Source organism: Ranitomeya imitator, chromosome 3 (assembly GCF_032444005.1).
Source record: "Ranitomeya imitator isolate aRanImi1 chromosome 3, aRanImi1.pri, whole genome shotgun sequence".
NCBI lineage: Eukaryota > Metazoa > Chordata > Amphibia > Anura > Dendrobatidae > Ranitomeya > Ranitomeya imitator.
In genome coordinates, this window is record NC_091284.1 from 759,546,614 (window position 1) to 760,680,686 (window position 1,134,073).

The window sequence follows — 1,134,073 nt, forward strand, 5'->3', positions numbered from 1 at the left end:
TCAAAATCACATTCAAGAAGTTTATTAACCCTTCAGGTGCTTCACAGGAATTTTTGGAATGTGGAAGGAAAAAATAAACATTAACTTTTCTTTCACAAAATTTTTCCTTTAGAACTATTTTTTTTTACTTTCGCAAGGGTAACAGGAGAAAATAGACCATACATTTTGTTATGCAATTTCTCCTGAGCATGCTGATATGCCATATGTTGTGGAAATATACTTTTTGGGCACACGTATACACAAAAAGATGGAGTAAACAAAATGTCCCACCAATCATTATAAAAATATAAATTTTTATTCAATATAAATAATATGTACAAATACATCAATATACATATTCCAATATAGACCCAAATACACAGGACATGAGGCAAAAGGAAAAAACTAGTGATAGACTAGAGAGGGAGTGAGAGACAAAATGTATTCCCTCATGGTATCAGCATAGTTGCAATTAAATCAAGCAGAGTTCAAGGACTCAGCCCATCACAATTCTAGGATACAATCCATAAACCATAGGTCCAGAACTGCTGCAATTAAGTCAACGCTTACCCATGAGTAGGAATGTCTCCCACGACCTCCCTAGGTGCCCCTGACGCGCGTTTTGCGGTCCTGCTTTCTCAAAGGGGATATGTATCAGCTAGTCTCACAAGTTTAAATAGTACTATACTGGAAAGGCCGATGATCGCGGCGCACGTGTCCCGGACTACGTTTGCATATATGTTATGATATGCACGTTGCACTTTAAATTTGATCTCCTTTGACTCTATGATATGACATATTTATCATGTTTTCACTAAGTATTCCAGCACTTTATTTATTCATTATTGATGTTAGGGATTGTTGTAGCATGAACTAACTTTCTGTCAGTTTCACTCTTAAATATACTTTACTTGGGTATAGAGAGACTTCTGTTTCCGATGGAGTAAAAGATTACCTTTAGTTCTCGGCCGTCCGTTTTTGGCTTCAGTAAAATGGCTGCCGATGGTGCGCGTGTGCGCCCTGTCTGCATTTGTCTCCACCTCATTAGTGGTTATCAACTTCTGACGATGCGCATGTCTCATGACATCACCAGACGGGATTCTGCCTACATGCGCACTCTGTCTTTAACGGCCATGGGGGAGATGGGAAATGTAGTCCGGGACACGTGCGCCGCGATCATCGGCATTTCCGGTATAGTACTACTTAAACTTGTGAGACTAGCTGATAAATATCCCCTTTAAGAAAGCTGGACCGTGAAACGCGTGTCAGGGGCACCTAGGGAGGTCGTGCGAGACATTCCTACTCATGGGTAAGCGTTGACTTAATTGCAAGAGTTCTGGACCTATGGTTTATGGATTGTATCATGGAATTGTGATGGGCTGAGTCCTTGAACTCTGCTTGATTTGATTGCAACTATGCTGATACCATGAGGGAATACATTTTGTCTCTCACTCCCTCTCTAGTTTATCACTAGTTTTTTCCTTTTGCCTCCTGTGTATTTGGGTCTATATTGGAACATGTATATTGATGTATTTGTACACATCATTTATATTCAATAAAAAATTATATTTTTATAATGATTGGTGGGACATTTTGCTTACTCCATCTTTTTGTGTATACCGTTTTCGGGAGTAGTCTCTTTCAGTTACCTTTCTTTGGTGACTATGATGGGAGAATGATACTTGTTCACCCTCGGCCACAGTGTTATAGTGTGCTTAATGACTTTTCGATTGAATGTTTGGGCACACATCAGGGCTTGGAACTGAAGGAGCGCTATTTGACTTTTTAAACTTAAAATATGCTGGAATAATTAGCGGTTGCCATGTCGCGTATGGAGAGCCCCTGATGTGCCTAAACAGTGGAAACCCCCAACAAGTGACACCATTTTGGAACCTAGACCCCTTTGGGACCTTATCTAGATGTGTATTGAGCACCTTAAACCCCAAGGTGCTTCACAGAAGTTTATAATGTAGAACCGTGAAAATGAACAAAAGATATTTTTCCCAAATAAATCTTTTTATCTCCATAGTTTGCATTTTCATAAGGGTAACGGGAGAAATTGCTCCATGTAATTTGTTGTGCAATATTTCCTGAGTTTGCCGATACCCCATATGTGGGGGAATACTACTGTTTCAGCGCACAGCAGAGCTTGGAAGAGAAGGTGCGTCATTTGACTTTTTGAAAGCAAAATTTGATGGAATAATTAGCGGACGCCATGTCGCATTTAAAGAGCTCCTGATGTGCCTAAACCGTGGCAACCCCTCACAGGTGACACCATTGTGGAAACTATACTCCTTATGGAACTTATCTAAAAGTAAATTGAGCACCTTGAAAACACAGGAGCTTCTCATACATTTTTTATATCGTAGAGACATGGAAATAAAAAAGTCACATTTTTCCCACAAAAATCTATTTTAGCTACAAATTTTGTATTTTCACAAGGGCAAAAGGATAAAACAGACCCCAAAGTTTGTTGTGCAATTTCTCCTGAGTTCACAGATACCCCATATGTGGTCTAAAACTACTTTTGAGGCACAGTGCAAAGCTCAGAAGGGAAGTAGCGCCATATTGCAGTTCAGATTTTGCTGCACTTGTTTAAGTGTGCCATGTTACATTGGCAGAGCCCATGAGGTGCCAGAACAGCAGAAGCCCCCATAAGTGACCCCATTTTACCAAATAATCCTCTCAATGAATTCATCTAGGGGTGCAATGATTATATTGACACGACAGGTGTGTCACAAACTTTCATACCATTGGGCAATGAAGAAAAAATAATTGACATTTTTACCACCAAGATTGTGTGTTAGCCCCAAATTTTACATTTTCACACTGGGAAATGTTTCAAAATGGCACCAGAATTTGTCCCACAATTTCTGCTGAATGTAGAAATACTCCATATATGGCTGTACAGTACTACTTTGCCATGCTGAGTGATTCGAAAGGGACAGAGCGTTATTTGCCTCCTGGAACGCAGATTTTCCTAGTCTAGTTTGTGGATTCCATATAAAGAGCCTGTAAGTGTTAGAAAAGCAGAATCCCCCCTCTCCCCCCTCAAGTGACTACATTTTGGAAATTATAACCCTTTGGGAATTTATCTACAGATGTAGTGACGATTTTGACTCCATGGGTGTTTTCCAGAAACAGGCAGCAGTGGATGTTGCTGAGTAAAAATTGCAAACTGCTGTTGTATTGACCAGTACATTGTAGTGACCAGTACGTTGTAGTGACCAGTACGTTGCAGTCACCTATACATTATGCCCAGCTCATGCTTCAGGAAAAACGCGTCTGTAAGTTAGGCGGGCTCTCATCACTACAGAAATGCCAAACATGTGGGCGCTAAATGTTGTTTAGGTACACTAGGGCTCAGAAGGCATTTGGATTTTAGAGCAGAGAATTTGCTGAATTTCTTTTGGCGGGTGAGAAACCATTTCGCTTTTCCAGAGCCTTTGTGCTACAAGTAACGTGGAAGCCCCCTATATTTTCGTTAACAGATAACAAATCTGAGTGGGGCTTTTTTTTGTGGATTGAGTTGAAGATTTTATTGGTAACATTTTATATAATGCTTGGGATCACATTTATCCGGCGCTCTATGCTGACCACTTACTTTGGGGTTTCCATCTAAATCTCTGAGTGACGTGATGCAGATGAAACTCCCGGTGGATAAATTCACTATAGTGAGGCAGCAGAGTTACTGTGGACTCCGTCTGACCTCTGTTCTGTGGTGTCCTTTACAGAAGTGCACAAAACTGTGGCCGAAGGTACTTTTATGCAATCCTCACAAGACGGACACTGTCTGATCACAGGTCACACGTCGTCCACAGTGCCTCCAACTGCCTCATTGTAGGGAATTTTCCACTGTGGGTTTTTTCTGAATCACGTATTTCAGAGATTTACATATGAACCGGTGTAAGCGCTCAGCGCAGAGCACAGTATAAATATGCGCTAAGCCTTACTGAGATCTTTGGGAGGCAGAATGGAAAAAGTCAGCAGCATGTGAAAAATTGGTTTTATTTATTTTTTATGCTGTTCCTCGTGCAGTATAAGTGATTAGGCGACTTTATTCTTCGGGTCGGTGCGATTGCAGCGATACAAGATTTATATCGGGCTTTTGTAATGTTTGGCTGATGTCACACACTAAAAGACGTAATTTATTGGGAAAACTAGTTTTTGTGTCACAATATCTTGAGAGACAGAGTCATGTGAGGGATTGATCAAAAGTGATCAAAAACCAGCAATTCAGGAATTGATTTTTTTTTTTAATATCGTTTCGTGTGTGGTAAAATTGGTAAGGCAGCTTTATTCTTCAGGTCAGTGCGATTATAGCGATACCTAATTTATATTTTTTTATGTTTTGGTGCTTTTACACAAAAACTTTTATAGAAAAAGAAATATATTTTCGCATCGCTTTATTCTGAGAGCTATAATTTTTTTATTTTTCTGCTGATGGAGCTGTATCAGGGCAAAATGATGTTTTCAGCTATGCTATTTTTATTTACATCTGTCTTTTTTATCGCGTTTTATTGCACTTTTTGTTCAACGGTATGACGATAAAGCATTGCTTTTTGCCTCATTTTTTATTTATTTTTTACAGTGTTCACTGAAGGGGTTAACTAGTTTGACAGTTTTATAGAGGGTGTCATTACGGATGTGGCGATGCCAAATATTTGTATTTTTATTGTTTTTTTATTTACAGAAAAGTAATGGAAAAATAAGCATTTTTTTTCTTTATTTAGGGATTTTTTAAAAAAATATTTTTACACTTTGTAATATTTTTTTTACCGTATATACTCGAGTATAAGCTGACCCGAGTATAAGCTGAGACCCCTAATTTTGCAACAAAAAACGGAGAACTTAATGATTCGAGTATGAGCCTAGGGTGGAAAATGCAGCAGCTACTGGTAAATTTCAAAAATAAAAATAGATACCAATAAAAGTAAAATGAATTGAGACATCAGTGGGTTAAATGTTTTTGAATATCCATATTGAATCAGGACCCCCATATAATGCTCCATACAGTTTATGATTGGCCCCATAAGGTGCTCCATACAAAATACGCCACATGTAATGCTACATAAAATTTATGATGGGCCCCATATGATGCTCTCTTCCTCTAAATCTTCACTCAGTGTGGGGTCTCACTCATCATCACTTAACAGAAGAATTTTCATTTTTTCAATATCAATGGGGGTTAGATAAGTCATACATTTTACTGGCCATTTCGGCAGTGAATCTGAAGAGAGAGAGTACATGTTAAGGTACAATGTGCCTTAGAGGCCACCCTCTTTTTTTTATAACAAAACCATACTTAGTTTCACAAACTTTGCATTATTGATTCATCAAACAAGCTAAATAAACAATTGTGATGAATAAAAAGAGAAAATACTAACCGTCAAATGTAAGAAGAGTTCAGGCGCAGTGAGCCAGAAAAGCAACAAATTTCAGCTATGCTCTCCAGAAGGTCTGCTGTAACACCATGAGATCAAGTTTCAAAGTGCATATAAAGACAGGAAGTAATTGGAAGGGGGGAGATTTTCTGATAACTTGCAGAGGAGCGAGAAATGACGCCTGACAGAGTTTTAATAGCTCACTGATTTCCTTGCCTGACAACTGCTGTCACACAGAGAGCCATCAATCAATTTATAATATCTAGTGCTGGGTGCAGAAACAATATGGGGAGGTAGAGGCTTGAGAAGATAAAAGAACGGAAAAATAAACTAATCAGCTTTGCAGACCATCTAAAGCTAGGCGGGATAGGTAACACTAGAAAAGACAGAGAAAGGATTCAGAATGGTCTAGATAAGCTTGAACAATGGGTAACGAGTCTAATAGAATAGTATTTAACAGGGAGAAATGCAAGATACTACATATGGGCAAGAAAAACAAAACTTACATCTATAAAATAGGAGGCATTGAACTAAGCAACAGCACGTGTGAAAAATACTTGGGTATACTAATATATCACAGACTGCACATGAGTCAATAGTGTGATGCAGCATAAAAAAGGCAAACAGTTCTAGGATGTGTCAAGAGAAGCAGAGAGTCTAGATCACAAGAAGTAATCATTGGAATACTGTGTCCAGTTCTGGGCACCACATTTAAAAAAAAAGACATTGAAAAACTGGAACAAACTAAGAGAAGCGCTACCAGGATGGTGAGCGGACTGCAAAAATATGTCCTACGAGGAATGGTTAAAGAATCTGGGGATGTTTAGCTTGCAAAAAAGAAGGCTATGAGGAGACTTAATAGCTGTCTACAAATATCTGAAGGGCTGTCACATTGTAGAGGGATCATCCTCATTCTCATTTGCACATGGCAACACTAGAAGCAAAGGAATGAAATTGTAAGGGAGAGTATACAGATTAGATATTAGAAAACACTTTTTGACAGTGAGGGTGATCAACGAGTGGAACAGGCTGCCACGAAAGGTGGTGAGCTCTCCAATGAAAGTCTTCAAACGGAGGCTGGACAGACATCTGTCTGGGATGGTTTAGTGAATCCTGCATTAAGCAGGGGAATGGACACGGTACCAATTTTATTTACATCTTTCTTTATCACGTTCTATTGCACTTTTTTCCAGCGATATGACGATAAAGCATTGTTTTTTGCCTTGTTTTTTATTTACCATAGTTTTTTATGGTGTTCACTGTAGGGGTTAACTAGTGGGACAGTTTTATAGAGCGCCGCATGGATAAGACACACTGTATATTATAAACTATATAATTACATTGATCTCATTGTGCTTGACTTGATGAAAGACAATTGTAATATATGCTTAAAAAAATAGAAAAAGTAGCTGACTTGATGAAAGACAGTTGTAAAAGATGATTAAAAAATAGAAAGCGTCACTCACCAGCCATAAAAATGTACTTTAATTAAACATCATTAATATATGTTAGGGAGGAAGCGTGATGAGCTGTGGATGACGGCCGTTTCCCTTATAACAGCGACCTGGGATGTTGGTCCCGTAGAAGTGTTATACGCGAAACGGACGTCATCCACAGCACATCCCAGTTCCTCTCTAACATGTTTTTAATTATGACTAGTTTAAGTGAATTTTTATGGAAGGTGAGTGCCACTTTTTCTATTTCTTTGAGGCATCTATTACAGATGAAAATCGGATGGAACAAACTGATGAAAATTTGTCCTTTTATGTAAACAAGAAAAAAAACCTGACTTGTATTTGTTCTAATGTGTATAGATAGAGCCCCATTACATCTTCGGGTGACTTCAGTACCGATCACTGCTATAAACAAAATTCCATGGAAATATGTGTTCATTATAAGGATTGTACAACATTTTATTTAACCCCTGCCCGACCCATGACGCCACGTAGGCGTCATGAAAGTCGGTGCCAATCCGACCCATGACGCCTATGTGGCGTCATGGAAAGATTGCGTCCCTGCAGATCCGGTGAAAGGGTTAACTCCCATTTCACCCGATCTGCAGGGACAGGGGGAGTGGTAGTTTAGCCCAGGGGGGGTGGCTTCACCCCCTCGTGACTACGATCGCTCTGATTGGCTGTTGAAAGTGAAACTGCCAATCAGAGCGATTTGTAATATTTCACCTATTATAACGGGTGAAATATTACAATCCAGCCATGGCCGATGCTGCAATATCATCGGCCATGGCTGGAAATACTAATGTGCCCCCACCCCACCGATCGACCCCCCCCAGCCCCTGATCTGGCCGGTACACTGCTCCGGCTCCCCTCCATCCAGTGCTCCGCTCCCCCCCGTGCTCTTGTCCGCTCCCACCGTGCTCCAATCACTCCCCCGTGCTCCAATCACCCCCCTGCATTCCGATCCACCCCCCCGTGCTCCGTTCCAGCCCCCCGTGCTCCGTTCCAGCCCCCCGTGCTCCGTTCCACGCCCCCGTGCTCCGTTCCACGCCTGCCGCGCTCCGATTCCCCCTCCCGTGCTCCGATCCCCCCCCCGTGGTCCCCCCCACCCCATCATACTTACTGATCCTGCCGGGGTCCCGTCCGTCTTCTCCCTGGGCGCCGCCATCTTCCAAAATGCCCGGCCGGCAGATTCGTTCCAAAGTGCATTTTGATCACTGAGATAGATTATATCTCAGTGATCAAAATAAAAAAAATAATAAATGACCCCCCCCCCCTTTGTCACCCCCATAGGTAGGGACAATAAAAAAAATAAAGAAATTTTTTTTTCCCACTAATGTTAGAATAGGGTTAGGGTTAGGGGTAGGGCTAGGGGTAGGGCTAGGGTTAAGGCCCCTTCACATTTAGCGACGCTGCAGCGATACCGACAACGATCCGGATCGCTGCAGCGTCGCTGTTTGGTCGCTGGAGAGCTGTCACACAGACCGCTCTCCAGCGACCAACGATGCCGGTAACCAGGGTAAACATCGGGTAACTAAGCGCAGGGCCGCGCTTAGTAACCCGATGTTTACCCTGGTTACCATGCTAAAAGTAAAAAAAAACAAACACTAGATACTTACCTACAGCCGTCTGTCCTCCAGCGCTGCGCTCTGCTTCTCTGCTCTCCTCCTGTACTGTCTGGGAGCCGGAAAGCAGAGCGGTGACGTCACCGCTCTGCTTTCCGGCTTACAGCCAGTACAGGAGGAGTGCAGAGCGCAGCGCTGGAGGACAGACAGCGGTAGGTAAGTATCTAGTGTTTGTTTTTTTTTACTTTTAGCATGGTAACCAGGGTAAACATCGGGTTACTAAGCGCGGCCCTGCGCTTAGTTACCCGATGTTTACCCTGGTTACCAGTGAAGACATCGCTGGATCGGTGTCACACACGCCGATCCAGCGATGTCTCCAGGGAGTCCAGCGACGAAATAAAGTTCTGGACTTTATTCAGCGACCAACGATCCCCCAGCAGGGGCCTGATCGTTGGTCGCTGTCACACATAACGATTTCATTAACGATATCGTTGCTACGTCACAAATAGCAACGATATCGTTAACAATATCGTTATGTGTGAAGGTACCTTTAGGGTTAGGGGTAGGGCTAGGGTTAGGGCTAGGGTTAGGGCTAGGGGTAGGGTTAGGGGTAGGGTTAGGGCTAGGGTTAGGGTTTCGGTATGTGCACACGTATTCTGGTCCTCTGCGGATTTTTCCGCTGCGGATTTGATAAATCCGCAGTGCTAAACCGCTGCGGATTTATGGCGGATTTACCGCGTTTTTTTCTGCGCATTTCACTGCGGTTTTACAACTGCGATTTTCTATTTGAGCAGTTGTAAAACCGCTGCGGAATCCGCACAAAGAAGTGACATGCTGCGGAATGTAAACCGCTGCGTTTCCGTGCAGTTTTTCTGCAGCATGTGTACAGCGATTTTTGTTTCCCATAGGTTTACATTGAACTGTAAACTCATGGGAAACTGCTGCGGATCTGCAGCGTTTTCCGCAGTGTGCACATACCTTTAGAATTAGGCTATGTGCACACGGTGCGGATTTAGCTGCGGATTGGCCGCTGCGGATTCGCAGCAGTATTCCATCAGGTTTACAGTACCATGTAAACATATGAAAAACCAAATCCGCTGTGCCCATGGTGCAGAAAATACCGCGCGGAAACGCTGCGTTGTATTTTCCGCAGCAAGTCAATTCTTTGTGCGGATTCCGCGGCGTTTTACACCTGTTCCTCAATAGGAATCCGCAGGTGAAATCCGCACAAAAAACACTGGAAATCCGCGGAAAATCCGCAGGTAAAACGCAGTGCCTTTTACCCGTGGATTTTTCAAAAATGGTGCGGAAATATTTCACACGAATCCGCAACGTGGGCACATAGCCTTAGGGTTAGGGTTGGAATTAGGGTTGTGGTTAGGGTTGTGATTAGGGTTATGGCTACAGTTGGGATTAGGGTTAGGGGTGTGTTGGGGTTAGTGTTGGAGGTAGAATTGAGGGGTTACCACTGTTTAGGCACATCAGGGGTCTCCAAACGCAACATGGCGCCACCATTGATTCCAGCCAATCTCGTATTCAAAAAGTCAAATGGTGCTCCCTCACTTCCGAGCCCTGACGTGTGCCCAAACAGTGGTTTACCCCCACATATGGGGTATCAGTGTACTCAGGATAAACTGCGCAACAATTACTGGGGTCCAATTTCTCCTGTTACCCTTGTGAATCTAAAAAAATGCTTGCTAAAACATCATTTTTGAGGAAAGAAAAATGATTTTTTATTTTCACGGCTCTGCGTTGTAAACGTCTGTGAAGCACTTGGGGGTTCAAAAAGCTCACCACATATCTAGATAAGTTCCTTGGGGGGTCTAGTTTCTAAAATGTGGTCACTTGTGGGGGGTTTCTACTGTTTGGGCACACCAGGGGCTCTGCAAACGCAATGTGACGCCCGCAGACCATTCCATCAAAGTCTGCATTTCAAAAGTCACTACTTCCCTTCTGAGCCCCGACGTGTGCCCAAACAGTGGTTTACCCCCACATACGGGGTATCACCGTACTCAGGAGAAACTGGACAACAAATATTCGGGTCAAATTTCTCCTGTTACCCTTGGGAAAATAAAAAATTGCAGGCTAAAAGATCATTTTTGAGAAAATAATTTTTTTTTTTATTTTCATTGCTCTGCGTTATAAACTTCTGTGAAGCACTTGGGGGTTCAAAGTCCTCACCACACATCTAGATTAGTTCCTTTGGGGGTCTAGTTTCCAAAATGGGGTCATTTCTGGGGGATCTCCAATGTTTAGGCACACAGGGGCTTTCCAAACGTGACATGGTGTCCGCTAATGATTGGAGCTAATTTTCCATTTAAAAAGAAAAATGGCATGCCATCCATTCCGAGCCCTGCCGTGCGCCCAAACAGTGGTTTACCCCCACATATGGGGTATCAGCGTACTCAGGACAAACTGGACAACAATATTTGGGGTCCAATTTCTCCTATTATCCTTGGCAAAATAGGAAATTCCAGGCCAAAATATCATTTTTGAGGAAAGAAAAATTATTTTTTATTTTCATGGCTCTGCGTTATAAACTTCTGTGAAGCACCTGGGGGTTTAAAGTGCTCAATATGCATCTAGATAAGTTCCTTGGGGGGTCTAGTTTCCAAAATGGGGTCACTTGTGGGGGAGCTCCAATGTTTAGGCACACAGGGGCTCTCCAAACGCGACATGGTGTCCGCTAACAATTGGAGCTAATTTTCCATTCAAAAAGTCAAATGGCGCGCCTTCCCTTCCGAGCCCTGCCGAGTGCCCAAACAGTGGTTTACTCCCACATGTGAGGTATTGATGTACTCAGGAGAAATTGCCCAACACATTTTAGGATCCTACTGCCCATGTGAAAATGAAAAAATTGAGGCGAAAAGAATTTTTTTGTGAAAAAAAAGTACTTTTTCATTTTTACAGATCAATTTGTGAAGCACCTGAGGGTTTAAAGTGCTCACTAGGCATCTAAATAAGTTCCTTGGGGGGTCTAGTTTCCAAAATGGGGTCACTTGTGGGGGAGCGCCAATGTTTAGGCACACAGGAGCTATCCAAACGCGACATGGTGTCCGCTAACGATGGAAATAATTTTTCATTCAAAAAGTCAAATGGCGCTCCTTCCCTTCCGAGCCTTACCATGTGCCCAAACAGTGGTTTACTCCCACATGTGAGGTATTGATGTACTCAGGAGAAATTGCCCAACACATTTTAGGATCCATTTTATCCTGTTGCCCATGTGAAAATGAAAAAATTGAGGCTAAAAGAATTTTTTTGTGAAAAAAAGCACTTTTTCATTTTTACGGATCAATTTGTGAAGCACCTGGGGGTTCAAAGTGCTCACTATGCATCTAGATAAGTTCCTTGGGGTGTCTAGTTTCCAAAATGGGGTCACTTGTGGGGGAGCTCCAATTTTTAGGCACACGGGGGCTCTCCAAACGTGACATGGTGTCCGCTAAAGAGTGGAGCCAATTTTTGATTCAAAAAGTCAAATGGCGCTCCTTCCCTTCCAAGCCCTGCCGTGCGCCCAAACAGTGGTTTACCCCCACATATGAGGTATCAGCGTACTCAGGACAAATTGGACAACAACTTTCGTGGTTCAGTTTCTCCTTTTACCATTGGGAAAATAAAAAAATTGTTGCTAAAAGATAATTTTTGTGACTAAAAAGTTAAATGTTCATTTTTTCCTTCCATGTTGCTTCTGCTGCTGTGAAGCACCTGAAGGGTTAATAAACTTCTTGAATGTGGTTTTGAGTACCTTGAGGGGTGCAGTTTTTAGAATGGTGTCACTTTTGGGTATTTTCAGCCATATAGACCCCTCAAACTGACTTCAAATGTGAGGTGGTCCCTAAAAAAAATGGTTTTGTAAATTTCGTTGTAAAAATGACAAATCGCTGGTCAAATTTTAACCCTTATAACTTCCTAACAAAAAAAAATTTTGTTTCCAAAATTGTGCTGATGTAAAGTAAACATGTGGGAAATGTTATTTATTAACTATTTTGTGTCACATATCTCTCTGGTTTAACAGAATAAAAATTCAAAATGTGAAAATTGCAAAATTTTCAAAATTTTCGCCAAATTTCCGTTTTTATCACAAATAAACGCAGAATTTATTGACCTAAATTTACCACTAACATGAAGCCCAATATGTCACGAAAAAACAATCTCAGAACCGCTAGGATCCATTGAAGCGTTCCTGAGTTATTACCTCATAAAGGGACACTGGTCAGAATTGCAAAAAACGGCAAGGTCTTTAAGGTCAAAATAGGCTGGGTCATGAAGGGGTTAAAAAAAAACCCCAGCCCATTCTAAAACTATTTCTGCAATTGCAGAATGGAATCTTCCAGTAAAACTACCACTCCGTCATCAAGTTCGTGACTGTTCTGGCGTGAAAACAGAAGATGACTAAGGCAGCAGTGCAGTAAAGTAACGTATAAATTAACATCGACCCAGATGTAATGGGTCAATAATCTGATGTAGTGGCATCTTCCTCAGTTGAGTTCTCCAGTCAGCGTGCTGATAGATGCTGGAACTAGACAGCGGTGATCCTTCTTGAAGGACATGTGCTTGTAATATAGAAATAATCTCATGATAAAGTGATAACAGATAATGTGACTTGCCGCTCATTAACATGACATGAGACTTATCCAAAGAGATAAAAATGTAATTCTGTTTTTAAGGATTAATATAATATAGAGGATGTGCTAAGATTTATTTACCTTGCAAAAAAGTGCAGAGATTTATCTACCATATATTATAAAGTTGTATAAAGGTTGCGAATAGTGATGAGTTAATCTGCTGAAATCCCCAGATCCCAGAACATAATAAAAATAGATAAAATAAACTACAAAAATTATATTCACTCGGCCATCACCTGCTCTGCAGTGATACGCTCAGTCTGGTCTGGTCTTTTTATCTGGTCATCAGAACAGTCTTCGCTGGGCCATTTTTGTCATCTTCTGGTTCTTGGCACCTTTAAAGGGATTGTCCAAACTTTGGGTTTGTTGAGTCCTCTTCCGTCCCTGGCTTCCTGGATTGAGGAATCCAAGTAAATGACACGCAGCACAAAGGTTGTGTGTTCATAAACAGGGGTAGCCCCGGAGCACGCCTGCCTCACTGGGCGCTCCCCCTTCTTTATATAGTAAGAAGTTAGGCATTTACAGACATGCGCACAAGCGCTCATATTTCATAATCACTTACAAAGCAAATCTATACTAGTGAAAAGTTACAATATCTGGTATGTGGGTGAAAGGCTACAATGTCAAGGAGAAATGCGTGCGTGATTACTTCTATAAAAGGAAATGTCAAGTTTGCTGTGCAGAAGCAGATTTCATCTGGGAGACAAAATGGATCCTTTGGTTCAGTCTGGTCTCCACAATTCCCCCCTTTGACATATTCTTTTATAATTTGTCATAAATTTTTGCATGAAGCTTGTGCATTTTCTTCTTTATGCGGCAGTATGCTAAAATATAAAAGAAAATTAGTACGGCAATAATAAACTTTATACTCTTGCATCTATTACACAAAATTTATTTGTGCATACTGAGATACCCTTGAGTACAATCTTGAATAACACATATATGATTACAATAATCATAACTATATGTATTATGCTCTGCATAATCCCGGCAACCCACCCACCGATCCCTCTGAACCAGTTGGCTGGGTTAAGAAAAGAAAAGGTATCTGACCACCAGCTATCCTTATTCTGGTCATTGTCTTTGTCATACTGATCTCTGAGTCGTTGTACGTCCTTTAATTTGAATGTCATACTCATAGTACTATTCGGGTCTATATAATGACAGCAGGTGGGTCCAATGATTTGACACATACCCCCTTGTGAGGCAGTTAGGTAATCCAATACCAGGATATGTTGGTTGACGACTATTATAAGCTGATTCTGTACAGCTACACTAGTGTTTAGTATATCTAATATATCCCAGATCTGATCATCTAGATAATCCGTGGCTCTAACTAATTTATCCCACATTTGTGTTAACATAGGATAAATAAAAATGGTACTAGCAATTTTGTTGGGAATTCCCATTTGTACTATATGTGGCCTCCCCGAGGGACGTGGTGAGTTATCTGCAGCTCTTTTATATAGTGTGTGCTTGGGTACGGCTTGCATATTCACTTGTTTATTTGAAATTATGAAAGTAGCTGGGGTTAGGCGTCCTAATGTACAAGTACCCTTTATACCTACGGGAAGCCATTTATATGCGCCTTCTCCGCATATCCAAAATGTACCTTCAGGCAGATCCCATAGAGCTGAGTGCTGCAATACCAATCTGTGAGCCAAATCCACAAAACTAGATACATTTTGAAGCATACACCAAGAGGGTTTTTGTCCCAAGGGGCTACAGTACCCGGCTGCGGGATTCCCACACACATGCATTCCGTTGACATACTCATCAGATTCATTACAAACCAGGTTCCCCGGCTTACTTGTACAACTGTTATCATCACCTTGGGGGAACAACTCAGAATGTTCCCATTTTCTATTATGTATGTATCTTTCCAATACTACAGGTTTGAAAGCATCAGAGGGAGGGGCGGTTGTACTGAAACTGAGCTGTAGATTTTCTGTGGGGACCTGTCCTAAATTAGTTAATCCAGTCTTATTCCTAGGGACCCAGGCTCCACCCTTATAGGCCAAATATTGTAGATGTGTACTACTCCCTGAGAGATTACCCTGCCACCAAGGAAATTCTACCCATCCCACAATCGGTATGGCGATTGTAGTATTCCATAGCCTAGTATTACCAGTTTGGTTGTTGGCCAGGTTGTCTGAACAATTAGGCCAAGCGAATATTTCTTCTGCTGATACGGGAACTGCTAGAAAAGGTATACTTGTGGCTGATACCGGCGAATGGGTACAGATCCAACAATCTGTCAGGGTTTGTGTATTGTTTAACAAGTCGTGCACTAATTTTCTATGATGTTGTACGAATCTATTGTTCAAAGGGGCTAAAGAATTTAGTCTTTCCCATGCCTTCGTTGTGGTTAACATTATTAACATCAATATCATGAGTTTTATACTGCTTTTTTGCAATGGCTTGCATGTATCCATGATGCCTTTCCTTCAAGCTTGACTGATGTAGGTGTTGTCAACAGGACTTGGAAGGGTCCGTCAAATCTTGGTTCAAGAGCCTTTCTGGTGTGTCTTTTTACATAGACTTGATCACCTGGTTCCAACTTGTGACTTCCTTCAGTGTTGTCAGGATCTGGAAGGGAAGCAAAAACTTGTGCATGCACCTTAGTTAATTGTTTCTGAAGATTTTGCACATAGGAAGTCAGTGATTCAATATTTAACACAAGTTGCTGTGGAAAATAACATCCTAAATTGGCAGTCCTGCCAAACAAAATTTCATATGGAGACAGTTTAGTCTTACCCCTTGGGGTATTGCGTATTGAGTAAAGGGCCAGTGGAAGGCATTCTGTCCAAGGCTTTCCTGTTTCAGCCATGGCTTTCTGTATTATTAATTTTAAAGTTCCATTCATGCATTCCACCTTACCAGAACTTTGAGGATGATACGGAGTGTGTAACTGACTTTCAACACCCAACATTTTCAGTACATTTTGAAATATTTCTCCAGTGAAATGAGTACCCCTATCTGACTCGATCACTTCAGGGAGACCATAACGGGGCACCAGTTCGGTAACTAGCTTTACAGCAGTGTTTTTAGCTGAAGCCTTCCGAACTGGATAGGCCTCTGGCCACCCCGAGAACATGTCCACACACACCAACACATACTCATACCCATTACTCTTTGGCAGCTGGATAAAGTCTATCTGCAACCGTTGAAACGGGTAGAGAGGTCGGACGTGGTGCTTCATAGGGGTCTTTGCTGTCTGTCCAGGATTATGTGTCAGGCATATAGCGCATGCAGCACAATAGTCTCTTGCGTAGTTGCCAAAACCTGGAGCCAACCAGACTTGCTTTGCCAGTAGTGTCATTGCATTTGCAGACACATGCGTAGGGTGATGTAATCCACCAACTACTATCGGGTACCAGGCTCTAGGTAGACATATTAGTCCATTTTTCTTCCAAATTCCCTCTTGTTCTTCTGCCCCTTCCTTTTTCCACCTGTCCCTCTCCTCTTCTCCTGCATCTTCCTGTGCTTGTCTCAGTCTATCTTCAGTATTTTCTGTGAGGTTTACAGTATGGACCTGTTGTAAGGGTTTGACTGCTGCTGCTTTGGCTGCTTTATCAGCCCTATCATTTCCCCTAGATTCCCTAGTGTCGAGTCTCACATGTGCAGCTACCTTGATTACTGCTACTTCTTTTGTTTCTTGTGCAGCCTCTAAGATCTGTTTGATCAGAGAAGCATGTTTTACAGGTTGTCCTGACGCTGTCATGTAACCTCTAGCTCTCCAGATTACTCCAAAATCAAACACAATACCATGTGCATACCTAGAATCAGTGTATATATTAGCTGTCTGATTCTCAGCTATTTTTAGAGCTTCAATCAATGCTGTTAGTTCTGCTTCTTGTGCAGACTGTTTCGGTGGAAGTGGTTCTGCTTTGAGAGTTTCAGATTCTGACACAACTGCATACCCTGTATGGAAGTTACCTGTGTCATCTGCAAACCTACTACCATCTATAAACAGCTCTAAATCTGGATTTTGAAGTGGTGTTTCGGATACACTGGGTAAGCCTACCGTTTCTTGTAAAATGAGCTCTGTACAATCATGTGTGTCTGTAGGGAAAAAATTTGTGTGTGTATCAGTGTCCTTATTCCCCCCTTCAGACTCGAGAGGTAGCAGTGTAGCTAAATTGAGAGTCTGAAGCCTTGCAAATGTGATAGTAGAGGGGAGCAGCAAAGAACACTGCAGCCGCAAATGTCTGGCCATGGAGATGTGTTTTGGTTGTACCTGGTTTAATATCCCATAAACATCATGTGTAGTTTGAACTGTGAGTGGATGCTCTAGGACAATTTCTGATGCTTTGTCCAACAATAGTGAGACAGCAACAACTACACGTACACAGGTTGGCGCTGCTCTAGCTACGGGATCTAACCTTGCTGAAAGATATGCAATTGGTCTTTGTTTCCCTGCATGCTTCTGGGTAAGAACTCCTGTAGCATGGGAATCAACTTCTGCAGCCATAAGCTGAAATGGTTTGGTGTAGTCTGGTAGCCCTAACGCTGGAGCTGAAACAAGGGCATCTTTTAATTGTTGGAACGAAATCTGACCTTCTTTTGTCAAGAAATAAGGTTCACTTTTTACACAGTCATACAGTGGTTGCATTAGTTGACTGGCATGTATAATCCATTGTCTACAATGAGACACTATTCCTAAAAATGCTCGTAGCTGTTTATGATTTCTAGGCTCATTCATCTGTCTTATTGCTTCAGTTCTTTGAGGTGTAAGATGCTTTTTACCTTGAGAAATGCAATGACCTAGAAAGACCACTTTGGTCTGACAAACTTGTAGCTTTTGTCTATTCACTTTACACCCTTCTTTTTCTAGGAAACATAGTAAACTCACAGTGGACCTTTCTGCAGTTTCTAGATCTGGGCAGCAAAGTAGTAGGTCATCCACATACTGCAAAATTACTACCTGTGGTTCGGGTTCAAACCTCTGGAGGACTGTTTGTAGGGCATTTGAATAAAGAGTAGGGGAGTGTATCATTCCCTGTGGAAGGCGTGTCCACGCCAACTGTTTGCCCTTAAATGTAAATGCAAACAAATGCCAACTGTCTTGGTGTAAAGGAACCGAGAAAAATGCATTTGAAAGATCTATTACAGTAAACACTTGAGAACTGGCTGGTATCTGTGATAGTAACGTATGAGGATTGGGTACAACTGGGGTGATTGGATCTAGAACTTTGTTTATTTCTCTTAGATCATGTACCATACGATATTTGGGCATAGAACCCTTATCAAGAGTTCTCTTCTTGACTGGATACAGAGGAGTGTTAGCAGGTGATTGTATCTCTACCAAAACTCCTTTCTCTCTATATCCCTCTATCTGTTTTGTAATCGCTAGTTCCTGCTGGGCACTCACAGGGTATTGTCTGAGCTGTGGGAGAACAGTTCCTGGTTGCACAGATAGTTTTACAGGAGAGATATGCAATAATCCCACATCAGTGTCACCCTGTGCCCACAGTGTTTCTGGGACTGTTGAGAGGTCTAGATCTGTGGTGTACTCTTTTTCTTCAGTATAATCCTCAAAAGCCTGAATTCTGACATATTGTTCTAATGTTTCTGCATCATCAGGGATAGTCAGCATGACTGTGCCATCTTCCCTAAAATTGATGTTAGCTTCTAATTTCTTCAAGACATCAGTTCCCAACAAACATGTTGGGGCACCTCTGGCATACAAAAATCTGGATGCAAAACATTTAGGTCCTAATGAGACCTCTAGGGGCACAGTATATGGTAGTGTTCGAATTACCCCATCATAACCCTCAGCAAAAGTTGTTTGTTGTGAAATATCTTCCGGGTTTGGAAGAAAATCTTGATTCAAAATTGAGGAAGTTGCACCTGTATCTATCAAAAATGGAATCTCTCTCCCCCCTACATTCACCTGTATTATAGGTCTTCTAGCTGGTAGGGAAGTTTGTAACACATTGAGTCAATCTGAGTCTGGTATGGGACCATCCACTATGGATGTCTGTTGGGTGTCTGAGGGCTTATTCTTTGGTACAAATTTTCCTGATTTTATGTCTGCCTGCTTCTTTCTACATTCTCTCTGGAAATGTCCTGGTTTCTTGCAGTAATGACAGGGAAAATTATGTCTTGCCCTTCCACCTGTTGTGTTTGCTTGCGCTATTCTGACAGGCTTATGATTTTCTCTTAAATCCAACTCTATCCCTACGGCTTTTTGCCTGGCCAAGTGTGGGTCTTCCAAGGTTCTCCAATCAGGAGTTGCAGCCTTAAGTTTTTCCTTTACTTTTGGAGACAATCCATCTATAAAGGTTTTTGTAATTAACCTCATCATTCCTGGAGCGGTTAGATCTATTCCTTCATCTCTAAAATTATTCTCTACCCCTAGATAATATTCATCTACCGATTGTCCAGGTCTCTGAGCCACCACTCCCGTTGTTCCTCTCTGCCTCTGTTTCTGCCTCATGAAAACTATTAAATGGTCTACAAATTGTGTTCCTGATTCTATCGTTTGTAAGGCACCTTGTCCCGCTTGTCCCTCTTGTAGCTCCTGTCCCACCTGTGGCCTGTGTCCCTGTAGATGTGTTAGCAGTTCCTGGAAGAGACCAGGAGTCATTTTCATTCTACATAATTCCTCTCCATCTGCCCAGACTCCTGCATGAGTCTGCATAATTTGCTGTATATACTGTGCGAATCTAACTGGGTACTGGGTAGGATCTGGTGCATTATGTAGAAGAGACATTCCTTCAGCGGGGGACCAAGGGAAGTATTGTCGGGTTTGGTGATATCTAGTTGCCATTGCTCCATCTACACCAGTTTCTCTGAAGGGTTTCGGTACTATCCTAACAGGAGCTAACAATTGATGACCTCTGGGGGCCCCACAGGCAGAACATTCAGTTCTCCAGTCTGGATTCTGCTGGCCACAATTTTTGCACACCCATCCTTCCACCCCATTTAACCCAGGATATAAATTTGGTTTGGTTTGTCCTCCTTCAGAAGGTACAAATGGTTGAACATTCGGATCTAGGTAAGGAGGAGGAACTGAATGAGTCGTGGCACAACATTTTCCCGTACCCATACTCCATTTGGAAGTGTCTGGATCATACTTCCAATTCTCCTCTTTAGCTGTTTTTGAGACCTTTATCATACAGTGTATGATTTCTTCCCACCCATTGTCTTTGATAATTCCACCTCGTTCTTTACTCAGTCTTTCCCATTCAGTGCTAAACATAAGTGCTTCTGAAATTCCCAATTTTTCTCTTACCCTTCTGATCTGCCTTCTGACTGTCTTTCCACATCTTTCCTGTATGATATCTTTTGCTTCTACTTGTCCTAAGACGGATTTTGTCTGTTTATTTCCCATTTTTCTTTTCAATAATAGCTACACTTATCCTAGGTGACGTTTGGACAATCACCTCTCTGGAGTGATGTCTCGTTGCCTTCTCTCCTAGGGAGCTAAGATATTGAAGGGCTGATTTGCTCCGTTCTTTCTAATGTGCAGAATAAACTTGATTCCTACAATGCACGCAAACAGGATCAGCAACACCAAACAGATCACCAAACTCTCCGTCTCTGTTATCATACTTGTCCCAGGCTCATGGACTCGTGTCCTGGGCTCATTCTATCAAACTCTTATCCAAAAATGAAGGAACAAGTTTCTCAAAGAGAGTCAAGCATGGGCGGAGGTCTCCCCGAAAGGACGCAACCACATGACCCAGTTAGGCTGACTTCACTAATAAGACTTGTCCTAACAATTTCGGCTTATTGTTCTACGTACTTTTATCCTTCTTTCATAACATGCCACAACCTTCACACTTGTTCACACACTGCCAGGGACAGGACTCATAAATCTATACAATATGGTAACCCGAGTTTTATAGGTATCTACTCACTACTAGACTAACCCAGCGTGACACGGCTCGTGGAGATCTTTCGGATAATACAGGGCAGATAAAAGAGAACTAATAATGTCTCTTACCTGGCCAGGTTTTTCAGTTCATTTGCCGTCCATTATCCCAGATCTCCGTTGTCCGTATCCGTAGGTGAATCTCGAGTAGACACTCTCGCCTCGGGTCCCTGTTTCGGGCGCCAAGAAATGTTGAGTCCTCTTCCGTCCCTGGCTTCCTGGATTGAGGAATCCAAGTAAATGACACGCAGCACAAAGGTTGTGTGTTCATAAACAGGGGTAGCCCCGGAGCACGCCTGCCTCACTGGGCGCTCCCCCTTCTTTATATAGTAAGAAGTTAGGCATTTACAGACATGCGCACAAGCGCTCATATTTCATAATCACTTACAAAGCAAATCTATACTAGTGAAAAGTTACAATATCTGGTATGTGGGTGAAAGGCTACAATATCAAGGAGAAATGCGCGCGTGATTACTTCTATAAAAGGAAATGTCAAGTTTGCTGTGCAGAAGCAGATTTCATCTGGGAGACAAAATGGATCCTTTGGTTCAGTCTGGTCTCCACAGGTTCAACTCTATGCGACTTCGGACTTGTGACTCCTCAAATTGGAATAAACTAGGCAGGAACAAAGAGTGATTGTTCACCAAGACAGAAAACAATATTTCATGTCAGGTTTACAACCCTTTATAGTCTCTGTGGCTTTTGGAGCAGAAACTCCAAATAAAATTTATCAGGAAGTTTCATGTTATAAGTAGTAAGTAACTGTTTTTATTTCATCTCCCAAACAGGGAATAATGTTTCTAGAATCACTGTCAGTCACAGGTATAAGAGTATAAGAAACTTTTACAACAGTAATAATTCATTGGAAGGGCTGCTGAAGAAGAGGAAGAGGACAGATTTAAGCTAAACAAAGCTAAACAAATGCAACATGTTGCGTTAGCTGCAGTTCGGCACAGCGTCATAACGACGCATGCGGAGGCATCCGTATACATTCACATGGCCTGCATACCCAATGTTAAAGATAGGTACAGCACAGCCGCAGCACTTCTAGTTGAGAAAAGTTCTGCAATTTTTGACTCTTTTACTCTAGTCGTGGTTAGCTCCACCTGGTTTTGAAAAAAAGTAGCTAGGATGAGCCAAGATTAGGGAAATCAAACTCATTATAATGCACAAACATGCTCTTTTTCCTCTCTAATAAAATGGGTGTCCTTTTGTGTTTTAAAAATGTATTTCAAATGCATAGAATATCACAGGTATTACTGTGAACAAATTTATGTTGGATTTATGAGTGGTGTAATATGAATAATTTTATAGAATGTTTTAAATACTAATGTTGTGGAACTCATAATGTGTTAATGTACTAAGAATAGGGAAAGTATTAGGGTAAGAAATTAGCACATGTGTATAGGAATAGAATAAAGCAATAGATATACAGTGCCTACAAGTAGTATTCAACCCCCTGCAGATTTAGCAGGTTTACACATTTGGAATTAACTTGGCATTGTGACATTTGGACTGTAGATCAGCCTGGAAGTGTGAAATGCACTGCAGCAAAAAAGAATGTTATTTTTTTTTTTTTTTTTTTAAATTGTGAAAAGTCTTTTTAGAGGGTCATTTATTATTCAACCCCTCAACCCACCAGAATTCTGTTTGGTTCCCCTAAAGTATTAAGAAGTAGTTCAGGCACAAAGAACAATGAGCGTCACATATTTGGATTAATTATCTCTTTTTCCAGCCTTTTCTGACTATTTAAGACCCTCCCCAAACTTGTGAACAGTACTCATACATGGTCAACATGGGAAAGACAAAGGAGCATTCCAAGGCCATCAGAGACAAGATCGTGGAGGGTCACAAGGCTGGTAAGGGGTACAAAACCCTTTCCAAGGAGTTGGGCCTACCTGTCTCCAATGTTGGGAGCATCATCCGGAAGTGGAAGGCTTATGGAACTACTGTTAGCCTTCCACGGCCTGGACAGCCTTTGAAAGTTTCCTCCCGTGCCGAGGCCAGGCTTGTCCAAAGAGTCAAGGCTAACCCAAGGACAACAAGGAAGGAGCTCGGAGAAGATCTCATGGCAGTGGGGACATTGGTTTCAGTCAATACCATAAGTAACGTACTCCACCGCAATGGTCTCTGTTCCAGACGAGCCCGTAAGGTACCTTTACTTTCAAAGCGTCATGTCAAGGCTCGTCTACAGTTTGCTCATGATCACTTGGAGGACTCAGACTGACTGGTTCAAGGTTCTCTGGTCTGATGAGACCAAGATAGAGATCTTTGGTGCCAACCACACATGTGACGTTTGGAGACTGGATGGCACTGCATACGACCCCAAGAATACCATCCCTACAGTCAAGCATGGTGGTGGCAGCATCATGCTGTGGGGCTGTTTCTCAGCCAAGGGGCCTGGCAATCTGGCCCGCATCCATGGGAAGATGGATAGCATGGCCTACCTGGAGATTTTGGCCAAGAACCTCCGCTCCTCCATCAAGGATCTTAAGATGGGTCGTCATTTCATCTTCCAACAAGACAACGACCCAAAGCACACAGCCAAGAAAATCAAGGCCTGGTTCAAGAGGCAAAAAATCAAGGTGTTGCAGTGGCTTAGTCAGTCTCCTGACCTTAACCCAATTGAAAACTTGTGGAAGGAGCTCAAGATTAAAGTCCACATGAGACACCCAAAGAACCTAAATAACTTGGAGAAGATCTGCATGGAGGAGTGGGCCAAGATAACTCCAGAGACCTGTGCCGGCCTGATCAGGTCTTATAAAAGACGGTTATTAGCTGTAATTGCAAACAAAGGTTATTCCACAAAATATTAAACCTAGGGGTTGAATAATAAGTGACCCACACTTTTATGTTTAAAATTTATAAAAATTTAACTGAGCAACAAAACTTTTTGGTTTGTAAGATTTATGCATCTGTTAATAAATCCTGCTCTTGTTTGAAGTTTGAAGGCTCTAACTTATTTGCATCTTATTAAACCTGCTAAATCTGCATGGGGTTGAATACTACTTGTAGGCACTGTAGATAAGGATTGGGAAACTAAACTACTTGCTTGTTATCTTCCTACTCCTACTGACTTCAGGGGACATCTCCCCCAACCCCGGTCCACCATTCACCAACCTCAACCCATACCCTACCTCACATAGAAACCTTAATAATCTTACTAATATTACTTGCACTCGTTCATCTCCTTCTTTTAATTGTGCCCTTTGGAATCCACGGTCTGTATGCAACAAGCTTCCTTTCCTACACAATTACTTTCTAAAAAACTCTCTGAATCTGCTGGCCCACACGGAAACCTGGATTCAGGATTCTGACATGGTCTCTCCTGCTGCCATTTCCCATGGTGGCTTACAATTCTCACATTCCCCGAGACCCACAAACAGACATGGTGGTAAAGTCGGCATACTTCTCTCCCCACAATGCACCTTCCAGGTCATTCCCCCAGCTCCATCACTCTCATTCCCTTCCTTTGAGGTCCACACCATCAGGCTCTTTCATCCCCTCTCCCTCAGAGTAGTGGTCATATACCAGCCCCCAGGCTCACCCACCCACTTCCTGGAACATTTCTCTGCCTGGCTGCCGCACTTCATGTCCTCAGAACTACCAACCCTTATCCTGGTAGACTTCAACATCCCCATAAACAGCCCCACTTCCACATCCGCATCCCAGCTTCTATCACTAACCACTTCTCTAGGCCTCTCACAGATCTCAACCTCTGAGACACCAAGGACGGTAACACCCTTGACCTGCTTTTCGCCCGGCTCTGCTCAATCTCCTACCTAGATAACTCACCGCTTCCCCTCTCTGACCACAACATTCTCTCCTTCACACTCACAAATCCTCGCCCACCCCAGCACACTCCCACCTACCGCACATTCAGAAATCTACATGCCATTAACCCTCATACACTTTCAGACTCCCTACACATCATTGTCCCCAATCTCTTCTTTTTCCTGTCCTGATCTGGCTGTACATCACTTCAATGACACTCTTAGAAGCACCCTTAACCAAGTAGCGCCCCTCACCCTCAGAACCTCCAAACACAGAGTGAAACATCCCTGGCTCACATCAGAAACCCGATTTCTCCAGCGATGCTCTAGGTGTGCTGAACGCTTTTGGAGGAAAACACGCACACCAGAAGACTTCATACACTTCAAATTTATGTTAAGGGCCTATAACTCTGCCGTTCACCTCACCAAACGGACTTACTTCACCACCCTGATCTCCTCAATAGCCAACAACCCCAAGAAACTTTTTGACACCTTTCACTCCCTCCTCAGGCCAAAAGCACAAGCCCCTATCACAGACATCTGTGCTGATGACCTGGCCTCTCACTTTATAGAGAAAATAGACAATATCCATCAGGAAATCTGCTCCCAATCACCAAGTTCAGCGACTCCCATCCCTCCCTGCATTTCCCCTGGCTCACTCTCCACATTCGATCCCATCACAGAAGAAGAAGTCTTCAGGCTCCTCTCTTCTTCTCATCCGACTACATGCACCACCGACCCCATTCCCTCACACCTCCTCCAGTCTCTCTCCAGCCATCACAACTCACCTAACTACAGTCTTTATTCTCTCCCTCTCCTCTGGCATTTTCCCCTCCTCCTTCAAACTCTCTATTGTTACTCCATTACTAAAGAAACCCGCTCTCGACCCATCCTGCCCAAATAACTACAGACCAGTCTCCAATCTCCCCTTCATCTCTAAACTCTTGGAGCGCCTGATATACTCCCGCCTTACCTGTTACCTCTCCACTCACTCCCTCCTAGACCCTTCACAGTCCGCTTTCCGCCCCATACATTCAACTGAAACTGCACTCATCAAAGTGACCAATGACCTTCTGACAGCAAAACGTAACGGTGACCACTCTTTGCTCATTCTTCTCAACCTTTCTGCAGCTTTCGACACTGTTGACCACCCTCCCCTACTCTCTAGGCTCCAGTCACTAGGCATTAGGGACTCTGCTCTCTCCTTGTTCTCTTCCTACCTTTCTGACCGCTCCTTCAGTGTTCTGTTCTCTGGCTCCACTTCCTCTCCTCTTCCTCTCACTGTCGGGGTACCTCAGGGCTCAGTCCTTGGCCCCTTTCTCTTCTCCCTCTATACAGCCCCAATTGGACAGACCATCAGCAGATTTGGCTTTCAGTATCATCTTTATGCTGATGACACACAACTATACACGTCATCCCCTGACCTTACCCCAGCTGTACTACAGAACGCCACTGACTGTCTGCAGTCTCCAACATCATGTCCGCTCTCTATCTGAAACTCAGCCTCTCCAAAACTGAACTTCTTCTGCTCCCAACATCTACTAACCTCCCTAAATCAGACATTTCCCTCTCCGTGGGTGGCACCATAATAACACCCCGGCAGCAGGCGCGCTGTCCGGGTGTTATGTTTGACTCCGATCTCTCCTTCACATCCCATATACAATCTCTTGCCCGCTCGTGCGGCTTACACCTAAAGAACATCTTTAGAATCCGCCCTTTTCTCACCATGGAAACAACAAAAACCCTCACTGTCGCCCTGATCCACTGGACTACTGTAATGCTCTTTTAATTGGCCTCCCCCTTACGCGACTTTCCCCTCTTGAGTCCATCCTTAATGCAGCAGCCAGGGTTGTCCATCTGGCTAATCATTACTCGGACGTTTCCGCTCTTCGCCAGTCATTACACTGGCTGCCCATTCATTACAGGATACAATTCAAAGTACTTGTTCTCACCCACAAAGCTCTCCACAGTGCGGCACCCCCTTATATCTCCTCCCTCATTTCTGTCTATCGGCCTAAGCGACCGCTGCGCTCTGCAAATGACTTTCGACTAACCTCTGCGCTAATCCATACCTCCCACTCCCGATTCCAAGACTTCTCCTGTTCTGCACCAATCCTCTGGAATGCTCTACCCCAAGATATTAGGACCATCCACAATTTGCATAGTTTTAGGCGCTCACTCAAAACACATTTGTTCAGAGCGGCCTACCATGGTCACTAATCAAACTTATTTTATGTTTGTGTGTGTGTGTAGCCCATTCACTATCCCCATCTATCCCTCAGTCTTTGAAGATGGCTGGACCATCATTGTAAATACATCATTGTAAATTCACACCTGTGCGTTGTATCTCTCCCACCTCATTGTAGATTGTAAGCTCTCACGAGCAGGGTCGTTTTATTTCGCTTTAATTATTGTATTGTTAACGTTGTTACTTATGTCTGTTGTGTTTGATACTGTTAAACTGTAAAGCGCTGCGGAATATGTTGGCGCTATATAAATAAAGATTATTATTATTATTATTATTATTATGGGGTTACAATAGAATCAAGAAGTGTAGAGTTACAGTGTAGGAACAGTTAATATGCTCGGGAACAGCCCCAATATGGGAGGGGCAGGGTTAGTTAAAATGGGGAACACTTCCTACTTTAGATTAGATGAGAAGATTAGATAGATAAATGTAGACCAAGGCCAGAGGGCTGAAAAGCACAAGAGTACAAAATTTGTGCAGCAAGCGGATGGCCGCCACTAACTTTTCAGACCTTACTAGGATGTCTGGGGCCTGCAGCCCAAATTAGGTACAGATGAGCAAGCCTTCATTACTTTCTGGAAGGGAAAGCCAGATGGAGAACCATATCAGAAAGGAGGGTCGGAATCCATGAGAGCTGCAGAGTCGGACAAAGTATCTCAGGGACCAGCGATACAAGATATGAAAGGGATAACTCAGAAAGAAACGCAGATATAACATCATACTGTGCTGTTACTAAAAAGGAGATTGGGCTGTTAAGTAATGGGTTTGGAAACACAGCAGCCACTAACCCTTAACTACCGCCCTCCGTACCTTACATGTACATCAGTCTATTATTGAAGTACACTTTTGTTGTGGCACATGGCAGTTGAAAGATGCATGGCTTTTAACAAATTTGTTGTATCTTACTCCAATGCACTGTTCACCAATATTGGCCTGCAATGATGAATAGAGGCCTATATTCAGGGCCTTTGGTAAGGTCCTAAAAGACTAGTGATGAGCGAGTATTCTCATTACTCTGGTTTCTCCGAGCATGCTCGGGTGGTATGCGAGTATTTTGGCGTGCCCAGAGATTTAGTTTATGTTGACGTAGCTACATGATTTGCAGGTGCTAGACAGCTTGAATACATGTGGGGATTGCCTGTTTGTTAATCAGCCCCCACATGTATTCAAGCTGTCTAGCAGCCGCAAATCATGCAGCTGCGTCGACATGAACTAAATCTCCGGGCACGTTGAAAAACTCAGAGACCACCCGAGCATGCTCGGAGAAACCTGAGTAATGAGCATACTCGCTCATCACTATCAAGGACCCAAGCACAAAAATACATGTCTGCCCATACTACCTCACCTCCACTTATCCCCTTCCTGATGGGACTATCATGCTTTTTTTTTTTTTCTTTTTTTTCCTTCCCTTCTTCCAAAAACTATAACTTTTTATTTTTCTGTTCATATAGCTGCATGAGGGCTTATTGTTTGTAGCACAAGTTGTACTTTTGACACTATTCATTTTATCATGTGATGTACTTGAAAGTGGGAAAAAAATTCAAAATCTGTTGAACATTTTAAAAAAATGCAAATTCACAAAATGTTTTTGTTTTATTTATTTACCATCTTCACTATACGGTAAAACTCAGTAGGCAGGATGATTCTCCAGGTCACTAAGTGTCACGACTCATTTTTGGAGTCATGACAACTCTGGTTCTGCTTTGATTTAAACATGGTTTTCACTTTTGGGCCAGCGAGGGTTAATGTCAGTTTCCTTGTTGGCAGCTGCTGTGTTGCTGGTCAGCTGATGTGGGTGGTGACCACTCCCACCATCCTTTAAATAACTACATGATGCATCAGCTGGTTTTTGGTAATAGAGATTTTCTCTGGATACCAGCTAGGAGTTGGGAATGCTCTGGTGCCATCTGTGTATCATCTGCTTGAAGGCCTGGTTTTGTATCCTCTGCTGTGTGGAGCTTGTAGCAGAAGCTTAAGCTAAGTTTGTCATTGTTCCTTTCCTTTTCTGTCTCGTACTTGTCACTACCATCTGTGTGTATACCATCCGCAGTGGTGATATTAGCGTCCTTGCTGGCCAGTACACTACCCAGGGTATAGTGAGGTGACAGTTAGGGACGGGGCACTTGAAGGCAGCGGGGGGGATGACCAGCATAGGGCATTAGGGGAGTTTAGGAATAGTCACGGGTTCCTCCCCCTTTTTTCATCCCATTGTATGTGTGTTGTGCCATCCGCTGGTCCAACCGATGTTGGGTCATGACATTATTACCAACCACACCATTCTTCCGGTGAACCTATGGTGCAAGCGGAGGCTTTTGCTCACCTGATCCACATCCTCACAAATGAAGTTACCGAGTTGTGGACTCAGGTGGTGAAGCAGTTTCAGCAGGTGTCAGGTACTTGGTCTCGGATCATGTCCAGGCTCAACCGGAACCCAAAATTTCTCTCCCTGGCATGTTCTCTGGATGGAGAGGTACATTTATCGCTTTCAAAGAAGCCTGTAAATGATATTTCAGGCTTCGCCTGCGTTCTTCAGAGTGAGGAATAGCATGTGGAGATTATAGTCTACGTTCTCAAGGGTGATCCAGGGCCTTCTCCCTGCCGACCGATTCACCATCTTTGCGGTTGGTGGATGAGTTTTTTGTGGCATTTGCGCTAGTGTATGGGGATCCTGATGGCATTTTCCTGGCTGAGTCTCGACTCCGTAAGGTCAAGCAGGGGGGGTCGGCTGGCTGAGAAGTACTGCTCAGAGTTCCGGAGATGGGCCACTGACACTCCGTGGAATAACCTTGCTCTTAGGAGCCATTTTTGTCAGGGTCTGTCAGCTAGGCTTCAGGATACTCTGGTGCAGTATGCTACTCCTGGGTCATTGGAGGCTGCCATGGCCCTTGTGATCCAGGTGGATAGATGCCTCAGGGAGAAACATACACCAAATCTACCCCCTGTTCTTTGTAGGGAGCAGGACACACTGGTGCAGACGAATAAACCTACGCAGGTGGCAGCATTTTCCTCTCAAATTGAGTTGCCTGTGGTTTGCCGTGGGACAGGGGTATGTTTATACTGTGGTATTACAGATCATTTCATCAATGTCTGCCCAGCTTGCACCAAAGTACGTTCTCCATCACAAAAGCCACATCCCCCTGGTCATATGGAGGGAGATGACAAGGGTGTGTACATTTCCTCCTTCTTCACATCTCAGTTTTCCATCTCTGCAGAAGTGGTGGTTGGTGGGGAGACTGAGACGGTACCGCTTCTTGTTGATAGTGGAGCTGGGGGCAATCTGGTGGATTCTCGCTTTGTTGAGACTCATGGTCTGATTGGTAGGAAGCTGAGTAGACCCATTTCCATTCATGTGATTGACTCTGTCCCTCTCAGCCAGAGGAGTCTGACCCAAATCGTAGACAACATTAACCTGCGTATAGGAACGCTTCATGAAGAGTCCCTGTCGTGCTACGTCTTGGAGGGTATGTGAACTACCATCATCTTTGGCTTTCCCTGGTTGAAGAGACACAATCCGGTCACAGAATTGGAGTCTGGGGAAGTAGTGAATTGGGACCAGTCTTGTAAAGACTGTTGCCTGGGAGCTACGGTCTCTGCCATCCTTCTGAAACCTACCCCTTCTTCTCCGGTGGAGGCAGATAAGGTGCCACTGAGGAATAGGGGCAAATTCAACCCTCACCAAAGGCAAACCCAGAGTCTCTATGTCCTCTCAGGAGGAGGGATCAGGGGAGAGTGGTGGTTCCCCCTGAATATCTTGAAGGTATGAGTTTGGTGACACAGGAGGATGCCTCTGTTATCTGTTCTTCAAGAAGATTACTGTCTGTTGACAAACGCATGCATTGAAATAAACGATCAGGTCTGGACCTGTGTATCAATGAGTACATATGGGTGTCCACTAAAAACATCAAATGGAAATACTCATCTGGGACCTGAAGTTCTATGGTGATTGGACTGTATTTTGTGTCAGCCGTTATCAGCCCTAGGACCTTCCAATTGGAGTTACCGCCAGTGATGCATGTACATAACGTATTCCACAGGTACCGGGAAAGGTCAGAGAGACCCATTCCCACTAAAATTAACAGAATTCAAATGATGATAAATTATATTTAGAACTAGCTGAAGAGCCCGGAGTTGCCTGGGCATATTAAATATCTGTGGTTAGTTATAGCACCTCACTTCTCTTATTTTCCCATCACGCCTCTCATTTTCCCAATCACATCTCTCATTTTCTCCCTCACACCTCTCATTTTCTCCCTCACTCCTCTCATTCCCCTCTAACACTTGTCATTTCGACCTCACGTCTGTCATTTTCCGATCACTTCACTATTTTCCCTCATTCCTCTCATTTTGCACTCACACCTTTTCATTTTCACCTCAGTATATACATGTTTGTCATCTCCCTTATATGTAGTATACACCTGTATGCCATCTCCTGTATATACTATATACCTGTATGTCATCTCCCCTGTATATAGTATATACCTGTATGTCATCTCCTCCTATATACAGAATATACCTGTATGTCATCTCCTATATATAGTTTATACCTGTATGTCATCTCCTCCTGTATATAGTATATACCTGTGTGTTATCTCACCTGTATATAGTATATATCTGTGTGTCATCTCCTCCTGTATATAGTATATACCTGTATGTCATCTATATATAGCATATACCTGTATGTCATCTCCTCCTGTATATAGTATATACCTGTAAGTCATCTGCTCTTGTATATAGTATATACCTGTGCCATCTTTTCCTGTATATAGTATATACCTGTATGTCATCTCCTCCTCTATATAGTATATACCTGTGTGTCATCTCTCCTGTATATAGTATATATCTGTGTCATCTCCCCTGCATATAGTATATATCTGTGTCATCTCCTCCTGTACATAGTATATACGTGTCATCTCCCCTGTATATAGTATATACCTGTGTGTCATCTCCTCCTGTATATAGTATATACCTGTATGTCATCTCCTCCTGTATATAGTATATACCTGTGTGACATCTGCTCCTGTATATAGTATATACCTGCTGTGTGTCATCTCCTCCTGTATATAGTATGTACCTGTATGTCATCTCCTCCTCTATATAGTATATACCTGTGTGTCATCTCTCCTGTATATAGTATATACCTGTGTGTCATCTCCCCGTATACCTTGTTCACACGTTATTTGCTCAGTATTTTTACCTCAGTATTTGTAAGCTAAATTGGCATTGGCAGCCTGATAAATCCCCAGCCAACAGGAAGCCCTCCCCCTGGCAGTATATATTAGCTCACACATACACATAATAGACAGGTCATGTGACTGACAGCTGCCGTATTTCCTATATGGTACATTTGTTGCTCTTGTAGTTTGTCTGCTTATTAATGAGATTTTTATTTTTGAAGGATAATACCAGACTTGTGTGTGTTTTAGGGCGAGTTTCGTTTGTCACGTTGTGTGTGTTAAGTTGCGTGTGGTGACATGCATGTGGCGACTTTTGTGAGATGAGTTGTGTGGCAACATGCGTGTAGCAACTTTTTGTGTGTCGAGTTGCATGTGACAGGTTAGTGTAGCAAGTTGTGTGCAGCAAGTTTCGCGCATGGCGAGTTTTGCCCGTGGTGAGTTTTATGTGTGGTGCCTTTTGAGTATGTGCAAATTTTGTGTGAGGCAACTTTTGCATGTGTTGCAACTTTTGTGCATGTGGCAATTTTTCCGCGTGTGCAAGTTTTGCGTGTGGCAAGTTTTCCATGAGGTGAGTTTTGCACTTGTGGCGAGTTTTGCGTGAGCCTAGTTTTTGCAAGTGGTGAGTTTTGCGCGTGGCGAGTTTTGAGCGGCGACTTTTGTGTTTTGACTTTTATGTGGCGAGGTTGGTGTATGTGTGATGTAATGTGTGCTGAGGGTAATATGTGTTCAAGCACATGGTAGTGTGTGGCGCATTTTGTGTGTGTGTTCATATCCCCGTATGTGGTGAGTATCCCATGTTGGGGCCCCACCTTAGCAACTGTACGGTATATACTCTTTGGCGCCATCGCTCTCACTCTTTAAGTCCCGCTTGTTCACATCTGGCAGCTGTCAATTTGCCTCCAACACTTTTCCTTTCACTTTTCCCCATTATGTAGATAGGGGCAAAATTGTTTGGTGAATTGGAAAGCGCGGGGTTAAAATTTCACCTCACAACATAGCCTATGACGCTCTCGGAGTCCAGACGTGTGACTGTGAAAAATTTTGTGGCTGTAGCTGCGACGCCTCCAACACTTTTCCTTTCACTTTTTTCCCCATTATGTAGATAGGGGCAAAATTGTTTGGTGAATTGGAACGCGCGTGGTTAAAATTTCACCTCACAACATAGCCTATGACGCTCTCGGGGTCCAGACGTGTGACTGTGCAAAATTTTGTGGCTGTAGCTGCGACGGTGCAGATGCCAATCACGGACATACACACATACACACACACACATTCAGCTTTATATATTAGATATGGTAAATGTTAGTTTTGGAATGCAGAAATTAACCCCTTCATGACCCAGCCTATTTTGACCTTAAAGACCTTGCCGTTTTTTGCAATTCTGACCAGTGTCCCTTTATGAGGTAATAACTCAGGAACGCTTCAACGGATCCTAGCGGTTCTGAGATTGTTTTTTCGGGACATATTGGGCTTCATGGTAGTGGTAAATTTAGGTTAATAAATTCTGCGTTTATTTGTGATAAAAACGGAAATTTGGCGAAAATTTTGAAAATTTTGCAATTTTCACATTTTGAATTTTTATTCTGTTAAACCAGAGAGTTATGTGACACAAAATAGTTAATAAATAACATTTCCCACATGTATACTTTACATCAGCACAATTTTGGAAACAAAATGTTTTTTTCCTAGGAAGTTATAAGGGTTAAAATTTGACCAGCGATTTGTCATTTTTACAACGAAATTTACAAAACCATTTTTTTTAGGGACCACCTCACATTTGAAGTCAGTTTGAGGGGTCTATATGGCTGAAAATACCCAAAAGTGACACCATTCTAAAAACTGCACCCCTCAAGGTGCTCAAAACCACATTCAAGAAGTTTATTAACCCTTCAGGTGCTTCACAGCAGCAGAAGCAACATGGAAGGAAAAAATGAACATTTAACTTTTTAGTCACAAAAATTATCTTTTAGCAACAATTTATTTATTTTCCCAATGGTAAAAGGAGAAACTGAACCACGAAAGTTGTTGTCCAATTTATTCTGAGTACACTTATACCTCATATGTTGGGGTAAACCACTGTTTGGGCGCACGGCAGGGCTTGGAAGGGAAGGAGCGCCATTTGACTTTTTGAATGAAAAATTATCTTCATCGTTAGCGGACACCATGTCGCGTTTGGAGAGCCCCTGTGTGCCTAAACATTGGAGCTCCCCCACAAGTGACCCCATTTTGGAAACTAGACCCCCCAAGGAACTTATCTAGATGCCGAGTGAGCACTTTAAACCCTCAGGTGCTTCAGAAATTGATCTGTAAAAATGAAAAAGTACTTTTTTTTCACAAAAAAATTGTTTTCGCCTCAATTTTTTCATTTTCACATGGGCAATAGGATAAAATGGATCATAAAATTTGTTGGGCAATTTCTCCCGAGTACGCTGATACCTCATATGTGGGGGTAAACCACTGTTTGGGCACACGGCAGGGCTCGGAAGAGAAGGCGCGCCATTTGACTTTTTGAATGGAAAATTAGCTCCAATTGTTAGCGGACACCATGTCGCGTTTGGAGAGCCCCTGTGTGCCTAAACATTGGAGCTCCCCCACAAGTGACCCCATTTTGGAAACTAGACCCCCCAAGGAACTTATCTAGATGCATATTGAGCACTTTAAACCCCCAGGTGCTTCACAGAAGTTTATAACGCAGAGCCATGAAAATAAAAAATAATTTTTCTTTCCTCAAAAATGATTTTTTAGCCTGGAATTTCCTATTTTGCCAAGGGTAATAGGAGAAATTGGACCCCAAATGTTCTTGTCCAGTTTGTCCTAAGTACGCTGATACCCCATATGTGGGGGTAAACCACTGTTTGGGCGCACGGCAGAGCTCGGAAGGGAAGGCACGCCATTTGGCTTTTTAAATGGAAAATTAGCTCCAATCATTAGCGGACACCATGTCACGTTTGGAGAGCCCCTGTATGCCTAAACATTAGAGATCCCCCACAAATGACCCCATTTTGGAAACTAGACCCCCAAAGGAACTAATCTAGATGTGTGGTGAGGACTTTGAACCCCCAAGTGCTTCACAAAAGTTTATAACGTAGAGCCATGGAAAAAAAAATTATTTTCTCAAAAATGATCTTTTAGCCTGCAATTTTTTATTTTCCCAAGGGTAACAGGAGAAATTTCACCCCAAAAGTTGTTGTCCAGTTTCTCCTGAGTACGCTGATACCCCATATGTGGGGGTAAACCACTGTTTGGGCACATGCCGGGGCTCGGAAGTGAAGTAGTAATGTTTTGAAATGCAGACTTTGATGGAATGCTCTGTGGGCGTCACGTTGCGTTTGCAGAGCCCCTGATGTGGCTAAACAGTAGAAACCCCCCACAAGTGACCCCATTTTGGAAACTAGACCCCGAAAGGAACTTATCTAGATGTGTGGTGAGGACTTTGAACCCCCAAGTGCTTCACAGAAGTTTATAATGCAGAGCCGTGAAAATAATAAATACGTTTTCTTTCCTCAAAAATAATTATTTAGCCCAGAATTTTTTATTTTCCCAAGGGTTACAGGAGAAATTGGACCCCAAAAGTTGTTGTCCAGTTTCTCCTGAGTACGCTAATACCCCATGTGTGGGGGTAAACCACTATTTGGGCACACGTCGGGGCTCAGAAGGGAAGTAGTGACTTTTGAAATGCAGACTTTGATGGAATGGTCTGCGGGCGTCACGTTGCGTTTGCAGAGCCCCTGGTGTGCCTAAACAGTAGAAACCCCCCACAAGTGACCACATTTTAGAAACTAGACCCCCCAAGGAACTTATCTAGATATGTGGTGAGCACTTTGAACCCCCAAGTGCTTCACAGACGTTTACAACGCAGAGCCGTGAAAATAAAAAATCATTTTTCTTTCCTCAAAAATGATGTTTTAACAAGCATTTTTTAATTTTCCCAAGGGTAACAGGGGAAATTGGACCCGAATAATTGTTGCGCAGTTTATCCTGAGTATGCTGGTACCCCATATGTGGGGGTAAACCACTGTTTGGGCACACGTCGGGGCTCGGAAGTGAGGGAGCACCATTTGACTTTTTGAATACAAGATTGGCTGGAATCAATGGTGGCGCCATGTTGCGTTTGGAGACCCCTGATGTGCCTAAACAGTGGAAACCCCTCAATTCTACCTCCAACACTAACCCCAACACACCCCTAACCCTAATCCCAACTGTAGCCATAACCCTAATCACAACCCTAACCCCAACACACCCCTAACCACAACCCTAACCCCAACACACCCCTAACCCTAACCACAACCCTAATTCCAACCCTAACCCTAAGGCTATGTGCCCACGTTGCGGATTCGTGTGAGATTTTTCAGCATCATTTTTGAAAAATCCGCGGGTAAAAGGCACTGCGTTTTACCTGCAGATTTACCGAGGATTTCCAGTGTTTTTTGTGCGGATTTCACCTGCGGATTCCTATTGAGGAACAGGTGTAAAACGCTGCGGAATCCGCACAAGGAATTGATATGCTGCGGAAAATACAACGCAGCATTTCCGCGCGGTATTTTCCGCACCATGGGCACAGCGAATTTGGTTTTCCATAGGTTTACATGGTACTGTAAACCTGATGGGACACTGCTGCGAATCCGCAGTGGCCAATCCGCACCGTGTGCACATACCTTTAGAATTAGGCTATGTGCACACACTGCGGAAAACACTGCGGATCCGCAGCAGTTTCCCATGAGTTTACAGTTCAATGTAAACCTATGGAAAACAAAAATCGCTGTACACATGCTGCAGAAAAACTGCACGGAAACGCAGCGGTTTACATTCCGCAGCATGTCGCTTCTTTCTGCGGATTCCGCAGCGGTTTTACAGCTGCTCCAATAGAAAATCGCAGTTGTAAAACCGCAGTGAAAGGCGCAGAAAAAACGCGGTAAATCCGCGATAAATCTGCAGCGGTTTAGCACTGCGGATTTATCAAATCTGCAGCGGAAAAATCCGCAGAGGACCAGAATACGTGTGCACATACCGAAACCCTAACCCTACCCCTAACCCTAACCCTAACCCTAGCCCTAACCCTACCCCTAACCCTAACCCTACCCCTAACCCTAACCCTAGCCCTATTCTAACATTAGTGGAAAAAAAAAATTCTTTATTTTTTTATTGTCCCTACCTATGGGGGTGACAAAGGGGGGGGAGGGGTCATTTATTATTTTTTTTATTTTGATCATTGGGATAGATTATATCTCAGTGATCAAAATGCACTTTGAACGAATCTGCCGGCCGGCAGATTCGGCGGGCGCACTGCGTATGCGCCCGCCATTTTGGAAGATGGCGGCGCCCAGGGAGAAGACGGACGGACCCCGGCAGGATCGGTAAGTATGATGGGGTGGGGGGGAGCACGGGGGGGTGGATCGGAATGCGGGAGGGGTGGAACGGAGCACGGGGGAGGTGGAATGGAGCACGGGGGGGCTGGAACGGAGCACGGGGGGGTGGAACGGAGCACGGGGGTGAGCGGACAAGAGCACGGGGGGGAGAGGAGCACAGGATGGAGGGGAGCGGGGCAGTGTACCGGGCAGATCGGTGGCTTGGGGGGGCGATCGGTGGGGTGGGGGCACATTAGTATTTCCAGCCATGGCCGATGATATTGCAGCATCGGCCATGGCTGGATTGTAATATTTCACCCGTTATAATAGGTGAAATATTACAAATCGCTCTGATTGGCAGTTTCACTTTCAACAGCCAATCAGAGCGATCGTAGCCACGGGGGGGTGAAGCCACACCCCCCTGGGCTGAACTACCACTCCCCCTGTCCCTGCAGATCGGGTGAAATGGGAGTTAACCCTTTCACCCGATCTGCAGGGACGCGATCTTTCCATGACGCCACATAGGCATCATGGGTCGGATTGGCACCGACTTTCATGACGCCTACGTGGCGTCATGGGTCGGGAAGGGGTTAAAATCACAATTTTGTAGTCATAAAGGTCAAAAAGAGTTTGTCCTTAAGGGTTTAATCAAGAGAAAATGTCTAAAACTTTGGAATTAATAAGGATCACTGTGTAATAACAATGTGTGATATTACACTTGGATGTGTTGGTGCATGCTGACATATTGATGAGTCGACACCTTGTTTACCCCAAAGAGTCCATGAGGCCAACTGTGTTATAAATAACATTACTAAATGTAAGTTGACAGTAACCTAGGACAGATTTCTACAGATGTTTTTCTTGTGCTCTAAGAAATATGTTGTCCGCATATTCTAATTTTACTCCCTTAGGCTATGTTCTCATGATCAGCTTTTGGTGATATTTTGATGTTGCAGAATTTCTGCCCCATTTCTGTATCTATTATGTAAACTAGTGTAGGGTGTATGGTAAAATGTATTTGTGTCATTGCCCTTTTTCCCTCATCCCGGTGCTGTATGTTATTAGTGTATGTGCATAAGTTAACATGTATTGATATTGCTACATGATTTAAGTGTACTATCACCTCGTATATAATGGTACTGCTACACAATCGGGTGTACAGGTCCTTCTCAAAAAATTAGCATATAGTGTTAAATTTCATTATTTACCATAATGTAATGATTACAATTAAACTTTCATATATTATAGATTCATTATCCACCAACTGAAATTTGTCAGGTCTTTTATTGTTTTAATACTGATGATTTTGGCATACAACTCCTGATAACCCAAAAAACCTGTCTCAATAAATTAGCATATTTCACCCATCCAATCAAATAAAAGTGTTTTTTAATAACAAACAAAAAAACCATCAAATAATAATGTTCAGTTATGCACTCAATACTTGGTCGGGAATCCTTTGGCAGAAATGACTGCTTCAATGCGGCGTGGCATGGAGGCAATCAGCCTGTGACACTGCTGAGATGTTATGGAGGCTCAGGATGCTTCAATAGCGGCCTTAAGCTCATCCAGAGTGTTGGGTCTTGCGTCTCTCAACTTTCTCTTCACAATATCCCACAGATTCTCTATGGGGTTCAGGTCAGGAGAGTTGGCAGGCCAATTGAGCACAGTAATACCATGGTCAGTAAACCATTTACCAGTGGTTTTGGCACTGTGAGCAGGTGCCAGGTCGTGCTGAAAAATGAAATCTTCATCTCCATAAAGCATTTCAGCCGATGGAAGCATGAAGTGCTCCAAAATCTCCTGATAGCTAGCTGCATTGACCCTGCCCTTGATGAAACACAGTGGACCAACACCAGCAGCTGACATGGCACCCCACACCATCACTGACTGTGGGTACTTGACACTGGACTTCAGGCATTTTGGCATTTCCTTCTCCCCAGTCTTCCTCCAGACTCTGGCACCTTGATTTCCGAATGACATGCAAAATTTGCTTTCATCAGAAAAAAGTACTTGGGACCACTTAGCAACAGTCCAGTGCTGCTTCTCTGTAGCCCAGGTCAGGCGCCTCTGCCGCTGTTTATGGTTCAAAAGTGGCTTTACCTGGGGAATGCGGCACCTGTAGCCCATTTCCTGCACACGCCTGTGCACGGTGGCTCTGGATGTTTCCACACCAGACTCAGTCCACTGCTTCCTCAGGTTCCCCAAGGTCTGGAATCGGTCCTTCTCCACAATCTTCCTCAGGGTCCGGTCTCCTCTTCTCGTTGTACAGCGTTTTCTGCCACATTATTTCCTTCCAACAGACTTACCATTGAGGTGCCTTGATACAGCACTCTGGGAACAGCCTATTTGTTGAGAAATTTCTTTCTGGGTCTTACCCTCTTGCTTGAGGGTGTCAATGATGGCCTTCTTGACATCTGTCAGGTCGCTAGTCTTACCCATGATGGGGGTTTTGAGTAATGAACCAGGCAGGGAGTTTATACAAGCCTCAGGTATCTTTTGCATGTGTTTAGAGTTAATTAGTTGATTCAGAAGATTAGGGTAATAGGTCGTTTAGAGAACCTTTTCTTGATATGCTAATTTATTGAGACAGGTTTTTTGGGTTATCAGGAGTTGTATGCCAAAATCATCAGTATTAAAACAATAAAAGACCTGACAAATTTCAGTTGGTGGATAATGAATCTATAATATATGAAAGTTTAATTGTAATCATTACATTATGGTAAATAATGAAATTTAACACTATATGCTAATTTTTTGAGAAGGACCTGTATTACCATGTCTTGTTCTGCTAAACACAATCAAAAAAGAAACCAATTGTATATACAATTAAGCTTGTCATGCACCAATTAACAATAAAATCCTCCTAAAAAAATTGTGCAGTAAAAGACAATATTTTACTAAAATTTTATAACTTTACTGAAAAATAATATTATGTATTAAAGGAATTTTTTGTACAACTAATAATAGGAGCACATGGAATCAAAATACAGAGCGAGCCCAACATTTAATAATAAATATACCAAAATACCATGCTAAAAAATGTATATAAAAAATGTATAAAAAATATATAAAAAAATGTATAAAAAATATATAAAAAAAGTGTAAATAATATTCAGAAAAACAATGTGAGATAAACCAATATCAAACACAATAAATATATCAATGTCTAGTGTAAAATTAAATCATACTACATGAAAGTGATAATGATTAATGAATGCTATCAAATGTGCAACAATGCAGAAAAAGTGCAAACAGTGCTTGATACCACAATTTATAATGGGTATAACCCGAATGACAAAAAACAACAATAGTGCTAATGCTGAAGAAAACACTGAGTATGAACCCTAAAGAAAATGCCTATGTACAACAGTGCACATTTGGTCTTATTTTGAAGCAAACAACAAATAGGACTTCAGTGTGCATAACTATTCACCCCCCAAAGTCACTACTTTGTAGAGCCTTTTTTTGAGGCAATTACAACTGCTGGTCATTTTTTATAAGTCTCTATGAGCTTTCCACATCTTGCCACTGTGATTGTTGCCTATTCCTCAAGGAGAAACCACAACACCCCCTTCAAATTCGATGGTTTTCCTCTGATGAACAGCAATCTTCAAGTCTGACCACAGATTCTCAATTGGATTGCTGTCTGGGCTTTGACCAGGCCACTCCAAAACATTTACACATTTCCCTTTAAACCATTCGAGTGTTGCTTTAGCAGTGTGCTTTGGGTCATTGTCTTGTTAGGAAGTGATCCTGTGTCCGAGTCTCAAATCACTGACAGACTGAAAAAGGTTTTGCTCAAGAATATCCCTGTCTTTCACAGTATGCATCTTCCCAGTAACTCGGACCATTTTTCTTGTCCCTACTGCTGAAAAACATCCCATCAGCATGATGTTGCCTCCACCATGTTTCACTGTGGAGATGGTGTTCTTGGGGTGATAAACGGTGTTGGTTTGGTGCCAGACATAGCATTTGCCTTGGTAGGCAAAAAGTTAAATTTTTCGTGTCATCTTACCACAGGACCTTCCTCCATACATTTGGGGGTTCTCCTACATGTCTATTGGCAAACTCAAAATGAACCTTAACATTTTTGTGTGTAAGTAAAGGCTTTTTTCTACCCACTCTCAAATAAAGGTCACCTCTATGGAGTGTATAGCTTATTGTGGCCATATGGACAGATATTCCAGTCTCTGCTTGGGAACTCTGCATAGCCTTCAGGGGTTCCATTTGGTTTCTCTGATGCCGCTCTGATAAATAGGTATAAGTCCAGCTCACTGTAAAAGGCATCATTTGGTGTTCATAGCACAGGAAACTGCGTTAGAGCATAGGGCAATCACATAAACAGGAGAAAATCTATCTCAACAGACTTGTGAACAAACTTTTTCTTTGCAAAAGTGCTCAGTAGAGGATAAAACAGAATCATAGACGCAAGTCACATGATATGCGACATCAATAATGTTTCATAACATGTAATATGCATCACTGATTCTGTTTATCCTCTACTGAGTGCTTTGGTGAATAAAGAAAATGTTTGTTCATAAGTCTGTTGAGCTGGACTTGGAATATGGAAATCTCTGATTAATGCCCTCCTTGCCCAGAGTGAAAGTTTTGGAGGATGGTTCTCATTTGGCAGGTTTGTTGCCCTGTTCTATCCATTTAATGATAATGGATTTGATGGTGCTTTGGGGAATCATCAGAGATTGGGATATATTTTTTTCATAACCCAACCCAGACCTGCTTTCCTCAACAACTTTGTCCCTGCTTTGTTTGAAGATCTCCATTCATTCACTATGACACCTGTCTCGATCAAGCTTAGAATCTAAAGTCAACACGCCAAAGTCGACACAGATCAAAGGACTAATTTTTCATGAGAAGCAGCCTGGAACACTTATTAAAATTCAGTGTAATTAAATAAAACCAATTAATAAATATGGAGATCTTATCAGTCTAACAGCCAAAATCTAAGCCCAATTACTTTACGTTGAATCTTGTTGAACCTACACTGTACATATCTGAATTGTCTATACATGTTTATTCTTAAGGTTCTGGAAAAGACACCCTAATTTCTCAGTAGAAGTATAAAAATTATAATTGCCCGTGTGTGATATTTATTACAATTAGTGTAATTTACATTACAGTAGTATCTCTTAGTGAAGTGATGTGAATTAGAATCTCATGCAGTTATTACAACTTTGGACTTGTAATAATAACACATTTCCAAAATGGCCAAATGCCAAATAAAATATATGCTTTGTACTTTTATTCAGTAGATTGATGATAAACTGTGCTATTTCTGCTTGTTTAGAGTCACTTCATCATGTTCCTCCAATTCTTATTTCCTGTAATTAATGGATTACAATCTAAATTCTCTGATAGGCACAATAATTAAGGAATGCTTTGTTATGCGTAAAGGTAGAGTAATGGCCAGTTGCAGAACAAAAGTGCAAAAATGTTGACTTTTAGGAGAGAGTCACTCTGTCACATAACTCGGATGAGGAACGCAACCCAATGCTTGGACTGACAAGAGTTTGACAGCTGCATAGAAATACATGCTGTCACCCTCCTGTCGGGAGAGCCAGTCCGAGCATTGCAATCTTCTTCCGAGTTATATGGTAGTGTGACTTTTCTTTTAATGGCATTATTTCCTTGCCAATTGCATACTATATAGAATGGAGACAATGTACAACCCCTCAGATCTCTTGTTTAATTCACAGATTCTGTTAATCTCTAAGAATTTTCCATAAAGTCTTGTTATCACATTTTCACGCCTCACTATTGCCTAACAAACAGGCAATCCCCGCATGTGTTCAGGCTGCCTAACAGCAGTAAAACATGCAACCATAAGAATTCGAACATAATATCCGAGCATACCCAAGATACTTGGATAAAACACCCAAGCACGCCCGGTTAACACTTTATCCGAGCTCGCTCGCTCATGACTAGTTATCAGCACACAGTCCAAAACCTGCACCTCTGATGGTATGACGTTGCATTAGTGCCTATGTATCGGCAGCTTACATATGTTGAAAGCCACTATCAATGTTGAGCATTATGTAGAGATTTTATGATATATGGTTCCAATCAGACAATGTCTGTTTCAGTGAACTTCTTGCATATTTCAATAAGACAAGGATAAACTAGTTACCAGATCCAACATAATGCCTTCACAATAGCTGTGAATCTCAAAACTGGAGCCACCACAATGTGAGGCAAATATGATAAATCCACTGTATGTCACAAATAACCCAGATAAGGATACCTCTTTCAATTTGCACACTTTGTATCCTCAGATCAGAAAAAAAAAGTTTGTGTAGCCATGCTTCACAGCACAAATGTCAAACTCTGGCCCGCCGACTAAATCTGGTCCGCAGGAGGAGTATATTTGGCCCGCGATGCATGGCTGGGCCCCCGAGTATATTTGGACCACGTCAGCCATCATTCTTCTTCTGCCGTCTCACTCCAGCAGGCACAATTAAGTCATTACAACACTCCCGCTGCACTGAGATATGCAGAGGATCTCAATACACCATGAAAAGACTGCAGTAGCGGGGGAACGGGTAGAGGTGAGTATATCTTTTATTTTTTTAATGTGGGGCCTATTATACTTTATGGAGCACTATGTGGGCCTACTACACTGTAAGTGGGGCCCTTTATACTGTATGGAGCACTATGATGCAATTATACTGTTTGGAGCTCTATATGGGGCCCATTATATTGTATGGAGTACCGTGTTGGGCCATTATACTGTATAGAGCACTATATGGGTCCCATTATACTATATGGAGCACTATGTGGGGCTATTATACTGTATGGAGCACTGTGTGGTGCCATTATACTGTATGGAGCACTATATGGGGCCCATTATACTATATGGAGCACTATGTGGACCTATTATACCGTATGGAGCACTATGTGGAGCCATTATACTGTATGGAGCACTATGTGGGGCCATTATACTGTATGGAGAACTATATGGGGCCCATTATACTATATGGAGCACTATGTGGGGCCATTATACTGTATAGAGCTCTATGTGGGTCCACTATACTACATGGAGCACTATATGCGGCACATTATACTACATGGAGCACTATGTGGGGCCATTATACTGTATGGAGCACTATGTGGTGCCCATTATACTATATGGAGCACTACATGGGGCTATTATACTGTATGGAGAACTATATGGGGCCATTATACTGTATGAAAGGCACTGCAGGGCCCTGTTTTACTGTATGCAGGACTAAGTGATTGAGGGCTGGGAGGTACCATATGGTCTCCATACCATGCATACAGAGGGTGCTATGAATCAATTTACTGTGGGGTGTCTTACTGTGTTTGGGGGGCACTCTTGTTTGCATCATACTTTATTTTCTGTATTATTTAAGGTTTTTTTAGCCTTTGTCATTACATAATTAAATTAGGCCATTGGGCCATATGCTTTTTACTGCTCTTACAAAACATATTATATTATTCAGACTTCAGTCTTAGAGAGGTATTCACACAAGACATGTTAGGACCCAGTAGTTTTGAGACCACCTTGTCGTTGGTTGCTGGGCATCCATTAACTGGCCAAATTGTGTGCCAAGCGTCTCATTTTTTCCTAGTATCCAAAACCAGTATTGCTATTCAGATTTCATCTGTCATATTGACATGCTTTAGCACTACAGAGTGCAACTTTTTTGGCTTATTTAATATATTATAGTATTCCAGTATTTTATTCTACTTTGTTCATGAGACATTCCCTTGGTTTCTATATGAAAAAGTTAATCGTTATACTTGATGATCAGGAAATATTTTCCTCAACTGTAGACATTTTTTTACAAATATCAAATTGGCCCGCAACTTTGTCCAGGCTTTTAACTTTGGCACTCTGTGTATGCCTGCTATAGAGAAATGCCTCGAATACAAGATTTCAGTTGTTTGCTGTCAAAAACTACTGTACCACCTGGATCAGGACATGCGGTAGGAATTCCCCTAAATCTCAAATCTCCACATGTCTTGACTCATGGCACATAGTGGGACTTGGTGGGGACCTTGTTACAGATCTTTCAGAGCAGACAATTACAGTTAACCCCTAATATTTACTGTAAAAAGGTGATACTGTAAAAATGACACTTACTAAGTACTCAATAAAAGGACACTACATCAAGAAATGTTCTGTTCTAGGTCACACTTGAAATTTGCTCCCATTTCCTAAAGGGATATCCTTATGCATTGCTATTTCCACATGATGGGAAGCTATTCTTGCTCTTCACATAATATTCTTTTTATATGTGAATAATAGGATCACACCAATATGTGACAGACAAGGTGTCTGTCTACTCCTTATCATATCAACAGGGATTAGCACATCCATAGTGAATCTCATTAATTCCATAGTTTTAGACATTTTCTCTGGATTAAGCGCTTGGAGAGTATTTTTTTTTTTCATAAATCAATAGTTCACATGAAAATTAGAAGCTTAATAGTATTTCTTATCAGAGAAATTAGCTTATTTCTCCTCCTGCACTGATCATTCATTCCCAAAATTCTCAATTATCGAGTTCAATCTGTCTTCAGCAAACACAGATTTTCTTATTATGGAGATGACAGTTGGTGCTCATAAAGTTATATGAAAAACTGTAACTGACGTTTCAGCAGAACTCGCAGTAGAATATCAGTGTTTGCATCAAGCTCCTCCTTCTCCATAGAATTTTAGAAGCACCAACTGCCCTTCCCTATCTCAGTTATGGGAAAATCCCTAGTCATTAAATACAAAGTTGACAAGTTTTACCGATGAATTGAAACATAGGTCCAGTTGATGTAACAAACACTTTTTTTCTGATAAGAAATATGACAAAGTTTCTTATTGTCACACGTACTATTGATTTATTAAGTAAGAATTATAACGACACTTATTCTTTAAGGACCAAGTAATTTTTGGCCTTTAGTCATTTTTGGCATTCCAGAGCTAATAATATATTTGCGTTTACCATAAGTTGAATATGATTTTTCAGCACTTAAATAGGTGTAACAATGGTAGTCACTTGGGAGCGGTCTGAGGTATTACAGGAACCGTTTCTATTTAAAGTCCGGCTGGTTTATTGCAGTCCTCATAAACCACATTACAGGAAACTCAAATACAGCTCTTGTCCTTCTCAAAAGTACAACATAAAGCATGAAGTCCATACAATAGTGCTGGTTAGCCCGATTGGCTTAGAGAGCAGCTTTTTAGTTCTTTAGCAAAGGCACTCAATCCACGAGATCTGCACACCTCCATACACCCAGGCATGTGTGAGACAAATAGCCCTCAATTTACAAAGTGAACCACACCCAGAGGTGGAGATATGGGGAGCAGCCATTTCTCCCAACTCATCAGCTGCTCACAATCAATTGGTCATGGCCAATTAACCACTTTTAGTCCTATATGTACTAAAGCATCACTTCAAGTCTAACTCCCAACCACTCTCTGTCCAACAGCCAACTTACAGGGGTCATCCGGGACGTTAGTTTAATTTCCTATGAGGCTAAACACTTACGTTCAGGTAGTTGCTAAGTACTTGCCTGTCCTGTCCAGTGCCAATGTCTTCTGGCTGACAATATTCATGGACCATTCCTTCTGGCGATTCCCCTGTTTCCTATGATAGAGACACAGAAAAGCTCCTTCTCAACTGCTACTTAATGGTGGGGATGTAGCTGTCAGTCAGCATGATGTTGGTAGTAATGTCCTGTTAACAGATCAACGCTGAAGAGAAAGAACAGCTCTGTTGAAATGAGGTCAAAGAAAATCGTTGCAGGGCAGAATAGGAAGGTAGTTAGGAATTACCAGCTGGTAAGTTCTTAGTTGTATACACAGCAACAGCAGATTTTCTACAAAGACGGACCGAATCCTTCATCAGGTTCATCAAGGTCATGCAGCAGCCCCAATGTAGATATATCTTGTTTTTTTCCTAGTGTGCCTGCTCAACAGAACTACAGTAGATGAGCGGCCCTTACACCTTGATGTGCTTGGTAATATTAATATGAAGCGTTTTTCCTTTCTTTGTTTGCATTTTTCATGATGAGGGAGACACAAATTTATGGATGGAGAAGGGAAAAGATGAAAGAATGAGGAATGTTTTCTTGTTTGTTTTAAGAAAGAAGTCTAGCCTGTGCCCATGTAATGAGATGAGAAAGAACAAGCGGAAATTGAAAAGAGAAGACGAGGGCAACCGCCTGAAAGTTGGATATAGATGTATCTGAATGTACTTGTTTACTTGAAATCTTTTGAATATCCAGCTCTGTAGGCCATTGCAAAATTTCCCATATATTGAATTACTTTTGTGTCAAAGGATTTATCTCAGGTTTTTACATAGAATTTCATTCATGGATGGAGCCAAGTGATTTCTACAGCATAAATGTTCTTGTAATAAATACAAAGTTTATAATAAACAGTAGTATCTTTAAATACTGAACACCCCAGTCGTCTCGTTAGTATGTGCATGTTTCTCCTACAGTTAAAGGACAAATAATAACTTGGCAAAACACTGTGTGATGTGATGTACAAGATCATTTTTTGCACATATTCTACATGACTAAACCATTGACTGGACATTATCTATTACATCTACTAGTAGTAGTGACCTTTCCTGGCGACTGTGCACTGTAGTACTTTGCTCTGCCCTCAACAGGGCAGATAAAGTACGCCTTCGCAGGAGCCACGACAGGAAGCAAAGAAGAGGACGTCATCGCATGAAGATGGGAGGCGCCGAACCCAGACCGCGACGTCCATCGGATCGGACCACACTAGGACCGCCCCTGGGTGAGTATAATCTAACTTGTTTTTCTTATCTTTCAGGCTACATCGGGGGCTTATTTACAGCATTACAGAATGCTGTAGATAAGCCCCTGATGGAGGTGGCCACAGCTTATAGGCGAAAAATGGGGTGACAGATTCCCTTTAAACACATGCTAAAAAGGAAGAAAGAAATGTTTATCAAATGGAAAGAGGGAGGCATATCTAAAGAAGAATATAATGCTGTCTGCAGAACCTGCAGGGCACGAATCAGATTATCTAAAGGTGACAATGAATTAAGGCTTGCAAGAGATGTCAAAAGCAATAAAAAAGATTTTGGGGATATGTCAAAAGTAAAATAAAGTCAAAGATGCTATAGGATTTTTACAGGATGAAAATGATGAAATGGTAGGAAAGGATGTTGAGAAGGCCAACCTTTTAAATTCCTATTTTCCATCTGTTTTCTCTCAGAAAGGAAATGTAACATCTACTGATCTTCACTGTCCTACTAATAGAATAGAAGAATCCAGGATTTATATAAACAGAAAGATAGTGAGGAAACACTTAGCTAACATAAATGAATTCAAGTCTCCAGATCCAGATGAATTATACCCTAGAGTACTGAAGAAGATAGCAGAAGAAATTTTTGATCCACTCTCCATAATCTTTGAAAATTCTTGGAGAACAGGAGAAGTCCCAGAAGACTGGAGAAGAGCAAATGTTGTTCCTATCTTCAAAAAGGGGAAGAAGGTGGACCCAGGAAACTATAGGCCGGTGAGTCTGACTTCTATACCAGGAAAGATCTTTGAACAAATTATTAAACAACATGTATGTAAGTACCTGGATAAGAATGAAGTGATTAACCAGAGTCAACATGGGTTTGTAACTAATAAGTCATGTCAGACTAACTTAATTTACTTCTATGACAGAATCTGTTATGGCTGGCAATCAGGCAACACAGCGTGCAGTAATCAGCGCACATACAGAGATCTGGCAATAACCAAAAACAATAGGACGAGCTCTGAGACGTGGAATCTCTGTAGACTGCAGTACCTGATCTATCCTCACACAACTATAAGCAGCAGTGGATTGCGCCTAACAACTACCTATGCAACTCGGCACTGCCTGAGGAGCTGACTAGCCTGAAGATAGAAATACAAGCCTGACTTACCTCAGAGAAATACCCCAAAGGAATAGGCAGCCCCCCACATATAATGACTGTTAGCAAGATGAAAAGACAAACGTAGGAATGAAATAGATTCAGCAAAGTGAGGCCCGATATTCTAGACAGAGCGAGGATAGCAAAGAGAACTATGCAGTCTACAAAAAACCCTAAAACGAAAACCACGCAAAGGGGCAAATAGACCCACCGTGCCGAACTAACAGCACGGCGGTGCACCCCTCTGCTTCTCAGAGCTTCCAGCAAAAGACAATAGCAAGCTGGACAGAAAAAAACAGAAAACAAACTAGAAGCACTTATCTAGCAGAGCAGCAGGCCCAAGGAAAGATGCAGTAGCTCAGATCCAACACTGGAACATTGACAAGGAGCAAGGAAGACAGACTCAGGTGGAGCTAAATAGCAAGGCAGCCAACGAGCTCACCAAAACACCTGAGGGAGGAAGCCCAGAGACTGCAATACCACTTGTGACCACAGAAGTGAACTCAGCCACAGAATTCACAACAGTACCCCCCCCTTGAGGAGGGGTCACCGAACCCTCACCAGAACCCCCAGGCCGACCAGGATGAGCCACATGAAAGGCACGAACAAGATCTGGGGCATGGACATCAGAGGCAAAAACCCAGGAATTATCTTCCTGAGCATAACCCTTCCATTTGACCAGATACTGGAGTTTCCGTCTAGAGACACGAGAATCCAAAATCTTCTCCACAATATACTCCAATTCCCCCTCCACCAAAACAGGGGCAGGAGGCTCCACAGATGGAACCATAGGTGCCACGTATCTCCTCAACAACGACCTATGGAATACATTATGTATGGAAAAGGAGTCTGGGAGGGTCAGACGAAAAGACACCGGATTGAGAATCTCAGAAATCCTATACGGACCAATAAAACGAGGTTTAAATTTAGGAGAGGAAACCTTCATAGGAATATGACGAGAAGATAACCAAACCAAATCCCCAACACGAAGTCGGGGTCCCACACGGCGTCTGCGATTAGCGAAAAGCTGAGCCTTCTCCTGGGACAAGGTCAAATTGTCCACTACCTGAGTCCAGATCTGCTGCAACCTGTCCACCACAGAATCCACACCAGGACAGTCCGAAGACTCAACCTGTCCTGAAGAGAAACGAGGATGGAACCCAGAATTGCAGAAAAATGGAGAGACCAAGGTAGCCGAGCTGGCCCGATTATTAAGGGCGAACTCAGCCAACGGCAAAAATGACACCCAATCATCCTGGTCAGCGGAAACAAAACATCTCAGATATGTTTCCAAGGTCTGATTGGTTCGTTCGGTCTGGCCATTAGTCTGAGGATGGAAGGCCGAGGAGAAAGATAGGTCAATGCCCATCCTACCACAAAAGGCTCGCCAGAACCTCGAGACAAACTGGGAACCTCTGTCAGAAACAATATTCTCAGGAATGCCATGTAAACGAACCACATGCTGGAAGAACAAAGGCACCAAATCAGAGGAGGAAGGCAATTTAACCAAGGGCACCAGATGGACCATTTTAGAAAAGCGATCACAGACCACCCAAATGACCGACATTTTTTGAGAAACGGGAAGGTCAGAAATGAAATCCATCGAAATATGTGTCCAAGGCCTCTTCGGGACCGGCAAGGGCAAAAGCAACCCACTGGCACGTGAACAGCAGGGCTTAGCCCTAGCACAAATTCCACAGGACTGCACAAAAGCACGCACATCCCGTGACAGAGATGGCCACCAGAAGGATCTAGCAACCAACTCCCTGGTACCAAAGATTCCTGGATGACCGGCCAGCACCGAACAATGAAGTTCAGAGATAACTTTACTAGTCCACCTATCAGGGACGAACAGTTTCTCGGCCGGACAACGATCAGGTTTATTAGCCTGAAATTTCTGCAACACTCTCCGCAAATCAGGGGAGATGGCAGACACAATGACTCCTTCCTTGAGGATACTCGCCGGCTCAGATAACCCCGGAGAGTCGGGCAAAAAACTCCTAGACAGAGCATCCGCCTTCACATTTTTAGAGCCCGGAAGGTATGAAATCACAAAATCAAAACGAGCAAAAAATAATGACCAACGGGCCTGTCTAGGATTCAAGCGCTTGGCAGACTCGAGATAAGTCAAGTTCTTATGATCAGTCAATACCACCACGCGATGCTTAGCACCCTCAAGCCAATGACGCCACTCCTCGAATGCCCGCTTCATGGCCAGCAACTCTCGGTTGCCCACATCATAATTACGCTCAGCAGCAGAAAATTTCCTGGAAAAGAAAGCACATGGTTTGAACACTGAGCAACCAGAACCTCTCTGTGACAAAACCGCCCCTGCACCAATCTCAGAAGCATCAACCTCGACCTGGAACGGAAGAGAAACATCAGGTTGACACAACACAGGGGCACAGCAAAAACGACGCTTCAACTCCTGAAAAGCTTCTATGGCAGCAGAAGACCAATTAACCAAATCAGCACCCTTCTTGGTCAAATCGGTCAATGGTCTGGCAATGCTAGAAAAATTACAGATGAAGCGACGATAAAAATTAGCAAAGCCCAGGAATTTCTGCAGACTTTTTAGAGATGTCGGCTGAGTCCAATCCTGGATGGCCTGAACCTTAACCGGATCCATCTCGATAGTAGAAGGGGAAAAGATGAACCCCAAAAATGAAACTTTCTGCACACCGAAGAGACACTTTGATCCCTTCACGAACAAGGAATTAGCACGCAGTACCTGGAAAACCATTCTGACTTGCTTCACATGAGACTCCCAATCATCTGAGAAGATCAAAATGTCATCCAAGTAAACAATCAAGAATTTATCCAGATACTCACGGAAAATGTCATGCATAAAAGACTGAAAAACAGATGGAGCATTGGCAAGTCCGAACGGCATCACCAGATACTCAAAATGACCCTCGGGCGTATTAAATGCCGTTTTCCATTCATCTCCCTGCCTGATTCTCACCAGATTATACGCACCACGAAGATCAATCTTAGTAAACCAACTAGCCCCCTTAATCCGAGCAAACAAGTCAGAAATCAATGGCAAGGGATACTGAAACTTAACAGTGATCTTATTAAGAAGGCGGTAATCAATACACGGTCTTAGCGAACCATCCTTCTTGGCTACAAAAAAGAACCCTGCTCCCAATGGTGACGACGATGGGCGAATATGTCCCTTCTCCAGGGACTCCTTCACATAACTGCGCATAGCGGTGTGTTCAGGTACGGACAAATTAAATAAACGACCCTTAGGGAATTTACTACCAGGAATCAAATCGATAGCACAATCACAATTCCTATGCGGAGGTAGGGCATCAGACTTGGACTCTTCAAATACATCCTGAAAGTCCGACAAGAACTCTGGGATGTCAGAAGGAATGGATGACGAAATAGACAAAAATGGAACATCACCATGTACTCCCTGACAACCCCAGCTGGTTACCGACATAGAGTTCCAATCCAATACTGGATTATGGGTTTGTAGCCATGGCAACCCCAACACGACCACATCATGCAAATTATGCAGTACCAGAAAGCGAATAACTTCCTGATGTGCAGGAGCCATGCACATGGTCAGCTGGGCCCAGTACTGAGGCTTATTTTTGGCCAAAGGTGTAGCATCAATTCCTCTCAACGGAATAGGACACCGCAAAGGCTCCAAGAAAAATCCACAACGTTTAGCATAATCCAAATCCATCAGATTCAGGGCAGCGCCTGAATCCACAAACGCCATGACAGAATACGATGACAAAGAGCACATTAAGGTAATGGACAAAAGGAATTTGGACTGTACAGTACCAATAACGGCAGAGCTATCGAACCGCCTAGTGCGTTTAGGACAATTAGAAATAGCATGAGTAGAATCACCACAATAGAAACACAGTCTGTTCAGACGTCTGTGTTCTTGCCGTTCTACTTTAGTCATAGTCCTGTCGCACTGCATAGGCTCAGGTTTACTCTCAGGCAGTACCGCCAGATGGTGCACAGATTTACGCTCGCGCAAGCGACGACCGATCTGAATGGCCAAGGACATAGACTCATTCAAACCAGCAGGCATAGGAAATCCCACCATTACATCCTTAAGAGCTTCAGAGAGACCCTTTCTGAACAAAGCCGCTAGTGCAGATTCATTCCACAGAGTGAGTACTGACCATTTCCTAAATTTCTGACAATATACTTCTACATCATCCTGACCCTGGCATAAAGCCAGCAGATTTTTCTCAGCCTGATCCACTGAATTAGGCTCATCGTAAAGCAATCCGAGCGCCAGGAAAAATGCATCAACATTACTCAATGCAGAATCTCCTGGTGCAAGAGAAAACGCCCAGTCCTGTGGGTCGCCGCGCAAAAAAGAAATGATAATCAAAACCTGTTGAATAGGATTACCAGAAGAATGAGGTTTCAAGGCCAAAAATAGCTTACAATTATTTCTGAAGCTCAGGAACTTAGTTCTGTCACCAAAAAACAAATCAGGAATCGGAATTCTTGGTTCTAGCATCGATTTCTGATCAATAGTATCTTGAATCTTTTGTACATTTACAACGAGATTATCCATTGAGGAGCACAGAGCCTGAATATCCATGTCCACAGCTGTGTCCTGAAGCACTCTAATGTCTAGGGGAAAAAAAAGACTGAAGACAGAGCTAAGAAAAAAAAATGATGTCAGGATTTCTTTTTTCCCTCTATTGGGAATCATTGGTGTGGCTCCTTGTACTGTTATGGCTGGCAATCAGGCAACACAGCGTGCAGTAATCAGCGCACATACAGAGATCTGGCAATAACCAAAAACAATAGGACGAGCTCTGAGACGTGGAATCTCTGTAGACTGCAGTACCTGATCTATCCTCACACAACTATAAGCAGCAGTGGATTGCGCCTAACAACTACCTATGCAACTCGGCACTGCCTGAGGAGCTGACTAGCCTGAAGATAGAAATACAAGCCTGACTTACCTCAGAGAAATACCCCAAAGGAATAGGCAGCCCCCCACATATAATGACTGTTAGCAAGATGAAAAGACAAACGTAGGAATGAAATAGATTCAGCAAAGTGAGGCCCGATATTCTAGACAGAGCGAGGATAGCAAAGAGAACTATGCAGTCTACAAAAAACCCTAAAACGAAAACCACGCAAAGGGGCAAAAAGACCCACCGTGCCGAACTAACAGCACGGCGGTGCACCCCTCTGCTTCTCAGAGCTTCCAGCAAAAGACAATAGCAAGCTGGACAGAAAAAAACAGAAAACAAACTAGAAGCACTTATCTAGCAGAGCAGCAGGCCCAAGGAAAGATGCAGTAGCTCAGATCCAACACTGGAACATTGACAAGGAGCAAGGAAGACAGACTCAGGTGGAGCTAAATAGCAAGGCAGCCAACGAGCTCACCAAAACACCTGAGGGAGGAAGCCCAGAGACTGCAATACCACTTGTGACCACAGAAGTGAACTCAGCCACAGAATTCACAACAAGAATCACTGACTGGGTGGATCAGAGAAATGCTGTAGATATAGTAGATCTTGACTTCAGCAAAGCATTTGACAAAGTATCTCACATCATCCTTATTGAAAAAATGACTAAGTATTGAATGGACAAGGCAACGGTTAGGTGGATTCATATCTGGCTTAGTGATCGGACCCAAAGAATAGTCGTAAATGGCTGCACATCCAGTTGGAAGAATGTCTCAAGTGGGGTACCACAGGGATCTGTCCTGGTCCCTGTATTGTTCAACATCTTTATCAATGATTTATGAAGGAATTGAGGGTACACTGATTAAATTTGCTGATGACACAAAGCTAGGAAGGATAGCTAATACTAGAAAAGAGAGAGAGGATTCAAAAAGATAAAAATAAACTGGAGCGGTGGGCAGCAACTAACAGAATGGTTTTTGACAAGTAAAAATGCAAAGTACTACATCTGGACAATAAAAATGAAAAAAGCATATACAGAATAGGAGAAATAGGGCTAAGCAACAGCACATGTGAAAAAGACTTGGATATACTAATAGATCATAAACTAAACATGAGTAGGGTTGAGCGAAACGGGTTGTTCATTTTCAAAAGTCGCCGACTTTTGGCAAAGTCGGGTTTCATGAAACCCGATCCGACCCCTGTGCGGGGTCGGCCATGCGGTACGCGACTTTCGCGCCAAAGCGCCATTTCTCAGCCAATGAAGGTGACTAAGGGTGCCTTGTCACCTGAAACACGTAGATAGTGTGTTTTTTATCTTCATTGTGCTGATGTTTTATCCTCTGCTTCCTATATGAAGTGAATAAAGTACCAAGTTTTTACTTTTCACTGCCTCGTTGAGCTGGAATTCCTTTTCCTTTTCACGCGACCAATGACAAGCCGCTACGTCTTTGAAAGTCATTAACGCGCTCATTTTTAAAAATGAGCGCGTTAATAGCTTGCGGTGACGTCGCGGCTTGTGATTGGTCGCGTGGCGGTCACATGGGCGGCCCGCGACCAATCAGAAGCCGGGACGTGATTCTCAGGTCCTAAAAGCGCTGATTTTGAACAAAGAAGCCTGCCGGTTACCCGCGCTGAGTTCAGGGACCGCCGGAGAGGTAAATATATCAATATTTTTTATTTTAATTCTTTATTTTACACATCCCTATGGATCCCAGGGCCTGAAGGAGAGTTTCCTCTCCTTCAGACCCTGGGAACCATGAGAATACCTTCCGATACTTGATTTCCCATTGACTTGTATTGGTATCGGATATCGGTATCGGCGATATCCGATATTTTTCGGGTATCGGTCGATACTATCCGATACCGATACTTTCAAGTATCGGACGGTATCGCTCAACACTATTAGCAACCAAACAATCAACTCTTGCTGACCGTTTGCTTCAGGCATTCCCAGCACACAGCGCCCGTGATCGTTCTCACACGAGCTCCAGGGGGCAGCAGACCAGGAGTGTTAGGGGTGCACACATCAGAAGTGGCGTTGGACAGAGGGGTTTTCTGACCAGGTTGTGGAGTGATTTTGCTATGACCGCAGACAGGACAGGTACTGCTGCATCAATTCAAAGTGACAGGAGACAACATTTGTCCAGTATGGTTACAAACTATTTTTCATCCCTTATCGATGTTCTCCCTCAACCGTCATTCCCATTTGATTACTGGGCATCAAAATTAGACACCTGGCCAGAATTGGCAGAATATGCATTGCAGGAGCTTGCTTGCCCGGTAGCTAGTGTCCTATCAGAAAGAGTATTCAGTGCTGCAGGTTCAATATTAACCAAAAAAAGGACTCATCTAGCTACCCAAAATGTTGATGATCTAACATTCATTAAAATGAACCACGACTGGATTTCGAATTCTTTTGCCCCACCTTGCCCGGCCGACACCTAGCTTTCCTATGAAAAGCTCTTGCCTGTGGACTACTGTGAATTACTTTTCTAATGTCTAATTTGCTGCAGCTGATTGTCCAGCATACGACATGTTTACACCTCCCTAAATGGCCAAACTCCCCACACGGGGCCGTGGTGTCGCGACTTGGCGCAAGCACCCGTGAGAGTGCTGTTTGTCTGAAGAGGTGGGTGTGCCCGCTTTTGGTCGACAGCACTGCCACTGGGTCCCTCATAGTACAATAAAGTGTCTCTGGCGGTGGTGGTGCGCACCCAACGTCAGACACACTGTTGTAACATGAGGGGCCCTGGGCCTGTACCGCCGGCCACAAGAGAGTTCACCCACCCCCAGGTCAAACATTGCTCTACCACTTCCACAGTTATCTCTCACACTTCCACCAATGTTTAGTCTATGCGCTGACATCCTTCCATTCCTGCCACTGACAATACCATTGTGTTGACATGTATGATGGTATTTAACATAGTCAGGGGCAGTGTCCTCTATTTACCACAGTAAATACTTTGCGCTAAATTAGTAGGTCTGAAACTACGCAGAGGATCCCACCCCTGTACCTAATGATTGCACCCTTTAGTGTTTTCGTTTTGTTTTAATGCGAGACATTCACATTTATTTATTGTTTTGGACTACTAACTGGCAGACACTCATTACAATCAGCCTCCGCTGACCAGACCACTGCTGCCCGTGTACCCCTGGAACCAATTTTAAATTGCCTACAGCCAGCCCAATTTATTATGTTAGGCCTTCGAAGCCTGTCTGTGGTCCCTCCTTCCACTAGGCCTCCACTGACCTGTCTACTGCTGCCCGTGTACTCCTGGAACCAATTATAAAATGCCTAAAGCCTGTCCAATTTTATTATGTTAGGCCTTCGAAGCCTGTCTGCGGTCCCTCCTTCCACTAGGCCTCCACTGACCTGTGTACTGCTGCCCATGTACCCCTGGAACCAATTTTAAATTGCCTACAGCCAGCCCAATTTATTATGTTAGGCCTTCGAAGCCTGTCTGCGGTCCCTTCTTCCACTAGGCCTCCACTGACCTGTCTACTGCTGCCCGTGTACTCCTGGAACCAATTATAAAGTGCCTACAGCCTGTCCAATTTTATTATGTTAGGCCTTCGAAGCCTGTCTGCGGTCCCTCCTTCCACTAGGCCTCCACTGACCTGTCTACTGCTGCCCGTGTACTCCTGGAACCAATTATAAAGTGCCTACAGCCTGTCCAATTTTATTATGTTAGGCTTTCGAAGCCTGTCTGCGGTCCCTCCTTCCACTAGGCCTCCACTGACCTGTGTACTGCTGCCCGTGTACCCCTGGAACCAATGTTAAAGTGCCTACAGCCCAATATTTTTTTATGTTAGGCCTTCGAAGCCTGTCTGCGGGCCGTTTTTTCTACTACTCCTACACTGACCAGACCACTGCTGCCTGTGTACCCCTGGAACCTATTTAAAAGTGCCTACAGCCAGGGCCGTATTTGCCACTAGGCACTCGAGGGCACGTGCCTAGGGCGGCGACATTGCGGGGGGGCGGCACCTGGGCAAGGATTTTTTTTTTTAAGTCACAGACGCGACCGACGCAAAACCCCGCCCCCCCGCCTGCCTCCCTGCGCCCCCCCCCGCCTCCGCATCCCACCCACCCTCCATGAAGAGAGACGATACTCACCTCCTGCTCCAGCCTCCAGCGATGCCTGTTCTCACCATCTGTAGCGCGTCCTGAGTGAGCGGTCACATGGTACCGGTCATTAAGGTCATGAATATGCGCATATTCATGACCTTATTGAGCAGTATCACATGACCGCTCACTCAGTCAGGAAGAAGGCGCTGCGGCGGGACAGAGCGCCAGAGGGATGTCGGCGGCTGCGGCGCGCGCAGTGTGTGGGACAGGCAGCTGAGCTGAGTGACAGGTGAGTATGAGGACGGACGGGGGGCGATGAAGCTCTGCAGGGAGGGAGGGGGGGCGATGAAGCTCTGCAGGGAGGGAGGGGGGGCGATGAAGCTCTGCAGGGAGGGAGGGGGGGCGATGAAGCTCTGCAGGGAGGGAGGGGGGGCGATGAAGCTCTGCAGGGAGGGAGGGGGGGCGATGAAGCTCTGCAGGGAGGGAGGGGGGCGATGAAGCTCTGCAGGGAGGGAGGGAGGGGGGCGATGAAGCTCTGCAGGGAGGGAGGGGGGCGATGAAGCTCTGCAGGGAGGGAGGGGGGGCGATGAAGCTCTGCAGGGAGGGAGGGGGGGCGATGAAGCTCTGCAGGGAGGGAGGGGGGGCGATGAAGCTCTGCAGGGAGGGAGGGGGGGCGATGAAGCTCTGCAGGGAGGGGGGCGATGAAGCTCTGCAGGGAGGGGGGCGATGAAGCTCTGCAGGGAGGGAGGGGGGCGATGAAGCTCTGCAGGGAGGGAGGGGGGGCGATGAAGCTCTGCAGGGAGGGAGGGGGGGCGATGAAGCTCTGCAGGGAGGGAGGGGGGGCGATGAAGCTCTGCAGGGAGGGAGGGGGGGCGATGAAGCTCTGCAGGGAGGGAGGGAGGGGGGCGATGAAGCTCTGCAGGGAGGGAGGGGGGGCGATGAAGCTCTGCAGGGAGGGAGGGGGGGGCGATGAAGCTCTGCAGGGAGGGAGGGGGGGGCGATGAAGCTCTGCAGGGAGGGAGGGGGGGCGATGAAGCTCTGCAGGGAGGGAGGGGGGGCGATGAAGCTCTGCAGGGAGGGAGGGGGGGCGATGAAGCTCTGCAGGGAGGGAGGGGGGGCGATGAAGCTCTGCAGGGAGGGAGGGGGGCGATGAAGCTCTGCAGGGAGGGAGGGAGGGGGGCGATGAAGCTCTGGAGGGAGGGAGGGGGGCGATGAAGCTCTGCAGGGAGGGGGGGCGATGAAGCACTGCAGGGAGGGAGGGGGGGCGATGAAGTTCTGCAGGGAGGGAGGATGATCTTCAGGGAGGGGGGGCGATGATGTTCTGCAGGGAGGGGGGGCATGATGTTCTGCAGGGAGGGAAGGGGGGCGATGATGTTCTGCAGGGAGGGAGGGGGGGCGATGATGTTCTGCAGGGTGGGAGGGGGGGGCGATGATGTTCTGCAGGGAGGGAGGGGGGCATGATGTTCTGAAAGGAGGGAGGGGGGGCGATGATGTACTGCAGGGAGGGAGGGGGGGCGATGATGTTCTGCAGGGAGGGGCGATGTTCTGCAGCTGTCACGGTCCTGTAGAGTTTTCGGACATGTTTGTCTTCTCTGTTGGGCGCAGATGGAGCAGATAACGGCAGACGACCCCCATCCTCCTCGGAGTCCCGTCCACACTGGGAGATCCCGCGTCCGCAGTCGCTTGTGCCGGTGTCACCAGCGCGGATCAGCGCCGTCCTCCCGCGGAAATATCCGGTGATCAGACAGCGAGGCTTCTACTCTGATATTCTGACCTATAGCGCCGCTCCTCTGGTGAAAGTGAGTGCAGGCGTCACATGACCGGCAGCCGCGTGCTATACTGCACGTGTCCACGGCTACAGAGCGCTCTGTCCCCGCCGTTCTCCGGTGTCTCCTTGTGCTGCAGCTTCAGCCGCCATTTCCATTATATTGCAGGATGTCAGCGCCGGACCGAGCGTTCAACCGAATCTCCTGAGACAAGTGGACGAGGAGCGCAACACCCCGAAAGGTGAGCGGAGGATACTTGTAACAACCACAGGAAGGTAGACCCCGGCAACCAGATCCAACAGTCACAATAGGAGATGTCACAGCTCACCTCCTCCTCCTCCTTAAAGGGAACCTGTCACCCCCAAAATCGCGGGTGAGGTAGGCACATCGGCATCAGGGGCTTATCTACAGCATTCTGGAATGCTGTAGATAAGCCCCTGATGTATCCTAAAACATGAGAAAAAGACGTTATATTATACTCACCCAGGGGCGTTCCCGCTGTTGGTCCGGGTCTGGCGCCTCCCATCTTCATCAGATGACGTCCTCTTCTGGTCTTCACGCCGCAGCTCCGGCGCAGGCGTACTTTGCCTGCCCTGTTGAGGGCAGAGTAAAGTACTGCATTGCGCAGGTGCCGGGAAAGGTCAGAGAGGCCCGGCGCCTGCACAATGCTGTACTTTGCTCTGCCCTCAACAGGGCAGGCAAAGTACGCCTGCGCCGGAGCTGCGGTGTGAAGACCAGAAGAGGACATCTTTTTCTCATCTTTTAGGTTACATCGGGGGCTTATCTACAGCATTCCAGAATGCTGTAGATAAGCCCCTGATGCCGGTGGGCTTAGCTCACCCGCGATTTTGGGGGTGACAGGTTCCCTTTAACACCCTCCCATAGAAGTGAATGGTCCCCACAATACAGTCTGATGTTAATTACATATTACAGTGTCACCCGGGCTCAGTACATGGGGTGTCTCGCCCGTCACTCGGGCTCAGTACATGTGGTGTCTCGCCCGTCACTTGGGCTCAGTACATGTGGTGTCTCGCCCGTCACTCGGGCTCAGTACAGTCATGGTCAAAAGTATTGACACCCCTGCAATTCTGTCAGATAATACTCAGTTTCTTCCTGAAAATGATTGCAAACACAAATTCTTTGGTATTATTATCTTCATTTAATTTGTCTTAAATGAAGAAACACAAAAGAGAATGAAGCAAAAAGCAAAACATTGATCATTTCACACAAAACTCCAAAAATGGGCCAGACAAAAGTATTGGCACCCTCAGCCTAATACTTGGTTGCACAACCTTTAGCCAAAATAACTGCGACCAACCGCTTCCGGTAACCATCAATGAGTTGCTTCCAATGCTCTGCTGGAATTTTAGACCATTCTTCTTTGGCAAACTGCTCCAGGTCCCTGATATTTGAAGGGTGCCTTCTCCAAACTGCCATTTTTAGATCTCTCCGCAGGTGTCCTATGGGATTCAGGTCTGGACTCATTGCTGGCCACCTTAGAAGTCTCCAGTGCTTCCTCTCAAACCATTTTCTAGTGCTTTTTGAAGTGTGTTTTGGGTCATTGTCCTGCTGGAAGACCCATGACCTTTGAGGGAGACCCAGCTTTCTCACACTGGGCCCTACATTATGCTGCAAAATTTGTTGGTAGTCTTCAGACTTCATAATGCCATGCACACGGTCAAGCAGTCCAGTGCCAGAGGCAGCAAAGCACCCCCAAAACATCAGGGAACTTCCGCCATGTTTGACTGTAGGGACCGTGTTCTTCTCTTTGAATGCCTCTTTTTTTTCTCCTGTAAACTCTATGTTGATGCCTTTGCCCAAAAAGCTCTACTTTTGTCTCATCTGACCAGAGAACATTCTTCCAAAACGTTTTAGGCTTTTTTAGGTAAGTTTTGGCAAACTCCAGCCTGGCTTTTTTATGTCTTGGGGTAAGAAGTGGGGTCTTCCTGGGTCTCCTACCATACAGTCCCTTTTCATTCAGACGCCGACGGATAGTACGGGTTGACACTGTTGTACCCTCGGACTGCAGGGCAGCTTAAACTTGTTTGGATGTTAGTAGAGGTTCTTTATCCAACATCCACACAATCTTGCGTTGAAATCTCTTGTCAATTTTTCTTTTCCATCCACATCTAGGGAGGTTAGCCACAGTGCCATGGGCTTTACACTTCTTGGTGACACTGCGCACGGTAGACACAGGAACATTCAGGTCTCTGGAGATGGACTTGTAGCCTTGAGATTGCTCATGCTTCCTCACAATTTGGTTTCTCAAGTCCTCAGACAGTTCTTTGGTCTTCTTTCTTTTCTCCATTCTCAATGTGGTACACACAAGGACACAGGACAGACGTGGCCATTATACAGTATGGAGCACTGTGTGGCCATTATACAGTATGTGGAGCACTGCATAGCCATTGTACAGTATGAAGCACTGCGTGGCCATATTTTTTTTTTTGTTTTAATGTATATGAAACAGTGTGATCAGCAGTGCTAAATGGGTGTGGTTGGGACTTGGATATGGGTGTGATTAGTTGTGAAATGGGTGTGGTCAGAGGCGTGGCCAAAAATTTGCCGCTGCGCACTACGTGCGCCGCAACCTTTAGATCTCTTTCCCTTCAAAAGTTGGGAGGTATGGCACCGCATTTCCCAGATCACATCAAGTACCGCAAATCCCATAGGGAATGAATGAAACCAAACGCAGTGTTGCCGTAAGTGATCCGTTACGTGGCAGATGCAGAAAAACTGCCTGATCTGCTGCAAACGGCAACTTTCACATCAGTGATTCTTCCCAAAGTCACTGCCGATAGTGTCATACTCACCAGAGGGGGAGGCAGCGCTAAAAGTGCCTAGGGCAGCAGAAACTCTAAATACGGCCCTGCCTACAGCCCAATATTTTTTTATGTTAGGCCTTCGAAGCCTGTCTGCGGCCCGTTCTTTCTACTACTACTACACTGACCAGACCACTGCTGCCTGTGTACCCCTGGAACCTATTTAAAAGTGCCTACAGCCCAATATTTTTTTATTGTAGGCCTTCGAAGCCTGTCTGCGGCCCGTTCTTTCAACTACTACTACACTGACCAGTCTACTGCTGCCCGTGTACCCCTGGAAGCACTGTTAAAGTGCCTACAGCCCAATATTTTTTTATGTTAGGTCTTCGAAGCCTGTCTGCGGCCCGTTCTTTCTACTACTCCTCCACTGACCAGACCACTGCTGCCCGTGTACCCCTGGAACCTATTTTTAATTGCATAGAGCATCCTTTTTTTAATAGTAGGCGTACAAAGTCTGTCTGCGGTCCACTATTGAAATTGTCCTCCACTGCCCAGAGCAATGCTGCCTGTGTACCCCTGTAACCTTTTTTAAGCTGCAATGAGCCACATTTTTGGTTTAAGGCCTACTACCTGTGTCTGTCTGCGCCACTCAATACAGCTGTGTTCCTTTGAAAAAAGCTGAGCGTCAATAGTCTTGTTTTCAGCCTCTAGGAATTTTAAAACTGCATTGGGGCTACAACTTTGGTAGGGCCTACTAACGGTGTCTGCCGCCCCAAGGTGTGCCCCAGGTTTCATCCACATTGCTTCGATCAGACTACTCTCGTTTAGTAGTTGTTGCAAACTACACTGCATTAGGCCTACAAATTGGGTATGGGGTGTAGAGAGACGGTGTGTTCCACTCCAAGGTGTTCCCCAGGTTTCCTCTCCATTGCTTCAATCTTAATGCTCTCGTTTAGTAGTTGTTGGAAACTACACTGCATTAGGCCTACAAATTGGGTATGGGGTGTAGAGAGACGGTGTGTTCCACTCCAAGGTGTTCCCCAGGTTTCCTCTCCATTGCTTCAATTTTAATGCTCTCGTTTAGTAGTTGTTGGAAACTACACTGCATTAGGCCTACAAATTTGGTATGGGGTGTAGAGAGACGGTGTGTTACACTCCAAGGTGTTCCCCAGGTTTCGTCCACATTGCTTCGATCTTCCTACTCTCGTTTAGTAGTTGGTGAAAACTACACTGCATTAGGCCTACAAATTGGGTATGGGGTGTAGAGAGACGGTGTGTTACACTCCAAGGTGTTCCCCAGGTTTCGTCCACATTGCTTCGATATTCCTACTCTCGTTTAGTAGTTGGTGAAAACTACACTGCATAAGGCCTACAAATTGGGTATGGGGTGTAGAGACGGTGTGTTCCACTCCAAGGTGTTCCCCAGGTTTCCTCTCCATTGCTTCAATCTTAATGCTCTCGTTTAGTAGTTGTTGGAAACTACACTGCATTAGGCCTACAAATTGGGTATGGGGTGTAGAGACGGTGTGTTCCACTCCAAGGTGTTCCCCAGATTTCCTCTCCATTGCTTCAATCTTAATGCTCTCGTTTAGTAGTTGTTGGAAACTACACTGCATTAGGCCTACAAATTGGGTATGGGGTGTGGAGACGGTGTCTTCCACTCCAAGGTGTTCTCCAGGTTGCCTTTCCTGAGCTTCTATCTTCAGGCTCTTGTTAAATAGTGGTTAAATGGAACAACTGCATTTGGCGTACTAGTTGGTTTGGGGCCTACTAACAGTGTCTGCCGCTCCTTGCTGTTCTCCTGGTTTCCTGTCCTGAAATTCCATTTTCAGGCTCTCGTTAAGTAGTTGTTAATGTTAGACTGCATTTGGCCTTCTAGTTGGGTTGGGGCCTACTATCGGTGTCTGCCACTCCTTGCTGTTCTCCTCCACTGAACAAAGCTGTGCCGCCTGTTTACTACGGTTGCCAATTTTGAACTGCATTTCGACTACTTACTGATTTGGGCCTACTCTCTGTGTCAGCCTCTCATTCCAGTTGTCCTCCACTGCAATGCCCCCTGGTTAGTCCTGTGTTACCAATTTTGAACTGCATTTAGCCAACTTTATTCTTTGGGCCTATATCTGTGTTTCCTCCTCATCCTGCCCATTGCCCAGCCAGTGATAGATGAGTCTGCTGGTACATTGACCCATAACGCAACATTCCCCGTGCACGCTACACAGCAAGATTGTGACCCTGCTGAAAGTCAGGTTCCTCTTCCCGCATACCATACCACCTTACACGGGGACAAAGAGGAAGGTGCAGATGAAAGTGCAGGTTCCTTCATCAGGTGGGGGGAGGAATACTAGTTGGCGACGTCACTGGCACAGGGCCTCTCATAGTACGCAAAAGTGTTGCTGCCGGTGGGAGGCGCCCCCGCCGTGCAAACACACCGCTGTACTTTGAGGGGCCCTGTGCCAGTGCCAATGCCAACGAGTGGGCCCCCCCTGCTTGCTCAGGATCACAGCACTTGCAAAGTTGAAATACTTACCTCTCCCTGCTCCACTGCCGTGACGTGGTCCAGATTTACTGGGCCCACTAATTACTTGAACCAGCCCTACCCCCCACAACTTTAGCCAAATGACCCCCAATTTCAAATGCCTTCCAATTATTATAAGGTAAATTACGATTGACAAGCTTCTGTAACAAGAATGGATGTTTTTGCCATTAAAATGGGCAGTGTAGGTGTTTTCCTGGCCTCCACTCACTGCCGACTATGCTCCCCCATTGACTTGCATTGGGTTTCGTGTTTCGGTCGATACCCGACTTTTCGCGATAATCGGCCGATTCCACTCGACTCGACTTCTAAGATAGTCGGGTTTCACGAAACATGGCTCGACTCTAAAAAGGTCAAGGTTGCTCAACCCTAAACATGAGTCAACAGTGTGATGCAGCAGCAAAAAAGGCAAAAATTCTGGGATGTATTAACAGAAGCATACAGCCTAGATCATACGAAGTCATTATTGCCCTCTGCTCCTCTTTGGTCAGACCTCATCTGGAATAATGTGTCCAGTTTTGGGCACCACATTTTAAAAAAGAAATCAACAAACTGGAGCAAGTTCAGAGAAGAGAGACCAAAATGGTGACCGGTCTGCAAACCATGTCCTATGAGGAACGTTACAGAATTTGGGAATGTTTAGCTTGCAAAAAAGAAAACTGAGAGGAGATTTAACAGCTGTCTACAAATATCTCAAGGGCTGTCACATTGTAGAAGGATCATCTTTATTCTCATTAGCACAAGGAAAGACTAGAAGCAATGGGATGAAGCTGAATGGGAGGAGACACAGGTTAGATATTAGAAAAAAAACATTTGACAGTGAGGGTGATCAATGAGTGGAACAGGCTGCCTCGAGAGGTGGTGAGTTCTCCTTCCAAGGAAGTTTTCGAACAGAGGCTGGACAGACATCTGTCTGGGATGATATAGTGAATCCTGCTTGGAGCAGGGGGTTGGACCAGATGACCCAGGAGGTCCCTTCCAACTCTTATCATTCTATGATTCAATAATTGGTATTTCAGTGATAGGTGTTTGTGATTTATGGCAGGACTCACCCCATTACGCCATAAGCATGTATGCCAAAAGTCAGCTTCTAATTAACCAAACTGCGCATGTCATAATAATGAAAGAGAAAATTCCTCCTGTGTGCAGAGATTCAGCACATAATGCTGCGAGATTAAAACTGCAAAACTTGCCAGGATATAAATGCAGATATGGACTTTATTATACACTATACGCTGACCATAAAAGCTTACACTCTACAGGAGACAGAGGACCCCACTGACCATAAGAGCTTACACTCTACAGGAGAGAGGATCCCGCCGACCATAAGAGCTTACACTCTACAGGAGAGAGAGGACCCCACTGACCATAAGAGCTTACACTCTACAGGAGAGAGGATCCCGCCGACCATAAGAGCTTACACTCTACAGGAGAGGGAGGACCCCGCTGACCATAAAAGCTTACACTCTACAGGAGACAGAGGACCCCACTGACCATAAGAGCTTACACTCTACAGGAGAGAGGATCCCGCCGACCATAAGAGCTTACACTCTACAGGAGAGAGAGGACCCCACTGACCATAAGAGCTTACACTCTACAGGAGAGAGAGGACCCCGCTGACCATAAGAGCTTACACTCTACAGGAGAGAGAGGACCCCACTGACCATAAGAGCTTACACTCTACAGGAGAGAGAGGACCCCGCTGACCATAAGAGCTTACACTCTACAGGAGAGAGAGGACCCCGCTGACCATAAGAGCTTACACTCTACAGGAGAGAGGATCCCGCCGACCATAAGCGCTTACACACTACAGGAGAGAGAGGACCCCACTGACCATAAGAGCTTACACTGTACAGGAGAGAGAGGACACCACTGACCATAAGAGCTTACACTCTACAGGAGAGAGAGGACCCCGCTGACCATAAGAGCTTACACTCTACAGGAGAGAGGATCCCGCCGACCATAAGCGCTTACACACTACAGGAGAGAGAGGACTCCACTGACCATAAGAGCTTACACTCTACAGGAGAGAGAGAGAGAGGACCCCACTGACCATAAGACCTTACACTCTACAGGAGAGAGAGGACCCCGCTGACCATAAAAGCTTACACTCTACAGGAGAGAGAGAGGACCCTGCTGACCATAAGAGCTTACACTCTACAGGAGAAGAGAGGACCCTGCTGACCATATCTTACATTATACTGGAGCGAGGGGAAGAGGGACAGAGAAAGGAAGGGCAGAGACCATAAGTTGACCATAAGAGCTTACACTCTACAGGAGACAGAGGCTAAATGCTCGCTCACACAGCCGTTGTTTCTCTCTTGCGGGAGAAGTGGGCCGATTATGCTAATGACACCTGGCACAAACTTTGTCAGAGTTTGGGCCGAGTTTTATCGTATGGCAGAATTGTATCACAGGTGTGGTGAAGATGAAGAACTTAATTTCTCCATGTTCTCCATTGTCTCCGTGCATGTACATCAGGCTGCACTCGGACGACATTTGAGTGCAGCCCGATGTTTTACACACTTCCATAAACTTGTACAAGTGCGTAAAGTCCGATTATTATTGCATGCACTCACATCATGCTTCAATTTTATTTCTTATGCCGAATCAGCATGAGAAAAAAATCACAGACCTGCACTCCCCCATAGGATAAAATTGGTCCAAGTGCTATGGTCCTTGTGCTTAATTGTAATCATATGCTTCACGTAAAATGTACCTAAAATTGCTTCAAACGGACAACACAGATGGCGATAGTATTTAAATGTAATGTAAAACCTGATTTAAAGAGGTTGTCCACTACTTTTACATTGATGACCTATAATTCGGATAGGTCATCATTGTCAGATCGGTCGGGGTCTGAAACCCGGCACGCCGATCAGCTGTTATCGATGATTTGAATAGGAGGCGGATGTGTCATACCCTGCAGAGACCATTACAAGTAGACGCAACAGCTCGGCAAATGAGTACTCCAAGCTGGCAGCTGCCACTGCCACCAACGATCCGGCTGATCAGACACTTTTATTCTAAGGTCATCAATGTAAAAGTAGTGGACAACCTTTTTAAACAATAATTCATTTTCTGATGACACAGAAAAGAAAATTTATCCAAATGTTTTTGCTATTTATTCTGAGAGCAGCATACTACAGAGGAATGGAGCCCAATTCCAGTGATGTGTCACTTATTAGGTGGTGTGTTGTAGTTCAATACAATCAGTGATTTATCAGCAGGAGATTACTACTAGAGGACTAGGTCGCACATGCAAGCTAGTCCTGCTAATCTGTGTAATCTACCCCCACCACTGACTGGCAGCTTGCTGACAATGCAGTGTACACAGAAATCTGCCAATCAGGGGTGTGGGCGGGGTTATGTACAGCTCAGCATTTTGAGCACTGCTAGATCTACAGGAGAGAAAGCAGGTATTCTATCAAAACTACAGCAAACAAGGGACACCTCTGGAATAAGGCTCTCTGTTGCTTCATCATGCTGCTCTCAGAATACATATTGAAAAGCTGCTGACAGATTCCATTCCATTTATTACAATCGCATACAGTATAATTAAAATACACGTTGGCACCAATTGTTTAAACCTGGTGTTTAGTATGCCAGTCTTATTGACGGGCTCCCTGTAGTATGATGTGCCCAATTCATTAAGAGGCGCCCTTCTGCACATTTCATCACTGGCATGCACCTCTGTGTGCTTCATCAGAAATGTTGATCTAGTGATGAAAGGGGAATTACCCGTGTGAGACATGTAATGACTGACAGTCTGCTCTCCGGATCTACATGTCTCACACTGATAACTTCCTCTTTCTTTTATATAAACCTCTAGAGGCAGATTCTCAGGGAGATCTATGACCGGCCTATAGATCTTAACAGATCATTTACATATTAAGAAAAACGTAGGTTTATCTGGAATAAAGTATCGGATCGCAGATATCATGGTGTTATTTTATTCACCTCCCTATTGCTAAAACGCCCATAAAGTCGGCTTTTAGAGGTTGATCCTACTGACAGATTCCCTTTAAATATGGAGTTTTAGTTGCAGAATGCCTTGTAAATCTATGACTATAAGTGTGGTTTTGTGTGTTTTAAAAGGTGATTTTAATTAACTTCATCACATCATACTTTGCTAACTTGCTGCCTAGATCAATAATATTAGTATGTCTTAATAGTTACAATATCCCATCAAATGAATGCCCAGTAATCATTTAACACTATATATGGACAGCCCATTGTGATGTTGCTCATGAATTTATTTATCCATTTTATATTTCCAAAGGGTGAAAAAAATGACATTTATCCAAATCTCTTTCCTGAATAAAAGCAGTGGATCTGTAGGCTAAATATGTATTATTAAAGAGGAATGAAATATTCTTCTATCTAATAAGATCAGGAAATGAAGCTGATTCTTCCAGGAATCTCATCAGCTTGGAGCAATCAGTTGATGGAACTTTTCCCTATAAAGCATTTTAGATAAGAATAAAAATTCAGATCAGATTTTTGCAGCTGTGCAAACAAACTGAATTTGGTCCATTAACTTAAAGGATACGTCTCCCGGGGGTGCACCTACAAACTTAACTTGGAGGAGGACCCAACATCATGGAGATTATAACAAGTAGTATAATGTATCAAACTAATTTGATGTGCAAATATAAGTGATGCTAGCAATTTAAAAAAACAAACATTAACTATTATTAAAGAATTTTTCAAAATTAAACTTTATTGAGTTCATAATTGAATGTAAATCAGTAATGGTAAGGACGCAGTAAGCAGCCATATAAATCGGACTGAGATCGGAACACGGTGCATGGACTGGCCAGCGGCCCTCCCACCCTGCGCGAGGCTGGTTAATGTATTTACATGCAGCTGTCACTCTCAGGTCAGGATAGCCGCCAGCCAGTCCGAACCCTGCGTTCCAAAATCATTCTCTTGACCAGGCCAGATCAATAAATGTGGTCATACTGTGGGCTATGTAATCTGAGGACAGAATGATGTAGGGGTTAAAACACTGAATTCAACAATGTGCCATTTATTAAGCTGTGTGCTGTTTACTTACACTGAAGGTTTTATCACTAGGAGATTATCGTTGCCAGGTCTGATGTGCATGTGACTGCTAGTCTGGCTCCACCCCCTCCTCAGAGAAGCAGCTCACTGTCTATAGACATTGTGCATACAGAGCCTGATGTGGGCGGGGGAAGCTGTCCAACAAATGGGCGACATGAATCAAAGCCTGGCTGTCAGGTATTAATTTCCGATGAAACGCAAGAGCGTATAGTTAGAATATCGATTCAGGGACCAGAGACGAGAATAGTCTGATGCCACTCCAGGTGATTAACTGGCTTCTCCCATAGCGAAAGACGTGTCAATCATCTGCAGTGGCTGTGGGAAACAGCTGTCTGGGGGCTGATCTGGTCTAGGCTCCTGTCTCGCAATGGTCCCCGGCCAGATCACCTAACTAGATTTTCGCTGAGTGTTTCAGGGAAAAATATACCTCTCTACAATTGTGCAGCCAGACTCTGGTTTATGCTGCCTATGGTTTGGGCTCATTGCATGCTCCCTATAATAAAAAAAAAACACACAAAAATACATAAGTATTTAAAAACAATTAAAAACTGTATACAGCTACACCAATAAATGTAAAAAAAAACTATGGGTCTTGAAATGCACTGAGGCAAAAAATTTGCAGAATCACTGAATCCTGTTATTGCAAAGTAAAACAAAGTTCTCCTTTAAATGTCCCCGCATGAATAATCTGTATGTGCGCTGTGGATTTCAGGAAGAGATTCTTCTTAGATGGAAAGTTTTGGTGGCACGCAGTGTTATTTGTCATCATGGTGTCACAAAGGTTTGGAAATGATAGAAATGTTGACTTATGAGATGCAATTTCTGGCCCCTGGTTTATTGTATTTGCAATCTTTGAAATATAAAAAAATGGTTCAGATGTTGAACAGCGCAGGTCAAAGGATGAATACTGAGCGCTCTGGAGCAAGATATATCACAGCTGAGATGCAAGTGTGGGCGGCCAGACAAATTGAAAAAAAAAAGATCATGGCTTTCCAATGTTTGGAATCTTTGCTTTAGCATCTGATTCAGGTCCTTCTGTCAAATGATTTGACTTTATGTAATGGCTTATAATTCTTTACAGTATTTGATGCATAACTGATGTAATGGATAGTGCACTATAAACGAATACATTTGGCATTATTCGTTACTTGCATGAATAGTACGGTATTCGGGCTATTCGTTACTCGGCGAGTAATTAGGTATTCGAGTGACCCACCCACCATGTTTGGTGCTTTATTTGCAGCCAATGAACATGCTGGGCTGGCTTGCCAAACACAGTATTGTCGGTGCCATATTTGGTGTGGCATTACTGTGATTGGCTGACCTTCCTGCATCCTAGGGACTATTTAAATGCTGCCAGCGCCATCTTGCGCAAAATGCAGCCGGAAACAGCGTAGGGAGAGCACAGTATGAGAGTAGGGAGAGTGATAGGAGCGTAAAGACAGTGATAGAAAGTAATAGTGAGAGTTATTTATTCCAAAAAGCTCTTTTAAAAGCTGAAGACTGTCAAGATTATGTGCTTTATTTGTTAGGTCGGGATTTAGTAGTGAGAAATTTAATAGGAGGGAGGGTGGATGAAAGGCAGGCACCTGGGTGTTCTGATCATTGCAATTACATGCTGCAGCTCTCTGCTATTTTGCACTTAAAATAACTCATATTTGTCTAGCAGTTGTGCTACTGGCGCAGTCTGGGTAGAGATAAGCGTATGTGACAATTTAGCAGGGGCAATAATCTTCATTACATAGCAGAGGTACATGACACATGGCGGCCAAGCACCCCAGTAAGTGGGCAGAATGCCTGGGTACCAAATCTGTGTCTGAGGGTGAAACCACTGCCCCTTCTCCTGTGTTACGGCCTTCTCAATCTGCTGACTATGAAGCAGGTGCTGAAGCCTCCTGTCCACAACCAGCGGTTGCCCACACACAACAGTCAGCAGCTATGTCTGTTCAGCTGTCCTTGCCCCAGACATTTACTAGAAAGCAGAAATATCCAGCCACCCTCCCACAGGAAATGTTGCTGTTACGACTTGTCGGGAACTGAGTCTTTCTGCGACCTCTTGGCGGTGGCAGCACCACGGTACTAGATTCCCAGCTGACACTTTTTTTCCCTTTTTAATAATGCAAATTGTGAGGGTACCACACAGGACATACACATGGGATCCAACCTTGGCCTATACTAGAAATGATACCCAAAAATCCAAGAAAAAGATATAGGCCATAAAGAGGGGTCACCACAGAAGCATGGAAATTAAGTAGAAATTTTTACAAAAAGAAACACAAGAACCATTAAAAACATTAAAATAGCCACACATGTGACATGACAAAACATTACATACAGTTAGGTCCATATATATTTGGACAAAGACAACATTTTTCTAATTTTGGTAATAGACATTACCACAATGAATTTTAAACAAAACAATTCAGATGCCGTTGAAGTTCAGACTTTCAGCTTTCATTTGAGGGTATCCACATTAAAATTGGATGAAGGGTTTAGGAGTTTCAGCTCCTTAACATGTGCCACCCTGTTTTTAAAGGGGCCAAAAGTGATTGGACAAATTAAATAATTTTAAATAAAATGTTCATTTCTAGTACTTGGTTGAAAACCCTTTTTTGGCAATGACTGCCTGAAGTTTTGAACTCATGGACATCACCAGATGCTGTGTTTCCTCCTTTTTGATGCTCTGCCAGGCCTTCACTGCGATGATTTTCAGTTGCTGTTTGTTCGTGAGCCTTTCTGTCTGAAGTTTAGTCTTTAACAAGTGAAATGCATGCTCAATTGGGTTGAGATCAGGTGACTGACTTGGCCATTCAAGAATATTCCACTTCTTTGCTTTAATAAACTCCTGGGTTGCTTTGGCTTTATGTTTTGGGTCATTGTCCTTCTGTAGTATGAAACAATGACCAATCAGTTTGGCGGCATTTGGCTGGATCTGAGCACACAGTATGGCTCTGAATACTTCAGAATTCATTCGGCTGCTTCTGTCTTCTGTCACATCATCAATAAACACTAGTGACCCAGTGCCACTGGCAGCCACGCATGCCCAAGCCATCACACTGAGTCTGCCGTGTTTTACAGATGATGTGGTATGCTTTGGATCATGAGCTGTACCACGCCTTCGCCATACTTTTCTCTTTCCATCATTCTGGTAAAGGTTGTTCTTGGTTTCATCTGTCCAAAGAATGTTCTTCCAGAACTGTGCTGGATTTTTTAGATCTTTTTTAGCAAAGTCCAGTCTAGCCTTTTTCTTCTTGATGCTTATGAGTGGCTTGCGCCGTGCAGTGAACCCTCTGTATTTACTTTCATGCAGTTTTCTCTTTATGGTAGATTTGGATATTGATACGCCGACCTCCTGGAGAGTGTTGGTCACTTGGTTGGCTGTTGTGAAGGGGTTTCTCTTCACCATGGAGATTATTCTGCGATCATCCACCACTGTTGTCTTCCGTGAGCACCAAGGTCTTTTTGCATTGATGAGTTCACCAGTGCTTTCTTTCTTTCTCAGGTTGTACCAAACTGTAGATTTTGCCACTCCTAATATTGTAGCAATTTCTTGGATGGGTTTTTTTCTGTTTTTGCAGCTTAAGGATGGCTTGTTTCACCTGCATGGAGAGCTCCTTTGACCGCATGTTTACTTCACAGCAAAACCTTCCAAATGCAAGCACCACACCTCAAATCAACTCCAGGCCTTTTATCTGCTTAATTGAGAATGACATAACGAAGGGATTGCCCACACCTGTCCATGAAATAGCCTTGGAGTTAATTGTCCAATTACTTTTGATCCCTTTGAAAACAGGGTGCCACATGTTAAGGAGCTGAAACTCCTAAACCCTTTATCCAATTTTAATGTGGATACCCTCAAATGAAAGCTGAAAGTCTGAACTTCAACTGCATCTGAAATATTTTGCTTAAAATTCATTGTAGTAATGTCTATAAGCAAAATTAGAAAAATGTTGTCTTTGTCCAAATATATATGGACCTAACTGTAGGCTCATAATAAAGCTTGAAACCTTAAACCTGACTCAGATGTGTGCAAATGTGTGCAGCGTCCATATAAACAGCTTACTATCACCAAAGGATGACTAATATCCCACACACTTGAAAATGCCAAAGACACCCATATAATAACCTTGAGTACAATGGACCTGCCACATCCAAATGAGAAAAATAGATAGCTTACCAAATGCTAGCACTGGGCAGTAGATCCTTAATAGCCCAAGAATAGGTCCTGATAACAAAAGGAACTGAATGGGAAGTCAAAGACAGCGTAAAAAGGGTCTCCTCGTATTCCAGTTCCTGTCTCTCCTCTTCCTCCTCATCCTCGGTGGAACTAGCCGCCCCATCAATCCCCAGCTGGGAAATCTAAGTCTGAATCCCTAAATATGCTTTAACGGGGACTTGCTAAGGCTACTTTCACACTTGCATTTTCACACTTGCAAAAAAATTTGCAGGATCCTACATTTTCCCATAGACTTGTATTAGCGACGGATTGTGACAGATGGCCATCCATCGCGTCCGTCGTGCACTGGATGCATCGTGTTTTGACGAACCGTCAGCACGAAAAAACGTTCAATGTAATGTTTTTTCGTACGCTGGATCCGCCATTTCCTACCGTGCATGCGCGGCCGGAACTCCGCCCCCTCCTCCCCGGGACTTTACAATGGGCAGCGGATGCGTTAAAAAACTGCATCCGCTGCCCACATTGTGCCAAATTTTCACAACGTGCATCGGTACGTTGCGCTGACGCTTAGCGACGGACCCATACTGACGCAAGTGTGAAAGTAGCCTAAGCGGACTGGTTTGAGCTAAGGTAGCCTTTTTGAGTTGATGCAGCAGGCAGATTCTTACACATGGAGGATCTGCTGACATTTCTAGTAAAAATTACTCAAAAAAATGGGCCAATATGAAACACATAATAAAATAATGATCTGCTTTCATTGTACAATGTTGATAAAATCAGAAGTTCCTCTGTTCTTCACAGACTACATGGTATTGTAACAATATATATTCCTTAATGTCCCAATAAACCAGCAATTCCTCACTGCTGCTCCAGACTGGTTATTTCCTCCAAGCTGGACAATTTACAAGATACACCGTAAGTCAGAAAATGACCAATTAGTTTTGTGTGATTTACTGGCCACATCTCATAGTCTTTGTACGGTATGTACTGCAAGTCGGGGAATATGATCCTTATCTTCAATTACTATAATCAGCAATCCCATTTCTACCACTATTCAGATCAGCACCAATGCTGTATGCAGTCCTCAGTAATTCAGGACAATAAACTCGGACAGTAATAAATCAGTTTAAGTTATGAATGTACATTGAAAGAGAGCATAATCTTTACCTAAGAACATCCCAATTTCCTGGAATGATAGTAAGACTGGTATTTTGTGCGATGTACATTCTTGAATATCCATTATCATTTAGTAATGTTATATACCTTTCTTGTATCTAGCTGCTTTGTTAGCAACAACGGGTTCTTTACAACAGTCTGCGGATATATGCAACTCAAAGATGTGCTATCTTTTATATTACAGAACGAGTCCATCACAGTCTGCTCCATTGTTTGTCCTTTTCCCCAGGAATTTTAAATCCTTCAGTGAACAGGAATCATATACAGAGAGAAGATAGCTACTTATACAAGTTTAAATATGACTTTAAGTCTATATCTATAGTTTTCTACTTTTCCTACGATCTAAGGAATGTAGGGCCCAAGTCATCAAAGCTTTTACAATAGTTTTCTAGCTTTGAAGAGTGGCAACATTTTGGAACAACTCAAAGCTGGGCTAACATTTTGAAACTTTTGCTCTTCCAACACGATTTTCTCCCAGCTCCGACAAAATGGGCGAAGATGGAGTGGGACAGAGGCATGGTGACCGCCGCCAAATTCATGACAAGTGGCAGTGCTCATACAGCCCAAATCTACTCCAGTATGATTTATGGTGGGTGCACACAGAGGTTTAACATTCATGAAGGGCTAGTCTTGATGAATTGGGGTCTTAATTGTTCTTAAGAGAAGAATTTGTGAACAGGATTTATATTCCAGGTACGTTTTTATAACTTTTTAAAGCATATTAAGGCAACCCTCCAGTCTGAAATAAAAATGTCACTAAAACATGTCAAAATGTATAGTCAACATACCTGGTGCCCTCTGTTGTCACAGGTCTCGACCTACTCTCTGAGTACACCGTAGAGATGACGTCACGGCACCGGAGAGATAAGACACAATACACCAGGGCTGTATCTGAAGTATCTCCAGTTTTATTAAGCTTACACACACTTTTTATGCATTCTTGTGTCGGAGGCGGATTCTCCATATATGGGCTAAGCGTCGGAGTGTATTACTCCCTTCTCCCTATGGTTTCGAAAACATATTTTTATACAGTACATTATTCGTTATTTTCCCTGCTACAATTAGTTCTTAGAAATCAGCAAATAACAGCACAATGAAGAATAGTGAATAACAACTAGTTTTTCTGACCTTTGGTAACACACAAAATGGAGGCAAGCAAGATAAAATGGATCCTGCTATAACACCTCCTAACAAAATATAGCGTTACCATTGCAGTTTTACACTGTTTGCTTTTTCGAAAAATTGCCAAAGCATTCTCATGGAGTATGAGACACGATCCCTCTCCTTCCACTGTCTTCTGATTAAATCAGTGTCAATGACGTAGACACTGAGCATTTTATATAAAAACTAATGGGGACCTGAGCTCTGCAACAGTGGCACCACCATTCTTGGCTCTGCTTAACTGCCAGGCCCCCACTTCTGCAGCTGCGTGATCGTGTGCAGCAGTTTTACAATGCAGTGACGCTTTACAATTGACAGGGTGTCCGGAAGGAGGTAAACAAAATAGGTCCAAATAAACAAATCTTACCACAAATCCACTTCCAGATTTTTCATGTTTTCCTTAAAAAAAAAAAATGTCCAAAAATAATCCCTCTTATGCATTTGAGATTAAGCCTACTGTTCTGTGCAGAACACTCAGACTGATAGCGTTGATGTTACAGGTAACATGTATTTTATAAAGACCTTCCCCATTACGCTTTCCAGGGGCAAAGGAAGTCAATTGTGGCCCATGATTGTTATTACTATTGGCCAGATGGCTGGTGCTACTGGTGATTGAGGTGCTTCTGTTGCTGCCAGCTGCTTCCACATTCTTAGCCATGGTGCTTTGCTCAAAAAATATGCACCTGTTGTGAATTCTGTGGCAGAGTTCACTCCTGTGGTCACAAGTGGTACTTCGGCTGATTCTCTCTGGGAGCTTCCGTTTGTGGAGGAAAGTGGTACTGCAGCTTCTGAGTTTCCTCCCTAAGGTGATCTGGTGAGGTCGTTAGCTGCTTCTCTACTTAACTCCACCTGATGCTTTGATCCAGGCTTCCTGTCAATGTTCCAGTGTTGGACTTGTGTTTCTCTGGATCATTCCTGTGGCCTGCTGCTCTGCATAGCTAAGTGCTTCTTTGCTATTTGTTGCTATTTTTTCTGTCCAGCTTGTCTATTTGTTTTGCTGGAAGCTCTGGGACGCAAAGGGTGTACCTCCGTGCCGTTAGTTCGGTACGGAGGGTCTTTTTGCCCCCTTTGCGTGGTTTTCTTTAGGGTTTTGTGTAGACCGCAAAGTTATCTTTCCTATCCTCGTTCTGTCTAGAATATCGGGCCTCACTTTGCTGAATCTATTTCATCCCTACGTTTGTCTTTTCATCTTACTCAGTCATTATATGTGGGGGGCTGCCTTTTCCTTTGGGGTATTTCTCTGAGGCAAGGTAGGCTTATTTTTCTATCTTCAGGCTAGTTAGTTTCTCAGGCTGTGCCGAGTTGCATAGGGAGCGTTAGGCGCAATCCACAGCTGCCTCTAGTTGTGTTTGGAGAGGATCAGGAATTGCGGTCTACAGAGTTTCCACGTCTCAGAGCTCGTTCTATTATTTTGGGTTATTGTCAGATCACTGTATGTGCTCTGATCGCTATGTACATTGTGTTATTGAATTGCCTATCATAACAGTACAGGAAGCCAAAAGTACTAATGATTCTCAATAGACGGAAAAAAGAAGTTCTGAGACCATTTTTTTTCCTTTGCACTGTGATTTGTCTTTTTTTTTCCCCTAGACATTTGGGTGGTTCAGGACACAGGTGTTACAATGGACATTAAAGGTCTGTCTTCATGTGTAGATCAGCTCATGGCAAGAGTTCAAGATATTCAAAATTTTGTGGTTCAGAATTCTTTGTTAGAACCGAGAATTCCTATTCCAGATTTCTGAGTTTCAAGAATAATTGTAAACTGTTTCTGGCTTTGAAACCTCGCTCCTCTGGTGACCCAGCGCAACAGGTTAGGATCGTCATTTCTTTTTTGCGTGGCGACCCTCAGGACTGGGCATTTTCTCTTGCATCAGGAGATCCTGCATTGAGTGATATCGATGCGTTTTTCCTGGCGCTTGGATTGCTGTACGATGAGCCTAATTCAGTAGATCAGGCAGAAAAAAATTTGCTGGCTCTTTGTCAGGCTCAGGATGAGATAGAGCTATATTGCCAGAAATTTAGGAAATGGTCCGTGCTCACTCAATGGAATGAATCTGCGCTTGCAGCCATTTTCAGAAAGGGTCTCTCTGAAGCCATTAAGGATGTCATGGTGGGATTTCCTATGCCCGCTGGTTTGAATGAGTCTATGTCTTTGGCCATTCAGATCGGTCGACGCTTGCGTGAGCGTAAATCTGTGTACCATTTGGCGGTATTACCTGAGATTAAACCTGAGCCTATGCAGTGCGATAGGACTATGACCAGAGTTGAACGGCAAGAACACAGACGTCTGAATGGGCTGTGTTTCTACTGTGGTGATTCCACTCATGCTATCTCTGATTGTCCTAAGCGCACTAAGCGGTTCGCTAGGTCTGCCGCCATTGGTACTGGCAGTACAAGAGATGTGGTGCACTCCGCATGGAAAAAAGGTGCAGGCTGAACACAAAGTCACAGTGTCTATAGAAAAAACAGCCGCTCGAAATCCTATCGCGCACATGCTGAGTCGTTTCGCCTACATATATGAGGCCACAAGGGCATTTTATCAAGTAGACTACAAAATTGGAGTTGCATGTATGAAACCCCTTGATGTCAAACCTCTTGCCAGTGTGTGGGTGTATGATCTCACTTGACTTGATTACATTCGCACAGCTGGCACATCCTAGACAAGGGAACGTGCCTGTTCTTACGGAGCCTAAAAACTGTTGTTTCGGTTGTCTGGTGAGGCTACCCACATCAGCCCTAACAAGATAATCCCTGATGTTTCTTGGTCTACGCTTGCACATCAGGGTAGGAGATTGAAAGGGGGTTATTTGAGGATAAGCCTCGGACAGGAGGGGTCAATGTTTGTTAATTACCTTTTATACCAAGGGCATAATAGGGTGATGTGTATGTATGAAAGGGACCCTATCTTTTTTGGGGGTTTGGATGGCCGGAGGAGGATGATTTTGGAGAATATTGATGGGATATTCTCTCTCCATGAATTTCTGGGACATGTCGTTTAGCCGTGTCTCTGTCAAGTTGGGGTCTGAAACTATATTAGTGACCCTGTGGAATTGTGATCGCGGTAAGCTGTTCCTAGTGGATTTGGGGTGACAACTTGTGTAGAGGAGTAGATTATTTGAATCTGTAGGTTTCACAAAGATGTCCGTGTCCAAACCACCATGCCCGTTTTTGATCACCAGGGTGTCTAGAAATGGAATTTTCTGTGTATCACTATTAGGTACAAATTGTAGCTCAGGTCTTACCTCATTGATCTGAGAGACAAATAGGGAGAACCTGTATATATGTCTGCATGTGTACATGTGTGTGTATATATGTATATATGTATATATATATATGGATAGATATGTGTTAATAATGCATGCAGGGCATACCTAGGCAGCCCTTCTCATACTCCTCTTGCTTCTCCTGTTTCTACAATATTTATGTTCATATGGATTCCCTACATTACCCCTGTACTTAGGGGTTCTAGTTAATATTGTTTTGTATATATTAGGTTGTAAATATAAATATATTATATGTACTAGATCCTTGTTTTAGGTGAATGTTATTGTGTTAATATATTGTTTACTGTATATTCATGTCACAGATACATGTACAGCACATCTATATCATGTACTTACACTGTATGTTTGTTTTTCAGTGTGGTTTTGACAAAGACCAGCCTTGGTCGAAACGTTAACCGTAACTTAAAGTATCCGTCATTTTCTCTGAACACTAATAAGCATTTGGTGATGCCTGTACTAATAATAAAAAATACAACTTTCACGTAAAAACCTGCAAGTCTTGAGTGCGCGGCTGTTTTTTCTATAGATATTGGTACTGTACAGTCAAAATTTCTTCTGTCCGTTACCTTGATATGCTCCTTGTCGTCGTATTCTGTCATGGCATTTGTGGATTCAGGCGCTGCCCTGAGTTTGATGGACTTGGATTATGCTAAACGTTGTGGGTTTTTATTGGAGCCCTTGCAGTGTCCTATTCCATTGAGAGGAATTGATGCTACACCTTTGGCCAAGAATAAGCCTCAATACTGGACCCAGCTGACCATGTGCATGGCTCCTGCACATCAGGAGGTTATTCGCTTTCTGGTGTTGCATAATCTGCATGATGTGGTCGTGTTGGGGTTGCCATGGCTACAAGCCCATAATCCAGTATTGGATTGGAATTCCATGTTGGTGTCCAGCTGGGGTTGTCAGGGGGTACATGGTGATGTTCCATTTCTGTCAATTTCGTCATCCACCCCTTCTGAGGTTCCAGAGTTCTTGTCTGATTACCGGGATGTATTTGATGAGCCCAAGTCCGATGCCCTGCCTCCGCATAGGGATTGTGATTGTGCTATCAATTTGATTCCTGGTAGTAAATTCCCAAAAGGTCGACTGTTTAATTTATCCGTGCCTGAGCACACAGCTATGCGCAGTTATGTGAAGGAATCCCTGGAGAAGGGGCATATTCGCCAGTCGTCGTCGCCATTGGGAGCAGGGTTCTTTTTTGTGGCCAAGAAGGATGGTTCGCTGAGACCGTGTATAGATGACCGCCTTCTTAATAAGATCACTGTTAAATTTCAGTACCCCTTGCCATTATTATCTGATTTGTTTGCTCGGATTAAGGGGGCTAGTTGGTTCACTAAGATAGATCTTCGTGGTGCGTATAATCTGGTGAGAATCAGGCAAGGCGATGAATGGAAAACTGCATTTAATACGCCCGAGGGTCATTTTGAGTATCTAGTGATGCCGTTCGGACTTGCCAATGCTCCATCAGTGTTTCAATCCTTTGTGCATGACATCTTCCGTGAGTACCTGGATAAATTCCTGATTGTGTACTTGGATGACATTTTGATCTTCTCGGATGATTGAGAGTCTCATGTGAAGCAGGTCAGAACGGTTTTTCAGGTCCTGCGTGCTAATTCTTTGTTTGTGAAGGGATCAAAGTGTCTCTTTGGTGTGCAGAAGGTTTCATTTTTGGGGTTCATCTTTTCCCCTTCTACTATCGAGATGGATCCGGTTAAGGTCCAAGCCATCCATGATTGGACTCAGCCGACATCTCTGAAAAGTCTGCAAAAGTTCCTGGGCTTTGCTAATTTTTATCGTCGCTTCATCTGCAATTTTTCTAGTGTTGCCAAACCATTGACCGATTTGACCAAGAAGGGTGCTGATTTGGTCAATTGGTCTTCTGCTGCTGTGGAAGCTTTTCAAGAGTTGAAGCGTCGTTTTTCTTCTGCCCCTGTGTTGTGTCAACCAGATGTTTCTCTTCCGTTCCAGGTCGAGGTTGATGCTTCTGAGATTGGAGCAGGGGCTGTTTTGTCACAGAAAGGTTCTGGTTGCTCAGTGATGAAAACGTGTGCTTTCTTTTCCAGGAAGTTTTCGCCTGCTGAGCGAAATTATGATGTGGGCAACCGAGAGTTGCTGGCCATGAAGTGGGCATTCGAGGAGTGGCGTCATTGGCTTGAAGGAGCTAAGCATCGCGTGGTGGTATTGACTGATCATAAGAACTTGACTTATCTCGAGTCTGCCAAGCGCTTGAATCCTAGACAAGCTCGTTGGTCGTTGTTTTTTGCCCGTTTTGACTTTGTGATTTCGTACCTTCCGGGCTCTAAAAATGTGAAGGCGGATGCTCTGTCTAGGAGTTTTGTGCCCGACTCTCCGGGTTTATCTGAGCCGGCGGGTATCCTCAAGGAAGGAGTAATTGTGTCTGCCATCTCCCCTGATTTGCGGCGGGTGCTGCAAAAATTTCAGGCTAATAAACCTGATCGTTGCCCAGCGGAGAAACTGTTTGTCCCTGATAGGTGGACGAATAAAGTTATCTCTGAGGTTCATTGTTCGGTGTTGGCTGGTCATCCTGGAATCTTTGGTACCAGAGAGTTAGTGGCTAGATCCTTTTGGTGGCCCTCTCTGTAGCGGGATGTGCGTACTTTTGTGCAGTCCTGTGGGATTTGTGCTCGGGCTAAGCCCTGCTGTTCTCGTGCCAGTGGGTTGCTTTTGCCCTTGCCGGTCCCGAAGAGGCCTTGGACACATATCTCTATGGATTTTATTTCTGACCTTCCCGTTTCTCAAAAGATGTCAGTCATTTGGGTGGTCTGTGATCGCTTTTCTAAGATGGTCCATCTGGTACCCTTGTCTAAATTGCCTTCCTCTTCTGATTTGGTGCCTTTGTTCTTCCAGCATGTGGTTCGTTTGCATGGCATTCCAGAGAATATTGTTTCTGACAGAGGTTCCCAGTTTGTTTCGAGGTTTTGGCGAGCCTTTTGTGGTAGGATGGGCATTGACTTGTCTTTTTCCTCGGCTTTCCATCCTCAGACTAATGGCCAGACCGAACGAACCAATCAGACCTTGGAAACATATCTGAGATGCTTTGTTTCTGCTGATCAGGATGACTGGGTGTCCTTTTTGCCTTTGGCTGAGTTCGCCCTTAATAATCGGGCCAGCTCGGCTACCTTGGTTTCGCCGTTTTTCTGCAATTCTGGGTTCCATCCTCGTTTCTCTTCAGGACAGGTTGAGTCTTCGGACTGTCCTGGTGTGGATACTGTGGTGGACAGGTTGCAGCAGATTTGGACTCAGGTAGTGGACAATTTGACCTTGTCCCAGGAGAAGGCTCAACTTTTCGCTAATCGCAGATGCCATGTGGGTCCCCGACTTCGTGTTGGGGATCTGGTTTGGTTATCTTGTCGTCATATTCCTATGAAGGTTTCCTCTCCTAAGTTTAAACCTCGTTTTATTGGTCCGTATAGGATTTCTGAGGTTCTTAATCCTGTGTCTTTTCGTCTGACCCTTCCAGATTCTTTTTCCATACATAACGTATTCCATAGGTCATTGTTGCGGAGATACGTGGCACCTATGGTCCCATCTGTTGAGCCTCCTGCCCCAGTTTTGGTGGAGGGGGAATTGGAGTATATTGTGGAGAAGATTTTGGATTCTCGTGTTTCAAGACGGAAACTCCAGTATCTGGTTAAATGGAAGGGTTATGCTCAGGAAGATAATTCCTGGGTTTTTGCCTCTGATGTCCATGCTCCCGATCTTGTTCGTGCCTTTCATGTGGCTCATCCTGGTCGGCCTGGGGGCTCTGGTGAGGGTTCGGTGACTTCTCCTCAAGGGGGGGGTACTGTTGTGAATTCTGTGGCAGAGTTCACTCCTGTGGTCACAAGTGGTACTTCGGCTGATTCTCTCTGGGAGCTTCCGTTTGTGGAGGAAAGTGGTACTGCAGCTTCTGAGTTTCCTCCCTCAGGTGATCTGGTGAGGTCGTTAGCTGCTTCTCTACTTAACTCCACCTGATGCTTTGATCCAGGCTTCCTGTCAATGTTCCAGTGTTGGACTTGTGTTTCTCTGGATCATTCCTGTGGCCTGCTGCTCTGCATAGCTAAGTGCTTCTTTGCTATTTGTTGCTATTTTTTCTGTCCAGCTTGTCTATTTGTTTTGCTGGAAGCTCTGGGACGCAAAGGGTGTACCTCCGTGCCGTTAGTTCGGTACGGAGGGTCTTTTTGCCCCCTTTGCGTGGTTTTCTTTAGGGTTTTGTGTAGACCGCAAAGTTATCTTTCCTATCCTCGTTCTGTCTAGAATATCGGGCCTCACTTTGCTGAATCTATTTCATCCCTACGTTTGTCTTTTCATCTTACTCACAGTCATTATATGTGGGGGGCTGCCTTTTCCTTTGGGGTATTTCTCTGAGGCAAGGTAGGCTTATTTTTCTATCTTCAGGCTAGTTAGTTTCTCAGGCTGTGCCGAGTTGCATAGGGAGCGTTAGGCGCAATCCACAGCTGCCTCTAGTTGTGTTTGGAGAGGATCAGGAATTGCGGTCTACAGAGTTTCCACATCTCAGAGCTCGTTCTATTATTTTGGGTTATTGTCAGATCACTGTATGTGCTCTGATCGCTATGTACATTGTGTTATTGAATTGCCTATCATAACATGTACCGTAATATGAAATGCTAGGTAGGTACAGTTAGGGCCAGAAATATTTGGACAGTGACACAAGTTTTGTTATTTTAGCTGTTTACAAAAACATGTTCAGAAATACAATTATATATATAATATGTGCTGAAAGTGCACACTCCCAGCTGCAATATGATAGTTTCCACATCCAATTTGGAGAAAGGGTTTAGGAATCATAGCTCTGTAATGCATAGCGTCCTCTTTTTCAAGGGACCAAAAGTAATTGGACAATGGACTCTAAGGGCTGCAATTAACTCTGAAGGCGTCTCCCTCGTTAACCTGTAATCAATGAAGTAGTTAAAAGGTCAGGGGTGGATTCCAGGTGTGTGGTTTTGCATTTGGAAGCTGTTGCTGTGAGCAGACAACATGCGGTCAAAGGAACTCTCAATTGAGGTGAAGCAGAACATCCTGAGGCTGAAAAAAAAAAGAAAAAATCCATCAGAGAGATAGCAGACATGCTTGGAGTAGCAAAATCAACAGTTGGGTACCTTCTGAGAAAAAAGGAATTGACTGGTGAGCTTGGGAACTCAAAAAGGCCTGGGCGTCCACGGATGACAACAGTGGTGGATGATCGCCGCATACTTAATTTGGTGAAGAAGAACCCGTTCACAACATCAACTGAAGTCCAGAACACTCTCAGTGAAGTAGGTGTATCTGTCTCTAAGTCAACAGTAAAGAGAAAACTCCATGACAGTAAATACAAAGGGTTCACATCTAGATGCAAACCATTCATCAATACCAAAAATAGACAGGCCAGAGTTAAATTTGCAGAAAAACACCTCAAGAAGCCAGCTCAGTTCTGGAAAAGTATTCTATGGACAGATGAGACAAAGATCAACCTGTACCAGAATGATGGGAAGAAAAAAGTTTGGAGAAGAAAGGGAACGGCACATGATCCAAGGCACACCACATCCTCTGTAAAACATGGTGGAGGCAACGTGATGGCATGGGCATGCATGGCTTTCAATGGCACTGGGTCACTTGTGTTTATTGATGATATAAGAGCAGACAAGAGTAGCCGGATGAATTCTGAAGTGTACCGGGATATACTTTCAGCCCAGATTCAGCAAAATGCTGCAAAGTTGATTGGACGGCGCTTCATAGTACAGATGGACAATGACCCCAAGCATACATCCAAAGCTACCCAGGAGTTCATGAGTGCCAAAAAGTGGAACATTCTGCAATGGCCAAGTCAATCTCCAGATCTAAACCCAATTGAGCATGCATTTCACTTGCTCAAATCCAGACTTAAGACGGAAAGACCCACAAACAAGCAAGACCTGAAGGCTGCGGCTGTAAAGGCCTGGCAAAGCATTAAGAAGGAGGAAACCCAGCGTTTGGTGATGTCCATGGGTTCCAGACTTAAGGCAGTGATTGCCTCCAAAGGATTTGCAACAAAATATTGAAAATAAAAATATTTTGTTTGGGTTATGTTTATTTGTCCAATTACTTTTGACCTCCTACATTTTCTATCAGATATTTTTGTTCAGCCCTTCAAATTAAACGTTACAATCTGCACTTGAATTGTTGTAGAGGTTTCATTTCAAATCCAATGTGGTGGCATGCAGAGCCCAACTCGCGAAAATTGTGTCACTGTCCAAATATTTCTGGCCCTAACTGTACATGTACAGAAAGAATAAATGTGTCAGCAATATAGATGCTGATGCATGTCAAAAGGGGCAGCAACATATTGTATACAAGGATCTGAAACAGATGTCACTGCTTATGTCTGAGGTTCCCATATTACAGATAGTATGGGTAAGAAGTGACATATCTGTTTCAGATACGTGTATGTTGTGCCCTTTTTTACATGCGTCATTATTACTCTGTACACATATATGGCAGCCAATTGCAATTGTTACATATGCACTGTGGATGATGCCCTGTGTGGGGCCCTTCCTCTTTATTGCTTGATCCTTAATTTGAAATCTCATTTTTACACTATATGTATTTTAACAGTGTATAAATAATTTGTATTTTATCTATGTGAGTGGCTTGGCAAATACTTTTTGTATTCATATGATAGAACTAATGCACAGTGTAAAGGGAACCTGTCACATGAAAAAAGTTAATAGTGTTCTGAGTCTGTCCAGTGCGTGCACTAGGAAAGTTATTTGGGAGGAAATTCACTTTCTTCTCTATCAGCATTCCAGTTTCAGTCATGGTGGCGGCACCAGTGCTGGTTCAGTCACGGCTCAATGTATAGAAAGCAGCGGCTGTAACTGCACCTCTGGCACTGACTGACAGCACGATCAGCATTAGGGCTCAGCTGTCAGTCAGTGCTTGGGGCTCGTTTACAGCCGTCGCGCTCTATACACAGAGCGTTGACTGAAACCATGCCAATGTCATCTCTATGAGTGAAATCGGAACACTACCGGGAGGAATAAAAAATGACTAAACATAAACATGATAGTAATTCTTAAAAATGTGATTAACTTACCTATTATAAATATATGTAGTGAAACAACACCGAACAAAGTCCAGCTCACCATGGTCGACATCCTTGGAGACTCGGAGCACGGAACCGCTGTGTCAGGGCATAGGAAATCAAAGAAGAAATGAGGAATCCAGCTCAACGAGGTAGTGAAAAAAAGTTCTTTCTTTATTCACTTGGAAATATATTCAGTGGAGGATAAAAACATCAGCATTTACAAAAGATAAAAAGCGATATCAACGTGTTTCTGGTGACCAAGCACCCTTAAAGGGACACTGTCACCTGAATTTGGAGGGAACAATCTTCAGCCATAGGGGCGGGGTTTTCGGGTGTTTGATTCACCCTTTCCTTACCCGCTGGCTGCATGCTGGCTGCAATATTGGATTGAAGTTCATTCTCTGTCCTCCGTAGTACATGGCAATCTTGCCTTGCGCAGGCGTGTACTATGGAGGACAGAGAAGGAACTTCAATCCAATATTGCAGCCAGCATGCAGCCAGCGGGTAAGGAAAGGGTGAATCAAAAACCCCAAAACCCCGCCTCCATGGCTGAAGATTGTTCCCTCCAAATTCAGGTGACAGTGTCCCTTTAATCATGATATCTAGTGTGTGGCTTGTCACACCAGTACACTGATTAATTAACATAATTACTAAACAAAGTGAAAACACAAGAGAGTAAACATACATACACATTAAAACAAATGCTTTGACTGGATGAAAAGACAATATGGACAATGTATAATTATTTCACAATATAGAATACATAGCAGCAAAAAATATCCCGTATATATGGAATTGCATTTGATGTCATAATTTTGTAAAGATGGAAAAATACACCATAATTGTTAGCGCATGCAATGTAATACACCGTGATTTTTAACACATATAATATGAAAGGCAATTCCAATGCCATCAATCAATTTATGAATAACGTTCTATAAAGAAATTCTATCAATGGTTGTGTTACATGTAGTTGTTTTGCACTGCGGGTACTAGAGGGTTAATATAATTAGTGCCAGGCTTGGTGTAGCATGCTAACCTTTGTATCCATTTGAAAGGAAAGAAAAAAAAGGAAAAAGGAAAAAGGGAGGGGGAAAAAATGCCCTGTGTGTATTATGTGCCGGCAAAAAGCCGCATGGACTAGAGAATGTTTTTCAAAAAATATATTTTAAACAAATTTAGGTTTTTGGTTTTTGTTCTAAAATATACAGTTCATTATATGTAATATAGGAGCATTTAGAATTAATAATGCAGGATTTCCTATCGAAAAAATGTACTCCTAAAATGTAGATGAACTGACAGTCGGCAACTCGTAAAGAGAAATAGCAGGGCTCCATAAATTTATTACCGTTATGTCTGGTTACCCAGTTAATATAATTAATGGCAGGTTTGATGTAACATGCTGACCTTTATATCCATTTAAAAGGAGAGGAAAAAAGAAAAAAATATATATAAAAAAATAAAAAAAATAAACACATTTAAAGTTTATGTACTAGAATTAGTCATGAAGGAGATGAATTTTAGGGTCTGAAAGAGCTATAAATAAAATCCTTCCAGAGAAGAGACAAGAACGGAAAGACTACACAACTATTGCCGGTAAATGTTAATCCATTGTTACTGTATATAATCATCAAATAGATACATGTTTGTGATAAGACAAAATTGCTGGATGATGAAAGGGCCCAAAATTAAACAAATAACAATGAAAGTTAGTAAAAAAGCAAAATGTCCCTTCTCTTGTTTAGACCATGCGGTATTCTGGTGCCCAGTTTAAATATCCACCAGGTTTCTCTATTTCTCAGTGTTACCTCAGTGTCCCCTCCTCTAAATGGTTTATGCGGTTTTTCTATTGCATAGACTTAAGGATTCAAGATTGCCTTGATGTTGATGAATAAAATGTTTTGAGATTTGTGATGTAGAAAATGTAAATATCAATAGAAATACATCATAGATGTGTTCTCGAATTCTAGCTTTGAATTGGCGTATGGTACTGCCAACATATTTGAGATGACAGGCTGTACATTCCATAATATAGACCACATTGTTTGTATTGCAATGAAGGAGGGTTTTTATAGTATATGTGTTCTGATTGCTAGCATCCGTGAAATTGTGACATTTATGTGAATATTTACAAGTTTTACAGACATTTATAGAAACCCTTCGTGCTGAGCCAATTGGATGGATGGGCTGGAGGGGCACTCAAAGAACTAGGTGAAAGACTACAGCCTAAGGCTTCTTTCACACTAGCGTCGGGCTCGGCCCGTCGCAGTGCGTTGGGCCGAGGTTACCGACGCTAGCGTTGCCTCCGCCGCACAACGGGTGCAGCGGATGCTGCTTTTCAGCGCATCCGCTGCCCCATTGTGAGGTGCGGGGAGGTGGGGGAGGAGTTCCGGCCGCGCATGCGCGGTCGGAAAAGACGGTCCGTCGGCTGCAAAAAATGTTACATGGAACGTTTTTTGCGGCCGACGGTCGGCCGAAACACGGCGCAACCGTCGCGCGACGGTTGCGACGTGTGGCAATCCGTCGCAATGCGTCGCGTAATGTTAGTCAATGGAGAAAAAACGCATCCTGCAAACACTTTTGCAGGATGCGTTTTTTCTGCAAAACGACGCATTGTGACGGATTGCAGTTAACGCTAGTGTGAAAGTAGCCTAAGGAGGGTGCTTTTCTGGACACAATTCCGTTTTTTAGAATTTTTATGACATGGTCTAAACAAGAGAAGGGACATTTTGCTTTTTTACTAACTTTCTTTGTTATTTGTTTAATTTTGGGCCCTTTCATCATCCAGCAATTTTGTCTTATCACAAACATGTATCTATTTGATGATTATATACAGTAGCAACGGACTAACATTTACCGGCAATAGTTGTGTAGTCTTTCCGTTCTTGTCTCTTCTCTGGAAGGATTTTATTTATAGCTCTTTCAGACCCTAAAATTCATCTCCTTCATGACTAATTCTAGTACATAAACTTTAAATGTGTTTATTTTTTTTATTTTTTTATATATATTTTTTTCTTTTTTCCTTTCCTTTTAAATGGATATAAAGGTCAGCATGTTGCATCAAACCTGCCATTAATTATATTAACTGGGTAACCAGACATAACGGTAATAAATTTATGGAGCCCTGCTATTTCTCTTTACGAGTTGCCGACTGTCAGTTCATCTACATTTTAGGAGTACATTTTTTCGATAGGAAATCCTGCATTATTAATTCTAAATGCTCCTATATTACATATAATGAACTGTATATTTTAGAACAAAAACCAAAAACCTAAATTTGTTTAAAATATATTTTTTCAAAAACATTCTCTAGTCCATGTGGCTTTTTGCCGGCACATAATACACACAGGGCATTTCGTCCCCCTCCCTTTTTCCTTTTTCCTTTTTTTTTCTTTCCTTTCAAATGGATACAAAGGTTAGCATGCTACACCAAGCCTGGCACTAATTATATTAACCCTCTAGTACCCGCAGTGCAAAACAACTACATGTAACACAACCATTGATAGAATCTTTATAGAACGTTATTCATAAATTGATTGATGGCATTGGAATTGCCTTTCATATTATATGTGTTAAAAATCACGGTGTATTACATTGCATGCGCTAACAATTATGGTGTATTTTTCCATCTTTACAAAATTATGACATCAAATGCAATTCCATATATATGGGATATTTTTTGCTGCTATGTATTCTGTATTGTGAAATAATTATACATTGTCCATATTGTCTTTTCATCCAGTCAAAGCATTTGTTTTAATGTGTATGTATGTTTACTCTCTTGTGTTTTCACTTTGTTTAGCAATTATGTTAATTAATCAGTGTACTGGTGTGACAAGCCACACACTAGATATCATGATTAAAGGTACCGTCACATTAAGCGACGCTGCAGCGATATAGGCAACGCTGCAGCGTCGCTGTTTCGTCGCTGTGTGGTCGCTGGAGAGCTGTCACACAGACAGCTCTCCAGTGACCAACGATGCCGAAGTCCCCGGGTAACCAGGGTAACCATCGGGTTACTAAGCGCAGGGCCGCACTTAGTAACTCGATGTTTACCCTGGTTACCATTGTAAATGTAAAAAAAAAAAAAAACACTACATACTCACATTCCGGTGTCTGTCCCCCGGCCTCAGCTTCCCTGCACTGTATCAGCACCGGCCGGCCATAAAGCAGAGCGGTGACATCACCGCTGTGCTTTACGGCCAGCCGGCGCTCACAGTCAGTGCGGGAAGCTGATGGCGAGGGGACAGACACCGGAAGGCAAGTATGAAGTGTTTTTTTTTTTTACATTTACAATGGTAACCAGGGTAAACATCGGGTTACTAAGTGCGGCCCTGCGCTTAGTAACCCGATGTTTACCCTGGTTACCATTGAAGACATCGCTGAGTCGGCGTCACACACGCCGATTCAGCGATGTCTGCGGGAGATCCAGCGACAAAATAAAGTTCTGGACTTTCTGCTCCGACCAACGATGTCACAGCATGATCCATATCGCTGCTGCGTGTCAAACACAACGATATCGCTAGCCAGGACGCTGCAACGTCATGGATCGCTAGCGATATCCTTGTTAAGTCGCTCAGTGTGAAGGTAACTTAAGGGTGCTTGGTCACCAGAAGCGTTGATATCGCTTTTTATCTTTTGTAACTGCTGATGTTTTTATCCTCCACTGAATATATTTCCAAGTGAATAAAGAAAGAACTTTTTTTCACTACCTCGTTGAGCTGGATTCCTCATTTCTTCAGTGAAACAACACACAGAGAATAACTATAAGAGGTTAAAATATGAACCACAGACCATGTTCCTATAATAGGAATGACAGGATGCGTTTTCACTTGTGCAACAGTAAAAAAACATGTACCTTTCCGATACAATAAAGCACAACTATATCTAAGACACTAGTACAGTATACCGTACTGTACATGTCGGGGACAATTATCTCAAAATTCAGTTACGTGTCAAGGCAGGAAAGTATTTCGTGCTCAGGACACAGGACATTACGGAGATTATAGAATCATAAAATCATAGAATGTTAGAGTTTGAAAGGACCTCCAGGCTCATTGTGTCCAACCTCCTGCTGAATGCAGGATTCACTAAACCATCTCAGACAGATGTCTGTCCAGCCTCTGTTTGAAGACCTCCATTAAAGGAGAACTCACCACCTCTCGTGGCAGCCTGTTCCACTCATTGATCAATCTGCTATCTTCTACCTTTTCAGTTTTATCCCATTGCTTCTCATGTTTCTATGTGCAAATAAGAATAAGGATGATCCCTTTACACTGTGACACCCTTCAGGAATTTGTAGACAGCTATTTAGTCTCCTCTTACCGTTCTTTTTGGAAAGCAAAACATTCCCAGAACCTCGTAGGATATACGTTGTCTTCCGCTCACCATCATGGTAGCTCTTCTCTGAACTTGCTCCAGTTTTTAATGTCTTTTTAAAAATGTGGTGCCCAGAACCTGACACAGTATTATAGATGAGGCCTGACCAAGGAGGAGTAGAGAGGGATAATTATGTCCCATGATCAAGACTCTATGCTTCTCTTAATACATCCTAAAACTGTGTTTGCGGTTTTTGCTGCTGCATCACACTGTTGACTCATATGCAGTCTGTGATTTATTAGTATACCCAAGTCTTTTTCACACGTCCTGTTCCTCAGTTCTATTCCTCCCATTCTGTAGATGTCATTTTCGTTTTCCTCGCCCAGATGTAGAATTCTTGCATTTCTCCCTGTTAAATACCATTCTATTAATCGCTGCCCATTGTTCAAGCTTATCTAGATCCTTCTGAATCCTTTCTTGGGAATTTTATCCTTTACTTTGTCCTTCAAAATCCCATAATATTTGTGTGCACGGTATACTCATTCAACTTGTAAAAGCTTTGACAACCACAGATCCTCCCTCCCTTGGTGTTTGTGATTGAATGAAATAACGTTCTTCATTGTTCATTTACTTTTGATGTGTGCAATAAAAGTGTAATACCATTCTAACTGCGCTGCCAACATTGCCCCGAAGATGGAAATGCTTTACACATAAATCAGATTATTACAATAATTCTAATCTTCTCAAGAAGCTTTCAAGAACGTCTGCCAGTTTTTTGTTTGTAACTGTAATTACTATCAAGGGATTAGAGGTAACACTTTATTTTACAGCCACTTTACACAAAGTAACTTAACCGATGTGGCAGTCAGCTGCTCACAGGATGTCCATTTTTTTTCTCCTCTCAGGTGATCAGTTGACAGTCCCGGGAAGAGTCACTGGCAGGAACAGAATTCCACTCATGGAGAGGCCACTGTGGAGACAATGTGGCACTTCATGCTAGTCAAACAAAAGAATGGCCTTCTATGTAATTCACATGTAAGCACAGTTCCCCAGTAAACAGTACATGCATTGTACATTTTTATTTATTAATAAATGGTCAACCAAACATATTTTTATTTCTCTTCAAACTACAGTTTCGGTCCAAATCCTTAGTAATTGGATATTATTTTTTTTTGGGGGGGACTGTTTAGCAATAGCTGCAGTTGAAATATAACCGTACATTTCAATAAGGTGATTTTAATGTACCCCTTAGGATTCTGTTTGTTTTCTTTCTTATTGGCCATTCAGTTTAAAAAAATATAGACCTCTGGGGCGTGTCTTAGGATGCTCTGCAATATTATCCTATGAGCAACACCCTTTTGCTAAAGACCATAAAAATTAGTACTACATAAAAAAAGCACCTATCTCTGGATTCATATGGCGGATTAAAAAACAAGCAAAACGTGAGAATAAGATAAAAGCAAAAAAAAAAAATGGACACTTTTGATCCAGTGAAAAGACCTCTTTAAAGGGAACATGGCACCTCAAATTGGCGGGTTATTTAAATGACTTTTTACCTGTTGTCCGCAATATGTTAGTGAATTAGAGTTCGTGTGCGCCATAGTTGGCGCGTACGCAATGTGAGCTCAGACTCACAGTACACAGGCAATCTATGGAACAGTCCTTTTCTCACTAGACAAGGTTGAAGAGTGGAAGCTGTTTTAGCTTTAAAGATGGGAACAACTCTAATGCCAAAAGGTATGAACTGGGATATAAACTGGTGTACATGCAGCATGTAGGCACATGTTCACACTAGCCAATAAACAGAATAAAACAAAGACAGAATCATAATGGTAAAATATCCTACAATAAATAGCATAGTGCATGAAAATAAGACCGGGGTCACACTAGCATATGATACGGAAAAGTGCTATGCGAGAAAACCTCGCATTGCACTCGGATCACTGTTAATCTATGAGGCAGCTCACATCACCATTTTTTTTCTTGGGCGTATTCCGCATGTGTGTAAAATCACAGCATGCTGCAATTTTACGTGTATATCGGCCGAGTATCACCAATGCAAGTCTATAGGTGCGAGAAAAAAAAAATCAGACACCACACGGGCCGTCAGTGTAGCTTGCAACAAATACGCACACATTTTCCTCATTTCAGCCAATTGAGCCAATAAATTCAATGGGGAAAAGCAGTGAGAAAGGTAAAGCCATACGGATGTCATACGGATACATAGGTGCGAGAAAATCCCATCATCGCATTGCAAACGCATTACACACGAATGACCATATAGAGAACACTTGAGTGACTCTCAGCAGGGAGACTCGGACCGATATTCCATATGGCAAGTGTGACCCCGGCATAATATATGGTATTTAGTTAACATGTTTTTTGATTTAAAAAAATGCGAAAGCCATCCCGCCTCATCACTGCAACTTTAATTTGGACAGTCCTAACTCTAATATTGAAAACCTTACCATTTCTCAAGTGACATGCCTGTGCATAAGGGCTGAGAGGGACTGAGCCCAACTAGTGGATGCACGGCCCAGGGAGACCACATTAAAAATGCCACGCTCAATACAAAGGCAGGCCACACCTTTTATATGCACATGATGCAATCAGACTGAAAAAAAAACAAAAAAGTATGAACTGGGATATAAACTGGTGTGCATGCAGCATGTAAGCACATGTTCACACAGGCCACTAAACAGAAAAAAAACAAAGACAGAAGCATAATGATGTTTAGTGGCCTGTGTGAACATGAACTTACATGTTGCATGCACACCAGTTTATATCCCAGTTCATACCTCTTGTTTTTTTTCTTTGTGATTGCATCATGTGCATATTAAAGGTGTGGGCTGTCTTTGTATTGAGCTGGGCATTTTTCATGTGGTCTCCCTCGGCCGTGCCTCCACTAGTTGGTCGCAGTCTGTCGGATCGTCTCAATTACGGTTGCCATGACAAAGAGGGATGGCTTTCGCATTTTTTTTTTTAATAAAAAACATGTTAACGAAATACTGTACATTATTTTCGTGCACTATGCCATTTATTTATTTACTGTAGGGTATTATCATTATGTTTCTGTATTTGCTTTTTTTTCTTTATTAATGTCTATTGATTTGAAATTGTATAAAGCATATGTGTTTCTGTTAAAGATGATTGAATCTTGTGAAATTTGAATTTGCCAAATTTGATGAATTTTTCCCAAACTTTCGACTTGCCAAAAATCAATTTACCCAAATTGCAATCTTGCATTGCCTCCAATTGTCTTTAAAAAGTGTGTGTATTATTCTGTGTTCTACTAGGACTGAATCCAGCTCCTTTAAAGCTCTTTAACACAAACATATCCTTAGTAATGATATAGTGACTTCACCATAGAAGTACATGGTAATTTGCTTGTATCCAACAGTATATTTAATTAACACAGCACACTGACAGGCTTTTCATTTTTTCACATAGAAAAAAGACAGTCCAAAAATTATCCCTCTAAGGCATTTTTCACACATCCGTGTCTCAGGTATGTGTTGTGAGAGTTTCCACACGTACCGGAGAAACTGACACAAGTAGACCCATTGTAATCTATGGGTCTGTGTCCATGTACATGTGATCATACAGACCATGTGTCTGTGTGCAAAGCATGTAAGCATGCCTGTTTTTTCCAGCAGCATGGTCTGCAATTTGTACATCACACAGCTTAGTCCTCTTTCACACTTCCATCTTTTTCCTCCCGTCGAAATCCGTCGAGCTTTGAAAAAACAGGATCCTGCAAATTTTTATGCAGGATCCTGTTCTTTCCCATAGACTTGTATTAGCGACGGATTGTGACCCGTTTCATCCTCCGTGCACTGGATCCGTCGGAAAATAGCGGTCCGTCAGGCGGAGAAAACGTTCAGAGGAAAGTTTTTTTCGCATGTCGGAAAATCGCTCAGCAACGGGTCCTGCACTGTCCGTTGTTGGCTATAATGGAAGCCTGTGGACGCAGGATCCGTCGCTGACCGTCAAACACAGGAATCCAGCGACGTGTCCCGTTTTTCCATTCTGAGCATGCCTGGAATGATTTTCTACTCTGGGAAAATCTCTCTCTCTTTCTCGAATTTTAGCCATTAAAATTCAGGTACTACCGAACTCGACACATCCGTCAGTTTACTGGATGCGTTACATCCGTTTGCCAATCTTTTTACATCGTCCATCGATACGTCGTGCCGACGCATTATGACGGCCGTCACAAGACGAAAGTGTGAAAGAAGCCTTACTTTATTTGTCCCATCCGTGTGCATTTTTTCAAACATTGTTTCTTTATTATAGGCAATTGTCCTGAATTTGATACGAAAATCCAATATTTAAACTCTGTTTGGTCTTTTCATTGCTGAGGTGAAGTGGTTGTTTGTGGATGCATTCTCCTGTTTTGACATTATATCATGGCACCTTGGGCTGATACTAAGCGCCTAATATCTCTTGTGGAACAACACCCAGAACTTTGGGACACTCGTGTGGAGAGATAACATGAACGGCTGATAATAAAGCGTGGATAGCTCACAGTAGCAGAAGGATTGTTTCCACGAAGTGGTTGGTCTACATAATCCCCATCCAAGCGAACAAAATGTTGTGAGTGCACCCATGGATGTTCCATTGGTGCAGCTAACTGTACTTACTTCACTCATAATTAAAAGAGTGCTAATAGTGCTGTCTGATGTGTTTCTGAATGTGTAAGTAGTACGGCAAACTGGCATGTGAATTTGAGCCCTTATGACTAACTTTGTGTCTAGACTTGTGAATGTGCTTGATGAATGTCAAACATAAGCGCCAGGATTTAAAGTGAGATTGTTTGTATTAAATTAGAATAATAATCGTGTTAAATTTGTAGATTCATAATGTTTTTACACATTAGTACAGCATGTTGAACCTGGTCTGGACAACCATGCTGCTGCAAGCCACCAAAGCATAGTCCGCCCTGTTCAGTGTTGATCAGACAAAAGTAGTAGTGGAGTCGGCACTGTTTCCCCTCTTCACTTGTTTATTTCAGCAGCCGGTACTTAATTATCAAGAACCCAGGAATTATCTTCCCCGACACTGCCCTTACACATGTCTGGCAGTCATTGTCAAGGATGTGTATAGTTAAATGGAAAGTTTCTGGTAACAACCATTGTGATACAGGAAAGATAAATATCTTGGTACCGTGTTAGCCAGTAGATAGAAAAATATTTAGAATTGAGAGTCCTCAATGGTTGATACCTTTTAATGGCTAACTGAAAAGATGGTAACAAATTGCAATCTTTCGAGACTACACAGGTCTCTTCATCAGGCACCTGAGACCTGAGTAGTCTCGAAAGCTTGCAATTTGCTACCATCTTTTCAATTAGCCATTAAAAGGTATCAACCACTGAGGACTCTCAATTCCAAATATTTTGGTAACAACCATAGCACTGCGTACATTATGGTGCTGGGTACAATTGTAAACTTGATGCATAACTGGAGGTATCTAAAGGTACCATCACACTCAGCAACTTTGCAAAGAGAACGACAACAATCCGTGACGTTGCAGCGTCCTGGATAACGATCTCATTGTGTTTGACACGCAGCAGCGATCTGGATCCCGCTGTGCCATCGCTGGTCGGAGCTAGAAGTCCAGAACTTTATTTCGTCGCCAGGTCAGCGTGTATCGTCATGTTTGACATCAAAAGCAACGACGTCAGCAACGAGCATAGGGCCCCTAGATGTGTGTCGGATTGGTACACTCCGGCTGTTTGACATGGAGCTAACAACCAGCGAGAACAAGAAGTGAGTCGCCATTGCGTCACTGGATCGCTCCTGCATCGTTCTGGAGTTGCTGTGTTTGACGTCTCTACAGCGACCTAAACAGCGACGTTCCAGTGATCTAGTTTAGGTCGGCTCGTTGTCTATATCAGCGTCGCTGAGTGTGACGGTACCTTAAGTTGAAAGACAATCAGTAGTAATCACACCACTTATATGGCTAGTAAAGCCATATCTGCTGGTTACTTGTGTTAACATAAAGAAAAAGTTACCTTAAAAGGCATATTATCTCTTGACATACAGTACAGACCAAAAGTTTGGGGACACCTTCTCATTTAAAGACTTTTCTGTATTTTCATGACTATGAAAATTGTACATTCACACTGAAGGCATCAAAACTATGAATTATCACATGTGGAATTATATACTTAACAAAAAAGTGTGAAACAACTGAAATTATGTCTTACATTCTAGGTTCTTCAAAGTAGCCATCTTTTGCTTTGATGACTGCTTTACACACTCTTGGCTTCAAGAGGTAGTTACCGGGAATTGTTTTCATCTCACAGGTGTGCCCTGTCAGGTTTAATAAGTGGGATTACTTGCCTTATAAATGGTGTTGGGACCATCAGTTGTGTTGTGCAGAAGTCTGGTGGATACACAGCTGATAGTCCTACTGAATAGACTGTTAGAATTTGTATTATGGCAAGAAAAAAGCAGCTAAGTAAAGAAAAATGAGTAGCCATCATTACTTTAAGAAATGAAGGTCAGTCAGTCTGAAAAATTGGGCAAACTTTGAACGTGTCCCAAGTGCAGTGGCAAAAACCATCAAGCGCTATAAAGAAACTGGCTCACTTCAGGACCGCCCCAGGAAAGGAAGAACAAGAGTCACTTCTGCTTCTGATGATAAGTTTATCTGAGACACCAGCCTCAGAAATCACAGGTTAACGGCAGCTCAGATTAGAGACCAGGTCAATGCCACACAGAGTTCTAGCAGCAGACACATCTCTACAACAACTCTTAAGAGGAGACTTTGTGCAGCAGGCCTTCATGGTAAAATAGCTGCTAAGAAACCACTGCTAATGACAGGCAACAAGTAGAAGAGACTTGTTTGGGCTAAAGAACACAAGAAATGAACATTAGACCAGTGGAAATCTGTGCTTTGGTCTGATGAGTCCAAATTTGAGATCTTTGGTTCCAACCACCATCTCTTTGTGCGACACAGAAAAGGTGAACGGATGGACTCTACATGCCTAGTTCCTACCGTGAAGCATGGAGGAGGAAGTGTGATGGTGTGGGGGTGCTTTGCTGGTGACACTGTTTATTCAAAATTGAAGGCATACTGAACTAGCATGTGTGGCACCCCTAGGGGTATTTGCCACAAAAATAGTTACTGACAGTAAATACAAATACTAAAATAGCAAGACTGCACTACCACCTCCGGCCAGAAGGGGGAGCTCCAGAGACTCCCCTTGATCCATTCTGGTCTGAGAGAAGAAATGGCAGTTGGGCTAAGGAGTTGAAAGTGAGAGGTCATACAGCTGAATTTCTAACAGCCCTATGACAGTTTCCAGGCCCAAATCACCGGCCTGAGGAGAAGAGGGACAGAGAAAAAGGACATTGTGAGAACCGGGTAGCATTAATCACTACCCAGAACAGGCGCAAAGACGGATACCGGATCCGCGGCTGTATTCATTATATATAATACAGCAACCGGAAAAACGTGAGGTGATATCAGCTTCACTAGGGCCGGACGCAGCAACAGACACAGAGTTCAGCGGTACTCCCGGAGGGGGTAAGCCGATAAAAGGACTCGGGTTGCCCGTCGAACCAGGGCCCGGAGGGGACAGATTGGGCCGGCAGCCAGTTCACATACAGCAGCAGGGCCACACAGAAACTGCGTACAATAAGAGGCGAAGACCCCGGCAGGGTCAAAGTAACTCAGAGTTCCCATACAGACTCCGGTGTCAGGACTGGTTGTAAATCCCTTTATGTTGAAGTAAACTGGTTAAATGTTTCAGTGCCTCAGTCTTTCATTTGGACAATAGCCATCTATCCAGGATCGGGATCATCACCGCTGGGAGAACATGCTGCTGATCGAGTAAGTGCGCTGCTGATCGAGTAAGTGCCTGTTCCCTCACGATACCCTTACACTGTGCATTGCCTGAGGCCACAGCACCGGGTCAAGCCACCCGTGACATCCCCCTCAAGAGACAGACCCCATTGGTCCGGTGCTGGGTACCCCGGTCTCCTGGGCGTCACAATTGGCGTCACGAACAGGATCGAGCCAGCCCGTATACCGGGTATTGTGTGCCGTGATTGGAGCCCAAAACTGTGAAAACTTTGATGAAAAATATTGAAAATTGACTTTATTAAAGAAAATTCCGTTCCCCATTGAAAACTATTGAAAGTGACTTTTCCCCATTGGTTATAATGGAGTAAAGATGGCCGCCATCCCCTGAGGTAATCACCTCGTAACCGTTAGGCACGAGACTGTTAATTGGGCTACGCCATTACTTGAGCCCCAATCTGACTGAAAAACTTCAGAATCCGCCATTACGGAGCGCGCGGCGGGAGAAGCAGGGGGCGTGTCATTGTGGGCGGCATTAAGCTGAGCGCTCTGACGTCAGAGCAAGGGGAAAACCAATCCTGCTGCACAGCGGAACGAATCTACACTATCCCGACGGAAGCGGAGGACCGGAAGGGTCCGGATTAACTAAGGGGGCACAGTATGTCGCAGCACGGAGACGTCGCAGCACCCGGCGACGCTAATGCAGCTGAAAGACAGAGTGTCAATAGAGAGTCCAGCAGCGCAGCGGTGCAAGGAGTGGCGCCCATCATGCCGGTGCTGATGCCATATACCCCGGGTGGCCCGTGGCTTCCAATGTATGAAGGTGAGCCTAATACCCTTGACAATTTCAGAGAAAAGATGCTGGCCCATTTTGACATGTTCCCCGTGGGTGAAGTTCAGCGTGTTAGTCTCCTGATGATGCAGTTAAGTGGCCATGCTAAGCGAGAAGTCACAGCATGGGCAGCTGATCTAAAAGGCACTGTTGAACGCATATTTGCTGGATTAAAAGCTACATTTGAAACCACGGCCAGCAGCAAAGCTAAAATACGATTCTTTAATTGCAAACAAAAAGCTAATGAGGGCGTGAGAGACTTTGCCTTAAACCTGCAGGAAGCCCTTAAATCACTTACACTGGCTGAACCCATTTTTAACACCGGAGCGGATAAACTGCTAAGAGATCAATTTATTGAGGGACTCTACACCCCTTCTCACCGGGGGCATGTGAGCATGCTTGTTTTTAAGAACCCTGAATTGACATTTGCCCAATTAAAGGAGAGCGCTATACGTCTCCAGCTGGCAGAGGCACCTTGGGATCAGGATCCTGCGCAACCCATGGCAGAGGCACCTCAACAACAGGGAGTGCCAGTGACATCAGCTATGTCTGGGGCCATTGCTAAGCCCCTGGGGCCCAGTACTAATGAGGCTCTTCAACAAAAGCTTGACTCTTTAGCTGATGTTGTTGCTTCAATGGCTAAAACCATGCAGGAGATGAGAGGACACAAGATGGAGTTGGCAAACTGTAGAGAGGATGTTCCATGGATGAGACCCCGGAGATACCCGACATGGAGAGGACGACTCCGCGACCGCTACCAACCGGATGGACAGCCCATTTGCCGCCATTGCCAGCAGCCAGGCCACTTTGCACGAGATTGTGATTTAAACGGGAATCCCCTGGGAATGCGGACCGCTTCGCAGGAATGAACTTTCAAGGCCCAACACCCTGGCACGACAGGTACATCGGAGGACGACCCATTATCCCTATCGTGCTGGACGGAATTCCCCTCAACGCTTTGCTGGACACAGGTTCCCAGATTTCATCTATACCGTATATCCTTTATAAGAGGTACTGGGCTGATGCAGATATTGATAAAGGGCCCTCTGATGTTGAACTAGATATATGGGCCAGTAATGGTAAGTTGGTACCGAAACTAGGATTCAGGGAGATGACCATAAAGATTGGTAAAGTAGAATTGAAGAAACAGGGTATAATTGTTGTTGATGTTGACCGGCGGAACTGTGAACCCACTGTATTGATAGGAATGAATGTGTTAGAGAACTGCTTTTCCGAAGTTATTTCTGTCTTACAGCAAATTGCTGAAACTGCCCAATCCTGCCAGTAGAGAGTTCTCCGAAGGGAAATAAAAGTATTGATGTTAAGGCAACAGGTAGAAGTTGCAGGTGGAGAAATCGGCAGTGTGAGGGTAAGTGATCCGACATCTATTGTAATCCCACCAAAAACAGAAATGCTGGTATGGTGTAGAGCAGCCATTGGTACTAAGGGACGAGATTATCAAGCCTTAATAGAACCAGTGTACACCGACAGCAGGCCCACTATACTCACAGCACGAGGGGTAGTCGAGGTACACCGGGGACGAGTGCCGGTACGACTTTTGAACTGTGGAGAGGAAGAGGTCACTTTGCCAAGGTATGCTACAGTGGCAAAGCTATATACTGTTGACAACAATGCCATCACAACCATTGAGCCCTTAGAACCAACCTGTCAGGTGGAAGGCAACGGCTCAGACGGAGAATTGGAGGATTGGTGCCAACAGCTACACGTGGGCATAAATTCAACACCTACCCATCAAAAACAAGGGGTGTATAGGCTAGTGACGGAATATGAACAAGTCTTCAGTAAACACCCATTGGACTTCGGACGGATAGAAGGGGTAGAACACACAATCCCCACCGGTGACCATCCCCCAATAAAAGAAAGATATAGACCCATACCGCCCGCTCACTATCAGTGTGCAAAAGATATGCTGAGGGAGATTAAACAGGCCGGGGTAATAAGAGACAGCTGTAGCCCCTGGGCGGCCCCTCTAGTGATTGTCAAAAAAAAGGACGGAACCATGAGAATGTGCGTAGACTACCGGAAGATTAATAACATCACCCATAAAGATGCCTACCCCTTGCCTAGGATAGAAGAGTCCTTAACTGCTTTGAAATCTGCTAATTGTTTTTCCACCTTAGACTTAACAAGCGGGTATTGGCAAGTCCCTGTGGCTGAGAGAGATAAGGAAAAGACGGCATTCACCACACCAATGGGTCTATGTGAATTTAATCGCATGCCGTTCGGACTCTGCAACGCATCCGGTACCTTCCAGCGGCTGATGGAATGCTGCCTCGGACACAAGAACTTCGAGACCGTCCTCCTGTACCTAGATGATGTGATCGTCTACTCAAAGACTTACGAACAACACTTAATAGACCTGGCAGAAGTGTTCGAAGCCTTATCCAGGTATGGCATGAAAGTCAAGCCATCCAAATGTCACCTTCTCAAGCCAAAGGTACAGTACCTGGGACACATCGTGAGTTCGGAGGGAGTAGCACCAGATCCCGAGAAAATAAGCGCCATAAGGGATTGGCCAAGACCTACCAGCGCAAAAGAAGTGAGACAATTCCTGGGATTGGTGGGTTACTATCGCAGATTTATAAAAGGATTTACCAAGTTGGCAGCACCCTTGCAAGACACCTTGGTAGGGCAGACGAAGAAACCTTCAAACCGAAACCCTCCTTTTCAGTGGAACCACGAAAGGGAAGACTCCTTTGAACAACTAAAGAAGGCACTAACCGGAGAAGAGGTTCTGGCATACCCAGATTACCATCAACCTTTCATCCTCTACACCGATGCCAGTAATGTGGGACTAGGAGCGGTGCGGTCACAAAAGCAAGAAGGTCGGGAGAAAGTCATCGCCTTTGCAAGTAGAAAGCTCCGGCCTACTGAAAGAAATCCAGAAAATTATAGCTCCTTCAAATTGGAACTACTGGCAGTAGTTTGGGCTGTGACGGAACGTTTCAAACACTATCTGGCTGCTGCAGAATTTATTGTCTATACTGACAACAATCCGTTGACCCACCTGGACACAGCCAAATTAGGTGCATTAGAACAGCGATGGATAGCCCGGTTATCTAATTACAACTTCAAGATCAAGTATCGAGCAGGTCGCAAGAATGGAAATGCCGATGCCCTATCCCGGATGCCACACTTGAGAGATGTAGAAGAAGAAACGGGGGAGCTTGAAGAAATTGAACTACCAGCCTTCCATCATCCCAAGGCAAAACATCATCAGTCAAGTACCTATCAGAAACAACAAGAGGTGAATTTTAATCCGTTAGCACACCATAGATGGGCTGACACCCAAGACAGCAATCCGGCTGTGAAGTTGGTGAAGGAACTGTTAACTGAGCAAAGTGCATATCCCGATGAGGATGCCCCAGAAGAGACGCATCAACTCTGGAAAGAGAGAGGCAAAATGTTCCTGTATCAAGGGAAGCTCTGTAGAAGGTACACCAATCCGAAAACACATGAATTGGTTTGGCAGATTATCGTGCCTAAACAAGATGTCAAGATGGTCCTCGAAGCTTACCATAATGGTGCTGGTCACTTTGGTTGGAAAAAGTTAGAAGTACTTCTAAGAGAAAGATTTTATTGGGTCGGGATGAGAAAATCAATCGAACAGTGGTGCAGAAATTGTGGCCCGTGCAACCTCAGAAGAAACGATCAAAAGAACCAAAGAGCACCACTGCAGCCCATAATCACCAAACAACCACTTGAACTTGTAGCCATAGACCACGTGAAGTTGATACCAAGCCGGTCCGGCTATGTCTATGCCTTGACCATCGTGGACCATTATTCACGCTTCTTGGTAGTAGTACCCGTAAAAGATCTGACAGCAAAAACAGCAGCCAAAGCGTTCCAAACGTACTTTTGTAGACCCCATGGATATCCGGAACAGGTTCTCACCGACCAAGGTACAGCCTTTGAATCAGAGATCTTCAGAGAATTCTGTAATATGTATGGTTGCAAAAAGATCCGGACGACGGCCTATCATCCACAAACAAACGGCTTATGCGAGAAGATGAACCATATTGTAATAGACCTACTAAAGACTTTACCTGAGACAGAAAGGAATCAATGGCCAGAGAAATTGCCTGACTTGGTGGATCTGTATAATCATGTCCCGGTGAGCTCCACCAACTGCACCCCAGCTTACCTTATGCGTGCAAGACCCGGCCAATTACCAATCGATCTAGAAATGGGAATTCTGAAACCAGACGCAGAAATTCAAGACTCCAATTGGGATATCATACGGCAAAAGCAGTATCGCCAAGTGCAAGAGAGTGTGGAAAGAAGCCTTCAGCAAACTAGAGAAAGACAAGAGCGAACTTTCAACCAGAATGCTCTAGCGACCCCATTAAGACCGGGTGACCAAGTGCTCAAGAGAAATCGTCGAACCAATAAACTAGACAATCAGTGGGAAGCCGTACCCTACACAGTTTTACCAACAAGAATGGATAATCCTAAAATGTGTCTCATTAGCAAAAACGGAGGCTTAACATCTGTACTAGTGTCAAGAGACAATCTTAAATTATGTCCGGAAGCATTGAAAGAGCCAGAAGTTGTTCAGCCAGAACCAGAAGTTATTCAACCCATGCAGGTTCAACCAGTAAAGGAAAAAGAAGAGGAAATGTATCACACCTGTATAGGAGACTTTCCCAAAACTCTACTAACATACCATGGTGCAGTAGTGGTTCCCATGGTGGCCGTTTACCCATCACCGAACCCAGTACCAGAAGTCCCAAGACAGGAAGAGGCTGACCCCGTACTACGGGAGGTTCCAGGCCAGGAAGAACAGATTCCTGATCAGAGTAATCCCATTCACGGTGGACTTGCCAACTCCATAGTCGTGGAATTATCTTTAGCAGAGCGGGCAGATACTACATCCGCAGTAGACAGTAGTACACCACATGAAGAGACACCGCTATTACGTAGATCACAGCGTAGTACCCAGGGTCAATTACCGGCCAGGTATGCAGATTACCAATTATAAAACTATAGTCATTGTTATCATTCTGCAACGTTTAAGCCCAGTACCTACAGAGACTTGTCTGTATGAACTTCTTGCATATTCTTGAACTTGTTATCAGCCCGGAGGCACTAAATCAAAGCTCCGGAAAGACTGCTTTTTGAACTTTGCTTTTTGCTCTTTTTGAACTTTCTTTAGACTTTATATTGACAACTTCGTTGGAAAAATGGAACTAAATTCCTGGACACAAAGTGCAGTGCCTTTCCTAGTACCTTCAAGGATAGGACTGTATTAATGGACGCTATTTGAAGTGACTTTTTACAGAACTCTATTTTTGTTTCCTTGAGTGGTTTTTGTAACTTTTCATTTTTAAAACTCTGTACATATTAATTGTTATTTCAAAATGTTATCGTCCCACAGTCCCAGAGTACTGTTCTTAACTAAGGGGGAATGTGGCACCCCTAGGGGTATTTGCCACAAAAATAGTTACTGACAGTAAATGCAAATACTAAAATAGCAAGACTGCACTACCACCTCCGGCCAGAAGGGGGAGCTCCAGAGACTCCCCTTGATCCATTCTGGTCTGAGAGAAGAAATGGCAGTTGGGCTAAGGAGTTGAAAGTGAGAGGTCATACAGCTGAATTTCTAACAGCCCTATGACAGTTTCCAGGCCCAAATCACCGGCCTGAGGAGAAGAGGGACAGAGAAAAAGGACATTGTGAGAACCGGGTAGCATTAATCACTACCCAGAACAGGCGCAAAGACGGATACCGGATCCGCGGCTGTATTCATTATATATAATACAGCAACCGGAAAAACGTGAGGTGATATCAGCTTCACTAGGGCCGGACGCAGCAACAGACACAGAGTTCAGCGGTACTCCCGGAGGGGGTAAGCCGATAAAAGGACTCGGGTTGCCCGTCGAACCAGGGCCCGGAGGGGACAGATTGGGCCGGCAGCCAGTTCACATACAGCAGCAGGGCCACACAGAAACTGCGTACAATAAGAGGCGAAGACCCCGGCAGGGTCAAAGTAACTCAGAGTTCCCATACAGACTCCGGTGTCAGGACTGGTTGTAAATCCCTTTATGTTGAAGTAAACTGGTTAAATGTTTCAGTGCCTCAGTCTTTCATTTGGACAATAGCCATCTATCCAGGATCGGGATCATCACCGCTGGGAGAACATGCTGCTGATCGAGTAAGTGCCTGTTCCCTCACGATACCCTTACACTGTGCATTGCCTGAGGCCACAGCACCGGGTCAAGCCACCCGTGACATCCCCCTCAAGAGACAGACCCCATTGGTCCGGTGCTGGGTACCCCGGTCTCCTGGGCGTCACACATGGCTACCACAGCATCTTGCAGCGGCATGCTATTCCATCCGGTTTGCGTTTAGTTGGACAATCATTTATTTTTCAACAGTAGAATGACCCCAAACACACCTCCAGGCTGTATAAGGGCTATTTGACCAAGAAGGAGAGTGAACCCAAGACCTGAACCCAATCGAGATGGTTTGGGGTGAGCTGGACCGCAGAGTGAAGGCAAAAGGGCCAACAAGTGCTAAGCATCTCTGGGAACTTCTTCAAGATTGTTGGAAGACCATTCACGGTGACTACCTCTTGAAATTCAGCAAGAGAATGCCAAGAGTGTGCAAAGCAGTCATCAAAGGAAAAGGTGGCTACTTTGAAGAACCTAGAATACTACATACACATGGAGTAGACACAGGTGTTGTGTATGGATGTCAAACTGGACTAGTATAAAAAAAAAGTGTAAAAACAGACATGCAGAGTTAACTGTCGACATTTAAAAATAAATGTATTCCATTTAAAAAAATTTAACTCACTTCACAAAAATGACATAATATGACGTGCTAGTGTTGTAGCTGTTTTTGTTCTGACCCAAAGTCAGATATGCCGGATCACCAGTGAGGCTGAATTAAGAGATTAGGTCCTCAAATAATGAGCATTTGGAGAAAATCATGCACACCTGTGCCCTTACATTGTCTCTATATTAGAGTCTATAAGAAATATCGTGTTATATCTCTGGTGCCATGACTTGGCCATCACATCTTCTTTCCACACCATTCCCAAGTTATTTATCAGAATGTGAGAACCTTTGACTCATTCCTTAAATCTTTCATTGGGAACCATTTAACACTGTGAAAATTTCAATTTACAGTAATATATACAATCTCTAAAATTTAGAACATTCTAAAATGATATTGCATAGAGATCAAGAGTGCTTTAAATATTTATGCACATCACATATTCCTGCCTACATAATGCCAATAAAACCTGGGAGAACCCGCCTGTTAGGAGTCGAGTTCCCACCTCTGCACAGGGGGAATCTCGAGCCATCTCCGCTGCGGTCTCCCATTCCTCTCCTGCTGCAGTGGAGCCTAACCAGCGCAGGCATCGGTCCCAGCGTCTCACTCAGTCTGACACTGTGCAAAGGGTTACTGCTGCCTTTCCAGCTTCTGCCATTGTAGCCAGTACTGGTCAGCAGCGAGCAGACGTCTTTGGGACTAAGTCCTACCTTTCCCCTTCTGAGCATGCCCAGGGTAAGATCTCTCATTGGAGATCAAAGGTCACATGCTCAGGTACTGCAGCAACTCCCATTGGTCCTCTAGGAGGGTCCTGAAGTTGCTCAAGTTCTGTGGCAGCCTCCCATTGGTCCTTCTGGGAAGGTCCTGTAGTTGCTGCAGCTATAAAAGGTTCGCATGACCGCACGGCCATGCGCCAGTATCAATATATGTTGTATGCTTTGCGCCAGTGTGGTCTTGTGTGTATGTATTTAGGGCCCGGGCTGAAATAAGCCCCTGGAATACCATCACCTCCGGTGAGGAGTTTTGTGTGTATGTATTCAGGGTCTCGGCTGAAATAAGCCCTAGAATATCGGCACCTCCGGTGAGAAGTTTGTGTGTGTGCAAGACCACTGACTGCTATCAGCTCACCATTTAGCTGTGTATTCCTGTGAGTCTAACAGAGTACAGTGCTTTCTTTTGTCGGCGACTCTGTGAAGTAACAGAGTTCGCTTATACCGTCATATAGTGCCATTTGCTAGCAGCAGGTTCCTCCTGCACGGTAAACCCCAGGCTGCAAATGGACCAATAACTTCATCTATTTACTCAGCGCGTTCCGCTAGCCCTAACAGAATACTAGCGCCAGGGTCTGGCTAGTAAATTGCAGACGATCAGCATCTACAGCGGTACATCCAGCAGCTGGAGGGTAGGTTGATGGCTCTAGAACGCACAACCTCAGCTGTGAATGTTACCGCAGTCGCTGTTCAGGCTGCTAGTGTGGCTGCAGACAGTTTTTCCTTTGCCACCCCTGCTCCGACTTTATCCCATCTCCCGCTTCCAGACAAGTTTGCTGGTGACAGTAAGGAATGTCGGGGATTCGTGAGTCAGTGCTCCATACATCTAGAGCTTTTGGCTGCACGCTTTCCTACGGAACGGGTGATAGTAGGTTTTATCTTATCCCTTTTGTCGGGCAGGGCGTTGGAGTGGGCAACACCGCTGTGGGAGTGCAATGATCATGTGGTGCAGAGTGCTCCTCTCTTCCTGGACTCCCTGAAACAGGTCTTTCTAGGACCTCGTGTCACCCACGATACGGCGCTCCAACTGTTGGCAATAACAAATGGTTCGTCCATGGTCAGCCAATTCGCCATCCAGTTCCGGACTCTGGTTTCAGAGCTGGAGTGGCTGGATAAAGTCCTTATTCCGGTGTTCTGGAAAGGACTGGCAGACCATGTGAAGGACGCCTTGGCCACCAGGGAAATTCGCGCCACACTGGAGGAGCTCATTACAATATCTACCTGCATTGACCTCTGTTTTAACGAGTGGAGGTTAGAGCGGACTCAGTGTAGGCAGAGGTTATGGCTGGCTCCCACCTTCGTCAAACCTCTAGCATCTTCCTTTCAGGCGTCCGACTCCAATGAGGCTATGGAGGTTTCTCGAGCGGGACCCAAGTCCCGGGCCGCTCGAGTACCCGTGGTTTGTAATATTTGCCAACAGTTAGGACATTATGCTAATAAATGTCCACAGCGGTCGGGAAAACGATCGCGTCTAGTAACCGTTGGAGGAAGTTCACTAGACACAGCTGTATTTTCCTCCAAGCTGTCCTTTAAAGGGACAATCACTTTTAGGCTCATCCACTCTAACAGTCGAGCTTTGTGTGGACTCAGTAGCAGAGGGGAATTTCATGTCCGCACGCAAAACCTCTGGTGATGCTCGCCTAACCTGTGACTGTTCGAGTAGTGAATGGGTCTACACTGCCCTCACAAATCACACATCAGACTATCCCTTTCACATTATCCATGTCCCCTTCCCATCAGGAGATTATTTCCCTTCTTGTCATTCCCGAGGGAATGGACGGGATTCTGCTGGGAATACCCTGGCTCCTTTTCCACTCCCCACATACTGAGTGGACCTCTGGGAGGATATTAGGTTGGAGTGAATCGTGTAAGGGCAGATGTGTGAGAGAGTGCATTCAGGTTACCTCTACAGAGATACCCGCAGATCTTACTTCCCTTCACAAGTGCTATTGGTCCTATGTAGATGTGTTCTCCAAAAAGGCTGCGGAGACCCTTCCGCCTCACCGCCCCTATGACTGTCCTATTGATCTCATGCCTGGGGCAGAACCTCCTCGGGGACGGGTCTATCCCCTCTCTCTCCCAGAAACGGAGGCTATGTCCCAATACATCCTGGAGAATTTGGCAAGAGGGTTCATTAGGAAGTCAGTGTCACCTGCAGGGGCGGGGTTCTTCTTTGTACAGAAGAAGAACGGAGAATTATGTCCATTCATAGATTACAGGGGTCTTATCGCCATCACCATTAAGAATAAGTACCCATTGCCCCTGATTTCTGAGCTCTTTGATAGGCTACGGGGAGCAAGGGTATTTACCAAATTAGATCTGCGGGGTGCTTATAACCTGATTCGCATCCGTGAGGCGGACGAATGGAAGACAGCTTTTAATACCAGGGATGGGCACTGTGAATATCTGATGATGCACTTCGGGCTCTGTAATGCCCCAGCCGTTTTCCAAGACTTTGTTAACGATATTTTCCGGGATATACTCTCCGCCTCGGTCGTAGTCTATCTGGATGATATTCTCATCTTCTCTCCAGATATTGAGTCCCACCAGAGAGATGTTTGCAGAGTCTTCGACCTCTTCAAGGCAAATTCCCTTTATGCAAAGTTGGAGAAATGTATGTTTGAGCAGGAGTCTTTACCTTTCCTTGGCTATATCATCTCCACCCTGGGATTGGCTATGGATCCTGCCAAACAACAGGCTGTGATGAACTGGCAAGAACCCCATTCTCTTAAAGCGGTGCAGCGCTTTATGGGGTTCATTAATTACTATTGCCAGATCATTACCCACTTCTCAACTTTGGTAGCTCCCTTGGTAGCCCTCACCAAGAAGGGAGCAAATCCCAAATTGTGGTCTGAAAATGTCTCCAAGGCTTTCACTTCTATTATGTCTTATTTTGCTAGCACTCCCATCCTACATCGTCCTGATGTTGATAAGCCATTTATATTGGAGCTGGATACCTCATCCGTTGATGCTGGAGCAGTCCTCTTCCAAAAGGATGCTCGAGGTCGGAAGCATCCTTGCTTCTTCTTCTCCAAGACCTTCACACCAGCGGAGAGGAATTATTCCATCGGGGAAAGGGAGTTGCTAGCAATGAAGTTGGAGATTTAAATTGGCACTAAGTGGATCTACGTCACAGTTCTGTTACTTTGTCGTACATCTTCCAGCCACGTTCTGACACTTACATTGTGTAGTGTAATACACTGGGCCTGAGTTTTGTTGCAGTCTCCCCCCCAAAAAGGGAGATTTAAATTGGCACTAAGTGGATCTACATCTCAGTTCTGTTAGTTTGTCGTAAATCTTCCAGCCACGTTCTGCCACTTACATTGTGTAGTGTAATACACTGGGCCTGAGTTTTGTTGCAGTCTCCCCCCCAAAAAAGGGAGATTTAAATTGGCACTAAGTGGATCTACGTCACAGTTCTGTTGGTTTGTCGTACATCTTCCAGCCACGTTCTGCCACTTACATTGTATAGTGAAATACACTACGCCTGAATTTTGTTGCAGTCTCTCCCGCCCAAAAAAGGGAGATTTAAATTCTCCACAAGTTTATATACACCTTCTACCTTGTTTCACAGTACCATATACCGGTTGTTATTTTGGTTAGATTTTTCCAAAAATGAGGAAGTCTGGTGGAAGAGGCCGTGGGCGGTCGTTGCCAGCTGGTACTGATGGTGGTGGTGGTTGAGCATCTGGTAGTAGTGGGAAAAGCAAAATAGCACCAAAGGCTCGAGGTGTTGAGCCAGCATCATCATCTGGCTACACAAGGCCTCGAAGGCTCCCTTATCTGGGAGTAGGAAAACAGCTTTTAAAGCCGGAGAAGCAGGAAAAAGTTTTGGCTTTCCTTGCTGACTCAGCCTCTAGCTCTTTCGCCTCCTCTTCAGAAGGTTCAAAATCTAAAAGCAGTGAGCTGTCAGTGGATGCTCCCGGTCAGGAACAAGTCACTTCCTTGTGTCCTTCACCCAAACCAAAAGTGAAGGATGCGGCAGGCAAAACTACAGTTTACTCCATGGAGCTATTTACACATACCGTGCCTGGGTTAGAGAGGGAAATTGTTAAAAGCACATTACAAGATGAATCGGACATGGAGTGCACAGATGCACAGCCACAGCTAGATTATTATGCTGTTCCATTGACTCAGATCACTACATTGCCCTCGCAGTGTACTGAGCCAGAATCTGACCCTGATGAGACTATGGTGCCCCGTCACGAACGCTATAGCACCTTACACGGTGACATAGAGGAAGGTGCACATGACATTGAAGAGGAGGTGATAGATGATCCAGTTGTTGACCCAGATTGGCAGCCATTGGGGAAGAGGGTCCCACTGCCAGTAGCTCAGAAGTAGAGGAGGATGATCCGCAGCAGCCATCTACATTGCAACAGCTTTCATCTGGCAGGCCCGTATCTGGCCAAAAATGTTTGTCAAAACCAAAAACAGTTTTAGGACAGCGTGACCATCCGGTGAAAGTAGCACAGCGTGCAATGCCTGAAAAGGTAATCCATAGTAGGAATAGTGCAGTGTGGGAATTTTTTAACCAAGATCCGAATGATCAGTGCAAAGTTATCTGTAAGAAATGCTCAAAGACCTTTAGCAGAGGGAAGAATCTCCTAAATTTAAATACAACGTGCATGCGTAGACATTTAACCAGCATGCACTTGCAAGCCTGGACTAACTACCAAACATTCAGTACCGTTGGTGCACCTGCTCATAATGAATGTAGTCAGCAGCGCTACATTGCTTCCCTCACAGTAAGCCCACCAGTTAGGACACCACCAGCAGCAAATGTGGAGGTATCGTCGCAAGGCCAAAGCAGTCAGGGAATCACAAGGATCTTGGTAGGAAACACTGTAGGTAGGCCAACATCAAGAATACCATCACCAACACTCTCTCAATCTGCCATGTCCACCACAACCCCCGCTAGTTCCACCATATGCAGCTCCCAGTCCAGCTAACCCTACAAGAGACTCTCGTTAGGAAAAGAAAGTACTCATCCTGTCATCCGTGTACACAGAGTTTGAACGCCCACATTGCTAGACTAATCTCGTTAGAGATGATGCCCTACCGGTTGGTTGAAAAAAAAGCTTTCAAAACCCTGATGGCCTACACAGTACCACGCTATGACCTACCCAGTCGACACTTCTTTGCGAGAAAGCCATCCCAGCCCTCCACCAGCATGTCAAAGACCGCATTGTCCATGCACTGAGGCAATCTGTCAGTAGAAAGGTGCACCTCACAACAGATGCATGGACCAGTAGGCATGGCCAGGGATGTTACATGTCCATCACGGCGCACTGGGTTAATGTGGTGGATGCAGGGTCCACAAGGGACAGCCATAGTGGGACAGTTCTGCCTAGCCCACCGTCTAGGAAACAGTTTGCTGTAGGCATTTGCCACCCCTCCTCTTCCTCCTCCAGAAGCGAAAGCTCGTCCAGAGCGCAGTCGCACGACCACTCCATCCACAGCTGCCAGTGTTGCACACGAGGTGTCCCATTATGGAACAGCTAGTGGTAAGCGTCAGCAGGCTGTGCTACAAATGAAGTGTTTGGGCGACAACAGACACACCTCGGAAGTACTGGCCGAGTACTTGCAGCAAGAAACTCAGTCATGGCTGGGCAGTGTACATCTTGAGGCTGGCAAGGTAGTCAGTGATAATGGATGGAATTTTATGGCTGCCATAGCCCTTTCAGAACTGAAACACATTCCTTGCCTGGCTCACACCTTGAACCTGGTGGTGCAGTGCTTCCTGAAAAATTATCCGGAGTTACCAGCCCTGCTCATGAATGTTCGAAGACTTTGCTCGCACATCCGCTGGTCGCCCGTACACTCCAGCCTTCGCTGAATCGTCCCCAGCACTGCCTAGTAATCGATGTTGCAACAAGGGGGAACTCCACACTGCACATGCTTCGGAGGCTGTGTGAACAGAGGCGTGCTGTCATTTATTTGTGGGAAGATACACAAACACGGGCAGGCAGTTGGATGGCAGACAAGGAGTTGTCTGGTGTGCAGTGGTCGAAGCTCCAAGACCTCTGTCAAGTCCTTTAGTGTTTTGAGGAATGCACACGGCTGGTAAATGCACACGATGCCATCATAAGCATGAGCATCCCACTAATGCATCTGCTGATGGAAAGTTTGACGCGCATCAAGGAGCAGGTGTCTGCAGCCGAAGAGGAGGGAAGCCTTGATGACAGTCAGCCATTGTCTGGACAGGGAACTCTCCAGGACGAGGTAGCGGATGAAGAGGAGGAGGAGGAGGATGATGGGGTTGAACATTTATGGGAGGAGGATGCTTCTCAGGGGGTAATAGAAAGTGGTGGCGTTGCCAGGTCAGGTACAGGGTTTTTGCGGGCCACAAGTGATGTTGATTTGCAAGAAAGTGCTCCTCTACCCAGCACAAGCAGTGAATTGACACCTGGAACATTGGCCCACATGGCAGAGTATGCCTAGCGTATCCTAAAAAGAGACCCCCGCATTATCAAAATGATGACCGATGACGATTACTGGTTGGCCTGCCTCCTGGATCCACGATACAAAGGAAAATTACAAAATATCATGCCACATGAGAACCTTGAGCAAATATTGGCTACCAAACAAGCAACTCTTGTAGACCGTTTGGTTCAGGCATTCCCAGCACACAGCGGCAGTGATGGTTCTCACACGAGCTGTAGGGGGCAACATGGCAGAGGTGATAGAGGTGCACAACTCTGAAGTGGCGTTGGACAGATGGGTTTTATGACCAGGTTGTGGAGTGATTTCGCAATGACCGCAAACACGATAGGTACTGCTGTATCAATTCAAAGTGACAGGAGACAGCATTTGTCCAGTATGGTTACCAACTATTTTTCCTTCCTTATCGATGTTCTCCCTCATAGGTCATTCCCCTTTGATTAATGGGCATCTAAAATAGACACCTGGCCTGAATTGGCAGAATATGCATTACAGGAGCTCGCTTGCCCAGCTGCTAGTGTGCTATCAGAAAGAGTCTTCTGTGCTGCTGATTCAATACTGACCGAAAAAAGGACACTTCTGGCTACCCGAAATGTTGATGATCTAACCTTCATTAAAATGAACCAATCATGGATTTCAAATTATTTTGCCCCACCTTCCCCTGCTGACACATAGCTTGCCTTAAAAATGTCTTGCTTTTGGCCTCCTCTTCCTGACTGCTCCAATTCCTCCATTTGCAGCTGCTGAATGTCCCCCATAGGCCATTTTTATACCTCCCTAAATGGGCTGACTCCCCCCATAGGGCCGTGGTCACCACTTGGCGCAAGCACCCGTGCGAGTGCCATTTGCCTGGACAGGTGGGTGTGCCCACTCTTGGGTGACGGCACTGGCACAGCGTCCCTCATAGTACAATGAAGTGTCTCTAATGGTGGTGGTGCACAACCAACGTCAGACACACCGTCGTAATATGAGGGGCCCTGTGCCAGTATCGCCGCCCACGAGAGAGTGTTCCCCCCAACTCGAACAGTGCTCTACCACTTGCAAAACTTACCTCTCCCTGCTTCACCACTGTATAGTATGTGCTGTTAAATCCTTCAATGGCACTGCCAATACAAATTTGTTGAAATGATAGATGATAGTAAAAATATACAGGGGCCCTGGCCTCCATTTAGACCAGTTAATACTTTGCGCCAACTACCACTGTCTACTACTCAGGAGAGGAGCCCACCCCTGTACCTAGCTATGCCACCAGTTTATTTATGAACATTTTTTTGGCTGACATTTAGCCCACTTTATTATTTTGGCCTACTAAATGTGTCGGCCACTTATTACAGTTGTCCTCCACTGAACAAAGCAATGCCGCCTGTGTACTCCTCTTACCTATTTTGAACTGCATTTAGCCTAGTTTTTTATTTTAGGCCTACTAAGTCTGTGTGAGCCTCTCATAACAGTTGTCCTCCTCCGCTGAAAAAAGCTATGCCACCTGTGTACTCCTCTTACCTATTTTGAACTGCATTTAGCCTACTTTTTTATTTTAGACCTACTAAGTCTGTGTGAACCGCTCATAACAGTTGTCCTCCTCCGCTGAACAAAGCTATGCCGCCTGTGTACTCCTCTTACCAATTTTGAACTGCATTTAGCCTACTTTTTTATTTTGGGCATACTAACTGTGTCTGCGCCACTCATTACAGTTGTCCTCCACTGAACAAAGCTATGCCGCCTGTTTAGTCCTGTTACCAATTTTGAACTGCTTTTAGCCTACTTTTTTATTTTGGGCCTATATCTGTGTTTCCTCCTCATCCTGCCCATTGCCCAGCCACTGCTAGATGAGTCTGCTGGTACATTGACTCAGACCACTACATTCCCCTTGCACTCTACACAGCCAGAATCTGACCCTGCTGAAAGTCAGGTTCCCCTTCCTGCATACTATACCACCTTACACGGGGACAAAGAGGAAGGTGCAGATGAAAGTGCAGGTTCCTTCTTCAGGTGGGGGGGCATACTCGTTGGCACTGGCACAGGGCCCCTCATAGTACGCAAAAGTGTCTCTGGCAGTGGGAGGCGCCGCCTGCCGTCAAACACACCGCCGTACTATGAGGGGCCCTGTGCCAGTGCCAACTTGTGGGCCCCCCTGCTTGCTCAGGATCAGAGCACTTGCAAAGTTGAAATACTTACCTCTCCCTGCTCCACCGCCGTGACGTATTCCGCGTTTCCTGGGCCCACGAAAATCTTGAGCCAGCCCTACCCCCCCACAACTCTAGCCAAATGAGCCCCTGTTTTCAATGCCTAACTATTATTATAAAGTAAATTTAAGATTGACAAGCTTAAGAAATAAGAATTGATGTTTTTGGCATTAAAATGGACACTGTAGGTGTTTTCCTGTCTTCACCCACTGCCGACTTTGATTCCCCATTGACTTGCATTGGGTTTCGTGTTTCGATCGGCCCCCGACTTTTCGCAATAATCGGCCGATTTTACCCGACCCAACATTTGAGAAAGTCGGGTTTCGCGAAACCCGACTCGATCCTAAAAATGAAATAGTTGCTCAACTCTAGTTATCACCGATCATTTTTCTAAAATGGTGCACTTGGTGCCGCTTCCATGGCTACCTTCTGCACGGGCCTTGGCAGCGTTGTTTATAAAACACATCTTCCGCCTACACGGTATGCCGGACAAAATTGTCAGTGACCGGGGTCCCGTTTGCGTCTCGGTTCTGGAGAGAGCTTTGTCTTCTTCTCAGCATTGAGTTGAACCTCTCTTCTGCATATATTATCCCAAGACGAATGGGTTGGTAGAGAGGGCCAACCAGACCTTGGTCACATATCTGTGGCATTTTGTCTCAGCAAGGCAGGATGACTGGGCATCCTTGCTATCATGGGTGGAGTTTACGCTGAACAACGCTGTAGCTGACTCCCCTGGACAGACCCCATTCCTCCTTAACTATGGTCAGCATCCGCGGCTTTCTGTGTCTATGCCCGTGTCTTCCGCCGATTCCAGGGTGGCAGACTGAGCTGTGGAGGCACGGGACATTTGGGACCGCACTCAGGATGCCATTCAGGCCTCCAAGGAGAGAATGAGGTCCTCCGCCGATGCACATCGTGCGCCCTGCTCCGACCTTTGCACCTGGCGACTTAGTGTGGCTCTCCGCCCGTAATATCGGGCTGCGAGTTGAGTCCACTAAGTTTGCACCTCGCTACTTGGGCCCCTTCAAGGTCCTCGAACAGGTTAACCCTGTGGTCTACTGCTTGGGTATCACCGACACCTTTCATGTGTCCCTCTTGAAGCCCGTATATATGTCCCGATTTTCCGAGTCATCTGCCGGGACATCAGGTTCATCTACGGACGATTACGAGGTGAACACTATTTTGGGGTGCAAGGTGGTACGTGGCAAAAAATTTTATTTGGTGGACTGGAATGGTTATAGTCCTGAAGACAGGTCCTGGGAGCCTGCTGAGCACATTCAGGCTCCACCACACCTCATTGCTGCCTTCGAGCGTAGCGAGATCCAAGGAGGGGGGGGGCCATAGGAGGAGGGTAATGTTAGGGGTCGAGTTCCCGCCTCTGCACAGGGGGAATCTCGGGCCATCTCCACTGCAGTCTCCCATTCTTCTCCTGCCACAGTGGAGCCTGCTCAGCGGAGGCGACTGTCCCATCGTTTCGCTCATTCTGACACTGGTTACTGCTTTTATTTTTTTACATTTCAACCAAATACAGAAAAAAATTTTTACTCTACTTCTTGTCCTTTAATTCTTCTGAAAAGTCAAGAGGGTGATGAGATGTTGGGTGTTGATCACATTGTTCTCCTGTCTCCACCACCACGCACAATCTAATCCCATTTAATAGATTTTTATTTTTTTGTAACTGCATGCATTAAAGTGTTTGTCCGAATTTCCCCTCCTCCCAACTCTTCTTATGAATGAAGTCTTCTGCCCTCCCCTCTATTTCCCCGGTCACGGATTGCCCATGTGAAACTGGAAGGCTGAGCGTGTTCAAGAGGTCACTGTAAGTCACGGTCTTCCAGGTAGCGGTATTCGAACGTGAACCCTTCCTTCTTCCTTTGGCCCCATTTTTCATAGTCAAAGTAAATATATGTCCCCTGCTCGAATTCATCAGTTATTGTCTTGGGCTCCTCGTGTCTTTGGAACCACATCATGTATTTGGTGTGAAACCTCCACGACTGCTTTTTCAAAGCTTTAGCAGCTAAATACTGTGCTTTAGTGCCCTCCAAATAGTAAAAGATAAAGAAGAGTGACTCTGTGGAAAGTCACTGGTAGAATTCTACTTTGTCCGAATAAGGCGGGGGCATCTGGTGGTGATACTGCGGCGTTGGGCGTGGATTCCGGGGGAGGTATTGCCGTATCCTTTCTAAATCCGAGGGGTGAGGCATATGATGCCATGCTGCATCTTCCTTTGCTTGATGGTAAAGGTGATCTGTTGTAAGGGGAACAGGACCCAACGGGCACACACCCAGTGAAAGAGGGATGTTTACTTCTGAAACCTGGGTTGAAGGCTGAGTTGCGGGAGGCTGCGTTATGGTTGTAGTGAGAAGAATTTCTTTAGCTCGATCACCCATAAGAATAGTAGGCACTAGATCTTCCAAGTTCGTTCCAATAGCTGCACATTCTGCCATGGATTTAAGTATACTTAAAGGCTTGGGTGCCTTGATTTCTGGTGTGGAGCTGAACTGAGGAGGCCCGTTTAGTAGTGGCTGGCTGGGTTTGGGGTCACTGAAGCTCAGTGTTGGCGAACTAGGAGGGTTTACATTTAAGGGTAATAGTAAGCTGGGCCCAGTGCTGGTACTACTGTTGCTGGCTGGGAGCGATACACTGTTTGTATCCGCTGAATTTTCTGCTACAACCGAGCTATAACTTGTTGCTCCATTTTGCTTGCTTGTGTTTTGCTGGGTGCTGGGGGGCCTCGGCTGGGAGGTATTTGTACTATATGGAGGAGGAGCCACCGCCTGCGCATACGGTGTGGGTGTACCAGCCGTGTGTCCGCTGGACGGGCTGTTTTTGCTGTTGGTGCTGCTGTTGCTGCTCGTACTGCTGCTGTTTGTCATCTTCAGAGTTGGCAGGCTTTCGTCCTGTAGAAACACATGGGTCATCCCTATGCCGAATTCTCATGTGACTTGTTTTTCTATACTTCCAGCACAGGCGCTGGCAGCTACTTCCCCACCAACCCACATTCATATGGAGGATGAGATCTTCAACCAGTCTAGCAGCAGTCCCACCTCCACCACATCAAGTTCTCCGATTCCACCCAGTCCTGCTAATTGCACCACAGAAAACTCTGAAGATGACAAGAAAATCTGAGGCCGGTCTACAGACAGCAAGGTCAGCCAGTCACCAGCGAAGAACGGTTCTAAAAGTCTCCATAACAACCATCATCCGCAGTCCCACGCAGTGACGCCAAGTTACCAAATAGGAAGCAGTTCTAGCACATCATCTCTGGGAAACAGTCCGGGTACAAACAGCAACGGAGCGGTATAAACAAGAGGCGGTACGAGCAGCAACAGCAGCACCAACAGCAAAAACAACCCGTCCAGCGGACACACGGCTGGTACACCCACACCATACGCACAGGCGGTGGCTCCTCCTCCATCTAGTACAAATACCTTCCAGCCGAGGCCCCTCAGCACCCAGCAAAACACAAGCAAGCAAAATGGAGCAACAAGTTATAGCTCGGTTGTAGCAGAAAATTCAGCGGATACTGCACTAAGTAATAGCAGTCAGTCACAATCCAGCCAGTCTGTGATTCACAACCCACCGACCAACACTGTAAAAGAGACAAACAGTGTATCGCTCCCAGCCAGCAGCAGTAGTACCAGCACTGGGCCCAGCTTACTATTACCCTTAAATGTAAACCCTCCTAGTTCGCCAACACCGAGCTTCAGTGACCCCAAACCCAGCCAGCCACTACTATACAAGCCTCCTCAGTTCAGCTCCACACCAGAAATCAAGGCACCCGAGTCGTTAAGTACACTTAAATCCATGGCAGAACGTGCAGCTATTGGAACGAACATGGAAGATCCAGTGCCTACTATCCTTATGGGTGATCGAGCTAAAGAAATTCTTCTCACTACAACCATAACGCAGCCTCCTGCAACTCAGCCTTCAACCCAGGTTTCAGAAGCAAACATCCCTCTTTCACTGGGTGTGTGCCCGTTAGGTCCTGTTCCCCTTTCAACAGATCAGTTTTACCAGCAAGCAATGGAAGATGCAGCGTGGCATCATATGCCTCACCCCTCAGATTCAGAAAGGATACGGCAATACCTCCCCCGGAATCCATGCCTGACGCTGCAGTATCACCATCAGATTCCCCCTCCTCATTCGGACACAGTAGAATTCTACCAATGACTTTCCACAGAGACACTCTTCTTTATCTTTTACTATTTGGAGGGCACTAAAGCACAGTATTTAGCTGCTAAAGCTTTGAAAAAGCAGTCGTGGAGGTTTCACACCAAATACATGATGTGGTTCCAAAGACCCGAGGAGCCAAGACAATTATTATTTTTTATTATTAATAACAATATAATAATAACAATAACAGATGAATTTGAGCAGGGGACATATATTTACTTTGACTATGAAAAATGGGGCCAGAGGAAGAAGGAAGGGTTCACATTCAAATACCGCTACCTGGAAGACCGTGACTTACAGTGACCTCTTGAACACGCTCAGCCTTCCAGTTGCACATGGGCAATCCGTGATCAGGGAAATAGAGGGGAGGGCAGAAGACTTCAAGTCTCATCCCCAAGAAGAGATGGGAGGAGGGGAAATTCGGACAAACACTTCAATGCATGCAGTTACAAAAAAAAATCTATTAAATGGGATTAGATTGTGCGTGGTGGTGGAGACAGGAGAACGTGATCAACACCCAACATCTCAACACCCTCTTGACTTTTCAGAAGAATTAAAGGACAAGAAGTAGAGTAAAAAAGGGTTACTGCTGCCTTTCCAGCTTCTGCCATTGTAGCCAGTGTTGGTCAGCAGCGAGCAGACGTCTTTGGGACTAAGTTCTATTTTTCCCCTTCTGAGCATGCCCAGGGTAAGATCTCTCATTTGAGATCAAGGGTCACATGCTCAGGTACTGCAACAACTCCCATTGGTCCTCTAGGAAGGTCCTGAAGTTGCTCAAGTTCTGTGACAGCCTCCCATTGGTCCTTCTGGGAAGGTCCTGTAGTTGCCGCAGCTATAAAAGGTTTGCATTACCGCATGGCCATGCGCTAGTATCAATCTATGTTATGTGCTTTGCGCCAGTGTGGTCTTGTGTGTATGTATTCAGGGTCCCAGCTGAAATAAGCCCTAGAATACCGGCACATCCGGTGAGGAGTTTGTGTGTATGCAAGACCAGCTGCGAACGGACCAATAACTTCATCTATTTACTCAGTGTGTTCCGCTAGCCCTAACACCGCCCATACAAAATTACCTTTTTCTTCAAATCTCAGACATTTATTATTCAGATTGGAAAATCATTTGTTTTCCTTAAAAAAGCATTTTTAACTTCACTTTAACTATTTTACTTATTTTATTAAAATTATGCCTTGTTTTCAATGGTTAATTTTGTTTCCTGATATATGAACCTCCTGCATTAAGCATTCCTTTCATTTTAAGAGTTAATTTGTGCTAGATCTACCCTAGACTTCCATTTTTTTAAATTCTTTATCTGATAAAGACCAGACCTAATTTGACCTAATGCCCTTTTTTGTAAACAAAGATATATGAGGGCTTATTTTTTGTAGAACCAGTTGTATTTGTCAGTGTCACCATGTCCAAGTGCACACAATCTAACACCAAACTTTTATTAACTCTGTATGAGAAAAAAATGCAAAAGAAACAATAATTCTTCAATAGTTTTTTAACATTTTCTATTTCTTACTTTTTGCTGCACAATAAAGTATTTACTTTATTCTGCGGGTGAACACTAATATGGCGATATCAAATTTATATTTTGTTTTTGTATTCTTATTTTTTTACAATTAATATTCTGTTGTAAAAGATACGGCAGTTTGTTTTTCTATCACCATTTTATGACAGTCAGAATTGTAATACTTTTTCAGGAACAGAACTATGTGAGTTTTTTTTATGTGATAAGATTTATTTTTGATTGGTCCCATTTTCAGTTACATATGACTTTTTAATAATTTTTTATTACACTTTTTGTGAGGTGGAATTTTAAAAAAGTGCTGCATTTTTTTGTGTTTATATTTTTTAATATGACTTACCATTCAGTATAATTAATGTACCACTTTTTTCTGTCTGTCAATATGATCATTAGAATGACAAATTAATTTAGATGCTGTTTGTTTTCCACATTTGCTACACAAAAAAATATTTTTTTTGATCATCTTTATTTTTCTGCAGACAGTGTTGTGTGAGGGGTTTTTTTTTGCAGGGCAAGCTATAGTTTTCAGAGGTGCCAATTTAGGGTATAGGTTACTTTTTGATCATTTTTTATTTAATTTTTTGTGAAGGGAGATAAACCAAAAAATGCAATTCTGGCATTGTTTTCTGTATTTTATTTTTTGTATTCTCCATGCAGGATAAATATAGATGTAGCTTTATAGTATGGGTTTACATAGATACAGAGATGCCTAAGTAATACAATTTCTTCTCATATTTACTACTTTTGCACAATAAAATAATAATAATATAATAATAATAATTTTATTTATATAGCGCCAACATATTCCGCAGCGCTTTACAAATTATAGAGGGGACTTGTACAGACAATAGACATTACAGCATAACAGAAATACAGTTCAAAACAGATACCAGGAGGAGTGAGGGCCCTGCTCGCAAGCTTACAAACTATGAGGAAAAGGGGAGACACGAGAGGTGGATGGTAACAATTGCTTTAGTTATTCGGACCAGCTATAGTGTAAGGCTCAGGTGTTCATGTAAAGCTGCATGAACCAGTTACCTGCCTAAGTATGTAGCAGTACAGACACAGAGGGCTAATACTGCATAAAGTGTATGAGAACATGATGCGAGGAACCTTTTTTTTTTTTTTTTTTTTTTATTATAAATAGGCCACACAGGGATCGTTAGGTTAATGCATTGAGGCGGTAGGCCAGTCTGAACAAATGAGTTTTTAGGGCACGCTTAAAACTGTGGGGATTGGGGATTAATCGTATTAACCTAGGTAGTGCATTCCAAAGAATCGGCTCAGCACGTGTAAAGTCTTGGAGACGGGAGTGGGAGGTTCTGATTATTGAGGATGCTAACCTGAGGTCATTAGAAGAGCGGAGGGCACGGGTAGGGTGGTAGACTGATACCAGGGAGGAGATGTAGGGTGGTGCTGAGCCATGGAGTGCTTTGTGGATGAGGGTAGTAGTTTTGTACTGGATTCTGGAGTGGATGGGTAGCCAGTGTAATGACTGGCACAGGGTAGAGGCATCGGTGTAACGGTTGGTGAGGAATATGATCCTGGCTGCAGCATTCAGGACAGATTGGAGCGGGGAGAGTTTTGCAAGAGGGAGACCGATTAGTAGAGAGTTACAATAGTCCAGACGAGAATGAATAAGTGAAACAGTCAGAGTTTTTGCAGAGTCGAAAGTAAGAAAAGGGCGAATTCTAGAAATGTTTTTGAGATGCAGGTAAGAAGAGCGAGCCAGTGATCGGATGTAGGGGGTGAATGAAAGGTCAGAATCAAGGATGACCCCAAAGCAGCGGGCATGTTGCTTTGGAGTAATGGTGGAACCGCACACGGAGATGGCAATGTCAGGCAAAGGTAGGTTAGTAGAGGGAGAGAACACGAGGAGTTCAGTTTTTGACAGGTTTAGTTTCAGATAGAGGGAGGACATGATGTTAGAGACAGCGGTAAGACAATCACTGGTGTTTTCTAAAAAGGTCGGTGTGATATCGGGAGCAGAAGTGTATAATTGGGTGTCGTCAGCATAGAGATGGTACTGGAAACCAAATCTACTGATTGTTTGTCCAATAGGGGCAGTATACAACGAGAAGAGTAGGGGGCCTAGGACTGATCCTTGAGGAACCCCAACAGTAAGGGGAAGGTGAGAGGAGGAGGAACCAGCAAAACATACAGTGAAGGATCGGTCAGAGAGATAGGAGGAGAACCAGGAGAGAACGGTGTCCTTGAGGCCGATGGAGCGGAGCATAGTGAGGAGGAGCTGATGATCCACAGTGTCGAATGCTGCAGAGAGATCCAAGAGAATTAGCATGGAGTAGTGACCATTAGATTTAGCTGTTAGTAGGTCATTAGAGACTTTAATGAGGGCAGTTTCAGTAGAGTGTAAAGAGCGGAAGCCAGATTGAAGAGGGTCAAGAAGAGTTATCTGAGAGATAGCGGGTAAGACGGGAGTGGACCAGGCGTTCGAGGAGTTTAGAGATGAAGGGAAGATTAGAGACAGGTCTATAATTAGCGGCACAGTTTTGATCGAGGGATGGTTTTTTAAGTAATGGATGTATGATGGCATGCTTAAATGAGGAGGGAAAAATACCGGAAGTGAGGGAAAGGTTGAATATTTTTGTTAGGTGAGAGGTGATAGCCGGGGAAAGGGACTGGAGGAGATATGATGGAATGGGGTCACTGGTGCAAGTGGTCGGGCGAGAAGATGCAAGGAGCCTGCTTACTTCTTCTTCTGTAACTGCTTCAAAGTCAGAGAGTGAACTAGATGCAGTGGGGGAGGGAGGACAGTGCATGGTATGAAGAGATTGGGAGATGATTTCCTGTCGAATGTGGTCAATTTTTTCTTTGAAGTAATTGGCCAGATCGTCAGCACGGAGATCCGTGGTTGGGGCCTGCTCTCTTGGGTTGAGTAGGGACTGGAACGTGTCAAAGAGACGTTTAGGGTTATTGGACAGGGAGGTGATGAGGGTGTTGAAGTAGGTTTGTTTGGAGAGGTGAAGGGCAGAATTGTATGTCTTTAGCATGAACTTATAATGGATGAAATCTTCGGGTAGATTAGATTTTCTCCACAGACGTTCTGCGCACCTGGAGCACCGCTGCAGGAAACGTGTTTGCAGCGTGTGCCACGGTTGTTGCCGTCTGTGCCGAGTTGTTTTATGTATAGGAGGAGCAGCTTCATCCAGAGCACTTTGCAGGGTTTCATTGTAATGCTTCAATGCAGAATCAGGACATGAGATGGAGGAAATAGGGGCCAATGAGGACTGCAAGTTCTTCATAAGTTTCTGGGTGTTAATGGCCTGTATGTTTCTATAGGTGTGGAAAGTGGGGGTGACCTGAGCGGGATGGCAGTTCTTGATAGAGAATGAAAGAAGGTTGTGGTCAGAGAGCGGGAGAGGGGAGTTTGTGAAGTCATCCACTGAGCAAAGTCGGGAGAAGACCAAGTCAAGGGAGTTTCCATCTTCATGTGTTGGAGAGTTAGTATGCTGCGAGAGGCCAAAAGAGGAGGATAGAGATAAAAGGTGAGAAGCAGATGGGGAGAGGGGAGAGGCAATGGGGATGTTGAAATCACCCATGATAAGGGTGGGGGTGTCACAGGAGAGAAAGTGTGGAAGCCAGGTGGCAAAGTGATCCAGGAACTGATGAGAGGGGCCGGGAGGACGATACACCACCGCCACTCGCATGGAGAAGGGGACGTAGAGTCTGACCACATGGACCTCAAAGGAAGGGAAGACAAGTGAGGGTACTTGGGGGATAACTTGGAAAGTACATTTGGGTGAAAGGAGCAGACCAACGCCTCCACCTGCTCTGTTGTCTGATCTTGGGGTATGAGAAAAGTGTAGTCCACCATATGAAAGAGCAGCAGCAGCGGTGGTGTCTGACTGCTGGATCCAGGTTTCAGTAAGAGCCAGGAGATTAAGAGAATTAGAAAGGAAGAAGTCATGAATGAAGGAGAGTTTATTACACACAGAGCGAGAATTCCAAAGGGCACAATTGAAAGAGACAGCAGGCATGCAGGGAATATTAATAAGGTTAGAGGGGTTTCTGGGTGTAGCAATTGGGAGGTTTGACTGGCTCTAACATGGGGGGCCGGGGTTTGGAGATATGTCTCCAGCGACTAGGAGAAGGAGGATCGAAAGAGTGAGCAGATGGTTAAGTGATTTGTGAGAGCGTCTCTTGTGTTGGATGTTGGGACTGAATGGATCTGTGCTGTTAAGCAATGTGAATAGAGCATGAGTGCTATACATAGGAGAGGCAAGGACAGAGGGGCCGATATGGATGGAGTGTAGAGAGTTAATGCGAGGGCGGTGAATGTGAGTGAATGCAGCAGCCAGAATATAGATTATAGAAATAAATATGGTGAGTATTTGTGCTGTTTCAAGTGAATATGGATTAGATTTAGTTTTTCTTACCTGTCTCCTGCCCTGTCTAACTGCCATGTTATAACTGCCGAGTACTTAGAAAAAAAAAGTACTTTGAATAAAAAATACACGAATAACAGTGCACAAATGCACCCCTGCACGAATGCATCCCCAAGCTACATCTACATTTATAGAAGGCTAGCCCTTAGATCTCTTCTTTTTTTTTTTTTTTTTGTGTTAAAGCTCGTTAGCAATCAATCTAACTCAGTTGAGACAACAGGACACAATAAATGTAGTGATCAGATAAACAAATGTCCAGGTCTACATGGATCATAAAGCACTTTGAAACAGTTATGTGATCTCTCTGAGTAAGGACATGCAAAAGTGAGTTAAATATCTATAAACACAAACAAAGGCATAATAGGATGACTAACATATATAGATACATGCAGGATTCAATGCTGAAGATAGAATGACTCAGATACCATCCAAGCTGCTTGCTGTCAGGGACTGGAGCAATAGACATGCAGGATATTTCAGCTCAGAGAATGAATGATATGTTTACCTGTATGAAGAGAGAAGAGATGCTTGATTATATTCTGCCATGTTATAACTGCCGAGTACTTAGAAAAAAAAAGTACTTTGAATAAAAAATACACGAATAACAGTGCACGAATGCACCCCTGCACGAATGCATCCCCAAGCTACATCTACATTTATAGAAGGCTAGCCCTTAGATCTCTTCTTTTTTTTTTTTTTTTTTGTGTTAAAGCTCGTTAGCAATCAATCTAACTCAGTTGAGACAACAGGACACAATAAATGTAGTGATCAGATAAACAAATGTCCAGGTCTACATGGATCATAAAGCACTTTGAAACAGTTATGTGATCTCTCTGAGTAAGGACATGCAAAAGTGAGTTAAATATCTATAAACACAAACAAAGGCATAATAGGATGACTAACATATATAGATACATGCAGGATTCAATGCTGAAGATAGAATGACTCAGATACCATCCAAGCTGCTTGCTGTCAGGGACTGGAGCAATAGACATGCAGGATATTTCAGCTCAGAGAATGAATGATATGTTTACCTGTATGAAGAGAGAAGAGATGCTTGATTATATTCTGCCATGTTATAACTGCCGAGTACTTAGAAAAAAAAAGTACTTTGAATAAAAAATACACGAATAACAGTGCACGAATGCACCCCTGCACGAATGCATCCCCAAGCTACATCTACATTTATAGAAGGCTAGCCCTTAGATCTCTTTTTTTTTTTTTTTTTTTTGTGTTAAAGCTCGTTAGCAATCAATCTAACTCAGTTGAGACAACAGGACACAATAAATGTAGTGATCAGATAAACAAATGTCCAGGTCTACATGGATCATAAAGCACTTTGAAACACTTATGTGATCTCTCTGAGTAAGGACATGCAAAAGTGAGTTAAATATCTATAAACACAAACAAAGGCATAATAGGATGACTAACATATATAGATACATGCAGGATTCAATGCTGAAGATAGAATGACTCAGATACCATCCAAGCTGCTTGCTGTCAGGGACTGGAGCAATAGACATGCAGGATATTTCAGCTCAGAGAATGAATGATATGTTTACCATCCAAGCTGCTTGCTGTCAGGGACTGGAGCAATAGACATGCAGGATATTTCAGCTCAGAGAATGAATGATATGTTTACCATCCAAGCTGCTTGCTGTCAGGGACTGGAGCAATAGACATGCAGGATATTTCAGCTCAGAGAATGAATGATATGTTTACCATCCAAGCTGCTTGCTGTCAGGGACTGGAGCAATAGACATGCAGGATATTTCAGCTCAGAGAATGAATGATATGTTTACCTGTATGAAGAGAGAAGAGATGCTTGATTATATTCTGCCATGTTATAACTGCCGAGTACTTAGAAAAAAAAAAGTACTTTGAATAAAAAATACACGAATAACAGTGCACGAATGCACCCCTGCATAAAATCACTTTAAAAAAATAATCTTTTCTTTCTGTATCATATTCAGAAAGCCATATTTTTTTTTATTTTACTTTTCAGAGTACAGATTTCAATAGGTACTTGTTTTTTTGTGTAATAACTTGTATTTTGTTATTGGTACCGTTTTGGGGTACATAGGTCTTTACAATCATTTTTTATTTCTTTTTCTGTCTGACGGAATGCCCAAAAATAGCAATTCTGCCATAGATTTTAATTTTTTTTGTGCTGTTCACTGTGCAGGAAAAAAATAATGATATCTTTTTAATGTGCAGGTTGTTAAGGATGCAGAAATGTGTCTTTTTTAGGTGTATTTTTTATTAAAATAAATGACTTTCTGAAAAAATGTGTTTTCTGTCATATGTTGTGAAGGGGTTAAAAACACTTAATTTTTTTTATATTGGTAATAGTCTGTACTACTTGTGTAGTACAGAGCATTACGTAGCCTCTCCATGTTACAATACTTGGGCACCGTCTACTGGGCTTTAACCTTTGATGGACCTGTATGTCAACCTTTCATCTCCATTAGCCATAGCAATTATCGGCTTTCTGGGATTGCACTGCAGAAAGCCGATGGAGAAATAAGAGGTAACAACCTATTAACCACTAGATATGGTGTTAATCTGCAGGTTAAATGCATTACTAAACTGTCCGGAGCCTGCAGATAACCGAACGCTGCTGGGAGAAAATTAACTTTATTCTCCACGGCAGCATTTGGTGTTAGTCACGGGGACGGCACCAGTATTGGTTCAGTCATTGCTCTGAGTATCCAGAGCCGAAGCTGTAACCACGCCCCTTGCCATGATTGACATCCTTCGCCAATGCTGAGGGATTGTCAGTCAGAGCCGGGGGGTGAGGTTACCGCCGTCAAGATAAAAAAAGAGTGCTCACAGTCCTGGCCAATCTGTCTATATAATCTAATACTGGAATTACCAGGAGTTCTGAGGTAAGAAGGGGCTGCTCATACTGCTGGAATGCTGAGATAAGAAGAGGCTGCTCACAGTTCTGGCCAACCTGTCATTTAATTTTTTTAATTAACTTAATGTGTAGAGACTCCGGCAGGCAATCTTTCAGGGTGCAGAAACCATCCTCAACGTCCAGACAGAAGGGCTTCTGTCATTGGCTGCTGAATTCACATGTCTCTCTCCATATAAAAAGCAGACATGTTGTTTTGGTGGTGCCATTTTATCAGTGTAACAGCGTGGAGAGAGAGGCTGATCCTCCTGCTCCAGCAAGTGGTCAAATAGATAGGCGGTTTATTGTCAGCTACTTTAGCTACATATGATCCTGTCAGAAATTGAATTTCCAGCATCTAACTAGCTTGTGCTAATATTGAATAAACAAGATCACGAAATCAATCAGCATAGCTACCGGCTGTATAAATCAATTGGTAGAGGTAAAGATAAATATCCGCAGATATCAATATAGGATAAAGCTTAAAGACTAGTCGCTGATTAACAAGGAAAAAGAAGGGTAGGGTTAAGAAACCCACAAAAGCGACCATAATGTCCACATATATTGGTAAAATACAATTAATCTTTATTAAATATAATATAAAGGACAGGTGGGGACACAGTGCAACACTAAGCACAAATCACTGCACAAATGCACGGCTGCACTAGGAGCGCACAAAGCCATGAGGACCATAACCACTTAAACTTCAGTCATAATTATCAAAACCTTTCCCTCCCCATAGAGGGGTCTAATCAAGGTAAGTAACATCTATATATATAATTGCCTAAGGGTTTTTCCGTCTGTCTGTCCTGGAAATCCCGCGTCTCTGATTGGTCGAGGCTGCAAGGCCTCGACCAATCAGCGACGGGCACAGCATGGCGACGATGATGTCATAAAGGTTGCCTCGACCAATCAGCGACGGGCACAGTCTGCCGCGAATTCACCTCGACCAATCAGCGACGGGCACAGTATCGACGTAGATGTCATAATGGTTGCCATGGCGACGATGGTGTCATAAAGGTTGCCTCGACCAATCAGCGACGGGCACAGTCTGCTGCGAATTCTGGAATCATCATTGTCCATATACTACGGGGACATGCATATTCTAGAATACCCGATGCATTAGAATCGGGCCACAATCTAGTGTTATAATAAGTGGCTATGTCTGCAAAAATATTTACTGCAGTATAAAGGGACTCATGCCACAGAAGGCAAAATGTTTGCTACAAAGAAGTTGAAAACTATTACCTCTAGTGATATGCAGATGTGAAGGTTCCCAGGGTCCATGCGCTCACCCCGACGCACGTTTCGGAAGCACTCCTTCTTCAGGGAGTGCCCAAAATAAAAAAGTAGGTTAAATGCAGTTCAAAATTGGTAACAGGACTAAACAGGCGACCTAGCTTTGTTCAGTGGAGGACAACTGTAATGAGTGGCGCAGACACAGTTAGTAGGCCCAAATAATAAAGTAGGCTAAATGCAGTTCAAAATTGGTAACAGGACTAAACAGGCGGCATAGCTAGGTACTAGGGTGGGATCCTCTGCTGAGTAGCAGACAGTGGTAGTAGGCGCAAAGTATTAACTGGTCTAAATGGAGGCCAGGGCCCCTGTATATTTTAAGTATCATCTATAATTTCAACAAATTTGTATTGGCAGTGCCATTGAAGGATTTAACAGCACAGACTACAGTGGTGAAGCAGGAAGAGGTAAGTATTGCAAGTGGTAGAGCACTGTTCGAGCTGGGGGGGAACTGTTGTGAATTCTGCTCTTGGGCTCCCTCCGGTGGTTATGAGTGGTAGTGCTGCTGTCTTTGGATCGCAGCATTTATCAGGTGTGTCCACTTATTGCAATTTGGACTGGGCTATTTAGTCTTGCTTGATCCTTTAGTCTGTGCCAGTTGTCCATTGTTTTTGGAGGATTCACATCCCTACCTGGTCTCTCCTGTTTTGCTGTTCTTTTCAACAAAGATAAGTTCTGGCTTTGTTTTTGCTGTCCACATGTTGTGGGCCTTATAGTTCAGTGCATTTTCATGTTTTGTCTTGTCCAGCTTTGTCTGTGTAAGGATTTTTTGCAGCCAAGCTGTATCTCTGGAGATGCAGATATACCCTCCATGTCTTTAGTCAGATGTGGAGATTTGTATTTTCTGCGGTTGGATATTTTCTAGTGTTTTAATACTGACCGCATAGTACTCTGTCCTATTCTTTCTTTTTAGCTAGAAAAGCCTCCTTTGCTAAATCCTGATTTCAGTCTGCGTATGTCATTTCCCTCTCCTCTCACAGTCAATATTTGTGGGGGGCTGTCTATCCTTTGGGGATTTTCTCTGAGGCAAGATAGTTTTCCCGTTTCTATCTTTAGGGGAAGTTAGTCCTTAGGCTGTGTCGAGGTGTTTAGGGAGTGTTAGGTACATCCCACGGCTACTTCTAGGTGCGGTGCTAAGTTCAGGGTCTGCGGTCAGTACAGGTACCACCTGCTCCAGAGTACGTCTCATGCTGCTCCTAGGCCACCAGATCATAACACTACAACTGGCCAACAATGAGTTAAACGCATCTCAGAAGAAGGGAAGAAAAGTGCTGAGCCATTTTTTTTTCTGTAGTCTGTTTTGTCTTTTCTTCCCTCTTTTCTTCTGTGTGGCTCAGGAGTCTGGCGCTGGCATGGAGGTTCAGGAATTGGTTTCTCGTGTGGACCAACTTGCTGCTAGAGTACAGGGTATTTCCGATTATATCGTTCAGACTCCGGTTTTAGAGCCTAGAATTCCAACTCCTGATTTGTTTTTTGGGGACAGGTCCAAATTTTTGAGCTTTAAAAATAACTGTAAACTGTTTTTTGCTCTGAAACCCCGTTATTCTGGTGATTCCATTCAGCAGGTTAAAATTGTTATTTCCCTGCTGCGTGGTGATCCTCAGGATTGGGCATTTTCCCTGGAATCTGGGAATCCTGCTTTGCTTAATGTAGACACCTTTTTTCAGGCGCTAGGGTTATTGTATGATGAACCTAATTCAGTGGATCATGCAGAGAAGACCTTGTTGGCCCTGTGTCAGGGTCAAGAAGCGGCAGAATCGTATTGCCAGAAATTTAGAAAATGGTCTGTATTGACTAAATGGAATGAGGATGCCTTGGCGGCAATTTTCAGAAAGGGTCTTTCTGAATCTGTTAAAGATGTTATGGTGGGGTTCCCCACGCCTGCTGGTCTGAGTGATTCTATGTCTCTGGCCATTCAAATTGATCGGCGCTTGCGAGAGCGCAGAGTTGTGCACACTGTGGCGTTGTCCTCCGAGCGGAGCCCTGAGCCTATGCAGTGTGATAGGATTTTGTCTAGAGCTGAACGACAAAGATTCAAGCGTCAGAATAGGTTGTGTTTTTAATGCGGCGATTCTGCTCATGTTATTTCTGATTGCCCTAAGCGTACAAAGGGAATCGCTAGTTCTGTTACCATCAGTACTGTACAACCTAAATTTCTGTTATCTGTGACCTTGATCTGCTTATTATCGTCATTTTCTGTCATGGCGTTTGTGGATTCAGGCGCCGCTCTGAACTTAATGGACTTAGAATTTGCCAGACGTTGTGGTTTCCCCTTGCAGCCTTTGCAGAACCCTATTCCATTAAGGGGCATTGATGCTACACCGTTGGCTAAAAATGAACCTCAGTTTTGGACACAACTGACCATGTGCATGGCGCCAGCCCATCAGGAAGATTGTCGTTTTCTGGTGTTGCATAATTTGCATGATGCTATTGTGCTGGGTTTTCCATGGTTACAGGTACATAATCCGGTGATAGATTGGAAATCTATGTCTGTGACTAGTTGGGGTTGTCAGGGGGTTCATGGTCACGTTCCTTTGATGTTAATTTCCTCTTCCCCCTCTTCTGAAATTCCTGAGTTTTTGTCAGATTTCCAGGATGTATTCGATGAGCCCAAATCCAGTTCCCTTCCACCGCATAGGGACTGTGATTGTGCTATTGACTTGATTCCAGGTTGTAAGTTCCCTAAGGGCCGACTTTTCAACCTGTCTGTGCCAGAACATGCCGCCATGCGGAGCTATATTAAGGAGTCTTTGGAGAAGGGGCATATTCGGCCATCTTCTTCACCATTGGGAGCAGGTTTTTTTTCTGTTGCCAAGAAGGATGGCTCCTTGAGACCCTGTATTGATTATCGCCTCTTGAATAAGATCACGGTCAAATTTCAATACCCTTTGCCTTTGCTTACTGATTTGTTTGCTAGGATTAAGGGGGCTAGTTGGTTTACTAAGATTGACCTTCGAGGGGCATATAATCTTGTTCGTATTAAGCAGGGTGACGAATGGAAAACTGCATTTAATACGCCCGAAGGCCATTTTGAATACCTTGTGATGCCATTCGGACTCTCTAATGCCCCATCTGTGTTCCAGTCCTTCATGCATGATATCTTTCGGAGTTATCTTGATAAATTCATGATTGTATATTTGGATGATATTTTGATTTTTTCCGATGATTGGGAGTCTCATGTGAAACAGGTCAGGATGGTATTTCAAATCCTCCGTGATAATGCTTTATTTGTGAAGGGGTCTAAGTGCCTCTTTGGAGTGCAGAAGGTTTCTTTTTTGGGCTTCATTTTTTCTCCCTCATCTATAGAGATGGATCCGGTTAAGGTTCAGGCCATTCATGATTGGATTCAGCCCACATCTGTGAAGAGCCTTCAGAAATTCTTGGGCTTTGCTAATTTTTATCGTCGTTTCATTGCCAACTTCTCCAGTGTGGTTAAACCTCTGACCGATTTGACGAAGAAAGGCACTGATGTGACGAATTGGTCCTCCGTGGCTGTTTCTGCCTTTCAAGAGCTTAAACGCCGATTTACTTCTGCCCCTGTGTTGCATCAGCCGGATGTTTCTCTTCCATTTCAGGTTGAGGTTGATGCGTCTGAGATTGGGGCAGGGGTCGTTTTGTCTCAGAGGAATTCTGATGGTTCCTTGATGAAGCCGTGTGCCTTCTTTTCTCGGAAGTTTTCGCCTGCGGAACGCAATTATGATGTCGGCAATCGGGAGTTGTTGGCTATGAAGTGGGCATTTGAGGAGTGGCGACATTGTCATTGAGGGGGCCAAGCACCATATTGTAGTCCTGACCGATCATAAGAATCTGATTTACCTCGAGTCTGCCAAACGACTGAACCCTAGACAGGCTCGATGGTCCCTGTTTTTCTCCCATTTTGATTTTGTGGTCTCGTATCTTCCGGGTTCTAAGAATGTTAAGGCTGATGCCCTCTCTAGGAGTTTTTTGCCTGATTCTCCTGGGGTCCTTGAGCCGGTCGGCATTCTGAAGGAAGGGGTGATTCTTTCTGCCATCTCCCCTGATTTATGACGGGTTCTTCAGGAATTTCAGGCTGATAAACCTGACCGCTGTCCAGTGGGGAAACTGTTTGTTCCTGATAGATGGACTAGTAAAGTGATTTCTGAGGTTCATTGTTCTGTGTTGGCTGGCCATCCTGGGATTTTTGGCACCAGAGATTTGGTTGGTAGGTCCTTTTGGTGGCCTTCTTTGTCGCGGGATGTGCGTTCTTTTGTGCAGTCCTGTGGGACTTGTGCGTGGGCCAAGCCTTGTTGTTCCCGTGCTAGTGGGTTGCTTCTGCCTTTGCCGGTCCCTGAGAGGCCTTGGATGCATATTTCTATGGATTTTATTTCAGATCTTCCGGTTTCCCAGAGGATGTCTGTTATCTGGGTGGTTTGTGATCGGTTTTCTAAGATGGTTCATTTGGTACCTTTGCCTAAATTGCCTTCCTTTTCTGATTTGGTTCCATTGTTTTTTCAGCATGTGGTTCATTTGCATGGCATTCCGGAGAATATTGTGTCCGATAGAGGTTCCCAGTTTGTTTCTAGGTTTAGGCGGGCCTTTTGTGCTAGGCTGGGCATTGATTTCTATTTTTCTTCCGCATTTCATCCTCAGACAAATGGCCAAACCGAGCGAACTAATCAGACTTTGGAAACTTATTTGAAAAGATTTTGGATTCTCGTTTTTCGAGGCGGAAGCTTCAGTATCTTGTCAAATGGAAGGGTTATGGCCAGGAGGATAATTCTTGGGTTGTTGCCTCCGATGTTCATGCTGACAATTTGGTTCGTGCCTTTCATTTGGCTCGTCCTGATCGGCCTGGGGGCTCTGGTAAGGGTTCGGTGACCCCTCCTCAAGGGGGGGTACTGTTGTGAATTCTGCTCTTGGGCTCCCTCCGGTGGCTATGAAAGGTAGTGCTGCTGTCTTTGGATCGCAGCATTTATCAGGTGTGTCCACTTATTGCAATTTGGACTGGACTATTTAGTCTTGCTTGATCCTTTAGTCTGTGCCAGTTGTCCATTGTTTTTGGAGGATTCACATCCCTACCTGGTCTCTCTGTTTTGCTGTTCTTTTCAACAAAGATAAGTTCTGGCTTTGTTTTTGCTGTCCACATGTTGTGGGCCTTATAGTTCAGTGCATTTTCATGTTTTGTCTTGTCCAGCTTTGTCTGTGTAAGGATTTTTTGCAGCCAAGCTGTATCTCTGGAGATACAGATATACCCTCCATGTCTTTAGTCAGATGTGGAGATTTGTATTTTCTGCGGTGGATATTTTCTAGTGTTTTAATACTGACCGCATAGTACTCTGTCCTATTCTTTCTTTTTAGCTAGAAAAGCCTCCTTTGCTAAATCCTGATTTCAGTCTGCGTATGTCATTTCCCTCTCCTCTCACAGTCAATATTTGTGGGGGGCTGTCTATCCTTTGGGGATTTTCTCTGAGGCAAGATAGTTTTCCCGTTTCTATCTTTAGGGGAAGTTAGTCCTTAGGCTGTGTCGAGGTGTTTAGGGAGTGTTAGGTACATCCCACGGCTACTTCTAGGTGCGGTGCTAAGTTCAGGGTCTGCGGTCAGTACAGGTACCACCTGCTCCAGAGTACGTCTCATGCTGCTCCTAGGCCACCAGATCATAACAGGGAACACTCTCTCGTGGGCATCGGTACTGGCACAGGGCCCCTCATATTACGACGGTGTGTCTGACGTTGGTTGTGCACCACCACCGTCAGAGACACTTTATTGTACTATGAGGGACCCTGTACTAGTGCCGTCGCCCAAGAGTGGGCGCAACCACCTGTCCAGGCAAACGGCACTCGCACAGGTGCTTGCACCAGGTGGTGATCACGGCCCTGTGAGGGGAGTCAGCCCATTTAGGGAGGTATAAAATTGGCCTATGGTGGACATTCAGCGGCTGCAAATGGAGGAATTGGAGAAGTTAGTAGGAGGAGGCCAAAAGCAAGACATTTTTCAGGCAAGCTACGTGTCAGCATGAGAAGGTGGGGCAAAATAATTTGAAATCCATGATTGGTTCATTTTAATGAAGGTTAGATCATCAACATTTCGGGTAGCCAGACGTGTCCTTTTTTCAGTCAGTATTGAACCAGCAGCACTGAAGACTCTTTCTGATAGCACACTAGAAGCAGGGCAAGCGAGTTCCTGTAATGCATATTCTGCCAATTCAGGCCTGGTGTCTATTTTAGATGCCCAGTAATCAAAGGGGAATGACCTATGAGGGAGAACATCGATAAGGGAGTAGTTTGTAACCATACTGGACAAATGCTGTCTCCTGTCACTTTGAATCGATGCAGCAGTACCTGTCGTGTCAGCGTTCATTGCGAAATCACTCCACAACCTGGTCATAAAACCCCTCTGTCCAACGCCACTTCGGATTTGTGCACCTTTAACACCTCTGGCATGTTGCCCCCTACGGCTTGTGTGAGAACCATCACCGCCGCTGTGTGCTGGGAATGCCTGAACCAAACGGTCTACAAGAGTTGCTTGTTTGGTAGCCAATATTTGCTCAAGGTTCTCATGTGACATGATATTTTGTAATTTTCCTTTATATCGTGGATCCAGGAGGCAGGCCAACCAGTAATCGTCATTGGTCATCATTTTGATAATTCATGGGTCTTTTTTTAGGATACGCTAGGCATACTCAGCCATGTGGGCCAATGTTCCAGGTGTCAATTCACTGCTTGTGCTGGGCTGAGGAGCACTTTCTTGCAAATCAACATCACTTGTGTCCCACAAAAACCCTGCACCTGACCTTGCAATGCCACCAGTTTCTATTGCCCCCTGAGAAGCATCTTCCTCGCATAAATATTCATCCCCATCATCCTCCTCCTCCTCTTCGTCCGCCACCTCATCCAGGAGAGTTCCCTGAGCAGACAATGGCTCACTGTCAACAAGACTTCCCTCCTCCTCTGCTGCCAGTTCCTTAATGTGCGTCAAACTTTGCATCAGCAGACGCATTATTGGGATGCTCATGCTTATGATGCCGTCGTCTGCACTTACCAGCCATAAGCATTCCTCAAAACACTGAAGGACTTGACAGAGGTCTTGGAGCTTCGACCACTGCACACCAGACAACTCCATGTCTGAAATCCAACTGCCTGCCCGTGTATGTGTATCCTCCCACAAATTAATTACAGCACGCCTCTGTTCGCACAGCCTCTGAACCATGTGCAGTGTGGAGTTCCACCTTGTTGCAACGTCAATTATTAGGTGGTGCTGGGAAAGATTCAGCGATCGCTGATGGTTCAGCATACGGCTAGAGTGTACGGGCGACCGGCGGATGTGCGAGCAAAGTCTTCACACGTTCATGAGCAGGGCTGGTAACTCCGGATAATTTTTTAGGAAGCACTGCACCACCAGGTTCAAGGTGTGAGCCAGGCAAGGTGCGTGTTTACGTTCTGAAAGGGCTATGGCAGCCATAAAATTCCTTCCATTATCACTGACTACCTTGCCTGCCTCAAGATGTACACTGCCCAGCCATGACTGAGTTTGTTGCTGCAAGTACTCGGCCAGTACTTCCGCGGTGTGTCTGTTGTCGCCCAAACACTTCATTTGTAGCACAGCCTGCTGACACTTACCACTAGCTGTTCGATAATGGGACACCTCGTGTGCAACACTGGCAGCTGCGGATGGAGTGGTCGTGTGACTGTGCTCTGTGGACGAGCTTTCGTTTCTGGAGGAGGAGGAGCTGTAACTCAGGCAGCAGAAGGTCCACAGTAAAAGAAAAAAGAGCTAGGCCGTGAGCCGGCCGCAGTTACCGAAAACCAACAGTCCTACAGGGGGAGCTTGTCCTATTGGCACTACTGAACCAGCCTTGATTGCCACTTCCCTCAGCCCACATAGGAAGCACCTAAACTGCAGGCACCAAGGAGTCGGCTACCCCGACTGCAACATGACAGGACAACGTTTTCTAGGCTAAGTGACCTTGACACTACCCGGAAACAGCTGGCGTTCTGGAACCAGGCTGGGCAGGAGGGAGTACCCGTGCCAAAGACACTGCCGAGAACCAGCTGACGGTACTGGATCCCGGATGCGTTGCCCAAGGTGCAAGAGCCAATGGCACGACCGAGGACCAACTGATGGTACTGGAACCCGGTTACTAAGCAGGAGGTACCCGTGCCAGAAAGCACTACCAAGGACCGCCTGACATTCGTGGAACTCGGATACCCAGAAGGAGGCACCTAAGCCAACGGATGTGCCCGGAACCAGCTGACGGTGCTGGAACCAGGGGGACCTAGTCAAGATTGTGTTCCCAAGAACCAGCTAATGGTGCTGGAACTCAGGCAGCAGAAGGTCCACAGTAAAAGAAAAAATAGCTAGGCCGCGAGCCGGCCGCAGTTACCGAAAACCAACAATCCTACAGGGGGAGCTTGTCCTATTGGCACTACTGAACCAGCCTTGATTGCCACTTCCCGCAGCCCACAATAGAAGCACCTAAACTGCAGGCACCATGGAGTCAGCTAACCCGACCGCAACACGAGAGGACAACGTTTTCTAGGCTAAGTGACCTTGACACTACCCGGAAATAGCTGGTGTGCTGGAGCCAGGCTGGGAGTACCCGTGCCAAAGACACTTCTGAGCAGCAACTGGCGGTGTTGGAGTCCAAGGATTACATGACAGAGTGTAGGCTGAGGCCTAATTGGAGCAAGTTGAAAGGGAACCTTTAACCCCCCCAGACGTTAGCAACTTAAAATGCCACTAACACTGCACAAGGAAAAGGTGGCTCTTTTAGTTATGCTCCTTGCACACGCAGAACTAAACACTTATAAAATGTGTCCCCTGATACCAAGAAACCATCCCGGATGTTGGACTTTCCTTCGTAATGAGACGCAGCACAGCCGGCATTCAGGCCCCCTTGGCGTCAGGCACCGCCTCCTCAGCGTTGTTTGAATCTGTCACGGAGCCCGCACTGTTATGTTAAACCTTGGCCATGTGCTGTTAGCGCTGCCCATGAAGATATGCACTGCGCATGCCCATGAATCCCAGGCCCGCAGTGTGACTAAATCAGAAGACACTGCGGGGCGGGATCGCGGGCAGCGCGTACGCACAGGCGCAGTCAGCCTGACATCAAATGATGTCAGAAGAAGGACAGTGCTAACAGCACATGTCCAAGGTTAAACATAACAGCGCAGGCTCTGGGACAGATTCAAACAACGCTGAGGAGGCGCCATGGGGGCATGAATGCCGGCTGTGCTGCGTCTCATTCTGAAGGAAAGTCCCACCTCCGGGACGGTTTCATGGTATGAGGGGACACATATTTTATAAGTGTTAAGTGCAGCGTCTGCAAGGAGCATAACTAAAAGAGCCACCTGTTCCTTGTGCAGCATTAGTGGCTCTTTCAGTTACAAACGCCTGGGGGGGACCGGATCCCTTTAATTGCTGTTGTAGTGCCAGTGTGGTGGTCGCTGGACACGTTGCCGGATACACAGCAGGGGATCAGCTGACGTTACTGAAACCCAATATCACTGTTTCATTTGTGTAGACTGTGCAGCTGGCACTTCTGGGCAGCAACTGGCAGTATTGGAACCTAGGGAATCCAGGAGGAGCAGAGTGTAGGCCGAGGCCTGCACTGGAGGCAGTTTATTGTCTGTTATTGTGCCAGCATGGCTTTTGCTGGACACGTTGCCGGCTACACAGCAGGGGAACAGCTGGCGTTAATGAACCCCACTGACACATGAGCGAGTGTTTTTCTCTGTGCAGCCAGCACTTCCGAGCACTAACTGGCGGTATTGGAGACCAGGGACAGCAGGAGGAGCAGTGTGTAGGCCGAAGCCTGCACTGGATACATTTCAATGTCTGTTATTGTGCCAGCGTGGCTTTTGCTGGACACGTTGCCGGCTACACCGCAGGGGAACAGCTGACGTTGCTGAACCCCACTGACACATGAGGGAGTGTTTTTCTCTGTGCAGCCAGCACTTCCAAGCACCAACTGGCGGTATTGGATCCCAGGGACAGCAGGAGGAGCAGTGTGTAGGCCGAAGCCTGCACTGGAGGCAGTTTAATGTCTGTTATTGTGCCAGCGTGGCTTTTGCTGGACACGTTGCCGACTACACAGCAGAAGAAAAGCTGGCATTACTGAACCCCACTGACACATGAGCGAGTGCTTTTCTCTGTGCAGCCAGCACTTCCAAGCACCAACTGGCGGTATTGGATCCCAGGGACAGTAGGAGGAGCGGTGTGTAGGCCGAAGCCTGCACTGGAGGCAGTTTAATGTCTGTTATTGTGCCAGCGTGGCTTTTGCTGGACACGTTGCCGGCTACACAGCAGGGGAACAGCTGGCGTTACTGAACCCCACTGACACATGATCGAGTGTTTTTCTCTGTGCAGCCAGCACTTCCGAGCACCAACTGGCGGTATTGGAGCCCAGAGACAGCAGGAGGAGCAGTGTGTAGGCCGAAGCCTGCACTGGAGACATTTTAATGTCTGTTATTGTGCCAGCGTGGCTTTTGCTGGACACGTTGCCGGCTACACCGCAGGGGAACAGCTGACGTTACTGAACCCCACTGACACAAGAGCGAGTGTTTTTCTCTGTGCAGCCAGCACTTCCGAGCACCAACTGGCGGTATTGGAGCCCAGGGACAGCAGGAGGAGCAGTGTGTAGGCCGAAGCCTGCACTGGAGGCAGTTTAATGTCTGTTATTGTGCCAGCGTGGCTTTTGCTGGACACGTTGCCGACTACACAGCAGGGGAACAGCTGGCATTACTGAACCCCACTGACACATGAGCGAGTGTTTTTCTCTGTGCAGCCAGCACTTCCAAGCACCAACTGGCGGTATTGGATCCCAGGGACAGCAGGAGCAGTGTGTAGGCCGAAGCCTGCACTGGAGGCAGTTTAATGTCTGTTATTGTGCCAGCGTGGCTTTTGCTGGACACGTTGCCGACTACACAGCAGAAGAACAGCTGGCATTACTGAACCCCACTGACACATGAGCGAGTGTTTTTCTCTGTGCAGCCAGCACTTCCAAGCACCAACTGGCGGTATTGGATCCCAGGGACAGCAGGAGGAGACGTGTGTAGGCCGAAGCCTGCACTGGAGGGAGTTTAATGTCTGTTATTGTGCCAGCGTGGCTTTTGCTGGACACATTGCCGACTACACAGCAGGGGAACAGCTGACATTACTAAACCCCACTGACACATGAGCGAGTGTTTTTCTCTGTTCAGCCAGCACTTCCGAGCACCAACTGGCGGTATTGGAGCCCAGGGACAGCAGGAGGAGCAGTGTGTAGGCCGAAGCCTGCACTGGAGGCAGTTTAATGTCTGTTATTGTGCCAGCGTGGCTTTTGCTGGACACGTTGCCGGCTACACAGCAGAGGAACAGCTGGCGTTACTAAACCCCACTGACACATGAGCGAGTGTTTTTCTCTGTGCAGCCAGCACTTCCGGGCACCAAATGGCGGTGTTAGAGCCAAGGGACAGCAGGAGCAGCAGAGTGTAGGCCGAAGCCTGCACTCGAGACAGTTTAATATCTGTTGTTGTGTCAGCGTGATGGTCGCTGGACACATTGCCGGACACACAGCTAGGAATCAGCTGACGTTACTGAAACCCAATAACACGGCAGCAAGTGTTGACTGTGCAGCCAGCACTTCCGGGCAACAACTAGCGGTGTTAGAGCCCAGGGACAGCAGGAGGAGCAGATTTGAGGTATTGCCGCACACACAGCAGGGGATCAGCTGACGTTACTGAACCCCAATAACAGAGGAGCGACTGTTGACTGTGCGGACAGCACTTCCAGGCACCAACTGGCGGTGTTAGAGCCCAGGGACAGCAGGAGGAGCAGATTTGAGGTATTGCCGCACACAGCAGGGGAACAGCTGACGTTACTGAACCTCAATAACAGAGGAGCGACTGTTGACTGTGCGGACAGCACTTCCAGGCACCAACTTGCGGTGTTACAGCCAAGGGACAGCAGGAGGAGCAGATTTGAGGTATTGCCACACACAGCAGGGGAACAGGCGGCGTTACTGAACCCCAATAACAGAGGAGCGACTATTGACTGTGCGGACAGCACTTCTGGGCACCAACTCGCGGTGCTAGAGCCCAGGGACAGCAGGAGCAGATTTGAGGTATTGCCGCACACAGCAGGGGAACAGCTGACGTTACTGAACCCCAATAACAGAGGAGCGACTGTTGACTGTGCGGACAGCACTTCCGGGCACCAACTGGCGGTGTTAGAGCCCAGGGAATAAAGGAGAAGCAGAGTGTAACATACATAGTAACAAAGTTAGTAAGGCCGAAAAAAGACATTTGTCCATCCAGTTCAGCCTATATTCCATCATAATAAATTCCCAGATCTACGTCCTTCTACAGAACCTAATAATTGTATGATACAAAATTGTTCTGCTCCAGGAAGACATCCAGGCCTCTCTTGAACCCCTCGACTGAGTTCGCCATCACCACCTCCTCAGGCAAGCAATTCCAGATTCTCACTGCCATAACAGTAAAGAATCCTCTTCTATTTTGGTGGAAAAAGCTTCTCTCCTCCAGATGCAAAGAATGCCCCCTTGTGCCCGTCACCTTCCTTGGTATAAACAGATCCTCAGCGAGATATTTGTATTGTCCCCTTATATACTTATACATGGTTATTAGATCGCCACTCAGTCGTCTTTTTTCTAGACTAAATAATCCTAATTTCGCTAATCTATCTGGGTATTGTAGTTCTCCCATCCCCTTTATTAATTTTGTTGCCCTCCTTTGTACTCTCTCTCAGGCCGGCGTCACACTAGTGAGTTTTACGGACGTATGAGCGCATAAAATACGTCCGTAAAACTCGCCTAACAAACGTCCCAATTATTCTCTATGCCCCTGCTCCTATCTGCCGTATTTTACTGATCAGTATTCTATGGCTTTCTACAGCCGTAGAAAATCGCAGCATGCTGCGTTTGTCACTGTATTGCGCAAAAAAACGCCAATGAAAGTCTATGGAAGCCCCAAAAATACGGATTACACACGGACCAGCAGTGTGACTTGCGAGAAATACGCAGCGGTGTTAGAGAGAAAAGCCGGCAATTCAGTGCGGTGTACAGTAAAATCACACTGACAGCTTACAATAGAATAGGTAGAATAAATGTGTACACATAGAATAGGTATATATATATATATATATATATATATATATATGTCAGTGAGACACATATATGTATAAATATTATTATTTCATACAGCGCTAGATAGCTTTAAAGCCGGTAATTCAATTGCCGGCTTTTGCTATCTCCTTCCTAAACCCGACATGATATGAGACATGGTTTACATACAGTAAACCATCTCATATCCCCATTTTTTTGCATATTCCACACTACTAATGTTAGTAGTGTGTATATGCAAAATTTGGCCGTTCTAGCTATTAAATTAAAGGGTTAAGTGGCAGAAAAAAATTGGCGTGGGCTCCCGCGCAATTTTCTCCGCCAGAGTAGTAAAGCCAGTGACTGAGGGCAGATATTAATAGCCTGGAGAGGGTCCACGGTTATTGGCCCCCCCTGGGTAAAAATATCTGCCCCCAGCGACCCCAGAAAAGGCACATCTGGAAGATGCGCCTATTCTGGCACTTGGCCACTCTCTTCCCATTCCCGTGTAGCAGTGGGATATGGGGTAATGAAGGGTTAATGCCACCTTGCTATTGTAAGGTGACATTAAGCCAAATTACTAATGGAGAGGCGTCAATTATGACACCTATCCATTATTAATCCAATACTAGTAAAGGGTTAAAAAAACACACACACATTATTAAAAATTATTTTAATGAAATAAAAACAAAGGTTGTTGTAAAAATTTATTCTACGCTCAATCCTTCTGAAGACCCTCGCTCTGTAACAAAGTAAAAATAATAAACCAACAATATACATACCTTCCGAAGATCTGTAACGTCCCACGATGTAAATCCATCTGAAGGGGTTAAAAAAATTTGCAGCCAGGAGCTCTGCTAATGCAGCGCTGCTCCTTGCTGCAAAACCCCAGAGAATGAAGGTAAAGTAAGTCAATGACCTATATTTACCTTCATTTGCGGTGAGGGCGCCCTCTGCTGGCTGTTCCTGGAGCGTGGGAACTTTCCTAGAAAGCTCCCAGGCTCGAGTTCATATGAGGACAATGAGCAGAGGGCGCCCTCATATGAACTCGAGCCTACTAACATTAGTAGTGTGGAATATGCCAAAAAAATGGTGATATGAGATGGTTTACTGTATGTAAACCATGTCTCATATCATGTCGGGTTTAGGAAGGAGATAGCAAAAGCCGGCAATTGAATTACCGGCTTTAAAGCTATCTAGCGCTGTATGAAGTAATAATATATATACATACATGTCTAATGCTGCACAAGGAAAAGATGGTTCTTTTAATTATGCTCCTTGCACATGCTGAACTAAACACTTATAAAATGTTTCCCCTGATACCGTGATACCGACCCAGAGATGGGACTTTACGTCGTCATGCGACGCAGCACAGCCGGCATTCATACCCCCTTGGCACCGGGCGCCGCCTCCTCAGCGCTGTTTGAATCTGTCACGGAGCCCATGCTGTCATTTGGTGTCATGCTGACTGTACCTGTGCGGCCGCGCTGCCCGAGAACCCGCCTCGCAGTGTCTTCTGATTTAGTCCCACTGCGGGGCTAGGATTCCTGGGCATGCGCAGTGCATATCTTCGCCTCTCACTCCTCTCTATCCGCCTTCTTCAGAGTGTGCGGGTCACGGCTGTGGCATGTGATTTGGGATCAGCTGATGCCACACAGTCTGTAGAAGGCGGAGGGAGAAGAGTGAGAGGCGAAGATATGCACTGCGCATGCCCATGAATCCCAGCCCCACAGTGTGACTAAATCAGAAGACACTGCGGGGCGTGATCTCTGGCAGCGCGCCTGCACAGGCACAGTCAGCATGACATCAAATGATGTCAGAAGATGGGCAGCGCTAACTGCGCATGCCCAAGGTTAAACATAACAGCGCAGGCTCCAGGACACATGCAAACAACGCTTAAGAGGCGGCGCTCGGCGCCATGGGGGTATGAATGCTGGCTGTGCTGCGTCTCATTGCGAAGAAAAGTCCCACCTCCGGGACGGTTTCACAGTATGAGGGGACACATATTTTATAAGTGTTAAGTGCAGCGTGTGCAAGAAGCATAACTAAAAGAGCCACCTGTTCCTTGTGCAGCACTAGTGCTACACAAGGTGGCTCTTTCAGTTACAAACGCCTGGGGGGGACAGGTTCCCTTCAATTGCTGTTGTAGTGCCAGCGTGGCGGTCGCTGGACACGTTGCCGGATACACAGCAGGGGATCAGCTGACGTTACTGAAACCCAATAACACTGGGTCATGTGTTGACTGTGCAGCCGGCACTTCTGGGCAGCAACTGGTGGTGTTGGAGCCCAGGGATTAAAGTTCAAGTGGTTGAAACATGAACACAACAGGAGACCTGGATACTGTTGGCAACCAATTATTTAATCGGTAAGAGGAGTGGCAAATTCCTGTGAGATCCAGGCCTTGTTCATTTTCAAGAAAGTAAGCCAATCAACATTATCGGAGGATAGTCGCATGCGACGGTCTGTTAGTACACCACCTGCGGCACTAAAGACGCGTTCTGATAATACACTGGCAGCAGGGCAAGCCAGCACCTCCAATGCATACTGGCTAAGCTCTGGCCATGTATTCAGCTTAGAGACCCAAAACTTGAAGGGAGTACGCTGAGAGAGCAAGACATGTAGTCTGTCGCCATCTGATGGAAACGTGGCCTCCTGTTGACTGGATCCGTCTGTGATGGTGTAGACATTTGTGGCGAGCACACAAAACTTTGCCACTGTTGGGCCAGACTGGTCTTGCCTTGTGCAGTGGCACTGCTTCTGCTCCCTCTTTGTGCAGAGATTTCTCCACTGCCTCGACGCATAGAGCTGCTTTGTAAAGCACTAGCAGTAGCAGGCGCAGCACTTCTCTCGATTGGACTGGAGAAGATGATGGACTGCACCAGTGTGTCTTGGTACAGCCGCATTTTACGCTCCCGCTGCAACGGTGGTATGAGGGCTTGTAACTTCTCCCTGTAGCGTGGATCGAGGAGGGTGTACACCCAATAATCAGCCGTGGTAAGAATGTGGGCGATGCGGCGGTCGTTTCTCAGGCACTGCAGCATGAAATCAACAATGTGCTGCAGACTGCCAACTGGCCAAGAAACGCTGCCCCCTGCTTGAGGCGTGATGTCTGCCTGCTCTGCATCACCCCACCCTCGCTCTACATACTGACTACTGGAGATTTGTGTAACTCCCTCCTCTGGAAAGATGTCTTCCTCCTCCATTGACTCCTCCTCATCCTCCTCACAAAATGTCCCCTGCCTAGGCCTTTGTGAGGAACCACGTTGCGCAGACTGTCCAGAAGCAGATGGCATTTCTGACTCCTCATCCTCAACCTCATCCACCACCTCATCCCTTAGCGCTTGCAGTGTTCTTTCAAGCAGGCAGATAAGGGGGACAGTCATGCTGACTAGTGCATCATCTGCACTTGCCATCCACGTGGAATCATTGAAGGCACACAAAACCTGGCAGATGTCCTTCATAGTGGCCCACTCAGTGGTTGTGAAGTCTGAATGGTGCGCAGTGGGACTTTTTTGCGCCTGATGCAGCTGGTACTCTATTACTGCTGGTTGCTGCTCACACAACCGCTCCAACATATGTAACGTTGAATTCCAGCTGGTGGGGAGGTCACATATGATGCAATGTTCCAGAAGGCAGAATCGGCGCTGCAGAGTTACAATGCGCGATCTTGCCATGCTGGAACGCTGCAAGTGAGCACACTCTAGGCGGACCTTGTGCAGCAGTGCATCAAGATCTGGATAGTCCCTCAGAAAACTCTGCACAGCCAAGTTGAGCACATGTGCCAGACATGGGATGTGAGTGAGGTTGCCAAGGCCCAGAGCTGCCACCAAATTTAGGCCATTGTCACACACTACCATACCTGGCTGGAGATTCGCTGGCACAAACCACATGTCGCTCTCCTGATTGATGGCATTCCAGAGCACCTGTGCTGTGTGGCTTCGATTCCCCAAAGAAATTAATTTAAGTACGGCCTGTTGACGTTTGGCCACAGCTGTGCTCATATTGGTCGTAACAGGTAAGCGTTCATGGGTCAAGGCGGAGGTAGACCGTGACGGCTCCTGCAGCGATGATTCTGAGGAACTGGAGTATGAGGAGTCAATGTGGACAGACTGGATTCCTGCAATCCTTGGAGTTGGCAGAACATGTACAGCACCACTCGCCAGATCTGTACCCGGCTCCACAACATTGACCCAATGGGCAGTGAGGGAAAAGTATTGTCCCTGGCCATGGTGAATGGTCCATGCATCGGTGGTGAGGTGGACCTTGCTACTAACGGCGTTTAGTAGCACATGTTTAATGTTTCCCTCCACATGCTTTTGCAGGGCAGGGACAGCTTGCCTGCTGAAATAAAAGCGGCTGGGCACATTGTATTGTGAGACTGCCAATGCCATCATGTTACGGAAGCTGTCAGTCTCCACCAGCCTGAATGAGAGCATTTCAAGGGACAGAAGTTTTGCAATGCCTGCATTCAGAGCCTGTGCTCGTGGGTGGTTTGCCGAGAATGGCCGCCTTTTCTCCCATACCTGTGCTACTGATGGCTGTAGACTGAGCTGGGAGTGTGAGGATGACTGGGAACGTGGTGCTGTGGGTGGAATTACACTGGGTCTCTGGACAACAGTGCCAGTGGTTCTTCCATGGCGATCCTGTGAGGAAGCCGAACCAACAGTGTGTGAGCTGGAGGAAGAGGCTCCAACACGAGCTGAAGAGGTGGTAGGTGCCGCTGTAGGTTGGCCTAGGTCTTCAGTGTGTTTTTGTAACTCCACCGTGTGCTTGATCTGCACGTTTCCACATATTTGAGGTTGCTGACATTTCTCCCTCGTTTGATTTTCTGACGACACAGCTTGCATTTGACAAAGCAAATGTCATCTGCGGCTGTGGCAGCAGAACAGACTACAGAGCGAGCTGCACTCACACACACAGACCTTGCAGACAGCTGTGAACAGCGCGGCAAGACAAAAGCAAGGTTGCTAAATTAGCCTCGGTAAAGCACAATGAAGCAAATCGTTATCTCAAAACTGGCCCTCAGTCAGAACACAGCATCCTGTCCCTAACTGAATTCACAGCAGAGTGAGCCCAAGATGGCGGCGGCGACTTTTATAGGGCGTCAGGACAACATTTCAGCAGCCAATCACAGCCATGCCAGTAGTTACATGGTACCATGCAGAACAGGATGTGCCCACACTTCTAATCATTCCTCATTGGCTGATTTAAATAAAACCGGGAGTTTGCATGATGGGAATTTCCGATTCTGGTTTCCGATATACTGAGAGTATCGGAACTTGGTATCGGAATTCCGATACCGCAAATATCGGCCGATACCCGATACTTGCGGTATCGGAATGCTCAACACTAGCCAGTATGCATAACTTTTAAAGAACAATAGAGTCCCATGCAGTTTGGGAATGGCTGTATCAGTTTTAGCTAGTATTAGCCGGGAGAGGGATGAGGGGTTTAGGGAGAGACAGGCTTTCGCAGCACAGAGCCATAAAAATTCCTCTTGTTGGCACACTGGTCTCCCATTACCACTATATAGCAGAGGGGAAGGAGTTGCCTGCAGGCTAACAGAGCAGAAGAGCTTTTTAGGCAAAGTGAAGGGGGGGGGGGCAGAAAAATCAACAGTGTGTCTGAAAAGCCATGGACCTTTTAGGTATATACTCAAAACATGGCATATTCATATTATCGTGACACTGGCGATCAAACGATCATATCTGCACTAAATTGGTATAATTAAAAACGTCAGCTCGGCATGCAAGAAATAAGCCCTCACCCTACCCGAGATCACGAAAAATTACGCTAGCTACGGGTATCGGAAAATGGCACAATTTTTATTTATTTTTTTAACAAAGTTTGAAATTTTTTTTTACCTCTTAGATAAAAATGAACCTAGACATGTTTGGTGTCTATGAACTCGAAATGACCTGGAGAATCATAATGGCAGATCAGTTTTAGCATGTAGTGAACATAGTAAAAATGGAAAACAAAAAACTCTGGGATTGCACATTTTTTGCAATTTCACTGCACTTGGATTACTTTTCCTGTTTTCCAGTTCAAGATGTGTTAAAACCAATGGTGTCATTCAAAAGTACCACTCGTCCCACAAAAAACAAGCCCTCACATGACCAAAAAATAAAAAAGTTATGGCTCTGGGAAGAAGGAGAGCAAAAAATGAAAATGCAAAACTAAAACTACATCTGGTCGTTAAGGGGTTAAAGTTACCAATGTTAATCCCCTCCAAATAAAATGGAACCTAAGTGTTCCTATCAAAACTAATAATGTCCTAATTTATAATAAATAATGTCCTCTGAGTGCCCACACAGCTCTGTATATACAGATTGGTCCTACAGCCCCCAAAACACAATATGATGGTCCCCAAAGCCCTTTATTATACACTAAGGACACCAGAGCTCCCTATATACAGTAAAATGGCTACATAACCCCTATATACAATATGATGTACCCACTGCCCCTATATACAGTATGATGGCTACACAGCCCGGTCATATAAACCAGGGCTGGTGAAACTTTTTCCAGCCCGGGGGGCCATTTGGAAATTTCTACCATCATTCGGGGGCCACACAAAAATGATCACCTTGAAAATTACCCCAGTATATTTAGTCAAACAATTAATTACGGTAACTCACCCTTAATGTGACGGATGGAGCTGCTTCTCTTTGGTCCAGCTGTGATGTTAGCTGATACTGATCATGTTGCTTCTCACAGCTGCTTTTCCAGGTTTGTTTCGGCCAGGAGAACAGTCAACTTTTTATCATAAGTATTGTAAATCATATACATCACCATAGGAGACGCTGGGACTAATGTATATACATCACATAGGAGACCCCGAGACTGCTGTATATTCACCACATAGGAGACGATGGGACTGCTGTATAAGCATCATATAGGAGACACTGTGACTCCTGCCTATACATCACATAGGAGACACTGAGACTGCTGTATTTATATCACATAGAGGACACGGAGATAGCTGTATATACATCACACAGGAGATGCTGGGACTGCTGAATATACATAACATAGGAGACGCAGGGACTGCTGTATATACATCACATAGACACAGGGACTGCTGTATATACATCACACAGGAGATGCTGGGACTACTGAATATACATCACATGGAGAGGCTGGGACTGCTGTAAATACATCACATAGGAGATGCTGGGACTGCTGTATACACATCAGATGAGACACTGGGACTGCTGTACATACATAACATAGGAAATATTGACACTGCTGTATATACATCACATAGTAGACGCTGGGACTGCTGTATCTATATCACATAAAGGACACGGAGACAGCTGTATATACATCACACAGCATATGCTGGGACTGCTGAATATACATTACATAGGAGACACAGGGACTGCTGTATATACATCACATAGACAGGGACTGCTGTATATACATCACATAGACACAGGGACTGCTGTATATACATCACACAGGAGATGCTGGAACTACTGAATATACATCACATGGAGAAATCAATATCTGAGGTTGGATCACAACAGAAGAAATCCCGTTGCTGACACACGGAGAGAGCTTTTTTTTCTCTATTAATGAAGTAATATATGAAGTCTAATCTGTAGGGAGTGTAAAATACTGCAGGATAAAAAAAAAAGATTTACGAAATTATTGTAAATTTGGTGAAATTGTTTTTGAACAGAACTAAACAGAAACAAAATCAGTTACAAGAGGAAAAGAGCATTATCCTTCAAGCTGTATGATCATGTAAGAGAGAATATGATACAATGTTATGTCCTAAATTATTACTAGAGGCATCTCGTAAAAGCCTTTCTGAAAATCCAATGTTTCTTTCTATTACCTCAAAGTCTTATACTGTCACAAAACAGCAAATATAATTCTGAAGGCAGCCTAAAAATAAAAAAAATCTCCCAAAATACTTCTTACTTCCCCTCTTATGTACCATATATTACTTGTATATTTCACACGATTTAACATGCTTTCTTGAATAAGAGTTAAAAAAGTGACACTTTCTTCTAATCTTGGAAAACTCCTTGAAATTATACCTTAAATTATACTTGAAATTAGTGAGCGGGAATATAAACTTATACACAATGTATCACAAAAGTGAGTACACCCCTCACAGTTTTGTAAATGTTTATTACCGTATTTTTCTGACTATAAGACACACCGGACCATAAGACACACCCCAAATTTTGGGGTGGAAAATAGCAGAAAAAAGATTTTCCTAAGATAGGGGTCGATCTTATTATCTGAATTTAAGGTATCTTACCTGAGGGCCGGCAGTAGTAGAGTGGGGTCACAGGAGGCATGGTCCCTTCCTCAGGAAGTGGGGCAGTGCTGCAGTCCCGGGGTGCAATGCTGTGGGACCGGTGTCGGCGGTGAGGCAGAGCATGGAGCAGGGTCCCTTCCTCAGGATGCCGGGGGCAGAAATGTGGCGACGCCACGGCTCGGTGTCCACAGCGAGCAGAGCTGAGTGCAGGACCGGTTTCTCGGTGGCTATCTTCCTGAGGCCGCGCATGCGCAGATTGGATGGCCGCAGGGAAACCAATGATGCACTCTGCACCGCCCACCACCCACATCGAGCCTCAGTATCGCCACACCTCTGCCACCGCTGGTTCCACTGCTACACTACTGCCACAACCCCCCCAGTAAGCCTGTGTTCGGACTATAAGACACCTCCCCATTTTCCCCCCAAATGTCTTTTGGGAAAAAGTGCGTCTTAGGTCCCTTTCACACATCAGTTTTTTGCTATCAGTCGCAATCAGTCGAATTTTGAAAAAACGGATCTGGCGACTGATGCTGCCGGATCCCTTTTTTTCTCATAGACTTATATTAGTGACGGATTGCGACGGATGGCCTCACGTTTCGTCCATCGTTCGCCGGATCCGTTAGAAAACACGAGCAACGAGTACACTCGCTCATCACTAGCCCTCTCACTTTAATACATTTACTAATGACCTTGTGGAGCAGAGGAGGGAAACCTCTGGTCCATTGGCCCTTTGCTGCCTGCGGAATCCTTGTCTGCGGACCCCCGAGATTCCCGGGAACCACAGTGCTCGGGCCAGCAGCCATGTTTTGCCGGCCGTGGGCCCTTTAATTGCTCTTGAGACTGCAAGTATGCACACGCAGAGTTAAGAATGCTGAGACGCATGCACTGAATACGCTGATGTACCTTGGAGTCAGCACACTTCGTGTTCCAGTTGCCCCAACGACAGTAGCTGGAGCCCCAGTCCATTCTGTGATCTCTATAAGCCCCCAGCCAGTCCTGTGATGCAGGGACGGACTGGGAACAAAATTTAGCCATGGCATTTGAAAGCACACAGGCCCATGCTGTCTCTGTCGTTCCACTCAACTTTCCATTAATATGCTTGCATACCACACTCTGAACAGCCAGCTTCTTTAGCAATGATCTTTTGTGGCTTACCCTCCATGTGGAGTGTGTCAATGACTGCCTTCTGGATATCTGTCAAGTCAGCAGTCTTCCCCATGATTGTTGAGCCTACTGAAACAGACTAAGGGAACTTTTTAAATGCTTAGGAAGCCTTTGCAGGTGTTTTCTGTTAATTATTCTAATTTACTGAGATAATGACTTTTAGGTTTTCATTGGCTGTGAGCCATAATCATTAACATTAACAGAAATAAACACTTGAAATAGATCACCTTGTTTGTAATGACTATATATAGGAGTTTCACTTTTTGTATTGAACTGAAATAAATTAACTTTTTGATTATATTCTAATTTTGTCAGAAGCACCTGTATATGCTCCAAGGGTATTTTTTTTACAGCTCGCGAATGATGGTATAAATATCCACATGGCCCCCCCAGCAGAAAAAAGGTTCCCCAACCCTGCTGTAGAGGATATAGAGAGTAGAATCTCAATTTTTTCAAGTGACACTGAGCTCTGCAAGCTAATCAATACTGAGGATTATTTAATATTACAGATGGATTTATGTAAGCTGGAGGCTTGGGTGGAGACACAGCAAATTACGTTTAATATACATGAGGGTATGTTCACACCAGTGTACAGCATCCGATGATTCTCTCATGTGAAAAACTGTGCTGCGAGCGTGAGCAGAGTGTGCTACTGTGATCTTATTCTCTCACATGCAAAAATAGGGTCACAGGTGATGAGAAGATGAATAACTTTATTTCTCCATCTTCTCCATTGTGTGAGTTGGTTCTATTGAACTGCACTCGGATGACATTCCAGTGCAGTCCGATGTGTTGCATGCACCCACAAACTTGCATGGGTGCCCGTGATCTGATATACGCTGTCAATCGCAGCATGCAGCGATTTCTTTTCCTTATGCCGACTCACTAGTCGGCACTGCTCCATTGTACGCCACTCACCAGGGTGACCGTACCCTAAATGTAAGGTCATGCATTTAGGCCAAAAGATACAAAGGCCTAACGAATGGATTCATCATTGCCTTTGCGCATTTTTTGCCTAATTGTGTTTTGAGCCTTTTTTTTATTTGCTCCAAATTGATTATTCTATTTGTGCCTCTGTTTATGTCTATCTTACGAGGGGCGATCCAAAAGTAATGATAATCGGTTATTTCTATTGCACACAGAAATTAAAATAAAATGTTTTCTTCTCTCTTAGGTACCCACTATTCCAGGAAAAAAAAATTACTTAAATAGACCACGATTCCCGGGAGCTACATCCATTTGAATATGAACTGCCGAGGAGTGAACATCAAAATGGAAAAAAACGAGCTCAGAGCTGTCATCAAATACCTCTGCTTGAAAAAAATGACTACCAAAGACATACACAGCGACTTGGTGGAAACATTGGGGGAATCTTCTCCTCCATATTCCACAGTTGCACGCTGGGCCAAGGAATTTAAACTGGGAAGAACATCGACGGAAAATGAACATCGTGAAGGACGCCCATCCACGTCCCTCAATGAAGAAAACGTGAAAAAAGATGAAGTTGTATTGGCAGATCGAAGAGTGACTATCAGGCATGTAGCTGAGGTCACAGGGATCTCATATGGCAGTATTCAAAGAATCCTTGCAAAAGAATTGCATATGAGAAAGGTCTCCGCGCGTTGGGTGCCAAAAATGTTAACCGACGAACAAAAGAAGAAACGAGTTGACATTTCAATAGCAAATCTCGAAAAGTTCCAAGCAGACAAGGAAAATTTTTTGTCACGTTTTATGACCATGGACGAGACCTGGATCCACCACTTTGATCCCAAAACTAAACAACAATCGATGACATGGAAACGAGCCGACACCGAAGAAATTCAGTGTCAAGCTCAGCAGGGAAGGTTATGGCGTCCGTTTTTTTGGGACGCTGAAGAATTATTATGGTGGACTATTTGGAGAAGGGAGCCACTATTATGGGCTCCTACTACGCCGAACAAATAAGAAGATTGCGGGAGGCTATCAAGGAGAAAAGGCGCGGCAAACTGCGGGCTGGAGTGTTGTTTCACCAAGATAACGCGCCGGCTCACAAAGCTGCTGTTGCCATGGCTACCATTCAAGAAGCGGGCTTTGAACTGGTGGAACACCCCCCCTATTTACCAGATCTAGCCCCCAGTGACTTCTTTCTCTTTCCTCGGCTCAAGGAACACCCCCGGGGCAAGAAATTTGACGACAATAGCGACGTGATAACCGCTGTTGGGGATTTTTTTGAGGGTCAAGATCAAGAATTTTTTTCGAAGGGAATTCTAAGTTTAGAAAAGAGATGGACTAAATGTATAGACTTGTTAGGAGACTATGTAGAAAAAAAATTATTTTTTGACTATATTCATTGTGTTTAGTATTGATTATCATTACTTTTGGATCGCCCCTCGTATGTGTGTTCGCCAGTTTGTTTTTCATTTTGCGGGTGGAGTTTAGAGATTCAATTAGTTTTAGCTGGATTCATCAATTGCTACTTTTTTAAAAGTTGCAAAATTTGGTGCAGTTTTCCTGCGTGTTGTATTATCGAGTATGCCAAAAATTTAAAACAATTTTTACGACTTGACAATAACAGTTTTGCCTTTATCAGTAGTTCGGTGACTATGAGGCTGGCTACTTAGCCATTAAATGTTTTATACTGTATATGCTTTATAAATTTTGCATGCACTGTTTATTTGTCAGTGTCCAAACCTCTACCTTCATATTTGGAAGGGTTTTTCTACTATAATTGATGCACTTACTTGATCTACCCGTTTATTTATTTATTTGACTCATTAATATGTATACATAGTTTTACCTTATTATCTACCAAACTAGATGTTCATTATTTTGTACTTTGTTTTGGCGATATCTCCAATTTTTTTATGTGTCTTTCATTCTTATATGTGGTGTTTTCTTATTGTATTTTAGTTTATTAATGATTGAATTAATTTTATTGACTTGCATTATTCTATATTGGTGGTTTAAGTCACTAGTCGACCACACTTAGAATACAGTGTACAATTTTGTTCTCTGGTGTATAAAAAGGACATAGAGGAACTAGAGCGGGTGCGGAGAAGAGAGAACAAGGTTCTGATAGGAATGGGTGAATTACGGAAGACAGATGACCAAACTTGGTGTCATTCAATTTGGAAAAAAGGTTGGAACACGACGCGAGTTCAGCTAGAGTTGGACTATTTTCAAATTATACACATTTTAATAGCAGGTACTAAAAATTTGCAATGTCTTCTCTAGTCAGAACACCTACGATCGGCTGAATGCTGAAGACTTGTCCTTTTTGGCAAACTGATAGAAACAAAGCTTCCCCTGCTTATTGTCATCTTCAGAAGTTTTGTTGTGATGGTCATTGTTTTTATAGAAGTAAATACATTAAATTAAAGTAATTAAATTTTTCCGGAGATGAAAAAGTTCCCTTGCAGCCAAGAAAATAACATTTTACAACATGTTTTGTGTAAGGATTGCACATTTTGGGCGGCAATATCATGTCATGTGCTCCTTCCTGCTCTCTGTGCTATGTTGTACTTCCTCTTAAAACACAGAAATCTTTTGACACCTCACAACGATACTAAATGTTGGGCCATGGTCCTGTAGTGTGAATATAAAAATGGATATTTCTTGGCAACAATGGTCCTTTGCTTGTACAAGTTGCCCAGAATGTTCTAATCATAAAACATCTTACTTACACATGTGGTAAAAGAACTTGGCAAGAGTCCGCTATACTTGGCCAGCATTTGGTCATTCAACAGAAGAATACATTTTGGAGAAAGATGTGCTTTATTTTTAAAAGGTTTCCATTTTCAGAGAGATGAATCTTTGGATTTTAGAGATTTTGGACTGGTATATCTAGAAATCCATGTGTCCATCATGTACCCACATATGCTGAACTATTCTATGCTTCTAGGGTGGGAATATGGTGGAGAACAGAAGCACTAGATGGCATTACACAGAACTGCAGGGACGTGATGAACTAATGTTCAGTATTCAGTTTTGTCATGTACATTAAAAGGAATCTGTCACCAGGTTGTTGCCTCCTAATCTGAAACCAGAATAATGTAGCAACAGAGATCCTGATTCCAGTGGTGTATCATTTACAGGACTGCTTGCTGTCGTTTTGATAAAATCACTGTTTTACCAGCAGGAGATTATCACTAGTAAACCTGCTGCCATGTAGTCCTCCATATTCATGAGCTCTGTATAATCAGGCCCCCCATCAAAGATTGGCAGATTTCAGCCTACACAGATGATGCCTTTTATCTTCATCATCCTGGTAGATGGAAGCAGATTTTTATCAAGAATGTCTTGGTACATTTGTCCACTCATACTATCTTTTATAACACGAAGGTTGCCAGTACGGTATGGTGAAAAATGGTCCCACACCATGATGTTCCCACCTCCAAACTTGTTTGGTATTGTGTTTTTGGGATGATATGCAGTCCCTTTTGGCCTCCAAATATGGTATAATGGCATCCAAAGAGTTCAATTTTGGTCTCATCTGACCAGACTATATTCTCCCAGTATTTCAAAGGTTTGCCTAAATGTTGCTGAGCAAACTTTAGAAGTCCTTGAACATGCTTTTTGTTCAGCAATGGAGTTTTGCATGATGAGCGTGCCTACAGGCCATGGAATTTGAGTGCATTATAGCTTTCTATGAAACAATTGTAACAGCTAATTCCATGTCTTTCTGTGGCTCTCCATAGGTGGTCCTTGGCACTTGGACAACTCTTCTGATAATTCTTTGCACTCTTCTGTCGAAATCTTGCAGGAAGCACCTAGTTGTGGTCGGTTTTTGGTGAATCAGTATGTTTTACAACAATAAGGTTGTAAGGGTCATGAGATAGCTCACTTGCTTTACCCATCACGAGATGTTTCTTGTGTGACACCTTGGTAATTAGACATCTTTTTGTAGGTCATCAGTTGAGCCAGATATTATTTTTCACTGATTTCAGCTGGTGTCATGACTTTCAATGGTTTTTTACACCTCTCTTACTTCATGTATTCAATACTTTTCCCTGTTTAATTTGTCATTATTACACATAATTTATGGTTTGATTTCTTTGCCTGTGTGGATTGGATGGGTTGTTACCAACATCTGGTGAGAATTTAATGTTAATTGCACCTTAATATAGAACTATATTTGCTTACAAAATTGGTGATGTGTTCAATACTTATTTACCCTGCTATATATCTTCCTCTTATTCACGCTCATGATTTAGCCTTTCTTGAAATTCCAAAAATATCACAATGCATAAAAGTTTAATTTGACACCTAACTATACAAATTCCATTTCTTTATGTGTTAATTATTTTGCATTGTGATATCTTTCTTGTGTGTTATGATAAGAAGGTCTGCATATGATGCAAAAATAAAGTTATGGGTCTTGGAAAAATGGTACAAATAAATAGGAAAAAAATTGGCAGCGGAAGGAAAAAGTTGACATAAAAAGCAGATTTAAACAATAAGTCATTTTCTGATGACAAATTCCCGTAAAAACTAGGTGCCCCCATAGCTAAATGGAGCAATTCTGATAACAGCATTGTTAGTGAACTGCAATTTTTACAGTTCTGCAGTTATATTCTCTAAGGCGGCTTCCAAGGTTTTTGGCAGAGAACAATGTCTAACTCTCAGGTCTGGGCTTTAAGTTTCCCTGTTGCTTTCCTTCCAATTACATTGACTGGATCAATTTAATCATGAATGAAATTATTGGCAGGGCAAAGAACATTTAAGCCTTTTTATTTAGTAAAGTTAATTAAGAAATTACAGATTTAGCCACATGTATTAATTCAGGATTTTAGATATGGCCAGGGTTTAATGGGATTTTGATTAGGTTTAAAATATGATCTGTGTGCTTTGTGCCCAAAATAATTAGTAAATAGCCACAAGCCCACAGACAGCACAATGGATCCCAAATGGTCAGAATTTCCATTATCACAAATTTTATGTGGGGAGCAATGACCCAGCCATCAGTGTGGGCTTATAAAATGTAGTGAATGTCAATTATTTGAGAGTTAGGAGAAACTGGATACAGAGGGCAAGATATATATATTATTGGCTGCAAAATACAGGCTTTTGATCCCCCTCAGGTTTCATCTTCGGGCAAGACTGGTTCATAGTGATGAGCGAACGTGCTTGGAAAAGCCGTTATCTGAGCATGCTCGTGTGCTAACCAAGTGTCTACAGGGTGCTCGAAAAATATGTTCGAGTCCTTGCATCTGCATGTCTGTTAGACAGCAGTAACACATGCAGGGATTTCCTAACAAACAGGCAATTCCTGCATGTGGTGCATCTGTTGAACAACTGCGGGGACTCAAACATATTTTTCTCTCCGCAGCATTCGACACTGTGGATCATCAGCTCCTCCTCACTATGCTCCGCTCCATCGGCCTCAAGGACACCGTTCTCTCCTGGTTCTCCTCCTTTCTCTCTGACCGCTCCTTCACTGTATCTTTTGCTGGTTCCTCCTCTCACCTTTCCCTTACTGTTGGGGTTCCTCAAGGTTCAGTCCTAGGCCCCCTCCTCTTCTCTTTGTATACTGCCCCTATTGGACAAACAATCAGTAGATTTGGTTTCCAGTACCATCTCTATGCTGACGACACCCAATTATACACTTCTTCTCCTGATATCACACCGACCTTTTTAGAAAACACCAGTGATTGTCTTACCGCTGTCTCTAACATCATGTCCTCCCTCTATCTGAAACTGAACCTGTCTAAAACTGAACTCCTCGTGTTCTCTCCCTCTACTAACCTACCTTTGCCTGACATTGCCATCTCCGTGTGTGGTTCCACCATTACTCCAAAGCAACATGCCCGCTGCCTTGGGGTCATACTTGATTCTGAGCTTTCATTCACCCCCCACATCCGATCACTGGCTCGCTCTTCTTATCTGCATCTCAAAAACATTTCTAGAATTCGCCCTTTTCTTACTTTCGACTCTGCAAAAACTCTTACTGTTTCACTTATTCATTCTCGTCTGGACTATTTTAACTCTACTAATCGGCCTCCCTCTTACCAAACTCTCCCTGCTCCAATCTGTCCTGAATGCTGCAGCCAGGATCATATTCCTCACCAACCGTTACACCGATGCCTCTACCTTGTGCCAGTCATTACACTGGTTACCCATCCACTCAAGAATCCAGTACAAAACTACTACCCTCATTCACAAAGCACTCCATGGCTCAGCACCACCCTACATCTCCTCTCTGGTCTTAGTCTACCACCCTACCCGTGCCCTCCGCTCTGCTAATGACCTCAGGTTAGCATCCCCAATAATCAGAACCTCCCACTCCCGTCTCCAAGACTTTACACGTGCTGCGACGATTCTTTGGAATGCACTACCTAGGTTAATACGATTAATCCCCAATCCCCACAGTTTTAAGCGTGCCCTAAAAACTCATTTGCTCAGATTGGCCTACCGCCTCAACGCATTAACCTAACTATCCCTGTGTGGCCCATTCAAAAATCCGACTAACTAAAGCAATTGTTACCATCCACCTCTCGTGTCTCCCCTCTTCCTCATAGTTTGTAAGCATGCGAGCAAGGCCCTCATTCTTCATGGTATCTGTTTTGAACTGTGTTTTTTGTTTTGCTGTAACGTCTATTGTTTGTACAAGTCCTCTCTATAATTTGTAAAGCGCTGCGGAATATGTTGGCCCTATATAAATAAAATTATTATGTTAGGGCTAGCGGAACGCACCGAGTAAATAGAGATGTTTTTAATTATATTGATGCGTTCGCAGCCCGGGGTCCACCGTGCAGGAGTACCTGCTGCTAGCCAACGGTGGAACTATATGGCGGTATGGACTAACTCAGTTAATTCACCGAGTAGCCGTGAAAGAAAAGCACTGTGCCCTCTTAGATTCCACAGAGGCACAGGCTAACTGCCCAAACAGAGAGCAGTCAGTGGTCACGCATGTACACAAAACTCCTCGCCGGAAGTGCCAGCATTCTAGGGGCTTATTTCAGCCAGGTCCCTGAATACATTCAAACACAAACTCCTCGCCAGAGGTGCCAGCATTCTAGGGGCTTATTTCAGCCGGGTCCCTGAACACACTCTAACGTGACCACACTGGCACAAAGCACATAACAAAAGACAATACTAGCGCATGGCCGTGCGGCCATGCGAGCCTTAAATAGCTGCAGCAAGTAAAAGACCTTCCTACAAGGACCAATGAGAGACTGCCATACCTGAGCATGTGACCCTAGATCTCCACTGATAGATCTTGCCCTGGGCATGCTCAGTGTGTGCAAAGCAGGACTTAGTCCTAGCACCTACAGGACCTTCCTGAAAGGACCAATGGACTTAGCTGCAGTATCTGACCATGTGACCCTCGATCTCCACTGAGAGATCTTACTCTAGGCATGCTCAGAACGTGAAAAGCAGGACTTAGTCCCAGAAGCGTCTGCTCGCTGCTGTCCAGCACTGACTTCAATAGCAGAAGCAGGAAATGAAGCAGTAACTCTTTGCACAGAGTCAGACTGAGCGAGACGCTGGGACCGACGTGTCTGCTGAGCAGGCTCCACTGCGGCAGGAGAATGGGAGACCGCAGCGGAGATGGCCCGAGATTCCCCCTGTGCAGAAGCAGGAACTCGACCCCTAACATATTATTATTATTATTTTTGAGCACGTCGCCCAAAGACAATCAGCACACGAGTATGCTCGATAACACCTTATCAGAGCATGTTCGCTCATCACTACCAGTGGCTCATGTTCGAGCAAAAGGGGTTTTCATCACCTAAGACCTCCTCCTCCCTTCAGTGCTTCTCACAAAATAATAGACGTTTTATCGTAATGTGAATATATTGCTTCTCTAGTGTATAAGGTTAAACACACCATTCTCCTAGTTCTAAGCTCTGATTTCCAATATTCCTGCATTAACTACCAAAAATTGGTGGACCAATGTGCATGTCTCTTTGACAGGTGGTGACTGTCTGCTGTAGCTGGGTACCGTACATATGATGTGAACTCATTGGATATATTAAAGTGTCCCTTGTGAAAGCTGCGGCAAAACGTGCGTTGGGCACAGCGGTCTGAGCTGTAAGCAGTCCTCTTTATCATCAGGCACTTTATATTGTTCCTATTTTGGAACTAAGCACTTTATTTTCAAACACCATCAATTTTGTGTGTCCTGTATATGAATTTTGCCAATTGCCACCTTTTTCATCTTTGCACTTTAATATATCCAATGTGGATTTATATTTACATTTAAGGGCATAGGTGCCATAATATCTTATGTGGTACTACTTTATTCATTATTTCTTGTTATCCTGTTTTTTACTTATATTTACTTCAGTACCCGGTACTATGCATTAATTCCCTTTTGTGCAATACTCATTCTGCTGGCTGCTAATGTAACCGTGTATTTTACGCTGATTTTTAAATTCTTTCCGCTGACCGCATTTACTTTCTGTTGAGAGATTTTATGTTATTGTATATTATTTCTATTACATTAATAAATATGTATGAAATTTACCACAGTCGTGTCTAATTCTATATAGGTTTTTCAGTCCTTCTATAGGTTTCACGACATTTGTTTGATATTTTTGCATATATATACTGATTAAAAGGAATCTAACAGCTAATATACTGTACAGTATGCGAGCAAAAATGAGAAGAATAGTATATACAGTATATTATATCATACAAGTGTATAAGGAAATACTGATAGGAAATAGTGAGGGTGGAATCTAGTAACGGGTGCAAACTCAGAACAATTATATTAACCTAATAAGAATTAAATTCAAAAGCACTTGCATAAAAAAAAATTATTAGATAACAGATACGTTGATGTAATAAAATATATATTTTTATTTAAATGCTTTTGAAGCAATTCTTAATAGGTTAATATACGGTTTACGAGCAACATGTATAGACACTGGCTGCATACATTCCGCCAGATATATTTCTCTCCATCCGCTACCAGTGACTGACTGGTCTCTCCCTATTCACACATGCAGGAGACCTGTCAGTCACTGGCAGCGGGTAGGGAGAAGCCGCCAGGGACCGCGATGCACAGGAGATGCAGAGTTTCAGAGTTAAACATATATGGCTGAATTCATCCATTCAGTGCCTGATAATGCCCGGTTCCCTTTAAAGAGGATTTCCCAAAATATCAAGTTATCCCATACAGTGCACATAGATTGCATCTTTGAGCAAGGTTGAAATAGGCATAGCAATATGGGCCCAGGGTCTTTCACCACCTAAGATGTCCTCCATCGTATGATTACCATACTGAATATAAAGTTTTATTAGGAGGTGAACATAGTGTTTAAAAGAAGGAATGTAAAAAAGGACAATCACACAAAAGTGATCGGTCGTTGAGTGAGACAGATAAAAGTCCCTTAGGAGCTGCTTCTTATAAGAAAAAAGGACTGCAAAAAAAGTCTGGATCGTAGATGAATATATTCCGTAACAAGACATCAAAATAGGGACACATATCCCTCTTTGAATATGGCTGTGAGGTCGTTGAGTGCCTCTGTATGCGTGTGCCTGGCTCGCTTCTTGATTTTGCTTCATGAACTGACTCACTTTGCACATTAGTGATGTGCGCCCGGTCGCTGACATAGAGGCTGTGCCAAGCACACTCCAGTGCCCGGCAATGTGACGACCCTGATTATTACAGCTGTTGGTGCCCGATTTATACCAGACACTTCACTCCCCGATGAACCCTGAAGCGAAACGCGCATTGGAATGGTGTGAGGGAGTTCTGGTGTCTTTCTCTGGTCAGTATCACTCTTTAAAGGCTTCATTGAAACTTCTCGGTTCCCCTTTAAATAGGTTGTCCACTACATTCTATAATTCCCCCACCAATGTAAACCTTGTATAGAGGTACTTTTGTAAATACTTCATGTTGTCCTCTCCACCTGTGAGCGGTGCTATCATAAACGCTCACTCGGCATCATGTGACCCAGACTGCATGTCATGTCAAGTTCCAGAGTTCCTAGCTTCACCCGGGCGTGACCCTTCCTGATTGATGGGGCTGTGGGCGGAATTCCACAGCACATCACAGCCCAGTATCCAGCGTGCGCTTTCCCTTTCTCCTCTGCTTTTATTAGCTGCAAGCTCGTCGGATACTGGTCTGTGACATGCGGTAGAACTCTGCCCATAGCCCAATCAAGATGGATGCCCGGTGATGCAAGGCGTTCTGGAATTCTACATGACATCAGCGGCGGCTACAGCCGGGATCACATGATGCCAAGTGAGCGGTCAGTGATAGCGACGCTCACAGGCACAGATGGCAACAAGAGGTATTTACAAAAATACTTCTATACAATGTATAAATCGGTGGGGACATTATACAATGTAGTGGACAACCCCTTTAATATTGTTTCGGCAATGTACATTATATGTACGTATATTTTCCTTGTCACTGGACACTGTACTTTATATTTATAATATTTTATATATATGAATTTTCATGCACTTTACGTACCTGAACTGATGATGTATTATACTATCTTTTTTCATCATGGTACACCTTCCCCCCTCTTATTAAACCTCATTTTTATTTTGTCTCTTGTGTTCTATGTTTTTTTAATATGTCATTCTTTTTTTTAATCAATAAAGTGACTTATTTGACATTATTGTGTGGTTTTGAACCCATTTTGTTAGTTCACCTCTTATTGGTATTTGTAGGCTGTCGTAATTATATATTTTTGTATTTCCTTCTGATGTAGGTTTTGAATTCTCATTTATGTTGGAGGAAAGCTTTAACCTATAGATACACCTACCGTATGACAGAGGCATTCTGCCCCCCTTTATTGCAGATTATCTAGATTTCATACGAACAGCTGAAGATACTGTCCCTCTGTTGCTGTCTCTCATGTGCCTACCTGGGGACCGTGTTGCAGAATAGTCTAAAAAAGTAGACACGGATTCTAGGAGTTTTTGGTTTTTTATTGTTTTCAGGATTACATAAAAGCAAATATTTTAACACATAACACATAGAAACAACAAGAAACGTGATAACATAGTACATACAACACATTGAATATCAGTAGATATGCCTACTGCTTAAGGCACTCTGTTCCGTAATGGGAGTAAGGGTGCTTTCACTTTGTGTTTAGGCACCCGTTCAGTGGTCCCTTCAGGGCTTACTTATGAACCTTTTGCAAAACTGAATTTGAACGTGTGCGCCGAAAGAGCAATAGAATATACTGGTACTGAAGGAGCAAACGTGAGCTCTGCTGTGCATCATTTTCAGGCATATCCTGTTTGCCAAGGCAAACAGGATCATGGGGTGCATTAAAAGAAGTCTGGCTACACATGATGAGAACATTATACTGCCTCTGCACAAATCCTGGTTAGACCGCACATGGAGTACTGTGTACAGTTTTGGGCACCGGTGATCAGGAAGGATATATTGGAACTAGAGCGAGTACAAAGGAGGGCAACAAAATTAATAAAGGAGAATGGGGGAACTACAATACCCAGAGAGATTAGCAAAATTAGAATTAGTCTCGAAAAAGACGACTGTGGGGTGATCTAATAACCATGTATAAGTATATAAGGGGACAATACAAATATCTCTCCGAGGATCTGTTTACACCAAGGAAGGCGACGTCACAATGGGGCATTCTCTGCGTCTGAAGGAGAGAAGGTTTTTCCACCAACATAGAAGAGGATTCTTTACTGATATGGTAGTGAGAATCTGGAATTCCTTGCCTGAGGAGGTGGTGATGGAGAACTCAGTCGTAGGGTTCAAGAGAAGCCTGGATGTCTTACTGGAGCGTAACAATATTGTATCTTACATTTATTAGGTTCTTTAGAAGGACGTAGATCTGGGGATTTATTCTGATGAAATACAGGCTGAACTGGATGGACAAATGCCTTTTTTCGGCCTTGCTAACTATGTTAATATGCTATGCATATGCCTACTGGAGGAGGACACCCAGATGCAGTCTACTATGTGAGTGTCCGCCTCCAGTAGGCGTACATGCCCAAAAATGATGTACGGCAGAGGACACGTTCGCTCTGTTGGCACCATTATGGTCTATGGCCCGGCTGGCTCATATTTTCGTAGGGATTCTGACGTAAGCCCCGATGGGGCCACTGAACGAGTGCCTAAATGCAATGTGAAAGTACTCTAACAGATTTGTAAATGGTCTTTGACAGTCGTGAAGTAGTGGTCAGGAATTCACAGCGAGAAATATCGTCCATTCATGTACTAATATAAATGGATGACCCATTGTATTCTTTACACCATCTTCCCTGAGTGTGGTCTGTAGCAATGTTTATCTGTAAACATATATTGCCTTCCTCGGTTTCAGAATGAAGAACAAATTATGCAATACTGTACAGTATATGGAAACATAGAAACATAATAAAAATAGATGTGATTAAAAAAAATTAAACCAAAACATAAAATTTTCCATACAAGTAAAATTCATAATCGTAATAAGTATATAATATGAATGGTTTCCAGGTACATAATGAATCAAAAAATTCTAATATAACTGTATTTAAAGGGATATTCCCATCTTGAAAATTGATTTAATTTATGCCATCAATTTATCTTAGATGTAGATTCCATCAATGGGACCTTGAGACGGTGCTCCGCCGCCGCTGCTGTCAGTAACATAGTAACATAGTAACATAGTTAGTAAGGCCGAAAAAAGACATTTGTCCATCCAGTTCAGCCTATATTCCATCATAATAAATCCCCAGATCTACGTCCTTCTACAGAACCTAATAATTGTATGATACAATATTGTTCTGCTCCAGGAAGACATCCAGGCCTCTCTTGAACCCCTCGACTGAGTTCGCCATCACCACCTCCTCAGGCAAGCAATTCCAGATTCTCACTGCCCTAACAGTAAAGAATCCTCTTCTATGTTGGTGGAAAAACCTCCAGTGTGGAGGTAGTTGGAATTCTCATTCATGTGTAAGGGAATTATGACCACCTTTCCATTGACAGCAGAGCGAGATCATGTCCAGTTCTCCAGATAGATGCGAATCTCATTAGTAGGACTTGTATCTACTATATATTTGTCATATTCTATAGATATGCCATAAATGTACAAGATAGGAATGTACCCCTTTAACACCAATATTTCAATTCTCTGTTCACCACGTCAAAATTTGAGAAAACCAATATACAAGGAGTCATTTTCATTAGTCCTCATAATGCAGAGCCAGCAATTCTACTGACTAGAGGAAATTACATGTAGCAGCACATGGCAGCTGAAAGATGCACCTAATTCCTTAAGAGTCATATAAACTAACTCCAATATATTGTCCATCAATGAATAGGAGCTTTAATGTTCAAATGAATACAAGTCCATTGAAAAGTTTATTTTATTCCTAGACAAACCCTTCAAATGGAGATTTTGTGGCAGCTGCTTTAAGATATCCAATAGATGCAAAAGTAATTCTAAGTCATATATGCCAGTAGTCCTACCCCAAAAGTGCTTGAGTGAAAAACTCTGCATATTCTAGTAGGTTTCACTATCAGCAATCAACCACTAAGAATCCAAGGCAGGGAATTAGCTAAATGTTGTGGCCGGTTTATGGTGAAATGATGTTCCTTCCACTTCTGGATTATGTTCCCAACACTGCTCATTGGAACTATCAGTAGTTTAGAAAATCTTCTGTAACCAGTGCCATCAGTATGTTTTTCAACAATAAGGGTGCAAAGGTCTTGAGACAGTGTACTGGTTTTACCCATCATGAGATGTTTGTAATGACACACTTTTTTATAGCTCATCAGTTGAATCAGCTGATATCATTTTTCCCTAAGTGTCAGGATTGTTTTCTAATTACTGATAGATTTCAGTTTGTGTCATGACTTTCCATGGCTTTTTGAATCTCTCCTTCTTCATGTGTTCAATACGGTTTATCTGTAATTTCTCATTATTACAAATAATTATTTTATTAACAATTATTACTATGAATTAATGAATATCTATAGTTTGATTTCTTTGCCTGTGTGGGCTGGATGGGTTGTTACCGATATCTGGTGAGAATTTTATGTCAGTAGCAGCTTTAGAAATATATTTACACAGAAAATTGGTGACGTGTTCAAAACTTATTTCACCCCTTGTATAACACACAGTAATTTTATGTTATCATTCTAGTCCTGATAATCCACTCCTCAATATTGATACTGCAAAACCAAGAAGTAAAAGTTGTGGAATTTTGGAAATCACAGGATGAATAGACATGTTAGGTAAGCTGCAAAAGATGACAAAATGGAAACAAAATTTTCGAAACATCTCAATTTAGGCTATGTTCATAAGTTGTGCTTTTAATGCATTTTTATTCAAGTTAAAAGCTGTTTTTGACAGTACCAGCAAAAGCTGAGATTTCAGAAATTTCATGCACATACATTGTTTTTTTTTCCTGACTGAAGTGGAAAACTACTGCTTTTTTTTAAAACTGCAACATGTCAATTCTTTCAGCGTTTTTGCAGATTTTGTCACCAATAGAAAGCAATGAGTAAGTGCAAAAAAGCAGCAAAAATGTTGCCATCAGTTTGTGCAGCTTTTGTAGTGAAAATAAGCAGGTATAGCAGGATATGAAACCCATTTACTTTTGTGATTTTTTCCCAAGTTTAAACCATAATGTCTTGGTCTCCTCCCAGGAGCATGGATCTTCTTAAGGTACCGTCACACTAAGCGACGCTGCAGCGATACTGACAACGATGTCGATCGCTGCAGCGTCGCTGTTTGGTCGCTGGAGAGCTGTCACACAGACAGCTCTCCAGCGACCAACGATCCCAAAGTCCCCGGGTAACCAGGGTAAACATCGGGTTACTAAGCGCAGGGCCGCGCTTAGTAACCCGATGTTTATCCTGGTTACCGTTGTAAATGTAAAAAAACAAACACTACATACTTACATTCCCAGTGTCTGGAAATGTCCCTCGCCTTCAGCTTCCCGCACTGACTGAGCGCCGACCATAAAGTACAGCGGTGACATCACCGCTGTGCTGTGCTTTACGGCCGGCCGGCGCTCACCAGTCAGTGCGGGAAGCTGACGGCGAGGGACATGACCAGACACCGGGAATGTAAGTATGTAGTGTTTGTTTTTTTACATTTACAACGGTAACCAGGGTAAACATCGGGTTACTAAGCGCGGCCCTGCGCTTAGTAACCCGATATTTACCCTGGTTACCAGTGAAGACATCGCTGAATCGGCGTCACACACGCCGATTCAGCGATGTCAGCGGGAGATCCAGCGACAAAATAAAGTGCTGGACTTTCCCCAGCGACCAACGATCTCCCAGCAGGGGCCTGATCATTGGTCGCTGTCACACAACGATTTCGTTAACGATATCGTTGCTACATCACAAAAAGCAACGATATCGTTAACAATATCGTTATGTGTGACGATACCTTTAGTATTAGAAGAGTTTAATTAAATTAGTGTTGTGTGAGAAAATCAACATTGCCTGACCATCTCAGTGCCCTTATCAATGTGTGAAAGTATACAGTGTCACATATGTCTTGCATTGGTGGCCTAACACCTTGCATTGTTCATGCTTGTATAGTGGAAGCAAAGCTGAACTATGGGATCTTGAAAAACACATCAAGATAACCAGCAAAAAAGCCAACAAAACTTGCTTTTTGTTGGCAGATTTTTTTTCTTACTGCCAAGAGATCAGGTTTTGGCTGCAGAAAAAAGTACAAAAAAAAACTATGTGAACATAGGCTTGTTCAGTATTTAGTATGAGTGCCAAGTGCAGGAGTCCCGGCGCTTACAACCTTGGCTGCTATCAATTAAGCTATTAATAGTTGTCTGAGGAATGTTCTGCCATGCTGATTGTACTTGGGCAAATCATCAAGATCCGCTGCTGGCAGCTCCTTTGCTGACCAATGACAACCCAGATGTGCTTGATGGTAGACAAGTCCAGAGACGCTACAGATCATATTGGCACATTTAGGCCATGCAAGCTGCTTAAAGTTGCATGAGCGACATACCGGCTTGGCGTTGTCGTGGTGAAAAAACAGCTTCTGGGCAACTCTGGTGAAATGGCTGTACCGAAGACATCATGCAAGGTGTGTAAAGGTACCGTCACACATAACGATATCGTTGCTTTTTGTGACGTAGCAACGATATCATTACCGAAATCGTTATGCGTGACAGCGACCAACGATCAGGCCCCTGCTGGGAGATCGTTGGTCGCTGGGGAATGATCAGAACTTTATTTTGGTCGCTGATCTCCCGCTGACATCGCTGAATCGGCGTGTGTGACACCGATTCAGCGATGTCTTCACTGGTAACCAGGGTAAATATCGGGTTACTAAGCGCAGGGCCGCGCTTAGTAACCCGATGTTTACCCTGGTTACCGTTGTAAATGTAAAAAAAAAAAAACACTACATACAGTGGGGCAAAAAAGTATTTAGTCAGTCAGCAATAGTGCAAGTTCCACCACTTAAAAAGATGAGAGGCGTCTGTAATTTACATCATAGGTAGACCTCAACTATGGGAGACAAACTGAGAAAAGAAAATCCGGAAAATCACATTGTCAGTTTTTTTATCATTTTATTTGCATATTATGGTGGAAAATAAGTATTTGGTCAGAAACAAACAATCAAGCTTTCTGGCTCTCACAGACCTGTAACTTCTTCTTTAAGAGTCTCCTCTTTCCTCCACTCATTACCTGTAGTAATGGCACCTGTTTAAACTTGTTATCAGTATAAAAAGACACCTGTGCACACCCTCAAACAGTCTGACTCCAAACTCCACTATGGTGAAGACCAAAGAGCTGTCAAAGGACACCAGAAACAAAATTGTAGCCCTGCACCAGGCTGGGAAGACTGAATCTGCAATAGCCAACCAGCTTGGAGTGAAGAAATCAACAGTGGGAGCAATAATTAGAAAATGGAAGACATACAAGACCACTGATAATCTCCCTTGATCTGGGGCTCCACGCAAAATCCCACCCCGTGGGGTCAGAATGATCACAAGAACGGTGAGCAAAAATCCCAGAACCACGCGGGGGGACCTAGTGAATGAACTGCAGAGAGCTGGGACCAAGGTAACAAGGCCTACCATAAGTAACACACTATGCCACCATGGACTCAGATCCTGCAGTGCCAGACGTGTTCCACTGCTTAAGCCAGTACATGTCCGGGCCCGTCTGAAGTTTGCTAGAGAGCATTTGGATGATCCAGAGGAGTTTTGGGAGAATGTCCTATGGTCTGATGAAACCAAACTGGAACTGTTTGGTAGAAACACAACTTGTCGTGTTTGGAGGAAAAAGAATACTGAGTTGCATCCATCAAACACCATACCTACTGTAAAGCATGGTGGTGGAAACATCATGCTTTGGGGCTGTTTCTCTGCAAAGGGGCCAGGACGACTGATCCGGGTACATGAAAGAATGAATGGGGCCATGCATCGTGAGATTTTGAGTGCAAACCTCCTTCCATCAGCAAGGGCATTGAAGATGAAACGTGGCTGGGTCTTTCAACATGACAATAATTCAAAGCACACCGCCAGGGCAACGAAAGAGTGGCTTCGTAAGAAGCATTTCAAGGTCCTGGAGTGGCCTAGCCAGTCTCCAGATCTCAACCCTATAGAAAACCTTTGGAGGGAGTTGAAAGTCCGTGTTGCCAAGCGAAAAGCCAAAAACATCACTGCTCTAGAGGAGATCTGCATGGAGGAATGGGCCAACATACCAACAACAGTGTGTGGCAACCTTGTGAAGACTTACAGAAAACGTTTGACCTCTGTCATTGCCAACAAAGGATATATTACAAAGTATTGAGATGAAATTTTGTTTCTGACCAAATACTTATTTTCCACCATAATATGCAAATAAAATGTTAAAAAAACAGACAATGTGATTTTCTGGATTTTTTTTTCTCAGTTTGTCTCCCATAGTTGAGGTCTACCTATGATGTAAATTACAGACGCCTCTCATCTTTTTAAGTGGTGGAACTTGCACTATTGCTGACTGACTAAATACTTTTTTGCCCCACTGTACTTACATTCCGGTGTCAGGTCACGTCCCTCGCCTTCAGCTTCCCGCATTGACTGTGAGCGCCGGCCGGCCGTAAAGCAGAGCACAGTGGTGACGTCACCGCTCTGCTTTACGGCCGGCCGGCACGCCGTTCACAGTCAGTGCGGGAAGCTGAAGGCGAGGGACGTGACCAGACACCGGAATGTAAGTATGTAGTGTTTTTTTTTTTTACATTTACAATGGTAACCAGGGTAAACATTGGGTTACTAAGCGCGGCCCTGCGCTTAGTAACCCGATGTTTACCCTGGTTTACCCGGGGACTTCGGCATCGTTGGTCGCTGGAGAGCTGTCTGTGTGACAGCTCTCCAGTGACCAAACAGCGACGCTGCAGCGATCGGCATCGTTGTCTATATCGCTGCAGCGTCGCTTAATGTGACGGTACCTTTAGTGTCTGTATTCCTGCATGAGGTGCTGGTAGCAAATACATTGAGACGTTTTGAAAATTTTGTTACCAGTTGAATTTCATTAACATGTCTACACATCCTGGGATTTCATTAAACCATGTCTTTTTCTTAGTGTTGCGATTTTAATGTTGAGGAATGTACTGTAGATTATCTTTAATATTCGCCTAACACTATAATTAAAAAAGTAAATAAAGTTTTTCGTAAACTATGTTTTATGCTGTTTAGAGGATAAGTGATTTGGTCACTGGAGCCTTGATGCTGAGAACAGGACAGAGAAAGAGCTGTGCAGCGACGTCCAATTGACGTATCCCAAGTCAAACAGATTAACAGATTAAGGAAACTCATGGTCATTGCCCATTATAATAATCCAACAAATGAAACATAAAATACACATGGGGTAAGATCATGCATATTAACAATTAAATTACAGCTTGGTTCCATTATTCGGTATTAGGCTGGTACTGATTGCAAACATTGGGCCAATTGTTAGGTCTCTGGCTGCCAGAATAACCTGTGGTAGATAGCAATCCAAAGCCCGTTATTCTGCCAAACATCTGTAGCTGCAGGGGGAAAGGCTGGATGTGTATTACACCACAACTGCATGAGTACAGTGGACAATACTCATAATATAATTATGTCAGATACATCCATCATGTTGCGAGAATAGATATATCCATCATTCAGCATTAAAGGGAACCAGACATCGGGCAGCATGAATCAGAGCCTGGCTGCACGTTTCCAGAAAGGGAAGTCTTTCTCTGAAAATGCCCAAACCAGGGAAAACTCTGGCTACGGTTCCCTGAAAGATCCTTAAAGTATATTTTCTCTCAGATGTTGGGGCATTCCAGAGAAGGTTACACATGGCTGATTTCATCCAGGCTCTTATTTATGCTGCTCACGGTTTGATCAGAATGAATCAAGGGACAGGTTACCTTTAAAGGGTTGAAATGAAAAAGCCATTAGACAAAATTTGTGTGGTTTCCAAAAACGAGAAGATCCTTGTTTTGTAATCTCACACAACCTCTGTAACGCTGCCTAGAACTACGTAGTCTTGATTGGTAACAGACATCTGTCTATGGAAAAGGTTCTTAGAAATTACTAAATATAATGGAAAAAATGACAAATAACTTGTGAAGCACAGAAAAGGATAAATATTGAGTCATCTGCTCATTACTGGAGGTTTCAAACCTTTCTCTATGGTTGGACCCTAAAGAACATCCTTTGAGCCTTTGTACTCATCTGTGAGGATGACCCTTCGGTTTGGACCCACAAGAACATGCTATGTGTTCGCCACCTCTTTTGTAAAGACATTACGTCCTCTCATGACTCAGTATGAAAATCACTAATGGCTGACGGGAAGCAGAGTCTTAAAACATGCCAGTCATTGGAAAAACCACGAGGAGAATCTCCAGAACTGCCATTTACCTAAGGCTAGTTTCACACTAGCGTTCAGCAGGGCTGCGGATGAAAGCCTTCTTCCTCCGTGAAGCCCTGCCTACTGCCACGCCTCTTCCTTCAGCTCCACCTACGTCTGCATGCGTCCTGCGTACCCTATCTTTAACATTGGGTACGCAGGTCATGCAGATGCCTCCGCATGCGTCGTTTTGAAGCTGCGCCGACCGCAACAAAAAGCAACATGTTGTGTTTGACGCAGGTCAGCGTACCGTCAAGGCGACACATGCGGAGGCATCCGCATGGCCTGCGTACCCAATGTTAAAGAAAGGTACGCAGGACGCATGCAGACGTAGGCGGAGCTGAAGGAAGAGGTGCGACAATAGGCAGGGCTTCACAGAGGAAGAAGGCTTCATCCGCAGTCCTGCCGAACGCTAGTGTGAAACTAGCCTTAAACACGTCATTAATATTAACTGGTTCTTCACCATTGCCAATTCTAAACATCTAGATGTAAACGATCAGTTCTTTGGATACTTTTATGGCTTTGTTTTTATGCTGTGGCTCCTTCAGACAGCATAAGCTTGAAAGGATTGCTGCAATTTTTTTCCTCACATCGAATACAGATGAGAAAAAAATACTCCGATCTGCACCGCCTCACTAAATAACATCGGTGCGAATGCAGTCCCTTCTTTAATCGGATTGCACTGGTCTGAGTTATACGCTCGTGTGAGCGAGACCTAATAGAAAATAACACCATGAGACCATCACTTGAAGAAATACTAAAAGAACGACCTTGACTCTCTTGAAAAATATTACAAGTGCCTATTAGATTTCTGATGGGACATCGATCCAGGAATGTATTCAGATATTTGGAATCTGGAATTTATTTAATCAAAACTACAGAACCAACTAAAGTAAGTGATACATTAATGGAATGGGGGTCCCTACCCCAACTTCATGCTGCTCTCGGATCGGGTAGGAAAAACCTGGTTACAGAGTTCCTTTAAAATTGAAATTTCGGTTTTAGTTATAGAGTTGTTGCAGTCATTTTTTGCCAAAATTTGACAAAATTCTTAGGGAAAAAAAAACAATAGACCTTTCATTGTTAAGATGCACTCTTGGTAAATTCTGCCCCACAATGCGATGCTCAACGATCTGATGGCTACACGTTTGTAGTCCATTTAAAGAAGGTGGATCTAAGACTTCACGACTATGTTCTTTGTCACAAACTGTTGCTCACTATGATCGACCAGACGAGAGCTAGAAAGGGCAGGACCCTCTGCAAATTTTCACAGATGTTAACTCCAAGATGACACTACTTTGGTTGAATATTTTCTAAAAGGTTCAACAAGAAAATTTGTAGTTTTTGTAGGTCTCTTAAAGGGACTAGAATAAAGATCTTATCCATTGGTTGTGCCTAATAGATAAGTTCTATTTGCTTAAATGACAATGAATTGCAATATCAGACCCTGCCAATGGACAACAGCGGCGCTGTTTCCTAATCCAAGTTAACCCCTTTATTAAAATGTATGTTATTAGCATCATCCATCTTACCAATTTGTACACAACAATTACGCAGGATGACTATGGCCATGTCAAGTCCAGAACCCCTATTTCATAGATTACCATTAAGATTACTGAAGCACGGACGTCCATTAATAGTTCCATAGGAACGATGGGGAGGCTCAATCTCACAAATACGGCTTCTTCCCGCAGCTTGGTCAACTCTGAAAGTGGTGTACCTAAAAAACCATTCGTATTTCTTGTGCAGTTTATGGCATGTTGTGATCTCACAGTTCTTCTTTTACACGTTTTCTCTTTTTTGGTTCTTCACTTTTATCTTGTGCCAGCCAGGAGTTGTACACTTTGACGGGATCAATATTCCAGTGCTTGTGAAATGATACGGGAACTTGGTGGGAAAGGTAATCTTTAGAATAGTCGTTTGGTCTTGCCTAAAAATAAAAAACTAATAAGTAAGGCAATCTTTTTGAAGTCAACTATAAAACTAGAACAGATTTACTTAGAACATTTTTTTTCATGCCACCATACAAGAAATATTTATCCACTGGGCAACTAAGCCAGGTCGTTATTGTCTCCTTTCAGATACAAACAATTTAAGGCCCCCTTTACATGTCCGTTAGAGAATTCCATCTTCAACTTGCTTAACTGTTCACAATAACAGTCATTTTGACCAGGGGTGCCCAAACTTTTACCTGTCACTGTGTATGCCCTTTTTTCTTCTCTTTTTTTTTTCCTCTTGCTTTTCTCCTTACATCGCTATTTAATTTTTTTTGCGCCCACTTGATTTTATGAAAGCTCAAATACAAATGTATAGTAATAGGGCTGATTTTCTGCATTGTGAATTACTGCAATCTTTGAACAACTGCTCTCAGATGAGTAACTTGAAGCATATGGGCCTCGATACAAAATCTGTAGCAGAGTCCAGTTACCTTTCATGTGCCATTTAATATACTGGCTTCCTCATTTGGGACATATTGGTCTTCTTAGCTTCAGGGCCTGGGTGCAACTGCTATAGCTACTTTATTGACACTTTTATAGAAGTAAGGTCCCAAACCAACTATCTGGTCACGAAGGGTGTGGGATTCCAAATATGAAATATACATGTGTATATATAGACATCTATATATGAATATATACTGTATATATGTATACATATTACACATAGACAGACATAGCTATAGATATACACATCTCTATATATACACTGCTAAAAAAATAAAGGGAATACTTAAACAATACAATGTACAGATGCATCTCACAAAATTAGAATATCATCAAAAGGTTCATTTATTTCAGCTCTTCAATACAAAAAGTGAAACTCGTTATATAGAGTAATTACAGAGTGATCTATTTCAAATTATTATTACTTTTAATGTTGATTATTATGGCTTACAGCCAATGAAAACCCAAATGTCATTATTTCAGTAAATTAGAATACTTTATAACACCAGCTTGAAAAATGATTTTAAAATCCGAAATGTTGGCCTACTGAAATGTATGTTCAGTAAATGCACTCAGTACTTGGTCGGGGCTCCTTTTGCATCAATTACTGCATCAATGCGGCGTGGCATGGAGGCGATCAGCCTGTGGCACTGCTGAGGTGCTATGGAAGCCCAGGTTACTGTGATAGCAGCCTTCAGCTCATTTGCATTGTGGGGTCTGGTGTTTCTCATCTTCCTCTTGGCAATTCACCATAGATTCTCTATGAGGTTAAGGTCAGGCAAGTTTGCTGGCCAATCAAGCACAGTGATACTGTTGTTTTTAAACCAGGTATTGGTACTTTTGACAGTGTGGACAAGTGCCAAGTCCTGCTGGAGAATGGAATTTACTGTACATCTCAAAAAAGCTTGAGGAAAGTATGAAATGCTCTAAAATTTCCTGGTAGACGGCTGTACCGTCTTTTGTCTTGATAAAACACAGTGGACCTTCATCAGCACATGACTTGGCTCACACTATACCTCAAGCAACTTGGATTGTGCGCCTCTCCACTCTTCCTCCAGACTCTGGGACCTTGGTTTCCAAATGAAATGCAAAATTTACTTTCATCTGAAAACAACACCTTGGACCACTGAGCAACAGTCCAGTTCTTTTTCTCCTTGGCCCAGGTAAGACGCTTTTTGTGTTGTCCATTGGTCATGAGTCGCTTGACACAATTAATGCGACACTTGTAGCCCATGTCCTGGATACATCTGTGTGTGGTGGCTCTTGAAGCAATGACTCCAGCAGCAGTCCACTCCTTGTGAATCTCCAACAAATTTTTGAAGGGCCTTTTCTTAACCATCCTTTCAAGGCTGCGGTTATCCTTGTAGCTTGTGCACCTTTTTCTATCACACTTTTTCCTTCCACTCAACTTTCCATTAATATGCTTGGATACTGCATTCTGTGAACAGCCAGCTTCTTTAGCAATGACCTTTTGTGGCTTACCCTCCTTGTGAAGTGTGCCAATGACTGCCTTCTGGGCATCTGTCAAGTCAGCAGTCTTCCCCATGATTGTGGAGCCTACTGAAACAGACTAAGAGACCTTTTTAAACACTTAGGAAGCCTTTGCAGGTGTTTTATGTTAATAATTCTAATTTACTGATATAATGACTTTTGGGTTTTCATTGGCTATAAGCCATAATCATCAACATTAACAGAAATAAATACTTGAAATAGATCACTCTGTTTGAATTGACTATATATGAGTTTCACTTTTTGTATTGAAGAACTGAAATAAATTAACTTTATGATGATTTTCTAATTTTGTGAGAAGCACCTGTGTGTGTGTGTGTGTGTGTATATATATATATATACATATATATATATATATATAAACACGCAGTGACCGAGCAAATGCTCGTACTCCCCTTTCTCTGACTTTTCTTCATATTATTTATTCTGTCACATCCATTCTTCATTTACTTGGTTTCAGCAATTGTAATGGAGAAAACAGCCTGAATCTCTGCTACCAACAATGGCTAAATAAAGCCAAACTCAATTGTGATCTTAGTGTCCAACACTAGATTTATTATGATGTGTATTACGGTCAGTACAACATGTTCTCAGCTGTAGATAACAGCGTCTCTAACAGAACAACCATTATTGTGTATTAAATGATGAGAACGCCTCAAAAATACATAAATAAATGTGATTATTGCATTTACACGCACCGGAAATTGAATGTAATTAGATTAAAGAGAAGCCAATTTTTTCACTGTGATCAGAGCATTCATGTAATGTTTAGAAAACCGCCCAGCGTCCTCTGCACTTTTTCTCATCTCCAAATTTTTGGTATCAGATGACCAACTTTTAATTAAAAAAAACAACTAAACACAACAAACTGATATTGCGATACATTGTCAGGAGTTGTTCATGCTCCATGTACCCATATGTGTATATCCATCCACAGTGGTTGTGATGTTTGTTGCAGCCTACTGAGGTTTTGCTACTGTCATGATCGTATTACATTAGTATGAGAAATGAAAAATATTTAGAATTGAGAGTCCTCAGTGGTTGATACCTTTTACTGGCTAACTGAAAAGATGGTAAAAAATTGCAAGCTTTTGAGACTACTCAGGTCTCTTCATCAGGCAAAGACAAAGAAATTCTGAAGAATCACATATTTATGCACAGCATAGAGAAAAAAAAACCATCGATAAGACAGGTGACATGAAGCAGAATCACCATGAGTGATAAACAGTTATGTCCATGAATATTGGACCAGTTCTTAGATAAGGAATGTTATATTGTCGTCTGATTGAGGTCTGGTTCTGTTGTGATGACCCCACATAGTCTGAGGGGCAAGTTCCTTAGTTGATGTAAAAAGACATAAATCCATGCGACACATTCATTTCTGCACTTAGACTGTCAAAGGTCGTCATCAGATTATATTCCCATACTCTTCTGTCTCTCTTAGATTTGAAGCTACCTTTTAATACAAGTAATTTCATGTCCATAATGTTATGATTTGGGAGACAAAAATGTATTGCCACAGGTAGATCCATTCTTTTTTCTCTCATTGTGTGGCGGTGAGAATTCATTCATGTTCTAAGCTTTTGCCCTGTCTCCCCCACATACAGACCCCCAGTTGGACATTTAGTACAAATAATTAGGTACACCACATTAGAAGTGTTGCAGCTAAAAGTACCTGGTATCTTGTAGTCCTGATATGAATTGGGGATCTTTATCTTGTCTGTGTTCATTATAAATGGACAGGTTTTACATTTTTTCTGATTGCAAGGAAAGGTACCTGCAGCTGTTGGAGAGGACAGGGAGCTCTTGACAATGATGCTTCTTAGATTTGGGGGCTGGGAGCTCCCCATGCACGGAAAGTACAACCTTACTACTGCATTCAATATCAGGAGCTCTGCGCTTGTTTTCTATTCAATCTGGGATTGAGAGTCCAGTGGTCTGTCCTAATTAGTGATTAAAAATTATCTCTACAAACATGCTCAATGAAAAGGTTGTCAATCGAAATAGGACTGGCCAGTAGACTCATAAAACCACCATGGAAAAGGAATTAAAAAAATGCACAAACAGGTTATACTGCATATTTCCCTATAAAAGTATACATCAATCTGCTCATCTCCTCCTGATTTATAACATACGGTCTGCAGCAGTTCAACGTGACAGGTTGAACTGCTGCATAGTTTTGTGGAAAAAGATTCAGTATCACTTGTAAACGTTCTTGTTTCCTTTGTGGTACTAAGTCCCTGCTCATTCTGTGCTTAGGAGTCATGTGGGCTGACACACTTTTCCCTGTATGAGTGTGCATACATATAGAACTGTCAATCAATAAGTAGGACAACCCACATGACTCCAAAGTGTAAAAAGGACAAGGATACAACAAAGAATTAGGATAATGCAGGCTCCATCACAGACATACATGACTGATTTTCTAGCAATTTTTCAGACCTTCCTGTTCAAGTACATACTGTGGCTTGAAAAAGAATTCACCCCTTGACATTTTTGTGTTCTGCTACCTCACAAATTTCACTGTCTTTATTTTGAGGGTTTGCATCAGTTCATGTAAAAACATGCCTACAACTGTGAACATTTGGTTTTCTTTTTTTTTTGTGAAACCATTAACAAATAGGACAAAATAGCTGAAAACTTCAATGTGCATAACTATTCAACCCCTAAAGCCAGTACTCTGTAGAGCGTCCTTTTGCAGCAATTACAGCTGCAAGTCACTATGGATAAGTATCTATGATCTTTCCACGTCAAGTTAGATAATTTCCTCTGGTGAACAGCAATCTTAAAGTCTGACCACAGATTCTCAATTAGTTTAAGGACTGGGCTTTGATTAGGCCACTCCAAAGCATTTACACATTTCTCCTTTAACCACTCGAGTACTGCTTTAGCAGTATGCTTTGGGTCATTGTCTTGATTGTAGGCGAACCTTCGTCCCAGTCTCAAATCACTGACAGACAAACAGATTTTGGTCAACAATATTTCCCCCGGGATCAATAAAGAGTATAGTATCGTATATCCCTGTATTTCGCGACATCCATCTTTCCCTTGACACGGACCATTTTCCCTGTCCCTGCTGCCGAAAAACATCCCCAAAGCATGATTCTTTCACCACCATGTTTCACTGTGAGGATGGAGTTATAGGGGTGATGTACTATGTTGGTTTGTTGCCAGACATAACATTTGTCTTGGTGGCCAAAAAGTGACATTTTAGTCTCATCTGACCACAGAACCTTCCCTCCATGCAATTAGGAAGCCTTACAATTTTTGTGTGTAAACAAAGACTTTTTTCTGCCACTGTTCCTTAAAGGCCACCTCTACGGAGTGTACGGTTTATTGTGGTTGTATTGACAGATACTCCAGTCTCGGCTTGGACACTACCCAGGTCCTTCAGAGTTACCTTTGGTCCCTAGGTTGCGAGTTTGGTAGAGTGGTCCTCTCTTGGCAGGTTTGTTGTGGTATCATGTTCTTTCCATTTGTTGATAATGGATTTGGCGGTGTTCTGGGGATCATCAGAAATTGAGATTTTTTTTAAATTTTTTTTTATAACCCAACCCTGACTTGTACTTTTCAGCAAAATTGTCCCTGACTTGTTTGGAGATCTACTTGGTCTTCATGGTGTTTGGTTAGTATTACCTCTTGCTTAATGGTGTTTCATCCCATAAATTTAATTTATACCTATGTTTTTCTCATTTCACTTCACTAACTGAGAATATTTAGTGCTGGTGCATTACACACAAATCGGATTACAAAAATTTTTAAACACGGGTTGTAATGTAATAAAATAAATGAAAACCAAAGGGGGTGAAAACTTTCGCTAGGCACTCTATAATAATAATAATCTTTATTTTTATATAGCGCTAACATATTCCGCAGCGCTTTACATTTTGCACACATTATCACTCTATGGTTTGGTGTGGCCATGGCATAACACAGGATCCTCTGTATGGCCATCACAGATAAACAATTCAGTGAAGGCGGAACTAGACAACAAAACTGTTAGGCCATATGCAAGCGTTCAGTATTTGGTCAGTATTTTACCTCAGTATTTATAAGCCAAAACCAGGCGTGGAACAATCAGAGAAGTATAATAGAAACACGTCACCACTACTGCATGTTTCATCAACTAAGTTTTGGCTTACAAATACTGATGTAAAATGCTAGCCAAATACTGAACGCGTGAACAAGGCCTTAGAGGATGTGTCATGCTCACAGAAGGGCCCCACGCATTGTGTTACCGCCACCTCATTGGCATTTGAACCTAAAGAAGGTTTTCCACAAATCGAACTCACGGATTTTTAAACTAAAAAGATGTCTCTTCCCGATGCAAGGCCCTCTACTAGGACCTGTGTTGAAATTGAAATAGAATTTAACAGACTCCTTTTAAAAACATTCCCCTCTTACCTGATGGAATAGGGGGCTGTGGGTGACTGAGATCCCCAGGCCACTGGCGCACATCCCGAGAACCATATCATCGGGGGCATCATTGCTGTAACACCGACATTTACTGCCAACGAAGTCCTTGACAGCCGGTCTGCTGAAAACCATACTAGGGAAAACCGCAGAAAGATTCTCAGATTACATTCTGTGCTGGAAACAACCAAAGGATTACTGTATAATATACCTTTTTTATTTTACTGATTAAACCTTTATTGTACTGATGTGTATTTTTATGTACATGATAAAGGGGGCTGCCATTTTGCTTAAGCTGCTACTCCTATTTGCATTTACAGCAGCCACATGGAAATGTTAGAAAATGCTCTCTTGGTCTCCATATAAGAGTGTTATGTGCATGTGCTGTGTCTTGTGCAAAGGTGACCATGCAATAACGGAAAAAAGGAGCTATTCTCATGATCTATTGCTGATGGCGGATTCGGCATTGTCTGCCTCTAGTTTTATGATAGAGGTGTTCACTTTCATGATAATTCCCTTGATGAACATGCTTGCTTAACTCACATAAGTGGTTGTAGACACACCAATGCTTGGCTACTTTTTTGTTCGTGCTGAGCCGGCGTGTGCTGACAGAGGCCACCAACCTGAGATGATGTGGGTGTCAGGAAATCACCATTTTGGGGATGGCTGCTGACCCCAGAAATGGAACCCATCTCTATTAGACATTCATTGAAAAACATGTAGATTATTCCATGAACGTCTAAAATCGGAATTCCCATTTTAGGCTAAGTGCACATGAAGTTTGTGGCCAATGTCAGGTGTCTACACTCAAAGATATGAGCCCGACAGTAAATACGGACTGGAAGGACGCCATGGCATATGTCCACCATAGGGATCCACTGCAAAATTATGTATACTATGTGGTTTACATTTTAGGCAGTGTATCTCTACATAAGGAAGTGTAAGTCTGTAGCATTTTTCTATACAGGTGTCACACACAGTGTGGGAAGACTAAATGCAATACGAGGGGAAAAGTGGTAGGAAACCCAAATGCTAGGGAAAGGGGAAGTGGAGACCCCTAGGCAGATCTAATAGCACCCTGCCTCCTCTACTGTCCATATATTGGTTCCACACCAATCGCAGAGCATGAACCTAATTCCTGTATATCCCTACAGCTAGGCCCTGAATAGGGAAGGGGGGGTGTCATCGGCACTGGTCAGTCCCACTGTACACTAAAGAGAAGAAGGGAGACAAACTGGGGGAAGAAACTTAGCTTGAGCAGACTCAGAGATGTAACACAAAATGTCCTAGAACACCATCAGAGAGGAAGTTAGCCGATTGCTATAGCTCCAAGCCTTCACAAGGGAAAATATGAATATCACTGGCGACTCCCTGAAGCAGACTGGGAGTCTATAAACACCCAGGTCTAGGTGTCTCGATTAAAGACGGCGGGAGGTTGCCATTGGATCCAAAAGTCAGAAGGATTAAGAAGGCATCTGCAATGCCAAACGCAGAGACCTTCTGCAGCCAGATTCAGAGCGACTGTCTGTAGCATCTGACGCACCCGTGACAACAGGGAATGAAATTATATGCAAACTCCTACCAGGCAAAAAGTGGCCAAAATAACACACTTTTAGCCTCTGCTTGGTAAATTAGAGTTTACCATAATGCTTTTTTCGGCATATAATTTTGGCTACGTGCATAAATATAGCACACCTAGTGTAAAAGTCACATATACTTATATGTACGTGTTTTTATTTTATCATTTCAGCGTTGGAGTTGTGCCTCTAATGTAAGTTCCCTGAGCCTAGTAATATATTTACCAGTCTGTTTTTCCTAGCGTCACTCCGGTCCCTCATCGCCATCTTGCATCCTCAAGTTCTGAGTGATCAGAAATCAGAGGTAACGATCACAAGCTCTCAATGTAATTCTGCGATAACCTTGTTCTGGCACTTATAGATTTGTATTGAGTTGTGATTTACAGAGCCGATACAACATGTCACAAACTGCTGAAGACCAACTGGAGCGGCGCCGATAAAAGTTAGAGTAAGTATAAGACTTGGTGCAGGGAAATTAGATTAGTAGCATCACTCCAGCACTGCAATAAAATAAAAAACAATGCAGTAGAGGTGCTTTAACCCCTTTACCCCCAAGGGTGGTTTGCACGTTAATGACCGGGCCAATTTTTACAATTCTGACCACTGTCCCTTTATGAGGTTATAACTCTGGAACGCTTCAACGGATCCCAGTGAATCTGACATTGTTTTCTCGTGACATATTGTACTTCATGAGAATGGTAAAAATTCTTTGATAGTACCTGCGTTTATTTGTGAAAAAAAACGGAAATTTGGCGAAAATTATGAAAATTTCGCAATTTTCCAACTTTGAATTTTTATGCAATTAAATCACAGAGATATGTCACACAAACTACTTAATAAGTAACATTTCCCATATGTCTACTTTACATCAGCACAATTTTGGAACCAACATTTTTTTTTGTTAGGGAGTTATAAGGGTTAAAAGTTGACCAGCAATTTCTCATTTCTACAACACCATTTTTTTTTAAGGAACCACATCTCATTTGAAGTCATTTTGAGGGGTCTATATGATAGAAAATACCCAAGTGTGACACCATTCTAAAAACTACACCCCTCAAGGTGCTCAAAACCATATTCAAGAAGTTTATTAACCCTTCTGGTGCTTCACAGGAATTTTTTGAATGTTTAAATAAAAATGAACATTTAACTTTTTTTCACAAAAAATTTAATTCAGCTCCAATTTGTTTTATTTTACCAAGGGTAACAGGAGAAAATGGACCCCAAACATTGTTGTACAATTTGTCCTGAGTACACCAATACCCCACATGTGGGGGTAAACCACTGTTTGGGGGCATGGCAGAGCTCGGAAGCGAAGGAGCGCCATTTGACTTTTCAATGCAAAATTGACTGGAATTGAGATGGGACGCCATGTTTCGTTTGGAGAGCCCCTGATGTGCCTAAACATTGAAACCCCCCACAAGTGACACCATTTTGGAAAGTAGACCCCCTAAGGAACTTATCTAGAGGTGTGATGAGCACTTTGACCCACCAAGTGCTTCACAGAAGTTTATAATGTAGAACCGTAAAAATAAAAAATCATATTTTTTCACAAAAATTATCTTTTCACCCCCAATTTTTTATTTTCCCAAGGGTAAGAGAAGAAATTGGACCCCAAAAGTTGTTGTACAATTTGTCCTGAGTACGCTGATAACCCATATGTGGGGGTAAACCACTGTTTGGGCAGATGGGAGAGCTCGGAAGGGAAGAAGTGCCGTTTGTAGAGTTGAGCGACCTTGACCTTTTTAGAGTCGAGCCGGGTTTTGCGAAACCCGACTATGTCCAAAGTCGGGTCGAGTGAAATCGGCCGATTATGACGTAAAGTCGGGATCGACCGAAACACGAAACCCAATGCAAGTCAATGGGGCAGCATAGTCGGCAGTGAGTGGGGGCCAGGAAAACACCTAGAGTGCCCATTTTAATGTCAAAACCATCCATTCTTCTTAATGAAGCTTGTCAAGCGTAATTTACCTTATAATAATTGGAAGGCATTTGAAATTGGGGGTCATTTGGCTAAAGTTGTGGGGGGTAGGGCTGGTTCAAGTAATTAGTGGGCCCAGGAAATCTGGACCACGTCACGGCAGTGGAGCAGGGAGAGGTAAGTATTTCAACTTTGCAAGTGCTGTGAACCTGAGCAAGCAGGGGGGGCCCACTCGTTGGCATTGGCACTGGCACAGGGCCCCTCAAAGTACAGCGGTGTGTTTGCACGGCGGGGGCGCCTCCCACCGGCAGCAACACTTTTGCGTACTATGAGAGGCCCTGTGCCAGTGACGTCGCCAACTAGTATTCCTCCCCCCACCTGATGAAGGAACCTGCACTTTCATCTGCACCTTCCTCTTTGTCCCCGTGTAAGGTGGTATGGTATGCGGGAAGAGCAACCTGACTTTCAGCAGGGTCACAATGTTGTTGTGTAGCGTGCACGGGGAATGTTGCGTTATGGGTCAATGTACCAGCAGACTCATCTATCACTGGCTGGGCAATGGGCACGATGAAGTGGAAACACAGATATAGGCCCAAAGAAGAAAGTGGGCTAAATGCAGTTCAAAATTGGTAACACAGGAATAACCAGGGGGCATTGCAGTGGAGGACAACTGGAATGAGAGGCTGACACAGAGAGTAGGGCCAAATCAGTAAGTAGTCGAAATGCAGTTCAAAATTGGCAACCGTAGTAAACAGGCGGCACAGCTTTGTTCAGTGGAGGAGAACAGCAAGGAGTGGCAGACACCGATAGTAGGCCCCAAACCAACTAGTACGCCAAATGCAGTTGTTCCATTTAACCACAATTTAATGAGAGCCTGAAGATAGAAGCTCAGGAAAGGCAACCTGGGGAACACCTTGGAGTGTAACACACCATCTCTCTCCACCCCATACCCATTTTGTATGGCCTAATGCAGTGTACTTTTCTACAACTACTAAACGAGAGTCGGAAGACCGAAGCAATGGCAAGGAAACCTGGGGAACACCTTAGAGTGTAACACACCCTCTCTCTACACCCCATACCCAATTTGAAGGTCTAATGCAGTGTAGTTTCCAAGAACTACTAAACGAGAGCCGGAAGATCGAAGCTCAGGAAAGGCAACCTGGGGAACACCTTGGAGTGTAACACACCCTCTCGCTACACCCCATACCCAATTTGAAGGCCTAATGCAGCGTAGTTTCCAACAACTACTAAACGAGAGCCGGAAGATCGAAGCTCAGGAAAGGCAACCTGGGGAACACCTTGGAGTGTAACAAACCCTCTCTCTACACCCCATACCCAATTTGTAGGCCTAATGCAGCGTAGTTTCCGACAACTACTAAACGAGAGCATGAAGATCGAAGCTCAGGAAAGGCAACCTGGGGAACACCTTGGAGTGTAACACACCCTCTCTCTACACCCCATACCCAATTTGTAGGCCTAATGCAGCGTAGTTTCCGACAACTACTAAACGAGAGCCGGAATATCGAAGCTCAGGAAAGGCAACCTGGGGAACACCTTGGAGTGTAACACACCCTCTCTCTACACCCCATACCCAATTTGAAGGCCTAATGCAGTGTAGTTTCCAAGAACTACTAAACGAGAGCCGGAAGATCGAAGCTCAGGAAAGGCAACCTGGGGAACACCTTGGAGTGGAACACACCATCTCTCTACACCCCATACCCAATTTGAAGGCCTAATGCAGCGTAGTTTCCAACAACTACTAAACGAGAGCCGGTAGATCGAAGCTCAGGAAAGGCAACCTGGGGAACACCTTGGAGTGTAACACAACGTCTCTCTACACCACGGAAGGGATGATTCTTAGGAAGGAAGGCTGTTGGAAATAAGCATTGCGCGTCCGAGGGTGATTAGATTCTTATTAGGTATATACTCACCCTCGGACGCGCCCTGCTTCTTTATTTGGAATGAATGTTTATTTGCAATGTGGTGTTGACTTTCTCTATTATTTTGGTAATTAATGATTTTATTATTTTCATTATTTTGCATCTTCTCGGCAATAATATAAAGAAGACGCGACAGGACAACACTCGGTGGATGCCATATGTGTGTTTTCAATTTAAAAAAACTTTCAGTTAACTACTTGCAGGAGAAAGTAATTGTAGCTGGTGGCCATTTTTAGTACTGTACCAGATTTTAGTTGTGTGTTTGTTTTTAATGTTAAAATGTCTGCATTTGATATCTCACCAGTATTTTCTTTTTTATAAGCAAAATACTTATTTTTATATTTTCTGATGTTGGTTCCAGGGGTACACGGCCAGCAGTGCCCTGGTCAGTGTAGTAGTAGTTGAAAGAATGGACCGCAGACAGGCATCGAAGGCCTAAAATAAAAACACATGGCTGTAGGCAATTTTAAATTGGTTCCAGGGGTACACGGACAGCAGTGGTGTGGTCAGTGGAGGCCTAGTGGAAGGAGTGACCGCAGACAGGCATCGAAGGCCTAAAATAATAACACATGGCTGTAGGCAATTTTAAATTGGTTCCAGGGGTACACGGGCAGCAGTGACCTGGTCAGTGTAGTAGTAGTTGAAAGAATGGACCGCAGACAGGCATCGAAGGCCTAAAATAAAAAAATTGGGCTGGCTGTAGGCAATTTTAAATTGGTTCCAGGGGTACACGGACAGCAGTGGTGTGGTCAGTGGAGGCCTAGTGGAAGGAGTGACCGCAGACAGGCATCGAAGGCCTAAAATAATAACACATGGCTGTAGGCAATTTTAAATTGGTTCCAGGGGTACACGGACAGCAGTGGTGTGGTCAGTGGAGGCCTAGTGGAAGGAGTGACCGCAGACAGGCATCGAAGGCCTAAAATAATAACACATGGCTGTAGGCAATTTTAAATTGGTTCCAGGGGTAGACGGGCAGCAGTGACCTGGTCAGTGTAGTAGTAGTTGAAAGAATGGACCGCAGACAGGCATCGAAGGCCTAAAATAAAAAAATTGGGCTGGCTGTAGGCAATTTTAAATTGGTTCCAGGGGTACACGGGCAGCAGTGACCTGGTCAGTGTAGTAGTAGTTGAAAGAATGGACCGCAGACAGGCATCGAAGGCCTAAAATAAAAAAATTGGGCTGGCTGTAGGCAATTTTAAATTGGTTCCAGGGGTACACGGGCAGCAGTGGTCTGGTCAGTGGAAGTCTAGTGGAAGGAGTGACCGCAGACAGGCTTCCAAGGCCTAACATAACAAACTTGGGCTGGCTGTAGGCACTTTTAAATTGGTTCCAGGGGTACACGGGCAGCAGTGACCTGGTCAGTGTAGTTGTAGTTGAAAGAATGGACCGCAGACAGGCATCGAAGGCCTAAAATAAAAAAATTGGGCTGGCTGTAGGCAATTTTAAATTGGTTCCAGGGGTACACGGGCAGCAGTGGTGTGGTCAGTGGAGGCCTAGTGGAAGGAGTGACCGCAGACAGGCATCGAAGGCCTAAAATAATAACACATGGCTGTAGGCAATTTTAAATTGGTTCCAGGGGTACACGGGCAGCAGTGACCTGGTCAGTGTAGTAGTAGTTGAAAGAATGGACCGCAGACAGGCATCGAAGGCCTAAAATAAAAAAATTGGGCTGGCTGTAGGCAATTTTAAATTGGTTCCAGGGGTACACGGGCAGCAGTGACCTGGTCAGTGTAGTAGTAGTTGAAAGAATGGACCGCAGACAGGCATCGAAGGCCTAAAATAAAAAAATTGGGCTGGCTGTAGGCAATTTTAAATTGGTTCCAGGGGTACACGGGCAGCAGTGGTGTGGTCAGTGGAGGCCTAGTGGAAGGAGTGACCGCAGACAGGCATCGAAGGCCTAAAATAATAACACATGGCTGTAGGCAATTTTAAATTGGTTCCAGGGGTACACGGACAGCAGTGGTGTGGTCAGTGGAGGCCTAGTGGAAGGAGTGACCGCAGACAGGCATCGAAGGCCTAAAATAATAACACATGGCTGTAGGCAATTTTAAATTGGTTCCAGGGGTACACGGGCAGCAGTGACCTGGTCAGTGTAGTAGTAGTTGAAAGAATGGACCGCAGACAGGCATCGAAGGCCTAAAATAAAAAAATTGGGCTGGCTGTAGGCAATTTTAAATTGGTTCCAGGGGTACACGGACAGCAGTGGTGTGGTCAGTGGAGGCCTAGTGGAAGGAGTGACCGCAGACAGGCATCGAAGGCCTAAAATAATAACACATGGCTGTAGGCAATTTTAAATTGGTTCCAGGGGTACACGGACAGCAGTGGTGTGGTCAGTGGAGGCCTAGTGGAAGGAGTGACCGCAGACAGGCTTCCAAGGCCTAACATAACAAACTTGGGCTGGCTGTAGGCACTTTTAAATTGGTTCCAGGGGTACACGGGCAGCAGTGGTCTGGTCAGTGGAAGTCTAGTGGAAGGAGTGACCGCAGACAGGCTTCCAAGGCCTAACATAACAAACTTGGGCTGGCTGTAGGCACTTTTAAATTGGTTCCAGGGGTACACGGGCAGCAGTGACCTGGTCAGTGTAGTAGTAGTTGAAAGAATGGACCGCAGACAGGCTTCGAAGGCCTAACATAACAAACTTGGGCTGGCTGTAGGCACTTTTAAATTGGTTCCAGGGGTACACGGGCAGCAGTGGTCTGGTCAGTGGAAGTCTAGTGGAAGGAGTGACCGCAGACAGGCTTCCAAGGCCTAACATAACAAACTTGGGCTGGCTGTAGGCACTTTTAAATTGGTTCCAGGGGTACACGGGCAGCAGTGATCTGGTCAGTGGAAGTCTAGTGGAAGGAGTGACCGCAGACAGGCTTCGAAGGCCTAACATAACAAAATTGGGCTGGCTGTAGGCACTTTAAATTGGTTCCAGGGGTACATGGGCAGCAGTGTATGGTCAGTGGAAGTCTAGTGGAAGGAGTGACGGCAGACAGTCTTCGAAGGCCTAACATAACAAAATTGGGCTGACTGTAGGCACTTTTAAATTGGTTCCAGGGTAACACGGCCAGCAGTGGCCTGGTCAGTGTAGTAGTTGTAGAAAGAAGGGACCGCAGACAGGCTTCGAAGGCCTAACATAACTAAAATGTCAAAACAATGGTATTGTCAGTGCCAGGCATTGAAGGATGTCAGCGCCTAGACTACACATTGGTGAAGCTGTGAGAGATAATTTTGCTAGTGGTAGAGCACTGTTTGAGCTGGGGGGGGAACTGTCTTGTGGCCGGCGTTACAGGCACAGGGCCCCTCATATTACAACGGTGTGTCTGACGTTGGGTGCGCACCACCACCGCCAGAGACACTTTATTGTACTATGAGGGACCCAGTGGCAGTGCCGTCGACCAAAAGCGGCCACACCCACCTCTTCAGACAAACAGCACTCTCAAGGGTCCAAGCGCAAAGTGGCGATAGCACGGCCCTGTGTGGGGAGTTTGGCCATTTCGTGAGGTGGAAACATGTCGTATGCTGGACAATCAGGTGAAGAAAATTACGAGATTGGAAAAGTCATTCAGAATAGTCCACAGGCAAGACCTTTTCATAGGAAAGCTAGGTGTCAGCCGGGCAGGGTGGGGCAAAAGATTTTGAAATCCAGTTGTGGTTCATTTTAATGAAGGTTAGATCATCTACATTTTGGGTAGCCAGACGAGTCCTTTTTTCTGTTAGTATTGAACCTGCAGCACTGAATACTCTTTCTGATAGGACACTAGCTGCCGGGCAAGCAAGCTCCTGCAATGCATATTCTGCCAATTCTGGCCAGGTGTCTAATTTGGATGCCCAGTAATCAAATGGGAATGACGGTTGAGGGAGAACGTCGATAAGGGATGAAAAATAGTTTGTAACCATACTGGACAAATGTTGTCTCCTGTCACTTTGAATTGATGCTGCAGTACCTGTCCTGTCTGCGGTCATAGAAAAATCACTCCACAACCTGGTCAGAAAACCCCTCTGGCCAACGCCACTTCTGATTTCTGCCCCTCTAACACCTCTGGTCTGCTGGCCCCTGGAGCTCGTGTGAGAACGATCACGGGCGCTGTGTGCAGGGAATGCCAGAAGCAAACGGTCAACAAGAGTTGATTGTTTTGTTGCTAATATTAGTTCCAAGTTCTCATGTGGCATAATATTTTGCAATTTGCCTTTATAGCGAGGATCAAGGAGGCAGGCCAACCAGTAATCGTCATCGTTCATCATTTTTGTAATGCGTGTGTCCCTTTTGAGGATACGCAAGGCATAATCCGCCATGTGGGCCAAAGTTCCCGTTGTCAAATCTGCGGTTGTGCTTGGTTGAGGGGCAGTTGCAGGCAAATCTACGTCACTTGTGTCCCTCAAAAAACCAGAACCCGGCCTTGCCACGCCACCAATTTCCCGTGCCCCCGGGAAAGCTTCCTCATTAAAAATATACTCATCCCCATCATCCTCCTCATCCTCCACCTCCTCTTCGCCCGGTACCTCGTCATGTACACTGCCCTGACCAGACAATCGCTGACTGTCATCAAGGCTTTCCTCTTCCTCTGGTGCAGACGCCTGATCCTTTATGTGCGTCAAACTTTGCATCAGCAGACGCATTAGGGGGATGCTCATGCTTATTATGGCGTTGTCTGCACTAACCAGCCGTGTGCATTCCTCAAAACACTGAAGGACTTGACACATGTCTTGAATCTTCGACCACTGCACACCTGACAACTCCATGTCTGCCATCCTACTGCCTGCCCGTGTATGTGTATCCTCCCACAAAAACATAACAGCCCGCCTCTGTTCGCACAGTCTCTGAAGCATGTGCAGTGTTGAGTTCCACCTTGTTGCAACGTCTATGATTAGGCGATGCTGGGGAAGGTTCAAAGAACGCTGATAGGTCTGCATACGGCTGGAGTGTACAGGCGAACGGCGGATATGTGCGCAAAGTCCACGCACTTTGAGGAGCAGGTCGGATAACCCCGGATAACTTTTCAGGAAGCACTGCACCACCAGGTTTAAGGTGTGAGCCAGGCAAGGAATGTGTTTCAGTTGGGAAAGGGAGATGGCAGCCATGAAATTCCTTCCGTTATCACTCACTACCTTGCCTGCCTCAAGATCTACAGTGCCCAGCCACGACTGCGTTTCTTGCTGCAAGAACTCGGACAGAACTTCCGCGGTGTGTCTATTGTCGCCCAAACACTTCATAGCCAATACAGCCTGCTGACGTATGCCAGTAGCTGCCCCATAATGGGAGACCTGGTGTGCAACAGTGGCAGGTGCGGATGGAGTGTTTGTGCGACTGCGGTCTGTGGACGAGCTCTTGCTTCTGCAGGAGGACGAGGAGGAGGAGGAGGAGGAGGAGGGGGTGCGAACGGCTACAGACAACTGTTTACTAGACCGTGGGCTAGGCAGAACTGTCCCAAACTTGCTGTCCCCTGTGGACCCTGAATCCACCACATTTACCCAGTGTGCCGTGATGGACACGTAACGTCCCTGGCCATGCCTACTGGTCCATGCATCTGTTGTCAGGTGCACCTTTGTGCTCACAGATTGCCTGAGTGCATGGACGATGCGCTCTTTAACATGCTGGTGGAGGGCTGGGATGGCTTTTCTGGAAAAAAAGTGTCGACTGGGTAGCTCGTAGCGTGGTACAGCGTAGTCCATCAGGTCTTTGAAAGCTTCGCTTTCAACTAACCGGTAGGGCATCATCTCTAACGAGATTAGTCTAGCTATGTGGGCGTTCAAACCCTGTGTACGCGGATGCGAGGCTAAGTATTTCCTTTTTCTAACCATAGTCTCATGTAGGGTGAGCTGGACTGGAGAGCTGGAGATCGTGGAACTAGCGGGGGTGCCGGTGGACATGGCAGACTGAGAGACGGTGGGAGATGGTATTGTTGCCGCCGGTGCCCTAGATGCAGTGTTTCCTACTACGAAACTGGTGATTCCCTGACCCTGACTGCTTTGGCCTGGCAAAGATACCTGCACAGATACAGCAGGTGGTGCGCTAAATGGTGGTCCTACACTGCCGGAAGGGATGTTGCGTTGATGACTAGCTTCATTGGCCGAGGGTGCAACAACCTTAAGGGACGTTTGGTAGTTAGTCCAAGCTTTCAAATGCATGGTGGTTAAATGTCTATGCATGCAACTAGTATTGAGACTTTTCAGATTCTGACCTCTGCTTAAGGAAGTAGAACATTTTTGACAGATGACTTTGCGCTGATCAATTGGATGTTGTTTAAAAAAATGCCAGACTGCACTCTTTCTAGCATCGGATACCTTTTCAGGCATTGCAGACTGAGCTTTAACCGGATGGCCACGCTGTCCTCCACCAGGTTTTGGCTTTGCCACGCGTTTTGGGCAAGATACGGGCCCGGCAGATGGAACCTGTGGCGATGTTGATGCCTGCTGCGGCCCCTCCTCCTCCTCTGCTTCAGAACTGCTGCCGCCTGCACCCTGTTCCCCCAATGGCTGCCAATCGGGGTCAAGAACTGGGTCATCTAATAACTCTTCTTGTACCTCCTGCGCAACTTCGTCTGTGTCACCGTGTCGTTCGGTGGTATAGCGTTCGTGATGGGGCAACATAGTCTCATCAGGGTCTGATTCTTGATCAGCACCCTGCGAGGGCAATGTTGTGGTCTGAGTCAAAGGACCAGCATAGTAGTCTGGCTGTGGCTGTGCGTCAGTGCACTCCATGTCAGATTCAATTTGTAATGGGCATGGACTGTTAACTGCTTCACTTTCTAAGCCAGGGACGGTATGTGTAAAGAGCTCCATGGAGTAACCCGTTGTGTCGCCTGCTGCATTCTTCTCTGTTGTTGTTTTTGCTGAAGAGGACAAGGAAGTGACTTGTCCCTGACCGTGAACATCCACTAACGACGCGCTGCTTTTACTTTTACCAGTTTCACGAGATGAGGCAAAAGAGCTAGAGGCTGAGTCAGCAAGATAAGCCAAAACTTGCTCTTGCTGCTCCGGCTTTAAAAGCGGTTTTCCTAATCCCAGAAAAGGGAGCGTTCGAGGCCTTGTGTAGCCGGACGACGAACCTGGCTCCACAGCTCCAGACTTAGGTGCAATATTTTTTCCCCCACGACCACCTGATGCTCCACCACTACCACTACCCTCATTACCAGCTGACAATGAACGCCCCCGGCCACGACCTCTTCCACTAGACTTCCTCATTGTTTTAAAAACGTAACCAAACTAACGTTATTTGTTGCAGTCACACAACTTACACGGTGAGCTATAACTTCAGTATGATTTAGCTACCCCTTTACAGGTTGGTGAGACCACAGCGAAAATCAGGCCCAATGTTACACACTCTTTTTTTGGTGGCTGCAAATTAGAGAGATGCCCCACACGCAGGACTGTCACTGAAGCACAAATGTTAATATTAATGTCACACTATTATTTTTTTTTTATTTTTATTTTTTTCAGGAACACTTTAGAAACCCCCCAAAAAAAAAAAAAAAGATTTTTGCAGGGAGAATTTAGAAAACAAATGTAACAAACTATATGCTTTCTATGGGCCACTGAGTGAGAGATGACGCACACAGGAATCAGGAGTGGCACACAAGCCCAGAGGCCAATATTTTTCTACCAATGATTGATGGAGTTATTTTCTCTGGTAGATTTTGGAACCCAAATCAAGGAAAAAAAATGTAGGCTTTCTATGGACCACAATTGGAGAGAGAGAGAGAGAGAGAGATGGCACACCCAGGAGTCAAGACTGGCACACAAGCAGAAAGGCCAATATTAATCTCCCACTGTTTTTTTTTTTTTTTTTTTTTTTTTTTTTTTTTCAGGGAGACTTTAGAAAAAAAAATAATAAAAAAAATATGATTTTATCAGGAAGAATTTAGAAACCAAATAAAATAAAATGATTTTTTCAGGGAGAATTTATAAAACAAATAAAAACAAAAATAGGCGTTCTATGGCCCACTGACTGAGAGATGACGCACACAGGAGTCAGGAGTGGCACACAAACCCAGAGGCCAATATTTTTCTACCAATGATTGATGTAGTTATTTTCTCTGGTAGATTTTAGAACCCAAATCAAGGAAAAAAAATATAGGCTTTCTATGGACCACAATTGGAGAGAGAGAGAGAGAGAGAGAGAGAGAGAGAGAGAGATGGCACACCCAGGAGTCAAGACTGGCACACAAGCAGAAAGGCCAATATTAATCTCCCACTGTTTTTTTTTTTTTTTTTTTTTTTTTTTTTTTTTCAGGGAGACTTTAGAAAAAAAAATAATAAAAAAAATATGATTTTATCAGGAAGAATTTAGAAACCAAATAAAATAAAATGATATTTTCAGGGAGAATTTATAAAACAAATAAAACCAAAAATAGGCGTTCTATGGCCCACTGACTGAGAGATGACGCACCCAGGAGTCAAGACTGGCACACAAGCAGAAAGGCCAATATTAATCTCCCACTGTTTTTTTTTTTTTTTTTCAGGGAAACTTTAGAAAAAAAAATAATAAAAAAAATGTGATTTTATCAGGAAGAATTTAGAAACCAAATAAAATAAAATGATTTTTTCAGGGAGAATTTAGAAAACAAATAAAACCAAAAATAGGCGTTCTATGGCCCACTGACTGAGAGATGACGCACCCAGGAGTCAAGACTGGCACACAAGCAGAAAGGCCAATATTAATCTCCCACTGTTTTTTTTTTTTTTTTTCAGGGAGACTTTAGAAAAAAAAATAATAAAAAAAATGTGATTTTATCAGGAAGAATTTAGAAACCAAATAAAATAAAATGATTTTTTCAGGGAGAATTTAGAAAACAAATAAAACCAAAAATAGGCGTTCTATGGCCCACTGACTGAGAGATGACGCACCCAGGAGTCAAGACTGGCACACAAGCAGAAAGGCCAATATTAATCTCCCACTGTTTTTTTTTTTTTTTTTTCAGGGAGACTTTAGAAAAAAAAATAATAAAAAAAATGTGATTTTATCAGGAAGAATTTAGAAACCAAATAAAATAAAATGATTTTTTCAGGGAGAATTTAGAAAACAAATAAAACCAAAAATAGGCGTTCTATGGCCCACTGACTGAGAGATGACGCACCCAGGAGTCAAGACTGGCACACAAGCAGAAAGGCCAATATTAATCTCCCACTGTTTTTTTTTTTTTTTTTCAGGGAGACTTTAGAAAAAAAAATAATAAAAAAAATGTGATTTTATCAGGAAGAATTTAGAAACCAAATAAAATAAAATGATTTTTTCAGGGAGAATTTAGAAAACAAATAAAACCAAAAATAGGCGTTCTATGGCCCACTGACTGAGAGATGACGCACCCAGGAGTCAAGACTGGCACACAAGCAGAAAGGCCAATATTAATCTCCCACTGTTTTTTTTTTTTTTTTTCAGGGAGACTTTAGAAAAAAAAATAATAAAAAAAATATGATTTTATCAGGAAGAATTTAGAAACCAAATAAAATAAAATGATTTTTTCAGGGAGAATTTATAAAACAAATAAAAACAAAAATAGGCGTTCTATGGCCCACTGACTGAGAGATGACGCACACAGGAGTCAGGAGTGGCACACAAACCCAGAGGCCAATATTTTTCTACCAATGATTGATGTAGTTATTTTCTCTGGTAGATTTTAGAACCCAAATCAAGGAAAAAAAATATAGGCTTTCTATGGACCACAATTGGAGAGAGAGAGAGAGAGAGAGAGAGAGAGAGAGAGATGGCACACCCAGGAGTCAAGACTGGCACACAAGCAGAAAGGCCAATATTAATCTCCCACTGTTTTTTTTTTTTTTTTTCAGGGAGACTTTAGAAAAAAAAATAATAAAAAAAAAAAGATTTTATCAGGAAGAATTTAGAAACCAAATAAAATAAAATGATTTTTTCAGGGAGAATTTATAAAACAAATAAAACCAAAAATAGGCGTTCTATGGCCCACTGACTGAGAGAGAGAGAGAGAGAGATGGAACGCTTAGTACTGGCACACAAGCCCAAAGGGCAATATTAATCTCCCTTTTTTTTTCCAGGGAGAATTTCTAAAACCCAAAAAAAAAATAAAATAGGCTTTCTATGGCCCACTATTTGTGAGAGAGATGGGACGCTCAGGACTGGCACAGATGGCACGCTCAGGACTGGCACAGAAGCCCAGAGGCCAATATTAATCTCCCTTTTTTTCTGGGAGAATTTATAAAACCAAAAAAATATTTAAATAGGCTTTCTATGGCCCACTATTTGTGAGAGAGATGGCACGCTCAGGACTGGCACAGATGGCACGCTCACAACTGGCACACAAGCCCAGAGGCCAATATTAATCTCCCTTTTTTCAGGGAAAATTTATAAAACAAAAAAAAAAAATAAATAGGCTTTCTATGGCCCACTATTTGTGAGAGAGATGGCACGCTCAGGGCTGGCACAGATGGCACGCTCAGGACTGGCACACAAGCCCAGAGGCCAATATTAATCTCCCTTTTTTTCAGGGAGAAATTATAAAACCCCCAAAAAAAATAAAATAGGCTTTCTATGGCCCACTATTTGTGAGAGAGATGGGACGCTCAGGACTGGCACAGATGGCACGCTCAGGACTGGCACAGAAGCCCAGAGGCCAATATTAATCTCCCTTTTTTTCTGGGAGAATTTATAAAACCAAAAAAAAATTTAAATAGGCTTTCTATGGCCCACTATTTGTGAGAGAGATGGCACGCTCAGGACTGGCACAGATGGCACGCTCACAACTGGCACACAAGCCCAGAGGCCAATATTAATCTCCCTTTTTTCAGGGAAAATTTATAAAACAAAAAAAAAAATTAAATAGGCTTTCTATGGCCCACTATTTGTGAGAGAGATGGCACGCTCAGGGCTGGCACAGATGGCACGCTCAGGACTGGCACACAAGCCCAGAGGCCAATATTAATCTCCCTTTTTTTCAGGGAGAATTTATAAAACCAAAAAAAAAAATAAATAGGCTTTCTATGGCCCACTATTTGTGAGAGAGATGGCACGCTCAGGGCTGGCACAGATGGCACGCTCAGGACTGGCACACAAGCCCAGAGGCCAATATTAATCTCCCTTTTTTTCAGGGAGAATTTATAAAACCCCAAAAAAAAAAAAATAGGCTTTCTATGGCCCACTATTTGTGAGAGAGATGGCACACTCAGGACTGGCACACAAGCCCAAAGGCCAATATTAATCTCCCACTGTATTTTTATCAGGGAGAATTTATACACCCCACAAAAAAAATACAGAAAAATGAAAAGGCTTTCTATGGCCCACTATGTGAGAGAGATGGCACACACAGGGATGGCACTCTAGCAGAAATGCCAAATTGCCAATCTTAATCTCCCACCAAAAAAAAACAAAAAAAAAAAACAGGGAATGTCCTACAATTACTATCTCCCTGCCTGCAGTAATCTCAGCCAGGTATGGCAGGCAGCTACTATCTCCCTGCCTGCAGTAATCTCAGCCAGGTATGGCAGGCAGCAATAAGGAGTGGACTGATGCACAAATGAAATAAAAAGTGTGGACAAACAAAAAAGATAGCTGTGCAGAAAGGAAGGAACAAGAGGATTTGTGCTTTGAAAAAAGCAGTTGGTTTGCACAGCGGCGTACACACAGCAATGCAGCTATCAGGGAGCCTTCTAGGGCAGCCCAATGAGCTACAGCGCTGAGGGGAAAAAAAAAAAAAAAAAAACTTCCACTGTCCCTGCACACCGAGGGTGGTGTTGGACAGTGCAAATCGCTGCAGCACAAGCGGTTTTGTGGTTAATGGACCCTGCCTAACGCTATCCCTGCTTCTGACAAAGCGGCAGCAACCTCTCCCTAAGCTCAGATCAGCAGCAGTAAGATGGCGGTCGGCGGGAACGCCTCTTTATAGCCCCTGTGACGTCGCAGACAGCAAGCCAATCACTGCAATGCCCTTCTCTAAGATGGTGGGGACCAGGACCTATGTCATCACGCTGCCCACACTCTGCGTTTACCTTCATTGGCTGAGAAATGGCGCTTTTCGCGTCATTGAAACGCGACTTTGGCGCGAAAGTCGCGTACCGCATGGCCGACCCCGCACAGGGGTCGGATCGGGTTTCATGAAACCCCGACTTAGCCAAAAGTCGGCGACTTTTGAAAATGTTCGACCCGTTTCGCTCAACCCTAGCCGTTTGACTTTTCAATGCAAAATTGACAGGAATTGAGATGGGATGCCATGTTGCGTTTGAAGAGCCACTGATGTGCCTAAACATTGAAACCACCCACAAGTGACACCATTTTGGAAAGTAGACCCCCTAAGGAACTTATCTAGAGGTGTGTTGAGCGCTTTGACCCACCAAGGGCTTCACAGAAGTTTATAATGCAGAGCCGTAAAAATAAAACAAAATTTTTTTCCCACAAAAATTATTTTTTAGCCCCCAGTTTTGTATTTTCCCGAGGGTAACATGAGAAATTGGGCCCAACAATTTGTTGTCCAATTTGTCCTGAGTGCGCTGATACCCCATATGTGGGGGGAACCACTGTTTGGGCGCATGGGAGGGCTCGGAAGGGAAGAAGCTTTATTTGGAATGAGGACTTAGATGGAATGGTCTGCAGGTGTCACCTTGCATTTGCAGAGCCCCTAATGTACCTAAACAGTAGAAACCCCCCACAAGTGACACCATTTTGGAAACTAGACACCCTAAGGAACTCATCTAGATGTGTTGTGATAGCTTTGAACCCCCAAGTGTTTCACTACAGTTTACGTGAAAAAAAAAAAAAAAATCTTTCCCCCCAAAATTATTTTTTAGCCCCCAGTTTTGTATTTTCCCAAGTGTAACAGGAGAAATTGGACTCCAAAAGTTGTTGTCCTATTTGTCCTGAGTACGCTGATACCCCATATGTTGGGGTAAACCCCTGTTTGGGCACACGGGAGAGCTCGGAAGGGAAGAAGCACTGTTTTACTTTTTCAACGCAGAATTGGCTGGAATTGAGATCGGACGCCATGTCGCGTTTGGAGAGTCCCTGATGTGCCTAAACAGTGGAAACCCCACAATTATAACTGAAACCCTAATCCAACACACCCCTAACCCTAATCCCAACAGTAACCCTAACCACACTTCTAACCCTGACACACCCCTAACCCTAATCCCAACCCTATTCCCAACTGTAAATGTAATCTAAACCCTAACTGTAACTTTAGCCCCAACCCGAACCCTAACTTTAGCCCCAACCCAAACTGTAGCCCTAACCCTAACCCTAGCCCTAACCCTAGCTCTAGCCCTAACCCTAGCTCTAACCCTAGCCCTAATGGGAAAATGGAAATAAATACATTTTTTTAATTTTTCCCTAACTAAGGGGGTGATGAAGGGGGGTTTGATTTACTTTTATAGCGGGTTATTTAGCGGATTTTTCAGCCGTCACACACTGAAAGACGCTTTTTATTGCAAAAAATATTTTTTGCGTTACCACATTTTGAGAGCTATAATTTTTCCATATTTTGGTCCACAGAGTCATGTGAGGTCTTGTTTTTTGCGGGACAAGTTGACGTTTTTATTGGTAACATTTTCGGGCACGTGACATTTTTTTATCGCTTTTTATTCCGATTTTTGTGAGGCAGAATGACCAAAAACCAGCTTTTCATGAATTTCTTTTGGGGGAGGCGTTTATACCGTTCCGCGTTTGGTAAAATTGATAAAGCAGTTTTATTCTTCGGGTCAGTACGATTACAGCGACACCTCATTTATATCATTTTTTTTGTGTTTTGGCGCTTTTATACGATAAAAACTATTTTATAGAAAAAATAATTATTTTTGCATCGCTTTATTCTCAGGACTATAACTTTTTTATTTTTTTGCTGATGATGCTGTATCACGGCTCGTTTTTTGCGCGACAAGATGACGTTTTCAGCGGTACCATGGTTATTTATATCTGTCTTTTTGATCGCGTGTTATTCCACTTTTTGTTCGGCGGTATGATAATAAAGCGTTGTTTTTTGCCTCTTTTTTTTTCTTACGGTGTTTACTGAAGGGGTTAACTAGTGGGCCAGTTTTATAGGTCGGGCCGTTACGGACGCAGCGATACTAAATATATGTACTTTTATTGTTTTTTTTTTATTTAGATAAAGAAATGTATTTATGGGAATAATATTTTTTATTTTTTTCATTATTTTGGAATATTTTTTTTTATTTTTTTTTTTACACATTTGAAAATTTTTTTTTAAACTTTTTTACTTTGTCCCAGGGGGGGACATCACAGATCGGTGATCTGACAGTTTGCACAGCACTCTGTCAGATCACCGATCTGAGAGCAGTGCAGACTGCTTCACAGTGCCTGCTCTGAGCAGGCTCTGTGAAGCCACCTCCCTCCCTGCAGGACCCGGATCCGCGGCCATCTTGGTTCCGGGGCTCGAGCAGGCAGTGAGGGAGGTAAGACCCTCGCAGCAACGCGATCACATAGCGTTGCTGCGGTGGGCTCAGGGAAGCCCGCAGGGAGCCCCCTCCCTGCGCGATGCTTCCCTGCCCCGCCGGCACATCGCGATCATCTTTGATCGCGGTGTGCCAGGGGTTAATGTGCGGGGGGCGGTCCGTGACCGCTCCTGGCACATCGTGCCGGATGTCAGCTGCGATAGGCAGCTGACACCCGGCCGCGATCGGCGGCGCTCCCCCCGTGAGCGCCGCCGATCGCGCTGGACGTACTATCCCGTCTATGGTCATGGGGGCCCACCCCACCTCGACGGGATAGTACGTCCGATGTCAGAAAGGGGTTAATGAGTTGCTGTTGTAGAAGCTAACGAAAAATTAATTCTCTACTGTGCTTTGTCCTCCTCCTCATCTCAGAGACAGCTGATGTTATGTCTTGTGATGGAGAATAATTGGACACTTGCCTTTTTTTTATTGTTCTCCATTCACTAGACATGACAGAAGGTTGAAAAGTTGTTGCTTAAAAACTTCAACAACACGAAACTAAAGTATTGTTCCCAGTCGTATTCCTCCCACTGATCCATTTGATTAATGCACAAAATGATAAGGATTAATCCGTACAATTGTTCTCTTTTCAACATGTGCCACGGTATGAAGCCAAATGCTACAACACGGAGGAAAATGCATTACAGACAGCATGCTGAAAAAGAGGCTTTTTATTTGCTTCTCTACAATTGAGGCAGCCGCGGCAGTGGTCAACATAATCATGGTAGTTAGTACTCTATGCACCCACATACTATATGTACGTGTTCTAAGTGGGAATGCTACATTTTTAAGAACAAACTATTTATTCCAAAGTCTTTATTATTTCCAGAACTAATGTTGTTGACCATGTTTGGTTAAACTTTTGGCCAATTACAATGACTAATAATAACATAATATTCCCCAGCACATTACATATATAAAAGTGGGAACCTGAGAAAAAGAAAATGAGTCCCTTTAAATACATGGGTAAAGCTGGAGAATGTGAAAATCCAACAGAAACATTTGGTTAAAGCCTAGGTGTGCCGCAGGAATGTTTCCTGCATTGGATATGGAGAAGCGGGACAGTAGTCACACAGTGGTCTTCTACTTGTCATTCATTAGCTACAGCACATATGTACAATACATACAGTTGCAATCAAAATTATTAACCCTTCATTGCAAATTAGGTTTATTAGCAAAATGTACAAACTTTCAAACAAGAAAATGATAAATATATTAACACAACTTATATAACAAGAGGCATCTCCAAACTGACTCAGAATTATTCACTACCTTCATACAAACTCGTAACAAACTTTTTTGTACTTATTAGAACACCATTTGACTATTATGACCTGCTGCATACTTAATGCATACGCGGATACTAGCTTCTGACAGCGTTCCTGAGAAATTTCTTATGGCTTTCAGTTCACGAAATACTCTTGTTTTAGCATGCTGCAATGAAGTCTTCAATGCACCCAAACATTTTCTATGGTGTTCAAGTCTGTGACAACCATTTCAGAATCTTTTAGGGCTTCTTCTGAAATCAAATCTTGGTGGACTTTTGGTTATGCTTGGAGTCATTGTAATGTTCTAAGATACAATGATGTCCGAGCTTGGGATTCCTCACCAAAAAGAGGCAATTTGCATATTACATTTCCCAGAGGAGCATGGCAAATAAGCCTCCTTACCTTGACAAGCCAAAGCTGGTATGTCACTCTCCCCAAGGATAAACATTACCCCTTAGACCTCAGTCCAGAGCCTCTCACCTAGCCAAATCAGTTCTCATGCTTCGCACTGACGATGGCCAACAGCCCGAAACACCGTGTCTGAGAATTGAGATACTGATTTGGCTTTAATCCTAAGTCGGATTGCAAGACTCGTTAAAGGGTTGATTGTGACTTGTAGGATCGCTACTTCCAACAGGTGGCGCTATAGATTTCAAGTCCACTTTTTCTCTGAAGAGACAATTTGTGCATTACCAAAGACATGATTTTCCTGACACTTGATTGAATCCATCTTGCCCTCCACATGCTGCAGATTTTTAGTGCCAGATGAAATGAAAAGCTACCGCCATGCTCCAAAGTAGTCACCAGGAAGCCCCCACCATGCTTCACTGTAGGCATCAGCGAGCCTCACCATGCTCCACTGTAGACAAGGTGATCTTTTTCTCGCGTGCTTCTTTTTTTTTACTCTAAATATACCTCTGATCTATTGGACCGAAAAGTTTTAGTTTTGTTTCATGGCTCTAAAGAACAGAATCACAACACTTCTGTGGATGATTTATATGGTTTTGAGCATACTTAAGACAACGTTCCTTGAACTTTTGGGTCAGTAAAGGTAAATGTCTTCTTGGACTTAGGGAATAGGAACCTTCAGGATTTTCTATGCTCTTTTCTGTACAAATAGAAACCTTAGTGTCTGCTGTCACCAAGTCTTGCTGTAGGTCTTCTGCAGATACTTAATGGTTTTTGATGACCTGCCTGCTCAAGTATCTGGTTTCAGATGGTGACCACTTCATCTTTCTGCCACATTCGGGTAGTGTTGCCAGTGTTCCTATAACTATGAACCACCTATATCTTTAGAAATATTAAATGCCTTTATCGTCTTTTTAGTTTCCTTTTCCTTGTTTGTACAAGGCAATCATCTCATCTCTTCATTTTTTTGACAAATCAAAAATATTACCGTAGTTAACTAAAGGTCATTGCTCATGAGGAAATGGGCTAAGCTTCCTCAGTAACTCTGCCAGAAGTTGCTGTCTGACTATACATAATTTTTGCAGTAAGGATTATCTTCCAATATGTATTGAACACCCATTGTACATTGTGGCTTTTTGTAGGCTCCTAGCCACATAAACAACACCTCACTGTTCACCATATTGTCTGCAATTATCACACAGATTCAATTACTGTATTAATTACTACAACTTCCAAATGTCCAAGTGCTTTTCTATACTGTGCTCCTAGAACAAATGTTTCATATAATGTGTAGAATATATTGGAAACTAAAAATGTTCCTACAACATAACAAAACTTGGGAAAAAAGCAGAAATCTTTTCATGAAGGACACAAGGAGGACAAGCGCCAACAAAACTCTAATAAACTTTTTAGCAATATTGTTATCTGGATAACTGATGTATCGAGATGGGACAGGAAAGAGACAATTGGGGACCAGCAATTAATTTTATTTTTTATACTAATTTAAGCCATTTGGAAAATATATATTTTCATCCAACCTGTGGCTCCGGAGCCATATGTGGCTCGCGGGTCCATGATCTGTGGCTCGTGGCTGTCTGCCAGCTTGTTGCATTAGTACCAGGTGTAACAGACAGCTATGAAGGGAAGGTCACCAGATGGTGACTTTTGAGAGCAGTCCTGCACAGAAGAGCAAATCTAGATGCACATTTGAATAAGGTGGGGACCTCTGAATGTAAGTAAAATGCCTATAAAGGAGGGAGCACAAGGTTTCTGTGTTTTATAGGGAATTTGTGGCCGTCATTATACCAGTAAGGGGGGCTTTGGGTGTCACTAATGTATGGGGGTGAGGGGGGGGGCGGTCCTGGATGTGGCTCGTGCCCATCCCTTCAGAGCTGAATGTGACTCTCAAGGTAAGGAAGGTTGGGGTCCACTGCCTTAGACAACGTCATTAATGGCAATTTATATAACAGCTGCAGCCATCGACTGAGCTAGGCCAGCAGAGTTGCCAAGCTCAATGATTGGATTCAGCAAAACTAGGAACACAGCTATAGTAGGAATTAAAACATAACCTTTATTAGGTACGAAGTAAAATACTCAAAAACAACAAATAATGTCACCCCAAAACAAACGAAAATATAATGGTATTAAATGATGTAACCTGTCAGGTAAGACATCACTTATGGGTGATACCAATATAGACTAATAGTGAGGACAGTCATAATAAATTGTAAAATATACTGCCCCACATTCTCAAGATACCTCTAGTGAATGACAAAAGCACGTAAATGCAAAAAATGTTCAGCCAGGTAACCTTGTGTGTATAGGTATTGGCAGGTATCAGAAAAATAAATGCGCGGGAGGGGGGTAAGACAAATACGGTAGAAATCATATACAGTACCAATATTTAAAACAGGAATGATCTCACCAATTGCCGTGACTCAGGTCAGTGTAGCCCATGGTTCGCTGAGAAGGAAAAATCCATGAAGCAGCGATGTAAGGAGACAATACCCTGTCGATCCCTAAGAGGGCTAACCAAAAGCCTATATCCCCAAACTCCCGCCCTTACAAGGGCAGTCCACAGCTACCCCTGAGCAAAAATCATGCCCTGCACTCTCCCTGTAAGAATGTCCCATGTTAATTTTTGCTCAGGGGTAGCTGTGGACTGCCCTTGTAAGGGCGGGAGTTTGGGGATATAGGCTTTTGGTTAGCCCTCTTAGGGATCGACAGGGTATTGTCTCCTTACATCGCTGCTTCATGGATTTTTCCTTCTCAGCGAACCATGGGCTACACTGACCTGAGTCACGGCAATTGGTGAGATCATTCCTGTTTTAAATATTGGTACTGTATATGATTTCTACCGTATTTGTCTTACCCCCCTCCCGCGCATTTATTTTTCTGATACCTGCCAATACCTATACACACAAGGTTACCTGGCTGAACATTTTTTGCATTTACGTGCTTTTGTCATTCACTAGAGGTATCTTGAGAATGTGGGGCAGTATATTTTACAATTTATTATGACTGTCCTCACTATTAGTCTATATTGGTATCACCCATAAGTGATGTCTTACCTGACAGGTTACATCATTTAATACCATTATATTTTCGTTTGTTTTGGGGTGACATTATTTGTTGTTTTTGAGTATTTTACTTCGTACCTAATAAAGGTTATGTTTTAATTCCTACTATAGCTGTGTTCCTATTACATTGGTGGGATTCTGTCGGATTTTTCCAAATAGACTGATTTAGTTTTGCTTTTTTCACATTCAGCAAAACTAGAAAAATAGAGCAGCAGTGGAGAGCCAATACTGATTGAGAACTATATGAGTTTGTTTATTTACAAATCTGCAAACCACTTGGGGATTACTTTTCTTAAAGAAGCACTCCCATTCAAATTTTTATCCTCTTAATATATTGCAATCGTATTATATGGCACGGTGTACTTACAATTGCTCATTTTGCCTTTCTACCCAGTTAATTTCTCGCTTTTCCATTGGGTCTATGACATCACGTGATTAAAAACTGACCGGAAGAATCCTTCTGAGCTCTATGTAGAAACAGGAGGTCAATTTTCCCTATATGAGTCATGAGTCACTGCAAAAGTCCCTGGCAAAGGGGATGAGCAGAGCAGCTGGGTCAGGAGTTGAAGAGGGGATTAATTTATTGCAGGGAAAAGAGACTTCCTGTCTCTAGAAATAACAGAGAAAAGAGAAGGATTTGGGTTTGTGGAGAACTTGGCCGACTTCTCTGTCGGATATAGGCTCTACAGTAGGGACAAGCTGTACCTCAATGGGTAGGGTGATGCTGTTCTTGGGGGAAAATGGTCAGATGGATGGAGGAGCTTTTTAACTAGGATCTGGGGAGGGAGGGTAGTTGTGCTAATAAGGGGATAGAGTACATCGAGAGAATGAGACAGTAGGGGTTAATGAGGATTTAAGGGGGCAGAGATGCAAGTAAAGTAGGGAGCTGAGTAGGAAGTAAAGTAGGGAGATGAGTAAGAGTAACAAATGTGCTAATAGTATTAAATGTCTGCTGGCAAATGCAAGAAGTCTAGCAATCAAAATGAAATGGAGTACTGTGTCCAGTTTTGGGCACCGGTGCTCAGGAAGGATATAATGGAACTAGAGAGAGTACAAAGGAGGGCAACAAAATTAATAAAGGGGATGGGAGAACTACAATACCCAGATAGATTAGCGAAATTAGGATTATTTAGTCTAGAAAAAAGACGACTGAGGGGCGATCTAATAACCATGTATAAGTATATAAGGGGACAATACAAATATCTCGCTGAGGATCTGTTTATACCAAGGAAGGTGACGGGCACAAGGGGGCATTCTTTGCGTCTGGAGGAGAGAAGGTTTTTCCACCAACATAGAAGAGGATTCTTTACTGTTAGGGCAGTGAGAATCTGGAATTGCTTGCCTGAGGAGGTGGTGATGGCGAACTCAGTCGAGGGGTTCAAGAGAGGCCTGGATGTCTTCCTGGAGCAGAACAATATTGTATCATACAATTATTAGGTTCTGTAGAAGGACGTAGATCTGGGTATTTATTATGATGGAATATAGGCTGAACTGGATGGACAAATGTCTTTTTTCGGCCTTACTAACTATGTTACTATGTTACTATGTAATTACCTGGAGACTCTTATGTCAGTCACAGAATATGATATGGTGACCATTACAAAAACGTGGCTGGATGAAAGCCATGACTGGGTAAAAAATGTAGAGGGATACACAAAATTTAGAAAGGACAGGAAAGACAAAAAAAAGCTGAAGGAGTGTATATTTTCGTTAAATCCAACTTAGGACCTGTGTTCAATGAAGACATTGGGGGGAGCTGCGACAATGTAGAGTCACTATGGGTAAATGTACATGGGGATGGCAATAATGGAAAGCTGCTAACTGGAGTTTGCTACAAGCCTCCTAATATAGCTGAACAGGTACAGGAGCAAATTAAAAAGGCAGCAAATAATAAGATCCTTTTTATGGGGGATTTTAACTATCCAGACATTCAATGGGATATAGAATATTCTGGTTGTGCTAACAGCTGCAAGTTCTTATCAATAGTTCAGGACAATTACCTCTCTCAGCTGGTAGATGAACCAACCAGGGGAGGTAATCTGCTGGATCTGGTGTTGTCAAATAGACCAGATACAATTTCAGATCTACAGGTCTGGGAACATTTGGGATGCAGTGACCATAATATGGTAAGTTTCAATGTAATTTTCAATCAAACATTCAAAAGGGTAAACGCAAAAACCTGGAACTTTAAGAAAGCTGATTTCAACAAATTAAGGGAAGAGCTTAATCGAGTAGACTGGGACCATGTCATGGTAACTTGGGATACCAAACATAAATTGGGCATGTTTAAGGATATAGTACAATAATCCCATAGAAAACTTATTCCTTCTGGTAATAAAATGTCCAGGAGTAAAAAAAAAAATATCATGGATAAATAAAGCAGTAAAAAGTTTAATTAGACAAAAACAAATGGTATTCAGGATTCTCGAGGCCGAGAATACAAAAATAGCATTTCAGGAGTATAAAAATCTAAATAAGAAATGTAAAAAAGAAATCAAGCTAGCAAAGTTATCTACAGAGAAACAAATCACCAGAGACATTAAAATATATCCCCAAAAATTGTATAAATACATCAATGCCAAAGAGAAAAAAACAGATGTTATCAGCCCCTTAAAAAACGATAATAACAAGATAATTATAGAGGACAAAGAAAAGCCTGATATCAAACAGGCACTTTTCAACCGTGTTCACGAATGAACCGACTGTTCCAGGGATCTTTCCATTAGGCAAAAATCAAAGTTCACTACTTGATATAACTAGTTTAACACAAGAAGTACACCTACGTCTGAGCAAATTAAACATTGAGAAATCCCTCGGCCCAGATGGCATTCATCTATGGATATTCAGTAAACTGAGCTCAGTAATTGACAAACCGCTGTATCTTATATTCTTAGACTCTCTTGTAACAGGATTGGTGCCACAAAATTGAAGGATGGCTCATGTGATGCCGATATATAAGAAAGGTAAGAAGATGGATCCAGGCAGCTACCCTCCGGTAAGCCTGACATCAGTAGTATACAAAGTTTTTGAGGGCATTATAAGAGATGACCTGCACAGATATAATGCAGATAATAATATATTAACTGACAACGAGCATGGATTCATGAAAGATAGGTCATGTCTAACCAACATGTTGAGTTTCTATGATGAGGTAAGTGCAAATATGGATGTTGGTAAAGTGGCTGATGTGATTTATCTGGACTTTGCAAAGGAATTTGATACTGTACCACATAACAGCCTTATACTGAAGAAACCGAAGCAAGGACTGGGGAAACTATATGCAGATGGGTAAGGAATTGGCTAAAAGACAGGAAACAAAGTCATCATAAATGGTACTTTCTCTAAATGTGATATAGTCAGCAGTGGGGACCACAGGGATCTGTGCTAGCACCGATTCTGTTTAACCTCTTTATTAATGACTCTGTGGATGGGATTAAAAGTGTCAATCTTTGCGGATGACACCAAACTGTGTAGGATATTAAAATCTGACCTTGACATTACAATATTGCAAAATGATCTGAATAAGATGTCTGAATGGGCTAACACTTGTCAAATAAGGTTTATTGTAGGTAAATGTAGAGTAATGCACCTAGGTCAGAGTAATCCTATTGCTGCATATACATTAAATGGGAGTATACTCGGGACTACAGAACAAGAACAGGAGAAGGATTTGGGTGTTCTGGTTACAAGTAAGCTGAGCATCAATGTAAAGCAACAACCGCAAAAGATTTTAGGATGTCTAAAGAGAGAGATAAAATCCTGCGATCTCAACATATTTTTACCTCTTTATAAATCACTGGTGAAGCCACATCTAGAATACGGGATCCAGTTTTGGGCTCCACATTTTAAAAAGAATATTCAGAAGTTAATGTCAGTTCAAAGGTGGGCAACTAGATTATTACAAGGAAGAATAGGTAGGCCTCTCATATGATGAGAGGTTGGAAAAGTTGTGCTTGTTTAGCTTAGAAATGTGGTAAGTACAAAGGAATGGCACATGACTTATTTCTTCCAAAAGGCATACTAAGGGGGTAGTCATCACGGGTGGAAGAAAGGTTATTCCAACAGCTAAATAGGAAAGGGCTCTTTACAGTTAGAGCTGTAGACTGTGGAATTACCGACCACCGTAGGTAGTAATGGCAGACTCTATTATAGCTTTTAAAAAGGGCTGGATAATTTCCTCAGTACACATAACACTGCGGGATATAGTTAAATGAGTGACAAAATGAACAATTGATGGAGAAAGGTTGTGTCATGGGGTTACCGTGACAGTGTGGAGCTAAAAGTGCTCACAGCTGAGCTCGGTTAGCCACTCCTTTCCCCTTTATAATTTGGACTCTATTACAAATCCTTGTCACAGCTAGCATTTGCTCCATGGCTAACGGAACGAAAGGAGTTCATATGAGAAGGAGAGTTGGAGGAGTTATCAGAGACTGTTGCCTGGTATGTATGTGTGGCAATTCCCTATCCTTCTCTATTTTGGGTTATTCCCCTACCTCCATGCTCCGAAGCATTCCTCTGTTATATGTGAGTGAATATTTTCTATACCTAGAATTTCTGTTAACTCTTGTTTGTGTTGCCCTGTTTGTCAGGTTGGTGTATTACGGTGCTCAGTAGTGCTCCAATTCCCTGGTTGGGGGAAGAGAACAGAAAGAGGGCTAACTCAGCAGATAAGGCAAGGGTGGAGGCCCAGGCATCTTCACCTTCAGAAGAGAGTCGGCGAGTAGGGCAAGCTAGGGGGCCCCCTAGTGTTAGGGACAGGGAAGGAGCCCCTGGTCTTGGGTCACCCGACAGCTGTGTCATGACATTAGCTCTGACCGTAACCATTTTTTCTGATCCATTATGGATCCAATGGCTGCTCTGACAGATCAACTGCAGCAGCTCAGTCTGGAGGAGGCAGATTTACACATGGTGGTTTTGCAGTACCTTGCTACATCTGGTGTGGGACTCCCATCTCCCCAGCAAACCATAGTGGAGCCCAAGATCGCTTTACCTGACAGGTTCTCTGGGGGGCGTGACAAGGGGAACCCCAAGCAATGGCATTTTCTCTCTCGTCTGACTCTCAGTTGCTTCAGACGGTGAAGGGATTTTTTCTGGCACTGGGCCTAATATATCATGACCTCGATCGTGTCTCCTGAGCTGAGTCCACAATGCGTCAACTTCAGCAAAGAGACCAGTTGATGGAGGAATATTGCTCTGAGTTCCGGAGGTGGACCACAGACACCAAGTGAAATGACCCCGCACTCCGTAGTCATTTCTGTGAGGGGCTCACAGTAAAGGTGAAGGATGCTTTATCTCTGTATGAGACTGACTTCCTTGAGGCAGCTGTTGTGAATTCTGCTCTTGGGTTCCCTCCAGTGGTTGTAGGTGGGAATGCAGTTGTCTATGAGTCGCAGTTCTGGCCAGGTGTATCTGCTGATTACAATTCTGACTGGGATATTTAGGTGTGCAGGATTCATTAGCCCTTGCCAGTTGCCAATGTTCCTTGTGAAGTGTCGGATCACTTTCTGGCTTCTCCTGCTAGCTGCCAAATTCAGCAAAGATAAGTGCTTGGATTTTTGTGTCTGTGGCACACTGCTGTGTGCTTGTTTTTGTTTGTATTCCTGCTCTGATTGTAGGATTCGCTGGAGTTGCAGATATACGCTCCTACATCTATAGTTAGATGTAGGAAGTTTTTGTATATTCTGCTGTGGATATTTTTGAAGGGTTTTAATACTGACCACACAGAACTCTGTCCTATCCTGTCCTATTTAGCTAGAGTGGCCTCCTGTGCTAAATCCTGTTTTTCTGCCTGTGTATGTTTTTTCCTCTCCGACTCACCGCCAATATTTGTGGGGGGCTGGCTATCCTTTGGGGATCTGCTCTGAGGCAAGATAGTATTCCTATTTCCATCTTTAGGGGTATTTAGTCCTCCGGCTGTGACGAGGTGTCTAGGATTGTTAGGTACACTCCACGGCTACTTCTAGTTGCGGTGTTAAGTTCAGGATTGCGGTCAGTATAGTGACCACCTTCTCCAGTGAAAGTTCTCATGCTGCTCCAAGGTCACCGGATCATAACAGGCAGCCATGTCTCTGGCGATCCGGGTTGATCGCCGTCTTCTCCAGAGACACAGGGAGTCACCTGTGTGCGGGAGGTCCGGGGTCAAGGAAGGTCAGCACTGAGCCTACTGAGGAACCCATGCAGGTGGGTGCGGCACCTCACTCTGGCAAACTACTTCTTGTCCGGCTTAAAGGGAGAGTGTGTTTTCAATTGTGGAAAAAAGGGCCATTTCGTGGGAACATGTCCCTCATGATCACATAGTAGACAACTGCAAGGATAACTTGGTGGCCCGGGTTGTGGGGAGGTTAGCAACCTGGGTGTCTTCATCACCTCCGTGGGTAGGACACCATTTTTCCTACCAGCTGTAGTCCACCTGGGTGGGTTTAAGGTGGACATGTTTGCATTTCTGGACAGTACGGCAGGGTTTAATTTGATCAATGTTAGGTCCATCTAGGTCCAAGGCCTCACCCCACATACTCTGTCCAGACTCATATCCATAATCGCTATCTACTCTGCTCCCTTGAGACAGGGGAATTTTATTCAATTTGTCCGAGACTTACAGCTTCAGGTGGGGGCCTTGCACACTGAGGTGTTAGACTGTTATGTGCTAGAGGGTCTACCCTCGCCTGTGGTACTGGGACTTCCTTGGCTCGCTCTACACAATCCTGTAGTAAACTGACAGACTCAGGAAATAGTAAAATGAAGTGGGTATTGTCAAGGACACTGCTTGGGTAACCGGTTTGCTAGGGTGGATACCCAGTCTGTGCCTAGTTACCTGTCAGATTTTGGGGATGTGTTCTCGGAGCAGGGGTGCCAAAAACTCCCTCCCCATTGTCCTTATGATTGCGCCATTAATCTCGTTCCTGGTGCCAAGCTTCCCAAGAGCAGACTCTATAATATCTCTGGCCCACAGAGACAGGCCATGAAGGACTACATCGCGGAAAGCCTGGCTAAAGGTCATATCAGACCATCCTCATCCCCCATTGCTGCGCGGCTCTTTTTTTGTAAAGAAAAAAGATGGGGGGGTTACGCCCTTGCCTGGATTTCCGCGAACTCAATACGATCACTGTGCGTGATGCTTATCCACTCCCTCTCATTCCAGACCTCTATAATCAAATTGTTCTCTAAGATGGGCCTCAGGGGGCATATAACCGCATCTGCCTTAAAGAAGGGGATGAGTGGAAAACAACATTCAATACGCCTGAGGGACATTATGAGAATCTGGTGATGCCTTTTGAGTTGACGAATGTGCCCACCATCTTTCGACACTTTCTAAATTACATTTTTAGTCACCTGGTAGGCAAATTCGTGGTTATCTATCTGCATGACATATCAGTTTATTCACCTGACCTTGAGTCACACCAGGTACATGTCAGGCAGGTCTTATGTACAGTTGTGCTCAAAAGTTTACATACCCCAGCAGAATTTTTGCTTTCTTGGCCTTTTTTCAAAGAATATGAATGATAACATCAAAACTTTTTCTCCACTAATGGTTAGTGGTTGGGTGAAGCCATTTATTGTCAAACTATTATGTTTTCTCTTTTTAAATCATAATGACAAACCAAAACATCCAAATGACCCTAATCAAAAGTTCATATGCCCCATTTCATAATACCATGTATTGCCCCCTCTAACATCAATAACAGCTTGAAGTCTTTTGTTGTAGTTGTAGATTATGTTCTTTATATTCTCAGATGGTAAAGCTGCCCACTCTTGCCTACAAAAAGCCTCCAGTTCCTGTAAATTCCTGGGCTGTCTAGCATGAACTGCACGCTTGAGATCTCCCCAGAGTGGCTCAATGATATTGAGGTCAGGAGACTGGGATGGCTACTCCAGAACCTTCACTTTGTTCTGCTGTAGCTAATGACAGGTTGACTTAGCCTTGTGTTTTGGATCGTTGTCATGTTGGAATGTCCAAGTACGTCCCATGCGCAGTTTCCGGGCTGATGATTCCAAATTTGCCTCTAGTACTTGCGAATAACGTGCTGCATTCATCTTTCCTTCAACTTTGACCAAGTTTCCTGTGTCTTTGTAGCTCACACAACCCCAAAACATCAGCGAACCTCAATGCTTTACAGTAGAAATGGCGTTCCTTCGATCATAGGCCTTGTTGACCTCTCTCCAAATGTAACATTTATGGTTGTGGCCAAAAAGTTCAATTTTGGTCTCATCACTCCAAAATACCTTATTGTTCCTGAAGTTTTGAAGCTGGTCTCTGTGCTGTTTTGCATATTGTAGGTGTATTGTGGCATTTGTGCAGTAATGGGTTTCTTCTGGCGACTCGACCATGCAGCCCATTTTTCGTCAAGTGCCTCCTTATTGTGCATCTTGAAACAGCCACACCAATAGTTTTCAGAGAGTCCAATATTTCAGCTGATGTTATTTGTGGGTTTTTCTTTGCATCCCGAACAATTTTCCTGTCAGTTGTGGACAACATTTTTGTTCTTCTACCTGACCATGGTCTTTGTTTTTTTACAGAGCCCCTGATTTTACATTTGTTAATCACAGTTTGAACGCTGCCGACTGGCATTATCAATTCCTTGGACATCTTTTTGTATCCCTTTCCTGCTTTATACAGTTCAACTAACTTTTCCCGTAGATCTGTTGACAATTCTTTTGCTTTCCCCATGACTCACAACCCAGAAACGTCAGTGGCTGGATGAAAGATGCAAGAGTCTGTCTGTATCCCAGAAAATCACTCAGCTTTTATGCATACACACTGAATACAAGCAAACAGGTCACAGGTGAGGATGTTACCTTTAGTAGCAATTCTAACCCATTTGTTTCAACTTCTGTGCATGTTATCAGGCCAAATTCTCCAGGGTATGGGAGCTTTTGATCAGGGTCATTTGGATGTTTTGGGTTGTTGTTATGATTTAAAAAGAGAAAACACAGTAGTTTGACAATAAATGGCTTCACACCCAACTACTAAACATGAGTGGAGAAAAAGTTTTGCTGTTCTCGTTCAAATTCTCTGAAAAAAGGCCAAGAAAGCAAAAATTCTGCTGGGGTATGTAAACTTTTGAGCACAACCATATACTCTGAGACAATAAATTATATGTCAAACCCGAGAAGTGTATGTTCTCGGTTGAGGAGATCCCTTTCCTAGGATTTGTGTTGTCTTCTAACGTTTTTTGCATGGATCCGGTGAAAGTCCGAGCAGTATTGGATTGGGATCGTCCTGAGAATATGAAGGCGTCACAAGATTGCCTTGTGCAGGCATGTACTACCGAGGACAGAGAATGAACTTCAATCCAATATTGCAGCCAGCATGCAGCCAGCGGGTAAGGAAAGGGTGAATCAAACACCCGAAAACCCCGCCTCTATGGCTGAAAATTGTTTCCTCCAAATTCAGGTGACAGAGTCCCTTTAAGTGGGCACTTAAGCATTATTTCTATAGGGGCACTCAGAGTATCGTGGCCATCAAAGGGGCAAAATGTGGACACTGTTTTCTAGGGCATTTGTACTGTACATTAATATTTTCTAGAGGGCAATTTTACCATCTATAGGGCACATAGGAGGCATTATAATAATAATAATAATTTTATTTATACAGCGCCAACATATTCCGCAGCACTTTACAAATTATAGAGGGGACTTGTACAGACAATAGACATTACAGCATAACAGAAATACAGTTCAAAACAGATACCAGGAGGAGTGAGGGCCCTGCTCGCAAGATTACAAACTATGAGGAAAAAAGGAGACAAGAGAGGTGGATTCGGACCAGCCATAGTGTAAGGCTCGGGGTGTTCATGTAAAGCTGCATGAACCAGTTAACTGCCTCAGTATGTAATAGTACAGACACAGAGGGCTATTAACTGTATAAAGTGTATGAGACCATGATGCGAGGAACCTGATTATGGTTTAAGTTTTGTTTTTTGAATGGGCCACACAGGGATAGTTAGGTTAATGCGTTGAGGCGGTAGGCCAATCTGAAAAAATGAGTTTTAGGGCACGCTTAACCCCTTTACCCCCAAGGGTGGTTTGCACGTTATGGACCGGGCCAATTTTTACAATTCTGACCACTGTCCCTTTATGAGGTTATAACTCTGGAACGCTTCAACGGATCCCGGTGATTCTGACATTGTTTTCTCGTGACATATTGTACTTCATGATAGTGGTAAAATTTCTTTGATATTACCTGCGTTTATTTGTGAAAAAAACGGAAACATGGCAAAAATTTTGAAAATTTCGCAATTTTCCAACTTTGAATTTTTATGCAATTAAATCACAGAGATATGTCACACAAAATACTTAATAAGTAACATTTCCCACATGTCTACTTTACATCAGCACAATTTTGGAATCAAAATTTTTTTTTGTTAGGGAGTTATAAGGGTTAAAAGTTGACCAGCAAATTCTCATTTTTACAACACCATTTTATTTTAGGGACCACATCTCATTTGAAGTCATTTTGAGGGGTCTATATGATAGAAAATACCCAAGTGTGACACCATTCTAAAAGCTGCACCCCTCAAGGTTCTCAAAACCACATTCAAGAAGTTTATTAACCCTTCAGGTGTTTCACAGGAATTTTTGGAATGTTTAAATAAAAATTAACATTTAACTTTTTTTCACAAAAAATTTACTTCAGCTCCAATTTGTTTTATTATGCCAAGAGTTACAGGAGAAAATGGACCCCAAAACTTGTTGTACAATTTGTCCTGAGTACTCTGATACCTCATATGTGGGGGTAAACCACTGTTTGGGCGCATGGGAGACCTCGGAAGGGAAGGAGGCCCGTTTGACCTTTCAATGCAAAATTGATAGGAATTGAGATGGGACGCCATGTTGCGTTTGAAGAGCCACTGATGTGCCTAAACATTGAAACCCCCCACAAGTGACACCATTTTGGAAAGTAGACCCCCTAAGGAACTTATCTAGAGGTGTGGTGAGCACTTTGACCCACCAAGTGCTTCACAGAGGTTTATAATGCAGAACCGTAAAAATAAAAAATAATTTTTGTGGAAAAAAATGATCTTTTCGCCCCCAATTTTTTATTTTCTCAATGGTAAGAGAAGAAATTGGAACCAAAAAGTTGTTGTACAATTTGCCCTGAGTACGCTGATACCCCATATGTGGGGGTAAACCACTGTTTGGGCGCATGGGAGAGCTCGGAAAGGAAGGAGCGCCGTTTGACTTTTCAATGCAAAATTCACAGGAATTGAGATGAGACACCATGTTGCGTTTGGAGAGCCACTGATGTGCCTAAATATTGAAACCCCCCACAAGTGACACCATTTTGGAAAGTAGACCCCCTAAGGAGCTTATCTAGATGTGTGGTGAGCACTTTGACCCACCAAGAGCTTCACAGAAGTTTATAATGCAGAGCCGTAAAAATAAAACAAAATTTTTTTCCCACAAATATTATTTTTTAGCCCCCACTTTTGTATTTTCCCGAGGGTAACAGGAGAAATTGGACCCCAAAATTTGTTGTGCAATTTGTCCTGAGTGCGCTGATACCCCATATGTGGGGGGGAACCACCGTTTGGGCGCATGGGAGGGCTTGGAAGGGAAGGAGCGCCATTTGAAATACAGACTTAGATGGAATGGTCTGCAGGCGTCACATTGCGTTTGCAGAGCCCCTAATGTACCTAAACAGTAGAAACCCCCCACAAGTGACCCCATATTGGAAACTAGACCCCCCAAGGAACTTATCTAGATGTGTTGTGAGAACTTTGAGCCCCCAAGTGTTTCACTACAGTTTCTAACGCAGAGCCGTGGAAATAAAAAAAAAATTTCCCCCCAAAATTAATTTTTAGGCCCCAGTTTTGTATTTTCTCGAGGGTAACAGGAGAAATTGGACCCCAAAATTTGTTGTCCAATTTGTCCTGAGTGCGCTGATGCCCCATATGTGGGGGGGAACCACCATTTGGGCGCATGGGAGGGCTCGGAAGGGAAGGAGCGCCATTTGAAATACAGACTTAGATGGAATGGTCTGCAGGTGTCACATTGCGTTTGCAGAGCCCCTAATGTACCTAAACAGTAGAAACCCCCCACAAGTGACCCCATATTGGAAACTAGACCCCCCCACGAACTTATCTAGATGTGTTGTGAGAACTTTGAGCCCCCAAGTGTTTCACTACAGTTTATAACGCAGAGCCGTGAAAATTAAAAAATCTTTTTTTTCCCACAAAACTTATTTTTTAGCCCTCAGTTTTGTATTTTCCCAAGGGTAACAGGAGAAATTGGACCCCAAAAGTTGTTGTCCAATTTGTCCTGAGTACACTGATACCCCATATGTTGGGGTAAACTCCTGTTTGGGCACACGGGAGAGCTCGGAAGGGAAGGAGCACTGTTTTACTTTTTCAACGCAGAATTGGCTGGAATTGAGATCGGACGCCATGTCGCGCTTGGAGAGCCCCTGATGTGCCTAAACAGTGGAAACCCCCCAATTATAACTGAAACCCTAATCCAAACACACCCCTAACCCTAATTCCAATGGTAACCCTAACCACACCTCTAACCCAGACACACCCCTAACCCTAATCCCAACCCTATTCCCAACCGCAAATGTAATCCAAACCCTAACCCTAACTTTAGCCCCAACCCTAACTGTAGCCTTAACCCTAACTGTAGCCTTAACCCTAACTGTAGCCTTAACCCTAACTGTAGCCTTTACCCTAACTGTAGCCTTAACCCTAACCCTAGCCCTAACCATAACCCTAGCCCTAACCCTAGCTTTAACCCTAGCCCTAATCCTAGCCCTAACCCTAGTCCTAACCCTAGCCCTAACCCTAGCCCTAACCCTAGCCCTAACCCTAACGGGAAAATGGATATAAATACATTTTTAAATTTTTTTTTATTTTTCCCTAACTAAGGGGGTAATGAAGGGGTGTTTGATTTACTTTTATAGCGGGTTTTTTAGCGGATTTTTATGATTGGCAGTCGTCACTCACTGAAAGACGCTTTTTATTGCAAAAAATATTTTTTGCGTTACCACATTTTGAGAGCTATAATTTTTCCATATTTGAGTCCACAGAGTCATGTGAGGTCTTGTTTTTTGCGGGACGAGTTGACGTTTTTACTGATAACACTTTCGGGCATGTGAAATTTTTTGATCGCTTTTTATTCCGATTTTTGTGAGGCAGAATTAGCAAAAACCAGCTATTCATGAATTTCTTTTGGGGGAGGCGCTTATACCGTTCCGCGTTTGGTAAAATTTATAAAGCAGTTTTATTCTTCGGGTCAGTACGATTAGAGCGACACCTCATTTATATAATTTTTTTATGTTTTGGCACTTTTATACGATAAAAACTATTTTATAGAAAAAATAATTATTTTTGCATCTCTTTATTCTGAGGACTATAACTTTTTTATTTTTTTGCTGATGTTGCTGTATGGCGGCTCGTTTTTTGCGGGACAAGATGACGCTTTCAGCGGTACCATGGTTATTTATATGTCTTTTTGATCGCGTGTTATTCCACTTTTTGTTCGGCGGTATGATAATAAAGCGTTGTTTTTTGCCTCGTTTTTTTTTTTTTTTTTCTTACGGTGTTAATTTAGATAAAGAAATGTATTTATGGGAATAATATATTTTTTTTTTCATTATTTAGGATTTTTTTTTTATTTTTTTTTTTACACACTTGTAAATTTTTTTTTAAACTTTTTTACTTTGTCCCAGGGGGGACAATACAGATCGGTGATCTGCCAGTTTGCACAGCACTCTGACAGATCACCGATCTGTCAAACAGCGCTGCAGCGTTACCAAGTGCTTGCTCTGAGCAGGCACTTGGTAAGCCACCTCCCTCCCTGCAGGACCCAGATCCGCAGCCATCTTAGATCCGGGATTTGCTGCAGGGAGGAAGGTAGGAGACCCCTGGAGCAACGCGATCACATCGCGTTGCTGTGGGGTCTCAGGGAAGCCCGCAGGGAGCCCCCTCACTGCGCGATGCTTCCCTGCACCACCGGCACATCGCGATCATGTTTGATCGCGGTGTGCCGGCGGTTAATGTGCCGGGGGCGGTCCGTGACCGCTCCTGGCACATAGTGCCGGATGTCAGCTGCGATAAGCAGCTGACACCCGGCCGCGATCGCCTATGACGTACTATTCCATCCTTGGGAAGTAAAGCCCACCCCACATGGACGGAATAGTACGTCTAATGGAAGAAAGGGGTTAAAACTGTGGGGATTAATCGTATTAACCTGGGTAGTGCATTCCAAAGAATCGGCGCAGCACGTGTAAAGTCTTGGAGACGGAAGTGGGAGGTTCTGATTATTGAGGATGCTAACCTCAGGTCATTAGCAGAGAGGAGGTCACGGGTAGGGTGGTATACTGAGACCAGAGAGGAGATGTAGGGTGGTGCTGAGCCATGGAGAGCTTTGTGGATAAGAGTAATAGTTTTGTACTGGATTCTGGAGTGGATGGGTAGCAAGTATAATGACTGGCACAACCTATGCTTGGCATAGGTGGTTTTCCTTTATTGGATGCTGCCCTTCCCGTGGTTGTTCCTTCCCGGGGAAAGGCCTGGCTATTCATTGCTTGCGTTGAGAAACACGTGATGGTGTCTCCGCAGCTTACTTTACATGCATTTGCATATTTCCCATAAGGGATGGGGGCAGTGTTCTGGATCACTGCGTTGAGAAACACGTGATGGTGTCTCCGCGGTGTTGGATGTTTTGGTCTCCCCGAGGTCATTCATCTGTACCTTCACAGCCTTTTACTAGGCACTGCTCCTAATAGCCAGTTTCCTACTCCACACTGATGAGGGGCAAAAACCCCGAAACAGCTGTCTGTGGATGGATACCATGCTTGGCATAGGTGGTTTTCCTTTATTGGATGCTGCCCTGCCCGTGGTTGTTCCTTCCCGGGGAAAGGCCTGGCTATTCATTGCTTGCGTTGAGAAACACGTGATGGTGTCTCCGCAGCTTACTTTACATGCATTGGCACACGGTAGAGGCATCTCTGTAATGGTTGGTGAGGAATATGATCCTGGCAGCAGCATTCAGGACTGATTGGAGCGGGGAGAGTTTGGTAAGAGGGAGGCCGATTAGTAGAGAGTTACAATAGTCCAGACGAGAATGAATAAGTGAAACAGTAAGAGTTTTTGCAGAGTCGAAAATAAGAAAAGGGCGAATTGTAGAAATGTTTTTGAGATGCAGATAAGAAGAGCGAGCCAGTGATCGGATGTGGGGGGTGAATGAAAGCTCGGAATCAAGTTTGAACCCCAAGGCAGCGGGCATGTTGCTTTGGAGTAATGGTGGAACCGCACACAGAGATGGCAATGTCAGGCAAAGGTAGGTTAGTAGAGGGAGAGAACACGAGGAGCTCAGTTTTTGACAGGTTCAGTTTCAGATATAGGGAGGACATGATGTTAGAGACAGCGGTAAGACAATCACTGGTGTTTTCTAAAATGGTCGGCGTGATATCAGGAGAAGTGTATAATTCGGTGTCGTCAGCATAGAGATAGTATTGGAAACCAAATCTACTGATTGTTTGTCCAATAGGGGCAGTGTTGTGAATTCTGTGGTCAAGCTCCCTCCTGTGGTCATGAGTGGTACTTCGGCGGGTTCTGTCTATGAGCTTCCTCTGGTGGATGTGAGTGGGGCTGCGGCTTCTGAGTTTCCTTCCTCAGTTGACGAGGTTAAGTCGTTAGGTGCTGCTCTATTTCACGCCACCTAGTTCTTTGTTCCTGGCCTCCAGTCAATGTTCCAGTATTGGTCTTGCTCTCTCCTGGATCGTTCCTGTGGCCGGTCTGCCCTGCATAAGCTAAGTTCTGCTTATGTTACCTTTGTTTGCTATTTTTTCTGTCCAGCTTGCTATATTGGTTTTTCTTGCTTGCTGGAAGCTCTGGGACGCAGAGGGAGCACCTCCGTGCCGTTAGTCGGTACGGAGGGTCTTTTTGCGCCCTCTGCGTGGTTGTTTGTAGGTTTTTGTGCTGACCGCAAAGCTATCTTTCCTATCCTCGGTCTATTCAGTAAGTCGGGCCTCACTTTGCTAAAACCTATTTCATCTCTGTGTTTGTATTTTCATCTTTACTCACAGTCATTATATATGGGGGGCTGCCTTTTCCTTTGGGGAATTTCTCTGAGGCAAGGTAGGCTTATCTTTCTATCTTCAGGGCTAGCTAGTTTCTCAGGCTGTGCCCGAGGCGCCTAGGTCTGGTCAGGAGTGCTCCACGGCTACCTCTAGTGTGGTGTGATAGGATTAGGGATTGCGGTCAGCAGAGTTCCCACGTCTCAGAGCTCGTCCTATGTTATTAGTAACTCTCAGGTCACTTTGTGTGCTCTTAACCACCAGGTCCATTGTGGTTCTGAATCACCAGTTCATAACAGGGCAGTATACAAAGAGAAGAGGAGGGGGCGTAGGACTGATCCTTGAGGAAACCCTACAGTAAGGGGAAGGTGAGAGGAGAAGGAACCAGCAAAAGATACAGTGAAGGAGCGGTCAGAGAGATAGGAGGAGAACCAGGAGAGAACAGTGTCCTTGAGGCCGATGGAGCGGAGCATTACTATGTGGGACAGTAAGAAGAGAACTGTTAGTGTGCCAAACAGCAGGTGCAGTAATAGGGACACATATGGCAGCAGCAACTCAGTATTTGCGTACTGGGAGGATGAGGAGTTTGTGAAGGTTGGGAATAGATGGCGATAGGGCTAGAAATGTGAGAAGTCAGATGTGTCTTTGTTGCAATCTCTGCAGATGAGTCCTGGTTGGAAAAAGTCTTCATGTCGGTCTGGGTCAGATGGAAAAGATGGGAAAAGTGAACGACTAACAGAAGGAACGTTAGCCACCAGCAATACATCAATAATTGTACTGTGATCTGTAGGACTGGTATCTACCACTATATGTCATCATATGGTGGTAATATCAATGTGCCAGTATAGGTGTAATAAGGGTTATCGGCACTCAGATGTTTCGCTTCCCCCCCTACCTAAACTGAACCCCTAGCTACGCCTCAGCCAACCACACTCTATTTTGTTGCTTTCTTAATGGTAGGACTATCACAGTGAGATCCATAAATCACTAAACTGCACATTAGGAGATTTTCACTACTCGCAATCCCTAACAGTTCACGTCTTGCTTTCCCATAACCTCTGCTGTTATTTGCAACTACTGAAAAGTAAATGTAATTAAAATACTATGTGATTTCAATTTGTCGTGTGTCTGGATTATTCAGTAAGTAAAGCATGAGAAAATTAAACCAAAATAGTTTTGCAGATTTATATTGCAAACACATCAAATAGATGTCATTAATCTCTTACCCGCCTCCGCCGGTGATATAACTGTAACCTCTCGCTCCTAATCCATAACCGTATCGTTCTCCCAAAAACACAGGCTCATTACAATCATAGCAACTTAGCAATTTCTGTAATCTTGGGAGGCTAAGCAAGAAAGAGAAGAAAGATTAAAAATGACATATAACAACCATCTCCGACTCCTCCATACACAGAAGCTCAGCCAAGTACTCCTGTGTTCTCTATAAGGGAGCTGTTGTCAGACCTCTTATACTCTAGAAAACAAAAGGATTGGTTGTTGGGAATCCTAAGTGCCGGATGCTTCTCTTCTCCTGCTTCATCTGTTGGGGGAGAGTTGGAAAGCCCCCATACACATGACACTGTCAACTGACCCCGCTGATATTGATTGTTTCATCCAACTTTAAAGGGATTATCCAGGACTATTTTATTTTACTATGGCCCTGAAAATAGACAAGCAGATAGTTGCTACCTACCTGCCTGTTGTGCCCACCGCCATCTTCTACCTGCCTCTCCTGCCAGCGATTCTGCAGTTTCCACTGACATCACATTGACAGAGCAGCAATTTCTCTTCCGATTTGCTCTGTTGCTGGGGTATGACTGTCGACGTCATGCCTAGCTGTGGCAAGCTGTCTGTGAATCTGCATGATGTCGGCAGTCACACCCCATCCACAGAGCAGCCCGGAAGAGGTAGAGCAGTTCTGTTGACAGGCAGCAGCGGAATCACTGGCAGGAACGGTCAATGACTGATCTTTGCCAGCACCGGGAAATTGAAACTACCTGCCTGTTAGTTTTTAGGACCATAGCAAATAAATAAATAAATAGTAAGACACAGATAAACCCTTTAATCTGATGTGAATGGGGGACTTTATTGAAACTATTTTCCCCAAAAACATTGTTGGGAGTTAAGTGCATACCGGCAGCAGTTACAATTAAAGTGCACCGCAAGAATCCAGGGCCAGCCTTGAATTTCTCTGAAAAATGCAGTGTCTATTTTTAAAAAAAATTCTCAGTGTGAAGTCAAATTTTTCCCACATATGAATAAAATGGGTTTGCTTTCCCCTTGAAACAGCACCACTGGCCTAATCATGAGCTTACCTTTTCTGGTATCCAATGTTCTTTATAAGCGAGCATGAGTCTGAGTTGCAATGCCAAAAACATCCAACAGACAAGAGTCACTGTTGCTGTGACGAACAAACCCATTTTCTATTTTTGTATGCGTTTTATGCATGCACTTTTGTACAGCAATGAAGGCTTTTTTGAGCTAAATAAAGATATTTGAAAACAATTTTGTGATGTCATTTCTTGCTTCAACGCCACCTTATTCAGGCTGATGCAGTGGCATCAGTGTAATGGGATTAGGGCTTGGTGTCAGCCCGGCCCGACACCCTCTTTACTAAGCCGATAAGTAAAACACAAACACACACACACAAGCACACACACATTGTCACCAGCTTATGTAGGAGCGTTAACAGAACTAACTTACATAGGCTGTAACCAAACAGCAACTGCTAATTTTAAAGAAAAGATGAAAAAAAAAAAAATTGCGTGGGTTCCTGCGTAATTTTAATAACCAGCAGAAGAAAAGCCAATGGTTGAGGGCTCATGTTAATATTCTGGGAAGGAGCCAATAGCCATAAAGGTTCCCAGGCTATTAATATCAGCTCATAGCTATTTGCTTAGCCTTTACTGGCTAGTTTACAGGGGAACCCCAGAAAAAAATTGACATAAGGTTCCCCTATAAAATCTAATCAGCAAAGGCTAGGCAGACAGCTGTGTGCTGATATAAATAGCCTAGGAAGGAGCCATGGATATTGGCCCACAACTAGACTAAAAACATCAGCTCTCAGCTGCCCCAGAATAGGCGCATCTATAAGATGTGAAAATTCTGGCACGTAGCCTTGCTTTTTCCACTTGTCCTGTAGCGGTGACAAATGGGGTTCATATTTGTGGGGTGGATGTCACCTTTATATTGTCAGGTGACACCAAGCCCACTGGTTAGTAATGGAGAGGTATCTATAAGACTCCTATCTATTACTAACCCCGTAGAGATACTGTATAAAAAACACACACCCAGAATAAAGTCTTTTATTTGAAATGACACAGACTCCTTTAATGAATCTTAATTAAACCATACTTACAGAACGCCTAATCCACTGACACCAACGTCTCCTGCAACTAAAATAAAATAATAAACCATAATATTCCTCACCTGTCCGCAGAGAAGATAATCCATAATATTCCACGATAATCCTGATCACTTTGAGAGCAGTCACTGATGAGAGGTAATCGCTACAGCAATGCACAGCACTGAGCTGCCGTGAGAGAGCTCACCGGAGTTCATCAGCTGATCAACTACGGTGATCTCCCTTACGGCACCACTGCTGCGTGAGAAAATTCTCATGCCACGGTGGTGCCGCAAGTGAGAGCATGTGAGCTGATCAGCTGATGAACTCCGGTGACCTCTCTCACGGCAGCTCAGTGATACACTGCAGGAGCGATTACCTCCTATCAGTGTATCACCGGCGGCTGGGTAGAGCAGTCACATCTCCCGATGTGACTGTTCTACATGTGGGATCGCCGTGGGACATTTGGAATTACGTGGAGTACGGCGGACAGGAGAGTATATGGTGGTTTATTATTTTTCATTTTTTTCTAGAAGAGGGCATCGGAGATTTGGTGTTAGGTGAGTATGTTTTTGTTTTTTTTGTTTGAACATGTATGTAATTTTACTTTTTTTCCCCCTCTTTTAACCCCTTACCGGCATCAGACGTACTATACTGTCCGATGCCGGCTCCCCTGCTTTGATGCAGGGCTCCGCGGTGAGCCCGCATCAAAGCCGGGACATGTCAGCTGTTTTGAACAGCTGACATGTGCCCGTAATAGGCGCGGGCAGAATCGCGATCTGCCCGCACCTATTAACTAGTTAAATGCCGCTGTCAAACGCAGACAGCGGCATTTAACTACCGCTTCCGGCCGGGCGGCCGGAAATGACGTCATCGCCGACCCCCGTCACATGATCGGGGGTCGGCGATGCTTGTATATTGTAACCATAGAGGTCCCAGAGACCTCTATGGTTACTGATCGCCGGTGGCTGTGAGCGCCACCCTGTGGTCGGCGCTCACAGCACACCTCCATTTCTGCTACATAGCAGCGATCAGCAGATCGCTGCTATGTTGCAGAGCCGATCGAGTTGTGCCTGCTTCTAGCCTCCCATGGAGGCTATTGAAGCATGGCAAAAGTTACAAAAAAAAGTTTAAAAAAATGTGAAAAAAATAAAAAAAACATAAAAGTTTAAATCACCCCCCTTTCGCCCCAATCAAAATAAATCAATAAAAAAATATCAAATCTACGCATATTTGGTATCGCCGCGCTCAGAATCGCCCGATCTATCAATTAAAAAAAAGTATTAACCTGATCGCTAAACAGCGTAGCGGGAAAAAAATTCGAAACGCCAGAATTACGTTTTTTTGGTCGCCGCGACATTGCATTAAAATGCAATAACGGGCGATCAAAAGAACGTATCTGCACCGAAATGCTATCATTAAAAACGTCATCTCGGCACGCAAAAAATAAGCCCTCAAACGACCCAAGATCATGAAAAATGGAGACGCTACGAGTATCGGAAAATGGCACAATTTTTTTTTTTTTTAGCAAAGTTTGGAATTTTTTTTTCACCACTTAGATAAAAAATAACCTAGTCATGTTAGGTGTCTATGAACTCGTACTGACCTGGAGAATCATAATGGCAGGTCATTTTTAGCATTTAGTGAACCTAAAAAAGCCAAACAAAAAACAAGTGTGGGATTGCACTTTTTTTGCAATTTCACCGCACTTGGAATTTTTTTCCCGTTTTCTAGTACACGACATGCTAAAACCAATGATGTCGTTCAAAAGTACAACTCGTCCCGCAAAAAATAAGCCCTCACATGGCCAAATTGACGGAAAAATAAAAAAGTTATGGCTCTGGGAAGGAGGGGAGCGAAAAACGAACACGGAAAAACGAAAAATCCCCCGGTCATGAAGGGGTTAATTGTGATCACAAGCGCTGGCTGATGAGACTATATCTCCCATCAGCGGCACCTGCTGTCACTGTTATCAGTGACAGCAGACTTAGCCCCATAGGAGCAGCCCATGCCTGCTGACCTATGGTAAGCTTTTTACTGCTGGTCACCGTTGGGGGTCACAGTCACAGCTGCGGGGAAACGCTGACAACTGACAGCATGATCCCGCAGCGCTCTGACACGTTGTGTTACCGGCGGCAGCGTTACCGCTGATAAGAACCTCCACGCCGGTGTTTCCCAAACTGACACACAGATGATAGCATGGGAAACACCAAAGGAAGTACATGAAAACGCAAACAAAAACTCTGCAAATTTGCAGCAAGTCCGCAAACCATTTTACACCTTCGTTTTTGTTGCGGATTTGAGTGACTCAATTGAAGTCAAAGGGTATAAAACGCTGCAGAAACACACAAAGAATTGACATGCTGCAGAAAAAAACGCACTGCAAGTACTCATAGGAAAATTACTGATCATGTGCACAACACTTCAGGATTGTCATTGCATTAGCTTGCATAGGGATTCCATAGCGTTTTTGGCCCATTTCCATGAGGAAGAAAAAAATTTATCACCACATTTGACCTATCTAAACTATTGATATGAGCATACAGGTTATAGAATGGTGAAAAGAGTCCTCCCTGTGTGCCTCATATCAGATGCCTTATTGTTGCTTAGAAATTATCTTCTAACATTTTATATAAATGACCTCTTCCAGGCTTTGGGTAGGATGGTGTCTGGAAGATAACTCTACCTCCAGAGCTTATTTTACATGAAGGGAGAATTATCAGTATGACGTATAATGGCCGCTCTCTGCTCTCCTGATCTCACTGCAGAGCTGTGGGTGATTATTACTGACACATCGGCTGGTTCCTCTGAGCTTCAGCTTCCATCTATCAGGCAAACAGGGTTAAAGTATTGTTGCAGCAGAGCTCAGAGAGCTGCACAAAATGTGTTTGCAAGCAAAAAACTTCATTTCTTCTGTTTTGTGTAGGACACTTGTCTCACACTGGTATCTTCCCCTTCATTCTAAAACAAGCTCTGGAGGCAGAGTTATCTTCCAGCTAATGAATACTGATGTAGTAGCTGAACCAAGGGTTCGGAAAATCAATTTGCTCATCACTTGTCACCATTTATCAAGTTCTTGGCAGTTAGGTACCTAGTAATCGCAGTATGCTCACCCAGAGATTTCTGACTAGAACTGAATCAGACCTGTTTCAAAATTCACATCTAAAATCGCATCGAAAAATTGTGATATGGATCCACTTCAATTCCACATTAAAATAAAATACAATAGAAAACACAAACAGTTCTCCAACACACCATACAGAAGGCCTATGGATTCTTTGCATAGAGAGACTAAAATTATTAATGGGGCAAATAAAAAAATATATATACCGTATATATTTATATATAGGGATGAGAGAAGACGAACTTAAAAGTTCTAAACGCCGAAAAGGAAGGAAGAGAGAGGAAGAGGGGAAGAAAGAAAGAGAGGGGGAGATGGAGAGAGAGGGGGAGAGAGATATGGATAATAGGGAGGACAACACTTCTAACCACCGAAAAGGAAGGAGGAGAGAGAGAGAGAGAGAGAGAGAGAGAGAGGGGGGGGGGAAAGACAGAGGGGGAGACAGTGCCTGAGAAGGGGAGAGAGAATGAGACAGAGATGGGGAGGGAGAGAGAGAGATGGAGACGGACAGCAGTTCAAAATGCTGAAAAGGAAGGAAGAGGGGGACAGAGAGGGAGAGAGAGTGAGAGATAGAGGGAGCAGAGAGATGGAGAGGGAGAAAGGCAGCAGTTCTGAATGTCAAAAAATAAGGAAAAGAGAGGCAGAAGGGGAGAGGGAGAGAGAGACTGGGAGGTGATGAGAGAGAGGGGGAGGTGAGAGATAGAGGGAAAGGGATAGAGGGGAAGAGTGTGAATGAGGAGGGAGAGAGAAGGCTCAGTCTATACATGCCTTTTCCTCACTTCATACATTATGAAGCTCCGAATACTGATCATTCGATCTGTTTTATGGAATCTGGTTCCCGGTTACAAAATTTATATAACACTAGTTAACAGTCCTCTAGACAAGAGAAAGTAGTATTTCTGTCATTGTTCACAAGTTCTCATACTATTCAATTTATATTAATCAGGTTATCAAAATGCATAAAATTGAGATCTAGGATAGGATCTACAGAGTTATTATAAATATCAGACTGTTCTAATGATAAGCTCTAAAGGACGTTTTCTTCCTAGGATATCTCTATTCATTCAGCTACAGAAACAATGCTTGGAATTGCATCAATATACGGAATGCCCAATTAGTTGCTGAACCTAATTTAGATCATGGAAATAAAAAAACAAAGACACTTTTTACATTGGTTCTTGTGCTTCAAGTTGCAGCCCACAGATGGCACCGCATTAGCACGAAGTGACGTCATCAAACATCACATGACACTTACCAACAATATTGTAATCTCCTAATTGCTAAATTGGTGTCTGCTCTGACTCCAGTCTTTTAAAGGGAATCTGTCAACAGTTTTTTTTACCCCCATCTGAATGATTTAGGACGAGAGATTCCAGTGATGTGTCACTCACAGGGTGTTACCTCGGCTCCTGTTTCTGGAGCTCCGCCTGCTGCCGCCGGGTCCAGGTCGGTAGCTGTCCCCGCTGCATCCTCCTCACTCCGGGGCTCGGTGCTGACATCCCGGCGCGCGTCCTCCCTGCACTCGGTTGCGCGCTCCTGTGGGTTGCACAGGCGCAGTAGGTTCTGACCGCGTGCGCTCCCTTTGCTCTTCTCTTCCTGCGTGACCTGACCCGGCAGAACATCCTGGCCAATCGGTGACGGGCATCAGGTATTTCAGGCCCTCCTCCCTTAGAGGAGGCGCCTGATTATCATGTTTTCCCTGCCATAGTTAGGCCGCATTATTTCCTTGTGCTTTGCAAGTCTAGTTGTTGTTTAATCCCTTGTTTTTCTTCCTCTCTTTCAGTACCTGCTCCCATGTTCCTCAGTTCCAGTGTTCTCCTTTCCTCAGTCCGGTTCTCATCTCATCAGTCTCTACCTTCAGTTTTCTGGCTCTCCTTGTCCTCAGCTCCATTACTTCTATCCCAGGTTTTCCTCTGTCTCTTCCTTCCTGTTTTCCTTGCCTGGCTTCCCTCCGTTCCTTCCATCTTAGTTCTTCTGCCCGGTCCTCCCTGTTGCTTTTTCTATGAGCCAATCCCTGCTCCTGGCCTCCGTGGTACTTGAGAACCCTGTGCTTGCCTCCTAACAGTCCCTGTATAGGGGTTGGTCCCACTCTGGAGTGCTCGCTCGGGGGAAGTTCGGTTCCACGGTCCAGTGGGTCCACTCTTGTACCTGTCGCCTTTGGCGTAACACAGGGCTGTTTGCTGTCAGTCTGATGTAATCACTGTTTTCTCTACCAGCACTTTGAATGTTGAGCTCTGTATATCTCCCACACCACTGATTAGAAGCTTTCTGTATACACTGTGCATTGGCTGCCAATCACTGCTGAGGGTGTGGTAATACACAGCTCATTATTATCAAAGACTACATTGCAGCAAGTTTACTTGTCCTCAAGTGATAATCTCATGCTGATAAAACACTGATTTTGTAAATAATTTCACTTCAAATTCATTCAAAATTTTATCAAAACTACAGTAAGCAGCCCAGTAAGTGACACATCGCTGGAATCTGTCCTTATATTATGCTGCTCTCAGATTAAATGGCAAAAACCTTATGACAATTTCCCTTTAAATTATCGTACAATATTGAAGTATTTATGGTTAGCACATAAGTAGTTATTTTCATTTTATTTATTTTGCATATTATACACAGCTCAACACAACGCAAAAATTAAGTTTTAAAATTAAATGAGTGATATGCTCAGCATGACTTTTTTTTAAAAATACCCTTGTGAATAAATAAAGCCAAACCTGATCAGTGTATCATCATCCACTACCACCAGCCACCGTGTATGTAATAAATCCGATTTTAGAAACCTCTCCAGAATAGCAAAGGTTTTCCCGCAGTGTCCTAAAATTACAAAAAGAAATACTTGTTTAAAAAAGAAGCGCTCTACAACAAAAGTACCGGGAGAGGCCAAGCATTAAAAAAAAAATCAAATAATTAGTATAAAATATTATTACTATTTATTTTTATAGCACCATTAATTCCATGGTGCTGTACATGAGAAGGGGTTGCATAGAAATTTATAGATATCGTTTACAGCAAACAAATTTACGCTGACAGACTGGTACAGAGGGAAGAGGACACTGTCCTTGCGGACTTACATTCTACGGGATAATGGGGAAGAGACAGAAGGTCGGGGGTGCAGCAACTCTGGTGGTGGTGAGGCGGCAGCTCGGGTGGTGGTGAGGCGGCAGCTCGGGTGGTGGTGAGGCGGCAGCTCGGGTGGTGGTGAGGCGGCAGCTCGGATGGTTGGTGAGGCGGCAGAATGGTTATTGCAGGCTGTTGGCTTTCCTGAAGAGATGGGTTTTCAGGTTCCGTCTGAAGGATCTGAGGGTGGTGGATAGTCGGACGTGTTGAGGCATGGATTTCCAGAGGATGAGGGATATTTGGGAGAAATCTTGGAGGCGGTTGTGTGAGGAATGAATAAGTGTGGAGGAGAGTAGGAGGTCTTGGGAGGATCAAAGATTACGTGAGGGAAGATATTGGGAGATTAGTTCTGAGATATAGGGAGGGGACAGGTTGTGGATGGCTTTGTAGATCAGTGTTAGTAGTTTTAACTGGATTTATTGGGGAATTGGGAGGCAGTGAAGGGATTTGCAGAGGGGAGAAACAGGGGAGTAGCGAGGAGAGTGGTGGATTAGTTGGGCAGCAGAGTTGAGGACAGACTGGAGTGGTGCAAGAGAGTTAGCAGTGAGACCACAGAGGAGGGTGTTGCAGTAATCGAGGCGGGAGATGAGGGCATGCACAAGAGCTTTAGTAGATTTAGGGCTGAGGAAGGAACGGATTCTGGAAATATTATTGAGTTGGAGGTGACAGGAGATGGCAAGAGTTTGAACGTGTGGTTTGAAGGACAGGGCAGAGTCTAGAGTTATTCCGAGGCAGCAGATTTCAGGTGCAGGAGAGAGCATGATGTCGTTTACCATAATAGAAAGTTAGGGTAGGGGAGATACACGAGATGGAGGAAAGATGATGAGTTTGGTTTTGTCTACATTGAGTTTTAGGAAGCAAGAGGTGAAGAAGGAGGATAAGGCTGATAGACACTCCAGGATTCTGGACAGCAGAGAGAGAGGTAGATCTGAGTGTAGTCCGCATACAGGTGGTACTAGAAGCTATGGGACTTTATGAGTTGTCCTAGGCCAAGGGTATAGATGGAAAAGCGTAGGGGCCCCAGGACAGAGCCTTGAGGGCCTCCAACAGAGAGAGGGCGGATGAGGAGGTAGTGTGGGAGTGGGAAATGCTAAATGTGTGGTCGGAAAGGTATGAGGCAAACCAGCACACGGCAAGGTTTTTGATGCCAAGGGAAGAATGAATCTGTAGCAGTAGGCAGTGGTCGACTGTGTCGAAGGCAGAGGACAGGTCGAGAAGGAGGAGGATGGAGAACTGTCTGTTAGCTTTGTCTGAGAGTAAGTCATTAGTAATTTTGGTCAGGGAAGTTTCGGTGGAGTGGTGGGGACGGAAGCCAGATTGGAGGTTGTCAAGGAGAGTGTTAGATGAGAGGTGGGAGGAAAGTTGAACATGGGCATGATGCTCAAGGAGTTTGGAAGCAAACGGGAGCAGGGATATGGGGCGATAACTGGATATAGCAGTTGGGTCAAGGTTAGGTTTTTTGAGGATGGGTGTGATGGTGGCATGTTTGAAGGCAGAGGGGAAGGTACCAGAAGATAGCAATAGGTTGAAGAGATGGGTTAGGGCTGGAATGAGCATGTTAGTGAGGTTGGGGAGCAGGTGAGAAGGGATGGGGTCAAGTGCGCAGGTGGTGAGGTATGATTTGGAAAGTAGGTGAGTAAGCTCTCCTTCAGTGATACATATAAATATTTTATACTAATTATTTGTTTTTTTAAACTTGGTCTCTCCCGGTAATCAGACTCAGGAACTCTAGCATGACCATCAGAAACTTTACCGAATCTCCACCCTAATGTCGGACCGGGGTGTCAAAGGCCCACCAGTAACCAACTCCATGGCCCAAATTTTCAACTACATGCAAATGTGGCATTATCCTCAATCACATGTGTATGTGACAATGAGCTGGGCAGCTTGTTTAATGAATAAGATGCCACCTTTACTTGTACATAGTGATTCAAGTATATCGTACCAAGTACTGCTCATATGATAGGGTGGCGGTCCAATGTAGGATTCTCCTGTGGGCCAGTCCAAGCCTGTCCCACCCTCACTCCCAACCCTCCCATGTACTGTAATATACATATATGTTTAGTTACTGTTAAAGTATGATTATGATTGAATGAAGGATGAAATGAATGAAAAAAGTTCTGAACGCACAGTAGTACATTACATTATATGAACATACAATAAACTGCAGAAGAACGCAAACTTAAAAAGAAAGTCTCAGGTTTCATAAACACCACACCAAGAAGTCCACCCTGATGACAAATGGCATTTGGCCCGACAAAAAAGAACACTACCTCCGTTACCTGAAGCCTAGAGATGATGTTTGCAGAATTGGCGGGTTAGTAAGAAATAAGGTAATATATGGACAGTGGACATCACAGTGCAACGCCGTGCATCAGAGTCTTCGTATTCAATCACTCTCTTAGTTATTGACCAAACGCTGACTCCAGAGTCTCCCTTGGGAGGAAAAACTGCCGTTCTAAGTGATTAACACTACACTTTCATGTAAAAGATGTAATCCTTTTCACACAAAGGATTATAGATAGCCTGCTCTACCTGAAATCTTGAGAAATGTTGCAGTTCTAGCTTTTGAAAGATATTGCGTGATTAATGTCTGTTCAAAGCTGGCAAATTAGCTCTCTCGTAAAATGAAAAAAGTATCTTGACAGTACCACCTAGAAAAGACAGCTACACTATAAGTGTGACGTTGGATACTAGAGTAGCCCACTGATGAAGCTTGATGAGTGCTGGGTGCACTTTCTTTGATAGGTAAAATGTACTTAACGCGACTGTGCATTATTGTCATTATGCAAACTTCCATGTGATATCGCTCTCTCACTGTCCACCTGTATGTTCCTTAAAAGTCCATAAAGAGAATCTGTTAGCAGGTGTTTTCTACGTAATCTGTGGACAGCATGAGGTAAGGGTTAAAACACAGCATTCAACAATGTGTTACTAATCAGGCTATGTGCTGTTCTTTCCTTACAGAGAAGGTTTTATCACTAGGACATTATCTTTGCTGTGACTAGCTGAGGTGTAGGCACTCGCCCAACTACATCCCCCCCATGATAAGCAGCTCACTGTCAATAGACAATGTACACAGAAAGCCTGGTGTGGGCGGGGTCAGCAGTGGTGTGGGCGGGGTCAGCAGTGGTGCGGGCAGCTTTCTCAGCTCTGCTTCATACTAAATCTAACAGTTCTGATTGTGTGAGAACAGCAACACACAGTAATCTAAATGATACATCATTGGATTCAGGGTCTCTTTGCCTACAACATGCTACTTTCAGATGAAATAGCAAAAAACTGCTGACAGATTCCCTTTAATTTACACAGCACTTGCTATTTTGCCTTGTACCTTTTGAGTATTCGTCCTGAATATAGTGATTGCACAGAGGGCAACTCCCTGGCATTTATCCGTGTTCTGCTCATTAATGGGTTAGACACTGACATGTGGGGTAGCTACTAGTGATGTGTGAACATGCTTAGAGGCTAACCGAGTGCCTATGGTGCGTTTGAAAAATATGTTTGAGTCCTAGCGGCTGTCTGTTAGACAATCCCTGCATGAGTCGCGGCTGTCAAACAGCAGCGAGACAAGTAGCCGCAGGGACTTGAACATATTCTTTCAGCACGCCGAAGACACTCTGTTAGCACCATGCTCAGATAACACCTTGTTCCAGCATGTTCGCTCATCACTAGTAGCTACCTCTCCTAGGTGGTGTATTGCAATAAACTGCACTTTGTCATTCTGCACAATTACTTATTTGGATACTTTTCTCCTATTGTGCATCGCCTGTAAGACTCCACACTCCGCTGATTTCTTTCCGTGCCAATACTTCCTCTATGTTGTACAAAGCTTATTTTGGTGATTTGCCATGTGTGAAGCATGCTCGTAATCTGATGTAGCGTAAGCTATTTTTTCCAAAATGCAGGACATAAGAAAACATTGCCTTATCGTCTGAAGGATTTCTCAAGGAAACGTGCAGATCTACAATAAAAATGGAAAAATTGGGACTACCACATCATAAAACAAAAATCATTGCTTTGGTTGTTACTCAATTTTTCATAAAACCTCATATGAAATGTACACTGTGATATATAAAATGTGAAATAATTAAGGGTTCACCTATAAATATTTTTTACATTGATTTAATGCCTTTTCACATTCATAACTTACATGACTAGGATTGTATAAAAAAAAAAAAAATTGGAGAAGAAAAAAAAACACAGCTCACTAACAAAAGTAAATCGCTCAGGAATAGGAATTAAACAGAACGTCCACTTGTTATTCACAAAGAGTTGCAGAAATGTAACTTTGCAATCGATGAAAGGTTTATAAGTACAATAAAAGAGTAAAAAGGACAACATAAGTCCTGGTAAGTAACCGTGTCAGCGAATCGCTGGCTCAGATCATTGACCATAATAAACCCAATGAAGGACAAATACCAGGTTCCCAGAAAAACGTGTTACACATAACTAGAATGTCTACAAGAAATGCAATAAAATACTGGAATTATAGGGGTCGGCCATCTTTGGGGACAATTTTAATTTTACTCAGTTGAGTATTTGGGGGTAAATATCACTTTTGCAATTGGACTTCATTAAACATTTTGCACTGTTTTGCTTTTACAGATGTTTTTTTTGTTCCCGGAACATTCAAATTTGATGTAACCTGTAGTCATAAATCAGGTGAGAGGAGCTCAGAAAAAAAACTATAAACTTTCCTTCAGACCTTCACAGAGGACTGACTGATGGATTCGCAGTGAACTAATTTTACAACCAGTGATATACACTGCAGCACAGCGGATATAGAAAGCAAAGGATGCACATTTTTCTATTTCACCCAATTGCAAATATTATTTTTAGCCTCGATTACATGCATTTAAGTGAAGAGAAAAAGAAAACAATGGCCCACAAAGGTGCACAACCCTTTTAATTATTGCACACAGCCACTATGCAGTGACGTTCCATACTTGACCTGTACATGCGATCATGGGACATGAGTTCATTAAACAAGTGCTTGTAAACAGGTTTGGTCTCAAAAATTATATTATTGAAAATTAATTCTAGGGGAAAATAATTTGTACTAATCTGTCAGTTCCGTAGATCTTCTCATCTCCCCACAGTTTTGATTAGGTTCTGTAGAAGGACGTAGATCTGGGGATTTATTATGATGGAATATAGGCTGAACTGGATGGACAAATGTCTTTTTTCGGCCTTACTAACTATGTTACTATGATTACCTCGACTGCACTGTTGGCGAGAGCCTTCACTATGCTCTACTAGGCAGAAGCACAAGAATGTGGAGGACATGACAACCAAGAGGTGCTGGCCAAGACACTCGTCAGGGAGCATAGGAAATGTTATCAAACCATCGAAAACCAAATGCTAAAACATGATGGGGCCTTTTCAGAATACCCTTCAAAGAAGTTTTTTCAAACCACGATTCCTTCTCTTTAGCATCTGTTCCAGCTATTTGCTAACTCCGACAGTCCAGATCTCAAAAGCATTCTGCTGGTGGAGGAGTACGTAACATAGTAACATAGTAACATAGTAACATAGTTAGTAAGGCCGAAAAAAGACATTTGTCCATCCAGTTCAGCCTATATTCCATCATAATAAATCCCCAGATCTACGTCCTTCTACAGAACCTAATAATTCAAATCATATAAGAAAAAAGCACTAATAAATACCAAATATAAAAGCAACAAAGTTTATTAAATATATTTAGAGTAAGAACACAAAATAAACAAAAAAGGGAATGTGACAGGGTGAGCCAGAAGCAGGTGGCACCAAACAGAGACAGGTTCCCTCAGGTATGTACATACACATCAGTAAATTATGCTCAGGACTAGATAAACCGATACAATGTGCAGAGATACATATATGCACAAAGAGAGTGTGGGGGGCTGTATACCACCTGTACACCGAGAGCGAAAAAAGACCCACAAAAGGATCAAGTAATGAAAGTACGTACCTAGGCGAACACTGGAGCTCTGAGGTGCCACCCACACTCTCTTTGTGCATATATGTATCTCTGCACATTGTATCGGTTTATCTAGTCCTGAGCATAATTTACTGATGTGTATGTACATACCTGAGGGAACCTGTCTCTGTTTGGTGCCACCTGCTTCTGGCTCACCCTGTCACATTCCCTTTTTTGTTTATTTTGTGTTCTTACTCTAAATATATTTAATAAACTTTGTTGCTTTTATATTTGGTATTTATTAGTGCTTTTTTCTTATATGATTTGTGTTATTAGTGGCACTTACCTCTATACTTTTGCACCATTCCTGACGTGGTAGTGGGTGCAGACCTTATCTTTTTTGCTCTAGAACCTAATAATTGTATGATACAATATTGTTCTGCTCCAGGAAGACATCCAGGCCTCTCTTGAACCCCTCGACTGAGTTCGCCATCACCACCTCCTCAGGCAAGCAATTCCAGATTCTCACTGTCCTAACAGTAAAGAATCCTCTTCTATGTTGGTGGAAAAACCTTCTCTCCTCCAGACGCAAAGAATGCCCCCTTGTGCCCATCACCTTCCTTGGTATAAACAGATCCTCAGCGAGATATTTGTATTGTCCCCTTATATACTTATACATGGTTATTAGATCGCCCCTCAGTCGTCTTTTTTCTAGACTAAATAATCCTAATTTCGCTAATCTATCTGGGTATTGTAGTTCTCCCATCCCCTTTATTAATTTTGTTGCCCTCCTTTGTACTCTCTCTAGTTCCATTATATCCTTCCTGAGCACCGGTGCCCAAAACTGGACACAGTACTCCATGTGCGGTCTAACTAGGGATTTGTACAGAGGCAGTATAATGCTCTCATCATGTGTATCCAGACCTCTTTTAATGCACCCCATGATCCTGTTTGCCTTGGCAGCTGCTGCCTGGCACTGGCTGCTCCAGGTAAGTTTATCATTAACTAGGATCCCCAAGTCCTTCTCCCTGTCAGATTTACCCAGTGGTTTCCCATTCAGTGTGTAATGGTGATATTGATTCCTTCTTCCCATGTGTATAACCTTACATTTATCATTGTTAAACCTCATCTGCCACCTTTCAGCCCAAGTTTCCAACTTATCCAGATCCATCTGTAGCAGAATATTATCTTCTCTTGTATTAACTGCTTTAGATAGTTTTGTATCATCTGCAAATATCGATATTTTACTGTGTAAACCTTCTACCAGATCATTAATGAATATGTTGAAGAAAACAGGTCCCAATACCGAACCCTGCGGTACCCCACTGGTCATAGCGACCCAGTTAGAGACTATACCATTTATAACCACCCTCTGCTTTCTATCACTAAGCCAGTTACTAACCCATTTACACGCATTTTCCCCCAGACCAAGCATTCTCATTTTGTGTACCAACCTCTTGTGCGGCACGGTATCAAACGCTTTGGAAAAATCGAGATATACCACGTCCAATGACTCACCGTGGTCCAGCCTATAGCTTACCTCTTCATAAAAACTGATTAGATTGGTTTGACAGGAGCGATTTCTCATAAACCCATGCTGATATGGAGTTAAACAGTTATTCTCATTGAGATAATCCAGAATAACATCCCTCAGAAACCCTTCAAATATTTTACCAACAATAGAGGTTAGAATTACTGGCCTATAATTTCCAGGTTCACTTTTAGAGCCCTTTTTCAATATTGGCACCAGATTTGCTATGCGCCAGTCCTGCGGAACAGACCCTGTCGCTATAGAGTCCCTAAAAATAAGAAATAATGGTTTATCTATTACATTACTTAGTTCTCTTAGTACTCGTGGGTGTATGCCATCCGGACCCGGAGATTTATCTATTTTAATCTTATTTAGCCGGTTTCGCACCTCTTCTTGGGTTAGATTGGTGACCCTTAATATAGGGTTTTCATTGTTTCTTGGGATTTCACCTAGCATTTCATTTTCCACCGTGAATACTGTGGAGAAGACGGTGTTTAATATGTTAGCTTTTTCCTCGTCATCTACAACCATTCTTTCCTCACTATTTTTTAAGGGGCCTACATTTTCAGTTTTTATTCTTTTACTATTGATATAGTTGAAGAACAGTTTGGGATTAGTTTTACTCTCCTTAGCAATGTGCTTCTCTGTTTCCTTTTTGGCAGCTTTAATTAGTTTTTTAGATAAAGTATTTTTCTCCCTATAGTTTTTTAGAGCTTCAATGGTGCCATCCTGCTTTAGTAACTGGGACTGTCCATCACTTTCTTTCAATTAAAAAAAAACTTTTCTCATGTGAAGTGTTTCTATATTAAAGGGAACCTGTCACCCCCAAAATAGAAGATGAGCTAAGCCCACGGCATCAGGGGCTTATCTACAGCATTCTGTAATGCTGTAGATAAGCCCCCGATGTATCCTGAAAGATGAGAAAAACAGGTTAGATTATACTCACCTGGGGGGGTCCGATCCGATGGGCATAGCGGTCCAGTCCGGGGACTCCCATCTTCTTACGATGACGTCCTCTTCTTGTCTTCACGCTGTGGCTCCGGTGTACTTTTTCTGCCCTGTTGAGGGCAGAGCAAAGTACTGCAGAGTGCAGGAGCCAGGCCTCTCTGACCTTTCCCAGCGCCTTCGCACTGCAGTACTTTGCTCTGCCCTCAACAGGGAAGACAAAGTACGCCTGCACCGGAGCTGCGGCGTGAAGACAAGAAGAGGACGTGATCGTAAGAAGATGGGAGGCCCCGGACCGGACCACGACACCCACCGCAGCAGGACTGCCCCTGGGTGAGTATAATCTAACCTCTTTTTCTCATCTTTCAGGTTACATCGGGGGCTTATCTACAGCATTACAAAATTCTGTAGATAAGCCCCTGATGTCGGTGGGCTTAGCTCATCTTCCATTTTGGGGGTGACAGGTTCCTTTTAGAGGGAACCTGTCACGTCATTTCAAGCATCTAAACTGTCAGTAGTGTGTTGTTAGTGATGCAATGTGCATCACTAACATGTTTTTTCATTAAAAATGGCGCTGTAATGATGTCCAAAAAGCACTTTATATACTTATATACCGTATATACTCGAGTATAAGCCGACCCGAGTATAAGCCGACCCCCCTAATTTTGCCACAAAAAACTAGGAAAACTTATTGACTCGAGTATAAGCCTAGGGTGGAAAATGCAGCAGCTACCGGTGAATTTCAAAAATAAAAATAGATGCTCCATACTGTTCATTATGGCCCCATAGCTGTGCCATATAGTGCTCTGCACCGTTCTTTCTTGCCCCATAGCTGTGCCATATAGTGCTCTGCACCGTTCATTATTGCCCCATATATGCTCCTTATAAATCTGTGCCATTGCTGCTGCTGCTGCAATAATAATAAAAAAAAAAAAACACATACTCACCTCTCTTGATTGCAAAAGGAGGATCTACTAAATATTAATGTCACTTTTCTGGTGGGGTTCAAAGCTCAATGAGGTTAGAAAACCAAAAAAAAGTGCTTTAGTAAGTCAGTAAAAAGTAGGTAGGAGTATTTAAAACAAGAAAATGATAAGGGTGCCCATACAGTTAGGTCCATATATATTTGGACAGAGACAACATTTTTTCTAATTTTGGTTATAGACATTACCACAATGAATGTTAAACAAAACAATTCAGATGCAGTTGAAGTTCAGACTTTCAGCTTTCATTTGAGGGAATCCACATTAAAATTGGATGAAGGGTTTAATCATGGAGAAATCACCAACCACACAACTGAAGAACCGATATCAAATCTTTGTAGAGGATGAAGATGGCACACCTAAGAATGAAGCAATACCAGCAAGCAAAAAAGAAAAGGGCACACAGCAACAAGTGACAGCAAAAAGTACAGCCAAGAAGCAACGAAGAGTGGTGGTGGTGGGAGACTCACTACTGAGAGGCACAGAAGCAGCCATCTGCAGACCGGACATAACTGCAAGAGAAGTATGCTGCCTTCCAGGTGCGATGATCAAGGATGTGACCGATAGGATACCAAAGCTCTTCAGCTCCAAGGACGTCCACCCATTTCTTCTGATACATGTTGGCACCAATGACACGGCAAGGAAGGACCTACCGACAATCTGCAAGGACTTTGAAGAGTTGGGGAAGAAAGTAAAGGAACTGGATGCACAGGTAGTTTTTTCTTCTATCCTTCCAGTAGACGGGCATGGCACCAGGAGATGGAACAGGATCCTTGATGCAAACAACTGGCTAAGACGATGGTGCAGACAACAAGGATTCGGATTCCTGGACCACGGTGTGAATTACTGGTATGATGGACTCCTCGCCAGAGACGGACTACACCTCAATAAACCTGGGAAACACACATTCGCCAGAAGACTCGCTACACTCATCAGGAGGGCGTTAAACTAGAAGAAGAGGGGACGGGAAGAAAAACATTAGACTCAAACAAAGACGACCCAGGAAAACATACTCTGAAGGGAGGTAAGAACATTTCTAAAACAATCCACAGTGAGGAGATTGGAACAAAACAAAATCCTCTAAACTGCATGCTCGCAAACGCCAGAAGCCTGACAAACAAGATGGAAAAACTAGAAACAGAAATATCTACAGGTAACTTTGACATAGTGGGAATAACCGAGACATGGTTAGATGAAAGCTATGACTGGGCAGTCAACTTACAGGGTTACAGTCTGTTTAGAAAGGATCGTAAAAATCGGAGAGGAGGAGGGGTTTGTCTCTATGTAAAGTCTTGTCTAAAGTCCACTTTAAGGGAGGATATTAGCGAAGGGAATGAGGATGTCGAGTCCATATGGGTTGAAATTCATGGAGGGAAAAATGGTAACAAAATTCTCATTGGGGTCTGTTACAAAGCCCCAAATATAACAGAAAGCATGGAAAGTCTACTTCTAAAGCAGATAGATGAAGCTGCAACCCATAATGAGGTCCTGGTTATGGGGGACTTTAACTACCCGGATATTAACTGGGAAACAGAAACCTGTGAAACCCATAAAGGCAACAGGTTTCTGCTAATAACCAAGAAAAATTATCTTTCACAATTGGTGCAGAATCCAACCAGAGGAGCAGCACTTTTAGACCTAATACTATCTAATAGACCTGACAGAATAACAAATCTGCAGGTGGTCGGGCATTTAGGAAATAGCGACCACAATATTGTGCAGTTTCACCTGTCTTTCACTAGGGGGACTTGTCAGGGAGTCACAAAAACATTGAACTTTAGGAAGGCAAAGTTTGAACAGCTTAGAGATGCCCTTAATCTGGTAGACTGGGACAATATCCTCAGAAATAAGAATACAGATAATAAATGGGAAATGTTTAAGAACATCCTAAATAGGCAGTGTAAGCGGTTTATACCTTGTGGGAATAAAAGGACTAGAAATAGGAAAAACCCAATGTGGCTAAACAAAGAAGTAAGACAGGCAATTAACAGTAAAAAGAAAGCATTTGCACTACTAAAGCAGGATGGCACCATTGAAGCTCTAAAAAACTATAGGGAGAAAAATACTTTATCTAAAAAACTAATTAAAGCTGCCAAAAAGGAAACAGAGAAGCACATTGCTAAGGAGAGTAAAACTAATCCCAAACTGTTCTTCAACTATATCAATAGTAAAAGAATAAAAACTGAAAATGTAGGCCCCTTAAAAAATAGTGAGGAAAGAATGGTTGTAGATGACGAGGAAAAAGCTAACATATTAAACACCTTCTTCTCCACGGTATTCACGGTGGAAAATGAAATGCTAGGTGAAATCCCAAGAAACAATGAAAACCCTATATTAAGGGTCACCAATCTAACCCAAGAAGAGGTGCGAAACCGGCTAAATAAGATTAAAATAGATAAATCTCCGGGTCCGGATGGCATACACCCACGAGTACTAAGAGAACTAAGTAATGTAATAGATAAACCATTATTTCTTATTTTTAGGGACTCTATAGCGACAGGGTCTGTTCCGCAGGACTGGCGCATAGCAAATGTGGTGCCAATATTCAAAAAGGGCTCTAAAAGTGAACCTGGAAATTATAGGCCAGTAAGTCTAACCTCTATTGTTGGTAAAATATTTGAAGGGTTTCTGAGGGATGTTATTCTGGATTATCTCAATGAGAATAACTGTTTAACTCCATATCAGCATGGGTTTATGAGAAATCGCTCCTGTCAAACCAATCTAATCAGTTTTTATGAAGAGGTAAGCTATAGGCTGGACCACGGTGAGTCATTGGACGTGGTATATCTCGATTTTTCCAAAGCGTTTGATACCGTGCCGCACAAGAGGTTGGTACACAAAATAAGAATGCTTGGTCTGGGGGAAAATGTGTGTAAATGGGTTAGTAACTGGCTTAGTGATAGAAAGCAGAGGGTGGTTATAAATGGTATAGTCTCTAACTGGGTCGCTGTGACCAGTGGGGTACCGCAGGGGTCAGTATTGGGACCTGTTCTCTTCAACATATTCATTAATGATCTGGTAAAATGTTTACACAGTAAAATATCGATATTTGCAGATGATACAAAACTATGTAAAGCAGTTAATACAAGAGAAGATAGTATTCTGCTACAGATGGATCTGGATAAGTTGGAAACTTGGGCTGAAAGGTGGCAGATGAGGTTTAACAATGATAAATGTAAGGTTATACACATGGGAAGAGGGAATCAATATCACCATTACACACTGAACGGGAAACCACTGGGTAAATCTGACAGGGAGAAGGACTTGGGGATCCTAGTTAATGATAAACTTACCTGGAGCAGCCAGTGCCAGGCAGCAGCTGCCAAGGCAAACAGGATCATGGGGTGCATTAAAAGAGGTCTGGATACACATGATGAGAGCATTATACTGCCTCTGTACAAATCCCTAGTTAGACCGCACATGGAGTACTGTGTCCAGTTTTGGGCACCGGTGCTCAGGAAGGATATAATGGAACTAGAGAGAGTACAAAGGAGGGCAACAAAATTAATAAAGGGGATGGGAGAACTACAATACTCAGATAGATTAGCGAAATTAGGATTATTTAGTCTAGAAAAAAGACGACTGAGGGGCGATCTAATAACCATGTATAAGTATATAAGGGGACAATACAAATATCTCGCTGAGGATCTGTTTATACCAAGGAAGGTGACGGGCACAAGGGGGCATTCTTTGCGTCTGGAGGAGAGAAGGTTTTTCCACCAACATAGAAGAGGATTCTTTACTGTTAGGGCAGTGAGAATCTGGAATTGCTTGCCTGAGGAGGTGGTGATGGCGAACTCAGTCGAGGGGTTCAAGAGAGGCCTGGATGTCTTCCTGGAGCAGAACAATATTGTATCATACAATTATTAGGTTCTGTGGAAGGACGTAGATCTGGGTATTTATCATGATGGAATATAGGCTGAACTGGATGGACAAATGTCTTTTTTCGGCCTTACTAACTATGTTACTATGTTACTATGTTTAGGAGTTTCAGCTCCTTAACATGTGCCACCCTGTTTTTAAAGGGACCAAAAGTAATTGGACAATTGACTCCAAGGCTATTTTATGGACAGGTGTGGGCAATCCCTTCGTTATGTCATTCTCAATGAAACAGATAAAAGGCTTGGAGTTGATTTGAGGTGTGGTGCTTGCATTTGGAAGGTTTTGCTGTGACGTAAACATGTGGTCAAAGGAGCTCTCCATGCAGGTGAAACAAGCCATCCTTAAGCTGCGAAAACAGAAAAAAACCCATCCGAGAAATTGCTGCAATTTTAGGAGTGGCAAAATCTACAGTTTCGTTCTTCCTGAGAAAGAAAGAAAGCACTGGTGAACTCATCAATGCAAAAAGACCTGGGCGCCCACGGAAGACAACAGTGGTGGATGATCGCAGAATAATCTCCATGGTGAAGAGAAACCCCTTCACAACAGCCAACCAAGTGAACAACACTCTCCAGGAGGTCGGCGTATCAATATCCAAATCTACCATAAAGAGAAGACTGCATGAAAGTAAATACGGAGGGTTCACTGCACGGTGCAAGCCACTCATAAGCATCAAGAATAAAAAGGCTAGACTGGACTTTGCTAAAAAACATCTAAAAAAGCCAGCACAGTTCTGGAAGAACATTCTTTGGACAGATGAAACCAACATCAACCTCTACCAGAATGATGGAAAGAGAAAAGTATGGCGAAGGCGTGGTACAGCTCATGATCCAAAGCATACCACATCATCTGTAAACCACGGCGGAGGCAGTGTGATGCTTGGGCATGCATGGCTGCCAGTGGCACTGGGTCACTTGTGTTTATTGATGATGTGACACAGGACAGAAGCAGCGGAATGAATTCTGAGGTATTCAGAGCCATACTGTGTGCTCAGATCCAGCCAAATGCAGCCAAACTGATTGGTCGTCGTTTCATACTACAGATGGACAATGACCCAAAACATAAAGCCAAAGCAACCCAGGAGTTTATTAAAGCAAAGAAGTGGAATATTCTTGAATGGCCAAGTCAGTCACCTGATCTCAACCCAATTGAGCATGCATTTCACTTGTTAAAGACTAAACTTCAGACAGAAAGGCCCACGAACAAACAGCAACTGAAAACCACTGCAGTGAAGGCGTGGCAGAGCATCAAAAAGGAGGAAACACAGCGTCTGGTGATGTACATGAGTTCAAAACTTCAGGCAGTCATTGCCAACAAAGGGTTTTCAACCCAAGTACTAAAAATGAACATTTTATTTAAAATTATTGAATCTGTCCAACAACTTTTGGTCCCTTTAAAAACAGGGTGGCACATATTAAGGATCTGAAACTCCTAAACCCTTCATCCAATTTTAATGTGGATACCCTCAAATGAAAGCTGAAAGTCTGAACTTCAACTGCATCTGAATTGTTTTGTTTAAAACTCATTGTGGTAATGTCTATAACCAAAATTAGAAAAATGTTGTCTCTGTCCAAATATATATGGACCTAACTGTACTTATGCACCTGTCAAATTTAGTTTGAATGCAGATTGCACATTTTCTGTTAGTACAATAAACCTCATTTCAAGGCAGAAACATTACTGTGTCCAACAGTTATTAGATCTATGAAACTGAAATAGCTGTTGCAAAAAAACTATTTTTTTTTATAAAACATTAAGCTTAAGATTAATAGGGGTGCCCAAACTTTCATACAACTGTATGTGCTCATTTAGTCATAGGGGTGTGCTTCATTTTCTGTTCAGTCACTGGTTGCTCCAAAGTCACTGGAATCCTGCACTTGCGCAGTGTGGTGCTTGGAGACGCGCTTGCGCAGTGTGTAGCTGGTCACGCTTGTGCAGTGTGTAGCTGGCCACGCTTGCGCAGTGTGTAGCTGGCCACGCTTGCGCAGTGTGTAGCTGGCCGTGATTGTGCAGTGTGTAGTTGGCCATGCTTGTGCAGTGTGTAGCTGGCCATGCCTGTGCAGTGTGTAGCTGGCCATGCTTGTGCAGGATGTAGCTGGCCATGCTTGTGCAGTGTGTAGCTGGCCACTCTTGTGCAGTGTGTAGCTGGCCACGCTTGTGCAGTATGTAGCTGGCCACGCTTGTGCAGTGTGTAGCTGGCCACGCTTGTGTAGCTGGCCATGCTTGTGCAGTGTGTAGCTGGCCACGCTTGTGCAGTGTGTAGCTGGCCATGCTTGCGCAGTGTGTAGCTGGCCATGCTTGTGCAGTTTCAAGCAGGGAGCCATGCTTGCGCAGTGTGTAGCTGGCCACAATCACGGCAGCCTCCACACTGCACACTGCGAACGAGCCCCTGCCGGCTCGACACTGTGCAAGAGCGTCTCCAAGCGCCGCACTGCGCAAGCGCAAGATTCCAGTGATGTCTGTGGAACCAGGGAAATGAAATATGATAAAGTAAGAATTAAGTGGACAACCTCTTTAACCTAGAATATAAATTAATCAGCTCTTTATAACATATACGAGTGATTTTACATAAGCGTCGATTAATGAACGTGTAATTTTACCTCTTTCAACATTGGGAATTCCCAGATCGATGGTAGGGATTGTGGGATCGGCATAGTCACTGTAGTATTCGAGGTGTACCGCACTCTTTTCCCATGTCTGTTTGACAACAGGTACTGTAAAAAACAAAGAATGATGAAGTTTTATACAGCTAAAAATTATACAACATGTACAAAAAAGTGACATACTGTAGGTTAACATACAATGTAACTGTAAAGTAGAACACTGTATTCTGGAAGGAATCGGTCAGCTGAATTTTAACCCCAAACTATTTATATGTGCACTTAGTTTTTCTAAAGAAAAGTCCAACAATACCTTTACATGGCCAGTCCATTCCTCCGTTACTGAGAAATCAGCACTTGAATTCATATGCAAAGGAGGCTAAAGAGCTATGATAGATTTGAAGCCTCTGTCACTAAAGCTCTATTCTACTTCCAGCACTACCACCTCCTGCTTCACTATATTGTGTGACTTCAAGCAAAAAAAAAAAAAAATCACTGAAGCAGATGGAAGTGGTGCTGGAATAGAGCTGCAGTGACAGAGGTTTTAGATCTACAAACAGTTGTTCGAACTTACTTTTGTATAAATGCAAACTTTGATTTCTCAGTAACGGAACAACGGACTGGCCAAGTAAAGATATTGCTGGACTTGTCTATGAAAGAGCAAAAATGGACATTTAGTTTGGAGGCTGAAATCCTGCTGATAGATTCCCTTTAAAGTGAACCTTCTTAATTTTACACTATGTAGTTTAGAGGCCTCAAATTCAGTGCAAAATAATTTCAGAATGTATTTACGTAGCAATTGAAGTGCCGTTTGTCTTCTGCAAAGTTCCAAAATCTGTACATAGGTACACAGTAAAAATGGTACAATTCTCACTCCCCCAGAAAGACATCAGCAGCTTATTATATACTATACACAATAAAGCAAATGGAGTCAAAGAGGCTCATTCATGAATACAAAAGTATAACATTTATTAAGTACATCGTCATAAAACAATCTAAGCATAATAATACAAAAGTTAGTTATACAAAAAAAGGATTTCTCACTATTTGTACAAGGATCCAGGTAAAGATGTTCCTACACCCACACAAACATAAAGTGTATCGGCCAGAGGTTCAAGTTCTCAATGCTCATAAGCTTATTATATACTGTACAATTCAATTTAGAAAGCGACCGCATACAGTAAGATACTGAGCCCCAGATAGTGGTGGCTGCAGGAAACCGGAAAAGTAACACAAAGTCTATGCACAAATTATTAAAATATATTAAACTATTAGTCTGCAGCAAAAAAAATGTTTACATAATTTTATATACAAATGAAAACAATTTTATCTAACCCTTTCCCACCCCATGACTTACTATTATGTCATGGAGCAGGCTCAGGATCTGACCCTGATTCAACAAGTTAGGCGCTGGCTGTGTTCTACATCCCCTGTCTTTACAGCTTTCTGCTAGCTCTGATTGCTGCTGTTAACACCTTATCTCCGACAATTGCATTTAGGATGTGTGGGGTCATTCTGTACCCCTAACACTCCTTCCCCCATGCTGGATGATTGCCCTCTTACTTCTCCTGTGAAGCCCAAAGACAGTGAAAAATAAGTGAGTTAAAGCCAGTTATTTCCATTGTATTTCTCAATGGAAAGGTATTTATATTAAGCAATGGGTGTTGGATATGTATATAATTTTGGTCTCATGGGAATCACGAAATAAAGGAAAAAAAAACAAATTCTGGCTTAAAAATATGAAATATAGGGCATTTCTTCCTCTTTCCTCAAATTTAAAATGAAGAAATATTATTTATTTAGTATTATCTGAAACAGTAATAATTTCACCCATAAGGTATATGTCGCAAATGTAAAAACTGTCATTTTGGGGGGTAAACATACTAGTCCACCTCAACATATTTTTTTCTTTTTTTTTTTCCAAAAAACTGAACAAAATGATGTTAAAAAATGTCCTCTCACCACGTAAATAATAACCCTTCACACAGCTCCATTTACAAAAAAAAATGTGTTATGGGTCTTGGAAAATGGTGATACCAAGCAATGGCTTGCGAAAGTATTCACCCCTTTGACTTTGGACCTATTTTGCTACATTATAACCTGGGTTTAAATATTTTTGTAATCCGAGTTGTGTGTGATGGATCAGCACTAAATAGTCTAAGTTGGTGACGTGAAGTGAGAAAAATATAGGCATAAATAAGATTTATGGAATCAAGTAACTAAATAGCGTCATGTGCATATGTATTCACCGCTTTTGCGACGAAGCCCATAAAAATTCTGGTGCAAGCAATTCCCTTCATAAGTCACATGCTTAGTGGCAGGAAGTCCTACTCTGCGCAATCTAAGTGTCAACTGACTGTCAGAATATACTCTTTACCTTCACTGAAAGGCCACAGAGGCTGCAACATCATTAACCCCTTACCGGCATCGGACATACTATACCGTCCGATGCCGGCTCCCCTGCTTTGATGCAGGGCTCCGCGGTGAGCCCGCACCAAAGCCGGGACATGTCAGCTGTTTTGAACAGCTGACATGTGCCCGTAATAGGCGCGGGCAGAATCGCGATCTGCCCGCACCTATTAACTAGTTAAATGCCGCTGTCAAACGCAGACAGCAGCATTTAACTACCGCTTCCGGCCGGGCGGCCGGAAATGACGTCATCGCCGACCCCCGTCACATGATCAGGGGTCGGCGATGCTTGTATATTGTAACCATAGAAGTCCTTGAGACCTCTATGGTTACTGATTGCCCGTCGCTGTGAGCGCCACCCTGTGGTCGGCGCTCACAGCACACCTCCATTTCTGCTACATAGCAGCGATCAGCAGATCGCTGCTATGTAGCAGAGCCGATCGGGTTGTGCCTGCTTCTAGCCTCTCATGGAGGGTATTGAAGCATGGCAAAAGTTACAAAAAAAAGTTTAAAAAAATGTGAAAAAAATAAAAAAAACATAAAAGTTTAAATCACCCCCCTTTCGCCCCAATCAAAATAAATCAATAAAAAAAATATCAAATGTACGCATATTTGGTATCGCCGCGCTCAGAATCGCCCGATCTATCAAATAAAAAAAAGTATTAACCTGATCGCTAAACAGCGTAGCGGGAAAAAAACTCGAAACGCCAGAATTACGTTTTTTTGGTCGCCGCGACATTGCATTAAAATGCAATAACGGGCGATCAAAAGAACGTATCTGCACCGAAATGCTATCATTAAAAACGTCATCTCGGCACGCAAAAAATAAGCCCTCAACCAACCCCAGAGCACGAAAAATTGAGACGCTACGAGTATCGGAAAATGGCGCAAATTTTTTTTTTTTTTTTTTTTTTAGCAAAGTTTGGAATTTTTTTTCACCACTTAGATAAAAAATAACCTAGTCATGTTTGGTGTCTATGAACTCGTACTGACCTGGAGAATCATAATGGCAGGTCAGTTTTAGCATTTATTGAACCTAGCAAAAAAGCCAAACAAAAAACCAATGTGGGATTGCACTTTTTTTGCAATTTCACCGCACTTGGAATTTTTTTCCCGTTTTCTAGTACACGACATGCTAAAACCAATGATGTCGTTCAAAAGTACAACTCGTCCCGCAAAAAATAAGCCCTCACATGGCCAAATTGACGGAAAAATAAAAAAGTTATGGCTCTGGGAAGGAGGGGAGTGAAAAACGAACACGGAAAAATGAAAAATCCCCCGGTCATGAAGGGGTTAAGCAAGAGACACCACTAACCAAATAACATGAGGACCAACAAGATCTCCAAATAAGTCAGGGACAAAGTTATTGAGAAGAACAAGTCAAGGTTGGGTTATATAAAAATATCGCAATCTCTGATGATCTCCCGGAGCACCATCAAATCCATTATCATCAAATAGAAAGAACATTGTACCACAACAAACCAGCCAAGAGAGGGCCGCCGCCAAAACTGTCAGCCCAGGCAAGGAAGGCATTCATTAGAGAGTTTCATATATGGGAAAAAATCCAGCTCGACGGACATTCATATCGCATATTATGTAACTCACATCGCTGATTCTGTTTTACCCTCTACTGAGCACTTTGGTCACGAAAGAAAAAGTTTGTTAAGAAGTCCGTTGAGATGGATTTTCTCCTGTTTATGTGACCGCCCTATGCTCTGAGGCAGAGTTTACTGTGCTCCGAACACTAAAGGATCACTTTTACAGTGAGCTGGACTTATATATATCTATCTATCAGAGACGCAGCACAGAGACCAAAGGTAATCCTTAAGGAGCTGCAGAGTTCCCAAGCAGAGACTGGAGAATCTGTCCATATGGCCACAATAAGCCATATACTCCATAGAGGTGGCCTTTATGGAAGAGTGGGCAGAAAAAAAGCCTTTACTTACAAGGCTCATTTTGTGGTTGCCAAGAAGAATGTGGGAGAACCCAAAAATGAATGGAGGAAGGTGCTGTGGTCAGATGAGACAAAAATTGAACTTTTTGTCCACCATGGTAAATGCTATGTCTGGCGCTAAATCAACACATCTCATCAACCCAAGAAAAAGATCGCCACAGTGAAATAGGGTGGTGGCAGCATCATGCTGTGGGGATGTTTTTCAGCAGCAGGGAAAATGGTCCGAGTCGAGGGGAAGATGGATGGTGCAAAATACAGGGATATTCTTGAGCAAAACCTGCTTCAGTCCATCAGAGATTTGAGACTGGGACGGAGGTTTATCTTCCAACAAGACAATGACCCAAAGCTGAAGCAACATTCAAGTGGTTTAAGAGGAAACATGTAAATGTTTTGGAGTGGCCTAGTCAAAGGCTAGATCTTAATCCAATTGAGAATCTGTGGTCAGACTTGAAGACAGATGGTTTCTTCTGGTGAGCAGTTTTGCCTTGAGGAATAGGATAAAATCCCAGGGGCAAGATGTGGAAAGCTCATAGAGACTTATGCAAAGCAACTTGCAGCTGTAATTTCCGCAAGAGATGGCTCTACAAAGTACTGACTGTAGGGGGGTGAATAGTTATGGACATTGAAGTTTTCAGTAATATTGTCCTATTTGTTTGCTTTACAATAAAAAGAAAGGCAAATGTTCACAGTTGTAAACATGCTCTACAGAACTGATGCAAACCCTTAGGCTATGTGCACACGTTGCGGATTAGGCTTAGGAATTTCTGGTGCGGATTCTGCCTCTCCTGGCAGAAAACGTACCTGCAGATTTGTCTCGTTTTTTGTGCTGTTCCGCAGCGCTTTTTGTGCATTTTTGCTGCGGTTTTCTTGCGGATTTGCTGCGTTTTTTACCCCTGCGGTTTTCTATAATGGAATGGGTACAAAAACGCTGTAGATTCACAAAAAAGAAGTGACATGCTACTTCTTTTAAACGGCAGCGTTTCCGCAGCGGATTTTCCGCAAAGTGTGCACAGCATTTTTTTTTTCTCATTGATTGTACTGTAAATCAATTGCGGATCTGCAGCGTTTCTGCACCTCAAAAATGCTGCGGATCCGCAGAGAATCCGCAACGTGTGCACAGCATTTTTTTTTCTCATTGATTGTACTGTAAATCAATTGCGGATCTGCAGCGTTTCTGCACCTCAAAAATGCTGCGGATCTGCAGAGAATCCGCAACGTGTGCACATACCCTTAAAAAAAAAAAAGAAACCAATGAAGTTCCAGGTGGTGAAAAAACAGAAAAAATGCTAAAGGGAGCAAGCACTTTTACAAGCCACTGTATCTCTGATTCCCGTTGTTACAGGTACATGCTAGCTATGTTACATAGCCGGGTATGCTATCTTCTGAGCCTGTTACATTCACCTGAACCCATCAAGTGCCATACAAGTACGGCAGGTGTTAAGAAGGGGTAAAATAATGCCTTTCAAAACCAGCAAGACAACTAGGGAAAGCATCAAGTACATACGGTATACATATTTGGAGAACTTCCCTATTGTATGATGTGCCCTCAAAATGCATAATGTGGATTCATCTCTGTCCTTCACTCCATGGCATGATAAACTGTAATTCGGATAGATCAAGTTGTAGATCCAGCATACGTCTAAACAGAATAGTTTATCCTAAAGGCCGATTAATTTAAGAATATTGCCGCCATGAGTGATCATCATCTTTTTGGTGGAGTTCAACTATCACATGTGCAAACCGAAAAAAGGACCTGCACCGTGAATATTTTATAGCCAAGGAACTGCCCCTAAGCAAATATGAATCACTTCAGCTTTAGCCAATGAGCTAAAAATCAAGGATATTAGAAATCATATAAGAGTAAGATGCAAATGTGGGAATAATAATATGATCATAAGATTAGAAATTAAATTTGATAACTACAATGTATGTAGATTACAACTACAATGTATTCATAACAAACCATGACTACAATCTGTATTCTTGCGCCCATTTTACTCTATTCATATTGCAGCTTCAAGTCTCCTAAGGGAACTATTGAAGACAGAAATAAGTTTAAAAAGATAAGTTTTTAAAAATATGAAAAAAAAAATAAAAAGAACACAACTGTTCAAATCGACCCCTCCTTTTGCCCCATTAAAAATAAAACAATTTAAAAAATATGCACATATTTGGCAGCGGTGCACTCAGAAATGTCCGATCTATCAAAATCTAAAATACAATAATCAATTTGGTAAACAACATAATGACAAAAAAAATCTAAATGCTAGAATTACTGTATTTTTCGGATTATAAAACATACTTTTTTCCCTCAAATTTGGAGGAAAAAGGGGGTGCAACTTATAATGCGGATATACCTTACCGGCCGCGGTGGAGCAGGGTCCCAGGGTAACTGCTGGAGGAGGCAAGAATGGAGCGTTGCTGCAGGCCACAGGCTGGGATGAGGGGGTGTTCGGATGTGCGATGCTGCGGGTGTTCGCTAGTGCGGGGGCTCTGCTGACTTTTTGTGAAAGCCCGGAGCCCCCGTGGTTACATGGTTTACTATGCGGTGGACTCCGGGAAAATGGCTGCCGAGGGTGGCATATGCGCAGATGGAGATCTTGGTATGAAGAACTCGGGAGATGAGATCTCAGTGGGAAGATCTCCATCTGCGCTGCCCCCGGCAGCCATTTTCCCGGAGTCCACCGCATAGTAAACCATGTAACCACGGGGGCTCCGGGCTTTCACAAAATGTCAGCAGAGCCCCCGCACTAGCGAACACCCCTTTCTCCCAATCTGGGTCCACAGCATCGCCCCACTCCTGCCTCCTCCAGTAGTTACCCTGGGACACCGCTTCACCGCAGCCACAACCCTCGATAAGCAATAAGACGCATGGATTATAAAAAGCACCACCATTTTATTTTAAAAGGATTTTTTTTCCTATTTTTCTCCTCAAAATTTGGGGGTGCGTCTTAAAATCCAGTGTGTCTTATGAACCGCAAAACACGGTATATTTTTTGGGGGGCTGCAGCAACAGTGCAATAAAATGAAATAAGAGGCCGTGTTTTGTCACCACCTAAATAAAAATATATATACACATATACATGTATCTATGTATACATACAGTTAGGGCCAGAAATATTTGGACAGTGACACAAGTTTTGTTATTTTAGCTGTTTACAAAAACATGTTCAGAAATACAATTATATATATAATATGGGCTGAAAGTGCACACTCCCAGCTTCAATATGATAGTTTCCACATCCAAATCGGAGAAAGGGTTTAGGAATCATAGCTCTGTAATGCATAGCGTCCTCTTTTTCAAGGGACCAAAAGTAATTGGACAATGGACTCTAAGGGCTGCAATTAACTCTGAAGGCGTCTCCCTCGTTAACCTGTAATCAATGAAGTAGTTAAAAGGTCAGGGGTGGATTCCAGGTGTGTGGTTTTGCATTTGGAAGCTGTTGCTGTGAGCAGACAACATGCGGTCAAAGGAACTCTCAATTGAGGTGAAGCAGAACATCCTGAGGCTGAAAAAAAAGAAAAAATCCATCAGAGAGATAGCAGACATGCTTGGAGTAGCAAAATCAACAGTTGGGTACATTCTGAGAAAAAAGGAATTGACTGGTGAGCTTGGGAACTCAAAAAGGCCTGGGCGTCCACGGATGACATCAGTGGTGGATGATCGCCGCATACTTAATTTGGTGAAGAAGAACCCGTTCACAACATCAACTGAAGTCCAGAACACTCTCAGTGAAGTAGGTGTATCTGTCTCTAAGTCAACAGTAAAGAGAAGACTCCATGACAGTAAATACAAAGGGTTCACATCTAGATGCAAACCATTCATCAATACCAAAAATAGACAGGCCAGAGTTAAATTTGCAGAAAAACACCTCAAGAAGCCAGCTCAGTTCTGGAAAAGTATTCTATGGACAGATGAGACAAAGATCAACCTGTACCAGAATTTTGGGAAGAAAAAAGTTTGGAGAAGAAAGGGAACGGCACATGATCCAAGGCACACCACATCCTCTGTAAAACATGGTGGAGGCAACGTGATGGCATGGGCATGCATGGCTTTCAATGGCACTGGGTCACTTGTGTTTATTGATGACATAAGAGCAGACAAGAGTAGCCGGATGAATTCTGAAGTGTACCGGGATATACTTTCAGCCCAGATTCAGCCAAATGCTGCAAAGTTGATTGGACGGCGCTTCATAGTACAGATGGACAATGACCCCAAGCATACAGCCAAAGCTACCCAGGAGTTCATGAGTGCCAAAAAGTGGAACATTCTGCAATGGCCAAGTCAATCTCCAGATCTAAACCCAATTGAGCATGCATTTCACTTGCTCAAATCCAGACTTAAGACGGAAAGACCCACAAACAAGCAAGACCTTAAGGCTGCGGCTGTAAAGGCCTGGCAAAGCATTAAGAAGGAGGAAACCCAGCGTTTGGTGATGTCCATGGGTTCCAGACTTAAGGCAGTGATTGCCTCCAAAGGATTTGCAACAAAATATTGAAAATAAAAATATTTTGTTTGGGTTATGTTTATTTGTCCAATTACTTTTGACCTCCTAAAATGTGGAGTGTTTGTAAAGAAATGTGTACAATTCCTACATTTTCTATCAGATATTTTTGTTCAACCCTTCAAATTAAACGTTACAATCTGCACTTGAATTCTGTTGTAGAGGTTTCATTTCAAATCCAATGTGGTGGCATGCAGAGCCCAACTCGCGAAAATTGTGTCACTGTCCAAATATTTCTGGCCCTAACTGTACATACATACATACATATATATACATGGTCAGTACGAGTACGCAGATACTAAAAATATATATACATGTTTAGTATCTGCGTACTCGTACTGACTGGAAATAATAGTACCAGGTAGGTTTTATCATATATTGAACATAGTAAATAAAAATAAAAAACAATTGGGAATTGCACTTTTTTAAAAAATTTCAACACACCAAGAATTTTTTCCCCGTTTTCTTGTACACTGTCTGGTAAAATGAATGTCGTTCAAAAGTTCAAGTCGTCCCGCAAAAAAACAAACCCTCATATGGCTGTAGTGCCAGAAAAATAAAATAGTGATGGCTTTTAATCGTTAAGGGCAAAAAAAACTAAATACAAAACGGAAAATCGCTGGGTAGTGAAGGAATTACTATAAATATAAAGACTGTAGATTGGAAGGGGTTAAAATACAAAAAACGACTTTTGTAGGAATATTTATTGCTGCATTTTTATTTGTTTTGTTGTTTTACAAGATTTCCTGTATTCAGCTATAAACTGTCTATAAGGAATAGTGATACAGTAATTTGACATATGAATGCACAGAATTATCGCTCGTACTGTTCTCTGCTTTCATTATTCTTCTAAAGATAAAACATAAGACCAGAACAAACCACCTTTTTTTCAGCAATAATAAAAATGCATGAGTTCAATTATCCCAAGAATATAGTATATCAGATGAGAATAACATACTTCTATCTTTGTGAAACTTTTTGCATGTTTTCACAGCAACAAATATCTCTTCTGCCTTCACTGGTTTGCCCTAAAAAGAGAAAACAAACAAATACTGTAAAAACAAAGTGCACATTAAGATAAAATTATGTTTCAATGGGTTATCCAACTTTAACATAAAATAAAAGAAAGTAAAAAAGAAAAAGACAAACACTAGCAGGTAGTAAATAAAAATGATACAGCAAACAGTAAACACAAAGCAAAAAAATGAAATGCTACTCTCCAACGCTGATGTCGTGACGGCATTCACTGTTATTTGCTACAATAAACACCTATATACAATAGTGAATGCATGGAGGGCACTCAGCCAAATTTCAATAAAATAATCTATGTAAGGAATGGAAGCAACAAGCCCAATAAAAGGGCAACCTTTATTTATTAATTAATTGACAAACAAAAAATGTAATGCAGAGATCGATACCGCTCGGGACAAACCCAATCCAGAATACAAGTAAACCGTGCACAGAACAATATAGCTGCACAAAGTACAGATGGCCCAATGGCCACACAGCTACTAAACAAGTATAATGAAGGAACATAAACAAAAATTAAGTAGTAGAAAATGGATATGGAAAGAATCCCCTGAAGAAGCTAATGCGAAACACGTGTTGAGGTTGATCTATTCTCATTGTAGCATGGCTAAAGGTCGAATAGTCGACGGGAGATATGTGTCACATAGGTGGCTTGTCGCTGTGATATAACCATGCCTATCTATGTGTGTTTCAGGACCTGTGGTGATGTCATAACCACATGTCTAATCATGTGATGGGTTCCTGGGTGTGGTTATACCTATAAAAGAATGGCTAATATTTAACACAGGAGGTATATGTGTGGAGGTGAAACCCTCCAGAGTGTGTTAAGGCTCCAGGACTGAGCCTGAAGGACTGGACACTTGTTTTTCTTTTCCTGAGCTAAAGGCTATTTGCTTTCTGTTATTTTGCCATGTGGTTTATGGAGCAATAAACCCTGTGAACTTTTAATGGAACGTGCCTCCTGAGTGTCAGCCGTCGCACCTGAGTGAGTGAAACCCCTACAATTGGTGGAGAATGTGGGCAGCGTTCCCAGCTGAGACGTAAGTCTATTATTGGATGTCCTGGGTCAAGTCTGTTGCAAGCCAGCAAGCACTGCCGGGGAAAATGGAGGACCTACTGAAACACTTGGTCCAGTTGCAGTCACATCAGGAGCAACGGCAGCAGATACAGCAAGAGACCAACAGGCTGTTGATGCAGCAGATACAACAGAGCCAGCAGGAGCAACGGCAGCAGATGCAGCTTCTGGCAACCGCCATCCAGGGCAAGATGAGCGCCCCAACCCCAGGTCTGGCTGATGACACCCATGTCCGGAAGACGGTAAGATGCGCATTGCAGAAAATGACCGCCAGGGATGATGTTGAGGCCTTCCTGACGGTGTTTGAGAGGGTCGCTGAGAGGGAAAAACTTCCGCCAGAGCAGTGGGCAGAGGTACTGGCACCATACCTGACGGGAGAACCCCAAAAGGCGTACTATGACTTGACCTTGCAGGATGCCAAGGAGTATCACAAATTGAAAGCCGAGATTCTCGCACGTTTGGGGGTGACACTGACTGTCAGGGCACAGCGAATTCACTGCTGGGCCTATCACTGGGACAAACCGCCTCGCTCCCAAATGTTTGATCTGTTGAACCTGGTCCAGAAATGGCTGCAGCCAGAGTCATCTACACCTGTACAGATGGTAGAACGAGTGATGATGGATCGGTTTGTGCATTCCCTCCCGAGGCCCATACAGACTTGGGTTGCCCAGGGTGATCCCCAGAATGCCGACGAGCTGATCGGACTGGTTGAGAGATACCAATGGTTGGAAGGCTCCTTCGGGAGGCAGCCTATTCCGTACTGGGGGGTCCCAGAAGGGGGCTGAGTCCCAAAAAGGGGTGGGGGGTCCAAGGTCACAAAAGGCGGGGAGGTGGTGCCCAAGGTCCCTACGGGTGATATTATTTGTTGGAGGTGCCACAGGCCAGGTCATATAGCTGCCCGTTGTTCTCAGAACACTGAGCAGATGGACTGCAGCATGGGACGCCATAGTTCATACTATGCATATCCAGCCTGCAGTGTGAACTCTCCGCCCAACGAGGGGCCTCAAGCGTGTCCCGTAAAGGTGAACGGTCGAGCAGTAATGGCACTGTTAGACTCGGGGAGCTTAGTGACCCTGGTGAGGGCCACTTTTCCTCTCCACCTGCTCCCGGGAAAGAAGGTCAGCGTGCGGTGCATACATGGTAATGCAAAGGACTACCCTATGGCCAGGGTGGATATTGAAACGGCGTGTGGCACTGAGTCCCATGAAGTCGGCGTCGTTCGGGACTTGTTGCACCCTATAATTATTGGCCAGGATTTCTGTTTGTTTTGGGATCTGTGGGGAAAGGGTTCTGAGGTCCCTAGCAAGAGTAGGGAACCAATGAACCCTTAAAAGGTATCACCACACCCAGAGACAGACAGGTTTCCTTTTTGTGTTCTGGTTGGGGATGAGGAGGAATTGTCCCCTGCATCTGACATTCTGGAGTTAGAGGTAACTGGTGAAAATTTTGGGACTGCCCAACATAGGGACCCCACTCTGAGGGAAGCCTTTAATAATGTCACAGTTATTAATGGGGTTGTACAGGAGCCGGGGGCAGACACAAGATTTCCCTATTTTCTGATGAGTGGGGAGATGTTGTACTGGGTCAAAAAAATAAGGGAGAAGTTGGTAGAGCAGTTGGTAGTGCCGGGTCCATATAGACGGAAGGTGTTGGACATGGCCTATTCACACACATTTTGGGTGGACACCTAGGGGTGGAAAAAACGCAGGAACGGGTTGTGCAGAGGTTCTATTGGCCTGGGTGTCACCGGGAAATAGTGAACTATTGCAGGTCCTGCCCTACATGTCAGCTAACTGCTCCCACTCCTCATTTCCGGAGCCACTTTGTGCCATTGCCCATTATTGAGGTGCCATTTGGGAGAATTGCCATGGACTTGGTCGGTCCCTTAGTTAAATCAGCTCGGGGCCATCAGTATATATTAGTCATCCTGGACTATGCCACACGCTATCCTGAGGCAATTCCGCTGAGAAATTCTTCCTCGAAGAGTATAGGCCGTGAGTTGGTCCATGTGTTTTCCTGGACAGGTCTGCCGAAGGAGATCCTGACTGACCAGGGGACACCTTTCATGAGCAAGGTGATGAGGGAGTTATGCAAAGTCCTGAAAATCTCCCATTTGAGGACCTCGGTGTACCATCCCCATTCAGATGGCCTTGTTGAGAGATTTAACAAGACACTGAAGAGCATGCTGAGAAAAGCTATAGAGAAAGACGGTAGAGACTGGGACTGTCTCTTACCATATCTGATGTTTTCCATTCGTGAAGTTCCACAGGCCTCCACAGGGTTCTCACCGTTTGAGCTTCTATATGGCCGACATCCGCGAGGACCCCTGGATATAGCCAAGGAAACCTGGGAAGCCGAAGTCACGCCCCACAGAAGCGTCATTGAGCATGTGGGCCTGATGCAGCAGAGGATTGCAAAGGTGATGCCTATCGTGAAAGAACACCTCCTCCAGGCACAAGAAGCTCAGGCCTGGGTCTACAACCGGTCTGCAAGAGTGAGGCAGTTCAATCCGGGAGACCGAGTTCTTGAGTTAGTTCCGACGGTGGAAAGCAAGTTCTTGGCCAAATGGCAAGGGCCATATGAGGTCGTCGAGAAGCTTGGTGAGGTAAACTATAAAATTTATCAACCAGGAAGACGGAAGCCAATCCAAGTCTACCATGTCAACCTCATCAAGCCATGGCAAGATAGAGAGCCGGCAGCAACTCCATCTTTGCTAAGCAACCCAGAAGAGATGAGGTTGGAGGGGTTACTATAGCGGAGACGCTATCGAAGACCCAGAAACAGCAGTGCCGGGAGTTACTGCAGAAGAACAGGGACCTGTTTTCAGAGTTGCCAGGATACACGAAGGTCATAGAGCACGAGGTTCTGACAGAGCCACATGTGCAGGTGAACGTGAAGCCCTACCGAATTCCTGAGGCCCGTCGAGAAGTAATCTCCAAGGAGGTGGAGCGTATGTTGAAGATTGGAGTCATTGAGGAATCCAAGAGCGGTTGGTCGAGCCCAATTGTCCTGGTCCCAAAACCTGATGGGGAGTGGAGATTTTGCAACGACTATCGGAAGTTGAATGAGGTCTCCAAGTTCGACGCATATCCCATGCCCCGCGTTGATGAGCTCATCGAAATACTTGGGCCCGCCAGGTATATAACCACCTTGGATTTGATGAAGGGGTATTGGCAGATTCCCATGGCACAGGAAGCCAAGGAGAAGACGGCATTTTTTACACCAGATGGATGCTTCCAGTATGTCCGGATGCCGTTTGGCCTACTGGGAGCTCCGGCGACCTTCCAGAGGGCTATGGATAGAATCCTTGCACCCCATAAGCCATATGCTGCTGCGTGCCTGGATGATATCGTCATCTTTAGCCCGGACTGGGAGAGTCATCTGAAAAAAGTCCAAGCGGTGTTTGATGCTCTAAGGGAGGCGGGGTTTACAATAAACCCGAAGAAGTGTGCCTTGGGTAAGGAAGAAGCGAAGTACCTAGGATATGTAGTGGGCCGTGGAGAAATAAAACCCCAAATCAGTAAAGTGGAGGCAATTCAAACATGGTGAAAGCCACTTTCCAAAAAGCAAGTTAAAGCCTTTCTGGGGATTGTGGGATATTACAGGAGGTTCATCCCAAACTTCACCACGGTGGCTGTGCCTCTGACTGATCTGCTAAAGGGGACGAAATCAGTAATGGTCAAATGGTCCGAAGAGACAGAGTCAGCCTTCCAAGAAATTAAAGAGGCTCTGTGTAAGCAACCCGTTCTGATGGCCCCAAACTTTAACCCCTTCACGACATGCGCCGTACATCTACTGCGCATGCCGTGAATCCCCCTTTGATGTGGGCTCCGGCGGTGAGCCCACATCAAAGTCGCGACATGTCAGCTGTTTTGTACAGCTGACATGTGCGCGCAATAGCGGCGGGTGAAATCGCTATTCACCCGCCGCTATTAACCTGTTAAATGCCGCTGTCAAACACAGACAGCGGCATTTAACTACCGCATCCGGCCGGGCGGCCGGATATGACGTCATCGCTGACCCCCGTCACATGATCGGGGGTCGGTGATGCATCAGGAAGGTAACCATAGAGGTCCTTGAGACCTCTATGGTTACTGATGCAGGTCTGCTGTGAGCGCCCTCCTGTGGTCGGCGCTCACAGCACACCTGCATTTCTGCTACATAGCAGCGATCTGATGATCGCTGCTATGTAGCAGAGCCGATCAGGCTCTGCCAGCTTCTAGCCTCCCATGGAGGCTATTGAAGCATGGCACAAGTAAAAAAAAAATGTTTTTAAAAATATGAAAAAAATATAAAAAATATAAAAGTTTAAATCACCCCCCTTTCGCCCCATCCTAAATAAAACAATAAAAAAAAAACCAAACCTACACGTATTTGGTATCGCCGTGTTCACAATCGCCCGATCTATCAATTAAAAAAAAGCATTAACCTGATCGCTAAACGGCGTAGCGAGAAAAAAATCCGAAACGCCAGAATTACGTTTTTTTGGTCGCCGCGACATTGCATTAAAATGCAATAACGGGCGATCAAAAGAACGTATCTGCGCAAAAATGGTATCATTAAAAACATCAGCTCGGCACGCAAAAAATAAGCCCTCACCCGACCCCAGATCACGAAAAATGGAGACGCTACGGGTATCGGAAAATGGCCCTTTTTTTATTTTTTTTTTTTTTAGCAAAGTTTGGAATTTTTTTTCACCACTTAGATAAAAAATAACCTAGTCATGTTAGGTGTCTATAAACTCGTAATGACATGGAGAATCATAATGGCAGGTCAGTTTTTGCATTTAGTGAACCTAGCAAAAAAGCCAAACAAAAAACAAGTGTGGGATTGCACTTTTTTTGCAATTTCACCGCACTTGGAATTTTTTTCCCGTTTTCTAGTTAAAGACATGGTAAAACCAATGGTGTCGTTCAAAAGTACAACTTGTCCCGCAAAAAATAAGCCCTCACATGACCATATTGACGGAAAAATAAAAAAGTTATGGCTCTGGGAACGAGGGAAGCGAAAAACGAACACGCAAAAATGAAAAAGGGCCGTGACTTGAAGGGGTTAAGAGAGTTTATTCTTCAAACAGATGCCTCAGATGTTGGTGTAGGAGCAGTCCTTTCCCAAGAGCTACATGGGGAGGAGCATCCTGTTCTCTGAGTAGGAAACTGTCCTCGTCTGAGAAGAATTACTCAGTCGTAGAGAAGGAGTATTTGGCCATAAAGTGGGTGGTGGACACGTTACGGTACTATCTGCTGGGATGTATATTTAGACTGATATCCCACCATGTCCCACTTAGATGGATGAGGGAAACGAAGGGTAGAAGTGCTAGGGTCACCTGTTGGTTCTTAGCCCTGCAGGACTTCAGTCTCCATGTGGAACATAGGGCCGGGAAGTTGCACGGTAATGCTGATGCCCTATCAAGAATCCCTTGTCTAGTGGGGGAAAGAGCCAAGCCTCACGGCTTTAGGCAGGGGGGAGGTATGTAGCGTGGCTAAAGGTCGAATAGGCGACTGGAGATATGTGTCACATAGGTGGCTTGTCGCTGTGACATAACCATGCCTATCTGTGTGTGTTTCAGGACCTGTGGTGATGTCATAACCACATGTCTAATCATGTGATGGGTTCCTGGGTGTGGTTATACCTATAAAAGAATGGCTAATGTTTAACACAGGAGGTATATGTGTGGAGGTGAAACCCTCCAGAGTGTGTTAAGGCTCCAGGACTGAGCCTGAAGGACTGGACACTTGTTTTTCTTTTCCTGAGCTAAAGGCTATTTGCTTTCTGTTATTTTGCCATGTGGTTTATGGAGCAATAATCCCTGTGAACTTTTAATGGAACGTGCCTCCTGAGTGTCAGCCGTCGCACCTGAGTGAGTGAAACCCCTACACCATCCAAATTCTTAATACTGATCCCAACCAGATGAGCTGATGATACAACACACAATAAAATTCATATTTGCACCCACAGACCATGCATGCATTATAAATTTACCTTGATACATAGCAATACATGTGTGTTATTGTATTTTATATCTGGCATTATGTGAATGAACCAGGCATAAAATCTGAATCTCTCTCACAGGCACAAAGAAAGTGGGCTACAAGCTACTTTCAAGTTGGTACAAAGTTCTCTTTAAAAATTTACATTAGTTTAAAAACAAATCACAGTGTGGTCTAATAATAATGTACACTTACATTTATTATTTTGTGCCACTATGACTCAGTTTTATATTTATCCTGATTTGCACATATCACCCTCAAAGGATGCCCCTCCAGGTTCTAATGTAGTGTTCCTGGTCGATCATGAATCTCTTTCGGGTGGCTTCCTGCCAGCATAGATCTGCTTTGGGGCTTGTCTGGAACGGAGCTGCTACTGTGAAAGATGATGTCATGGAAAAGATCTCCAACAGTACAGAACAGAGCTCATACCAGGAAGCATCGGTGTGGTGGTAATTAAGGAGAGCGATGTACTGCAGGATGGAGCTGTATATCGAGATGCTGAGAGGCCTGATGTACTGCAGGTTCAGGATGTGTATAGTGGGACTGACAGGAGTATGTACAGCAGGATAGGCCTGTGTATAGAGGGGGATGAAATGAAAGGAGTGATATAAAGCAGTTTAGTAATGTGGAGAGGGTTTGAAAGGAGAGATTTACTACAGGATAGGGTCAGATAAAGATGTATATATAGAGATGAGATTAGTGATATATTGAAGGATAGAGCCGAGTATAAAGGGGCTGAAAGGAGTGATCTAGTGCAGAATAGGGTTCTGTATATCGGGTTTGACAGGAGAAATATACTGCAGGATAGGGTAGTGTACATAGTAGAGTGATAGGAAAGATATACTACAGTATAGGGCTGTGTATAGAGGGGTTTGAAATGAGTGACATACTGCAAGACGAAGCTGTACATAGAGGGGCTCTGAGGAGAGATATAATGCAAGATTAGGGCTGTGTATGGAAAGGTTAAAAGGAGTGATTTACTTCCAGATGGCATTTTGTTAGGAGGAGCTGAGATGAGAGATATACTGCAGCATACAGCTGTAAATAAAGGGGCAGAAAGGAGTGACATATTAAATGATGGGGCTGTGTATACAGGGGCATAGAGTAAAGTACTGCAAGATGGAGCTGTATAATGATGGACTGAATCGTGAACTATACGGCCGATTTTGGGTTGTAAATAAAGGTGTATAAAAAGGTGCTAAAAAAAGGGTACTAAACTCCCCAGCCTAAAAATAGCAGCCGCCCAGAAAAGGCACATCTATTAGATTCGTCAATTATGGAGCTTTATCAGGCTCTTCCCATTTACCCTGTGACAGTGGCAAGGGGTAATATTTGTGGGGCTGATGTCCCCTTTGTATTGTCTGGTGATATCAAGACCACAGATTAGTAATGAAGAAGTCTACATAGTAAAAAGTTATTGTCAATTAAAGTGACCATGTTAGGTAACTTACTAAAAAAATGGTTCCCTCTGATGCTTTTAAAAACATGCAAAATAAAAAAAGGTTCAACAAAAAACAGAAAAGTTACGTTGAAAAAAAAGTTTGTGAGGGAACACAGTTTGCGAATAATTAAAGTTATTTTTGCATTTTTTGTAAATCTCTTACACATTTACCATGTGAATGTAATAAATGCATGAGGGAGTTTTCAGATTATTTCCATACCAGCCTAGTCTTTACAATTTAACTTTTAAATGAGCAAAAATTATTAAAAATTTAGCGGCTGTCTTATGTCATCATTTATTTTAATAAATCAAAACAGTTACCTAGGGTTTTCTAGGCTATTTTAACAGTCAAAAAAACACAACATAAAAGCAATCGAAAAAGTAATTAAAAAAATAACAAATAGGGATCAGGCTATTTTAACAGTCAAAAAAACACAACATAAAAGCAATCGAAAAAGTAATTAAAAAAATAACAAATAGGGATTGCCTTTGAGCAGCGGAGACAGGAATCATGCTGGAATGACAATGGAAAGCTTACATTTATTTATTTTAATTAAAATCGCCAATTTTAGTTGCCTCACACAAACATAAGATAATTTCCAAGACATAAATGGATACTTTGGGATAACTGGGAGGGCATCAGAATGATGAGAAGAAAGGTTGCGTAACAACTATGCACGCAGAAGTTTCAACAGTCAGAAGAAAGAACTGCTTAAAATAAATATTACAAGACAAAGAAGTATGAAAAAAATAACTGCAAGAGTCAAAAGGAGGTCAAAAGTGGCAGAAAACTTCTGGAATGGATTTAAAATACATAATCGTATGTATGGACACAATTTGCTGTGTTTTGCCCTGTGGTACCAGTCACACGTGTATGATCTTCAACGAGGACCATATTGCCCTTCATTCTAATCATCAGGTGTGGTAACCCTCACCAATCATACAGTGATGGCATGTTCCAAAAATCTTGAAGGTTTCTTCAACCCATTCATGACCAAAGCAGTGGTAGCTAAATGTCTACAGTACATCAAAATGATACCTTTTATATTTTTCAACTTCTATAAGGTATCAAATCAGGATCCATATCTTTTAATTTTAGATTTTATATGGAGAAAAATGGAAATGCAAATAGTAAAAAAAAATCTATTTTTTTTCCATCTGACACTTAATGTAATATATTTAGCAAATACAAATTTATACTAAAACAAATAAATCTTCATGCCTTTGTCTTTAAAATCCTACAAATGAGTGCATTTTGTTTTATCTTCTTCATTTCGGTAATACCTTAAAAACTGTCCTCATTTACTTCTTGAAATTTTGCTAGTTTTGTTGCGCTTAAAATTTTTTGTAATGCAGAGCTAACCAGTTTTACTTCCTGTCACTTTTGCAGCATAAGAATGACAGAAACACCTCTTCTTTGGTAGAGAGAAACACAACGAGATCTGGCAAAAATAATGGTGAACAACAAGTGAAATACAGCGAGTAAAATAAGTATTGAACACATCAACAATTATCTAACATATTTCTAAAGGTGATCTTGACATGAAATTATCACCAGATATCTGTAACAAGCTATGCAATCCACACAAGCCAAGAAATCAATCCATAGATGTCCATAAATTAAGTTGCATGCAATAATGAGAAATGACACATGGAACATGTACTTAACACGCTTACTGAAATGTATTTAATACTTTGTTCAAAAGCCGTTGTTGGTGATGACAGCTTTGAGATGTATGGAGAAACTAGTTGCATGCATTGCTCAGATGTGACTTTGGCCCATGTTTCCATAAAAACGCTCTTTAAATACTGAAGGTTAAATGGGCTCCTTCTATAAAACTCTGAGCTTTAGTTCCTTCCATAACGTTTCTACTAGATTCAGGTCAGGTGATTGGCTGGGCCATTCTAGCAACTTTATTTTCTTTCTTTGAAACCAATGAAGAGTTTCCTTGGCTGTATGTTTGGGATCATTGCCTTGCTGAAATGTCAAACCTCGTTTCATCTTCATCATCTTGGTAGATGGCAGCAGATTTGTATCCAGAACGTCTCGGAACATTTGTCCATTCAGAATGTCTTAGAACATTTGTCCATTCATCTTTCAATTATATGAAGTTTGTGCTAGACTCACCAGGTGAGGTGGATCTTTCAAGCCCAAGGTCCAGGTGGCAAGTGGGCCACGGGCATCGGTGCAGAAGGTTGGTCAGTAGAGGGACTGGAAACTGACATCAAGAAACCACAGGCAGGTAACAGATAACATTCCAAAATAACAGTAAAGTCAGCACCCAAAAAAGACACACACAGCCAGAAAGACGTCCTGAAAACTGCAGGTGGACACAGAAAAGAGGTCCATCAGACCTGGGGACAGGCAGCCGACAGAACTCAGCATTTACTAGATGCTGCAGACAAGTAGGAAGAAGCACTAGATCAGGGGTGGGCAATTAATTTTGCCATGGGGCCGCATGAGAAATTTGGATGGTTTTAGAGGGCCGGACTAATATAATTAACTCATTTTTACCCAATACTGTAGTATACATATATATAATAAGGCCATCTGCATGGGGCATTACAGCTGGCGGGTTCCATGATACATATGATGGGCAATGCCCCATACAGACACTTGCACCATATAGTGCTGCACAAACATTATGGCCCCATATACTGCAGCACAAACATTATGGCCCCATATACTGCAGCACAAACATTATGGGCCCCATATACTGCAGCACAAACAGTATGGGCCCCATATACTACAGCACAAACATTATGGCCCCATATACTGCAGCACAAACAGTATGGGCCCCATATACTGCAGCACAAACAGTATGGCCCCATATAGTGCTGCACAAACAGTATGGGCCCCATATACAGCAGCACAAACAGTATGGCCCCATATACAGCAGCACAAACAGTATGGGCCCCATATAGTGCTGCACAAACAGTATGGGCCCCATATACAGCAGCACAAACAGTATGGGCCCCATATACAGCAGCACAAACAGTATGGGCCCCATATACAGCAGCACAAACAGTATGGCCCCATATAGTGCTGCACAAACAGTATGGGCCCCGTATACAGCAGCACAAACAGTATGGCCCCCATATACAGCAGCACAAACAGTATGGCCCTCATATACAGCAGCACAAACAGTATGGGCCCCATATACAGCAGCACAAACAGTATGGCCCCCATATACAGCAGCACAAACAGTATGGCCCCCATATACAGCAGCACAAACAGTATGGGCCCCATATACAGCAGCACAAACAGTATGGCCCCATATAGTGCTGCACAAACAGTATGGGCCCCATATACAGCAGCACAAACAGTATGGGCCCCATATACAGCAGCACAAACAGTATGGCTCCCATATACAGCAGCACAAACAGTATGGGCCCCATATACAGCAGCACAAACAGTATGGCCCCATATACAGCAGCACAAACAGTATGGGCCCCATATACAGCAGCCCAAACAGTATGGGCCCCATATACATCAGCACAAACAGTATGGGCCCCATATACAGCAGCACAAACAGTATGGCCCCCATATACAGCAGCACAAACAGTATGGGCCCCATATACAGCAGTACAAATGTTATGGCCCCATATACAGCAGCACAAACAGTTTGGCCCCCATATAGTGCTGAACAAATGTTATGGCCCCCATATAGTGCTGCACTGTCGGCTGCGCCCGGGGGCCCCCTGGATACGCCACTGCTGAGACCACCGCTGATACTCACCCGAAGGATGGAGACCATCAGCCAGCAACTTTCTTCACCGCAGCATCCCGCGCGGCCGTGGAGTGACGTACGCACGTGACGTACAGGGCCGATGCGGAGCGCAGCCTCTTGTGACCGGTGGCATAATGCTGCCTCCGGAAACAAGAATGATTGACACAGCCAGGAGCCAATGGCTCCTGATGCTGTGTCAATCACATCCTGACCCTGGAGGACTCCCGTATGGAGGAACTGTATGCGCTGCAATGCGCAGCGTGTGGATGACCTCGGGGCCTTCACTCCAGCCGCCAGCCCTCATAAGCATCTGGCGGCTGGCCGAGCGGTGCCGGCGGCGGCTGTCAGAACTGACAGCTAGCTGGCGGGCCGTTAAAAATCATCAGGCGGGCCGGATGCGGCCCGCGGGCCGCATCTTGCCCAGGTCTGCACTAGATGCTGATGGTCTACAGAAGACGTCCTGCAGGCCACATCCAGGCTGCTGTGCACAAACTGCAAGCAAGGCACAGATTCAATAGCAAGGCCTGTGTGTATGTCTTAAAAGCCCTTAATGTCACAGCTCCCGAGTAATACTGCTGTGGGGAGAGCTGCACGAAGCAACAAGGGAGCTGAGCAAAACACCAGATTACTAACCAGGTACAACCAGGACCTGAACCATGTGACAGAGTTGGAGGTGGTCGAGGGTTGAGCCAGACGCCGGGGTGCAGAGAAGAGATAAACACTAGACAGTAGTTAAACAAGCTAAGATCGGAGCCAGGAGATCACGAGGTACCAAAGGGGTGAGACAGGAGATTGTCAGAAGTGAAGCCAGAGGTCAGAAATCCAGAACAACAAACAAACCGAGTACAGCACGGACAGCAAGCAAAGCAATTGCAAACCGGGCACACATTCCAGGGGTCATGCACACAGACTAGAACAGAAAGTATAGCTGACAGTGAATCCTAGTCTGGAGTGAGTATAAATACCCCTCCCAGATCAAAAGGGAGGCCAGCAAAATTAACCCTAAGAGATCAGGACATTAACCATGTCCTAACCATGACACTTAAATAGGCCCAGGCAGTTCATCACATGGAAGCACGCCAGGACTTGTGGTATGGCGTTTTTTGGTACGGCGTTTTTTTGGATGATATGCAGTGCATTTTGGCCTCCAAACATGCTATGTATTAATGTATCCAAATAGTTACAATTTTACTTAGTAGCATAGTGCATAAAAAGTTGCCAGCGCTCTGCTGACTCCACAACTGCAGAGCTCTGAGCCATCTCTGGTCTAAATATCAGCACTCAAACTGTCAGCTGAGAGTTTCATAGGTTTCGAAAGCCAAGCAGCTGCATGTAAGCCTTATATCACTAAGCACAATATCAAGCATTGAATAGACTGGTCTAACAGATGTTCTCATTGGAATGATAGATCAAGCTTCTCTATTTACCAGTCTTATCCACAAGTCTGGGAATGTGAATGTCAGAAAAATGTCACCCGCCTGACTGCATTGTGCCAACTGTAAAGTTTGATGGAGAGGGTTTATGCTATGGTGTTGTTATTCAGGGGTTATCATAGATCCCTAAGTTCCACTGAAGGTAAAAAAAATGTAAGTAAAATGTTTTTATTAACCGCTTTCTGACATTAGATGTACTATGCTGTCGAGGTGGTATGGGCCCGTATGACCACAGACAGGGTGGTACGTCTAATGCGATCAGCAGCACTCACGGGGGGAGCGTGGCCAGTTGCGGCCGGGTGTCAGCTGACTATCACAGCTGACATCCGGCACTATGTGCCAGGAGCGGTCACGCACCGCTGCTGGCACATTAACCCCCGGAACACTGCAAACAAACATGATTGCAGTGCTCCGGCGGCATAGGGAAGCATCCCCCCTCCCTGCGCGCTTCCCTGAGACCCTCGGAGCAACACGATGTGATCGTGTTGCTTTGAGCGTCTCCTCCGTCCTCCTCCTTGCAGGCCCCGTATCCAAGATGGCTGCGGGGCTCATTCCAGGTCCTGCAGGGAGGTGGCTTGCAGGCGCCTGCTCAGAGCAGGCGCCGGCAAGCCTCTTGCAGTGTCTGTCAGATCACTGATCTGACACAGTGCATTGCAGATCAAAGCAATCAAAGAGGGAATTCCCTCTTTGAGAAAGCCTACGCGAAATGTGCATTAGGGGGTGGACTGGCATCCTAGGCATCAAGTCACTCTGATCATGGGTAAGCAACTTTGCAATTAGTGGCACTTTGTCTCTTTTATATATTTTCCTTGCGGGGATGGCACTTTGCCATTATGGAGACTTAATATGATGAGTGCAGATTTGTGTGGTGTTTCACATTATGGGATTTAATTTAAGGCCGGTTACTAATACATAGGGCTGACACCATAATTAATTACACAAATGAGTAGTGCCTTTGCATTAGTACGATGATGATATTTATGATGAATATATCTGTATATACCTTGGACCTATGTGTAGTTTACTAGGGTCTTTTTTCCTTGTTGCATTCTATTTATATAATTTTGAATTACTTTGTATTTTTTTCATGCACAATAAAGTATTTTTCTATTGATTTTACTATAATGTATGGAACTCCATTTTTTAGCTATTTGTAATTGTATTGCGAGTATACATTTATTGTCCTGCAACATACGTGGGTGAATTTGAATATTTCATAGGATCTAGAATTTTGGCATATGGGACCCATGCGGTCTCTGTGAGTTTGATTAAATCATTATGTATGGTAAGATTACAATGTCCAATCTTCCCTCTCGCCTATCTGAACTCACATTTTAATATTATATTGGGTAAAATATCTAAATAAAAATTTAAACAAGAAAACCATACTGTAAGGTGTTTCATATCTGAAATGTTAGGTCGCTTTTAAAAAAGTTTAATATCACAGCTCTTGCCAGTATTTCTGACACCACTGCTATACTTCTAATCCGTACCCCCCACTGTTTACCAAATTTTGCAATAGCACCCATGCATATCTTTTTTTCCATCGGAATGGTGGTATTTAAGCAGCTCACAACCTGATGGAGCAGTTCTTGCCAGCCAGTGTTTAGCTATGGTCTTTCTGGTTTGATACAGTATATTGGCTATAGCTAGCTGCAGAGGGGTTGAATTTCCAAGGTCTCCCACATAGCCCAATACACACCCTTTAGGGCTAAGAGATAGAGTTAGGTCCATATATATTTGGACAGAGACAACATTTTTCTAATTTTGGTTAAAGACATTACCACAATGAGTTTTAAACAAAACAATTCACATGCAGTTGAAGTTCAGACTTTCAGCTTTCATTTGAGGGTATCCACATTAAAATTGGATGAAGGGTTTAGGAGTTTCAGCTCCTTAACATGTGCCACCCTGTTTTTAAAGGGACCAAAAGTAATTGGACAATTGACTCCAAGGCTATTTCATGGACAGGTGTGGGCAATCCCTTCGTTATGTCATTATCAATTGAGCAGATAAAAGGCCTGGAGTTGATTAGAGGTGTGGTGCTTGCATTTGGAAGGTTTTGCTGTGAAGTAAACATGCGGTCAAAGGAGCTCTCCATGCAGGTGAAACAAGCCATCCTTAACCCCTTCCCGACCTGTGACACAGCGTATGCGTCATGAAAGTCGGTGCCAATCCGACCTGTGACGCATATGCTGTGTCACAGAAAGATCGCGTCCCTGCAGATCGGGTGAAAGGGTTAACTCCCATTTCACCCGATCTGCAGGGACAGGGGGAGTGGTAGTTTAGCCCAGGGGGGGTGGCTTCACCCCCCCGTGGCTACGATCGCTCTGATTGGCTGTTGAAAGTGAAACTGCCAATCAGAGCGATTTGTAATATTTCACCTAAAAAACTGGTGAAATATTACAATCCAGCCATGGCCGATGCTGCAATATCATCGGCCATGGCTGGAAATACTAATGTGCCCCCACCCCACTCCACCGATCGCCCCCCCCAGCCCCCCGATCTGTGCAGCGCTCCCCTCCGTCCTGTGCTCCGCTCCCCCGTCCTCCTGTCCGCTCCCCCCGTGCTCCAGTCAACCCCCCCGCACTCCGATCACCCCCCCGCACAGCGATCCCCCCCGTGCTCCGATCACCCCCCCCTGCACAGCGATCCCCCAACCCGTGCTTCAATCCACCCGGACGCACACCGATCCTCATCCGTGCTCCGACGCCCCCCACCCCGTGCTCCGACGCCTCCCCCCCGTGCTCCGACGCCCCCCCCTGTGCTCCGACGCCCTCCCGTGCCCTGATCTCCCCCCCCCCTTATACTTACCGAGCCTGCCGGTGTCCGTCTTCTTTCCTGGGCGCCGCCATCTTCCAAAATGGCGGGCGCATGTGCAGTGCGCCCGCCGAATCTGCCGGCCGGCAGATTCGTTCCAGAGTGAATTTTAATCACTGAGATATAACCTATCTCAGTGATCAAAATAAAAAAATAGTAAATGACCCCCCCCCCCCCCCCTTTGTCACCCATAGGTAGGGACAATAAAAAAAATAAAGAATTTTTTTTTTTTCACTAAGGTTGGAGTTAGAACTAGGGTTAGGGGTAGGGTTAGGGGTAGGGGTAGGGTTAGGGGTAGGGTTAGGGGTAGGGTTAGAGTTCGGGATGTGCACATGTATTCTGGTCCTCTGCGGATTTTTCCGCAGAGGATTTGATAAATCCGCAGTGCTAAACCGCTGTGGATTTACCGCGGTTTTTCTGCGCATTTCACTGCAGTTTTACAACTGCGATTTTCTATTGGAGCAGTTGTAAAACCGCTGCAGAATCCGCAGAAAGAAGAGACATGCTGCAGAATGTAAACCGCTGCGTTTCCGTGCTGTTTTTCTGCAGCATGTGTACAGCGATTTTTGTTTCCCATAGGTTTACATTGAATTGTAAACTCATGGGAAACTGCTGCGGATCCGCAGCGTTTTCCGCAGCGTGTGCACATACCTTTAGAATTAGACTATGTGCACACGGTGCGGATTTGGCTGAGGATTCACAGCGGATTGGCCGCTGCGGATCCACAGCAGTGTTCCATCAGGTTTACAGTACCATGTAAACATATGGAAAACCAAATCCGCTGTGCCCATGGTGCGGAAAATACCGCGCGGAAACGCTGTGTTGTATTTTCCGCAGCATGTCAATTCTTTGTGCGGATTCCGCAGCGTTTTACACCTGTTCCTCAATAGGAATCCACAGGTGAAATCCACACAAAAAACACTGGCAATCCGCGGTAAATCCGCAGGTAAAACGCAGTGCCTTTTACCCGCGCATTTTTCAAAAATGGTGCTGAAAAATCTCATACGAATCCGCAACGTTGGCACATAGCCTTAGGGTTAGGGTTGGGTTGGAATTAGGGTTGTGGTTAGGGGTGTGTTGGGGTTAGGGTTGTGATTAGGGTTACGGCTACAGTTGGGATAAGGTTTAGGGGTGTGTTGGAGTTAGAATTCAGGGGTTTCCACTGTTTAGGCACATCAGGGGGTCTCCAAACGCAACATGGCGCCACCATTGATTCCAGCCAATCTTGTACTCAAAAAGTCAAATGGTGCTCCCTCACTTCCGAGCCCCGACGTGTGCCCAAACAGTGGTTTACCCCCACATATGGGGTACCAGCATACTCAGGACAAACTGCGCAACAATTACTGGGGTCCAATTTCTCCTGTTACCCTTGAGAAAATAAAAAATTGCTTGCTAAAACATAATTTTTGAGGAAAGAAAAATGATTTTTTATTTTCACGGCTCTGCGTTGTAAACGTCTGTGAAGCACTTGGGGGTTCAAAGTGCTCAGCACATATCTAAATAAGTTCCTTGGGGGGTCTAGTTTCCAAAATGGGGTCACTTGTGGGGGGTTTCTACTGTTTAGGCACACCAGGGGCTCTGCAAACGCAACGTGACGTCCGCAGACAATTCCATCAAAGTCTGCATTTCAAAAGTCACTACTTCCCTTCTGAGCCCCGACGTGCGCCCAAACAGTGGTTTATCCCCACACATGGGGTATCGGCGTACTCAGGAGAAACTGGACAACAACTTTTGTGGTCCAATTTCTCCTGTAACCCTTGGGAAAATAAAAAATTCTGGGCTAAAAAATTATTTTTGAGGAGAGAAAACGTATTTATTATTTTCACGGCTCTGCGTTATAAACTTCTGTGAAGCACTTGGGGGTTGAAAGTGCTCACCACATATCTAGATAATTTCATTTCGGGGTCTAGTTTCCGAAATGGGGTGACTGGTGGGGGGTTTCTACTGTTTAGTCACATCAGGGGCTCTGCAAACGCAACGTGACGCCCGTAGAGCATTCCATCAAAGTCTGTATTTCAAAACGTCACTACTTCACTTCCGAGCCCCGGCAAGTGCCCAAATAGTAGTTTACCCCCACATGTGGGGTATCACCGTACTCAGGAGAAACTGGACAACAAATATTGGGGTCAAATTTCTCCTGTTACCCTTGGGAAAATTAAAAAATTCTGGGCTAAAAAATTATTTTTGAGGAAATAAAACGTATTTATTATTTTCACTGCTCTGTGTTATGAACTTCTGTGAAGCACTTGGGGGTTCAAAGTGCTCACCTCACATCTAGATAAGTTCCTTTCGGGGTCTAGTTTCCAAAATGGGGTCACTTGTGGGGGGTTTCTACTGTTTAGCCACATCAGGGGCTCTGCAAACGCAACGTGACGCCTGCAGAGCATTCCATCAAAGTCTGCATTTCAAAACGTCACTACTTCACTTCCGAGCCCCAGCATGTGCCTAAACAGTGGTTTACCCCCACATATGGGGTATCAGCGTACTCAGGAGAAACTGGACAACAACTTTTGGGGTCAAATTTCTCCTGTTACCCTTGGGAAAATAAAAAATTGCGGGCTAAAAAATCATTTTTGAGAAAAGAAATTTTTTATTTTATTTTCATGGCTCTGCGTTATAAACTTCTGTGAAGCACTTGAGGGTTCAAAGTGCTCACCACATATCTAGATTAGTTCCTTTGGGGGTCTAGTATCCAAAATTTAGGCACATAGGGGCTCTCCAAACGCGACATGGTGTCCGCTAATGATTGGAGCTAATTTTCCATTTAAAAAGCCAAATGGCGTGCCTTCCCTTCTGAGCCCTGCCGTGCGCCCAAACAGTGGTTTACCCCCACATATGGGGTATCTGCGTACTCAGGACAAACTGGACAACAACATTTGTGGTCCAATTTCTTCTATTACCATTGGCAAAATAGGAAATTCCAGGCTAAAAAATCATTTTTGAGAAAAGAAAAATTAATTTTTATTTTCATGGCTCTGCATTATAAACTTCTGTGAAGCACCTGGGGGTTTAAAGTACTCAGTATGCATCTAGATAAGTTCCTTGGGGGGTCTAGTTTCCAAAATGGGGTCACTTGTGGGGGAGCTTCAATGCATAGGCACACAGGGGCTCTCCAAATGCGACATGGTGTCCGCTAACAATTGGAGCTAATTTTCCATTCAAAAAGTCAAAAGGCGCGCCTTCCCTTCCGAGCCCTGCCGTGTGCCCAAACAGTGGTTTACCCCCACATATGAGGTATCGGCGTACTCGGGAGAAATTGCTCAACAAATTTTAGGATCCATTTTATCCTATTGCCCATGTGAAAATAAAAAATTGAGGCGAAAATTTTTGTGAAAAAAAAGTACTTTTTCATTTTTACAGATCAATTTGTGAAGCACCTGGGGGTTTAAAGGGCTCACTATGCATCTAGATAAGTTCCTTGGGGCGTCTAGTTTCCAAAATGGGGTCACTTGTGGGGGAGCTCCAATTTTTAGGCACACGGGGGCTCTCCAAACGTGACATGGTGTCCGCTAACGATGGAGATAATTTTTCATTCAAAAAGTCAAATGGCGCTCCTTCCCTTCCGAGCCTTACCATGTGCCCAAACAGTGGTTTACCCCCACATGTGAGGTATAGGTGCACTCAGGAGAAATTGCCCAACAAATTTTAGGATCCATTTTATCCTGTTGTCCATCTGAAAATGAAAAAATTGAGGCGAAAATAATTTTTTTGTGAAAAAAAAGTACTTTTTCATTTTTACAGATCAATTTGTGAAGCACCTGGGGGTTTAAAGGGCTCACTATGCATCTAGATAAGTTCCTTGGGGCGTCTAGTTTCCAAAATGGGGTCACTTGTGGGGGAGCTCCAATTTTTAGGCACACGGGGGCTCTCCAAACGTGACATGGTGTCCGCTAACGATGGAGATAATTTTTCATTCAAAAAGTCAAATGGCGCTCCTTCCCTTCCGAGCCTTACCATGTGCCCAAACAGTGGTTTACCCCCACATGTGAGGTATAGGTGCACTCAGGAGAAATTGCCCAACAAATTTTAGGATCCATTTTATCCTGTTGTCCATCTGAAAATGAAAAAATTGAGGCGAAAATAATTTTTTTGTGAAAAAAAAGTACTTTTTCATTTTTACAGATCAATTTGTGAAGCACCTGGGGGTTTAAAGGGCTCACTATGCATCTAGATAAGTTCCTTGGGGCGTCTAGTTTCCAAAATGGGGTCACTTGTGGGGGAGCTCCAATTTTTAGGCACACGGGGGCTCTCCAAACGTGACATGGTGTCCGCTAAAGAGTGCAGCCAATTTTTCATTCAAAAAGTCAAATGGCGCTCCTTCCCTTCCAAGCCCTGCCGTGCGCCCAAACAGTGGTTTACCCCCACATATGAGGTATCAGCGTACTCAGGACAAATTGGACAACAACTTTCGTTGTTCAGTTTCTCCTTTTACCATTGGGAAAATAAAAAAATTGTTGCTGAAAAATCATTTTTGTGACTAAAAAGTTAAATGTTCATTTTTTCCTTCCATGTTGCTTCTGCTGCTGTGAAGCACCTGAAGGGTTAATAAACTTCTTGAATGTGGTTTTGTGCACCTTGAGGGGTGCAGTTTTTAGAATGGTGTCACTTTTGGGTATTTTCAGCCATATAGACCCCTCAAACTGACTTCAAATGTGAGGTGGTCCCTAAAAAAAATGGTTTTGTAAATTTCGTTGTAAAAATGAGAAATCGCTGGTCAAATTTTAACCCTTATAACTTCCTAGCAAAAAAAAATTTTGTTTCCAAAATTGTGCTGATGTAAAGTAGACGTGTGGGAAATGTTATTTGTTAACTATTTTGTGTCACATAACTCTCTGGTTTAACAGAATAAAATTTCAAAATGTGAAAATTGCGAAATTTTCAAAATTTTCGCCAAATTTCCGTTTTTATCACAATTAAACACAGAATTTATTGACCTAAATTTACCACTAACATGAAGCCCAATATGTCACGAAAAAACAATCTCAGAACCGCTAGGATCCATTGAAGCGTTCCTGAGTTATTACCTCATAAAGGGACACTGGTCAGAATTGCAAAAAACGGCAAGGTCTTTAAGGTCAAAATAGGCTGGGTCATGAAGGGGTTAAGCTGCGAAAACAGAAAAAACCCATCCGAGAAATTGCTACAATATTAGGAGTGGCAAAATCTACAGTTTGGTACATCCTGAGAAAGAAAGCAAGCACTGGTGAGCTCATCAATGCAAAAAGACCTGGGCATCCACGGAAGACAACAGTGGTGGATGATCGCAGAATAATCTCCATGGTGAAGAGAAACCCTTTCACAGCAGCCAACCAAGTGAACAACACTCTCCAGGAGGCAGGCGTATCAATATCCAAATCTACCATAAAGAGAAGACTGCATGAAAGTAAATACAGAAGGTTCACTGCACGGTGCAGCCACTCATAAGCATCAAGAATAAAAAGGCTAGACTGGACTTTGCTAAAAAACATCTAAAAAAGCCAGCACAGTTCTGGAAGAACATTCTTTGGACAGATGAAACGAAGATCAACCTCTACCAGAATGATGGAAAGAGAAAAGAATGGGCAAGGCGTGGTACAGCTCATGGTCGAAAGCATACCACATCATCTGTAAAACACAGCCGACGCAGTGTGATGGCTTGGGCATGCGTGGCTGCCAGTGGCACTGGGTCACTAGTGTTTATTGATGATGTGACACAGGACAGAAGCAGCGGAATGAAGTCTGAGGTATTCAGAGACATATTTTGTGCTCAGATCCAGCCAAATGCAGCAAAACTGATTGGTCGTCGTTTCATACTATAGATGGACAATGACCCAAAACATAAAGCCAAAGCAACCCAGAAGTTTATTAAAGCAAAGAAGTGGACTATTCTTGAATGGCCAAGTCAGTCACCTGATCTCAACCCAATTGAGCATTCATTTCACTTGTTAAAGACTAAACTTCAGACAGAAAGGCCCACAAACAAACAGCAACTGAAAACCACCGCAGTGAAGGCCTGGCAGAGCATCTAAAAGGAGGAAACACAGCATCTGGTGATGGCCACGAGTTCAAGACTTCAGGCAGTCATTGCCAACAAAGGATTTTCAACCAAGTACTAAAAATGAACATTTTATTTAAAATTATTGAATCTGTCCAATTACTATTGGTCCCTTTAAAAACAGGGTGGCACATGTTAAGGAGCTGAAACTCCTAAACCCTTCATCCAATTTTAATGTGGATACACTCAAATGAAAGCTGAAAGTCTGAACTTCAACTGCATCTGAATTGTTTTGTTTAAAATTCATTGTGGTAATGTCTATAACCAAAATTAGATAAATGTTGTCTCTGTCCAAATATATATGGACCTAACTGTATGTGAATTTTAAAGACCTTGAGAACCAATCTACTGACCTTCCCCGACAGCCCAACCAGGTGGGAGCAGGATGACAACATATGAACCCTGTTGTCTGCATCATCTTCTCTACAATTTGAGCAACGATCACCTGTCCTAGAGCCCGTCCTGTATAGCACTTTTGGAGTTCTATATACTCTGTGTATGAGAAATATTTGGTATCTTTTTGTGCTGTATTTATAGATACTTTCTCTGGAATTATACATGAAGGATATAAAGACTTTAGCTATTTAAGGAGATGGGTAGATCGAAGACAGACTGATGAGCTCTAATTGTATGCCGTAATTGTAGATTCTTGAACTAAATGAAAAGTCTGTTTAAAATGCTCAAATGTGCAAAAATAACCCTTCTTATAAAGTCGATGTAAGCATCTCCATCCTCTCTTTTTCAATTCCCCCAAACCATGCTAATATTGCAATTCCCTTGAACAGGGGTTATTCCAGATAAGAGGGTACTTGGAATATTCTCCCATTCCCAACCATTTCTTAAATATGCACCAGATGTTATGGACAAGATTTTAAGTCGGGAAGCATCCCAGGCTTGGACCTAAGCCTGCATGACTCTAGTAGTTCTACTAAATTACCTCCCTCCCCCAGGAAATGTTAGCACTGGGGTGCCTGCACCGTGCAACCCCCTCCAAAGCCCATCCTATAAAATGATGAAATTCAGAGGCTTGAAAATAAACCCAAGTGGCAAGGTCAAACACTGACATAATTTTGGGCAGCTGTAGCTTCTCCAACTTTATCCTGGGAATACCCTTCTAACAAACCAAGTCCCTAAAAATGTTATGTATCTTCTTAAACCAATATTGGGGAATCCAAATGGAAGAATTATGCAGTACACAAAGAATACTAGGCATAAGGCACATTTTGATCAGATTTGTTCTTCCCAAGGCCGAAATAGGTAATTTCCCCCATGCTTCAACTTTATTTCTCGACAAAATTAACAATTGACTCAGGTTTAGAGGGATATAATCTTTTGTCTCTCTTGTAATATACAGTATATGTTGAGATATTTAAATTTTGAGACTACTGGGAGCATGAAAGAACTTCATAGCCCTGAGATGACTTTATCATCCAAGGAAAGCAGCGCAGACTTTGACCAATTTATGGCTAATCCCGAGAAGGCCCCAAATCTCTCTTATACAGTGGCATATAAAACTTTGGGCACCCTTGGTCAAAATTACAGTTATTGTGAATAGTTAAGCAAGATGAAGATGAAATGATCTCTAAAAGACCTAAAGTTAAAGATGACACATTTCCTTTGTATTTTAGGCAAAAAAAGTCTTTTTTCCATTTTAAAAATTACAAAAAGAGAAATGGGGAACATTTCATGGATAGAGGGAAGAATGGATTCAATATAATGTCAACAAATTCTTGATGCAAACATAACATCTGTAAAAAGTTCCATCATTACTGTGACCCATTGCACAAAGCAAGGTCCATAAAGGCATAGTTTGGCGAGCTGAGTGGGAAAGATCTTGACTTGCCGCACAGTGCCCTGAACTCAAACTCATCAAAAAACTTTGGGATGACCTAGAATGGAGATTGGGAACCAGGCACTCTACTCCAACATCAGTGTCTGACCTCAGAAATGTTCATCAACAAAAAGACACCAAAGACCCTGGCAAAGACTCCCAAAGACACCAAAATCATTTAAAAAGTCTTCCCAGAAGAGTGGAAGCTGCTATAGCTGCAATGGGGGAAATCAACGCCATATTATTTTCTATGGCTTTAGAATTGGATATCATAAAGGCTCCAGTAGGTGTAATATGAAGATGCTTCCATACTTTTGCCCACGAAGTGTATGTTGGCATATTTTTCATATGTACGGCACCCAGGAAGAAGGAGGCATTTTAAAATTACAGGTTGTCCACAATACCATTACAAATCTATGGCCCTTCATGTCCTAATTAAAGGGTTGTTCTGGTTTAAGCAAGTTATTACCTTTTCCACAAATAGTTGATCACTCCCACAGTCAATAAAAGAGGCCTCAAGTGGCAAGGAGATCTTCCCCCGCTGCTACTCCATTCAAAATTCATGGCACTCAGAAAAATAGTCTAGCGTTGTTCTAGGCAGGGATTTCACTTGACTTTTCTTCTGAAAACTATATATTAATCTGTTAATATCCTCCTTCTCTAGATCATGCTGCCTGTAGATCCCAAACTATGTATACCATAACAGGTTCCCCTTAAGAAATACAGATTTTGAGATTCTAAATTGATTAAAAAATGTTGTCCATGTTCCACTTAATGTTATGAATTGGTGTATTTCAATATAAATAAGAGACAAAAAAATCAAATTACAAAACTTTAGAAATCTAAAATGTTCATTCATAATGTGTGCAGAGCGTCAAATTCATCATGCAACGAAAGCAGCGTACTCCAACTATATAGGAAATGATGTTAAAATATTGAACTAATGTTTACTATATAATGAGTGATCTAAGCGGGGAGAGAAAGCATTTATTGTGCAGAGAAGTAGCGCAATAGCGTGTTATATGCTGGTCAACTGGAACTTTAGTTGGAGGATAATTACCGTACTCCTCGGGATGCTATGAGTTTGTTGTGTAGGCTTTGGTAATTGATTGGGAAAGGCAGATGTTAGTTTGTAGAAAACACAATGTAAGGGTGGTTTCACATTTGCGGTTTTTTTTTTGCGTTTTTGCGGTAAAAAAACGCAAAAAAGCATGCGTTTTTTTCCCTATACTTAACATTAAAAACGCACGCTTTTTTTGCATGCGTTTTGACGCGTTTTTGCAACGCATGCATTTTTTATCTGTATGCGTGTTGTTGCAGAAATGCAACATGTAGTAATTTTAGCGGCTTTTTTTGCGGCAAAAAAACGTATTGATGTCTATGTAAACGCATGCATTTTTAAGCACATGCGTTTGCATGCGTTTTTATAGAAAAACACAAGAATACACACTTATAAGCCACCCCCCAACCCTAACCCTATCCCTAAAACACAAACTCTAACACAAACCCTAACACAAACCCTAACCCTAGGGATCCTAACCCTAACCCTAACACAAACCCTAACCCTAAAACACAAACTCTAACCCAAACTCTAACCCAAACTCTAACCCAAACTCTAACCCAAACTCTAACACAAACTCTAACACAAACTCTAACACAAACTGTAACACAAACTCTAACACAAACACAAACCCTAACCCTAGGTATCCTAACCCTAACCCAAACCCTAACCCAAACCCTAACACAAACCCTAACCCTAGGGATCCTTACCCTAACCCTAACACAAACCCTAACCCTAAAACACAAACTCTAACCCAAACTCTAACCCAAACTCTAACCCAAACTCTAACCCAAACTCTAACCCAAACTCTAACACAAACTGTAACACAAACTGTAACACAAACTCTAACACAAACTCTAACACAAACACAAACCCTAACCCTAGGTATCCTAACCCTAACACAAACCCTAACCCAAACCCTAACACAAACCCTAACCCTAGGGATCCTTACCCTAACCCTAACACAAACCCTAACCCTAAAACACAAACTTTAACCCATACCTAACCCTAGGTATCCTAACCCTAACACAAACCCTAACCCAAACCCTAACCCAAACCCTAACACAAACCCTAACCCTAGGGATCCTAACCCTAACACAAACCCTAACACAAACCCTAACACAAACCCTAACCCTAGCCCAAACCCTAGGGATCCTAACCCTAACCCTAGGGTTAGGATCCCTAGGGTTAGGGTTACGGTTAGGATTTGTGTTAGGATTAGGATCCCTAGGGTTAGGGTTCCTAGAGTTAGGGTTTGTGTTAGGGTTCCTAGGGTTAGGGTTAGAGTTTGTGTTAGGGTTCCTAGGGTTAGAGTTTGTGTTAGGGTTAGGATCCCTAGGGTTAGGGTTTGTGTTAGGGTTAGGATCCCTAGGGTTAGGGTTTGTGTTAGGGTTAGGATCCCTAGGGTTAGGGTTTGTGTTAGGGTTAGGATCCCTAGGGTTAGGGTTTGTGTTAGGGTTAGGATCCCTAGGGTTAGGGTTTGTGTTAGGGTTTGTGTTAGGGTTTGTGTTAGGGTTTGTGTTAGGGTTTGTGTTAGGGTTTGTGTTAGGGTTTGTGTTAGGGTTTGTGTTAGGGTTTGTGTTAGGGTTTGTGTTAGGGTTTGGGTTTGTTTTACAGTTTGGGTTAGGGTTAGAGTTTGAGTTTGTGTTTTAGGGTTAGGGTTAGAGTTTGGGTTAGGATCCCTAGGGTTAGGGTTTGTGTTTGGGTTAGGATCCCTAGGGTTAGGGTTTGTGTTAGGGTTAGGATCCCTAGGGTTAGGGTTTGTGTTAGGGTTAGGATCCCTAGGGTTAGGGTTTGTGTTAGGGTTAGGATCCCTAGGGTTTGTGTTAGGGTTTGTGTTAGGGTTTGTGTTAGGGTTAGGATCCCTAGGGTTAGGGTTTGTGTTAGGGTTAGGATCCCTAGGGTTAGGGTTTGTGTTAGGGTTTGTGTTAGGGTTAGGATCCCTAGGGTTAGGGTTTGTGTTAGGGTTTGTGTTAGGGTTTGTGTTAGGGTTTGTGTTAGGGTTTGTGTTAGGGTTTGTTTTACAGTTTGGGTTAGGGTTAGAGTTTGTGTTTTAGGGTTAGGGTTAGAGTTTGGGTTAGGATCCTTAGGGTTAGGGTTTGTGTTAGGGTTAGGATTCCTAGGGTTAGGGTTAGAGTTTGTGTTAGGGTTAGGATCCCTGGGGTTAGGGTTAGAGTTTGTGTTAGAGTTTGTGTTACAGTTTGTGTTTTAGGGTTAGGGTTTGTGTTAGGGTTAGGATCCCTATGGTTAGGGTTTGTGTTAGGGTTAGGATCCCTGGGGTTACTAGGGATCCTAACCCTAACCCTAGGTATTTATGTTTATAGTGGGTTTTCTAGTTGATTTTGATGATTGGCAACTGTCACACACTTCTCATCATGTGTTTCAAAAACGCAAACGCAGGAAAAAACGCGTTTAAACGCGTCAAAACGCGTTTAAACGCAAAAACGCATGCGTCTAAAAGCGTTTAAACGTGTTTTTGCACCAAATGCGTTTGCGTTTAAAACGCTGCGTTTTAAAACGCAAGTGTGAAACCAGCCTAACACCTGAGTCATTTAATCAAAGTGGATGAAAAAAGAAATAGATAAAAGAAATCGGTAACAAGGGAAAATCATCATTAGGCAGAAGTTAGGGGCAATTGAGGAAGCCGCCATGAGCTGTGGAACAATGGGCACCATTTGATTTTTTTATTTTTTCCATATTGTGTATTTATCATCATTTGGGATGGCCTATAACTAACTTGCTTGCTTACTATGCTATATAATAGCATTCTCTACACAAGTGGGCTCACTGAATGCATGTCCTCCGCTGCCATTTAAATATCACTACGAACTTCTGATAGTGGCATTTAAAAAACTGGTTACGAGTGCACTGCCTTATTTCGTTCCTCCCCCCCACACACACACACGTGGTTAAAGCAGCTGGAATCCATCTTGGTCCTCCAATGCTGGACTTCATAGAAGAATATAATTTTCACTATATGGTCATTATACAAAAAGTATTTAGAGGAAGCAATCAAATGATAGCTGATTCACTAATGGAACTAAAAAAAAATAAGTACAATAAAAAAAAATAGTTTTAAAAATATATATAAAAATGTGAATGTAACCCCCCTTTTCCCATTTAAAAAAAATAAATAAATAAAAAAATTAAACCTCTTTGGTATTGGTGCATATGTTAAAGTCCAATATAACAAACTGTAAAATGAATTACGGTATATGGTTAAAATTTGAAAAAAAAATCAAAATGATGAAATTTTTGTTTTAGTATCTCCCTAAAAAATGCAATAAAACATCCTACATATCCCAAAAAAAATGGTTTAAAAAACATTAGCTTGTGCGATGCAATATAACCAGTCCTCAACCAACTTCATTGATGGAAATATAAAGTTACAGGTCTCAGAAAATGGTGAGACAAACCTAATATACAATACAGTAAAATACATTTCTCTTTCAAAGTTCTGAAATACATTTTTATCAATTACTAGAACAAAAATAATTATTCAAGATTAATATCAGGATATTGTATACTGCCGGGTCATTTTATTGGAAAGGAAAAAGAGAAGTTAACAACTACGATCAGTGAGAAAGTCAAGACAAGTATGGTATGCAGGGAATGGCCGTATTATATAAAATATATATATACGGTATATATATATATATATATATTTATATATATATATATATATATATATATATATATATATACATATATATATACACACACATTTTTTTTCTTCTATTTGTATGGATGTGGCAACATCCAGACTTATCTTGCACTTCCCCCATTGACATTGCAGGTGGCGGTAATTAACTCTACCTGCCCATAAATTGTAGGTCTAGCCCAGAGTGACATGTTTGTCCGAAGTTGTAGGCTGGTGGCCCAAGAGTGGCATGTACAGTAGAGTAGGACCCATCAGGGGGAGATCACCTTGCCGTGGTTGATGGGCATACATGAATTGGCCAATTTATGCGCTAAGAATCTCCATTTTAACTGTAAGTTTTATGAAAAAAATATTTTTGAAAAAATTTTTATGGAACAATATTTTTGTGAAATGTATATTTGTCTGTGTTTTCACATGGCCAATTCATGTACATGTGCTGCTGTGGTCTTTTTTATCTCTCTCTCTCTATATATATATACTAGATGGTGGCCCGATTCTAACGCATCGGGTATTCTAGAATATGCATGTCCACGTAGTATATTGCCCAGCCACGTAGTATATCGCACAGCCCACGTAGTATATTGGCCCGTCACGTAGTATATTGCCCAGTGACGTAGTATATTGCCCAGCCACATAGTATATTGCACAGCGACGGAGTATACAGCACAGAGCCACGTAGTATAGAGACTTAAAAAAAAAACCAAACATATACTCACCTTCCGAAGGCCCGTTGAAGTCATGCTATACTCACCACCCGCCGCCTTTCCCGCTCCTCGGGACGCTCCCGGGATCGCTCCATTGCAAGCGTCAGATTCCGGTCTCAGGGCTGGTGTGAGCAGGTCCTTGTCGCACACCAGGCCTGGGACCGGAAGCTGCCGCTTGCAATGGAGCGGTCACCGGAGCTTCCCGAGGAGCGGGAAAGGCGGCGGAGGGTGAGTATAGCAGTTTTTTTTTTTTAATTATTTTTAACATGATATATTTTTACTATTGATGCTGCATAGGCAGCATCAATAGTAAATAGTTGGGGACACACAGGGTTAATAGCAGCGGTAACGGAGTGCGTTACACCGCGGGCCGTTACCGCTGCCATTAACCCTGTGTGAGCGGTGAGTGGAGGGGATTATGGAGCGGGCGCCGGGCAGTGAGTGCAGGGGAGTAGGGAAAGGACTAATCGGACTGTGCCTGTCGCTGATTGGTCGCGGCAGCCATGACAGGCAGCTGCCGAGACCAATCAGCGAATGAATAACCGTGACAGAAGGACAGACAGACAGACAGAAGTGACCCTTAGACAATTATAGATATACTAGATGGCAGCCCGATTCTAAAGAATCGGGAGTCTAGAATCCATATATACTTTATTTATTCAAATGTAAAAATAATACAATTAATAAATAATAGTAAGAAAGAACAAAAAATGGCTGCACTCACCAGCTCTTGACAATTCTTGTTATTTAAGGTACAGTTACACAGGATCCATGAACATGCTTATGAGGGGAGGGATGAAAGACATCAGACGACAACTTTGCGTGTTGTGGCAAATGCCACAACAACGGTTCTTTGCTTAAGAACAATGTCAAGTAGTAGGAAAATAGCCAGTTAATAATAGGCAATAGTTCTTTGCAGGAATGCAGATATTAATAAATAGGCAGTTTATATTGCAGAGAAATTGCTGGGCAATAATGGACAATGTCCTTATGTGGCAAATAATAGAGCAAAATACCCAATGTGGCAAAGAAGAGGTTAATAAACGGCAGTCTCTCAGTATAACAGTCAGTGAATAATATTATATGGAGAAAACACCAAACAAAAGTTCAAAATTGGTGTGAAAATGTCACTGAACCACTTCACAACTAAATATATATAGTTTTGGTAAATGGTATTATCATTTTTTTGACGAAATTCGGCAGGAGCTTGAAGAGCAACGTCACTGGGCCCGCCTCCACGCAGTAGAAACTTGCTGTGAGGTAAAAATTCAAAAATCACACCAAAATGGCGGGCGGAGTGTGTCACAGTACGGCACGTTTCTGATTGGTCGCTCGCAGCAGGCGGCAACCAATCAGACACTGGACACTGTTGACGTCACTTATCTCCGGACATTAGCTCCGGACATTATCTCCGGACATTATCTCCGGACAGGAAGTTGGCACAAATTGCAGGAAGTAGTATTCTAGGCAATTATATATTAGATACACACAAAGTACATACACACAATATTGGTCTTGTGGTAAATTTTGATGTCTTGTAGCATAAGGCAGGATCATCTTTGTAACAGAGACTCCTCATCGTAGGAAGGGGGAAGGTGGGTGAACATGGGCCAGTGTGCATACAAATGCCAGGACTGAATTTAAGTCTTTGTGCACCCATGGTGTCTGGTATTGTTGAAGTGTTTACTTTTCTCTCTTCTCTATAGTTGAGCCAAAACAAAATGCAGGACTCTTGTCCAGCAACCACATTGACAATAATTAACTCTCTGACTAAAGTGCTACGAATGGTAAGCTTGCCTGCTTCACCGGTACCTCTTCTAATTAGTAGGCCTGGTGTGACGTCATGCATGGGTCAAGCTGCAACAATGAAACTATATGGGGCTTACTAATCAGACATTGTCATGTAGGATTGGGGCTGTAGTTCAGCAGCTAAGGACCAGCCATGTGGCGGCTGGACCAAGGTCTTGAAAATCAATTAGCTCAACTCTACTGTTTTCCACTGTAACTTGGGCATGCAAGGAAGTCCCAGTTATAGGGAAAAACCTCTAACTGCAGTGACAGATGTCATTTCCATATAACCTTGCCACGATAAGGTGCTGCTCGCCCTATACACTACATAACAGTAAGGTCCAGGTGAGGTGTAAGTGCATAGTAGCGGTTATAAACATTCACAATTACAATATAGTGGGTTTAAAGAAACCCAGCACTACATGTTGTAAGTTTATGGTCCCAAACATCCAAGTCCAAAAACTACAAATGTGCACTTACACAGACTGGTAGGGTGTTGGAGAAAGTGGTGGCACATTCTGCTGCTTTTGGAGATTTAGGTTCTACTGTGCAGAGCTCCGCCACTGGTGTTAACTCCAAGGCATCAACTTTCTGCCATATGTATAAGGCAATCTATTAAAAAAAGAAAATGAAGAAAAGTTTCAGTAACACATTTAAATGGAAAGACAGATTATTTCAATCCAGTTCTGATTAGTAACATGAATTGATTTTTTTTTAAAAAAAATCTATAAGCCATCCACCTAAAAAAAAAAAGTTAAATAATTGCAGTTTTATCAGTGTCCACTAGAGGAGACACAGGATATTAATATTTCCTATTTTCTGTAGCACACTTGACAGCTTCGTTTATTAAATTGGATCAGCAGGCGCCACATAGAGAATGTAAAGCTGTTCTCCACTCATATATTGATGACCTATGCTTGGGAGAGGTCATCATTATCAGATTGGTGGGGGTCAGACCCCCAGACACACTACTGATCAGCTCTGGTTAGATCTAAACACTTAACGGAGCTGTACTGTGCATTTCCATCCAATATGTACTGGCCGAGGTCAATTAACACACTTCAGATACTAATCAAGAAAACAGCTGATCGATGGGGTGCTAGGAGTAGGACCCCAACCCATTAGATATTAATTACCAATCCTTAGGATAAGTGGTGTGCTATTTTTATTTTCCTTCTGTACCCTGTAACTTGGGCATCCAAAGGACTCCTAGTTACAGGCACAACATCCCTATTCGATAACAGAAGTGACCACTATACAGCCTTGCTATGCTAAGCTGAGGTGTTGGTAGCCGAGAGAAAACAATAATGGCAATTCTGGCATTCTGATTTTTTTGTTCTCTTTTTTTTCTGTTTAATATAGGATATAAATCATTTTATCTTTTGATAGCTTATACAATTTTGGACATGCCAATTCCAAATATGATTATTCTTTTAAATTCTTTGGTTTCTTTACTTTTTAGGAGGAAACTGAGAGACTTAGCCATTTGTGGATATATGCAGTAATACGCAGTCATACATACTCAAAGTTTAAAATAAAAATAAATTATATTTTTGAGCCCCTCCCCCCAAGGGCTATGATTGTTTGATCGCTAATACTATACACACTGAAACACCACTGTCTTGCAGTATATAGCAAAATTGGGGTTTCTCCTATGATGCTCAGCCTGAGGAAAACTAACATGGCAGTTATGAGGACCTTCAGCAGGCCACCAGCTGCTATGTGAACCCATTGGTTCCCTGTGATTTCATTATGGGAGGGCCTGTGAAGATGCAATTTAAAGGGACACTGTCACCTGAATTTGGAGGGAACAATCTTCAGCCATGGAGGCGGGGTTTTTGGGTGTTTGATTCACCCTTTCCTTACCCGCTGGCTGCATGCTGGCTGCAATATTGGATTGAAGTTCATTCTCTGTCCTCCGTAGTACATGCCTGCACAAGGCAATCTTGCCTTGCGCAGGAGTGTCCTATGGAGGACAGAGAATGAACTTCAATCCAATATTGCAGCCAGCATGCAGCCAGCGGGTAAGGAAAGGGTGAATCAAACACCCAAAAACCCCGCCTCCATGGCTGAAGATTGTTCCCTCCAAATTCAGGTGACAGTGTCCTTTTAAATGATGTTGTTCGAGATTGACAGCGGCATTTTACATTTAAGTTGTTAAAGTGCAGCGATTGGAGCAAGTTCTGGTCGCTGCAGTTACAGTTACGAAAATGTATAGATTGTTAAGACATTAAAGAGGTTAATAAACGTATAAATAAATATCAATAATACAATAGAGGAAATGGGAAATGAATGGGAGAAGATGCAGATTAGATATTAGGAAAAAGCAGGAGGAGGGGATTGTTTGCAGCCAAGAATCCAGGACAATGCCCTTATTCAGGAACACCCAGTGGACACATGTCAACTAATGAGCCTATAATGTGTGATAACTTTGGTTTCTCTGTTACTCTTGCAGGTTTTTCGGCAGCATAGGTATGATTACATAAAGGAACTGCATGTTCAACAATATTTGCGTAAATCAATGGGTCAATGGAATGTAAAAATAAAACTTTGCAATACATTTTATCAGATGTTTCTTCTTTCTCTACTTGCTGGGATGGGGCTGGTCTCTGCTTGCTCATTCTCCCCTTACAATGCACACTGACAGCACACGCTCTTGCTGGTTTGTCACTTCTGGTCAGAGCCACCATATTCCATAGTGACAAGATCCCACTGGGCATTAACAACTGACGCATGCTCGGTAGAGGCAAGTCCCTGAAATGGACATCACTGATGATGCATCGCTTCAAGGTGGGGGAAGAGGCTGCGGCAGTGACCACAGCCTCTGCCACCTGATGATGACTGGTTTGAGTTGGGAAGTGTTATCACACAGGAAATGGTAAATAGAAAAAAGCTATCAGGTAGTGAGGAACAATAATGACTTTTGAATTCAAGTATATTAGAAAATAGATTAGATTATGACATTAAATAGACATTTACAATTAAAATAAATTTAGTCTCAGACCACCGATTTAAGGACATACTAGGAGCTGTAATTTTGTGCGATACAAGTATATATGGTGTGGGCTGACTTGACATTGCAATTGAGCGCTGTGCTAAAATTAATTCTGTATTCATATACTGATAGTGGTCCTGGTGTTGTATTTATGTAGTGATTATGGTTCTCGTGATACATTCACGGACTGATGTTTCTGGTGCTATATTCATGTACTGATGATGGTTCTGGTGCTGTATTCATGTACTGATGGTGGGTCTAGGGTTGTATTATACTGACGGTGATTCTTGTGCTGTATTCATGTACTGATGATGGTTCTGGTGAGGCATTCATAGGATAAAGTGTTTGTTCTATTTAGTGCAATAATGTGGTAGAATGTAAGTCCGCAAGGACAAAGTCCTCTCCCCTCTGTACCAGTCTGTCAGGGTAAATTTGTGTACTGTAAATGATACCTATAACCCTGTATGTAACCCCTTTCTCATGTACAGCCCCATTGAATTAATGGTGCTATATAAATAATAATAACTGCTGTATACAGTATAATCTATCAGACAATCACAGGTTCAAGTCCTCTACGGGACTAAATAAAAAAGAATGAATACTGTAAATACAAATGCAAAAAAAACAATAAATGAATTGCCTTGATTCACTGCAAGTCTATACTGAACTGTTGGTAGGGGTGTAATTTCAATTTTCGCTCAGGTAGAAGGAAAATTGGAATCAGCCCTGGCTACAAAATATACTCCATGCTTCTTTGTGCTAACTAAGGAATGAAGACTAGGAACCAATCTCTCTGTATAGAAGACATCATAGCTGCTATTCTCTTCCCACCAGGTCAGACTCCAATGCAAATTAATAAATGGAGGCTGAAGACAGAAACTGAAGAAAAGGCTGGACACAAGTGTGTAATGAAATGTTGTTATTCCTCATATACACATGAAAGGCCAGCATATTCTGAAGAGTTAATTGAAAGTGCAGTTACCCTTTAATTCCTCTGGACCTATTTAGAGCTGTCAAATCTGATGCTAAATTCCCTTTAAAGAATACTACTCTACCCTGTTTAAGGCGAGATAATATGGAGATTGATTCAGTTCTGTTTGGTCAATAGCAGCAATGAAATTACAGTGGACTCATAGTTATGATCGCACTGTATTCACTAAAGGATTAATCTCTCCGCCTCTCCCATCTTCCTCCCAGTCAGCAGCGTTTGATGGATAGCCATATATCTGCATAGAAACAATGCTCCTATTACAAATATTGCAAATACACAAACTGTCTCTTGAGATAAGAAGTGGAATTGAACTCTAGCGCCACCTATTGGAAGTAGAAATCCTAAAAATCAATTATCGACCCTTAACGAGCCTTGTCACATGACAACATAAAAGCTAAATCAGAATCTCAATCTCCAGACACGTGTTTCGGGGTGTTTTCCCTCCTCTGTGCAAAGTTTGAGATTTGATTTGGCTGTATGAGAGGCCTCGGACTGGGGTCTAAGGGAGAACGTTTCTGCCTACGGAGAATGACATGACAGGGTAAGGAGGCTTATATGAAGACTCATACCTATAAATTCATTGTATTCTTTGATAGCTGCTATTAGCCTTGAATGGAGCAGCAAATTATGTTTACAGATTCATATTATTGACTCTACAGAGAAACCTACTTAGAAGCTAAATGATAGGTACACTATTTATTTTATTTCTTCAATGTCAAGTTGTTAGAAAATGCTAACTCCAGTAATTATTTATTATGTTCCTACAGAACAGAGAAGCATTCAACAATTGTCCATTGGTTGACATCAGGCCTTTACGGATCATTCTTTCTGATTTCCAGGAAGATGTTCTATAAGAGAAGTAAGAGTAGTAATGAGCTGGGTTTTCATTTTATTTCATGTACAGAAAAATGTACTGTGAGAAAATAAGTATTTTCAATGGAACATGGACTCTCAGATACAAGGTGGATGGAAACAATTTGTTGTTTGGGAGAACATTACAAATCATCTTAATTACACTTATCGAGGAGTATATAGCGGCACATTCATTAAGACACAGCTAAAAGTACAACAATCCGCAGAATAATGCCGGTCACAATGTCCACAACAACCTGGATAATGACACAAAATTCTCCTTTCTGCAAATCTAGTTCATAACAACATTTAGGCAATAGGATGCTACAAGGATCAACAAAACTCAGGCTACCCATGATGTTATTGGGAGGACACAGAATTGTATTAATACGAATAGTATTATACGAGGGTACCTCCAAATTCAGGCGGGAAATTATTTTCATCTAGATGATTTTACACCCTTTACAAGTGGATTTTGTGGCATTCTTTTCTGGGCCAAGATCCTATGATTTTTCGCCTTTAACCTTTCAACATCAGTCTGTAATAAATACAACCCAAAGTCGGAGACAATACTGTTTTACATCACTTTTTACACAAATGCTTTTTCTTTGTATAAACAAACTAATAGTATGCTAGTTATATTAAAAGTATATTAAAAACACAACGCATCTCGGCTGTACCCAGCCTTTTTCAGGTGCCTTCTTCTTGAGCTACCCAACTTTTTTCCCTAGCCCACAATGGTAATAAGGATATGACACATTTGTCATGCGTCTGGGTTTAAACCCTTGAGCCTGCGCTTTTTTGCCGGCTTCTCTTTCCACCGAGTCACAGAAGATACACCTTTTCTCCAGGTGTTTAGTTTCTGTTATCCTTGCTTCAGTCTTTGTAGGGTAACAGGAGTCTTCATTTAATCAATTTGTCTGACCTATCAACTTTCAGGTGCTGCTTTACATATTTTCCTCCTGCTGGTATTTCATGCTGGTGATAGTCTCATTTGGATGTCCATACTGCTGTAGTTTAAGCCAGTCAGTGAAACATCAGCTAGGGTTTATCTCTTTGCTGTTTATGTTCTTTTCTCTGCACCTATCTTCTGTTTCCTTTTAGGAAGGTGGCATATTCTCTAACAGTACATACTTAATCCTTTATTTTGTATTTCAAGGTTTGATTTACTCACTTTGGTATCTCTTTCTATTTCAGCACACTTTACCTTCTGAGCTTATTTTCAGTCTGCTCTGTACTCTGGTTCTTTAGGAGGAACGTGAAATACTTGATGGCCTTTCAGGTAGCATAGGTCTGAGTTGCCATAGTAACATAGTTAGTAAGGCCGAAAAAAGACATTTGTCCATCCAGTTCAGCCTATATTCCATCATAATAAATCCCCAGATCTACGTCCTTCTACAGAACCTAATAATTGTATGATACAATATTGTTCTGCTCCAGGAAGACATCCAGGCCTCTCTTGAACCCCTCGACTGAGTTCGCCATCACCACCTCCTCAGGCAAGCAATTCCAGATTCTCACTGCCCTAACAGTAAAGAATCCTCTTCTATGTTGGTGGAAAAACCTTCTCTCCTCCAGACGCAAAGAATGCCCCCTTGTGCCCGTCACCTTCCTTGGTATAAACAGATCCTCAGCGAGATATTTGTATTGTCCCCTTATATACTTATACATAGTTATTAGATCGCCCCTCAGTCGTCTTTTTTCTAGACTAAATAATCCTAATTTCGCTAATCTATCTGGGTATTGTAGTTCTCCCATCCCCTTTATTAATTTTGTTGCCCTCCTTTGTACTCTCTCTAGTTCCATTATATCCTTCCTGAGCACCGGTGCCCAAAACTGGACACAGTACTCCATGTGCGGTCTAACTAGGGATTTGTACAGAGGCAGTATAATGCTCTCATCATGTGTATCCAGACCTCTTTTAATGCACCCCATGATCCTGTTTGCCTTGGCAGCTGCTGCCTGGCACTGGCTGCTCCAGGTAAGTTTATCATTAACTAGGATCCCCAAGTCCTTCTCCCTGTCAGATTTACCCAGTGGTTTCCCATTCAGTGTGTAATGGTGATATTGATTCCTTCTTCCCATGTGTATAACCTTACATTTATCATTGTTAAACCTCATCTGCCACCTTTCAGCCCAAGTTTCCAACTTATCCAGATCCATCTGTAGCAGAATATCTGTAGCAGCCATCATCTAGACTGTGGTTAGGGCAATCTCAGCTCACGCAGTAACCACTAGGGACTGCGGGGTCAAGATCTGTAGTCTGTACAGGAACCAACAGGGTCAGTTGCAGTTTTTAGTGTGTTACCTATTTTCCTGAGTGAGTTGCTACAATATCATAACAACATTGTAATGAAAGAGGAAACGGTATAAGTGATACGTTAGCTGCTGAGATAACACTAACAACAACCAAAGACTGTGTAAAGAAGTCGGGTAACTCAAGAAGACGGCACCTGAGAAAGGCTGGGTACAGCTGAAAGGCGTTTTTAATAAAAATTTTGTTTTTGTGAATTATGACGAATTATCTATTTTCTGCCTTTGGGAGTGACAGTTACCTGGATTTTCTCTGTCTGAATATGTTCTGTTGGAACTCTCTCTGGAAGTCGGCTGCACCCTTCTGCAATTGTTCACAAGGTGTATGGAGTTGTGCCCTACCTACGCAACCTCAGCAGGTGAGAGGCTTTTGTTTTAATGGTCACATTAATACTCTCCTACTACACTCAGAAAAGCACTACTCTAGCTTATGTTTTTCCATGTAGTATATGAGTTTAGAGGGCTACATGTAAATAAAAGCTAAAGAAGTTGTTCATAACTTGAGAAACAGCAGGAAAATAAGATATCTTCAACTGTTCAATCCCCCTCAGCTCCAATACCGATGCTCTAGTGGTCCTCACCGGACCACTTCCCTGCATCAATAACCCAGCTGAAGCTTTGTTGCTGCAGTGAAATGAACAAAGACCAGGAAGGTCAATTTTAAATGTTGGCGCTGCAGTGGCAGCAGATTGATCAGGTTTTTATTCATTTTCTTTTAGCGTTTTTCCTTCTGTTAGTTATTTTTTTAACAGCTTCTTGACAGGGCCCTTTTACAATTTTTCAAACTTTTGGTGTTTTTTTTAATCGCTTTCATCCAAGAGCTCTAATTTTATAATGTATAAAAAATCCACCAAACAATAATTAACCCTTTAAAGACTCATATGTAAATTGTTTTTTGTGCTTTCACTTTTTTTCTCTTCTCTTTTTCCAAGAGCCATAACTTTTTTTTTTTTTTTTTAGTCTTCCGTGAACACAGCACTATGAGAAAATTCGTAATGCGGGACTAGTTGTACTGTTAAATTACACCATGCACTTTACCATGTAATGTATCGAAAACGGGGAAAAAAAAATCCAACTGAGGTAAAACTGTAAAAAAAGCAATTACGCAATTGTTTTGGGGGGTTTTGTTTTTATGGTATTTGTTGTGCAGCAATAATGTGCTGGCAGCGTGATTTGGCTTCAGATTCGAACAATTAAAATGCTACCAAATTGTATAGTTATATATTTTAGTGATTAGAGAAAAAATTCTGACAGTCGAGCTGGAATTTTAATTTATATCATTTTATGATACATACTATGTTCTGATTGCTTTTTTGGAGGAAATAAGGCAAACAAAATACAGCAATACTGACTCTATTCATTTTCTTTAACGGTTTTTGTCATACTAGATAAGTTCTATATTTTGATAGAACAGACTTTTGCAGACTGCAATGCATGGTCTGGCGGTAGGTCTAGGGCAGGTTTTAGACTAGGTGGGGCCCTGGGCAATGTTTAAATTGGGGACCCAAATGCTCACATATTGCCCCATCACACAGAAATATGCCGGTTATATTTACATGCACCGAGTTCTGGCTGTTAAACATGTGATGGACAATACAAGTTGTTCGTCGCTTGTTTCCTGGCCTCTTTACACCGGCTAAGGTAGAATGATGGGCACAGAACGATCACTAGTAGATTAATCTGTCCCCATACGGTATCTGTCACAAGGAGGTTTTCTCAAACATCTCCAGCTGTAATGGCGGTGTCAGGGTCTGTGGATTCCACAGGTTCACACAACCCTCATTTTGACTCCATAGATAGCTGTGGTCAGCAGAGAGTGACTCGGGCATCAACTTCCAGAGCTGCAGCTCTTAGTCAGGTTAGGCTAGTTTCACACTAGCCTTCAGCAGGGCTGCGGATGGCAGCCTTCTTCCTCCGTTAAGCCCTGCCCAGTGCCACGCCTCTTCCTTCAGCTCCACCTACGTCTGCATGCGTCCTGCGCATGTATCTTTAACATTGGGTACGCAGGCCATGCGGATGTATGCGGATGCCTCCACATGCGTCGTTTTGACGCTGCGCCAACCGCAAAATATTGCGCTCGACGCAGTTCAGCGCAGCGTCAAAACGACGCATGCGGAGGCATCCGCATGGCCTGCTTACCCAATGTTAAAGATATATGCGCAGGACGCATGCAGACGTAGGTGGAGTTGAAGGAAGAGGTGCGGCAGTGGGAGGTACTTAACGGAAGAAGAAGGCTGTCATCCGCAGCCCTGCTGAACGCTAGTGTAAAACTAGCCTTAGAAGGTTAAATCTTTGCAGAACCTAGCTTGTTTATTGCCTGTGGTCACATGCTGCAGGAGAACCAGCCATGTCTCCTCTTTCCCTATTTATCTGGTTCCACTGGTCAGGGGAGGCCAGCAATAGTTTCATTGTGCTTTATAATGCTTTTTATAAATAGTCTTTTATATCATTTAAAAAATTTGATCAGCTTTCTACATTGGTTATCTATGGATCACAGACAGGTCAGGTATGATTTTTGTCAACTTAAATTCCTTCCTTTGTTGGAGAGAACTCCTCATCTGGTCTTTAGGGGGCGTGTTACGTTAAATGTCTGTAAAACTTTAAGCCACCTGTGAATTTATGTCAGTAGCTTGGCAACCCTGTCTGTCACTACTGTGAATGCGATGTGAGGCAGATGGCATTGCTCGGGCAGATACTAACAGCCAATGAGGTTGCAGTAGGTAGGTAGATGGCAGTGATGAGGCAGACACTAACAGCCAATGAGGTTGCAGTGGGTAGGCAGATGGCGGTGCTGGGGTAGATACTAACAGCCAATGAGGTTGCAGTGGGTAGGCAGATGGCGGTGCTGGGGCAGATACTAACAGCCAATGAGGTTGCACTGGGTAGGCAGATGTTGGTGCTGAGGCAGATTCTAACAGCCAATGAGGTTGCAGTAGGTAGGTAGATGGCGGTGATGAGGCAGACACTAACAGCCAATGAGGTTGCAGTGGGTAGGTAGATGGCGGTGATGAGGCAGATACTAACAGCCAATGAGGTTGCATTGGGTAGGCAGATGGCGGTGCTGGGGCAGATACTAACAGCCAATGAGGTTGCAGTGGGTATGCAGATGGCGGTGCTGGGGCAGATACTAACAGCCAATGAGGTTGCAGTAGGTAGGTAGATGGCAGTGATGAGGCAGACACTAACAGCCAATGAGGTTGCAGTGGGTAGGCAGATGGCGGCGCTGGGGCAGATACTAACAGCCAATGAGGTTGCAGTGGGTATGCAGATGGCGGTGCTGGGGCAGATACTAACAGCCAATGAGGTTGCAGTAGGTAGGTAGATGGCAGTGATGAGGCAGACACTAACAGCCAATGAGGTTGCAGTGGGTAGGCAGATGGCGGCGCTGGGGCAGATACTAACAGCCAATGAGGTTGCAGTGTGTAGGCAGATGGCGGTGCTGGGGCAGATACTAACAGCCAATGAGGTTGCAGTGGGTAGGCAGATGGCGGTGCTGGGGCAGATACTAACAGCCAATGAGGTTGCAGTAGGTAGGCAGATGTTGGTGCTGAGGCAGATACTAACAGCCAATGAGGTTGCAGTAGGTAGGTAGATGGCGGTGATGAGGCAGATACTAACAGCCAATGAGGTTGCAGTGGGTAGGCAGATGGCGGTGCTAGGGCAGATACTAACAGCCAATGAGTGTGTACTGTGCAGGCAGAGGATAGGGCTGGACTCTGAGGAAGGGGCGGTGCTAGCTCTGGCTGTGAGCTTAGAAAAAAAAAGCCCAGGAAGCTGCCTGGAGAGCCAGAGGTAAACAAACTGGATGCAGGGAATGAAGTGAAATTCATGACAAACAAATGGTAGAAACAAAAAACAAAATGTATAGGGATGTTGAATATTACAATACAGCACAGATTAGCTAAAAAAAATTGGATTTCGGGGTTGGACAACGTAAGTCTGGTATTTCCTCTCTACGGTCAATTTTGCTCTATAATAGACCAGTGTTCCCCAACTCCATTCCTCAAGAACCACTAACAGGTTATGTTTTCAGGATGACCTTAGTTTGACCCAGTTGACTGAATCATTGCCTGTGCAGGTACTACAATTATCACCTGAAAATTCTGAAAACATGACCTGTTGGTGGCTCTTGGAGTTGGGGACTACTGCTATAGAGCTATATAAGCTCTGAGCCACCAAAGTGTGCAGCAGAGAGACCACTTCATGTCGCGTACTTCCTATTTGAAGCCTGGCGATGTCCTGCCAGTCACATATAAGAACTCTCAGCTCTGCCTATCTATCCCATACTCCTGTTCTCGCTGATAAATGTTATTTCAGCTTGTTGGCACTTACATTACACTACCATAATCTCAGCATCGCACACGGTTATACAGGAAAACCTCAGCTCTATTTAGGTGCCAGTAATGGCAGAAGCTTTTACCTTAGGAAGATTAAAAAATCAAGTTACCTGCTGGCAAAATGACCCGCCCCTGCTGACAATATGACCCGCCCCTGCTGACAAAATGACTTGTCCCACTGAACCTTTAGGAGAAACTAGTTGAAAACACATTGGTTGTTTCTTTTTGCCACCAACTCATTTGCATATTTTTCGGCGAGCGCTCTGATTGGCTCGCTGTAGATTCCTGCATTTACAAACATGTTATAGACAGAAACGTGATTAGGACAGGACAGGTCAGCTGACTGAGGGACATGGCTTCAATATTAAGAAAATGGGGCCCAACTTTTTTTTTTTTGGAAGTGCATTTGAACAGCAAGGTTGATTGCTGTTGAGGGGAACTAGGAAAAAAAAAAAAAAAAAAATCTCTATAAATCTTCAGCAGAGCGAGTGTGAGCGAGCTGAGTGTGACCAGAGCGTAAGTGTGGACGGCGGTAAGTGTGACTTGTGATTCAGTGAAGAGGTATTTGGAAAGCCTTTAACAAATACCTGTGTGAATTGGTGTGAGTTGCTGAATTGGGGGTAGCTATATTCATAAGGGTTAACTTAGGGTGGGGGCTCATAGTTAAGGGTTTATAAGGGGCAGCTGTTTGGGGCTCAAGTCGTTTTTGGAAGTGCATTTGAACAGCAAGGTTGATTGCTGTTGAGGGGAACTAGGAAAAAAAAAAAAAAAAAATCTCTATAAATCTTCAGCAGAGTGAGTGTGAGCGAGCTGAGTGTGACCAGAGCGTAAGTGTGGACGGCGGTAAGTGTGACTTGTGATTCAGTGACTTTGGAGTCAGGGAGTTTTCAGGGGAGGAATTACTGAATTGCTGTCTGATTTTTATTAATACTTTGTATTTATTTATATTTTTTTTTATTGAACTGTTCTGTCTGGTGCAATCCCCATTAGGAAATGTGCTCCACTCTTGTTAATGCCATCCAGTGCACATCTTGCCACATGTATGCAGTCCTTGAGCAGCCGATCGAGGGTGCATACTGCTGTGCGAGATGTGAGCACGTTGTGCATTTGGAAACCCAGATTCTGACTCTAAATGTGCAGCTGGCAACACTGAGATCCATAGACAACATGGAGAGGAGTCTTCTGCTCACGGAGCAGACGCTCAATGGGACAGATGAGGGGGGGGAATGGTGGGATGGAGCTGCAGGACAATGAAGTAGCAAGCTGGGTGACAGTTAGGAAGCGGGGTAGAGGGAAGAGTGCCAGGGAGGCTAGTCCTGATCTGGAACACCCCAATAAGTTTGCTAAGTTGGCAGATGAGGGGGGTGCCAGTACAGGGGTAGCACTGCTGCAGCCAGGCATGTCCTCTGAAAGCCGGAGGAGTGACTGCTCCAGTAAGGAGGGAAATAGGAGAGCAGGGCAGGCCAGACAGGTGCTGGTAGTGGGCGACTCAATTATTAGGGGAACAGATAGGGCAATCTGTCACAAAGACAGGGATCTTCGAACGGTGTGCTGCCTACCTGGCGCTCGAGTCCGACACATCGCTGATCGGGTGGACAGATTACTGGGAGGGGCTGGTGAGGACACAGCGGTCATGGTGCACATTGGCACTAATGACAAAGTTAGAGGTAGGTGGAAGGTCCTTAAAGATGATTTCAGGGAATTAGGCTGCAAGCTGAAAGCAAGGACCTCCAACGTGGTATTTTCCGAAATACTGCCGGTACCACGTGCCACGCCAGAGAGGCAACGGGAGATTAGGGAAGTTAATAAGTGGCTCAAGAATTGGTGTAGGAAAGAGGGGTTTGGGTTCCTGCAGAACTGGGCCGACTTCTCAGTTGGCTACAGGCTCTACGCTAGGGACGGGCTGCACCTCAATGGGGAGGGTGCAGCTGTGCTGGGGGAGAGAATGGCTAGAAGGTTGGAGGAGTGTTTAAACTAGGAATTGGGGGGGAGGGTATTCATTTTATAGGAGGGGAAGATAGTGCAGACAGAGTCCTGGGCACAAATAAGGAAGTTGGGGGTGGCGGTGGCATGGGGGGTGGGGTCAGAACAGTTAATAATTTAAGAAATAGAAGTACAGAGAGGAACATAAAGTGCATGTATACTAATGCCAGAAGCCTCGCCAACAAAATGGACGAATTAGAACTAATGTTGTTGGAGCATAATTATGACATGGTGGGGATATCTGAAACGTGGCTGGATGAGAGCCATGACTGGGCTGTTAACTTGCAGGGCTATAGCCTGTTCAGAAATGACCGTACAGATAAGCGAGGGGGAGGGGTGTGTCTATATGTAAAATCATCCTTAAAACCCATCCTGCGCGATAATATAGGTGAATTTAATGAAAATGTAGAATCCCTGTGGGTGGAGATAAGGGGAGGGGGAAAAAATAATAAATTACTGATAGGGGTTTGTTATAAATCTCCAAAAATAATGGAAGCAATGGAGAATATCCTCGTAAAGCAAATAGATGAAGCTGCGACTCAAGGAGAAGTCATTATTATGGGGGACTTCAACTACCCTGAAATAGATCGGGGAACAGAAACCTGCAGTTCCAGCAAAGGTAATCGGTTTTTGACAATTATGAGAGACAATTACCTTTCACAACTGGTTCAGGACCCAACAAGAAGGGGGGCACTGCTAGACCTAATATTAACCAACAGGCCAGACCGCATATCAAATATAAGGGTTGGGGGTTACTTGGGAAATAGCGATCACAAAATAATAAGTTTTCATTCATATATCCTTTAAAAAGATGTGTAGTAGAGGGGTTACAAGGACACTAAACTTCAGGAGGGCAAATTTCCAACGGATGAGAGAGGATCTTGGTGCAATTAACTGGGACGATATCCTGAGACACAAAAATACACAGAGAAAATGGGAGACGTTTATTAGCATCCTGGATAGGACCTGTGCACAGTATATACCGTATGGGAATAAACATATTAGAAATAGGAGGAAACCAATATGGCTAAATAGAGCTGTAAGGGGCGCAATAAGGGACAAAAAGAAAGCATTTAGAGAATTAAAGGAAGTAGGTAGTGAGGAGGCATTAAATAAATACAGAAAATTAAATAAATTCTGTAAAAAGCAAATCAAGGCAGCAAAGATTGAGACAGAGAGACTCATTGCCAGAGAGAGTAAAAATAATCCTAAAATATTCTTTAACTACATAAATAGTAAGAAACTAAAAAATGATAGTGTTGGCCCCCTTAAAAATAGTCTGGGTGAGATGGTGGATGAGGATGAGGAAAAAGCCAATATGCTAAATGACTTTTTTTCATCAGTATTTACACAAGAAAATCCCATGGCAGACAAAATGTCTAGTGATAAAAATTCCCAATTAAATGTCACCTGCTTAACCCAGCAGGAAGTGCGGCGGCGTCTAAAAATCACTAAAATTGACAAATCTCCGGGCCCGGATGGGATACACCCTCGAGTACTGCAGGAATTAAGTACAGTCATTGATAGACCATTATTTTTAATCTTTAAAGACTCCATAATAACAGGGTCTGTGCCACAGGACTGGCGTATAGCAAATGTGGTGCCAATATTCAAAAAGGGAACAAAAACTGAACTCGGAAACTATAGGCCAGTAAGCTTAACCTCTACTGTGGGTAAAATCCTGGAGGGCATTCTAAGGGACGCTATACTGGAGTATCTGAAGAGGAATAACCTCATGACCCAGTATCAGCACGGGTTTACTAGGGACCGTTCATGTCAGACTAATTTGATCAGTTTCTATGAAGAGGTAAGTTCCGGATTGGACCAAGGGAACCCAGTGGATGTAGTGTATATGGACTTTTCAAAAGCTTTTGATACGGTGCCACACAAAAGGTTGATACATAAAATGAGAATAATGGGGATAGGGGAAAATATGTGCAAGTGGGTTGAGAGCTGGCTCAGGGATAGGAAACAAAGGGTGGTTATTAATGGAGCACACTCGGACTGGGTAGCAGTTAGCAGTGGGGTACCACAGGGGTCAGTATTGGGCCCTCTTCTTTTTAACATATTTATTAATGACCTTGTAGGGGGCATTCAGAGTAGAATTTCAATATTTGCAGATGACACTAAACTCTGCAGGGTAATCAATACAGAGGAGGACAATTTTATATTACAGGATGATTTATGTAAACTAGAAGCTTGGGCTGATAAATGGCAAATGAGCTTTAATGGGGATAAATGTAAGGTCATGCACTTGGGTAGAAGTAATAAGATGTATAATTATGTGCTTAATTCTAAAACTCTGGGCAAAACCGTCAATGAAAAAGACCTGGGTGTATGGGTGGATGACAAACTTAAATTCAGTGGCCAGTGTCAGGCAGCTGCTACAAAGGCAAATAAAATAATGGGATGCATTAAAAGAGGCATAGATGCTCATGAGGAGAATATAATTTTACCTCTATACAAGTCACTAGTTCGACCACACTTAGAATACTGTGCACAGTTCTGGTCTCCGGTGTATAAGAAAGACATAGCTGAACTGGAGCGGGTGCAGAGAAGAGCGACCAAGGTTATTAGAGGACTGGGGGGTCTGCAATACCAAGATAGGTTATTACACTTGGGGCTATTTAGTTTGGAAAAACGAAGACTAAGGGGTGATCTTATTTTAATGTATAAATATATGAGGGGACAGTACAAAGACCTTTCTGATGATCTTTTTAATCATAGACCTGAAACAGGGACAAGGGGGCATCCTCTGCGGTTGGAGGAAAAAAGGTTTAAGCATAATAACAGACGCGGATTCTTTACTGTAAGAGCAGTGAGACTATGGAACTCTCTGCCGTGTGATGTTGTAATGAGTGATTCATTACTTAAATTTAAGAGGGGACTGGATACCTTTCTGGAAAAGTATAATGTTACAGGGTATATACACTAGATTCCTTGATAGGGCGTTGATCCAGGGAACTAGTCTGATTGCCGTATGTGGAGTCGGGAAGGAATTTTTTTCCCCAATGTGGAGCTTACTCTTTGCACATGGTTTTTTTTTGCCTTCCTCTGGATCAACATGTTAGGGCATGTTAGGTTAGGCTATGGGTTGAACTAGATGGACATATAGTCTTCCTTCAACCTTAATAACTATGTAAGAAGCTTAGTTATCACTAGGCACTGAAGGGCGGGTGCCTAAGACAGCAGCGCCAGCATCAGCATCAGTAAAATAAAAATAAAAATTCCCCCCTACTTCACCGCTGGATCAAGTGTCAGTAAAGCCATTTTCATTTGGTAGAGATATATATGTATATATAAATATATTATCTATCTAGCGATCCATCTATCGATCACATCCTATACATAATATAGAGTGTCATGTTATTTATATATGTGTATGTCATGTTTATATACAGTGGGTACGGAAAGTATTCAGACCCCTTTAAATTTTTCACTCTTCATTTCATTGCAGCCATTTGGAAAATTCAAAAAAGTTCATTTATTTCTCATTAATGTACACTCTGCACCCCATCATGACTGAAAAAAACAGAAATGTAGAAATTTTTGCAAATTTATTAAAAAAGAAAAACTGAAATATCACATGGTCATAATTATTCAGACCCTTTCCTCAGTATTGAGTAGAAGCACCCGTTTGATCTAGTACAGCCACGAGTCTTCTTGGGAATGATGCAACAAGTTTTTCACACCTGGATTTGGGGATCCTCTGACATTCTACCTTGCAAATCCTCTCCAGCTCCTTTGGCCAAATCTGAGGTCCAGAGCACTCTGGAAGAGGTTTAGATCCAGGATATCTCTGTACTTGGCTGCATTCATGTTTCTTTCAATGACAACCAGTCGTCCTGTCCCTGCACCTGAAAAGCAACCTCCGTAGCATGATGCTGCCACCACCATGTTTTACTGTTGGTATTGTATTGAGCAGGTGATGATGAGCAGTGCCTGGTTTTCTCCACACATACCATAGAGAATTACCACTAAAAAGGTCTACATCTCATCAGACCAGAGAATCTTATTTCTCATTGTCTGGGAGACCTTCATGTGTTTTTTAGAAAATTCTGTGCAGGCTTTCATATGACTTGCACTGAGGAGAGGCTTCCATCGGGCCATTCAGCCATAAAGGCCCGACTGGTGGAGGGCTGCAGTGATAGTTGACTTTGTGAAACTTTCTCCCACCTCCCTACTACATCTCTGGAGCTCAGCCACAGTGATCTTGGGGTTCTTCTTTACCTCTCTCACCAAGGCTCTTCTTCCAAGATTGCTCAGTTTGGCTGGATGGTCAGGTCTAGGAAGAATTCTGCTGGTCTCAAACTTCTTCCATTTAAGGATTATGGAGGCCACTGTTCTCTTAGGAACCTTGAGTACTGCAGAAATTCTGTTGTAACCTTGGCCAGATCTGTGCCTTGCCACAATTATGTCTCTGAGCTCCTTCGCCAGTTCCTTTGACCTCATGATTGTCATTTTGGTCTGACATGCACTGTGAGCTGTGAGGTCTTATATAGACAGGTGTGCGCCTTTCCAAATCAAGTCCTATCAGTTTATTTAAACACGGCTGGACTCCAATGAAGGAGTAGAACCATCTCAAGGAGGATCACAAGGAAATGGACAGCATGTGACTTAAATATGAGTGTCTGAGCAAATGGTCTGAATACTTATGACCATGTGATATTTCAGTTTTCCTTTTTTATTAAATTTGCAAAAATTTCTACACTTCTGCTTTTTTCAGTCAAGATGGGGTGCAGAGTGTACATTATTGTAAAAAAAATGAACTTTTTTGAATTTACCAAATGGCTGCAATGAAACGGAGTGAAAATGTTAAAGGGGTCTGAATATTTTCTGTACCCACTGTATATATGTCTTAAATCCTTTACATAATTTTGAATATAGTAAATATATATATATATCTATATATCTATATATATATAGATATATAGATATATATATATATATCATAATGTAATGGTGTCAGACTCAGACTTGACATAAAATGAGGTTCTGCAGTAGCTGAAGTGCATTATGATGTTTTGGAGGTGTGAATTATGAAGTTAGATGTGTATATTATGTGGTTCTGCAGTGACTGAGGTGTGTTATGTGGTTCTGCAGTGACAGGTGTGCATTATGAGGTTCTGCAGCAGCTGAGGTGTGCATTATGAGGTTCTACAGCAGCTGAGGTTTGCATTATGAGGTTTTGCAGTGGCTGAGGTGTGTATTATGAGGTTCTGCAGCGGATGAGGTGTGCATTATGGGGCTCTGCAGTGACTGAGGTGTATTGAGGTGCTGCAGCGTTTGAGGAGTGAATTCTGAGGTTCTGCAGCAGCTGATGTGTGTATTATGTGGTTTTGCAGTGACTGAGGTATGTATTATGTGGCTCTGCAGCAGCTGAGGTGTGTATTATGAGGTTTTGCAGCAGCTGAGGTGTGTATTATGAGCTTCTGCAGCAGCTAAGGTGTGTATTATGAGCTTCTGCAGTGGCTGAGGTGTATTATGAGCTTCTGCAGCAGCTGATGTGTGTATTATGAGGTTCTGCAGCAGCTGATGTGTGTATTATGTGGTTCTGCAGAGGCTGAGGTCTATTATGAATTTCTGCAGCAGTTGATATGTGTATTATGTGGTTAGCAGTGACTGAGGTGTGTATTATGAGGTTCTGCAGCAGCTGATGTGTGTATTATGTGGTTCTGCAGTGACTGAGGTATGTGTTATGTGGTTCTGCAGAAGCTGAGGTGTGTATTATGAGGTTCTGCAGTGGCTGAGATGTGTATTATGAGCTTCTGTAGCAGCTGAGGTGTGTATTATGAGTTTCTGCAGCGGCTGAGGTGTGTATTATGAGCTTCTGCAGCGGCTGAGGTGTGTATTATGAGGTTCTGCAGCAGCTGATGTGTGTATAATGTGGTTCTGCAGAGGCTGAGGTGTATTATGAATTTCTGCAGCAGTTGATGTGTGTATTATGTGGTTAGCAGTGACTGAGGTGTGTATTATGAGGTTCTGCAGTGACTGAGGTGTGTATTATGATCTATTGCAACAGCTAAGCAGTGTATTATGCTGCTCTGCAGTAGCTGAGGTTTTGGTGTGGGCACAGAACAATTACTAGTAGATCAATCAGTCACCATACAATATCATGTTATCAGCAACATATCTGCAGTTTTCAGTGCGGAGAACAATTAATTTTTTTTACGGCATAAACAATCCAATCACTTGATGAATAGGCTGCATTTTGCTTGTTTAGTATAATGCACCACATAGTCCTCCACATAGTATAATGCACTGCCGAGTCCTCTATATAGTGTAATGTGCCCCCTAGTCCTCCACATAGTATAATATGCCCCATAGTCCTCCATATAGTAAAATATACTCCCCATAGTCCTCTATATAGTATAACACACTCCCCATAGTCCTCTATACATTGGAGGACTATGGGGTGCCCTAGGCAGATGCCTAATTTGCCTGCCCCTAACGTTGTATAGTGCTCTGACTGTGGCTCAAAATTTCACTTGAAATCTGGTATGAAGTCCGATTTATAATGTGTGAATCTTGATAAAGGAAACCTCTTCTTAAAGGGGTTGTCTCAAGTTCTAAATGGTTGTAAAAACAAGCAACTTTGCAATTTACCCCTTATTAAAAATCTTCTCTGTCCTCAAGAATTTGGGGGATTTTTAATTCTAATATTATGTGCAGCTTGCTGCCTAGGTTATCAGCCACCCTGCAGTGGCCAGTTATTTAGTCAATGAGTATGCACTACTTAAAGGCTCTATGCAGGTGCACGTTGAAGATGGCTAGATTGCTGGATCCAGCCAGCATGGACTTTTCTCATTCTGCATAGCCAAAGGAAGGAACAGCATTCAATTCGGGCCAACCACTGGTCCAAACTATCAACCTTCAGAACGCACCTCCCTCGACCACCTGAAAACTGGAGGGCAAGGGGAGTGATGAGCTCTGCAGAAAAGATTAGACAAACCCTTTAAGATTTACTGCCTCCCTAGAGAAAACATTCTCTGCTCATTCATCAGATCACCGATGTGTTTTGCTCTAAAAGACATTATGTTTTAGATTGATTAATCCCAGCTGGGCAATGTGCCATAACTGGGCTAATCAGAGAACATAATAAATGTCGGATATATGCGGAAGAACAGTGTATTCATGCCGTTCTCAGAATTAAATGAAAGTGGTTGCAGTTTTGCTGAATTGGTGTCAGCAATTGGCAGAGGAAGTAACAACCTGACACAAAACCACTTCACATCAAAGGGTTCAAAAGATTAATATTAAAGATGGTTTGTACAAACAGCACATTTAGACTTGACGCGTCAAAAAATTTATGAAGGTATACCTTCATATATAAAGTGTCATTAAAACGTAAAATAAAACTATAATGAGTAATGTATCCATTATTTTTTTGCACAGTGACTTTCAGTAGAAGAAAGCAGAGTCTGACTCATTTTCCTATCCAAATTAAAAAAAAAACATTTGAGCTTTTCCTGCTTTATAAGCTGAACATAAGAGCCAAACGGTTCCCAATTAAACATGTAAAGGGGTTGTCCGGCTTTAGGCTACAAGTCTGCAGTCACTATCAAAAAGATCACAAAATCACCATTGTGGGAACATGGCCTAATTGTGAGAAGTTAAGGTACCGTCACACATAATATCGTTAACGATATCGTTGCTTTTTGTGACGTAGCAACGATATCGTTAAGGAAATCGTTATGTGTGACAGCGACCAACGATCAGGCCCCTGCTGGGAGATCGTTGGTCGCTGAGGAAAGTCCAGAACTTTATTTCGTCGCTGGACTTCCCGCTGATACCGATCCAGCGATGTCTTCACTGGTAACCAGGGTAAACATCGGGTTACTAAGTGCAGGGCCTCGCATAGTAACCCGATGTTTACCCTGGTTACCAGCGTAAACGTTAAAAAAACAAACACTACATACTTACCTTCAGCTGTCTGTCCCCGGCGCTCTGCTTCTCTGCACTCCTCCTGCATCCTGTGTCAGCGCCGGCCAGCCGGAAAGCACAGCGGTGACGTCACCGCTCTGCTTTACGGCTGACCGGCGCTGACAGTGCAGAGGAAAGCAGAGCGCCGGAGGACAGACAGCTGAAGGTAAGTATGTAGTGTTAGTTTTTTTAACGTTTACGCTGGTAACCAGGGTAAACATCGGGTTACTAAGCGCGGCCCTGTGCTTAGTAACCCGATGTTTACCCTGGTTACCGGGGACCTCGGGATCGTTGGTCGCTGGAGAGCTGTCTGTGTGACAGCTCTCCAGCGACCAAACAGCGACGCTGCAGCGATCGGCATTGTTGTCGGTATCGCTGCAGCGTCGCTTAGTGTGACGGTACCTTTAGACAGAACTTAGATCTTAGGGGGAAATGAAAATTCAGTAGTGATGAGGTTTGGTTTGCCCCTAAGGCCAGTCTCACACGTCCAGATAATTCTGGTACCGGAAAAATCGGTACCGGAATTATCCATGTCCGTGTGCTCACATATGCCATCCGTGTGGCACAAGTGCGGCACACGTGTGCCACCTGTGTGCCGACTGGGTACCACATGGAGCGTGCAGGAGACAACCCTAGAGATAAGTGCTGTCCCCTGCATCTGGTGCTGACGCCGCGTTCGCTGGATAGAAGATATGAAAAATCCTTTTTTTTTTTTCGTGTTTAAAATAAAGATCCCTGTCCCGTGTTTTACACGGACCCATTGACTTTAATGGGTCCGTGTAATCCATGCGCTCCCACGAACACTGACATGTCTCCGTGTTTTGCACACGGACACACGGTCTGTGAAAACACGCTGACATGTGCAGAGACACATTGATTTCAATGTGTCTACGTGAGTCAGTGTCTCCGGTACGTGAGGAAACGGTCACCTCACGTACCGGAGCCACTGACGTGTGAAACCGGCCTTACAAAGCATTAGTGAAACGTGTGTCGGGTGTTTGGTGGGTGAGTCTCTTTACAATTGAGTATTTCCTAGTGATTATCCATTATTCTTTGTGGACTTGTTACATACTGACATCTTTGTACAGACATGTATATATACAGCTGAAACCAGTGTTTACATACACTATATAAAAAGACACATCTGCATGTTTTTTTAACTATCATTTTAGGTCAGTTAGGATTACCATAATTATTAATATCTGTCAAGTGCCAGAATAATGAGAGAGAGCGAGAGAGAGAGAATGTTTTAAGGCATTTGTATTACTGCAAAGTCAAAAGTTTACATGCAATAAGATTTCTATGCCATGAAACAATGCCCATATAATGATGTCATGTGTTTGGAAGCCTGTGTTTTTTGGCAACATCTGAGTTAATTAGAGACACACCTGTGGATGTATTATAATGCACACCTGAAACACACTGCTTCTTTGTGTAGCGTCATGGGAAAGTCTCAAGAAATCAGCCAAGATATCGGGAAGAGAATTGTGGACTTGCACACGTCTGGCTCATCCATGGGTACAATTTCAAGATTCCTGAAGGTGCCTCGTTCATTGCTGACTAGGGAAGTGAGTGTCCACACTGAGGGTGGATGGGCGAAGCAGGTTGAAAGCCCCCATATGGGTATTAGTAGCTCCTTTGTGGACATCAGCTGACCCTGTGGCAGAGGTTATACCATTTACAAAAGGGGGAAATTGATATAGAAGAGTTAATGTTTTGCCTTTAATTGTCTTTTGCCTTTAATTGCTAGAATGTATTCTTATGACACTGTAGGCTGTTAGTCTCCTCTTCACGGATTTTATACTTCTCATCTTATATGTTTTCAATAGTCAGCAAACAGCATGTTCTGGGTATGTGAGAAATAAAGGTCAGCATGACCTGGGGTAACAGGGGGAGGGCTACATGGATTACATTGAGAGTTACATTTGTTGTAAATGGTATAAAATACTGCCTCTTGCTGCATTACATCAGATAAAAGTGAATTTGCTCACAGAACAACCCATGTCTTTTGTCTCCAAGCGCTTGTAAATGACGGGCGTAACCTCCTGATTTGGCCTCACGGGTGATCTGGAATGTCTGACATTGGGTCAGAATGCAAACAGCTACAACATTACAAACAATTATGTGCAAGTACAAACAAGATGGAAATGTCTAGCAATCAAACTCCTCACGAAGGAGACGGGTTCTGTGTCCCAGGGATGGATGTGCATTGGGTAACACGTGCATATCAGCTCAAGGACAAAAGTAAAAAACCTTGTAAGGATACTTCTTAGGGTACGTGCACACGTTTTTTAAACTCCGGAAAACCCACCAAGTTTTTCGAGCAGAAACAAGAAACTCAAGGTTTTTTTTCTTAAAGTGTGTTTTGCATCCTTTTTTTGGTCATTTCCCCAGTGATTTTCTGTTGCTTTTGTTCATCGGTGATTTTTTTGGAGAGATTTCCCATGATATTTATGAAGTTTTATTGTTATTGTAATTTTACGGTCATTTGTTTCACTCCATTGAAAAATAAAGAAAACACTGGCGTTTTTAAGCAAATACGATGGCAAAACACTGAAAAAAAACCTGGTTTGTCTTTAGGTGAAGCCGTTAAAAGACATTCCAAAGCCTTACCATGAGCACAGCCAGATGTTTTTACATAGAAATGTATATAATCATTCTTTTAAAAGTTTGTAGCTGGTCCAAATTGTCAACCAACTGGAGTGCACTTCCCCAACCCTCTTCCCAGCATGTAGGAAGACAGGAGCCTGGAGAGCAATGTGAACTGTAGCAATGGAGATGGGACAATCTCTTTAAGGAGATGAGATTGGAAGTGTGAGTTTTAACATGTTCTTCACCCGTCAAATGAAAGGCACACAAAGCCTTGGTACTGACAAATCAGTTTTTCTTAAGAAAGACAGTCAAGTGTGAATTATGTTTACAAGGCTTAGAGGCAAAAAAAGTTTCTGAAAATATGACATAACGACAAAAAAAGCTTTGAAAGGCTACCAAAGCATGCCTACAGACTTGTATGTACACCAAGGGAAAAACTAATTGAGAAAATGTAGGACTGTTAACATACTACATGCCCTAGGAGTGAATGTTTTGTTCATCACCTGTGAGTTTTATTTTGTCACTTTTCATTTTTCTCATGCTTCATGAATTTTGTGGAAAAATAGAAAAAAAATGCTCAATTTCGTTCTTTGACCCATTTTGCTATTTTTTAGCACAAAAAAGTTGCAAGCATTGCAAAAATGTGCAATGATTGTGGCAAATTAAGTGATGCACTCCACTCCACTCTGGGGGACGGGAGCTCATTTGGACCTAATTTTGAGATATTTTAGAAAAGTCTCAATTGACGAATCAGTCTAAATCATCTGAAAAAGCCACATTGACATAGAAATCAGAAAAATAACAAAACTACAAAAGTCAAGTTCGAATGAGGCACAAATTATTAGATGACTTTGTCCCAGATGTGCTCTTTGGGAGACCGATCCGGAGACGTTGCAGGCTATGGTAGAAAGTTTAGGCCAGACAGGCTGCTCACAGTAGCATGAGTAATGAGAGTTATGGGGTTTGCATGTTAAAAAACAGGTCCTGTGACATTTTGGTGAAAAGGCCGTTCTACTGGTTCCATGATCAAATAAAACATTCAGCTGTTAGTGTACCTGGAATGAGGACTAGAAGGGTCTGGTTACCCTACAATATCCCACCTTACACCATAATCCTGGAAGTAGGACCAGTAGGACATTTCCACATTAACGCCTCTTCATGGGATTGGCAACATGGTCTCCAGAACAATTTCTGGCTATGGTTGCATCAAAGGCAAAAATGGAACTCAAGAGGATAGGCCCGCATTGCCAACTTACTCTGCACCATGATAGCCTTTGAGAGCTGTGGTGTGAAGTCAAGGAAACTCCAATAGCTGGAGATCTGGCTCATAGCTCAATGTCGTGCAAACACCTTCTGATGGTTTGTGTAGACATTGTTAGGCTGGGTATGCGAAGTCCAATTCCAAAATGCATTTGTATTCATTCCCCCTTAGTCAATACTCTGTAGGACCACTTTTCACTACAACTACTGCTGAAAGTCTTTTGGGGTCTGTCTCTACTAGCTTTGCACATCTGTAAGCAGGTGAAAGATATGCAACAGCGGGGACACAGGTAGAACAACAATCTACTTGTATTTGCTTAAAAGAATTATAAGACTAGAAGATTGTTATTAGAGGCAGGTTATACAGAATCAATGGCAAAACAATTCTATAAACAGGAATATATTGGTTAATGTACAATGGGGAATATCGGGACAAACTTCAGGTCTACAGTCCAACCTAATTCTATTTGGGAGGAGGCAAACACTGTATTAGGCAGGAACAGTCTCTAAGAACTTCCGTTGCTTTCTGGACCCTGGCAAGGGCCGTTGCACTAGCCGCACATTTCCTGACAAAGTATTTCAGTTCTCTCTGGGCCGCTCTAGCGTCAGCCGGACTCTGGCTCGCAGCCCTCCCTCTGCCTGTAAAAGTGATTTCCTGCTCACATGTCTCCTTCGATCAACGTGCCAGGCTCAGGTCTCTGGCTATATAACCTAAGGGCTTCTTCTTCGGTACTTGACCGCCCACAAGTGTCTCCTTGGTCCTTTGTTCAGGCCAGGAAGCCACATGGCATTGCAGTGTTTTATCACCTGTGCTCAGTTCTCCTACACATCTAGAGGGTGCAATTTTGGCCAAATCTTCTTCGCAAACTAACTTTAGCTCAGCGAGATTGGATGGAAGAGTCTGAGCAGCAATTTTCAAGTCTTGTCACAAATTCTTAATGGGATTTGGGTCTGGACTGGGCCATTCACACACATGAATATGCTTTGATGTAAACCATTCCATTGTAGGTTTTCCACAGTCTATCATTTCCTTTACACTTCACAAATACTTGCTACTTTGTGTTGATAGATCACATACAATCACAATAAAATACATTTAAGTCTGTGAGTATAACTGGAAAAAATGTGACAAAGTTAACGGGCATGGATACATACACAGACACACACACACGTATCGGTAGATTGTAATCCAATCTCCGCTTCTATATCTGTATGTCAGTTTGTTTACTTTATTGTTACATGTATGTAAGATATATATAACCCTTCTCACATGTACACCAACCTGCAATTCAAGTGAATCTGTCAGCTGATCATGCGGACCAATCCTCAGCCAGCATGTATCAGGCCCCAGCTGTATAATCTCAGCCAGGTATGCCCGACTAAAGCACTGTGGTGTTTCAGAGAAAAAACATACTGCAATAGCTGCCGAAGAATGAGCCAGCGCTGTTGACTAATTGCACAGGAGGATCTCCGGCGGCTGCTCCCCGCCCACTGCCCTGGATTGACAGGTCTTTACATACACACATATCACATGAAATATATAAATATAGGGTAGCGTGGTGGCTCAGTGGTTACCCTTGTAGCCTTGCAGCGCTGGGGTTCTGGACTCAAATCCCACCAAGGAAAACATTTGCAAGGAATTTTATGTTCTCCCAGTGTTTGTGTGGGTTTCCTCCGGGTTTTCTGGTTTCCTCCCACACTCCAAAGACATACTGATAGGGAATTTAGATTGTGATCCCCAATGAGGGCAGTAATGATGATGTATGTGAAGCGCTACGGAATATGATAGCGCTATATATACACACACATACAGATATTCACACACACATCTAATATATAATTGCCTAGAATACTACTTCCTGCAATTTGTGCCAACTTCCGTGGCTTTGTCCGGAGCTAATGTCCGGAGCTAATGTCCGGAGCTAATGTCCGGAGCTAATGTCCGGAGATAAGTGACGTCAACAGTGTCCAGTGTCTGATTGGTTGCCGCCTGCTGCGAGCGACCAATCAGAAACGTGCCGTACTGTGACACACTTCGCCCGCCATTTTGGTGTGATTTTTGAATTTTTACCTCACAGCAAGTTTCTACTGCGTGGAGGCGGGCCCAGTGACGTTGCTCTTCAAGCTCCTGCCGAATTTCAAGTATATATGGATTCTAGACTCCCGATTCTTTAGAATCGGGCTGCCATCTAGTATATATATAACTCATGTCACACAAATTAAACACTAACAACGTTTTAGACTCTCCAATCACATCTATATTTGGGGGTTGATTGGCCTTTCCAATGTTTATAAAGGCAAGAATGACTCAGTCTGCAGAGTTATTTTGACTGTTAAAGTGGCCAAGAGTCTTGCAGGACCCCATTAGAGTCAGTGGGTTCCATCGGTATGTGCCAGTGCCCATTTATAAGTGGAAGTCATTGCGTTAATGCGATCACAGTCTGGCTTGTGAAGTAGTTTCAAACTTTAATTGCTTTGTTTAGAGACTACTCTCTTCTTGAAAGAAAAAATACACTTCAAAATGTTAATAATGTCATTAATCAATAATCACTAATAGAACAGGATATGTCAAGATAGATTACTATGAATGATTGCTGGGTGCCTCACCCCTGACACCCACACTGATCACAAAAGCATGAGTCTCCCTTTCAGTCTGACAATATGCAGACACTGTGCTCAACTTCCTTTCTCACCAGTATGGAGGAATGGAAGACTCGGGTCCCCTGCTTTAGTGACTATGGGGTTCCAAGTGTTACGTCTCCCAGTGACCACAAATTTATACTGCATACAAGGGATAAATGTCTGTTTAAGTGGTTAAAAAGGACAAGGATATAAGAGAGTCAAGATTTATGTATCAAATTAAGTGAAAGTTTACTTTTTACGATGAATTAAAAATAAATCAAATCTCCGCTTAATGGAAAATTATTTCTAGCCCCCATTTATTGTTACAGACATCGAGCCTAAGTCAATCTGCAGACTGTGGTTTCTGTAATATGCTGCAGAGACCAGGCAAAGCGACAAGCGCAGCATGAAACTATCCCTGTTGTGAATTCTGTGGCTGAGTTCACTTCTGTGGTCACAAGTGGTATTGCAGTCTCTGGGCTTCCTTCCTCAGGTGTTTTGGTGAGCTCGTTGGCTGCCTTGCTATTTAGCTCCACCTGAGTCTGTCTTCCTTGCTCCTTGTCAATGTTCCAGTGTTGGATCTGAGCTACTGCATCTTTCCTTGGGCCTGCTGCTCTGCTAGATAAGTGCTTCTAGTTTGATTTCTGTTTTTTTCTGTCCAGCTTGCTATTGTCTTTTGCTGGAAGCTCTGAGAAGCAGAGGGGTGCACCGCCGTGCTGTTAGTTCGGCACGGTGGGTCTTTTTGCCCCTTTGCGTGGTTTTCGTTTTAGGGTTTTTTGTAGACTGCATAGTTCTCTTTGCTATCCTCGCTCTGTCTAGAATATCGGGCCTCACTTTGCTGAATCTATTTCATTCCTACGTTTGTCTTTTCATCTTGCTAACAGTCATTATATGTGGGGGGCTGCCTATTCCTTTGGGGTATTTCTCTGAGGTAAGTCAGGCTTGTATTTCTATCTGCAGGCTAGTCAGCTCCTCAGGCAGTGCCGAGTTGCATAGGTAGTTGTTAGGCGCAATCCACTGCTGCTTATAGTTGTGTGAGGATAGATCAGGTACTGCAGTCTACAGAGATTCCACGTCTCAGAGCTCGTCCTATTGTTTTTGGTTATTGCCAGATCTCTGTATGTGCGCTGATTACTGCACGCTGTGTTGCCTGATTGCCAGCCATAACAGTACAAGGAGCCACACCAATGATTCCCAATAGAGGGAAAAAAGAAATCCTGACATCATTTTTTTTTCTTAGCTCTGTCTTCAGTCTTTTTTTTCCCCTAGACATTAGAGTGCTTCAGGACACAGCTGTGGACATGGATATTCAGGCTCTGTGCTCCTCAATGGATAATCTCGTTGTAAATGTACAAAAGATTCAAGATACTATTGATCAGAAATCGATGCTAGAACCAAGAATTCCGATTCCTGATTTGTTTTTTGGTGACAGAACTAAGTTCCTGAGCTTCAGAAATAATTGTAAGCTATTTTTGGCCTTGAAACCTCATTCTTCTGGTAATCCTATTCAACAGGTTTTGATTATTATTTCTTTTTTGCGCGGCGACCCACAGGACTGGGCGTTTTCTCTTGCACCAGGAGATTCTGCATTGAGTAATGTTGATGCATTTTTCCTGGCGCTCGGATTACTGTACGATGAGCCTAATTCAGTGGATCAGGCTGAGAAAAATCTGCTGGCTTTATGCCAGGGTCAGGATGATGTAGAAGTATATTGTCAGAAATTTAGGAAATGGTCAGTACTCACTCTGTGGAATGAATCTGCACTAGCGGCTTTGTTCAGAAAGGGTCTCTCTGAAGCTCTTAAGGATGTAATGGTGGGATTTCCTATGCCTGCTGGTTTGAATGAGTCTATGTCCTTGGCCATTCAGATCGGTCGTCGCTTGCGCGAGCGTAAATCTGTGCACCATCTGGCGGTACTGCCTGAGAGTAAACCTGAGCCTATGCAGTGCGACAGGACTATGACTAAAGTAGAACGGCAAGAACACAGACGTCTGAACAGACTGTGTTTCTATTGTGGTGATTCTACTCATGCTATTTCTAATTGTCCTAAACGCACTAGGCGGTTCGATAGCTCTGCCGTTATTGGTACTGTACAGTCCAAATTCCTTTTGTCCATTACCTTAATGTGCTCTTTGTCATCGTATTCTGTCATGGCGTTTGTGGATTCAGGCGCTGCCCTGAATCTGATGGATTTGGATTATGCTAAACGTTGTGGATTTTTCTTGGAGCCTTTGCGGTGTCCTATTCCGTTGAGAGGAATTGATGCTACACCTTTGGCCAAGAATAAGCCTCAGTACTGGGCCCAGCTGACCATGTGCATGGCTCCTGCACATCAGGAAGTTATTCGCTTTCTGGTACTGCATAATTTGCATGATGTGGTCGTGTTGGGGTTGCCATGGCTACAAACCCATAATCCAGTATTGGATTGGAACTCTATGTCGGTAACCAGCTGGGGTTGTCAGGGAGTACATGGTGATGTTCCATTTTTGTCTATTTCGTCATCCATTCCTTCTGACATCCCAGAGTTCTTGTCGGACTTTCAGGATGTATTTGAAGAGTCCAAGTCTGATGCCCTACCTCCGCATAGGAATTGTGATTGTGCTATCGATTTGATTTCTGGTAGTAAATTCCCTAAGGGTCGTTTATTTAATTTGTCCGTACCTGAACACACCGCTATGCGCAGTTATGTGAAGGAGTCCCTGGAGAAGGGACATATTCGCCCATCGTCGTCACCATTGGGAGCAGGGTTCTTTTTTGTAGCCAAGAAGGATGGTTCGCTAAGACCGTGTATTGATTACCGCCTTCTTAATAAGATCACTGTTAAGTTTCAGTATCCCTTGCCATTGATTTCTGACTTGTTTGCTCGGATTAAGGGGGCTAGTTGGTTTACTAAGATTGATCTTCGTGGTGCGTATAATCTGGTGAGAATCAGGCAGGGAGATGAATGGAAAACGGCATTTAATACGCCCGAGGGTCATTTTGAGTATCTGGTGATGCCGTTCGGACTTGCCAATGCTCCATCTGTTTTTCAGTCTTTTATGCATGACATTTTCCGTGAGTATCTGGATAAATTCTTGATTGTGTACTTGGATGACATTTTGATCTTCTCAGATGATTGGGAGTCTCATGTGAAGCAAGTCAGAATGGTTTTCCAGGTACTGCGTGCTAATTCCTTGTTCGTGAAGGGATCAAAGTGTCTCTTCGGTGTGCAGAAAGTTTCATTTTTGGGGTTCATCTTTTCCCCTTCTACTATCGAGATGGATCCGGTTAAGGTTCAGGCCATCCAGGATTGGACTCAGCCGACATCTCTAAAAAGTCTGCAGAAATTCCTGGGCTTTGCTAATTTTTATCGTCGCTTCATCTGTAATTTTTCTAGCATTGCCAGACCATTGACCGATTTGACCAAGAAGGGTGCTGATTTGGTTAATTGGTCTTCTGCTGCCGTGGAAGCTTTTCAGGAGTTGAAGCGTCGTTTTTGCTGTGCCCCTGTGTTGTGTCAACCTGATGTTTCTCTTCCGTTCCAGGTCGAGGTTGATGCTTCTGAGATTGGTGCAGGGGCGGTTTTGTCACAGAGAGGTTCTGGTTGCTCAGTGTTCAAACCATGTGCTTTCTTTTCCAGGAAATTTTCTGCTGCTGAGCGTAATTATGATGTGGGCAACCGAGAGTTGCTGGCCATGAAGTGGGCATTCGAGGAGTGGCGTCATTGGCTTGAGGGTGCTAAGCATCGCGTGGTGGTATTGACTGATCATAAGAACTTGACTTATCTCGAGTCTGCCAAGCGCTTGAATCCTAGACAGGCCCGTTGGTCGTTATTTTTTACTCGTTTTGATTTTGTGATTTCATACCTTCCGGGCTCTAAAAATGTGAAGGCGGATGCTCTGTCTAGGAGTTTTGTGCCCGACTCTCCGGGGTTATCTGAGCCGGCGAGTATCCTCAAAGAAGGAGTCATTGTGTCTGCCATCTCCCCTGATTTGCGGAGAGTGTTGCAGAAATTTCAGGCTAATAAACCTGATCGTTGTCCGGCCGAGAAACTGTTCGTCCCTGATAGGTGGACTAGTAAAGTTATCTCTGAACTTCATTGTTCGGTGCTGGCCGGTCATCCAGGAATCTTTGGTACCAGGGAGTTGGTTGCTAGATCCTTCTGGTGGCCATCTCTGTCACGGGATGTGCGTGCTTTTGTGCAGTCCTGTGGAATTTGTGCTAGGGCTAAGCCCTGCTGTTCACGTGCCAGTGGGTTGCTTTTGCCCTTGCCGGTCCCGAAGAGGCCTTGGACACATATTTCGATGGATTTCATTTCTGACCTTCCCGTTTCTCAAAAAATGTCGGTCATTTGGGTGGTCTGTGATCGCTTTTCTAAAATGGTCCATCTGGTGCCCTTGGTTAAATTGCCTTCCTCCTCTGATTTGGTGCCTTTGTTCTTCCAGCATGTGGTTCGTTTACATGGCATTCCTGAGAATATTGTTTCTGACAGAGGTTCCCAGTTTGTCTCGAGGTTCTGGCGAGCCTTTTGTGGTAGGATGGGCATTGACCTATCTTTCTCCTCGGCCTTCCATCCTCAGACTAATGGCCAGACCGAACGAACCAATCAGACCTTGGAAACATATCTGAGATGTTTTGTTTCCGCTGACCAGGATGATTGGGTGTCATTTTTGCCGTTGGCTGAGTTCGCCCTTAATAATCGGGCCAGCTCGGCTACCTTGGTCTCTCCATTTTTCTGCAATTCTGGGTTCCATCCTCGTTTCTCTTCAGGACAGGTTGAGTCTTCGGACTGTCCTGGTGTGGATTCTGTGGTGGACAGGTTGCAGCAGATCTGGACTCAGGTAGTGGACAATTTGACCTTGTCCCAGGAGAAGGCTCAGCTTTTCGCTAATCGCAGACGCCGTGTGGGACCCCGACTTCGTGTTGGGGATTTGGTTTGGTTATCTTCTCGTCATATTCCTATGAAGGTTTCCTCTCCTAAATTTAAACCTCGTTTTATTGGTCCGTATAGGATTTCTGAGATTCTCAATCCGGTGTCTTTTCGTCTGACCCTCCCAGACTCCTTTTCCATACATAATGTATTCCATAGGTCGTTGTTGAGGAGATACGTGGCACCTATGGTTCCATCTGTGGAGCCTCCTGCCCCTGTTTTGGTGGAGGGGGAATTGGAGTATATTGTGGAGAAGATTTTGGATTCTCGTGTCTCTAGACGGAAACTCCAGTATCTGGTCAAATGGAAGGGTTATGCTCAGGAAGATAATTCCTGGGTTTTTGCCTCTGATGTCCATGCCCCAGATCTTGTTCGTGCCTTTCATGTGGCTCATCCTGGTCGGCCTGGGGGTTCTGGTGAGGGTTCGGTGACCCCTCCTCAAGGGGGGGGTACTGTTGTGAATTCTGTGGCTGAGTTCACTTCTGTGGTCACAAGTGGTATTGCAGTCTCTGGGCTTCCTTCCTCAGGTGTTTTGGTGAGCTCGTTGGCTGCCTTGCTATTTAGCTCCACCTGAGTCTGTCTTCCTTGCTCCTTGTCAATGTTCCAGTGTTGGATCTGAGCTACTGCATCTTTCCTTGGGCCTGCTGCTCTGCTAGATAAGTGCTTCTAGTTTGATTTCTGTTTTTTTCTGTCCAGCTTGCTATTGTCTTTTGCTGGAAGCTCTGAGAAGCAGAGGGGTGCACCGCCGTGCTGTTAGTTCGGCACGGTGGGTCTTTTTGCCCCTTTGCGTGGTTTTCGTTTTAGGGTTTTTTGTAGACTGCATAGTTCTCTTTGCTATCCTCGCTCTGTCTAGAATATCGGGCCTCACTTTGCTGAATCTATTTCATTCCTACGTTTGTCTTTTCATCTTGCTAACAGTCATTATATGTGGGGGGCTGCCTATTCCTTTGGGGTATTTCTCTGAGGTAAGTCAGGCTTGTATTTCTATCTGCAGGCTAGTCAGCTCCTCAGGCAGTGCCGAGTTGCATAGGTAGTTGTTAGGCGCAATCCACTGCTGCTTATAGTTGTGTGAGGATAGATCAGGTACTGCAGTCTACAGAGATTCCACGTCTCAGAGCTCGTCCTATTGTTTTTGGTTATTGCCAGATCTCTGTATGTGCGCTGATTACTGCACGCTGTGTTGCCTGATTGCCAGCCATAACATATCCCCTCCTGCAATATTAAAAGTCCATAACTTTTACGCGTTCAGACCGACGAGAGAAGATCAAAGTAAGTGTGACAATATTAACTATCTGCTCCAAAACCGAGTCTGTAGCTCAGCTTAATATTCTTCAAAGTCTCATACTACTGTATGTGCTGGAGAGCAATAGGATTATGGATCTTCACAAAGACACGTTATATCAGCTCCGGTATATAACCTTCCCAAGAAATTAACATGATATAACACATATGCAATATACAAGACTTTCATTTAATAACTGACCTAAAAGTGAATTTGTGACATGTCATACACTCCGTTACTGAAAGAGTATTTCCCATAAAATAATGGTTCAGGAGCATCTTTTCTTTATGTTTTGCTGTTCCTCTACTATTTCTCCTGGAAATCTGGGAATTTTGTTTGATCTTTCACTAACTCTGCCACTCCTCTAACTCCTAATAAAATGGCATTATCCTACTTCACCCCTTCAGACCAACAGTGATCTAGCCAATGATCATTTTTCTGTCACAGAAAACCATTAATGTCTGTACTAGCCTGAACCACCAAACATGGCATTATTAAATTCTTCTGAGCCTTAGGTAAACAAAGATGCTAAAAAAATCACTCTTCTCTGCTCTAGAGCAACAAGGATCCAACAAGTAACTCCTTTGTTGCTGAAGACTGCTAGGTACACTGTCATACCGGTGAGTGTGGACCCACTGTGCTGGGGAAAATCTGGATGGATGTAACTGAGAAACCACCTGGTTCTTCAATAGAACCCCTGATGGTGTGGTTAGACTTGAGTGGCAGGTGGTCGCCAGGTAACACTCCAGAACAGACCCTAAAACAGCAGCAGTTGACCCCAAAGGAACAGGGACGAAGATTAAGGACGAAGGTATGGACTCGGAGTAAGCTGATAGGGCATTAACAGGATCATGGCATGAACAGATATTGGGGCTGGTTCAGACAGATTGGATTCAGGACAATAGGCAAGGTAGAACAGATTGGCAGGTTCAGACAGGACGGACTCAGGGTACAGGTTCAGACAGGATAGACTTGGGGTACAGGTTCGAACAAAACAGGACAGACTTAGGAAAAGGGATCTGACAACAAAGTAGTAGTATTTGCAAGACTGACGTTGCTCCGGCACTTCTCTAACAGGGAGGATGCCTTAAATCCCTAATATCTCCTAGCTATTGGCTGGGGACATTTCCTGGAGTGTGCTCGCTGCCCCTTCAAGAAACGGGGATCATGTGCACCCTAAGCGCGCTGCCAGGAGATCTGCGTGACGTACACGGATCCTGGAAGTAGGGAGCCACGGCAGGGGAAAGAGACGCTGTTGAGTGGTCTTGGTGGTAAGCAGTTCAGCGTCCCTGCCGGGGAGAGGGGTAAACAGCATGCAGGGACGCTGGCGTTACAAACTTGTAGTGAACCTCTTCTCTGCCTTTGACTACGTGGAAGTTCCATAAATTTATTAAAAAGAGGTTTTATTCAAAGCCTCTCAATCCCAGTGTTTGAGGAGTTACTAACATGGCATCCATCAGCCGCATTTAAATGAATAAGACAGGTGTAAGGAACCTGACAAGTCATCCAAAAAGTCAAGTCACCAAAGCTTTTCATCTCCGGATAGAGACGCGAAAGGCCCTGGTGGATCTTCAACTACCCTAACTAAATCTGGCAAATAATTAATTATAGTGACCAGGTCCTTAAAGGAAACCTGTCAGTAAGTTTTTAGACCCCAAACTAATGTTGTCTATGTAAAGTCCTTGTAATGGTGATTAGGTTCATACCTTTCTTTCACAGTATCTTCTTCCATTTTATAGAAATCCAGAGGAAAAATTTGATGCAGATGAAAAGCAAAAACCAGGGGGCTTGGTTCTGCACCCACAGCTCTCTGGCCTCTCTTTCTATTTCCCTGCCCACCAGCGGCCTCCTGTCCGTCACTGACAGGTTATTTTTCCATGTGACCTGCTCTCTTCTGGAGATCTTGCGCAAGCACCATCATTCTTAAGGGTGGCGCCTGTGCAGTAAGGTCCTGATAACATTTAAGAGCAAGACAATCTGTCCCAAAATTGTCTTATTTTGGGGGAAAATCAGAACATATGGACTTACACTGATTGCGCAACCTGCTAAGAAAAGGTAAAAGAGGTTGTCTGATCATCTCCTGTCCTCCTGTCGTCTCAAACTCAAAAATATTTCCCGGATCCGTGCTTTCCTTGACCGCAACACTGCAAAAACGCTAGTGCATGCCCTTATCATCTCCCGCCTCGACTACTGCAACCTCCTACTCTCTGGACTCCCCTCTAGCACTCTGGCACCACTCCAATCCATCCTACACTCTGCTGCCCGACTAATCCACCTGTCCCCCCGCTATTCCCCAGCCTCTCCCCTGTGTCAAGCCCTTCACTGGCTTCCTATCGCCCAGAGACTCCAGTTCAAAACCCTCACACTGACATACAAAGCCATCCACAACCTGTCTCCTCCATACATCTGTGACATGGTCTCCCGGTACCTACCTACACGCGACCTCCGATCCTCCCAAGACCTCCTTCTCTACTCCTCTCTCATCTCTTCTTCCCATAACCGCATCCAAGACTTCTCCCGTGCTTCCCCCATACTCTGGAACTCTCTACCCCAACACATCAGACTTGCGCCTACCATAGAAACCTTCAAAAAGAACCTGAAGACTCATCTCTTCCGACAAGCCTACAGCCTGCAGTGATCCTCAACCTACTGAACAGCCGCACAGCCAGCTCTTCCCTCTCCTAGTGTATCCTCACCCACCCCCTGCAGACTGTGAGCCCTCGCGGGCAGGGTCCTCCCTCCTTATGTACTCGTGTGCCTTGTTATCTGCTCATGTTTAATGTATTTGTCTATATTTGCCCCGTATTCACATGTAAAGCGCCATGGAATAAATGGCGCTATAAAAATGTATAATAATAATAATAATCATCTGGGGACCAACTACATCAGGCGTTTTGAACATTACAGCCTAAGCCACATTACACCTTCCAGAGATCAGCATCTGAAGCAGATAAGTATTATATTCATGTATTGTGAAGAACAGTAATGTAACAGAGTGCCCATGTGCCAAAGTTAGAATCGTATGTCTGCATAAGTAACCCAAGTCTGTCAATAAATATAATGTACAAGTCAAGCTGCTCTTCAATGACTCAAGAGCCAGAATAGCTCATTCATTACAAACTTTTCTGCTTTTTCCTCGCAAGTATGGATAAGCGATTCCTTGCTTCCAATTATTATGCTCCATCCGCTGGAAAACCAAATGTTACCACCCAGAGAGGGTTAAGCCATCTGTGATCACTAATCATTAATAAAGTACATTATTGCCTTAAGTTCCAATGTCCTGGCACTGTCACCTAATAAAACACTCAAGCACAGGACATTCTCTCAGAAACCTCATCTTTTACAAGCCCAATTAAGCAATATAAACTCCAGGAAGATCTGTCAGCTGTACTCTATGAATAATAATTTTTTTACGTGTTGCTGAGATCTGACAGCCTTGATACTTCAATAAAATAAACGAATAAGAAGCAGAGCTAAAGGCTTATGTGAGGGATTTAGGGATTTCCCTTTAATTGTGCACGCCGTAGACAGGCAGCACTGTGAGTCTGTGTCCGCTTGTTTCCCTAGGCTCTTTCAGCCCTCTTTGCATGTTTTACTAGCTTGAATGTAAAAACACAGTTTGGCAAAGAAGAGGAGAATGGCCGACTATTAAAAACACTAGTAAACGTACTAACATGTTTGTAATTGTCACACCAAAAAAAATTCCTTAGAAGTTGAACATTATTTATATATTTTGCTTCTGTCTTGAAAATAAAAATCAGAAAATATATTCCACATTTTGTCACATTACACCCACAAACTTAAATGTATTTTATTGGGATTTTACTTGATACAGCAACACAAAGTAGGAAGTATTTGTGACGTGTGAAGGAAATACAACATGGTTTTCTATATATTTAAAAAATATATAAATTTGAAATCGTGACGAGGATTTGTATTTCTTGGTTTTGAAAATAAAAATCACAAAATATAATCCACATTTTTTCGTTATACCCACAAAACTGAAATGTATTTTATTGGAATTTTATGTGATACAACACAAACCGGCAGCCTTCCCAAAGTCTGCTAGCCATAAATTAAATCCTAAGTGACCAATTGCCTCCAGAAGTCACATAATTAGCAAATTGAGTCTACATGTGTGTAATTTATTCTCAGTATAACTACAGCTGTTCTGTGAAGGCCTTAAAGGTTGATTTGAGAACATCAAGGATCAAACAGAATCATGAAAACCAAGGAACACACCAGAAAGGTCAGGGATAAACTTGTGGAGAAGAGTAAAGCAGGGTTAGGTTACAAAAAAAAAGTTCAAGTTCTGAACATATCACGAAGCACTGTTCAATCCATCATCCATCATAGAAGGAGTATGTCAAAAATGCAAACCTGCTAAGGCATGACTGTCCACCTAAACTGACATCCAAAGCTAGAAGAGTATTAATTAGAGTAGCAGTGAAGAGACCCATGGTCACTCTGGAGATGCTGCCGAGATGCACAGCTCAGGTGGGAGAATCTGTCCACAGGCGAACTATCGGTTGTATACTCCACAAACCTGGCCTTTATGGAAGAGTGACAAGAAGAAAGCCAGCTTTGAAATCAAGCCATAAAAAGTCCCTTTGCAGTTTGCAAAAAGCCATGAAGAGGACGCAGCCAGTATGTGGAAAAAGGTGTTTTGGTCAGATGAGACCAAAGTAGGACTTTATGGGCCAAATGCAAAATGCTATGTGTAGTTGAAAACTAACACTTCACAGCACCCTGAAAACACCATCTCCACTGTCAAACATGGCAGTGGCAGAGTAATGCTGTGGGGATGATTCTATTTAGCAGGGACAGGAAAGCTGGTCAGAGTTGATGTGAAGATGGATGGAGCTAAATACAACGCAATTGTGGAGGAAAACCTGTTAACGTAAAGGATGCAATAGACTTAAGACCGGGCGTAGGTTCACCCATTAGCAGGACAACCCAACACATCCTGACAAAGCTATAATGGAATGGTTTAGATCAAAGCATATTCATATGCGTGAATAGCCAAGTCACAGTCCAGACCTAAATCCCATTGAGAATCTGTGGCAAGACGCTCTCCATCCAATCTTATGAAATTAAAGCTGATTTGCAAAAGAAGAATGGGCACAAATGTCAGCCTATAGATGTGAAAAGCTGTAGAGACATACCCTAAAAGACTTGCAGTAGAAATTGTGGTGAAAGGTGGTCCTACAAAATACTGACTCAGGGAGATGAATACAAATACAAGTCCCAATTTTCAGATTTATATTTTTAATATATTATGAACACAATGATTCACTTCCTTTATACTTCACAAATACTTGTTACTTTGTGTTGGCATATCACATAAAATCCCAATAAAACACATTTAAGTTTGTGGGTGTAACATGAAAAAAGGGCGAAAACTTACGAGGTATGAAGACTTTTTCAAGGCACTGTATGTCTACACAACGATACTTAAACTCAGGTGAACACACGCTCAGTTTTACAAGCAGAAAAACTTTTTGAAAACCCTGCAGTTTTTTCCTGAAGAGTCTTTTGCGTAGTTTTTTTCAGTCATATCCTCAGCTTATTTTGTTATAACAAAGCGGGTTATGTGTCCCCACTGTATTTTATATTCTAGTATTTAAATGGTCAAAAGACTCAAGGAAAATCAATGCCATAATTCATTTTAAATATTAATACTAATTTAAGTCAATACCTATTGTAGCTGTAAAATCGATCACAGCAGCCCTCTGGTACATATCAAATCCTAATAAATTAATAATAGATTGCTAAAATATCAGGTGCTCCCAATTTTAAAGTTTACTACAATTCTTAATCCATTAACTGCAGCCGATTTATCAGTTGACATAATTTTGGCAAAAACTATTTGAAATAATGCAACATCACTGCCTATTTGTAGTTGCACAAAATTTTGCAAAGTTTTCTCATTTTCACGCCAGTCCCGGCAACGCTATTCTATACAACAGGTGAGGGACATATACCAGGATGGGGGACATATACCAGGATGGGGATCATGATGGAGGGACATATATCTGAATGCAGATATAAATCTGGATGGGGGACATATACCAGTATGGGGGGCATATACCAGGATGGGGGGGCATATACCAGAATGGGGGGGGGGCATATACCAGGATGGGGATCATGATGGATGGACATTTTCTTGGATTGGGACATATACTAGGATGGGGATCATGATGGAAGGACATATACCTGGGTGGGGTCTTTTATCAGGATGGGGATCTTGATGGAGGGACATTTACTTCGATTGGGACATATACCAGGATGGGAATCATGATGGAGGGACATATAACATGATGGAGACATATACCTAAATGGGGAAACTAATTGAGGGACATATACCTGGATGGGGAGCCTCTCTTAAAGAAGAAGATACAGGTCTGTGAGAGCCAGAAATGTTGCATATTTTTAGGTAACCAAATACTTATTTTCCCCCATAATTTGAAAAATAAATCTTGCAGAATCAGACAAGGTGATTTTTTGGATGTTTTCTCATTTTTACTCTCATAGTTGTGGTCTACCTATGACGTCAAGTACATGCCTCTCTCATCTTTTTAACTGGGAGAACTTGCACAATTGGTGGCTGACTAAATACTTTTTTCCCCACTGTTTAACAGGGTGGGGAACATGATGGAGGGACATATACCTGGATGGGAAAATATACCAGGATGGGGGAACATATAACCAGGATGAGGAACATATACTAGGATAGGGGAACATATACCAGGATGGGGACCATGATGGATTGTCATATACCAGGATGGAGGACCAATACCAGGATGGGGAAATGTATACCAGGATGGGGAGACATATACCTGGATGGAGGACCTATACCAGGATGGGGGATATATACCAGGATAGGGGGACATGTACCAGGATTCACTATATGGTGCTATCATACTGTGGAGCACTTTGTGAGGCACATTATAGTGTGGTGCACTACATGGGGCCATTATAGTGTGGAGCACTATATGGGGCCATTTTTCTGTGGGGAACTATATGAGGCCATTATACTGTTGGGTACTATATGGGACACATTATACTGTGGAGAACTATATAGGGCACGATATACTGTATGGAGCACTATGTGGGGCCAATATACAGAGGGCAACGTGACTTGACGACTCTGATGAACTGAGTAGTTACTGACATCACATCCGGGAGCGCAGCGGGACCTAAAGTAGCTGCTGCTACAACCTATGAAGTTTTGATCCTTGAAGGAGGCTCCATAGCCTTTGGACATCTGATACTGCGATCGGCGTGGAAACGCCATGGACAATGTTGGACCTGCATGTGAACTTTTTGTTTTCTAATAAAAGGGTTAATGAAGGACAGTGCCTTTATTTCTCCTTTTATGTTTGTCAAGTTTCCAATTGTGGAATACGGCAGTCCTGCAGGGTTTTTTTTAACCTCTTTCTGATATGGGGCGGAATAGTATGCCGATGACAGACTCCCTCCCTTTGATGTCGGCTCCGGCACTGAGCCCACATCTTTCCCGGCACAGGTCAGCTGTTTTCGATCCACCCGCATCTGTTAACAATTTAAATGCTGTTGTCAATCTCTGACATGCGCGCCAGAAATCCCACCCATTAGTGACCGCCGATGGGTTGGCATGACAAAAAGAGGTCTCCAGCAGACCTCTATGGTTGTCACTGCCAGATTGCTAAGAGCGCTGCCCGGGCAATGACGGGCGATTAAAAGATCGTATCTGCACCAAAATGGCATAATTATAAATGTCAGTTCGGCACTCAAAAAGTAAGCCCTCACTCAACCCGAGATCACGAAAAATGGAGACGCTATCGGAAAACGTCACAATATTTTTATTTTTTTTAACAAACTTTGGAATTTTTTTTCACCACTTAAAAAAGAACCTATAGATGTTTGGTGTCTATAAACTCTTAGCGACCTAGAGAATCGTAATGGCAGGTCAGTTTTAGCATTTAGTGAACATGGTAAAGAAAAACAACTGTGGGATTGCACTTTTTTTGCTATTTCACCGCACTTGGATTTTTTCCCCCATTTTCCAGTACACGATATGCTAAAACCAATGGTGTTGTTCAAAAGTACAACTCGTCCTGCAAAAAACAAGCCCTCATATGGCCATTTTCATGAAAAAAATAAAAAATGTATGGCTCTGGGAAGAAGGGGAGCAAAAAATGAAAATCCAAAACCAAAAATACCACTGGTCATAAAGGGGTTAAATATAAATTGTGAACCAGGGAAAGGTCTTTGGTTTTGACTTTTTTCATTACTGGGTTAGTAAATGGGATGATAGACACCTCTCAATTACTAACCCTAGGGATTGCTGACAGATGTGATTTTTAACAAATACCAGCTTCATCAACCCCAACTACCATAACCCCGATTGCCACTGCACCAGGGTTTTCACAAAGAGCCAGAATTGGAGCATCTAATGTGATGTGCCAATTCTGAGGCACCTGTGAGCTGGTATTGTTAGGCTGGGAAGGGGCCAATAACCAGGAATCCTCCAAGCCTGATAATATGAGACAGCGTGCGACTGTCTGCTTTACCTTGGCTGGTTATTAAAAGTAGCGGGGACCTCATGTCACTTTTTTCATTTATTTGTGTCGCGGCTGTGTGAGAGTCATAACACATGCATGGAGAGCCCAACACACAGGCTCTACATGCATGTGTTGTGACTTTGATACAGCCATGACACATACAGCTGATCAGCCGGCGCGCGCCATGTATCCGGGTTCCCGCTGAAGCTTATTCGGTAAAAGCTATAGCTTGCCGAATAAGCAGGGACCCGATCAAATTCGCTCATCTCTACTGGTGAGTTCTCCTTCAATGGAAGTCTTCAAACCGAGGCTGGATAGACATCTGTGTGAGGTGATTTAGTGAATCCTGTATTGAGCAGGAAGTAAGACTAGATGACCCAGGAGGTTCCAGCCAACTCTACCATTCTATGAATCTATGGCAAGAGATGGTTTTTATTAGGCCATTGAGGCATGTACTAAATCTGTACAGTAGATGTTATACAGAGACAATTTTAGCTGCTTCTTTTTCTAACTCATTAACTTATGGCATATCATTATTCATTTTATAAAAGGGTATGACAACTATTTTTTTGATTTTACTGGCAGAATAATTTTCCATCTGGCAACACTTTAAAAAATTCTGCCATTTGTATAGTCAAGTGAGAACAAGTTGGCATAATGGGCTTACATTAAACCCATAATCTTGCATTGACAACATTAGAACACACATTTTACTCAAAGCTTTGATGCTTTTTGGGTTCTTTTACGTGCATTTGGTTTTTTGATTTTTTTTTTTGCAGTGACCAAATAGATCTACTGTATAATTTATAGAGCAATGAAATACAATATATAGAAATGTTTTTCTGGTTTATAGTGTATAGTGGCATTTAACCACTTATGGACGCAGCCATTTTTCGGATGCCTTTATTTATTACAGTGATTCTGAGATTGTGACGTTAGACATTATGTTAATGGAAATTTTGGTTGACACATTTTGAAAGAAAATATAAATTTTACAGACAAATTTGACAAATTAGGACTTTTCTAAATCGGAATGTATCTGCCTTTAAAGCATGTAGCAAATAACATTTACAACACTTTTTTTTGGGCACAGTTCAGTTTTGATAAGGCTTTGAGGCTTCTATATATTAATGCCTTGATAAATTACCCCATTTAGTGAATGGCTCAGAAGGAAAAGAGCAAAGTGAAAAACTGACCCAAGCTTGAATGGATCACTAGTCATGCAATAACATAACAAAAGTTATGGTCTTTTTTTTAATCCTAAACATTTAGGTTAATGCTGTATGTAATGTATTCTTCATAGTATCTAAGAGCATCTGCAGCACAGAGTGACAACTGCTTTGTGGCCAGCTGGAGTATGTTCAAGTGATGTGTTTGCCGTGTGATTTTTGCAGCAATTTTCTGAAATTTTGGTAAAAATGCAGCAAAAACAGCATTGTGTGAACATATCCTTGTCGTGCTGAAAAGGCAAAGAAAAATCAGCAACAAAATGCCAAGTTTGAACACTGCCGAAAAGTAAAACTAGTGCAAAGAGTAGTATCTGAATTTTCCCACCCACCTGTGACCACACCACTTTTCCATTGTGGCAGTACTACCACTTTATTTATCCATTAGTGCTTATTCAGATGTCATTTTGACACATACAAGTTCTGTGTTTTATTGCATAAATCTCGTCCTTAGTATAGTCTACACGGTTGTTCACGTCAGATATTTTTTTGCGGACTGACTGGTCTGCGCAATATTGCACAGACATGTCCGATACTGATGTGAGTGTCAGATCAAAATCAAAAATGTAAATCTATGCGTCCATATAAAAATCAGACAGCACTTGAATGCCATTCCTCAAACACTTCTCTTCTTCTTGAGCCAGTATAAATGGTCAGGCTGACCAACATTGCTTCGTCATATACATTAAATATTTTACTTATTACTCTTGACATTTTAATAGTCCCTTTACAGCATTAAATGTCTACTCTTAATAGCTTAAAAAGAATCCTTCCATTTTACCTGTGATTTTTAAGGGCGCCACAGGAAATTGTGCAGGGACTAGAATTGCCAACATTAACTATGAGCAATAGATTTTCTCTGGTGATATTTTTATGTATGAAATTTAGTGAACTACTGTACCTCCACTAAATATAAATGATAGAGACTTCCCATCAAGGCAGAGTTGGGAATTATGGTTGAGCGCAGATGTGCTACGCCATTTGCATAACTCCATTTCTCAGTCATTGAAGGCCGAGATGGGAATAACCCTTTAATTGCCATGCAGACTAGTAAATCAGCTTTGTTTGCTCAAACCATCAGCTGCTACATGAGCATGACCCCAGTGGTGTACGGACCCTTATTTAGCCCACACACCTGTGTGTATCCCCCTCAAGCAGAACCGGACATTACTCTTCACTGGTTTGAGTTATCTCAGGAGTCGGCCCCCAAAGATATACTGGGCTTTTAAGAGTTGCAATATATACCGTAGTATAAAAAGTTTGGTAAAAGTTTAGTTACACCTTGAAAAGAATCTATTGGTTCCAAGAAAAACAAAAAATTACAGAAGGTGAAATATAAAGTCTTTTCTCAAATTAGTCCTTAACAAATTATGCAATTTCTCTTAGTATTATGAGAATTCAGTTTTTACTTTAATTTTAACTTTAATTTTTACTTTAATTGTAGTTGTGCCACGCAAAATCTGATGACATTCCCTGCATGTCTGGGAGGTACCAGCTCTAACTGGGAAAAGCTAGATCTATACAGTATCTAAATGTTAAATGGTAAAGGAGAGAAGAGTGTGAAGGTAGAAGTAGGTTCTACTCCGAATCGCATTGAAATAAATTGGAAGATTTTTTATACTTCCCGTTTGGATTAACCTTTGTCAGCACATCTCCCGGGATACACTGCACTCCTCTATCATTTACTTGTTATGTCCTCTCTACATTTGGTGTGAATACAGCTAACGGAGCAGCAGCCACGATTGGACTATTTATCACTCTTTACATACAGCTCTGGCAAAAATTAAGAGACCACTGCAAAATGTTCAGTTGTCTGATTTTTCTCTTTATAGGTATATTTTTGAGTAAAATATAAATTCTTGCACGTTAATGACCGGGCCAATTTTTACAATTCTGACCACTGTCCCTTTATGAGGTTATAACACTGAAACGCTTCAGCGGATCCCGGTGATTCTGACAGTGTTTTCTCGTGACATATTGTACTTCATGACAGTGGTAACATTTCTTTGATATTACCTGCGTTTATTTGTGAAAAAAACGGAAATTTGGCGAAAATTTTGAAAATTTCACAATTTTCCAACTTTGAATCTTTATGCAATTAAATCACAGAGATATGTCACACAAAATACTTAATAAGTAACATTTCCCACATGTCTACTTTACATCAGTACAATTTTGGAACCAACATTTTTTTTGTTAGGGAGTTATAAGGGTTAAAAGTTGACCAGCAATTTCTCATTTTTACAATACCATTTTTTTTTTTTAGGGACCACATCTCATTTGAAGTCATTTTAAGGGGTCTATATGATAGAAAAAATACCCAAGTGTGACACTATTCTAAAAACTGCACCCCTCAAGGTGCTCAAAACCACATTCAAGAAGTTTATTAACCCTTCTGGTGTTTCACAGGAATTTTTGGAATGTTTAAATAAAAATGAACATATAAAGGGACTCTGTCACCCCCTCCAGCCAGCTTGTGCAGCAGTAATGCTGCATTCTGACAAGGTGGCTCTTTTAGTTATTGGTGCAGTCAAAGCAGAAATAAAGTCAAATCAAATCTGGCGCCTGCTGTTTTATTCTACCTGGGGCAGGCGCAGTGAGCGCTGCCCGTCTGACCTCAGATGCAGTCTCGCAGACTGCGCCTGTGCTGCTGCCCTGCTTGTGAATCCCAGCCCCGCAGTGTGTTATGCATTATGCAGTGAGCAGCGCTCACTGCGCCTGCCCCAGGCAGAACAAAACAGCGCAGGTGCCGGATTTGATTTGAAAACAGCGCGGAGGGGGCGGCGCCCAGCGCCGAAGAAGCCTTGAGTGACGGCAGTGTGGCGTGTGCAGCAGGGAGGTTAAGACCTGCCTCCAGGACTAAAGACAGGTATTTTTGGGAAATTATAAAACGCTTTATTTCTGATTTGACTGCACCAATAACTAAAAGAGCCACAACGTGGCTCTTTTAGATTCTAACGGCTGGAGGGGGTGACAGAGTCCCTTTAACTTTTTTTCACAAAAAATTTACTTCAGCTCCAATTTGTTTTATTTTACCAAGGGTAACAGGAGAAAATGGACCTTAAAAGTTGTTGTACAATTTGTCCTGAGTACGCCGATATCCCATATATAGGGGTAAACCACTGTTTGGGCGCATGGCAGAGCTCGGAAGCGAAGGAGCACCGTTTGACTTTTCAATGCAAATTTGACAGGAATTGAGATGGGACGCCATGTTGCGTTTGGAGAGCCATTGATGTGCCTAAACATTGAAACCCCCCACAAATGACACCATTTTGGAAAGTAGACCCCCTAAGGAACTTATCTAGATATGTGGTGAGCACTTTGACCCACCAAGTGCCTTACAGAAGTTTATAATGCAGAGCTGTAAAAATAAAAAATCATATTTTTTCACAAAAATGATCTTTTCACCCCCAATTTTTTATTTTCCCAAGGGTAAGAGAAGAAATTGGACCCGAAAAGTTGTTGTACAATTTGTCCTGAGTATGCTGATACCCCATATGTGGGGGTAAACCACCGTTTGGGCGCATGGGAGGGCTCGGAAGGGATTCCATTTGGAATGCAGACTTAGATGGAATGGTCTGCAGGCGCCACTGTTATGATACGGTGGTCTAGGAGCAACATGGAACGAGCTCTGAAGGAAGTGGTAACTGTACTGTCCGCAGTCCCTAAGCTCAACACAACACTAGAAGTAGCCGTGGAATGCTCCTAACTCTCCCTAGGCATCTCGTCACAGCCTAAGAGCTAACTACCCCTAAAGAGAGAAGCAGGAAAGCTATCTTGCCTCAGAGAAAATCCCCAAAGGATAGATTAGCCCCCCACAAATAATGACTGTGATTGGAGAGGGAAAAGACATACACAGGATGAAACCAGGATGAGCACAGGAGGCCAGTCTAGCTAAATAGATAGGACAGGATGGAATACTGTGCGGTCAGTATAAAACACTACAAAAATCCACGCAGAGTTTACAAAAAATCTCCACACCTGACTAACGGTGTGGAGGGCAAATCTGCCTCCCAGAGCTTCCAGCAAGACAGAATTTATTCATACTGATAACGCTGGACAAACATAGAAAGCACAGAATGGATAAGTCCACAATCTATGGACAGAAAAGAGCAAGCAAAAACTTAGCTTTGCTGAACTGGTCAGGATAACAGGGAACTCCAAAGAGATGTGAATCCAACCAGGAACCATTTACAAGTGGCACTGGCTGAAGGAAAGAGCCAGGCCTAAATAGCAGAGCAGAAGAGACGATAAGTGGAGGCAGCTGATGACAGCTAACTCCAAGGAGCAGCCATACCACTTGAAACCACAAGAGGGAGCCAAAGAGCAGAACTCACAAAAGTGCCACTTACAACCACCGGAGGGAGCCCAAGAGCGGAATTCACAACAGTACCCCCCCCTTGAGGAGGGGTCACCGAACCCTCACCAGAGCCCCCAGGCCGATCAGGACGAGCCAAATGAAAAGCACGAACCAAATCGGTGGCATGGACATCGGAGGCAACAACCCAAGAATTATCCTCCTGGCCATAACCCTTCAACTTGACAAGATACTGAAGCCTCCGCCTTGAAAAAGGAGAATCCAAAATCTTCTCAACCTCATATTCCAACTCTCCCTCAACCAACACCGGGGCAGGAGGGTAAACAGAGGGAACAACGGGCACCACATATCTCCGCAACAAAGATCTATGGAAAACATTATGAATGGCAAAAGAGGCTGGAAGAGCCAAACGAAAAGACACCGGATTAATAATTTCAGAAATTTTATAAGGACCAATAAACCGAGGCTTAAACTTAGGGGAAGAAACCTTCATAGGAACATGACGAGAAGACAACCAAACCAAATCCCCCACATGAAGCCGGGGGCCAACACACCGACGGCGGTTAGCAAAACGTTGAGCCCTTTCCTGAGACAACGTCAAATTGTCCACCACATGAGTCCAAATCTGCTGCAGCCTGTCCACCACAGAATCAACACCAGGACAATCAGAAGGCTCAACCTGCCCAGAAGAAAAACGAGGATGAAAACCAAAATTACAAAAGAAAGGTGAAACCAAAGTAGCCGAACTAGCCCGATTATTAAGGGCAAACTCGGCCAACGGCAAAAAAGACACCCAATCATCCTGATCAGCAGACACAAAGCATCTCAAATAGGTCTCCAAGTTCTGATTAGTTCGCTCAGTTTGGCCATTGGTCTGAGGATGAAACGCCGAAGAAAAAGACAAATCAATGCCCATCCTAGCACAAAAGGCCGGCCAAAATCTAGAGACAAACTGAGAACATCTGTCAGACACAATATTTTCCAGAATGCCATGCAAACGAACCACATGCTGAAAAAATAATGGAACCAGATCTGAGGAGGAAGGCAACTTAGGCAAATGCACCAGATGGACCATTTTAGAGAACCGGTCACAAACAACCCAGATAACAGACATCTTCTGGGAAACAGGAAGATCCGAAATAAAATCCATGGAAATATGCGTCCAGGGCCTCTCAGGGACCGGCAAAGGCAAAAGCAACCCACTAGCGCGGGAACAGCAAGGCTTGGCCCGGGCACAAGTCCCACAGGACTGCACAAAAGCACGCACATCGCGCGACAAGGAAGGCCACCAAAAGAACCTAGCAACCAAATCTCTGGTACCAAAAATCCCAGGATGACCAGCCAACACTGAAAAATGAACCTCAGAAATTACCTTACTTGTCCATCTATCAGGAACAAACAGCTTCCCCACTGGACAGCGGTTAGGCCTATCAGCCTGAAATTCCTGAAGTACCCACCGCAAATAAGGGGAGATAGCAGAAAGAATCACCCCCTCCTTAAGAATGCCAACCGGCTCAAGGACTCCAGGAGAATCAGGCGAAAAACTCCTAGAGAGGGCATCAGCCTTAACATTCTTAGATCCCGGAAGATACGAGACCACAAAATCAAAACGGGAAAAAAACAGGGACCATCGAGCCTGTTTAGGATTCAGCAGCTTGGCCGACTCGAGGTAAATCAGATTCTTATGATCGGTCAGGACCACAACGCGGTGTTTAGCACCCTCAAGCCAATGTCGCCACTCCTCAAACGCCCACTTCATAGCCAACAACTCCCGATTGCCGACATCATAATTGCGTTCCGCAGGCGAAAACTTTCTGGAAAAAAAAGCACACGGTTTCATCAAAGAACCATCGGACTCCCTCTGAGACAAAATGGCCCCTGCCCCAATCTCAGACGCGTCAACCTCAACCTGAAATGGAAGAGAAACATCCGGCTGACGCAACACAGGGGCAGAAGTAAATCGGCGTTTAAGCTCCCGAAAGGCCTCAACAGCCTCAGAGGACCAATTCGTCACATCAGCGCCTTTCTTCGTCAAATCAGTAAGGGGCTTAACCACACTGGAAAAGTTGGCAATGAAACGGTGATAAAAATTAGCAAAGCCCAAAAATTTTTGAAGGCCTTTCACAGATGTGGGTTGGATCCAGTCATGAATAGCTTGGACCTTAACAGGATCCATTTCTATAGACGACGGAGAAAAAATAAAACCCAAAAAAGAGACCTTCTGAACTCCAAATAGGCACTTAGACCACTTCACAAACAAAGCATTATCACGAAGGATCTGGAACACCATCCTGACCTGCTTCACATGAGACTCCCAATCATCGGAAAAAATCAAAATATCATCCAAATATACGACCATGAATTTATCAAGATAATTGCGGAAAATATCATGCATGAAAGACTGGAACACAGATGGAGCATTAGAGAGCCCAAATGACATCACAAGGTATTCAAAATGGCCTTCGGGCGTATTAAATGCAGTTTTCCATTCGTCACCCTGTTTAATACGAACAAGATTATATGCCCCTCGGAGGTCAATCTTAGTAAACCAACTAGCCCCCTTAATCTGAGCAAACAAATCAGTAAGCAAAGGCAAGGGGTATTGGAATTTGACCGTGATCTTATTAAGAAGACGATAATCAATACAGGGTCTCAAGGAGCCATCCTTCTTGGCAACAAAAAAGAAACCCGCTCCCAATGGTGACGAAGAGGGCCGAATATGCCCCTTCTCCAAAGACTCCTTAACATAACTCCGCATGGCGGCATGCTCTGGCACAGACAGATTGAAAAGTCGGCCCTTAGGAAACTTGCAACCAGGAATCAAGTTAATAGCACAATCACAGTCCCTGTGCGGAGGAAGGGAACTGGACTTGGGCTCATCAAATACATCCTGGAAATCCGACAAAAACTCAGGGACCTCAGAAGAGGGGGAAGAGGAAATTGACATCAAAGGAACGTCACTATGTACCCCTTGACAACCCCAACTAGTCACCGACATAGTTTTCCAATCCAGCACCGGATTATGTTCCTGTAACCATGGAAAACCCAGTACAACAACATCATGCAGGTTATGCAACACCAGAAAACGGCAATCTTCCTGATGTGCAGGAGCCATGTACATAGTCATCTGTGTCCAGTACTGAGGTTTATCCTTGGCCAAGGGTGTAGCATCAATACCCCTCAAAGGAATAGGGCTCTGCAAAGGCTGCAAGGAAAAACCACAGCGCCTGGCGAATTCTAAGTCCATTAAGTTCAGGGCAGCGCCTGAATCCACAAATGCCACAACAGAAAAGGACGACAATGAGCAAATCAAGGTCACAGATAAGAGAAATTTAGGCTGTATAGTACTAATGGTAACAGACCTAGCGACTCTCTTAGTACCCTTATGGCATTCAGAGATAACATGAGCAGAATCACCACAGTAAAAACACAGCCTATTCTGACGTCTGAATTCCTGCCGTTCTGTTCTAGTCAAAATCCTATCACATTGCATAGGTTCAGGACTCTGCTCAGAGGATACTGCCATATGGTGCACAGCTTTGCGCTCGCGCAGACGCCGATCAATCTGAATGGCTAGCGACATAGATTCGCTCAAACCGGCAGGCGTAGGAAAGCCCACCATAACATCTTTAAGGGCTTCAGAAAGACCTTTTCTGAAAATAGCTGCCAGAGCCTCTTCATTCCATTTAGTGAGCACAGACCATTTTCTAAATTTCTGGCAGTATAACTCTGCTGCTTCCTGACCTTGACACAAGGCCAACAGGGTTTTTTCTGCATGATCAACAGAATTAGGTTCGTCATACAATAATCCGAGCGCTTGAAAAAATGCATCAACATTCAATAATGCCGGATCCCCTGTTTCAAGAGAAAAAGCCCAGTCTTGAGGGTCACCACGCAGCAAGGATATAATGATTTTTACTTGCTGAATGGGATCACCAGAAGAACGGGGTTTCAAAGCAAAAAACAATTTGCAGTTATTTTTACTTGGATCTGTCCCAAAAAAACAAATCAGGGGTAGGAATTCTAGGCTCTAAAGCCGGAGTCTGGACAACATAGTCCTGGATACTCTGTTGTTGTGAATTCTGTGGTCAAGCTCCCTCCTGTGGTCATGAGTGGTACTTCGGCTGGTTCTGTCCATGAGCTTCCTCTGGTGGATGTGAGTGGGGCTGCGGCTTCTGAGTTTCCTTCCTCAGGTGACGAGGTTAAGTCGTTAGGTGCTGCTCTATTTAACTCCACCTAGTTCTTTGTTCCTTGCCTCCAGTCAATGTTCCAGTATTGGTCTTGCTCTCTCCTGGATCGTTCTTGTGGCCTGTCTGCCCTGCATAAGCTAAGTTATGCTTGTGTTACTTTTGTTTGCTATTTTTTCTGTCCAGCTTGCTATATTGGATTCTCTTTCTTGCTGGAAGCTCTGGGACGCAGAGGGAGCACCTCCGTGCCGTAAGTCGGTGCGGAGGGTCTTTTTGCGCCCTCTGCGTGGTTGTTTGTAGGTTTTTGTGCTGACCGCAAAGCTATCTTTCCTATCCTCGGTCTATTCAGTAAGTCGGGCCTCACTTTGCTAAAACCTATTTCATCTCTGTGTTTGTATTTTCATCTTTACTCACAGTTATTATATGTGGGGGGCTGCCTTTTCCTTTGGGGAATTTCTCTGAGGCAAGGTAGGCTTATTTTTCTATCTTCAGGGCTAGCTAGTTTCTCAGGCTGTGCCCGAGGCGCCTAGGTCTGGTCAGGAGCGCTCCACGGCTACCTCTAGTGTGGTGTGATAGGATTAGGGATTGCGGTCAGCATAGTTCCCACGTCTCAGAGCTCGTCCTATGTTATTAGTAACTACCAGGTCACTTTGTGTGCTCTTAACCACCAGGTCCATTGTGTTTCTGAATCACCAGTTCATAACAGTACTGGAGGCCCAAAGTACTAATGCTTCTCAATAGAGGGAAAAGAGAAGTTCTGAGACCATTTTTTTTCTCTGCACTGTGTATTGTCTTTCTTTTCCCCTAGACATTTGGGTGGTTCAGGACACAGGTGTAGTGATGGACATTAAAGGTCTGTCTTCTTGTGTGGATAATCTCACTGCAAGAGTACAAAATATTCAAGACTTTGTGGTTCAGAATTCTATGTTAGAACCAAGAATTCCTATTCCCGATTTGTTTTCTGGAGATAGAGCTAAGTTTCTGAGTTTTAAAAATAATTGTAAACTGTTTCTGGCTTTGAAACCCCGCTCCTCTGGTGACCCAGTTCAACAAGTTAAGATCATTATTTCTTTATTACGTGGCGACCCTCAAGACTGGGCATTTTCCCTTTCGCCAGGAGATCCTGCATTATGTAATATTGATGCGTTTTTTCTGGCGCTCGGATTGCTTTATGATGAACCTAATTCAGTGGATCAGGCAGAGAAAAATTTGCTGGCTCTGTGTCAGGGTCAGGATGAGGTAGATATATTGTCAGAAGTTTAGGAAGTGGTCTGTGCTCACTCAATGGAATGAATGTGCGCTGGCAGCAATTTTCAGAAAGGGTCTCTCTGAAGCCCTTAAGGATGTCATGGTGGGATTTCCTATGCCTGCTGGTCTGAGTGAGTCTATGTCTTTGGTCATTCAGATCGATCGACGCTTACGTGAGCGTAAAACTGTGCACCATTTGGCGGTATTATCTGAGCATAAACCTGAGCCTATGCAATGTGATAGGACTTTGACCAGAGCTAAACGGCAAGAACACAGACGTCGGAATGGGCTGTGTTTTTACTGTGGTGATTCCACTCATGCTATCTCTGATTGTCCTAAGCGCACTAAGCGGTTCGCTACGTCTGCCACCATTGGTACGGTACAGTCGAAATTTCTTTTGTCCGTTACTTTGATCTGCTCTTTGTCATCCTATTCTGTCATGGCATTTGTGGATTCAGGCAGTGCCCTGAATTTGATGGACTTGGAGTTTGCTAGGCGCTGTGGGTTTTTCTTGGAGCCCTTGCAGCATCCTATTCCATTGAGAGGAATTGATGCTACGCCTTTGGCCAAGAATAAGCCTCAGTACTGGTCCCAATTGACCATGTGCATGGCTCCTGCGCATCAGGAGGATATTCGCTTTTTGGTGTTGCATAATCTGCATGATGTGGTCGTGTTGGGGTTGCCATGGCTACAAGTCCATAACCCAGTATTGGATTGGAAATCGATGTCTGTGTCCAGCTGGGGTTGTCAGGGGGTACATGGTGATGTTCCATTTCTGTCTATTTCGTCATCCACCCCTTCTGAGGTCCCAGAGTTCTTGTCGGATTACCGGGATCTATTTGATGAGCCCAAGTCCAGTGCCCTACCTCCGCATAGGGATTGCGATTGTGCTATCGATTTGACTCCTGGTAGTAAGTTTCCTAAAGGTCGACTGTTTAATTTGTCTGTGCCTGAGCACGCCGCTATGCGGTGTTACGTAAAGGAATCCTTGGAGAAGGGTCATATTCGCCCGTCGTCGTCACCATTGGGAGCAGGGTTCTTTTTTGTGGCCAAGAAGGATGGTTCGTTGAGACCTTGTATTGATTACCGCCTTCTAAATAAAATCACAATCAAATTTCAGTACCCCTTGCCGCTGCTGTCTGATTTGTTTGCTCGGATTAAGGGGGCTAGTTGGTTCACCAAGATAGATCTTCGTGGTGCGTATAATCTTGTGCGTATTAAACAGGGCGATGAATGGAAAACAGCATTTAATACGCCCGAGGACCATTTTGAGTACCTGGTTATGCCATTCGGGCTTTCTAATGCTCCATCAGTATTTCAGTCCTTTATGCATGACATCTTCCGAGAGTACCTGGCTAAATTCCTGATTGTATACTTGGATGATATTTTGGTCTTCTCGGATGATTGGGAGTCTCACGTGAAGCAGGTTAGAATGGTGTTCCAGGTCCTGCGTGCGATTCTTTGTTTGTGAAAGGCTCAAAGTGTCTCTTTGGTGTTCAGAAGGTTTTATTTTTGGGTTTCATTTTTTCCCCTTCTACTATCGAGATGGACCCTGTTAAAGTTCAGGCCATTTATGATTGGACTCAGCCGACATCTCTGAAGAGTCTGCAAAAGTTTCTGGGCTTTGCTAATTTTTATCGTCGCTTCATCAATAATTTTTCTACTATTGCTAAACCGTTGACTGATTTAACCAAGAAGGGTGTTGATGTGGTCAATTGGTCTTCTGCTGCTGTGGAAGCTTTTCAGGAATTGAAGCGTCGTTTTTCTTCTGCCCCTGTGTTGTGCCAACCAGATGTTTCGCTCCCGTTCCAGGTCAAGGTTGATGCTTCTGAGATTGGAGCAGGGGCTTTTTTTGTCACAAAGAAGTTCTGATGGCTCGGTGATGAAACCATGTGCCTTCTTTTCCAGGAAGTTTTCGCCTGCTGAGCGTAATTATGATGTTGGCAATCGAGAGTTGCTGGCCATGAAGTGGGCATTCGAGGAGTGGCGTCATTGGCTTGAAGGAGCTAAGCATTGCGTGGTGGTCTTGACTGATCACAAGAACTTGACTTATCTCGAGTCTGCCAAACGGTTGAATCCAAGACAGGCTGTTATGAACTGGTGATTCAGAAACACAATGGACCTGGTGGTTAAGAGCACGCAAAGTGACCTGATAGTTACTAATAACATAGGACGAGCTCTGAGGCGTGGGAACTCTGCTGACCGCAATCCCTAATCCTATCATACCACACTAGAGGTAGCCGTGGAGCGCTCCTGACCAGACCTAGGCGCCTCGGGCACAGCCTGAGAAACTAGCTAGCCCGAAGATAGAAAAATAAGCCTACCTTGCCTCAGAGAAATTCCCCAAAGGAAAAGGCAGCCCCACACATATAATGACTGTGAGTAAAGATCAAAATACAAACACAGAGATGAAATAGGTTTTAGCAAAGTGAGGCCCGACTTACTGAATAGACCGATGATAGGGAAGATAGCTTTGCGGTCAGCACAAAAACCTACAAACAACCACGCAGAGGGTGCAAAAAGACCCTCCGCACCGACTAACGGTACGGAGGTGCTCCCTCTGCGTCTCAGAGCTTCCAGCAAGCAAGAAAAAACAATATAGCAAGCTGGACAGAAAAAATAGCAAACAAAAGAAACACAAGCAAAACTTAGCTTATGCAGGGCAGACAGGCCACAAGACGATCCAGGAGAAAGAAAGACCAATACTGGAACATTGGCTGGAGGCCAGGAACAAAGAACTAGGTGGAGTTAAATAGAGCAGCACCTAACGACTTAACCTCGTCACCTGAGGAAGGAAACTCAGAAGCCGCAGCCCCACTCACATCCACCAGAGGAAGCTCATGGACAGAACCAGCCGAAGTACCACTCATGACCACAGGAGGGAGCTTGACCACAGAATTCACAACAGTACCCCCCCCCATTGAGGAGGGGTCACCGAACCCTCACCAGAGCCCCCAGGCCGACCAGGATGAGCCAAATGAAAGGCACGAACCAGATCGGCAGCATGAACATCAGAGGCAAAGACCCAGGAATTATCTTCCTGACCATAACCCTTCCACTTAACTTAACCTTCAAGCCAATGACGCCACTCCTCGAATGCCCACTTCATGGCCAGCAACTCTCGATTGCCAACATCATAATTACGCTCAGCAGGCGAAAACTTCCTGGAAAAGAAGGCACATGGTTTCATCACCGAGCCATCAGAACTTCTTTGCGACAAAACAGCCCCTGCTCCAATTTCAGAAGCATCAACGTCGACCTGGAACGGGATCGAAACATCTGGCTGGCACAACACAGGGGCAGAAGAAAAACGACGCTTTAACTCCTGAAAAGCTCCCACAGCAGCAGAAGACCAATTGACCACATCAGCACCCTTCTTGGTTAAATCAGTCAAAGGTTTGGCAATACTAGAAAAATTATTGATGAAGCGACGATAAAAATTAGCAAAGCCCAGGAACTTTTGCAGACTCTTCAGAGATGTCGGCTGAGTCCAATCAAAAATGGCCTGAACTTTAACAGGGTCCATCTCGATAGTAGAAGCGGAAAAAATGAAACCCAAAAATGAAACCTTCTGAACACCAAAGAGGCACTTTGACCCCTTCACAAACAAAGAATTCGCACGCAGGACCTGGAACACCATTCTAACCTGCTTCACGTGAGACTCCCAATCATCCGAGAAGACCAAAACATCATCCAAGTATACAATCAGGAATTTATCCAGGTACTCTCGGAAGATGTCATGCATAAAGGACTGAAATACTGATGGAGCATTGGAAAGCCCGAATGGCATAACCAGGTACTCAAAATGGCCCTCAGGTGTATTAAATGCTGTTTTCCATTCATCGCCCTGTTTAATACGCACAAGATTATACGCACCACGAAGATCTATCTTGGTGAACCAACTAGCCCCCTTAATCCGAGCAAACAAATCAGACAGCAGCGGCAAGGGGTACTGAAATTTGATTGTGATTTTATTTAGAAGGCGGTAATCAATACAAGGTCTCAACGAACCATCCTTCTTGGCCACAAAAAAGAACCCTGCTCCCAATGGTGACGACGACGGGCGAATATGACCCTTCTCCAAGGATTCCTTTACGTAACTCCGCATAGCGGCGTGCTCAGGCACAGACAAATTAAACAGTCGACCTTTAGGAAACTTACTACCAGGAATCAAATCGATAGCACAATCGCAATCCCTATGCGGAGGTAGGGCACTGGACTTGGGCTCATCAAATACATCCCAGTAATCCGACAAGAACTCTGGGACCTCAGAAGGGGTGGATGATGAAATAGACAGAAATGGAATATCACCATGTACCCCCTGACAACCCCAGCTGGACACAGACATAGACTTCCAATCCAATATTGGGTTATGGACTTGTAGCCATGGCAACCCCAACACGACCACATCATGCAGATTCTGCAACACCAAAAAGCGAATATCCTCCTGATGCGCAGGAGCCATGCACATGGTCAGTTGGGTCCAGTACTGAGGCTTATACTTGGCCAAAGGCGTAGCATCAATTCCTCTCAATGGAATAGGATACTGCAAGGGCTCCAAGAAAAACCCACAGCGCCTAGCAAACTCCAAGTCCATCAAATTCAGGGCAGCGCCTGAATCCACAAATGCCATGACAGAATAGGATGACAAAGAGCAGATCAAAGTAACGGACAAAAGAAATTTTGACTGTACCGTACCAATGGTGGCAGACCAAGCGAACCGCTTAGTGCGCTTAGGACAATCGGAAATAGCATGAGTGGAATCACCACAGTAAAAACACAGCCCATTCCGACGTCTGTGTTCTTGCCGTTCAGCTCTGGTCAAAGTCCTATCATATTGCATAGGTTCAGGTTTATACTCAGATAATACCGCCAAATGGTGCACAGTTTTACGCTCACGTAAGCGTCGATCGATCTGAATGGCCAAAGACAGACTCATTCAGACCAGCAGGCATAGGAAATCCCACCATGACATCCTTAAGGGCTTCAGAGAGACCCTTCCTGAAAATTGCTGCCAGCGCACATTCATTCCATTGAGTGAGCACAGACCACTTCCTAAACTTCTGACAATATATCTCTACCTCATCCTGACCCTGACACAGAGCCAGCAAATTTTTCTCTGCCTGATCCACTGAATTAGGTTCATCATAAAGCAATCCGAGCGCCAGAAAAAACGCATCAATATTACATAATGCAGGATCTCCTGGCGCAAGGGAAAATGCCCAGTCTTGAGGGTCGCCACGTAATAAAGAAATAATGATCTTAACTTGTTGAACTGGGTCACCAGAGGAGCGGGGTTTCAAAGCCAGAAACAGTTTGCAATTATTTTTGAAATTCAGAAACTTAGCTCTATCTCCAGAAAATAAATCAGGAATAGGAATTCTAGGTTCTAACATAGATTTCTGAACCATAATATCTTGAATCTTTTGTACTCTTGCAGTGAGATTATCCACACAAGAAGACAGACCTTTAATGTCCATCACTACACCTGTGTCCTGAACCACCCAAATGTCTAGGGGGAAAAGAAAGACAAAACATAGTGCAAAGAAAAAAAAATGGTCTCAGAACTTCTCTTTTCCCTCTATTGAGAAGCATTAGTACTTTAGGCCTCCAGTACTGTTATGAACTGGTGATTCAGAAATACAATGGACCTGGTGGTTAAGAGCACGCAAAGTGACCTGATAGTTACTAATAACATAGGACGAGCTCTGAGACGTGGGAACTCTGCTGACCGCAATCCCTAATCCTATCATACCACACTAGAGGTAGCCGTGGAGCGCTCCTGACCAGACCTAGGCGCCTCGGGCACAGCCTGAGAAACTAGCTAGCCCTGAAGATAGAAAAATAAGCCTACCTTGCCTCAGAGAAATTCCCCAAAGGAAAAGGCAGCCCCACACATATAATGACTGTGAGTAAAGATGAAAATACAAACACAGAGATTAAATAGGTTTTAGCAAAGTGAGGCCCGACTTACTGAATAGACCGAGGATAGGGAAGATAGCTTTACGGTCAGCACAAAAACCTACAAACAACCACGCAGAGGGCGCAAAAAGACCCTCCGCACCGACTAACGGTACGGAGGTGCTCCCTCTGCGTCTCAGAGGTTCCAGCAAGCAAGAAAAACCAATATAGCAAGCTGGACAGAAAAAATAGCAAACAAAAGAAACACAAGCAAAACTTAGCTTATGCAGGGCAGACAGGCCACAAGACGATCCAGGAGAGAGCAAGACCAATACTGGAACATTGACTGGAGGCCAGGAACAAAGAACTAGATGGAGTTAAATAGAGCAGCACCTAACGACTTAACCTCGTCACCTGAGGAAGGAAACTCAGAAGCCGCAGCCCCACTCACATCCACCAGAGGAAGCTCATGGACAGAACCAGCCGAAGTACCACTCATGACCACAGGAGGGAGCTTGACCACAGAATTCACAACAACAGGCTCGTTGGTCGCTGTTTTTCTCCTGTTTTGACTTTGTGGTTTCGTACCTTCCGGGCTCTAAAAATGTGAAAGCGGATGCCCTGTCTAGGAGTTTTGTGCCCGACTCTCCGGGTTTGCCTGAGCCGGCGGGTATTCTCAAAGAGGGGGTAATTTTGTCTGAAATCTCCCCTGATTTGCGGCGGGTGCTTCAAAAATTTCAGGCTAATAGACCTGACCGTTGCCCAGCGGAGAAACTGTTTGTCCCTGATAAATGGACGAGTAGAGTTATCTCTGAGGTTCATTGTTCGGTGTTGGATGGGCATCCTGGAGTCTTTGGTACCAGAGATTTGGTGGCTAGATCCTTTTGGTGGCCGTCTCTGTCGCGGGATGTGCGTTCGTTTGTGCAGTCCTGTGGGATTTGTGCTCGGGCTAAGCCCTGCTGTTCTCGTGCCAGTGGGTTGCTTTTGCCCTTGCCGGTCCCGAAGAGGCCCTGGACACATATCTCTATGGATTTTATTTCGGATCTCCCCGTCTCTCAAAAGATGTCGGTCATTTGGGTGGTTTGTGATCGCTTCTCTAAGATGGTCCATTTGGTACCCTTGTCTAAATTGCCTTCCTCCTCTGATTTGGTGCCATTGTTTTTCCAGCATGTGGTTCGTTTACATGGCATTCCGGAGAACATCGTTTCGGACAGAGGTTCCCAGTTTGTTTCGAGGTTTTGGCGAGCCTTTTATGCTAGGATGGGCATTGATTTGTCTTTTTCCTCGGCTTTCCATCCTCAGACAAATGGCCAAACTGAACGAACCAATCACACATTGGAAACATATCTGAAATGTTTTGTTTCTGCTGATCAGGATGATTGGGTGTCCTTTTTGCCTTTGGCTGAGTTCGCCCTTAATAATCGGGCCAGCTCGGCTACTTTGGTTTCGCCGTTTTTCTGCAATTCTGGTTTCCATCCTCGTTTCTTTTCAGGGCAGGTTGAGTCTTCCGAATGTCCTGGTGTGGACACTGTGGTGGATAGATTGCAGCAAATTTGGACTCATGTAGTGGACAATTTGACATTGTTCCAGGAGAAGGCTCAACGTTTCGCTAACCGCAGGCGCTGTGTGGGTCCCCGACTTCATGTTGGGGATTTGGTTTGGTTGTCGTCTCGTTATATTCCTATGAAAGTTTCCTCTCCTAAGTTTAAGCCTCGTTTCATTGGTCCGTATAGGATTTTTGAGGTTCTTAATCCTGTGTCTTTTCGTTTGGCCCTTCCGGCTTCCTTTTCCATCCATAATGTATTCCATAGGTCATTGTTGCGGAGATACGTGGCACCTGTGGTTCCATCCGTTGATCCTCCTGCCCCGGTTTTGGTTGAGGGGGAGTTGGAGTATATAGTGGAGAAGATTTTGTATTCTCGTATTTCGAGACAGAAACTCCAGTACCTGGTTAAGTGGAAGGGTTATGGTCAGGAAGATAATTCCTGGGTCTTTGCCTCTGATGTTCATGCTGCCGATCTGGTTCGTGCCTTTCATCTGGCTCATCCTGGTCGGCCTGGGGGCTCCGGTGAGAGTTCGGTGACCCCTCCTCAAGGGGGGTACTGTTGTGAATTCTGTGGTCAAGCTCCCTCCTGTGGTCATGAGTGGTACTTCGGCTGGTTCTGTCCATGAGCTTCCTCTGGTGGATGTTAGTGGGGCTGCGGCTTCTGAGTTTCCTTCCTCAGGTGACGAGGTTAAGTAGTTAGGTGCTGCTCTATTTAACTCCACCTAGTTCTTTGTTCCTTGCCTCCAGTCAATGTTCCAGTATTGGTCTTGCTCTCTCCTGGATCATTCTTGTGGCCTGTCTGCCCTGCATAAGCTAAGTTATGCTTGTGTTACTTTTGTTTGCTATTTTTTCTGTCCAGCTTGCTATATTGGTTTTTCTTGCTTGCTGGAAGCTCTGGGACGCAGAGGGAGCACCTCCGTGCCGTTAGTCGGTGCGGAGGGTCTTTTTGCGCCCTCTGCGTGGTTGTTTGTAGGTTTTTGTGCTGACCGCAAAGCTATCTTTCCTATCCTCGGTCTATTCAGTAAGTCGGGCCTCACTTTGCTAAAACCTATTTCATCTCTGTGTTTGTATTTTCATCTTTACTCACAGTCATTATATGTGGGGGGCTGCCTTTTCCTTTGGGAAATTTCTCTGAGGCAAGGTAGGCTTATTTTTCTATCTTCAGGGCTAGCTAGTTTCTCAGGCTGTGCCCGAGGCGCCTAGGTCTGGTCAGGAGCGCTACACGGCTACCTCTAGTGTGGTGTGATAGGATTAGGGATTGCGGTCAGCAGAGTTCCCACGTCTCAGAGCTCGTCCTATGTTATTAGTAACTATCAGGTCACTTTGTGTGCTCTTAACCACCAGGTCCATTGTGTTTCTGAATCACCAGTTCATAACACTCTGTACTCTTGCAGCTAGTTGATCCACACGAGAAAACAAACCCTGGACATCCATGCCAAAGCATATATCCTGAACCACCCAGATATCAAGAGGAAAAAAAAGACAAACCAGAGCACAGAAAAAAAAATGGTTGAGAACTTTCTTTTCCTTCTTTTGAGATGCATTTAATTCATTTTTGGCCACTTGTACTGTTATGATACGGTGGTCTAGGAGCAACATGGAACGAGCTCTGAAGGAAGTGGTAACTGTGCCGACAGCAGTCCCTAAGCTCAACACAACACTAGAAGTAGCCGTGGAATGCTCCTAACTCTCCCTAGGCATCTCGTCACAGCCTAAGAGCTAACTACCCCTAAAGAAAGAAGCAGGAAAGCTATCTTGCCTCAGAGAAAATCCCCAAAGGATAGATTAGCCCCCCACAAATAATGACTGTGAGTGGAGAGGGAAAAGACATACACAGGATGAAACCAGGATGAGCACAGGAGGCCAGTCTAGCTAAATAGATAGGACAGGATGGAATACTGTGCGGTCAGTATAAAACACTACAAAAATCCACGCAGAGTTTACAAAAAATCTCCACACCTGACTAAAGGTGTGGAGGGCAAATCTGCCTCCCAAAGCTTCCAGCAAGACAGAATTAATTCACACTGATAAGCTGGACAAACATAGAAAGCACAGAATGGATAAAGGTACCGTCACACTAGACGATATCGCTAGCGATCCGTGACGTTGCAGCGTCCTGACTAGCGATATCGTCCAGTGTGACAGGCAGCAGCGATCAGGCCCCTGCTGTGATATCGCTGGTCAGGGCAGAAAGGCCAGAACTTTGTTTCGTCGCTGGATCTCCCGCTGACATCGCTGAATCGGCGTGTGTGACGCCGATTCAGCGATGTCTTTGCTGGTAACCAGGGTAAACATCGGGTTACTAAGCGCAGGGCCGCGCTTAGTAACCCAATGTTTACCCTGGTTACCATCGTTAAAGTAAAAAAAACAACCACTACATACTTACCTACCGCTGTCTGTAAGCACAGCGGCCGGAAAGCAGAGCGGTGACGTCACCGCTCTGCTTTCCAGCTGCCCGGCGCTCACAGCCAGAGCAGAGAAGCAGAGCGCCGGGCAGCCGGAAAGCAGAGCGGTGACGTCACCGCTCTGCTTTCCGGCCGCTGTGCTTACACAGGGCAGAGAAGCAGAGCGCCGAGGACAGACACGGAAGGTAAGTATATAGTGGTTGTTTTTTTTACTTTAACGATGGTAACCAGGGTAAACATCGGGTTAATAAGCGCGGCCCTGCGCTTAGTAACCCGATGTTTACCCTGGTTACCGGCATCGTTGGTCGCTGGAGAGCTGTCTGTGTGACAGCTCTCCAGCGACCAAACAGCGGCGCTGCAGCGATCCGGATCGTTGTCGGTATCGCTGCAGCGTCGCTTAGTGTGACGGTACCTTAAGTCCACAATTATGGACAGAAAAGAGCAAGCAAAAACTTAGCTTTGCTGAACTGGTCAGGATAACAGGGAACTCCAAAGAGATGTGAATCCAACCAGGAACCATTTACAAGTGGCACTGGCTGAAGGAAAGAGCCAGGCCTAAATAGCAGAAGAGACGATAAGTGTAGGCAGCTGATGACAGCTAACTCCAAGGAGCAGCCATACCACTTGAAACCACAAGAGGGAGCCCAAGAGCATAACTCACAAACGTGCCACTTACAACCACCGGAGGGAGCCCAAGAGCGGAATTCACAACACGCCACATTGCGTTTGCAGAGCCCCTAATGTACCTAAACAGTAAAAAAAAACCACAAGTGACCCCATATTGGAAACTAGACCCCCAAATGAACTTATCTAGATGTGTTGTGAGAATTTTGAACCCCCAAGTGTTTCACTAGTTTATAACGCAGAGCCGTGAAACTAAAAAATCTTTTTTTTTTCCACAAAAATTATTTTTTAGCCCCCAGTTTCGTATTTTCCCAATGGTAACAGGAGAAATTGGACCGCAAAAGTTGTTGTCCAATGTGTCCTGAGTACGCTGATCCCCAATATGTTGGGGTAAACCCCTGTTTAGGCGCACGGGAGAGCTCAGAAGGGAAGGAGCAGTTTTACTTTTTCAACGCAGAATTGGCTGGAATTGAGATCGGACGCCATGTCGCGTTTGGAGAGCCCCTGATGTGCCTAAACAGTGGAAACCCCCAATTATAACTGAAACCCTAATCCAAACACACCCCTAACCCTAATCTCAACCCTATTCCCAACCGTAAATGTAATCCAAACCCTAACCCTAGCTTTAGCCCCAACCTTAACTGTAGCCTTAACCCTAACCCTAGCCCTAACCCTAATGGGAAAATGGAAATACATTTTTTTATTTTTCCCTAACTAAGGGGGTGATGAAGGGGGGTTTGATTTACTTTTATAGCGGGTTTTTTAGGTGATTTTTATGACTGGCAGCTGTCACACACTAAAAGACGCTTTTTATTGCAAAAAATATTTTCTGCGTTACCACATTTTGAGAGCTATAATTTTTCCATCTTTTGGTCCAGAGTCATGTGAGGTCTTGTTTTTTGCGGGACGAGTTGACATTTTTATTGGTACCATTTTCGGGCATGTGACATTTTTTGATCGCTTTTTATTCCGATTTTTGTGAGGCAGAATGACCAAAAACAAGCTGTTCATGAATTTCTTTTTGGGGGGGGGGGGCGTTTATACCGTTACACGTTTGGTAAAATTGATAATGCAGTTTTATTCTTCGGGTCAGTACGATTGCAGCGATATCTCATTTATATTTTTTTTATGTTTTGGCGCTTTTATACGATAAAAACTATTTTATATGAAAAATAATTATTTTTGCATCACTTTATTCTGAGGACTATAACTTTTTTATTTTTCCACTGATGACACTGTATGGCAGCTCATTTTTTGCGGGACAAGATGATGTTTTCAGAGGTACCATGGTTGTTTATATCCGTATTTTTGATTGCGTGTTATTCTACTTTTTGTTCGACGGTATGATAATAAAGCACTGCTTTTTTGCCTCGTTTTTTTGGTTTTTTTTACGGTGATCACTGAAGGGGTTAACTAGTGGGACAGTTTTATAGGTCGGGTCGTTACGGACGCGGCGATGCTAAATATGTGCATTTTTATTGTTTTTTTTAGATAAAGGAATGTATTTATGGGAACAGTATTTTTTTCTTTATTTAGGAATTTTTTTTTAATTTTTTTTTTTTACATGTGTGAATATTTTTTTTTCTTTATAATATTGCCCCGGGGGGGCATGATGTTATAGGGTCAGATCGCTGATCTGACGTGCACTGCTGGATGCTTACAGACGCCTGCTCTGAGCAGGCGCTTGTAAGCCACCTCCTTGCAGGACCCGGAAGTAGCCCCGTGGCCATTTTGGATCTGGGTCCTGCAGGGAGGAGGAGGTAGGAGACCCTCGGAGCAACACGATCACATCGCGTTGCTCCAGGGGTCTCAGGGAAGTACGCAGGGAGCCTCCTCCCTGCGCGATGCTTCCCTATTCCGACGGAACACTGTGATCATCTTTGATCGCAGTGTGCCGGGGTTAATGTGCCAGGGGCGGTCACAGACCGCTCCTGGCACATAGTGCCGGATGTCAGCTGCGATAGTCGGCTGACACCCAGCCGCGCTCCCCCAGTGAGCGCGGCCGATCTTTATGACGTACTATCCCGTCGAGAGTCAGATAGACCCATGTCACCTCGACGGGATAGTACGTCTAATGTCAGAGAGGGGTTAAACTTCCGACAACATGTCTCCGAATTTCCAAGCAATAAATTTTGTATTTTTTTTCTGACAAACAAAAATGATCATAATTAAAAAAAAAAAAAAAAACAGTGCTACTGTATCAAACCTCAAATAATGCAAATACTACAAGTTCATAATCATTTAGAAACAACAATACTAATGTTTTAACTTAGGAAGAGTTCAGAAATTAATATTTTGTGGAATAACCAGGATTTTTAATCACAGCGTTCATGCATCTTGGCATGCTTTCCACCAGTCTTTCACACTGCTTCTGGAGCAAAAATGTAAGCAGTTCTTTGTTTGATGGCTTGTGACTATCCATCATCCTCTTGATTACATTCCAGAGGTTTTCAATGGGGTTCAGGTCTGGAGATTGGGCTGCTCATGACAGGGTTTTGATGTGGTGGTCTCTTAGTTTTTGTCAGAGCTGTAGTTGTGCCACGCACAAGCAAGAAAGGTGAGGGACCAATCCTCCGACTAAGCTTCACTTTTGTTACAAAAGGTGTTACAAAGGAAACATCTTTTGTTTTCTTATTTCTCCTGAATCATAAATGGAACTTTGTATGTTCAGATCTGGCAGAATGAGGCCAACATGTAAATTTACTCGTTTTGATGATTTGTTAAGTCTGTAGTCAACAGAACATACTAGGTGAATAAAATTAACTATTTTTATCAAACCAATCAAAGCATACAAATGTGGTGATTAACTTCACCAATGCATCCTATTGATAGTGAATCAGCAGATAAACAAAGCAGTCAAAGATTTTCCACACCTCCAGTCAGGGGTTTGGACTTTACTACATAGAGAATGTAATTTATCAACTGTGTAATCAGACGATCCTGTGTATTATGCAGCCTAGCTAATTGAGGACCATAGAGCTGATTCTAAAGAATGAATTTACAAGAAAAGGTGTACAAAAACATAGTAACATAGTAACATAGTAACATAGTTAGTAAGGCCGAAAAAAGACATTTGTCCATCCAGTTCAGCCTATATTCCATCATAATAAATACCCAGATCTACGTCCTTCTACAGAACCTAATAATTGTATGATACAATATTGTTCTGCTCCAGGAAGACATCCAGGCCTCTCTTGAACCCCTCGACTGAGTTCGCCATCACCACCTCCTCAGGCAAGCAATTCCAGATTCTCACTGCCCTAACAGTAAAGAATCCTCTTCTATGTTGGTGGAAAAACCTTCACTCCTCCAGACGCAAAGAATGCCCCCTTGTGCCCGTCACCTTCCTTGGTATAAACAGATCCTCAGCGAGATATTTGTATTGTCCCCTTATATACTTATACATGGTTATTAGATCGCCCCTCAGTCGTCTTTTTTCTAGACTAAATAATCCTAATTTCGCTAATCTATCTGGGTATTGTAGTTCTCCCATCCCCTTTATTAATTTTGTTGCCCTCCTTTGTACTCTCTCTAGATCCATTATATCCTTCCTGAGCACCGGTGCCCAAAACTGGACACAGTACTCCATGTGCGGTCTAACTAGGGATTTGTACAGAGGCAGTATAATGCTCTCATCATGTGTATCCAGACCTCTTTTAATGCACCCCATGATCCTGTTTGCCTTGGCAGCTGCTGCCTGGCACTGGCTGCTCCAGGTAAGTTTATCATTAACTAGGATCCCCAAGTCCTTCTCCCTGTCAGATTTACCCAGTGGTTTCCCGTTCAGTGTGTAATGGTGATATTGATTCCCTCTTCCCATGTGTATAACCTTACATTTATCATTGTTAAACCTCATCTGCCACCTTTCAGCCCAAGTTTCCAACTTATCCAGATCCATCTGTAGCAGAATACTATCTTCTCTTGTATTAACTGCTTTACATAGTTTTGTATCATCTGCAAATATCGATATTTTACTGTGTAAACCTTCTACCAGATCATTAATGAATATGTTGAAGAGAACAGGTCCCAATACTGACCCCTGCGGTACCCCACTGGTCACAGCGACCCAGTTAGAGACTATACCATTTATAACCACCCTCTGCTTTCTATCACTAAGCCAGTTACTAACCCATTTACACACATTTTCCCCCAGACCAAGCATTCTCATTTTGTGTACCAACCTCTTGTGCGGCACGGTATCAAACGCTTTGGAAAAATCGAGATATACCACGTCCAATGACTCACCGTGGTCCAGCCTATAGCTTACCTCTTCATAAAAACTGATTAGATTGGTTTGACAGGAGCGATTTCTCATAAACCCATGCTGATATGGAGTTATACAGTTATTCTCATTGAGATAATCCAGAATAACATCCCTCAGAAACCCTTCAAATATTTTACCAACAATAGAGGTTAGACTTACTGGCCTATAATTTCCAGGTTCACTTTTAGAGCCCTTTTTGAATATTGGCACCACATTTGCTATGCGCCAGTCCTGCGGAACAGACCCTGTCGCTATAGAGTCACTAAAAATAAGAAATAATGGTTTATCTATTACATTACTTAGTTCTCTTAGTACTCGTGGGTGTATGCCATCCGGACCCGGAGATTTATCTATTTTAATCTTATTTAGCCGGTTTCGCACCTCTTCTTGGGTTAGATTGGTGACCCTTAATATAGGGTTTTCATTGTTTCTTGGGATTTCACCTAGCATTTCATTTTCCACCGTGAATACCGTGGAGAAGAAGGTGTTTAATATGTTAGCTTTTTCCTCGTCATCTACAACCATTCTTTCCTCACTATTTTTTAAGGGGCCTACATTTTCAGTTTTTATTCTTTTACTATTGATATAGTTGAAGAACAGTTTGGGATTAGTTTTACTCTCCTTAGCAATGTGCTTCTCTGTTTCCTTTTTGGCAGCTTTAATTAGTTTTTTAGATAAAGTATTTTTCTCCCTATAGTTTTTTAGAGCTTCAATGGTGCCATCCTGCTTTAGTAGTGCAAATGCTTTCTTTTTACTGTTAATTGCCTGTCTTACTTCTTTGTTTAGCCACATTGGGTTTTTCCTATTTCTAGTCCTTTTATTCCCACAAGGTATAAACCGCTTACACTGCCTATTTAGGATGTTCTTAAACATTTCCCATTTATTATCTGTATTCTCATTTCTGAGGATATTGTCCCAGTCTACCAGATTAAGGGCATCTCTAAGCTGTTCAAACTTTGCCTTCCTAAAGTTCAATGTTTTTGTGACTCCCTGACAAGTCCCCCTAGTGAAAGACAGGTGAAACTGCACAATATTGTGGTCGCTATTTCCTAAATGCCCAACCACCTGCAGATTTGTTATTCTGTCAGGTCTATTAGATAGTATTAGGTCTAAAAGTGCTGCTCCTCTGGTTGGATTCTGCACCAATTGTGAAAGATAATTTTTCTTGGTTATTAGCAGAAACCTGTTGCCTTTATGGGTTTCACAGGTTTCTGTTTCCCAGTTAATATCCGGGTAGTTAAAGTCCCCCATAACCAGGACCTCATTATGGGTTGCAGCTTCATCTATCTGCATTAGAAGTAGACTTTCCATGCTTTCTGTTATATTTGGGGGTTTGTAACAGACCCCAATGAGAATTTTGTTACCATTTTTCCCTCCATGAATTTCAACCCATATGGACTCGACATCCTCATTCCCTTCGCTAATATCCTCCCTTAAAGTGGATTTTAGACAAGACTTTACATAGAGACAAACCCCTCCTCCTCTCCGATTTTTACGATCCTTTCTAAACAGACTGTAACCCTGTAAGTTAACTGCCCAGTCATAGCTTTCATCTAACCATGTCTCGGTTATTCCCACTATGTCAAAGTTACCTGTAGATATTTCTGCTTCTTGTTCTTCCATCTTGTTTGTCAGGCTTCTGGCGTTTGCGAGCATGCAGTTTAGAGGATTTTGTTTTGTTCCAATCTCCTCACTGTGGATTGTTTTAGAAATGTTCTTACCTCCCTGCTGAGTATGTTTTCCTGGGTCGTCTTTGTTCGAGTCTAATGTTTTTCTTCCCGTCCCCTCTTCTTCTAGTTTAACGCCCTCCTGATGAGTGTAGCGAGTCTTCTGGCGAATGTGTGTTTCCCAGGTTTGTTGAGGTGTAGTCCGTCTCTGGCGAGGAGTCCATCATACCAGTAATTCACACCGTGGTCCAGGAATCCAAATCCTTGTTGTCTGCACCATCGTCTTAGCCAGTTGTTTGCATCAAGGATCCTGTTCCATCTCCTGGTGCCATGCCCGTCTACTGGAAGGATAGAAGAAAAAACTACCTGTGCATCCAGTTCCTTTACTTTCTTCCCCAACTCTTCAAAGTCCTTGCAGATTGTCGGTAGGTCCTTCCTTGCCGTGTCATTGGTGCCAACATGTATCAGAAGAAATGGGTGGACGTCCTTGGAGCTGAAGAGCTTTGGTATCCTATCGGTCACATCCTTGATCATCGCACCTGGAAGGCAGCATACTTCTCTTGCAGTTATGTCCGGTCTGCAGATGGCTGCTTCGGTGCCTCTCAGTAGTGAGTCTCCCACCACCACCACTCTTCGTTGCTTCTTGGCTGTACTTTTTGCTGTCACTTGTTGCTGTGTGCCCTTTTCTTTTTTGCTTGCTGGTATTGCTTCATTCTTAGGTGTGCCATCTTCATCCTCTACAAAGATTTGATATCGGTTCTTCAGTTGTGTGGTTGGTGATTTCTCCATGGTCTTCTTGCTTCTTTTGGTCACATGCTTCCACTCATCTGCTTTTGGAGGTTCTCTGACACTTTTTGCACCTTCTGTGACCAGTAGAGATGCTTCTGTTCTGTCTAGAAAGTCTTCATTCTCTTTGATGAGTTTCAAAGTTGCTATTCTTTCTTCCAGACCCCGCACCTTTTCTTCTAAAAGGGCCACTAGTCTACACTTCTGACAGGTGAAATTGGATTCTTCTTCTGGTCGATCTGTGAACATGTAGCACATGCTGCAGCTCACCATGTAGGTTGTCACATCTGCCATGTTGCTCCTAGATCCTGCTGACTTGCTGTGTGTTTTCCTTCTTGTGTAATCTACTCAGCCAAGCTCTCTTGCAATAATGTCCTACAGGCAAAAAAAAGCTTGAATCCCTGGTTTGGTGATGCTTTCAAAGCAGCTGGTCCCGGCTGTACCCAACGATCTTCTAGCTTAGGGAGACTTCGCTTCTCCCAGAAGGCACCTGGAATATGCAAATTAGCCTCCTGAAGCTTGAATCCCTGGTTTGGTGATGCTTTCGAAGCAGCTGGTCCCGGCTGTACCCAACGATCTTCTAGCTTAGGGAGACTTCGCTTCTCCCAGAAGGCACCTGGAATATGCAAATTAGCCTCCTGAAGCTTGAATCCCTGGTTTGGTGATGCTTTCGAAGCAGCTGGTCCCGGCTGTACCCAACGATCTTCTAGCTTAGGGAGACTTCGCTTCTCCCAGAAGGCACCTGGAATATGCAAATTAGCCTCCTGAAGCTTGAATCCCTGGTTTGGTGATGCTTTCGAAGCAGCTGGTCCCGGCTGTACCCAACGATCTTCTAGCTTAGGGAGACTTCGCTTCTCCCAGAAGGCACCTGGAATATGCAAATTAGCCTCCTGAAGCTTGAATCCCTGGTTTGGTGATGCTTTCGCAGCAGCTGGTCCCGGCTGTACCCAACGATCTTCTAGCTTAGGGAGACTTCGCTTCTCCCAGAAGGCACCTGGAATATGCAAATTAGCCTCCTGAAGCTTGAATCCCTGGTTTGGTGATGCTTTCAAAGCAGCTGGTCCCGGCTGTACCCAACGATCTTCTAGCTTAGGGAGACTTCGCTTCTCCCAGAAGGCACCTGGAATATGCAAATTAGCCTCCTGAAGCTTGAATCCCTGGTTTGGTGATGCTTTCGAAGCAGCTGGTCCCGGCTGTACCCAACGATCTTCTAGCTTAGGGAGACTTCGCTTCTCCCAGAAGGCACCTGGAATATGCAAATTAGCCTCCTGAAGCTTGAATCCCTGGTTTGGTGATGCTTTCGAAGCAGCTGGTCCCGGCTGTACCCAACGATCTTCTAGCTTAGGGAGACTTCGCTTCTCCCAGAAGGCACCTGGAATATGCAAATTAGCCTCCTGAAGCTTGAATCCCTGGTTTGGTGATGCTTTCGAAGCAGCTGGTCCCGGCTGTACCCAACGATCTTCTAGCTTAGGGAGACTTCGCTTCTCCCAGAAGGCACCTGGAATATGCAAATTAGCCTCCTGAAGCTTGAATCCCTGGTTTGGTGATGCTTTCGCAGCAGCTGGTCCCGGCTGTACCCAACGATCTTCTAGCTTAGGGAGACTTCGCTTCTCCCAGAAGGCACCTGGAATATGCAAATTAGCCTCCTGAAGCTTGAATCCCTGGTTTGGTGATGCTTTCAAAGCAGCTGGTCCCGGCTGTACCCAACGATCTTCTAGCTTAGGGAGACTTCGCTTCTCCCAGAAGGCACCTGGAATATGCAAATTAGCCTCCTGAAGCTTGAATCCCTGGTTTGGTGATGCTTTCGAAGCAGCTGGTCCCGGCTGTACCCAACGATCTTCTAGCTTAGGGAGACTTCGCTTCTCCCAGAAGGCACCTGGAATATGCAAATTAGCCTCCTGAAGCTTGAATCCCTGGTTTGGTGATGCTTTCGAAGCAGCTGGTCCCGGCTGTACCCAACGATCTTCTAGCTTAGGGAGACTTCGCTTCTCCCAGAAGGCACCTGGAATATGCAAATTAGCCTCCTGAAGCTTGAATCCCTGGTTTGGTGATGCTTTCGAAGCAGCTGGTCCCGGCTGTACCCAACGATCTTCTAGCTTAGGGAGACTTCGCTTCTCCCAGAAGGCACCTGGAATATGCAAATTAGCCTCCTGAAGCTTGAATCCCTGGTTTGGTGATGCTTTCGAAGCAGCTGGTCCCGGCTGTACCCAACGATCTTCTAGCTTAGGGAGACTTCGCTTCTCCCAGAAGGCACCTGGAATATGCAAATTAGCCTCCTGAAGCTTGAATCCCTGGTTTGGTGATGCTTTCGAAGCAGCTGGTCCCGGCTGTACCCAACGATCTTCTAGCTTAGGGAGACTTCGCTTCTCCCAGAAGGCACCTGGAATATGCAAATTAGCCTCCTGAAGCTTGAATCCCTGGTTTGGTGATGCTTTCGCAGCAGCTGGTCCCGGCTGTACCCAACGATCTTCTAGCTTAGGGAGACTTCGCTTCTCCCAGAAGGCACCTGGAATATGCAAATTAGCCTCCTGAAGCTTGAATCCCTGGTTTGGTGATGCTTTCGAAGCAGCTGGTCCCGGCTGTACCCAACGATCTTCTAGCTTAGGGAGACTTCGCTTCTCCCAGAAGGCACCTGGAATATGCAAATTAGCCTCCTGAAGCTTGAATCCCTGGTTTGGTGATGCTTTCGAAGCAGCTGGTCCCGGCTGTACCCAACGATCTTCTAGCTTAGGGAGACTTCGCTTCTCCCAGAAGGCACCTGGAATATGCAAATTAGCCTCCTGAAGCTTGAATCCCTGGTTTGGTGATGCTTTCGAAGCAGCTGGTCCCGGCTGTACCCAACGATCTTCTAGCTTAGGGAGACTTCGCTTCTCCCAGAAGGCACCTGGAATATGCAAATTAGCCTCCTGAAGCTTGAATCCCTGGTTTGGTGATGCTTTCGAAGCAGCTGGTCCCGGCTGTACCCAACGATCTTCTAGCTTAGGGAGACTTCGCTTCTCCCAGAAGGCACCTGGAATATGCAAATTAGCCTCCTGAAGCTTGAATCCCTGGTTTGGTGATGCTTTCGAAGCAGCTGGTCCCGGCTGTACCCAACGATCTTCTAGCTTAGGGAGACTTCGCTTCTCCCAGAAGGCACCTGGAATATGCAAATTAGCCTCCTGAAGCTTGAATCCCTGGTTTGGTGATGCTTTCGAAGCAGCTGGTCCCGGCTGTACCCAACGATCTTCTAGCTTAGGGAGACTTCGCTTCTCCCAGAAGGCACCTGGAATATGCAAATTAGCCTCCTGAAGCTTGAATCCCTGGTTTGGTGATGCTTTCGCAGCAGCTGGTCCCGGCTGTACCCAACGATCTTCTAGCTTAGGGAGACTTCGCTTCTCCCAGAAGGCACCTGGAATATGCAAATTAGCCTCCTGAAGCTTGAATCCCTGGTTTGGTGATGCTTTCGAAGCAGCTGGTCCCGGCTGTACCCAACGATCTTCTAGCTTAGGGAGACTTCGCTTCTCCCAGAAGGCACCTGGAATATGCAAATTAGCCTCCTGAAGCTTGAATCCCTGGTTTGGTGATGCTTTCGAAGCAGCTGGTCCCGGCTGTACCCAACGATCTTCTAGCTTAGGGAGACTTCGCTTCTCCCAAAAGGCACCTGGAATATGCAAATTAGCCTCCTGAAGCTTGAATCCCTGGTTTGGTGATGCTTTCGAAGCAGCTGGTCCCGGCTGTACCCAACGATCTTCTAGCTTAGGGAGACTTCGCTTCTCCCAGAAGGCACCTGGAATATGCAAATTAGCCTCCTGAAGCTTGAATCCCTGGTTTGGTGATGCTTTCGAAGCAGCTGGTCCCGGCTGTACCCAACGATCTTCTAGCTTAGGGAGACTTCGCTTCTCCCAGAAGGCACCTGGAATATGCAAATTAGCCTCCTGAAGCTTGAATCCCTGGTTTGGTGATGCTTTCGAAGCAGCTGGTCCCGGCTGTACCCAACGATCTTCTAGCTTAGGGAGACTTCGCTTCTCCCAGAAGGCACCTGGGAGATATGTAAAATGTTAATTTGGACCTCTCACTACAATCCTACAGAACCAGCAGCAACTACACTACACTGAGAGGGCTGTGACTTGGTTTACCTCTGTTGTTGCTGCTGCTTCATCCTCCTCCTCCTGCTGTTCCATAATACACAGCAATATCGCTCACATAGCTTCTTATATAATGACATTCAGCATGCAGTCCATGCAGTGAGATAGAATAAAAGGCCTCTATTGGTTTACAAACTGCTCACTCAGGTCAGGCCTTCAACAAAGCTCTGAAGCAGGGAATCTCACAAACATGTCAAAATGGTGTGAAGGTATAGAACCCAACTTCAGACACTTTTTTGGGTAGTAAGGAAGGAGATCCAGCTCTAGGAACAGATTCTTCTTTAAATCTGTTTATAGAGCTGGATCTCCTTCCTTACTACTTATATATCCAGGCTGTGGCAGAGCCAGTGTCCGAACCCCAAACAGATTGGGTTGATATCAACGGTTAGGTGGAAACAATGTATCTTCTTTTGTTGTCTCCCCTTCTTCTCTGACTTTCCAAGGAGGTGAAAAGTTCTTTTAGTATGTTAGGGCAGCATATTACAGTTACAGGTCCATATATTTGTAGTCAAAATGGCACAAAATAATTTGCCATTTGGCTACTAAGGTTGAGGGGGGAAAAAAAATCAGACACACACTGCTCTGGCAAAAATTAAGGGTATGTGTCCACGTTCAGGATTGCATCAGGATTTGGTCAGGATTTTATGCAGGTAAAATCTGCACCAAATCTGCACCTGAGGTCACTGGCAGGTCACCTGCCTTGTTCATGCGTTGGTTGAGCATTGTACGGACATGCTGCATTCTGAAAAGACATGCCGCATGTCCGTTTCCGTGGGTATGCCACATGCGTCTTTTAACTCATAGTGGAGACGGGATTTCATGAAATCCCCTCCACTATGCTGTAACATCAGGACGCTGCGTGTTTGACACTGCGGCTCAACACAGCGTCAAACACGTTGCGTTTCCTGAACGTGGAAACATACCTTTAGAGACCACAGCAAAATGTTCAGTTTGTCTAATTTTTCCCTTTATAGGTATATTTTTCAGTAAAATGTAAATTGTTCTTTTACTCTATAAACTTCTGACAACATGTCTGCAAAATTTCAAAGCAATAAATTTTGTATTTTTTTCTGACAAAGAAAAATGGTCAAAATAAAAAACAAACAAACAGTGCTTTCAGACCTCAAATAATGCAAAGAAAACTAGTTCAGAATCATTTAGAAACAACAATACTAATGTTTTAACTCAGGAAGAGTTCAGAAATCAATATTTTGTGGAATAACCATGATTTTTAATCACAGCTTTCATGCGCCTTGGCGTGCTTTCCACCAGTCTTTCACACGGCTTCTGGAGCAAAAATGTAATCAGTTCTTCTTTGTTTGATGGCTTGTGATTATCCATCATCCTCCTGATTACATTCCAGAGGTTTTCAATGGGGTTCAGGTCTGGAGGTTGGGCTGCCCATGACAGGGTTTTGATGTGGTGGTCTCTTATTTTTTGCCAGAGCTGTACTTTATGAGTGTATAATTTTGTCATCTTAAAGATAGTATTCTTCCCTTGCCATACATTCAGCAGCACATTAAACCAACACATCAGCTTTAGAAGGCTTTATGTCAACAATCACTCCAGGTTAACAGATTCCAGAATGCCATAGACTTTAAATGTCTCGGCAGTCTCGCTACTACTAATGCAGTGACATTTTAAAATAACATCTCACTATATAGTAGTGCATTTATTTGCAATTAAGTGTTTGGCCGAGCAGTGATCCAGCTGTCAGAGTCTCCATAGAAGAAGAGACAGATGATTTATGTATTCAGTAATATGAAGCGCTGACTGTGCTTCCTCTTCCATAAACAGTGGTCAAGTGATCGCTATAAATATAGAGGGAGCAAGAGATGGAGGCCTTCAGTGTTTAGTATACTCCTTAGCATGCAAACTGAAACCTTCTCAGTGGCTCAGTGGTTAGCAGCATTGTTTCTTCACAGCACTGGGGTCCTCTGTACAAATCCAACCAAGGACAACATCAGCAAGGAGTTTGTATGTTCTCCACGTGTTTGCGTGGGTTTGGTTTCCTCCCACACCCTAAAGACATACTGATAGTTGAGGACAGTGATGATAATGTCTGAAAAGTGCTACAGAATATGATGGTGCCATATCAGCAAATGCATCTATATATATAATTGCCTAAGGGTTTTTCCGTCTGTCTGTCTGTCTGTCTGTCCTGGAAATCCCGGCTCTCTGATTGGTCGAGGCCGCCAGGCCTCGACCAATCAGAGACCGGCACAGCATCGACGTAGAAATCCCACGTCTCTGATTGGTCGAGGCCGCCAGGCCTCGACCAATCAGCAACGGGCACAGCGACGTTGAAGTCATAAAGGACGTAGACATCCTGCGTCTCTGATTGGTCGAGGCCGCCAGGCCTCGACCAATCAGCAACGGGCACAGCGACGATGATGTCATAATGGTTGCCATGGCGACGATAATGTCATAACGGTCGCCTCGATCAATCAGCGACGGACACAGTCTGCCGCGAATTCTGGAATCATCATTGTCCATATATTTCTGTCTGTCTGTCCTGGAAATCCCGGCTCTCTGATTGGTCGAGGCCGCCAGGCCTCGACCAATCAGAGACCGGCACAGCATCGACATAGAAATCCCGCGTCGACATAGAAATCCTGGCGGCCTCGACCAATCAGCAACGGGCAAAGCGACGATGATGTCATAAAGGACGTAGACATCCTGCGTCTCTGATTGGTCGAGGCCGCCAGGCCTCGACCAATCAGCAACGGGCACAGCGACGATGATGTCATAATGGTTGCCATGGCGACGATGATGTCATAAAGGTCGCCTCGATCAATCAGCGACGGACACAGTCTGCCGCGAATTCTGGAATCATCATTGTCCATATATTACAGGGACATGCATATTCTAGAATACCCGATGATGTCATAAAGGACGTAGAAATCCCGCGTCTGATTGGTCGAGGCCGCCAGGCCTCGACCAATCAGCAACGGGCACAGCGACGATGATGTCATAATGGTTGCCATGGCGACGATGATGTCATAAAGGTTGCCTCGACCAATCAGTGACGGGCACAGTCTGCGGCAAATTCTGGAATCATCATTGTCCATAGACTACGGGGACATGCATATTCTAGAATACCTGATGCGTTAGAATCGGGCCACAGTCTAGTAATAAATAAACTTGATTGGTGCCTGCTGCCACCAAATCTTGCTGCAAGTCTTTTGTGGTCACTCGAGTGTCCCTGGTGGTAGCCGGTGATGGCTTCTTTCTGCAACTTCCAAGTGGCATAATCAATGAGTCAGTGGTGGTTTAATTAGAATTTTCGAACTTCAGCTTCCAACTTTATCTATGGGAACATTTACATAACTTTGCTATCTTTTTACTTGTTTGTTCAAAAAAAGATCTGCTTATTTTTTGGACTACTCTCTTGAGACCTAAGATTATTACTGTAGTAGAAGCCATCATACAAGAGGAATGTGCTAAGATTCCCCAAAAATGCTAATGGAAGCCCGGTGGCTGGTTATGTATTATGTTTGCAGCAGGTCATATTAACCAAAATGTTACTCTACTAAGCATTAAAGATGCTTGTACTGACATGGTGGAAAATTTTTGAGAATGCAGTACTCATCAAAACTGCCATTTTGCACTGAATTTGAAGAAACTACTTGTTATATTAGTTGTGTTGCCCTGTTTAAATTGTTTTTATATCATTAGTTTATCTAAAGTAGCTGAAAGTTTGTTAATTATGCTAATAAACCAAAATTGCAATAGGGGGTGAATAATTTCGATTACAGCAGTAACTGTACAAGTTAAAAGTCTTTAATCTAGAACAATTAGGTGATATATGCTGCTTATTAGCTTTATGCAAGTTGCACAGTTTAATAGAGGCAGAGTAGACAGAGACTTCAATTATTGCAGCATTTTACCTCCTCCCTGCTAAGAAAGTATAATAAAATACCCTGAATATTTTTGCTAAAATGGAAATTACAATTACATTTTTTTTTTAAAAATCACTGATTCAACATTTCTCTCTTTCTCTAATGAGAGACGTGTAGAGGCATGGGTATTGTGAGGACAAGAGTGAAGGTTGTTTCAAGCACAAAGGCCCCATCATCAAGAGAACATTGCAGGTCTTAATGAAAGGGTGTTTTGTATTCAACACCTCTGATTCAGAAGAAGAACATTCCTCTTTAAGGGAACTTAAAGGGAACTTGCCAGGTCCCCCATGCCCTCCAATACAGCAGCATTCACTTATGTATTAGCAAATTAGTAAATTCCTTCCCTGTTTAATGTTTTTTTCTGTAAAAATTTGGTTTAAAAAAGCATTCATATTGTCCTCGTTTCCGATGCTAAGTACGGCTTTGATTAGTCAATGGGGTGTTAGTTATAGCATAATTTGCAGGAGCTGGCGTAATCGCGAGCCGCACATTTTGGCAGCATCACTGCAGCTTTGTAGCCAAGTCTCCGCTTCCTGGTTTCAGATGCGCAGTGCGCATGATCGAAAGTTCAGAAGCGTCACTGCCCCTCTGCAGCTGGATGTGCGCTTCCCACCTTTAAAGGGGTGAAAAGCGCATGACCAGAACTTCAGAAGATGGCTCCAGAACTTCCGGTCAGATGCACTGCGCCTCTGAAGCCAGGAAGCATACACCCGGCTATAATAGCACAGTGACGCTACTGAAATGTGTGGCGCCAGCTCCTGCTAAATTATGTTATCATGCCCACAGGGCCGTGAAAACATGGAGAGAGGACTGATTAGTATGGGGAAACTAACACCCCATCGACTAGTCAAAGCCCTAATTAGTATAAGAAACGGGGACAATATAAACATAAAACCTAATTTATACTGAAAAACGTCATACAGGGCTGGTTAGGCTGGAAATTTACTCATACATTAGTAAATGCTGCTGAGTTGGAGGGCATGTGGGACCTGACAGGTTCCCTTTAAAAATTCAGGAAAAATGTGTCAGGTGGGATGCGCCTCAAAGTGAGCCCTATCACAAATTTTACTCTACTTAATGACTGGTGTAAGATTTCTGGGGGTTAGGAATGCCGCAACGTATCATGAATTAGCTGTGGTGTTGTTGGAAGCCAACATGGGTCCATATTAGAATTAATGACACTGAACCTTCAATTTGACAACATTCAGATTAATCCAGAGGTCAATGATCAAAGACACTAGAACATCAACAATATGGTCTACATAGGGTTCATGACATAGTAACATAGTTAGTAAGGCCGAAAAAAGACATTTGTCCATCCAGTTCAGCCTATATTCCATCATAATAAATCCCCAGATCTACGTCCTTCTACAGAACCTAATAATTGTATGATACAATATTGTTCTGCTCCAGGAAGACATCCAGGCCTCTCTTGAACCCCTCGACTGAGTTCGCCATCACCACCTCCTCAGGCAAGCAATTCCAGATTCTCACTGCCCTAACAGTAAAGAATCCTCTTCTATGTTGGTGGAAAAACCTTCTATCCTCCAGACGCAGAGAATGCCCCCTTGTGCCCGTCACCTTCCTTGGTATAAACAGATCCTCAGCGAGATATTTGTATTGTCCCCTTATATACTTATACATGGTTATTAGATCGCCCCTCAGTCGTCTTTTTTCTAGACTAAATAATCCTAATTTCGCTAATACATAGTAACATAGTAACATAGTTAGTAAGGCCGAAAAAAGACATTTGTCCATCCAGTTCAGCCTATATTCCATCATAATAAATCCCCAGATCTACGTCCTTCTACAGAACCTAATAATTGTATGATACAATATTGTTCTGCTCCAGGAAGACATCCAGGCCTCTCTTGAACCCCTCGACTGAGTTCGCCATCACCACCTCCTCAGGCAAGCAATTCCAGATTCTCACTGCCCTAACAGTAAAGAATCCTCTTCTATGTTGGTGGAAAAACCTTCTCTCCTCCAGACGCAAAGAATGCCCCCTTGTGCCCGTCACCTTCCTTGGTATAAACAGATCCTCAGCGAGATATTTGTATTGTCCCCTTATATACTTATACATGGTTATTAGATCGCCCCTCAGTCGTCTTTTTTCTAGACTAAATAATCCTAATTTCGCTAATCTATCTGGGTATTGTAGTTCTCCCATCCCCTTTATTAATTTTGTTGCCCTCCTTTGTACTCTCTCCAGTTCCATTATATCCTTCCTGAGCACTGGTGCCCAAAACTGGACACAGTACTCCATGTGCGGTCTAACTAGGGATTTGTACAGAGGCAGTATAATGCTCTCATCATGTGTATCCAGACCTCTTTTAATGCACCCCATGATCCTGTTTGCCTTGGCAGCTGCTGCCTGGCACTGGCTGCTCCAGGTAAGTTTATCATTAACTAGGATCCCCAAGTCCTTCTCCCTGTCAGATTTACCCAGTGGTTTCCCATTCAGTGTGTAATGGTGATATTGATTCCTTCTTCCCATGTGTATAACCTTACATTTATCATTGTTAAACCTCATCTGCCACCTTTCAGCCCAAGTTTCCAATTTATCCAGATCCATCTGTAGCAGAATACTATCTTCTCTTGTATTAACTGTTTTACATAGTTTTGTATCATCTGCAAATATCGATATTTTACTGTGTAAACCTTCTACCAGATCATTAATGAATATGTTGAAGAGAACAGGTCCCAATACTGACCCCTGCGGTACCCCACTGGTCACAGCGACCCAGTTAGAGACTATACCATTTATAACCACCCTCTGCTTTCTATCACTAAGCCAGTTATTAACCCATTTACACACATTTTCCCCCAGACGAAGCATTCTCATTTTCATTTTATCTATCTGGGTATTGTAGTTCTCCCATCACCTTTATTAATTTTGTTGCCCTCCTTTGTACTCTCTCTAGTTCCATTATATCCTTCCTGAGCACCGGTGCCCAAAACTGGACACAGTACATGAGGACTGCTGATCACCTTGTTGTTCATTGTTAGCCATGTTAACAACTCCTTTGGTGTAAGCATATGCATTCATTGTTCTGGTGGTACTGTTTGCCAATATCAATGGTTTGTACCCTTGTATTTAAAATAGACTTCTGGTCTCAGGCCTTCCTCATGAATACCTTTCCAAAGTGCAAGGACTTTGTTAGCAGTAAGATGACCTCAGATGACAACTTTGACCAGGTTTGTAAAGACCCTTCACCCTTTAATCCATTCTGGACCTTACAGCACCATCTTCAGGAGAGTGTCTATGTCAGCAGCCATGTGTATTTTCCTGGAGAACTCAAAGACTGTGACCTGATAGGATCTTACTATTACATGTAGGTGTTACAGAGATGGGCAACATATGGGCTATGTTTTATTGCCTACTAACTTAATTGCTTAGTTTTTAATGGGGTAAAAGGGGGGTGATTTGAACTTTGAAATTTTTATTCCATATTTTTAAAGATATATTTTTTCCACTTTCAAGTATATTTGTAAATCCCTTAAGGAGACTTGAAGCTGCGCTCATCTGATCACTTGTACTATACATAGCAGTGAATGACACACAACCCTGCCAGTGTGTGTTAAATGCCACTGTCAGAGACTGACAGCAACATTTAACAGGTTAACAGCTGTGGGCTCCACTCCACCCGCTGCTGTTAAGGGCACATGATAGCTGAATCAATCAGCCAACATAAGACAGGAAAGATGCGGGCTTTCACGCCAAGCTTGCTTCAAAGTCAAGAACACAACATATTATGGAGATGGGTGAAACTGATATGAAAGTAGCAAGAGTCACAAAAGTTTAGTGCAACCCACGTTGGAAACCAATTTTCATTCGATTTCTTCAGAGAACGACAAAAGTGGATTCTAAAGGAATGGAAAATATAAAGGAAATACTTGTACGTTTTCCTGCTTTATTCATTCGTTGTCTCTGATATAGAGGTGTCTTTGTGTTAAGCTTTCTCTGTTACAGATGGCATAGAAAGCTGGGTAAAACTAGTTTCAAGGAATTCAGCAGTTTCCAAATTTTACGACCTTGTTATTCCCAACTAAAATACTTTCTTTATTAGGTAATGTATTCAGCCATTCCCCCTGTCCCTATCTTTGTGGTTGTAATAAAGACTTGTGACTGGGCATCTGAGATTCAGACAAGAATTGTACACTGACAAACTCAGAAACTGGCTGTGTGTGTTTTCTTGCATCTTATTTATTTTATTTTATTAATTTAGACCAATTATGGCAGATTGGAGATCATATGTATCTCAACCCAAATTAGCTCTCCATGCAAGGGGCTACCATGGCAATAGCCAAGATATCTTCTGGGATATGCTGTGTTGGAGATCTGTAGAGGACATTTAGCTCCTGCTGATCACACCAGTGGTGCAAGAATAACTTTCAGATGAGTGAGTATGGCATCAGGAGAAACCAACAAGAGAGATTAAACAGCCTCGGAAAGTGTGAACTTAAGATGTATACAGGTGCTACTGCCTCGATGTTACGCGGCTCTTATTATAAAGGGTTGAAGTTGTCATGGAGAAGGAGGAGTTCATCACTTTGGACACTACTTTGATCATCTAGATCAGGGGTCCCCAACTCCAGTCCTCAAGGCCCACCAACAGGTCATGTTTTCAGGATTTCCTTTGCATTGCACAGGTGATGCAATTATTACCTGGGCAAGACTAAGGAAATCCTGAAAACATGACATGTTGGTGGGCCTTGAGGACTGGAGTTGGGGACCCCTGATCTAGTTGACAAGGGGGAATCTTTCTTGACTACCTGAGGTTTCACATAGCTGCCCTATCCTTAAATTCTACAGTTTGTCCCTTTACTCTTCATGAACTGGTATATACTTTTCGATAAAACCAGTTAAAAATAAAATAGATCTAAAAAAAAATCTGTCTTCAGGCCTAAATAATTACTACTGGATTGCTGATATAGATAATTTTTTAATTGCTAGTGAAAAAAGCCTGTGATACTAGAACAATGTCTGTTTATTTAAAGTAATACATCTTTAGCTATGTATCCCCCCAGTAAAATAATAACATTAAGGCTGTGTGCACACGTTGTGGATTTTTTGCGTTTTTTTCACATTTTTTCGCTATAAAAACGCATAAAAAAAGCATACATTATGCATTCCATCATTTAGAATGCATTCCGCAATTGTTGTGCACATGATGCGTTTTTTTCCGCAAAAAAAAATGCAGCATGTTCATTAATTTTGCAAATTTTTCAGTTTTTTCCCGCTATTTAATGCATTGGGAAGCTCCGGGAAAAAAAAAACGCGTCAAAAACGCGAAAAAAAAAACCACGTCAAAAACGCATGTAGATTTCTTGCAGAAAATGTCCAGTTTTGCTCAGGAAATTTCAGCAAGAAATCCTGAACGTGTGCACATAGCCTTACTCCCACCTCTAGTGCCAGCACCATTCCAGCAATGTCAGCTCTGGCAGTCCCAGGGCTCGTGTGACATTGTTATGTCATGTAATCACTGAGGACAATCAGCGTTGGCCTCACTCTCCCCTCTTATATTTAAATAATGTTGATATTTTTTTGTTCAAGAATAAATGTGCATTGCTGCCCATGAGAAAAAAATTAGACATCCCGTTAAAATAAGCCCTAACCCATCTTTCGATGTAAAAAATAATATAAGACCCTGTCTTATTTTCGGAAGAACGTGGTAGAAGAAAGTGTGGGATAAAAAAAAAAACAAGGGGCCAGTTTGTGGAACAATTTCTTTTTAAAATGTTGGCAAACCTTAAAAGTCACAATAATAGCCAACATAACATGTTTTGCTGATTAAAAAAAAAAGGAAAAATGGGCTTACCTCGTGTTTCAGGTCTATAGTAAAATCAGAAGTGGGTGGATCCTTAATCAGAATCTCAGCAAGCCTAGAAATGCCACAATAAAGAAAGCACCTCATTAATACATAATGGAAACCGGGTTCACAAATAAACCTTCAAGAAGAACTCCTCCTCCCATTAAAGTTTTTATTTTCTTAATGTATTGCAGTCATCATATTGTATAGCACCGTGTCCTTACAGTTGCTCATTTTGGCCTTCCCCCCAGCTAATTTTTCTCTGCTCCACATAAAAATAGGAAATCTCTTGTTCCCTGCAGTTATCATTCCCCTCTTCAGCTCCTAACCAAGCTGCTTCTTCCCCCACCACACTTTTGCAGTGACTCATGACTCACACAGGGAAAACGGACTTCCTTTTTCTACATAGAGCATAGAAGGAGTCAGCTAGTCCTGACGTACTGAAGATTTACTAGGTAGAAAGGCAAAATGAGCAATTGTAAGTAACCAGTGCTATATAAAATGATGACTGCATTATATTAACACCTACACAACCTTTGACACATACCCATGTCATGGTCAGATAGGGATTCATCAGGGCGATTGTGCGGGGTACGGGTGCGGTGCCTGCGCGATCACCGCAGGGACCTCATTAAAACCGAGACAAGGCTGTCACTACCAGGAGCAGTGCCCACACCGCTCTGGGTAATTTAACCCTCTAAATTATGTGATCAATATCGATCACAGCATTTAAAAGGCTGGGAGCGGTGCTTCCTGACACACCTCCTAAGTATTTCTGGCCAGATACATATTTCTACAAAATTTTAACCCCTTTACCCCCAAGGGTGGTTTGCACGTTAATGACCAGGCCAATTTTTACAATTCTGACCACTGTCCCTTTATGAGGTTATAACTCCGAAACGCTTCAACGGATCCTGGTGATTCTGACATTGTTTTCTCGTGACATATTGTACTTCATGATAGTGGTAAAATTTCTTTGATAGTACCTGCGTTTATTTGTGAAAAAAACGGAAATTTGGCGAAAATTTTGAAAATTTCGCAATTTTCAAACTTTGAATTTTTATGCAATTAAATCACAGAGATATGTCACACAAAATACTTAATAAGTAACATTTCCCACATGTCTCCTTTACATCAGCATAATTTTGGAACCAATTTTTTTTTTTGTTAGGGAGTTATAAGGGTTAAAAGTTGACCAGCAATTTCTCATTTTTACAACACCATTTTTTTTTAGGGACCACGTCTCATTTGAAGTCATTTTGAGGGGTCTATATGATAGAAAATGCCCAAGTGTGACACCATTCTAAAAACTGCACCCCTCAAGGTGCTCAAAACCACATTCAAGAAGTTTATTAACCCTTCAGGTGTTTAATAGGAATTTTTGGAATGTTTAAATAAAAATGAACATTTAACTTTTTTACACAAAAAATTTACTTCAGCTCCAATTTGTTTTATTTTACCAAGGGTAACAGGAGAAATTGGACCCAAAAAGTTGTTGTCCAATTTGTCCTGAGTACGCTGATACCCCATATGTGGCAGTAAACCACTGTTTGGGCGCATGGGAGAGCTCGGAAGGGAAGGAGCGCTATTTGGCTTTTCATTGCAAAATTGACAGGAATTGAGATGGGACGCCATGTTGCGTTTGGAGAGCCACTGATGTGCCTAAACATTGAAACCCCCCACAAGTGACACCATTTTGGAAAGTAGACCCCCTAAGGAACTTATCTGGATGTGTGGTGAGCACTTTGACCCACCAAGTGCTTCACAGAAGTTTATAATGCAGAACCGTAAAAATAAAAAATCATATTTTTTCACAAAAATTATATTTTTGCCCCCAATTTTTTATTTTTCCAAGGGTAAGAGAAGAAATTGGACCTCAAAAGTTGTTGTCCAATTTGTCCTGAGTACGCTGATACCCCATATGTGGCAGTAAACCACTGTTTGGGCGCATGGGAGAGCTCAGAAGGGAAGGAGCGCCGTTTGACTTTTCAATGCAAAATTGACAGGAATTGAGATGGGACGCCATGTTGCGTTTGGAGAGCCACTGATGTGCCTAAACATTGAAACCCCCCACAAGTGACACCATTTTGGAAAGTAGACCCCCTAAGGAACTTATCTGGATGTGTGGTGAGCACTTTGACCCACCAAGGGCTTCACAGAAGTTTATAATGCAGAGCCATAAAAATAAAACAAAATTTTTTTCCCACAAAAATTATTTTTTAGCCCCCAGTTTTGTATTTTCCCTAGGGTAACAGGAGAAATTGGACCCCAAAAGTTGTTGTCCAATTTGTCCTGAGTACGCTGATACCCCATATGTGGGGGGGAACCACCGTTTGGGCGCATGGGAGGGTTCGGAAGGGAAGGAGCGCCATTTGGAATGCAGACTTAGATGGAATGGTCTGCAGGCGTCACATTGCGTTTGCAGAGCCCCTAATGTACCTAAACAGTAGAAACCCCCCACAAGTGACACCATTTTGGAAAGTAGACCCCCTAAGGAACTCATCTTGATGTGTTGTGAGAGCTTTGAACCCCCAAGTATTTCACTACAGTTTATAACGCAGAGCCATGCAAATAAAAAATATTTTTTTTTCCACAAAAATTATATTTTAGCCCCCAGTTTTGTATTTTTCCAAGGTTAGCAGGAGAAATTGGACCCTAAATGTTGTTGTCCAATTTGTCCTGAGTACGCTGATACCCGATATGTGGGGGGGAACCACCGTTTGGGCGCATGGGAGGGCTCGGAAGGGAAGGAGCATCATTTGGAATGCAGACTTAGATGGATTGGTCTGCAGGCGTCACATTGCGTTTGCAGAGCCCCTAATGTACCTAAACAGTAGAAACCCCCCACAAGTGACCCCATATTGGAAACTAGACCCCTCAATGAACTTATCTAGATGTGTTGTGAGAACTTTGAACCCCCAAGTGTTTCACTACAGTTTATAACGCAGAGCCGTGAAAATAAAAAATCTTTTTGTTTTCCCACAAAAATTATTTTTTAGCCCCCAGTTTTGTATTTTCCCAAGGGTAACAGGAGAAATTGGTCCACAAAAGTTGTTGTCCAATTTGTCCTGAGTACGCTGATACCCCATATGTTGGGGTAAACCCCTGTTTGGGCACACAGGAGAGCTCGGAAGGGAAGGAGCACTGTTTTACTTTTTCAACGCAGAATCGGCTGGAATTGAGATCGGACGCCATGTCGTGTTTGGAGAGCCCCTGATGTGCCGAAACAGTGGAAACCCCCCAATTATAACTGAAACCCTAATCTAAACACACCCCTAACCCTAATTCCAACGGTAACCCTAACCACACCTCTAACCCTGACACACCCCTAACCCTAATCCCAACCCTATTCCCAACTGTAAATGTAATCTAAACCCTAACCCTAACTTTAGCCCCAACCCTAACTGTAGCCCCAACCCTAACCCTAACCCTAGCCCTAACCCTAACCCTAGCCCTAACCCTAGCCCTAACCCTAACCCTAGCCCTAGCCCTAACCCTAGCCCTAACCCTAGCCCTAAATGGGAAAATGGAAATACATTTTTTTTTATTTTTCCCTAACTAAGGGGGTGATGAAGGGGGGTTTGATTTACTTTTATAGCGAGTTTTTTAGCGGATTTTTATGATTGGCAGCCGTCACACACTGAAAGACCCTTTTTATTGCAAAAAATATTTTTTGCAATACCACATTTTGAGAGCTATAATTTTTCCATATTTTGGTCCACAGAGTCATGTGAGGTCTTGTTTTTTGCGGGACGAGTTGACGTTTTTATTGAAAACATTTTTGGGCACGTGACATTTTTTTATCGCTTTTTATTCCGATTTTTGTGAGGAAGAATGACCAAAAGCCAGCTATTCATGAATTTCTATTGGGGGAGGCGTTTATACCGTTCCGCGTTTGGTAAAATTGATAAATCAGTTTTATTCTTCGGGTCAGTACGATTACAGCGATACCTCATTTATATAATTTTTTTATGGTTTGGTGCTTTTATACGATAAAAACTATTTTACAGAAAAAATAATTATTTTTGCATCGCTTTATTCTCAGGACTATAACTTTTTTATTTTTTTGCTGATGATGCTGTATGGCGGCTCTTTTTTTGCGGGACAATATGACGCTTTCAGCGGTACCATGGTTATTTATATCTGTCCTTTTGATCGCGTGTTATTCCACTTTTTGTTCGGCGGTATGATAATAAAGCGTTGTTTTTTGCCTCGTTTTTTTTTTTTTTTTCTTACGGTGTTTACTGAAGGGGTTAACTAGTGGGACAGTTTTATAGGTCGGGTCGTTACGGACGCGGCGATACTAAATATGTGTACTTTTATTGGTTTTTTTTTTTTTATTTAGATGAAGAAATGTATTTATGGGAATAATATATATATTTTTTTTTCATTATTTTGGAATATTTTTTTTAATTTTTTTTACACATTTGGAAAATTTTTTTTTAACTTTTTTACTTTGTCCCAGGGGGGGACATCACAGATCAGTGATCTGACAGTTTGCACAGCACTCTGTCAGATCACTGATCTGACATGCAGCGCTGCAGGCTTCACAGTGCCTGCTCTGAGCAGGCTCTGTGAAGCCACCTCCCTCCCTGCAGGACCCGGATCCGCGGCCATCTTGGATCCGGGGCTGGAGGGAGCAGGGAGGGAGGTGAGACCCTCGCAGCAACGCGATCACATCGCGTTGCTCCGGGGGTCTCAGGGAAGCCCGCAGGGAGCCCCCTCCCTGCGCGGTGCTTCCCTGCACCGCCGGCACATCGCGATCATCTTTGATCGCGGTGTGCCAGGGGTTAATGTGCCGGGGGCGGTCCGTGACCGCTCCTGACACATAGTGCCGGATGTCAGCTGCGATAAGCAGCTGACACCCGGCCGCGATCGGCCGCGCTCCCCCCGTGAGCGCGGCCGATCGGCTATGACGTACTATCCCGTCCAGGGTCAGATAAGCCCAGGGCACCTCGACGGGGTAGTACGTCTAAGGTCACAGAGGGGTTAATGTGTAAAAACCCAATAATTGAAACCTTCAACAAACGACACATCTGCTTCCAATCAGAGCATCATTAGCAACACAAATTGCTAATCCACTCACAACTCATACATTTATTTCATTATTTGCTGGCAGCACATTTTCTTATCGGCTTCATAGAGTTCTAAAAGTGTTTAGTCTCATTTAGACTTAAGTGGTCTAAGGTTCAAGTATTTTGAGCAACACTCAAAATACTTAATAAAATGAAAATCATTGTACTGTATATAATAAAACATAGTTTTATCTATAAACAGAAACTGACAAATCTGATTTTAACATTAAAAAATCAGTAAATGGAGACTGAAAATAATTTCTATTCTGCCCAAAAAAATCACATAAAATTATACCATAGGAAAGACTAAGAGCATCTGCCAACACGATTTTGTAAAGTCATGGCTGTAATGGCCCTGTAATACTTATTACATTGATGCCTTTGGTGAAGAAATTCCCTTTAATTTTCTCTGATCACCATTTGAAGTTCTCTGATGATTAGATTTCGATGCACATGGGCCGGATTGTGCACTGGGTCTTCTCACTGTCTGTGATTTATCACCTCTTCCACTTGCCTTGATTTTTGAATGACAGGTTACTGCTTTTTCAATGACCTACGTCCTCTTCTTGAAATTTTGCACCAGCGCCATGATGACCCATCGGTGATCTGTGATCATGTGATGATCTCACCGACAGGAGGGATTTACAATGAGCTTCTGGTATGCGCGAGTTAAATACCGCTGTCAGAAATTGACAGCGGCATTTAACTAGTTAATAGCCGCGGGTGGATCGTGATTCCACCCGCGGTTGTTGAGGGCACATGTCAGCTGTACAGATCAGCATCAAACAGGAGGAGTACGACATAGGCGTACTATTACGCCTGATGTCAGGAAGGGGTTATCTACCCCGACAATCAATTGTCCAGGGCTCACATACACAAGACTATTGGCAGAACCAGTCTAGAATGGTGGTTTCAGCTGACATGAGATTAATCGATGTGGGATACTTTGCACATGACTTAGATAAACATCTCATCCTTTATGGAATGGCACCAGAAGTGATAAGAGTCTGACAATAGATAGACCCAACACATATAGTACATCTAAGTAATAGTTTGAAAGTCAAATTCCTTGACAACCAAATAATTCTAAAAGTAATGAAATTCTTATGAAAGTACCAAAAGTTCACATAAATTGAGCATTACTTGAAGTGCAAAATAAATTTACAGTCGAAAAAATTGTAGGACAAAATATTTCACTCTTAGCTTAGATCTTTATTTCTGTACCACTATAAAAAAAACTGAACAATTTGTTTTAGCAAATATACAGATAAGTCCAGAAATACTTTGACAAGTTTTGACATTTTATATATTATATATACTAGATGGTGGCCCGATTCTAATGCATCGGGTATTCTAGAGTATGTATGTAGTTTATTTATGAAGTTTTCAGAATAATGCAGTTTATACACAGGATTCGGCTGGCCGGCCGCGAACAAATAGCGAAGCGTGGTTCAAATTCCGTGCCAATTTGCGGGCAGACTGCGCCTGTTGCTGATTGGTCACGCCCGGCCGCGAACAATCAGTGAAGCCAGGGCAGGCTCCAGGTTTTTGAGGGCCCTGGGCAAAAGAGTCTCAGTGGCCCCTCCTTTTTAACACATACCATGATTCAGGATGCACAGATACAGCAGAGAAATATAGCACAGCCAAATCGCGCATAACACAGCCCACGTAGTATAAAACACAGCCCATGTAGTATATAGCACAGCCACGTAGTATATTGCCCAGCCACGTAGTGTATTGCCCAGCCCACGTAGTATATTGCCCAGCCCACATAGTAAGTAGCACAGACACATAGTATATTGCCAAGCCACGTAGTATATAGCACAGGCACGTAGTATATAGCACAGACACGTAGTATATTGCCCAGCCACGCAATATATTGCCCAGCCACGCAGTATATTGCCCAGCCACGTAATATATTGCACAGCCACGTAGTATATAGCACAGAGACATAGTATATAACACTGCCCATGCAGTATATAACACAGGCCACGTAGTATAGAGCACAGCGATGTAGTATATTGCCCAGCCACGTAATATATACCACAGCCACGTAGTATATAGCACAGCTCACATAGTATATAGCACAGAGATGTAGTATATAACACAGCCCACGTAGTATCTAACACAGCCCACGTAGTATATAGCATTGTGGGCACCATATTCCTGTTAAAAAAAAGAATTAAAATAAAAAATAGTTATATACTCACCCTCCGTCGGCCCCCCCGGATCCAGCCCAGGAGTTTACCGATGCTCCTTGCGACGCTTCGGTCCCAAAAGTGCATTGCGGTCTCGCGAGATGATGACGTAGTGGTCTCGCGAAACCGCAATGCATGGACCGGTCACCGGAACGTCGTGAGGAGCGGGAAAGGCTTGGGCTGCATCCGGGGGGCTGACGGAGGGTGAGTATATGATGATTTATTATTATTATTTTTAACATTAGATATTTTTACTATGCAGCATCAATAGTAAAAAGTTGGTTATACAGGGTTAATAGCAGCGTTAACGGAGTGCGTTACACCGCGGCATAACACGGTGTAACGTTGCCATTAACCCTGTGTGAGCGCTGACTGGAGGGGAGTGTGGAGCGGGCACTGACAGCAGGGGAGTAGGGAGCGCCCATTTCGCCGCCGGACTGTGCCGTCGCTGATTGGTCGTGGCCGTTTTGCCGCGACCAATCAGCGACTGGGGATTTCCGTGACAGACAGACAGACGGAAGTGCCCCTTAGATGATTATATATATAGATATATATTTATATTATACATATATTTATTTTTATATAGCGCTAACATATTCTGCAGCGCTTTACAGTTTGTGCAGATGCTGTCCTTGGTGGGATTTGAACCGAGGACTCCAGCATTGCAAGGCTGCAGTGCTAACCACTGAGCCACCTTGCTGCCCACTGTTTACCAAAACATATTCAAGATACAGTAATACACACATAATCAATATGGGCTTAAATGTGTAAAGTGCAGGCTCTCAGCTTTAATTTGAGGGTATTCACATACTAATTGGAGAAAAGGTTTATGTATTACAGAGCTTTAATAAGTAGCTACCTTTTTTCAAAGGACCAAAGGTAATTGGACAATTATCTCGAAAGCTCCCGAATACGATGCATGCATTTTTCCCTTATTAATCCAACATGAATTAAGCAGGTAAAAGGTCTGAGGCTGATTCCAGGTGTGGTATTTGCATTCGGAAGCTGTTGCTGTGAACCCACAACATGCGGTCAAATGAGCTCCCAATGGAAGTAAAACAGACCATTATAAGGCTGAAAAAAATGAAAAAAGAAGAAATCTATTGGAGAGAGCAGAAATGTTAGACATGGCCAAATCAACAGTTTGGTACATTCTGCAAAAAAAAGTTAGCTTGGGAATGTAAAAAGGCCTGGATGTCCATGGAACACAACAGTGGTGGATGATCAAATAATCCTTTGCATGGCGAATAAATACCCCTTCACAACATCCACCCAAATAAATAAAGAACACTCTCTAGAAAGTAGGTGTTTGAGTATCTAAGACTACAATAAAAAGACTTCATTAGAACAAATACAGAGGGTTCATCACAAGCTACAAATCATTAATCAGCCTTAATAATAGAAAGGGCAGATTAGACTTTGACAAAAAAAATCTAATAAATCAGCCCAGTTCTGGAAAAAGCATTATTTGGACTGAGGAAACACCTGTACTAGATTGACAGGAAAAAGAAAATATGGAGAAGGCTCGAAACATCTCTTGATTTTCTGTAAAACATGGTGGAGGCAGTGTGATGGAGCGGGCATGCATGGCTTCCATGGTACTGGGTCACTAGTGTTTATTGATTATCTACCAAAAAAGAAAAAAGAAAAATGCAGCAGCACAGCCTGAAGCGAGGTTCGGTACACACTCAGTCCTTAATAATGGAACACTGACAGTCTCGGGAGGTGCTCGCGTAGAAAAACAGGAATATACCATATAACACTAGTAGAAAGAACGCGGCAACACTCACCAGACCTGTGATCAAGTCTTGTCTTTATTAGAAAGCATGTAGAACCATCTTGTGTCTACAAGACTGGGGAGTTCCACCACTCCTCTTGGGCTATCTGCACAAAAGCTGTTCTACCCTGTATGCACACATGGATTTTTCCTCTCTGAACCCTGTTCACACAGGTTATATACAGATGATCAGGTTTTTAAATACATCAGATAGGGATTGCATACATTAGTTAGGACTGCTCTGATAAGGGTATACTGTGAAGATTGGTAGAGCAGCTTAGTATACATTTTTTGCAAAAAACGTATCAACCAAATACCGTTTTTTACATCTTTTACTAGCACTTGCGGATTACTGCAACATTTTTTCAAACTGAGTGTTTTTGGTTTTACTATTCTCTTTTGTGTCTTCAGATACCATATAACACTAGTAGAAAGAACGCGGCAACACTCACCAGACCTGTGATCAAGTCTTGTCTTTATTAGAAAGCATGTAGAACCATCTTCACGGCACGGGGGAGTGGAGGAGCAAAGGAGGTGAGTGGGGAAAGGACGACAGCCGTTTCACGCCAAACCGGCGCTTCTACGGGTCCACACTAAAGGTACCGTCACACTAGACGATATCGCTAGCGATCCGTGACGTTGCAGCGTCCTCGCTAGCGATATCGTCCAGTGTGACAGGCAGCAGCGATCAGGCCCCTGCTGTGCTGTCGCTGGTCGGGGAAGAAAGTCCAGAACTTTATTTGGTCGCTGGACTCCCCGCAGACATCGCTGAATCGGCGTGTGTGACACCGATTCAGCGATGTCTTCACTGGTAACCAGGGTAAACATCGGGTAACTAAGCGCAGGGCCGCGCTTAGTAACCCGATGTTTACCCTGGTTACCAGTGTAAAAGTAAAAAAAAACAAACATTACATACTTACCTACAGCCGTCTGTCCTCCAGCGCTGTGCTCTGCACTCCTCCTGTACTGTCTGTGAGCACAGCGGCCAGAAAGCAGAGCGGTGACGTCACCGCTCTGCTTTCCGGCTGCCCGGCGCTCACAGCCAGTACAGGAGGAGTGCAGAGCACAGCGCTGGAGGACAGACGGCTGTAGGTAAGTATGTAGTGTTTGTTTTTTTTTTACTTTTAGGATGGTAACCAGGGTAAATATCGGGTTACTAAGCGCGGCCCTGCGCTTAGTTACCCGATGTTTACCCTGGTTACCGGCATCGTTGGTCGCTGGAGAGCGGTCTGTGTGACAGCTCTCCAGCGACCAAACAGCGACGCTGCAGCGATCCGGATCGTTGTCGGTATCGCTGCAGCGTCGCTAAGTGTGACGGTACCTTTAGTCAGAAGCAGCTGGATGAATTCTGAAATGTACACAACGACACTTTCTGCTCAGACTCAATCACAGCAAGCAATCAAAGCAAGGTTGATTGGACGCTGCTTCACAGTATAGACGGACAATGAAATAAAACATACTGTCAAAGCAACACAGGAGTTTTTTAAGGCAGAGAAGTGGAATATTCTTCAATGGCCAAGTTCATCACCAGATCTAAACCCCATAGAGTAGCATTTCACATGCTTAAGATAAAACTTAAGGCAGAAAGTCTAACAAACAAGCAACAATTGAAGTCACTGCACTAAAGTCCTGGCAAACCATCACAAAGGAGGAAACCCAGAATCCATGCCTTACAGACTTCAGGCAGTCATTGTCTGCAAAGGATTCTCTACATAGCAGTAAAAATGAACATTTCATTTATAATACAATTAATTTGTCCAATTACTTTTGAGCCTCTAAAATAAGAAGGCTTTGTAGAAAAATAGTTGCAATTCCTTAACATTTCAAAGGATATATTTTTGTTCAACCCTTTTAATTAAATCTGCAATAGGAAGGGGTCAGCAGAATGGCAAACTTGGAGTAGATAGTGTGTAAAAGCGAAAAACCTTCGTAAATACCAAGTAAAAAAAATCTAATAAAACACATGACTGACTCAAACAAAACTATTCTACACAAAATATTTCCAAACATAACGCGAACATGATGTTAGGGCTAGCGGAACGCACCGAGTAAATAGATGAAGTTATTGGTCCGTTCGCAGCCCGGGGTCCACCGTGCAGGAGGAACCTGCTGCTAGCAAATGGCACTATATGACGGTATAAGCTAACTTACAGAGTTACTTCACAGAGTCACCGACAAAAGAAAGCACTGTGCCCTGTTAGACTCACAGGAGTGTGCAGCTAACTGCTGAGCTGATAGCAGTCAGTGGTCTTGCACACACACAAACTGCTCATCGGAGGTGCCGGTATTCTAGGGCTTATTTCAGCCAGGACCTTGTATACATACATACAAGACCACACTGGCGCAAAGCACATAACATAGATTGATACTAGGGCATGGCCATGCGGTCATGCGAACCTTTTATAGCTGCAGCAACTACAGGACCTTCCCAGAAGGACCAATGGGAGGCTGCCACAAAACTTGAGCAACTTCAGGACCTTCCTAGAGGACCAATGGGACCTGTTGCAGTACCTGAGCATGTGACCCTTGATCTCCAATGAGAGATCTTACCCTGGGCATACTCAGAAGGGGAAAAGTAGGACTTAGTCCCAAAGACGTCTGCTCGCCACTGACCAGTACTGGCTACAATGGCAGAAGCTGGAAAGGCAGCAGTAACCCTTTGCACAGTGTCAGACTGAGCGAGATGATGGGACCGACGCCTCCGCTGAGCAGGCTCCACTGCGGCAGGAGAAGAATGGCAGACTGCAGCGGAGGTGGCTCGAGATTCCTTCTGTGCAGAGGCGGGAACTCGACCCCTAACACATGAGAAATCAAATTAAATTACAAATTACTATACGGCGATACATACTGTAGGACTCAAAGGGTACAAGTAATGGAGATAGATCAGCTTGACAGCTTGATTACATGTGGGGATTCCCTAGCAACCAGGCAACCCCAACATGTACTCAGGCTGGCTAGCAGCTGTAAATCAAGCAGCTACAGAGACAGAAATGAAATCTCCGAGCAGTCACAAATACTCGGAGACCACCCGAGCGTGCTCAGGAAAACCCAAGCAACAAGTACACTCGCTCATCACTAGTTATCACCAATCGCAGGATAGGTATTAACTTACTGATGTAGTAGGAGTCCAATCACTGGAAGCCACACCTATCAGCAGAACAGGAAAGTTTTAACCATGACGTATCATTTATATCGAAGATACAAAATGGAGCAGCAGGTTGAACGCCACTCTATTCATTCTCTATGGCTAGAAAAAAACCAAGAGCAGTACTAAGGAAATGAATGAATAAGTAGCTGAGCATGTGCCCTGTTGCTTTTTTCTATCAGTGTTAAACGTGCCCCATTTTGATGATTGATGCGGATCCCAGTGATCAGAGCCCCCATCAATATATAAGTTATCACCTATACTGTGGATTCCACCAGATAGTCCATTTTAGTTTGTAATAAAATTACCTTACAATCCTTTTTCCTTCCTTTTCTACTTTTATTACAATCAAAATTAAAGTAAATGACTTCCATCCCATACATTAGCCAAGGGATTTACTGAACAGACTACTAATTACACATTGAATAAACAAAGCATGCAATAAGTTATTGTTATCTTTTTTCCCACATCTTAAACAGATCCCTTCAGTCCTATATGCATTCTTCTGAGAATATAATTTCATATGGCAATGACTTGTGATTTTCTTGTAACTCTATCTGTGCCCTTAATAAATGTTCCCACCAACCACAAGACACTGCTCTCTGGAGGCCTAAGTGAAAGCTGATTGCTTCAGTCACGGAAGAAGATTTTGCTAAATTTATATGGAAGGGTCACTCACAAGGAAAGCAGCGACGACAAAGTGCACCTAGCACACCATGGAGACTCCATATCCAGTTATTGGAAATGTATGCCTGATGGTTTCATAAGATTTTATTATATCACTAATTTGTTATACAAATTAATAAGAAAAAAGTAATAGGAGAGGTTTTTTTCCACGTGGTAGTATAAAATATAGAACAAGAAATGTGGAAGGGTAGTAATATAACAGGAAGAGGTAGAATGGGAAAAATCCAGGGTACAAAATGAAGAGATCACTTTAAAAGGTACTGTGCTGTACCAATATCACCCTATGTTGTACACAGGGTAGAACCATGGAGCAATAAGATGAGCACTAAGTCTCATTTGGTGTTTGTCTAAAAGTGCCATAGTCTGGTGGGGCATAGGATGATCAGTGACCACAGTTTGCCATTTGACTGTTACAAGAGTGAGCATAGGGAAAAAGGGACCTCCATCTTCCTGCCATGTGAATTCTAGTAGCTAAAGCAATACATTGGATGACAAGTCTTAATATTAAAAGGGTTGTCCTGGAGTTTTACATTGATGGTTTTACATTGACAGTTCACAAAAGTGCATGGGACTTCAATATAGAAAACTAACCACTCACCAGGGACATATGCATCTTCCCAAGAAGAGAACTATGCTGTCACGCCAGTGGGTGTGGACCCACTGCTCCGTGGAACAGGGAGAGCTTGTATAGGCGTAGCTAAGTGACCACCTAGTTATTCACTAGAGACCCTGATGGTGTAGTTAGACTTGAGTTGCAGGTGATCATTTGGTATCACTCCAAGACAGACCCTGGAACGCCAGTAGTTGACCCCAAGGGGACAGGGACGAAGGTACAGACTCTGAGTAGCTGGTGGGGCAAGAACAGGATCAATGACAGAACGGATTGGAGCTGGTTCAGATGGAGCGGATTCAGGATGGTGAGACAGACTTAGGGTCCAGGCAGGACTGAATGGCAGATTCAGACAGGATGGACTCAGGGTATAAATACTGATTCAAGCAAGAAAGGTTAAGGGATAGGTTTCAGGTACAAACAGGACAGGATTCATGAAAAGAGACCTGACAACTGACTTAGCAGCTTTAAAACTTACTAAACTTTAATGTTGCTCAGGCACCTGCTTATAGGGGAAGGTAATACTTGATGCGTCCTAGCTATTGGCTGGGGACACATCAGTAGTGTGCTGAGGAGAAGGGGAAGAAGCATGCATGGATGCTTTACAATAGATATAATATAATAGATATTAAAAGGTATAAGTTTATTAAGAAAAACATCTAAATATATCTATATATATATATATATAATCATCATAAGGGGCACTTCCGGCTATTTGTCTGTCTGTCTCTCTGTCTGTCACAGAAATCCCAAGTCGCTGATTGGTCGCGGCAAAAAAGCCACAACCAATCAGCGACGGCCACAGTCCAGCGGCGAAATGGCCGCTCCCTACTCCCCTGCCATCAGTGCCAGCTCCATACTCCCCTCCAGTCAGCGCTCACACAGGGTTAATGGCAGCGTTACACCGCGGTGTAACGCACTCCGTTAACACTGCTATTAACCATGTGTGACCAACTTTTTACTATTGATGCAGCATCAATAGTACAAATATCTAATGTTAAAAATAATAAAAAAAAATAAAAAATCATTATATACTCACTCTCCATCGGCCCCCCGGATGCAGCCCTGGCCTTTCCCTCTCCTCGTGACGCTCCGGTGACCGGTCCATGCATTGCGGCCTCGCAAGATAATGACGTAGTGGTCTCGACAGGCGCAGTCTGCCCGCAAATTGGCGCGGAATTTGAACCACGTTTCGCTAATTGGTCGCGGCCGGCCGGCTCCTGTGTGTAAATTGCATTATTCTGAAAACTTCATAAACAAACTACATACATATGCTAGAACACCCGATGCGTTGGAATCGGGCCACCATCTAGTGTATATAGGAGTGGAATAGTTATACTACCCTATAGCAGCCATTGCAAATATAAATAGGCAAAGTTACTTAGGTAATGAAGTCACTGCAAAAGGGTTCCCAGGCACAATGTGCCTCCACCCCAACGTGAATTCCACCTTGCTTCTTCCGGGGGCCCCAGGCCCTTTCAAAGAGGCATCTTTTGTCATATATATAAACTTTTTTATGTTTTTCCTTAATAAACCTATCCTTTTAATATCTATTATAGCACGATTTTCTTCTTTTCCTAGGAAGAAGCACGTGTCCCTGGTGTGTTGCTAATTATTATCTACTAGATTGTGGCCCGATTCTAACGCATCGGGTATTCTAGAATATGCATGTCCCCGTAGTATATGGACAATGATGATTCCAGAATTTGCGGCAGACTGTGCCTGTCGCTGATTGGTCGAGGCAACCTTTATGACATCATTGTCGCCATGGCAACCATTATGACATCTACGTCGATACTGCGCCCGTCATTGAATCAGAAACGTGGGATTTCTACGTCCTTTATGACATCATCGTCGCTGTGCCCGTCGCTGATTGGTCGAGGCCTGGCGGCCTCGACCAATCAGAGAAGCGGGATTTCCAGGACAGACAGACAGACAGACGGAAAAACCCTTAGACAATTATATATATAGATAGGATAGGTTCTAAATTAGTGATTGCTGGCAGTGTGACATTTCCGATGCCGGATGTGGTCAGTTGGGAAGCTGCATAGCGCAGCTGAGTCAATTGTATTGTGGCAGCGGCCGGGTACTGCACATCCGCCCCCTATTGATTTGAAAAGGGATGTGCAGTACTCATTCACAGTCACTATATATTTGACGAAGTTCTGTTGTGCACTTCCGCAACAGAGCACACTTGAATGCCATCGGCATTGGGAACAGGAGATCGATGAGGGTGCACTCCCACCAAATTAATACTGATGACTTATCCTAATAGACCATTAATGTAAAACTCTCGGACAACCCATTTTAATACTTGGAGGTTGAACCTCAACTGATAATCTGCCTGTTGGGTTATACATCCAGACTGACTGACTGTGCTAGAAAGCCATTGACTAGGAATTCTGAGGCTGAGGGTATCCAAGTAGAGTTGAGTGAATTGCACTGATGTGTGCTGTGCGCCGTGCAACAAAATAAGGCCTAGTAAGCGCTGAAAGATCCATATCATAGAAAAATCTCAAGTGAGCGGAAGAAAGGGTGGGGAGATGAATGCAACAGGACTTTAGGCATAGTACACATCTTTTTGAAGCAAATTCGACGGATCTGCAGACCAATTGAGTGAATTTGCCTGAAACAAATTTCAGAATTGTAACAAATGAGAATCACTCATCTCTATATCTGAAATTTATTTGAATGAAGTTCTAATGCTACATTAGGACTAGAATAATGTTTTCTGAAAAAGTGGGCCATTGAAAAAATTTGATGAGCTCTGGGCGCCCTGGCTGAACACTGAGGGTAAGCCCTGGCAATACTTATTTAAGTGACTCCTTCAGACTCTCTCTTTGTTGGTCTGTTTGGGAACTGGGATATAGTTGGTAGACGGTTCTTCTTAGTACATAGGTAATTTCTCTTCATAAAGGACCACTCTGGCATATAATCTCAAAGAATATAGAACTAACAGTAGCAGTATTTGCTGGTGAAGAGCTAATCATGTCATAAACTTGATGATATAACGGGAAACTTTTGCCCAGTGGTAAGATGAGATGAACAGTTCCAGAATCTTAGCAACAGTGAATAGAATATTTTCAGTTATCAAGTTTTGCAACTGCACAATACCAGAAATCAGCGAAAAGCTCTAGTATCCAATCCTGGGTAACAGTGGATTAAGAATAAAAAGTTGAGAGGAGAGAGTTTAGAGTCTAACTTAAAGTGGTTAAACCTCATCATGCACAATCAATTAAGCGAGCACAGACAGTTCTTTAAGGCTACGTTCACATTAGCGTTCCGCTAATGTGCGTCGCTGACGCAGCGGCGACGCAGCGGCGACGCGCCCCTATGTTTAACATAGGGGACGCGCGCGTTTTTTTGGTTGCGTTTTTCGACACGTGCGTCGTTTCCGACGCTAGCGTCGGATGCAAGAAAATGCAACAAGTTGCATTTTTCGTGCGTCCGATTTTCGTCAAAAAACGACGCACGCGTCGCAAAACGCAGCGTTTTTGTGCGCGTTTTTTGTGCGTCGAGCGTTGCGTCGCCGACGCACCGGCGCGCAACGCTAATGTGAACGTAGCCTAATAAATGTTTTGTCAAAGACCAACTAGCTCAGGTCTCAAATCGGGCTCTCCTCCCTGACTGACAACTCTGGAGAGTAACAGAGCTTTTGTACTAGTAGAACAAAGATGCTCCACATGTCAGTCTCCTTGGGTGATCTGCAGGCGTTTGTGGATGCACAGTGGACATGAGATTTCTTGAAACCGCGTCCAGTAAGCTGTCACAGCTGGCCGCTGCGGATTTGATGCTGCATAAATACGCAGCGTCAAACTCGCAGCAGTTCCTGATCGTGGGTACATACCCTAAAATGGCACCTATTTCCTCTCAATGTACTATTTTTCTTGTCTATAGGTGTGCTATCCTCCTCGTTTATAGCATGTTTCCTGATAAAATGAAAAGCAAATTATTTTGAGGAGCAATTCAAAATATCTGATATCAGCCATCATGTATGTCTGGGTGAGCCAGCAAGTATTGCAGACAGCCCGACTACCAACAGAGAAGGCAGGGAGAGTTAATTACCCTATCTGCCTTCCTAATTGCTTTATATATAGTATTGTTCAAGAGCTAGGTAAACAGGTTAGGAAGCACTGTCTTTACTCCCTCCCTCTGACTCAGATATTAAGTGATCAGCTGGTGCAGGAAGGGAGTAGGAGCTGCTGGTTCCTAGGAAACCACTTCAGCTCTCCTGTGCAGACAGGAGACTGAATTTCCTCTGTAACTGGGGCTAATAGAACAGTCCCAGTTACAGGGAAAATTACCAATAAAAATAATGTATTAATATGAGAGGGTATCCGGGACTTTATAAAAAACAAATAAAAGTACCTAAGCATTAACTGGCAGGTATTTGAAATTTACCAGCCTGCTGTGCATGGCGCCGTTCTTCCCTAGCACAGAAAAGTCAAAGAGCTCCTGCTGTGAATTCAGACGTCTCTGCTGAAGTCACATCTACAGAGCTGTGGCTTCGTTTCTGCTCCGCTCTGTCGATGGGGAAGGACTTCATTCTGATTGACAGCCGGATTCCCGCTGACTAACTGGGGAAGTCGATAGTCAATCAGAATTCACACCCTGTCGGATCAGCAGAGGTAGCTGAATCCACAGCAGGAGAGGTCTGTGACTGCTCTGTACCGTGGAAGAACGGAGCCAGGCACAACAAGCAGATAAGTGGAAATTACCTGTCTGTTAGTGCTTAAGCACATTTTTGTTTTTTTTATATAGTTCCGAATATAACCTTTAACCAGTCTGGAATTTCATGCTGGTTTAAACATAGGCAACATGAAACAGACATAGGTTCATCACAGTTAAATGTTATGCTGAGACTTTGATGCATTTCAGAGGTACTTTGAAAAATGAGCAAGGCACTGGGAGCAACTTCTGGGGAGTAGCCCCAGTAAGCAATTACCAGCCTGTGTTGGCTTGACTGACAGATCTTTCTTTTCTTATCAAGTCCCATCAATCAAGCCACGCAATGAGAAACCATAGGAGAGATTGCCCAGATACAGGGGCATTTCAGAATAAAACATACTGTTGCTTTCTGTGATAAGAGAGATTGCCTGGATTTCAAGCTACCCATGGTTCAACCAGCATGAATATGGAGTCAGGTCCCCTGCAAGGTGGTTGCTTCCTAAGAACAACTTTTTTTATGACATAAAGCCATCATACAGTAATTTCCCTAACCCTGGGACCTTCCTTCAATGAGCTAAAGCAGAGACACTCTTTAGACGAGTTGGTCACGTTTAGGGGTACTCAAACTGTCCACCCAAGTGACCACTATCCAAGCCACATTTCAATTGCAACACCCATCACAGAAGAAATTCCTGACTAGCAGCGTTTTCCCAAGGAAAAACTAAGTTGGTTGACAGGGTGAGAAGCAAGAAACAGCAAAAAGGCAGAGATGCTTACCTGCCTAGGCCTCCAAACAAATTAACTATCAGGATGCAGTGGACCCATGTGAGGTATTAGTTTATATTTTGAGCTCTATATTTTCAGCTCTATCCTTACCTACTGTATCCTCACCCATCCCTTGTAGATTGTGAGCCCTCGCGGGCAGGATCCTCTCTCCTCCTGTACCAGTTGTGACTTGTATTGTTCAAGATTATTGCACCTATTTTTATTATGTATACCCCTTCTCACATGTAAAGCGCCATGGAATAAATGGCGCTATAATAATAAATAATAATATTTTGGCCAAAATACGCAAGCTCGTAACCCAAGTCACAGGTCCCCACGCTTACGAGTCCTAATTCTAAACAGCAATAGCACAGAAAGAGGATTCAGAGATCTTCAAAAAATTTCAGAAAACAGCAAAAAGGCAGAGATGCTTACGTGCCTAGGCCTCCAAACAAATGCACTATCAGTATGCAGTGGACCCATGTGGTTAAAATGGTGGCAACACAGGTGCAGAATTACCGATGAGGCAACCATTAACAACCTACCAAACTAATGGAGGGGGTGGCTGCTTGGCATATTACTGCACATAAAAGACTTGTTTGGTAGGTTGTGAGTGGTTGCCTCATCGGTAATTCTGCACCTGTGTTGCCACCATCTTAGGCCTTTCAAACTTCCGTCTTTTCAGATCCGTCGCAATGCGTCGTTTTGGAAAAAAACGGATCCTGCAAATGTGCTCGCAGGATCCGTTTTTTTCCCATAGAATTATATTAGCGACGGATTGCGACGGATGGCCACACATCGCATCCGTCGTGAGACGGATCTGTTGTCTTTTGGCGGACCGTCGTCTGGAAAAAACGTTCAATGTAACGTTTTTTGTCTGCATCGGGAGAACGTGTCGCGACGGATCCTGCGGCATACGTCGTTGACTAGAATGGAAGCCTATGGACGCAGGCTCCGTCGTGACACGTCCTATGACGGAATCCAGCGCTGGAATCCGTTTTTTTACATAGAGCATGCTCAGAATCCGGATTTTGTAGCCAATTGGCCAGACAGCCCCAAATCTATATAAACCTGGCCTGGGGCGTCACCCCCAAATGTGCCAGCAAGACTCATGCCAGAAGACAGCATCCAGCCAGCATCCAGCTATAAAGCCTGCCAGCGTCCAGCCTGCCAGCGTCCAGCCAGCCAGCATCCAGCTCAGAGGCCAGCTATAAAACCTGTATGCAGCCAGAGGCCTGACTGTGCTTCCAGAAGCCAGCGTCCAGCTAGAGACCTGCCAGCCAGTGTGAGTACTGACATTTTTGCGTGCATCTGTGTGTGTGTGCCTGTGCGCTTTTGTGCATGTGCATCTGTGTGTGTGTGCGTGCGTCTGTGTGCTTTCGTGCATGTGCATGCGTTGTGCGTGCGTTTGGGTGCTTTTGTGCATGTGTGCATCTGTGTGTGTTTGCGTGCGCCTGTGTGCTTTCGTGCATGTGCATGCATTGTGCGTGCGTTTGGGTGCTTTTGTGCATGTGTGCATCTGTGTGTGTTTGCGTGTACCTGTGTGCTTTTGTGCATGTGCATGCGTTGTGTGTGCGTTTGGGTGCGTGCGTCTGGGTGAGTGCGCGTGCATGTTTTTTACAGTGATGTATTTAACAAGTAGTGTGGTTTGTGCAGCATGTAGTTTCAGTGTGTGTGTAATGGTGGTGTGAGCGTGTGTCTTGCGTGTGTATGTGTGTTTGTTTTTTTCTTTACTTTTTTTTTTCATTGTATTGTTCAAAACATTTACAGTTAATGTACTTGTAATTAAAATAAAGAGCATTGTAGCTCCTAATTGTGATGGTAAAATAAATGAAAATTAAAAAAGAATTATTAAAATTTTAGGCATTTCAATTTTACTTGAGAGTATTTTTTTTTTTGGGTGGGGGAAATGGTTTTACAGCTTGCACATACTATTGAAGTAGGTAATCCAGCTCAGACTGGTGTGCCTTGGGTCTATTTGTTTTTGGGGTTGTTTCTCAAAAGTTTGGTTGTTGGCCTGCATGAACATTGCTCAGATCACTTGAGCAGGGTGGTTATTAAAGGGAACCTGTCACCCCGTTTTTTCAGTAGGAGATAAAAATACTGTTAAATAGGGCCTGAGCTGTGCTTTACAATAGGGTATTTTTTGTCCCCTGATTCCCTACCTATGCTGCCGAAATACCTTACAAAAGTGTCCTTTTTCGCCTGTCAATCAGGTCGGATGGGCGTGGTCACAGCGCTGTTTCTCCCCCACATCTTGCTTATGTTCCCGTTGGTGGCGTAGTGCTTCTCGCATGCGCAAGTGCCGAATGCACTGCGCAGCTGTAGAAAAAGAGTGCGCTCGCCACTATTCAGTTCGAATCTCGGCTTCAGGAAAATGGCCGCCGCGATGTCCATCTGCGCACACGCGGCATCCCGCGGCCATTTTCCTGAAGCCCCGGGAAGCAGGAGACTCCATCTGCGCACGCGAGGCCTCAGGAAGATGGCCGCGCCCACCGAGAAACCGCTGAATAGTGGCGAGCGCGCTCTTTTTCTACAGCTGCGCAGTGCATTCGGCACTTGCGCATGCGAGAAGCACTACGCCACCAACGGGAACATAAGCAAGATGTGGGGGAGAAACAGCGCTGTGACCACGACCATCTGACCTGACCATCCTGATTGACAGGCGAAAAAGGACACTTTTGTAAGGTATTTCGGCAGCATAGGTAGGGAATCAGGGGACAAAAAATACCCTATTGTAAAGCACAGCTCAGGCCCTATTTAACGGTATTTTTATCTCCTACTGAAAAAACGGGGTGACAGGTTCCCTTTAAATCTTTAACATTAGCTAGTATGGGGGGTGGTTCTAAGTATAAATTCTTTATACTTACAGATCCACCAGGGACCACAGCCACCAGGGACCGAGCCAGCAAGCCACTTTCCTGATGTAAGTATGAAAGACCACAAAGCTTCAAATTCAATTTGTATAGTAGCTTACAACTGTCTTTATGCTTACAGATCCACCAGGGATCACAGCCGGCAGTTACCACAGCCAGCAGGGACCGAGCCAGCAAGCCACTTTCCTGATGTAAGTATGAAAGACCACAAAGCTTCTAATTCAACTTGTACAGTAACTGTCTTTATACTTACAGATACACCAGGGACCACTGAGAAATGTCTTCTTCTGGGAGCCCTCCTCCACAGCGTCAGCGTAGTGAAGTAATATAATTTTTTTTTATTTTTTGGTGTTCTAGTTAACCCCTTAATCCCATATGACGTACTATCCCGTCCAGGTGACCTGGGACTTAATTCCCATGGACGGGATAGTACGTCATATGCGATCGGCCGCGCTCACGGGGGGAGCGCGGCCGATCGCGGCCGGGTGTCAGCTGCCTATCGCAGCTGACATCCGGCACTATGTGCCAGGAGCGGTCACGGACCGCTCCCGGCACATTAACCCCCGGCACACCGCGATCAAAGATGATCGCGGTGTGCCGGCGGTGCAGGGAAGCATCGCGCAGGGAGAGGGCTCCCTGCGGGCTTCCCTGAGACGATCGGTACACGGTGATGTGCTCACCGTGTACCGAGCGTCTTCTCCCTGCAGTCCCCGGATCCAAAATGGCCGCCGGGCTGCATCCGGGTCCTGCAGGGAGCACTTCCGGGTCAGGATCAGGCTGCAGCTGCAGCTCTAACCCTGCCCGGCTGTATGTCAGATCACCGATCTAACAGAGTGCTGTGCACACTGTCAGATCGGTGATCTGTGATGTCCCCCCCTGGGACAAAGTGAAAAAGTAAAAAAAAAAATTTCCACACTTGTAAAAAAAAATAAAAAAAAAATTCCTAAATAAAGCAGAAAAAAAAAAATATTATTCCCATAAATACATTTCTTTACATAAAAAAAAAACAAAAAAAACAATAAAAGTACACATATTTAGTATCGCCGCGTCCGTAACGACCCGACCTATAAAACTGGCCCACTAGTTAACCCCTTCAGTGAACACCGTAAGAAAAAAAAAAAAAAAACGAGCCAAAAAACAACGCTTTATTATCATAACGCTGAACAAAAAGTGGAATAACACGCGATCAAAAAGACGGATATAAATAACCATGGTACCTCTGAAAACGTCATCTTGTCCCGCAAAAAACGAGCCGCCATATAGCATCATAACAAAAAAAATAAAAAAGTTATAGTCCTGAGAATAAAGCGATGCCAAAATAATTATTTTTTCTATAAAATAGCTTTTATCGTATAAAAGCGCCAAAACATAAAAAAAATGATATAAATGAGGTGTCGCTGTAATCGTACTGACCCGAAGAATAAAACTGCTTCATCAATTTTACCAAACGCGGAACGGTATAAACGCCTCCCCCAAAAGAAATTCATGAATAGCTGGTTTTTGGTCATTCTGCCTCACAAAAAATCGGAATAAAAAGCGATCAAAAACTGTCACATGTCCGAAAATGTAACCGATAAAAACGTCAACTCGTCCCGCAAAAAACAAGACCTCACATGACTCTGTGGACCAAAATATGGAAAAATTATAGGTCTCAAAATGTGGAGACGCAAAAACTTTTTTGCTATAAAAAGCGTCTTTCAGTGTGTGACGGCTGCCAATCATAAAAATCCGATATAAAAAACTCGCTATAAAAGTAAATCAAACCCCCCTTCATCACCCCCTTAGTTAGGCTAGGTTCACATTGCGTTAATGGGTTAACGCTAACGGACAGCGTTGCACGGCGAAAATGTCACAATTAACGCCGTGCAACGGGTCCGTTAGCACAACCATTGACAGCAATGTGATTTTCGGGTGTAGCGCATCGCTAGAGCGTGCCATTTTCGGCTCGCGCTAGCAAGGTGCCGTTCTTTTGTGGCGCGCCTCAGACGCTGCTTGCAGCGTCCGCGGTGCGCCCGAGGTCCGAACCCCGATCTTCCAGAGCGGGGACGTTAACGCGACCACTAAACACGACACCTAAAAAGACATTGCGTTAGCGCAATCCGCTAGTGCTAAACGGATTTCCCTAATGCAATGTGAACCTAGCCTTAGGGAAAAATAATAAAATTAAAAAAAATGTATTTATTTCCATTTTCCCATTAGGGTTAGGGTTAGGGCTAGGGTTAGGGCTAGGGTTAGGGTTAGGGTTTGTATTACATTTACGGTTGGGATTAGGGTTGGGATTAGAATTAGGGGTGTGTCAGGGTTAGGTGTGTGGTTAGGGTTACAGTTGGGATTAGGGTTAGGGGTGCGTTTGGATTAGGGTTTCAGTTATAATTGGGGGTTTCCACTGTTTAGACACATCAGGGGCTCTCCAAACGCGACATGGCGTCCGATCTCAATTCCAGCCAATTCTGCATTGAAAAAGTAAAACAGTGCTCCTTCACTTCCGAGCTCTCCCGTGCGCCCAAACAGGGGTTTACCCCAACATATGGGGTATCATCGTACTCGAGACAAATTGGACAACAACTTTTTGGGTCCAAGTTCTCTTGTTATCCTTGGGAAAATAAAAATTTGGGGGGCTAAAAATCATTTTTGTGGGAAAAAAAAGGATTTTTTATTTTCACGGCTCTGCGTTGTAAACTGTAGTGAAACACTTGGGGGTTCAAAGTTTTCACAACACATCTAGATAAGTTCCATGGGAGGTCTAGTTTCAATATGGGGTCACTTGTGGGTGGTTTCTACTGTTTGGGTACATCAGGGGCTCTGCAAATGCAACGTGACGCCTGCAGACCAATCCATCTAAGTCTGCATTCCAAATGGCGCTCCTTCCCTTCCGAGCTCTGCCATGCGCCCAAACAGTGGTTCCCCCCCACATACGGGGTATCAGCGTACTCAGGACAAATTGAACAACAACTTTTGGGGTCCAATTTATTCTGTTACCCTTGTAAAAATACAAAGCTGGGGGCTAAAAAATCATTTTTGTGAAAAAAAAAAAGAATTTTTATTTTCACGGCTCTGCGTTATAAACTGTAGTGAAACACTTAGGGGTTCAAAGTTCTCACAACACATCTAGATAAGTTCCTTGGGAGGTCTAGTTTCTAATATGGGGTCACTTGTGGGGGGTTTGTACTGTTTGGGTACATCAGGGGCTCTGCAAATGCAACGTGACTCCTGCAGACCAATCCATCTAAGTCTGCATTCCAAATGGCGCTCCTTCCCTTCCGAGCTCTGCCATGCGCCCAAACAGTGGTTCCCCCCCACATATGGGGTATCAGCGTACTCAGGACAAATTGGACAACAACTTTTGGGGTCCAATTTATTATGTTACCCTTGTGAAAATACAAAACTGGGGGCTAAAAAATAATTTTTGCGAAAAAAAAAAAAAAATTATTTTAACGGCTCTGCGTTATAAACTGTAGTGAAACATTTGGGGGTTCAAAGCTCTCAAAACACATCTAGATAAGTTCCTTATGGGGTCTAGTTTCCAAAATGGTGTCACTTGTGGGGGGTTTTAATGTTTAGGCACATCAGGGGCTCTCCAAACCAACATGGCGTCCCAACTTAATTCCAGTCAATTTTGCATTGAAAAGTCAAATGGCGCTCCTTCCCTTCCGAGCTCTGCTATGCACCCAAAAAGTGGTTTACCCCCACATATGGGGTATCGTCGCACTCAGGACAAATTGCACAACAACTTTTGTGGTCTAATTTCTTCTCTTACCCTTGGGAAAATAAAAAATTGGGGGCGAAAAGATCATTTTTGTGAAAAAATAAGATTTTTTATTTTTACGGCTCTGCATTATAAACTTCTGTGAAGCACTTGTTGGGTCAAAGTGCTCACCACACATCTAGATAAGTTCCTTAAGGGGTCTACTTTTCAAAATGGTGTCACTTGTGAGGGGTTCCAATGTTTAGGCACATCAGGGGCTCTCCAAACGCAACATGGCGTCCCATCTCAATTCCAGTCAATTTTGCATTGAAAAGTCAAATGGCGCTCCTTCCCTTCCGAGCTCTGCCATACGCCCAAACAATGGTTTACACCCATATATGGGGTATCAGCGTACTCAGGACAAATTGGCCAACAATTTTTGAGGTCCAATTTCTTCTCTTACTCTTGGGAAAATAAAAAATTGGGGGCGAAAAGATCATTTTTGTGAAAAAATATGATTTTTTATTTTTACGGCTCTGCATTATAAACTTCTGTGAAGCAATTGGTGGGTCAAAGTGGTCACCACACATCTAGATAAGTTCCTTAGGGTGTCTACTTTCCAAAATGGTGTCACTTGTGGGGGGTTTCAATGTTTAGGCACATCAGTGGCTCTCCAAACGCAACATGGCGTCCCATCTCAATTCCTGTCAATTTTGCATTTAAAAGTCAAATGGCGCTCCTTCCCTTCCGAGCTCTGCCATGCGCCCAAACAGTGGTTTACTCCCACATATGGGCTATCAGCGTACTCAGTACAGATTGTACAACAATGTTTGGCATCCATTTTATCCTGTTACCCTTGGTAAAATAAAACAAATTGGAGCTGAAATAAATTTTGTGTGAAAAAAAGTTAAATATTCATTCTTATTTAAACATTCCAAAAATTCCTGTGAAACCCCTGAAGGGTTAATAAACTTCTTGAATGTGGTTTTGAGCACCTTGAGGGGTGCAGTTTTTAGAATGGTCTCACACTTGGGTATTTTCTATCATATAGACCCCTCAAAATGACATCAAATGAGATGTGGTCCCTAAAAAAAAATGGTGTTGTAAAAATGAGAAATTGCTGGTCAACTTTTAACCCTTATAACTCCCTAACAAAAAAAAATTTTGGTTCCAAAATTGTGCTGATGTAAAGTAGACATGTGGGAAATGTTACTTATTAAGTATTTTGCGTGAGATATCTCTGTGATTTAAGGGCATAAAAATTTAAAGTTGGAAAATTGCGAAACTTTCTAAATTTTCGCCAAATTTCCGTTTTTTTCACAAATAAACGCAAGTTATATCGAATAAATGTTACAACTAAAATGAAGTACAATATGTCACGAGAAAACAATGTCAGAATCGCCAAGATCCGTTGAAGCGTTCCAGAGTTATAACCTCATAAAGGGACAGTGGTCAGAATTGTAAAAATTGGCCCGGTCATTAACGTGCAAACCACCCTCGGGGCTTAAGGGGTTAAAATTTCATCATCAGGACGACGAAAGCCACAATACAAATATAGCCGTGCCCTGTCCTTCTTCCGGGCAGCGATGTTGAGAAGAAGGTAAATATTCAACAGCCAATTGAATAATTCAACATGTTTACCTGTCTAACGTGTTTTTTTGTTTCAGGCAGGGCTTTTTCCTATGAATATATTAATTCTTTTTTTTCTATTATTTCACAGCACCTTCTGTAGCCATCGGGAGCCTGCATCTACCTTTGACCCCTCTGGAGCGATCTCTCAGGAGTCCACCACCGTGGGCCTCGTCAGTAGACCCCACCCCTCTGACCCCTCATCTGTCCCTTCCAGTACCTCTGCCCCATCCACTTCAACCGCCGCCAGCGCTGGAGCATCATCGCAGCCTTCGTTACTTGAAGCTGCTGGTGACAAGTTAGCGTTCCCTTTACCCCACCCCTCTGATCCTGCCACCTCTAGAACACCATTAGGTTCGGGGCGGCAGCGACTCAGGGGTCAGGAAAGGAGTTATGCTCCCGAGTTTATAACTCTTATCCGCCCTTTTCTTAGCTTTCAGCTGATTTATGACCATATATCAAAGTTATATATGAAACAAAGAGACAGTAATAGTCAAACTCAGCAAAATCATTAATGAAAGAAAAATTGCAATCAATATTTTTTTGCCACAAATACATGAAATCAACTTTTTTAAGCCGTCTATATGGGCATGTAGGTCATAGGAAGCTGAGAAATTATATCTTGATATCTGCGATCTGATCTTTTCTCTTTTTCCAGAGAAATCTATGTTTTTCTTTTATGTAAATGAGCTTGCAGCGCCCCAGAGATCTGGTCGTTGCAGTATGACGCTCTGCCACTAAGGGGAGTGATAGTACGTCCGATGGCACTAAAGGAGTTCTCCTGACCAGGTATCACCAGAACACTTTACACTTCACACTCCGGCCACTAGGGGGAGCAAAAGGCTTTATTTATTGGGCCACTCCTCACACTGGTAAAACTAGGGGTTGGGGAGGAAGTTAGTCAGAAGCTGACTGGGTTGGATTCAGGCAACATCCCGTGGCAGGGGGTGTTGCAGGGTGAAGACACAGGGGGGTCCCAGTCAGGCGTGGGAACCTGGCAGGTGCCTAGCGAACAGAACAGAACGTAACGGAACCGCGCCTGCACACCCCGCGGCGGTATCCAAGAAAGAGACACGAAGGGAAGGATATTGTGGAACAGTGCAAACGAGATCAAGCACAAAGGAGTACCAGTAGGAGTCGTGCCGTGAGACCGAGGCAACATCCTACTGAGGCGTGTAGCCGGTGGCCGGAACACCGTGGGAGTAACTGCCTCTAGGCCTTACTCCGAACTCCGCAGGACAGTTAATTATAGGTTGTCTGTCTCACCTAAACACCTACGAAGACATAGGGGGAAACTGTGGGAGAGGGGCGTCTCTAGGGTCCCGGAAGAACTCGAGGCCTTCCCGTCATACGGGTGCGTCCTAGCCATAACATATCTGGGGGACGTTGAAATAGTAACATCTGGAACTAAAGAAAGAGAAAGCTGTAGAGAACGAACGAACGAGAACAGCAGTTGTGAGGACTATTCCGAATGCTCAGCAGGGTAGGACTACAACACAAACAGGCGCTAGTGGTAGGCAACGATTTCCATCTGCGAAGGAAACTCCGGATGTGCCCATCAGACCGGCCGGTCTCAGATAGCCCTGTTAAGCGTGCTCTGGATTGTGGATCCTGAAGTCTTCAGTAAAGAGGTAAAGAGACTGCAACCCTGTGTCCTCGTTATTGACTGCACCTCACACCATTACCATCTACCTTACTGGGAAGCCCTGGGGATATTCTTCACCTGTGGGAAGGTATACCATTCAGCTGCCATTCCATCACCCCAGCGGACCCCACAGCAGCGTCGGTCACCCTGACCGAACACCACAGGTGGCATCACGAACCCTTGACAGACTGTACCACCTTTCTTGGACGCCCCTTAGCAGGGTCGCCGACCGGGTCTAGCCACCGTGACAGCCTCAGAACCGAACCAGAGAGGCCCAGTACCGAGAACTCGTGGCCCTGTGTCAGGGGGCGCTCCAACTTGGCGTCACGAACAGGATCCTACTTAAGCCTGAGAAGCAGGTCATGTGTGCCTTGGAACTGTGATTGAAATGTGTTGGACTGTGATTTATTGCAAGGACTGTGTATTACTATATGTCGCATGATTCCCGCCAAAACCGCCGCCATTGCTGCGCCACGAGGAGTGCAGGAGAAGGAGGGCGTGTCATGGGAGGAGATCGAGAAAACGGCGCGAACAGCAACATCCGCCCACTCCGACTACAGCTGCAGGACGACGAGCTCAGGAATGGAGGAGCCACACCCCCAGGTAATGGAGGAGCAACGTGTGAGTGCCATTGCAGACCCCGGGGAGGGGATGACGACCAGCGGGTGCCTGAGCGAAGAAGGAGCGATCCAGGCCTGTCCCCGTCCGCCAGAGGTAGACCGGAACTCGAATCTGCCGGGGCCGGAGGGCTCGGATTTCTTGGAGCCATGGGCGGAGGAGCCGAGTCAGCCTATCCCGAGCGTGGAGCCAGCCGATATGAAGCAATGGAGATCGGAGCCGTCACTGAGGGCCGCACCGGGAGAACAGCGGTCCGAGCTGCAGCCGACTCAAGCGTCCCCATCAATGGAACCGATCAGCCTCGGTGGAACGACATCAGACGGAGGTATGGAAAACGCCCCTGCCCTCCTGATCGATCCGGCTCCTGTGACCGCTCCCCGTCCTGACAGAGACTGACTCCCTGCTCCTGAGCTGGAGGTTATAGCCCCTGGCATCATGGAGAAGCTGGTGCCTCTGCTACCGACGACTATGGGGATACCGCTGGATGTAAGCTCAGAGGGGGTGATCTTCCAATGCGACACCCGAAGGATGGGGCCAGACGGAACCAGGCAGGAGGGCCTCAGCATCGCTGCGCTTACTTGGGAACAATATAAACAATGTCTAATTTTACACTGGAAAGACCGAAAAGAGACAGAACAAAGTGACCCACCGAAAGTACAAGGACCAAAGACAGAATGTAGTAAAGGGAGTCCGGTAAAGTGGGGAACTGTGCTAGCCTTTCACCCGAAGCAGGGTTGGGGCTCTATGCAGGAACCGGGGCTACCGACGGAAATCTTTTTTACTAGCTACAATGTGAAGGCCCCGCGCCGCGATAGAGGTGACGGGCAGCTATTACACAGAGGGGACCAGGTGACGTACACCCGCCATCGGAGTGCGCAAGGGTGGTGCGCTCGAAACGTCTACCGATGCGAGCCGGTAATGGCGCCACCTGCTGTCCTGACTACGACTAACCCTGATTTGACGAACTCCACCCCTGTCACCACAGTGTGCATTGTTGCCACTACTGAACTTGCAACCAAAGCTGACATTCGGATCCAGACACCGGGTGACCTGGCCGCACCTGAGAGACGAACCCACGACACTGACACCGCATCAGGCTAGAACACTGAACCAGGGCTTCCACGGCCGGGAAGTGTTCGTTACCGATGGATGCCTTGCAACCTATTATAGAACTAAACCTCGAAAACCCGAATATGTAAATAGTTAACTGTTTCCTGCTTTTTGCTGCTGTTTTAAACCCGACCAGGGTTATTTCTTAAAGCGGTCCCTTTGTTTACCCGGGATCCCTATTGTTTATAGTTCTTTTTCTACTTTTGCACAGAGTTATCATTGTTCCAAAGACTGCCGGATCATGGACGGTGAATGATTCAAAACTGTTTTTCTATATAGTTTGCACCTTCTTAAAGGTGTTCCCTACTGGTTTTACAAGCGAAAGAAGACTTTGCGAAGATAATGCTTCTGGACATGACGCAGAAGGTCTTGCTTTCAGTGGACTTGCAGAGAGAGAATCTGCACTACCTCCTAGAGACTTGGGTCCCTCTTAAAGGGAATGTTTACATGATTGCTTTAACCCCTTAGTGACAGAGCCAATTTGGTACTTAATGACCGAGCCAATTTTTGCAATTCTGACCACTGTCACTTTATGAGGTTATAACTCTGGAACGCTTCAACGGATCCCGCTGATTCTGAGATTTTTTTTCGTGACATATTGTACTTCATGTTAGTGGTAACATTTCTTCGATATTACTTGCGATTATTTATGAAAAAAACGGAAATATGGCGAAAATTTTTAAAATTTTGCAATTTTCAAACTTTGTATTTTTATGCCCTTAAATCAGAGAGATATGTCACGAAAAATAGTTAATAAATAACATTTCCCACATGTCTACTTTACATCAGCACAATTTTGGAAACAAAATTTTTTTTTGTTAGGGAGTTATAAGGGTTAAAAGTTGACCAGCAATTTCTAATTTTTACAACACCATTTTTTTTTAGGGACCACATCACATTTCAAGTCATTTTGAGGGGTCTATATGATAGAAAATAATGAAGTGTGACACCATTCTAAAAACTACACCCCTCAAGGTTCTCAAAACCACATTCAAGAAGTTTATTAACCCTTTACGTGCTTCACAGGAACTGAAACAATGTGGAAGGAAAAAATGAACATTTAACTTTTTTTTTGCAAACATCTTAATTCAGAACCATTTTTTTTATTTTCACAAGTGTAAAAATAGAAATGTAACCATAAATTTTGTTATGCAATTTCTCCTGAATACGCCAATACCCCATATGTGGGGGTAAACCACTTTTTGGGCGCACCGCAGAACTTAGAAATGAAGGAGCGCCGTTTGACTTTTTCAATGTAGAATTGGCTGGAATTGAGATCGGACGCCATGTCACGTTTAGAGAGCCCCTGATGTGCCTAAACAGTGGAAACTCCCCACAAGTGACACCATTTTGGAAACTAGACCCCGCATGGAACTTATCTAGATGTGTGGTGAGAACTTTGAATGCCCAAGTGCTTCACAGAAGTTTATAATGCAGAGTCGTGAAAATAAAAAATATTTTTTTTTCCACAAAAAAGATATTGTAGCCCCCAAGTTTTTATTTTCACAAGGGTAACAGGAGAAATTGGACTGCAATAGTTGTTGTCCAATTTGTCCTGAGTATGCTGGTACCCCTTATGTGGGGGTAAACCACTGTTTGGGCGCACGGCAGAGCTCGGAAGGAAGGAGCGCCGTTTTGGAATGCAGACTTTGATAGAATGGTCTGCGGGCATTATGTTGCGTTTGCAGAGCCCCTGATGTACCTAACCAGTAGAAACCCTCCACAAGTGACCCCATTTTGGAAACTAGACCCCCCAAGGAACTTATCTAGATGTGTGGTGAGAACTTTGAATGCCCAAGTGCTTCACAGAAGTTTAGAATGCAGAGTCGTGAAAATAAAAAATATTTTTTTTTTCCACAAAAAAGATATTGTAGCCCCCAAGTTTTTATTTTCACAAGGGTAACAGGAGAAATTGGACTGCAATAGTTGTTGTCCAATTTATCCCGAGTACGCTGATGCACCATATGTGGGGGTAAACTACTGTTTGGGCGCACGGCAGAGCTCGGAAGGGAAGGAGCGCCTTTTTGGAATGCAGACTTTGATAGAATGGTCTGTGGGCATTATGTTGCGATTGCAGAGCCCCTGATGTACCTAAACTGTAGTAACCCCCCACAAGTGACCCCATTTTGGAAACTAGACCCCCAAGGAACTTATCTAGATGTGTGATGAGAACTTTGAATGCCCAAGTGCTTCACAGAAGTTTATAATGCAGAGTCATAAAAAAATATATATATATATTTTTCCACAAAAAATATTTTGCAGCCCCCAAGTTTTTATTTTCACAAGGGTAACAAGAGAAATTGGACCCCAAAAGTTGTTGTACAATTTATCCAGAGTATGCTGATGCCCCATATGTGGGGGTAACCCACTGTTTGGGCGCACGGCAGAGCTCAGAAGGGAGGGAGCACCATTTGACTTTTTGAGTGCAAAATTGGCTATCGTGTTTGGAGACCCCCTGATGTACCTAAACAGTGGAAACCCCCCAATTCTAGCTCCAACCCTAACCCCAACACAACCCCTAACCCTAATCCCAAACTGATCCATAATCCTAATCACTAACCCTAACCATAATCACAACCCTTACCCCAAAACAACCCTAATGTCAACCCTAACCATAACCCTAATCAAAACCCTAAATCCAACACACCCCTAATCCTAATCTCAACCCTAACTTCAAACCTAACCCTAATCCCAATACACCCCTAATCACAACCCTAACCTTAACCCTAATCCCAAACCTAACCCTAATCCCAAGCGTAACCCTAATGCCAACCCTAACCCTAATACCAACCCTAATCCAAACCCTAACCCTAATCCCAACTCTAACCCTAACTTTAGCCCCAACCCTAACCCTAGCCCTAAGGCTACTTTCACACTTGCGTCGTTTGGCATCCGTCGCAATCCGTCATTTTGGACAAGAAACAGATCCTGCAAATGTGCCCGCAGGATGCGTTTTTTGCCCATAGACTTGTATTGCCGACGGATCGTGACGGATGGCCACACGTCGCGTCTGTCGTGCACTGGATCAGTGTTTTGGCGGACCGTCAGCACAAAAAAACGTTCAATGTAACTTTTTTTGTACGTCGCATCCGCCATTTCTGACCGCGCATGCGTGGCCGTAACTCCGCCCCCTCCTCCCCAGGACATAGATTGGGCAGCGGATGCGTTGAAAAACTACATCCGCTGCCCACGTTGTGCACAATTTTCACAACGTGTGTCGGTATGTCGGGCCGATGCATTGCGACGGCCCCGTACCGTCGTAAGTGTGAAAGTAGCCTAACCCTAAATTTAGCCCCAACCCTAACTCTAAATTTAGCCCCAACCCTAACCCTAAATTTAGCCCTAACCTTAATCCTAGCCCTAACCCTACCCCTAACCCTAATTTTAGCCCCAACTGCTCTTCTCCTGCCGGCCGGCAGATGGAGACAGATGGCGGGTGCACTGCGCATGCGCCCGCCATTTTCTTTTGCCGGCGGCCAGGAGGAGCAGCAGGAGGACCCAGGGACACAGGGGAGTATGGCAGGGTCCCCGAATCCCCCTATTTCTCTGTCCTCTGATGTGCGATCACATCAGAGGACAGGGAATTACACTTTGACAATTTTTTTTTTTTTTGCGGTCGCCGGTAAACAGTTAATTACCAGCGATCGCAAAACAGGGGTCGGTTAAACCGACCCCGATCATGCTCTTTGGGGTCTCGGCTACCCCCGGCAGCCGAGACCCCAAAGACTCTCGTGGGGCCGGCCGGCGGGCGCACTGCGCATGCGCCCGCCATTTTGAAGATGGCGGCACCCACCAGGAGCCACGAGGAGCATCGGGGGAGATAGGTAAGTATTGGGGGGCTACCTGGGACCCCTTTTCTCTGTCCTCCGATGTGCGATCACATCGGAGGACAGAGAAATTAAAAAGAGATCGCGTTTTTTGGTTTTTTTTGCGATCGCCGGTAAACGGTTAATTACCGGCGATCGCAAATGTGGGGTGGGTTAAAAACCCCCCGAATCATGTTCTCTGGGGTCTCGGCTACCCCCGGCAGCAGAGACCCCGGAGAAAATCCTACTCTGGGGGGCGCTATTTACTTTTTCCACAGGGTCGTTAATTAACGGCGCTGTGGTTTAAGTACCCTTAGCGGCCGCCGTTAAAAGGCGTATCGGCGGTCGCTAAGGGGTTAATAAAAGTTGAAACGTTAATAATGTTGAAATTTAGAAAGTTTGATAATGTTGATAGAGACTGAGGACAGGAAAGTTTGAAAGTGAACCCGTAGGGGTTAGAGAGAGAGTCCTCCTGAGAACTGTAGAAAGATGGTCGGTACAATGACAGTAGGCCCAGCCAAGGAGCTAGGCGGTCCTGCATTGGGGAAGTTAGAACGGAAAGAAAAGTTGAGTTATTTATATAGTATTTTATAGTAGGCCTTTAGTGGGTTCAGCTTATACGCCCTTAAAGGAAAAAGTTTAATTATTGTTCAATGTTTGCACTTGGTAGAATACCCGGCTGGGTACTGAGTTATTTATAGTCAACATGTTATTTAAAAATATTTAATTTTGTTTGCAACGTTCAAGTGTCTTCACCTCCCATAAAGGGAAGCATTGTTCTATTTACTTGTTTTAGCATTTCAAAATTTTGTATGTCTTTTGCTGCAATGTATTGTTGTTCTTCTTCCCAGTCCAGGAGTACTGGATCTAACCGGGGGGGGGGGGGGGGAAGGGGGGGAGTGCAGCGCCCCAGAGATCTGGTCGTTGCAGTATGACGCTCTGCCACTAAGGGGAGTGATGATACGCCCGATGGCACTAAAGGAGTTCTCCTGACCAGGTATCACCAGAACACTTTACACTTCACACTCCGGCCACTAGGGGGAGCAAAAGGCTTTATTTATTGGGCCACTCCTCACACTGGTAAAACTAGGGGTCGGGGAGGAAGTCAGTCAGAAGCTGACTGGGTTGGATTCAGGCAACATCCTGTGGCAGGGGGTGTTGCAGGGAGAAGACACAGGCGCCTGCACACCCCGCGGCGGTATCCAAGAGAGAGACACGAAGGGAAGGATATTGTGGAACAGTGTAAACAAGATCAAGCACAAAGGAGTACCAGTAGGAGTCGTGCCGTGAGACTGAGGCAACATCTTACTGAGGCGTGTAGCCGGTGGCCGGAACACCGTGGGAGTAACTGACTCTAGGCCTTACTCCAAACTCCGCAGGACAGTTAATTATAGGTTGGCTGTCTCACCTAAACACCTACAAAGACATAGGGGGCAACTGTGGGAGAGGGGCGTCTCTAGGGTCCCGGAAGAACTCCAGGCCTTCCCGTCATACGGGTGCGTCCTAGCCATAACATATCTGGGGGACGTTGAACTAGTAACATCTGGAACTAAACAAAGAGAGCTGTAGAGAACGAACGAACGAGAACAGCAGTTGTGAGGACTATTCCGAATGCTCAGCAGGGTAGGACTACAACACAAACAGGCGCTAGTGGCAGGCAACGATTTTGATCTGCGAAGGAAACTCCGGATGTGCCCATCGGACCGGCCGGTCTCAGATAGCCCTGTTAAGCGTGCTCTGGATTGTGGATCCTGAAGTCTTCAGTAAAGAGGTAAAGAGACTGCAACCCTGTGTCCTCGTTATTGACTGCACCTCACACCATTACCATCTACCTTACTGGGAAGCCCTGGGGATATACTTCACCTGTGGGAAGGTATACCATCCAGCTGCCATTCCATCACCCCAGCGGACCCCACAGCAGCGTCGGTCACCCTGACCAAACACCACAGGTGGCATCACGAACCCTTGACAGACTGTACCACCTTTCTTGGACGCCCCTTAGCAGGGTCACGGACCGGGTCTAGCCACCGTGACAGCCTCAGAACCGAACCAGAGAGGCCCGGTACCGAGAACTCGTGGCCCTGTGTCAGGGGGAGCTCCAAGCTCTTCAGGACTATGGGCCAGACATAGATCACCCTGAGAGTCCGCCTCCAGAGCTTCTTTTAAATAAAAGGTAATGTTACCAGTGTGAGATGTGTAACTAACATAGGATACAACTGAACTTTGTCTCATAAAAACACATTAGCAGCTGCAGCTTTCACAGCTCTACTGTATTGCAGCCCTGTCTGCCTGTGAGATGGAAGCTGAGGGGAACCTGCAGATGTGTCAGGTATAATCACACACAGCTCTGCAGTGAGATCAGGAGAGCAGAGAGCGGCCATTACACATCACACTAGTAACTACTTTTTTATTTTAAAACAATCTATGTCCGCTCCACGGTCCTGAACAGCTCATTTACATGTAAGAAAACATGGCTTTCTCTGGAATAAAACATCGGATCACAGATATCAAGGTATCATTTTATTCAGCTTCCTATGACCTAAATGCCCATATAGATGGACAACCCCCAGAAGTACCTTGCATGTCTTAATCATGAAAAATCATTAACAGATTTTTCTGACACTCTGCTTTTTTTGTGTGTTCAGCTTTGTGAAGTTTAGCGATTCTAAATGTTTTTCCCTGATTCATCAATTACGACTAAAAAAGCGAAAACAAACTGTCTCACTCCCCTGGTGTAGTTTTTAGTTTGTCAGTGTTTGGGCACAATTTTTGTGTTATTTTTTTTTTTAAACGTGCGACATCGCAAAAAGTCACAAAACCAGTTCAACACAGAAAAAAGGAACATTTTTTTACTCTGTATTAAATTTATAAATTTATGAATCGCATGCGCCATTTCAAGGTATTTTTCACCCAAAACGGCAATTAATACACAAGAGAAAAAAGGAGTTCATTAAACCCTGCAAATGATGAAATAGGGCGTATGTGATTACTAATAACAAACAGAGTTTTACAGCAATATCAGTGGGATAGAATTTGTGGGATCCCCTGTGGATGCTTTGCAAACTATTTAGTCTAATGGATCATTTTTATTGCAGCTCTTACTCACATTGAACAAAGCACTTGACTTACAGCAATAGTGAACAATGTTTTCCTTCAAAGGCTCATAAGACTGTCAAAGTATAATGACCGCCTTAATCATCTCATCTCTCCAATTTACATTCTGAATAAAATCAGGAAAAGATCGTCAGAATGATCAGTTGTGTGTTTTCAGGTTACATTACACCCACTTGTGTTCTGATAAATTGGAATTTCAACTTTTTTAACATTTAAAGAGTAACAACTTTTTTTTATTTTTTAAAGGAATCTGTCAGTAGGATCAATCTTTCTAAGCCGTTTATATGGGCAAGCAGGTCAGGGGAAGCTGAATAAAACGATACCTTGATATTAGCGATCTTTTGTCTTATTACAGAGAAATACGCGTTTTTTAAAATATGTAAATGAACTGTTAAGATCTTTGGGCCGGACTCTAAGAATCTGCCTCCAAAAGTTAATTTAATCCCTTAATAACAGCCAATGTCTTTTAACTGACCTGAGATATAAGAGAATAGCCTCCCCATACAGGTAACAATGCAGTAGCTGTCAGCTGTGCACTATAGCTGACAACTTTCTGCATCAGCCAAAATCAGTGTTTGCACTGTACATATCTGTTTAACCCCTTAGATGCTGCTGTAAATAGTGACTACATCATTATATATGGTTAACAGAGTGTGGGGGCTTCCTCTTTATCTCAATTGGTGCTCTCGGATCATGATTTTGTGGTCCTGATGTTTGCCATGGCAATTCATGACCAAATAGCAGCATTAGCATCTGATAGCTGTTGTAACCTGTTCAGAAGTTAGAGGCATTTAGGTGGTAAAAATACACATTTTCATTTCTGTCATACCATTTTGCATTAATTCCTGTAAAGCACCTGAAGGGTTAATAAACTACCTGACAGCAGTTTTCGATATGTCAGGGGGTGCTGTTTTTAAATGGCATCATGTTTGGGGGTTTCCCAATATATGAGACCCCTAAAGTCACTTCAAACATGGGTAAGTCACTAAAAAAATAAATTGAGTCAATTTCCTTGAAAAAAATGAAAAATTGCTGCTACATTTTTAACCCCTTAGCGACCGCCGATACGCCTTTTAACGGCGGCCGCTAAGGGTACTTAAACCACAGCGCCGTTAACGGCGCTGTGGAAAAAGTCAATAGCGCCCCCCAGAGGCCGATTTTCTCCGGGGTCTCGGCTGCAGGGGGTAGCCGAGACCCCAGAGAACATGATTCGGGGTTTTTTTAACCCACCCCGCATTTGCGATCGCCGGTAATTAACCGTTAACCGGCGATCGCAAAAAAAAAAAAAAAAGCGATCTCTTTTTAATTTCTCTGTCCTCCAATGTGATCGCACATCGGAGGACAGAGAAAAGGGGTCCCAGGTGGCCCCCCAATACTCACCTAGCTCCCCCGATGCTCCTCGTGTCTCCCGGTGGGCGCCGCCATCTTCAAAATGGCGGGCGCATGCGCAGTGCGCCCGCCGGCCGGCACCGGGAGAATCTTTGGGGTCTCGGCTGCTGGGGGTAGCCGAGACCCCAAAGAGCATGATCGGGGTCGGTTTTACCGACCCCTGTTTTGCGATCGCAGGTAATTAACTGTTTACCGGCGACCGCAAAAAAAAAAAAAGTAAAGTGTAATTCTCTGTCCTCTGATGTGATCGCACATCAGAGGACAGAGAAATAGGGGGATTCGGGGACCCTACAATACTCACCTGTGTCCCTGGATCCTCTTGCTGCTCCTCCTGGCCGCCGGCAGAAGAACATGGCGGACGCATGCCCAGTGCGCCCGCCATCTGTCTCCATTTGCCGGCCGGCAGGAGAACAGCATTTGGGGCTAAAATTAGGGGTAGGGTTAGGGGTAGGGTTAGGGGTAGGGTTAGGGGTAGGGTTAGGTTAGGGGTAGGGTTAGGGGTAGGGTTAGGGGTAGGGTTAGGTTAGGGGTAGGGTTAGGGCTAGAGTTAGGGCTAGGGTTGGGGCTAAATTTAGGGTTAGGGTTGGGGCTAAATTTAGGGTTAGGCTTCTTTCACACTTGCGTCGGTACGGGGCCGTCGCAATGCGTCGGCCCGACATACCGACGCACGTTGTGAAAATTGTGCACAACGTGGGCAGCAGCTGTAGTTTTTCAACGCATCCGCTGCCCAATCTATGTCCTGGGGAGGAGGGGGCGGAGTTACGGCCACGCATGCGCGGTCAGAAATGGCGGATGCGACGTACAAAAAAACGTTTCATTGAACTTTTTTTGTGCCGACGGTCCGCCAAAACACAACTGATCCAGTGCACGACGGACGCGACGTGTGGCCATCCGTCACGATCCGTCGGCAATACAAGTCTATGGGCAAAACACGCATCCTGCGGGCACATTTGCAGGATCCGTTTCTTGTCCAAAACGACGGATTGCGACGGAATGCCAAACGACGCAAGTGTGAAAGTAGCCTTAGGGCTAGGGTTAGGGTTGGGGCTAAAGTTAGGGCTAGGGTTGGGGCTAAAGTTAGGGTTAGAGCTGGGATTAGGGTTAGGGTTTGGGTTGGTATTAGGGTTAGGGTTGGCATTAGGGTTACGCTTGGGATTAGGGTTAGGTTTGGGATTAGGGTTAAGGTTAGGGTTGTGATTAGGGGTGTATTGGGATTAGGGTTAGGTTTGAGGTTAGGGTTGAGATTAGGATTAGGGGTGTGTTGGATTTAGGGTTTTGATTAGGGTTATGGTTAGGGTTGACATTAGGGTTGTTTTGGGGTAAGGGTTGTGATTATGGTTAGGGTTAGTGATTAGGATTATGGATCAGGTTGGGATTAGGGTTAGGGGTGTGTTGGGGTTAGGGTTGTAGCTAGAATTGGGGGGTTTCCAATGTTTAGGTACATCAGGGGGTCTCCAAACACGACAGCCAATTTTGCGCTCAAAAAGTCAAATGGTGCTCCCTCCCTTCTGAGCTCTGCCGTGCGTCCAAACAGTGGGTTACCCCCACATATGGGGCATCAGCGTACTCGGGATAAATTGGACAACAACTTATGGGGTCCAATTTCTCTTGTTACCCTTGTGAAAATAAAAACTTGGGGGCTACAATATCTTTTTTGTGAAAAAAAAATATTTTTTATTTTCACGGCTCTGCATTATAAACTTCTGTGAAGCACTTGGGCATTCAAGGTTCTCACCACACATCTAGATAAGTTCCATGGGGGGTCTAGTTTCCAAAATGGGGTCACTTGTGGGGGATTTCTACTGTTTAGGCACATCAGGGGCTCTCCAAACGCGACATGGCGTCCGATCTCAATTCCAGCGAATTCTACATTGAAAAAGTAAAACGGCACTCTTTCTCTTCCAAGCTCTGCGGTGCGCCCAAACAGTGGTTTACCCCCACATATTGGGTATCGACGTACTCAGGAGAAAATGCACAACAACTTTAGTGGTCTAATTTCTCCTGTTACCCTTGTGAAAATAAAAATTTGTGGGCAAAAAGATCATTTTTGTAGAAAAAAATGCAATTTTTTTTTCACAGCTCTACATCATAAACTTCTGTGAAGCACATGGGGGTTCAAAGTGCTCACCACACATCTAGATATGTTCCTTAAGGGGTCTAGTTTCCAAAATGGGTTCATTTGTGGGGGGTTTCCTCTGTTTAGGCACATCAGAGGCTCTCCAAACGCGACATGGCGTCCAATCTCAATTCCAGCCAATTCTACATTGAAAAAGTAAAACGGCGCTCCTTCACTTCCAAGCTCTGCGGTGCGCCCAAACAGTGGTTTACCCTCACATATGGGGTATCGACGTATTCAGGAGAAATCGCACAACAACTTTTGTGGTCTAATTTCTCCTGTTACCCTTGTGAAAATAAGAATTTGTGGGCGAAAAGATCATTTTTGTGTAAACAAAAGCGATTTTTTATTTTCACGGCTCTACGTTATAAACTTCTGTGAAGCACTTGGGGGTTCAAAGTGCTCACCACACATCTAGATAAGTTCCTTAAGGGGTCTAGTTTCCAAAATGGTGTCACTTGAGTGGTTTCCACTGTTTAGGCACATCAGGGGCTCTCTAAACGTGACATGGCGTCCGATCTCAATTCCAGCCAATTCTGCATTGAAAAAGTCAAACGGCGCTCCTTCACTTCTAAGTTCTGCGGTGCGCCCAAAAAGTGGTTTACCCCCACATATGGGGTATTGGCGTATTCAGGAGAAATTGCATAACAAAATTTATGGTTACATTTCTGTTTTTACACTTGTGAAAATAAAAAAAATGGTTCTGAATTAAGATGTTTGCAAAAAAAAAGTTAAATGTTCATTTTTTCCTTCCACATTGTTTCAGTTCCTGTGAAGCACATAAAGGGTTAATAAACTTATTGAATGTGGTTTTGAGAACCTTGAGGGGTGTAGTTTTTAGAATGGTGTCACACTTCATTATTTTCTATCATATAGACCCCTCAAAATGACTTCAAATGTGATGTGGTCCCTAAAAAAAAATGGTGTTGTAAAAATTAGAAATTGCTGGTCAACTTTTAACCCTTATAACTCCCTAACAAAAAAAAATTTTGTTTCCAAAATTGTGCTGATGTAAAGTAGACATGTGGGAAATGTTATTTATTAACTATTTTTCGTGACATATCTCTCTGATTTAAGGGCATAAAAATACAAAGTTTGAAAATTGCAAAATTTTAAAAATTTTCGCCATATTTCCGTTTTTTTCATAAATAATCGCAAGTAATATCGAAGAAATGTTACCACTAACATGAAGTACAATATGTCACGAAAAAAAAAATCTCAGAATCAGCGGGATCCGTTGAAGCGTTCCAGAGTTATAACCTCATAAAGTGACAGTGGGGTCAGAATTGCAAAAATTGGCTCGGTCATTAAGTACCAAATTGGCTCCGTCACTAAGGGGTTAAACCTGCAAAAAGGCTAACAAAATAAAATAACATTTTACAAATGATACTGATTAAAAGCCGACATGTGGGAAATGTTATTTATTAATGGTTTGCTGTGGTATGGCCATCTGGATTAAAGGGATAATCATTCAAATTTTGAAAATTGCTAATTTTTTAACATTGTTCTCAAATTTTTGATATTTTTTATAAACAAACACAAAACATATTGACCTAAATTTACCATTATCATAAAGTATAATGTGTCACGAAAAAACAGTCTCAAAATCACTGGGATTTGTTGAAGCGTTGCAGAGTTATTACCACATAAAGTGACACTGGTCAGATTTCAAAAATTTGGCTCCGTCACTAAGGGGTTAAATGAAAAGGGGCCCTACCAGTGTGAGACATGTAATGACTGACAGTCTGCTCTCCTAGTCTACATGTCTCACACTGGTAATGCCCCTTTCATTTATAATAATCCTAGGAGGCAGATTCTCAGGGTGATCTATGACCGGCCCATAGATCTTAACAAATCATTTACATATTAAGAAAAATAAGGATGTGTCTGGAATAAAACGTTGGGAGACAGATATTAAGATATAATTTTATTCAGATTACCATGACCTGCATGCCTATATAGATGGCTTAAAAGGGTTAATTTTACTTACAGATTTTTTTTTATCATTGTGTCCAGCCTAGAAAGTTATGCAAATATGCAAATCACTTTGAGGTATGTCTCTTCATTCCTATAAAAACACTGCATGTAATTGGCTTGTAAACTCCTGCTTTTCCCCAGACTATTTGCCAACCTTTTAACTATATGTACATCAGAATGGACTCATTTAGAGTAAAGATGATGGCAGTGAAAGGGACAACTCAGCAGCTGTGACTAACTATGGGCTCATTCTGAAGTTAGCTTTGTTCTACAAGTGCTATCCATGTATTTCACATATAGCACTAGTACCTTTAATAGTATATAGGGTAATTCACATGTCTGTTTTTTTTTCCCCAGACCGAGTGGAGCGCACAAATGCATAGAGACGAGTATACTCGTTGCTTGGATTTTCCCGAGCATGCTCGGATGACCTCCGAGTATTTGTTATTGCTCGGAGATATAGTTTTCATCACCTCAGTTGCATGATTTACGGCTTCCAGATACACTGAATACATGTGGGAATTCCCTAACAAACAGGCATTCCTCACATGTATTCAGCGTATCTGGAAACCGTAAATCATGCAACTGAGTCGATGAAAACTATATCTCCGAGCAAAATCAAATACTCTGAGGTCACCAGAGCGTGCTGGGGAAAACCCGAGCAACGAGTACACTCGCTCATCACTAGTAGAGACTTGTCAGATATTGATCAGAGTGTTGGATCAAACTTGCCAATGCAATTCTATGGATCCAGCTACGTGATGTCAATTTTTCATGGCCTGTTCATGGTCTGTTTGATAAGAGAACCTTGAGAAACTTCCAATTTGTTTTTTTACATCTGAGAAGAATTAATGATCTCAGACCACACTTTGGTGATAAAAACTAACACTGACCACACTGAAGTAACACAGACCGATTTTAGCGTACAAGAACAGGCATTGACATCCTTTGGACTTACTCAGTGGTCCTCCGCAGCCACCCACATAGACGGACATACATTAGACCTGGTCTTCACCCGTCTCTGCTCTCTAACTTCACCACCTCCCCTCTTCCCTCTATCCGACCACCATCTGCTCACCTCATCCCTGTCCTCTCCACCAGTCATCTATGTCCAGCAAAATGCGCACCCCCGCAGAAACCTTGCACACCTAGACACCCACACACTCTCTGATTCTATCCTACCACTAGCATCCATATCCTCACTACACAACACAGACAGTGCCACTGCTTTCTACAATGCCACTCTCGCATCAGCTATTGACACAGTTGCCCCTCTCGTCCATGGCAGAGTACGACGTATCAATAGACAACCTTGGCACAATAACACCACTAAAAAGCTCCGGCAAGTGTCCAGGGTTGCGGAGCGGCGTTGGAAGAAAACACACCTGCAAGACGACTTCACTGCATTCAAACAGGCAACACTTGCTTTTAAATCTGCTCTCACCTCTGCTAAACAGGTCTACTTCACAACCCTCGTATCTTCCCTATCCTACAACCCCAGTTATTCAAAACCTTTAACTCCCTCCTCTGCCCCCCAATGCCCTTTCCAACCTCCCTCATCTCTGCTGAGGACTTTGCCACACACTTTAAAAATAAGATCGACCAGACAAGGCAAGTCTTCATTGTTCAACCACCACAACCCCTTTGTATACCAGACCAATGCCCAAACCCCATAACCTCCCTATCCAACATCACTGAAGGGGTGCTTAATTGTCTCCTCTCCAAATCGCACCTCACGACCTGTGTGCTCGACCCCATCCCATCCCACCTCCTCCCCAACCTAAACACTTATCCCATCCCTAACCCACCTCTTCAACCTATCACTATCTTCTGGCACCTTCCCTTCTGCTTTCAAACATGCCACAATCACGCCTATCCTTAAAAAGCCAACCCTCGATCCAACTGCTATGCCTAGCTATCGCCCATTATCACTGCTCCCATTCGCTTCCAAACTCCTGGAGCAGCACGTCCACTCTGAAGCTTCCTCCCAACTCTCATCTAGCTTGCTCTTTGACAATCTATAATCTGGTTTCCGCCCCATCACTCAACTGAGACAGCCCTGACCAAAATCACTAACGACCTACTTACCGCGAAAGCTAATGGACAATACTCTGTACTCCTCCTTCTAGACCTGTCCTCTGCTTTCGACACGGTTGACCATTGCCTTTTACTACAGATCCTCTCCTCCTTTGGCATCAAAGACCTCGCCCTATCCTGGATCTCCTCGTACCTTTCCAACCACACATTCAGCGTCTCCCACTCCCACACTACCTCCTCATCCCACCCTCTCTCTGTTGGAGTCCCCCAAGGATCTGTTCTAGGACCCATATTCTTCTCAATCTATACACTTGGCTTAGGACAACTCAAAGTCCCACGGATTCCAGTACCACCTCTATGCTGATGACACTCAGATCTACCTCTCTGGCCCAGATGTCACCGCTCTGCTGTCCAGAATCCCAGAGTGCCTATCAGCCACATCCTCCTCCTTCTCCTCTCGCTTCCTCAAACTCAATGTGGACAAATCTGAACTCAACATCTTTCCTCCATCCCATAGATCTTCCTTACCTGACCTATCTATCGCAATCAATGACATCATGCTTTCCCTCGTACCGGAAGTCCGCTGCCTTGGAGTAACCTTCGACTCTGCCCTGTCCTTCAAACCGCACATCCAAGCTCTTTCCACCTCCTGTCGCCTCCAGCTCAAAAATATATCCAGAATCCGTCCTTTCCTCAACCGCTAATCTACCAAAATGCTTGTGCATGCCCTCATCATCTCCCGCATTGACTACTGCAACATCCTTTTCTGCGGCCTCCCTGCTAACACCCTTGCACCTCTCCAGTCCATTCTTAACTCTGCTGCCCGACTAATTCATCTCTCTCCTCGCTACTCCTTTGCTTCCCCCCTCTGCAAATCTCTTCACTGGCTCCCATTCCCTCAGCGTATCCAGTTCAAATTACTAATACTGACCTACAAAGCCATCCACAACCTGTCTCCTCCATATATCTCTGAACTAATATACCGATATCTTCCCTCACGTGATCTCCGGTCCTCCCAAGACCTCCTTCTTTCCTCCACACTTATTCGCTCCTCATCCAACCGACTCCAAGACTTCTACCGAATATCCCCCATCCTCTGGAATTCTTTGCCCCAACATGTCCGACTATGAACCACATTCGGATCCTTCAGACGGAACCTGAAAACCCATCTCTTCAGGAAAGCCTACAGCCTGCACTGACCCCACTGCCACCTCATCACTACCGAAGCTACCGCCTCACCAACACCGGAGCTCCTGCAACCCTCAACCTACTGTCTCCTTCCCCATAATCCTGTAGAATGTAGGCCCGCAAGGGCAGGGTCCTCGCCCTTCTGTATCAGTCTGTCATTGTTAGTTTGTTTACTGTAAGTGATATCTGTAACTTGTATGTAACCCCTTCTCATGTAGAGCACCATGGAATCAATGGTGCTATATAAATAAATAATAATAATTGACATCTGAATGATCTTTAACACTGGGGATAAGCTGTTGTTCGAGATTATTCTGATAAGCACAACTGAGAGGAGGATACAGGTGCATCACCAATCACTGCCATCATCTGTACTCCAAATGAGTACATTGTGATATCAATGCAGCTGACAGCAGCAAATAAACTGGTTAAAAAAAAAGTTTAGTCACTCTTTAAATAAAGAATTCCATTCTACTCTTAAGGTAAGATCTTAGAACCAAAATCAGAATAAGCACAGAAAAATGCCAAGGCCGAGGAAGGCAAAAGCCCTGCTCCCTACGTAGATGCATATATGCAACAAAATATATGAGCTAGTGTAATACTCCTGCACTATACCAACACCAAAGAATATAGAGTACAGAAAACACCAAAAAAGGTAAAATAAAAACCAAAATAGTTTATTAACCCCTTAGCGACCGCCGATACGCCTTTTAACGGCGGCCGCTAAGGGTACTTAAACCACAGCGCCGTTAATTAACGGCGCTGTGGAAAAAGTAAATAGCGCCCCCCAGAGTCGGATTTTCTCCGGGGTCTCGGCTGCCGGGGGTAGCCGAGACCCCAGAGAACATGATTCGGGGGTTTTTTAACCCACCCCGCATTTGCGATCGCCGGTAATTAACCGTTTACCGGCGATCGCAAAAAAAAAAAAAACGCGATCTCTTTTTAATTTCTCTATCCTCCGATGTGATCACACATCGGAGGATAGAGAAAAGGGGTCCCAGGTAGCCCCCCAATACTTACCTATCTTCCCCGATGCTCCTCGTGGCTCCCGGTGGGCGCCGCCATCTTGAAAATGGCGGGCGCATGCGCAGTGCGCCCGCCGGCCGGCCCCGCGAGAATCTTTGGGGTCTCGGCTGCCGGGGGTAGCCGAGACCCCAAAGAGCATGATCGGGGGTCGGTTTTAGCGACCCCTGTTTTGCGATCGCCGGTAATTAACTGTTTACCGGCGACCGCAAAAAAAAAAAAAAAAAAAGCAAAGTAATTCTCTGTCCTCTGATGTGATCGCACATCAGAGGACAGAGAAATAGGGGGATTCGGGGACCCTATCATACTCACCTGTGTCACTGGATCCTCCTGCTGCTCCTCCTGGCCGCCGGCATCTTCTGGGCAAAAGAAAATGGCGGGCGCATGTGCAGTGCGCCCGCCATCTGTCTCCATCTGCCGGCCGGCAGGAGAAGAGCAGTTGGGGCTAAAATTAGGGTTAGGGTTAGGACTAGGGTTAGGGGTAGGGTTAGGGCTAGGGGTAGGGTTAGGGCTAGGGTTAGGGCTAGGGTTAGGGGTAGGGTTAGGGGTAGGGTTAGTGGTAGGGCTAGGGTTAGGGGTAGGGTTAGGGCTAGGGTTAGGGCTAGGGTTAGGGCTAGGGTTAGGGCTAGGGTTAGGGCTAGGGGTAGGGTTAGGGCTAGGGGTAGGGTTAGGGCTAGGGTTAGGGCTAAATTTAGGGTTAGGGTTGGGGCTAAATTTAGAGTTAGGGTTGGCGCTAAATTTAGGGTTAGGCTTCTTTCACACTTACGTCGGTACGGGGCCGTCGCAATGCATCGGCCCGACATACCGACGCACGTTGTGAAAATTGTGCACAACGTGGGCAGCGGATGTAGTTTTTCAACGCATCCGCTGCCCAATCTATGCGCGGTCAGAAATGGCGGATGCGACGTTCAAAAAAAGTTACATTGAACGTTTTTTTGTGCTGACGGTCCGCCAAAACACTGATCCAGTGCACGACAGACGCGACGTGTGGCCATCCGTCACGATCCGTCGGCAATACAAGTCTATGGGCAAAAAACGCATCCTGCGGGCACATTTGCAGGATCCGTTTCTTGTCCAAAATGACGGATTGCGACGGATGCCAAACGACGCAAGTGTGAAAGTAGCCTTAGGGCTAGGGTTAGGGTTGGGGCTAAAGTTAGGGTTAGAGTTGGGATTAGGGTTAGGGTTTAGATTAGGGTTGGTATTAGGGTTAGGGTTGGCATTAGGGTTACGCTTGGGATTAGGGTTAGGTTTGGGATTAGGGTTAAGGTTAGGGTTGTGATTAGGGGTGTATTGGGATTAGGGTTAGGTTTGAGGTTAGTGTTGAGATTAGGATTAGGGGTGTGTTGGATTTAGGGTTTTGATTAGGGTTGACATTAGGGTTGTTTTGGGGTAAGGGTTGGGATTATCGTTAGGGTTAGTGATTAGGATTATGGATCGGGTTGGGATTAGGGTTAGGGGTTGTGTTGGGGTTAGGGTTGGAGCTAGAATTGGGGGGTTTCCACTGTTTAGGTACATCAGGGGGTCTCCAAACACAACAGCCAATTTTGCGCTCAAAAAGTCAAATGGTGCTCCCTCCTTTCTGAGCTCTGCCGTGCGCCCAAACAGTGGGTTACCCCCACATATTTGGCATCAGCATACTCGGGATAAATTGGACAACAACTTCTGGGGTCCAATTTCTCTTGTTACCCTTGTGAAAATAAAAACTTGGGGACTACAAAATCCTTTTTGTGGAAAAAAAATATTTTTTATTTTCACGACTCTGCATTCTAAACTTCTGTGAAGCACTTGGGCATTCAAAGTTCTCACCACACATCTAGATAAGTTCCTTGGGGGGTCTAGTTTCCAAAATGGGGTCACTTGTGGGGGGTTACTACAGTTTAGGTACATCAGGGGCTCTGCAATCGCAACATAATGCCCACAGACCATTCTATCAAAGTCTGCATTCCAAAAAGGCGCTCCTTCCCTTCCGAGCTCTGCCGTGCGCCCAAACAGTGGTTTACCCCCACATATGGTGCATCAGCGTACTCGGGATAAATTGTGCAACAACTATTGCAGTCCAATTTCTCCTGTTACCCTTGTGAAAATAAAAACTTGGGGGCTACAGTATCTTTTTTGTGGAAAAAAAAAATATTTTTTATTTTCACGACTCTGCATTCTAAACTTCTGTGAAGCACTTGGGCATTCAAAGTTCTCACCACACATCTAGATAAGTTCCTTGGGGGGTCTAGTTTCCAAAATGGGGTCACTTGTGGAGGGGTTTCTACTGGTTAGGTACATCAGGGGCTCTGCAAACGCAACATAATGCCCGCAGACCATTCTATCAAAGTCTGCATTCCAAAACGGCGCTCCTTCCTTCCGAGCACTGCCGTGCGCCCAAACAGTGGTTTACCCCCACATATGGGGTACCAGCATACTCAGGACAAATTGGACAACAACTTTTGGCGTCCAATTTCTCTTGTTACCCTTGTGAAAATAAAAACTTGGGGGCTAAAAAATCTTTTTTGTGGAAAAAAATTTTTTTTATATTTTCACGACACTGCATTATAAACTTCGGTTAAGCACTTGGGCATTCAAGGTTCTCACCACACATCTAGATAAGTTCCATGGGGGGTCTAGTTTCCAAAATGGGGTCACTTGTGGGGGATTTCTACTGTTTAGGCACATCAGGGGCTCTCCAAACGCGACATGGCGTCCAATCTCAATTCCAGCCAATTCTACATTGAAAAAGTAAAACGGCGCTCCTTCACTTCCAAGCTCTGCGGTGCGCCCAAACAGTGGTTTACCCTCACATATGGGGTATCTACGTATTCAGGAGAAATCGCACAACAACTTTTGGCGTCCAATTTCTCTTGTTACCTTTGTGAAAATAAAAACTTGGGGGCTAAAAAATCTTTTTTGTGGAAAAAAATTTTTTTTATATTTTCACGACACTGCATTATAAACTTCGGTGAAGCACTTGGGCATTCAAGGTTCTCACCACACATCTAGTTAAGTTCCATGGGGGGTCTAGTTTCCAAAATGGGGTCACTTGTGGGGGGTTTCCACTGTTTAGGCACATCAGGGGCTTTCTAAACGTGACATGGTGTCCGATCTCAATTCCAGCCAATTCTGCATTGAAAAAGTCAAACGGCGCTCCTTCACTTCTAAGTTCTGCGGTGCGCCCAAAAAGTGGTTTACCCCCACATATGGGGTATTGGCGTATTCAGGAGAAATTGCATAACAAAATTTATGGTTACATTTCTGTTTTTACACTTGTGAAAATAAAAAAAATGGTTCTGAATTAAGATGTTTGCCAAAAAAAGTTAAATGTTCATTTTTTCCTTCCACATTGTTTCAGTTCCTGTGAAGCACGTAAAGGGTTAATAAACTTCTTGAATGTGGTTTTGAGAACCTTGAGAGGTGTAGTTTTTAGAATGGTGTCACACTTGGGTATTTTCTATCATATAGACCCCTCAAAATGACTTCAAATGTGATGTGGTTCCTAAAAAAAAATGGTGTTGTAAAAATGAGAAATTGCTGGTCAACTTTTAACCCTTATAACTCCCTAACAAAAAAAAATTTTGTTTCCAAAATTGTGCTGATGTAAAGTCGACATGTGGGAAATGTTATTTATTAACTATTTTTCGTGACATATCTCTCTGATTTAAGGGCATAAAAATACAAAGTTTGAAAATTGCAAAATTTTAAAAATTTTCGCCATATTTCCGTTTTTTTCATAAATAATCGCAAGTAATATCGAAGAAATGTTACCACTAACATGAAGTACAATATGTCACGAAAAAAAATCTCAGAATCAGCGGGATCCATTGAAGCGTTCCAGAGTTATAACCTCACAAAGTGACAGTGGTCAGAATTGCAAAAATTGGCCCGGTCATTAAGTACCAAATTGGCTCTGTCACTAAGGGGTTAAATCAAATACACATACAAAGAATGCTAGCCAAATAGTAGGGCTATACACAAAAGAGGGGAGTAAGTATAGGGAACCTGCTGGCACAGCAGGAGGAACGACGAGTATTAAGGGTGAAATAGCCAAGGGTGAGAATGGCAAACCCTAGTCAAATGGGTAAATGTAGGGTCATGAAAGCCTAATAGGTGAAAAATAAAGGTGTTATGAATAAATACCATGAGGTACTGCCTGATAAGGCAAATCCCCAATAAACCTATATATCCCAAAGGTTAGTTACAACTCACCCATAAGAGCCGATAGTATATAGGTCCTCCCACTGCGACCCCTTGACGCACGTTTCGCATAGATGCTTCTTCAAGAAGGGGAAACGCGCGTCAAGGGTTCAGTGGGAGGACCTATATACTATCGGCTATTATGGGTGAGTTGTAACTAACCTTTGGGATATGTAGGGTTATTGGGGATTCGCCTTATCAGGCAGTGCCTCATGGTATCTATTTATAGCACCTTTATTTTTCACCTATTAGGCTTTCATGACCCTACATTTACCCGTTTGTTATGACCTGGTGGTCAGGACAATAATGGACCTGGTGGTTAAGAGCACACGGAATGACCTGATAGTTACTGATAATAAGGACGAGCTCTGGGACGTGGGAACTCTGCTGACCGCAATCCCTAAACCTATCAAACACACTAGAAATAGCCGTGGATTGCGCCTAACGCTCCCTATGCAACTCGGCACAGCCTAAGAAACTAGCTAGCCCTGAAGATAGAAAAATAAAGCCTACCTTGCCTCAGAGAAATTCCCCAAAGGAAAAGGCAGCCCCCCACATATAATGACTGTGAGTAAAGATGAAAATACAAACACAGAGATGAAATAGATTTAGCAAAGTGAGGCCCGACTTACTGAACAGACCGAGGATAGGAAAGGTTACTTTGCGGTCAGCACAAAAACCTACAAAAAGACCACGCAGAGGGCGCAAAAAGACCCTCCGCACCGACTCACGGTGCGGAGGCGCTCCCTCTGCGTCCCAGAGCTTCCAGCAAGCAAGACAACAAATTAAATAGCAAGCTGGACAGAAAAATAGAAAACCAAAGAAATACAAGCTGGAACTTAGCTTCTGATGGGAAGACAGGTCACAAGAACGATCCAGGAGTGAACTAGACCAATACTGGAACATTGACAGGTGGCATGGAGCAAAGATCTAAGTGGAGTTAAATAGAGCAGCAGCTAACGAATTAACCTCGTCACCTGAGGAAGGAAACTCAGAAACACCCACCAGAGGAAGTCCAAGGACAGAACCAGCCGAAGTACCATTCATGACCACAGGAGGGAGCCTGACAACAGAATTCACAACACCCGTTTGACTAGGGTTTGCTATTCTCACACTTGGCTGTTTCACCTTTATTACTCGTCGTCACTCCTGCTGTGCCAGCAGGTTTCCTATACTTACTCCCCTCTTTTGTGTATAGCCCTACTATTTGGCTAGCATTCTTTGTATGTGTATTTGATTTAATAAACTATTTTGGTTTTTATTTTACCTCTTAAGGTAAGATCACACAGTTTTTTTAGCGGATTTATCTAGCGGATTCACATGAAAAACTGATTCAAATCTGCTTGCAACTACTACCGTAATTTTCGGACTATAAGATGCACTTTTTTGGGGGTGCGTCTAATGGTTCAGATGTACCAGCTCTGGCTGTGGTCGGGAGGTGAGGCAGTGGCAGAGCAGCAGGTCACAGTGTCAGCAGCCCGCTGCTACAGCTAACTCCTGTGCCTGCTGCTAAAGAGAAATGAATATTCACTGCATTCCACACCCATGGGCGTGGAGGGCAATGAATATTCATTTTTCTTTAATAGGATGCTGGTATGATTGGCCCCCATCCCTGTCCTGATATGCAAGGCCCCATCCTTATCCCGGTATGATTGACCTCCACCCGCTACATCGATGGGATCCATCAACTATTGCTCTGTTTAAAAAGCGTCTCCACTTTTGTGCAGCTAACCCACCCACTTACTGCTTCAAGTTTACAGCAATGCATGACAATATATCATGCACGGTACATGACCGCACAGACCATTCATTGCCTCGTCAGGTGCCGAGGACAAAACATGCATGCAATAAAAAAGTGGTGATGAGCAGGGCCTTGACAGAGCAGAAATGTGAGAAATGTTTATTCTTGTTATTTTTTTTTTTTTTTTTTAAGTCCCATACATGAGATTTGATGAGAATTGCTGGCAAACTCTTTCATGGCAATGATCTACCTACAATCTAAGGCCGGAGTCACACTAAAATGTAAAAATTCAGTCCGATGTTGATGCAGAAAAGTCGGACAAGTGTCATGCGAATACAATGCAGTTTTTAACACCTATCATCCGAATGACATGCGAATGCGATCTGTATGCAATACGATTTGAACATCAGCTTTTACACAGAGTAACTCTCTATGAAATTTAAAGATAGATTTCAAAGGAAATATTCTTCAATACATAGATTTTCCTACTCTGACGGGTCACGCTGTGAATTTACTGTACTCGGCTGATGAAATGTCGGGTTTCCTATAAGATGGGTGCATAAAAACCAGAAGGCACACGCATGGTCCGAGTGCTCTTCAATTTTTTTCTCGCACTTATTGACTTGTATTGGTGATTGCGGATTTCGCAGTCCAATCGCAATCCAATCCGAGCTGATTAACAAATCGAAGATGAGCACTGAATCACTGCATAACATTGGTCCGAATGAAATCTGATTTTTCACCGGATTGCATTTGTCCAATTTCATCGCAAGTGTGAGAGAGCCCCAACACTTATGCGACAACTTAAAAGGTTATTCCCATCTTCATGAATGGATATTGTTGGATAGTTCTTGCTAATACAAGCAATTTTGCAATTCTCACTGACCTAATATTGATGACTTATCCAGACATATCAGCCTCAACAAGCTCACTGCGTATCAGTTCAAAAAAGCATGCTTTGATGTCACCAGTCTGGGGAGATCGGTCAAATGAAATGAGCGTGTTTTCAAAAGAGGTGTTTGGCGATTCGGCCAAGATAACATACTGTCCCGATGACTTTACACACATGGAGGAAAGTTTTCACTTCTTAGAAATCATGTATAGTTTAGCTTCAAATACCATGGTTATGATCATACAATTGCCTGCAGGCACATGGGGTCAGATTAATAGGCAACTTTTTTTTACGTCTAGTTCTCTTTATGTATAATTTTAACTACCTTGACAAAACCTTTAACTGGAATAAAAAATTGAATTGCAAAAAATTAGTCCCCAATCAATATAAATCTACCTGTCAATGGTAGGTAGTACTCCACTATAACATCATTCCCAACCTATTTACCTTCATTAGCAAATAAAGTGGTAAATAAAGTGAAGCATCAATAGAAATATCATAAAATATACTTTATTAGACACAATTAAAAACTAAGAAAGGGTGCAAAAGGACAATAAAGAGGGATTTTAATAACACATTTTTCGTCCAATTTTAGCCTCTTATACCATATCCTAACCTTATGACTCTTGGTAGTCGTTGGGTTATGGCTAATTTGATAGGATTTTTTTTGAGTGCATTGGAATGAATTAGGTAACTAACAAGTCAACATGGATACATCCTGGCATTCTTGCACTGTTTAGCTGACCATCTGATTTTGAACTCCCAGGCTATTAATCCCTTCAATACCAATGTGAATTTTTATTGTTATTTGGATACTTGATAGTAAATTGAATTGGAGTAGATGTGATTTCAGCTCTGTATACGGTTATCGTTGTCGCACATTTAGGATTAAAATCCCTCTTTTTGTCCTTTTGCACCCTTTCTTAGTTTTTAATTGTGTCTAATAAAGTATATTTTATGATATTTCTATTGGTGCTTCACTTTATTTACCTAAATGATAATGGAGGTAAATAGGTTGGGAATGCTGGAATTAAAAATGTTGCATTGTTTGACCACAGATATAAAGAAGTGCCGGAAGTACCTTGGCATCAACTTATCCCTCGCCCTATGTGAACAAACATCTATACAGAACTGGTCCGAGAGAGAAAGTTTATGGGGCAGTTAGGAGACACAAGAACAATCTTGGTGTACGTGATATGTCAACGCGTTTCGAAGTATGCATACTTCTTCTTCAGGACAGCCATGATAAATATACATTAAGCTGCTGAATGCATTTTTATCGTAGTAGTCCTGAAGAGGTATGTATACTTCAAAACGCGTTGACAAATCACTTACACTCGGATAGCATCCTTCATCTTGCATCATGGGTCTGCAGCAGCCTGAGCGTCATCAGTGGTTGTGTGCACACATCCGGACTAGGTGAGCACCATTAGACACTTCTTTTGGCATTTTACCCAGATAAGATCTTATTTACGCTTTGTGTCTTTTATTTGGACAAGAACAATCTTATAAGATGGAGCCAAAGAAGGGTGCAGATCATGCACTGAGAATTTCCTTTTCGACTACTTTCTCTTTTGCACCTTCTTCAGGAGAAAGGCCTCTTTCACACTTCCGTTTTTTGCCATCAGTCACAATCCGTTGTTTTAAGAAAAAAAACGGATCCAGCAAATGTTTCTGCTGGATTTGATTTTTTCTCATAGACTGTCCGTCAGGCAGAGACAATGCACAGAGGAATGGTTTTTTTGTACATCGAAAAGTCGGACAGCAATGGATCCTGCGGTGTCTGTCGTTGGCTATAATGGAAGCCTATGGGTGCAGGATCCGTCGCTGACTGTCAAAAGCAGGAATCCAGCGACGGATTCAGTCTTTTGAAACTGAGCATGTGCAGAAGAATTTCCAGTCAGGGAAATTCTCTCTCGCGCACGCTCTCTTTTTACTATTGATGCTGCCTATGCAGCATCAATAGTAAAAAGATATAATGTTAAATAAAAAAACGTGATATTCTCACCTTCCGGCGGCCCTTGCAGCCTTCCCGCTCCTCGCGATGCTCCCCGAAGCTCCTGTTCCCAGGGATGCCTTGCGAAATGACCCCAGATAACGTAGCATCACGCGAGACAGCTACGTCATCACAGGTCATTGTTTCGCAAGGCATCACTGGGAACAGGAGCTGCCGGGAGCATCGCAAGGATCAGGAAGGCTGCGGGGGCCTCGGGAATTGAATGGGCTGTGTTGTGTATGTGTTTTCGCATGTGTGCATATAGCCTTAAATTCCGGCAACTGCCTCGACGGATCCGTAAAAAAAAAAAAAAACGGATCCAGTGCATCAGTTTTTTACAATCTGCACAGGATCCATCCTTTCAACATTTTGACGGATTGTGACTGATTGTAAAAAACGGAAGTGTGAAAGAGGCCTAAAACATGCTGGACTCACACAAGTATCATTATCACTAATTAAATATATAAAGCAGCAAGCTGTCATCGAGCCAAGCCTCAGCGCTTCTTTTCATTCTTAGTTCTGTACAGCAATATCTCAAGAAGAAATCAATCTGATGATGAACTATACAAAGAAAGTGTTCAGCTCGTTAAGTGTTGCCGAACTTTATTTTATCGTGCAACAAGGAGGGACACCTTCTTTTTCATGCAATATTAAATCCTCGTAGAGCCCCATAAATCATGTAAAGTGGAGGCATAATGGAATAATAACTCAATGGTTCACCATAAAATTGTTTTCATAACTTTGCATGAGTTTCATTTATGAATACCAAGTAGAAAACGGCGCTCCTTTAGCATTTTATTCTGCACAAAAGAATCTAAAAAAATATTACCTTCTCACAAGTGGCATACTAAGAGCCCAGCCAGCAGAAAAATCAGGATACTTAAAAAATGTAGGGTCTTCGGCAAAGGCATAATGATGAATGATAGTAGACTCTTCATCATATAAGGATTTCCCCAAAAAATAATTCTACAAAGAAAAGAAGGAAATGGACAAGTTTAAGAGACGATAGTTTATCAGCAAAAATGAGAGATAAATAATTGATACAGTAGATTACTTTCTAATGACTATAGATATTGACAGAACAATAATAGCAAAACATCGAAATCTGTCTAATAGCAGCAGCCAATATTAAACACTTTCTAACACAGCCAGTTTTCATTCTTCGGCAAAATAGAAAAAGTAGGCGCGCACTTACCCTGTTGCGGTGAATATCACTAGATTAGGACATATAAACCCGTTGACCCGTTGGACCCCTTGGACCCGTTGAAGTGCCGTAGAGCACGAAACGACCGTTGTCCGTGGCTGACTCTATCCCTCCCTGCTATCCATTTGTTTATATGTGGGTGTGCCCGCTTTTGGTCGACGGCACTGCCACTGGGTCCCTCATAGTACAATAAATTGTCTCTGGCGGTGGTGGTGCGCACCCAACGTCAGACACACCGTTGTAATATGAGGGGCCCTGGGCCTGTACCGCCGGCCACAAGACAGTTCCCCCCCCCCCAGCTCAAACAGTGCTCTACCACTTGCAAAATTATCTCTCACAGCTCCACCAATGTTTAGTCTATGCGCTGACATCCTTCAATGCCTGGCACTGACAATACCATTGTATTGACATTTTTGTTATGTTAGGCCTTCGAAGCCTGTCTGCGGTCCCTCCTTCCACTAGGCCTCCACTGACCATTGTACTGCTGCCCGTGTACCCTTGGAACCAATTTTAAATTGCCAACAGCCCTATTTTTTTATGTTAGGCCTTCGAAGCCTGTCTGCGGTCCCTCCTTCCACTAGGCCTCCACTGACCATTGTACTGCTGCCCTTGTACCACTGGAACCAATTTTAAATTGCCAACAGCCCTATTTTTTAGGACATATAAACCCGTTGACCCGTTGGACCCCTTGGACCCGTTGAAGTGCCGTAGAGCACGAAACGACCGTTGTCCGTGGCTGACTCTATCCCTCCCTGCTATCCATTTGTTTATATGTCCTAATAAAGTGATATTCACCGCAACAGGGTAAGTGCGCGCCTACTTTTTCTATTTTGCCATTGGATTCTGTATATATTTTTTCTGGCAGCAGCACCCCGTTGATTCAGGTGTAAAGGATTCATACAGCCAGTATCACTTTCTGTGGTGCTAGACCGATAATATAATACGGTCATTGAGTTTGACCTTTGAGCAGTGCGGATGTGTGTTTTCTCTACTATTGAGTTTTCATTCTTCACTTTCTTTCAGGTTTTCAAGTCTTAACTGAAAGCTTCTATAGTTCTTTTGTGTCTCCTCTCCATTGTAAAGGTACCGTCACACTAAGCGACGCTGCAGCGATACCGATAAAAACAAACACTTCATACTTACCTACCGCTGTCTGTCCTCCGGCGCTGTGCTTCTCTGCACTCCTCTGCACTGACTGTGAGCACAGCGGCCGGAAAGCAGAGCGGTGACGTCACCGCTCTGCTTTCCGGACGCTGTGCTCACAGCCAGTGCAGGAGGAGTGCAGAGAAGCAGAGCGTCGGGGACAGACAGCGGTAGGTAAGTATGAAGTGTTTTTTTTTTTTACTTTTACGCTGGTAACCAGGGTAAACATCGGGTTACTAAGCGCGGCCCTGTGCTTAGTTACCCGATGTTTACCCTGGTTACCAGTGAAGACATCGCTGGATCGGTGTCACACACGCCGATCCAGCGATGTCAGCGGGAGATCCAGCGACGAAATAAAGTTCTGGACTTTCTTCAGCGACCAACGATCTCCCAGCAGGGGCCTGATCGTTGGTCGCTGTCACACATAACGATTTCCTTAATGATATCGTTGCTACGTCACAAAAAGCAACGATATCGTTAACGATATCGTTAAGTGTGACGGTACCTTTAGAGTCTACAAAAAGCCTTGTGTAGCTTGATCCTGCAGTAACACTCCCCCCTACATCTAGCCATCATTAAGGCAGTAGGTTAGGCCTCTTTCACATTTCCGTCGGGATGACGTATCGACGGACGTTGTGAATTCTTTGCACGACGTTGGCAGCGGATGGACGCATCCACTGCCCATTCTGCAGTCCGGGGAGGAGGGGGCGGACTTTCGGCCGCGCATGCTCAATCGAAAATGCCGGACCCCTCACAAAAAAAAAAAAAAAACGTTACATTGAACGGTTTTTGTGACGAGGGTCCACCAATTACCGATGCATCCAGTGCACAACGTATGGAACGTGTGTCCATACGTCGTCATGCGTCGGTTATACAAGTCTATGTGCAAAAAACGCATCCTGCGGGCAACTTTGCAGGATGCGTTTTTTGCACAGAACGACGCATTGCAACGTGTTCAAAAAGACGGAAGTGTGAAAGAGGCCTTAGCAAGAAGTAGGCAACAGATGAAAAAGTATAACTTCAAGACCCGACTACAGAGGGTTTGTTTGTAGTCTGTTACCGTTGGGATGCATACGTGTTCAGACACAAAACTGTACGAGACTTGAACAAAACTATCCGCAAAGTCACCGTACTTCATTTTAAAAGCATCAAAAGTAAGGAAAAAAGATAAATTGTAATCACAACAGAGGACCCTAATTGGTGTCCAATAATTCTGAGCTTCCCATTAATTTACAACTGGATTTTTTGGGATTCTGGTATTTCTGATGTCAAGAATAAATCTGCAGGCTGCCCAATGTCTTGTCATCAAAAATACTAGAAAAACACAAGTGAACAGACCCTTATGTTAGTCACATTACACATTCGTATACCAAGTGTTTCATGACATTTTCATTAAGGGAATAACATTTAAGTTACAAAATAAATGAAGATTGTAAAAGCCTTTTAAGAGCTAATTTAAGGGAAACAGTGCAGCTACAAGGCTTCTTGGATAATCCAAAAAACTAGATGAATCATTGATAGATCCATATTGAATTCTGCACATGAAGCAAGTCTCTAATCCAATCCTAGGAGAATTAAGAGAAGTCTGTGGATTCAGACAAGCCTACATAGTGCTGTGCCTGTAAATGCTGAACACGACAAGGTTCACCTCTCTCATGAGGGAACAAGATGAACTGCTTACTTTTTTTTTATAACCGAGCATACTACATTTTCAGAAGTCATTTCTTCCACAGATAGTCTCAAATCATTTCAATTAAGAAGACATGCCTAAGAATATTAAACTATTCCCAAATTGCTCACTTACATATCCTATTTTGCGCCATAGGGGCGCATAAGAAAATACTTTTTGTACTTTAACTTGATCAGGCAATCCATGATACTGGAGATTTTCGGAGCACCCAATTCTGCCTGAATGATCGCGGGAGATATCCCGACTACATAGAATGAAGGTATATATCAATACAAATGAAATGTTCTTACAGGTCTGGTGGTCCTACCTTTCATTTATTCATTTGTTTGCTTGAATTACTGTACTCCTCAATTCATACGAGAGGAAAAATAGCCATAGACATCAATGCTACCATGCAGTCCTGCCTTTCACATATATTAACCCACTATAATACATATATCCTGTTTCACCGATTTATGTTTGTGATGTTATTTCATTATAGTATATTCTTGGTTGAGAAGGGTCTACATTGCGGGGACTGGAGGTGGTTTTGGGACTGGATTTGTGATAATAATTTCTACTTTGCTCTACAGGGTGTCTTAAATTTAACTTTGGATTGGTTTCTGCTGATATCTCCTAGATGTATTTTTTCCTTGGTTGCACTGATATTTGATTGAAAATTTGTAATAAACACTGATTTTAGTCATCATACCTGAGAGTTGTCGAATCTCTGCAGTGTTTCTAGAAGATTTCTAAGGCTCACTGATGTGTCTTCTTCACAGAAAAATATCCAGGAAGAATTTTTGCCAAAATTATCTGCAAAACTTTAACAGATGAATATTTATGAGAATGATGGCAACAAAAACAGTTTCAAATGGTGAAGTTAAAAACAGGACACAAAGGATACACCCTGGTGCACTCAAAGTACTAAACAGGGAAACACCACAATAAATTCATAGAGTCTGTATGGCAGCGAAGTCTGGGGTCCTCACACCTACCCAGACTGGTCAAAGTGGGACTCCAGTCCAACAGAAATATTCCACCTGGAATTCTGCAAGCACCTTCTCCAGGTCCATCGGAGCACCTCCAACAGTGCTTGTCGGGCCGAGCTGGGCAGATTCCCTCTACACCTAACAGTTCTAAAGAGGGCGCTGTCATTCCGGGCTCACCTGCATAGGAGCAATCCAAGCTCCCATCACCATAAAGCCCTGATACACGAAGGTGAAACAGAAAAACCAGAACCCCCGGAACAGCCCAGCCAAACCCAACCGGAGCAGAACACCAATCACAACAACCTGACAAAAGCCGGAATTAGGAAGATGGCAGATGAAGGCCAGGAGAGGTATGTCAGTGACTGGAAGAATTATATCATCAGCTCACAGAAACTGACCATGTACCGGAGCCTACAGAGAGACTACAGACTGGCCCCATATCTGGAGAAACTCCCGGACCCCAGAGACCGCCAGATCCTGAGCCGATATAGACTCAGTGCCCACAGTCTGGCCATCGAATGTGGCAGACACAGGCAGAGCTACAAGCCCAGGGAGGAAAGACTGTGCCAACACTGTGATCAGGAGGCCATAGAGGACGAAACCCACTTCCTGCTACACTGCTCCAAATACTCAGCAGTGAGGGACACTCACTTCAGGAGACTCTCACATCTCTTCCCAGACTTCATCACCATGAAGGAGGAAGAGAAAACATATATCCTGCTGGGAGAAGAAGAGAGAGCGGTGGAGATAGCAGCGCGGTATGTGAGCGAATGTCATAGACTGCGAGAAAGAGAACTATGATGCCATGGACTATAGCCCCCAACCTGGACCTGCCCCATCCACCTCCCCTATGCCATGGACTATAGCCCCCACAATGGACCTGCCCCATCCACCTCCCCTATGCCATGGACTATAGCCCCCAACCTGGACCTGCCCCATCCACCTCCCCTATGCCATGGACTATAGCCCCCAACCTGAACCTGCCCTATCCACCTCCCCTATGCCATGGACTATAGCCCCCAACCTGGATCTGCCCCATCCACCTCCCCTATGCCATGGACTATAGCCCCCAACCTGGATCTGCCCCATCCACCTCCCCCACAGCTCCTACCCAACATCCCCACAGTCCCTATCCCTATTGCCTCTATACACTTGCTTTGGCAAAACTGATGTGTATTTAGTCCTGCCAATAAAGCTTCTTTGAATCTTGAATCTTGAGTCCAGGTAGAAGTAGGTTTTTTTTTTTAAATGAACAATAGATAAAAAAGAGGAAAAAAGTCTGGAAACAAACTGAATAAAGACAGTTAGGAAAAAAATTGTGGATAGGTGATCATGGTATTTTATTGCGAAAACTGATTAATATTTCTTCTCCAAGTGTCAAAAGAAAAGATATGGTGCATGTAACAACCATACAATAACACAATAATTAATCCACGTATCACTTCTAATGTATCTTCAGTTGTTATCAAATTCTTTTCAACCTAATTTTTAGAAAATAAATAAATAAATCAGATATTTAACTGCCAATTACTGATCACTAGATATCTGCAGCTGTCGCTCCCTTCGACTGTAATGTTCAGTTACAGCTTTCTGTCCAATATATCTTGACAGGGTATAGTTAAAGGGTTATCCCCATCTTACAAGTAATCATCAATTCACTGGACAGGCATTTGAGATGTTCCGTTGAATGCAGTGATCATGGGTGAGCGCCACCGCTCTTTTTCATTCTTTGTCTGCTAGAGATAGCCGCATGTTTCACTGAATTCTCCTCCCAAAAAAATAGCTTATTTCTTCAAGAAAATGTGTGTATACGTTATTTTACTGATACTGCAGCTCAGCTCTACTGAAGTGGAAACGTTTGATCTGCAAAACCACAGACAACCAGAGGAACGTTGTGGACACAGTTTCGAGAATAAATAGCCATGTTTATCAAATCCTGGCAAACCACTCTATTGATGATATCTATAATAATTCTGTCCATTTATCTACAGTGATTGTCACTAAAACTGTCCAAATGATAGTTAAAACTGTGTCTCCAGGGGTGTTTTTACCATGGGGGAAACACAAGCACCTCGTTACAGGCACAGCTCTTCTGTGACTGTTTGAAGGGGCAAAGGATTGTAAACATTTTGGCAGATTAGCAATAATTTTGTGTATTTTCCCATTTTCAGTTGGGGGCGCAAGTTTACTTTTGTTTCTCAATCTAATATGGAAAGAAAACACACTATATAACATAACAGGGAATATTTAAAGGGATATTCAGTAGGTAGTTGTCATAACCTATTCCCCAGATTGTTGATAGGCTCTAGAACAGTGTGAGTCCAACTACTGGAAATGCCCATCGATTGACTGAACATAGTAATAAAAATAATAATAATAATAATTTTTATTTATATAGCGCCAACATATTCCGCAGCGCTTTACAAATTATAGAGGGGACTTGTACAGACAATAGACATTACAGCATAACAGAAATACAGTTCAAAACAGATACCAGGAGGAATGAGGGCCCTGCTCGCAAGCTTACAAACTATGAGGAAAAGGGGAGACACGAGAGGTGGATGGTAACAATTGCTTTAGTTATTCGGACCAGCCATAGTGTAAGGCTCGGGTGTTCATGTAAAGCTCCATGAACCAGTTAACTGCCTAAGTATGTAGCAGTACAGACACAGTGGGCTATTAACTGCATAAAGTGAATGAGAACATGATGCGAGGAACCTGATTGTTTTTTGTTTTTGTTTTTTTTATAAATAGGCGACACAGGGATAGTTAGGTTAAAGGGACTCTGTCACCTGAATTTGGTGGGACTGGTTTTGGGTCATATGGGCGGAGTTTTCGGGTGTTTGATTCACCCTTTCCTTACCCGCTGGCTGCATGCTGGCTGCAATATTGGATTAAAGTTCATTCTCTGTCCTCCATAGTACACGCCTGCGCAAAGCAATCTTGCCTTGTGCAGGCGTGTACTATGGAGGACAGAGAATGAACTTCAATCCAATATTGCAGCCAGCATGCAGCCAGCGGGTAAGGAAAGGGTGAATCAAAAACCCAAAAACTCCGCCCATATGACCCAAAACCAGTCCCGCCAAATTCAGGTGACAGGTTCCCTTTAATGCATTGAGGCGGTAGGCCAGTCTGAACAAATCAGTTTTTAGCGTTCGCTTAAAACTGTGGGGATTGGGGATTAATCGTATTAACCTAGGTAGTGCATTCCAAAGAATCGGCGCAGCACGTGTAAAGTCTTGGAGACGGGAGTGGGAGGTTCTGATTATTGAGGATGCTAACCTGAGGTCATTAGCGGAGCGGAGGGCACGGGTAGGGTGGTAGACTGATACCAGGGAGGAGATGTAGGGTGGTGCTGAGCCATGGAGTGCTTTGTGGATGAGGGTAGTAGTTTTGTACTGGATTCTGGAGTGGATGGGTAGCCAGTGTAATGACTGGCACAAGGTAGAGGCATCAGTGTAACGGTTGGTGAGGAATATGATCCTGGCAGCAGCATTCAGGACAGATTGGAGCGGGGAAAGTTTGGTAAGAGGGAGGCCGATTAGTAGAGAGTTACAATAGTCCAGACGAGAATGAATAAGTGAAACAGTAAGAGTTTTTGCAGAGTCGAAAGTAAGAAAAGGGCGAATTCTAGAAATGTTTTTGAGATGCAGGTAAGAAGAGCGAGCCAGTGATCGGATGTGGGGGGTGAATGAAAGGTCAGAATCAAGGATGACCCCAAGGCAGCGGGCATGTTGCTTTGCAGTAATGGTTGAACCGCACACGGAGATGGCATAGTACTTTTATCCCTGCCAAAATAGAGCTGAATTTTGCAGGCAAGTCTGCCACTCATTCACTTCTTATGCGACTGCCCAGAATGAGGAGTACAGCATGGCGGCAGTCCCTTAGAGGATGAAGGGAGCGACAGTCGAGCATGCGCACTGCTGTTCCATTCTAACAATAAAAAAGGTGCCCGCTTCTGGTAATCAGTTGGGTTCTTTGGGTCTCAGTTAATAGACCTCTACTCTCCTAAGTAATCCCACCTCTACGGATCCAGAAGTTATCACTCATCCTGTGGATAGGTGATAAATGGGAATTCCAGTCAGAGGTACTGTTATGGAACTCGTAATGCCCTATAATGCTATTAACCTGCAGATATAGGGCTAGTCTGCAGAATAATAACATTATGAAGACTCCCGGCCACTGAACTGAAAATGCAGCACCTGATAGAAAATAAACTTTCTCTCCACCTGGAGATTACAGTCATTCACGTATGTCTGTAGCAATTACAGTCACTGCTCACAGCACTGTAAGCACATCCCGGCACTGACAGCTGGCTCAGGAACACAGCAGTGCAGAGCGAGCTGTCAATCACTGCCGAGATTTGCTTACCGCCGCGGTGCTCAGTGCTGTCAGTGGCAAGTGTAATTGCTCTGGACACACCTGCATGACTGAAAGCTGGCGGCTCCTGGGAGAAAAAATTAATTTCCTCCAAGGTCAAATACTTTCAGTAATGAGGACAGACACCTTCACAATGGCATTAACCTGCAGATTAAGCCTATATCTGCAGGGTAATCACATTAATGGACCTCACAGGTTCCCTTTAAGTAAGTTCATAGGTAAACTCTACTTCATTATTCTTAGTAAATGACTGCACACATTCAGGGATCCCCAACCTTTCTTACCAGTAGCATAGCTACCAGGGGGCAAAGGGCCCTGCACTGTAATAGGTCCATTGGTAGCTACACTACTGTCAACTGAATAGGCATGTGCAACGTGCCCATATAGTTAGTCGCCCTGCTCTGTCGCAGTGTTTATCTCCAAGCACCGCCACCAGGCCACTATGGGGCCCTTGAGCAGGAGTGGGGGCCCAGTGCCAGGATTGTGCTACCCGCCCGCTATTGAAAGTTCAACTGTATCAGCTGGAAACCGATACACTTGAAAGCACTAATCAAACAGGGAGCGTCATGCTCCTTCTCCCATGATTGCATCTGACATCCCTAGCACAGACACTGATAGCGCTAGCGACGGTGTCATTACTTGATGCCCGCTGTCCTGAGATGAGCGGGTGCTTAGAGCAGTAGGGGAACAAGAAGGAGAGGTGAGTATTGTATTTATATTTTATGGAGAGTTCATTATACTGTATATAGCCTGCCTATGGGGAGTGCATTATACTATGTAGGGTCTGCTTATGGGGAGTGCATTATACTATATAGAGTCTGCCTATTGGGACTGCATGATAATATATAGTCTGTGTCAGGATTCCCCTGACCGCTGCCACCAATTTGTCACAATTCACACCGTGACCGTGACCCCTATGTTACGGGTCGGGGTGGCTTTGGGCCAACAGACAGCTATCACATGTGAAGGGGGGCTTATCTTAGTTATCCCCCCACTGCTAACAATGTGATGAGAAAACACACACAAGGCTATTGACCTCTTAGTTTACAGCAGGGGCTTATTCTAGGTATCCCACTGCTTTCAATATACCACAAACTGCAGGGATTTATGTATATCCCGCTTACAGTTCCACTTAACACTTGCAGCTCTCTGTCGCCCCCTTACTCTCAGGTCAGATTAGGTACTGCACCCTGGGTAATTAGTCTCCAGAAAGGCTGCCTGCTATGTACTGGCTATTGGGCACGCTGCAGCGACGCGATAAACTACTCCCACTCAGGCAGGAACAATAATTATCAACCCCGCAGCCGCTTCAGCATCACCCAAAAGTCTGCACACTATCGGTATCACTGCCACCAGCTTCGATTAAACGGGTCCGAAGCTAACCCAACACAACAGTAGCGTATTTCCCTTCAGAAGACTTAGGGTACGGTTTAGAACAGGAGAACGGACTAATATTAAATATTATATTCCATAAAAATTAGGCAGTGCTTTATCAAAAATATTTTATAAAGATGTTACAAATGAGACAATTGCAAATATGTACACGGGTAATTATAACATAAAGGGAATAAAGGAGAAAAGATAACACTCACATGTTCAAAGCATGGCAGGCAACCATACATCCCAGCTCATTTGGACGTGCTGCTGGCTTCAGGAGAAGACAAGAAGTCCAGAAGAAGAAATCAAGCAGAAGACTGAGCTGGGGAGCCTGCCACAAACTTATAACTTTAAGGCTGTGACATCACAGAAAGGCTGGCTTATCCAGACCCTCCTCTCTCTACATTCTGGGTAAACTTTAATCTATTTTCTCTGATTTCTATAACTTCACTACAAAACATGTCAGAGTCATAAAAAACCTAGCATTCATCTCGGATTAACGTGAGCATTCTAATGAGATCAAATATGTCCTATCTGGGATACATATTTACAGAGAAAACCCTACTTCCTTACCAGACGGAGTTAGAAGCTCAGGTTTTACGTGGTGAATAGATCCACCGAGGGGTGTAAAGAATATATATTTTCGTGTTTTTTACGTAAACGGGTTGTGTAATATCTTAACAAAACAAGACAAAGGACTTCCATGCATTTCTGGAAAGTTAGAATCCAGTTCTAGCCTGTCACTTTCCACTGCAAGAATGCCGGTCGTAAATACTTAGGCTCTCTGAGCTAGAGGTAATAAACTCTTCCTCCCCCATCTACATTGGCAAAGCAGCTCTTGGCTGAGTGAAAGGGAAGGAATTTGAAGTTACAAACTGTTGCAGCATCACTCCAAGAAGGGGGGCTTAGCCCACGCAGGCTAGCAAGAGAACTACTTATGATATTTCATACCATATCGTGACACCTCCCTTTTTTTGTGTGCGCTAGGGAGGCAGTACCCCACGGTATGCCTCCATGGGCACCTCAGTAGGTTCACCCTGGCGGGAGAGTCCATCTGCATTCCCATGCTCTTTGCCCGTTTTGTGTTCAATGGTGAAGTCAAACTGCTGAAGGGCAAGGCTCCAGCGTAGCAACCTGCCGTTGGTTCCACACATGGCGTTTAGCCAGCGCAGAGGGTTGTGGTCGGTAACCACAGTGAAGGGGCGACCGTACAAGTAGGGCTGCAAGCGCTGCAGGGCCCAGACTATGGCCAGGCACTCCTTCTCGATGGTGGAGTAGGCCACTTCCCTCGGCAAAAGCTTCCGGCTCAGGTATAACACGGGGTGCTCTTGGTCCTCCGAGTCAACCTGGCTGAGCACAGCACCAAGGCCAAACTCGCTGGCGTCGGTCTGCACCAAGAACGGTCGACTGCTGTCGACTGCTTTCAACACAGGGGCGTTGCACAGTGCGGTTTTCAACGCCTGGAAGGCCCCCTCACAGCCATCTGTCCAGTTGATGATGTGGGGTAGCTTCTTCCTGGTGAGGTCCGTCAAAGGTTTTGCCAGGCTACTATAGTGCTGTACGAAGCGCCTATAGTACCCTGCAGTGCCCAAGAAGGACATCACCTGTTTCTTGGTCACGGGAGTGGGCCAGTTCACGATCACTCCCACTTTGTCAGGCTCTGGCTTCAGGGTGTTCCCGCCTACCCGGTGCCCCAGGTAGTGAACCTCCCTCATGCCCATCTGGCACTTTCCGGGCTTGATAGTCAGTCCTGCTTAGTGAATTCGCCTGAGCACCTCCTCGAGATGCTGCAGGTGTTCCTCCCAGGAGAAACTGAAGATGGCAATGTCATCCAAGTACGCCACTGCGTACTTCTCCAGTCCCTGAAGCAGGAGATTGACCAGCCTCGGGGCTCAGGGGAATCTGCCAGTATCCTCGACTCAGATCCATTATTGTTAGGTAATCTGCGCCAGCTAACTTATCCAGCAGCTCCTCGATGCGCGGCATTGGGTGCGCGTCGGAGGCTGTGATGGCGTTGAGCCCCCTGTAGTCCACGCAGAACCGGGTGGTCCGGTCCTTCTTTGGCACGAGAACTACAGGTGATGCCCACGCGCTCTTTGACCGTCGAATCACCCCCAGTTGTAACATCTCATCGATCTCTTGGCGCATAATCTGCTGCACCTGGTCAGAGATTCGATAGGGTGTTCGCCGTAGTGGGGCGTGATTCCTGGTATCCACCTCGTGGACGGCTAACTCAGTCCTCCCAGGTCGGTTGGAGAACACGGCCCGGAAGGGTTCCAATGTGGTGGGCAACTGCAACCGCTGGGGTTCAGTTAACGAGGCGCTTACCTCCACGTCCTCGATGGACCCATTGGCCTTGGCTTGGGCCAGCATGTCCAGGAGGGTGTCTTCCTCACCGTCTTCGGTCAAGCTGCAGACCGGTAGGACGAAAGGTTCACGTTCGTGATGAGCCTTCATCATGTTGACGTGAAAGGCCTTTCGCCTACCCCGAGCGTGGTCAAGCGTGACCACGTAAGTGACCGGGTTGAGCTGTTGGTGGACGACGTACGGGCCCTCCCAGGCTGCCTGAAGCTTATCCGTTGGTACGGGGACCAGCACCCACACCTTTTGACCCACGTGGTAGGTCCGCTCCCGGGCGTTCTGGTCATACCAGTGCTTCTGATCAGCCTGAGCCTGCGTCATGTTGTCATGCACCAACTGTGTCAAGGTCTGCATCTTGTCACGGAAGCGCATGAAATACTCCACTATGGACACTTCAGAAGGGTTTGGCTCCTCTTCCCAGGATTCTCTTACCAACCCAAGGGGTCCCCGGACTCGCCTGCCGTACAGGAGCTCGAAGGGGGAGAACCCCGTCGAGGCCTGCGGAACCTCTCGGTAAGCGAACAGCAGGTGTGGGAGGTACCGGTCCCAGTCACACCCTTGAGTCTCAACCAGCATGCGTAGCATCTGTTTGAGGGTACCATTGAAGCGTTCACACAAGCCATTGGTCTGTGGGTGATACGCACTCAATACCAGGTGCTTCACCTGCATTCTCTTACAGAGAGCCTCCATTAGGCGAGACATAAATTGGGTCCCTTAATCAGTAAGCATTTCCCTGGGAAACCCTACACGTGAAAAGATGGCCAACAGGGCATCCGCCACCTTATCTGCCCTAGTTCACGACAGAGCTACTGCCTCTGGGTACCGGGTAGCGTAGTCTACCACAGTAAGGATGTATTGCTTTCCAGAGCTGCTGGGGACAGCCAGCGGCCCCACAATGTCCACCGCGATCCTCTGGAAAGGCTCCTCTATCACTGGCAAAGGGATCAGGGGAGCCTTAAGAGCAGGCCCCGCCTTCTCCACTCTTTGACAAGTGATACAGGAGCGGCAGTAGTTCGACACATCTGTCCCCATCTTAGGCCAATAGAAGTGTTGAGACAGCCGGGCCTTAGTTTTGCTGATCCCCAAGTGTCCAGCTAGCGGGATCTCATGGGCAATCTGCAACAACTCACCCCGGAATTGCTGCGGGATGACCAGCTGTCTTTCCCTCAACCACTCCTTTTGTGATTCTCCGGGTACTGTCTCCCGGTACAACCTTCCTTGTTCCCAGAACACCTTCTCCTTATCAGTCTCGGAGAAGCGCGTCCCGGCGAGTTGTCTCAAACTCTCTAGGCTCGCATCTGTGTGCAGAGCGGCCTGAAACTCCTGGCCAGGGGAAGCCAGAAGCGACGTCAGGGTCCCTTCCCCACGGGAACCCTCTTGGACCTGCTCTGGGTCCACCTCTGGTTCAGTCACAGTGATGACTGAGGAGGGTCCGGAAGGCAGACAGTGATCTGCGTTCCGGGCACTCTGACTGCGGGTGAAAGCAGCTACGTAGGCTGTCTCCCCGGGGGTTTCTTCAGACCCATCAGCCGGCGCTGCTATGGGCTCTACCTCCCCATCCACCCCCAACACTCCAGGGGCAGTGCTACTTATGGGCCAGTTACCTTCCTCGGTGGCACTGGTCACTTTCATGGCATCACCTTCCTCACGGATCCCATGCATCTCCCCATTTCCTGTAGCACCGACACTTGCCCCTGTTAGGGGTTCCTCAGCCGTCTCACTCCGCAGAGCGACGTGGCTGGGCACGCCTGTACCTATGGACACATTAACCTTCACAGAAAAATCATTATCAGGGTCAGCTGGCACAGGTACAACATTTTCACCATCAATCCTAGGAAAAAAATGGTTATTAGATGCATCATTACAAGATAAAGCATGGTCAGGTAACACATGCGATTTCCCATCAACATCATCATCATCATCATCAGGGTTAACTTTACCCTCATTAGTAGATTGGGGAGGGGTGTCAGGGACGTAGTATGCAACCATCCTCCCCAAATCAGTCCCCAACAAAACATCAGTGGGCAAATTATCAGACAGCCCCACTTCTTTCACCCCGCTCCCGGCACCCCAATCAATAAAAACCCGGGCCATCGGTAAGGGACAGCTGATGCCCCCAATCCCAGTGACAGTTAGGGTTTTCCCCGGAATGATTTCTTCAGGGGCCGCCAGTTCGGGTCGGATGAGGGTTCGTTCAGCCCCGGTGTCCTTGAGGCCTGTAGCAACATGGCCTCCCACAGTGACGTGCTGTACGTTGTCACACACCCTCCCAACCACACCACCCACCAAAAGAACTGCTGCATTAGGCCCTGGGGCCTTGGCTGGGGTGTTCTTCTGCTTGGTTGGGCAGGAGGGACTGATATGACCAGTCTGATGGCAGGTGAAACACTTGCGAGGGTCGATGGTAGGTCTGGTGCTGTTGGCCACGGGTCCAGGACCTCTGGTGTGTTGGCTGGCAGGGATACTGGTGTTGGTTGCAGGCTTACCCCCTCTCCAGCTGGTGGTGACTGGCTTCCGCACTTCCGATCTACGGTTGGCCTCATAGGCATCGGCAATTTGCGCTGCTTTCGTCACGTCTTTGGGTTCTCTGTCCATCACGAACTGTCGCACCTCAGTTGGGCAAAGATGAAAGAACTGGTCTTTGATCATCAGGTCTCGCAGCTGTGCAAAGGTGGTCACTGACAGTCCTTGGGTCCACTGGTCAAAGTGGGTCCCCAGTCCATGCACCACATCACTTTAACTGTCGTGTGGGCCACGTTGGAGGGTCCGGAACTTTCTACGGTACACCTCAGGTGTAAGCTGGTACTTGGCTATCAGAGCCTGCTTGATGGCCTCATAGTGACCATCTTGATCTTGAGGGAGGGCAGCAAACGCCTCCAGAGCTTTGCCTCTCAGCCCTGGTGTCAGGTATCGTGCCCATTCATCTGTAGGCAGCCGGGACTGTCTGCAGGCTTTCTCAAAGGCCCGCAGAAACGTTTCCAAGTCTCCTTCCTTCTCCATAACAGGGAAGTGATCGGGCCGGGGCTTAGGTATCTGAGCGCTGCTGGGCTCACGTCTCTGGGTGGTGGAGGGCATCCCCCCTGCCGGAGTATCTCCAGTTCATGTTCTCGCTGGGCTTGGCGCTCGGCTCTCCCAGCCTCCCGCTCAGCTCGCTGGGCCTCTCTCTCAGCTCGGGCCTCTCTCTCGGCTTGCTGGGCCTCCTGCCGGTATTGCTGAATCAGCTGCCGACGTCCCTCATGGTCGTCAGTGGGGAATTCTTTCAAGGCCGCCTGCAGGTGGGGGTCCAATTCGCCCGGATTGCTAACAGGGCCAGCATTCAGTGGTTGGACCTCTGCTGCAGCACCATGTTCGCTGGTGCTGGCTTCTGCGGCCTCTGGGCTCTGTGACCTGGCTTGGTCGGCTTCGAATTGCACCAGGTCAGCGACCATTTGAGCCTTGGACTTGTCCTGGGGTTTCAGGCCATGGTACATGCATATCCCAGCAAGAATGTCCTTCTTCTGCTGGTTGTACCAGGCTTCCCCTTTCGCAGCCATGGTTGCCAAATAAAAGATAGGATAGAAAAACGAAGAGAACGCAATTGTCTCACAACTAAAAAACACTGAGTTCGTTCTCCAAACTTATTTGCGCAGAGTCCACACAAGAACTTTCGGCAAGTTTTTAGTGAGAGGAATGATTGCTCAAACCAAATCACTAATGCTCTAATATCCCACCGCCTTGCCACCAAATGTCAGGATTCCCCTGACCGCTGCCACCAATTTGTCACAATTCACACCATGACCGTCACCCCTACGTCACGGGTCGGGATGGCTTTGGGCCAACAGACGGCTATCACATGTGCAGGGGGGCTTATCTTAGTTATCCCTCCACTGCTAACAATGTGATGAGAAAACACACACAAGGCTATTGACCTCTTAGTTTACAGCAGGGGCTTATTCTAGGTATCCCACTGCTTTCAATATACCACAAACTGCAGGGATTTATGTATATCCCGCTTACAGTTCCACTTAACACTTGCAGCTCTCTGGCGCCCCCCTTACTCTAAGGTCAGATTAGGTACTGCACCCTGGGTAATTAGTCTCCAGAAAGGCTGCCTGCTATGTACTGGCTATTGGGCGCGCTGCAGCGACGCGATAAACTACTCCCACTCAGGCAGGAACAATAATTATCAACCCCGCAGCCGCTTCAGCATCACCCAAAAGTCTGCACACTATCGGTATCACTGCCACCAGCTTCGATTAAACGGGTCCGAAACTAACCCAACACAACAGTAGCGTATTTCCCTTCAGAAGACTTAAGGTACCGTCACACTTAGCGACGCTGCAGCGATACCGACAACGATCCGGATCGCTGCAGCGTCGCTGTTTGGTCGCTGGAGAGCTGTCACACAGACCGCTCTCCAGCGACCAACGATGCCGGTAACCAGGGTAAACATCGGGTAACTAAGCGCAGGGCCGCGCTTAGTAACCCGATGTTTACCCTGGTTACCATTCTAAAAGTAAAAAAAACAAACACTACATACTTACCCTACAGCCGTCTGTCCTCCAGCGCTGTGCTCTGCACTCCTCCTGTACTGTCTGTGTGAGCACAGCGGCCGGAAAGCAGAGCGGTGACGTCACCGCTCTGCTTTCCGGCTGACCGACGCTCACAGCCAGTACAGGAGGAGTGCAGAGCACAGCGCTGGAGGACAGACGGCTGTAGATAAGTATGTAGTGTTTGTTTTTTTTTACTTTTAGGATGGTAACCAGGGTAAACATCGGGTTACTAAGCGCGGCCCTGCGCTTAGTTACCCGATGTTTACCCTGGTTACCAGTGAAGACATTGCTGAATCGGTGTCACACACGCCGATTCAGCGATGTCTACGGGGAGTCCAGCGACCAAATAAAGTTCTGGACTTTCTTCCCCGACCAGCGACAGCACAGCAGGGGCCTGATCGCTGCTGCCTGTCACACTGAACGATATCGCTAGCGACGACGCTGCAACGTCCGGATCGCTAGCGATATCGTCTAGTGTGACGGTACCTTTAGGGTACGGTACCTTTAGGGTACGGTTTAGAACAGGAGAACGGACTAATATTAAATATTATATTCCATAAAAATTAGGCAGTGCATTATCAAAAATATTTTATAAAGATGTTACAAATGAGACAATTGCAAATATGTACACGGGTAATTATAACATAAAGGGAATAAAGGAGAAAAGATAACACTCACATGTTCAAAGCATGGCAGGCAACCATACGTCCCAGCTCATTTGGACGTGCTGCTGGCTTCAGGAGAAGACAAGAAGTCCAGAAGAAGAAATCAAGCAGAAGACTGAGCTGGGGAGCCTGCCACAAACTTATAACTTTAAGGCTGTGACATCACAGAAAGGCTGGCTTATCCAGACCCTCCTCTCTCTACATTCTGGGTAAACTTTAATCTATTTTCTCTGATTTCTATAACTTCACTACAAAACATGTCAGAGTCATAACAAACCTAGAATTCATCTCGGATTAACGTGAGCATTCTAATGAGATCAAATATGTCCTATCTGGGATACATATTTACAGAGAAAACCTTACTTCTTTACCAGACGGAGTTGGAAGCTCAGGTTTTACGTGGTGAATAGATCCACAGAGGGGTGTAAAGAATATATATTTTTGTGTTTTTTACGTAAACGGGTTGTGTAATATCTTAACAAAACAAGACAAAGGACTTCCATGCATTTCTGGAAAGTTAGAATCCAGTTCTAGCCTGTCACTTTCCACTGCAAGAATGCCGGTCGTAAATACTTAGGCTCTCTGAGCTAGAGGTAATAAACTCTTCCTCCCCCATCTACATTGGCAAAGCAGCTCTTGGCTGAGTGAAAGGGAAGGAATTTGAAGCTACAAACTGTTGCAGCATCACTCCAAGAAGGGGGGCTTAACCCACGCAGGCTAGCAAGAGAACTACTTATGATATTTCATACCATATCGTGACAGTCTGCCTATAAGGAATGCATTATACTATATGGTGGCATATGGGCGTGCATTACAGTAAATAGAATATGCCGATGGTGGGTGCATTATACTATATAGAGTCGGCCTATGGGGAGAGCATTATACTATATAGAGTCTGCTTATGAAGAGTGCATTTTACTGTATAGAGGCCTATAGGGAGTGCATTTTTTTTTGTTTTGCTCCCCCCAAAGCAAACCCCTAGCTACGCCTCAGTTTCTTGCCTTGGTTGCAAGCCACATCCAGAGCCTTCATTACCAGTAACAGTCAAAACATCCTCATAGATATCACCAGAGGCACTTTATATCCAAGGGTTTCCACCTCATCCACACTTGGTATTCTTGCATCAGGCACTGTGCCATCACACTATTGCATCCACTTCAAGCAGAGCTTTAGCTGGCAGTATAATACTTTCCCAGCTTACTATACTTTATCTCCCCAACCCATAAGCCAGTTTACGAGCATCTAGATCTGCTCTTCTGTCCAGGACTAATCACCTGCTTTTCAAGGCTGTTTGTTACACCTAGTGCTAATGTAACGCCATGAGCCACAGATCATGGACCCGCGAACCACAGATTGGGCATCCCTGGCATACAGTATATTAATTTATTACTGAATATGTTAATTTTCTACTCCAAACAAAAAATATTTTCTTTATGTGTTACATGCTGCAGTAAGTAAAGGGAAAGAAAAAGGAGAACAATAGGAGACCAACTCATGTGTTCCCACCTGTAAAATGAAGGTGGTCACATATGGGATGCATTAGCAGCTGCCATGCCTGCGACCCTGGTAGTTATAGCCATAAATGTGTATCTGAAGTCAAGCTCTGAATATGAAGGCTTTAGAAATGCTTCTAAACAATACAGTTCAAAACAAGGTTACATAAGACGTTTCGGAGCCATTACCCCCTGTAATACAATGTTCTTTTACAAAAATCAGAATACTAAATATTTGATTTCTTTTTCTCCAAGGACGTAATTATCAGAAATTGCATCACTTTAAATTTTACTCAGTTCTAAAACTGCAATTAATGACCTTTATATCAGTGCAACATTTATGATAATGAATCTGCTAGTAAAGTAAGAATCAAATATCACGAAAACATAGCATATAGATGCACAATTTTCCAGAACACAATTGCAAAATTCAAACACCATGAGATGTGAATGCACTACAGGAAAAACTATGTGGTGGGGTCAATCTACACACAATATTCGGGGTTTGGGCCAATGAACAAGGAATGTATTTGTTTCCTCCCATAGGCATTATGCATTCTGTGTGATGAATTGCAGAGAAGAAAATCAGCAAAAACTGACACAAATTACTGAAGAGTGTTGTCAGGGTTTATGGTATTAATCACCTATACTTGGAACAGATATTCAAAATCAGATGGATTGGGGTCTCACACTAGGGCGCCCCTGCTGATCAGCTCTAGCGGGATATAAACCGTGAGCGGAGCTGGAACAGCACAGCTGTGTATATCCGTATACTGTGTACCGGCTATTGCTGAGAACTGCAGCTCAGATCTAATGCCGGGAATGCTCTACAAGAACTGACATTTTGGATATGCTTTGATCCGGTTTTCTAATCACCACAATTTGACGCTTTGTCAAAACCCATCAGATCTTTATGCTCTCCCATTTTTTTCACTTCATATACACCAATTTTAAGAAATGTGTTCACCTGACTTATCCCACCACATCACCTAACCATTTATATGATGTAATCTACATCAATTTAATGTTGGTTTAGGGTGAGTAATGTAAAAGGGGTGAGGGGAAGGATTGTGTGTCATTACAGTCGACCAGCAAAGTGGATGAGGGGCCACTGTGGCCAGCAGAAGTGACAGGGGTCAGGGGCCAGTGTGGCCGGCAAAAGTGATGGAGGATGCCAATATACGTGACAAAAGTGACGAGGGGTCACTGCGGCCAGAAAATGTGAAGGGGGGGCAGAGCGCCGGCAATAGTGAAAGGAGAGCTACTGCAAAAGTGACAAGGTGCTATGGTGCCTGGAAACACCAGAGTGCAATGGCAGAATTGTGCTTCTTCATCATTTATCCCTACTTTTTAGTTTATTTTCCCCATTTTTAGCATATTATATAGTAAATTAAATGGTGCAATTTAAAAGTCGCCCAGCAAAAAAAACCCCGGGGGCTATTTCAATGGGGAAAATTAAAAAGCTATAGCTCGTAGAAGATGGTTAGGAAAAAGCAAAGCTCAAAAACAAAACTAGCCCCATAAAGTGAATTTGTCAGTAGGATCAATCCTTCTAAGCCTCTATACGGACATGTAGATAATAATAATCTTTATTTTTATATAGCGCCAACATATTCCGCAGAGCTTTACAGTTTTGCACACATTATCATCACTGTCCCCGATGGGGCTCACAATCTAAATTCCCTATCAGTATGTCTTTGGAATGTGGGAGGAAACCGGAGTACCCGGAGGAAACCCACGCAAACACGGGGAGAACATACAAGATCAGAGGAAACTGAATAAAATGTACCATGACATCTGCAATTCGATGTCTTAATTCCAGAGAACACCATATTTTTCTTATGTGTAATTGAGTTGTTAAGATCTATGGGCCAGACATACATGTCCATGAGAATCTGCCTCCAGAGATTATTTTAATAAAAGGAGGGTTACCAGTGTGAGACATGTAACTAACACAGGACTGAACATTGTCTCCTGACAAACACACTTGCTGCAACTCTCACAGCTCTACTGCATTATAACAATATGACAACCCGGTCTGCTTGTGAGATAGAAGCTGGAGCTGAGAGAAACCTGCAAATGTGTCAGATTTAATCACACACAGCTCTGCAGTGAGATCAGGAGAGCAGAAAGCGGTTGTTATACAGTGGGGCAAAAAAGTATTTAGTCAGTCAGCAATAGTGCAAGTTCCACCACTTAAAAAGATGAGAGGCGTCTGTAATTTACATCATAGGTAGACCTCAACTATGGGAGACAAACTGAGAAAAAAAATCCAGAAAATCACATTGTCTGTTTTTTTATCATTTTTTTTGCATTTTATGGTGGAAAATAAGTATTTGGTCAGAAACAAACAATCAAGATTTCTGGCTCTCACAGACCTGTAACTTCTTCTTTAAGAGTCTCCTCTTTCCTCCACTCATTACCTGTAGTAATGGCTCCTGTTTAAACTTGTTATCAGTATAAAAAGACACCTGTGCACACCCTCAAACAGTCTGACTCCAAACTCCACTATGGTGAAGACCAAAGAGCTGTCAAAGGACACCAGAAACAAAATTGTAGCCCTGCACCAGGCTGGGAAGACTGAATCTGCAATAGCCAACCAGCTTGGAGTGAAGAAATCAACAGTGGGAGCAATAATTAGAAAATGGAAGACATACAAGACCACTGATAATCTCCCTCCATCTGGGGCTCCACGCAAAATCCCACCCCGTGGGGTCAGAATGATCACAAGAACGGTGAGCAAAAATCCCAGAACCACGCGGGGGGACCTAGTGAATGAACTGCAGAGAGCTGGGACCAATGTAACAAGGCCTACCATAAGTAACACACTACGCCACCATGGACTCAGATCCTGCAGTGCCAGACGTGTCCCACTGCTTAAGCCAGTACATTAGAAACACAAGATAAACCACAGGATCAAAATAATAGAAACTCCAAAACATAACATAACACAACCAGGGAAAACTCAAACATAAGAGACCCAAAGGAGTATATAACAAATATTTATTGATACAATATAACAAAGCAAGATAAACACTACCAAGCAGGTAAAAGACAGATACAGGTGGTCCGCATAAATAACAATAGCCCAAACCCTGACCATGTACTGAAAAAAATAGCACTAATACTAAAGAAATAACAAAATCAAAAAAATATAGTATAATTGTGCAAATACCAAATGTAAATTCTAAAGTGCAAATGCTAGCTAAAGTGCTGTAGTAATACAGGTGCTACACTAATTAAGCCACCCAGGCCCCATTCAAAACCTATGCTGGAAGCACACCAATCCTAAATAGTATGCAAAGTGCATGAAGTGCCAGGATAGGGAGAGATGGGATAAAGTGCACACATATGTATAAGGTCAGGGGATGCCAAGAATAATAAAGTACGTAAAAGGAGAAAATACCTACATGCAGAAAACCATCTGAAGTCCTAGCCTGCCGCCTCAACGCGCGTTTCGCCGGTCTTCGTCACGCCTCCTGACGAAGACCGGCGAAACGCGCGTTGAGGCGGCAGGCTAGGACTTCAGATGGTTTTCTGCATGTAGGTATTTTCTCCTTTTACGTACTTTATTATTCTTGGCATCCCCTGACCTTATACATATGTGTGCACTTTATCCCATCTCTCCCTATCCTGGCACTCCATGCACTTTGCATACTATTTAGGATTGGTGTGCTTCCAGCATAGGTTTTGAATGGGGCCTGGGTGGCTTAATTAGTGTAGCACCTGTATTACTACAGCACTTTATCTAGCATTTGCACTTTAGAATTTACATTTGGTATTTGCACAATTATACTATATTTTTTTGATTTTGTTATTTCTTTAGTATTAGTGCTATTTTTTTCAGTACATGGTCAGGGTTTGGGCTATTGTTATTTATGCGGACCACCTGTATCTGTCTTTTACCTGCTTGGTAGTGTTTATCTTGCTTTGTTATATTGTATCAATAAATATTTGTTATATACTCCTTTGGGTCTCTTATGTTTGAGTTTTCCCTGGTTGTGTTATGTTAAGCCAGTACATGTCCGGGCCCGTCTGAAGTTTGCTAGAGAGCATTTGGATGATCCAGAGGAGTTTTGGGAGAATGTCCTATGGTCTGATGAAACCAAACTGGAACTGTTTGGTAGAAACACAACTTGTCGTGTTTGGAGGAAAAAGAATACTGAGTTGCATCCATCAAACACCATACCTACTGTAAAGCATGGTGGTGGAAACATCATGCTTTGGGGCTGTTTCTCTGCAAAGGGGCCAGGACGACTGATCCGGGTACATGAAAGAATGAATGGAGCCATGTATCGTGAGATTTTGAGTGCAAACCTCCTTCCATCAGCAAGGGCATTGAAGATGAAACGTGGCTGGGTCTTTCAACATGACAATGATCCAAAGCACACCGCCAGGGCAACGAAGGAGTGGCTTCGTAAGAAGCATTTCAAGGTCCTGGAGTGGCCTAGCCAGTCTCCAGATCTCAACCCTATAGAAAACCTTTGGAGGGAGTTGAAAGTCCGTGTTGCCAAGCGAAAAGCCAAAAACATCACTGCTCTAGAGGAGATCTGCATGGAGGAATGGGCCAACATACCAACAACAGTGTGTGGCAACCTTGTGAAGACTTACAGAAAACGTTTGACCTCTGTCATTGCCAACAAAGGATATATTACAAAGTATTGAGATGAAATTTTGTTTCTGACCAAATACTTATTTTCCACCATAATATGCAAATAAAATGTTTAAAAAACAAACAATGTGATTTTCTGGATTTTTTTTTCTCAGTTTGTCTCCCATAGTTGAGGTCTACCTATGATGTAAATTACAGACGCCTCATCTTTTTAAGTGGTGGAACTTGCACTATTGCTGACTGACTAAATACTTTTTTGCCCCACTGTATGTCTCACACTGGTAACACCATTTTTTATTTAAAATAAGCTCTGGAGGCAGTCTCAGGGAGATCTTAGCCCGTCCCATAGCTCTGAACAGCTCATTTACATATAAGAAAAAAGTGGATTTCTCTGGAAGAGCACAGTGGATCACAGATATCAAGGTATCACGTTATTCAGCTTCCTATGATCTTCATGCCCATATAGATGGCTTAGAAGGGTAGATCCGACTGACAGATTCCCTTTTGAAGGGACTCCTTCTCCTTCAGCACAGAATGACTGTACAAGTCAAGTACATGCGCTCGGTGCATCAAGGAGGGGCCAATCAATTAAATACACCTTCCCCCCTGCTCAGTTTTCATCTATCTCCACCCTTCCCTAATTCTATAAGGCCACAGCTGTCAATCAAAGAAGAGGGAGAGGAGATAGAGGAAAAACAAGCAGGGGGAAGGTGTATTTAAATGACCACCAAGCGGCGGGACTTACTGGTAGTTTGAACTGTCATTCAGTGCCGAGAGGGTCCCTATAACTAAGGGATTAAAAATTGCTTACCAGAAGAAATGGTAATGCTGTATACATAACTTGTGCAGAACATCAACTAATACCCATGTTCTCAGTATTAATGTGATTCTGAATTAGGCTGCGATGTCCGTTACCGGCAGCTGCTTATTATTACTGGTGTCTATGCCTCGGCATGCTTTTCTGCATATCTAACTCTATTCTAATTTTATTTTTACAGGATGAGCTAAATTTCTCAATGGCACCCTCATGGGAAACATATAACTTACTGATTCACTTTTATTAACTCTTTTAAATATGATGGATGGAAAACAATCCGTAATTACACTTTTTACCCTTCAAGTTTTGCAACATTCACTGCTCAGTATATAAAAAGTTTACAGAACGATTACGGCAGTATCCGACATAAAATGCTTTACTAATTTTGCATAAGAAAACAAACAAATAAAAAAACTTTTTAAAATAATGCAAAGTTATAATGTAGTCAAGTTGTGAAAGTGTAATTGTTCAGATGTTTCCCTTTTAAAAGAGAATCTGACTAGTGATGAGCGATGAGGTGTTATCCAAGCACGGTCGTATCCTAATCGAGTATTTTCGGCGTGTTTTTCAAGTCACCGTGGCTGCGTGTCTCGCAGCTGTTCGACAGCCGCAACACATAAAAACGCATCAGGAGGGACACAGAGGTTATCTAAATTAGTGTGAGATCAACACTTGGGTACTGCCCTGGTAAGGGTGGGAACTATTACACAGGGTACGTCAGGAGTATAAGGCAGCTTGAGTACCTTTCTAACCCTACTACCAGCACCTGTGACGCTCTCTGAACTGGCTATAAAGGCACAGATGATTGGCCTCGGGGAGACCAAAACATCCAACACCGCGGAGACACCATCACGTGTTTCTCAACGCAGTGATTCCAGAACACTGCCCCCATCCCTTATGGGAAATATGCAGATGCATGTAAAGAAGCTGCGGAGACACCATCACGTGTTTCTCGACGCAAGCAGTGAATAGCCAGGCCTTTCCCCGGGAAGGAACAACCACGGGAAGGGAGGCATCCTATGAAGGAAAGCCACCTATGCCAAGCATGGTATCCATCCACAGACAGCTGTTTCGGGGTTTTTGCCCCTCATCAGTGTGGAGTAGGAATCTGGCTATTAGGAGCAGTGCCTAGTAAAAAGGCTATAAAGGCACAGATGATTGGCCTCAGGGAGACCAAAACATCCAACACCGCGGAGACACCATCACGTGTTTCTCAACGCAGTGATTCCAGAACACTGCCCCCAATAGCTAGGCACTGCTCCTAATAGCCAGATTCCTACTCCACACTGATGAGGGGCAACAACCCCGAAACAGCTGTCTGTGGATGGATACCATGCTTGGCATAGGTGGCTTTCCTTCATAGGATGCTGCCCTTCCCGTGGTTGTTCCTTCCCGGGGAAAGGCCTGGCTATTCACTGCTTGCGTCGAGAAACACGTGATGGTGTCTCCGCAGCTTCTTTACATGCATCTGCATATTTCCCATAAGGGATGGGGGCAGTGTTCTGGAATCACTGCGTTGAGAAACACGTGATGGTGTCTCCGCGGTGTTGGATGTTTTGGTCTCCCTGAGGCCAACCATCTGTGTCTTTATAGCCTTTTTACTAGGCACTGCTCCTAATAGCCAGATTCCTACTCCACACTGATGAGGGGCAAAAAGCCCGAAACAGCTGTCTGTGGATGGATACCATGCTTGGCATAGGTGGCTTTCCTTCATAGGATGCTGCCCTTCCCGTGGTTGTTCCTTCCCGGGGAAAGGCCTGGCTATTCACTGCTTGCGTCGAGAAACACGTGATGGTGTCTCCGCAGCTTCTTTACATGCTCTCTGAACTGGAACACGACTGTGATGTTTGAGTGAGAGCCAAACTTTACTATAAGAGCACGAATACTATTGGCCACTTATACTTTTATTTTGACTTGTTGCCTATGGTTACGGCTTATGTATTTCTTTCTGTTTGTCACCCCATAGACATATGAAGTTTTAATATTATTTGTATGTTGGCTAATCCCCTTTTTATCTAGATAATTAAGGGCTCACTCACATGAGAGTAAAATAAAGCTCCAATGTTGCTCCTGAAAGGTTGGACGAGTAGAATCCTTATGGTTCAACTTGTGTCATGAGAGTTTGCGATTTATTTCCTCACCTAGCATCTGTATGTGATCCGTTTTTTCAACATTTTATCCTAAATTAAACAGCCTATTACTGAATGTGTTTTGTGATTGGTAACCCTACAAAAAAGGCTAGGAATGTTCAATCGCTGAGCACATCCATATTTTTGGGGACATACCTAAAGAAGTTTTTGGCTGCTGCTGTTGGGGACTACCCTACCTTGGGATATGGCGGAAAATATTTTGGCCTTGAACACCACTGAAGGGGTACTGTAATACTTGGTGCTATTCTGACAATTTGGAACAAGGTATCCATCCCAGGTAGTTCCGAGTAGGCAGCGCCACTTCTGGGTACATTAACTTCTGTGCCAACGTCTACAGGAGTCCATTTTGCCCATTTATACAGTAATCTACGGAGCCCCCCCGACACATTTTTTTGCCTACTGTAGGATGTGCCTGTTACCTCGGCTCCTGTTCCTGGCGCTCCTCCTGCTGCCGCTGAGTCCAGGTCAGCTGATGTCCTTGCTGCGTCCTCCTCACTCCGGGGCTCGGTGCTTGCATCCCGGCGCGCGTCCTCCCTGCACTCAGCTGCGCGCTCCTGTGGGTTGCGCAGGCGAAGTAGGCTCTGACCGCGCGCTCCTTCTGCTCTTCTATCCCTCCATGACCTGACCCGGAAGTACTTCCTGCCAATTAAAGTCTGGCCTCAGGTATTTCTGGCCCTCCTCCCTTTGTGGAGGCGCCTGATTATTGTGTTTTCCTGCTTTAATTAGGCCGCATAGTTTTCTGTGCTTTACCAGTCCTGTGCATTCCCAGTCTTGTGCCTTTCCAGCCCTGTGTTGTTTAACCTCTTGTTCTCCTGTTTTCTCTTTCAGTTCCTGCTCCTGTGTTCCGCAGTTCCTGTGTTTTCCCTTTCCTCAGTCCGTTCCTCAGCTCCTTTACTTCTCACCCAGGTTTTCCTCCGTTACCTTCTCCCCTTTCTGTTTTTCCTCGTTTTTCTCCCTGTTTCCTTTTCCTGGAGCCGATCCCTGGTCCTGGCCTCCGTGGTACTAGTTTTCCCTGTGCTTGCCTTCTAACAGTCCCTGTATAGGGGTTGGTTCCACTCTGGAGTGCTCGCTCAGGGGAGGTTCGGTGCCACGGTCCAGTGGGTCCACTCTTTGTTCTCGTCGCCTTCGGCGTAACAGACTGCACTCGGACGACATCTGAGTGCAGCCTGATTCTAACAGTCCACTCTTTGTTCCCGTCGCCTTCGGCGTTACAGACTGCACTCGGACGACATCTGAGTGCAGCCTGATTCTAACAGTGCCTCACGACCTTTGACCACCTACTGGAGGCACTTTGACCAGGGCTCACTTTCCAAAATACCCTTTTGAGATGCTGAATTTCAGACGAAGAGTGCCTGTTGCTGACTCTGAGGTAATGAACCAATACATGTCATTTGCCTTATTTTATTCAGTAGCAAACAATTATGCCACATACATGAACAATATTGTATCATACAATTAGGTTCTGTAGAAGGACGTAGATCTGGGGATTTATTATGATGGAATATAGGCTGAACTGGATGGACAAATGTCTTTTTTCGGCCTTACTAACTATGTTACTATGTTACTATGAGTTTTGGCAGGGCCCTTGCTCGATGTGCTTGTATATTTTTTTCCAATTGAAGGGGCTGCCCACTACGAGACCAGCCTTTCTTAAACTAAATATTCGGTCTCGATAAAATAATAAAGCCTATACTCACCTCCCATCCGATGCCGTTGGCACTCGCTCTCCCCGAGGTTGTGATACCGTGTTCTGACACGTGATTCCGGCGCCCAATCAGCACTGGCGTCACCATTTTCATACAAACTGAACATGAAGAGGAAGTCAGGGCTGCAGCTAATCCCAGACATAATCTTCATGTTCAGTTTGTCCGAAGGCGGAGACAATGACGCCAGCTCTGATTGGGTGTCGAGCATCAATTGTCATTCCACCACATTACAACCCCGGACCGCAAGTGCCAACACTGCTGGAATGGAGCCAGCACAGGAGATGAGTACAGGCTTTATCATCTTATTGGGGCCGAACATTTAGTTTAAGAAGGGGTTTTTCTAATAGTGGTAAACCCATGGATGTTCATCATTACATTGTCCCAGTCGTTGAGTATTATGCACTAGACTAAATATTTCTAGAAAAACAAAACTAGAATTGTGGTTTTGCTAAGCTGCTTTTGGGGCCCAAATACTTTCTGCTTAGCCCCAAACATGTTATTACTAATGTGTCATTACAGATATGTTTTTCTTTTTTTTTGTTTAGCCATGCTTACTAACGCAATAATCTTGTTTATGCCTTTTTTGCTGAAATATATAATAGTGCTTATGGGCCAAATGTCTCCTTAGTCATCTTCAATTTCATCTGGCAGCTTGTTTTGCTATTTTTAATTTTGTCTTTTAATTTAGAGTTAATTTTTGGTACTGATGTCTGTCCATTGGCCTGTCTTATGTGGCCCTGAATCTGGAATATATCCTAGGCAAATAGACTATCTCAGGCATCGTAAGAGATACGGACTCTCCACTCTACTCTCAAGATCGCATCTCACCACCTGTGCACTTGACCCACTCCCATCCCACTTCATCCCAAACCTCACCACAGTCTTCATCCCAACCCTAACCCATCTCTTTAACCTATCACTAACAACTGGCATTTTCCCCTCAAGCTTTAAACATGCCACAATCACACCTATCCTCAAAAAGCCCTCTCTTGACCCATCCTCTGTATCTAGCTATCGCCCTATATCACTTCTCCCCTTTGCCTCAAAACTACTGGAACAACATGTCCATATTGAACTGTCCTCCCATCTATCTTCCTGCTCCTTCTTCGACCGCTTTCAATCAGGCTTCCGGTCACACCACTCCACTGAAACTGCCCTAACTAAGGTCACCAATGACCTATTAACCGCCAAGAGCAAGCGACACTACTCTGTCCTCCTCCTCCTGGACCTGTCCTCTGCCTTTGACACAGTGGACCATTCCCTGCTGCTGCAGACCCTCTCATCCCTTGGCATCACAGAATTGGCCCTATCCTGGATCTCATCATACCTAACTGACCGTACATTCAGCGTCTCCCACTCACACACCACCTCCTCACCTCGCCCTCTATCTGTCGGAGTCCCGCAAGGTTCAGTTCTAGGACCCCTGCTCTTCTCCATCTACACCTTTGGCCTGGGACAGCTCATAGAATCTCACGGCTTTCAGTATCATCTCTATGCTGACGACACACAGATCTACATCTCTGGACCAGATATCACCTCCCTACTAACCAGAATCCCTCAATGTCTATCCGCTATTTCATCCTTCTTCTCCACTAGATTTCTAAAACTTAACATGGACAAAACAGAATTCATCATCTTTCCCCCATCTCACGCGATCTCCCCAACGAACCTATCCATTACAGTAAACGGCTGCCCACTCTCCCCAGTCCCACAAGCCCGCTGTCTTGGGGTAATCCTTGACACTGATCTCTCCTTTAAACCACATATCCAAACCCTTTCCACTTCCTGCCGCCTCCAACTCAAAAATATTTCACGGATCCGCACATTCCTAAACCAAGAATCTGCAAAAACCCTAGTCCATGCCCTCATCATCTCTCGCCTTGACTACTGTAACCTCCTGCTCTGTGGCCTCCCCTCTAACACTCTTGCACCCCTCCAATCTATTCTAAACTCTGCTGCCCGACTAATCCACCTGTCCCCCCGCTATTCCCCGGCCTCTCCCCTCTGTCAATCCCTGCACTGGCTCCCCATCACCCAGAGACTCCAGTACAAAAGCCTAACCATGACATATAAAGCCATCCACAACCTGTCTCCTCCATACATCTGTGACCTCGTCTCCCGGTACTTTCCTGCACGCAACCTCCGATCCTCACAAGATCTCCTTCTCTACTCCCCTATTATCTCCTCTTCCCACAATCGCATACAAGATTTCTCTCGTGCATCCCCCCTACTCTGGAATGCTCTACCACAACACATCAGACTCTCGCCTACCATCGAAACCTTCAAAAAGAACCTGAAGACCCACCTCTTCCGACAAGCCTACAACCTGCAGTAACCACCGATTGACCAAACCGCTGCACGGCCAGCTCTACCCTCACCTACTGTATCCTCACCCATCCCTTGTAGATTGTGAGCCCTCGCGGGCAGGGTCCTCTCTCCTCCTGTACCAGTTGTGACTTGTATTTTTCAAGATTATTGTACTTGTTTTATTATGCATACCCCTCCTCACATGTAAAGCGCCATGGAATAAATGGCGCTATAATAATAAATAATAATAATAATAATAATAAATAATAATACCCGAGACCAAATCTGGGTCCGACTAGTCACAAGTCACGCCAGAGTCAACCACTGTGGACTGGTTCAAAATTTCCATGAGAATGGCTTCCAAATGCAGTTTTCCAAAATGCATAGGAGCAGTTGATGGGAATCACATCCGGGTGAAGAAGCCGCTGAACTCGGGGTCCCAATACTACAACTACAAAGCAATATTTTTCTGCAGTGCTATTAATCTTGGCTGACAGCAGCTACTGCTTTGTAGTTGCAGATATTGGTACATATGAAAGAACGGGAGATTCACGAATCTTCAATTCTATCTTATTAGGTCGGTGGCTTCAAAACAATGTACTGGGTCTGGTCCCCCCCGCAGTTATTACCTGGCTCAAATGCTGGACCAGTCCAATGTATTATGGTTGGGGATGAGGACTTTCAGCTTACCTGCCTTGTAATGAAGCTTTACCCTCAACATGGTCTGGACCAGAAACTGCGCATTTTTAATTACAGGCTAAGTAGGACATGGCGCCTGACCGAATGCACCTTTGGCATTTTGTGTGCTAAATGGAGGGTTCTGTTGAGTGTCTTCCACTTAAGCGAATAAAATGTCATTCACTAAGGCCTGTGTTATTCTTCAGAATTTCACCCGCATGCACGCGTTGCCAGTGGATGCGGTGGGTGAATTGATCCCCAATATTTATCCAGAAATACAGGCTGCTTCCAGTCAGGTGTCATGATCTGCTTAGCTTGTGGGATTAAATAGTTCAGAGGTAATCTGGACGGCCTCACTATATGATTCTGGGAGGCTTCTTATAGCCTCATTGTGAGGTCATTCCTCGTCGCTTATACTCTGACCCTTGGCTGAGTGTGACCCTGTTGTGCCTGTGCTTTGTGCCTGTGCTACTTTATGCTTGTCTGGTTCTGATCTGGTTCTGTCCCCGTTTAGAGTTCTGCCTTGTCCCTCTTGTATTGCGCTGCTGTCTCAGTGTATGACTCCTTGCCTACGTTCTGACTATTCTCTGCTCACCCCTCCTGTACTGCGCCGCCCTCTCCGTGTATGACCCTCGTTTGAATGACTTCAGTTGCCCTCTCTTCTACTTCAGGGTCCCTGTAGCATCCTGCACTCATCTCCAGCAGCAGGACGCTAAGCCCTGCCCCCTGAGGACACATGATCGCAGGTCCTTCTGTTTTCAGCCATCCTCAGCGTCTCCTCTCACCACGCCTCTCAGGTCCCGTCTGGCTGAGCTTTCCCCGTGGCATCTGACCCCGGGCTCTCCCGCAGTGTGGGTGAGTCACCCTGCTCAGCCGTGGCAGTGCGCCGATGCTGACAGGATCCTGATATCGGGACTCATTTGGCCTGAAAGTGCGTGACATTTTCAGTGACTATTTTGTAACGCTGGAGGGGTGTTCTCCTTGGCTGGATAATTCTGTTTCGTGATTTTTGCTGCTTTTTATTACTTTTTGTGTCCTTCTCTAAAAACCGTACATACATATTAGTCCAATAATCAAACATAATAAACAAAAACCATAATGAACGATAAATTGTTTATTTAAACAGAAACCTAAACATCATGAACACAGGGCAACATTTCCAAAACATTAAAACATAAATGATTATTTACGCTAATTCCTCAATACAACTGAAAATTAAAAAAGGCTCATTAATTATAAAAGGATGTAGGAGAAGCGGAGGTGGGTGGGGGGCTGCCGGAAGTATTTGAACGGGTTAGACGATAGGGAGATTGAACATGAGAGCAAAATTTTGGTCGTGGGTTGACCGGAGGGAGGTATGTGGGTGGATGTCGTGCCATGTAGGTCCCATGCCCAGTCAGACCAGATGTTGCTTCATGATGGAACTTCCTGGACCACCCTTGTTAAGTGTACCCCATATAAGAAAGTTGTCGTGGCCTATGGTGCCATTCTTCCCCTGGTCCGCTGATGCACAGTTGTTGGGAAGGGCCAGAATGGTATCCAAGGGTTGATGGTGGATGGGGAGGTGCTGCTTTCTGGGAGGAGACTGTGGTGGATACTGGTGCTGTTTCCGCTCCAGCATGCAGAAAATATCCAGGTCCTCCAGTAGACCGAATCTAGGATGAGCAGCAGGATAGATTGGGTATGCTGCTGTAGCTGTTCAAGCACACATCGGAGATACCGCACCATACTCCTGCAAAATGCCTCGCACCATCATAATGAACCGTGCAAGATAGATAGTCAATTACTCGACTATGTACCTCACAGCTAGTGATGCTGTGGAGGTGCTCCCATCATCACTGGCGGCCTCGGTGGGGTAAGGTGACCGCAATGGGGAGGTGTCTAGTGGCAAGGTGGGGTTGCTGCTTCTTGCTTGCTCCTCCTGGTCTGGCACAACTGCAGGCCCAGCTGATGGGCCAGGCTCTTCATCCTGTGTGTTCACCATCTACGCCTCAGATAGTGTATCGTGATTGTGCAAGTTGGATTCAGATCTGCAAATTAACAGATGCAGGATAAATAACAAGACATTTTTTTTTTTAAATGTTATAGATTAGCAAATGTTACTTCCGGCCCTGAGCTCCATGATGGGCGGCAGAAAATCGAGCCTCTCCATATCTCCATATATACTGTTTATATATGGCATCATCTCAGCTTCTGGCTTGGTGCTGTCGAATTGATCAGGGCAGCTGCGCCAGCATCTTGTCACATCATCCACTGCATTGATGAAATTAGGTAAAAAAAAATAAAATGATCACGGATCAAAAGAAACATGTAGAGGGGTTTGGCCCTTCCACAATTTTTTTAGACAAATGTTGCTGAAATAAAAATTATATTGAGATTTTTTTTAATAAAACAGAAATCAGGGAGTTATGACACTGTCATCTCATGCATGACAACAATATATATTTTGGACATATGTTTTTTAAAAAAATGTTATCCCAATTTAACCCCTTCACCACCTTGGGATTCTTCGTTTTTGCGTTTCTGTTTTTTGCCCCCTTTCTTCCAGAGCTATAAGTTTTTAATTTTTCGGTCAATGTAGCCAAGTGAGGGCTTGTTTTTTTGCGGGAAGAGTTGTGAATTTGAATGACACCATATATTGCACTGGAAAACGGGAAAAAAAAATCAAAGTGTGGTGAAAATGCAAAAAAAAAAGTGCAAATCCACAATAGGTTTTTGGGTTGCTTTTTTACCATCCTCACTAAATGCTAAAACTGACCTGCCATTATGATTTTCAAGGTCATTACAAGTTTGCCGATATCAAACATTTAAGTGGTGGAAAAAAAAATTCTAGCATTTTGATTCTTTTTTTCTTGTTACACCTTTTACCGAACAGATTACCGTATATACTCTAGTATAAGCCGACCCGAGTATATGCCAAGGTACCTTAATTTTACCTCAAAAACCGGGAAAACTTATTGACTCAAGAATACGCCAAGGGGGGAGATGCAGAAGCTACTAGGTCCACGAGTTTCCCCTCTCCCCGTCGGTCCGCGAGTCTCCCACGGGGGAGTTTCTTACTCACTTCTTCACAGCAGCGGCGGAGAAGCGCCATCCTGTCATGCATGGAGTCCAAGAGGTAGCGGCATGCCGGTAGCATATGGAGCAGCAGTAGCAGTCGTGGAGGCAAGCGGTCGTCGTACGGCAGGTTGAGATTGCAGGCGGCCTGTATTTTCGCTGCACACACTTCACTTCCAGTCCCACTCATTATGGCTTATGAACATTCGTGACGTCACCGGAAGTTAAGAGTGCGGCACTGAAAATACAGGCCGCCCGCAACCTCCACCTGCCATACGGCTACCACTTGCCTCCATGACTGCTACTGCTGCTCCATACGTTACCGGCACGCCTCTACCTCTTGGACTCAATACATACCAGGATCGCGCTGCTCCGCCACCACTGCTGCTGTGAAGTAGGGGGTGAGAAACACCCCCAAGAAAGAGAGACGGATCAGGGGAGAAGCTAGACAGAAAAAGTGAAAGGAAAAGTGTTGGAGGCAAATTGACAGCTGCCAGATGTGAACAAGGGGGACTTAAAGAGTGAGAGCGATGGCGCCAAAGAGTATATACCGTACAGTTACTGAGGTGGGGCCCCGACATGGGATACTCACAACACACGGGGATATGAACACACACACAAAATGCGCCACACACTACCACGTGATTGAACACATATCACCCTCAGCACACATTTCACCACACATACCAACCTTGCCACATAAAAGTCGAAACACAAAGGTCACCGCTAAAAACTCACCACGCGCAAAACTCACCACATGCAAAACTAGGCTCACGCAAAACTCACCACACATGCAAAACTCACCTCGCCACACGCAAAACTTGCACACGCGGAAAAATTGCCACATGCACAAAAGTTGCAACACACGCAAAAGTTGCCTCACACAAAACTTGCACATACTCAAAACGCACCACACATAAAACTCGCCATGCGCAAAACTTGCTGCACACAACTTGCTACTCTAACCTGTCACATGCAACTCGACACAAAAAGTTGCTACACGCATGTCGCCACACAAAACTCATCTCACAAAAGTCCCTACATGCATGTTGCCACACGCAACTTAACACACACAACTTGACACATGAAACTCGCCCTAAAACACACACAAGTCTGGTATTATCCTTCAAAAATAAAAATCTGATTAATAAGCAGACAGACTACAAGAGCAACAACTGTACCATATAGGAAATACGGCAGCAGTCAGTCACATGACCTGTCTATTATGTGTATGTGTGAGCTAATATATACTGCCAGGTGGGAGGGCTTCCTGTTGGCTGGGGATTTATCAGGCTGCCAATTAAGCTTACAAATACGGAGATAAAAATCTTGAGCAAATAACGTGTGAATGAGGTCTAATACAGGAGGAGATGACACACAGATATATACTATATACAGGAGGAGATGACACACAGGTATATACTATATACAGGGGAGATGACACACACATATATACTATATACACTGGAGATGACACAGGTATATACTATGTACAGGAGGAGATGACATACAGGTATATACTATATACAGGAGGAGATGACACACACATATATATATATATATATACATATACATATACACTATATACAGGGGAGATGACACACTGGTATATACTATATACAGGAGGAGATGACACAGGTATATACTATATACAGGAGGAGATGACATACAGGTACATACTATATACAGGGGAGATGACACACATAAATACTATATACAGGAGGAGATGACACAGGTATATACTATATACAGGAGGAGATCACACACAGGTATATATTATATACAGGGGAGATGACACACGTATATACTATATACAGGAGGAGATGACACACACATATATACTACATACACTGGAGATGACACAGGTATATACTATGTACAGGAGGAGATGACATACAGGTATATACTATATACAGGAGGAGATGACACATATACGGTATATATATATATATATATATATATATATATATATATATATATATATATATATATATACTATATACAGGGGAGATGACACACAGATACATACTATATACAGGAGGAGATGACACACAGGTATATACTATATACAGGAGGAGATTAAACACAGGTATATACTATATACAGGGGAGATGACACACGTATATACTATATACAGGAGATGACACACAGATATATACTATATACAGGAGAAATTGACAGGTATATACTATATACAGGAGGAGATGACACACAGGTATATACTATATATACGGGAGGAGATGACATACAAGTACATACTATATACAGGAGGAGATGACACAGGTATACACAGGGCCGCCATCAGGGCATTACAGCCGTGACTGGCGTAAGGGGCCCGGTGAGCAGAGGGGGCCCGCATCGGGCCCCCTCTTACCTGCTCACCGGGCCCCTACCGGCAGCCGCAGGCTGAACCGGGCCCTTAGTGGCGGCCGGCGCTGCAGCTGTACGCTATTGACATGCGGGCCCGCGCCCGCACGTCAATAGTTAACAGCCGCCAGCCGCAGCGTGCAGGTCGCCGGCGTCTGACGTCATTGTCAGTCGCCGGCGAGTGCACAGTGCAGCTGCGTGGAGAGATCAGGAGCGCGGCAGGTAAGTAGAACTTTTTTTTTTTCTATTAAGAGCGGAGAGCGGCGATCGGGGGGGGGGGAGGTTTGGGCAGAAGGCTGGACACAGAGGGGGCAGAAGGCAGCTGGACACAGGGGGGCAGAAGGCAGCTGGACACAGAGGGGGCAGAAGGCAGCTGGACACAGGGGGGCAGAAGGCAGCTGGACACAGAGGGGGCAGAAGGCAGCTGGACACAGAGGGGGCAGAAGGCAGCTGGACACAGAGGGGGCAGAAGGCAGCTGGACACAGAGGGGGCAGAAGGCAGCTGGACACAGAGGGGGCAGAAGGCAGCTGGACACAGAGGGGGCAGAAGGCAGCTGGACACAGGGGGGCAGAAGGCAGCTGGACACAGGGGGGCAGAAGGCAGCTGGACACAGGGGGGCAGAAGGCAGCTGGACACAGAGGGGGCAGAAGGCAGCTGGACACGGGGGCAGAAGGCAGCTGGACACAGAGGGGGCAGAAGGCAGCTGGACACAGAGGGGGCAGAAGGCAGCTGGACACAGAGGGGGCAGAAGGCAGCTGGACACAGAGGGGCAGAAGGCAGCTGGACACAGAGGGGCAGAAGGCAGCTGGACACAGGGGGGCAGAAGGCAGCTGGACACAGAGGGGGCAGAAGGCAGCTGGACACAGAGGGGCAGAAGGCAGCTGGACACAGAGGGGGCAGAAGGCAGCTGGACACAGAGGGGCAGAAGGCAGCTGGACACAGGGGGGCAGAAGGCAGCTGGACACAGAGGGGGCAGAAGGCAGCTGGACACAGGGGGGCAGAAGGCAGCTGGACACAGGGGGGCAGAAGGCAGCTGGACACAGAGGGGGCAGAAGGCAGCTGGACACGGGGGGCAGAAGGCTGGACACAGGGGGGCAGAAGGCTGGACACAGAGGGGGCAGTAAAGCTGGACACAGGGGGCAGTAAAGCTGGACACAGGGGGCAGTAAAGCTGGACACGGGGCAGTAAATCTGGACACAGAGGGGGCAGTAAATCTGGACACAGGGGGCAGTAAATCTGGACACAGAGGGGGCAGTAAATCTGGACACAGAGGGGGCAGTAAATCTGGACACAGAGGGGGCAGTAAATCTGGACACAGAGGGGGCAGTAAATCTGGACACAGAGGGGGCAGTAAATCTGGACACAGAGGGGGCAGTAAATCTGGACACAGAGGGGGCAGTAAATCTGGACACAGAGGGGGCAGTAAATCTGGACACAGAGGGGGCAGTAAATCTGGACACAGAGGGGGCAGTAAATCTGGACACAGAGGGGGCAGTAAATCTGGATACAGAGGGGGCAGTAAATCTGGACACAGAGGGGGCAGTAAATCTGGACACAGAGGGGGCAGTAAAGCTGGACACGGGGGGAGGGCAGAAAGCTGGACACGGGGGGGCAGAATGCTGGACACGGGGGGGGCAGAAAGCTGGACAGGGGGGGCGGGGCAGAAAGCTGGACACGGGGGGGGGGGCAGAAAGCTGGACACATGGGGGGCAGAAAGCTGGACACATGGGGGGCAGAAAGCTGGACACGGGGCAGAGTGCTGGACAGAGATGGGGCAGAGTGCTGGACAGAGATGGGGCAGAGTGCTGGACAGAGATGGGGCAGAGTGCTGGACAGAGATGGGGCAGAGTGCTGGGCAGAGTGCTGGACAGAGATGGGGCAGAGTGCTGGACAGAGATGGGGCAGAGTGCTGGACAGAGATGGGGCAGAGTGCTGGGCAGAGTGCTGGACAGAGATGGGGCAGAGTGCTGGACAGAGATGGGGCAGAGTGCTGGACAGAGATGGGGCAGAGTGCTGGACAGAGATGGGGCAGAGTGCTGGACAGAGATGGGGCAGAGTGCTGGACAGAGATGGGGCAGAGTGCTGGACAGAGATGGGGCAGAGTGCTGGACAGAGATGGTGCAGGATTGGAAACAGATGGGGCAGGATGGATACGATGGAGACAGATGGGGCAGGATAGGGAGATCATATGGGGTAGAATGGATACTCATGAGGGCAGGATGAGAGAACATATGGCTGGAGCCTGAAATGAGACACACGGTGGCCAGGATGGCGAATATTACCATAGGGGCTAATTAAGGGATATTATTATTGCAGTGATGTATTTATTTTATTTTTTGAGTATACTGTTTTAAATGGGGGGGCGGTTCTGTTACTGTGTAGAGTGATACTATGTTGCCTTCTTCATGTGGTGTAATGTAGAAGTTGGGAAAATTAAGTAATGTGTTCTACAAGCGGAACTCGAGATAACTGTTTTATTTCCTGCAGAGACGAGTCCTGGCTGGATAAAGTGATGGCGGTCTGTGCTGGATGAAAGATGAAGGACTTCACCTAGAGACGTCACTGGTGAGTCAGTGTTACCTATACACTTACACTATACACTGTATACTATATACAGAGGTCCTGTGTACAATGTCACCAGTGATCACTGTATTATCTATACATTATATACAGAGCTCCTGTGTGTAATGTCACCAGTGATCACTGTATTACCTGTACACAGACACTGCTTACTAATTACAGATCTCCTGTGCATAATGGCACTGATGGTGATAGTATTGTGGGTTTTTTTTGTATTACTGATCAGTATTGTAGTATTCAGTCATTGTTGGTAATCTGTGGTCTGGTCATGATGTGGAGGTAATATGCGGTCTGGTCATGGTGTAGCGGTATTTGTTCCTTGTATTTTATATTATTCGATCACTGTGGTGGTAATATGTCATCTGGTCATAGTGCTGTGGTATTTGTTCCTTGTATGTAGTATTATAGGTCATTTTAAAAATTGAAAAATAAATAAAAATATACCTAAATTGTATTGCATATTTTAACAAATATTTAGTAGGTTACAGTAGAGTAGGGCCCGGCCAAAAGTGTCTACCTTGTTGTGGTGGCGGCTTAAAAAATCTTTTGGCCAAAACAAAAGCTGCCTGCTATATGTGTGATCTGGTGATGGGAACTGTTAATGTGTGATAGGTGAGAAGTGGAGATTTTCCAAGAGAGAGTGGTGGGACTGTGGACAGTTCGTGGGGTGGAGCCTGGAGGCGGGGCTGGGGTGGAGCCTGGGCGGAGTTTCAAGGGGGCCCCGAAAATTTTGCCAGTATGGGGCCCCGAAATTTCTAGTGGCAGCCCTGGGTATACACTATATAAAGGAGCAGATGACACAGGCACACACTATATACAGGAGGAGATGACATACAGGTACATACTATATACAGGAGGAGATGACATACAGGTACATACTATATACAGGAGATGACATACAGGTACATACTATATATAAGGACAAACATGTATATACTGAGGGGAAAATGAGAGATGTGAGGTGAAAATGAGGGGTGTGAGGTGAAAATGAAAAGGTGTGAGTGCAAAATGAGAGGAGTGAGGGAAAAGAGTGGAGTGGTCGGAAAATGATAGATGTGAGGTCGAAATGACAAATGTTTGGGGGGAATGAGAGGAGTGATGGGGAAAATAAGAGCAGTGATGGGGAAAATAAGAGGAGTGAGGGGGAAAATAAGAGGAGTGAGGGGGAAAATAAGAAGAGTGAGGGGGAAAATAAGAGGGGTGAGGGGGAAAATGAGAGGTGTAAGGGAGAAAATGAGAGATGTGAGAGAGAAAATAAGAGGCGTGATGGGAAAATAAGAGAAATGAGGTGCTATAACTAACCACAGATATTTACTATAATGGAACTAGAGAGAGTACAAAGGAGGGCAACAAAATTAATAAAGGGGATGGGAGAACTACAATACCCAGATAGATTAGTGAAATTATGATTATTTAGTCTAGAAAAAAGACGACTGAGGGACGATCTAATAACCATGTATAAGTATATAAGGGGACAATACAAATATCTCGCTGAGGATCTGTTTATACCAAGGAAGGTGATGGGCACAAGGGGGCATTCTTTGCGTCTGGAGGAGAGGTTTTTCCGCCAACATAGAAGAGGATTCTTTACTGTTAGGGCGGTGAGAATCTGGAATTGCTTGCCTGAGGAGGTGGTGATGGCGAACTCAGTCGAGGGGTTCAAGAGAGGCCTGGATGTCTTCCTGGAGCAGAACAATATTGTAACATACAATTATTAGGTTCTGTAGAAGGACGTAGATCTGGGGATTTATTATGATGGAATATAGGCTGAACTGGATGGACAAATGTCTTTTTTCGGCCTAACTATGTTACTATGCCCAGGCAACGCCGGGCTCTTCAGCTAGTATATTGATATTTCTGGCCTTTCTGAATGTGAAAATACTAAATATGTGCATTTATATTTGTCTATGATTTCATTTTGAATGGGGCACAAGGGGAGTGATTTGAACCTTTATATTTTAATTTTTTTTTAAATATTTTTAAAAACCTTTTTTTCTATTTTTCACTTGCTTCAATATTCTCCATAGGACTTGAAGCTTCGATATTCCAGAGCCCGCATGGAATGCAGGAATAGGACCTATGACGTACACATACATACATACAGTACATACAACATAGGTTGTGAAGGGGGTTAAAAAAATGCAACAATCAATAGAGATTTTAATATTTGGTAACATGTGACATTCCATAAATTGATGGTCTGTGAAGGCCACCAACATTATGTACATCTAAATGTATTTGCAAATTTTTTATTCAAAAAAGCTAATACATGGCGGGGTGCATGTTGCGTGATACACGCTACAGGTTTGATGTGGAATAAAGTAAGGTAACACAAAGCATTGACTGTTTTGAAAGAAGATATACAGAGAAGCAAGAGCAAAAAAGATGTGCAACAGATAAGAATGTATGAAAGAATACATTTTGTATTGGCTTTAACAAAAAAAAAATACTAATTCCATTTTTGACTTGATAGGAGCTTTTGTTATTCTATCTAGAAAAAGAAAAAAATCGGCACTGCTGAAACCCAGAGTCTAAACCTCCACCGCTTAATGTCGCTGCTATTGCCACAACTGCCTAAACAATCAAGACCCTCGGGTGCAAAGATCCAGAAATAATGTGAAATCCAATGCAAGAAAAAACAGGAATGCACTCACCGGTCTGTTGAAGCAAAAAAAAATATTTCCTTTATTATGACATGAAGACTTTCTAGACAGAACAGAAGCATCTCTACTGGTCACAGAAGGTGCAAAAAGTGTCAGAGAACCTCCAAAAGCAGATGAGTGGAAGCATGTGACCAAAAGAAGCAAGAAGACCATGGAGAAATCACCAACCACACAACTGAAGAACCGATATCAAATCTTTGTAGAGGATGAAGATGGCACACCTAAGAATGAAGCAATACCAGCAAGCAAAAAAGAAAAGGGCACACAGCAACAAGTGACAGCAAAAAGTACAGCCAAGAAGCAACGAAGAGTGGTGGTGGTGGGAGACTCACTACTGAGAGGCACAGAAGCAGCCATCTGCAGACCGGACATAACTGCAAGAGAAGTATGCTGCCTTCCAGGTGCGATGATCAAGGATGTGACCGATAGGATACCAAAGCTCTTCAGCTCCAAGGACGTCCACCCATTTCTTCTGATACATGTTGGCACCAATGACACGGCAAGGAAGGACCTACCGACAATCTGCAAGGACTTTGAAGAGTTGGGGAAGAAAGTAAAGGAACTGGATGCACAGGTAGTTTTTTCTTCTATCCTTCCAGTAGACGGGCATGGCACCAGGAGATGGAACAGGATCCTTGATGCAAACAACTGGCTAAGACGATGGTGCAGACAACAAGGATTTGGATTCCTGGACCACGGTGTGAATTACTGGTATGATGGACTCCTCGCCAGAGACGGACTACACCTCAACAAACCTGGGAAACACACATTCGCCAGAAGACTCGCTACACTCATCAGGAGGGCGTTAAACTAGAAGAAGAGGGGACGGGAAGAAAAACATTAGACTCGAACAAAGACGACCCAGGAAAACATACTCAGAAGGGAGGTAAGAACATTTCTAAAACAATCCACAGTGAGGAGATTGGAACAAAACAAAATCCTCTAAACTGCATGCTCGCAAACGCCAGAAGCCTGACAAACAAGATGGAAGAACTAGAAGCAGAAATATCTACAGGTAACTTTGACATAGTGGGAATAACCGAGACATGGTTAGATGAAAGCTATGACTAGGCAGTTAACTTACAGGGTTACAGTCTGTTTAGAAAGGATCGTAAAAATCGGAGAGGAGGAGGGGTTTGTCTCTATGTAAAGTCTTGTCTAAAGTCCACTTTAAGGGAGGATATTAGCGAAGGGAATGAGGATGTCGAGTCCATATGGGTTGAAATTCATGGAGGGAAAAATGGTAACAAAATTCTCATTGGGGTCTGTTACAAACCCCCAAATATAACAGAAACCATGGAAAGTCTACTTCTAAAGCAGATAGATGAAGCTGCAACCCATAATGAGGTCCTGGTTATGGGGGACTTTAACTACCCGGATATTAACTGGGAAACAGAAACCTGTGAAACCCATAAAGGCAACAGGTTTCTGCTAATAACCAAGAAAAATTATCTTTCACAATTGGTGCAGAATCCAACCAGAGGAGCAGCACTTTTAGACCTAATACTATCTAATAGACCTGACAGAATAACAAATCTGCAGGTGGTTGGGCATTTAGGAAATAGCGACCACAATATTGTGCAGTTTCACCTGTCTTTCACTAGGGGGACTTGTCAGGGAGTCACAAAAACATTGAACTTTAGGAAGGCAAAGTTTGAACAGCTTAGAGATGCCCTTAATCTGGTAGACTGGGACAATATCCTCAGAAATGAGAATACAGATAATAAATGGGAAATGTTTAAGAACATCCTAAATAGGCAGTGTAAGCGGTTTATACCTTGTGGGAATAAAAGGACTAGAAATAGGAAAAACCCAATGTGGCTAAACAAAGAAGTAAGACAGGCAATTAACAGTAAAAAGAAAGCATTTGCACTACTAAAGCAGGATGGCACCATTGAAGCTCTAAAAAACTACAGGGAGAAAAATACTTTATCTAAAAAACTAATTAAAGCTGCCAAAAAGGAAACAGAGAAGCACATTGCTAAGGAGAGTAAAACTAATCCCAAACTGTTCTTCAACTATATCAATAGTAAAAGAATAAAAACTGAAAATGTAGGCCCCTTAAAAAATAGTGAGGAAAGAATGGTTGTAGATGACGAGGAAAAAGCTAACATATTAAACACCTTCTTCTCCACGGTATTCACGGTGGAAAATGAAATGCTAGGTGAAATCCCAAGAAACAATGAAAACCCTATATTAAGGGTCACCAATCTAACCCAAGAAGAGGTGCGAAACCGGCTAAATAAGATTAAAATAGATAAATCTCCGGGTCCGGATGGCATACACCCACGAGTACTAAGAGAACTAAGTAATGTAATAGATAAACCATTATTTCTTATTTTTAGTGACTCTATAGCGACAGGGTCTGTTCCGCAGGACTGGCGCATAGCAAATGTGGTGCCAATATTCAAAAAGGGCTCTAAAAGTGAACCTGGAAATTATAGGCCAGTAAGTCTAACCTCTATTGTTGGTAAAATATTTGAAGGGTTTCTGAGGGATGTTATTCTGGATTATCTCAATGAGAATAACTGTTTAACTCCATATCAGCATGGGTTTATGAGAAATCGCTCCTGTCAAACCAATCTAATCAGTTTTTATGAAGAGGTAAGCTATAGGCTGGACCACGGTGAGTCATTGGACGTGGTATATCTCGATTTTTCCAAAGCGTTTGATACCGTGCCGCACAAGAGGTTGGTACACAAAATGAGAATGCTTGGTCTGGGGGAAAATGTGTGTAAATGGGTTAGTAACTGGCTTAGTGATAGAAAGCAGAGAGTGGTTATAAATGGTATAGTCTCTAACTGGGTCGCTGTGACCAGTGGGGTACCGCAGGGGTCAGTATTGGGACCTGTTCTCTTCAACATATTCATTAATGATCTGGTAGAAGGTTTACACAGTAAAATATCGATATTTGAAGATGATACAAAACTATGTAAAGCAGTTAATACAAGAGAAGATAGTATTCTGCTACAGATGGATCTGGATAAGTTGGAAACTTGGGCTGAAAGGTGGCAGATGAGGTTTAACAATGATAAATGTAAGGTTATACACATGGGAAGAGGGAATCAATATCACCATTACACACTGAACGGGAAACCACTGGGTAAATCTGACAGGGAGAAGGACTTGGGGATCCTAGTTAATGATAAACTTACCTGGAGCAGCCAGTGCCAGGCAGCAGCTGCCAAGGCAAACAGGATCATGGGGTGCATTAAAAGAGGTCTGGATACACATGATGAGAGCATTATACTGCCTCTGTACAAATCCCTAGTTAGACCGCACATGGAGTACTGTGTCCAGTTTTGGGCACCGGTGCTCAGGAAGGATATAATGGAACTAGAGAGAGTACAAAGGAGGGCAACAAAATTAATAAAGGGGATGGGAGAACTACAATACCCAGATAGATTAGCGAAATTAGGATTATTTAGTCTAGAAAAAAGACGACTGAGGGGCGATCTAATAACCATGTATAAGTATATAAGGGGACAATACAAATATCTCGCTGAGGATCTGTTTATACCAAGGAAGGTGACGGGCACAAGGGGGCATTCTTTGCGTCTGGAGGAGAGAAGGTTTTTCCACCAACATAGAAGAGGATTCTTTACTGTTAGGGCAGTGAGAATCTGGAATTGCTTGCCTGAGGAGGTGGTGATGGCGAACTCAGTCGAGGGGTTCAAGAGAGGCCTGGATGTCTTCCTGGAGCAGAACAATATTGTATCATACAATTATTAGGTTCTGTAGAAGGACGTAGATCTGGGTATTTATTATGATGGAATATAGGCTGAACTGGATGGACAAATGTCTTTTTTCGGCCTTACTAACTATGTTACTATGTTACTATGTTACATGTGCAGGAAACTCTTTTTTCCACGTTCTCCCTGGTGTTTCCTGCACATGTCCCAATAAAGGAAACATTTTTTTTTTGCTTCAACAGACCGGTGAGTGCATTCCTGTTTTTTTTCTTGCTGTTGTTATTCTGTTGGTACAAATGCCTGCAGATGAATGTCCATGATGCTGCCCACTTGACTTTGTATGAGTACCCAGAGTCCCGAGGGTACCACATCTCAAGGCACCCCTCGACAAGGACCAGCAGCATCCCTACATTTTTTGGCCGAGGCATTTTTTCATAATTTGTTCTCTGTAGAGGCGTGTTTTGGCTTTTGTAGAAATGTTTATGGTGATGATGGTCACACTTTCTGGTGTCCTTGCTTCCTGTCATATCTTGATTGATGCATTAAGGACTGAATGCTGCATGGGCCAAAGTGGACTTTATTAGCCTATCTAATGTAGCAACGTTTCGGTTGTAAAACAACCTTTCTCAGGCTTTCAAAAAGGTCTAGATAGAGCGGTGTAACTCTGGATCTGGTTTTGGTGACTCTGGTACGCGTTATTTGACTTTACATGAGCCAACTCTGTGAGGAGAACCAAAGACACAGCATTTTGGGCTAGGGCATGTGAGGCCTTATTTCTAAAGACTTAGAGAAGCACCGCTTTGGAGAGATTGGCATTCTCTAAAAGCTTCAAGTCAGCGTTTCCAATTATTTGGGACTTAGCCCAGCAAAGAACCTTCTACTTCAGTCTCAGGACGTACCGGATACCATCTTACATCATACAGAGTGGTGGTGGTGGGAGACTCACTACTGAGAGGCACCGAAGCAGCCATCTGCAGACCGGACATAACTGCAAGAGAAGTATGCTGCCTTCCAGGTGCGATGATCAAGGATGTGACCGATAGGATACCAAAGCTCTTCAGCTCCAAGGACGTCCACCCATTTCTTCTGATACATGTTGGCACCAATGACACGGCAAGGAAGGACCTACCGACAATCTGCAAGGACTTTGAAGAGTTGGGGAAGAAAGTAAAGGAACTGGATGCACAGGTAGTTTTTTCTTCTATCCTTCCAGTAGACGGGCATGGCACCAGGAGATGGAACAGGATCCTTGATGCAAACAACTGGCTAAGACGATGGTGCAGACAACAAGGATTTGGATTCCTGGACCACGGTGTGAATTACTGGTATGATGGACTCCTCGCCAGAGACGGACTACACCTCAACAAACCTGGGAAACACACATTCGCCAGAAGACTCGCTACACTCATCAGGAGGGCGTTAAACTAGAAGAAGAGGGGACGGGAAGAAAAACATTAGACTCGAACAAAGACGACCCAGGAGAACATACTCAGAAGGGAGGTAAGAACATTTCTAAAACAATCCACAGTGAGGAGATTGGAACAAAACAAAATCCTCTAAACTGCATGCTCGCAAACGCCAGAAGCCTGACAAACAAGATGGAAGAACTAGAAGCAGAAATATCTACAGGTAACTTTGACATAGTGGGAATAACCGAGACATGGTTAGATGAAAGCTATGACTGGGCAGTTAACTTACAGGGTTACAGTCTGTTTAGAAAGGATCGTAAAAATCGGAGAGGAGGAGGGGTTTGTCTCTATGTAAAGTCTTGTCTAAAGTCCACTTTAAGGGAGGATATTAGCGAAGGAAATGAAGATGTCGAGTCCATATGGGTCGAAATTCATGGAGGGAAAAATGGTAACAAAATTCTCATTGGGGTCTGTTACAAACCCCCAAATATAACAGAAAGCATGGAAAGTCTACTTCTAAAGCAGATAGATGAAGCTGCAACCCATAATGAGGTCCTGGTTATGGGGGACTTTAACTACCCGGATATTAACTGGGAAACAGAAACCTGTGAAACCCATAAAGGCAACAGGTTTCTGCTAATAACCAAGAAAAATTATCTTTCACAATTGGTGCAGAATCCAACCAGAGGAGCAGCACTTTTAGACCTAATACTATCTAATAGACCTGACAGAATAACAAATCTGCAGGTGGTTGGGCATTTAGGAAATAGCGACCACAATATTGTGCAGTTTCACCTGTCTTTCACTAGGGGGACTTGTCAGGGAGTCACAAAAACATTGAACTTTAGGAAGGCAAAGTTTGAACAGCTTAGAGATGCCCTTAATCTGGTAGACTGGGACAATATCCTCAGAAATGAGAATACAGATAATAAATGGGAAATGTTTAAGAACATCCTAAATAGGCAGTGTCAGCGGTTTATACCTTGTGGGAATAAAAGGACTAGAAATAGGAAAAACCCAATGTGGCTAAACAAAGAAGTAAGACAGGCAATTAACAGTAAAAAGAAAGCATTTGCACTACTAAAGCAGGATGGCACCATTGAAGCTCTAAAAAACTATAGGGAGAAAAATACTTTATCTAAAAAACTAATTAAAGCTGCCAAAAAGGAAACAGAGAAGCACGTTGCTAAGGAGAGTAAAACTAATCCCAAACTGTTCTTCAACTATATCAATAGTAAAAGAATAAAAACTGAAAATGTAGGCCCCTTAAAAAATAGTGAGGAAAGAATGGTTGTAGATGACGAGGAAAAAGCTAACATATTAAACACCTTCTTCTCCACGGTATTCACGGTGGAAAATGAAATGCTAGGTGAAATCCCAAGAAACAATGAAAACCCTATATTAAGGGTCACCAATCTAACCCAAGAAGAGGTGCGAAACCGGCTAAATAAGATTAAAATAGATAAATCTCCGGGTCCGGATGGCATACACCCACGAGTACTAAGAGAACTAAGTAATGTAATAGATAAACCATTATTTCTTATTTTTAGTGACTCTATAGCGACAGGGTCTGTTCCGCAGGACTGGCGCATAGCAAATGTGGTGCCAATATTCAAAAAGGGCTCTAAAAGTGAACCTGGAAATTATAGGCCAGTAAGTCTAACCTCTATTGTTGGTAAAATATTTGAAGGGTTTCTGAGGGATGTTATTCTGGATTATCTCAATGAGAATAACTGTTTAACTCCATATCAGCATGGGTTTATGAGAAATCGCTCCTGTCAAACCAATCTAATCAGTTTTTATGAAGAGGTAAGCTATAGACTGGACCACGGTGAGTCATTGGACGTGGTATATCTCGATTTTTCCAAAGCGTTTGATACCGTGCCGCACAAGAGGTTGGTACACAAAATGAGAATGCTTGGTCTGGGGGAAAATGTGTGTAAATGGGTTAGTAACTGGCTTAGTGATAGAAAGCAGAGGGTGGTTATAAATGGTATAGTCTCTAACTGGGTCGCTGTGACCAGTGGGGTACCGCAGGGGTCAGTATTGGGACCTGTTCTCTTCAACATATTCATTAATGATCTGGTAGAAGGTTTACACAGTAAAATATCGATATTTGCAGATGATACAAAACTATGTAAAGCAGTTAATACAAGAGAAGATAGTATTCTGCTACAGATGGATCTGGATGAGTTGGAAACTTGGGCTGAAAGGTGGCAGATGAGGTTTAACAATGATAAATGTAAGGTTATACACATGGGAAGAGGGAATCAATATCACCATTACACACTGAACGGGAAACCACTGGGTAAATCTGACAGGGAGAAGGACTTGGGGATCCTAGTTAATGATAAACTTACCTGGAGCAGCCAGTGCCAGGCAGCAGCTGCCAAAGCAAACAGGATCATGGGGTGCATTAAAAGAGGTCTGGATACACATGATGAGAGCATTATACTGCCTCTGTACAAATCCCTAGTTAGACCGCACATGGAGTACTGTGTCCAGTTTTGGGCACCGGTGCTCAGGAAGGATATAATGGAACTAGAGAGAGTACAAAGGAGGGCAACAAAATTAATAAAGGGGATGGGAGAACTACAATACCCAGATAGATTAGCGAAATTAGGATTATTTAGTCTAGAAAAAAGACGACTGAGGGGCGATCTAATAACCATGTATAAGTATATAAGGGGACAATACAAATATCTCGCTGAGGATCTGTTTATACCAAGGAAGGTGACGGGCACAAGGGGGCATTCTTTGCATCTGGAGGAGAGAAGGTTTTTCCACCAACATAGAAGAGGATTCTTTACTGTTAGGGCAGTGAGAATCTGGAATTGCTTGCCTGAGGAGGTGGTGATGGCGAACTCAGTCGAGGGGTTCAAGAGAGGCCTGGATGTCTTCCTGGAGCAGAACAATATTGTATCATACAATTATTAGGTTCTGTAGAAGGACGTAGATCTGGGTATTTATTATGATGGAATATAGGCTGAACTGGATGGACAAATGTCTTTTTTCGGCCTTACTAACTATGTTATGTTACTATGTTATGTTATGTTACTATGTTACATTTGAATACATATGTGCATATATAAATTATTTTATAGAGGTCTAGTCGGAAGAAAAGGCTCCTTCTGTAAGAGACACTCCTAAAACTGCTCCGAGTAGGAGATTACTAAAGTACTGGCACAACACTGTTGTTTTATGGATTTCTGCATAGTAAGGGTTATTTGTGTGTATTTTGCTTGCATATAACTTAATTCTGTTAACTGTACCTGTGTATACACATACACTTGGTCGGTATTATTTAGAGTAGCTGCTGTCACCGTATTTGTTATTTATATATTGTTTACTTAGCATCCTTTCCTTTGTTTTTTATAAACTGGTTAGTAAACATATTATCAAATTTTTATACATGTCTGCTGTACCCTTGTCCTGTGGCGGTCCTTTGTCCATGTTACACTTCCGGGCATGGCCAACCTGGAGGGCATTGTTAGGCTTCTGGTTGTCACAGTTATTCAGCATTACATTGCAAAGGGAGGGGATGGGGTCAGTGGACTGACAGAATGCGCCACCTCTCTGTCAAGTGCCTTGATCATTCTTCTCATTCCATGTTCCCCTGTGATCATGCAGCTGGGGGTCTAAACAGTAGGGCCCATGGTTGTTATCATTATATTCCTATTAGTCCCCGATACGCATGCTGGCAGAACCAATGCACTGCAATAGAAAAGTATAGCAAATGTATCATATGAGCTATCAGACTGATGGAAATTCTGACCCCCTAATGAAACAAAAATGTACCTATTATTTACAAAAATATATCCATACCATATTTTCTTATAACCTGTTGCTCTGCAAAATAATAATAATAATAATAAAAAAATACGCTTAATTGGTATCACCATGCTCATAATGGCCCGGCCTATAAATATGTCACATTATTTTCACCTGTGACCACTGTAAAAATGTATTCCGGAATTGCTTTTTTAATCATTCATGTCTTCTTAAAAGTGTAAGTAAGGGCAATCCAAAAAAAATAATACGCATGCCAAATTAGTAACAATGATAACACCATCATATTAAAAAAAAACACATCCATCACACAGATCTGTCAATGGAAAAAAATAGCAATAAAAAACATGGAAACACGGGGGGTCAACGGGTGCTCTTGTCCGCTGGCCCGAGACCGCATGGACCAGGTCTCATCCCACTGAATGCCCGCACTCTTTTCTCATTGGGCATAATACTATTCAAACAACACAGGCTGAAGGTAAAACAGCTTATCAATACTTTATTAAACTACAACAGTCAATAACATATAAAACAGTCGCAGCAAAATACGCAAGATATTAATTTTGCACTGAGTCTCACACTTCCGTTGACTCAGTAGGATTAGAGCAGCTAAGCCTTTGCAGTTTTCGAGGGTCGACTACTCCCACCTGTGGCACCATGATTTTGGCAGGCACCCACAGAGAGGAGGTAACGACAAGCATAGAAAGCTGACAATCCATTGAAGCAAGTGGCCAGGTGACCGGATGGTCCCAACCTGGCTTCTCCAAACATTTCAGGGATCGAGATGACCAGAGTGTCCCAACCTGGCTTCACCAAACATATCCATGGGGGTCAAGTGACCAGATGGTCCCAACTTGTTTTCCCCAAACGTATCCATTGATTCAGTGATAGTTAATGGAGCAGATCTGTATTCTTCCAGCTAGGGCAGTGGTCCTTAAGCTGGCATCCTGTAGAATGTCAAATCGGTGTCCCTCTTGATGGAGCCAAAGTGTCCTGGCAGATCTCCTGTAGAATGTTCCTGGCTGTGGTTTTGTAAAGTTCCCTTGATGGAGCCATGGTGTCCTGGCAGCTATTCTGTAGAGTGTTCCTGGATTTATGTAAAGTCTCTCTGATTCTTCTTGTGCAACGATAGAAATCCATTTTTATACCCACATCAGTGGTTAAGGTTATCATCCACAGGTCAGAAGTGAGGTGGGATGAGTTTTACGGTCATTGTTTGAGTATTTACATCAATACGCATAGCATGTCCTTCATTGTTTACAGGTCATCAAGACATGGATTTATACAATGGATAAACAACAAATTGGCAAACATCAATTGTTCAATTACTCTATGTCCCTGTGTCTCAAATATAGAATACAATGAGCTGCAGAAAACAGCAGCTCAAAAGTCAACATCCAGGCTCATACCAACAATAGTCTGTGTCTCTTGTCCAACCAAAGAAAAACACAGATTCAATAGTCAACATTCAGATAATAGCCTATTTCTTCTAGCCTACTGAAAATAGATGACTGGATCATTAAGATTAAATGCTGTGTTGTCACCCAAAACAATTGGAAAAAAAGTTATTGTGGAAAAGTAGAAAAACGTTAAAAAAAAAAAAGGCATAAAAACTGATGAAATTGCAGTGAGTTGCAAAATAAAGTTAACATGTCACTCATATTGGACAGTGGATGTCTTAAATAAACCCATAAAACAAAATAATTTATGTTTTCCAACACGTTCAGTATCCCAAAACGGCGACAACAAATAGTTGCATCCTTAATGGGTTAAATGATTTGAAATGTTATTCTGAAAGCTATTCTAGTGAATTATTCAAGAAATGATGAAGAAATTACACGTGGCTCATACACAGCTCCAACAGCCCTCTTGTTCAATCAAACGTGATAATGTGCTGACCTTTCAAATGAAAGGAAAATGACAGCTTTAAACAAATAATTAGAAAATAGCAATATGCAAACTTAAAATACATTTTTATTTGTATGTTGTATTATTTTTTGACTTCACCGAGTCCGTAAAAAAGCGTTTTCTTTATTCACAAACTTTAAACTGAAGTCTGTATCCTCCATGTTTAAAGTTTGTGAATAAAGAAAACGCTTTTTTACGGACTCGGTGAAGCTGGACATTTCTTTCTTTTTTTGGATCTTGCACGCCTGGACACAGCGGGTCCGTGCTCCCGAGGTTTGGTTGCTGAATCACGGGTGAGCTGGTTTATGTTCCTTTGTATTATTTTTTCCCTTGTTAAAGGGGTTATTTCAGTCTTAGCAATTTATCACCTATCCACAGGAAAGGTGACATGCTGATCACTGGAGACTTAATTGCTGGAACTCCCACCGATCCATAGAACTGGGCTCTGAAATGCTTTGTCAGAAAATGCCGTCAGAAATGCATGTCAGAAAATGCCGTATTTTAAATGTCATTGGGGGATGTTGCATAAGTGCTTACCACAAGTATCTGAGTTCTCACGGCCACCATTGTTCTCCTATAAACGGAATCGTACTATAGCTTCAACTCTGGCCAGGTCGGATATTGGATCATTTAAAAAACGTAATCAATTGACATTTACGGGACAGACCAGGAAGGGATGTTTTCCCTGTCTTTCTTGTGCTAACTGTTCTTTGATGCTAAAGGGTCCATCTTTTACTCATCCTGTAGCCAATGAGGAATTTAAAATACGGCATTTTCTGACATGTGACTCGGAATATGTGGTATATTTACTCGAATGCCCTTGTCACTTATGGTATGTGGGTGAGACTAGTTATGATTTTAAAACAAGAATCAATCAACGCCGACATACTATAAGAAAAAAAACGCATGGATTTACCAGTCTCCAAACATTTCTCAGAGAAAAAGCATACTGAAAAGCAATTACGGTTTCGTATAATTGATACCACACCTGTTCAGAGGAGGGGAGGGGACCATATAAGATTATTAAAAAGGAGGGAATTGGAATGGATAACGAGACTGAATACCCTTAAACCCTATTGTCGGAATGTAGATTTTAAATTTAATCAGCTTCTGTAATATACATTGTTGGCTCTTTCTCCTATATGTTGATCCCCTTTTTTTGATCGTTTTCCTTTCTCTTTTTTCTTTTTTCCAGGTGCCCCATTATATGAAGCGACAATGTTAATACATGTTTTTTTCTGTTTGTTCTTTTTATTGTTTTTTTCACATTTTGCTTGTTTTTTTTGATATATGGAATAATATTGGATGTAAACCAGTGAATTAATATGATCATCCAGCTTGGAATATTAGAGGATTCAATAAAACTTCTGTATAGATTTCCAATCAATGTGTTTTGGTCAATGAATTTTCAGAATTATGGACACTTTTTGTTTAATAATCAGTGGTCTTGTGGTGTTACTTGCTGTGGATTTGAGTGACTGGGGGGTTTAATCGCCTCCTTTGTTGCTCGGGTCCATGCTTTGACACAGGAGACCCCTCTGTAATAAGTGGGGTGTTCTTGTGTCTTGTAACACTGTTTGGGGCTTATCCCGTGACCCTGATTTGTTTAGCATGTCTAATATGTGTCCACATTCTGATCCCATTAATTGTCCATAGCTATCTTAAGACATGGAACTCAAGGATTCTTTGAGTGGGATGATAGTAGGTATTCCACATATGCTCTGCGCAACTACGAGCTTTGTTCTAAAATGTTTTGGTAGTGACAGCCGTACATATGTGCAGCAGTGATCGGAGGTTAGTGGAATACCATAACAAAGATGGCGTCCGGTACCTTGGATGTAATCTGCGCAGGCGCGGAGAGAGGCGCTATAGTTCATGGGTATTTTTGTCATGGACATGCGCAGTTGACGTCTAGGAACGCCGTGGACATGGCGTTTACAAGCAAAGACATGTGTGAGTCTCTTTTGATTGCGCTTCATGGAGTGGGACACCTGGTTAATTTAAATGATTGCGATTAGGTACTTAATGTACTTTTTAATAATATGAAAGATCGCATGATGTTTTATGCTTATAAATGAGATTTCTTAAAGGGATCTTTATTACTGCACGTATGCACTTTTTTGTCACTTGGCACTTGCTTATTACTGTATATTATTTGATATTTGATGTAATGATATTGTTAATGAGATCTGTATGTGGTTTGTATAAAAACCTGACACTCCCATGTATACACTGCTTGAGAAAGGATATTACATCCGAAACGTTGCTTCATAGGAAACCGGCAATTTCCTTATATATTGAAATACTAGTACTGCAGTACTTAGAACAAGCAATCACAGGTTCAAGTTCAGTTATATAAAAATATTGTAGCCATTTACATAACAGTCAGAGATAGTAACACTTACTATGGTATGACGGGGAGAACAGTCCATGCACCCTCATTTTCAACAACCTCATGAAGCAGCAGCACTTTGGGTAATGTCTAAAAAAATTAAAAATACATACGAGTAAATGAGATATCACTAGACAAGATGTTAGACATAGAAAGCCAGCAGACAAAGTTATCTTCACCTTCTGCAGCATCACGCTTCGAGATTACACCTTAATCTAAACCCTACAAATGTATAAATTATTTTTTTGCCAAGGTTTAGCATTAGTCTTTTCTACATCTGACAAGGGACAGATTTTTCTAATTTGATTATCCTTTTTTGGTTTTACATCCATAGCTATTCAGTACGCATGGACCTAGATGACTTTTTGTTTCAAAAGGAAAAGAAAAAACAGATTGCCGCACCAACTGCAAGTGGATACACCTGTGCATATGTGTGTCAGATATCCAGCGTAAATGCCAATTGCAGGAATCGGGTGCTGCCACAGAAAATTAGTCCATAAATGAAAAAACTGTAGAAAAGAGTGGGCACTCACCATCCGTAAATATTCAGTCTTTATTGTGACCACATGTCAATTGCAGGAGTAGCAGGGAGAAACGTGATAAAAAGACGACGGCCGTTTCGCGCTGCCGCGCTTCCACGGGTCTTGATGGGTAACGGCCGTCGTCTTTTTATCACGTTTCTCCCTGCTACTCCTGCAATTGACTTTTTGTTTGCTGGCCTAGCAGAACTGGCAGGTAGATAACAACTATCTGCCTGTTAGTTCTTAGGCACATAGCAAAAAAAATACATATATTATTCCCGGAAAATCTTGTTAAGAGGTTCAACACAAGCCTTGCAGGAAATGGACACCCTGACATGGAAAAATAATTTTTACTTATGTTATTTAAGAAAACGTTCAGTCTGCAATCTTTGTTCCTTCAGTCATTCTCAGACCCCGATGATATGCAGTTTGCAGCCTGATCCAAGTTTCAGATTTTTATCTTGTGGGAGTTTCTCTGCCAGTAATATAGGCTGGATGTGAGATCAGTGTGCATCAACGGTGCTGTTGTCTTCATTAGCTCCTATATCAGCACAGCTTCTATCCTGCACTTTTATCTCAATGTTCTTTTTCAATTCATTTATCCCTTTTCTATAGCTTTCTCTCTCCTCCCCGAGACTGTACAAGTTTCCTCTCCTGTCCACATTGTGATGATTTGCGTACAAACCTCTTCTTTTCCCTGAGGATATCTCTAAGGGCTCATTCACATGACCATACTTCAGGCCCAAGTGCTGTACATAAGAAAATGGACCACACAGGTTATTCAATGAGGCAGTTCAGATGAGCACATTCTTTCCCGAACCAAACCTGCTTGTGAAAAAATGCAGTATGCACTATTTGCCTCCATAAACCAGATGAGCATTGCCCATTCAAGGCTATGGATGTGCAAAAAAATAAAAATAAACAGAAAAAAAGGATTCCATCCATACAGCATCTGATTTTCATTTCCATGCTAACAAATGAAGACAATTTAATAACTTGATCATGGCACTTTATGCATTTATGGTGCACAATCAAGACGGCGCAACAATTGCATCTGTATAGCATCGGAATTTTATGGATACATTACAATTCTTTAATGCAGGAAACTGTAGACGGTCCTGTAAATTATTAATAGCTGCTATTGTAAAAAGACAGATTGCACACGAAGGGAGAAAAAAAATTGTCCATTATGTGCATGAAACGGACGATTTTTCAAACGGTCGTGTGAACCTCCCATAACACTAATAAAAAAGGGGAAGGCTAGAAGTGTGAGATGCAAACCAGGAGTTCTGATAGATTTGTAAATTTTTGCAATGCACTGAGCTAGGTGAAGGATTTACAGACAACTGAAGCAGCAAAACTGTAGACTGTTTTAATGAAGGCCCATTTAGAAAGTTGTTCAAATTTGCATTAAAGATGCAAATGAACCATAAAAAAATTACATGGAAAGGTTTATATAGCTTTCAAGAGAGTGGTATGTCCGGCATAATCAAAGTATCCCACACAATAATACTTACACATCAGGTATACTGAAAGCTAATATAAATGGTGTAGTTTGGCAGGTTCCTTACGGACCAATAGCAGGTCTTTAGAACCTAAAAAAAAACTAATAATCCTGCAGAGCCACCATTTCTTTTGATGCCTTAATTTTCTACAACATGCTCCCATTATACTTGGTTTGTATGCATCTGCCATTTCATTTACCCATTAACTTTTCCTTAACAGTATACTTCACAAAGTTGTCTTTAGCATTCTCGTTTAAGAAAAAATCAGCTAGTGTTTCTCAACTCCAGTCCTCAAGAGCCACCAACAGGTCATGTTTTCAGGATTTCCTTAGTATTGCACAGGTGTTAATTTCATCACCTGCTCCATCACCTATGCAAAATTAGGGAAATCATAAGGAAACACTGAAGAAGAAACTTATGATGCTTATATGTAACGTACATACAATACTTTTTTTTCTATAATACGGGGGAAACTAGCCATTTCTGAACTACTGCTTTATGTCAAGTGCATTTAGTTTAGTTCATTTACTTTTTGCTTTTTTGTAGGTGGTAATAACTTCCTCGTAAATGGGCCGAAGCGTTACTCGATTACCTTTCTGCACAAAAACACATTAAGAGTGGTAGGAGCTGGGAGTTTTTCTTCACGGTCACTTTGATCTTAGAAGTCTAGAACAAGGATATCTCAGCAGTAAAAAAAAAGCCTCACTGCTTGTAGTACTGGGTTTGTTCCTAATTAAACACACAATTTGATATCAGAGTTAATACTAAAATAAACACAACTTTTTAAGGATTAATTTTAGTAAATACATGTAAAACAGTAATATCATTAAATTTAGATTATATTTATTTTTTATAAAGCTTGGAAAGCATTAAGCTACTTACTGGTAGCAGCATTTTTCGGAGGCCCATGACAGCACTACGAGAGAGGGGATCCGCCCTTCAGGAACAGGAAACCTACAGATACAAAAGGGCGGCACCTCTCCCCCTGCATCAGTTGTATATTAGAGCCTGAGAGGACTACCGCGGTTAGTAGCACACAAACATACATTATATACAGTTTATGTACAAAAATAATCCATCATATTGAACTATATACCACACGTGAGATCTATCTATCTCATTATATACATTATAGGAAGTGCAACCCCCACGTGAATAGGGAGGGAACTAAGGGTGCTGTCATGGGCCTCCGAAAAATGCTGCTACCAGTAAGTAGCTTAATGCTTTATTCGGACTCCCATGACAGCACTACGAGAGAATTACAGAGATGTAAACTACCTTAGGGAGGGACTATAGCCTGTAGCACCCTTAACCCGAAGGTGAGATCAGAAGAGAACCCCAAGTCCAACCTATAGTGCTTGAAAAAGGTGGAAGGGGATGACCACGTAGCCGCCTTACATATCTGGTCGATGGAAACTCCAGATCTTTCAGCCCAGGATGTAGCCATGGCCCGGGTGGAATGTGCCCTCAGATTCTGCGGAACAGGACCTCCACCTGCAGTATAAGCCAGAGAGATAGCCTCCCTAATCCACTTCGCTAACGTGCACTTTGACACTCTAAGACCTTTCCTGGGACCTTGGAAGGATAGAAACAAAGCCTCCTCTCTCTTCCAAGCATCAGTGACTGAAATATATTGTAAGAGACATCTCCTAACATCTAACGTATGGAGTAACTCTTCTTTGGAATTAGAAGGATTAGGGAGAAATGATGGTAGAACTATCTCCTGAGATCTATGAAAATCTGAGGCCACTTTCGGTAAATAAGCTGGATCTGGTCTGAGGACTACTCTGTCCTGTAGAAACTCTGTATAGGGGGAGAGCCTAGAAAGAGCCTGTATGTCTCCTACCCTACGAGCAGATGTAATTGCCACCAAAAATGCTGTTTTGAGGGATAGTAATTTAAGTGAGGCTGAATGTAAAGGCTCAAACGGTTCTTTAGTCAAAGCAGAGAGGACTAGATTGAGATCCCAAGGCATTGACCTATTCCTGTGTATAGGTCTGGACCTACTAGCTGCTTTGATGAACCTTGATACCCAATAATTACCAGCAATGTTACAAGAAAATAGGGCCCCTAGGGCTGAGACTTGTACTTTTAGCGTACTCGTGGATAGATTTAGCTCTAGCCCTCTCTGCAGGAATTCTAGAATCTGGTTAATTGGTAAACCCTCTTCGATATTAAAATTTGAAGAGGCCAGAAACTTCCTCCAAGTTCTAGAGTAGATCTTAGTTGTTATGAGTTTTCTACTCTTCATAAGGGTATCAATGAGATTTGGAGAAAATCCTCTGTTTTTTAACAGTGACCTCTCAAAGACCATGCCGTCAAATGGAGACCCTTCACTTGTGGATGGTTGATCGGACCTTGATGAAGTAGGTCCGGGATGTCCGGCAGTACCCAGGGGTCTTCCACCGACATGGTCCTGAGCCAGGAGAACCAAGCTCTTCGGGGCCAGAACGGAGCGATCAGTATGATTCTCGCTTGATCCTCCCTTATCTTTCTGACCACCAGAGGCAACAGGTTTAGCGGGGGGAACGCATATGCCAATCGGAAATCCCATCTGATCAGGAAGGCATCCACTGCCAGCGGATATTCCCTGGGATTCAAGGAACAGAATATTTTCGTTTTTCTGTTGTCCTTGCTGGCAAATAAGTCCACCTCTGGATGACCCCACCTGCGGACAATTTGGTTGAAGATTTTTGAGTTCAGAGACCATTCTCCTTGTCTTAAGGTGTTTCGACTTAGAAAGTCCGCCCTTATATTTTCCTTCCCTTTTATATGCACTGCTGTTAAAGATAGAAAATGGTCTTCCGCTATCCGGAGCAGGCGGTCCGCTATTTCCATCAGGAACTCGGAGCGTGTTCCACCTTGGTGATTCACGTAGGCCACTGCCACCTGGTTGTCGGAGAGGATTTTGACATGGTGACCCTGTAGATACACGAGGAGTTCCTTAATTGAGAATTCAATTGCCATCAACTCCTTCTGATTGGAAGAGGCTGACATTTGGGGGTCCCATAGACCCTGGACTACCACGTCACCCATGTGTGCCCCCCACCCCGTGGGGCTGGCGTCTGTTGTGATTACCCGAGTCACCTGAGTCACCCAGGGAACTCCTGCTGACAGATTGTCTTCCTCTAGCCACCATCTAAGAGATGTAAGAACCCCTGGACTCAATGTCATCTGACCCTGCAAGGAACCCTGTAAGACCCTATCATAATGTAGTACGTCAAACTGTAAAGGCCTGGAGTGGAACTGGGCCCAACGGACGGCGGGGATACAGGAAGTTAGGGAACCTAACAAAGACATAGCCTGTCTAAGGGTCATGGATGGTTTATTAATTGCTTTTAACACCTGTTGTTGGATATGAAGCAATTTATCAGGCGGAAGACAGCATTGTTGGGACTCGGAATTTAACAGCAGCCCTAGGAACCTCTGGGTCTTTAGGGGTTGCAATCGGGATTTATCATAATTTATGATCCAGCCCAGATTTTCCAGTTTAAATATAGCGGTTTTAACCTGAGCCAGGCAATGGTCTACTGAGTTCCCCACTATTAGGAAATCATCCAGATAAGGAACAATGAGAATATCGGATTCACGTAAGTGCGCCATAACCTCCGCAACTACTTTAGTAAATACCCGGGGAGACGTTGAGAGGCCGAAGGGAAGGGCTCTAAATTGAAAATGGCGAACAATACCTCCCATAGACACCGCCACACGTAGAAACTTCTGGAAGTTTTCGTGGATAGGAACATGATAGTATGCATCCTTTAAGTCCACAACTACCATGAAGCAGTGTTTAAACAACATCTTTATTGCAGAACTGATTGACTCCATTTTAAACGTGTTATTAACCAGGTATTCATTAAGGGATTTAAGATTGATAATAGTCCTGAACGACTTGTCTGGTTTTTGAATCAAAAAAAGAGGAGAGTAGAATCCTCTTCCTCTCTCTGACTCCGGAACCTCAATCAGTACATTTTTACGGCATAAAGTCATGACCTCTGACTCTAAGGCCGTCTGCTCAATAGTGGAGGAACGCAAGGGGGTTAACATAAACTTATCACGAGGCCAATGAACAAATTCCAATTTTAGGCCTTCCGATACAATACCTCGGACCCAGACACTATTCGTGATGTTAGTCCAAGCGGAAGAGAAGGTTGACAATCTCCCTCCCACAGGGATTGCTAGTCATTGGTCTGGTTTCTTACGTTCTTTTGAGGAACGGCGAAACATGTAACCCGTACCTCTCCTGCGTCTATCCTCCCATCTAAAATTTTCTCTAGAGGGTGAGGATGCGCGCTTCCTTCCACGACCAAATCTCCTTCTGTTAATTGGACGCCGGTAAGAAGCTGATGACAAATTAGGAAATTTCTTCTTATCATCTCCAGCCTTTTCGAGCAGCTCATCCAAGGTTGGCCCAAAGAGATATTCCCCTTTACATGGGATAGCGCATAATTTGGATCTTGACTGGATATCCCCCGACCAACACTTCAACCATAAGGCTCTACGAGCCGCGTTGGAGAGTCCTGCTGCTCTGGCCGCCATTCTGACCGAGTCCACCGACGCGTCCGACAAGAAAGCCGCAGCATCCTGAATCACTGGAAGCGCACCTAGAATAGAATTCCTGGAGGCGCCTTCTTTAAGCTGGGATTCCAACTGTTCCAACCAGACCATTAGGGATCTGGCTGTACAAGTCGCAGCCACTGCTGGCCTCAAGGATCCGGCTGCCATCTCCCACGTACCCTTAAGGAAGATCTCCGCCTTCCTGTCAAGAGGGTCTTTAAGGGACCCCATGTCCTCGAAAGGTAAAGCTGCTTTCTTAGATGCCTTCGCCACCGCCGCATCTAATTTAGGGGCCTTGTCCCAGGTATCCACATCCGTATCTTCAAAGGGATACCTGCGCTTTAAAGCCGGTGGCAAAGAACCTTTCTTCTCCGGTTTTTTCCATTCCCGGAGAATCAGGTCTTGAATCTTATCAATCACCGGGAAGGATCTGCGTTTCTTGTGTTCCAAGCCGCTGAACATTAGCTCCTGACGGGAAAGCTGAGTCTTAGGCTCTTCTAGGCCCATCGTACCTCTGACCGACTTGACTAACTTATCCACCCGGTCCAGAGGCAGACAGAATCGGCCAGATTCCTCTTCTGATGACGAGGAAGAGAGATTTGAGCGATAAGAACCTTCCTCTTTATCTTCCTCTGACGAATCAGAGATCACCGAGGCTCTCTGTTTTGAACTTCCCGCCTGGGACATAGACCGCAGGGATTCCCTTACTTCTGTACGGATCATCTCACGCAGATTAGCCGTAGAAGCAGATTCTTCCGCTACCTAGGGGAGGACAATAAGGGAGATACCATCTATCTAGCCTGATGTCACTCAACCCTTCCACTCCTGTAAACCTCACCGTCTGTTGTATACAGGAGGCACACAATTTTTTAGGGTAGGAATCTGGTAAGGGAACTTCACATAGGGCACACTCCTTATGTTTCGACTTTGCACTTCTCTTCCCCTAGAATGACAAAGTATAAGGGGCCCGCGTCACTGAGTGAACATTCACGTAGATCACTTACCAGTGTACGTGAAAGAGAAAGGTACCGGAACACGAGGGGGCTCCTTGCCAGTCGAAGCTCTAGATCCTTGCCTGGACGAGCTTTTACGGCTGGACTGGTCACTTCTGATATCCTTTCCCACGGCTTCCTGCCGTACTTTATCCAGAAGTTGAGGCTGCTGCTCACCATCATCTGCCATGATGAAGCTGTGGCCAAAAGCAGGGTTCTATCGCCAACACCTGCTTATATCCCCCTGTATTCCGGTCAGCAGGCCATCTGGCGTGTCCCCATTGGTTCCTGATGATCAGGCTGCAGCTGGGAGGTTAGCGGTGGTAGTACAGAAGAACCGGCGACCGGACCATGGGCGCCGCCATCTTGGAAAGACCGCGCATGCGCAGTCAACCCGCAAACCGGAAGCGCCTGCCGGCTCCACCCCCGGCGCCCCAGCGTTCCGGAAACGCTCAGTGAGCGATGCAGGATGCCGGGAATGCCCAGCAGTGCTCCGGACGGCGTCCACTTCCGACGCCGCAACCACACCACCGCACCTCACTGCCGCCGTCTGCTCAGGGGGGGGAAATGAAACTTACCAACGCCGGCTTCCGGAGACAAGGAATCCTCCGGACCCTGCTCCCTGCTGCCAACGCCACTGACGTGCAGTCCAGCCTGGACCACCGTGGCGTCTCCAGGACTTTCCGCACCGGTCGAGGTAGGAGACCCCCCCGCTACCAGATTCGACCGGCCGGCCTGGGCTCCTTACGAGATGAAATCTGTAGGATCCTGTCCCTCCAGGAACAGGAAACCAACTGATGCAGGGGGAGAGGTGCCGCCCTTTTGTATCTGTAGGTTTCCTGTTCCTGAAGGGCGGATCCCCTCTCTCGTAGTGCTGTCATGGGAGTCCGAATAAATTTGCATCACCTGGCCTTTCCTAACTATGAGAGTGAACAAGCCATATCCCTAATAGGCTAATTAAGGTCTGAAACATTGGTCAAAGTTATCTGAGCCCACACATCTCTAAGGGTGCCCAAACTTAAACTTTTGCATCGACCAAGCTTCTTCTTTGTAATTTTTTTCATGTAAAAAATTATATAATTATATATATATATATATATATAGATAGATAGATAGATAGATAGATAGATAGATAGATAGATAGATAGATAGATATTTGCCTCAAATACATAAGGAGTATATCATCTTCAACTTTAGGCTTTTTAGAGATCATTTCGTCTTGAACTTGCTTAACTGTTCACAATCACAGTAATGGCTTGCTGTGAGTTGTGACTAATGTCCAGGGGCGGACAAATCATTGGTGCAACCTGTGCAGCTGCATAGGGGCCCCAGAAGTGGTGGGGCCCATTTAAACCTCCAAAGCAGGTGCAATTTTGCATTTTTAAGAGCTCTTGGACTGCAAAGGGCCGATATATTGTCTGTGTCTGCCAGTGTCACACAAACTTCAAATAACTTCTATTCATCTTCTAGTCATCTTCTATCTGCTGCTGCTGCGTTCCAAAGTAATAGTTTTAATCCATAGGCAAATGAGGAATTATGAGTTCTGGGTGGCACAGAGAATATAAAGAGCCACTGCCTCCCCTGGGTTTTTTTTATCACCCAACACCAGGGTCTTCAGCTTGAATGACAGCTCACAATCAAACTGTGAGCTATCAAGCTAAATTGTCTAGAGCTGGTCTGAGAAGAAAATTCATTAGGCAATGGCTCGGGAATGCTCAGAGTACTTAACAACTCATTTGCACGTGAATGAAAACACTACTCAGAAATGCAGCAGCAGATAGAAGATATAGAGGTGTCAATGGAATTACATTTCAAAGACCTGCATGCCCATATAGGAGGATGGGGATCTTAAGGACAGATTCTTTTTAAAGGGAACCTGAAAGGAGTTTCATGCTGCCTGAACCACAGACAGTATGAAGCAGACGTGGACTCAGTTATTGCAGTCATTCATGTTCTACTCAAACGCTGTAGAGTTTCAAGGAACATATACTTTGAAAACTGTTAGTTATTAGGAATGGGGTAGGGATAAGCTGCAGAGGATCTGCCTGTCATTGCTATGGTGTGGCTGGGTACAGTTTTCCCACAGGGGATAGCACATGATCATCAGGGATTTTTGATGTGGGATCAGCAGGGATCATTGATGATTACTGACGCCTGTGATAATGGAATACAGGCAATTGGATGTATGACTTTATATATGTATTAGCTCCATAGTTGGAATCATTGGAAAGAATCTGCAAATTCTGTAGATAATTAGCCAAAAATTTAGTAAATTTCTTTTTTCACAGCACATAAACTGGGTAATAAAACGTCTTTCACAAGCACTACACATTCAACATTAGCCAATTTGACGAGGTTCAGAAGCAGAGTTCACAAAATCTGTTAAGTGATAATAAATATAGATATTTCATCTCAAAACAAGTCTGAAAACTTTTTTTCCAGACTACTCAGGCCTCTTCATCAGGCAAGACTAATACAATATTAGTCTATGCCTGATGAAGAGACCGGAGTAGTCTCGAAAGCTTGCAATTTGTTACCATATTTTCAGTTAGCCATTAAAAGATATCAGCCACTGAGGACTCTCAATTCCAAATATTATTCTATCTACTGGCTAACACGGTACAAAGAAATATATCTTTCCTGTTTCAATATGACATGCAATCATTTGTGAAAATATAAGAAATTTGGTGAAAATTTTGAAAATTTATGCATACATTTTCTGCACTATATCATATCCTTTTTTGCAGGATGTGGCCAGGCCTCTTTTTGTTGGTTAGGTTTTCTGGGGCGTCTGTCACTGTGTGCTGCATATTATAGTGTTGGGCAGCCCGCCTGTTAATACAAGGGGCGTCATTAATAGGTTGCATACCAGACACTGCACCACACTTATCAGTGTGACTGGCGTTTTATGTGAGTTATATCAATGTGCATTTTTTCTACTAGGCAGCCAACCCCTGCAATGTTTGGTTGGTGTGGGGGTGGCTGTTTTTATCAAGTAGTTTGCACCTGTGCCGCCCCTAGCCTTTATCAGTGGAGGTCTGCTGCATCCTGCTAAGTGTGCATTTGTCATCAGACAGGGTTTTGGGTAGGCCGTATATCATGGTATGTATTTTTTCAGAGTTTTTTCTATGTGAGCTGTTTATTACAAAACACATACCAAACTTTAGGGAACAATGTTAAACTTGGTATCAAGGAAAACAGAAATGTTAATTTTGGCATTATTTTTGCAGGAAATAGCCAAACATACATAACATACACATGTCAAATAATAATAATAATAATAATAATTTTTATTTATATAGCGCCAACATATTCCGCAGCGCTTTACAAATTATAGAGGGGACTTGTACAGACAATAGACATTACAGCATAACAGAAATACAGTTCAAAACAGATACCAGGAGGAGTGAGGGCCCTGCTCGCAAGCTTACAAACTATGAGGAAAAGGGGAGACACGAGAGGTGGATGGTAACAATTGCTTTAGTTATTCGGACCAGCTATAGTGTAAGGCTCAGGTGTTCATGTAAAGCTGCATGAACCAGTTACCTGCCTAAGTATGTAGCAGTACAGACACAGAGGGCTAATACTGCATAAAGTGTATGAGAACATGATGCGAGGAACCTTTTTTTTTTATTATAAATAGGCCACACAGGGATCGTTAGGTTAATGCATTGAGGCGGTAGGCCAGTCTGAACAAATGAGTTTTTAGGGCACGCTTAAAACTGTGGGGATTGGGGATTAATCGTATTAACCTAGGTAGTGCATTCCAAAGAATCGGCGCAGCACGTGTAAAGTCTTGGAGACGGGAGTGGGAGGTTCTGATTATTGAGGATGCTAACCTGAGGTCATTAGCGGAGCGGAGGGCACGGGTAGGGTGGTAGACTGATACCAGGGAGGAGATGTAGGGTGGTGCTGAGCCATGGAGTGCTTTGTGGATGAGGGTAGTAGTTTTGTACTGGATTCTGGAGTGGATGGGTAGCCAGTGTAATGACTGGCACAGGGTAGAGGCATCGGTGTAACGGTTGGTGAGGAATATGATCCTGGCTGCAGCATTCAGGACAGATTGGAGCGGGGAGAGTTTTGCAAGAGGGAGACCGATTAGTAGAGAGTTACAATAGTCCAGACGAGAATGAATAAGTGAAACAGTCAGAGTTTTTGCAGAGTCGAAAGTAAGAAAAGGGCGAATTCTAGAAATGTTTTTGAGATGCAGGTAAGAAGAGCGAGCCAGTGATCGGATGTGGGGGGTGAATGAAAGGTCAGAATCAAGGATGACCCCAAGGCAGCGGGCATGTTGCTTTGGAGTAATGGTGGAACCGCACACGGAGATGGCAATGTCAGGCAAAGGTAGGTTAGTAGAGGGAGAGAACACGAGGAGTTCAGTTTTTGACAGGTTTAGTTTCAGATAGAGGGAGGACATGATGTTAGAGACAGCGGTAAGACAATCACTGGTGTTTTCTAAAAAGGTCGGTGTGATATCGGGAGCAGAAGTGTATAATTGGGTGTCGTCAGCATAGAGATGGTACTGGAAACCAAATCTACTGATTGTTTGTCCAATAGGGGCAGTATACAACGAGAAGAGTAGGGGGCCTAGGACTGATCCTTGAGGAACCCCAACAGTAAGGGGAAGGTGAGAGGAGGAGGAACCAGCAAAACATACAGTGAAGGATCGGTCAGAGAGATAGGAGGAGAACCAGGAGAGAACGGTGTCCTTGAGGCCGATGGAGCGGAGCATAGTGAGGAGGAGCTGATGATCCACAGTGTCGAATGCTGCAGAGAGATAATAATGTCAAATAATGTCATCTTGCCATGGAACTCTTCCTTCAGGCGACATAAAATACTCGGCGTATTTGTCCCTCATTCGTCAAACCGCAACTGCGCTCCGAAAAGAGTTGCTTTGATAGTCCCACAAGGTTGTTTCAGAGTCCTCTTCATCCATGGCAACTGGCTCCTGTGAAATCACGTAATTATGCAGAACCACACAGGCCTTGGCCACCTCATCCACAGTCTCTGTCTGTAGTTTGATGGCGGTTAGCAGCCCTCGCCATTTTGCTGTTAAAATGCCAAACACGCACTCCACCACTTGTATGGCTCTAGTTAAACGATAATTAAATATTCGTTTGGTTCTGGTTAGTCCACTGCTGGAATAAAATTTAAGCAGGTGTGGTGATAGCTGAAATGCCTCATCACCAACACAGATGAATGGCATTGGTGGGCCAGATGTTCCCGGGAGTGGTCTTGGCGGTGGAAAATGATAGGGGTCTCCATATAGACAACGCCCCATAACAGACAATTTAACCCCTTAGCGACCGCCGATACGCCTTTTAACGGCGGCCGCTAAGGGTACTTAAACCACAGCGCCGTTAATTAACGGCGCTGTGGAAAAAGTCCATAGCGCCCCCCAGAGGCCGATTTTCTCCGGGGTCTCGGCTGCCGAGGGTAGCCGAGACCCCAGAGAACATGATTCGGGGGGTTTTTAACCCACCCCGCATTTGCGATCGCCGGTAATTAACCGTTTACCGGCGATCGCAAAAAAAAAAAAAAAAAAAGCGATCTCTTTTTAATTTCTCTGTCCTCCGATGTGATCGCACATCGGAGGACAGAGAAAAGGGGTCCCAGGTGGCCCCCCCATACTCACCTAGCTCCCCCGATGCTCCTCGTGTCTCCCGGTGGGCGCCGCCATCTTCAAAATGGCGGGCGCATGCGCAGTGCGCCCGCCGGCCGGCACTGGGAGAATCTTTGGGGTCTCGGCTGCCGGGGGTAGCCGAGACCCCAAAGAGCACGATCGGGGTCGGTATTACCGACCCCTGTTTTGCGATCGCCGGTAATTAACTGTTTACCGGCGACCGCAAAAAAAAAAAAAAAAGTAAAGTGTAATTCTCTGTCCTCTGATGTGATCGCACATCAGAGGACAGAGAAATAGGGGGATTCGGGGACCCTAGCATACTCACCTAGGTCCCTGGATCCTCTTGCTGCTCCTCCTGGCCGCCGGCAGCAGAACATGGCGGACGCATGCCCAGTGCGCCCGCCATCTGTCTCCATCTGCCGGCCGGCAGGAGAACAGCAGTTGGGGCTAAAATTAGGGTTAGGGGTAGGGTTAGGGTTAGGGGTAGGGTTAGGGGTAGGGTTAGGGGTAGCGGTAGGGTTAGGGGTAGGGTTAGGGTTAGGGTTAGGTTAGAGTTAGGTTAGGGGTAAGGTTAGGGGTAGGGTTAGGGGTAGGGTTAGGTTAGGGTTAGGTTAGGGTTAGGTTAGGGGTAGGGTTAGGGGAAGGGTTAGGTTAGGGTTAGGGGTAGGGTTAGGTTAGGGGTAGGGCTAGGGTTGGGGCTAAATTTAGGGTTAGGGTTGGGGCTAAATTTAGGGTTAGGGTTGGGGCTAAATTTAGGGTTAGGGTTGGGGCTAAACTTAGGGTTAGGCTTCTTTAACACTTACGTCGGTACGGGGCCGTCGCAATGCGTCGGCCCGACATACCGACGCACGTTGTGAAAACTGTGCACAACGTGGGCAGCAGCTGTAGTTTTTCAACACATCCGCTGCCCAATCTATGTCCTGGGGAGGAGGGGGCGGAGTTACGGCCACGCATGCGCGGTCAGAAATGGCGGATGCGACTTACAAAAAAACGTTTCATTGAACGTTTTTTTGTGCCGATGCTCCGCCAAAACACAACTGATCCAGTGCACGACGGACGCGACGTGTGGCCATCCGTCACGATCCGTCGGCAATACAAGTCTATGGGCAAAAAACGCATCCTGCGGGCACATTTGCAGGATCCGTTTCTTGTCCAAAACGACGGATTGCGACGGAATGCCAAACGACGCAAGTGTGAAAGTAGCCCTAGGGCTAGGGTTAGGGTTGGGGCTAAAGTTAGGGCTAGGGTTGGGGCTAAAGTTAGGGTTAGAGCTGGGATTAGGGTTAGGGTTTGGATTAGGGTTCGTATTAGGGTTAGGGTTGGCATTAGGGTTACGCTTGGGATTAGGGTTAGGTTTGGGATTAGGGTTAAGGTTAGGGTTGTGATTAGGGGTGTATTGGGATTAGGGTTAGGTTTGAGGTTAGGGTTGAGATTAGGATTAGGGGTGTGTTGGATTTAGGGTTTTGATTAGGGTTATGGTTAGGGTTGACATTAGGGTTGTTTTGGGGTAAGGGTTGTGATTATGGTTAGGGTTAGTGATTAGGATTATGGATGAGGTTGGGATTAGGGTTAGGGGTGTGTTGGGGTTAGGGTTGGAGCTAGAATTGGGGGGTTTCCACTGTTTAGGTACATCAGGGGGTCTCCAAACACGACAGCCTATTTTGCGCTCAAAAAGTCAAATGGTGCTCCCTCCCTTCTGAGCTCTGCCGTGCGCCCAAACAGTGGGTTACCCCCACATATGGGGCATCAGCGTACTCAGGATAAATTGGACAACAACTTCTGGGGTCCAATTTCTCTTGTTACCCTTGTGAAAATAAAAACTTGGGGGCTACAAAATCTTTTTTGTGAAAAAAAAAATATTTTTTATTTTCACGACTCTGCATTCTAAACTTCTGTGAAGCACTTGGGCATTCAAAGTTCTCACCACACATCTAGATAAGTTCCTTGGGGGGTCTAGTTTCCAAAATGGTGTCACTTGTGGGGAGTTTCCACTGTTTAGGTACATCAGGGGCTCTCTAAATGTGACATGGTGTCCGATCTCAATTCCAGCCAATTCTGCATTGAAAAAGTCAAACGGCGTTCCTTCACTTCTAAGTTCTGCGGTGCGCCCTAACAGTGGTTTACCCCCACATATGGGGTATTGGCGTATTCAGGAGAAATTGCATAACAAAATTTATGGTTACATTTCTGTATTTACACTTGTGAAAATAAAAAAAATGGTTCTGAATTAAGATGTTTGCAAAAAAAAGTTAAATGTTCATTTTTTCCTTCCACATTGTTTCAGTTCCTGTGAAGCACGTAAAGGGTTAATAAACTTCTTGAATGTGGTTTTGAGAACCTTGAGGGGTGTAGTTTTTAGAATGGTGTCACACTTCATTATTTTCTATCATATAGACCCCTCAAAATGACTTCAAATGTGATGTGGTCCCTAAAAAAAAATGGTGTTGTAAAAATGAGAAATTGCTGGTCAACTTTTAACCCTTATAACTCCCTAACAAAAAAAAATTTTGTTTCCAAAATTGTGCTGATGTAAAGTAGACATGTGGGAAATGTTATTTATTAACTATTTTTCATGACATATCTCTCTGATTTAAGGGCATAAAAATACAAAGTTTGAAAATTGCAAAATTTTAAAAATTTTCGCCATATTTCCGTTTTTTTCATAAATAATCGCAAGTAATATCGAAATGTTACCACTAACATGAAGTACAATATGTCACGAAAAAACAATCTCAGAATCAGCGGGATCCGTTGAAGCGTTCCAGAGTTATAACCTCATAAAGTGACAGTGGTCAGAATTGCAAAAATTGGCCTGGTCATTAAGTACCAAATTGGCTCTGTCACTAAGGGGTTAAAGACCTATGAATCATTTGAGCGGCCATAGGCTGCATTATCCACCGCAATATGTTTACAATGGGCATCCGCTATGGCCGTAAGCACTATAGAAAAGTACTTTTTGTAGTTATAGTACTCCGAGCCAGATCCTGCAGGTTTTGAAATCCGTATGTGCTTGCCATCGACGGCACCCAAGCAATTAGGGAAATGGCAAAGTTTTTCAAAATTGTCTGCACTTTCCAGCCAGATGTCCATTGTGGGATTTGGAACCAAGTCTTTGTGCAAACTATCCCATAATGCCCGGCATGTTAGTTTCACAATTCCACATATTGTGGAGATTCCCAGAGGAAACTGATAATGAAGGGACGTAAGTGATTCTCCAGTAGCAAGAAATCTGTGGAAAAAAAAAATTATTATTACAAATTGCAAGCAACAACATTACAGTTTAAGGCAATTTTCACACATAGAAGAATATTATCTTTAATTTTTAAAGATTTTTTTTTTTAATTGTTGTTAAACGGCAGATGTTTTTTTTCCTGTTTTATTGCAAATTTAAACCAGCGTTTTTACAGCTGTGCATTCCTATTATGGAGCAGGTGTTAAATACTGTGGAGTGGGCACAAATAATTGACATGATGCAGAAAATGCAACGCAGTGTTTCCGCGCAGTATTTTCTGAAGCATGTTCACTGCAGATGTGGTTTTCCATAGGTTTACATGGTAGTGTTAAAGGGACACTGTCACCTGAATTTGGAGGGAACAATCTTCAGCCATGGAGGCGGGGTTTTGGGGTTTTTGATTCACCCTTTCCTTACCCGCTGGCTGCATGCTGGCTGCAATATTGGATTGAAGTTCATTCTCTGTCCTCCATAGTACACACCTGCGCAAGGCAAGATTGCCTTGTGCAGGAATGAACTTCAATCCAATATTGCAGCCAGCATGCAGCCAGCGGGTAAGGAAAGGGTGAATCAAAAACCCCAAAACCCCGCCTCCATGGCTGAAGATTGTTCCCTCCAAAATCAGGTGACAGTGTCCCTTTAAAACAAGGAAAAATGCTGCGAATACGCAGCGTCAAATTCGCTGTGCACCCACTGCTAAAATACGCAACATGTGCACATGGCATTAACTATGAACAATGATAAAACAAAATACATTAAAAAAAAAAAGGCTTACCGCAGTGTCACCATCAGATGCTCCGCCGGTGAGATGGAAAACCTCAAATATGTGTCCTTCCTTCTGACTAAATCGCCAAACCGTTCCACCAAAAAGTCAAAGTGTTCCGGTCTCATACGCACATAGTTGAAGAATGTTTTCCAGGTTCTGCCTCAACTCCATATAGAGAGTGTAGAATACACGCCCTGGGTCATTCGCTGTGCGTCGATGGAATGTATCCATAGGTGGCGCCGGCGACGTCGAAGCATGCGCTCTCTTGCTGCCTCCTTTTCCTGAACTAAGATTGCCAGCCTATTGGCCTCAAAAGTAAAATCAGAACATATGGTAGCATTCTTTACTAGCACTCCTTCCATCTCTGCCACTTGCTCTAAACCCTGTCAAAGATGGGGTGTAAAAACAGTCCATATTTAGGTTTCCCTTATTTTCCAGTAGCCAATCACATTTGGGAGACTCCCATTTGTAGGCATGGAAAACGGGTCCATCACAAAAACACATGAAACGGATGGTAAAAACGGACAAAACGGATGCCATGGATCCAGTTTTACTGTATGCGTTGCATCCATTCTTCACTATTTTTCACAAATCCATCGATACGTCGCGTAGACGCATTATGACGGCTGCCTGGAGGCTTCAACCTTTGCAAGCCAAAGGAATTCTTTAGGCCTAAGATTCAGGGTTTGGATTCAGTTGCAGCCCCTGCACCAAATATATGGTTAACCTCTTTCTGACCGCGGACGGGATAGGTCCGAGGTAGGATCCCAGATCCCCTGCTTTGATGTGGGCTTCGGCGGTGAGCCCACATCAAAGTCGCAACATGTCAGCTGTTTTGAACAGCTGACATGTGCCCGCAAAGGCGATGGGTGGAATCGCGATTCACCCGCTGCTATTAAGAATTATCAGAATCGCCTGATCAATAAAAAAAAAGATTAACCTGATCGCTAAATGGCGTAGTGAGAAAAAAATTCGAAATGCCCGAATAAATTTTTTTGGTCGCCGCAACAATGCATTAAAATGCAATAACAGGCGATCAAAAGAATATCTCTGCACCAAAATGGCATCATTAAAAATGTCAGCTTGGCACGCAAAAAATAAGCCCTTACCCGACCCAAGATCAAGAACAATGGAGACGCTACGGGTATCGGAAAATGGCGCAATATTTTGTTTTTTAGCAAAGTTTGGAATTTTTTTCACCACTTAGATAAAAAAAAGGAACCTAGACATGTTTGGTGTCTATAAACTCGTAATGACCTGGAGAATCAAAATGGCAAGCCAATTTTATCATTTAGTGAACCAACCAAAAAAGCCAAACAAAAAACAAGTGTGGGATTGCAATTTTTTTTGCAACTTCACCGCACTTGGAAATTATTTCCCATTTTGTAGTACACGACATGGTAAAATCAATTATGTCGTTCGAAAGTAAAACTGGTCCCGCAAAAAAATAAGCCCTCACATGGCCATATTGACGAAAAAATAAAGTTATGGCTCTGGGAAGAAAGGGAGCGAAAAACGAACACGGAAAAACCCAAGGTCAGGAAGGGGTTAAAATGCATCCCAATTTTCTTATGAGTCCTATCTATAGAATGGTTTACAAAGTATTAGGTAATTGTTATGATCTGGTGGTTTAGGAACAACATGAGACAAGCTCTGAAGGAGGTGGTATCTGTACTGACCGCAAACCCTGAACCTAGCAACGCAACTAAAAATAGCCGTGGGGGGTACCTGACGCTCCCTAGACCCCTCGGCACAGCCTAAGATCTAACTTCCCCTAAAGATGGAAACAGGAAACCTATCTTGCCTCAGAGAAAATCCCCAAAGGAAAGATAGCCCCCCGCAAATATTGACGGTGAGAGGAGGGGAAAATAACATATGCAGAAATGAAATCAGATTTTAGCATAGGAGGCCAGTCTAGCTTGATAGATAGGACAGGAAAGGATACTGTGCGGTCAGTATAAAAACTACAAAACAATCCACACAGAGTTTACAAAATCTCCACACCTGACTAAAGGTGTGGAGGGTAAATCTGCTTCCCAGAGCTTCCAGCTAACAGAAATAATCCATACTGACAAGCTGGACAAATATAGAATGCACAGAACAATAAGTCCACAACATGTGGACTGAAATGAGCAAAGCCAGAACTTATCTTTGCAGAACTGGTCAGGAAACCAGGAGAATCCAAGCAGAGATGTGAATCCAGCCAGGACATTGACAAGTGGCACAGGCTGAAGAAATAGCCAGACTTAAATAGCTGAGCAGAAGAGACGATAAGTGGAGGCAGCTGATGACAGCTAACTCCAAGGAGCAGCCATACCACTAGAAACCACAAGAGGGAGCCCAAGAGCAGAACTCACAAAAGTGCCACTTACAACCACCAGAGGGAGCCCAAGAGCGGAATTCACAACAGGTAATGTGTATTTGGGGAATATTCAAAGAAATATTAAAATATTAAATTTAATGGTTTACAATGCGCACTGATAATTAGGCCACGATAATTTGGGCTAATATACATGTATTCTTTTTTTTGTATGTGGAATATGTAGTTTCAACTTATGTATATGTGTGTCACAGTCCGAGTGACAGATGACAGATGCGTGTATGAGCAGCTGCTAAGTGTGAATATAATGTTTGATGTATGAAAGAGGCCTCATAACTTAAGAGATAATTAAATATTATCTACTCAACATATATTTCTATATTTCTTTAGTAATGATTATTTCTTGATGTAGTTAATAGTGGATAAGTGCAATCACACAACAATATGGTTTATCAAGAAAATCTACATTTAGAATAATTATTCCAAATTATAATTTTATGGTATTGTTTTATTTAATGGTTACATAGATGGTACACATCTTCAGACAGATATATGGTATAAGGCTGATATGACAGTTATAAAATAATTATTTTTAATTTTGGTTTTTACAAATTAATTTTTTTCATAAAATAAGATTTTTTGACATTAGTAACATAGTAACATAGTAACATAGTAACATAGTTAGTAAGGCCGAAAAAAGACATTTGTCCATCCAGTTCAGCCTATATTCCATCATAATAAATCCCCAGATCTACGTCCTTCTACAGAACCTAATTGTATGATACAATATTGTTCTGCTCCAGGAAGACATCCAGGCCTCTCTTGAACCCCTCGACTGAGTTCGCCATCACCACCTCCTCAGGCAAGCAATTCCAGATTCTCACTGCCCTAACAGTAAAGAATCCTCTTCTATGTTGGTGGAAAAACCTTCTCTCCTCCAGACGCAAAGAATGCCCCCTTGTGCCCGTCACCTTCCTTGGTATAAACAGATCCTCAGCGAGATATTTGTATTGTCCCCTTATATACTTATACATGGTTATTAGATCGCCCCTCAGTCGTCTTTTTTCTAGACTAAATAATCCTAATTTCGCTAATCTATCTGGGTATTGTAGTTCTCCCATCCCCTTTATTAATTTTGTTGCCCTCCTTTGTACTCTCTCTAGTTCCATTATATCCTTCCTGAGCACCGGTGCCCAAAACTGGACACAGTACTCCATGTGCGGTCTAACTAGGGATTTGTACAGAGGCAGTATAATGCTCTCATCATGTGTATCCAGACCTCTTTTAATGCACCCCATGATCCTGTTTGCATTAAGGCGGAAATTAAGGCGGACATTAAGGCGGAAATGTGTTTTTGATCCTGATCACATCATCACATTTCATCAATACCTCTTCTTCACACATTTTAATAAAGAAGAAATATTATTAAGGTATTATTGGTTATAATAACATTAGTATTATAAAAGTCATTTTTTACTCTAATGAAGGGTATTATATGCAGAGTTGCATAATTTCAATATTTTGGTACTACAAGGTTCTGACAAATATGAAAACATCTAGATAATGGAAATATTAACGGGAATGTGTTACTGAGACATAACCTCTGCATTTATCATAAACATATAAAGGCCTTATTTGTATTCTAAATTTTATTTTTCATTTTTATTGCTACTTCATTTTTATTCTTAATTTTTATTTTTTATCTTAAAAAGAAAAAAAATCTATATTTAATAAAGTAATGTCTAGTACAAAAATATTGCTTCATTAAATATAGTGATCATATGGTTTCATTATAAGAGAAATGTTTCAATTCCGAGTTAAATACAACAATTCTTTCATTCATTCATATATATTCCTATTTTGGTTCATGGCTATACATTCTTACATATTATTGGTCTAATATATATAGTTTTTTGATAAAGTTTTAGTAATAAAGATGGAAACACTTGTTACATAAAAAACACACTGATATCTAAAGGTAATTACACCTATAACATAATAATGTTCTAACACATGAAAAATGTGGTTAATAATGTATCATTTATTATTATTTTATTTTTCCAAATATAAATTACATATTAATATTCTGATAAAAATTATATGGATATTATTGATTGCTATGGTACGCTGTGATATTATAGGTCAGGAAAATTACCAGATTTGTTATAGAATAGGCAATGAAGACTTCAATCAAGACACTGGAGTTACGTTAATAAAGACTTTTCATATTTCTAAATTCAATTGAATATTAAAAAGTTGCAAGAAGAAAAAGTCTCTATCCAGAAGTTCCACAAGGTAACAATGCTATGATTTCTGAGTAATAATAGACTGTGTCAATTACAATTTATATCACCACTGACAACCACGACTGCAGCATTCATCTGTTAGGGCTGGCGGAACACACCAAATAATTATAAGGATAGTATAAGGTGCGTTCGTAGCCCGGAGTCCACCGCGCAGAGATGGAAGCTGCTGCTGAGTAATGACGGACCATATGGTGGTATAATGTGGATACACACACGGGTTAACTTCACCCGGTATGAAGGAAGCGAACCCTGTTGCATCACAGGGACGCGATACCGCACAAAGAGCGCAAGTAAAGAGTCACAGAACTCTGTCCCAAGACTCCGGGAAAGAGTTCCTGTAGACCTCTTATGCTCGACACCGCTACTGGGGTGTCAGAGATAATTTAAACCAAGAATTAATTGCACAAGAGTGCAGACGCCACTAACCACCCAACCTTCGACCAGGAAAGCGCACTATTAGCGCGCGGCGCCGCACTGGCGGTCACTGCTAAGAGACGCAGTATCGTGTGCTAAATGTGTGGGATAGCACTGTCAGGCGCTAGGTAGCTTCCACCATTCGCGAACAACACTAGGGATGGGAATTATTCGGAGCTTTCATCCATCGACAGGCATACAACCACACACATTTGTAAGTTTACACTAGAACCTTTTATAGTAGTAGCGCTCCGGGACCTTGCTGATGGTCCAACAGGAGCTGCAACAGGACCTGAGCATGTGACCCCCAACCTCCTCCCGTGGGCATGCTCAGTATGAGAAAAGCAGGACTTAGTCCCTAAAAACGCCTGCTCACTGCTGATCAGTGCTGGCTACAAAGGCAGAGCCTGGAAAGGCAGCAGTAACCAAGCGAACAGTATCAGTTTGAGCCAGACGCTGGGACCGACGTCTCCGCTGAGCAGGTTCTACTGCGGCTTGAGGAGAATGGGAGACCGCAGTGGACATGATTCGAGATTCCCCCTGTGCAGCACTGGGAACTCGACACCTAATATCCATCATTGACAACCATGATTGCAGTATCTAAACTGACAACCACAACTGGAGAGAACAATGATCCTATGATGCTAAGATGAACTGTGTTATCACGTTTTTTTATCATGTTTCAGTTGTTTCCTATCACCTATAAAGCTTCGATGAAAGCTAGTGAACAATCAGGTAATTGTCAGGAAGCTACAACCTTGACATGTGTCCTGTGGATTAGGACTAAAAACTGGTTACAGTGCTATGCTATGCAAGGAAGAGTCAATTTAACCCTTGCTGTGCTGACTAAAGACGTCACACTTGTTCCAAGAACAATGTGGATGATATGGAGGATTCCAGAAATATCCAAGGCAAGCCAATGTAAGTCCAGGTCTCTAAAGGTGACACTGCACAGATATTAAAGCTACATTTCATCTATGGACTTTGCTTTCTTATCAACATTTGAAGTTATGGACTTTGAATGACACATGACACACGGTCTCTACAATATCTACATGCTATCATCTATTTCAAAAGAATTATAATGAAGATTGTTTTAAAATAAACAAGAAGAAGACATCAAGATGAAGACCAGATGACACCAGATGATTATGATCGGACCTGAGATGCTTCAATTAGATATAGGGAAGTATAATTATATATTTTATATTAGTATTGGTCACGGCTTACCATAACATGAATTTGCATATCATTATGTTATTGAGTACGTATAATATTATTATTAAGATTACCGGTACATTATTTTGCCAAAGAATAAGAAAAGAAGAAAAAAGCTCTTATTATTAATATATTTACTTTGAGGGTTTCAATCAATGTCTGTCACCCTCAAAAGGGGAATTGTTAAATATTAATTATTTACCTATTCTTATTCTCAATTCTGTACTGAGCACATTGTCTCTCGCTGACATTACAAAAGCTATTTCTGTATATTTAGCTCAAAGTAGGTTAACACCATATAGAGAGAACACATGTTCTATGGAACATATATAATCACGTCTCTTAGGAGGTGGGGGTGGTCACCTTGGGCCTTCTCTCCTTCATTCTCTATGGACTACAGACTTCACACAGATGGGATGAACAGCTGGTAGCGGTGCTTATGAAGACTTCTACCATACTCCATGACCAAGACAGATGCCATTTACTATTCAGAATCTCAGGAAAGATATGGACAATCTCTTTGTAACTACTTCACCTATATTATGTGGTTTTTTTGTGGACAATCCAATAAACCACTATATTTTTAATGAACCAGGAACACATGGGCTACTTGCACAGTGAACAAGTCTGTATGATCATGTTCACACACCACCAAGAAACCTGAAGACACAAAAGAGAATAGTAAAACCAAAAACACTCAGTTTGAAAAAATGTTGCAGTAATCCGCAAGTGCTAGTAAAAGATGTAAAAAACAGGGTATTTGGTTGATACGTTTTTTGCAAAAAATGTATACTAAGCTGCTCTACCAATCTTCACGGTATACCCTTATCAGAGCAGTCCTAACTAATGTATGCAAAATGAAAAAAGAAGAAATCTATTGGAGAGAGCAGAAATGTTAGACATGGCCAAATCAACAGTTTGGTACATTCTGCAAAAAAAAGTTAGCTTGGGAATGTAAAAAGGCCTGGATGTCCATGGAACACAACAGTGGTGGATGATCAAATAATCCTTTGCATGGCGAATAAATACCCCTTCACAACATCCACCCAAATAAATAAAGAACACTCTCTAGAAAGTAGGTGTTTGAGTATCTAAGACTACAATAAAAAGACTTCATTAGAACAAATACAGAGGGTTCATCACAAGCTGCAAATCATTAATCAGCCTTAATAATAGAAAGGGCAGATTAGACTTTGACAAAAAAAATCTAATAAATCAGCCCAGTTCTGGAAAAAGCATTATTTGGACTGAGGAAACACCTGTACTAGATTGACAGGAAAAAGAAAATATGGAGAAGGCTCGAAACATCTCTTGATTTTCTGTAAAACATGGTGGAGGCAGTGTGATGGAGCGGGCATGCATGGCTTCCATGGTACTGGGTCACTAGTGTTTATTGATTATCTACCAAAAAAGAAAAAAGAAAAATGCAGCAGCACAGCCTGAAGCGAGGTTCGGTACACACTCAGTCCTTAATAATGGAACACTGACAGTCTCGGGAGGTGCTCGCGTAGAAAAACAGGAATATACCATATAACACTAGTAGAAAGAACGCGGCAACACTCACCAGACCTGTGATCAAGTCTTGTCTTTATTAGAAAGCATGTAGAACCATCTTGTGTCTACAAGACTGGGGAGTTCCACCACTCCTCTTGGGCTATCTGCACAAAAGCTGTTCTACCCTGTATGCACACATGGATTTTTCCTCTCTGAACCCTGTTCACACAGGTTATATACAGATGATCAGGTTTTTAAATACATCAGATAGGGATTGCATACATTAGTTAGGACTGCTCTGATAAGGGTATACCGTGAAGATTGGTAGAGCAGCTTAGTATACATTTTTTGCAAAAAACGTATCAACCAAATACCCTGTTTTTTACATCTTTTACTAGCACTTGCGGATTACTGCAATATTTTTTCAAACTGAGTGTTTTTGGTTTTACTATTCTCTTTTGTGTCTTCAGGTTTCTTGGTGGTGTGTGAACATGATCATACAGACTTGTTCACTGTGCAGGTAGCCCATGTGTTCCTGTTTCCATAATTGTTCTCTTGTGTCTACAAGACTGGGGAGTTCCACCACTCCTCTTGGGCTATCTGCACAAAAGCTGTTCTACCCTGTATGCACACATGGATTTTTCCTCTCTGAACCCTGTTCACACAGGTTATATACAGATGATCAGGTTTTTAAATACATCAGATAGGGATTGCATACATTAGTTAGGACTGCTCTGATAAGGGTATACCGTGAAGATTGGTAGAGCAGCTTAGTATACATTTTTTGCAAAAAACGTATCAACCAAATACCCTGTTTTTTACATCTTTTACTAGCACTTGCAGATTACTGCAACATTTTTTCAAACTGAGTGTTTTTGGTTTTACTATTCTCTTTTGTGTCTTTATATTTTTAATGAAAATATCATGACATTTTTCTTTAAGAGTATCGCATCTGGTAAAGAGTCCTGATTGAATAAATGTGTGAAATAAGCATATTTAACATTATGTCACACAAAATACTTAATGAATAACATTTCCCACATGTCTACTTTACATCTGCATCAATTTTAGACAACATTTTTCTGTTAGGAAGTCAAGGGTTAAAATTTGATGAGCAATATCTAATTTCTCCAATAAATTACCATATTTTGTAGATTATAAGATGCACTAGACCATAAGATGCACTCTAAACTTTGGCGTGCGAAATAGGGGAACATGTTTTTTTTTTAATTTAAATAAAACGGTTGTGCGTCTTATTGTCCGTTTTAACGCTAGCTTACCTGAAGGGCGGCAGCGGTGGAGTGGGGTCTCAGGTGGCAGGGTCGCTGCTACAGGAGGCTGATGGCTGCAGGAGTGTGGTGATGCTGCGGTACTATCTTGCCTTGCGCAGGCGTGTACTATGGAGGACAGAGAATGAACTTCAATCCAATATTTCAGCCAGCATGCAGCCAGCGGGTAAGGAAAGGGTGAATCAAACACCCGAAAACTCCGCCCATATGGCTGAAGATTGTTCCCTCCAAATTCAGGTGACAGAGTCCCTTTAACTCACCGACATCTTCTGAGAGCCCAGGCAACTCAGCATCACCCCACGCTTGCCGCTGCTGGACTCTTGAAACAGCGACACCCTGCCTCTTGTGACCCTGCTCCACCCCAGCCAACTCCAGTAAGCTCACATCGGATTATAAGAAGAACCCCACTTTCCTCTCAAATTTGGAGGAAAAAAGGTGTGTCTTATAACCCCAAAAAGTACAGTATACAAAACATTTTGTTTTTAGGGAACACATCACATCACGTCTAAGTGACTTTGGGGGGCCCAAATGACAGAAAACACCCAAAAGTGGAACGATTCTAAAAAACTCTCAAAACCACATAAAAGAAGTTTAACCCTTCAGGTGCATCACAGGAATGAATGCAATAAGAAAAAAAATAACATTTTACTTTTTTTACACAAAAATGTTACTTCAGCCCCAAATTTCTTATCTTCACAAGGGTAACAGGAGAAAATTAACCCCAAGTTTTGTTGAACAATTTCTCCTGAGTATGCCGTTAACACATATGTGGGTGAGAACACATCATTGTATTTGAATTAACCAGACATCTATTTTTAGCAAGCCAGGAAGAATAGACTGTCATCTTTATGCTGACTTTTGAATTTAAGTGTTTTATTCTGGTTGGTCAAGAAAACAGACTTTTGCTTGTGTAAGCCTATAATATTGACCTGCAAATTGTCATTTGATGCAACACATTGTGCTCATATCCTTGACAACTAGTGCTGTTTGCTGATATGCTAATTACGCACTGTCTCATTGTCTAGGAGTGGCCAGATAGTTTGCTGAGTTTTAAAACAGAGAAGGAAAATTAATGCAAATAGATTACATAATAAAATAATGCAACTTGATCTGTCATCATTCTTCCCTTTACCTGTAAATACTGAATGAAGGACACTTGTTAAGTATAAAAAGAGGTTTTATGCCTCTAGAGACAGAGACAGCCAAAGATTCAGCCAAGACATCAATCCCTAATCCATGCGATTACGGCTAGCGGATCGGGGTGCCCGCCCCCTGTGTCTCTACATGGGGCAAAACCACTGTTTTGCTGCATGGCAGAGTTCGGAAGGGAAAGAGCACCGCTTCACTTTTTGAATGCAAAATTAGCTGGTGTCGATGTTAGATTCCATGTCGCGTTTTGAGAGCCCCTCATGTGCCTAAACAGTGAAAATCCTCCACATGTGACCCCATTTTGGAATTTATGTAGATGTGTGGTGAGCACCCTGAACTCTAGATGCTTCTCAGAATTTTATAACACTGAGCCGTAAAAAATAACAAAATCACATTTTTCCCACAAAAATAGTGTTTTAGCCCCAAATGTTTTATTTTCACAAAGGTAACAGTAGAAAATTAACCTGAAAATTTGTGGTGCAATTTCTCCTGAACACCCAGAAACTACTGGGAAGGGCTGAGAAGGAAAGCATTGACTTTTAGAGGGCAGACTTTTATGGAATATTCGGCGAGTGGTATATCACCTTTGGAGAGACTCTAATGTGACTAAACCTCCTACAAGTGACCCCATTTTGGAAACTAGACCCCTTCAGTAATTTATCTAGATGTGTGATGAGCACCTTGAACCAACATGTGCTTCACAGAATTTTACAATGTTGAGCAGCTATCTTCACTCTGTCACCCCGTGATGCAGAGTGGTGATCGGAAATTTATGATGAAATATTTTATTAAGAACACAATGGATTTCTCTGAAATATGTTGTCTGTTAAAGTCCATAGGCCTGACATAGATGCTCCGAAATAATTTGAAATAGAAGGTGTTACCAGTGTAATGTGTAATGACTGACAGTCTACTCCCCTGATCTCACTGCAGAGCTGTGTGTGATTATACCTGACACATCTGCAGGTTCCTCTCAGCTTCCATCTCACAGGCAGACAGGGCTGCAATATTGTTACAATATAACAGAGCTCAAGGGCTGCACAAAAAGTCCTTGTAAAGAGACAAAGTTCAGTTCTGCTGTTCTGTGTTATTTACTTGTCTCACACTGGTAACTCCCCCTTTTATTTAAAATAAGCTCTGCAGGCAGATTCTCAGGGGGATCTATGTCCAGCCCACAGATCTTAACAGCTCATTCACATTTTAAGAGAATGTTGTTTTCTCCTGAATAAGACATCAGATCGCAGATATCAAGGTGTCATTTTATTCAGCTTCCTGTGTCCTACATGTCCAAGTAGGTGCCACTTAGTAAGGTTGATGATAATGACAGATTCTCTTTAACAAAGCACAAAGCCAAACAATATATAAGAATTTAAAAAAGATCATAAAGGTTGTGCTGAAAACTTTTCTTTTTTTGCCGTAGACTATAAGAGAATATGTGCACTCAAGAATAGATGTAATTGAGAATGCTGTAAAAGCTTTACAGAGTGAAATAAATTCAATAACACAAGTAGACAAAATACTAAATTGACTTGACAGACTTATTCTGGGATACCAATAATGTGATTTGGCTGGAAAAAGGCCATGTCACATGGGAGATCTATTCATCCTGCTTGTCTATTATGGGGAACCTTATAAATCTTATCAGAACAGTACAATGTGTTTGTACCTCGAGCTTCCAAGGTGAAAGTGACCCCTAGTTATATTGCCAGCCACGCTGGCTGCACCCATGATGCATTTGTCCACTAAAGCGCTTAATGAATTTGACCCTGCCTGCCGGCACTTGTGTGCCCTACACCATGGGGTCCGTTGTTAAGAGTGACAGATACATAAAATAGCCATTGAGTGCATATTAGATATTGAAAAGTTTAATGCCAAGCCAAGAATACTTTCCTAAAAAAAAATTAAAAAAAATTTCCCCCGCAAATAAAAGCACTAAGTATTATTACCAATGGCACGACACAGTGTGTGATAATAAGGTCTGTAAGAGGTTTCTGTAAATCCATAAAGAGAACATTAGCTTATCTGATAACACATCTCATTTCAAGGTGTTTATGTGCGGTCACTCTGACCCATCATTCTGCTCGTGGCTAGTTAATTTTTCACCTGCCATTTCTATTATGGACATGAAAAAACTGGAAATTCTGCCAGCCAAGGCGCAAAAGTTTCAAATGAAAAAAAAAAAAACACATAATCTAACTGTTTCTGCGTTTAAGATGAGCTCTTAAATTATACACAGACTTCTCCATTATCACTAATCATCATTTCCCGTCCTCCACTTCTATTCTGTCACAGTAATAAAGAGCACATTTGATACTTGTGTCACACAATCCTGGTCTGAGCAGAAGGTGGTAATAAATGATTGGCTCATCTATGTCAAAGTCAAGCTAAAAAGATGAATTATTAGCTTAATTTTATTACATTTGTATTTTAGTTTTTTTAGTTAATAAAGGCAGGTATTACAAGCCATTTCTTTGTTTAGTCAAGTGATTAGACATCCACTCTGGACAACAGAAAAACTGGCAAAAAAGGTCCAGCTACACTGCACGATTATTGGGAACGAGTACTGCAAGGAACGCTCTTTCATGACAAACCGGTCTGACGATCACCGGACTGACAAGCAAAATACTTGTTCGATAAAGGAAATGATCTTTAGGACTGAACAAAAGATCAAGGTTCTCAGCAGTGCATTGTCCTGTGTAAGCGAGACTTGTGCTGCTGAGAATAATGGATTGTTCAGCGTGCAGCAGAGGAGCAGTCTGTCTGTGTGAACAGGATATTAAACGACAGCCGATAAGCATACAAGCATTGATCGGCAATTGTTTAGTGCCACATCATAAAATAGCTGCCAACACTCTGCAAAAGGTGCGCCAACTCTACACCAAGGGACAGAATTTTAGTTTCACTCATGCAGCCATTGTCCCTCTGTGGGTGGGCAGAGTTTTGGATGCAAATTTATAGATGCTGGTATTACTGTGAACAGCCTGCGCGGCCTAAACTTGCCATCATGGCTTGAGGGACTCCGGTCTTGTCTCCAATTGTGAACATTTGTGACCTCATTGGTAGACAATTGCAAAAAGGAGTTGCCAGCACCGGATCTTGATGATGGAAGAACATTCCGCAGACAACTATTAATAATCTCAATGATACCATGCTAAGGCAAGCCTTTAGCGCTTACACTGAACAGATCCTGTGATTTTTGTAGCTCCTATTACTTTTTTTCTTTTTGGCAATGCAACTTTAAAGTTCAAATGTGTAATAATACCTGCAGCATGTACATTATTCATCCCCCCCCCCCCCCCCATTGCCTTCTCACAACAAGCCTTATCAAGCTGGAATACAAAGTTAGGTGTAGTAGTTTACTCCTCTCACCTCTGGCAGTGTACCTCCCATTGGGAAGTTAATAAATTTTACTCAAAGCAGTCATCACATTTGAAACATACTTAATTGGATATGCTCATGTAAAAAAATATCTAGGACTAATCAGGATCACTTGCCCCAGAAGAAGTGATGGCGAAACGTACATTGGGTATGACCACTGCCAATGGTTTGTATGCACTTCATACATTTGATTCATACAGTACAGACCAAGAGAATTCCAAGAGTGTGCAAAGTAGTCATCAAAGCAAAAGGTGCCTACTTTGAAGAACCTAGAATATAAGACATAATTTCAGTTGTTTCACACTTTTTTGTTAAGTATATAATTCCACATGTGTTAATTTATAGTTTTGATGCCTTCAGTGTGAATTTACAATTTTCATAGTCATGAAAATACAGAAAAATCTTTAAATGAGAAGGTGTGTCCAAACTTTTGGTCTGTACTGTACATTTTAGCAGTATGTCAGCGTCATGCATTGCACTGATATTTTAATTACGCAAGTTTCAATAAAAAAAAATAAATCAACATTTTGTTCTAGAGGATGGAATTTCTAATTGAAGTACTAAGAAAAAAAAAACATGATTGGTTTTGATATACACTGCTCAAAAAAATAAAGGGAACACTTAAACAACAGAATATAACTCCAAGTAAATCAAACTTCTGTGAAATCAAACTGTTTACTTAGGAAGCAACACTGTTTGACAATCAATTTCACATGGTGTTGTGCAAATGGAATACACAACAGATGGAAATTATTGGCAATTATCAAGACACACTCGATAAAGGAGTGGTTCTGCAGGTTGGGACCACAGACCACATCTCAGTGCCAATGTTTCTGGCTGATGTTTTGGTCACTTTTGAATGCCGGTTGTGCTTTCACACTCGTGGTAGAATGAGACGGACTTTTCAACCCACACAAGTGGCTCAGGTAGTGCAGCTCATCTAGGATGGCACATCAATGCGGCTGTGGCAAGAAGGATTACTGTGTCAATGTAGTGTCCAGAGGCAATTTGCTTTGACAATTTTTAGGTTTTATTGTTCTCAACACATTCCGCTATGTAATGAATAAAGATTTACAACTGGAATATTTAATTCAGGGATATCTAGGATGTGGGATTTTAGTGTTGCCTTTATTTTCTTGAGCAGTGTGTTTTTGGCTACATTCAGATGTGGAAGATCTGTTGCCAACTGTAAATGAGTCTTATTCTTTGTAAATCCACAACAGATTTTAATACAACATATGTGAATTGGGTTTTTCTTACAACTGACCCATATGAAAAAGATAACCTTCACACAACATTCAAGGCACGCTATTGACTTTTAATGGTTGTAAAATTGAAACAGTCAGAGAGATTTGTGAAGAAATCCCAGCAGTAGTTCATTGACACGCACAACAAACCAATGATAAATGCCAATTAAGCTGCAATCAAGAAATTAACTGCTTGGCTACATGCTCATTGCAAATATAGAGCAGAACCTGATCGATACACTGCAGGTGTAGGCTGTATTATCCATTAAAGGGAACCTGCCATCAGTTTTGGCCGATATAAGATACAGCCATCACCTTTCACGGGTTATACACTACATTCTATAATGCTGTATATCTGCCCTCAATCAGACCACCTGGAAGAACAGAAAAATATGTTTTATTATACTCACCTGCGGGGCGGTCTGGTCTGATGGGTGTTGCTAGTCTTGGTCCTGCACTTCCCATCTTCTTATGATCGCCGCCCTCCTGCTTGCTTCTTGTGGATGACGCGACCCTGCATCATCCACACAGGCTCCCCAGTATTGTGCTCCTGCGGAGGCGTACTTCTCTGCCCTGTTGAGGGCAGACCAAAGTACTGCAGTGTGCAGGTGCTGGAAAAGTTCAAAGATCCCAGGAACCTGCACACTGCAGTGCTTTGCTCGGCCCTCAAGAGCATGATGCCAGGGAGCCTGTGTGGTTGATGCAGAGTCGTGTCATCCACAAAAATCAAGCAGGAGGACGAGGATTATAAGAAGATGGGAGGCACGAAACCAAGACCAATGACACCCATCGGACCAGACCGCCCCGCAGGTGAGTATAATAAAACTTATTTTTCAGTTCTTCCAGGTTGGGTTGGGGCTTATGTACTGCATTATAGAATGCAGTACATAAGCCCTGAAAGGTGATGGCCATATTTTATATCGGTCAAAACTGCTGACAGGTTCACTTTACGTCCCTGACTAATGTGATTGGTTCTAGGCCTCATTACAGCAGTTTAAGCTCTTAAATGTCACCCACAATCCTTTCCCACCACAATATGAATGCAGTATGGCGATGGTGGTATCACGGCATCTGGGGATCTACTGAATGCCCACTTTCCTACCAGGTTTGTTCTCAAATTAAAGGTTAATTGTGCTTTCAAGTAATTATTCAGAATAAGATGGCATGTGCGTATATGAGAAATTACATTATATCTGGTTATTATGTGACTAACATCCCACATTTTCATCAGTTTCCCCTCTCTATGCTACATCTGTAATCTACAATTTACTGTTTAATGGGAGGAAAAAGGACAAGCTGCAGTGATTTCTCCAATAAACAGTACACAGATGGATACCTGCTCTTCATTTACTTTTTAGCTCACAGAGACAAGTTGCAGCAACATAGAGGACATACAGTTGTGGCCAAAAGTATTGACACCCCTGCAATTCTGTCAGATAATACGCAGTTTCTTCCTGAAAATGATTGCAAACACAAATTCTTTGTTATTATTATCTTCATTTAATTTGTCTTAAATGAAAAAACACAAAAAGAATTGTCCTAAAGCCAAATTGGATATAATTCCACACCAAACATAAAAAAGGGGGTGGACAAAAGTATTGGCACTGTTCGAAAAATCATGTGATGCTTCTCTAATTTGTGTAATTAACAGCACCTGTAACTTACCTGTGGCACCTAACAGGTGTTGGCAATAACTAAATCACACTTGCAGCCAGTTGACATGGATTAAAGTTGACTCAACCTCTGTCCTGTGTCCTTGTGTGTACCATATTGAGCATGGTGAAAAGAAAGAAGACCAAAGAACTGTCTGAGGACTTGAGAAACCAAATTGTGAGGAAGCATGAGCAATCTCTAGGCTACAAGTCCATCTCCAAAGACCTGAATGTTCCTGTGTCTACCGTGCGCAGTGTCATCAAGAAGTTTAAAGCCCATGGCACTGTGGCTAACCTCCCTAGATGTGGACGGAAAAGAAAAATTCACAAGAGATTTCAATGCAAGATTGTGCGGATGTTAAAGAACCTCGACTAACATCCAAACAAGTTCAAGCTGCCCTGCAGTCCGAGGGTACAACAGTGTCAACCCGTACTATCCGTCGGCGTCTGAATGAAAAGGGACTGTATGGTAGGAGACCCAGGAAGACCCCACTTCTTACCCCGAGACATAAAAAACCAGGCTGGAGTTTGCCAAAACTTACCTGAAAAAGCCTACGTTTTGGAAGAATGTTCTCTGGTCAGATGAGACAAAAGTAGAGCTTTTTGGGCAAAGGCATCAACATAAAGTTTACAGGAGAAAAAAAAAAAGAGGCATTCAAAGAAAAGAACACGGTCCCTACAGTCAAACATGGCGGAGGTGGCGGAGGTTCCCTGATGTTTTGGGGTTGCTTTGCTGCCTCTGGTGTTATGATCAGGTGGCCTTGGGGCAGCATGAAATGACCTTCGCTGGAGCAGTGATAACTATACTGACCGCAAACCCTTATCCTATCATCGCAACTAGAAGTAGCCGTGGGGTGTGCCTAACCAGACCTAGACACCTTGACACAGCCGGAGAACTAAATATCCCTAAAGATGGAAATAGGAAAACTCTCTTGCCTCAGAGTAGACCCCCAAAAGATAGACAGCCCCCCACAAATAATGACTGTGAGTAGGAGAGGAAAAGACACACGCAGACTGAAAACAGGGATAAGCAAAGGAGGCCAATTCTACCTAGAAAGGAAAGGAAAGTACAGGATACTATGCGGTCAGCATAAAACACTACAAAATATCCACAGCAGAAAAATACAAAAACTCCACCACCTAACTAAAGATGTGGAGAGTATATCTGCGACTCCAGCGAATCCAACTAGACTGAGAAAAACATCAGGCACAGTCTAGCAGGAACAAAATAGAAACAAGATAGCACAGAAAATAAACACACAGCAGTGTGTCTAAAACAAAATGAAGCAAACACTTAACTTTGCTGAATTGGCAGCAAGCAGGAGAGGTGAGGCAGGACCAACACTTCCAAAGGAACAATGGACAACTGGCAGAGACTAAAGAGTCCTGCAAAGCTATATACCCCAGTCAGCTTTGCAATTAGCAGATACACCTGTTCAATCCTGCAGTCCAGGCACAACTGCATTACCCTCTACAACCACCGGAGGGAGCCCAAAAGCAGAATTCACAACAGTACCCCCCCCTTGAGGAGGGGTCACCGAACCCTCACCAGAGCCCCCAGGCCGATCAGGATGAGCCCGATGAAAGGTACGAACCAAATCAGCGGCATGTACATCAGAGGTAGAAACCCAAGAATTATCCTCCTGGCCATAACCCTTCCATTTGACAAGGTACTGAAGCTTCCGCCTCGAAAAACTAGAATCCAAAATCTTCTCAAAAACATATTCCAGGATCAACAGAGGGAACAACGGGTTCCACATATTTCCGCAACAAAGATCTATGGAAGACATTATGAATAGCAAAAGAGGCCGGAAGCGCCAGGCGAAAGGACACCGGATTAATAATCTCAGAAATCCTATAAGGACCAATAAATCGAGGTTTAAACTTAGGGGAAGAAACCTTCATAGGAACATGACGGGAACATAATCAAGCCAGATCCCCAACCCGAAGCCGGGAACCAACACACCGACGACGGTTAGCAAAACGTTGAGCCTCCTCCTGAGACAGCACCAAATTGTCCACCACATGAGCCCAAATCTGCTGCAACCTGTCGACCACAGAATCCACACCAGGAAGGTCAGAAGGCTCAACCTGCCCAGAAGAAAAACGAGGATGAAAACCAAAATTACAAAAAAAGGCGAAACCAAAGTAGCCGAACTAGCCCGATTATTAAGGGCAAACTCGGCCAATGGCAAAAAAGCCACCCAATCATCCTGATCAGCAGACACAAAGCATCTCAAATAGGTCTCCAAGGTCTGATTAGTTCGCTCAGTCTGGCCATTTGTCTGAGGATGAAATGCAGAAGAAAAAGACAAATTAATGCCCAGCTTGGCAAAAAAAGGCCCGCCAAAACCTAGAAACAAACTGGGAGCCTCTGTCGGACACAATACTCTCCGGAATACCATGCAAACGGACCACATGCTGACAGGGTGGATTTGATTTAAATCCAACTGATTTAAATCATGATTTAAATCACTAGTCAGTAAGGCTTGATTTAAATCAGTGATTTAAATCAAAGTTTCTACCTAACTGAATTTGACTCCGCAGAGGTCCCAGCCTCTTCTTCACGGCAAAAATGTTACAACATGAACAGAGTTGAGAAAAAGACCTTAATCCTATTGTTCTACAAACCTATGAATACTGAATCAACCCCTTCAGTGCCAAGTCCAAGAAGTTAGACAGTATGTTTCTGATTGTTTGGAGTGGAATAGATCTGCACAACACAAGAAGAATGTGAATCTAAGTGTGAGGAGGAGGATGACTCATCTTCATCACCGCACTTCTCATGATGTTGCCTCATTCGCGCCACCAGGCCCTGCATCTCTTTGTTGCATCATTTGCATATTGCACGCATGCCTGCCTTACCGATAGGCGAAGGAGCTTCATTAAAATATTCCCAAACTGGGTCTCTTTTACGGCCTGCTGCCATTATAAGGAAAGAATGTAATAAACCTCAGATCGTACACACAGATCCAGACTTGTCTGTCTGTGGCTATGCTGCAGTATTGTGCACAAAGTTTCACTTTCATTTTCTTGTCTGCTTGCCCTTCCTCCTCCTTAATCCTAGAACAATAGGATTAAGGTCTTTTTCTCAACTCTGTTCATGTTGTAACATTTTTGCCGTGAAGAAGAGGCTGGGACCTCTGCGGAGTCAAATTCAGTTTTGAGAACTGCGTAAGTAAAGCGAGCGTCTGTGATAATATAGGAGAGAAACTGCCCACTAATCCTACAGAAACCTCTGGAAGAGCATGGCATTGTGAATGTTACACATATACAGCCTTTATTCTACTGAGTTAAACAACTCAGCTTTATCTCATGATGGAAGAACCTTTGGATGGTAAAATATTTTCCTCAAAAAGCAGTTTATTGAAAAAAATCCGATTTAAATAAAAAAAATCTGATTTAAATAAAAAAAATCCGATTTAACCCCTTCATGACCCAGCCTATTTTGAACTTAATTTCAAGTTTAGGACCTGGTATAAGAGAGATGCCGTAAAGGGGCTACCAGGTACACATAAAATTGGCCATTTTTATGCGCTAAAAGCTCTCATTTTTCATATTTCTAGTGCAGTAATGTAGTTCAAATTTCATATTTCAAGTTTACATGTTTTAGCGCTGCAGTGTGCTGCCTTATTTACTTAACTGTATACGAGTTGGCGACTCTAGGTTCAGCACCTGTTCACACTTAGTCTATGTTTGGATGTGCCGGTCAGGTTTTTGAAATGTATTCTTTAGCTTTCTGATCGTGCACTCCGCCTCCTAGCCCACAGGTGTTTTAATTACATCAGGTCCAGTACCCCTCCACAGAGAGAGAGAATTTTAGTCTAGGAAGAGGTTTTCACATAGTAACATAGTAACATAGTTAGTAAGGCCGAAAAAAGACATTTGTCCATCCAGTTCAGCCTATATTCCATCATAATAAATACCCAGATCTACGTCCTTCTACAGAACCTAATAATTGTATGATACAATATTGTTCTGCTCCAGGAAGACATCCAGGCCTCTCTTGAACCCCTCGACTGAGTTCGCCATGTACCCATTCAGATGGAGACGTTGATTCTCAGCGAGGTAAGGCAAGTTTAGGACCTGGTATAAGAGAGATGCCGTAAAGGGGCTACCAGGTACACATAAAATTGGCCATTTTTATGCGCTAAAAGCTCTCATTTTTCATATTTCTAGTGCAGTAATGCAGTTCAAACTTCATATTTCAAGTTTACATGTTTTAGCGCTGCAGTGTGCTGCCTTATTTACTTAAATATTTTGAACTTAATGACCTGACCGTTTTTTGCAATTCTGACCAGTGTCCCTTTATGAGGTAATAACTCAGGAACGCTTCAACTGATCCTAGCGGTTCTGAGATTGTTTTTTCGCAACATATTGGGCTTCATGTTAGTGGTAAATTTAGGTCAATAAATTATGCGTTTATTTGTGATAAAAACGGAAATTTGGCGAAAATTTTGAAAATTTCGCAATTTTCACAATTTGAATTTTTATTCTGTGAAAACAACAGAGAGTTATGTGACAAAATAGTTAATAAATAACATTTCCCACATGTTTACTTTACATCAGCACAATTTTGGAAACAAAATTTTTTTTTGCTAGGAAGTTATAAGGGTTAAAATTTGACCAGCGATTTCTCATTTTTACAACGAAATTTACAAAACCATTTTTTAGGGACCACCTCACATTTGAAGTCAGTTTACGGGGTCTATATGGCTGAAAATACCCAAAAGTGACACCATTCTAAAAAATGCACCCCTCAAGGTGCACAAAACCACATTCAAGAAGTTTATTAACCCTTCAGGTGCTTCACAGCAGCAGAAGCAACATGGAAGGAAAAAATGAACATTTAACTTTTTAGTCACAAAAATTATCTTTTAGCAACAATTTTTTTGATTTCACAATGGTAAAAGGAGAAACTGAACCAAGAAAGTTTTTGTCCAATTTGTCCTGAGTACGCTGATACCTCATATGTAGGGGTAAACCACTGTTTGGGCGCACGGCAGGGCTTGGAAGGGAAGGAGCGCCATTTGACTTTTTGAATGAAAAATTGGCTCCACTCTTTAGCGGACACCATGTCACGTTTGGAGAGCCCCTGTGTGCCTAAAGATTGGAGCTCCCCCACAAGTGACCCCATTTTGGAAACTAAACACCCCAAGGAACTTATCTAGATGCATAGTGAGCACTTTGAACCCCCAGGTGCTTCACAAATTGATCCGTAAAAATGAAAAAGTACTTTTTTTTCACAAAAAATTTCTTTTCGCCTCAATTTTTTCATTTTCACATGGGCAATAGGATAAAATGGATCCTAAAATTTGTTGGGCAATTTCTCCCGAGTACGCCGATACCTCATATATGGGGGTAAACCACTGTTTGGGCACACGGCAGGGCTCGGAAGGGAAGGCGCGCCATTTGGCTTTTTAAATGGAAAATTAGTTCCAATCATTAGCGGACACCATGTCACGTTTGGAGAGCCCCTGTGTGCCTAAACATTGGAGATCCCCCACAAATGACCCCATTTTGGAAACTAGACCCCCAAAGGAACTTATCCAGATGTGTGGTGAGGACTTTGAACCCCCAAGTGCTTCACAGAAGTTTATAACGCAGAGCCATGAAAATAAAATAAAAAATTATTTTCTCAAAAATGATCTTTTAGCCTGCATTTTTTTATTTTCCCAAGGGTAACAGGAGAAATTTGACCCCAAAAGTTGTTGTCCAGTTTCTCCTGAGTACGGTGATACTCCATATGTGGGGGTAAACTACTGTTTGGGCACATGCCGGGGCTCGGAAGTGAAGTAGTGACATTTTGAAATGCAGACTTTGATGGAATTCTTTGCGGGCGTCACGTTGCGTTTGCAGAGCCCCTGATGTGGCTAAACAGTAGAAACCCCCCACAAGTGACCCCATTTTGGAAACTAGACCCCAAAAGGAACTTATCTAGATGTGTGGTGAGCACTTTGAACCCCCAAGTGCTTCACAGAAGTTTATAACGCAGAGCCGTGAAAATAATAAGTACGTTTTCTTTCCTCAAAAATAATTATTTAGCCCAGAATTTTTTATTTTTCCAAGGGTTACAGGAGAAATTGGACCCCAAAAGTTGTTGTCCAGTTTCTCCTGAGTACGCTGATACCCCATGTGTGGGGGTAAACCACTGTTTGGGCACACGTCGGGGCTCAGAAGTGAAGTAGTGACTTTTGAAATGCAGACTTTGATGGAATGGTCTGCGGGTGTCACGTTGCGTTTGCAGAGCCCCTGGTGTGTCTAAACAGTAGAAACCCCCCACAATTGACCCCATTTTAGAAACTAGACCCCCCAAGGAACTTATCTAGATATGTGGTGAGCACTTTGAACCCCCAAGTGCTTCACAGACGTTTACAATGCAGAGCCGTGAAAATAAAAAATCATTTTTCTTTCCTCAAAAATGATGTTTTAGCAAGCATTTTTTTATTTTCACAAGAGTAACAGGAGAAATTGGACCCCAATAATTGTTGCGCAGTTTGTCCTGAGTATGCTGGTACCCCATATGTGGGGGTAAACCACTGTTTGGGCACACGTCGGGGCTCAGAAGTGAGGGAGCACCATTTGACTTTTTGAATACAAGATTGGCTGGAATCAATGGTGGTGCCATGATGCGTTTGGAGACCCCTGATGTGCCTAAACAGTGGAAACCCCTCAATTCTAACTCCAACACTAACCCCCCACACCCCTAACCCTAATCCCAACTGTAGCCATAACCCTAATCACAACCCTATCCGCAACACACCCCTAACCACAACCCTAACCCCAACACACCCCTAACCCTAACCACAACCCTAATTCCAACCCTAACCCTAAGGCTATGTGCCCACGTTGCGGATTCGTGTGAGATTTTTCAGCATCATTTTTGAAAAATCTGCGGGTAAAAGGCACTGCGTTTTACCTGTGGATTTACCGCGGATTTCCAGTGGTTTTTGTGCGGATTTCACCTGCGGATTCCTATTGAGGAACAGGTGTAAAATGCCGCAGAATCCGCACAAAGAATTGACATGCTGCGGAAAATACAACGCAGCGTTTCCGCGCGGTATTTTCCGCACCATGGGCACAGCGGATTTGGTTTTCCATAGGTATACTTGGTACTGTAAACCTGATGGAACACTGCTGCGGATCCGCAGCCAAATCCGCACCGTGTGCACATGGCCTAATTCTAAAGGTATGTGCACACGCTGCGGAAAACGCTGCGGATCCGCAGCAGTTTCCCATGAGTTTACAGTTCAATGTAAACCTATGGAAAACAAAAATCGCTGTACACATGCTGCAGAAAAACTGCACGGAAACACAGCGGTTTACATTCCGCAGCATGTCGCTTCTCTCTGCGGATTCCACAGCGGTTTTACAACTGCTCCAATAGAAAATCGCAGTTGTAAAACTGCAGTGAAATGCGCAGAAAAACCGCGGTAAATCTGCCATGAATCCGCAGTGGTTTAGCACTGCGGATTTATCAAATCCGCAGCGGAAAAATCCGCAGAGGACCAGAATACGTGTGCACATACCGAAACCCTAACCCTACCCCTAACCCTAGCCCTAACCCTAACCCTACCCCTAACCCTACCCCTAGTTCTTACCCCAACCTTAGTGGAAGAAAAAAAAAATCTTTATTTTATTATTGTCCCTACCTATGGGGGTGACAAAGGGAGGGGGGGGTCATTCAGTATTTTTTTTTATTTTGATCACTGGCACTGCGATAGGTTTTATCGCAGTGATCAAAATGCACTTGAAACAAATCTGCCGGCCGGCAGATTCGGCGGGCGCACTGCGCATGCGCCCGCCATTTTGGAAGATGGCGGCGCCCAGGAAAGAAGACGGACGGACCACGGGAGGCTCGGTAAGTATGATGGGGTGGGGGGGAGCACGGGGGGGTGGATCGGAGCATGGCGGGGTAAATCGGAGCACGGGGGGGTGGATCGGAGCACGGGGGGGTGCATTGGAGCATCGAGGGGTGGATCGGACTGCAGGGGGGGTGGATTGGACTGCAGGGGTGGTGGATCGGAGTGCAGGGGGGGTGGTTGGAGCACGGGGGGGTGATTGGAGCACGGGGGTGAGCGGACAAGAGCACGGGGGGAGCGGACAAGAGGACGGAGGGAAGCGGAGCTGTGTAAAGGACAGATCGGTGGCTTGGGGGGGCGATCGGTGGGGTGGGGTGGATGCACATCAGTGTTTCCAGCCATGGCCGATGATATTGCAGCATCGGCCATGGCTGGATTGTAATATTTCACCAGTTATAATAGGTGAAATATTACAAATCGCTCTGATTGGCAGTTTTACTTTCAACAGCCAATCAGAGCGATCGTAGCCACGGGGGGGTGAAGCCAACCCCCCTGGGCTAAACTACCACTCCCCCTGTCCCTGCAGGTCGGGTGAAATGGGAGTTAACCCTTTCACCGGATCTGCAGGGATGCGATCATTCTGTGACACAGCATATGCGTCACAGGTCGGATTGGCACCGACTTTCATGACGCATACGCTGTGTCACAGGTCGGGAAGGGGTTAAAGAAAAAAAATCCGATTTTTTTTTTTTTTTTTTTTTTTTTTAAAAAACATTGATTTTTATCCACCCTGCATGCTGAAAAAACAACGGAACCAAATCAGAAGAAGAAGGCAATTTAGGCAAAGGCACCAAATGAACCATCTTAGAAAATCGGTCACAGACAACCCAGATAACCGACATCCTTTGGGAAACAGGAAGATCGGACATAAAATCCATAGAAATATGTGTCCAGGGCCTCTCGGGGACCGGCAATGGCAAAAGCAACCCACTAGCACGGGAGCAACAAGGCTTGGCCCGCGCACAAGTCCCACAGGACTGCACAAAAGACCGCACATCACGCAACAAAGGAGGCCACCAAAAGGACCTACCAACCAAGTCTCTGGTACCAAAAATACCAGGATGACCAGCCAACACAGAACAATGAACCTCAGAAATCACTCTACTAGTCCATCTGTCAGGAACAAACAGTTTCCCCACAGGACAACGGTCAGGTTTGTCAGCCTGAAATTTCTGAAGAACCTGTCGTAAATCAGGAGAAATGGCAGAAAGGACCACCCCTTCCTTCAAAATACCGACTGGTTCCAAAACCTCAGGAGAATCAGGCAAAAAACTCCTAGAGAGGGCATCAGCCTTAACATTCTTAGAACCAGGAAGGTACGAGACCACAAAATCAAAACGAGAAAAAAACAAGGACCATCGAGCCTGTCTAGGATTCAACCATTTGGCAGACTCGAGGTAAATCAGATTCTTATGATCGGTCAAGACCTCAATACGGTGCTTAGCTCCCTCAAGCCAATGTCGCCACTCCTCAAACGCCCACTTCATAGCCAATAACTCCCGATTTCCGACATCATAATTGCGTTCCGCAGGCGAAAATTTACGGGAAAAGAAGGCACACGGTTTCATCAAGGAACCAACAGGATCCCTCTGAGACAAAATGGCCCCCACCCCAATCTCAGAAGCGTCAACCTCAACCTGAAACGGAAGAGAAACATCCGGCTGGCGCAACACTGGAGCAGAAGAAAAACGACGTTTAAGTTCTTGAAAAGCAGAGACAGCCGCAGAGGGCCAATTCGCCACATCAGCGCCCTTCTTAGTCAAATCAGTCAAGGGTTTAACCACGCTGGAAAAGTTAGCAATGAAACGGCGATAAAAATTAGCGAAACCCAAAAATTTCTGAAGGCTCTTCACGGATGTGGGCTGAATCCAATCATGAATGGCCTGAACCTTAACCGGATCCATCTCAATAGATGAGGGAGAAAAAATAAAGCCCAAAAAGGAAACCTTCTGCACACCAAAAAGACACTTAGACTCTTTCACAAACAAGGCATTGTCACGAAGGATCTGAAATACCATCCTGACCTGCTGCACATGAGACTCCCAATCATCGGAAAAAATCAAAATATCGTCCAAATAAATGATCAAGAATTTATCAAGATAACTCCGGAAGAAATCATGCATGAAGGACTGAAAAACAGATGGAGCATTAGAGAGTCCGAATGGCATCACAAGGTATTCAAAATGGCCTTCGGGCGTGTTAAACGCAGTTTTCCATTCATCACCCTGCTTTATACGAACAAGATTATAAGCCCCTCGAAGGTCAATCTTAGTAAACCAACTAGCTCCCTTAATCCTAGCAAACAAATCAGAAAGCAAAGGCAAGGGGTATTGAAACTTGACCGTGATCTTCTTTAAGAGGCGACAATCAATACAGGGTCTCAAAGAACCATCTTTTTTAGCAACAAAAAAGAACCCTGCTCCCAACGGTAAAGAAGATGGACGAATATGCCCCTTCTCCAAAGACTCCTTAATATAACTCCGCATGGCGGTATGTTCAGGTACAGAAAGGTTGAAAAGTCGACCCTTAGGAAACTTACAGCCTGGAATCAAATCAATAGCACAATCGCAGTCCCTGTGCGGTGGAAGGAAACTGGACTTAGGCTCATCGAATACATCCTGAAAATCAGACAAAAACTCTGGAATTTCAGAAGAGGGAGAAGGGGCGATTGACATCAGAGGAACATCATTATGAACCCCCTGACAACCCCAACTAGTTACAGACATGGACTTCCAATCCAAAACAGGATTATGGACCTGCAACCACGGGAAACCCAGCACGACAGCATCATGCAAATTATGCAATACCAGAAATTGACAATCTTCCTGGTGGGCTGGCGCCATGCGCATGGTCAACTGTATCCAAAACTGAGGCTTATCTTTAGCCAAGGGTGTAGCATCAATTCCCCTTAAAGGAATAGGATTCTGCAAAGGCTGCAAGGGAAAACCACAATGCCTAGCAAAGTCAAAGTCCATCAAATTCAAGGCGGCGCCTGAATCCACAAACGCCATGACAAAAAATGATGACAATGAGCAGATCAAGGACACAGATAACAGAAATTTAGGTTGTACAGTACTGATGGTAAATGAACTGGCAATCCTTTTTGTCCGCTTAGGGCAGACAGGAATGACATGAGAAGCGTTGCCACAATAAAAACATAACCTGTTGAGACGTCTGAAACTTTGTCGTTCCGTTTTAGACAGAATCCTATCACACTGCATAGGCTCAGGAATTTGCTCTGAGGATAACGCCATAGCGCGCACAGTTCTGCGTTCCCGCAAGCGCCGGTCAATCTGAATGGCCAAAGACATAGAATCACTCAGATTGGAGGGTGTGGGAAACCCCACCATAATATCCTTAACGGATTCAGAAAGACCCTTTCTGAAAATTGCTGCCAAAGCATCATCATTCCATTTAGTCAGCATAGACCATTTTCTGAATTTCTGACAATACAATTCAGCCGCCTCTTGCCCCTGAGATAGGGCCAACAAGGTTTTCTCAGCTTGATCCACAGAATTAGGCTCATCATACAATAACCCCAATGCTTGAAAGAAAAATCAACATTAAGCAAAGCAGGATTGCCAGATTCCAGAGAAAATGCCCTATCCTGTGGGTCACCACGCAGCAGGGATATGATGATTTTAACCTGCTGACTGGGATCACCAGAGGACCGGGGTCTCATTGCAAAAAACAGTTTACAGTTATATTTGAAACTCAAAAATTTGGATCTGTCATCAAAAAATAAATCAGGAGTGGGAATCTTAGGTTCTAATGCAGGAGTCTGAACAATATAATCCGAAATACCCTGTACCCTAGCAGCAAGCTGATCCACACGAGAAGCTAACTCCTGAACCTTCATGTTAGTACTAGGCTCCTCAGCCACCCAGAAATTAAGAGGGAGAAGAAGACAGATCAAACTGAAGAAAAAAAAATGGCTCAAGACCTTTCCTCCCTTCTTCTGAGATGCATTTAACTCAATGTTGGCCAGTTGTACTGTTATGATCAGGTGGCCTTGGAGCAGCATGAAATGACCTTCGCTGGAGCAGTGGTAACTATACTGACCGCAAACCCTGATCCTATCATCGCAACTAGAAGTAGCCGTGGGGTGTGCCTAACCAGACCTAGACACCTCGACACAGCCGGAGAACTAAATATCCCTAAAGATGGAAATAGGAAAACTCTCTTGCATCAGAGTAGACCCCCAAAGGATAGACAGCCCCCCACAAATAATGACTGTGAGTAGGAGAGGAAAAGACACACGCAGACTGAAAACAGGGACAAGCAAAGGAGGCCAATTCTACCTAGAAAGGAAAGGAAAGTACAGGATACTATACGGTCAGCATAAAACACTACAAAATATCCACAGCAGAAAAATACAAAAACTCCACCACCTAACTAAAGATGTGGAGAGTATATCTGCGACTCCAGCGAATCCAACTAGACTGAGAAAAACATCAGGCACAGTCTAGCAGGAACAAAATAGAAACAAGGTAGCACAGAAAATAAACACACAGCAGTGTGTCTAAAACAAAATGAAGCAAACACACATGGAGTACTGTGTCCAGTTTTGGTCACCGGTGCTCAGGAAGGATATAATGGAACTGGAGAGAGTACAAAGGAGGGCAACAAAATTAATAAAGGGGATGGGAGAACTACAATACCCAGATAGATTAGCGAAATTAGGATTATTTAGTCTAGAAAAAAGACGACTGAGGGGCGATCTAATAACCATGTATAAGTATATAAGGGGACAATACAAATATCTCGCTGAGGATCTGTTTATACCAAGGAAGGTGACGGGCACAAGGGGGCATTCTTTGCGTCTGGAGGAGAGAAGGTTTTTCCACCAACATAGAAGAGGATTCTTTACTGTTAGGGCAGTGAGAATCTGGAATTGCTTGCCTGAGGAGGTGGTGATGGCGAACTCAGTCGAGGGGTTCAAGAGAGGCCTGGATGTCTTCCTGGAGCAGAACAATATTGTATCATACAATTAGGTTCTGTAGAAGGACGTAGATCTGGGGATTTATTATGATGGAATATAGGCTGAACTGGATGGACAAATGTCTTTTTTCGGCCTTACTAACTATGTTACTATGTTACTAAACACTTAACTTTGCTGAATTGGCAGCAAACAGGAGAGGCCAGGCAGGACCAACACTTCCAAAGGAACAATGGACAACTGGCAGGGACTACAGAGTCCTGCAAAGCTATATACCCCAGTCAGCTTTGCAATTAGTTGATACACCTGTCCAATCCTGCAGTCCAGGCACAACTGCATTACCCTCTACAACCACCGGGGGGAGCCGAAAAGCAGAATTCACAACACTCTGGCACTGGACTGCTTGACCGTGTGCATGGCATTATGAAGTCTGAAGACTACCAACAAATTTTGCAGCATAAAGTAGGACCCAGTGTGAGAAAGCTGGGTCTCCCTCAGAGGTCATGGGTCTTCCAGCAGGACAATGACCCAAAACACACTTCAAAAAGCACTAGAAAATGGTTTGAGAGAAAGCACTGGAGACTTCTCAGGTGGCCAGCAATGAGTCCAGACCTGAATCCCATAGAACACCTGTGGAGAGATCTAAAAATGGCAGTTTGGAGAAGGCACCCTTCAAATATCAGGGACCTGGAGCAGTTTGCCAAAGAAGAATGGTCTAAAATTCCAGGAGAGCATTGTAAGAAACTCACTGATGGTTACCGGAAGCGGGTGGTCGCAGTTATTTTGGCTAAAGGTTGTGCAACCAAGTATTAGGCTGAGGGTGCCAATACTTTTGTCTGGCCCATTTTTGGAGTTTTGTGTGAAATAATTACATAGTTACATAGTTATTAAAGTTGAAGGAAGACTGTAAGGCCAACTAGTTCAACCCATAGCCTAACCTAACATGCCCTAACATGTTGATCCAGAGGAAGGCAAAAAAAAACCCATGTGGCAAAGAGTAAGCTCCACATTGGGGAAAAAAATTCCTTCCCGACTCCACATACGGCAGTCAGACTAGTTCCCTGCATCAACGCCCTATCAAGGAATCTAGTGTATATACCCTGTAACATTATACTTTTCCAGAAAGGTATCCAGTCCCCTCTTAAATTTAAGTAATGAATCACTCATTACAACATCATACGGCAGAGAGTTCCATAGTCTCACTGCTCTTACAGTAAAGAATCCGTGTCTGTTATTATGCTTATACTTTTTTTCCTCCAAACGCAGAGGATGCCCCCTTGTCCCGGTTTCAGGTCTATGATTAAAAAGATCATCAGAAAGGTCTTTGTACTGTCCCCTCATATATTTATACATTAACATAAGATCACCCCTTAGTCTTCGTTTTTCCAAACTAAATAGCCCCAAGTGTAATAACCTATCTTGGTATTGCAGACCCCCCAGTCCTCTAATAACCTTGGTCGCTCTTCTCTGCACCTGCTCTAGTTCAGCTACAGTTAGGTCCATATATATTTGGACAGAGACAACATTTTTCTAATTTTGGTTATAGACATTACCACAATGAATTTTAAACAAAACAATTCAGATGCAGTTGAAGTTCAGACTTTAAGCTTTCATTTGAGGGTATCCACATTAAAATTGGATGAAGGGTTTAGGAGTTTCAGCTCCTTAACATGTGCCACGATGTTTTTAAAGGGACCAAAAGTAATTGGACAATTGACTCCAAGGCTATTTCATGGACTGGTGTGGGCAATCCCTTCGTTATGTCATTCTCAATTAAGCAGATAAAAGGCCTGGAGTTGATTTGAGGTGTGGTGCATGCATTTGGAAGGTTTTGCTGTGAAGTAAACATGTGGCTAAAGGAGCTCTCCATGCAGGTCAAACGAGCCATCCTTAAGCTGCGAAAACAGAAAAAAAAAACATCCGAGAAATTGCTGCAACATTAGGAGTGGCAAAAATCTACAGTTTGGTACATCCTGAGAAAGAAAGAAAGCACTGGTGAACTCATCAAGGCAAAAAGACCTGGGCGCCCACGGAAGAAAACAGTGGTGGATGATCGCAGAATAATCTCCCTGGTGAAGAAAACCCCTTCACAACAGCCGACCAAGTGAACAACACTCTCCAGGAGGTCGGCGTATCAATATCCAAATCTACCATAAAGAGAAGACTGCATGAAAGTAAATACAGAGGGTTCACTGCACGGTGCAGCCACTCATAAGCATCAAGAATAAAAAGGCTAGACTGGACTTTGCTAAAAAACATCTAAAAAAGCCAGCACAGTTCTGGAAGAACATTCTTTGGACAGATGAAACCAAGATCAACCTCTACCAGAATGATGGAAAGAGAAAAGTATGGCGAAGGCGTGGTACAGCTCATGATCCAAAGCATACCACATCATTGGTAGAACACGGTGGAGGCAGCGTGATGGCTTGGGCATGCATGGCTGCCAGTGGTACTGGGTCACTATTGTTTATTGATGATGTGACACAGGACAGAAGCAGCCGAATTAATTCTGAGGTATTCAGAGCCATACTGTGTGCTCAGATCCAGCCAAATGCAGCCAAGCCGATTGGTCGTCGTTTCATACTACAGATGGACAATGACCCAAACCATAAAGCCAAAGCAACCCAGGAGTTTATTAAAGCAAAGAAGTGGAATATTCTTGAATAGCCAAGTCAGTCACCTGATCTCAACCCAATTGAGCATGCATTTCACTTGTTAAAGACTAAACTTCAGACAGAAAGGCCCACAAACAAACAGCAACTGAAAACCACCGCAGTGAAGGCCTGGCAGAGCATCAAAAAGGAGGAAACACAGCGTCTGGTGATGTCCATGAGTTCAAGACTTCAGGCAGTCATTGCCAACAAAGGGTTTTCAACACAAGTACTAAAAATGAACATTTTATTTAAAATTATTGAATTTGTCCAATTACTTTTGGTCCCTTTAAAAACAGGGTGGCACATGTTAAGGAGCTGAAACTCCTAAACCATTCATCCAATTTTAATGTGGATACCCTCAAATGAAAGCTGAAAGTCTGAACTTCAACTGCATCGGAATTGTTTTGTTTAAAATTCATTGTGGTAATGTCTATAACGAAAATTAGAAAAATTTTGTCTCTGTCCAAATATATATGGACCTAACTGTATGTCTTTCTTATACACCGGAGACCAGAACTGTGCACAGTATTCTAAGTGTGGTCGAACCAGTAACTTGTATAGAGGTAAAATTATGTTCTCCTCATGAGCATCTATGCCTCTTTTAATGCATCCCATTATTTTATTTGCGTTTGTAGCAGCTGCCTGACACTGGCCACTGAATATGAGTGTCATCCACCCATACACCCAGGTCTTTTTCATTGACGGTTTTGCCCAGAGTTTTAGAATTAAGCACATAATTATACATCTTATTACTTCTACCCAAGTGCATGACCTTACATTTATCCCCATTAAAGCTCATTTGCCATTTATCAGCCCAAGCTTCTAGTTTACATAAATCATCCTGTAATATAAAATTGTCCTCCTCTGTATTGATTACCCTGCAGAGTTTAGTGTCATCTACAAATATTGAAATTCTACTCTGAATGCCCCCTACAAGGTCATTAATAAATATGTTAAAAAGAAGAGGGCCCAATACTGACCCCTGTGGTACCCCACTGCTAACCGCTACCCAGTCCGAGTGTGCCCCATTAATAACCACCCTTTGTTTCCTATCCCTGAGCCAGCTCTCAACCCACTTGCACATATTTTCCCCGATCCCCATTATTCTCATTTTATGTATCAACCTTTTGTGTGGCACCGTATCAAAAGCTTTTGAAAAGTCCATATACACTACATCCACTGGGTTCCCTTGGTCCAATCCGGAACTTACCTCTTCATAGAAACTGATCAAATTAGTCTGACATGAACGGTCCCTAGTAAACCCGTGCTGATACTGGGTCATGAGGTTATTCCTCTTCAGATACTCCAGTATAGCATCCCTTAGAATGCCCTCCAGGATTTTACCCACAGTAGAGGTTAAGCTTACTGGCCTATAATTTCCGAGTTCAGTTTTTGAGCCCCTTTTTGAATATTGGCACCACATTTGCTATACGCCAGTCCTGTGGTACAGACCCTGTTATTATGGAGTCTTTAAAGATTAAAAATAATGGTCTATCAATGACTGTACATAATTCCTGCAGTACTCGAGGGTGTATCCCATCCGGGCCCGGAGATTTGTCAATTTTAGTGATTTTTAGACGCCGACGCACTTCCTGCTCGGTTAAGCAGGTGATATTTAATGGGGAATTTTTATCACTAGTCATTTTGTCTGCCATGGGATTTTCTTATGTAAATACGGATGAAAAAAAGTCATTTAGCATATTGGCTTTTTCCTCATCCTCATCCACCATTTCACCCAGACTATTTTTAAGGGGGCCAACACGATCATTTTTTAGTTTCTTACTATTAATGTAGTTAAAGAATATTTTAGGATTATTTTTACTCTCTCTGGCAATGAGTCTCTCTGTCTCAATCTTTGCAGCCTTGATTTGCTTTTTACAGAATTTATTTAATTTTTTGTATTTATTTAATGCCTTCTCACTACCTACTTCCTTTAATTCTCTAAATGCTTTCTTTTTGTCACTTATTGCGCCCCTTACAGCTCTATTTAGCCATATTGGTTTCCTCCTATTTCTAGTATGTTTATTCCCATATGGTATATACTGTGCACAGGTCCTATCCAGGATGCTAATAAATGTCTCCCATTTTCTTTGTGTATTTTTGTGTCTCAGGATATCGTCCCAGTTAATTGCACCAAGATCCTCTCTCATCCGTTGGAAATTTGCCCTCCTAAAATTTAGTGTCATTGTAACCCCTCTATTACACATCTTTTTAAAGGATACATGAAAACTTATTATTTTGTGATCGCTATTTCCCAAGTGACTCCCAACCCTTATGTTTGATATGCGGTCTGGCCTGTTGGTTAATATTAGGTCTAGCAGTGCCCCCCTTCTTGTTGGGTCCTGAACCAATTGTGAAAGGTAATTGTCTCTCATAGTTGTCAAAAAACGATTACCTTTGCTGGAACTGCAGGTTTCTGTTCCTCAATCTATTTCAGGGTAGTTGAAGTCCCCCATAATAATGACTTCTCCTTGAGTCGCAGCTTCATCTATGAATGATCAATGTTTTGCTTTTTGCTTCATTCTCTTTTGTGTTTTTTCATTTAAGACAAATTAAATGAAGATAATAATACCAAATAATGTGTTTGCAATCATTTTCAGGAAGAAAATGAGTATTATCTGACAGAATTGCAGGGGTGTCAATACTTTTGGCCATGACTGTGTATATATATACAGGTCCTTCTCAAAAAATTAGCATATAGTTTTAAATTTCATTATTTACCATAATGTAATGATTACAATTAAACTTTCATATATTATAGATTCATTATCCACCAACTGAAATTTGTCAGGTCTTTTATTGTTTTAATACTGATGATTTTGGCATACAACTCCTGATAACCCAAAAAACCTGTCTCAATAAATTAGCATATTTCACCCATCCAATCAAATAAAAGTGTTTTTTTAATAACAAACAAAAAAACCAACAAATAATAATGTTCAGTTATGCACTCAATACTTGGTCGGGAATCCTTTGGCAGAAATGACTGCTTCAATGCGGCGTGGCATGGAGGCAATCAGCCTGTGACACTGCTGAGATGTTATGGAGGCCCAGGATGCTTCAATAGCGGCCTTAAGCTCATCCAGAGTGTTGGGTCTTGCGTCTCTCAACTTTCTCTTCACAATATCCCACAGATTCTCTATGGGGTTCAGGTCAGGAGAGTTGGCAGGCCAATTGAGCACAGTAATACCATGGTCAGTAAACCATTTACCAGTGGTTTTGGCACTGTGAGCAGGTGCCAGGTCATGCTGAAAAATGAAATCTTCATCTCCATAAAGCATTTCAGCCGATGGAAGCATGAAGTGCTCCAAAATCTCCTGATAGCTAGCTGCATTGACCCTGCCCTTGATGAAACACAGTGGACCAACACCAGCAGCTGACATGGCACCCCACACCATCACTGATTGTGGGTACTTGACACTGGACTTCAGGCATTTTGCATTTCCTTCTCCCCAGTCTTCCTCCAGACTCTGGCACCTTGATTTCCGAATGACATGCAAAATTTGCTTTCATCAGAAAAAAGTACTTGGGACCACTTAGCAACAGTCCAGTGCTGCTTCTCTGTAGCCCAGGTCAGGCGCCTCTGCCGCTGTTTATGGTTCAAAAGTGGCTTTACCTGGGGAATGCGGCACCTGTAGCCCATTTCCTGCACACGCCTGTGCACGGTGGCTCTGGATGTTTCCACACCAGACTCAGTCCACTGCTTCCTCAGGTTCCCCAAGGTCTGGAATCGGTCCTTCTCCACAATCTTCCTCAGGGTCCGGTCTCCTCTTCTCATTGTACAGCGTTTTCTGCCACATTGTTTCCTTCCAACAGACTTACCATTGAGGTGCCTTGATACAGCACTCTGGGAACAGCCTATTTGTTGAGAAATTTCTTTCTGGGTCTTACCCTCTTGCTTGAGGGTGTCAATGATGGCCTTCTTGACATCTGTCAGGTCGCTAGTCTTACCCATGATGGGGGTTTTGAGTAATGAACCAGGCAGGGAGTTTATAAAAGCCTCAGGTATCTTTTGCATGTGTTTAGAGTTAATTAGTTGATTCAGAAGATTAGGGTAATAGGTCGTTTAGAGAACCTTTTCTTGATATGCTAATTTATTGAGACAGGTTTTTTGGGTTATTAGGAGTTGTATGCCAAAATCATCAGTATTAAAACAATAAAAGACCTGACAAATTTCAGTTGGTGGATAATGAATCTATAATATATGAAAGTTTAATTGTAATCATTACATTATGGTAAATAATGAAATTTAACACTATATGCTAATTTTTTGAGAAGGACCTGTATATGTGTATATATATATATATATATATATATATATATATATATATATATATATATATATATATATATATCGCCAGTTGAGACTTCTGGCCCCTGTCCCTGAATCCCATAAGGCTCCATGGCAGTGTCAGTTGTGCTAGCATAGTTCATGGCCACAAGCCATCGGGCCTATTTCTAGTAGTAAAATAACCAGCAGTATAAGCCAATTACCAACACAACAATGCAGTGAGTAAAAACAAAAATGTCTTGGGAGACCATTTTGGCTCTTGGTTTCCTTTACAGCAATGTTCCCCAACTCCGGTCCTCAAGAGCCACTAACAGGTCATGTTTTCAGGATTTCCTTAGTATTGCACAGGTGATAATTGCATCACCTGGACAGGCAAGCATTCAATCGCCTGCACAATACTAAGGAAATCCTGAAAACATGACCTGTTGGTGGCTCTTGAGAACCGGAGTTGGGGAACACTGCTTTAGAGCATGGGTGCATAACCTAAGGCCCATGATGCTCTGTGGCTCCGAACCATCTGGTCCTAGACTCGTTTCTCTGCTTCTTTTGGCTTCTGGCTAAAATTTCCGGAGAGATGGCTGTGCTGACTTTGGTCATGATAAAACACAGTGGACCTACACCAGCAGATGACACGGCTGCCCAAACCATCACTGATTGTGGAAACCTCACACTAGACCTTGGAAATCAAGGTCCCAGAGTCTGGAGGAAGAGTGGACAGGCGCACAATCCAAGCTGCCTGAGGTATATTGTGAAGTTTCCACAATCAGTGATGGTTTGGGGAGCCATGTCATCTGCTGGTGTAGGTCCACTGTGTTTTATTAAGACCAAATTCAGCGCAGCCATCTACCAGGAAATTTTAGAGCACTTCATGCTTCCCTCTACCAACAAGCTTTTTGGAGATGGAAATTTCATTCTCCAGCAGGACTTAGCACCCCAAATCATCACTGATTGTGGAAACTTCACACTAGACCTCAAGCAGCTTGGATTGTGTTGATTGAATTGCACTTGGCCATGCAAGTCAGTGAGTTAAATGAAAACTTTGGCTGCACTTGGGTGACATCTGAGTGCAGTAAAACTTTCATGAAATGACAGAATTGCGAATATGGAGAACTGTTTTTGTTTTCCACCCGATCTTCTCTTCCTCCGAGAAAATTCGATCACACTCTGATCAAACTCTACATATCAGTAGGTCCTCATTCATCCAATAGAGGTGAAGAGTGTCCTTCAGGCTTCCATCTGGCTGATTTGTGTAAATATACTTTTTTTTCTGCTATATTCAATAGTGCAGACATCAGGTGGGTCTATTGTGGGTCTTTCGTTACCTTTCTGCACTTTCTTACAATGCAAATTCAACCCAAAATTAGGACATGTTGGAAACGTCCTCGACAACCTGTAATGCACATCACAACCACTGGGTGGCCGCATATAGCATAAACAAGGTAATGTATGCAGAGCCTACCAAAATAGATTACATTTAAAAATAAGGTGTTTATTCTAAAGCTTCCTCTTTAAGTCCTTCTGGATGTCTTCTGCAGTGGATTATTTTTTCCTTTAATTCTAAATATAACAAAATGGCAGAATACGAGCGGAACAAAGAGGAAGAATGGACCAGTGAAAACTGTGAAGCGGTTAGAAGAAGTCAGAAAAGACTGAACATATGCACAGCAAGGCGGTTTGACACTGCACATATTCACACCTTTTGATGCCTGTATACTGCTTCTCCAGGATAGATCCAGGCAGAAACCACCTAAAAAGTTATCTAAGTAATTCCTTAGGCAAATGTTTTTTTTCTTTTTTTAAAGCTAACTCTTATCACACATTTGATATTGGGAGAAGTAATGTGTGATCTTACAACCAAGAATTGGCTGCTGTAAATGTCACATAATTACACTGTGTTCCAAATTATTATGCAAATTGGATTTAAGTGTCATAAAGATTTAATTATTTTGTTTTTCAAATAAACTCGTGAATGGTATTGTGTCTCAGGGCTCAATGGATCACTGAAATCAATCTTAAACACGTGATAATTAGTTTTCCAGGTGAATCTAATTACAGGAAAACTACTAAAAATGATGTTCCACATTATTAAGCAGGCCACAGGTTTCAAGCAATATGGGAAATAAAAAGGATCTCTCTGCTGCTGAAAAGCATTAAACAGTGCAATGCATTCATTAGGCAAGGTATGAAAACATTAGATATTTCATGAAAACTTAAGAGTGATCATCATACTGTGAAGAGATTTGTGACTGAAACAGAGCACAGATAGAGTTCATGCAGATAAAGGCATAATGAGGAAGGTTTCTGCCAGGCAAATTCAATGGTTTAAGAGAGCAGTTGTCAAAATACCATTACAAAGCAGCAGTTATTTGAAACTGCTGGTGCCTCTGGAGTCCCTCGAACCTCAAGGTGTACGATCCTTCAAAGGCTTGCTGTGGTGCAAACACCTACTATTCGGCCACCCCTAAACAGTGTCCACAAGCAGAAACGGTTGCAGTGGGCCCAGACATACATGAAGACTAATTTCCAAGCAGTCTTGTTTACTGATGAGTGTCGAGCAACCCTGGATGGTCCAGATGGATGGAGTAGTGGATGGTTAGTGGATGGCCACCATGTCACAACAAGGCTGCGATGTCAGCAAGGAGGTGGAGGAGTCATGTCTTGGGCCAGAATCATGGGAAAACAGCTGGTAGAGCCCTTTAAGGTTCCTGAAGGTATGAAAATGATCTCTGCAAAGTATATAGAGTTTGACTGACAACTTTTTTTTCCATAGTATAAAAAGCAGAAAAGTGCCTTCAGGAGAAAATCATCTTCATGGATGACAATGCACCATCTCATGCTGCAAAGAATATCTCTGAGTCATTGGCTGCTATGGGCATAAAAGGAGATAAACTCATGGTGTGGCCACCATCTTCCCCTCACCTCAACCCTGTGGAGAACATTTGGAGTATCATCAAGCAAAAGATCTATGAGGGTGGGAGGCAGTTCACATCAAAATAGCAGCTCTGGGAGGCTATTCTGACTTCATGCAAAGAAATACAAGCAGAAACTCTCCAAAAACTCACAAGTTCAATGGATGCAAGAATTGTGAAGGTGATATCAAAGAAGGGGTCCTATGTTAACATGTAACTTGGCCCGCAAGGATGTTTTGGAGTTAAATAGCTTTTTTGTTCAGTGAATGTGACCTCCTAATGCTGCAAATTCAACAAATGAACATTTTCAGTTCTTTAAAACATATCAAATGTTTAGAAATTCTACTGTGCCTAATAATTTGGAACAGTGCATTTTGAGTTGTTATTCATTTTGAAGATCATACTGTTATCATTGTATAATCTAACGGGTGATGACTTTTATTAGACTGACTGTTATTTGCACAGACCATTTAGGAAAATCCGAGAAAAATGTCATTTGCATAATAATTTGGAACATGGTATATAATGTTCAGCCTGGCACATTATACAATATTATCAAACATTTACAGCCAAATGAAGTGCAAAAGCCTTTGATGTTTAAACCACAGGATGTCGTTTAGAAGGACAATGGCTCATCTACAAAATTCTATAATATATTATATTTTACTGTGCATATTTTGATAGAATTCTAACATTTTTTTCTTTGCTGCCGTGTTCCTAGAAAAAGGGGAGAAAAAAATGAAAGCACAAAAATGAAAATTGGCTTGGAGAGGAAGGGGTAAAGGGATGGTCTCACAACAGCCATTTACATAATCTCCACAAGACATGCCAGCAGTTTAGGACTTGTTTGGAAGTGTCCATATCCTTTAATGACAAGCTATTTTTTTTCCCTTCTCCTTCCGTTTTATTATGGAGGACACACATTTTATACAGTTACCAGATGTCTAATATAATGAAGTTACAGGACAAAAACAATCATTTACTTTAGCAAGAATTTCACATTTAAAGAGGAAATGTCACCAGGTCAAAAGTGGGCAGTTTTACCCACTAATAGGGAACGTGAGCTGTGTTTAGACCGTCGTGAGACAGGTTAGTTTTTGCCTACTGATGTGTTGTCGCAATAGCAATCCTGCTCAGTACGAGAGGAACCGCAGGTTTAGACATTTGGTGCGTGTGCTTGGTGAGGAGCCAATGGCACGAAGCTACCATCTGTAGGATTATGACTGAACGCCTCTAAGTCAGAATCCCCCCAAGCGTGACGATACAGCAGTGCCGAGGAGCCCACCCCGGCCAGGGACAGCCAGGGGTCTCCGAGCCCCAGGCGAGTAACGCCGCATACCCTGTTGACCGGAGAGAGGCCAGAATCCCCGCCGCCTCTCTCTAGGACAGTGTTTCACAACTCCAGTCCTCAAGACCCCACAACAGGTCACGTTTTCAGGATTTCCTTAGTATTGCATAGGTGATAATTTCATCACCTGATCAAGCATTAATTCCATCGCCTATGCAAGACTAGGAAATCCTGAAAACATGACCTGTTGTGGGGTCTTGAGGACTGGAGTTGAGAAACACTGTTCTAGGAGCACACCGCAAGTTTAGCTGAGAACCCGGTGCTAAATCATTCATAGACAACCTGCTTCTGTCTCGGTGTTTCGTACATAGCAGAGCAGCTCCCCTCGCTGCGATCTATTGAAAGTCATCCCTCGAGACAAACTTTTGTCCATCCAAAAAAGTGGGGGTTCACCTCCGACGCGTATTCCCCCTCGGCACCCCCACACCAGGCATATGGCGGGTGATGGTGCAGAGGGGAAATGGGAACCCTTCCAAGGTGCGGGACCGGTAGCTGATCAAGCCCCAAGGCTGGTCCAAAAAAAAAAAGTGGGCAGCTTTTTATCTTGTTTATCTTTATCTATGTTTGTCTTCTTTTTAACCGGTAATATTGGCTCCAGTGATATGATCCTTTTTATTTGGTGCTACTTTTTATGGTCTTTACAAGGGGGTGGTGCTAAAAGGGTTCTTTGGGGGCGTACCTGTAGACTGTGTTGCATTATTACTCTGTTGGCATGACCCTTTTGGTAGATACCGTAAAACTAGCGCTAAATAAAAAGTGCTTTATCTCTAACTCTGTGGTGGATTTAAAACCTGAATATTAGGGAGGGGCAGTGGGAATAAAATTAGAGCAAAAATCTGCCCAGTGTTGATCTGGTGACAGGTTCTCTTTGATTTAATACATTAGGCCAACTTCAGATGGCCGTTTTGATATCGGATTAGTGACGACCACAAATGGCTGACATAACTATCTCCATGTGCCTGTCCCCCCTGCAGATAGGTACCAGAGCTGCCTTTCATTGCATGCAATTTTCTGGTCTGCAAAGCATGCAAAGTAGTGAATGCCGCATTTTTTTATACGCATATTAATTGTCTGGCACACTGGTAATAATGGATCCACGTGCTCTCCATGTGGGGTTTGTGGTTCCCACAGAGCAATATTGAACGCCTCTTATTGTGATTCAACTTTTATAACCTCATATAGATCATTAGGATGAAATATCAATTTATATTATATTTTTATTCACCAAGGAGATAACCTCCTGGTCCCATGATGTTTCATTTATCCTTCAATCTCACCTTCTAACAATGACACTTTTGTTAACAATCTTAGAATGTTTTATAACTGTGTTCATCCAGAAAGACTGAATATCCAGCAGACATCAGCAATAGAAAGTGACAATTATTACACAATGTCCTAGTAGCTGAAAGACACAAAAACAAGGCAGCACATAAGTTCACATAACCCATTTTTTGTTCTTCTGTGATAGATGTAGTGCAGATACGCTGCTAACCATTACTGCTCCAGTTCAGACAGATTGTGACGGCTTACATTGTCAGATTGCAATATATAGAAATAGAAAATAATCCTTAAAAAAAAGAGAAATGTATTTCAATATTTTTCAAATTCACTGCAGCTTTTATAGGTGTGTCTATTGGTCTATACAGGTTCTCATCTCCTATTTGATATATTCAAGCCCTTATATCGATGCAAATGATTCAACAATAAGAAAGACATTGGGCAAAAATAGCAGAGTTGCAAGGTGCCAGCAATTGCTCATCAAGAAGAGCACAAAGGCTAGTCTCTCATTTGCCAAACACGATTTGCTTTTGTGATAGTGTTCTGCGGACTGATGAGTCAAAGGTGGAATTGTTTTGGATGACGTATAGTAGTAAATGTAGTAGTAGTGTGATGGTGTGGGGCTGCTTTACTTTTTGCATGACCTGGACAACAAGTCATAATAGATGAAACTATGAGGATATGTGCACATGTTGCAGATTTGCCTGCGGATCTGCAGCGGATTGACCGCTGTGGATTCGCAGCTGTTTTCCATGTGGTTTACAGAACCATGTGAACCCATGGAAAACCAAATCCGCTGTGACCATGCTACGGAAAATACAGTGCGGAAGCGCTGCGCTGTATTTTCCGCAGCATGTCAATTCTTTGTGCGGATTTTGCAGCGTTTTACACCTGCTCCTCAATAGGAATCTGCAGGTGTTAAACCACATGTGAAAACCGCACAAAAAAGCAGGAAATCCGCAGGTAAAACGCAGTGCATTTTACCTGTGGATTTTTCAAAACGATGCGGAAAAATGATAATTACTTACCAGTAATTTGATTTTCCAGAACCATGACAGCACCGTACGTGAGAGAGGTGGCATCCGCCCCCAGGAACAGGAAACCTGCAGCAGAGATAAAAGAAGGGCGGCACCTCTCTCCATAGTTTGTTTCAGAGTATGGAAGATGACCGCCTTGTTAGTACACACACGTATGTCACATTCATTTTGTATAGTCACTTATTTGTTTCTATATATGTATATTCATATATATATATATATATATATATATATATATATATATATACTAGCTATTGAACCCGTTCTACGCCCGGGTGGCGAGCATTTATATTGGTATATGGTCTCCATCCTGGTATGTGCTGCTCCATCCTGCGCCCCATCCTGTCATGTGCTGCTCCCATCCTGCGCCCCCGTTCTGTCATGTGCTGCTCCCATCCTGCGCCCCCGTTCTGTCATGTGCTGCTCCCATCCTGCGCCTCCATTCTGTCATTTGCTGCTCCCATCCTGCCATTTGCTGCTCCCATCCTGCGCCCGTTCTGTCATTTGCTGCTCCCATCCTGCGTCCCCGTTCTGTCATTTGCTGCTGCCATCCTGCGCCCGTTCTGTCATGTGCTGCTGCCATCCTGCGCCCCCACTGTCATGTGCTGCTGCCATCCTGCGCCCGTTCTGTCATGTGCTGCTCCCATCCTGCGCCCGTTCTGTCATGTGCTGCTGCCATCCTGCGCCCGTTCTGTCATGTGCTGCTGCCATCCTTCACCCGTTCTGTCATGTGCTGCTGCCATCCTTCGCCCGTTCTGTCATGTGCTGCTGCCATCCTGCGCCCGTTCTGTCATGTGCTGCTGCCATCCTGCGCCCGTTCTGTCATGTGCTGCTGCCATCCTGCGCCCGTTCTGTCATGTGCTGCTCCCATCCTGCGCCCGTTCTGTCATGTGCTGCTGCCATCCTGCGCCCGTTCTGTCATGTGCTGCGGCCATCCTGCACCCGTTCTGTCATGTGCTGCGGCCATCCTGCGCCCGTTCTGTCATGTGCTGCTGCCATCCTGCGCCCGTTCTGTCATGTGCTGCTGCCATCCTGCGCCCGTTCTGTGATGTGTTGCGGCCATCCTGCGCCCGTTCTGTCATGTGCTGCTGCCATCCTGCGCCCGTTCTGTCATGTGCTGCGGCCATCCTGCGCCCGTTCTGTCATGTGCTGCGGCCATCCTGCGCCCGTTCTGTCATGTGCTGCGGCCATCCTGCGCCCGTTCTGTGATGTGCTGCGGCCATCCTGCGCCCGTTCTGTCATGTGCTGCTGCCATCCTGCGCCCGTTCTGTCATGTGCTGCTGCCATCCTGCGCCCGTTCTGTCATGTGTTGCGGCCATCCTGCGCCCGTTCTGTCATGTGCTGCTGCCATCCTGCGCCCGTTCTGTCATGTGTTGCGGCCATCCTGCGCCCGTTGTGTCATGTGCTGCTCCCATCCTGCGCCCGTTCTGTCATGTGCTGCTGCCATCCTGCGCCCGTTCTGTCATGTGCTGCTGCCATCCTGCGCCCGTTCTGTCATGTGTTGCGGCCATCCTGCGCCCGTTCTGTCATGTGCTGCGGCCATCCTGCGCCCGTTCTGACATGTGCTGCTGCCATCCTGCGCCCGTTCTGTCATGTGCTGCTGCCATCCTGCACCACCATTGTATTATATGCCCCCCGCTCCAGTGTGTATGCCCCCGAATGCTGCTGCCATATAAAAAAAAAAAAAATACCATACTCACCTATCGTCCAGCTCCACTGCAGGTATGTCTTCAAGAAAATGGCGCCGGAAAGCGGGGACTGCGCAGGCGCCGATTCCGGCAGCAGGAATCGGCGCCTGCGCAGTCCGCGCTTTCCGGCGCCATTTTCTTGAAGACACACCTGCAGTGGAGCCGGAGTGTGTCTTCAAGAAAATGGCGCCGGAAAGCGCGGACTGCGCAGGCGCCGATTCCGGCAGCAGGAATCGGCGCCTGCGCAGTCCGCGCCCTCCGGAGCCGGGAGCAGAGGAGCCAGGAGACGGAGCCGCAAGCAGCGCTGGAACCGGGAAAGGTGAGTATACTTACCCTCCCTCCTGGCGGTCCCTGACTCTCCGGTGGAGATCGCGGTATGCGTTCAGTGCTTACGCATACCGCGATCTCCCGGGAGCGTCGCTCTGTGAGGCCCAGACTGCGCCGGCGCTTGCGCAGTCTATAGAGGCTTCGGACAGAGTGACGCTCCCAGCGTTATATTATAGATATTTTTTTTTTTTTTTTTTTTTTGTGAATCACACAACCATCACCAAGATAGGGCGGGAATTAATGTGGTGCTGTCATGGTTCTGGAAAATCAAATTACCGGTAAGTAATTATCATTTTTTCCCTTCACCATGAGAGCACCATACGTGAGAGGAAGAAATAGAAAGATTCCTAGGGTGGGACAACAGCAGATAGTACTTTTCTCCCAAAAGAAGGGTTTGACAGACCTAAGTCTAGCCTATAATGTCGGAAGAAGGTGGAGGGTGAAGACCATACCGCCACTCTACAAATCTGTTCCACGGAAGCATTTGCCCTTTCTGCCCAGGATGTGGCAATAGCACGCGTGGAGTGAGCCGTAACACCCAGTGGGGGAACTTGACCAGAGGAGGAATATGAAAGTGAAATAGCCGTTTGCAACCACCGTGCAATAGTCGACTTTGAGGCCTTTTTTCCCGTTTGTCCCCTGGAAGGAGACAAAAAAGGGCTGATGACTTTCGCCAAGTTTTTGTGGCTTCTATGTATTGAAGCAGGCAGTGTCTGACATCAAGACAATGGAAGGTTTGTTCTCCCTGGGATTTTGGCTGAGGACAAAATGAGGGCAAAATTATTTCCTGATCTCTATGGAATTTTGAGTTGACTTTTGGAAGGAAGGCCGGTCAGTTTTAATAATCACTTTGTCATCCTGAAAGGTAGTGTAAGGGGGATTTACAGAAATAGCTTGCATCTCGTAGGTACGTCGAGCTGAATTTAAGGCAACCAGGAGGACCGTTTTTAGGGTTAAGGCCTTTATTGAAATGGAAGAGAGAGGCTCAAAGGGGGGGAGGTTAGGGCATTTAAAAATAAATTTAGATCCCAGGGAGTCACCTTAGTTAGTAATTTTGAGGGTCTGGCTGCAAAGGAGACTCGGATGAACCTATATACCCAAGGGTGGTCAGCAAGTTTTTGGTCAAATAGCGCACCCAGGGCGGAGACTTGCACTTTTAAGGTGCTAGTAGATAGCCCCCTTTCTAACCCTTTTTGAAGAAATTCTAGAATTTCTTTTACCGGAATTTCTTGGCTCGTTTTGGACAATTGTCGTCCCGAGAATTCCAGGAAATTCTGCCAAATTTTCTGGTATTTGTCTGACGTGACCTTTTTCCTGCTGGCAAGCAACGTGGTCACCAAAGGATTCGAGAATCCCTCTGCTAATAGGAGCCCCCTCTCAAGTTTCAGGCGGTGAGATGTAGCCTGTGTACTTGAGGGTGTTGTACTGGTCCCTGGTGTAGGAGGTTTGGAGTATCTGGAAGGATCCATGGGTCCGAGATAGACATGCGTCTGAGCCACGTGAACCATGCCCTTTTTGGCCAAAAGGGAGCTATAAGGATTACTCGTGCCTTATCTTCCCGAATTTTCTTGAGGACTGTCGGGATTAATGGTATCGGGTGAAACGCATATGCTAGATGAAAGTTACATCGGTACATAAGCGCATCCACTCCCTCCGGGTGTTCTCTTGGGTTCAGACAATAGAACTTCCTCACCTTCCGATTTTCTTTAGTGGCAAACAAGTATATTTCTGGAGTGCCCCAGCTGGCACAGATTTTTCCAAATATTTCCTGGTTCAGGGACCACGCTCATCGATGTAATATGTGACGGCTTAAGAAATCGGCTATCTGATTCTCTGACCCTTTTAAATATGTTCCCGCTAAGGAAAGGTTGTTTTCTGCCCATATGAACAGTTCTTTGGCCTCTGCCATAAGGTATGCTGATCCTGTGCCCCTTTGCCAATTTATGTAGGCTATCATTGTGTTGTTGTCGGACAACACCACCACATGTCTTCCCTGTATTTTTTCCCCTATATGAAGAAGTGCTTGCCTCACCGCCGAAAGATCTTTTAGATTGGAAGATGCTGCTCTTATCGAGGCCCCCCATTGACCCTGTAGGACTTGACCCTCTAGGTGTGCTCCCCACCCCCATGGGCTCGCATTGGTAGTTAGCACTACTGGATTCTGCACTGTCCAAAGCACTGCGTTGTTTAAATTTCCTGTTCTCAGCCACCATTCTAATGAGTCTTGAACTCTTGGAGATAGAAGAATTTTCCGATTCAAGTTGTATGGATTTTTCATTTGCTCAGATAGTATCTGCCATTGTAATTCTCTCGTGTGGGCTTGTGCCCACCGGGTCGCTGGGATTGTTGCTGTTAGAACACCCAAGATTGACATTGCCTTCCGCAGCTAAATGGGCTGTCCTAGTTGGAACAGTTGTATTTTTTGTTGAATGGCTTGAATTTTCCTCTGCGGGAGGACATATTCCTGACACATTCCTGTTTGACTGAATCTAAAAGGATCCCAAGGAATTCTTGAGTCTGAGCTGGGATTAGTTTTGATTTTTTTTAAGTTTACTATCCAGCCTAGCTTGGTCAGTGCCTCCAGTACTCTCGTGACTGTTTTTACACAATTTTCTTTGTTGTCTGCTATTACAAGAAAATCGTCCAAATAGGGTACCAGTATTATGTCTTCCTTTCTGATGAAAGATGCTATTTCGGAAATAATTTTTGTAAATATACGGGGATCTATAGCTACCCTGAAGGGAAGGCACTGATATTGCAGATGGGTGGGAATTTTTGCAATGTTTACCACTAATCTTAGGTATTGTTGGTGTTGGCCAGCAATTGGCACATGGTAGTAAGCATCTGTTAGATCTATTACTGCCATGTAAAAGTTCGGGTCGAGTACTTTTATTGCCGTTCTTAGAGTCCATTTTGAAGCTCTCCACTTGAATATAGCGGTTTAGTGCCTTTAAGTTAAGTTGAATATTGCTCTCAGCGAGCCGTCTGGTTTTGGCATGAGGAACAAGGTGATGTAGAAACCTTTCCCTATCTCCTGGTGAGGTACTTTTATTAGGACCTCTTTTTGTATGAGAAGATGTACCTCTCTCTCTAGCGTGGCCTGATTTTTTTCGGCCACCTGGGTTATCATGCGACTTGGTGGGGACTGGAGAATTTGAACGTAGACCTTCTGATAATAAGCTGGTTACCCATTGAGGAGCTAGTAATGCTGCCCAGTGGTGGACGAACAATCGGAGTCTTCCCCCCACTGGGATTTTGGAGTCATCGATGTTTGGGGTCTGGTTTGGGGGGAGGCTTACTGAAGAGGAATCCCCTCTCTTTTCTCTCTTTCCAGGGTCTGCCCCGCATAGACCTATCGTCCGATCGGCCTCGGCCACCTCTATATCTGGACCCTTGAAAGGACGAGCGAGACATATCACACCGGCGCCTAGGAAAGGGAGAAGGGGGAAAACGTTTTTTCTTATCCGATGCCTTCTCTAGGATTTCAACTAAGGCTTTACCAAAAAGATATTGTCCCTCACAGGGTACTGCACAGAATTTAACTTTTGATTGGAAGTCTGCAGTCCAATTTTTCAGACACAATGCTCTACGTCCTGAGTTGGATAAGGCACATGCATGGGCGGCACATCTGACAAAGTCGACAAAAGCATCTGCTAGGAATCTTGCCGCCCCCTGCAGGGAGGGTAATGCATCAAGTAGTCTCTCCCTTGGGCATTTGTATTTAATCTGATCACTCAGTTCCTCTAACCACTTAACCATAGCACATGCTGTGCAAGTGGCGGCCACCCCAGGTTTAAACGACCATGACGCTGCCTCCCAGGCTGATTTCAGAAAAGCATCTGCTTTCTTGTCAAGAGGATCTCTTAGGGTACCGTCACACAGTGGCACTTTTGTCGCTACGACGGTACGATCCGTGACGTTCCAGCGATATCGTTTTGATATCGCTGTGTCTGACACGCAGCAGCGATCAGGGATCCTGCTGAGAATCGTACGTCGTAGCAAATCGTTTGGAACATTCTTTCGTCGCTGGATCTCCCGCTGTCATCGCTAGATCGGTGTGTGTGACACCGATCTAGCGATGCGTTCGCTTGTAACCAGGGAAAACATCGGGTTACTAAGCGCAGGGCCGCGCTTAGTAACCCGATGTTTACCCTGGTTACCAGCGTAAAAAAAAACAAACACTACATACTTACATTCCGGTGTCCGTCAGGTCCCTTGCCGTCTGCTTCCCGCACTCACTGACTGCCGGCCCTGCGCTTAGTAACCCGATGTTTACCCTGGTTACCCGGGGACTTCGGCATCGTTGGTCGCTGGAGAGCTGTCTGTGTGACAGCTCTCCAGCGACCACACAACGACTTACCAACGATCACGGCCAGGTCGTATCGCTGGTCGTGATCGTTGGTAAATCGTATAGTGTGACGGTACCCTTAAGGCTCCCATGTCCTCAAATAGTAGCACTACTCCTTTAGAGTTACTAGCAATGGCTGCATCTAACCTAGGAGCCTTTTCCTACTTTTCACAGACCTCTTCATCAAAAGGGTATTTGCGCTTTAATGCCTGCGGGATAGATACCTTTTTATTTATTTTTTTCCACTCTCTCTTGATTAAATTTAAGATACTATCATGAAAAGTAAAAAATGTACGCTTTTTCCCTTCCAGATTGCTCAACACAGTGTCCTGAATTGATCGTGGTTCTCTAGGGGTTTCTACCCCCATAGTCGCCCTAACAAGTTTGAGCAATTTTCCAATATCTTAAGATTGGAAAAAAGGGCTGCCATACTCCTCATCTGAGGAGTCCAGGTCTGAGGCATCAGAAGGGGTTAATTCTCCCGACTCTTCTCCTGAATCTACATCAGACCTCTGGAGACTTGTTGGGGGAGGGGGAGTTCCCTTTGTTGCATGGTGTTTTAATTATTCTTTAACAGTTGATTTAACTTCCTCCAGTATGATTGACTTAATATTCTGCAATAGGGAAGACGACTCTTCTGCTACTGTTTTATCAATGCAAGGGTGGCAGATTTTCTTGCTGTACAGTCTAGGGAGTGTTTCTTTGCATAGTGCATAGGCCCTATTCTTCTGTTTTGAGGTAGCTTTCTTTCCCTAAAAAACACATAGTGTAAAGGACATCAGTATGTGTGTTTCGCCTTACAAATGCACTCACCCCTCCAGTACCCTGGGTACCCCGGTAGCTTGTGCCTCTTCATTCATCTTGGGTACAGGTATCGCCGGTAAGTCAGGATCAGCTGCGGGCTCTGCCATGTTTAGAAGGCAGTTGCCGCATTCACTTTTCCCCTCTTACAAGGTAGGAGAGGCGTGCGTGCCTCTAGAGCAACTTCGTCTGGAAGTGTCCAGCACACCGGCTCCCCCGGTGAGTGACGTCACTTCCTGTGCGACCGGAAGTCATCACCTTCACTTCGGCGCCAGTGACGGACACGCCCCTTTTTCCCAGACTCGCTTCCTGAACAAAGCGGACGCTGGGGAGTCCAGCGGGGGATGAGGCGCGGCACGCAGCAGCTCCCTCGGCCTCAGGGTTCCCTGACAGCACTGTACGTGATGCCGCCGAGTACGGCTGCCCCCACCGTGGACCTAAGACTCCAGACTGGCGATCATCAGAGGGAGATCCCTCTGGAGGTAAGCGCTCTGCCACAGGCATCCTCTGCAGGAACAGGAAACCAAACTGAGGAGAGAGGTGCCGCCCCCTTCTTTTATCTCTGCTGCAGGTTTCCTGTTCCTGGGGGCGGATGCCATCTCTCTCACGTACGATGCTGTCATGGTGAAGGGGGAAAAAAACGCACACGAATCCGCAATGTGGGCCCATAGCCTGAATCCTCCTGAAAATTTGAAAGAAGAATGTCCGACTGTCAGTTCGTAACCAAAAGCTCAAGCGCCAATGGGTTATGCATCAGGACAATGGTCCGAAAGACACAAGCAAGTCCAACTCTAAAGGGGCTCAATAGAAACAAAATTAAAAGGAGTCTTTGAACCGTCATTCTGTGCTGACATATTTCCTTTAATTTTGTTTCTCTTGAGTAGAGTTCACCGATCGTTGCAAAATTTTGGTTCCGTATATGATCGCCGACGAATATTGTATTTGCAATATTCGCTGGACACAATCGAACGTCATTGGAGTCTGTGGGACTAGAGTTGAGAGAATATGTTTGAAACCATCATCAAACTTAAATTCGGCATGAATAGGGTACCAAAATGGCATGAATATGGCAAATTCGGATTCGCCGATCACTTGCGAACATAGTTGCTCAACTCTACTCTTGAGCCCAGCAAGAGACAGACTTGTTTTCTGGGCAGACATACCCCCTTTAAGGTATGTCTGCAAAATCCAAGTCCAAGTTCTATTTTAAAGCGCACTGAGATTCTGTGCAAGACCTTAGATGGGAAGATCATACTCAAAAATACTTCCAATTTACCCATACTACAATACTGCAGAAATCCTCCACCAATTTATCTCATGTTATCACGAAAGTTTGACGGCGTTCTTAGAGCCCAGGGCAGAACAAACTTGTTTGAAAGGGGAAGGGGGCAATACTTTTTCACAAAGGTGATAAATGATTTTGAATACATTTTTATCTTCAATAAATTCAAAGATCACATAAATATCCCCCATTGTTTCCATCAGCTTGAAAAGTTACGGTTTCAACTGTAGAGGCTGGATAAAAGGCAAAAAAAAAATATAGATGAGAAAACTTCACATAGTTTTATGAGAATAATAAAACCCTCCAAATCCAGCTCCCTGTAACTAGGGTTAGGTCACCAGTTTCTCTATAAATTCACAATTCTAATCTGAAGTCGTCCTTAGGGCAAAGGCCATGCACCTGCAGTAAGTGTTTTGTCAAGCAGAGAGATAATGGTTGAAAAATAACTCATGGGATGAATCATTACAACTACAGAATGATATTACAAATCAGTCATCTGAAAAATCCTAAAACCAATTAAGAGCGAGTGTACTTCCAACAACTAAAAGGGCAAATGTCCATAATAGACCTTCCTCTAAAAGTACCTTCAAATATAGTTTTTTAAACATCATCTTGAAATATTAATGAGCATCACAGCAACAATGGCATTCACACAGCACCAATGCTAACTGAATTGATGTAAAAAACTGGGAAGGGGAAGGTGACGCTGTGCAGCACTACACCTCACAGGTCAGGGAACTACTAAGAGGTTCACCATGATGTGGGCTTATACATTTTGACCAAATGTTAATGAAGAACCTCATGTTCAGTTTTGAAAAATTTGCTTATCTGCCATGGATTAATAAGTCCATCTAGTTCAACCCATAGCCTAACCTAACATGCCCTAACATGTTGATCCAGAGGAAGGCAAAAAAAAAAACCCATGTGGCAAAGAGTAAGCTCCACATTGGGGAAAAAATTTCCTTCCTGACTCCACATACAGCAATCAGACTAGTTCCCTGGATCAACGCCCTATCAAGGAATCTAGTGAATATACCCTGTAACATTATACTTTTCCAGAAATGTATCCAGTCCCCTCTTAAATTTAAGTAATGAATCACTCATTACAACATCATACGGCAGAGAGTTCCATAGTCAATATCAAATATTTACCGTATTTTTCGGACTATAAGACGCTCATTTTCCCCCCAAAATTTGGGAGGAATATGGGGGGTGCATCATAGTTGGAATGCAGGCTTACCAGGGGTATAGCAGTGTCCCTTCCTCAGATCTCTGAGATCTCGGCAGCCCTCGGCTTCAGGAAAATGGCCATTGAGAAGCCAATAATACACTAGTCTCTGCTCACCATGAACACCGGGCTGCAGGGACCCTGCTCCATTCAACACACTCTGCTTTGCCTCAGCGCCGACACTGGACCCACAGCATCGCACCACTGGGATACCCCAGGATTGCAGCATTGCCACACTTCTGCTGCCGCCAGCTTCTTGAGGAAGGGACCATGCCTCCTGTGACCCCACTCTACCACCGCCAGCCCTCAGGTAAAATACCTTAAATTCGGGCGATAAGATGGTCCCCCATCTTCTGAAAATCTTTTTTTGCTATTTTCCACCTCAAAATTTGGGGTGCGTCTTATGGTCCGGTGTGTCTTATGAAAAATACAGTAACTCTACAGTCCTTGTCTGTTTTCCAGTTCTGTTACATAGCATTTTGTCCCTTTTTTACTTTTCTTTTTCTTGGTAAATGCACTCCATGACTTTGGCCCTTTATAAAGAAGCAGCAGACTGCAAACAGGGTCTAACTTATTTTGTTGTCAGCATTTTGTCTGAAACCATATTTTAACAAATATTTAATAGGTTAGAGTAGAGCACAGCCCAGCCAAAAGAGTCTACATAGCCATGGTGGCGACTTAAAAAAATCATTTAGCTGATACAAAAGCTGATGTATGTGATATGGTGTTAGATGGGAACTGACAATGTGTGACTGGCAAGGACGTGGTGCAGATGTGAAGTTTTTCTATGAGTAAGCAGTGGGACTGTGGAAGGTTGGAGACGGAGCTGGGGAGGAGCATGGGCGGAGTCTCAAGGGGCCCCCCAAATTTTGAAAGTATTGGGTCCCGAAATTCCTGGTGGCAGCCCTGCCGATGTCACCACCCAAACCTGGAGCTTTCTGGGTCCACTTCCACAGACCAGCTTTTTTTTTTTTTTTTTTAAATCACTTAGGCTGGTTTCACACTTGCGTTTTTATCTGCGTTTGTACCGCAAAAAAACGCATGCTTTTTTCCCTATGTTTAACATTAAAAACGCATGCTTTTTTTATACGCGTTTGGTCGTGTTTTTGAACGCATGCGTTTTTTTGCTGCATGCGTTCTTTTGCAGAAATGCAACATGTAGTAATTTTCAGAGGCTTTTTTTTGATGCAAAAAAAGCATGCGTTCGTATGCGGTTTTTTTGCGGCAAAAAATGCATTGGAGTCAATGGAAACGCATGCGTTTTTAAGCACATGCGTTTGGTTACGTTAAAAATGCATGCGATTTTATAGAAAAAAAACAGAAAACACACTGATATGCCACCCCCCACCATAAAGGTGATAAAGAGATCCCAACCCTAAAGGGATCCTAACCCTAACCCTAAAGGGATCCTAACCCTAACCCTACCCCTAACCCTAGGGATCCTAACCCTAACCCTACCCCTAACCCTAGGGATCCTAACCATAACCCTAAGGGTTATGGTTAGGATCCCTAGGGTTAGGGGTAGGGTTAGGGGTAGGGTTAGGATCCCTTTAGGGTTAGGGTTAGGATCCCTACCCCTAACCCTAGCTATTTCTGTTTATAGTGGGATTTTTACTTGATTTTGATGATTGGCAGCTGTCACACACTTCTCATCATGCGTTTAAAAAACGCAAACGCATGAAAAAACGCATGTAAACGCGTCAAAACGCCGCATTATTTTCACCACATCCAAAAACGCATGCGTCTAAAAAACGCAGCGTTTGCACGCATTTACATGCGTTTTTTCACCATGCGTTTTTTTAAAAAACGCATGCGTTTTAAAACGCAAGTGTGAAACCAGCCTTAATTTGGTGTTGATGCAGTGTGGCGGCCATTGCTGTTGTAGTGGTGTCAGCCTAGGGCCATGGTGGCATGAGTGATGTAAGCCGTTGGAGTTGCTTCGCCTACTGCCACATTCAATTTCGATGCGCAGTCCACGTCTTTTTCTACAGTTATGGTACAGCTCACACAGCACTTGTCTAAAAACATGCAACCATAATAACCTATGGGGAGGGGGCATATCAGGAGCTACATGCCGAATGTAATAGTACACAACCTGAAACACCGGATAGAGAATGACTCAGACTAGTGTCCCATAATATGTTTCACCGCTAGGTCAGTGTTAACTTGGAAATGGGAATATCGTTAACTCTATCCATACCTGCTATTTAAAAAAACTCTGCTCGTTACATCATGGGGACAAGAAGTGCAACTGGTCAAGGATCATATGATCGCAGTGATGACCTGTCATCTGGCTACAGCCCTATCCTCACCATAATTCCACAAAATATCCTCAGCATCGCCCACGACACCGTTGGCGCCGGACACCTTTTGGTCATTTAGAATGCAAAGAAACTTGGCTATTGGTCATCTTTGCCCTGCAATGGTAAGGAGTAGAACAATTGACAAATTATGTACATACCATATAAGTCTATCGAAAAGAGTGCTAGAATATTCGGTGGTATGAAACAGAGTTAGTTTAAAATAATAAATAAAATAAATATAACAAGAAAAAAAATGCTAACAATCACTTATTATTATTAAGTATAGGCACAAATATACTCCAAGCAAAAACATGTTCGGCTTTTTTTAAACAATGAAAACAGGTTAGATATGTCATCCCAATACTGAAGTCTTACATGAGCATCTAATTAGATGACTGGGGACAAACATAAAAAAAGACAACAAGAAAAGGTTCAGAAATACGATGTGATAAGCATTCATTATCCAGGTGCCATTCTTTCCGTAAGGTAATTAGCAAAAGTTCCTCGGGTATATGGTAATGTGATGGCAAAGAATGCAGTGTAATGATTGCTCTAATCTCTTGTGTATAGAAGCGAGGGGCTACTTTATTAGATGAAGATTCCTAGCATCAGTCAGGTTACCGTACCTTTCGCACTTAGAACAGCCAGATGTCTTCATGACATGGATCCGAACGCAATTGTAAATTCATTCAACAAAGCTAGAACATCTAACGGCAAGAACTGGAAAAATAAAAGTTTTTCTCCTTTTTCAATCAATAGTCTTTGCTCTGCCAAGCGCTCTCTTGTAGCCAATTTAACTGACGGCTGATTAATAGATCCCACAAGTCGTTCAACAACTTAAGTTTTAGTTTCGGAATGTTTCTTATTATATGTCTAGTCCAGCACAGCAGTGTCACTTTGTGATGTGTGTAACCGCTATAAATTCATGGGCTGAGTCATTCAGCCAGTATCATGAACTTCGTCCTTAAATGACCAACTGAGCACCCACCTATCAACGCCAAAGAAGATCCCAACAGACTTGGAGAAAATTGGTAGAAGATGTTGGTGAATCTAATCTGCATTCATTTCTCCGCGACACACAGTACAAGCAAATCCAGATTTAAGAAATTAAAATGTCACAACTCAGCTGTCGGGTGACCCAAGACCAGGGGCTCCTTCCCTGTCCCTAACAATAGGGGGCACCCTAGCTCACCCTATTCCCCGGGATATTTCTGAAGATGAAAATGCTGGGGCCGCCACCCTTGCCTTATCTCCTGAGTCAGCCCTCCATCTGTTCTCTTCGGCCACCCAATGAAAAGGTGAGCTACTGTGCACCGCAGTACACTGATCTGACAAACAAGGCTACACAAACCAGGGTAAACTGAAAATACCAGGCATACAAAATATTCACTCACATATAACAGAGGAATGTACCGGGGAGTGGAAGATGGGGAAAAAAACAAAGTAGAGGAGGGAAGGGAATTACCACACTTACAAACCATGCAACAGTAACAGATAACTCCTCCAAAATTCCTCATTTGAACACCTCTTCTTTTAAGTCATGCAGCAAATGCTAGCTCTGACATGGATATGAATAAGGACCCAGATTACAAACTTGATGGGAGTGGCTAACTGAGCTCAGCTGAGAGCTCAGAGTTTCCAACATGGCCGATTGACCAGTTCTGCCAAAAGAAATAAACACCATTAAAACGAAGGCGAAGGGCTTCTTCTGATTGCAGGAGTAGGAGCAATCAGACGCTGCAGTCTTCTGGCCCCTCTCTATTATGGTAACCCCGTGACAGGAAGTCTTATTCTCCAGATTTAAAATGATCACTTATCCATGAGAAAGGAGCTCGGAAATGCCCCATCTGAATCAAGTGACGCTCCTGCATAGGACTGCCACAGTCAGCAAAGTACAACACTGCGCTATCTCCAGCAGTCTCATAAAAAAAAAAAAATCGATGGAGCTCGGGGGTCACTGTTCAATTCCAATGGGTCATTTCAAATCCTTATTCTTGTAATTGGTGATTGAACCTCCAGCGATCAGCAAGTTATCACCTGTCATTCAGATGGGTGACAACAACCTGCTGAGCTGCGGCAACCCTATTCTCGTTATCTTACGGGGGTCGCCCCCTTTTAGCCAATGTCCCGCCCCAGCTGAAGTTTGGAAAAAAATAAAAAACACCCTATACTCTTAATCCCCAGGTCCACTGGCAAGTATCCACTATTGCTCTCAGTATATGTCATTGGCTTCGGCGCTGAATTCTTGTCAGTGATGTCAACAGTGAGTCAGCAAATCTGAAAGCAGAACGCTCTGGGTGGAGCGTTTTGACTACAGTGTGGCATTAATTGGCTGCCGCGCTGTTGATGTGATCTCCTAGCTGCTGTCGATCTCGGAGGGCAAAGGGAACAGCGGCGAAGACTCAAAGATGGACCACGGCATGGTCACGATAGGACGATTTGTTACTTTTTATGCTATGTTTTATGTTCCTGCATTCATCCATGGCATGAATGCACCGGCCAGTGTTGGACTGGAGTGCCAAGGGCCCACCAGTATCCAACTCCAGGGCCCTACTTTTCAGCTACATGCAAATGTAACATTATCCTCAATCACAAACTTATATAACAATGAGCTGGGGATTGTTAAATGAATAAGATAATGCCTTTGTCTGTACATAGTGATTCAAGAATATAGTGCCAAGTACTTCTCATATAAGAGAGTGGTGGCCCACAGTAGGATTCTACTGTTCTCCTGTAGTCCAGTCCAAGCTTGGCACCGGATCATGCCGGACCAGAAATGGGGGATTTGTAGTATTAGCATGCACAGGCCAGAGTTCAACATGCATGATTTAGAGCAATAGACAAATGGAATCAAAAATACAAAATAGCATCAATTAATGATGTTGCATTAATGAAAACTAAGACACAGTGATTCCACTCATTATTATGGTGTCTGGGTTCTGTTTTGTGTCAGTTTTTAGAAAGATAAAAACAATTGCCAAGACAGAGATCTTATCCATCCTTCTGATCTAAAAACTGGCATAAAACCAGCAGCATGGAGGACTAGACTCTGACGCCCGGTTACAGCACCCACAGACTTACCTTGATAAAGGCCACATATGGGCCAAAACGTTGGCTTAATTTAAATGTCTGTAACTCAAGTCGACATATAAACTTTCATTTACTTGCAACTTGGAGTGCAAAATTTATATTTCACTTAGGCCTCTATCATACTTCCGTCTTTCTTTTTCCGTCACAATGCGTCATTTTGGGGAAAAAAACGGAGCACTTGTTCGCTCTGCCAGCGCCATTATATAGTCTATGCCCCTGCCCCTATGCCGGGGGTTCAGACGTTCGCCCCAACAGGCCGCTGAACGGGTGCTGTACCGCACTCCTAGGAGGTACAAAATATTTACCTTGCCCAGGGCGCTGGCAACCCACCACACATCACTGGGCTACAGTATGTCTCATCCAAAATGTGTAGGCCTAAGTTCAGAGCACCATGCCCAATTTTGTGTTTCCTTATGTTTCAAAGGGGCCTCTGGTGCACCTCAAGGCTACCTCTGCACTTCCCCCACTTCCCCATATAGCTAATATGTAAGAGGGCTAAAACAGTGAGGGTTTCACAGTTTTAAGATTGAAAGAACCCATTATGTTGATTCAGAGGAAGACAAAAGCCTCATGAGGCAGATACTATTTATCCCATAATAGGGGAACAATTTATTCTCGACTCCACATACGGCAATCAGACTAGTTCCTTGGATCAACGTCTCATCACAGAATCTAGCACCCACAACTAGGGATGAGCGAATAGCTTCGGATAACTCCTTGAAAAAGGTTCACTTCATTGGACCAAAATGTTGCTGTCATGAGCTTTTCATTAAAAACGGTGTGCTGCTCCAATTTTCTTGGATTACTGCATACAAGGTTTGGTCATTGCCTTTGGGAGCTTTTTTGCACTCGGACTTTTCATTTTTGTTTGTTGTGCGGCTCTGTTTTTCTATATATATATATATATATATATATATATATATATATATATATACAAATAGAAGATGCCCCTACAGTCCTAGCTGTAATACGATCCATAGAAAGTTCTCAGGACTGTATTCATATGTTTGTAAGTAGTAACATCAGCCCTAAGCACAGACCCTCTTCTTCCAGTGGGCAGTGGCATTCCTGATGATTGACAGTTTGGACCAGTAGCATGCCTGGGACAATCTCATGAACTGTGCACTCTTCAATGCTGCAAGCTTTGCTTCTGCAGCATCATGTAGAGCAGTGTTCCCCAACTTCGATTCTCAAGAGTCACCAGCAGATCATGTTTCAGGATCTCCTTACCATTGCCCAGGTGATAATTGCCTCACCTGGACAGACAAGGATTTAATCACCTGTGTAATTCTAAGGAATGCCGAAAACATGACCTACTGGCTCTTGAAGACTGGAGTTGGGGAACACTGGTGTAGAGGGACTGAAGTAGGTCTGATCAAAGCGGATTCAGACAAACGCTTGGGAGCTCCGTAGCAAAATGCTTGTAAGCACTGCCTCCTTGACTAGTAGACAGGTCACAGCATAGGTGGTGGGTAACTTTAGCAATGAGTAGTAAACAAAATTGAAAATTTCTACATCCCTGAGAACAGCGGGGGTGGGGGATGGGTTTAGTAGAAGGAAGATTGTTTTACTAATTTAAGAATAGAGACAGCCTCTTTAATAACCTAGGCAGCTCTTCTCTTCTAGTTCAGCTATATGTGGTCGCAATAGTGACTTGTGTAGAGGCAAAACTATGTTCTCGTCATGTACAGTGCAGGAGTTTCCTACAAGTGTTGTGTAGTTGACGCTCTGTTCACATTATACTTTTGGCCTCTGTTTTGTATATAGGCCTGGACATGCTGAATATGTAAACCCCATGTGTCTAACACTTACAGTGGCGGGCAGCACTTACGGTATATGGTCTCACTGATGAAAATCATTAAAAAAAATACAGACACATTTATCATCAATGTCGGAAGCTTTCTCTGCATCAATGAAAAATGTACCATAAATTGCACAAGGAAAGGAGTCTGTCATGTGATGATCCTTAAACACCGCAGGATACCACGTTATCAGTGCCACATTACAGCACAATGCAACTTAATGTAATGTCACATCTTCGATCCCCACCCAGAGGTATATAGCATCGGGATCTCTGCCCTACAGTCAATTATAAGCATAGAAGCACTGAGGGGATCAGCGGCCATAAGAATGAATGCAGCTCAGCTGATGGTAACATATCACACGACTATGAGATGAATTGTAATATTCGGCACACATTTATAGCATTATGGCTGTGTAAATCCACATGTGGCAAGCGCCCCCCTAGTGGGAGAAGTGAAAAGCTAAATCTACCTGAAGGGTCATCATTCTGGAACTGTTACAGTGATGGTGAGCAATTACGGTAGATATAACCACTGCGTGCATACAAATACATGGCTGCCCTTGAGACGTCAGGTAACAATGCTGACCTGGAAAAGGTGATCCTAGATTACGGACACTCGATTGGATGTGCACCATGTGGAAATTTATAAAGACAGAAGTATTGGTACAGTGTAAGCATATGTCCACAACACCCGAGTTTTTCAGCAGTTTCGCCGGACCCCTTGCAAATCCAAATCGACTTTGATATGTGTGACATGTCTGCTGCAGAGCGGGCATGCTAGGTATGAAATCTGCAATAAACCCTGAATTCTACACAGATTATTTCCACCATATGCACTCTTACTGTACTATGACTCCACCACATCTATACGAGGCTCTAGGGGGCAGTAGAGGCTCCCTGAGAGTATGCAGTGTGTGGAAGAGACAAAGAGCAGCAAGTGAGAAGCAGGCGAACTACTGTCTGGGAATGGGGCCCGTTGCCCCCCCACTCCGGACGTCCTCGCAAGTTCAACTGTATCGGCATCCTGAATGCTCCCATCATTCCCCCTCTGCGTCTTGATATCTCAGCGGGCGCAATAACGTCACTACATGGCGCACGCTGAGCAAAGATGTGTGGGCGCTTCAAACCACAGAGACCGGAGCAGTTGAGGAATGAGGATGAGTGTAGTGTAGTGTGTATGTACATATATATATACACACACAGATGTATATTAAATCTGTGAGTACATTGTGATGGCTATAATACCATATAGATGTATAGAGGACTATGGGGAGTGCATTATACTGTATGGAGGATTATGGGGAGTGCATTATACTGTATGGAGGATTATGGGAGGTGTAGTATACTGTATTGTCTATGGAGGACTATGGGGAGTGCATTATACTGTATGGAGGATTATGGGGAGTGCATGATACTTTATGGAGGATTATGGGAGGTGTAGTATACTGTATTGTCTATGGAGGACGATGGGGAGTGCATTATACTGTATGGAGGATTATGGGGAGTGCATTATACTGTATGGAGGATTATGGGAGGTGTAGTATACTTTATTGTCTATGGAGGACTATGGGGAGTGCATTATACTGTATGGAGGATTATGGGAGGTGTAGTATACTGTATTGTCTATGGAGGACTATGGGGAGTGCATTATACTTGATGGAGGACTATACGGAGCAGCATACAATATTGAGATCTATGTGTCCCATTATACAATTTGAAGGGCTATATGGGAGCCATTATAATATTTGGAGGGCTATGTTGGAGCCTTTATACTTTATGGAAGGCTATGTGGGGGCCATTATCCTGTATGCAAGCAATTACACAGTATGAAGGTTTGTGTAGGGTCCATTATACTGTTTGGAGGGCTAATGGGGGACATTATACTAGTAAGGTGTGGGGCCATTATACTGTATGTAGGCCCATTATACAGTACTGCATAGGGGGATGTGTGGGGGTCACAGTTAGAGGATCATACTGAAGTTTGGAGGGTACCGTGGAGGAATTAATTGTGGAGGTATCATAGAGTGTTTGTGGGGCATGTTTGCTAGCATTATACTTTACACAGGCAATGAAAGGCAATCTAGGGGCTTCAGGAGGATGAAAATTACTTTGTAAAGGCTGCAACATTGTGAGATATGCTCTTCGGTGTCACCACCAAATTTTTTTGGTTGTTTGGGAGGGGCCCCAGTTAGAACTTCTGCTATCGGGCCCCATGATTTCTATGCATGCCCCTGTTCTCTGGTGTAATCAAAGCCCATCATCTCTTATTTAGAAATCCACACAAAGTCCTTTACCTTAAAATTCTACATCACTAACAGGTCAAGGCTAATTTCAGGGCTAGCAACAACTGTTTCCATGGTGAATGCCATAATTTCATAAAGTTATAAAAAACTATCCCTAAAAGGAGGACAACCATTTTATTTTATTTTACTTAAATGCATGTAATTTGGGCTGAAAATACATATTTTTAAAGGATTTCATAACATTTTTTGCACAAGATGGCTTTTATAGGCTCTTTGCTTCCCGACACATGATGTGATCAAGTCATAAATCTGCTGAGGAGAACGAGAGAGAGAGAGAGAAAGAGAGAATCCACCCCCAAGGACAGGAAACCGACAGATTTGAAAGGTGGAGCCTCTCTTCTTGCTTCAGTAGTGTACAGAGCATGATAGGACTTCAGTTTAATGAGTTAGGTAGAGAACATACAGACATATATAATATACAATATATGCACATTCAATAGGAAAATCCTTCCTTCCTAATTTCTCAACAAATTTTTTTTTCTGCTTCACCCACTGAAAAAGTGCAAAGAGTAGGAAGAGAACACAATAAAACCATAGAAGGGAGGGAACTAAAGAAGGGTGCTGTCGTGGGTTCCAGAAAATCAAATTACCGGTAAGTAATTATAATTTATCCCATCCCCATGACAGCACTATACGAGAGATGTCAAAGAAATCCTTATGGAGGGACCACCACTTGAAGAACCTTTCTCTCAAATGAAAGATCAGAAGCACCATATCAAACTGGTAGTGTTTAGAAAATGTGGATGGTAAAACCAAGTTGCTGCTCTATAAATCTGTTCAAGAGAGGCCTTGGCCTTTTCTATCCACTAGGTAGATACCGCTCTTGTAGAGTGAGCTTTCAAATTCTCAGGAGTGGGATACTCGCCTGAAAAATAGGCTAGTCAAATTGCTAATCTAACCCATCTAGCAAGAGTCCCATTAGATGCCGCCTGGCCTTTGTTTGGACCCTGAAAAAAGAATAAAGAGATAGTTTTCCGCCACCCAGTTGTGCTTTCTATGAACTGACTTAATTACCTTCTGGCGTCTAGGGAATGGAATCTAGCCTCCTCATTTCTGGGTTCATTAAAAAAACAAGGTAAAATGATTTCTTGAGACATATGACTGAGTTATCTGAAGTCAAGTTCAATTTTCAGGATACATGTGAAATGGCTGCATCAAATTTTGGGGCCTTTTCCCAACTCTCAGAAATATCTGCTTACAAGGGGTTATTTTCTTTGAACTCCTTTTGGAATGAAACCTCTTATCAGACTTCTTCGATTCCCTCTCTATCAGGGAGGATAAGCTCTTATTTACTAGGAAATATTTCTGATTCCTCACCTCCAACACCCAAACATCACGTCGTGTATGGTTCTGGGCTCTTTAATATCCTCAATTTTAATTGCGGCCCTAACCTCCTTGACTAATTTGTCTGTGTCTTCTGCCGCGAAATAAGCTAGGCCTTTTTTATAGTCTATGGAGGAGGATAGGATGAGACATCCGAATAAAACCCTTTTAATTCCTCATCTTTCAAGTCCTCGTCCGAACTTGTCTCCAACTTCTCAGCAGGAACATAAGGGGCCCTATTCTTAAGTCCCTTAGGTAAATTCCTGACCTCGGTTTTAACAATAGTCTTTAAGTTATTCACCATCTTCTCTATGAAAGATTGGCACAACTTTCTGCTTTAGGATGGCAACAATTTGGCTCTACAAAGTGCATATTCCTTGTTCTTTGATTTTTTCAGAGCTTTTCTAAGCCTGTCCTAATATAAAATATATTCCAGGGACACAGCATTAGTGTAAAAGGGGTATTTACTTCACCCACCCAAGCAGCAGGAAACTAACGCCTGCTTCTTCCATGGGATCTCGGGTCTGGCTTCCTTCCTCCATTCTGTTGATCCACTGATGCAGCCAAGAATGGTAGGGGGAAGATCACCGTTTATAATATGAGGTGCCATTTTTAAAATTCCTGCCTCTGGGGTTGCCGCGCCCCCTAGTACATGCCCCTGGAAGTGACAACAGATGCTTGGCACTCTCCCCTGCACGCATCTGAACACAACATACTGTGGCCCTCAGGACAGAAGGAAAGGGATGTAATGGCCTTCTAAGCCATCTCCTTGTGCCACTCAACCCCAGCCAATCCTATGGGAACTCTCGTGACTGTTTCAGCCTCCTGCACAGGACAGGCGACATACCTGATCCAGAGAAGAGAGTGTCCGAAATCCCTGGTATTCCCAGGGACTGCAGGTCTCCTTACAAGGACAGGAAACCACTAAAGCAGGAAGAGAGGCTCCACCTTTTAAATCTGTAGGCTTCCTGTCCTTGGGGGCAGATCATGTCTCTCTTGTATGGTGCTGTTGTTGGGATGGGAAAAAAATATATATTAAAAAGTCACCAAATCTCCCTTCAGATCTCATTGACAGATTCTCAATTACCCCATTCTGCAGCCAATAATAGACAATGCATCATAGCGGCTATAAAAGGCAAACAATGTAAAATTGTTCATGAAACTCTATTGCAGAAATAATGTTAAACCCCAAACACATGCATTAAAGAAAAATAAAATAGTCACTAAAAGTGGAAAATCCCTTAAACATATTTATTACGGTGCAGGAAAGAATATATATATATATATATATATATATATATATATATATATATATATATAATCTCTTTGTACCGTGTTAGCCAGTAGATAGAAAAATATTTAGAATCGAGAGTTCTCAGTGGTTGATACTGTACCTTTTAATCGCTAACTGAAAAGATGGTAACAAATTGTAAAGGGAAGGAGTCATAGTGCTGTTTCCCTTTATGCTAAGATTTGTGAGGGTTGAACCTGCACTGATCATAAAGTGATGGCTTATCCAATGATTTCCTGTTCCAGCCTCCTGACTGGTCAAGCCAAACACAGTTCTCAAAAGGTCAGGTGAGCGAAGAAAAGAATGTTCTCAGTTCTTGTTCCCACAGAGACCACCAGAGCAGCCTGCGCTGGAGCAAAAAGGGTTAAGGAGACATTATTTTAGACTATCCCTTACCTTAAAAAAATGTATGTCAAATCGCACATGAAGAAAGAATACATTCCGAAAACACATTCAGGATATTTTGTTTCTCGGCTCTTGTTATATTATTATTATTATTTATTATTATAGCGCCATTTATTCCATGGCGCTTTACATGTGAGGAGGGGTATACATATTAAAAACAAGTACAATAATCTTGAACAATACAAGTCATAACTAGTACAGGAGGAGAGAGGACCCTGCCCGCGAGGGCTCACAATCTACAAGGGATGAGTGAGAATACAGTAGGCGAGGATAGAGCTGGTCATGTAGCGGTTTGGTCGATCGGTGGTTACGGCAGGGTGTAGGCTTGTCGGAAGAGGTGGGTCTTCAGGTTCTTTTTGAAGGTTTCGATGGTAGGCGAGAGTCTGATGTGTTGTGGTAGAGGGTTCCAGAGTAGGGGTGATACGCGAGAGAAATCTTGTATACGATTGTGGGAAGAGGAGATAAGAGGGGAGTAGAGAAGCAGATCGTGTGAGGATCGGAGGTTGCGTGTAGGTAAGTAGATGTATGGAGGAGACAGGTTGTGGATGGCTTTGAATGTCATGGTTAGGGTTTTGTATTGGAGTCTCAGGGCAATGGGGAGCCAGTGAAGGGATTGACAGAGGGGAGAGGCCGAAGAATAGCGGGTGGACAGGTGGATTAGTCGGGCAGCAGAGTTTAGAATAGATTGGAGGGGTGCAAGAGTGTTCGAGGGGAGGCCACAGAGCAGGAGGTTGCAGTAGTCAAGGCGGGAGATGATGAGGGCATGGACTAGGGTTTTTGCAGATTCTTGGTTGAGAAATTTACGGATTCGTGAAATATTTTTGAGTTGAAGTCGGCAGGAAGTGGAAAGGGCTTGGATATGTGGTTTGAAGGAGAGATCAGCGTCAAGGATTACCCCGAGGCAGCGAGCTTGTGGGACTGGGGAGAGTGGGCAGGCATTTACTGTAATGGATAGGTTCGTTGGGGGGGTCGCGTGAGATGGGGGAAAGATGATGAATTCTGTTTTGTCCATGTTAAGTTTCAGAAATCTAGCGGAGAAGAAGGATGAAATAGTGGACAGACATTGAGGGATTCTGGTTAGTAGGGAGGTGATATCTGGTCCAGAGATGTAGATCTGTGTGTCATCAGCATAGAGATGGTACTGAAAGCCATGAGATTCTATGAGCTGTCCCAGGCCAAAGGTGTAAATGGAGAAGAGCAGGGGCCCAAGGACTGAACCTTGTGGGACTCCAACAGATAGGGGGCGAGGTGAGGAGGTGGTGTGTGAGTAAGAGACGCTGAATGTCCGGTCTGTTAGGTATGATGAGATCCAGGATAGGGCCAAGTCTTTGATGCCAAGGGATGAGAGGGTCTGTAATAATAGGAAATGGTCCACTGTGTCAAAGGCAGCCGACAGGTGGAGGAGTAGGAGGAGAGAGTAGTGTCGCTTGATCTTGGCGGTTAAGAGGTCATTGGTGACCTTAGATAGGGCAGTTTCAGTGGAGTGGTGTGACCGGAAGCCAGATTGTAAGCGGTCAAAGAGGAAGCAAGAAGGGAGATGGGAGGACAGGTCAAGGTAGACGTGTTGTTCCAGTGGTTTGGAGGCATAAGGGAGAAGTGATATAGGGCGATAGCTAGATACAGAGGATGGGTCAAGAGAGGGCTTTTTGAGGATAGGTGTGATGGAGGCATGTTTAAAGCTTGAGGGGAAAACACCAGTTGTTAGTGATAGGTTGAAGAGGTGGGTTAGGGTTGGGATGAAGACTGTGGTGAGGTTTGGGATGAAGTGGGATGGGAGCGGGTCAAGCGCACAGGTGGTGAGATGCGATCTTTAGAGTAGAGTGGAGAGTTGATCTTCTGTAATGGTGGAGAAGTTGGTTTTGGAGGTGGAGGGCTGGGAAGTCTGGAGGAAGGGCTCTGGGGGTTGTTGACCAAAACTGTCTCTGATGCTATCAATCTTCTGCTTAAAAAATGAGGCAAAGTCTTCAGCGGAGATAAGTGGGGAGGGAGGAGGTGCTGGGGGCGGAGGAGAGAATTGAAGGTGTTGAATAACTGTTTAGGGTTGTGAGACAGGGAGGATATGAGAGATGAGAAGTAGGTTTGTTTAGCTGTGGTGAGTGTGGCCTTGAAAGTAGTGAGAGACTGTTTGAATGCGATGAAGTGCTCGTTGGAGTGGGATCTTTTCCATCTGCGCTCAGCAACCCTGGAAGCTCGCCTCAGTTCTTTGGTCAGGCTGGTGTGCCAGGGCTGTCTGTTGATTTTGCGAGCTTTGGTATGTGTTAGTGGGGCAGCAGATTCCAAAGCTACAGCTATTGTGGTGTTATATAGAGTGGCAGCTTCATCCGCATTGTGTAAGGAACTTATATCTGTGAGAGGGAGGAGGGATTCAGAGAATGAATGTAGGTCAAGATGTTTAAGATTTCTGCGAGGGTGTGAAAGTTTGTGGAGTGGGGATTGTAGACATGGAGTGGAGAGAGATGAGAATGTGAGAAGTTTGTGGTCAGAGAGTGGAAGAGGTGAGTTAGAGAGGTTAGATAGGGAGCAGAGGCGGGTGAAGATGAGGTCCAATGTGTGACCATCTTTGTGAGTGGCTGCAGAAGACCATTGAGTGAGGCCGAAGGAGGAAGTGAGAGATAGAAGTTTAGTGGCAGCTGAGAGGGAAGTGTCAATGGGGATGCTGAAGTCGCCCATGATGATAGTGGGGATGTCCGCGGAAAGGAAATGAAGTAGCCAGGTGGTGAAGTGGTCAAATGGTTATATGAGCTTTCATAGACTAGACTCAATGAAAAAAGCATGGACCATAAGAGTGTTGGGGAAAAAATAAAAAGTTTTATATGACGCAGCACAAACATCTACAAGTAAAAAGACCAAAGGCATTTTAGAAATCTAAACTAATTAACCCCTTCTTCATGACCCCAGCTTTTTTAGCTTTTGCACTTTTGTTTTTCGCTCCCCTTCTTCCCAGAGCCATAACTTTTTTATTTTTCCGTCAATATGGCCATGTGAGGGCTTATTTTTTACGGGATGAGTTGCACTTTTGAATGACGTTTTACCATGTAATGTACTCGAAAACAGAAAAAAATTCCAAGTGCGGTGAAATTGCCAAAAAAGTGCAATCCCACACTTGTTTTTTGTTTGGCTTTTTTGCTAGGTTCACTAAATGGTAAAACTGACATGTCATTATGGTTCTCCAGGTCATTATGAGTTCATAGACACCAAACATGTCTACGTTCTATTTTATCTAAGTGGTGAAAAAAAATTCCCAAAAAATTGCGACATTTTTCGATATCCATAGCTTCTCCATTTTTCGTGATCTGGGGATGGCTAAGGACTTATTTTTTGTGCACTGAGCTGACGTTTTTAATAATACCATTTTGGTGCAGATAAGTTCTTTTGATTGCCCGTTATTGCATTTTAATGCAGTGTCGCGGTGACCAAAAATACGTAATTCTGGCATTTTGACTTTTTTTCTCGCTACACCGTTTGGGGATCAGGTTAATCCTTTTTTTTCTTATTGATAGATCGGGCGATTCTACACTGAAATATGTGTAGGTTTGATTTTATTTTTTTATTTTGAATGGGGCGAAAGGGGGGTAATTTAACTTTTTTTTTTTTCACATTTTTAAAAACTTTTTTTTTTCATTTTGGCATGCTTCAATAGTCTCCATGGAAGGCTAGACATTGGCATAGCCTGATCGGCTCTGCTATATAGGGGAGATGCTCAGATCGCCTTTATGTAGCCGAATTACTGCATTGTTATGAACGCCGACCACACAGGGTGGCATTCATAGCAATCCGGCATCAACAACCATAGAGGCCTCTGGTTGTTATGCCGACACGCCGATGACGCCCGATCACGTGACTGGGGTCACTGGTGCGAGCATTTCCAGCTGGATGGCCGGGAGCGCTTGTTAAATGCTGCTGTCAGCAGCACAGACCAAAAGTTTGGACACACCTCATTTAAAGATTTTTCTGTATTTTCATGACTATCAATATTGTACATTCACACTGAAGGCATCAAAACTATGAATTAACACATGTGGAATTATATACTTAACAAAAGAGTGTGAAACAACTGAAATTATGTCTTATATTCTAGGTTTTTCAAAGTAGCCACCTTTTGCTTTGATGACTGCTTTGCACACTCTTGACGTTCTGTTGATGTAATCTCAGAGGTAGTCATAGGAAATGGTTTTCACTTCACAGGTGTGCCCTGTCAGGTTTAATAAGTGGGATTTCTTGCCTTATAAATGTGGTTGAGACCATCAGTTGTGTTGAGCAGAAGTATGGTGGATACACAGCTGATAGTCCTACTGAATAGACTGTTAGAATAAGTATTATGGCAAGAAAAAAGCAGCTAAGTAAAGAAAAACGAGTGGCCATCATTACTTTAAGAAATGAAGGTCAGTCAGTCCGAAAAATTGGGAAAACTTTGAAAGCGTCCCCAAGTGCAGTGACAAAAACCATCAAGCGCTACAAAGAAACTGGCTCACATGAAGACCGCCCCAGGAAAGGAAGACCAAGAGTCACCTCTGCTCCTGAGGATAAGTTCATCCGAGTCACCAGCCTCAGAAATCACAGGTTAACAGCAGCTCAGATTAGAGACCAGGTCAATGCCACACAGTGTTCAACAGCAGACACATCTCTACAACAACTGCTAAGAGGAGACTTTGTGCAGCAGGCCTTCATGGTAAAATAGCTGCTAGGAAACCACTGCTAAGGACAGGCAACAAGCAGAAGAGACTTGCTTGGGCTAAAGAACACATTGGACATTAGACCAGTGGAAATCTGTGCTTTGGTCTGATGAGTCCAAATTTGAGATCTTTGGTTCCAACCACCATGTCTTTGTGCGATGCAGAAAAAGATGAAAGGATGGACTCTACATGCCTCTTTCCCACCGTGAAGCATGGAGGAGGAGGTGTGATGGTGTGGGGGTGCTTTGCTGGTGACACTGTTGGGGATTTATTCAAAATTGAAGGCATACTGAACCAGCATCTTGCAGCGGCATGCTATTCCTTTTGGTTTGTGTTTAGTCGGACCATCATTTATTTTTTAACAGGACAATGACCCCAAACACATCTCCAGGCTGTATAAGGGCTATGTGACCAAGAAGGAGAGTGATGGGGTGCTACGCCAGATGACCTGGCCTCCACAGTCACCAGACCTGAACCCAAAGGAGATGGTTTGGGGTGAGCTGAACCGTAGAGTGAAAGCAAAAGGGCTAACAAGTGCTAAGCATCTCTGGGAACTCCTTCAAGATTGTTGGAAGACTATTCCCGGTGACTACCTCTTGAAGCTCATCAAGAGAATGCCAAGAGTGTATAAAGCAGTCACCAAAGGAAAAGGTGGCTACTTTGAAGAACCTAGAATATAAGACATAATTTCAGTTGTCTCACACTTTTTTGTTAGGTATTTAATTCCACATGTGTTAATTCATAGTTTTGAAGACTTCAGTGTGAATGTACAATTTTCATAGTCATGAAAATGCAGAAAAATCTTTAAATGAGAAGGTGTGTCCAAACTTTTGGTCTGTACTGATTATATATATATATATATATATATATATATATATATATATATATATATATATATATATATATATATATATATATATATATATATATATATATATATATATATATATATATTGTGGGAATATAACTCATCAGGGATCTCTGCTTTGGCCCAAGCAGGTGGCTATGGAGTCACAACGAACAATAGCAGGCTAGCGAGTTCCACACAGGTATGTGTCAGGTGTATTTATTGTACACATTTGCCGTACAATGTTACACGTGCCAAACATGAAATAAAATGTCTAAGGCCGTCTGGCCACTAACTAACAACAAGATACTAACTGCAAAATAAACCTATACAGCAAGAAAGAAGTTTGTGCAACCTTACTGTGTCAGCTCCCAGACCAGCAGATGAGAGACTGAGATCCCAGCAGTTCCTTGATTATATCAGCTGAAGCAAAAGCTGGATCGTATGTGTGGAAGGGAAGCACCAGAGCTTTCAGGCTGATCACTAAAGAAACCAGGACCGGATTACAGAGAAATAAACAGCTTCACAATCAATACCGTGATACATATGAAATGAAACGGGGAGAAACATATCTGTTTTCTAGTACTTCTCCCCTTGGCACCTCACATACCCCCTTCCTTTGTTCGAGCCTGTAAGGTCGGACACGATGAGTCACTAAGCAGTGTGTTCTGGATAACGCATCTGCATTCCCGTGCGCTGCGTCTGCCCTGTGCTCAACGGAAAAGTTAAAAGGTTGTAATGCCAAGAACCAGCGTGTCACCCTCGCATTGCCCTCTTTTGCGCGGGACATCCATGTTAGGGGTGAATGGTCCGTTACTAGCCTAAATTGGCGACCTAGTAAATAATAGCGTAAGGTGAATAGGGCCCATTTCACAGACAGGGCTTCGCGCTCAACCACGCTATAATTCTTTTCTGCCCTGGTAAGCTTCCTACTCAGATAGCTTACTGGGTGTTCCTCGTCATTCACTTCCTGTGACAACACTGCACCGAGGCCGACACCAGAGGCGTCCGTTTGGACAATAAACTCCCGTTTAAAGTCAGGGGCAACCAACACTGGTTGGTCACAGAGGACCGTTTTCAAATACTGAAAGGCCTTCTCTGCTTCTGCGTTCCACTTTATTGTGATAGATTTTGAGCCCTTGGTAAGCTCTGTGAGAGGGGCCGCGATGGTGGCAAAATTTTTAATGAAGCGCCTATAATAGCCAACGATCCCTAAAAAGGCTCCGACCTGTTTTTTGTTGACCGGTCGTGGCCAATTCTGAATAGCGTCCACTTTATTGGTCTGTGGCTTTACGACTCCTCGCCCTATGCTATATCCCAGATAGCGAGCCTCTTCCAATCCCAAGGTACATTTCTTAGGATTGGCAGTTAACCCAGCAGTTTTTATCGAGTCTAAGACGGCTTGTACTTTTGACAAATGTGTGTCCCAGTCATCACTAAAGACAATGATATCGTCCAAGTATGCGGACACATACCGGACGTGGGGTTTAAGGACAATATCTATTAGACGTTGGAAGGTGGCTGCAGCACCATGCAACCCAAATGGCATATCACGGTACTGGAACAGTCCCTGGGGCGTTACAAAGGCCGTTTTCTCTTCGGCTGAATCCGTGAGGGGAATCTGCCAATAACCTTTTGTTAAGTCGATAGTAGATATGTACCTGGCCGAACCCAGTCTCTCTATAAGTTCATCAACTCTCGGCATCGGGTAGGCATCGAATTTTGATACCTCATTTAATTTCCGAAAATCATTACAAAACCTAATAGTCCCATCGGGTTTGGGCACTAGCACGATTGGGCTAGCCCAATCACTCCGGGACTCTTCAATGACTCCAAGTTCTAACATTTTCTCGACTTCCTGGGCAATGGCTTGTCTCCGAGCCTCCGGAATTCGATATGGTTTTAGTCGTACACGGACCTGTGGATCAGTAACAATGTCGTGTTTAATTAAGTGAGTACGACCAAGAAGCTCTGAAAAAACCTCTGCGTTTTTCTGTATAAATTCCTTAGTCTCTCGTTTCTGACTTTCGGATAGTGTCTCTGCAATACCCACCTCTGGCAATGCTACCTGGGGGTCATTTACCACAGATGGGGGTGCCCTACGAGGTCCATCATTAAGGGTGGATTTTGTCATTAGACTCTCCCTATCCCGCCAGGCCTTAAGCAAGTTTATGTGGTAGATTTGTACGGCTTTCCGTGCAACAGCAACACTTTGTGCATGATCCCTCTCATCTCGGGGTGCCGAATCAAAGCCTGCTTTATTGCATTCAACTGCTCTTGCTGAATCTGGTTTTGCTGGTCCAGGGCTTGCTGGAAGTAAGTATTGGTCTGCTGTTGTTGCACATTTGCCTGCAATAACTGTTTCACTAGTTCCTCCATATTACTGGACTCTTGGCTCTTCAAAAGCACATGAGCTTTCAGCCAGGACATACACAGAGCACTTTATCTGCAGTCACAGTCCAACAGCCACTATGCCCGCATTCTCCACCATTTGTGGGAATATAACTCATCAGGGATCTCTGCTTTGGCCCAAGCAGGTGGCTATGGAGTCACAACGAACAATAGCAGGCTAGCGAGTTCCACACAGGTATGTGTCAGGTGTATTTATTGTACACATTTGCCGTACAATGTTACACGTGCCAAACATGAAATAAAATGTCTAAGGCCGTCTGGCCACTAACTAACAACAAGATACTAACTGCAAAATAAACCTATACAACAAGAAAGAAGTTTGTGCAACCTTACTGTGTCAGCTCCCAGACCAGCAGATGAGAGACTGAGATCCCAGCAGTTCCTTGATTATATCAGCTGAAGCAAAAGCTGGATCGTATGTGTGGAAGGGAAGCACCAGAGCTTTCAGGCTGATCACTAAAGAAACCAGGACCGGATTACAGAGAAATAAACAGCTTCACAATCAATACCGTGATACATATGAAATGAAACGGGGAGAAACATATCTGTTTTCTAGTACTTCTCCCCTTGGCACCTCACATAATATATATATATATACATATATATATACATATATATATATATATATATATATATGTGTGTGTGTGTGTGTGTGTGTGTGTGTGTGTGTGTGTGTGTGTGTGTGTGTGTGTGTGTGTGTGTGTGTGTGTGTGTGTGTATGTATGTATACACCTCCCTGCTCACTCCCCACTGGGGGTGGTCTTTCTTGTCCTCTCTCATTCTCGGGTCGTCTACCAGGGGCCTGGGAGTTTGAGGATTCTACGCAGGATCTTGGTTGTTCCCAGCGCTTTTCTTGTCAAAGAGCTCAGATGTTGCTCCTGGGATCTTTGTAGCCATTCTACCAACTTAAGAGTCACTGCACCAAATGCTCCTATCACTATTGGAATCACTGTTGCCTTCACCTTCCACATCTTCTCCTGTTCTCCTTTGAGGGCCTCGTATTTCTCCATCTTCTCATATTCCTTCCTTCTGATGTTGCTGTCTCTCTTCATTGCCACATCTATTATCATTGCTGTCTTCTCATTCTTGTCTGCTATCACAATGTCTGGTTGGTTAGCCAACACCTGCCTATCTGTCTGGACCTTGAAGTCCCACAGGAATTTAGACCTTTCATTCTCCACTACTTTTTCTGGGGTCTCCTACCTGGACTTACAGTAGCCCATAAGCTGTGCAGATGTTGTTTCTGTATACAATTCCAGCTACTTGGTTGTGGCGTTCGGTATAGCCTGCTCCTGCGTGCATTTTGCATCCTGCCACTATGTGCTGGACTGTTTCTGAGGTTTCTTTGCATAGTCTGTACCTTGGTGTGGTAGATTCCTGCTTCTATGGATCTCGTACTTAGTACTTGCTCTTGTGCTGCTATGATTAGTGCCTCTGTGCTGTCTCGGAGTCCAGCTTTCTCCAGCTATTGGTAGGTTTTCTCCATGTCAGTCACCTCCATTATCTGTCGATGGTACATCCCATGCAGCGACTTGTCTTGCCATGGCGCTTCATGTTCCTGTTGTTGCCGCCTTAAGCTTTCTCTCGGCATCATCTTTTGGTGCCATTTTTCTGATGTATTCCTGGATACTCTGTTTCATCTGTGATGGTAGTACTGAGAAATGGATGTTCTCTGCTCCCGTCCCACATGCTCAGAAGGAGCTTTGGTAAACCAGCCATTCTAAACAGCTACAAAGGAAGAGTGAACTAGGGTGATAAGCCAGCACCTACAGCATGGTGTCCAAGAAAGTAGAAAGCAAAATAATGTAATTGAGTTTATTAGGAATATTTAGAACTTTATAAAGGCCGACAGAGATAATAATAATTTTTATTTATATAGCGCCAACATATTCCGCAGCACTTTACAATTAAGCGGGGACATGTACAGACAATAAATTCAGCATAAGTTAAGACAATTTAAACAGTGACATTAGGGGTGAGGTCCCTGCTCGCAAGCTTACAATCTACAAGGAAATGGGGGGACAATAAATAGGGATTCTCATATGAAGCTGCATGATCCGGTCATCAGCCGTGTGTTTAAGTGCAATAGTCAAGTATCAAGTGCAGTTATCGTGTGCATGGAGGGTGTGAAGACAGATGAATAGTAGGGTGCAGATTCACATGCAGATAATATTTGGAAGGAGGGAACAGGACAAAGTTAGTTTACTGAGTAGTTGATGTGGTAGGCTTGTTTGAAGAGATGGGTTTTTAAAGCGAGCTTGAATAGGTCGGGGCTAGATATCAGTCTGATCGTCTGGGGAAGTGCATTCCAGAGAGCTGGCGCAACACGAGAGAAGTCTTGGAGACGGAGGTGCGAGGTTCGGATTACGGGGGATGTTAGTCTTAGGTCATTTGTAGAACGGAGGGCACGTGTAGGGCGATGGATGGAGATGAGAGAGGAGATATAAGGCGGTGCAGAACTGTGGAGAGCTTTGTGGGTGAGAGAGATGAGTTTATACTGAACCCTGTAGTGAATGGGTAGCCAGTGTAATGACTGGCACAAGATGGAGGCATCGGTGAAGCGGTTGGACAGAAATATGACCCTGGCTACCGCATTCAAGATGGATTGGAGAGGAGAATGTTTGGAAAGAGGGAGACCGATCAGAAGAGAGTTGCAGTAGTCCAGACGAGAATGAATAAGAGCAACACAAGTAGAGAAGGGAGAAACACAAGTAGTTCAGTTTTGGAGAGATTTAGTTTCAGATAGAGGGAGGACATGATGTTAGAGACAGCAGACAGACAATCCTTGGTATTTTAAATTAGGGTAGGGGTGATGTCGGGGGAAGAAGTGTATAATTGGGTGTCGTCAGCATAGAGATGGTACTGGAACCCAAATCTGCTGATTGTTTGTCCAATAGGGGCAGTGTATAGAGAGAAGAGGAGGGGGCCCAGGACTGAGCCCTGCGGAACCCCGATAGTAAGGGGACGAGGAGAGGAAGAGGAGCCGGCAAAAGATACAGTGAAGGAGCGGTCAGAGAGGTAGGAGGAGAACCAGGAGAGGGCTGTGTCCTTGAGGCCTATGGAGCGGAGCATGGTGAGAAGGAGCTGGTGATCCACAGTATCAAATGCGGCAGATAGATCCAGGAGAATCAGCAGAGAGCAATGACCTTTGGATTTAGCTGTTATTAGGTCATTAGAGACTTTAGTGAGGGCAGTTTCAGTGGAGTGTGAAGAGCGGAAACCAGATTGTAAGGGGTCAAGAAGAGAGTTATCCGAGAGATAGCGGATTAGACGGGAGTGGACCAAGCGATCCAGGAGTTTAGAGATGAAGGAAAGGTTAGAGACAGGTCTGTAGTTAGCCGTGCAGTTCTGGTCCAGGGATGGCTTTTTAAGTAAATCGGTAATGATGGCATGTTTAAATGAGGAGGGAAAGATGCCTGAGGAAAGAGAGAGGTTAAATATTTTAGTCAGGTGAGTGGTGACCACTGGTGAGAAAGACTGCAGGAGAGGTGAAGGAATGGGCTCACTATTGCAGGTTGTAGGCCGGGCAGAAGTAAGGAGCTTGGAAACTTCTTCTTCTGAAACAGGCTCAAAGATGTCTAATGAGCTTTAGGTGCGGCAGGGAAGGGGATCCAGGCACTGAGGAGATTGGGCTGAGATATTCTGATGGATGTGGTTGATTTTTTTCTAGGAAATAAGTGGCCAGATCCTCACCACTGAGATTGGAGATGGGGGCCTGTACTTTAGGTTTCAGGAGGGAGTTTAAGGTTTCAAAAAGTCGTTTTGGGTTGTTGGAGAGTGAGGTGATGGGGTGGTGAAGTAGGATTGTTTGGCCAGAGAAAGGGCAGAGTTATAGGTTTTGAGCATGAACTTATAGTGGGATGAAGTCTTCTGCTAAGAGAGATTTTCTCCACTGCCGCTCTGCACACCTTGAGCAACGCTGAAGAAAGCGTGTTTGCATAGTGTGCCACGGCTGCCGTTGTCTGTGTTGGGTCTTTCTGCGAGTAGAAGGTGCTGCTTCATCCAGGGCATTCTTAAGTGTAATATTGAAGTGTGACAATGCTAAGTCTGGACAGGAGAGTGAGGAGATGGGGGCTAAAGATGTGTGGAGGGTGTGCTGGGTATCAATGGTACGTGTATTCCGATAAGTGTGGTAAGTGGGGGTGTCCCGGGTGAGGAGACAATTGTTGACAGAGAATAATAATAATAATAATTTTTATTTATATAGCGCCAACATATTCCGCAGCGCTTTACAAATTATAGAGGGGACTTGTACATACAATAGACATTACAGCATAACAGAAATACAGTTCAAAACATATACCAGGAGGAATGAGGGCCCTGCTCGCAAGCTTACAAACTATGAGGAAAAGGGGAGACACGAGAGGTGGATGGTAACAATTGCTATAGTTATTCGGACCGGCTAAAGTGTAAGGCTCAGGTGTTCATGTAAAGCTGCATGAACCAGTTAACTGCCTAAGTATGCAGCAGTACAGACACAGAGGGCTATTAACTGCATAAAGTGAATGAGAACATAGTGCGAGGAATCTGTTTTTTGTTTTGTTTTGTTTTTGTTTTTTAAATAGGCCACACAGGGATCGTTAGGTTAATGCATTGAGGCGGTAGGCCAGTCTGAACAAATGAGTTTTTAGGGCACGCTTAAAACTGTGGGGATTGGGAATTAATCGTATTAACCTAGGTAGTGCATTCCAAAGAATCGGCGCAGTACGTGTAAAGTCTTGGAGACGGGAGTGGGAGGTTCTGATTATTGAGGATGCTAACCTGAGGTCATTAGCGGAGCGGAGGGCACGGGAAGGGTGGTAGACTGAGACCAGAGAGGAGATGTAGGGTGGTGCTGAGCCATGGAGTGCTTTGTGGATGAGGGTAGTAGTTTTGTACTGGATTCTGGAGTGGATGGGTAGCCAGTGTAATGACTGGCACAAGGTAGAGGCATTGGTGTAACGGTTGGTGAGGAATATGATCCTGGCAGCAGCATTCAGGACAGATTGGAGCGGGGAAACTTTGGTAAGAGGGAAGCCGATTAGTAGAGAGTTACAATAGTCCAGACGAGAATGAATAAGTGAAACAGTAAGAGTTTTTGCAGAGTCGAAAGTAAGAAAAGGGCGAATTCTAGAAATGTTTTTGAGATGCAGGTAAGAAGAGCGAGCCAGTGATCGGATGTGGGGGGTGAATGAAAGGTTAGAATCAAGGATGACCCCAAGGCAGCGGGCATGTTGCTTTGGAGTAATGGTGGAACCGCACACGGAGATGGCAATGTCAGGCAAAGGTAGGTTAGTAGAGGGAGAGAACACGAGGAGTTCAGTTTTTGACAGGTTTAGTTTCAGATAGAGGGAGGACATGATGCTAGAGACAGCGGTAAGACAATCACTGGTGTTTTCTAATAAGGCAGGCGTGAGATCAGGAGAAGAAGTGTATAATTGGGTGTCGTCAGCATAGAGATGGTACTGGAAACCAAATCTACTGATTGTTTGTCCAATAGGGGCAGTGTACAAAGAGAAAAGGAGGGGGCCTAGGACTGATCCTTGAGGAACCCCAACAGTAAGGGGAAGGTGAGAGGAGGAGGAACCAGCAAAACATACAGTGAAGGATCGGTCAGAGAGATAGGAGGAGAACCAGGAGAGAACGGTGTCCTTGAGGCCGATGGAGCGAAGCATAGTGAGGAGGAGCTGATGATCCACAGTGTCGAATGCTGCAGAGAGATCCAAGAGAATTAGCATGGAGTAGTGACCATTAGATTTAGCTGTTAGTAGGTCATTAGAGACTTTAGTGAGGGCAGTTTCAGTAGAGTGTAAAGAGCGGAAGCCAGATTGAAGAGGGTCGAGAAGAGAGTTATCTGAGAGATAGCGGGTAAGACGGGAGTGGACCAGGCGTTCGAGGAGTTTAGAGATGAAGGGAAGATTAGAGACAGGTCTATAATTAGCGGCACAGTTTTGATCGAGAGATGGTTTTTTAAGTAATGGATGTATGATGGCATGCTTAAATGAGGAGGGAAAAATACCGGAAGTGAGGGAAAGGTTGAATATTTTTGTTAGGTGAGAGGTGACAGCCGGGGAAAGGGACTGGAGGAGATGTGACGGAATGGGGTCACTGGTGCAAGTGGTCCGGCGAGAAGATGCAAGGAGCCTGCTTACTTCTTCTTCTGTAACTGCTTCAAAGTCAGAGAGTGAACTAGATGCAGTGGGGGAGGGAGGACAGTGCATGGTATGAAGAGATTGGGAGATGATTTCCTGTCGAATGTGGTCAATTTTTTCTTTGAAATAATTGGCCAGATCGTCAGCACGGAGATCCGTGGTTGGGGCCTGCGCTCTTGGGTTGAGTAGGGACTGGAACGTGTCAAAGAGACGTTTAGGGTTATTGGACAGGGAGGTGATGAAGGTGTTGAAGTAGGTTTGTTTGGAGAGGTGAAGGGCAGAATTGTATGTCTTTAGCATGAACTTATAATGGATAAAATCTTCAGGTAGATTAGATTTTCTCCACAGACGTTCTGCGCACCTGGAGCACCGCTGCAGGAACCGTGTTTGCAGCGTGTGCCACGGTTGTTGCCGTCTGTGCCGAGTTGTTTTATGTATAGGAGGAGCAGCTTCATCCAGAGCACTTTGCAGGGTTTCATTGTAATGCTTCAGAGCAGAGTCAGGACATGAGATGGAGAAGATTGGGGCCAATGATGACGGCAAGTTCTTCATAAGTTTCTGGGTGTTAATGGCCTGTATGTTTCTATAAGTGTGGAAAGTGGGGGTGACCTTAGCGGGATGGCAGTTCTTGATAGAGAATGAAAGAAGGTTGTGGTCAGAAAGTGGGAGAGGGGAGTTTGTGAAATCATCCATTGAGCAAAGCCGGGAGAAGACCAAGTCAAGGGAGTTTCCATCTTCATGCGTTGGCGAGTTAGTATGCTGCGAGAGACCGAAAGAGGAGGATAGAGCTAAAAGGTGAGAAGCAGATGGGGAGAGGGGAGAGGCAATAGGGATGTTGAAATCACCCATGATAATGGTGGGGGTGTCACAGGAGAGAAAGTGTGGAAGCCAGGTGGCAAAGTGATCCAGGAACTGATGAGAGGGGCCAGGAGGACGATACACCACCGCCACTCGCATGGAGAAGGGGACGTAGAGTCTGACCACATGGACCTCAAAGGAAGGGAAGACAAGTGAGGGTACTTGGGGGATAACTTGGAAAGTACATTTTGGTGAAAGGAGCAGACCAACGCCTCCGCCTGCTCTGTTGTCCGATCTTGGGGTATGAGAAAAATGTAGTCCACCATATGAAAGAGCAGCAGCAGCGGTGGTGTCTGACTGCTGGATCCAGGTTTCAGTAAGAGCCAGGAGATTAAGAGAATTAGAAAGGAAGAAGTCATGAATGAAGGAGAGTTTATTACACACAGCGAGAATTCCAAAGGGCACAATTCAAAGAGACAGAAGGCATGCAGGGAATATTAATAAGGTTAGAGGGGTTTCTGGGTGTAGCAATTGGGAGGTTTGACTGGCTATAACATGGGGGCCGGGGTTTGGGGAGATGTCTCCAGCGACTAGGAGAAGGAGGATCGAAAGAGTGAGCAGATGGTTAAGTGATTTGTGAGAGCGTCTCTTGTGTTGGATGGTGGGACTGAATGGATCTGTGCTGTTAAGCAATGTGAACAGAGCATGAGTGCTATACATAGGAGAGACAAGGACAGAGGGGCCGATATGAATGGAGTGTAGAGAGTTAATGCAAGGGCGGTGAATGTGAGTGAATGCAGCAGCTAGGATATAGATTATACAAATAAATATGGTGAGTATTTGTGCTGTTTCAAGTGAATATGGATTAGATTTTGATTGTCTTACCTGTCTCCTGCCCTGTCTAACTGCCATGTTATAACTGCCGAGTACTTAGAAAAAAAAAGTACTTTGAATAAAAATACACGAATAACAGTGCACGAATGCACCCCTGCATGAATGCATCCCCAAGCTAAGTCTACATTTATAGAAGGCTAGCCCTTAGATCTTCCTATTTTTTTTGTGTTAAAGCTCGTTAGCAATCAATCTAACTCAGTTGAGACAACAGGACACAATAAATGTAGTGATCAGATAAACAAATGTCCAGGTCTACATGGATCATAAACCACTTTGAAACAGTTATGTGATCTCTCTGAGTAAGGACATGCAAAAGTCAGATTAAATATCTACAAACACAAACAAATGCATAATAGGATGACTAACATATATAGATACATGCAGGATTCAATGCCGAAGATAGAATGACTCAGATACCATCCAAGCTGCTTGCTGTCAGGGACTGGAGCAATAGACATGCAGGATAGTTCAGCTCAGAGAATGAATGATATGTTTACCATCCAAGCTGCTTGCTGTCAGGGACTGGAGCAATAGACATGCAGGATAGTTCAGCTCAGAGAATGAATGATATGTTTACCATCCAAGCTGCTTGCTGTCAGGGACTGGAGCAACAGACATGCAGGATAGTTCAGCTCAGAGAATGAATGATATGTTTACCATCCAAGCTGCTTGCTGTCAGGGACTGGAGCAATAGACATGCAGGATAGTTCAGCTCAGAGAATGAATGATATGTTTACCATCCAAGCTGCTTGCTGTCAGGGACTGGAGCAATAGACATGCAGGATAGTTCAGCTCAGAGAATGGAAAGAAGGTTGTGGTCTGAGAGCGGGAGAGTGGAGTTAGTAAAGTCGTGCAGCGATCCGGGACGGGAGAAAACCAGGTCCAGAGTATTCCCATCCTCATGCGTAGGAGAATTAGTAAACTGTGAGAGGTTGAATGAAGAAGTTAGAGAGAGAAGATGAGAGGCAGATTGGGAGAGGGGATCATTGATGGGGATGTTAAAGTCTCCCATGATGAGGGTGGGGATGTCACAGGATAGAAAGTGAGTAAGCCAGGTGGCAAAGTGGTCTAGAAACAGGCGGGAGTAGCCAGGAGGGCGATAAAAAACCGCCACCCGCAAGTGGAAGGGCTTATAGAGTCTGACGGCGTGGACTTCAAAGGAAGGAAATGTAAGTGAGGGAACCAGGGGGATGACCTGGAAAGCACATTGTGATGAAAGGAGTAAACCAACACCTCCACCCTGTCTGTTCTCAGGTCTGGTGGTATGTGAAAATTTCAGCCCACCAAACGAGAGAGCGGCAGCGGCGGTGGTGTCTGAGTGCTGGATCCAGGTTTCTGTAATAGCCAGAAGGTTAAGGGAATTAGAGATACACTACTAATGGCAGCCAGAAGAAAGTGCCCAACTTCAAATTGCAATAAATGTAGTTATTTAGTTATTTATCATGTACTTTGGCCCATGTAATGATAGTTTGTCAGAAAAATTCCCAATAAATGTGTGGAAAGTGTTTTTAAATTTCTCCCATGAATTGTGTATTTCATTAATTTTATTGTCCCACATCTCCCATTTTAAAAACTAAAGCTAATAGTTTAGCGATATGTTAATATTCTGTTCCCTAATGGTCATAGAAATGTAAGCAACCTCATTTTAATGCATTTATTACAAAATCATGAAAATTTGTTGAACAGTGTAATTAGATGAAAATAAATTATCTACTCTGCTGATTTATATCCATAAATACAGAAACGCAAACAAACTGCCGTTAGTTGATGTTTAGACGCTATAAGTATATAGATCTGTATATAAATGTGATCTGTTGATGTAGTGTGATGTCTCCAAACTATAAAGTAAAAACAATACTGTCATCAAGTGGCAAAATTAGGAAGTGTTACTACTTTATTAGTACTACCGCAGGGTTTTCTTTTTGTGCCCAAGAAGGAGCTTTGAAAGAAGTTCCCTACAACCCCCTATTACAAAACGTTATCAGCCAAGTTTCACCCAGATTAATACTGAGCGTTATCTAAAACTGTTGTCCCCCTTTCCAGTGCATCATAGTCAACTTTCTATTTGACCTACCTCCATGCCATATATTTCATTGCCAAAAAAGAAAAAAATTAGACCTGCACAACTTTAGTATTTAGCCATCCAACAACATTAAGGTGACCTTCTAATATGGATGATAACTAGGCAGTATATGTCCTACTTCTCCATGTGCCAAACCAGCTCATGTGATCAAAAAAACGCTAAGTACCTTGCATTTTTAAGGTTTATAGAAATACTGGAGTTCATGTATTCATTATTGGGTGTGCCGAGGCATTGTGTACATGTATTTATTGGCCAGATAGCATATTTGTACCCCTGTGCATTAATTTAATACTAAATGTGTGTGGGCCCTATTTTTCTTTTTTTGTAGAACAAATTGATGTGTGTAGCCCCCTCCAAGGCTCAGCACCCTTATCCACCCATCTCTCCCACCCATGATTTTAATTTCGAGCTACTCCTAGTTTCCATTTCACTCTCCATTCATATAAGGCTAGTTTGGCACATGGAGAGGAAGGACATATAGAGTTATGGACAATCCATATTGAAAGGTGCAGCATGACGTGGTTGGATGACTTTTGCACTCTTTAATCAAAAAATGCCAATAAATGCTTTACGTTTTTACGCTTACAGCAATATTGAGGCTCACGTATTGATCTGTCGCAGCATGCTAATCTATCTATATAATCGTCAAAGGGGTACTTCCATCTGTCTGTCTGTAACGGAAATCCCGAGTCGCTGATTGGTTGCGGCCGGCCGGGCGCGACCAACCAGCGACAGGCTTATTCCGGCCGCGAATTGGCCCCTCCCTACTCTACTCCAGTCAGTGCCCCCTCCCTACTCCCCTCCAATCAGCGCCAGTGTGTCGCCTCATCCCGCACAAACTTTTTTACTATTGATGCTGCCTATGCAGCATCAATAGTAAAAAGATATAATGTTAAAAAAAATAAAAAATAAAAAAAAAATTGTGCTATTCTCACCTTCCGCCGTCCACCGATGCGCGCGATGCTGCCGCCAGCATCCGTTCCCAGTGATGCATTTTAAAAGTACCCAGATGACTTAGCGGTCTCGAAAGACCACTAAGTCATCTGGGTAATTTCTCAATGCATCACTGGGAACGGAAGCTGGCGGCAGCATCGCGCGCATCAGGACAGTTTCGCTGGACGCCGGAGGGAGAGTATATAACTATTTTTTATTTAAATTTTTTTAGCAGGGATATGGTGCCCACACTGCTATATACAACATGGGCTGTGTTATATACTGCATGGGCTGTGTTATATACTACGTGGGCTGTGTTATATCCTGCGTGACTGTTATATACTATGTGGTCAGTGTTGTATACTGCGTGGGCTGTGTTATATACTGCCTGGCTGCTATATACTATGTGGGCAGTGTTATATACTGCACGGGCTGTGTTATATACTACGTGGCCTGTGTTATATACTGCGTGGGCTGTGCTATATACTACGTGGGCTGTGCTATATATTACATGGGCTGTGTTATATACTACGTGGCTGTGCTACATACTACTTGGCTGTGCTATATACTACGTGGCTGTGCTATACACTACGTGGCTGTGCTATATACTCCGTGGCTGTCTACGTTACGTGGGCTGTGCTATATACTATGTGGCTGCTTTATATGGCTGCGTGGGCTGTGTTATATACTATGTGATCAGTGTTATATACTGCGTGGGCTGTGTTATATACTGCCTGGCTGCTATATACTACGTGGGCAGTGTTATATACTACGTGACTGTGCTATATACTACGTGACTGTGCTATATACTACGTGACTGTGCTATATACTACGTGACTGTGCTATATACTACGTGACTGTGCTATATACTACGTGACTATGCTATATACTACGTGACTATGCTATATACTATGTGGCTGTGTTATATACTACGTGGCTGTGCTAAGCGCGACCTACATACATACATACTCTAGAATACCTGATGCGTTAGAATCGGTCCACCATCTAGTGCATCATATATGTATAGGTTTTATTGTCATCCTCAAAAAGCACCCGGACAATGCCAGTCTTCATATGCCTATGCTTGTTTTTTTGGCATCAGGTAAAGTTTTTTCAATACTAGAAGCACTAAAAAGCTATTTTAGGAGTTTAAATAGTTTGAGACATAGACTTTTGGAAGAAAACACAATTTTAATAGGGGCTGCCCCGTCTAGACAAAGCAGGTCCAGATGATAATCAAACAACAGGCTAACAAACAGACAATCCCTGCATATGTTGTGGCTGTCGAACAGTCGTGAGAAAAGCAGGCGCGGGGACCTGAACATATTTTTGGAGCACAACGAAGACACTTGTTTAGCAGCCGAGCATGATCGGATAACGCCTTATCTGATCATGTTCTCTCATCACTATTAATGAACTTCTTTTAACATTGGAGTCCATTTATAAATGTATCATTTCTATCATTATTACTCACGACGCGGCATGAGCGCAACGAGCAGGCGGCATGCACTTACCGTGCCGATTTCTGCAGCCTGCTTTAAGATGTTCTCTTTCAGGCCTTTGGCTCGCTTTTTGTGGAATGGATGACTCTGGCTTTGTATCACAAATACGATTCCTCCTAATTCTATAAGGAAACAAGAGGGATAATATTAGTTAAAGGAGAAAAGGACAGTACAAGACCTAAAAGGGAAAGAAAATAGCTTTAAAACAAATTATGTTCAAAAGAAAATGCTGTAGTTCTTAAATGTTATAAGGTCAAATTGCAAGAACTCAATGGTCAGGCCTGTGTGACTAAATCTAACTATTTAAGGTAACGTTCATATTTGCGTTGTTGGGCGCGGCGGCGTCGACGCAACCAACAACGCAATACACAACGCTGCGTTTTTTGACGCATGCGTTGTCATAAAGTACCAATGTTCCTGAGTTTTGGCGCACGGAAAACGCTACAAATAGCATCCTCCGCACCCTGTCTGGTGCGTCAAACTGACGCATGCATTGTAAAACGCAATACAACGCATACCGGCGCATGTCCATGCGCCCCCCATGTTAAAGATAGAGGCGCATGACACGTGTCGGTATGCGTCGACGACGCTGCGCCCAACAGCGCAAATGTGAACGTAGCCTAAGCACATGGTGTAAAAAGTCTGTGCAAGATCTCAGTCTGCACTGTATATACAGGGGAAAGACCAATAAATGTCATCTAGCTGCAGAAAACAAGAGCAACACTGCCATCTAGAGCCTGATAATATGTACTGCGTCTTATCACTATGAACTACAGTAGATTATCGGGTAAAAATTTATCCTTAAACATTTGTTCATGAGAACGACATTTCGTGGAGTTTAGGAGCTCTACAAAAGTAGTAACGAGCAGAGGTTTTGTGGCAGATTTTCTGAGGGATACATTTTAGTTTTAATGGGAATTTTCAGGATTTGAAGCTAATCTTTATCCATAGGAAAGAGGACAACTTCCCAGTCCCCACTCCCACATCAATCTCATGTAAATGGATCAGAGGCCAATCACGCGCTCTGCCGCTCCATTCATTCACGTATGACAGACCACTGCTCCGTTCACACAGGGATCTTCAGAACCCCGGTTCTTGTAACCTGAGCGGGTCACAGTGGTCGGACCCCCAGTGATCAGGAAGTTATCACCTATGCAATGGATAACTTTCAAACTTGTGAAAATATGTATAATAAAACATGTTTTTAAAGAGGTTGACCACTTTTGGGAACTATTTTTGCTTCTTACTTAAATGCATGGTTCTTGGCTAAATATAATTTTTATGATAAGGTTTAATTTAAAATTTTGAACTGGCTATAAGGTCTTCTAACGGCTGCACAACGAGTTAACTGAAAATCAGTCAGGGAGTTTGTTACCATTATCTTTCCTTTTTAGTAGTTCTTTTAAGCCGATTTATGGTCAGAGGCAACATTAAAGTACAATGTGCAGTTGGGTATAGTAATCATAGCGTTTTGTTAAATAATGTTCGTGATGAACCGGCCCCTCTCCTGACGTTTCTATTACGTCAGACGGATAACATAATGCGGTCTCTCCACTTTCAGCAACGTGATGCTCCGTACCGCATGAGGGCACGTAAGGTCAGCTTGGTGCAGTTTTACACAAACGCCACCTGCCCACTTGGGCCCAGGGAGGCACGGATAGTGTGAGGATGTGGCCCACGCAGTTACTGATGTGGCACCATACTTGCTCACAACCCTGACGGGCTGAGAGGCCCCATTCACTAGCACCAGTGAAGCCCGGGTCCATTAATGGGATAATATGGGACCAAAAACCAGCCCTGGTAGCATGGAAAATTAAACCGAGAAATAGACGTGTGGATTTGTGGATCGAGATAAAAGAGCAGCACAAGGTTGAATTACATATTTAGTCACCTTAATGGCACACTAGACAACACACTATATATACATATACAATGGTTGCATATGCAAATACAATAGTGGTAAGAAAAGATATAAGCAGATGGATGTCAATACCAGGTTGATTTTCGACCATGTGTACACTGGGTCACAGGGTGCATGGGCTGCCCTGCTGGCTCCTAGGTCCTTCACAGCACGTTACTCAAAGTGACCCCCTTTCAAAGGGGAACGCACGCATAAAATAGACAACGACCACATGACCTTAGACTAGCCTTTAACTCCTTTGGGTCACTCCCCTCTTGCCCTCTGAGCTGAACCAAAATCCCCTCCCCTTACCTCTAGCAGCTAAAAACTCCAAAACCTAAGAGTCCTAACTCTTTAATGGACAGTCCTAGGGAAGTGGTTTTGGAGTCATCGGATCCGTCCAGGCCCCTGTTACGCATTGAGACAAATCTTTGATATCTGGTTCCTATTAGACATTATACATATCTCCCCTCCTTGGGGTGTTAGAACGGATTGAGACACTGGAAAATGTTCGGTCCATTCCAGAAATCTCGAAAATGTACATAGTGTACAGCTAGGACATATAATATCTCTATAACTCCTTAAGGAATTATGTTTCTAGAATTTTCTTTGGCAGCTTCAGCATGACTCTATATTGCAAGCAAGCCTTTGTCATGCTCTGAGCTGGCTTGCTCATGGTGTGAGATCTGTCACTCACAGCCTCTGGAGGCTTGACCTCCCTGCTGAGCTAAGTGCCATCCTTCTCCTTAAGGCTTTGAGAATATTTGACTTTCTGCTGAAAAAAGGGTTTTGTAATCCCAGGTCAAAAAGGATACAAATGATTGGCATGAAATTATATCTCCAATATTTTTCATAATGTTGCAAAGTCATTTTTTCTGTATAATTAAAGCCGCAAAAATGAAACCCAAAAAACAACGGTAACGGTGGAAAGGTGGACGGTATTTTGGTGATGTTTTACTGCATTTGGAATTAGGAAAGATGATCAAAATCAAAATGTAACCCCCCGGGGTCAGATCTACAGTATCTAAAAAAAATCTACAGAATAAGGAGGCTGGGCCCTGCTGGAGCCCGGGGTTCCCTTTCATTGTGGTGCCTAGTGCGACATCCCTCAATGCTGCAGCGGTAGCTAGTGCTGACCTTCTTCCAAAGTCACTGGGGCATGGACTACGCTGTGTCACCCACATGGACCATGATGCTCTGGCGTGTGGTTTGGAAAAAAATTATTGAATAGTACTGAGTAGTAGTGAGTTTTAATTTGATGCAGCCTTATAAACAATGTGCAGTGCTGCATCTGGTAAACAATGAATGGGTCACTGTGCTTAAGGAAGGCTGAAGCCAATCAGTAGGAGCATCTACACTAATCTGATATTGATGGACAAGGTCAGACTCATGGAATACTTTTAAAATTGTCTTATGTATAGAAATTCAAGAAAAGCTTACCCAAGGGCAATGGAGCCTGCGATCCACTTTCAGAATTCTGTGGCAAAAGAAGAAAAAAAAAGGTACATAAACGAAAAGAAAGTATGAGAAATGCAGAACACACACCCAGGGTAGTGAGGATGCACAGGAGCAGCGAAACTCCTTTTTCTTTTTTTACATACATTTTGTTTACACAGAAGTGAAAATGACCGATCATCAGGTTACAAAGTCACGCTTCTTCATTCCAATCATATAGTCTTAGATACACCGTGACACGGTACAACAGCAAATAATATACTGGTTGTTCTACATCAGTATCTCATTCCGCTAGAACCTTTTTACCATCAATGAAATTGTGGGGAAAAAAATGCAACTCCTCCATTGTTCTCTGGGATTGGTTTTTACCTTGTTCATTGTATGGAAATGACCTGCCAATATGATTCTCCAGGACAGTATAATCATAGCAATAACAAATTTGTCTATTATACACATAGCTCCATTGATGGACAAAAAAAACTGGTCGGTTCATCGAAAATATGTGTATATCTTGTATGCGGCCAACAGGGAAGATACTGGACACAGTGCATATCTCTCCCAGAAAGTTAAGTTGGGCAAGATATTAAAACCGCGTAGTAATGGTTGGTACAGCAGCTTTTATGATAGTTCTGGGCTGGGTTTTAATGAAGTGATCGGGAGGATTTAGTGGTGGGACTCATCACTCCCACTCCCCCTTCAGTATGGGTTTTGTGGGAAGCTTAGGCAGCCCAGCTGCGAGGTCGTCTCATTACAGACACAGACTAGCCTGAAGGAAAAGCTTCAGAGTGTCACAGTATTTGGACTAATATGGTGTTTCTGAGAAAGATATGCATGGAGGTTAAATGTGCTAAATTGCTTGAGAGCCAAGCCCGCATAAATCCCTGGTAGTGTGAGTAAGGCCGGAGTCACACATGCGAGAAACACGTCCGTGTCTCGCATGTTAAAAGCAAGCTCTGACGCCGGCACTTGGGAGCGGAGCGTGCGGCTCCATGTGTTGCTATGCGGCCGCACGCTCCGCTCCGAAGTGCCAGCGCCAGAGCTTGCTTTTCACATGCGAGACACGGACGTGTTTCTCGCATGTGTGACTCCGGCCTTAGAGGTACGGTGTATTAACGCTTAGCCGGGCAAGTCTTTGTTGCTTTTTGGTTGCTTTATTGTTTGCTACATTTAGGGTGAAAATAAAGCCCCATGTTACCCTTAAATGTACTGTCTGCCTATGTCACTGCCACGCCGCTCTAAAACGCCCTAACAAGTTACAAAAAACGTGTATACAGCGGGTGACGTAAGTATTGAACACATCACCAATTTTTTAGATAAATATATTTCTAAAGGTGCTCTTGACATGAAATTCTAACTAGATGTCGATAACAACCCATCCAATCCACATCAATCCATAGATGCCTATAAATTAAGTTGTATGTAATAATGAAGCCCCCCATGTATAAAACTTTGGGTACATGGGTGCACAGACCCTATAGAACTAATTATTATTTATTTATATAGCACCATTAATTCCATGGTGCTGTACATGTGAAAAGGGGTTACATACAGGGTTATAGATATCGTTAATAGTGATGAGCGAGTATACTCGGTACGCACGCTCGGGTGTCCTCAGAGTATTTGTAAGTACTCAGAGATTTAGTTTTCAGCGCCGCAGCTGAATAATTTACATCTGTTAGCCAGCATAAGTACATGTGGGGGTTGCCTGGTTGCTATGGAATCCCCACATGTACTTATGCTGGCTAACAGATGTAAAATATTCAGCTGCGGCGATGAAAACTAAATCTCTGAGTACTTAAAAATATTCTGAGGACACCCGAGCGTGCTCTGAAAATCTCGAGTACCGAGTATACTTGCTCATCACTAATCGTTAACAGTAAACAAATTTACAATGACAGACTGGTACTGAGGGGAGAGAGAGGACCCTGTCCTTGCGGACTTACATTCTTCGGGATAATGGGAAAGAGACAGGAGGTTGGTGTGCTGCAGCAGTGGTGGTGGTGAGGCGGCAGCTCGGGTGGTTGGTGAGGCGGCAGCTCGGGTGGTTGGTGAGGCGGCAATTCTGGCGGTGGCAATGCTGCAGCTCGGGTAGTTGGTGACATGGCAGCAGCTCGGGTGGTTGGTGGGGCGGCAACTCGGGTGGTTGGTGAGGCTGCAGCTTGGATGGTTGGTGAGGCGGCAGCTTGGGTGGTTGGTGAGGCGGCAAAATGGTTATTGCAGGCTGTAGGCTTTCCTGAAGAGATGGGTTTTCAGGTTCCGTCTGAAGGATCCGAGGGTGGTGGATAATCAGACGTGTTGAGGCGTGGAATTCCAAAGGATGGGGGATATTCGGGAGAAATCTTGGAGGAGGATTTGTGAGGAACGAATAAGTGTGGAGGAGAGTAGGAGGTCTTGGGAGGATCGAAGATTAAGTGAGAGAAGATAGTGGGAGATTAGTCCAGAGATATAGGGAGGGGACAGGTTGTGGATGGCTTTGTAGATCAGTGTTAGTAGTTTGAACTGTATTCTTTGGGGAATTGGGAGCCAGTGGAGGGATTTGCAGAGGGGAGAAGCAAGGGAGTAGCGAGAAGAGGTGAATTAGCCGAGCAGCAGAGTTGAGGACAGACTGGAGTGGTGCAAGGGAGTTAGGGGAAGGCCACAGAGGAGGGTGTTGCAGTAATCGAGGCGGAAGATGTTGAGGGCATGCACAAGAGTTTTAGTAGATTGAGCGCTGAGGAAGGGACGGATTCTGGCAATATTTCTGAGTAGGAGGCGACAGAAGGTGGCAAGAGTTTGGACGTGCGGTTTGAAGGACAGGGCAGAGTCGAGTTACCCCGAGGCAGCAGATTTCAGGTGCGGGAGAGAGCGTGATACAGTTTACCATAATATATAGATCAGGTAGGGGGGATACGTGAGATGGGGGAAAGATGAGGAGTTCGGTTTTGTCTACATTGAGTTTTAGGAAGCGAGAGTTGAAGAAGGAGGATATGGCTGACAGACACTCCGGGATTCTGGACAGAAGAGAGGTGACATTTGAGCCAGAGAGGTAGTTCTACGTGTCGTCCGTTTATAGGTGGTACTGGAAGCCATGGGACTTTATGAGTTATCCTAGGCCAAGGGTATAGATGGAAAAAAGTAGGGGCCCTAGGACAGAGCCTTGAGGGACACCAACAGAGAGAGGGCGGGGTGAGGAGGTAGTGTGGGAGTGGGAAACGCTAAATGTGTGGTTGGAAAAGTATGAGGCAATCCAGGACAGGGCAAGGCCTTTGATGCCGAGGGAAGAAAGAATTTGCAGCAGTAGACCGTGGTCGACTGTATCGAAAGCAGGGGACAGGTCAAGAAGGAGGAGGATAGAGAACTGTCTGTTAGCTTTGGCTGTGAGTAAGTCATTAGTAATTTTGGTCAGAGAAGTTTCGGTGGAGTGGTGGGGGTGGAAGCCAGATTGGTGGTTGTCAAAGAGAGTGTTAGATGAGAGGTGGGAGGGAGAAAAGTTGACCATGGACATGCTGCTCAAGGAGTTTGGAAGCAAACGGGAGCAGTGATATGGGGCGATAGCTGGGCATAGCAATTTGGTCAAGGTTAGCTTTTTTGAGGATGGGTGTGATGGTGGCATGTTTGAAGGCAGAGGGGAAAGTACCAGAAGATAGCTATAGGTTGAAGAGATGGGTTAGGGCTGGAATGAGAGTGTTAGTGAGGTTGGGGAGCAGGTGGGAGGGGATGGAATCAAGTGCACAGGTGGTGAGGTGTGATTTGGAAAGGAGGCGAGTAAGTTCTCCTTCAGTGATGTTGGAGAGGGAAGTTATTGGGGAAGAGTAGAGGTCTGGTATATGGAGTGGTTGGGGTGGTGGTACAGTAAAGGTTTGCCTTGCTTGGTCGATCAAGTTTTTGAAGTAGGTGGCAAAGTCTTCAGAAGAGATGAGGGGAGTTGGAGGTGGCAGTGGCGGGCGGAGGAGTTAAATGTGCTGAACAGTTGTTTTGGGTTGTAGGATAGTGAAGATAGAAGGTTAGTGAAATAGGTCTGTTTAGCAGAAGTGAGGGCTAGTTTGAAGGCAAGTGTAGCTTGTTTAAAAGCAGTGAAGGCGTCTGGCAGGCGTGGTTTTTTTCCAACGCCACTCCGCGACCCGGGATGCTTATCGGAGTTTTTTGGTGAGGTTGTTATGCCAGAGTTGCCTATTGATTTGTCACACTTTGCCATGCATGAGAGGGGCGACTGAGTCTATAGATGGAGTTACAGAAAGCGGTGGCACTATCCGTGTTGTGGAGTGAAGATATGGAGGACAGGGGTACAAGAGAGTCTGAGAGTCTGTGAATGTCTAGGTGTGCAAGGTTTCTGCGAGGATGTGGTAGTGGCTGTACGTGGGGGGCAGGTGAGGAGGACAGGGATGAGAAGGTGAGTAGATGGTGATCAGGTAGGGGGAAGGGAGAGGTTGTGAGATTATATGAGGAACAGAGGCGGGTGAAGATGAGGTTTAGTGTATGTCCGTCTGTGTGGGTGGCTGTGGAGGACCACTGAGTAAGTCCGAAGGATGAGGTAAGGGCCAGGAGCTTGGAGGCTGCTGGCTGGTGGGTGTCTGTTGGGATATTAAAGTCACCCATTATGATGGTGGGGATGTCAGCAGACAGAAAGTGAAGAAGCCAGGTGGAGAATTGGTCAATAAAGGCAGTTGCTGAGCCTGGTGGTCGGTATATGACAGCCATTTGGAGATTAGAGGGAGAGTAGATATGGACAGAGTGAACCTCGAAAGAAGAGAGGATAAGGGAGGGTGGGGGTTGGATAGGGTTGAAGTAACAGTTTTTGGGAAGAAGGAAACCTACTTCCCCGCCATGTCTGTTGCCAGAGCGATGAGTGTGGATAAAGTGGAGGCCACCGTAACTCAGTGCAGCAGGGGAGGCCGTGTCAGGGGGCGTTAGCCAGGTCTCGTTGAGGGCCAGGAAGGAAAGGTTGCGGGAAGTAAAGAGATCGTGGATCACATGGAACTTGTTGCAGACAGAGTGGGCATTCCAAATTCTCCCTGAGAAAGGAAGCAGGGGGGTGGGGGTCAGTGGCACAGATTTTAAGTGTGAGGGATTGCGGTAGTTTCTCATAGTGTGAAAAGGATAGGGGTGAGGATTAGTAGGATGTATGAGGCAAGGGGAGGCAGGATTGGGGGATATGTCACAAGCAGTGAAAATGAGAAGAAAAATAAAAAAGGGAGAAGCAGGGTGGTGAAGGAGAGCGTAGACTATTATAGTTATAGACCATTTATGATAAGCAGTATTGTGTACGGTTGTTAACAACTGTTTTTCTAGTCACCCTTAGGCTGGTTTTACACTTGTCGTGTTTTTTCGGCCCGTTTTTGCAGCCCCAATGGGGACGCAAAAATGGTCTGCAAAAATTCGGCAGAGCGCCGTACGCCATAAGGTGGGTTCAGCACCTGTTCACACTGTGTCTATGTTTGGATGTGCAGATCAGGTTTTTTGAAATGTATTCTCTAGCCTTCTGATCGTGCACTCCCTGCCTCCTAGCTTCAGGTGTTTTAATTATAGTAGGTCCAATACCCCTCCACAGTGAGAGAGAATTTGAGTCCAAGGAGAGGTTTCACATGTACCCATTCAGATGGAGACGTTTATTCTCAGAGAGGTAGGTTTAGAGTAGGACCTCGTATAAGAGAGATGCCGTAACGTGGCTACGAGGTACACATAAAATTGGCCATTTTTATGCGCTAAAAGCTCTCATTTTTCATATTTCTAGTGCAGTAATGCAGTTTAAAAAAATTTCGTGTTTTCAAGTTTGCATGTTTTGGCGCTGCAGTGTGCTGCCCTATTTGTTTGATTATATACGAGTTGGCGACTCTGGGTTCAGCACCTGTTCACACTGTGTCTATGTTTGGATGTGCAGATCAGGTTTTTTGAAATGTATTCTCTAGCCTTCTGATCGTGCACTCCCTGCCTCCTAGCTTCAGGTGTTTTAATTATAGTAGGTCCAATACCCCTCCACAGTGAGAGAGAATTTGAGTCCAAGGAGAGGTTTCACATGTACCCATTCAGATGGAGACGTTTATTCTCAGAGAGGTAGGTTTAGAGTAGGACCTCGTATAAGAGAGATGCCGTAACGTGGCTACGAGGTACACATAAAATTGGCCATTTTTATGCGCTAAAAGCTCTCATTTTTCATATTTCTAGTGCAGTAATGCAGTTTAAAAAAATTTCGTGTTTTCAAGTTTGCATGTTTTGGCGCTGCAGTGTGCTGCCCTATTTGTTTGATTATATACGAGTTGGCGACTCTGGGTTCAGCACCTGTTCACACTGTGTCTATGTTTGGATGTGCAGATCAGGTTTTTTGAAATGTATTCTCTAGCCTTCTGATCGTGCACTCCCTGCCTCCTAGCTTCAGGTGTTTTAATTATAGTAGGTCCAATACCCCTCCACAGTGAGAGAGAATTTGAGTCCAAGGAGAGGTTTCACATGTACCCATTCAGATGGAGACGTTTATTCTCAGAGAGGTAGGTTTAGAGTAGGACCTCGTATAAGAGAGATGCCGTAACGTGGCTACGAGGTACACATAAAATTGGCCATTTTTATGCGCTAAAAGCTCTCATTTTTCATATTTCTAGTGCAGTAATGCAGTTTAAAAAAATTTCGTGTTTTCAAGTTTGCATGTTTTGGCGCTGCAGTGTGCTGCCCTATTTGTTTGATTATATACGAGTTGGCGACTCTGGGTTCAGCACCTGTTCACACTGTGTCTATGTTTGGATGTGCAGATCAGGTTTTTTGAAATGTATTCTCTAGCCTTCTGATCGTGCACTCCCTGCCTCCTAGCTTCAGGTGTTTTAATTATAGTAGGTCCAATACCCCTCCACAGTGAGAGAGAATTTGAGTCCAAGGAGAGGTTTCACATGTACCCATTCAGATGGAGACGTTTATTCTCAGAGAGGTAGGTTTAGAGTAGGACCTCGTATAAGAGAGATGCCGTAACGTGGCTACGAGGTACACATAAAATTGGCCATTTTTATGCGCTAAAAGCTCTCATTTTTCATATTTCTAGCGCAGTAATGCAGTTTAAAAAAAAAAAATTTCGTGTTTTCAAGTTTGCATGTTTTGGCGCTGCAGTGTGCTGCCCTATTTGTTTGATTATATACGAGTTGGCGACTCTGGGTTCAGCACCTGTTCACACTGTGTCTATGTTTGGATGTGCAGATCAGGTTTTTTGAAAAGGGGTACAAGAGAGTCTGAGAGTCTGTGAATGTCTAGGTGTGCAAGGTTTCTGCGAGGATGTGGTAGTGGCTGTACGTGGGGGGCAGGTGAGGAGGACAGGGATGAGAAGGTGAGTAGATGGTGATCAGGTAGGGGGAAGGGAGAGGTTGTGAGATTATATGAGGAACAGAGGCGGGTGAAGATGAGGTTTAGTGTATGTCCGTCTGTGTGGGTGGCTGTGGAGGACCACTGAGTAAGTCCGAAGGATGAGGTAAGGGCCAGGAGCTTGGAGGCTGCTGGCTGGTGGGTGTCTGTTGGGATATTAAAGTCACCCATTATGATGGTGGGGATGTCAGCAGACAGAAAGTGAAGAAGCCAGGTGGAGAATTGGTCAATAAAGGCAGTTGCTGAGCCTGGTGGTCGGTATATGACAGCCATTTGGAGATTAGAGGGAGAGTAGATATGGACAGAGTGAACCTCGAAAGAAGAGAGGATAAGGGAGGGTGGGGGTTGGATAGGGTTGAAGTAACAGTTTTTGGGAAGAAGGAAACCTACTTCCCCGCCATGTCTGTTGCCAGAGCGATGAGTGTGGATAAAGTGGAGGCCACCGTAACTCAGTGCAGCAGGGGAGGCCGTGTCAGGGGGCGTTAGCCAGGTCTCGTTGAGGGCCAGGAAGGAAAGGTTGCGGGAAGTAAAGAGATCGTGGATCACATGGAACTTGTTGCAGACAGAGTGGGCATTCCAAATTCTCCCTGAGAAAGGAAGCAGGGGGGTGGGGGTCAGTGGCACAGATTTTAAGTGTGAGGGATTGCGGTAGTTTCTCATAGTGTGAAAAGGATAGGGGTGAGGATTAGTAGGATGTATGAGGCAAGGGGAGGCAGGATTGGGGGATATGTCACAAGCAGTGAAAATGAGAAGAAAAATAAAAAAGGGAGAAGCAGGGTGGTGAAGGAGAGCGTAGACTATTATAGTTATAGACCATTTATGATAAGCAGTATTGTGTACGGTTGTTAACAACTGTTTTTCTAGTCACCCTTAGGCTGGTTTTACACTTGTCGTGTTTTTTCGGCCCGTTTTTGCAGCCCCAATGGGGACGCAAAAATGGTCTGCAAAAATTCGGCAGAGCGCCGTACGCCATAAGGACTGTATTTACGGAAGTGAAAAAATATCGAACTTGCTCAATATATTTCACAGCTTACGGACACGGCCCCCATTGAAAATCAGTGGGGCCACAAAAACGGAAGCTTGCTTTTGCGGTGCACCGTGAAGACCATATTTGCGAATCTCCGTTTTTTTCCCCTACTTTTTCCTTACTATTCGAAACCAGAAAAATGGCGACCAGCAAGATTTTTGAGGCCTGTTTTTGCGGCAGACCGTGAAAATTACCGCAATACGGCCCACAAAAAACAAAAAAAAGGCTCGCAAAGAACACGGCAAGTGTAAAAGAAGACTTACTAAGTCAAAAGGTCACTGGAGTCAGCTATGCAAGGTCATGAGCAGGTTAAAACTGCTTTAGGCCGCTTGTCTGTGGGGTCTTATAAAAGAATGTGATTGGAATCTTGCAAAAGATCGGGAAATACGTGAGGTATTTAAAATCGGGCCGGAGCATCAGTGGGCATTCGCCGTCAGAGGAAGATAGAAGACACCCTCCAACCCTTCCTTATTTTTACTGGACTGTTGTGATGTTTTATTAGAGGGATAATCACCCAGCTTTTGCTGGGTGCAATTAGTCATTGGTTAATATTATTTGGTTATTATGATAATCTTATTAGTCTTATATTTATTATGGCCTTCATGATTAGGCCAAATTTTACAATTCTGACCAGTCCCTTTATTAGGTAATAACTCTGGAACGCTTCAACTGATCCCACCGATTCTGAGATTGGTTTTTCATGACATATTGTACTTCATGATAGTGGTAAAATGTTTTCGATATGACTTGTGTTTATTTGTAAAAAAAAAAAAAATGGAAATTTGGTGAAAATTTTGCAATTTTCAAACTTTTAAAGGGAACCTGTCACCCCGAAAATCGTGGGTGAGGTAAGCCCACCGGCATCAGGGGCTTATCTACAGCATTCTGTAATGCTGTAGATAAGCCCCCGATGTTACCTGAAAGAGGAGAAAAAGACGTTATATTATACTCACCCAGGGGGGGTCCCGCTGCTGGTCAGGTCAGATGGGTGTCTCTGGTCCGCTGCGGCGCCTCCCATCTTCATTACAAGACGTCCTCTTCTGATCTTCAGCCACTGCTCCGGCGCAGGTGTACTTTGCTCTGCCCTGTTGAGGGCAGACAAAGTACTGCAGTGCGCAGGCGCCGGAAAGGTCAGAGGCCCGGCGCCTGCGCACTGCAGTACTTTGTCTGCCCTCAACAGGGCAGAGCAAAGTACGCCTGCGCCGGAGCCGTGGCTGAAGATCAGAAGAGGACGTCTTGTAATGAAGATGGGAGGCGCCGCAGCGGACCAGAGACGCCCATCCGACCTGACCAGCAGCGGGACCGCCCCTGGGTGAGTATAATATAACGTCTTTTTCTCCTCTTTCAGGTAACATCGGGGGCTTATCTACAGCATTACAGAATGCTGTAGATAAGCCCCTGATGCCGGTGGGCTTACCTCACCCGCGATTTTCGGGATGACAGGTTCCCTTTAATTTATATGTCCTTAACCCCTTTCTGACATCGGACGTACTATCCCGTCGAGGTGGGGTGGGCCCCCATGACCACGGACGGGATTGTACGTCCAGCGCGATCGGCGGCGCTCACGGGGGGAGCGCCGCCGATCGCGGCCGGGTGTCAGCTGTTTATCGCAGCTGACATCCGGCACTATGTGCCAGGAGCGGTCACGGACCGCTCCCGGCACATTAACCCCTGGCACACCGCAATCAAAGATGATCGCGATGTGCCGGCGGTATAGGGAAGCTTCCCGCAGGGAGGGGGCACCATGCGGGCTTCCCTGAGCCCCCCGCAGCAACACGATGTGATCGCGTTGCTGCGAGGGTCTTACCTCCCTCCCTGCTTGTTCCAGGCCCAGATCCAAGATGGCCGCGGATCCGGGTCCTGCAGGGAGGGAGGTGGCTTCACAGAGCCTGCTCAGAGCAGGCACTGTGAAGCAGCCTGCACTGCTCTCAGATCGGTGATCTGTCAGAGTGCTGTGCAAACTGTCAGATCACCGATCTGTGATGTCCCCCCCTGGGACAATGTAAAAAAGTAAAAAAAAAAACATTTCAAAATGTGTAAAAAAATAAAAAATATTCCTAAATAATGAAAAAAAAAAAAAAAATATTATTCCCCTAAATACATTTCTTTATCTAAATAAAAAAAAAACCAATAAAAGTACACATATTTAGTATCGACGCGTCCGTAACAACCCGACCTATAAAGCTGGCCCACTAGTTAACCCCTTCAGTAAACACCGTAAGGAAAAAAAAAAAAAACGAGGCAAAAAAACAACGCTTTATTATCATACCGCCGAACAAAAAATGGAATAACACGCGATCAAAAAGACAGATATAAATAACCATGATACCGCTGAAAGCGTCATCTTGTCCCGCAAAAAACGAGCCGCCATACAGCATCATCAGCAAAAAAAAAAAAAGTTATAGTCCTGAGAATAAAGCGATGCAAAAATAATTATTTTTTCTATAAAATAGTTTTTATCGTATAAAAGCGCCAAAACATTAAAAAATGATATAAATGAGGTGTCGCTGTAATCGTACTGACCCGAATAATAAAACTGATTTATCAATTTTACCAAACGCGGAACGGTATAAACGCCTCCCCCAAAAGAAATTCATGAATAGCTGGTTTTTGGTCATTCTGCCTCACAAAAATCAGAATAAAAAGTGATCAAAAAATGTAACGTGCCCGAAAATCTTACCAATAAAAACGTCAACTCGTCCCGCAAAAAACAAGACCTCACATGACTCTGTGAACCAAAATATGGAAAAATTATAGCTCTCAAAATGTGGTAACGCAAAAAATATTTTTTGCAATAAAAAGCGTCTTTCAGTGTGTGACGGCTGCCAATCATAAAAATCCGCTAAAAAACCCGCTATAAAAGTAAATCAAACCCCCCTTCATCACCCCCTTAGTTAGGGAAAAATTAAAAAAATGTATTTATTTCCATTTTTCCATTAGGGCTAGGGCTAGGGCTAGGGTTAGGGTTTGGGTTAGGGCTAGGGTTAGGGCTAGGGTTAGGGCTAGGGTTAGGGCTAGGGCTAGGGCTAGGGTTAAGGCTACAGTTAGGGTTGGGGCAAAAGTTACGGTTAGGGTTTAGATTACATTTACAGTTGGGAATAGGGTTGGGATTAGGGTTAGGGGTGTGTCAAGGTTAGAGGTGTGGTTAGGGTTACTGTTGGGATTAGGGTTAGGGGTGTGTTTGGATTAGGGTTTCAGTTATAATTGGGGGGTTTCCACTGTTTAGGCACATCAGGGGCTCTCCAAACGCGACATGGCGTCCGATCTCAATTTCAGCCAATTCTGCGTTGAAAAAGTAAAACAGTGCTTCTTCCCTTCCGAGCTCTCCCGTGTGCCCAAATAGGGGTTTATGTTGTGAGTTCTGTTTTTGGGCTCCCTCTGGTGGTTACTGATGGTACTGGGTGATTTGTGTTCTGCTGTCTCTGGTGTCCACCTGTTCTATTAGGATTTGGGAGTTTCCTATTTAACCGGGCTTTCTTGTCATTTCCCCGCCGGCTATCAAGGTTATCAGAGTGTTTTGTTACCTCAGCTTCTGGCTTCAGTAATCTTCAGGACAAGCTAAGTTTTTGATTTTCTTGTTCCACGTTTTGCTTTATTTTTGTCTTGTCCAGCTTGCATATAATTGTTTCTTTGCTGCTGGTTGCTCTAGTGGGCTGTAATTGCTCCTCATGTTCCATGAGTTGGAACATGAGTTCAAGTAATTGCAGGATGGTTTTTTGAAGGGTTTTTTGCTGACCGCGCAGTTTACTTTTGTATCCTCTGCTATCTAGTTTTAGCGGGCCTCATTTTGCTGAATCTGTTTTCATACTGTGTATGTGCCTTCCTCTCATTTCACCGTCATTATATGTGGGGGGCTGCTATTTCTGTGGGGTATTTCTCTGGAGGCAAGAGAGGTCTGTGTTTCTTCTAATAGGGGAAGTTAGATCTTCGGCTGGTGCGAGACGTCTAGGATCAACGTAGACACGTTCCCCGGCTATTGTTATTTGTGTGTTCAGGTTTAGGGTCGCGGTCAGCTCAGGTTCCATCACCCTAGAGCTCGTTGGTGCTTGTCCTTTTGTGATTCCCTGCCATTGGAATCATGACAGGTTTACCCCAACATATGGGGTATCAGTGTTCTCAGGACAAATAGGACAACAACTTTTGGGGTCCAATTTCTCCTGTTACCCTTGGGAAAATACAAAACTGGGGGCTAAAAAATAATTTTTGTGGGAAAAAAAAAAAATTATTTTCACGGCTCTGCATTATAAACTGTAGTGAAACACTTCGGGGTTCAAAGTTCTCACAACACATCTAGATAAGTTCCATGGGGGGTCTAGTTTCCAATATGGGGTCACTTGTGGGGGATTTCTACTGTTTAGGTACATTAGGGGTTCTGCAAACGCAATGTGACGCCTGCAGACCATTCCATCTAAGTCTGCATTCCAAATGGCACTCCTTCCCTTCCGAGCCCTCCCATGCGCCCAAACGGTGGTTCCCCCCAACATATGGGGTATCAGCGTACTCAGGACAAATTGGACAACAACTTTTGGGGTCAAATTTCTCCTCTTACCCTCTGGAAAATACAAAACTAGGGGCTAAAAAATAATTTTTGGGGGAAAGATTATTTTCTTCAATTTTCACGGCTCTGCGTTACAAACTGTAGTGAAACAATTGGGGGTTCAAAGCTCTCACAACACATCTAGATGAGTTCCTTAGGGGGTCTAGTTTCCAAAATGGTGTCACTTGTGGGGGGTTTCTACTGTTTCGGTACATTAGGGGCTCTGCAAATGCAATGTGACACCTGCAGACCATTCCATCTAAGCCTGCATTCCAAATGGAGCTCCTTCCCTTCCGAGCCCTCCCATGCGCCCAAACAGTGGTTCCCCCCCACATATGGGGTATCAGCGCACTCAGGACAAATTGGACAACAAATTTTGGGGTCCAATTTCTCCTGTTACCCTCGGGAAAATACAAAACTGGGGGCTAAAAAATAATTTTTGTGGGAAAAAATTTTTGTTTTATTTTTACGGCTCTCCATTATAAACTTCTGTGAAGCCCTTGGTGGGTCAAAGTGCTCACCACACCTCTAGATAAGTTCCTTAGGGGGTCTACTTTCCAAAATGGTGTCACTTGTGGGGGGTTTCAATGTTTAGGCACATCAGTGGCTCTCCAAACGCAACATGGCGTCCCATCTCAATTCCTGTCAATTTTGCATTGATAAGTCAAACGGCGCTCCTTCCCTTCCGAGCTCTCCCATCCGCCCAAACAGTGGTTTACCCCCACATATGGGGTATCAGCGTACTCAGGACAAATTGTACAACAACTTTTGGGGTCCAATTTCTTCTCTTACCCTTGAGAAAATAAAAAATTGGGGGCTGAAAGTTAATTTTTGTGAAAAAATATGATTTTTTATTTTTACGGCTCTCCATTATAAACTTCTGTCAAGCACTTGGTGGGTCAAAGTGCTCACCACACCTCTAGATAAGTTCCTTAGGGGGTCTACTTTCCAAAATGGTGTCACTTGTGGGGGGTTTCAATGTTTAGGCACATCAGGGGCTCTCCAAATGAAACATGGCGTCCCATCTCAATTCCAGTCAATTTTGCATTGAAAAGTCAAATGGCGCTCCTTCGCTTCCGAGCTCTGCCATGCGCCCAAACAGTGGTTTACCCCCACATGTGGGGTATTGTCGTACTCAGGACAAATTGTACAACAATGTTTGGGGTCTATTTTCTCCTGTTACCCTTGGTAAAATTAAACAAATTGGAGCTGAATTAAATTTTTTGTGAAAAAAAGTTTGTTCATTTTTATTTAAACATTCAAAAAATTCCTGTGAAGCACCAGAAGGGTTAATAAACTTCTAGAATATGGTTTTGAGCACCTTGAGGGGTGTAGTTTTTAGAATGGTGTCACACTTGGGTATTTTCTATCATATAGACCCCTCAAAATGACTTCAAATGAGATGTGGTCCCTAAAAAAAAATGGTGTTGTAGAAATGAGAAATTGCTGGTCAACTTTTAACCCTTATAACTCCCTAACAAAAAAAAATTTTGGTTCCAAAATTGTGCTGATGTAAAGTAGACATGTGGGAAATGTTACTTATTAAGTATTTTGTTTGACATATCTCTGTGATTTAATTGCATAAAAATTCAAAGTTGGAAAATTGCGAAATTTTCATAATTTTCGCCAAATTTCCGTTTTTTTCACAAATAAACGCAGGTACTATCAAAGAATTTTTACCATTGTCATGAAGTACAATATGTCACGAGAAAACAATGTCAGAATCACTGGGATCCGTTGAAGCGTTCCAGAGTTATAACCTCACAAAGGGACAGTCGTCAGAATTGTAAAAATTGGCCCGGTCATTAACGTGCAAACCACCCTTGGGGGTAAAGGGGTTAAATCAGAGTTATGTCACAGAAAATAGTTAATAAATAACATTTCCCACATGTCTACTTTACATTAGCACAATTTTTTAAATAAACTTTTTGTTAGGAAGTAACAAGGGTTAAAAGTTGATCAGCAATTTCCCATTTTTTCAACAAAATTTACAAAACCGTTTTTTTCAGGGATCACCTCACATTTAAAATAACTTTGAGGGGTCTATATGATAGAAAATGCCCAAAAGTGACCCCCTCTGAAGGTGCTCAAAACCACATTCAAGATGCTTAATAACATTTCAGGTGCTTCACAGGAATTTTTGGAATGTTGAAGGGAAAAAAAAATGAACATTTAACTTATTTTTCACAAAAATTTTATTTTTGACCCAATTTTTTTCATTTTTGCAAGGGTAACAAGAAAAAGTGGACCCCAAAATGTGTTTTGCAATTTCTCCTGAGTATGCCAATACCCCATATGTGGGGGGAAACCACTGTTTGGGCGCATGGCAGAGCTCTGAAGAGAAGACGACCCATTTGACTTTTTGAATGCAAAATTTGCTGAACGAATTAGAGGACATCATGTTGCATTTGAAGAGCCCCTTATGTGCCTAAACAGTGGAAACCTCCCACAAGGGACACTTTAGTAGAAACTAATCTCCTCAGGGAACTTATCTAGATGTGCGGTGAGAACCTTGAACCCCCAGATACTTCACAGAAGTTTATAACAATGAGCCGTGAAAATAAAAAAAAAAATGAAATTTTTCACACAAATTTGTTTTTTAGCCCCAAAATTTGTATTTTCATAAGGGCAAAAGGAGGAAGTTGACCCCAAAAATTTGTTGTGCAATTTCTCCTGAGTACAGCGATACCCCAAATGTGGGTGAAAACTTCTTTTGAGACACAGTGCAAAGTTCAGAAGAGAAGAGACGCCATAATGGAGATTTTGCTGAAATGGTTTGAGAGTGCCATGTCACATTAGCAGAGCTCCTGAGGTGCCAAAACCGAAGAAACCTCCCATGTATGACTTGATTTTACAAACTACACTCCCGAATGAATTCATCAAGGGGTGCAGTGTTCATATTGACACCACAAGTGCCTCACAGATTTTTATACCATTGGGCGGTGAAGAAAGAATATTGATATTTTTACCACTAAAATGTTGTTTTAGCCCAAAGTTTTTATTTTTCTAATGGCTAATAGGAAAAATGAACATTAGGTTGTCTCTCCTAACGCCAACACCGTACATGTAAACAGAAAATACTTTCCAGACAGACACTGTGCAAAGCTCAGAAGGGAAGGAGCGCCATATTATAGTGCAGATTTTACTGGTATGGTTTGCGGATGCTGTGAACCACTTTGAGAGCCCCTGAGGTGTAAGAACAATAGAACTCCTCATACTTGACCCCATTTTACAAAATACACCTCTTGACTCCACTCAGGGGTGCAGTGATCATATTGATACTACAGGTGTGTCACAGAAGTGTATACCATTGGGCTGCGAAGAAAAAATAATTACATTTTTACCACAAAAATTTGTTTTAGCCCACGATTTTGTAATTTTCACAAGGAGTAATGGATAAAAATGTCACCAAAATTTGTCCCACAATTTCTGCTAAAAGTAGAAATACCCACTATGTACAGTACCGCTTAGCTACACGGAGAGATTTGGGAGGGATGGAGCGCTATTTGCCTCCTGGAGAGCAGATTTTCCTAGAATACACTGTGTTCCAAATTATTATGCAAATTGGATTTAAGTGTCATAAAGATTTAACTATTTTGTTTTTCAAATAAACTCATGGATGGTATTGTGTCTCAGGGCTCAATGGATCACTGAAATCAATCTTAAACACGTGATAATTAGTTTTCCTGGTGATTCAAATTAAATGAAAACTACTTAAAAATGATGTTCCACATTATTAAGCAGGCCACAGTTTTCAAGTAACATGGGAAAGAAAAAGGATTTCTGCTCCCTAAAAGCATCAAATAGTGCAATGCCTTGGTCAAGGGATGAAAACATTAGATATTTCCCTAAAACGTAAGCGTTATCATTGTACTGTTAAGAGATTTGTGGCTGAATCTGAGCACAGACGTGTTCGTGCTGATAAAGGCATAATGAGGAAGGTTTCTGCCAGACAAATTCATGGGATTAAGAGAGCAGCTGCCAAAATACCATTACAAAGCAGAAAACAGTTATTTGAAGCTGCTGGGGCCTCTGGAGTCCCTCGAACCTCAAGGTGTAGGATCCTTCAAAGGCTTGCTGTGGTGCATAAACCTAATATTCAGCCACCCTTAAACAGTGTTCACAAGCAGAAATGGTTAAAGTGGGTCCAGACATACAGTACATGAAGAATAATTTCCAAATAGTCTTGTTTACTGATGAGTGTCGAGCAACCCTGGATGGTCCAGATGGATGGAATAGTGGATGGTTGGTGGATGGCCACCATGTCCCAACAAGGCTGCGACGTCAGCAAGGAGGTGGAGGAGTCACATTTTGGGCCAGAATCACGGGGAAACAGCTGGTAGGACACTTTGAGGTTCCTGAAGGTGTGAAAATGACCTCTGCAAAGTATATAGAGTTTCTGACTGACAACTTTCTTCTATGGTGTAAAAAGCAGAAACGTGCCTTCAGGAGCAAAATCATCTTCATGGATGACAATGCACCATCTCATGCTGCGAAGAATACCTCTGAGTCATTGACTGCTATGGGCATAAAAGGAGATAAACTCATGGTGTGGCCACCATCTTGCCCTGACCTCAACCGTACAGAAAACCTTTGGAGTATCATCAAGTAAAAGATCTATGAGGGTGGGAGGCAGTTCACATCAAAACAGCAGCTCTGGGAGGCTATTCCGAATTCATGCAAAGAAATACAAGCAAAAACTCTCCAAAAACTCACAAGTTCAATGGATGCAAGAATTGTGAAGGTGATATCAAAGAAGGGTTCCTATATTACCATGTAACTTGGCCTGTTAGGATGTTTTGGAGTTAAATAGCATTTTTGTTCAGTGAATGTGACCTCCTAATGCTGCAAATTCCACAAATGAGCTTTTTCAGTTCTTTAAAACATATCAAATGTTTAGAAATTCTACTGTGCCTAATAATTTGGAACAGTGCATTTTCAGTTTTATTTTTTTTTTAGATTATACTGTTGTTATTGGGAGGTTTCTTCAATAAAATTCGATGTATACTCTAAGGGGTGATGACTTATTAGACTGACTCATTTGCACCGACCATTTAGGAAAATCCGAGAAAAATGTAATTTGCATAATAATTTGGAACACAGTGTACTTTGCAGACTCCATATACAGAGCCCTTAAGTGCTATAAGAACAGAATCCACCCTTAAGTGACCCCATTTTGGAAATGATGCCCCTTTGGGAATTTATCTACAGGTGTAGTGATGATTTTGACTCCATGGATGTTTACATGCGTTCTGGAAAGACGCGCCGCATGGCCGTTTATGTAGGTCTGCCGCCTGCGTCTTTTAATGCATAGTGGAGATGGGATTTCATGAAATCCCTTCCACTATGCTGTAACATCTGGATGCTTCGTGTTTGCTCTACGCAGCGTCAAACACACAGCTTTTCCTGACTGTGGAAACATACCCTTACTGTTATGTTTGATTTTTATTTATCAGCATTTAATTTTTTTTAAAAAAAAATTCAATCATCTATGGGGAATATTTCCTTGTCTGTAGGGATATATAATTGCCATTGGATGGTATTTCCATCTGTTTTTTCTAGATTTAAAAGAATTTGGTGGTTTTGCAATTTAATCAGGAAGAAAAATAAATAATTGTGTGCATGGGATCTCTGAAAATTCAGAGCTTTTGTGGATACTATAAAAAACAGCTTTTAATTTGCATATTAGAGCTGAAAAATGCAACGTGTGAACATGTCTTCACAGTAATCAAGATCTCTACGGTGTCAGTACGTCGTCTGAATTCAGTATCAATATTGCAGCCTTAGTTCAGTGGTACTTTAGGATGTAATTTCCATCCAATAAAACAACCCAGCAGCAATTCAGACCCATAACATTGGTGGAACCTAAATCAGAATCCATGCGCTTGTATTAGACAGACCTGATACTCCTGTCCCCCGGACAATCACCAGTTGTAAATCCGTTACTGTAATATCAATAATGGCCAGAAAGGGGCAGCCAAGTACCTTTAATCAGAGATCAGTATTTCTCATAGGATCCTTATATTCCATTTTATCCCATTAAAGGACATCAAAGGAGAGTAAAAAGCTGCCCCACAGACCCAAACCATTTACCGTAAAATATATTCATGTTAACGATTTCTGCTGCTTTGTGGGCAGGGAAATCCACTGGGCAAAATAGCAAAATCTCTTCCCACCATTAATATCATCTTAACTCTCTCCTTATACCGCAGTACCTTATACTTCTATAAGATTTTCTGTGCTACATTCCCGATCCATTGCATAGCTTCTTATCCTTGCACCCCACCTAGGTATTTTGTGCTTATTTCCTTTAAAACTGAATATATTTTTTATTAATATTGCTCGAATGAGTAAAAACATTCACAGGACCTTGGTCCAGAGTCCACACCAGTGGTCTGTGGCCGCCGGACCTCCGACTACCTGCGGCGTCCCCGACGCCTCTTCTGAGTAGAAGGCGCTGGTGCCACACGGATGATAATACTGGATGATAGTCACGATATTCTCATGACGTGTCCATTAAATCTATGGGTGACTTATTCCAATGCCGGGCATTAGTCCAAAGACATACTGATTGGGAATTTAGATTGTGAGCCCCATTGGGGACAGCGATGATAATGTCTGTAAAGCGCTGCGGAATATGTTAGCGCTATATAACAATAAAGATTATTATTAGTCACATATGGACTCTTAATGGCTCCAGTATAAAAGATCATGGAACAATATTGGAAAGTGATGACATTCAGTAAAATAAGTCACCTAAGGGCTTCCATTTTTTTTTTTTTTTTTTAAATAAAAAAATAATTAAACACAAATTCTGCAGGATGTACTCTTTTGGACACTAATGTAATGAAATTGCGTTACTATATATGTTTTTTCTGCTCTCTCTTATGTTGTCCACGTAGATTAAAAATGAAGGAACCTTCCTCTGGTAATGGGGTTCTATGTGCAAGTGAATAAAACAGAAAAGTGAACAGCCTGACACCCGAATCTGTGCATGAAAAAAACCCCAAATCATTGCAGCATGCACTAGATTTCGTTGTAAATCGGATGAGACTCGCCCTTTCAAGTCCGTGAGAACATAAAAAAAACACCAACTGTATACGGATGACAAGCGAGAAAAAAATTGTCTCACTTTTCTGGATGAAGCGCTGAACGATTTTTTATACTGTCGTGTGAATCTAGGCTAACAGCGGACCAATCCCTTTAACCCCTTTACCCCCAAGGGTGGTTTGCACGTTAATGACCAGGCCAATTTTTACAATTCTGACCACTGTCCCTTTATGAGGTTATAACTCCGAAACGCTTCAACGGATCCTGGTGATTCTGACATTGTTTTCTCGTGACATATTGTACTTCATGATAGTGGTAAAATTTCTTTGATAGTACCTGCGTTTATTTGTGAAAAAAACGGAAATTTGGCGAAAATTTTGAAAATTTCGCAATTTTCAAACTTTGAATTTTTATGCAATTAAATCACAGAGATATGTCACACAAAATACTTAATAAGTAACATTTCCCACATGTCTCCTTTACATCAGCATAATTTTGGAACCAATTTTTTTTTTTGTTAGGGAGTTATAAGGGTTAAAAGTTGACCAGCAATTTCTCATTTTTACAACACCATTTTTTTTTAGGGACCACGTCTCATTTGAAGTCATTTTGAGGGGTCTATATGATAGAAAATGCCCAAGTGTGACACCATTCTAAAAACTGCACCCCTCAAGGTGCTCAAAACCACATTCAAGAAGTTTATTAACCCTTCAGGTGTTTAATAGGAATTTTTGGAATGTTTAAATAAAAATGAACATTTAACTTTTTTACACAAAAAATTTACTTCAGCTCCAATTTGTTTTATTTTACCAAGGGTAACAGGAGAAATTGGAACCAAAAAGTTGTTGTCCAATTTGTCCTGAGTACGCTGATACCCCATATGTGGCAGTAAACCACTGTTTGGGCGCATGGGAGAGCTCGGAAGGGAAGGAGTGCTATTTGACTTTTCAATGCAAACTTGACAGGAATTGAGATGGGACGCCATGTTGCGTTTGGAGAGCCACTGATGTGCCTAAACATTGAAACCCCCCACAAGTGACACCATTTTGGAAAGTAGACCCCCTAAGGAACTTATCTGGATGTGTGGTGAGCACTTTGACCCACCAAGTGCTTCACAGAAGTTTATAATGCAGAACCGTAAAAATAAAAAATCATATTTTTTCACAAAAATTATATTTTTGCCCCCAATTTTTTATTTTTCCAAGGGTAAGAGAAGAAATTGGACCTCAAAAGTTGTTGTCCAATTTGTCCTGAGTACGCTGATACCCCATATGTGGCAGTAAACCACTGTTTGGGCGCATGGGAGAGCTCGGAAGGGAAGGAGCGCAGTTTGACTTTTCAATGCAAAATTGACAGAAATTGAGATGGGACGCCATGTTGCGTTTGGAGAGCCACTGATGTGCCTAAACATTGAAACCCCCCACAAGTGACACCATTTTGGAAAGTAGACCCCCTAAGGAACTTATCTAGAGGTGTGGTGAGCACTTTGACCCACCAAGTGCTTCACAGAAGTTTATAATGCAGAACCGTAAAAATAAAAAATCATATTTTTTCACAAAAATTATATTTTTGCCCCCAATTTTTTATTTTTCCAAGGGTAAGAGAAGAAATTGGACCTCAAAAGTTGTTGTCCAATTTGTCCCGAGTACGCTGATACCCCATATGTGGCAGTAAACCACTGTTTGGGCGCATGGGAGAGCTCGGAAGGGAAGGAGCGCCGTTTGACTTTTCAATGCAAAATTGACAGGAATTGAGATGGGACGCCATGTTGCGTTTGGAGAGCCACTGATGTGCCTAAACATTGAAACCCCCCACAAGTGACACCATTTTGGAAAGTAGACCCCCTAAGGAACTTATCTGGATGTGTGGTGAGCACTTTGACCCACCAAGGGCTTCACAGAAGTTTATAATGCAGAGCCATAAAAATAAAACAAAATTTTTTTCCCACAAAAATTATTTTTTAGCCCCCAGTTTTGTATTTTCCCTAGGGTAAGAGGAGAAATTGGACCACAAAAGTTGTTGTCCAATTTGTCCTGAGTACGCTGATACCCCATATGTGGGGGGGAACCACCGTTTGGGCGCATGGGAGGGTTCGGAAGGGAAGGAGCGCCATTTGGAATGCAGACTTAGATGGAATGGTCTGCAGGCGTCACATTGCGTTTGCAGAGCCCCTAATGTACCTAAACAGTAGAAACCCCCCACAAGTGACACCATTTTGGAAAGTAGACCCCCTAAGGAACTCATCTTGATGTGTTGTGAGAGCTTTGAACCCCCAAGTATTTCACTACAGTTTATAACGCAGAGCCATGCAAATAAAAAATATTTTTTTTTCCACAAAAATTATATTTTAGCCCCCAGTTTTGTATTTTTCCAAGGTTAGCAGGAGAAATTGGACCCTAAATGTTGTTGTCCAATTTGTCCTGAGTACGCTGATACCCGATATGTGGGGGGGAACCACCGTTTGGGCGCATGGGAGGGCTCGGAAGGGAAGGAGCATCATTTGGAATGCAGACTTAGATGGATTGGTCTGCAGGCGTCACATTGCGTTTGCAGAGCCCCTAATGTACCTAAACAGTAGAAACCCCCCACAAGTGACCCCATATTGGAAACTAGACCCCTCAATGAACTTATCTAGATGTGTTGTGAGAACTTTGAACCCCCAAGTGTTTCACTACAGTTTATAACGCAGAGCCGTGAAAATAAAAAATCTTTTTGTTTTCCCACAAAAATTATTTTTTAGCCCCCAGTTTTGTATTTTCCCAAGGGTAACAGGAGAAATTGGTCCACAAAAGTTGTTGTCCAATTTGTCCTGAGTACGCTGATACCCCATATGTTGGGGTAAACCCCTGTTTGGGCACACAGGAGAGCTCGGAAGGGAAGGAGCACTGTTTTACTTTTTCAACGCAGAATTGGCTGGAATTGAGATCGGACGCCATGTCGTGTTTGGAGAGCCCCTGATGTGCCGAAACAGTGGAAACCCCCCAATTATAACTGAAACCCTAATCTAAACACACCCCTAACCCTAATTCCAACGGTAACCCTAACCACACCTCTAACCCTGACACACCCCTAACCCTAATCCCAACCCTATTCCCAACTGTAAATGTAATCTAAACCCTAACCCTAACTTTAGCCCCAACCCTAACTGTAGCCCCAACCCTAACCCTAACCCTAATCCTAGCCCTAACCCTAGCCCTAACCCTAACCCTAGCCCTAACCCTAGCCCTAACCCTAGCCCTAACCCTAGCCCTAACCCTAGCCCTAGCCCTAACCCTAGCCCTAACCCTAGCCCTAACCCTAGCCCTAACCCTAGCCCTAACCCTAGCCCTAACCCTAGCCCTAACCCTAGCCCTAACCCTAGCCCTAACCCTAGCCCTAATGGGAAAATGGAAATAAATACATTTTTTTTTATTTTTCCCTAACTAAGGGGGTGATGAAGGGGGGTTTGATTTACTTTTATAGCGAGTTTTTTAGCGGATTTTTATGATTGGCAGCCATCACACACTGAAAGACCCTTTTTATTGCAAAAAATATTTTTTGCAATACCACATTTTGAGAGCTATAATTTTTCCATATTTTGGTCCACAGAGTCATGTGAGGTCTTGTTTTTTGCGGGACGAGTTGACGTTTTTATTGAAAACATTTTTGGGCACGTGACATTTTTTTATCGCTTTTTATTCCGATTTTTGTGAGGAAGAATGACCAAAAGCCAGCTATTCATGAATTTCTATTGGGGGAGGCGTTTATACCGTTCCGCGTTTGGTAAAATTGATAAATCAGTTTTATTCTTCGGGTCAGTACGATTACAGCGATACCTCATTTATATCATTTTTTTATGGTTTGGTGCTTTTATACGATAAAAACTATTTTACAGAAAAAATAATTATTTTTGCATCGCTTTATTCTCAGGACTATAACTTTTTTATTTTTTTGCTGATGATGCTGTATGGCGGCTCTTTTTTTGCGGGACAATATGACGCTTTCAGCGGTACCATGGTTATTTATATCTGTCCTTTTGATCGCGTGTTATTCCACTTTTTGTTCGGCGGTATGATAATAAAGCGTTGTTTTTTGCCTCGTTTTTTTTTTTTTTTTCTTACGGTGTTTACTGAAGGGGTTAACTAGTGGGCCAGTTTTATAGGTCGGGCCGTTACGGACGCGGCGATACTAAATATGTGTACTTTTATTGGTTTTTTTTTTTTATTTAGATGAAGAAATGTATTTATGGGAATAATATTTTTTTTTTTTTTTCATTATTTTGGAATATTTTTTTTTATTTTTTTTACACATTTGGAAATTTTTTTTTTTACTTTTTTACTTTGTCCCAGGGGGGGACATCACAGATCAGTGATCTGACAGTTTGCACAGCACTCTGTCAGATCACTGATCTGATAGGAGTGCAGGCTGCTTCACAGTGCCTGCTCTGAGCAGGCTCTGTGAAGCCACCTCCCTCCCTGCAGGACCCGGATCCGCGGCCATCTTGGATCCGGGGCTCGAGCAGGGAGGGAGGTGAGGAGACCCTCGCAGCAACGCGATCACATCGCGTTGCTGCGGGGGGCTCAGGGAAGCCCGCAGGGAGCCCCCTCCCTGCGCGGTGCTTCCCTGTACCGCCGGCACATCGCGATCATCTTTGATCGCGGTGTGCCAGGGGTTAATGTGCCGGGGGCGGTCCGTGACCGCTCCTGGCACATAGTGCCGGATGTCAGCTGCGATAAGCAGCTGACACCCGGCCGCGATCGGCCGCGCTCCCCCCGTGAGCGCGGCCGATCGGCTATGACGTACTATCCCGTCCAGGGTCAGATAAGCCCAGGGCACCTCGACGGGATAGTACGTCTAAGGTCACAGAGGGGTTAATGAGGCAATCAGAAGCACAGTCCATTCACAGCACAGATTTGCCTATTACAAATAAGGCCACGTTCACACGGTCAGTATTTGATCAGTATTTTACCTCAGCATCTGTAAGCCAAAGCCAGGAGTGGGTGATAAATCCAGAAGTGGTGACATGTTTCTATTATACTTCTCCTCTGATTGTTCCACTCCTGGTTTTGGCTCAGAAATACTGAGGTAAAAAATTGACCAAATACTGAACTTGTACATGTGGCCTGGTACAGAGACACATAAAAAAAAAAACAGTCAACAGCAACTTTTTGACAGTTTCATAATAGCAAAACGAGATGTTTCCTCCACAAGAAAAAGGAAAATGAAGAAACTAAAACAGGCGAAAAAGGTCATGAAGGTAGATTCCATAGATGCCAGGAATGCATGGAGTCTGAGGCCGTGAGGTGATGTCCAGGCCACAGATGAGAAAAGCTCATCTACGTTTCTGCTTTCTTGGCCATAAATGAAGTAATGACACCACGGCTCCGAGTCACAAAAATACAATTATACTGTGACCCGAATGCCGCAAACTGCAGAAAAGACAAATGAAGATGGCAGACTGGGCCTGATAGATATTTCAATTAAACACAACACGTAGTAATAAGAAAGTCTACCGGTTGATTGGCGATGTATATAAAGCAGTCTGTAACTGATGCTGTACAGGGATATTCTACTATAATGAGAAGAGGACAACTGGTGCCAAATTAAATCTGCTTTAACCCTGTAACAGTCTCAACCTGCACTTTTCATCCCGCTTGCTTTACACTGCAGCTCTACAAGTTCAGATCGTTAGGTTGATGCTAATGAACAGCATCCTAAGCTCAACATGAAGGCAGTGCAAATCAACACACACAAGGTCATCAAGTGAGGTTATAGGTAATCTGTGGACAGGTTTTTGATACGTAATCTGGTGTAGGGGCAGCGACCCTGATTCCAGGGATGTGTCACTTACTGGGCTGCTTGTAGTAGTTTCTAATAAATCAGTGTATATAAGCAGATTAGCATTGTAACACTAGGTACCTCATGCCATGTGTTATGACCTGGTGGTTAGGAGCACCTGGAATGACCTGATAGTTAAACCTCATACAGGACGAGCTCTGGGATGTGGGAACTCTGCCGACCGCAAGCCCTAATCCTATCACACACACTAGAAATAGCCGTGGAGCGCTCCTGACCAGACCTAGACGCCTCGTCACAGCCTAAGAACTATCTAGCCCTAGAGATAGAAAATAAAGCCTACCTTGCCTCAGAGAAATTCCCCAAAGGTAAAGGAAGCCCCCCACATATATTGACTGTGAGTAAAGATGAAAGTCATAAACGCAGAAATGAAACAAGTTTCAGCAAAGGGAGGCCAGACTTACTAAATAGACAGAGGATAGGAAAGGTAACTTTGCGATCAGCACAAAAACCTACAAAAGACCACGCAGAGTGTGCAAAAAAGACCTCCGCACAGACTCACGGTGCGGAGGGACCACTCTGCATCCCAGAGTTTCCAGCTAGCAAGACAAAATCATGATAACCAACTGGACAAGAAAACAGTGAACAAATAATGACTATCAGGAACTTAGCTTCTGCAGGAGAAGGCAGGTCACCAGAGAGATCCAGGAGCGAACTGAACAAATGCAAAAACATTGACAGCTGGCATGGAGTAACGATCTGAGAGGAGTTAAATAGAGCAGCCAACCAAAGGATAAACCTCGTCACCTGTGTAAGGAACCTCAGAAGCCGCAGCTTCACTCATAGCCACCAGAGGGAGCCCATAGACAGAACTCGCCGAAGTACCATTCACGACCACAGGAGGGAGCTCGACAACAGAATTCACAACAGTACCCCCCCCCCTTGAGGAGGGGTCACCGAACCCTCACCAGAGCCCCCAGGCCGATCAGGTTGAGCCAAATGAAAGGCACGAACTAGATCGGCAGCATGAACATCAGAGGCAAAAACCCAGGAATTATCTTCCTGACCATAACCCTTCCACTTGACCAGGTACTGAAGTTTCCGTCTCGAAACACGAGAATCCAAAATCTTCTCCACCACATACTCCAACTCCCCCCTAAGCAACACCGGGGCAGGGGGATCAACGGAGGTAACCACAGGAGCCACGTATCTCCGCAACAACGACCTATGGAACACATTATGGATGGCAAAAGAAGCTGGAAGGTCCAAACGAAATGACACAGGATTAAGAACTTCAGAAATCTTATAAGGCCCAATGAAACGAGGCTTAAACTTAGGAGAGGAAACCTTCATAGGAACGTGACGAGATGACAACCAAACCAAATCCCCAACACGAAGTCGGGGACCAACACAAAGCCGGCGGTTAGCGAAACGTTGAGCCTTCTCCTGGGACAATGTCAAATTGTCCACCACATGAGTCCAAATCCGCTGCAACCTGTCCACCACTGCATCCACACCAGGACAGTCCGAAGGCTCAACCTGCCCTGAAGAGAAACGAGGATGGAAACCAGAATTACAGAAAAAAGGAGAAACTAAAGTAGCCGAGCTGGCCCGATTATTGAGGGCGAACTCAGCCAAAGGCAAGAAGGACACCCAATCATCCTGATCAGCAGAAACAAAGCATCGCAGATATGTCTCCAAAGTCTGATTAGTTCGTTCGGTTTGGCCATTTGACTCAGGATGGAAAGCCGAAGAAAAAGACAAATCAATGCCCATCTTAGCGCAAAAGGACCGCCAAAACCTCGAAACAAACTGGGAACCTCTGTCCGAGACGATGTTCTCTGGAATGCCATGCAAACGAACCACATGCTGGAAAAACAATGGCACCAAATCAGAGGAGGAAGGCAATTTAGATAAGGGTACCAAATGGACCATCTTAGAGAAGCGATCACAAATGACCGACATCCTTTGAGAAACAGGGAGATCTGAAATAAAATCCATGGAAATATGCGTCCAGGGCCTCTTCGGAATCGGCAAGGGCAAAAGCAACCCACTGGCACGAGAACAGCAGGGCTTAGCCCGAGCACAATCCCACAGGACTGCACAAAAGAACGCACATCCCGTGACAAAGAAGGCCACCAAAAGGATCTAGCCACCAAATCTCTGGTACCAAAGATTCCAGGATGACCAGCCAACACTGAACAATGAATCTCAGAGATAACTCTACTAGTCCATCTATCAGGGACAAACAGTTTCTCCGTAGGACAACGGTCAGGTCTATCAGCCTGAAACTTTTGCAGCACACGCCGCAAATCAGGGGAAATGGCAGACAAAATCACCCCTTCCTTAAGAATACCCGCCGGCTCCGGAACACCCGGAGAGTCAGGCACAAAACTCCTTGACAGGGCGTCAGCCTTCACATTCTTAGATCCCAGAAGGTATGAAACCACAAAATCAAAATGGGAGAAAAAGAGCGACCATCGAGCCTGTCTAGGATTCAACCGTTTGGCAGACTCGAGATAAGTTAAATTCTTGTGATCCGTCAAGACCACCACGCAATGTTTAGCTCCTTCAAGCCACTGTCGCCACTCCTCGAATGCCCACTTCATGGGCAACAACTCCCGATTGCCCACATCATAATTGCGCTCAGTAGGCGAGAATTTTCTAGAAAAGAAGGCACAGGGTTTCATCACCGAGCCATCAGAACTTCTTTGCGACAAAACAGCCCCTGCTCCAATTTCAGAAACATCAACCTCAACCTGAAAAGGGAGCAAAACATCTGGCTGGCACAACACAGGGGCAGAAGCAAAACGTCGCTTCAACTCCTGAAAAGCCTCTACAGCCGCAGAGGACCAATTGACCACATCAGCACCTTTCTTAGTCAAATCAGTCAACGGTTTAGCAACACTGGAAAAATTAGCGATGAAGAGACGATAAAAATTAGCAAAGCCCAGGAACTTCTGCAAGCTCTTCACAGATGTCGGCTGAGTCCAATCGTAAATGGCCCGAACTTTAACAGGGTCCATCTCGATAGTAGAAGGGGAAAAAATGAAACCCAAAAATGAAACCTTCTGAACTCCAAAGAGACACTTTGACCCCTTCACAAACAAGGAATTCGCACGAAGGACCTGGAACACCATTCTGACCTTGCTTCACATGAGACTCCCAATCATCCGAAAAGACCAAAATGTCATCCAAATATACAATCATGAATCTATCCAGGTACTCTCGGAAGATGTCATGCATAAAGGACTGAAACACAGATGGAGCATTAGAAAGCCCGAATGGCATAACCAGGTACTCAAAATGGCCCTCGGGCGTATTAAATGCCGTTTTCCATTCATCACCCTGTTTAATTCGCACAAGATTATACGCACCACGCAGATCTATCTTGGTGAACCAACTAGCCCCCTTAATCCGAGCAAATAAATCAGACAGCAGCGGCAAAGGATACTGAAATTTGACTGTGATCTTATTAAGAAGGCGGTAATCAATACAAGGTCTCAAAGAACCATCCTTCTTGGCCACAAAAAAGAACCCTGCTCCCAATGGTGACGACGACGGACGAATATGACCCTTCTCCAAGGATTTCTTTATATAACTCCGCATAGCGGCGTGCTCTGGCACAGATAAATTAAACAGACGGCCCTTAGGGAACTTACTACCTGGAATCAAATTAATAGCACAGTCGCAATCCCTATGAGGAGGTAGGGCACCGGATTTAGGCTCTTCAAATACATCCCGGTAATCTGATAAAAACTCAGGGACTTCAGAAGGAGTGGAAGGCGAAATTGACAGCAATGGAACATCACCATGTACCCCCTGACAACCCCAGCCGGACACAGACATAGATTTCCAATCCAACACAGGATTATGGACCTGTAGCCATGGCAACCCCAAAACGACCACATCATGCAGATTATGCAACACCAAAAAGCGAATATCCTCCGGATGTGCAGGAGCCATGCACATGGTCAATTGAGTCCAGCTGTACTGTTATGACCTGGTGGTTAGGAGCACCTGGAATGACCTGATAGTTAAACCGCATACAGGACGAGCTCTGGGAAGTGGGAGCTCTGCCGACCGCAATCCCTAATCCTATCACACACACTAGAAATAGCCGTGGAGCGCTCCTGACCAGACCTAGGCGCCTCGTCACAGCCTAAGAACTATCTAGCCCTAGAGATAGAAAATAAAGCCTACCTTGCCTCAGAGAAATTCCCCAAAAGGTAAAGGAAGCCCCCCACATATATTGACTGTGAGTAAAGATGAAAGTCACAAACGCAGAAATGAAACAAGTTTCAGCAAAGGGAGGCCAGACTTACTAAATAGACAGAGGATAGGAAAGGTAACTTTGCGATCAGCACAAAAACCTACAAAAGACCAAGCAGAGTGTGCAAAAAAGACCTCCGCACCAACTCACGGTGCAGAGGGACCACTCTGCATCCCAGAGCTTCCAGCTAGCAAGACAAAATCATGATAACCAACTGGACAAGAAAACAGTGAACAAATAATGACTATCAGGAACTTAGCTTCTGCAGGAGAAGGCAGGTCACCAGAGAGATCCAGGAGCGAACTGAACAAATGCAAAAACATTGACAACTGGCATGGAGTAACGATCTGAGAGGAGTTAAATTGAGCAGCCAACCAAAGGATAAACCTCGTCACCTGTGTAAGGAACCTCAGAAGCCGCAGCTTCACTCATAGCCACCAGAGGGAGCCCATAGACAGAACTCGCCGAAGTACCATTCACGACCACAGGAGGGATCTCGACAACAGAATTCACAACAGCCATGTAGTCCTCACCCACCCTATGTAATCCCACCCCTAGCACTGATTGGCAGCTTTACATGTTCACTGTGCATAGGCAGAAAGCTGCTAATCAGTGGCGTGGGTGGGGTTACTACAGAACTCCGCATTCAGATAACTGCTAGATTTGATGCAGATAAAACGGACTATCAAAATGACAGCAAGCAGCCCAGTAAGTGACATCACTAGAATCAGGGTTTCTGCCACCATACATCATGTTGCGCTTAGATTAGATCACGAAAACATGGTAATAGATTCTCTTTAGTTGTAAAACATCCTGGAAAAAAGATCGCCAATTTTTTTTTTTTTTGCAATTTTCTCCAGGACTACAATAAAGAGAAACACCAGTATCTAGTAAATGCAGGCTCCTCCATTAACAGTAAGTAGTGGTCACAGCTCACCTCCTCCTCCATGTACTGAGCCACCACAGAAGTCAATAACGATCACCGGACTATGGCCCCGATACATTATTGCAGTTTCTCCAATTTTCTGGAGTAATTCCAGGCATTTTTAGTGCTTTTGGTAGTTGAAACTTATTCTCTGAACGTTTTGCGCCACTTTTTAAAGTAGTTTCTAAGTTTTTTGGTTTTTATTTCATTTTTTCTTGACAACTTTGCTTATTAGATGTTTTGGACAGATTCATGAAATGAGACTTTTACCAAATGTCGCATTTTTTTTTCATGCATCTCACTCCAGTCCCCACCCTGTAGTAAGGTTTCTGGAAAAGTTTTCAATTTGCTGCCATGCATTTTTGCAGCATTAAAGGGAACCTGTCACCCCGTTTTTTGAGATTGAGCTATAAATACTGTTAAATAGGGCCTGCGCTGTGTGTTCCTATAGTGTATGTAGTGTACCCCGATTCCCTGTGTATGCTGAGAAATAACTTACCAAAGTCGCCGTTTTCGCCTGTCAATCAGGCTGGTCAGGTCGGGAGGGCGTGGTGACATCGGTGGTTCTTCCTCAGCTTTACGTTGGTGGCGTAGTGGTGTAGTGGTCAAGACACAGCGCGCGATCTGCGCTGTAATCCCTTGCATCGGTGGGGGCGGCCATCTTCCTGGGGCCGCGCGTGCGCAGATCGAGTGCTCTGCTGCACGGGGCTTCAGGAAAATGGCCGCGGGATGCCGCGCGTGCGCATTAGAGATCGCGGCGGCCATTTTCCCAAAGCCGAGATGCAAACTCGGCTTTGGGAAAATGGCCGCCGCGATCTCTAATGCGCACGCGCGGCATCCCGCGGCCATTTTCCTGAAGCCCCGTGCAGCAGAGCACTCGATCTGCGCACGCGCGGCCCCAGGAAGATGGCCGCCCCCACCGATGCAAGGGATTACAGCGCAGATCGCGCGCTGTGTCTTCACCACTACACCACTACGCCACCAACGTAAAGCTGAGGAAGAACCACCGATGTCACCACGCCCTCCCGACCTGACCAGCCTGATTGACAGGCGAAAACGGCGACTTTGGTAAGTTATTTCTCAGCATACATAGGGAATCGGGGTACACTACATACACTATAGGAACACACAGCGCAGGCCCTATTTAACAGTATTTATAGCTCAATCTCAAAAAACGGGGTGACAGGTTCCCTTTAAAGGCATTTTTAATTTTGCAGCAAACCCGTGAACCGCTTGAGCCATTTTGAAGAATTTGGCGCCAAAAAAAAAAAAAAAAAAAAACAGTGAATACAAGATAAAAATACAGAAAAAAAGTGACTTAAATAAATTGCAAATGATGAACTGAAACTTTCTCTCATGTGCAGCCCAGTCCAGCTAATCTGTGTAACCCCGCCCCCACCACTGATTGGCAGATTGCTGACCATTCACAGTACACAGGAAGCTACCAATCAGTGGTGGGGGCGGGGTTATACACAGCTCAGCAGTTAGAGAACTGCTAGACCTACATCAGACAAACAAGGATTCTATCAAAACTACAGCAAGCAGCACAGCAAGTGATACATCGCTGGAATCAGGCATTCTTGCCCTATGTTATGCTGCTCTCAAATTATATAGCAAAAATACGCTGACACATTCCCTTTAAAAAGATAATCTAATAAAAACAGAGTAAGGATACAGTATAACAATTTCACGCCTTATGTTTCCCTACTTTTTGAGCGAGTGTTAATCAAAAGCAGAGGGTTAAATTCACATATAAAACCACAAAGTTTGTTTATGCAAATATGGTCCCTTCAATGGGTTTTCCCACTTTAGGATTGCTGGGGTAAGGACTGTGGGACACCCACAATCCAGAGAAAGAAAGGGACTCAAGGGGACACTGACCAGAAAAAAAAGTGAAAGTGGCATAGGGTAACAGAGGCCACCTTCTAGAAGCATAAAGTAATGGCATACACCAGAGTTTTATGGAATAAGTACACCCCTTTAAGGAGGACTTCTAGGAGCGAGACTTCTGTTACTAAACCCCACATGACTTATATAAGGCATTACCGCAAATTACTTGTCTCACGGAGACTTTGATTGTTTTGAGCGGAGAAGCCGATACCCATCAGTCACTGCCATCTCCAGGTGACACCATTCCTCCACTCTCAAAAAAAGGAGACGCAACCCAGAATTACTCTTGAATGATAATAAGCCTCTACGCCGCGCAGTTACATCAATTTCTTCTACCACCTCAATGCATCTACAGCCCACTAAAGTGATGCCGACAGCTCTGGACATGCCGCACGTTGCAGCACAATCTTCCCAGGAAACCCTCACATTAGTAACGCTTTCATGGAAGCGGCCGCAGTGGAAAAATCATTTATAACTGACTGGGTCAAAGTAGAAAAGTTAATCAAATCTATTGATTTAGCAGGGTCGTTAGTTTACATGTAAAAAAAATAATGTCCTATAATAAATTATTAAAAAAATCTAAAATGAAATACAACTCATCACTGTACGGTCGTGCGTGCAAAAATGGTTCTCAGGTCAGTCCATGCACAATGTCCCCCAGGTCAGTCCATGCACAATATCCCCAGGTCAGTCCATGCACAATGTCCCCAGGTCAGTCCATGCACAATATCCCCAGGTCAGTCCATGCACAATGTCCCCAGGTCAGTCCATGCACAATGTCCCCCAGGTCAGTCCATACACAATGTCCCCAGGTCAGTCCATACACAATATCCCCAGGTCAGTCCATGCACAATGTCCCCCAGGTCAGTCCATACACAATGTCCCCAGGTCAGTCCATGCACAATATCCCCAGGTCAGTCCATACACAATATCCCCAGGTCAGTCCATACACAATGTCCCCAGGTCAGTCCATACACAATATACCCAGGTCAGTCCATACACAATATCCCCAGGTCAGTCCATACACAATGTCCCCAGGTCAGTCCATGCACAATATCCCCAGATCAGTCCATACACAATATCCCCAGGTCAGTCCATACACAATGTCCCCAGGTCAGTCCATACACAATGTCCCCAGGTCAGTCCATGCACAATATCCCCAGATCAGTCCATACACAATATCCCCAGGTCAGTCCATACACAATGTCCCCAGGTCAGTCCATGCACAATATACCCAGGTCAGTCCATACACAATATCCCCAGGTCAGTCCATGCACAATGTCACCAGGTCAGTCCATACACAATATCCCCAGGTCAGTCCATACACAATATCCCCAGATCAGTCCATACACAATATCCCCAGATCAGTCCATACACAATGTCCCCAGGTCAGTCCATACACAATATCCCCAGATCAGTCCATACACAATGTCCCCCAGGTCAGTCCATGCACAATGTCCCCAGATCAGTCCATACACAATGTCCCCCAGGTCAGTCCATGCACAATGTCCCCAGGTCAGTCCATGCACAATATCCCCAGGTCAGTCCATACACAATATCCCCAGGTCAGTCCATGCACAATGTCCCCCAGGTCAGTCCATGCACAATGTCCCCCAGGTCAGTCCATGCACAATGTCCCCCAGGTCAGTCCATGCACAATATCCCCAGGTCAGTCCATGCACAATGTCCCCCAGGTCAGTCCATACACAATGTCCCCAGAAACCAAACATCAGTCTAACATACATAAAAAGGCTGAACCCATTAAGTGGATGTAGACGTACAGCATAGTTATTAATGTTATTATCCACATTGACCATTTACGATCATGGAGAATCCAAAATACGAGTGTTGGAGAGAAGGTGTCTGTTCGCCACTTGGATAGATATTACTGTCACGCCCGCGCCCAGACTGGTTGGCGTGGGCGTGCGGAGGTGTGGCCCCACACCAAACTTCCCTGGAAGGGGCGTAACTAAGTAGCTTCCTAGGTGTTTGCTGGAGCCTCTGATGGTGAGGTCAGACTTGTGAGGCAGGAAGCTACCAGGTACCACTCCAGGGTGGTGTCTGGCTGTGGCTGCTGATCCCACCAGGGAACAGAACATAGACTGGCAAGCAGGCACGGCTGGGACACAGGCAGTCAGACGGGTACAACAGAGACACTGGCAGGCGGGCACGGCTGCCTCTCTGGCAGGACAGGGGAACAAGGCTGGTACACTGGAAGAACCGGTAGGGACCGGTCTGCAGGCAGGTATGTGAAACAGGTAGGAACCTGTTCAGACAGGAGGACTTAAGAATATGTAGAGAAAGACCACAAGAGCGGATGCAGAGCGAAAGCACAGGAGCTAGAGTCAAGAACAGAAATGCAGGAGGTGGGGCCAAGAGAAGGAGGTGGAGCCAAGAGCTAGAGGCAGAGCCAAGTGCAGAAACGTAGGAGGCGGAGCCAAGAGCTGGAGGCGAAGTCAAGAGCAGAAATGCAGGAGGCGGAGCCAAGAGCGAGAGAAGCAGAACCGCAAGGAGCGGAGCCAGGTAGAACCGCAAAGAGCGGAGCAAGGTAGAACCATAAGAAGCGGAGCCACAGAGTGAGAGCTGAGCGGAGCCGAAGAGCAGGGCCACAGAGTGCAGAGCTGAGAGCAGAGCAAAGTCAGAGTGCAGAGCAAGACAGAATGAAGAGCCAAAAGCAAAACCACAGAGTGCAGAGCAAGGTCACAGAATGCAGAGCAAGGAGCAAAGCAAGGTCGCAGAGAGCGGAGCCAAAAGCAGAGCAAAGCAAGACACAGAACGCACAGCAGGGAAAGGAAACCAAGGCAGGGATATAAACTGACACAGGAACCGGACTAGGCTAAGACAAAGTCAGGAACAGGACAAGGAACAGAGACATGGACACAAGCCAGGGTACGACGCCCCTCTGGGTGGCGGACATAGGCCAGGGTACGAAGCCCCACTGGGTGGCTACACAAGGACATAGGCCAGGGTACTAAGCCCCACTGGGTGGCTACACAGGACACAGACCAGGTACAACGCCTCCCTGGGTGGCTACACAGGACACAGACCAGGTACAACGCCTCCCTGGGTGGCGGACATAAGAGTAAACAGAGACAGGGCCGGGCACCTCAGCAGCTAAAAACTGACTGAGGGAGTAAGTTGCACAGGCCCCCACCAATGGGTGGGGATCTCTTAAATACAGGAAGCCTCATGGCAATTGGCCGGGGACACCTTAGCAAAGTGCACACAGACTCAATAAGACACAGGAGTTGCCGGCGCCGCCCCCCCCTATGCACAAAAACAGAGCATGCACAGAGCAAACAGCAGACTTGAGGCACACAGCATGGAGCTGGCAGCAGAGAGAAGTCACCACAAGGCCCAGAGAAGTAAGTGAACTTGAGTGTAATGCAGGTGGGGGATGGGAGGCCATGCAGCAATGCTAGAAGGGTTGTTACAGTTACATGCAAAAACCTCCTAATCAGTTTCCTTCTGCTTTGCACCATTTAATGCCTTGAAGACCCAACATGGAGGCTGTTAAACGGCACTCACTGAGGCATGGTACAAGATTTTATCAGGGGTCCTATGATGGGAATTATTTACGAAAATGTCAAACTACCAGTATTAACCATCTACTATATACAGTTAGGTCCATATATATTTGGACATAGACAACATTTTTCTAATTTTGGTTATAGACATTACCACAATGAATTTTAAACAAAACAATTCAGATGCAGTTGAAGTTCAGACTTTCAGCTTTCATTTGAGGGTATCCACATTAAAACTGGATGAAGGGTTTGGGAGTTTCAGCTCCTTAACATGTGCCACCCTGTTTTTAAAGGGACCAAAAGTAATTGGACAATTGACTCCAAGGCTATTTTATGGACAGGTGTGTGCAATCCCTTCGTTATGTAATTCTCAATTAAGCTGATAATAGGCCTGGAGTTGATTTCAGGAGTGGTGCTTGCATTTTGAAGGTTTTGCTGTGAAGTAAACATGCGGTCAAAGGAGCTCTCCATGCAGGTGAAACAAGCCATCCTTAAGCTGCGAAAACAGAAAAAACCCATGCGAGAAATTGCTACAATATTAGGAGTGGCAAAATCTACAGTTTGGTACATCCTGAGAAAGAAAGAAAGCACTGGTGAACTCATCAATGCAAAAAGACCTGGGCACCCATGGAAGACAACAGTGGTGGATGATCGCAGAATAATCTCCATGGTGAAGAGAAACCCCTTCACAACAGCCAACCAAGTGACCAACACTCTCCAGGAGGTCGGCGTATCAATATCCAAATCTACCGTAAAGAGAAGACTGCATGAAAGTAAATACAGAGGGTTCACTGCACGGTGCAAGCCACTCATAAGCATCAAGAATAAAAAGGCTAGACTGGACTTTGCTAAAAAACATCTAAAAAAGCCAGCACAGTTCTGGAAGAACGTTCTTTGGACAGATGAAACCAAGATCAACCTCTACCAGAATGATGGAAAGAGAAAAGTATGGCGAAGGCGTGGTACAGCTCATGATCCAAAGCATACCACATCATCTGTAAAACATGGCGGAGGCAGTGTGATGGCTTGGGCATGCATGGCTGCCAGTGGCACTGGGTCACTAGTGTTTATTGATGATGTGACACAGGACAGAAGCAGCCAAATGAATTCTGAGGTATTCAGAGCCATACTGTGTGCTCAGATCCAGCCAAATGCAGCCAAACTGATTGGTCGTCGTTTCATACTACAGATGGACAATGACCCAAAACATAAAGTCAAAGCAACCCAGGAGTTTATTAAAGCAAAGATGTGGAATATTCTTGAATGGCCAAGTCAGTCACCTGATCTCAACCCAATTGAGCATGCATTTCACTCGTTAAAGACTGATCTTCAGACAGAAAGCCCACAAACAAACAACAACTGAAAACCACAGCAGTCAAGGCCTGGCAGAGCATCAAAAAGGAGGAAACACAGCGTCTGGTGATGTCCATGAGTTCAAGACTTCAGGCAGTCATTGCCATCAAAGGGTTTTCAACCAAGTACTAGAAATGAACATTTTATTTAAAATTATTGAATCTGTCCAATTACTTTTGGTCCCTTTAAAAACAGGGTGGCACATGTTAAGGAGCTGAAACTCCTAAACCCTTCATCCAATTTTAATGTGGATACCCTCAAATAAAAGCTGAAAGTCTGAACTTCAACGGCATCTGAAATGTTTTGTTTAAAATTTATTGTGGTAATGTCTATAACCAAAATTAGAAAAATGTTGTCTCTGTCCAAATATATATGGACCTAACTGTAATTGTCTAAGGGTCACTTCCGTCTGTCTGTCCTTCTGTCATGGTTATTAATTCGCTGATTGGTCTCGCCAGCTGCCTGTCATGGCTGCCGTGACCAATCAGCGATGGGCACAGTCCGGAAGAAAATGGCCGCTCCTTACTCCCCGCAGTCAGTGTCCCCGGCGATCCGCTCCATACTCCCAGCTCCCCGCAGTCAGTGTCCCCGGCGCTCCGCTCCATACTCCCCTCCGGTCACCGCTAACACAGGGTTAATGCCGGCGGTAATGGACCGAGTTATGCCGCGGGTAACGCACTCCGTTACCACCGCTATTAACCCTGTGTGACCCCAACCTTTTACTATTGATGCTGCCTATGCGACATCAAGAGTAAAAAAAAGTAATGTTAAAAATAGTAAAAAAACAAAAAACTGCTATACTCAGCCTCCGTTGTCCGCTCGCGCCTGCCGCCATCTTCCTTTCCCAACGATGCTTTGCGAAATTACCCAGAAGACCTAGCGGTCTTGCGAGACCGCTAAGTCATCTGGGTAATTTCGCAAAGCATCCTGGGAACGGAAGATGGCGGCAGCCGCGCGCCCATCGCCACCGCGCCGTTGGATCCCAGGAGGCGGAGAGACGGGACGCTGAGGAGCAGCGACAAGAATGGTGAGTATGTTAAACTACAAGGGGCCCTCGGATCGTTAGGCGAGTATGTTTATTTTTTAACCTGTGACATACGTGGCTGAGTAATATACTATGTAGCTGGGCAATATACTACGTCACTGGGCAATATACTACGAGGCTCCGTGCTGTTTACTACGTGGCTGGGCAATATACTACGTCACTGGGCAATATACTAGGTGGCTCCGTGCTGTTTACTACGTCGCTGTGCAATATACTACGTGGTGGCTTTGTGCTGTATACTACGTCACTGGGCAATATACTACATGGCTGTGCAATATACTACATGGCTCCATGCTGTATACTACGTGGCTGGGCAATATACTACGTGGCTCTATGCGGTATACTACGTGGCTGTGCAATATATTACGTGGCTTTGTGCTGTATACTATGTTGATGTGCAATATACTACGTGGCTCCGTCCTGTATACTATGTGGCTGGGCAATATACTACGTGGCTCTGTGCTGTATACTAAGTCACTGGGCAATATACTACGTGGCTGGGCAATATACTACGTCACTGGGCAATATACTAGGTAACATAGTAACATAGTAACATAGTTAGTAAGGCCGAAAAAAGACATTTGTCCATCCAGTTCAGCCTATATTCCATTATAATAAATACCCAGATCTACGTCCTTCTACAGAACCTAATAATTGTATGATACAATATTGTTCTGCTCCAGGAAGACATCCAGGCCTCTCTTGAACCCCTCGACTGAGTTCGCCATCACCACCTCCTCAGGCAAGCAATTCCAGATTCTCACTGCCCTAACAGTAAAGAATCCTCTTCTATGTTGGTGGAAAAACCTTCTCTCCTCCAGACGCAAAGAATGCCCCCTTGTGCCCGTCACCTTCCTTGGTATAAACAGATCCTCAGTGAGATATTTGTATTGTCCCCTTATATACTTATACATGGTTATTAGATCGCCCCTCAGTCGTCTTTTTTCTAGACTAAATAATCCTAATTTCGCTAATCTATCTGGGTATTGTAGTTCTCCCATCCCCTTTATTAATTTTGTTGCCCTCCTTTGTACTCTCTCTAGTTCCATTATATCCTTCCTGAGCACCGGTGCCCAAAACTGGACACAGTACTCCATGTGCGGTCTAACTAGGGATTTGTACAGAGGCAGTATAATGCTCTCATCATGTGTATCCAGACCTCTTTTAATGCACCCCATGATCCTGTTTGCCTTGGCAGCTGCTGCCTGGCACTGGCTGCTCCAGGTAAGTTTATCATTAACTAGGATCCCCAAGTCCTTCTCCCTGTCAGATTTACCCAGTGGTTTCCCGTTCAGTGTGTAATGGTGATATTGATTCCCTCTTCCCATGTGTATAACCTTACATTTATCATTGTTAAACCTCATCTGCCACCTTTCAGCCCAAGTTTCCAACTTATCCAGATCCATCTGTAGCAGAATACTATCTTCTCTTGTATTAACTGCTTTACATAGTTTTGTATCATCTGCAAATATCGATATTTTACTGTGTAAACCTTCTACCAGATCATTAATGAATATGTTGAAGAGAACAGGTCCCAATACTGACCCCTGCGGTACCCCACTGGTCACAGCGACCCAGTTAGAGACTATACCATTTATAACCACCCTCTGCTTTCTATCACTAAGCCAGTTACTAACCCATTTGCACACATTTTCCCCCAGACCAAGCATTCTCATTTTGTGTACCAACCTCTTGTGCGGCACGGTATCAAACGCTTTGGAAAAATCGAGATATACCACGTCCAATGACTCACCGTGGTCCAGCCTATAGCTTACCTCTTCATAAAAACTGATTAGATTGGTTTGACAGGAGCGATTTCTCATAAACCCATGCTGATATGGAGTTAAACAGTTATTCTCATTGAGATAATCCAGAATAACATCCCTCAGAAACCCTTCAAATATTTTACCAACAATAGAGGTTAGACTTACTGGCCTATAATTTCCAGGTTCACTTTTAGAGCCCTTTTTGAATATTGGCACCACATTTGCTATGCGCCAGTCCTGCGGAACAGACCCTGTCGCTATAGAGTCACTAAAAATAAGAAATAATGGTTTATCTATTACATTACTTAGTTCTCTTAGTACTCGTGGGTGTATGCCATCCGGACCCGGAGATTTATCTATTTTAATCTTATTTAGCCGGTTTCGCACCTCTTCTTGGGTTAGATTGGTGACCCTTAATATAGGGTTTTCATTGTTTCTTGGGATTTCACCTAGCATTTCATTTTCCACCGTGAATACCGTGGAGAAGAAGGTGTTTAATATGTTAGCTTTTTCCTCGTCATCTACAACCATTCTTTCCTCACTATTTTTTAAGGGGCCTACATTTTCAGTTTTTATTCTTTTACTATTGATATAGTTGAAGAACAGTTTGGGATTAGTTTTACTCTCCTTAGCAATGTGCTTCTCTGTTTCCTTTTTGGCAGCTTTAATTAGTTTTTTAGATAAAGTATTTTTCTCCCTATAGTTTTTTAGAGCTTCAATGGTGCCATCCTGCTTTAGTAGTGCAAATGCTTTCTTTTTACTGTTAATTGCCTGTCTTACTTCTTTGTTTAGCCACATTGGGTTTTTCCTATTTCTAGTCCTTTTATTCCCACAAGGTATAAACCGCTTACACTGCCTATTTAGGATGTTCTTAAACATTTCCCATTTATTATCTGTATTCTCATTTCTGAGGATATTGTCCCAGTCTACCAGATTAAGGGCATCTCTAAGCTGTTCAAACTTTGCCTTCCTAAAGTTCAATGTTTTTGTGACTCCCTGACAAGTCCCCCTAGTGAAAGACAGGTGAAACTGTACAATATTGTGGTCGCTATTTCCTAGATGCCCGACCACCTGCAGATTTGTTATTCTGTCAGGTCTATTCGATAGTATTAGGTCTAAAAGTGCTGCTCCTCTGGTTGGATTCTGCACCAAAGGTGGCTCTGTGCTGTATACTACGTCGCTGTGCAATATACTACGTGGCTCTGTGCTGTATACTACGTCACTGGGCAATATACTACGTGGCTGGACAATATACTACATGGCTGTGCAATATACTACGTGGCTCTGTGCTGTATACTACGTGGCTCTGTGCTGTATACTACGTCGCTGTGCAATATACTACGTGGCTCTGTGCTGTATACTACGTGACTGGGCAATATACTACGTGGCTCTGTGCTGTATACTACGTGGCTCTGTGCTGTATACTACGTGGCTCTGTGCTGTATACTATGTGACTGGGCAATATACTACGTGGCTCTGTGCTGTATACAACATCGCTGTGCAATATACTACGTGGCTCTGTGCTGTATACTATGTGACTGGGTAATATACTACGTCACTGGGCAATATACTACGTGGCTCTATGCTGTATACTACGTCACTGGGCAATATACTACGTGGCTCCGTGCTGTATACTACGTGGCTGGGCAATATACTACGTGGCTCTATGCGGTATACTATGTGGCTGTGCAATATATTACGTGGCTTTGTGCTGTATACTATGTTGCTGTGCAATATACTACGTGGCTGTGCAATATACTACGTGGCTGTGCAATATACTACGTCACTGGGCAATATACTACGTGGCTCTGTGCTGTATACTATGTCGCTGTGCAATATACTATGTCGCTGGGCAATATACTACGTGGCTGGACAATATACTACGTGGCTGGACAATATACTACGTGGCTCTGTGCTGTATACCACGTGGCTCTGTGCTGTATACTACATCACTGTGCAATATACTACGTGGCTCTGTGCTGTATACTACGTGGCTGGGCAATATACTACGTGGCTGGGCAATATACTACGTCGCTGGGCAATATACTACGTCGCTGGGCAATATATTACGTGGACATGCATATTCTAGAATACCCGATGCGTTAGAATCGGGCCACCATCTAGTAACTTTATAATCGGGAAAGGACAAAATGCTAATTCCAAGGATTAAGAACTATATATCCTTATTCCTGGCATTTTAAAGAGGTCGTGTCATCAGGTCAAAAGTGGTCAGTTTTTGCTCTTACTTTATCCCCACTGCTCCATTGAGCATTACGTTTTTTTTAGATTTTAAAAAAAATATGCTTCTTTTTGAGCCACTCCTTTGTTGCCTTGGCTGTATATTTTGGGTCATTGTCTTGCTGGAAAACCCAGCCACTACCCATTTTTAATGTCCTTGTGGAAGGAAGGAGGTTGTCACTCAGGATTTTACAGTACATGGCTCCATCCATTCTCCCATTGTTCCGCTGAAGTAGTCTTGTGCCCTTAGCGGGGAAACACCCCCAAAACATGTTTCTACCTCCATGTTTGACAGTGGGAACGGTGTTCTTTTGGTCATAGGCAGCATTTTTCTTCCTCCAAACACGGTGAGTTGAGTTAATGCCAAAGACCTCAATTTTTGTCTCATCTGACCACAGCACATTCTCCCAGTCACTCACAGAATCATCCAGGTGTTCACTGGCAAGCTTCAGACAGGCCTGCACATATACCTTCTTGAGCAGGGGGACCTTGCGGGCACTGCAGGATTTTAAACCAATACGGTGTAATGCATTGCCAATGGTTTTCTTGGTGACTGTGGTCCCAGCTGCCTTGAGACGATTAACAAGTTCCCCCGTGTAGTTTTAGGCTGGTCTCTCACCTTCCTCAGGATCAAGGATACCCCACGAGGTGAGATTTTGCATGGTGCCCCAGATCGATATCTATTGACAGTCATTTTGTATTTTTTCCATTTTATTACTATTGCACCAACAGTTGTCTCCTTCTCACCCAGCATCTTACTTCTTTGTTCTTGCCCATGTTGTAGATGTTAGAGTCTGATTGATTGAGTCTGTGGACAGGAGTCTTTTATAAATGTGACTATGTAAGACAGCTGTACAAGTAACAAGTTGATTAGGAGCATCTAACTGATCTGTAAAAAAGGTGAGAAGCCAGTGCGGCTTATGGTCAGAACGCAACACCATAAAGTGCACATATGGATTTCTAACTGTATTTCAAAATGAGACATTTAGCAAACAATTGATCAATTCTTTGAGCCACCCCGCCACTTCACGGCATTCTCATAATGGGGCAGTCCTATTCTACGTTTTTTATATTCGCTGTGCCATTACAACCTCCTAAATGTATTAAAAGAAAGACCACACTAAATGCAGCCTGAAGCATTTCTGAATCACTCGCTTTGGCATGGGGTGGTGGCTCAAAGAATTGATCAATTGTTTGTTAAATGTCTCATTTTGAAATAGTTAGAAATCAATATGTGCATGTGCACTTTATGTATTGCGTTCTGAGCATAAGCAGCGCTGGCTTCTCCCCATTTTCTCTAATTTAACATTGGTTTGTGGCTGACCACCACTGCTGCCGTGCGCGCTGGGTTATGTACGCCATTCTTTCTGTGTTCACTGTGAATGACCTAGGCTGCTGTACACACATACAGCAGCCCTGCCCTGCCCCAGGCTCTGATTGTGCACCTGTGTCCGAGCCTGTCTCACCCTTCATCTGTAGTGCTGGTTTGGCAGTGTGGTAAGATCTGAAATGTCCGGACATCTTACCCGGACCTGGTCGGCATTTATCTGCGTTTGCCCTTCTGGCGCCAAGGGAGTGATTCAGAAACGCTTCAGGTACAGTTTGCATTTAGTGTGGTCTTTCTTTTAATACATTCAGGAGGCCGTAATGGCACAGTGAATATAAAAAACGTAGAGTAGGACTGCCCGTTTATGAGAATGCCTTGGCATGGCGGGGTGGCTCAAAGAATTTATCAATTGTTTGCTAAATATCTCATTTTGAAATACAGTTAGAAATCAATATGTGCATGTGCACTTTATGGTATTGCGTTCTGACCACAAGCCGCGCTGGCTTTTCCCCCTTTTCTCTAACTGATCTGTAGGAGCCAGAACTCTTAATGGTTGGTAGGGGATCAAATACTTATTTCTCACAGCAAAATGCAAATAAATTTATATAATTTATACAATGTGATTTTCTGGATTTTATTTTTGATATTATATCTCTCAATATTAAATTTAACCTATCCTAAAATTATAGACTGTTCATGTCTTTGTTAGTGGGCAAACTTACAAATCAGCGAGGGATCAAATATTTATTTCCTTCACTGTATCTACAAAATAATAGAATATCTTGAAGCGCCGTGATAAACAATAATTCTACATTACTCCCACTAGTAAAGGGAAATGTAAAAAAAAATAAAGCAGTATCTGGGGAGAGAAAAAAAAGCAAGAACAAAAGGAAAAAAAGCAGGATCAATATTTCATGTTATGTGCTGTGGGTGTATTTTGGAAATAAGGAATAAAGAAATGTAGTATTGGCTTTTCTTTAAAGAGGACCTATCACCTCCTAGAAAACTTTAGAAAGTAAAAGTTGACCAAAATATATAATTTTTAAAATTATTGATCAATTGTTACACAGATGTGAATCTTTGTAATATCATACATTACCTCATTTTTCTTCCTTCTCTAAAAAACTTCATGTTGAAAGTTATGTTTTACTTGCCTAGTTCATGTTCCTTTGGAAGCTAGTTTGAACTGCTGCTCTAAGAAAGAATCTGGACTCCAACACTATTTACAAACATTTTCCCCGTCTTAGAATGAAGGAAGGAAGCAGAAAGCACACATAGTGAATGGGTTTGTACTGTTTGAGTTCTGATTCTTGCTAGAGCAACAATTCAAAGTAGCTTAAAAAGAGCATGAACTATGCAGTTAAAATAACACTTTGAGCATTGTGTTTGCAAGAGAAGGACGCAGAATAAGGTAATGGAGTATATTGCAAAAGATTCATAAAATTGCAAAGGCTGACCAATGAAAAAAACCTTTTGCTCTTTGAATGAGCTTAAGTCTTCTTTGTTCTGCCTCACAATTTTGACAGGTGTCTGACACTTTATGCTTCCGATCAGGGAGATAACATTTTATTTGAATAAAATGGGACTAGGAATGTGCAATATGAAAACACAAGGAAGACAGGTCATTAGGAAGAAGCACTGTAAAACGGTTTCCTGCATATTATGGAGGAAAAGGATAGACACAACAACAATGGTAAATCCTATCAGCTTCCTATGGCTGGCTGTCTGTGTTTGTGTATAGTATATAGTGAAAGGCTCAGATTAACCCTTCATGGGTAGCAGAGTCGTTTTGCACATTAACACTTTAGATACAGCTATGTCCTCCTCTTACATAATAAACCTTTAGAGGCAACTGTATTGCTCTTTCTCTCTGCTATACATGGCTGATAAGTAATATTCAGTATTAAAGGGACTCTGTCGCCTGAATTTGGAGGGAACAATTTTCAGCCATAGAGGCGGGGTTTTCGGGTGCTTGATTCACCCTTTCCTTACCCGCTGGCTGCATGCTGGCTGCAATATTGTTTTGAAGTTCATTCTCTGTCCTCCGTAGTACATGCCTGCGCAAAGCAATCTTGCCTTGCGCAGGCGTGTACTATGGAGGACAGAGAATGAACTTCAATCCAATATTGCAGCCAGCGGGTAAGGAAGGAAAGGGTGAATCAAACACCCGAAAACCCCGCCTCTATGGCTGAAAATTGTTCCCTCCAAATTCAGGTGACAGAGTCCCTTTGAGTACAATTCAGGCTCTTGGCAGGTAGTAGAGTTTTGTGTAATTTGTGTTTTACTGTCAATTTAGATGTATTTGTAAAACACAAATTCTAATGTTTGCAATTTTCTTTTGCGTAGCTTATGAGAATAGGCGAATCTAACCTTCCATTGTACTTTATCGAAGAGCGTGCCAATTAAATGGCAAACCAGGACAAAGCTTGATCGATCTAATCACAAAGTTGCATCAAATCTGCTCCCTTTCATACAATATGGACCTTCCAGATTACACAATCTCGCAGATTTTGGACTCACTCTGGTATAATGAAAGTGTAACATCACTCGAATACTGAAGCAAATCATCTGATTTGCTAATGACTAGTAATGAGAGCACGTGCTCGGATAAGGTGTTGTGAGCATGCTCGTGTGCTAACCAAGTGACTTCGGTGTGCGTGAATAATATGTTTGACTCTCCGCGGCTGTTAGACAGCCTCAACACATTCAGTGATTACCTAACAAACAGGAAATCCCTGCATGTGTTGTGGCTGTCGATCAGCCGCGAGTCATGCAGGCGTGGGGACTCTTGCATATTTTACGAGCACGCTGAAGTCACTCGGTAAGCACCAGAGCATGCTGGGATAACATCTGATCAGGCACGTTCTCGCATCACTACTAATGACATATTTGAGAAAAGTTTTATTAATTTCATCTATTCACTTATTAAACGGCTTCAGCTTGTGTTTAAAAAGAAAAACAAAAAGCTAATGTAGACAGCGCTGCAGCCGATCAGTGAGCTCAGCGGCTCTGAGCTTATTGGCTGCAGAGGTGTTAGTGTGATGTCAGTGCTGCCAAAAATACCAGACACCGGGAGCAGCAGTGGAGACTCAGCGCTGGACCCAGGAGGGGTGTGTGAGGCACAGTCTATTTTTTTCTCAAAACATCCCACCCTTGGGACAGGGGATTTCTGAAACATCTTTAAACCAAAAATATGAATTGTGTACTTCTCCATCAAAAATAAATTGTGAAGCTATTCTATCCCTCATACTTTTACAGTGAATGCGTGAGACACTCTGCAAAAGAATTTCTATTTAATAAATGAACAGTATTAACCTGCAGAAAATCGTCGTCAAGCTGCCACATGTAATGGAATCCTGAGCTGGGGAAACTTAATATAACAAACTTCTTTCTGCTTATTATAGATCATTAGTGAGTAATAAGAAATGTTCGCTGACTCGGGTCAGTAACAGAGTTAACCACCATTAAGGCTGGAAGCTGAAAAACAAGTAATGTTCAATATGGGGTCTAGCAGAAAGTAAAGCAGAATGAAGAGACGGACTGAAAAAAAGACTCCCTCGGAGATTATGATCGAACCTTTGCAGTGTGCGGCACATCTTTTATAACGAAGATGCATTATAAATCATTGAAGAGCACCTTTGCCGTATAAAAGCTTTAGGTCAGATGCCAAGTGGTTTAATAACTCATGGAATTTCAAGGTGACTTCTCATACTGATAATACAATAGGGGGATACATTATTCCTGAGCTAAAACACTGAAATAATGGAAACATATTGGCTCAGTGGTTAACACCGTTTTCTTCTCTGCTTCATTTTATAGCAGTATGTCTTCTTGTTATATCGTTACAGACACAGCCTGTCTGCTGACTCGCTTCTGGGAAGTCACAAAGAATTTCCCTTAGGCTTTCCAGAATATGTTCATAACTTCTATTCATAAAGACTGATATTACAGGCAGATTAGGGGGAACTCGTGTACTTTTAAATCTACGGCTCATAAAAATCCTAAGCCTATGTTCTAATTCCAATATTGTCAATCATGTACATTTTCTCTAGAGTGTCTTCGGAATAGGGTCAGGGTGTGTTTGGTCTCCATTGTTCCAACCATATATGCAGAAGATGTTTTCAGGAAGGCTACGCTTGCCAATAAAGACAAAGACCAATCATCAACAATCATAAATATGCAGATGATACGACATTGATAGCAACAATCCTACATGGAATGAAGGACTTATTACGAAGTGTCAAAATGGAATGCTCAAACATGGGACTTCTACTCAATATAAAGAAGACAAAGATATACACTACTGCCAGGAATGACAAGGACACTTTTGAAATGTACAGCAACGAGCTGGAAGTTGTAAAGGATTTTAATTTACTCAGATGTTATGATGAGGTAATTCAGTACCACAATGGACATAGAAGTCAGAGCACATACAGTGATCTGACAATAACCCAAAAACATAGAACGAGCTCTGAGACGTGGGAACTCTGCTGACCGCAATCCCTAATCCTCTCCAACCACACTAGAGGCAGCCGTGGATTGCGCCTAACGCTCCCTATGCAACTCGGCACAGCCTGAGAAACTAGCTAGCCTGAAGATAGAAAATAAGCCTACCTTGCCTCAGAGAAATACCCCAAAGGAAAAGGCAGCCCCCACATATAATGACTGTGAGTTAAGATGAAAAGACAAACGTAGAGATGAAATAGATTTAGCAAAGTGAGGCCCGACTTACTAAACAGAGCGAGGATAGGAAAGGTAACTTTGCGGTCAACACAAAACCCTACAAACAACCACGCAATGGGGGCAAAAAGACCCTCCGTACCGAACTAACGGCACGGAGGTACACCCTCTGTGTCCCAGAGCTTCCAGCAAGCAAGAAAAAACAAATAGACAAGCTGAACAGAAAAAAACAGCAAACAAAATAGCAAAGCGGAACTTAGCTATGCAGAGCAGCAGGCCACAGGAACGATCCAGGATGAAACAGGTCCAATACTAGAACATTGACTGGAGGCCAGGATCAAAGCACTAGGTGGAGTTAAATAGAGCAGCACCTAACGAATTCACCACATCACCTGAGGAAGGAAAGTCAGAAGCCGCAGTACCACTCTCCTCCACTAACGGAAGCTCACAGAGAGAATCAGCCGAAGTACCACTTGTGACCACAGGAGGGAGCTCTGCCACAGAATTCACAACAGTACCCCTTCCTTGAGGAGGGGTCACCGAACCCTCACCAGAGCCCCCAGGACGACCAGGATGAGCCATATGAAAGGCACGAACAAGATCGGGAGCATGGACATCAGAGGCAAAGACCCAGGAATTATCTTCCTGAGCATAACCCTTCCACTTAACCAGATACTGGAGTTTCCGTCTTGAAAGACGAGAATCCAAAATCTTCTCCACAATATACTCCAACTCCCCCTCCACCAAAACCGGGGCAGGAGGATCAACAGATGGAACCATAGGTGCCACGTATCTCCGCAACAATGACCTATGGAATACGTTATGTATGGAAAAAGAATCTGGAAGGGTCAGATGAAAAGACACAGGATTAAGAACCTCAGAAATCCTATACGGACCAATGAAATGAGGCTTAAACTTAGGAGAGGAAACCTTCATAGGAATATGACGAGAAGATAACCAAACCAAATCCCCAACACGAAGTCGGGGACCCACACAGCGTCTGCGATTAGCGAAACGTTGAGCCTTCTCCTGGGAGAAGGTCAAATTGTCCACTACATGAGTCCAAATCTGCTGCAACCTGTCCACCACAGTATCCACACCAGGACAGTCCGAAGACTCAACCTGCCCTGAAAAGAAACGAGGATGGAACCCAGAGTTGCAGAAAAACGGCGAAACCAAGGTAGCCGAGCTGGCCCGATTATTAAGGGCGAACTCAGCCAAAGGCAAAAAGGACACCCAGTCATCCTGATCAGCAGAAACAAAGCATCTCAGATATGTTTCCAAGGTCTGATTGGTTCGTTCGGTCTGGCCATTAGTCTGAGGATGGAAAGCCGAGGAAAAAGACAAGTCAATGCCCATCCTACCACAAAAAGCTCGCCAAAACCTCGAAACAAACTGGGAACCTCTGTCAGAAACGATATTCTCTGGAATGCCATGTAAACGAACCACATGCTGGAAGAACAATGGCACCAAATCAGAGGAGGAAGGTAATTTAGACAAGGGTACCAAATGGACCATCTTAGAGAAGCGATCACAGACCACCCAAATGACTGACATCTTTTGAGAGACGGGAAGATCTGAAATAAAATCCATAGAGATATGTGTCCAAGGCCTCTTCGGGACCGGCAAGGGCAAAAGCAACCCACTGGCACGAGAACAGCAGGGCTTAGCCCGAGCACAAATCCCACAGGACTGCACAAAAGAACGCACATCCCGCGATAGAGATGGCCACCAAAAGGATCTGGCCACCAACTCTCTGGTACCAAAGATTCCAGGATGACCAGCCAACACCGAACAATGAACCTCAGAGATAACTTTATTCGTCCACCTATCAGGGACAAACAGTTTCTCCGCTGGGCAACGATCAGGTTTATTAGCCTGAAATTTTTGCAGCACCCGCCGCAAATCAGGGGAGATGGCAGACACAATTACTCCTTCTTTGAGGATACCCGCGGGCTCAGATAAACCCGGAGAGTCGAGCACAAAACTCCTAGACAGAGCATCCGCCTTCACATTTTTAGAGCCCGGAAGTTACGAAATCACAAAGTCAAAACGGGCAAAAAACAGCGACCAACGAGCCTGTCTGGGATTCAACCGCTTGGCAGACTCGAGATAAGTCAAGTTCTTATGATCAGTAAAGACCACCACGCGATGCTTAGCTCCTTCAAGCCAATGACGCCACTCCTCGAATGCCCACTTCATGGCCAGCAACTCTCGATTGCCCACATCATCATTTCGCTCAGCAGGCGAAAACTTCCTGGAAAAGGCGGCGCATGGTTTCATCACCGAGCAATCAGAACTTCTCTGCGACAAAACAGCCCCTGCTCCAATCTCAGAAGCATCAACCTCGACCTGGAATGGAAGCGAAACATCTGGTTGACACAACACAGGGGCAGAAGAAAAACGACGCTTCAACTCTTGAAAAGCTTCCACAGCAGCAGAAGACCAATTGACCACATCAGCACCCTTCTTGGTCAAATCGGTCAATGGTTTAGCAATACTAGAAAAATTGCAGATGAAGCGACGATAAAAATTAGCAAAGCCCAGGAACTTTTGCAGACTTTTCAGAGATGTCGGCTGAGTCCAATCATGGATGGCTTGGACCTTAACAGGGTCCATCTCGATAGTAGAAGGGGAAAAGATGAACCCCAAAAATGAAACCTTCTGAACACCAAAGAGACACTTTGATCCCTTCACAAACAAAGAATTAGCACGCAGGACCTGAAACACCGTTCTGACCTGCTTCACATGAGACTCCCAATCATCCGAGAAGATCAAAATGTCATCCAAGTACACAATCAGGAATTTATCCAGGTACTCTCGAAAGATGTCATGCATAAAGGACTGAAACACTGATGGAGAATTGGCAAGTCCGAATGGCATTACTAGATACTCAAAATGGCCCTCGGGCGTATTAAATGCAGTTTTCCATTCATCGCCTCGCTTAATACGCACAAGATTATACGCACCACGAAGATCTATCTTGGTGAACCAACTGGCCCCCTTAATCCGAGCAAACAAATCAGATAACGGCAAGGGGTACTGAAATTTAACCGTGATCTTATTTAGAAGGCGGTAATCTATACAAGGTCTCAGCGAACCATCCTTCTTGGCTACAAAAAAGAACCCTGCTCCTAATGGCGACGATGATGGGCGAATATGTCCCTTCTCCAAGGACTCCTTCACATAACTCTGCATAGCGGCGTGCTCAGGCACAGACAAATTAAACAGTCGACCTTTTGGGAATTTACTACCAGGAATCAAATCGATAGCACAATCACAATCCCTATGCGGAGGTAGGGTATCGGACTTGGGCTCATCAAATACATCCCGGTAATCAGACAAGAACTCTGGAACCTCAGAAGGGGTGGATGACGAAATTGACAGAAATGGAACATCACCATGTACCCCCTTACAACCCCAGCCGGACACAGACATGGATTTCCAATCCAATACTGGATTATGGACTTGTAGCCATGGCAACCCCAACACGACCACATCATGTAGATTATGCAACACCAGAAAGCGAATAACCTCCTGATGTGCAGGAGCCATGCACATGGTCAGCTGGGTCCAGTACTGAGGCTTATTCTTGGCCAAAGGCGTAGCATCAATTCCTCTCAATGGAATAGGACACTGCAAGGGCTCCAAGAAAAACCCACAACGCCTAGCATACTCCAAGTCCATCAAATTCAGGGCAGCGCCTGAATCCACAAATGCCATGACAGAATACGATGACAAAGAGCAGATCAAGGTAACGGACAAAATAAATTTTGACTGTACCGTACCAATGGTGGCAGACCTAGGGAACCGCTTAGTGCGCTTAGGACAATCAGAGATAGCATGAGTGGAATCACCACAGTAGAAAAACAGCCCATTCCGACGTCTGTGTTCTTGCCGTTCAACTCTGGTCAAAGTCCTATCGCACTGCATAGGCTCAGGTTTAAGCTCAGGTAATACCGCCAAATGGTGCACAGATTTACGCTCACGCAAGCGTCGACCGATCTGAATAGCCAAAGACAGACTCATTCAAACCAGCAGGCATAGGAAATCCCACCATGACATCCTTAAGGGCTTCAGAGAGACCCTTTCTGAAAATAGCTGCGAGCGCACCTTCATTCCATTGAGTGAGTACGGACCACTTTCTAAATTTTTGACAATATACCTCTATATCATCCTGAGCCTGACACAGAGCCAGCAAATTCTTCTCTGCCTGATCCACTGAATTAGGTTCATCGTACAGCAATCCGAGCGCCAGGAAAAACGCATCGATATTACTTAATGCAGGATCTCCTGGCGCAAGAGAAAATGCCCAGTCCTGAGGGTCGCCACATAAAAAAGAAATAATGATCAAAACTTGTTGAACTGGGTCACCAGAGGAGCAAGGTTTCAAGGCCAGAAATAGTTTACAGTTATTTTTGAAACTCAGAAACTTAGTTCTATCTCCAAAAAACAAATCAGGAATAGGAATTCTTGGTTCTAACATAGATTTCTGATCAATAGTGTCTTGAATCTTTTGTACTCTTGCCGAGAGCTGATCCACACATGAAGACAGACCTTTAATGTCCATCGCTACACCTGTGTACTGAACCACCCAAATGTCTAGGGGAAAAAAAAGGCAAAACACAGTGCAGAGAAAAAAAAATGGTCTCAGAACTTCTTTTTTCCCCTCTATTGAGAATCATTAGTACTTTTGGCCTCCAGTACTGTTATGATGAGGTAATTCAGTACCACAATGGACATAGAAGTCAGAGCACATACAGTGATCTGACAATAACCCAAAAACATAGAACGAGCTCTGAGACGTGGGAACTCTGCAGACCGCAATCCCTAATCCTCTCCAACCACACTAGAGGCAGCCGTGGATTGCGCCTAACGCTCCCTATGCAACTCGGCACAGCCTGAGAAACTAGCTAGCCTGAAGATAGAAAATAAGCCTACCTTGCCTCAGAGAAATACCCCAAAGGAAAAAGCAGCCCCCACATATAATGACTGTGAGTTAAGATGAAAAGACAAACGTAGAGATGAAATAGATTTAGCAAAGTGAGGCCCGACTTACTAAACAGAGCGAGGATAGGAAAGGTAACTTTGCGGTCAACACAAAACCCTACAATCAGGGGGGCGTGGCCTATCTGCTGATGGAGTAGGTCGCACAGAGTGGGAGCTCCGTGTCCAGGAATCTTAAAGCGGCTCATATCTACCTCTCCGGTGTCCTTCCTCACCTCCACGACTTCAGTGCCGGTCCCCGATGCGGTGGTGAGTGTATGGGGAAATCCAAAACTGGCTTCCGTGATCCTACCAGGAGAATTCCTGACTTCTTTGCGGCCTCCTCACAGCCACCGCCGGAATCCAAGATGGCGCCGCCCTCTCCCAGGCCTTCCCGCTCTTCACAACGCAACGCTCAGGCGTCGCAATCGGGCGCTGCGGCGTCGCATCCAAGCGGAGCAGCGTCGCATTTAGGCGGAGCAGCGATGCATTCAGGCGGTACAGCGTCTGATTCGGCTGACGGTCCGGTGACTGCTTCTCTCCTCAAGGGCTTGCTTGGAGACCTCAGAACCTCCATCCAAGAGGATATGCGCACTATGCTGGCTGAATTGAGAGGGGAAGTGGCGGAGCTGGGTAATCGCACTGACCGTTTGGAACGCAAGATGGCGGAGCTGGTCTCTTCTCATAATGAACTCTGGGACGCTCATGAGACCCTGCAAACCCTGGCCACTAAAACCCACGCTAAAGCCCTGGACCTGGAAGATAGGTCCAGGAGAAATAACGTCAAACTTAGAGGCATTGAGGAATCTGTCCTGGCGGGGGATTTGAAGCTATTTTTGCAGGAATTTGTGGTCGCAGCTCTCCCGCAGTTTGCTCCAAAGGACATTATAATTGACCACGTGCACAGGATCCCTAAACCGTCTGGCCTAGGGCCCTCCATCCCGAGAGATGTGCTGGCATGCATACACTTCTTCGAAATGAAGGAGGATTTTCTCCAGGCCCTAAGGAAGGGTCCAGCTCTTCCTGAAAGATTTGCAAGCATCTCTGTCTTTCCAGACCACTCCCCGGGCACTTTGGCCCTACGGAGGGCCTTTGCCCCCTAAACTACCACCCTCAGAGAGAAGGGCATCCTGTACCGCTGGGGTTTCCTACCAAGCTCCTCATCCGTAAAGATGGATCAATCACCACCTGCCTAACTCCGTCCCACGCAGCTACTGCTTTCGCCAAATGGGGACTCTCAACTCCTGACTCTCCGATCGCCGTGACCCTTCCTAAGCATGGAGCTGGTGGAGGTCTCAGGGCCCGCATTACACCGGACTGGGAGGTGGCCTGAGCCCACTGCAACAATGGTTCCTGGCTATTTTCCCGCATGGATTCACTTGGTTTTTTCTTTTTTTTTAAGCTGCGTCGATTCCTCTCTCGAGAGTATCCGCAGCATTTGTTTGCCCCATAGGTGAACTGTTTTTCTGATTCTCACCTCTTGGACTCAGGGTATCCCTGAATGGACCTCGGTCCACTGGTTTACTTGTTGTATGTCTTGTTGGTTTCCCTTTTTTTCCATTCCCTTCTCCCGGTCTCCCCCTACTTATGCTCTAGCCTATTGGCCACATGTTCTCGACTCTTTTACACAGGTTATTGGTGTCCTGAAGTTTACAAAACTGTTTACATGCCCTCATTATGAGTATATCGCTGTATTCAATTAATGTTAATGGTCTCAACTCGCCGGGCAAGAGGTCTGTGGTATGGCGTCAGTTGGGCAAATCCCGTCATGATATCCTGTGTCTTCAGGAAACACACCTGCTGGAATGTGATAATCCCAGAATGCAGTCAGGATTATACCCGCATCAATTTTTTGCCAATGGCCCCTCAAAAAAGGCGGGACTAGCCATTTTTTTCAGCAAGTCCAACTCCTTCCAGCTGGTTCGCTCCATAGCGGATCCGTTGGGTAGGTTCATTGTGGTTCTATGCCTTATTAATAATGCCCCCTATACCATTGCCTCAATCTACGCCCCCAATGTAGGGCAGCTTAAGTTTCTGGAGGGGGTCTTCCAAACTTTGCACGATATCCAACATGGTCATAAACTGATTGCTGGTGATTTCAATGCTCCAATGTTTAGGGACTTGGACTGCTCTGCCTCTTCCCTGTCAAGATGCGAAGCAGGTCCCCTGACTAATTCTTTCAACCTACATGATATCTGGAGATATTTGCATTGCGGCGAGAGAGACTACACGTTCCTGTCTCCCAGGCACGGCTCCTACAGCAGGATTGATTTTGTGCTGGTGAATGACGTGGCTCTCCCTCACTGCATTTCAGCAGATATAGGCAGTATCACCTGGTCGGACCATGCCCCGGTGTCCCTTACCCTGAGAGATCCCTTGGCCATTAGGCCCCCCTTGCACTGGCGTCTCAACCCCCATCTCCTCGCTGACCATTCCAACTCCCAGTGTATTGAGGAGGCCTTGGGGGAATTTTTTGCCTCCAATGATACCCCTGACACAGGTGACGACACCCTTTGGTTTGCCCACAAGGCGGTAATTAGGGGTCACTTTATTAAGCTGGCAGCAAGGGCCAAAAGAAAGTATAATGCAGCTCTCCAGTCCGCCCTAGATGAATTAAGTCGCCTGGAGTCTGCTCACAAATTATCTCCTACCCCAGCGCTTCTCTCCGACCTCTCTAAAGCGCGCATGCATGTTCGCAATCTGCTTCTCCATAAAGCTGAGAGGGCCCTGACGAAAACTAGAGCTAAATTTTACACAATGGGGGATCGAGCGGGTGCTGTTCTGGCCAGACGTGTTAGGAAGAGAGGCTCAATCCAAGATCCCATTTTTGCTCAAGCCTGACGGTTCCCGGGTGTGTAATCCGATTCATATCGCGGAGGAGTTTGCATCTTATTATTCCTCGCTCTATGATCTCGGGTCTGACCTAGGGATTCCCCAGCCTTCGCGGGAGTCAATTTTGGCGTTCTTGGAGAAGGCTAATCTCCCCTCAGTCACCCAGGAGCAGCTCTCCTTCCTAAACTCCCCCATTGTCGAGTCTGAACTCTCACAGATTGTCAGAGAAGCCAATAAGGGTTCCTCCCCGGGGCATGATGGTGTTTCTTTCCTTTACTATGCTCAATTCTTCTCTGTTTTCTCCCCCTATCTCTTGCGCCTTTTTAATAATTGGTTGTCGGTGGGCAGTATTAGGGCTGAGGGGTTGGAGGCTTCCATAGCGACTCTCCCCAAACAAGGGAAACCCCCAACATCTCCGGGGAACTTCCGCCCGATAGCACATTTAAACTGCGACGTTAAGATTTATGCAAAAATCTGGGCCAACAGACTGTTCTCGGTTCTCCCTAGTCTCATCCACCCCGACCAGGTTGGGTTTGTTCCTGGCAGACAGACCAGGGATGGTACCAGGCGCCTGATAGATCTTTTGGATGTGGTGGAGAGGGGGAGCCTCCCCAGTGTATTTCTCTCGCTTGATGCCGAAAAGGCGTTCGACAGCGTACACTGGGGTTATATTGAACTCACACTGGATAAATTTGGGCTCACCGGGCAAATTGGTAAAGCGGTTATGGCATTATATTCCAACCCCTGCGCGTCGGTTCGTTCGGCGGGATTTAGGTCTCGGACATTTCCTATTCGGAATGGTACTCGTCAGGGCTGCCCCCTCTCCCCTATCATCTTTGCTCTGGTCATGGAGCCTTTGGCTGCCATGGTCAGGCAGAGTGCGGACATAAGGGGAATCCGGGTGGGGGGAACTGAACACAAAATTGGTCTCTATGCTGAAGACGTGGTCCTGACTTGTGCCTCTCCGTTAGCATCGCTGAACGCGATTACCTCCATTTTAACTGAGTTTTCGGCGGTTTCATATTATAAACCTAATCTGACCAAATCCACAATTTTCCCCCTTTTTCTCCCGGCCCCCCTTCAAATCCAAATTCAATCGCAATACGCGATCATTTGGGCCCCCCTGGGCTTTACGTACCTAGGCATCAGGATAACTAGGCTGGACAACAGGAAGGGCATGGATCATCTGTCGAGTGCATCGCGCTCCTGGATGGCCCGCATACAAACGGAGAAAATGCTATTCCTACCCAAAATAATGTATCTTTTCCGGTGCCTCCCCCTTTTTATCCCCTCGAAGTTTATCTCAGCTTTTCAATCTCTTGTAGATCGGTTTATTTGGAATAAGAAGCCTCATAGGGTCAAGCGTCGGATTATGTCCCTACCGTATTGTATGGGTGGGTTGGGCGCTCCTGCAGTGCAGTCATACTATAGGGCGGCGATCCTTGAGCCCCTTAAAATATGGTGGGAGGGGAACTCATGCTTACCCTGGTTCCTGATTGAATCTCATTTTGCTCCCAAAAACTCGCTTAGATTGCTCTTGGAGCTTCAGCTGCTTCAGGTACCTCTGGTGGGCCCTTGTCTCCGTTCTATTAGGAATGCTTCTAAACTGTGGGCGTTGCTCAGCACCTCCCATCTGGTGTTTATGTTTGACTATGTTTCTTTGCAGGCTTTGGAGTATGCTATCGGGCACATTTCTCTTTCCTCCTGGACGGGTCGCGGGGTGCTCCGGGTGGCAGACCTTTTCGGCTCGAATGGCCTTCTGTCGTTTGAGGACCTCTCAGGGAGATTCTCTCTTACTGGGTCTGACTTCTTTCAATACCTGCAGCTCCGCAGCTTTCTCAGGTCATGTCGGTCATTCGGAGCGCCCCCGCCTCTGACAGAGGACCCGGCTCATAGATTCTTCAGACCGGCCACCATATTGCCCCATGGCATCTCCATAATCTATAAAGCCCTCATTTCCTACAGTTCTACTGACAAGCTCCCTTTCATGACCTCATGGGAGTCCTCGCTGAGTTTCGAGGCCTCCCTGGAGGATTGGCAATTTGCTATGGTGCACCCTTCCAGGTTCTCTTCATGTCTTGGCCACTTGGAGCAGGTGAAAAAAATTCAGCTGCATTGGTACCTTACACCCGTTCGCCTGGCGAAGGTTTTCCCGTCTTCCTCCCCTCTCTGCTGGAAGAAGTGTGGCGCCTTGGGGTCCTCCTCTCATGTCTGGTGGTCGTGCCCGCAGATTCAGGTCTTTTGGCGTGAGGTGGAGGCTTTGATTGTCGATCTGACCCGTCTCACCCTTGCGCTGAGCGGTCAACTAGCTGTTCTAGGTATTTCCCTCATGGATCTTCCTTCCCCTCTCCGGCCCTTAATCTCAAATATCTTAGTTGCCGCTAGACAATGTATAGCGAAGCATTGGAAATCCTCAGATCTCCCCTCCAGAGCCGAACTGATCGCCAGGATTGACTTACACTTCTGCTATGAGATTATCATGGCTCAGGATCTGTCGAGGAGAACTAGGGTCCTCTCGTGGTGGGATCCCTGGGTGTCCTCGGCATATATATCTCAGTCGGCTCTCACCCTCATTTAAATCGTATGCTTCTCTAATTCCTCCCTTTTTTTTTTTTTGCTTCATCTGACACTGTATCTGTGTATTTTGTATTGATCATATTGTGGTCTTTAAATTTTATGCGTTGGACCTTTTCCCTCATCCCCATTCACCCCCCCCCCCCCCCCCCGATCACCCCTTTCACCCTCCCTCCCCCTCCGAAGTTTACTGATGTGTTGTTTAACATGCAAAATTTCAATAAACATTTATTGGTTAAAAAAAAAAAAACCCTACAAACAACCACGCAAAGGGGGCAAAAAGACCCTCCATACCGAACTAACGGCACGGAGGTACACCCTCTGTGTCCCAGAGCTTCCAGCAAGCAAGAAAAAACAAATAGACAAGCTGAACAGAAAAAAACAGCAGACAAAATAGCAAAGCGGAACTTAGCTATGCAGAGCAGCAGGCCACAGGAACGATCCAGGAGGAAACAGGTCCAATACTAGAACATTGTTCCAGTGTTCTGGAATCACTGCGTTGAGAAACACGTGATGGTGCACTGGAATCACTGCGTTGAGAAACACGTGATGGTGTCTCCGCAGTGTTGGATGTTTTGGTCTCCCCGAGGCCAATCATCTGTGCCTTTATAGCCTTTTTACTAGGCACTGCTCCTAATAGCCAGATTCCTACTCCACACTGATGAGGGGTAAAAACCCCGAAACAGCTGTCTGTGGATGGATACCATGCTTGGCATAGGTGGCTTTCCTTCATAGGATGCTGCCCTTCCCGTGGTTGTTCCTTCCCGGGGAAAGGCCTGGCTATTCACTGCTTGCGTCGAGAAACACGTGATGGTGTCTCCGCAGCTTCTTTACATGCATCTGCATATTTCCCATAAGGGATGGGGGCAGTGTTCTGGAATCACTGCGTTGAGAAACACGTGATGGTGTCTCCGCAGTGTTGGATGTTTTGGTCTCCCCGAGGCCAATCACCTGTGCCTTTATAGCCTTTTTACTAGGCACTGCTCCTAATAGCCAGATTCCTACTCCACACTGATGAGGGGCAAAAACCCCGAAACAGCTGTCTGTGGATGGATACCATGCTTGGCATAGGTGGCTTTCCTTCATAGGATGCTGCCCTTCCCGTGGTTGTTCCTTCCCGGGGAAAGGCCTGGCTATTCACTGCTTGCATCGAGAAACACGTGATGGTGTCTCCGCAGCTTCTTTACATGCATCTGCATATTTCCCATAAGGGATGGGGGCAGTGTTCTGGAATCACTGCGTTGAGAAACACGTGATGGTGTCTCCGCAGTGTTGGATGTTTTGGTCTCCCCGAGGCCAATCATCTGTGCCTTTATAGCCTTTTTACTAGGCACTGCTCCTAATAGCCAGATTCCTACTCCACACTGATGAGGGGCAAAAACCCCGAAACAGCTGTCTGTGGATGGATACCATGCTTGGCATAGGTGGCTTTCCTTCATAGGATGCTGCCCTTCCCGTGGTTGTTGCTTCCCGGTAAAAGGCCTGGCTATTCACTGCTTGCGTCGAGAAACACGTGATGGTGTCTCCGCAGCTTCTTTACAGCATCTGCATATTTCCCATAAGGGATGGGGGCAGTGTTCTGGAATCACTGCGTTGAGAAACACGTGATGGTGTCTCCGCAGTGTTGGATGTTTTGGTCTCCCCGAGGCCAATCATCTGTGCCTTTATAGCCTTTTTACTAGGCACTGCTCCTAATAGCCAGATTCCTACTCCACACTGATGAGGGGCAAAAACCCCGAAACAGCTGTCTGTGGATGGATACCATGCTTGGCATAGGTGGCTTTCCTTCATAGGATGCTGCCCTTCCCGTGGTTGTTCCTTCCCGGGGAAAGGCCTGGCTATTCACTGCTTGCGTCGAGAAACACGTGATGGTGTCTCCGCAGCTTCTTTACATGCATCTGCATATTTCCCATAAGGGATGGGGGCAGTGTTCTGGAATCACTGCGTTGAGAAACACGTGATGGTGTCTCCGCAGTGTTGGATGTTTTGGTCTCCCCGAGGCCAATCATCTGTGCCTTTATAGCCTTTTTACTAGGCACTGCTCCTAATAGCCAGATTCCTACTCCACACTGATGAGGGGCAAAAACCCCGAAACAGCTGTCTGTGGATGGATACCATGCTTGGCATAGGTGGCTTTCCTTCATAGGATGCTGCCCTTCCCGTGGTTGTTCCTTCCCGGGGAAAGGCCTGGCTATTCACTGCTTGCGTCGAGAAACACGTGATGGTGTCTCCGCAGCTTCTTTACATGCATCTGCATATTTCCCATAAGGGATGGGGGCAGTGTTCTGGAATCACTGCGTTGAGAAACACGTGATGGTGTCTCCGCAGTGTTGGATGTTTTGGTCTCCCCGAGGCCAATCATCTGTGCCTTTATAGCCTTTTTACTAGGCACTGCTCCTAATAGCCAGATTCCTACTCCACACTGATGAGGGGCAAAAACCCCGAAACAGCTGTCTGTGGATGGATACCATGCTTGGCATAGGTGGCTTTCCTTCATAGGATGCTGCCCTTCCCGTGGTTGTTCCTTCCCGGGGAAAGGCCTGGCTATTCACTGCTTGCGTCGAGAAACACGTGATGGTGTCTCCGCAGCTTCTTTACATGCATCTGCATATTTCCCATAAGGGATGGGGGCAGTGTTCTGGAATCACTGCGTTGAGAAACACGTGATGGTGTCTCCGCAGTGTTGGATGTTTTGGTCTCCCCGAGGCCAATCATCTGTGCCTTTATAGCCTTTTTACTAGGCACTGCTCCTAATAGCCAGATTCCTACTCCACACTGATGAGGGGCAAAAACCCCGAAACAGCTGTCTGTGGATGGATACCATGCTTGGCATAGGTGGCTTTCCTTCATAGGATGCTGCCCTTCCCGTGGTTGTTGCTTCCCGGGGAAAGGCCTGGCTATTCACTGCTTGCGTCGAGAAACACGTGATGGTGTCTCCGCAGCTTCTTTACAGCATCTGCATATTTCCCATAAGGGATGGGGGCAGTGTTCTGGAATCACTGCGTTGAGAAACACGTGATGGTGTCTCCGCAGTGTTGGATGTTTTGGTCTCCCCGAGGCCAATCATCTGTGCCTTTATAGCCTTTTTACTAGGCACTGCTCCTAATAGCCAGATTCCTACTCCACACTGATGAGGGGCAAAAACCCCGAAACAGCTGTCTGTGGATGGATACCATGCTTGGCATAGGTGGCTTTCCTTCATAGGATGCTGCCCTTCCCGTGGTTGTTCCTTCCCGGGGAAAGGCCTGGCTATTCACTGCTTGCGTCGAGAAACACGTGATGGTGTCTCCGCAGCTTCTTTACATGCATCTGCATATTTCCCATAAGGGATGGGGGCAGTGTTCTGGAATCACTGCGTTGAGAAACACGTGATGGTGTCTCCGCAGTGTTGGATGTTTTGGTCTCCCCGAGGCCAATCATCTGTGCCTTTATAGCCTTTTTACTAGGCACTGCTCCTAATAGCCAGATTCCTACTCCACACTGATGAGGGGCAAAAACCCCGAAACAGCTGTCTGTGGATGGATACCATGCTTGGCATAGGTGGCTTTCCTTCACAGGATGCTGCCCTTCCCGTGGTTGTTCCTTCCCGGGGAAAGGCCTGGCTATTCACTGCTTGCGTCGAGAAACACGTGATGGTGTCTCCGCAGCTTCTTTACATGCATCTGCATATTTCCCATAAGGGATGGGGGCAGTGTTCTGGAATCACTGCGTTGAGAAACACGTGATGGTGTCTCCGCAGTGTTGGATGTTTTGGTCTCCCCGAGGCCAATCATCTGTGCCTTTATAGCCTTTTTACTAGGCACTGCTCCTAATAGCCAGATTCCTACTCCACACTGATGAGGGGCAAAAACCCCGAAACAGCTGTCTGTGGATGGATACCATGCTTGGCATAGGTGGCTTTCCTTCATAGGATGCTGCCCTTCCCGTGGTTGTTCCTTCCCGGGGAAAGGCCTGGCTATTCACTGCTTGCGTCGAGAAACACGTGATGGTGTCTCCGCAGCTTCTTTACATGCATCTGCATATTTCCCATAAGGGATGGGGGCAGTGTTCTGGAATCACTGCGTTGAGAAACACGTGATGGTGTCTCCGCAGTGTTGGATGTTTTGGTCTCCCCGAGGCCAATCATCTGTGCCTTTATAACAATACTAGAACATTGACTGGAGGCCAGGATCAAAGCACTAGGTGGAGTTAAATAGAGCAGCACCTAACGAATTCACCACATCACCTGAGGAAGGAAACTCAGAAGCCGCAGTACCACTCTCCTCCACTAACGGAAGCTCACAGAGAGAATCAGCCGAAGTACCACTTGTGACCACAGGAGGGAGCTCTGCCACAGAATTCACAACACTCAGACCAATGATCACTCAAGATGCAGCGACGACACCGGAGGTCAATAGAAGAATAGCTGTGGGTAAATCAAAAATGAAGTCACTGGACAAGGTCTTCAAATTGAAGAACATTTCACTGGCAATGAAGACACGGCTTCGTACATAGTCTGGTCTTTTATATAGTAAAATCTAGATGTGAACCCAGAACAAAAAAGAAACACAGGCAAACAAAGACTTGATGCCTTTTGAAATGTGGTGATGGTGAAGGATGTTATCAATACCGTGGATGGCAAGAAGATGAAACCAATCATTTTGGAACAAACCAAGCCAGACATGTCACTCTAGGCAAGGATCACCAAGCTATGACTTGTCTACTTTGGACACATACGAAGAGAGCAATCAGTGGAGAAGAACATCATGGTCAGAAGAATAGAAGGAACATATGGAAAAGGAAGACCAGGAACCCAATGGCTTTATAAGATCAAGATAATGGTAAAGACCATGGTGGACCTTTTCTAGGATAGCATAAGATCGATCTTCCTACAGAGCAGTATTTCCCAAACTCTAGTCCTCATGGTCCCCAACACGTCATGTTTGCAGGATTTCTTTAGTATTGCACAAGTGAGAGAATTATTAAGACATCAGAAACTGCCACAGGTCATTTAAAGTGTAATTCCAAGAAATCCTAAAATGATCCCATAGCCCATGAAGGGGTACCTGCATGGCCCAGTCGTAGGGCCCATTCGACAAGTATTTTCCACATATAAAAAAACAGACCAATTGTTCTTGTGTAAATGTAAGTTTTTCTCGTCCTCGGAGAGAGAGAGGGGGGAGAGGTTTCTCCACATCCACATTTTTGTCCATCAGAGAAAATTGGACCGCACTCGGACTATGTTACACTAATGCCGGTGCCCCTACATGACCTCTCTTGCCCCCTCCATGCAAGGAGTGAGGCAGTGACTGGCGTTGCATGTGAGGGTAACTGTGTGTTCCCCCCAGGATGCGCACGGGGCGAACTGAGGCCATGGGAGTGCACTGCAGTTACAGGCATACCTGCGATTGCAATGCGAAATAAAAAGTGTTAGTCCTGGACAAGCTATTTATTCAGGGAAGATTTAGGGAAAACCAGCTCTGGGCTTTTGTATTTTGAAACAGACTGCAGATCAGATTGTAGTGCTGCAGTCAGTTTCATTCCTGGCTGGGTTTTCCATGTGGCTGAAGGCCACAGGTTGCTAGTTAAAAAAAACCCTGTAGTATAGGTTTTGGGTGTGTCAGGGCCAGAGTCAGTTTGGTGTTTGCAAGCATTCAGAGCAGACGGCTTTGCAGAGCTCACACGTGTGAGGCAAAACATGGCCAAGTGGAGCCAAAAGTCCTGGCACCATCAGCGTACTGCCACGGCAACCGGACTGGGAGGTGGACTGGAGTGTTAAGTGGCTGTAAACTGGAGGATATGGTTCCCGGCTGTGATCCGAAGGATGTCATGTGCTGTGCATCATTTGCGAGTTAACAATTCAAGAGACTTTTGTTTTGATCTTTGCTGGGTCAATGCCTCATCACTGCACAACGAGGATACCGCTGCACTACATATGGTGGAGAATGCGGGCAGTGTGAACTGAGGCATACACCAAAGTGTTCTGCCTGTTGGTAAGCAAGTCTGCTGGAGAAACGGAGGAGCTTTTGAAACAGGTGGTCCTCATTCAGCAGCAGCAGGAGCGACTGTTCCAGTGGCAGCAGCAAGAGACGCTGCAGTTCTAGAAGCAGTGTCAAGAGGTGCTGTAGCTCCAGCAGCAGCGGCAAGAGGCGCTGCAGTTGCGGTGGCAGCTATCAGAGCATCAGCGGTGTAAAGAGGAGACCTCTAAGGTGAGGGGTGATCAGCAGTGTAAAGATGAGACCCCTAATGTGAAGGGCGATCAGCGGTGTAAAGAGGAAACCCCTAAGGTAAGGGATGATCAGAGGGTGATTCAGTGGTCCTTTTCAGAGACGTGTCCTGCCAGGTCTCAGGCGTATGACTTATTGCAGTTGGTGGAGGAATGGCTCCAGCCTGAGACTTTGACCCCGGCCCAGATGGTAGAGAGGGTGGTGGTAGACTGGCTGGTGAGGGCTCTGCCAGCTACGCTGCAGCGTTGGGTGGGGCAAGGGGACCTGGGCACTCTGGACCAGCTGATAAACTGGATTGAGCAGTATACAGCCATTCAGGACTTTGTACAGGAGCATGGGAAAAGTCCACAAACCACTATTGGGGTTAACCAGGACTGAGCACGTGATGAGGGGGTTACCCGAAGTGAGAGTGACAAAAGTTCTGTTTCCCCTATAGTCAGGCCACAGTGATTAAGTGTTGGCAGTGCCGGGGGCCCAGAGATGTGGCTGTCAACTGCCCCAGGATATCTGAACCTATGAACTGCAGGTATACCTGCCATGTGTCTATGTATGACCAGCCAGTCTGTTCCGGACACAGCGAGCCCCAACTGTGCCAGGTACTCGTTAATGGGTACCAAACAGAGGCTTTCCTGGACTCAAGAGCGTTGTGACTTTGGTCCATGGGTCACTTGTTGTCGGGGACAACCACAAAGGACCTAAAGTGCAGGTGATGGGTATCCATGGGGAAATCCGAGAGTACCCAACCGCAGAGCTTAATTTTTCCACACTGTGTGGGGACACTAAACATGTGGTGGGAGTGGTGAAGACCCTTCCATATGGGACGGTGTTGGGAAGAAACTTGCCCCTGTGGGAGACCAAGGTCAACCATCCCATGGTAAATGTTGTGCTGGGTGCAGAACCCGAAGATCCAAAGTAAGAGATACCTGCCATAAGATTCGCCAACATAGGGATAGAGTGTAACCCCGATAGCTACCCCTAGAGGTATTGGCAGGAAAGACTGAGGATGTTCCATGCGCAGAATCCGAAGATCCTGAGTCAGGGATACCTGCCATTGGGGTCGCCAACCTAAGTACAAAGTGTAACCCCGATAAGATCCCCCTAGAGGTTGTGGCAGGAGAGGTCGTGGAAACCCCACTGAACTCCGAGGAAATGTCCTCCGCTAAGTTCCAGACAACACAGATATATACAGACCACAACGGGAAACATACAGTCATGGCAAAAAGTATTAACACCCCTGCAATTTTGTCAGATAATACTCAGTTTCTTCCTGAAAATGATTGCAATCACAAATTCTTTGGTATTATTATCTTCATTTTATTTGTCTTAAATGAAAAAACACAAAAGAGAATGAAGCAAAAAGCAAAACATTGATCTTTTCACAAAAAACTCCAAAAATGGGCCAGACAAAAGTATTGTCACCCTCAGCCTAATACTTGGTTGCACAACCTTTAGCCAAAATAACTGCGACCAACCGCTTCTGGTAACCATCAATGAGTTTCTTACAATGCTCTGCTGGAATTTTAGACCATTCTTCTTTGGCAAACTGCTCCAGGTCCCTAATATTTGAAGGGTGCCTTCTCCAAACTGCCATTTTTAGATCTCTCCACAGGTGTTTTATGGGATTCAGATCTGAACTCATTGCTGGCCACCTTAGAAGTCTCCAGTGCTTTCTCTCAAATCATTTTCTAGTGCTTTTTGAAGTGTGTCTTGGGTCATTGTCCTGCTGGAAGACCCATGACCTCTGAGGGAGACCCAGCTTTCTCACACTGGGCCCTACATTATGCTGCAAAATTTGTTGCTAGTCTTCAGACTTCATAATGCCATGCACATGGTCAAGCAGTCCAGTGCCAGAGGCAGCAAAGCAACCCCAAAACATCAGGGAACCTACGCCATGTTTGACTGTAGGGACCGTGTTCTTTTCTTTGAATGCCTCTTTTTTCTCCTGTAAACTCTATGTTGATGCCTTTGCCCAAAAGCTCTACCTTTGTCTCATCTGACCAGAGAACAGTCTTCCAAAACGTTTTAGGCATTTTCAGGTAAGTTTTGGCAAACTCCAACCAGGCTTTTTTATGTCTCGGGGTAAGACTCGGACTGCAGGGCAGCTTGAACTTGTTTGGATGTTAAGGTACCTTCACACTGAACGATATCGCTAGCAATCCGTGACGTTGCAGCGTCCTGGCTAGCGATATCGTTCAGTTTGACACGCAGCAGCGATCAGGATCCTGCTGTGATGTCGTTGATTGTAGCAGAAAGTCCAGCACTTTATTTCGTCGCTGGACTCCCCGCAGACATCGCTGAATCGGCGTGTGTGACGCCGATTCAGCGATGTCTTCACTGGTAACCAGGGTAAACATCGGGTTACTAAGCGCAGGGCCGCGCTTAGTAACCCGATGTTTACCCTGGTTACCATCGTTAAAGTAAAAAAAACAAACACAACATACTTAACTTCAGCTGTCTGTCCCTGGCGCTGTGCTTCTCTGCACTGGCTGTGAGCGCCGACCAGCCGGAAAGCACAGCGGTGACGTCACCGCTCTGCTTTCTGGCCGCTGTGCTCACAGTCAGTGCAGGAAAGCACAGCGCCGGGGACAGACAGCGGAAGGTAAGTATGTAGTGCTTGTTTTTTTTACTTTTACGATGGTAACCAGGATAAACATCGGGTTACTAAGCGCGGCCCTGCGCTTAGTAACCCGATGTTTACACTGGTTACCGGCATCGTTGGTCGCTGGAGAGCTGTCTGCGTGACAGCTCTCCAGCGACCAAACAGCGACGCTGCAGCGATCGACATCGTTGTCGGTATCGCTGCAGCGTCGCTGAGTGTGAAGGTACATTGAGGCCATGTGAACACGTTCAGGATTTCGCTATAAAAACGTGATAAAAACGTGAAAAAAACCGCTAACATATGCCTATTATTTGCAGGGTATTACGCATTTTTTGTGCAAATGTTGCATTTTTTCCGTGAAAAAATCGCATCGCGGAAAAAAAAGCAACATGTTCATTAAATATGCAGAATTGCGGGGATTCCGCACACCTAGGAATGCATTGATCTGCATACTTTCCGCATGGGGCTATGCACACCATGCGGGAAGTAAGCAGATTATGTGCGGTTGGTACCCAGGGTGGAAGAGAGGAGACTCTCCTCCACGGGACTGGGCACCATATAATTGGTAAAAAAAAAGAATTAAAATAAAAAATAGTGATATACTCACCCTCTGATGGCCCCGGAGTCTTCCCGCCTCTCCGATGCATGCTGCCGGTTCCGTTCCTTTAGATGGTCTGTGTGAAGGACCTGCGATGACGTCACGGTCTTGTGATTGGTCGCGTGACCGATCATGTGACCGCTCACGCGACCAATCACAAGCTGCAACGTCATCGAAGGTCCTTCACACACAAACCATCTATAGGAACGGACGCCGCCGAGGAGATCGGCTGTCTGCAGGTAAGTATAACCATTTTTTTTATTTTTTTTAAACATTCTATCTTTTACTATAGATGCGGCTTAGGCAGCATCTATAGTAAAAAGTTGGTCACACTTGTCAAATACTATGTTTGACAAGTGTGACCAACCTGTCAGTCAGTTTTCCAAGCGATGCTACAGATCGCTTGGAGAACTTTAGCATTCTGCAAGCTAATTATGCTTGCAGAATGCTAAAAAAAAACGGGGAAAAACGGGAAAAAAACGCAAAAAAAAAAAATGCGGATTTCTTGCAGAAAATTTCCGGTTTTCTTCAGGAAATTTCTGCAAGAAATCCGGACGTGTGCACATACCCTGAGTCTAGGTTTTTTATCCAACATCCGCACAATCTTGCATTGAAATCTCTTGTCAATTTTTCTTTTCTATCCACATCCAGGGAGGTTAGCCACAGTGCCATGGGCTTTAAACTTCTTTATGACACTGCGCACGGTAGACACAGGAACATTCAGGTCTTTGGAGATGGACTTGTAGCCTTGAGATTGCTCATGCTTCCTCACAATTTGGTTTCTCAAGTCTTCAGACAGTTCTTTGGTCTTCTTTCTTTTCTCCATGCTCAATGTGGTACACACAAGGACACAGGACAGAGGTTGATTCAACTTTAATCCATGTCAACTGGCTGCAAGTGTGATTTAGTTATTGCCAACACCTGTTAGGTGCCACAGGTAAGTTACAGGTGCTATTAATTACACAAATTAGTGAAGCATCTCATGATTTTTCGAACAGTGCCTATACTTTTGTCCACCCCCTTTTTTATGTTTGGTGTGGAATTATATCCAATTTGGCTTTAGGACAATTCTTTTTGTGTTTTTTTCATTTAAGACAAATTCAATGAAGATAATAATGCCAAAGAATTTGTGATTGCAATAATTTTCAGGAAGAAACTGAGTATTATCTGACAGAATTGCAGGGGTGTTAATACTTTTGGCCATGACTGTATATATTTGTCTGTCATACATGCTCAACACCGTGGGTAAGCCAAAAACAGAACAATGAAGGAAGGAGGACACTCCGGCATGCAACCTTATAATCCAGAGAATGAAATGGAGTTCAAGTCCAGAAAAATGTTTTCTTAAAAAAGGTATAGATTTATTACATTAGATATTAAATACATAACAGTGAATAATATTAAAAATACTAGAACCATGGCGTCACAGCAAGAGAAACCAGTGGAAAAAAGGTCGGTGGATGAGCCAGATATCATCGCATAACACATAAAATGAAGTAAAGTGCACAGTGCTTTGTTATATGTGCGGGAAAGATAACCAGGAAGGAGGGATGATAGATGTATCTAAAGTGCAATTGCCCATTGGTATAGGGATCAGTGCCCTGAATGTATCAAAACCCTCCATATCTCCCGAATCTTACCCATAATGCGGCATCCACTGGCGCACCATGGTGCTGTACATGAGAAAGGGGTAACGTACAGAGTTATAGATATCGTTTACAGTAAACAAATTTACAATGACAGACTGGTACAGAGGAGAGAGGACCTTGTCCTTGCGGACTCACATTCTATGGGATAACGGGGAAGAGACAGAAGGTCGGGTTGCGGCAGCACTGGTGTTGGTGAGGCGGCAGCTCGGGTGGTGGTGAGGCGGCAGCTCGGGTGGTGGTGAGGCGGCGGAATGGTTATTGCAGGTTGTAGGCTTTCCTGAAGAGATGGGTTTTCAGGTTCCGTCTGACGGACATGAGGGTGGTCGGCGGAATGGTTATTGAAGGCTGTAGGCTTTCCTGAAGAGATGGGTTTTCAGGTTCCGTCTGCAGGATCCGAGAGTGGTGGATAATCGGATGTGTTGAGGCGTGGAGTTCCAGAGGATGGGGGATATTCGGAAGAAATCTTGGAGCTGTTGTGTGCGGAACAAATAAGTGTGGAGGAGAGTAGGAGGTCTTGGTAGGATCGAAGATTACGTGAGGGAAGATATTGGGAGATTACTTCAGAGATATAGGGAGGGGACAGGTTGTGGATGGCTTTGTAGATCAGTGGTAGTAGTAGCAGTTAGTAGAAGTTGCAATCCGGAAGTTATTTCCTATCGGATGCATAACTTACAATTTTGGGAATAAAATGGAGACTTGCAGAGAGTCCTGACATCTAGGCCTGTGAAACTGGCCTAATTTGTAATATGATATACAGCCGTAAAATAACATAAAAAGCACAAAATTATTAATATAGTAATTTTGCAATTGTCCTTTCCCGACCAACCGGTTTATGTCCCCAGATTCCACCCTGAGGCATTATTCTTTAGATTTACATAATTTCTTCTATGTTACATTCTATTACATTTTTATTCTAGAATTCCTGGCTTAGAATGTGCAGCACACTGTTCTCACCTCTCTATACAGCAGGAATGCTACAAATCTCCTCACAACAGGAGGCAATGTGATGTCTAATACTAATCAAAACCGAAAACTGGCCAAATGTGCAATTAACATTTTAACAAAGTAAGCATGTAAAATTGGTTTCCATGCGTGAGTTGAATCATGTTTGAGACACAATGTAAAACGGGTCTGCAGTTTTAAAGACATGTAATTATTAATATCCAAAATATTATTAAAATGTTGTACAACGTGACAGTATCATTTTTCTTACATTCCTCATGGTTTGCAATACAGTATCTATCCTCGCTCCATGAGGATCATTAACTCACCAGTTAAGTAAGAGACATCACTGAAATGTAGCATCCGGTTTCATTGTTGACACTGGAGCTTCAGTAATCTTTCACCAATTTGCATTACCTGCATCGTGTGCGGTCCGACCATTTTATAGGCTATATCGGTTTTGACAGGGACCTGTGACAGGGAACATGACTGAGCCGAGGCACTTGCCTACATGCAATCACTATTTCATTAATGAAAGTCTCATTATATACTTCCAGTAAGTAAAAATCTGCTACTGTTTCTGGTATCAGGACCCGTTGAATCGTAGTCTGACGTGAAACGGCCGTGGGCCACCACGCTGTCCGTATCATCCTGTATCCATGTTTTTATTGACTTTTGAATAAAAGTTTTTCACTTTCTAGATTTTGCATCACTATCATTTCTTTGGTTGAGAACCACGATATCCCTACAGTCAAAAGGAGTTAAGAAATGGTCTTGTGTTGAAGAGTTGTTGGATGGTGCTGGATCGATCTACATTCTCCAAGTTATAAACCTGGCACTAATCCCATGGCCCCCTGGTTTGGTAAAGGCCAACTCGGACTACAACATTGGTAGGTCGGCTGCATTGCTACATCAACCAGTACAACCCATTATAATTTAAGCTTATGTAAACCAGTACAGCCAAAACATTAATATTTGAGCTCTGTTGTACCCACCTCTCAAAGCGATTCTCTAAACTTCCCATTATACCAAGTTTCTATCCCCTTAGTCAATGTGCGGCAGTTGTCACTTTCTCACTGACTATTCATCCTTTGCTACTGGAAGTCACCTATCCCTGCACTGACGTCCCGCGGAGTTTGTAATGGACTTGTATTTCTACACCACAGAGAATCTGAGGAGACAGCATTGTAGGTAAAACATATTGTAGGCAATGTAGGTCATTGTATACAAATTGCGCCTTCAGAGACGAAGAGGACCTGAACTCTATACTGGAAGCAGCTATCCTAAAAGTCAGTATGGATCCTTTAACGAGCCTTGCCATATGACTTAAAATAAAAGCCAAACCACAATCTCACTTTGCAGACATGCATTTCAGGAACGTGGCCCACAGTGCAAAGCATAAGATCTGATAAGGCTGTATGAGAGGCTTCAGATAAAATATAGTCTCAGACAGGGCAGGAGTCACCAGCCGGCACACCCGAGCAAGTGTCGGGGCCGTGAGTAAGCGGGGGACCCAACTCGCTGTCAGGGACTCCGGCACAATGACACCAAGCTCCCCTCATTGTTCTTTAAAATATTTGAAATATGGTACTTACCTCTCCCTGTTCCTCCGCAGCTCCACTCTCATCTGCATCTCCTAACTCTGATCTCTCAGGACAGAGGGCGCAAAATGACATCACTACAGCGCGTCCTCTGTACTGAGCACTGCAGAGAGTTAAAAGATGCAGAGAAGATCGGAGCTGCAGCCAGCAAGAAACGAAGAGAGGCGAGTATTTGATTATTTTGTATGCATGGAGCATTCTATGGAGCCCATTACTCTGTCTGGAGCAATATATGTGGTCCATTATTCTGTATGGAGCATTATATGGGGCCCATTCTTTATGTAGCAGTATATGGGACCAATTATTCTGTATGGAATATTATATGAGGCCCATTATTCTGAATGGAGCATTATATGGGGCCAATTCTATATGGAGCATTATATGGGACCCATTCTGTATGGAGCATTATATAAGGCCCATAATTCTGTATGGAGCATTATATGGGGCCCAATATTTTGTATGGAGCAATATATGGGCCCATTATTCTGTATGGAACTCTACTTGAGGCCCATTATTCTGTATGGAGCAATATATAGGGATCATTATACTGTATGCAGCAATATATGGGGCCCAATATACTGAACGGAGGATTATGTGGCGCCCTTAATACTGCATGGAGCACAATGTGGTGCACATAATACTGTATGGAGAACCATGTGGTTCCCATAATACTGTATTGAGGACTATGTGGTGCCCATAATACTGTATGGAGAACTATGTAGTGCCCATAATATTGTATAGAAAATTATACTGATCGGTCAAAAACGAAAAGTCTGCAGTCACTCTAAACTTTTGCATCTGCCTAGCTATTGTAGAATTTACAATAGATATCACTCATGTAATTTAAAAAAGTGAAATCTTTGGCATTGTACTATACCTATGTTTCTCTGCCGTGTCTGTGCATCACGAATCGTGGTATGTGTTAAAGGGGCCCACTCAGACTCTTTCGCCATTCACCAGGGGACCACCAAAACCTGCTCTGGCCCTGGTTTCAGATCACAGTTCTGGTCTAAATGAGCTAAAAAGCAGCCAAGTAACACGAAATAAGGATAATAAACACTATGCAAGTATCACCTAAAGGGACTGATTTATAGACAACTTAAAGTGGACTTGTCACTTGCACAAAATAATTGTGCTAAATACCTTGTGAAAACCCCAGAGCTCCCATGGTTCTGCAACTCTTTTCTGTTTTGTGCGGTGTTGCTCCATTGCAGAGATATTCACTTTTGGAGAGCTGTATGTGAAATCTCTGCTTGTAATTCAACTGGCTGTTTCTTCAGTTCTCTGTGGGGGTGTGCGCTACCATCCCTCCCTCTCCTCTCAGGTGCTAAAAAACTCACAGCTCGGCTGCTGATCTAGCGGTCAGTCAGTCAGACTCTGGCAGCATCTGGGAGGGAGGGATGAAAAAACACTGAAGAAATGCTCAGCTGAACTACAACGAGAGATTTCACATGCTGTGCTGCAGAGGAAATGTGAATATTTCTGCAATGGTACGACGCAGTGTAAAATGGAAGAGACAGAGAATCAGGAGAGCTCAGGAATTTTTTGGCTATGTTCACATGTGTTTTTGCAGTTTTTATGCAAATTTTCAGCTGCGTTTCACAGTACCAGCAAAGTCTGAAATTTGATTTTTTTTCTGACTGTTTTGTCAAAGATATATAACACACAACCTCAGGTAGATAACATGAGAAAAAGGCGGTATGATTGCAAGTGGTAAAAAATTAAATCTTTATTCTGATAATTTAAAAAAAGGGTTGTAAAAATTCAAGCACCGTATATACTCGGGTATAAGCTGAGAATTTCAGCCCATTTTTTTAGACTGAAATTGCCCCTCTCAGCTTATACTCAAGTCATACCCAGGGGTCGGCAGGGAAGGGGGAGCGGCAACTGTCTAATAATACACACCTGCTCCTGGTGCGGTCCCTGGTTCTCCGGGTGCCGTCAACTTCTGCCTGTAGTGAGCGGTCACATGGTACCGCTCATTACAGTAATGAATATGGACTCCACAGTACCATGTGACCGCTCACTACAGGAAGAAGCTGCCGGCGCCAGGGAACAGACGTGCAGGGACCGCGCCAGGAGCAGGTGAGTATAACGCAGTGCGTGATATTCACCTGCTTCCCGTTCCACCGTCGGCACCGATGTGTCTTCTGCGTCCTCTGCACTGACGCTCAGGTCAGAGGGCGCGATAATGCAATTAGTGTGCGCCGCCCTCTGCCTGAACAGTCAGTGCAGAGGACGGGGAAGATACAGCAGTGGCCATCGGTGGAACAGGAAGGTGAGTATAGCAAGTGCCGGGGGCCTGAGAGGTGAGTATGTGATTTTTTTATTTTTTTTTAATCGCAGCAACAGCATATGGGGCAAATATTTGTATGGAGCATCTTATAGAGCCATGTGCAGCATTATATGGGGCAAATATTTGTATGGAGCATCTTATAGAGCCATGTGCAGCATTATATGGGGCAAATATCTGTATGGAGCATCTTATGGGGCCATGTGTAGCATTATATGGGGCAAATATCTGTATGGAGCAAATATCTGTATGGAGCATCTTATGGGGCCATGTGCAGCATTATATGGGGCAATTATCTGTATGGAGCCATGTGCAGCATTATATGGGGCAAATATCTGTATGGAGCAAATATCTGTATGGAGCATCTTATGGGGCCATGTGCAGCATAATATGGGGCAATTATCTGTATGGGGCCATGTGCAGCATTATATGGGGCAAATATCTGTATGGGACCATGTGCAGCATTATATGGGGAAAATATCTCTATGGAGCATCTTATGGGGCCATGTGCAGCATTATATGGGGCAAATATCTGTGTGGGGCCATGTGCAGCATTATATGGGGCAAATATCTCTATGGAGCATCTTATGGGGCCATAATCCGCATTTGTGGAGCATTATACGGGGCAAATGTGTCTATGGAGCATCTTATGGGGCCATAATCAACATTTGTGCAGCATTGTATGGGGCAAATGTCTGTATGGAGCATCTTATGGGGTCATAATCAACATTTGTGCAGCATTATATGGGGCATATTCTAATATGGAGCATCTTATGGAGCCCATCATACACTGTATGGAGCATTATATGGGGCGTATTTTGTATGGAGCATCTTATGGGGCCATCATGAACTGTATGGAGCATTATATGGGGCACCTGATTCAATACAGATATTCAAAAACACTTAACCTACTGATATGTCAATTAATTTTACTTTTATTGGTATCTATTTTTATTTTTGAAATTTACCAGTAGCTGCTGCATTTCCCACCCTAGGCTTATACTCGAGTCATTAAGTTTTCCCATTCTTTTGTGGCAAAATTAGGGGGGTCGGCTTATACTCTGGTCGGCTTAAACTCGAGTATATATGGTAAATTATTAAATTATAAATTGTGCACAAGATATTGTCATCATAAAAATGTAAACCCAGTGTTAGCGCACTTCTCTGTCATTTTCTGTAGCTTTAATTTTTACAACCCTTTTTTTAAATGATCAGAATAGAGTTTTAAATTTTTATCATTTGCAAACTAATAATAATAATTTTATTTATATAGCGCCAACATATTCCGCAGCGCATTACAAATTATGGATGGGACTTGTACAGACAATAGACATTACAGCTTAACAAAAACACAGTTCAAAATAGATACTAAGAGGAGTGAGGACCCTGCTCGCAAGCTTACAATCTATTGGAAAAAGGGAGATACGAGAGGTGGATGGTAACAATTGCTTTCGTTATTCAGACCAGCCATAGTGTAAGGATCAAGTGTTCATGTAAAGCTGCATGAACCGGTTAACAGCCTAAGTATGTAACAGTACAGACACAGAGGGTTATTAACTGCATGAAGTGTATGATAACATGATGAGAGGAACCTGATTCCTGATGTTTTTTTTTTTTTTGAATGGGCCACACAGGGATAGTTAGGTTAATGCGTTGAGGCGGTAGGCCAATCTGAACAAATGCGTTTTTAGGGCACGCTTAAGACTGTGGGGATTGGGGATTAATCGTATTAACCTAGGTAGTGCATTCCAAAGAATCGGCGCAGCACGTGTAAAGTCTTGGAGACGGGAGTGGGAGGTAATGATTATTGAGGATGCTAATCTGAGGTCATTAGCAGAGCGAGGTCACGGGTAGGGTGGTAGACTGAGACCAGGGAGGAGATGTAGGGTGGTGCTGAGCCATGGAGTGCTTTGTGGACGAGGGTAGTAGTTTTTTACTGGATTTTGGAGTGGATGGGTAGCCAGTGTAATGACTGGCACAAGGTAGAGGCATCGGTGTAACGGTTGGTGAGCAATATAATCCTGGCAGCAGCATTCAGGACAGATTGGAGCGGGGAGAGTTTGGTAAGAGGGAGGCCGATTAGTAGAGAGTTACAATAGTCAAGATGAGAATGAATGAGTGAAACGGTAAGAGTTTTTGCAGTGTCGAAAGAAAGAAAAGGGCAAATTCTAGAAATGTTTTTGAGATGCAGATAAGAAGAGCGAGCCAATGATCGGATGTGGGGGGTGAATGAAAGCTCGGAATCAAGGGTGTAATGGTGGAAGCACACACGGAGATGGCAATGTCAGGCAAAGGTAGGTTTGTAGAGGGAGAGAACTAACCACCTTTTCCTCATGTTATCTACTGAGGTTGTGTGTTATACAGTATATATTGATTGGTGAATTCTTTGCCCCACAAAACTATGAGATTGTGTTAAAATTTGTTTTGTCAAATAGCTGCATTTTGCAAAATGCAGGATGTCTTCTTTCAGTGGTTTTCAGAGATTTTCACCCATTGAAAGCAATGGGTAGTGCAAAATACGGTTTACAAAAAGGAAGCGATAAGATCTGGCTGCTTTTTTGGGGCCAAAACTTGAAATTGAATCAGATATTTTTTTTTTATGCACAAAACTTTATCAGCATGCACAAGAGAAAAATAGAAAATCTTTGGAGGGAGCCAAAACTCTATGTTGCCCAGCGACAGCCCCGAAACCTGAAAGATCAGGAGAAGTGGGCAAAAATCCTGGCTGCAGTGTGTCCTTGGTCAAGGACTACAGGAAACATCTGACCTCTGTAATTGCAAAAAAAAAAAAAAAAGTTCTGTACCAAATATTAAATTCTGTTGAATCAAATAATTAATTTGCATTTTATTGCATGAAATATGTAAAATTATATTATTATTATTATTATTATTATTTATTATAGCGCCATTTATTCCATGGCGCTTTACATGTGAGGAGGGGTATACATAATAAAAACAAGTACAATAATACCATTAAGGGTTTGTGAAGATGAAAAGAAGAATACTATACGTGTGGATTAGTGGTTCAAAGTATCCTAACAGATCCGTATATATCATCAGCTGCTAGAAATATACATAAAAAGTGCCAGTAGTACTTTTTATGTATATTTCTAGCAGCTGATGATATATACGGATCTGTTATGATACTTTGAACCACTAATCCACACATATATTATTCTTCTTTTCATCTTCACAAACCCTTAATGGTATTATTTTGAGACTATCTATGCATTTATAAGCGTAGTTTGTATGAAATACGCAGTGGCTTATACATTTAACCTGCATTGTTCATTTCCTGTACTTGGTACTAGAATTGTTGTCTATCTCTCGTCTATTGCGTCTTATTTAATTACAAAATTAGATTTGATTGTTTGAATACAACTTTTAGAATATTTTTCAATAAAAGAATTTTCTAACGTTTTAATAGCTCTAGTGTCCATTTTCTTTTGGGTTTCTATATAATGGAAAAGCGGCAAGTTAGATACACTACTACACAGATGTCCTAAAATGTAACCCAGAAATCTCTATAATAGCATCTGAGGTCTATCAGGTGATGTATAGAGATTATATTGAACACCTCCAGGGAGCGACACGAAAGATATCCCTCAAGCCCTGCGCTCTTAATGTATTCAGCTGTATGGTGAGACTTCTGCAGCCGAGAGCAGAGTCATATGTTCCGTTCAGACATATGCGTAATGATATCTGAAATGTGACCTATTTTAAAATTAGTGGGGCATATTAAATATTTCTCTTTTTCTGCATCTGGTGTAGAATTTTTTTCTAATTTAAAACTCCCTTTCAATTTCCTTTCAGTAGCCTGATGCATCTTGAAGTAACAGGAAGGAATGTGTGGACAGGTAGGCAGTAGAAAATGTTGCTTGTTTTCAGCCTATATTCTTGAACTGAATGTTTTAGATCAATCTATCCTATACTCTGCATATGAAAATGTTTTTCATCTCGAAAAGGGACATTACGATCTTAGCATCTATCGAAATCAGCCAAGTGCTCTAGATTCATAAGTCGGTGGAAAAGGCAGTCTAAACAACACGTTTGAAGGACTAGTCCCATCTCAGTCTTATATGAGCCATAAATAACTACACGTGGTCAAAATGGTTGGTACTCCTCGTTTAGTGACAGAAAAACCCACAATGGTCACAGAAATAACTTGAATCTGACAAAAGTAATAATACCGTATATACTCGAGTATAAGACGAGATTTTCAGCCCAAATTTTTGGGCTGAAAGTGCCCCTCTCGGCTTATACTCGAGTCACGTCGGCGGTGGAGTCAGTGGGTGAGGGGGAGAGAGGTCTGAGGCATACTTACCTAGTCCCGGCGCTCCCCCTGCCCGTCCTACGGTCTTCGGTGCTGCAGCTTTTCCCCTGTTCAGCGGTCACGTGGGACCGCTCATTAAACTTATGAATATGGACTCCACTCCCATAGGGGTGGAGCCGCATATTCATTCCTCTAATGAGCGGTGCCAGTGATCGCTGACACAGGAAGAAGCTGCGGCACCCTAAGACCAGCTGTCCGGGAGAAGGAGCGGGACTCCGGGAGCAGGTAAGTATGTCATATTCACCCGTCCACGTTCCACCCGCCGGGCGCCGCTCCATCTTCCCGTCCACTGGCTCTGACTGTTCAGGTCACAGGGCGCGATGACGTATAGTGTGCGCGCCGCCCTCTGCCTGAAAAGTCAGTGCGGAGAGACGCCGGGACGGGACGCTGAGGAGCTGCAAGCAAGAGAGCTGAGTATGGCATTTTTTTTATTATTGCAGCAGCCGCAGCTTTATATATACCGGTAGCACAGTTTTATATGGCACATCTATGCGGCAATAATGAACGGTGCAGAGCACTATATGGCAGAGCTTTCTATGGCACATCTATGGGGCAATAATGAACGGTGCAGAGCACTATATGGCAGAGCTTTCTATGGCACATCTATGGGACCATAATGAACGGTGCAGAGCACTATACGGCAGAGCTTTCTATGGCACATCTATGGGACCATAATGAACGGTGCAGAGCACTATATGGCAGAGCTTTCTATGGCACATCTATGGGGCAATAATGAATGGTGCAGAGCACTATATGGCAGAGCTTTCTATGGCACATCTATGGGACCATAATGAACGGTGCAGGGCACTATATGGCACAGCATTATATGGAGCATCTATGGGGCAATAATGAACAGTATGGAGCATTATATATGGTACAGCTTTATATGGAGCATCTATGGGGCAATAATGAACAATATGGAGCATTATACAGTTAGGTCCATATATATTTGGACAGAGACAACATTTTTCTAATTTTGGTTATAGACATAACCACAATGAATTTTAAACAAAACAATTCAGATGCAGTTGAAGATCAGACTTTCAGCTTTCATTTAAGGGTATCCACATTAAAATTGGATGAAGGGTTTAGGAATTTCAGCTCCTTAACATGTGCCACCCTGTTTTTAAAGGGACCAAAAGTAATTGGACAATTGACTCCAAGGCTATTTCATGGACAGGTGTGGGCAATCCCTTCGCTATGTCATTCTCAATTAAGCAGATAAAAGGCCTGGAGTTGATTTGAGGTGTGGTGCTTGCATTTGGAAGGTTTTGCTGTGAAGTAAACATGCGGTCAAAGGAGCTCTCCATGCAGGTGAAACAAGCCATCCTTACACTGCGAAAACAGAAAAAACCCATCCGAGAAATTGCTACAATATTAGGAGTGGCAAAATCTACAGTTTGGTACATCCCGAGAAAGAAAGAAAGCACTGGTGAACTCATCAATGCAAAAAGACCTGGGAGCCCACGGAAGACAACAGTGGTGGATGATCGCAGAATTATCTCCATGGTGAAGGGAAACTCCTTCACAACAGCCAACCAAGTGAACAACACTCTCCAGGAGGTCGGCGTATCAATATCCAAATCTACCATATAGAGAAAACTGCATGAAAGTAATATAGAGGGTTCATTGCACGGTGCAAGCCACTCATAAGCATCAAGAATAAAAAGGCTAGACTGGACTTTGCTAAAAAAAAATCTAAAAAAGCCAGCACCGTTCTGGAAGAACATTCTTTGGACAGATGAAACCAAGATCAACTTCTACCAGAAAGATGGAAAGAGAAAAATATGGAGAAGGCGTGGTACAGCTCATCATCCAGAGCATACCACATCATCTGTAAAACACGTCGGCGGCAGTGTGATGGCTTGGGCATGCATGGCTGCCAGTGCCACTGGGTCACTAGTGTTTATTGATGATGTGACACAGGACACAAGCAGCCAAATTAATTCTGAGGTATTCAGAGCCGCCATACTGTGTGCTCAGATCCAGCCAAATGCAGCCAAACTGATTGGTCGTCGTTTCATACTACAGATGAACAATGACCCAAAACATAAAGCCAAAGCAACCCAGGAGTTTATCAAAGCAAAGAAGTGGAATATTTTTGAATGGCCAAGTCAGTCATCTGATCTCAACCCAATTGAGCATGCATTTCACTTGTTAAAGACTAAACTTCAGACAGGAAGTCCCACAAACAAACAGCAGCTGAAAACCACTGTAGTGTAGGCCTGGCAGAGCATCAAAAAGGAGGAAACACAGCGTCTGGTGATGTCCATGAGTTCAAGACTTCAGGCAGTCATTGCCAACAAAGGGTTTTCAACCAAGTACTAAAAATGAACATTTTATTTAAAAATTATTGAATCTGTCCAATTACTTTTGGTCCTTTTAAAAACAGGGAGGCACATGCTAAGGAGCTGAAACTCCTAAACCCTTCATCCAATTTTAATGTGGATACCCTCAAATGAAAGCTGAAAGTCTGAACTTCAACTGCATTGGAATTGTTTTGTTTAAAATTCATTGTGGTAATGTCTATAACCAAAATTAGAAAAATGTTGTCTGTCCAAATATATATGGACCTAACTGTATGTGGCACAGCTTTATATGGAGCATCTATAGGGCAATAATGAACAGTATGCAGGATTATATGTGGCACAGCTTTACATGGGAGCATCTTATGGGGCAATAATGAACGGTATGGAGCATCTATTTTTATTTTTGAAATTCACCGGTAGCTGCTGCATTTCCTACCCTAGGCTTATACTCGAGTCGATAAGTTTTCCCAGTTTTTTTGTGGCAAAATTAGGGGGGTCGGCTTATACTCGGGTCGGCTTATACTAGAGTATATACGGTAAATAAAATAATCTATGAAAATGAACAAATGAAAGTCAGACATTGCTTTTTAGCCATGCTTCCACAGAATATAAAAAAAGAAATAAAACTCAAGAAATCGGCCTGGAAAGAAATGATGGGACCCTTAACTTAATATTTTGTTGCACAACCTTTTGAGGCAATCACTGCAATCAAACAATTCCTGTAACAGTCAATGAGACTTCTGCACCTCTCGACAGGTATTTTGGCCCACTGCTCAAGAGCGAACTGCTCCAGTTGTCTCGTGTTTGAAGGTTGCCTTTTTCATACGGCATGTTTCAGCTCTTTCCAAAGATGCTCAATAGGATTTAGGTTAGGGCTCATAGGCCACTTCAGAATAGTCCAATTTTTCCGCTTATCCATTCTTGGGTGTTTTTAGCTGTGTGTTTTGGGTCGTTATCCTGTTGCAAGACCCATGACCAGTGACTGAGACCAAGCTTTCTGACACTGGGCAGCACAGTTCTCTCTAGAATCCCTTGATAGTCTTGAGATTTCATTGTACCCTGCACAGATTCTAGACACCCTGTGCCAGATGCAGCAAAGCAGCCCAAGAACATAACAGAGCCTCCTCCATGTGTCACAGTAGGGACAGTGTTCTTTGCTTGATATGCTTCATTTTTCCATCTGTGAACATAGAGCTGATGTGCATTGCCAAAAAGGTCCATTTTTGTCTCATCTGTCCATAGGACATTCTCCCAGAAGTTTGTGGCATTTGTCAACATGTAGTATGGCAAATTCCAGTCTGGCTTTTTTATGATTTTTTTCAAAAATGGTGCCCTCCTTGGTCATCTCCCATAAAGTCCACTTTAAAGATAAATTAAAAGGAGTTCTGTGGATATAGCCCGCGGTTCTGAAAAAATGCAGGTCCAGACATGTTACAAAATGGAAAAAAAATGGTTTAATCTCTGCGTTTAAAGTCTAAATTACTTCTTCATCAGGAATTTAACACATACAGTTCTGGCAAAAATTAAGAGACCACTGCAAAATTTTCAGTTTGTCTGATTTTTCTCTTTATAGGTATATTTTTGAGTAAAATGTAAATTGTTATTTTATTCTATAAACTTCTGACAACTTCTTAATTTTTGCCAGAGCTGTACATGTGGTAATTTCCTGATGAAGAAGTAATTTGGACTTTTAAACACGTAGATCAAACCACTATTTTCCATTTTTTAACATGTTGAACTCCTTTCAAAGTATCTTTGATACGGTCACTAGATGACCCATGGATCTGCTGCAGCTGATATCTCTTAGATATCTACATGCTTTACCAAAAGCCTGTATCAGGTTAGTAGAATCTAAGTGTATGCTTTACATATCCACCGGATAAGACCTAATCTGCGTTGATCTCTCCATAAGTTTTATCGTTAATGAAATCCACTTTGGCTCATACAACGACGATCTGACACTGATGTTCTTAGAGCTTGACGTTCACCTTTAATCTGTTTAGAGGTTTTTCTGGGCTCTTTGTTACCATTCGTATTATCCGTCTCTTTGATTTGTCATCAATTCTCCTCTTGCGGCCTCGTCCAGGGATGGTGGCTACAGTCCCATGGATCTTAAATTTCTGAATAATATGTGCAACTGTAGTCACAGGAACATCAACCTGCTTGGAGATGGTCTTCTAACTTTTACCTTTAACATATTTGTCTATAATTTTCTTTGTAATCTCCTGAGACAACTCTTTCCTTCGCTTCCTCTGGTCCATGTTGAGTGTGATACACACCATGTCACCAAACAGCACAGTGAGTATCTGTAGCCCTATATACAGGCCACTCACTGATTCCAAGGTTGTAGACACCTGTGATACTAGGTAGAGGACACACCGCTTTTGTCACATTATCTTCAGGGGTACCATCAATTCTGTCCAGGCCTATTTCATGAGTTTTATTTATTTATAAATTCTGTGGATGCATGGCTGAAAACCAATGTCTGACTTTCATTTGTTCATTTTCATAGATCTTATATTTATTATTACTTCTGTCAGATTCAAGTTATTTATGTCACCATTGTGGGTTTTTCTGTCATTAAATGAGGGGTACCAACAATGTTGACCACATCTGTATTTCTAGGTCCTGGTAATCAAATGCTGTGTTATGAAAACAGCACAGCTCAGCTGTGCTATGCATAACAGTGATCACCAGATGCCATGATTTGTAGCCTTTGTTTCCTATTGAATCAATATCCCGCTTTGAGTGCACTTTAAGGCCCCTTCACATTAAGCGACGCTGCAGCGATACCGACAACGATCCGAATCGCTGCAGCGTCGCTGTTTGGTCGCTGGAGAGCTGTCACACAGACAGCTCTCCAGCGACCAACGATCCCGAAGTCCCCGGGTAACCAGGGTAAACATCGGGTTACTAAGCGCAGGGCCGCGCTTACTAACCCGATGTTTACCCTGGTTACCAGCGTAAAAGAAAACAAACACTACATACTTACCTACCGCTGTCTGTCCCCGGCGCTGTGCTTCTCTGCACTCCTCCTGTACTGGCTGTGAGCACAGCGGCCGGAAAGCAGAGCGGTGACGTCACCGCTCTGCTTTCCGGCTGACCGACGCTCACAGCCAGTACAGGAGGAGTGCAGAGCACAGCGCCGGGGACAGACAGCGGTAGGTAAGTATGTAGTGTTTGTTTTTTTTTTACTTTTACGCTGGTAACCAGGGTAAACATCGGGTTACTAAGCACGGCCCTGCGCTTAGTTACCCGATGTTTAACCTGGTTACCAGTAAAGACATCGCTGGATCGGTGTCACACACGCCGATCCAGCGATGTCCACGGGAGATCCAGCGATGTCCACGGGAGATCCAGCGACGAAATAAAGTTCTGGACTTTGTTCAGTGACCAACGATCTCCCAGCAGGGGCCTGATCGTTGGTCGCTGTCACACATAACGATTTCCTTAACGATATCGTTGCTACGTCACAAAAAGCAACGATATCGTTAACGATATCGTTATGTGTGAAGGTACCTTTAGTCTCCTGAGCCATGCAGTGTTTGGGATCTATTAAGCGATCAGTGGGGGTCTCAGATCCAGACCCCTACTGTTCTGCAGGTAAATAATCCCTTGACATTCCATAAGCTACTATTATGCCATGAAGTGTGTCATGGAGTTTTTCAGGAGCTAAGACCGCACCACACAGGACAGATGTTGACTATATTAAATAGCTGGTTTTTGCCTTCAAAAGCTGCAATTAGCGCCATCACTGATCGCCATCGTTCAACTCTTAAATGCTGCTGCCAATCACAGCTAATAGCATATAACTGCTGCGATCCACCGGGCAGTTCATTTGTTCAGGTTCCCATTCCCCCCAGCGATAGCACCAGAGGCTGCTGAGTTGAAGGCTCCCATGCCCATCATGTCATTTCTTCTGTAACGTCCAACTGCAGTCCAAGAGTCATAAAAGACATTGATTTTTTTTTCCATATACAGAAACACTGTAACATTGCATATTTAAGTCCCCTAAGGAAACGACATTATTAAAGGGATTGTCCAGGCTGCAGTCAGTCTGTCCACTTTATGGGCGCTGCAATACTATTTATTATGTGTTGCTTATACAGCGCCATAATATTTCCCAGTGCTTTACAGACATTGTCATCACTGTCCCCCCATTGGGGTCACAATCTAGATTCCCTATCAGTATGTCTTTAGGGTGTTGGAGGAAACCCACACAAACACGGGGAGAACATACAAACTCCTTGCAGATGTTGTCGTTGGGATACCAAATGTTTATTTTACGCTTCACATTTCTTTATTTTTATCTTTTGAGGATAGTTAAAAACTTTTTTTCAACTTTTCTATTAAGAGAGTTTGTCCAGTCTTTTTATGACTGCAAACTTCTGCATCCTTAAAGCTTTTACACAGCACGCTGTCATGATCCTCCAAGCATTGCCAGTGACACGAGTTTGCATCTCGGCTTTGGGAAAATGGCCGTCGCGATCTCTAATGCGCACGCGCGGCATCCCGCGGCCATTTTCCTGAAGCCCCGTGCAGCAGAGCACTCCATCTGCGCACGCGCGGCCCCAGGAAGATGGCCGCCCCCACCGATGCAAGGGATTACAGCGCAGATCGCGCGCTGTGTCTTCACGTGGGCGCAGGGAAGTCGGAACTCTGGACATGCGCACACCACTACGCCACCAACGGAAAGCTGGGGAAGAAAAGAGCGCTGTGAACACGCCCACCTGACCAGACCAGCCTGATTGACAGGCGAAAACGGCGACTTTGGTAATGTATTTCTCAGCATACATGGGGAATCAGGGTACACTACATACACTATAGTAACACACAGCGCAGGCCCTATTTAACAGTATTTATAGCTCAATCTCAAAAAACGGGGTGACAGGTTCCCTTTAAAAACATTATTCATTATGGGTCTGTGTAGCTACATTGGGCAAAGCCAGGAGATTATATAATGCTAATGCAAGAAACATCAAGGGTGTTCAGGGAAAAAAAAAATCAATACTCACTATTCAATATGGGTCCAAATGGCTTTGTTCTCTCTTCTTTATTTTTTTTTACTTTTTTTTTTAAATCTGAATAGCATCCAACTACAATGCAATCTCTTGCAATGAAGCGCTCATTAGATAAATATCTCAAATATTGAATTTTTGGGCTGTTAATAATGGTCAATGCAAACACAAGACAAAGAAGAAAAAAAACAAAGAAAATAGCAAGGATCCTAATATTCTCACCTCCTCATGTTACCAGGTTTTTTTGACAAGAAAAAAAAGGCTTAGCATATGTACATAAGGTGTCATTTGAATTACGCTAATTTTCCCAGGCGGAGCTGCATCAGGAAAACAACAGCGGTCATTTCTAATGCTCCTTATCGGCAGTGAAATCATCCCCGCCGGTCAGAGAGCAGCGGTTCCCATGCTGTCAAAAGACAGCGTGAGCACTCAGCCGTGATCGGAGGTAAAAAGTTTACCTCCAGTCACTGGTGTCAGCTAATGGGACTACTGATCCCATCATCTGACACCTGCTGCTGCTAATAACAGCAAGAAAAGGAGCGGCTGATGGGAGTATTCATCAGCCGGCTACTGCACTGTAAATAAATTAATACAAAAAAAAAAACTGTATGGTTCCCGATGTATTTTTGATAACCAGCCACACAAAACTCATAGCTGGGGGGCTGCAACGCAGCTATCCGTTTCAGCAAGGCTGGTTCTCAAGAATAGAGGGGTCCCCACGCCGTATTTTTTAATTATGCAAATAAATAATTTAAAAAAACGGCGTAGGGTCCCCTACATTTTTATCAACCAGCCTTGCTAAAGCAGACAGCTGGGGGCTTGTATTCTCAGGCTGTTAAGAGGCCATGGGTATTTGCCACCCCCCCCCCCCCCATCCTAAAAATAGGATGTAACAATTCTGGCGCTTTGCCTGGCTCTTCCCACTTGCCCTGTAGCGGTGACAGGTGGGGTTAATATTTGTGGGGTGGATGTCACCTTTGTTTTGGCCCGTGACATCAAGCCGACAAATTACTAATGGAGAGGTGTCTATAAGACACGTATCCATTACTAATCCTATAATTATATGGTGAATAAATACACAGCCAGAATAAAGTCTTTTATTTGAAATAAAGCAAAACAAACTTTTACTTTTATATTTAAAAATAAACACAGTTATACTCACCTAACGCCAAGTTCCACTGAATCCCTCGTCTCCTGAAAAAAAAATAAAAAATAAAAAACATCATACCTAACCTGTCCGTCGTTCTGCCCCACGTCATAATCCATGTCATGGGGATAAAGTTTTCAACATGGATAGTGCCAAGATGTGACCGTCCACACAGAGAACTAATGGTGCCTGAACTGCTGCGAGTGCAGCCTCAGTGACCAGCGATGACATCATCGAGGTTACCTCCAGTCACTGAGGCTGCCTTCCCAGCCGGGATTAACTGCGGTGACCTCAGTGAGATCCCCGCTAGCAACGTGAGAAAAACCCTCTCTTACAGAAACTGCATCCAAATCTTCATATTTTTTTTTTAATTAAGTTTTGGGCTAAAAATAATTTTTCTAATTGAATTTCACTGCACATTTGTGGATGCAGAGCTAACTGAGAATCTATCATTCTGCTCCTTCTGATACAGATTATCTGCCTTTTTCTGAACTCCTCTGAGCTGATTTGTGACAACAACAAAAATGAAAGTTGAGCTAAACTTTGTGATTCTAAATCAGCTGAGAGAAGCTAAAAAAAGAAAAAAAAAGAAATATAAATGACTTAGAAACTCTCCTGTGTAAAAAGAGCTGACGGACAGGCTCTTAGTTAATTCTTGCTGCAGCTAGCAATTTTTTTTAAATGAAACCTAGTTGCAAAAAGGATCTGAAGCCAAAAAAATATGCATTTAAGTACAAAGAAAAAAACTGTCCCTGAAGGTATCCATATCTGTACAGAAGGTTGCCAATGCTAATACAAAGTAATTGGCTGCGTCGGTAGAACGACTAAAGGTACCTTCACACATAACGATATTGTTAACGATATCGTTGCTTTTTGTGACGTAGCAACGATATCGTTAATAAAATCGTTATGTGTGACAGCGACCAACGATCAGTCCCCTGCTGGGAGATCGTTGGTCGCTGAAGAAAGTCCAGAACTTTATTTCGTCGCTGGATCTCCCGTGGACATCGCTGGATCGGCGTGTGTGACACCGATCCAGCGATGTCTTCACTGGTAACCAGGGTAAACATCGGGTAACTAAGCGCAGGGCCGCGCTTAGTAACCCGATGTTTACCCTGGTTACCATGCTAAAAGTAAAAAAAAACAAACAGTACATACTTACCTACCGCTGTCTGTCCTCCAGCGCTGTGCTCTGCACTCCTCCTGCACTGGCTGTGAGCTTCGGTCAGCCGGAAAGCAGAGCGGTGACGTCACCGCTCTGCTTTACGGCCGCTGTGCTCACACAGACAGTACAGGAGGAGTGCAGAGCACAGCGCTGGAGGACAGACAGCGTTAGGTAAGTATGTACTGTTTGTTTTTTTTACTTTTAGGGTGGTAACCAGGGTAAACATCGGGTTACTAAGCGCGGCCCTGCGCTTAGTTACCCGATGTTTACCCTGGTTACCGGCATCGTTGGTCGCTGGAGAGCGGTCTGTGTGACAGCTCTCCAGCGACCAAACAGCGACGCTGCAGTGATCGACATCGTTGTCGGTATCGCTGCAGCGTCGCTTAATGTGAAGGGGCCTTTAGTAAGAAAAGCTTCTCGGCCTCTGAACAGAAAGAGAGGTCTCCATCACTGATAGAAAACAAATCTTGAAAATAGTGAGAAAATGAAAAAAATCTCTTGGCTAAATCAATTTTCATTAAATAATTAGGCTTTAAGTGGTGAGATGGCACAACTCTTTAGAGTTTGTCTTAATGTACTATTTCACTTTTAGTGCAGATTTAGGATATTTAAGGATTCTTGCATAGTTTGTCTTCTACATAATATTCAGCTTTTTTCAAACTATACAAATTTTCAGTATTGATAAGATTATTTCAAACATGTAGAAAAAAAAATAATTTAGGCCAACGTTACAGGGAAAGGAACCAATAGCCATAGCGGTTCCCAGGCTATTACTATCAGCCCTCAGCTTTAACAGTTGCTGTTTGGTTACAGCCTATGTACATGTGTTCTGCTAACGGGCTTACATAGGCTGGTGACAATGTGTGTGTTTGTGTTTGTGGTTGTGTTTACTTATCGGCTTAGGCTACTTTCACACTAGCGTCGGTACGGGGTTGTCGCCATGCGTCGGCCCGACGTACCAATGCAAACTGTGAAGAAAATGAATAACGGGGGCAGCTGATGCAGTTTTACAACGCATCCGCTGCCCCATTGTAAGGTCCGGGGAGGAGGGGGCGGAGTTCCGGCCGCACATGCACGGTCGGAAAAAGCGGAACCGATGGACAAAAAAATGTTGCATGCAACGTTATTTTGTCCTCACGGACTGCAAAAACACGACGCATCCGTCGCACGACAGATACGTTTTTTCTCCAAAACGACTCATTGCGACGGAGGCCAAACAACGCTAGTGTGAAAGTAGCCTTAGTAATGAGGGTGTCTGGCTAACACCTTTTCATTATTAAGCCTAGAGCTACATGTCAATGACAGCTGACACCAAGCCCTAATCCCATTACCCTGATGCCACTGCATCAGCATGAAAAAGGTGGTGTTGAAGCAAGATATTACATCACAAAACTTAAAAAAATATATATCTTTATTTTGCTCAAAAAAGCCTTCATTACCTTACAAAAACGCAGCAAAAACGCATACAAAAACAAGGCAAAAACGCACCAAAAACCCGCGTTTTTACCGAACCTTTTTCCCTGCCAAGAGATTCAGAAACCTCGCAGAAATTTCTGCAAGCAAATACTCATCGTGCACACATAGCCTTAGGCAGCTTGTTTACCTCAGGCAAAATGGGCAAAAGAGATTTACTTCACTGTGAAAAGTCTACAATTGTTACAAATCTTACAGACTGATGCCACACTCTTTGTGATCAATAGTCAACAGGGTCACAAAAACTTGTTGAAAAAAATAAAAAGATGCACATAAAAAGACCAATGGCTGAAACCCGACCACCACTTCGAAAGACACAGAAGTACAATGTGTTCAGTGCTCAGAGACATGGCCGAGGTAAGGAAGATGGAAACCGGACCACCACTGAGCAAGACACAGAAGTACAAGGTGTTCAGTGCTCATACACATGGCCAAGGTAAGGGAGGCTGAAACCGACCACCACTGAGCAAGACACAGAAGGACAAGGTGTTCAGTGCTCAGAGACATGGCTGAGGTAAGGAAGGCTGAAACCGACCACCACTGAGCAAGACACAGAAGTACAAGGTGTTCAATGCTCAGAGACATGGCCGAGGTAAGAAAGGCTGAAACCGACCACCACTGAGCAAGACACAGAAGCACAAGGTGTTCAGTGCTCAGAGACATGGCCGAGGTAAGTAGGGCTGAAACCGACCACCACTGAGCAAGACACAGAAGTACAAGGTGTTCAGTGCTCAGAGACATGGCCGAGGTAAGGAGGCTGAAACCCGACCACCACTGAGCAAGACACAGAAGTACAAGGTGTTCAGTGCTCAGAGACATGGCCGAGGTAAGGAGGCTGAAACCGACCACCACCGAGCAAGACACAAAAGTACAAGGTGTTCAGTGCTCAGAGACATGGCCGAGGTAAGGAGGCTGAAACCGACCACCACCGAGCAAGACACAGAAGTACAAGGTGATCAGTGCTCAGAGACATGGCCGAGGTAAGGAGGCTGAAACCGACCACCACCGAGCAAGACACAGAAGTACAAGGTGTTCAGTGCTCAGAGACACGGCCGAGGTAAGGAGGCTGAAACCCGACCACCACTGAGCAAGACACAGAAGTACAAGGTGTTCAGTGCTCAGAGACACGGCCGAGGTAAGGAGGCTGAAACCGACCACCACCGAGCAAGACACAGAACTACAAAGTGTTCAGTGCTCAGAGACATGGCTGAGGTAAGGAGGGCTGAATCCGACCACCACTGAGCAAGACACAGAAGTACAAGGTGTTCAGTGCTCAGAGACATGGCCGAGGTAAGGAGGCTGAAACCGACCACCGCTGAGCAAGATAAAGAAGCACAAGGTGTCCAGTGCTCAGAGACATGGCAGCGGTAAGAAAGGGACTGGGCAAAAAATATCTCAAGACAGATTTAGTTAATAAGCCGGAAGTAGATTGGTGTCACTAGCACCCCCGCAAGTGACATCATTGGTCTTTGCGGGGTATAGTGACACCACTCTGCTGCCGGCTTATTAAGTTGAACCAAATTCATCTAAACCAACAACAGACGGGATGCTGTGCTCATCGCACAGGGTACTATAGGTGACTGCACATGGGTGAGGGCGGGTTGGGGGCAATCAGAGACAGAACAGGGACCAGGAATGAGCGTCACCAATGATGCTTCGTTTCAAGGAGGGGCAATGGTTGTGACAATGACCATAACCTCTTGCCCCTTGATGATGGGATACACAAAGTGTCATCAGACAGGAAATAGGAAAAAAAAATACAAAAGCAGTTTGATGGCATAGTGATGGAACGGTAGGGAATTTTTAAATCACATATATTAGAAAATAGCTTAGATTATGGAACTAAATAGTGAATTAGGAGAAAAATGCTTTGCCTTCGGACCACCCCTTTAATAAGATGAGAAAACCCCTTTAAAGATAAAAGAATAATGATGCAGCCCCTTCCTCCTCTGATCAAAAATATATTGCGAACTGGTGGAACCTTCTTAAACAGAGATTTACGGTGAAGGAAAACAGTCACCCCCCTGATCAGTGTGTGGGAAACTGTCCAAAAAGTTGATCAACAGGTTAAGAAACTGAGACTCCATGGATGGAGATTATGACTTATTGAAACTATAGTGATCGCTAATATTTTTTTTTGTCAGAAATGTGTTTTGCACATTTTGAGTTGTTTGGTTATTATGCTCACCTTTCGTGTCTCCCCTCTTCCTCATAGATTGTAAGCTTGCGAGCAGGACCCTCACTCCTCTTGGTATCGGTTTTGATCTGTGTTTATTGTTATTCTGTAATGTCTATTGTCTGTACAAAAGTGTTCTGGAATCACTGCGTTGAGAAACACGTGATGGTGTCTCCGCGGTGTTGGATGTTTTGGTCTCCCCGAGGCCAATCATCTGTGCCTTTATAGCCTTTTTACTAGGCACTGCTCCTAATAGCCAGATTCCTACTCCACACTGATGAGGGGCAAAAACCCCGAAACAGCTGTCTGTGGATGGATACCATGCTTGGCATAGGTGGCTTTCCTTCATAGGATGCTGCCCTTCCCGTGGTTGTTCCTTCCCGGGGAAAGGCCTGGCTATTCACTGCTTGCGTCGAGAAACACGTGATGGTGTCTCCGCAGCTTCTTTACATGCATCTGCATATTTCCCATAAGGGATGGGGGCAGTGTTCTGGAATCACTGCGTTGAGAAACACGTGATGGTGTCTCCGCGGTGTTGGATGTTTTGGTCTCCCCGAGGCCAATCATCTGTGCCTTTATTGTCTGTACAAGTCCCCTTTATAATGTAAAGTGCTGCAGAATATGTCGGCGCTATAGAAATAAAATTATTATTATTAATCAATTAAAATAAACAATTGAGATGGGAAAATGTACCTTTTTCATTCAGTTGCATAATAATTCTACACACATAGATATTCTCTTATGAAGGATAAAACCTCACTTTTACTTTCTTAAATATCTAGATTTTAGGATTATTAACCATTTAATAGACTGGCAGCACTGTAGTAGTTCAATAATAACATTAATCATCAAACAATTTGCCTAGTAATTGTGCACATAGTGTATATTAGCAAACAAATTCCTTCCCGACTGCATATACTGCAATGAGAATAGTTTCCTGGATAAACACCCCATCACAGAATTTAGCACCTACAGTATATCCTGTAATCCTTCTATATTATTTCAAAACACTCTTTTTCGGTGATTCCTTAGTATCTCCGTTCATACTGCACCCACACAGACAAATTATACACCATTTGAAAGGTAAACTTGCCCTCTTAAGCAAGAAAATAGCCAAACAAACCACACATCCACAATGTGATCACAAAATACATTTTAAACATTAATTTTCATAAAACTGCAGTAAGGAAAAATGACCTGCAGGTGGCACCACACTACCCCAAAGCACAATACCACAAAGCTGAAACAAATCCTAACATTTGCATTGGGGGCTTTCCTGCTTGCCGAACTTCTTTCCCAGAAGATTTCAGGCAGGTACATATAAAATATTTGCTACATACGTGGAAGTAGAATAAAAGTGAAACTTTACCTGTTTAAGACTTCAGCTTTAAAACTGAAGATATAAATCAATGCAGCCTAAAAGTGCCTGGAAAGGTTCTGAACCATCCGATTTTCCATATTATTGGACAGTCATTGAAAAGTCTAGCTCCTTCTAAGGTTGCAGCTTATTGGTGAACTGGAGTCACCTCCGGTTCCAAGTAAAAAACTGCAGTGTTGACATAACTCAGACTGTACAATGTTTCCCGATGGAAGAGATTGGTGGAAACAACCTTGCAAATATTGAAAAAAAAATCCAACCGTAGGGGGAAAAAAAGGTAAAATAATCAGAAATTACTTTTTTTTTTTTTTTTTTAAGGGATATTCCCAATTATTATACAATGGTGTAAATACGCTCAGTTATGGGGTCAATTTTCCTTCATTTTTTTTCAAAGTGGCACTGCTGTACAGGGAGCTGCTCCGTTCACATACATAGGGCTGTGTTGCACTTCCCTACACTGCAGATAGATGGCAGTGCTGCTGTGGAGGGGAAAACAATGCTGCCCCTGTTCTTTTGCAAGGTACTGACAATCAGACCCCTTCTGATCAGTAAGTAAAATACCATTATGTTTAATGTTTGGGGATCTCCTTTAGGCTGGAGTCACACACAACGTATAAAAAAAAAAAAGGTCCGTTTTACATGGACGAAAATCGCAGAAATGTTCCCTGAACAGTGATCCTTCTGTCATCTGTGTGCAGTACGAGGATGCGATTTTCTTGCATGTAAGCATCCGTGTGACATCCGTATAGCAAAATTTTCTCGCCGGCTTGCAAAATGGACATATAATGGATTCATGGGCTCAAATATTCGGGAAAATACACACACACATATACTGTATATCTACTATATAATTGTCTAAGGGTCACTTTAGTCTGTCTTTCTGTCTGTCTGTCTGTCACGGATATTGATTGGTTGCGGCCTCTGTCTGTCATGGAAATCCAAGTCGCTGATTGGTCGCGGCAAAACAGCCACGACCAATCAGCGACGGCACAGTCTGGAAGAAAACGGCCGCTCTTTACTCCCCACTGTCAGTGCCCGGCGCCCGCATACTCCCCTCCAGTCACCGCTCACACAGAGTTAATGCAGCATCAATAGTAAAACAATGTAATGTTAAAAATAATAAAAAAAACAAAAAACCTGCTATTCTCACCCTCCGTAGTCCGCTGACCTGCTCGCGCCTGCCGCCATCATCCATTAACGGCGATGCATTGCGAAATTATCCAGAAGACTTGTCATCTGGGTAATTTCGCAATGCATCCTGGGAACGGAAGATGGCGTCAGCCGTGCGCGTATCGCCGGAGCTTCGGTGGATCCTAGGGGGTGAGTATATAACTATTTTTTATTTTAATTATTTTTCTAACAGGGATATGGTGCCCACACTGCTGTATACTATGTGGGCTGTGTTAGATACCGCATGGCTGCTATATACTACATAGGCAGTGTTATATACTGTATGGGCTGTGTTATGTACTGCGTGGGCTGTGCTATATACTGCGTGGGCAGTGTTATATACTACATGGCTGTGCTATATACTGCGTGGGCTGTGCTATATATTACGTGGCCAGTGTTATACACTGCGTGGCCTGTGTTATATACTGCGTGGCTGCTATATACTGCGTGGCCTGTGTTATATACGGTGTTGCCACTGTTATATATTGCATGGTCTGTATTAACGCATCGGGTATTCTACAATATGTATGTATATAGCAGCCACATAGTATATAGCACAGGCCACGTAGCATTTGTCTGCTATACACTACATGGCTTCTATATACTACGTGGTCTGTGCTATATACTATGTGGCTGCTATATACATACATAAATACATATTCTAGAATACCCGATGCGTTAGAATCGGGCCACCATCTAGTGTGTGTGTATATATATATATATATATATATATATATATATATATATATATATATATATATATATATATATATATATATATATATATATATATATATATATACACCGTGTATACTCGAGCATAAGTCGAGATTTTCAGCCCATTTCTTTGGGCTGAAAGTCCCCCTCTCGGCTTATACTCGAGTCATACCCGGGGTCGGCAGGTGAGGGGGGGGCGGGGGCTGTCTAATTATACTCACCTACTGCTGGGGCGGTCCCTGCACGTCCCTGCTTTTTCCAGCACTGCAGATTCTTCCTGTACTGAGCGGTCACTTGGTACCGCTCATTACAGTAACGAATATGCGGCTCCACCTCCCATAGAGGTCGAGCCGCATATTCATTACTGTAATGAGCGGTAACTGTGACCGCTCAATACCGGCAGAATATGTAGCGCCGGGAGAAGCAGGGACTGCACAGCACCAGCAGCAGGTGAGTATCCGGTGCAGCTCCGTCTTCATCGTCCTCTGGCGGTGACGCTCAGGTCAGAGGGCGCGGTGACATAGTCAGTGCACACCCTCTGCTGAACGTCAGTGCTGAAGACGGAACCGCACGAGCAGCAGGTAAATATTAAAAGTGCCGGGGGTCCTGAGCGAAGAGAGGGGAGTATGTGATTTTTTTTTTTTAATCGCAACAAAAGCAAATGTGGCAAGTGACTGTACAGAGCATCTTATGGGGCCATAACGCTTGTGCAGCACTATATGGGGCAAGTGACTGTACGGAGCATTTTATGGGGCCATAACGCTTGGGCAGCACTATAATGGGGCAAGTGACTTTATGGAGCATCTTATGGGGCCATAACACTTGTGCAGCACTATAATGGGGCAAGTGACTGTACGGAGCATCTTATGGGGCCATAACGCTTGTGCAGCACTATAATGGGACAAGTGACTATATGGATCATCTTATGGGGCCATAACAGTTGTGCAGCACTATAATGGGGCAAGTGACTGTACGGAGCATCTTTTTGGGCCATAACACTTGTGCAGCACTATAATGGGGCAAGTGACTGTACGGAGCATCTTTTGGGGCCATAACGCTTGTGCAGCACTATAATGGGGCAAGTGACTGTACGGAGCATCTTTTGGGGCCATAACACTTGTGCAGCACTATAATGGGGCAAGTGACTGTACGGAGCATCTTTTGGGGCCATAACACTTGTGCAGCACTATAATGGGGCAAGTGACTGTATGTAGCATCTTATGGGGCCATAACACTTGTGCAGCACTATAATGGGGCAAGTGTCTGTATGGAGCATCTTATGGGGCCATAACGCTTGTGCAGCACTATATGGGGCAAGTGACTGTATGGTGCATCTTATGGGGCCATAACGCTTGCGAGGCATTATATGGGGCAAGTGACTGTACGGAGCATCTTATGGGGCCATAAGGCTTGTGCAGCACTATAATGGGGCAAGTGACTGTATGGAGCATCTTATGGGGCCATAACGCTTGTGCAGCATTATAAGGGGCAAGTGACTGTATGTAGCATCTTATGGGGCCATAACACTTGTGCAGCACTATAATGGGGCAAGTGTCTGTATGGAGCATCTTATGGGGCCATAACGCTTGTGCAGCACTATATGGGGCAAGTGACTGTATGGTGCATCTTATGGGGCCATAACGCTTGCGAGGCATTATATGGGGCAAGTGACTGTACGGAGCATCTTATGGGGCCATAAGGCTTGTGCAGCACTATAATGGGGCAAGTGACTGTATGGAGCATCTTATGGGGCCATAACGCTTGTGCAGCATTATAAGGGGCAAGTGACTGTATGGAGCATCTTATGGGGCCATAATGTTTGTGCAGCACTATATAGGGCAAATATCTCTATGGAGCATCTTATGGGGCCCTTATTACCCTTTATGCAGGATTATATGGGGTATATTTTAATATGGAGCATCTAATAAGGCCCATCAAACTGTATGGAGCATTATATGGGGCTCCTGATTCAATATGGATATTCAAAAACACTTAACCTACTGATGTCTCAATTAATTTTACTTTTATTGGTATCTATTTTTACTTTTGAAATTTACCGGTAGCTGAGCTATTTTCCACCCTAGGCTTATACTCGAGTCATTAAGTTTTCACAGTTTTTTGTGGCAAAATTAAGGGGGTCGGCTTATACTCGAGTATATACATATATTTAATGAGAACACAGAAAGGTATGCGTGTCACCGACATACAGTGTATATGTATATATATATACACATACATATACACTGTATGTCGGTGACACGCATACCTCTCTGTGTTCTCATTAAATACATTTACATTTGACCGACTTCATTTTCTTGAAATTGCCTGCGCCCCAAACAACCAATGTGCGAAAATTTCACACAGGCCAACTAGTATATATTACATATATATATTTTTATTTACCTGCGTATAAAATGACCCCCGACTTTTCCATTTAAAATATAGAGTTGGGGATATACTCGCCATATAAGTCGGGGGTCATCTTATAATCTTAATGGGATATACTTACCTTCCGACTGCCCCCGGAGTTCTCCCGGCTCTCAGCGGTGCACGCGGCGGCTTCCGTTCCCAGGGATGCATTGCACGAAGGACCTTTGTGACGTCACGGGGCCGTCAGAAGGTAAGTATATCCCTATTTTTTATTTTTATTCTTTTTTTACATGAATATGGATCCCAGGGCCTGAAGGAGTCTCCTCTCCTCCAGACCTTGTGAACCATCCGGAACAGCTCCCTGCACCATATGCGGCGACCTCAGAGCTCTGCACACGCCATACCTGGCGTATAAGCCGACCCCCGACTTTTGAGAAGATTTTCAGGGGTTAAAAAGTCGTCTTATACGCCGGAAAATACGGTATTTATTTTTTAAGAGAGGCAGCCCTCCTTGTACTTTTTTTTCGTGAGTTAACCAACACAACGAGTTTGTCTGGTGCCACAATCCTCTTTCAAGTGTATAAAGTAAAATATCATTTGTTGTAATCTCATGGGCAGTAGGACACTCTCAGTGATGGCAAGTGTTAAACATTTTAAGAAAAAAATCTATACAAAAAAAAAAAACGATCATTTTTTTTAGCATGATCATCATCAATGCAGGAATACTGAATGATCACTAATGCCCACAAAAAGCGGCAGTTTTCCAGAAGTCACGTCCCAATGAGTCGTCATGCTGCTGAAGCCGGATAAATGCAATAATTTGTAATCCGAAAAGAATGAACAACATATAGTAAGTATTTTAGTGACAATCAAACAGTAAGTTTACATTTCTTGCACTTATCAAGGATTGGATTCTGCTTTTGCCATGTCAGAGCTGCTTTGTCCCCCATCTTGGCATTTTGATGGCCATTATTTATAGGCTGAGCCACAGGACTGTGGAAAGCACCTTGAGCTAGTCAAGGCTGTATATATAAACAAGCCCGTTTTTATATTAAAAAGAAAAAGGACACATTACCTTGTATTTCTAGTTTTTATGAACAGTTTTGCTAATATAAACAGGCAATCACGCACAAGACATACTGTATAAATTCTACATTAACCCCTTCATGACCAGAGGTATTTTTTGGTTTTGCGCTTTCGTTTTTTGCTCCCTTTCTTCTCAGAGCCATAACTTTTTTATTTTTTGGTCAATATGGCCATGTGAGGGCTTGTTTTATGCGGAACGAATTGTACTTTTGAATGGCACCATTGGTACTGGAAAACATGAAAAAAATTCAAAGTGAAGTAAAACTGCAAAAAAAAGTGCACACCCACAGTTGTTTTTTTATTTTGTTTTACCATGTTCACTAAATGCTAAAACTGACCTGCCATTGTGATTCTTCAAGTGGTGAAAAAACATTCCAAACTGTCTTAAAAAAAAAAAAAAAAATTGTGTCATTTTCCGAAACCCGTAGCATCTTTATTTTTAGTGATCTCGGGTCGGTTGAGGGCTTATTTTTTGCGCGCCAGGCTGATGTTTTTAATGATACTATTTTGGTGTAGTTACAATCTTTTGATCGCCTGATATTGCATTTTAATGGCAACCAAAAAAAACCACAATTCTTGCGTTTTGACTGTTTCTCGCTACGCCGTTTACCGATCAGGGTAATCCTTTTTTTAATTGATAGATCGGGAGATTCTGAACGCGGCGATACCAAATATGAGTATGTTTCATTTTAATTTTTTTATTTTATTTTGAATGGGGCCAAGGGGGGTGATATGAACTTTTATTTTATTTTTTATATTTTTAAAAACATTTTTTTTTTTTACTTTTTGCATGCTTTAATAGTTTCCATGGGAGACTAGAAGCTGCCATAACCCGATCGCCTCTGCTACATACAGGCGATGACTAAATCACCTGTATGTAGCAGAATTACTTGCTATGAACGCTAAACACCTGGCGGCGCTCATAGCAATCCAGCAATGAAAACCATAGAGGTCTGAAGTAGACCTCTGGGTGTCATGCCAACCCATCGGTGACCCGCGATCACCTGATCGGCGGATTTCCGACGCGATTGCCGTAAGCGCGTGTTAAATGCTGCTGTCAGCGTCATTTAACGGGATAACAGCCGCGGAAGGATCGCAATTCCTCCCGCGGATGTTAGGGGCACATGATAGCTGATCAGATCAGCTGTCATATGCCGAAAAAGGTGCTGGCCATGATCCAGAAGTGGAAAGAACATAATTTTACCACAAAGTGAAAAGAATTATCAGACAAGCTGTCTAACAGCCAAGGATCACCTAAGGAGAGGTGCAGAAAGACCTGGAATTAGAAGGTACAATAATTTCAAAGAAAATAATAAGCAATAAACTCAACCTCCATGGCCTGTATGCACATCACAATGCAAGCCTCAAATGCTGAACAAAAAGAATATTAAAGCACATTTAAAGTTTGCTCAACAACTTTAGAAAAGTTTGTGAAATACTGGGAGAATATAGTCTGTTCAGAGGAGAACAAACTTTTTAGATGTCGTAATTAGGGATGAGCGAGTATACTTGTTGCACGCTCGAGTGTCCTCCGAGTATTTTGCCGTGCTCTGAGATTTAGTTTTTATTGTCACAGCTGCATGACTTGTGGCTGCTAGACAGCCTGAATACATGTGAGGATTCCTAAACAAACAGGCAATCCCCCATGTATTCAGCCTGTCCAGCAGTCGCAAATCATGCAGCTGTGTCGACAAAAACTAAATCTCCGAGCAGTCACAAATACTCGGAGCATGCTCGGGAAATCCCGAGTAACCAGTATACTCGCTCATCACTAGTCGTAATACATCTAATCGTAATACATCAAAAGGCACTGCATATCACTATGCAAACAGTGATGTTTGTGTGTGGTAACATCATGATGTGGGGCTGTTTTACAGCATACGGCACTGGCATACTTCAGATAACTGAAAGAAGAATGAATGAACAAATGTACAGAGAGATATTCTTGATTAAAAAATCTCCTGCCATCTATCAGGATGATGAAGACAAAATAAGAGTGGACATTTGAGCAAGACAATGATCCCAAACACACAGCCAAGTAAATTCTCAACTGGTTTCAGAGAAAGAAAATAAATCTGCCAGAAAGGCCGAGCCAATCACCAGACCTGAATCCAGTAGAACATAGAAGGAACCCATGGGACCTTCAAGATGCGAAGAGTGTTTGTGTGGAAGAATGGGCCATAATCACTCCTGAGCAATGCATGCGACTAGTTTCTCCATACAGAAGGTGTCTTGAAGCTGCCATCACCAACAAAAGCTTTTGAACAAAGTACTAATTAAATTTCAGTAAGCGTGTTCAATACTTTTTCCCGGTGTCGTTTCTCATTATTACATAAAACTTAATTTATGGACATCTATGGTTTGATTTCTTTGCCTGTGTGGATTGGATGGGTTGTTACAGATATCTGATGATAATTTCATATCTATAGTACCTTGAGAAATATATTTACTTAGAAAACCGGTGACGCGTTCAATACTTATTTCACCCGCTCCATGTGGTGATCAAATGATTGCATTTAGTTCCTCAATTAAAGACACTGTACATCTCCTTTGGGAAAGAGGCCTGAGAAGTTTGCAAAGAAACACATGTACATAGAGTAGAGAAAGTAAACGGAATATGGGCACCATTGATGCTTATATAGGTTAACTGTCAACATTATACACCCATTCATGGCATGATAATTTTGCAATTTTACGCTTGATAATGGCTATCTTTGTGTTTTTTTCAACATAAAAGTCTAGCTATATAGGAGTTAATAACAAAACATTTACTTTACATAAAGCAAAGCAGGTTGACCATGCAATTAAAGGTGACTCCAATGATCGTAAGATTTTTAGGGGCTTTTCAGAAATATAGAAATCACACTTTCATAGCAAGGTTTGTTCCGTAGAACACGGGTTTCATTTGGTATTTTAGAAGATATTCTGAAAAACAATTTTCAGTTCAACAGAAATAGTGGTATACTTTGAGGATCATAATAATACAAGATATATATCAGCAAATAAACCGCTGCAGGGAATCTCATAATAGAGTGACCTGCTGCATTGTATCATTGCACTCTGGTTATTTGATTCATACAAAAACATTTTCAATCTGATTTTGCACCTATTTGACCACAGGGAATTTGAAGCGGCTTACACAATTATAATATATAGAGAGATTGTTTGACAGCAAGGTTGTTTTTTGTTCTTTTTTTCGGTTTGCAGAAGAGAGCAAATTTAAAGCTCCTGCATTGTTCTTCTCATTTATGGAAAGAGGAAGAGAAATATAAAATATAAAAAAAAAGAAAAGAAAAAAAGAAATAGAAAAATCAAAATGAGGAATAAAACCTGTAAAATTCAATAAAGCCATTTGTAGCAATTGTTTAACGTAGCCTTCTAATTAGATTTTTACAAGTTCCGTGTATAGCTGATGCAGAGCAAGAATGACACTTACCTGAGGTGGATGTGCGCTCTCTTCGGGACTGTGTGCAGCAATGATGCCATAAACATCTGTTAGTAAAGAAAAACAAAAAAAATTAAAATAAAATAAACATGACAAATAAAACTTAAAATGTGGTTTCCATGTAATTACAACCATCAGTCTTCAATTTAAAATATAATACTCAGAATTCTAATTTATTAAACTTCTCCCTAATCTGAGGATTCTTCCTCATAACATATGTTGTATGCCGCATATATTTGAAGCCGTCTTCTTCTTTGTTGCACCATTTCCCAGCCTTAAAGGGAATCTGTTAAAAAGATCAGCCCTCCTCCGCAGTCTATATGGGCATGTACGTCCTACAAAGTGGAATAACATGAAACCCTGACATCTGCCATGCGATGTTTTATTCCAGAGAAATCCACCTTTTTCTTAATATGTAAATGAGCTGTTAAGATCTGAGGGCAGAGCAGAGATCTTCCAGAGAGTCTGCCTCTGGGGGCGTGTACTTCTCACCCTGTATGATGTTGTCCAATCGTAATGAAGCAGGAGCAGGTAGGCGATACAAGAGTATGCCACCACAGCAGATTTCTCCAGTCTGCGCTCCTCACCGCAGAGCTGCATATTATTAAAAAGTGCCTGAAACAATACAGACATATGGGTGATTACAAACACTTTTCAGCTTTCATAGCAGTCAGTCAATGTGTGGGGATGAGCAGCACATCAGAGACTAGAGCACTGCGAGGAGAACAAATAATAGTATTTGTAATGAAACATAGATGAATGATAAATGAGATAAATGAGACACACAGATCTACATCTCTGGACCAGATATCACCTCCCTTCTAACCAGAATCCCTCAATGTCTGTCCACTATTTCATCCTTCTTCTCCGCTAGATTTCTGAAACTTAACATGGACAAAACAGAATTCATCATCTTTCCCCCATCTCACGCGACCCCCCCCAACGAACCTATCCATTACAGTAAATGGCTGCTCACTCTCCCCAGTCCCACAAGCTCGCTGCCTCGGGGTAATCCTTGACGATGATCTCTCCTTCAAACCCCATATCCAAGCCCTTTCCACTTCCTGCCGACTTCAACTCAAAAATATTTCACGAATCCGTTCATTCCTCAACCATAAATCTGCAAAAACCCTAGTCCATGCCCTCATCATCTCTCGCCTTGACTACTGCAACCTCCTGCTCTGTGGCCTCCCCTCTAACACTCTCGCACCCCTCCAATCTATTCTAAACTCTGCTGCCCGATTAATCCACCTGTCCCCCCGCTATTCCCCGGCCTCTCCCCTCTGTCAATCCCTTCACTGGCTCCCCATTGCCCAGAGACTCCACTACAAAACCCTAACCATGACGTACAAAGCCATCCACAACCTGTCTCCTCCATACATCTGCGCCCTCGTCTCCCGGTACTTACCTACCCGCAACCTCCGATCCTCACAAGATCTCCTACTCAACTCCCCCCTTATCTCCTCTTCCCACAATCGTATACAAGATTTCTCTCGCGTATCACCCCTACTCTGGAACCCTCTACCACAAAACATCAGACTCTCGCCTACCATCGAAACCTTCAAAAAGAACCTGAAGACCTACCTCTTCAGACAAGCCTACAACCTGCAGTTACCACCGATCGACCAAACCGCTGCTTGACCAGCTCTACCCTCACCTACTGTATTCTCACCCATCCCTTGTAGATTGTGAGCCTTCGCGGGCAGGGTCCTCATTCCTCCTGTACCAGTTATGACTTGTATTGTTTAAGATTATTGTACTTGTTTTTATTATGTATACCCCTCCTCACATGTAAAGCGCCATGGAATAAATGGCGCTATAACAATAAATAATAATAATAATAATAGCTCAGATTAGCTCTACTGACCCTCCCCCACCACATTGGCACCAGAAGAAAGCTGAAAACGTGTTAGTAATCACACTCCGCTCTTCTCTACTCAACACTTTAATCCCACACGGTTTTGCAGTGAGACCAGTGAGGAGAGCCGACTCTCTGTCATCATGACCCACAATGAGAAACCTACTCCAAGATGATGTGGGGAGTGTTCTTCATTCCCCAAAATGCTGCTGCCTGAAAATGATTGTGCAACGTCATACAGGGAAAAGAAGTACTCGCCCCAAGAGGCACACTCTCGGGAAGATCTTGGTCCTGCCAAAAGCTCTTAAAGAAGTGTATCTGTCAATAGGATCAACCCCTCCTAAGCATCTTATATGCAGGTCATAGGAAGCTGAATAAATCAATACATTGATATGTGTGATATAATGTCTTTTTTGCAAAGAAATGGCTTGAAAAAGGATCATTCGAGCCGAAACATTGCCACAGCATGTGGGTTTGAAATAAAAACACATTTTTTTTTTACCTTTAAGCTATGGAGTCCTGCCTGCATTTTTTCCTCTGGATTGAGGCAGGTCTTGGATGTTTTGTCTGGGAGGCGTGCACCCACCTATTGGTAAAGTGCTGTTCCAATTTCTTAGGTTTATTCCAGAGAAATCCACATTTTTCTTACATGTAAATAAGCTGCTCCAATACAAATCTGCCTCCAGAGATTGTTTTAAATAAAAGGGGAGTTACGAGTGTAAGACGTGTAACTAAAACAAAACAGGATAACTGAACTTAGTTTTCATGCAAACACATTTTTTGCTTGTCTCTCAGCTTTGCTGTATTGCAACAATATTACAGCCCTCTCTGCCTGTGAGATGGAAGCTGAAAGGAACATGCAGATGTGTCAGGTATAATCACTGACTGTCAGTCATTACACATCACACTGGTAACTCCCCCTTCTATGGTATTAAAAAAAATTATCTCCGGAGGCAGATTCTCATGCAGATCAGTGTCCACCCCTGTAGTCTGCAACAGCTCATCTATATAGAAGGAAAATGTGGATTTCTCTGGAATAAGAAAAGAGATTGGAGATATCAAGGTACCATTTTATTCAACAAGCAAACAAGAACAGAAGCTTGGTGAAATACAAAAAAATATTGAGGACATTAATATCACCATTGAGAAATTCAAAGACTCTACACAGTTTGAATCGTCTATGAAAATCATGAAAGATAACATCAGTGCGTTGGAAACCGAAATTATGGATCGAAAAAAACGTAAATTTGAGAGAGATCTTAAAGACTATGCCTCAGATAAGGTTTATGAATGGGGCCAGTGGGATAGAGGTTACAAGTCCCCGAAATCCATTTTAAAAACCGGCTCAGCTCACAGAAAATCGATCAATAAATCGCAGGTTGGATTTATATCATCAGACGCTGAATCATCAGATGCAAATCTTAGTACATCAGATGCATCTTTGGATAACAACACATGGGAGAATAGGAGGATATCCCACAACCCGTCAAAAAACGGAAAAGACGGGGTGGGAGAAAACATAAGAAACATGCCGAGAATGACCACCAGATACAGGAGCAAACAGAAAAGGAAATAAAATGCAATGTTGTCAATCTTTCAACATATGAACTGACAAAAGAGCAATTGGATGTCCTATCTTTGGGTCTGAACTTTGTACCTGATATTGAATTTAATCTGTTTATGACTATCATGGATGTAAACAAATTTATTCGAAATCTCACCATAAAAAAACATTTTGGTAATAGTGAGGAGGAAAGAAATTTAGAGATAGAAAGACAAGAGGAAAATGAGTTTGCATATATGGACTTTAATGAACAAGTAGCGCTATTTTGTCTTCAAGATTTATCGACTCATAGTGCATCTAGGTCTATATGCAATAATCAGTCCATGTGCTTTGGCACAAAAAATCCTTACTTCTACCCTATTCAATCTAGGGTGGAATGTATGGATAGATTTCAAGAAAGAATAGAAAAAGATTTAAAAGACCTGAAGGATAGGATTTCCAGAGCGCCTTACAGAGATAAATCCAACAACCTCACACGTAAACAAAAAAAAGCCCTTAACGAATTAAAAGACATGAAATAAATCATTATAAAGAAAAGCGATAAGGGGGGCATGATAGTAATTATGAATATCAAAGATTATAGGGAGAAAATGTTGGAATTATTAATGGATGAAGCAACATATGGTAAAATGAAAGAAAATCCATCCAAAAAATATAATGAAGAAATTAATATCATTATAAACGAAGGTCTAAGCTTGGGTGTCCTTAGCAAAAAACAAGCGGATTATCTATATGTTCCCCATCCTAAAATGCCCATACTGTATGGCCTGCCGAAGGTACACAAAGGGGTGGGTTTACCAGCAATGAGACCCATAGTATCGGGTATAGGTTCAATGAATGAACATCTTTGTGAGTGGGTGGATTCTATATTGCAGCCGCTTGTAATAAAATTACCTGGTTACATTAAAGGGACTCTGTCACCTGAATTTGGCGGGACTGGTTTTGGGTCATATGGGCGGAGTTTTGGGGTGTTTGATTCACCCTTTCCTTACCCGCTGGCTGCATGCTGGCTGCAATATTGGATTGAAGTTCATTCTTTGTCCTCCATAGTACACGCCTGCGCAAAGCAATCTTGCCTTGTGCAGGCATGTACTATGGAGGACAGAGAATGAACTTCAATCCAATATTGCAGCCAGCATGCAGCCAGCGGGTAAGTAAAGGGTGAATCAAACACCCCAAAACTCCGCCCATATGACCCAAAACCAGTCCCACCAAATTCACGTGACAGGTTCCCTTTAAGGACTCTAGGGAGGTTTTGGAAACGTTTTCTAACAAAATATGGTATAGTAATTATTCGTGGCTCTGTTGCGATGTCATATCGCTGTACACATGTATACCGCACAGTTTAGCCATGGAAGCATTGCGCTATCATTTGGAGAACTCTAGTCTATATACGCAGGACCTCATTAATTTTGTGTTAGATGTAACTTTTTTCTTCTTAAACATAACATTTTTTCCTTTGATAATGTAATATACGAACAAAGAACAGGTGTTCCGATGGGGGCTAAGTACTCCCCTTCATTAGCCAATCTGACTATGGCATTTTGGGAACATAAGTACATTTATTGTGCCAGCAATCCTATTGCCGATTCCCTGGTCTAGTACGGCAGATACATCGATGACACCCTAATTATTTGGGGTGGTGATGTGTCTGCCGTACCAGACTTTGTGGGGTACATTAATGACAACAATTATGGTATTAAATTCACCCACAAGTGGAGCCGAAATGAAATCTCATTCCTTGACCTGGATCTAATGTGTTGTGAAAATCAGATCATTGGCAGCAAAACGCATGTCAAACCCATCAGTGGGAATACGGTGCTACATGCACACAGTAGCCACCCCAAACACACGGTAAAACCGATTCCTGTCGGAGAATACACAAGACTAAAGAGAAATTGTAGCAGTGACACATTGAAAAATCAGGAGTTTGGTCGTTTAAAAGCCAAATTGAAACAAAGAAAATATCCCGATTGGACTTTAAATAGGGCGCAAAACATAGTTGAAAACAAAACAAGAGAGAGTCTGTTGGTATCGGACAAAGAAAAAAAGAGAATTAAGGCAACAAGAAAGAAAAAACCTTATGTATGCTTCCAGTACAGCACTCAATTTCAGGAAATTAAAAACATTATTTTAAAAAGATTACCCTTATTGAAAGAAGATGATACGCTTTCCGAAATTCTAAAAGACGGTCTCAACGTTGTGGCGAGAAGAGCGCCCACCATTGGTAATTCACTCTCCCCTAGTCTCCTATCGTCGCTGCCGATTTCAAAAACATGGCTTGAGTGTAAGGGGTTCTATAAATGTGGCGTTGCTGCGTGCAGTACTTGCCACAATGCATTAATAAGAAACACATTCCAAGATAGAGATAAAACCCAAAGTTTTAATATAAAAAGTTTTATTAATTGCCATACCAGCAATGTAGCGTACAAAATTGATTGCACACAATGCAATGTAGCATACATAGGATGCACTACAAGAAAATTAAAAACTAGAATTTCTGAGCATCTTAGGGATTTGGGGAGTAGTAATACCACTAGTAGAAATGTGTCAGCTGTTGCCAAACATTTTAATTTGTACCATGCAGGCAAAATATCCACTATGTCAATCCAGGGTATAGAGCATGTTAAATTATCCCAGCGGGGTGGAGATGTTAAAAGACAGCTTCTAACCAGAGAAGCTTTCTGGATCTATAACCTGAAAACAAGATATCCTTTTGGTTTGAATCGCAAGAATGAAATAATGTGTCATTACTGTTGATTACTCATTGTATTTGTGATTGTATGTTTAACGTGTTGTTTTAGATCATTTTTGCTAGGTATTTTACCTTGTTTCAGGTGTATTCCTCTGTAGCTGCAGGTGTAGTCTCTGTGCTCATGACCCGCACTAATAGTCATGTGATCGAAATTGTCAGTATGATTGGTCTTTGAGCATTTAAGAATCACCGCATTTCTGAGGAAACCATGCATTGAGTAAGATCGGTTAACGATCGAAACGCGTCGCATGTTATGTGCACTCCTGCATTCGCACTTAGACAAGGATTTGTTGCTCTTATTCGTATTTTAACGGAGAAATAAAGATTTGAAATTTTATGGAGCTGGAACGCCTTCTTCTGTTTTCCATTATACCATTTTATTCAACTTCCCATGACATACATGTCTATATAGACAGCTTAGGAGGGTTAATCCTACTGACAGATTCTCTTTAACAGCTTATTTAAGAAAAATGTGAATTCCTCTAGAATTAGAAATCTGATCACAGATATCAAGGCGTCATTTTACTCAGCTTCCTACAACTGTCATGCCCTTATTGTCGGGTATGGAGCGTTAATCCTACTGACAGATTCCCGTTAACCACTTCCGACCTGTGACACAGCGTATGCGTCATGAAAGTCGGTGCCAATCCGACCTGTAACGCATACGCTGTCACAGAATGATCGCGTTCCTGCAGGTCAGGTGAAAGGGTTAACTGTAATTTCACCCGACCTGCAGGGACAGGGAGAGTGGTACTTCAGCCCAGGGGGGGTGGCTTCGCTTCCCCGTGGCTACGATCGCTCTGATTGGCTGTTGAAAGTGTTTCAATCAGAGCAATAGTAATATTTCACCAATGAAAATTGGTGAGATATTACAATCCAGCCATAGCCGATGCTGCAATATCATCGGCCATGGCTGGAGACCACGATCTGCCCCCGCCACCGATCTCCTCCCCTCCGTCCTGTCCTCTACTGTCCTCCGCTCCCCTCTGTCCTCCTGACCGCTCCCCCCGATGCTCCGATCCCACCCCCCATACTTACCGAGCTCCAGTGTCCCTCCTGGTGTCCGCCCACCTTCTCCATGGGCACCGCCATCTTCCAAAATGGCAGGCACATGCGAACGGCGCCCGCCAAATCTGCCGGCCGGCCGATTCATTCCAGGCACATTTTGATCACTGTAATAGAACCTATCACAGTGATCAAAATAAAATAGTAAACAAACCCCCCCCCCTTTATCACCCCCATAGGTAGGGACAATAATAAAGAGAATATATTTACTTTAATTTTTCCACTGAGGTTAGGGATATAACTAGAGTTAGGGTTGCAATTAGGGTTAGGGTTAGAATTAGTCTATGTGCACATGGTGCGGATTTGGCTGCGGATCCGCAGCAGATTGGCTGCTGCGGATTCGTAGCAGTTTTCCATCACGTTTACAGTACCATGTAAACCTATGGAAAACCAAATCCGCTGTGCCCATAGTGCGGATAATACCGCGCGGAAATGCTGCATTGTATTTTCCACAGCATGTCAATTCTTTGTGCGGATTCCACAGCGTTTTACACCTGTTCCTCAAAAGGAATGCGCAGGTTAAATCCGCACAAAAAAACACTGGAAATCCGCGGTAAATCCGCAGGTAAAACGCAGTGCCTTTTACCTGCGGATTTTTCAAAAACTGTGTGAAAAAATCCTCACACGAATCCACAACGTGGGCACATAGCCTTAGGGTTAGAATTACAGTTGGGGTTAGGGTTGGAAATAGGGTTAAGATTAGGGTGTTGGGGTTAGGGTAAAGCTTGTGGTTAGGGTTGGGATTAGGGTTAGTGGTGTGTTGGGGTTAGGGCTGTGGTTAGGGGTATGGCTAGAGTTGGGATTAGGGTTAGGGGTGTGTTGGGGTTAGCGTTGGAGTTAGAATTGTGGGGTTTACATTATTTATGCACATCAGGGGTCTCCAAACGTGACATGGCCACACCATTGAATCCAGCCAATCTTGCGTTCAGAAAGTCAAATGGTGCTCCCTCCCTTCCGATCCCAGATGTGTGCCCAACCAGTGCTTTACCCAAAAATATGGGGCATAAGCGTACTCAGGAAAAATTGCACAACAACTTTGGGGGTCTAATTTCTCCTGTTACCCTTGAGAAAATAAAAAAATGGGGGATAAAAAATTATTATTTGTGGAAAAAAAATTATTTTTTATTTTCACTGCTATGCATTATAAAATTTTGTGAAGCATTTGGGGGATCAAAGTGCTCACCACACATATAGATAAGTTCCTTGGGGGGTCTAGTTTCCAAAATGGGGTCACTTGTGGGGGGGTTTCTAATGTTTAGGCACATCAGGGGCTCTGCAAACGCAACGTGATGCCCGCAGACCATTCCATCAAAGTCTGCATTTCAAAACGTCACTACTTCCCTTCCGAGCCCCGACGTGCGCCCAAAAAGTGGTTCCTCCCCACATATGGGGTATTGGCGTACTCAGGACAAATTGTACAATAGCTTTCGGGGTCCAGTTTCTCTCTTTACCCTTGGGAAAATGTTGCTTCTGCTGCTGTGAAGGGTTAATAAACTTCTTGAATGTGGTTTTGAGCACCTTGATGGGTGCAGTTTTTAGAATGGTGTCACTTTTGGGTATTTTCAGCCATATAGACCCCTCAAACTGACTTCAAATGTGAGGTGGTCCCTAAAAAAAATGGTTTTGTAAATTTTGTTGTAAAAATGAGAAATCGCTGGTCAAATTTTAACCCTTATAACTTCCTAGCAAAAAAAAAATTTTGTTTCCAAAATTGTGCTGATGTAAAGTAGACATGTGGGTAATGTTATTTATTAACTATTTTGTGTCACATAACTCTCTCGTTTAACAGAATAAAAATTCAAAATTTGAAAATTACAAAATTTTCCAAATTTTCGCTAAAATTTCAATTTTTTCACAAATAAACGCAAAAATTATCGACTTAAATTTACCACTAACATGAAGCCCAATATGTCACGAAAAAACAATCTCAGAACCGCTAGGATCCGTTGAAGAGTTCCTGAGTTATTACCTCATAAAGGGACACTGGTCAGAATTGCAAAAAACAGCCAGGTCATTAAGGTCAAAATAGGCTGACGGCTGAGTCATGAAGGGGATAAAACGCAACCTCAAACCTTGAAAAAGTATGCAAAAAAATGTATGACCTTGAATGAAGCCTTATTTAACTTTCCTTCCAAGATTACCTTCCAATGACAAGGCAACAGCTCCGTAAAAGTGTACCTCCAGTGAAAAAATAGCCTCCACAGTATTCCCTTCAAAGTTTAGCCACCGGTGAAGCAACCATCTCCTTCCTCCTAATTCAATTACCAAAAGTTACCATTATCTACCATGATACAGATATATTGCAGGTATCATAGGTGCCCGGTTAAGACTCGGAGATCTATTTGCACTTTACTATGTACATTTGCCAGTATCTGCCACCTGGGCTCTGGCTACGCTTTTATACGTTATTTATCGCGTATAATTGATGATGGCCAATCTTAGCGCTTTACTGCCATCACTGCACTTCAGGGTTTGAATTGAGAGATCTGCATGCGTTTAACTTTAATTGGCCTCCTGATGTGCCCGGTGTACACACAGAGATGCATTGAGGCACTTGACCCATCTGTACAATGTTTCTGCTATATTTACCGTACAATAACAGAATAATGAGATTATTGATACATGGCCTTGATTATACTAGTGCAGAGAGGCATTAGAGAAGAAAAACAAGAAAATGTGTAAATTTAAGAACAGCAGTACATTAAGAAAGAACATTATGTACGTATTATTTGGATTGTATTAGTGCAGATTATTATACAGATTTATTGCACTTTAGGAAATAGAACGCTAGGTTGTGTTCTCCTAGCTCTCTGCCACATATTCTGTCAGGTTTCTTTTGATGAACGAGAAAAACAGATTGAGTTTCATCAGTCATTTCCATCAGAGTGACAGCAGGTATTTTTTCACTGATTAAAAAAAGTTTCTTTGCATCATAGTGCTGTCTGATTTTTTCACGGACCCATAACTTTCATTGCAGAGTGATCTGGACACTCAGGTCACTATCTGATATGTTTCTGCGATTTTGCCAGAAAATACAGCGCCTTGCGAATGTATTCGGCCCCCTGGAACTTTTCAACCTTTCCCCACATATCATGCTTCAAACATAAAGATACCAAATGTAAATTTTTGGTGAAGAATCAACAACAAGTGGAACACAATTGTGAAGTTGAACAAAATTTATTGGTCATTTTATACTTTTGTGGAAGTTCAAAAACTGAAAAGTGGGGCGTGCAATATTATTCGTCCCCTTTACTTTCAGTGCAGCAAACTCACTCCAGAAGTTCATTGTGGATCTCTGAATGATCCAATGTTGTCCTAAATGCCTAATGATGATAAATATAATCCACCTGTGTGTAATCAAGTCTCCGTATAAATGCACCTGCTGTGTGATAGTCTCAGGGTTCTGTTTGAAGCACAGGGAGCATCATGAAGACCAAGGAACACAACAGGCAGGTCTGTGATACTGCTGTGGATTAGTTTAAAGCTGGACTTGGATACAAAATGATTTCCAAAACTTTAGACATCCCAAGAAGCACTGTGCAAGCGATCATATTAAAATGGAAGGAGTATCATAAGACTGCAAATCTACCAAGACCTGGCCGTCCCTCTAAACCTTCATCTCAAACAAGGAGAAGACTGATCAGAGATGCAGCCAAGAGGCCCATGATCAATCTGCATGAACTGCAGAGATCTACAGCTGAGGTGGGACAGTCTGTCCATAGGACAACAATCAGTCCTACACTGCACAAATCTGGCCTTTATGGAAGAGTGGCAAGAAGAAAGCCATTTCTCAAAGATATCCATAAAAAATGTTGTTTAAAGTTTGCAACAAGCCACCTGGGAGACACAACAAACATGAGGAAGAAGGTGCTCTGATCAGATGAAACCAAAATCAAACTTTTTGGCAACAATGCCAAACGATATGTTTGGCGTAAAGGCAACACAGCTCATCACCCTGAACACACCATCCCCACTGTCAAACATGGTGGTGGCAGCATCATGGTTTGGGCCTGCTTTTCTTCAGCAAGGACAGGGAAGATGGTTAAAATTGATGGGAAGATGGATGGAGCCAAATACAGGACCATTCTTGAAGAAAACCTGTTGGAATCTGCAAAAGACCTGAGACTGGGACGGAGATTTGTCTTCCAACAAGACAATGATCCCAAACATAAAACAAAATCTACAATGGAATGGTTCACAAATAAACGTATCCAGGTGTTAGAATGGCCAAGTCAAAGTCCAGATCTCAATCCAATCGAGAATCTGTGGAAAGAGCTGAAAACTGCTGTTCACAAACGATCTCCATCAAACCTCCTCGAGCTCGAGCTGCTTGCCAAGGAAGAATGGGCAAGAATTTCAGTCTATCGATGTACAAAACTGATAGAGACATACCCCAAGCGACCTACATCTGCATTCGCAGCAAACGGTGGCGCAACAAAGTTTTCAGTTTTTGATTTTCCACAAAAATTTAAAATTATAAATTTCGTTAAATTTCACAATTGTGTTCCACTTGTTGTTGATTCTTCAACAAAAATTTACATTTGGTATCTTTATGTTTGAAGCATGATATGTTGGAAAAGGTTGAAAAGTTCCAGAGGGCCGAATACTTTCGCAAGGAACTGTAAATTAAAAAAGAAAAAAATCACAGACATGTCAACAGCGCCATAAAGACTATCAAACGTACAAGTGCTACCCATAAAAAACAAAACAAAACGGATAGCACTTACCCTTTCCTTACGACATTGGGATACTGTAGACTATACTGTAGAATACAGAACTTTCTACTTTAGTGGATAATAGATTTGAATACTTAAAGGGATTCTGTAAGTAGGTTTTGGCTCCCTCATCTCAGAGCAGCCTGATGTAGGTAAACAGACCCTGAATCCAATGACGTATCACTTAGATTACTCGGTGCAGCCATTCTCACACAATTAGCTCTTTAAGATATAGTAATGCAGCAGAGTTGAGGAATCTGACCCCACCCACACCAGGCTCTCCATATACAATGTCCATAGACCTTAAGCTGCTTATGACAGAAGGGGGCGTGGTCAGACCAGGAGGCTCATGCCCCTGGATCACAGTATTAAGCTTCTGGTGCTAACACAATCATTGCAGGCAAACAAAACCAGGGACCTTGATAAAGGTACCTTCACACTAAGCGACGCTGCAGCGATACCGACAACAATGTCGATCGCTGCAGCGTCGCTGTTTGGTCGCTGGAGAGCTGTCACACAGACAGCTCTCCAGCGACCAACGATGCCGGTAACCAGGGTAAACATTGGGTTACTAAGCGCAGGCCTGCACTTAGTAACCCGATGTTTACCCTGGTTACCATCATAAAAGTAAAAAAAAAAAAAAAATTACATACTTACCTTCCGCTGTATGTCCCCGGCGCTGTGCTTTCCTGCACTGACTGTGAGCACAGCGGCCGGAAAGCAGAGCGGTGACGTCACCGCTGTGCTTTCCGGCTGGCCGACGCTGACACAGGATGCAGGAGGAGTGCAGAGAAGCAGAGCGCCGGGGACAGACAGCTGAAGGTAAGTATGTAGTGTTTGTTTTTTTTACTTTTACGATGGTAACCAGGGTAAACATCGGGTTACTAAGCGCGGCCCTGCGCTTAGTAACCCGATGTTTACCCTGGTTACCAGTGAAGACATCGCTGAATCGGCGTCACACACGCTGATCCAGCGATGTCTGCAGGGAGTCCAGCGACGAAATAAAGTTCTGGACTTTCTGCAGCGACCAACAACATCACAGCAGGATCCTGATCGCTGCTGCGTGTCAAACACAACGATATCGCTAGCCAGGACGCTGCAACATCACAGATCGCTAGCGATATCGTTGTGAAGTTGTTTAGTGTAAAGGTACCTTAAGAGAGGCATAGATGACAGCATGCTGCCTTCTGCTTACATAGCAAAAACCTGCTGTCAGACTCCCTTTAAGTGTACTTGTCAGATTCCCTTTAAGTGTACTAATAAAAGTAGAAAAAATAATATATAAAAAAAAAAGTTTATCAGTGATAATGTCCTGATACTTAGTATACTTAGTGGATATTAATATCTTCACAGCAGTTTCTGTGATATGTTGGTGGTGTAGCCTGACCATATACAGATCTACTTAAAATTTTGGTCTTGAATAAAAAATACTGATGACAAGTTCAAACATCGGGGCCCGCACCGCAATACATGTTTTTACAAAATCCCAGGCAAACATTGTGGTTAAAAAACAAATCAGCACGAAAATTAAACCGATGGACAAATTTCAAATCTGCAGCATACTCTTGTGCAGATTTTCACTGCAGGTTTCACCGTATTCAATGACTGGTATAAATATCCAGTGGCCAAAAAGTTCAGTTTTGGTCTTATCTGACCACAGCACCTTCCTCCACACATTTGGGGGTTGTTCTACATGTCTTTTGGCAAACTCAAAACGAGCCTCACAATTTTTGTATAAGTAAAAGCGCTTTTTTTTTTTTTGCCCAATCTTCCATAAAGACCACCTGTATGGACAGTACGGCTTATTGTGGTTGTATGGACAGATACTCCAGTCTCTACAGCTCCTTCAGGGTTACCTTTGGTCTCTTTGCTGCCTCTCTGATTAATGCCCTCCTTACCCAGGCTCAGAGTTTTGGCGGCGGCCCTCTCTTGGTAGGTTTGTTGTGAAACCAAGTTCTTTCCATTTGATGATAATGGAGTTGATGGTGCTCTGTGGGATCGTCAGAAATTGGGATTTTTAAAAAAAAATTTTTATAGCCAAGCCCTGACTTGTTCTTCTCAACAACTTTGTCCCTGACTTGTTTGGAGATCTCCTTGGTCTTCATGGTGTTTTGTTAGTGATGCCTCTTTCTTAATGGTGTTGTAGCCCCTGTGGCCTTTCAGAAAATGTAAAGTGTATATACTGACAGACATGTAACACTTAGATTGCACACAGGTGGACATCCAGTCACTAAGCATGTGACGTGAGGGGTGAAGACATATGGACATGCCAATTTTATTTATTTGATCCCATAAATTTGATTTATTTTTATTACTTTACCAACTTAGACTATTTAGTGCTGAATGCATCACACAAATCAGATTACAAAAATATTTTAACAGGTTGTAATGCAACAAAATAGGTAAAAAGCCAAGGGGAGAATATTTTCGCAAGTCACTGTAGTAGGGTAACACCCCCAGTCAAAATCTGCAAGTAACACACGCGGGTTCAGTGTGGAGCTGATGCAGATTTGTGACCAAATCCACAGGGAAATTTTCCCTAATGTGTCAACATAGCCATATAGTATAAAATAGCAATATATTTATGTTTATTTAAGTGACGGTTGAGCTCAAGTAGTGGCGAAGCTGCTGAGGGAGCAGCCCGGGCTCCCTGGTATCCTGGCCACGAGTGGGCCCCCCCATTTGTTCAGGGCCCCGGCATTTGCCCCGGTACGCCGGGTGCTGACGCCGGCCCTGACTACTGAAGCTACCACCTCACCAACACCGGAGCTCCTGCAACCCTCAACCTACTGTCTCCTTCCCCACCATCCTGTAGAATTTAAGCCCGCAAGGGCAGGGTCCTCTCCCCTCTGTATCAGTCCGTCATTGTTAGTTTGCTTACTGTAAGTGATATTTGTAATTTGTATGTAACCCCTTCTCATGTACAGCACCATGGAAACAATGGTGCTATATAAATAAATAATAATAATATATTATAGAAGAGATATACTAAGATATTTAATTAAACAGTATCAAATAAAATAAATTACAACATTTATATCTAAGGAAAAATAACATTTCTTTACATCTAACATGAAAGCCAAATATTTTACTGAACAACTTCAAAGTATCAGAACTATCTGACCTTAAAGATAAAAATATTGTCTGGGCTACGTGTGTCATACTGTTTAATTGGGACATTAGTTGACTAATGGCATTTATTATTAATAAGACTGAGCAAACAACTTAGTTATTGAAGAATCTTTTTGTTGCTCCCACAATTCCTGATTTAGAGTGAAGAGATGGGGCTCATTTCAGGCTTGGTGCTAATGAAACACATACATGTCCCCATAGACGTTCCATAGCAGCTGTTCCCAGAAGAAGTTCGCATGGGGTAAGCAGTGAGAAGAGAACAAACAGCTGGTACCATGTAGACACGGTAGGACCTGGAAAACAGCAGCTTTTAAGTTCATATAACAGAAATAACCTCTACTATGATAAAAGGACCCACAAAGAGGATGGATAGGCTTTAGGACACATTTCCTTTTAAAATCTACAATAGCTACCTGCTCCTGCAGACAGACATTGCACATAAAAAAGAATGTAGTGCTCAATATGACATTTTTTGTGGTCTCTTTAAAGGTAACTATTAAAATGTATATTTATAATATATTTTTTATTATTGCAATTGTGCTGCTTCTTTATAGAAATGTTTCATAGTAATATTTGAAAAAAAAAACATGTACAATATACAGGTGTTTCTTGCTAAATTAGAATATCATCAAAAAGTTAATTTATTTCAGTTCTTCAAAACAAAAAGTGAATCTCATATTATATATATAGTCATTACACACAGATTGATCCGTTTCAAGTGTTTATTTCTGTTAATGTTGATGATTATGGCTTACAGCCAATGAAAACCTAAACGTCATTATCTCAGTATATTATAATACTTTATAACACCAGCTTGAAAAATGATTTTAAAATCCGAAATGTTGGCCTACTAAAATGTATGTTCAGTAAATGCGCTCAATACTTGGTCGGGGATCCTCTCGCCAATAAATGTTAAGTCCCAGATAGCATCACAATGACTTGTGAGATGGAAGAGGACACTATCAGGGGCTTAGCACCCTCTCCACCACCCAATTCATTTCACATCCATATCTAACATCTTCCTTCCCCTGTCCGTAAGCCCATTATAAGTCCCATATCGGACACTCAGGATTTTATTTAGGGGCATCAAACTACAGGGGGCTGAATACAAATGCACGTCACAATTTTCAGACTTATATTTTTTTAAACAATTTAGAAAACCCATGTATTATTTTTTTTCCACACTTCAGAAATACTTTGCACAGTCGTTGTCAGAACACCACTGGGTCATCGGTGATCAGGAGTTCCCGGCGGAATACAGTCAGGCACAGGACTGATATTTTGTACAAACTGGGGTAGATTCCATCTCCAGATTCACCAGATAAGTAGAGTAGACAGATCATATTGAAATGAAATGTCTGTCCCTTCTTTCCATACCTCCCCCAGCCCTTCCGGTCCAGTACTAAAATCCATGCAAATTTATTCAACACTAACCGTGCTTTTGGTAAAAATTAGTCAGAGAATGCAAATTCGAGCTACAAAAGATCATATCATCTCTACTTAAAAGGGATTAAGAGGCCGATTATGACTCGTAGCCGTGAAGAATATAATAACACCTCTCAGACGCCTAATTTGACAGTATATACAAGAAGCATGCAACAGAACTCGGCAAACGATGAATACGTGAACTCCACATCTGCCCTGCCCAAAGACCTGAGATTGCTCCGCTCACTCGCTCTGATCAGAATGTGTTCAGCCAGCGATAATGCAACCTCTTTTAGATGGGACCCTAGTAATATGGCAGTATAATTTTGCCAAGTCCAAATCTGTGTAATTTTTCAGGTGGCGACCTGAGATTTGTCTCTACAGAACATGCTTCCATGAGTCCTAGCGCAATATGCATCAGCCCACTCCAGTTGATGCTTGGCACTGTACGTGGGATTTTTATATACAGCCTCCATGAAAACTAAAACCATAAAAGTACAATTCTTCCTTCCAGAATATTAAGACATCGGTGGCACATTGACAAAGTGACTTGATCCACTCCGTATTCTATTAGTCAATAGAGATTGCATGACTTTACGAAGACTTAGAGTAAAGAAAATGGCCCATATTACGTAGTAGAAGAGGTATGGTGTTACATGTTACGGAACCACTCAGCACCCAGAACATGTTGTGCAGCTATATGTATGTATAATAGGTTCCATGTGAGATGCATGTCCCTAATGCATCAGCCCACAGGCTGCACCCTGGGCAGAGGGGACACGATATTCCCCTTTTGTCCGCCCCCACCTTTGTAATTCCCACAGTAAATATCGGCAGGCTCCGGCCCCCTGCGGCTATTGTAATGTATGTCTGGCCTGCTGCTTTTCTATTGGCCTGCCCTCTGTATCTGTGTGATATATTCTGTGTCCTGTGAGTAAAGTGTTGTCAGACTGGAAATACGTGGAGAAGTAGTGATCTTTTATATGCGCCCATGTAACCAAGCAATTCCAGCCAGCGTCCTTCATTCAGACTCCAGCCAGAGCAGAGTGGACCTCCGGAAACACGGGGTGGTACTGAAAGAGGTGCTCCAGATTGGTAGACCTCGTTACATATGGTATATACATACTTTTGACTATCTAATGTATAATATAATTTGAAAAAAACAGGTTGAAAAGTAACATCCAAAGCTGTCAGAAAAAATTACATTCTAGCCGTAACTCGGCAATCCCATAAAAAATGCACATCACGATCAGGTTGATGTAACGTCACATCCCTATACGCATCGTTGTCTGTTAATTCTCAGGATCTTTCCACTTCTTTGGCCTTTCATCTGCCTTCACAGCGGCGTTGATGAGTCTTTTGAGTAATAATTTAATTTCCACACAGATGTTTCCACAGCTGCAGAAAACAAAATCTGCATTCTACACCGGTAAAATAGTAATTAAGCGAGAAGAGGAGGCAGTCAACGCTTTTCTATTCTTGGTATAGAAAACACATTTAGAAAATTTCATTATTCAGGAAAAACTTGATACAAATATTACACTTTTTTTCATGGTTTATATAGAAAAGGCAAAAGAAACAAATAACATATTCCCATATGAAATTGAAAACTATACTTGGAAAAAAAAAAGTCATTAGCTTATCTCAACGAGACCGTTAGAGATGAAATACTGACAGAATATAAGAAACTGCGCTAGATAAATTATCCCGTCAGGCAGGCTTACAATCCACTTAAAGCCAAGGGAAAAAAGTTCTCATGTGACCAAACACATTTACTGTGTTGTAATAAAAAAGCCATTTACTTGAAAGTGCACAAGGATTTTAGAGGAAAATTCCAGTAAAAATATCCTTCAGACTACTGGGTGAAACACTTTTCTGTTAAAACTCTTTATTTATTGCGCAAGGACCAGAGCACGGAAAAAGGAACAAGGTCTCGGTGGCAAACGCAAAACAATACATGACTAAGGGCGCTGCTATCGCGCCTGAAACGCGTCAAGTTCTTTTATATTTGGCTTGACATGCTGAATAAAAGTTTTTTTATTTTATGCCGAATATACCCCTTCCTCTTTCCCCACAAAACAATACACTTGTTACAAGGAATGCAACAAAAGGAGAAAACAGGAGCATATAGTAAACATATAAAACAATCTTTATTATAACAATACCATTAAAAAGAAGGGTATAGGACACGAAATGAGCGTGACAATGTACACCATGACATCACATGAAAAAAAGGGGGAGAAAAACATCCCACATCCCGCCACCCCGACGTGTGGTTATCAGGCTCGGTTATATACTTTGCCGTACATGAGCCAGGCACTACCACCGCTGCAGGGACTCCCTGTCTGGTCAGTGCACATTAGATCTGTCTGGTGGGATATATTTATTAAATATTTATATTTATTATTGTGACCCTATCCATTCCCTTGGTACATGGTTACTTACATGGGTGCTTTCCATTTGCTGCCAGATTACAACCACCTACTTACCACACGTCGGGGTGGCGGGATGTGGGATGTTTTTCTCCCCCTTTTTTTCATGTGATGTCATGGTGTACATTGTCACGCTCATTTCGTGTCCTATACCCTTCTTTTTAATGGTATTGTTATAATAAAGATTGTTTTATATGTTTACTATATGCTCCTGTTTTCTCCTTTTGTTGCATTCAGTGTTTGGAGCGATTATATAGAGTCTGGGTTATTACTACGTATACTTGCCCATTTTTCCCAGATTTTCTGATATTATGTACTCGGTATCCTGTTTGTTACAAGGAAGCAGCGATGAAAGAGAATGTAACTATGGTAAAGTGTAATAATAAAGCGAGTACCCCGTGTCCACCTCTGTGTGGGGAACAAGAAAACCAATCTGGGGGATAGGGAAGACATCCAAGAAATAAAAGGACAAAAAATTAAGGCACGGAGAAGCTAAAACATAGGCAAGAATTGTAGGACTCATTTAACAATTTCAGATACTACAAGAACAACTTGAAGCCAAATAAACCCTCCCTTTTAATGACCTATTAGAGTGGATCAAATATCACAATGCAGGCGGCATACACGATGACCGGAGTTGTCCGGTCTTCTGATGAAAGTCTTCAGTCACTTTGTGTCAGAGTCCTTACTCGTTCCAACTAGATGTGCTCGGCCTCGCTCAATTCACTTGACCTGTCCATTATTTTTTATGAGTCAAGAAATCAACACTTTGCGATTACTACATTAAAATTACAAAAACACCTCCCGTCTCAGCATGTTTTGCCTGTATAGGTGTCCTCAGGGATTTCGGGAAAAAAACCCTGAAGACCCTAGATGTATAGCTACATGTTCACCGTGGAACGGAGCTCCACACACTTTACGATTTTCACTGAGAAGAGAACACAAGATTAGTTTTAATTGTACACAGATGACGTTTTCTAAATTACTAAATGTTTTGAGCGGTAAAAAAACAACAACTATTATTGCATGTGCTCGAGTAGCATCTAATAATGTAAATAATGAGTGACTAATTACTACGTAGCGTCTAATAAAAGTTAATTGCAATTATCATTTAGGGAAAATTTTGTAAACAGCCCCTATCGGCTGCAATTTTTTTTTTTTTTTTTTTTGAGCGTTACCTTGTTTTATAAAACTTATGAGCATCAAGCAGTGTAGAAAGCAAATGCATCAGATCATTAATCCTCAATATCCAAAAGGGAAAGGGAAGTTCCAGCTTTTCCCACATGAATGCTATATACATGACCGAGCCACCATCGACAGGTGGCGAAACAAGGATCGCTTATAGACAGAAAAGGATCTCTCAGTGATCGAGGAAGAACAGAATATTTATTTTAGATTATTTTATGTATTTTTTTCATTACAGTTTCTTTACAAGTTTAGGAGATCAAATCTGGTGCACCCCAAAGTAAAGTGTAAGAAGAAAAAAAGAGTGTTCTAGGTTCTAATCTTATTCCCACTTTGAATATAAATTAACCCGAATGTTTAAAAAATTACAAAATGATCTTGGTTACTTAGGACCTTTTTACTCATCATGCTGGCCTGCCACTTTGCTAAAAATCAAATCTATCTATACCACATTATAACTAGAAAAACGATCACAATGGCTGGGTACCAAAATAAGACTTCTACACAAATTTTATTTTATACCATAAAAATGTATTTTATACCGTATTTTCCGGGTTATAAGACGCTACCCAAATTTTGAGGCAAAAAATAGGATTTTTTTTTTAATAAAATGGTGCTTGTTACAATCCATGCGTCTTATTGCTTACCGGCGTGGTGGCTGGGGTGAAGCAGGGTCTGAGGGTCGCTGCTGGAGGAGGCAGGAGTGGGGTGAGGCTGCAGGCCACAGGCTGAGATGAGGGGGTTTTCCCGAAGTGTGGCGCACCGCTGCGGGTATCCAATGCTGCTGCGAGGGTCTCCGATACTGCGCTGAGATTTAATCTTCCGAGATCTTGGTGCCGAGATCCCCATCTGCACATGCGCCATCCCCCGGCGGCCATTTTCCCCAGAGTCCACCGCACAGGAAACCATGGAACTGCGGGGGCTCTGGCCTTTCACAAAATGTCGGCAGAGCCCCCCACAGAACCAGACACCCTCGCAGCACACTGCCGGGCACCCCCGCAGTGCTGGACACCCCCGCAGCACCGCCTCATCCCATCCTGCGGCCTGTAGCAATGGTACCAGTAAGGTATATCAGCATTATAAGACAAACTCCATTTTCCCAAAAAAATTTTGAGGGGGGAGAGTGCGTCTTATAATCCGAAAAATACGGTATGTTGAATGTGATTTTATGATATGATAACTGTGTAACTCTAATCTTGCTTGAATTTACAGAAGTGATTCCAACATATCCTCTTGGATCTTAGTAGTAGGAACCCCACAGAGGCCAACAAATGCTGAAGATAAGAAGCTATCCTCTCCTCTGTTGTATTACCCACTACAGAGCCCCAAAATTACTGTGGAAATGGCATCAGCACAAGGACATCTGGAGTTTTTCTAAATGTTTTTCCATGATTAAGGTTAAAGGGAATCTGTCATCAGGTTTTTGATATTGGAGAAAAGCATAATGTCAGCACAGAATCCCACATTCCAGCAATGTGTCACTTACTGGACTGCTTGCTAAAGTTTTGATAATATACTTGTTTTATCAGCAGTAGATCTAGCAGTTCTCTGAATACTGAGCTCAGTATAACCCCATTCACACCAGCTTTCTGTGTACACTGTTCATAGGCAGAAAGTTGCAAATCAGTGGTGGGGGCGGGATTATATAGGGCTTGTAAGTACAGAGCAGCATGTTTACTATAATCTGCTGCTGATTTTTCTTAACCCCTTAGTGACAGAGCCAATTTGCAGGTGAATGACCGAGCCAATTCTTACAATTTTGACCACTGTCACCTTTTACGTGGATATAACTCTGGGACACTAACGGATCCCGCTGATTCTGAGAATGTTTGTTTGTGTCATATTGTACTTCATGTTAGTGGTAAAATGTCTTCAATGTGACTTGCGTTTATTTATGAAAAAACGGAAATATGGTGAAAATTTTGCAATTTTTAAACTTTGAATTTTTATGCCCTTAAATCAGATATGTCACAAAAAAATACTTAATAAATAACATTTCCCACATGTCTACTTTACATCAGCACAATTTTGGAAACAAACCCTTTTTTGTTATGAAGTTATAAGGGTTAAAAGTTGACCAGCGATTTCTCATTTTCACAACACCATTTTTTTTTTTAGGGACCACATCACATTTGAAGTCACTTTGAGGGGTCTATATGATAGAAAATACCCAAGTGTGACACCATTCTAAAAACTACACCCCTTAAGGTGCTCAAAACCACATTCAAGAAGCTTAGTAACCCTTTACGTGCTTCACAGCAACTGAAACAATGTGGAAGGAAAAAATGAACATTTAACTTTTTTCACAAACGTTTTATTTCAGAACCAGTTTTTTTTTTGTTTCACAAGCGTAAAAAGACAAAATGAACCACAAAATGTGTTGTGCAATTTCTCCTGAATATGCCGATACCCCAAATGTGGGGGTAGACCACTGTTTGGGCGCACGTCAGAGCTCGGAAGGGAAGGAGCATCGTTTGACTTTTTCAACTTTTCCAACACACCCCTAACCATAACCCTAACCACAAACCTAACCCTGACACACCCTTAACCCTAATCCCAACCGTAAAGGTAATCCAAACCCTAACCCCAACTCTAGCCCCAAACCTAACACTAACTTTAGCCCCAACCCTAACCCTAATGGAAAATGGAAATATATATATTTTTTATTTCATTATTGTTCCCTAACTAAGGGGGTGATATAGGGGGATTGATTTACTATTTTTTTTAGGGGGTCTATCACAGTGATCAAAATGAACCAATAAGAAAAAATCTAATGTTGCCATGTGCCGATCGGCAGATCTCGGTGGGCGGCCATTTTCTTACCGGAAGAAGACGCCAGCGCCCGTGGGGGGGAAGCAGGAGGACCTAGGGACACCAGGAGGTAGTGGGGAGATCAGGGACCCCATTTCTCATCTTATGTGCGATCACATCAGAGGAGAGAGAAATTAAAAGGCAAATCGGATTTCTTTTTTTGCGGTCGATCGCAACACCGGGGTCGTTACAAACCGACCCGAATCATGTTCTCTGGGGTCTTGGCTACCACTGGCAGCTGAGACCCCGGAGAAAATCCAACTCTGGAGGGCGCTATACAGTTTTTCCACAGCGCAGTTAATTAATAGCGCTGTGGTTTAAGTACCCTTAGCACAGTGAAAAAGCATATTAGCAGTCGTTAAGGGGTTATAAACTACAAACCTAGCAGCCCAGTAAGTGACATCACTGAAATCAGGGTCTCTGTCTCCACATTATGTCGCTCTCAAACTAGGTGGCAAAAACCTGGTGACAAATTCCCTTTAAGATCATCATACCCAATAACATGAGTTGGCTGAAGTAGCAAAAAGCACACCGGCACTGACTCAGATAGTGGAAATGACCCTGATTCCAGCGATGTGTCACTCAATGGGCTGCTTGCTGTTGCTGTGATAAAATCACTGTTGTATTATCAGCAGGTCATCACAAGAGGATTAGTAAACCTGCTGCTATGTAGTAGTCCAACCATGCCCCCCCTCCCCATGCACAGTGTACACAGAAAACTGCCAATCAGTGGTGTGGGTGGGTTATACTGAGCTTACCATTCAGAGAACTGGTAGATCTGCAGCAGATAAAACAGTGATTGTATCAATATTGCCATAACCAGTATAGTAGGAAATACATAGCTGGAATCAGGGTCTCTGCTGCTCTCAGTTGGGAGAGTCTAAAGGACAAATCTACATCAGGGAGTTGCTCAGAGAACATTACCAACTGGCAAGCATAGCATCTACCATAACATTTAGTGACGAAAGGGACACTTGTATGGAGTGGTTTTTAAGGGCATGTGCTAGGCACCTCATTTTCAATTAAGCGGAATACATTTCCTAGATTGTACAATGCTATTTTATACAATTGGCAATAAAGACACTGGTTGTAGAGTTTGGTGAGCAAGAACTTCAGCGACCAGCACAAAGCCCCAATTTTAGTCCCATCCATACCAGGACAGAGAGTGGTTTCATGGGTCAGAAGATCACCATGTCTGGCTACACCTGTAGCTGCACAGGATGGATCTGCTTTGCCTTCCTTTGCTCTGGTGTTGCAAGGGTTAAACAGTTCTGCTTTCCTCCTAGAGCTTTCCATTCTGAGTTATCTCAGCCATAGTTCTGTACTCCCTGCTGGTATAAATACTCACCTGTTTGCTTTAGTAGCTGCCAGTGATAGCTTGCTATACCTTGGCTTTGGTTTGGGTGTCGTGGATTGAGAAGCCGTTTTGGAGTCATCTCTGGAGACTGCTGATTGGAAGTTTGTTTGGTGTTATCCTTCTTATCTTCCTGTTTCGTCTGCCTTACTCTTCCTCTCCCGTTATATGCCATTTAGTCATGAACAAATAAAGTGTTATCCGAGCCTGCTCAGGTACTAACTGAGTGACTTCTGCGTGCTCGAATAATATGTTCGACTCACCGCAGCTGCACGTCTCGCGGGCGTTTGACAGCCACAACACATGCAGGGATCACTTAAAAAAGCAATCCCCCCCATGTGTTTAGGCTGTTGAATAGCCATGAGACATGCAGGCACAGGAACTTGAACATATTTTACGAGCACACCGAAGACGCTCGGTTATCACATGAGCAGGCTCGGATAACAACCAATATGAGCATGTTCGCTCATCACCATTCCTTAGCCTGGGTGCGTCGAGAGGGATTGCGGTTTTCTTGACCCTTGTCTTTGTGTCTTTATTATAGGAGCAGGACTAGTGTTACTGCTGCCCCACATACTAGCCAGACCTGTGCTTAGGGCAAGATAGGAATTAGAAACGTGAATGCCACATTGGGTGAAAGAACCCATCTAGGGACGTCAGGGAGCTCAGGGTTACACAGGACAAAATTCGGGGTGCTCATTTAATCTTTCCGTAGTTGCAGTGCTTCCCCTCCCATCCATCCCGCCATGCGCCTACTGGCTCCTTGGCAGAGCGTGACAATTCTTTTGAGATGAATTAGAAGGTCTGGGTCGCAATTCTAGATCAATGTCTGCCTTCAAAACTACTCTTTTTTTTTTGGTTTAATGGGCAAAAATGAACAGATACAAATTGTGGCGCAAAGTCTTCACAGACAAGTGGAGGCAATTACGGTACAAAAAGATGCCCACTCCACATTTATACCTTTAGTTTTTGGAATTCGATGCCTAACAAACTCACATAGGTGTGACAGCAGCACCATTTAGCCATGGAATGAACATAGTCTTAAAAACATAGTCACGGGGCTTCAGGAAAATGGCCGCGGGATGCCGCGCGTGCGCATTAGAGATCGCGGCGGCCATTTTTCCAAAGCCGAGATGCAAACTGAAGCCCCGTGCAGCAGAGCACTCCATCTGCGCACGCGCGGCCCCAGGAAGATGGCCGCCCCCACCGATGCAAGGGATAACAGCGCAGATCGCGCGCTGTGTCTTCACGTGGGCGCAGGGAATTCGGACCTTGGACATGCGCACACCACTACGCCACCAACGGAAAGCTGGAGAAGAAAAGAGCGCTGTGAACACGCCCACCTGACCAGACCAGCCTGATTGACAGGCGAAAACGGCGACTTTGGTAATGTATTTCTCAGCATACATGGGGAATCAGGGTACACTACATACACTATAGTAACGCACAGCGCAGGCCCTATTTAACAGTATTTATAGCTCAATCTGAAAAAACGGGGTGACAGGTTCCCTTTAAGCTTTGTGCCTTGGCTGGAAAATCAGGAAACCAGGATGGATTGGAAATAAAGTAGCCGAGGGCCGAACACCTGGACCATTATATAGAAATAAACAGAACATGAAAAAAAGAACACCGGGGAAAGAAAGAACTATTATCTGTCAAAAGCTTTAAACGGATTCTAAACCACTCGGCTTTCACTAGTAAATGTAACTTAAAGAAAGGAACGGCAAATATGCCGGAGAATAATACATTATAAAAGGCGCTTTTATCTCAAAACCGACCTGGCTTTTTCTACAGTATTTCTGATGTGCATTCAGGCAGCTTCTAAGGCTTCTAATGGGAACGTTCCTCCTCCTGCTGAAGCTTCACATGAAGACAGCATATTGCTTCAGATGATGGAGAGGACGAATTAGGCAACCTCGGTAATGAAGCCATGCAAAACGGTGAAAATGTGAACCTTTTACTCTGTTATTACTTGATAAAAAAAACTTTTTAGAACATAAAATCTAGACACAATTTTCTCTTTTACTGATGTAATTGTACTTTACCGCTAGATGTAACATAATATAGGGCACATAACACAGGGCTTCCAAACAGAAGTGATAAAGCCACTGACCTATCCAGACAGGACTGGGTCAGTGTTGGACTAGGAAGCACAATACAGCTTGTCCTGTGGTTATAATATCCTGCTGGTAAAACACTGATTGTATTGAAACAACAAAACACAGCCCAATAAGAGACACATCACTGTAATTAGGGTCTCAGCCTCTACATTATGGTGCTCTCAGCTCACATAGCAAAAACCTGCTGACAAATTCCCTTTATCAGCTGTACTGTCCATCACAGAATAAAAACACTATGTTTACATGCCCTGAAAGGATACAGAAATAGGTTTCCTGGTATGGTGCAGAATTCTCCAGTAGTTACCAGTTACGGCACAAAATCTCACCTACCACCTACAAGTGCTTCTGACTAAATTAGAATACCATCAAAAAGTAAATTTATTTCAGCTCTTCAATACAAAAAAGTGAATCTCATATTTTATATACAGTCATTACAAACAGAGTGCTCTATTTCAAGTGTTCCGAAAGATAAGAGCAAAACACGGCAACACTCACCGGTCCTGTGATTTCAAGTGTTTATTTCTGTTAATGTTGATGATTATGGCTTACAGCCAATGCAAACCCAAAAGTCATTATCTCAGTAAATTAGAATGCTTTATAACACCACATTGAAAAATGATTTTAACCCCTTTCTGACATTAGACGTACTATCCCGTCGAGGTGGTATGGGCCCGTATGACCACCGACGGAATAGTATGTCTAACGTGATCAGCAGCGCTCACGGGGGAAGCGTGGCCGATCGCGGCCGGGTGTCAACTGACTATTACAGCTGACATCCGGCACTATGTGCCAGCCACTATGTTTTTTTAAACATTCCAAAAATTCTTGTGAAACATCTGAAGGGTTAAACTTCTTGAATATGGTTTTGAGCACCTTGAGGCTGCCGTCACACCAGCAGTATTTGGTCAGTATTTTACATCAGTATTTGTAAGCCAAAACAATTAGAGGAAAAGTATAATAGAAACACATGCACCACTTCTGCAAATATCATCCACTCCTGATTTTGGCTCACAAATACTGAGGTAAAATACTGACCAAATACTGCTAGTGTGATGGCAGCCTGAGGGGTGCAGAATTTAGAATGGTGTCACACTTGGGTATTTTCTATCATATAGACCCCTCAAAGTGACTTCAAATGTGATGTGGTCCCTAAAAAAAATGGTGTTGTAAAAATGAGAAACTGCTGGTCAACTTTTAATCCTTATAACTCCCTAACAAAAAAAATTGTGCTGATGTAAAGTAGACATGTGGGAAATGTTACTTACCGTATATACTCGAGTATAAGCCGAGATTTTCAGCCCATTTTTTTGGGCTGAAAGTCCCCCTCTCGGCTTATACTCGAGTCATATACCGGGAGGTCGGCAGGGAAGGGGGAGCGGGGGCTGTGTAGTTATACTTACCTGCTGCGGCGCGGTCCCTGCAGTCCCTGGCTTCTCCGGCGCTGCAGATTCTTCCTGTACTGAGTGGTCACATGGCACCGCTCATTAAAGAAATGAATAGGCGGCTCCACCTCCCATAGGGGAGGAGCCGCATATTCATTGCTGTAAATGATCGGTAATTGTGACCGCTCAATTACAGGAAGAAGCTGCAGCGCCGGAGAAGCCAGGGACTGCAGGGACCGCGCCGCAGCAGGTAAGTATACGGGGAGCGCAGCGCTGCGCGATATTTACCTGCTCCTCGCTCCGGTGCGGCTCTGTCTGCAGCGTCCTCTAGCAGTGACGCTCAGGTTAGAGGGCGTGGTGACGTAGTCGTGACGTGACGTAGTCATCGCGCCCTCTGACCTGCACAGTCAGAGCGCAGAGACGCCGGGAAGATGGAGCGGTGCCCGGCAGCTGGAACGTGGACAGGTAAATATGATACTCACCTGCTCCTGGCTCCTTCTCACGGACCCGGACTGCGGACAGATGGTCTTCGCAGACTCCGGGCAGCGGCGGGCACGGCAGCTTCTGAGCTTCTTCACCAGTGGTCACTCGCTCTGGGTACCGCGGCGCCGGCGCTCATTACAGGATCCACGCAGCAGTCACAACAATGCCGACGTGCCGTGCCGTGTATGTCCGTCGGGTCGGGCCCCCTCCCGCTCTGGGCCCCGGTGCGTTTGCACCGGTTGAACCGGCGGTATGTCCGCCCCTGGGCACAGCATTATATATGGAGCACCTATGGGGCCATAATCAACGGTGCAGAGCATTATATATGGGGCACAGCTTTATAAGGAGCATCTATGGGGCCATAATCAACGGTGCAGAGCAATATATATATGGAACAGCTTTCTATGGAGCATCTATGGGGCCATAATGAACGGTATAGAGCATTCCATATGGCACAGCTTTATGTGGAGCATCTATGGGGCCATAATGAACGGTGCAGAGCATTCTATATAGCACAGTTGTATATGGAGCATCTATGGGGCAATAACGAACGGTATGGAGCATCATTTTATTTTTGAAATTTACCAGTAGCTGCTGCATTTCCTACCCTAGGCTTATACTCGAGTCAATAAGTTTTCCCAGTTTTTTGTGGCAAAATTAGGGGGGCCGGCTTATACTCGGGTCGGCTTATACTCGAGTATATACGGTAAGTATTTTGTGTGATATATCTCTGTGATTTAAGGGCATAAAAATTCAAAGTTGGAAAATTTTCAAAATTTTTGCCAAATTTCCGTTTTTTTCACAAATAAACACAGGTAATATCAAATATCATGAAGTACAATATGTCACGAGAAAATGACAGAATCATCAAGTTACAACCTCATAAAGGGACAGTGGTCAGAATTGTAAAAATTGGCCCGGTCCATTAACGTGCAAACCACCCTTGGGGGTAAAGTGGTTAAAATCCGAAATGTTGGCCTACTGAAATGTATGTTCAGTAAATGCACTCATTACTTGGTTGGGGCTCCATTTGCATCATTTACAGCATCAATGCGCCTGTGGCACTGCTGAGGTGTTATGGAAGCCCAGGTTGCTTTGATAGCAACCTTCAGCTTGTCTGCATTGTTGGGTTTGGTGTCTCTCATCTTCCTCTTGACAATACCCCATAGGTTCTCTATGTGGTTAAGGTCAGGCGAGTATTCTGGCCAATCAAACACAGTGATACTGTTGTTTTTAAACCAGGTATTGGTACTTTTGGCAGTGTGGACAGGTGCCAAGTCCTGCTGGAGAATGAAATTTCCATCTCCAAAAAGCTTGTCGGCAGAGGGGATCCTGAAGTGCTCTAAAATTTCGGGGTAGACGGCTGCGCTGACTTTGGTCTTGATAAAACATAGTGGACCGACACCAGCAGATGACATGGCTCCCCAAACCATCACTGATTGTGGAAACTTCACACTAGACCTCCAGCAGCTTGGATTGTGGCCTCTCCACTCTTCCTCCAGACTCTGGGACTTTGATTTCCAAATGAAATGCAAAATTTACTTTCATCTGAAAACAACACCTTGGTCCACTGAGCAACAGTCAAGTTCTTTTTCTCCTTGGCACAGGTAAGACACTTATGGCGTTGTCTATTGGTCATGAGTGGCTTGACACAAGGAATGCGAAACTTGGAGCCCATGTCTTGGATACGTCTGTGTGGTGGCTCTTGAAGCAATGACTCCAGCAGCAGTCCACGCCTTGTGAATCTCCCCCACATTTTTAAATGTCCTTTTCTTAATACATAGTAACATAGTAACATAGTTAGTAAGGCCGAAAAAAGACATTTGTCCATCCAGTTCAGCCTATATTCCATCATAATAAATCCCCAGATCTACGTCCTTCTACAGAACCTAATTGTATGATACAATATTGTTCTGCTCCAGGAAGACATCCAGGCCTCTCTTGAACCCCTCGACTGAGTTCGCCATCACCACCTCCTCAGGCAAGCAATTCCAGATTCTCACTGCCCTAACAGTAAAGAATCCTCTTCTATGTTGGTGGAAAAACCTTCTCTACTCCAGACGCAAAGAATGCCCCCTTGTGCCCGTCACCTTCCTTGGTATAAACAGATCCTCAGCGAGATATTTGTATTGTCCCCTTATATACTTATACATGGTTATTAGATCGCCCCTCAGTCGTCTTTTTTCTAGACTAAATAATCCTAATTTCGCTAATCTATCTGGGTATTGTAGTTCTCCCATCCCCTTTATTAATTTTGTTGCCCTCCTTTGTACTCTCTCTAGTTCCATTATATCCTTCCTGAGCACCGGTGCCCAAAACTGGACACAGTACTCCATGTGCGGTTTAACTAGGGATTTGTACAGAGGCAGTATAATGCTCTCATCATGTGTATCCAGACCTCTTTTAATGCACCCCATGATCCTGTTTGCTTTGGCAGCTGCTGCCTGGCACTGGCTGCTCCAGGTAAGTTTATCATTAACTAGGATCCCCAAGTCCTTCTCCCTGTCAGATTTACCCAGTGGTTTCCCATTCAGTGTGTAATGGTGACATTGATTCCTTCTTCCCATGTGTATAACCTTACATTTATCATTGTTAAACCTTATCTGCCACCTTTCAGCCCAAGTTTCCAACTTATCCAGATCCATCTGTAGCAGAATACTATCTTCTCTTGTATTAACTGCTTTACATAGTTTTGTATCATCTGCAAATATCGATATTTTACTGTGTAAACCTTCTACCAGATCATTAATGAATATGTTGAAGAGAACAGGTCCCAATACTGACCCCTGCGGTACCCCACTGGTCACAGCGACCCAGTTAGAGACTATACCATTTATAACCACCCTCTGCTTTCTATCACTAAGCCAGTTACTAACCCATTTACACACATGTTCCCCCAGACCAAGCATTCTCATTTTGTGTACCAACCTCTTGTGCGGCACGGTATCAAACGCTTTGGAAAAATCGAGATATACCACGTCCAATGACTCACCGTGGTCCAGCCTATAGCTTACCTCTTCATAAAAACTGATTAGATTGGTTTGACAGGAGCGATTTCTCATAAACCCATGCTGATATGGAGTTAAACAGTTATTCTCATTGAGATAATCCAGAATAACATCCCTCAGAAACCCTTCAAATATTTTACCAACAATAGAGGTTAGACTTACTGGCCTATAATTTCCAGGTTCACTTTTAGAGCCCTTTTTGAATATTGGCACCACATTTGCTATGCGCCAATCCTGCGGAACAGACCCTGTCGCTATAGAGTCCCTAAAAATAAGAAATAATGGTTTATCTATTACATTACTTAGTTCTCTTAGTACTCGTGGGTGTATGCCATCCGGACCCGGAGATTTATCTATTTTAATCTTATTTAGCCGATTTCGCACCTCTTCTTGGGTTAGATTGGTGACCCTTAATATAGGGTTTTCATTGTTTCTTGGGATTTCACCTAGCATTTCATTTTCCACCGTGAATACCGTGGAGAAGAAGGTGTTTAATATGTTAGCTTTTTCCTCGTCATCTACAACCATTCTTTCCTCACTATTTTTTAAGGGGCCTACATTTTCAGTTTTTATTCTTTTACTATTGATATAGTTGAAGAACAGTTTGGGATTAGTTTTACTCTCCTTAGCAATGTGCTTCTCTGTTTCCTTTTTGGCAGCTTTAATTAGTTTTTTAGATAAAGTATTTTTCTCCCTATAGTTTTTTAGAGCTTCAATGGTGCCATCCTGCTTTAGTAGTGCAAATGCTTTCTTTTTACTGTTAATTGCCTGTCTTACTTCTTTGTTTAGCCACATTGGGTTTTTCCTATCAAGGCTGCGGTTATCCCGGATGCTTGTGCACCTTTTTCAACCACATTTTTTCCTTCCACTCAACTTTCCATTATTATGCTTGGATACAGCACTCTGTGAACAGCCAGCTTCAGCAATTTTATTTTGTGGCTTACCCTCCTTATGGAGTGTGTCAGTGACTGCTTTCAGGACATCTGTCAAGTCAGCAGTCTTCTCCATGATTGTGGAGTCTACTGAAACAGACTAAGGGACCTTTTAAATGCTTAGGAAGCCTTTGTAAGTGTTAATGTTAATTATTCTAATTTAATGAGATAATGACATTTTTGGTTTTCATTGGCTATAAGCCATAATCATCAACATTAACAGAAATAAACACTTGAAATAGATCACTCTGTTTGTAAGGACTCTACATAATATATGAGATTCACTTTTTTATATTAAAGAACTGCAATAAAGTCACTTTTTGATGATATTCTAATTTAGTGAGAAGCACTTGTACTTCAGGAACGCTAACATGTATGATGGTTCATATGAGATTTTTGCAGAATAAAAATTACGGTCAGAGCAAGCTACGATACAGAAAATTGGCATAGTCTTTTACATTTGCAGATAATGGCTGATTTATCAAGCAGAATTGAAATTGCATAGTTCCAGAAAAAATGTTATGACTTGCCGATTTTACGCTAGTATTAGCTAACTACATTACTTTCTTTTTTTTTTTTTTTTTAAATAAAAAAGGGACAGATCCTATCAAAATGGGCATGGCACATCCAACAAAAATAATGGAGTATATTTCTCATGATAGCAAATGCCAGCTGAAAGATGCTCCATATTCATTAAAAGATTGATGTTTCTCGATGAAATTGACAGCTTATTCCAGCAAACTTTTATCAAGACTGATGTGCAAAATGCCATTCTTGATGAATGTGGGTCAATGCCTTTTATTGGAAGGAGACCGTGAGCCTTAGGAATGGCATAGCACATTATTCTCATTCCTTTTTCACACCTGAATTTCTTATGATTTTGCCGCTGAAAAGGTTGGAGGTGTTTGTTGGCCTTACACACTGCCAGGGACTGTTTCAGACAAAGTGGGTCCTTTGGCAAAATTTTAAAGTTGGGGCCCAAATGCTCACATATTGCACCAGCATGCAGAAACATTTAGGTTGAATTTACCTGAGTTGAGGCCGTTAAATGAGAGTGATCGACAATACTGAAGTCATTCAACGCTTGTTCCTGAGTTTCTTTACACTGGCTGAGGAAGAATGTCCTCAATGCAGTACAATGCAGCTCCCCATGGTCCTTATTAGAGTATAATGCAGCCCCCCTCAGAGTATTCTTCAGCCTCACACTCACAGTATACTGCAGCCTCACACACACACAATATGCTGCAGCCACCTCATGGTATAATGCAGCCCCATACATACAGTGTAATGCAGACCCCTCATACACAGTATAATGCAGCCCCCTCCACAGTATAATGCAGCCCCCACACACACAGCATAGTGCAGCCCCCCACACACACAGCATAGTGCAGCCCCCACACAGTATAATGCAGCCCCCCCACCCACACACAGTATAGTGCAGCACCCCACTCACAATATAGTGCAGCCCCCCACTCACAGTATAAGCAGCAAACACAGTACACACACACAGTACACATATATACACGTAAACAATACTCACCTCTCCTCCTCATTCACTGCGCTGCTCCGGTCTCATCAGCTTCACTGCTGGCACAACGTGGCACACGATGATGTGACATTATTGTGCGCCCGCTGAGTCAGAAGTAGAGGGGGAGTGATGGGAGGGGGAGTGTCATCTGACGCTCTTTCCTCCATCACTGCTTTCAACTGTAATGGCATCTATGATGCTGATAACTTGAATACACGATGCAAGGGGGGCGGCACCGGGCTCCTCTTACTGGCCACACAGTGGCCACTAAAAGCGGCATGCCACTGGCTGGGGGCCCCTGGAGGAGCGGAAGCCCTAGGCAGCTGCCTGGTCTGCCTGCCCTGCACACTCCAACAGTGCTCTTTGTGCAAGCAAATATTCTTGTACATATATTGCATAGTACAAGTCTGCAATGACTTTAGTCTGCTGTGTGATTCCTATAAGTGTGTCCTAGAAGTGTGAAGATTAATTTAGAATTAAAACCAGAATGGAACCAGAAGGGAACTGAAGTTAACTGAACACAGTCACTGTAAACAATGTTTCTGTTTGTTTTCACTTTCACCCCTATAATTCTTCACTTTCTACAAACTCCCCTAATCCCTACTCCTTGTAAAGAACTGTTCATCTCCTCTTCAATCATCCCCATCCATTTCACCTCCTCCTCAGAACTGTTCCTTAACATACAATCCTCTGTCTCCAAGCACAGACAGCCACCTCATGCCCTCTCCTGCTCCCACCTGCTAACACTTTCTCTGCTCCTTCTCACTGCTGGTGATATCTCTCCAAATCCTGGTCCTCCTCAACACATCCCCATAGTCACTTCTACCTCCCATACACGCTCTATCACAAATTTCCGTAACCTCTAACCTTATACCCATTTGCCCAGGCCCCACTTCCCCAGTCCCACTAACAGGAGCTCTGTGGAACAGTCGCTCTGTCTGCAACAAGCTTTCCTACATTCACAATCTTTTTGTTACTACCAAACTTTCCTTCCTCGCCATCACCGAAACCTGACTCACCCCTTCTGACACAGCCTCTCCTGCTGCTTTTTCGTATGGTGGCTTCCACCTTTCTCACACCCCGCCCCAGCAGCAAGCATGGTGGAGGAGTTGGTTTTCTCCTGTCAGATAACTGCTACTTCACCCCAATCCCACTGCCACCCTCTGTTAACCTCCCTTCCTTTGAGGTGCACTCTGCGCATCAATGTCCCCACCAACCTCCAACTGGCTGTCATTTACCGCCCCCCAGGGCCAGCCACCACCTTCTTTGACGACTTCACCACCTGGCTACTTCATTTCCTTTCTGCGGGCATCCCCACTATCATCATGGGTGACTTAAACATCCCTCTCAGCTGCCACTAAACTTCTATCTCTCACTTCCTCCTTCGGCCTCACTCAATGGTCTTCTGCAGCCACTCACAAAGATGGTCACACATTGGACCTCATCTTCAACCGCCTGTTCCCTATCTAACCTTTCTAACTCACCTCTTCCTCTTTCTGACCACAATCTACTCACATTCTCTTCCCGCTCCACTCCTTGTCTACAATCCCCACCACACAAACTTGCACACCCTTGCAGAAATCTTAAACACCTTGATCTACATTCACTCTCTGAATCCCTCCTCCCTCTCTCAGACATAAGTTCCTTAAACAATGCGGATGGCGCTGCCGCTCTATATAGCACCACAATAGCTGCAGCTTTGGAATCTCTTGCCCCTCTCACACATACCAAAGCTCGCAAAATCAACAGACAGCCCTGGCACACCAGCCTGACCAAAGAACTGAGGCGAGCTTCCAGGGCTGCAGAGCGGAGATGGAAAAGATCCCACTCCATTCAAACAGTCCCTCACTACTTTCAAGACCACACTCGCCACAGTTAAACAAACCTACTTCTCATCTCTCATATCCTCTCCCTGTCGCACAACCCTAAACAGTTATTCAACACCTTCATCTCTGTCCTCCGTCCCCCAGCACCTCCTCCTGCCCCACTCATCTCAGCTGAAGACCTTGGCTCATTTTTCAAGCAGAAGATTGAGAACATCAGAGACAGTTTTAGTTGACATCCCCCAGAGCCCTTCCTCCCAACTACCCAACACTCCACCTCCAAAACCAACTTCTCCACTATTACAGATCGACTCTCCACTTTACTCTCAAGATCGCATCTTGCCACCTGTGCACTTGACCCGATCACTTCCCACTTCATCCCAAACCTCGCCACAGTCTTTATCCCAACTCTAACCCATCTCTTCAACCTATCACTAACAACTGGTGTTTTCCCCTTAAGATTTAAACATGCCTCAATCACACCTATCCTCAAAAAGCCCTCTCTTGACCCATCCTCTGTATCTAGCTATCGCCCTATATCACTTCTCCCTTATGCCTCAAAACTATTGGAACAACACGTCCATCTTGAACTGTCCTCCCATCTATCTTCCTGCTTCCTTTTCGACCGTTTACAATCAGGCTTCCGGGCACACCACTCCACTGAAACTGCGCTAACTAAGGTCACCAATGACCTATTAACCGCCAAGAGCAAGCGACACTACTCTATCCTCCTCCTCCTGGACCTGTCCTCTGCCTTTGACACAGTGGACGATTCCCTATTACTACAGACCCTCTCATCCCTTGGCATCACAGACTTGGCCCTATCTTGGATCTTGTCATACCTTACTGACCGAACTTTCAGCGTCTCCCACTCACACACCACCTCCTCACCTCGCCCCCTATCTGTCGGAGTCCCGCAAGGTTCAGTTCTAGGGCCCCTGCTCTTCTCCATTTACACTTTTGGCCTGGGACAGCTCATAGAATCTCATGGTTTTCAGTATCATCTCTATGCTGATGGCAGACAGATCTACATCTCTGGACCAGATATCACCACCCTACTAACCAGAATCCCTCCATGTCTATCCGCTATTTCATCCTTCTTCTCCACTAGATTTCTAAAACTTAACATGGACAAAACAGAATTCATTGTCTTTCCCCATCTCACGCGACCCCCCCCCCCCCAACGAACCTATCCATTACAGTAAACGGCTGCCCACTCTCCCCAGTCCCACAAGCTCGCTGTTTCGGGGTAATCCTTGACACTGATCTCTCCTTCAAACCACATATCCAAGCCCTTTCCACTTCCTGCTGCCTTCAACTCAAAAATATTTCACGGATCCGTACATTCCTAAACCAAGAATCTGCAAAAACCCTAGTCCATGCCCTCTTCTCCCTCCTCGACTACTGTAACCTCCTGCTCTGTGGCCTCCCCTCAAACACTCTCGCACCCCTCCAATCTATTCTAAACTCAGCTGCCCAACTAATCCACCTGTCCCCCGCTATTCCACGGCCTCTCCCCTCTGCCAATCCCTTCACTGGCTCCCCATTACCCAGAGACTCCAGTACAAAAACCTAACCATGACATACAAAGCCATCCACAACCTGTCTCCTCCATACATCTGTGACCTCGTCTCCCGGTACTTTCCTGCACGCAAACTCCGATCCTCACAAGATCTCCTTCTCTACTCCCCTCTTATCTCCTCTTCCCACAATCGCATACAAGATTTCTCTCGCACATCACGCCTACTCTGGCACTCTCTACCACAACTTATCAGACTCTCACCTACCATCGAAACCTTCAAAAAGAACCTGAAGACCTACCTCTTCCGGCAAGCCTACAACCTGCAGTAATTACCGATCGACCAAACCACTGCACGACCAGCACTATCCTTACCTACTGTATCCTCACCCATCCCTTGTAGATTGTGAGCCCTCACGGGCAGGGTCCTCTCTCCTCCTGTACCAGTTGTGACTTGTATTGTTCAAGATTATTGTACCTGTTTTTGTTATGTATACCCCTCCTCACATGTAAAGCGCCATGGAATAAATGGTGCTATAATAATAAATAATAATAATAATTCTGATTACTGAGGCACTTGCTTTTTGATATGAATATTAATTGGCACTGGATATCTTTACACCGCGTACAATTAGGAAATGTGTATTTTTTATCATTAATTTTATTATTGTAGAACTACAGTGCTGTTTATCTAAAAAGTTAATAAACCTAAAACGTTAATGTTTGAGAAAATAAAAGTGAGCATTTATCTCCCTTCAGAAAATATCTATCTACCATATGCAGAATTATTGGGCAACTAAAGAAAAAACTAATTTTCCCATTTCAATTGTTCATTTTCATCTGTTAAAGTGAGAATAATAACCAAACCACTCAAAATGTAAACAGAAAATAATTCTGACATTTTCCACAGAAAATATAGTCGCCAGTTTTTCCATCAACAGTCATAAGCTCCATCCATGAAGTCTGTCAGTTTCTTAATCTTTTGACAGTCAACATTTTGGGCAGCCTCCCAGACACTGATCAGATAAGACTTTCCTTTCACCCTAAATCTCATGTTTATAAGAAGGGCCCACAAGTTCTCAATAGGGTTTAGGTTAGGTGAGGAAGGGGCCAAGTCATTATTTTATCTTCATGGCCTTTACTGACAGCCAAGCAGTGGAGGCATCAATGCTTGCAATGGAGCAATGTCCTGCACAAAAAAGGTCCAAAAAGCACATCTTTAATAATACCAGCCCATAGCAGTACCCAGATCCACCTTTTGGGTGTCTGAATGTAAGTGGAGGTCTGTGCCAGCTACTCATCCAAGAGTCAATCTAATCTCATCTATCCATCAAATCTGTTTTTGTCTTCAGATATTTCTTGGCCTTGTCTTGACATTTCCACTTCTGTGTCTTGTTCAGTGGAGGTTGGGTCTCAGCCTTTCCTACCCAGCCAAGTCTCTAAGCACCGTATACTTCTGGGCTCTCCAGGGAGTTCTGGAATATGACAGAACTGGAGGATAACCTATCCCTAGTCGCTTTTTGATTCTTTTCAAATTGTTGTCAGTTAAAGGAGAACTCCCATAAAAGATTTTATCCTCTTAATATATTGCAATTACCGTATATACTCGAGTATAAGCCGACCCGAGTATAAGCCGACCCCCCCTAATTTTGCCACAAAAAACTTGGAAAACTTATTGACTCGAGTATAAGCCTAGGGTGGAAATGCAGCATTTACCGGTGAATTTCAAAAATAAAAATAGATCATTATTTCCCCATAGCTGTGCCATATAGTGCTCTGCACCGTTCATTATTTCCCCATATCTGTGCCATATAGTGCTCTGCACCGTTCATATTGTCCCATATCTGTGCCATATAGTGCTCTGCACCGTTCATATTGCCCCATATCTGTGCCCCATATATGCTCTGCACCGTTCATATTGCCCCATATCTGTGCCATATAGTGCTCTGCACCGTTCATATTGCCCCATATCTGTGCCATATAGTGCTCTGCACCGTTCATATTGCCCCATATCTGTGCCCCATATATGCTCTGCACTGTTCATATTGCCCCATAGCTGTGCTATATAGTGCTCTGCACCGTTCATATTGCCCCTTATCTGTGCCCCATATAGTGCTCTGCAGCGTTCATATTTCCCCATAGATGCTCCATATAAATCTGTGCCGCTGCTGCTGCTGCTGCAATAAAAAAAAAAAGCCATACTCACCTCTCTTGCTTGCAGCTCCCGGCGTCCGGTCTCGGCATCTCTCCGCACTGACTGATCAGGCAGAGGGTGCCGCGCACACTATATGCGTCATCGCGCCCTCTGACCTACACAGTCAGAGCGCAGATAGACGCCGGGAAGATGGAGCGGTGCCCGGCGGCTGGAACGGGGACAGGTGAATATGACATACTTACCTAGTCCCAGCGATCCTGGCGCTCCCTGCCTGTCCCACGGTCTTCGGTGCCGCAGCCTCTTCCTCTATCAGCGGTCACCGGCACCGCTGATTAGAGAAATGAATAGGCGGCTCCACCCCTATGGGAGGTGGAGCCGCCTATTCATTTCTCTAATGAGCGGTCCCACGTGACCGCTGAAGAGGGGAAGAAGCTGCAGCACAGAAGACCGTGGGACGGCAGGGGGAGCGCCAGGATCGCTGGGACTAGGTAAGTATACCTCAGCGCCCTCTCCCCCTCACCCGCCGACCCCACAGCTACCGTGACTCAAGTATAAGCCGAGAGGGGCACTTTCAGCCCAAAAATTTGGGCTGAAAATCTCGGCTTATACTCGAGTATATACGGTATCATATTATATAGCACTATGTACGAACAATTGCTCAGTTTGCCTTTCTGCTTAGTTAATTCTTCTCTTTCCTTGGCTCTATATAGAAACAGGAAGTCTCTTGTCCTTGCATGTATCAATTCCCTCCAACTCCTGGCCCAGATACTCCCTTCTCCACCCAGCCAGGGATTGTTGCAGTGAATCATGCAGAAAAAAAGAGACTTCCTGTTTCTACATAGAGCTTAGAAGGATTAAGCTTGTTATATACCTAATGGAAAAGAGAAGAAAGAACAGGGTAGAAAAGCAAAATGAGCAATTGTACGAGAAGTACACAGTGCTATATAATATAGTGACACAATCCATTAAAAAAAAAAGGGGGGGAATGACTTTCACAGCCCTGTATAGATGGAGATAACTATGCTTCCAGTTTTCTATTCTGGAAACATGGATTCTTGAGGAATTCTATTTAAATGGCCCAACTATGGGTGAAAGCAAATATCACATTGTGGATGATGTGTTGACAGAAAGCAAGAACCGCTTTTCTTGTCCAACTTTGCTGAACGCGTCTGCGATAAATGAAGTTGAGCTACAAAATTATAGTAATTAACGTCAACTGCATTAAGCAGAGACAAGATAATGAACTGATAGATTCTTGAGTGCATATAATGGCTGATAAATGGAAATGTTCTTGATTTAATAAAGTAGCAAAGATTCAAAAGTCTCATTAAGTACAAAAATAGTAAAAAAAAAATACTCAAACTCAAGCATAAAGAAAACAACCTACAAATAACTGAACAGTAGAACAAAACATAATCCGTCAAAAGTCCCTCTGCCGACTAAAATGGGGACAGATCCCGAGAACGGGTGTATCGCTAAAAAATACAACCAAGGAAAAATATCACCCCCCTTGGGAATTAAAATAAAAAGGAAAAACAAATTGCACATGTAAGATCCTAATTACGGTACAAAAAAATCCTGACCAAATATTACAGAAACCTCATACTGTGGACCTTTAATAAATTAATTTGACACCACTGTCTTTGAAATAGAGAGAACACTACATTGAAACCAAAAATTAATAAGCCACAGTGGAAGGATGCGATTGAACTCATCGGGCACGGTTTACTAACCAATCCTTGAAATCTGTTCTGACAAGGATAACTACAAGCGCGGTCTTCTGTCAAATAGGGATGGAAAACTGGGACACTATCAGAATTAACTAATTGCCCTGACCTCCAAAGACTCGATCCCTGAAGCAAGTCCCAACGTTTACAGTCTCTCTTCTTCTTCTAAGTATCACCCGATTCCACACCCCATCTGAAATCCTATTGTCCTCTCGGGATCCAGTGCGATGATCCACTTCTATGATCATAATTCACTAACATTCCTCATAACTAATCTCTTCTGTTCGATGAAACGTGGAAAAAGGTACCACAGACTAGAGGCGAGAAATGAAGACTATGGACTCTAGCACACAGAACTTCGGTTTCCTCAAAATACCAAAAATGGTTACAAAGTTAATTGAATTGCACCTATCTGGGTTGATTAGTGCTTGGCCCTCTTCAACTGAACAGAGCTCATGACGTCTTCTTCTTGAACAGTCGCTCAACAGTTGACCAAGTCCGAGGTAGAAGCATAGCTATCAATTGTGAACTCATGGGAGTCCAGCTTACACATTTCTAGAAATAAAGTTTGAGACTCCTATAAATCTTGCAAGAATTTGGATTGTTTTGTTTTCTTCTGTTTTAAATTGATCTATTAATTTGACTATATGAGATCTAAGGATACTAGCAACTCATAGGGTCCTGTGAATTTTCGATGTCTAAACTTTACAGTACAGAAGCCTAAAGAAGACTTGGCAGTTTCTTAACATCAATCATTTTTCTAATTTGCACGCAGAACAGTTTTATTATATGGTGGCAGGGGAAGACCTAACAAGGTCATGGCCAATTATTCCATTCTTGTTATATAATGCACAGAGAGTCTTTAAAAAGTGCAGTCTTTGCATACCAAAAGAAATTACTCAAGGTTTTTGGTCTCATCAGATCTTTCTGTATCTATGTACAAATTGTAACACAGTTCGCCACATCTGAAGGTTTTCTACATTTATAAATAATTTTTATATAAATCGGAAAGTAAGGAATGCCATAATTTGGAAATTTAGCAGATATCCTAGAATGGTTATTTTATGGGGAATATAAGTGTTACTCTTTTGTACTGGCTCCAGCACCGGTCTGTCTGCCATCCTCTAGGACAGCACATGCGGCAGAATGCCACCAGAGTATTCATGGAGTTTGCATCAACACAATAATTGTGGACGGCTTCAGTGTGTCAGATCTACGTTTGGGTATCAGGCAAACTAAGCTCTGCTACTTTTTTCCAAATTTGCATTGACACATCCTGCAACATCGATATTTCAGAGTCCCTTGACAAACCAAAATCTGCTTTGTCACTGTGTGCCACTACATTCCTACAAGCCTTGCTTCTACATTGTACTCTGATGCATCTCCACCATTAGCCTCAGGACCTCCACAGTTCTGCTTTATTAACTAAACTACTGTGCCGCTTTCCAGACTTAACTTCATTGATTTTCCTATGCCAAGTCTTTAGCCTCTACAGTCTCCGTTCTTACATTTGTCACTACTTACACTCTTGCATCAACCTCATCAGTCCATGCTGCATTCTGTTGAGCTGAACCAAAGGCTTCAGAGTTCCACCACACCAAGTGAGACATAAGAAGTAGAGATGAGCGGATTGTTTCACACAGCCCCACACGTCCATTGTCTCTGGCCGTGGACAGAAGCTGGGCAAATTTCGGTCCCCTCTAGTATCCCAGGCTTGGCTTATGATAAGCCAGGCTGGAACCACACGGATGACATCACGCCAGGCAGACATATCAAATTCCACACTGGGCAAGCTGGAAGCTCAGGACATTCGCGCAGCTCCTGTCCACGGCCAGACTTGTACCGTGGATCAGGGTCCCACAGAAAGATCGGCTCATCTCTAATTAGAAGTACAGTATTTATAAAACGGAAATATGAGAATTGGTGAGAGGTCTCTTTAAGAATAAACTTGGAATAACTTGTTAAATATATATGATAGAAAGTACATTCAGTTATAACCAAAATCATAGAACTAAAATGAAACACAAATTAATAGTCAAAACACACAATTATTTAATCAACTAAGAACAGGGGAAAAAAATAAGTCACAGTCGGGCGAACAGTAATGAAAACCTAATCAACAGTAATAGTTTGATAAATGGAGCTAACAGTCGGCTGGCCATAGGAATGAAAAGAGGCATTGAGCAGCCTCAAGATAATATAAAATAATTATACTGAAAAGCGAGCTCAGCACAACGCTGGGCCACGGCGGAAACCTAAAGGACAAAGCAGAATAAAAAGTGCATTGAACATTTTCATCTTATCATTAAAACGGTCACTTTGCATGGAGAAAACAGGTTCAATGCAACTAAAAGATTAATGAAATAGGATTACGGAACAAACATTCGAAAGGAGCAGGAAGTAGGACATAGAAAACATCGGAATCACGTCTAGGCAGTATGGAAGCAGCTAGCCGGAGAGGAGACTAGATATATATGGCAGCTGTCATGGATTACAGAGCTTACAGCACGAGTTGTAGCTTATAGAGAAAATAATAAGAATGCAGCCGAGTGGCTTCTGGAGGTAATAAGACAAGACTTCGGCTGCAGGATTACTACAAAAAAATTGGAAAATTCATAACAGCTACATGAGCCGAAAACCAGACATTCGGAATAACTAAATGCAGATATAGGAGTACAAGTTACACATCCCCTGTATAGTATGTAAGATATAAATCCTTTTAGGCAGGTCCATACCTCTCAAATACAGCAATTTGGAAACAGTGCAAATTTACATACAAGTAAGAAATAGTGTTGCATAAAGACAAGCCAGTGTTGCATGAAAAAGAAGAGTGCCAAAACATCAGCAAAGCAGTAAAGGTCCGAGGTCCATAACTCCTGGTGGTCAACATCATCATACGATAAAGCCATGTCCATCTTTACAGACAAGTAAAATGTAGCATTATCTACTGGCTATTTACCGGTAAATAAGTTACCAAGTAGGTAACGCAGAGAGACTCTTAGGCCATGTTCAGAAGGCATTTGGAGCGGGGGAAAACATTCCAAGTGGCCATAGTCTCCTATACTTCCAACTGGTCTGAAGAAGGTACTTTTGATATATAGTAATGCACCAAAACTTTGGATAGGTGTGGAAAAAAATGCTGCAAAGTAAGAATGTTTTAAAAAAATTGGTGATAATAATGAACTGTTTAATATTTCTACTAAAAAATGGAAAGTGAATGAACATCTAAATCAAATTAATATTTGGTGTGATCACCGTTGGACGTCAAAATAGCGTCAATTCTTCTATGTACACTTACACAACGTCAGGAAGTTTGAAATTATATTCAGGCATAGTAATAACCAAATTGTACCAAACAAGTTAATATGATCAATATTTTCATATAAAGAAAGTCATTCACTGAAACAGTTGCGTAGGAGACTTAAAACTGGGTGAGAAACAGCAAAACTTCATGTCACAGGTCATACACCAAGGCAAGACTGAGCACAGCAACACTGGCTTTAAACATATTCCTAGCAGAGCAACAATCCCAAACATAAAGCCAATGTCATTAACGCCTTAATGCTTTAGGATGGAGCTATACGTCAAAGTGTTTGGAACAGGCTCAGGACCTGAGGCGGTGCATCTATTTCCAGCATTATTGTGTAAAGCTGTGTGAGTCTTTCTTACAGGAAAGATATATATCTTTGGGTCTTTCTTAAAACTTTTACGACCGTTATGACTTTATAAAAATATGTGTCAGTTAAGGTAGTAATAAAAAGCTACACTTACTCTGAAGACAAAAAAAAATATGAAAAATTCAGATATGATAGGCTGGTTTCACATTTGCGTTTTTTTGGGTGCGTTTTTGCGGTAAAAAATGCAAAAAATGCATGTAAACGCGTGCAAATGCTGCGTTTTTTTGACGCATGCGTTTTTGCATGTGGTGAAAAAATTTACATGCGTTTTTTCATGCGTTTGCGTTTTTTAAACGCATGCTGAGAAATGTGTGACAGCTGCCAATCATCAAAATAAAGTAAAAAACCCACTATAAACAGAAATAGTTAGGGGTAGGGTTAGGGGTAGGGATCATAACCCTAACCCTACCTCTAACCCTAAGGGATCCTAACCCTAACCCTACCCCTAACCCTAAAGGGATTAGGGTTAGGGGTAGGGGTAGAATCCCTTAGGGTTAGGGTTAGGGGTAGGGTTAGGATCCCTTAGGGTTAGGGGTAGGGTTAGGATCCCTTAGGGTTAGGGGGTTAGGGGTAGGGTTAGGGGTAGGGTTAGGGTTAGGATCCCTTTATCACCTTTATGTTGGGGGGTGGCATAGTGTGTTTTCTGGTTTTTTAACCCCTTCCCGACCTATGACGCCACGTAGGCGTCATGAAAGTCGGTGCCAATCCGACCCATGACGCCTATGTGGCGTCATGGAAAGATCGCGTCCCTGCAGATCGGGTGAAAGGGTTAACTCCCATTTCACCCGATCTGCAGGGACAGGGGGAGTGGTAGTTTAGCTCAGGGGGGGTGGCTTCACCCCCCCGTGGCTACGATCGCTCTGATTGGCTGTTGAAAGTGAAACTGCCAATCAGAGCGATTTGTAATATTTCACCTATTATAACGGGTGAAATATTACAATCCAGCCATGGCCGATGCTGCAATATCATCGGCCATGGCTGGAAATACTAATGTGCCCCCACCCCACCGATCGCCCCCCCAGCCCTCCGATCTGCCCGGTACACTGCCCCGCTCCCCTCCGTCCTGTGCTCCGCTCCCCCCCATGCTCTTGTCCGCTCACCCCCGTGCTCCAATCACCCCCCCGTGCTCCGATCCACCCCCCCTTGCTCCGTTCCACCCCCGTGCTCCGTTCCACCCCTCCCGCGTTCCGATCCACCCCCCATGCTCCGATCCCCCCCCCCCCCCGTGCTCCCCCCCACCCCATCATACTTACCGATCCTGCCGGGGTCCGTCCGTCTTCTCCCTGGGCGCCGCCATCTTCCAAAATGGCGGGCGCATGCGCAGTGCGCCCGCCGAATCTGCCGGCCGGCAGATTCGTTCAAAGTGCATTTTGATCACTGAGATATAATCTATCCCACTGATCAAAATAAAAAAATGATAAATGACCCCCCCCCCCCCCCTTTGTCACCCCCATAGGTAGGGACAGTGCAGTTTTTCTGCAGCATGTGTACAGCGATTTATGTTTCCCATAGGTTTACATTGAACTGTAAACTCATGGGAAACTGCTGCGGATCCGCAGCGTTTTCTGCAGCGTGTGCACATACCTTTAGAATTAGGCTGTGCGCACACGGTGCGGATTTGGCTGCGGATCCGCAGCGGATTGGCCGCTGCGGATTCGCAGCAGTGTTCCATCAGGTTTACAGTACCAAGTAAACCTATGGAAAACCAAATCCGCTGTGCCCATGGTGCGGAAAATACCGTGCGGAATCCGCAGATGAAATCCGCACAAAAAACACTGGAAATCCGCGGAAAATCCGCAGGTAAAACGCAGTGCCTTTTACCCGCGGATTTTTAAAAAATGATGCTGAAAAATCTCACACGAATCCGCAACGTGGGCACATAGCCTTAGGGTTAGGGTTGGAATTAGGGTTGTGGTTAGGGGTGTGATTAGGGTTATGGCTACAGTTGGGATTAGAGTTAGGGGTGTGTTGGGGTTAGGGTTATGATTAGGGTTACGGCTACAGTTGGGATAAGGGTTAGGGGTGTGTTGGAGGTAGAATTGAGGGGTTTCCACTGTTTAGGCACATCAGGGGTCTCCAAACGCAACATGGCGCCACCATTGATTCCAGCCAATCTTGTATTCAAAAAGTCAAATGGTGCTCCCTCAATTCCAAGCCCCGACGTGTGCCCAAACAGTGGTTTACCCCCACATATGGGGTACCAGCATACTCAGGATAAACTGCGAAACAATTACTGGGGTCCAATTTCTCCTGTTACCCTTGTGAAAATAAAAAAATGCTTGCTAAAACATCATTTTTGAGGAAAGAAAAATGATTTTTTATTTTCACGGCTCTGCGTTGTAAACGTCTGTGAAGCACTTGGGGGTTCAAAGTGCTCACCACATATCTAGATAAGTTCCTTGGGGGGTCTAGTTTCTAAAATGGGGTCACTTGTGGGGGGTTTCTACTGTTTAGGCACACCAGGGGCTCTGCAAACGCAACGTGACGCCCGTAGACCATTCCATCAAAGTCTGCATTTCAAAAGTCACTACTTCCCTTCTGAGCCCCGACGTGTGCCCAAACAGTGGTTTACCCCCACACATGGGGTATCAGCGTACTCAGGAGAAACTGGACAACAACTTTTGGGGTCCAATTTCTCCTGTAACCCTTGGGAAAATAAAAAATTCTGGGCTAAAAGATCATTTTTGAGAAAATAATTTTTATTTTATATTTTCATGGCTCTGCGTTATAAACTTCTGTGAAGCACTTGGGGGTTCAAAGTGCTCACCACACATCTAGATAAGTTCCTTTCGGGGTCTAGTTTCCAAAATGGTGTCACTTGTGGGGGGTTTCTACTGTTTAGCCACATCAGGGGCTCTGCAAACGCAACGTGACGCCCACAGAGCATTCCATCAAAGTCTGCATTTCAAAACGTCACTACTTCACTTCCGAGCCCCGGCATGTGCCCAAACAGTGGTTTACCCCCACATATAGGGTATCAGCGTACTCAGGAGAAACTGGACAAGAACATTTGGGGTCCAATTTCTCCTATTACCCTTCTCAAAATAGGAAATTCCAGGCTAAAAAATCATTTTTGAGGAAAGAAAAATTATTTTTTATCTTCATGGCTCTGCGTTATAAACTTCTGTGAAGCACCTGGGGGTTTAAAGTGCTCAATATGCATCTACAGTGGGGCAAAAAAGTATTTAGTCAGTCAGCAATAGTGTAAGTTCCACCACTTAAAAAGATGAGAGGCGTCTGTAATTTACATCATAGGTAGACCTCAACTATGGGAGACAAACTGAGAAAAAAAAATCCAGAAAATCACATTGTTTGTTTTTTTAACATTTTATTTGCATATTATGGTGGAAAATAAGTATTTGGTCAGAAACAAAATTTCATCTCAATACTTTGTAATATATCCATTGTTGGCAATGACAAAGGTCAAACGTTTTCTGTAAGTCTTCATAAGGTTGCCACACACTGTTGTTGGTATGTTGGCCCATTCCTCCATGCAGATCTCCTCTAAAGCAGTGATGTTTTTGGCTTTTCGCTTGGCAACACAGACTTTCAACTCCCTCCAAAGGTTTTCTATAGGGTTGAGATCTGGAGACTGGCTAGGCCACTCCAGGACCTTGAAATGCTTCTTACAAAGCCACTTCTTCGTTGCCCTGGCGGTGTGCTTTGGATCATTGTCATGTTGAAAGACCCAGCCATGTTTCATCTTCAATGCCCTTGCTGATGGAAGGAGGTTTGCACTCAAAATCTCACGATACATGGCCCCATTCATTCTTTCATGTACCCGGATCAGTCGTCCTGGCCCCTTTGCAGAGAAACAGCCCCAAAGCATGATGTTTCCACCACCATGCTTTACAGTAGGTATGGTGTTTGATGGATGCAACTCAGTATTCTTTTTCCTCCAAACACGAAAAGTTGTGTTTCTACCAAACAGTTCCAGTTTGGTTTTATCAGACCATAGGACATTCTCCCAAAACTCCTCTGGATCATCCAAATGCTCTCTAGCAAACTTCAGACGGGCCCGGACATGTACTGGCTTAAGCAGTGGGACACGTCTGGCACTGCAGGATCTGAGTCCATGGTGGCGTAGTGTGTTACTTATGGTAGGTCTTGTTACATTGGTCCCAGCTCTCTGCAGTTCATTCACTAGGTCCCCCCGCGTGGTTCTGGGATTTTTGCTCACCGATCTTGTGATCATTCTGATCCCACGGGGTGGGATTTTGCGTGGAGCCCAAGATCGAGGGAGATTATCGGTGGTCTTGTATGCCTTCCATTTTCTAATTATTGCTCCCACTGTTGATTTCTTCACTCCAAGCTGGTTGGCTATTGCAGATTCAGTCTTCCCAGCCTGGTGCAGGGCTACAATTTTGTTTCTGGTGTCCTTTGACAGCTCTTTGGTCTTCACCATAGTGGAGTTTGGAGTCAGACTGTTTGAGGGTGTGCACAGGTGTCTTTTTATACTGATAACAAGTTTAAACAGGTGCCATTACTACAGGTAATGAGTGGAGGAAAGAGGAGACTCTTAAAGAAGAAGTTACAGGTCTGTGAGAGCCAGAAATCTTGATTGTTTGTTTCTGACCAAATACTTATTTTCCACCATAATATGCAAATAAAATGTTAAAAAAACAGACAATGTGATTTTCTGGATTTTTTTTTCTCAGTTTGTCTCCCATAGTTGAGGTCTACCTATGATGTAAATTACAGACGCCTCTCATCTTTTTAAGTGGTGGAACTTGCACTATTGCTGACTGACTAAATACTTTTTTGCCCCACTGTAGATAAGTTCCTTGGGGGGTCTAGTTTCCAAAATGGGGTCACTTGTGGGGGAGCTCCAATGTTTAGGCACACAGGGGCTCTCCAAACGCGACATGGTGTCCGCTAACAATTGGAGCTAATTTTCCATTCAAAAAGTCAAATGGCGCGCCTTCCCTTCCGAGCCCTGCCGTGTGCCCAAACAGTGGTTTACCCCCACATATGAGGTATCGGCGTACTCGGGAGAAATTGCCCAACAAATTTTATGATCCATTTTATCCTATTGCCCATGTGAAAATGAAAAAATTGAGGCGAAAAGATTTTTTTTGTGAAAAAAAAGTACTTTTTCATTTTTACAGATCAATTTGTGAAGCACCTGGGGGTTTAAAGTGCTCACTAGGCATCTAGATAAGTTCCTTGGGGGGTCTAGTTTCCAAAATGGGGTCACTTGTGGGGGAGCTCCAATTTTTAGGCACACGGGGGCTCTCCAAACGTGACATGGTGTCCGCTAAAGAGTGGAGCCAATTTTTCATTCAAAAAGTCAAATGGCGCTCCTTCCCTTCCAAGCCCTGCCGTGCGCCCAAACAGTGGTTTACCCCAACATATGAGGTATCAGTGTACTCAGGACAAATTGGACAACAACTTTCGTGGTTCAGTTTCTCCTTTTACCATTGGGAAAATAAAAAAAATTGTTGCTAAAAGATAATTTTTGTGACTAAAAAGTTAAATGTTCATTTTTTTTTTCCATGTTGCTTCTGCTGCTGTGAAGCACCTGAAGGGTTAATAAACTTCTTGAATGTGGTTTTGTGCACCTTGAGGGGTGCAGTTTTTAGAATGGTGTCACGTTTGGGTATTTTCAGCCATATAGACCCCTCAAACTGACTTCAAATGTGAGGTGGTCCCTAAAAAAAATGGTTTTGTAAATTTCGTTGTAAAAATGAGAAATCGCTGGTCAAATTTTAACCCTTATAACTTCCTAGCAAAAAAAGTTTTGTTTCCAAAATTGTGCTGATGTAAAGTATACATGTGGCAAATGTTATTTATTAACTATTTTGTGTCACAGAACTCTCTGGTTTAACAGAATAAAAATTCAAAATGTGAAAATTGCGAAATTTTCAAAATTTTCACCAAATTTCCGTTTTTATCACAAATAAACGCAGAATTTATTGACCTAAATTTACCACTAACATGAAGCCCAATATGTCACGAAAAAACAATCTCAGAACCGCTAGGATCCGTTGAAGCGTTCCTGAGTTATTACCTCATAAAGGGACACTGGTCAGAATTGCAAAAAACGGCAAGGTCTTTAAGGTCAAAATAGGCTGGGTCATGAAGGGGTTAATATAAAAACGCATGCATTTTTAACGCAAAAAAACGCATGCACAAAAAACGCATGCGTCCCCATTGACTCCAATGCATTTTTCAACCCAAAAAAAAAACGCATGAAAACGCATGCGTTTTTTTTGGTCCAAAAAACGCCTCTCAAAAATACTACAAGTTGCATTTCTGAAAATGAACGCATGCAGAAAAAAAACGCATGTGTTTCAAAACGCGACCAAACGCGTACAAACAAAAACGCATGCGTTTTCAATGTTAAATATAGGGGGAAAAAACGCTGCAGACAAAAACGCAAGTGTGAAACCACCCTTAGCTGAATGCAGAAAGTGTCCCCCAACTGATGTACAGTAAAACAGCAAACAGCACCCACATTTCCAACAGTAATAATGTAACAAGAAAGCATTACAGTTCAGAAATGTGAACTCTTTGTGGGTCCCTGCCTTTTATACATCTATCGTTTCATTTTCTAGAATACAGCAGGATTTCCAATGCATTTACGTTACAAGAGTTAAAAAAGTAACAAAACACAAACACTGCAGAACTAAAAAAAATTGCTCTTTCAGTATTTTTGCTAGGGTCAATGGGGTAACAATTCTTGTGAAGAGTAACATGCCAGTGTAAAGAGACTTCTTGGCCATGCAATGCTCCTATGGGAAATAAATTATGCAAACGGCCTCTTCAGAGAGGTAGAGGACATGAACTCTAGCGCCAACTTATTGGAAGTAGCAACCCTAAAAGTCGATATCGAGCCTTGCCATATGACTTCAGACAAAAGCCAAACCAGAATCTCAAATTTGCAAATGCGTATTTCGGTATGTTTTCCCATCATCAGTGCAAAGCATGAGAGGCTTCTGAATTTGGTCTAAGGGGTAATGTTTCTCATTGTGGAGAATGACATGCAAGTGTAAGGAGACTTATAGGCCATGTAATGATGAATTTCCACAACAATTAGCTATTTAGTCACTGGATACATGAAAAAAAATGATAGTGTGTGGGTAATGGTGTGGGCTATGAGCAATGGGATCCCGATCTTATACCCTTGTAAGCACATAAAGAGGAGCTCGCATGAAAAGACGCTCAAGCGTAAGATCTGGAGTATGTAGCACAAGTGAGCATGCCTATCCACCACTAAATACAAAGTCCAGTGGTTACCCTCACCAGTGTGCTGAATGCAGAGCTTTGTATAACCCTGTCCACACCACTGATTGACAACTTTCTGATTACACTGGAGGAATGGGGTCGGAGAATATTAGGGTTCTTCATTCAAGCAATCGGTAGGACGTCCCAATGGATCGCACATTTCTTATCTAGCAAACAGGCGATAAACACTGTCATAGCTGAAATACTCTTAAAATGTATAGAATTTTTACAACATAAAATAGTTTTTGCTACAGAATAAAATTGTTCTATTTTGAAAGCCTTTAGCAAGACTACATTATCATTTTCCACTCGGTGACTCAATCAATTCTGCATAGTAAATCACTAACGTTCCTTCACCTTTAATTTGGTGCCACTTGTATGAAGATATTCCAGGCATATTCACACCTGAAGTATATATTTCATGGAAGTACATTATAAAAGATGAAATTGTGTGAAAGAAAAAAAGCAAAAAAGAAACTTACTGCTTGAGAGAATCATGATCACATTAGGAATTTCTGAACTTGGTCTTCTACCGAGCACTGGGTGACCACCACTAAAAGGAGCCATTACAATGCCCCACACTAGATGAAAGGCATATAAATCTATTACATCTTATGGGATGTAACTATGAAGACATACATTTTATTTAGTGCCAAGGAGCGTTGGAGGAGAAATGGTATGGGCATGGTAATGGCTGTTTTTAGTGATCACCAGCAGGAATTTGCTGCCCAGTAGGAGCCTCATATCTCCGGCACTTCTATACCATTTATTATTATATGTATGAATGTGGTTTAGAAAACCTCACACTGTCAGAACATATACACCGACACATAAGAACAGGCCAGCAAGTCACTTTCTTTCAAGATAAACTTATAAGGAGTCCTTTCTGTAAAGGCTTCTTAACTTCCCAAACATCATTATTTTCTGTTTGAAGATCACGTAGTGAGGAGCAGCATGAGGTCTACAACAACCCAACTCACCAAAAAAGTTAATAAACACAGCTGCCCGTGGCATCTGATGGCAGCGGCAATCTCCTGGTCTCTTCGCTTTGTATGGAGTGTATTTCCGAGTGTACCATAATTAACATGTCAGCAGTTGCTCCCCCGACATATTTTTTTACTTATAGAGAAGACCATGTAAAAAAAAAAGGCAACACAAAAAAACAAAGAGGAACAGCATTATAAGAATAAAGTTAGTAAAATGATATATTACATATAATAAACATCAACATCCATCGCCACTAATAAAGAACTGTTTAAGAGTAATAACGGGACAGATTGATTCACTTTCTCATAATTACTACACATCAATTTTGGTTTCTGCTGACGAGTCACCTGCCGATAGGCATGAATGCCACAAATCAGACACCAGGACTAGAGATGAGTGAACCTGAACTGTAAAGTGCGGGGCTCGTAAGGGCACCTAGATTCAATGCTGAACTCCAAACATGGACTCCTCCTGGAAATCAGTTTTAAAGTTCAAGCGCGGAGAGAAAAGAGAGAGAAGTGGAAAGGGTAAAGAGGGAAGGGGAGAGAAAGAATAGAGGGGTGAGAAGAGAGAGTTCAAGTTCAGGTACCTGAACCGAACTTTGGCCTAAAGTTCTGATGAACAGGAACACACAGGTCCACTCATCCCTAACCACAACCAATGGAGGGGATGACCTACCAGGACCAGGGCTTGCAAGAAAAGTTAATGATCAAGTCTACAGGACCACCTGTAACAGCTGCAAAGTTGCGCATTTCCCACTCTACTTTTCCCATTAGGTACTGGGAATAGAAATACGCAGCAACACGTCAGGTGGGACACAAGCCAAGGAAAAAAAATCTGTACAACACTTGCAGGGCATTGGATCATTGCCTGCCATACAGTCAGGTCAAAAGAAATAATAATTATAATAATTTTCATTGCCTTCTGCAGGCATGTACTACGGAGGACAGAGAGTGAACTTCAATCCAATATTGTAGCCAGCATGCAGCCAGCGGGTAAGGAAAGGGTGAATCAAACACCCGAAAACCCCGCCCCTAAGGCTGAAGATTGTTCACTCCAAATTCAGGTGACAGAGTCCCATTAAGTCTGTGGATAAGACAAATTGCAGGGAGCATCAGGGATGCAACACTGGAGCAGTGGGGAAAGAGTAGGTATAGGTTATTTTTAGTGATGAGCGAGTGTACTCGTTGCTTGGGTTTTCCTGAGCACGCTCGGGTGGTCTCCGAGTATTTATGACCGCTCGGAGATTTAGTTTTCCTTGCCACAGCTAGATAGAAGCTACTAGCGTGCTTGATTACATGTGGGGATTCCCTAGCAACCAGGCAACCCCCACATGTACTCAGGCTGGCTAGCAGCCATAAAGCATGCAGCTGCGGCAAGGAAAACTAAATCTCCGAGCAGTTACAAATACTCGGACACCACCAAAGCGTGCTCGGGAAAAACCCGAGCAACGAGTAGCTTTTATCTAGTTTTGTGCAATCCCTTTAATTGACACGTCTCGCACTATTTGAGCACACAAAAAAAAAAAAAAAAAAAAAGAGTTCTCAATCGAGCTCGGCAGTAATGAGCCGTCCAGCGGACACTTTTCCCTGTGCCGAGTTAGCTTAAACTAAGCGGCAGTGGTTTGGAGCATAGCTTCTGTATCATTTTATATCAGAACCCGGATTACAGGTTCCCTTTAACCAGATATAACATATTTCCCAATTTTGCATTACAATTGGCAGAGTTATCCCAATTAAAAGACCGGGTAGTAACCATTTTTTCATGATTTTATTACTTTAATCACTGAATTTACAAATATTAGGAAACAAAAAAAAAAAAAAATCAAGTACCGTATTATTTCTTAGACTATAATAAACTTTGCCCATTTTCTAAAAGTAAAAAAAATAATTTTTCAGAGGTGCATTATACATTCAGTATGTTTACTGCTCCCAGTAATACATGTTTCTTTTTATGCTCGTGTTTTGCTAAATGAACATGGCCGTGTGACAGTAATTGACACCTCCCATTACCTTGTCACATAGCAGCGGTGAATGGACGCACTAGGTAGCTGAAAAGGCAATACTCGTAATCATCGTTAGTGTAATTAATTAGAGTGTTGTTGCAAACTTCCTCCCTTGTGTAATCATACAGCATAATCAGTGCCGACAGATGAAGAATGGGAAAAACATGAAGTACGCACATGGAATGACGGCGCTGTGTCAGGGCTTAAAAATTATTAAAATCAATCATTTTTTATGTTGAAAAAAAAAAAAAGTGTCAGAAATCTAAAGGGTAGGTCTAAAAAGAAGGTAAAGAATGAACAAGACAACAAGGACAGTACAATCCATGGCAGCGGTGGCCATGTGTCATATTACTATCATCATGGTGCTCATCACAAAGAAGAGATGCCATCAGTACCACGTGCTTATTGTGGCTACCGATTGGCTGCAGAGGTCATGTGCTGGCCACAGCTGGAGGAAAAAGAAGAGGCAAGTAGGGTTTGTTGTACATTTTTATTACATCTGTTACAGAACCCCCCAGCACCAAGAATGTTATGCAGTATATGTATGTATAATAGTTTTCCATGTGAAATGCATCAGTCCACAGGCTGCGCCCCTGGACAAGATATTCTCTTTCTGACCTCCCCCCACCTTTGTAATTCCCACAGTAAATAGCGGCAGGCTCCGGCCCCCTGCGGCTATTGTAATGTATGTCTGGCCTGCTGTGTTCCTATTGGCCTGCCCTGTGTATCTGTGTTATATATTCTGTGTGCTGTAAATAAAGTGAGTTCTTTTGAACTGGAAATACGTGGGGTAGCAGTCAGCTTTTATATGCTCTCACGTAACCAAGGAATTCCAGCCAGCGTCCTTCATTCAGAATCCAGCAAAAGCAGCGTGGACCCCCTGAAACACGGGGTGGTACTGAAAGAGGTACCCCAGCTTGTTAGACCCCGTTTCACTGGTGGCAGACAGCGGGATCTGATACCCCTTCTACAGGAGGAAAGGAATGAATGGAAGACTACCAGAAGTTAAAGAGGACTAAATTAAAAGATCTGGTGGAAGCCGAGGGTTAATCGCCAGCAACAAAACAAAAGCGGATTTGATAGCAGCCATCATGGAACACGACAGTGCAGCGCCCCCCAATGTGAACGTGGAGGAGACTGAATTCCAGAGGGAGGTAAAGAACAGACTGGCGTTCTATGGCCCAAACCCTGCAGTAGAGATCATATGAGAGGTGATGGCTGATGTGCGTACTGATCTGAAGGAAAAGATGGCCGAGCGGACCAGGATAGAGCTGGCCAAGATGGAGATGGCAGAACGGACCAAAGTGGAACTGGCCAAGATGGAGATGGCAGAGCGGAGAGAGGAGAGTCAGCGAGCAAGGGGAGCTTTGGCTTCCGCCCAGGTACCTTCAACAGTAAGCCACAAAAAGATCCAGTATAATGCCTTCCGACAGTTGGGGGAGGCAGAGGAAGACATTGATGGCTTTCTGCAGGACTTTGAGCGGCAGTGTGCCCTTCATCAAGTGAAGCCGGAGGAACGGGTTCAGATTCTGGCCAGCAAGCTGACAGGCCGGGCAGCGGATGCCTATCGCACGGTACCTGATGAGGACTGTATGGACTATGAGCGGATCAAACAAGTGATCTTGGCCCGGTATGCGCTGACACCAGAGGCATACCGCCAAAAGTTCCGCGGACTTATAAAACGAGTAACCGATACCCACGCTAAATGGGCCTGTAAATTACAGCGGTCACTGCTACAGTGGGTACAAGGGAACCAAGCAACCACTAAGGAGGACATCCTCCAGCTCTTCTTGTTAGAATGATTCTTTAATGGACTAAACCCAGAGACACAGGAATGGCTTCGGGACAGGCGGCCAATGACTCTTGAGGAAGCCGCTCGTCTGGCCAATGAACATCATGACGCCAGGAGGCCTCAGTTGTCAGGATCAAAGATGGTCACTAGGGGTCCGCCCATGGACCTGGAGGGCCCCAAACCACCGAAGATTGTAGGGGGACCAGCTAGAAACCCAGCCTAGCACAGTTCCCCTGGGGCGCGATGCCACACCTGCCGTCAGCTGGGCCACCTGCAAAGACAATGTCCCAACCGGACTCAGCATACCCAGTGGCCAAAGGCGGGAACAGCTACCTTCCGCCGGGCCGCTGTACACTGCTACCAAGGCGAAGCTGACCCGGCATTGGGGGCTACAACTAACCAAGGGGTGGAAGACATGGAGGAAGTGCTGCATGAAGTAGACCCCGTGCAGGCAGCCCGGGCAGATAATCGACAACAGAATCGACAGGTCGTGTGGGTTAATGGGAAACGCATGCAGGGACTAAGAGATTCCGGAGCAACTTTGACCCTTGTGAAGCCTCATCTCGTCCGGGACCAAGAGAAGATGGACCGGACAGTGGCAGTCCGTGTAGCAGGGGGAGCCATACATCGACTGCCCACTGCCAGGATTCACGTGAACTGGGGAGTTGGGGATGGCCTTGTTGAGGTCGGCTTGATGGAGGATTTGCCTGCAGACGTTTTGCTGGGAAATGACTTGGGGCCCATGTTGTCTGCCTTCTCGGTTGCCCCTCTGGCTGAGACATATCCTGTGACCACCCGGAGACTAGCTCGAGCTGCGGAGGCGGACTCACACTCAGAGGAGGCCCAGATATGACATCCCAGCCCTACACGTATTCCCATAGCCAGACACATTTCTTGGGCCACCCCAGATGAATTTAAGAGGGAGTTACTTGAGGATCCTTCATTGGAGGGATATCGTGGGAAGGCACAGGAGGGGAGAGGGGTACTGGAAGGGGAAATTTATATGGAAGCAGGGACTCCTCTACCGGATCACAGAGCAGCACCACACAGGGACGAGCCCCACTATAAAACGACAGCTGGTAGTTCCCAAGAAGTATAGGCAGGAGTTACTGCGAATCTCTCATGACATACCCTTGGCCGGGCACTTCGGCGTCAGTCGCACCAGGCATCGTCTGACACAAAACTTCTTTTGGCCGGGGGTAACCTATGATATTTGTCAATACTGCCAGACCTGTGACAGTTGCCAGCACATTGGCAAGAGGGGAGATCGATGCAAGGCCAAATTACGCCCCCTCCCCATTGTGAACCATTTAGCCGAGTAGCAGTCGATCTGATAGGGCCGTTTGCCAAACCCAGTCCGTCAGGGAAAAGGTATATATTGACAGTGGTAGATTATGCCACACGGTATCCAGAGGCGGTTGCGTTACCTAACATACTGGCAGAGACGGTGGCGGCTGCCTTGCTCCAGGTTTTCTCACGGGTTGGATTTCCTCGGGAGATTATCTCAGACCAGGGTACCCAGTTTACAGCAGAGGTGACTAACCAACTGTGGAAGCTGTGCGGCATAAAGTCCATTAGAAGCGCCCCGTACCACCCGCAAACCAATGGGTTGTGTGAACGCTTTAACGGGATGTTAAAACCGCTCATTGGGACTTTTACCAGGACCTACAGGGACTGGGAGAAATTCTTGCCTCACCTCCTGTTTGCCTATCGAGAGGTGCCCCAAGAATCCACAGGGTTGTCCCCATTCGAACTGGTATATGGGAGACGGGTAAGGGGACCCCTAGACTTAGTGCTAGAACACTGGGAAGGGGAGGGCACCATAGAAGGGCTACCTATTGTATCCTATGTGCTGGAATTCCGGGACAGCCTACAGCTGACCCAGGCTGTACGTGGGAACATGCAGGTGGCCCATCGGCGCCAGCGCGTATTGTACGATCGGAGGGCCAGAGAGCGCACCTTGGAAATAGGGCAGAAGGTCCTGGTGTTAGAGCCCACTAGGCAGAACAAGTTCCAAGCTGCTTGGCAGGGGCCCTACCAGGTAGTGGGGAAAATAGCCGACACCACCTATAATGTCGCCGATTGTGACGACCCCAGGGTTATCCGCATGTTCCACGTGAATATGCTGAAGCCCTCTCGGGCGTGCCCTGAAGAGGTAGTGGCCATCTGTGCACCTGAAGCAGAGGATTTAGCCGGACTTCCCTTGCCTGATGTCTTAGGGGAGAGGACTCAGTCTAAAACATGGGACCAGGTTCACTGGGGTGAAGACTTCGGTCCCCGGGAGAGACAGCAGGCGGAGGAGTTGTTGAGGCAGCGACAGAGGATGTTTTCGGGGAAACCCGGGTACACTCACCTGGCACAACACAAGGTTGAGACCCAGGATGAGACCCCCCTGCGACAACCCCCCTTCCGCGTCCCTGAGTCTGTACGAGAAGAAATGCGACAAGAGATACAAGAGATGTTGCGTTTAGGGGCCATTGAAGATTCAGATAGTCCCTGGGCATCCCCCGTAGTGTTAGTGCCCAAGAAAAACACCAAAAAGGACACATTCAAGAAAAAACACCAAAAACAGGCAAAGATGCTTACCTGTCTAAATAGGCCTCAATACAAATGCACAAGCAGGGTGCAGCGGACCCAAACAAAATAACAAATGCACAGGTGCAATACCTAATGAAACAGCCAGCCTTCAATAAGGGTTTGGCCGTGTGGTACACCAATGCACTAAGATAAAATACTCTGTATGTGGCGTGTTCACACAAGGAATACAAAGCATCTGGCTACAGCCTATTAATAACGCCCTACGGCGGGCAGCCCAGTGCTAAAATGCATCCCTTGTGAACAGAGGCCACAGTGTACAGAGGCCACATACAGAGTATTTTATCTAGTGCATTGGTGTACCACACGGCCAAACCCTTATTGAAGGCTGGCTGTTTCATTAGGTATTGCACCTGTGCATTTGTTAATTTGTTTGGGTCCGCTGCACCCTGCTTGTGCATTTGTATTGAGGCCTATTTAGACAGGTAAGCATCTTTGCCTGTTTTTGGTGTTTTTTTTAGTGCCCGAGAAGGATGGGACTACACGGTTTTGTGTAGACTATCGTAAGCTCAACGAGAAAACAGTGACGGATGCGTATCCCATGCCGCGTGTGGATGACTTGTTAGACCGGCTGGCAGGGGCAAACTATTTGACCACCATCGATCTATGCAAAGGCTACTGGCAGATTCCACATAGTTGGCATTTGTCACACCGTTTGGCTTATTCCAGTTTCGAGTTATGCCATTCGGGATGAAGACTGCCTCGGCGACCTTCCAGAGGCTGGCTGACCGGCTTCTGGATGGTCTCCAGGACTATGCGTGTACCTACCTGGATGACATCGCCATCTACAGCGCGACATGGGAAGAGCATCTAAATCACCTAGAGACAGTATTAGACAGGATCCACAAGGCCGGAATCACCCTGAACCCAAACAAGTGTCACGTGGGCAAAGCAGAGGTTCAGTATTTAGGGCATTGGGTGGGATGTTATGACCTGGTGGTCAGGACAATAATGGACCTGGTGGTTAAGAGCACACGGAATGACCTGATAGTTACTGATAATAAAGGACGAGCTCTGGGACGTGGGAACTCTGCTGACCGCAATCCCTAATCCTATCAGACACACTAGAAATAGCCGTGGATTGCTCCTAACGCTCCCTATGCAACTCGGCACAGACTAAGGAACTAGCTAGCCCTGAAGATAGAAAAATAAAGCCTACCTTGCCTCAGAGAAATTCCCCAAAGGAAAAGGCAGCCCCCCACATATAATCACTGAGTAAAGATAAAAATACAAACACAGAGATGAAATAGATTAAGCAAAGTGAGGCCCGAATTGCTGAACAGACTGAGGATAGGAAAGGTTGCTTTGCGGTCAGCACAAAAACCTACAAAAAGACCACGCAGAGGGCGCAAAAAGACCCTCCGCACCGACTCACGGTGCGGAGGCGCTCCCTCTGCGTCCCAGAGCTTCCAGCAAGCAAGACAACAATAAAAATAGCAAGCTGGACAGAAAAATAGCAAACCAAAGTAAATACAAGCAGGAACTTAGCTTCTGCTGGGAAGACAGGTCACAAGAACGATCCAGGAGTGAACTAGACCAATACTGGAACATTGACAGGTGGCATGGAGCAAAGATCTAAGTGGAGTTAAATAGAGCAGCCAGCTAACGAATTAACCTCGTCACCTGTGGAAGGAAACTCAGAAACACCCACCAGTGGAAGTCCATGGACAGAACCAGCCGAAGTACCATTCATGACCACAGGAGGGAGCCCGACAACAGAATTCACAACAGTACCCCCCCTTGAGGAGGGGTCACCGAACCCTCACCAGAGCCCCCAGGCCGACCAGGATGAGCCAAATGAAAGGCACGAACCAGATCGGCAGCATGAACATCAGAGGCAAAAACCCAGGAATTATCTTCCTGACCATAACCCTTCCACTTGACCAGGTACTGGAGTTTCCGTCTCGAAATACGAGAATCCAAAATCTTCTCCACCACATACTCCAACTCCCCCTCAACCAACACCGGGGCAGAAGGATCAACGGATGGAACCACAGGCGCCACGTATCTCCGCAATAACGACCTATGGAACACATTATGGATGGCAAAAGAAGCAGGAAGGGCCAAACGAAATGACACAGGATTGATAATCTCAGAAATCTTATACGGACCAATGAAACGAGGCTTAAACTTAGGAGAGGAAACCTTCATAGGAACATAACGAGACGACAACCAAACCAAATCCCCACCACGAAGTCGGGGACCCACACAGCGCCGGCGGTTAGCGAAACGTTGAGCCTTCTCCTGGGACAATGTCAAATTGTCCACCACATGAGTCCAAATCTGCTGCAACCTGTCCACCACAGTATCCACACCAGGACAGTCCGAAGGCTCAACCTCCGTCAGAAACGATGTTCTCCGGGATACCATGTAAACGAACCACATGCTGGAAAAACAATGGCACCAAATCAGAGGAGGAAGGCAATTTAGACAAAGGTACCAAATGGACCATCTTAGAAAAGCGATCACAAACCACCCAAATGACCGACATCTTTTGAGAGACGTGGAGATCCGAAATAAAATCCATAGAAATATGCGTCCAGGGCCTCTTCGGGACCGGCAAGGGCAAAAGCAACCCACTGGCACGAGAACAGCAAGGCTTAGCCCGAGCACAAGTCCCACAGGACTGCACAAAAGAACGCACAACCCGTGACAAAGACGGCCACCAAAAGGATCTAGCCACCAAATCTCTGGTACCAAAGATTCCAGAATGCCCAGCCAACACTGAACAATGAATCTCAGAGATAACTCTACTAGTCCATCTATCAGGGACAAACAGTATCTCCGCTGGGCAACGGTCAGGTCTATCAGCCTGAAATTTTTGCAGCACCCGCTGCAAATCAGGGGAGATGGCAGACAAAAATTACCCCCTCTTTGAGAATACCCGCCGGCTCAGGAACACCCGGAGAGTCAGGCACAAAACTCCTTGACAGGGCATCAGCCTTCACATTCTTAGAGCCCGGAAGGTACGAAACCACAAAATCAAAACGGGAGAAAAATAACGACCATCGAGCCTGTCTCGGATTCAACCGTTTGGCACACTCAAGATAAGTCAAATTCTTGTGATCCGTCAAGACCACCACGCGATGCTTGGCTCCTTCAAGCCAATGACGCCACTCCTCGAATGCCCACTTCATGGCCAACAACTCACGATTACCAACATCATAATTACGCTCAGCAGGCAAAAACTTTCTAGAAAAGAAAGCACATGGCTTCATCACCGAGCCATCAGAACTTCTTTGCGACAAAACAGCCCCTGCTCCAATCTCAGAAGCATCAACCTCAACCTGAAACGGGAGCGAAACATCTGGCTGGCACAACACAGGGGCAGGAGAAAAACGACGCTTCAACTCCTGAAAAGCCTCTACAGCTGCAGAAGACCAATTGACCACATCAGCACCCTTCTTGGTCAAATCAGTCAACGGTTTAGCAACACTAGAAAAATTAGCGCTGAAGCGCCGATAAAAATTAGCAAAGCCCAGGAACTTTTGCAGGCTCTTCACAGATGTCGGCTGAGTCCAATCGTAAACGGCTTGGACTTTAACAGGGTCCATCTCGATAGTAGAAGGGGAAAAAATGAACCCCAAAAATGAAACCTTCTGAACTCCAAAGAGACACTTTGACCCCTTCACAAACAAGGAATTCGCACAAAGGACCTGGAACACCATTCTGACCTGCTTCACATGAGACTCCCAATCATCCGAAAAGACCAAAATATCATCCAAATACACAATCAGGAATTTATCCAGGTACTCTCGGAAGATGTCATGCATAAAGGACTGAAATACTGATGGAGCATTGGAAAGCCCGAATGGCATAACCAGGTACTCAAAATGGCCCTCGGGCGTATTAAATGCTGATTTCCATTCATCGCCTTGTTTAATACGCACAAGATTATACGCCCCTCGAAGATCTATCTTGGTGAACCAACTAGCCCCTTTAATACGAGCAAACAAATCAGACAGCAACAGCAAAGGATACTGAAATTTGACTGTAATTTTATTAAGAAGGCGGTAATCAATACAAGGTCTCAAAGAACCATCCTTCTTGGCCACAAAAAAGAACCCTGCTCCTAACGGTGATGACGACGGGCGAATATGGCCTTTCTCCAAGGATTCCTTTATATAACTCCGCATAGCGGCGTGTTCTGGCACAGATAAATTGAACAATCGGCCCTTAGGAAACTTACTACCAGGAATCAAATTAATTGCACAATCGCAATCCCTATGAGGAGGTAGGGCACTGGCTTTGGGCTCATCAAATACATCCCGATAATCCGACAAAAACTCTGGAACTTCAGAAGGAGTGGAAGACGAAATAGACAAAAATGGAACATCACCATGTACCCCCTGGCAACCCCAGCTGGACACAGACATAGATTTCCAGTCCAATACTGGATTATGAACCTGCAGCCATGGCAACCCCAAAATGACCACATCATGCAGATTATGCAACACCAGAAAGCGGATATCCTCCTGATGTGCAGGAGCCATGCACATGGTCAATTGGGTCCAGTACTGAGGCTTATTCTTGGCCAAAGGCGTAGCATCAATTCCTCTCAATGGAATAGGATACTGCAAGGGCTCCAAGAAAAAACCACAGCGCCTAGCATACTCCAAGTCCATCAAATTCAGGGCAGCGCCTGAATCCACAAATGCCATAACAGAATAGGATGACAAAGAGCAAATCAGAGTAACGGACAATAGAAATTTAGACTGTACCGTACCAATGGTGGCAGACCTAGCGAACCGCTTAGTGCGCTTAGGACAATCGGAGATAACATGAGTGGAATTACCACAGTAAAAACATAGCCCATTCCGACGTCTGTGTTCTTGCCGTTCAGCTCTGGTCAAAGTCCTATCACATTGCATAGGCTCAGGCCCATGCTCAGATAGTACCGCCAAATGGTGCACAGCTTTACGCTCACGCAAGCGTCGATCGATCTGAATGGCCAAGGACATAGACTCATTCAGACCAGCAGGCATGGGAAACCCCACCATGACATCCTTAAGGGCTTCAGAGAGACCCTTTCTGAAGATTGCTGCCAGGGCACATTCATTCCACTGAGTGAGCACAGACCACTTTCTAAACTTCTGACAATATATCTCCGCTTCATCCTGACCCTGACACAGAGCCAGCAAGATTTTCTCTGCCTGATCCACTAAATTAGGTTCGTCATAAAGCAATCCAAGCGCCAGGAAAAACGCATCAACATCACGCAATGCCGGATCTCCTGGCGCAAGGGAAAATGCCCAGTCTTGAGGGTCACCACGTAAAAAAGAAATAATGATCTTTACTTGTTGAACACGGTCACCTGAGGAGCGAGGTTTCAAGGCAAGAAACAATTTACAATTATTTTTGAAATTCAAGAACTTAGATCTATCACCAAAAAAACAAATCAGGAATTGGAATCCTAGGCTCTGACATTGGATTCTGAACCACAAAATCTTGAATGTTTTGTACCCTTGTAGTGAGATTATCCATCCAGACAGACCTTGAGTGTCCATGTTTACACCTGTGTCCTGAACCACCCAGAGGTAAAGGGGAAAAGAGAGACAAAACACACTGCAAAGAGAAAAAAAATGGTCTCAGAACTTCTCTTATCCCTCTATTGAGATGCATTAGTACTTTGGGCCACCTGTACTGTTATGACCTGGTGGTCAGGACAATAATGGACCTGGTGGTTAAGAGCACACGGAATGACCTGATAGTTACTGATAATAAAGGACGAGCTCTGGGACGTGGGAACTCTGCTGACCGCAATCCCTAATCCTATCACACACACTAGAAATAGCCGTGGTTTGCTCCTAACGCTCCCTATGTAACTCGGCACAGCCTAAGGAACTAGCTAGCCCTGAAGATAGAAAAATAAAGCCTACCTTGCCTCAGAGAAATTCCCCAAAGGAAAAGGCAGCCCCCCACATATAATCACTGAGTAAAGATGAAAATACAAACACAGAGATGAAATAGATTTAGCAAAGTGAGGCCCGACTTACTGAACAGACTGAGGATAGGAAAGGTTGCTTTGCGGTCAGCAGAAAAACCTACAAAAAGACCACGCAGTGGGCGCAAAAAGACCCTCCGCACTGACTCACGGTGCGGAGGCGCTCCCTCTGCGTCCCAGAGCTTCCAGCAAGCAAGACAACAATAAAAATAGCAAGCTGGACAGAAAAATAGCAAACCAAAGAAAATACAAGCAGGAACTTAGCTTCTGCTGGGAAGACAGGTCACAAGAACGATCCAGGAGTGAACTAGACCAATACTGGAACATTGACAGGTGGCATGGAGCAAAGATCTAAGTGGAGTTAAATAGAGCAGCCAGCTAACGAATTAACCTCGTCACCTGTGGAAGGAAACTCAGAAACACCCACCAGAGGAAGTCCATGGACAGAACCAGCCGAAGTACCATTCATGACCACAGGAGGGAGCCCGACAACAGAATTCACAACAGTGGGAAGTGGGAAACAGAGACCAGAACCAGCCAAGATTGAGGCCATAGCCAAATGGTCCACCCCACGCACTAAAACCCAGGTCATGGCGTTTCTAGGGACAGCGGGGTATTACAGGAAATTTGTTCCCAATTACAGCAGCGTAGCCAACCCCTCACTGATCTGACCTGTAAGAACCAACCCCACCAGGTCACTTGGACCCCAGAGTGTGAGGAAGCCTTCCGCCAGCTAAAGGACGCCCTCACCAATACCCCTGTATTGGCCACACCCGATCCAACTAAACGTTTCCTGGTCCACACAGACGCTTCTATGTTTGGATTGGGGGCAGTACTGAGCCAAGTCGGGACGGACGGCCAAGAACACCCGGTAGCTTACCTTTGTCAGAAACTACTGCCCTGTGAAGTGAGCTATGCGGCCATCGAGAAGGAGTGCCTGGCAATAGTATGGGCACTCAAAAAGTTACAACCATATTTGTATGGACGACAGTTTTCCCTCCTAACGGACCATAATCCCCTAGTCTGGCTTAATCGGGTCTCCGGAGACAACGCCAGATTACTGCGGTGGAGTTTAGCCCTACAACCTCTGGACTTCACCATCCATTACAGACCCGGCAAACAAAACGGTAATGCCGATGGACTAAGTCGACAAACGGAACTTGTACCAACCCCATAAACTTCGGTCATCCCCAAACCGATCCGTTAAGGATCAGACTGTGTATGCCGATCGCGTCGCTGAAAAGGTGAGCCGTGTTACAGAACCCCCCAGCACCAAGAATATGTTATGCTATAAATATATATTATGTGTAATAGGTTCCATGTGAAATGCATCAGTCCACAGGCTGCATCCCTGGGCAGAGAGGACAAGATATCCCCCTTCTGTCCTCCCCCCACCTTTGTAATTTCCCCAGTAAATACCAGCAGGCTCCGGCCCCCTGCAGCTATTGTAATGTATGTCTGGCCTGTTTTTTCTATTGGCCTGCCCTGTGTCTCTGTGTAATATACTCTGTGTGCTGTAAATAAAGTGTGTTCTTTTAGACTGGAAATACCTGGAGTAGCAGTCAGCTTTTATATGCTCCCATGTAATCAAGAAATCCTAGCCAGTGTCCTTCATTCAGAATCCAGCAAAAGCAGGATGGACCTCCTGAAACACAGGGGGGGGGGTTATGAAAGAGGTACTACAGCACAGTAGACCCCGTTACAAGGTTGTCTACACATCTACCGATAACTGCCAAGACCCAAGTGTAAACCCCAAGTATCGTGTCCCATTCATGAGCGGAGAGGAGACTTCACAGTCTACGGATACCTCCTGAGATGCACACACAATACACAAGTTTCGTGCCCTTCTCCCAATCAACAGACCGATGTATGACAAGCCGATCGTGTACATTGCGGCAGTTATCATTTTCTACGCTCATCCCTCAATGCAAAAGTGAATGTAGCTGGACTGATCTCTTAATAGTGATGAAAAACTTTTAAATCTCTTGGATTTCGCTCCCCAAATGACCTGAAAACACATCAAAAAGTATCACAGTATGTCCCATGTTCTGGGCCAGAGGCCTGTGGAGTCAGTAAGCCAAACTTGCCAAGGCTATGGAGTTGGTATGCTAAACCGCCGACTCAGACTCCTCAATTTCCATGACACCGACTCCAACTCCACGGCCCTGCTGACAGGGACACGGAAAATCAAAATTCTCAACTTTAAAGTCTCCTAGTTTGGGGTCTTATCAAACCAGTTCCCAGTATGTGGCCTCATACTTTAGTGACAGATGCTGTATCATGTGCCTTTACCACCAGCATCGTTCCACATCAGAACACAATCTAAACTTACAAAGGTAAGTAGTGTGAGCGTTGATCAACTGACTACAAACTCAACCGCAGAATCTCACACCACCGACCAATATTCGGCTGCTCATCTTTCTTCAGTAGCGTCTTAAAGTCCCAGCAGTTCCGCTACTATAGTAACCAACGTGAAGATACCACTATTTATTTCCCTCTCTCTACTATAATTACGACTACAATGACGACCATGAAATCAGTGAGTGACGCCGGCTAAATAAAAGCCTTGAAATAAACCCCGTGGTGCTAAAGAGTAGCCTAACATAAAACTGGAGCGTGATGGACAGAAACCATAGAAAGCCCTACATACGTTCATCCACACCATAATGCATATTTCTGCAATCACAGCCGTGAGGCCGATGTGTGCAAGATGATGTCCTGTATATTTCAGGCTACAGGACGCACCCAAGGTGTAGAAAGCAGAAGCAAGGAAAAATATTTCCTACATACTAAAATATCAGTGCTGGAGAAAAGAAGTGGAAGGGTCAATATCACTAATATTATTGCACTAGGGAAGAATAGTGAAGGAAGAGATGCTAGTGTTCTCTGCAGCATGTGTGTTATACCATACAGCTGTACAGCACACACATTACATACACTCGGCAGCACACACATTATACACACTGAAGCACACACATTACACACATCAGTCTACAGCACACACATCAGTCTACAGCACACACATCAGTCTACAGCACACACATACAGTCTGCAGCACACACATTACACACTCTGCAGCACAGACACATTACACACACTGCAGCACACAGTATACACTCTGCAGCACCCACATTAAACACTCTCTGCAGCACACACATTACACACTCTACAGCACCCACATTTAACACTCTCGGCAGCACCCAGATTTCACACTCTCTGCAGCACACACATTACACACTCTGCAGCACAGTATACACTCTCTGCAGCACACACATTAAACACTCTCTGCAGCACCCACATTACACACCCTCTGCAGCACATATTACACACTCTCTGCAGCACACATATTACACACCATCTGCAGCACACACATTAAACACTCTGCAGCACCCACATTACACACCCTCTGCAGCACATATTACACACTCTCTGCAGCACACATATTACACACTCTCTGCAGCACACATTACACACACTTGGCAGCACATACACAACACTACTGCATGTACATGAACACACAAACTCTGCTACATATAGGAGAAGGCAGCACACAAACACTAAACTACACTACACATACAAACAATACACATACTACAGGGAGCGCTTCTTTCGATAATGGTTGTTACAAATCATCCTTAGGTTTGGCATCAGCATTACAGGCTGTCAGCATTACAGGCTAGGCTGCACGCAGTGCCTTGATCGATCCGCAGAGTGAAGCAATGGTGTGCAGTGATCCCCTTTCCAGCCTATTTTATTAATTGCACTATTCAAATTGTACAGACACACAGAAAAAAAAAAGATATCATACTATGCTTTAAAATAAAATAGTAATTTAACAAAGACAACATGTCGCATGCTATTAACTTGTAGTTATGAACCTGAACGATTAATAAGTTTTAATTCTTTCCGGCCCCTTGTCCGTATCCCAGGGACTGCAGTGCTTTGACCACCGACCATTTAATTCCTCCCTACACTGTAAGCAGGTACTGAACACTGTGGCGCATGCAATGTAGGATTACATCCTGACACTGACCAAAGCAAGGATGTTCTTTATGGGTGAAGTTAGTGCCCTTTGCCTTTCCAATCCTCTAATGCCAGCTGCCACAGCGTCTCCTATGTGATGTATGTGCACCAGTTCCACGGTCTCCTATGTGATGTATGTGCACCAGTTCCACGGTCTCCTATGTGATATATATGCACCCATTCCATTGTCTCCTATGTGATACAGTGGGGAAAATAAGTATTATATACACTGCCGATTTTGCAAGTTTTCCCACCTACAAGGAATGGAGAGGTCAGTAATTTTTATCGTAGGTACACGAACTGTGAGACAGAATCTAAAAAAAAAAATCCAGAAAACCACATAGCATAATTTTTACATTTACATTTTAATTTGCATTGTATTGCATGAAATTAGTATTTGATACAATAGAAAAACAGAACTTAATATTTGGTACAGAAATCTTTGTTTGCAATTACAGAGGACAAATGTGTTCTGTAGTTCTTGACCAAGTTTGCACACACTTCAGCAGGGATTTTTTGCCCACTCCTCCATACAGATCTTCTCCAGATCTTTCAGGTTTTGGGGATGTCACTGGGCAACATTGAGTTTATTACCTCCAAAGCTTTGCTGTTGGGTCCATTATTTAGTTGCCCTAGCTGTGTGTTTCGAGTCATTTTCATGCTGGAAGACCAAACCACAACCCATCTTCAATGCTCTTACTGAGGGAAGTTGTTGGCCAAAATCTTGCGATACATGACCCCATCATCCTCCCTTCAATATGGTGCAGATGCCCTGTACCCTTTGCAGAAAAGCACCCCCAATGTATGAGGTTTCCCCACCATGCTTCACGGTTGTTACGGTGTTCTTGAGGTTGTACTCTTCTTCCTCCAAACACAGCCAGTGTACCCTATGTGCTGTATATACACCAGCCTCCAATTTTTCCTGTGTGATGTATATTCACCAGTCCTAGTGTCTCCTATGTATACAGCAGTCTCAGTCTATCCTATATGGTGTATATACTTCAGACCTCGCACTGGCAAGCTTGGAGCAGATCATTACAAAACTGATCATTGCAGAGAGTCGAGCTATGACATTAGGGGTGAAATAATTGACCTAACAGAAGTGGTTAATTTCCAAGTTGATAATTTTGTACACCCCCCGAATTATGGTATAAATATCCAAATAGCCCTTGGCAAAAAAAAGTTCCAACCCTGGATAACAGGATATGGTAGGTGTCTTTTTGGTGTAAAATGTGAGATAATGAATGGTTCCGTACCAAACCTCAGATTGGCCCATTTTTCTCTTTTATAGATTCTTATTCATCTCTATTCAAGTTAACCAAACTGAGGTCCTTAAAAGGAATCAGTCACCAGGTTATTGCTACTCCACCTGAGAGCAGCATGATGTATAGGCCGAGATCCCGAATCCAGAAATGTATCACTTACTGTGCGGCTTGTTGTAGTTTTGATAAAAATCACTGTTTTCTCTGCTGCAGATCTACTAGTTCTGACTGAGTTCTGTATAACCCCCATCCACACCACTGATTGTCAGCTTTCTGCCTTTGCACAGTATACACAGATAGATTCCAATCAGTGGTAGGGGCATAATCTGACTAAATGGTAGCAAGTTTACTAGTCTGTGACTGAAAATCACTGTTTTGTCAGCAGGAGATTATCAAAACTACAACAAGAAGCCCAGTAAGTGACACATCGCTGGAATCAGGGTTTCTGACCAATGCTGCTCTCAGATTTAGTTGAAAGAAGATAGCGACAGATTCACTTTAAATGGGGTATACAACTATTAAGTTATCACCCATCCATTGTGCTCCATCTCTGGCAGTCCCATAGCGAATGAGTGGAGTGTCGGGGGAACATGCAAGCTGCAGCTCCACTCAACATAGGACAAAAATTTCTTGTTCTAATGATCGGCAACACTCACTGATAACCCTATTGACCTAGAGGTTGTTGCCTACCCCCTGCATAGGTGATAACATTTTTGTAATACCCCTTTATGCTTTAATATTTACTCTAGACATTATTTCCATAAAAAATATCTTCCAAAGTAAAGTGGTTATCTGGGACTTTATTTATTTTTTGGTATGAGACCAAGAAGTTACCGGCAGGTAGTTGCTCTCCTGTTTCACTGCCGATGTCATGCTGATTGACCGCTGACTCCCCACAGTTAGGCAGCGAGAAGCAGGCTGTCAATCAGCATGACATGAGCAGTGACATCCCACTAATAGAAGACACAAAAGAGAATGGTAAAACCAAAAACACTCAGTTTGAAAAAATGTTTGCAGTAATCCGCAAGTGCTAGTAAAAGATGTAAATAACAGGGTACCCTGTTATTTACATCTTTTACTAGCACTTGCGGATTACTGCAAACATTTTTTCAAACTGAGTGTTTTTGGTTTTACCATTCTCTTTTGTGTCTTCAGGTTTCTTGGTGGTGTGTGAACATGTTCTTACAGACTTGTTCACTGTGCAAGTAGCCCATGTGTTCCTGTTTCCATGATTGTTCTCTTGTGTCTACAAGACTGGGGAGTTCCACCACTCCTCTTGGGCTAGCTGCACAAAAGCTGTTCTGCCCTGTATGCACACATGGATTTTTCCTCTCTGAACCCTGTTCACACAGGTTATATACAGATGATCAGGTTTTTAAATACATCAGATAGGGATTGCATACATTAGTTAGGACTGCTCTGATATGGGTATACCGTGAAGATTGGTAGAGCAGCTTAGTATACATTTTTTGCAAAAAACGTATCAACCAAATACCCTGTTATTTACATCTTTTACTAGCACTTGCGGATTACTGCAAACATTTTTTCAAACGGAGTGTTTTTGGTTTTACCATTCTCTTTTGTGTCTTCAGGTTTCTTGGTGGTGTGTGAACATGTTCTTACAGACTTGTTCACTGTGCAAGTAGCCCATGTGTTCCTGATCCCACTAATAGAGCAGCTTCTCTTCTGCTCTGCTCCATCAATGAAGCAGGAGACTTGCCGGCTGGAGCGGTCTGTGACTGTTCTAAACCAAAACAGATCAATGCAAGGCAGCAAAAGCTAGTAAGTTTATAGCTCCATAGGAAAAAATAGGTTAAGCCCCGGATAACCCCTTTAACTTAAAAAGGGTTAAATCAGCATGCGTTCTAAATGTATTCATACGATCAAGGTTTGACTTCTGAGAGCCAAGAACAAAGCAGTGGAAGCGCCAGTTCGGACATCAGAGCCAACTTTGGAGGGGAGATTCATTCATTAACCCCGCTGCTCTGTTCATAATGGCTATACACTTGTACTGCTTAGGTCGATATGACCTATTAAAGTCTGTTCATTGACGTTAAGCTACTCTAAGCGTATTAATTGAATACCAGTTAGATTATTTAATTGTAGGTGAACATGGTTGGTCAAAAACAAATGAAAATCAAAACTTCAGTTGGCTTTATTTTCCTTAGAAAAAAGATGTATAGGTTCATTTATTGCTAAATTCAGGCATTCTTACATTATGCACAGAAATAACTCACATGTGCCCTATGTGAATATTTACTATAAGTGGAACATGTAATATTTCTTTATCACAGAAGATGGACAAATGCTGCATCTTTTCCCTTTAGTCTTTTTCCAGGGATGGTGGAGGCCGTGGGTTCGCGGCGTTGTGCATGCTGCTGGATACGGCTTACTACGGCTGCTGCACCTTCACTTCAGGGTTTTACTTTTCTTCCTAAAATAGATGGTATAGCAAGAGACTTGCTAATTCTTCCAGGAAGTCTTCGTTTGTGCAGTTTATTGGCGTTCTAATTGGGGTTTATTGCACGCCATAAAACAAATGCATTGTAGGAAGATACATCAACTATGTTATAAAATAAAACCATTGGCCACTGATTGGTTTTGCGTCTGCTTGTGTACGTAGCCATTAGTTTATCCAATGCATCAACTGCCCCTTTGGTAGAGTTATAATCTAATATCATCTGCGGCTTTTTGTCATCATGACTACTGACTGCATAGTCATGGTGCCTCGTGCTCATCAGAATGAGCAGTTTGTTTTTGGGGGGGAATGTAAGAAACCACTGTCGTATCTCCAGTACAGTAAAACGTTGAACTATAAACGCCTCTTTTGCCGACACTGCCATAGGTTTACCACGACAGAAACTAGCCAAAAGACCACAGCGTCTGATTTCTTCTACTCCTGCACGGATTATAAGTACTTCACCATCTTATTAAACTGTGTGAATTTTAGCACTGCAGGGGTTAATCTGCTCAATTGAGAGCTCCTGAAGCATTAAGGCTCTCAGCTGTGCACAGTTAGCCACTCCCAGCTCTCATATAATCTGGGCCCTAGCTAGAATTCATTGTCAGAGCTAGCATATGCTGCATGGCTGGAGATTATTGGTAGTTATAGGTTTTTGGTGGATTTACCAGTGACTGTTGCTAGGTTTGGAGTGAGTGATAATTCCCTTTCTTCCCCTACTTTGGTTTAACCCCATCCTCCACTCCTCGGTGCATTCCTGTTGTATGTAAGAGTATGTTTGGTATTTTTCGTTACCCGTGATCGTATTACCTTGTTAGTCTGGTTGGTGTATTACGTTACACTACTATTCCCCTCTTCCCTGGGTGGTGGAAGAGTACAGACGGAGGGCGATTCAGGAGCAAAGGCAAGGTATGTGGCCCCAGAGTCTTCACCATCAGAAGTAATCCGGGGAACAGAGCAAGCTAGGATGCCCCTAGAAATAAGGACAGGTAAGGAGCCTCTGGTCCCAGGACACCCAACAACAGAGTCATGACAGAAACCTTGCGTCAGTTCAGGCTTGCTTTTTCTTACAGTCACATTCTGTCCTTTTTGTCCATATGTCAAATCTGAAACGACTCGCATTCCCAGATTCTTTTCAGGTTTCTCTCCAGGCTTTCTTCCTGTGTGTACGTGAGCGTTTTGAGCATATGAACTGCTGCTGTCCACAGTGTCCATATCTTGATAACGTACTTTGCTGGCTTACTCAGTAAATACTGTTTGATCGGGCACCTGACTCAGAATGAAACAAGTTGTTCATCCACAGTCACATTTTCACCAATATAGCATAATTTTGGAAGAATCGCTATATATTTATCCCAAAATTCTCTAATAACAGCTTGTTATTAGAGAATTATCTGATGTTAGATGACAATTTTCATGCCTGGGCAGAAGGCTGCAAGTTCCAAAATTACACACTTGTTTTTAGACTGAATTGCTTTCATTGGACTAATTGTCTCACCATATCCAACGTCAGAATCGGAATTCTCGTAATCACTTTCCACTTATGTGTTCCTCATCTTCGGACACTTCCTCCAGTTGGATATCTTCTTCAGAATCTGAGGCGTTGGCAAGCTGTTCAATTCAGCTTCACTCAATTGACGTCTTTTCATCCAACTTTCTAAATAATGGATATTCATGACATTCACCGGTTAAAATCAGCGTTGTGGAATAAAATAGCACTATATGAACAACATTAATAATAAAATCAAAGCAAACACTAACCAATTTAGAAACAATAAGTTTACAAACTACAGCGAAACAGACCTGTACTCAAAGCCCATCTATCTGCAGTAAATCATTTATGCACCCGAAAATATGGCAGATCTGTATAAAACACAAGTAACAATCATTTTATAAAAAAAAAACCTCGTAATAACAATACCTATCCATCAACGCCTCTAACCACAATTTTTCAGATCCTCAAAATAAATATGCAGCTTCACAACCTTTTTTTGACCCGAACAGTGCAGTAGGGCTAAGGTTTGGATCCTAGAATTATGCATCAACTGCAACAGTGCTAAAATGACTTTAAACTGTTTTAACTTTGCAGAGAGCATATTTCCCATAATCTCATTGATCAATCAATTTTACAACTGCATCTTCCTACGTCTCAGGCCGGCATCGTGTGTTCTGCTCATCACCTCCAGCTTTGCTGGTTTCATCTCTTCACGGCTCGATAAGTCTCCCTGACATCTCCTATGAAGCTGTGAGTTCAATATGAAGACCTAAAGCCGAGCAGCACAGTGGAAAGAATCTTACAAAATTGTTTTTTATGTACTTGTTGGAATGTTTGATGTCACTGCATTAATCCGGCACGCTTTTTTTTTTACGAGCACAGGCTATTAGAGGTTAGGATTTATCAATAGTGCAGCTTTTTAGTGTTCAAATACATGAGTCGGCCATCACTCAAGATTTTACTTATTAATTTAAAATTCACTGAAGTTCCAATACTCTTAATAAATGTGAAGGCCAAATATTACCATAAATAATATGTATATAGAAAAGCACTAGAAGCTGGATCTGAGTTTGCGGTGAGGGTTTTTTTTTTTTTTTTTTTTAAACCAGTTTTCGTTTCTGCAAAATTAGTTATTAACCCCTTTCCGACATCGGGCGTAATAATACGCTGATGTTAGATACCCTCCCTTTGATGAGGGCTCCGGCGCGGAGTCCATATCTTTTCCAACACGTCAGCTGTTTTGAACAGAAATCGCGATCCACCAGCGGCTGTTAACCCGTTAAATGCCGCTGTCCAACTGACAGCTACATTTAACATGAACTTCCACCAAGTGCGCTGGAAATCCCGCAGACCTCTATGGTTGTCACTGGCGGTTTGCTATGAGCAATTCTGGTACATACAGGCGATTTGTATATGTATTTGTAGATACACTGCTCGAAAAAATAAAGGGAACACAAACAGAATATAAGATTTACAACTGGAATATTTCAGAGATATCTAGGATGTAGGATTTTAGTGTTCCCTTTATCTTTTGAGCAGTATATATATATATATATATATATATATATATATATATATATATATATATATATATATATATATATACATACACACACATATATGCACATATCGCTATCTCTATACATACACACACACACAGAAACACACACACGCAGATACACACACAGATACACACATACATACACAGATACACACACACATACCGTATATACTCGAATATAAGCAGAGATTTTCAGCCCAAAAAAATGGGCTGAAAGTGCCCCTCTCAGCTTATACTCGAGTCATGGAAGGCGGGGGGGTCGTCGGTTGAGGGGGAGCGACGCCTGTCAAATAATCACCTGCTCCCAGCGCTCCTGACGAGGTCCCTGCATGTCCCACGGTCTGCGGGCGCGGCAGCTTCTTCCCCTGTTCAGCGGTCACTGGTACCGCTCATTAAAGTTATGAATATGGACTCCACTTCCATAGGGGTGGAGCTGCATATTCATCACTGTAATGAGCGGTGCCATGTGACCGCTCACTACAGGAAGAAGCTGCTGCTCCTGGAGACGTGGGACATGCAGGGACCGCGTCCGGAGCACTGGGAGGAGGCGAGAATCTCATATTCACCTTTCCGCGTTCCACCGCCGCCTCGTCTTCCGTGTCGTCTGCACTGACTGTTCAGGTCAGAGGGCACGATGATGTACTAGTGTGCGCGCCGCCCTCTGCCTGAACAGTCAGTGCGGAGAGACGGGACGCTGAGGAGCAGCGACGAGAGGTGAGTATGTCATTTTTTTAGTGCAGCAGCAGCATTACATGTGGCTATATGGAGCGTCTATGGGGTCATAAAGAACTGCATGGAACATTATATGGGGCATCTATGGGGCCATAATTGCATGGAGCATTATATGGGGCACTATATGGGGCCATAAAGAACTGCATAGAGCATTATATAGAGCATTATATGGGGCCATAAAGAACTGCATGGAGCATTATATGGAGCATCTATGGGGCCATAATGAACTGCATGGAGCATTATATGGGGCATCTATGGGGCCATAATCAGCTGCATAGAGCATTATATGGAGCATTACATGGGGCCATAAAGAACTGTATGGAGCATTATATGGGGCCTATTTGTATGGAGCATCTTATGGGGCCATAATGAACTGTATGGAGCATTATATGGGGCTCCTGATTCAATATGGATATTCAAAAACACTTAACCTACTGATGCCTCAATTAATTAATTTGACTTTTATTGGTATCTATTTTTATTTTTGACAGTTACCGGTACCTGGGGCATTTTCCACCCTAGGCTTATACTCTAGTCAATAAGTTTTCCCAGTTTCTTGATGCAAAATTTAGGGGGTCGGCTTATACTCAGAGAGATTATATATATATATATATATATATATATATATATATATATATATATATATATATATATATATATATATATATATATATATATATATATATATATATATACATACACACATACATACATACACATATACACACACACACACACATAAGGTGCCTACAAGTAGTATTCAACCCCCTGCAGATTTAGCAGGTTTACACATTTGGAATTAACTTGGCATTGTGACATTTGGACTGTAGATCAGCCTGGAAGTGTGAAATGCACCGCAGCAAAAAAGAATGTTATTTCTTTGTATATATTTTTTTTAAATTGTGAAAAGTCTTTTCAGAGGGTCATTTATTATTCAACCCCTCAACCCACCAGAATTCTGTTTGGTTCCCCTAAAGTATTAAGAAGTAGTTCAGGCACAAAGAACAATGAGCTTCACATGTTTGGATTAATTATCTCTTTTTCCAGCCTTTTCTGACTATTTAAGATCCTCCCCAAACTTGTGAACAGCACTCATACATGGTCAACATGGGAAAGACAAGGGAGCATTCCAAGGCCATCAGAGACAAGATCGTGGAGGGTCACAAGGCTGGCAAGGGGTACAAAACCCTTTCCAAGGAGTTGGGCCTACCTGTCTCCACTGTTGGGAGCATCATCCGGAAGTGGAAGGCTTATGGAACTACTGTTAGCCTTCCACGGCCTGGACAGCCTTTGAAAGTTTCCTCCCGTGCCGAGGCCAGGCTTGTCCGAAGAGTCAACGCTAACCCAAGGACAACAAGGAAGGAGCTTTGGGAAGATCTCATGGCAGTGGGGACATTGGTTTCAGTCAATACCATAAGTAACGTACTCCACCGCAATGGTCTCCATTCCAGACGAGCCCGTAAGGTACCTTTACTTTCAAAGCGTCACGTCAAGGGTTGTCTACAGTTTGCTCATGATCACTTGGAGGACTCTGAAACTGACTGGTTCAAGGTTCTCTGGTCTGATGAGACCAAGATCGAGATCTTTGGTGCCAACCACACACGTGACGTTTGGAGACTGGATGGCACTGCATACGACCCCAAGAATACCATCCCTACAGTCAAGCATGGTGGTGGCAGCATCATGCTGTGGGGCTGTTTCTCAGCCAAGGGGCCTGGCCATCTGGTCCGCATCCATGGGAAGATGGATAGCACGGCCTACCTGGAGATTTTGGCCAAGAACCTCCGCTCCTCCATCAAGGATCTTAAGATGGGTCGTCATTTCATCTTCCAACAAGACAACGACCCAAAGCACACAGCCAAGAAAACCAAGGCCTGGTTCAAGAGGCAAAAAATCAAGGTGTTGCAGTGGCCTAGTCAGTCTCCTGACCTTAACCCAATTGAAAACTTGTGGAAGGAGCTCAAGATTAACCCCTTCATGACCGGGGGATTTTTCGTTTTTCCGTGTTCGTTTTTCGCTCCCCTCCTTCCCAGAGCCATAACTTTTTTATTTTTCCGTCAATTTGGCCATGTGAGGGCTTATTTTTTGCGGGACGAGTTGTACTTTTGAACGACATCATTGGTTTTAGCATGTCGTGTACTAGAAAACGGGAAAAAAATTTCAAGTGCGGTGAAATTGCAAAAAAAGTGCAATCCCACATTGGTTTTTTGTTTGGCTTTTTTGCTAGGTTCACTAAATGCTAAAAATGACCTGCCATTATGATTCTCCAGGTCATTACGAGTTCATAGACACCAAACATGACTAGGTTATTTTTTATCTAAGTGGTGAAAAAAATTCCAAACTTTGCTAAAAAAAAAAAAAAAAAATTGCGCCATTTTCCGATACTTGTAGCGTCTCCATTTTTCATCATCTGGGGTCGGTTGAGGGCTTATTTTTTGCGTGCCGAGATGACGTTTTTAATGATAGCATTTCGGTGCAGATACGTTCTTTTGATCGCCCGTTATTGCATTTTAATGCAATGTCGCGGCGACCAAAAAAAACGTAATTCTGGCGTTTCGAGTTTTTTTCCCGCTACGCTGTTTAGCGATCAGGTTAATACTTTTTTTTATTTGATAGATCGGGCGATTCTGAGCGCGGCGATACCAAATATGCGTAGATTTGATATTTTTTTTATTGATTTATTTTGATTGGAGCGAAAAGGGGGTGATTTAAACTTTTATGTTTTTTTTATTTTTTTCACATTTTTTTAAACTTTTTTTTTTTTAACTTTTGCATTGCTTCAATAGCCTCCATGAGAGGCTAGAAGCAGGCACAACCCGATCGGCTCTGCTACATAGCAGCGATCTGCTGATCGCTGCTATGTAGCAGAATTGCACGTGTGCTGTGAGCGCCGACCACAGGGTGGCGCTCACAGCGACGGGCAATCAGTAACCATAGAGGTCTCAAGGACCTCTATGGTTACCATTCACAAGCATCGCCGACCCCCGATCATGTGACGGGGGTCGGCGATGACGTCATTTCCGGCCGCCCGGCCGGAAGCGGTAGTTAAATGCCGCTGTCTGCGTTTGACAGCGGCATTTAACTAGTTAATAGGTGCGGGCAGATCGCGATTCTGCCCGCGCCAATTACGGGCACATGTCAGCTGTTCAAAACAGCTGACATGTCCCGGCTTTGGTGCGGGCTCACCGCGGAGCCCTGCATCAAAGCAGGGGAGCCGGCATCGGACGGTATAGTACGTCCGATGCCGGTAAGGGGTTAAAGTCCACATGAGACACCCAAAGAACCTAGATAACTTGGAGAAGATCTGCATGGAGGAGTGGGCCAAGATAACTCCAGAGACCTGTGCCGGCCTGATCAGGTCTTATAAAAGACGATTATTAGCTGTAATTGCAAACAAAGGTTATTCCACAAAATATTAAACCTAGGGGTTGAATAATAATTGACCCACACTTTTATGTTTAAAATTTATAAAAATTTAACTGAGCAACAAAACTTTTTGGTTTGTAAGATTTATGCATCTGTTAATAAATCCTGCTCTTGTTTGAAGTTTGAAGGCTCTAACTTATTTGCATCTTATTAAACCTGCTAAATCATCAGGGGGTTGAATACTACTTGTAGGCACTGTACATATACATACATATACACATATTCATACACACATACAGTACAGATCAAAACTTTGGACACACCTCTTAAAGATTTTTCTGTATTTTTATGACTATGAAAATTGTACATTCACACTGAAGGCATCAAAACTATCAATTAATACGTGGAATTATATACTTAAAAAAGTGTGAAACAGAAATTATGTCTTATATTCTAGGTTCTTCAAAGTAGCCACCTTTTGCTTTGATGACTGCTTTGCACACTCTTGGCATTCTCTTGATGAGCTTCAAGAGGTAGTCACCGGATATGGTTTTCAATTAACAGGTGTGCCCTGTCAGGTTTAATAAGTGGGATTTCTTGCCTTATAAATGGGGTTGGGACCATCAGTTGTGTTGAGCAGAAGTCTGGTGGATACACAGGTGATAGTCCTACTGAATAGACTGTTAGAATTTGTATTATGGCAAGAAAAAAGCAGTTAAGTAAAGAAAAATGAGTGGCCATCATTACTTTAAGAAATGAAGGTCAGTCAGTCTGAAAAATTGGACAAAATTTGAAAGTGCCCCCAAGTGCTACAAAGAAACTGACTCACATGAGGACCGCCCCAGGAAAGGAAGACCAAGAGTCACCTCTGCTTCTGAGGATAAGTTTATCCGAGTCACCAGCCTCAGAAATCGCAGGTTAACAGCAGCTCAGATTAGAGACCAGGTCAATGCCACACAGTGTTCAACAGCAGACACATCTCTACAACAACTGCTAAGAGGAGACTTTGTGCAGCAGGCCTTCATGGTAAAATAGCTGCTAGGAAACCACTGCTAAGGACAGGCAACAAGCAGAATAGACTTGTTTGGGCTAAAGAACACAAGGAATGGACATTAGACCAGTGGAAATCTGTGCTTTGGTCTGATGAGCCCAAATTTGAGATCTTTGGTTCCAACCACCGTGTCTTTGTGCGATGCAGAAAAGGTGAACGGATGGACTCTACATGCCTGGTTCCCACCGTGAAGCATGGAGGAGGAGGTGTGATGGTGTGGGGGTGCTTTGCTGGTGACACTGTTGGGGATTTATTCAAAATTGAAGGCATACTGAACCAGCATGGCTACCACAGCATCTTGCAGCGGCATGCTATTCCATCCGGTTTGCGTTTAGTTGGACCATCATTTATTTTTCAACAGGACAATGACCCCAAACACACCTGCAGGCTGTGTAAAGGCAATTTCACCAAGAAGGAGAGTGATGGAGTGCTACGCCAGATGACCTGGCCTCCACAGTCACCAGACCTGAACCCAATCGAGATGGTTTGGGGTGAGCTGGACCACAGGGTGAAGGCAAAAGGGACAACAAGTGCTAAAGCATCTCTGGGAACTCTCAAGATTGTTGGAAGACCATTCCCGGTGACTACCTCGAAGCTCATTAAGAGAATGCCAAGAGTGTGCAAAGCAGTCATTAAAGCAAAAGATGGCTACTTTGAAGAACCTAGAATATAAGACATATTTTCAGTTGTTTCACACTTTTTTGTTAAGTATATAATTCCACATGTGTTAATTCATAGTTTTGATGCCTTCAGTGTGAATGCACAATTTTCATAGTCCTGAAAATACAGAAAAATCTTTAAATGAGTCGTGTCCAAACTTTTGGTCTGTACTGTATATATATGTGTGTGTTTAAGGTCGCCACAATATTGCATTAAAATGCAATAATGGGCGATCAAAAGATCGTATCTGCACCAAAATGGTATTGTTAAAAACGTCAGCTTGGCACGCAAAAAATAAGCCTTCACCCAATTCGAGATCTCGAAAAATGGAGACGCTACTGGTATTGGAAAATGACAATTTAGATTTTTTTTTTTTTTTTTTTTTTACAAACTTTGGAATTTTTTTTCACCGCTTAAGATAAAAAAAAAGAACCTGTACATGTTTGGTGTCTATGAACTCGTAATGATCTGGACAATTATAATGGCAGGTTAGTATTGGCATTTAGTGAACATCGTAAAAAAGCAAAAAAAAAAAAACATTGTTGAATTGCACTTTTTTGCAATTTCAACACACTTGAAATTACTTTACTGTTTTTCAGTACAATACATGGTAAAACCAATGGTGCCGTTCGAAAGTACAACTCGTCCCGCAAAAAACAAGCCCTCACATGGCTTATTGACGGAAAAATAAAAAAAGTTACGGCTCTGGGATGAAGGAGAGCGAAAAACGAAAACGCAAAACAAAAATACCTCCAGGCATGAAGGGGTTAATGGAAAAGACAAGTTTCTTCAGCGAACCCTCAAATCTGCCATCACAGTCTATTTGTAGCACAGGGTTTTCTTAATATGAAGCAGCCAGAGAAATCATTTTATGAGAATGATGCTCGCAGCTCATAAAATATAAATCTTATCTCTATCGTCATTTTTGTGAACTGTTCAGAAAACAAAAATCCATCCTATATTGAAACACTGCCCATACATAATTAAAATTTTTTATTATGTGCACATATAATAAAACAAAGTACAAATTTAACCCCTTCATCATGGATTTTTCACCTTCTTCCAAGAGCCATAACTTTTGTTTTTCCGTCCCATAGCCGTATGATAGATTGTTTTCTTGCGGGACGAGTGGTACTTTTGATTTAAATAATTTATTTTTTCATGTGATGCACTGAAAGAGGAAAAAAAATGCAAACTGATTTCAAATGTGCTAATTTGCACATGGAAACACAGGAAGCAATGGAATGAAACTTAAACCCTTAGTGACAGAGCCAATTTGGTACTTAATGACCGAGCCACTTTTTACAATTCTGCCACTGTCCCTTTATGAGGTTATAACTCTGGAACGCTTTAACGGATCCCGCTGATTCTGAGATTGTTTTTTCGTGACATATTGTACTTCATGTTAGTGGTAACATTTCTTCGATATTACTTGTGATTATTTATGAAAAAAATGGAAATGTGGCAAAAAATGTTAAAATTTTGCAAATTTCAAACTTTGTATTTTTATGCCCTTAACCCCTCAGCGACCGCCGATATGCTTTTTAACGGCGGCCGCTAAGGGTACTTAAACCACAGCGCCGTTAATTAACGGCGCTGTGGAAAAAGTAAATAGCGCCCCCCAGAGTCAGATTTTCTCCGGGGTCTCGGCTGCCGGGCGTAGCCGAGACCCCAGAGAACATGATTCGGGGTTTTTTTTACTGACCCCGCATTTGCGATCACCGGTAATTAACCGTTTACCGGCGATCGCAAAAAAAAAACGCGATCTCATTTTAATTTCTCTGTCCTCCGATGTGATCGCACATCAGAGGACAGAGAAAAGGGGTCCCAGATAGGTGAGTATCGGGGGGCTATCTCCCCCGGTGCTCCTCGTGGCTCCTGGTGGGCGCCGCCATCTTCAAAATGGCGGGCGCATGCGCAGTGCGCCCGCCGGCCGGCACCGGGAGAATCTTTGGGGTCTCGGCTGCCGGGGGTAGCCGAGACCCCAAAGAACATGATCGGGGTCGGTTTTACCGACCCCTGTTTTGCGATCGCCGGTAATTAACTGTTTACCGGCGACCGCAAAAAAAAATAAAAAATCAAAGTGTAATTCTCTGTCCTCTGATGTGATCGCACATCAGAGGACAGAGAAATAGGGGGATTCGGGGACCCTACCATACTCACCGGTGTCCCTGGATCCTCCTGCTGCTCCTCCTGGCTGCCAGGGAAAAGAAAATGGCGGGCGCATGCGCAGTGCGCCCGCCATCTATCGCCATCTGCCGGCCGACAGGAGAAGAGCAGTTAAGGATAAAATTAGGGTTAGAACTAGGGTTAGGGCTAGGGTTAGGGTTAGGGTTGGGGCTAAATTCAGGGTTAGGGTTCTTTCACACTTACGTCGGCACGGGGCCGTCGCAATGCGTCGGCCCGACATACCGACGCACGTTGTGAAAATTGTGCACAACGTGGGCAGCGGATGTAGTTTTTCAACGCAGCCGCTGCCCAATCCATGTCCTGGGGAGGAGGGGGCGGAGTTACGGCCACGCATGCGCGGTCAGAAATGGAGGACGCGACGTACAAAAAACGTTACATTGAACGTTTTTTGTGCCGACGGTCCTCCAAAACACAACTGATCCAGTGCACGACGGACGCGACGTGTGGCCATCCATCACGATCCGTCGGCAATAAAAGTCTATGGGCAAAAAAATGCATCCTGCGGGCACATTTGGAGGATCCGTTTTTTGTCCAAAACGACGGATTGCGACGGATGCCAAACGACGCAAGTGTGAAAGTAGCCTTAGGGCTAGGGTTAGGGTTGGGGCTAAAGTAAGGGCTAGGGTTGGGGCCAAAGTTAGGGTTAGATTTGGGGTTAGGGTTTGGATTAGAGTTGGTATTAGGGTTAGGGTTGGCATTAGGGTTACACTTGGGATTAGGGTTAGGTTTGGGATTAGGGTTAAGGTTAGGGTTGTGATTAGGGGTGTTTTGAGATTAGGGTTAGGTTTGAGGTTAGGGTTGAGATTAGGATTAGGGGTGTGTTGGATTTAGGGTTTTGATTAGGGTTATGGTTAGGGTTGACATTAGGGTTGTTTTGGGGTAAGGGTTGTGATTATCGTTAGGGTTAGTGATTAGGATTATGGATCGGGTTGGGATTAGGGTTAGGGGTGTGTTGGGGTTAGGGTTGGAGCTAGAATTGGGGGGGGTTTCCACTGTTTAGGCACATCAGGGGTCTCCAAACACGACAGCCAATTTTGCGCTCAAAAAGTCAAATGGTGCTCCCTCCCTTCTGAGTTCTGCCGTGCGCCCAAACAGTGGGCTACCCCCACATATGGGGCATCAGCATACTCGAGATAAATTGGACAACAAGTTTTGGGGTCCAATTTCTCCTGTTACCCTTGTGAAAATAAAAACTTGGGGGCAACAAAATCTTTTTTGTGGAAAAAAATATATTTTTTTATTTTCACGACTCTGCATTCTAAACTTCTGTGAAGCACTTGGGCATTTAAAGTTCTCACCACACATCTAGATAAGTTCCATGGGGGGTCTAGTTTCCAAAATGGGGTCACTTGTCGGGGGTTTCCACTGTTTAGGCACATCAGGGGCTCTCCAAACGCGACATGGCGTCCAATCTCAATTCCAGACAATTCTACATTGAAAAAGTAAAACGACACTCCTTCTCTTCCAAGCTCTGCGGTTCGCCCAAACAGTAGTTTACCCCCACATATTGGGTATCGACGTACTCAGGAGAAATTGCACTACAACTTTTTTGGTCTAATTTCTCCTGTTACCCTTGTGAAAATAAAAATTTGGGGGCAAAAAGATCATTTTTGTAGAAAAAAAATGTGATTTTTTATTTTCACGGCTCTACGTTATAAACTTCTGTGAAGCTCTTGGGGGTTCAAAGTGCTCAACACACATCTAGATAAGTTCCTTAAGGGGTCTAGTTTACAAAATGGTGTCACTTGTGGGGGGTTTCCACTGGTTAGGCACATCAGGGGCTCTCTAAACGTGACATGACGTCCGATCTCAATTCCAGCCAATTCTGCATTGAAAAAGTCAAACGGCGCTCCTTCACTTCCAAGCTCTGCGGTGCGCACAAACAGTGGTTTACCCTCACATATGCGGTATTGGCGTATTCAGGAGAAATTGCATAACAAAATTTATGGTTACATTTCTGTTTTTACACTTGTGAAAAAAAAAATGGTTCTGAATTAAAATGTTTGCAAAAAAAGTTAAATGTTCATTTTTTCCTTCCACATTGTTTCAGTTCCTGTGAAGCACGTAAAGGGTTAATAAACTTCTTGAATGTGGTTTTGAGAACCTTGAGGGGTGTAGTTTTTAGAATGGTGTCACACTTCGTTATTTTCTATCATATAGACCCCTCAAAATGACTTCAAATGTGATGTGGTCCCTAAAAAAAAAAAAAGGTGTTGTAAAAATGAGAAATTGCTGGTCAACTTTTAACCCTTATAACTCCCTAACAAAAAAAAATTTTGTTTCCAAAATTGTGCTGATGTAAAGTAGACATGTGGGAAATGTTATTTATTAACTATTTTTTGTGACATATCTCTCTGATTTAAAGGCATAAAAATACAAAATTTGAAAATTGCAAAATTTTAAAAATTTTCGCCATATTTCCATTTTTTTCATAAATAATCGCAAGTAATATCGAAGAAATGTTACCACTAACATGAAGTACAATATGTCACGGAAAAAAAAATCTCAGAATCAGCGGGGTCCGTTGAAGCGTTCCAGAGTTATAACCTCATAAAGTGACAGTGGTCAGAATTGCAAAAATTAGCTCGGTCATTAAGTACCAAATTGGCTCTGTCACCAAGGGGTTAAATCAGAGAGATATGTCACGAAAAATAGTTAATAAATAACATTTCCCACATGGCTGCTTTACATCAGCACAATTTTGGAAACAAAATTTTTTTTTGTTAGGGAGTTATAAGGGTTAAAAGTTGACCAGCAATTTTTCATTTTTACAACACCAATTTTTTTTTAGGGACCACATCACATTTGAAGTCATTTTGAGGGGTCTATATGATAGAAAATAACCAAGTGTGACACCATTCTAAAAACTGCACTCCTCAAGGTGCTCAAAACCACATTCAAGAAGTTTATTAACCCTTTACGTGCTTCACAGGAACTGAAACAATGTGGAAGGAAAAAATGAACATTTAACTTTTTTTTTGCAAACATTTTAATTCAGAACCATTTTTTTATTTTCACAAGTGTAAAAACAGAAATTTAACCATAAATTTTGTTGTGCAATTTCTCCTGAATACGCCGATACCCAATATGTGGGGGTAAACCACAGTTTGGGCGCACCGCAGAGCTTGGAAGTGAAGGAGTGCCGTTTGACTTTTTCAATGCAGAATTGGCTGGAATTGGGATTGGATGCCATGTCACGTTTAGAGAGCCCCTGATGTGCCTAAACAGTGGAAACCCCCCACAAGTGACACCATTTTGGAAACTAGACCCCTTAAGGAACTTATCTAGATGTGTGGTGAGCACTTTGAACCCCCAAATGCTTCACAGAAGTTTATAACGTAGAGCCGTGAAAATAAAAAAAATCAAATTTTTTCTAAAAAAAAAAAAAAAAATGATTATTTTGCCCCCAAAGTTTTATTTTCACAAGGGTAAGAGGAGAAATTAGACAACAAAAGTTGTTGTGCAATTTCTCCTGAGTACGTCAATACCACATATGTGGGGGTAAACCACTGTTTGGGTGCACCGCAGAGCTTGGAAGAGGAGTGCCGTTTTACTTTTTCAATGTAGAATTGGCTGGAATTGAGATCGGATGCCATGTCGCGTTTGGAGAGCCCCTGATGTGCCTAAACAGTATAAACCCCCAACAAGTGACCCCATTTTGGAAACTAGACCCCCCATGGAACTTATCTAGATATGTTGTGAGAACTTTGAATGCCCTTCACAGAAGTTTAGAATGTAGAGTCGTGAAAATATTTTTTTCTTCTTACACAAAAAAGATTTTTTAGCCCCCAAGTTTTAATTTTCACAAGGGTAACAAGAGAAATTGGACCCCAAAAGTTGTCCAATTTGTCCCGAGTATGCTGGTACTCCATATGTGGGGGTAAACCACTGTTTGGGTGCACCGCAGAGCTCGGAAGGGTAGGAGCGCCGTTTTGGAATGCAGACTTTGATAGAATGGTCTGTGGGCGTTACGTTGTGTTTGCAGAGCCCCTGATGTACCTAAACAGTAGAAACCCCCAAGTGACCCCATTTTGGAAACTAGACCCCCCCAAGGAACTTATCTAGATGTGTGGTGAGAACTTTGAATCCCCAAGTGCTTCACAGAAGTTTATAATGCAGAGTCGTGAAAATAAAAAATTTTCCACAAAAAAGATTTTTTAGCCCCCAAGTTTTTTATTTTCACAAGGGTAACAGGAGAAATTAGATCCCAAAAGTTGTTGTCCAATTTATCCCGAGTACGCTGATGCCCCATATGTGGGGGTAACCCACTGTTTGGGCGCACGGCAGAGCTCAGAATGGAGGGAGCACCATTTGACTTTTTGAGCGCAAAATTGGCTGTCGTGTTTGGAGACCCCCTGATGTACCTAAACAGTGGAAACCCCCCCAATTCTAACTCCAACCCTAACCCCAACACACCCCTAACCCTAATCTGAACCGGATCCATAATCCTAAAAACAACCCTAATGATAATCACAGCCCTTACCCCAAAACAACCCTAATCTCAACCCTACCCATAACCCTAATCAAAACCCTAAATCCAACACACCCCTAATCCTAATCTCAACCCTAACTTCAAATCTAACCCTAATCCCAATACACCCCTAACCTTAATCCCAAACGTAACCCTAATGCCAACCCTAACCCTAATACCAACCCTAATCCAAACCCTAATACCAACTCTAACCCTAACTTTAGCCGCAACCCTAGCCCTAACATTAGCCCCAACCCTAACCCTAAGGCTACTTTCACACTTGCATCGTGTGGCATCCGTCACAATCCGTCGTTTTGGACAAAAAAACGGATCCTGCAAATGTGCCTGCAGGATGCCTTTTTTGCCCATAGACTTGTATTGCCGACGGATGGCCACACGTCACATCCGTCGTGCACTGGATCCGTTGTGTTTTGGCGGACCATCGTCACAAAAAAAAAAAACTTTCAATGTAACCTTTTTTTGTAACGTCGCGTCCGCCATTTCCGTGCATGCGTGGCCATAACTCTGCCCCCTCCTCCCCAGGACATAGACTGGGCAGCGGATGCGTTGAAAAACTGCATCCGCTGACCACGTTGTGTACAATTTTCACAACGTGTGTCGGTACGTCGGGCCGACACATTGCGACGGCCCCGTACCGACGCAAGTGTGAAAGAAACCTAACCCTAGCCCTAACTTTAGCCCCAACCCTAACCCTAAATTTAGCCCCAACCCTAACTGTAATTTTAGTCCCAACTCCTCTTTCCTGCCGGCCGGCAGATGGCGGGCGCACTGCGCATGCGCCCGACATTTTATTTCCCGATGAAGAAGCCAGCGGGCAGGAGGGGACGCAGGAGGACCCAGGGACACCAGTAAGTATGATAGGGTCCCCGAATCCCCCTATTTCTCGGTCCTCTGATATGCGATCACATCAGAGGACAGAGAATTACATAGTTTTTTGGGTTTTTTTGTGACCGCCGGTAAACAGTTAATTACCAGCGATCGCAAAACAGGGGTTGGTAAAAAATGACCCCGATCATGTTCTTTAGGGTCTCGGTTACCCTGGCAGCCGAGACCCCAAAGATCCTCCGGGTGCCGGCCGGCGGGCGCACTGCGCATGCACCCGCCATTTTTTTGCCGGAAAAAGATGGCAGCGCCCATCGGGAGCCACGAGGAGCATCGGGGGAGACAGGTGAGTATCGGGGGGTTATCGGGGACCCCAGTTCTCTGTCCTCTGATGTGCGATCACATCGGAGGACAGAGAAATTAAAAGGGAAATCGCAACTCGGGGTCGGTAAAAAAAAAACCGCGAATCATGTTCTCTGGGGTCTCGGCTACGCCCGGCAACCGAGACCCCAGAGAAAATCCGACTCTGGGGGCGCTATTCACTTTTTCCACAGCGCCGTTAATTAACGGCACTGTGGTTTAAATACCTTTAACTGCTGCCGTTAAAAGGCGTATCGGCGGTCGTTAAGGGGTTAAAGGGAGAAGATACAGATTTGATATTAGAAAAAAAAATTGACAGTGAGGGTGATCAGTGAGTGGAACAGGCTGCCACGAGAGGTGGTGAGTTCTCCTTCAATGGAAGCCTTCAAACAGAGGCTGGACAGACATCTGTCTGAGATGGTTTAGTGAATCCTGGTTGAGCAGGGGGTTGGACACTATGAGTCTGGAGGTCCCTTCCAACTCTCTTTCAAATATTTTTATTGGTTTTTCATTATATATAGGGTATGGATAAGGGGGTAGGAAAAAAAAAAAAGAGGCAGGGAAGGGAAAGAAATCCCCAAGTAATATGGGGAATGCGGGAAGAAGAAAAGGCAGGCATATATACAAACATGCAGTAACATACATTTATCCAATAGTCTGTCGCTTCGTAATAGCACCTAAAAGAAAAGCATCCTTTCAGTGTAGTAAAACAATATGAAATCTTAACAATATTAAGTGTTGCTTAGGAGTTAAACCTAGAAGTAGAACAGTCAGTAGTTTAACAAACTATATGTAGCTTAAGCGTAGAATAACATAATTGATGCTTCATGTTAGTACTGAAAGTTGAGTACTGAGTAGTATCGTTGACCACTCAGTATTGTAAGCTATACAGTAATATATTATGCTAGAATAATGAACCTAAAAGTCTGTGAAGCAAAGGTAGAGTAGGTTGTGTAGTATAAGGCCTGCCACGTACGGGAAAGTCCTGTGGCGATCCTAAGACCGTGTGGAGGAAAGTTCGGTTCAATCCAGAAAAATTTTTTAAAAAAAGCTTTAAAAGTGGAATTATTTCACTTACTCAAATGTTTAGTCATAAATTACCCGCGTTGGAGTTTGGTCAGCCTGGGCAAATATCCCACTTCACTGCGGAGGGTGATCTGAAGGAGGCCTTAGAGAATTTAATTCCAGCACATTTGAGGAATTCAATGCCCTCACCCGGAGAAGAAATATGGGTTAATCCTGACAAATGTTTCACCTGGAGGGTTGAAGATCTAGTCCAGATATAAGGAAGTCCGGCTCTTAGAAGTTCGCACGTGATATGTGAGAAGGCTTTTCTTTTTTGCAGAGTGACTTTTGACAAGTCTTTGTAAAAGACCAAGTGGTTGTAAGGGGATGAAAGAAATCTCGGTTCCTTCGACATACCAAAAAGTGCATTCGTCACCCAATTTGGATAAAACGAAACAATAACGTCTCTTGACAGATCTTTTGAAAGCGAGGGTGGTCTACGTATTCTAATGGCTTTTTCGATCAAAAGACTTTCGTTCGCGTTAGGAAACAAGTGAAAGATCATTGAGGAAACGTAGTCTTTCAACTGAAAAGTCTGGATCATCTCTGGTATACCTCTGATCTTTATGTTATTCTTCCTTCTGAAATCCTCAAAATTAGCTAAGTTGGTTTTGAAGAGGTCCATATTTTTTTGAATCTCCTCCAATGAATTTGAGGGCTTGGGATTGGTTTGAAAAATGCTATGTTCGTTCTTTTTGTTTTTGTTGTTAGATACAATTGGTTCTGGAGCAAGCGGAGCGCCAACAGATGTGGTACAAGAAATTAACTCAGTGTCAGTAGTTACCGAGACTAGCATATCTTTAAAAAGTCTTTTTATGAAAACTTTGGATGCTTTTGAATTATTTATTTGTTTACAATCAAAATTGGCTCCTTTACCGCAAAGATTAGTTGTGATTAGAAAGGTTTTAAGCAAAGTCACCACGAAACCCTCAGTCGGGTAATCGTCGGATGCTGGGATATCTTCCAATAGTAGAAGATTAGGGGAAGGATTTTCAGACTTATAATTTTCAACAAGATTACAGTTCTCACATGGTATCTCGTTTATTGAGGAACTTTCAGAGAGGTCACTTGAATCGTGATCAGAAGTGTCAGTATTCTCAGAAAGCTCTTTTGAGTGTAATCCCTCCAGGCTCTCCAAGGATCCAAGAAAGCCGTTAGGTAGATCTGTCAATACGTCCTCGTCTTCTCCACCCCCATGGGCCCTTAGTGAAGCATCAAATCTTTTAAAGGAAGTGTCCAGAGCCTTGTAGAACTCTGATTTAATCTTAGGACTGTTCATCGAATCCCCGGACTCTCAGAGGCTCCCCCTGGTAGTGCCCCTTTAAGCCTCTCATTCTGAATGCCTGTGGTGGTATAGCAGGAAGGGCTAATTTTCAATAGGGTTATGGCCGCTTGAATGTAAGTTAGGAATATCATGTCTCCCATCAGTGCAATTGATCCCCTTTAGATCCCCTGTAATATGCTCATAGGGGGATGATTGTATGCACTGTATGGGAAGATGCTGCGATCTGCTTACCAGCGCTGATGTCCACTGGCCCCCTCCTGTCTCCTGCCTGGATCTCGATCTTCTGTCAGCGGTACTTAACAAATGTTTTCCTCCTCCATGTCAAAGCTCCCCCGGCGTGTTCCAGTGTCCTCCCCATCTATCTGCAGCGCTGAACCTTTGTCTCTGCACCAATGCTGGAGTCCTCAGCGTCAGGGCTTCCTCCTCTTGTCCCTGGCTCCTGCCGTGTGATCCAGGAGGTTCCCCCTCAGCGTTGCTGAGACTGGTCCCTTCAGATCTATGTGTGTCTGGGCAGTCTTAGTTTCTCCCCCGCAGCTGGTTGTGGCCGGGACTTCACCCCCTCTCTAGCCCTCGGCACAAACTCGGGCGCTTCATGATTCAGGGATCTCCCCTGACTCCAGGCGCTCTGCTGCTTCTCACAAGGCGGCAGAGCTGCGGAGTCATCCTTGGCTGCGCTCCACTTCCTGCCGGCGCCTGGGCTTACCGCGATCTTCCGTCTCGCCGCTGTGTTGCAGTCTGGTGTTGTTAGTGCCTCGTTGGAGGGGGTTTTCCACCCGGTTGGAGTCCTGCAGGTCTGTTGTAGGTTAGTTGAGAGTTTGGCGCTTGGAGAGTGGGCCTGGTCAGTTTGCTTGCCGACGCTGGAAGGCCTCTGCCAGGCATACTCCTGTTTCTTTGTCCCCGGGAGGTCTTCTCTTCTTGTAGCTTGACCCAGGCATATTAATGAAGCCTTTGGGTATGAAAATTCCACTTTTGTGTATGCTTATGCAGCTTGGATTAGGGAAATTGTAGGAGCTCCAGTGAAGCACGTCCTCTCCTATTCCCTTGCAAACCACGCCCCCGGGTCCCTTCCAACTAACATTTTAGGATTCTATGAAATTTCAAAAAAGAAGAATTTCACATTTTTTTCTTTTATTTACCATGTTTACTATATGGTAATACTGATTTGACAATATGATTCTCCAGGTCAGTATGAGTACGAAGATACCAAATATGCAAAGTTTTGTTGTTTTGGGGTTTTTTTTGTTTGTTTTTTTTAAACGGTGAAAAAAAACAACTATAAATTCTGTAATTTTCTGAGACCTGTAATACTTTCAATTTTTGGGATATAGTGCTGTGTAAGGCTACGTTCACATTTGCGTTGTTTGGCGTTGCGTCGGTGACGCAACGCACAACGCATGCAAAAACGCATTGTTTTGTGATGCATGCGTCGATTTTTGGCTTGATTTTAGACGCAAAAAAATGCAACTTGCTGCGTCCTCTGCGCCCTGATGCTTGCGCCAAAAATGACGCATGCGTCACAAAACAAGAAAACGCATGTCCATGCGCCCCCATGTTAAATATAGGGGCGCATGACGCATGCGTCGCTATGCGTCACCGAATCTGCGCCCGACGCAACGCAAATGTGAACGTAGCCTAAGGGCTTATTTTTTGTGCCCTGAGCTGAAGTTTTTACCCATCCCATTTTGAGGTAGATCTGATGTTTTGATTGCCTCTTACTGCATTTCAATGCAATTTTGCTGCACAAAAAAAACGCGTACGTAGTGGCATTTATATATTTTTTTTCACAATATTAATATGGGCATACAGGTAATAGAAATGTTACACTAGTCATAGTAACATAGTAACATAGTTAGTAAGGCCGAAAAAAGACATTTGTCCATCCAGTTCAGCCTATATTCCATCATAATAAATACCCATAATAAATAGTCCTACCTGTATAACTCATAATAATGGTCTTGTTGTGGAGAAATGATACATTCTGTCTTTATGCTAAGGACTTCTTCCAGGCTCCGGGTCTAGCGGTACCTGGAGGAAATCCCTGCCTTCTGTCTTCATTGTAATACTTACCCCCTCCCACCGGCGTCAGTTACGGCCCGGAATCTCGCGTCTGCGTCCTGCACTCCCTCAGAAATACATACCTCATCCTCCCTTCTATGGACACTACATTCAGGAATCTTCTGTGCCGACGAGTCACTGTGACCTCCGGTGTGCGTGCTAATATGCTCTCCCATATTCCTCCCTGCATTGTCATCGCTAGGAACCATGAATACATGGCCTGGAAGAAATCATTAGCATAAAGACAGAATATAACATTTCTCAACAACAAGACTGTTAATGAGGCATACAGGTAGGACTAGTGTAACATTTCTATAACCTGTATGCCCATATTAATAAGTCTTATACGTCCCAGGGGGTGACGATTCCCTTTAAACTCTGTATCAGCATCTACAGTCAGTGACTAAGGGCAAGCGGATGGCACATTACAGCCTATAAATATGGGCCAGTAAGCAGCCATCTTAGCATCCGCAGAGCATCACAAGGGTGGGGGAATTATACATGTGAGTGCAGTTTTTTGTGAAAGATTACTATTATTGGACATTTGGTACTTTTTTATTTTTTTAAAGAATATATTCAACATTACTAAGATTTTTACTAGAGAAAATCGAATATATAAAAAGGAGTGACCGCTGATAAGGTTTGCACAACACATTGGAACGTAACTTCAACCGACAGTATCTCAATTCTCACAATCATATTAAAAACTCGTATGTAAACTTTTTGTCATATGAAACATCAGAGCAAGATTATCCCTTAAAGGGACTCTGTCACCTGAATTTGGCGGGACTGGTTTTGGGTCATATGGGCGGAGTTTTTGGGTGTTTGATTCACCCTTTCCTTACCCGCTGACTGCATGCTGGCTGCAATATTGGATTGAAGTTCATTCTCTGTCCTCCGTAGTACACGCCTGCACAAGGTGCAATCTTGCCTTGTGCAGGCGTCTACTATGGAGGACAGAGAATGAACTTCAATCCAATATTGCAGCCAGCATGCAGTCAGCGGGTAAGGAAAGGGTGAATCAAACACCTGAAAACTCCGCCCATATGACCCAAAACCAGTCCCGCCAAATTCAGATGACAGGTTCCCTTTAAGGGTTCATACCCATCATTGCAAGTGCAATGTGATTTTTCTCACCTAGCATCTGTATGACATGCCTATGTAATCCATATGAAAAGCAATTTCAACATTAGCTTTTACATATTCTCTCATTTAAAGAAATTGTTAGAAAACTGCTTTAATAAATAGATAGGTAGAAATATGAGAGCGAGAGAGATATAATTGTGCTTTGCCAGTGTAGCTTACTGTGCATGTATTTAAGTCATAAATAAAAGAAAAAATGGCGTGGATTAGCCAAAATTTAAATAAATAACCAGCTGAGACAAAGCACACAGCTGGGGGCTGATGTTTATAGACTGGGAAGGGGGTAATAAACATGGAGATTCTCAGGCTATTGGTTCACAGCTGTATACTTAGCATTTACATTTTTGTTTAAAAAGAGGACATGCCCCCTTCCTCCCCCCCCATAATTAATAACCAGCAAAGACTTGGTAGACAGCTGCGAGCTGATATTCATAGGCTCGGAAAGGGCCATGGATATTGGCCCCCTCCCAGACTAAAAACATTAGATTTCAACCTCCCCAGAAATGGTGCACCCATAGGATGTGCAAATTCTGATGCTTAGCCTCCGCTCTTCCCACTTGCCCTGATGTGGTGGCAAGTGGGGTATTATATAGGGGTTGATGTCAGCTTTCTTTTGGCAGCAGATATTAAGACCAGGGGTTAGTAATGGAGAGGAGTCTATAAAGATCTCATCTTACATCTAAGGCTACTTCTGGTCAGCATGCGGTCAGTTTTATTGAAAACTTTTCATGAACAAACAAGGAATACAGAAAGAATAAGTAATTACATCATATGCATATATGGAAAGAGCCTGGTATGTAATCCGGTAAAAGGCAGCATGCTGTCACTTTGATACAATCACAGTTTTCTCTGCTGTAGATCTAGTAGTGCGCTGAATGTCAAGCCGTGTATAACCCTGCCCATACCCGATTGAAAGAAAGCAGCTAACCAGTGGTGTCGGCGGGGTTGGACTAGGAGGCATGAGACACCTAGTCCTGTAGTGATAATCTCCTGGTGATAAAATACTGACTTTACTGAAATAGCAACACCGAGCCTAGTAAATGACACATCAATGGAATTAGGCTCTCAGCCTCTACATCATGTTGCTCTTAGATTGGGTCTTGAACATTTGAATAACTGTTGATGTATAGAAAGAGAGGTCATAAGAATTACAAATTAAATGAAAATAGTCTTTTTCTGGATGAAAATCGGACGTTTTTACGCTCGTGTACATATATAGCAATTCTAACGCGTTGAAAAGCTCCATTTGTCAAGCTTTCGTTTGCCTTGTCGTATGAAGTGGGACACCCTTGGCCGACTTCACAATAACCCAGTGCGGAAGAACACAGTCAAATGCATTCAAGAGATCGAACCTACTACGAGCTCATACATAAAAATACAGCCAGCAAGTCAAATGTGCAAAAGTAACACATGCATAAAATATAGGATGCGAATGACAACTGGGCGAGAACCCAGCGGGTGGAGAAATCTTCAGGCTATTATTCTATTCTACATTTTCAGGTTATCGTTCTGTTCGGCATTTTCATAAAAAAATAAAAAATAAATGTCAGCAACTTGAAATTCTCAAGAGACATTTGAGAAATACTGCAGCTTTTGTCAGACGATATACACGGGAAGCAGAGGACGGCATATATAACCACAATGAATCATGGGTAATTATTCTCAAGCACAACAGGTCGCACAAAGTATGGCGGTAATATTTATTCACTTACATGGCAACAAATCTCAAGCACATTACGGAAGGCACAGCAATCTCATCTGCAGATACAACAACGCAGGAACAAGAGATTCAATTTCTACATTTGTCCCATATTCCGCAAGAAATCCTGGATCGTCACATCTGCAGATATGCCGCATTAAAACAAAACCTCGGAAATTGCAGAATATAATTTTCTTGCCACAGTTAACCCCTTGGCTCCGCAGCCAATTTTCATTTTTATGTTTGCATTTTCCCCGGTCCCCTCAATCCAAGACCCAGAACTTATTTTTTCCGCTGATATTGACGAGATCTCGTTTGGAATTACGGTACATTATCCATTGCACCAAACAGGAGAAGAGTATATGGTGAAAAAAAAAAATGCAATTCCGCCATGGTTTATTAGGTTTTGCTACTACGGTATTTATTGTATGGTTAAAATAGTCTGGGAGCATCATTCTCCAAGTCAGTGCAATCACGGTGATAGAAAAAGTTGTGTAGATTAAATTGTAAATAATAATAATAACATAAACACATCACCAGCTTACTTATTTGCAGGCACACAACTACTCGGCATTTTTGTGACACAGTTTTTCAGTTTGGAAACAGCCCTTAACGAGGTACTCCGGGGAGATAAAAAAATGTTTGTACTATTCCTGCCCTCACACACTATAAAGAGGGGATGTCCAGTGTAATTCTATTATCTTTAGAACACTTTTAATCCAGTGTGACAGGAGCTGCTCCTCACTGTTCCCCCACCTTCCCTCTGGAACAGCAGCGTGAAGCTCCTTGCTTTGAGGAAAAGCCAGTTTCCTGATAGTGGCTGTTTCTCTGAAGAGAACAGGGGGCATGGCCTGTGGCAGGCGGTTCCTAGCTGCCAGCCCCCTATATCTGTCTCTATTCAGTCCGATAATAGGGGTGTGGCTGGGAATGGTCTGCAGCAGACTGTTCCTAGCAGCTTGCCCTCTCCTATCGGTCTCTATTTGGTCCAAGAACAGGAGCGCGTCCACACCCCCAATTTTCAGACTGCATAAGGAAATCCTGAAAACCTTGCTTACAGCGTCCGCGGCGCGCCCGAGGTCCGTTCCCCGCTCTCGCAGATCGGGGATCTGCGAGAGAGGGGACGTTAAACACGACCCCGAAAAAGACATTGCAGTGCTTAGAGCTAAACGGATTGCCCTAACGCAATCTGAACCTAGCCTAAACAGCACCATTAAAATGTTGCTGTCACAGATTGATAGCAGCATGTAAATGATTAACAGCAGCGATTGGAGCTCAGCTCTGGCCACTGCTGTTAGAGACAGATGTTGGCTGTGTAACATAGTCGGCATCTACTGAGTGTGGAGAGAACTCAGCTCCTGATTCCCACTCTACACACCGTGACTCCATCGCTTAAGCAAATGTACTTTTGCTCTAAAGGAAACCCTCACCTAGGACTGAAAAATGACCACCCACTTCTTGCATACACAGTATTCAAATGACTAGTCTGAGGTAGGTCCGTGCCCAGATCCCTTTGACCACTCTGTACATACAGTGAGAGGCCAGTCAGTCATCTGGACCAGGGTGGGTAGAAATCGGCCAGGGCTCTGCTGTGTCCCTGCACCAGTGCTTGCAATAAATAAGCACAGCAGAGCTGATAAGTTGGACTGAGTTGTGTGTGATGCCTGGTACTGACAGATGAGGTATGCGAATCCGCACATGCCGCTCTATTGATGCCTATAAATCAGCAGAGTGACATTTGTAGATTTGTATCATTGATCTATCAGCAGTACTCATCAAACACAGAGGCGCTCTGCTAGTGTCAGCTCTGTTGTGCCTGCTAATTACAAGCTCTGCGGTGAGGAAGCAGATGAGCCCAGTACAGGACTGTTGATCTCTGCTGGAAACCAGCTAAGGGTATGTGCACACAGCATCTTTTATAGGCGCCGACATACAGTACCTGCTGAGTTTTGCCAAAAGGAAACGCTTCAGGAAAATCTAGGCAGCATGTTCCTGAAGGTTCTTTGGTGTCTTTCTGGTTAGTATTACAGCAGCATTGCAGTTTGAGAATGGTCAGATCACTTTTAGCTGTTTCACAGCTTTCAAAGTTTGAAGAGGCAAAAAAAAAAAAAAAAAAAAAGCTAAAAAAGGGTGAACATATGCACAGCAAATAGGTTTTCACACTGCAGCACATCAGTTCATTTTTTCAGCAATTAAGAGGTTTTTTTTCAGGCGTTCAATATGGTATGCAGTTTGTGCTGTGAAATTTGGTGACAGATCCGCTTTAAATATCAGCGTCTCATCTCACAAATACTTTTCTGTCAAATATTTTCAAAGACAATTCAAAATATTGTAAAAAGACTTTTCAGCAGACCTCCCAACTTTTGAAGATTAGAAAGAAGAACAGATCATGCGGCAAGTTTTGACCATGTCTCCGGCCACACCCCAGTCCATGCCCTTTTACCATTTCTTTCTCCCCTGGCAGGAGATGTTAGTGGGGTGGTGGTAGTGAGGGAAATTCAGCAGAGCACTGAGACTGCAGGACGTAAACGCAAATCCGGGACTGTCTGCTGTATCCGGGACAGTTGGGACTGGAGTGAGGATGGTGCTACCTGGCAGCTTAATGGAGGACACGAATCTCTAACCTTCTGGTGTCCCTGCTGCGGCTTTTGATTAATCCGGGCAGTGCAACGTCATCTGTGTGTCCTGCTCCTCTCTAGTTGGGACCTGTGGATTCATTATTTGTCCCTTCGTTCACAGACAGAGCCGCCAGAACTTTCTCACCTTTATGTAACTTCACTATATGCCATCTGGCTTTTTTTTTAATGTCTGTAAAGACCGTGTTCACATGTTGCAGATACTGTGTTTTTTTTGTTTTCTGCAGATAATCTTGTTCCCCTTATTTGATGCATTTTTGGTGCAAATGTGAAGTGCGTTTTTAGGGTAAGTTCACACAGGGTGTTTTTGCTGCGTTTTTTGCTGCTTTTTCAATGCTAATTTTCAGCTGCCTTTTACAGTACCAGCAAAGCCTACGTGTTTTCAGAAATCTCATGCACACCCAATGGTTTTTTATTTCATCAGTATTTTGTGCTTTGCTGCGTTTTTTGGACATAGAGCATGTCACTTCTTTCAGCGTTTTTGCTGCGTTTTTTTCACCCATTGACTTGAATGGGTGTTGAAAAACATGCAGCAAAAACGCAGGTATCATTATTTGCAGCGTTTTTGCTGCTGAAAATCCAAGGACATTAGCCTGGACAAAGAAAAAAAACGCACCAAATATGCACCTAAACCTGCGTTTCTGACGCAGCTTCTTTCCTGCAAAGATGATCAGGTTTTGCTGCAGAAAAAAAAAACAACAAAAACGCCCTGTGTGAACATACCCTTAATTTTTTTTTTTTTTACAGTGCATAAAAGCTTTGATTCTGCACTTAAAGTAACTGCAGTTTTTTTACATGCATTTCTAGGCTCCACTTAGAAGACTAGAAGAAAAAAAAGCACCAAAACCGCACAGTTCAGCAGAGTCTTTAGACCACTGGTGCTGCAGTTTTCAGGAAACCACATCCACGTTGCTTGGACAGTTAAACAGCAGAATTTTTGTGCAAAAAAAGCAGAAGAACCCTACACATGAACAAGGTCTGAGGGTATGTGCACACGATGCGGATCCGCAGCAGTTTCCACTGAGTTTACAGTGCAATGTAAACCTATGGGAAACAAAAAACGCTGCGCACATGCTGCGGAAAAATATGGGCGGAAACGCAGCGGTTTACATTCCGCAACATGTCACTTCTTTCTGCGGATTCCTCAGCGGTTTTACAGCTGCTCCTATAGAAAACCGCAGTGAAATCCGCAGAAAAACTGCAATAAATCTGCAGCAAAAACGCAGCGTTTTTGCCCTGCAGATTTATCAATTCTGCTGCGGAAAAATCCGCAGTGGACCATTAGACGTGTGCACATAGCCTAAATGTCCAAGCAAAATGGATGTGATTTCACAAAATCTCTGTCTCTTGGGGCCTAAAGACTCTGCTGAATGGTTTGTGGGTCATATTTTTCTCTATAAGCGGGAAAATGCATAAAAGAAATGCAGCAAATCAGAGAAGACTGTTATTGCGTTGTATGATGTGGACACCGGCATGAAAAAAAAGTAGAAAGTGTTAACGCAGCATTTACCCAACGTGTGGCCTCAGCATTAGTTTTATCACATTTTTTAGGGGGGTTGATAGAGAAAAAAAATATCAATCACGCCATTTTCTAAGTCATTTACTGAACCCTGTAAATAATCTGAATGCTGTGTTGTGAGAGTTGTTAATATTATAAAGGACACCAAATTTGTCAGTGTTACTTGATGATTTATGATGGTTATTTAACCCCTTCATGACCGGGGGTATTTTTTTTTTATTTTATTTTTTGCATTTTGATCTTTTGCTCCCCTTCTTCCCAGAGCCATAACTTTTATATTTTTTGGCTCCAACAAAGTGTTAATCTGCACAGCGGGGAAGCCCACTCGGTGCACAGGTAATTGCATGAACTGATGCTGCAAGCATGTATACAGCAGTAAGTGCTCAGAGCCGGGGTGCCACTCCAAAGAAAATAGCCACAATGGATACAAAAACTGAAAGGAACAGATGGCATTCACCGGTTAAAAAAAATCCTTTATTCCAATACTTTAAAACATCGGCGTCGGGAGGATGGGAGCAGGAGTGGAATGGACGACATTTCGATGCTTTATTTTTTGGTCAAATGGCAGTGTGAGGGCTTGTTCTTTTAAGGGACAAGTTGTGCTTTTGAACGACACCATTGGTCTTAAAATATCGTGTACCACAAAATGGGAAAAAAAATTCCAAGTGCTGTGAAATTGCATAAAAAGTGCAATCCCACCGTTGTTTTTTGATTGTTTGCACCATTGTTCACTAAATGCTAAAACTCACCTAACATGACTAGGTTCTTTATTTAAGAGGTATAAAAAAAATTCTAAAGTTTGTTATAAAAAAAAATTACTTATTTTTTGCGTGCCGAGCTGACGTTTTTATTCATACCATTTTAGTACCGATACGATCTTTTGATTTTAGTGAAATGTTGCTGCAACCAAGAAAACCTAACTCTAGAGTTTTGAGTTTTTTCCTCGTTACACTATTTAACGAGTTAATTTTTTTTTATATTGATAGATCGGGAGATTCTGAACACTGCGATACCAAATATGTGTATATCTGATTATTTTTTGTTATTGTTTTATTTGGAATGGGACACAAGGGGGGTGATTTTTTTTACTTTTTGCATGCTTCAATGATCTTCATAAGAGACTAGAAGCTGCACTTGTCCAATCAGCTCTGCTACATACAGGCGATGATCACATGGCCTGTATGTAGCAGAAATGCTCACTTGCTATGGTGGTCGGCGCTCATAGCAATCTGGCCATGACAACCAAAGAGGTCTGCTGGAGACCTCTGGTTGTCATGCCTAACTGTGATCACGCAACGGGGTCACCGATGGGCGGGATGTCCCGCACGCTTGCCGGAAGCGTGAGTTAAATGATATTGTCAGAGATTGGCAGCGGCATTTAACTAGTTAACAGTCGCAGGTGGATCGCGATTCCACCAGCGGCTGTTACAGGCATATGTCAGCTGTATATATCAAAAGTGAGGGGTCAGCACCGGAGCCAGCAACAAACAGGGGGAGTCGAACATCGGCGTACTATTACGCCCCATGTCGGAAAGGGGTTTAAAAAAAAAATGCATTCAAAATTATTTTTAAAAAATTTTTAATTAGCAAGTGTTTTTCATTATTATTTTTTTGTAATTTTATGAGATTTTTTTCCATCCTATTCTCCCTCTAGAACACAAAACACATACATTGTACATAGCAGTGTAGTGTATTGTACATAGCAGTGTATTTCTGCAATACAGATCAAGCACACAAAGTTCTCCCCACTACATCATCAGAGCTTGTGGCTTAGTAGTTAAGCATCTGCTCGTAATGTTAAAGGGAACCTGTCCTACGAGCTAAAAATATCATTTTATTCAGTGTCAGCTATGCATTCCCTGAATACTTATGTAAACCCGACTCCCCATGTATCACCCGTAAAAACCTTTTATATTTCTCCCGCTATGTATGCTAATAGGGTCCGTACGGTCCGATGGGCGTGGCTTCGGTTCACTGACTCCACCCCTCACCTCGGACACTGCACGTAGTCCTTGACGTGGATGAAGCAAATCGCTGTGAGATATCGCGCCCGCGCAGCCAAATGGTTTCTCGCGCGGGGGCACTTCTGCTTTTCGGCTTTGTCCAACCATGACCCCATTTTTGGCTTCAATTTTTTTCCCAATTTTCCTCCTCTAAAATCTAGGTGAGTCTTTTGGTCCGACAAATACAGTATATTGATTTGCAAAGTTTTCAATGTCTGTACATGTCTCCAATTAAATAATTGTAAAGTGCTGAGGAATACATTGGCGCTATAGAAATAACATTATTATTAAACACTGACATGTAAAGAGACATCTTAATGCTGCCCATTGTGCGGAGACTTTCTGCTGAGAGAGAGGCAGAAGGAAATGTCTCGTCTGGATAAACTGCTTTTATAGGCAGCCGGTTTATTAACAGAATTTGTATTATCTTACCCATCAGCTGTTGAGTCGTACCTTCCCCATAGCCACATGCACAACTTATTATAGAAATACAGAATTTAACAAATAATTTTGCTGGTTTTTGCACTCTCAAAACCAACTCACAGCCTACATCTCATTATTGCCTTAAATGAGACCCAATCCATTGACCATGTTTGTTCTTGTCTAAACGATTCTGCCTAAATTACATTTTAATGTCCTGAGAGCCAAGTCGTTATTTCTCCCATTGCTCTAGCTTTTCTTCCAACTCCACTTTCGCTGTGATAAGACGAGTAATTTGTCACTGCCAGATCGTTCTTTGAAAGTACATTTAATTTGCAGCTTGTAATGGCGACATAATATAGGTTTATATATATAAAATTAGATTGTGCCAATCAATAAGGCATTTTAGTCAGTAATACACTTAGCATGCACAGAAACAACTCTCCTCTGTTACTGCAGTGACAATATTCAATTATGTCCCAATACGTTACATTTTGTTTTTTTGGAACTTCAGAGAATAAAATTAAAATAAAAAAAACTAGTAATAAACACAGTTGCAATCAATATTACACAGTCCCCAATGCACAGTTGGTTTATTAGCGAACGTTACAAACTTTCTGCTGTTTTCAATAATCTAAAGAACAATGTGAATAGTGCAACAAGTAATTGAACAAGTGGTTTCTACAAACTCAAAAAAGAAAAAAAAAAGCCACCTCTTAAGGACAGAGCTATTTGGTTAATAACTGGGCCGGATATTTCAAGTCTGACCAGTGTCACTTTATGAAGTAATAACTGGAACGCTTCAACAAATTTCAATGATTTTCAGGGGGTTTTTTTCGTGACACATTGTGCTTCATGTTAGGCCGGCATCACACTAGCAAGTTTTACAGACGTATGAGAGGCGCAGAAAATACAGATTGCATACGGTACAATGATTCTCTATGGCCCAGCTCCTTTCTGCCGTATTTTACGGATCCTTATTATACGGTCTTGTACGGCCGTAGAAAATCGCAGCATGCTGCGTTTGTCAGCGTATTGCGCAAAAAAATCCGCCAATGAAAGTCAATGGGGGCGAGAAAAATACTTAATACACACAGACCAGTAGTGTGACTTGCAAGAAATACGTCAGACATCTCCAGGTGCCAGGAAATGTGCCAAGCCCTCAATCAGGAAGCTCAGACATTAGCTGAAAAAGCCAGACAGACATCCCGGAAGTCTGGCGCTCACCTCCACGGAGTTGCAAGCAGCATGGCATCCATCATTAACGTGGATATGCTCCTCATCCTGGTCCAAGAAAGGCCAGAAATCTGGGACCAGCCGGATCCAAACTACTCCAACATTATTATTTTTTATTGTTATAGCGCCATTTATTCCATGGCGCTTTACATGTGAGGAGGGGTAGACATAATAAAAACAAGTACAATAATCTTAAACAATATAAGTCATAACTGGTACAGGAGGAGTGAGGACCCTGCCCGCGAGGGCTCACAATCTACAAGGGATGGGTGAGAATACAGTAGGTGAGGATAGAGCTGGTCATGCAGTGTTTTGGTTGATCAGTGGTTACTGCAGGTTATAGGCTTGTCAGAAGAGGTGGGTCTTCAGGCTCTTTTTGAAGGTTTCAATGGTATGCGAGAGTCTGATGTGTTGTGGTAGAGGGTTCCAGAGTAGGGGTCAGACACGAGATAAATCTTGTATACGATTGTTGGAAGAGGAGATAATAGGGGAGTAGAGAAGGTGGTCTTGTGAGGACCAGGGGTTGTGTGTAGGTAATTACCGGGAGACTAGGTCACAGATGTATAATAAAGTTATGTTATCAAGTGACTCAACTATTAATTTTTTTGTTTGGCTTTATTGTTTAATAACAGAACACAGTCCAACCTCACTGAGAGGGAGAACGGGTCGGAGTCTGAGGCTGTGATTGATCCCGTTAGTGTGGAAAAAGAGGTGGCAGGCCCATCTTTGGCCTCTTCTACCTCCATCCTTCCAGGTCCATCGGCTTCTGCATCACAAGAGACAGCAGTAAGAGTCGAAGATGCAGCACCACCACCCTCAGCAGCACCTGATCCTGGAAGCCAGGAAGAGCATGGACACAGCAGCCCTACTGTCCCACTGGTGTCCTCCCCACAGGCAGCTGGACCTTTACGCAGAGGCCGCAGAAGGAGAGAGCTGTAAGCCAGTAGGAGGGATGTGGACGCTGGGGTCCTCAATTATTTGGCCAGGGCAGCCACATATGATGGAGAGGAGGCCTTTTGGCTCGCAGACTTACCCGGTACCTTCGTCCCCTTCCCCGTAAGGTAAGGCTACGTGTGAGAGGGTGTATTCAAATCCTGATTGATTTATGCACCTCCCCAAATGACCCCTATGAGGTTTTGGAATTTATTGAGAGAAGGCAGCTTTCACCACATAACCTCTTGCGTCTTCCACGACCTCAACAGGTGCATGGTCAATCAGGATTTGAAGCACCTCCTCCACGTGTGCCTACACCTCAACCTCTCCCCACCCAAAATCAACCAAGGCCAGCACCGTACCATATGGCAGCCTACAACAAACCTTCCCAATATGGCCACTTTTCCAGACCCAGTGCTGCAGGCTGATCCCAACATGGGTTTGGACGACATGGTCATATTGGGGGTGGCTAAGAATCCAGCCAATATGTTCAGCAGCATGAGGGCCAGAGACAAATCCTTATGGCCAATACACAGCTTGCCAGCCTGCATCGGGAGAATCTTTGGGGTCTCGGCTGCCGGGGGGTAGCCGAGACCCCAAAGAACATGATCGGGGTAGGTTTTACCGACCCCTGTTTTGCGATCGCCGGTAATTAACTGTTTACCGGTGACCGCAAAAAAAAAAAAAAAAAGCAAAGTGTAATTCTCTGTCCTCTGATGTGATCGCACGTCCCTGGGTCCTCCTGCTGCTCCTCCTGGCCGCCGGCATCTTCTTGGCAAAAGAAAATGATGGGCGCATGCGCAGTGCGCCCGCCATCTGTCGCCATCTGCCGGCCGGCAGGAGAAGAGCAGTTGGGGATAAAATTAGGGTTAGGGCTAGGGTTAGGGTTAGCCAGCTTCAGCAATTTCATTTTGTGGCTTACCCTCCTTATGGAGTGTGTCAGTGACTGCTTTCAGGACATCTGTCAAATCAGCAGTCTTCTCCATGATTGTGGTGTCTACTGAAACAGACTAAGGGACCTTTTAAATGCTTAGGAAGCCTTTGTAGGTGTTAATGTTAATTATTCTAATTTAATGAGATAATGACTTTTTTGGTTTTCATTGGCTATAAGCCACAATCAACATTAACAGAATAAACACTTGAAATAGATCACTCTGTTTGTAATGACTATATAATATAGGAGTTTCACTTTTTGTATTGAAAAAGTGAAATAAATGTACTTTTTGAAATTCTAATTTTGTGAGAAGCACCTGTATATATGCTAATGCAGCACATATTTATAGATAAGCTAAGCCAACTGTATTGTTACCATGTATGACTATTAAATACCTATATAAGATGATGTTATCAAGTAATAAAAAGATCTGCTGTGAATCTCAATGTATCAGCGTAGCTCTTCCGTGCACGTACTTGAATTTTTACAATTTAATTTGGAGCAGACACGTCGTCTCTGAACGTCCTACATCATTTGGTGACGACACTGGTTATGCATCATATTGGTGACAACAGCCAAAGAGACTCTAGTAAGCACTAAAACCGGTTGTTATGGAGGTTGTATTGTTCCGGTTTCCTTAGGTTTATTATTTACAAGCTTGCAATAAACTAACGTGTACGGGGAATTAAATAATTGTATACAGATGCAATTAAAGTTTTTTTTAACGGTGTGGCAAAAGATCCATAACACGCCTTTAAAGTGGCATAGCAATCTCATACATTTATGACATACCCATAAGATACAGTTGTGACCAAAAGTATTGACACCCCTTCAATTCTGTCAGATAATACTCAGTTTCTTCCTGAAAATGATTGCAATCACAAATTCTTTGGTATTATGATCTTCATTTAATTTGTCTTAAATGAAAAAACACAAAAGAGAATGAAGCAAAAAGCAAAACATTGATCATTTCACACAAAACTCCAAAAATGGTCCAAACAAAAGTATTGGCACCCTCAGCCTAATACTTGGTTCCACAACCTTTAGCCAAAATAACTGCGACCAACCGCTTCCGGTAACCATCAATGAGTTTCTTACAATGCTCTGCTGGAATTTTAGACCATTCTTCTTTGGCAAACTGCTCCAGGTCCCTGATATTTGAAGGGTGCCTTCTCCAAACTGCCATTTTTAGATCTCTCCACAGGTGTTCTATGGGATTCAGGTCTGGACTCATTGCTGGCCACCTTAGAAGTCTCCAGTGCTTTCTCTCAAACCATTTTCTAGTGCTTTTTGAAGTGTGTCTTGGGTCATTGTCCTGCTGGAAGACCCATGACCCCTGAGGGAGACCCAGCTTTCTCACACTGGGCCCTACATTATGCTGCAAAATTTGTTGGTATTCTTCAGACTTCATAATGCCATGCACACGGTCAAGCAGTCCAGCGCCAGAGGCAGCAAAGCAACCCCAAAACATCAGGGAACCTCCGCCAAGTTTGACTGTAGGGACTGTGTTCTTTTCTTTGAATACCTCTTTTTTTCTCCGGTAAACTGTATGTTGATGCCTTTGCCCAAAAAGCTCTACTTTTGTCTCATCTGACCAGAGAACATTCTTCCAAAACATTTTCGGCTTTTTCAGGTAAGTTTTGGCAAACTCCAGCCTGGCTTTTTTATGTCTCGGGGTAAGAAGTGGGGTCTTCCTGGGTCTCCTACCATACAGTCCCTTTTCATTCAGACACCGACGGATAGTATGGGTTGACACTGTTGTACCCTCGGACTGCAGGGCAGCTTGAACTTGTTTGGATGTTAGTCGAGGTTCTTTATCCAACATCCGCACAATCTTGCATTGAAATCTCTTGTCAATTTTTCTTTTCCGTCCACATCTAAGGAGGTTAGCCACAGTGCCATGGGCTTTAAACTTCTTGATGACACTGCACACGGTAGACACAGGAACATTCAGTTCTTTGGAGATGGACTTGTAGCCTTGAGATTGCTCATGCTTCCTCACAATTTGGTTTCTCAAGTCCTCAGACAGTTCTTTGGTCTTCTTTCTTTTCTCCATGCTCAATGTGGTACACACAAGGACACAGGACAGAGGTTGAGTCAACTTTAATCCATGTCAACTGGCTGCAAGTGTGATTTAGTTATTGCCAACACCTGTTAGGTGCCACAGGTAAGTTACAGGTGCTGTTAATTACACAAATTAGAGAGGCATCACATGATTTTTAGAATAGTGCCAATACTTTTGTCCACCCCCCTTTTTTATGATTGGTGTGGAATTATATCCAATTTGGATTTAGGACAATTCTTTTTGTGTTTTTTTATTTAAGACAAATTAAATGAAGATAATACCAAAGAATGTGTGTTTGCAATCATTTTCAGGAAGAAACTGAGTATTATCTGACAGAATTGCAGGGGTGTCAATACTTTTGGCCACAACTGTACCCCGGCAGAATTTTTGCTTTCTTGGCTTTTTGTAAGATAATATGAATGATAACTAGTGATGAGCGAGTATACTCGTTGTTTGGGTTTTCCCCGAGTACGCTCGGGTGGTCTCCGAGTATTTGTGACTGCTCTGAGATTTAGTTTGTTGACACAGCTGCATGATTTACGGCTGCTACCCAGCCTGAGTACATGTGGGGGTTGCCTGGTTGCTAGGGAATCCCCACATGTAATCAAGCTGTATAGTAACTGTGGTTGGCGCTCATAGCAATGCAGCAATTCTGCTACAAAGAGGCGATCGGAGCATCGCCTCTATGTAGAAGAGCCAATCAAGTTGTGGCAGCTTCTAGCCTCCCATGGAGGCTATTGAAGCATGCCAAAATTTAAAGAAAAATAGTTTTAAAAATATTAAAAAAAAAAATATGAAAGTTTAAATTACCCCCCTTTTGCCCCCATTCAAAATTAAATAAATAAAAAAAAATTCAAACACATATTTGGTATCGCCGAGTTCAGAATCGCCCGATCTATCAAAAAATAAATAAATAAATAAATAAATAAAAAATAACCTGATCTCTAAACGGCGTAGCGAAAAAAAAAACAAATCGAAACACCAGAATTATGGTTTTTGGTCACAAACTTTGGATTTTTTTTTTACCACTTACATAAAAAAAGAACCTAGACATGTTTGGTGTCTATGAACTCGTAATGACCTGGAGAATCATAATGGCGGGTCAGTTTTAGCATTTAGTGAACCTACCAAAAAAGCCAAACAAAAAAAACAAGTGTAGGATTGCACTTTTTTTGCAATTTCACATCACTTGGAATTTCTTTCCCAATTTTCGAATACACGATATGCTAAAACCAATGATGTCGTTCAAAAGTACAACTCGTCCAGCAAAACATAAGCCCTCACGTGGCCATTTTGATGAAAAAAAAAAAAAGTTATGGCTCTGGAAAGAAGGGGAGCGAAAAACAAACGCAAAACCAAAAAAGCTCTGGTCAAGAAGGGGTTAGCAAATGGAAAATCAGGGACTCTAAAAACAAAACTATGGTCAGGTAGACCAACAAAAATGTTGTCCACAACTGCCAGGAAAATTGTTCAGGATGCAAAGAAAAACCCACAAATAACATCAGCTGAAATACAGGACTCTCTGAAAACTACAACCCCTGGCAAAAATTATGGAATCACCGGCCTTGGAGGATGTTCATTCAGTTGTTTAATTTTGTAGAAAAAAAAAGCAGATCACAGACATGGCACAAAACTAAAGTCATTTCAAATGGCAACTTTCTGGCTTTTAGAAACACTAAAAGAAATCAAGAACAAAAAATGTGGTAGTCAGTAATGGTTACTTATTTTTTTTAAAACAAGTACAGGGAAAAAAAATTATGTAATCACTCAATTCTGAGGAAAAAAATTAGTTTTGTGCCATGTCTCATTTCAAAAAAGAAGAGAAAGAAATAGACCAAAAATCGGGGATCACCGGAGGCACGGATCAAGTAAAAAAAGGCAAATTTTATTCAAAAGTGTATAAACGGACACAGAAAACCACATAGAGCACACATTAAAAACATTTAAAACATTGGTCATCCATGTGACCTATACATGGTACACTTAGGCCCAAAATAGAGCCATCCCCCTGTATGAACCAACTCCCCAGTATCAATAGATGACAAATATAAAGAAAATCCTAACTATTACCGAGTGTGATGTCTATGTGAACAGCACCTTATTTTATCATACAAAAAATATATTGAAAAAGAGAGCTAAATGGCAAGTACACAAATAGTCATATAGCTACCACATTCAGCATATGTCACAATGACTTGTAAGGAGATCCACAATGCCTAGATGCACCATGTTATAGTGAAGGCAGTATCCATGGTGCAAATGTCATGCCATGTCTGTGATCTGCTTTTTTTCTACAAAACTAAACAACTGAATTAACATTCTCCAAGGCCGGTGATCCCAAAATTTTTGACAGGGGTTGTAGCGTTAAGGCTATTTCAAGATGCACAATAAGGAGGTACTTCAAGAAAAATGCATGATCGAGTCGCTAATGCAACAAAGTATCTCGCCCACAATACGCAAAACAGCACAGAAACAAGCCTCAAAACTTCTGGAACAAAGTACTGGAGTGATGAGACCAAAATTGAACTTTTTGACCACAACCATAAATGTTACTTTTGGAGAGAGATCAACAAGGCCTATGATGAAAGGAACACCATTCCTACTGTAAGGCACGGAGGTGGATCGCTGAGGTTTTGGGAATATGTGAGCTATAAAGGCACATGAAACGTGGTCGAAATTGAAGGAAAGATTAATGAGGCACGTTATCAGCCAGTACTGGAGGCAAATTTGCAGTCATCACCTGGAAGCTGTGCATGGGACGTACTTGGACATTCCACCATGACAACGATCCAAAACACAAGACTGTCATTGACTACAGCAGAACAAAAGTGAAGGTTCTGGAGAGGCCATCTCAGTCTCCTGATCTCAATATTATTGAGCCTCTCTGGTGAGATCTAAAGCGCGCAGTTCATGCTAGACAGCCCAGGAATTTACAGGAACTGGAGGTTTTGTGCCGATAATAGTGGGCAGCTTTACCATCTGAGAAAAAGAACCTCATCCACAACTACCACAAAAGACTTCAAGAGATCATTGATGTTAGAGGGGGCGATACATGGTATTAAGAGATGGGGTATGTGAACTTTTGATCAGGGTCATTTGGATGTTTTGGGTTGTCATTATGATTTAAAAAGAGAAAACACAGTAGTTTGACAATAAATGGCTTCACCTAACCACTAACCATGAGTGGAGGAAAAGTTTTGGTGTCATCATTCATATTCTCAGAAAAAAGGAAGAAAGCAAAAAATTCTGCCACGGTATGTAAACGTTTGAAAAAAAAAAAAAGAAAAAGATGCACAGCTACCTTGCTCTTGTGATGGACAGGCATCGCCCCAGTGAGACGTCGCTAATCGGACACTGGTACCATATCCTTGAGATGTGGCATCAATGAGGAAACCCTTTGAGGGTTATCGCTACTTCTACGAATCCCTTGAAAGCCTCAGCTGACTTACTGTATTTTTAAAAAGAACCCACGTTAATAAAGCGCAGCCTCTACCTCCTGAAGTGACAAACTAATTTCACAAATGGCATATCCAGCAAATAGTCTGCAGGGCTAAAAGGTTTTTGCTTGCATTAAGGAGAAGGGAGAAAAAAGGATTATGCCATTTTCAACACCCTGGTCATGCATTTTCTTTCATTCTTCATAAGCCTGATGTGTGCTTTCCCGAAATGGAAAGTGCCTATTAATCAAGATCAAGTTATGCATGCTAAGGAAGTCTCTGATTGGGAGAAAATTGAATGTTCTTGCATACATTATAGGGTTTAGGGGAAGAAAAAAAACAATTGTTCCTTGGCTAAACAAAAGCAGAAAACGCTTTGGATACGATAACGAACTACGCAGTATTACCGTAAATTTTGTTTTTTTTATTACTATTCTTGCAAACAAGCTGCGGTCCCTATTGAATAACCTATATTTTACCAGATTGAGCATGACATGTATTTCATTGTGTAATCAAGCTTTATTCATGAAAAACAGGACTCCATGGCGAGCGCAAACCGAGCTTTTATTCCGATATCCTGCAGTAAGAAAGAAAATGTTTGTGATAAGTGACAGGATTAAAATGCGGTGCCAAAGAGAGACAAGAAGGCAATATATAGAATGGAGCATTTAGGTCACTTATGAAGTGACGTAGATCGGGGATGTACCGCAGAAAGCAAGCGGTCCTTCATTCAGGTCAAACTTTTAAAATGTGGAATAGCAAAAAGTACAATGATGCAACATTCTGTTATCCTGTTAAAAAACCCCAAAAGCCTCAAGTCCTCCTTGCATTCTTTATAGAAAAGAGGGTGAAGGCCAAAAAGCATTTCTAGGTAATGTTCACACGTATTGTAAATAATAAGTTTTTACTGCTGCAGTTAACTGTGTAAGCAAAGTGAATGTGGATTCATGGAAACACCCACTGTGAATTTAATCATGCTGTTCAATAGTGTGTGTTTTTTTGTCTACGTCTATGTGAATACTTTTCTGCCCAATGATGACAGAAGTATTCTGGGAGTGATACCTTTATTGGCTAACCAGAAAATAATATGTTTGCAAGCTTTCAGAGCACAGTGGCTCCTTCTTCAGGCAGATTACAGATAGATAGACTAACTGTAATCTTGCCTGAAGAAGGAGCCACTGTGCTCTGAAAGCTTGCAAACATATTTTCTGGTTAGCCAATAAAGGTATCACTCCCAGAATACTTCTGTCATCATTGGGCAGAAAAGTATTCACATCGATTTTTCTGGCTAACAAGGTACCACAATACAATTTGTTTTTGTCTACGTCTGAAAGCTCTGGTGGAAGGAACCATTCATCCTACCAGAAGAAACTCATCTACAGGAATATAAAACTAGAGCAATAGACACCTGGATCCATTTAGCAAGGGATAACTAGCAAGAATTCAAACTTCTAACTTAAGGTGAGAATTACACAGGTGTTTCTCACAAAATTAGAATATCACCAAAAAGTTAATTTCAGTTCTTCAATACAAAACAGTGAATCTCATTATATAGAGTCATTACAAACAGAGTGATCTATTTCACGTGTTTATTTCTGTTAATGTTGATGATTATGGCTTACAGTCACTGAAAACCCAAAAGTCATTATCTCAGTAAATTAGAATACTTTATATGGGCAGCACGGTGGCGCAGTGGTTAGCACTGCAGCGCTGGAGTCCTGGGTTTTAATCCCACTCAGGACAACATCTGCAAAGAGTTTGTATGTTCTCTCCGTGTTTTCGTGGGTTTCCTCCAGGTACTCCGGTTTCCTCCCACATTCCAAAGACATACTGATAGGGAATTTAGATTGTGAGCCCCATCGGGGACAGCGATGATAATGTGTGCAAACTGTAGAGCGCTGCGGAATATATTAGCGCTATATAAAAATAAAGATTATTATTATTATAACACAAGCTTGAAAAATGATTTTAAAATCTGAAATGTTGGCCTCCTGAAATGTATGTTCAGTAAATGTGCTCAATACTTGGTCGGGGCTCCTTTTGCATAAATTACTGCATCAATGCAGCGTGGCATGGAGGCGATCAATCTGTGGCACTGCTGAGGTGTTATGGAAGCCCAGGTTGCTTTGATAGCAGCCTTCAGCTCATCTGCATTCTTGGGTCTGGTGTCTCATCTTCCTCTTGACAATATCCCATAGATTCTCTATGGGGGTTAAGGTCAGGGGAGTTTGCTGGCCAATCAAGCACATTGATACTGTTGTTTTTAAATCAGGTACCGTATATACTCGAGCATAAGCTGAGATTTTCAGCCCACTTTTTTTTTGACTGAAAGTAACCCTCTCTGCTTATACTCGAGTCATACCCAGGGGTCGGCAGGGGAGGGGGAGCGAAGCTGTGTAATAATACTCACCTGCTACTGGCGCGGTCTCCCACAGGGGTGGAGCCGCATATTCATTACTGTAATGAGGGGTACCATGTGACCGCTTACTACAGGAAAAGCTGCCGGCACCGGGGAACAGACGTGAGGCGACGGCGCCAGGAGCAGGTGAGTGTGACAGGGGTTAGTGCGCGATATTCACCTGCTCCTCGTTCCACCGTCGGCACCGCTGCATCTTCCGCGTCCTCTGCAGTGACGCTCAGGTCAGAGGGCGCGGTGACGCGATTAGTGCGCGCCGCCCTCTGCCTGAACGTCGGTGCAGAGGACGGGAAGACACAGTGGCGGCTGGCGCTGGAACGCGGAGCAGGTAAATATAGCAAGTGCCGGGGGCCTGAGAGGGGAGTATGTGAATTTTTTTTAATCGCAGCAACAGCATATGGGGGAAATATCTGTATGGAGCATCTTATGGGGCCATGTGCAGCATTATATGGGGGCAAATATCTGTATGGAGCATCTTATGGGGCCATGTGCAGCATTATATAGGGCAAATATCTGTATGGAGCATCTAATGGGGCCATGTGCAGCATTATATGGGGCAAATATCTGTACGGAGCATCTTATGGGGCCATAATCAGTATTTGTGCAGCATTATATGGGGCCAATGTCTGTATGGAGCATTTTATGGCGCCCATCATGAACTGTATGGAGCATTATATGGGGCTCCTGATTCAATATGGATATTCAAAAACACAACCTACTGATGTCTCAATTAATTTTACTTTAATTGGTATCTATTTTTATTTTTTAAATTTACCAGTAGCTGCTGCACTTTCCACCCTAGGCTTATACTCAAGTCATTAAGTTTTTCCAGTTTTGTGTGGCAAAATTAGGGGGTAATCGGCTTATACTCGAGTATATACGGTATTGGCACTTTTGGCAATGTGGACAGGTGCCAAGTCCTGCTGGAGAATGAAACTTCCATCTCTTAAAAGCTTGTGTCGGCAGAGGGAAGCATGAAGTGCTCTAAAATTTCCTGGTAGACGGCTGCGCTCACTTTTTGTTCTTGATAAAAGCATAGTGGAGCTACATAGCAGATGACATGGCTCCCCAATCCATCACTCGTTGTGGAAACTTCACACTAGACCTCAAGCAGCTTGGATTGTGGCCTCTCCACTCTTCCTCCAGACTCTGGGACTTTGATTTCCAAATGAAATGCAAAATTTACTTTGTTCTGAAAACTACACCTTGGACCACTGAGCAACAGTCCAGTTCTTTTTCTCCTTGGCCCAGGTAAGACGCTCTGGCGTTGTCTATTGGTCATGAGTGACTTGACATAAGGAATGCGACACTTGTAGCCCATGTCCTGGATACGTCTGTGTATGGTGGCTCTAGAAGCAATGACTCCAGCAGCAGTCTCCTCCCTGTTAATCTCCCCCAAATTTTTGAATGGCTTTTTCTTAATCCTTTCAAGGCTGCGGTTATCCCGGTTGCTTGTGCACCTTTATCTGCCACACTTATTCCTTCCACTTAACTTTGCATTAATATGCTTGGATACAGCACTCTGAACAGCCGGCTTCTTTAGCAATGACCTTTAGTGGCTTACCCTCCTTGTGGAGTGTGTCAATGACTGCCTTCTGGACATCTGTCAAGTCAGCAGTCTTCCCCATGATTGTGCAGCCTACTGAAGCAGACTAACGGACCTTTTAAATGCTTAGGAAGCCATTGCAGGTGTTACCTATTCTAATTTACTGAGATAATGACTTAGGTTTTCATTGGCTGTAAGCCATAATCATCAACATTAACAGAAATAAACAGTTAAAATATATCACTCTGTTTGTAATGACTACATAATATAAAAGTTTCACTTTTTGTATTGAAGAACTGAAATAAATTAACTTTTTGATGATAATATTTATTTTTATATAGCGCTAACATTCCGCAGGGCTTTACAGTTTTGCACACATTATCTTCACTGTCCCAGTTGGGGCTCACAATCTAAATTCCCTATCAGTATGTCTTTGGAATGTGGGAGGGAACCGGAGTACCCGGAGGAAACCCACACAAACACGGAGAGAACATACAAACTCTTTGCAGATGTTGTCCTTGGTGGGATTTGAACCCAGGACTCCAGCGCTGCAAGGCTGCTATGCTAACCACTGCGCCACCATGCTGCCCCGATATTCTAATTTTGTGAGAAGCACCTGTGTATCATGTGACAGAGTCACTGGTGAAGTGATGGAGGAGAGATAAGTGTCACTGCGCATGATGGCGTCAGTTATGTAATGCCAGAACAGTTTCCTCCAGCACAGTGTGTGTTGGGAAGGTTTATATAAAGTTATTTGATGGGCTGGTTTTAGTGGACCTCCATAGAGCGGATGGGAGGAGATCCACATATCTCCATCTGCAGTGTTCTTACAGGACATGTGTGATGCGAGGATCATGTGATCAGTCACATGATGGAGTCACAAGGTCTGAACTTAACTGGCTAACTGCCAAAGCTTCCAGTGTTCAGTGGATCTTGGAGAGATAGGACTCCAGGAAGTTGTGTGCTCTATCTGAACCGTGGGCATTACTGCCTGTGAGCGGGCTGATCCTGCTAGGAAAAAGGACTGTATTTTTGTTTCTTTGTTTTGCCCGGAGGGCTGTGTTTACTTTCCCAGCTTGGTTTATGCTGCTACAATAAACTATGCCTTTTCTTACAGTGTTCCAGTTATACTTCTGTGTCCAGCCGAGCAGGCCGCTCTACCACAATCAATACATACATACCCATGTGTATGTGTACAAACACACATTTACACAAACAAAGGGGATTTGTCAGTAGGAACAACCCTCCTATGCCATCTATATGGACATGTATGTGATAAGAAGCCCATTCAAGACAGTCTTCCTAAGAGATTCATCTCAAAAGAAAACTGGCAACTCCAGAATTCCAAACTGGGTCTGGGAACAAAACAACAATTATCAAAACCATCTAGATTCCTACCAAGGTTCAAAACTTCATCGGGTGATGGACAGTGTGTTAACACTGCAAGATAATCATGAAACGAGTATTTAGAACAACAATTATTCAGGATTATCTTGCAGTGTAAATGTCCCTTGAATTCTCTAGCAAAAGAATGACCATTATAGATATCAGAAGACAAGTACAATACTGAAACTGAATACGATAAATCTGTACACATACAACACTACCAATAATTAAATACTCCTTACTCAAAGATGTATAGCAAAGAGAGCCCTCTCATGCAAATATTCATAAGATGAAAAGACCCGAATTGTCATAATCCATATTCACCTTACCAAGAATAACCTGCACGGAAAGTGCTTGACTAGAAGGAAGAAACTTTAATATATTGATACCTCCACTCACGAGGGTTAGAGCAGACTAGTCCGTTTGCCAACGGCAAATTCACAGTAGTCGGTTGGAGGCCATTCAAAATGATGTATATGGTTTATGGATTGGGAGAAAAATAAAAAACAATCTTTATTTCTGTCTTTAAGATGTTCTGTTAAAATGTCACAAAAATTGCGTCAAACTTTTTGATGAATCAGGCGAAAACAATTGGAAACCCTAAATTTCACCTCACGCCAAAGCTTAGGGACAACCATTTAGTTCTCAGCATCTACATTGGCTGTCACCTTAGAGTAACTGAGAGAACAGACCTTTCTGAAGGAAAAACAAAGGGGGTTTACAGGGGTTTAGGAACTTGACAGCCAATTCCTCTCCCCTTCTCCAGATCACTCAAGAGGGAACTCCTACAGACACCGCATCCTAAGACGTCCTAGTGACATACACGTGTCAGTGATATTTCTAAATTTCTTTGCAAGATGCATTGAGGCCAATTCATATCTTGGAGGGAACAAGGACATCACAGTTTCTCGTAGCATGGATGGGGTGTTTTTCTTGCCTCGAAGTCAGCTTTTTTGGGGGTGGGTTGTGGGAGAGGGGACAGCTCCGTTTCTCGCAGAGTATTGGGAGAGGCACAGAAATTAAGTTGTATAATTGGCCTCCATGAAGCGGTGAGTAATTCACCACTGCTCTATAGCCGGAATTCAATCTTTATAATCCAGTGTACAGCCATCTACAGTACAGACCAAAAGTTTGGACACACCTCATTTAAAGATTTTTCTGTATTTTCATGACTATGAAAATTGTACATTCACACTGAAGGCATCAAAACTATGAATTAACACATGTGGAATTATATACTTAACAAAAAAGTGTGAAAACTGAAATTATGTCTTATATTCTAGGTTCTTCAAAGTAGCCACCTTTTGCTTTGATGACTGCTTTGCACACTCTTGATGAGCTTCAAGAGGTAGTCACCGGAAATGGTTTTCTCTTCACAGGTGTGCCCTGTCAGGTTTTAATAAGTGGGATTTCTTGCCTTATAAATGGGGTTGGGACCATCACTTGTGTTGTGCAGAAGTCTGGTGGATACACAGCTGATAGTCCTACTGAATAGACTGTTAGAATTTGTATTACGGCAAGAAAAAAAGCAGCTAAGTAAAGAAAAACGAGTGGCCGTCATTACCTTAAGAAATGAAGGTCAATCAGTCCGAAAAATTAGGAAAACTTTGAAAGTGTCCCCAAGGGCAGTTGCAAAAACCATCAAGCGCTACAAAGAAACTGGCTCACATGAGGACCGCCCCAGGAAAGGAAGACCAAGAGTCACCTCTGCTTCAGAGGATAAGTTTATCCCAGTCACTGGCCTCAGAAATCACAGGTTTACAGCAGCTAAGATTAGAGACCAGGTCAATGCCACACAGAGTTCTAGCAGCAGACACATCTCTACAACAACTGTTAAAAGGAGACTTTGTGCAGCAGGCCTTCATGGTAAAATAGCTGCTAGGAAACCACTGCTAAGGACAGGCAACAAGCAGAAGAGACTTGTTTGGGCTAAAGAACACAAGGAATGGACATTAGACCAGTGGAAATCTGTGCTTTGGTCTGATGAGTCCAAATTTGAGATCTTTGGTTCCAACCACCGTGTCTTTGTGCAACGCAGAAAAGGTGAACGGATGGACTACACATGCCTGGTTCCCACCGTGAAGCATGGAGGAGGAGGTGTGATGGTGTGGAGGTGCTTTGCTGGTGACTGTTGGGGATTTATTCAAAATTGAAGGCATACTGGACCAGCATGGCTACCACAGCATCTTGCAGCGGCATGCTATTCCATCCGGTTTGCGTTTAGTTGGACCATCATTTATTTTTCAACAGAATAATGACCCCAAACACACCTCCAGGCCGTGTAAGGGCAATTTGACCAAGAAGGAGAGTGATAGGGTGCTACGCCAGATGACCTGGCCTCCACAGTCACCAGACCTGAACCCAATCGAGATGGTTTGGGGTGAGCTGGACCGCAGAGTGAAGGCAAAAGGGCCAACAAGTGCTAAGCATCTCTGGGAACTCCTTCAAGATTGTTGGAAGACCATTCCCGGTGACTACCTCTTGAAGCTCACCAAGAGAATGCCAAGAGTGTGCAAAGCAGTCATCAAAGCAAAAGGTGGCTACTTTGAAGAACCTAGAATATAAAAGACATATTTTCAGTTTCACACTTTTTTGTTAAGTATATAATTCCACATGTGTTAGTTCATAGTTTTGATGCCTTCAGTGTGAATGTACAATTTTCATAGTCATGAAAATACAGAAAAATCTTGCAGCTGCTCACATTAACTCTTGGCAGTCATGTATTGCAATAATCATGAATATTTAGTGAATCAAGAACTGGTTGACCATAAGGAACAGGGAGCAAATAGTTAAACAGTTCTCGGATAAAGTGCAATCTGAATAGTATAAAATATCAGAGAGGAAATAAGCTTCCTCCATGTAAATTTGATAGGCACACTCTCCACCCCTCTGCTGCGGTACCATGAAACGATGGAGAGTGCACATGGCGTATAGATTGCTGTGTAATAGCAGTGATTTCGCTCCACAAATGCATCAACAGTTCAATTTGGATGCAAAAAGGCACGATCAAGTGAAAAGCACAATAGTACACTCCATGCTGCCGGAACAGATGATAAAACTCCACCACACTGTGACAGAGAAGGCGACAGACGCTGACTGAGCAAGTTTCTCATGGATAAGCTCTGATATACAGCACTGTTATATGAAAACTGCAGAAGAAGAGACCCCCGATCCTTAGACAAATATTATGAATGCACAAGTTAGGACGTGGTCTCATATTTGCCTTTCGAGGCGGCCATAAACATTAAGGGGTAGATTCATTTATTCAAAATTTTGGAGTAAACCACCTTAGGCAGTGTTCACACACTGAGTTTTTTTTCCTTGCCCGAAAAGAAGCTGCTGTTTTTGTTGTCTCTTGTGCACGCTGATAAAGTTTAGTGACTTTGAAAAAAAAACGCAGCAAAAACGCAACATGTGAATATAGCTTTAAGTGGGGTTATTTACGTACCTCTCAGAAAAGTTGCACAAAGAATACTGTGACTTTTGGTGTTTTTACACCAGTCTCCGCCTGCAATGACAATATGAGGCTAGCATGGGAGGAATGTGACTTTAGTTGTGTAACTTACCCCAGAAATGGACTCCGGTCCCTGGCAGAGGCGCATACAAATTAAGAGATTTGTCTAATTCATAAAGTGGCGTGTGCTTCTTTAATGAATTAGGTTTGCTGTACTTGCCAATGTAGCAAGCAGAAGCCGCATCTGCCCTCACTGCACACTGTCACAGCATGTGTCCGCCTGGGCTCAGCCAGTGTCAGTGTGCTCTTGCAGCGCTCTATTATTAGGAAGGCGACACAATTTCTAATTAGTAAATTGTTTGACCTAAATGGTGCACGGAGACCACTGGCCACATCAAGGGTGCACCCAAGCCCCCTCATCCGCCTTTGAAAAAAAAATGTTTTCTCGGGACCTGTATCATTAAGGCTGGTTTCAGACTTGCATTCCGCAGGGCTGCGGATGGCAGCCTTCTTGCTCCGTTAAGCCTCGCCCACTGCCACGCCTCTTCCTTCAGTTCCACCTACATCTGCATGCGTCCTGCGTACCCCATCTTTACCATTGGGTATGCAGACCATGCGGATGCTTCTGCATGCGTCGTTTTGATGCTGCGCTGACCTGCGTCGAATGCAACATGTTGCATTTTGTTGCAGTCGGCAAACCGTTAAAAAGACGCATGCGGGGCAACCGCATACATTTGCATGGCCTGCGTACCCAATGTTAAAGACAGGGTACGCAGGACGCATGCAGACGTAGTTGGAGCTAAAGGAAGAGGCGTGGCAGTGAGCTGGGCTTAACGGAAGAAGGCTGCCGTCCGCAGCCCCACCGAATGCTAGTGTGAAACTAGCCTAAAACAAAGGGCTAGTGTGATTTGTATTGGGGCTTCATCACTGTACAGCTTTAATATGCCTTTTAGGGGGAGGGGGTTGACTCCATTTAAGGTTTGTTAAGTACCTTGGGTTAAAGAATAATGATTGGCCAAAAAATTTAATCAAACGCCTCTGCGAATACCGCTAGTCACTCTGCATATTGGAGTCCTATACAGGAGAAGACCTTTCTAGGCAAAGTCTAGTTAGAAAACGGATTCTCAACATGGATTTTGGCTTTCTTCAACATTTCAGCTGAAGGCACCTGTATTTATGGGAGTGCTAAACATATAGATCCTGTCTTCATCTAAACCTCATATCTGATGGATGGAGATATCAGGCTAATTAATTAGTTTTAAAGATACAGGGCACCGCCTGAGTATATAAAGCAGAAACATTTTACGACAAGTATAATGACGACGCCGGCATCCTGCGAGGAGCTGTGAAGTCTACAAGAAGATGAAATTGCTGCTGAAGTTTCCAGTATTAGGAGGAGAATTTCCCCTTTTCAGAGTCCAGGATCGCTTGTACAAAGTCCTTAATATCACCAGGTACCATCTCCGCTCCCGCAGTAAATTCAATTACACCACTATTGATCTGGTAAATACCGGAGGAGTTTTGAGAACCATAAATCTGCTTCTTCACACTGATAAGCTGTCTCACTACCTATGAAAATAAAATATCGCAAAGTAGGTTCTCTGTGCCGAAAGAGGGAGAAAAAAAAGAAAAGAAACCCGCCTGATGAATTTGGAGAGCGACAGTCACTTCACAACCGGGGAGAGAACAGAACAAAGAGCTGCAATTTGTACAGCTGCTCCAGAAATGCTTCCATTTAAGTGTTAATAAAGAACTTTCTTTACGTTGCAATTAAAGTATTGTACAGTACATCACCAGGAAAAAGATATCCTAAGGCTCCCGAGGTATTGTACCTAACCTTTTATAAACTGACAGCCCCATCCCCAATGTGCATTTTCCAAATCTGAGATTTGATGGAAGAAACACATCGCTATGCAGCTAAAGAGAGTTTAACCAGTTCTGTAGAAAAATCAAATTACACACATTACCATCTCATTCTATGTTTAGCAAGTATTTTCTCCAAAACAGATCAGATCACAGGGATCTATCCAATCTAAGTGCTGTGTCCCAGTAGGCACTTCCAAAGCTGCCACCCCCCAAACCCTCCCCCCCCCCCCCCACCGGCAGGCCCTTCCAAAGCCGCCCCCCCAGGCAGGCCCTTCCAAAGCTGCTGCCCCCTACTGGCAGGCCCTTCCAAAGCTACCGCAACCCCCCCCCCCCCCCACCACCAGCAGGCCCTTCCAAAGCTGCCACCCCCCACTGGACGACCACTCCAAAGTCCGTCCCCCCGCAGGCCCTTCCGAAGCTGCTGCCCCCCGGCAGGCCATTCCTAAGCTGCTGCCCCCCCCCCCCCCCGCAGGCTCTTCCAAAGCCCATCCCAGCGCAGGCTCTTCCAAAGATGCCCACCCCCGCAGGCCCTTCCAAAGCCGCCCTCCCCAGAAAAACCCTTCCAAAGCCACCCTCCCCCAAGCAGGCCCTTCCAAAGCTGCCCCCAACCAAAGCCACCCTTACCCCCTGCAGGCCCTTCCAAAGCTGCCCTTCTCCCCCACCCAGGACCTTCCAGAGCCGTCCTCCGCCCCAGGCAGGCCCTTGCAAAGCAGTTTCCCCCGGCAGGCCCATCCAAAGCCGCACCTCGGCAGGTCCATCAGCTATTATATTTCCCACTACGTTGTCTTTCCCCATCCCTTTCATATCCATGGCTAGTAAACTTTTTCCCCAAAGCCACATATTACCTGACCACTACTTCCCTTACTAGTCACAACAAACCACCTCCTTTCCCAGTAGCCATGGCAGAGCCTTCCCTTTTTCCCCACCAGTAGCACGACCTGAATCCCCAGTAGCCAGAAGAGGGATGCAACCCTTTCTTCCTGCTTACTACCATATGGTGTCCTTATGCTTTGGATCGCTCCTGTTCCTACACAAGTTGAACCTTGAGGATGTCGGAGTGGACCCTTCGGAAAAGGCTATCCTCCCTAGGTTTCTCACTTCTCAACGTGCGGAAGACAGAAAATTACCTAAGACAATAATTGTAGTTATCATATGCTGTGATGATGCTCGTGCACATAGACATACGTATCGCACTATATTTAGTAATTGTACTTGCTTGTATAAATGCAACGATAAATCTTTTCAACGCAATCAGTTGGAAAGAAAACCATCAAAGATCTCTTAACACATAATGGATCAGAATATTCTTTGTCCAGCAAGTCCATGGTCAACAAATGTATGGAAGAACTAGAAACTCTGACAGGAAGGTTGGTAATTGACCATGAAACTAGTAAGGACCATTCAGTATGTCTCTGCTCCTTCGTCAGATACATATAATCAACTAGTAACTAGCTCGTCCTAAAATGGTGTCCTGCTCTCTGATGCTTCAGCAGTATGAGAAATCGTGTCGGGCAAGTTTTTGTTTGTGATTGAGAACCACGAATTTCAGGAAATTTGACTCAAACTTTATCCTCTGCAAATTGATCTACTCATTTCCAAGTGTCATGCTGAAAACAAAATACACATTTGTCAAGAGCACAGAGTGATGGTAGTATCTTTTCTTTCAATATAGAGCAGTACATCTGTGAATCAATGGTACTATCAAACAAAATTATCTCCCCGACACCAGCAGCACTACATAAGGACACTGCCACCACCATGGTTCTCTGTAGGCACGATACGTTTTTCTAAATGATACTTACAGTGAAATATGGTGGTAGCAGCTTCCTTATGTGGGGCATCATGAGTGATGCTGGTGTCGGAGAGATACATTTCATTGATGGTATAATGAATTCAGATGTGTACTTTTATATATCAAAAGAGCAGATGCTACCATCAGTCCGTGAACTTGATAGACGTGAACTGTGCCAACGCATTGATCTAAAAACATCTGTTACATTTCAGAAGAAGAAAAGGGTGAAAGTGATTCAGTGACCAAGTGTATCTAGATCTAAACCCAATCTAAACACTTATGGGGAATTCTGAAGAGACAAGTTGTCATCAATCTCCATTCAACATCCAGGCTTTAAAAGAATTTACAACCTATGGAGAGGTCAATTATTGCCTAAGGCTATGGTCACACTATCAGTATTTGGTCAACATATCACATTAGTACTTGTAAGCCAAAACCAGGAGTGGGTCAAAAATGCAGAAGTGATGATGTGTTTCTATTTAACTTTTTCGCAGATTGTAAGCCAAAACCAGGAATGGAACAAATATGGAAGTAAAATACTGACCAAATACTGATCGTGTTGACCGTTGCCCAATAGTCACTCTAAACTGTAAACAAGATTCTACAAAAAATGGAGTCTACTGAGAATTGTGAAGTTATCTTGTGTGTTCTATCACTTATGACCCTAGATGCCACATTAATTATAGGGTGGTTTGTGATACTGTGCCGCATGCCATGCCATGTATCGTCCATTTTTTCCTTACTTTCCATATGTTTGAGCACCCGTTTTTTTTTTTGTTTGTTTTTTTTAAGGAACAGCGGGGTCCTAGACTGCAAGGTCCTAGTAGATTATCCTGTTCCCATGTGTTTCTAGATCATTTTATTTACCTCTCCGCTTGGAATCATTTATATAAAACTTATTGCACTTATGATATTATACAATCTCTAGGCATTTGAACATTGTTTTTGACAATTGCAGTTCCTTTTTTTTAAAAAAAAGCAATACAAAAATATCTATTATGCTCATAACATTAGGTTTTACATCTTTTTACATAGAAGTTAACCCCTTCATGACCCAGCCTATTTTGACCTTAAAGACCATAGAAGAGGATTCTTTACTGTTAGGGCAGTGAGAATCTGGAATTGCTTGCCTGAGGAGGTGGTGATGGCGAACTCAGTCGAGGGGTTCAAGAGAGGCCTGGATGTCTTCCTGGAGCAGAACAATATTGTATCATACAATTATTAGGTTCTGTAGAAGGACGTAGATCTGGGGATTTATTATGATGGAATATAGGATGAACTGGATGGACAAATGTCTTTTTTCGGCCTTACTAACTATGTTACCTTGCCTTTTTTGCAATTCTGACCAGTGTCCCTTTATGAGGTAATAACTCAGGAACGCTTCAACGGATCCTAGCGGTTCTGAGATTGTTTTTTCGTGACATATTGGGCTTCATGTTAGTGGTAAATTTAGGTCAATAAATTCTGCGTTTATTTGTGATAAAAATGGAAATTTAGCGAAAATTTTGAAAATTTCGCAATTTTCACATTTTGAATTTTTATTCTGTTAAACCAGAGAGTTGTGACACAAAATAGTTAATAAATAACATTTCCCACATGTTTACTTTACATCAGCACAATTTTGGAAACAAATTTTTTTTTTGCTAGGAAGTTATAAGGGTTAAAATTTGACCAGCGATTTCTCATTTTTACAACGAAATTTACAAAACCATTTTTTTTAGGGACCACCTCACATTTGAAGTCAGTTTGAGGGGTCTATATGGCTGAAAATACCCAAAAGTGACACCATTCTAAAAACTGCACCCCTCAAGGTTCTCAAAACCACATTTAAGAAGGTTATTAACCCTTCAGGTGCTTCACAAATTGATCTGTAAAAATGAAAAAGTACTTTTTTTTCACAAAAAAATTCTTTTCGCCTCAATTTTTTCATTTTCACATGGGCAATAGGATAAAATGGATCATAAAATTTGTTGGGCAATTTCTCCCGAGTACGCCGATACCTCATATGTGGGGGTAAACCACTGTTTGGGCACTCGGCAGGGCTCGGAAGGGAAGGTGCGCCATTTGACTTTTTGAATGGAAAATTAGTTCCAATTGTTAGCGGACACCATGTCGCGTTTGGAGAGCCCCTGTGTGCCTAAACATTGGAGCTCCCCCACAAGTCACCCCATTTTGGAAACTAGACCCCCCAAGGAACTTATCTAGATGCATATTGAGCACTTTAAACCCCCAGGTGCTTCACAGAAGTTTATAACGCAGAGCCATGAAAATAAAAAATAATTTTTCTTTCCTCAAAAATGATTTTTTAGCCTGGAATTTCCTATTTTGCCAAGGGTAATAGGAGAAATTGGACTCAAAATGTTTGTCCTGAGTACGCTGATACCCCATATGTGGGGGTAAACCACTGTTTGGGCGCACGGCAGGGCTCGGAAGGGAAGGCACGCCATTTGGCTTTTTAAATGGAAAATTAGCTACAATCATTAGCGGACACCATGTCACGATTGGAGAACCCCTGTGTGCCTAAACATTGGAGATCCCCCAGAAATGACCCCATTTTGGAAACTAGTCCACCAAAGGAACTAATCTAGATGTGTGGTGAGTACTTTGAACCCCCAAGTGCTTCACAGAAGTTTATAACGCAGAGCCATGAAAATAAAAAAAAAATTATTTTCTCAAAAATGATCTTTTAGCCTGCAATTTTTTATTTTCCCCAAGGGTAACATGAGAAATTTGACCCCAAAAGTTGTTGTCCAGTTTCTCCTGAGTACGCTGATACCCCATATGTGGGGGTAAACCACTGTTTGGGCACATGCCGGGGCTCAGAAGTGAAGTAGTGACGTTTTGAAATGCAAACTTTGATGGAATGCTCTGTGGGCGTCACGTTGCGCTTGCAGAGCCCCTGGTGTGCCTAAACAGTAGAAACCCCCCACAAGTGACCCCATTTTGGAAACTAGACCCCGAAAGGAACTTATCTAGATGTGTGGTGAGCACTTTGAACCCCCAAGTGCTTCACAGAAGTTTATAATGCCGAGCCGTGAAAATAATAAATACGTTTTCTTTCTTCAAAAATAATTATTTAGCCCAGAATTTTTAAATTTTCCCAAGGGTAACAGGAGAAATTTGACTCCAATATTTGTTGTCCAGTTTCTCCTGAGTACGGTGATACCCCATTTGTAGATATGTGGTGAGCACTTTGAACCCCCAAGTGCTTCACAGACGTTTACAACGCAGAGCCGTGAAAATAAAAAATCATTTTTCTTTCCTCAAAAATGATGTTTTAGCAAGCATTTTTTTATTTTCACAAGGGTAACAGGAGAAATTCGACCCCAGTAATTGTTGCGCAGTTTGTCCTGAGTATGCTGGTACCCCATATGTGGGGGTAAACCACTGTTTGGGCACACGTCGGGGCTCGGAAGTGAGGGAGCACCATTTGACTTTTTGAATGCGAGATTGGCTGGAATCAATGGTGGCGTCATGTTGCGTTTGGAGACCCCTGATGTGCCTAAACAGTGGAAACCCCTCAATTCTACCTCCAACACTAACCCCAACACACCCCTAACCCTAATCCCAACTGTAGCCATAACCCTAATCACAACCCTAATCACAACCCTAATTCCAACCCTAACCCTAAGGCTATGTGCCCACGTTGCGGATTCGTGTGAGAATTTTCAGCATCATTTTTGAAAAATCCGCGGGTAAAAGGCACTGCGTTTTACCTGCGGATTTTCCGCGGATTTCCAGTGTTTTTTGTGCGGATTTCACCTGCGGATTCCTATTGAGGAACAGGTGTAAAACGCTGCGGAATCCGCACAAAGAATTGACATGCTGCGGAAAATACAACGCAGCGTTTCCGCGCGGTATTTTCCGCACCATGGGCACAGCGGATTTGGTTTCCATATGTTTACATGGTACTGTAAACCTGATGGAACACTGCTGCCAATCCGCTGCGGATCCGCAGCAAAATCCACACCGTGTGCACATGGCCTAATTCTAAAGGTATGTGCACACGCTGCGGAAAACGCTGCGGATCCGCAGCAGTTTCCCATGAGTTTACAGTTCAATGTAAACCTATGGGAAACAAAAATCGCTGTACTGCACGGAAACGCAGCGGTTTACATTCCGCAGCATGTCACTTCTTTGTGCGGATTCCGCAGCGGTTTTACAACTGCTCAAATAGAAAATCGCAGTTGTAAAACCGCAGTGAAATGCGCAGAAAAAACGCGGTAAATCCGCCATAAATCCACAGCGGTTCGCAGCGGAAAAATCCGCAGAGGACCAGAATACGTGTGCACATACCGAAACCCTAACTCTAGCCCTAACCCTACCCCTAACCCCAGCCCTAACCCTACCCCTAACCCTAACCCTATTCTAACATTAGTGAAAAAAAAAAAATTCTTTATTTTTTTATTGTCCCTACCTATGGGGGTGACAAAGGGGAGGGGGTCATTTATTATTTTTTTTATTTTCATCACTGAGATATAATCTATCTCAGTGATCAAAATGCACTTTGGAACGAATCTGCCGGCCGGCACTGCGCATGCGCCCGCCATTTTGGAAGATGGCGGCACCCGGGGAGAAGACGGACGGACCCCGGCAGGATCGGTAAGTATGATGGGGTGGGAGGGAGCACGGGGGGGGGGGGGGATCGGAGCATGGGGGGGTGGATCGGAGCGCGGGAGGGGTGGAACGGAGCACGGGGGGTGGAACGGAGCACGGGGGGTGGAACGGAGCACGGAGGGTGTAACGGAGTGCAGGGGGGGTGATTGGAGCAAGGGGAGGGTGATTGGAGCACGGGGGGAGCAGACAAAAGCACGGGGGGAGCGGAGCACAGGACGGAGGGGAGCCGGAGCAGTGTACCGGACAGATCGGAGGGCTGGGGAGGGTGATCGGTGGGGTGGGGTGGGGGCACATTAGTGTTTCCAGCCATGGCCGATGATATTGCAGCATCGGCCATGGCTGGATTGTAATATTTCACCAGTTATAATAGGTGAAATATTACAAATCGCTGTTTGGCAGTTTCACTTTCAACAGCCAGTCAGAGCGATCGTAGCCACGGGGGGGGTGAAGCCACCCCCCCTGGGCTAAACTAACACTCCCCCTGTCCCTGCAGATCGGGTGAAATGGGAGTTAACCCTTTCACCCGATCTGCAGGGACGCGATCTTTCCATGACGCCACATAGGCGTCATGGGTCGGATTGGCACCGACTTTCATGACGCCTACGTGGCGTCAAAGGTCGGGAAGGGGTTAAAATTTGGTATTTGTTTACCCTTTGTGTAGGGCGTACTACTAAGGATTATTATATTACCAACAATTGTACAAATAGGACCATTTTTTCCTTCCTGTAATATATGCTCAGGCTCTAACAGAGGTCGTTCTTCCTAGCTTGGCACTGAGCAGTCCATGTGTGTGACTTGCGCCCGATCGCAAGCTTCTTCTCTTTTAATACTAGGCAATCACCCCCTCCATGGACTGGTAGGCTGAGAGTGGTTGGTTCACAAGTATTTTGACCTGCAAATCCGCAACATGTCAATTTCTCTTGCTGATACGCTCAATTTATATTTCACGAATCCGTCCATTCCTCAACCAAGAATCTGCAAAAACCCTAGTCCATACCCTCATCATCTCTCGCCTTGACTACTGCAACCTCCTGCTCTGTGGCTTCCCTTCAAACACTCTCGCACCCCTCCAATCTATTCTAAACTCTGCTGCCCGACTAATCCACCTGTCCCCCCCCCGCTATTCCCCAGCTTCTCCCCTCTGTCAATCCCTTCACTAGCTCCCCATTGCCCAGAGACTCCAGTACAAAACCCTAACCATGACGTACAAAGCCATCCACAACCATCCACAATACATCTGTGACTTCGTCTCCCAGTACTTTCCTGCATGCAACCTCCGATCCTCACAAGATCTCCTTCTCTACTCCCCTCTTATCTCCTCTTCCCACAATCGTACACAAGATTTCTCTCGCGTATCACCCCTACTCTGCAACTCTCTACCACAACACATCAGACTCTCACCTACCATCGAAACCTTCAAAAAGAACCTGAAGACCCACCTCTTCCGACAAGCCTACAACCTGCAGTAATCACCGATCGACCAAACCGCTGCATGACCAGCTCTACCCTCGCCTACTGTATTCTCACCCATCCCTTGTAGACTGTGAGCCTTCGCGGGCAGGGTCCTCTCTCCTCCTGTACCAGTTATGACTTGTATTGTTTAAGATTATTGTACTTGTTTTTCTTATGTATACCCCTCCTCACATGTAAAGCGCCATGGAATAAATGGCGCTATAACAATAAATAATAATAAATAATAATAATTTAACGTGTGGATTTTCCCTAAAGACTTTCATTAAATGCGGAAAATTTGCAGATAAAAACACGTGACTTTTTAGTGCGTTTCTGCTGTTTTGTGAAAGCTAAATACCAGGAAGTATAAAGGAAAAAAAAAAAAAGCACCTTTGTTTAACACATGACACCAACAAAAGATGAAAAATGAAGCGTCAAAAACGCGATAAAAAGGCATATGAAAAAACACAAGTAACCTATTTTGCTTAATGGGTGCAGAAATTCTGCAGCTCAGAAGGTGCGAAAACGGTCGCTGCCCTAAAGCAAATATTCATCACTGCAAAACAGTAAAAAGACTTACGGTATTTTATTCATTCGTGTGCATTTTTCAGCTCCGCTTTGTGCCTCTTCTACGGAGGTGGTAGGTGTGCAGTTTTTGTTTTTTTATCAAACTGTACTAGCTATTTATATTTGTATATTGTCAGTCGCCCACGGAAACATTTCTGGAGGAAAAAAGGCTGCACTTAGCAAAAAAGACATTGCGGTGCTGGATCTAATTATTATGTTTGTGTTTATGTACACGGGATATATATTTAGACGCTGGATGTATATTATTTTTAATTGTACAAAGCTAAAGGGCTTGTTCTGGGGCAAAACACTTTAGTTGCCAGTGGTCAAACACCAGACAGGGCGAATGCAGAGGTGTGGGATGTGCACACGTTGCAGATTTCCTGCGGATCCGCAGCATTTTTTTCCACGCAGAAATGCTGCAGATCCGCAAGTGATTTACAGTATAATGTAAATCAACGTAAAAAAAAAAAATTTCTACGCTAATGGTGTGGAAAAATCCGCACGGAAAACGCAGCAGATTCTAAAAAGGAACGTCAATTTTTTTGCGGATCTGCTGCCTTTTTGCACCCATTCCATAATAGAAATCCGCAGGGGTGAAATAAAAAAAAAAAAAAGAAGGAAGAAATCTGCACAAAATCCTCAGCAAATCCGCAAAAACACCACACAAAAAAGGCGCATTTTCTGACCTGCGTTTTTTGCCAAGAAATGCAGAATCTGCACAGAAAATTCCAGTCAAATCCACAACGTGTGCATATAGCCTTAAGGGTATGTGCACACGTTGCGGATTCTCTGCGGATCCGCAGTGGTTTTTGCAGTGTACAAACGCTGCAGATCCGCAATTGATTTACAGTACAATGTAAATCAATGAGAAAAAAAAAATGCTGTGCACACTTTGCAGAAAATCCGCTGCGGAAACGCTGCGGTTTAAAAGAAGTAGCATGTCACTTCTTTTTTTGTGAATCTGCAGCGTTTTTGTACCTATTCCATTATAGAAAACCGCAGGGGTAAAAAACGCAGCAAAAACGCACAAAAAACGCTGCGGAACCACAGGTGCGTTTTCTGCCAGGAGAGGCAGAATCCACACCAGAAATTCCTAAGCCTAATCCGCAACGTGTGCACATAGCCTAAATGTCGGTAGCCAAACTTGTTGGAAACATGCACAGGTAAGGACCAGAAGAAGATACACTAAAAAAAAAGCCAGATTTTCTTCAAGCATTTTCAGCTTTAAAAACTCTGGCTCACCTTGAGTTTAAAAAGAAATCTTGTGAACAAACCCTAAGGCTATGTGCACACGTTGCGGATTGGGGTGCAGAATTTTCTGCACAAAATCTGCATCTCCTGGCAGAAAACGCAGGTGCAGATTTGATGCATTTATGCGGATTTTGTTCGTTTTTGTTGCAGATTTGCTGTAGATTTTGTGCAGCTTTCGGGTATGTGCACACATCCGCAGGTGCGTTTTCTGCCAGGAGAGGCAGAATTCGCACCAGAAATTCCTAAGCCTAATCCGCAACGTGTGCACATAGCCTTCATGCGTTTTTTACCCTGTGGATTTCTATAATGGGTGCAGAAACGCTGTAGATCCGCACAAAAGTAGTGACATGCTCCTTCTTTCAATCCGCTGCGTTTTCCATGCGGAATTTTCCGCACCATTAGCAATAGCATTTTTTTTTCCTACTGATCTACATTGTTCTGTAAATCACTTTGCAGATCTGCAGCGTTTCTGCACAGAAAAAACGCTGCGGATCCGCAGTAAATCCGCAACATGTGTACACACGTTCACACGTTGCATTTTTGCTACGTTTTTTAATGCAAATTTTAACCTGCTTTTTACAGTGACAGCAAAAGCTATGAGATTTCAGAAATCTGATAATCAGATGTACGCACTTTTTTTTTTTTTTATTCAGTCAGGAAGAAAAAAAAAATTTTGTTTTTTTAAACTGCAGATGGTCAGCGTTTTTGCAGCATTTTTTCACACACAAAAAGCAGCAAGTGCAAAAGTGCAGCAAAAAAAAAAAAAACTGGTATCAGGTTTTGCTGTGTTTTTGGAGCAGAAAAGTCAAGAAGTAGCGTTTTAGTCTTTTTTTTTGTTTTGTTTTTTTCACTAAATGTTATCAGCATGCACAAGAGACAAAATGTACCTGATAAAAACGTAGCAAAAAAAAAAAAAAGGCAGAAAAATCTGCTATTTGTAAGCAGCTCTTTTCCTGCCTAGAGAGCAGGCTTTGGCTGCAGAAAAATAAAAAAAAAATACTCCAGCAAAAAAAAAAAAAAAATCAACGTGTGAACATAGCCTAAGGCTGTGTCCACAAATTGCATTTTTTCAGTGCAGATTTTGTCACAGAACTTGAAAGGTAGGTGCACATGGTCAGTAATTGGCAGCGCTTTGGACGCAGCACATGTCCGCTTCGTCCAAAGCGCTGCCGGGTATTGAACGCAGGTGAATCCGCATGTGATCACTGAACCGTACGGAATCACTGCGTCCAATACATTGTATGGGTGACATTTATCTTGCGGAGACTGAGCGTCATCGCAAGATATATAAGCATGCTGCAGTCTGGAGAGACGCGTCGCATGTCTGTCTCAGAGGGTGAGCCGTGGGTGTCTGTGGTTGTATAGTGGACATGGGATTTCTTGAAATCCCATCCACTATACTGTAACATCTGGACACGGCGGATGTACGCAGCGTCCAACCCACGGCGATTACTGACTGTGTGAACGATTATCCATCCGAGTTCCTGTAGGGATGATATTATGGCATTTACCCTAGCCGTACACTGAGCAATTGAATTCCCAACTATTAACCCCTTCAAGACCCAGCCTATTTTGACCTTAAAGACCTTGCCGTTTTTTGCAATTCTGACCAGTGTCCCTTTATGAGGTAATAACTCAGGAACGCTTCAACGGATCCTAGCGGTTCTGAGATTGTTTTTTCGTGACATATTGGGCTTCATGTTAGTGGTAAATTTAGGTCAATAAATTCTGCATTTATTTGTGATAAACACGGAAATTTGGCGAAAATTTTGAAAATTTCGCAATTTTCACATTTTGAATTTTTATTCTGTTAAACCAGAGAGATATGTGACACAAAATAGTTAATAAATAACATTTCCCACATGTTTACTTTACATCAGCACAATTTTGGAAACAAAATTTTTTTTTGTTAGGAAGTTATAAGGGTTAAAATTTGACCAGCGATTTGTCATTTTTACAACGAAATTTACAAAACCATTTTTTTTAGGGACCACCTCACATTTGAAGTCAGTTTGAGGGGTCTATATGGCTGAAAATACCCAAAAGTGACACCATTCTAAAAACTGCACCCCTCAAGGTACTCAAAACCACATTCAAGAAGTTTATTAACCCTTCAGGTGCTTCACAGCAGCAGAAGCAACATGGAAGGAAAAAATGAACATTTAACTTTTTAGTCACAAAAATTATCTTTTAGCAACAATTTTTTTATTTTCCCAATGGTAAAAGGAGAAACTGAACCACGAAAGTTGTTGTCCAATTTGTCCTGAGTACGCTGATACCTCATATGTGGGGGTAAACCACTGTTTGGGCGCACGGCAGGGCTTGGAAGGGAAGGAGCGCCATTTGACTTTTTGAATCAAAAATTGGCTCCACTCTTTAGCGGACACCATGTCACGTTTGGAGAGCCCCCGTGTGCCTAAAAATTGGAGCTCCCCCACAAGTGACCCCATTTTGGAAACTAGACGCCCCAAGGAACTTATCTAGATGCATAGTGAGCACTTTGAACCCCCAGGTGCTTCACAAATTGATCCGTAAAAATGAAAAAGTACTTTTTTTTCACAAAAAAATTCTTTTAGCCTCAATTTTTTCATTTTCACATGGGCAACAGGATAAAATGGATCCTAAAATGTGTTGGGCAATTTCTCCTGAGTACACCAATACCTCACATGTGGGGGTAAACCACTGTTTGGGCACATGGTAAGGCTCGGAAGGGAAGGAGCGCCATTTGACTTTTTGAATGAAAAATTATTTCCATCGTTAGCGGACACCATGTCGCGTTTGGATAGCTCCTGTGTGCCTAAACATTGGCGCTCCCCCACAAGTGACCCCATTTTGGAAACTAGACCCCCCAAGGAACTTATTTAGATGCCTAGTGAGCACTTTAAACCCTCAGGTGCTTCACAAATTGATCTGTAAAAATGAAAAAGTACTTTTTTTTCACAAAAAAATTATTTTCGCCTCAATTTTTTCATTTTCACATGGGCAGTAGGATAAAATGGATCATAAAATTTGTTGGGCAATTTCTCCCGAGTACGCCGATACCTCATATGTGGGGGTAAACCACTGTTTGGGCACACGGCAGGGCTCGGAAGGGAAGGCGCGCCATTTGACTTTTTGAATGGAAAATTAGCTCCAATTGTTAGCGGACACCATGTCGCGTTTGGAGAGCCCCCTGTGTGCCTAAACATTGGAGCTCCCCCACAAGTGACCCCATTTTGGAAACTAGACCCCCCAAGGAACTTATCTAGATGCATATTGAGCACTTTAAACCCCCAGGTGCTTCACAGAAGTTTATAACGCAGAGCCATGAAAATAAAAAATAATTTTTCTTTCCTCAAAAATGATTTTTTAGCCTGGAATTTCCTATTTTGCCAAGGATAATGGGAGAAATTGGACCCCAAATATTGTTGTCCAGTTTGTCCTGAGTACGCTGATACCCCATATGTGGGGGTAAACCACTGTTTGGGCGCACGGCAGGGCTCGGAAGGGATGGCACGCCATTTGGCTTTTTAAATGGAAAATTAGCTCCAATCATTAGCGGACACCATGTCACGTTTGGAGAGCCCCTGTGTGCTTAAACATTGGAGATCCCCCAGAAATGACACCATTTTGGAAACTAGACCCCCAAAGGAACTAATCTAGATGTGTGGTGAGGACTTTGAACCCCCAAGTGCTTCACAGAAGTTTATAACGCAGAGCCATGAAAATAAAAAAAAAAATTATTTTCTCAAAAATGATCTTTTAGCCTGCAATTTTTTATTTTCCCAAGGGTAACAGGAGAAATTTGACCCCAAAAGTTGTTGTCCAGTTTCTCCTGAGTACGCTGATACCCCATATGTGGGGGTAAATCACTGTTTGGGCACATGCCGGGGCTCGGAAGTGAAGTAGTGACGTTTTGAAATGCAGACTTTGATGGAATGCTCTGTGGGCGTCACGTTGCGTTTGCAGAGCCCCTGATGTGGCTTAACAGTAGAAACCCCCCACAAGTGACCCCATTTTGGAAACTAGACCCCCAAAGGAACTTATCTAGATGTGTGGTGAGCACTTTGAACCCCCAAGTGCTTCATAGAAGTTTATAATGCAGAGCCGTGAAAATAATAAATACGTTTTCTTTCCTCAAAAATAATTATTTAGCCCAGAATTTTTTAATTTTTCCAAGGGTAACAGGAGATATTTGACCCCAAAAGTTGTTGTCCAGTTTCTCCTGAGTACGGTGATACCCCATATGTGGGGGTAAACTACTGTTTGGGCACATGCCGGGGCTTGGAATTGAAGTAGTGACGTTTTGAAATGCAGACTTTGATGGAATGCTCTGCGGGCGTCACGTTGCGTTTGCAGAGCCCCTGATGTGCCTAAACAGTAGAAACCCCCCACAAGTGACCCCATTTTGGAAACTAGACCCTGAAAGGAACTTATCTAGATGTGTGGTGAGCACTTTGAACCCCCAAGTGCTTCATAGAAGTTTATAATGCAGAGCCGTGAAAATAATAAATACGTTTTCTTTCCTCAAAAATAATTATTTAGCCCAGAATTTTTTATTTTCCCAAGGGTTACAGGAGAAATTGGACCCCAAAAGTTGTTGTCCAGTTTCTCCTGAGTACGCTGATACCCCATATGTGGGGGTAAACCACTGTTTGGGCACACGTCGGGGCTCAGAAGGGAAGTAGTGACTTTTGAAATGCAGACTTTGATGGAATGGTCTGCGGGTGTCACGTTGCGTTTGCAGAGCCCCTGGTGTGCCTAAACAGTAGAGACCCCCCACAAGTGACCCCATTTTAGAAACTAGACCCCCCAAGGAACTTATCTAGATATGTGGTGAGCACTTTGAACCCCCAAGTGCTTCACAGACGTTTACAACGCAGAGCCGTGAAAATAAAAAATCATTTTTCTTTCCTCAAAAATTATGTTTTAGCAAGCATTTTTTTAGATTCACAAGGGTAACAGGAGAAATTGGACCCCAGTAATTGTTGCGCAGTTTGTCCTGAGTATGCTGGTACCCCATATGTGGGGGTAAACCACTGTTTGGGCACACGTCAGGGCTCGGAAGTGAGGGAGCACCATTTGACTTTTTGAATACGAGATTGGCTGGAATCAATGGTGGCGCCATGTTGCGTTTGGAGACCCCTGATGTGCCTAAACAGTGGTAACCCCTCAATTCTAACTCCAACACTAACCCCAACACACCCCTAACCCTAATCCCAACTGTAGCCGTAACCCTAACCACAACCCTAACCGCAACACACCCCTAACCACAACACTAACCCCAACACACCCCTAACCCTAACCACAACCCTAATTCCAACCCTAACCCTAAGGCTATGTGCCCACGTTGCGGATTCGTGTGAGATATTTCCGCACCATTTTTGAAAAATCTGCGGGTAAAAGGCACTGTGTTTTACCTGCGGATTTTCCGCGGATTTCCAGTGTTTTTTGTGCGGATTTCACCTGCGGATTCCTATTGAGGAACAGGTGTAAAACGCTGCGGAATCCGCACAAAGAATTGACATGCTGCGGAAAATACAACGCAGCGTTCCCGCGCGGTATTTTCCGCACCATGGGCACAGCGGATTTGGTTTTTCATATGTTTACATGGTACTGTAAACCTGATGGAACACTGCTGCGGATCCGCAGCGGCCAATCCGCACCGTGTGCACATAGCCTAATTCTAAAGGTATGTGCACACGCTGCGGATCCGCAGCAGTTTCCCATGAGTGTACAGTTCAATGTAAACCTATGGGAAACAAAAATCGCTGCACACATGCTGCGGAAAAACTGCACGGAAACGCAGCGGTTTACATTCCGCAGCATGTCACTTCTTTGTGCGGATTCCGCAGCGGTTTTACAACTGCTCCAATAGAAAATCGCAATTGTAAAACCGCAGTGAAATGCGCAGAAAAAAACGCGGTAAATCCGCCATAAATCCGCAGCGGTTTAGCACTGCGGATTTATCAAATCCGCAGCGGAAAAATCCGCAGAGGACCAGAATATGTGTGCACATTCCTAACCCTAACCCTAACCCTAGCCCTAACCCTAACCCTACCCCTAACCCTACCCCTAACCCTAACCCTACCCCTAACCTTAACCCTACCCCTAACCCTAACCCTACCCCTAACCCTACCCCTAACCCTAACCCTACCCCTAACCCTAACCCTATTCTAACATTAGTGGAAAAAAAAAAAATTCTTTATTTTTTTATTGTCCCTATGGGGGTGACAAAGGGGGGGGGGGTCATTTATTATTTTTTTTATTTTGATCACTGAGATAGATTATATCTCAGTGATCAAAATGCACTTTGGAACAAATCTGCCGGCCGGCAGATTCGGCGGGCGCACTGCGCATGCGCCCGCCATTTTGGAAGATGGCGGCGCCCGGGAGAAGACGGACGGGACCACGGCTGGATCGGTAAGTATGATAGGGTGGGGGGGGGACCACGGGGGGGGGATCGGAGCACGGGGGGGGGAATCGGAGCGCGGGAGGGGTGGAACGGAGCGCGGGGGGCGTGGAACGGAGCACGGGGGGGCTGGAATGGAGCACGGGGGGGTTGAACGGAGCACGGGGGGGAGTGGATCGGAGTGCAGGGGGGGTGATTGGAGCACGGGGGGGTGATTGGAGCACGGGGGGAGCGGACACGAGCACGGGGGGGAGCGGAGCACTGGACGGAGGGGAGCCGGAGCAGTGTACCGGCCAGATCGGGGGGGTGGGGGGGCGATCGGAGGGGTGGGGTGGGGGCACACTAGTATTTCCAGCCATGGCCGATGATATTTCAGCATCGGCCATGGCTGGATTGTAATATTTCACCCGTTATAATGGGTGAAATATTACAAATCGCTCTGATTGGCAGTTTCACTTTCAACAGCCAATCAGAGCGATCGTAGCCACGAGGGGGTGAAGCCACCCCCCCTGGGCTAAACTACCACTCCCCCTGTCCCTGCAGATCGGGTGAAATGGGAGTTAACCCTTTCACCCGGCCTGCAGGGACGCGATCTTTCCATGACGCCGCATAGGCGTCATGGGTCGGAATGGCACCGACTTTCATGACGCCTACGTGGCGTCATGGGTCGGGAAGGGGTTAAAAAATCATCTAGATAGGGCACTACAAGGGTTTCCCTTTCCCTGATATGGGCCATTACTTCCGAAACAACCTTTGTAAAAACTCTAGGTGCCATAGACAGGCCAAAGGGCATTGCCAGAAATTGGAAATGTTTAATCTGATGGTTTACCCATACTGCCATCCTGAGGAATTGCTGGTGATTTCTGTAAACTGGAAGATGGTAGTACGCATCATTTAGATCCAAGACCAACATGTAGCACCTAGGAAACAAAAGCTTAGTTGTTGACCTAATGGGTTCCATCTTAAAAGCGTGGTACTGAAGATATTTATTTAATTTACGCAAATTTATGATAGTCCTAAAGGACCCATCAGGTTTAGAGATAAAAAATAGCGGAGAATAAAAACCCGACTTCTCCTGATGTTTTGGAACCTCTTCAATAACTCGCTTTGTAAGCAATTGTTGAATCTCTAATTCTAAGGCCTGTTGTTGGGCCGGAGTGTCCAGTGATGTTATTACACAATGATTTGGGGGAGTTCTCAAAAATTCTAATTTTAACCCTGACTCAACTACCCCCATTATCCAGGCACTAGAAGTTATCTTTTTCTATTCATCTGAGAAGAACCTCAGTCTTCCCCCTACTGGTAGATCTGTTCTATCTGTAGTTACGTCTACGTCTTGAGAAAGATGAAGGGTTCTTATAGTATCCACCTTTCTTCTTTTGATCCGATGTTTCCCAGTCACGATTATATCCCTGTTGGTCTGACTGGAATTTTCTGAAGGGCATGCGTCTCCGGAAGGCGTTCCTAAAAGTGGGATTAAACGTTTTAGGAAATCCCTTCTTTCTATCTTCTGCCTTTGCAAGGATGTCATCCAGCACCGGGCCGAATAGGTACTCACCCCTACACGGAATGGAGCACAATTTGGCTTTAGCCTGAGCATCCCCCTTCCAGGTCTTTAGCCATAGTGCCCGTCGGGCTGAATTTGAAAGACCCGCCGATCTTGCGGCCAATTTCAAGGAATCAATCGAGGCATCAGCTAGATAAGCCGCTCCTTCTCTGACCTGAGACAGGGAATTCAACAATTTATCCCTGGGTACTTTTGTTTTAAGCTGTTCCTCCAGCTGAGTCACCCAGACCATAGTTGATCTAGCAGTACAGGTGCCTGCGATTGCGGGCTTAAAGGCTCCAGATGATGACTCCCACAGCTTCTTAAGGAGCATGTCAGCCTTCCTGTCTGAAGGAGTCCTACATCCTCTAATGGTAGCGAGGCTGTTTTTGAAGTAGAGGCTACTGCCGCATCTACTTTCGGAATCTTCATCCACTGGGATAAGGCGTCATCCTCAAAGGGGTACCTTCTTTTTGCGGCCAAAGGTAAGAACCCTTTATCCAGCTTGTCCCACTCCCGTCTGACCAGATCTTTAATGGAATCTACCACCGGGAAAGCTTTACGACTTCTCTGGCTCAGCCCTGCGAACATGATCTCCTGGGTTGTTTTCGGTTCTTTACTCTCTGCAACCCCCATAGTCGCACGGACTGCCTTAATTAAAGTCTCCATATTGTCAGTGGAAAAGCAAGGCCTTCCCTCCTCATCTGAGGAGGATGGTGAAGAACTTTCCGAGCATTCGCCCTCTTGTAACGAAGGGCTAGAATCGGACACCATCTCCATACTGCTCTTTTCATGCCGTCTAGATTTAAGGGACGATTTTATCTCTTCCCTAATTACTTCCCTCAAATCCGATACCCGGAGAGGGGCCTCTTCCTCTAACGTACGGCATATACAATATACACGTCTGACATAACTTCTTTAAATATGTGTCAGGTAGTGGCTCCGTGCATAAAGCACACTGCTTATGCTTAGATTTAGAGACCTTCTTCCCCTACAACAAAGCATAGTACAGAAAACAGTTGTATCAGCCAACGGCTCGGATATAACACTCACCACTGCTGACAAATATAGAGTACCGGTTTCTGAGGGGGTGAGGTGCGACGTGACGTCGGGTTGCCAGGGTCCTGCTGCCCGCGTACCACATCCTGCTCTCCTAGCTGTCGGTGTTCGGCGTCTCCTGTAGAAGACATGTTGCCGCACACACTCACCAAGCGCTGCCTTCTTTTCAAAAGTGCCGCGCTCCTCCTCCCGGTCTCCTCCGGAAGTCGTTAGCTTTACTTCCGGGTCATAAGCGCCGACCTGCTCAAGCAGCATCGCGCGCGCGTGGACGACCCAGGGCGGCATGCCTTCCCCCAGGAACGCCACCGATCCTTGCCAGACGAGGGGGGAAGCTGGACACAGGACTTCCCCCGACGCTGCTTCCGGGCCCCCGACGCTGCTTCCGGGCCCCCGACTCTGCCGTTCCCCCCGGACACCGCACAGAGGCTTGGCAGACCCGGGTAAGACAAAAATCCTGTAGGCTCCCGCCGTCCGGACAGGAACACAAACTGGAGGGCGAGGGGGACCGCCCCTTTTTAACCTGTAGGTTCCTGTCCGGAAGGTGGGCGGATCCCCTCTCTCGTTGTGGGTGCTGTCGTGGCGATAGGAAAATCTTTATTCCAGCCATGGTACGATAGCAACGTTTCGGCCGCACATCCGGCCTTTTTCAAGCATACAACATAATGCCGTGTGCACTCCACGCAGGGAGCCAATCACCATTCAGTGTCAGCCCACAATTAAAATATACAAAAGCAATCAATGACTCAAAACAAACATCGGATACAGGTGACCATATAAGTTACATATAGGCACAACACCGCTATGTATAATGGTATAATAATCACTTCACAAATTCTAGACGACTTTCATGAGAGTTTAAATACAATTTCTAGATACCCTTGTGTACAAGGATGGAGATAGGTTGAAAACTGACATATTTGTGAAAGAGAGACAGAAATAGTCTGTTATTATATGACAGTAACCATCCAAGAAGAATGATTGATTCTCTTCCTTGGAGCCAATTATTGAGAGTACGGAGGATAGTATCGGATGAGAATACAGTAAATAAACGGTTGGATGAGATGTGCCCTAAATTTGTGATGAGAGGGTACCCAGAAAAAGATGTGAACAATTTCAAAAGGAAAGCTCTTAGTACCTCACGGGAAAATGCTAGGAAGAATAATTCAGCGAAACCCAAATGTGAATGGGTACCGTTTGTCTCTACGTACAGTTCAGTGAGTAGTCGTATTGGTGGCATTATAAAGAAACACTGGGCCCTCTTACAACGAGGTTTACCCCAAATCTCCAGCTTTAGGTCATTTCCTATGATGTCATACAGGAGAGGAAAAAATCTAGGTGATAGACTGGTTAAGTCAGATCTTGGCTCCTCCAAGATATCATATCAACAAACTCTCAGCGCACCAAGGTGTGGGAATTTCCCATGCCTTGGTTGCGCTTGCTGTAATAATATGTTAAAAGGGGACTCTTTTTGCCACCCTCTAACGGGAAAGAAATTCTACCTCAAAGAGAGATACACCTGTGCATCGAGTTACGTCATCTATATGATTACGTGCCCGTGTGGACTGGTGTATATCGGTGAGACTACCACGGCAGTTAGAACACGCATCAGTAAACATAAGAGTACAATTCGAACAGGACCCACAGAACTGCCGGTTCCTAAGCACTTCCTAGAAAATAAGCACTCAGTGAACCAATTGAGATTTAGGGTCGTAGACAATGTTCCTATCTTAAGAAGGGGAGGTGATAGGTTGAGAATATTGAAAATCAAAGAAATGAGATGGATCTATACTTTGAATTCATTACAACCCAGGGGTCTGAATATAGACTTTAATCCACATATTTGTACCCCCTAATTATGTGAGGCCCCTTGTTAGGATCGTCATCTGCTTTGTTTTTATTATGTACAGATATTGGTTTTAATGTATATTTTTTTCCTTCCTTTAGTGTTTGCTACTGTATCATCAAATGGACAGCGAATGAGGCAGTCGGTGTATGGATATCAGGATCTCTCATTATGATTAAGTGTTGGTTTGACACAGTCTTAAGATGTATATATTAAAACTCTGATTTTTCCGGTTCGGGATTCTTCGCGACTGTCCCATCTGAACTGCCATTTTGATATATTTTGATATATTGCGATATATTGCATTTGTTCAAAAGCTCCACTAGTGTACCGATAATTTGATATATATGTTTGTATCTATGCGATAGCTCCATAAATGCACTATTCTTTAAACTATCGTCAAAATAGATAAAAAATGTCCGACAAGGTTTATGCTTATTATCTTGGCAATTTTTAGATAAATGCGGTGCCCCTATTATGAATAGTCATTTTCGCTGTATCAAATGTTTGCATAATTGATTCAGATTCTTCTGAGGAACATTTTTTGTTAAATATGATTATTCTAATTAATAGCCATGGACGCTGCGGTTTGAAGGAGCGATGCATCTGCGTTCCCTTGGCAACCCATGTGATGGCGGTCACATGGTGTTTGCGGTGGGTGCTGCTGAAGCGCTTCATGCCGGCACTGGGCTCCTCCCCGTTTGGGGGGGGATACTCAGCAATGACGTTGGGTGCTGATGCAGACACACCGCGCCCTGGGTGGAGACCGGAGACGCATGGTGATGACCAGGATGAGAACTGCAGATGACGCAGCGAGTATGATTTATTGAAAGATCGTTCTCTATTGGTAGCCTTAGATACATGCCGATATAATGGAAGCCCGGATTGGATGGCTATAGAATCTGGCGCCGATTACTATGACTGGCTGAAATATCACAGAAAATGCATCGTGGAGTTGAGCCCATTGGCTAATGGTCACTATGGAGATGAACAAGCATCATGAAAACACATGGTGGGGAATAAGTAAACACTGCATGTTTTTATATTTGTGAAGTGATTATTATACCATTATACATAGCGGTGTTGTGCCTATATGTAACTTATATGGTCACATGTATCTGATGTTTGTTTTGAGTCATTGATTGCTTTTGTATATTTTAATGGTGGGCTGACACTGAATGGTGATTGGCTCCCTGCGTGGAGTGCACACGGCATTATGTTGTATGCTTGAAAAAGGCCGGATGTGCGGCCGAAACGTTGCTATCGTACCATGGCTGGAATAAAGATTTTTTTCTACTGGATAACACCCGTTTGGAGCGCCGTTCTTCCTACTTGTTGGATGTGCACTTTCCCAGGAGGGTTCCCTGGACTTAGAACGAGCGCCCTTAGGAGTGAGTGCTGTTGGTCATCTATATACAATATATATTGAAAACTGCTGTCAGGTAGTTTATTAACTCTTCAGGTGCTTTTCAGGAATTAATGCAAAGTGACATGACAGAAATGACAATGTGCATTTTTACCACCTAAACGCCTCTAACTTCTGATCGGATTACTACAGCCGACAGACTCTAAAGGTACCGTCACATTAAGCAATGCTGCAGCGATCTAGACAACGATGCCGATCGCTGCAGCGTCGCTGTGTGGTCGCTGGAGAGCTGTCACACAGACAGCTCTCCAGCGACCAACTATGCAAAGTCCCCTGGTAACCAGGGTAAACATCGGGTTACTAAGCGCAGGGCCGCGCTTAGTAACCCGATGTTTACCCTGGTTACCAGTGCTAATGTAAAAAAAAAAAAAAAACACTACATACTTACATTCCGGTGTCTGTCCCCCGTCGCTGTGCTTTCCTGCACTGACTGTGAGCGCCGGCTGGCCGTAAAGCACAGCGGTGACATCACCGCTGTAATCTGCTTTACAGCTGGCCGGCGCTGACAGTGCAGGGAAGCAGAACGCCGAGGGACGCGACAGACACCGGAATGTAAGTATGAAGTGTTTGATTTTTTTTACATTTACAATGGTAATCAGGGTAAACATCGGGTTACTAAGCGCGGCCCTGCGCTTAGTAACCCAATGTTTACCCTGGTTACCAGTGAAGACATCGCTAAATCGGCATCACACACGCCGAGACAGCGATGTCAGCGGGAGATCCAGCGACGAAATAAAGTTCTGGACTTTCTGCTCCGACCAGCGATGTCACAGCAGGATCCAGATCGCTGCTGCGTGTCAAACACAACGATATCGCTATCCAGGACGCTGCAACGTCACGGATCACTATCGTTATCGTTGTGAAGTTGGTCAGTGTGAAGGTACCTTAAGACCAGAATTTAGTCATGAATTGCCATGTCAAACATCAGGACCACAAAATCATGATCTGAGGGCACCAATTGGTATTAGGAGGAAGCCCCCACAGTCTGTTAACCATTTATAATGATGTAGTCACTGTTGAAAGCAGCATCTAAGGGGTTAAACAGAGTTGGAAGGTGCAAACACTGATCGTGACTGATACAGCAGGTTGTCAGCTATAGTGCACAGCTGACAGCTGCTGGATTGTCACCTGTATGGGGAGGCTATTCTCTTATATCTCAGGTCAGTTAAAAGACGTATTGGCAGTTAAGGGGTTAACCCCTTCATGACCTTGGGATTTTTCGTTTTTCCGTGTTCGTTTTTCACTCCTCTCCATCCCAGAGCCATAACTTTTTTATTTTTCCGTCAATTTGGCCATGTGAGGGCTTATTTTTTGCGGGACGAGTTGTACTTTTGAACGACATCATTGGTTTTACCATGTCTTGTACTAGAAAACGGGGAAAAAATTCCAAGTGCGGTGAAATTGCAAAAAAAGTGCAATCCCACACTTGTTTTTTGCTTGGCTTTTTTGCTAGGTTCACTAAATGCTAAAACTGACATGCCAGTATGATTCTCCAGGTCAGTAAGAGTTCATAGACACCTAACATGACTACGTTATATTTTACCTAAGTGGTGAAAAAAAATTCCAAACTTTGCTAAAAAAAAAATAAAAAATTGTGCCATTTTCCGATACCCGTAGAGTCTCCATTTTTCATGATCTGGGGTCGGTTGAGGGCTTATTTTTTGCGTGCAGAGATGACGTTTTTAATTATAGCATTTTGGTGCAGATACGTTCTTTTGATCGCCCGTTATTGCATTTTAATGCAATGTCGCAGCGACCAAAAAAAACGTAATTCTGGCGTTTCTAATTTTTTTTATCGCGACGCTGTTTAGCGATCAGGTTAATGCTTTTTTATTTGATAGATCGGGCGATTCTGAGTGCGGCGATACCAAATATGCAAGATTTGATTTATTTTTATTGATTTATTTTGATTGGGGCGAAAGGGGGGTGATTTAAACTTTTATATATTTTTTTTTTTTTCACACTTTTTTTTTTTTACTTTTGCCATGCTTCAATAGCCTCCATGGGAGGCTAGAAGCAGGCACAGCACGATCAGCTCTGCTACATAGCAGCGACCTGCTGTTCGCTGCTATGTAGCAGAATTGCAGGTGCGCTGTGAGTGCCGACCACAGGGTGGCGCTCACAGCTGCCGGCGATCAGTAACCATAGAGGTCTCGAGGACCTCTATGGTTACCATTCACAAGCATCGCCGACCCCCGATCATATGTTGGGGTCGGCGATGCCGTCATTTCCGGCCGCCCGGCCGGAAGCGGTACTTAAATGCCGCTGTCTGCGTTTGACAGCAGCATTTAACTAGTTAATAGGTGCGGGCAGATCGCGATTCTGCTCGCGCCTATTACGGGCACATGTCAGCTGTTCAAAACAGCTGACATGTCCCGGCTTTGATGCGGGCTCACCGCGGAGCCCTGCATCAAAGCAGGGGATCTGACCTCGGACGTACTATCCCGTCCGAGGTCAGAAAGGGGTTAATAATGAGTGGGGAAAAATCTGCACCAAAAAAGGCAAGTTTAAAATAAATAAAAAATTCTGTACCAAATACTTAAAGCGTGCACATACCCTATAATTGGCAACATTTGCAGAAGAGATAAGCATTTTTTTTTTTTTTTAAAGACCATGGAGCTCTGCATAGAAAATCAGGATGGGCACAATTTTGGTGCAGATCTGGACAGTGGCTGCAGACTTTCCAGCAAATATTTGTAAACTCGCTGCGAAGTGTCCATAGCAAATGAATGACTTCACCATTACTTACGCTGGTTTCACATTTGTGTCTCGGTGCGCAGCGTATCATCCGCACAGATCCGCATGCCTCCCTATCTTTAACATGACGTACGCAGGGACATGCGTTTGCATCAGTTCCCATGCGATGGCTTACGCACGCGTCGTTTCTCGGCGTGCGGCGGGGCCCGGCGAACGCAACATTTTGCATTTTTTGAGGCGTCAATAATCCGTCAAATATGCGCAGGCATGTGCATGAGTGCGTCAAAAAATGCATTACTGTCTATGGGAACGCATGCGTTCGATGCGCTTGCGTACTTCGGACTGCGCACATCCAGGAACCTATTGAGACACGCCCCTTTTGACACGCCCACCTGGAGATATGCACATGAACAACGCAAACGCAGGCAAAAACGCATACAGACGCATGCACACGCAGCGGTTTTTGTTGCCGTCATGCCTAAAATGATGCGGATAAAAACCGCTGGGTATGAATGCGTTTGCATATGTGGATAATACGCTGCGGACTCAAGCGCTAATGTGAACATAGCCCTAGCGCCTCGTAAGGGAACTAAAAAATGGAGGGGAACGTGTGCGGTGAATGCAATGCAAACCAAAACTACAGCCGCACCTGCTGCAAACATCAGATCCTATATTATTAAATTAGCAATGGTACCAGAAGAAGAAGTTACCGCATGTAAAGGGAAGAAAAAGAATGCTTTTCAAAAAAGGAACAAGGAAAATGGATAAAATCATATTTATATTGTTCATTTAGTAAATACATCAGCAAAGCTTCCAACAAATGCTAACCATGAGCAGAAGTTTACATTAGGCAGACAGAAAACGATAGTGTCCTTTACGCATCCGTCTTGCTGCTATGTGTTCCTAAACTGCATCAAAATATTAATAAATAAAAATTAATGAAATAACGTAGTCAACTTTTCCTAGCATACACACTATACCAAGGAGGGGGGACAGATGTGAACAGTGCCCTACACAATTACTGTCGGCAGTGCATAAAATTAACACCAATCCTCAGGCACATTATAAGGCTATGTTCACACGTTGCATTTTTAAATGCAAATTTTAAGTTGCATTACCTGCTTTTTGTAAGCAGCACTTTGCTGCGTTTTTGCAGTCTCTTGTGCATGCTGAGGAAGTTTGGTGACCCCAAAAAAAGCCCGATTTAACTTCCTAATGTTTTTGTAATAAAAAAAAAACAGCAAAAAATTATTCTTGCTGCGTTTTTGCACTTACCCTCTGTTTCCTATGGGTTAAAAAAACGCTGGAAAAAGTGGCATGGTGCAGTTTGCAAAAACGCAGCAGTTTTCCCAAATCAGGCAGGAAAATAAAACCAATGTGTGTGTATGAGATTTCTGAAATCCCAGACTTTGCTCGTAATGCAAAACACAGTGTAAAATTTGCATAAAAAAAAAAACAGCAAAAAAATGCTCAAAACACGCGTGAACATAGCCTAACATAGGAATCTCTCCAGTGATGTGTCACTTGCTGAGCTGCTTGGTGCAGTTTTCATAGAATCCCTGTTTTCTCTGAGGTAGATGTAGCAGGGATCAGAAAGTTGATCCCTGTGCAACCCCACCCACACCTCTGATTGGCAGGTTGCATACATGGTACACAAGAAGCTGCCAATCAGTGGTGGGGGCGGGGTTACATAGACTGGACTGTCTTGCAAGTGAGACCTAGTCCTCTATCGATTATCTACAGCTGATAAAACACTGATTGTATTAATACTACAACACACTGCCTTGGAATCAGGCTCTCGAACATGTTATATCTCGAATTCATTATATTTAAAAGGGCGAGTCAATAATATTGGCTTCCTATCCTTAAGAGAGCTGTTCTGGCAAACTCTGGTAATCCCAATGGTCAGACCCCCAGCAATCAGTAATGTTTCCCCCATCCTACAGAGAGATAACTTACTATTTTGGGAATAACTTTACATTTTTTGTGATGTGTGTGTATTATAGAATCAGAGATCTTCTCAGTCTAGAAACTAATGGAGTGTGCCAAGAAAAAAAAAGGATTAACAAATAAGCCAAAGTGCACAGATCCCGACAGTCAAAGGCCACCATACAAGCGAGGTGTAAGTTATCTACGGTGCTAGAAAAACACTAAAGGCTTGGTTTACACAATGACAATTCTGCCACACTTTGCTATTTTTGTTACTGCTGCAGCATACAGGCAAATGGTGAACTATACTTAGGGAACGTTCACACAGTTATTTGAATACACATTTTTTGGCCTGGATTCTGTGCTACGTTAAAAAATAAATATATACTGTACATATCATGTGTCTATCATGCACATGTCGAACTTTCTAGTGCATGGTTTGGCACATTTACAGCTTGTAAATTGCATCAAAATTGACATTTTGTTGTGTATTTTTATTTTTAATTATTTTTTTCTTTGAGGCTTTTGCTACTGAAACATACAAAAATTGGACCGAAAACCACATGGCTTTTAAAAGCACTTTTTTTTACTTTGGATTTTTCAGCCTGGAAAATTCAAGTCAAGAAGTTCTGTGTACCCTTACATCAGAAGAAAACGCATAGGCTACGTACAGATTGAGTTTTTAAACCTAAAAGTCTCTTAAAAAAAAAAAAAAACCCACAAAAATCTCCCAAAAAATACTAAAAAGTTCTTATTCATTTTAATGTTAATCCTCTTTGCTGTTGAGATTTTATGGGGGTTTTTTTTCCACCATTTCAAGTTTAGAAAACTGGTGAAAAAAAACCTAAAGTGCGTGTACCTTCTTTGAAGCAGTTGGAACCCACTCCAAACTAGGCACTGTCAAACCATAAAGCAAAAAAACTTTAGGGGGTGGGTGGGAAGCTTCAGAAACTCGTCAAGAAACACACTCAAAAAAAAAAAAAAAATTCTAAAAACTACTGAAAAGCGGTTTCCACGTTAAAAACCTGTTTTTGGACGCTTCAAAACACCCCTGCATACAGCCTTAGGGAAGTCTAGGTTTTGTGGCTGTATTACGGCCAAGAATTTCTTTCTGATGATGGAACCAGCCCAAGTTACTGCCAGCTCTTCTTTTTCGGAGGTTGTTAATTGCAGGAAAAGCTTTCATACAATATTTTGGGTAAACTGTAATAAGCAGCAGGGGAGCAGGAATGAAGGACTATAGAACTGAAACGCCTGAAAGCAATTTTCTGGGGAAATTATGCTTGGAGAATGGACAATATGGTATTTTTAAGGTTTTCTTATCACTTTCCATTTAAGGCAGGATGAAAAACTGCATCCTTAAAGAGAGATCATAAAGATTTTAAAAGGCAGTAACAGCAGCATCCATGTAAGACAGCCATAGACATCAGGTAATTCCTGGAAGTCATTTAGTTGGCTGATAAACCTGAAAATACATGTGACTGGTCCGCAACTTCACTCCATAGGCCAAAAGTCCAAATTTTAATGAAAACATTCTGCCGACTCCAACTCAAAAACATTCCTTAAACAAGAATCTGCAAAAACACTAGTGCATGCCCTCATTATCTCCCACTTTGACTACTGCAACCTCCTGCTCTGTGGCCTCCCCTCTAACACTCTCGCACCCTTTCACTCTATCCTAAACTCTGCTGCTTGACTGATCCACCTGTCCCCCCGACCTCTCCGCTCTGTCAATCCATTCACTGGCTCCCCATTACCCAGAGACTCCAGTTAAAAATCCTAACCAAAGCCATCCACAACCTGTCTCCTCCATACATCTGTGACATGGTCTCCCGGTACTTACCTACAAGCAACCGCCGATCCTCGCAAGATCTTCTCTACTCCCCTCTTATCTCCTCTTCCCTCAATCTCATACAAGATTTCTCCCGTGTATAATCCCTACTCTGGAATTATCTACCCAACATATACTCTCACCTACCACCTCTTATAACAAGCCTACAACCTGCAGTAACCCTCGTTCCACCAACCGATGCAAGACCTCTCTCCTATTCCAGTCGATCACTTGTATTGTTTCATGATAATTGTACTTGTTTGTTATTTTGTATATCCCTTTCACATGTAAAGAGACATGAAATAAAATGGCGCAAATAATAAAAAAAAAAAAAAAAACTTCTGGCTTGTCATTTTCTAGGCAAATATGAATTTATATAGCCTAGTTCAGGGGTCCCCAACTCCAGTCCTCAAGGCCCACCAACATGTCATGTTTTCAGGATTTCCTTAGTCTTGCCCAGGTAATAATTGCATCACCTGTGCTATGCAAAGGAAATCCTGAAAACATGACCTGTTGGTGGGCCTTGAGGACTGGAGTTGGGGACCCCTGGCCTAGTTCATGGCTCAGATGGCGGCTACAATGGTTGCCACTCTTCTCTTGTTATTCACACGTTCAATATTTTACATCAGTATTTGTTTTTCCAAACAATTTTATTAACATTTTCGACCAAGACAGAGAGAGCACGGTTAACATAAATGCAATGGCATGAAACATTCATGAAGCATAAAAGTAAAAATAGAATAAAATAAAACAACAAAACAATAAATACAGTAAATTCTTATGGAAATATTTCCAGCCAGCGAAACCATTTTTTTCAAAAAGGAAGGAAAGCAGCCATTCAGTAACGCCAATTTTTGTCCATAGGATTTATGCAAAGCCAGTTTGTCAATAATTTCTTGTGAACAGGGTATTTTAGAAGATTTCCCAAAAAAAAAGCAATAGCATTCTCAGAAACTAAAAGCAGATGTACAACAAGTTTCCTAAAAGGTGGAGTCAATTGATCAGCATTCAACGAAAGCAGGGCAATCTGAGAAGACAGAGAAAAATCCAAACGTTTTAGTATAATAGAAATAAGAGAACAGATTTCATCCCAATAAGGTCTAATACGTGGACAAAACCAAAACAAATGGGAAAGGCTACCATAATGTCCACAATCCCTCCAGCAGAGAGAATTGGAAGGATTAATAAATGCCAAGCAAGATGGTGAATAATACCACCTAGAGATAAGTTTAAAATAAGACTCATGAAGAGCCATGGACATGGTGGCAGAATAAGTCAAGGACATGGCCAGTTCCCAATCACCTAGAGCTACAGAAAGATTCAAAGTAGATTCCCATTTGCTCATGTATGGGGATTTTATCATTTTGACCGGAGTTGCATAAAATATTAATCTACGGCTCCGATAAAGGAGGGCAACTAGTCACCAGTGGCCTCAAAAAAAATCCTTTAAAATAGTAAACTGCATAAAAGTTGATGAGGGAACACCAAACCTATCTTTAAGGTGGGTAAATGGAACAAACTTGTTACCATCAAAAGATGTCATGTAGTTTTAGAGATTCCCCTGTCAGCCCAACTTGAATGCTGATCAAACGAGAAAACAGTAGCCAAAAAAAAAAAAAAAAGAGTGGTAGTCTCAGCATAAGGCCGGGGACACACACAACGTATAAAAAAACGGACCGTTTTTGATGGACGAGAATCGCACAAATGTTACCAAAACATTGATCTGTGTGCAGTGCGAGGATGCGATTTTCTCGCATCAAATGATCCGTGTGACATCCGTATGGCATCCGTACTGCGTGTTTTTATCGCAGGCTTGCAAAACCGACATACGGCAATACAAGGAATCCATGTGACAAAAAAAAAAAAAAACATATATATATTTCATCCAGCGCGATATAGCAGAAAGGCGGTAATTCAATTACCGGCTTCTGCTTTCTCCTTCCTAAAACCCGACATGATTTGAGACATGGTTTACATACAGTAAACCATCTCATATCCCCATTTTTTTTTGCATAATCCACACTACTAATGTCAGTAGTGTGTCTATGCAAAATTTGGCCGTTCTAGCTAGTAAATTAAGGGATTAAATGGCGGAAAAAATTGGCGTGGGCTCCCGCACAATTCTCTCCGCCAGAGTGGTAAAGCCAGTGACTGAGGGCAGATAGCCTGGAGAGGGTCCATGGTTATTGCCCCCCCCCCCCCCCCCCTGGCTAAAAACACCTGCCCCCAGCCACCCCAGAAAAGGCACATCTGGAAGATGCGCCTATTCTGGCACTTATTACTTATTACTTATTCCGCCATTTAACCCCTTAATTTACTAGCTAGAACGGCCAAATTTTGCATAGACACACTACTGACATTAGTAGTGTGGAATATGCAAAAAAAAATGGGGATATGAGATGGTTTACTGTATGTAAACCAGGTCTCATATGTCGGGTTTAGGAAGGAGAAAGCAGAAGCCGGTAATTGAATTACCGGCTTTAAAGCGGCCTAGCGCTGGAAGAAATTATATATATATATATATATATATATATATATATATATATATATATATATATATATATATATATATATATATATATATATATATATATATATATATATATATATATATATATATCTATATCTCTCACTGACATACATATATATATATATATATATATATATATATATATATATATATATATATATATATATATATATATATACCTATTCTATGTGTACACATTTATTCGACCTATTCTATTCTAAGCTGTCAGTGTGATTTTACTGTACACCGCACTGAATTACCGGCTTTTCTCTCTAACAGCGCTGCGTATTCCTCGCAAGTCACACTGCTGGTCCGTGTGTGATCCGTATTTTTGGGGCTTTCATTGGCGATTCTCGGCCGAGAAACGCTGACAATCGCAGCATGCTGCGATTTCACTCGGATCCTGAATACGGCCGAGAAAATATCGGATGATGGGAGCTGCCCCATTGATTAACATTGGGACGAGTGCTATGCGATTTTTTATCGCATTGCACTCGTCCGTATTACGGTCTAGTGTGACCCCGGCCTAAGTTCCATCCTAGTGAAACCACTTTTAATTTTGAGAAATTTCCGCCATTCCACAAGAACAGCTGCAAATATCGGATGATCAGACCGAAGCAAAGACTTAGAGGTGAATAAATTGATAATATTACAAGGTGGAGAATTTCTATTAAAATATAATTCCAATTCCACCCATGAAGATGTATGATCTGCAGACCACCAATATAGACTCTGTTTAATTAAATTAGAGAAATAATAGGCAGAAACATTAGATAGACCCATACCCCCACGCAATTTATGTTTATACAGTTGACTAGAGGCTATACGAGCTCTCTTATTGCCCCAAACAGATTGAGGTGTGCCTGCAAACTGGTCAAATAGGAATTAGAAACAAGTAAAGGAAGGGACCTGAAGATATAGAGGATCTTGGGAAGAATTATTGATTTTACAATAAGGCACCTTTCCCACCACGATAATACTTTATCTTCATAAAATCTAAGCTCTTTAGAAATGGAAGCAATAAGAGAATCCAAATTGCTGGGAATCCAGGAGCTAAGGTTTCTAAAAAAATCTCAGATGCAAATAAACAATATCCGTCTCCGCTCAACCCCAGGGCGAAATATCCTTTATACTCCAGATTTGAGAATCAGTGAGGTTAAATTGAAAAATTTTCAACTTGGACTCGTTTATTTTAAAATACGAAAAAATTAAAACATTTTTAAGAAGGGTTTGCAAATGTGGAATAGAACGACAAGGATTGGTAAGGGACAGGAGAAAATCATCAGAATATAAACTAATTTTAAATTCCTTACAATCCGTGCGAACTCCCTCTATGGAGGGATTATCTCTAATGAGCTGGGATAATGGCTCTATGGCAAGGGCAAAAAGCACTGGAGAAAGGGGGCAACTCTGCCGAGCACCATTAGAGATTGGAAATGGGGAAGAACAGTGATTATTAATAGAAATTTTTGCCTGAATATCAGAATATAAAGCCATAATTTTATTTATGAAGTCCAAATCAAAGCCAAATTTTTGTAGGGAACATTTGAGAGAAGTCCAATTTAAGCGATCAAACGCTTTCTCTGCATCAAGGGAAATTAAAGTGGAGTTATACTCGAGTATAAGCCAACCCGAGTATAAGCCGACCCCCCAATTTTGCCACAAAAAACTGGGAAACCTTAACCCCTTTACCCCCAAGGGTGGTTTGCACGTTAATGACCGGGCCAATTATTACAATTCTGACCACTGTCCCTTTATGAGGTTATAACTCTGGAACGCTTCAACGGATCCCAGTGATTCTGACATTGTTTTCTCGCGACATATTGTACTTCATGACAATGGTAAAAATTCTTTGATAGTACCTGCGTTTGTGAAAAAAACGGAAATTTGGCGAAAATTATGAAAATTTCGCAATTTTTCAACTTTGAATTTTTATGCAATTAAATCACAGAGATATGTCACACAAAATACTTAATAAGTAACATTTCCCACATGTCTACTTTACATCAGCACAATTTTGGAACCCAAATTTTTTTTTTTGTTAGGGAGTTATAAGGGTTAAAAGTTGACCAGCAATTTCTCATTTCTACAACACCATTTTATTTTAGGGACCACATCTCATTTGAAGTCATTTTGAGGGGTCTATATGATAGAAAATACCCAAGTGTGACACCATTCTAAAAACTACACCCCTCAAGGTGCTCAAAACCATATTCAAGAAGTTTATTAACCCTTCTGGTGCTTCACAGGAATTTTTTGAATGTTTAAATAAAAATGAACATTTAACTTTTTTTCACAAAAAATTTAATTCAGCTCCAATTTGTTTAATTTTACCAAGGGTAACAGGAGAAAATAGACCCCAAACATTGTTGTACAGTTTGTCCTGAGCACGACAATACCCCACATGTGGGGGTAAACCACTGTTTGGGCGCATGGCAGAGCTCGGAAGCGAAGGAGCGCCATTTGACTTTTCAATGCAAAATTGACTGGAATTGAGATGGGACGCCATGTTTCGTTTGGAGAGCCCCTGATGTGCCTAAACATTAAAACCCCCCACAAGTGACACCATTTTGGAAAGTAGACCCCTTAAGGAACTTATCTAGATGTGTGGTGAGCACTTTGACCCACCAAGTGCTTCACAGAAGTTTATAATGCAGAACCGTAAAAATAAAAAATAATATTTTTTCACAAAAATTATATTTTCGCCCCCAATGTTTTATTTTCCCAAGGGTAAGAGAAGAGATTGGACCCCAAATGTTGTTGTACAATTTGTCCTGAGTACGCTGATACCCCATATGTGGAGGTAAACCACTGTTTCGGCGCATGGGAGAGCTCGGAAGGGAAGGAGCGCCGTTTGACTTTTCAATGCAAAATTGACAGGAATTGAGATGGGACGCCATGTTGCATTTGGAGAGCCACTGATGTGCCTAAACATTGAAACCCCCCACAAGTGACACCATTTTGGAAAGTAGACCCCCTAAGGAACTTATCTAGATGTGTGGTGAGCACTTTGACCCACCAAGTGCTTCACAGAAGTTTATAATGCAGAGCCGTAAAAGTAAAACAAAAAATTTTTCCCACAAAAATTATTTTTTTAGCCCCCAGTTTTGTATTTTCCCGAGGGTAACAGGAGAAAGTGGACCCCAAAATTTGTTGCCCAATTTGTCCTGAGTGCGATGATACACCATATGTGGGGGGAACCACTGTTTGGGCGCATGGGAGGGTTCGGAAGGGAAGGAGTGCCATTTGAATGCAGACTTAGATGGATTGGTCTGCAGGTGTCACATTGCGTTTGCAGAGCCCCTAATGTACCGAAATAGTAGAAACCCCCCACAAGTGACACCATTTTGGAAACTAGACCCCCTAAGGAACTCATCTAGATGTGTTGTGAGAGCTTTGAACCCCCAAGTGTTTCACTACAGTTTATAACGCAGAGCCGTGAAAATAAAAAAATCCTTTTTTTTCCCACAAAAATTATTTTTTAGCCCCCAGTTTTGTATTTTCCCAAGGGTAACAGGAGAAATTGGACCCCAAAAGTTGTTGTCCTATTTGTCCTGAGTACGCTGATACCCCATATGTTGGGGTAAACCCCTGTTTGGGCACACGGGAGAGCTCGGAAGGGAAGGAGCACTGTTTTACTTTTTCAACGCAGAATTGGCTGGAATTGAGATCGGACGCCATGTCGCGTTTGGAGAGCCCCTGATGTGCCTAAACAGTGGAAACCCCCCAATTATAACTGAAGCCCTAATCCAAACACACTCCTAACCCTAATCCCAACAGTAACCCTAACCACACCTCTAACCCTGACACACACCTAACCCTATTCCCAACTGTAAATGTAATCTAAACCCTAACCGTAACTTTAGCCCCAACCCTAACTGTAGCCTTAACCCTAGCCCCAACCCAAACTGTAGCCCTAACCCTAACCATAGCTCTAACCCTAACTTTAGCCCCAACCCTAACTGTAGCCTTAACCCTAGCCCTAACCCTAGCCCTAACCCTAGCCCTAGCCCTAGCCCTAGCCCTAGCCCTAATGGAAAAATGGAAATAAATACATTTTTTTTATTTTTCCCCTAACTAAGGGGGTGATGAAGGGGGGTTTGATTTACTTTTATAGCGGATTTTTTAGCGGATTTTTATGATTGGCAGCCGTCACACACTGAAAGATGCTTTTTATTGCAAAAAATATTTTTTGCGTTACCACATTTTGAGAGCTATAATTTTTCCATATTTGAGTCCACAGAGTCATGTGAAGTCTTGTTTTTTGCGGGACGAGTTGACGTTTTTATTGGTAACATTTTCGGGCACGTTACATTTTTTGATCGCTTTTTATTCCGATTTTTGCGAGGCAGAATGACCAAAAACCAGCTATTCATGAATTTCTTTTGGGGGAGGCGTTTATACCGTTCCGCGTTTGGTAAAATTGATAAAGCAGTTTTATTCTTCGGGTCAGTACGATTACAGCGACACCTCATTTATATCTTTTTTTATGTTTTGGCGCTTTTATACGATAAAAACTATTTTATAGAAAAAATAATTATTTTTGCATCGCTTTAGTCTCAGGACTATAACTTTTTTTTTTTTTGCTGATGATGCTGTATGGCGGCTTGTTTTTTGCGGGACAAGATGACGCTTTCAGCGGTATCATGGTTATTTATATCTGTCTTTTTGATCGCGTGTTATTCCACTTTTTGTTCGGCGGTATGATAATAAAGTGTTGTTTTTTGCCTCGTCTTTTTTTTTTTTTTTTCTTACGGTGTTTACTGAAGGGGTTAACTAGTGGGCCAGTTTTATAGGTTGGGCCGTTACGGACGCGGCGATACTAAATATGTGTACTTTTATTGTTTGTTTTTTTTATTTAGATAAAGAAATGTATTTAGGGGAATAATATTTTTTTTTTTTTCATTATTTAGGAATTTTTTTTTTTTTTTTTTTTTTTTTACACATTTTGAAATTTTTTTTTTAACTTTTTTACATTGTCCCAGGGGGGGACATCACAGATCAGTGATCTGACAGTATGCACAGCACTCTGTCAGATCACTGATCTGACATGCAGCGCTGCAGCCTTCACAGTGCCTGCTCTGAGCAGGCTCTGTGAAGCCACCTCCCTCCCTGCAGGACCCGGATCCGCGGCCATCTTGGATCCGGGGCTGGAGAAAGCAGGGAGGGAGGTGAGACCCTCGCAGCAACGCGATCACATCGCGTTGCTGCGGGGGGCTCAGGGAAGCCCGCAGGGAGCCCCCTCCCTGCGGGAAGCTTCCCTGCACCGCCGGCACATCGCGATCATCTTTGATCGCGGTGTGCCAGGGGTTAATGTGCCGGGGGCGGTCCGTGACCGCTCCTGGCACATAGTGCCGGATGTCAGCTGCGATAAACAGCTGACACCCGGCCGCGATCGGCGGCGCTCCCCCCGTGAGCGCCGCCGATCGCGCTGGACGTACTATCCCGTCCGTGGTCATGGGGGCCCACCCCACCTCGACGGGATAGTACGTCCCATGTCAGAAAGGGGTTAATGACTCGAGTATAAGCCTAGGGTGGAAAATGCAGCAGCTACTGGTAAATTTCAAAAATAAAAATAGATACCAATAAAAGTAAAATTAATTGAGACATCAGTAGGTTAAGTGTTTTTGAATATCCATATTGAATCAGGAGCCCCAAATAATGCTCCATACAGTTTATGAAGGGCTCCATAAGATGCTCCATATTAAAATATGCCCCATATAATGCTGCACAAATGTTGATTATGACCCCATAAAATGCTCCATACAGATAATTGCCCCATATAATGCTGCACATGGCCCCATACAGATGCCACATACAGATAACTGCCCCATATAATGCTGCACATGGCCACATAAGATGCTCCATACAGATATTTGCTCCGTATAATGCTCCACAAATGTTGATTATGACCCCATAAGATGCCCCATACAGATATTTGCCCCATATAATGCTGCACATGGTCCCATACAGATGCCCCATATCATGCTGCACATGGCCACATAAGATGCCCATACAGATATTTGCCCCCATATCATGCTGCACATGGCCACATAAGATGCCCCATACAGATATTTGCCCCCATATCATGTTGCACATGGCCGGATAAGATGCCCCATACAGATATTTGCCCCCATATCATGCTGCACATGGCCGGATAAGATGCCCCATACAGATATTTGCCCCCATATAATGCTGCACATGGCCACATAAGATGCCCATACAGATATTTGCCCCCATATCATGCTGCACATGGCCACATAAGATGCCCCATACAGATTGTTGCCCCCATATAATGCTGCACATGGCCACATGAGATGCCCCATACAGATATTTGCCCCCATATAATGCTGCACATGACCGGATAAAATGCCCATACAGATATTTGCCCCATATCATGCTGCACATGGCCACATAAGATGCCCCATACAGATATTTGCCCCCATATAATGCTGCACATGACCGGATAAGATGCCCCATACAGATATTTGCCCTCATATAATGCTGCGCATGGCCACATAAGATGCTCCATACATATATTTGCCCCATATGCTGTTGCTGCGATTAAAAAAATTAAAAAATTACATACTCACCTTTCCTGTTCCACCGCTGACCGCCGCTGTGTCTTCCCATCCTCTGCGCCGAGGACGCAGAAGACAGAACGGCGCCGACAGTGGCACGAGGAGCAGGTGATTATCGCTCACTGCCCCCGTTATACTTACCTGCTCCTGGCGCCGTCGCTGCTCGTCTGTTCCCCGGCGCTGCATATTCTTCCTGTATTGAGCGGTCACAGTTACCGCTCATTACAGTAATGAATATGCGGCTTCACCTCTATGGGCTCACTACAGGAAGAAGCTGCAGCGCTGGAAGAAGCAGGGATGTGCAGGGACCGCGCCAGGAGTGAGTATAATTGGACAGCCCCTGCCCCAACTCACCTGCCGACCCCTGGGTATGACTCTAGTATAAGCCGAGAGAGGGACTTTCAGCCCAAAAAAGTGGGCTGAAAATATCGGCTTATACTCGAGTATATACGGTAATTTAATAATATTTATCAGCCTCCTGGTACCTTCAATGGATTGCCGGTGCTTGATAAATCCAATCTGGTCCGAGGAAATTAAATTTGAGCAAAATAAGGTTAAGGCGGTTAGCTAAGACTTTGGAATAAATTTTGAGATCAGTATTAATTAATGAAATGGGACGGTAATTAAGTATTTGATCAGGACTAGTAGGAGGTTTGGGAATAAGTATAATTGTGGCATCCAAATTTTCTCTAGGGAAAGAACCAATGGACGCAGCGGCATTGAAAATTTGAACTAAATGGGGGACAAGAATTTCACGGAATGATTTATAATAATTATTGCTATAACCATCAGGACCAGGGGCCTTCTAAGATTTCAAATGTTTTATTGTGTCACTAATCTCTTCTCCAGTAAAAGGAGCAGCCAAAAAGTCTGCATCCATGGAATCAAGTTGTGGAAGATTGACAGAAGATGAAAAGTCATCAATAGATCTCACACCTAGAATGGAAGAGAGGGATCAGACCGCAAATTATATAATTGATTGAAATATTGTGCAAATTCATTTGCAATGTCCTGTGGGTGGATGACAGAAATGCCCTTAGGAGAAATGATCTTATCGATTCGGTTACGTATTCTAACCTTTTTAATTCTATTAAACATAAAACGAGTGGGTTTTATATGGGGACATATAGTATATAGTATAGTATATAGACCATGTATAAGTATATAAGGGGACAATAGAAATATCTCGCTGAGGATCTGTTTATACCAAGGAAGGTGACGGGCACAAGGGGGCATTCTTTGCGTCTGGAGGAGAGAAGGTTTTTCCACCAACATAGAAGAGGATTCTTTACTGTTAGGGCAGTGAGAATCTGGAATTGCTTGCCTGAGGAGGTGGTGATGGCGAACTCAGTCGAGGGGTTCAAGAGAGGCCTGGATGTCTTCCTGGAACAGAACAATATTGTATCTTAGGTTCTGTAGAAGGACGTAGATCTGGGGATTTATTATGATGGAATATAGGCTGAACTGGATGGACAAATGTCTTTTTTCGGCCTTACTAACTATGTTACTATGTTACTATGTTAGTGATTGATTTTTGATTGACCGCAGAGTCCTAAAATGAAAAAATTGTGGCCCTCAATTCATTCCTAAGATGGGATAAATCAGTCAAAGTTTTAGAACAAGGGGTGGGGCTATTGGCCAATGCCAGCTCCAACTCCTCTTTAATCAAGGATTGTAAACGTTTAATCTTTTGGCGGTTAAGTTTTTTTATACGGGAGGAAATATGAATGAGAGCGCCACGTAGAACTGCGCAGGCGTGTACTATGGAGGACAGAGAATGAACTTCAATCCAATATTGCAGCCAGCATGCAGCCGGCGGGTAAGGAAAGGGTGAATCAAACACCCGAAAACCCCGCCCCTATGGCTGAAGATTGTTCCCTCCAAATTCAGGTGACAGAGTCCCTTTAAAGAACCACGATTAGCCCGTGGGTCCTTATTTTGTTTTTGAGCTTTAGAAGAACCAGAAGATTTAGCCATAGGCAATTTAGAGGTTAGATGACTCGTGGTGTCCAGCGGTATTATAAAAAAGTGATTGAAGGTAAGACAAGGTCCCACCACAATGTGATAGTGTATAGGTTATGACATAGAAACTTGTTATATATTTTACCAACCTCTTACTTTATAATGTTATCTCCCAATAAGATACAGGTAAAAGTAACCTAATATGTAAATAGGTAGATATATAAATATACAATATAAATTTGTTATACGCTTTATAGAATTATTATTATTATTATTATTATTATTATTATTATTATTATTATATTAATCAGAACCAACTCCCACTTTATTAAAAGTAACTGCTAAAAGGAATTGGCAAAAAAGACCTTTTCAGGCAATAAAAATACTCACCTCTTCCCCACCCTCAATGAAACCAAGTAATAAGTCAATATTATGCTAAGACAGAGCAGCTGTAATCTTCTGTGGCCTCCAGAAGATGGCCGCAGTCAGCGGTGACGTCACCGCCAGAGAAGGAGAAGCCGGGGAACCAATGGAAACAGCGGTCCGTGGCAGGATCTTCCAGGGCGATGTACCCAATGAAAACAGAAGCAAAATAGATCCCAGACCCCCCCAGTTCACAAGGGGCAACCCGAAGGAAGTGGTTCTGAAGCAATTTGAGCACTTACAAGAATATCGCAGGCAGCGATGATGTCACTGAAGTGGAGGAAGATGGCGCCTGGAGCAGTCCGTGGTAGAAGCTTCACCCCCAGAGTGCCAGGTGCAAATACAGTTAAAAGGGGGTGAAACCCCCCGGTAGGGTAGGAGCAACCCAAGGAAGGTGATCCATTGTACTTTGTGACACCGCCCGATTAACGGTGACGTCATTGAGATGGAGGAAGATGGCGCCTGGAGTGGTTCCATGTCACCCCCTGTGTTCCAGGTCCAAAAGCACACCTAAGGAAGATCGAGGGAGGTGTTTCTCAGTAGTCTGTCACACCGCCCAATTAGCGGTGACGTCACAAAGAAAAAATGCCGGACCACCAGCACTTATGACAGGCCGTGACAGGGCCCTCAAAGATGATGTGCCTGGTACAAATTCAATCAAAAAAGGGTAAAAAAAAACAAAAACCCAGATGGCCAGGGGCAGCCCCCAAAACCACCTCCAGTGGTGTTATTAACCCCTTCATGACCCAGCCTATTTTGACCTTAAAGACCTTGCCGTTTTTTGCAATTCTGACCAGTGTCCCTTTATGAGGTAATAACTCCGGAACGCTTCAACGGATCCTAGCGGTTCTGAGATTGTTTTTTCGTGACATATTGGGCTTCATGTTAGTGGTAAATTTAGGTCAATAAATTCTGCGTTTATTTGTGATAAAAACGGAAATTTGGCGAAAATTTTGAAAATTTCGCAATTTTCACATTTTTAATTTTTATTCTGTTAAACCAGAGAGATATGTGACACAAAATAATTAATGAATAACATTTCCCACGTTTACTTTACATCAGCACAATTTTGGAAACAAAATTTTTTTTTGTTAGGAAGTTATAAGGGTTAAAATTTGACCAGCGATTTGTCATTTTTACAACGAAATTTACAAAACCATTTTTTTTAGGGACCACCTCACATTTGAAGTCAGTTTGAGGGGTCTATATGGCTGAAAATACCCAAAACTGACACCATTCTAAAAACTGCACCCCTCAAGGTACTCAAAACCACATTCAAGAAGTTTATTAACCCTTCAGGTGCTTCACAGCAGCAGAAGCAACATGGAAGGAAAAAATGAACATTTAACTTTTTAGTCACAAAAATTATCTTTTAGCAACAATTTTTTTATTTTCCCAATGGTAAAAGGAGAAACTGAACCACGAAAGTTGTTGTCCAATTTGTCCTGAGTACGCTGATACCTCATATGTGGGGGTAAACCACTGTTTGGGCACACGGCAGGGCTTGGAAGGAAAGGAGCGCCATTTGACTTTTTGAATCAAAAATTGGCTGCACTCTTTAGCGGACACCATGTCACGTTTGGAGAGCACCCGTGTGCCTAAAAATTGGAGCTCCCCCACAAGTGACCCCATTTTGGAAACTAGACGCCCCAATGAACTTATCTAGATGCATAGTGAGCACTTTGAACCCCCAGGTGCTTCACAAATTGATCCGTAAAAATGAAAAAGTACTTTTTTTTCACAAAAAAATTCTTTTAGCCTCAATTTTTTCATTTTCACATGGGCAACAGGATAAAATGGATCCTAAAATGTGTTGGGCAATTTCTCCTGAGTACACCAATACCTCACATGTGGGGGTAAACCACTGTTTGGGCACATGGTAAGGCTCGGAAGGGAAGGAGCGCCATTTGACTTTTTGAATGAAAAATTATTTCCATCGTTAGCGGACACCATGTCGCGTTTGGATAGCTCCTGTGTGCCTAAACATTGGCGCTCCCCCACAAATGACCCCATTTTGGAAACTAGACCCCCCAAGGAACTTATCTAGATGCATATTGAGCACTTTAAACCCCCAGGTGCTTCACAGAAGTTTATAACGCAGAGCCATGAAAATAAAAAATAATTTTTCTTTCCTCAAAAATGATTTTTTAGCCTGGAATTTCCTATTTTGCCAAGGATAATAGGAGAAATTGGACCCCAAAAATTGTTGTCCAGTTTGTCCCGAGTACGCCGATACCCCATATGTGGGGGTAAACCACTGTTTGGGCGCACTGCAGGGCTCGGAAGGGATGGCACGCCATTTGGCTTTTTAAATGGAAAATTAGCTCCAATCATTAGCGGACACCATGTCACGTTTGGAGAGCCCCTGTGTGCCTAAACATTGGAGATCCCCCAGAAATGACACCATTTTGGAAACTAGACCCCCAAAGGAACTTATCTAGATGTGTGGTGAGCACTTTGAACCCCCAAGCGCTTCATAGAAGTTTATAATGCAGAGCCGTGAAAATAATAAATACGTTTTCTTTCCTCAAAAATAATTATTTAGCCCAGAATTTTTTATTTTCCCAAGGGTTACAGGAGAAATTGGACCCCAAAAGTTGTTGCCAATTTCTCCTGAGTACGCTGATACCCCATGAGTGGGGGTAAACCACTGTTTGGGCACACGTCGGGGCTCAGAAGGGAAGTAGTGACTTTTGAAATGCAGACTTTGATGGAATGGTCTGTGGGTGTCACGTTGCGTTTGCAGAGCCCCTGGTGTGCCTAAACAGTAGAAACCCCCACAAGTGACCCCATTTTAGAAACTAGACCCCCCAAGGAACTTATCTAGATATGTGGTGAGCACTTTGAACCCCCAAGTGCTTCACAGACGTTTACATCGCAGAGCCGTGAAAATAAAAAATCATTTTTCTTTCCTCAAAAATTATGTTTTAGCAAGCATTTTTTTAGATTCACAAGGGTAACAGGAGAAATTGGACCCCAGTAATTGTTGCGCAGTTTGTCCTGAGTATGCTGGTACCCCATATGTGGGGGTAAACCACTGTTTGGGCACACGTCAGGGCTCGGAAGTGAGGGAGCACCATTTGACTTTTTGAATACGAGATTGGCTGGAATCAATGGTGGCGCCATGTTGCGTTTGGAGACCCCTGATGTGCCTAAACAGTGGTAACCCCTCAATTCTAACTCCAACACTAACCCCCCCACACCCCTAACCCTAATCCCAACTGTAGCCATAACCCTAATCACAACCCTAACCACAACCCTAATTCCAACCCTAACCCTAAGGCTATGTGCCCACGTTGCGGATTCGTATGAGATTTTTCAGCACCATTTTTTAAAAATCCGCGGGTAAAAGGCACTGCGTTTTACCTGCGGATTTTCCGCGGATTTCCAGTGTTTTTTGTGCGGATTTCACCTGCGGATTCCTATTGAGGAACAGGTGTAAAACGCTGCGGAATCCGCACAAAGAATTGACATGCTGCGGAAAATACAACGCAGCATTTCCGCGCGGTATTTTCCGCACCATGGACACAGCGGATTTGGTTTTTCATATGTTTACATGGTACTGTAAACCTGATGGAACACTGCTGCGAATCCGCAGCGGCCAATCCGCAGCCAAATCCGCACAGTGTGCACATAGCCTAATTCTAAAGGTATGTGCACACGCTGCGGAAAACGCTGCGGATCCGCAGCAGTTTCCCATGAGTTTACAGTTCAATGTAAACCTACGGGAAACAAAAATCGCTGCACACATGCTGCGGAAAAACTGCACGGAAACGCAGCGGTTTACATTCCTCAGCATGTCACTTCTTTGTGCGGATTCCGCAGCAGTTTTACAACTGCTCCAATAGAAAATCGCAGTTGTAAAACCGCAGTGAAATGCGCAGAAAAACCGCGGTAAATCCGCCATAAATCCGCAGCGGTTTAGCACTGCGGATTTATCAAATCCGCAGCGGAAAAATCCGCAGAGGACCAGAATACGTTTTCACATACCGAAACCCTAACCCTAGCCCTAACCCTAACCCTAACCCTACCCCTAACCCTACCCCTAACCCTACCCCTAACCTAACATTAGTGGAAAAAAAAAAATTTCTTTATTTTTTGATTGTCCCTACCTATGGGGGTGACAAAGGGGGGGGGGTCATTTATTATTTTTTTTATTTTGATCACTGAGATATAATCTCTCTCAGTGATCAAAATGCACTTTGGAACGAATCTGCCGGCCGGCAGATTCGGCGGGCGCACTGCGCATGCGCCTGCCATTTTGGAAGATGGCGGCGCCCAGGGAGAAGACGGACGGGACCCCGGCTGGATCGGTAAGTATGATGGGGTGGGGGGGGACCACGGGGGGGGGGATCGGAGCACGGGGGGGGGGAAATCGGAGCGCGGGAGGGGTGGAACGGAGCACGGGGGCGTGGAACGGAGCACGGGGGAGCTGGAATGGAGCACGGGGGGGTGGAACGGAGCACCGGGGGGGGGGGTGGATCGGAGTGCAGGGGGGGTGATTGGAGCACGGGGGGGTGATTGGAGCACGGGGGGAGCGGACAAGAGCACGGGGGGGAGCAGAGCACTGGACGGAGGGGAGCCGGAGCAGTGTACCGGCCAGATCGGGGGGCTGGGGGGGCGATCGGAGGGGTGGGGTGGGGGCACATTAGTATTTCCAGCCATGGCCGATGATATTTCAGCATCGGCCATGGCTGGATTGTAATATTTCACCCGTTATAATAGGTGAAATATTACAAATCGCTCTGATTGGCAGTTTCACTTTCAACAGCCAATCAGAGCGATCGTAGCCACGAGGGGGTGAAGCCACCCCCCCTGGGCTAAACTACCACTCCCCCTGTCCCTGCAGATCGGGTGAAATGGGAGTTAACCCTTTCACCCGGCCTGCAGGGACGCGATCATTCCATGACGCCACATAGGCGTCATGGGTCGGATTGGAACCGACATTCATGACGCCTACGTGGCATCATGGGTCGGGAAGGGGTTAATAGAAATTAACACAATGTCTTCAGCAGAGCAATAGAGGTTACTGAGGTAACCATAGCAACCTCACAGACACCAGGTAAAAAGGGTAAACCAGAAAAAAAGCAAGAATTGTTTTAAAAATGTCATAAATCCACACAAATGTATATACAAATTAAAAAACACAATATTTAAAGAGAAAAATTGTAGTCCTGTAGTTTATTTTACCTCAGAAAATTAGTCACTCACAGGGACAAGCCGTTTGATGATGCCATTTTAAGTCTGTCATCTTCAAAACAGGATAAACAATCCTAGGATTATCCGATTAAGGCGAAAAATGTCTCAAAATGTGCACAATAAATTTCTGAATAAAAGTAAATATGAATGGAAGTAAAAATTTTCAAAAAAAGATTGCGTTATATGTTACGTTAGAGGGTTACCTCAGGAGCTTGCACGTTTTGCGACCTACATCACCTGCGCCTACGCCGTGCCCCCTCCATCAGTATTTGTAACCCAAAACCAGGAGTCGGTGATAAATATCGAAGTGGTGACGGGTTTATATTTTACTTTTCCTCTGATTGTTCCATTCCTGGTTTTGGCTTAAAAACACTGATGTAGGCTGTGTGCACACGTTGCTGATTTTTCGCATTTTTTCGCTATAAAAACGCTATAAAACTGCAAAAAAAAGCAAACATTAAGCATCCCATCATTTAGAATGAATTCCGCAGTTTGTGCACATGATGCGTTTTATTCCGCAAAAAAAAAAAAAAAAATGCACCGCGGTAAAAGACGCAGCATGTTCATTAATTTTGCGGATTTTTAGCGGATTTCCCACTATATAATGCATTGGGAAATGTCTGGAAAAATCCGCTCAAAAAAACGCACCAAAAACGCAGTAAAAACGCACAAAAAACGCATGCAGATTTCTTGCAGGTTTTTCTCTGAAAATTTCTTTAAGAAATTCTGAACGTGTGCACAGAGCTGTAAAATACTGACCAAATACTGAACGTGGTGTGAACGTGGCCTTAGACACAGTTAGCTATCAAATGGTAGGAAATGTTTTATAAAAACTTGGTACAAAGTTCCAAATCATTGGATGGGTAACATTCTGTTAATGTATTCATTTCCAGCTGGAATATCAGAGGAACAGAAGAACAAGAATAGACGCTCCAGAACGCTTAGTTCATGGGAAATACAAGTATTTACTAGAGGAGACTTGTCAGGAGAGCTGAAGGGTCCTTTTTAATTTCAGCACCCACCTTTGTTTTCTTGTCGCTTTTCTTTTGTCAGATTTTATTAAGAAAATTGCTTGTAGTCTAGAAGAAACCAAAAGGTCTGACAACAGCTTCTCTATGACAGGTCCCAGCCCGCAGACTGCGCTGAACGTACCGAAGTTACAAACGTGAGCTTTTCTTTCTTTTAGGAAATGCAAAATCTTCCTTTATAAATCAGTGACATTATAATAAATCAGGATTACTGACACACAAAGACAGCCAGCGATATTAAAACCGTGGGGGACAACGTATTAAAGCCGACGAATAATACAACAGTCTTTAACAAAAATCTGCTGGAGTAAAATGTGCTGAATGTAGTAGGTGCAGGCCACCCAATAAATCCGGGAACAACTGGCACAGATTTCTAGAGATGATTATAAGGACTATGGCAGACTACAACCCCTCCTAAAAACCTCCATTAACCTTTTGTTGCCAGCGTATAAAAAAAAAAAAAAATAATATATATATATATATATATATATATATATATATATATATATATACACACATTATATATATATACACATACATACATTATATATATATATATATATATATATATATATATATATATATATATATATATATATATATATATATACACACACACATACATTATATATGTATATATTGGCGACAGCATGGTAGACGTGGTGAAAGCCTTAGTACAGTCCACTGCCGTACAGCAGCAGGCCACTGCCGCACAGCACGAAGCTAATCGCTTGATGGCCGCACAGCTGAAGGAGTTAGTGGACATGACGGTTGCAGACCGCCAACTTCTCCAACAGGTGGCGCAGCGCCTGGTGAGCATGCCTGACGCTGACCCGGAAGCAGAGTCCAGAAGGATCCATGTGAGTCGATACTGGCAAAAGCTGACTGCAGAAGATGACGTCGAGGCATACCTGACAACGTTTGAGCGGACGGCATTGAGAGAGAAGTGGCCGAAGGCACGATGGGCCGATTTGATTGCCCCGTTTCTCTCCGGCGAGGCCCAAAAAGCTTACCATGATTTGGACCCGGAGGTCGCTCAGGACTTTGAGAAGCTGAAAGCTGAGATCCTGGCCCGGCTGGGTGTGACGACGGCTGTCCGTGCACAGAGGGTACATCAGTGGACATACCAGCAAGATAAACCGGCGCGGTCTCAGATGTTCGACCTGATCTACTTGACAAAGAAATGGCTGCAACCCGAGGTACTGACAATACCCGAAATAATCCAGCGGGTTGTCCTGGACAAGTACCTGAGAGTACTACCCCCAGCGCTGAAAAGGTGGGTAAGCCAAGGAAATCCCACGACAGCGGATCAACTTGTGGAGTTGGTCAAGCGTTATTCCGTGGCAGAAGGACTTCCCGACGACACCACCAGCCCCCGGTCTGTGCCTCCTCCTCGTGGAACCGGTAAGACTGTTCCAGGGACCACGGGTGAAGGAAAATCGCTTAAAACTGTGGGGGAGGAGTCCTGGACTGCTCGCACTCCGAGACCAAGAGTATTGGACGGTGGTCTCAGTAGGGGACCTGTTAGGTGTTTCCGCTGCCATGAGAAGGGTCATGTTTCTGCGAACTGTCCTGTTACCGCTGAACCCATGCAGTGCGATGTTATAGACTCTAGAAAACGCATGTCTTTGGTTACACAGCTAGTGAGTGTGAATGCGGGTCAAAATGATACAGTGAAACACCTGTGTGAATTATCTGTTGATGGGAAAAATGTTGTGGCATTACTAGACTCTGGAAGTGTGGTGACTCTGGTGAAAGCTAGTCTGGTGGCACTTCCATCTGGTCCGTCTGACAAGCTTTCTGTGACGTGTGTGCATGGTGACACCCGCTCGTACTTAACAGCGGTCATATGGATTTCTACTCCCTATGGGTCAGTGCAGCACAAAGTGGGACTCGTTCCCGCATTGTTACATGATGTAATCCTGGGCAGGGATTTTCCCTATTTCTGGCAGTTGTGGGAGAATCAGTTGCTCCTTCACGGTAGCTGTACCCGTGAATCTTCTCCCATGCCATCTGGAGGTCCCGAGTCCCTAGAGGAGACCCCACAGGAAGATGTTGCTGGGGAGGTTGGTGAATCTAACCTTCAGTACCCCTTCTCCGTCATGGCGGGGGAAACAGAGGAAACTGAGGAACCTCAGCGAGAGGCGGAGGCAGACAGCCATCCGGCACCCTGCCTGCCAGATTTGGGACTCCATGTGGATGACTTCCACAGCGAGCAAATGAAAGATCCTACCCTAACTCCGGCTAGGAAAAATGTAAAAATGATAGATGGGGTACCCGTAGAACCTGACACTAGGCTAGCGTACCCGTATATGGTTCTTGAAAATGATTTGCTCTACCAGGTAGAGAAAAAAGGAGAAGACACAGTTCAACGGTTAGTGGTACCCAAACCTTATCGGCGAAGGTACTGGATTTGGCCCACGGACATATAATGGGGGGACATCTGGGGGTACAGAAAACCACAGAAAGGATATTGCATTGTTTTGTGTGGCCTGGAATACATTGTGATGTGCGTAACTATTGTGAGTCCTGTCCAGAGTGCCAAATCGCGGCCCCTAAATCTCAGTTCCGTAGCCCTTTGGTACCCCTTCCTATCATCGGGGTCCCTTTTGAGAGAATTGGGATGGATTTGGTTGGGCCCCTTCCCCGATCCGCACGTGGGCACCAACATATCCTCGTCATCATGGACTATGCCACTCGTTACCCGGAAGCCGTCCCTTTGCGTAACACAGCTACCAAGACGATCGCCAAGGAATTGGTACAAGTGTTTAGTCGGGTGGGAATTCCAAAACAGATACTCACCGACCAGGGGACTCCCTTTATGTCGAGGGTAATGAAGGAGCTCTGCAGGCTCTTACAAATAGACCCGTTGCGTACGTCTGTCTATCACCCTCAAACAGATGGCCTGGTTGAGCGCTTCAACAAAACCTTAAAACAGATGCTCCGGAAGGCGATAGACAAAGATGGGAAGAACTGGGATTACTTGTTACCCTATTTACTGTTTGCCATTAGGGAAGTTCCCCAGTCTTCCACAGGGTTTTCGCCTTTCGAACTGTTGTACGCCCGTCGTCCCCGGGGACTGCTGGACGTCGCAAAAGAAACCTGGGAAGGTCAAGTCACTCCCTTTAAAACGGTGATCGACCATGTAACACAAATGCAGGATCGTATTGCCGCTGTCATGCCCATTGTTAGGGACCATATGTTACAGGCCCAGGGAGCCCAGAGGCAAAGTTATGATAGAGGCGCTAAGGTCCGTACATTTGCACCCGGCGATAGGGTGTTGGTCCTAATCCCTACGGTGGATAGTAAATTCCTGGCGAAATGGCAGGGCCCATTTGAGGTCCGAGAAAGAGTTGGTGAAGTGAACTATAAAGTGTACCAGCCGGGTAAGAGAAAACCGGAACAGATTTATCATGTGAATCTGATAAAATCCTGGAAAGACCACTCTGCCCTAACGGCGGATCTGCCCCGTCCAGTTTGTTCACCTACTGTACCAGAGGTGCAGGTTGCTGAGACTCTCTCAGAACGACAAAAATCTGAGGTTAAGCAATTTTTGTTACAGAACCGACAGTTTTTCTCCGAAAAACCTGGCCGGACTAAGTTGGTGAAACATGAGATTGTCACAGAGCCTGGCGTCACTGTTCATGTGAAGCCCTATCGGATTCCGGAAGCCCGCCGTGAAGCCGTCTCCCGGGAAGTGATGGCAATGTTGGACTTAGGAGTCATTGAGGAGTCACACAGCTCCTGGTCAAGTCTAATTGTGTTGATACCTAAACCGGATGGCTCCATCCGGTTTTGTAATGACTTTAGGAAACTGAATGCAGTTTCTAAATTTGATGCGTACCCTATGCCCCGGGTCGATGAGTTGATCGACCGGCTTGGTAAAGCCCGATACATTACGACCCTGGATTTAACAAAGGGGTACTGGCAGATTCCTCTGGCCGAGGCGGCCAGAGAGAAGACGGCATTTGCTACACCGGAAGGTCTGTTCCAGTATGTCTATATGCCGTTCGGACTTCACGGAGCTCCCGCAACGTTCCAGAGATTGATGGATCGAGTCTTGAGGCCTCACAGACAGTACGCTTCTGCCTACCTGGATGACATCGTAATTTACAGCATGGACTGGGAAACTCATCTCCAGAAGGTACAAGCGGTGATTGATGACCTGCGAGATGCAGGTTTAACGGCAAACCCCAAGAAATGCCACATCGGGCTTGAAGAAGCCCGATACTTGGGTTACGTGATTGGCCGAGGAGTGGTTAAACCCCAGATCGACAAAATACAGGCAATTCAGGGCTGGCCACAACCAGTGAACAAGAAACAAGTGCAGGCTTTCCTGGGGATTGCCGGCTATTATCGCCGGTTCATACCCAATTTTGCAGCCATGGCTACTCCCTTGACGGATCTTACCAAGGGGAAGGGTTCCGTCATGGTAAAATGGACCTCAGCTGCTGAAGAGGCCTTCCACAGCCTGAAACGGGCTTTGTGCTCTCAGCCCGTACTAGTGACTCCTGATTTCAGCAGCGAGTTTGTGGTACAAACTGATGCCTCTGATACTGGTGTCGGAGCTGTACTTTCCCAGGTGAGGGACGGAGTCGAACACCCGGTCCTCTATCTCAGTCGGAAACTGAATGTACATGAGCAGAGGTATGCGGTGGTTGAAAAAGAGTGCCTAGCCATTAAATGGGCTCTCGACTCCCTCAAGTATTACCTGGCTGGTAGGAAGTTTAGGCTGGTCACAGACCATGCCCCTCAAGTGGATGCACCTCCACAAGGACCGTAATAGTCGGGTAACCCGGTGGTTCCTTGCCCTGCAGGCTTACTCTTTTACGGTGGAGCACCGACTTGGGGTGCAGATGGGGAACGCCGATGCCCTATCCCGAGTGCACTGTTTCAAAAGTGTTGTTGCTCGACCGGAGTGGTCTGAGCAAGGGGGGGGGGGGGGGGAATATGTAAGACTCATGCTGGTGTGGTAGTTGGAGGCAGGTATATCTCACCCAGGTGTTTGTCCTATGTGAATTAGGCCACTCAGTATCTTCAGGGTGCTAATGGGTTAATGGTTGCAGGAATAAAAGATGACCAGCTGGGTGTTTCCAGTGTCTGCCTGGGGCACACAGATTGCCTGCCTGTGTGAGACAAACGTGAGTGAAGAGCTCTGCTCAAGATCTGTGTGATGTTAGCTGGGTGGGAGAAGCCCCCCCAGTTGTTGAGATAGCAACGTATTTGCTTAGTTAGTGCCGGACAGGCTAGGATTTATTTTTAGGTTTTGTTTTTTGTGTTGCTTTCACGTTAATAAATCTGACCTGAGGTCAGCCTGCTCAGAAACCTGCTGTACGCCTCAGATTCAATGCACAAACCACGTGTCCTTTGACCCCAGCAAAGGCGATCCCAGAGTGTTTTTTCACAATATATATATACACACATATTTATTTTTTTGCATAAATGGTGTGCACTAAGGTTTATGACTGTTGTGCAAAAGAAAGTTTGCATTTCACGGTGTGTGTCACCTGTCATGGTAATTACAGTTCTTGCACAGTTTATGTTTTTGTGCATTTCTGCACCTATAAGGCTACTTTCACACTAGCGTCGTTTGGGATACGTCGCAATGCGTCGTTTTGGCAAAAAAAACGCATCCTGCAAAGTTGTCTGCAGGATGCGTTTTTTCCCCATAGATTAACATTAGCGATGCATTGCGGCGCATTCACGTCGTGCGACGGTTGCGTCGTGTTGTGGCGGACCGTCTGAACAAAAAAACGTTGCCCCCTCCTCCCCGCAACTCACAATGGGGCAGCGGATGCGTGGAAAACCTGCATCCGCTGGCCCCGTTGTGCGGCGCTTCCACAGTATGCGTCGGTACCTCGGCCCGAAGCACTGCAACGGGCCGAGCCCGACGCTAGTGTGAAAGTAGCCCAAGTTACTTGTGGATTTTTACATTGAGTTTTTAAGTGCGCTTTTTTTTCCATTGCCTTTTTAACGTTTTTTTTTTTTTTTGTATGTCTCAGTTTTACATAAAAAAGCGCTTTGTTTTTGATACTTCCCGATATTTGGCTTTAACTAAACTTTGTTGATATAGTCAAGTGCGGATTATATGTGATTTTAATGCAAAAGCGGAAAAAAAAAAAATTTTTTTTTTATACATTTGTGGATTTTTTGCATGTTATGCAATTCTATTAGGAATTTCTGCATATAAAACTCAGTGTACAAACGAATAAGTGACATGTTGTGGGTTTGATATACGCACTGTAAAAAAAATAAATAAATAAAAAGCAAAGTGTAAAAGATTTCTATAAATCCCATCCACTTTCCTGGAACTTGTAAGGTTTAACCCCTTTACGACATCCGCCATACATGTACAGCGTCTCGATAGGTGCTTTCTCGCAAATTGCCGTACATGTACGGTGTGATGATCGTGCCGGCACGATCAAAAGCGGGTGTCAACACTATATGAAAGCTGACACCCTGCATCAACGCCCACAATAGGTGCTAGCACCAATCGCAGGAGTTTAACCCCTCTTTTCCTGTCTGCTCCGATCAGCACAACGTATGGTGACCCCAGGCCGAAAGATGGTAGCGGGGGAGTGGGCGCTGACATGCCTCCTGCCTGTCTCACAGAGAGTAAACTACCATATGTACTCGAGTATAAGCCGAGATTTTCAGCCCATTTTTTGTGGCTGAAAGTTCCCCTCTCGGCTTATACTCGAGTCATACCCCAGGGTCAGCAGGAGAGGGGGAGCGGGGACTGTCTAATTATACTCACCTGCTCCGGGCACGGTCCCTGGTTCCCCGGTGCCAGCTTCTTCCTGTACTGAGCGGTCACATGGTACCGCTCATTACAGTAATGAATATGCGGCTCCACCTCCCATAGTAATGAGTGGTAACAGTGACCACTCAGTACAGGAAGAAGCTGCAGCGCTGGGGAAACAGGGACCGCGCCAGGAGCAGGTGAGTATAACGGGGAGGGGAGCGCTGCGTGATATTCACCTGCTCCTCGTTCCAGGCGCCGTTCCGTCTTCAGCGTCTTCTGCAGTGACGCTCAGGTCGGGGGGAACGGTGAAGTGGTTAGTGCGCGCCCTCTGCCTGAATGTCAGTGCAGAAGACGCTGAAGACGGAGTGGCGCCCGGAATGAAGAAAGGTGAATATTGCAATTGCCGGGGGCTTGAGCGACGAGAGGAGAGTATGTGATTTTTATTTTTTTTTTCATCACAGCAACAGCAAATGGGGCAAGTGTCTGTATGGAGCATCTTATGGGGCCATAATTAACGTTTGAGCAGCACTGTATGGGGCAAGTGTCTATATAGAGTATCTTATGGGGCCATAATTAATGTTTGTGCAGCACTATATGGGGCAAATGTGTCTATGGAGCATCTTATGGGGCCATTATTGACCTTTGTGCAGGATTATATGGGGCATATTTTAATATGGAGCATCTTATGGGGCCCATCATAAACTTTATGGAGCATTATATGGGGCTCTTGATTCAATATCAATATTCAAAAACACAACCTACTGATGTCTCAATTAATTTTACTTTTATTGGTATCTATTTTTACTTTTGACATTTTCCGGGAGCTGCTGCATTGCCCACCCTAGGCTTATACTCGAGTCATTAAGTTTTCCCAGTTTTTTGTGGCAAAATTAGGTGGGGGGGGGGTCGGCTTATACTTGAGTATATATGGTAATAAGAATTGCAAAACATCAGATCAGTGATCAGGGCAGAAAAAGTTGATGTCCCATCCTGGGACAAGGTATAAAAAAATAAAAAGTTTTTAAAAATTGAAAATATTATATTAAAAAAATCATTCACAAAATAAAAAACAAAAAAAAAAAATGATTCATCCAATAAATACATTTATGTCAAAACAAAAATAAGAAAATAAAATACATAAGTACATATATTGGGCATTGCCGCTTCTGGAACGACCTGACCCATAAGACTGACTTTAATTAACCCCTTCAGTGAACACTGCAAAATAAAAAACACGGCAACAAAATGCTTTTTTTAATCATGCTGCTGAACAAAATATAACCTGTTCACACATTCCCTAATAGCTCAGTGTATTAGGTTGATTCCCAAGTGAAAGGTCATTGGTACGAAGTGGAATAAAACAATCAAATATTCAAATGTAAATAAAAATAGTAATCTCTGAGAATGTCATCTTGTCCCACAATAAACAAGCCACCATACAGCTCCATCAGCGGGAAAGTAAAAAAGTTTAGCTCTCAGAATAGAGCGATGCAAAAATAATTATTTGTAGACTTTTTATTTTGTATAAGCGCCAGTGTAAATCGTATTGACCCGAAGAATAAAGCTGCCTTATCAATTTTACTACAGAATGAACGGCATAAAAAATAAAATAAAAATAATTCCTGAATAGCTGTTTATTTTTGTTCATTTGTTCATTCTGCCACCCAAAAATCAGAATAGAAAGTGATGAAAAGGAAAAAAAAAAAGTTGTGTGTCCGAAAATGGTACCTATGAAAATGTTAACTTGTACCACAAAAAACAAGCCCTCACTTAACCCATTGGCAGAGATATGGAAAAATCTCTCAAAATATGGTGATGCAAAAACTTTGTTTCACAAAAAAAAGCGTGAAACATTAAAAAAAAAAGAAAAACTATATAAATCTGTTACCGGCAGAAGTTTCCCTATAATGAGGCAGAGGGAGGCTCTGTGGACACTTTCTGGCCACCTGTGATCCGACAGTGTCAGTATTTTCGGGCGAGCATAAAAGCGCGGTCGGCCATAGTTTTGTGCACTTCTGAAAAGAAGGACAACGCTGAACAGAGGCCAGACGGAGTCCAGAGTAACTCTGCTGCCTCACTATAGTGAGTGGATCCATGGGTGTTTCATCTGTCACGTCACTCAGAGTTTTAGATGGAAACTCTTATGTAAGTGCTCAGCGTAGCGCGCAGGATAAATGTGATCCCAAATATTATGTAAAATGTTCCCAATAAAAGTTTCAGCTCAATCCACAAAATATTCAAGTTTCAACTCAGGTCTGTCAATGGAAATATAGGGGTTTCTACGTTACTGGTGGAACAAAGGCTTTGAAATAGCGAAATGGCTCCTGGTCCCTTGAAAAAAATTCAGCAAATTTTGCGCTCCTAAATTCAAATCCTTCTTAGCCCCAGAGTGCCTAAATCACATTAACCTCTTAGTGACAGAGCCAATTTTGTACTTAATGACCAAGGCAAATTTTACAATTCTGACCACTGTCACTTTATGAGGTTATAACTCTGGAACCCTAACGGATCCCGGTGATTCTGAGAATGTTTTTTCATGACATAAGTACATCATGTCAATGGTAAAATTTCTTCGATATGACTTGTGTTTATTTGTGAAAAAAAAAACAAATTGGCAAAAAACACCGGATTACGTACCGGTAATGCTCTTTTATAGAGCCACGACAGCACCCACTTGAGAGAGGGGATCCGCCCCTAGGAACAGGAAACCCTATGGAGAGAATAAAAGGGGCGGTCTCCCTCGCTCCCACAGTTGGGTTTACAGAGATTGCGAGGAACCGCCCACCAGACTTTAGTAGGTCATTCAATATCATCATTTATAATTAGTTAACTTAAACATGGCTAACTATAAGAACCAAACACCCTTAACCGTGCTTCTAAATAAAAACCTATAAGGGTGGGAAGTGAAGGGGTGCTGTCGTGGCTCTATAAAAGAGCATTACCGGTACGTAATCCGGTGTTTTCTCTTCGCCACGACAGCACCCACTTGAGAGACTTTCAGAGATAGTCATTTGGGAGGGATCACCGTGTTAAGGACTGATCTACCGAAGGACAAGTCAGATGAGGCAGATAGATCTAATCTATAGTGATTATAGAAGGTAGTAGGTGAAGACCAGGTTGCGGCCTTACATATCTGTTCTAACGGAACCTCCGCTCGTTCAGCCCAGGATGATGCAATCACCCGGGTGGAATGTGCTCTTACGGTCTCAGGCGGATTCTCCCCTTTGGATGAATAGGCCAGACATATTGCATCTCGAATCCACCGAGATAAAGTACCCTTCGTAATTCCAGCTCCTTTTCTATGACCCTGGAACGAAACAAAGAGAGCCCTGCTCTTCCTCCAGGCGCTAGTCCTATCCAAATAGGCTAATATGGCTCTCCTCACATCTAATGTGTGGTATTTTTGTTCTTCCTGACTTGTAGGGTTATCATAGAAGGAGGGAAGGTAAATTTCTTGTGTTCTGTGAAATTTAGTGCATACTTTGGGTAAGTATGAAGGGTCTGTTTTAAGGACAACTCTGTCTGGGAAGACTGACATAAAGGGAGGATCTATCGATAGTGCCTGTATGTCACTTACTCTTCTTGCTGACACTAAGGCGACGAGAAGAGCTGTCTTGAGGGAGACATGTTTTATGTGAGCTGAATGTAGAGGCTCAAAAGGATGGTCTGTAAGAGCTTCGAGAACTAAATTAACATCCCAAGGTGGTACATGGGGAGTTCGAACTGTCTCTGACCTCTGGCATGCTGCAATAAATCTGGCTACCCATTTATTACCTGCGATATCGTGACCATATAAAGCCCCTAGCGCAGAAATGTGCACTTTTAAGGTACTGACCGCCAGACCTAGATCGCGCCCTTTTTGAAGAAATTCTAGAATCATGGGAATATGAATTTCATTTGATAGGGCCGTTGGGTAGAGGTTTAAATATTTTTTCCACACTCTTGCGTAGATGGAGGTAGTGGATTTTTTCCTACTTAATAGCAGAGTGTCAATCACTTTATTTGAGAATCCTCTCATGTTTAGCAGCTGCCTCTCAAATTCCAGGCTGTTAATCGAAGACCCTTCACCTGAGGGTGGTTGAAGGGGCCCTGGAAGAGAAGATCCCGATCCTCCGGGAGGATCCACGGGTCTGAGATTGACATGGCTCTCAGCCAGGAAAACCATGGCCTCTTGGGCCAAAATGGAGCTATTAAGATCACGTTTGCTCTGTCCTCTCTTATCTTCCTGATCACTGTCGGACGTAATATCAGCGGGGAAAAGGCATATGCCTTCTTGAATACCCATGGCACTTGAAGGGCGTCGAAGATATCTGGATTGTCGGATCGGAACAACGATGCAAACTTTTTGACTTGCCTGTTTTGTCTTGTCGCAAAGAGATCTATCTCGGGAGTGCCCCATTTTTTTACTATCATGCAAAAGATACGACGACTTAGAACCCATTCTCCTTGGTGGAGAGTGTGGCGACTGAGGAAATATGCTCTCGAATTGTCGATTCCCCTCACATGCAGTGCTGACAGGGACAGAAGATGCTCCTCTGCTATGGCTAGAATGTCGTTGGCTATAGACATGAGTGCTTCTGATCTTGTTCCTCCTTGGTGGTTTATGTATGCTACCGCTGTCATGTTGTCTGAAAAGACTCTTGTATGCGTTCCGTGTAGCTGCGGAAGAAATTCAGATATGGCATGATAGATAGCTTTTAGTTCTTTCTTATTAGAAGAATCATCCGATTCTCTAGGAGACCACAGACCTTGCACTATTTGATCTTCTAAGTGTGCTCCCCAACCACTAGGACTGGCATCAGTGAAGATAGTTTTTGATGGTTTAACCACCCAGGGAACCCCACTGGTAAAATGATCCGGATTCAACCACCAAGTGAGAGATTGTATTACATCTGATGGTAAGGGAATACGACTATCCAGTCGGCCATGTAATCTTTCTTCCTCACGAAGAATTGTATATTGTAATCTCCTGCTATGGAATTGGGCCCACGGAACAGCTGGAATACAGGAAGTGAATGAACCGAGAAGGGACATACCTTCTCTTAGGGAAATTAGAGGGTGGTTAATCACTGATTGTACTTTGTTTATGATTGTTATTTGTTTTGACTCAGGAAGAAAGCACATTTGATTTGCAGAATCTAGAATAATTCCTAAAAATGTTTGCCTAGTTGTGGGGGACAATCTTGATTTTTCCCAATTTACTAACCACCCTAACCCCTGTAGGGACGAAATTGAATCAGTTAAACGTTGATGACATTGAGAAAGAGAGTTCCCGACTATCAGTAGGTCGTCTAAATATGGTATTATGAGGGTGTCTTTTAACCTCAAATATGACATTACCTCTGACATTAGTTTTGTGAAAACTCTAGGGGCTATTGATAGACCAAAGGGCATTGCTGTGTATTGATAGTGCCGAACCTGACCTTTGACCATAACTGCCACCCGTAGATATTTTTGATGTTCACTGAAGATTGGAAGATGAGAATATGCATCTTTAAGGTCAAGAACAACCATGAAGCAATGGGGAAATAGAAGCTTAATAGTTGACCGAATAGATTCCATTTTAAAAGTTTGATTCTCTAAGAAGACGTTTAGCCTCTTAAGGTTAATTATTGTTCTATATGACCCATCAGGTTTTGAAATCAAAAATAAAGGGGAATAAAATCCCCTTCCCTTTTGATGACAGGGGACTTCCACCAAAACTCCTTTGGACAGGAGAGTTATTATTTCCTGCTCCAAGGCTTCTTGTTGTGATGTTGACTTTAAGGAAGTCAGACAAAATGAGTCCGGGGGGACTTGGGAAAATTTTAATTTTAGGCCCGTGGTAATGAGGCTAGTTGCCCATGGATTAGAGGTTATTGTCAGCCACTGTATGGAGAAGAAGGACAAACTACCACCAACGGGTAGATCTGTCCTAACGGGGTTTATCCTCAGGTTTGAAAGGGCGTTTTCCGAAGAAGGCTCCTTTTTGTTTAAAGTCTTTATTTGCCCAACGGTCCTGGTTTTTATAGTCCCGTCTTCTATTGAACATGGGCTTTCGGAACGCTCTCCTATAGGATGGAAGGTAAGTGTTATTGGGGAACCCTTTCTTCCTCTCACCCGCTTTGGTAAGGATTTCATCTAACTGAGTACCAAATAGGTACTCACCTTGGCATGGCAGACCACATAACTTCGATTTCGTTTGTGGATCTCCTTTCCACCCTTTTAACCACAAGGCGCGGCGAGCCGCGTTGGTCAGACCTGCTGATTTGGCTGCCAACCGGATGGAATCAGCTGAAGCATCAGCTAGAAAGGCCGTAGCTCCTTTAATCAACAGAATAGATGATATTATTTTATTGCAGGAAAGGCCACCTTTCAAGCCTTCTTCAAGGTCATTCAACCAGACCAACATGGACCTTGCCGTACATGTGGCTGAGATAGCCGGTTTTAAAGCTCCTGTACAAGATTCCCAAGTTCTTTTTAAAAGGGAATCCGCTTTCCGATCAAGTGGGTCTTGCAAGGATCCAGAATCTTCTACAGGTAGTAGAGATTTCCTAGAAGTGGATGCCACCGCCGCATCCACTTTTGGGGCTTTCGACCATTTGGAGAAATCATCATCGTTAAAGGGATAGCGACGTTTTGAGGAAGACGGCAACCCTTTTTGCCCCTGGCTTTCCCACTCCTTTTTGACCAAGTCCTTTATCGCTGGGATAACAGGAAAGGAAGGTCTCTTTTTCTCAGACAGGCCGGCAAACATCACGTCCTGTGGTGTCTTGGGGGCTATAGTATCTTCCATACCCATAGTATTACGTATTGATCTAACTAGATTGTCAATACTGTCTGTAGGGAAACATGTATCCTGTTCACCTTCCGAGGATATAACCTCTTGGGAATCGTCCGAATCCTTATCCTCCACCTCAGATGACTGTTCAGATCTAGGAGAACTATATTTTTTCCTACTCTCAGGAACTTTATCCGAGCTTCTAAAGGCTCGTAATTCCTCCCTAATCATGCTATGTATATCTTCCGACCTTACAGAAGACTCCTCACGTAAGGTGGATTCGATGCATGAATGGCACAACTTTTTTAAATAGGTGTCCGGGAGCGGCTGAGAGCATAAGGCACATTGCTTATGTTTAGATTTCCCTGTTCTTTTAACCTAAGAAATTAGATAAAAGAGGGGACTGTAATCAGCTTAAATAGGGTAGACAAACACTCACCCCTGAAGCTGTAGTCATAATACCGGCTGGAGAGGAGGAGACGGAGGCACAGATGGAGGAGCTGACCGATCCGATCTTTTTTCCCTGGTGCTCTTGGAGGATGATCTGCGGCTGCTGCTAGTCCGGCTTCCAGGAGTAATAGCGGTGACTTCAGCTGAAGGCAACGCTGTGTCCTGGGGAGATGCCATGATGGACGCCGGGTATCAGCGCCGGCGTCCTTTTGTAGCTGGGGGCCGCCATCTTCTTCCTGCCGCACCCGGAAGTGACCACTACATCCGGGTTGCGGCTCTGCTGTGCGCGCCTGCGCCTCCACCCAGCAATCGCGCAGGCGCTGTCCTCCTCCTACGTCACCCCGGAAGTTGTAGCAATACTTCCGGGGGAGAAACCATGGGCCACACGCTGCCTGTGCGCCTCCCGAAGATGGCGACACAGGGTCTTACCCAGCGGTCCGGTCCCTGCAGGTGCGCTGGATGATTCTTCCGTGAGCCAGGCGACTCCCCGATCCTGGCCTCACGGTACCTGCCGGCAGAGGGGGGAAGCTGCCATAGAACCCCCGACGCCGCTTCCAGCTCTGGAGCCCTTGCCGTCCCTCTAAGGTAAACTGCGCAAGCGGCATCCAGGCTGGGAATCCTCTTCTCTCCAGGTGTCTCCCGTAGGAACAGGAAACCAACTGTGGGAGCGAGGGGGACCGCCCCTTTTATTCTCTCCATAGGGTTTCCTGTTCCTAGGGGCGGATCCCCTCTCTCAAGTGGGTGCTGTCGTGGCGAAGAGAAAATTTTAAATTTTGCAATTTTCAAGCTTTTACATTTTTATGCCCTTAAATCAGAGAGTTATGTCACACAAAATACCGTATATACTCGAGTATAAGCCGAGATTTTCAGCCCAAATTTTTGGGCTGAAAGTGCCCCTCTCGGCTTATACTCGAGTCACGGTAGCGGTGGGGTCGGCGGGTGAGGGGGAGAGGGCGCTGAGGCATACTTACCTAGTCCCAGCGATCCTGGCGCTCCCCCTGCCGTCCCACGGTCTTCTGTGCTGCAGCTTCTTCCCCTCTTCAGCGGTCACGTGGGACCGCTCATTAGAGAAATGAATAGGCGGCTCCACCTCCCATAGGGGTGGAGACGCCTATTCATTTCTCTAATCAGCGGTGCCGGTGAAGAGGCTGCAGCACAGAAGACCGTGGGACGGCAGGGGGAGCGCCAGGATCGCTGGGACTAGGTAAGTATCGCATAGTTACCTGACCACGTTCCAGCCGCCGGGCGCCGCTCCATCTTCCCGGCGTCTCTGCGCTCTGACTGTTCAGGTCAGAGGGCGCGATGACGCATATAGTGTGCGCGGCGCCCTCTGCCTGATCAGTCAGAGCGGAGAGAAGCCGGGACCGGACGCTGGGAGCTGCAATCAAGAAAGGTGAGTATGGCTTTTTTTTTTTTATTGCAGCAGCAGCAGCGGCACAGATTTATGTGGAGCATCTATGGGGAAATATGAACGGTGCAGAGCACTGTATGGGGCACAGCTATGGGACAATACTGAACGGTGCAGAGCACTATATGGGGCACAGCTATGGGACAAAAATGAACGGTGCAGAGCATATATGGGGCACAGATATGGGGCAATATGAACGGTGCAGAGCACTATATGGGCCACAGCTATGGGACAAAAATGAACTGTGCAGAGCATATATGGGGCACAGCTATGGGGCAATACGAACGGTGCAGAGCACTGTATGGGGCACAGCTATGGGACAATACTGAACGGTGCAGAGCATATATGGGGCACAGATATGGGGCAGTATGAACGGTGCAGAGCACTATATGGGGCACAGCTATGGGGAAATATGAACGGTGCAGAGCACTATATGGGGCACAGATATGGGGCAGTATGAACGGTGCAGAGCACTATATGGGGCACAGCTATGGGACAAAAATGAACGGTGCAGAGCATATATGGGGCACAGATATGGGGCAGTATGAACGGTGCAGAGCACTATATGGCACAGATATGGGGCAATATGAACGGTGCAGAGCATATATGGGGCACAGATATGGGGCAATATGAACGGTACAGAGCACTATATGGCACAGATATGGGGCAATATTAACGGTGCAGAGCACTATATGGCACAGATATGGGGCAATATTAACGGTGCAGAGCACTATATGGCACAGCTATGGGGCAGTATGAACGGTGCAGAGCACTATATGGCACAGATATGGGGAAATAATGAACGGTGCAGAGCACTATATGGCACAGCTATGGGGAAATAATGAACGGTGCAGAGCACTATATGGCACAGCTATGGGGAAATAATGATCTATTTTTATTTTTGAAATTCACCGGTAAATGCTGCATTTCCACCCTAGGCTTTTACTCGAGTCAATAAGTTTTCCCAGTTTATTGTGGCAAAATTAGGGGGGTCGGCTTATACTCGAGTATATACGGTACTTAATAAATAACATTTCCCACACGTCTACTTTACATCAGAACTACCGTATTTCCCGGCGTATAAGACGACTTTTTGACCCCTAAAAATTGTCCCAAAAGTCGGGGGTCGTCTTAAACGCCGGGTACGGCGTGTGCAGGAGCAATCCTGCATGTCGGCGTGTGGTTCCCAGGGTCTGGAGGAGAGGAGACTCTCCTTCAAGCCCTGGGATCCATATTCAAGTAAAAAATAAAGAATAAAAATAAAAAACATGGATATACTCACCCTCGGACGGGCCCTGGCTCACAGCTCTGCTAGCGTCTCCCTCCGTTCCTTAGGAATGCAGTGAGTGAAGGACCTTCGATGACGTCGCGGTCAGGTGACCGGTGACCTGACCGCTCATGTGACCGCAACGTCACTGAAGATCCTTCACTCTCTGCATTCCTAAGGGACTGGAGGGAGACGCTAGCAGCGCTGTGAGCCAGGGGCAGTCCGAGGGTGAGTATATCCATGTTTTTGATTTTTATTCTTTATTTTTTACATGAATATGGATCCCAGGGCCTGAAGGAGAGTCTCCTCTCCTCCAGACCCTGGGAACCACACGCCGTATAAGATGACTGGGTGTATAAGATGATCCCCGCCTTATATGGTGGGCATATCCCAAATTCCATATTTTATATGGAAAAGTTGGGGGTCGTCTTATACGCCCAGTTGTCTTATACACCAGAAAATACGGTATGTTGGAAACAATTTTTTTTTTTTGTTAGGACATTATAAGGGTTAAAAGTTGACCAGCGATTTCTCATTTTTCCAACAGAATTTCCGAAACAATTTTTTTAAGGGACCACTTCACATTTGAAGTGACTTTGAGGGGTCTATATGATAGAAAATGCCCAAAAGTGACACCATTCTAAAAACTGCACCCCTCGAGGTGCTGAAAACCACACAAGACTTTTATTAAACCTTCACAGGAAATGAAGCAACGTGGAAGGAAAAAAAAAAGAACATTTACCTTTTTTTCCCACAAACATTTTACTTCAGAAGCAATTTTTGTTTATTTTCACAAGTGTAAGAGACAATGAAAAACAATTTGTTGTACAATTTCTCCTGAATACGCAGATACCCCATATGTGGGGGAAAAAAACACTGTTTGGGTGCACAGCAGAGCTCAGAAGGGAAGGAGTGCCGTTTGACTTTTTCAATGCAAAATTGGCTGGAATTGAGATCGGACGCAATGTCGCGTATGGAGAGCCCCTGATGTGCCTAAACAGTGGAAACAACCGACAAGGGACACCATTTTGGAAACTAGACCCCTTAAGGAACTTATCTAGATGTGTGGTGAGCACTTTGAACCCCCAAGTGCTTCACAGAAGTTTATAACGTAGAGCAGTGAAAATCAAAAAAAAATATTTTTTTCCACAAAAATTATCTTTTCGCCCCCAATTTTTTATTTTTCCAACGTTAACAGGAGAAATAGGAACCGAAACCTTATTGTGCAATTTGTTCTGAATACGCCGATACCCCATATGTGGAGAAACACCACTGTTTGGGCACTTGGCAGAGTTTGGAAGGGAAGGAGCGCCATTTGACTTTTTGAACGTAAAATTGGCTGGAATCAATGGCGGGCGCCATGTCGCGTTTGAAGACACCCTAACCCAAGCCCCAATCCACCCCTAACCCTAGCCTCAACCCTAACCCTATCCCCAGTCCAACCCTAACCCTAGCCCCAACCCTAACCTGAGCCCCAACCCTAACCCTAGACCAAACAATAACCCTAGTCCGAGCCCTAACCCCATCCCCAGTCCAACCCTAACCCTAGTCCCAACCCTAACCCCAGTCCAACCCTAACACTATCCCCAACTTCAACCCTAGCCCCAAAACTAACCCTAGACCCCAACACTAAAACTAGCTCTAGCCCCAATCCTAACCCTAGCTCCAATCCTAAAACTAGCTCTAGCCCCAACCCTAACCCTAGCCCCAACCCTAACCCAAGCCCCAACCCTTACCCTAGACCCAACAATAAGCCTAGCCCCAACCCTTGCTCCAACCCTAACCATAGCCCCAACTCTAATTCCAACCCTAGCCCCAAACCCAAACCTAAAACTAGCTCTAGCACCAACCCCAACCTGAACCCTTGCCCCAACCCTAAAACTAGCTCTAGCCCTAACCCTAGCCCCAACCTCAGCCCTCACCATAACCCCAACCATAACTCGAGCCCTAACCCTAGCCCCAACCGTAGCCCCAGCCCCAACCCTAACCGCAACCCTAGCACTAGCTCCAACCCCAACCCTAAAACTAGCTATAGCACCCACCCCAATCTGAACCCTAGCCCCAAACCTAAAACTAGCTCTAGCCCAACCCTAACCCCAGCCCAAACCCCAACCCGAGCCCCAACCCTAGCTCTAGCTCCAACCCTAACCCCAAACCTAAAACTACCTCGAGCCCCAACCCTAAGCCCAAACGCAAAACTAGCTCTAGGCCCAACCCTAACCCCAACCCTGGCTCTAGCTCCAACCCTAACCCTGGCCCCAACCCTAAGCCCAAATGCAAAACTAGCTCTAGGCCCAACCCTAACCCCAACCCTGGCTCTAGCTCCAACCCTAACCCTGGCCCCAAACCTAAAACTAGCTAACCCCCAACCCTAAACATAGCCCCAACCCTAGTCCCAACCCTAACCCTAGCCCTACCCGAGCTCCAACCCCAACTCGAGCCCTAACCCCAACCATACCTGGCTCTAGCTCCAACCCTAACCCCAAACCTAAAACTAGCTCTAGCTCCAACCCTAGCCCCAAACCTAAAGCTAGCTCTAGCCCCAACCCTAAAACTAGCTCTAGCCCCAACCTTAGCTCCAACACTAACCCTAGCCCCAAACCTAAAACTAGCTCTAGCCCCAACCCTAGACCCAACCCGAGCCCCAACCCTAACCCTATCCCCAACCCTAACCCCAACCCTAGCTTTAGCTATAACCCTAACCCTAACACTAGCTCTAGCCCTAACCCTAACCCCAACCTAAACCTAAAACTAGCTCTATCCCCAACCCGAGCCCCAAACCTAAAACTAGCTCCAACCCTAACACTAGCCCTAACACTACTGGAAAAATTGAAATAAACACTTTTTTTTATTTTATTATTGTGACTTAACTAAGGGGGTGATAAAGGCTTGATTTACTATAGGGTCTATCACAGTGATCAAAATGAACCAATAAGAGAACGCTAACTCCACCCAAAAAGAACGTCCTGACGATGGCCAGTGTCAGGACGTAATCATTTGTTGCGTGCTTGTACTCACTGTACTCAAAAACAAAAGTGCTGGCCAGCAAAACGAGGCCACCGACCCAATCACAGCTGCCCCTGGGAATCTGCTTGAGGGCCGGAAGAAATTACCCGTTGCCCGGAGGTTCCCAACCCCTGCCTTAGTGTGGATCACATGTTTCAGAAATTTCTGCAACTGCTACAATCATCCGAATCAACCCCATTCAAATACATAGAACTGATTATCCCTTGCATAATTTTCTGCATATGGCCAGGACCAAAATAGGCAAGAATAATCTGATCTCAATATTGTGCTTTTGCTGCATTTTTTATGCGTCATCGTTTTTAATTTTTGTTTTTTTGCTTGTTTTTTTTTTTTAAGACGCATTTTCTTGAAGCAGAATATTTTAAATGCATTTTCATTTGTGCAAAAAAACAGTGATATTCTGTGCTTAAAAAAACTGTTTATAAATTTGTTGTTTTTTTTCATCCTACACATAGAAAACTACACAGAGAAAAAAAAACTAATAAAACACACCAATAAAGGCACGGTTAAACGCACAGTGGGCAGGAGCGTTCAGGAATTCACAACCATTTTGCTTGACCTGCTAAATGCTGCATATTTTCTGTGTGAAAATAAAAGCAGGGTTTACGCTGCGTGGGAACATGGCCTTACAGTGCCCTCGCTTCTTTCATTATCCTGTCCTCAGACTCCTGTTGCCCACATTCTCTTCTTTCCTCACATCACGGCAATAAGAAAAATCAAACATCACCGTCCACAGCATCAATCAGAAGTGAAGAACCTCCTGCCCACACGAGATCGACTGGTAATTCAGAAACAATCAGCACCTTATGGACCTTCCATCGACGTCTGTGACAGACAAGTAGATAATGAAGGTTCATCACAAGGTGTAACTGACCGGGCAATGTAACGACCGGAGGCAGCAACTGTTATTCATTATCATCGAAGGGCATTAAAGTCGGCGCAGCAGAGAATACTGTATATAAATGGCAGCTTTTTATTTGCTGACTAGACATTTTCCTAAATATATAGGGCGGAAAATATTTAGTACACCCTTTTTAATCCAGAGTTGTGACTAGAGTAAAATGCAAAAAAGAGGCAAAGACAGAAGTGATGAGCGAACGAGATGGGATAAGGTGAGCGAGCATGCACCAGACATTTGCCTCGATCATACAACATGTCACCAGGGAGCCCTGGCCCAACACTTAGGACATGTTCACATGTGTTTGCTGCAACTTGCAATGTAACCGTAAGCCCACATTCACACTAACAGTATTTCATCAGTTTTTGACATCAGTATTTGTAGCCAAAACCAGGAGTTGGTGATAAATACAGAAGTTATGACGTGTTTCTATTATACTTTCCTTCTGATTGTTCCTCTCCTGGTTTTGGCTACAAATACTGATGTAAAATACTGACCAAATACTGATAGTGTGAACGAGGTCTAAGAAGACTTTGTGTCAATTTTTCTGCAAGCTTCAGAAAAATGTCTAAAAAAAAAAAAAAAAAAAAGACAATCATCTCTGTTGCCAATTTCTTAAGCCCCAGCAATATTTCCATGCAGGTCTCATCGCATCCCGACCACTGCAGATTGCTGGTAGAGGTCACGTGTGATAAAACGTCACCAAAGAAGGTGCGGAACTTCTGATAGGACTTCAGAAATTGGCAGCAGAGACGAGCATCAAGTAGTCTTTATATTTTTTCACTTTTTTTTTTTTTTTTTTTTTTTATCTTTCTGGATTGCCGAATTTTGGTAATACTGCAGCCAGACCAACAAAAAAAATTAAATTTACAAAAAAAATACTTTATTTGGAGGTTTTAACTTTACACTTGATAAGAAGGTTTCAAAAAAAATGTTTTAGATTTGTAAGGTTTTATCTGCTCCACGGGTCAATTTCTGCACGGGAAAATCCACATCTTGTGCAGGACATTCTCATCTACGCCACTGCTGTACAATACTGCAAATTACCTTAACAAAAATCAAAACTGAAAATCCAGAACAATTTCTGTCCGTGTGAACAAGTCCCAAGAAGCGTCTGTTATTCTCCTGTTTATGCCGAAAGAACACTGAAAACGCAAGAAACAAACCGACGGTAACAAGGAGGCTGCTCAGAACCTGGGAGACCAGATGTGAACGTGACCGATACATACACAGAGGACGAGCGGAAATCTCGCTGAACCAGGAGACGCTGCTGCTGAACAGATGCAGATTAATATAACACATTCTGCTTCATCTTCAGATACTTTCTTTAGCCAGGGGCCACACGGCAACTTTGGCTGTGACACAGGTTGTGCACGCTGCGGCTACCTTGCAGCATAGAGGCAAGTGAATGGGGTGTACTGACTTTCTGCGACCAGCCTTTGCATTACCTTGTACACTCGCTTGCAGTATGTAGCAGCGACATCCAGCAATCATTGGCCACGAGACCTGTCTAGCCGCGTGGCCCCAGCCTTAACTAATAGGATAGGACATGAGAGATCAGGGGATTGTTTCACCCATTTTATGTATTCTATTGACTGGGGAATGAGTGAATTTAGAACATGTCCACTAGGTGAATAGAAATGCCGGAATCTGCACCCTGCACCCCAATAATACTGCTATATACAAGCCACATATCCTTTGCATTCAGAGACGACAATCATTGGAGCACTACACCGGACAGAGACCTCCAGAAGGCCCACATCCTCAATATTGGGATATTTGGAAATATTTACCCTGATGTGACCAAAAATCCAAATATTTGGTCAAGTCTCATATTTGCTTTGACAAAAAGCGGAAACTTTGAATTTTCCAAATCTCCCTTTCATGAGCAGGATAAGGATTATTTCCCCAGAGGTGGAACCTAAACAAGCGGGAGATCAGAGGGGCTGCTGGAAACATCTGACTCGCATATCTCCAGGACAGACAAGATCAGAGGTGGAATCTGACCGGCTCATCAGGGGTTAAGGGGAGTCAGGATTGGGGCACTCTTACCAAGACGTCTTTGCATTAACGGCTAAGAGAATCCTACGTAATTTCTTAAGGATACAGTTTAATATCCACTAACACTGCACTAAAATAAGGGGGTCCCTCAAACTCACACAGATGGTCACAGGGGTACGATTTAAAGCAAAAAAGCAGCAATAGCGTTGTGCGGAATCCCTTGTACTGTCACAGCCAGAGACGGGCGGCATGGGGTGAACGTTCACAGTAATCAGTCTGATGGATAACTCAGGTCCTCAGCTCACGGTGGAAACTACTCAACTCTGGAGCGACGAAACGTAGCTGAAATCACCGCCATATCGTGCACATCATATATAGCTATGCTGCACGTGGCCATCAGGAACAGACATGAGCATCTCCCCATCAGACCTCACATCTGTTCTACAACATGTCAGTGATCGACTCCAGGAGGGGAGCGAATAGCGATCATCATCGGAAGGGAGAGGGGACAACCGGTCACTCATAAGCAGAAACTTACTAACAAAGCAAACCGAAAGCCTTGAGCTGTGGAACGTTATCACTTCAGCCTCAATTTTAGAACTGTGCTCAGTGTCACAGAAACCACCAACTTCAACTCAACACCCTTCACCCCACAGAGTCACAGTCTGCTGCTGACAAACTCACCTAGAGCCCAAAACCTCAACTGCGGACCCTTAACCTGACTGACAACCTCACAGAACCCAACTGCACCCACCTGCTGACAACCTGACTGACAGCGAGAACAAACCGGATATTGGCCGTCACCCCACAAATAGATTCAACCTCAAGCACCAACAACTGCAGCCGAACCGCGACTGTCACTATGTATGGGGTCAACATCAATTGTTGCTGCCATTACCCCTCCTATAACACCCCGCCATCATTCAGCTGACTGCCTCTGCCACCATCACTCCACCAGCAGCCCTCGCCGACATCAATCAGCTGGCAGCCCCCAATGCCATCATCACTCCACCGAAGCCCTCACTGCCATCATTCCTCCGACAGCCCCCCAAATGCCATCACTCTGCCGACAGCCCCCAATGACATCATCACTCCACCGAAGCCCTCGCTGCCATCATTCCTCCGACAGCCCCCCAAATGCCATCACTCCACTGACAGCCCCCCAATGCCATCATCACTCCACTGACAGCCCCCCAATGCCATCATCACTCCACCGAAGCCCTCGCTGCCATCACTCCACTGACAGCCCCCCAATGCCATCATCACTCCACTGACAGCCCCCCAATGCCATCACTCCACTGACAGCCCCCAATGCCATCATCACTCCACTGACAGCCCCCAATGCCATCACTCCACTGACAGCCCCCCAATGCCATCATCACTCCACTGACAGCCCCCCAATGCCATCATCACTCCACTGACAGCCCCCCAATGCCATCATCACTCCACTGACAGCCCCCCAATGCCATCATCACTCCACTGACAGCCCCCAATGCCATCATCACTCCACTGACAGCCCCCAATGCCATCATCACTCCACTGACAGCCCCCAATGCCATCACTCCACTGACAGCCCCCAATGCCATCACTCCACTGACAGCCCCCCAATGCCATCACTCCACTGACAGCCCCCCAATGCCATCACTCTGCCGACAGCCCCCAATGCCATCACTCTGCCGACAGCCCCCAATGCCATCACTCCGCCGACAGCCCCCAATGCCATCACTCCGCCGACAGCCCCCAATGCCATCACTCCACTGACAGCCCCCAATGCCATCACTCCACTGACAGCCCCCCAATGCCATCACTCCACTGACAGCCCCCCAATGCCATCACTCCACTGACAGCCCCCCAATGCCATCACTCCACTGACAGCCCCCCAATGCCATCACTCCACTGACAGCCCCCCAATGCCATCACTCCACTGACAGCCCCCCAATGCCATCACTCCACTGACAGCCCCCCAATGCCATCACTCCACTGACAGCCCCCCAATGCCATCACTCCACTGACAGCCCCCCAATGCCATCACTCCACTGACAGCCCCCCAATGCCATCACTCCACTGACAGCCCCCCAATGCCATCACTCCACTGACAGCCCCCCAATGCCATCACTCCACTGACAGCCCCCCAATGCCATCACTCCACTGACAGCCCCCAATGCCATCACTCCACTGACAGCCCCCAATGCCATCACTCCACTGACAGCCCCCCAATGCCATCACTCTGCCGACAGCCCCCCAATGCCATCACTCTGCCGACAGCCCCCCAATGCCATCACTCTGCCGACAGCCCCCCAATGCCATCACTCTGCCGACAGCCCCCAATGCCATCACTCCACTGACAGCCCCCCAATGCCATCACTCTGCCGACAGCCCCCCAATGCCATCACTCTGCCGACAGCCCCCCAATGCCATCACTCTGCCGACAGCCCCCAATGCCATCACTCCACTGACAGCCCCCAATGCCATCACTCCACTGACAGCCCCCAATGCCATCACTCCACTGACAGCCCCCCAATGCCATCACTCTGCCGACAGCCCCCCAATGCCATCACTCTGCCGACAGCCCCCAATGCCATCACTCCACTGACAGCCCCCCAATGCCATCACTCCGCTGACAGCCCCCCAGTCCCATCACTCCACTGACAGCCCCCCAATACCATCATCACTCCACCGAAGCCCTCGCTGCCATCACTCCACTGACAGCCCCCCAATGCCATCATCACTCCACTGACAGCCCCCCAATGCCATCATCACTCCACTGACAGCCCCCCAATCCCATCATCACTCCACTGACAGCCCCCCAATGCCATCATCACTCCACTGACAGCCCCCCAATGCCATCATCACTCCACTGACAGCCCCCCAATGCCATCATCACTCCACTGACAGCCCCCCAATGCCATCATCACTCCACTGACAGCCCCCAATGCCATCACTCCGCTGACAGCCCCCCAATGCCATCACTCCCCTGACAGCCCCCCAATGCCATCATCACTCCACTGACAGCCCCCCAATGCCATCATCACTCCACTGACAGCCCCCAATGCCATCATCACTCCACTGACAGCCCCCGAATGCCATCACTCCGTTGACAGCCCCCCAATGCCATCACTCCACTGACAGCCCCCCAATGCCATCACTCCACTGACAGCCCCCCAATGCCATCACTCCACTGACAGCCCCCCAATGCCATCACTCCACTGACAGCCCCCCAATGCCATCACTCCACTGACAGCCCCCCAATGCCATCACTATGCCGACAGCCCCCCAGTCCCATCACTTCGCTGACATCTACCTCACAACCTTTGACAAGCCGAGCTGGCATCAGTAAGCAGCACTACCATCAGAAGAAAACTACCGTAATTTGTTTTTTCCCGTGACATCGCAGCAGAGGAGGCAGCAGAGACCGGAGCCGTACACGGAGCCGTACACGGTTATCTGATGATGGGGAAAGTTTCTTCTCTGCACAGATAAAAGTTGCCGCCACTACAGAGAAGAGCGGTGCTGGTACTTACAGGGGAGGAGCAGGAGGCACAGTCCGCCCGGCATTGTCCCGGAGCTCATCCCTGTGGAGGAGACCGGAGAGCGCAGAGCTCAGCCCCGGAACGGCTCTCACATCCCCGCTGCAGCAGCCGCCGCTCCGCTCTCACACACAGCACTGACTGCCCGCCCGCACTGACAGCACCGCCAGCCCCTGCCGCTGCATGAGAGCCGCCCCCGGATTGGTCTGTCCTTGGGACATTCTGATTGGGTGCTGACAGATGCGCTCTCATTGGTTGATTGCGGTCTTTTGTGAGGGACCGGAGGGAAAAGAGGAAAGTTTGGGTTTATTATTCTGGAGGTCGCGGGCGGAGGGGGAGACGGTGCCGGTGACCAATGGCCGGAGGCCACGGGTGCGCGAGCCGGCGGCAGAGTGGGGGTCCGGCCAAGTCGGGAGCGACCTCCTTGTGTTCAGTCACATACTAGCTGCAGAGATAGGAACCTCCACCGGACCGGCCGCCTGAGAAGAGAGCCCGGCACAAGCCGGTGATTACAGGGATGTGTTAACCCTTAAAGTCGCAGCCAATTTTGTGTTTGACTGTTGCATTTTTTCCGCCATAACTATTTAGTGTGGGTGCACACGGTCAGTACACGCTGCGGGTTGGATGCTGTGTACTTGTGCAGAGTCCAGATGTTACAGCACAGTGGATGGGATCTCAGGAATCCCCATGCCCCTATGTGTCCACAGACGGACCTGCGGTGCATGTCTCCAGACCGCAGCATGTCAATTTATCTTGTCACCCGTACAATGTATAGGGTGCGGACCGTGCGGTGAATCCGCACGGCTCAGTGATCACAGAGGATTCACCTGCGTTCAATAGCCGGCAGCGGACATGTGCTGCGTCCAAAGTGCTGCCGATTACTGACCGTCTGCACATACTTAGATTTTTTCATTGCCGTGTCCGTGTGCGGCCAATTCTCTGCGGGACGAGCTGAAGTATTGGCCAATCACTTCATGTAATAGACGGGAAAACAGGCCGAGTGCAGATGGAGCACCCCGTCAGGACAAGGGGTACTCGGTACCGGGTCCCGTGGTGTTCACAGGGGGATGTCAGGGTGGCTGACCCGGTCCGTGGCCCTGGGATGTCCGTGCAAAAGGAAAAGGTCTTTAAAGGGAACCTGTCACCCCGTTTTTTCAGATTGAGATAAAAATACTGTTAAATAGGGCCTGCGCTGTGCTTTACAATAGTGTATGTAGTGTACCCTGATTCCCCACCTATGCTGCGAAATACATTACCAAAGTCGCCGTTTTCGCCTGTCAATCAGGCTGGTCAGGTCAGGTGGGCGTGGTGACATCGCTGTTTCTTCCCCAGCTTTCCGTTGGTGGCGTAGTGGTGTGCGCATGTCCAAGTGCCGAATCCACTGCGCGCACGTGAAGAAACAGCGCGCGATCTGCGCTATTACCCCTGTCATCAGTGGGGGCGGCCATCTTCCTGGGGCCGCGCGTGCGCAGATGGAGTGCTCTGCTGCACGGGGCTTCAGGAAAATGGCCGCGGGATGCCGCGCGTGCGCACGCGCGGCCCCAGGAAGATGGCCGCCCCCACCGATGACATGGGTAATAGCGCAGCTGTTTCTTCACGTGCGCGCAGTGGATTCGGCACTTGGACATGCGCACACCACTACGCCACCAACGGAAAGCTGGGGAAGAAAAGAGCGATGTCATCACGCCCACCTGACCAGCCTGATTCACAGGCGAAAACGGCGACTTTGATAATGTATTTCGCAGCATAGGTGGGGAATCAGGGTACACTACATACACTATTGTAACGCACAGCGCAGGCCCTATTTAACAGTATTTTTATCTCAATCTGAGAAAACGGGGTGACAGGTTCCCTTTAAGGGGAATGTTCGTGACGCCACCTGTGGTATTCGGTCAGGGTGACCGACGCTGCTTTAAGGGGTCCGCTGGGGTGATGTTTTGGCAGCTAGATGGTATACCTTCCCACAGGTGAAGTAAATCCCCAGGGCTTCCCGGTGTGTAGATGGTGAATGGTGCAGTGAAGAACGAGGACACAAGTTTGCAGTCTCTTTACCTTTACTGAAGGCTTCAGCATCTGCAGTCCAGAGCACCAGATCACAGGGCAGGCAGAGTCCGGCCGATTCAGAGGCAAGTCCAGAGTCCCCTTGTCCAGGTGGAAATCAATAGCCTTTCCTTGCGCTGTAGTGGTGTAGTCCCTTACTGCATAAGCTTCAAATAAGGTCCTCACAGATGTGGTGTCTCTCTCTCTGTCCCCCGTAGTCGAATAGGACAAAACCCGTATGACCGGTGGCTTGAGGCTGTTTATAGGGACTCTAGCATGCCCGGCCTCTGAGGGGTGCCACCGTGCCTCCTGGGTGTAGGTGTGGACAGGTAACATGCAATTAGCTGTCCTGCCGGTCTCTGAACTAAGGCACAGAGGTCCTTACTACCTCGGTGTTCCAGCTACCCATGTTCTGCGCCTCAGAAGGAGGCAGCCTGTTCGTGGCTGGTCCCCTTCTGGTATCCTTTGCTTTGCCTTCCTTCACGCTCGCTGCAATACAATTCTGCTTTCAAAGTGTCTCTTTCTGGGAGCTGCAGCTCTTAGGGCATGCACAGCTCTGTGGACCCTGTCCTCTGACAGGAATTCGCTCCTGCCAGGAACAGCTTCCCTGAAGGACTGTCTGACTTTCCCTACAGACTACCAGTTATATATATGGGGAGTCACCTAGTAAATAGGATCAAAAGCTTTCCCTGGTGGCCTGGAGTATGAATGTGTTGCATGTTTGTGATACCTGGATGCAGTTATCCTTCCTTGCCTCCGAAAGTAGCATCACTCTCCCCGTGAGTAAAGCGACATTACTGCGACGACCAGGGCCCTGGGGCGCCGCACAGAAAAAAAAGCCCAAATCCACTACAGTTACAGTGTTTTCTGGTTACAGATCCATTGTGCTGTATCAGTGACCTGGTGACACGAAGCCTCACCTGCCATCACAGCCATGCCAAACTTCAAAATTCGGAACTTTCTAAATAAAATTATCGGAGATTAGTGACACGAACGTCTATAGTGCCAATCTCTGCGGAGGAGGCCTGTGCGAGTCCGTCTGCCCCAGTAATAGAATGGCAGAACTTTCAACCTTTAAGGACAGTGATGGCCACTACACAAAATATGATGCACTCAAAGCCCCCAACACAGTATGATGCCCATTGTTATGATCAGGTGGCCTTGGAGCAGCATGAAAACTTTCTCTGGAGTAGGTGGTAACTATACGGACCGCAAACCCTGATCTTAACACCGCAACTAGAAGTAGCCGTGGGGTGTGCCTAACAAAACCTAGACACCTCGACACAGCCGGAGAACTAAATACCCCTAAAGATGGAAATAGGAAAACTATCTTGCCTCAGAGTAGACCCCCAAAGGATAGGCAGCCCCCCACAAATAATGACTGTGAGTTGGAGAGGAAAAGACACACGCAGGCAGAAAACAGGCTTAGCAAAGGAGGCCACTTCTAGCTAAAGAGAAAAGGACAGGACAGGATACTAAGCGGTCAGCATAAAAATACTACAAAAATATCCACAGCAGAAAATACAAAACTCCACCACCTAACTAAAGATGTGGAGAGTATAACTGCAACTCCAGAGAATCCAACCAGACCGAGAAAAACAACTGACACAGTCTAAGCTGGACAAATAGAAACAAAAGATCAGCACTGAAAATAAGCACACAGCAAGTGTGCTTCAGAAAAAGAAACAGACACTTATCTTTGCTGAACTGGCAGCTAAGGCAGAGATCAAATACTTCCAAAGAAACATTGACAACTGGCAAGGGCTAATGAATCCTGCACACTTAAATATCCCAGTCAGAACAGCAATTAGCAGATACACCTGGCCAGGACTGTGACTCATAGACAACTGCATTCCCACCTACCACCACTGGAGGGAACCCAAGAGCAGAATTCACAACAGCCCATATTGTGATCTTTTCCACATGTCATGAAAGCCCCACACGTGTGATGTCCACACAAACCTCCTACACAGTATGATAGCCCTCACACGCTGTATGATTGACTTCTTACCTCAGTCTCCCTGGTACCTACAGTACAGAGCAACAAGCTTGAACAGCAGTGTGAGCTGACTCTTCTTACTTCAGTTTCCCTGGTACCTACAGTACAGAGCAACAAGAGTGAACAGCAGTGTGAGCAGCCTCTTCTTACCTCAGTCTCCCTGGTACCTACTGTACAATGCAACAAGCGTGAACAGCAGTGTGAGCATCCTCTTCTTACCTCAGTCTCCCTGGTACCTACAGTACAGAGCAACAAGAGTGAACAGCAGTGTGAGCAGCCTCTCCTTACTTCATTACCACTGCTATCACCATTATTGCATCAGCATATCCACTATCATCACATGTTCCTACACATGAAAGAGAGGAGAGTCACGTGCTCACAGACTCTTTTGTCCCATTAACTTATTAGGGCAGGCTTATGTTAGTGTAACAAAATGTTCCGATGATCTATAGTGATTGTCTCCCAAAACAAATTAAGTTGTGATGTGCTAATTAAAGGTGTTTAGAAATTTATAATTTACATTTCCTATAGGTATTAATTCTTTTAATTCCTAGTTGTATTCAACATGACTCTGAAGGCACATTCTAAAGTAGAGCATTGGCTTCATGAATATATTTTAATGTATTTTTTTCTAGACAATAAATATTCTCAAGCGAGTTTTATTTGTGGTACGGTATGTCAATTTCCCTCTTGTTAGGCACACCTGGTGAGGTGGATATACAGAGCTGCAGGTCAAGTTGGACACCCAAACCTAGGACATTGGCATGTAGAACAGCGAGGACTTGATGTCCTTTTTGAGGACTCAGCATCTCTCCTCGAGACCAAACACCTTGTTGTCTATTGAGTAAAGGACCAGTCCAGAATCTGGTAGATTTCATTTCCTGGGTGAGAGAAAGAAGTAGGAAATGTTTTGACTGTAGATGAGAATTTGTTGATGACCAGGGAATGGAAGCATTTGGTATTTTTAGTGCAGGGGGTAGCTTTAGAATGTGACCAAGTTCATTTGCATAACAATTTGGTATGGTCCAATGACCTGAGGAGTCAACCTTTTGCAACAAGTCTTTGACCATTTTAGTGAAAAGCCAAACTGTCTCTGGGAGCAAAGCTGATAACAAGTCAACAGTGTTCATCAGTACTACTCTTTGGGTACCGTCACACAGTGGCATTTTGATCGCTACGACTGCACGATCCGTGACGCTCCAGCATCGTAACAATATCACTCCAGCGTCGTAAACTGCTGTCACACTTTGCAATGTACGACTCTGGAGCGATAATTTCATGACGTATGTGCGATGTAGAAGCCGTTGGTTACTATGCGCACATCGTATACATATCGTGCACACCTTTGTTACATCATGCGATCATGCCGCCACAGCGGGACACTAGACGACGAAAGAAAGTTTCAAACGATCTGCTACGACGTACGATTCTCAGCGGGGTCCCTGATCACAGGAGCGTGTCAGACACTGCGAGATCGTAACTATATCGCTGGAACGTCACGAATCGTGCCGTCGTAGCGATCAAAATGCCACTGTGTGACGGTACCCTTTGCTTTAACTGCAGTCAAATTAGATTGTACCTCAGTCTAGATGTTATTATTGTCTTGAGAGATAACATCACAGCAGGAATTGGACTTTTAGGTGAAATTGACAATGGCAGGTGATGTTCTCAGCCATGCACAGTAACGGAGATTTCGTAGACTCGGAAACCAAATTGTTGTGAGCAAACGTAGCCCAAGGAAGAAAATTTGCCCAATTATCATCATGGGAATTGGAGAAAATTCATAAATATTGCTCTATGCAAGGGCATAAATACAGTCACATGCCAAAATTAGTTGTCAGCTTCAGAAGTGGGCGCCGCATGGTGTGGGAGCACTGGGAAGGTAAGTAGGAGCATTTGTTTTTCTTTCTGTTTATTGAACAAGAGCAGAGCCATATACCAGGATGGGGGCCATATACCAGGATGGGAGCCATATAACAGAATGGGGCCATATACCAGGATTGGGCCCCATATGTCAGGATGAGGGACATATACCAGGATGAGGGACATATACCAGGATGGGAGCCATATAACAGAATGGGGCCATATACCAGGATTTGGCCCCATATGTCAGGATGAGGGACATATACCAGGATGGAGGTCCCATAAATCAGGATGAGGGCCATATACCAGGATGGGTGATATATACCAGGAAGGGGCCATATACCAAGACGGGGCCATATACTAGGATGGGGGCCAGGATAAGGGCCATATACCTGGATGAGGGTCATATACCAGGATGGGGGACACATTCCTTGATAAGGGATATATACTAGTATGGGGGACAAATACCAGGATCGGCTGTACTATTATACTACATGTAAGACTTTGGGCTGTGCATTATACTACATGAAGGACTATGAGCTGTGTATTATACTGTATGGAGTACTATGGGGAGTGCATTATACTACATGGATGATTATGGGCTAAGGTTGCGTGTCCACGATCAGGATGGCCGGCGGTATCGTCGGAGCGGCTTTGCCGCTCTGCGCTAAGCCCCGCCCCCTTCTGGGACGCGATGATGCCGGATGTGTTCACAGCACACATCCGGCATCATCGCACCCATCGCATAGGGCCCTGTGCTATATCTTGCGGCGACGCAGCGTCGCCGCAAGATATACGGACATGCTGCGATCTGAAAAGACGCGCAGCATGTCCGGAGTCGCAGGGCCGCCGCGTGCGTGTTACCACACATAGTGGAGACGGGATTTCATTAAATCCCCTCCACTATGCTGTAACATCTGGATGCTGCGTGTTTGACGCTGCGGCTCTATGCAGCGTCAAACACGCAGCATTTACTGCACGTGGACACATACCCTAAGACACAGAGGTTGCAAGGCCGTGCTGCTGTGTGATTAATTTAGACTGGCACTACCAAAAACTGATGAATATGCCCCTTCTTAACCAGGAAACATGGCCACCTCTGTTGCACTGCAGAGCTAGCCGATAATTAGGCCTTGAGCAGTAAACTGTAGAATTAAAAATCCTTTTGTTCTTGCCAATGGAGATGTTTTTTATTTAGATATTAATGGAAAAGGTGCTTGTTCTTACATGCAATACAAAACCCAGTGTGAATGATTCCTTTAGGTTTCATATATTATCATTTCTAAAAGTAGTTTATAAACATATTCAGCAGGACAATAGATGTACAGAACAGTAATAGATGGCTGCAAAAAGATTGATAGTGGTGTATTCCCGGTCACTAGTCTTTAGCACTGCAATTACTATAGGATGTTCAAGTGAGGTGTTTCACTGATGGTCAACCAACATTTGACAGATTGTATTTTATGAACTAAAGCTAGAAAAACACCATAGCCTGAGACATTCTCATATTTCACTATAAACTTTAAAAGATTATCTGACCTCAGCAACAAAAAAAGCAAAAAAAGGATACTCAGAATAAACGTAAAAAATGTATGAAAAAATGCTTCTGAAGACATCTAAATGTTAATGTTATTTTATGCCTTAGAAAATGATGCAAAAAATCAGTGTGAGTTAAGCTGTGTTTAGACTTTACATTATGTACCTGGATCGTGCTCATTGTCTACTAAATGGAAGTTTTCTAATGAAAGACTTATTACATTCAATTAACATTACAATACATAGTGTTATTAGCATTATTACGGCCCTCAGCAGTTTTATTATGCTACTGGATACAAACAATAAAACTTTTTCTGCTCAACTATTTAACCCTTTCACTCATAATCTGGAAAAGATTCTGGTGTGACTGCACGTAAGGCCGGGGACACACACAACGTATAAAAAAACGGTCCGTTTTTCACGGACGAGAATCGCACAAATGTTAACAAAACAGTGATCCGTCTGCAGTGCGAGGATGCGATTTTCTTGCATCAAATTATCCGTGTGACATCCGTATGGCATTCGTTTGGCGAAATTTTCTCGCAGGCTTGCAAAACAGACATACAATGGATCCATGGGCTCAAATAATAGTAAAAACATATATACTGTATATGAGATATGTGAGACACATATATATATATATAAATATATAATACAGCGCTAGATAGGAGAAAAGCCGGTAATTCAATTTGGGCGCTCTAGCTATTAAATTTAAGGGTTAAATGGCAGAAAAAATTGGTGTGGGCTCCCGCGCAATTTTTTCCGCCAGAGTAGTAAAGCCAGTGACTGAGGGCAGAAATTAATAGCCTGGAGAGGGTCCATGGTTATTCCCCCCCGGCTAAAAACATCTGCCCCCAGCCACCCCAGAAAAGGCACATCTGGAAGATGCGCCTATTCTGGCTCTTGGCCACTCTCTTCCCATTCCCGTGTAGCGGTGAGATATGGGGTAATGAAGGGTTAATGTCACCTTGCTATTGTAAGGTGACATTAAGCCAGATTAATAATGGAGAGGCGTTAATTATGACACCTATCCATTATTAATCCAATAGTATGAAATGGTTAAAAACACATACACACATTATTACAAAGTATTTTAATGAAATAAATACACAGGTTTTTGTAATATTTTATTATACTGGTAACCCACCTGAAGACCCTCGTTCTGTAAAAAAGGTAAAATAAAAAAACAACAATATCCCATACCTTCCGATGATCAGTCTCGTCCCACGCTGTAAATCCATCAGAAGAGGTTAACTAATTTTACAAGCAGAAGCCTGCTAATGCAGCCGCCCCTGCCTGTAAAACCCCGGCGAATGAATGGAATGTAAGTGAATGACCTGTAGTTACCTTCATTTGTATTTGACCATAATTGAAAAAAATGGATGACACATGCACGGTAAAAAAATAGACCCCAATGCAAGGGGATGAGTATCACACAGATGAAAAATAATTTAGCCCCGATTCATCACTTTTTTAGCCACTTTCCTTTTTTGTCTTGTGTTATTATTACTTGTTTTTTTTTGGGGGGGGGGCAAATTTATCTAACACACGATTCATGAATTTGGTGAAAACTATAACTTTTGGTGTACTCAAAAACACATAAGAGAAGGGGAGAAGAGTGACTTTAATGAAGTTACGCCAAATTTTGCAATTTTTTAAAAAGACGCAGAAAGCAAAATTGGCCGTGAGTTATCATTAGACTCTGCACAAACGGCAGGAAAAAAGAAAAAAAGAACACAGGCGAGCACAAATAAAATAGACTTATAAAGTGATGCAAATCGACCTATGAATTGGATGTTAACAAAAAAGGAGCAAAACTGCACAAAAAACTGGCGCAAAAGAAGTAATAAATTGGAGTGGTTTTTTTCTGGACACCCAGTAGTAAAGCTTAACTCACATTTGCTACCAGAGAGAAGTACCGCACATGCACTCCCATTCCCATTTACTGCAATAGAAAGTCCATTTACCAAAACTGGGGATAGAGATCTTCTCATTCTAGGGACTTGTGCAATGTCACTCTTTAGTGACAGGTGAGCTTTGAATAAGTCAGCATGGGGTAAAATGTAAAAAATAGCTGCATTTCCAATTGTTAATGGAAAAAGGATGATACAAGATATAAAATCTATACTGACATTTTGAAACCTGTAGGAACTGAATGAACCAAATTAAAGTTACCGTATGTAAGACTCCGCCCCCTGAGCTCAGAGCATGAGGCTGTAGAGTGAGAGGCTCCAGGGGAAAGCATCACAATCCGGCAAAAAACCGACTAAATCCCAGCCATCCAGTCCCAAAAACACACAGGATTGGTCCGGGATACAACCTAGTCCCTTCCCAGACCTACATTTCCCACTTTGGAGGACTTTTGTAATTGAGGCCTACTCACACCTCTGAGGCCTGGGCCTAAATTTCTACAGCCAGCCGGCTGCAACGCTTCTACAGCGTCACCGCACATCCCCGGACACAGCGAGGTTCCTCCAGGGCCCAGACAAGACCGAAAAGGGGCTGAATATCAGGGCCCCCCACGGGCATCGGGACCGCTGTGACAAGGTGAGGCTGCCGCGGCTGAGCCGCCATTGAAGTGCCTCCCTCCCTCTCCCTCAGCGCCCGACAGCGGTGAGCGGGTGCCCAAGAGCCCGCATCATCCACCGCCAGGAGCGCCAGGAAAAGAGAAGCGGCACAGAAGACCCGGTCACCGGAACTACAACGGAGGTGACCGGCGAGGCGGTGAGTGTCACCGCTGCAGAGCCGCCACAGAGAAATCTCTTCCTCCACGGCACCCGGCAACGGAGCGGGTGCACAAAGCCTGCGGCCCACACCGAGACCGGGCGCAGAGGGGCGCAGAGAAGCGACCGTCGCGGCAGCGGCCGGCAGCCCTACAACCCCACTGCCGACGGATTAGCAGCAGAAGCGGTCCGGGACTCGGCGCGGGGCGGGAGATACATCCGGTCTCCGGCCGCGCCGGAGTCCTCTGCCTGTGAGCCCGCAGCAGCGGCGGGAAAGCAACCGCTCCCCTCCTCTCCCCACACCGAGTGAGCGATACAACAAGCGGGGGAGAGACCAGACCCTGCTTTACCCACCTGGACACAGCAGCAGCACAGCTCCAGAGGCAGCACAGATCCAGATCCAGCGCCTGGGTCACCCTGAATCAACAGGACAGCAGACACAAGCAAAATCACTACCAAGGCACAGCAGGTAGGAGGTAAGAGCCCCTCCTCCCCCTGCTCCAAGCACCCGGCCAGTCTGCCCACATAATACAATACAATAGCTGCAGCACAGCAGCAGCAGCTCACAGGTCTCAGTGCCCCTGCCAGCTAAATCATTACAGTAACTGTTACCCTTCTGCGCTCCAAAGCTCCACTCAAGAAGCTCCAGCGCCATTTTCTCACAGCTACCAGCGCTCCATAATAAGTGCCCAGAGACGTATTCACAAAGCTGCTGCGCAACTTCCGTAGCATCACAGCGCTACACAGCCCTATCTAAAACGCTCCAGCGACATACCCTTACTGTCACATACGCTTTAATCACAGTTCTCTGAAACCAGTTCACATCTTGAATTAATCCCACAGATCATCTAGTGGCCTTACTCTGTCCCGCACAGACCCAAAAAAAGACCACTGAGCCACATAATTCCCGCTAAAAATCACTCAAAAGCGGCGGCTCCCACACCGGATCCCCCCGGTACTATCCTACCATTACCCAGCTAACTCAATCCAACCATCATGAGCTTCTCTAGACCTAAGGGGCTCTCACAGTCCCAACAATCTCCTAAATCACAAAATGCTGCAAAACAAAACATATAGCAGCCACAAACCTCACAAGGACCAAGTATACCTCATTAGTCCCATTAGAGCCAGATCCAGATCCAGATCGCCTCAGAGAGACGCTAACCAACAACCATTAGTTAGAAGAAAAACAAAAATGGATGAAAATCCCCACCAGTTGGAAAAAATGGACTCCTCCCTTTCCTCAAAAAGAAGTATGCCAGGGGCAATGGGCGAAAAATACGTAAACCTCAGAAACATTAGCGACTCTGATGAATCATACAATGATTGCAGCCCCAACCAAAGTCCTGAAAAACAAAGACTCAGAAGGGAGAGCCCACCCCGTGCCCAACCAGGATTAAACCACCATAACCAAGAACTACAACCAAACATGATTGAGGAAATCAGATCCATGATCAGAGATGAATTCAAAATTCAAAAACAAGAATGGAGAGTAGAGTTCGACACGATGTGCGACAAAATCAATAAACAAGTTGAGAACCACGAAAAAAGAATCCAAAAAATAGAAAAGAGCACTGCAGAATCAACCGTTGACCTAGAGAACCTTTCAGCAGAGATCCACAAACTAAAAATTAAAATGGCAGACATCGAGGACAGGGGACGCTGAAATAACTTAAAAATCAGAGGGATTTCGGAATCAGTTAAACAGGAAGATCTCACACAACACATCCAGGACATATTCAAAACAGCAATCCCGGAATTGTCCCCCTCCGATCTCATAATCGACAGAGCCCACAGACTCCCCCGTCCTCCCAAAATAGCCTCAGATGTCCCAAGGGACACCATCCTAAGGATTCACTTCTTCCAAACCAAGGAGAAAATTACCAACTACCTTAGAGCGAACAAGTTTTTCCCCGAACCCTACAAGGACCTGAAGGTCTTCCCAGACCTATCTAGAGAAACTTTAGAAGGCCACAGGGATTTCAGCAAGATCACTTCTTTCCTTAGGGAAAAAGACATTCCCTACAAATGGGGCTTTCCGCTAAAATTACTGGTGAGCTTCAGAGGACGGACCATTCCGATCTTCTCACCTAGAGATGGAATGGACTTCATTGACTCAATCAAAGACTCCCCCACCTCCACCAGAACCAAAAATTGAAGAATGTCACTTATATTCCTGTTGGGAGACTGCAAGTTGTAAATTGCTGATTAGATTTCTCTGCTACCAGGATGCTTTCCCTGTTTGCTTCCCTTTTTTCACAGGAGTTTTCCCGTCGAGAGGAGGTAGCATCCCTTCGGGTCTACCTGTCCATATATTCTACATTAATAAACAGGACTAACCATTTTTTCTCTTTCAGGAACTGATACCAAAATCTGAAAATTGTTGTATAGTTAATTCAAGTTATAGCCGTTTTCAATAATTGTAATTTTTCTGGTTACTTCCTAAACTTATCCCTATTTTCCAGTCACTCAGCAAAAACGCATAATGGAGCTGAACTTGACCTCATACAACGTGAGAGGGCTCAACAACCCTAGAAAAAGACACGCACTGTGGAGAGAGCTGACCGAGTCCAAGGCCAACATTATCTGCTTACAGGAAACCAAATTCCTGGAAGGTAACCACCCTTATTTTAAACACCACAAATACCCACACATGTTCGAATCTTGTAACACAAAGAAAAGAGCAGGAGTCCTAACATTGATTGAGAGCTCAATCCCGTTTGAGACCCTAGGTGAATTTAAAGATAAAAATGGCCGCTTCCACATACTCATTTGTAAAATAAACGATCAGGAGTGTACGATAGCAAACATTTACGCCCCAAATGTTGGCCAGGTCCCATTCCTGAACAAAATCGTGAAAAAAATCGAAGAGGTCAGGAGAGGCAATCTGTTTCTGCTGGGGGACTTCAATGTCACCCCGGACAACAGGTTGGACTCCTCCTCCAAAAACAGACCCGCTAATGACTGCCTCAATAACTGGCTAGATAACAATGAACTATTTGACGGCTTCAGGTGCCTTAACGCCAATTCTAAAGAATATACACACTTCTCGGACATCCATCAATCAGCCGCGAGAATAGACTTAATTGTCACAGACATCCACTCCCTGACAAAATTCAAGGAAATATCAATTGGAGTTAGGTCAATTTCGGACCATGCTCCTGTCTACGGGAAACTCACAATAGGTCCCCCTCTCCTAAATGCCAGATTATGGAGATGTAGCGCCAAAATCCTACACAATCCAACTAATAAAAACACTATACAAAGCGCAATAAATAACTACTTTGAGGTCAACAAATCAGAGTCAACTAATCCTTGCATCAATTGGTGCGCACACAAGGCGGTTATCAGAGGACTGTTGCTGGGAATGGCATCCAGGGAAAAAAAGGAGTCTAGGAGAATAATTAAAGACCTATCTAATAAAATTCGGACACTAGAAAACAATATACTAAACAATAACACAGCCCCCCAGAACACCCAAAAGGAGCTTTCCAAACTAAGATCAGAATTAAGAGAGACCCTATTTTCGCCATATGACAACATAGTTAAAATGTCAAACTACAAATTTTATACATCACACAACAAACCTACTAAATACATGGCCAATAAAATAAGAACGAACAGAATCAAAAGTAGAATCAACAGAATTAACAAGCTAGATGGGTCAGGTAAAATCTCCCACCCTAACGAGATAGCAAATGAATTTGCAACATTCTACACCAAGCTTTATAACATAAACCCCCAAAATAACGACTCCACAGACAATTTGGTCAAAATAAACAAAATCAAAGACTTTCTAAAACAAATAAACCTCCCCACCCTAACCCTAGAAGAACTTACCGCCCTCAAAGCCCCTATAACGCCCGACGAAATAGAAAACACTATCAAAGGGTTTGGCCTTCACAAGTCCCCAGGCCCCGATGGATTCTCAAATGCATACTATAAAACTTTCTCAAAAAATCTTTCCCCACACCTAGCAGAGGTTTTCAACTTTATCTTCCATGGCGGCTCCTTCCCCTCAGAAATGTTAGCGGCCACAATTTCGGTTATCCCCAAATTAAAAGGAGATCCTGAGGCCATGGAAAATTTTAGACCTATCTCCCTAATAAACGTTGATGTCAAGATTTATTCAAAAATCCTTGCAGATAGGATCGGCCTGGTGATTCCAAGGTTGATTCAAAACGACCAAATGGGATTCGTAAGAGGTAGGCAACCAGCGGATTCTACTAGAAGAATCATTAATATCTTAAGCTGGGCTAGGAAACAGGGAATCCCCATGACTCTACTGTTGCTTGATGCTGAAAAGGCCTTCGACAGAGTGGATTGGGATTTCTTGAGAGAATGCCTAAACAAATTTGGCTTCGACAAACCCCTGACATCACACATAATGGCCCTATACTCAGATCCCAAGGCCAGCGTCTACTGCAACTGTCAAATTTCGGACCCCTTTAGTATCAGGAACGGTACTAGACAAGGTTGCCCACTCTCCCCGATCCTATTTAACCTAGTAATTGAACCACTGGCAGAAATTATAAGATCCAATAACAAAATAACAGGCATTTCCACACCCACCAGACACCACAAAATCTCCCTCTTTGCAGACGACATTATTCTATCCCTCTCCAACCCAGAAACCTCAATTCCCGAAGCACTCCAAACTATCGAAAGATTCTCCTCATTCTCAAACTTTAAAATTAATAAAGCTAAATCCAATATACTCCCAACAGGTCTTAGTGAAGCCCAAGCCCATACTATAAAAAACCTAACAACCCTAAACTGGTGTGAAAAAGAACTCACTTACCTAGGTATCATAATAAATAAAACAAATATAGGGACAATAAAATCTAACTTCAATCTACTGAAAGAAATACTAAACAAGGAAACCATAACACATAGGCACAACACAATTACATGATGGGGCAGAGCTCTGACAATGGGTCTATTCATTCTACCTAGACTTTTATACATCCTGAGATGTGTCCCCCTACCATTTTCAGACATCAGCTTCACACACCTACAGGAACAGATAAAAACCTTTATCTGGAACTCAAAAAAGCCACGTACTGCCACCCAAACTCTTTTTAAAAGAAAAATAAACGGAGGGATTAATATCCCAAACATAAAAGCCCACTTCCACACACTGCTTATAAAACAGAGTATCCACTGGATGCAGAACTCCAACCCGCCAGTATGGCTTGATCTCGAGACAGCACTAAATAACAATAGCCACCCAAAATCGATTATATACAAATCAATATTTGGCAACCTCCCAAATTCAGTCTCCCACCCCATCTTTCAGGCAACAGCCTCAGCCTGGAAAAAATTATCACTCCAAAAGAAAGGCCTTAAACACTCAGCTATATTAAGATACATTCCCATCTCCTTGGCCTATTCCATAATTGGCCAAACTTTGCCAAAAATTTGGTCAGACTCAAAAATTAAGAAGATTGGGGACATACACTCAGGAGAGACCTTTATAAGCTTCCAAAATATGAAACGCCAATATGGCACTCAACCATCCTCTTTCCTAGAGTTTCTTATACTCAAAAAGAACATAGGATCTTTTATGGGGAGGAGACCCAAATTATCAGAATCATCCATTAAACTCCTAAGCAATATTGGACATAGCATATTTTGGAGCCACAAATTCATTTATAGCAATTTCAACTCTGACTTTACTCTCTCTAAAAGTCCCCCAATGTTCAAATGGGAACAAGATTTAAAAAACACTTATAGTATTGAAGAGTGGGAAGAGGCTTTCACCACCTCTTACCAGTCCACTCTTTCAATGGCCCTACAAGAAACACACTTCAAGGTAGTATCAAGATGGTATTACACCCCCAGCAGATTGGCGCACATGGACACCATAAATTCTGCCCAATGCTGGAGAGGCTGTGGCCAAAGAGGAGACATTATGCACATTTTCTGGAGCTGTCCCGTGATAAATCCCATATGGAAACAATTATCTAAAGAAATCATCAACAAACTTACTAGCACACCCTTTGACTTGAAGCCCCAGGGGGCTCTGTTGTCTCTTGGACTCGGTCAGCTCGACCATAACCAAAAACTACTGATAACTCATATCTGCTTAGTCGTAAAAAATCTCATAGCATCAAATTGGAAAACTCAACAAACCCCATCAACAAAAGACATCATCTCAAGGATCTCTCTTCATAGATCCCATGAGTCTCACTTCGCAATTGCCAATAACCAGTACCTAAAGTTTGCAAAAAAGTGGTCCAGATGGGATCAGCAATTTCCCACACCCATCACCTGAACACCAGTCAAGTTCAGGCTCCATTTGCCAAGTATAAAATAGTCCTACTGTTTTGGTGCTGTTGTCGACTCATAAAGAGTCAAATATTGTGTTGTTTTGTGTTATTACTGCTTTTTCAAATATCACAAAAAAGCTCTATAGCTTATGATGCTCTCTTCGACTCATAAAGAGTCAAATTCCATGTCGTTTGTGATACTACTGCTATTTCAAAAGTTTTGTTTTGTGTTATTACTGCTTCTACACATATCACAAAAAAAAAAAGTTCTATTGCTACCGATGCTCTCTTCAACTCATAAAGAGTCAAATTTCACGTCGTTTGTAACACTACTGCTATTTCACAAGTTCATTACTATTATGTTTTTGTATCTGTACATAGTTCCTGCAATTTCTACATTTATGCACTTCAAATGTGAAAATGGTTCTGTTTTCTCCCCCCCCACCCCTACTTTGGCAGGGGGTCTGACCTTTCCCTCCCCCTTTTCCCATCCCTACCCTCCTTTCTTTCCCTCTTTCTACCCCCCTCCCTCCCCCCCCCCCCCACCTTTCCCTTCTCAACTCCCCTCCCCCTCTCCTCCTTTTCTCCCTATTAAAGTTGAAAATCCAATAAAAGATTTTGAAAGTAAAGTTACCATATGTAAAAGTTATCTTGACATATCTCTGCTTCCCCAGCATGAATAGTAGATAAGGATGTGGGAGTCACATTTTGAATTAATATTTGCTCACTTCTAGTCATAAAAGATTTGTCTGTAAAATGGTATTTCCATATAGTGCAACTACATGTATTACACACTGTAAATCTGAAATGTAAAATATGCAGCCACATTGGTTGTCTGTAGAGATGACCAAGTAAATTCGAAAGGACCCTGGACTAGCTGGTCAGGTCAGTATTTCATGGGCACTTGACAGGAGCCCTGTAAACGTCCTCAAAATGCCATCTTCTCTTTTAATTAGCAGGCCTGGCACGATGTCATATCGCCATCACACTACATCGATGATGACCAACCAATCAAAAGAGGATAAGGGAATTCCTACAGGTAGGTGGTGGTTCTCAGGAATCCCATCTAGCTGCCACAGAGCACTAACCGTCTGTCATGAATTCTTAAGGGATTTGTGGCAGGTCTGGGTTCTTACTGCCCGCGACCCTTATCGCAGCTGTACGGCCTAACGATGCTCACGGCACGGTGCAGGTCCTCACTCACTCAGCCCTCCAGTGGGAAGCCCCTCTCTGTTCCCATGCAAACCTCCTTCTACTATCCTGACTCACCACGCCCCTTCTCTGCAGGTCACGGGTCTCCTCCGTCCTCAATTTCCTTCCCCCCTGCAACAGGAGGTGCGGCCTTGGCAGTTAAGGACCCGGTGCTTCAGCAGCACTTGCAGCCTGGTTCTCTCTTCTACATATGTGACAGCGGTGGGGGGAAGAACCTTCACAGGGCATTAGGGGAACTTAGAGACAGGCACAGGTTGGTGTCAGGAAGTGTCCCATTCCCTCCTTCTGACCATTAGGGTCTTCCTCTCTTTTTTTTTCCATCTTGTTGAACTTATATGCTATGTCTTCCACCAGACATACTTGTGTCCAAGCATCACGCCTTCCTGCAGGATCAGGCTTCTGCAAATTCATTCACTTATCTCAAGTTGTCTGTCAAGATCTTCATTCTAACTTCACCCAGTGCATTAAAATTGCATGACACCTATGTCTACATAGATGTAGCACAGTGAGGCCAAGCCAGCAAACACTTCTATGGAGAAAGCCCAAAACATTGCTCCATTACATCTACTTAGTAACATATCTGCATACAAATGAAATTGGATTAACTGAAAATGTGTATACAAGAATGACTCGGAAATGATTTCTCATTTGCATCGCCATCTGGTTGTTTCTTTGCTTACAGTTCTGGGATGACTGCCGGTGATTGCTATTTTTTCTGCAAAAAAATAACTAAGACAAACCAAAAATGAAAAGAGTTGTCCCACCAGGTGGTAGCATCAACGGCTGCCATAGGGTTATTAGTGATGCTGCTGCCCCTAGTTATTTGTGTTGCATAAAAGAATAGTGAGAACAGTGTCTGATGCATTCATGCAATAAGTTCTTCACCTAAAATGGGCAGCTATTGGTTCTCTTCAGATATCAGGAAGTCCTCTTTTCCTTTCCGCAGTCCAGTTCTTTAGAATGAGTGGTCTGGTTAGTCGGAATATACAGTACTAGCTATTAAACCCGTTCTACGCCCGGGTGGCGAGCATTTATATTGGTATATGGTCCCCATCCTGTCATGTGCTGCTCCCATCCTGCGCTCTCGTTTTAATCAGTGATGGCAACAGACACTGTGGCGGTATTGAGTCGAAAGTGGCTGCCTTCTCCACAGACGTGTTATATGTTTAGAAAGTTACTTGGTAGCTTTGCTGACGTATTGTATACTGTAGATATTCTTACACATGCTCCTGATATCTGTAACAAAATCATTAATGTGGGCGGAAATGCCACGACATCATGAGAGGGCGGGATTGTGACGCAGTAATCGGCGCCTGCGCAGTCCGCACAGCAGTGTCTCTTCAGATGTATGTAAGTAACGTCATGAGGGTGGGATCGTGTCCACCGTGTCCCCACGGCCCCTGATTCCAGCCCATAAATGTCCCCCTGCTCCCTGAATCGGCGCCTGCACAGTCCGCGCATTCCGGTGCCATTTTCTTGAAGACACACTGCAGTATCCAAGAAAATGGCGCCAGAAAGTGCAGACTGTGCAGGCGCCGATACCGGGAGCAGGGGGACATTCATGCCCTGGAATCAGGGGGCCTAAGTAAGTAATTGCTGTGGCATGAACTGACAACAATGTCATGAGGGAGGGATCGTGTCCCCATGCCCTCTGATTCCAGCTCATAAATGTCCCCCTGCTCCCGGAATCGGTGCATGCGCAGTCTGCGCTTTCCGGTGCCATTTTCTGGAAGACACACTGTAATATGCATTCAAGAAAATGGCGCTGGAAAGCGCGGACTGCGCAGGCGCCGATACCGGGAGCAGGGGACATTCATGCCCTGGAATCAGGGGGCCTAAGTAAGTAATTGCTGTGGCATGAACTGACAACAATCTCATGAGGGAGGGATCGTGTCCACCGTGTCCCCACGCCCCCTGATTCCAGCTCATAAATGTCCCCCTGCTCCCGGAATCGGCGCAGGCGCAGTCTGTGCTTTCCGGTGCCATTTTCTGGAAGACACACTGTAATATGTATTCAAGAAAATGGCGCTGGAAAGCACGGACTGCGCAGGCGCCGATTCAGGGAGCAGGGGGACATTCATGTGCTGGAATCAGGGGGCATAAGTAATTGCTGTGCCATGATTTGCTGCAACGTCATGAAGGCGGGATCGTGTCCACTGTGTCCCCACGCCCCCTGATTCCGGGAGTAGGGGGACATTTATGGGCCGGAATCAGGGGGCGTGGGGACACTGTGGGGGTGGAAGCTAAGTGATATGGGTGGGATTGTGACACAGATTTCGGCGCCAGCGCAGTGTGCGCTTTCCGGCGCCTTTTTTTCTTGAATACGGACATCTAACGCTAGGAGCGTCGTGTTATGTTTGCTAATGACAGGTGTTATGAAGGCAATCCAGAAACACAGTGTGCTTAGCGATCAGAGCGCACACAGTGATCTGACAAATACCCAAAAATACAAGAACGAGCTCTGAGACGTGGAAACTCTGTAGACTGCACACCTGATCCTATCCTAAACACAACTAAAAGCGGCTGTGGATTGCGCCTAACAACTACCTAGGCAACTCGGCACAGCCTAAGAAACTAGCTAGCCTGAAGATAGAAAAATAGGCCTGACTTGCCCCAGAGAAATTCCCCAAAGGAAAAGGCAGCCCCCCACATATAATGACTGTGAGTAAGATGAAAAGACAAAATGTAGGGATGAAATAGATTCAGCAAAGTGGGGCCCGATATTCTAGGACAGAGCGAGGACAGTAAAGCGAACTTTGCAGTCTACAAAAAACCCTAAAGCAAAACCACGCAAAGGGGGCAAAAAAAACCCACCGTGCCGAACTAACGGCACGGCGGTACACCCTTTGCGTCTCAGAGCTTCCAGCAAAACAAAAGACAAGCTGGACAGAAAAAAAGCAACAAAAAAGCAAAAAGCACTTAGCTATACAGAGCAGCAGGTCACAGGAACAATCAGGAGAAGCTCAGATCCAACACTGAAACATTGACAAGGAGCAAGGATAGCAGCATCAGGCGGAGTTAAGTAATGAAGCAGTTAACGAGCTCACCAGAACACCTGAGGGAGGAAGCTCAGAAGCTGCAGTACCACTTGTGACCACAGGAGTGAATTCAGCCACAGAATTCACAACAGCGTCGCACTTGCGCAGTCTATAAAGGCTTCGGAAAGAGTGACGCTTCTACCGTTATATTATAGATATTGCAATACTATGTTATTTTACAGAAAATAGAAATAGGTTTGTGACTACATAAAAGTCTCAGTAGAAATGACTTATTGCAGCATATTAATATTAGTGGATATATTATTTAGTATCGCTTCAGTAGGTGACTGTGTTCATTCCACTTTATTCGTACCCAATATTTTAGTTCTTTATGTTAGGAAAAGTGGAATCTCAACATAGGTCCCTGCATCAGGGACTTTTTAGATTCAGTTCAATTGAGAAGAGCTTTGGGTGTTTACACCCCTTCCTCAGGCAAATAGACCATGATAGACCTTTTTTTGGCATATTTGTTCCCATTGACGGGTTGTCCAGTGAAGAAAAATAGATTTTAAAGTGTCACAGACTGGTTAAAAAATAGGAGACAATAGCCACATGTCTTCCTCACAGCTCCCAGTTATCCAATGTTCACTACGTTGTAATCTGTCTGGTTTACACCAGAAAAAGTGCAAACAAGTGATGTGTATGCTGTAATTACAAGTGCCGATAGCGTTTCCTCCTCCATACTGGGAGGCAGTGACTCATGTCACAGGTAGGGCTCGCTGTGTTTTCTCCCCAGGTTGTGCATGCGGACGGATGAAGTCCATAGGTGTGCATGGGAGTCACAGATTTCCGATCCGGGTTTTCCATGTGGCTGAAGGCCACAGGGTTGTGTGTGTTAAAAGCCTTGCAGTAAGGGGTATGGGTGTGTGTAAGGTGCACGTCAGTGTCAGTCTGGTGTGCAGAGCAGAGGCCTGCAGAGCACTGGCTGAGTGCATGGAGGCACAGACCAGTGGAGCAAGCACCCAGGGCAGCTGAATAGCCTGGTACCCGCAGCGTATACAGTGATGCAAGTCGTCCATGTTACTGGTCTCGGATGTGGACAGTCCTGTGCCCGGAGGTGGATATCCTGTGCCCGAAAGAGGGCTAGCATGTATAACAATTGCAAACAGGTGGATATGGTGCCGGTTGCTATCCGAAGGATATCCTGGGCTGTGTATGGCTGTGCGAGTAAAGAGACTGTGATACAGCAATGCAGGACACCCACGAGAACTAGTCAGAGGAAGGCTGGCGTGTGTAGTGTCTGCAGCATATGAGGCTGTGTGTATGGAGACTGTAATATGCCGTGCAGTCGCCCAGGGAAACTGGACAAGGGAAGTCTGGCCTGTGTAGGGACTGCACAAAAGCCATATGATATGCAGTGCTATGAACTGGTGTGAACTGAACACTGATAAAATACACTGAAGTTACATGCATTTGTGTGAATTGGACTTTACTGCTGTGAGGAAACACATTAAAGAGACTTTTGTGTTGGAACTTTGTGGGTCACTGCCTCTTCACTACGTATGATGCTACCACAATCTTACAATACACAGCGGTCATAACATGTAAAAGATAAAAATATATATCTTTTTGCCTAAAATACAAAGTAAATGTGTCATCTTTAACTTTAGGCCTTTTAGAGATAATTTCATCTTCAACTTGCTTAACTGTGTTCACAAAAACAGTCGTTTTGACCAGGGGTGCCCAAACCTTTACATGCCACTATATATCTATTTAAAAAAAACAAGAAAAAAAGAGGTTTTGTCAGCAAAAAAATTGATATAAAAAGCTATGGCTCTTGAAAGCAGGTGAACAAAAAAAAGTCAAAATTTCAAAAATGAAAAATTGTCCAATCATTAATGAGTTAAACATTTAGGCATGTAAACATGAATTGAGCCTAATTAACAAATAATTCTCAAAGGCTTTTGAATCATATGTAATACAATTGGATTGATACAAAAAGGAACTCATTGCTGAGAATGGACAGAGCTGCACTGGGGTTAAAAATGTCCTGATCCAGGCCGGGGTTTGTTTCATGTTATTCTCTGCCCGGTCTGGTCATGCAGGGGTTAACCTTCTCTGCCTCGTTTTGGGTTCGGTGTGGCTATTTCAGTCTGCTGTGCCTGCAGACCTTTGTCAGTGATACTTCATGCTCCCAGGCTAGAGCAGCTGACCCCTTGATACTGTGTTTTGTCCTTTGCCCGTTTACTCTGTTCCCATGACTTCCCTTTCCTGCCACCCTGCTTGTCTTAGTATTCGCTCCCTGTTCTTGGACCTCTTGGTATGTGACCGGGCTCGTCTTCTGACCTGTTTTACTGTCTCTCATCTCTGTTATCTCTGCTCCCGTCTGGCTCTGACTTCTAGCTTGTATTTGACCACGTGTATTGCTGTGACCTTTGGTACTTCTTGTCCTGACGGTTTCTGACTCGACCCATCTGACAACTCTTTTGCCACCAGGTGGCGCTTGTGCTGCTGCTCAGAGGTGTTACGTTGTGTGTGTCTTCCCTCAACAGCATCCCCTGGTGGAGGTTGCGCTATACTGCACTGCAGCTGCACTACAAAGAAGAGGTGAACAAAGCTCCACTCTTTAGCTTTGCACGACTGAGTAACATAGATGAGAGGCTAATTTGAATTCATGATATTTTCAACTGAAAAATAATTAATACAACATCTTGAAAAAAAATGGTTTGTGCATACCACTTGTTAAAAAAAAGAAACGTAATGCTCGTTGTAGGAACTTTGTTCTGTCAACTTATAGCTTTAGTGAACATTCACACATGCATATTCTCCACTGTCTGTTTTCCCATGTGGATGTTGCTGTGGATCTGCAGCAAATATGCATTAAAGTCTCAGTGAAAATATGGTACCCCTCAGTGCAACTATTAGGGATTTTTAACTTATCTATTTAAGACAGCGGTTCTCAACCTGGGGGTCGCGACCCCGAGGGGGGTCGAACGACCAAACCACAGGGGTCGCCACCTCTCTCACCTCCCCATCCACCTTCCCAGTGGCGTAGGAAGGGGGTGCGGGGGGGCGGGCCGCCCCGGGCGGCACACTGCGGGGGGCGGGTCGGCCGGCGCTGCAGAAGGAGGAGAAAAAAAAAACCGTGGGCCCTTTAAGTCTTCCGGCGCCCGCCCCCTTCCCCCGGTGCCAGCGCTAATACTCACCTCTCCTGGTTCCTGCGGCTGCGCGGTAGCTGCAGCCAGCGTCTTCAGCGCCCTCTGACTCTGCGATGTCTCAGGGCAGAGGGTGCGATGACGTCATCACTGCGCGCTCTGCCTCTCTGTCCTGAGCGTTGCAGAGCCGGAGAGACGCTGACTGCACCGGACCTGCACTGGGAACGGGAGAGGTGAGGATTTTACTTTTTTTTTTTTTTTTTTCTTTATGTCTGTCTGGGGGCAATGCTGGAGACCCTGGGGCAGATTTCTGGACAGACTGGGGCAGATTTCTGGACAGACTGGGGCAGATTTCTGGACACACTGGGCAATGCTGGACACTGGGGCAGATTTCTGGACAGACTGGGGCAGATTTCTGGACACACTGGGCAATGCTGGACACTGGGGCAGATTTCTGGACAGACTGGGGCAGATTTCTGGACACACTGGGCAATGCTGGACACTGGGGCAGATTTCTGGACAGACTGGGGCAGATTTCTGGACACACTGGGCAATGCTGGACACTGGGGCAGATTTCTGAACAGACTTGGGCATATTTCTGGACAGACGGGCAGATTTCTGGACACACTGGGCAATGCTGGACACTGGGGCAGATTTCTGGACAGTGGGGCAATGCTGGACACTGGGGCAGATTGCTGGACACGCTGGGGCAATGCTGGACACGGGCAGATTGCTGGACACACTGGCGGCAATGCTGGACACACTGGGGCAATGCTGGACACACTGGGGCAATGCTGTAGACCCTGGGGCAGATTTCTGGACAGACTGGGGCAGATTTCTGGACAGACTGGGGCAGATTTCTGGACAGACTGGGGCAGATTTCTGGACACACTGGGCAATGCTGGACACTGGGGCAGATTTCTGGACAGACTGGGGCAGATTTCTGGACAGACGGGCAGATTTCTGGACACACTGGGCAATGCTGGACACTGGGGCAGATTTCTGGACACTGGGGCAATGCTGGACACTGGGGCAGATTGCTGGACACGCTGGGGCAATGCTGGACACAGGGGCAGATTGCTGGACACACTGGCGGCAATGCTGGACACACTGGGGCAATGCTGGACACACTGGGGCAATGCTGGACACTGGGGCAATGCTGGAGACCCTGGGGCAGATTGCTGGGCACACTGGGGGCAGAGTGCTGGACACACTGGGCAATGCTGGAGACCCTGGGGCAGATTGCTCGGCACACTGGGGGCAGAGTGCTGGACACACTGGGCAATGCTGGAGACCCTGGGGCAGATTTCTGGACACACTGGGCAATGCTGGAGACCCTGGGACAGATTTCTGGACACTGGGGCAATGCTGGACACTGGGGCAGATTTCTGGACAGACTGGGGCAGATTTCTGGACACACTGGGCAATGCTGGACACTGGGGCAGATTTCTGGACACTGGGGCAATGCTGGACACTGGGGCAATTTGCTGGACACGCTGGGGCAATGCTGGACACTGGGGCAGATTGCTGGACACACTGGCGGGAATGCTGGACACACTGGGGCAATGCTGGACACACTGGGGCAATGCTGGACACACTGGGGCAATGCTGGAGACCCTGGGGCAGATTTCTGGACACACTGGGGCAATGCTGGACATACTGGGGCAGATTGCTGGACACACTGGGGGTAATATGCTGGACACACTGGGGCAGATTGCTGGACAACCTGGGGGTAATATGCTAGACACACTGGGGCAGATTGCTGGACACACTGGGGCAGATTGCTGGACACACTGGGGCAGATTGCTGGACACACTGGGGGCAGGACTTGAGGCATGGGCAGAATGTAGATACGGGGCATGATTGGAGACACGGGGCAGAATGAAAGACATGGAGCAGGATGGATACGATGGAGACTGATGGGGCAGGATGGGGAGATCATATGGGGTAGAATGGATACTCATGAGGGCAGGATGCGAGAACATATGGCTGGAGCCAGGAATGAGATAAACGGGGCCAGGGTGGGGAATATTATTACCATAGGGGCTAATTAAGGGATATTATTACTGCAGTGATGTATTTATTTTATTTTTTGAGTATACTGTTTTAAATGGGGGGCGGTCCTGTTACTGTGCAGAGTGACACTATATCGCCTTTTTTTCTTCGTAGTGTAATGTAGAAGTTGTTAAAAATTAAGTAATGTGTTCTACAAGCGGAGCTCGAGATAACTGTGTTATTTCCTGCAGAAACGAGTCCTGGCTAGAAGAAATGATGGCGGTCTGTGCTGGATGAAAGATGAAGGACTTCACCTAGAGACGTCACTGGTGAGTCAGTGTTACCTATACACTGACACTATACACTGTATACTATATAGAGGTCCTGTGTATAATGTCACCAGTGATCTCTGTATTACCTCTCTACACAGACACTGCATACTAAGTACAGATCTCCTGTGTATAATGGCACTTATGGTGATAGTATTGTGTTTTTTTTTTATTACTGATCAGTATTGTAGTATTCAGTCACTATGTGGTGATAATATGTGGTCTGGAAATGGTGTTGTGGTATTTGTCCCTTGTATGTGCTATTTGGTCACCAAGTGGTGGTAATATGTGATCTGGTCATGGTGAGGCGGTATTTGTCCCTTGTATATAGTATTATTTGGTCCCTATGTGGTCTGGTCATGGTGTGGTGGTGTTTCTTCCTGTGTGATATTATTGGTCTTGGTATAGTGGTGCCGCAGCCTCCTCGAGTATATACGGTAATTGTTTTTGTGATTATTTATTATGTTTGATTTGTAGCAATGAGAATACAATACATAATGCATATCAGATATTTACATTCCGAATCATAACTAATAAAATTACAGTTTTAAAGTAGCCACCAAAATTATTTTTTGGGTTGGGGGTCACCGCAACATGAGGAACTGTATTGCGGGGTCACGGCATTAGAAAGGTTGAGAACCACTGATTTAAGACTTTGTAGCCATTTTTCTGAATTTTACAGGATGGAAGATAGCTTGTGTAAAAAGATGAAAATTTTTTCTCTCTTGTAAGGTATGAACGATATCCCAAAATCTTTCACCCAAACAGCTACAAAGGTCAGCATAGGGCTTGATCGACCCCTCAGAAAGAGACCTTAGATCATAGATGTGGCATGAGTCAGAGACATAAATTGAATATAAAAGGTTTCTTTTAAATATCTCTTGTTGTTACCTTGAATCTGAATTTTTAAAGTTGATTATATAAGCCATGCAAACACCTTTGGAGATAGGCCTATATTTCCAGACATCTACTAAGGGTCAAGTAAGTCTATCTGTATGAACCACAACTTGGCCCTGTTTGTACTTTCTCCAAAAGCCCTGAAATGTTTGGATGCCCAGATGTGGAATCTAAGGGGTAAAAAAAAACCTCTGGAAATGGGGGGGCTATTCCAGAAATGAACCAGATAAGATATATCTATGGGGATGGTACTAAAGCATCCCCTGTCCACCTGTCTAGCCCGGAATAAAATCTCTGGCGGCAAAGTCAAGTCATCAGTAATCTCTTTCACTCTTTTAGGAAACAAATAATGTTGCTTTTTGAAAAAGGGTGAATTCAGGAGATCAAGGCCAACGTTTTCACAATGTTGTGTGAAGGCAACATGTCTTAGTTGTGGTGCTGAGTTCTCCCAAATAAATGTATGAACAATTCTCTGCACGGTCATCAATAAGTGACCAGTCAAAGAAGCAAGCAATTATTTGGAAAAAAATAAAGAATCTTAGGTAAGGGATCCATATTGATAATGTTTACCCTTCTCAACTGGGAAAGTGGGAGAGAATCCCACTTCTGTAAATCTAACTATAAGATCCGCAATAGAGGAAGAGAAGATGAGACGGAAAGCCACTATTGGGTTAGACGGGACCCACACAACTAAATATTTGAAGGTGTAGACAGGTTCTGCCTCACAAGGGGAACTCTAGATGGTCAGTATCTCCAATTTTTGCACATTCACCTTGAAATGGCTTAGAGAGCTAAGTATCTAAAATTCCTGTAGAATGACTAGAAGTCCTATTCTAGGGTTGGTAACATAAATGAGTAGATGATCTGCAAAAATATACTGATTAGCACTTACCTTGATAGAAACGTTACTCCTCAAAGCATTTGCTAGGGATTCCAGTACAAGAATGTACAGAAGAGTGACAGAGGGCACTACTAGCAAGTATCATTTTTATTATTAAAAGCAGCTTGAGCTTTATGAAATGGTTTTCCATGATCAAGCTTAAAGGGAATCTTTCAATATGTTTCTGCTATCTGAGAGCAGCATGATGTAAGGTCAGAGACTCTGATTCTCAGATATGTGTCCTGAAGGTCAGATCTGTCCTTGTTCTTCAGAGAAGTTGGTGCATAAATAGTTTCTAATCATATCTCTCTTTTGACCCAAGTTGCGAGGAGGTTCAGGGAGGTGAAATATAGAGCGATTCCAAATACTGATAGAATTTGATCATAATCTCTGAAAGAGCGACTGCATTGACCTTGAGTGGAGAATAAATTAAGATTATATGAAACTGAGGGAACTTTGAATGTAGGGACCTAGCCAGTTACAGTTAGGGCCAGAAATATTTGGACAGTGACACAAGTTTTGTTATTTTAGCTGTTTACAAAAACATGTTCAGAAATACAATTATATATATAATATGGGCTGAAAGTGCACACTCCCAGCTGCAATATGATAGTTTCCACATCCAAATCGGAGAAAGGGTTTAGGAATCATAGCTCTGTAATGCATAGCGTCCTCTTTTTCAAGGGACCAAAAGTAATTGGACAATGGACTCTAAGGGCTGCAATTAACTCTGAAGGCGTCTCCCTCGTTAACCTGTAATCAATGAAGTAGTTAAAAGGTCAGGGGTGGATTCCAGGTGTGTGGTTTTGCATTTGGAAGCTGTTGCTGTGAGCAGACAACATGCGGTCAAAGGAACTCTCAATTGAGGTGAAGCAGAACATCCTGAGGCTGAAAAAAAAGAAAAAATCCATCAGAGAGATAGCAGACATGCTTGGAGTAGCAAAATCAACAGTTGGGTACATTCTGAGAAAAAAGGAATTGACTGGTGAGCTTGGGAACTCAAAAAGGCCTGGGTGTCCACGGATGACAACAGTGGTGGATGATCGCCGCATACTTAATTTGGTGAAGAAGAACCCGTTCACAACATCAACTGAAGTCCAGAACACTCTCAGTGAAGTAGGTGTATCTGTCTCTAAGTCAACAGTAAAGAGAAGACTCCATGACAGTAAATACAAAGGGTTCACATCTAGATGCAAACCATTCATCAATACCAAAAATAGACAGGCCAGAGTTAAATTTGCAGAAAAACACCTCAAGAAGCCAGCTCAGTTCTGGAAAAGTATTCTATGGACAGATGAGACAAAGATCAACCTGTACCAGAATGATGGGAAGAAAAAAGTTTGGAGAAGAAAGGGAACGGCACATGATCCAAGGCACACCACATCCTCTGTAAAACATGGTGGAGGCAACGTGATGGCATGGGCATGCATGGCTTTCAATGGCACTGGGTCACTTGTGTTTATTGATGACATAAGAGCAGACAAGAGTAGCCGGATGAATTCTGAAGTGTACCGGGATATACTTTCAGCCCAGATTCAGCCAAATGCTGCAAAGTTGATTGGACGGCGCTTCATAGTACAGATGGACAATGACCCCAAGCATACAGCCAAAGCTACCCAGGAGTTCATGAGTGCCAAAAAGTGGAACATTCTGCAATGGCCAAGTCAATCTCCAGATCTAAACCCAATTGAGCATGCATTTCACTTGCTCAAATCCAGACTTAAGACGGAAAGACCCACAAACAAGCAAGACCTGAAGGCTGCGGCTGTAAAGGCCTGGCAAAGCATTAAGAAGGAGGAAACACAGCGTTTGGTGATGTCCATGGGTTCCAGACTTAAGGCAGTGATTGCCTCCAAAGGATTTGCAACAAAATATTGAAAATAAAAATATTTTGTTTGGGTTATGTTTATTTGTCCAATTACTTTTGACCTCCTAAAATGTGGAGTGTTTGTAAAGAAATGTGTACAATTCCTATATTTTCTATCAGATATTTTTATTCAACCCTTCAAATTAAACGTTACAATCTGCACTTGAATTCTGTTGTAGAGGTTTCATTTCAAATCCAATGTGGTGGCATGCAGAGCCCAACTCGCGAAAATTGTGTCACTGTCCAAATATTTCTGGCCCTAACTGTATCTTGTAGACTTATCGCCATATTCAGGGAATCCCTTTTGTAATTCCTCCTTAGCCCCCATGGATGTTTGATTCAGAATTTCATGCCTGATGATCGATATCTCTCCTTCAAGCACCAAGGAGGGCAAACTTTATTGGCCTCTTTCTTGGCCCTCAGTTTGCTCAGGAGCCAAGTGAGTATGTCAGATCCGTCCTTCTTTAGGTGTGTGCCTTGAAAAATAAAGATGCGCAGAAGTACTTACTTAAGGGCTTTCCATTAGATAGGAACATTAGTTCTCATAATTTGCATAATTTAAGGAGAAGGATGGAACTGCCAGCTCGACCTCTGGAAGACAGAGAGGGTCACTGAGAAGATTATCATTTAGTCTACAATTGAAAGTTCTATTTAACTTGTCGTGATTTAAGGATCAACTCCAATATGGCCATGTGAAACACATGAGTGCGTTTTGGGGAGGAATCTAACAGAGAGTGATAGAGAAAAAGATAATCTAGTCTCATGTAACTTTTTTGCTCATCTTAGTGAAAGTAAATGACACACTAAGCACATCTCAGAAAACTGTCTCTGCCACCTATGACCCCTACCTTTAGAATAGATCATTAACAGGTCGAAATATGCTCCTCCAATCAGATGACAGTCATGTGAGAAGGCAGCCAAACTCTGGAGTACACAAAGGCAAAAGTCAATTTGACCCTGGTTGGGAAAGTACAGATTAGTAAACATATATATGCAGTCTGCCACATCTACCTTTAAAAATAAGAACCTACCCTCAGAGCCCATTAATTCTTAATTTATTGTGGAAGAAAAAGAGATGGGAAAAGCTATGGAAACCCCTCCCGATTTAGACCTAAGGTTAGAGTACGAGCTATATACCCATTTGGGATAGCATCTGTTGTTGCACTTAGGCAAACAACATTTTTTTCTATTTTTGCGTTTGTGTTTTTATTTCTTGCTCTCTTTCTTTCCAGAACCTTAACTTTTTATTTTTTCCTCAATATGGCCCTGTGAGGGCTTGTTTTTTGTGGGACGAGTTCTACTTTTGAACAACACCATTGATTTTACTATATAGTGTACTGGAAATTAGGAAAAAAATTCCAAGTGCGGTGAAATTGCACAAAAAGTGCAATTCCCCACTTGTTTTTTTTTTGCCATTTTCACTAAGTCCTAAAATTGACCTGCCAATATGAATCCCCAGGTCATTATAGGTTCTTAGATACCAAACATGTATAGGTTATTTTTTATTTAAGTGGTGAAAAAAAATTCAAAACTTTGCAAAAAAAAAAAAAAGGCAAAATTTTACGAGACCCATAGCGTCTCCATTTTTCATAGTATTGGGCTGGGTGAGGGATTATTTTTTGGGCACGTGGCTGTCATGCCAACTCATCGGTGTCCCGCGATCATGTGACAGGGGTGACTATGGGCTGGGTTTGTAACAAAATTCAAGTAAGCGCAAGTTAAATGCTGCTGCCAGAGATTGACAGCAGCACTTAATATGTTAACAGCCGCATGTGGATCACGATTCCACCTGCGGTTGATAGGGGCACATGTCAGCTGATTAAAGCAGCTGTCATGTGCCAGAAAAGATGTGGGCTCAGCACCGGAGCACACATCAAAGAGAGACAAGCGACCTATGACGTATCTATACGTCATAGATCGTGAAGGGGTTACATCTCCTAGAGGATTTTTTAAAATGAAAAAGTGGAGCACCCAGCTAGGGTCTAGGGTTGCAGATGAAACAAGGTTGCAGTCTCATTACCTGCTTACTGGTGATTCACGGCCACAATTCAGGGTACCAGTAACCGGTGTTGGTGAGGTCCGGTCGGCCTGGCAGCGACTATGGATCCCCCTTTTAGGTGAGGTTGTAAGCATTCCTTCTTGTGCTGTAATACGAGTCCCTTGCTGCCTAAGGCTCCACACAAGGTCCTCTCTTTCCCTGTCCTAAGACAGTACACGCATGGTAGGCAACACAAGCCTTTTTACAGGTGTCTCTAAGATGACTCCGGGCTCTGTATGTTGCTGTACCTTCGGGTGTGGGTGCAGACAGATGACCTGAAGTCTTCTGCCCTCCGGTTCTGCTATGGGACATACAGTTCCACACAGCCTCGGGCTCCCGGTGCCTGGTTCCTGTGCTTCAGCATAGAAGAAGCTCAGTCGCAGCTTCCTTCCTGCTTCTTAATTCTCCTGTGCTTCTTCCCTCTGGCACATTCTACAGATGTAACGCAGTCTGCTTCTCCTCTCTGGCCTGGAGCTACAGCACCACGTGGCTGCACGGCCCCAGCTCTCCTGCTGTCTCTCCTCCAAGTGAGTGTCTGACACAAACTAAACTCACTCCTTCTCCACGCTAGAATATATATATCTGGGGAAGCTCCCCTGAAACTGGGTTCAGAGCTCCCCCTTCTGGCCTGGAATCAGAACATGTTGCATGTATGTACCACCTGATAAAGGGATCCTCCTCACTTCCAGGCATGGCATCACCCTCCCCGAAAGGAAAGCAACACCAATGCAACAACCAGCTTCCTGGGGTTTTACAATAGAAAAGCTGTATTCTTTTCTGCTAAGGAAACCTTGTCTGTGTAGAGATTAGGGTCATACATTCAAATTTTTTATCTGATGTGGAAAATAGGGTTCGCCAATACTCAAGAATATAAGGGCATTAACAGAGGATCAGAGAGACAAAGGCGAGACATGAAACACATAAACATACCACATAAAAACTACCAAAACATTTGATGGGGGATTATTCCCCAAATTGAACCAAACAACATGGCCAGTGTCTGGTACCTTAGGGGGGAGGAGAACAAGCTATAGACGGGTTGAGTTCCCTGCGTCTCCATCACTCCTAATTTGAACGTCACCCTAATGTTTAGATGATTAATTAAAAAATGCTTAAAGTAGAATATAGTGGAATCTACCATGTCATACACAATACACTGTGTATGTTGAGTCCCATCCACATTGGCTGAAATTGAAATTTTAATTAAGTGCCAATAACAAAAGTTATAGAATTTAGAGGGGAAGAGCCTCAATTTGTGGTCACATTGGAGAACCAACATGAATCGCTTGTTAGCATTGTGGAGTTTATTGTCCAGCCATATAGTTATTTAAAGAGTAAATAAATGGATATCTTAATTACAAGAACAAAATACAAAAAGGGGAGTGAGCCAACACTTGTGCTTCATCACACAGCTCCATCATATAATGGTTTACATTAAGCAGAATACGTAGTGTACAAATGGCAAGTAGCAATAAACCATGATACTTAGAAAAGCTCATCAGATATTATGCTAATCTACATAAACAGACATTTCTAACAAAAAAATACATTTATACTAAATTGCATACTGGTATTTTGGGTGTTTATGCTTGCTTGGTCACCATTTCTCATGCTGCAGGATCATTGGAAGATGGTGAGGAGATGGTCAGTCCAGTGCAGAAACCATCGGAACCTGGAAATTTCCAAGAACGTTAGACAAGTCTCTTAGTTTCTGGAAAACAGCAGACTTCCCATTATGAGAGGCAACTAGGTGAAAGGGGTAACCAGATCGGTATGGGATACCTTTATTCTTAACCCCTTAAGCCCCGAAGGTGGTTTGCACATTAATGACCGGGTCAATTTTTACAAAGCAAAAGGTGGCTTCTTTGAAGAACCTAGAATATAAGACATAATTTCAGTTGTTTCACACTTTTTTGTTAAGTACCGTATATACTCGAGTATAAGCCGACCCGAGTATAAGCCGACCCCCCTAATTTTGCCACAAAAAACTGGGAAAACTTATTGACTCGAGTATAAGCCTAGGGTGGAAAATGCAGCAGCTACCGGTGAATTTCAAAAATAAAAATAGATGCTCCATACCGTTCATTATTGCCCCATAGCTGTGCCATATAGTGCTCTGCACCGTTCATTCTTGCCCCATAGCTGTGCCATATAGTGCTCTGCACCATTCTTTCTTGCCCCATAGCTGTGCCATATAGTGCTCTGCACCGTTCATTCTTGCCCCATAACTGTGCCATATAATGCTCTGCACCGTTCTTTCTTGCCCCATAGCTGTGCCATATAGTGCTCTGCACCGTTCATTCTTGCCCCATAACTGTGCCATATAGTGCTTTGCACCGTTCATTTTTGCCCCATAACTGTGCCATATAGTGCTCTGCACCGTTCTTTCTTGCCCCATAGCTGTGCCATATAGTGCTCTGCACCATTCATTCTTGCCCCATGACTGCCATATAGTGCTCTGCACCATTTTTTCTTGCCCCATAGCTGTGCCATATAGTGCTCTGCACCGTTCTTTCTTTCCCCATAGCTGTACCATATAGTGCTCTGCACCGTTCTTTCTTGCCCCATAACTGCTATATAGTGCTCTGTACCGTTCTTTCTTTCCCCATAGCTGTGCCATATAGTGCTCTGCAACGTTCTTTCTTTCCTATAGCTGTGCCATATAGTGCTCTGCACCGTTCTTTCTTGCTCCATAGCTGTGCCATATAGTGCTCTGCACCGTTCTTTCTTGCCCCATAGCTGTGCCATATAGTGCTCTGCACCGTTCTTTCTTGCCCCATAGCTGTACCATATAGTGCTCTGCACCGTTCTTTCTTTCCCCATAGCTGTGCCATATATGCTCTGCACCGTTCATTTTTGCCCCATAGATGCTCCTTATAAATCTGTGCCATTGCTGCTGCTGCAATAATAATAAAAAAAAGCCATACTCACCTCTCTTGATTGCAGCTCCCGGCGTCTCGTTCCGGCGTCTCGTCCCGGCGTCTCTCTGCGCTGACTGATCAGGCAGAGGGCGCCGCGCACACTATATGCGTCATCGCGCCCTCTGACCTGAACAGTCAGATCGCAGAGACGCCGGGAAGACGGAGCGGCGCCCGGCGGCTGGAACGGGGACAGGTGAATATAATACCTAGTCCTGGCGCTCCTGACGCTGCCCCTGCCTGTCACACTGTCCCCAGGTGCCGCAGCTCTTCCTGTCAGCGGTCACTGGCACCGCTCAGAGGAATGAATATGTGGCTCCACCCCTATGGGAGTGGAGTCCATATTCAAGAGTTTAATGAGCGGTCCCACGTGACCGCTGAAGAGGGGAAGAGCTGCAGCACCCGGAGACCGTGGGACGGGCAGGGGGAGCGTCAGGAGCGCCGGGACTAGGTGAGTATGCCTCAGCGCGCTCTCCCCCTCACCCGCCGACCCTGCCACCCACCGTGACTTGAGTATAAGCCGAGAGGGGCACTTTCAGCCCAAAAATTTGGGCTGAAAATCTCGGCTTATATTCGAGTATATACGGTATATAATTCCACATGTGTTAATTCATTGTTTTGCCTTCAGTGTGAATGTACAATTTTCATAATCATGAAAATACAGAAAAATCTTTAAATGAGAAGGTATGTCCAAACTTTTGGTCTGTACTGTAGAGCTATAAAAATAAAAAAAACAATTTCATACAAAAATTATTTTTTAGCCCCCAGTTTTTGTATTTTCCCAAGGGTAACAGGAGAAATTGGACCTCAAAAATTGTTTTCCAATTTGTCCTCAGTACGCTGATACCTCATATGTGGGAGAAAACTACTGTTTGGGTGCCTGGGAGAGCTTGGAAGGGAAGGAGCGCCGTTTGGAATGCAGACTTAGATGGAATGGTCTACAGGCGTCATATTGCAGACACAAAATAGAATAGTAAAACCAAAAACACTCAGTTTGAAAAAATGTTGCAGTAATCCGCAAGTGCTAGTAAAAGATGTAAAAAACAGGGTATTTGGTTGATACGTTTTTTGCAAAAAATGTATACTAAGCTGCTCTACCAATCTTCACGGTATACCCTTATCAGAGCAGTCCTAACTAATGTATGCAATCCCTATCTGATGTATTTAAAAACATACATACATTAGTTAGGACTGCTCTGAGTGTTTTTGGTTTTACTATTCTATTTTGTGTCTTCAGGTTTCTTGGTGGTGTGTGAACATGATCATACAGACTTGTTCACTGTGCAAGTAGCCCATGTGTTCCTGTTTCCATAATTGTTCTCTTGTGTCTACAAGACTGGGGAGTTCCACCACTCCTCTTGGGCTATCTGCACAAAGGCTGTTCTACCCTGTATGCACAAATGGATTTTTTCCTCTCTGAACCCTGTTCACACAGGTTATATACAGATGATCAGGTTTTTAAATACATCAGATAGGGATTGCATACATTAGTTAGGACTGCTCTGATAAGGGTATACCGTGAAGATTGGTAGAGCAGCTTAGTATACATTTTTTGCAAAAAACGTATCAACCAAATACCCTGTTTTTTACATCTTTTACTAGCACTTGCGGATTACTGCAACATTTTTTCAAACTGAGTGTTTTTGGTTTTACTATTCTATTTTGTGTCTTCAGGTTTCTTGGTGGTGTGTGAACATGATCATACAGACTTGTTCACTGTGCAAGTAGCCCATGTGTTCCTGTTTCCATAATTGTTCTCTTGTGTCTACAAGACTGGGGAGTTCCACCACTCCTCTTGGGCTATCTGCACAAAGGCTGTTCTACCCTGTATGCACAAATGGATTTTTTCCTCTCTGAACCCTGTTCACACAGGTTATATACAGATGATCAGGTTTTTAAATACATCAGATAGGGATTGCATACATTAGTTAGGACTGCTCTGATAAGGGTATACCGTGAAGATTGGTAGAGCAGCTTAGTATACATTTTTTGCAAAAAACGTATCAACCAAATACCCTGTTTTTTACATCTTTTACTAGCACTTGCGGATTACTGCAACATTTTTTCAAACTGAGTGTTTTTGGTTTTACTATTCTATTTTGTGTCTTCAGGTTTCTTGGTGGTGTGTGAACATGATCATACAGACTTGTTCACTGTGCAAGTAGCCCATGTGTTCCTGTTTCCATAATTGTTCTCTTGTGTCTACAAGACTGGGGAGTTCCACCACTCCTCTTGGGCTATCTGCACAAAGGCTGTTCTACCCTGTATGCACAAATGGATTTTTTCCTCTCTGAACCCTGTTCACACAGGTTATATACAGATGATCAGGTTTTTAAATACATCAGATAGGGATTGCATACATTAGTTAGGACTGCTCTGATAAGGGTATACCGTGAAGATTGGTAGAGCAGCTTAGTATACATTTTTTGCAAAAAACGTATCAACCAAATACCCTGTTTTTTACATCTTTTACTAGCACTTGCGGATTACTGCAACATTTTTTCAAACTGAGTGTTTTTGGTTTTACTATTCTATTTTGTGTCTTCAGGTTTCTTGGTGGTGTGTGAACATGATCATACAGACTTGTTCACTGTGCAAGTAGCCCATGTGTTCCAGGCGTCATATTGCGTTTGCAGAGCCCCTGATGTACCTAAACAGTAGAAACCCCCCACAAGTGACCCCATATTGGAAACTATACCCCCCACGGCACTTATCTAGATTTGTTGTGAGAACTTTGAATCCCCAAGTGTTTCACTACAGTTTATAACGCAGAGCCGGGAAAATAAAAAATCATTTTTTTTCCACACAAATTATTTTTTAGCCCCCAGTTTGGTATTTTCCCAAGGGTAACAGAAGAAATTGGACCCCAAAAGTCGTTGTCCAATTTGTTCCGAGTACAGTGATACCCCATATGTGGGGGGGGAACCACCATTTGGGCGCATGGCAGAGCTCGGAAGGGAAGGAGCTCCGTTTGGAATGCTGACTTAGATGGAATGCTGACTTATATGGAATGGTCTGCAGGCATCACATTGCGTTTGCAGAGCCCCTGATGTACCTAAACAGTAGAACCCCCCCCCCACAAGTGACCCCATATTGGAAACTAGACCCCCTAAGGAACTTATCTAGATGTGTTGTGAGAACTTTGAACCCCCAAGTGTTTCACTACAGTTTATAACAACGAGCCGTGAAAATAAAAATCTTTTTTTTTCCACACATTATTTTTTTAGCCCCTGGTTTTGTATTTTCCCTAGGGTAACAGGAGAAATTGGACCCCAAAAGTTGTCCAATTTGTCCTGAGTATGCTGATACCCCATATGTTGGAGTAAACCCCTGTTTGGATGAACGGGAGAGCTCGGAAGGGAAGGAGCACTGTTTTACTTTTCCAACGCTGAATTGGCTGGAATTGAGATCGGACGCCATGTCGCGTTTCGAGAGCCCCTGATGTGCCTAAACAGTGGAAACCCCCCAATTATAACTGAAACCCTAACCCAAACACACCCCTAACCCCAATCCCAACCCTAATCCTAACCACACCCCTTATCCTAATCCCATAAATGTAATCCAAACCCTAACTTTAGCCCTAACTTTAACTTTAGCCCCAACCCTATGTAAAGCCGCTGGGTTTATACCTTGTTTCTTCGGTGTTACTTTTGCATGTCTCTTCTTTAACCCTTGCTCCTCTCCCCCTAACTTGCAGGGATACTGTAATCTCTTACCTGCATGAATGCGGCTCAGTTCCCTGTGCTGCTGCGTAGCTGTACATGTGCTGTGATGTCTTTGCTCTGCTGCATGACCACTCGCATGTGTGGTCCCTGGCTGCCACTGTGGAAGCTATCCGCGGCTTGCAAGGTCCTCTGCAGCTGGTGCATGACTTTCCACGTGTGTTCAGGCTAGCAGTCACTGCTAGGTGCCCTAAGCCATAGTTCCTATGCTGTCTGTGCTGTAATGGTTTCTGTATGTGCTTAGGGTGCGCACACCTACCCTGCTTTTATTAGGGTTTGAGTGTGCACCTGTGTTGCTTCCTCAGCCTATTGCTGAGGGGAAGCTCCTATATTAACTCCCTCTTTCCTGTTGGGCGTTGCCAGAGCATTGCATTGTGTTTCTGTGTCTTGCCTTGTGAGTTAGATATCCAGCTCCCGTTCTGTCTGCAGTATGTTCTGGGAGAGCTGATACCTGTCTTCCGCCTGTTCTGGGGGCAGAGTACCCAGGTCCGCCTGTCCTGAAGGCTGCATATCCAGATCTGTTTGTGTTTTGTTTTTCCACCTAATCTGGGGCAGAGTACCCAGACCCGCCTATCCTGGAGTACCTGACCCTGTCTGAACTGTGTCCTCTGTTATGTTGCTGAAGTCCTTTTGTGTCTGACACCCCGTACCCAGTGACTGAACTTCCTGGGCTCATCTTTTAAAGATGTAGTCTGGTGTTTATGCTGAGCCCTTACTATGCTGTGCTCAGCCTGTTATGCGGTGATAACCCCTTCTAGCCCAGGTTCAGTCTGGCGGTGCTTGCACCATCACGCTTGAGTTCCTTCCTAGGTCCGATGCCCGAAGCATGATGGCCGTAGCTAGGAACCTGATGACCACCACTACCTGATCCTGTGCCATCTGAGTCTCAGCCGATGACCTGGGCTGCCTCGCCAGTGTCCCAGATGTCTATCCGTATTCCTGATGTCCTGATGCCCTGCCTATATACTGATATCCTTCCTGTGTCCGATGTCCTGATGCCATGGGTTGCCACGGCAGTGTCCCAGCCGATGACCTGGGCTGCCACGCCAGTGTCCCAGATGTCTATCCGTATTCCTGATGTCTTGATGCCCTGCCTATGTCCTGATGTCCTTCCTGTGTCCGATGTCCTGGGCTGCCATGCCAGTGTCCCGGATTTATATTCTGATGTCCAGCCTGTGTCCTGATGTCCAGCCTGTGTCCTGATGTCCAGCCTGTGTCCTGATGTCCAGCCTGTGTCCTGATGTCCAGCCTGTGTCCTGTTTTCCAGCCTGTGTCCTGATGTCCAGTTTGTGTCCTGATGCCCAGTCTGTGTCCGATGTCCTGATATCCAGCCTGTGTCTGATGTCCTGCCTGTGACCCAATGTTCAACCGGTTCCCTGGGGTCCACCCTGTGATGACGCCTGTCCTGGGTCGGTGTCTGATGTTCTCCTGCTGAGCCTGTGCTATGCCTGAGGCCTGAGAGAGGCCGTCCTAGTAAGCCTGTGCCAGATGACCTTGGACTGCATCAACCCGTGATGACCCCTGCCATCGTCTGACATCTGTCCAAGGTTGGTGTCTGGTGTTCTTCTGCTGAGTATATGCTGCACCTGAGGCCTGAGAGAGAGGCCGTCCTAGCATGCCCCTGCCAGGTAACTTTGGACTTCATGATGTCCTCCTGCCTTTGTCTGTTATCCTGAGACGTGTACCCTACTCTGATGTGTGGAATCGGGATCCTGACATCATTATGTTTTGCTATGTACTGCTTTTTCATTTAAGTAATCTTTGTTTCTTCATACTTGAAGTTGTGCGGTGTAATCTAGTTCTGCATATTGCCATCTTGTTCACATGCTCAGCTGCACAGATCCTGCTCGCAGCCCTTCCCTAGTTTGGGTAGGTCCATGTTACTCTATTTGGTCCAGTGGGTCCACAACGCGTTCCCATTTGGGACGCTCGCCCACGTCATGGTTTGGCGACGTGGGGGCATCGGCTTGGCCGCGTTTGCGGTCGCAGCGGTAACACCCTAACTTCAGCCCCAACCCTAACCTTAACCCTAACTTTAGCCTCAACCCTAACCCTAACCGTAACTTTAGCCCAAACCCTAACCCTAATGGGAAAATGAAAATAAATACATTTTTTTTAAATTTTATTATTTTTCCCTAATGGGGTGATGATGGGGGGTTTGATTTAGTTTTATAGCGGGTTTCTTAGCAGATTTTTATGATTGGCAGCCGTCACACATTAAAAGACGCTATTAATTGCAAAAAATAGTTTTTTGCGTCTCTACATTTTGAGAGTTATAATTTTTCCATATTTTGGTCCATAGAGTCATGTGAGGTCTTGTTTTTTTGCGGGACGAATTGACGTTTTTATTTGTACCATTTTCGGACATCTGACGTTTTTTGATCGCTTTTTATTCCAATTTTTGTGAGGTAGAATGAACAAAAAACAGCTATTCATGAATTTCTTTTGGGGGGGCGCTTATCCCGTTCTGTGTTTGGTAAAATTGATAAAGCAGTTTTATTCCTCGTGTCAGAACGATTACAGTGATACCTCATTTATATCTTTTTTTATGCTTTGGCGCTTTTAAACGATAAAAACTATTTTATACAAAAAAGTAATTATTTTTGCATCGCTTTATTCTGAGGACTATAACTTCTTTATTTTTTCGTTGATGATGCCGTATGGCGGCTCGTTTTTTTGCGGGATGAGATAACGTTTTCAGCGGTACCATTGTTATTTATATCTGTCTTTTTGATCGCGTGTTATTCCACTTTTTGTTTGGTGGTATGATAATAAAGCGTCGTTTTTTGCCTCGTTTCTTTTTTTTTTTTTACGGTGTTCACTGAAGGGGTTAACTAGTGGGACAGTTTCATAGGTCGGGTCGTTATGGATGCGGTGATACTAAATATGTGCACTTTTATTGTTTTGTTTTTTTTATTTAGATAAAGAAAGGTATTTATAGGAACAATATTTTTTATTTCTTTATTTAGGATTTTTTTTTTTTTTACACATGTAAATGTTTTACTTAAACTGTTTTACATTGCCCCAGGGGGGACATCACTATATATTATGTGATCTTCAGGCACTGCAAGGAGGCTTCCCGATGCCTGCTCTGAGCAGGCGCTTGAAAGCCACCTCCCTGCAGGACCCGGAAGGCCCCCTGCGGCCATTTTGGTTCTGGGCCTGCAGGGAGGAGGAGGTAGGAGACCCTCGGAGCTACGCAGGGTCACAGTATTCCAGGGGTTAATGTTCCAGGAGTGGTTCGGATTGCCCATAGATGCTACTGCACTGGCGCGGCTGGTGCCATTATGAGAAATAATTTTTTTTCTGAAAAAATTTATAGCACTAAATAAAATAATTATTATAGATGCAATCATGCTACAGCTCAGGCACCGCCGCTGGCGTCTTCTTGCAGAATGTGAATTTTTCTTTTTTATCAAGCCATATTATATTCAATATGTAAAATAGGGGGCAGGTCACTGAGGGGTCAGTGACCTGTCAGAAGCCATATAGATGAATAGCTAAGCAGAGCACCACAGAAAGCCCCACCCTCAGCTCAGCCCACCGGCCGCCCCGGAGCACGAGCATATCATTATCTGAAAACCACAAATAAAGATTAAACAACAACCACAAGACGGATTTCATCAACCAAGGTATCATCAATCTTGCCTTGCGCAGGCGTGTACTATGGAGGACAGAGAATGAACTTCAATCCAATATTGCAGCCAGCATGCAGCCAGCGGGTAAGGAAAGGGTGAATCAAACACCCGAAAACCCCGCCTTTATATGGCTGAAGATTGTTCCCTCCAAATTCAGGTGACAGTGTCCCTTTAAGGATGAGCTGAAACTCTTTTTCCCTTTATCCCCAGACTGTGGAATGCCCGACCACAAGAGCTAGTAATGGCAGACACTATAAAGCTAAGTGCACACGTTGCAGATTTGACTGTGGAATTTTCTGTGCAGATTTTGAATTTCTTGGCAGAAAACGCAGATCAGAATCTGCGCCTTTTTTTGGTGTGCACACGTTGCAGATTTTTGTGTGGATTTCTTCCTTTTTTACCCCTGCAGATTTCTATAATGGAATGGGTGCAGAAATGCAGCAGAACTGCACAAAAGAAGTGACATGGTCCTTTTTTGAATCTGCTGCGTTTTCAGTGCAGATTTTTCCACACCATTAGCACAGCATTTTTTTTTTTTGCCATTGATTTCCATTGTACTGTAAATCACTTGCAAATCTGCAGCGTTTCTGCGCGAAAAAAAAGCTGCAGTTCTGCAGGAAATCTGCAACGTTTGCACATAGCATAATAGCTGGAGGGGCTGGATGATTTCCTCAATACACATAACATTGTGGGTTATAGTTAATTTAGCGATAAAATGTATAATTAGCGGAGAAAGGCTCAACTTGATGGATCTGGATCTTTTTTTCAACCTATGTAACTATTTGTAACTATTGTAAAATTACCACTGAGTACCTTCAAAATCAGTGAGTGAATCAGTCCTTAGAATTGGGCAGATGGATGAAGTATTTGAATGAGGCACATAGTTTATAATTATGATTGCTGTAGGGTCAACGCATTCAGCAAATGACACCTAGTAATGGCTGCAAATTTGCTGCTAACCCTCCATTTATTTTAGCTCAGGTCACATCTGTTAATCGGAGAACATTTATAAAACTGTCATCACAAGGTTTTCTGCATCATTATTTCTTAAATGTTATTTGCACAGATGAACCATTAAATGATTTTTAGATGTACAGTATTAGAGATGATTTGAGCCCTAGGAAACGAGCTGGAACAAGTCATTTACCAGTACTGTAGTTCTGGTGTAATTATCTATTACAAACGGATGTCCGTGGTAAATAAAAGCCATCATGATTGTTCATAGGTATAGATTTACAACCCTGTGTATGTTTGAACTATTTAGTTGTAAAGAGTTGAAATATTATTATTATTATTATTTATTATTGTAGCGCCATTTATTCCATGGCGCTTTACATGTAAGGAGGGGTATACATAATAAAAACAGGTACAATAATCTTAAATAAATAAATACAAGTCGCAACTGGTACAGGAGGAGAGAGGACCCTGCCCGCGAGGGCTCACATCCACAGACAGCTGTTTGCCTAGGCACTGCTCCTAATAGCCAGTTTCGTACTCCACACTGATGAGGGGCAAATACCCCGAAACAGCTGTCTGTGGATGGATACCATGTTTTGGCATAGGTGGTTTTCCTTTTTGGATGCTGCCCTTCCCCTGGTTGTTCCTTCCTGGTGAAAGACCTGGCTATTTATTGCTTGCGTTGAGAAACACGTGATGGTGTCTCCGCGGCTTTTCTACACGCATTTGCATATTTCCCATAAGGGATGGGAGCAGTGTTCTGGATCACTGCATTGAGAAACACGTGATGGTGTCTCCGCGGTGTTGGATGTTTTGATCTCCCCGAGGTTATTCATCCTTATGTTTATAGTCCTTTTACTAGGCACTGCTCCTAATAGCCAATTTCCTACTCCACACTGAGGAGGGGCAAATACCCCAAAACAGCTGTCTGTGGATGGATACCATGTTTTAGCATAGGTGGTTTTCCTTTTTGGATGCTGCCCTTTCCGTGGTTGTTCCTTCCCGGTGAAAGACCTGGCTATTTATTGCTTGCGTTGAGAAACATGTGATGGTGACTCCGCGGCTTTTCTTCAGGGTTGGGATGAAGACTGTGGCGAGGTTTGGGATGAAGTGGGAAGGGATTGGGTCAAGTGCACAGGTGGTGAGATGCGATCTTGAGAGTAGAGTGGAGAGTTGATCTTCTGTAATGGTGGAGAAGTTGGTTTTGGAGGTGGAGGGCTGGGTAGTTGGGAGGAAGGGCTCTGGGGGTTGTCGACTAAAACTGTCTCTGATGTTCTCAATCTTCTGCTTGAAAAATGAGGCAAAGTCTTCAGCTGAGATGAGTGGGGAGGGAGGAGGTGCTGGGGGACGGAGTAGAGAGTTGAAGGTGTTGAATAACTGTTTAGGGTTGTGAGACGGGGAGGATATGAGAGATGAGAAGTAGGTTTGTTTTGCTGTGGTGAGTGTGGTCTTGAAAGTAGTGAGGGACACCCCATTAAAAGTGCTAGAAGAGTGCTGACTCATAAACAGAGCCAGAAGAGTGTTCACCCATAAACAGTGCCAGAAGAGTCCACCCTATAAACAATAATGCTGTAAAAGTTTCTAAAATTCAATCAGTAGAGTGCCCCAATATACAATGTCAGTAAAGTATCCCAATAAACAGTGCTGCCAGCAGATTTCTCCGATACAGAGAACTGACAGTAGAGTTCCCAAATAGACAATACTGCCAGCATAGTGCTTCAATACACAATAATGTCAGCAGAGTGTCTACAATACACAATACTGTCAGCAGAGTGTCTACAATACACAATACTGTGAGCAGAGTGCCTACAATACACATTACTCTAAGCAGAGTGCCTACAATACACAATACTGTGAGCAGAGTGCCTACAATACACATTACTGTCAGCAGAGTGCCCACAATACACATTACTGTCAACATAGTGCCTACAATACACACTACTGTCAGCAGAGTGCCTACAATACACACTACTGTCAGCAGAGTGCCTACAATACACAATACGGTTAGCAGAGTGCCTACAATACACAATATTGTCAGCAGAGTGCCTACAATACACAATACTGTCAGCAGAGTGCCTACAATACACAATACTGTCAGCAGAGTGCCTACAATACACACTACTGTCAGCAGAGTGCCTACAATACACACTACTGTCAGCAGAGTGCCTACAATACACACTGCTGTCAGCAGAGTGCCTACAAAACACATTACTGTCAGCAGAGTGCCTACAATACACACTACTGTCAGCAGAGTGCCTACAATACACACTACTGTCAGCAGAGTGCCTACAATACACACTACTGTCAGCAGAGTGCCTACAATACACACTACTGTCAGCAGAGTGCCTACAATACACACTACTGTCAGCAGAGTGCCTACAATACACACTACTGTCAGCAGAGTGCCTACAATACACACTACTGTCAGCAGAGTGCCTACAATACACACTACTGTCAGCAGAGTGCCTACAATACACACTACTGTCAGCAGAGTGCCTACAATACACACTACTGTCAGCATAGTGCCTACAATACACACTACTGTCAGCAGAGTGCCTACAATACACACTACTGTCAGCAGAGTGCCTACAATACACACTACTGTCAGCAGAGTGCCTACAATACACACTACTGTCAGCAGAGTGCCTACAATACACAATACTGTCAGCAGAGTGCCTACAAAACACATTACTGTCAGCAGAGTGCCTACAATACACATTACTGTCAGCATAGTGCCTACAATACACATTACTGTCAGCATAGTGCCTACAAAACACATTACTGTCAGCAGAGTGCCTACAATACACAGTACTGTCAGCAGAGTGCCTACAATACACATTACTGTCAACAGAGTGCCTACAATACACACTACTGTCAGCAGAGTGCCTACAATACACACTGCTGTCAGCAGAGTGCCTACAATACACAATGCTGTCAGCAGAGTGCCTACAATACACATTACTGTCAACAGAGTGCCTACAATACACACTACTGTCAGCAGAGTGCCTACAATACACACTGCTGTCAGCAGAGTGCCTACAATACACAATGCTGTCAGCAGAGTGCCTACAATACACATTACTGTGAACAGAGCGCCTACAATTCACAATACTGTCAGCAGAGGGCCTACAATACAAACTACTGTCAGCAGAGGGCCTACAATACACAATACTGTCAGCAGAGTGCCTACAATACACACTACTGTCAGCAGAGTGCCTACAATACACACTACTGTCAGCAGAGTGCCTACAATACACACTACTGTCAGCAGAGTGCCTACAATACACACTACTGTCAGCAGAGTGCCTACAATACACACTACTGTCAGCAGAGTGCCTACAATACACACTACTGTCAGCAGAGTGCCTACAATACACACTACTGTCAGCAGAGTGCCTACAATACACACTACTGTCAGCAGAGTGCCTACAATACACACTACTGTCAGCAGAGTGCCTACAATACACACTACTGTCAGCAGAGTGCCTACAATACACACTACTGTCAGCAGAGTGCCTACAATACACACTACTGTCAGCAGAGTGCCTACAATACACACTACTGTCAGCAGAGTGCCTACAATACACACTACTGTCAGCAGAGTGCCTACAATACACACTACTGTCAGCAGAGTGCCTACAATACACACTACTGTCAGCAGAGTGCCTACAATACACACTACTGTCAGCAGAGTGCCTACAATACACACTACTGTCAGCAGAGTGCCTACAATACACACTACTGTCAGCAGAGTGCCTACAATACACACTACTGTCAGCAGAGTGCCTACAATACACACTACTGTCAGCAGAGTGCCTACAATACACACTACTGTCAGCAGAGTGCCTACAATACACACTACTGTCAGCAGAGTGCCTACAATACACACTACTGTCAGCAGAGTGCCTACAATACACACTACTGTCAGCAGAGTGCCTACAATACACACTACTGTCAGCAGAGTGCCTACAATACACACTACTGTCAGCAGAGTGCCTACAATACACACTACTGTCAGCAGAGTGCCTACAATACACACTACTGTCAGCAGAGTGCCTACAATACACACTACTGTCAGCAGAGTGCCTACAATACACACTACTGTCAGCAGAGTGCCTACAATACACACTACTGTCAGCAGAGTGCCTACAATACACACTACTGTCAGCAGAGTGCCTACAATACACACTACTGTCAGCAGAGTGCCTACAATACACACTACTGTCAGCAGAGTGCCTACAATACACACTACTGTCAGCAGAGTGCCTACAATACACACTACTGTCAGCAGAGTGCCTACAATACACATTACTGTCAGCAGAGTGCCTACAATACACATTACTGTCAGCAGAGTGCCTACAATACACACTACTGTCAGCAGAGTGCCTACAATACACAGTACTGTCAGCAGAGTGCCTACAATACACAGTACTGTCAGCAGAGTGCCTACAATACACATTACTGTCAGCAGAGTGCCTACAATACACACTACTGTCAGCAGAGTGCCTACAATACACACTACTGTCAGCAGAGCGCCTACAATTCACAAAACTGTCAGCAGAGCGCCTAAAATATACAATACTGCCAGCATGGTGCTTCAATACACATTACTGTCAGCAGAGTGCTTACAATACACAATACTGTCAGCAGAGTGCCTACAATTCACAAAACTGTCAGCAGAGTGCCTAAAATATACAATACTGCCAGCATGGTGCTTCAATACACATTACTGTCAGCAGAGCCTACAATACACAAATCGCTGGTAATTCCCCACAATTCCAAGAAACGACTTCACTTGCTTCTTGGAAAGTGGTTGCGGCCACTTCTGAATTGCCTCTATTTTATTTAACTGTGGCTTTATTTCTCCTCTCCCGATGATGTAGCCTATGTGCCTGGCCTCTTATTTCCCTGTGGCACACTTCTTTGGATTTATGGTTAATCCAGCTCTTCCCAATGCATCGAGGATCGCCTGTACCTTTGGCATATGACTACTCCAGTCAGGGCTGAAGACCACAATGTCATCAAGGTAGGCTGCGGCATATTTCTTATATGGAGCCAAGATTCGATCCATCACCCTGGGGAAGGTAGCTGGAGCCCCCTGCAGTCCAAAGTGCATTTTGCTGTTCTAGAAACACCCATCCGGTGTTGAGAAGATGATCTTCTCCTAGGCGCTCTGGGACATGGGGATCTGCCAGTACCCCTTCGTCAAGTCAATGGTTGTGATGTACCTTGCAGACCCAAGTCGCTCAATGAGTTCGTCCACACAGGGCATCGGATGCGCATCAAAACTGGACACTTCATTGAGCCTGCGGTAGTCATCATCGGGCTTCGGCACAAATACAATGGTAGTCGACCATACACTTTTTGACTCCTCTATCACCCAGAGGTCAAGCATTCTCTTCACCTCCTTTGATATTATCTCCTGGCATGCTTCGGGATTCTATAGGGCTTGAGGTTCACTCTTACATGAGGCTCTGTTAACACCTCATGCCCTCATACTACCAGCAGAATGGTCTAATAGACAATTATGTATTGTAGAGAAGGATGACTTCCATATACCTCACAAATCTTACTGGTGATAAACAGATCTATAGCATTCTGCTGATATATACAATATTAGGGGCTTACTTACATTATTTCATTTGTCCAATGTCAGACTGGAGCCCCTTGAGTCCACCAGAGAATGTCATTCTTGGGGCCCTCTATGTAGCTACATAGAAATAAATACAAGACCACCAATTGTGCAGTAAAACACGCTAATATCAGGGAATAATATAAGATAGTACATGTCTTAATTATATAGCAGGGGTTGGGGTAGCCCCCCTCATAGAATATAGAGGCAGCCCCACTCATATAATATAATGCAGCCCCCTCATAGAGTATAATGCAGCCACCTCATGGGGGTATAATGTAGCGCCCCTCAGAGTATAATGCAGCCCCCTAATAGGGTATAATGCAGCCCTCTCCATAGAATATAATGTAGCCCCCTAATATAGTATGAAGCAGCTCCCCATAGAATATAATGCAGCCCATAATAGGGTATAATGCAGCCCCCCATAGAGTGTAATGTAGTCCCCTAATAGGGTATAATGCATCTCCCCTCTTGTAGTATCATGTAACCCCCAATAGAATACAATGTAGACCATTAGATTTTAATACACAAACATTGGAGAATACCAGGAGTTCTTGATAAAAAATACAAAAGCTTTATTTGTCACAATACAATAATCTAAAAAACACTGACAACGTGAATATACCGTATATACTCGAGTATAAGCCGAGATTTTCAGCCCATTTTTTAATGCTGAAAGTGCCCCTCTTGGCTTATACTCGAGTCATTGTCCCAGGGGGCTCGACGGGGGAGGGGGAGCGGCGGCTGTGACATACTCACCTGCTCCTGGCGCTGTCCCTGCATCTTCGGTCTCCGGGCGCTGACAGCTTCTTCCAGCGTGGAGGGGTCACATTACAGTAATGAATATGAACCAGACTCCACTCCCATAAGGGTGGAGCCGCATATTCATTACTGTAATGAGTAGTAACGGTGACCGCTCAACGCTGGAAGAAGCTGTCAGTGCCCAGAGACCGGAGATGCAGGGACCGCGCCAAGAGTAGGTGAGTATAATGGGGAGGGGGAGCGCTGCGCAATATTCACCACTCCGGCGCCACTCCGTCTTCCGCGTCCTCTGCAGTGAAGCTCAGGTCAGAGGGCGCAATGACGTGGTTAGTGCGCGCCTTCTGCCTGAATGTTAGTGCAGAGGATGCGGAAGACACAGCGACGCCGGAATGAGGACAGGTGAATATTGCAAGTGTCGGGGGCCTGAGCAACGAGAGGTGAGTATGTGATTTTTTTTTTTTTTTTGCAGCAACAGCAAATATCTCTATGGAGCATCTTATTGAGCCATATTCAACGTTTGTGCAGCATTATATGGGGCAAATATCTTTATGGAGCATCTTATAGGGCCATAATCAACGTTTGTGCAGCATTGTATGGGGCAAATATCTTTATGGAGGATCTTATGGGGCCATAATCACCGTTTGTGCAGCACCATATGGGGCAAATATCTTTATGGGGCATCTTATGGGGCCATGATCAGCATTTGTGCAGCATTGTATGGGGCAAATATCTTTATGAAGAATCTTATGGGGCCATATTCAACATTTGTGCAGCACTATATGGGGCAAATATCTTTATGGAGCATCTTATAGGGCCATAATAAACGTTTGTGCAGCACTATATGGGGCAAATATCTTTATGGAGCATCATATGGGGCCATAATCAGCATTTGTGCAGCATTGTATGGGGAAAATATCTCTATGGAGCATCTTATGGGGCCATAATCAATATTTGTGCAGCATTATATTGGGCAAATGTCTCTATGGAGCATCTTATGGGGCCCTTATTAACCTTTATGTAGTACTGTATGGGGCAAATGTGTCTATGGAGCATCTTTATGGGGCCATTATTAACCTTTGTGCATCATTATATGTGGCATATTTTAATAAGGAACATCTTATGGGGCCCATCATGAACTGTATGGAGCATTATATGGGGCTCCTGATTCAATAAGGACTTTCAAAAACACTTAACCTACTGATATCTCAATCAATTTTACTTTTATTGGTATCTATTTTTATTTTTTAAATTTACTGGTAGCTGCTGCATTTTCCACCCAAGGCTTATATTCGAGTCATTAAGTTTTCCCAGTTTTTTTTGTGGCAAAATTAAGGGGTCGGCATATACTTGGGTCGGCTTATACTCGAGTATATACGGTATGTGTTATAACAAAGACACCGAAAGAAGGCACACTGCACAACAACTACATCATATCATAACCATTATCTGGTAGTGGGTAAGAGTGATCCCTTCCCTAAACAGCACGAACCAATAGATCCCTCTTTTTTGACTAAATCAAGGCCCTTTCATTACCACCAATTGCTAAAGGCCACCTGGAGATAAGTATCCATAATGATAAATTCCCCTGCCTGTCCACCACTTTCTAAAGCGTTATATCGGTCCAAATGTATCCGACATGGTGGGCACAGAGGGGAGAGGGAAGGGGGGAGAAGAGAGGGTCTCTCACTGTGTGCTGTGATACTCACTGAACGCACCCCGACACGCGTTTCACTGCTGTCAGCCTCGCTTTCTCAATCTCTTAGATTTTAATGCAGTCCCCCCTCCATAGAATATAATGTAGCCCCCTCAAATGGTATAATGCAGCCCCCTCATATAGTATAATACAGCCCCCATAGACTATAATGTAGCCCCCTCATATAGTATAATGCAGCTCCTTCCATAGAATGTAATGTAGCCCCCCTCAGAGTATAATGCAGGCCCCCATAGAATATAATGTAACCACCTGACAATGCAGCCTCCTCATAGGGTATAATGCAGCAGCCTCATAGGGTATAATGCAGCCCCCCATAGAATATAATGTAGCCCCCTCATAGATTATAATGTGTCCACCCATAGAATATAATGTAGCCCCCTCATAGAGTATAATTCAGCCCCCTCATAGAGTATAATGCAGCTCCCTCATAGGGTATAATGCAGCCCCCCATAAAATATAATGTAGCCCCCTCATATAGTATAATGACGCCCCCCAAAGAATATAATGTAGCCCTCTCATAGAGTGTAATGCAGCCCCCTCATAGAGTGTAATGCAGCCCCCTCATAGAATATAATGTAGCCCCCCTCATATAGTATAATGCAGCCCGCATAAAATACAGGGTGGGCCATTTATATGGATACATCTAAATAAAATTGGAATGGTTGGTGATATCAACTTCCTGTTTGTGCCACATTAGTATATGGGAGGGGGAAAACTTTTCAAGATGGGTGGTGACTATGGTGGCCATTTTGAAGTTGACCATTTTGGATCCAACTTTATTTTTTTCAATGGGAAGAGAGTCATGTGACACATCAAACTTATTGAGAATTTTACAAGAAAAGCAATGGTGAGCTTGGTTGTAACATAACTTTATTCTTTCATGAGTTATTTACAAGTTTATGACCACTTATAAAATGTGTTCTAAGTGCTGCCCATTGTGTTGGATTGTCAATGCAACCCTCTTCTCCCACTCTTGACACACTGATAGCAGCACCGCAGAAGAAATGCTAGCACAGGCTTCCAGTATTCGTTGTTTCAGATGCTGCACATCTAGTATCTTCACAGCATAGACAATTGCCTTCAGATGACCCCAAAGATAAAAGTCTAAGAGGGGTAGATTGGGAGACCTTGGTGGCCATTCAACTAGCCCACGACGACCACTCCACTTTCCAGGAAACTGTTCATGTAGGAATGCTCGGACCTGACACACAAGATGTGCACAAATTAGAGGGAATCAGACTGATCAGATTTTTTGTTTCAATACTGGACAGCACCTTTAATTATACAGGTGTGAAATGTTGTCTAGCCACTGGTTCCATATGGCCAAGGGGCAAGTAACAACCTTAGAAGGCAATGTCTGACCCTTTACTAAGTCTCGCAACATGACCAGGGATAAATGCCAAGCCAGAAACTCATTTACAGACATCTGGTTCAGAGTTATTGCTCATAGCAAAGTCTAGCTAGCTTTACCCTGATGAGGGCCAAATAGAAAATAGAAAATAGAGGCGTTTCTGGCTTGGAATTTTTTCCTTGTCATATTATGAGGTTCGCTAAAGGGCCAGACCTTGGCATATTGGGTAGATGGTAGTTTCAAGAAAGTATTTTGTTACGCAAATATCTTATTAGCATACAAATGTAATACATTTTCAAGACATGTCAGCAATATGTGGTTATAAACCCTGGAGGCCACTGTCACGGATGTATCAGGTGTGACAGTCATTCTGGATCTGGCTGTAGAAGGTCATTGCGGTTAGCTCTACAAGCACCTTCTTGTTTTTTGCATCTCTGTTATGGAGTGATATCCTTCTCCCTTTAGGACCCAAGAGTTAGCTCCCACCACATTCTGCTGCTAATTGACACACCTTTGCTGAAGGTTTAAATACATTCACGGAGGATAGCATGGTGGCGCAGTGGTTAGCACAGCAGCCTTGCAGCGCTGGGGTCCTGGGTTCTAATCCCACCCAGGACAACATCTGCAAAGAGTTTGGATGTTCTCTCTGTGTTTGCGTGGGTTTCCTCCAGGCACTCCGGTTTCCTCCCACATTCCAAAGACAAACTGATAGGGATTCTAGATTGTGAGCCCCATAGGGGACAGTGATGATAATGTGTGCAAAACTGTAAAGCGCTGCGGAATATGTTAGCGCTATATAAAAATAAAGATTATTATTTATTATTTATTCAGTCTCTTCAACAGGGTGCTGTTTGGTTGGAAGGACTAGCAGTCGGCTAGTGACTTCTTGGAATACTCTTGGAGCATTGTGGGCTTGATATCTCAGTGGTCTTCTTAAGCTCATTCCTCGACCCCCTTTGTCTTTAGTTGTAGTGGGGCTGACTAGAGCTACCACATCCCCTCCTTATCCAGGGTCTATCCCTAGGGTCAGGCAGGGATTAGGTTTTTGCGTGGTCCTAGGTGCGGAACCTATTTAGGGATGTTTAGGGCAGACGGGGTATTGTTGGAGCCTAGAGGTCTCCTGTTGTGAATTCTGTGGCAGAGCTCCCTCCTGTGGTCACAAGTGGTACTTCGGCTGATTCTCTCTGTGAGCTTCTGTTGGTGGAGGGAAGTGGTACTGCGGCTTCTGAGTTTCCTCCCTCAGGTGATCTGGTGAGGTCGTTAGGTGCTTCTCTACTTAACTCCACCTAATGCTTTGATCCTGGCTTCCTGTCAATGTTCCAGTGTTGGACTTGCTTTTCCCTGGATCATTCCTGTGGCCTGCTGCTCTGCATAGCTAAGTTCTTCTTTGCTATTTGTTTGCTATTTTTTCTGTCCAGCTTGTCTAATTTGTTGCTGGAAGCTCTGGGATGCAAAGGGTGTACCTCCGTGCCGTTAGTTCGGTACGGAGGGTCTTTTTGCCCCCTTTGCGTGGTTTTCTTTAAGGTTTTGTGTAGACCGCAAAGTTACCTTTTCTATCCTCGCTCTGTTAAGAAAGTCGGGCCTCACTTTGCTGAATCTATTTCATCTCTACGTTTGTCTTTTCATCTTAACTCACAGTCATTATATGTGGGGGGCTGCCTTTTTCTTTGGGGTATTTCTCTGAGGCAAGGTAGGCTTATTTTCTATCTTCAGGCTAGTTAGTTTCTCAGGCTATGCCGAGTTGCATAGGCAGAGTTAGGCTCAATCCACGGCTGCCTCTAGTGTTGTTTGGAGAGGATTAGGGATTGCGGTCTGCAGAATTCCCACGTCTCAGAGCTCGTTCTATGATTTTGGGTTATTGTCAGATCACTGTATGTGCTCTGACCGCTATGTCCATTGTGGTACTGAATTGCCTTTCATAACAGTACAGGAAGCCAAAAGTACTAATGATTCTCAATAGAGGGAAAAAAGAAGTTCTGAGACCATTTTTTTTTCTTTGCACTGTGTTTTGCCTTTTTTTTCCCCTAGACATTTGGGTGGTTCAGTACACAGGTGTAGCGATGGACATTAGAAGTCTGTCTTCATTTGTGGATCAGCTCTCGGCAAGAGTACAAAAGATTCAAGACACTATTGATCAGAAAGCTATGTTGGAACCAAGAATTCCTATTCCTGATTTGTTTTTTGGAGATAGAACTAAGTTTCTGAGTTTCAAAAATACCGTAATTGTAAATTATTTCTGGCCTTGAAACCTCGCTCCTCTGGTGATCCAGTTCAACAGGTTTTGATTGTTATTTCTTTTTTGCGCGGCGACCCTCAGGACTGGGCATTTTCTCTTGCGCCAGGAGATCCTGCTTTGAGTAATATCGATGTGTTTTTCCTGGCGCTCGGATTGCTGTACGATGAACCTAATTCAGTGGATCAGGCAGAGAAAAATTTGCTGGCTCTTTGTCAGGGTCAGGATGAGCTAGAGGTATATTGTCAGAAATTTAGAAAGTGGTCCGTGCTCACTCAATGGAATGAATCTGCGCTGGCAGCTATGTTCAGAAAGGGTCTCTCTGAAGCCCTTAAGGATGTCATGGTGGGATTTCCTATGCCTGCTGGTTTGAATGAGTCTATGTCTTTGGCCATTCAGATCGGTCGACGATTGCGTGAGCGTAAATCTGTGCACCATTTGGCGGTATTACCTGAGCTTAAACCTGAGCTTATGCAGTGCGATAGGACTTTGACCAGAGTTAAACGGCAAGAACACAGACGTCTGAATGGGCTGTGTTTCTACTGTGGTGATTCCACTCATGCTATCTCTGATTGTCCTAAGCGCACTAAGCGGTTCGCTAGGTCTGCCACCATTGGTACGGTACAGTCAAAATTTCTTCTGTCCGTTACCTTGATCTGCTCTTTGTCATCGTATTCTGTCATGGCATTTGTGGATTCAGGCACTGCCCTGAATTTGATGGACTTGGAGTATGCTAAGCGTTGTGGGTTTCTCTTAGAGCCCTTGCAGTGTCCTATTCCATTGAGAGGAATTGATGCCACGTTTTTGGCCAAGAATAAGCCTCAATACTGGACCCAGCTGACCATGTGCATGGCTCCTGCACATCAGGAGGTTATTCGCTTTCTGGTGTTGCATAATCTGCATGATGTGGTCGTGTTGGGGTTGCCATGGCTACAAGCCCATAATCCAGTATTAGATTGGAAATCCATGTCGGTGTCCAGCTGGGGTTGTCAGGGGATACATGGTGATGTTCCATTTCTGTCAATTTCGTCATCCACCCCTTCTGAGGTTCCAGAGTTCTTGTCTGATTACCGGGATGTATTTGATGAGCCCAAGTCCGATGCCCTACCTCCGCATAGGGATTGTGATTGTGCTATCAATTTGATTCCTGGTAGTAAATTCCCAAAAGGTCGACTGTTTAATTTATCCGTGCCTGAGCACGCCGCTATGCGCAGTTATGTGAAGGAATCCCTGGAGAAGGGGCATATTCGCCCGTCATCGTCACCATTAGGAGCAGGATTCTTTTTTGTAGCCAAGAAGGATGGTTCGCTGAGACCTTGTATAGATTACCGCCTTCTAAATAAGATCACGGTTAAATTTCAGTACCCCTTGCCATTGTTATCTGATTTGTTTGCTCGGATTAAGGGGGCTAGTTGGTTCACCAAGATAGATCTTCGTGGTGCGTATAATCTGGTGCGAATCAGGCGAGGAGATGAATGGAAAACTGCATTTAATACGCCCGAGGGTCATTTTGAGTATCTAGTGATGCCATTCGGACTTGCCAATGCTCCATCAGTGTTTCAGTCCTTTATGCATGACATCTTCCGAGAGTACCTGGATAAATTCCTGATTGTGTACTTGGATGACATTTTGATCTTCTCGGATGATTGGGAGTCTCATATGAAGCAGGTCAGAACAGTTTTTCAGGTCCTGCGTGCTAATTCTTTGTTTGTGAAGGGATCAAAGTGTCTCTTCGGTGTGCAGAAGGTTTCATTTTTGGGGTTCATCTTTTCCCCTTCTACTATCGAGATGGATCCTGTTAAGGTCCAAGCCATCCATGATTGGACTCAGCCGACATCTCTGAAAAGTCTGCAAAAGTTCCTGGGCTTTGCTAATTTTTATCGTCGCTTCATCTGCAATTTTTCTAGTATTGCCAAACCATTGACCGATTTGACCAAGAAGGGTGCTGATTTGGTCAATTGGTCTTCTGCTGCTGTGGAAGCTTTTCAAGAGTTGAAGCGTCGTTTTTCTTCTGCCCCTGTGTTGTGTCAACCAGATGTTTCTCTTCCGTTCCAGGTCGAGGTTGATGCTTCTGAGATTGGAGCAGGGGCTGTTTTGTCGCAGAGAGGTTCTGATTGCTCAGTGATGAAACCATGCGCTTTTTTTTTCCAGGAAGTTTTCACCTGCTGAGCGAAATTATGATGTGGGCAACCGAGAGTTGCTGGCCATGAAGTGGGCATTCGAGGAGTGGCGCCATTGGCTTGAAGGAGCTAAGCATCGCGTGGTGGTATTGACTGATCATAAGAACTTGACTTATCTTGAGTCTGCTAAGCGGTTGAATCCTAGACAGGCTCGTTGGTCGCTGTTTTTTGCCCGTTTTGACTTTGTGATTTCGTACCTTCCGGGCTCTAAAAATGTGAAGGCGGATGCTCTGTCTAGGAGTTTTGTGCCCGACTCTCCGGGTTTGTCTGAGCCGGCGGGTATCCTCAAGGAAGGAGTAATTGTGTCTGCCATCTCCCCTGATTTGCGGCGGGTGCTGCAAAAATTTCAGGCTAATAAACCTGATCGTTGTCCAGCGGAGAGACTGTTTGTCCCTGATAGGTGGACCAATAAAGTTATCTCTGAGGTTCATTGTTCGGTGTTGGCTGGTCATCCTGGAATCTTTGGTACCAGAGAGTTAGTGGCTAGATCCTTTTGGTGGCCGTCTCTGTCGTGGGATGTGCGTGCTTTTGTGCAGTCCTGTGGGATTTGTGCTCGGGCTAAGCCCTGCTGTTCTCGCGCCAGTGGGTTGCTTTTGCCCTTGCCGGTCCTGAAGAGGCCTTGGACACATATCTCTATGGATTTTATTTCTGATCTTCCCGTTTCTCAAAAGATGTCAGTCATTTGGGTGGTTTGTGATCGCTTTTCTAAGATGGTCCATCTGGTACCCTTGTCTAAATTGCCTTCCTCCTCTGATTTGGTGCCATTGTTCTTCCAGCATGTGGTTCGTTTACATGGCATTCCAGAGAATATCGTTTCTGACAGAGGTTCCCAGTTTGTTTCAAGGTTTTGGCGAGCCTTTTGTGGTAGGATGGGCATTGACTTGTCTTTTTCCTCGGCTTTCCATCCTCAGACTAATGGCCAGACCGAACGAACCAATCAGACCTTGGAAACATATCTGAGATGCTTTGTTTCTGCCGATCAGGATGACTGGGTGTCCTTTTTGCCTTTGGCTGAGTTCGCCCTTAATAATCGGGCCAGCTCGGCTACCTTGGTTTCGCCATTTTTCTGCAATTCTGAGTTCCATCCTCGTTTCTCTTCTGGACAGGTTGAGTCTTCGGACTGTCCTGGTGTGGATACTGTGGTGGACAGGTTGCAGCAGATTTGGACTCATGTAGTGGACAATTTGACCTTGTCCCAGGAGAAGGCTCAACGTTTCGCTAATCGCAGACGCCGTGTGGGTCCCCGACTTCGTGTTGGGGATCTGGTTTGGTTATCTTCTCGTCATATTCCTATGAAGGTTTCCTCTCCTAAGTTTAAACCTCGTTTCATTGGTCCGTATAGGATTTCTGAGGTTCTTAATCCTGTGTCTTTTCGTCTGACCCTTCCAGATTCTTTTTCCATACATAACGTATTCCATAGGTCATTGTTGCGGAGATACGTGGCACCTATGGTTCCATCTGTTGATCCTCCTGCCCCGGTTTTGGTGGAGGGGGAATTGGAGTATATTGTGGAGAAGATTTTGGATTCTCGTGTTTCTAGACGGAAACTCCAATATTTGGTTAAATGGAAGGGTTATGCTCAGGAAGATAATTCCTGGGTTTTTGCCTCTGATGTCCATGCTCCCAATCTTGTTCGTGCCTTTCATGTGGCTCATCCTGGTCGGCCTGGGGGCTCTGGTGAGGGTTCGGTGACCCCTCCTCAAGGGGGGGTACTGTTGTGAATTCTGTGGCAGAGCTCCCTCCTGTGGTCACAAGTGGTACTTCGGCTGATTCTCTCTGTGAGCTTCTGTTGGTGGAGGGAAGTGGTACTGCGGCTTCTGAGTTTCCTCCCTCAGGTGATCTGGTGAGGTCGTTAGGTGCTTCTCTACTTAACTCCACCTAATGCTTTGATCCTGGCTTCCTGTCAATGTTCCAGTGTTGGACTTGCTTTTCCCTGGATCATTCCTGTGGCCTGCTGCTCTGCATAGCTAAGTTCTTCTTTGCTATTTGTTTGCTATTTTTTCTGTCCAGCTTGTCTAATTTGTTGCTGGAAGCTCTGGGACGCAAAGGGTGTACCTCCGTGCCGTTAGTTCGGTACGGAGGGTCTTTTTGCCCCTTTTGCGTGGTTTTCTTTAAGGTTTTGTGTAGACCGCAAAGTTACCTTTTCTATCCTCGCTCTGTTAAGAAAGTCAGGCCTCACTTTGCTGAATCTATTTCATCTCTACGTTTGTCTTTTCATCTTAACTCACAGTCATTATATGTGGGGGGCTGCCTTTTCCTTTGGGGTATTTCTCTGAGGCAAGGTAGGCTTATTTTCTTTCTTCAGGCTAGTTAGTTTCTCAGGCTGTGCCGAGTTGCATAGGCAGAGTTAGGCGCAATCCACGGCTGCCTCTAGTGTTGTTTGGAGAGGATTAGGGATTGCGGTCTGCAGAGTTCCCACGTCTCAGAGCTCGTTCTATGATTTTGGGTTATTGTCAGATCACTGTATGTGCTCTGACCGCTATGTCCATTGTGGTACTGAATTGCCTTTCATAACAGTCTCCATTTCCCCCTTCCCTAGTGTTTGGGCTTTACCTCCTTCTCCCCATTGTTGTGTGTTGTGCACCTTGCTTCTCCCTCACTCACCGTGACAGACATACATATGTAAACTAACAAAGCCTAGACAATGTGAACAAGAGTCTATCAAACAAAACAACCACAAAAAGCAAAAAAAGCCCCTTAAATAGTTTTTATTTGTATTTCTTAAAAATACCACTAAAGCCATAATTGTAATAAAACAGGGCAGTGGAGAGTCATAAGCAACATATAAAATTAGGTGGGTATGGCAAATGCTAAAGTCTTAAATACAAGAAAATACAGGAAAGATATATAGCTTGGTACTGTGTTAGCCAGTGAATAGAAAAATATTTAGAATTGAGAGTCCTCAGTGGTTGATACCTTTTAATGGCTAACTGAAAAGATGGTAACAAATTGCAAGCTTTCGAGACTACTCCGGTCTCTTCATCAGGCATAGACTAATAGAAATTCTGAAATTCTGAATTCTGTTCTGAATCTAGTATATATAACTTGTAACATTATACTTTTCAATGAAGGCATCCAATCTCCTCTTAAATTGAAGTAATGAATCACTCATTACAACATCATACGATAGAGAGATCCATAGTCTCACTGCTCTTACAGTAAAGAATCTGCGTCTGTTATTATGCTTAAACCTTCTTTCCTCCAGACGTAGAGGATGCCCCTTGTCCCTGTCTCGGGTCTATGATTAAAAAGATCATCAGAAAGGTCTTTGTACTGCCCCCTCATATATTTATAAAGGCACCTTTGATTGACCTCGTGGAGACCAAAACATCCAACACCGCGGAGACACCATCACGTGTTTCTCAATGCAGTGATCCAGAACACTGCCCCCAAATATGCAAATGCATGTAGAGGAGCTGCGGAGACACCATCACGTGTTTCTCAACGCAGACAATGAATATCCAGGCCTTTCCCCTCATATATTTATACATTAAAATAAGATCACCCCTTAGCCTTCGTTTTTCCAAACTAAATAGCCCCAAGTGTAATAACCTATCTTGGTATTGCAGACCCCCTAGTCCTCTAATAACCTTGGTCGCTCTTCTCTGCACCCGCTCCAGTTCAGCTATGTCTTTCTTATACACCGGAGACCAGAACTGTACACAGTATTCTAAGTGTGGTCGAACTAGTGACTTGTATAGAGGTAAAATTATGTTCTCCTCATGAGCATCTATGCCTCTTTTAAACTTCTGTGAAGCACTTGGGGGTTCAAAGTGCTCACCACAAATCTAGAAAAGCTCCATAGGGGGTTTAGTTTCCAAAATGGTGTCATTTGTGGGTAGTTTCCACTGTGTAGGCGCATCAGGGGCTCTCCAAACGCGAAATGGCGTCCGATCTTAATTCCAGCCAATTTTGCATTGAAAAGTCAAATGGCGTTCCTTACCTTCTGAGTTCTGCCATGTGCCCAAACAGTGGTTTACCTGCACATATTAGATATCAGCGTACTCAGGACAAATTTATCAACAACTTTTGAGGTCCAATTTCTCCTGTTACCCTTGGTAAAATAAAAAAATTTGGTCTGGATGTGTTTACCCCCACATATTAGGTATCAGCATACTCAGGACAAATTTTACAATAACTTTAGGGGTCCAATTTCTCCTGTTGCTCTAGGTAAAATAAAAAATTGGGGTCAAAAATATCACTTTTGTGGAAAAACAATGATTTTTTTATTTTTACGGCTCTACTTTATAAACTTCTGTGAAACACTTGGGGGTTCAAAGTGCTCACCACACATCTAGATAAGTTCCTTAGGGGGTCTACTTTCCAAAATGGTGTCACTTGTGGGGGAAGTTTCAATGCTTAGGCACATCAGGGGCTCTCCAAACGCAACATGGCGTCCAATCTCAATTCCAGTCAATTTTGCATTGAAAAGTCAAACGGCGCTCCTTCCCTTCCGAGCTCTGCCATGCACCCAAATAGTAGTTTACCTGCACATATTAGATATCAGCGTACTCAGGACAAATTTATCAACAACTTTTGAGGTCCAATTTCTCCTGTTACCCTTGGTAAAATAAAAAAATTTGGTCTGAATTAAATTTTTTTGTGAGAAAAAGTTAAATGTTTATTTTTTATTAAATATTCCAAAAATTCCTGTGAAGCACCTGAAGGGTTAATAAACATCTTAAATGTGGTATTAAGCACCTTGAGGGGTGCAGTTTTTAGAATGATGTCACTTCTGCATACTTTCTATCATAGAGACCCCTCAAAGTGACTTCAAATGTGAGGTGGTCCCTAAAAAAAATGGTGTTGTGAAAATGAGAAATTGCTGTTTGGCTTGGTCATTAACATGCAAACCACCCTCGGGGGGAGAGGGGGTAAAGGGGTTAAAGTGACATTCCCACAATTAGAGGTGATGTCATATAGCTAAGATGTCACTTACTGATTAGTGAAGCGCTAGCATTGGAATGAAGCTGGAAGTTTCCCGAACTGCAGAGAAAATCTAAGGAATCTTAGTCCCTTCATTCTAGAGTTCTGAAGGGTTACACAAGCATTCAGATGCCCCACCAATCAAAACTTTATTTTTAAGGATGATCTCTATAAACCTTTTTTAGCTGTGGGATTCACACAGAATCATCGTCAACAGTTCTGGACCATCTCACACCACGAAAGAAGGCACTGACCAATTTGGAAACCAAAGAACTTATGTTCTTTGCTGTTCCAATTAGCCGGACTGTCCATGCAACAGTCACTGTAGAGTAGATACTTTGCAGTACATTTGCAAACTATGTCTCTTATATCATAGGGTACAAATAATTTTGGATAACTAGTCTGATCATTTTTTACTTATGGGTTCAAAAATTTTCATTCAAGATATTAATTCTTTCACAGCAATTGTCAAAAAGTGCACCATTGCTAAGAAGAGATAACAACTAGATGTTACAGGCTATTAGTCAACAAGATCATTCTTACGTCTATGTTGGCACGCAGTCTACTCTTTGGCTTGACAAACATAGAGCACATGTATCCAGATCGCCAGCCAGCCATAGGGCTCATGCAGACGTCCGTGCAGAGTCGATCATATCTCAAACCACAATGCATGGACTGGCCATGGATGGAGCATGGCGACTGAATATATTTCTATGGAGCTATCAGGCTCGGCCAGTCCATACATTGCGGTTGGATATTGGACCGATTTGCACAGACATCTGCATAAGTTTTTAGTCCCCATCACAGTAGGTGAGAGCATCTTGCCAGCTTTTCTTGCTGCTCACACAATAAAATATGACCGCATGAAACCTCCAGCTTATCCATTTGAGCCATCTAGCCGTCATCTTCTTGGCAATCAACTGTATTGTGATCAGTCAGTCAATAAAATAAATTTACTAAAATTTGTTAAAAAAAGTGACATTTTTGCTGGTGCACAACTCTATCCAAATAGCGACATTGGACAACGTGTGATTATTTTAGTGGGAGAGACATTTTGTCAAAAACCTAAAAATGTGAGGGTTTTTAAGACTTAAAACAATAATTGATGTAGAGAACAGAGAATGGAATAGAAATGTCGAGCACACATAATTCTTCATTTGAAGAAAATAAACAGATCTCCAAGCTTCTGGAAAACCACTTGCAGGAACGTGTGCTGTAAATGGCCTCTCTTAGGGAAGGTGTGACAGAACACTCTAGTACGTAGGTTGTCCTATCTTAAAAGCTATTGCTCAGCGTCTTGGCAGCAGGACCTCTACCGGCTCTCAGTCTGACTAATGAGAGAAGCAGAGCCTGGCAGGAAACTCGCCTTCAAGTGTGTGACTAATCATCAATCTTTTTAATGCATCCCATTATTTTATTTGCCTTTGTAGCAGCTGCCAGACACTGGCCACTAAATGTGAGTTTGTCATCCACCCATACTCCCAGGTCTTTTTCATTGACGGTTTTGCCCAGAGTTTTAGAATTAAGCACATAGTTATACATCTTATTACTTCTACCCAAGTGCATGACCTTAGATTTATCCCCATTAAAGCTCATTTGCCATTTATCAGCCCAAGCTTCTAGTTTACATAAATCATCCTGTAATATAAAATTGTCCTCCTCTGTATCGATTACCCTGCAGAGTTTAGTGTCATCTGCAAATATTGAAATTCTACTCTGTATGCCCCCTACAAGGTCATTAATAAATATGTTAAAAAGAAGAGGGCCGAATACTGACCCCTGTGGTACACCACTGCTATCCACGACCCAGTCTGAGTGTGCTCCATTAATAACAACCCTTTGCTTCCTATCCCTGAGCCAGCTCTTAACCCACTTACACATATTTTCCCCTATCCCCATTATTCTCATTTTATGTATCAACTTTTTGTGTAGCACCGTATCAAAAGCTTTTGAAAAGTCCATATACACTACATCCACTGGGTTTCCTTGGTCCAATCCGGAACTTACCTCTTCATAGAAACTGATCAAATTAGTCTGACATGAACGGTCCCTAGTAAACCCGTGCTGATACTGGGTCATGAGGTTATTCCTCTTCAGATACTCCAGTATAGCATCCCTTAGAATGCCCTCCAGGATTTTACCCACAGTAGAGGTTAAGCTTACTGGCCTATAATTTCCGAGTTCAGTTTTTTTTCCCTTTTTGAATATTGGCACCACTTTGCTATACGCCAGTCCTGTGGTACAGACCATGTTATTATGGAGTCTTTAAAGATTAAAAATAATGGTCTATCAATGACTGTACTTAATTCCTGCAGTACTCAGGAGTGTATCCCATCTGGGCCTGGAGATTTGTCACTTTTAGTGATTCCTGCTGGGTTAAGCAGGTGACACTTAATGGGGAATTTTTGTTATCACTGATCATATTGTCTGCAATGGGATTTTCTTGTCTGATGAAAAAAAGTCATTTAGCATATTTGCTTTTTCCTCATCCTCATCCACCATTTCACCCAGACTATTTTTAAGGGGGCCAACACGATCATTTTTTAGTTTCTCACTATTTACGTAGTTAAAGAATATTTTGGGATTATTTTTACTCTCTCTGGCAATGAGCCTCTCTGTCTCAATTTTTGCTGCCTTGATTTGCTTTTTACAGAATTTATTTAATTTTCTGTATTCATTTAATGCCTCATCATCACCTACTTCAGAGGACACTAGAACATCCACACTCCTTATCTATGAACTGTTCCAATATTTATGGACATAACTGTTTATCCCTCTCACATAATGGTAATTCTGCTTCACGTCACCTGTCTTATCTATGGCATTTTTCTGTGCTATGTTGTGCATAAATATGTGATTCTTCAGAATTTCTATTAGTCTATGCCTGATGAAGAGACCGGAGTAGTCTCGAAAGCTTGAAAGTTGTTACTATCTTTTCAGTTACTCATGAAACGGTATCAACCACCGAGAACTCTCGATTCTAAATATCTAAATACAAGAAATATTCTAAGGGGACAGAGAGAGTATAACCCTTAGTGATTCTTCTTGACAGCCGAGGTTTTGCACCCTATGGATTTGACATGGTGCCCCTGCTCAAAGTAGGCTTTCCCTACCTGACACTCAACCAACCTCCATATAAAAATCCACCACCAACACCAAAATATAGTCCCCTTAAATAATTTTATGTATTTGTGACTTTAGCATTTGCCATACTCACCTGATTTTATATGTTGCTCTACCGCCATGATTTAATACAATTAGGGCTCTAGTAATATTTTTAATACATACAAATAAAAGTAATTTTTTAAGTTTTTTTTTTGCCTTTTGCGGTTGTCACACATATATAAGAGACATCACCCAACAGAGTAACTGAAAAATCTTTTTTTTTCTTATACAGCTGGTCATCTTGTTTCTCTCATTTTGCGATATGCCAAAAGTAAATGGAAGAAAGGACATATCCATTTTTTTTCTAACTAGAAGTCAGTTCTAGCCAGTATGGGATATGGATCAATTAATTATCCCAAAGATAGAGGATTAACAGTTTTATAGTAAAGACCTGACAGTGTAAAAAAGGTTGTAAAGGATACATGTAATACTCATCTAGACAAATTCATTTTCAACACCTTTTAAATGTTATACTAATTGTTAGAATGAGATCTCTGTTCTATAAATCTCTGATCCAGACGCTTACATGATGAAATATTAATACTAGATATGGGATTTATTACATTTCTCTGGGAACCTATTATGCTGAGACTTACAAAAAAAATGAAAGTGTAAAACTTCCTGCTGCTACTGGGCTTTAATGATTTTCTCACAGGCATAATTGCCGGATACAGCCTTTATAGTCACTAGGGGGTGCACTGCTTTTAAATTAAGGGGGAAGGTAACACAAAATGTGCCTAAATATAGACATTACATTTAGAAAAATCCATCCAGTCCAAATACTGATCTGAAAGAACATAATTTAATTTTTAGCATTAAAATTCTGTATTTAATATATACATTTCACTGAGGCTATTAAGTTCAGTGATTTGAAACCCAGAAGTTTGCTCCAGCACACTATGCGTTGAGAGGGGTTAATCGGCCATTTTAACCCCTTAATGACCCCCAATACACCTTTATACTGACCTGAGATTTAAGAGAATAGCATCGCCCCCGATGGGTGACAATCCAGCAACTGACCACTGTATACTATAGCTGACAACTTGCTGTATCAGCAACGATCAGTGTTGGCACTGTCCATATCTGTATAACCCCTTAAATCAGTGATGGTTTGGGGAGCCATGTCATCTGCTGGTGTAGGTCCACTGTGTTGTATCAAGACAAAAGTCAGTGCAGCCGTCTACCAGGTAATTTTAAAGTGCTTCATACTTCCCTCTCCCGACCAGTTTTTGGAGATGGAAATGTCATTCTCCAGCAGGACTTGGCACCTGTCCACACTGCCAAAAGTACCAGTTTCCTGGTTCAAAAACAACAGTATCACTGTGCTTGAATGGCCAGCAAACTTGCCTGACCTTAACCCCATAGAGAATCTATGGGGTATTGTCAAGAGGAAGATGAGAGACACCAGACCCAACAATGCAGACGAGCTGAAGGCTGCTATGAAAGCAACCTGGGCTTCCATAACACCTCAGCAGTGCCACAGGCTGATCGCCTCCATGCCACGCCGCAATATTGCAGTAATTGATGCCAAAGGAGCCCTGACCAAGTATTGAGTGCATTTACTGAATATATATTCCAGTAGTCCAAAAGTTCAGATTTTAAAATCATTTTTTTCAAGCTGGTGTTATAAAGTATTCTAATTTACTAAGATAATGACTTTTGGATTTTCATTGGCTGTAAGCCATAATCATGAAGTTTAACAGAAATAAACACTTGAAAAAGATCACTCTGTCTGTAATGACTCTATTTAATATATGAGTTTCACTTTTTGTATTGAAGAACTGAAATAAATTAACTTTTTGATGATATTCTAATTTTGTGAGATGCACCTGTAAACCAGTCCCTAGTAGGGCCCTGCCTCCACCTTGCTGGCATCTGAGTCGAAATGGAGGTCTATACTCATTACTGATCCATCCATGGGCCGGTACATCTGGTCCGTCAAGAGTCAATATCATCTCGTCAGTCCATAAAACCTTTGATAAATCTGTTTTCAGATATTTCTTGGTCAAGTTTTGAAGTTTCCGCTTATGTGTCTTGCTCAGCGGTGGCCGGTTTCAGTCTACCTTACCCTGCCATGTCCCTGATCACCGAACACCTTCTACTTCTAGCCACTGCAGGGAGGTTGCAGTTCTGGAAAATGACTAGTGCATATACAAGCGTTTTGGCACATCTCACAGTGATATGGACGGATATTACATCACTATGTCGATAGCTGGTTGGCTATAAGAAACTGTGGGCCTACCAACAAGGAGCTGGTGTGCCTCCACAGATTTTGTGCATCATGCTAAACTACCATTACAGCGTGTCTCTAATTTACTTTGGGCAGAATTCGGACCAGAGATGCAGCTACTCTGTCATTTCCTTCTTCCTTTGGATATCTTGATTTGTCCAAGGGAGGAGCGAGTAAAGCGAGTGCTGATTGACCACAGGGATCGCATGACATAAAAATGACACGCGATCTCTGGGAGAGCCAGTGCCGAGACCACTGGAAAGACCCCGGAGGTGAGTATAAGTGTCATTATTTTACAAGAATGAAAAACACAGAGATTCCGAAGGGGTTGTGAGAATAGTGGAAAATCCCTTTAAGCATGTGCATTTTCACTCCACTCAACATGGGGCTCTGTTTAATCAAAGATTTCGGGATCCAGATCCTCATTTCTGAGATTGTAAGGGGTCCTAGCAGTTAGGCCTCTAGCAACTTATACCCACTTTCATGTGTGTTTAGAAAAAGAAATGTTTGTTTTTTCAAGTAATAGCACCACTTTTGTCTACAGACTCAAAAGAAGTTGAGTTGCTATACCAGGTAGAACCTATAGAAAGAAGTGGCAGTGTTTTGGGATGAAAAATGAAACTTTTGACACCAAGATTCAACATTAAAACTCACAGAGAAACTGCATAGAACATATTTTCACCAAGCACCGCCAAATATTATGGCCTTGGAGAACTATCAGGAGGCCAAGCTTAGTATCACCTAGTTTTTAAAATTCTGTCCAAATATTTTTAGAATAACGAGATGAAGATAATCCAAAGCTTGTCATTTGCATAGACTTAGTTGTTGTTCCACATGATTTCATTTATGAGATTGAAAAGTCAGGTTTGACAACACCTTAAACAGCGAAAGAAAGGAACCATAAAACTCCTCATTACACTCGTCTCTTTAATAATGCATCAGTTAATAAAACATATATGAAGTTCTGTACTTTCGTTGAATATTGAATGGCTGCTGTTAATATTCACGGCGAGTACCGACACTAATTTAGTATCCAATATTGTAGTATTAGGCATGAACTGCACGCAATACAATTTAAATTTAATTAAAGATTTAATATAAAACCCAGTCCCTGAGTTTTGGCTCTGAGACACAGAAATACAGAATGTTAAATATGAGATATTATATTTCAGCTGAATTAAAGACATACTAAACAGCACAGACAGATTCCACAGTGCCAATGCTGTTTACCATCCAGTGTCAGCTAGTTACAAGGATATTGGGTATAATAAGGCTGGCCGAGTGTCCCACATTAACGAGCATTTGTCACCAATCCTGACATGTCTATTTTAGTAAATACTTGTATTCTGAAAAACAATTCTTAAGCAATATTTCCGAAACTCTGTTGTGTTGTTTTTCTGTTATTCCCATTCTTTCTAGGGTATGTGCACACAGTTTTCCAAGGTCGAAAATGCTTCAGGAAGACACTAGCGGTTGTTTACCTAAAATTACTTCGCCGGCGTCTTTTGAGCCATTTTTGCTGCAGCTCCGACGTTGGCGTCTTTGCTTTATACTCTAGTATATATTATAGGTGGCTTTGTTTGGAATGAACGTGTCCGAACTTTGAAGTTGTTAAAAGGAGTGACATAAGACGACAGACGTGCACAGCAATGTCATTTTGAAATTGATTTGCATTATGTTTCATGGCATTTTGCAGCGTTTTTTTTACATGTATTACTGATGGGGGTACAATGCTGGAACACATGCTGTTTGATCCCTAATGTTGCTGAGATACTGCTTGAAGAACAGGGAGGCTACCCCCAAAATGTCGCATACGTACAGGTGTCCTGTTCCTCCTTGCAGTGTCTCAGCCAGGGCCGGCGCTAGAGGTAGGCACACTAGGCATTTGTCTAGAGCCTCCACTCCCCAAGGGGCCCCCAGCCAGTGACATTCTGCTAATATCGGTACATCACATGGTGGCTATGGGGCCCATAAGCAAAGAGGAGGCCTGGTGCTAGCAAAGGTTCCGCCCTCCGCATCACGCATTCAACTGTATCAGCATCATAGATGCCGATACAGTTGAATACAGCGATGTATGAGAGAGTGTCAGGTGATGCTCCCTCTCCCATCATTCCCCCTCTGTGTCTGACACATCAGGCGTGATGACGTCACTTCATTGTGGCACTCAGTCCTGGGCAGTGGAGCTGCTGACTCTACGTGCTGCAGAGACTGCTCCAGCAGGTAAGTATTGTATTGCTTTTAAATCAGAGAGCATGTGGTGGCCATAATACTTGAGGACTATAGGGTGTGCATTATACTATATGGGGTGTGCACTACACACTATGGAACTGCATTATACTATTTGGGGTGTGCATTAAACACTATGGAGCTGCATTATACTATATGTTCTCTAAGGGGCTGCATTATACTATATGTTCTTTAAGGGGCTGCATTATACTATATGTACTCTAAGGTTTTTTTTTGAAGACTATGAGGCTGAATTATACTTTATGGGCTGTGCATTAAACTCTATGGGGTGTGCATCATACAGGGTGGGCATTTTATATAGATACACCTAAATAAAATGGGAATGGTTGGTGATATCAACTTCCTGTTTGTGGCACATTAGTAAACGGGAGGGGGAAAACTTTTCAAGATGGGTGGTGAACATGGCAGCCATTTTGAAGTCTGTCATTTTGGATCCAACTTTATTATTTTCAATGGGAAGAGGGTCATCTGACACATCAAACTTATTGAGAATTTCACAAGAAAAACAAAGGTGTGCTTGTTTTTAATGTAACTGTATGCTTTCATGAGTTATTTACAAGTTTATGACCACTTATAAAATGAGTTCAAAGTGCTGTCCATTGTGTTGGATTGTCAATGCAACCCTCTTCTCCCACTCTTGACACACTGATAGCAACACTGCAGAAGAAGTGTTAGCACAGGCTTCCAGTATCCATTGTTTCAGATGATACACATCTCTTATCTTCACAGCATAGACAATTGACTTCAGATGACCCCAAAGATACAAGTCTAAAGGTACCTTCACACATAACGATATCGTTAACGATATCGTTGCTTTTTGTGACGTAGCAACGATATCGTTAAGGAAATCGTTATGTGTGACAGCGACCAACGATCAGGCCCCTGCTGGGAGATCGTTGGTCGCTGAACAAAGTCCAGAACTTTATTTCGTCGCTGGATCTCCCGTGGACATCGCTGGATCGGCGTGTGTGACACCGATCCAGCGATGTCTTCACTGGTAACTAGGGTAAACATCGGGTAACTAAGCGCAGGGCTGTCCTCGGCGCTGTGCTCTGCACTCCTGTACTGGCTGTGACGTCACCGCTCTGCTTTCCGGCCGCTGTGCTCACAGCCAGTACAGGAGGAGTGCAGAGAAGCTGAGCGCCGGGGACAGACAGCGGTAGGTAGGTATGTAGTGTTTGGTTTTTTTTACTTTTACGCTGGTAACCAGGGTAAACATCGGGTTACTAAGTGCGGCCCTGCGCTTAGTAACCCGATGTTTACCCTGGTTACCCAGGGACTTTGGAATCGTTGGTCGCTGGAGAGCTGTCTGTGTGACAGCTCTCCAGCGACCAAACAGCGACGCTGCAGCGATCCGGATCGTTGTCGGTTTCGCTGCAGCGTCGCTTAATGTGAAGGGGCCTTAAGGGGGTCAGATCGGGAGACCTTGGTGGCCATTCGACTTGCCCACGATGGCCTTTCCACTTTCCAGGAAACTGTTTATGTAGGAATGCTCGGACCTGACCCCCAAGATGGTGCACCACCACATTTATGCGTGTCAGGTCCGAGCATTCCTACATGAACAGTTTCCTGGAAAGTGGATTGGTCGTCAAGTACAATCGCCGTGTTTCTGTACAAGGACAGTATTCAGATCGCATCCTAGTGCTGTCTGATTATTTCACAGACCCGTAGACGACACTAGAACTAATATCAGACAGTCTCCAAAATTTTTTCAATGACCACTCAATCTGAAGAAATAAATCGAACACATAAACAACGCCATAGACTATACTAAGGTATGAGTTCCATCTGTGAAAAACAGAAATATAACTTGAAAAGTGAAAATTGGACGTTGAGAAGCCATCTTCACACATTGCAAAAGGTGAAAATTAAACCCACAGCCGCAGCTTACATTCATATGCAGAGATCTTAAACCTGCTCATATTTCTTGTAGCATGTATTTCTTAAATTTTCAGGCACTATGCTGGGGGTTTATGAGAGAACATCTCTCCTTGTGGAGAGTAAAATATTTGACATGCCAGTGTAAGGAGACTTAACCCCTTAGTGACAGAGCCAATTTGGTACTTAATGACCAGGCCAATTTTTACAATTCTGACCACTGTCACTTTATGAGGTTATAACTCTGGAACGCTTTAACGGATTCAGAGATTGTTTTTTCGTGACATATTGTACTTCATGTTAGTGGTAACATTTCTTCGATATTACTTGCGATTATTTATGAAAAAATGGAAATATGGCGAAATTTTTTAAAATTTAGCAATTTTCAAACTTTGTATTTTTATGCCCTTAAATCAGAAAGATATGTCATACAAACTAGTTAATACATAACATTTCCCACATGTCTACTTTACATCAGCACAATTTTGGAAACAAAATTTTTTTTTGTTAGGGAGTTATAAGGGTTAAAAGTTGACCAACAGTTTCTCATTTTTACAACACCATTTTTTTTTAGGGACCACATCACATTTGAAGTCAATTTGAGGGGTCTATATGATAGAAAATAACCAAGTGTGACACCATTCTAAAAACTGCACCCCTCAAGGTGCTCAAAACCACATTCAAGAAGTTTATTAACCCTTTACGTGCTTCACAGGAACTGAAACAATGTGGAAGGAAAAAATGAACATTTAACTTTTTTTGCAAACATTTTACTTCAGAACCATTTTTTTTTATTTTCACAAGTGTAAAAACAGAAATTTAACCATAAATTTTGTTGTGCAATTTCTCCTGAATACACCGATACCCCATATGTGGGGGTAAACCACTGTTTGGGCGCACCGCAGAGCATGGAAGAGAAGGAGCGCCGTTTTACTTTTTCAATGCAGAATTGGCTGGAATTGAGATTGGACGCCATGTCACGTTTAGAGAGCCCTTGATGTGCATAAACAGTGGAAACCCCCCACAAGTGACACCATTTTGGAAACTAGACCCCTTAAGGAACTTATCTAGATGTGTGGTGAGCACTTTGAACCCCCAAGTGCTTCACGGAAGTTTATAACGTAGAGCCGTGAAAATAAAAAATCACCTTTTTTCTACAAAAATTATATTTTTGCCCCCAAATTTTTATTTTCACAAGGGTAACAGGAGAAATTAGACTACAAAAGTGGTTGTGCAATTTCTCCTGAGTACGTCGATACCCTATATGTGGGGGTAAACCACTGTTTGGGCACACCGCAGAGCTTGCAAGAGAAGGAGTGCTGTTTAACTTTTTCAATGTAGAATTGGCTGGAATTGAGATCGGACGCCATGTCGCGTTTGGAGAGCCCCTGATGTGCCTAAACAGTGGAAACGCTCCACAAGTGACACCATTTTGGAAACTAGACCCCTTAAGGAACTTATCTAGATGCGTGGTGAGCACTTTAAACCCCAAGGTGCTTCACAGAAAAATGAGATTTTTGCCCCCAAATTTTTATTTTCACAAGGGTAACAGGAGAAATTAGACCACAAAAGTTGTTGTTCAATTTCTCCTGAGTACGTCAATACCTCATATGTGGGGGTAAACCCACAAGTACTTCACAGAAATTTATAAAGTAGAGCCGTGAAAATAAAAAATCCTTTTTTATCCTCAAAAATGATTTTTTAGCCTGCAATTTTTTATTTTCTCAAGGGTAACAGGAGACATTGGATCCCAAAATCTGTTGACCAGTTTGTCCTGGGTATGCTGATACCCCATATGTGCGGGGCACTGTTTGGGCACCCATCGGGGCTCGGAAGGGAAGGAGTGCCGCTTGGAATGCAGACTTTGATGGGATGGCCTGCGTGCGTCATGTTGCATTTGCAGAGCTCCTGATGTACCTAAACAGTAGAAACCCCCCACAAGTGACCCCATTTTGGAAACTAGACCCCTCAAAGAGCTTATCTAGATGTGTGGTGAGCACTATGAACCCCTAACTGCTTCACAGAAGTTTATAATGTAGAGCCATGAAAATAAAAAAAATCATATTTTTTCCACAAAAATGATCTTTTCACCCCCAAATTTTTACTTTCACAAGGGTAACAGGAGAAATTGGACCCCAAAATTTATTGTGCAATTTATGCTGAGTAGATTGATACCCCAATATGTGGGGGGAACCCCTGTTTGGGCGCATGGCAGAGCTCGGAAGGGAAGGAGCGCCGTTTTGGAATGCAGACTATGATAGAATGGTCTGAGGGCGTTATGTTGCGTTTGCAGAGCCCCTGATGTACCTAAACAGTAGAAACCCCCCAAAAGTGACCCCAATTTGGAAACTAGACCCCCATAGTTTTTATTTTCACAAGAGTAACAAGAGAAATTGGACCCCAAAAGTTGTTGTCCAATTTGTCCCAAGTATGCTGGTACTCCATGTGTGGGGGGACCACTGTTTGGGCGCACGACAGAGCTCGGAAGGGAAGGAGCACCGCTTTGGAATGCAGACTTTGATAGAATGGTCTGCGGGCGTTATGTTGCGTTTGCAAAGCCCCTGATGTACCCAAACAGTAAAAAAAAAACACAAGTGACCCCATTTTGGAAACTAGACCCCCCGATGGAACTTATCTAGATGTGTGGTGAGAACTTTGAATGCCCAAGTGCTTCACAGAAGTTTATAATGCAGAGTCGTGAAAATAAAAAATAAAAAATTTTCTACAAAAAGATTTTTAGCCCCCAAGTTTTTATTTTCACAAGGGTAACAAGAGAAATTGGACCCCAAAAGTTGTTGTCCAATTTATCCCGAGTACGCTGATGCCCCATATGTGGGGGTAACCCACTGTTTGGGCGCACGGCAGAGCTCAGAAGGGAGAGAGCACCATTTGACTTTTTGAGCGCAAAATTGGCTGTCGTGTTTGGAGACCCCCTGATGTACCTAAACAGTGGAAACCCCCCAATTCTAAATCTCAACCCTAACCATAACCCTAATCAAAACCCTAAATCCAACACACCCCTAATCCTAATCTCAACCCTAATCTCAAACCTAACCTTAATCCCAATACACCCCTAACCCTAATCCCAACCCTAACCTTAACCCTAATCCCAAACCTAACCCTAATCCCAAACCTAACCCTAATCCCAAACCTAACCCTAATCCCAAATGTAACCCTAATGCCAACCCTAATCCCAACTCTAACCCTAACTTTAGCCGCAGCCCTAGCCCTAACTTTAGCTCCAACCCTAGCCCTAACTTTAGCCCCAACCCTAACCCTAACCCTAGCCCTAACCCTAGTCCTAACCCTAAATTTAGGCCCAACCCTAACCCTAACCCTAGCGCTAACTTTAGCCCCAACCCTAACCCTAGCCCTAAGGCTACTTTCACACTTGCGTCGTGTGGCATCTGTCACAATCTGTCATTTTGGACAAAAAAACGGATCCTGCAAATGTGCCTGCAGGATGCGTTTTTTGCCCATAGACTTGTATTGCCGATGGATCGCGACGGATGGCCACACGTCGCGTCTGTTGTGCACTGGATCCGTTGTGTTTTGACGGACCGTCGTCACATAAAACGTTCAATGTAACGTTTTTTTTGTACATCGCGTCCGCCATTTCTGACCGCACATGCGTGGCTGTAACTCTGCCCCCTCCTCCCCAGGACATAGACAGGGCAGTGGATGCATTGAAAAACTGCATCCGCTGCCCACGTTGTGCACAATTTTCACAACATGCATCGGTACGTCGGGCCGATGCATTGCAACGGCTCCGTACCGACGCAAGTGTGAAAGAAGCCTAACCCTAGCCCTAACCCTAAATTTAGCCCGAACCCTAACTCTAGCCCTAAATTTATCCCTAACCCTAAATTTAGCCCCAGCCCTAACCCTAACCCTAAATTTAGCCCCAACCCTAACCCTAAATTTAGCCCCAACCCTAACCCTATCCCTAAATTTAGCCCCAACCCTAACCCTAAACCTAAATTTAGCCCCAACCCTAACCCTAAATTTAGCCCTAACTCCTCTAGCTGCTGGCCGGCAGATCATGGCGGGCGCACTGCGCATGCGCCCACCATTTTCTTACCGGATGAAGAAGCCGGCGGCCAGGAGGGGACGCAGGAGGACCCAGGGACACCGGTAAGTATAACAGGGTCCCCGAATCCCCCTATTTACACTTTCTTTTTTTTGCGGCCGCCGGTAAACAGTTAATTACCGACGATTGCAAAACAGAGGTCGGTAAAAACCGACCCCGATCATGTTCTTTGGGGTCTCGGCTACCCTGGGCAGCCGAGACCCCAAAGATCTTCCGGGTGCCAGCCGGCGGGCGCACTGCGCATGCGCCCGCCATTTTTTGGCCAGAACAAGATGGCGGCGCCCATCGGGGACCACGAGGAGCATCGGAGGAGACAGGTGAGTATCGGGGGGCTATCGGGGACCCCATTTCTCTGTCCTCTGATATGCGATGACATCGGATGACAGAGAAATTAAATGGGAAATCGCATTTTTTTTTGTGACCGCCGTAAACGGTTAATTACCGGCGATCGCAATCCGGGGGTCAGTAAAAAAAAACCCTGAATCATGTTCTCTGGGGTCTCGGCTACCCCCGGCAACCTTGACCCCAGAGAAAATCCGACTCTGGGGGGCGCTATTCACTTTTTAACTGTGGTTTAAGTACCCTTAACTGCCGCCGTTAAAAGGCGTATCGGCGGTCATTAAGGGGTTAAAGGCCATGCAATGCTGTATGCACAATGCTGGCACTAAAAAACTCAGCAGATTTTCTGCAAGTCAAAATGCAGCAGAAAATCCACAACATTTTTGCTACCTAAAATTGCAGAACATCAATTATTGGTCAAAAGTGAAAGGGTTTGTGACATAAGATTGTAACTAAACCCAATGGACTATTTAAAAGGTAACCACACACATCGGCCAGCTGTACTATCAGGGTATGTTTCCATGTGGCGTAATACATCAGGAATTGCTGCGGATTGGATGCTGTGTACGTCCACAGCGTCCAATCCGTAGTGTCCAGATTTTTTAAATGAAATCCCATCTTCACTATGTGCGCATGTCCGCACCCGGCGGTCCTATGTTTATGCACATGCGGCGTGTCTTTCTAGACGGCAGCATGTCTATTTATCTTGTGCAGACGCTTCGTCTCCGCAAGATAAATGCCACAGTCTATGTATAGGATGCGGTGATTTCGCCTGTGTTCAACGAACACAGGCGGAATCACCGCGCGTACAAAGGGGGGTGGCGCTTTGGGCGTAGCGGGGTATCCGCTGCGTCCAAAGCGCTACGTTTCCAGACCGTGGAAACATACCCTTAGGGTATTCACTAATGATCCCACTGATTTCAGCTTTATTAGTGTACAGAGAAAGGCTAAGCACATTACTGGACCAAAAGCTACATTTGAAAGAGGACAGCACACCATATGTCACTAGCATACGAGCAATTATAAATGAAATTATAAATGCCGCCAGTTTATTAACGCTGTGCTCACATTTTCACCGATGGTCTTGTCATTTAAAATCTAACCATTATAAGAGGTCTTTTGAATCCCACACAACATCGCTGCGGTGGGAACGCACAAATCAATATCGTCATGTAACATTCATAAGGAGCAGACTTAGAGGCAGCACGATGTTAAACAGGAAAAACCAGCGGTGAATGCTAAATCCACAGCAGCCCCACAGAAGAAGACCGTAAAGAGCAGGCGGATAACGAGAGGCGTTCTTCATAGTGAAGTATATACAGCGTGAATCTGTGGATGTAAGCATTCTGTACACTGCGTTCAATATAAACTGATGCATAATATACACAAGGCATATAAACACTCACAAGTATGAGCATATAAACACTCACAAATATTCTGGATCTGTCCCAGATGCACTTTAAAGTAGAGTCATCTGGAAGGAATAATAGTCAGCATAACATCACTAAACTGCTGTTGCCACAAGTTTTTGCAAATTTTAAAACTATAGACACCTTCAGGGGAATTTTTTTTTTACTTAAAGGGAATCTGTCACCTGGTTTTGCTTCCCCAGCTGAAAGCAGCATAATTTGGGGTAGAGATCCTGATTTCAACAATGTGTTACTTACTGGGCTACTTGCTGCAGTTTTGTTGAAATCACTGTTTTATCTGCTGCAGATCTAGCAGTTCTCGGAATCCTGAACTGTTTAAACCCTGCCCACACCACTGATTTGTAGTTTTCTGTGTACACTGTGCATAGGCAGAAAGCTACCAATCAGTGGTGGGGGTGGAGTTATACAGGGTTTAGCATTCAGACAATTGGTAGATTTTATCCTGTATGACCTAGAACTGAGTATGGCTCAAATGATCATAGTTTACTAAGGGCTAAGGTTTCTTCCTGTGAAGAGTGACTTGTCAAGGTAAGGAGGCTTATTCGTGGTGCAAATTGCCTCTTCAGAGAAAAAGAGGACTTGAACTCTATAGCGCCACCTATTGGAAGTAGCGATCCTACAAGTCACAATCAACCCTTTGACAAGTCTTGCAATATGACTTAGCATTCACCGTGCAATGCACAGAAGCAAAAAAGCTGGAAAGCCCTCCATACTAAATACAACAAAGAATTTAATAACTTGAATCAACATTCTAGCATTTTCTGTTCAAATAATTTTTATTATAACTTTGAAATTTAATATTAGCATGTGGAAATAATCATATAGTCAGCTCGCAAGGGAATAAGGGTAAGGAGAGGGAGGGAGGTAGGGGAGATGGGTTTAGGGAATGGTAACCTGTGATCATACTTATTCAAATAATTTTATTATATCTTTGAAATTTAATATTAGCATGTGGAGTCAGCTCACAAGGGAATAGGGGAAGGAGAGGGAAGGAGGTGGAGGGGGGTTTGGGGAAAGGTAAGAACAACATTGTGGACACACTGTCCATTTTAAACAAAATTTGATAATGATTAAAAAATTTTAACAGATTAACATATAGTAACATATAATAGCATATAATAATAGCAAAGAGCATATAATAAGTCGTAATAACCTCACAGGTATGTAGAAGCCATCATCTTTCCTTTAATGCGATAGATTGGAGTTTACCTCAACCCATTTCTTCCATTTCCTATCATTCTAGCATTTTCAATCTATCTGATTACCAACTGAGTAGAGATGAAACCTCGCTCCTAGAACGAGGTCTGTCATTCTGCCCCGACTCTCCTTTGAATGTGTTTAACCTTTATCTTGATCTTAATGGTTTTATGCAAAAACTTATGGAGCAACGACATTTTTTGTCAGAGGGTGATAAATGTACAAAAAAATTCCACAATTGAAGATTCTTCTCTTGAACCAGACCAGTTTTTACATGTTGCCCCTAAAAATGCTAACAGTAAATTTTATCCTATTCACCACAAAGGGTCGCATATAGAAACATTCAAGCAACTTATACTCAAGGAAATTCGTTCTTTACCCTTGACTAGACAATATAATACAAACTTGAGTAGTGGTGAGAAGGCTGCCATTAAATCCCTCAGTGAGAATAAGGGGATTATTTTAAAAAATGCGGATAAAGGGGGTGGGGTAGTAATAATGAATAGGGGGACCTATATCACAGAAGCCCTCAGAGTTTTGAGCGACACAGACTATTATTTAAAACTTGACCGTGATATCTCTATTGATATATTTGTTCAATATAATACACTCATTAAAGCTGCCCACTCCCTAGGGATTTTTACATTTCTTAATATTTCACGTTTTAAAACCCCGTTCTTTTATTTTTTACCCAAAATCCATAAAAATCCGATTAATCCACCTGGTCGTCCAATTATTGCTGGGATTGGCTCAATCACCAGTAATCTTTCTCACTATGTGGATTTGTTTTTGCAGAACTATGTTGCGGCTTTAAGGTACCGTCACATTAAGCGACGCTGCAGCGATATAGACAACGATGCCGATCGCTGCAGCATCGCTGTGTGGTCGCTGGAGAGCTGTCACACAGACAGCTCTCCAGTGACCAACGATGCCGAGGTCCCCGGGTAACCAGGGTAAACATCGGGTTACTAAGCGCAGGGCCGCGCTTAGTAACCCGATATTTACCCTGGTTACCTAAAAAAAACAAACACTACATACTTACATTCCGGTGTCTGTTGCGTCCCTCGCAGTCAGCTTCCCGCACTGACTGTGAGCGCCGGCCGTAAAGCAGAGCACAGCGGTGACGTCACCGCTGTGCTTTACGGCTGGTGCTCTCAGTCAGTGCGGGAAGCTGACTGCGAGGGACGCGACAGACACCGGAATGTAAATATGTAGTGTTTTTTTTTTTTAGGTAACCAGGGTAAATATCGGGTTACTAAGCGCGGCCCTGCGCTTAGTAACCCGATGTTTACCCTGGTTACAAGTGAACACATCGCTGAATCGGCATCACACACGCCGATTCAGCGATGTCAGCGGGTGATCCAGCGACGAAATAAAGTTCTGGCCTTCTAGCTCCGACCAGCGATGTCACAGCAGGATCCTGATCGCTGCTGCGTGTCAAACACAACGATATCGCTATCCAGGACGCTGCAACGTCACGGATCGCTATTGTTATCGTTCTAAAGTTGCTCAGTGTGAAGGTACCTTTAGACTCTTATCTTAAAGATTCATCCCACTTGATTGATTTGATTTTAAAACTTCCACCCATTCCTAACTGTTTTTTGATTACTATGGATGTTCAAGTCCTTTATACCAACATCCCTGATGATAAGGGTATTGAGGCAGTCTAGCAATTTCTTTTAAACGATTCTTCTTTACCTTCCCAGCAGAAAGACTTTTTAATAGATGCCATTCTATTTGTACTCGAAAATAATGTTTTTTCCTTTGAACAAACCTTCTACCGTCAGGTCAAAGGCTGCGCGATGGGGACGATATTCGCCCCCAGTTATGCAAATTTATTTATGGGGCGTTAGCGTCCGTCCTCATCTCGCAGCCAGGCCTGACATCTGGGAAATTGATTTTTTACCGACGTGTTATAGATGATCTGTTTTGTATATGGTCCGGCACGGAGGAGGAAGCGTTGGAGTTTATTTCTAATCTTAATAAGAACTGTGGGGGTTAAAATTTACAGCTAATATCTCAAATGTTTCGATCCAAGTTCAAGATCTTGACGTTCATGTCGATGGATCTGGCTGCTTTTCTACTACGACACATTTTAAAGAAGTAGATGTAAACAGTTATCTTAGCTTTGATAGTGGCCATCTGCCTAAGTGGATCCAGAATGTCCCCTATGGACAATACTGGCGAATACGTAAAAATTGCACACATGACTCTGATTTTCTTAGGGAGGCTAAAATTTTGGATCATAGGTTCAATCAGAGAGGGTATCCAAAGAAACTTATTAAGGACGCTTGTTTGAGAGCCAAATCCCTTACCCAGAAGGATTGTATCAACAGCATCAAAGCGAAAGCCACAGAGTCATCCTCCCCTAAGATGTCATTTAGTAGGTGGAGTTTTATCACCACCTTTAATCAATCCCATGGAATTGTTAGGAAACTACTGTCAAAATATTGGTTTATTCTTAAAGGAGATCCAGTACTTTCGAAACATATACCTCCTCACCCTATAACAATATTACGTAAGAATCGAACCTTAGGCAATAGGATTGCACCCAGTAATACTACATTAGCTCCATTATACCTAGGAATTTAAATCAAATACAACAGGCACCCTTTTTAAAATTCACTCATCTGTTAACTGTCAGTCTACTTACGTAGTCTACCTGATTGAGTGCGTTTGCGGTCTACAATATGTGGGCCGCACCATACAAACGATGCACGCCAGTAAAAATGGTTTCTTATTACACAGTCTGTCCACACACTTCTTGCTAATGCACCAAAAAAATTGGAAATCTTTGAAATTAATAATTGATCACATATCCGATAATGTGGCAGATCGGTTCAGTAGCCTAATAAAAAAAGAAAGTTTCTGGATATTCAAACTGGGTACGTTGGCCCCTGAAGGATTGAATCTTATGATTGATAAAGTGACAAGCTAGATATGGTTCTCTTCTTATTATTATTTTACATATATATATATATATATATTTTTTTTCATGCTTATTTTTTATGATTAATTTTGCTGTTTTGTTTATGTTTTATCCTAGGTTGGTTTTATTATGTTTTTATGATGTTTTTATGATGTGATAGCTCCTCGCTGCGTTTGCTCTGCTGTCTCTTAAATGCTCTGTGTATGTGTCACCGTGCACAGGCTGTTTTTAATGATCCATTATACCTACACATTAACATATGTAATTGTAATTGCTTTGTGATTGGTTGTTGTTTATTTAAATACTGCCTCTTTGTCACCACTAATAAACTGCCCACCTGATGAAGACGGTGTTATCCGTTGAAACGCGTTGTGGTTCAAATATAACCTGGTGTTTGAGTCTTCTTTCTGCACTCCTGAGACCGATCTCCATTTTCCCTGCTATCGCATCCTCCACTGGAGGTGTTCGGCTGGAAACTGCGGGGGGAATCTGCACCTTTTCTTCCCTCTCCTCTTTCTGGGTCTACCTTCTGGCGCTCCACTTCTAAACCGCCTTTTACTATAATCCATATACTACTATGTGGGCTGTGCTATATACTACTCTGTGGGCTGTGCTATATACTACTGTGTGGGCTGTGCTACATACTACTGTGTGGGCTGTGTTATATACTACTGTGTGGGCTGTGCTGTATACTACTGTGTGGGCTGTGCTATATACTACTGTGTGGGCTGTGCTATATACTACTGTGTGGGCTGTGCTATATACTACTGTGTGGGCTGTGCTATATACTACTGTGTGGGCAGTGCTGTATACTACTATGTGGGCTGTGCTATATACTACTGTGTGGGCTGTGTTATATACTACTATGTGAGCTGTGCTATATACTACTATGTGGGTTGTGCTGAATACTACTGTGTGGGCTGTGCTATATACTACTATGTGGGATTGTGCTGGATACTACTGTGTGGGCTGTGCTATATACTACTATGTGGGCTGTGCTGTATACTACTATGTTGGCTGTGCTATATACTACTACATCGGCTGTGCTGTATACTGCTATGTGGGCTGTGCTGTATATTGCTACGTGGGCTGTGCTGTATACTGCTATGTGGGCTGTACTGTATAATGCTATGTGGGATGTGCTTTATACTGCTACGTGGACTGTGCTGTATACTACTATGTGGGCTGTGCTATATACTACTATGTGGGCTGTGCTGTATACTGCTATGTGGGCTGTGCTGTATATTGCTACGTGGGCTGTGCTGTATACTGCTACATGGGCTGTACTGTATAATGCTATGTGGGCTGTGCTGTATATTGCTACGTGGGCTGTGCTGTACACTACTACGTGGGTTGTGCTGTATACTACTGTGTGGACTGTGCTGTATACTACTGTGTGGGCTGTGCTGTATACTACTGTGTGGGCTGTGCTATATATTACTACGTGGGCTGTGTTATCTGCTATGCGGGTTGTGCTATATGCTATGTGGGTTGTGCTATATACTATGCAGGTTGTGCTATATACTATGCGGGTTGTGCTATATACTATGTGGGCTTTGCTACAGTCATGGCCAAAAGTATTGACACCCCTGCAATTCTGTCAGATAATGCTCAGTTTCTTCCTGAAAATGATTGCAATCACAAATTCTTTGGTATTATTATCTTCATTTAATTTGTCTTACATGAAAAAACACAAAAGAGAATGAAGCAAAAAGCAAAACATTGATCATTTCACACAAAACTCCAAAAATGGGCCGGACAAAAGTATTGGCACCCTCGGCCTAATACTTGGTTGCACAACCTTTAGCCAAAATAACTGCGACCAACTGCTTCCGGTAACCATCAATGAGTTTCTTACAACGCTCTGCTGGAATTTTAGACCATTCTTCTTTGGCAAACTGCTCCAGGTCCCTGATATTTGAAGGGTGCCTTCTCCAAACTGCCATTTTTAGATCTCTCCACAGGTGTTCTATGGGATTCAGGTCTGGACTCATTGCTGGCCACCTTAGAAGTCTCCAGTGCTTTCTCTCAAACCATTTTCTAGTGCTTTTTGAAGTGTGTTTTGGGTCTTTGTCCTGCTGGAAGACCCATGACCTCTGAGGGAGACCCAGCTTTCTCACAGTGGGCCCTACATTATGCTGCAAAATTTGTTGGTAGTCTTCAGACTTCATAATGTCATGCACACGGTCAAGCAGTCCAGTGCCATAGGCAGCAAAGCAACCTCAAAACATCAGGAAACCTCCACCATGTTTGACTGTAGGGACCATGTTCTTTTCTTTGAATGCCTCTTTTTTTCTCCTGTAAACTCTATGTTGATGCCTTTGCCCAAAAAGCTCTACTTTTGTCTCATCTGACCAGAGAACATTCTTCCAAAATGTTTTAGGCTTTAGCAGGTAAGTTTTGGCAAACTCCAGCCTGGCTTTTTTATGTCTCGGGGTAAGAAGTGGGGTCTTCCTGGGTCTCCTACCATACAGTCCCTTTTCATTCAGACGCTGATGGATAGTACGGGTTGACACTGCTGTACCCTCGGACTGCAGGGCAGCTTGAACTTGTTTGGATGTTAGTTGAGGTTCTTTATCCAACATCCGCACAATCTTGCGTTGAAATCTCTTGTCAATTTTTCTTTTCCATCCACATCTAGGGAGGTTAGCCACAGTGCCATGGGCTTTAAACTTCTTGATGATACTGTGCACGGTAGACACAGGAACATTCAGGTCTTTGGAGATGGACTTGTAGCCTTGAGATTGCTCATGCTTCCTCACAATTTGGTTTCTCAAGTCCTCAGACAGTTCTTTGGTCTTCTTTCTTTCTCCATGCTCAATGTGGTACACACAGGGACACAGGACAGAGGTTGACTCAACTTTAATCCATGTCAACTGGCTGCAAGTGTGATTTAGTTATTGCCAACACCTGTTAGGTGCCACAGGTAAGTTACAGGTGCTGTTAATTACACAAATTAGAGAAGCATCACATGATTTTTCGAACGGTGCCAATACTTTTGTCCACCCCCTTTTTTATATTTGGTGTGGAATTATATCCAATTTGGCTTTAGGACAATTCTTTTTTTTTTTTTTTATTTAAGACAAATTAAATGAAGATGATAATACCAAAGAATTTGTGATTGCAATCATTTTCAGGAAGAAACTGAGTATTATCTGACAGAATTGTAGGGGTGTTAATACTTTTGGCCATGACTGTATATACTATGCGGGTTATGCTATACACTATGGGGGCTTTGCTATATACTATGGGGGTATATTATATTCTATGGGGAAGGCCATGTTATATACTATGTGGCTGTGTTATATACTATTGTGGGGGTATATTCTATTCTATGGGGGAGGCTGTGTTATATACTATGGGGGCTGCATTATATTCTATGGGTGCTACATTATATATTATGGGGAGGTGGGTTGTATTATATTTTATGGGGGCTGTATTAGATTTTATGAGGGATGATTGCATCATACTCTTTGATGGGGCTGCATTATATTCTGTGGGGAGGTGGGCTGTATTATATTCTATTCGGGGTTACATTATATTCTATGGGGGGCTGTATTATATTTATATTCTTTGAGGGGTGATTGCATCATACTCTATGAGGGGGCTACATTAAACTTTGAGGGGGGCTGCATTATATTCTATGGGGTGGCTGCATTATACTCTGGGGTGGCTGCATTATAATCTGTAGGGTGGTGGCTGCATTATACTATATGTGGTCTGCATTATACTGTATTGAGGACTATGGGGAATACGTTATACTATATGAAGAACTATGGGGTGCATTATACTATGGGAAGTGAATTGTACTGCATGATGACTATGGCGGTGCATTATGCTATATGGAGCACTATGAGGAGTGTATTATGCTATATGGAGGACTGAGCAGTGTATTTTAATATATGGAGGACTATAGGGAGTGTATTATACTATATGGAAGACTGTGGTGCACATTATAATATATGGAGGACTATGGGGTGTATTTTACTAAACAAGTAAAATGCTGCATATTCAGATTGTCTTTGCTGGAACAAAAATCATTGTTCTCAGCAGCACATCGCCGGTGTAAACTGTAGGTGTGCTGCTGATAATAATAATCTTTATTTTTATATAGCGCTAACATATTCCGCAGCGCTTTACAGTTTTGCACACATTATCATCTTTGTCCCCGATGGGGCTCACAATCTAAATTCCCTATCAGTATGTCTTTGGAATGTGTGAGGAAACCGGAGTGCCCGGAGGAAACCCACGCAAACACGGGGAGAACATACAAACTCCTTGCAGATGGTGTCAAAGGTGGGATTAGAACCCAGGACTCCAGCGCTGCAGTGCTAACCACTGAGCCACCGTGCTGCCCATGATAACATGATACCATGCTGATAACATGATACTGTATTGTGATCTGTTAGTGATCGTTCTGTCCCATCATTATTCCTCAGCTGGTGGAAAGAGGTCGGGGAACAAGCGTTGAACAACTTCAGTATTGTCAATCAAACTCATTTAGCGGCCTGAGATCAGCGCATGTAAATACAACCGAAATGCTTTTGTGTGATGTGCAATATGTTAGCATTCGGGGCCCCATTTTAAATTTTGCCTAGGGCCCCACTTTGCCTAAAACCGGCCCTGCCTACAAGTGTACAAAGATATTATACAGTCACCATGTGACAAGTGGGCCTGTGTAACTTCAAATGCCAGGGCTGAATTTTAGTCCCAGTCCGGCCCTGATGAATAGGAATGGATTTCTCTAGCGTCATAAAGATTAGACCATGGGTCTGAACAAAGCGAGAATTCACCAAACTGACTCCAGCTCCACAATCCAAAGAACCGGAATATTCTCAGATTTTCCACCAACTATTTCAGCTGAAATGGGAAACTGAGACGTAAAAGTGGAGGAAGTGTACATACCCTGGTCATCTCCCTCTAAATGACCAGGGGAAAGCGGCTTTTGTGATGGAGTGACAATGTTGGTGCAAGATGGACAGACTTTAATATAATGATCAGTAAGACTACAGTAAAAACATGACCCCATCCTACAGTGAACCGCAGGCAACCTAGTATGAGAGGAGACTCCCCCAACTGCATGGGTTTGTCTGTCAGCACCTGTGTGACCTCCTCCCTAGGAAGAACAACAGGGGACAGAGTCAGTGTATATCTCTCCCTGAAGTGTCTATCCACCTTGACAGCAAGGGCCATGGCAGGCTTCAACAACCTTGGAGTAGCATATTTCACCAGAGAATCCTGAAGCCTAGCTGACAGACCCTGACATAAATGGGCAGTGTCATTCCAATGAGTGTCGTTGGCTCATCTCCGGAACTCCAAGTAGTACTCCTCAGCTGGCCCCCCTGCTTGATCTTATGGAGTTTAGACTCAGCCAGGGAGACAGCATCAGGATCACCATACAACAGCGCCAAAGCTGCAAAAAGCTCATCCACCAATGGCAAAGATCTGTCGGCAGGGAAAAGGTCCAGGACTGAGGATCACCCTTAAGAAGGGAGTCTACAATTTCCACTCATCGCTCCTCATTCCCTGAGGAACGAGTGCAGAGCCTGAAATATAATTTACAGGCTTCCTTAAAAACCATAAATTTATCTCTCTCTCCAGATAACCTGTCGGGGAGAGATTTTAGGTTCCAATTGAGCCTGGGCGTGAGCCGAGATGAAGAACCCAGACAAAAGCTGAATCTGCTGCAACACCTGTAACCGCAACTCAATGACTTCAACTGTGAGGGTCTGGATCAGGCGTGCAAAAGCCTCCACTTGAGCCATAGGGTCTCCCGTAAATGGTGCAGTCGGTTATAATGTCACGCTTGGAAAAGGGTAAGTCCAGTTGATGACACAGCATATAAATTTGACGGCATGGAAAAGGGAGAGGAAGGCCCTAAAGGTAGGGAGCAAGGAAGGGGACACCTCCTGACACCAACCTGTGACTGTTCGTAAGCTTCCATAACGCCCTATGTGGGTCCTTCTCCCTCTCTGCCGCCATAACATGCCTAGTCCTTGATTGTAACCTGTTGTGAATTCTGTTGTTGAACTCCCTCCTGTGGTCGTGAATGGTACTTCGGCGAGTTCTGTCCATGGACTCCCTCTGGTGGCTGTGAGTGAAGCTGCTGCTTCTGAGGTTCCTTACACAGGTGACGTGGCTTATCCTTTGGTTGGCTGCTCTATTTAACTCCACTCAGATCGTTACTCCAGGCCAGCTGTCAATGTTCCTGTGCTGATTCAGTTCGCTCTTGGATCTTCTGGAGACCTGTCTCTTCCTAAGCTAAGTCCCCGTTTGTTATTTTCTGTTCATGGTTTTCTAGTCTAGCTTGCTTTCATGATTTTGTCTTGCTAGCTGGAAGCTCTGGGATGCAGGGTGGCGCCTCCGCACCGTGAGTCGGTGTGGGGGTCTTTTTGCACACTCTGCGTGGTCTTTTGTAGTTTTGTGCTGACCGCAAAGATACCTTTCCTATCCTCTGTCTATTTAGTTAGTCTGGCCTCCCTTTGCTAAACCTGTTTCATTTCTGTGTTTGTGACTTTCATCTTACTCACAGTTAATATTTGTGGGGGGCTGCCTTTTCCTTTGTGGAAATTTCTCTGAGGCAAGGTAGGCTTTATTTTCTATCTTTAGGGCTAGCTAGTTCTTAGGCTGTGTCCGAGGCGTCTAGGCCTGTTAGGTACGCTCTACGGCTATTTCTAGTGTGTGTGATAGGATTAGGGATTGCGGTCAGCAAAGTTCCCACTTCCCAGAGCTTATCCTGTGAGTTTAACCATCAGGTCATTCCTGGTGCTCCTAACCACCAGGTCATAACAGTACAGCTGGCCTGGAGTAACAATCTGAGTGGAGTTAAATAGAGCAGCCAACAAAAGGATAAACCACGTCACCTGTGTAAGGAACCTCAGAAGCAGCAGCTTCACTCACAGCCACCAGAGGGAGTCCATGGACAGAACTCGCCGAAGTACCGTTCACGACCACAGGAGGGAGTTCAACAACAGAATTCACAACAGTAACCTCAATGTACCCTGGCTAGTGCACTGGCCAGCAAGCACGCTAGTTTCACCACTGCAGATGGTAACACACAGGGGGAAGAGACAAACACGGGACAGACAAAAAAGGAATACTCAGCTCAAGCTCAGCTGCAAAGCTCCAGAACAGCAGAGACAAGGGCATCAGGAATCTGAGCTCCAACAGCAGCAACACCACCTAGCTGGTCTGCATAGAAGAACTCTAACCTACGATTATCTGATGGTCATAGGACTATTTAAATGAAGGTGAGAGAGGTTACCAAACAACATCAGCTGACAAGCCTAAAAGAGCTGCCAGTGTAAGACAGACATTAACCCTTGCTGGACCAAAAGGAAAAAACAACAGTTAAATTTCAGCAAACCCAGAGCTGCCACGGATCCCTTAATGAATTGTGACAGTGAAAATGTAAAATTTGGTGCTAAAACAAAATTTATGTGGTAAGAATGTAAATATTATCTTCACTGCCCAATGGTATAACATTTTGTGACACATTCATGGTGTCAATATAATCACTGCACCCTTAGCTGAGTTAATTGAGAGGTGAAATTAGTAAAAAGGGGTAATTTATGGGGGGTATTCTGCGATTCAAGCACCTCAGGGCTTTTTTCACTGAATCATAGCAACCACAAACCATAACAGCCAAATCTGCTCTACAATATGACACTCTTTCCCTTCTTAACTTTCCACTTCCACTGAAAAGTAATTCCCGATTACATGTATGGTATTGGCGTAGTCAAGGAAAAATTGCACAACAATCTGAGGTCCATTTTTTCTCATTAAAAAAATTAAAAACTTGGGGCTATAACAACATTTTAGTGGTAAAAATTTAATTTTCTTTCCTCATCGCCCAATGGTACAAAATTTTGTGAGGCACGTGTGGTGCCCTCACTCGACTTTCCCCTCTCCAGTCCATCCTTAATGCAGCAGCCAGGGTCGTCTATCTAGCTAATCGTTACTCAAACGCGTCCGCTCTTCACCAGTCATTACACTGGCTGCCCATTCATTACAGGATACAATTCAAAGTACTTGTTCTCACCCACAAAGCCCTTCACAGTGCAGTACCTCCATACATCTCCTCCCTCATTTCTGTCTATCGGCCTAACCGACCTCTGCGCTCTGCAAATGACTTTCGACTAACCTCTGCACTAATCCGTACCTCCCACTCCCGACTTCAAGACTTCTCCCGAGCTGCGCCAATCCTCTGGAATGCTCTACCCCAAGAAATTAGGACAATCCACAATTTGCATAGTTTTAGGCGCTCCCTCAAAACACATTTGTTCAGAGCGGCCTATCATGTTCCCTAATCAGTTATTTTGTTTGTGTGTAGCCCATTCACTACTTCCATCTATCCCCCACTCCCTGAAGATGGCTGGACCATCATTGTAAATACATCATTGTAAATACACACCTGTACTTTGTATTTCCCCACCTCATTGTAGATTGTAAGCTCTCATGAGCAGGGTTGTCTTGTGTTGCTCTAATTATTGTATTGTTAACATTGTTACTTATAACTGTTGTGTTTGAAGCTGTTAAACTGTAAAGCGCTGCGGAATATGTTGGCGCTATATAAATAAAGATTATTATTATTAACGAGGGGCCAATCCCTTCAGTTGCATCCTCTCTGTCTCTCTGCCATGTGACACCCTGTGCATCTCCTGTATAGTAAGTTATGCATCACCATATGTTTTCTATTGTGTAATGTATGTGCTTGCTATGCCATGTAATGTAGTGTATGTTGTTATAATGTTCCCTTTAATGTGCTGTGCCTGTCATGTCTGTAAAGTATCATGTAGAGGCAGGGACAGAAACAGTTAAATGGTGGGTTGGGCAAAAAAAAAAAAAAACAGGAAGAAGTTTACGCGAAACGCGCATCGGGGCTCTGTGCTGCATCCAGAGATCATTTATTGCTTATATCTCCTAGCCTTCCTTTGTGTTTGCATTTCTTAGCACTGTGTATTATCAATTGCCTCTTTATTAACCTGTTATTATATAGCCACTTGGCACTTTAGTAACCTTGATTAAACTGACTTTTATTAGTCATCTGCACTTTGCAGTAATCTAGAATTTTTCTTAGGCTTGGTTATTTAACCCCTATGTAGCACTAACGGCGGTATATTCTAGTTTTAATTACTATCCAGTCTTAGTGCTGCATATTTATTACCATTGGCCCCCCTAACACCATGTGTTTTTTATTTCTTTTGATGCTGTTAAACTTGTATTAAGCACTAGACACTTCAATAGGGTATATATTTATGACTGGTTAATAACCTATTTTTGCACTTGGCAATATTCTTTCAATTGAGATATTTAATTTATTTGATGCACTTTGGCACTATGCAGTAATTACTTGAATGGAGCAGTTTTTGTGCTATTATATGAACAATATAATCATTAACAGTTTGGCTTAAATTAGTTCAGGTCCTATATGGGTTTGATGATTATGAGTAATGGCTATTCAGCTAATATACACTGCTAAAACAATAAAGGGAACACTTAAACAACAGAATATAACTCCAAGTAAATCAAACTTCTGTGAAATCAAACCGTCCACTTAGGAAGCAACACTGTTTGACAATCAATTTCACATGCTGTTGTGCAAATGGAATAGAAAACAGATGAAAATTATTGGCAATTATTAAGACACTCTCAATAAAGGAGTGGTTCTGCAGGTGGGGACCACAGACCACATCTCAGTACCAATGCTTTTTGGCTGATGTTTTGGTCACTTTTGAATGTTGGTTGTGCTTTCACACTCGTGGTAGCATGAGACGGTCTTTACAACCCACACAAGTGACTCAGGTCATGCAGCTCATCTGGGATGGCACATCAATGCGAGCTGTGGCAAGAAGGTTTGCTGTGTCTGTCAGCGTAGTGTCCAGAGGCTGGAGGCGCTACCAGGAGACAGGCCAGTACACCAGGAGATGTGGAGGGGGCCATAGGAGGGCAACAACCCAGCAGCAGGACCACTACCTCAGCCTTTGTGCAAGGAGCAACAGGACGAGCACTGCCAGAACCCTGCAAAATGACCTCCAGCAGGCCACAAATATGCATGTGTCTGCACAAACGGTTAGAAACAAACTCCATGAGCATGGTCTGAGTGCCCGACATCCACAGATAGGGGTTGTGCTCACAGCCAAACACCGTGCAGGGCGCTTGGCATTTGCCACAGAACACCAGGATTGGCAAATTAGCCACTGGCGCCCTGTGCGCTTCACAGATGAAAGCAGGTTCACACTGAGCACATGTGACAGATGTGACAGAGTCTGGAGACGCTGTGGAGAGTGATCTGCTGCCTGCAACATCCTTCAGCATGACCGGTTTGGCAGTGGGTCAGTAATGGTGTGGGGTGGAATTTCTTTGGAGGGCCGCACAGCCCTCTATGTGCTCGCCAGAGGTAGCCTGACTGCCATTAGGTACCGAGATGACATTCCTCAGACCCCTCGTGAGACCATATGCTGGTGCGGTTGGCCCTGGGTTCCTCCTAATGCAGGACAATGCCAGACCTCATGTGGCTGGAGTGTGTCAGCAGTTCCTGCAAGATGAAGGCATTGAAGCTATGGACTGGCCCGCCCGTTCTTCAGACCTGAATCCGATTGAACACATCTGGGACATCATGTCTCGCACCATCCACCAACGTCACGTTGCACCACAGACTGTCCAAGAGTTGGCGGATGCTTTAGTCCAGGTCTGAGAGGAGATCCCTCAGAAGACCATCCACCGCCTCATCAGGAGCATGGCCAGGCATTGTAAGGAGTTCATACAGGCAAGTGGAGGCCACACACACTACTGAGCACCATTTCCTTGTCTTGAGGCATATCCACTGAAGTTGGATCAGCATGATACTTCATTTTCCACTTTGATTTTGAGCATCATTCCAACTCCAGACCTCCGTGGAATATTAGTTGTGATTTGCGTTGATAATTTTTAGGTTTTATTGTTCCCAACACATTCCACTATGTAATGAATAAAGATTTACAACTGGAATATTTCATTCAGTGATATCTAGGATGTGGGAGGGATTTTAGTGTTCCCTTTATTTTTTTGAGCAGTGTATTACCCTAGGGATACCTTGAATACTAATTACAAATTTTTGATTTGGTGACAATTTTACTTTACTTTTTGATTGGAGTGCAATACTCTGTGCGTGCAGCTATTTTGTATTTGTATCCCCTTTATTTTAAGTGTTTTGTAATATATTTGTGTAATAAAATATGTTGAAGTTTTTCTATATTTTGTCATGTTCTTCTGTTGTTGTAGGAATTTATTAAGTTTCCCTCCAGAACTGCCTGAGACACTTAAGATGGCAGACGTGATTGTCAGACGGGGCACTGCCAGACCCCCCGGACTGGAGAGGTCTGTTGCCCCTAACTCAGAGGACTCAAGAGGGGTCCCAATGACTCAGAGGACTCGAGGGGTCCTGCTTCTGAAGGGGTAATCCTGACGTGTGGACTACTGTCTATCTGTGGCTTCTACAGCTGCTGTGGGTGCAGCTGTGAAGTGTGTCAGGGAGAGATCAGGAATCCAGTGGTGTATTCTTCTGTTATTCTACTCCATTCCTGTTTATTAAAAGTTATGTTCTTCCCCGTTGGACACAGTTGTCTCTTCTGCCTTTGATTTACCTGGACTACTGCAGCTGGAGCAGGAACAAGGTACGTTGTGAGGAAGGTTGTGTTAACTATCAATGTGCAAAAGACCGGGGGTGCTCGCTGATAGTGTGCTCAGTGGAATCTGCCTATGTACTGTACTTTTAAGTAACTCGTCTACAACTACCCCCCCCCCCCCCCGGTGCCGCTTGTTACATCAACATGCTCACTGCACTCACATGTGAATTCATTGGAGAGTATAGTTGTAAATTGGGGTCACTTATGGAGGAGTTCTGCTATTCTTGCACCTCAGGGCCTCTACCAATGTGGCATGCCACCCTCTAACTTCTTCCCTTCTGAGCTTTGCACTGTGCTTCAAAAGTAGTTTTTGACCACATATGGGGTATTAGCGTACTCAGGAGAAATTGCTTCCATTCTCCCGTTTGAAAATTAAAAGCAACATTTTAGTGGGAAATATGGTAATTTTCCATTTACTCAGCCTCATATTTTACAATTCTGTGAATCGACCTGAAGGTTAAAAATACTCACTACTACACTTCCTGAGAGGTGTAGTTTTCAAAATGGTGTCACTTGTGGATGTTTCTGCTGTTCTGGCAAGTCAGGCTCTTCAAATGTGACATCCGCAATCTATTTCAGCCAGATTTCAGTCATTTCCCTTCTGAGTCCTGCCGTGCACCTAAACGGTAGCTTTCCATCACATATGGGGTGTTAGGTGTTTACCACCGCTGCACAGGGGGAATCACGAACCATGTCTGCTGCGGTCTCCCATTCTCCTCCAGCCGCAGTGGAACCTGCTTGGCGGAGACGTCGGTCCCAGCCTGATACTGTTTGAATGGTTACTGTTGCCTTTCCAGGCTCTGCCCTTGTAGCCAGCACTGGTCAGCGGCGAGCAGGCTTTTCTGGGACTAAGTCCTGCTTTTCGCACACTGAGCATGCCCACAGGAGGACCTCTCCTTGGAAGTCGGGGGTCACACGCTCAGGCCCTGTTGCAGCTCCTGTTGGTCCACCAGGAAGGTCCAGTAGAGCTGCAACTATAAAAGGTTCACATGGCCATGCGCTAGTATCAAATGTGTTTGGCTTATGCCAGTGGACACTATACTACTCTAAACACATGTGGTGTGAGGCTGTAGCTTTGGGACTGTACACTCAGGCAGGCAGGTAGTGTCAGTGGGGGCAATTAGCCTTGGCTTAGCATTTGGTTCCTTCATGTGTGCGGTTAGCACAGGAGAGTTCCAGAGCAAGCACAACTCTTAGTTAGGGTAATAGTTTGTGAACAACGCGACTCTGTGAGTCAACAGAGATCGCTTCCAGTTCACATGGGGTGAAGCTTAACCCACGTATGAGGTCAGAGGTTATCCGTCGTAACTTTGCAGCAGATATCTCTGCACGGTGGCCCCCGGGCTGCGAACACACCTTGTAGCTACCTATCTATACTCGGTGCGTTCCACTAGCCCTAACATGGGGTATCAGAGGTTTTGTAAATTTTGTTGGAAAATTGAGAAATTGATGACCAACTTTTAACCTAACTTCTTAACAAAAAGTTATGTTTAAAAAATGATGCTGATGTAAAGTAGGCATATGATAAATTTTATTTGCTAATTATTTTGTGAGATTTAATTCTGTTTTAAGGGCAAAAAAATTAAAAATTTGCAAATTGCTAAACTTTTGCCCAAATTCTGATATTTTCACAACTAAATGCAAAAAAATTCGCCTAAATTAATCACTAACATGAAGTACAATGTGTAGCAAAAAGTAAATCTCAGAATCAGTGGGATACGTTGAAGCGTTCCAGAGTTATTACCACAAAAAGTGACACTGCTCAGAATTGGAAAATTTGGCTTGGACAGGAAGCTGAAAACAGGCTCGGGTGGTGAAGGGGTTAAGGTAGTAGTCTTGTAAAAAAAAAAATAAACATCTGGAAGATACAGTAGGATTTGAACAGCCTGGTCTCCAGAAAAGAATGTAGTAAATGCTTCGCTATATAAATGTTATCACTCTGCAAATTTGTCTTAAGGAATAGTTTGAAAGATCACGCCCACTAAATGTTTTGCCCTGTTGGTTATTTATGCATTAAAAAAATCAAAACACTGGTGGGAAGCTAAGCAGAATGAGGTGCTTTGCTATTTAGGACTGTGTTTTGCTAATGGTTATTTTGAAAATCTTCCAGGTCAACAGCGTGTCAGCTATGCACCATGCAGGGCCCTAGTCTCCTGAGAAATGACTTCTAAAGAAACATCAGAAAGGAGAGAGCATGGAGAAAAAACACACAGAAGAGATATCGGCAAGAATCGGTAATGACAACGTTTCTTCCAGGGCATATGTTCACATATAGCATGACCTCTGCACACGCTCCTTCTGCTTCCTTCCCTCTTGATTAGCCATGCATGGATGGATGGATAGAAAATTGCCCTGTGGATGTATTTGAAGAATATAGTTCAGCTATTTTGATATATTTGACATTTAAAAATATTTTAATTTGTGCAAAAGATGTGGCTTTTGCTAGCCAATGGAGAGAAAATGAGCTGGTAACTTTGACATTTTACAAAGATGGCATCGGATCAGGTGCCAGCTAACAAAACTACCTCGAGCCCTTTTAAGGCTGTTGGCATATGAGGAAAGATGATATTAAATTTTACCCAGAGTAGTATGTTTTGCATTTCCTGATGTTATTTTGTGTTTGGAAGATAAGATAATTCATTGGAGCTAGATATAAGTATAGTGTTACATATTTTAAGATTAATAACCAACAAAATAAAGTAGCACTCTGTAGCTGCTGTAATTAAAATTGCCAGAGGCTGAGGGGTGCAGTGCTCGGTAAGAGAGCCTATGCAAACAAATATCAAAAGACTGATCATCACTTCCAAACAGAAAACAAGTGTGTACAACTGCTTACTAAGAGTAGACATCTCCATATATAACCAACAAAATAAAAGTGGCTGCCAGGTACACATGAATTGGCCAAACAATGAGCTAAGTATTCTCAATTTTTCATATTTTCTAGGGCAGTAAGTGTGGCGCCCCAGGGTCCTGGTCGTCACCATGGTATTGCTTTCCTCCAGGGGAGAGTGATGTTACGTTCGGAGGCAAAGAAGGATAACTGCATCCAGGTATCACAAACATGCAACACATTCATACTCCAGGCCACCAGGGGGAGCTTTTGATCCTATTTACTAGATGACTCCCCATACATATATAACTGGTAGTCTGTAGGGAAAGTCAGTCAGTCCTTCAGGGAAGCTGTTCCTGGCAGGAGCGAATTCCTGTCAGAGGACAGAGGAGAGGGTCCACGGAGCTGTGCATGCCCTAAGAGCTGCAGCTCCCAGAAAGAGACATTTTGAAGGCAGAATTGTATTGCAGCGAGCATGAAGGAAGGCAAAGCAAAGGAGAGGATACCAGAAGGGGACCAGCCCCAAACAGGCTGCCTCCTTCTGAGGCGCAGAACACCAGTAGCCGGAATACCGAGGTAGTAAGGACCTCTATGCCTTACTTCAGAGACCGGCAGGACAGCTAATTGCATGTTACCTGTCCGCATCTACACCCAGGAGGCACGGTGGCACCCCTCAGAGGCTGGGGCATGCTAGAGTCCCTATAAACAGCCTCAAGCCACCAGTCATACGGGTTTTGTCCTATCCGACTACGGGGGACAGAGAGAGAGAAATTACATCTGTGAGGACCTTATTTGAAGCTTATGCAGTAAGGGACTACACCACTACAGCGCAAAGGAAGGCTAATGATTTCTACCTGGACAAAGAGACTCTGGACTTGCCTCCGAACCGGCCGAACTCTGCCTGCCCTGTGGTCTGGTGCCCTGGACTGTGGATGCTGAAGTCTTCAGTAAAGGTAAAGAGACTGCAACCTTGTGTCCTCGTTCTTCACTGCGCAATTCACCATTCACCATCTACATACTGGGAAGCCCTGGGGATATACTTCACCTGTGGGAAGGTATACCATCTAGCTGCCATAACATCACCCCAGCGGACCCCTTAAAGCAGCCTTGGTCACCCTGACCGAATACCACAGGTGGCGTCACGAACATAAACTTTATCCCTTTAAAGACCTTTCCCCTTTTATATGGACGTCCAAGGGCCACGGACCGAGGCAGCCACCGTGACATCCCCCTGTGAACCGCAGGACACGGTACCACACAGCCCTGACGGGGCTCTCCAACTTAACGTCACGAACAGGAAGGACTGACATTGAAAATCGGGTCATGTGCGCCTAAAAGACTGTGCCTATCTGAGCTATATTGAGAAACTGTGTACTGTGAAATACCGCCAAAATTGCCGCCAACATCGCCGCCATTACAGCGCCACGAGGAGCTCCGGAGAAGAAGGGCGTGCCATCATGGGTGGGTCCAGCAGAATGGCGCAAAGAACATGCCCGCCCCCTGCCAGCACTGTGATGTGAGAGAGGAGACAGAATCGGGAATCAAGATGGCGGAGGGAGGTGAGCGGACCCCAGAGCGTGGGATGGAGCAAGAGGACTGTCCCAGCTAAGACCTGCAAGAACTGCACCCGTCACCGACGATGAGCCCGGAACTCCTGTGGAGAGAGATGAAGGAGCTGGCCCGACGACTCCTGCGGACCCAGATGACATCGGTGACCGCATGGAAGGAGTCCCTGATCAAAATGATGACGACCGCACTGCGACAAAACTTACCACCAGTGCTCACAACCCCGACAGAGCCAAAATGTAAGACATCGCCGGAAAGCGAGATGCTGCAAATGGAGATGACAATGCCGCAGCACAAGGCCCTGCAGCCCGCAGACCAGGCACCGCAACAAGTGATCCTGACCCCAGCAGAGGAGCAGACCGGCACCGGAGGGACCGCATCTGAAGTAGGTATGAGGAACGACCCTGTCCTGGTGACCGACCCCACTCCAGCGACTGCTGTTGTGGATTCTGTTTTTGGGCTCCCTCTGGTGGTTACAGATGGTACTGGGTGACTTGTGTTCTCTGCGGTCTCTGGTGTCCACCTGTTCTATCAGGATATGGGAGTTTCCTATTTAACCTGGCTTTCTTGTCATTTCCTCGCCGGCGATCAATGTAATCAGTGTGTCTTGTTACCTCTGCTTTCCGCTTCTGTAATCATCAGGACAAGCTAAGTTTTTGATTTTCCTGTTCCACGTTTTGCTTTATTTTTGTTTTAGTCCAGCTTGCAGTTATGTGATTCCTTGTTGCTGGTTGCTCTAGTGGGCTGATATTACTCCTCATGTTCCATGAGTTGGCACATGAGTTCAGGTAATTTCAGGATGGTTTTTTGTAGGGTTTTTCGCTGACCGCGCAGTTCACTTTTGTATCCTCTGCTATCTAGTTTTAGCGGGCCTCATTTTGCTGAATCTGTTTTCATTACTACGTATGTGCTTTCCTCTCATTTCACCGTCATTACATGTGGGGGGCTGCTATTTCTGTGGGGTGTTTCTCTGGAGGCAAGAGAGGTCTTTGTTTCTTCTAATAGGGGAAGCTAGTCCTTCGGCTGGCGCGAGACGTCTAGAATCATCGTAGGCACGTTCCCCGGCTACTGCTAGTGTTGTGAATTAGGTTCAGGATCGCGGTCAGCTCAGTTTCCATCACCCTAGAGCTTGTTCTGTTTTTTGTGTGTTTGTCCTTTTGTGATCCCCTGCCATTGGGATCATGACAGTATCGCCGGCCCAAAAGTGGTAATCGTATTGGCTGAAGTAGGAGGAAAAGTAGTCTGAGGAAGTTTTTTTTTTTTTTTCCTTCCCTCAGAGTTTGCTGCCTAGCCTTAATTGCAGCCTGGCTGCGTCTTACCTCCTCTTAATCCTTGAATGGCTCTGACCTCAGCTGTTTATCATGGACGTCCAGAGTTTGGCTTCCAGCCTGAATAATCTTGCTGCTAAGGTTCAAAATATAGAAGATTTTGTTGTACATGCTCCTATGTCTGAACCTAGAATTCCTATCCCAGAGTTTTTTTCTGGAGATAGATCTAGTTTTCTGAATTTTAGGAACAATTGCAAGTTGTTTCTTTCTTTGAAATCTCGCTCCTCTGGAGACCCTGCTCAGCAAGTCAAAATTGTAATATCTTTCCTGCGGGGTGACCCTCAGAATTGGGCATTTGCATTGGCACCAGGGGATCCTGCGTTGCTCAATGTGGATGCGTTTTTTCTGGCATTGGGTTTGCTCTATGAGGAACCTAACCTAGAGATTCAGGCTGAAAAAGCTTTATTGGCTCTCTCTCAGGGGCAAGATGAAGCAGAAATATATTGTCAGAAATTTCGGAAATGGTCGGTGCTTACTCAGTGGAATGAGTGCGCTCTGGCTGCAAAATTCAGAGATAGCCTTTCTGAGGCCATTAAAGATGTTATGGTGGGGTTCTCGGCGCCTACAGGTCTGAATGAGTCTATGACTATGGCTATTCAGATTGATCGTCGTTTACGGGAGCGCAAACCTGTGCACCATTTGGCGGTGTCTTCTGAACAGGCACCTGAGACAATGCAATGTGATAGAATTCAGTCCAGAAGTGAACGGCAAAACTATAGGCGGAAAAATGGGTTGTGTTTTTATTGTGGTGATTCAGCTCATGTTATATCAGCATGCTCTAAACGCACAAAAAAGGTTGATAAGTCTGTTGCCATTAGTACTTTACAGTCTAAGTTCATTCTGTCTGTGACTCTGATTTGTTCATTATCTGCCATTTCCGTCGATGCCTATGTGGATTCAGGCGCTGCCCTGAGTCTTATGGATTGGTCATTTGCCAACCGCTGTGGGTTTAGTCTGGAGCCTCTGGAAGTCCCTATTCCTTTGAAAGGAATTGACTCTACACCTTTGGCTATGAATAAACCTCAGTACTGGACACATGTGACCATGCGTATGACTCCCGTTCATCAGGAGGTGATTCGCTTCCTGGTACTGTATAATTTACATGATGTCTTAGTGCTTGGTCTGCCATGGTTACAAACTCATAACCCAGTCTTGGACTGGAAGGCGATGTCTGTGTTAAGCTGGGGATGTCAGGGGGTTCATGATGATGCACCTCCGATTTCTATCGCTTCATCTACTCCTTCTGAGGTTCCTGTATTTTTGTCTGATTATCGGGATGTTTTTGAGGAGCCTAAGCTCAATTCGCTTCCTCCTCACAGGGATTGCGATTGTGCTATAGATTTGATTCCTGGCAGTAAATTTCCTAAAGGTCGTTTGTTCAATCTGTCAGTGCCAGAGCATACTGCTATGCGGATTATGTTAAGGAGTCCTTGGAAAAGGGACATATCCGTCCATCTTCATCTCCTTTGGGAGCAGGTTTTTTTTTCGTGGCCAAAAAAGATGGTTCCTTGAGGCCTTGTATAGATTACCGTCTTTTGAATAAGATTACGGTCAAATATCAGTATCCTTTGCCATTGTTGACTGATTTGTTCGCTCGCATTAAGGGGGCTAAATGGTTCACTAAGATTGATCTTCGGGGTGCGTATAATCTTGTGCGGATTAAGCAGGGTGATGAGTGGAAAACCGCATTTAATACGCCTGAGGGCCATTTTGAGTATTTGGTGATGCCTTTTGGACTTTCTAATGCTCCTTCTGTCTTCCAGTCCTTTATGCACGATATTTTCCGTGAATATCTGGATAAATTTATGATTGTGTATTTGGATGATGTTTTGGTTTTTTCTGATGACTGGGAGTCCCATGTTCAGCAGGTCAGGAAGGTGTTTCAGGTCCTGCGGGCCAATTCTTTGTTTGTAAAAGGTTCAAAGTGTCTCTTTGGAGTCCAGAAGATTTCTTTTTCGGGGTATATTTTTTCCCCTTCTACTATTGAGATGGATCCCGTCAAGGTTCAAGCTATTTGTGACTGGACGCAGCCTACATCTCTTAAGAGTCTACAGAAGTTCTTGGGCTTTGCTAATTTTTATCGTCGTTTCATAACTAATTTTTCTAGTGTTGTTAAGCCTTTGACGGATCTGACTAAGAAGGGTGCTGATGTTGCTGATTGGTCTCCTGCGGCTGTGGAGGCCTTTCAGGAACTTAAGCGCCGGTTTTCTTCTGCTCCTGTGTTGCGTCAGCCAGATGTTTCGCTTCCTTTTCAGGTTGAGGTTGATGCTTCTGAGATTGGAGTGGGGGCGGTTTTGTCACAGAGAAGCTCCGATTGCTCGGTGATGAAGCCATGTGCGTTCTTTTCTAGAAAGTTTTCGCCCACTGAGCGGAATTATGATGTTGGTAATCGGGAGCTTTTGGCCATGAAGTGGGCATTTGAGGAGTGGTGTCATTGGCTTGAGGGTGCTAGACATCGTGTGGTGGTCTTGACTGATCACAAAAATCTCATTTACCTTGAGTCTGCCAAGCGTCTGAATCCTAGACAGGCTCGTTGGTCACTGTTTTTCTCCCGTTTCGATTTTGTGGTTTCATACCTGCCAGGTTCAAAGAATGTGAAGGCGGATGCTCTTTCTAGGAGTTTTGTGCCTGATTTCCCTGGAAATTCTGAGCCCACTGGTATCCTTAGGGATGGGGTGATTTTGTCGGCTGTCTTCCCAGACTTGCGACGTGCTTTGCAGGAGTTTCAGGCGGATAAACCTGATCGTTGTCCACCTGAAAGACTGTTTGTTCCGGATAATTGGACCAGTAGAGTCATCTCCGAGGTCCATTCTTCTGCGTTGGCAGGTCATCCTGGAATATTTGGTACTAGAGACTTGGTGGCCAGGTCTTTTTGGTGGCCTTCCTTGTCGAGGGATGTGCGTTCTTTTGTGCAGTCTTGTGAAGTTTGCGCTCGGGCTAAGCCTTGCTGTTCTCGGGCCAGTGGATTGTTGTCACCTTTGCCTATCCCGAAGAGGCCTTGGACGCACATTTCCATGGACTTTATTTCGGATCTCCCTGTCTCTCAAAAAATGTCCGTCATCTGGGTTGTGTGTGACCGCTTTTCTAATATGGTTCATCTGGTCCCCTTGCCTAAGTTACCTTCCTCCTCTGAGTTGGTCCCTCTGTTTTTTCAGAACGTGGTTCGTTTGCATGGGATTCCGGAGAACATTGTTTCTGACAGGGGATCCCAGTTTGTGTCTAGATTTTGGCGGACATTCTGTGCTAAGATGGGCATTGATTTGTCCTTTTCGTCTGCATTCCATCCTCAGACGAATGGCCAGACGGAACGAACTAATCAGACCTTGGAAACTTATTTGAGGTGTTTTGTTTCTGCTGATCAAGATGACTGGGTTACCTTTTTGCCGCTTGCCGAATTTGCCCTTAATAATCGGGCTAGTTCTGCTACCTTGGTTTCTCCTTTCTTTTGTAATTCGGGGTTTCATCCTCGTTTTTCCTCTGGTCAGGTGGAGCCTTCTGATTGTCCTGGAGTGGACATGGTAGTGGATAGGTTGCATCAGATTTGGAGTCATGTGGTGGACAATTTGAAGTTGTCCCAGGAGAGGGCTCAGCAGTTTGCTAATCGCCGTCGCCGCGTGGGTCCTCGACTTCGTGTTGGGGACTTGGTGTGGTTGTCTTCTCGTTTTGTTCCTATGAAGGTCTCTTCTCCTAAGTTCAAGCCTCGGTTTATCGGTCCCTATAGGATCTTGGAAATTCTTAACCCTGTGTCGTTTCGTTTGGATCTCCCGGCATCGTTTGCTATTCATAATGTGTTCCATCGGTCGTTGTTGCGGAAGTATGAGGTACCTGTTGTTCCTTCGCTTGAGCCTCCTGCTCCGGTGCTGGTGGAGGGAGAATTGGAGTATGTTGTGGAGAAGATCTTGGATTCTAGTGTTTCCAGACAGAAACTTCAGTATTTGGTCAAGTGGAAGGGTTATGGTCAGGAGGATAATTCTTGGGTGGTTGCCTCTGATGTTCATGCTGCTGATTTGGTCCGTGCATTTCATAGGGCTCATCCTGGTCACCCTGGTGGTTCTCGTGAGAGTTCGGTGACCCCTCCTCAAGGGGGGGGGTACTGTTGTGGATTCTGTTTTTGGGCTCCCTCTGGTGGTTACAGATGATACTGGGTGACTTGTGTTCTCTGCGGTCTCTGGTGTCCACCTGTTCTATCAGGATATGGGAGTTTCCTATTTAACCTGGCTTTCTTGTCATTTCCTCGCCGGCGATCAATGTAATCAGTGTGTCTTGTTACCTCTGCTTTCCGCTTCTGTAATCATCAGGACAAGCTAAGTTTTTGATTTTCCTGTTCCACGTTTTGCTTTATTTTTGTTTTAGTCCAGCTTGCAGTTATGTGATTCCTTGTTGCTGGTTGCTCTAGTGGGCTGATATTACTCCTCATGTTCCATGAGTTGGCACATGAGTTCAGGTAATTTCAGGATGGTTTTTTGTAGGGTTTTTCGCTGACCGCGCAGTTCGCTTTTGTATCCTCTGCTATCTAGTTTTAGCGGGCCTCATTTTGCTGAATCTGTTTTCATTACTACGTATGTGCTTTCCTCTCATTTCACCGTCATTACATGTGGGGGGCTGCTATTTCTGTGGGGTGTTTCTCTGGAGGCAAGAGAGGTCTTTGTTTCTTCTAATAGGGGAAGCTAGTCCTTCGGCTGGCGCGAGACGTCTAGAATCATCGTAGGCACGTTCCCCGGCTACTGCTAGTGTTGTGAATTAGGTTCAGGATCGCGGTCAGCTCAGTTTCCATCACCCTAGAGCTTGTTCTGTTTTTTGTGTGCTTGTCCTTTTGTGATCCCCTGCCATTGGGATCATAGCAGACTGCTCCTGCACCAGCTACTAACCGCGGTCCAGTGACTGACCTTACCATGGCCAACAACTGTGCCACCCTGCAGGCCGATGAGTCGCTGGTAGGCCCACTCCCAGGTACTGAGCTAAAACCATTTGAGTCACCTGTTGTGACATTTGCAGAGTGCTTTTCCCAGTCAGGAAACAGTAGCAGCTGTCCATAGCTACCCTGGCAAAGGAGATAAAAGGTTTTGCTTGCAGCCACCGTGACATCCCACTGTGAACCGCAGGACCCGGTACCGAGTACCCCTCAGCCCTGACGGGGTGCTCCATAATGCAATTCAAATTTCATATATTTCATGTTTGCCTGTTATAGCGCTACAGAGTGCTACTTTATTTTGTTGGTAATATATAGAGATGGCTACTCTTAGTAAGCACCTGTACACACTCGATTTCTGTTTGGAAGTTAGTCTTTTGATATTAGGGTACGTTTAGACTCACAATCCTGGACCATTAAAGATCGGACAGTTGCTGCATGTAAACTGATCAGCAGTGATCAGTGATTTTAAGTGGTATTCTCCAAATCACAATGAAGTCTTATAATAATATACACAAATATAATATTAATAATATAATATTAATTTGTGCCAATATAAAGTATTTTTAACCCTGCTGTTCTGTTCGGGTCATAGTGACCCGAACAGACTTTTTGCGGCCCTGTAGATTTTTTTCTGTAAGTCTAGAAAACTTGAGACTCCTTGACTTTTCCTCATTTGGGGGGACCTACCCATGAGTATTTTTTTTTTTTTTTCCGTTTACTTTTTGCTACACGAAAAAAGTTACACTTATTGTGTTCGGGTCATAGTGACCCGACATCGTTTTTTACAGCTGTGAGGCCATATTTTCAGTGAAATAAAGGAGTTATAACCTCAGTTGGGTCTATTTATTGCATCTACTATAGTATATCAATTGATTTATTTCCTAAATTATTTCAATGGGGTCGTACACGTGCTCTACCGGGGGTATGCATTGAGATCTGCGCACCATAAAAATGGCTTTATATTGATTATTTTTGGTGCGCAGTCTATTCAAAAATGTAGAGTGCATCCAGAGAGATCACTAGATGTGCACTACACGTGTATATTATGCGCAGAACGGACTGCTCAGAACGCGCTGTCTAAGACTTTTTTTTTTTGTAAAGCTGAGCTGTAAAGTCTTGCAAATAATTTTTTTTTGCTAAGTAAGTCTGTCTTCCTGGCTTATCTGCTTGTTTTCAGAAGGGTTCTTATCTTCTCTGCTCTTATCAGTACACATATGCTAGCCCAGACATGTTACCTTTCAGTTTCTTTGGAGAGCAGCTGTGTGCTTCTACCCCCATGGCCTCTTCCGGCATCAAAAGAAAAAGATGCAGCTATTGCTCTTCTACTTGTGACAACAAGACGAGTAATAACTGTCATGATCCCAATGGCAGGGGATCACAAAAGGACAAGCACACAAAAAACAGAACAAGCTCTAGGGTGATGGAAACTGAGCTGACCGCGATCCTGAACCTAATTCACAACACTAGCAGTAGCCGGGGAACGTGCCTACGATGATTCTAGACGTCTCGCGCCAGCCGAAGGACTAGCTTCCCCTATTAGAAGAAACAAAGACCTCTCTTGCCTCCAGAGAAACAGCCCACAGAAATAGCAGCCCCCCACATGTAATGACGGTGAAATGAGAGGAAAGCACATACGTAGTAATGAAAACAGATTCAGCAAAATGAGGCCCGCTAAAACTAGATAGCAGAGGATACAAAAGTGAACTGCGCGGTCAGCGAAAAACCCTACAAAAAACCATCCTGAAATTACCTGAACTCATGTGCCAACTCATGGAACATGAGGAGTAATATCAGCCCACTAGAGCAACCAGCAACAAGGAATCACATAACTGCAAGCTGGACTAAAACAAAAATAAAGCAAAACGTGGAACAGGAAAATCAAAAACTTAGCTTGTCCTGAAGATTACTGAAGCGGAAAGCAGAGGTAACAAGACACACTGATTACATTGATCGCCGGCGAGGAAATGACAAGAAAGCCAGGTTAAATAGGAAACTCCCATATCCTGATAGAACAGGTGGACACCAGAGACCGCAGAGAACACAAGTCACCCAGTACCATCTGTAACCACCAGAGGGAGCCCAAAAACAGAATCCACAACAGTACCCCCCCTTGAGGAGGGGTCACCGAACCCTCACGAGAACCACCAGGGCGACCAGGATGAGCCCTATGAAATGCACGGACCAAATCAGCAGCATGAACATCAGAGGCAACCACTCAAGAATTATCCTCCTGACCATAACCCTTCCACTTGACCAAATACTGAAGTTTCCGTCTGGAAACACGAGAATCCAAGATCTTCTCCACAACATACTCCAATTCTCCCTCCACCAGCATCGGAGCAGGAGGCTCAAGCGAAGGAACAACAGGTAACTCATACCTCCGCAACAACGACCGATGGAACACATTATGAATAGCAAACAATGCCGGGAGATCCAAACGAAACGACACAGGGTTAAGAATTTCCAAGATCCTATAGGGACCGATGAACCGAGGCTTGAACTTAGGAGAAGAGACCTTCATAGGAACAAAACGAGAAGACAACCACACCAAGTCCCCAACACGAAGTCGAGGACCCACGCGGCGACGGCGATTAGCAAACTGCTGAGCCCTCTCCTGGGACAACTTCAAATTGTCCACCACATGACTCCAAATCTGATGCAACTTATCCACCACCATGTCCACTCCAGGACAATCAGAAGGCTCCACCTGACCAGAGGAACAACGAGGATGAAACCCCGAATTACAAAAGAAAGGAGAAACCAAGGTAGCAGAACTAGCCCGATTATTAAGGGCAAATTCGGCAAGCAGCAAAAAGGTAACCCAGTCATCTTGATCAGCAGAAACAAAACACCTTAAATAAGTTTCCAAGGTCTGATTAGTTCGTTCCTTCTGGCCATTCGTCTGAGGATGGAATGCAGACGAAAAGGACAAATCAATGCCCATCTTAGCACAGAACGTCCGCCAAAATCTAGACACAAACTGGGATCCCCTGTCAGAAACAATGTTCTCCGGAATCCCATGCAAACGAACCACGTTCTGAAAAAACAGAGGGACCAACTCAGAGGAGGAAGGTAACTTAGGCAAGGGTACCAGATGAACCATCTTAGAAAAGCGGTCACACACAACCCAGATGACGGACATTTTTTGAGAGACAGGGAGATCCGAAATAAAGTCCATGGAAATGTGCGTCCAAGGCCTCTTCGGGATAGGCAAAGGTGACAACAATCCACTGGCCCGAGAACAGCAAGGCTTAGCCCGAGCGCAAACTTCACAAGACTGCACAAAAGAACGCACATCCCTCGACAAGGAAGGCCACCAAAAAGACCTGGCCACCAAGTCTCTAGTACCAAATATTCCAGGATGACCTGCCAACGCAGAAGAATGGACCTCGGAGATGACTCTACTGGTCCAATTATCCAGAACAAACAGTCTTTCAGGCGGACAACGATCAGGTTTATCCGCCTGAAACTCCTGCAAAGCACGTCGCAAGTCTGGGAAGACAGCCGACAAAATCACCCCATCCCTAAGGATACCAGTGGGCTCAGAATTTCCAGGGGAATCAGGCACAAAACTCCTAGAAAGAGCATCCGCCTTCACATTCTTTGAACCTGGCAGGTATGAAACCACAAAATCGAAACGGGAGAAAAACAGTGACCAACGAGCCTGTCTAGGATTCAGACGCTTGGCAGACTCAAGGTAAATCAGATTTTTGTGATCAGTCAAGACCACCACACGATGTCTAGCACCCTCAAGCCAATGACGCCACTCCTCAAATGCCCACTTCATGGCCAAAAGCTCCCGATTACCAACATCATAATTCCGCTCAGTGGGCGAAAACTTTCTAGAAAAGAACGCACATGGCTTCATCACCGAGCAATCGGAGCTTCTCTGTGACAAAACCGCCCCCGCTCCAATCTCAGAAACATCAACCTCAACCTGAAAAGGAAGCGAAACATCTGGCTGACGCAACACAGGAGCAGAAGAAAACCGGCGCTTAAGTTCCTGAAAGGCCTCCACAGCCGCAGGAGACCAATCAGCAACATCAGCACCCTTCTTAGTCAGATCCGTCAAAGGCTTAACAACACTAGAAAAATTAGTTATGAAACGACGATAAAAATTAGCAAAGCCCAAGAACTTCTGTAGACTCTTAAGAGATGTAGGCTGCGTCCAGTCACAAATAGCTTGAACCTTGACGGGATCCATCTCAATAGTAGAAGGGGAAAAAATATACCCCAAAAAAGAAATCTTCTGGACTCCAAAGAGACACTTTGAACCTTTTACAAACAAAGAATTGGCCCGCAGGACCTGAAACACCTTCCTGACCTGCTGAACATGGGACTCCCAGTCATCAGAAAAAACCAAAACATCATCCAAATACACAATCATAAATTTATCCAGATATTCACGGAAAATATCGTGCATAAAGGACTGGAAGACAGAAGGAGCATTAGAAAGTCCAAAAGGCATCACCAAATACTCAAAATGGCCCTCAGGCGTATTAAATGCGGTTTTCCACTCATCACCCTGCTTAATCCGCACAAGATTATACGCACCCCGAAGATCAATCTTAGTGAACCATTTAGCCCCCTTAATGCGAGCGAACAAATCAGTCAACAATGGCAAAGGATACTGATATTTGACCGTAATCTTATTCAAAAGACGGTAATCTATACAAGGCCTCAAGGAGCCATCTTTTTTGGCCACGAAAAAAAAACCTGCTCCCAAAGGAGACGAAGATGGACGGATATGTCCCTTTTCCAAGGACTCTTTAACATAATCCCGCATAGCAGTATGCTCTGGCACTGACAGATTGAACAAACGACCTTTAGGAAATTTACTGCCAGGAATCAAATCTATAGCACAATCGCAATCCCTGTGAGGAGGAAGCGAATTGAGCTTAGGCTCATCAAAAACATCCCGATAATCAGACAAAAATACAGGAACCTCAGAAGGAGTAGATGAAGCGATAGAAATCGGAGGTGCATCATCATGAACCCCCTGACATCCCCAGCTTAACACAGACATCGTTTTCCAGTCCAAGACTGGGTTATGAGTTTGTAACCATGGCAGACCAAGCACTAAGACATCATGTAAATTATACAGTACCAGGAAGCGAATCACCTCCTGATGAACGGGAGTCATACGCATGGTCACGTGTGTCCAGTACTGAGGTTTATTCATAGCCAAAGGTGTAGAGTCAATTCCTTTCAAAGGAATAGGGACTTCCAGAGGCTCCAGACTAAACCCACAGCGGTTGGCAAATGACCAATCCATAAGACTCAGGGCAGCGCCTGAATCCACATAGGCATCGACGGAAATGGCAGATAATGAACAAATCAGAGTCACAGACAGAATGAACTTAGACTGTAAAGTACTAATAGCAACAGACTTATCAACCTTTTTTGTGCGTTTAGAGCATGCTGATATAACATGAGCTGAATCACCACAATAAAAACACAACCCATTTTTCCGCCTATAGTTTTGCCGTTCACTTCTGGACTGAATTCTATCACATTGCATTGTCTCAGGTGCCTGTTCAGAAGACACCGCCAAATGATGCACAGGTTTGCGCTCCCGTAAACGCCGATCAATCTGAATAGCCATAGTCATAGACTCATTCAGACCTGCAGGCGCAGGGAACCCCACCATAACATCTTTAATGGCCTCAGAAAGGCCATCTCTGAATCTTGCAGCCAGGGCGCACTCATTCCACTGAGTAAGCACTGACCATTTCCGAAATTTCTGACAATATAATTCTGCTTCATCTTTCCCCTGAGAGAGAGCCAATAAAGCTTTTTCAGCCTGAATCTCTAGGTTAGGTTCCTCATAGAGCAAACCCAATGCCAGAAAAAACGCATTCACATTGAGCAACGCAGGATCCCCTGGTGCCAATGCAAATGCCCAATTCTGAGGGTCACCCCGCAGGAAAGATATTACAATCTTGACTTGCTGAGCAGGGTCTCCAGAGGAGCGAGATTTCAAAGAAAGAAACAACTTGCAATTGTTCCTAAAATTCAGAAAACTAGATCTATCTCCAGAAAAAAACTCTGGGATAGGAATTCTAGGTTCAGACATAGGAGCATGTACAACAAAATCTTGTATATTTTGAACCTTAGCAGCAAGATTATTCAGGCTGGAAGCCAAACTCTGGACGTCCATGATAAACAGCTGAGGTCAGAGCCATTCAAGAATTAAGAGGAGGTAAGACGCAGCAAACTCTGAGGGAAGGAAAAAAAAAAAAAGAAAAAAAAAAAAACTTCCTCAGACTACTTTTCCTCCTACTTCAGCCAATATGATTACCACTTTTCGGGCCGGCGATACTGTCATGATCCCAATGGCAGGGGATCACAAAAGGACAAGCACACAAAAAACAGAACAAGCTCTAGGGTGATGGAAACTGAGCTGACCGCGATCCTGAACCTAATTCACAACACTAGCAGTAGCCGGGGAACGTGCCTACAATGATTCTAGACGTCTCGCGCCAGCCGAAGGACTAGCTTCCCCTATTAGAAGAAACAAAGACCTCTCTTACCTCCAGAGAAACACCCCACAGAAATAGCAGCCCCCCACATGTAATGACGGTGAAATGAGAGGAAAGCACATACGTAGTAATGAAAACAGATTCAGCAAAATGAGGCCCGCTAAAACTAGATAGCAGAGGATACAAAAGTGAACTGCGCGGTCAGCGAAAAACCCTACAAAAAAACATCTTGAAATTACCTGAACTCATGTGCCAACTAATGGAACATGAGGAGTAATATCAGCCCACTAGAGCAACCAGCAACAAGGAATCACATAACTGCAAGCTGGACTAAAACAAAAATAAAGCAAAACGTGGAACAGGAAAATCAAAAACTTAGCTTGTCCTGAAGATTACTGAAGCGGAAAGCAGAGGTAACAAGACACACTGATTACATTGATCGCCGGCGAGGAAATGACAAGAAAGCCAGGTTAAATAGGAAACTCCCATATCCTGATAGAACAGGTGGACACCAGAGACCGCAGAGAACACAAGTCACCCAGTACCATCTGTAACCACCAGAGAGAGCCCAAAAACAGAATCCACAGCAAATAACATGTTCTGGCTGTAAAACATTTCTATGCAAAAATCATGTGTATTTTTTTTTTTTAAATTCGTTTATTAATTACAGGACAGATCATACACACATTTGCTTGTATACATCATTATCCATTAGTTAGTTATAGAAAATTACCATACATAGCCGTGTATAAAATATTATAAAGATAATAAACTGTGTATGTTAATCAGTAACATCTTATTTAAACCTTAACTACATTAACTTCTAATAAAGCCTCCAAAACTAACATAACATAGTGCCTCTTGCAGGAGAGTTCTAAATAGACTCCGCCCTGTGAGTAAATAGTGTCCGCATAATCGTACACCCTTTTTATACGTATACTGAGTTATTTTGATCTAAACAGTATGGCCGGATGAGTTCCATCTTCCCCATATCTTCTCAAATTTGGCTGGACAACCCCTGTTTTGATATAGCGTCCGCTCATATGGAATAATTGAGTTCACTAAGTCAATCCATGCCCTAAGAGATGGACAGGAACCTCCCATCCAACGCATTGCTAACACCTTTCGTGCCATAAATAGCGATTCTCTCAGAAAGATTCCCGTGTGGTGATCCCATGTCTCTGCCTCCCATACCCCAAACAGGCATACCAGTGGCTCAAGTGGAACAGGGATCGACACCAAGGATGTCAATAGTACCGTTACCTCTTTCCAAAATTGAAAAACAACAGGACATTTCCAGATCATATGAATGAAATCTGCGTCACTGGAATGACACCTCAAGCAGTCTGATGAATGAAGATGGCCCATTTTAAATAGACGAGTCGGGGTCAAATAGGATTGATATATAATATACAGTTGGGTCATCCTATTATTGATTGATGGGGAGACCCTAGTCGGGGATTCCAAGATTTCATCCCATTCTTCTCCTAGTGTATCTGGAAGTAGCCTCCCCCATTTTCCCTTAATTAAATCTAAGGTGGATTCTTCGCCTATGGATAACATATAGGTATATAAAGAAGAGATGAGTCCCTGAGGCCCTTGTGATTTGAGAATTCCTATTAATGGTAAAGTTGAAATAGTTCTACCTGCACCCGTATGCCGTACATATGATTGGAAAGCAGATCTTAATTGTAAATAACGGAAAAATTGAGATCTCGGTATATTGTGAGTATTTTGTAATTGTTCAAAAGAAACAAAAATTCCTTGGCTATGTATATCACTCACTGTGAGGACACCATACGATATCCAAAATTCAGTAGATGGATGGCCTAATAATCCCGGGAAATAGCTATTGTTCCACAATGGCATTTCGGCTGCTATATCAACAGATTTTGTAACTTTTTTAATTTGCCTCCATATCGAACGGGCCAATCGGAGCAAAGGAAGCAAACGAGGGACAGTAATTTTCTCCATTTCCAAAAAGCCCAGCGGGCAATCAATCTGAGCTGAATGTAATACATGGCTTTCAGAGTTGGGAAGAGACTCCCCGGGCATCCATTTATTTATCATTTTTGCCTGCCCAGCAAGGTAGTACAGATAGAAGTCCGGCAAGGCAGCCCCACCCCCCTGTTTGGGTCTCTGTAGAATGGATAATTTAAGTCTAGGCCTAGCTTTCCCCCATATGAAGGATGTGGTAAGGGAATTCAGGGTTGCAAAGAAAGATTTAGGTATTAAAACGGCACTATGTTGAAGACAATAGCTCAATTTTGGGAGTAATATCATTTTGATCAGGTTAATACGACCAGCCACAGATAGCGGGAGCTTGTCCCAGGTAGCAAATTTAGATTTAACCACGTCCAATAGTGGATATATATTGAGATGCAAATCTTGGTGACTGCATTGAGACATATGTATTCCAAGGTATTTAAAATTGGAGACAATGGGCAGCAGCGAGAGGGTTTCAAGGCATGGCATTGGGGTATGGGAGAGAGGCATCAAAGCAGATTTATCCCAATTTATATATAGACCAGAAAATGTACTAAATTTATCAATCATCGTTATTACTTTTGGCAATGTATCTTCTGTCTGGTCCATAAACACCACCATATCGTCTGCATAAAGACCAATAATGTCCACCCGGTCAGCAATATGTATCCCTTTAATGTCTACAGAGGACCTCATCCGTATTGCCAGGGCTTCTATAGCCAAGGCAAATAGAGCTGGGGAGAGAGGGCATCCCTGGCGAGTTCCCCTATGTAAGGAAAATGGTGCAGATACAGAACCGTTTACCACCATACGTGCCCCAGGTTTCGCATATAGTGTACCTATCCCTCTTAGAAATTTATTCCCAAACCCATATTTCCGTAAGCATGCAGTTAAAAAGGACCACTCAAGGGAGTCAAAAGCCTTAGCTGCATCCAACGAAGCTAATGCCCACTTATTGTCTGGCTCTAATGAACTATATTGAATGACCGATTGCACTCTTCTAATATTAATAGAGGTATTTTTCCCGGGCATAAAGCCAGTTTGATCTGGGTGTATGAGATCTAGTATGATCGCATTCAATCTAGTAGCCAGAATTTTAGTGAAAATTTTGTAGTCCACATTCACTAAAGAAATTGGTCTATATGATCCACAATCCAGAGGATCCTTCCCCTCCTTCCTAAGCACAATAATATTAGCATCATAAAACGATTCGGGTACCGATTCTCCCTCCCATATTCCCCTTAGTACCTTCAGCAATATAGGTGCTAATTTATCACGATATTTTCTATAAAATTCAATGGGAAATCCATCAGGTCCCGGGGCTTTCCCGGTGGCCATATCTGCTATAGCATGTTCTACCTCTTCCAGAGTAAATTCAGCCTCCATAAGAGCTCGTTGGGATGGACTCAGCGAGGGGAATGTTATATCCGATAGATAATCCAGGCATTCATCGACATCTAAACCACTCTTAGACTTATACAACGAAGTATAATAATCATAAAAGCCCTGAAGTATTCCATCAGTAGAGGACACCAATGAGCCATCGGACACCCGGATCTGCAATATTGTGTTGGAGGTGCTATGCTGGCGCACCAAGAAGGCCAGGAGTGTGCTGGCTTGATTCCCTAGCTCAAAGTAGGACTGACGAGTAAAAAATAATTTGCGCTTTGACTTAGCATCTGTATGTTGGGTATACAATCTCTGGGAAGTAAGCCACTCAATTCTATTACTGCTGGACTGATTAGCTATATAAGTGGCCTCTGAGTCTTTTAATCTTTGCTCTATCTCCTCGTCCTCCCTCGCCGTCACTCTCTTAATATAGGAAATGGTAGAAGACAAGCATCCCCTCAAGTATGCCTTCAGGGTATCCCAGAATAGACCAAGGTTTTGGATTTCCGAATGTGTCAGCACAAAGCTATTCAACTGATCAACCGTCCTATCACTAGAGTCTATCAATTTTAACCAAAAGGGATTTAATTTCCAGGACCTATTGCTATTATCGGATTGCCCATATTTAAGTTTAAGAATGATCGGGCTATGATCTGAGATCCCCCGGTTACCATGTTCGATGCTATCCACCCATAGCGCCAAGCCACCCGACCCAAATATATAGTCTATTCGAGACAAAGACTGCCTAGTAGACGAGTGGCAGGTGTACCCCTTAACTTCTGGATGGTTTATTCTCCATAAATCTAGCCACCCACTCCCTTCCATAAATAGTGCTAATTGTGAGGGGTGCTGAGGCACAACTTCCCCTGAGTCCACATCGTCCAATCTCAATCTATCCATGGACTGATTCATTATTAAATTAAAGTCTCCCATACAAATAACATTGGCTTCCGGATATTTTAAGGAGAAGCCCAGAGCCATACGTAGGATTGACATGTTAGCGGGAGGGGGGTTATAGATACACAACAACACATACTCTCGTGAGTTAATAAATGCATGCACAAAGACGAAACGACCCTCCGGATCACGTCTCGCCTCTTTAGCCTCCCATCTGACCTCCTTGTGTATCAGCAGAGAGACCCCTCTTGAATAGCTAGTGTGGAATGCGTGTAGGGACCACTGTACCCATGGCTTTTGTATACATCGAACCGTGTCTCTTGTCAGATGTGTCTCTATCAGAGCTACGACTTGAGGGTGATATCTTTTAATCTGCGAAAACACCTTAATTTTCTTTCGAGGAGTTTTTATACCTCGTATGTTCCAGGTCATACATATAAGTTCAGCCCCCATATTTACTCTTAAAGGGAGCATTGATATATATCATTATCATTCGGGTGCAGTCTAACGGCACCGCACAGAGCAAAGAATTAGCATTAGAGGCAGCCATGCTTAATAAACATCCAAAACTAGTATATAAAACCAAACTAAACAAAACTTGAACAGTAGGGGAGCATATTTCCATACTCCCACAGTCAAATTGAATAGGGGATACCCTCACTGGACTCAGTGTCCGGTATTGTTGATATTTTCCGCATCCAGACAGAAAGCTCTATCTATGTTGCCATTAATCAGGGAGCTCAGGTTAGGGGTCTTCCGCATTCGACCCCCCGCGAGACCGCAACCACTCAGTCGCCTCCGCTGGATCCGTGAAGAATAAGGAGGAGCCCTTATAAACGATGCGAAGCCGGGCCGGATAAAGCATGGAGTAAACGATGTTCTTATCTCTAAGTTGTTTCTTGATATCCATAAATCGTGCTCGCTGCTTTTGAAGTTCCATAGAAAAATCTGGAAAAATCGATATGGTAGCATTATCGAATTTGATGAGGCCCTTCTGCCGTGCTAAGCGGAGGATGATATCTCTGTCTCTACAATTAAGGAGACGCGCCAGGAAAGGCCGCGGCGGGGCTCCAGGAGGAAGAGGCCTGGTCGGGACCCTATGGGCCCTTTCCACCGCGAATGTCGAGGAGAATCCATCTCCCAGTGATGACTTGAGCCATTCCTCCAGAAACTGTTCAGGCTGCTGACCCTCCGACCGCTCCGGGAGACCTATAATTCGGATATTATTGCGGCGCAGTCTATTTTCCAAGTCGTCTGCCTTTTGCTTCCAGGCATTTACGGATCCGGCAGCTTTGGTCAGTTTAGCCTCCATAGGGGCGATAGTGTCTTCAATATGAGACACCCTCGTTTCAACCTCCGTGATGCGCCCTCTCATAGTTTGCATGTCATGACGCAGGCGTCCCACCTCAGTATGCACATCTTCTATTTTCTCCGTAAGAGCTGATCTAGTGAGGGAGATAGCCTGCATCAACTGCTCTGATGCCTGTTTAAGAGTCAGTTCATCCTCTCCTCCCTCCTCATTGCTGTCGGAGGGGCGTCCTTTACGTTGAGACGGTGTAGGATTATTTCTAAGATTGCGCACATTATCATGAGGATCATCTTTGGCATATTTTTTTAATTTTTCAGCAGCCGATGCTCCTCTAGGGTGCTGCATGATGGATATTCACAAGGGGATTTCACAAAGCGACCCAAGGAGTAATTATGGACAAGCTGTATTCCGATTTTGAGACTTGTATTATGGAGCCCGAGGTTATAAGACAGGAGTCCACTGGGCAGGCAGTTTAGGGTATCCGGTATATAGAGATAGCCGCTGTAACACTCAAGCCGTGCAATTCCACAGTTATCATAAGGGGAGCAGCTGAAAAGGGGTTAATCCCTGTAATGTTATGGCGTTAGCAGGGAAAATGTCCACCCGACAGGGGGGCGCAGGTCCCACTTTCTCAGGGCACACACTGCACCACCCCTACTTCTTCAGGCGCACACCCACCGCCCAGCGCCGCTAATAAGATTAGAAGCGCACTTCCCTAACTGTCAGGGTGTGCGCTGATATGATGGCCGCTACCCCCGGCATGTACCGCCACTTGCATCAGTCCTCACGGCTTACCAGTAGTATCCACCGCCACCAAGATGAGGGGGACCCGGCTCCAGCAGAGAGCAGCACCGCGTTCTTTCCTGCTCCCTCTTGCAGGTCCCTCGTCGCGCCCACCAGTGCGGTCAGTCACCGCTGCCTCCGAGACGGTGGGAGGTCCAGCTCCGGCAATGAACAGCGCGGTGTCTTGTGCTCCCTAGCGCGCGCTCCCAAGATGGCCGCCGCTGCACATGGGGCTCTCCTGCCTGTTTTAGCTTCTGCAGCTCCCGGCTCCGCAAATCTCCACAGCGGTCTCCCAGAAGGTCCACCAGACTCTCCGGTGCATGGGGTCCCGATCCGGGCTAGTACCGCTCGGTCACGCACAATATTTATAGCAGAATCAGCTCAGGATGTATGGAGCTCTCCTAGGATGCCTCCTTCTTCTTCAGCTACATAGCCACGCCCCCCATGTGTATTGTTTTGCATGCAAGAATCCGTAAATTTATATGATCATGTAAATATATTCACATTGTAATGGTACAATTGTCCAATGTACAATGGTACAATTTACAAAATATGTGTAGTTTTCTATTTTCATTTTGCTCATTGGATGGATCTGTTTTTTTAGAATAAAAAAAAAAAAGTTTTCTAGTTCATTTTTCTTTTTTTTTAACTACCAATCATGTTCACAAACAGTCTAGTAAGCAAAAAGTATAAAAAAAATGGAGTTAGAGTGTCTAAAATCAAGGTTTAATAAGCCGGCTCATAGTGACCCGGAACACTACAAGTGTATAGTAAATGCTAACAAAACAGCAGGGTTAAATCTGCCTTGTTTTGCACATATAATCCCCCAAAAGATAACCATCCTGGTTCTATTTACCCTTCAGTTGCCATTGGAACAGTAATTTAGTAGTTCCAGGTCAAAGTCAGTCATGCCAAGCGCATTCTCACTCCTACATGAAATCAGCAGTACCTGCATCCTGGTAACTAAGACGAGCAATGTTCTGCAGGATGGTTCTGTCTCAGAGGGCTGAGTGAAGACATATAGTGCAAAATGGACTGTATACAGAGGTCTTAGCAAGATGAGTTGTATACAAAAGGCTCAGTGAAGAGATATACACTCCAGGATAGGGCTCTGTATATAGATGAGAGGAAAGATATTCTTCACTATGGACCTGTATAAAGGGCTCTGAGACAATATCCTGCAGGAAGGGGCTAAAAAGAGAAATTTTCTGCAGAATGAGGCTCTGAAATCATGTACTGCAGAGTGTGCTGTATATACTTGTAGATTAGTTGAGCTGTGTTTGTTGCATGCTGTGAAGAGACGGTGATATGACATTGAAAATGCTTCCCTATTGATGCTTATGACAAAGGATTGTCTTCTGATATATGGTTCAGAGATTTGCAGTTTCACAAAACAGATCAACAAAAACAACTCTACCATTACGGTGGAATGTAAAAGTTTTGGCACCCTTGGTCAAAATAACACTTATTGTGAACAGTAAAGCAAGTTGAAGATGAAATCATCTCTAAAAGGGCTAAAGTTAAAGATGACAAATTTCCTTTATATTTTAGGCAAAAAAAAAATTGTCCAATGCAAAAGTTTGGGTACCCTGCATGGTTAGTACCTAGTACCACCCCCTTTTGCAAGTATTACAGCTTTTTGCAGCGAGCCAAGGGTCTTTCAATTCCTGTTTAAGGAATTATCATTCATCCTTCCTTGTAAAATTCTTAAAGTTCTGTGAGATTCCTGGGTCGTCTTACATGTACTGCTATTTTGAGTTCTAGTCACAGATTTTAAATGATGTTCAGATCAAGGGACTGTGAGGAACATTGCAAAACCTTCAGCTTGTGCCTTTTAAGGTAGTCTATTGTGGATTTTGACGTGTGTTTAGGATCATTATTAGGGATGAGCAAACACTAAAATGCTTCAGATGCTCGTTACTCGAACTGAGCAATTCCTAATTTTCGGATTCTTGTTTTGAGTAACGAATAGAATGGGAATCAATGGGAAATACAAGCATTTTTCCAGCAGACCCTACAAGGAGGTCTGGGGGAAGTGAAAATGTTGCAATGTATGGAAAAAGTGCTGAATAGAAGGAGAACATCATGGGGAAGATCCCTGGAAGCATCTCTGACTTCCAGATACCTGCTGATAAGAATGGTGTCATACTTTTGCTCTACTTTAACTGACAATAAAGCATTCAAAATTCAAAATTAATGAGCAATTGGAGTTTACATAAAAAAGGGTAAGAAACATTATTTCCTGTATAAGGACTTGTATATAAGGCAAAGTGTAAAAAATGTAAAAAAATAAAATAAAATACATTTTTACAAATTTTGTATTTGTTAAAAATTGGAAATTTCAGTGTAATTTATGAAGGATGCAAGTACTGCCAAAACTTAAATGGAAGAAGGTCTCAGATACACCATGTATTAAAGATAAAGGAGGGCCTCATACACATTATGTACAAATTGTCTTGTGGTGGTACTCCTAGACTCAAAGGCTATGCACTAAGTGCAAAGCCTGACAAAAATTACAAGTAGGGTTATGCATACAACTTTGAAGACACCAACTGTAATACCTCATTCAAATATTGTGAGCAAAGTAGTTGAAGTACTCCCACACTTATAAACACTCTGCACACTGTGCAAAGTCTGCCAAAAATTACAAGCAGGGACATCTATACACCCTTCAAGGCACCAAGTAGAGTGTATCATAAAAAAATTAAAGTGTAATTGTGGTCCTTCTACACTCATACATTATTTGCACACAGTGCAAAGTCAGAAAAAAATATAAGGAGGGTCATCCATACGCCCTTGAAGGCACCAGGTGGAGTGGCTCATAAAAAAATTAACAAAGTGTAGCTATGGTCCTTCTACACTCATAAAAGCTTTGCACACAGTGCAAAGCCAGAAAAGAGTTAGAAGGAGGGTCATGCGGTCATTCAGAAACTCTTGAAGGCAACAACTGGCAGGTCTCATTCAAATATTGAAGTTTAAAAACACTTTTTGTGGTGTGGAAAAGTTAGGGCTAATCCAGGCTTATTCATTTTTATCAGAGTGAGCCTGTCAGCACTTTCTGTTGACAGCCAAAAGCTCTTGTCTGTTATGACCACCCTGGTGTCACTAAAAGCACACTCAGATAAGACGCCAGCAACAAGAAAGCATAACACCTCCAAGACATAGAGAGACAGCTGATGTCAGGTGTCCAGCTTTGACACCCAATTCTTCAATGTCGCAGAGGAATTAGGGAGTTCACTGATTTTGCCGGCCAGGTATTGCTTGACCATCTTTAAAAACTTTTCCCTCCTTGTCAAAAAATACCCAATCATTAGGGCCTGGACTCTGGGAGGTTGTCATGAAATTGACCCATCAATGATATACAAGAAAACTTGGCACTCAGAGTAGATTAACTTTTTGGCCAAGATGAATGTAACTTGAGGGTAATGGGCAAGGCAGTGGTACAAAAGTGGTTCATATTTGCCAAGCTCCACCATTATGACTTCTCTCAGTCTCTTCCTCACTCATTCTCCTCCTCAGCCCATCCATGTAGGCGAGATGGGATGAAGCTTGTGTGGGGACTAGACTTTGTTGGGCTAGCAACCAGCTTCTACTTCTGAGCCTCCACCTGCTCAATGTCAACCAATCTGTGCTGCGTAAATGAGATGAGGTTGGCTGGGTAGTATTTCCCATCTCCACCTGGTACGCATGCAAAACGTCAGCTTTAATTACAATCAGCAACAGTTTAAGTAGCCACAGAATCGGGATCATTGCGCTGATTATGGCATCATCATAGCTGTTTACCATCTTTGTGGAGTCCTCAATGTCTTTGAGAAATGCACAAATGTCAGACATCCATGCCCACTCTTTAGCTGTTATGGGCAGAGGCTGCCCAGAATACCGATAAGCGTGTAGGAGCTGGTATTCGACCATTAGCCTCTGCTGCTCACAAAGCCTTACCAGAATGTGCAGTATAGAGTTCCTTCACATGGTGATGTTGCACACTAGTCGGTGAGCTGGATCTTGCACGCGATGTGGCAGCACTGCACTTGAGAAAATGGGCTCTGACGCAGCGTACCTTGACCTGAAGCTCTGGCAAATCTGGGTATGTTTTCAAAAATCACTGAACCACCAAATTGAGCACATGGGCCAAACATGGTACGTGTGTGAGCTTGCCAGGCTTCACAGCCACCACCAAGTTACGGCCATTATCACACACAACCATGCCTGGTTGGGGTCAGTAGTGAGAGCTACAGATCTGTCTAGTCTGTTATTCCTTTTATTAGCTCTCGGAGTGCGGTTTATCTCCTAGACAAATTAGCTTCAGCGGAGCCTGTTGCCGCTTCACTTCGGCAGTGCTGCAGAGCTTCCAGTTTCCAGCTAATGTGAACAACGTGCTTTGAGATACCAAATCGAAGATGGAGTACGAAGAAGAGCAAGATGGGTGCAGGAACTGCTGTAGGATGTGGAGGAAACCCTGCTCGAAATAGGGCCAGCAATCCTTGGAGTTGGTAATGCATGCGCCATGCCAGGGTGTGGCTCAGCCCCAGCCCCAGCCTCCACAATGTCCACCCAGTGTGCCATCATGGAAATGTAATGTTCCTGGCCATAAGCGCTTGTCCACATGTCAGTTGTTAAGTATACAATGCCAGTAACTGAGTTGGTAAGGGCATGGGTGATGCCCCTGGACACGTGCTGGTACAATGCAGGGATGCCACACCAGGAGAAAAAGTTGTGGCTGAGGACTGAGTACTGAGAGACGACTGCCACCATGAGTCGGTGGAAATCCTTCGTGTCTACAAGCCTAAATGGCAACATTTACACTCAAGCAGTCTGGAAAGGTGCCCATATAGCGCTTGGGCCTGTAGGAACTTTCTTTTACATTCCAGTGCCTGGGGTAGAGACAGGTGAACACTGTGCTGAGATAAAATTTTGTTAGTGCCTACTGTTTGTGCCTGAGAATGTGCAAGGACAGGTGCAGGGCAGGAGGCACCTGTGCCAGTGTCATGGACAGGGGATTGGGAAGCACCTAGCAAAGGTGCAGAGGCAGTGGTGTCATCCGCCATGTCTGTAAGGAGGTCACTCAGGAGCTGTCTCTGCAGTGTGTGAGGCAACTTGTAACAGACCCATGAAGGAACATGGCAGCTACATGAATCTCTGAGTTAATATTACTCCCAAATAAGATGTAAGAGCTGAGACTACACTAATACATGATGAATGTGGAGTAGTATATCAGCCATGTCTGCAGGGAGGTACACATGAGGGAACATGGAGGCTACATGAATTTCTGAGGTAAAATTGATCCCATATATGATGTAGGAGCTGATACTACATTAATACATGATGTGTGAGGTGAATGTACTCCTATCAGCTATGATGTGAAGTGATAACCCCAGTATTATACTCCCTGAAAGTGCAGACATGTTTCCTCCTGTCCATCCTGTGAGAGAAAGAGGGAGAGCCAGAGTTGCCTCCCCTATATAAGCCCCACCCTCCTCACAGTAATGCACCAGGCACAAACATCTAAACTCCTTCCTCTTAAAGCAACTCTTGCTTAAAATCTACACCGCAATAAAAACAAAAGCTGCAGGAGTTCTCGGTCCACCCATCCCCAAGTCATGTCCACCTCCGTCTAGTCTCCGGTGGTTTCTGGAGCTCCTCCCAGGCTGCAGGTTTCTTCCCTCCGCCTGAACGCTTGGATTGGCCCAGGGCAGGCACGCTGGGTCCTAGTACCCACCTACATTTCACTCACTCAGATACTTCCTGGTCCTGCTGCAAACGTCATTGGTAAGTGGGGATAAAATGCATTAAATTGATAGACATGTCAGTCACTGGGGGGTAAATGTGAGAGGATGGGGGTGTTGTGGGGGCTTAGGTGGGGGAGGGGGACAGGGCACTGGGGGGGTGAATGTGAGAAGATAAGGGTACTGTGAGGTCTGAGGTGGGTGAGGGGCAACAACACTGGGGGCTGATTATTATAAGGTTTTGTTAAGAGACTATATGCACTCCATCACATGTAATAGTTGTTCTCTGGGAAGGGGACGTAGGGGGCATATTATGCTTACCAGCTGGGTAAAGCTATGAGCTGCATCACATTTAAAGCATCACTGCAGCAATTTTTGTTATTTCACCGCTGGAGTGGCGCTTTAAGGCTATGTGCACACGTTGCGGATTTCCATCAGGCTTACAGTACCTTGTAAACCTGTGGAAAATACAGCGCGGAAACGCTGCGTTTTTTTCGCAGCATATCAATTCCGCAAGTGTAAAAACGCAGGCGAAATCTGCACAAAATCCGCAGTAAATCCGCCGGGTGTTTTTACCTGCGGATTTTTCAGAATCCAAACGGAAAAGTCCGCAATGTTATCCGCAACGTGTGCACATACCCTAAGAGGCGCAGTTACAGCTGCTGTGACTGAAACCGTACCGGCGCCCCCCCCCCCCCCTAGGCTGCAGTGAGGAATGAAGTTATTTTCCTCCTGGCATCATGACTCTCAGTGCAGGCGACGCACGCTGTCAGAACACTATTAACTATTATACTGTGTGCTTGTATAGGGGAGCTGTGGGGGCATTATACTGTGTATAGGGAAGCTGTGGGCTCATCATACTGTGTAGAGGGGAGCAGTGGTGACATTATACTGAGGATAGGGGAGCAGTGGGGACATCACACTGTGTATAGGGGAGCTGTGGATTCATCATACTGTGTATAGAGGAGCAGTGGGGACATCATACTGTGTATAGGGGAGCTGTGGGCTAATCATACTGTGTATAGGGGAGCTCTGGGCTCATCATACTGTGTACAGGGGAGCTGTGGGCTCATCATACTGTGTATAGGGGAGCAGTGGGGACATCATACTGTGTATAGGGAAGCTGTGGAATCATCATATTGTGTATAGGGGAGCTGTAGGGGCATTATACTGTGTATAGGAAAGCTGTGGGCCCACCATACTGTGTATAGTCAAGCTGTATATGAAGGCTACTTAGGGGACATTATTAAATGTTAAGTGGGCACTTAAACATTATTGTTATTGAGGCACTCCGAGCACTGAGACCATCAAAATTTCATATGTGGTATTATTACTTTTTAGGGACAAAATGTGGAGGGCACTAGCACAGGGCATTAGTGTTTTCTAGGGGTGAATTTTTATATCTAGAGAGCACAAAGGAGTCGTTATTACTATGTAAGGGGCTCAGTGGTGGCATTATTATGTGGGGCGGCACCATTATTGTACTACACAGCAGGTGCAGTAATAGGGACACATACGGCAGCAGCGGCTCAGTATTGGGGTATCAACAGAATGATTAGCTTGTGCAGGTTGGGAATAGATATAGACGGTGCTGGAAATGTGAGACGTATGATGTGTCTTTGTTGTAATCTCTGCAGACAAGTCCTGCCTGGAGAAGTTCTTACGTTGGAAAAAGATGGAAAAGATGGGAAAAGTGAACAACTCCATAAGAAAGACGATCAGCTGTAAGTCACCATCTAAAACTGTCTAGTGACCTTTTATATGGTCTGCAGGACTGGTATCTACCACTATATGGTCTCCATTTAGTAATATCAGTGTTTGTTTTTGTCTATAGATGTTTTTTCAGTCAGATGCGGTCATCTGCAGATGTTCCTCTTTGCTCACAATTAGGGTGCACCACGTAGCTGTAATCAAGGTTACCTGGGTAGGGGCCCACTCAGATTTTTCGCCCCCCCCCCCTAAGCTAAAACCCTAGCTACGCCTCTGATTCGGCCCCTTTACTTCCTGTGCAGCAAACTCACTCCAGAAGTTCATTGTGGATCTCTGAATGATCCAATGTTGTCCTAAATGCTTAATGATGATAAATATAGTCCACCTGTGTGTAATCAAGTCTCCGTATAAATGCACCTGCTGTGTGATAGTCTCACGGTTCTGTTTGAAGCACAGAGAGCATCATGAAGACCAAGGAACACCACAGGCAGGTCCGTGATACTGTTGTGGAGAAGTTTAAAGCTGGATTTGGATACAAAATGATTTTCAAAACTTTAAGAATCCCAAGGAGCACTGTGCAAGTGATCATGTTGAAATGGAAAGAGTATCATACCACTGCAAATCTACCAAGACCTGGCCGTCCCTCTAAACTTTCAACTCAAACAAGGAAAAGACTGATCAGAGATGCAGCCAAGAGGCCCATGATCACTCTGGATGAATTGCAGAGATTTACAGGAGAGGTGGGGCAGTCTGTCCATAGGGCCTGCAATCAGTCGCACACTGCACAAATCTGGCCTTTATGGAAGAGTGGCAAGAAGAAAGCCATTTCTCAAAGATATCCATAAAAAGTGTTGTTTAAAGTTTGCAACAAGCCAATTGGGAGACACACCAAACATGTGGAAGAAGATGCTCTGGTCAGATGAAACCAAAATCGAACTTTTTGGCAACAATGTCAAACGATATGCTTGGCGTAAAGGCAACACAGCTCATCACCCTGAACACACTATCCCCACTGTCAAACATGGTGGTGGCAGCATCATGGTTTGGGCCTGCTTTTCTACAGCAGGGACAGGGAAGATGGCAAAATTGATGGGAAGATGGATGGAGCCAAATACAGGACCATTCTTGAAGAAAACCTGTTGGAGTCTGCAAGAGACCTGAGACTGGGACGGAGATTTATCTTCCAACAAGACAATGATCCCAAACATAAAGCAAAATCTACAATGGAATGGTTCACAAATAAAGTATCCAGGTGTTAGAATGGCCAAGTCAAAGTCCAGACCTCAATCCAATCGAGAATCTGTGGAAAGAGCTGAAAACTGCTGTTCACAAACGATCTCCATCAAACCTCACTGAGCTCGAGCTGTTTGCCAAGGAAGAATGGGCAAGAATTTCAGTCTCTCGATGTACAAAACTGATAGAGACATACCCCATGCGACTTGCAGCTGTAATCGCAGCAAAAGGTGGTGCAACAAACTATTAAGTTAAAGGGGCCGAATAATATTGCAAGCCCCACTTTTCAGTTTTTGAATTTCCACAAAAATTTATTTCGTTCAACTTCACAATTGTGTTCCACTTGTTGTTGATTCTTCACCAAAAATTTACACTTGGTATCTTTATGTTTGAAGCATGATATGTGGGAAAAGGTTGAAAAGTTCCTGGGGGCCGAATAGTTTTGCAAGGCACTGTATCAGCCGTGCCCACCTGCGTGTCTATCAGCCGTGCTCCCCTGCACCTGTCTGTCATGATACCAGTCTTGCCCACCATTACCTGTTTGCCTGTGTGTCTGTCGTGCCAGTCACTATATCAGCCGTGCCAGACAGTATTTGTCAAGTCTTCCACTCCTGGCCGTTCCTGCCTCCTGTCCTTTGGGGTCAGTTGTCGCCCACCCAAGGTCAGTCCTGGAGTAGCACCTGGTTCGCCTTCTTCATCCCTCTTCAGATCACGATATCATCAGCCACCATGCACCCAAGATCAAACTAAGTGAGCCACCTAGTAGCTTCCTTCCAGGCTCTCCTCAGATAACTGCACAGTGGTTCCATCATTCAATCCGTTACAGAGAGGAAGAAACAATCATGCAGGCAGCTCCTTCTTGAAATAAGAGATCCTGGAAGTACCAAAGTGGATGTCTGTTATGCGTAGGCAAAGGTATATACAGCTCTAGCAAAAATTAAGAGACCACCACATCAAACCATGTCATGGGCAGCCCAATCTCTAGACCTGAACCCCATTGAAAACCTCTGGAATGTAATGAAGAGGATGATGGATAGTCACAAGCCATCAAACAAAGAACTGCTTACATTTTTGGGTCTGGAGCAGTGTGAAAGACTGGTGGAAAGCATGCCAAGACACATGAAAGCTGTGATTAAAAATCATAGTTATTCCACAAAATATTGATTTCTGAACTTGTCCTGAGTTAAAACATTAGTATTGCTTTTTCTAAATGATTATGAACTTATTTTCTTTGCATTATTTAAGGTCTAAAAGCACTGGTTTTTTTTTAGTTTTGACCAATTCTTCTTTTCATTAAAAAAAACAACAAAATTTATTGCTTGGAAATTCGGAGACATGTTGTCAGAAGTGTATAGACTAAATGAACAATTTACATTTTACTCAAAAATATACCTATAAAGAGAAAAATCAGACAAACTGAACATTTTGCAGTGGTCTCTTAATTTTTGCCAGAGCTGTAGATTGAAGAGGTAGTTAAGGCAAGCAAGGTCTTTTCAGATGGCTGGATAGCAAAGTTACATGTGTTTCCTCCTTCAGGGGAAATGTTATACATTGACCCCAGATTTATGTCTCCAAAAGAAAATACTGAATATAGGAGTTCGTATAGATCTGATAGTGATGGCGGGCCATACATTTTCAGCTTCAGGACAAATCGGGGTAGAAGATGTATGTTTTTTCATAACTGTAACATTTGCCTATCAGCCACAAATAGTGGGCAGACTGCTGACAACTGCCATTTCATGTTTGATCTCTTGGTAACGGTAAAATCCCAATAAAAAATATGGCAGTGATCTTAAACTTCTGCAATCATCAGTAGTGACGTTATCACATAAATTGGGAATTTCATAAAATCTTGAAGGGTTGAGGACATTTCCCAACCCAGCTGTCATGATCTAGTCCGGGGTTTGTTTCTGATTATTCTCTCTCTGGGATGGTCATGCAGGGATTAATCTTCCTTGCCTCGTTTTGGGATCTGTCTGGCTATTTCAGTCCGCTGTTACCTGCAAGAAGTGTCAGCTATAGTTCCTGTCTCTGGTTGAGCAGCTGACCCTTTATACCCTGATTTGTTCTCTGCCCGTTTACCTAGGTCCCATTCCTGTGTTTCCCTGTGACTTCGCTCGCTGTAGTACTTTCTCTCCATGTTGTGACCCCTTGTTATTTGACTTGGCTTGTCCTCTGACCTGTGTGACTGACTGTCTTGTGTCTCTGGTTTTCTTTCTCCTGATCGGCTCTGACTTCTTGTTTCTGACCACGTGTATTGCTGTGACCTCTGGTACTTCATTCCCTCTCGGTTGCTGACCCGGCTTTTTCTGACTACTCTTTCGCCACCTAGTGGCTTCTGCCTGCTGCTCTGTGATTTCACTATGAGTGTACCTGTTTTCCTTCACCTGCACCCCCTGTTGGAGGTTATGTGCTACTGCGCTGCAGTGGGCATTGCACCGGCCCACGTTAGTTCATCACTGGGGTGTGTGTTTTTGTAACTCAGGTGCTGCTAAAAGATCAAGACAAAATATGATTTGTGTTCATGTAGACAAATACATAACAGTGTATGCATGATTCCCGTTTGCTGGACGTTTTTTCAATCAAAGCGTTCTCCTTCACCAGGCCCAATTATATCCGTGATCAGCGTAGTAATTTCTTTTGTTTTATCCGTTTTATTTCATGTAACTATATATGCTGTACAGTTTTATCCCCTTTGTAAAAATCTTTTGTATACTTTTCTTATAGCACTGCCTATCGTTTGAATTTAATATTAATAGTTTTGTTACTTTTGTTCTGTAACTCGCCCCCCGAAACCAAAACCAGTCAGCCTGTATAAAACATGACTGATGGTGGCAGCGAGTAGTCTGGGGTTATTGTGGAGTTTGTACTGACTGTAACAGGAGTATATTCATCTAGTATATGAGTTTGAATTGGAGGTACAGTATATATATCATACACTCACTGTTAGCTTCTCGATAGCCAGCCTACTAGTAGAAACAGCCTACGGCCACCCCTGTTGATCGTCGGTCAATTGCGTATTTGTCCAGATGATAGGGGGTAGCATTGAGCTGTTCAGGCTGCGATCTTTGACAAATTGGTGGCAGCAGTGGGATTCTGCGTGGTCTCTCCAGTGTCCCTTCCTTGACATTTATTATTAAATTGACTATAAAAAGTAGAGAAAAAAGTAAAAAAAGAAAAATGCAGCTCAAAAAAATATGAAAAGAAAAATCAGTAGAAGTAAAAAAAAAACTTTATATAAAAGAATTACAATGACATTTGTGTCGCCCCAGGGTCCTGGTCGTCACAGTAGCATTGCTTTCCTCACAGGGAGAGTGATGTTACGCTTGAAGGCAAGAAGGGATAACTGTAACCAGGTACCACAAACATGCAACACATTCACACTCCAAACCACCAGGGGAAGCTTTTGGTCCTACTTGCTAGGTGACTCCCTATATATATATATATATATATATATATATATATATATAACTGGTAGTTTGGAGGGAAAGTTAGTGAGTTCCAGGAAGGTTCAGTCAGGAGAACGACTGGACCAGTCTGAGGCAGCAGAAGGTTTTACAGAGCTGTGCAGCCCCAGTGCAGCAGCTCCTGGAAAGAGACATTGAGAAAGCTTAATATCTTGCAGAGTGCGTGCAGGAGAGCAAAGCACAGGAGAGAATATCAGGGGGAAGCCAGCCTCAAGCAGGCTGCCTCCTTCTGAGGCGCAGAGACCGGTAGCCGGAACACCGAGGATGTAAGGACCTCTATGGCTTACATCAGAGACCGGCAGGATAGCTGAACTCCAAGTTACCTGTCTGACCTAACACACGGGAGGCACGGTGGCACCCCTCAGAGGCCGGGCGTGCTAAAGCTCCTATAAACAACCTCAAGCCACCAGTCATACGGGTTATGTCCTATCCTACCCGGGGGACGGAGAGAGATAACATCTGTGAGGACCTTATGTGGAGCTTTACGCCATAAGGGACTACACCACCACAGCGCTAGAGGAAGGCTTTTGATTCCCAGCTGGGTAAGGGGACTCCTAACTTGCCTTCAAGCCAGCCAGATCCTCCCTGCCCTGTGATCTGATGCTCTGGACTGCAGATGCTGAAGTCTTCAGTAAACCAAGGTAAAGAGACTGCAACCTTGTGTCCTTGTTCTTCACTGCACCTCTCACCATCTTCCATCTACGCACTGGGAGCCCTGGGGATATACTTCACCTGTGGGAAGGTATACCATCTAGCTGCCATAACATCACCCCAGAGGACCACTTAAAGCAGCGTCGGTCCCCACTGACCGAATACCACAGGTGGAGTCACAAACATAAACTTTATTCCCTTTAAAGACCTTTCCCTTTAACGTTGGTGCCCAGGGCCACGGACCGGGTCGCCACTGTGACATTCCCCCTGTGAACAGTAGGACCCGGTACTAAGTACCCCAGCCCTTGGGGCGCTCCACATTCACTACACTAATGTGCTACCAATAAAGCTGCTCGGCGCTAACAATTCTTTTTTTGTTCTGCAAGAGAAAAACAAACGTCAGTAACGCTGCAATGTCAGCTTCTCTAATGCACTACCTATGCAAAAGAAAAACTGACGTCACTAACCCCGTGACGTCGGCTAACTTAATGCGCTAACTATGAAGTTACTCAGTGCTAACTATTCTTTTTTTTTGTGGAAAAGAAAAACGAACGTCACTAAGGCTTCGATTTCCCTTCCCCTAATGCGCTACTTATAACGTTTCTTGGCGGTATTATTATTTTCCTGCAACAGAAAAATGGATGACACTAATACTGCTATGTCTGCTCCCCTAAAATGCTACATCTCTACCTATAAGGCCAGAGACAGCAGCCATGTTAACTCGGTCACAGCGCGATGCATGTACAGCAGGTATTGTAAAGGAGTTAAGCAAGCTGAAAATACTTTAACCCAATTAACGAGCATATTGCTTATTCCTCAGGCGATTGTCAGCCTTTTTACGCTGCTTGCTTATCATGAGACAAGTGTTCATACTGTATGAAGGTAGATAATTGTCCAGTATAAATACACCCTCAGTTTACCCCGAGGAAAAATAATTTATGTTTTGTCCATGCTCCCTTTAGTATCAAACACCTGTGAAGCTCTGGATGCAACATAGTCTTTACATTGTGTGGAAATGTATCATGTATATTCTGTATATTTTCTGTTAGTTCAAGAGAGGGAGCATTAATCTAAAAGAAAACTCTGATGCCATATATTGTATCAACTAACCCCTTTGTATTTTACTCTGATGTTTTCCCATCTAATGTATGGGGAAGTAATCTGTAATTGCCTATTTGTATTTATTTTTACAGATATTACTACTAACCTAACATTATGTGACAACACTACAGGGTAAGGTTAATTAGGGGTATTAATATGAATAAAGTCTTCTGCAGAAATAGGGAGCATAGTGGCTCAGTAGTTAGCACTGTTGCTTCAAATCCTACTAAGGACAATTTCTGCAAAGAGTTTGTATGTTCTCCCCGTGTTTGTATGGTCTTCCTCAGGGTTCTCCGGTTTCCTCCCACACTCCAAAGACATTTTGCTAGAGAATTTAGTTTGTGAGCCCCAATACAGACAGTGATGATGACATCTGTTAAGTCCTGTGGAATTAATTGCTCTATACTATGTTCCAAATTATTATGCAGATGACATTTTTCTCGGAATTTCCTAAATGGTCGGTGCAAATGACATTCAGTCTAATAAAAGTCATCACCCGTTAGATTATACATCGAATTTTATTGAAGAAACCTCCCAATGATAACAGTATAATCTCCAAAATGAATAAAAACTCAAAATGCACTGTTCCAAATTATTAGGCACAGTAGAATTTCTAAACATTTGATATGTTTAAAGAACTGAAAATGCTCATTTGTGGAATTTGCAGCATTAGGAGGTCACATTCACTGAACAAAAAAGCTATTTAACTCCAAAACATCCTAACAGGCCAAGTTACATGTTAACATAGGAACCCTTCTTTGATATCATCTTCACAATTCTTGCATTGTTGAGATTTTGGAGAGTTTTTGCTTGTACGTCTTTGCATGAAGTCAGAATAGCTTCCCAGAGCTGCTGTTTTGATGTGAACTGCCTCCCACCCTCATAGATCTTGTGCTGGATGATACTCCAAAGGTTTTCTATAGGGTTGAGGTCAGGGGAAGATGGTGGCCACACCATGAGTTTATCTCCTTTTATGCCCATAGCAGCCAATGACTCAGAGGTATTTTTTGCAGCATGAGATGGTGCATTGTCATGCATGAACATGATTTTGCTCCTGAAGGCACGTTTTTGCTTTTAGACCATGGAAGAAAGTTGTCAGTCAGAAACGCTATTTACTTTACAGAGGTCATTTTCACATCTTCAGGAACCTTAAAGGGCCCCACCAACTGTTTCCCCATGATTCCGGCCCAAAATATGATTTCTCCACCTCCTTGCTGACGTCGCAGCCTTGTTGCGACATGGTGGCCATCCACCAACCATCCACTACTCCATCCATCTGGACCATCCAGGGTTGCTCGACACTCATCAGTAAACAAGACTGTTTGAAAATTAGTCTTCATGTATGTCTGGGCCCACTGCAACCATTTCTGCTCATTAACACTGTTTAGGGATGGCCGAATAGTAGGTTTATGCACCACAGCAAGCCTTTGAAGGATCATACACCTTGAGATTCGAGGGACTCCAGAGGCACTAGCAGCTTCAAATAACTGTTTGCTGCTTTGTAATGGTATTTTGGCAGCTGCTCTCTTAATCCAATGAATTTGTCTGGCAGAAACCTTCCTCATTATGCCTTTATCTGCATGAACTCTGTCTGTGCTCTGTTTCAAATATCAAAGAGAAAATCAGCCGCACTCAAATAGTTGAAAGTTCTGCAAAATGTGTGGTTTCTTTATTTATATATACAAAAACATCACCAGGTGCTTTTTGGAGGTATATCGGTGGCGGACCATTCAAATCAGGTTAACATTTCGACCAAAACTGGTCTTTGTCAAAACCTCACTTATGCCAAAGAGGTAAAAGGAGAAGAGAGAGACAAATTCCCATAGGGCAGCTCCAATGGAAATGTGTGGAAGCATGTCACTCACCAGGTGGACACGCTTCCACACATTTCCACAGGAGCTGCTCGATGGGAATTTGGCTCTCTCTTCTCCTTTTACCTCTTCGGCATAAGTGAGGTTTTGACAAAGACCAGTTTTGGTTGAAATGTTAACCTGATTTGAATGGTCCGCCACCTATATACCTCCAAAAAGCACCTGGTGATGTTTTTGTATATATAAATAAAGAAACCACACATTTTGCAGAACTTTCAACTATTTGAGTGCGCCTGATTTTCTCTTTGATATTTGGACTGTTTGTTCATGCCTGCACCAACCAATTAACAGTGTGCACATCTTTTTCCTGAAATGTGCTCTGTTTCAGTCATAAATCTCTTCACAGTATGATGATAACAAACTTTTTGTGAAGTATCTAATTTTTTCATACCTTGTCCAAGGCATTGCACTATTTAATGCATTTCAGCAGCAGACAGATCCTTTTTATATCTCATATTGCTTGAAACCTTTGGCTACTTAATAATGTGGAACATCATTTTTAAGTAGTTTTCATTTAATTAGAATCACCTGGAAAACTAATTATCACATGTAGACACAAAAGAGCAAAATGAGGTAAAAAATACTCTGTTGTAAAAAAAAAAATCACAGTAATAAGCAAGTGCTAGTCAAAAGATGGAAAAAAAAGGGTATTTAGTTGATACTTTTTTGCAAAAAAAATGTATACTAAGCATTAGGTAGGACTGCTCTATATGGGTATACCTTGACGATTGGTGGAGCAGCTTAGTATACATTTTTTTGCAAAAAAACGTATCAACTAAATACCCTGTTTTTTCCATCTTTTGACTAGCACTTGCTTACTACTGTGATTTTTTTTTACAACAGAGTATTTTTGACCTCACTGTGCTCTTTTGTGTCTTCAAGTTTCTTGGTGGTGTGTGAACAGGTTTCTACAGACTTGTTCATTGTGCATGTGCTTCTGGTTCTGTAATTATCACGTGTGTTTAAGATTGATTTCAGTTATCTATTGAGCCCTGAGACACCATACCATCCACAAGTTTATTTGAAAACCAAAACAATTAAATCTTTATGACACTTAAATCCAATTTGCATAATAATTTGGAACACAGTGTATATAAGTAAGTAGAATAAATAAACATAGGAGTGATAGAGGAATAAGATAAGAATGACTAAGGGTACCGTCACACAGTGGCATTTTGATCGCTACGACGGCACGATTTGTGACGTTCCAGCGATATATCCGTGATGTTCCAGCGATCTCGCTGTGTCTGACACGCTCCTGCAATCAGGGACCCCGCTGAGAATCGTACGTCGTAGCAGATCGTTTGAAACTTTCTTTCGTCGTTTAGTGTCCCGCTGTGGCGGCATGATCGCATGGTGTAACAAAGGTGTGCACGATATTGTATACGATGTGCGCATAGTAACCAACGGCTTCTACATCGCACATACGTCATGAAATTATCGCTCAAGCGTCATACATTGCAAAGTGTGACAGCAGTCTACGACGCTGGAGCGATATTGTTATGATGCTGGAGCGTCACGGATCGTGCCGTCGTAGCGATCAAAATGCCACTGTGTGACGGTACCCTAAGAGCTCGAGGGAACACCTGGAAATATAAAATACAGCCCCAACTTCCCCAAAAGTTATGATGCTGGGTAAAATTTAAAGAAAATAAAAAGAGCATGTTAGAAAGGCAGAGTCTCTCAGATGTAAAGATGGTCAGAGGGTAACCACTCTGTGAACAATTGCAACTAAAAATTGTGAAACAATTTCTGAAAAATAATCTTCAATATAAAACTGCAAATACTTTGAATATCCTACCATTTACATAGTACACAAAATCATCAAAAAGTTTCAGAGATTTTGGAAAAATCTATGTGTACAAGGAACAAGGCGAATGTTCAGGATTAGATGCTCATGATCAACGGGCCCTCAGGCGGCACTGCCATAAAAACAGACAAGATTCGGTTGTGCAGTTCACTTGCATGGGCTCAGAAATACTTCTAGCTATAATTGTCTTTGAATATAGTTCACCATACAATGTACAAATCCAAGTTAAAGTTCCATCATTCAAAAAAGAAGTCAAATATCCACACAAACCAGAAACGCTGATGTCTTATCTGGGACAAAATTCCTGAAAATTGGCTGAGGGAAAATGGAAAACTGTTCAGGGGTCAAATAAATCAAAATTTACATTTCTTCATGGGAACTACTAGAGCTGTGTCATGCGGACTAAAGAGGAGAGGAACCATCCAGTTTGTTAGTGCAAAAATCAGAAGCCTGCATCTCTGATGGTATAGGGTTACATTAAAGTACCGTCACACTCAGCGACGCTGCAGCAATATAGACAACGAGCCGACCTAAACTAGATCGCTGGAGCGTCGCTGTTTAGGTCGATGTAGAGACGTCAAACACAGCAACTCCAGAATGTGCAGGAGCGATCCAGTGACCTAACGGCGACTCACTTCTCGTTCTCGCTGGTTGTTAGCTCCATGTCAAACAGCCGGAGTGTACCGATCCGACACACATCTAGGGGCCCTATGCTCGTTGCTGGCGTCGTTGCTTTTGATGTCAAACATGACGATACACGCCAACCTGGCGACGAAATAAAGTTCTGGACTTCTAGCTCCGACCAGCGATGGCACAGCGGGATCCAGATCTCTGCTGCATGTCAAACACAACGAGATCGCTATCCAGGACGCTGCAACGTCACGGATTGTTGTCATTCTCTTTGCAAAGTTGCTGAGTGTGACGGTACCTTTAGTGCCTATGGCATTGGCAGCTTACACATCTTGAAAGGCTCTATCACTGCTGATCATTATATAAAGATTTTAAGACAATATATCCTTCCATGCAGACTACCGTAACTATTTCATGAAGGTTTTGAATATTTCACAAAGAGAAAGCTAAACTACATACAGCATCCATCACAAAAGCATGGCTTACCAGAAGTAGAGTTCGAGTGATGATCTGGCCGCCTGAAGTCGATACCTTTCCCCAACAGAAATAAAAAATCTGGCAAAGAAGACCCAGTCAAGAAGGGGGCAACATCCCTCTCCCCAAACTCCAGCAATTGGAGCACAAAAGCTAAAAATTAATTGGTTCAAGGAAAATACCAGTCAAAAAATGAAGAAAAAACATCCATCGTATAATATTTACAGTATGCTTTCTGTGTGTTATTAAAGGGAATCTGTCAGTGGGATCAACTCTCCTAAGCCGTCTATCTGAGCACATAGGTCATAGACAGTTGAATAAAATGATACCGGATCTGCGATCTGATATCTTGCTCCAGAGATATCCACTTTTTTACGTGAATGAGCTATTACAATCTATGGAGCGGACGTAGATCTCATTGAGAATCTGCCTCCAGAGAATATGAGTAGGCGTTTTCAAATACACCCACTCTGCAATGCCTTGATAGTTCTTATGTATGTAAATTATGTATACAAAGTGAAGAGTATAGTTGATGGTGGGCACCTATAATAATCCAGGTGGTTGTGAATGGTAAACGAATTAATGTTAATGGATGAAATTTCTGTATATCTAACATTCTATAAAAGAGTATCTGTGATTTCACTTAACATTTACATATAATTTGTCATGTATGCATATGAGAAATAACACCACTTGTGTCCATTATATGACTTATATTATGCATGTTTCATCAGTTTTCCCCTCTAAAAGGCTCTACCCTTAATTTTCAGGGGAAAGAGTGCAGAAATGGTTCATAAGTAGAGAAAGAAGCGGAGAAAGTAAGCAAATTATCTGGTAAGATATATTCCGATGTTTCACTTGTACTAATACTTTATGCAAGACTTGGTGAAACAACAGTCACTATTTTAATGTAAATAGGTCCAAGGCGATCTGCTGAATAATTGTATAATATAGGGGCTAGAACTACAATATCACTCTTTTCTCATAATTATAGTGATGAAGAACTTTTCCAGTTTTAGGTCTATATTGTTTAACCAATCTACAAATGAAAATGTTTCCACTATTCAATGATCTTTGACTTAACCAGCTTGGTACGTGGACCCCAGAGTGATACATTGTTGTAAATCACTACAAAGATTTGTGCAGATACATAAAGTATATTATACTATTACAATATTTTTGTTTCTAATACTGTAATTAAATTCAGTTTGTGAGCACCCGTCTCATGGCCAAACAGTTCAGTGCATTTTCCCACCTATATTTTTTCATCTTTCTCCCCAGTGCTCAGCTCTTGTAAAAAACTGACAATCAAGGTAGAGGTGGGAGGAGATAGACAAAATGCATATTTGATTGCCATGCCAATCCAATGACTAAGAAAAAATATAAAGTACTTTTTATTTATCCAAAAGGACATTCTCAGACCTAAGATCACTTCAATGTGCTGGACATTAATTGTCTCCTTTTTGTCTAACTTATTGTCCGCTGCCTGTTGTTAAGTGGAATCTGTCTCTAGAAGCAGAGACGCCAAGACAAATGAGTATGTTGATTTTTATTTCTCTATACTGTGTGCAAATTTATTTGGCAATTTGTGTTTTTGATTATTAATTTTATTACTGAACAACTACAGAGCTGTCAATTCAAAAAGTTAATAAACCTGAAACGTGAATATTTAAAGGGAATCCGTCACCTACTTTTTGGTATATAAGCTGCGGCCACTGCCATTAGGGGCTTATCTACAGCATTCTATAATGCTGTAGATAAGCCCCCGATATAACCTGAAAGATAAGAAAAACGAGATTTTGCTCACCCAGGGGCGGTCCGGGTCCGATGGGTGTCACGGTCCTGGTCCGGAGCCTCCCATCTTCATGCGATGACATCTTCATATTTTATCTGCCCTGTTGAGGGCAGAGCAAAGTACTGCAGTGCGCAGGCGCTGGTAAAGGTTCGAGAAGCCTAGCGCCTACGCACTTCAGTACTTTGCGCTGCCCTCAATAGGGAAGATAAAGTACGCTTGCGCAGGAGCCGTGACAGGAAGCAAGGAAGAGGACTTCATCGCATGAAGATGGGAGGCGCTGGACCCAGACCGCAACGCCCATCGGACCGGACAACCCCCAAGTGAGTATAATATAATTAGTTTTTCTTATCTTTCAGGTTACATCATTACATTACTGAATGCTGTAGATAAGCCCCTAATGGCAGAGGCCACATCTTATAGGCAAAAAAGTGGGTGACAGATTCCCTTTAAGAAAGTAAAAGTGAGGTTTTGTCTGTCTTAGGAGAACATCTATGTGTGAAGAATTATTATGCAACTAAACGAAAAATGTCAAATGTTTTTATTCATCTGGTATAGTGAGAAGAATAACCAAACAAGTCAAAATCTACAAAAATTCACTTCTGATATTTAAAAAAAATATCAGTGTCCAATATAGCCACTAGAGATGGGCGAACCCGTACAGTAAAGTTTGTTGTCCGTACCGAACACCTACTGTTCAGGCACAGACAATGAACACGGACCTCACCATTAAGTCCATTTTACTCTTCGGCTTCCCGAACACCGGGTGTTTGTCGTGCTGTCATGTGCTTGGGAGCGCGGCAAACACTACTTCTGATCGGCAGTGAAATCATCCCCGCCAGTCAGAGAGCCGCAGTTCCCATGCTGTCAAAAGACAACGAGAGCACTCAGCTGTGATCGGAGGTATGAAGTTTACCTCTGGTCACTGGTGTCAGCTGATTACGGAGTGGGACAGGAATGACAGACAGGTATGGTATATTGTTTTTTTATTTTATTTTTATTACAGGAAAATGAAGGCTTCGTGGAATAGGCGTTTGGTGAGTATAACTGTGTTTGTTATTTTTAAATAAAAAAGTAAAAGTGTGTTTTGTTTTATTTCTAATAAAAGACTTTTTTCTGGCTGTGTCTTTATTTACCATACAACTATAGGATTAGTAATGGATAGGTGTCTTATAGACGCCTCTCCATTACTAAGCAGTGGGCTTGATGTCACCTGACAATACAAAGGTGACATAAACCCCACAAATATGAACCCCACTTGCCAAGTGGGAAGAGCCAGGCAAAGCACCAGAATTGGAACATCTAATAGATGTGCCTTTTCTGGGCAGCTACTGCTATTGATAGGCTGGGGGGCCAATATCCATGGACCCTTACCAGACAGAGAATACCAGCCCCCAGCTGTCTGCTTTAGCAAGGCTGGTTGTAAAAAAGGGGAGCGAGCCCATGCTGTTTTTTTCAATTATTTATTTAAATAATTGAAAAAAACATCTTGGGGACCCCTCTATTCTTGATAACCAGCCCTATTGAAGTTGTCAGCAGTCCCCAGCTGTGAGTTTTGCCTGGCTGGTTATCAAAAATACAGGGGAACCCACGCTGTTTTTCTTTTAAATTATTTTACAGCGCAGGAGCTGCTGATGAATACTCCCATCCACAGCTCCTGCTCTCACTGTTATTAGTAAAAGCAGGTGTTGGTGTTGGATGATGGGATCAGTAGTCCTCCCATCAGCTGACACCAGTGACCAGAGATGAACTTTATGCCTCCGATTACAGCTCAGCGGTCTTTTGACAGCGTGGGAACCAAGGCTCTCTGACCGGCGGGGATGATTTCACTGCCGATCAGAAGCGGGGTTTTTCCATGCTGTTATGCACATGAAAGCGTGGCAAACACTGGATGTTCGGGCACCCCATTCAAGTTAACTTTTTGTAACTGTTCGGCCAAACCCACCAGACCCGAAATATACAGGGGTCCGCCCATCTCTAATAGCCACCCTTCTTCTCAATAACAGTCAAAAGCTCCAGCCATGGAATGTGTCAGTGTCTTTATCTGTTGACAATCAACTTTTTAGGCAGCACCAACTAAAGTCTTACAGACGCTGCACAAAGATGTGACTGTTTTCCTTCGTTGTAAATCTCCTCTTTAAGAAGGGCCAACATATTCTCAATAGGGTTTAGGTGAAATGAGCCAAGCAGTGAACACTTCGATGCATGTGATGGAACATATTTCTGCTTGGTTTTCTTGATAGATGCAGACTTTTTCCTGTACCATTGCTTGAAAAAAGTGTCTTTTAAAAACTGTCAGTGGGTTTGAGAGTTGATTTTGAGTCCGTTTTCAACATTAAAAGGTCCAACTTAATTAATCTTTAATAATACCAGCCCATAGCAGTACCCCACCTCCAACTTGCTGGCATCTACTTGGAATTGGAGGTCTGTGTCCATTACTGATCCAGTCACGGCCCCATTCATCTGGTCCGTTAAGAGTCACTTTTATCTCATTAGTCCATAAAACTTTTGAAAAATCTGTCTTCAGATATTTCATGGCCCAGTCTTGACATTTCCACTTCTGTGCTGTTCAGTATGGTCAGTTTCCACCTCCTTACCTTGACCATGTCTCTGAGCACTGAACACCTTGTACTTCTGTGTCTTGCTCAGTGGTGGTCGGTTTCAGTCTTCCTTACCTCGGACATGTCTCTGTGCACTGAACACCTTGTACTTCTGTGTCTTGCTCAGTGATGGTCGGTTTCAGTCCTCCTTATCTTGGCCACGTCACTGAGCACTGATTACCTTGTACTTCTGTGTCTTGTTCAGTATGGTCAGTTTCCACCTCGTTACCTTGGCCATGTCTCTGAGCACTGATCACCTTGAACTTCTGTGTCTTGCACAGTGGTGGTCGGTTTCAGCCTTCCTCTCTTCAACCATGTCTCTGAACACTGAACACCTTGAACTTCTGGGCCTCCAGTGAGGTTGCAGTTCTGGCATATGACAGCACTGGCGGATAACGGGTTCCTGGTTGCTCCACTTTTGACTCTTCTCAGAAATTTGGCAGATTTGTAACAATTTTTGACTATTTAGAGTCAGTTAATGTCTTTTTTGGCCCATTTTGCCTGAGAGAAAGAAGCTGCCTAATAATTCTGCTCACTTTGATAAAGGGTGTTGTATCCTTATGCCACACCCTCCTCATTACACAAACACACATCACCTGATTTGCTTCATCCAATAAGAATTCAATGTTATGCAGTTTGGAGTTGGAAAATCTGCATAAAAATGATGGTGAAAACATTCACTTGCCTCATAGTTGTGCACACAGTGTATCAAGACAGACTTTTAGTTGAGGACCGACAGCGACTGGGAAATTACGAATGCCATATACTCTTAGGAAGTTCTAGCACCTATAGGCCTGACAGAATGCTTTTGAAGAATTTATGTCAAGTGTATAGAGTATGAGAATTGAAGTAGTTTCTCATCATATTAGATTAAGATAAGATAACCACCCAAAATCCTGTAAAATTAGAAAAATTGGGCTATATTCAGCTGGCAAATGCATAGCTCATAGTGTTTGGATTTCCACAGCTGCAATTAACTGTAATAATCTCTTAAATATAGGTAATAAGATGATCAATCTGTTTTAAGGGTGCAAGAGTGACAAATCCCAATTATTGCCTAGCCTCCGTTGTTTGTCTGCAGCGTTGATATCATGTCAGCAGCTCTGCAGGCCATTAGTAATATTTCATTGGTTTTGTTATAACTACTGCAGATTACAGCCTTCAATTCTCTGAAATAAAACAACACCGTTAATATTCTGGACACAAAGTAGCCATATAGTGATACATTATATGAAGAAGGTCATTAGATTGAAATGTATTATGCCTTGATAGAATTTTTATGCCTGTAGACCCTGTAATTTATTTGATATGAGACTGATGAGGGCAAACACCTTGTCCTCTGATGTAATGAAGGGTTTATCAATTTCATATACAGTATATTGTGTGCTATGTTGGATGCAGACATTTTCATTCCTTTGTGGTGGCAGAACCTGCAGTATACTATAATGGGTTGTGACTAGGTGATTTCTCCTTCACTGTCTGTATCATTATGACATATTGATCTAACAAGTACAATAGATTTTGAATACTGTCAGAGGCCCATGAACTCCGCTCCTTAATCTAAGCTTTATACTGAATATCGATTGCATGAAGTACTAAGAGGAGATGAACTGCAATTGACTGCTATTGACATGCAACTGAAGCCTCCAGATGGTGACTGTGCACAGCAAATCTCCAAAAAGAAACAAGCTAGTTCTGTACAGGTGCGGGCATATCACTGGTACAACCTGTGCAGCTACAGAGGGACCCAAGAGGTAATGGTCCCACTACTACCCCCAAACCAGGTGGAATTGTACATTATGATGAGCTTTTAGGCCGGGTGCCCACAATCCGGAAGTGGCAGCGCTTTGGATACAGTGCATGTTCACTGTGTCCAAAGTGTTGCTGTCAATTGAACGCAGGTGAATCTTCTGTGTTCACTGAACCATGCGGATTCACATCGTCCATGCGGATACACATCCAATACATTGTATGGGTGACATTTATCTTGCGGAGACGCTAGTCCGCAAGTGAAATTGACATGTTGTGTCTGGAAAGAGATGCTGCATGCCTGTCTCCGGTGTTGAGCCGCAAGCGTTTCTGGATGTATATTGGACATGGGATTTCTTGAAATCCCATCCACTATGCTGTAACATCTGGACGCTGCGGGTTGGACGCTGCAGCAACTCCGGATCGTGGGCACATATCCTCAGACTAAAAAAGTTTCCATTTACTGTTCTTGCACATTGGCCCATTTCTGTCTGTGTCCACCCTTGGTCCTGCATACACCTGTCGGTAGGCAAAAGTATACTGGACTAGCAGCTGGAATAGGACAAGCCAGTGTGGAGTTTAATTCAATTAAGCTCCTCCATAACAGTAGATTTGGAGTGGGGATGGGGCGATTTAATGTATGTGGGGAGATGTGGCGCCCCAGGGTCCTGGTCGTCGCAGTGGTATTGCTTTCCTCTCGGGGAGAGTGATGCTACGTTTGGAGGCAAGAAAGGATAACTGCATCCAGGTATCACAAACATGCAATGCATTTCATACTCCAGGCCACCAGGGGGAGCTCCTATTTATTAGGTCACTCCCCACATATATATAACTGGTAGTCTGTATGGAAAGTTAGTGAGTTCCAGACAGCATTTAGTTGCTGGCTGAGCTCAGCTCAGTTAGTTCCAGACCGGAGTCTGAGGAGGACAGAAGGTTAACGGAGCTGTGCTTGCCGACAGAGCTACAGCTCCCAGAAAGAGACATTGAAAGGCAGAATTGTATTGCAGCGAGCATGAAGGAAGTCGAAGCAAAGGAGAGGATACCAGAAGGGGACCAGCCCCGCTCAGGCTGCCTACTTCTGAGGCGCAGAATCCCGGTAGCCGGAACACTGAGGGAGTAAGGATCTCTATGCCTTATTTCAGAGACTGGCAGGACAGCTAATTGCAGGTTACCTGTCCTCACCTACACCTAGGAGGCACGGTGACACCTACAGAGCCGGGTTATCTAAGAGACCCTATAAACAGGCTAAAGTCACCAGTCATACGGGTTTTGTCCTATCTTAAATGGGGGACAGAGAGAGCACATCTGTGAGACCCTTATGTGAAGCCATAGTGTTCCAGAGAACCGCAGCGCTCTGGGCCTCGTTCACACACAGTGAACAGAAGCTCTTCTCCTGTATTCTGACCTGGCTGCTTTGTGCCAGCAGTGCAGGAGTTAACCTTGTTGCTGAGTTGCTGTGAGCTGGGTCTCTCAGCTGAAGTGCATTTTGTAATCTCCTCCTCTATATAAACCCAGCCTTGACTACAGCTATTGTCAGTGATCATTTCTGCTGCCTGGCTTGGAGGTTGAAAGAGCGTAGTGTTGGAGCTGGAGGTTTATTTACAGAGATTGGTGTCTGCTGTTTTGGTTGCATGTTAAACCTGTTTTCCTTCCTAGTTTTTTCCTTCTCTTCCCATCTCTGTGTTTCCTCTGTAGTTGTGTGAGCATTTGGTGAGTTTGAGACTTTTAGTTACCTTGTCTTTATACCCTGTTTATTGTTGTATTTATACACTGGTGCAGTCCACCTCCCTGGGGTGAGGGGGCCACTTATAGGGCCTGCACAGGAGACAGGGATACGCTGGCGGCTCAGGCCTCCTAACCATCATAGGTACCCCTGAGATAAGGGAAAGCCAGGGCCCCATTATAGTGGCAGGGACAGGTGCGGGTCCCAGTATGCCGTCCTGCCCTTATCGCTGTTATCGGCGTGACACATAGGCAGTAAGGGACTACACCACCACAGCGCACGGGAAGGCTACTGATTTCCACCTGGACAAGGGAACTCTGGAATTGCCTCCAAACTGGCCGAACTCTGCCTGCCCTGTGATCTGGTGCTCTGGACTGTGGATGCTGAAGTCTTCAGTAAAGGTAAAGAGACTGCAACCTTGTGTCCTCGTTCTTCTCTTCACCTCTCACCATACCACCATCTACACACTGGGAAGCCCTGGGGACATACTTCACCTGTGGGAAGGTATACCATCTAGCTGCCATAACATCACCCCAGCGGACCCCTTAAAGCAGCATCGGTCACCCTGACCGAATACCACAGGTGGCGTCATGGACATAAACTTTATCCCTTTAAAGACCTTTCCCTTTTATACGGACCATATGAGGAGAGAGGGGAATAGTGTGAAGAGACAGTATGGGGGGAGAAAAGTGAGTGGGCGCAGAATAGACACTGAGTAGTGGACCGTAGCATGGGGAAACTGTTATGATCTGGTGGCCTTGGAGCCGCATGGAACTTTCTCTGGAGTTGGTGGAAACTATACTGACCGCAAATCCTGAACTTAACACCACAACTAGAAGTAGCCGTGGGGTGTGCCTAACAAATCCTAGACACCTCGACACAGCCGGAGGACTAAATACCCCTATAGATAGAAGTAGGAATTCTACCTTGCCTCAGAGCAGAACCCCAAAGGATAGGCAGCCCCCCACAAATATTGACTGTGAGTGGTAGAGGAAAGACACACGCAGGCAGGAAACAGGATTTAGCAAAAGAGGCCACTTCTAGCTAAATAGGAAAGGATAGGACAGAATACTAAGCGGTCAGTCTTAAAACCCTTCCAAAAAACATCCACAGCAGATGATACAAAAAACTCCACCATCTAACTAAAGATGTGGAGCGTATATCTGCAACTCCTGAGAATCCAACTAGATTTAGAAAACACTGACACAATCTAAGCTGGACAAGAGAAAACAATGAATAGCACAAAATTATTAGCACACAACATGTGTGCCACAGAAAAAGAAACCAAACACTTATCTTTGCTGATTTAGCAGCAAGGCAGGAGGAACCAGACAGAGAACCTACTCCTCCCAGAACCATGGACAACTGGAAAGGACTAATGAATCCTGCACACCTAAATACCCCAGTCAGAACTGCAATCAGCAGAAACACCTGACCAAGACTGCCCTTCAGGGACAACTGAATTACCACCTACAACCACAGGAGGGAGCCCAAAAGCAGAATTCACAACAGGGAACAGTGCAAGGGTACAACCAGTGGGGAACAGTATACCAAGGAGAGCAGAATGTGATGAGAAGAAACAATATAGAGAATGGGCCCTATAGGGAGGCACATGTGAGAAGAGTGAAGAGGTGGCCCAGTATGGAAAGGAGAGGGCATTGTGAAGAGCATGTACCATAAGAGGGACAGTGTGGGGGTCATATTTTGTGCAGACAATATAGTGAGGGGCAATTATTTATTCAGGGGCTCAGCGTAGGGCAGATATTTTTATTCAGGAGCATTATAATAATACTGCTATCTTTAAGGGCACCATATGGAGATTTGTAGCAGAAGACTGGAGAAGATGGGAGATGGACGGCTGTGGATGAGAAAACTCATCATGAGGTCTGAACAAGATGAAGAAAAGAAGAACGACTCCAGAGACAACGTCATCTATAAGGTACCTGAATGTAAATATTATTTGTGATACTGACTAATTCTCATGTTTTTATTTATGTTAGGGGCATTAAAGGGGTTGTCCAGGTTTGTGCTGAGTCTGCAGTCATTTTATGTGACTGCAGACTTCAGAATTCTCACAGTGCTCACTGCACACTATAAGGCTATGTCTTCACCATCTGGAATCATTGCGCTTTGGACGCAGCGGATACCCCGCTCCGCACAAAGCGCCGCCCCCTGTTGTATGCGCGTTGATTCCGGATGTGTTCTTTGAACACATGCAGAATCACCGCATCATATTCATAGACTTTGTTATTTACCTTGTGGAGACGGAGCATCTCCGCAAGATAAATAGACATGCTGCGGTCTGGAAAGACGCCCTCATGTGTCTGCACTGGCCCCCGTCTGTGTGCTGTTTTGTTGGCACAACTTATTTCTGCTGTGCTTTTACCTGTTCATTATTTAAATAAAGATTTTTCACTTATTTATCTGGACTTTAAGACTGCCTTTGTCTGTTTAGTTATTTTCTCATTGAATTATGCACTTAGTCCTGCATGCGTCCATAAATGTGCTTTGGGTATTATTTTTACTTGTGCTTGATTTAATAAGTTAACTGTCATCTTCCCAAATTAGCATATTATGTTCTCCAATTATTTTTGCTATTTATAAATAAGAAATGTAGACTGCGTGCCTACCACATAATAAATAAATAATCTTTATTTTTATATAGCGCTAACATATTCCGGAGCCCTTTACAGTTTGCACACATTATCATTGCTGTCATCGATGGGGCTCACAATCTAAATTCTCTATCAGTATGTCCTTGGAATGTGGGAGGAAACTGGAGAACACGGAGGAAACCCACGCAAACACGGAGAGAACATACAAACCCCTTGCAGATGTTGTCCTTGGTGGGATTTGAACCCAGGACTCCAGCGCTGCAATGCCAATCACTGAGCCACCGTCCGCCCATACAAAGTGTATCAGATGTCTTCCACTATACATATTTATTTGGGTGATCTATTATTTCTTCTATCTCAAAGGGTTTGTCTCTTTTCAGAAAACTTTTGCATTATTTTCCTGCTCAGTTTGCTGTAACCCCCCACAAAAAAAAAACCACACACACTTTACTTACCCGGTCTGGCGCTGTATCTCTAGGACTGCTCCTGTGATTAGGTACAGGCCTTGGTAGTGAATGAGAGCAGCCAATCATTGTGCTCATCGGCTCTACCGATGGCAGCACTGCCGACGTGAGCGCTGCAGCCAAGTAACAGAGATCAGGGCAGACACACAGATCTGCACTCTGCAAGGGTTAGTAAAGTGCAATTTGTATTCCTTCAAATATTTGAGCCAGCAGATGTATTGATAGAATTTGTGCACTGCATACATATTAATTTGTATTGATTTGTACTTTCTCACAATTTTATACAGTGTAAGACATAACACATAAGGCAATGCAGAGAATAATTTATCATGTAGCACTAAGAGTCGACTAATCATACATGCTTCACCAATACGCAGCACGGTGGTGCAGTTGTTAGCACAGCAGCGCTGGAGTCCTGGGTTCAAATCTCACCAAGGACAACATCTGCAAAGAGTTTGTATGTTCTCCCTGTGTTTGCGTGGGTTTCCTCTGGGTTCTCTGGTTTCCTCCCACATTCCAAAGACATACTGATAGGGACAGCGATGATAATGTGTGCAACCTGTAAAGTGCTGTGGAATATGTTAGCGCTACATAAAAGTAAAGATTATTATTATTATGCAATATTTGATAGGGTGTACTACAACAGTGTATATGAGTCACACCCTGCTATGTTGGTGATATATGAAATCTGTATCATGAATACACTAAGGAATGTGTGAACGTCATATGAATCATCACTAGGCAGAATTGTACAGGAATATAGATATATATATACTGTAGTACAATTGAAACATACCATGGATATTTAAAAAAAAATGTTATTTTCAATTTATACAGATGACACACGTGCTATGAAATAATGGATGAAATACTAATTAATGAATAAAAGCTATGCTACAGGGAATCTCAGTAATATCAACTTCCCCAAATTGCATATATGGGCATGCAAGTCTTTACATCCATCAACACCTTTACATCTTCTATCTGTTGCTGCATTCCTGAGAAATTAGCAATTTTAAGTCACATGCAAATTACATTTTAAGTGCTTTGGGTGTGGTAGAGCACTTATCAATTTTTTTTAATTAAAGTCTGCAGTCACTCCTTGTGGCTGTAGAGTTCTGAATCCTTACAACATGCGCACTAAGAGTGGGCAGCCTAGGATGATGAAGCCAGAGAAGTTTGCCAGGTTATCTGAGAAGAAAAAGGAGAATTAGAGTAGCTTAGACTTAAAAAGTGGAGCTGACATGTACCCGCAACAGCCACGGGTGGAATCGCGATCCATCCGTCGCTGTTAGCTAGTTAAATGCCGCTGTCTATTTCTGATAGTGTCATTTAACTTGTGCTTACCGGAAGCATGTCTTTACCCCGCCCATTGGTGACCCCATTACATGATCATGGGTCACTGATGGGTCAGCATGACAACCAGAGGTCTCCAACAGACCTCTTTGGTTGTCATAGCCAGATTGCCATGAGCGCCGCCCAGTGGTCGGCGCTCATAGCAAGTGAGCATTTCTGCTACATACAGGCGATCTCATCATTGCCTGTGTGTAGCAGACGTGATCAAAGTATTGCAATTTCTAGTCTCCCATGGAGACTATTGAAGCATGCAAAAAGTAAAAAAAATGTTTTTAAAAAAAATAAAAGTTCAAAAGTTCAAATCACCCACCTTTCGCCCCATTCAAATATACACATATTTGATATTGCTGCATTCAGAATCGCCCAATCTATCAATATAAAGAATTAACACGATTGTTAAACAGCGTTACAAGAAAAAAAGTTAAAATGTCAGAATTATGTTTTTTTGGTTGCCGCAACATTGCATTAAAATGCAATAATGGGTGATCCATAGATCCTATCTGCACAAAAAAGTATTATTAAAAACGTCAGCTCGGCACGCAAAAATAATGGATGAACTGTTCGGCGTACGGACACCCATGGTAACTGGATGAAGTGAGAGGTCCAGCATGTTTAGTGTCCGTGAGATAAAGCCGAATATGAAATGTCTAAAGATAAAACTGCAACTTAATGTCACCGGTTGGTGCCTATTGTGTTCTATGAAGTTTATATGATTAACTGTGCATTATCAGGTTTATGATGCCTGTTATGACCTGGTGGTTAGGAGCACCCGGAATGATCTGATAGTTAAACCTCATACAGGACGAGCTCTGGGATGTGGGAGCTCTGCTGACCGCAAGCCCTAATCTTATCACACACACTAGAAATAGCCGTGGAGCGCTCCTGACCAGACCTAGGCGCCTCGTCACAGCCTAAGTACTATCTAGCCTGTTGTGAATTCTGTGGTCAAGCTCCCTCCTGTGGTCATGAGTGGTACTTCGGCTGGTTCTGTCTATGAGCTTCCTCTGGTGGATGTGAGTGGGGCTGCGGCTTCTGAGTTTCCTTTCTCAGGTGACGAGGTTAAGTCGTTAGGTGCTGCTCTATTTAACTCCACCTAGTTCTTTGTTCCTGGCCTCCAGTCAATGTTCCAGTATTGGTCGTGCTCTCTCCTGGATCGTTCTTGTGGCCTGTCTGCCCTGCATAAGCTAAGTTCTGCTTGTGTTACATTTGTTTGCTATTTTTTTCTGTCCAGCTTGCTATATTGGTTTTTCTTGCTTGCTGGAAGCTCTGAGACGCAGAGGGAGCACCTCCGTACCGTTAGTCGGTGCGGAGGGTCTTTTTGCCCCCTCTGCGTGGTTGTTTGTAGGTTTTTGTGCTGACCGCAAAGCTATCTTTCCTATCCTTGGTCTATTCAGTAAGTCGGGCCTCACTTTGCTAAAATCAATTTCATATCTGTGTTTGTATTTTCATCTTAACTCACAGTCATTATATGTGGGGGGCTGCCTTTTCCTTTGGGGAATTTCTCTGAGGCAAGGTAGGCTTATTTTTCTATCTTCAGGCTAGCTAGTTTCTCAGGCTGTGCCCGAGGCGCCTAGGTTTTGTCAGGAGCACTCCACGGCTACCTTTAGTGTGGTATGATAGGATTAGGGATTGCGGTCAGCAGAGTTCCCACGTCTCAGAGCTTGTCCTATGTTATTTGTAACTATCAGGTCACTTGTGTGCTCTTAACAACCAGGTCTATTGTGTTTCTGAATCACCAGTTCATAACAGTACTGGAGGCCCAAAGTACTAATGCTTCTCAATAGAGGGAAAAGAGAAGTTCCGAGACCATTTTTTTTTCTTTGCACTGTGTTTTGTCTTTCTTTTCCTCTAGACATTTGGGTGGTTCAGGACACAGGTGTAGTGATGGACATTAAAGGTCTGTCTTCTTGTGTGGATAATCTCACTGCAAGAGTACAAAAAATTCAAGACATTATGGTTCAGAAATCTATGTTAGAACCTAGAATTCCTATTCCTGAGTTATTTTCTGGAGATAGAGCTAAAGGTACCTTCACACATAACGATATTGTTAACGATATCGTTGCTATTTGTGACGTAGCAACGATATCGTTAATGAAATCGTTATGTGTGACAGCGACCAACGATCAGGCCCCTGCTGGGAGATCGTTGGTCGCTGAATAAATTCCAGAACTTTATTTCGTCGCTGGACTCCTGCTGACATCGCTGGATCGGCGTGTGTGACACCGATCCAGCGATGTCTTCACTGGTAACCAGGGTAAACATCGGGTAACTAAGCGCAGGGCCGCGCTTAGTAACCCGATGTTTACCCTGGTTACCATGCTAAAAGTAAAAAAAACAAACACTAGATACTTACCTAATGCTGTCTGTCCTCCAGCGCTGTGCTCTGCATTCCTCCTGTACTGTCTGTGAGCCGGAAAGCAGAGCGGTGACGTCACCGCTCTGCATTCCGGCTCACAGCCAGTACAGGAGGAGAGCAGAGAAGCAGAGCGCAGCGCTGGAGGACAGACAGCGTTAGGTAAGTATCTAGTGTTTGTTTTTTTTTACTTTTAGCATGGTAACCAGGGTAAACATCGGGTTACTAAGCGTGGCCCTGCGCTTAGTTACCCGATGTTTACCCTGGTTACCGGCATCGTTGGTAGCTGGAGAGCTGTCTGTGTGATAGCTCTCCAGCGACCAAACAGCGACGCTGCAGCGATCCGGATCGTTGTCGGTATCGCTGCAGCGTCGCTTAGTGTGAAGGGGCCTTAAGTTTCTGAATTTCAAAAATAATTGCAAACTGTTTCTGGCTTTGAAACCCCGTTCCTCTGGTGACCCAGTACAACAAGTTAAGATCATTATTTCTTTATTACGTGGCGACCCTCAAGACTGGGCATTTTCCCTTGCTCCAGGAGATCCTGCATTATGTAATATTGATGCGTTTTTTCTGGCGCTCGGATTGCTGTATGATGAACCTAATTCAGTGGATCAGGCAGAGAAAAATTTGCTGGCTCTGTGTCAGGGTCAGGATGAGGTAGAGATATATTGTCAGAAGTTTAGGAAGTGGTCTGTGCTCACTCAATGGAATGAATGTGCGCTGGCAGCTATTTTCAGAAAAGGTCTCTCTGAAGCCCTTAAGGATGTCATGGTGGGATTTCCTATGCCTGCTGGTCTGAATGAGTCTATGTCTTTGGCCATTCAGATCGGTCGACGCTTGCGTGAGCGTAAAACTGTGCACCATTTGGCGGTATTATCTGAGCATGGACCTGAGCCTATGCAGTGCGATAGGACTTTGACCAGAGCTGAACGGCAAGAACACAGACGTCAGAATGGGCTGTGTTTTTACTGTGGTGATTCCACTCATGCTATCTCCGATTGTCCTAAGCGCACTAAGCGGTTCGCTAGGTTTGCCACCATTGGTACGGTACAGTCGAAATTTCTTTTGTCCGTTACTTTGATCTGCTCTTTGTCATCCTATTCTGTCATGGCATTTGTGGATTCAGGCGCTGCCCTGAATTTGATGGACTTGGAGTATGCTAGGCGCTGTGGGTTTTTCTTGGAGCCCTTGCAGTATCCTATTCCATTGAGAGGAATTGATGCTACGCCTTTGGCCAAGAATAAGCCTCAGTATTGGACCCAGCTGACCATGTGCATGGCTCCTGCGCATCAGGAGGATATTCGCTTTTTGGTGTTGCATAATCTGCATGATGTGGTCGTGTTGGGGTTGCCATGGCTACAAGTCCATAACCCAGTATTGGATTGGAAATCAATGTCTGTGTCCAGCTGGGGTTGTCAGGGGGTACATGGTGATGTTCCATTTCTGTCTATTTCATCATCCACCCCTTCTGAGGTCCCAGAGTTCTTGTCAGATTACCGGGATGTATTTGATGAGCCCAAGTCCAGTGCCCTACCTCCGCATAGGGATTGTGATTGTGCTATCAATTTGATTCCTGGTAGTAAGTTTCCTAAAGGTCGACTGTTTAATTTGTCTGTGCCTGAGCACGCCGCTATGTGGAGTTACGTAAAGGAATCCTTGGAGAAGGGTCATATTCGCCCGTCATCGTCGCCATTGGGAGCAGGGTTCTTTTTTGTGGCCAAGAAGGATGGTTCGCTGAGACCTTGTATTGATTACCGCCTTCTAAATAAAATCACGGTCAAATTTCAGTACCCCTTGCCGCTGCTGTCTGATTTGTTTGCTCGGATTAAGGGGGCTAGTTGGTTCACCAAGATAGATCTTCGTGGTGCGTATAATCTTGTGCGTATTAAACAGGGCGATGAATGGAAAACAGCATTTAATACGCCCGAGGGCCATTTTGAGTACCTGGTTATGCCATTCGGGCTTTCTAATGCTCCATCAGTGTTTCAGTCCTTTATGCATGACATCTTCCGAGAGTACTTGGATAAATTCCTGATTGTATACTTGGATGATATTTTGGTCTTCTCGGATGATTGGGAGTCTCACGTGAAGCAGGTCAGAATGGTGTTCCAGGTCCTGCGTGCGAATTCTTTGTTTGTGAAGGGGTCAAAGTGTCTCTTTGGTGTTCAGAAGGTTTCATTTTTGGGTTTCATTTTTTCCCCTTCTACTATCGAGATGGACCCTGTTAAAGTTCAGGCCATTTACGATTGGACTCAGGTGACATCTCTGAAGAGCTTGCAGAAGTTCCTGGGCTTTGCTAATTTTTATCGTCGCTTCATCGCTAACTTTTCCAGTGTTGCTAAGCCGTTGACTGATTTGACCAAGAAAGGTGCTGATGTGGTCAATTGGTCCTCTGCGGCTGTAGAGGCTTTTCAGGAGTTGAAGCATCGTTTTGCTTCTGCCCCTGTGTTGTGCCAGCCAGATGTTTCGCTCCCTTTTCGGGTGGAGGTTGATGCTTCTGAAATTGGAGCAGGGGCTGTTTTGTCGCAAAGAAGTTCTGATGGCTCGGTGATGAAACCCTGTGCCTTCTTTTCTAGAAAATTCTCGCCTGCTGAGCGCAATTATGATGTGGGCAATCAGGAGTTGTTGGCCATGAAGTGGGCATTTGAGGAGTGGCGTCATTGGCTTGAAGGAGCTAAACATCGCGTGGTGGTCTTGACGGATCACAAGAATTTAACTTATCTCTAGTCTGCCAAACGGTTGAATCCTAGACAGGCTCGATGGTCGCTCTTTTTCTCCCGTTTTGATTTTGTGGTTTCATACCTTCCGGGATCTAAGAATGTGAAGGCTGACGCCCTGTCAAGGAATTTTGTGCCTGACTCTCCGGGTGTTCCGGAGCCGGCGGGTATTCTTAAAGAAGGGGTAATTTTGTCTGCCATTTCCCCTGATTTGCGGCGTGTGCTGCAAAAGTTTCAGGCTCATAGTTTCAGTGTGTGCGATGGCAGGAGCTGCCAGGGAGAAGCTGCTGCTGGGAAGAGAGGTTCGGGGTGAGTATCTGCAGCCAGGAGCTGTGATTACAGCCTGTACTTATTATTACAGCACAGGCTGCAATCACTGCTCACTGCCGACCTGTTCAGAGCAGAGCAGGGAGATCGTCACACTGCTCTGCCCTGAACATGATTCAGCACTTCCTGGAAGAGGACTGAAGGTAAGTACAGGGATTTTATCTTCTTATGCATCTACCACTGCTACCAGCCCCTATATACCACTGCTACCTGCCCCTATATAACACTGCTACCTGCCCCTATATACCACTGCTACCTGCCCCTATATACCACTGCTACCTGCTCCTATATACCACTGCTACCTGCCCCTATATAACACTGCTACCAGCCCCTATATACCACTGCTACCTGCCCCTATATACCACTGCTACCTGCTCCTATATACCACTGCTACCTACCCCTATATACCACTGCTACCTGCCCCTATATACCACTGCAACCTTCCCCTATATACCACTGCTACCTGCTCCTATATACCACTGCTACCTGCCCCTATATACCACTGCTACCTGCCCCTATATACCACTGCTACCTGCCCCTATATACCACTGCTACCTGCCCCTATATACCACTGCTGCCTGCCCCTATATACCACTGCTACCTGCCCCTATATACCACTGCTACCTGCCCCTATATACCACTGCTACCTGCCCCTATATACCACTGCTACCTGCCCCTATATCCCACTGCTACCTGCCTCTATATACCACCTACCACTGCTACCAGCCTCTATATACCACTGCTACCTGCCCCTATATACCACTGCTACCTGCCTCTATATACCATCTACCACTGCTGCCTGCCTCTATATACCATCTACCACTGCTGCCTGCCTCTATATACCATCTACCACTGCTGCCTGCCTCTATATACCATCTACCACTGCTGCTTGCCTCTATATACCATCTACCACTGCTACCTGCCCCTATATACCACTGCTACCTGCCCCTATATACCACTGCTACCTGCCTCTATATACCACCTATCACTGCTACCTGCCCCTATATACCACTGCTACCTGCTCTTATATACCACTGCTACCTGCCCCTATATACCACTGCTACCTGCCCCTATATACCACTGCTACCTGCCTCTATATACCACTGCTACCTGCCCCTATATACCACTGCTACCTGCCCCTATATCCCACTGCTACCTGCCTCTATATACCACCTACCACTGCTACCAGCCCCTATATACCACTGCTACCTGCCCCTATATACCACTGCTACCTGCCTCTATATACCATCTACCACTGCTGCCTGCCTCTATATACCATCTACCACTGCAGCCTGCCTCTATATACAATCTACCACTGCTGCCTGCCTCTATATACCACTGCTACCTGCCCCTATATACCACTGCTACCTGCCCCTATATACCACTGCTACCTGCCCCTATATACCACTGCTACCTGCCTCTATATACCACCTACCACTGCTACCTGCCCCTATATACCACTGCTACCTGCTCCTATATACCACTGCTACCTGCCCCTATATACCACTGCTACCTGCCCCTATATACCACTGCTACCTGCTCCTATATACCACTGCTACCTGCCCCTATATACCACTGCTACCTGCCCCTATATACCACTGCTACCTGCCCCTATATACCACTGCTACCTGCCCCTATATACCACTGCTACCTGCTCCTATATACCACTGCTACCTACCCCTATATACCACTGCTACCTGCCCCTATATACCACTGCTACCTGCCTCTATATACCACCTACCACTGCTACCAGCCCCTATTGTTGTGAATTCTGTGATCAAGCTCCCTCCTGTGGTCATGAGTGGTACTTCGCCTGGTTCTGTCTATGAGCTTCCTCTGGTGGAAGTGAGTGGGGCTGCGGCTTCTGAGTTTCCTTCCTCAGGTGACGAGGTTAAGTCGTTAGGTGCTGCTCTATTTAACTCCACCTAGTTCTTTGTTCCTGGCCTCCAGTCAATGTTCCAGTATTGGTCTTGCTTTCTCCTGAATCGTTCTTGTGGCCTGTCTGCCCTGCATAAGCTAAGTTTTGCTTGTGTTACTTTTGCTTGCTATATTTTCTGTCCAGCTTGCTATATTGGTTTTTCTTGCTTGCTGGAAGGTCTGAGACGCAGAGGGAGCACCTCCGTACCGTTAGTCGGTGCAGAGGGTTTTTTTGCCCCCTCTGCGTGGTTGTTTGTAGGTTTTTGTGCTGACCGCAAAGCTATCTTTCCTATCCTCGGTCTATTCAGTAAGTCGGGCCTCACTTTGCTAAAATCTATTTCATCTCTGTGTTTGTATTTTCATCTTTACTCACAGTCATTATATGTGGGGGGCTGCCTTTTCCTTTGGGGAATTTCTCTGAGGCAAGGTAGGCTTATTTTTCTGTCTTCAGGGCTAGCTAGTTTCTCAGGCTGTGCCGAGGCGCATAGGTTTTGGTCAGGAGCGCTCCACGGCTACCTTTAGTGTGGTATGATAGGATTAGGGATTGCGGTCAGCAGAGTTCCCACGTCTCAGAGCTCGTCCTATGTTTGTAACTATCAGGTCACTTTGTGTGCTCTTAACCACTAGGTCCATTGTGGTTCTGAATCACCTGTTCATAACAGTACTGGAGGCCCAAAGTACTAATGCTTCTCAATAGAGGGAAAAGAGAAGTTCTGAGACCATTTTTTTTCTCTGTGCTGTGTTTTGTCTTTCTTTTCCCCTAGACATTTGGGTGGTTCAGGACACAGGTGTAGTGATGGACATTAAAGGTCTGTCTTCTTGTATGGATCATCTCACTGCAAGAGTACAAAATATTCAAGACTTTGTGGTTCAGAATTCTATGTTAGAACCAAGAATTCCTATTCCTGATTTGTTTTCTGGTGATAGAGCTAAGTTTCTGAGTTTTAAGAATAATTGTAAACTGTTTCTGGCTTTGAAACCCCGCTCCTCTGGTGACCCAGTTCAACAAGTTAAGATCATTATTTCTTTATTACGTGGCGACCCTCAAGAATGGGCATTTTCCCTTGCGCCAGGAGATCCTGCATTATGTAATATTGATGCGTTTTTTCTGGCGCTCGGATTGCTGTATGATGAACCTAATTCAGTGGATCAGGCATAGAAAAATTTGCTGGCTCTGTGTCAGGGTCAGGATGAGGTAGAGATATATTGTCAGAAGTTTAGGAAGTGGTCTGTGCTCACTCAATGGAATGAATGTGCGCTGGCAGCAATTTTCAGAAAAGGTCTTTCTGAAGCCCTTAAGGATGTCATGGTGGGATTTCCTATGCCTGCTGGTCTGAATGAGTCTATGTCTTTGGCCATTCAGATCGATCGACGCTTGTGTGAGCGTAAAACTGTGCACCTTTTGGCGGTATTATCTGAGCATGGACCTGAGCCTATGCAGTGCGATAGGACTTTGACCAGAGCTGAACGACAAGAACACAGACGTCAGAATGGGCTGTGTTTTTATTGTGGTGATTCCACTCATGCTATCTCCGATTGTCCTAAGCGCACTAAGCGGTTCGCTAGGTCTGCCACCATTGGTACGGTACAGTCAAAATTTCTTTTGTCCGTTACTTTGATTTGCTCTTTGTCATCCTATTCTGTCATGGCGTTTGTTGATTCAGGCGCTGCCCTGAATTTGATGGACTTGGAGTATGCTAGGCACTGTGGGTTTTTCTTGGAGCCCTTGCAGTATCCTATTCCATTGAGAGAAATTGATGCTACGCCTTTGGCCAAGAATAAGCCTCAGTACTGGACCCAGCTGACCATGTGCATTGCTCCTGCGCATCAGGAGGATATTCGCTTTTTGGTGTTGCATAATCTGCATGATGTGGTCGTGTTGGGGTTGCCATGGCTACAATTCCATAACCCAGTATTGGATTGGAAATCAATGTCTGTGTCCAGCTGGGGTTGTCAGGGGGTACATGGTGATGTTCCATTTCTGTCTATTTCATCATCCACCCCTTCTGAGGTCCCAGAGTTCTTGTCGGATTACCGGTATGTATTTGATGAGCCCAAGTCCAGTGCCCTACCTCCGCATAGGGATTGTGATTGTGCTATCGATTTGATACCTGGTAGTAAGTTTCCTAAAGGTCGACTGTTTAATTTGTCTGTACCTGAGCACGCCGCTATGCGGAGTTACGTAAAGGAATCCTTGGAGAAGGGTCATATTCGCCCGTCATCGTCACCGTTAGGAGCAGGGTTCTTTTTTGTGGCCAAGAAGGATGGTTCGCTGAGACCTTGTATTGATTACCGCCTTCTAGATAAAATCACGGTCAAATTTCAGTACCCCTTGCCGCTGCTGTCTGATTTGTTTGCTCGGATTAAGGGGGCTAGTTGGTTCACCAAGATAGATCTTCGTGGTGTGTATAATATTGTGCGTATTAAACAGGGCGATGAATGGAAAACAGCATTTAATACGCCCGAGGGCCATTTTGAGTACCTGGTTATGCCATTCGGGCTTTCCAATGCTCCATCAGTATTTCAGTCCTTTATGCATGACATCTTCCGAGAATACCTGGATAAATTCCTGATTGTGTACTTGGATGATATTTTGGTCTTCTCGGATAATTGGGAGTCTCACGTGAAGCAGGTCAGAATGGTGTTCCAGGTCCTGCGTGCGAATTCTTTGTTTGTGAAGAAGTCAAAGTGTCTCTTTGGTGTTCAGAAGGTTTCATTTTTGGGTTTCATTTTTTCCCCTTCTACTATCGAGATGGACCCTGTTAAAGTTCAGGCCATTTATGATTGGACTCAGCCGACATCTCTGAAGAGTCTGCAAAAGTTCCTGGGCTTTGCTAATTTTTATCGTCGCTTCATCAATAATTTTTCTAGTATTGCAAAACCGTTGACTGATTTAACCAAGAAGGGTGCTGATGTGGTCAATTGGTCTTCTGCTACTGTGGAAGCTTTTCAAGAGTTGAAGCGTCGTTTTTCTTCTGCCCCTGTGTTGTGCCAACCAGATGTTTCGCTCCCGCTCCAGGTCGAGGTTGATGCTTCTGAGATTGGAGCAGGGGCTGTTTTGTCGCAAAGAAGTTCTGATGGCTCGGTGATGAAACCATGCGCCTTCTTTTCCAGGAAGTTTTCGCCTGCCGAGCGTAATTATGATGTTGGCAATCGAGAGTTGCTGGCCATGAAGTGGGCATTCGAGGAGTGGCGTCATTGGCTTGAAGGAGCTAAGCATCGCGTGTTGGTCTTGACTGATCACAAGAATTTGACTTATCTCGAGTCTGCCAAACGGTTGAATCCTAGACAGGCTCGTTGATCGCTGTTTTTCTCCCGTTTTGACTTTGTGGTTTCGTACCTTCCGGACTCTAAAAATGTGAAGGCGGATGCCCTGTCTAGGAGTTTTGTGCCCGACTCTCCGGGTTTGTCTGAGCCGGCGGTTATTCTCAAAGAGGGGGTAATTTTGTCTGCCATCTCCCCTGATTTGCGGCGGGTGCTGCAAAAATTTCAGGCTAATAGACCTGACCGTTGCCCAGCGGAGAAACTGTTTGTTCCTGATAAATGGACGAGTAGAGTTATCTCTGAGGTTCATTGTTCGGTGTTGGCTGGTCATCCTGGAATCTTTGGTACCAGAGATTTGGTGGCTAGATCCTTTTGGTGGCCGTCTCTGTCGCGGGATGTGCGTTCGTTTGTGCAGTCCTGTGGGATTTGTGCTCGGGCTAAGCCTTGCTGTTCTCGTGCCAGTGGGTTGCTTTTGCCCTTTCCAGTCCCGAAGAGGCCCTGGACACATATCTCTATGGATTTTATTTCGGATCTCCCCGTCTCTCAAAAAATGTCGGTCATTTGGGTTGTTTGTGATCGCTTCTCTAAGATGGTCCATTTGGTACCCTTGTCTAAATTGCCTTCCTCCTCTGATTTGGTGCCATTGTTCTTCCAGCATGTGGTTCGTTTACATGGCATTCCGGAGAACATCGTTTCTGACAGAGGTTCCCAGTTTGTTTCGAGGTTTTGGCGAGCCTTTTGTGCTAGGATGGGCATTGATTTGTCTTTTTCCTCGGCTTTCCATCCTCAGACAAATGGCCAGACTGAACGAACCAATCAGACCTTGGAAACATATCTGAGATGTTTTGTTTCTGCCGATCAGGATGATTGGGTGTCCTTTTTGCCTTTGGCTGAGTTCGCCTTTAATAATCGGGCCAGCTCGGCTACTTTGGTTTCGCCGTTTTTCTGCAATTCTGGTTTCCATCCTCGTTTCTCTTCAGGGCAGGTTGAGTCTTCTGACTGTCCTGGTGTGGATACTGTGGTGGATAGGTTGCAGCAGATTTGGACTCATGTGATGGACAATTTGACATTGTCTCAGGAGAAGGCTCAACGTTTCGCTAACCGCAGGCGCTGTGTGGGTCCCCGACTTCGTGTTGGGGATTTGGTTTGGTTGTCATCTCGTTATATTCTTATGAAAGTTTCTTCTCCTAAGTTTAAGCCTCGTTTCATAGGTTCGTATAGGATTTCTGAGGTTCTTAATCCTGTGTCTTTTCGTTTGACCCTTCCAGCTTCTTTTTCCATCCATAACGTATTCCATAGGTCATTGTTGCGGAGATACGTGGCACCTGTCGTTCCATCCGTTGATCCTCCTGCCCCGGTTTTGGTTGAGGGGGAGCTGGAGTATATAGTGGAGAAGATTTTGGATTCTCGTATTTCGAGACGGAAACTCCAGTACCTGGTTAAGTGGAAGGGTTATGGTCAGGAAGATAATTCCTGGGTCTTTGCCTCTGATGTTCATGCTGCCGATCTGGTTCGTGCCTTTCATTTGGCTCATCCTGGTCGGCCTGGGGGCTCTGGTGAGGGTTCAGTGACCCCTCCTCAAGGGGGGGGGTACTGTTGTGAATTCTGTGATCAAGCTCCCTCCTGTGGTCATGAGTGGTACTTCGCCTGGTTCTGTCTATGAGCTTCCTCTGGTGGATGTGAGTGGGGCTGCGGCTTCTGAGTTTCCTTCCTCAGGTGACGAGGTTAAGTCGTTAGGTGCTGCTCTATTTAACTCCACCTAGTTCTTTGTTCCTGGCCTCCAGTCAATGTTCCAGTATTGGTCTTGCTTTCTCCTGGATCGTTCTTGTGGCCTGTCTGCCCTGCATAAGCTAAGTTTTGCTTGTGTTACTTTTGCTTGCTAGATTTTCTATCCAGCTTGCTATATTGGTTTTTCTTGCTTGCTGGAAGCTCTGAGACGCAGAGGGAGCATCTCTGTACCGTTAGTCGGTGCGGAGGGTCTTTTTGCCCCCTCTGCGTGGTTGTTTGTAGATTTTTGTGCTGACCGCAAAGCTATCTTTCCTATCCTCGGTCTATTCAGTAAGTCGGGCCTCACTTTGCTAAAATCTATTTAATCTCTGTGTTTGTATTTTCATCTTTACTCACAGTCATTATATGTGGGGGGCTGCCTTTTCCTTTGGGGAATTTCTCTGAGGCAAGGTAGGCTTATTTTTCTGAATTCAGGGCTAGCTAGTTTCTCAGGCTGTGCCGAGGCGCATAGGTTTTGGTCAGGAGCGCTCCACGGCTACCTTTAGTGTGGTATGATAGGATTAGGGATTGCGGTAAGCAGAGTTCCCACGTCTCAGAGCTCGTCCTATGTTTGTAACTATCAGGTCACTTTGTGTGCTCTTAACCATTAGGTCCATTGTGGTTCTGAATCACATGTTCATAACACCCTATATACCACTGCTACCTGCCTCTATATACCATCTACCACTGCTGCCTGCCTCTATATACCATCTACCACTGCTGCCTGCCTCTATATATCATTTACCACTGCTGCCTGCCTCTATATACCATCCGCCACTGCTACCTCTGTCCTGTGTAGCTAATCTAGTCCTGTGTAGCTAATCCTGTCCTGTGTACAGTATCACAAAAGATAGGATTAGATACACGGCGCAGCACAGTATCACACAGGACAGGATTAGATACACGGCTCAGCAGTCAGTATCTAATCCTCTCCTATGCACTCCTCTCCCCCTTGCGTGTCTTTCCCCATTGTGGTTTATTATTTTTGTTGTGGGAGATGAGGGAGTCGAGGATTATGCGTTCGGTATGGTTTAAAAAAGATTAATAAAGGACTTTATTCTGGCCGAGTATTTACAATACATGTGAGATCTATGTGGCGGCATTATGGGTGATCTATATGGCGGTATTATGTGAGAAGCATATGGTGGTATGTGAGAACACTGGCGGTATTATGTGTGATCTATATGGCGGTATGTGAGAACACTGGCGGTATTATGTGGGATCTATATGGCGGTATGTGAGAACACTGGTGGTATTATGTGTGATCTATATGGTGGTATTATGTGAGAACTGTATGACAGTATTGTGTGATCTATTTGATAGTATTGTGTGTGATCTATATGGCGGTATTATGTGAGAACACTATGGCAGTATTATCTTCAGAAAGCGGACCCATTCTATGGTGGTTCTGGCTGAGCACCTGCACGCGGGTCTGGGGTAATAGAGGGGGCAGCATGACCTCCAGTTAGGTGTAGTCAGGGGAAGGCTTGTGAGGTAGCTGAAGAGAGGGGTCTCATTTTTATCGTTACTATATGGCTACATTTCCTTCCCAGCGTCACCCCAGACTGCGCCTGTCGCCTCGCTTTCACACATCGCCAGGACAGGATGGGGAAGACAGGATCTGAGGAGGGGAATGGGGTCTGCATGCAAAGTCTGGATCAGAACAGGCCATCAATCCGCAGAAATGTTTCCTGGATTTCTGTGGATCAGACGGTCCATCCATGTGTATAAAAGACAGCGCTCTATGTACAATCCCTGGCTGCTCCGCACACCGAACAGGGGGCCCCCATAGACCAGCACACTGCTCTCCTGAAATACTCTGTGCTGCTGTCACCCTGCTCCCTCCACCACATATCTCCCAGAATCCTTGCTGCCTGCCATCATCGGTGACTGTCTACTTGTCAGTATAAGGCTGCCTTCACACTATCAGTATTTGGTCAGTATTTTACCTCAGTATTTGTAAGCAAAAACCAGGAGTGGGTGATAAATACAGAAGTGGTGCATATATTTCTATTATACTTTTCCTCTAATTGTTCCACTCCTGGTTTTGGCTTACAAATACTGATGTAAAATACTGACCATACTCTGCAGTCACCAACAAAATGGCTTCTCACTGGGTTCCTGAATATCATCCTCTCTAATCCCTTAGCAAACACCCAGAAGGGGAGGAGAGGAGACATCACACAGGTCAGCAGACTCCGCCCATAATTACTGCAGTGCTGTAATGTGAGCTATTTGTACACTAGGTTTTTCTGAAATTCCAGCAGCTGCTCCTCCTAGTGTTTAAAAGTGGAAATTCCAAAACTTTTCAAATTAATTTTCATATTTTACTAAATTATAAACAAATGATAATATTTTTTAAGAAAATGTAATCATTAATTCTTTACATTTTTACAATTTCTGAAAAAAATTTTTTTTTTATGGCACCTTCCCTTTAACCCCTTTATCTGCTACAGATGGATCTGGATAAGTTGGAAACTTGGGCTGAAAGGTGGCAGATGAGGTTTAACAATGATAAATGTAAGGTTATACACATGGGAAGAGGGAATCAATATCACCATTACACACTGAACGGGAAACCACTGGGTAAATCTGACAGGGAGAAGGACTTGGGGATCCTAGTTAATGATAAACTTACCTGGAGCAGCCAGTGCCAGGCAGCAGCTGCCAAGGCAAACAGGATCATGGGGTGCATTAAAAGAGGTCTGGATACACATGATGAGAGCATTATACTGCCTCTGTACAAATCCCTAGTTAGACCGCACATGGAGTACTGTGTCCAGTTTTGGGCACCGGTGCTCAGGAAGGATATAATGGAACTAGAGAGAGTACAAAGGAGGGCAACAAAATTAATAAAGGGGATGGGAGAACTACAATACCCAGATAGATTAGCGAAATTAGGATTATTTAGTCTAGAAAAAAGACGACTGAGGGGCGATCTAATAACCATGTATAAGTATATAAGGGGACAATACAAATATCTCGCTGAGGATCTGTTTATACCAAGGAAGGTGACGGGCACAAGGGGGCATTCTTTGCGTCTGGAGGAGAGAAGGTTTTTCCACCAACATAGAAGAGGATTCTTTACTGTTAGGGCAGTGAGAATCTGGAATTGCTTGCCTGAGGAGGTGGTGATGGCGAACTCAGTCGAGGGGTTCAAGAGAGGCCTGTATGTCTTCCTGGAGCAGAACAATATTGTATCATACAATTATTAGGTTCTGTAGAAGGACGTAGATCTGGGTATTTATTATGATGGAATATAGGCTGAACTGGATGGACAAATGTCTTTTTTCGGCCTTACTAACTATGTTACTATGTTACTATGTTACCCCCAAGGGTGGTTTGCACGTTAATGACCGGGCCAATTTTTACAATTCTGACCACTGTCCCTTTATGAGGTTATAACTCTGGAACGCTTCAACGGATCCCAGTGATTATAACATTGTTTTCTCATGACATATTGTACTTCATGACAATGGTAAAAATTCTTTGATAGTACCTGCGTTTATTTGTGAAAAAAACGGAAATTTGGCGAAAATTATGAAAATTTCGCAATTTTCCAACTTTGAATTTTTATGCAATTAAATCACAGAGATATGTCACACAAAATACTTAATAAGTAACATTTCCCACATGTCTACTTTACATCAGCACAATTTTGGAACCAAAATTTTTTTTTGTTAGGGAGTTATAAGGGTTAAAAGTTGACCAGCAATTTCTCATTTCTACAACACCATTTTTTTTTAGGGACCACATCTCATTTGAAGTCATTTTGAGGGGTCTATATGATAGAAAATACCCAAGTGTGACACCATTCTAAAAACTACACCCCTCAAGGTGCTCAAAACCATATTCAAGAAGTTTATTAACCCTTCTGGTGCTTCACAGGAATTTTTTGAATGTTTAAATAAAAATGAACATTTAACTTTTTTTCACAAAAAATGTAATTCAGCTCCAATTTGTTTTATTTTACCAAGGGTAACAGGAGAAAATGGACCCCAAACATTGTTGTACAATTTGTCCTGAGTATGCCAATACCCCACATGTGGGGGTAAACCACTGTTTGGGCGCATGGCAGAGCTCGGAAGCGAAGGAGCGCCATTTGACTTTTCAATGCAAAATTGACTGGAATTGAGATGGGACGCCATGTTTCGTTTGGAGAGCCCCTGATGTGCCTAAACATTGAAACCCCCCACAAGTGACACCATTTTGGAAAGTAGACCCCCTAAGGAACTTATCTAGAGGTGTGGTGAGCACTTTGACCCACCAAGTTCTTCACAGAAGTTTATAATGTAGAACCGTAAAAATAAAAAATCATATTTTTTCACAAAAATTATCTTTTCGCCCCCAATTTTTTATTTTCCCAAGGGTAAGAGAAGAAATTGGACCCCAAAAGTTGTTGTACAATTTGTCCTGAGTACGCTGATAGCCCATATGTGGGGGTAAACCACTGTTTGGGCGGATGGGAGAGCTCGGAAGGGAAGGAGCGCCGTTTGACTTTTCAATGCAAAATTGACAGGAATTGAGATGGGACGCCATGTTTCGTTTGGAGAGCCCCTGATGTGCCTAAACATTGAAACCCCCCACAAGTGACACCATTTTGGAAAGTAGACCCCCTAAGCAACTTATCTAGAGGTGTGGTGAGCACTTTGACCCACCAAGTGCTTCACAGAAGTTTATAATGCAGAGCCGTAAAAATAAAACAAAATTTTTTTCCCACAAAAATTATTTTTTTAGCCCCCAGTTTTGTATTTTCCCGAGGGTAACAGGAGAAATTGGACCCCAAAATTTGTTGCCCAATTTGTCCTGAGTGCGATGATACACCATATGTGGGGGGAACCACTGTTTGGGCACATGGGAGGGCTCGGAAGGGAAGGAGTGCCATTTGAATGCAGACTTAGATGGAATGGTCTGCAGGTGTCACATTGCGTTTGCAGAGCCCCTAATGTACCTAAACAGTAGAAACCCCCCACAAGTGACACCATTTTGGAAAGTAGACCCACTTAGGAACTTATCTAGATGTGTGCTGAGCGCTTTGACCCACCAAGGGCTTCACAGAAGTTTATAATGGAAAGCCGTAAAAATAAAACAAAAATTTTTTCCCACAAAAATTATTTTTAGCCCCCAGTTTTGTATTTTCCCGAGGGTAACAGGAGAAATTCGACCCCACAATTTGTTGTCCAATTTGTCCTGAGTGCGCTGATACCTCATATGTGGGGGGGAACCACTGTTTGGGCGCATGGGAGGGCTCGGAAGGGAAGGAGCTCCATTTGGAATGAGGACTTAGATGGAATGGTCTGCAGGTGTCACATTGCATTTGCAGAGCCCCTAATGTACCTAAACAGTAGAAACCTCCCACAAGTGACACCATTTTGGAAACTAGACCCCCTAAGGAACTCATCTAGATGTGTTGTGATAGCTTTGATCCCCCAAGTGTTTCACTACAGTTTGTAACGCAGAGCCGTGAAAATTAAAAAAAAAAAAATCTTTCCCCACAAAATTATTTTTTAGCCCCCAGTTTTGTATTTTCCCGAGGGTAAGAGGAGAAATTCGACCCTAAAAGTTGTTGTCCAATTTGTCCTGAGTACGCTGATACCCTGCATGTTGGGGGGAACCACAGTTTGAGCGCATGGCAGAGCTCGGAAGGGAAGGAGCGCCATTTGGAATGCAGACTTAGATGGAATGGTCTGCAGACGTCACATTGCGTTTGCAGAACCCCTAATGTACCTAAACAGTAGAAACCCCCCACAAGTGACCCCATATTGGAAACTAGACCCCCCAGGGAACTAATCTAGATGTGTTGTGAGAACTTTGAACCCCCAAGTGTTTCACTACAGTTTATAACGCAGAGCCGTGAAAATAAAAAATCTTTTTTTTCCCACAAAAAATATTTTTTAGCCCCCAGTTTTGTATTTTCCCAAGGGTAACAGGAGAAATTGGACCCCAAACGTTGTTGTCCTATTTGTCCTGAGTACGGTGATACCCCATATGTTGTGGTAAACCCCTGTTTGGGCACACGGGAGAGTTCGGAAGGGAAGAAGCACTGTTTTACTTTTTCAACGCAGAATTGGCTGGAATTGAGATCGGACGCCATGTCGCGTTTGGAGAGCCCCTGATGTGCCTAAACAGTGAAAACCCCCCAATTATAACTGAAACCCTAATCCAAACACACCCCTAACCCTAATCCCAACAGTAACCCTAACCACACCTCTAACCCTGACACACCCCTAACCCTAATCCCAAACCTATTCCCAACTTTAAATGTAATCTAAACCCTAACTGTAACTTTAGCCCCAACCCGAACCCTAACTTTAGCCCCAACCCAAACTGTAGCCCTAACCCTAGCCCTAACCCTAGCCCTAACCCTAGCCCTAACCCTAACCCTAGCCCTAACCCTAGCCCTAGCCCTAACCCTAGCCCTAACCCTAGCCCTAACCCTAACCCTAACCCTAGCCCTAACCCTAACCCTAGCCCTAACCCTAACCCTAGCCCTAACCCTAGCCCTAACCCTAGCCCTAACCCTAGCCCTAACCCTATCCCTAATGGGAAAATGGAAATAAATACATTTTTTTAATTTTTCCCTAACTAAGGGGGTGATGAAGGGGGGTTTGATTTACTTTTATAGTGGGTTTTTTAGCAAATTTGTATGATTGGCAGCCGTCACACACTGAAAGACGCTTTTTATTGCAAAAAATATTTTTTGCGTTACCACTTTTTGAGAGCTATAATTTTTTCATATTTTGGTCCACAGTCATGTGAGGTGTTGTTTTTTGCGGGACGAGTTGTCGTTTTTATTGGTAACATTTTCGGGCACGTGACATTTTTTGATCGCTTTTTATTCCGATTTTTGTGAGGCAGAATGACCAAAAACCAGCTATTCATGAAATTCTTTTGGAAGAGGCGTTTATACCGTTCCGCGTTTGGTAAAATTGATAAAGCAGTTTTATTATTTGGGTCAGTACGATTACAGTGACACCTCATTTATATCATTTTTTTATGTTTTGGCGCTTTTATACGATAAAAACTATTTTATAGAAAAAATAATTATTTTTGCATCGCTTTATTATCAGGACTATAACTTTTTTATTTTTTTGCTGATGATGCTTATGGTGGCTTGTTTTTTGCGGGACAAGATGACGTTTTCAGCGGTACTATGGATATGTATATCTGTCTTTTTGATCGCGTGTTATTCCACTTTTTGTTCGGCGGTATGATAATAAAGCATTGTTTTTTGCCTCGTTTTTTTTTTTTTTCTTACGGTGTTTACTGAAGGGGTTAACTAGTGGGCCAGTTTTATAGGTCGGGCCGTTACGGACGCGGCGATACTAAATATGTGTACTTTTATTGTTTTGTTTTTTTTATTTAGGTAAAGAAATGTATTTATGGGAATAATATTTTTTTTTTCATTATTTTGGAATATTTTTTTTTATTTTTTTTTACACATTTGAAAAATTTTTTTTTTACTTTTTTACTTTGTTCCAGGGGGGGACATCACAGATCGGTGATCTGACAGTTTGCACAGCACTCTGTCAGATCACCGATCTGAGAGCAGTGCAGGCTGCTTCACAGTGCCTGCTCTGAGCAGTGTTGTGAGTTCTGTTTTTGGGCTCCCTCTGGTGGTTACTGATGGTACTGGGTGATTTGTGTTCTGCTGTCTCTGGTGTCCACCTGTTCTATTAGGATTTGGGAGTTTCCTATTTAACCGGGCTTTCTTGTCATTTCCCCGCCAGCTATCAAGGTTTTCAGAGTGTTTTGTTACCTCAGCTTCTGGCTTCAGTAATCTTCAGGACAAGCTAAGTTTTGATTTTCTTGTTCCACGTTTTGCTTTATTTTTGTCTTGTCCAGCTTGCATATAATTGTCTCTTTGCTGCTGGTTGCTTTAGTGGGCTGTAATTGCTCCTCATGTTCCATGAGTTGGAACATGAGTTCAAGTAATTACAGGATGGTTTTTTGAAGGGTTTTTTGCTGACCGCGCAGTTTACTTTTGTATCCTCTGCTATCTAGTTTTAGCGGGCCTCATTTTGCTGAATCTGTTTTCATACTGTGTATGTGCCTTCCTCTCATTTCACCGTCATTATATGTGGGGGGCTGCTATTTCTGTGGGGTATTTCTCTGGAGGAAAGAGAGGTCTGTGTTTCTTCTAATAGGGGAAGTTAGATCTTCGGCTGGTGCGAGACGTCTAGGATCAACGTAGGCACGTTCCCCGGCTATTGTTATTTGTGTGTTCAGGTTTAGGGTCGCGGTCAGCTCAGGTTCCATCACCCTAGAGCTCGTTGGTGCTTGTCCTTTTGTGATTCCCTGCCATTGGAATCATGACAGTATAGCCGGCCAAAATGTTTGGGCTGAAGTAGGAGGAAAAGTAGTCTGAGGAAGTTTTTTTTTTTTTTCTCTCCTCTGAGGTTGCTGCCTAGCCTTAATTGCAGCCAGGCTGATTTTTTTTTTTTTTTTTTCCTCCTCTTAATCCTTCAATGGCTCTGACCTTAGCTGTTTATCATGGACGTCCAGAGTTTAGCTTCCAGCTTGAATAATCTTGCTGCTAAGGTTCAAAATATACAAGATTTTGTTGTACATGCTCCTATGTCTGAACCTAGAATTCCTATTCCAGAGTTCTTTGCTGGAGATAGATCTAGTTTTCTGAATTTTAGGAACAATTGCAAGCTGTTCCTTTCTTTGAAATCTCGCTCTTCTGGAGACCCTGCTCAGCAGGTTAAGATTATTATATCTTTCCTGCGTTGCTTAATGTGGATGCGTTTTTTCTGGCATTGGGTTTGCTCTATGAGGAACCTAACCAGGAGATTCAGGCTGAAAAAGCTTTATTAGCTCTCTCTCAGGGGCAAGATGAAGCAGAAATATATTGTCAAAAATTTCGGAAATGGTCAGTGCTTACTCAGTGGAATGAGTGCGCCCTGGCTGCAAGATTTAGAGATGGCCTTTCTGAGGCCATTAAAGATGTTATGGTGGGGTTCCCTGCGCCTACGGGTCTGAATGAGTCTATGACTATGGCTATTCAGATTGATCGGCGTTTACGGGAGCGCAAACCTGTGCACCATTTGGCGGTGTCTTCTGAACAGGCACTTGAGACAATGCAATGTGATAGAGTTCAGTCTAGAAGTGAACGGCAAAACTATAGGCGGAAAAATGGGTTGTGCTTTTATTGTGGTGATTCAGCTCATGTTATATCAGCATGCTCTAAACGCACAAAAAAGGTTGATAAGTCTGTTGCCATTAGTACGTTACAGTCTAAGTTCATTCTGTCTGTGACTCTGATTTGCTCATTATCATCCATTTCCGTCGATGCCTATGTAGATTCAGGCGCTGCCCTGAGTCTTATGGATTGGTCATTTGCCAAGCGATGTGGGTTTAGTCTTGAGCCTCTGGAAGTCCCTATTCCTTTGAAAGGAATTGACTCTACACCTTTGGCTATGAACAAACCTCAGTACTGGACACAAGTGACCATGCGTATGACTCCCGTTCATCAGGAGGTGATTTGCTTCCTGGTATTGTATAATTTACATGATGTTCTAGTACTTGGTCTGCCATGGTTACAAACTCATAATCCAGTCCTTGACTGGAAAACAATGTCTGTGTTAAGCTGGGGATGTCAGGGGGTTCATGATGATGCACCTCCGATTTCTATCGCTTCATCTACTCCTTCTGAGGTTCCTGTATTTTTGTCTGATTATCGGGATGTTTTTGAGGAGCCTAAGCTCAGTTCGCTTCCTCCTCACAGGGATTGCGATTGTGCTATAGATTTAATTCCTGGTAGTAAATTTCCTAAAGGTCGTTTGTTCAATCTGTCAGTGCCAGAGCATACTGCTATGCGGGATTATGTTAAGGAGTCCTTGGAAAAGGGACATATCCGTCCATCTTCGTCCCCTTTGGGAGCAGGTTTTTTTTTCGTGGCCAAAAAAGATGGGTCCTTGAGGCCTTGTATAGATTATCGTCTTTTGAATAAGATTACTGTAAAATATCAGTATCCTTTGCCTTTGTTGACTGATTTGTTTGCTCGCATTAAGGGGGCTAAATGGTTCACTAAGATTGATCTTCGGGGTGCGTATAATCTTATACGAATAAAGCAAGGTGATGAGTGGAAAACCGCATTTAATACGCCTGAGGGCCATTTTGAGTATTTGGTAATGCCTTTCGGACTTTCTAATGCTCCTTCAGTCTTCCAGTCCTTTATGCACGATATTTTCCGTGAATATCTGGATAAATTTATGATTGTGTATTTGGATGATAATTTGTTTTTTTCTGATGACTGGGAGTCTCATGTTCAGCAGGTCAGGAAGGTGTTTCAGGTCCTGCGGGCTAATTCCTTGTTTGTAAAGGGCTCAAAGTGTCTCTTTGGAGTCCAGAAGATTTCTTTCTTGGGGTATATTTTTTCCCCTTCTACTATTGAGATGGATCCCGTCAAGGTTCGGGCTATTTGTGACTGGACGCAGCCTGCATCTCTTAAGAGTCTGCAGAAGTTCTTAGGCTTTGATAATTTCTATCGTCGTTTTATAACTAATTTTTCTAGTGTTGTTAAGCCTTTGACGGATTTGACTAAGAAGGGTGCTGATGTTGCTGATTGGTCTCCTGCGGCTGTGGAGGCCTTTCAGGAACTTAAACGCCGGTTTTCTTCTGCTCCTGTGTTGCGTCAGCCTGATGTTTCGCTTCCTTTCCAAGTTGAGGTTGATGCTTCCGAGATTGGAGCGGGGGCGGTTTTGTCACAGAGAAGCTCCGATTGCTCGGTGATGAAGCCATGTGCGTTCTTTTCTAGAAAATTTTCGCCCGCTGAGCGGAATTATGATGTGGGTAATCGGGAACTTTTGGCCATGAAGTGGGCATTTGAGGAGTGGCGTCATTGGCTGGAGGGTGCTAGACATCGTGTGGTGGTCTTGACTGATCAAAAAAATCTGATTTACCTTGAGTCTGCCAGGCGTCTGAATCCTAGACAGGCTCGTTGGTCACTGTTTTTCTCTCGTTTCAATTTTGTGGTTTCATACCTGCCAGGTTCAAAGAATGTGAAGGCGGATGCTCTTTCTAGGGGTTTTGTGCCTGACTCCCCTGGAAATTCTGAGCCCACTGGTATCCTTAGGGATGGGGTGATTTTGTCGGCCGTCTTCCCAGACTTGCGACGTGCTTTGCAGGAGTTTCAGGCGGGTAAACCTGATCGTTGTCCGCCTGAGAGACTGTTTGTTCCGGATAGTTGGACCAGTAGAGTCATCTCCGAGGTCCATTCTTCTGTGTTGGCAGGTCATCCTGGAATATTTGGTACTAGAGACTTGGTGGCCAGGTCTTTTTGGTGGCCTTCCTTGTCGAGGGATGTGCGTTCTTTTGTGCAGTCTTGTGAGGTTTGTGCTCGGGCTAAGCCTTGCTGTTCTCGAGCCAGTGGATTGTTGTCACCTTTGCCTATCCCGAAGAGGCCTTGGACGCACATTTCCATGGACTTTATTTCGGATCTCCCTGTCTCTCAAAAAATGTCTGTCACCTGGGTTGTGTGTGACCGCTTTTCTAAAATGGTTCATCTTGTACCCTTGCCTAAGTTGCCTTCCTCCTCTGAGTTGGTCCCTCTGTTTTTCCAGAACGTGGTTCGTTTGCATGGGATTCCGGAGGACATCGTTTCTGACAGGGGATCCCAGTTTGTGTCTAGATTTTGGCGGACGTTCTGTGCTAAGATGGGCATTGATTTGTCCTTTTCGTCTGCATTCCATCCTCAGACGAATGGCCAGACGGAGCGAACTAATCAGACCTTGGAAACTTATTTGAGGTGTTTTGTTTCTGCTGATCAGGATGACTGGGTTACCTTTTTGCCGCTGGCCGAGTTTGCCCTTAATAATCGGGCTAGTTCTGCTACCTTGGTTTCTCCTTTCTTTTGTAATTCGGGGTTTCATCCTCGTTTTTCCTCTGGTCAGGTGGAGCCTTCTGATTATCCTGGAGTGGACATGGTGGTGGATGGGTTGCATCGGATTTGGAGTCATGTGGTGGACAATTTGAAGTTGTCCCAGGAGAAGGCTCAGCAGTTTGCTAATCGCCGTCGCCGCGTGGGTCCTCGACTTCGTGTTGGGGACTTGGTGTGGTTGTCTTCTCGTTTTGTTCCTATGAAGGTCTCTTCTCCTAAGTTCAAGCCTCGGTTCATCGGTCCTTATAGGATCTTGGAAATTCTTAACCCTGTGTCGTTTCGTTTGGATCTCCCGGCATCGTTTGCTATTCATAATGTGTTCCATCGGTCGTTGTTGCGGAGGTATGAGGTACCTGTTGTTCCTTCGCTTGAGCCTCCTGCTCCGGTGCTGGTGGAGGGAGAATTGGAGTATGTTGTGGAGAAGATCTTGGATTCTCGTGTTTCCAGACGGAAACTCCAATATTTGGTCAAGTGGAAGGGTTGTGGTCAGGAGGATAATTCTTGGGTGGTTGCCTCTGATGTTCATGCTGATGATTTGGTCCGCGCTTTTCATAGGGCTCATCCTGGTCGCCCTGGTGGTTCTCGTGAGGGTTCGGTGACCCCTCCTCAAGGGGGGGGTACTGTTGTGAGTTCTGTTTTTGGGCTCCCTCTGGTGGTTACTGATGGTACTGGGTGATTTGTGTTCTGCTGTCTCTGGTGTCCACCTGTTCTATTAGGATTTGGGAGTTTCCTATTTAACCGGGCTTTCTTGTCATTTCCCCGCCGGCTATCAAGGTTTTCAGAGTGTTTTGTTACCTCAGCTTCTGGCTTCAGTAATCTTCAGGACAAGCTAAGTTTTGATTTTCTTGTTCCACGTTTTGCTTTATTTTTGTCTTGTCCAGCTTGCATATAATTGTCTCTTTGCTGCTGGTTGCTTTAGTGGGCTGTAATTGCTCCTCATGTTCCATGAGTTGGAACATGAGTTCAAGTAATTACAGGATGGTTTTTTGAAGGGTTTTTTGCTGACCGCGCAGTTTACTTTTGTATCCTCTGCTATCTAGTTTTAGCGGGCCTCATTTTGCTGAATCTGTTTTCATACTGTGTATGTGCCTTCCTCTCATTTCACCGTCATTATATGTGGGGGGCTGCTATTTCTGTGGGGTATTTCTCTGGAGGCAAGAGAGGTCTGTGTTTCTTCTCGCTGGTGCGAGACGTCTAGGATCAACGTAGGCACGTTCCCCGGCTATTGTTATTTGTGTGTTCAGGTTTAGGGTCGCGGTCAGCTCAGGTTCCATCACCCTAGAGCTCGTTGGTGCTTGTCCTTTTGTGATTCCCTGCCATTGGAATCATGACAGAGCAGGCTCTGTGAAGCCACCTCCCTCCCTGCAGGACCCGGATCCGCGGCCATCTTGGATCCGGGCCTGGAGCAGGGAGGGAGGGAGGTAAGACCCTCGCAGCAACGCGATCACATCGCGTTGCTGCGGGGGTCTCAGGGAAGCCTGCAGGGAGCCCCCTCCCTGCGCGATGCTTCCCTGCACCGCCGGCACATCGCGATCATCTTTGATCGTGGTGTGCCAGGGGTTAATGTGCCGGGGGTGGTCCGTGACCGCTCCTGGCACATAGTGCCGGATGTCAGCTGCGATAGGCAGCTGACACCCGGCCGCGATCGGCGGCGCTCCCCCCGTGAGCGCCGCCGATCGCGCTGGACGTACTATCCCGTCCATGGTCATAGGGGCCCACCCCACATGGACGGGATAGTACGTCCGATGTCAGAAAGGGGTTAATTTAATCTTCATCTCCTCCATAGAGTGCTTACCAGTGCCCAATGTCTCTTTTGCATGTGTGGCACCAGAACAGACAGCAGTATTGCGATGTCAGCAGTGCATTGACCTCATCATGCTGCAGCACATTTGGGGCGGGGTCTGACAGCACTCCTCTATCCCTGTCCCGATGCCACAGTGTGCAAATGTATTCAGGTCTGGAATAGCAATGTTCATGCTGTAGAGTAAAGAGTAAATGAATATTTCCAAAAATAAAAATCTGTGTTTAAGAAATGTATCCCACATTTTCTTGCTCACTATATGGTTTAAAATATCCAAACATTGTACTAATCTATAAATTATACAATTTCCACATTATACTGATCCACACATTATACTGATCAATGCATTGTACTGATTCACACATTGTACTGATTCAAACATTATACATATCCACACTGTTACGCCCACAGGGCGTGATGAGATACAGTGGACTTACTAGACCACTGATGGTGCATCGACAGCTGTATACCCAATACTCAAGAGACAAGTGAATGAGCTTTATAAACCAAGGATATTTATTAAAGAAAATTTAACAAAAGGGAAAAGGTGCCTGACAGGAGGACCCTCTGGATCTCGACACTGAACCGCGTAGTGGAGCACCGGGCAATGTATACCCCTATACAGGGATTCCCCCGTCACAACACCAGGAGGCCTAAATGCCATGAATCCCAGACCAGAGGGACAAACTGTACAGACCAGATAGAGACTTGTGAAATACTGGATCTGCCGATGGAGAGAACCCTGGAAGCTCTGTATAATCCTGGAAAGGCTGATCCAGCTGGTAGTGGTATCCGGATGGTTCCGAGGGATCCAGGAAAGGAAACTGCCAGCAGAGGATTCTATGGAGACAGAGATATCAGTATAAATCAAAATAACAGACTTCTGTATGCATAGCAGAGCACAGCAGAGTGTGGCCTGAGCAGGAGGCAACAATCCCACAGAATGAACACATTGCCCAGGCACCTCCCACAAGGGGAGGATGCCTTTTAATCTCAGAGCATCACAGCACAGACAAACTAATAGAGAACAGGTGCCCTGCTGCTTTAAGTATGTGCACGAAGTGGGGAGCCCCTCCTAAGAGCATTTCCAAGAGACCAGCCAAGAGGATGCAGATTCCTAGCATAGAAAGGAGCCGCTGATTGTCTGGAGCCACGGACTGGGTGAGCAGTACTAGTGGAGCTGCTTGATAGGTGCCGGTCTCCCTGCCCAGCGGAGACCGGACCCGCGGCTGCGGCATGACACACACATTGTAGTGATCCACACACATATTGTAGTGATCCACGCATTGTACTGATCCATGCATTGTACTGATCCATGCATTATACTGATCCAGGCATTTCGTTGATCCACACATTACAATGAGCCACACATTGTACTGCATTGTACGGATCCACACATTGTATGGATCCATACATTGTACTGATCCACGCCTATACTGATCCACGCACTGTACTGATCCACAGTCTACTGATCCATACATTATAGTGATCCACACATTGTACTGATCCACACACTAAACTAATGCTCACATTACACCGATCCACGCATTACACTGATCCACACATTACACTGATCCACACATTGTACTCATCCACACATTGTACTCATCCACATATTACACTGATCCACACATTGTACTCATCCACACATTACTAGTGATGAGCGAATATACTCGTTACTTGAGATTTCCCAAGCACGCTCGTGTGTCCTCCGAGTATTTTTTAGTGCTTGGAGATTTCGTTTTTATTGCCACAGCTGAATGATTTACATCTGTTAGCCAGCTTGATTACATGTGGGGATTCCCTAGCAACCAGGCAACCCCCACATGTACTTATGCTGGCTAACAGATGTAAATTATTCAGCTGTGGCAATAAAAACTAAATCTCCGAGCACTAAAAAATACTCGGAGGACACCCGAGCGTACTCGGGAAATCTCGAGTAACGAGTATTTTCGCTCATCACTACACATTACACTGATTCACACATTGTACTCATCCACACATTACACTGATCCACAGATTACACTGATCCACACATTACACTGATCCAAAGATTACACTGATCCACACATTACACTGATCCAAAGATTACACTGATCCACACATTACACTGATCCACAGATTACACTGATCCACACATTACACTGATCCACAGATTACACTGATCCACACATTACACTGATCCACAGATTACACTGATCCACACATTACACTGATCCACAGATTACACTGATCCACACATTACACTGATCCACAGATTACACTGATCCACACATTACACTGATCCAGTCATGAAATAATGTCACACCTTACTGTCCGTACATTGTTTTGATCACATATTAAACAGATTCAAACTCTGCCCGATCGAGACGCTATATTGATCCATGACTGTACTGATGTTTCACTGGTACTTAAAAGGATGTTCTCAAGTTTGGAATTTATCTCTTATCTGTTGGTTAGGGGGTAACTTTCCGATCGCTGGGTGTTAACACAGGGACCACATAAATCCCAAGAATTGGAGCTCTGAAGAGCCCTGTGTGAATGCAGTCGTTGATCACGAGTGTTGCGGCTCTTTTTATTCTTATGCGAGTGCCAAAGACCAGCAGTGTTCAGTGCTCCATTGCTAGCATTAATTGTATGTGCACACGTTGCAGATTTGGCTGCGGATCCGCAGCGGATTTGACGCTGCGGATCTGCAGCTGTTTTCCATGCGTATTACAGTAGCATGTAAAGTTATGGAAAACCAAATCTGCTGTGCATATGCTGCAGAAAATTCTGCCCAAATTTGCTGCGGTTTATTTTCTGCAGCATGCCAATTCTTTGAGCGGATTCCGCAGCATTTTCACCTATTCCTTAATAGGAATCCGCAGGGCATTTTAACCTGCGGGTTTTTCTGATTCTGTGCAGAAACACACACGAATCCGCAACGTGTGCACATACCTTAAGAATGAATGAGGCAGCATTGTGTGTGATCAACCACTGCTCCATTCACACAAGACTATTTAGAACCCCAATTTTAGGCATTGGTGGGGGTCTCAGTAGTCAGGCCTCAGCAATAGGGACGTTATCCTATCCTAGAGAATAAGTTCCAAACTTGAGATCACCCCTTTAATGCTTGCCACATATATTATGTCCTTATTATTCACTGATCCACTTAGGGACATGTTTTTAAAATGTAATAACTTTTATTATTACCGGTATTTGCTAAAAGACATATGTGTGATTCACATGATTTTCTAGTGCACAGAGTGAATTAACATCCATATTTCTGATCCTGCCTCATATTTTTTATATAATAATATTGCAGGCAGAGAAGAAAAGGCTTTAAGAAAAGAGAACAGGGGAGAATACTGCTACAAAAGCACTTATAAAATAAATGGTGTGAACAGCAGCACACAGTCTCCCTGACAATACAAAAGAGCCTTTACAATAATGCCCATGGAGAGACTATAAAGGATGGCGCGCTCTAGAAAGCTGCTTTGCCATAAGACAAAATATGAGGCATAATCGGAAATATGTGATTTAATTTATCCTGTGCACTTGTAAAGCATGTTTTAATTGTCTAGTTCCTTAAATAAGTAAATTATAATTGTGTTCATTCATACACTGATCTACATATTATACTATCCATGCCTTGTACTGATCCACACACTGTACTGATAAATACTTAAAGAAGTGCTATAAAGGCAAAGTATTTTTGTCCTAATTATCTATTTAGTCCTTCAATCTAAGCTATTTTCTAATATACTTGCTTTAAAAAGTCCCTACTGTTCCCTCATTACACTATCTAACAGCTTTTGCAGTATTATATTGCTACAGCTATTTTTTTGTTCTACTTTTTGTCTGATGATGATATGTTAGAATATCCTCTGGTGCAGTGTTTCCCAACTCCAGTCCTCAAGACCCATCAACAGGTCAAGTTTTCAGGATATCCTTAGTATTGCACAGGTGATAATTTCATCACCTGCTCAAGCAATAATTCCATCACCTGTGCAATACTAAGGAAATCCTGAAAAACATGACCTGTTGGGTGGGTCTTAAGGACTGGAGTTGGGAAACACTGCTCTAGAGTATGCTGTGATATTCAAACGAAGCATCATAAGGGGCCAGAGACTATGATCATTGTCACAGCCCCTACTGGCTTCGCAGTGGCCAGCAGTATGTACTGCAGTGCATGGGCCCAGTGGGTCACTGCACTGCAAGATACTTCACCTGAATGTGCATCCCAGGATGCACATCCAGTTAAAGTTTGCACTGGCGGTAGCATGCCCCTGACCCGCACGAGCCTGGTCGCGACCTTTGAGATTGTAATAGTTACGCACCTGCCTGTGGTCAATCCTCAAAAAGCAGGTGGACAAACAAAAACATAGAAATGGTGATAAACTCCAAGCACTGATTAGACAAGACTGGGTTGTCATCAGCCAGGATTTGGCCCAGAAACTTATATTGATTGTCCATAGTGGATTAGAGAAGTGAAGACTGTAAATTTCGAGATTTTGAAAAAGAAAGCTCTGATTGCTGCTGTTGTTCATTTAGATGCTGCTGTCAATTTCTGATGACATTTAAATGGAGAAGTTGTGTTACCATGGCACCTGGGGGTATGTTGAAAGCACCGTTGCTGCCATTATGGCTTGCCTGTGCTACATGTGAGACTTATTTGTTGTGTAGTTTTTTACTGCAATATATATAAAACAAGTTATCAGACTATCACAGGTTCAAGTTTCCTAAGGTGACAGAAAAATAAAGTTAAAAATCAACGTTTTGAAAGATTACTGTCGCAATATAGAATTGCTGTAAAAAAATCTATAAACACCAGAATTGTGTTTTTTTGTTACCTTAACTTCCTAAAAAGCAATCTACACGTTATATGTACCCCTAATTGTTTTAGTAATACCAGCCAGTTCGCCATGCAAAAAAACAAGCCCACATCCAACTTCATTAATGGAAAAATAAAAACTTTATGGGTCTAGGAAAATGGTGAACACTAGTGATGAGCAAACATACTCGGATAAGGCATTATCCGAGCATGCTCGTGTGCTAACCAAGTGTCTTCGGTGTGCTCGAAAAATATGTTTGAGTTCTTGCGGCTGCATGTCTCGCAGCTGTTCAATGGCTGCAACACATGCAGGGATTGCCTAGCAGTCAAGAGACGTGCAGCCACAGGACTCAAACATAGTATTCAAGCACGCCAAAGACACTCGGTTAGCACACGAGCATGCTCGGAAAACACCTTATCAGAGCACGTTCACTCATCACTAGCTGTTGACACCATTTTTTGTTATTTTTACAAACTTCTTTTTTATATCAACAAAATAATAATAAAAAACCTACACAAGTTTGGCGTTGTCATAATTAGCTCACAGTTTAATCAAATTGTGTGTGCCAGTGACAGGGCAACCTACTCAGATGTGGAAAACCTATATAGTAACAGGAGTTTGCAGATCAAATAGTAAAAGGTAAATCTTTATTTATAAAATAACAAACGCGATAAAAACAGATAAAAGAAGGTCAACACAAAAGGTTATTCCACCAGTTAAGCCTAAACATTAATACCATAGAAAACACTTGGGTTGTACTGTTGCTGTAGTAAATATAACACCAATGTGAGCAAAAGTCTACCAGGGTATAATGGTTTAACAAAGGAAACAAAATATTAAATCAGAATAAAAGATAAATAAAGTCCGTAAAGAAATGCCTAGTGGCTATTCATCCAAAGTGCAGCCAAGCAGATGGAGAGAACAATGTTAGTAATTAAAAAGACCGAAAAGAGTGCCAAATTGCATACTAGCCCAAGTAGGGTACCAGGAAACTGCCAAATGGGCTAATTGCAATAGTTGCAAACTGATAACTAGCAGCAAAGTATGAATAATGGTAACATAAGTCCATCAAACTGAGAAAAGGCAGACACTTAAAGAAATAATGATAGATGCAAGATGCAAAATACAAAATAGTAAGAAAGGCAGAGTCCTGTGGAGGGAATAACCAAGGAAGCAGCCCAGTGCGCATTTTGCTTCTTTTTAGAGAGGTGAACCTGTAGATGCGTTCCTATACTATCAGACTAACCTCTCCGGGGCTTAGGCCTATGGATTTATAGGGTAGGTTGGGGCCAACTCCAAGAAAAAATAACATTTGACAGATGGGAGGAGAGCTCAACTAACAATTTCTTGTTTTGCAGGTATAGCAAAAAGTGGCTTAAACCTTCAGGAAGTTCATTCTTAGGAGTGGAATCAAAATAAAACAAATTGGGACCCCAAGTAATACAGGAGTCACCTGTAGCTATCCTGACCCATCTGCTCTAAGTACTTCAATTTATTTTATTGCAGATTAAAAGTAAAGTCAAGTTGAATTTCATACCTGGATTGTTTCATGGAAATGTTATTGTCAACTATGCACTTATACAGTATAAGCCAGATATTATACAGACACACACACACTATCTACAAACAATACTGCTGACATGTAGTACATGAAGTGCAGCACTCACTACATTCTGATGTATAAAAGTCCTTTAATCCAGGTGACTGGACAAACAGGCTGTGAGCAGAACTTTTTGCGAGCATCATTGTTGTTTCTATTGTACTGCTTATAGTTCATTATAGAGGGAGGGTCGTCAATCAAGACACACTGCTGCCTGTTTAGCTTAATCTTGTGATTTACAAACAATACTAATTGACACACTCTTCTAATCTGTAGTGCAATGGTCAGCCCCTGCATGGTGTCCCCTTCTCCTTCCATGCAGGGATGAAGGCTTACTCAACGCCCCGATCCCGTGGTACCCCAACATCCTCCTGCTTCTTCCTGGTGTGCGCGCCGCAGTTCCCGCTTGGGCGCCGAGTGCACTTGCACTCCCCTGCTCTTAGAGGGGCAGCACGCAAATATAGTAAATGCTCTCAGCTTGTTGCTGTGAGGCATTTAGCATAATTGTGTATGCCTATAAAATTGCTCCCAGCCAATTGCTGGGAGTCATCCTCTATATAAGACTCCCTCTCCCTTGAAAGTCGCCAAGCAACGATTTGCGTCATTACGTAGTTGGTGCTCTACCAATGCAGTTGAGGTCCCCTGATCCTGGTGCAGCCAGTGTCTTGAACCCGAATCCCTGGTTCTGGTGCGGCCAGTGCCTGAATGTTGTCCCCTGGTCTCAGTGCGACCAGTACTGTTCCCGAAATCCCCTGGTCACAGTGCGGCCAGCGTCTGAACATTGTCCCCTGGTCCTGGAGTGGCCAGTCCTGAATCCGATGTCTCCTGGTCCCGGTGCTGCCAGATCTGTTCCCAAGATCCTCTGGTCCCAGTGTGGCCAGCGTCTGATCGTTGTCCCCAGGTCCGTGTGCGGCCATTCCCTGATCCAGTATCCTATACCAGTGTGCTTGAACATAGCCCTAATCAGTGTCAGCGAACCTGACCCCAGGGGTCAGCAGCTGCAGTACTGAGATCTGCCCAGGAGTGGTATTTGGCGTCTACCTGCAGCCCCGTATGTCTCCACCATCAGGAGCTTCAGTGTCCACCTGGTAGCTGCTTAGCTGTGCCCCTTCCTAGGCACACCCACCCCTGTGGCACAGTGTGTCCACAAATCCACTTGCGCCACCATTGGGTGTAACAGTTTGCTTTACCATGGGCCCCGCTGATCCCCAGTCCTCTGTGTTCTCTGAGCTGTGTCGGCAGCTGCAATACCCGTGAGAGAGCCAGGAAAAAAATTTGTTTAATCGATGACACTAGATGCCCAATTGGAAGTCCGGACATCTAGAAAACCTGAAACTTTTGCTCCTGGAATGGAACCAGTCCTATCGGATCCAACTTGGTACTATGGGGATCCGAAGCAGTGCCGTGGGTTCCTAAAGCAGTGAATGCAGCAGCATGAAGTTTTCAGCCAGCAATTTTCCTCTGATCGGGCCAAGGTGGATTCCTGATGTCCTACCTAGCAGGAGATACCCTGGCATGGCTCAACCCCCTATGGGAAAAAGGGGGCTCCTATCACCTAAGTCCTGCAGACCTTCTTGGTGGACTTCTGTAAGGTCTTTGATGAGCTGAATCCAGAATCTTCTGAGAAAACCACCAGCTACCAGGAGCAAACCGGTCGGGTGACGGTTGTGAAGAAACCATCACCCCTGGCTCTGTCCTTTCAAAGACCACCCATTCCCCAGCCTGGTGAGGCAGCTACCTGTGCAGAATCTGAGAAGGTCGACTGTCTGGCAGGCTGAAGCCAGAACACAGTCGTGAGATGGGATTGCGATATCACTGCAGTATTTGTGTTTTTTCTTTAGTATTCAACAATTCCAGGCTTATGCGGAGGATAAGTTTATCAGAAACCAGATGGTGGTGTATTCTAGATAGTATTACATGACCTCTCTTGTTTGTTTTGTCTTGTTTTTCCTGTAATCCTCCATGTTGCGATGATAAAGATGATGGCTGCTGTTTGTCCTAAATAAAACAATCAATTCTCCGACGATGTCTCAGTGTCGAGTGATTCAGCTGAAAGCTGAAATCTGCTACAAATTTATCCACTACTGCATGAAGCAAATTTATGCTATCACATTTACATTGCCACAGGCATACTTTTCCACTTTTATAAATTATAATTGATCTCCGCTGAATTACTATTACAATACTTTCATCAGTAATGCCAGACCAGTTTGAGATAAATTAATATTTCATTAAATGAGAATCTAATATTCTGTAATGTGTTTGTACAGCACATCACAAAACTGTCCCAAACCGAACATAAACTGGGATCATCTAATCGTCTGAAGAAATAAACAGAAGTGACACTGCATATGACAATACAGGAAAAGATTTAATTGGCTTAATAACTAGTTTTTTAAATATATTAAACTGAGTTAACATAAAGTATACATTTTCAAGGGCTATGAATGCAGCCAGTGATGCAAACAAAGGAAGTTTGTATGATTGCAATGGCTTTGTCTATGGAGATATGAACAATATCACTTTAAAACTTTGAAAATATATAAATATGGTAATTTGCCAAATTAACTTTCCTGATCATTTGGATGTACAGGTGATTGACTGTTGACAGGAGCAATCTTGAGGTAGTAGCCGGATTAATTAATTAATAAAATTGTCTGATACTGCATAATTTAACCTATTAGATGTCACAAGCAGTAATGACTATGGCATCTATAAAGAAAGAACCCTGAAGGAGCATTCTCTGCATCATAATCATCAGGGCCTCCAAGCTGGCCTGTGAGGATGACTGTTGAACCAACCTTTAATAACATGCAAAAAGGTGTTTAAGGGAATGTTGGCTCATCCCTGCTGTAGTAGTTTCATCACCTAATTAACATAACACCAAGCTGTTAGTGTATCTAGAATGAAGACTAGAGAGGTCCGGCTACCATTCATTATACCACCCAACACCATAATCCCTGCAGTAGGACCGATGTGATGTTTCCTAGTGAAGGCCCCTTTGTGGCATTTACCATGTGGTCTCTAGCTGAAGACCTAAAGCTGGATAGAGGTCTATCCTCTTCAACTATGTGTCCCACCTTTGTATGGGATTCAATGATTGCCAGAGAATGATCCTAGAGGCCACAGGGGCAACACAATGAATAGGCCTTCAGGAGGGAATGTTACAGTGATCCCACTCCTGGGATTATGGTCAAATATACGGTAGTCTTTATTCTAGATATACACTAACATCTTAGTGTTACATTAATCCCATCATAGAACAAGCGGTCTGGCCATTTCTCCAAAATATCCCAAGAAGTGTTTTTCAACAAGACAACACTAGGTCACATGTTGCTTATGCTATTTTGAGCAACCTGCAAGGCCCAAACTTGCTACTATGGCAGCCTTATGCAGCGTTTCCAGACTTGCTTCACATCGAGCATATCTGGTACATCATTGGTCAGCAATTACAAAGGTAGCTGCCAGCAGCGGATCTTGATGATTTTGTGCCAAAGTGCATTCGGGGTGGTAAAACATTCCTTAGACGACCATTAATAACCTTAGTGAAAGAAGCCAAGGTGTGTAAGTGCGGAAATATCTGCACATGATTCCCATACTCGTTACTGAATAAATCAAGATGTTTGGAAAATATTGTTTCCAGCTTTTCATCATTTGTAGATCATTAACATGTCTAGCAATCCTGTGATTTCCATAATTCAATGACTTTTCCTTTTTGGACTTTCAATTTCAATGTTGAGGAGCGTATAATGCACAGTTATGTATACTGTGATAGCTAGGCTAGGAAATGGTTATAAAATTAATGCATCATTGTGCATGGAAAAAAATAAACATTTCAGTGACAATGATGATGGAGGATACAAACTGTGAAAAATAGAAAGTGGGACAAATCACATTCCATCCACAAGCTGTGACAGTGCGTTTGATCTTCAGGATCTCAGGTGACAGCTGTGAAAGACAGACACAGTTGATTGAAGATTTCTTAACAAGCTGTGTTCATGTTGTGAACGATATCCTGCTTGTAAGGGAATCAGCGAGGATTCCCACAACCATTGTCAAAACAGATAATACTGACTGCATGATACGTGATGGAGCGAAGAACTGAATGACTACGGTATTTTGAAAGCATTGACGGTATAAAATCTTAAGATGGAGGATAGCATAACTGAAATACGGATACATTGGGGAAAAAAGTTTTTACTCAGCCACCCATTGTGCAAGTTCTCCCACGTAAAAAGATGAGAGAGGCATGTAATTGACATCATAGGTAGACCACAACTATGAGGCTGCGTTTTTTATGCGTTTCCGCCACGTTTTTGCTGTAGCGGATTTAGCAGTTATATGGTATTCCGCAGTTGCTGTGCCCATGCTGTGGATTTTCCCACTGTGGAATCGCATAGCGGTAAAATCCGCAGCATGTTCATTATTTCTGCATAATCACGGTGATTCCGCCGCCATAGGATTGCATTGAAACACTCACTTTACGCATGTGGCTATGCCCACCATGCGTAAAGTGAGCGCTTCATGTGCGGATGGAACCTAGGGTCTGGAGGAGAGGAGACTCTCCTCCAGTCCCTGGCTACCATATTCCTGTAAAAAAAAGAATTAACATAAAAAATAGGGATATACTTACCTTCTGATGGCCCCGGAGTCATCCCGGCTCTCAGCGGTGCTCGCGGCGGCTTCCATTCCCAGGGATGCATTGCGCATCAATCGGATGTGTTGAGGCGTGGAATTCCAGAGAACGGGGATATCCGGGAGAAATCTTGGAGGCGGTTGTGTTTGAGGAACAAATAAGTGTGGAGGAGAGTAGGAGGTCTTGGGAGGATCAAAGATTACGTGAGGGAAGATATTGGGAGATTAGTTCAGAGATATAGGGAGGGGACAGATTGTGGATGGCTTTGTAGATCAGTGTTAGTAGTTTGAATTGGATTCGTTGGGGATTTGGGAGCCAGTGAGGGCTTTGCAGAGGGGAGAAACGGGGGTAGCGAGGAGAGAGGTGGATCAGCTGGACAGCAGAGTTGAGGACAGACTGGAGTGGTGCAAGAGAGTTAGCGGGGAGGCCACAGTGGAGGGTGTTCCTGTTACCCTTGTGAAAATAAAAAATTGCTTGCTAAAACATCATTTTTGAGGAAAGAAACATGATTTTTTAATTTCACGGCTCTGCGTTGTAAACTTCTGTGAAGCACTTGGGGGTTCAATGTGCTCACCACATATCTAGATAAGTTCCCTGGGGGTCTAGTTTCCAAAGAGGGGTCACTTGTGGCGGGTTTCTACTGTTTAGGCACATCAGGGGCTCTGCAAATGCAGCGTGACGCCCGCAGACCATTCCATCAAAGTCTGCATTTCATAAGTCACTACTTCCCTTCCGAGCCCCGACGTGTGCCCAAACAGTGGTTCCCCCCCCCCCACATATGGGGTATCAGCGTACTCAGAACAAACTGGACAACAACTTTTCTGGTCCATTTTCTCCTGTTACTCTTGTGAAAATAAAAAATTGTGGGCTAAAAAATAATTTTTGAGGAAAGAAAAATGATTTTTTATTTTCACGGCTCTGCGTTATAAACTTCTGTGAAGCACTTGAGGGTTTAAAGTGGTCACCACACATCTAGATTAGTTCCTTGGGAGGTCTAGTTTCCAAAATGGGGTCACATGTGGGGAAGCTCCAATGTTTAGGCACACAGGGGCTCTCCAAACGCGACATGGTGTCAGCTAACGATTGGAGCTAATTTTTAATTCAAAAAGTCAAATGGCGCTCCTTCCCTTCTGAGCCCCACCATGTGCCCAAACAGTGGTTTAACCCCACATGTAAGGTATCAGTGTACTCAGGAGAAATTGCCCAATACATTTTAGGATCCATTTTATTCTGTTGCCCATGTAAAAATGAAAAAATTGAGGCTAAAAGAATTTTTTTGTGAAAAAAAAGTACTTTTTCATTTTTACGGATCAATTTGTGAAGCACCTGGGGGATCAACGTGCTCACTATGCATCTAGATAAGCTCCTTGGGGGGTCTAGTTTCCAAAATGGGGTCACTTGTGGGGGACCTCCAATGTTTAGGCACATAGCAGCTCTCCAAACGTGACATGTTGTCCGCTAAAGATTGGAGACAATTATTCATTGAAAAAGTCAAATGGCGCTCCTGCCCTTCCGAGCCCTGTCGTGCACACAAACAGTGGTTCCCCCCCACATATGGGGTAGCGGTGTACTCAGGACAAATTGTACAATAACTTTTGGTGTCCAGTTTCTCTTTTTACCCTTGGGAAAATAAAAAAATTGTTGCTAAAACATCATTTTTGTGACTAAAAAGTTAAATGTTCATTTTTTCCTTCCATGTTGCTTCTGCTGCTGTGAAGCACCTGAAGAGTTAATAAACTTCTTGAATGTGGTTTTGAGTACCTTACAAAAACGGCCAGGTCTTTAAGGTCAAAATAGGCTGAACATGAAGGGGTTAAAGAGCAGGGGAAGAAAAGAAAGGCAAGTAAAATTAGAAGACAGTGATTAGTCTTACCGTCTGGCCGATTTCTGGACTATTTCTGGTATATTTCTGATGCTACACTTAAAAGATGTCACTTCAAATATATCCTTTGATGACAATGACAGAGGTCAAACGTTTTCTGCAAGTCTTCACAAGGTTGTCACACACTGTTGGTGGTATGTTGGCCCATTCCTCCATGCAGATCTCCTCTAGAGAAGTGATGTTTTGGGCCTGTTGCTGGGCAACATGGACTTTCAACTCCCTCCAAAGGTTTTCTATGGGGTTGAGATCTGGAGACTGGCTAGGCCACTCCAGGACCTGTATATGCTTCTTACAAAGCCACTCCTTCATTGCCCTGGCAGTGTGCTTGAGATCATGATCATGCTTAAAGACCCATCCACGTTTCATCTTCAATTCCCTTGCTGATGGAAGGAGGTTTGCACTCAAAATCTCACGATAGATGGCCCCATTTATTCTTTCATGTACATGAATCAGTCATCCTGGTCCCTTGGCAGAGAAACAGCCCCAAAGCATGATGTTGCCACCCCCATGCTTCACAGTAGGTATGGTGTTCTTTGGATGCAACTCAGCATTCTGTCTCCTCCAAATACGATGAGTTTTGTTTCTACCAAACAGTCCTACTTTGGTTTCATCAGACCATATGAGATTCTCCCAATACTCTTCTGGATAATCCAATTGCTCTCTAGCAAACTTCAGATGGGTCCGGACATGCACTGGCTTAAGCAGGGGGACACGTCTGGCACTGCAGGATCTGAGTCTCTGGCGGCATAGTGTGTCACTGATGGTAGCCTTTGTTATGGTAGTCCCAGCTCTATGCAGGTCATTCATTAGGTTCCCCCGTGTGGTTCTGGGATTTTTGCTCACCGTTCTTGTGATTGTTTTGACCCACGGGGTAAGATGTTGCATGGAGCCCCAGTTCGAGGGAGATTATCAGTAGTCTTGTATGTCTTACATTTTCTTATTATTGCTCCCACATTTGATTTCATCACACCAAGCTGCTTGCCTAATGCAGATTCAGTCTTCCCAGCCTGGTGCCGGTCTACAGTTTTGTTTCTGGTGTCCTTCGACAGCTCTTTGCTCTTCACCATAATGGAGTTTGGAGTGTGACTGTTTCAGGTTGTGGATAGGTGTCTTTTATACTGATAACAAGTTCAAACAGGTGCCATTACGACAGGTAATGAGTGGAGGACAGAGCAGCCTCTTGAAGAAGAAGTTACAGGTCTGTGAGAGCCAGAAATCGTGCATGTTTTTAGGTGACCAAATACTTATTTTCCACCATAATTTGCAAAATAAATCTTGCCAAATCAGACAAGGTGATTTTCTGGATTTGTTCTCTCATTTTGACTCTCATAGTTGTGGTCTACCTATGATGTCAATTACAGGCCTCTATCAACTTTTTAAGTGGGAGAACTTGAACAATTGGTGGCTGACTAAAATCTTTTTTTCCCCACTGTATATGAGCTCCAGAATAATGGCAAATTGATGGCAGTGGAAGAGAGAAAAGAACAGGGCTGTAACTACAAAGGGTGGAGGGTAAAGTTCAGGGTTCATACCGGACACCTAGTGTCCAGTGCTGAACATTGAACACGGACTTCTTACTGTACGACTGTATTACTGTACAAGTTTGACAGCCTAATAAAGCTTGTTGAAAAGCTGCAGCACAGCCAATCAACAAGGTTTAAGGCTGTGGGCACTTCAGGCATCATCACAGCCATGCCAAGTAATGATATGGCTGTAATTGGTAGGCATGATATATGACCCGGCCTGACAGTGTAAAATAAATAAATAATTTAAATAAACGATCCCCCCCTATTTTTAATATCCAGCCAAGGGAAAGTAGACAGCTTTGAGCTCGTCTTATTATGCTGGGAAGGGGTCAATATCCAAGGTCCCTCCCAGCTGATTAATATCAGTCCCCAGCTGTCTGCTTTGCCTTTGCTAGTTATTAAAAATGGGAGGACCCTAAAAACATACAGCGAGGTCACACCCTATTTTTAATAACCAGCTAAGGCAAAGAAGACAGCTGGGGGCTGATATTAATAGGCTGGGAAGGGCCATGGATATTCATCCCTTCCCAGCCAAATAACACCAGTCCTAAACTGCCCTAGAAATGGTTGATCCATTAGATGAATCACTCAGCAACAAGAGGTTGATTTCACACTGAAAGGGAGATTTTTTTTCTTATATTGTGGTGAAATATGTGTATATATATCTATATGTGTGTAGTGACATATGTCTAGGGTTATATGTGTGGCCTGGGTCGGTGTGTGATTTATGCTCCCATTACAGCATAGGACAAAGGTTGAATGCTGGACTGAGAGTGGGAAGATAGATTAACCCTTGCAGGCACAACCCCAAGTCACGTGTGAGAGTAGGCACGTGACGAATTAGTGACACCGCGGAGAAGGGATTCGTGACAGTAGGTTGAGGGATGCATCTATCTATCTATCTATCTATCTATCTATCATAATTAAAGAAAATTTGGCAGCACTACCAAAAAAAAACAGGTGCAATAAAACCTGTAAAGGTGATGTCCAAACCTCTCAAGCTTGGGAAAGGCAGAGAAATCTGCCGAAATGTTGCTGCCTGTTTTTTTCTGATTATCTATCTATCTATCTATCTATCTATCTCTGCACATATTTAGCACCTAAAAATCTGTAATTTCTTTTCTGCATTCTATTCTGGTACGTGGCACACGGATGACGCACAGTACACAGATAACACCGGTACTGTGTTTTCCAGTACCGGAAACATCAGGACATGTGAAGGGGGCCTTACTAAAGGTACCGTCACATTTAGCGACGCTGCAGCGATCTAGACGTCGATCCCGATCGCTGCAGCGTCGCTGTGTGGTCGCTGGAGAGCTGTCACACAGACCGCTCTCCAGCGACCAACTATGCGAAGTCCCCTGGTAACCAGGGTAAACATCAGGTTACTAAGCGCAGGGCCGCGCTTAGTAACCCGATGTTTACCCTGGTTACCAGTGCTAATGTAAAAAAAAAAACACTACATACTTACATTCTGGTGTCTGTCCCCCGTCGCTGTGCTTTCCTGCACTGACTGTGAGCACCGGCTGGCCGTAAAGCACAGTGGTGACGTCACCGCTGTAATCTGCTTTACGGCTGGCCGGCGCTGACAGTGCAGGGAAGCAGAACGCCGAGGGATGCGACAGACACCAGAATGTAAGTATGAAGTGTTTGTTTTTTTTACATTTACACTGGTAACCAGGGTAAACATCGGGTTACTAAGCGCGGCCCTGCACTTAGTAACCCGATGTTTACCCTGGTTACCAGTGAAAACATCGCTGAATCGGCGTCACACACGCCGATTCAGCAATGTCTGCGGGAGATCCAGAGACGAAATAAAGTTCTGGACTTTCTGCTCCAACCAACGATGTCACAGCAGGATCCAGATCGCTACTGCGTGTCAAACACAACGATATCGCTATCCAGGATGCTGCAACGTCACGGATCGCTAGCGATATCGTTGTGAAGTTGGTCAGTGTGAAGGTACCTTAAGTGTCTGATAACTAAAGATAATTGTCACACAATGGGGAACACGTTTTCTTTGTCACCAATATTGCCCAATATCAGCAAAAAAAAATATATAACTGACAGAAAAATGAAGCCCCATATATCAGAAAAAAACAGATGCAAGAATTACTTCAATATCCAATCAAGAATATTTTTTACAGCGTGTACAAAAAAACCTAAAAAAGGTGCTTGGTCAGGAACAGGGGTAAATGAATTGGCCTAGAACTGGTTAGGTACTGATGCTTATGATGAAGGAAACACTCTCTCTCTTTTTTCCTTAAAGGTGCTGCAGTCATTACTGACTGTGACAAGTAATAGATTAATTACTCAGGAACTGTCACGGGTGTGTCAGGTCCTCCTAGGAGATCTGGGGTTAGGGATCATTGCGCATTGGGAATTGCAGGTCTTCCATTTCGCCTGTGTTTTGTTCCTCATATTAAATTGATTGTATTTCCTTTGGCACTGAAGAGGTTAATAACTTTGTATGCTCACAGCTGCTCCTGACCTGATCGTTTTCTCCCTCTACAAAAAACTGGCCAGACCTTCTTATCCCCACCTGTAAAACTTTACTTCCTGGCTTGCTGGAGTTTGTGTCCTGACGTTGGAGTTCGTAGTTGCTGTTGGAGATTGTTGCGTGCTGTTTTCGGGTGCATGCTTTCTCCATTATCCTATTCCCATTTGGTTTGTATCTTCCTATCCTTCTCTTTATTCTTCTTTACCCCTGGTGAGTGTTTATCTATGTAAGTTCCTTTTTGTTAATACTGTTTTTCTTACTTGTTTATAGACTTACATATCTGTCCCAGGCCTAGTAAGGTTGGAGACTCGGGCCTCTCTATCATGAAGAGTATCACCGGGACAGTGATAGTTGGGGTCCCAGTTCCAGGGAGAGTTTGAGGCCCCCTTCTTTACTGAAGACGGCGTTAGCATGACAGGAACAGACTATTTTACTATTACAGCTACTACCTCATGAGTGCTGCTTTCAATCCCCTGCATCCAATACATCCAAATGCTCTAAAAAGTTAATTTAACAATTGAAAATATTTATTTATTTTCAAAGAGACATTGGCATTACATTTATATATATCCATAGGTAAAACCGTAGCAACCATATAAACTTCCATTGTTTGGATGCTGCATTCACAGCACTTGAAAATGTATATATTATGTCAACTTAGTTTAATATATATGTAAAAAAAAAAAAATTTTTTTGAGACGCTTAGCACAGAATTTGGCCAAATAGTGTGAGCCCATCAACCATCGTCAAGGTGGTCTCATTAAAAAACTGATGGGTACCTGACCTCCCTGTCCAAATGTGAACACTTACCGAAGGCTAATGTCTGCATGCTTGGGTGAATATGGACACCTCTCTCAGCAAAGCCTACATATGGGTTGGCCGGAACCAAGTGTGAATAGATGTAATTAAAAACCAGATGGTGAAGGGAGGAGTGCTCAGTCAGTAAGCTAACAAAGAAATGACAGAAAAAAGACTGGCACATCCAAACTAGTGTGAATAGGTACATACCGGGAGCAGCTACCTCCATATACAATATACAAAAAAAGGTTGCACTCTATTGTGCCAAAACACGTCAAATATGAAATACATGAAATTTGAATAGCAAAATTGCTTTTTGAACATTAGGAAAAAAAAATTTTTTTTTGAGACGCTTAGCACAGAATTTGGCCAAATAGTGTGAGCCCATCAACCATCGTCAAGGTGGTCTCATTAAAAAACTGATGGGTACCTGACCTCCCTGTCCAAATGTGAACACTTACCGAAGGCTAATGTCTGCATGCTTGGGTGAATATGGACACCTCTCTCAGCAAAGCCTACATATTTTTTTGTATATTGTATATGGAGGTATCTGCTCCCGGTATGCACCTATTCACACTAGTTTGGATGTGCCAGTCTTTTTTCTGTAATTTCTATGTTAGCTTATTGACTGCGCACTCCTCCCTTCACCATCTGGTTTTTAAAGGGAACCTGTCACCTGAATTTGGCGGGACTGGTTTTGGGTCATATGGGCGGAGTTTTTGGATGTTTGATTCACCCTTTCCTTACCCACTGGCTGCATGCTGGCCGCAATATTAGATTGAAGTTCATTCTTTGTCTTCCGTAGTACACACCTGCGCAAGGCAAGATTGCCTTGCGCAGGCATGTACTACGGAGGACAGAGAATTAATTTCAATCCAATATTGCGGCCAGCATGCAGCCAGCGGGTAAGGAAAGGGTGAATCAAACACCCAAAAACTCCGCCCAAATGACCCAAAACCAGTCCCGCCAAATTCAGGTGACAGGTTCCCTTTAATTACATCTATTCACACTTGGTTCCGGCCAACCCATATGTAGGCTTTGCTGAGAGAGGTGTCCATATTCACCCAAGCATGCAGACATTAGCCTTCGGTAAGTGTTCACATTTGAACAGGGAGGTCAGGTACCCATCAGTTTTTTAATGAGACCACCTTGACGATGGTTGATGGGCTCACACTATTTGGCCAAATTCTGTGCTAAGCGTCTCAAAAAATTTTTTTTTCCTAATGTTTAAAAAGCAATTTTGCTATTCAAATTTCATGTATTTCATATTTGACGTGTTTTGGCACAATAGAGTGCAACCTTTTTTTGTATATAAGTCCATCTAGTTCAACCCATAGCCTAACCTAACATGCCCTAACATGTTGATCCAGAGGAAGGCAAAAAAAACCCATGTGGCAAGAGTAAGCTCCACATTGGGGAAAAAAATTCCTTCCCGACTCCACATACGGCAATCAGACTAGTTCCCTGGATCAACGCCCTATCAAGGAATCTAGTGTATATACCCTGTAACATTATACTTTTCCAGAAATGTATCCAGTCCCCTCTTAAATTTAAGTAATGAATCACTCATTACAACATCATACGGCAGAGAGTTCCATAGTCTCACTGCTCTTACAGTAAAGAATCCACGTCTGTTATTATGCTTAAACCTTTTTTCCTCCAAACGCAGAGGATGCCCCCTTGTCCCCGTCTCAGGTCTATGATTAAAAAGATCCTCAGAAAGGTCTTTGTACTGTCCCCTCATATATTTATACATTAACATAAGATCACCCCTTAGTCTTCGTTTTTCCAAACTAAATAGCCCCAAGTGTAATAACCTATCTTGGTATTGCAGACCCCCCAGTCCTCTAATAACCTTGGTCGCTCTTCTCTGCACCCGCTCTAGTTCAGCTATGTCTTTCTTATACACCGGAGACCAGAACTGTGCACAGTATTCTAAGTGTGGTCGAACTAGTGACTTGTATAGAGGTAGAATTATGTTCTCCTCATGAGCATCTATGCCTCTTTTAATGCATCCCATTATTTTATTTGCCTTTGTAGCAGCTGCCTGACACTGGCCACTGAATATGAGTTTGTCATCCACCCATACACCCAGGTCTTTTTTATTAGATTTCATTAGACACATGAATATTGCACAGGTGTGCCTTAGGCTGCCCACAATAAAAGGCCACTTTAAAATGTGCAGTTTTATCACACAGCACAATGCCACAAATGTCGCAAGTTTTGAGGGAGCGTGTAATTGGCATGCTGACTGCAGAAATGTCCACCAGAGCTGTGTCATGTCAGACGCTATTCACACTAAGCTCTATGCAAAACTTGAGAAATGTGTATTTTCGGTTCAGGAGTTGCCTTTCTTGGGTTATATTGTGTCCGCTTCAGGGTTTAAAATGGACGCCGCTTAGGTGCAAGCGGTGCTGCATTGGGAACGGCCTGATAACCTAAAAGCGCTTCAGCGGTTCCTTGGGTTTTCTAACTACTATAGGAAGTTTATCAAAGATTTTTCTACCATTGCTAAACCGCTTACTGACATGACGAAAAAGGGTACCAATTTCTCCGCCTGGCCTGAGGCTGCTGTGCGTGCATTCGAATTTCTGAAGAACAGTTTTGCTTCTGCCCCCATTCTGGTTCAGCCGGACGTATCAACACCATTTACCGTGGAAGTCGATGCGTCTGAGGTTGGAGTGGGGGCAGTGCTGTCACAAGGCTCATCCTTGAGTGAGTTGCGTCCATGTGCCTATTTCTCCAAGAAACTGTCGCCTGCCGAATGTAACTACGATATTGGCAACAGGGAGGTGTCGGCTATCAAGTTGGCTTTTGAGGAATGACTGCATTTTTTGGAGGGGTCGGTTCACCAGGTTACTATTATTACCGACCATAAGAATTTGCTTTATTTGGAGTCCAGGCAGGCTCGCTGGGCATTGTTTTTCACGTGGTTCAACTTTTTTGTTACTTACCGACCTGGGTCTAAGAACACTAATGCTTTGTCTAGGTGTTTTCCGGTGAGAGAACCTTGGGAAGAACCCGTACCCATCCTCCAAAATGGTGTAGTGGTCTCGGCTCTTACAACTGAGGTTGAGGCTGAGATTGCCAAGGCTCAGGAGGAGGTACCACCTGAGCTTCCCTTTAACAAATCATTTGTACCGCTCCATCTTCACCTAAAGGTATTGGCGGAGCATCATGATGCTGTCCTGGCTGGCCACCCAGGGGTTAGTGGTACTTTGGAGTTGGTGTCGCGTCGGTTTTGGTGGCTCAAAATCCGACAGGGTGTGGTCTCGTACGTGTCAGCATGTACCACGTGCGCTAGGGCTAAGACGCCCCGCTCCCATCCGGCTGGCACACTACTTCCTCTCGAGGTACCCAGTAGGCCATGGACGGAGATCTCATGGATTTTATCACAGACTTGCCCCCCTCAGCCGGGAACATGGTCATCTTCGTGATTGTTGATCGGTTCTCAAAGATGTCGCACTTTGTGTCTTTGCCGTCGTTGCCTAACGCTAAGACTCTGGCTCAGGTATTTGTGCAGGAGGTGGTCAGACTTCATGGGGTCCCGTCTGACATCGTGTCTGATAGGGGTTCTCAGTTTGTGGCAAAATTTTGGAAAGCATTCTGCTCACGGCTTGGGATCAAGTTGTCGCATTCTTCGGCGTTTCATCCTCAGTCAAATGGTCAGACCGAGCGTATGAACCAAAATTTGGAGCAGTACTTACGCTGGTTTGTTTCTGACAACCAGGAGGAGTGGTCGACGTTCCTTCCTTTGGCTGAGTTTGCCATAAATAATCACCGCCAGGAATCTTCTGGGGAGTCTCTGTTTTTTTGTGTTTATGCGCACCATCCTCAATTTTGTACTTTGAGTCAGGGGGGCTCTTTCGGCGTCCCGGAGGAGGACCACTTAGGAGCATAACTGTCATCAGTCTGGAGGAGAGATAAACAGCGCCTGTTGAGCGTGGGGACAAGGTACAAACGTGTGGCTGACAGTAGACGTGTGCCAGGTCCGGGCCTGAGTGTGGGTGACTGGGTGTGGTTGTCCACAAAAAACATAAGACTCAAAATACCATCCCTTAAATTGGGTCCAAGGTTTATTGGTCCGTTTAGGGTCGCTGCCATCATTAACCCGGTAGCCTACCGATTGGAGCTCCCTACGGTATATAAGATTCACAACGTGTTCCACAGGTCTTTATTAAAAAAGGTGATAGGTTCCGTGGACGCGGCGCCGATGCCACCTCCTGTTTTGGTGGATGGCAATTTAGAGTTTGAAGTCTCCAAGGTGGTTGACTCTCGAGTAGTGCGCCACACTTTACAGTACCTGGTACACTGGCGTGGTTATGGGCCTGAGGAGAGGTCTTGGGTACCAGCCGCGGACATTCATGCGGACCGGCTGGTCAGTATGTTTCACCGCTGCCATCTGGACAAGCCGGGTCCTATAAGTCGTGAGGGCCCTGGGGTCCCTTGTAGAAGGCGGGGTACTGTCATGTCGGACGCTATTCACACTAGGGCGTCCAACAAACAGCGGTAATTCCGCATTCGTCCACTATGCGCTAAGTGGCGCCGGCTAGATTTTATCTAGGTTGTCCGGGGTTAATCTAGCTGGTACTCAGATTGGAGGCTGGGTCACGCCCTCTGCCTTTAAATAGTTCTGCTGAACTTTGGGCGTCGCCGATTATAGCTTGTGTCTTGTGCCTGGTGATCTCGGTCTGGAGTGGTGGTCTAGGAGAAGGAATATCGTATCTGGTGGGGTATTATCCTTTGTCATATTTCTCCTTCCTATATTTGTATTTGTTTTGTCCTGTGCACATTTTCCTGTTTTCCTGTGTGACTGCGGCATGGTGCGTTTTTCAGTTTTCCCTGTGTGTGCTTTCTGTGGGGATTGGTGTGTGGTCTCTTCACTGGGTGGCGGGAGGTGGTTTCAGCTTAGGGCTGAAACAGGAGACAGGGTCAGGCCTGGCGGCCCAGACATGCACACCTTTAGTGTAACTTCTGGGAGAGGGTCAGACAGGGTTTTCCTAGCCTGAAGGATATCACAGGGGCCTGGATAACCAGCCTTAGTCTACCCAGTACTCCCGTGACAAGCTGTTGCTACCATAAGTCATCTCACTAGGCGTTTCTGAAAATTTGGCAGTATATCCAACTGGCCTCACAACCGCAGACCACATGTAACCACACCAGCCCTGGACCTCAACATCCAGCATCTTCACCTTCAAGATCGTCTGAGACCAGCCACCTGGACAGCTGCTGCAACAATTGGTTTGCATAATCTAAGAATTTCTGCACAAACTGTCAGAAACTGTCTCAGAAAAGCTCATCTGCTTGCTAGTCGTCCTTATCGGGGTCTCCACCTGACTGCAGTTCGTCATCGCAACCGACATTATATTCCAATGTCAACATAAGGATTGATAAATGCCTAATACGGGGGATTAACATAACATGTTAGGGATTATCTAACTAATGACATACTGTTTTAAAAAAATCCCATTGCTAATATAAGGATTGAAAAATGCCTAATAAGGGATAAGGAACTCAGCAGTAATGCTTAGGAATAACCTAATTATAATATGCAGGGGCCCTGAGCTGGCATCGGGCTCCCATAGCATGCCGGTGTCCCCGAAAGTGAGTGGACCCCCTGCTTGGTTAGGACCCCAGTACTTGCAATACTTACCTCCACTGCAACGTCTTCCGCATCTTCTGACTGTGACATTTCAGGTCAGAGGGCACGATGACGTCACGTCTGTGTGCCTTCTGTCTGAACAGTCAGTGCAGAGAGCCGGAAGACGACGACGCTGAGGAGTCCGGAACAGCAGAGGCCAGCAAGGAGAGGTAATAATTTTTTTTAATGTTTGAAACAATATATTGGGTCAAATATATACTGTAGCATCATATTGAGCTCATTATATATGGAGCATCATATGGGGCCTATTATATACTGGAGCATCATATGGGGCACATTCTGTATGGAGCATTATATGGGGCCCATTATATACTGGAGTTTCATATGGGACCCATTATATATCGAGCATTATATGGGGCCCATCATATACTGTATGGAGCAATATATGGGGCTCATTATGTGTGGAGCAATAGATGGAGCTACCATATACTAAATGGAGAATTATATGGGGCCCATTATGTATGGAGCATTATATGGGACCCATTATGTATGGAGACTTATATGGGGCTCATTATTCTGTATGGAGCATTACATATTGGGGTCCATTATTCTGTATGGAGAATTATATATGTCTCATTATACTGTATGGAGCACTATGTGGTGCTCATTATTCTGTATGGAGCATTATATGGAGTTCATTATTCTGTATGGAGCAATATATGGGTCTCATTATACTGTATGGTGCACTATGTGGTGCTCATTATTCTGTATGGTGCATTATATGGAGTTCATTATTCTGTATGAAGCAATATATGGGTCTCATTATACTGTATGGTGCACTATGTGGTGTCTATAATGCTGTATGGAGCAATATATGGACTCATTAATCTGTGTGGAACACTATGTGGTGCCCATAATACTGTATGGAGGACTATACTGTCCGGTTTCTGAACTATTGTAGAATTTACAATAGATATCAATCGTATAATGTAAGAAGTAAGTGAAATCTTTGGCATTGTACTATACCTATATTTCTCTGCAAAGTCTGTGCATCGAGTATTGTGCTATGTGTTAATGTGGTCCACTGACCCACTTTCGCCCGGGGCCCACAAAAACCTGGAGCTGGCCCTGAATCGAACATTATATTGTATAATTGCTAAGTAGACCAGCACTAATCACAGTGGAATTGTAGTTACACATTTTAAAATACCCAATAAAGAATATTTTTAACAATTTAATCCACTGTTAAGCTTTCCAGCGTTTCAGTGAAAATATAGTTTGAAGAACTAACACGTGAGTATAGCCAGGCACAAGACTTCACTTCATCTGTCCCCAGCCGGCTTTTCCTAGCGCTTCTCCAAGTGATTGACAGGTCTTTCCCATAGCAAGAGATCTGTCGATCACCTCTAGCAGCACTGGGAGATGACACATTTCCTTTAATAAACTAATGGTATTAAAAATAAAGCTTACTTTGCTCAAACTTGTCCTAGAGTTCTTTACTAATTCACAGTGATCTGATACAGAAATAAGAGGCAAAAAATGTCAGATAGACATGTGTTTTTTTATTTGCATTTTTGTCTATTATTAAGCATGCAATTAATTCTGTAAAAAATAAGAATCATTTAGATACAAGACATTGTGTAGAACAATATGTTCTCTTTTTCTGGCCATCTGTCATTTCAGTTCTGCAGAATTAAGCAGAATCATTTTTAGATGAAAGGATATGGACGGCGTACAGACACATTATTTGAATAATGCTGAATCGACTTTTTCTGTAAGCAATAGGGCAACCCAAAGTTTATTATGTGGAGCAACCCTCCAGATGAAATACAATTACAGTGTAACATTAATTTGTCCTCTTCTGAAGACATCCATCCTACATCGATGGAGCCCTTTCTGTTTGCTGCATTGTTACCTGTCCAGGAAACAATACCTTTTGATTAAATCACTAGTTATAGGATGAAAATGTAAATTAGAAAGATTAACATTTGAAAAGATTGAAGCATTCATTAAAATGTGCACTACATTTTCCGCATTGCTTAGTGTGACATCAGGCAGCACGTCATGAAGATTACATTCATCTATATACAGCAAATGTACCGCTAACTATCCTAGACAGGTTGGACCTCCAGGGGATAATGTGATAAGTCATGTTAGGCAGCATATAGAGAAGGCAATGCCTCATTGGACTTTATAGTCCAGATCCTGCAAAGAAGAATAAAAAGCATTAGGAGGACATAAAAAATAACTATTGATACATTAGGAAACCAACAAGTGGCTGAAAAATGTATCCTTGATATCATGAAATACGTATTTGATGTTCTCTGAATTTCAGTTTGGAAACACAGCAGATGAAGTCTAGTATAGTCCTTCCTTATATTTATTTTTGATCATTATATATATGTTGATCAGAAGCTTGTAAAGTGCACTACTAGGAATGCTCATTTCACAAAAATTGTGCAGTCTAAGGCTATGTGCACACGTTGCGGTTTTTACCGCGGAACCACGGCGATTTTGATGCTGCGGGTCCGCAGCAGTTTCCATTGCGTTTACAGTAACCCGCAGCATGTCACTTCTTTGTGCAGGTTCGCAGCGATTCTGCACCCATAGAAATGCATTGATCTGCTTACTTCCTGCATAGGGCTGTGCCCACCATGCGGGAAGTAAGCGGATAATGTGCGGGTTATACCCGGGGTGGAGGAGAGGAGACTCTCCTCCAGGCCCCGGGAACCATATTTGTGGTAAAAAAAAGAATTAAAATAAAAAATAATGTTATACTCACCTCTGAAGTCTCAGCGCTGCACGTGGCTGTCCGGTCTGGGTTGCTGTGCGAGCAGGGCCTGCGGTGACGTCGTGGTTACATGACCGTGACATCATGAAGGTCCTTCTCGCACAGCATCTTTGGAACTGGACCGCCGCCTGCAGCGCCGAGGAGATCGGGACGTCAGAGGGTGAGTATATCATGATTTTATTATTTTTAACATTACTATTGATGCTGCATATTGCTGCATATGCAGCATCAATAGTAGGAGTAAAATCCCGCAGCGGAACCCGCAGGACAAAACGTGATAAATCTGCAGGGATAACCGCAGCGGGTTTGCCCTGCAGATTTATCAAATCCGCTGCGGGAAAACCCGCAGGGACAGGACGCAATGTGTGAACATGGCCTAAACCGGTTGCCGATCACTCAGCAATCAAGTAAAGCAATAAAAGCATTTGCTTAAAAGATCATTATCCTTGGCAGTGCTTTGTCCTGTGTAAAAAGGACATTTTATGCCGAGACCAAAGGCAGTTTTTTGCGCACAGAATGATCTAGTACTGAGGGAAAACAAGGAGGAAAAACTTGCACCTTGATTACGTGTGGTTCTGTGTTTGCCGAGTATGGATCTAATCGCCAAACATCAGGAACCGAGTTGTCACCCAGAATTATTCTATAAATTAAGAAAAAAGAAGAAAAGCTGGCATTCACCTGTGGGGGTCAGCTCCTGTCAGGAACAGAAATACACTGTGACTTTAAGAGACCATGAGCCCCTCTGATTTCTGTGCACTTGGACTAGTCCTTTTTTCCCCTGCAGCTTGCTGTGTGTTGGTTTGAGCAAGAAGCAGCAAGTGTCTGTTCTGTTCAGGAAGTGAAGAGAGAGATTTGTGCCTGTGTTAGGGAGACAGGACAATAAGTGTGTCCTAAGACTTAGAAACTGGTAGATAACTATTGGCTTTAAGGGAGAAGATAGCACCTGGTTACCACAGGATCAATCACCAGTACCATAAGGTAAGAGACGCATCACACAGCCAAGATTGTTCTCCCCGAGCACCTGTAACCTGACAGAGAAAATAATGCATTGGTACCAGTAATCCCTCAGCATTGAAAGTGTGGATGAGACTTGCCTGGACCCGAAAGAAGGGAAGTCCGTTAACTTGAAGGAAGAGCTCAATAAAACAAACTCGGCTTCAATACATCGGGACCAAGCAGAAGCTATCAGACTTTCTTCTAAGCAATACAGAACCGTGAATGTGACACCTGTGTTCAACTGTGTTAGGCCCCCGCCTTCACATCCGTTTTTCATGTCCGAAACAGGCATGCCCATTGTATATAATGGTGGCGCGCACATATCAGGTTTTTCACACGGACAGTGTGTCTGTGTCAAAAACCCACAAACATGTCTGTTTTTAACCAGCACCACAGATGAAATGCGTGCTGCACACATGCACACTGATGACAAAAGATTACATCCGTGTGTCATCAATGTGACACATACTGGTGCCTTGGAAAAGTCATACAGTTTGCACTGTTCCAAGGCACTGGGTGCTGAAGACAGCGATCATCATTTTCGCCTGCTCTCCCTGCGATTAGCAAGAGCAGGGGACTCTGTTGACAGTTGTATTCAGCAACCGTTGTGTGTGTATATGGCAGAACTACAACAGTCATCATTGTCGCCTGCTCTCTCTGCGATCAGCGAGAGCAGGCGACGCTGATGATTGCTATAGTCAGTGGCCGGCTTGTGTCTGGTGTGTATTAAATAAATAATAATAAAACAAAAACAGTTTGTGCTCCTGCGTATTTTTCATAACCAGCAGAGGGAAAGATGATCATTGGGGGCTGATATTAATAATCTGGGAAAGTGGGCAATATCCCTATATGTTCCCAGGCTATTAATAACAGCTTACAACTGTTTGCTTAGCCTTTACTGGCTAGTTTACAGTGGGACAGTGGAAAAAAATGAGGTAGGGTTCCCTGTATAAATTCTAACCAGCAAAGGCTGAACAGACAGCTGTGGGCTGATATTAATAGCCAGGGAAGGGGCCAAGGATATTGACCCCCTTCCCAGGCCCACCCTCTTACCAATTTATTAATGTAAAATTTAAAAAACACCATATTCCCCACCTGTTCGACAATAATCCATTTGTCACACAGCGTAATCCATCTCTGCTTCATCTGGCGGTGGCGTGATGCGACCATTCAGCCCAGCATCCAGGAGACACTGAGATGCACCTTTTTTCATGTAATTATTACATGTGTTTCAATGACAGCCACACTGATATTACTACATTTATCATCATTTTGATACCTTCATAGTGTGTTGGCTGCACACAATTACATATATTCTTCTATGATGAAACATATTCCACTTTTTTATGTACACTCCTATGCTACAAGACCATGTGATTTATCCACTATTTGATTACTAAACTTTATGTAGCCCATCGGTGAACCTCATTTGATTAACATATATGGAAAAAAGTTTTTTAATATGCCATTGCTAAACAGCATGACTGTTTTTACTACTGTTCATAATTGTTGAATAATAAAATGTAATATTTTTATTGAATTCTTTTCTGAGATTTATTGACTTCTTTATCTTTGGTAGGATATTCATATGGAGTCTTCTCCGTCTGATATTTATAGTCCTGACCTCTCTGCTTTGTGTACCCCAAAAGTGGATTCAAGAGAAGTAGAAGTCTTAGGCAATGATTCAGCACTGCTATTTCTTCACTTTTCTGGAGTATTTACTCTTTATTAATGGTCTCAGTATTTGTACCATATTCTCTATATATTTTAAGCCACTTATTAAGTTGTCCTTCTCTTTGTCTTTTCAGGTAATTTATCCTCGACAACTTTTAGTATCCAGATGTTTTGGACAGATTCATGAAATGCAACTTTTACTATTTTGCACAATGTGGTATGCATAGCGGGCATTATGAATTTTTAGAGAAGATAATTACAAATGGAGGATATATGCTGGACTACAATTTTTGCCTTGAAAGGTTCATATACTTAGTGATCTCTTGTTCGGTGGCCGAAAAACATCGTTTATGAAGTTTTTGGTGAGCTGAATTCAACTTTAGACTTATAGAGGTTGTTACAGGACTGATACATCGATGACATATCATCAGATTTTGATTTATCCAGGGGAGGATAAAAGGAAACACTTCCCCTCCGAAAACCACAATGTAACAAAGGGGTTAAAGATAAGCCATTAATATATACGTCCTGGACAACCCCTATTTAGCCTATACCACTTTAGTACTGCCTATTACCTGCCACTAGTGATGAGCGAACATGCTCGGATAACGTCTTATCTGTGCATGCTCTGGTGTTTTCCGAGTGTCTTGGGTGTGCTCGTATATTATGTTTGAGTGACAGCTTGATTTGCAGCTGTTGGACAGCCTGATCACATGTAGGGATTGCCTGTTTGTTAGGGAATCTCGACATGTTTTGAGGTTGTGAAGATCATGCAGCCACAGGGACCCGAAATAATATACGCGCACGCCCAAGATGCTCGGAGAACACCCGAGCATGCTCAGAGTAGACTTGATCCGAGCACATTCACTTATTACTACATGCCACAGCAGTCATGCTAAAGTCGGCAAAAGCTGCAATGATCAAGTAATGCTTATTTTGTTGTTTTTAAGCACTACTTACAATGCTACTTTTTTTTTCAAAACCATGCACTTTAGTAATGAGCTGGCTGCTTTGCCTCCTGACACCTCCGTACACATGCACGCTCGGCTCAGCTCCATGTGTTCTCAATTACTAATAATAATTTTTTTATTTATGTAGCGCCAACATATTCCGCAGCGCTTTACAAATTATAGAGGGGACTTGCACAGACAATAGACATTACAGCATAACAGGAATACAGTTCAAAAAAGATACCAGGAGGAATGAGGGCCCTGCTCGCAAGCTTACAAACTATGAGGAAAAGGGGAGACACGAGAGGTGGATGGTAACAAATGCTATAGTTATTCGGACCAGCCATAGTGTTCATGTAAAGCTACATGAACCAGTTAACTGCCTAAGTATGTAACAGTACAGACACAGAGGGCTATTAACTGCATGAAGTGAATGAGAACATTTTTTTTTTTTTAAATAGGCCACACAGGGATCCTTACATTAATGCATTGAGGCGGTAGGCCAGTCTGAACAAATGAGTTTTTAGGGCACGCTTAAAACTGTGGGGATTGGGGATTAATCGCATTAACCTTGGTAGTGCATTCCAAAGAATCGGCGCAGCACGTGTAAAGTCTTGGAGACGGGAGTGGGAGGTTCTGATTATTGAGGATGCTAACCTGAGGTCATTAGCGGAGCGGAGGGCACGGGTAGGGTGGTAGACCGAGACCAGAGAGGAGATATAGGGTGGTGCTGAGCCATGGAGTGCTTTGTGGATGAGGGTAGTAGTTTTGTACTGGATTCTGGAGTGGATGGGTAACCAGTGTAATGACTGGCACAAGGTAGAGGCATCGGTGTAACGATTGGTGAGGAATATGATCCTGGCTGCAGCATTCAGGACAGATTGGAGCGGGGAGAGTTTGGTAAGAGGGAGGCCGATTAGTAGAGAGTTACAATAGTCCAGACGAGAATGAATAAGTGAAACAGTAAGAGTTTTTGCAGAGTTGAAAGTAAGAAAAGGGCGAATTCTAGAAATGTTTTTGAGATGCAGATAAGAAGAGCGAGCCAGTGATCGGATGTGGGGGGTGAATGAAAGGTCAGAATCAAGGATGACCCCAAGGCAGCGGGCATGTTGCTTTGGAGTAATGGTGGAACCGCACACGGAGATGGCAATGTCAGGCAAAGGTAGGTTAGTAGAAGGAGAGAACACGAGGAGTTCAGTTTTTGACAGGTTTAGTTTCAGATAGAGGGAGGACATGATGTTAGAGACAGCGGTAAGACAATCACTGGTGTTTTCTAATAAGGCAGGCGAGATATCAGGAGCAGAAGTGTATAATTGGGTGTCATCAGCATAGAGATGGTACTGGAAACCAAATCTACTGATTGTTTGTCCAATAGGGGCAGTGTACAACGAGAAGAGAAGGGGGCCTAGGACTGATCCTTGAGGAACCCCAACAGTAAGAGGAAGGTGAGAGGAGGAGGAACCAGCAAAACATATTACTTATTGGTATCGCCGTGTTCACATTACTAAGAGAAGAAATAGCGGCCTACCTCCCATGGAAACAAAAGGATTTAGCAAGTCAATATCCAACATGTTGGACCCTTCATCCCCAACATTTGTCATCAAAAGAAGAGTCGGGAATTCTCTATACACATTAAACTACATCACCATAAAATATTCAATAATTTTGCCATCCAATTTAACTTAATAACACTATATATTTCTTATAACAGAATACATTACAAATAATCTTGCCAAACTCTATAAATGGCTCAAATAAGGAAATACGGTGCCAAATATAAAGACTGTCAAAATGATGCAACATTCAGTGGTCCCATTGCTGAAAGGCAATCAGACGTCTTCTCTTCACTTCCACTATATAAACAATATTGTCATTTTGACAAAGGATTACGCTATTTGTCACATAATTTACAGTTTATATTTAATTTTGGTTTTTCCTATTAATGCAGTTAGCGTTCATTCATGCACAAACTCCCAGGTGGTCATAAATATCAGCCATGTAGCTGTGTGTAGGAAGGAGTCCTGAGAAATCATTATTAAAAAGACAGCTTGCATGTAGGAGGAGGTCTGCTGTCTGATGAGATGCATGATCAATAGTCGCTTACACACAAAACACAGGGGGCATATCAATGTTACAACAGTAAGTGCCTAATACACTATACTCCATATGCTACAAGTAACGGCTGATATGTAGCAAGCCAGAGCCATTCATCACCGCCAATGGATTATGTTTAGGTGGAAGTCTCCTGTTCCACTCACAGCTACGGCTTGGTAACCATTCAGACACGCATAAAAGCCTCCATATAAGTGATTTGTGTATGGTTTTGTTACTTTTCCTTTTTCGTCTGTATTATTAAACTGTGTTCCAAGAAGATGTTGCTGAGTGAAACAGCTAAGTGAATCTGCTTTTATCATCATCTAATTTTTAGGTTCAACGCACAGTGCAGATTAATTTCTTAACATATTTTTACAGCAGTCGTAGCTTTGCTTGCCTTCTGTAAGTTCCAAATTCCCGAAAAACACATAAATTTAAAGAGTACATGTAATTTCACAAGAAAACTGTAAAAACACAGAGTCTTGCTGCCCCCATCCTCCTTTGGTGCAAGCGCCAGTCTTGTATCTCCAGGACTATTTTTTGATTTTTACTCTCTGTAACTTTTAATAAATCTGTCAGAGTGGACTTTCCCTCCTGCTCCAGCAAAGTCTGCTGCTGTCAATTGAATTGGTGGGAAAATATGGGCAATTGCCCACGGCCCCTTTCCTTAAATGGGACCACCGAAGTAGCGTACATACCACCCCTGTTCCACTCACATGGAGCGATCGTCACTTATACCTGTACATGCTGATATACTTACAGTCCGTGGTAGAGCTGGGAGCCATGGTCTCTCTGCTCTGCCATTCTTTGTTCCTAAAAGGAAACTGTCACCAGTTTTGACCGATACACAGTACAGAGCAGAAGTTTGGACACACCTTCTCATTTAAAGATTTTTCTGTATTTTCATGACTATGAAAATTGTACATGCACACTGAAGGCATCAAAACTATGAATTAACACATGTGGAATTATATACTTAACAAAAAAGTGTGAAACAACTGAAATTATGTCTTATATTCTAGGTTCATCAAAGTAGCCACCTTTTACTTTGAGGAATGCTTTGCACACTCTTGGCATTCTCTTGATGAGCTTCAAGAGGTAGTCACCGGGAATGATTTTCACTTCACAGGTGTGCCCTGTCAGGTTTAATAAGTGGGATTTCTTGCCTTATAAATGGGGTTGGGACCATCAGTTGTGTTGTGCAGACGTCTGGTGGATACACAGATGATAGTCCTACTGAATAGACTGTTAGAATTAGTATTATGGCAAGAAAAAAGCAGCTAAGTAAAAAAAACGAGTGGCCATCATTACTTTAAGAAATCAAGGTCAGTCAGTCCAAAAAAATTGGGAAAACTTTGAAAGTGTCCCCAAGTGCAGTTGCAAAAACCATCAAGCGCTATAAAGAAACTGGCTCACATGAGGACCGCCCCAGGAATGGAAGACCAAGAGTCACCTCTGCTTCTGAGGATAAGTTTATCCGAGTCACCAGACTCAGAAATCGCAGGTTAACAGCAGCTCGGATTAGAGACCAGGTCAATGCCACACAGAGTTCTAGCAGCAGACACATGTCTACAACAACTCTTAAGAGGAGACTTTGTGCAGCAGGCCTTCATGGTAAAATAGCTGCTAGGAAACCACTGCTGAGGACAGGCAACAAGCAGAAGAGACTTGCTTGGGCTAAAGAACAAAAGGAATGGACAATAGACCAGTGGAAATCTGTGCTTTGGCCTGATGAGTCCAAATTTGAGATCTTTGGTTCCAACCACCGTGTCTTTGTGCGACACAGAAAAGGTGAACGGATGGACTCTACATGCCTGGTTCCCACCGTGAAGCATGGAGGAGGAGGTGTGATGGTGTGGGGGTGCTTTGCTGGTGACACTGTTGGGGATTTATTCAAAATTGAAGGCATAATGAACCAGCATGGCTACCACAGCATCTTGAAGCGGCATGCCATTCCATCTGGTTTACATTTAGTTGGACCATCATTTATTTTTTAACAGGACAATGACCCCAAACACACCTCCAGGCTGTGTAAGGGCTATCTGACCAAGAAAGAGAGTGATGGGGTGCTACGCCTGGACCTGGCCTCCACAGTCACCAGACCTGAACCCAATCGAGATGGTTTGGGGTGAGCTGGACCGCAGAGTGAAGGCAAAAGGGCCAACAAATGCTAAGCATCTCTGGGAACTCCTTCAAGATTGTTGGAAGACCATTCCCGGTGACTACCTCTTGAAGCTCATCAAGAGAATGCCAAGAATGTGCAAAGCATTCATCAAAGCAAAAGGTGGCTACTTTGAGGAACCTAGAATATAAGACATAATTTCAGTTGTTTCACACTTTTTTGTTAGGTATATAATTCCACATGTGTTACTTCATAGTTTTGATGCCTTCAGTGTGAATGTACAATTTTCATAGTCATGAAAATATAGAAAGATCTTTAAATCAGAAGGTGTGTCCAAACTTTTGGTCAGTACTGTAAGATACAGCTATCTCCTTTCGGGGCTGATATACAGCTACATTGTTGTATATCTGCCCCCAACCCGAACTGTAAGAGAAGAAAAATAACTTTCATTATACTCACCTGCGGAGCGGTCCAGTCCAAGGGGTATCGCTCTTCTTGGTCTGGCGCTTCCTATCTTCTAGCGATGCCGCCCTCCTGCTTGCTTTATTTATAAATCACAGACAGCAAAGATCTCAATAACTTCAAAAATTATAATATAATACATAACTTTTCATCATTCAAATAAAATAATTTATTTGCTAAAATAAAAATACCTCTTTAATTAAAAGCAATGCTAAATTATAATATCTGAGGCAACATAAATGCTAAAATAATGCATGACATTTAAAAGTAAGGCATTGATTTTGCAGTGTGATACCATAAAACCGTCTAAAACATCCTGGCTGTATGAGGATAATATGAAAATGAAGAATAAATCAATCTAATGAGAGGTAATATTTTTATCTAAAAATTAAAAGGTGAACAAGGCAGCAGAAAATCTGAGTATTAATATTGCATTTGTCATTTAGCATTAAAGTAAAATGTTAAAAAAAAATCCTGTCTAGCTTCTCCGTCCGACATATATTTGCTCCTCAGCCAAGTGTTTCCTATTAATTTGATGTCACACTCAGTTAAATCACTGGGTGGAATAATAACAAGGAAGACTCAGGCGGAGAATCTTCCTCAGGGTTTTCTTGGCATAAACGACCTCACAGAGGATAATACCACGATACAAAAGACAAAAAAGACAGAACCGTACAAGGGAACCCACTTGGCGGATAAAGTTCAACCAAGAAATGTGAAGAGACCGGAACTCTATAGGAAATGACGGCTAAGGCATTTCTATCACAGTTGTGCGCCGCGTTTGGTGTGCTGTCTGAGACAGATGCACGGCTCGCATGCTTGATGTGGCAAAGTTAATTAAATTTCCCTTATCAATGTAATAAAATGCATATTCTGCTCAACAAATAGAAGTGTATTTTCTTTCTACATAGGAAAAAGAAAGAAATGTCTGCCTGAGCAGCTTACAATGATCAATGCACTAATCCATCATCTAGGGTAAATTGTTTGCCTGTCAGGGTTCCATACAACAGTAATTGTCTGTGACAAATACAGATGTGCAAATTGCCTCTTCAGAGAGAACTACAACTCTAGTGCCATCTACTGGAAGTAGCAATCCGAAGGCTATGATCCCAGGATGAGGTTTTGGCGCTTTCTTTTACGCTGCACATTTTTAAAAAAATGCAAGTAACCTATTTTACTTAATAGTTGCAGACATGGTGAAAAAAAAGAACAACATAAAAACTCACCGAAAGCTCATCTTGGGAATGTAGCTTAAAAGTCAATATTGTCCCATTAGCGAGCCCTGCCATATCACTAATGATAAAAGCCAAACTAGAATCTCAATTGTTGGATTGGCTTTTATCCTAAAGGTACCTTCACACTGAACAACTTAACAATGATATCGCTAGCGATCCGTGACGTTGCAGCGTCCTGGATAGCGACATCGTTGTGTTTAACACGCAGCAGCGATCTGGATCCTGCTGTGACATTGTTGGTCGGAGCAGAAAGGCCAGAACTTTATTTCATCGCTGGATCTCCCGCAGAGCTATATGAGAGATATATGAGAGCTGATACTCTGCAACAATTCCCACGATTGGTGCTGGCACTGATTGTGGGTATTTAACCTCTCTGATGCTTCTGTCAATAGTGACAGCGACATCGATGGGCATCGCAGAGGGAAGGAGCTCCCTATCTTCTCCCATTGGCACAATGGAATTGCGTTGTGTTGACGGTGTCCATGCTGACCCCAGGGCAAAAGATGGCCATGGGGTCGCCCACGGACGGTGGCCTCTTCTGAAACACTGCTGGAACGTCACCAAATTTTCAAAGTGACCCTCGCGTGTATTGAAGGCAGTCTTCCACTCATCATCTTGGCGAGCATGTATAAGGTCATGTATCCCTCTCAGATCCAGTTTAAAAAACCACTTGGCTACATTAGTTGATTAAACAGATCAGGAATAAAAGGTAACATAGTAACATAGTTAGTAAGGCCGAAAAAAGACATTTGTCCATCCAGTTCAGCCTATATTCCATCATAATAAATCCCCAGATCTACGTCCTTCTACAGAACCTAATAATTGTATGATACAATATTGTTCTGCTCCAGGAAGACATCCAGGCCTCTCTTGAACCCCTCGACTGAGTTCGCCATCACCACCTCCTCAGGCAAGCAATTCCAGATTCTCACTGCCCTAACAGTAAAGAATCCTCTTCTATGTTGGTGGAAAAACCTTCTCTCCTCCAGACGCAAAGAATGCCCCCTTGTGCCCGTCACCTTCCTTGGTATAAACAGATCCTCAGCGAGATATTTGTATTGTCCCCTTATATACTTATACATGGTTATTAGATCGCCCCTCAGTCGTCTTTTTTCTAGACTAAATAATCCTAATTTCGCTAATCTATCTGGGTATTGTAGTTCTCCCATCCCCTTTATTAATTTTGTTGCCCTCCTTTGTACTCTCTCTAGTTCCATTATATCCTTCCTGAGCACCGGTGCCCAAAACTGGACACAGTACACAGGTAGTTGGTAAGCATTACGTACAGTAATCGTATTAACTTCTCGTATTAACTTCTCTAAAATCCAAAAATGGACGCAACATTCCATCTTTTTTTTCTTAACATTGAAACGTCCCACAGTGACTGGTGAGGTGGAACGCTTTATATGACCCATGTAGAGACTCTTTTGAATGTACTCTTTCAAAGGAATCTCTTTCAGGAAAAGAGAGGGTAAACAGATGAGATTTAGGCAATTTGGCCCCTGATATAAATTCGACAGCACAATCATATGACCTATGCGGGGGAAGAACTTCACATTCAGTCTCAGATAAAACATCCTCAAAATCTTAAATAAAATCCAGAAGAGATCCCATAGATGCTAGTGATTTAGATAAACAATTGGAAAAACAAAAATTCCCCCAAGACCTAATCTCGCGAGTGCCCCAATTGATGGATTGTGTTTCACCAAACAGGGCATACCCAAAACAAACTTAGCTGGTAAGGAAGGAAACACCATGATTGAGACAGCTTTTGTGTGTAATGCTCCCACTCTCCGGCACACCTTCTCAACCTTAGAAGTAACATGACTTTGTGTAAGGAGATAATAATCACATGCGGATACTTGAATAGGATGGCCGAGAGTTGAAACTGTGTACCCACACTCAATACCAAATTGCTGTCAATGAGATCTAAGGCAGAACCTGAATCAAGAAATGCAGAGGTAATTATAACGCTCATTTGAATTATAACCGATATATTTTTCTCTTTACCTTTAAGAAATTCATTATTGTAGCTGAAACACTGAATCATTACATGAACTGTTCGACTGCAGTATAGACAGAAATGAGCAGGTAATCCCTCCTTGGACTCTCCGCAGGCTCCAATTTGCATAGGATGAGAGGAAGAAGTCACTGAAACATCCTCAAATGTGCTCTTATTTTTAAGACGACTGTCTAAATGCACTGTCAGTGCCACAGCTTCTTCCTGGGACAATGGGGAGGGACTATAAGCGATCATAGTTTAAATCTGGCTAGAAAGACCTTGGCAGGTTTCCACTGTACAATGTCTGGACTGAGAGCAGTAATCTTCCACTTTATGATTTCCCTGAATCAACCTGCAGATCATTGATTCAGCAAAAGCATTTTTATTGGGGTCATCATAAATGAGCCCCAGAGCAGAGAAAAAAGAGTCAACTGAGGAAACAACTGGAGAGTAGTGATGAGCAAGTGTGCTCACCACTGAATTGGAATGCTCGGGTACGCTAGTTACCCTATAGTGTATCGCGGGTGCTCAAGCGTCATGCACCGGCCCGCATGTCTTTCAGCTGTTGGACAGTGTGGTAGAGCGGCTCACTCGGCTGGACACAGAGATAGAAATGGAACACTTTTAGAATGTGCTTGGTTTATTTAAATGCAGCATAAACCAAGCTGGAAAAAATAAACATGGCCCTCTGGGCAAAACAGCAAAACAAAACACAGTCCTTCTCCCAGCGGGTATCAGTTCACTCACAGTTAGTAATGTCCTTTAACAAACAACACGGGCACACTACTTTCCTAGAGTTCTTTCTCTCCAGACACATAGCACTGCTGCCTTTGGAGGCCAGCTGCTTAAGCCCCTGACCATGTGACTCTTCCCCCCATGTGACTGTTCACACGATTGTGACACCACACATGTTCTGTCAGCACATGGCGGTGCCGGCTTTCCAGGTGGAGAGAAGGTCGGCATCCAACCACCCATGCTATGGGTGTCCACAGTCCATTTATGTAACTTAGCTTAACCCTCTCAACACTTAATGTGCTGGAGGAAAAACTCTGGGTTTTATATAATTAATGCCATTAGGCATAGTGAAACATATCTCCTCTCCAGTACTTTACCAGTGACTTTGTCACATATCCCCCACTCTGCTCAAAGCCGTGGGTTATGGCACTTTCACTCACTAAACAGGGGACTTTGGACAGGGCATCTGCGTTTTCATGCAACTTCCCTGGCTTATGCTCTACATAATAATAATAATAATAATAATCTTTATTTATATAGCGCCAACATATTCCGCAGCGCTTTACAGTTCAACAGTTTCAAACACAACAGTCATAGGTGTTGTGAATTCTGTGGCCAAGCTCCCTCCTGTGGTCGTGAGTGGTACTTCGGCTGGTTCTGTCTATGAGCTTCCTTTGGTGGATGAGAGTGGTACTGCGGCTTCTGAGTTTCCTTCCTCAGGTGATGAGGTTAAGTCGTTAGGTGCTGCTCTATTTAACTCCACCTGGTGCTTTGATCCTGGCCTCCAGTCAATGTTCTAGTATTGGTCTTGCTTCCTCCTGGATCGTTCCTGTGGCCTGTCTATCCTGCATAAGCTAAATTCTGCTTGTGTTACTTTTGTTTGCTATATTTTCTGTCCAGCTTGCTATATTGGTTTTTCTTGCTTGCTGGAAGCTCTGAGACGCAGACGCAGAGGGAGCACCTCCGTACCGTTAGTCGGTGCGGAGGGTCTTTTTGCCCCTCTGCGTGGTTGTTTGTAGGTTTTTGTGTTGACCGCAAAGCTATCTTTCCTATCCTCGGTCTATTCAGTAAGTTGGGCCTCACTTTGCTAAATCTATTTCATCTCTGTGTTTGTGTTTTCATCTTTACTCACAGTCATTATATGTGGGGGGCTACCTTTTCCTTTGGGGAATTTCTCTGAGGCAAGGTAGGCTTATTATTCTATCTTCAGGGCTAGTTAGTTTCTCAGGCTGTGCCGAGTTGCATAGGGAGCGTTAGGCGCAATCCACGGCTACCTCTAATGTGGTGTGATAGGATTAGGGATTGCGGTCAGCAGAGTTCCCACGTCTCAGAGCTCGTCCTATGTTTTTGGTAATTGTCAGGTCACTTTGTGTGCTCTGAACTTCAAGGTCCATTGTGGTTCTGAATTACCTGTTCATAACAGTACTGGAGGCCCAAAGTACTAATGCTTCTCAATAGAGGGAAAAGAGAAGTTCTGAGACCATTTTTTTTTCTTTGCACTGTGTTCTGTCTTTCTTTTCCCCTTTACATCAGGGTGGTTCAGAACACAGGTGTGGACATGGACATTCAGGGTCTGTCCTCTTTGATGGATAATCTCACTATAAGTGTACAGAACATTCAAGATTTAGTGGTTCAGAATCCTATGTTAGAACCTAAAATTCCTATTCCTGAGTTATTTTCTGGAGATAGAGCTAAGTTTTTGAATTTTAAAAATAATTGTAAACTATTTCTGGCTTTGAAACCCCGCTCCTCTGGTGACCCAGTTCAACAAGTTAAGATCATTATTTCTTTATTACGTGGCGACCCTCAAGACTGGGCATTTTCCCTTGCGCCAGGAGATCCTGCATTATGTAATATTGATGCGTTTTTTCTGGCGCTCGGATTGCTGTACGACGAACCTAATTCAGTGGATCAGGCAGAGAAAAATTTGCTGGCTCTGTGTCAGGGTCAGGATGAGATAGAGATTTATTGTCAGAAGTTTAGAAAGTGGTCCGTGCTCACTCAGTGGAATGAATGTGCGCTGGCAGCTATTTTCAGAAAGGGTCTCTCTGAAGCCCTTAAGGATGTCATGGTGGGATTTCCTATGCCTGCTGGTCTGAATGAGTCTATGTCTTTGGCCATTCAGATCGGTCGACGCTTGCGTGAGCGTAAATCTGTGCGTGCACCATTTGGCGGTATTATCTGAGCATAAACCTGAGCCTATGCAGTGCGATAGGACTTTGACCAGAGCTGAAAGGCAAGAACACAGACGTCAGAATGGGCTGTGTTTCTACTGTGGTGATTCCACTCATGCTATCTCCGATTGTCCTAAGCGCACTAAGCGGTTCGCTAGGTCCGCCACCATTGGTACGGTACAGTCGAAATTTCTTTTGTCCGTTACTTTGATCTGCTCTTTGTCTTCCTATTCTGTCATGGCATTTGTGGATTCAGGCGCTGCCCTGAATTTGATGGACTTGGAGTTTGCTAGGCGCTGTGGGTTTGTCTTGGAGCCCTTGCAGTGTCCTATTCCATTGAGAGGAATTGATGCTACGCCTTTGGCCAAGAATAAGCCTCAGTATTGGACCCAGCTGACCATGTGCATGGCTCCTGCGCACCAGGAGGATATTTGCTTTCTGGTGTTGCATAATCTGCATGATGTGGTCGTGTTGGGGTTGCCATGGCTACAACTCCATAACCCAGTATTAGATTGGAAATCAATGTCTGTGTCCAGCTGGGGTTGTCAGGGGGTACATGGTGATGTTCCATTTCTGTCTATTTCATCATCCACCCCTTCTGAGGTCCCAGAGTTCTTGTCTGATTACCGGGATGTATTCGATGAGCCCAAGTCCAATGCCCTGTCCAATGCCCTACCTCCGCATAGGGATTGTGATTGTGCTATCGATTTGATTCCTGGTAGTAAGTTTCCTAAGGGTCGACTGTTTAATTTATCTGTACCTGAGCACGCCGCTATGCGGAGTTACGTGATGGAGTCTTTGGAGAAGGGTCATCTTCGCCTATCATCGTCGCCATTGGGAGCGGGGTTCTTTTTTGTGGCCAAGAAGGATGGTTCGCTGAGACCTTGTATTGATTACCGCCTTCTAAATAAAATTACGGTCAAATTTCAGTACCCCTTGCTGCTGCTGTTTGATTTGTTTGCTCGGATTAAGGGGGCTAGTTGGTTCACCAAGATAGATCTTCGTGGTGCGTATAATCTTGTGCGTATTAAATGGGGCGATGAATGGAAAACAGCATTTAATACGCCCGAAGGCCATTTTGAGTACCTGGTTATGCCATTCGGGCTTTCTAATGCTCCATCAGTGTTTCAGTCCTTTATGCATGACATCTTCCGAGAGTACCTGGATAAATTCCTGATTGTATACTTGGATGATATTTTGGTCTTCTCGGATGATTGGGAGTCTCATGTGAAGCAGGTCAGAATGGTGTTCCAGGTCCTGCGTGCTAATTCTTTGTTTGTGATCGCTTCTCTAAGATGGTCCATTTGGTGCCCTTGTCTAAATTGCCTTCCTCCTCTGATTTGGTGCCATTGTTTTTCCAGCATGTGGTTCGTTTACATGGCATTCCAGAGAACATCGTTTTTGACAGAGGTTCCCAGTTTGTTTCGAGGTTTTGGCGAGCCTTTTGTGCTAGGATGGGCATTGATTTGTCTTTTTCCTCGGCTTTCCATCCTCAGACAAATGGCCAGACTGAACGAACCAATGAGACCTTGGAATCATATCTGAGATGTTTTGTTTCTGCTGATCAGGATGATTGGGTGTCCTTTTTGCCTTTGGCTGAGTTCGCCCTTAATAATCGGGCCAGCTCGGCTACTTTTGTTTCGCCGTTTTTCTGCAATTCTGGGTTCCACCCTCGTTTCTCTTCAGGGCAGGTTGAGTCTTCGGACTGTCCTGGTGTGGATACTGTGGTGGATAGGTTGCAGCAGATTTGGACTCATGTAGTGGACAATTTGACTTTGTCCCAGGAGAAGGCTCAACGTTTCGCTAACCGCAGGCGCTGTGTGGGTCCCCGCAGGCGTTGGGGATTTGGTTTGGTTGTCATCTCGTTATATTCCTATGAAGGTTTCCTCTCCTAAATTTAAGCCTCGTTTCATTGGTCCATATAGGATTTCTGAGGTTCTTAATCCTGTGTCTTTTCGTTTGACTCTTCCAGCTTCTTTTTCCATCCATAACGTGTTCCATAGGTCATTGTTGCGGAGATACGTGGCACCTGTGGTTCCATCTATTGATCCTCCTGCTCCGGTTTTGGTTGAAGGGAAATTGGAGTATATAGTGGAGAAGATTTTGGATTCTCGTGTTTCGAGACGGAAACTCCAGTATCTGGTTAAGTGGAAAGGTTATGGTCAGGAAGATAATTCCTGGGTCTTTGCCTCTGATGTCCATGCTGCCGATCTGGTTCGTGCCTTTCATGTGGCTCATCCTGGTCGGCCTGGGGGCTCTGGTGAGGGTTCGGTGACCCCTCCTCAAGGGGGGGGTACTGTTGTGAATTCTGTGGCCAAGCTCCCTCCTGTGGTCGTGAGTGGTACTTCGGCTGGTTCTGTCTATGAGCTTCCTTTGGTGGATGAGAGTGGTACTGCAGCTTCTGAGTTTCCTTCCTCAGGTGATGAGGTTAAGTCGTTAGGTGCTGCTCTATTTAACTCCACCTGGTGCTTTGATCCTGGCCTCCAGTCAATGTTCTAGTATTGGTCTTGCTTCCTCCTGGATCGTTCCTGTGGCCTGTCTATCCTGCATAAGCTAAGTTCTGCTTGTGTTACTTTTGTTTGCTATATTTTCTGTCCAGCTTGCTATATTGGTTTTCTTGCTTGCTGGAAGCTCTGAGACGCAGAGGGAGCATCTCCGTACCGTTAGTCGGTGCGGAGGGTCTTTTTGCCCCTCTGCGTGGTTGTTTGTAGGTTTTTGTGTTGACCGCAAAGCTATCTTTCCTATCCTCGGTCTATTCAGTAAGTCGGGCCTCACTTTGCTAAATCTATTTCATCTCTGTGTTTGTGTTTTCATCTTTACTCACAGTCATTATATGTGGGGGGCTACCTTTTCCTTTGGGGAATTTCTCTGAGGCAAGGTAGGCTTATTTTTCTATCTTCAGGGCTAGTTAGTTTCTCAGGCTGTGCCGAGTTGCATAGGGAGCGTTAGGCGCAATCCACGGCTACCTCTAGTGTGGTGTGATAGGATTAGGGATTGCGGTCAGCAGAGTTCCCACGTCTCAGAGCTCGTCCTATGTTTTTGGTAATTGTCAGGTCACTTTGTGTGCTCTGAACTTCAAGGTCCATTGTGGTTCTGAATTACCTGTTCATAACACATAGGTAACAATGTTAACAATACAGTAATAAAGCAAAATAAGACGACCCTGCTCATGAGAGCTTACAATCTACAATGAGGTGGGGGAGATACAAAGTACAGGTGTGTATTTACAATGATGTATTTACAATGATGGTCCAGCCATTTTCAGGGGGTGGGGGTAGATGGAGATAGTGAATGGGCTACACACACACAAACATAAAATGACTGATTAGGGAACGTGATAGGCCGCTCTGAACAAATGAGTTTTGAGCGAGCGCCTACATGAAAAGTAAAGTCCTGGAGTGCCAGAAGCCACCTAGTCACTCAGGCATTTTTCCCCTTCTTTTCCCTCATTCATCTCAGGGGCTTATGATCTGACATTAGCCTGAACTTTCTGCCTAACAGGTAATATCTCAGTGTGTCGATTGCCCATTTGATGGCCAAACACTCTTTTTTTCATGATGGCATAGTTCTTCTCACAGGAGGACAGTTTCCTACTCAAAAATAGGACTGGATGTTCATCCCCATCTATTTTCTGGGACAACACAGCTCCCAAATCGACCTTGGAGGAGTCCGTCTGGAACACAAGCTCCTTAGTGAAGTCTGGTATGACCAAGACCAGCTGTCTTGACAAGACGCACTTCAACTTCTAGTATGCCATCTCAGCTTCAGAGGACCATTTGACCATCAATGATTTTGTGCCCTTGAGAAGATCTGTCAGGGGGACAGCTGTCATGGTGAAATTTGGGATAAATCGGCAATAATATTCTGCAATTCCAGAAATGCTCTAACCTGCTTTTTGGAGATGGTTGAGGTCACTTTTGGATTGTCTCCACCTTGTGTTTTTGAGGCTTTATCTCGCCCCTTCCAACAGCGTAGCGAAGTACTTTGTCTCCTCTTTCCCGAGACCGCACTTCTTTGTTTTATAGTAAACCCTGCCTTCCTCAGTGCATCCAGTACTGCCGCCTGGACCTTCTGCAGGTGACTTCCCCAATACAGGCTGAAGATCAGAATGTCATACAAGCAAGTGGCGGAGTACTTCTTGTAAGGTGTTGGATCCGGTCCATAGCCCTCTGGAAAGTAGCTGGCGCTCCTTATAGACCGAATGGCATCCGGGTATACTGGAAGCACCCATCAGGTGTAGAGAAGGGCAACTTCTCTTTGGCACTTGGAGACAGGAGAATTTGACAGTACCCTTTTGTTAGGTCCAGGGTGGTGATGTATCTGGCTGACCCCAGCCTCTCAGTAAGCTCATCAACCCGGGGCACTGGATATGCGTTGAACTTGGTCACCTCATTGAGCTTCCTGTAATAGTTACAAAAGCGCCACTCTCCATCTGGCTTTGGCACAAGGACAATAGGGCTGGACGAGCCACTTTTTGACTCCTGGATCACGCTCAGGCTCAAAATTCTCTTCACCTCCTTGGAGTTCACCTTGCAGTGAGCTTCAGGAATCCGATACGGCCTTTGGTTCACCCTCACATGTTTCAGGGCCAGCGACAGTGTATCTGCCACTTTAACATCGTCGACCTTGGCCTTAGGATGGGCCCCTAGGCATGTTGCTTTTATGGATCCCTGTCTTGCCATGGTTCAGCAGGTTAATGTTGTACACCTGGTATGGTTTTCTTCTCCCTGGCCGGTGGACCTTGTAGCTGACATCACTCAACTTTTCGATCACCTCATATGGCCCTTGCCACTTGGCCAGGAATTTTCTTTAAATGATGGGGATCAACACTAACACCTGGTCTCCAGGGCTAAATTGTCTCAGTCTTGCCCACCGATTGTAGACCCTTGTCTGGGCCTCTTGTGCTTGGAGGAGACTCTCACGCACAATCGGCATCACACTCACGATCCTGTCCTGCATCTGGGCCGCATGTTCAATAACGCTTCGGTGGAGTGTTACCTCCACTTCCCAGGTCTCCTATGCAATGTCCAGAAGACCCCGAGGGTGCCATCCTTATAAGAGCTCGAATGGGCTGTGGGAATTCTCTAACATTTTCATAACATTTCTTCCTGTAAAATTCAATTTATCTTAAGTTTTGTATGTTTTATTGTCAGTCCATAAAATGCTGTTCCCATTCCATTTCAGATCTGTTCAAATTAATTTTAGCAATTTTCTTCCCCCCTCACCCCCCAAGCCCACCTGTTAGGGTCTTCTGGAAAATGCTCGAATTTCCCATTGACTTCCATTATACTCGCTACTCGAGTTGAGCCTGTCCTAGTGCCCAACCTGCTAGGTTCGATTACTGAGCACTCAAGCATTTTAGTGCTCAATCGTCACTACTGGTTACTAGGGTTGAGCGACCTTTACTTTTATAGGATCGGGTCGGGTTTCACGAAACCCGACTTTTTCAAAAGTCGGGTCGAGTGAAATCGGCCGATCCTATAAAAAAAAGTCGGGGTCGGGGTCGGGGTCGGCCGAGACTCGAAACCCAATGCAATGCATTGGGTTTCCATGGTTCCCAGGGTCTGAAGGAGCGGAAACTCTCCTTCAGGCCCTGCGATCCATATTTTAGTGTAAAATAAAGAATAAAAATAAAAAATATCGCAATACTTACCCTCTGACGCGCCCTGGTACTAACCGGGAACCTTCCTTCCTTAGAATCAGCCTTCCAGGACCTTGCGGTGACGTCGCGGTGACGTCGCGGCTTGTGATTGGCTGCGCGGCCGCCCATGTGACCGCTCGCGCGACCAATCACAAGCCGCGACGTCACCGCGACATCACCGAAGGTCCTGGAAGGCTGATTCTAAGGAAGGAAGGTTCCCGGTTAGTACCAGGGCGCGTCAGAGGGTAAGTATTGCAATATTTTTTATTTTTATTCTTTATTTTCCACTTAAATCTGAATTCCAATACCAATTCCCGATATAAACATATCGGGAATCGGTATCGGAATTCCGATTCTAGATTCAAAAGATCGCCGACTTCATGGCTGACCCCACACTGGGGTCGGGTCGGGTTTCATGAAACCCGACCTTGCCAAAAGTCGGCGGCTTTTGAAAAATTTCGACCCGTTTCGCTCACCTCTACTGGTTACTGAGGGGGAGAGATCGAAGGAAACAGTAGGACAGGTGACAGCTGTGGCACAGTTATTAGTTACTAGATGGTGGCCCGATTCTAACGCATCGGGTATTCTAGAATATGCATGTCCACATAGTATATTGCACAGAGCCACGTAGTATATTGCCCAGTGACGTAGTATATTGGCCAGTCACGTAGTATATTGCACAGCCCACGTAGTATATTGCCCGGTCACGTAGTATATTGCCCAGCCACGTAGTATATTGCCCAGTCATGTACTATGTTGCCCAGCCACGTAGTATATTGCCCAGCCACGTAGTATATTGCCCAGCCACGTAGTATATTGCCCAGCTGCATAGTATATTGCCCAGTCACATACTATATTGCCCAGTCAAGTACTATATTGCCCAGTAACGTAGTATATTGCACAGCCCACGTACTATATTGCCCAGTCACGTACCATATTGCCCAGCCATGTAGTATATTGCCCAGCGATGTAGTATACAGCGCAGAGCATATTGCCCAGTCACGTAGTATATTGCCCAGTTACGTAGTATATTGCCCAGTGACGTACAGCAGAGCCACGTAGAATATTGCCCAGCCACGTAGTATATTGCCCAGCCACGTAGTACAGTATATTGCCCAGTCACGTAGTATATTGCCCAGCCATGTAGTATACAACACAGAGCATATTGCCCAGTCACGTAGTACCGTATATTGCCCAGTGACGTACAGCACAGAGCCACGTAGTATATTGCCCACTGACGTAGCATACAGCACAGAGCCACATAGTATATTGCCCAGCCACATAGTATATTGCCCAGCCACGTAGTATATTGCCAAGTCACGTAGTATATTGCCCAGCCACGTAGTATACAACCCAGAGCATATTGCCCAGTCACGTAGTACTGTATATTGCCCAGTGATGTAGTATATTGCCCAGCCACGTAGTATATTGCCCAGTGGCGTAGTATACAGCACAGAGCCACGTAGTATATTGCACAGCTACGTAGTATACAGCACAGAGCCATGTAGTATATTGCCCAGCTACGTAGTATACTGCCCAGTTATGTAGTATATTGCCCAGTCACGTAGTATATTGCCCAGCCACGTAGTATATTGCTCAGCTACGTAGTATATTGCCCAGCCACATGTCACAGGTTAAAGAATAAAAAATAAACATACTCACCTTCGGATCCGAGGGCCCCTTGTAGTTCTGTCGCCAGCTTCCGGTCCCAGGGTGTGATGACGTCGCGGTCACATGACCGTGACGTCATATAAGGTCCTTGTCTCATACCATCTTTAGCACCGGAGGAGCGAGGAGCGGGAAAGGCGCCGAAAGGTGAGTATATGATGATTTTTTATTTTTTTAAATTATTTTTAACATTAGATCTTTTTACTATTGACGCTGCATAGGCAGCATCAATAGTAAAAACTTGGTCACACAGGGTTAATAGCTGCAGTAACGGAGTGAGTTACCCGCGGCATAACGCGGTCCGTTACCGCTAGCATTAACCCTGTGTGAGCGGTGACTGCGGGGAGTATGGAGCGGGCGCTGAGTGCAGGGGAGTAGGGAGGGACTAATCGGACTGTGGCCGTCACTGATTGGTCGCGGCAGCCATGACAGGCAGCTGGCGAGACCAATCAGAGACTTGGATTCCATGACAGACAGATGCCGCGACCAATGAATATCCGTGACAGACAGAAGGACAGACAGACAGAAAGACAGAAGTGACCCTTAGACAATTATATAGTAGATAAAAGGCCCCTTTTGTACAGATGGTAGAGCCTGACGGACTCCCCTGTCACCCGTCACCTGCACACCGCACTTAATATTTTTTGATGTTACCCTAATCACAAAGCAAAGTAACGCATCAACAAGGATCAGGTGAGTGCTCCAATTCTTTTATTAACTTTTGTATTCACTTTTATAAATACACTACGTGAATGCACCACCCAGAAGAGGTCCTAATGGAGAATAGGAGGAGTCTGTCTAATAGACATTGCAAAGCTATAGTACTGGTGCCTGGATCTTGTTTGTAATCTTAATATGTTTTGCGGAATTGGTATCTACCACTATATTGTCACCATATTGTGATCCTATTTTGTTAGTCTTTCTATAGAGATTTATTTCAGAAACCACATGGTCATCTGATGAGGTTCTCCTATACCCACGATTAGGGTGTGCCACTGTAGTTGTAAACAGGGTTACTTGGTTTGGGCCCCAGTCAAATATTTTGCCTGTCTTGAGTGGAACCTCTAGCTACCTCTCTAAATATACTGTACAAATATAGTTTTTAGAGTGTGGGGAATATCTTGGGGCTTGTGTTGGAAAAGGACCCTAACAATGTCTTTGGCTGCTGATGCTGCATCAAAGGGTCACAAAAGAGATCTAAAAGTACAGCTAAAAGATAAAGATGGACTGTGTGTAACGCTGGTGGGGCATGACTAGGTGTATGCCGGGTCTTCACTAGGGCCTCTGATGGTGAGGATAGGCTGGGCTGCCAGTAACCACCAGGTAACACTCCAGGGCAGTCCCTGGGGCTGCAGCAGCTGACCAGAGAGCCAGAGGTGCGGGTATGCAGTAAAGGAGGGCAAAGACAAAGTTGTAGTCAGACAATTCTAGGTCAAGGCAGGCAGTACAGGTTAGAAGCAGAGAGACCAGACAGGACAGGTGAACAAACTGGGTTGTTAGCTTGAAACAGAATATGGTGGAATGCATAAACTAGGTTCTAGCAAGCTAGGAATCAATGTTTGGGCAAAGAGTGGTGGGAGGAGCTGCCTAAAATAGAGCCTGCAGGCACAGGATAGGCCTAAATTGAAAGCACACACAGATGCAGGAGTGTTGCAAGAGTCAAAACTCAGTGAGTCGGCATGACATTAGGAGAAGCTGCCAGTGACTACGGTGAGTAGGGTGGTGCTGAGTGAACCAGTTTTATTTTGGATCCTTTGATGTTTTCAGTTTTATACTCAATACTTTTTCATGAGCACAGAATTATGTAAATGTTTCTATTATTGTCTTAATATACAGAAGTAAAAAAACTTTTTTTTAGATAATCTAATATATAAAGCTGAATGTGTGTGTGTATGTATGTGTGTGTGTGTGTGTGTATGTCCGGGATTGGCATCTGCACCGTCGCAGCTACAGCCACAAAATTTTGCACAGTCACACGTCTGGACCCCAAGAGCGTCATAGGCTATGTTGTGAGACAAAATTTTAACCCCGCGCATTCCAATTCACCAAACAATTTTGCCCCAATCTACATAATGGGGAAAAAGTGAAAGGAAAAGTGTTGGAGGCAAATTGACAGCCAAGAGAAGATGGCATACAGGTATATACTATATACAGGGGAGATGATATACAGCTATATATTATATACAGGAGGAGATGACATACAGGTATATACTATATACAGGGGAGATGACATACAGGTATATACTATATACAGGGGAGATGACTTACAGGTATATCTAATATATAAAGCTGAATGTGTGTGTGTATGTCCGGGATTGGCATCTGCACTGTTGCAGCTACAACCACAAAATTTTGCACAGTCACACGTCTGGACTATGTTGTGAGGCGAAATTTTAACCCCGCGCGTTCCAATTCACCAAACAATTTTGCCCCTATCTACATAATGGGGAAAAAGTGAAAGGAAAAGTGTTGGAGGCAAATTGACAGCTATCAGATGTGAACAAGGGGGACTTAAAGAGTGAGAGCGATGGCGCCAAAGAGTATATACCGTACAGTTGCTAAGGTGGGGCCCCGACATGGGATACTCACCACACACGGGGATATGAACACACACACAAAATGCGCCACACACTACCACGTGCTTGAACACATATACCACCCTCAGCACACATTACACCACACATACACCAACCTCGACACATAAAAGTCGCCGCTCAAAACCCGCCACGTGCAAAACTAGGCTCACGCAAAACTCGCCACACGTGCAAAACTCACCTCATGGAAAACTCGCCACACGTGGAAAAATTGCCACATGCACAAAAGTTGCAACACATGCAAAAGTTATCTCACACAAAATTTGCACATACTCAAAACGCACCACACATAAAACTCGCCACGCGCAAAACTTGCTGCACACAACTTGCTACACTAATCCCCTTCACATGCAACTCGACACAAAAAGTTGCTACACACATGTCGCCACACGCAACTTGACACATGAAACTCGCACTAAAACACACACAAGTCTGGTATTATCCTTAAAAAATAAAAATCTGATTAATAAGCAGACAAACTACAAGAGCAACAAATGTACCATATAGGAAATACGGCAGCTGTTAGTCACATGACCTGTCTATTATGTGTATATGTGAGCTAATATATACTGCCAGGGGGGAGGGCTTCCTGTTGGCTGGGGATTTATCAGGCTGCCAATTTAGCTTACAAATGTTGAGGTAAAAATACTGACCAAATAACGTGTGAACGAGGTTTAATACAGGAGGAGATGACACACCGATATATACTATATACAGGAGGAGATGACACACAGATATATACTACTAGCTATTGAACCCGTTCTACGCCCGGGTGGCGAGCATTTATATTGGTATATGGTCTCCCCCCTGTCATGTGCTGCTCCATCCTGCGTCCCCATCCTGTCATGTGCTGCTCCATCCTGCGTCCCCATCCTGTCATGAGCTGCTCCATCCTGCACCCCCATCCTGTCATGTGCTGCTCCATCCTGCGCCCCCATCCTGTCATGTGCTGCACCCATCCTGCGCCCCCATTCTGTCATGAGCTGCTCCCATCCTGCATCCCCATCCTGTCATGTGCTGCTCCCATCCTGCGCCTCCATTCTGACATGTGCTGCACCCATCCTGCGCTGTTGTGAATTCTGTTGTCAAGCTCCCTCCTGTGGTCATGAATGGTACTTCGGCTGGTTCTGTCCATGGGCTTCCTCTGTTGCTTGTGAGTGGGGCTGCGGCTTCTGAGTTTCCTTCCTCAGGTGACGAGGTTAATTCGTTAGCTGGCTGCTCTATTTAACTCCACTTAGATCATTGCTCCATGCCACCTGTCAATGTTCCAGTATTGGTCTAGTTCACTCCTGGATCGTTCTTGTGACCTGTCTTCCCAGCAGAAGCTAAGTTCCTGCTTGTTTTTCTTTAGTTTGCTATTTTTCTGTCCAGCTTGCTATTTTGATTTTTGTCTTGCTTGCTGGAAGCTCTGGGACGCAGAGGGAGCGCCTCCGCACCGTGAGTCGGTGCGGAGGGTCTTTTGCGCCCTCTGCGTGGTCTTTTTGTAGTTTTTTGTGCTGACCGCAAAGTTACCTTTCCTATCCTCAGTCTGTTCAGTAAGTCGGGCCTCACTTTGCTAAATCTATTTCATCTCTGTGTTTGTATTTTCATCTTTACTCACAGTCATTATATGTGGGAGGCTGCCTTTTCCTTTGGGGAATTTCTCTGAGGCAAGGTAGGCTTATTTTTCTATCTTCAGGGCTAGCTAGTTCCTTAGGCTGTGTCGAGTTGCATAGGGAGCGTTAGGAGCAATCCACGGCTATTTCTAGTGTGTGTGATAGGATTAGGGATTGCGGTCAGCAGAGTTCCCACGTCTCAGAGCTCGTCCTATATTATTTGTAACTATCAGGTCATTCCGTGTGCTCTTAACCACCAGGTCCATTATTGTCCTTACCACCAGGTCATAACAGTACAGGTGGACCAAAGTATTAATGCATCTCAATAGAGAGATAAGAGAAGTTCTGAGACCATTTTTTTTTCTTTGCAGTGTGTTTTGTCTCTCTTTTCCCCTTTACCTCTGGGTGGTTCAGGATACAGGTGTAGATATGGACATTCAAGGTCTGTCCTCTTGTATGAATAATCTCACTGCAAGGGTACAAAACATTCAAGATTTTGTGGTTCAGAATCTGATGTTAGAGCCTAGGATTCCAATTCCTGATTTGTTTTTTGGGGATAGATCTAAATTTCTGAATTTCAAAAATAATTGTAAATTGTTTCTTGCTTTGAAACCTCGCTCCTCAGGTGACCCTGTTCAACAAGTGAAAATCATTATTTCTTTGTTACGTGGCGACCCACAAGACTGGGCATTTTCCCTTGCGCCAGGAGATCCGGCATTGCGTGATGTTGATGCGTTTTTTCTGGCGCTCGGATTGCTTTATGATGAACCAAATTCAGTAGATCAGGCAGAGAAAATCTTGCTGGCTCTGTGTCAGGGTCAGGATGAGGTAGAGATATATTGTCAGAAGTTTAGGAAGTGGTCTGTACTCACTCAGTGGAATGAATGTGCCCTGGCAGCAATTTTCAGAAAGGGTCTCTCTGAAGCCCTTAAGGATGTCATGGTGGGATTTCCCATGCCTGCTGGCCTGAATGAGTCTATGTCTTTGGCCATTCAGATCGATCGACGCTTGCGTGAGCGTAAAGCTGTGCACCATTTGGCGGTATTATCTGAGCATAGACCTGAGCCTATGCAGTGTGATAGGACTTTGACCAGAGCTGAACGGCAAGAACACAGACGTCGGAATGGGCTGTGTTTTTACTGTGGTGATTCCACTCATGCTATCTCCGATTGTCCTAAGCGCACTAAGCGTTTCGCTAGGTCTGCCACCATTGGTACGGTACAGTCGAAATTTCTTTTGTCCGTTACTCTGATTTGCTCTTTGTCATCCTATTCTGTTATGGCATTTGTGGATTCAGGTGCTGCCCTGAATTTGATGGACTTGGAGTTTGCTAGGCGCTGTGGTTTTTTCTTGGAGCCCTTGCAGTATCCTATTCCATTGAGAGGAATTGATGCTACGCCTTTGGCCAAGAATAAGCCCCAGTACTGGACCCAATTGACCATGTGCATGGCTCCTGCACATCAGGAGAATATTTGCTTTTTGGTGTTGCATAATCTGCATGATGTGGTCGTTTTGGGGTTGCCATGGCTACAGGTCCATAATCCAGTATTAGATTGGAAATCTATGTCTGTGTCCAGCTGGGGTTGTCAGGGGGTACATGGTGATGTTCCATTTTTGTCTATTTCATCATCCACCCCTTCTGAAGTCCCGGAGTTTTTGTCGGATTACTGGGATGTATTTGATGAGCCCAAATCCAGTGCCCTACCTCCTCATAGGGATTGCGATTGTGCTATCAATTTGATTCCTGGTAGTAAGTTTCCAAAGGGCCGACTGTTCAATTTATCTGTGCCAGAGCACGCCGCTATGCGGAGTTATGTAAAGGAATCCTTGGAAAAGGGTCATATTCGCCCGTCGTTGTCACCATTGGGAGCAGAATTCTTTTTTGTGGCCAAGAAGGATGGTTGTTTGAGACCTTGTATTGATTACCGCCTTCTTAATAAGATCACAGTCAAATTTCAGTATCCTTTGCCGCTGCTGTCTGATTTGTTTGCTCGGATTAAGGGGGCTTGTTGGTTCACCAAGATAGATCTTCGTGGTGCGTATAATCTTGTGCGTATTAAACAGGGCGATGAATGGAAAACAGCATTTAATACGCCCGAGGGTCATTTTGAGTACCTGGTTATGCCATTCGGGCTTTCCAATGCTCCATCAGTATTTCAGTCCTTTATGCATGACATCTTCCGAGAGTACCTGTATAAATTCCTGATTGTATATTTGGATGATATTTTGGTCTTTTCGGATGATTGGGAGTCTCACGTGAAGCAGGTCAGAATGGTGTTCCAGGTCCTTCGTGCGAATTCTTTGTTTGTGAAGGGGTCAAAGTGTCTCTTTGGAGTTCAGAAGGTTTCATTTTTGGGTTTCATTTTTTCCCCTTCTACTATCGAGATGGACCCTGTTAAAGTCCAGGCCATTTATGATTGGACTCAGCCGACATCTGTGAAGAGCCTGCAAAAGTTCCTGGGCTTTGCTAATTTTTATCGTCGCTTCATCAGTAATTTTTCTAGTGTTGCTAAACCGTTGACTGATTTGACCAAGAAGGGTGCTGATGTGGTCAATTGGTCTTCTGCGGCTGTGGAAGCTTTTCAGGAGTTAAAGCGTCGTTTTTTTTCTGCCCCTGTGTTGTGCCAGCCAGATGTTTCGCTCCCGTTTCAGGTCGAGGTTGATGCTTCTGAGATTGGAGCAGGGGCTGTTTTGTCGCAAAGAAGTTCTGATAGCTCGGTGATGAAACCATGTGCCTTCTTTTCTAGAAAGTTTTCGCCTGCTGAGCGCAATTATGATGTTGGCAATCGAGAGTTGTTGGCCATGAAGTGGGCATTCGAGGAGTGGCGTCATTGGCTTGAAGGAGCCAAGCATCGCGTGGTGGTCTTGACGGATCACAAGAATTTGACTTATCTCGAGTCTGCCAAACGGTTGAATCCTAGACAGGCTCGTTGGTCGCTATTTTTCTCCCGCTTTGATTTTGTGGTTTCGTACCTTCCAGGCTCTAAGAATGTGAAGGCTGATGCCCTGTCAAGGAGTTTTGTGCCCGACTCTTCGGGTGTTCCTGAGCCGGCGGGTATTCTCAAAGAGGGGGTAATTTTGTCTGCCATCTCCCCTGATTTGCGGCGGGTGCTGCAAATATTTCAAGCTGATAGACCTGACCGTTGCCCAGCGGAGAAACTGTTTGTCCCTGATACATGGACTAGTAGAGTTATTTCTGAGGTTCATTGTTCAGTGTTGGTTGGTCATCCTGGAATCTTTGGTACCAGAGATTTGGTGGCTAGATCCTTTTGGTGGCCGTCTTTGTCGCGGGATGTGCGTTCTTTTGTGCAGTCCTGTGGGACTTGTGCTCGGGCTAAGCCCTGCTGTTCTCGTGCCAGTGGGTTGCTTTTGCCCTTGCCGGTCCCGAAGAGGCCCTGGACGCATATCTCTATGGATTTTATTTCGTATCTCCCTGTCTCTCAAAAGATGTTGGTCATTTGGGTGGTTTGTGATCGCTTTTCTAAGATGGTCCATTTGGTACACTTGTCTAAATTGCCTTCCTCCTCTGATTTGGTGCCATTGTTTTTTCAGCATGTGGTTCGTTTACATGGCATTCCGGAGAACATAGTTTCGGACAGAGGTTCCCAGTTTGTTTCGAGGTTTTGGCGAGCCTTTTGTGCTAGGATGGGCATTGATTTGTCTTTTTCCTCGGCTTTCCATCCTCAGACAAATGGCCAAACCGAACGAACTAATCAGACTTTGGAAACATATCTGAGGTGCTTTATTTCTGCTGATCAGGATGATTGGGTGTCCTTTTTGCCTTTGGCTGAGTTCGCCCTTAATAATCGGGCCAGCTCGGCTACTTTGGTTTCGCCGTTTTTCTGCAATTCTCGTTTCCATCCTCGTTTCTCTTCAGGGCAGGTTGAGTCTTCGGACTGTCCTGGTGTAGATACTGTGGTGGATAGGTTGCAGCAGATTTGGACTCATGTGGTGGACAATTTAACATTGTCCCAGGAGAAGGCTCAACGTTTTGCTAACCGCCGGCGCTGTGTGGGTCCCCGACTTCGTGTTGGGGATTTGGTTTGGTTGTCGTCTCGTTATGTTCCTATGAAGGTTTCCTCTCCTAAGTTTAAGCCTCGTTTCATTGGTCCGTATAAGATTTCTGAGGTTCTCAATCCTGTGTCGTTTCGTTTGACCCTTCCAGCTTCTTTTGCCATCCATAATGTATTCCATAGGTCGTTGTTGCGGAGATACGTGGCGCCTGTGGTTCCATCCGTTGATCCTCCTGCCCCGGTGTTTGTTGAGGGGGAGTTGGAATATGTGGTGGAGAAGATTTTGGATTCTCGTATTTCGAGACGGAAACTCCAGTACCTGGTCAAGTGGAAGGGTTATGGTCAGGAAGATAATTCCTGGGTCTTTGCCTCCGATGTTCATGCTGCCGATCTGGTTTGTGCCTTTCATTTGGCTCGTCCTGGTCGGCCTGGGGGCTCTGGTGAGGGTTCGGTGACCCCTCCTCAAGGGGGGGTACTGTTGTGAATTCTGTTGTCAAGCTCCCTCCTGTGGTCATGAATGGTACTTCGGCTGGTTCTGTCCATGGGCTTCCTCTGTTGCTTGTGAGTGGGGCTGCGGCTTCTGAGTTTCCTTCCACAGGTGACGAGGTTAATTCGTTAGCTGGCTGCTCTATTTAACTCCACTTAGATCATTGCTCCATGCCACCTGTCAATGTTCCAGTATTGGTCTAGTTCACTCCTGGATCGTTCTTGTGACCTGTCTTCCCAGCAGAAGCTAAGTTCCTGCTTGTTTTTCTTTAGTTTGCTATTTTTCTGTCCAGCTTGCTATTTTGATTTTTGTCTTGCTTGCTGGAAGCTCTGGGACGCAGAGGGAGCGCTTCCGCACCGTGAGTCGGTGCGGAGGGTCTTTTGCGCCCTCTGCGTGGTCTTTTTGTAGTTTTTTGTGCTGACCGCAAAGTTACTTTTCCTATCCTCAGTCTGTTCAGTAAGTTGGGCCTCACTTTGCTAAATCTATTTCATCTCTGTGTTTGTATTTTCATCTTTACTCACAGTCATTATATGTGGGGGGCTGCCTTTTCCTTTGGGGAATTTCTCTGAGGCAAGGTAGGCTTATTTTTCTATCTTCAAGACTAGCTAGTTCCTTAGGCTGTGTCGAGTTGCATAGGGAGCGTTAGGAGCAATCCACGGCTATTTCTAGTGTGTGTGATAGGATTAGGGATTGCGGTCAGCAGAGTTCCCACGTCTCAGAGCTCGTCCTATATTATTTGTAACTATCAGGTCATTCCGTGTGCTCTTAACCACCAGGTCCATTATTGTCCTTACCACCAGGTCATAACACTGCGCCTCCATTCTGACATGTGCTGCACCTATCCTGCGCCTCCATTCTGACATGTACAAACAACAAGAAAAAAGGATAGCATGCACAAAAAAGGGATCACCATGCCAATAATAACAAAATATCACAGTTTTATTGATACACCACACAAGAACACTACAAAAAAGAGATATAAAAACAATTAAAATTGCACTACACAGTATAAAACAAATAGAACAAAGACCTAAAATAAGGTCTAACCACAGTGTCCCCCAATATGTGTAAGCTGCCTAGTCCATGTATACAAAAGGTATATTAAAGGGGCAACAATACCCTAATACCAAAAGACCCCTATAGAACCCTACAGGGGATAACTTCGGACAAAGTAGAGAATCCTATACTACCTGAGAAAGTGAATCAGGTTTCCAGAAGCAGCGTTTCCTGGCAAAAATGGCAGGATAAAATAACAGATGGCAATGGTAGGGGGTAGACACCGGGCACTAACGCCCAACGCGTGTCGCCAGTAAACTGGCTTCTTCAGGGGCAGTACACATAATATACCTTTTGTATACATGGACTAGGCAGCTTACACATATTGGGGGACACTGTGGTTAGACCTTATTTTAGGTCTTTGTTCTATTTGTTTTGTACTGTGTAGTGCAATTTTAATTGTTTTTATATCTCTTTTTTGTAGTGTTCTTGTGTGGTGTATCAATAAAACTGTGATATTTTGTTATTATTGGCATGGTGATCCCTTTTTTGTGCATGCTATCCTTTTTTCTTGTTGTTTGTTCTATGTATCTGTAGCATGCGTTAGGTGATCCCAAGCGGCGGTGCCTGCCTACACTTTGTTGTCCATCCATTCTGACATGTGCTGCACCCATCCTGCGCCCCCATCCTGTCATGTGCTGCTCCCATCCTGTACCCCCATTCTGACATGTGCTGCACCCATCCTGCGCCTCCATTCTGACATGTGCTGCACCCATCCTGCGCCTCCATTCTGACATGTGCTGCACCCATCCTGCGCCCCCATCCTGTCATGTGCTGCTTCCATCCTGCACTCCCGTTCTGTCATGTGCTGCTGCCATCCTGCACCCCCGTTCTGTCATGTGCTGCCCTATTCTGCCATGTGCTGCTCCCATCCTGCGCCCCCGTTCTGTCATGTGCTGCTCCCATCCTGCACCCCTGTTCTGTCATGTGCTGCTCCCATCCTGCGCCCCCGTTCTGTCATGTGCTGCTCCCATGCATATGCCCATACATTGCTCCATAAAAGTTTATGGCCCCCATAAGATGCTCCATAGTATATGCCCCGTACACTGCTCCATAAAGGTTGATGCCCCCCATAAGATGCTCTATAGTATATTCCCCGTACACTGCTCCATAAAGGTTTATGGCCCCTGTTGTGAATTCTGTTATCGAACTCCCTCTTGTGGTCATGAATGGTACTTCGGCGAGTTCTGTCCATGGACTCCCTCTGGTGGCTGTGAGTTGAGCTGCTGCTTCTGAGTTTCCTTCCACAGGTGACGTAGTTTATTCTTTGGCTGGCTGTTCTATTTAACTCCACTCAGATCGTTACTCCATGCCAGCTGTCAATGTTCTTGTACTGGTTCAGTTCGCTCTTGGATCTTTCTGGTGACCTGTCTACTCCAGCAGAAGCTAAGTTCCTGCTAGTTATTTATTGGTTCATTGTTTCCTTGTCCAGCTGTCTATCATGATCTTGCCCTGCTAGCTGGAAGCTCTGGGATGCAGAGTGGCACCTCCGCACCGTGAGTCGGTGCGGAGGTCTTTTTGCACACTCTGCGTGGTCTTTTTGTAGGGTTTTGTGCTGACCGCAAAGATACCTTTCCTATTCTCAGTCTGTTTAGTAAGTCTGGCCTCCCTTTGCTAAACCTGTTTCATTTCTGTGTTTGTGACTTTCATCTTATCTCACAGTCAATATATGTGGGGGGCTGCCTTTTCCTTTGGGGAATTTCTCTGAGGCAAGGTAGGCTTTATTTTCTATCTTTAGGGCTAGTTAGCTCTTAGGCTGTGAAGAGGCGTCTAGGTCGTGTTAGGTACGCTCCACGGCTATTTCTAGTTGTGTTATAGGATTAGGGGTTGCGGTCGGCAGAGCTCCCACTTCCCAGAGCTTGTCCTGTGTGAGTTTAACCATCAGGTTGTTCCGGGTGCTCCTAACCACCAGGTCATAACAGGCCCCCATAAGATGCTCCATAGTAATAAATGCCCCGTACACTGCTCCATAAAGTTTGATGGCCCCCATAAGATGCTCTATAGTATATGCCCCGTACACTGCTCCATAAAGGTTAATGGCCCCCATAAGATGCTCCATAGTATATGCCCCGTACACTGCTCCATAAAGGTTGATGGCCCCCATAAGATGCTCCATAGTAGTAAATGCCCCATACACTGCTCCATAAAGGTTGATGGCCCCCATAAGATGCTCCATAGTAGTAAATGCCCCATACACTGCTCCATAAAGGTTGATGGCCCCAATATAAGATGCTCCATTGTATTATATGCCCCGTATGCTGCTGCGATATATAAAAAAAAATGACATACTCACATATCGTCGCTGGGCGCCGAGTGCTGGGGGGCCTGAGCAGGCGGGGACACCGGCGCGCTGTGGGGGTCAGGTGCTGGTGTATGAGGTGTATGAGGGGGATATAGGGTAATATCAGTGTATGAGGGGATATAGGGTAATATCAGTGTATGAGGGGATATAGGGTAATATCAGTGTATGGGGGGATATAGGGTAACATTGGTGTATGGGGGATATAGGGTAATATCGGTGTATGAGGGGGATATAGGGTAATGTCAGGGTCTTTGTTACATTAGCTGCTCTCTGTATCCAGCATTGCCTCCGGGCTGAGTAATGTCTGCAGTGATCTATGGGGGGAGGAGGGCATTCAGCCGCCATCTCTGCTCTGACTAATAGCGGCTGTTGGGCAGATACTTTCCAGCTGTGACCGGGGACCTCCCACCACCAAGCTCCTGGAGCTATGGACGGTCTCCGTGTATTAATAACGCTGCACTCACCCACAGCGGAGAGTCGGGCTCAGGGCTGCTGTCAGCTGTTTCCGGGAGCTGCTGCTTCCTTCCGCCCGGTGCTGCTCTGTGCTGAGTGTGGGTCACGGTGGCTGCTCCTGATCCAGCGCTGCGTGCCGCTTCTTCCGGGCTCCTCTGGCTGTGACTGTTCAGTCAGAGGGTGGCGCACATTAAGCGCGTCATCATGCCCTCTGAACTGTGAATGTCAAAGGCAGAGGACCTGGAACACGGAGCCGCACGCAGCACTGGAACGGGACAGGTGAATATAATACTTACCCTCCTGGCGCATCCCTGCCTCTCCGTTGGAGATCGTGGTGTGCGTTCAGTGCTTATGCATACCGTGATCTCCTGGGAGCGTCACTCTGTGGGGTCCAGACTGCGCCAGGACTTGCGCAGTCTATAAAGGCTTCGGACAGAGTGACGCTCCCAGCGTTACATTATAGATATACAGGAGGAGATGACATACAGGTACATACTATATACAGGGGAGATGACACACAGGGATATACTATATACAGGAGCAGATGACACAGATATATACTATATACAGGAGGAGATGACATACAGGTATATGCTATATACAGGGGAGATGACACACAGGTATATACAGGAGCAGATGACACACAGGTATATACTATATACAGGAGGAGATGACATACAGGTATATACTATATACAGGGGAGATGACACACAGGTATATACTATAAACAGGAGGAAATGACATACAGGTATATACTATATAAAAGAGGAGATGACACATAGGTATATACAGGAGGAGATGACATACAGCAGGTATATACTATATACAGAGGAGATGACATACAGGTATACTATATATATATAGGAGGAAATGACGTGCAGGTATATACTATATACAGAAGAGATGACATACTGGTATATACTATATACAGGAGGAGATGACACATAGGTATATACAATATACAGAAGGAGATGACATACAGCAGGTATTTACTATATACAGGGGAGATGACATACAGGTATATACTGTATACAGGAGGAGATGACATACAGGTATATACTATATACAGGAGATGACATACAGGTGTATACTATATATAAGGGAGATGAAAGCATGTATATACTGAGGGGAAAATGAGAGGTGTGAGGTGAAAATGAAAAGGTGTGAGTGCAAAATGAGAGGAGTGAGGGAAAATAGTGGAGTGATCGGAAAATGACAGATGTGAGGTCGAAATGACAAGTTTTAGGGGGGAATGAGGAGCGAGAGGGAAAATGAGAGGCGTGATGGGAAAATGAGAGAAGTGAGGTGCTATAACTAACCACAGATATTTACTATGCCCAGGCAACGCCGGGGTCTTCAGCTAGTTTGTAATAAAATGTAGTAATTTATACAACGCTATACAACTCTATAGTTGTATGCCTCTCAGCAAAGCAATATATGATCCATCTCAGCTCACTTTAATTACTCATGTGCTAAATAAATATTGCTTCAATATATTTCAAGGCTTAAGTTTGAATATTTGATTACCACAAGGAACATCCCAAACTGCAAAAATGTTGCAGTTGTTCTACCGTAACATTAACTCCTAGGCACCATCTGATATAAATGTATGAAGCAGCAGATGGTACCCAGCATGGTGTTTAAATATATACTGTATATGTCGATGACATGAAATATGTATAAAAAAATAAAAATTCCCTTGCTGGCAAAAATAAAAAAAAATTATATAAAAAAACTGCAATGAGAATAACTGTTTAACTCCATATCAGCATGGGTTTATGAGGAATCGCTCATATCAAACCAATCTATTCAGTTTTTATGAAGAGGTAAGCTATAGACTCGACCATGGTGAGTCATTGAACGTCGTATATCTTGATTTTTCCAAAGCGTTTGATACCGTGCCGCACAAGAGGTTGGTACACAAAATGAGAATGCTTGGTCTGGGGGAAAATGTGTGTAAATGGGTTAGTAACTGGCTTAGTGATAGAAAGCAGAGGGTGGTTATAAATGGTATAGTCTCTAACTGGGTCGCTGTGACCAGTGGGGTACCGCAGGGGCCGGTATTGGGACCTGTTCTCAACATATTTATTAACGATCTGGTAGAAGGTTTACACAGTAAAATATCGATATTTGCAGATGATACAAAACTATGTAAAGCAGTCAATACAAGAGAAGATAGTATTCTGCTACAGAAGGATCTGAATAAGTTGGAAACTTGGGCTGAGAGGTGGCAGATGCGGTTTAACAATGATAAATGTAAGGTTATACACATGGGAAGAAGGAATCAATATCACCATTACACACTGAACGGGAAAACACTGGGTAAATCTGACAGGGAGAAGGACTTGGGGATCCTAGTTAATGATAAACTTACCTGGAGCAGCCAGTGCCAGGCAGCGACTGCCAAGGCAAACAGGGTCATGGGGTGCATTAAAAGAGGTCTGGATACACATGATGAGAGCATTATACTGCCTCTGTACAAATCCCTGGTGAGACCGCACATGGAGTACTGTGTACAGTTTTGGGCACTGGTGTTCAGGAAGGACATAATGGAACTACAGCGAGTATAAAGGAGGGCAACAAAATTAATAAAGGGGATGGGGGAACTACAATACCCAAAGAGATTAGCAAAATGAGGATTATTTAGTCTAGAAAAAAGACGACTGAGGGGCGATCTAATAACCATGTGTAAGTATATAAGGGAACAATACAAATATCTCGCTGAGGATCTGTTTATACCAAGGAGGGTGACGGTCACAAGGGGCATTCTTTGTGTCTGGAGGAGAGAAGGTTTTTCCACCAACATAGAAGAGGATTCTTTACTGTTAGGGCAGTGAGAATCTGGAATTGCTTGCCTGAGGAGGTGGTGATGGCGAACTCAGTCGAGGGGTTCAAGAGAGGCCTGGATGTCTTCCCGGAGCAGAACAATATTGTATCTTACTGTCATTTAGATGTGTAGAAGGACGTAGATCTGGGGATTTATTCTGACGGAATATAGGCTAAACTGGATGGACAAATGTCTTTTTCGGCCTTGCTAACCATGCTACATTGTTACTGTGTTAAGAGGACCTGCACAAAAAAATTAAACAGCTGGCAAAATTTCCCTGAGCTTTCAAGATTCTGCCATTATTTTTTTTTGTTCCGTGTTGCTCCATTACAGAGATATTCCCATTTGTTACTTTAGGAGCACAGTATGTGAAATCTCTGTTTGCAGTTCAACTGGGAGTTTCTTCAGAGTCTTCTCTGGGGGCATACGCTTCCCCTCTCACTTCCGCACACTGCAAATCACAGTTCGGCATCTGATTTAGTAGGTTCAGATGATGAGCTGTGACTGGCAGCATCTGGGAGGGAGGGGTGAAAGCATACACCCCAGAGAAGACTCTGAAAAACATCCAGTTGGACTGCAGATCAGAAATTTCACATGCTACACTCCAAAAGCAACAAACATGAACATATTTACAACTTAGCAGCACAAAGCAAAATGTAAAAAAACAGAATACTCAGGGGAACTTGTGGATGTTTTGGAATAGGTCCCCTTCACGTCAAGCAAAAATGTTTAAAAATCATAAAACATGAACAATATATATATATATATATATATATATATATATATATATATAATTGCAACACACTCTAAATTTACAGCATAATTTAGGGTGCCAAAAGCAAATATTATGGTTAAAAAAATGGCGGAAATGAATTATAATAATCTTTGACAAATTAAATAACTCTTTCTTGTTATGTGTCAAAAATGAAAAAATATTTAGCATTTTCAGGGCCACCAAAATTAGCTGCATCATTCATGGGTATATTTCTTTGCAAACTTTGTTGTTGCTGTTGGTCTTGTGATTGACTTTATTAAGCACTGTGGTGACCATGTGTAATTGTCTGCTTGCATTATTTCCACATTTCGTGTATCTTTCATTAATATTTTGTGTGATTTATTGGAAATGTTATGTGACCTCTGGCTATATTGAGATACGGAGTCCAATATTCCCTCCCAGCATATATGAGACCTCAGCAATGAAAATGTTTGGCTTTACTGCATTAAGTCCGCAGGTTGCTGCCCATGAGACTGTTCCCTGGGGAAACTGCTGGTGATAGCAGCAAATGTGAAGTACAGAGAAGTGAAGAAGAACGTCAAGGTCAGAAGACTGAAGACAAAGAATCGGAGTAATGTGTCAAATAGCAAACACAGGAAATTAGTCGGGAACTGTCATCTTCAGGGTCACAGGCAATGGATGTAAGATGAGGGCTGAAAAACACATGGAGCAGGATGGCAGAGATAAGTGACCTAGTAAGATAACTCAGTGCAGACTTGTCGTTCAAAGAATATGCATTTCAATGATAGATGCATTATCCAAACATTTTGATATTTTTCTAGTATATTTTTATATAACATCATTTTAATAGTAGAACATAGATGAATCTTTGTGGTACATACTAAATTTGTACATAACGTTAATTGAATTGTATAACTATTATCTCAAAGTTGCAACATTGTTGTGTTTCTGTGTTACTGCTATTGAATCATGTCTGTGCTCCCTCTGCTGGGTAACTGTGATCGGTACAAAAATATGTAGAATTGAGAGTCCTCAGTGGTTGATACCTTTTAATGGCTAGCTAAAAAGATGGTAACAAATTGCAAGCTTCCGAGACTACTCCGGTCTCTTCATCAGGCTTAGACTAATAGAAATTCTGAAGAATCACATATTTATGCACAACACAGCACAGAAAAATGCCATAGACAAGACAGGTGACGTGAAGCAGAACTACCCTGATGTGAGTGATAAACACAGTTATGTCCATAAAGATTGGAACAATTCATAGATAAGGAGTGTGAATGTTTTATTGTCATCTGATTGAGGTCTGGTTCTATGTTATGATGCCCCCACACGGTCTGAGGAGCAAATTCCTTAATTGATGCAAAAAGACATAAATCCATGCGATACATTCACTCCTGCACTAAGTGTGTCAAAGATCATCATCATCAGCAGCTTATATTCCCAGACTCTTCTGTCTCTCTGAGATTTGAAGTTACCTTTTAATACAAGTAATTTCATGTCCATAATGCTATTATCAGAGAGACAGAAATGTATTGCCACAGGTAGATCCATTCTTTTTTCTCTTATTGTATGGCAGTGAGAATTCATCCTTGTTCTCAGTTTCTGCCCTGTCTCCCCTATATACAGACCCCCAGTTGGACATTTAGTACAAATAATTAGGTACACCACATTAGAAGTGACGCAGCTGAAAGTACCTGGTATCTTGTAGTCCTGATGTGAATTGGGGATCTTTATCTTGTCCGTGGTCATTATAAATGGACAGGTTTTACATTTTTTCTGATTGCAAGGAAAGGCACCTGCAGCTGTTGGAGAGGACAGGGAGCTCTTGACAATGATGCTTCTTAGATTTGGGGGCTGCCAAAAACACAGTAGTGGGGGGTCTGGAAAAATGGAATGTAATCTGGCATCTTTTTGCAGTAAAGGTTGTAATTTCCGTGCAGCTCCCCTTAGCACCTCCAGATTTGGATTGTAGGTAACTACTAGAGGCACCCGGTTATTTTCTTCTTTAGCTTTGTAATGTAGCAGGTGATTCCTTGATATTCTGGTGGATCTTGTAATCTGGTTTTCAATTGTTCTTGGATGGCAGCCCTGATTCAAAAAGGTCTTTCTGAGACAATCAAGGTGTTCATCTCTATACATGGGGTTGGAACATATACGATTGTATCTGATGGCTTGGCTGTAGACAATAGAGTTTATGTGTTTTGGATGGAAACTGCCCCATTTAACCCCTTTCTGTCATTGGACGTACTATTCCGTCCTTGTGGGGTGGGCCTAAATTCCCAAGGACGGAATAGTACGTCCAGCGCGATCGGCCGCGCTCACGGGGGGGAGCGCGGCCGATCGCGGCCGGGTGTCAGCTGCCTATCGCAGCTGACATCCGGCGCTATGTGCCAGGAGCGGTCACGGACCACCCCCGGCACATTAACCCCCGGCACACCGCGATCAAACATGATCGCGGTGTGCCGGTGGTACAGGGAAGCATCGCGCAGGGAGGGGGCTCCCTGTGGGCTTCCCTGAGACCCCCGCAGCAACGCGATGTGATCGCGTTGCTGCGAGGGTCTCCTTACATGTCTCCCTGCAGCAGGCCTGGATCTAAGATAGCCGTGGCATCTGGGTCCTGCAGGGAGGGAGGTGGCTTCACAGAGCCTGCTCAGAGCAGGCGCTTGGTAAGCCTGCAGCACTGTAAGTCAGATCGCTGATCTGACAGAGTGCTGTGCAAACTGTCAGATCAGCGATCTGTGATGTCCCCCCCTGGGACAAAGTAAAAAAGTAAAAAAAAAAATTTCCACTTGTGTAAAAAAAATAAATAAATACATTTCTTTATCTAACTAAAAAAAAAAAAACAATAAAAGTACACATATTTAGTATCGCCGCGTCCGTAACGACCCAACCTATAAAACTGTCCTACTAGTTAACCCCTTCAGTAAACACCGTAAGAAAAAAAAAAAACGAGGCAAAAAACGCTTTATTATCATACCGCCAAACAAAAAGTGGAATAACACACGATCAAAAAGACAGATGTAAATAACCATGGTACCGCTGAAAGCGTCATCTTGTCCCGCAAACAACGAGCTGCCATACAGCATCATCAGCAAAAAAATAAAAAAGTTATAGTCCTCAGAATAAAGCGATGCAAAAATAATTATTTTTCTATAAAATAGTTTTTATCGTATAAAAGCGCCAAAACATAAAAAAAATATAAATGAGGTATCGCTGTAATCGTACTGACCCGAAGAATAAAACTGCTTTATCAATTTTACCAAACGCGGAATGGTATAAACGCCTCTCCCAAAAGAAATTCATGAATAGCTGGTTTTTGGTCATTCTGCCTCACAAAAATCGGAATAAAAAGCGATCAAAAAATGTCACGTGCCCGAAAATGTTACCAATAAAAACGTCAACTTGTCCCGCAAAAATCAAGACTTCACATGACTCTGTGGACTCAAATATGGAAAAATTATAGCTCTCAAAATGTGGTAACACAAAAAATATTTTTTGCAATAAAAAGCGTCTTTCAGTGTGTGACGGCTGCCAATCATAAAAATCCGGCGCTCCTTCCCTTCCGAACTCTCCCATGCGCCCAAACAGTGGTTTACTCCCACATATGGGGTATCAGCGTACTCAGGACAAATTGTACAACAACTTTTGTGGTCCAATTTCTTCTCTTACCATTGGGAAAATAAAAAATTGGGGGCGAAAAGATAAATTTTGTGAAAAAAAATGATTTTTTATTTTTGCGATTCTGCATTATAAACTTCTGTGAAGCACTTGGTGGGTCAAAGTGCTCACCACACCTCTAGATAAGTTCCTTAGAGGGTCTACTTTCCAAAATGGTGTCACTTGTGGGGGGTTTCAATGTTTAGGCACATCAGCGGCTCTCCAAACCCAACATGGCGTCCCATCTCAATTCCAGTCAATTTTGCATTGAAAAGTCAAATGGCGCTCCTTCCCTTCTGAGCACTGTCATGTGCCCAAACAGTGGTTTACCTCCACATATGGAATATCAGCGTACTCAGGACAAATTGTACAACAACGTTTGGGGTCCATTTTCCCCTGTTACCCTTGGTAAAATAAAACAAATTGGAGCTGAAGTAAATTTTTTGTGAAAAAAAGTTAAATGTTCATTTTTATTTAAACATTCCAAAAATTCCTGTGAAACACCTGAAGGGTTAATAAACTTCTTGAATGTGGTTTTGAGCACCTTGAGGGGCGCAGTTTTTAGAATGGTGTCACACTTGGGTATTTTCTATCATATAGACCCCTCAAAATGACTTCAAATGAGATGTGGTCCTTAAAATAAAATGGTGTTGGAAAAATGAGAAATTGCTGGTCAACTTTTAACCCTTATAACTCCCTAACAAAAAAAATTTTTGGTTCCAAAATTGTGCTGATGTAAAGTAGACATGTGGGAAATGTTACTTATTAAGTGTTTTGTGTGACATATCTCTGTGATTTAATTGCATAAAAAAATCAAAATTGGAAAATTGCGAAATTTTCAAAATTTTCGCCAAATTTCTGTTTTTTTCACAAATAAACGCAGGTAATATCAAAGAAATTTTACCACTATCATGAAGTACAATATGTCACGAGAAAACAATGTCAGAATCACCGGGATCCGTTGAAGCGTTCCAGAGTTATAACCTCATAAAAGGACAGTGGTCAGAATTGTAAAAATTGGCCCGGTCCATAACGTGCAAACCACCCTTGGGGGTAAAGGGGTTAACAAATACAGTAAAAAGCAAAAAAAAAACTCTATGGGAGGTGGAGCCGCATATTAATTTCTGTAATGAGCGGTACCATGTGACCGCTCAGTACAGGAAGAAGCTGCAGCGCTGGAAGAAGCAGGGACGTCCAGGGACCGCGCCGGGAGCAGGTAAGTATAATTACACTGCCCCCGCTCCCCCTCACCTGCCGACCCCCGGGTATGACTCGAGTATAAGCCAAGAGGGGGACTTTCAGCCCCAAAAAATGGGCTGAAAATCTTGGCTTATACTCGAGTATATACGGTAAACGGCATGATGACAAAAAACTCAAGTTGCATTTTTCCAACAGCTGCAACACAAAAAAATGTATTTTGGGGGTGTTTAAAGGGCCACTGTCACCCCCTCCAGCCGTTATTAACTAAAAGAGCCACCTTGTGCAGCAGTCATGCTGCATTCTAACAAGGTGGCTCTTTTAGTTTTTGGTGCATTTATTCCCCAAATAAAGCATTTTATTACATCTCCAAAATACCTGTCTTTCGCCAGGGAGGCAGGTCCTCACCCCCCTGCTTGAAATGCCACACTGCCGTCACTCACATCTGCAGCGCCGCCCCCTCCACACTGTTTTCGCATGAAATCCGGCACCTGCGCTGTGTTGTACTGTCTGGTGCAGGCGCAGTGAGCTCTGGCCATCTGACGTCACAGCCAGGCTTGCAGACTGCGCGTGTGTGGACAGTGCGGCCACCCACCTTGGGAATCCCAGCCCCGCAGTGTGCTATGCATTATGCACAGTGCGGGGCTGGGATTCATAGGCAGGCCGGACGCACAGGCGCAGTCTGCAAGCGGGTTGATCCACGGGACTCCAGTCCATTGTCCAGGTCAATGGTACTGGGTGGCTGGAGGCCACAATCCCTTACCTTTTGGCGTACCAAGCATGGCTTTTGATTAGTCAGGGCTTGT

At 43.9% G+C, this 1,134,073-nt stretch overlaps 1 protein-coding gene and 2 pseudogenes across 1 annotated transcript; 1 reads left to right on the forward strand and 2 right to left on the reverse strand.

The window, feature by feature from the left end:
* Window positions 1-119,208: 119,208 nt before the first annotated feature.
* Window positions 119,209-120,389, reverse strand: LOC138671757 (CCR4-NOT transcription complex subunit 3 pseudogene; annotated as a pseudogene).
* A 50-nt stretch (window positions 120,390-120,439) lies between these two features.
* LOC138672346 (CCR4-NOT transcription complex subunit 3 pseudogene) lies at window positions 120,440-122,144 on the forward strand (annotated as a pseudogene).
* A 53,729-nt stretch (window positions 122,145-175,873) lies between these two features.
* On the reverse strand, window positions 175,874-891,116 carry B3GLCT (beta 3-glucosyltransferase). Its single transcript, XM_069759003.1, has 15 exons — window positions 890,968-891,116; window positions 695,985-696,040; window positions 593,182-593,218; window positions 589,854-589,963; window positions 487,408-487,484; window positions 436,179-436,290; window positions 432,280-432,416; window positions 375,511-375,574; window positions 291,366-291,497; window positions 259,247-259,316; window positions 249,421-249,534; window positions 233,178-233,277; window positions 225,214-225,333; window positions 183,379-183,523; window positions 175,874-176,954 (listed from the first exon to the last, which is right to left on the reverse strand). Exons 1-15 carry the CDS (start codon window positions 891,014-891,016, stop codon window positions 176,793-176,795), a joined length of 1,485 nt encoding a protein of 494 aa, XP_069615104.1. The 5' UTR covers window positions 891,017-891,116; the 3' UTR covers window positions 175,874-176,792.
* Between the last annotated feature and the right edge of the window lie 242,957 nt (window positions 891,117-1,134,073).

Bases quoted from the DNA above. Each gene is read 5' to 3' on its own strand.
- B3GLCT (XM_069759003.1), bottom strand. From the start codon at position 891,016: ATGAGCTCCGGGACAATGCCGGGCGGACTGTGCCTCCTGCTCCTCCCC. The intron at 432,417-436,178 runs GTATGATGACTA...TTTTCTTTGTAG, and splicing joins AGAGATTCGACAACTCTCAG to AATTATTTTTTGGGGAAATC. The intron at 225,334-233,177 runs GTTTGGCTTTAT...TTTCTTGCTTAG, and splicing joins GATGATGATACACTGATCAG to CCTCCCAAGATTACAGAAAT.